We start from the raw sequence: 1,020,000 nt of genomic DNA on the forward strand, positions 1-1,020,000 counted from the left end.
AACTTTCAAATTTACTTCTGTTATCAAATTTTCTTTTTTTATCCTTTGTTGAAAAGCAGGAATGTAAGCTCATGAGTGTGCACATGACTGCAGCACTATACAGGGAGTGCAGAATTATTAGGCAAATGAGTATTTTGACCACATCATCCTCTTTATGCATGTTGTCTTACTCCAAGCTGTATAGGCTCGAAAGCCTACTACCAATTAAGCATATTAGGTGATGTGCATCTCTGTAATGAGAAGGGGTGTGGTCTAATGACATCAACACCCTATATCAGGTGTGCATAATTATTAGGCAACTTCCTTTCCTTTGGCAAAATGGGTCAAAAGAAGGACTTGACAGGCTCAGAAAAGTCAAAAATAGTGAGATATCTTGCAGAGGGATGCAGCACTTTTAAAATTGCAAAGCTTCTGAAGCGTGATAATCGAACAATCAAGCGTTTCATTCAAAATAGTCAACAGGGTCGCAAGAAGCGTGTGGAAAAACCAAGGCGCAAAATAACTAACCATGAACTGAGAAAAGTCAAGCGTGCAGCTGCCAAGATGCCACTTGCCACCAGTTTGGCCATATTTCAGAGCTGCAACATCACTGGAGTGCCCAAAAGGACAAGGTGTGCAATACTCAGAGACATGCCCAAGGTAAGAAAGGCTGAAAGACGACCACCACTGAACAAGACAGACAAGCTGAAACGTCAAGACTGGGCCAAGAAATATCTCAAGACTGATTTTTCTAAGGTTTTATGGACTGATGAAATGAGAGTGAGTCTTGATGGGCCAGATGGATGGGCCCGTGGCTGGATTGGTAAAGGGTAGAGAGCTCCAGTCCGACTCAGACGCCAGCAAGGTGGAGGTGGAGTACTGGTTTGGGCTGGTATCATCAAAGATGAGCTTGTGGGGCCTTTTCGGGTTGAGGATGGAGTCAAGCTCAACTCCCAGTCCTACTGCCAGTTTCTGGAAGACACCTTCTTCAAGCAGTGGTACAGGAAGAAGTCTGCATCCTTCAAGAAAAACATGATTTTCATGCAGGACAATGCTCCATCACACGCGTCCAAATACTCCACAGCGTGGCTGGCAAGAAAGGGTATAAAAGAAGAAAATCTAATGACATGGCCTCCTTGTTCACCTGATCTGAACCCCATTGAGAACCTGTGGTCCATCATCAAATGTGAGATTTACAAGGAGGGAAAACAGTACACCTCTCTGAACAGTGTCTGGGAGGATGTGGTTGCTGCTGCACGCAATGTTGATGGTGAACAGATCAAAACACTGACAGAATCCATGGATGGCAGGCTTTTGAGTGTCCTTGCAAAGAAAGGTGGCTATATTGGTCACTAATTTGTTTTTGTTTTGTTTTTGAATGTCAGAAATGTATATTTGTGAATGTTGAGATGTTATATTGGTTTCACTGGTAAAAATAAATAATTGAAATGGGTATATATTTGTTTTTTGTTAAGTTGCCTAATAATTATGCACAGTAATAGTCACCTGCACACACAGATATCCCCCTAAAATAGCTATAACTAAAAACAAACTAAAAACTACTTCCAAAACTATTCAGCTTTGATATTAATGAGTTTTTTGGGTTCATTGAGAACATGGTTGTTGTTCAATAATAAAATTAATCCTCAAAAATACAACTTGCCTAATAATTCTGCACTCCCTGTATGGCAGCAGTTTTGCAAAAAAATGTTATAAATTAGAAGGAGCACTAGATGGCAGCACTATTTCCTGTTATGTATTCCTTCAGGCATGTGCACGCTACCTATCTAGGTATCTCTTCAACAAAAAATTCCTACCCGGCAAACAAAAAGAAGCACCACATAGGGTAATAGTGACACAGCTAGCCAGTAATACAAAATTGTATTGAAGATACCCTTCAGGGTGGCTACTCACAAGCGTAGCAGCACAACCGGAGTGCCTGGCTGGGCAGTACGGGACCAACAGAGTCGCCCGTAAGACTCACACAGGATGACAGAGTTTCGTGCGTCAGGTAACGTAATGGGTCAAGCCAATCACAGAGACGACAACCCAAGGCAGCAGTGAGAGACGTCACAGTGGATGTGGAAGATCAAATAGGCAAATACCGATCGTCCAGTGAAATAGAAATGGAGATCCGAGCAAGTAGAGTAAAAAGTGTGTAAACTTTATTGTAAACAACACTAACACAGCAACGCGTTTCTCAGCAACACATATGCCATTTCATCAGGCTGTATGAGAATAAACAACTACTTGCTCAATAAATAAAATAATGCTGACTAATCCGAGGCCGATAACAGACCACACCTTACTACGTCAGGGTAATAAAATACACCTCTAAAAGGTAAAGACTGCAATAGTTGAAAGTGGTTCAGCAACGGCCCTAAGAGGGGAGCATTAAACACATAGATAAAACATTCTGTAAAAGCAAATAAAATAAACTCTAAAAATGCAAACACATATTACAAACATAATTAGTTCATGGTAGTGTAATGTTAATAAATCTGAAACATTCAATGTCATTCATTAAATAGACAAACGATCATAAAAGAGCATAAAGCACATGTAGTGTACAATTGACAATTACAAATTGGATGTACTAATAAAACCCTCCATGAGCTATAAACTAGTAATGTGCCTATCCTATAATAATAATATATAGGATATAAAGGGGTGAGAAAAGCCACCAGGTAACATACGGCGTGTTCTACCATGAAGGTAGACATGTTCAACTGTAACTTCCATAAATACTAAAATGGACAAACTTGATATACAATGAAATTGGGACAATATCTGATATAGCAGATAATATTAAGGGTAATAAGCAACCTAAATAATACAAATAAATATAAATATAAATCATCCCTATCCAGTAGATATATAAAAAATAACCCGTAATTGTACTAAAAAAGACCAATCTCTATAGGGTCACTGATAGCTAATAGACAACTCTTAACGGCAGTGGGATGAACCCAAAGCTCTAGGGGGTCGCTGATAAGCTAGTGAACAAATCCTAACAGCAATGGAAATCGCCCACAGCTTCAAGGGGTCGCTGAAGAGCTATTACACAACTCCCAACAGCTATGAGATGGGCCCACAACTAACCATTATTTGAATGGCTTAGAAGACGTCTGTGAATATCTCTGTAAGACAGATAGATATAAAAATATGTATATGTATCCCTGTAGACAGAACTCTCTATATTAAACAGCCCCATAGGCGCTATACTTATTGTCCGCTACTCGATACCCACTAGGGGTGCTGAGCTAGTGTGTAAATAGAACAACCCAATGCTGGAAAAGATGGCATTGCAGAAAAAACAGTATATAATCTACAATATTAACCACTAATAATAGAGGAGACTACTGCATTAAACAATAAGTGGCATAAGGATATAATATTATTAATATTGTTAACATCATGAGGATATTAGTTGCATAGCAATATTATCATATGGATATTAGTTAATGTGTATAATTGGTGACAACAGAAGTAATACTAATATTATAGATAATGTCATATGGACATTAATTGGTAGTATAGTTGATAGCAGTAGAGTCAGTGGGAGACCAACATCGATCCAAAGATGCCAATCACAGCCAATTAATGGGAAGCTGCCAGGTCGATATTAAGATTAAGACCGGCCGGATGCATACTCTTTAACACATGGATCCAGTAGGTCTCCCTCTGTCTCAACCTAAAAAAAGGATTATAAAGATGTGATTTTGGAATTAATTCTATAGGTGTAATGGAAAGACAGTTGGTGATAACATTGTGTTTGAGGTTACAGTGTCTGGGTACGCTGTGGTTTTTGATACTAAGTCTTCTACAAGTGCGACCAATGTATTGTACCCCACAAATACAGGATAGGAGGTACACAACATATTGAGAAGCACAAGATATATGACCTATAATGGAGTAATTGCAACCTGTGACATTGGACTTGAACGTTTTTTGATTATGTGTGATGTGATCACATAATTTACATCTCCTAGCACTGCATCTAAAACTACCAAAGGAAGTCAAAGAAGACTTGGGGCTAGCACTGGTCAGGTTCCTTTTGTTTCTAACAATCTTACTGGGGGCTAAGATGGTCTTGAGGTTAGGAGCTCTTTTGTAGACAATATTTGGTTTAGTACCTATTATATTACCCAAAATAGGGTCTTTAGTAAGAATACCCCAATGTTTTGTAATAATATTTTGTATTAATTGATGATTGCTATTATATTGGGTGATGAAAAGAGGGCATTTTTCTAGCTTGTCAGACTCAGTTTTTTCTTTTTTATTATTTTTATTTCTGGAATACAAAAAATAATTATTATCCCTATCGTCAGATTTCGCTCTTAAGTATCCATTGTCAATAATATGAAAGGGATATTTCTTTTCAACTAAAGGTTCCCTAAGGATCAGGCTTTGTGTTTTGTAATCTTCAAGTGTACTCAAGTTATAGCGTACATGCCTGAATTGACCATAGGGGACGTTTCGTTTCCAAGGAAGATGATGATTGCTGGTAAAATCAAGGTAACTATTACAATCTACATATCCTTATGCCACTTATTGTTTAATGCAGTAGTCTCCTCTATTATTAGTGGTTATTTTTCTCTTTTTGTAGATAATATACTGTTTTTTCTGCAATGCCATCTTTTTCAGCATTGGATTGTTCTATATACATACTAGCTGAGCACTCCTAGTGGGTATCGAGTAGCAGACAATAAGTATAGCGCCTATGGGGCTGTTTAATATAGAAAGTTCTGTTTACAGGGATACATATACATATTTTTATATCTATCTGTCTTACAGAGATATTCCCAGACGGCTTCTAGGCCATTCAAATAATGGTTAGTTGTGGGCCCATCTCATAGCTGTTGGGAGTTGTGTAATAGCTCTTCTGCGACCCCTTGAAGCTTTGGGCAATATCCATTGCTGTTAGGAGTTGTTCACTAGATTATCAGCGACCCCCTAGAGCTTTGGGTTCATCCCACTGCCGTTAAGAGTTGTCTATTAGCTATCAGTGACCCTATAGAGATCGGTCCGTATTAGTACAAGTAAGGGTTGTTTTTTATATATCTACTGGATAGGGATGATTTATATTTATATTTATTTGTATTATTTAGGTTGCTTATTACCCTTAATATTATCTGCTATATCAGATATTGTCCCAATTTCATTGTATATCAAGTTTGTCCAGTTTAGTATTTATGGAAGTTACAGTTGAACATGTCTACCTTCATGGTAGAACACGCCGTATGTTACCTGGTGGCTTTTCTCACCCCTTTATATCCTATATATTATTATTATAGGATAGGCACATTACTAGTTTATAGCTCATGGAGGGTTTTATTGGTACTTCTAATTTGTAATTGTCAATTGTACACTACATGTGCTTTATGCTCTTTTATGATCGTTTGTCTATTTAATGAATGACATTGAATGTTTCAGATTTATTAACATTACACCACCATGATCTAATTATGTTTGTAATATGTGTTTGCATTTTTAGAGTTTATTTTATTTGCTTTTACAGAATATTTTATCTATGTGTTTAATGCTCCCCTCTTAGGGCCGTTGCTGAACCACTTTCGACTATTGCAGTCTTTACCTTTTAGAGGTGTATTTTATTACCCTGACATAGTAAGGTGTGGTCTGTTATCGGCCTCGGGTTGGTCAGCATTATTTTATTTATTGAGCAAGTAGTTGTTTATTCTCATACAGCCTGATGAAATGGCATATGTGTTGCTGAGAAACGCGTTGCTGTGTTAGTGTTGTTTACAATAAAGTTTACACACTTTTCACTCTACTTGCTCGGATCTTCATTTCTATTTCACTGGACGATCAGTATTTGCCTATTTGATCTTCCACATCCACTGTGCCGTCTCTCACTGCTGCCTTGGGTTGTCGTCTCTGTGATTGGCTTCACCCGCTATGTTACCTGACGCACGAAACTCCGGCATCCTGTTTGAGTCTTATGGGTGACTCTGTTGGTCCCGTACTGCCCAGCTAGGCCCTTCCGGTTGTGCCGCTACGCTTGTAAGTAGCCACCCTGAAGGGTATCTTCAATGCACTTTTGTATTACTGGCTAGCTTTGTCACTATTACCCTATGTGGCACCTCTTTTTGTTCCCTGAATAGGAATTTTCTGATTACCACCTCCTCCGTCAAGAGTGCGGCTGCTTTCCTGGTTCCACATCTCATCCCACACCAGCACACCTCCTTAGGACTCTGGTGTCCTGTATATATCTCTTCAACAAAGAATATCATGAGAACAAATCAATTTGATAATAGAAGTAAATTGGAAACTTTTTTAAAATTGTATTCTCTATCTGAATAATTAAAGAAAAAATTTGGGTTCAATGTCCCTTTAAAATCTGAGAAAAAAACAGGTTTTCTTTGATTATAGCTTTATTGTATTTTTGTTATTGTTTTTTTTAGAGGGATCTCCAGTTTCTTGACACTCCAGTATCCCAGCAATGTTTTAACATGTCATTGCAGTGACTGAGGATCTTTGTTATTGCTTATTGTGCTTAGTGCTTGTTCTTTAGTTGTATTTCAGCACCTGGACCACATAGTGCCCTTTTAAATGAAGGGTTATGTCTGTTTAGTAAATACCTTCTTGATTTGCAGTTTTGGTTAAAAAGAAGGGTCTTAACTGTATTTCAGACAGAGGAAAACAGAGGGAGAAGCTGTTTCTTTTTTTACATAAAGGACCACTTGCCCCCTATTCTGCTCTACTTAGAGGGAAAGTAGACCCCTCATTTACAATATAAGAATAGGCTCTTTTCAATGAAGGGTCACAATCTCTTATAATTTGCAGGTGATCACCACAGCACTGGTAAATACCTTACTCACTTTGGAAAGAGGGGAAATCCCTATCTACTATAGATAGCATACACCATACACATATAAAACCCCTCATATGAAAGAGGCGATTCTCTTCTTTCAACTGACTATATATATATATATCTACAGTATATATATATATATATATATATATATATATATATATATATATTTATATATATATATCACACAGAACTGACTCTTCCAGTTTTGCTTTTAATCTTAGCTGAGAGCTTGTGAGTGAGTGCTGGACTTTTTCTGTGTGCTGTGTTGTCTGTTTTGTAATTTTCCCTATGGACCTGCACCTTGGCAGGCCCGGGGTTAACTGCCTGTGACTCTGGAAATAATGTAGCTTTAAGTGAGTGCGATAGCAACCAAAGCTGAGCCTGTTTAGGAGTCATGGGATGTGTACCCGGTCCGGTCTGAGAGTGCTGTCTACTTTTCCATGTTTTGCTTACACCTAGAGTGATTACATAAGTCCCTGAACCCTGACTTGTTCCCAGTTTGTTTGATTAAGAGCTTGCATTTGTGTGCGTGGCTGCATTTGTGTGGCTGTATTAGGGACCAAAGTTTTTGGAAGAGACCTTGTCGTGGTACCTGGGCTTGTCCCATTTGGCCAAATGCGGTAACTGACTCTTCCAGTTTTTGTCTTAATCATAACTGAGAGCTTGTGAGTGAGTGCTGGACTTTTTCTGTATGCTGTGTTGTCTGTTTTGTCATTTTCCCTATGGACCTGCACCTTGGCAGGCCCAGGGTTAACTGCCTGTTACCCTGGAAATAGTGTAGCTTTAAGTGAGTGCTATAGCAACTAAAGCTGAGCCTGTTTAGGAGTCATGGGATGTGTACCCTGTCCGGTCTGAGAGTGCTGTCCACTTTTCCTTGTTTTGCTTACGCCTTACATAAGTCTTTGGAAGAGACCATGACGTGGTACCTGGGCTTGTCCCATTTGGCCAAATGTGGTAACTGACTCTTCCAGCTTTGCTTTTAATCTTAGCTGAGAGCTTGTGAGTGAGTGCTGGAATTTTTCTGTGTGCTGTGTTGTCTGTTTTGAAATTTTCCCTATGGACCTGCACCTTGGCAGGCCCTGTGTTAACTGCCTGTGACTATGGAAATAATATAGCTTTAAGTCACTGCGATAGCAACCAAAGCTGAGCCTGTTTAGGAGTCATGTGATGTGTACCCGGTCCGGTCTGAGAGTGCTGTCCACTTTCCCTTGTTTTGCTATACATATATATATATATATATATATATATATATATATATATATATATATATATATATATATATATATATATATATATACAGTATATATACTCAACCAGACTTCAATAGTTATTTACTGCTTTTTATCTTGGTTACCATTTTAGACTTACCTGTCTTTTCTCCTTGCCTGTAGCTCACTACTCCCAGGCTCCCTCTTATGGCCAAACTGGAGAACATCATCAGAGAAAGACAGGTTGCAGTCCTAGAATGATGATGTCATCACTCCCTATTTAACTGCCTCAGTCCTGTTTGCCATTGCCATTGCGTTTTCTCTGATCTCTCTGTGAGTTTCTGTGTTCCTGACTCTGTGTATTACCTGGCTTGTTTGATGTCCCTTCTGGTTCCTGATTCCTGACTAGTTCCTGACTTCACTGATCATTGTGTTCCTGACCCCTGCTCATCTAACTAATGGTTTTGGTTCCTGACCCGGCTCGTCTGACTATCTGCTCTGGCTTTGACTCCTGGCTTGTCATTTGGCTTTTAGACTCGTTATAATTTTTTGTTACTTTTGAATAAAGGTGTGATTAATTTAGCATTTTATTTTTCTGTCTGGTTCCTGGTACCCTGAAAGAGTAGCAGAACCATGCTACTATGACCTCCCTTCCAGCTGCAGGCATCTTAGAATCAAGAAAGCAATCCCAATTCAAAGACCAGCGACATAAAAGGTGAATAGCTGGGATTAAAGGGGTTAAATATAGCCACTAAATTACAGACAATGCTGATTTCGGGAAAAAAAATGAAAACACTATCTCTTCTTATAATCGAGGTCATCTTACTTTCAAACTCCGAGAGTCGCGCAGAGGTCACATGAGCTGCACAGGGTAACAAGAGTTGCATGGGGGTCATGTGAGCGGGTTTCTTTCCGCCCATCAGAAAACCCTGACTGCTAATAAAATCATGTCATTGCTGCGATGTACGGTAATACTAATTATCATGATAACAGATATAACAAAATCATATGCATGATCCATGGTGGTTATCATCAATAAATATAAAATCCTCAGGGAAATGCTGGCCAGTGTTTCCAATGGGCTATGTGCATGTGTTTGTCCTCCTCCATAAGATGTGTATGTTTTAAGTTTATTTACTGTGAAGCTTACCTAGTTTAGCAAGTCTGTTGCTGCCACTCGTGCTTCTGCTCTTCCTGCTCCATGGTGGTTATCATCAGTCAATGACAAATCCTCAGGGAACTGCTGGTCACTGTGCCCAAGAGGCTCTATGCATGTGTTTCTCCTCCTCCTCCTCCTCCCTTAGAGGTGTATTTTTGAGGTGTGTGTACTTTAAGGCTTACCTAGTTCAATAAGGCTACTGGTGCCACCTCTCCTGCTCCTGCCCTTGTCTCAATTAAGTCTACAATGATAACTAACTACAAACTTGTTATGAAGCAGATATGTGAAAAAGTGATGAATCTGGGTACTTTAGTATTAAGGATTTGTCTGCTTCTGCTGTTTCTACTTCCCTTCCTGCTCTGTGGTGGCTAGTCATCATCCTTAGGGAACTGCTGGCTGCTGTGTCCTAGGGACTCTAGGCACCCATTTGTCCCTCCTCCTCCCTTGGAGGTGTATTTTAAAAGGTTTATGTATTGTTAAGCCTACCTAGTTCAGGAACTATGCCGCCTGATGCTGCCCTTCTTGCTCTGTGGTGGTCATCATCAGTTAAAGTAAAAAAATGTAGCAAACTGTTGGTCACTGTGCCCAAGGGTCTCTAAGCACGTATTTGTCCTCCTACCTTGGAGGTGTATTTTTGAGGTTTGTGTACCTACCTAGTTCAGCAACTCTGCTGCCTTTTCTGCTCCTTCCCTTCCTGCCTCTGGTGAGCATCATCAAAAATCCCAGCAAAATACATGTGTCCAAGGGTCTCCAATGTCATGCTTTTCCTTTTGGAGGTGTATTTTTGAGGTTTATGTACTGTGAGGCCTACCTAGTTCAGTAACTGTGATGCCTGCTGCTGCCTCTCCTGCTACTATCCTTCCTGCTCTGTGGTGTTCATCATCCCTTAAAGTAACAAAATTGTAGCAAACTGCTGGCTGTTGAGTCCAAGGGGGTGTAGGCATGTGTTTGTCCTCCTGCCTTGGAACTGCATTTTTGTTTTTTGTGTGCCAGAAGCCTAGCTAGTTCAGTAACTCTGCTGCCTGCTGGTGCCTCTCCTGCCCCTTCCTGCTCTGTGGTAGTGTAAGGGTTGTAGTAACAATCTGTCTGGAAAAGGACCCAGAGGTTGAGAAGTGGCTAAGTAACACTGTCCCAACACACTGGATAAAACCCAGGACGAGACTCAAATAAATGCAGCACAGAGTAAAGGATACAGTAGTACCTGACAAGAAACACACACAAAAAATTGGGCAAAAACCAGACGGGCACAAACAGGCACAGAATCACAATCCAAAAGAGTAGTAAAAAACAGTCCATGGGTCAGGGCAGGCCCCAAGCAATGTTAATCAAAGAGACAAGCAGAGGGTCAGCAATTATACAATAGGAAGAAGATAGCACAACCAGGAACACAAGGAATCTAATATATGGACAAGGGAATCTTCCAGGGCAAAATAACCCTACGAGTTTCATCAGAAATAGTGCGGTAGGCAATGATTAGCATTGTTGGGAATGTCCAAGGCATGTTAAGGCTGTATTGGTAGGGACGCGCTGTTAGAAATCTGATGTGCACTATGAAGTCACCATCAGTCAAAAATCACAGCAAACTAGTAGCTAAATTGTCCAAGGCTGTCTAAGCATGTATTTTTCTTCCTCCCTTGGAGGTGTATATTTTGAGTTTTGTGTACTGAAGGACTACCAAGTTCAGGAACTCTGCTGCCATTCCTGCTCTTGCCCTTCCTTCTCTTTGGCAGTCATTTACCATCAATGCAAATCCTTAGGAAAATGCTGATCTCTGTGTCCAAGGGACTTAAAGCTACTTTTTGTACTCCTACCTTGGAGGTGTATTTTTGAGGTTTATGTACTGTAATCAGAGGCCTACCTAGTTAAGAATCTTGGCTGTGTGCTGGTACCACCTCTCCTGCTCTTATCTGATTTAAGTATCTAATGATAACTAACTAACTATAAACTTGTTGTGGAGCAGATGTGTGAGAAAGTGATGCATGTGGGTACTTAAGCATGAAGGATTGGAAAAAGAATCAGAGAGTTGGGGAATAAAAGTAAGATTGTACGAAAAAGGTTGCCGTGATGAGATGTGAAAGTTTAGTAAGGGGGAGACAATAGGGTGGTGGGAAAAGGTAGTACTAGTGAATAATTGATATTACTGTAATTATCATATGATTTTCATTTCAATTTATTGTTTTAATTCTCTTTGTAAAAATTGTTCTAGTTCCTGTACCTTCTTGTGTCCTGGTTAGCAATGAATCTTTTAATTGTTGGCATTTCCTAGCAGTATCATTTTGGATTTTAGGTCCAGGAGATTTGAATATTTATCAAAAGTATTCTTTATTTTATTGAGGTGGTGCTGGATAAGGTTGGACACTGACAAAATATATCACCAAGATGACCCTCAACACATCCCATGAATGGCCATTTATTGACCTATGTCAGGATGGTATGATTGGATGAGTGCAATGTGGCTGGATGTCCATCCTAGGACATTTAAAGATTTATTTTTTTGCATAAGAAAGTTCTGGTATATGGTGAGTCCGGTGTGAATAGTGGTAGTTGTTGAGACTGACCTAGTAGGATGTACACTTTTTCTATTAAATATGTAGCATAATCAATTTAAGGGATGTGTGAATTAGGACATACTTGAAAATCAGAGAAATCAATGTATTTTTCTAGGTAAAACATTTTGGGCCAGATTATGAGAAGCTTGCTAACAGTTACGAGTGAGGGAAAAGATGTTTATTATGGGTGTTTGCGCGCATCCGGTTTATATTACAGGTTTAAAATAAACGCAAATTCATGAGCGCAATTACAATTTAAGCTAGAATAATTACCATGTCCTCAGAGCTCTGGTTAACTGTTTCTCAAAACAAAAAAGTGTCACAAAACAAATCAAAAATCCATTTCAAAGTTACAGTTACACGCATAATAACACCATCTAATAAATTATATTTTTAAAAATGCACAATAAAGTTATAAGGGTTTAAATATCTCAGGTGTTAAAAAAAAAGGCAGGCAAAGGGCTTTAACATAGGGATACATACAGTACATATATGTGTCTAAATATCTATATGTATGTTTATATACGTATGTGTACATATGTATTTATATGTGTATTTAAGTATTTACAGACATATAAACACATAAATACATATGTACATATATATATATATATATATATATATATATATTTAATCCAGTACTTTATAGATAAGAGAAAATGGTAGAGCTATATGAGATACCATTGCTAAAGTAGGGGATTTCAGCACTCAATTTTATAACCCATTTAATCCAATTTCTTAGATATGTAAGACTGCAGAACAGCATAAAATCCAAAAAATGAACTGCACATGCACAGACTTAAACACATGCAAACAGTTTATTGCAAAAAATTGCTACCACAAAATAAACAGCTAGAAATTACTTATTATCTCTAGAATACACCACTGCAGTGGATTGTAAATAAAGCATATCAAACATATTGATAAGTCATCACAGATGTATAAAAACATATGCAGCAAGCAAAGGTTGGAAACACACAATTTTTAAATTTCCAACTGACAATTGTACTTAAGTAAACATTCATAAAGATTCCTCTAAGATGAAGTGAAAATAAAGTCCTTTTTACAGACCATATAAGTCCTTGATAGAGGAAATCAGATGTTTCAATTAGTAGCAATATGTATCAACTTTGTAATCCAACTGAATGAACCATTTTGCGAACATATGTTCAGTGATTTATGTTAACCAAGGTAAAAGCGTCCTCTAATGTTAACTAAAACTGGAGACTTGTACAGCTTGATAGCAGATAAATCATATCTCTGTGGTGAAAAACAGAAATAATGAAACAGACCTGTGTGTGAACAGACCTTTCTAAAAAGCAGCTATCATTGCACCTGTGAAACAAGCAGTTGGCCTGAGCCTGCCCGGGAAATTCAAATCCTAACTGAAGAAGCAAGCCTGGATCTTGCGGTAATCAAGTGGTTCCTACAAACCGCCTGGATACGGTTTATGCACAGAGGCAAAGAATTCACCTGCAAGTTTGTGTCCACAGTGAGCAGGGAGACGCGGTTGTGAGAGGTGAGACAAGGATGTCGGAGGCTCATGTCCCGGTCCGGTTGCTATTAGCCCTGTGACTTTGTTTTCTCGGATGTTGCTGCGATATTCACACACAGGTCTGTTTCATTATTTCTGTTTTTCACCACTGAGATATGATTTATCTGCTATCAAGCTGTACAAGTCTCCAGTTTTAGTTAACATTAGAGGACGCTTTTACCTCGGTTAACATAAATCACTGAACATATGTTCGCAAAATGGTTCATTCAGTTGGATTACAAAGTTGATACATATTGCTACTAATTGAAACATCTGATTTCCTCTATCAAGGACTTATATGGTCTGTAAAAAGGACTTTATTTTCACTTCATCTTAGAGGAATCTTTATGAATGTTTACTTAAGTACAATTGTCAGTTGGAAATTTAAAAATTGTGTGTTTCCAACCTTTGCTTGCTGCATATGTTTTTATACATCTGTGATGACTTATCAATATGTTTGATATGCTTTATTTACAATCCACTGCAGTGGTGTATTCTAGAGATAATAAGTAATTTCTAGCTGTTTATTTTGTGGTAGCAATTTTTTGCAATAAACTGTTTGCATGTGTTTAAGTCTGTGCATGTGCAGTTCATTTTTTGGATTTTATGCTGTTCTGCAGTCTTACATATCTAAGAAATTGGATTAAATGGGTTATAAAATTGAGTGCTGAAATCCCCTACTTTAGCTATGGTATCTCATATAGCTCTACCATTTTCTCTTATCTATAAAGTACTGGATTAAATACATTTTTGAGGGGTCTGCACCACGTCTGATTTCAGCTGACCCTGAGTCATTCGGTGTACACATACATAATTTTATCAGAGTAAAAATTCCTGTGTCTTTGTATAAAGATAGGTTCTGTTTTTTTTGTTTTTCTTCCACAATTTTTGAATTGATATTTATATATATATATATATATATATATATATATATATATATATATATATATATAAGTGCATTGGAGATTTATGCTGTTAAGTAGATGAAAACATGTAAAAACATATTTATGCAATGTTTATTTTTAATAAAGAGTTATACTGTGTATTTAATGTAAATATTTTTCATTCCAATGCTCTGCACATAGCAGGATATGTTCTAAGTATGTTTAAATAGGAATTCCTATATATACAGTATCTGTATATATCTATACCTAAATATCATTTTATATATATATATATATATATATATATATATACATACTGTATATATAAAGTATATATATATATATATATATATATATATATATATATATATATATATATATATATATATACAGGGAGTGTAGAATTATTATGCAAATGAGTATTTTGACCACATCATCCTCTTTATGCATGTTGTCTTACTCCAAGCTGTATAGGCTCGAAAGCCTACTACCAATTAAGCATATTAGGTGATGTGCATCTCTGTAATGAGAAGGGGTGTGGTCTAATGACATCAACACCCTATATCAGGTGTGCATAATTATTAGGCAACTTCCTTTCCTTTGGCAAAATGGGTCAAAAGAAGGACTTGACAGGCTCAGAAAAGTCAAAAATAGTGAGATATCTTGCAGAAGGATGCAGCACTTTTAAAATTGCAAAGCTTCTGAAGCGTGATCATCGAACAATCAAGCGTTTCATTCAAAATAGTCAACAGGGTCGCAAGAAGCATGTGGAAAAACCAAGGCGCAAAATAACTGCCCATGAACTGAGAAAAGTCAAGCGTGCAGCTGCCAAGATGCCACTTGCCACCAGTTTGGCCATATTTTAGAGCTGCAACATCACTGGAGTGCCCAAAAGCACAAGGTGTGCAATACTCAGAGACATGGCCAAGGTAAGAAAGGCTGAAAGACGACCACCACTGAACAAGACACACAAGCTGAAACGTCAAGACTGGGCCAAGAAATATCTCAAGACTGATTTTTCTAAGGTTTTATGGACTGATGAAATGAGAGTGAGTCTTGATGGGCCAGATGGATGGGCCAGATGGATGGGCCCGTGGCTGGATTGGTAAAGGGCAGAGAGCTCCAGTCTGACTCAGACGCCAGCAAGGTGGAGGTGGAGTACTGGTTTGGGCTGGTATCATCAAAGATGAGCTTGTGGGGCCTTTTCGGGTTGAGGATGGAGTCAAGCTCAACTCCCAGTCCTACTGCCAGTTTCTGGAAGACACCTTCTTCAAGCAGTGGTACAGGAAGAAGTCTGCATCCTTCAAGAAAAACATGATTTTCATGCAGGACAATGCTCCATCACACGCGTCCAAGTACTCCACAGCGTGGCTGGCAAGAAAGGGTATAAAAGAAGAAAATCTAATGACATGGCCTCCTTGTTCACCTGATCTGAACCCCATTGAGAACCTGTGGTCCATCATCAAATGTGAGATTTACAAGGAGGGAAAACAGTACACCTCTCTGAACAGTGTCTGGGAGGCTGTGGTTGCTGCTGCACGCAATGTTGATGGTGAACAGATCAAAACACTGACAGAATCCATGGATGGCAGGCTTTTTAGTGTCCTTGCAAAGAAAGGTGGCTATATTGGTCACTGATTTGTTTTTGTTTTGTTTTTGAATGTCAGAAATGTATATTTGTGAATGTTGAGATGTTATATTGGTTTCACTGGTAAAAATAAATAATTGAAATGGGCATATATTTGTTTTTTCTTAAGTTGCCTAATAATTATGCACAGTAATAGTCACCTGCACACACAGATATCCCCCTAAAATAGCTATAACTAAAAACAAACTAAAAACTACTTCCAAAACTATTCAGCTTTGATATTAATTAGTTTTTTGGGTTCATTGAGAACATGGTTGTTGTTCAATAATAAAATTAATCCTCAAAAATACAACTTGCCTAATAATTCTGCACTCCCTGTATATATATATATACTGTATATATATTGTACTGAAATACCATCAGATATTTGTAGAAATATGTATTGATGAATAAATAGAACATATACTTCTATGTGAAGAACAATGGAATGTGAAATATTCATATTTTCATATTGGATTAACATACTTGAGAATATGCAATAGGGCTTGACTTCTTTGGGGGGATATTTTAATGTGCGCACAATATTTTAAATTCAGCTTGTTGCGCGCATCGGGTTAGCGCGTGAGAGAAAACATTTTACTTTCAACTTGTAATATGAGTACTACCCGACACATGCAAAAAGCTTACTTCTAGGGGAAGCGTTAAATACCGCTCCACTTGTAATCTGGCCCTTTATAAATAAATAAATGAATAAATAGGTAAAGTCCTGGATTTTATCTTTCTGTTTTGATAAAAGCGGACATTCTGTTTTAAAAATATGGGGGCCTATTTATTATGGTGCGAGCGGACATGATCCAATATAGCAGATCTTGTCCGCTGCACATCGATAAATGCAGACAGCATACGCTGTCGGCATTTATCATTGCACCAGCAGTTCTTGTGAACTGCTGGTGCAATGTCGCCCCTGCAGATGGCTGTTTATATAAATATAGTTATATAGGATATGAGATACTGTATGAGATACTGTAATAACCATTACTTTATTTTCACCATTACATTGTAGCGTTGATTGTGTTATAATAATAACTCTGTTGTGATACCATGTTGACAAGTTAAATGATTGGATACATTTAAAGGGATACTAAAGCCACATTTTTTATTTTATTATTCGCATAGAGCATGCAATTTTAAGCAACTTTATAATTTACTCTGATTATCAATATTTCTTCGTTCTCTTGGTATCTTTATTTGAAAAATCAGCAATTAAAGCTTTTTTTGTTCATCACCCTGGATAGCACTTGCTGATTGGTGGCTACATTTAGCCATCCAATCAGCAAGCACAGCCCAGGTGCTGAACCTAAAATGGGTTGGCTCCTAAGCTTTCATTCCTGCATTTTCAAATAAAGATACCAAGAGATTTAAGAAAAATTGATAATAGTAGTAAATAAGAAACTTGCTTAAAATTGCATGCTTTATCTGAATCATAAAAGAAAAAAATTGGGTTTAGTATGATTTCATATGGCACCAGAAATAAAGGTGCTCAGTGGGAGGATTGTGCATTGTTTTTAATAGAGAGATATTGGTTGTGGGTTATATTTTTATTCGTTGGTCTTGATAATGGTCCTAGAGAGGACTGAAACATCAGCCTTTTGTAATGTAAGCTAATACATTTTTTATATTTTTATAAAAGTCCTGTGACCCAGTCAGAGCCAAGACCTTAATCCCATAGAGATGCTATGGAATAACCTCAAGAGAGCTGGTCACACCAGGAATCCTAAGAATATGGCTGAGCTAAAGCAGTTCTGTAAGGAAGAGTGGTCCAAAATTCCTGTGCAGGTCTAACCCGCAGCAACTGGAAACGCTTTGTTGAGGTTATTGTTGCTAAACGAAGATCAACTAGCTATTGAATCCAAGTGCTCACTTACTTTTTCCACAGCACTGTGAATGTTAAATGGGATAAAGACTTGAACGATTATAATTGTTTGTGTGTTGTTAGCTTAAGCATATTGTGTTTGTCTATACTTATGACTTTGAGATGAAATTTTATGACCAATTCATGCAGAAAACCAACTAATTCCAGTTGCCACTGTTTATATATATATATATATATATATATATAAATATAACAGTGGAAACATACGGCTAGATTACGAGTTTTGTCGGTAATGGTGTGCGGTGCTAACGAGCATTTTATGCTCACCGCTCACCTACAGATAGCGCTGGTATTACGGGTTTTTACAAACCCGGCATTAGCCGTAGAAAAGTGAGCGGAGAGCAAAATTTAGCTCCACATCTCACCTCAATTCCAGCGCTGCTTATGGTAGCGGTGAGCTGGCTAAACGTGCTCGTTGACGATTTCCCCATAGGAAAAAAAAAACCCTAACATGAACCCCGAGTCTAAACACCCCTAATCTAACACTTATTAGCCCATAATCTGCCGCCCCCGACATCGCAGACACCAACATTATATTATTAACCCCTAATCTGCCACTCCAGACACAGCCACAAACCTACATTATACTTATTAACCCCTAATCTGCTGCCCCCAACATCGCCGACACCTACATTATATTTATTAACCCCTAATCTGCCACCCCAATGTCGCCGCCACCTACCTACACTTATTAACCCCTAATCTGCCGCCCCAAACGTCGCCGCCACTATATTAAAGTTATTAACCTCTAAACCTAAGTCTAACCCTAACACCCCCTAACTTAAATATAATTTAATTTAAATAAATCTAAAGAAAATTACTACAATTCACTAAATTATTCCTATTTAAAACTAAATACTTACCTGTAAAATAAACCCTAAGATAGCTACAATATAACTAGTAGTTACATTGTAGCTATTTTAGGATTTATTTTTATTTTACAGGCAACTTTGTATTTATTTTAACTAGGTAGAATAGTTACTAAATAGTTATTGACTATTTAATAGCTACCTAGTTAAAATAAAGTAAAATTTACCTGTAAAATAAAACCTAACCTATGTTACAATTACACCTAACACTACACTACAATTAAATTAATTCCCTAAATTAACTACAATTAAATAAAATTAAATACAATTATCTAAAGTACGGAAGAAAATAACACACTAAATTACAGAAATAATAAAATAATTACAAGTTTTTAAACTAATTACACCTAATCTAACCCCCCTAAAAAAATAAAAAAGCTCCCCAAAATAATAAAAAGCCCTACCCTATACTAAATTACAAATAGCCCTTAAAAGGGGCTTTTGCGGCCATTGCTCCAAAGTAATAAGCTCTTTTACCTGTAAAAAAAAAGTACAACTAACCTTAACACTAACCCCTTGAAGATCACCCTACCTTGAGAAGTCTTCACCCAACCGGGCTGAAGTCCTCAACGAAGCCGGGCAAAGTGGTCCTCCAGACGAGCAGAAGTCTTCATCCAAGCCAGGAAGAAGAGGTCCTCCGACGCGGAGCATCCTCTTCTTTCAACGTCTTCTTACTAAATGACGGTTCCTTTAAGTGATATCATCCAAGATGGCGTCCCTTCAATTCCGATTAGCTGATAGAATTCTATCAGCCAATCGGAATTAAGGTAGAAAAAATCCTATTGGCTGATGCAATCAGCCAATAGGATTGAGCTCGCATTCTATTGGCTGATTGGAATAATTTAGTTAATTGTAGTTATTTTATTTAGATTTATTTAAATTATATTTAAGTTAGGGGGTGTTAGGTTTAGGGTTAGACTTAGATTTAGGGGTTAATACATTTAATATAGTTGCGGTGACGTTGGGGGCGGCAGATTAGGGGTTAATAAATGTAGGTAGGTGTCGGCGATGTTAGGGACGCGGGGTTAATAAAATTTACTAGTGTTTGCGATGTAGGAGTGCGGCGGTTTAGAGGTTAATATATTTTTTATAGTGGTGGCGATGTCCGGTTCGGCAGATTAGGGGTTACAATTTTGAGTTGTATGCTACGTCGTTAGCCCATAAAACTCTTAACTACTGACTTTAAAATATGATACCAAGTTTGACAGGAGAGGGTCTACCGCTCCCTTTTTGGAAGACTCGTAAAACTGGCGTTAGGCAAATCCCATTGAAAAAATAGGATACGCAATTGACGTAAGTGGATTTGCTGTATTTTCGAGTCCTCTTCTTTCAACGTCTTCTTACTAAATGACGGTTCCTTTAAGTGAAGTCATCCAAGATGGCATCCCTTCAATTCCGATTGGCTGATAGAATTCTATCAGCCAATCGGAATTAAGGTAGACAAAATCCTATTGGCTGATGCAATAGAATGCCAGCTGAATCCTATTGGCTGATTGGATCAGCCAATAGGATTGAACTTCAATCCTATTGGCTGATTGCATCAGCCAATATTATTTTTTCTACCTTAATTCCGCTTTTTATTATTTTGTTTGTTTTTTTATTTTATTAGGGCGGTTAGATTAGGTGTAATTAGTTTAAAAAACTTGTAACTATTTTATTATTTTCTGTAATTTAGTGTTTTTTGTACTTTAGATAATTGTATTTAATTGTATTTAATTGTAGTTAATTTAGGGATTTAATTTAATTATAGTGTACTGTTAGGTGTAATTGTAACTTAGGTTGGGTTTTATTTTACAGGTAAATTTGTATTTATTTTAGCTAGGTAGTTATTAAATAGTTGATAACTATTTAATAACTGTTGTACATAGTTAAAATAAATACAAAGTTGCCTGTAAAATAAAAATAAATCCTTAGCTAGCTACAATGTAACTATTAGTTATATTGTAGCTATCTTAGGGTTTATTTTAAAGGTAAGTATTTAGTTTTAAATAGGAATAATTTAGTTAATTGTAGTTATTTTATTTACATTTATTTAAATTATATTTAAGTTAGGGGGTGTTAGGGTTAGGGTTAGGCTTAGATTTAGGGGTTAATACATTTAATATCGTTGTGGCAACATTGGGGGCGGCAGATTAGGGGTTAATAAATATAGGTACGTGTCAGGGATGTTAGGGATGGCAGATTAGGGTTAATAAAATTTAACTAGTGTTTGCGATGCAGGAGTACGGCAGTTTAGAGGTTAATATATTTTTTATAGTGGTGGCGATGTCCGGTTCGGCAGATTAGGGGTTAAAATTTTGAGTTGTATGCTACAGCGTTAGCCCATAAGACTCTTAACTACTGACTTTAAAATACGATACCAAGCTTGACAGGAGAGGGTCTACCGCTCACTTTTTGGAAGACTCGTAATACTGGCGTTAGGCAAATCCCATTGACAAAATAGGATACGCAATTGACGTAAGTGGATTTGCAGTATTTTCGAGTCTGGCCAAAAAAGTGAGCGGTGAGCCTGTCATTTCAAGACTCGTAATACCAGCGGGTGTTAAAAAGCAGTGTTAGGACCTCTCAACGCTGCTTTTTAACGCTAACGCAAGACTCGTAATCTAGGCGATAGTTTTTCTACAGAGAAATTGTTTGCTACTTATATTTTCAGTATAAGTGTGGATACAACAGGCACAAATTTAAAGGTAAATTCTTTTTAAAATTATGAATAATGCGTATTGTAGTAATTTTATTAAAGGGACAGTTTATCCTAAATTTTCCTCCACTTTAATATAGGGCCTTTTGCGGGGCATTGCTACAAAGTAATCAGCTCTTTTACCTGTAAAAAAAAGTACAATACCACCCCCCCAACATTAAAACCCACCACCCACATACCCAACCCTACTCTAAAACCCAGCCAATCCCCCCTTAACACTAACCCCTTGAAGATCACCCTACCTTGAAAAGTCTTCACCCAACCGGGCTGAAGTACTCAACAAAGCCGGGCAAAGTGGTCCTCCAGTCGGGCAGAAGTCTTCATCTAAGCCGGGAAGAAGAGGTCCTCCAGACGGGCAGAAGTCTTCATCCAGATGGCATCTTCTATCTTCATTCATCCGGCGCGGAGCGGGTCCATCTTCAAGACATCCAACACGGAGCATCCTCTTCTTTCAACGTATTCTTACTAAATGACGGTTCCTTTAAGTGAAGTCATCCAAGATGGCGTCCCTTCAATTATGATTGGCTGATAGAATTCTATCAGCCAATCGGAATTAAGGTAGAAAAAATCCTATTGGCTGATGCAATCAGCCAATAGGATTAAGCTTGCATTCTATTGGCTGATTGGAACAGCCAATAGAATGCCAGCTGAATCCTATTGGCTGATTGGATCAGCCAATAGGATTGAACTTCAATCCTATTGGCTGATTGCATCAGCCAATACAGTATTATTTTTTCTACCTTAATTCCGCTTTTTATTATTTTGGGGGGCTTTTTTATTTTATTAGGGGGGTTAGATTAGGTGTAATTAGTTTAAAAAACTTGTAACTATTTTATTATTTTCTGTAATTTAGTGGGGTTTTTTGTACTTTAGATAATTGTATTTAATTGTATTTAATTGTAGTTAAGTTAGGGATTTAATTTAATTATAGTGTAGTGTTAGGTGTAATTGTAACTTAGGTTAGGTTTTATTTTACAGGTAAATTTGTATTTATTTTAGCTAGGTAGTTATTAAATAGTTAATAACTATTTAATAACTATTTTACCTAGTTAAAATAAATACTAAGTTGCCTGTAAAATAAAAATAAATCCTAAGCCAGCTACAATAAAACTATTAGTTATATTGTAGCTATCTTAGGGTTTATTTTATAGGTAAGTATTTAGTTTTAAATAGGAATAATTTAGTTATTTGTAATTATTTTATTTACATTATATTTAAGTTAGGGGGTGTTAGGGTTAGGGTTAGACTTAGATTTAGGGGTTAATACATTTAATATAGTTGCAGCGACATTGGGGGCGGCAGATTAGGGGTTAATAAATGTAGGTACGTGTCGGGGATGTTAGGGACGACAGATTGAGGGTTAATAAAATTTAACTAGTGTTTGTGATGCAGAAGTGCGGCGGTTTAGAGGTTAATATATTTTTTATAGTGGTGGCAATGTCTGGTTTGGCAGATTAGGGGTTAAAATTTTGAGTTGTATGCTATGGCATTAGCCCATAAAACTCTTAACTACTGACTTTAAAATACGATACCAAGCTTGACAGGAGAGGGTCTACCGCTCACTTTTTGGAAGACTCGTAATACTGGCGTTAGGCAAATCCCATTGAAAAAATAGGATACGCAATTGACGTAAGTGGATTTGCAGTATTTTCGAGTCTGGCCAAAAAAGTGAGCGGTGAGACTGTCATTTCAAGACACGTAATACCAGCGGGTGTTAAAAAGCAGTGTTAGGACCTCTCAACGCTGCTTTTTAAGGCTAACGCAAGACTCGTAATCTAGGCGATAGTTTTTCTACAGAAAAAATTGATTGCTACTTATATTTTCAGTATAAGTGTGGATACAACAGGCACAAGTTTAAAGGTAAATTCTTTTTAAAATTATGAATAATGCGTATTGTAGTGATTTCTATTAAAGGGCAGTTTATCCTAAATTTTCCTCCACTTTAATATATTTCTAATGATCCCTTTTACATGCTGGATTTATTTTGGATGGTTGGTTTTTCCTGTGGGATCCCTACCTATTCTAAAAGTTTCTATACTTCAGTGTAGGTTAAATAAAACCTGTGTAAACATAGCTAGCAGAAGAAATTACAGGTAGGTAGAAGAGATAACCAATAAAATGTTAAAGGGACATTCAGCACTTCCCTTAACATTATTTGCGCTAGAAATATAAGAACCGAAGATCCGCCTGCAGTATATCCCTCCTGCCATGCCGCCTTGCTTCTGTAGTAATCACTTTCGGTAACTTGTGTAATACCGGGTAAATATGGCAGCCGGACTCCCCCCACTCTTACGTAGCTGCCTTCTTCTTCAAATCATCATCAAATCTGAATCCAGTCCTCGGACAGAAATTTCATGCGCATGCAATTTCTGTCCGAGGACTGGATTCTGATTTGATGATGATTTGAAGAATAAGGCAGCTACGTAACGGTGGGGGGAGTCCGGCTGCCATATTTACCTGGTATTACACAAGTTACCGAAAGTGATTACTACAGAAGCAAGGCGGCATGGCAGGAGGGATATACTGCAGGCGGATCTTCAGTTCTTATATTTCTAGCGCAAATAATGTTAAGGGAAGTGTTGAATGTCCCTTTAATTTCTAAGTGTTCTATTGGGCTTTGGTTTACAGAGATAATATAAAGAAGCATGTGTGTATATAAAGTGATAAAATACATATATCTGATTTACCTGCGAGCTCAACCCATTTTGATGAGTTGTGGTTTCAAAGAACAAACCAGTTGTTTCAAATAAAAACTAAAACTAAAGGAGCCATTCTACATGTATTTTATACTCTGCAGCTGGTATAACAAGTCATTAGAAACACATTAAGGTGAAAATAATTTTACAGTACACTGTCCCTTTAAGTATAACCCACTTCTTAGTCCTTTTTTATTACAAAAAATAAAAATAAAGCGCTTATGTTCCTAACTCATGCCCACTATCTTTAGTGAAGTTCTTGCTTTGTTTGGTGTAACAGTTTCAGTAAGTCAAATTACTGTAGACTCCCAGCTTGCACTTTCAGCACCTAGAAGTACTTTGTATCCTGTACATTTATTTTATCTCTGTTCTAAAAATGCTGAGTTGTGGAACTAGTGCTGCTGATTGGATCTGCTTCTGGTTCCGCTCAGGACCAGCAGTGCTCCATGGGTCCTGAGCGGCTCTTCTATTTTTGCGTGGTTTAAACGCACAGTACTGTAGTCTTAAAGGAGCATGCTCTAATGAATTACAGCATGTCAATGTTCTACTTTTATGTCCCTTTAATAAGCATTCCGTTATTCAGGTGATATCCTTTATGGAAACCATTCCTGCTAATAACCCTTCCCATTTTTAATTAGGTTGCCATCTTCATAGTCATAGGAAATTTACTGCAGAGTCAAAAGCTGTTGATTTGTAGGAAGTAGCAAGTAGTTACAGTTTATGAATTCAATTAAATCATATCAGTTGTTTCTCTGATTTTGTTTGTAAAGCATTAATGATTAGAGAGATTAATGATAGAAAATCTATTCAGTTTTTTAATATTATTCTAGTTATGTTATTTGGGTGACTTATGCAGAGTAAACATCTCTTTCTCAAGGATCAAGCAATTACATCAAATGTTTGCTGCAAATTTAATATATATGTATATATTTATATATATATATATATATATATATATATATATATATATATATATATATATATTAATATATATATACATACAGAATATATTTACTTGTGTTTGTGCGGATATATATGTGTGTATATATATCTATATATATATATATATATATATATATATATATATCTATATATATATATATATATATACAGAATATATTTACTTGTGTTTGTGTGGATATATATGTGTGTATACATATATATATATATATATATTCTTTAGTGATCTATTTCTGCATTAGAAGCATCCTTAAATTTAAAATGTATATCCCCCAACCATGTTGCTTTGTATTTAATTTGTACATCACAAGCAAAAACGCTATCAAATTTAACTGCTGAAAAATGATTGTGGATAGAGACAAAAGAAGGAGACAGAACAAAGGTTTTTTAAAGATTCTAAATCATACAGAAACATTTGTTCTGCTGCAGCTCTTTGTGAACTAATTGGCTCTCCTGGAGGGACAGGTAATTGTAGCTGCTTACATAAGCTGTCCTGACACTCCCTTGGAAAGTACCAGTAAGCTCCCAGTGTTAGCAGCCATCAAGGATTTCACAGGTCAGTCATTGGATCGATACAACTAAAAGCAGCAGGGACTGTAATGTCGACAGCAGGTATAAAAAAAAATGCTGCAAGTGCCAGTTTACTCTACTACATGTAGCCACTCAAGACAGCTTAATTAACCCTTGGAAAATACAATTTATCCAAACGTTCACTAGGTCTCCACTAGGCCTTATTGGTGAACTGATAGCAAAGATAGCTGGCAGTTCTGTATTCCCATTTCCCCATTAAAAGCTTTTTTCAGATAAGACGTAAAGAAAAGATAATTATAGGTGGATGTGTGTATCTTGTTTAGAAGTATAGAGTGCATGAGACAAGAGACACCTGAGGAGAGTATTAGAACTCTTGCGTGATTTATACAGTAAGTTAGCCCAGCAAGTGCACTGACACGGTGCTTGATACCTTCAACATGAAGTCACAAAGTTTTAGCCTAGATTTCTAAAGAATACGTCTTTTATTTTAGCAAAGCACAAATTCTAAAAGGAAAGTAGGGCCAAAATTAGAGATGAGAAATAGATTAAGTAAATCACAAAATATTATAAAAATTACTACATTTAACAGTTTGGTGTGAAAATTGTAAAAAGTTCTAAAATATTATTGAAATTTGATATCTTCAAGCCAAAACATTTTCTCCGTTAGCATCGGTTGTCAAAATGACCATATTTTAAAACATGTTTTAGAATGTCAGAGTTTTACTTTCCCAAACATGCAAAATAAAACTAATGAAAATTTCCAATACATTTCCAAATTGAATTATTCATACTGTTCTCAGTCTATTTCAAGAGGGAACAAAATTTGCATATTAGAGAACAAGAAATTTCCACAATTCTGGCATGCTTTGGATAAATCAGGATTCCTAATTCTTCAATTTCTTGTACCCTATATATTATATGTAATTCTGGTATTTTTAAGATTTTTAGAAATATTTAATATACTATATATATATATATATATATATATATATATATACACACAGAGAGAGAGAGAGAGAGAGACAAATACCACCTCCTCCTATAAATGGCGGCTGGGAAGAAATGTGGGAGAATGTCATATATCCATTCTCAAGTAATTGCAAATTGTAAATGTTATCAAAATGGTTATGTTTCTTGAAAGAACAGACTTTTTTGTCTCAGATAGCTGAGGATATTTGTCACTCATACCCCTTTCCTACTCTAAATGTGCTGTTTAGTGCATTAAATAATTATTTTTATATCTATAAAAGGTTATTTAAAGGGTCATACTATTCCCCATTCGACTGAAGATAAGCTTTGTGTGTTTTGGGTTATTGTATTGTTTTATTTATTATTATTTTTGGCAGAGATAGCCCACCAATCTACTATGCTCTAAATTTTGCACCTGGTGGGTTAAATATGTACACTTCTATATTGGCCTTGTGATAGATATGCCATGTGACCTTTCATTTAAAAGAATAGACCCTCTCCCTATCCATTGTATTTGCCTTGGTTATTGTATTCCAGCTATAACTGCTCGGATTCTGTATCCAGCTTTTTCTTATTGTAAGCTTGATACCTAGTAGTGTAAATAATTGTTCAAGAGAGTTTCTAAGTTATGTAATTCTTAAATGATTTACATACAAATGGAGTTAGACTCCATACATGTTTTCAGGCTGCAAAGCTAATTGCACTACCTTATCCCTGGCATTAAAAACTGGTACCTCGATGTTCTATCTCAATATTTAGGGGTTACACTGGTATTTATTTGACATAATTATTATTATTTTATTGTTTTTTTGTGGAGTGAAATTTCATTACAGTCATACTGTATAATGCACACTGCTTTCTCAAACCATGTGCCCCTCACACTCTGTGGTCGCACAATTCTCTGTAGACATTTGTCTGTCTGAGGTAAAAATGAGAGCACAAACTGAGACAAATGTTTCTTGCAAAGGCATCAGTTTTTGCTAAATTTTAGTCTAAAAAAAATATTTAAAACTCTTAAGATGTCTGAAACTTCAAAATTAACAAAAAATAGATATATTGGTACTATAATCATTTTATACAAAACATGGTGCAAAATATCAGTAGTTGCAGGGTAAGCCAGATGGCACTAAAATACAACATCTAACGATGTTAAAGGAGAAAACAAATCTTACAAAAAGATATATACGAAGATTGAAAAACAAAGCCACAAATGACCAGAGGGTCGTGACTCAATCATGTTGTTTAAACAAAATGCTCTCAGTGAGGAAAGGAACCAAAATGACTGCAGAGATCTGAATAATTTATCATTGAGGTTTACGTTGTTTTGAAAGATTCAATGTAGAATACGTTTGTGAACCTGTAATTCACTAAAGATGTGATAAAGGAGCATATAAAAATATGCATAACCATACATTTTTTTTAAAATAATGCTTAATTTAATAAAAGCAGGTAAAATGTCCTATATTCTTTATTCAAAACTGTGACAGACATTGACTTTAGGAGTAGAGCAGTTGCAGGCACATTATCTGATCTATGGAACAATATGAAAGATTCTGAAGTAATGCAAGTCTGAAGCTGTAGCAGACACAAGCTCAGGCACTAGTGTACAGTACCATAGACTCAAGAGTAATGCAAGTCTGATGCTGTAGCAGGCATTAGTTCAGGCACAATGGAACAGAACCATGGATTCAGGACTAGTGCAAGTCTTAAACTGTAGGAGTCACAAGCTCAGGCACTATGGCACAGTACCATGGACTTACAAGTAGAGCAAGTCTGAAGTTGTAGAAGACACTATGGCACAGTACCATAGACTCAGGAGTAGTACAAGTCTGAAGCTGTAGGAGACACGCATTCAGGCACTATGGCACAGTAGCATAGACTCAGGAGTAGTGCAAGTATGATGCTGTAGCAGGTGCAGGTGCAGGCACTATGGCACAGTACCATGGATTAAAGAGTAATGCAAGTCTGATGCTGTAGACGATACAAGCGCATGCTCTATGGCACAGAAGAATAGACTCAGGAGTCTGATGCTGTAGCAGGCACAGGCACTATGGCACAGTACCATAGACTCAGGAGTAGTACAAGTGTGATGCAATAGCAGACAAAGTCTCTGTGGAATAATAGGATTGATTCAGGAGTAGTGTAGGTCTGGTGCTGTAGCATGTGCAGGCACTATAGCAGTACAGGTTTGTTCCTGTGGCAGTAGCATAGACTCAGGAATAGTACAGGTCTGATGCTGTAGCAGATACAGGCACTGTAGAGCAGTAGCATAGACTCAGGAATAGTACAGGTCTGATGCTGTAGCAGATACAGGCACTGTAGAGCAGTAGCATAGACTCAGGAATAGTACAGGTCTGATGCTGTAGCAGATACAGACACTGTAGAGCAGTAACATAGATCAAAACAAGGTCATTAATCCAGCACACAGCGACCCTTGCCAGCCACTCCAGAGGCCCACTCAAGTCTCTGAGTCATCAAAAAATCTCCACAATGAGTAGCAGCAAAGAATAGTGTTTATTGTTTCAACACAACAATATCAGCAACGTTTCGGTATTAAGGTAGAAATACCGAAACGTTGCTGATATTGTTGTGTTGAAACAATGAGCAGTAACATAGACTCAGGAATAGTACAGGTCTGATGCTGCAGCAGGAACCAGTAGGTAGGGAAGACTCAGGAGATGTACAGTATAGCACTGTAGCATGTGCTGTTGTAGAGTGTGATGCAATAGCAGACAAAGGCTCTGTGGAATAATAGGATTGATTCAGGAGTAGCGTAGGTCTGGTGCTGTAGCATGTGCAGGCACTATAGCAGTACAGGCTTGTTCCTGTGGCAGTAGCATAGACTCAGGAATAGTACAGGTCTGATGCTGTAGCAGATACAGGCACTGTAGAGCAGTAGCATAGACTCAGGAATAGTACAGGTCTGATGCTGTAGCAGGTACAGGCACTGTTGAGCAGTAGCATAGACTCAGGAATAGTACAGGTCTGATGCTGTAGCAGGTACAGGCACTGTTGAGCAGTAGCATAGACTCAGGAATAGTACAGGTCTGATGCTGTAGCAGGTACAGGCACTGTTGAGCAGTAGCATAGACTCAGGAATAGTACAGGTCTGATGCTGTAGCAGATACAGGCACTGTAGAGCAGTAACATAGATCAAAACAAGGTCATTAATCCAGCATACAGCGACCCTTGCCAGCCACTCCAGAGGCCCACTCAAGTCTCTGAGTCATCAAAAAATCTCCACAATGAGTAGCAGCAAAGAATAGTGTTTATTGTTTCAACAAAACAATATCAGCAATGTTTCGGTATTAAGGTAGAAATACCGAAACATTGCTGATATTGTTGTGTTGAAACAATGAGCAGTAACATAGACTCAGGAATAGTACAGGTCTGATGCTGCAGCAGGAACCAGTAGGTAGGGAAGACTCAGGAGATGTACAGTATAGCACTGTAGCATTTGCTGTTGTAGAGTAGCAACAGACATAGGTACTGTGGCAAAGTACAAGGGACCTGTGAGTAGTACAGGTTAGATAATGTAAGACGCACAGCTGCTGTGGTAGAGTAGCAAAGATTGGGTAGAACTACAGGTCTGATGTTGTAGTAGGCCTGGCCCAGGAATAGTGCCTGCCTAATGCTAAAGCTGGCATAAATGCTGTTGGTGAATAACATAGACTCAAACATATCCCGTCTGATTCTATAGCAGACTTTTATATTATGACAGGGTAGTAGCTACTCAGATGTAACACAAAACCAGTGCTTGAGTATATGCAGGCCTACATAATTAGTAATAGCAGAAATACAACAGTCACAGATGACATGAATCAAACAAAACAATCCAAGGAAAAGTATTTTTAAGCAAGAAGTGTACAGTACATTTTATTATTTAGGTTTACCATACTCATACACTCATATAATAATGCATAAATAAAGGTACACAGCACATAATGCATGCAAAACACATTAAACCCATACTGGCCATTGCTACCATATATCCTCCCACATTCGCTCACTTAACTTTAACCAAATAAATATATAATGCATTTTCACTCACTCAACAACATTCAATACCTTATCCCCAACACCATGGTTGTCTGACTTTTGACAAAATGGGTTACATTGGACGTTGAGCCAGCAGTGGTAAAATATATTTGTAATTGATTGTATACTGACGTGTATGCAGCTAGACATTTTGCTTTGTTTGCAAATACCTAGCAATACACATGCTCACCACATTAACAGGCTCTTCCCCACTTATCTGTATATGTTCCTAACACACTTGAACATGCTTCTGTCCCATCTACACAAGCTCCTCCTTTAACTTGTACATGCTTCTGCAGAACTAGGAAATAAAGAGTTGTAGCAAGAAGAAGAGGAAAGGGTGAAGAATCTGGTTTATCCTTTACTAGCAAGTAAGATATAGGTTATTAGGGGTTACATAAGTGGCATTACAAGTCAGTCACATCACCATATCAATCCTCAAGCCATGGATCCGGTCACTTTAAGCACAATGGACGTTTCCAGGGAGTATCAATCAACCCAATCATATACGATCAGGTGAATTGCTGTCCGGCGCCTCAGATCAGGCGGACGAGTTAAGGAGCAGTGGTCATGATAAATCAGCCCGTTGTTAATCTTAATCAATGTACTGTCCCCTAATCAATAAATTATGCATTATTATTAAAGTTCAGGAAAATTAAAGGGACATGAAACCAAATTTTTTCTTCCTAAATTCATATAGAACATACCGTTTTAAACAACTATCCTATCACGCCACTGCTCACAATGGCTGTTGCCATAGACGCGGCGGTGGTGACTCGTTGCTATGGCCGTTGCCATAGATGCGACGGTGGTTCAGAGCGTGCAGCAATGACGTCATCGCCACATGCTGTCTCTCTCTCCTGGATGCCACTCCTGATTGCACGTGTGTATCCTCCTTGGCGCCAATCTGCGCCTATGTAAGTACTCTATTTACTTTACTACACTGCCCAAGTTCAGGTGTTACTGTGTGTACTCCTGGGTGCTGTATTACTTATATTGCTCAATTGCCATATCGTTACTGAACTCTGCGTGTCTGACCACTCTGCTTGCTTAACCCTTGTACTGCTGGATTGCCATATCGTTACTGAACTCTGCCGTCTGACCACTCTGCTTGTTTAACCCTTGTATTTCTGGATTGCTATATCATTACTGAACTCCGCCTGTCTGACCACTCTGCCTTTTTAACCCTTGTATTGCTGGATTGCCTTATCATTGTTGAACTCTGCCTGTTTGGGACCTCTGGCCGCACTTCTGCTGCAGAGTACTCTCTCTCTTAGATCTCGACCAGAGCAATAGAACTGTAGCACAATATGCCATCAAGTTTCACACCTTGGCACTTGAGACCAGTTGGGATGGCAGTGCTCTTAAGGCGGCCTTTAGGAGAGGCTTGCATGAGTGCATCAAGGACGAGCTTACTTATTGTGATGTTCCTTCTTCCCTGGATAAATTCATAACACTTTGTATCAGTCTGGATTCTCGCTTTCAGGAGAGACAAGCTAAGAAAGACAGAACTCGTAGAATTCCTCCCTCTCGTCCTCCTACCCGTCTGGTCTCTAGACTATCCTCTACCCCTTCAGCACCTACATTTACCTCTGTAGAGGAACCCATGGATCTCTCCTCCCTCAATCCCACAGAATCTGAAAGACAGAGAAGGAGATTGAGACTGTGTTTCTATTGTGGTTCTAATTCACACCAACTTAAGAATTGTGATATTCTGCCGGGAAAAGGCAATGCTTAGAGAATAAAACTGGGGTACCTCTAAGCATGGCCACTACTAAATCCCCCTCACTCTTCTCGAATCCTGGTACCTGTTACTCTTACCTTTCTTCAGAATTCTGTCCATGCTCAAGCCTTTATTGATTCAGGGACAGCAGGAAATTTTCTAGATCACCGTTTCATGATTCAGGCAGGGTTGCCTCTTCTGCAGAAAAAACAATGACTTAAAATAACTATTCTGGATGGCACTCCCCTTGGATCAGGTTTAATCCATTTCGAATCTGCACCCCTAACCATGACTGTGAAAGTCCTTCATACCGAACAGTTGCAGGTCGATATCATTCATTCCCCAGCACAACCAATTATCCTTGGTCTTCCTTGGCTTCGTATACACAATCCACAGCCATAGCCAGCCCACAGACCCCTTCAAGCCTTTTCTTAGTATATGAAGATTTTACAGATGTGTTTGAAAAGAAAGCAGCTGATGTGCTGCCACCCCACCATCCTTATGACTGCAAAATGTACCTCTTTCCTGGAGCCCAACTTCATAAACGGAGGACTTATCCACTCTCCAAAGCTGAAACCAAGGACATGGAGGAATATATCCAAGAGAACCTATCTAAAGGTTTTATTTGCCCTTCCTCTTCTCCTGCCGGGGCTGGCTTCTTTTTTGTCAGTAAAAAGGATGGTGGACTCAGACCCTGTTTTGACTTCAGAGCCCTAAACAACATCACTATCAAGAATCGCTATCCTATTCCTTTGATCACTGAACTATACGATTTGCTCCAAAATGCTTGCTACTTCACTAAGTTGGACCTACGTAAAGCGTACAATCTAATTCGTATCTTCCCAGGACATGAATGGAAGACTGTCTTTAACATGAGATCCGGGCATTACAAATACCTTGTAGTGCCTTTTGGGCTGTGTAAAGCCGCTGCTGTCTTCCAAGCATTTGTCAACAATGTCTTCCATGACCTCCTTAATCGCACTGTCATCGTCAATCTGGATGACATCCTTATATTGTCCTCCACAATTGAGGAGCATCATGAGCATGTACAACAGGTACTTCTTCGCCTCAGTAACAATTCTCTAGTAGCCAAACTGGAGAAATGTGAGTTTGATCAAGTCCAGATCCAGTTCCTTGGCTATGTCATCTTGAAGGAAGGTTTTGCCATGGATCCTGCTAAGCTAACCGCAGTTCTGGAATGGCCTCAACCCACCTCATTAAAGGAACTACAGAGAGTCTTGGGGTTCTCCAACTATTACCGCAAGTTTATAAAGAACTTCTCCCAGATAGTCGATCCACTTACTGAGCTGACTAAATGAAACTGAGACTGAAAGAATTGGCCTCCTTTAGCCGTGGAGGCTTTCTCTCATCTGAAAAAGGTATTTTGTTCTGCTCCTATGCTCCACCATCCTGATCCTGACCTGCAGTTCACTTTAGAGGTTGATGCCCCCGAGATAGGAGCTGGAGCAGTCTTAACCCAAAGGGATCCTTTGACCTCCTAGTTGCACCCTGTAGCCTTTTTTTCCAAACGCTTTACTCCTGCAGAGAGGAATTACAATGTGGGTAATCATGAACTCTTAGCCATTAAGATGGCCTTGATTGAATGGCATTATTGGCTAGAGGGTACCACCAATCTAACTGACCACAAGAATCTGACGTCATCGACTCAATCCTCGACAGGCCAGGTGGGCCTTATTATCTTCCCATTTTAACTTTGTAGTCTCTTATCTTCCTGGGACCAAAAAGAAAAAGGCTGACACACTTTCCCATTGGTTTCCTCTGTCTAGTAACTCTTCTGAAGTTCTTATCGAACACATCATACCCCCTTCCTGTGTGGTTGCTTAACTTAACACCTCTCTACTACAAATACTGCAAAGTGCCCAGTCTAGAAAGCCTCCTGAAGCCCCCGCGGCTCCTGATATCTTCTTTGTACCTCCGAACCATCGCAGGACATCCTGGTCTGACAAGAACCTTTAAGCTTCTTTTCCAACATGTATGGTGGCCTACCATGAAGTATGACTCAAATGACCTGTGCTGCCAATAAGTCTCCCCGATCCTTGCCTCATGGCTTACTCCAACCATTGTCCATTCCCAAAAAACCTTGGACACACATAACCATGGATTATGTTCTAGACCTCCCTCCTTCTGACCATCATACTGTTATCTTAGTTGTGGTGGATCGATTTTCCAAACTTATTTTATACCCTTAAACAAGCTACTGTCTGCCCAAGAATTATCAACTCTTTTTCTGTTACATGTGGTATGACTTCATGGCATTCCTGTGAACATTGTTTCTGACAGAGATCCTCAATTCATCTCTACCTTTTAAAAAAACTTTTTGCAAATTGATTGGAACCACTGTTTCCTTGTCTTCTGGCTACCATCCAAACTAATGGGCTAACAGAGAGAGCGAATTAAGATCTCGAAGCCTATCTCAGTTTATGTCAATTCTCTTCATACCAATTGGTCTGGATTGTTGCCCCTAGCTGAGCTGGCAAAGAATACTCACTGGCACTCTTCTCTACAATCTTCTCCATTTCAAGCTGCAGTAGACTATCAACCTTGTGTCTTTCCTCTTTCCACTCAGTCTACAGGGGTTCCTGCCACAAATCGACACTTTACTGACCTCACTACTCATTGGCAACGTATTCGCTGTCAGTTACGTTCAGCTGTCTCCAGATACAAGAGTTTTGCTGATCATCATCGAGCCACTGTACGTGCCTTTTTGATAGGTGAACGTGTCTGGGTCTCTACTCGACATGTTCATCTACGTTACTGAACTCTGCCTGTCTGACCACTCTGCCTGCTTAACCCTTGTATTGCTGGATTGCCTTATCATTGCTGAGCTCTGCCTGTCTGACCATTCTATTGGTTTTACCCCAAACTTTTATACTGTTGGTTTTCTTTTGTTGTTGAAACCTGCCTTTTTCTGACCATTCTATTGGTTTACCCCTGAACTGTTATACTGCCGGATTGCCTTCCTGTTGCCGGACTCTGCCTGTCTTGACCATTCTCTGCCTTCATCTTCTTGCCATGAATGACAACCCTGTCTACCGTGAGTACTGCTTACCTCAATTCATAAACTCTGTTCAGAGATATTCCCTATCCTTCCATTTGACGCAGGGATAAGAAGACTACTGGCCAAGTTTGGTCTGATAGAGAATATCCCACGTGCATTACATTTCAAATGTACTTCTAGAATCAAATTTGATTAATTCTCTTAGAGCAACAATGCACTACTGGAAGCTAGATGAATACATATAGTAAGCCAATGACAATAATAAGCATATATGTGCAGCCACCAATCAGCAACTTGCTCCCAGTAGTGAATCCCTGCTCCTGAACCTACCTAGGTATTCTTTTCAACAAAGGATTCCAAGAGAGCAAGGCACGTTAGATAGATGTAAAATGATTATAAAAAAAATTTAAGTCTATCATGGTTCAGTCGATCACAGCTGAATACTTCATGCCTAGGTCTTTTATGCTATGGGACTACAGATACTAATCAACGATTAATGAGAACTCACAGAATATTAAACGTCAGATGTGGTGTGAGATTAACATTAACACAATTACATTTTAAGTGCTTTTAAAGCAGAATAAGGAAGTATGTATACCAAAAGCAAAATGAAAGCAGTACTTCAAAAACTCAACATCATAAAGAGAAATTACCTACATTTTTGGGTCTCTTTTTTGAGCATTAAAGTGTAATGTAGGTGTCTCTCCTTTACTCCCAGAAGCCTGCATTTTGAGATAAACAGTGTGAGTCTGACCCTAACCCTAACACACCCTAACTTAAATATAATTAAAATAAATCTAAAGAAAACCTACTATTAATAACTAAATAATTCTGATTTAAAACTAAATACTTACCTGTAAAATAAACCCTAAGCTAGCTACAATATAACTAATAGTTACATTGTAGCTAGCTTAGGGTTTATTTTTATTTTACAGGTAAGTTTGTATTTATTTTAACTAGGTAGAATAGTTACTAAATAGTCATTAACTATTTAATAACTACCTAGCTAAAATAAATACAAATTTACCTGTAAAATAAAACCTAACCTGTCTTACACTAACAGCTAACACTACACTACAATTAAATAAATTCCCTAAATTAAATACAATTAACTACATTTAATACAATTACCTAAATTACAAAAAACAAACACTAAATTACAGAAAATAAAAAACAAATTACAAGATATTTAAACTAATTACACCTAATCTAATAGCCCTATCAAAATAAAAAAAAGCCCACCCAAAATAAAAAATCCTAGCCTAAACTAAATTACCAATATCCCTTAAAAGGGCCTTTTGCAGGGTATTGACCCAAAGAAATCAGCTCTTTTACCTGAAAAAAAAATTCAAACAACCCCCCCCCCAACAGTAAAACCCACTACCCACACAACCAACCCCACAAATAAAACCCTAATTAAAAAACCTAAGCTCCCCATTGCCCTGAAAAGGGCATTCGGATGGGCATTGCCCTTAAAAGGGCATTTAGCTCTATTGCGTCCCAAAGCCCTAGCCTAAAAATAAAACACACCCAATACACCCTTAAAAAATCCTAACACTAACCCCCGAAGATCCACTTACAGTTTTGAAGATCCGACATCCATCCTCAACAAAGCCGGGAGAAGTCCTCAATGAAGCCGGGAGAAGTCTTCATCCAAGCTGGGAGAAGTGGTCCTCCAGACGGCAGAAGTATTCATTCAGACGGCATCTTCTATCTTCATCCATCCAGGGTGGAGCGGCTCCATTTTCAAGGCATGTGGCGCGGAGCATCCTCTTCCAATGACGACTACCCGACGAATGAAGGTACCTTTAAGTGACGTCATCCAAGATGACGTCCCTTAGATTCCGATTGGCTGATAGAATTTTATCAGCCAATCGGAATTAAGGTTGAAAATATCCTATTGGCTGAAGCAATCAGCCAATAGGATTGAACCTTAGTCCTATTGGCTGATCCAATCAGCCAATAGGAATGAGCTTGCATTCTATTGACTGTTCCAATAGAATTCTATCAGCCAATCGGAATCTAAGGGACGTCATCTTGGATGACGTCACTTAAAGGTACCTTTATTCGTCGGGTAGTCGTCGTTGGAAGGGGATGCTCCGCGCCGGATGTCTTGAAGATGGAGTCGCTCCGCACCGGATGGATGAAGATAGAAGATGCCGTCTGGATGAAGACTTCTGCCCATCTTGAGGACCACTTCTCCCAGCTTGGATGAAGACTTCTCCCGGCTTCGTTGAGGACTTCTCCCGGCTTCGTTGAGGATGGATGTCGGATCTTCAAAACTGTAAGTGGATCTTCAGGGGTTAGTGTTAGGATTATTTAAGGGTGTATTGGGTGGGTTTTATTTTTAGGTTAGGGCTTTGGGCCGCAATAGAGCTAAATGCCCTTTTAAGGGCAATGCCCATCCAAATGCCCTTTTCATGGCAATGGGGAGCTTAGGTTTTTTTAGTTAGGGTTTTATTTGGAGGGTTGGTTGTGTGGGTGGTGGTTGTTTGTATTTTTTTTTCAGGTAAAAGAGCTGATTTCTTTGGGGCAATGCCCTGCAAAAGGCTCTTTTAAGGGCTATTGGTAGTTTAGTTTAGGCTAGGTTTTTTTTATTTTGGGTGGGCTTTTTTTATTTTGATAGGGCTATTAGATTAGGTGTAATTAGTTTAAATAACTTGTAATTTGTTTTTTATTTTCTGTAATTTAGTGTTTTGGTTTTTTTGTAATTTAGGTAATTGTATTAAATTTAGTTAATTGTATTTAATTTAGGTAATTTATTTAATTGTAGTGTAGTGTTAGGTGTTAGTGTAACTTAGGTTATGTTTTATTTTACAGGTAAATTTGTATTTATTTTAACTAGGTAGTTATTAAATAGTTAATAACTATTTAGTAACTATTCTACCTAGTTAAAATAAATACACACTTGCCTGTAAAATAAAAATAAAACCTAAGCTAGATACAATGTAATTATTAGTTATATTGTAGCTAGTTTAGGGTTTATTTTACAGGTAAGTATTTAGTTTTAAATAGGAATTATTTAGTTATTAATAGTAGGTTTTCTTAAAAATAATTTTACTATATTTAAGTTAGGGGGTGTTAGGGTTAGGGGTTAATAAATTTAGTATAGGGGCAGCAGATTAGGGGTTAAAAAATGTAGGTAGGTGGCGGCGGCGATGTTAGGGGTGGCAGATTAGGAGTTAATAATATTTAACTAGTGTTTGCGATGCTGGAGTGTGGCGGTTTATGGGTTAATATGTTTATTATAGTGGCGGCGACGTTGGGGGCGACAGATTAGGGGTTAATAACATTATGTAGGTGTTGGCAATGTTGTGGGCAGCAGATTTGGGGTTAATAAATATAATGTAGGTGTTGGCGATGTTGGGGGCAGCAGATTAGGGGTTCATAAGTATAATGTAGGTGTCGGCGATGTCCAGAGCGGCAGATTAGGGGTTAATAAGTATAATGTAGGTGTCGGCGATGTCGGAGGTGGCAGATTAGGGGTTAATAAGTGTAAGATTAGGGGTGTTTAGACTCAGGGTTCATGTTAGGGTGTTAGGTGTAAACATAAAATGTGTTTCCCTTTCGGAATCAATGGGGCTGCGTTACAGAGCTTTACGCTGCTTTATTGCAGGTGTTAGACTTTTTCTCAGCCAGCTCTCCCCATTGATGTCTATGGGGAATTCGTGCACGAGCATGTACAACCAGCTCACCGCTGACTTAAGCAGTGCTGGTATTGGAGTGCGGTATGGAGAACAATTTTGCTCTACGCTCACTTCTTGACTTTTAACGCCGGGTTTGTAAAAACCTGTAATACCAGCACTGTAGGTAAGTGAGCGGTGACAATAACGCGCAAATTAGTACCGCATAGCTTTTACCGCAAAACTCGTAATCCGGCCGTATTATTTTTATTTGGATTATTATTATTATTAACTACAACTATTATTATTATTATTATATTGGACTTTATATAGACACTTTAAGTTACTTATATTAATTAACAAAAAAAATAAAAGCAATCTTTTGTTTCACTAAAACTTTATTGCTCATATATGGAAGTATACAGCAACTTTATTTTTATTTTTGAAAATAAGAATTTTTGTAATTCAGCAACTTACTAAATTATGCACAGTTAAGAGGTTTCACTTTCCAGTTTTGCATATGGTTTCTTGCACATTATGGCTATGTTATGAATCCCAGTCAGCCTTGCATATAAACCTTAGAAATGAGAGTTTATTAGTATCTCAGTGGTTGTTTAAAATAACGACAAAACAGTTGCTCATTATTGCTCATTAGATTCATATTAGATTCATTTGCAATAGCAATATATCATTCATTCATTCTCAACTGCAAAATAACAGATATGATTTGACACCTGTGGTACTTCCACATTCATTAGATGCTAATAATACCAAAAGGATTTGAAACTCACACATGACGAACAAGGCAGTAAGAGGATTGTTTCCATTTTGCCTGTTTGTAGTAATTTTTCATTAGGACACAGTAAGAAACCCATTTTTGGCCCACACACCAAAAAAATAAATATATTTTAATCATCAAAGTAATTGTCATAACAATGACAGTTCTGTTCATAACACATCAGGGAAATTAACTTTGGATTTACATAGTCATGTTTATCTTAGGAAAGAACACATAAATATATTCAGCAGCAATAAAGTTTTTTGTTTGTTTTTTTTTTTGCCGTTATGGCTCAAGATAAAGCATATAGGCAACACATCAATCATCATCAACAGATGTTATTTTAAAAAGTAACTATTATATACTATGCTATAATACACTTTACAACAAAGGTAAAACTTAATAAAAATAAGAGACTACAAATTCAAATTTGATGACATTCTGAGGCAATTTAAAATATAATGTATCACTAAACTATCAAGTGTAAAATTATATTCTAATGCAAAAAATGACATGATCCAATTCATTATAAGGTAATTTGTGCATTACAGACCGTAGATAACAATGGCCTAGAAGTGAAGCGATATTGATAGAGCAGGGTGCGCTGTCCATATTGTGGCCCTTCACTAAGAATAGGAAACAATCCGATATTACAAGTGAATGGTGAAATAGATTTACCACAGAGTGTAAGAGAGGCCCTCATTTTTTTAGAGCACACATACTTTCATTGGATAGTGCTCTAGCATCACGCATATTACAAGTGGTGACCACTTAGAAATTTAGCACACCTGGAGACCTGAAGTAAAGAGTTAAGGGTAAAGTAAAAGTATACAAAACACATGTTTAATATGCTAAAATAAAGTATTTCACACATATTTTATATTAAAGGGACACTCAATCAAAATTAAACTTTCATTATTCAGATAGAGCATGCCATTTTAAACAACTTTCCAATTTACTTCCATTAAACTAAATGTGCACAGTCTTTTTCTATTTAAACTTTTTGAGTCACCAGCTCCTACTGAGCATGTGCAAGAATAAGTGTGTATGCATTCGTGAATGGCTGATGGCTGTCACATGGTATGTGTATGCATTTATGATTGGCTGATGGCTGTCACATGGTACAGGGGCAGTGGAAAAAGACATAACTTTTAAAATTGTCAGAAAAAAAATCTACTACTCATTTGAAGTTCAGACTAAGTGCTTTTGCACTGTCTTGTTATCTTGCATTTGCTGATTATGCAAATCTACTGTGTTGACTGGTCCTTTAAGTATAATTTACATGTTTTTTTGTATTACCAAAAGTGTGTTAGCATTAATATAAAGGAATATGGTGTATGACAAGGTGTCTTCATGCACATACAAACATAATATATATATACAGTATATATACACATACACATCTTTCTATCTATCTATCTATCTATCTATCTATCTATATATATATATTAAGAAAAGATCAATCAATAAAAGTAAAAAGGCGCTCAGCTATATAGACAGTCTTTTCTGTATGCAGTTGGTGAGAATATTTATCCCCTCAGGTGTATGGAGAGTAATTAACCAAGGTTCCCAGAGTTATGCTTAGTTTGTGTGTGTGGCCAGGCCCGGCGCTTGGCATAAGGCAGGTTAGGCAGCTGCCTTAGGGCGCTTCAGTAGAAGGGCGCAAAATTAGAGAAACACCATTGTGATTTATTTATTTTACATTTTGCTGTTACAAGCATTAACGCTCCAGTTCTTCAGCTCCAGCCAAGTTCCTAACCTAGAGTATGTAATTAGGAGTGATAGGTGCGCTACGAGTAGCTAAAGGCATATTTTAAGTGTATTGCAAAGAATTTTCTAACTTTGTGAAATTTATTTCTGTGTAGTACAATACGATGTGAGAATCTTAAAGGGTGGATTTGAAAAGTTTTTCACATATACCAAAAATTATATAGTGTCCGTTTCTGTATAAAAAATAATGTTATCTAACACTGTGGTAAAATGTAAAGAAAAAAAGAATATATAACCACTGTTGGTAAGAAAATATATTTATAAAATGATGAGATCCATATAATATATGTAACGGTTAAAATAAAAACATCAGATTAAAGGGACGTCTCCCCAATTTCAAAGAAAATCACATAAAATAATATTCAAAATATAAAAACATATATAGAGCCAATGATTGTGTTTGTGACACTCTAAATAGTATTTAAATAAGCTGCCCCATACATAAATTTATGCATGAGTGTCCGTTTCTTTGAATGTATAAGATAGTTCAATATGGTATCCGTATACACAGCTTATGTTAAAATTGACAATGGACAGTCCAAATAATTGTGAACGTATCAGCCGATGGTAGATAGAGAAAGTTATTTCTTAAATTAGTATTACCTCCGGGTAAGACAGGTTACCATACATATGCTTTCCAAATAGGATCGATTACCTGTTTTTCTTTAGACCCGTTCCTAACCTGTCACAGCACCAGGAACATGACCGGAGAGGAAGAGGGAGGAGCCAGCCAGCAGCAGTCATAGCTAGGAAGAGAGCGGGAAGACAGGCAGGAGTGCAATAGGCAGAGGCAGCTAATTTGAACACTTACACACAAGATCTAGGAACCAGGTAAGTTTGCCTCTGGTGTCGTGTGTATATGCAATGGCACAGGACAGGCAGTGACAAGGAAGTAGGACAGGATTGATTTAAAGTAGTAGTTAGTTAACTAAACTACCATGCTGCTGCTGCTGCTGCTGCGTTCAGAAACTACTGATATGTGCTCTATATACCGTGCATGCTCAATATATAAAGCATATCTGTGGTTAGGATTCACGAAGTTTCTGAATGGAGCATGGTGGTTTAGTTAGTAGGAGTTACATGTAGCTGCTTCTTCTTGTTATAGACTGGCTCGACTGCACACTGCTTGTTTCCCACTCCCCTGAGATGTAACAGTTGTGATCCGTGATGAAAGCTGCTGGGCATAGCAGATTACAGGATCGTTAGGGTGAACGGTCTATGTTTTTGTTTTGTGCCTGCCTGCAATAAATCAACTCCCTCTCCTACACTTTGCCCTCATGCAGCAGCACTTGGACAGTGTGTGATTTGGAAGGATAAGCTGACTGTGACAAACAGGAGCTGCAAGGTTAGAAGAGAGTCAGGAGGAATGTCTTGGTTATTTAACACTTTGTATGGCTGTGTGCAGGGCTTTATACATACTCAGTCTCTTCCAGCCTTACCTCTGCAATGTTATCTCTCTGCTCTGACTAACTAACCCCTCTCCACCTTTCCCCCTTCCTGATGATTAATGTGGCCACTGGCCAGTGTTCCTTGAGCTGTAAAGTGCAAGCCTGTCCCATTATATCTTTTAGCTTAAGAGGTCTGTTTTCTCATCTTTTTTTTTTTTATTTAAACTGGCAGATATCACTATGTTGAAGTTAACTTTATATTGTATTGAATTAAATGCTAGTATGTGTGTGTATATTATTATAGACATATAACTGGTTCCTAGATTTACTACATCACATGATATATACAGTACTGTGTATGTGTGTGTCTTCTTAAAATAAACTTTAAATAACAAAAAACAAAAAAATGTCAAGGATAAGAAGTAGTAGTAGAAGTTTGTAGTGGCTACCATTTATATATTTAATGGGTGGGACCATATGTTGCCTTAATGTAGTGATCTTTGGTAATGATCACTGTTTAAATGCTAAGAATAGCCTGTTACTTTACTTATACTGTACATGAAGAATCAGTGAATAAATTAATATATACATTGAAGGATTTGTGAGTGTGTCACGGACAAATCCTTTAATGTATAGGCGCTAGGCGCTGGCTGCTCTATACAGCTTATTTTCTTAAATTGGCCCGACTTTTCTTTATATAGATTGATTCTTGACAGGTTTTGATAGATCATATAATACATAATTTCTGAGTTTATTATGGTTTATCCCAGAGATTGCTGTCGACGTCAGTTTAGTTGCAGCTTAATGGAGCGCAAATAAAATGTACTTGGTATGGGGGTGGTCTGGAGGAGGGCAGGGATGTTGGTGGTATTGTCTGGGTTTTTTATGGTGTCGTGGGGGGGGCATCAAAATGCACCTTCGCCTGTGTAGATAAAAATCCTTGCACCGGCCCTGTGTGTGGCTTGTTCACATCACCACACACACAGGATACAAATTATTGCACTTACAGGATAGAAAGGACCTCCAGGTGCAATAAGAGCAGGCTGGGATTTTGCAGCCTCCCAGCTGACTGGACTCCACAGCAACCAGGGAAGGATGATCCAAAGATTTCCCAAAGTAGTGTGAAAATAGACACCACCACCACAGCAAGTGTATGCATAAAATCCAAAACTTTATTTTAAAAGTGACGCGTTCTCAGCCTCTTACAGGGCTGTTTCCTCAGGCTACTTCATGTCATTGAATGAGGGGAAAGTCCTCTCCGGTATTCTTGCTTCCCTGAGGTTTGCAAGCCTATTTGACACCATCAGATCTATCACCACGATGCCTAAAGCCTTGATTAAGGATATGGAGAGATACACTAATTTTGTGCCACACAAAGAGCACTCAAGTGTACAGGAGGGCCAGATCACGGCAGATATAGCGGACCCCAGCATTAACCTACCCGGTGCCATAGGAGGTCTACCTCAACTGCATTATAACCCAGCTCCAGAGGATGCAGCCAGCCCCTTGGAGCGGAAGGTCACACATTTGACTGCTCAGAGACAGACCTACATGGGAAACGGATGGTTGAGACCACAGTTTGAGATTTGGGGTCAAGAGGATCCTATACTACCGAAGCTTACCCATATTATTAGTGATCCTGCTTGGGAATCTCTGTCCTTTATGGGTTCTCCACGTGTTGAAGATGTGTCCTACTCCCTCAGGAACATATGGCTTGTTACACCGCAACACATCACAACAAGCGAAGTTGTGGAAATATGTACGGCAAGATATCTTTTTTCCCCTACTCTGTTTATAGCCCTCTGGGAATGGGTTAGCTTTGCTCATTGGACACTTATCAGGCTGTAACTGCATAAGCAGGAAACCTTGCTCTAATCCAAGACTCTCTCTTTACTAGCTTGCAAATGAAGACTATAAATTTTGATGAGCCCAGATTTACTGCAAGGTTTCAGATCAGATACTTAATTTAGGTAGATAACCTTATTATAGTACACTATCTCACTGAAGATGCTGGCTCATAATGCCACCTGCTATAAGTTAACAGTTCCCTATTTTGTATTGTAAATGTGCTGCATGAGAGTAGAATAAGTGTGTTACTGTTGAGTATGATATATTCCAGTCTCCATTCTCATGACCTAATGTAGGCTTCATTAAATATCTCTATTTAATACACTATGTAGAATAGGGGGGGCTCAGATTTAATATTTCTGAAAACACAGATTCCATATATGTCATTGTTTACTTGAAGGACTTTGTTTTATTAATATTTGCTAGAGTCTCATGCATCTTCTCATTTAACAGGTTGTATGTCAGGGTGCCAGGAATCAGACTGAGACGAGAAGAGAAAAAATAATCACACCTTTATTAATAGCAAAAAATAATAAAAGTCAGGAGCCAAAGCGAATAGTTAGACGAGCTGGAATCAGGAACAAGGAAAACAGCAGAGTCAGGAACAAGCCAGGGATCAGGAACCAGGAAGGACGTCAGGCAGCCAGGTAATACACAGGAACTCTCACAAACAGGTCTGAGACAATGCAAAGGCAAAGCATACTGAACAGAGGCCCTTTAAATAATAAGCGATGACATTACAATTCTGAGACTGCATCCTGTCTCACACGGATGATGCACACCAGTCTGGCCATAAAAGGAAGTGCAGGAAATGAGCAGCATCCCCCACAATGCACCATAGTCAGAGAGAGGTGAGTAAAATGGCTGCCAGCAGCACATGGCAAACAAAACAGGGAAAAAACCTTGGCATTGTACTACTTATATTGGATAGCTATTGTGGTGAAAAAAATTATATAGTTCTGTCTAGTGATCTTAATCCTGGCTTACTAATCATTGAGATAACAGGCAGACTTTCTGTGTACATCCACACTTAAGAATTAGGATATCTACCTGGTTATAGAGACATACTATAATCTCTCCATGCAACCCATAACTCCATAACAAACCGACTCTCCACAGTCCACATCTCCCCTTAAAGTTACCTTTATACTCACCAGTTTCTTGACTGCTACTTGTTTTGAGGAATAGCCTATGATTTTACAGTTATAGTCCCCTTACAATATACATATACATATTTTACATGTTTTTATACATATTCTAGCTTTTTATATATGCTAAATCTCCACAGAGTGTCCAAAAGTGGCCCTAGATTGTTAAATAGCCTCATGAAAGTGCCTTGTGTATATACTCATTAAGCCCAAGAGAGGCTTTAATTTTCTACATGAGGAGCCAACGCATAGAGATACTGGCTGCATCGATCATCTCATTAATATCAGTTACTAATTTTTTATTTACTTATGTGCTAAGGCCCAAGAATGGCAATCTTACTAATCTTCCTCTATATTTTTTCATTAGAGTGACCAGGTCCAAGAGTGACCATCTATGTCATAAGAGGAACATACGCTAGAGAAAATGAGGTTTCAGTTCTATAATATCGACCCTACTGTTGACTGATAGTTCATTTACTGTTACTTATTCGAAAATGACTGCTACATTTTGTTGGCAGAATATTATTCCCACATTTTTATTTATCTACAACTAGGAGACAGGTTTTAGCATTGGGTATTGTTACTGCTGTTAAGTTTTATTTACATCCAGATAACATGTGGATTAACATGTCACACATTCTCAACTGAAAATTTCGTTGGGCCCGTACCTGGGTGGCAGGGTTTAAATACTCAGGTTTGTAAAAGATTACTTTCGTATACTCTACTACTAATACAGCTAAAACCCAGATCTAAGCCCACAGGTATCACAGTATTTTATTGTTGCACAAGTATTCTTAGCTTATTTATTTGCTATGTGATTTCTCATATGTTCCTGCACCTGTCACCAACTGACCATTTATATACCAGGCAATAATTCAGATCATTACATATTGTTGTTATATATTTAATAGATGATGGTTCTTTATATCCTCTATAATCCTAGGTTTATATACGGTGAGTTTGCTAAATATATGTTAGCCCTCTGTTTTTACCTCTCATTTGTCTTATTATGAGACCAAGAGAGACCCTTTTGCTGATGAGCCGCATAATCATAATGCTGTTATATCATTAATTCCCCTGACACGTCCCCCCCCCCCCCTCCCAACTACATTATGGGGTCCAAGAGTGACCGTATATAGCATTTGGGCTCCTCCCCTAAATCATACAGATTTCATAGGTCCATGAGTGGCCTTCTGAAGTTTTGGAGGTGCATTCATTTCAGGGGGGGGGGGGGGATGAGGTTCCATTGCTAACAGTAACCTTATTGTACTGATCTTTTGTATTCACACAGTAGTGCATGTTATAACCCATTTAATTAATCCATGTATATAACAGCAAAAGAATTATTGATGCACCCACTGTAAATCCAATTGAACTTTTGCTTAACGTTGTACATTTGAATAACCTCAATAAAATAAATATATATTAAAAAAAAACTTATAAATGCCACAAAAACAACAAAAAGAGGAGCTCAGGTAAATAAATGGGTAAATTCTATTTATTAATAATTACATGGAAACAGCATAAAAAATGAAAACCTCTACATGCAGATAAATGGACTGGCAGACGTGTTTTGGCTCACACCTTCCTCCGTGACCTGAATTCATTAATACAAATTTCACATAAATACCCTCAGAAATGTCCTGATTGGTTCACAAATTACCTTGATTTCGGAGTGTCACCTCCCACTTAATTCATTCAAGTCTTATAAGCTGGTGCAGTGAAAATCCACAAAGAATGCTTACATTTGAAAGTTCAGCATGACAATATAAGACCAGCTAATTAACTGGAAAATGTATCAGAAATTGCTCTTAGAGCATATCAAAGTGTACTGCCTTTTCTTAACATAAACACACTAATCTGTCATATTATAGGCAAACAAATTAACATTTAAAACATAACTGTTCAGTAAAAACTTCCTAAAAAAAGGGATCCAATGATATTGTTAAAGTGTATATGTGGAGTATGACCTCAAGGGGGAAAAAAAACACTCCATACTAGATAAAAAATGTCCTTCAGCGCCATACATTTATAATATCTGCTTCTAAATTATAAATGTGTCACTAAAGTGCAACAATGACTGCGTGGAATAAAGCAGTGTTAAAGGGATAGTAAAGTCCAAATTGAACTTTCATGATTCAGATAGGGCCTGTCATTTTAAACAACTTTCTAATTTACTTTTAACTTCAAATTTGCTTTGTTCTCTTTGGCCTAGATTTAGAGTTTGGCGGTAGCCGTCAAAACCAGCGTTAGAGGCTCCTAACGCTGGTTTTAGGCTACCGCCGGTATTTGGAGTCAGTCAGGAAAGGGTCTAACGCTCACTTTGCAGCCGCGACTTTTCCATACCGCAGATCCCCTTACGTCAATTGCGTATCCTATCTTTTCAATGGGATCTTTCTAACTCCGATATTTAGAGTCGTGTCTGAAGTGAGCGTTAGAAATCTAACGACAAAACTCCAGCCGCAGAAAAACGTCAGTAGTTAAGAGCTTTCTGGGCTAACGCCGGTTTATAAAGCTCTTAACTACTGTGCTCTAAAGTACACTAACACCCATAAACTACCTATGTACCCCTAAACCGAGCCCCCCCCACATCGCCGCCACTCTATAAAAAATTTTTAACCCCTAATCTTCCGCTCCGTACCAGCTACGTTATCCCTATGTAGCCCTAATCTGCTGCCGCTAACACCGCCGACCCCTATATTATATTTATTAACCCCTAATCTGCCGCCCCCACTATCGCTGACCGCTGCATATTATTATTAACCCCTAATCTGCCGTCCGCACGCCGCCGCCAGCTACATTATAGCTATGTACCCCTAATCTGCTGCCCCTAACACCGCCGACCCCTATATTATATTTATTAACCCCTAATCTGCCCCCCACAACGTCGCCTCCACCTGCCTACACTTATTAACCCCTAATCTGCCGAGCGGACCGCACCGCTATTATAATAAAGTTATTAACCCCTAATCCTCCTCACTCCCGCCTCAATAACCCTATAATAAATAGTATTACCCCTAATCTGCCCTCCCTAACATCGCCAACACCTAACTTCAATTATTAATCCCTAATCTGCCGACCGAATCTCGCCGCTACTGTAATAAATGGATTAACCCCTAAAGCTAAGTCTAACCCTAACACTAACACCCCCTAAGTAAAATATAATTTTATTCTAACGAAATAAATTAACTCTTATTAAATAAATTATTCCTATTTAAATCTAAATACTTACCTGTAAAATAAACCCTAATATAGCTACAACATAAATTATAATTATATTATAGCTATTTTAGGATTTATATTTATTTTGCAGGTAACTTTGTATTTATTTTAACCAGGTACAATAGCTATTAAATAGTTAAGAACTATTTAATAGCTAAAATAGTTAAAATAATTACAAAATTACCTGTAAAATAAATACTAACCTAAGTTACAATAAAACCTAACACTACACTATCAATAAATTAATTAAATAAACTACCTACAAGTATCTACAATTAAACCTAACACTACACTAGCAATAAATAAATTAAATACAATTCCTACAAATAAATACAATTAAATAAACTAACTAAAGTACAAAAAATAAAAAAGAACTAAGTTACAAAAAATTGAGCTTGCATTCTATTGGCTGTTCCGATCAGCCAATAGAATGCGAGCTCAATCTGATTGGCTGATTGAATCAGCCAATCGGATTGAACTTGATTCTGATTGGCTGATTCCATCAGCCAATCAGAATTTTCCTACCTTTATTCCGATTGGCTGATAGAATCCTATCAGCCAATCGGAATTCGAGGGACGCCATCTTGGATGACGTCCCTTAAAGGAACCGTCATTCGTCGGGAAGTCGTCGAAGAAGAAGGATGGATCCGCAATGGAGGTCTTGAAGATCAGCCGGTCGTTATCGGATTGAAGAACATAGAAGATGCGGCTTGGATGAAGATGTTTTCCTGTCCGGATGTCCTCTTCTGCCCGCTTGGATCAAGACTTCAGCCGGAGGATGGACGTCACTCTTCAGCCCCCCGCTTGGGCTTGGATCAAGACATCGGAGGCTCTTCTGGATCGATCGGTGAACCTGGCATGGTGAAGACAAGGTGGGAAGATCTTCAGGGGCTTAGTGTTAGGTTTATTTAAGGGGGGTTTGGGTTAGATTAGGGGTATGTGGGTGGTGGGTTGTAATGTTGGGGGGGGGGGTATTGTATGTTTTTTTTTACAGGCAAAAGAGCTGAATTCTTTGGGGCATGCCCCGCAAAGGGCCCTGTTCAGGGCTGGTAAGGTAACAGAGCTTTGAACTTTTGTAATTTAGAATAGGGTAGGGCATTTTTTTATTTGGGGGGGCTTTGTTATTTTATTAGGGGGCTTAGAGTAGGTGTAATTAGTTTAAAATTGTTGTAATTTTTTTCTAATGTTTGTAAATATTTTTTTATTTTTTGTAACTTAGTTCTTTTTTTTTTTTTGTACTTTAGTTAGTTTATTTAATTGTATTTATTTGTAGGTAGTTTATTTAATTAATTTATTGATAGTGTAGTGTTAGGTTTAATTGTAACTTAGGTTAGGATTTATTTTACAGGTAATTTTGTAATTATTTTAACTATTTTAGCTATTAAATAGTTCTTAACTATTTAATAGCTATTGTACCTGGTTAAAATAAATACAAAGTTACCTGTAAAATAAATATAAATCCTAAAATAGCTATAATATAATTATAATTTATGTTGTAGCTATATTAGGGTTTATTTTACAGGTAAGTATTTAGATTTAAATAGGAATAATTTATTTAATAAGAGTTAATTTATTTAGTTAGAATAAAATTATATTTAAAGGGACAGTATACTGTAAAATAGTTTTTCCCTTAATGTGTTTACAATTGCTTTTTTTACCAACTGCAGAGTAAAAAATGTATGAAAATTAGCTTTTTAAGGCTTATTTGTGTTTGTAAATAATTTCAGTGAGAAACCGAAAGTTTGTGAAAAAATTTGTGAAAAAGTGAACGATTTTTTGTATTTGATCGCATTTGGCGGTGAAATTGTGGTATGAAATATACCAAAATTGGCCTAGATCAGTACTTTGGGATGTCTACTAAAAAAAAATATATACATGTCAAGGGATATTCAGGGATTCCTGAAAGATATTAGTGTTCTAATGTAACTAGCGCTAATTTTGGAAAAAAATGGTTTGGAAATAGCAAAGTGCTACTTGTATTTATGGCCCTATAACTTGCAAAAAAAGCAAAGAACATGTAAACATTGGGTATTTCTAAACTTTAGAAACTATTTAGCATGGGTGTTTTTTGGTGGTTTTAGATATGTAACAGATTTTGGGGGTCAAAGTTAGAAAAAGTGTGTTTTTTTCCATTTTTTTCCTCATATTTTATCATTTTTTTATAGTAAATTATAAGATATGATGAAAATAATGGTATCTTTAGAAAGTCCATTTAATGGCGAGAAAAACGGTATATAATATGTGTGGGTATAGTAAATGAGTAAGAAGAAAATTACAGCTAAACACAAACACCACAAAAATGTAAAAATAGCCTTGGTCCCAAACGGACAGAAAATGGAAAAGTGCTGTGGTCATTAAGGGGTTAAACAATAACACTTTGGTGTTTACTATCCCTTTAAGTATGAATTCTGCATTTCCACTTTTAAAAAGTATTGAAAAACCCACAATTTTCAGAATTAAATTACAGCAAGAGGGTAATGAAAGTATACTATTAAGGTGGGGTTTTTTTTTACGATACATCATTAACCATGTTATATGTTTAATGTCTCTTTAACCTCTGCAAAAGGAACAAACACATAGGTAACTGGCAGGATAGGAGAGGTCAGACAAACAGGTTGTACAAATATGCCAATCACTGGCTATTTTCTGCTTGAGAGCTACAAGGAACCCCTTAAAGGAACCGTCATTCGTCGGGAAGTCGTCGAAGAAGAAGGATGGATCCGCGATGGAGGTCTTGAAGATCAGCCGGTCGTTATCGGATTGAAGAACATAGAAGATGCGGCTTGGATGAAGATGTTTTCCTGTCCGGATGTCCTCTTCTGCCCGCTTGGATCAAGACTTCAGCCGGAGGATGGACGTCACTCTTCAGCCCCCCGCTTGGGCTTGGATCAAGACATCGGAGGCTCTTCTGGATCGATCGGTGAACCTGGCATGGTGAAGACAAGGTAGGAAGATCTTCAGGGGCTTAGTGTTAGGTTTATTTAAGGGGGGTTTGGGTTAGATTAGGGGTATGTGGGTGGTGGGTTGTAATGTTGGGGGGGGTATTGTATGGGTTTTTTTACAGGCAAAAGAGCTGAATTCTTTGGGGCATGCCCCGCAAAGGGCCCTGTTCAGGGCTGGTAAGGTAACAGAGCTTTGAACTTTTGTAATTTAGAATAGGGTAGGGCATTTTTTTATTTGGGGGGGGCTTTGTTATTTTATTAGGGGGCTTAGAGTAGGTGTAATTAGTTTAAAATTGTTGTAATTTTTTTCTAATGTTTGTAAATATTTTTTTATTTTTTGTAACTTAGTTCTTTTTTATTTTTTGTACTTTAGTTAGTTTATTTAATTGTATTTATTTGTAGGTAGTTTATTTAATTAATTTATTGATAGTGTAGTGTTAGGTTTAATTGTAACTTTATTTTACAGGTAATTTTGTAATTATTTTAACTATTTTAGCTATTAAATAGTTCTTAACTATTTAATAGCTATTGTACCTGGTTAAAATAAATACAAAGTTACCTGTAAAATAAATATAAATCCTAAAATAGCTATAATATAATTATAATTTATGTTGTAGCTATATTAGGGTTTATTTTACAGGTAAGTATTTAGATTTAAATAGGACTAATTTATTTAATAAGAGTTAATTTATTTAGTTAGAATAAAATTATATTTAAAGGGACAGTATACTGTAAAATAGTTTTTCCCTTAATGTGTTTACAATTGCTTTTTTTACCAACTGCAGAGTAAAAAATGTATGAAAATTAGCTTTTTAAGGCTTATTTGTGTTTATTAAAGCTCTGATTTTGTGTTTTGAAGCCACAACCTAATAAAATGGGTTGAGCTTGTAGATATAATCCGATCTCATTACTGTATCACATTGTGCAAATATACCTGCTTCTTTATCTTATATCTGTCCTTAAAACAATCACCAATACTTTGAGAGAACAATGGAAAATCAACATTGTATTACCTTATCTCTGCTATATCACACTGGGAGTGTAATTTCTTCTGCTGGCTGTGTTTACAAAGCTTATCTATAGCTGGTACGCGCGGCCACAAACTTTCAGAATAGGTGGGGATACCACATGCTAAATCAACAATTTCAAATGCCAATATAAGGGTAAAGGAGCTACTTGTAAACAATTTAATACACTCCAGCAAGTAAAGTGGATCATTGGGAACAAATTAAAGGGGAGAATTTTTTTGAGTAAACTGTCCCTTTAACTTAGGGGGGTGTTAGTGTTAGGGTTAGACTTAGCTTTAGGGGTTAATCCATTTATTACAGTAGCGGCGAGATTCGGTCAGCAGATTAGGGGTTAATAATTGAAGTTAGGTGTCGGCGATGTTAGGGAGGGCAGATTAGGGGTTAATACTATTTATTATAGGGTTATTGAGGTGGGAGTGAGGCGGATTAGGGGTTAATACATTTATTATAGTAGCGCTCAGGTCCGGTCGGTAGATTAGGGGTTAATAAGTGTAGTTAGGTGGAGGCGACGTTGGGGGCAGCATATTAGGGGTTAATAAATATAATATAGGGGTCGGCGATGTTAGGCCAGCAGATTAGGGGTACATAGGGATAATGTAGGTGGCGGGGGTGTACGGAGCGGCAGATTAGGGGTTAAAAATAATATGCAGGGGTCAGCGATAGCGGGGGCGGCAGAATAGGGGTTAATAAGTGTAAGGTTAGGGGTGTTTAGACTCGGGGTACATGTTAGAGTGTTAGGTGCAGACGTAGGAAGTGTTTCCCCATAGAAAACAATGGGGCTGCGTTAGGAGCTGAATGCAGCTTTTTTGCAGGTGTTAGGTTTTTTTTCAGCTCAAACAGCCCCATTGTTTTCTATGGGGGAATCGTGCACAAGCACGTTTTTGAAGCTGGCCGTGTCCGTAAGCACCGCTGGTATTGAGAGTTGAAGTTGCGTTAAATATGCTCTACGCTCCTTTTTTGGAGCCTAACGCAGCCATTCTGTGAACTCTCAATACCAGAGGTATTTAAAAGGTGCGGCCAGAAAAAAGCACGCGTAGCTAACGCACCCCTTTGGCCGCAAAACTCTAAATCTAGGCGTTTGTATTTTGTTTTCACAGCAAGAGGGCATTAGTTCATGTGTTTCATATAAATAACATTGTGCTCATGCAAGTGGAGTTAATTAAAGGGACACTCAGGTTATATTCAAATTTTATGATTCAGATACAGCATGTAATTTTAAACAACTTTCCAATTTACTTCCATTAAAAAAAATATGCACAGTCTTTTATATTTACAATTTTTGAGTCACCAGATCCTACTGAGCATGTGCAAGAATTCACAGAGTATACGTATATGCATTTGTGATTGGCTGATTGCTATCACATGGTACAAGGGGAGTGGAAATATACATAACTTTGAAATTTGTTATTAAAAAAATCTACTACTCATTTGAAGTTCAGACTAAGTGCTATTGCATTGTCTTGTTATCTTGCAATTGTTGATTATGCAAATCTAATGTGTTGACTGGTCCTTTAAGAGTCAGCGCTAATTGCCAGAAATGCAAGTCTATCAAAAAATCTGAGATAAGGAGGCAGTCTGCAGAAGCTTAGATACAAGGTAATTACAGAGGTAAAATGTATATTTATATAACAGTATTGGTTATGCAAAGCTGGGGAATGGTAAACAAAGTGATTATCTATCTTTTTTAACCCCTTAACGACTGAGGACGTGCAGGGTACGTCCTCAAAAAAAAGGCAGTTAATGCCTGAGAACGTACCCTGCATGTCCTCGGTGTGGAAAGCAGCTGGAAGGGATCCTGCTCGCTTCCAGCTGCTTTCCGGTTATTGCAGTGATGCCTCGATATGGAGGCATCCTGCAATAACCTTTTTAAGCCATCCGGTGCAGAGAGAGCCACTCTGTGGCCCTCTCTGCACTGGAGATCGGTGACTTACTGCGTTGGTGGGTGGGAGCCGGACCGGGAGGCGGGTGGCGGCCATCGATGGCCCTGGTGATGTGAAGGGGGGCGGGATCGTGGGCGGGGGTGGCTTGGGGCGGGCATGGGCGCGTGCGCGTGCACGGGAGGGTGGGGGCGGGCGAGTGCACGGGGAGGGAGCGGGTGGGAACCGCTACACTACAGAAAATGATGTAATAAAAAATGTTAAAAAAAATGTCTAAAATGTTAAAAAAAAAACGATCAGCAAGGTGGTGGGGGTTTGTCTGTGTGTGGGGGGGGAAGCTACACTACAGAAAAACAAACAAACAAAAAAAAGCACTTTTTATTGCAAACTGGGTACTGGAAGACAGCTGCCAGTACCCAAGATGGCCCCCAATAAGGCAGAGGGGAAGGTTAGAGAGCAGTTTTGGGGGGGATCAGGGAGGTTGGGGGCTAAGGGGGGATCCTACACAGTAGCATATGTAAATATGCTAAAAAAATATTTATTTTTTTTAAAACCCTTTTATTTTAGTAATGGCAGACTTTCTGCCAGTACTTAAGATGGCGGGGACAATTGTGGGGTGGGGGAGGGAAGTGAGCTGTTTGAGAGGGATCAGGGGGTGGGATGTGTCAGATGGGAGGCTGATCTCTACACTAAAACTAAAATTAACCCTGCAAGCTCCCTACAAACTCCCTAATTAACCCCTTCACTACTAGCCATAATACACGTGTGAGGCGCAGCAGGATTTAGCGGCCTTCTAATTACCAGAAAGCAACGCCAAAGTCATATATGTCTGCTATTTCTGAACAAAGGGGATCCCAGACAAGCATTTACAACCATTTGTGCCATAATTGCACAAGCTGTTTGTAAATGATTTCAGTGAGAAACCTAAAATTGTGAAAAATGTAACTTTTTTTTAATTTGATCGCATTTGGCGGTGAAATGGTGGCATGAAATATACCAAAATGGGCCTAGATCAATACTTGGGGTTGTCTACTACACTACACTAAAGCTAAAATTAACCCTACAAGCTCCCTAAAAGCTCCCTAATTAACCCCTTAACTGCTGGGCATAATACACTTGTGGTGCGCAGTGGCATTTAGCGGCCTTCTAATTACCAAAAAGCAACGCCAAAGCCATATATGTCTGCTATTTCTGAACAAAAGGGATCCCAGAGAAGAATTTACAACCATTTATGCCATAATTGCACAAGTTGTTTGTAAATAATTTCAGTGAGAAACCGAAAGTTTGTGAAAAAATTTGTGAAAAAGTGAACGATTTTTTGTATTTGATCGCATTTGGCGGTGAAATTGTGGTATGAAATATACCAAAATTGGCCTAGATCAGTACTTTGGGATGTCTACTAAAAAAAAAATATATACATGTCAAGGGATATTCAGGGATTCCTGAAAGATATTAGTGTTCTAATGTAACTAGCGCTAATTTTGGAAAAAAATGGTTTGGAAATAGCAAAGTGCTACTTGTATTTATGGCCCTATAACTTGCAAAAAAAGCAAAGAACATGTAAACATTGGGTATTTCTAAACTTTAGAAACTATTTAGCATGGGTGTTTTTTGGTGGTTTTAGATATGTAACAGATTTTGGGGGTCAAAGTTAGAAAAAGTGTGTTTTTTTCCATTTTTTTCCTCATATTTTATCATTTTTTTATAGTAAATTATAAGATATGATGAAAATAATGGTATCTTTAGAAAGTCCATTTAATGGCGAGAAAAACGGTATATAATATGTGTGGGTATAGTAAATGAGTAAGAAGAAAATTACAGCTAAACACAAACACCACAAAAATGTAAAAATAGCCTTGGTCCCAAACGGACAGAAAATGGAAAAGTGCTGTGGTCATTAAGGGGTTAAACAATAACACTTTGGTGTTTACTATCCCTTTAAGTATGAAGTCTGCATTTCCACTTTTAAAAAGTATTGAAAAACCCACAATTTTCAGAATTAAATTACAGCAAGAGGGTAATGAAAGTATACTATTAAGGTGGGGTTTTTTTTTACGATACATCATTAACCATGTTATATGTTTAATGTCTCTTTAACCTCTGCAAAAGGAATAAACACATAGGTAACTGGCAGGATAGGAGAGGTCAGACAAACAGGTTGTACAAATCTGCCAATCACTGGCTATTTTCTGCTTGAGAGCTACAAGGTTTGCAGCTTCAAAGAAGGATGATACCTTTAACAGAGGTTACCTACGTTTGTTAGAATGTAACAAATTAGAGCATGACATTTTTGCATCCGTATGTCATTTTAATAATATTAAGTGTTGCAGTTTTTTATATATACAAATATATATTTAGAAAGAGAGAGGGTTACCCACCCCCAAGCCTCATGATTTGGGGAAACCCACACTGTGAGGGGTGAAGGTATGAGAAGGTGCAATGTATATACTGTATTTGGTTGATGAGCAAATGTTAATGGTATCAGGAGGTGTAATATAAAGTGTCATTCTTTATACAGGATACACTGAATGTTAGGACAGTGGTGGGCTATACATAGGGAGTGGAAAAGGGGGTTTGGCTGAGCGGCTCCACACATTTTGCTAATGCTCTTTTGAATATATTGAAATATAATACTTTATTATTTTCTGCCAGCGATATAAATGTGTATTTTAAAAAAACGTTAATCATTTTAAATGCAAAAAAATTATATGGACTTTAGATTAAATAAATACATAGAGGCCCATTTATCAAGCTCCGAATGGAGCTTGAGGGCCCGTGTTTCTGGCGAGTCTTCTAAAGACCGCTGCTCCATAACCCTGTCCGCCTGCTCTGGTGATTTCCACAATTCAACTCGATCGATTCAATTCGTACTCGATTGGGTTGATTGACACCCCCTGCTGGCGGTCAATTGGCCACGAGTCTGCAGGGGGCGCGTTGCACCAACAGCTCACAAGAGCTACTGATGCATTGCTGAATACGGAGATCATATTGCTCTCCGCATTCAGCGATGTCTGTCGGACCTGATCCGCACTGTTGGATCAGGTCCGACAGACATTTGATAAATAGGCCTCTTTGTGTAAAAACAAACATATATTCTATGGATTTTTTAGAAATGTTTTATAGTATGTATAATTTGTTTTATTATTATTTATACTTTTTATTATTTTATGTTTAATATTTCAAGAATGTGCATTGAAGTTAGCATTTCTTAATGTGAATAGTTATATAGGTAAATGCATATAGATAAATAGATAGATAGATATATATATATATGTATTTACAAAAAAAAGTACATTGTTTTGTAAGTGAAGAACACCGAAATGTAATATATTAATAAATCCTAGGTGATTTTCTTCTGTACTCTCCATTGACTTCTATAGAGAGAAGTTAACATGGTCGCCATATTTGGTTAGCGGGCAAATCAATTCTGTCTAGCGAAGTTTAAGCTTGAGTGGGTGCGAATGTTTTACATTCCTATTCCTAAGGCTCAAAGAGAGATTATTGACTAGAGGTTACCAGGACAAATTACTGCAGAATACTAAGGATCTGGTAGATTAAATTCCTAGAGATGAACTACTAAAATATTAAAAGACAAAAATTAATAAGAAAAAGAAAACTACAAAGATTGACAAGAAAGACAACAAAATTATTTTAAGTACTAATTATTGCTTGGAATACAAAAGTGTTTGTAAAATCATTAAAGAAAGTCTACTTATTTTAACTACTGACCCAATCTTAGAGCAGGTTATGACTAAAGGTTTTCAGTTTGTGGCCAAAAAAGCCAAACCTGTAGGGAATCATGTTGCTCCATCTTTTCTAAATGCTAAGAAAAGTAGCACCTTTGTGACTTTGTGACAGAAGGGGATACTTTAATCTCAAGTGTTACTGGAATGGAGTATAACATATACCACACACTTAATTTAAGATCCACAAATGTAATCTACCTACTCACCTGTAGAGGGTGCCAAATATAGTATACTGGAAAAACGAGTAGGATGCTAAAAGATAGAGCTCTGGAACACATTAGAGATGAGAATCCTGATGTATATACACCAGTAGCCAAACACTTTAAAAATGAACACTTTGTAATGCATCATTAGTACAAATTCAAGATTTTGACCATGTCCCCTTTTCTAACAGAGGAGGAGATAGGGATTATCCTCTCAGTAATGCTAGAAATCCTTGGGGTATAAATATGGGTGTAAATTTATTCGTCTAACATTTTGTATACATGCACTAATAATTTTTGAAAAAAATAACCTAGGCCTAGATTTAGAGTTCGGCGGTAGCCGTCAAAACCAGCGTTAGAGGCTCCTAACGCTGGTTTTGGCCGCCCGCTGGTATTTGGAGTCAGTGATTAAAGGGTCTAACGCTCACTTTACAGCCGCGACTTTTCCATACCGCAGATCCCCCTACGCCATTTGCGTAGCCTATCTTTTCAATGGGATCTTTCTAACGCCGGTATTTAGAGTCGTTTCTGCAGTGAGCGTTAGAGCTCTAACGACAAGATTCCAGCCGCCTGAAAATAGCAGGAGTTAAGAGCTTTATGGCTAACGCCGGTTTATAAAGCTCTTAACTACTGTACCCTAAAGTACACTAACACCCATAAACTACCTATGTACCCCTAAACCGAGGTCCCCCCACATCGCCGCCACTCGATTAAAAATTTTAACCCCTAATCTGCCGACCGCCACCTACGTTATACTTATGTACCCCTAATCTGCTGCCCCTAACCCCGCCGACCCCTATATTACATTTATTAACCCCTAATCTGCCCCCCACAACATCGCCGCCAGCTACTTAAAATAATTAACCCCTAATCTTCCGACCGCAAAGCGCCGCCACCTACGTTATCCCTATGTACCCCTAATCTGCTGCCCCTAACACCGCCGACCCCTATATTATATTTATTAACCCCTAATCTGCCCCCCTCAACGTCGCCGACACCTACCTACACTTATTAACTCCTAATCTGCCGAGCGGACCTGAGCGCTACTATAATAAAGTTATTAGCCCCTAATCCGCCTCACTAACCCTATCATAAATAGTATTAACCCCTAATCTGCCCTCCCTAACATCGCCGACACCTAACTTCAATTATTAACCCCTAATCTTCCGATCGGAGATCACCGCTATTCTAATAAATGTATTAACCCCTAAAGCTAAGTCTAACCCTAACACTAACACCCCCCTAACTTAAATATAATTTACATCTAACGAAATAAATTAACTCATTAAATAAATTAATCCTATTTAAAGCTAAATACTTACCTGTAAAATAAACCCTAATATAGCTACAATATAAATTATAATTATATTATAGCTATTTTAGGATTAATATTTATTTTACAGGCAACTTGGTATTTATTTTAACTAGGTACAATAGCTATTAAATAGTTAAGAACTATTTAATAGTTACCTAGTTAAAATAATTACAAAATTACCTGTAAAATAAATCCTAACCTAAGATATAATTAAACCTAACACTACCCTATCAATAAAATAATTAAATAAACTACCTACAATTACCTACAATTAACCTAACACTACACTATCAATAAATTAAATAAACACAATTGCTACAAAGAAATACAATTAAATAAACTAGCTAAAGTACAAAAAATAAAAAAGAACTAAGTTACAGAAAATAAAAAAATATTTACAAACATAAGAAAAATATTACAACAATTTTAAACTAATTACACCTACTCTAAGCCCCCTAATAAAATAACAAAGACCCCCAAAATAAAAAATTCCCTACCCTATTCTAAATTAAAAAAGTTACAAGCTCTTTTACCTTACCAGCCCTGAACAGGGCCCTTTGCGGGGCATGCCCCAAGAAGTTCAGCTCTTTTGCCTGTAAAAAAAAACATACAATACCCCCCCCCCCAACATTACAACCCACCACCCACATACCCCTAATCTAACCCAAACCCCCCTTAAATAAACCTAACACTAATCCCCTGAAGATCTTCCTACCTTGTCTTCACCATCCAGGTATCACCGATCGGTCCTGGCTCCGATATCTTCATCCAACCCAAGCGAGGGCTAGACATCCACTGAAGAAGTCCAGAAGAGGGTCCAAAGTCTTCCTCCTATCCGGCAAGAAGAGGACATCCGGACCGGCAAACATCTTCTCCAAGCGGCATCTTCGATCTTCTTCCATCCCGAGCGAAGCGGCAGGATCCTGAAGACCCCCAGCGCGGAACATCCATCCGGACCGACGACTGAACGACGAATGACGGTTCCTTTAAATGACGTCATCCAAGATGGCGTCCCTCGAATTCCGATTGGCTGATAGGATTCTATCAGCCAATCGGAATTAAGGTATGAATTTTCTGATTGGCTGATGGAATCAGCCAATCAGAATCTAGTTCAATCCGATTGGCTGATCCAATCAGCCAATCAGATTGAGCTTGCATTCTATTGGCTGATCGGAACAGCCAATAGAATGCGAGCTCAATCTGATTGGCTGATTGGATCAGCCAATCGGATTGAACTAGATTCTGATTGGCTGATTCCATCAGCCAATCAGAAAATTCATACCTTAATTCCGATTGGCTGATAGAATCCTATCAGCCAATCGGAATTCGAGGGACGCCATCTTGGATGACGTCATTTAAAGGAACCGTCATTCGTCGTTCAGTCGTCGGTCCGGATGGATGTTCCGCGCTGGGGGTCTTCAGGATCCTGCCGCTTCGCTCCGGATGGAAGAAGATCGAAGATGCCGCTTGGAGAAGATGTTTGCCGGTCCGGATGTCCTCTTCTTGCCGGATAGGAGGAAGACTTTGGACCCTCTTCTGGACTTCTTCAGTGGATGTCTAGCCCCCGCTTGGGTTGGATGAAGATATCGGAGCCAGGACCGATCGGTGATACCTGGATGGTGAAGACAAGGTAGGAAGATCTTCAGGGGATTAGTGTTAGGTTTATTTAAGGGGGGTTTGGGTTAGATTAGGGGTATGTGGGTGGTGGGTTGTAATGTTGGGGGGGGGGTATTGTATGTTTTTTTTTACAGGCAAAAGAGCTGAACTTCTTGGGGCATGCCCCGCAAAGGGCCCTGTTCAGGGCTGGTAAGGTAAAAGAGCTTGTAACTTTTTTAATTTAGAATAGGGTAGGGAATTTTTTATTTTGGGGGTCTTTGTTATTTTATTAGGGGGCTTAGAGTAGGTGTAATTAGTTTAAAATTGTTGTAATATTTTTCTTATGTTTGTAAATATTTTTTTATTTTCTGTAACTTAGTTCTTTTTTATTTTTTGTACTTTAGCTAGTTTATTTAATTGTATTTATTTGTAGCAATTGTGTTTAATTAATTTATTGATAGTGTAGTGTTAGGTTAATTGTAGGTAATTGTAGGTAGTTTATTTAATTATTTTATTGATAGGGTAGTGTTAGGTTTAATTATATCTTAGGTTAGGATTTATTTTACAGGTAAATTTGTTATTATTTTAACTAGGTAACTATTAAATAGTTCTTAACTATTTAATAGCTATTGTACCTAGTTAAAATAAATACCAAGTTGCCTGTAAAATAAATATTAATCCTAAAATAGCTATAATATAATTATAATTTATATTGTAGCTATATTAGGGTTTATTTTACAGGTAAGTATTTAGCTTTAAATAGGATTAATTTATTTAATAAGAGTTAATTTATTTCGTTAGATGTAAATTATATTTAAGTTAGGGGGGTGTTAGTGTTAGGGTTAGACTTAGCTTTAGGGGTTAATACATTTATTAGAATAGCGGTGAGCTCCGATCGGAAGATTAGGGGTTAATAATTGAAGGTAGGTGTCGGCGATGTTAGGGAGGGCAGATTAGGGGTTAATACTATTTATGATAGGGTTAGTGAGGCGGATTAGGGGTTAATAACTTTATTATAGTAGCGCTCAGGTCCGCTCGGCAGATTAGGGGTTAATAAGTGTAGGTAGGTGTCGGCGACGTTGTGGGGGGCAGATTAGGGGTTAATAAATATAACATAGGGGTCGGCGATGTTAGGGCAGCAGATTAGGGGTACATAGGGATAACGTAGGTTGCGGCGGTTTACGGAGCGGCAGATTAGGGGTTAAAAGTGTAATGCAGGGGTCAGCGATAGCGGGGGCGGCAGATTAGGGGTTAATAAGTGTAAGGCTAGGGGTGTTTAGACTCGGGGTACATGTTAGAGTGTTAGGTGCAGACGTAGGAAGTGTTTCCCCATAGTAAACAATGGGGCTGCGTTAGGAGCTGAACGCTGCTTTTTTGCAGGTGTTAGGTTTTTTTTCAGCTCAAACAGCCCCATTGTTTCCTATGGGGGAATCGTGCACGAGCACGTTTTTGATGCCGGCCGCGTCCGTAAGCAACTCTGGTATCGAGAGTTGCATTTGCGGTAAAAATGCTCTACGCTCCTTTTTTAGAGCCTAACGCAGCATTTGTTTGAACTCTCGATACCAGAGTTAAATTTATGGTGCGGCCAGAAAAAAGCCCGCGGAGCGTTAACAGCCCTTTTACCGCCGAACTCCAAATCTAGGCCCTAAGAATGTTAAAACTTAACAAAAAATTGTTTAATATGTCTAATATATATCTATCTTGTACTTTGTATTTCCAGATAAATAGATATGGAGGAACATATAAGTAAATGTTGAGAATTATTAGGAATCATATTACCTATTATCTAGAATGGAAGGCATGTGTCTAATTTCATTTTAATTTTCTCTCATGTACAGAAATTGTTCTATGCTGCATTACGATCCATGCTTAAGTCAGTAAACAGTTCATTCTGATTGTTGTAATTAAGCATATGCCTTTAAATAGCAGGTGTCAGATTAGTTGTGTATGCAGTGATCAGGTGCGGTAGTCCCACATGAAACGCGTCTGATGTTGCTGCTCCTGTCTCCTTTATTTCTAATGACTATATGTCTGTTGCTCTATTGTTTTTAAGTGCACCTAATAAACACCTTCACTTTTGCTTTGAACTATCCTGGCTTTTGGTTTTGTGAGTTGGATTGACAGTGAGCCGGAATCTTTTTGTTATGGGTGTTATGTTTAGCTTATATGCTTATTTCTATTGCGCTTGTTTCCTGTTTGGCATTTCCTGTTCCTGTTGATCCTCTGCTAAGATCATGGCTTCTGTACACTAATGCTTGTACTGTCATTATTTACACCACATGAAACATGGTGTCAGAAGTATCTGAATATGCGCTGTTTCTACACATCTGATGCTAAGAACTTGCCAGTCTTGCAGTGAGAGACTTTAGAGCTGATTGTGCCTCCTGTTGCAATTGCAGTCCTGTCCTGAAAGTTGAGCAATTAAAGCAAGAAAACCAGCACCATGGCAGCTGCTAACAGCATTTCACTGCCTGAGGCAGTGAGGGTGAGTGGGGATTGCAGCAGTAACTGGGACAACTTCAGAGTTTAGTTTGAGGATAACTCCCTAGCCACAGGGTTAAATGAGAAGCCTGCAGCCACACTGAGGAGGGTGATGGGCAGTGAATGCCACCATATTTACAAGCATAATTTAAACCTCACAGAGGAGCAAAAGAGGGACACGAAAGACATCCTAGATGCATTTAGAACCTTTTTTCAGACCTTCTAAAAATGTCATATATGAAAGATATATATTTGGCAGCTGCAAGCAAGAAGAAGGTGAAGCAATAGACAACTTTGTCACACGGCTAAGAGAAAAAGCTGCAAGCTGTGAGTATGGCTCTCTGAGAGATGAACTTATTCGGGACAAAATAGTTCTAGGTATTAATAGTGAAAGTACATGCCGCCGCCTATTGAGGGAACATGATTTAAATTCAGAGTAGTGGAAACAGCACACCTGTATCTTCCTTCAGTGGGGCACAGAGCAACAGACTTGCCAAGTCTCACCAAAATCCATAAATTTCAAAAGAACTCCAGCCACCAACTTCTTTAAAAGACCTTTATTCTTTTATCTTGGGTCCCATTGATAATACAACGTTTCAAGCCTGCACTAGGCTCTTAGTCATGTACACTTTAGTGTAAAGAATAAAGGTCTTTTAAAGAAGTTAGTGGCTGGAGTTCTTTTGAAATTTATGGAACATGATTTAAACCTACAAGCAGCAATTGAGATATGTCACACTGCAGAACCTACTGACAAACATATGAGAGCTATGGAGCAGGATAAATAGACTGACAGTATCAATGCAGCCTCCAAGCAACAGCTAAGCTTGAAGTACCACCAGCACAAGTTTCAGCACAAAAATCACCTACGCAACTCACCTATGAGCAAGCCTGCATTCTGCAAGTACTGTGGCAGTGTGCATGTACGAGAGAAAGAACAGTGCCCTGCTTATGGAAAAATCTGTAGAGCATGTGGTAGACTAAATCATTTTGCTGGAGTATGTCTGTCAAGTAGAATGGAAGCAAGAAAGCTGCACACAATTGAGCAAACGTCAGATTCTGAGGATGCACATTTACATAGCACTGAGGTGGTTTACTCAAAAGAATGCATTGGTGCTGTAAAATCTAAGGGCCAAAAATGGTTTGTAAATCTCAGACTAAATAATATATGCCAACCCTGTCAGTTGGACTCAGGTGCAACGTGTGATGTCATGAGTTTAAAAGACAAGATGAAACTGGCACCTAGGGTACCTCTCCAGCCAAGTAGCACTAAATTGAAGTTATATTCAGGGGAACTAATGGATTCATTGGGACTTTTCCAAACAGAATGCAGCCTATGTGAACGTATTCACAAACTTGAATTTGAGATTGTTGAGGCTAATCAGAAACCGCTATTGTCTGGTTCAACATGTGAGCGCCTGGGTCTGATGCAGTTCACCATTCCTGCTGAGCTACAAAATATCGATAATCAGCCTCCAAAATCCTTGAATAGGCCACTGAAAAAAAAAAGCAAATCCTAAGTGTCTATAGTGATGTGTTTGATGGCCCAGTAGTATCTGTTCCAGGAGAGGTACATTTTGAACTTGATTCTTGCATTCCACCAGAACAATGTGCCCCACGCAATGTTCCAATAGCCATTAAGCCGCAGGTCAAAGCACAACTGGATAAGTATGAAGCTGAAGGACATCTTACTTCAGTATCAGAGCCTACGGATTGGATAAGCAACATGGTAGTTATTAGGAAGCCTGAGAAGATCAGAATTTGCATTGATCCCAAGTTTCTGAATATGGCTAATTAATGCCAACACTTGATGACGTTTTGCACAAACTACCCAAAGCACAGGTTTTTACGCTTGTTGATGCGAGAGATGCCTTTTTACAGTGCACTGGATGAAAAGAGTAGCTACATGACCACCTTCTGGACTCCTTGGGGCAGAAAGAGATGGCTGAAACTGCCATTTGGAGTCTCTGTAGCATCGGTGGTGTATCAGCGAAAGCAGCATGAACTATTATGTGGGCTCCACAGAATTGAGCCAATAGCCGATGACATTTTTATAGTTGGCTGTGGTAATACAGATGAAGAAGCTGAGCATGACTATGATGAGAATCTAACAGCGCTACTGGATCATTGCAGGCAGGTGATGCTGAGACTCAGCATAAAGAAATTGCAGTTCAAGGTGCAAGAAGTTTGTTTCCATGGACATATCCTGTCCTCATAAGGCTTAAAAGCTGACTCAGATAAGATTAGAGCCATTGTGGACATGCCACAGCCTGGTGACGCCAAAGCGGTACAGCGTTTTATTGGCTTTGTCACATACCTAGTGAAATACATGCCACACTTGTCTGAGGTGTGTCAGCCATTGAGAAGACTTCTGGACAAAGATGCCATTTGGAACTGGCTTCCCAAGCATGACCAGGCAGTGGAGGAGATAAAACGCTTGATCACCGCTGCCCCGGTCTTGAAACATTATGATGTCACAAAGCCTGTCACAATACAAAGTGACTCAAGCAAAAATGGCCTAGGATGTTGTCTATTGCAAGAAGGTCAGCCAGTTGCATATGCTTCCAGAGCTCTTTCGTCAGTCGAGCAGAATTATACTCAAATTGAAAAGGAATGTTTAAGCATTGTGTTTGCTTACCAGAGTTTTCATCATTATCTTTATGGCCGGGATACAATCAGAGCTGAAACTGATCACAAACCGCTAATAGCCATATTCAAAAAGCCCCTTTTATGTGCTCCCAAGCGTTTGCAGAGCATGATGCTTACATTGCAGCATTTCAACCTCAATGTTGTCTACAAGCCAGGATGTGAAATGTATATCAGTGATACCCTGAGCAGAGCTACAACTGATCATGTGGCACCCGGAGGTGAGCATAAGCATCATACAGTTTGTTTGCTGCAACAGGAACAAACTTTCTTTGCTGAAGTCAATCAAGCGGACTATCTAAATGTCACAGATCAGCAGCTACATCAGCTCATACAGCACACAGATAGAGATGCAACTTTACAAGCACTGAAGTCTATTGTTCTGAGTGGGTGGCCAGATGAAAAGGATGCAGCACCTGCAATTGTGAAGGAATATTGGTCCTTCAGAGATGAGATCAGCATACAAAATGGTATCTTATACAAAGGTCCAAGAGTCATAATACCAAAGTCACTTAGAGCAGAGATGTTATTACGCATACACTCAAGTCACATTGGGGGTGAGGCATGCTACAAACAAGCTTGTGATACTCTTTACTGGCCCAACATGCAAGGTGAAATCAAAGACTTTGTCAGCAATTGTCTCACTTGCAATGAATATGCACATTTGCAACAAAAAGAAACCATGATGTCACATGAGATACCTACACGTCCTTGGCAGATCGTCAGTATAGACTTATTCAACTATGCAGGAAAAGAATATCTGATATTAGTTGATCATTACTCAGACTTCTGGGAAATTGAACTTCTTCCTGGCTTATCCACTGAAACTACAGTTAAGAGGTGCAAGGCTCAGTTTGCATGTCATGGACAACCAGATAAAGTGATCTCTGATAATGGCCCTCAGTTCGCAAGCTTACAATTCAGGAAATTTGCCACTGAATGGGAGTTTGAGCATGTGACTTCTTCACCACGTCATCCACAGGCTAACGGCAAAGCTGAATCTGCTGTGAAGATTGTTAAAAATGTATGCAAGGGATGGTAAAGACCCGTGGAAAGCCATCTTACATTGGAGAAACATTCCGGCACAGAGACTGATGTCAAGGAGATTAAAGACCTCCTTACCAGTTGCCAACAAGCTACTTGAACCCTCTGTGATACATAGTATACCAGAAAAGTTACGACAAGAGGCAAGTTTTCAATGCACGATATGACAAATCTGCCAGAGATTTGCATGAATTGAATATTGGGGAACGAATCCGTATGAAACCCCTGCCTGGAGATCGAACAAGTCATTGGAGAATGGGTACCTGTCTCCAAAAAGTTTCACCATGCTCCTATTTTGTGGACATTGAAGGAACCCTCTATCGCCGCAATTGTGTGGATCTGCGAGTGGCTGAGCAGCCTGATTTTCAATATCCAGTTGACAGACCAGACTCATCTGATATTATAAGTGCACACTCACCCATTTGCAGTAAGGAATGTAGAGAGGTGATGCCACAGACTAATATTAATGACAGTTCTGAGCAAGCAAGTATACCTCATGGCAATCAAGCACAGAGCATGCCAGCAAGTATTGAGAAGAGCCCATTAACCTCAGAGAGGGCTAAGAAACTCTTTGTCCAAGGAGGGCCAGTCTTCACCCGTAGTGGCAGACATTCACAACCGCCCAAGAGACTTAACCTGTAGAATGTGTTATTACAAGGACTCATCCAAATTTCACAATGTTGATTTATTAAAACTAAAAGAGGGAGATGTTATGGTTGTTATGTTTAGCTTATATATGCAACTCTATGATTTATTTCTATTGCACTTGTTTCCTGTTTGGCATTTGCTGTTCCTGTTGATCCTCTGCTAAGATCATGGCTTCTGTACACTAATGCTTGTACTGTCATTAGTTACACCACAAGAAACCCTTTTCTGTTATTTATGTATATACACAGTATATATATATATATATATATATATATATATATATATATATATATATATAATTTTTATCAGCTAGTGTTTATATGCGTTTGACTGTAATTTTGAATGAATTTATGTTGTGTTTAGCGCAATTTCTATGAATGCTCTATCCTTTATGCAAGAGTTTCAGTTAACCTGATGAGTATAAAATGTGATTGCGCTCTCTCGCTATAGAATTTTCTTTCAACTTGTAATATGCGTGCTATTTCTGAAGCACACAAAAAAATATATATCTCTAGAGTGAATCTGGGAAATAATACATATCTATTAATAGTTAACTTACCACTTGTCATATAGCCCATTGTGTTTCTTGCATGAAATGCTGCTTACGTTTAGATTAATGCTATCAGAAAATTGATGTTTATTTTATTGTTCATTATTACCAGTTATCTTGGCTGAGTGCATTTATTCTTAAAAAAAGAACATCACTTATGAAAATTATTCTATTTTATTCTGTTATATTCGTCTTACATGCAATCCTTATACCACAAAACTAATGTCGTTGACTTGATCTCCATCTGCAGATTCATTTCCTTTAGCTTCTTTGTCACAAGGGTCAATCAGAAAGTATTGCACTATGAAATGTAGCTAACTCTATATTGTTCTTGTCCTATGTTGTTTTTTTACTCACAAATCAATAAAGTATATGGGGTCAGTCACAATCCTTTTAAAATATCCCCTCAAATGATCTATCTACAAAAGTCCCTATAGACGTTAATGGTGAATTTTCTAGAAAAATCATTAGATACATTTTTTCTAAATGATTTTGTTCAACCCCATTATTTTTAAGTATACGAAGCCCAGTTATGTGTGGCACTAAAGAAAGAGAGATTGGAGATGTATTCTGTTTGCAGTAGTTAAGCTTGACTCTCCCAACAACCAACATTCAGTTGTCTTCAAGGTTGCCTTGACATTTCCAAGTAATTGATTTGTTTTTACTGTCTTAATATATGTTTATCCATGTTTTAATGCAACTGTGCAGACAGCAGATACAATTTGAGGGTCTACAGATCATAATGAGAAGGAAGTCAGTACACAAAAACACTACTTTTGCTTTCTGAATTAAATAATCTGTTCACTGTAATTTTCACCATTCTTTATCTTTCTTTTAAAAAGTGTATTAGAATGATTACATAGGGGCATATGTATCAAGCTCAGAATGGAGCTTGATGCCCCGTGTTTCTGGCGAGCCTGCAGGCTCGCCAGAAACAGCAGTTATGAAGCAGCGGTCACAAAGACCACTGCTCCATAACCTGTCTGTCTGCTCTTAACAGGCGGACAGACATCGCTGGAAATCAACCCGATCGAGTACGATCAGGTTGATTGACACTCCCTGCTGACGGTCCATTGGCCACGAGTCAGCAGGGGGCGGCGTTGCACCAGCAGCTCTTGTGAGCTGCTGTTGCAATGCTGAATACGGTGAGCGTATTGCTCACCGTATTCAGGGAGGTTTGTCGGACCTGATCCACACTGTCGGATCAGGTCCGACAAACCTTCATAACTAGAGGCCATAATCTCCATAGAATATTTTCAATGAGCTGAATTCTAAGAAAAAACTGATTTATATTGTGTTTCAATATAATTTTGTGTTTCCTCATTAACAATTCATTTTGGTTTAAACTTAAAAGCTCAACATATAGGGCTCCCTTTATCATTGTGCAGACATACAATTTTCACAACTAGGGAACCTGTCCACTTGACTGCGCAAGAGCAGGAGCTGTCAATTATCTTTAAACCACCAACTCAGAGGTAGTGGAGGAGTTAAAAAACAGCGGTCATAACAAAGTTCCAAAGCTGCATCTGGAAGTTTATAAATAAAGCCTATTGACCTTTTTAAATAATCAGTTTTGTTACTCTTTACCTTATTTCTGCATTGACATATCATTCTTACTTGGAACATTAAATATTTTTTGTATGTAAATTTATAAAAAAAATGAATTCATACTGATTAAAAGTTCTCAGAGAGATGTATAGAATCTAATCAATCACCTTTCAATGCCTGTTGACACACAGCCTCCTCATTTTTTGTTAGTATGTTTATGAATATATATTTTACCTTGCCTAAAAACAATCTAATGGAGGACGTTAGCAATATACATCTTAAAATAAATTAATATTGAATATTAGAAGCATTAAAACAAACTTTATTTAAAAGAATTTTAACGTATAACACAGAACTCTAACAATGAAATAACATTTTTAGTTATAAAAGCCACATCATAAAAATAAATGTTGAAAAATTATCTTTTTTCTCTAGAACATTTTAAACAGTTTGTAAACATTTTGCATCTAAAATCTAAAAAAAATGTAACCTTTGTTTACATGCAGTATAACAAAATGTTTTTATTAGATAAGAAACAATGTCTGAGCGTTTTCGTCTGCTCTTTTGTTTTCCGTTGGGAAAAATGGACAGGAGGCCAGTATACTTCCTTGAACTAAAGTGAATCTGGGAAATAATACATATCTATTAATAGTGCATGGTCAGGACTGTCTCCTATTAGTATGCCATTAATGTAATGACCCTTGTACTACATTTAAAGATCATCAAGATCAATTTTTATTCTGAGGTCAGACATATTGATTGTTCAGTAAAATGAGTCACATTTAATACATCCCATCATGATAATTAGTTTTATAGTGAAATGCAGCACTAATATGTGAATAATGAACATTATTGCGGATGAGGTACATCAAATCAAAAGGGGATATGTTTACTAGATAAAAACAAGATATAGGTCTGTAGCTAAATATTGTTATGACTAAGGAGTAATGTGTGCTTCAAAAATGTAAGTAATAAAGACCAATTAATGTTTAGAGGATAGATAATTAACATCCACATATAGTTAGTTTCATTTTATACTATTGGAATTACTTTAAAAAGATTAATATCATTAATCTATAGGTTCACTCAAAGAATAGAATCGCAACCTCAATACTCATCAACTTATTATTTAGGACAATCCATTATTATTTTTAAGGTAAGGTATTAAACAGTTAAATAGTAGTACCTGCAATTTATTTGCATTACAGATATTTAGATGTGTCTGTATATGATATTGATAATAGAAAAATAAATATGTTGTACAATTCTTTCACAGCTTACCATTTTCAAAAAGTAACATTACATCAGCTTTCCTCCAGCCCTGGGGTACTATGCCTGAGTATAATGAGTCTTGAAAAATAAAGAGTAGGTGTTTAGCTATAATAGTGCTAATTTACCATAAAACTCTTGAGTATGTTCTCTGGACCTGGAGTTTTATTCACCTTAATATTATCCCGTTTTTCCTGATATCCTCTAGAGATAACAAAGTTAATGATACAGGCTTGTATGTTCTAGTTTGTTTCAAAGTATCTTCCATTAGTTCCTCTCTTGTGTATACTGAAGAAATGAACTGGTTTAGTACCTCACCCTTCTCACTGTCACTGTTAACCTTCACACATTTTAATGTACCTATATGTTCCTTCTTAGATTTTTTGCCATTTATTTACTTAAAAAACCTTTTAGTGTTTGACTTAGAATCCTTTGCAATTAATCTTTCATTTTAAATTCAGGCTAATTTGATTGATTTTTGGCAAGCTATGTTACATTTCTTATACATTTGGTATGTTAAGCTTGTAATATTTTCTTTGAATAATTTAAATGCCTTACATTTTTATTAATTTTCATTTATTTTAAATAAAATAGGTAACCCCTTCAGGAGAAAACCTTTTTGAATTAAAATCTAAAGCATTACAATTAGACACTAGGAGGCCTATTTATCAAGCCGTGAACCGCAAATACGCCGGAATTCTGCAGCGTAATTGTGGCGAGCTTGATTCGACCTATTTATCAAAGCCTACAGACCGGCAAAAGATGAAATTTGTGTCGTAACATACGATACGCCGGTCTCAATCCGACATTACAGATGTTCCTTATACAAATTCTGCACTATCTGACACCTTTTGCAAGTTAACAAATTTCTAACAGGTACACTCGCCACTATTCCAGCCCAGCGTACCTGGTTTTCAAACCACCACCCTGGACGCCGCGGATGCCATAGGAATCAATGGGAGTCTGAAAGCAGCAAAAGCTTATGTTCGATGCTGCCAGATATCCCATTGATTTCTATGGTAGAAAACAAATTACGTTTACACCTAGCACCCTAACATAAGCCCCGAGTCTAAACACCCCTAATCTGCCACCCCGAAATCGCCGCCACCTACATAAAGTTATTAACCCCTATCCCGCCGCTCCCCGACCCCGCCGCAACTGTAATAAAATTATTAACCCCTGGCCTCCCACATCACTACCATTAACTAAGGCCTAGATTTAGAGTTTGGCGGTAGCCGTGAAAACCAGCGTTAGAGGCTCCTAACGCTGGTTTTAGGCTACCACCGGTATTTGGAGTCAGTCAGGAAAGGGTCTAACGCTCACTTTCCAGCAGCGACTTTTCCATACCGCAGATCCCCTTACGTCAATTGCGTATCCTATCTTTTCAATGGGATCTTTCTAACTCCGGTATTTAGAGTCGTGTCTGAAGTGAGCGTTAGAAATCTAACGACAAAACTCCAGCCGCAGAAAAAAAGTCAGTAGTTAAGAGCTTTCTGGGCTAACGCCGGTTTATAAAGCTCTTAACTACTGTGCTCTAAAGTACACTAACACCCATAAACTACCTATGTACCCCTAAACCGAGGCCCCCCCACATCGCCGCCACTCGATTAATTTTTTTTAACCCCTAATATGCCGACCGCCACCTATGTTATACTTATGTATCCCTAATCTGCTGCCCCTAACACCGCCGACCCCTATATTATATTTATTAACCCCTAACCTGCCCCCCACAACGTCGCCTCCACCTGCCTACACTTATTAACCCCTAATCTGCCGAGCGGACCACACCGCTACTATAATAAAGTTATTAACCCCTAATCCGCCTCACTCCCGCCTCAATAACCCTATAATAAATAGTATTAACCCCTAATCTGTCCTCCCTAACATCGCCGACACCTAACTTCAATTATTAACCCCTAATCTGCCGACTGGAGCTCACCGCAATTCTAATAAATGTATTAACCCCTAAAGCTAAGTCTAACCCTAACACTCCCCTAAATTAAATATAATTTTAATCTAACGAAATTAATTAACTCTTCTTAAATAAATTATTCCTATTTAAAACTAAATACTTACCTGTAAAATAAATCCTAATATAGCTACAATATAAATTATATTTATATTGTAGCTATTTTAGGATTTATATTTATTTTACAGGTAACTTTGTATTTATTTTAACTAGGTACAATAGCTATTAAATAGTTAATAACTATTTAATAGCTAAAATAGTTAAAATAATTACAAATTTACCTGTAAAATAAATCCTAACCTAAGTTACAATTAAACCTAACACTACACTATCAATAAATTAATTAAATAAAATACCTATAATTATCTACAATTAAACCTAACACTACACTATCAATAAATAAATTAAATACAATTCCTACAAATAAATACAATGAAATAAACTAACTGAAGTACAAAAAATAAAAAAGAACTAAGTTACAAAAAATAAAAAAATATTTACAAACATTAGAAAAATATTACAACAATTTTAAACTAATTACACCTACTCTAAGCCCCCTAATAAAATAACAAAGACCACCAAAATAAAAAAATGCCCTACCCTATTCTAAATTACTAAAGTTCAAAGCTCTTTTACCTTACCAGCCCTGAACAGGGCCCTTTGCGGGCATGCCCCAAGAAGTTCAGCTCTTTTGCCTGTAAAAAAAAACATACAATACCCCCCCCCCAACATTACAACCCACCACCCACATACCCCTAATCTAACCCAAACCCCCCTTAAATAAACCTAACACTAAGCCCCTGAAGATCTTCCTACCTTGAGTCGTCTTCACCCACCCGAGCCAAATTCTTCATCCAAGCGGAGCAAGAAGAGGTCCTCCATCCGGTAGAAGTCTTCATCCAAGCGGGGCAAGAAGAGGTCCTCCATCCGGTAGAAGTCTTCATCCAAGCGGGGCAGAAGAGTTCTTCCATCCGATTGAAGACTTCATCTAAGCGGCATCCATCCGGAGCGGAGCGGCAGCATCCTGAAGACCTCCGACGCGGAACATCCATCCTGGCCGACGACTGAACGACGAATGACGGTTCCTTTAAATGACGTCATCCAAGATGGCGTCCCTCGAATTCCGATTGGCTGATAGGATTCTATCAGCCAATCGGAATTAAGGTAGGAATATTCTGATTGACTGATGGAATCAGCCAATCAGAATCAAGTTCAATCCGATTGGCTGATCCAATCAGCCAATCAGATTGAGCTTGCATTCTATTGGCTGTTCCGATCAGCCAATAGAATGCGAGCTCAATCTGATTGGCTGATCGGATCAGCCAATTGGATTGAACTTGATTCTGATTGGCTGACTCCATCAGCCAATCAGAATATTCCTACCTTAATTCCGATTGGCTGATAGAATCCTATCAGCCAATCGGAATTCGAGGGACGCAATCTTGGATGACGTCATTTAAAGGAACCGTCATTCGTCGTTCAGTCGTCGGCCAGGATGGATGTTCCGCATCGGAGGTCTTCAGGATGATGCCGCTCCGCTCCGGATGGATGCCGCTTGGATGAAGACTTCAATCGGATGGAAGACCTCTTCTGCCCCGCTTGGATGAAGACTTCTACCGGATGGACGACCTCTTCTTGCCCCGCTTGGTTGAAGACTTCTACCAGATGGAGGACCTCTTCTTGCTCCGCTTGGATGAAGAATTTGGCTCGGCTGGGTGAAGACGACTCAAGGTAGGAAGATCTTCAGGGGCTTAGTGTTAGGCTTATTTAAGGGGGGTTTGGGTTAGATTAGGGGTATGTGGGTGGTGGGTTGTAATGTTGGGGGGGGGGTATTGTATGTTTTTTTTTACAGGCAAAAGAGCTGAACTTCTTGGGGCATGCCCCGCAAAGGGCCCTGTTCAGGGCTGGTAAGGTAAAAGAGCTTTGAACTTTAGTAATTTAGAATAGGGTAGGGCATTTTTTTATTTTGGGGGTCTTTGTTATTTTATTAGGGGGCTTAGAATAGGTGTAATTAGTTTAAAATTGTTGTAATATTTTTCTAATGTTTGTAAATATTTTTTTATTTTTTGTAACTTAGTTCTTTTTTATTTTTCGTACTTTAGTTAGTTTATTTCATTGTATTTATTTGTAGGAATTGTATTTAATTTATTTATTGATAGTGTAGTGTTAGGTTTAATTGTAGATAATTATAGGTATTTTATTTAATTAATTTATTGATAGTGTAGTGTTAGGTTTAATTGTAACTTAGGTTAGGATTTATTTTACAGGTAAATTTGTAATTATTTTAACTATTTTAGCTATTAAATAGTTCTTAACTATTTAATAGCTATTGTACCTGGTTAAAATAAATACAAAGTTGCCTGTAAAATAAATATTAATCCTAAAATAGCTACAATATAATTATAATTTATATTGTAGCTATATTAGGGTTTATTTTACAGGTAAGTATTTAGCTTTAAATAGGAATAATTTATTTAATAAGAGTTAATTAATTTCATTAGATGTAAATTATATTTAACTTAGGGGGGTGTTAGTGTTAGGGTTAGACTTAGCTTTAGGGGTTAATACATTTATTAGAATAGCGGTGAGCTCTAGTTGGCAGATTAGGGGTTAATGTTTGAAGTTAGGTGTCGGCGATGTTAGGGAGGGCAGATTAGGGGTTAATACTATTTATTATAGGGTTAGTGAGGCGGATTAGGGGTTAATAACTTTATTATAATAGCGGTGCGGTCGGGTCGGGTCGGCAGATTAGGGGTTAATAAGTGTAGGCAGGTGGAGGCGACGTTGTGGGGGGCAGATTAGGGGTTAATAAATATAATATAGGGGTCGGCGGTGTTAGGGGCAGCAGATTAGGGGTACATAGGGATAATGTAAGTAGCGGTGGTTTACGGAGCGGCAGATTAGGGGTTAATAATAATATGCAGGGGTCAGCGATAGCGGGGGCGGCAGAATAGGGGTTAATAAGTGTAAGGTTAGGGGTGTTTAGTCTCGGGGTACATGTTAGAGTGTTAGGTGCAGACGTAGGAAGTGTTTCCCCATAGCAAACAATGGGGCTGCGTTAGGAGCTGAACGCGGCTTTTTTGCAGGTGTTAGGTTTTTTTTCAGCTCAAACTGCCCCATTGTTTCCTATGGGGGAATCGTGCACGAGCACGTTTTTGAAGCTGGCCGCTTCCGTAAGCAACTCTGGTATCGAGAGTTGCAGTGGCGTTAAATATGCTGTACGCTCCTTTTTTGGAGCCTAACGCAGCCATTCTGTGGACTCTCAATACCAGAGTTATTTAAAAGGTGCGGCCAGAAAAAATCTAGCCGTAAACCTATTAACCCCTAAACCTAACAACCCGCTAACTTTACATTAAAATTACCTCATCCCTATCTTATAATAAATTAAAACTTACCTTTAGAATAAAAATACATTATATTAAACTATTAATTAACCTACCCTAACTATTATACTACAATTACATTAAACTATATTAAGCTATTAATTAACCTACCCTATTATACTAAAATTACATTAAACTATATTAAACTATTAATTAACTTACCCTAACTATTATACTAAAATTACATTAAACTACCAATTAGATTAACTATATTACATATTTAAAAACCTAACCCTACTCAAATTAAAAATGACTAAATTACAAAAAAATAAACGCTAAGTTACAAAAATTAAAAAATACTAAGTGGCAAAAAAATAAAAAACACTAAGTTACAAAAAACAAACAAACCACAGTATAAAAAATAAAAAAGAATTACACCTAATCTAGTAGAATAAAAAGCAGAATACCAGCGAGATCAATGACTTTTAGTTACTGTAACAACAGTCCGCTGCTCATCACCCCGTACTTGGTGCGCAGATTTTTGCCTGCTTTTTTTATAAATATGGAGATCGTATTCAGGTCCACGGCCGCTATGTTAGGCGAGTGTATTGGTGCCGGCGAATGCAGCATAGTTGACGGCTTGATAAATAGGCCTCTAAGAGAAGTTAAACATAAAAGGTTAGCTAATTTAGCTGATAACTGTTTGAGAGAAAGGAGATTATTAAGAGGCAAGGATTTTGAAAGAGCACAAAGAGGTCAAAATCTCAAAAGCAAGTATATTTAGGAGTAGGGTCTCTTTAAGTCAAATTGCTTTCATAATTCTGCAAACCAGAGGGTGTTTATCTGCAGGGAGACCATTAATAAATTCCTGTCTAGCTAAAATAGCCGAATAATTTGATCTGTATGCAAGACCTGAATTGAAGAGGAAAGAAAGCTAATAATAAGTTACATTAGCTGAAACGGGATCCTTATTCCTCTCCAGGCACCAGCCAGACTATCAAGCCTATGTGGAAAGGTAACATTTATAGGTTCCGGGAGTCCATGAGTATCGCATGAGAATTTTAGCTCCTTCTGAAAGGCTATTGAGTGAGCAAGAAAAAAATTATCCAAACTATGAGACAAAGAGACACTAAACAAATTAGTTTATCAGGTAATTTTTCTGGGTGGATGAAAAGATGAGGGGAAAGAGAGAGATGAATAGGATTATTGACAAACAGTTCAAGAAGAGGGGTGATTATGAGAAGGGTCAAGATATCTCGATGTACGTAGAGATCAATAAGGTCCACAAAATTACAGAGAAAGAGGAAACTCATAAGCTCCTTGATAAGGCCAAAACTGAAGGAAAGCATAGATCAGTGCCGCTTCTGGACCCGGGCGCTATCTAAAATACGGAATGATCTGTTCAGTTTCCAGTAGCTGGAATCTCTGAGATAAAGGAACTTCCAATCTGCAGATTTGTTTGACTAGCTTGGAATGTACTCTGCCTTGACAGAAATATTTCTGATTAGACTAGGAGGCCTATTTATCAAGCCATCAACTGCAAATACGCTGGAATTCTGCAGCATAGTTGTGGGGAGCCTGATTTGACTTATTTATCAAAGCCTACAGAACGGCAAAAGTTGAAATTTGTGACGTAACATACGATCCGCTGGTCTCAATCCGACACAGATCGATGCTTACATCATTACAGATGTTCCGAATACAAATTCGGCACTATCTGACAACTTTTGCAAGTTATCAAATTTCTAACAGGTACTCTCACCACTATTCCGGCCCAGCGCACCTGGTTTTCATTCCGCCACCCTGGAGGCCGCGAATGCCATAGGAATCAATGGGAGTCTGAAAGCAGCTAAAGCTCATGTTCGATGCTGCCAGATATCCCATTGATTTCTATGGTAGAAAACAAATTACGTTTACACCTAACACAAGCCCCGAGTCTAAACACCCCTAATCTGCCACCCCTGACATCGCCGCCACATACATAATATTATTAGAAACCTAAATTAAAGAGAGAAATTGTAGAAATGTACATAAGTAACTACACACAAGACAGGGATTTCAGCACTTTGTTTTATTTATAAATGGTTCAAATAACCTAGCCAAAATGTAATATGTGGTATTTTGCACAGTGCAGTATTGTTCATGCATGTATACAACAGGTTGGAATTCCACTAAAAATATAGCTATGCAAAAGAACCTCAACAAATTAGTACACAGTAGCATTATGCCTTATAGTCTTGAACCACAAGGTTGTGATTGTGAGCAAATGTTCAAAGTGCTAAGTTTCCTTGAACAAACACCTCCACTAGAGGATGGCTATGCAAAGTTGCACAAATCGGCCATCATAGTGAGCCATGAGGATCTATGTTTGCAAAAAGCACCACCTCTAAAAAGTGTATGTGATTACAAGCAATTAATATTGCTACTAAGTCAGGTAAACAATTTGTATATGTATACGTAAGCACATAGATAAAACACTGCTCTATAAAGGTAATAGTGGACCAAGGGGTACTGAACCACACCTATTTCAGAGGACACCACTATATTGTGATAGTATCCGGTGCCATGAAATATAAATTGTTTGATAGGATCTATGTTCAGTTCCCCCAAAGCGGGTCTCAAAATTACCAACTGTACACAGTGTTGCAAACACAGATATAGAAAGTACAAACAGAGGTATCAGGTAACATGAGCAGGGTAAGCAGTTTTATATATAAGAGCTGTAGTAACGTCCTGCCATACAGGAATCTTGTCAGGTATAGTAAATAGTCCTGAACAAATCAAAAGAAAACATTCCAGCTCTTATGTCCTCCAGACATGTTATTACCATGCGTTATATACCATCCAAATATTCAGGATCATGGGCAAGGTAATTTTGCAGTGTGGTTAGTTTTCAAGAGGGGTAAAATCCATCCCACCATAAAGGCAACTCTCGACTCCAATAGAAACTTCCTCGTAGGCACAAGCAGCAATCAAGTATGGTATGGAAATACACTTTGCGCCAATTTGAAATCCTCCTTAATTATTGCAACACTGTTTCAAACTTGTTAGATCAAGGACAGAGCACCCCATATTCCGCTGCTCCCGGACTCGGATTAAGCTATTAACCCCCTAAACCTAACAACCCGCTAACTTTGCATTAAATATTAACTCCCTATCTTATAATTAATTTAAACTTACCTTTAGAATTAAAATAAACTATATTAAACTATTAATTAACCTACCCTAACTATTACCCTACAATTACATTAAACTAAAAATTTAATTAACTATATTATATATTTAAAAACATAACCCTACTCAAATTATTTAAATCTACAATAAAGAATTACTAAGTTACAAAAAAATAACAACTAAGTTACACAAAATAAAAAAAACAAAATTACACAAAATAAGAAACACTGTTACACAAAATATAAAATAAAATATCAAATATTTAAACTAATTACACCTAATCTAATAGCCCTATTAAAATAAAAAAGCCCCCCAAAATAAAAAAACCCTAGCCTACAATAAACTACCAATGGCCCTTAAAAGGGCCTTTTGCAGGGCATTGCCCCAAATAAATTAGCTCTTTTACCTGTAAAATAAAATAAAAACATCCCCCTCAACAATAAAACCCACCACCCACGCAACCAAACCCCTCAAATAAAAACCTATCTAAAAAACCTAAGCTCCCCATTGCCCTGAAAAGGGCATTTGTATGGGCATTGCCCTTAAAAGGACATTTAGCTCTTTTTCCGCCCAAAGTCCCTAACCTAAAATTAAAACCCACCCAATAAACCCTTAAAAATACCTAACACTAACCCCCGAAGATCCACTTACAGTTTTCGAAGACCCAACATCCATCCTCATCCAAGCAGCAGAAGTCCTCAGCGAAACCGGCAGAAGTCTTCATCCAACCGGGCAGAAGCCTTCATCCAGACGGCATCTTCTATCTTCATCTATCCGGCGTGGAGCGGCTCCATCTTCAAGACATCTGGCACGGAGCATCCTCTTCTTACGATCGCCGCTGAAGAATGAAGTTTCCTTTAAATGACGTCATCCAAAATGGCATCTCTTACATTCCGATTGGCTGATAGAATTCTATCAGCCAATAGGAATTAAGGTGGAAAAAATCCTATTGGCTGTTGCAATCAGCCAATAGGATTGAGCTTTAATCCTATTGGCTGATCCTAACACCCACCTAAGTTACCTCATAAAAAATTACCTTACCTGAAAAAAACCCAACAGTACCTTTAATTATAAAAATCTAAACTTACCTGAAAAAAAAACTAAGATTACCTGAAAAATATAATAACCTAACATTACAGAAAAAAGGGCATTGCCCTAAAGTGGTTTAGCTCTATTTCAATTTAAAAAAAACAAAAAAAAACAATCTACAAGTAACCCCACACACACACACACACACACACACACACAAAAAGGTTATCTAAATAAAAAATACTCTAAATATTGCCCTGAAAGGGGCATTCTGCTGGGCATTGGCCATAGAAGGGCATTTGCTCTTTTTTTGTCCAAAAAAACACCCAAACAAATGCGAACACTAAACCCCAAAGATGGTGGTCCCCAAAGTTGAATCCGGGTGGCAGCGCTTCATCTTCATCCCGGTGGTGCTCCATCTTCATCCCAGTGGTGCTCCATCGTCATCCCGGCAGCGCTCCATCTTTATACTGGTGGTGTTCCATCTCCATCCTGGCAGCCATCTTCTATCTTCATCCCGGCCAGGTCATCCATCTTCTTATCTTCTCAAATATGTCCACCCCTCTGGCCACTGAAACTGCTTACAAACGGCAATGTTGGCAATGTTTAGCTGATGTAGTGCCATTATATCCTAAGGGAGACACATTGCCACTCGCCGGCACTTTGCGGGTCCTCCCTTTTTTTTAGAAAATGCAGATGCCTTGAATATCGGGGGCACAGTGAGCTGGGTTAGTATATTTTTTTTAAAAAAACATCTTTTTATTTTACTAGAATTTTGAAAATAAGTGTGATCTGAGATTCCAAAGTTCAAAATGATCAGAGAAAGCAAACTCAGTTCCCTTTTTATGACAATTGTTTAAGTTAGAGAAATCTGAGACAGCAAACTTGTTTGCGCCCCACAGAATCAGAAAAATTCCTCCAGTAAGTTTAGACAGACAGAAGAATAAATTACTTACCAATTGAAGGCTAATAAATTTAGCTTGTATTGACATGAAAATTAAATTATGAACAGAGAAAAACAGCTATCCCATGTTACTGAAAATGTCTTACTTTTAAATGATGTATGTATAGAGAACTGAAACCTTAATAGGATGGTTTGTCAAAAAAAATAAAAAACAGTGGCTGCTGAGATATAAAGGTTTAAAGCCATTTATTTCAATATATTTCAAGCATTCTTATTAGAAGCAAATGGCAAATTAATGCAAGTTAACAAAGACAGAAGCATCATTTGGCAGTAGAGGAATGTGGAAATTGCAGTCCCAAATATTGGTCTTTATGATACTGTAGCCTAGAGGGTAAAGAGTAACTGAAGGTATATGTGTGTGTGTGGATAGATAGATAGATAGATAGATAGATAGATGATAGATAGATATAAAATGGGTCAGCTTGGAGACGGGATGAGACCAAGGCCCCTAGTTATCAAGCCGTCAACCTCAAATATGCTGGAATTCCGCAGCGTATTTGTGGCGAGGCTGATTCGCCTTAGTAATCAAGCCCTAGATACCGGCAAAAGTAGAATTTAGTGACGTAAGCTTCGATCCGCCGGACTCAGTCCGACACAGATCGATGCTTACGTCACTACAGATGTTCCACACACAAGTGCGGCACAATCTGACTACTTTTGCTAGTTATCAAAAAACTAGCAGGTACGCTCTGCACTTTTCCGGCCCAGCGTACCTGGTTTTAAAACCGCCACCCTGGAGGTGGCGGATCCCATAGGAATCAATGGGATTCTGAGCATAGCGAAAGTTCATGTTCGCTGCTGCCAGACATCCCATTGATTCCTATGGGAGATGTCTACACCTAACACCCTAACATGTACCCCGAGTCTAAACACCCCTAATCTGTCCCCCCCTACACCGCCGCAACTAAATAAAGTTATTACCCCCTAAACCGCCGCTCCCAGAGCCCACCGCCACTATAATAAATATGTTAACCCCTAAACTGCCGCTCCCGGAGCCCACCACCACTATAATAAATATGTTAACCCCTAAACCGCCGCTCCCGGACCCCGCCGCCACCTACATTATACCTATTAACCCCTATCCTGCCCCCCTATACCGTCGCCACCTATAATAAAGTTATTAACCCTTATCCTGCCCCCCCACACCGCCGCCACTGTAATAAAATTATTAACCCCTAAGCCTAAGTCTAACACTAACCCTAACACCCCCCTAACTTAAATATTAATTAAATAAATCTAAATAATATTTCTCTTATTAAATAAATTAATCCTATTTAAAACTAAATACTTACCTTTAAAATAAACCCTAATATAGCTACAATATAAATAATAATTATATTGTAGCTATTTTAGGATTTATTTTTATTTTACAGGCAACTTTCAATTTATTTTAACTAGGTACAATAGCTATTAAATAGTTATTAACTATTTAATAGCTACCTAGCTAAAATAAAGAGAAATTTACCTGTAAAATAAAAACTAACCTAAGTTACAATTACACCTAACACTACACTATACTTTAATAAATTATTCCTATTTAAAACTAAATACTTACCTATAAAATAAACCCTAAGATAGCTACAATATAAATAATAATTATATTGTAGCTATTTTAGGATTTATATTTATTTTACAGGTAACTTTGTATTTATTGTAGCTAGTTAGAATAGTTATTAAATAGTTATTAACTATTTAATAACTAACTAGCTAAAAGAAATACAAAATTACCTGTAAAATAAATCCTAACCTAAGTTACAATTAAACCTAACACTACACTATCATTAAATTAATTAAATAAATTACCTACAAATAACTACAATTAAATTAAATTAAATAAACTAAAGTACAAAAAATAAAAAAAGCTAAGTTACAAAAAATAAAAAAAGTAAGTTAAAAAATTTAAAAATATTACAACAATTTTAAGCTACTTACACCTAATCTAAGCCCCCTAATAAAATAACAAAGCCCCCCAAAATAAAAAAAATGCCCTACCCTATTCTAAATTAAAAAGTTACCAGCTCTTTTACCTTACCAGCCCTTAAAAGGGCCTTTTGCGGGGGAATGCCCCAAAGAATTCTGCTCTTTTGCCTGTAAAATAAAAATACAACCCCCCAACATTAAAACCCACCACCCACATACCCCTAATCTAACCCAAACCCCCCTTAAATAAACCTAACACTACCCCCCTGAAGATCATCCTACCTTGAGTCGTCTTCAGCCAGCCGACCACCGATGGAACCGAAGAGGAGATCCGGAGCAGCAGAATTCATCATCCAAGGGGCGCTGAAGAAGTCTTCCATCCGATGAAGTCCTCATCCAGGCGGCGCTGAAGAGGTCTTCCATCCGATAGAAGTCTTCATCCAGGCGGCGTCTTCAATCTTCATCCATCCGGAACGGAGCGGAGCCATCTTCAGACGAGCCGACGCGGAGCCATCCTCTTCTTCCCGACGACTAACGACGAATGGATATTCCTTTAAGGGACGTCATCTAAGATGGCGTCCCTTCAATTCCAATTGGCTGATAGGATTCTATCAGCCAATCGGAATTAAGGTAGGAAAAATCTGATTGGCTGATTGAATCAGCCAATCAGATTGAAGTTCAATCCGATTGGCTGATCCAATCAGCCAATCAGATTGAGCTCGCATTCTATTGGCTGATCGGAACATGTCATAATACAGCTTATACATGTAACCTAAAGTTAATTTTCTATCATTTTATTCCTTTTGTATGAAGATACAGCACTGCAATCAGAAAGGTAACAGTTGTTTTAAATAATAATTTAAATTTAGAATGAGCATTTGCATTTTAGAACACAAAAACAAACCAAAGATTCAGGCAGAGAAGTTTGTGATTTACATGTAGAAAAAATGGCAGTTTTTAATAAAAAAAAAATATTTAAAAAATATGAATAAAAAAGGTTTGGATTTTGGAATTCCCTATTTGGAGATTTTGTACCTGTTTGTGTGTGTGTGTGTGTGTGTATATATATATATATATATATATATATATATATATATACTGTATATACAGTATATATATATATATATATATATATATGTATATATATATATATATATATATATATATACACACACAGTATATATATATATTAGAGGTGAACGATTAACCGCATATGCAGTTTTAAATCGTGATTAACTGCCGTGATTTAAAAACCGAGTACACGATTTTTCGCCCCGCCCCCTGTAACATACAAATGCCACTAAAGTACCTCTGATCTCTGTGGTGATGCATTCAAAAATGTACGGGCATGAGGAAGAGGCTGTGAATCTGCGCTTGTGCTATGCTCCATATGTTCTTTCTTTATTGTAGGAGAGTGGGGGAGCCCCTTGTGTAAAGAAAAGAAAACTGGAGGAGGAGCAGTGACTGACCATGTGATTACTTCTGTATGGTCCCCGAGGGGCTTACTCATATCCCCTGTGCTGTATAGGTAGGCAGAGCAGAGAATGTGTGCTAGGCATGGCATGGTAAAGGAGTCTGTGTGCTTAACACAAAGCAACGTTCCCGTTGCTTGATGCAGCTGCTTCCACTCGAGCCTTCAAGCTTAAGACCGCTGCTTCTTAAATCGTCTGTCGCCTCTGAGGTGGAGGACAGCAATCCACCCGATCACATACAGTCGGGTTGATTGACACCCCCCTGCTAGCGGCCGATTGGCCGTGAATCTGCAGGGGGCGGCATTGCACAAGTAGTTCACCAGAACTGCGTGTGCAATGATAAATGCAGAAAGCGTATGCTGTTGGCATTTATCGATGTGCGGCGTAAATGATCACTACAGCAGATCATGTCCATCCGCACTTTCATAAATCGGCCCCAAAGTCTTAAATCTGGGTAAACCTAGGATTACCCAGGTAAACCTGACATTACCCAAGTGGCTGTGGGTAAAGCCAGATGTAATGTAATTCCCCCATCTACACTATTTTGTTCCCTCTCTGCACGGGGGGGTTCAAGGAAGGTACCCCGCCGATCCTCTGGCATCCACCCCAAATAAGGGTGAACTAAAAGAAGCGCTATAAGCAAAAACACATCAACCAGTAATGAGTATATAAGATATAGGATATTTTATTCATAAAATATATAATAGTAAATTTCAAATATAAACTTCACAATATAAACCACCGGTGGTAAATGTTAAAGATAGTCTATTGGTATTTTAACCTATATTTCTATAAAATATGCAGTACAATTCAAAGAAAAACATATGTTAAATGTAGGAATAAATTAATAAAAATGTGTAAAAAATATATAAAAAGTAATGCCAATCTCCTCAAAAAGTATTAATAAAACTCTGTTTTGGTAATATTCCAGATAATCCAAAAAGAATGATATATTGTTCCTTAAATTGTAACACTATGTGTCGGTAGTATCGCTTTCAGCGGGTAAAAAGTCACATATGTATCATATGTATCAGTTCATAGGGGTTGATAAAGCCACAGTGTGGTCTTAGATATTCGGCGGAGTTATCCTTAGTGCTAGTAGTGGCTATAGATCTTCCTTATCCCACAAAAATACTACTTTAACGGCTAGTTTTCACCTCCCTGTACCTTTCACAGACCGCTGTGGTGACGTGCGCCTCGTGTGAGTATCTCATTTACTTCCGGGTTTCTGGTCTCTGGTATCACCTGGGTAGGGATTAGCCAATCCTGGGTAGTTTTCTCGCTTTCAAGCTCTGTGCTGAAGACTGTGTGTGGTTTCAAAGTAAAATGTCCTCCCTTCTTCATAGAGCGATCTATATCAAGGGATTAATAAATGTGTAGAATTTCCAAGTCTCATGATGAAAAAAAAATTGTTTCATTTCGTTTTCAATTAGTTAAAAAATTATTTAGTTTTGGCAAACTAGTTTAGTTAAAGGGACACTGTACCCAATTTTTTTCTTTTGTAATTCAGAAAGAGCATGCAATTTTAAGCAACTTTCTAATTTACTCCTATTATCAATTTTTTTCGTTCCCTTGCTATCATTATTTGAAAAAGAAGGCATCTAAGCTTTTTTTTTGTTTGTTTCAGTACTCTGGACAGCACTTTTTTATTGGTGGATGGATTTATCCACCAATCAACAAGGACAACCCAGGTTGTTCACCAAAAATGGGCCGGCATCTAAACTTACATTCTTGCATTTCAAATAAAGATACCAAGAGAATGAAGAAAATTTGATAATAGGAGTAAATTAGAAAGTTACTTAAAATTTCATGCTCAATCTGAATCACAAAAGAAAATTTTTGGGTACAGTGTCCCTTTAAGTTTAAAAAAAAAATAGTTTCGGCAAATTAGTTACGTTAAATCGGTTTTGAATCTGTTCGTTTTTTTTGATCCATTCTTATTTCATATGCATTATTCTATTCTGAAGTTATAGAATAATGCATATGAATAAAGAATGGATCCGAAAAAATGAAAGGATCCGAAAAAATGGTTTAATTTTACATAACTAATGTGCCGGCAAATGCTGAAACAAAATTATGTAAAACCACCTCCGTCACCCACGCTGCCACTAAATAAGCTATTAACCACTAAACAACTGTCCCCCCACATCGCCAACACTACCTAAACCTATTAACCCCTAAACCGCCGCCCCCCACATCGCCGACACTAACTAAATCACTAAATAAAGTTATTAACCCCTAAACCGCTGTTCCCCGACATCAACACTAACTAAACCTATTAACCCCTAAACTGCACCCCTCCACACATCGCCAACACTACCTAAACCTATTAACCCCTAAACCGCCACCCCCCACATCGCCGACACTAACTAAATCACTAAATAAAGTTATTAACCCCTAAACCGCCATTCTCCGACATCGTCAACACTAACTAAACCTATTAACCTCTAAACTGCTCCCCTCCCCAGATCGCCAACACTACCTAAACCTATTAACTCCTAAACCGCCGTTCCCCGACATCGCCGACACTAACTAAACCTATTAACCCCTAAAATGCACCCCCCATCCCCAACAGTACCTAAACCTATTAACTTTAACATAATTAAAATAGACCTAAATTAAAGTTACAATTATTAACTAAATAATACCTATTTAAAACTAAATACAGACTTACCTATGAAATAAAAATAAAACCTAAGCTAGCTACTAATAGTTATATTGTATCTAGCTTAGGTTTTTATTTCACAGGAAAGTTTGTATTTATTTTAACTAGGTAGACTAGTTAGTAAATAGTTATTAACTATTTTTGCTAACCACCTAGTTAAAATAAATACAAACTTACCTGTGAAATAAAAGTAAAACCTAAACTGCCTTACACTAAAACCTAACATTACAAAAATAAAAAAAACTACCATTACAAAAAATAAAAAACACTACCATTACAAAAAATAACAAACGAAATTATCCAAAACAATAAAAATTATTCCTAATCTAATATCCCGTTAAAAAAAAATTCTTTAGGGCAATGCCATACAAAAGGCCCATGAAAAGGGCCTTTTGTATGGCATTGCCCTAAATAAATCAGTTCTTTTGCTACAAAATAAAAAAAAACATAATCCCTAACATTACAAACCCCAAACCCACAAAATAAAAATACAGTTAAACCTAATCGCTGGGATGAAGATCGTTCAAGTCGAACTTCAGCAACTGTGAGTACCTAAAGAGGGGTTAGTGTTAGGTTTTTGTAAGTTTTTTTGGGGGGTGTTTTTTTTTTTGGGCAATCTTAAAAGAGATAAATGCCCTTTTAAGGGCAGTAAAAGAGCTGAATGCCCTTTTAAGGGCAATGCCTATATAAATGCCCATTTCAGGGCAATGGGTAGATTAGGTTTTTTTAGTTAGGTTTTATTTATTTTGTGGGTTTGGGGGGTGGGGTTCTTTAGGGCAATGCCCTACAAAAGGCCCTTTAAAGGGCTATTGGTAGTTTATAATAGATTAGGTTTCCTTTATTTTGGGGTGGTTTATTTTTAAAACGGGGTATTAGAATAGGAATAATTATTATTTTGTATAATTCGATTTTGTGTAATGTTTTTTCTTTTTGGGGTGTTTTTTTTTTTTTTTTTTTTTTAGAATAACCATTTTTTTATTTTTAATGGGAAGCAAAAGAGCTGAATGCCCTTTTAAGGGCAATGCCCATACAAATGCCCTTTTCGGGGCAATGGGTAGATTAGGTTTAACTTTATTTTTATTTTGTGGATTTGGGGGGTGGGGGTTTGTATACTGTTAGGGGGTGTTTGTTTTTCTTTTTCAGCAAAATAGCTGATTTATTTAGGGCAATGCCCTACAAAAGGCCCTTTTAAGGGCCCTTGGTAGTTTATTATAGATCAGGGTTTTTTATTTTGGAGTGTTTGTTTTTTTGTTTGTTTTTTTTAAATGGGGTATTAGAATAGGAATAATTTTGATTTTTTTGGATAATTTTGTTTGTTATTTTTTGTAATGGAAGTTTTTTTTATTTTTGTAATGTTAGTTGTTTTTTTGTAATGTTAGGTTTTAGTGTAAGGCAGCTTAGGTTTTACTTTTATTTCACAGGTAAGTTTGTATTTTTTTTAAGTAGGTAGTTAGTAAAAAATAGGTAATAACTAACTATTTACTAACTAGTCTACCTAGTTAAAATAAATACAAACTTACCTGTGAAATAAAAACCTAAGCTAGCTACAATATAACTATTAGTTATATTATAGCTAGCTTAGGTTTAGGTTTTATTTTTATTTCACAGGTAAGTTTGTTTTTAGTTTTAAATAGGTATTATTTAGCTAATAATTGTAACTTTAATTTTGGTCTATTTTAATTATGTTAAAGTTAGGGGATGTTAGGGTTACGGTTAGGTTTAGGGGTTAATATAGTTTAATTTAGTTTGTTGGGATGTGGGGGCCAGCGGTTTAGGGGTTAATAGGTTTAGGTAGTGTTGGCAATGTGGGGGGGTTTGGTTTAGGGGTTAATAGATTTAGTTAGTGCTGGCGATGTTAGAGAATGGCGGTTTAGGTGTTAATACTTTATATAGTGATTTCGTTTGTGTTGGCAATGTTTGGGAACGGCAGTTTAGGGGTTAATAGGTTTAGTTTGTGTCTTAAATGTTTCAGAACGGCGGTTTTGGGGTTAATAGGTTTAGTTAGTGTCTGCGATGTTTCGGAACGAAGTTTTAGGGGGGTTAATAGGTTTAGTCAGTTTCTGCGATGTTGGGGAATGGCGGATTAGGGGTTAATAGCTTTATTTAGTGATTTCGTTAGTGTCGGCGATGTCGGGGGAACTGTGGTTTAGGGGTTAATAGGTTTAGTTAGTGTTGGCAATGTGGTGTGTGTGGTTTAGGGGTTAATAGGTTTAGGTAGTGTTGGCGATGTGGGGGGGGGTGCGGTTTAGGGGTTAATATGTTTAGTTTGTGTCTGCGATGTTTCGGAACGGTGGTTTAGGGGTTAATATGTTTAGTTCATGTCGGCTATGTTTTGGAACAGTGTTTTAAGGGTTAATATGTTTAGTTAATGTCAGCGATGTCTGGGAATGGTGGTTTAGGGGTTAATAGCTTTATTTAATTATTTAGACTTAGAGTTAGTGTCGGCGATGTGCGGTTTACATTAGGGACAATGAAAAATTCTGAATATGAATAATGGATCCGAAAATTCGGAAACTAACCGCTAGATTTAGAGTTCTGCGGCCAAAGGGGTGCGTTAGCTACGCATGCTTTTTTTCTCCCGCACATTTTAAATACCGGTGGTATTTAGAGTTCACAGAAGGGCTGCGTTAGGCTCCAAAAAGGGAGCGTATAGCATAATTTACCGCCACTGCAACTCTCAATACCAGCGGTGCTTACGGACGCGGCCAGCTTCAAAAACGTGCTCGTGCACGATTCCCCCATAGGAAACAATGGGGCCGTTTGAGCTTGAAAAAAACCTAACACCTGCAAAAAAGCAGCGTTCAGCTCCTAACGCAGCCCCATTGTTTCCTATGGGGAAACACTTCCTACATCTGCACCTAACACCCTAACATGTACCCCGAGTCTAAACAACCCTAACCTTACACTTATTAACCCCTAATCTGCCGCCCCCGCTATCGCTGACCCCTGCATATTTTTTTTAACCCCTAATCTGCTGACCGCACACCTCCGCAACCTACATTATCCCTATGAACCCCTAATCTGCTGCCCCTAACACCGCCGACCCCTATATTATATTTATTAACCCCTAATCTGCCGCCCCCTACCAACAGTTATTAACCCCTAATCTGCCGCCCCCTAACGTCGCCGCCACCTACCTACATTTATTAACCCCTAATCTGCCGACCCGACCTCACTGCTACTATAATAAAGTTATTAACCCCTAATCCGCCTCACTCCCACCTCAATAACCCTATAATAAATAGTATTAACCCCTAATCTGCCCTCCCTAACATCGCCGACAAGTAACTTCAAGTATTAACCCCTAATCTGCCGACCGGACCTCACCGCTACTCTATTAAATTTATTAACCCCTAAAGCTAAATCTAACCCTAACACTAACACCCCCCTAAGTTAAATATAATTTTTATCTAACGAAAAAAATAACTCTTATTAAATAAATTATTCCTATTTAAAACTAAATACTTACCTGTAAAATAAACCCTAATATAGCTACAATATAAATAATAATTATATTGCAGCTATTTTCGGATTAATATTTATTTTACAGGCAGCTTTGTATTTATTTTAACCAGGTACAATAGCTATTAAATAGTTAAGAACTATTTAATAGCTACCTAGTTAAAATAATTACAAAATTACCTGTAAAATAAATCCTAACCTAAGTTACAATTAAACCTAACACTACACTATTAATAAATTAATTAAATAAACTACCTACAATTACCTACAATTAAACCTAACACTACACTATCAATAAATTAATTAAATAAAATACCTAACACTACACTATCAATAAATTAATTAAATAAAATACCTACAAATAAATACAATTAAATAAACTAACTAAAGTACAGAAAATAAAAAAAGAACTAAGTTACAAAAAATAAAAAAATAATTTACAAACATTAGAAAAAGATTACAACAATTTTAAGCTAATTACACCTACTCTAAGCCCCCTAAGAAAATAACAAAGCCCCCCAAAATAAAAAATGCCCTACCCTATTCTAAAATACAAATAGAAAAGTTATTTTACCTTACCAGCCCTTAAAAGGGCCTTTTGCGGCGCATGCCCCAAAGAATTCAGCTCTTTTGCCTGTAAAAAACCCACCACCCACATACCCCTAATCTAACCCAAAACCCCCCTTAAATAAACCTAACACTAAGCCCCTGAAGATCTCCCTACCTTATCTTCACCACGCCGGGTATCACCGATCCGTCCAGAGGAGCCTCTGAAGTCTTCATCCAAGCCCAAGCAGGGGCTGAAGAATTCCATCATCGGGCTGAAGAGGTCCGTCATTGGGCTGAAGTCTTGATCCAAGCGGGCGCTGAAGAGGTCCATCATCGGGCTAAAGTCTTCTATCAAGCGGCATCTTCAATCTTCATCCATCCGGAGCGGAGCGGAGCCATCTTCTTCCAGCCGACGCGGATCCATCCTCTTCTACCGACGCCTACTCGCCGAATGACGGTTCCTTTAAATGACGTCATCCAAGATGGCGTCCCTCGAATTCCGATTGACTGATAGGATTCTATCAGCCAATCGGAATTAAGGTAGGAAAATTCCGATCCGATCAGCCAATAGAATGCGAGCTCAATCTGATTGGCCGATTGGATCAGCCAATCGGATTGAACTTGAATCTGATTGGCTGATTCCATCAGCCAATCAGAATTATCCTACCTTAATTCCGATTGGCTGATAGAATCCTATCAGCCAATCGGAATTCGAGGGACGCCATCTTGGATGACGTCATTTAAAGGAACCGTCATTCGGCGAGTAGGCGTCGGTAGAAGAGGATGGATCCACGTCGGCTGGAAGAAGATGGCTCCGCTCCGGATGGATGAAGATTGAAGATGCCGCTTGATAGAAGACTTCAGCCCGATGATGGACCTCTTCAGCCCGATGATGGACTTCTTCAGCCCCCGCTTGGGCTTGGATGAAGACTTCGGAGGCTCCTCTGGACGGATCGGTGATACCCGGCGTGGTGAAGATAAGGTAGGGAGATCTTCAGGGGCTTAGTGTTAGGTTGATTTAAGGGGGGTTTGGGTTAGATTAGGGGTATGTGGGTGGTGGGTTGTAATGTTGGGGGGGTATTGTATGGTTTTATTTACAGGCAAAAGAGCTGAATTCTTTGGGGCATGCCCTGCAAAAGACCTTTTTAAGGGCTGGTAAGATAAAATAACTTTTCTATTTGTATTTTAGAATAGGGTAGGGCATTTTTTTATATTTTGGGGCTTTGTTATTTTCTTAGGGGGCTTAGAGTAGGTGTAATTAGCTTAAAATTGTTGTAATCTTTTTCTAATGTTTGTAAATTATTTTTTTATTTTTTGTAACTTAGTTCCTTTTTTATTTTCTGTACTTTAGTTAGTTTATTTAATTGTATTTATTTGTAGGTATTTTATTTAATTAATTTATTGATAGTGTAGTGTTAGGTTTAATTGTAGATAATTGTAGGTATTTTATTTAATTAATTTATTGATAGTGTAGTGTTAAGTTTAATTGTAACTTAGGTTAGGATTTATTTTACAGGTAATTTTGTAATTATTTTAACTAGATAGCTATTAAATAGTTCTTAACTATTTAATAGCTATTGTACCTGGTTAAAATAAATACAAAGTTGCCTGTAAAATAAATATTAATCCTAAAATAGCTACAATATAATTATTATTTATATTGTAGCTATATTAGGGTTTATTTTACAGGTAAGTATTTAGCTTTAAATAGGAATAATTTATTTAATAAGAGTTAATTTTTTCCGTTAGATAAAAATTATATTTAACTTAGGGGGGTGTTAGTGTTAGGGTTAGACTTAGCTTTAGGGGTTAATAAATTTAATAGAGTAGCGGTGAGGTCCGGTCGGCAGATTAGGGGTTAATACTTGAAGTTAGGTGTCGGCGATGTTAGGGAGGGCAGATTAGGGGTTAATACTATTTATTATAGGGTTATTGAGGCGGGAGTGAGGCGGATTAGGGGTTAATAACTTTATTATAGTAGCGGTGAGGTCGGGTCGGCAGATTAGGGGTTAATAAGTGTAGGTAGGTGGCGGCGACGTTGGGGGCGGCAGATTAGGGGTTAATAAATATAATATAGGGGTTAGCGGTGTTAGGGGCAGCAGATTGGGGTACATAGGGATAACGTAGGTTGCGGCGGTGTGCGGTCGGCAGATTAGGGGTTAAAAAAATGTATTAGAGTGGCGGCGATGTGGGGGGGCCTCGGTTTAGGGGTACATAGGTAGTTTATGGGTGTTAGTGTACTTTAGAACACAGTAGTTAAGAGCTTTATGAACCGGCGTTAGCCCAGAAAGCTCATAACCCCTGGCTTTTTTCTGCAGCTGGAGTCTTGTCATTAGAATTCTAACGCTCACTTCAGCCAAGACTCTAAGTACCGGCATTAGAAAGATCCCATTGAAAAGATAGGATACGCAAATGGCGTAGTGGGATCTGTGGTATGGAAAAGTCGCGGCTGCAAAGTGAGCGTTAGACCCTTTCCTGACTGACTCTAAATACCAGCGGGTGGCCAAAACCAGCGTTAGGAGCCCCTAACGCTGGTTTTGACGGCTAACGCCAAACTCTAAATCTAGGCGTAATTTACTAATCTTTGGAATTTTTCGGGATGTGCCGAGCCAGAAATTCGGATGCATCGGAATCTCCGAATTTTCCAAAATTCGGCAGAAAAATTAATTCTGCTGAAACGAAACGCACATGTCTAATTATGGCCCACCTTTATTATTCTGCATGTGGACATGTTTTAAGTCTGCCACGGGACCACAGCTCCATAATGTGTGATTGCAGGCTCACTTAAAGGGACCCTAAACACTTTCTGTTTCCATGTATTTATGATTTATTTTTACAAACTGTTTATATATTTTAATGTTACTTGTTTTTTACTTTGTTATCTAAGCTCTGTGCAAATATTTTTCTTTTTCAATTTTACACCTAAACCACCGCCTACTGAATGTAGTGGTAGCCGCCATGTTGTAACGCACGTTGCATCCAACAGCCTATTCAGTGATGTGCACTCCCTTATTCACTACCGTGCATGCGCATACTAAGAGAAGTCTTTGCTGCATCTATGAAGCTCGTTCTTAGTAACCTCGTAAGCGAGCTTCATAGATTTAGTGGATTGCAGCTGTTTTCACTGAATGACAGCTGTGTGAGAGGACCGGCTTGTCAGTGCTCAGTGATCATAATGTTTAGATTTTGTAAGACAACCATTCATATGCTAATTATATTAGATACTTTTAAAAAATCCTCTCTCTTAAAATTATTTCTTTTAATTAAATCTCTTTCAGCGGGACCGTTTTTAGGGGTGGGGGAACCGGACAGCTGCACAGGGCGCCAGCCACGCATAATTCTCCAACTGCTCACAACATCTGTATCCTTCCTATGCTGGAACATATAGTTATCTATTGGTAACTACAGCTCCCATCATGCCGCAAAGCTCAAAATCAGTTGTCCGGTGCCTGCTCTAGGTGATATCATTGAGGTGCGTGTGCACTGTGGTGGGCCATTTGTTCCTGCAGTGCTTTATTGAGGGAAGGTGTGGGAGCTCAGCGTGGACACACACACACACACAGCCTTGGCAGCCAGTCACTAAGCCCTCTGTGCAAGGTAAATTTTGAAACCTACATTATCACACTTGTGATGATTCACAGACACCGCTAGTTTTTTAAACTTTACCATCAAGTACTGTCATATATAACACCTCTCTACATTGCTAACTGCATAGAACAGCCTATTGCCACTTCCTCCAGATGCCTTGGAACCACTCACCCCTTCCTTATCTCACATGTTCTGCTAACCATCCACTACTAGGTTGTATGGTAAGAAAACAAAACAAAACGAACCGACGGCATAAATCGGCCCGCGGGCCACATGTTGGACACTAAATATGGGAGAATAAAAAACTTCCCAATAAGCTTGTATAACCTGTAATTAAAAAAAAAAAATAGATCAGTACAATGAGGGAAATATCTGGTCACATCGGAAGATGGGTATGAGGGCAGTATAACAGCAAAGGATTATATTAACCCCTTCACTGACAAAGTGATAGATAAAATCGTTGTTACTCATTTTCTGTCCTCTTCACTGATATAAATATATATGTATTTATTTAATGTATTTTTACTGTACTGATATAAATAAATACATATATATATATATATATTTATATTTATCGTAATAAAGTATAGCAACAAACCATAGTGCATATGAAACCTATATTGGTATGTGACCTTTCTACCTCCTTTTATAAAGCAGATACCTTACACCATAGAGATGATTATAACCACCACAATATTGGTTACAGTTAATCATTTTTTTAGTTTTTATAATAATATAAATATTTTATTACAGATCTCTACAAGGCCTTAACATATGGATTCAGTAAGAAGCAAGAGGGTTGAACATTGATATTTTCTTTATACATACAATTAATACATGAGATATCAATTTGAGTACCAGGAATTCTTAATCATTTAAAAGTCTCTGTAACAGTATTATTAAATATCAGTATTAATATATAGAGATAACAGAGGAACTTTAAGTTGTATCTAACCTCTCTTTCAAATAACAGCACACATGACAATACAGTCATTTTTTTCTTTAAAATATATGCAATACTATTGCAGAGAAAATGGGGCCTATTTAACAAAGGTCTGTCTGACCTGATCCGACAGTGAGGATCAGGTCCGACAGACCTCGCTGAATACGGAGAGCAATATGCTCTCCGTATTCAGCATTGCACCAGCAGCTCTTGTGAGCTGCTGGTGCAACACCACCCCCTGCGAATTCGCAGCCAATTGGCCGCCAGCAGGCGGAGTCAATCAACCCGATCGTACTCGATCGGGGTTGAATTGCGGCGATGTATGTCCACCTGCTCTTTAGACCGCTGCTTCATAACTGGTGTCTGTCCGCCTGCTCTTTAGACTGCTGCTTCATAACTGGTGTTTCTGGCGAGCCTGCAGGGCCCTCAAGCTCCATCCGGAGCTTGATAAATGGGCCCCTTTGACTGCTATCTGTGTCCCATAGAAAGGTAGTTCCAGGACAGAGCACTTTCCACTTCAACACCCAAAACCTAAAGAGATGATTCCTAGTTCATTCTTTAAAATTTATTGTAAAGATATCTAAATATACTAACTTTACAAGTAACATCTTAAATGACAGACTCCTAGCTCTAAAGCTCTAAACTAACCCTGAGTCAAAATTCCCAAATAAATTCTACCAACATTATACCTTCATGTTACAAACTGCTATTTGTGACTGGCCCTTTAAATGGAAGGTTGCCCTGCTTCCCTGGATTTTGGAGAAGCCTATTTGCCAGCCTCCTTCCTCATGACTATGGCCCCTGGAAGATTGTGCCCCTGAGAGTATATTGACTTTTGTTGGGTGTGTGTGGCCCTTTGGGAAACGTCTGGGGACATATTGTGACTCTGGTGAACAATGCCCCCTTTAAGACTATGTCCCCAGACCTGTGAAATGACTTGTCCCTGGCTTTCTCCCACTTGGTTCAGTTTCATTGTGTGCCATTAAGAGTTAAATTTTGTTCAGCTTCAAGAAACCTATTCTAAATACAAGTCTGCTGGGATTAGCTCTAATTAGGTTTAGTGATCAACTTTCCCATTGTCTAATCAGACTTCTAGTAGTGATAAGGTGGACTACATTGTTTTATTGTGTGTAAAATGTTATCTGCTGAAGTAATGTTGTGGCCTGTCAAAGGGAGTGTCTCTCTATCTAATATCAAATGTGTGATGGGGGATTTTATGCCTCCCCCTGAGAGTGTCCTGTTTGCATGTAACCTGAATAAAAGCAGGCTGTGTGCTCCAGCACATGAGACCTATTTTTGACCCTCTAACTTGCAGCTTTGACTCATGTTTGTAGGGGACAGCTTATAATCACTACAGGGATTGCTATGCTCTTCATACTCCCTTAGCTACAGGGATTGCTACAGAAGGAAGAGGTTCACCTACTGGAGCCTGGTCATAGGTCCAGGGCGCAGAGCAGACGGCGAGATACCAGCCCAGCAGCGGTGGTTCATAGAGTCTGCATTACTTATGGTGGCTACGCAGCAGTTATAGTGTCCACGGTGCTGCTGCTCCTTTGGTGAGCGCTAGGAGCATCCTTTTCTACGGTCCAACTTCCAGCCAGCCTGGAGGCAACCGTAACATTTGGCGGCAGCGGTGGGATAGCGTCCTAGCGCAAGGAGCAGCACCACAACAGCACTGGTATCGTAGGAGAGTTATTGAGGGCAACGCTAGCCACTGCGCAGCGTCCCTACCTACAGCAGCATGGAGCTGACAAGACACTATTCAGAACCCTGTGAAGAGCACCTCAACCTGATCCGTCGCTATGAGGGCGCGGATTTCGTTCCAGAGGTAAAGAGGCGGCTAGTCCGATATGGTCCAGACCCTGCACAGGAGGTAGTCAGTCGCATCATCCGGGAATTGGATACGGAGAACAAAGCGGCACGAGCCTTTGAGCGCCAACTGTGGAGTTTGAGGGTCTGGACACCTGGTCTCCAGCGAGAAAGTGAGTCACAGGGAGCGGAGAGCAACGACCTCCCTTCCCAGCGGCAGCCAGAGTTACAGGGAGAGGAGAGCAGCGACCTCCCTCCCCAGCGGCAGTATACCGTGCAGAGGGAAGAGACAACCAGTCCCCTTCCCCAGCCAGAGATACCAGAGGCAGCAGGCCTCATAGACTGGTCCTGGGAGGACCCCCAGCAGGCAGGTGGAGATGGGACCGCAGTCTCTCTACCGGCCCTACAGGGATGCTGGGCAGGCGGCCCAGATCCCCAGTGACAGACCCAGCTACAGGGAGGGGAGAGCATCGACCTCCCTCCCCAGCCGGAGTGTGCCTTCCAGGGAGAGGAGACAGCCGGTGTCTCTCCCCAGCCGCAGCATGTTCCACAGGAAGCGGAGAGCATCGACCTCCCTTCCCAACGGCCACCGGAGTATCAGGAGGAGGAGGTAAGCCAATCTCCCCCTCCCCAGCTAACTCCTAACTTGGGCCCAGGGTTAACAGTGGAGATGTTAACCCCCACTGACCCCCACGTTCCCTTTGCCACCAGGCAGGACTATGCCCCAATTCCCCCAGCAGAAGAGCTGGCATCAGAACAGAGCGCTGCTGGCCTCTGCCCTACAGACCCCCTTGTTACAGGACTGGCCTGCAAACCCCTCACCCCAGCAGAAGCGCTGGCACCAGGGCAGAGTGCCGCTGGCCTCTGCCCCCCAAGAACCATCAGCTATTTGCACAGCTGCGCCAGGAAGGCAGAGGATGCTACACTTTCATCCTATAACCTGGAACCTACAGGCCAGTGCTACTTGTTGTGGGGGGGCTGCTTTGCTGCTAGTGTTTATTTGTGGGTGGGTTGCGAGACTAACTTAGGCACTGACCGACAGAAGGTCAGGTGCCTTGTTAGTCTCCCTCCAAAAGGGGAGATATGTTACAAACTGCTATTTGTGACTGGCCCTTTAAATGGAAGGTTGCCCTGCTTCCCTGGATTTTGGAGAAGCCTATTTGCCAGCCTCCTTCCTCATGACTATGGCCCCTGGAAGATTGTGCCCCTGAGAGTATATTGACTTTTGTTGGGTGTGTGTGGCCCTTTGGGAAACGTCTGGGGACATATTGTGACTCTGGTGAACAATGCCCCCTTTAAGACTATGTCCCCAGACCTGTGAAATGACTTGTCCCTGGCTTTCTCCCACTTGGTTCAGTTTCATTGTGTGCCATTAAGAGTTAAATTTTGTTCAGCTTCAAGAAACCTATTCTAAATACAAGTCTGCTGGGATTAGCTCTAATTAGGTTTAGTGATCAACTTTCCCATTGTCTAATCAGACTTCTAGTAGTGATAAGGTGGACTACATTGTTTTATTGTGTGTAAAATGTTATCTGCTGAAGTAATGTTGTGGCCTGTCAAAGGGAGTGTCTCTCTATCTAATATCAAATGTGTGATGGGGGATTTTATGCCTCCCCCTGAGAGTGTCCTGTTTGCATGTAACCTGAATAAAAGCAGGCTGTGTGCTCCAGCACATGAGACCTATTTTTGACCCTCTAACTTGCAGCTTTGACTCATGTTTGTAGGGGACAGCTTATAATCACTACAGGGATTGCTATGCTCTTCATACTCCCTTAGCTACAGGGATTGCTACAGAAGGAAGAGGTTCACCTACTGGAGCCTGGTCATAGGTCCAGGGCGCAGAGCAGACGGCGAGATACCAGCCCAGCAGCGGTGGTTCATAGAGTCTGCATTACTTATGGTGGCTACGCAGCAGTTATAGTGTCCACGGTGCTGCTGCTCCTTTGGTGAGCGCTAGGAGCATCCTTTTCTACGGTCCAACTTCCAGCCAGCCTGGAGGCAACCGTAACACTTCAATTCAAACAATGAACCACCTCTAATAGGAATAAAATACCTTCTGATATAAATCCCTCACCAAGACCTTCCTCAACCCAGAGAAGGTCTTCACCACTCAAAAGGTGAATATATGACACCAGTCTACAATGTAAAATTTGTAGTAATTGGATTTATGAGCATAGCACCTGAGGTGTGTTTGTTCCTTGCCGTAGCTGTACTATAGGGGATTGCAAAGAAAATTTTCTGTCAGCTTAGGTGATTTTCTACATTGCTATCTCTGTAATATATACATCACAGAAGATGTGTCTATTAAAGTAGTTCTCAGTATGAAATGATATAAAAAGTAAATATGTTGTTATGTCAGTCCGTATGAACCATCACAATAAATTGTGTATTTTTTACAAAATGTGGCTATATTTATAAATGTATGGTACATTATTGTTTGGCTTATATACAATAGAAGCATTCATTTTCAGTGCAACATAATTTGTAGGTGGTTTACAAAGTATCATTATTATTATCATTATTATTAATAATTAAAATAATAATAATAGCTTTCCAGTAATTATAGTGGTTAATTAATTGGCTGGTTTCATTATTTGTCTGATAGAATTTTTGAAATGTAATATTAATGTACAGGTTAAAACTACTACAATTCAAAGCATGATATCTCTTCTAGTGAATTGTTTGTTTTGCTGATTTTTATAAATAATTTCTTTTTCATTTTTGAAAAATAAAATAAAATACATAAGGCCAGATTACAAGTGGAGCGCTAATTAGCGCTCCTGCTGGAGCGTTAATTGTGCTAAAGTAAGCTTTGGGTTATACTCGTATTATAAGATTAAAGTAAACTTTTTTCTCTCGCGTGCTAACCGGACGCATGCAAAAAGGTGAATTTACAATATTGTGCAGGTGTATATGTTAAAAAAGGAACAAAAATAGTCACATGAAGATTTGGCCTATATAGGGTGCAATGATATATAAATGTTTAATAATGTGATCATTTTCAATTTGTTTATTAGGACTCTTTCTGTGAAGTTCTGTGAACCCTGTACATAAGCTGTGGAGGTAATTAAAAGAAAAAAAGTCTGCAAAAGTGTAATCTATGCACATGGGGTTTTATCCTATTGTAATACACAACGGGCTACATACAAATGGAGCATATGAGTAGTGTGATCGTATTATGAGTTAAAAGTAAAATGTTTTGGCTCTCGCGCTAACCAGACGAGTGCAAAAAGCCAAACTTATAATATTGCATGCACATTCATGTATTACCCCATGGAAGTCAATGGAGCTAAGAAAGTGGGGGGAAAACACCATACTCGCACACAAACCCAGTTGCATATTCTCATGTGTGCTAACCCAACATGAAAATATGAATATTTCACATTCCAATGTTCTTCTTAAATAAATATTTCTAAATATATCTGATGTTATTTTTTGTACAACATATATATATATATATATATATATAGATATATATATATATATATATATATATATATATATATATATATATATAGATATATATATATATACATATATATAGTAGTAAAGAATGGGGATACACTTGCCAGGATTTCCAAAGTTACCTTTAATGTAACGTTTTGGGGTATTACCCCCTTCGTCAGACAATACAAAATATTATTTTGTATTGTCTGGCAAAGGGGGTAACACCCCGAAACGTTACATTAAAGGTAACTTTGGAAATCCTGGTGAGTGCATCCCCATTCTTTCCTACTATCAATTGAAGCACCCTGGGTGGATGAAATGTTAACTGTGAGTGCTGGCCTGCCTGCTGTCTATATATATATATATATATATATATATATATATATATATAGTTAAAAACTTAAATATGAATATTGCATAAATATGTTTTATCTACTTAAGGGGCTTCAATGTACTTCTATATATGTCTATATATGTATACTTAAAGGGACACTCAAGTCAAAATTAAACTTCATGATTCAGATAGAGCATACAATTTTAAACAACTTTCCAATTTACTTACATTAACAAAATGTGCAGTCTTTTTATATTTACACTTTTTGAGTCACCAGTTCCTATTGAGCATGTGCAAGAATTCACAGTATATTTGTATATGCATTTGTGATTGGCTGATGGCTGTCACATGATACTATCTATCTACTACTCATTTGAAATTCAGACTAAGGGGCATATTTATCAAAGCGTCAACTGAAAATATGCTTATGCGCGTCGTATTTGTCCGCCGTAGTTATCGAAGCATCAAGATCATCAACTGTTGAAATTTGTAACGTAATATATGCTCTCGCAATCTCAATCTGATGCAGATCGATGCTTGCATCATTACAGATGTTTTGAATTCACATTCGACTTTATTTGACCCTTTTCCCAATTTATCAAACATTCAACAGGTACGCTTGCGTCTATTCTGACGCAGCGTACCTAGTTTTCAATCCGCCACCCTTGAGGCCACAGATGCCATAGAAATCAATGGGAGTCTGAAAACACAGAAAGCTTATGTTCAATGCTGCAAGAAAATTAAGTATATTACATAATAAAAGTAAATTAGAAACTTTTTTAAAATTGTATACCCTTTCTAAATCAAACAATATTATTGCTCCACATTTGGTACACTAGTAGATATAGGGATACAAATGAAAAATACATTACTACTTATGGATTATTTTACAACTTTGTCTCTCATTACAAAGCATGAGGACAATATTATTTCTCCAAATTTGCTGCAAAGTTTTGCCCCAAACTTGTTGCACTAATAGATATAGAGATACAAATTAAATAAATGCACAACATAATATAGCTAACTTCCTTTTTATTTTATTTTTTGGAAAAATCTATTTGCACCATGTCTAAGCCATGTAATACAAGTCCCACTTTCGACTTCGCCCCAAATTTGACGCAACACTTTTCGCACCAATTATGATGCAAACGCCTAAACAACCACACACTAGCGAATTTTTCAACCACTTTTGATTGGAATATGCATAATCACATGATTTATGACATCAGCCAATCTGATTCAAATATACATTTTGTACTATCACTAACGAATCAAATTGCTCAATACTTGTGTCATTGATCACTCATCAGAACTTATAAGTGCCATTTGTTACATTGTGTATTATACTTTGAAAGTATGTATATGGGAAATTAGTATTAAAGATAAACATTGATGCTGACATTAGGACACATAGTGTAATATTTTAGACAATGATTTTAAAATTAAATTTTTTATTCAATTTATTCTTAAACTGATAGCTCAAAGGGATAGCCCACCTAACATTAAACTGTCATGATTCAGATAAAGCAGAAATTAAAGTCACCTCTTTACTGTCATGCTATTTTCAGTGTATTTCTTCCTTCTCTTGAATTTCTTGTTCAGTAAGAAATGTCATCTTATACGCCAGCCCATTTTATAACATCTGTGTAGGGGTGGTTTTTAAAACTAGATTGCAATCATGAGGGGATACACAGGTACAGAGAGAAAACTGGCCCAGCTCTTAAAATATCCATTGATTGCAAATAAATACAAATGATACCCTGATTACATGTTATATTTGCAATTATTCCTGCTCAGAATAATAATATATTTACATATAGTGGTATAAATAAACACAGAGATATGAAAGACAACATTGTTTAGAACAAAAAAAGATATTTAGGGACATGTAAATATGTTTGCAAAAGATTTGTGACACAACACACATATATATATATATATATATATATATATATATATATATAAATAAATATATACAGTATATATATATATATATATATATATACACACATATATACAAGTATGTGCAACAATATATGTACAAATTCTAGCATTAATAATCATTTATAAAAAAAACATGAGATAAAAGCATATCATAAATTCTACAAATACTAATACACATTAATTCATGTGAAAGTATCATATAACAAATAAATATAAAAATAACGTTCTATGAGATATTATTTGTTGAGGTATAAATCTATCTATTTCTTGGACATTAACAGAAGAAAAATAAAAGATTAGCTTTAGAGAAATGTGCTTGTTCATGGACAGTAATGAAATGGTATAAATAAAGTTGGGAAAAACCCAAATAACCGCGACATTGATGACTGTTAGTTTACAACAGTCTGATGCTCATGGCACCGTACTTGACGCGTGTGTTTTTGATGTGTTTTTTATAAATAAGGGCGTATTGACGCTGGCGAATGCACTGAGATTGATGCTTTGATAAATATCCCACTAAGTGCTATTGCATTCTTCTTGATTATGCAAATCTACTGTATTGACTGGTCCTTTAAGTATCTATGTGTGTATATATGTCTGTAAATACATATATACACATATAAATACATATGTACACACACATATATATATATATACACACACACATACATTTACATCTTTAGACATATCTTTGTATGTATCTCTATTTTAAAGCCCTTTGCCTGCCTCTTTGTTTCTTACACATAAGACCTCATATCTTTGAGCCCTTTACTTTCAACCTGTAATACTAGCGATAAGCCAGACAAGCGCAAACAACCAAGATAAACTCCTTATTAGTCATGCGCAAACATTGGCGCTTCACTTGTAATATGGCCCATAATATTTAAGATATATGAGGTACTTTTCTTTAGCTACAGAAATGATTATAGGTCTGTTTGTGTTTATTTCCCCCACACAAACATTTTTAGTATTAAATTCATATTTATTGCTATTTTATATACCTATATATATATATATATATATATATATTTTTTAATATACCCATATAGAAAGCCCTGTTTGCCTGTTAAAAATATATATAATATGTATGAGTGAACTTAACAAGAGAGTGGGTAATTATGGTGAAACTAGGGGGGAAAAATCTCTGAGGGGCTAAATAGGATACTCCATTTTTGCTATGATAACCAAAGTAACAAGACTATGTTAGTTTTAACCCCTTAACGACAAAGGACGTGTGCTAGGCACATCCTACAAGAAACGATCGTTAACAACCAAGGACGTGCCTGGCATGTCCTCAGGGGTTGCAAACGCTGGAAGCGATCGTGATCGCATCCAGCTGCTTTCAGGGTATTGCAATGATGAGTCAATATTGAGGCATCCTGCAATACCCTTTTTTAAGCGACCAATGCAGAGAGAGCCACTCTGTGGCCCTCTCTGCATTGGCCAGTGATGGTGCCGATCATTGGTGACGTGGGAGGGATAGCAGGGAGGCGGGTTGGCGGCCCATCGCTGGTAGAGTTCCAACTTACTTCCTGTTAGCAGAGATGATGGGTCCGGGAGTGTGGGGGGGGGGCTGGAGTGGGTTTGGACTGCTACACTATGGCAATAAGTGTAATAGAGAGGCTAACAGAGGCAACTTTTCGAGTGTTGGGAAAGGATTCTGGGAGGGGGAGGGGGAAGGGGTAGGGTATTGATGGGGAGCAGCTACACTACAGAAAAATGGGGAGTTTATTTTTTTTATAAATTTTTTAGCAAACTGGGTACTGGCAGACAGCTGCCAGTACCCAAGATGGTGGCAAATAGATAGAGGGGGGAAGGGGGGAGGGTTAGAGAGCTGTTTGGGGGGATCAGGGAGGTTGAGGGCTATGGGGGAAGCCATCACTGCAGGATATATATAAAAAATGTAAAAAAAAAAATTATATATAAAAAAAAAAGACTTTTATTTTAGTACTGGCAGACTTTTTGCCAGTACTTAAGATGGCTGTGACAATTGTGAGGTGGGGGAGGGAAGAGAGCTGATTGAGAGGGGTCAGGGAGGGATCAGGGGGTGGGATGTGTCAGGTGGGTGGCTGATCTCTACACTAAAGCTAAAATTAACCCTATAAGCTACCTAATTAACCCCTTCACTGGTGGGTATAATACAAGTGTGGTTTGCAGCAGCATTTAGCAGCCTTCTAATTACCAAAAAGCAAAGCCAAAGCCATATATGTCTGCTATTTCTAAACAAAGGGGATCCCAGAGAAGCATTTACAACCATGTGTGCCATAATTGCACAAGCTGTTTTATCTGATCGCATTTGGTGGTGAAATGGTGGCAAGAAATATACCAAAATGGGCCTAGATCAATACTTTGGGTTGTCTACTAAAATATATATATATATACATGTGAAGGGCTATTCAAGGATTCCTGACAGAATTCAGTGTTACAATGTAACTATCGCTAATTTTGAAAAAAAAAATGGTTTGGAAATAGCAAAGCGCTGCTTGCAGTTATTGTCTATAAATTGCAAAAAAAAGCAAAGAACATGTAAACATTGGGTATTTCTAAGCTCAGGACAAAGTTTAGAAATTATTTAGCATGGGTGTTTTTTGGTGGTTTTAGATGTGTAACAGATTTTGGGGGTCAAAGTTAGAAAAAAAAGTATGTTTTTTTTTAAATTTGTTTCATCATATTTTCTAAACAAAAATTATAGTAAATTATAAGATATGATGAAAATAATGGTATCTTTAGAAAGTCGATTTAATGGTGCGAAAAACAGTATATAAAATGTGTGGATACAGTAAAAGAGTAAGAGGAAAATGACAGCTAAACACAAACACTGCAGAAATGTAAAAATAGCCCTGGTCCTTAACGGTAAGAAAAATTAAAAATGGTCTGGTCACTAAGGGGTTAAATAAATTATCAAATAAAATAATAATTAATTTAAAACATGGCTGTCCTCATTTTCATTTTGAGTGCACTTAGCCATTTACAAACAACATGCAATACATTCTAAACACATTAAGAAAATTATTTGGTATCACAAACCCAGGAAATTTCTTTACATTTTGTATAGCACCCATCACAGATATTTTTCAGTGAATTGACCTAACCAAACTCAATCTTGGGTGCCAGCACATCCCTGTAATATGTATGTGTGTGTATATACCTGTATATATATGTATTTGTGTGTTTATATGTGTGTTCATATGTATTTAAGTATTTATATATGTATATATGTATTTACAGACATGTATACACATATAAACACATAAATACATATGTATACATATATAGATATATATATATATATATAAGTGCATTGGAGCCCTTTGCAGTCAAGTAGCTGAAAACATGTAAAATCATATTGATGCACTATCCATATTTAACTATGTATTTATAAATAGTCATTCCTATATATATCTGTATATATCTATACCTATATATAATCATAGAGAGAGAGAGATGTTTATTTTTGTATTTGAAATAGCTGGTTTAGTTTAAAAAAAATCATCAGATGTGGTTATATAGGCCATGCCCATAACAATGGACTGATCTTGCAAATAAAGCAGATCTGCTAGTTATGACTGGCTGGATTAAATTAGCAAAACCATCTATTTCAATTACAAAATCTCTCCCTCCCTCGTACCCGCTAGAAGATTAATCGGTGATATCTACAGAGAAAACATTTGCCACTCATATTTGCAGTACAGGTAGAGATTCAACAGGAAAAAGTGGCTATTAAAAAAAAAATACAGGTAAAGGAGATGTTTGCAAACAATTAAATACATTCCAGCAGATAAAATGGAACATTGGGAACACATTAATGGGGAGAAAATTTTAGAGTACAATGCCCCTTTATTAAATGCCTGAATATATACTGTGTGTGTGTGTGTGTATATATATATATATATATATATATATATATATATACATACATTGTACAACTATTTTTATTTGTGAATTAGAAACCTCTTGAATTTGTGGTTTGTAATATGTATTGTTTCTTGTTATTTTTACATAATTAATTACAAAATAATATTCAACACAGTGCACTTTAAGAGGCAATTTTGCAATCCTTTGTTTTCCCAACCAGAGAAAAATAAACTGTCTTCTGTGACTTTCTTTAAATCTGGAGGCCAGTTATTACTTTGAACTCTTCAATTAGCAAAATGTTGAAAAAATATCCAAGTGGGAACCTTAATCAGTCAGGAAGTTGGCAAATTATACTTCATGTCATCCATATCAAGTATCCATTACTCCTGGACATAGCACATTAACTGACTCATTAGCTATTTCAAACCATATGGAGGTGGTTTGGGTAGGTCGCTTTAATAATATGCTGAGGTGATCTTCTTAATTATTGCAATTATGTGATTTCAATCATTGGTCCAGTCAAACTAAATAGTGTCATAGCCTTTAGAATGGTGTCACCTCACCGAGACAATGACAGAGCTGAGCACCATGAACTCTGTTTGTTGTGAATCCCACTGTAACCAAGTCATTATTTAAAAAGTTTTCTGAACTAACCATGCACATAGAAATGCATGCGCCGTATTGGTTGTTCACAGAAGCAAACAGATTTCTCAGTTTTAAACTTGACATCTTGCTGTTGATGTTGTTTATGCTGTGAAGGTATGTCAGCTGTGTAAATTTAGCAATGATATTTAAAGATACGTGCCAGACAGGAAAACATGTTAATAGGGGATGTGCTAAAATGTCAGTATAAAATACCATGAGGGTGTTACAATGATACACTGTTGGTAAGTGCAAGTTGCTCATATGCTGCAGAAAATGTAACATCCCTGTTGTGCGAAGCAGCCTAAGCTTATAAATAATCCTTTTAATTCTTTTGGATGATCAAGCTTCCGAAAACTGGAAGAATTTAAAGTTCTGAACTTTAAAAATGATTTTTTTTTCTCTGTATAAGGATTTCATAGAGATATTCAAATGGTTCCTGCAAGCAATATATGTAATGTTTTGTAAAGTGGATTCATTGTATTTGTAATCAATAAAGCTGGTTTGTGTGACAAACATAGAAGTTATTTGGTTATTATTGTTCTGATCTTACATCACAGAGCTTTAAAGAATCTTAATAACAGTAGATTATTGAGTAGTATATTTGAGTATATTCATTTATGCAACATAGAGAAATTTTTGAAAATTAAGCATTATATGAAGTATTTTTTTTAATATACAGTATATGCTGCTAGAATGATTTTTATGTTATCTTATCTGCAAATTAGTCTAAGGATTTGTTTTTGTAATATATATTGGGAATAGCCACCAATCAACAAGCGCTACCCAGGGTTCGGAACCAAAAATGGTCAGGCTCCTAAGCTTGCATTCCTGCTTTTCAAAAAAAAATCCCAGGAGAACAAAGAAAATTGATAATAGGAGTAAATTAGAAAGTTGGTTCAAATTGCATGTTCTATCCAAATCATTGAAGAAAAAAAAATAGGTTTCATATCCCTTTAATAAATACTTTAGTTACGGTGTACGCTTTGCTTTTTTTGTACACAACCTAAATTGGACTACAACTGACCAATTGCTTTAGCCTTGAACTTGGAATGCTTGCTCAAAGATAAACCGAGTTGTAGATATTATTGGTGGTCCTACTTGGAAGAACATCTTGAACTAATAATAATGAGCAATTCCAGGCTAGATGTATGTTTATTATGTTTGTTAACATTTACAGTTAAGAATACGGTTTTAAACATTTATTAAAAAGTAATTAATCATAGTGTGTTGTTTTTTTTTGGGTAGGTGTAAGGAAATGCTTCATACATTTTTAAGATAAGATTTTCATTCAGGATATAGTAAACTTTTGGATACACTCAATGTGAAAGGGTCATTATAGTGTTAAACTTATATGCTCTAGTTTGTTACAGCATGTCATTTTAACAATAATGATGCTGTAATGCTAGTGTGATGCAAGTAGTATTGCTAATTGGATCAGAAATAGTTTACACTCAGGGCTAGCGGTGAGGGGGTTAATAACATAACATTATAGCATTGCTAGTGTTAAAATTGCATGCTCTTATGGATTAGATCATGCAAGTTTAACACTATAATGGCCCCTTATGTAAATAAATAATAAATAATAATTATTGGTTGTTATCTCTCTCTTGCTAAACAGAAATATATTTTTTCTAGATAAAATAAAATTAACTAAAATATACATTTTCATAAGCATGCAGCTCAGTAAAATTAGTATAATTTGTCAAATATTTGTTATAAAGATGATATAATTTATGTTATATATATATATGTTATTGGATCACCCAATGGGTTCAGCTAGCAAGTTGTTTAAAATTGTATTCTCTATCTGAATAATGAAAGAAAAATTGTGTTTTTCATGTCCCTTTTAACCCCTTGTACCAATTGGACATAGGTACTACCTCACACAGTACTTTGCCCAGCATACTGTGTTGATGTGGTGACGTAGTACAACACTTTGCCTTATGCTACAATACCGGCTGTCAGCTTAGACAGCAGAGACTGCAGCTGGGGGAAGAAAGCATCTGCCTTCATATAGTAAGGGAGTGCTGATTATGTTCCCTTACTATATGAATCCAGATCGCTGATACAGACAGTAACACAGACAGTGTCACTGTATAAGGTTCAGTGGTGCCGAGTGAGGTTTGGAGGGAAGAAGGGAGGCAGGTGGTCGATCCACAATGGAAATATTTTTTTAAAGGGAAGAGGGAGGGATGCCTACACTAAGAAAAAGGGAAATTGGAGGGGCAGGGGGGCCCTACAAGTAATTTTTCTACTGGAAAAAAAACTTTAGTAAATAAAGAAATAAAATAAACACATTCCCTCACCCCAGATTGCACACTGGTATATTGCTAGCAACAAATTCAGAAGGGCAGTGGTGGGAGGGGGAAAGATAGCTATTTCGGATGGATCAGGAAGGTGGGAGTGTGAAAATAAAATAAATATTTGGAAAAAAACAACTAATGGCAGACTGGCTGCCATTACCTAAGATGGTGACCAGTGAGGGGGGGGGAGGGAAGAGAGCTGTTTGGGAGGATCAGGTAGGTGGTAGGGGTCAGGTGGGATGGTAATCACTGAACTAAAATACATTTTACCCTTAACAGCTGATTAACCCCTTCAATGAAGTAAATTTCAGAGGTGGGGTGCGCATCTGCAATTCACAGCCTTCTAATTACCAAATATCAATGGCAAAGTCATGCATATCTGCTATTTCTGAGCAAAGAGGATCCTAGAGAGACCTTTACAACCATGTTTCCTATGATTGCAGTAGTTATGTGTAAATACTTTTAGCTTGAAACTAAAATTTTGTTAAAAAGTTAACCATTTGTTTTATATAAAGGCATTTGGCAGTCTAATGGTGGCATGAAATATACCAAAATGGGCTTAGATCAATAGCTTGGGTTGCCTAGTTTAAAAATATGCATAGTTTTGGGGGTAGTTTTGATAATTTTGGCAGTAATGCTATACCAAATGAGAATTACCCCATTGCATCATTTTAGACATACATTTGTTATCAAAATTATTCAACCCCCATTGCAAATCAGGTTAATTGTCAAAACGTACAGACTTTCCACTGTTTACAATGAACAAATCAAACAAAAGCAATTTAAATAGCTTAACACAATGAATGCCTCAAGTGGCTTACCCAAATTCTATTGAATATGAAACTTTTAATGAATTCTGCAGTCTCAAAATGATTCATTTCCCTGATTAGAATCCCTCACAACAGCACAAATATGCAAAACAGGTGTTGTCTCAAGCACACCTGATGCAACTAATCAAGGGCTTCATTAGTTGCACTAGGTATTCTTGTGCTAGAACACATAAAATACCTGAACTGGCTAGGAGTTTGTTGAGTGTCACGTTTGACTACATGTTAGAAATATGGTTAAGTCAAAAGAATGGTTCAAAAGTTTAAGAGATAAGATCATCGCCCTTCACAAACAAAGGACAGGATACAAAAAGATAGTGAAGGCACTGAATGTTCCTAGAGACACCGTTGGAAGCATAGTTTGCAAGTTCAAAGTTAAAGGAACAGTGGTTACACTACCTGAATGGGGCAGAAAAAGGAAGCTATCAATGGCTGCAAACAGATTTCTGAGATGGCAGGTTGAGAAAAACCCTCGAGTGACAGCAAAAGACCTGCAACAAGACTTGAGTTTCAGTTTGCACAGTAAGGCATGTACTAAACGCAGAAGGTTTCTATTCCAGAACTCCAAGACGTACACACCTACTGACCCAAAAGCACAAGAAAAAATGTCTCCAATGTGCTCAAAATCATATAAATAAGCCACAGAAGTTTTGCGATTCTGTTCTGTGGCACGATGAAACAAAACTGGGACTTTTCGGCCCGATGGATCAGCGGTATGTCTGGAGGAAGAAGAATTAAGTATACGCTGAAAAGAACACTCTGCCTATGATTAAGCATGGTTGTGGCTTGGTGATGCTCTGTAGTTGCTTTGCTGAAGCTTGGGTGTCATTGGACCTTCCAACAGAACAATGATCCCAAGCATACCTCAAATTCCACCAAGGCTTGGTTGCAGAAGAAGTCCTGGAAGATTCTAGAGTGGCCATCACAGTCACCTGACAAACCCTATAGAAAATCTCTGGTGGGAGATTTGAAGAAGGCGTTTGCAGCATGCAAACCCTAGAATATTACTGAACTAGAGGCCATTTCTCATTGCTCCAGGCAGTGCATTGCCGCTTCTGAGCTTACCTAAGTATGCATTTCAATAAAAGATAACAAGAGAATTAAGCAAATCAGATAATAGAAGTAAAATAAATAGTTATTTATAATTGCATGCTCTATCTGAATCTTGAAAGCTTAATTTTGACTTTACTTATCTTTTAACGACAGACTGAAAATATAAAGAAAATATAAGGCAATTTATTTGTCTCTGTGTTTTTAATACAATCTAGTTTATACTGACACAAAACTAGGGTATATCTGAATTAAAATGTACATAAAATTATGTTTATTGTTGATACATAAATATGTGGTACAATGTGACATTTGAGTAATGCAATTACAATTTTACTTATATAGATAACATGCTAGATTTTTATTGTGATAAAGGTTTTTCTTTTTTAAAAGGTTTTCGATAAAAAAAAATGTCTTCTTACTTAGAGATAGAAAAATATCATGTAAACTGTTATGTCTACTGCAATAATGATAAATAGGTACATGGTTTTGGTATATTTTTATTAGAGTTTAAACTGTGTAAATACCCTTTGGATTTTATTTTGTTTTGGTATATTGCCTATTTTATGTGAAGCACAATTCTAGGCGTATTTCCAAGTCAAGGTCAGTAACAAGTATTGGTTTGAGCTGAAGCAGTTATTTAATGCTAGTACCATTTTAACATCTTTCTAGCATAACTGTAACCTGAATACAATGCATAAGCACTGATAAGAATAGAAGCACAATATTACTTTCCATATGTCAAACTGAACAGTTCTGCTTATTTAGCAAACAGTATTGCTCACAATTCTTTGGCAATAAAATACAACTCTTGATCATTATTCACATAGAATATACTGAATATGCTTTTTCTCTCTTCTTTGTGATCCTAACCAGCAAATTTAAATAAAAAAAGATAGTTCTTCTATTATTACTTTAAAATGTCCTAAATAGATGTTTTCCATTCTCATCATTAAATAATTTAGTTTTTATTGTGGCATCTGAAACATTATTTAAAAATTTGTATTCCTTTTTTTGGAGTGGAACTGGCTCTGTCAACCAACATAGCTGTGGAAGTTGATTTTTGAATATCAGCTACTCACTCACATGCATTTCAATTTAGTATTGAAGGCTTTAACATTAACTTTTTTCATGTATGTTTTTTTAACATTTTAATTATAACTCTTTCATTTCCATAATGGATTTGTTTTTAAGTTCAATGTTTCTTAAATTATAACTTTATGTAGTACTTAAAGAAAATATGTTAATGTATTCAGAATTTTTTTAGACTCAACCTCTGTGTTAATTTTTTTGCAAGCTTCAATAAAAACCTTGGAATTACATTTGGCTACATTACGAGTGGCGCACTAACTGTTGTGCACAAGCGAAAAGAGGATTTTCATGGGTGTAGCATGCATTTTAAAAGTTGAAAGTTAACACACTAACTTGAGCACAATTGAATTTAAAGTGATGGTGATAAACCGTAAGAAATCAAATGCCTTATTTTTAATCTTTGCCATTAAAAGGGTATATGTGTACATTTTATGTTTTTATTCCATCTGTGAAAGGGTTAAAGTAGTTCATATACGAATGCTTCTATTGCAATGTTATGCTTTCCCACTTGGATTAACTCTTTTCTTTATGACAATTCCAGTGAACATCCAATCAACATGTGTGTCAATTGACAATCTTGAAGTCCAGCCACTTTAAAGCCTATGTAGAGAGTGGATTTGACTGCTCTATACATCACAGCCCAGCCAAAAGAGGAAATTGAAGGGGGACAGGGGATCAGACAATACCAATTAGGATTATAAAACTTTTATTATAAAATAATAACATTGTCTAATAAAAATTATTTTAAAAAAATTGCATAAACAGTTTTAAGAGCTCAAAGATATGATGTCTCAGGTGTTAAAAGGCATGAAAAGGGCTTTACCATAGAGATACATACATATACATGTCTAAATATGTATGAGTGTGTGTATATATATAATATATATATATATATATATATATATATATATATATATATATATATATAAACAAAAAGGTATTGGCGCACATCCATTTTCAAAAGCACAGCATATTTTTTGAACTGCTGCAAAAAATTGCCTGCAAACAACATCAAGAGACAACTATTCTTTTTAAATAAAATTGGGATCTTAGTCACACTATATGGCCATATTTTGCTTAGCCAGTCACCACTTACAAGGTGCCCCAATATAAACTGGGAGATGGTCAGTCTCCCTGATTATGTTTAAATACAAATACAAATCAGGGAGACTGACCATCTCCCATTGGTTTAAGCACCCCACCAAAGCTCAGGTGTGCTCATGACAGTGTGATAGAGTTGTGAATATTAAGCCAGGGAGTCTCATTCTATTATGCAGCGTAAAAGCAGGAATGATTCAGCCCTCTGTGGCAAAAGGACTGTATTGTTAGGACAAGTCTATATTGGGGCACCTTGTAAGTGGTGACTGGCTAAGCAAAATATGGCCATATTGTGTGACTAAGATCCAAATTTTATTTAAAAAGAATAGTTGTGTCATGATCCGGTGTACATGCGCTCAGGACACAGACCCTCGGGGCAGTGGTAGGGATTTGAAGACACCGACCCCTGACCCGGGGAAGAGTATCCTGGACGTGGATAGATGATATTCTGTGATTCATAGTTGCTAGAAGTTATTGTAGAATAAATGGAGAGTGCAACATTTGTATACAATATATTCTGACTTCACTGTGACTTATAGTTAGTTAATAGAAGTAACTGCAGGATTCAATGAGAGAAAAAATATAGCAATGTGGAATGTTCAGGCTTCAGAGTAATCTAGTAAAAGATTGACACTTAGATGCAAACTAAGGTTTGTTGCAGGTTCACAGTACATAATATTATATAAAGCTGTATGTCAGCGTTTAAGCACAGCTGCACAGGTACTTAGACAAGCTGCAAGTTTAGGCATTAATTACTGTTTGTGCATTTAGATGCAAACTTGGTTTGTTGCAGGTTCACAGTATATAATATTATAAAGAGCTGTATGTCAGTAATTAGCAGAGCAGCACAGGTGAAAGTTAACTTTAAGGCATCAATTACTTTTTGAACATATATTGGAGAATCACATGAAAGCTTTTAATTGAACACATAGATGCAGAGTTCAGAATATGTTAACATATTTGCAGCAGGATATTTCAGCAATGACAACTTGTAGCAGAGAAATAGTTATAAAGTTCTGAGTAAGATGCTGTTGTAATTAGAGAGTGATGATAACCAAAAGTATGCTTGATTTATAATAAAGTTCTGAGTTTGTTAAGTAGCAGTGTCCAGGAAACAGAAAATGGAATTATTTGGATACTTGCGATTTGATGATTTTAGGCATTGGAATAGAAAATGTGGTAGGTTGAGATAGTTCGTAAATTCATACAGGAAAAAGTCACAGACCTCTGTTGTTCAGGATCACAACTTCAATGTTAATGCGAAGCACATTAGACCTGAGAAGGCTTAAAAAGAGGCTGAGGTAAACAGGTGCATGAATGATTAATCAGGCAGGCAAGCAAGCTGAATGTGAATACTGCCCAAATGCAGCAGTCAGAGAGCAGTCAGAGAAGGAAGTCTTAAAGGGATAGTGACATTAGGCTGAGATATGTTACAGATTGCCCTCCTTAAAGGCGACCTCCGGGCGCCCAATACAATCCAAAAGGAGAGAGAACAAAAATGATATGGAGTACTGGTAGTAGGTGTATGGAGGTAGTGAGTCCAATCAGAAATCAAGAAAGGAGGGTTGGAAATCTCTTGAAAAAGTTGAATGACGAGGTAAAGGCCATGTAATTCAGGTATCAAAAGATCTTGACAATGATGAGAGCAAAACTTGAAGTCAACTTTTTTGTAGTCATCGTGAGAATGCATGAACGTAACATACAATGAGCTTCCTACCACAGAATCATCCTGAGGGTAGATAGGCGGATGTTCTTCATGATAGATGACCATGTACATAGCCAATGAAAAGGCAGCCAGTCCTAGAGAAATGAATAGGCTTTCCTCAGCTTCAGAAATAGAGATGCAGCATTCTGGATTGATAACCAGATTAAGCACCTTTGGGTCAGAGATTTGAGTATCCTCAGAATTAACCTCTTGGCTGAGGATTAGATATACTCCAAAAGAAAAAGCTATAGCCACTTCTAACGCAATAGCAGGGCTTTCTTCAAAATAGGAGATAGGAGTATAGAGTGCAAGATTTGTCCAGTTCTTGCCATCTTCTAATTCAATATGAAATGTCTCCTTACTGGATTCAGAATCAAAAGTTTTCTTACTAAGAACAGGTATATGAATGTCCACACCAGGGCAAGGTTCAGGAATACCCACATCTGGGCAAGGTTCAGTCATATCCTCAGTAGGATCAGGTGAAGGAATGCCCATGCCAGGGCAAGGTTCAACTATAGAGAAAGAAAAAGAACCCACTTTAGAGCCAGGAACCATACTCTTTTCTGAGCAGAGGGCAAGGCTTTCTTCAGGGTTCATAAACGAAGAATTAACAAGGCCCACTTTAGAGCCAAGAACCATACTCGCTTCTGAGTAGAGGGCATGGCTATCTTCAGGATCAAGTATTATTACACCCATTTCTGGGTTAAACAAAGGAATACCCATACCAGGGTCAAAAACAGGAGAGTCCACCTTGATGTCAGGTTTAGTAGTATAATCATGGAAAACAGGAACAGGAATGGGCACAGGGGAATCTTCTTGAAGAACTTTTGTACAAGTTTCAGGTTCAAGAATGTCCACTTGCGAACTTGGTTCAAAGTTGTCCTCACAGGATTGAGTATCAGGAATTCCTGTACAGGAAACTGATGTAGTAGAAAATGTAGGTTGGTGCAAAGTATTTCCCAAGGGAAACAATTTCTTAGATGCAGTAACAGAAGAATTTTCAGAAGGTGAAGTGTACTGAAATATGCCACACTCAGGTAGATGCGGAGGAATTGTGACACAAGATTCTGACTGAGAAGTTATCTGGAGTTCAGCAGGCATGCTTATTTGAGTTTGAATATCAGAGCTAAATTCTCCAGGGATTATCTCTGGTAAATTGAAAGGTTGTATATCTGGAACAGAATTATCTTTTGCTTCTAGCACAGGGTTTACAGGTATTGAGGCAGCATGAGAGGAATGCAAGAAATCAATAGTTGGAAACAGTTTTTGTAGTTGTTGTAGAGTCTGAGAGGAGATACCATTAGATGCTTTAAGAACAGACTGATAGTGACTATAGACATCATCCAGCTTGGTGTTGACAGTGTTAGGAGGCAAGTGAGGGTCTGGTACAACAGAAACTAAAACAGGGGAATCAGGCTGAGTTTCCTCTTTGCACTTCTGATTTTCTGTGGGCAGAGGGATTTTCTTCTTCTTCTTCTTCTTGTTTTTCTTAGAGAGCTTAGATTTCTTCCCAGTATGAGGCTTCTTAGGTTGCTGCCATTGTGGCTTGTAGTTAGGTTGAGAACAGAAATCCTCTTCATCACTGGATGCATAATTCTGATGTGATAAATCAGCATAGTAGTTGAGGGGACCTTTTCTCCAAACAGCAGTCTGTAAACTAGATGTCTTTTCTTGCAGTTCTGAATCTGTCCAATCCAACGAATCCATGGTAATATCAGAAATAGGAAGATCAGTATTTCCATGAGAGGTTTCATGATGGGAGCTGTCTGTATCTTCCATATTGTAAATATAACAACCAAGGATGTCATTATAGCCAATAGGTTGAGGTTTTGTCTGAGTTTGTGGCGAATTAAAGTTGCGCTCATACCAGTCTAATGCCAGTTCAGCTGGATCTGTGAAGTCATCCTCCATGTTGACATATTCAGACTCAGAATCAGTATCACCAGGATAGGAATTACAAACAGGAGGAGTAGATGGTTTTCTGGAACAGTAGTCCTGTCTCTTTAAATCTTTAAAGGTCTGAATTTTTTCTGCTGAATCTATGAATGCATCCTCTTTAGTTACATAGTCAGACTCAGAATCAGTTTCACCAAAATGGAAATCACGAAATTGAGGAACAGATGACATTTTAGAAAAGTGGTTCTGTCTCTTTAAATCTTTAAAAATCTGAATTTTTTCTGCTGAAGCTATGGTTAAATCCTCTTCATTTTCATAGTCAGATTCAGGATCAGTTTCACCAAAATGGTAACCACGAACATGAGTAGAGGATTGTCTAGAATGGGAGTACTGTGTCTTTAAATTTTTTAAAGTTTGAAAATCTTCTGTTTTTCCTTTAGGGATTGCTTGGGTCTGAGTTATGTTGTAATTTTTTATTTTCCTTTGAGGGTCGGTGCATCCACTACCACTGCGGTTCCCGTTTTTAGGCATTAACATTCTGTCATGATCCGGTGTACATGCGCTCAGGACATAGACCCTCGGGGCAGTGGTAGGGATTTGAAGACACCGACCCCTGACCCGGGGAAGAGTATCCTGGACGTGGATAGATGATATTCTGTGATTCATAGTTGCTAGAAGTTATTGTAGAATAAATGGAGAGTGCAACATTTGTATACAATATATTCTGACTTCACTGTGACTTATAGTTAATAGAAGTAACTGCAGGATTCAATGAGAGAAAAAATATAGCAATGTGGAATGTTCAGGCTTCAGAGTAATCTAGTAAAAGATTGACACTTAGATGCAAACTAAGGTTTGTTGCAGGTTCACAGTACATAATATTATATAAAGCTGTATGTCAGAGTTTAAGCACAGCTGCACAGGTACTTAGACAAGCTGCAAGTTTAGGCATTAATTACTGTTTGTGCATTTAGATGCAAACTTGATTTGTTGCAGGTTCACAGTATATAATATTATAAAGAGCTGTATGTCAGTAATTAGCAGAGCAGCACAGGTGAAAGTTAACTTTAAGGCATCAATTACTGTTTGAACATATATTGGAGAATCACATGAAAGCTTTTAATTGAACACATAGATGCCTAGTTCAGAATATGTTAACATATTTGCAGCAGGATATTTCAGCAATGACAACTTGTAGCAGAGAAATAGTTATAAAGTTCTGAGTAAGATGCTGTTGTAATTAGAGAGTGATGATAACCAAAAGTATGCTTGATTTGTAATAAAGTTCTTAGTTTGTTAAGTAGCAGTGTCCAGGAAACAGAAAATGGAATTATTTGGATACTTGCGATTTGATGATTTTAGGCATTGGAATAGAATTCATACAGGAAACAGTCACAGACCTCTGTTGTTCAGGATCACAACTTCAATGTTAATGCGAAGCCAATTAGACCTGAGAAGGCTTAAAAAGAGGCTGAGGTAAACAGGTGCATGAATGATTAATCAGGCAGGCAAGCAAGCTGAATGTGAATACTGCCCAAATGCAGCAGTCAGAGAGCAGTCAGAGAAGGAAGTCTTAAAGGGATAGTGACATTAGGCTGAGATATGTTACAAGTTGTCTCTTGATGTTGTTTGCAGGCAATTTTTTGCAGCAGTTCAAAAAATATGCTTTTATGATGCCTCAACAAGTCTCAGCCTTAGAGAATACAATACCACTAAAATTAAATATATTTAATTATAATACCTGACTAACACTATCTATAACAAGATTTCTTGTATTGTTAGGTGAATTAGATTCCTAGACAATATAAGACCAGATTATGGGTAAGTATGTATATATAAAAAATTGGGCCTATAACCATCTAATACAAATCTTAATAAAGATCTTAAATGCAACTGTTTAAATATAATTATAGACTTTTTATACTTCCCCAAATGTTTGCTCCTCCAAGCCCTGGGTTATCAATAATCAAACTCTGTGTTTCCTTTGCATTCAATCCCAAAAATCTCTTAATCCACAAGAAAAATAGGCAAAAAGTTTCCAAGGATATCAAAAATATGAGATGGGTAACCAGAATTCCAAAGTTCTATTTCAGGGGAAAATTGGACAGCACTTTGCCCTCACTTTCATGCAATCCAGAGTTTTTTTTCTGTGAGTGCTCAGTGACCCAATTTATCCTGAAATACAACTCCGCCCCAATCACTAACAGCCATTCACAGATGTGTGAGGATCTGTAATACTTTGATTGGATGAATGCTAATTAGCCCCTTGGAATAATTCTCTCAATGCTAAGTATGGTGATGGTGAGTTGTGCTATAAAAGTGAACTAATTCTTACATTTATTCTGTTCAGCACTCATTCTTCATATATCATTTTTCATATATCATACATATATATATATACACAGTATGTCTACTTATACATAGCACATACTGTGTATATATATATATATATATATATATATATATATATATATATATACATACTTATATCCCTGTCTACTTACATGCATTCAAGTATATTTCATATAATATTTTTTTTATTTTTTTTGTTTAACTAAAATGTTACCAGTTTAAAATAAATCCTTATGACTTAGACACTTATTTATACATCAGGCATACACGTAAATAGGATTTTCTTATGTAGGCATCTCATATATAAGTGTATGTTACAAATGAGGTATAATGAATTATATAGTATTTTACAATAGTATCTCATTTGTATAGTTTAAACTGTCATGACTTTTCAATGCATGATGATACCTGGGAATATAATTTGGTCAGGTAATATATATATATATATATATATATATATATATATATATATATATATATATATATAGATATATAAAAGGACCAAAAGATGCACTCTCAGGACTTTTTCAAAAAAAAATTTAATGGAACGTTTTTGGGGTTCACAACCCCTTCATCAGCATACAACAAAGTCAAACTTCAACTCTTTTATAGTATACAAAAGCAATCAAATACACAAACCTAGTGCTCTCCAAAAAATGCGCCACTATTGTGAGTTTGGAACGCAGAATGCGTTCCACAGTAATAGCCGAAACCGGAAGTTCCAATACATCACTTCCGGTTTTCGGTAATAATGAGTAAATACAAAATGTCGATAAACAAACATAGTGACTTAGTGTGACATACTTCTAGTAAGATAACCTAATACAAATACGGCTAGATTTAGAGTTTTGTCGGTAACGACCCGCGTAGCTAACGCTGGCTTTTTTCTGGCCGCACCTTTAAAATAACTCTGGTATTGAGAGTCCACAGAATGGCTGCGTTAGGCTCCAAAAAGGGAGCGTAGAGCATATTTAACGCCACTGCAACTCTCGATACCAGAGTTGCTTACGGACGCGGCCAGCTTCAAAAACGTGCTCGTGCACGATTCCCCCATAGAAAACAATGGGGCTGTTTGAGCTGAAGAAAAACCTAACACCTGCAAAAAAGCCGCGTTCAGCTCCTAACGCAGCCCCATTGTTTGCTATGGGGAAACACTTCCTAAGTCTGCACCTAACACCCCTAACCTTACACTTATTAACCCTTATTCTGCCGCCCCCGCTATCGCTGACCCCTGCATATTATTATTAACCCCTAATCTGCCGCTCCGTAAACCGCCGCTACTTACATTATCCCTATGTACCCCTAATCTGCTGCCCCTAACACCGCCGACCCCTATATTATATTTATTAACCCCTAATCTGCTGCCCACAACGTCGCCTCCACCTGCCTACACTTATTAACCCTTAATCTGCCGACCGGACCGCACCGCTATCATAATAAAGTTATTAACCCCTAATCCGCCTCACTAACCCTATAATAAATAGTATTAACCCCTAATCTGCCCTCCCTAACATCGCCGACACCTAACTTCAAACATTAACCCCTAATCTGCCGACTGGAGCTCACCGCTATTCTAATAAATGTATTAACCCCTAAAGCTAAGTGTAACCCTAACACTAACACCCCCCTAACTTAAATATCATTTAAATCTAACGAAATAAATTAACTCTTATTAAATAAATTATTCCTATTTAAAGCTAAATACTTACCTGTAAAATAAATCCTAATATAGCTACAATATAAATTATAATTATATTATAGCTATTTTAAGATTAATATTTATTTTACAGGTAACTTTGCATTTATTTTAACCAGGTACAATAGCTATTAAATAGTTAAGAACTATTTAATAGCTACCTAGTTAAAATAATTACAAATTTACCTGTAAAATAAATCCTAACCTAAGTTACAATTAAACCTAGCACTACACTATCAATAAATAAATTAAATAAAATACCTACAATTACCTACAATTAAACCTAACACTACACTATCAATAAATGAATTAAAATTGTTATTTTATTAGGGGGCTTAGAGTAGGTGTAATTAGTTTAAAATTGTTGTAATATTTTTCTTATGTTTGTAAATATTTTTTTATTTTTTGTAACTTAGTTCTTTTTTATTTTTTGTACTTTTGTTAGTTTATTTCATTGTAGTTATTTGTAGGTATTGTATTTAATTCATTTATTGATAGTGTAGTGTTAGGTTTAATTGTAGGTAATTGTAGGTATTTTATTTAATTTATTTATTGATATTGTAGTGTTAGGTTTAATTGTAACTTAGGTTAGGATTTATTTTACAGGTAATTTTGTAATTATTTTAACTAGGTAGCTATTAAATAGTTCTTAACTATTTAATAGCTATTGCACCTGGTTAAAATAAATACAAAGTTACCTGTAAAATAAATATTAATCCTAAAATAGCTGTAATATAATTATAATTTATATTGTAGCTATATTAGGATTTATTTTCCAGGTAAGTATTTAGCTTTAAATAGGAATAATTTATTTAATAAGAGTTAATTTATTTTGTTAGATTTAAATGATATTTAAGTTAGGGGGGTGTTAGGGTTACACTTAGCTTTAGGGGTTAATACATTTATTAGAATAGCGGTGAGCTCCAGTCGGCAGATTAGGGGTTAATGTTTGAAGTTAGGTGTCGGCGATGTTAGGGAGGGCAGATTAGGGGTTAATACTATTTATTATAGGGTTAGTGAGGCGGATTAGGGGTTAATAACTTTATTATAGTAGCGGTGAGATCCGCTAAGGCAGATTAGGGGTTAATAAGTGTAGGCAGGTGGAGGCGATGTTGAGGGGGGCAGATTAGGGGTTAATAAATATAATATAGGGGTCGGCAGTGTTAGGGGCAGCAGATTAGGGGTACATAGCTATAATGTAGCTGGCGGCGGCGTGCGGACGGCAGTTTAGGGGTTAATAAGTGTAGGTAGCTGGCGGCGACGTTGTGGGGGGCAGATTAGGGGTTAATAAATATTATATACAGGGAGTGCAGAATTATTAGGCAAGTTGTATTTTTGAGGATTAATTTTATTATTGAACAACAACCATGTTCTCAATGAACCCAAAAAACTCATTAATATCAAAGCTGAATAGTTTTGGAAGTAGTTTTTAGTTTGTTTTTAGTTATAGCTATTTTAGGGGGATATCTGTTTGTGCAGGTGACTATTACTGTGCATAATTATTAGGCAACTTAACAAAAAACAAATATATTTCATTTCAATTATTTATTTTTACCAGTGAAACCAATATAACATCTCAACATTCACAAATATACATTTCTGACATTCAAAAACAAAACAAAAACAAATCAGTGACCAATATAGCCACCTTTCTTTGCAAGGACACTCAAAAGCCTGCCATCCATGGATTCTGTCAGTGTTTTGATCTGTTCACCATCAACATTGCGTGCAGCAGCAACCACAGCCTCCCAGACACTGTTCAGAGAGGTGTACTGTTTTCCTTCCTTGTAAATCTCACATTTGATGATGGACCACAGGTTCTCAATGGGGTTCAGATCAGGTGAACAAGGAGGCCATGTCATTAGATTTTCTTCTTTTTTTTTTTTTTAAATATTTATTTATATCCAACAAAGTGTACAATCAAATGAATTCAACCTCTTTGTGCCACGCAGGGCTGGGTAAGACATATTGTAAAACAAAACGGAACAGTTTAGAGCAACAGATTCACTTTCTCTTAGCAAATTAATGAACCCCTTATATGAAATATTTGTACACTTAGCTGGGATTTTTCTATTTTAAGTACACAGAGAAAACAATTAAACACTCAAATAAACAAGAACACACAAAAAGGAAATAGAGAGAGAAAAAAAAAAAAAAAAAAAAGGAAGACCAACAGCAAAAGACGGTAATACAATATCTACTCTCCGGTACATTAACGTATTTCGATCATAACAATCGTATAAACCGTCAGAGTTTTCTACTTATTACATTAATTTCTAGGCTATATGGGTATGCACCCTGATGTTGGGATTTTACATTTATTACAAACGAACACAAGTGATCACCTATCAGTTATAGAGGGAAAAAAGGAAGAAAGAAAGAAGAAAAAAAAAAAAAAAAGTCTTCTCCCAGTCCTCTGCCCCCTCTCCCCTTCTCATCTATGGAATCGATTGTCTCCAGAGTTCTGGGTAACTATCTGATAACATTAATTGTAAAAATTCTGCTGATTTACTAAAGTATCTTAATACTTGTAGCTGAACTTCCTTAGATTGACTTAAGATAACTTTATCCCATTTTACTAAAAACTTTTTAATCTTGTTTTCCTCGAATATTTGTGGGTCCTGCTGTTCTAGTAACATTTGATATTGGATATTACGGGTAACAGAGGCTATACTTGGAGCATTTCTATCCTTCCACCTTCTTAAGATCATCTGTCTTACTAATAATATTGTTGTGTTTATCAGAGATTTATTTTGAACCTGGTCCTGTATCAAGAAAAAAATATGTACCGGCTTAAGTGTTATTCTGACCGGTAGAAATCTGTTTAGCCAGAATTCTACCTGTTTCCATAGCTTAATGATTTTAGGACAGGCATAAAAGACATGGAAGAGATCAGCATAAGGGAATCTACATCTGAGACAGGCCGTGTTTCCTTTCCATTTAGCTAATCTACTGGGAGTAAGATATGCTCTGTTTAATAGCTTCAAATGCGATTCTCTTATTGCCATATTACTGGAAAATTTATTTACCCTATTAAAACTCCTTTGAAAGAATCCTCGGTCTATTTCAGGGAAATCTTGTTGCCACATACAAAAAAGACTATTTATTCTTGCCTCTGCATCCTTAGAGATAAGTAATTGATATATATATGAAATAGAGTGCTTCCCAATGGAGAATAAATTTATAACCGGCTCTAATGGGCCCAGTGGCCAGCCTTCCCCCTCCAGTGTCTCCAGACTATACAGGAAATGCCTGATTTGGAGATAGGCAAAAAATGATCTTCTATCTAAGCTGAACTCTTTCATTAGGGATTCAAAGGCTTTTACCTGGTTAGACAGTGGGTCTACCATCTGGCGTAGGAATATCAAATTATTTGCTGACCATTTCGCAAAGGCAGAGAAGGTACAGCCACTTTCAAAGTCAGGATTTCCTTTAATGGGTAGATATTTAGAGAGGGTGTGCCTAATCTTTAAATTTTTACAGATTTTATGCCAGGCTATAATTACATTATGTATTGTAAATTTTAAAGTGCACTTTCGCGCCTTTGAATGGTGTGAAAGATGTAATAATGCTTTGGGCATGTAGGGAGATGCAATATGCTCCTCAATCTCGAGACTGGTGACATAATTAGCGTTGGTTAGCCAGTCGAGAGCGATTCTAGCAAAACAGGCTAAATTATAGTTTACCAAATTTGGTAGGGCAAAACCGCCCATTTCTTTTGGATGCATTAATCTAGCTAATGCGATACGGGGTTTTTTGGAGGCCCAGAGAAAGCGGGAACACCCTACATTAAATTTTTTAATGTCGACCTTTCGTAAAAATACAGGGATGTTTTGAATGAAAAATAGAATTCTTGGGAGGGTTCGCATTTTAATTAGTGCAATCCTTGCCGAGAGTGACAGTGGTAATCTTTCCCACTTCTGCATCTCTGAGAGACATTTCCTCCATATAGGAGTAAAATTTAAATCGTACCATTTTTCTGGGTTTCTAGAGATATTAATTCCTAGATATTTAATAAAGTTGTCAGTTAATTTAAATGGGTTTTCCAAGAGGCTATTTTTTTTTTTAATTATCCAGAGGATTTCCGATTTAGATAAATTTACTCTATAGCCGGTGAAATCGCAAAATTCCGCCAATAGATCTACTATAATTGGGATGTTTTTCGGAGAATTCTTTATATAGAATAAGATATCATCCGCGTAGAGAGATAGAGTTACCTTTTGGTGTTTTAACTTGATACCTTCAAGTATTTCTCTGCTTTTTATAGCTAAAGGTTCTATTGCCAGATCGAACAGCAGGGGTGAGAGAGGACACCCCTGTCGTGTTCCTTTGCAGAGAGTTATTGGCGGAGAGAGAATATTATTTATACTCAGATATGAAATAGGATTTTGATATAATAGGGAGATATATGTAAGGAAGTGTCCTGAAAAACCAAAATTGTTTAGTGCCGTAAATAAGTGATCCCATAGGACAGAGTCAAAGGCCTTTTCGGCATCGACTGTCAGTAGAGCAAAATCGTGCTTCAGGTCTGACCCTGCCCTATGGGAGGCTCGTATATATATTCAATCAATAGCATCGCCTTTCTTATATTTTTCTGCGCTGTTCTGCCCGGTATAAAACCGGTTTGATCCGGGTGAACCACGTCTCCAATAACTTTTTTAAGGCGCGAAGCTAATATAGTTGCTAACATTTTATAATCGTTATTGAGGAGTGAAATGGGTCTAAATGCATCGAGTGAATTGGGGTCCTTATCCTTTTTTAGGATCAGTGTGATATTGGAAGCCGTAAAGTTTTGGAAGGGTTTGCAGTGTGACAAAAAATAGTTGTTAAATAACTTAGTCAGCGTAGGAGCAATCTCTTCCTTGAGTATTTTGTAGAATTCGATAGGCAATTGGTTCGGGCCTGGCGCCTTGCCTAAAGTTGAATCTTTAACAACTTTTATAATCTCCTCGACTGTAATCTCCTTATTTATTATATTTAGCTGAGCATCAGAGATTTTTGGGATCTTAATACTATTCCAAAACCTGTCTTTCGTTTCCTGATTGACTTCAGCAGGAGCATATAACTTCTGAAAAAATAAAAAGAATTGCCTGTTGATATCCTTTGGGGTATTACATTTTTGGCCTTCAGATACTATTGATCCTATGTAATTATTTTTCCTTTTGCTTTTCGAAATATTAACCAACATTTTTGCCATCCTTGAGGAGGCAGTACCAAACAGCGCTTTATTTTTGAGTTCAGCTTGTAACTGGTTTTGTGTCAAGAATATTTCCCTTTCTTTTTTAGCCCTCTGATAGATGTCCCAATTCTCTCTACTCGGATTATCAATATATCTAGTGAATTTATTCTTCAATGCATTAGTTAGTTGAAGTTCCCTTGCTTTTGTCTTTCTTTTCCTTTTGATCATGTAGGCCTTGATCTCCCCCCTAAGAAATGCCTTGGCGGCTTCCCAATATATTTCTATCTTGTGGAAATATTCCTTATTTAATGAAGCATAATCCCTCCATTTTTGAGTGAGCCAATTCCGAAAGTGGATATTGGCCTGGAGAAATGAGGGGAAAAAAAACTTGCCACACAAATTCTCTCTGTTATTCCCCAGCTGGACAGATATAGAGATAATAGCATGGTCCGATAGAACTATGTTCTTAATATCTGACTTAATTTCCAAGCGTAGAAGTCTTTCCGTTACCAGGAACATGTCTATTCTGGAAAATGTATGAAAGGTCTTTGACTCACACGTGAACATTTTCTCATCCGGGTGTTGTGTTCTCCAGATATCCCTTAGCCCGAGACCCTTCATAAAAGATTTCAGAATATTAGCCTCCTTTCTGGACCTATAAGAACCGCTTGCTCTTAATCTATCCAGCTGGGGAACACAGACGCTGTTAAAATCACCACCAATAATCAGTTGTGAATCTGCTGATTCGATTAGTTTTGTGTATAGCTCATCCCAAAAGTCTGGCCGACACTCATTTGGTGCATAGAGGTTGCATAGTGTATAGTGGCATTTGTTAATTTCTACTTCTAAGATAATATACCTGCCCTCTACATCGCTATACTGTGATATTAGCTGAAATTCTAAATCCTTATTAAAAATACAAGCTACTCCTCTCTTTTTTTTTACTGCTGAAGCCGCATACACTTCCCCAATCCATCCCATTCTTAGTTTCTCTATTTCCTTCAGACTCAGGTGTGTTTCCTGTAGGAAAGCAATATCAGGTTTATGACTCTTTAGATGGTGAATTATTTTTTTCCTTTTAATGGGGGAGGAAAACCCCCCCACATTCCATGACACTAACTTAAGTGAGTTTTTCATCTCTATTGCAGTACCTTTTTAGAACTACTAACAGCACCCAATAATGGCGAGTGACGACAAGGGGAGACCGAGAGGGGAGAGGGAGAGATGAGAAGAAGAAGAAGAGAAAAAAAAAAAAAAAGGAAGACAACAACAGAAAACAGACAAAGACGAAAGGAAACAAAATAAATAGGTGGTAGAGAACGACCCACCAGATAGCCATTTGCTTGGTCCAAAATCAAGATACAGCTTAATTCAGAATTTCTTATTTTTCTAAAAATTGCTTAACTTCCTCTACTGTATTTAGTATAACTGTATCAGTATCGAGAAAATTTTTGATTTTAGCTGGGTAAATCATTGTGGCTCTATATCCTGCATTAATTAGTTTTGTGCACCAAGGAGCCATCAATCTCCTCCTGTTAAAGGTTTCCACAGAAAAATCTTGGAATAGATAGATACGTTCTTTGTCTACCTCTATAACACCTTTTTTCCTGTAATAGGAGAGGAATCTCTGCTTGTCCTGAAAATTCAGAAGTTTCACTAAAACTGGTCTTTTAAATTTTGAGCCATTATCTTTCTTTGGCCCCAATCTGTGAGCCCTCTCCACAGCTATCTCTGTACCATTTAAGGGCATGTCTAACAGTTTTGGTAATGTAGAATTGATAAAGGTTATTAAGTCAGAGAATTCTGAAGTCTCCGGGAGACCCACTATTTTCATATTGTTTCTCCGCGACCTATCTTCTAGGTCGTCGATACGTGCTTGCAGAGTATCAATGGTCTTAGTATGTGTATTTAGACATGTCTGATGAGTGTGCTGGAGATCCTCAATATCAGAGATCCTATTCTCCATTTCTCCTAACCTGCTTGAGACCTGTTTAAGTTCGTTTGTCAGAGTCGCTAAATCTGTTTTAACTTCTTCAAAGTGTGGTAGAAATTGTTTTACCAAATTATTAGTATCTATCATAGTGTTAGAGCTCAGTATGGACTCTGTTGCCCCTATTTCTACATTGCCTATACTTGACCTGGGCTTTCTGTCTTTTATTTTTGGTGGCATTGTGTTTATCTCCGGTCTACTAATCCCTAAAAATTTGTCCATAAATCGAAATAGGTGGGGGGAAACAAAAGCTATACAGTCCGCGTGATTTTCTTCTTTTATACCCTTTCTTGCCAGCCACACTGTGGAGTACTTGGACGCGTGTGATGGAGCATTGTCCTGCATGAAAATCATGTTTCTCTTGTTAAGTGTATCCAGTCCACGGATCATCCATTACTTATGGGATATATTCTCCTTCCCAACAGGAAGTTGCAAGAGTCCACCCACAGCAAAGCTGCTATATAGCTCCTCCCCTAACTGCCATTACCAGTCATTCTCTTGCAAGTCTCAACATAGATAGGAGGTCGTGAGAGTCTGTGATTTTTTATACTTAGTTTATTTCTTCAATCAAAAGTTTGTTATTTTTAAATGGCACCGGAGTGTGCTGTTTATCTCAGGCAGTATTTGGAAGAAGAATCTGCCTGCGTTTTTTCTATGATCTTAGCAGACGTAACTAAGATCCAGTTGCTGTTCTCACACATTCTGAGGAGTAAGGTACTTCAGAGGGGGAATGGCGTGCAGGTTTTTCTGCAAATAAGGTATGTGCAGTAAAATATTTTTCTAAGGAATGGAATTGACTAAGAAAATTCTGCTGATACCGAAGTAATGTAAGTACAGCCTTTAAATGCAGTGAAAGCGACTGGTACCAGGCTGATTGATAGAGATATATGCTAAGGTATGTGCAGTAATATATTTTTCTAAGGAATGGAATTGACTAAGAAAATACTGCTGATACCGAAGTAATGTAAGTAAAGCCTTAAATGCAGTGATAGCGACTGGATCAGGCTTATTAATAGACATACATACTCTTATAAGAATGTGTTTTAAAACGTTTGCTGGCATGTTTAATCGTTTTTTAACATATGTTTGGTGATAAAACTTATTGGGGCCTAATTTTTCCACATGGCTGGCTTAAATTTTGCATAGAAACAGTTATAGGGAAGGTAATCCACAGCTCAGCTGTGGCAGTTTTGTTGTGTCTGTTTAAAAAAATGTCGTTTTTTTTTTTTTTTTTTTATCTGTTTTTTTGCATTAAGGGGTTAATCATCCATTTGCAAGTGGGTGCAATGCTCTGTTAACTTATTACATGTACTGTAAAAATTTTGTTTGATTTACTGCCTTTTTTCACTGTTTTTCAAATTTTGACAAAATTTGTTTCTCTTAAAGGCACAGTAACGTTTGTTATATTTGCTTGTTAACTTGATTTAAAGTGTTTTCCAAGCTTACTAGTCTCTTTATTAGTTCTAACATGTCTAACATAGAGGAGGCTCTGTGTTTATTATGTTTAAAGCCATGGTGGAACCCCATTTTAGAATGTGTACCAGATGTACTGATTTCATGTTAAACAATAAAGATCATTTTTTGTATTTAAAAACATTATCACCAGAGGATTCTGTCGAGGGGGAAGTTATGCCGACTAACTCTCCCCACGTGTCAGACCCTTTGACTCCCGCTTTAGGGACTCACGCTCAAATGGCGCCAAGTACATCAAGGGCACCCATAGCGTTTATTTTACCAGAGGATTCTGTCGAGGGGGAAGTTATGCCGACTAACTCTCCCCACGTGTCAGACCCTTTGACTCCCGCTCCAGGGACTCACGCTCAAAGGGCGCCAAGTATATCAATGGCGCCCATAGCGTTTATTTTACAAGACATGGCAAAGGTTGTGTATAATACACTGGCAGCAGTATTAGTCAGACTACCTGAAATTAAAGGAAAGCAAAACAGCTCTGGGGGTAGATACAGAGCATACAGACGCTTTAAGAACCATGTCTGATACTACCTCACAATATGCTTAGTCTGTGGGTGATATTTGTGACTCAGGGAAGATGATTTAACCTGATTCTGATATTTCTACATTTAAAATTTATGCTTGAGAACCTCCACTTGTTGCTCAGGGAGGCTTTAGCTGCTCTGAATGAATGTGTACAATCGCAGTGCCAGAGAAATTGTGTAGACTGGATAAATAATATGCAGTGCCGGTGTGTACTTATGTTTTTCCAATACCTAAAGAGGTTTACTAAAATTTTTCATAAGGAATGGGATAGACCAGGTGTGCCGTTCACTTCCCCTCCTATTTTTTAGAAGAATGTTTTCTAATAGTTGCCACCACACGGGACTTATGGCAGACAGTTCCTAAGGTGGAGAGAAGAGTTTCTACTCTAGCTAAGCGTACCACTACCTCTGGCGAGGACTGTTGTGCTTTTTTAGATCCAATGGATAAAAAATGTTTATTCAACAAGGTTTTATCCTGCAGCCCCTTGCACGCATTGCTCCTGTCACTGCTGCTGCGGCGTTCTGGTTTGAGTCTCTTGATGAGGCTTTACAGGCTCCATTGGATGAATATATTTGACAAGCTTAGAGCACTTAAGCTAGCCAATTCCTTTGTTTTCTGATGCCTTTGTTCCTTTGACTAGACTAACGGCTAAGAATTCTGTTTTTTACTATACTGGCGCGCAGAGTGCTATGGCTTATATCATGGTCAGCTGTCGTGACTTTAATAAATAAGCTACTTAACTTCCCTTCAAGGGGCAGACCCTATTCAGGCCTAGTTTGAAGGAGATTATTACTTATATCACTGGAGGAAAAGATCATGCCCTTCCTCAGGACAGGTCCAAATCAAGGGACAAAAAAGGCCTAATTTTCGTGCCTTTCGAAAATTCAAGGCAGGTGTGGCATCAACTTCCTCTAAGGCAAAATAAGAGGGAACGTTTGCTCAGTCCAAGGCGGTCTGGAGACAACCGGACCTGGAACAAAGATAAGCAGGTCAAGGAGCCTGCTGCTGCCTCTAAAACAGCATGAGGAACGGACCCCTATCTGGTAACGGATCCTATAGGGGGCAGACTTCATTCTTCGCCCAGGCGTGGGCAAGAGATGCCCAGGATCCCTGGGCATTGGAAATTATACCCCAGAGATATCTTCTGGATTTCAAAGCTTTCCCCACCAAAAAAGGGGAGTTTTTGCCTTTCACATTTATCTGCAAACCAGATAAAGAAAGAGACATTCTTGCATTGTGTACGTGACCCATTCAGTTCCAATAGAGGAACAGGGACACAGTTTTCCTCAAATCGGTTTGTGGTTCCAAAGGAAAGGAAACCTTCAGACCTATTTTGGATCTAAAAGATCTTAAACAAATTCTTTAGAATTCTATCATTTAAGATGGAAACTATTCGTACCATCTTAACTATGATCCAGGAGAGTCAATAGAGGACTACAATGGATTTGAAGGATGCTTATCCTCACATTACGATGCATAAAGATCACCATCGGTTTTTCAGGTTTGCCTTTCTAGACAGGCATTACCAGTTTGTAGCTCTTTCCTTTGGGTTAACTACAGCCCCTAGAATCTTTATGGAGGTTCTGGGGTCACTTTGGCGGTCCTTAGGCTGCGGGGCATAGAAGTGGCCCCTTATTTAGACGACATCCTGATACAGGCGTCAAACATCCAAGTTGCCAAGTCTCATACGGACGTAGTACTGGCATTTCTGAGATCGCATGGGTGGAAAGTGAATAAGGAAAGAGTTCTCTATCCCCAATATCAAGGGTTTCCCTCCTAGGGATTCTGATAGATTTTGTAGAAATTAAAATTTACCTGACGGAGTCCAGGTTGTCAAAGTTTCTAAATTTCTGCCGTGTTCTTCATTCCATCCGCGCCCTTTGGTGGCTCAGTACATGAATGTAATCGGCTTAATGGTAGCGGCAAGGGACATAGTACCGTTTGCACGCCTACATTTCAGACCACTGCAACTATGCATGCTCAGCCAGAGGAACGGGGATTACACAGATTTGTTCTCCTGTTAAATCCGGACCAAGAAACCAGAGATTCTCTTCTCTGGTGACTATCTCGGGTCCATCTGTCCAAGGGTATGACCTTCCGCAGGTCAGATGGGACAGTTGTTACAACAGATGCCAGCCTTTTAGGTTGGGATACAGTCTGGAACTCCCTGAAGGCTCAGGGATAGTGGACTCAGGAGGAGACCCTCCTTCTAATGAATATTCTGGAACTGGGAGCAATATTCCATGCTCTTCAGACTTGGCCTCAGTTAGCAACTCTGAGGTACATCATATTTCAGTCGGACAATATCACGACTGTGGCTTACATCAACCATCAAGGGGGAACAGAAGTTCCCTAGCAATGTTAGAAGTCTTAAAATAATTCACTGGACAGAGACTCACTCTTGTCTAAAAGCTATCCCTATCCCAGGTGTTGAGAACTGGGAGGCAGATTTTCTAAGTCGTCAGACTTTTCATCCGGGGGAGTGGGAATTCCCTCCGGAGGGGTTTGCACAAGATCAAGCAGGAGAGTGCTTTGGTGCTTTTGACAGCGCCTGCGTGGCCACGCAGGACCTGGTATGCAGATCTGGTGGACATGTCATCCTTTCCACCACGGTCTCTGCTTCTGAGACAGGACCCTCTACCTCAGGGTCTTTTCAACCATCTAAATATAACTAATCTGAGATGGACTGCCTGGAGACAGAACGCTTGATGTTATCAAAGCATGGCTTCTCCGAGTCAGTAATTGATACCTTAATACAGGCATAAAAGCCTGTCTCTAGGAAAATTTAACATAAGATATGGTGTAAATATCTTATTGTTATGAATCCAAGGGTTACTCATGGAGTAAAGTCTGGATTCCCAGGATATTATCTTTTCTCCAAGATGATTTTGAGAAAAGGGTTGTCAGCTAGTTCTTTAAAAGGACAGATTTCTACTCTGTCTATTCTTTTGCACAAGCGTCTGGCAGGTATTCTAGACGTTCAGGCATTTGGTCAGGCTTTGGTTAGAACCAAGCCTGTGGTTAAAAATGTTGCTCCGCCATGGAGCTTAAAGCTGGTTCTTAAGGTTCTTCAAGGAGTTCCATTTGAACCTTTTCATTCCATAGATATCAAACTTCTATCTTGGAAAGTTCCTTTTTGGTAGCTATTTCCTCGGCTCATAGAGTCTCCGAGTTATCTGCGTTGCAATGTGATTCTCCTTATCTGGTTCTCCGTACGGATAAGGTAGTCCTGTGTACCAACCTGGGTTTTTACCTAAGGTGGTATCTAACAAGAATATCACTCAAGAGATTGTTGTTCCATTCTTGTATCCTAATCCTTCTTCAAAGAAGGAACGTCTATTACACAATTTGGACGTGGTTCGTGTTTTAAAGTTTTACTTACAAGCTACTACAGATTTTCATCAAACATTCACCTTGTTTGTTGTCTATTCTGGACAGAGGAGAGGTCAAAGGACTTCAGCAACCTCTCTGTCTTTTTGGTTAAAAAGCATAATTCATTTAGCTTATGAGACTGCTGGACAGCAGCCTCCTGAAGGGATTACAGCTCATTCTACTAGAGCTGTGGTTTTCACTTGGGCCTTTTTTAAATGTGGCTTCTGTTGAACAGATTACAAGACGGAGTCTTGGTCTGCGTTTCATACTTTTTCAAATTTAACAAATTTGATACCTTGCTTCTTCGGAGGCTATTTTTGGGAGAAAGGGTTTTTTACAGGCAGTGGTAACTTCCGTTTAAGTACCTGCCTTGTCCCTCCCATCATCCGTGTACTTTAGCTTTGGTATTGGTATCCCATAAGTAATGGATGATCCGTGGACTGGATACACTTAACAAGAGAAAACATAATTTATGCTTACCTGATAAATTTATTTCTCTTGTAGTGTATCCAGTCCACGGCCCGCCCTGTCACTTTAAGGCAGGTAATTTTTCCATTAAACTACAGTCACCACTGCACCCTATGGTTTTCCTTTCTCTGCATGTTTTCGGTCGAATGACTGGTAATGGCAGTTAGGGGAGGAGCTATATAGCAGCTTTGCTGTGGGTGGACTCTTGCAACTTCCTGTTGGGAAGGAGAATATATCCCATAAGTAATGGATGATCCGTGGACTGGATACACTACAAGAGAAATAAATTTATCAGGTAAGCATAAATTATGTTTTTTCTTGAAGGATGCAGACTTCTTCCTGTACCATTGCTTGAAGAAGGTGTCTTCCAGAAACTGGCAGTAGGACTGGGAGTTGAGCTTGACTCCATCCTCAACCCGAAAAGGCCCCACAAGCTCATCTTTGATGATACCAGCCCAAACCAGTACTCCACCTCCACCTTGCTGGCGTCTGAGTCGGACTGGAGCTCTCTGCCCTTTACCAATCCAGCCACGGGCCCATCCATCTGGCCCATCAAGACTCACTCTCATTTCATCAGTCTATAAAACCTTAGAAAAATCAGTCTTGAGATATTTCTTGGCCCAGTCTTGACGTTTCAGCTTGTGTGTCTTGTTCAGTGGTGGTCGTCTTTCAACCTTTCTTACCTTGGCCATGTCTCTGAGTATTGCACACCTTGTGCTTTTGGGCACTCCAGTGATGTTGCAGCTCTGAAATATGGCCAAACTGGTGGCAAGTGGCATCTTGGCAGCTGCACGCTTGACTTTTCTCAGTTCATGGGCAGTTATTTTGCGCCTTGGTTTTTCCACACGCTTCTTGCGACCCTGTTGACTATTTTGAATGAAACGCTTGATTGTTCAATGATCACGCTTCAGAAGCTTTGCAATTTTAAGAGTGCTGCATCCCTCTGCAAGATATCTCACTATTTTTGACTTTTCTGAGCCTGTCAAGTCCTTCTTTTGACCCATTTTGCCAAAGGAAAGGAAGTTGCCTAATAATTATGCACACCTGATATAGGGTGTTGATGTCATTAGACCACACCCCTTCTCATTACAGAGATGCACATCACCTAATATGCTTAATTGGTAGTAGGCTTTCGAGCCTATACAGCTTGGAGTAAGACAACATGCATAAAGAGGATGATGTGGTCAAAATACTCATTTGCCTAATAATTCTGCACTCCCTGTAGGGGTCGGCGGTGTTAGGGGCAGCAGATTAGGGGTACATAGCTATAATGTAGCTGGCAGCGGCGTGCGGACGGCAGATTAGGGGTTAATAAATGTAGGTAGCTGGCGGCGACGTTGTGGGGGGCAGATTAGGGGTTAATAAATATAATATAGGGGTCAGCGGTGTTATGGGCAGCAGATTAGGGGTACATAGCTATAATGTAGCTGGTGGCGGCATGCGGACGGCAGATTAGGGGTTAATAAGTGTAGGTAGCTGGCGGCGACGTTGTGGGGGGCAGATTAGGGGTTAATAAATATAATATAGGGGTCGGCGGTGTTAGGGGCAGCAGATTAGGGGTACATAAGTATAACGTAGGTGGCGGTCGGCAGATTAGGGGTTAAAAAAATTTAATCGAGTGTCGGCGATGTGGGGGGACCTTGGTTTAGGGGTGAATAGGTAGTTTATGGGTGTTAGTGTACTTTAGGGCACAGTAGTTAAGAGCTTTATGAACCGGCATTAGCCCAGAAAGCTCTTAACTCCTGACTTTTTTCTGCGGCTGGAGTTTTGTCGTTAGATTTCTAACGCTCACTTCAGCCACGACTCTAAATACCGGAGTTAGAAAGATCCCATTGAAAAGATAGGATACACAATTGACGTAAGGGGATCTGCGGTATGGAAAAGTCGCGGCTGAAAAGTGAGCGTTAGACCCTTTTTTGACTGACTCCAAATACCGGCGGTAGCCTAAAACCAGCGTTAGGAGCCTCTAACGCTGGTTTTCACGGCTACCGCCAAACTCCAAATCTAGGCCATAGTGAATAAAGTGTAACAAATTAGTTTGTACTCAAGATCACCCTGTTTGTTTGTGATCGCAATCAACATGGTATGTGTATAATCTAATCGTCATGGTAACGGTTACCAGGGTAACAGAGATCAACTCTGAATTTCAATAGAATCAAGTGCTTGTGTCAATGTTTGAACGAAAAACACACAAATAAAATTAATAATAAAATTGAATTAAAATAAGTATAATAGTAAACATAATAACAATAGTTATAACTCATTATAACCATTTGTAAATCAACAGTTGGGCTCTATAATGGTGCTTAGAATGGCAACTTATTGCCCATCAAAAGGAAATGATGGATGCTGATTAGTGATGTCGCAAACCTAAAAATGTGGGTTCGCAAACTTCCATAGGGCGAACCGCCATAGACTTCAATAGGCAGGCGAATTTTAAAACCCACAGGGACTCTTTCTGGCCACTATAGTGATGGAAAAATTGTTTCTAACACCTGGACTGTGGCATGCCGGAGGGGGATCCATGGCAAAACTCCTATGGAAAATTACATAGTTGATGCAGAGTCTGGTTTTAATCCATAAAGGGCATAAATCACCTAACATTCCTAAATTGTTTGGAATAACGTGTTTTAAAACATCAGGTATGATGTTGTATCGATCAGGTAGTGTAAGGGTTATGCCCGCTTCACAGTGCGCAGTGTAGGTGATATACCTGCCCTGACCATGCTTTGTAGACCAGGTATCAGTGGTCAGATAAACCATTGCCCCAACACTGTGTGCCAGACATCCCATTATAGCAGACTTATATGGCTTTGGTGTTGCTTTTTGGTAATTAGAAGGCTGCTAAATGCCACTGAGCTCCACACGTGTTTTATGCCCAGCAGTGAAGGGGTTAATTAGGGAGCATGTAGGGAGCTTGTATAGTTAATTTTAGCTTAAGTGTAGTGTAGTAGACAACCCAAAATATTGATCTAGGCCCATTTTGGTATATTTCATGCCACCATTTCACCGCCAAATGCGATCAAATTTAAAAAAAACAGATTTTTTTGCAATTTTAGGTTTCTCACTGAAATTATTTACAAACAGCTTATGCAATTATGGCATAAATGGTTGTAAATGCTTCTCTGGGATCCCCTTTGTTCAAAAATAGCAGACATATGGCTTTGGCGTTGCTTTTTGGTAATTAGAAGGCTGCTAAATGCCACTGCGCACCACACGTGTTTTATGCCCAGAAGTGAAGGGGTTAATTAGGGAGCATGTAGGGAGCTTGTAGAGTTCATTTTAGCTTAAGTGTAGTGTAGTAGACAACCCAAAGTATTGATCTAGGCCAATTTTGGTATATTTCATGCCACCATTTCACCGCCAAATGCGATCAAATTTAAAACAAAATATTTTTTTTTGCAATTTTAGGTTTCTCACTGAAATTATTTACAAACAGCTTGTGCAATTATGGCACAAATGGTTGTAAATGCTTCTCTGGGATCCCCTTTTTTTCAGAAATAGCAGACATATATGACTTTGGCGTTGCTTTCTGGTAATTAGAAGGCCGCTAAATGCTGCTGTGCATCACACGTGTATTATGGCTAGCAGTAATTAGGTAGTTTGTAGTGTAGAGATCAGCCTCCCACCTGATACATCAGACCCCCTGATCTCTCCCAAACAGCTCCCTTCTCTCCCCCACCCCACAATTGTCCCCGCCATCTTAAGTACTGGGAGAAAGTCTGCCAGTACTAAAATAAAAGGTTTTTAAAAAAAAAAAAATTTTTTTTTAGCATATTTACATATGCTGTGGTGTAGCATCCCCCCTTAGCCCCCAACCTCCCTGATCCCCCCAAAACAGCTCTCTAACCCTCCCCATCTGCCTTATTGGCGGCCATCTTGGGTACTGGCAGCTGTCTGCTATTATTTCACAGTCAAAAAAGTGTTTTGGTTTTTTTTAAATGTACACTACTGTTACACCAGATATGAGTGGTGGCACTGGGCAAGTGGGCACAGTATACGCTGTGAGCCTGACACACACGCTGGCAGGCAGGCAACTGCAATTAGATTACACAAGAAAAAAAAAACAGACTGATGTTCTAGCCCTAAAAAGGGCTTTTTGGGGTGCTGTCCTTACAGCAGAGATCAGATGAGTGCTTCAGGACTGTAGTGGACACTGAATACACTAGCCTAGCTATCGATTTCCCTATTAAATCAGCAGCAGCTACACTGTCCCTCCTCTCACTAAGAATGCAGCTTCCAAATGAATCTAAAATGGATGCTGTCCAGGAGGTGGGAGGGTCTGGGAGGGAGGGTCTGCTGCTGATTGGCTGTAATGTGTCTTCTGACTGTGAGGTACAGGGTCAAAGTTTACTCAATGATGACGAATAGGGGGCGGATTGAACATCGCATATGTTCGCCCCCCGAGGCGAACCTGAACATGCTATTCGCTGGCGAACTATTCGCGACATCACTAATGCTGATATGAAAATGATTGTGGGTGGGATTTATATGTGAACCATGCCATAAACAGCATCAACTGATAGATATGTAAACAACCAGGTAATGTCATGTGTTGTGCCAATAGGCATGTACATAGGAGAAATAGACATGTGTATGGTCAAAAATTGGGTATATGTACATACATGGTATATAAATCCATGTAGTAAAAAACACGAAACCAGGTATTGTCATATTATGTGTACAACACAACAGGTGAAAATCCAGGTTGCCCCCTATTGGAAATGTATAGGCTTAAATGTAAACCATATACCAATTAAATATCAGATGCAATATAGACTGTCCAAAAAATAATAAGAATGCTCCAAGAAGATGTAATTGTAAATGTGATCATATATGTTGGAAAATTAAATTTATGTGCATTGAAAACTGAGTAATGGAACAAGAGAGGCCAGGGTTCCACTTAAGGAGATGGAAACAGATGTTGCCACTCCATAGTGCCGTTAGTGACATGCCCACCCCCCAAAATCAAGGGAGAGGTGAAGTATGAAACAAAGACGCAGCCACAATGCCCCCTTGCCATACCCCAAGTATGTGGCACCACTAGTTCCGATCACATGAGGCTCTTGAAGTCTGTCATGGTGTTCAGGCTGCCGGGTTGTATGGTGCCCAATCTGAACATCCATTGGGCCTCACACTTAAGGAGTTGCTTGTTCCAGTCACCTCTCTTATCCAAAGGGGGTATGTGATCAATTAAGATATAGTGAATAGAAGAAACTGAATGTCCCTTGTTGGCGCAATGTCGCGCCACTGGTTGCTCTGAATCGCCTTGTTTTAGTGCAGTCCTTATGGCATGCTGATGATTTGCCATGTACTCACGCAGTGAGCCAGATGTCTTGCCTATGTAGAAACATGAGCATGGACAGAATAATAGATACACTACGTGAGTAGTGGTACACATAATGGAGTGTTTGATAGAGAATGTCCGGTTTGTATGCGGATATTGGAATATTTTGGTGCCAACTAAGCCGTTGCACGTTGTACAGCCTAAGCAACGGTAAGACCCCTTGATGTTTCTTTTGACGCCAGATGTGTAGCATTGTTTGGGGTCCATTTTCATCAGAAGATCCTTGAGATTGGTGCCCCTCTTAAAGCCCACCATAGGTTGTAAATTGAGCATGAATGGTAATTTAGGGTCAGAGGACATAATGGGCCAGTGTTGGCGAAGAATTTGACCTGTGTTTTTGGTTGCTGGAGTGAAAGTGGTAGACATGATTAACTTGTCACTTGTGTCCCTCTTAGGTTTAGGTAGAATCAAGTGTGTTTGTGATAGTGTAGAGACGAATTCCATGATTTCTTGGATCACCGACATCTGGTAACCCCTATTGCAGAATCTCTCACCCACTCCTACCAATTGGGAGACCCCAGTTGTGGCGTCAGAATTATTGCGCATAGTTCTAATGATCTGTAATTTTAGTATGCCTTTCAATAGGGCTGGGGGATGGCAACTGTCTGCCCTCAATATGGAATTACGATCGGTAGGTTAGTGGTATAGTGTGGTGCCAAGATTCTCTGAATTCTTAAAGACTGTCAGATCAAGAAAATGAATGGACTGGTGATCAACTGTCATTTTAAACCTAACATTACTCACTGTGTTGTTGTACAAATCAAACCACTTGTAGAGTTCCTTCAGGCCCCCTCGTGACACCAAGAAAATGTCATCTATGTATCTGTAGTAGCAAATGATGGATGAATTAGGAATATTCCACAAGTGCATATTTTCAAACTGTGACATATAGATGTTGGCGTATGAGGGGGCCATGGAGGAACCCATGTCTGTGCCGGCTGTTTGTAAATAAAATTTACTTTCGAACCGAAAGTAGTTTTTAAATAAACAGTATTCAATGAGGGAAATCAAGTATTCCACTGGGGGACCTTCATACAGGGGATTACCTGTGAGGTGTTCTTGTACGGCTTTAAGGCCATCAAGATGGGGGATGATGGTATACAGACTGTTGACATCCAGACTGACGAGTAAATCATCGTACTGGATGTCAACAGTTGATTTTGCAAATGAAGTCATTAGTATCCATAAGGTATGAATGTATTTCCCTTACCACTGGTTGTAACAACACATCCACGAATTGTGCTATGGGCTGGGTTAGCGAATACCTTGCCGACACAATGGGGCAGCCTGGTGGATGGTCCAACGTCTTGTGGATGTTGGGGATTGAATACAGAATGGGTATCTTAGGGTATGTGGTTGTACAAAAATTCCGAATGTGTTCGTACAGGAAACCCTGTTCAAACCCCAAACTGATGAGACTGTCAAGTTGTAATTTGTATGGCCCAGTAGGGTCAGATGGTAACTGTGTATATGTAAGGGTATCAGCCAATTGTTCCAGGATGTCTGCTCTATAATCATTGTAATTTTAAAGGACAATGGCCCCGCCCTTGTCGGCGGGCCTAATGACAATAGAGGAGTCATCCTGGAGGGTTTTAATGGCTTTTTGTTCATCCCTAGAGAGATTGTGTTTCCACAAAGTGTCACTTCTAGCTGTATCCAAATCTTGTGTAACCAACCTTAAGAATGTTTTTGTACTGGGACTACTGTTGGTGGGTTCAAAAGAGCTTGACAGTTTACATTTGAGTTCAACCTGGGACTTCAATGATGTAGATACTTTATTCTGAAAAAATTCCCTAATCTTGAGTGATCTGTTCAATTTGTAAAGGTCCAATTTTAGATCAAATTCAGATACTGGGGTGCTAGGCACAAATGATAATCCCCTGTTAAGAACTTTACGTTCACTTTCAGTCAGAGTATGTGTGCTCAAATTGATAATTATGTCCTCTGTCGTGGTCGTCTGCGGGGTCTGTGTCTGATGCCCCGCCCGCCTAATATTGGGTCTGTAGTGCCGCCCCCTCCCCGAGAGCGTGTGGTGACCCCTAAAAAATGGCTAGGTTTTGAGTATGGTCTAGATTCATGAGAGGGGAATTGATCTTGGTGTCTATGTAAGCCAGGTGGGGTAAACAAGGTGTTGGAGGGGTTCCATTCAGTGTCTGATGAGACTGTCAAGTTGTAATTTGTATGGCCCAGTAGGGTCAGATGGTAACTGTGTATATGTAAGGGTATCAGCCAATTGTTCCAGGATGTCTGCTCTGTAATCATTGTAATTTAAAAGGACAATGGCCCCGCCCTTGTCGGCGGGCCTAATGACAATAGAGGAGTCATCCTGGAGGGTTTTAATGGCTTTTTGTTCATCCCTAGAGAGATTGTGTTTCCACAAAGTGTCAGTTCTAGCTGTATCAAAATCTTGTGTAACCAACCTTAAGAATGTTTTTGTTCAACCTGGGACTTCAATGATGTAGATACTTTATTCTGAAAAAACTCCCTAATCTTCAAATGTTCAATTTGTAAAGGTCCAATTTTAGATCAAATTCAGATACTGGGGTGCTAGGCACAAATGATAATCCCCTGTTAAGAACTCTACGTTCACTTTCAGTCAGAGTATGTGTGCTCAAATTGATAATTCTGTCCTCTGTCGTGGTCGTCTGGGGGGTCTGTGCTCTGAATCGTCTTGTTTTAGTGCAGTCCTTATGGCATGCCGATGATTTGACATGCGCTCATGCAGTGAGCCAGACGTCTTGCCTACGTAGAAACATGAGCATGGACAGAATAATAGATACACTACGTGAGTAGTGGTACACGTAATGGAGTGTTTGATAGAGAATGTCCGGTTTGTATGCGGATGATGGAATATTTTGGTGCCAACTAAGCCGTTGCACGTTGTACAGCCTAAACAACGGTAAGACCCCTTGATGTTTCATCACATACCCTAAGATACCCATTCTGTATTCAATCCCCAAGATCCACAAGATGTTGGACCATCCACCAGGCCGCTGTGTCGGCAAGGTATTTGCTAACCCAGCCCATAGCACAATTCGTGGATGTGTTGTTACAACCAGTGGTAAGGGAAATAAGTTCATACATTATGGATACTAATGACTTCATTCGCAAAATACGGACTGTTGACATCCAGCACGATGATTTACTTGTCAGTCTGGATGTCAAAAGTCTGTATACCATCATCCCCCATCTTGATGGCCTTAAAGGGACAGTCAAGTATAAATTAAACTTTCATTATTCAGATAGGACTTTTAATTTTAATTGACTTTCCAATTTACTTTTATCATCAAATTTGAGTTTTTTCTCTTGGTATTCTTAGTTTAAACTAAACATAGGTAGATTCATATGCTAATTTCTAAGCCTTTGAGGGCTGCCTCTTATCACATGCTTTTTAAATCTCTTTTCAACACAAAGAGACAGAAAGTACACGTGGGCTATATAGATAACACTGTGTTCAGACACAGAAAGTTATTTAAGATCTAGCACAATACAATGCTAACTGCAAGACAATAGATAATAAACAGTCACAGTCATGTGATCAGGGGGCTGGAAGAAGGTTCCTAGATACAAGGTAATCACAGAGGTAAAAAGTACATTAATATAACTGTGTTGGTTATGCAAAACTGGGGAATGAGTAATAAAAAGATTATCTATCTTTTTAAACAATAACAATTCTATGGTTGACTGTCCCTTTAAAGCAGTACAAGAACACCTCACAGGTAATCCCCTGTATGAAGGTCCCCCAGTGGAATACTTGATTTCCCTCATTGAATACTGTTTATTTAAAAACTACTTTTGGTTTGAAAGTAAATTTTATTTACAAACAGCCGGCACAGCCATGGGTTCCTCCATGGCCCCCTCGTACACCAACATCTATATGTCACAGTTTGAAAATATGCACTTGTGGAATATTCCTAATCCATCCATCATTTGCTACTACAGATACATAGATGACATTTTCTTGGTGTGGTGAGGGGGCCTGGAGGAACTCTACAAGTGGTTTGATTTGTACAACAACACAGTGAGTAATGTTAGGTTTAAACTGACAGTTGATCACCAGTCCATTCATTTTCTTGATCTGACAGTCTTTAAGAATTCAGACAATCTTGGCACCACACTATACCACAAACCTACCGATCGTAATTCCATATTGAGGGCAGACAGTTGCCATCCCCCAGCCCTATTGAAAGGCATAGTAAAATCACAGTTCATTAGAACTATGCACAATAATTCTGACGCCACAACTGGGGTCTCCCAATTGGTAGGAGTGGGTGAGAGATTCCGCAATAGGGGTTACAAGATGTCGGTGATCCAAGAAACCATGGAATCCATCTCTACACTAACACAAACAGACTTGATTCTACCTAAACCTAAGAGGGACACAAGTGACAAGTTAATCATGTCTACCACTTTCACTCCAGCAACCAAGAACACAGGTCAAATTCTTCACCAACACTGGCCCATTATGTCCTCAGACCCTAAATTACCATTCACATGCAATTTACAACCTATGGTGGGCTTTAAGAGGGGCACCAATCTCAAGGATCTTCTGATGAAAACAGACCCCAAACAATGCTACACATCTGGCGTCAAAAGAAACATCAAGGGGTCTTACCGTTGCTTAGGCTGTACAACGTGCAACGGCTTAGCTGGCACCAAAATATTCCAACATCCGCATACAAACCAGACATTCTCTATCAAACACTCCATTACGTGTACCGCTACTCACGTAGTGTATCTATTATTCTGTCCATGCTCATGTTTCTACATAGGCAAGACATCTGGCTCACTGCGTGAGTACATGGCAAATCATCAGCATGCCATAAGGACTGCAGTAAAACAAGGCAATTCAGAGCAACCAGTGGCGCGACATTGCGCCAACAAGGGACATTCAGTTTCTTCTATTCGCTATATCTTAATTGATCACATACCCCCCTTTGGATAGGGGAGGTGACCGGAACAAGCAACTCCTTAAGTGTGAGGCCCAATGGATGTTCAGATTGGGCACCATACAACCCGGCGGCCTGAACACCATGCCAGACTTCAAGAGCCTCCTGTGATCGGAACTAGTGGTGCCACATACTTGGGGTATTGCAAGGGGGCATTGTGGCTCCGTATTTGCTTCATACTTCACCTCTCCCTTGATTTTGGGGGGGGGGTGGGCATGTCACTAACGGCACTATGGAGTGGCAACATCTGTTTCCATCTCCTTAAGTGGAAGCCTGGCCTCTCTTGTTCCATTACTCAGTTTACATATATGATCACATTTACAATTACATCTTCTTGGAGCATTCTTATTATTTTTTGAACAGTCTATATTGCATATGATATTTAATTGGTATATGGTTTACATTTAAGCCTATACATTTCCAATAGGGGGCAACCTGGTTTTGCACCTGTTGTGTTGTACACATAATATGACAATACCCGGTTTCGTGTTTTTTACTACATGGGTTTATATACCATTTATGTACATATACCCAATTTTTGACCATACACATGTCTATTTCTCCTATGTACATGCCTATTGGCACAACACATCATAACCTGGTTGTTTACATATCTATCAGTTGATGCTGTTTATGGCATGGTTCACATATAAATCCCACCCACAGTCATTTTCATATCAGCATCCATCATTTCCTTTTGATGGGCAATAAGTTGCCATTCTAAGCACCATTATATAGCCCAACTGTTGATTGACAAATGGTTATAATGAGTTATAACTATTGTTATTATGTTTACTATTATACTTATTTTAATTCAAGTTAATCACTTGTGTGTTTTTCGTTCAAACATTGACACAAGCACTTGATTCTATTGAAATTCAGAGTTGATCTCTTTTACCCTGGTAACCGTTACCATGACGATTAGATTATACACATTACATGTTGATTGCGATCACAAACAAACAGGATGATCTTGAGTACAAACTAATTTGTTACACTTTATTCACTATTTGCATTAGGTTATCTTACTAGAAGGATGTCACACTAAGTCACTATGTTTGTTTATCGACATTTTGTATTTACTCATTATTACCGAAAAACTTTCGGTTTCGGCTTTAACTGTGGAACGCATTCTGCGTTCCAAACTCGCAATAGTGGTGCATTTTTTGGAGAGCACTAGGTTTGTGTAATTGATTGCTTTTGTACACTATAAAAGAGTTGAAGTTTGTTGTATGCTGATGAAGGGGTTGTGAACCCCAAAAACGTTCCATTAAATTTGTTTTTGAAAAAGTCCTGAGAGTGCATCCTTTGGTCCTATATGCACTTGTATCTTTGCACCTAGTCAGTTGTCGATTTGGTGGGCAGAACTGGAAGTTGTTTATATATACAGGGAGCGCAGAATTATTAGGCAAATGAGTATTTTGACCACATCATCCTCTTTATGCATGTTGTCTTACTCCAAGCTGTATAGGCTCGAAAGCCTACTACCAATTAAGCATATTAGGTGATGTGCATCTCTGTAATGAGAAGGGGTGTGGTCTAAAGACATCAACACCCTATATCAGGTGTGCATAATTATTAGGCAACTTCCTTTCCTTTGGCAAAATGGGTCAAAAGAAGGACTTGACAGGCTCAGAAAAGTCAAAAATAGTGAGATATCTTGCAGAGGGATGCAGCACTCTTAAAATTGCAAAGCTTCTGAAGCGTGATCATCGAACAATCAAGCGTTTCATTCAAAATAGTCAACAGGGTCGCAAGAAGCGTGTGGAAAAACCAAGGCGCAAAATAACTGCCCATGAACTGAGAAAAGTCAAGCGTGCAGCTGCCAAGATGCCACTTGCCACCAGTTTGGCCATATTTCAGAGCTGCAACATCACTGGAGTGCCCAAAAGCACAAGGTGTGCAATACTCAGAGACATGGCCAAGGTAAGAAAGGCTGAAAGACGACCACCACTGAACAAGACACACAAGCTGAAACGTCAAGACTGGGCCAAGAAATATCTCAAGACTGATTTTTCTAAGGTTTTATGGACTGATGAAATGAGAGTGAGTCTTGATGGGCCAGATGGATGGGCCCGTGGCTGGATTGGTAAAGGGCAGAGAGCTCCAGTCCGACTCAGACGCCAGCAAGGTGGAGGTGGAGTACTGGTTTGGGCTGGTATCATCAAAGATGAGCTTGTGGGGCCTTTTCGGGTTGAGGATGGAGTCAAGCTCAACTCCCAGTCCTACTGCCAGTTTCTGGAAGACACCTTCTTCAAGCAGTGGTACAGTAAGAAGTCTGCATCCTTCAAGAAAAACATGATTTTCATGCAGGACAATGCTCCATCACACGCGTCCAAATACTCCACAGCGTGGCTGGCAAGAAAGGGTATAAAAGAAGAAAATCTAATGACGTGGCCTCCTTGTTCACCTGATCTGAACCCCATTGAGAACCTGTGGTCCATCATCAAATGTGAGATTTACAAGGAGGGAAAACAGTACACCTCTCTGAGCAGTGTCTGGGAGGCTGTGGTTGCTGCTGCACGCAATGTTGATGGTGAACAGATCAAAACACTGACAGAATCCATGGATGGCAGGCTTTTGAGTGTCCTTGCAAAGAAAGGTGGCTATATTGGTCACTGATTTGTTTTTGTTTTGTTTTTGAATGTCAGAAATGTATATTTGTGAATGTTGAGATGTTATATTGGTTTCACTGGTAAAAATAAATAATTGAAATGGGTATATATTTGTTTTTTGTTAAGTTGCCTAATAATTATGCACAGTAATAGTCACCTGCACACACAGATATCCCCCTAAAATAGCTATAACTAAAAACAAACTAAAAACTACTTCCAAAACTATTCAGCTTTGATATTAATGAGTTTTTTGGGTTCATTGAGAACATGGTTGTTGTTCAATAATAAAATTAATCCTCAAAAATACAACTTGCCTAATAATTCTGCACTCCCTGTGTATATATATATATATATATATATATATAGGTTTAAGGATAAGGGTTATAAAGAAAGTCTATTGGCCTCTGTAAAAGAAAAGGTTACCAATATGGATAGAGCCACAATGCTAATGCCCAAGGTTAATAATCCAAATAGATGTACAAGTAACAATAAAACACCAGATAATAATATTAGGTTCATTACTACCTATAATCAGGGGAGCAAAGACATAGAACACATCCTTAACAAACATTGGGGAAGTTTAACTTCTGACCCTATACTGGGTTACACACTACCACATAAACCAACCATAACCTATAAGAAGAATCAGGATTTTAAAAATATTTTAGCACCTTCTAAATTTAAAATAACACATGGACCTACACATATAGAGAAAAAACATTGGCTGAGTAGAACAAATGGAACTTGGCCATGTGCTACAAAGAATTGTAATATGTGTAATAAGATAATTAGAGGTGATTCTTTTAATAAAATTACAAATTCAAAGACCTTTAAAGTCAAACATCAATTTTCATGTAAATCCACGTTTGTGGTATATCTATTAAAATGTAATTGTCAGTGTTATTATATAGGGCGTACCAAAAGACTTATTAGAAATAGGTTCAATGAACATTTTTATAATATAAAAAACAAAATGGAAAATCATAGTGTCCCTCTCCATTTTTTAAGTCATCATGGAGCAGATCCATTGGGATTAAAAATTATGGTACTAGATTGGATACTCCCTAATAGTTCTAAAAATAGACTTAGAAGTCTTAGGCAACGTGAAATGTTCTGGATTCACGAGCTCCAGACCCTAAGTACAATTAACGATAAAGGTCTGAACATAGACTTAGATCTGCAGGCATTTATGTGATAAAATTCTATTTTTTTATATTTTTTACAATATAGCTACAACAACAAGTAAATATCTTTTAACAAGCAATTTTTTAATAACTGTTTAAAATCAATAAATTTAATCAAAAGATTAGATTAATTTCCCAAAATTAACTATTTGAATCTTTTATGATATGTCCTTTTTATCTTTTTGTATGATATTGATATTTACATATATATATCCTTTTGTTTGAGTTGTTGATCTTTCATGCTCCATACCCATCTATTATAGTACTAATACCAATACTATTAGAATGAAGGTTTATAATATCGATATAAATAAAGCTTTGATTACATATACCCAAATATGAACAATAATATGTTTGGTAGGAATTGTCTTAGTAATTGTGGTGTTTTTGTCTTTGTGATGATATGTAACTGTATATAATCTGCTATTTACTATATTTTTTCCTTATACTTATAATAGCGACAATGAACTTTAACTATTGGCCCATATAGTATGGGAGTTGTCTGGACAATCAGCCATTCACAATGGATTATCAAAGGGAAGCGTCAGCCCAATGAGAAACTGAGAAGCTAAGGGCGCGCTTCTCTTGGGACTTTTAAATTACCAGCTATCGGAACAAACACATCCTCTTGAGAAATTCAGGTCGGTGCCTGACGAAACGCGTAGAGACTTGGACACTGTCACTCGTCACAGTCAGAAGATACCGGCTCGGTTGCAGCAAACTCCCCTGCATCTGTCGTGAGATCCTGAGACTTTCCGGAGAGTATAGGAAGGAAATCACAGATTGCTTAAATATCGGAGATACACGCTGACGCTGGCGAATCGGACTGTGGTGATATGATTGTGCCTTGTTTAAACTTTTTATCTTGTATGTGCATTCACAGCACTAGTTTTTATCTGTTTATTTTATTAAAACAATATTACCCTTAGAGTGGGTTGCGCTCTCTTTCTTTTCATATTTTTACATATATATATGTATAGAGTGTGATATATGCAGCCGTATATCACACCCTTAGGGGGCGCCTTCTAGTGACTAGAATACCAAAAAATACTATAATCATCAGTCAATGACAAAAGACATAAAACTAAAAAATATAAAAAATATAGAAAAAACAAACAAATATTAGTCCATATACCAATATAAAATATAAACAAAGAAAGTCCAGAAAAAGTGAGGCAGCTCTCTGTCAAAGGACGGTCATCCTGATATGTCGTAATCTGCAGAGAAAGAAGAACAGAGGCGCCACCATGGCCTAGTACCACCAAGAGAGGGTATAATCAAGTACAGATATATGAGTATACTCACAAACAGAAGGCACCCAATGGTGATAATAGAACAGACTGGAGCTTCACAGCGGTCCAGCTCACTGATATCCCCCAGCAGAGATCCAGTCAGTTGTCCTTAGGCGAGCCTATGGTTTGAGGCCTATATAAGCAAAGGAAGCATACAAACATAGCCCAGTAACGTTTGCACCTGTCAGATCCTTCCTTTTTTCTCTGCTCACTGCCCCTTTAATGAATGCACCTGCCTATTTAAGACACACCTTTGCCTCTCTTCTATGCTGGATTATCTGCAATTCTCAGTGAACTGTGTGTGAAACTGAGCCAATCCGGCTCCACCTAATTTTCCCAGCATCTCAGAGCGGCACTCTCGCTCTCGCTACTAACCGCAGCTTGTACTTTCAGCTTGTCTCAGACCAGTATCGGCTGCTACCCGCTGACGTCATCAGCTACCGCCTGGAGCCATTCTCACACAGCTCCACGCTGCAAGCCGCAAACCTCCGCGGTCTCTCATATAACTTTGCACACCTCTGTTTCCAGGACTGATTAACAGGTCGTATGTTTACCAATACTATTACTTGAAACCTTATATTTCATTCGCTTCAGTATCTACCTTGATCAATATCTCACTGAATATCTGGACAGTATTATTGCATGAACCTGAACTTTAATCCTGCCTAATTAGTTTACTGCAGACTACAGTGTTTGTAGGATAAAACTATCTAGCTGGCAAATATTAATACAGATAGGTTAACCTAGCAAAAGTCTTATTCTGTTAACCAACCTGTAACACTATACATATTTTTTGTCAATTTCTATAATAATTGCTATAAGAAATCCTGTATGTTTCACTTCCCATAGTGAACAAACAAACAAGAAATATAATTATAACAGTATAATCCAGCCTCTAAATACAGGTATAGCACTATGGATATGACAGAAATTGCAAACCAAATTGCCACTTTAACTCAACGTATGGATTCTGTAAATTTAACTCTCAGAGATGTGCAAACTGAAAATCAGGTGCTCAAAGATTGCCTTAGAGATATGTATACTACTAAAACTGCACATGCAGAAGCACATCCTGAACCACAGGTGTCTTTTCCTGACAAGTTTAGTGGTAATAGAGCAATGTTTAAGGAATTTAGAAATGCTTGTCTTTTGATGTTTGAACTAAAACCCAGAACTTATAGCACTGATAGAATTAAGGTGTTGACTACTATCTCTTATTTAAGGGGTGAACCCCGTGTCTGGGCGGATAGTTTGTTTGAAAATCAGAATCCCATTCTAAACTCTATACAGGATTTTCTAAAGGCTCTATCCTCACTATATGAAGATCCTTTTAAACAGGAATCTGCCGAATCCTCTCTCAGGGCCTTGAGACAGGGCAGACAACCTGTAGAAAATTATATATCACAATTTAAAATCTATGCAATTGAATCAAAGTGGAATGAACCCTCGCTTAGACATCAGTTCAGGATTGGGCTTTCAGAAGACATCAAAGATGAGCTCTCCCGTACTGGTGTACCAGAGCATTTGGAGGATCTCTTCACACATTGTACTACAATTGATAGGCGTATAAGGGAACGCAAACAAGAGAGGGCAAACACCCCAACCTCATACAAGAGACAGAATACTCCACCAGTACCCTCTAGGGAGAATGAGACTCCAATGGATATTGGATTTATCAGAGGTCCTTTATCACCTGAGGAGAAGGGCAGAAGACGCACTCATCGTCTGTGTATGTACTGCGCTGCCCCTGAGCATGACCTGACAGCATGTCCTCTCTTAAAAAAGACAAAAAACGGTAAGACTTCTTCAACATTTCTTAGCCTTTCAGTAAACAGACCAAAACAACCACATATTTCTATGTCTTTTACTTTACAGTGGGATCTACATTGCATAAAGATTGATGCGATTATTGATACAGGCGCTTCAGGAAATTACATTGATTGTGATTTTGTAAATAGAAATAAAATACCCTCACAAGCAAAAATGTCTCCTGTTTCTATAAATTTGGTTGATGGGTCTTCATTATCCTATGGTCCAGTAACTCTTGAAACCACTCCCTTACTTATGTGCACCTCCACAGGACATAGAGAATCTATCAGCTTTGACATTATACCTAGTCCTCTATATCCTGTTATATTAGGTCTTACTTGGTTACAACTCCATAAACCTATCTTTGACTGGCACAAATTGACTATAGACCTAACGTCTTCCTACTGCTCTCAAACTTGTTTCCCTCTCAATAATATTCTTCTCTCATCTACTTCTCAGTTGCCATCCGAATATACTGATTTCCAAGACGTATTTAACAAGACTGATGCACAGACACTTCCGCCACACAGGACCTACGACTGTCCTATAGACCTCTTACCTGGCTCCACAATACCAGTGGGTCACATATACCCCCTATCTAAACCCGAATTAGATCACCTAAAATTATATCTACAGGAAAATCTAGCAAAAGGGTTTATTAGACCTTCCACCTCACCTGCTGGCGCAGGTATATTTTTTGTTAAAAACAAAGATCAGTCGCTCAGACCAATTATTGACTACAGGGAGTTAAACAAACGTACCAAGAAAAATCGCTACCCATTACCCCTCATCCCTGAATTGATAGAAAGATTGCGCACTGCCAAAGTCTTCACAAAATTGGACCTCAGGGGTGCTTACAATCTTATAAGAATGAGAGCTGGAGATGAATGGTTAACAGCTTTCAGAACTCGTTATGGCTTGTATGAATATACCGTTATGCCTTTTGGGTTATGTAACGCTCCAGCTACATTCCAATGTTTCATAAATGACATTTTTAAAGACATCTTGGACACCTTTATAGTAGTTTATCTTGACGACATCTTGATCTATTCTGATACTATACAACAACATGTGACCCACGTGAGAACAGTGTTAGCAAGACTTCGTCAACATAAGTTATACGCTAAACTAGAAAAGTGTGAATTTCATTGCAGTCAAGTCACTTTCTTGGGTTACATTATATCGAACACTGGTATTAAAATGGATGACTCTAAAATCCATGCTATCACTCAGTGGCCTACCCCAAAAAATCGCAAACAAGTACAAAGATTCCTTGGTTTTGCGAATTTCTATCGAAAGTTTATTCGTAATTTCGCCCAGACTGCTAAACCACTTACTGATTTAACAAAACACACAAACACTTTTAACTGGACATCTGACTGTCAGAGAGTCTTCCAACAGTTGAAAACTGACTTCACCACGGCACCTATTCTTAAATTCCCAGACCCAGATTTACAATTTATTGTAGAGGTTGATGCGTCGGATTATGCTCTGGGGGCAGTGTTGTCACAGAAACAGTCTCTTACTGATGTGATGCATCCTGTCGCCTATCTTTCCAGGCTCATGCTACCAGCTGAACGAAATTACCCCATAGGGGAAAAGGAATTACTGGCCATCAAAACTGCATTTGAGCAATGGCGACATCTATTAGAGGGAGCTTTACACCCTATTATCGTTATTACAGATCACAAAAATTTACAATATTTACAACAAAGTAGGACTCTCTCCTCCAGACAACTCCGCTGGAATCTCTATTTCTCACGATTCAATTATCTCATCACCTACAGACCTGGTAGTCGAAACGGCAAAGCTGACGCCCTCTCCCGCAAAGACATTAGACCGCTCAATGTGGAAACCCCGTCTACAGTTATACCCTCATCAAACTTTTTAGGTCTACTCGTTCATAAAGATCCTCAGTTCCAGAAAGCTCAAAATCAGGATCCCACAAAACCAACTCATCTTCTGCAAAGAAATCCAGATGGTTTATATTACCATGGTAAACATCTATACATACCACCTCAGTATAGAATTTCTCTTTTACGAGCTCATCATGATTCCCCACTCACGGGACATTTAGGCATACAAAAAACTCTAGAGCTACTTAAGCGTAATTACTGGTGGCCAACTATGCTTTCCTCTGTAGAAGACTATATTTCAAATTGTGGTATTTGTGCCACGTGTAAACCATCACATCAATCTCCGATGGGACTTTTACAACCATATCCAGTTCCAGAAACCCCTTGGACTCATCTCGCAATGGATTTTATTGTCGATCTACCAAAATCTTTGTCCTACACCTCCATTTTTGTAGTAGTTGATCTACTAACAAAAATGGCGCATTTCATACCAGCTATAGGAGTACCCACTGCACAACAAACTTGCGACTTGTTTATCAGGAATGTTGTTAGATTACATGGGTTGCCTATGGTACTCCTTTCGGACAGAGGATCACAATTCACCTCTCGGTTTTGGAGACATTTATGTAATACTCTACAAGTAACTCAAAAGCTCACAACTTCTTATCATCCACAAACGAATGGACAGGCAGAGCGCACCAATCAGTGGTTGGAGCAATACCTCCGTTGCTTTTGCTCCAACCAACAGGATCAATGGGCTGACCATCTAGCTCTGGCAGAATTCGCCTACAACAACGCTAAGAATTCTTCAACTGGCTTTAGCCCTTTCTTTCTCAATCATGGACTCCATCCCAGAATCAGCTTCCTTCCTTATGCACCATCTCCCTGTCCTAAAGTCAACGACACTGTGAATGACATCTCCCAGACCTTGTCTGTTGCTCGAGACAACATAAAACATGCACAAGCATCCCATAAACGTTATTATGACTTGCGGCATAAGCCTCAACCTGTCTACCAGGTTGGACAACTAGTCTGGTTGTCAACAAAAAATTTGCGCTTACATACACCCTCCAAGAAAATGAGTAAGCTATTTATAGGTCCTTTTCCTATAATTGCCGTTAGGAATCCAGCTACTGTCACTCTACAACTGCCACACTCATATAAGTTGCACCCGACTTTCCATGTCTCCCTGGTTAAACCCTGTCTTTCCGACAGATTTACCGTGGATTCTGTTACACATGTTCTTTCCCAGGATTTGGAATATGAGATAGAAGCTATTCTTGACTCCAGGAGACGAAGGGGTGTTTTGGAATATCTAGTACGATGGAAAGGGTATGATCATTCTGAAGATTCATGGGAACCTGCTACTTCAGTCACGGCCCCCAGGTGTGTTTCACTTTTCCACCGTAGAAATCCGGATAGACCTTGTCCTTAGAACCCTCGCTGTGGGTGTTCTTGGGGGGGGGGATATGTCAGATCCTTCCTTTTTTCTCTGCTCACTGCCCCTTTAATGAATGCACCTGCCTATTTAAGACACACCTTTGCCTCTCTTCTATGCTGGATTATCTGCAATTCTCAGTGAACTGTGTGTGAAACTGAGCCAATCCGGCTCCACCTAATTTTCCCAGCATCTCAGAGCGGCACTCTCGCTCTCGCTACTAACCGCAGCTTGTACTTTCAGCTTGTCTCAGACCAGTATCGGCTGCTACCCGCTGACGTCATCAGCTACCGCCTGGAGCCATTCTCACACAGCTCCACGCTGCAAGCCGCAAACCTCCGCGGTCTCTCATATAACTTTGCACACCTCTGTTTCCAGGACTGATTAACAGGTCGTATGTTTACCAATACTATTACTTGAAACCTTATATTTCATTCGCTTCAGTATCTACCTTGATCAATATCTCACTGAATATCTGGACAGTATTATTGCATGAACCTGAACTTTAATCCTGCCTAATTAGTTTACTGCAGACTACAGTGTTTGTAGGATAAAACTATCTAGCTGGCAAATATTAATACAGATAGGTTAACCTAGCAAAAGTCTTATTCTGTTAACCAACCTGTAACACTATACATATTTTTTGTCAATTTCTATAATAATTGCTATAAGAAATCCTGTATGTTTCACTTCCCATAGTGAACAAACAAACAAGAAATATAATTATAACAGCACCAGAGCAATATCAAGCTAATACGATGCACTTACAAGATGGAATGCACCTCCAGGTGCAATACCAGCAATCTGGGACCTCACAGCACCCAGTGGACTGTTAACTCCAGAGCAGGAGCAATTGTACAAAAAACCCCAGCAGTGTATACTGATGGCATACAACACAAAAGCAAGTGTGTATAAAAAATACTTTATTTAAAATATGACGCGTTTCTCAGCCTCCTGTGGGCTGTTTCATCAGGCAATATAACACAATATTAAAAAACACTTATTTTAACCAGGTACAATAGCTATTAAATAGTTAATAACTATTTAATAGCTACCTAGTTAAAATAATTACAAAATTACCTATAAAATAAATCCTAACCGAAGTTACAATTAAACCTAACACTACACTATCAATAAATTAATGAAATAAAATACCTACAATTATCTACAATTAAACCTAACACTACACTATCAATAAATAAATTACATACAAATACCTACAAATAAATACAATTAAAGGACCAGTCAACACTGTAGATTTGCATAATCAACAAATGCAAGATAACAAGAAAATGCAATAGCACTTAGCCTGAACTTCAAATTAGTAGTAGATTTTTTTTCTGACAATTTTAACAGTTATGTCTTTTTCCACTCCCCCTGTACCATGTGACAGCCATCAGCCAATCACAAATGCATACACGTACCATGTGACAGCAATCAGCCATTCACAAATGCATACACACTTATTCTTGCACATGCTCAGTAGGAGCTAATGACTCAAAAAGTTTAAATATAAAAAGACTGTGCACATTTTGTTAATGGAAGTAAATTGGAAAGTTGTTAAAAATTGCATGCTCTATCTGAATAATGAAAGTTTAATTTTGATTGAGTGTCCCTTTAAATAAACTAACTAAAGTACAAAAAATAAAAAAAGTATATAAAAAATATTTTTTTTACAAACATTAGAAAAAGATTACAACAATTTTAAGCTAATTACACCTACTCTAAGCCCCCTAATAAAATAACAAAGCCCCCCAAAATAAATAAAAGCCCTACCCTATTCTAAAATAAAAATAGAAAAGCTCTTTTACCTTACCAGCCCTTAAAAGGGCCTTTTGCGGGGCATGCCCCAAAGAATTCTACTCTTTTGCCTGTAAAAAACCCCATACTATACCCCCCCAACATTACAACCCATCACCCACATACCCCTAATCTAACCCAAACCCCCCTTAAATAAACCTAACACTAAGCCCCTGAAGATCTCCCTACCTTGAGTCGTCTTCACCCAACTGGGCACCGATGGACCAAAAGAAGACATCCGGAGCGGCAGAAGTCTTCATCCTATCCGGGCAGAAGAGGACATCCGGACCGGTAGACATCTTCATCCAAGCGGCATCTTCTATCTTCATCCATCCGGAGCGGAGCCATCTTCTTCCATCCGACGCGGATCCATCCTCTTCTACCGACGCCTACTCGCCGAATGACGGTTCCTTTAAATGACTTCATCCAAGATGGCATCCCTCGAATTTCCGATTGGCTGATAGGATTCTATCAGCCAATCGGAATTAAGGTAGAAAAATTCTGATTGGCTGATGGAATCAGCCAATCAGATTGAGCTCGCATTCTATTGGCTGTTCCGATCAGCCAATAGAATGCGAGCTCAATCTGATTGGCTGATTGGATCAGCCAATCGGATTGAACTTGAATCTGATTGGCTGATTCCATCAGCCATTCAGAATTTTCCTACCTTAATTCCGATTGGCTGATAGAATCCTATCAGCCAAATGCAATTCGAGGGACGCAATCTTGGATGACGTCATTTAAAGGAACCGTCATTCGGCGAGTAGGCGTCGGTAGAAGAGGATGGATCCGCGTCGGCTGGAAGAAGATGGCTCCGCTCCGCTACGGATGGATGAAGATAGAAGATGCCGCTTGGATGAAGATGTCTACCGGTCTGGATGTCCTCTTCTGCCCAGATAGGATGAAGACTTCTTCCGCTCCGGATGTCCTCTTCTGCCCGGATAAGATGAAGACTTCTGCCGCTCCGGATGTCTTCTTTTGGTCCATCGGTGCCCGGTTGGGTGAAGACGACTCAAGGTAGGGAGATCTTCAGGGGCTTAGTTTTAGGTTTATTTAAGGGGGGTTTGGGTTAGAGTAAGGGTATGTGGGTGGTGGGTTGTAATGTTGGGGGGGTATTGTATGTTTTTTTACAGGCAAAAGAGCAGAATTCTTTGGGGCATGCCCCGCAAAAAGGCCCTTTTAAGGGCTGGTAAGGTAAAAGAGCTTTTCTATTTTTATTTTAGAATAGGGTAGGGCATTTTTTTATTTTGGGGGGATTTGTTATTTTATTAGGGGGCTTAGAGTAGGTGTAATTAGCTTAACATTGTTGTAATATTTTTCTAATGTTTGTAAATTATTTTTTTATTTTTTGTAACTTAGTTCTTTTTTATTTTTTGTACTTTAGTTAGTTTATTTAATTGTATTTATTTGTAGGTATTTGTATGTAATTAATTTATTGATAGTGTAGTGTTAGGTTTAATTGTAGATAATTGTAGGTAGTTTATTAAATTTATTTATTGATAGTGTAGTGTTAGGTTTAATTGTAACTTAGGTTAGGATTTATTTTACCAGTAATTTTGTAATTATTTTAACTAGGTAGCTATTATATAGTTATTAACTATTTAATAACTATTGTACATAGTTAAAATAAATACAAAGTTGCCTGTAAAATAAATCTAAATCCTAAAATAGCTACAATGTAATTATTATTTATATTGCAGCTATATTAGGGTTTATTTTACAGGTAAGTATTTAGCTTTAAATAGGAATAATTTATTTAATAAGAAATAATTAATTTTGTTAGATAAAAATTATATTTAACTTAGGGGGGTGTTAGGGTTAGATTTAGCTTTAGGGGTTAATAAATTTATTAGAGTATCGGCAAGGTCCGGTCGGCAAATTAGGGGTTAATACTTGAAGTTAGGTGTCGGTGATGTTAGGGAGGGCAGATTAGGGGTTAATACTATTTATTATAGGGTTAGTGAGGCGGATTAGGGGTTAATACATTTATTATAGTAGCGGTGAGGTGCGGTCGGCAGATTAGGGGTTAATTATTGTAGGTAGCTGGCGGCGACGTTGTGGGGGGCAGATTAGGGGTTAATAAATATAATATAGGGGTCGGCGGTGTTAGGGGCAGCAGATTAGGGGTACATAACTATAATGTATGTTGCGGCGGTGTACGGAGCGGCAGATTAGGGGTTAAAAAAATATGCAGGGGTCAGCGATAGCGGGGGCAGCAGATTAGGGGTTAATAAATATAATATAGGGGTCGGCGGTGTTAGGGGCAGCAGATTAGGGGTACATAGGTATAATGTAGGTGTACGGAGCGGCAGATTAGGGGTTAATAAGTGTAAGGTTAGGGGTGTTTAGACTCGGGGTACATGTTAGGGTGTTAGGTGCAGACTTAGGAAGTGTTTCCCCATAGGAAACAATGGGGCTGCGTTAGGAGCTGAACGCTGCTTTTTTGCAGGTGTTAGGTTTTTTTCAGCTCAAACGGCCCCATTGTTTCCTATGGGTGAATCGTGCACGAGCACGTTTTTGAAGCTGGCCGCGTCCGTAAGCACCGCTGGTATTGAGAGTTGCAGTGGCGGTAAATTATGCTCTACGCTCCCTTTTTGGAGCCTAACGCAGCCCTTCTGTGAACTCTAAATACCAGCGTTGTTTAAAAGGTGCGGGGGGAAAAAAGCACGCGTAGCTAACACACCCCTTTGGCCGTAGAACTCTAAATCTAGCGGATAGTCTGTTTAGGTGAAAATCTAAAAGATATAAATAATTATCTAAATTAATAAATATATAAGATAAGTTTATATAACGTGTGGTATAGTTATGTGTAACCATCAAATGATGTCATATTGTGCGATGATGGAAAACAAACACACACACACATATATATATATATATATATATATATATATATATATATACACAAACATACACATACAAGAGACATGCATATATATATATATACATATATATATATATATACACACACACATATATGTGTGTGAATATTAGTGAATAGATTAATTGTCACAAGGAATTCAGGGCAGACTGATGCAATATCAATCAGATCTTACCATATAGATGCTCAATAACCTGGATAAATGGTCAGAAAGCTGCCATATCCAGATTGTCATTGAGCCCATAAGGCTGAAGTGTTTTCAATTTCTTGATCCAATATGACTCTCTTTTCCTGAGAGTCATAAATGCATTACTGAAGGATCTAGATATCACTTCTATGGGTGTTATTTTCATTGGATTTTTCTGTTTCTTGTGATAAATCAAATAATGTCTAGAGACACTGTGAGATTTAGAATTATTTTTAATATTGTATGAATGTTCACCCCATCTTTTTTTAATCTTCCGACAGGTGCGGCTTATATATTGCACACCAAACCAAAAACGAGCAAATAAGAGCAATCCAAGGAGTGTATAAAATGTAGCATTTATTGAAGGTATTGCTTAAAATAAGGTCAAGTAGTAAATGAGAAGCATGAGCACCTCGGGGCTGGCAGGCTTACGCGTTTCGGCATTACACCGTAATCATAGCATAGTTTGCCAGTCCCAGGTGCAGAGTATATACACGGTTCAAATCAATATAATTGTTTAAAAAGTAAAAGGTAGGAACACGCCCACAAAGGTGACTCTTTCATGCCTGAGACAATATACAAGGTAGGTAATAGAGTAAACAATCACAATGTATTACACCATGAATAAAATACTTAACAACAAAGATATAAATCTATGATTCAATAAGTGCGAGAAAAGGGAAATTATAACAATGGCTTAACACTTGAGAATACTCAGTTTAATTCTATAAATACATAAAACATAATATGGATTAAGGTATACATAATATAACCGAATATAACCCAATAAGCAAAAGGGGAATACTGGCAGCATGTGAACACCTAATGTTAATTATAGATATCAATTTTATTTAATAAATTAATAAAATTAATCATGTATAGGTGCACAACATTTATAAGCCCATATGTATATATACATATACACACGCAGATCAGCTGTAAAGATGGGGTGAAACAAAAGTGTATACACCACCAAATGAAAGAATATATATATATCAAGCTCCACCCGCAACATGTATATATGTACATACAGAAGAAATTGGCCAGCTATTTATCCCATATTCCACCTAGATAGTAATAAAGGGATACTATGTTCCCGATACAACTTTAACAATTGGTTAATATGTCCATATATGTGTAAACATATGTAAATAAGTGGATGTCTCACACCCCTATAAGAGGAATATATAATGATGGATTTGATACCAAATCATTTTGGCCAGGAGACAAATTGGAGATATACTACTTAAGAGCATAAGTAAAATAATATAATAGTATAATATTACTGCTAAGGTTCTATTAGTTAATATAGACCAAAACAATACTGGGCAAAATGAAGAAGAGAAAGGAGGGCGAGAGTAGACAGATGCTGCAGACCCAATCAGTCAGTAGACCAGGGTACTCATTCCTAGTAGTTGATAAGATCAAATTCAGAATTTAGACCCTGGGGTACCCTGGTCTCCAGCTTAAAGATCCACAGCACTTTTTCGCAGCATGACTTCCCTATCGCCCCCTCTTTTGGGCCTTGGAATCATATCAATTGGTTGCCATGAGAAACAAGATAAATTTTGTTTATTAACCTTGGCAAAATGATTCACTATTGGTGTGGTAGCCTTGCCCACACAAATTGTAGAAAAATGTTCCCTCACCCTAGACCTAATGTCTCTAGTGGTGAGTCCAACATACTGTTTCCCACATCGTGTGCATGTGATACAATATATCACATATACCGACGTGCAATTTAAACAGAAATTAACCTCATAGGTTTTTCCTGTTACGGTTGATCCAAAATGATCAGATATAGTCAGGTACTCACAAGCCCCACATCTAGAGCTGCCACACCTATAGGATCCCTTACTTGTTAACCACGTACTGCCCTGGGTTAGTAGTTTTTTCAAAACTGTAGGAGACAGTATATTACCCAGGGTACGGTTCCTCCGGTATGAACACCTGAGGCCTTCCTGTACACATTTCATGAGTCTATCATCCGCAATTAGCATATTAAAATGGTGTTTGACAATTTTATACACATCTTCAAATTGGGTACTGTAGTCAGTAACAAATGTTGCTCCTACATTAGCTGTTGTCTTTTTAGATTTCTCTTTCAGAAGTTCTTCTCTATTTAGCCTTGTAACCTTACCATATGCTCTCTTTATAATTTTACGGTGGTAACCTCTTTGAGTCAAACGTCTGCTGACATCCTCCATTTGTACTTTACATTCAGTTTCATCTGAGCAATTCCTTTTAACCCTAATGTACTGTCCTTTCGCAATAGCGTATGGTACATGTTTTGGGTGGCAGCTCGAGGCATGTAATAAGGAATTGCCTGAAATTGGCTTTCTGTAAAGACATGTGGTAACTTCTCCTTCTCTCGTGCCAGTTAATGATACACCAAGAAAATTGATCTTATTCACATGGGTTTCAAAGGTAAAACGAATACACACATCATTGTCATTAATGTGTTGCACGAACAACCTCAAATCAATCTCACTTCCCTCCCAGACCAGGATCAAATCGTCAATAAAATGATGATAGAATGATATATTGCTCCTGTAGATGTTCTTATCTCCAAAGATGTGGGACAGCTCCCATCAACCCATGAAAAGGGGGGCAAACTTTGCCCCCATCGCTGTCCCACATCTCTGGAGATAAAACACATTCTCAAATTCAAAGAAATTATGTGTCAAAGGGAACTTTAACACACGTAGAATATAACTCTGAAATTCAACAGAAAATTCAGACCATTCCTCAAGAAAAAAAGCAACGGCTTCCATCCCTTTCTCATGAAGGATGGAGGAGTACAGAGCAGTAACATCTATAGTGGCCCATCTATGAATCTCCTCGTTCCATAGTAGATCTTTTGTTAGATTCATTAGATGCTTGGTATCCCTGAGGTAGCTGGGTAGTGCCTCTACAAACGGATGAAGTAGCATATCAACACATTGGGACAAGTGTTCAAACAAAGATCCAATGCCACTAACAATGGGGCGGCCTTTGACATTATTCAACGATTTATGCACCTTCGGGAGATGGTGGAAAACAGGCGTCACTGGATGTTCCACATAAATATACGTTGCAGTGTCCTGATCATAAAACCCATTTTCAACACCATCATCCAGAAGGTGCCACAATTCTCTATGAAAACGACAAGTAGGATTAGTGGATAGTAATACTATATAGGATACTTATAGGATACTATAAGAGTTACTATCTTCTAGCTGACGAAGTGCTTCATTTATATATTCAATCCTGTCCAGGACCACTATAGAGCCCCCTTTATCCGCATTGCGTATGACAATGTCTGGATTACTGGCTAGTTGTTTAAGAGCCTCTTGTTCACTTTTTTTAAGATTATTGGGGGACTTATTAGTGGAATCTGCTAATGACTTACGGTCTCTCTCCACTCTTTCATAGAATGTATCCACAATATTACCCCTACTGTGTATGGGATAAAATTTGGATGGAGGCTTGATACCTTTTACACATTTTATTTGGGTATCCAAGTTAGGCCCTTCACAGTCTTACATATTGCACCCCACATTTACAGTTTAAAAGGTAAATGACAAAAGATGTTTCACATGTCATAAAACCTTTAATGTTAAAAATTTCTCCCGTAGTGGATGATGTAAAAGTGGAGGCCCTATGGGATATAAAGCAACACATCCCACATCTTTTCCTGCAGCACTTGGATATTTTATTTCTAGGGTTACTATTGCCCCTAAGATTAATTGATAAAGTGTTGCTATGGAAATATTTATCCCTAACGATCTTGCTAGGGGCTAAGGCAGTTTTTAAAGTGGGTGCTCTTCTATATACCACTTTGGGTTTATTGCCTATTATTTTCTTGAGAGTGGGGTCATTAGTTAAAATAGGCTAATGTTTGATGAGGATCTTGTTAATAGCATGATGGTTAGAATTGTATCTTGTGATAAATAGTGGAGGATTCAGTTCTTTAAATGTTTCTTGATTTCTATGTTTCTTGTTAAAATAACTAGACCTATCTTCATTTCTGACTCTACTTATTTCATGATTAATTAGATCTTGTGGGTAGCCTTTTTCTAAAAATCTATACCCAATCACTTGAGCTTGAATGTCAAAATCCTCTATTCTGGAACAATTCCTCCTAATTCTCCTGAGTTATTCATAGGGGACATTCATCTTCCAACACTTGTAATGATGATTAGTCTCGAAGTGGAGAAAACTATTACAGTCGACACTTAAAAAAAAGGTTTGGAAGAGACTTTACCATCAGTAGTCCTCCCTAAGATAATATCAAGGGATTCAATTTAATCACGTTTGATGTTATGGGTGAAGGAAATTCCAAAAGTATTATTATTCAAATGACCAATAAAGCTGTGAATATTATCTTCAGTCCCTTTAAAGATGAAAAGAAGATCATCTATGTAACGGCCATAGAACACCAGGTTCGCTGCATACTGAGAATCATAGATATATGTTTGTTCAAAACTTCCCGTGAACAAATTAGCGAAACTCGGAGCGAACCTGGTGCCCATGGCCGTTCCCTTGATCTGGAGGTAGTATCTGCTTTGGTAAAGAAAATAATTGTGCTTTAAAATAAAGCTTATCAATTGAATAATAAAATCCACTTGTTTATGTGGCATATACATGTCTTGTTACAAATAAGACTGTACTGCTCTTATTCATATTTCATGTTGTATGTTGGAATAAAGTGCCCCAACATTGCAGGTAAACCACCAACAGTGCTCATCTAGAGTGCAGTCTTTTAATTTTAGTATTAAATCAGTGGAATCTCTTATAAATGATGGAAGAGAGATCACAGATTTTTGCAAAAAATGGTCAATATAAGCCTGTAAGGCTCCCTATCCCTGCAATAATGGGTCTACCTTGGGGTTTCTGGGGGTCCTTATGGACTTTTGGTAAATGATAATAGAAAGCGGTACAAGGATATTTGGGGAGACAATAGTCCCTTTCATGTTTGTTCAAAATACCCATGTCCATACTTTCCTGTAAAACATTCTGTAACTGATTATGAAACCTAGAAGTGGGATCTCAACACTCAATATTATGAAGTCTCAAGACTTCATAATATTCTGTATCATTCAAAATTCGGTTGGCTTCTAAAATATAGTCTTGCATGTTTTGCAAGACTATCCCCCCACCCTTGTCTGCCTGTCTAATGACCAGGTCAGATCTATTAATAAGGATAGCTAGAGCTTTCCGTTCATTGGAGTTTAGATTATTTTTGTACCTCAATTTTTTCTGTTTCTTAGCTAGTTTTTCTATATCCTCAGGGACAAGGTTAGCATAAATATCAATATGATTCCCAGTGCTCTTAGGAGGAACAAAAGTAGATTTGGGTCTGAGATTGGTATGAATATATTCATCATAGAGATCTTCCATGAGCGTACCGGGTTCATAAGTAATACAACCCTCGCTCAAATGGGCATCCATCAAATCAGTAGTAATGGGTCTCATATTCTCATTTTTGAGACGTTTATCGGCAAAATATTTCTGTAAAGAGAGTTTCCTAACATAGCTGTTGACATCAACAAAAATCTCATAAACATTAAAATGATTGGAAGGACTAAACGACAAACCTCTGTCACAGGGGCCCATTTATCAAAGGGCTTGCGGACCTGATCCGACACTGCGGATCAGGTCCGCAAGACCTCGCTAAATGCGGAGAGCAATACGCTCTCCACATTTAACATTGCACCAGCAGCTCACAAGAGCTGCTGGTGCAACGCCGCCCCCTGCTGACTCGCGGCCAATCGGCCGCCAGCAGGGAGCTGTCAATCAACCCGATCGTATTCGATCGGGTTGATTTCCGGCGGTTCCTGTCCGCCTGCTCAGAGCAGGCGGACAGGGTTATGAAGCAGCGGTCTTTAGACCGCTGCTTCATAACTTGTGTTTCTGGCGAGTCTGAAGACTCGCCAGAAACACGGCCCTTCAAGCTCCATACGGAGCTTGATAAATGGGCCTGTAAGACTCTAATCTCATCATCAGAAAGTGTATGTGATGAGAGATTGAAAATACCTTTCTTGAGCCTCTCTAGTTTTTCCTTTTTGCGGGTGACGGATTTACCTCTGGCTCCTCGTTTCCGAAAGGTCTTTTTTGTCTTTGGGAGAGGGGAGGTCCCATGGGTCCTTGCCAGACTGGAGGATCCTGATGGGAATGGCTCACCACTAAAAAAGGCGCTTGTGGAGTATTACTGTTAGTATCATAATTGTTCTCATTATCAATATTGTGTAATATTTGATATCTATTGGGATGTAAAAAGTGATGTTGTGTTCTTTGATCAGTATCTTGTAGCCCCATAGTATTATTTTGTTGTCTTCTATCACTATACTGAGTGGGTGATGGAGTATTGTAAGCCCCATTGGGGTATTTACCAGAGTGCGTATAATACTTGTTAATATGATCCCTATTCCTATAGTGGGACTGATATGATGTATATTCCCTATTTCTATAATTGGAGTGATGTGTGATTGAATTAGTGGAGTGATATGTCTTGTTGGAAGGTGTATATATTTGGTTAGTATGATTCCAGGAATTGTTTCTATTGTCTGATAATGGCCGGCCCCCACTATTCTGTTGATGTGGTAAGGGGGCAGAGCGACTCCGCTCTCCTATTGTTTGCCAGCCCCCATTATGGCTCAGTCTGTTGTTACTCATATTATTAGATGAGGAATTGGGCCTAGATGTTCTATTTATACGATTATAGGTATAAACCTGACCTTTGGAGTAGTCCTCATTATCTCTCTCCATTTTCTTGTTTTTGTTTGTGATAATTTGTTGTTGATATTCATCAGCTTTATCATACGTATTTTTCCTCAGATTCTCAAATTGGGGGGATGATTTATGTACATCTATATGCTTTTGTAATTTATCAATTTCAAGCCCTACTTCATCTACTAATACTTGTCTATGTTTGATTAAAATATCCATAAGGGTCATAGAGCAGGTATTCAAAGCATTCTCCCAGTCTTTAAAGGGACAGTACACTGTAAAATTGTTTTTCAATAAATGAATTTTAAATGACTTGTTATACCAACTGCAGAGTATAAAATATTTGAGAAATTGCATTTTCCGGTTTATTTGTGTATCTGAAGTAGCTGGTTTTGTGCTTTGAAACCACAGCCTATTACAATGGGTTGAGCTTCAGGTATTATCAGATCTCATTATGTTATCACTTTTATGTACACAGATTTGCTTCCTTATCTTATATTAGTCTGGAACACCAAAGCTCAATACATAGAGAGAACAATGGAAATTATAATTTTATTACTTAACTATCATGCCCCCCACTGAGGGTGTAATCTCTTCTGCTGGCTGTGTTTACTTAGGCTTGTCAATAGCGTATACCCCAGTATCAAAACTTTCAGTATAGGTTGGGAAACCACAAGCTAAATCAGCTATTTCAAATGATGAAATATGAGTAAAGGAGCTACTTGCAACCAATTTAATACACTCTAGCAGGTAAAAAGGATCATTGGGAATAATTTAAAGGGGAGAAAGTTTTTGGGTGAACTGTACTTCTTCATTATTTTTGAAGGAGCAAATTTTAAACAGCCTAAGTCCCCTAGGAATTTGATTTTTATTTTTGTATTTTTCAAAGTGTCCAAATCCCACCAATGTCTGTGTTCAGTCTTCAGTAAGGACTCAAGCATGTTAAAAGAAGACTGCAGAGACAGAGGTGGGTTGGATATACCAGAACCAGATTGTTCTGTATTCACCCTCCTATTTGCACGTTCTGATGAGGATAACATAATAAAGCAGTATAGTGAGGATTAAGGCAGATCAGAAAAAATGAGGCCTCCACCCAGTTAGCAAAATAGTAATACAGATAACACTTACTATATACAAATAATAGTCCAGAATGCAGCTACCCCTAGTGGCGACCTATATAGAGTATACACTGCTGGGGTTTTTTGTACAATTTTTGGGGCTGCTGCAGTCCTGCTCTGGAGTTAACAGTCTACTGGGTGGCTGTGAGGTCCCAGATTGCTGGTATTGCACCTGGAGGTGCATTCCATCTTGTAAGTGCATCTTATTAGCTTGATATTGCTCTGGTGCAAACGTTACTGGGCTATGTTTTTATTAGTCCTTTGCTTATATAGGCCTCAAACCATAGGCTCGCCTAAGGACAACTGACTGGATCTCTGCTGGGAGATATCAGTGAGCTGGACCGCTGTGAAGCTCCAGTCTGTTCCATTAGCACCACTAGGTGCGCTCTGTTTGTGAGTATACTCATATATCTGTACTTGATTATACCCTCGCTTGGTAGTACTAGGCCATGGTGGCGCCTCTGTTCTTCTTTCTCTAAATATATATATTTATATACAATATATAAATGTACCAGTCACACACACATATATATATATATATATATATATATATATATATTTATACAGTATATATATAATTAATTCCATATTTAATTTATCTACACATATAGTTATTTTAAAACATATGATTCTTATACACACATAATGCAATATTGGTCATATACACTGGTTATCAGTTAATTATTTTTACAGCATTGGGATACAATTTTTTTTTTCTACAATTTTTTTTTTATACAATTCAGACTTTTAATTTCTTACATTTCAAAATTGTATTTCCTCCCTTAAAACAGACATTTGTCAGGCATCTCATTAACATGTGAATGAGGGCCCATTTGTTTTTAAGTTTATCCACCAGAGCTCCTAGACAATGGGACTCCACCTTTTGAGTTGGAACAACAGTTCTCTCTGTTCTGTTGACAAAGCCCCCAGGTGATTTCCTGTTAAGAGGTAGATCCTGGACACATGCTTTTGTTATCTTATGAGTCATGGACAAATGTTTAATTTCCATTAAATTGTGTCTATAAGATAAGGTCTTAACAACAATTGGTGTAGTTTGATTGAATTTTAGAGACTGGGTGTCGCAGAAGTTTTAACAATGGGGGCTGAGGAGGAAGTTTTTTTTAAAACTGGTTTAACTCATTGAATAGACTTTTATAGCATATTTTGCAATTTTAAAACTATGGTGTTTCTGTTATCAGGAATGTAATATTTTTCCCTGTGCCTATAATGATAAGAAATTCAATATTTTTCCTGGTGCCCATGCCTCAACATATCCCCTTTCCAATTTCTCTATTGGATGCATATGGAGGGATTGGCTTGAATCCTTTGATAGTTTGTGCAGGAAAAATATAGTTGTTGTTGCAACGGATGATCTTAGGTTCTTGGTTTTAGTTCCTTGAAAGCAAACATGCAGGCTTGGTATACTCGTCCTTTGGTATCTTCAGTCAGCAATCCCTCTCCATTTCCTGGCTGCCCTGCAGCATCGGGGAGAGGAATCTCTGGCTGAGAATACTAGACAGGTTTGGAAATTTCTTTTTTTTTTAAATGTCTGTTTATTTTTTTTTTAAGAGAATATGGAACAGAGTCATCCACATAATAATTTCAAACATGATATACATTTAAAAAAATAAGGAAATCCATAGAGTCTAGACATTTTCTTGAAACAATATATACAGAATCATCTACATTGAAATATCCTACCCAATGCATATTTCATCGAAGAATTGTCACAAAATATACACAATGAAAACTCCATATCCTACATTGCTTATCCTACTAAAAAAAAAAAAAATTATTTACTGGAGACTATATTCCGGCAAAGTTTAATTCCTAACTCCTGGTCATGAACTCAGACCATCCATCCCAGGAGGGAAGGGAGAGAGAGCGGGAGAGAGAACAAAAAAAAAAAAAAACCCAGAAATTAAATTCTTCTACCTACTGTTCCCCTCCCCCTTCTCTCTAACTTTCAGTTTTTATCTGGAACTCGCCCAGTTCAAAGGGAGAGCCCCCGATACTATCATATTCAAAAAGGGTAGAGTATCTTGGAATGGGGCTATAATCTGCTGTTGTAATGGTAGCGGTAACCTGCATATGTATTTTTTCCATTTCTTAAAGAATAATCCTATCTGTTTATCAGTCCTGTTTGCTCTAAGATAATCTGCGATCTCATGTGATTCTGAAATTCTTTTAAAGAAGGGGAATTTTTCTGTTTCCAACCTTTACATATTAGATTCCTAGCTAGCAAAATCGTTAAGTTAATAAACTGTCTATCACTCGGAGTCTGAGCAGGGTGTAAAAAAAAATATGTGTAGCATTTCATTCAATCTTAGTCGACACATTCTGTCCAATGCTGTATTTTCCTCCAATATTGTACAATTTCGGAAAATTCCAAAAACAATGTATCAAATTAGGGTTTGGATTATGGCATTTTGGACATATACTCTGTTGTGTAGACCACCTAGCAATTATGGCTGGGGTTAAATAAAAATTGTTTATGAGCTTATATTGTGTCTCCCGTAAATTAACTCTGTCTGATGCTTCCATAGTCCTTACAAGACTATCTGATATATCTTTATTTTGTATGTCCGGAAAATATAATGTATATTTCCTTTTAATCTGATTTAAATGCTCAGCTCCCTCGTATTTCATGATATATCGATACCAGATTGTTATGGATCTAATTCCGGCTTTGGGTTTGGAAATTTCATAGTGGAGCCAGCAGCAAGATGATGGATCACGTGTGATCAACTTGTTATCGGATCCGGATAGAGCAGCAATTTCAAAAACTCTTGTGTTGAGTCTTTATCTCAACATATCATATCAGGTATAGGCCAAATAACTGCCTGTCAAGCCAAGGATTTCAGTTCACCTCCATTGCGCATTTGGTGCAGGAAGTGTAATCCTATAATAACCCCCTTTGCGTTGGTAAATTTGTATGCAATTCCAAGGCACTCCTTTAATCATGGTGTCTTTTGGAAACATGTTGACTTTCTCTTGGGGTTTATCAGAATGCCTTAAAACATTGTGGCATTGGTGAGTCTTCAGTCCTGTGGACCCTTTAGGGGTGGTATCCCCTTCCTTTTGGGGTTTGGTCACTGGCAGGACCTCTGCTGTCATCTCGTGGGATCCTGTCGTCATCTCATGGGTTCCTGCTGTCATCTGATGGGTTCCTGCTGTCATCTCATGGGATTCTGCTGTCATCTGGTGGGGTCCTGCTGTCATCTGGCTGTCTTCCTGTAGACCTCTGGATTGAAGTGTAGTCCTCTTCTGTGCTCACAAGGTAGTTGTTCAATCTGGGCTCACAACCTATGTTCCTCATCTGATGGCATCATTCTCATCATCAACAGGTCTGGATCGGATCGTGTTTTTACTAGGAAGAGATAACTGACTAGTATCTGGAATTCACCCTTCAAACATATCATCAAGTATTTACATTCTTGACCCACTGAGCTACTTTATTTCTATCTGATCTTCTACCCTTCACTACTGTGGTATAGGTATATCATTTAATCCCACTTCTATGATTTGTAATTGGGACCTAGGATGGCACGCTCGCAACTGATTAATGTGGACCCACTTATCCATAAAACTATCATTTTTGGGGATACTTATTTTATAGGCCACTGGAGATATTTTGTCTGTAATGACAAAAGGACCCTTCCATGATGGAAGAAATGTATTAACCTGATCTCTTCCAAAGTTATAAAGATAAACTTTATCATTTACTTCATATTCCCCACGATATCTAGCTTTTAAAGTTTTCTTTTCATTTTGGCATTTTTTATAATAATATTTCATTATATTAATTTAAAGCAGAAATATTTTTATTAGCTTCTAGAATCTCTACCTTTCCGTTAATAAAGGCTTCTTCAAATTCTCGCAATGAATAATTTTCACCCCTTAGCTGTCCTAATTGTCTGTCTTGTCCTACCATTTGGCTAGACATCTCACAGCTCAAATACATTAGGATCGGCCAAGTTTTAAAAAATGATTTTGTCACGTTCTCTTAATTCCGTGCATTTATTAAGCTTCAGTAAAACTTGGTATAATTCACCATCTTCAACCCACATATCTTTAACTAAACCTTTGGATTTAGCTTTAAATCCCTGAATATATGTGTGTACATCATCCCCAATATCAAGCCTGTCCATGAGGTGGCTCATGGCTTCGAATTTAAGTGTTCCTGCCTGAACCATTTAATGAACAGAGGATCTTGGGGAGGGCACATTTTCATCATATACAGAAGCGCTAGCATTGCTTTTTGTTGAGTACATAGCTATTTTCGTATGGTATCTTTTTGTTGAGGACATAGCTATTTTTGTATGGTATTTAATAAGATAAAAATACTTGTTTAATCACTGTTTGCACAGTATAATTTTGTAATTAAAATACAAATTTACTACGCAAAATAATATCGCTGTGAAAAGTATCACTGATCATCAGCCATGCCTCCAAGGTGTTGTATATATTAATTATGACTAGTTCGGCAGTAACCTCCAACGTGTTATATATATATATATATATATATATATATATGTTACTAAATAATTTACTATTGTCTCATCGGTAATCTCCCATATATTATGTCTTTTTAAACACAGCGAATTATGTTTGTGGAGTAAAGAGGATTCAGTTTGGAAAAATATATACAGATTTATTAAACATTAAACAAGCTAACAAGCGATATACAACTTAATTATACACAAAACAAAATCTCTGACATGAGATGAAATAAAATCTACTATTTTGCTTAGTTTTGATACTATGGGTACAAATCTAACAGTGAAGTCTATAACAAAATAAAATAAATCAGCATGAACCAACTATGCAATATGTATTACTAACAAAGATTATTTAATACAATCTTAGCCAAATATTACCATTAAGATTATATCTGGATACTTAGCAATTTATAGCCATTAATCAGATTTAAAGGTATGGCTATAGCCAGTAAGTGATTTAAAAAGAATAAAACTTTTATGATGCCTCAACATCAAGTCTCAGCCTTAGAGAATACAATACCACTAAAATTAAATATATTTAATTATAATACCCGGAGATTTCCTTACAATATGCTGAATTAACTAACACTATCCATAACAAGATTTCTTGTATTGTTAGATGAATTAGATTCCTAGACAATATAAGACCAGATTATGGGGTAAGTATGTATATATAAAAAATTGGGCCTATAACCATCTAATACAAATCTTAATAAAGATCTTAAATGCAACTTTTCATACTTCCCCAAATGTTTGCTCCTCCAAGCCCTGGGTTATCAATAATCAAACTCTTTGTTTCCTCTGCATTCGGTCCCCAAAACCTCTTAATCCACAAGTAAAATAGGCAAAAAGTTTCCAAGGATATCAAAAATATGAGATGGGTAACCAGGATTCCAAAGTTCTATTTCAGGGGAAAATTGGACAGCACTTTGCCCTCACTTTAATGCAACCCAGAGTTTTTTTCTGTGAGTGCTCAGTGACCCAATTTATCCTGAACTTCAACTCCTCCCCAAACTCTAACAGCCATTCACAGATGTGTGAGGATCTGTAATACTTTGATTGGCTGAATGCTAATTAGCCCCTGGGAATAATTATCTCAATGCTAAGTATAACTGGCTATACTTTCACTAATTCACCACAAGATGGCGATAGTGAGTTGTGCTATAAAAGTGAACTAATTCTTACATTTATTCTGTTCAGCACTCATTCTTCATATATCATTTTTCATATATCATACACACACACATATATATATATATATATATATATATATATATATATATATACAGTATATATATGTCTACTTATACATAACACACACATATATATATATATATATATACATATATATATATATATATATATATACATACATACATACATACATGCATATGTATACATACATATGTATACTTATATCCCTGTCTATTTACATGCATGCAAGTATATTTCATTTAATATATATATATATTTTTTTTGTTTAACTAAAATGTTACCAGTTTAAAATAAATCCTTATGACTTAGACATCAGGCATACACGTAAATATGATTTTCTTATGTGGGCATCTCATATATAAGTGTATGTTACAGATGAGGTATAATGAATTATATAGTATTTTACAATAGTCTCTCATTGGTATAGTTTAAACTGTCATGACTTTTCAATGCATGATGATACCTGGGAATATAATTTGGTCAGGTAACCAGTATATATATATATATATATATATATATATATATATATATTTATATACAATATATAAATGTACCAGTCACACACAACTATATATATATATATATATATATATATATATATATATATATATATATATATATATATATATACAGTATATATATATATATATATACAGTATATATATATATACAGTATATATATATATATACACATATATATATATATATATATATATATATACTCCTCCAAACAAATGCACTCACAGGACTTTTTAGAAGTGAACAAACCTTGTTTCTATTGGAACGTTTTCGGGGAGAGGTTCCCCTTCATCAGCATAAAATAAATGACAAACATACACACCTAATATACACATATGTGATTAATCAAATTGTGAATACCTGTGTACACTCAGTGAAAGCACCAATCTGCCGTGTTGGAACGCACGCCATTCTATAGTACTTATTAACCCCTAATCTGCCACCCCCAATGTCGCCACCACCTACATAAATTTATTAACCCCTAATCTGCCGCCCCCAATGTCGCCGCCACCCACCTACACTTATTAACCCCTAATCTGACGCCCCCATTGTCGCCGCCACCTACCTACACTTATTAACCCCTAATCTGCCACCCCCAACGTCGCCGTCACCACTATACTAAAGTTGTTAACCCCTAAACCTCTGGCCTCCCACATCACTAACACTAAATAAATATATTAACCCCTAAACCTAAGTCTAACCCTAACACCCCTAACTTTAATATAATTAAAATAAATCTAAATAAAAATTACTATTATTACCTAAATAATTCCTATTTAAGACTAAATACTTACCTGTAAAATAAACCCTAAGCTAGCTACAATATAACTAATAGTTACATTGTAGCTATCTTAGGTTTTATTTTTATTTTACAGGTAAGTTTGTATTTATTTTAACTAGGTAGAATAGTTAGTAAATAGTTATTAAAGGGACACTGAACCCATATTTTTTCTTTTGTGATTCAGATAGAGCATGCAATTTTAAGCAACTTTCTATTTTACTCCTATTATCAATTTGTCTTCGTTCTCTTGCTATCTTTATTTGAAAAAGAAGGCATCTAAGCTTTTTTTTAAGTTCAGAACTCTGGACAGCGCTTTTTTATTGGTGGATGAATTTATCCACCATTCAGCAAGGACAACCCAGGTTGTTAACCAAAATTGGGCCGGCATCTAAACTTACATTCTTGCATTTCAAATAAAGATACCAAGAGAATGAAGAAAATGTGATAATAGGAGTAGAATAGAAAGATGCTTAAAATGTAATGCTCTATCTGAACCACAAAAGAAAACATTTGGGTTCAGTGTCCCTTTAACTATTTACTAGCTACCTAGTTAAAATAAATACAAAGTTACCTGTAAAATAAAACCTAACCTGTCTTACACTAAAACCTAACATTACATGAAAATTATATAAATTAAATTACAAAAATACATTTATCTAAATTACAAAAAATAATAAACACTAAATTACACAAAATAAAAAAGAAATGAACAAATATGTAAACTAATTACACCTAATATAATAGCCCTATCAAAATAAAAAAGCCCCCCCCCCCCAAAATAAAAAAAACCCTAGCCTACACTAAACTGCCAATGGCCCTTAAAAGGGCCTTTTGCTGGGCATTGCCCCAAAGAAATCAGCTCTTTTACCTGTAAAAAAAAAATACAAACAACCCCCAACAGTAAAAACCACCACCCACACAACCAACCCCCCCCCAAATAAAAACCTACCTAAAAAACCTAAGCTCCCCATTGCCCTGAAAAGGGCATTTGGATGGGCATTGCCCTTAAAAGGGCAATTAGCTCTTTTACGGTGCCCAAAGTCCCTAATCTAAAAATAAAAACCCACCCAATAAACCCTTAAAAAACCTAACACTAACCCCGAAGATCCACTTACAGTTTTTGAAGACCGGACATCCATCCTCATCCAGCCGGAAGAAGTCTTCATCCAAGCGGCAAGAAGTCGTCCTCAAGGCAGGCAGAAGTATTCAAGCAGACGGCATCTTATATCTTCATCCTTCCGACGCGGAGCGGCTCCATCTTCAAGACATCCGGCGCAGAGCATCCTCTTCTTTCGATGGCTATCAAAGAATGAAGTTACCTTTAAATGACGTCATCCAAGATGGCGTCCCTTGAATTCCGTTTGGAATTAAAGGGTAAAAAATCTTATTGGCTGATGCAATCAGCCAATAATATTGAGCTTGCATTCTATTGGCTGATTGGAACAGCCAATAGAATGCAAGCTCAATCCTATTGGATTTAAAAAACTTTCTAATTGACTTTTATCATCAAATGTTGTTCTTTTAATATTCTTAGTTGAAGGCTAATACAATGTAGACTCATATGGTAATTTCTAAGTCCTTGAAGGCCGCCTCTAATTTTAATGTATTTGACAGTTTTTCACAGCTAGAGGGCATTAGTTCATGTGTTTCATATAGATAACACTGTGCTCACGCAAGTTATTTAAGAGTCAGCACTAAATTGCCTGTAATGCAAGCCAGTCAAAAGATCTGAGATAAGGAGGCAGTCAGCAGAAGCTTAGATACAAGGTAATTACAGAGGTAAAAAGTTTATCAATATAAAGAACAGTGTTGGTTATGCAAACCTGTGGAATGGCAAATAAAGGGATTATCTATCTTTTTAAACAATAACATTTTTGGTGTTTACTATCCCTTTAATTGTGACTAGACTGTCCCTTTAAGATGAGACCTCTGCGACTAGGGTTGCCACCTCGGCCATGTTTTCCTGGACACTTATGAGTTACACATGCTGCAGGGTGTGCAGGGAGGAACATGAATAATGCTGTCCAGGATCACTATTTTTTTTGCTGTCCAGCAGCACAATGCATGTTTCCCTCTGAACACCCTGCAGCATGTGTAACTCATAAGTGTCCAGGAAAACATGGCCGAGGTGGCAACCCTATCTGCGACCCCTCTGATCTGTGAGTGTGCACTGTGACAGGGTGTTAGAATACCGGAAAATGCAAGATGGTGGTGACCAGTGTGAGACAAGGTACTAGCGACATACTTGCAACATTATCTGATTGGTTCTGCTTCCTGTACATTACGGAAACACGGACCAATCAAATAATGCAACAAAGGCATAGGGCAGATACGCTCGGGCGCCGCAACCGCCTCTGGGAACCTAACCATGGTTCCCATCCCCCCACGACGTGCTTTTGCAGGTTTCCAGATAGAATGCGGGTAAAAGCACGTAGTGGGGGGATGGTTAGGTTCCCAGAGGCGGTTGCGGCGTTTTAGGCTCTGATTAAAACAGGAACGTATCTGCCCTCTGCCATTTTTGCATTATCTGATTGGTCCGTGTGTCCGTGATGGACAGGAAACACAGCCAATCAGATAATGTTGCAAGTGTGTGGGGAGACAGGGCTTCACTGCAACCCTAGCTTCACCATCTGACAATTTTAAGGGGTTACAGTAAGACAACTTTTGAAAAAAGCAGTCAGTAACCATTATTTTTTTATATTTGTTCTCAGTTATTTACTGTCCCTTTAAAAGGGAAAATTATATTCTATTGTACAGTCAAAATTATTGTATGAATTTCATTTAAATTTGCATATTTTGATGATCTTGACAGACTCAGGTGAAAGTGAAAAACTCATTTAACTTTGCAGTATTAATGAAACACATCTAAAATCCAGCTTGTAACACGGACCTCTGAATACAGTTAAAATCAATTCACCCTGTTTTAAATAAATAATGATAACAAATTAACAAACCATAACAATTCTGCCCATGGCAATTACACAAGTTGCAATATTTATTATTAAAACCAGTCATACAGCAGCCTACAATGTCAGAATTAGAATTATGGTTTAATAACAAAGCATATGATAAACTGCTTTAAAAATAAATTAAATTCGGAATCTCAAATATTAATTTTAGGAAACTGTCAAACACCAACAAGAAGAGCATAAAGGAATGCGATACTTTACATTATTTCACTTTACTGTAATTTTATAGACGCTCCCTTTACGTGTTGCAGGAGAAACAGAGTTTATTGTTGCTCCCTACAAGGAACAAGCAGTCACATGACCAACTGTTGCAGCTTCATTTCTCTTATGATTTCTTTTTGTAGCGTTGAACTTTAGTTACTAACACATTTTTAAAATTGCACTGTAGAAAACGAGGGAAAGCATTTGCCTTCAACTTTACAAAGAAATACTAAATAAACTATTGATTAAAGCAACGTTCTGGATAGAAGAAATAGTTTTTGTTGAGCAAAGTGAAGTAAATAAGGTAAGAGCTGCAGTGTTTATATAGTTAGGTTCCAGCAGTAACCGATGCAGATCACTTTATTGCAATTCATGTGCTCTGTACAAAGAGCAAATGTGAGAGCTGTGGCTGACAGAAGATTAGAAGGTTAATTAGTGATGTGGCATCTGTCTTGCATTCTTCTACTACTTGTGTATACTTTGGAAAGTTTCGTTTTTTTTAGTAGACTGAAGTGTTCGTGAAATGTATCAATTCCACTTCCTTTTGTAATTGTGCAAGCGCGTCCAAGATAACCTGTGATTAAGGGGGCATATCTTAATACTTTTGGTGATTTGTTATTATTGTCTGGCTAAGTATTCATTTTTTTAAATAAGGAATATATATATATATATATATATATATATATATATATATATATATATATATATATATATATATCTCCTTTATTTTATTATAAATTGTATGTATTGTTTAATGGGATTTTTTTACTATTTGGTTTAGTCTAGGTTGTGTTATATTATTGTTTGTATTAATAGTATTTAAGAGCCATTATAGTGAAAAAAATAAGCAAAACCATCAAAGGGATTAAACACACAGGTAAAATACTTCCTAGGTGCTGCAGAGATCTGCTGGTCCTGAGTGGGACTGTGATCTTCCAATAAACAGTGCTAGTTGCTCAGCTGGGGTGGTGTGACCAGTCCTGCTGATTCGGTCTGCATAAGTTTCCATTCTGGACCAGCAGTTCTCTGCAGCTCCTGAGTAGTGCTTTACCCAGGTGTTTAACCCATGTGCAGGGTTTAAATACATAGATTTGCAGGGTTGTTTGTGATAGAATTACATGCTCTAACCAATGAGAGCATGTCATTTTTTCATTAAAAGAGCCATATAGTGAAAACATGATAACCAGCCCTTGGAATTACAAAAACAAAAATTGTGGCCTTTCAAAAGAAAAGTTTACCACCTCTTTTAAAGCATAATCATAGTTTTGACGATGCAGACTTTAATATTAATGAAGGCTAACTAATCTAGCATTCAGTCTGGCCCCCAGCTCTTGCAGATTTCTCTAAGTAAGCATCAGGTGCTATTATAGTAAGGCTGCAACACCTAAGCTGTTATCCTCAGTTCCAGTGCAATCACAGCTGCCCCTTGCTATGGAGGAGAAATAGATGGTGCATTTGTCAACGCTATCTCTCCCTTGTGGTATTGAACACCTGGGTGCATCTTCTTAATGATAACATCTTAGGTGATATAGCCATTGGTCAACTCTATTTTAAAAAAAAATATGTCAGAACTTGGGCCCATCCAGAGGAGGAAACACACCACAATATAATGCTTAGTAAGATAATCTGACAATTTCATGATGGCTTGTTTTTGAGAATCGGGCCCAGAGTCAGCAGTGACTTGTATGACAAGTCACTGATGCAATACACACCAGCTCGCTAAGCAGGCATAGTGTTAAACCCTGATTCTCTAGTCGCATATAGCATATGTGTGTATGCCGCAGAAACAGTAATAACTTTTACTAGAGACATTGTTTCTTGTGGAAGAATATTGCAAAATACCATTTGATCCCTTTAAAGGGACAGTCTAGGCCAAAATAAACTTTCATGATTCAGATAGAGCATGTAATTTAAAAAAAATTCAAATTTTACTTTTATCACCAATTTTGCTTTGTTCTCTTGGTATTCTTAGTTGAAAGCTTAACCTAGGAGGTTCATATGCTAATTTCTTAGACCTTGAAGCCCACCTCTTTCAGATTGCATTTTAACAGTTTTTCACCACTAGAGGGTGTTAGTTCACATATTTCATATAGCTAACACTGTGCTCGTGCACGTGAAGTTATCTGGGAGCAGGCACTGATTGGCTAGACTGCAAGTCTGTCAAAAGAACTGAAAAAAAGGGGCAGTTTGCAGAGGCTTAGATACAAGATAATCACAGAGGTTAAAAGTATATTATTATGACTGTTGGTTATGCAAAACTGGGAAATGGGTAATAAAGGGATTATCTATATTTTAAAACAATAAAAATTCTGGTGTAGACTGTCCCTTTAATGTATTCTTAAAGGGACAGTACAATCAATGTAAAACTTTAACGACTCAGACAGCACATACAATTTTAAACAACTTTCTAATTTACTTTTATTATCTAAACAGGGGTCAACAAATGTGTTTAAAATTTAGGAGCCAGACAGTGGTATTTGTATATTGAAATATGGAGAATAACCCAAAAGTTAGGAGCCAGGGGTAAAATTCTAGGAGCCAGTGGCTACCTTGGTTTGTCGAGCCCTGATCTAATACTGTATGCTTTTCTTTAGTATCCTTTGTTGAAAAGCATATCTAGGTAGACTCAGAAGTATGTTGCTATTGAGAAGTATGAGTGTTCTTAACCTGCAGCTGTGGGCTCCGTGGTGCATCATTCTGTGTTTAGTTGGTAATTGTTGTCTAATTTGTTAGAGCAAGTTAGAGATGTGCATTCATTTTTGGATGGATCCAAATGAATGCACCATCAAAATTTGTCAGTATTTATTAGTTTCCTTTAAATTACTTTTATGTTTAAATAATTTTTATTATTTTTGTTTGAAAAGTGTTTTTATTGAGGCAATAAAATACATCAAAGTACAGACATAGTAGGTAGGGCAATATCTCAAACAAAATTACATAACATCAGATCCATCATTCAAACATAAATACAGTAGACAATAGTAGGAGCACGGTATTGACCCTAATGAAGCCCCATTTTATAACTTAATAGTAGGACAAACATGTGTCATCAAAGTAAAATAGATCCACTTATGGGACCTGGAAATTAGTACTTGTCTGAAGACAAAACTCACAGGGATAAAGATTCTCAATATTTAAACACTCTGGCGACTTCAATATATTAGAGATCCACTCATGGGATCTGGTGGCAAGGGTCAGTCTGAAGACATCTATAGAAATTCAAAGAGTCCTCATCATATGTTAGCTTGTTATTGTATATAGATTATAGGCAAACTTTGAGTGAAGTAAATAATCATACAAATAAAGCACAAAACAACACTATCAAAATTACTCTACTAAATGATATCAGTGATGTACCAGAACTGATCACAGTTGCCACTATAAGGATAGATTGACATTCATACTGAACATTAATAGGAACTTGAACATTAATGAAACTATAGTTCCAAAACTCTTTGATTAACCAAAATACAATAAACAAGGAGAATTTCCTATATTGGGGCCCGAAGAGCCTTTTCACATGTATGTAGGGGAAAACATAGGTTTAGGACTTCGGACTGGGTAGAGACTGCTCAACTCTACCAAAAGAGAGTGCGGAGGAGAAGGTATTCGTCCCTACCGCACAAGAATGGTGGGGGGCGGGAAATAGACCAGCAATAAGTTACTCTAACTTTGCTGGATAGGATACTCAACAGTTATAAAAGTACTATTATTGTAGATAGGGTTGTAGAGAGGTTTCAGGTACAGCCAACAAAACAGTTACTCACATTTTTACATTACGTTAAATCAATAGCTGCTCCTAAAGAGCATAGACAGGAAGTAACCTCTTGAGAGCCATAAGATTCAGAACTCAGTGTATAATGCCACTTAAAGAGATCTACATACATATACACATACACACAGTTTTCTTGAGGAGCACATGAATAGTGTAACTAAATAGGTGTTTATCTCTTCGCATATTAGGAGGAGCTAGTATGATTCTATATACCTGGTCTCCCAATTATAGTCTCATACAGCATTTCTAAAGCAGGCAGGCACTCACATTTTTACATTACATTAGATAAATAGCTGCTCCTAAAGAGCACAAACAGGGAGTAACCTCTTAAGAGCCACAAGATTCAGAACCCAGTGTATAATGACATTTGAGAAAATCTACATACATATACATATACACTCAGTTTTCTGGAAGAACACATGAATAGTAAGAATAAAAATATTTTCAGTACAGAATTAGCAATGAACTAGTTTAAGCACATATTATACATACACATGTCCAATTTTTTCAAGCCTTCATAAAGTATCATCTGACACATTGTGGGTAGTGATACTAGCGTACTGACAAGCAGATGTATGCAAGATATGCTGGCTGCAACAAGACGTTACAGCTCTAAACCTAAGGAGACACTGGTAATTCTACAAGTGTAGGAGACATAACAGTTGTATATTTAGAGCCAAAGTTAGCCGAATAATCAGAGAGGATAGAGATTCTCACATCTCCATCTGACTGACAAGTATGCATAATGCTGGGGCCACAAGACAGAATGGTCACAAGGTTGATTCCATAAGTTCAGACCTAACGGTCGTCATGTAAGAGAACAAATCTCGAGCAAAGGGACCCTGCTGAACATGGTGGTAGCTGCGCAAATGACAGCCACAGTAGAAACGCTCAGCCCACACCGGTCTTTACACAGAGCTGGCTCACCGAGGCGTCAGGTAGATCCAGAGGCTTCCAGCATGACATGACCATCAAGTGTAGCCCCAGACAGCTAGTCACGCCAGAGGTAAGTTGTCTTCCATGTGCACCCATCTGAAGTGTAGTGGCACAGTAGCAGAGGTTCCCATAGTCCCCCCAGGGTATCTGGACCCAGATGTCTGACCTGCACCGGGTCGCCGGTAATCCACAAGACTCCAATTCTGTAGTGCGCGGCAAGTTAGCCGGGGGTTGAACGATATCCTCCTGAGAGTCACTGCGCCGCGCACTCAAAGCTGCATGGAGTGCCACCTCCGAAACTTCAGTAATAACTGCTGCGTGGGTGTCCGCCATGATAGATAGGAGGCGGTCAAATCTTCGGCACATCTCGCGATCAAAGTCCTCAAACCAATCTTGCAGGGACGTAAACAGCCCCTCCATGGTCCCGGAGGCTCCACACTCCATCAGGTGCCACTCCGGAAGGTCAGCTTAGGCCTTCTTACTTTCGTCTTGCCGCTAAAGACGCGGTATACGTTTCTCCCAGGGAGGACCCGAGCTAGGCCAGGCCCCAATTTTTATTATTTTTGAAATCATGAAACAGTAAAAACAGTAACAATAATAGCCTTCCCTCCTCTCATCTCTGTAATAAGTTATTCTGGAGAACAGGTTTGTATTAATGTCCAACAGTGGGCCTTGTGGTCCCGGAAATAGGGTTCAAGTTCCATTATATTTTTGAATATAGATGTTCCAATATTCGATATCACATCTGTTGGCATTATAACTGAGTCCATCAGACTCCAGAATCCGAAGATATTAGTTCTCTCCTTATTATCCTCTGTTGAGTGTTAATCTCAGTACTGGGGTGTCCTCTAAATGGTTATTCTAACTTTATTCAGTTGAACAACTCCTATTCAATAATGAATACTTAAAGGGACACTGAACCCAAATTTTTTCTTTTGCAATTCAGAAAGAGCATGCAATTTTAAGCAACTTTCTAATTTACTCCTATTTTCAATTTTTCTTCGTTCTCTTGCTATCATTATTTGAAAAAGAAGGCATCTAAGCTTTTTTTTTTGGTTTTAGTACTCTGGACAGCACTTTTTTATTGGTGGATGAATTTATCCACCAATCAGCAAGGACAACCCAGGTTGTTCACAAAAAATGGGCCGGCATCTAAACTTACGATCTTGCATTTCAAATAAAGATACCAAGAGAATGAAGAACATTTGATAATAGGAGTAAATTAGAAAGTTGTTTAAAATTTCATGCTCAATCTGAATCACGAAAGAAACATTTTGGTTACAGTGTCCCTTTAACCATCTCCGGGGTCAGAGATTACAATAACATGAGGAGGAAAGGGTAAATAAACCAGAATAGAATGTAACAACAAAAAGAGAAGGAAGGTTAAAAATAGAAGAAGAGGGGGGACGGGAATAAATAATAACTGAGTCGATAAATAATCTATATTAAGGGGGGATATGGGGGAAGTGACGACCCCTTTTGTTTTAAATCATCAGGGCATCAGTAAATTATAACATTGTGTTATTTGTCAACCAGATCCAGACCTCTCAGCCATTTCTATGAATATAAGACCTATTTACTTATCCAGTAATACCACACCTTTTGAACTACTTCTTTGTTATCCAATATTCCTGAAGCTAATTCATACATGGTATATGTGTGTTGAATTTTGTTGAGTATCTCTGCCCATGTGGGGGCACCAGTTTTCCAATATCTGGCTATGTGCACGTCCTTGTGACCGTGCACAAAATTCTAATAAATATATTAATAAATTTATTATACATGCTGAAGTGTTCGTGTTAGAGGGCCTGTTGAATCGTGAGAACGATTGTTTCATCTAGAATCTGGCTAAGAAAGGCAGACAATTGTCTCCATATCCTACAATCCCACCACATATGCCTATATGTCCCTATTTCTCCGCAGCTTCTATAGCACAATCTACTTCCTTGTGGGTGTGTATGTGCTGTTGTCGTGGGTGTTAGATACCATCTATAAATTGTCTTAGTGATATTTTCTTTCAGTTGTTCTTTACTTTTTAACCTGCTGCCTGGAACTCAACATTATTTTGCTATTCATGTACAGTGCTTTTTACAGCACTTCCAGCATTATATTCCTCTCTCCCAGAGCGCCTTTTCTACACTTTGTACTTTGTTCTGTTTTCTGGTATGTGTGGCTGTCACGCAAGAAAAGGCTGCCTACCTGATTGGATAGCTGAACACAGGGGTGTGTCCCCCGCCCACTCTCCATAGTGCCGGGCTCCGTTCACTTCACCGCACAGCGAGAGGAGCGCAGTTTACACAGTGAAATACTCGTGTTTGGAGTTTACTTAAATATATGTAATTCTTTTTCCCACGCTAACATTTATAGAAGTTTTAGTGGTATTCTGAGAAGCTTGTATGGCCACATACAGGATTGAAATGGAGTGTTTAATGCGTTCTTCTGACTTACAGAAAATTTCTAGTGTTGCGGGAGATTCTCCTCGGGATTTTTACAGATAAGCCTGGATTGCAGAATTTACCTGTAGGTACAGGTACCAGTGTAGTCTCAATGGATCTAATTTTGTCTGCAATTGGTTAAAGGATAGTGGTGCTCCCCCTCCTATAAAATCCGCTACTCTGTACAAGCCCTTGTTCTCCCATTTCCTAAGCTGGGACCATAGGTCGCTAGATAATATGTAACGAACTGGGATATATAAGGAATGCCGTGGCATGAGATTATATTTAGTTTGTGCCATCTTCAAGCTCATTATAGTGAAATCTGTAGTATTAAGTCTGGATATCCCCTTACTAGCTCGTATCTTCCCCGGATCCCAAATGATTGTATCTGTCTCGTCCCATCCACCCAGTCTCGCTTCAAGGGAAGACCAAACAACATCCTTGGGTCTCTTCAAGAGCAAGGTGTCCTGAGCTAGTCTGGATGCGTTCTAGTAATCCAATAAATTTGGAGCCCCAATCCCCCTAGTGTTTTGTGTCTATTTGTTATCGCCTTTGCTATTCTGGTCGTTTTACTACCCCTTATGAATGTTTGTATGTCTTTCTGTAATACGTCTACATCCGCCCTATTTATTTTAATAGGTAGAGTTCTGAATAAGTATAGAATTCTGGGTAGGGCACTCATTTTTACCACCGCCACTCTTCCTAACCAGGAGAAGTTAAAACTCTTCCACTTCAATAAGTCTTTCTTTATTTGTTTAAACATTGGGATGTAATTAACCTTATATAATTGTTTTACGTCAATCGGAAGATAGAATCCCAAATATTTTAGGGTGTGTTTCAGCCATTTAAAATTAAAATGTGTTTCTAAACATGTCTGAGTCTGCCGGGGCATTGCAATGGGTAGTGCTTCGCATTTTTTGGAATTTATTTTAAACCCCGAGACAGCTGAAAATATCTCTAATGTATGATAAAGAATAGGTAATAATGATACCAGTGGATTAGTCAAAGTCAGTAAGATATCATCAGCGAAGAGCGCTAACTTATATTCCGCTGCATCTATCTTGACCCCTGTTATATCTACATTTGAGCGAATTTTGGTAGCAAGTGGTTCTATGCAAAGAGCAATGGTGACAGAGGGCACCTCTGTCTAGTACCATTGCGGATTGGGAAGGATTTAGATTTATAACCTGCTGATGATACTTGTGCTCCCGGGACAGAATAAATAGTTTTTAGTGCTTTTATAAATGACCCCTCGAACCCCCATCTTATGCAATGTTAAGAACATGTATTCCCAATCGATGCTATCAAATGCCTTCTCTGCATCCAAAGAAAGGAGCAGAGAAAAGTCGTTTGTGTCTCACCCAGAGTCTGGATTAAATTGGTGATACGTCTGATATTTTCTGGTGCCTCCCTACCCTTGATAAAGCCCACCTGATCTGGATGAACCAGATGGGGAACAATGTGTTTGAGTCGATTCGATATTATTTTGGTAAAAATTTTGAGATCTTGGGGATTACTACTATTTTAGCGGTCAGCATTTCTGGCGGAATATCTCCTCCTTCCATAATATAATTACAGAACTTGGCTTTAAATTACTTTTAAAGGGTTAATACTTACTCATGCTGAAGAGCACGCTAACCCAATCCTCTTCTTGCCAGATCCCTGACCACGGCGCAATTACAGGAGACTTAGCGCACTCGGCACCAAAGACCTGCACTAACTTTAATGCAAGTCCTAGGAGCTGAATGGCTAAGCTTTCTGTTAGCGCGGCGAGGGCTCTGGCAAGAAGAGGATTGGGTTAGTGTGCTCTACAGCGCACGTTAGTGTAAGTATTGTAGCTATAGGTGATCTTTTCACTTGTAGCTCTGAAACATTTACATTCGTTTTAATGAAAAATAATGTAAATGTTTAATAAAAATCCAATTAGTGCAGCTAATGAATTTTCAGGGAAATAAATTTCCTCAAATATTCGTAATGAAAATTTCATCCAAATTTTTTTTTTTATTGGCTGAAAATCCCTAGAGTAAGTAATATTTGCAATATTGGCTCACAGAGGTTAAACGCTTAGGTAACCCTTGCAACTACCACACACAAAATAACTGGCAATTTATAGGGCTACGCGACTACCACTTCTGATAGGCTGAACGTCTATGTCCTTTTCAGGAGCATGCACCTTGTGCTTTAGAATGTCCCTTTAATTGTTTACTTTCCCTTTACATATGACTTCATCTCCCTTAATGTGTCGGATTTTACTAAGTTCTTTCTTCTCCATTCTACATAAAGAAGAAATGGTTGGTCTTTTCAGCCAATGAGGATTAGTACAAAACTAATACTGCAGCATTAAAGGGACAGTCTACACCAGAATTTTTATTGTTTAAAAAGATAGATAATCCCTATGATACATTCCCCAGTTTTGCATAACCAATACAGTTATATTAATATATGTTTTACCTCTGTGATTATCTTGTCTCTAAGCCTCTGTAGATTGCCCCCTTATCTCAGTGCTTTTGACAGATATGCAGTTTAGCCTATCAGTGCAGACTCCTAAATAACTCCACGGAGTGAGCACAATGTTATCTAATATGACACACATGGACTAATACTGTCTAGCTGTGAAAAACTTTCAAAATGCTCTGAGCTAAGAGGCGGTTTTCAACGGTTTAGAAATCAGTTTGAGTCTACCTAGGTTTACCTTTTCAAAAATACCACCAAGGAAACAAAGCAAATGTAATGATAAAAGTCAATTGGAAAGTTGTTTAAAATTACATGCCCTATATGAACCATGAAAGTTTAATTTTGACTAGACTGTCCCTTTAATTTCTATTTAAATTTAAACAGCTTTTGCTTAGCAGTTGTTTTTTTTTGGTCACATATCTTTAGCAGCAATGTATGTAGCAATGAATCCACACACAGCAGCACTTTGAAATAAAATAGACCTTTATTTACAGCAGGATCACATAGGTAAGCAAGGTTTCAGGCTTCATGCCCTTAATCATGCATGCAAGTTCTGTTGCAACAGATCCCCAAGAGTCATGGGAAATATTCCTCATTGTTATGGGGGTGCTGAAAGCAGTGGCAGAACCATGCCGCAATCAACTTCAAACGGTGGATTTATTCAAAATTTGCAAAAACTTTATTCCAATGCTAGGCTTGCACTTCAACAAAGTATACCAAGTTAATAACACAAATTTGATAATTGAAGCGAACTGGAAATTTGTTTAATTACTGCATACATGAAAGTTTGTTTGATGTTACTGTCTCTTTAAGTAAAGAATGAAAGAAATGTTAATGTTAGCGATGGTTAACAGATATGCATTTACGTTTATTTTTAAAATGTTTCTCTTTTCATAGCTTTAAGAATGCCCTTGATAAAAAGCAAACTACCTGTTCCTTTTCCAGAGGGAGAGATTCTCACAGATACAAGTCGAAAAAGGTGGAAATTGGGTAAAATGATTGGACAAGGAGGATTTGGACGAATATACTTAGGTAACTACTTATCTAGCAAGACAACCTTTTATTATATTGTTGTGTTCTTATAAAACATAGCCAACTGCTTTCAAGATACCCTAGACCAGTGCTTCTTAAACTGGGGGTCGCGGGTCCCCACAAGATTTATTAATACTGTGTGTGTGTGTGTGTGTTTATGAGCGAGTATGAGTGTTTGTGTATGCGTGAGTAACTGTTACATATTTTACTGAATGTGAGGTAAGCACATGGCTAATTGTGTACCTCTTCAAATATGTGGTGTTGCTCATTGCTGTGCACACTAGAGAAGCCTACAAGGAAGGTACATGAATTCAGACAAAGCCCGTTAGTGATTTACGATGGCTACTAAAGTTGATATTAAAGGGATATTCCGGTCAAAATTTAAATGCACATAGATGAATTACACCTTTGAATAGAAACATATTCGCAATATACATTTATTAGCAAAAATGCATCTAGTAAAAGTTAACAATGTTGATATTATTCTCTGCGCGTGCATGTGTACAATTACTAGATATTCTCAGTGCACCACCATTTTAAATACTGCAGCTGCTCAGAGTGCCAATGGGGCTTGTATCATGTTGGCAATTAGCAAATTGAGTCGTTACCATATGGTACGAACACCTTAGGATCTCTGAGCAAGTGATGTTTTTAAAATGCTGGTGCATGATGCATACACTTTTGAAACAGCTCAGCTATAGCTTTTATTAGAAACATTTTTGCTACTTATTATTATTATCGGTTATTTGTAGAGCGCCAACAGATTCCGCAGCGCTATAAACAAAGGGGGAGTACAACAAAACAATTATAGGGTAGAGGGCCCTGCCAAGAGTTGCACTGTTGTAGTCAGCTCTTAAGAAGGTGATCTACAAACAGCTGGACTTTTAGGCTTACATGCTAAGAGGGTTCAGGGGATTGCATTGGAGGAGAGGAACTGGTATTAGGAAAGGTTAGCGTAGGTTGTATGCGTCCCTGAACAGTAGAGTCTTTAAGGAGCACTTGAAGCTTTTAAAACTAGAAGAGAGTCTTGTGGAGCGAGGCAGAGAGTTCCACAAGATGGGAGCCAGTCTGGAGAAGTCCTGTAAACGGGAGTGTGATGAGGTGACAAGAGAGGAGGAGAGTAGGAGGTCATGGGCAGAGCGAAGGGGACGGGAGGGAGAGTATCTGGAGACAAGGTCTGAGATGTAGGGGGGAGCAGTGCAGTTGAGGGCTTTGTATGTAAGAGTGAGAGTTTTGTGTTTGATCCTAGAGGCAAGAGGAAGCCAGTGAAGGGAATGGCAGAGAGGCGCAGCAGATGAAGAGCGACGTGTAAGGAAGATGAGTCTGGCAGAGGCATTCATTATGGATTGTAAAGGAGCTAGGCGGCAGGTGGGGAGACCAGAGAGGACAGAGTTGCAGTAATCAAGGCGGGAAAGAATGAGAGAGTGGATTAAAATCTTAGTTGTGTCTTGTGTAAGGAAGTGTCTAATTTTAGAGATGTTTTTAAGGTGGAAGCGGCAGGCTGTAGCCAAGGACTGAATGTGAGGAGTGAAGGAAAGATCTGAGTCAAATGTGACCCCGAGACATCGGGCATGCGGGGTAGGTTGAATGATGGAGTTGTCGACAGTTATAGAGATATTGGGGGTGGAGATTTTGGAAGAAGGGGGGAAAATGAGGAGTTCAGTTTTGGAGAGATTTAGCTTGAGGTAGTGAGAGGACATCCAGGAAGAGATGTGAGAAAGACAGTTAGTGATACGGGTTTGCAAGGAAGGAGATAGTTCTGGTGCAGAGAAGTAGATTTGGGTGTCATCGGCATACAAATGATATTGGAAACCGTGGGACTTAATAAGGGAACCTAGTGATGACGTATAGATTGAGAAGAGAAGGGGGCCGAGGACAGAGCCTTGCGGTACTCCGACAGAAAGTGATGACGGGGCAGAGGAGGCCCCAGAGAAGGCTACACTGAAGGTACGGTTTGACAGGTAGGAGGAGAGCCACGAAAGGGCTGTGTCACAGATACCGAAGGATTGGAGGGTTTGGAGCAAAAGAGGGTGGTCGACAGTGTCAAAGGCTGCGGACAGATCAAGGAGGATAAGCAGAGAGAAGTGGCCTTTTGATTTAGCTGTAAGTAGGTCATTGGTGACTTTAACAATAGCTGTCTCTGTGGAGTGATAGGGACGAAATCCAGATTGCAGCGGGTCAAGAAGGGAGATTAACGTAAGGAAATGGGATAGGCGTGCATATACTAGTTTTTCGAGAAGCTTTGAAGCAAGAGGGAGGAGGGAAATTGGGCGGTAGTTGGATGGGGAGGTAGGATCAAGGGAAGGTTTTTTGAGGATAGGTGTGACCAGTGCATGTTTCATTGATGAGGGAAATGTACCAGTGCTGAGGGAGAGGTTGAAAATGTGTGTTAGTATAGGGGTAAGGGTAGCAGAGAGAGAGGGGAGCAGCTGTGAGGGGATAGGGTCAAGGGGACAGGTAGTGAGGTGAGAGCGCAGTATAAGTGCTGAAACTTCGTCCTCAGTAACAGAGGAGAATGAACTAAGTTTCAGGTTATGAGGGTTGTGGTTGAGTGAGAGTATTTGAGGGGGGGAGAGAATGGAATTGTGTTGAGAGCTGATTTCATGTCTGATGCTACTACACATATATTACAAAAATGCTTCAATTCAAAACTGAAATGCATCCTCGTGGATTACATTTTTGACTGGAATGTCCCTTTAATTATTTTTGCTACTAATCCCCTCACTTGTGTAGTATATATATTATAGATGTAAAAAAAAAAAGGGTTTGTTTTGGGCTATATTATAATAATGGTGGCTGCAGAAAATGTTTCAATTGAAAAAAGGTTCCCAGGTGAAGCTCTGCCCTAGACACAAGTTTCTCAACTCCAGTCCTCAGGATCTACTAATAGGCTATACAGGGAGTGCAGAATTATTAGGCAAGTTGTATTTTTGAGGATTAATTTTATTATTGAACAACAACCATGTTCTCAATGAACCCAAAAAACTCATTAATATCAAAGCTGAATATTTTTGGAAGTAGTTTTTAGTTTGTTTTTAGTTTTAGCTATTTTAGGGGTATATCTGTTTGTGCAGGTGACTATTACTGTGCATAATTATTAGGCAACTTAACAAAAAACAAATATATACCCATTTCAATTATTTATTTTTACCAGTGAAACCAATATAACATCTCAACATTCACAAATATACATTTCTGACATTCAAAAACAAAACAAAAACAAATCAGTGACCAATATAGCCACCTTTCTTTGCAAGGACACTCAAAAGCCTGCCATCCATGGATTCTGTTAGTGTTTTGATCTGTTCACCATCAACATTGCGTGCTCCTTGTAAATCTCACATTTGATGATGGACCACAGGTTCTCAATGGGGTTCAGATCAGGTGAACAAGGAGGCCATATCATTAGATTTTCTTCTTTTATACCCTTTCTTGCCAGCCACGCTGTGGAGTACTTGGACGCGTGTGATGGAGCATTGTCCTGCATGAAAATCATGTTTTTCTTGAAGGATGCAGACTTCTTCCTGTACCACTGCTTGAAGAAGGTGTCTTCCAGAAACTGGCAGTAGGACTGGGAGTTGAGCTTGACTCCATCCTCAACCCGAAAAGGCCCCACAAGCTCATCTTTGATGATACCAGCCCAAACCAGTACTCCACCTCCACCTTGCTGGCGTCTGAGTCGGACTGGAGCTCTCTGCCCTTTACCAATCCAGCCACGGGCCCATCCATCTGGCCCATCAAGACTCACTCTCATTTCATCAGTCCATAAAACCTTAGAAAAATCAGTCTTGAGATATTTCTTGGCCCAGTCTTGACGTTTCAGCTTGTGTGTCTTGTTCAGTGGTGGTCGTCTTTCAGCCTTTCTTACCTTGGCCATGTCTCTGAGTATTGCACATCTTGTGCTTTTGGGCACTCCAGTGATGTTGCAGCTTTGAAATATGGCCAAACTGGTGGCATCTTGGCAGCTGCACGCTTGACTTTTCTCAGTTCATGGGCAGTTATTTTGCGCCTTGGTTTTTCCACACGCTTCTTGCGACCCTGTTGACTATTTTGAATGAAACGCTTGATTGTTCGATGATCACGCTTCAGAAGCTTTGCAATTTTAAGAGTGCTGCATCCCCCTGCAAGATATCTCACTATTTTTAACTTTTCTGAGCCTGTCGAGTCCTTCTTTTGACCCATTTTGCCAAAGGAAAGGAAGTTGCCTAATAATTATGCACACCTGATATAGGGTGTTGATGTCATTAGACCACACCCCTTCTCATTACAGAGATGCACATCACCTAATATGCTTAATTGGTAGTAGGCTTTCGAGCCTATACAGCTTGGAGTAAGACAACATGCATAAAGAGGATGATGTGGTCAAAATACTCATTTGCCTAATGATTCTGCACTCCCTGTACATTTAAGTTTTCCATGAATGAGAAAAGGTTAGATCGCCACAAATAGTGAGCATCTGAGTGTGTTGTACGCCAGACATTCTTCATAATCCGGCCTGTTAGTGACTCCGGTGTTAAATGACATTAAATTTAAAATGTAATTCTCCATACTTTTTACAGTATGCATAATTAAAAAGCTTTCTAGTATATTTATTTATTTTGCCTGCTTTTCCTGTAATTTAACACTGAAAAAAAGCATTTGGTAGGCCCTCCAGCCCAACTCAGCCCGCTTATGTGGTCCGTAGGACCATACTTGGACCACAAATAGGCCCGGGCATTTTAAGGCCGAGTAGCCCACTCCCTCTCAAATTTTGTAAAGTAACCATACACCAAATATGAGAAGTGTAATGAACTAATTAAAGGGACAGAAAACCCCCAACATTTTCTTTCATAATTTGGAAAGAACATACAATTTTAAACAACTTTTTTAATTTTACTTCAGTTATCAATTTTACTTTGTTATTTTGTTAGACTTTGCTAAAGGAACAGCATTGCACTACTGGCAGCTAGCTGAACACATCTAGTTATCCAATCACAAGAGACAAATGTGTTCTGGCACCAATCCGCAGCTATCTCCCTCTAGTGTAGGATATGTGCGTATTCTTTTTCAACAAATGATACAAAGAGAACAAAGCACCTTTGCAAATAGAAGCTAATTTAAAAGTGCCTTAAAATGACATACTGCCCCTGAATCATGCAAGTTTACTTTTGACTTTCCTATTCCTTTAACTTGCAAATTAGATTGATGGGGAAGAGATAAACGGTAGGAAATGCAGACTGTGGTTACTCAGCTAAACAAATTACAACAAATTGTAAAAATAGTCATAAAAATCAAACAAACCAAAATAAAGCTATAGTAACTGCTGTGTAAAATGGTGGCAAATCATGTGCACTCAGCCATCATAGGTGGAGAGGCTGTTGGAGTCTAGGGTAGGGAATCTGAGCCACTCGGGCTACCGGAGCTGCTAAGGTAGTGCTCCCTGTCAGATATATTTTATAATATATATAATACAGGAACACACACATTACCTCAGATGCGAGGTGACACTAAGTAAGTTTACTAGCTATATAAAGCTTGCAACAGTAAATTTATGCAGATTACATACTAATATATATGGTTTAAAGCAATGGGATAGTGCTATGCCAGGGGTCTGCCCATAGCTGGGATGGTGATATGCCAGAGGTCTGCCCATAGCTGGGATGGTGATATGCCAGGGGTCTGCCCATATCTGGGATGGTGATATGCCAGGGGTTTTCCCATAGCTGGGATGGTGATATGCCAGGGGTCTGCCCATAGCTGGAATGGTGATATGCCAGGGGTCTGCCCATAGCTGGGATGGTGATATGCCAGGGGTCTGCCCATAGCTGGGATGGTGATATGCCAGGGGTCTGCCCATAGCTGGGATGGTGATATGCCAGGGGTCTGCCCATAGCTGGGATGGTGATATGCCAGGGGTCTGCCCATAGCTGGGATGGTGATATGCCAGGGGTCTGCCCATAGCTGGGATGGTGATATGCCAGGGGTCTGCCCATAGCTGGGATGGTGATATGCCAGGGGTCTGCCCATAGCTGGGATGGTGATATGCCAGGGGTCTGCCCATAGCTGGGATGGTGATATGCCAGGGGTCTGCCCATAGCTGGGATGGTGATATGCCAGGGGTCTGCCCATAGCTGGGATGGTGATATGCTAGGGGTCTGCCCATAGCTGGGATGGTGATATGCCAGGGGTCTGCCCATAGCTGGGATGGTGATATGCCAGGGATCTGCCCGTAGTTGGGATGGTGATATGCCAGGGGACTGTTTAGAGCTTGAATAGTGCTATGCAAGGGTTCTGTTTAGAGCTGGGATAGTGCTATTTCAGGGGCTGCTTCAGAAGAGGCCCAAGTACGAGTGCCACATCTCTAGAGCCAAGCTTACATAATCCCTACCTCTGAGAGACAGCTATGCTCCCGACTGGCAGGGAGGCCTTTCTAGGGCTAAACTTTCCTTGGTTTCCTCTTTACTGTGATACTACCTCTGTAGTAAGGGAAAGCACAGAAGACATGCCCACGAAAAACAGACTGCCATATCCTGGGAGAGTGCAGCCTGACCGCACATCTACCACCAGAGCATAGGCCTCCCATTACAATGACCCTATACTCCTATTCATAGCGCCCTTTAGCTGGGTAACTAACTAGCCCGCTGCATGCTTTTACCATGGCAACACAAGTGAGGACTAGTGCGCATGTTACCATGGGAACTGCTAACCACTTCCTGACACCAATGATTTTGTTCTTTCTGGGGGTATTTGTCCCCCGGTTCCTACTTCCAATGGTGGGCAGTGCTAAATGCCCAGTTCTCAATATGGGCCTAAGTGCAAGGGGGCCCACAAAGCTTGGGCCGCTGCCTGCTCACCTTGACCAAAGGGTGGGTCTATAGGTTATCATGGGACGCAATTACTAGAGGGTACTTCTGTGGGTTTTATTAAATGGCAAGAAACTTTTCTCAAATGCAAAAAAGTGGTAAATTCCTGGTTTATGATGAGTCAATTCAAATGACATAGTTTGTTGATTTTATACTTTTTGATTAGCAAAAAACACCATATCCTTTTAGAACAGGACTGAGAATTTTTGTCACATTATAATACAAAAACTCACTTGTGGAACAAGTTTTAAGTTTTACTTGCATGTTATGTCTCTTGTACTAATGGACCTAAGTTTAAATTCAAATGAAGGCTCTATAGTAATCAATATTTTCTATCCTAAATTTGAAGTAATTCTGTAGTTTTAGAGATATTTGAAAGTAACCATGGTTTTTCATATTATACCTTCATCAATTAGATGGAGCATGTAACGTGATACCATTTTCTACTTCTGCTATCTAATTTGCTTAGTTTTCTTGGTATCCTTTTGTTGGAAAGCATACCTAAGTATGCTCAGGATCAACAATGCACTGCTGAGAGCTAGCTGCTAATTGGTGGCTGCAGATATATGCCTCTTTTCATTGGCTCACTTGATCAATACAGCTAGCTCTCAGTAGTGCATTCCTGCTCATTCAAAAAAGGATACCAAGAGAACTAATCAAATTTGATAATATAAGTAAATTGGAAAGTTGTTTTAAAAATGTATAATCTATTTATATGGTGAAATAAAAATGTTGTGTTTCATGTCCTTTTAAATCAAGCTTTAAGGAGGTAATTATGTATCATGACATATAGAAAAAAGGAAATCCAGCGATGTAACACAAAGGATATATAACTCTAGTTTCAGTGTGATCGTCTCAAGTCCATTTGAAACAAAAATAAAATCTTTATTCTACATAATTACTAAACAGTAAACATACTTTATTATTATTATTATTATTATTATTATTATCATTTATAGCTCAAAATATTTACAGGATTGGAGGTTTAAAGGGACACTGAACCCAATTTTTTTCTTTCTTGATTCAGATAGAGCATGCAATTTTAACCAACTTTCTAATTTACTCCTATTATCACATTTTTATCATTCTCTTGGTATCTTTATTTGAAAAGCAAGAATGTAAGTTTAGATGCCGGCCCATTTTTGGTGAACAACCTGGGTTGTTCTTGCTGATTGCTGGATGAATTCACCCACCAATAAACAAGTGCTGTCCAGGTCTGAACCAAAAAAAAATAGCTTAGTTGCCTTCTTTTTAAAATAAAGATAGCAAGAGAACGAGGAAAAATTGATAATAAGAGTAAATTAGAAAGTTGCTTAAAATGGTGTGCTCTATCTGAATCACAAAATATTTTTTTTTGGGTTCAGTGTCCCTTTAACCCCTTAATGACAACTGACGTACCAGGTACGTCCTGCAAAAACTAGCAGTTAGTGACAATGGACGTACCTGGTACGTCAGTTGTTTAAGAGAGTGCTGGAAGCGATCGCAATCGCTTCCAGCAGCTCTCGGGGTATTGCAGTGATGCCTCTGTGGCTCTGTGGCCCTCTCTGCACCGGTAAAAATGGTGCTGTGTTCCGGGGGGAGTGTAGCAAGGAGGCGGCAGCATGCAGGCGCACGCGTGCACGTGGGGGCACGCGCGCATATTAGCCACTGACACCAATGGAAAAAAATAAAAAGTTCTAAATTTTTTTCTAAAAACATTAAAAAAAAAAAAAAAATATATATATAAGGATCTGGGGGGGGGGTTGGGGGTATTGAGGGGGGGGCTGCTACACTACAGAAAAGTTTATAAATACTCGTTTTTGGGGGCAAATTGGGTATTGGCAGACAGCTGCCAGTACCCAAGATGGCGGCAATTAAGTAGCAGGGAGGGTTATAGAGCTGTTTGGTGGGGGATCAGGGAGGTTGGGGGCTAAGGCAGGGCTCCATTACAGCTGAATACATTTTTAAAAAAAATAAAATAAAAAAAACTCCTTTTATTTAGTACTGGCAGACTTTCTGCCAGTACTTAAGATGGCGGGGACAATTGTGGGGTGGGGGGGGGAAGAGAGCTGTTTGGGAGGGATCAGGGGATCTGATGTGTAAGGTGGGAGGCTGATCTCTACACTAAAGCTAAAATTAACCCTGCCAGCGCCCTACAAGCTACCTAATTAACTCCTTCACTGCTGGGCATAATTCACGTGTTGTGCGCAGCAGCATTTAGCGGCCTTCTAATTAACAAAAAGCAACGCCTAAGCCATATATGTCTGCTATTTCTGAACAAAGGGGATCCCTGAGAAGCTTTTACAACCATTTGTGCCATAATTGCACAAACTGTTTGTAAATAATTTCAGTGAGAAACCTAAAATTGTGAAAAATTTAAAGGTTTTTTTTATTTGCTCGCATTTGGCGGTGAAATGGTGGCATGAAATATACTAAAATTGGCCTAGATCAATACTTGGAGTTGTCTACTACACTAAGCTAAAGCTAAAATTAACCCTACAAGCTCCCTACATGCTCCCTAATTAACCCCTTCACTGCTGGGCATAAAACACGTGTGGTGCGCAGCGGCATTTAGCGGCCTTCTAATTACCAAAAAGCAACCCCAAAGCCATATAAGTCTGCTATTTCTGAACAAAGGCGATCCCAGAGAAGCATTTACAACCATTTGTGCCATAATTTCAGTGGGAAACCTAAAGTTTATGACAAAATGTGTGAAAAAGTGAACATTTTTTTTAATTTGATCGCATTTGCCGGTGAAACGGTGGCATGAAATATACCAAAATGGGCCTAGATCAATACTTTGGGATGTCTTCTAAAAAAAATATATATACATGTCAAGGGATATTCAGGTATTCCTGACAGATATCAGGGTTCCAATGTAACTAGCGCTAATTTTGAAAAAAAAGTGGTTTAGAAATAGCAAAGTGCTACTTGTATTTATGGCCCTATAACTTACAAAAAAAGCAAAGATCATGTAAACATTGGGTATTTCTAAACTCAGGACAAAATTTAGAAACTATTTAGCATGGGTGTTTTTTAGTGGTTGTAGATGTGTAACAGATTTTGGGGGTCAAAGTTAGAAAAAGTGTGTTTTTTCCATTTTTTCCTCATATTTTATAAAAAATTTTATAGTAAATTATAAGATATAATGAAAATAATGGTATATTTAGAAAGTCCATTTAATGGCGAGAAAAACGGTATATAATATGTGTGGGTACAGTAAATGAGTAAGAGGAAAATTACAGCTGAACACAAACACCACAGAAATGTAAAAATAGCCATTGTCATTAAGGGTAAGAAAATTGAAAAATGTTCCGGTCATTAAGGGGTTAATAGAGACATTTTTCCTTTTAATTTTTCTTATATATGATAAACTTTAAAAATATGAATTTTACTGGCAAAAAATAAATCCAGCTTCTCATTCCTGTTTGAATTGGGTGGGGCTATGTACTAATGATGCTAAATATTAACCCTTATCTTCTTTTCTTTTTTTCCTTTTGTAGCCTCTCCCCATTGTGATGTACCTGTAGATGTTGATAATGCAGCACATGTCATTAAAGTGGTAATGTTGATATTTCACTCTCATATGTAACTACTTAGCTTTGAATTGCTACATCACTAGACAAAATTGCATTTTTTAATCCAGGTTTATTACAAAACAATCTAATATCAAATAATACATACAGCTACAATAAAAGTCATCGGCAAACACATATCCATGTTTTACCGAACCACAGAAATGAACATGTCTCTTTTTCTTATACAGAAATAAACACCTAATAAGTGTTAGATATCAAAAAGCCTCATTAAATACACTTTACATGCATTTATGAAAGAAAATGGAGGTTCACCCATCTATTGTCTGAGTTGGGTCATTCTCTTAAAGGGACAGTATACACCAATTTTCATATAACTGCATGTAATAGTCACTTCTATAAAGAAGAATATGTACAGCTACTGCTCTAAAAATCCAATATAAAACCTTTTAAAAACTTACTTAGAAGCTCACAGTTTAGCTCTGTTGATAAGGTTAGGCTGGGACACCCACTTAAAGGGGGTGAGTAAAAAAAGAGAGTAGACACTCCCCCCTTCCATGCATATGAAAAGACGGATTACATCGACAGGAGCCAGCAGGTGTCTGTAAACGCGTGTATGCATCTGACACTGTGGGGCTTGGTTAGGAGTCTGAAAATCAGCGCAATGTTCTTAAAAAAAAATAATAAGCAAAACTATACATTTTTTATAAAAACACTACCAGATAAGCTATATAAATGGATCATCTACAAAACATTTATGCAAGGAAAAATCTATTGTAAAATGTCCCTTCAAAGGTGTCAATAGATATGTATTCCAAGTAGTCATCATTTTGGATATATACCACTATTTTATTGTTCTTTAAAGGGACATGACAGTCAAAGTTTTATGATTCAGATAGAGTATGTCATTTTAAGACACTTTTTAAATTCACTTCTATTATCAAATTTGCTTTGTTCTGTTTTCATAATTTATTGAAAGGCATATGTGCACATCCCCAGCAGCTGCAAAGCACTACTGCAAGCTAGCTGGTTATTGGTGGCTATGCTCATATGCTTCTTCTCATTGGTTCACCAGATGTGGTCAGCTAGCGCCCAGTGGTGAATTTTTTAAAGCTTACGAGCCGGCCCATTTTAGGTTCAGCACCCTCGATAGCGCTTGCTTATTGGTGACTACATTTAGCCAACCAATAAGCAAGCATACCCAGATTCTGAACCAAAAATGGGCCGGCTCCTAAGCTTTACCTTCCTGCTTTTAAAATAAAGATAGCAAGAGAACGAAGAAAAATTGATAATAGGAGTAAATTATAAAGTTGCTCTGAATCATTAAAGGGCCAGTAAATACAGTATATTTGCATAAACAACACATGCATAATAAAAAGACAATGCTATAGCACTTAGTCTGAACTTCAAATGAGTAGTAGATTCTGTTCTGACAAATCTTAAAGTTATGTCTATTTCCAATACCCCTGTAGCTCTGGAGCTTGCCCGTGTCTTACCCGTGTTATACATTGTTGCAAACTGTGCTGCAATAGAGTACTAAAGACACATGCACACTTCTGAACTCTTATGTGCCTACCTAGGTTTACTTTTCAATAAAGGATAGCAACAGACCAAAGCTATTTTGACAATAGAAGTGAACTGGAGAGTTGTTTACAATTGCATGCTTTTTCTGAATTATGAAAGTGTTATTTTGACTGTAATGTCATTTTAAAAACAGAAACACTAATTTTAAAAAATATGTGATAATTTGAAATGGCTGCATTTTAGAAGCAACAAAGAAAAAAATACTTTCTTTAATTAAGTACAGATTTTTTAACTAAATATATTTTAATTGGTTCCATTTCTCATTTAATTTTTGGTATACAGCATACTAAAAAATGTAAAGAGATTTATGACCCATGTTTTATAAATATAAAATTGCACATTTTTATATACATAGAAACATAGAAACATAGAATTTGACGGTAGATAAGAACCAAAAAGGCCCATCAAGTCTACCCATATTACATGTTACTTTTTCCTTAGGATAGCCTTATGCATGTCCCAGGCATTTTTAAATTCCTTTACAGTCTTTGTGTTTACCACCTCAAATGGAAGTTTATTCCATGAATCCACCACCCTTTTTGTAAAAAAATGCTTCCTCAAATTTCTCCTGAATTTACTACCCTCTAACTTTAGATTGTGACCCCTTGTTTTGGCATTTATTTTTTTGTGAAAAATGCTTTCAGCTTCTATTTTATTAAGTCCCTTCATATATTTGAAGGTTTCTATCATGTCACCTCTTTCCCTTCTATCCTCTAAACTATACATATTTAGATCATAGAGTCTTTCTTTGTATGTTTTATATTTTAGACCATGTACCATTTTAGTAGCCCTCCTTTGGACAGCTTCTAGTTTATTTATATCTGTCTGAAGATATGGTCTCCAGAACTGTACGCAGTATTCCATACTTGGTCTAACTAATGATCTGTAAAGTGGCATAAGAACCTTGCTATTTCTGCTACTAAAACCTCTTCCAATGCAACCAAGCATTCGACTGGCCTTGCTGGCTGCACTGAGGCATTGTGTACCAAATTTTAAATCATCTGAAATAATAATTCCCAAATCCCTTTCTTCTTTAATTACAGTCAGTAATGTACCATTGAGACTATAATTGGCCTTTGGGTTTTTGGATCCTGTATGCATAATTTTGCTCTTGGTAATATTAAATTACAGATCCTATTTATTTGACCAGTCCTCTAGTTTATTGATATCACAGTTCATTTGATCAACTCCTCCTGGAACATCTACCCTGTTACAAATTTTTGTATCATCAGCAAACAAGCAAACCTTCCCCTTAAGCCCACTTCCAATATCACTTATGAACATGTTAAACAAAACAGGCCCAAGAACTGACCCTTGGGGAACACCACTAGTAACTGATGCCTCATTTGAATGTACTCCATTAATTGAAACCCTCTGTCGTCTATCTTTAAGCCAGCATTCTACCCACTTAACAATCTTAGCATCTATTCCAAGGCAATACATTTTGTGAATAAGTTTGTTGTGTGGGACGGTGTCAAATGCTTTGCTAAAGTCTAGATATGCAACATCTACGGCTCCTCCCTGGTCTATTATTTTAGTTACATGGTCAAAGAAATCAATTAGATTAGTCAGGCATGATCTTCCAGCAGTGAAACCATGCTGTCCTTTGTCTTCTAAGTTGTTTGTCTAAATGAAAGATACAAGTCTTTCCTTTAAAAGAGTTTCCATTCATTTCCCTGCAATTGAGGTCAAACTGACTGGCCTATAGTTAGCAGAATCTTCCCTACTACCCTTTTTATGAAGAGGGACTACATTGGAAATTTTCCAGTCTTTTGGAACAACTCCTGTTAGAAGTGACTGATTAAATAAATCAGCTAATGGAGTAGCTATTACGGATCGAAGTTCTTTTAGAACTCTTGGATGAATATTATCTGGACCCACAGCCTTATTAACTTTTATTTTTGATAAAGCCCTTGAAACCTCTTCCTCTGTAAAAAGAAAAGTACTACTCACATTATTATTTACAGTAACATCCCTTAATAGAATCTCGCTATCTTTACCATCTGTTGTAAAGACTGAACAAAAGAAATCATTTAAACAGTTTGCTATTTGTTTATCTTCTTCCAATACTCTATCCTCATTCTTGAGTCTAACTATCCCTCTGTTAGTTTTTCTCTTTTCACTGATATATCTAAAGAAGGTTTTGTCACCGTTTTTTACAGATTGTGCTATTTTCTCTTCTGCATCAGCTTTAACCTTTCTGATTAACTGCTTTGTCATCTTTTGATGGGTTCTCCATTTTTCTTTATCCTCTTCTGAGCCAGTGAGTTTGAATTTTTTATAGACTGTCTTTTTTTGTCTTAACTGCATGAGCTACTTCTCTTGAAAACCATATTGGTTTTCTTTTTCTTTTACTTTTACAAACAAGCCTAATACAGTGTTTAGTTGCATCTAGAATAGCATTTTTAAAATATCCCCACTGTTCTTGTACTCCTGTAATCTGTGCCATCCCTTTTAGGGATTCATCTAGGTATCTGCCCATGTAAGAAAAATCAGTTGATCTAAAGTCTAAGGCCTAGATTTAGAGTTCGGCGGTAAAAGGGCTGTTAACGCTCCGCGGGCTTTTTTCTGGCCGCACCATAAATTTAACTCTGGTATCGAGAGTTAAAACAAATGCTGCGTTAGGCTCCAAAAAAGGAGCGTAGGGCATTTTTACCGCAAATGCAACTCTCGATACCAGAGTTGCTTACGGACGCGGCCGGCATCAAAAACGTGCTCGTGCACGATTCCCCCATAGGAAACAATGGGACTGTTTGAGCTGAAAAAAAACCTAACACCTGCAAAAAAGCAGCGTTCAGCTCCTAACGCAGCCCCATTGTTTCCTATGGGGAAACACTTCCTACGTCTGCACCTAACACTCTAACATGTACCCCGAGTCTAAGCACCCCTAACCTTACACTTATTAACCCCTAATCTGCCACTCCCGCTATCGCTGACCCCTGCATATTATTATTAACCCCTAATCTTCCGCTCCGTAAACCGCCGCAACCTACATTATCCCTATGTACCCCTAATCTGCTGCCCTAACATCGCCGACCCCTATGTTATATTTATTAACCCCTAATCTGCCCCCCACAACGTCGCCGACACCTACCTACACTTATTAACCCCTAATCTGCCGAGCGGACCTGAGCGCTACTATAATAAAGTTATTAACCCCGAATCCGCCTCACTAACCCTATCATAAATAGTATTAACCCCTAATCTGCCCTCCCTAACATCGCCGACACCTACCTTCAATTATTAACCCCTAATCTGACGACCGGAGCTCACCGCTATTCTAATAAATGTATTAACCCCTAAAGCTAAGTCTAACCCTAACACTAACACCCCCCTAACTTAAATATAATTTTAATCTAACGAAATAAATTAACTCTTATTAAATAAATTAATCCTATTTAAAGCTAAATACTTACCTGTAAAATAAACCCTAATATAGCTACAATATAAATTATAATTATATTATAGCTATTTTAGGATTAATATTTATTTTACAGGCAACTTGGTATTTATTTTAACTAGGTACAATAGCTATTAAATAGTTAAGAACTATTTAATAGTTACCTAGTTAAAATAATAACAAATTTACCTGTAAAATAAATCCTAACCTAAGATATAATTAAACCTAACACTACCCTATCAATAAAATAATTAAATAAACTACCTACAATTACCTACAATTAACCTAACACTACACTATCAATAAATTAAATAAACACAATTGCTACAAATAAATACAATTAAATAAACTAGCTAAAGTACAAAAAATAAAAAAGAACTAAGTTACAGAAAATAATAAAATATTTACAAACATAAGAATAATATTACAACAATTTTAAACTAATTACACCTACTCTAAGCCCCCTAATAAAATAACAAAGCCCCCCAAAATAATAAATTCCCTACCCTATTCTAAATTAAAAAAGTTACAAGCTCTTTTACCTTACCAGCCCTGAACAGGGCCCTTTGCGGGGCATGCCCCAAGAAGTTCAGCTCTTTTGCCTGTAAAAAAAAACATACAATACCCCCCCCCCAACATTACAACCCACCACCCACATACCCCTAATCTAACCCAAACCCCCCTTAAATAAACCTAACACTAATCCCCTGAAGATCTTCCTACCTTGTCTTCACCATCCAGGTATCACCGATCCGTCCTGGCTCCAAGATCTTCATCCAACCCAAGCGGGGGTTGGCGATCCATAATCCGGTGCTGAAGAGGTCCAGAAGAGGCTCCAAAGTCTTCATCCTATCCGGCAAGAAGAGGACATCCGGACCGGCAACCATCTTGATCCAAGCGGCATCTTCTATCTTCATCCGATGACGACCGGCTCCATCCTGAAGACCTCCACCGCGGACCCATCTTCTTCCGGCGACGTCCAACTGCAGAATGACGGTTCCTTTAAGGGACGTCATCCAAGATGGCGTCCCTCGAATTCCGATTGGCTGATAGGATTCTATCAGCCAATCGGAATTAAGGTAGGAATATTCTGATTGGCTGATGGAATCAGCCAATCAGAATCAGTTCAATCCGATTGGCTGATCCAATCAGCCAATCAGATTGAGCTCGCATTCTATTGGCTGATCGGAACAGCCAATAGAATGCGAGCTCAATCTGATTGGCTGATTGGATCAGCCAATCGGATTGAACTTGATTCTGATTGGCTGATTCCATCAGCCAATCAGAATATTCCTACCTTAATTCCGATTGGCTGATAGAATCCTATCAGCCAATCGGAATTCGAGGGACGCCATCTTGGATGACGTCCCTTAAAGGAACCGTCATTCTGCAGTTGGACGTCGCCGGAAGAAGATGGGTCCGCGGTGGAGGTCTTCAGGATGGAGCCGGTCGTCATCGGATGAAGATAGAAGATGCCGCTTGGATCAAGATGGTTGCCGGTCCGGATGTCCTCTTCTTGCCGGATAGGATGAAGACTTTGGAGCCTCTTCTGGACCTCTTCAGCACCGGATTATGGATCGCCAACCCCCGCTTGGGTTGGATGAAGATCTTGGAGCCAGGACGGATCGGTGATACCTGGATGGTGAAGACAAGGTAGGAAGATCTTCAGGGGATTAGTGTTAGGTTTATTTAAGGGGGGTTTGGGTTAGATTAGGGGTATGTGGGTGGTGGGTTGTAATGTTGGGGGGGGGGTATTGTATGTTTTTTTTTACAGGCAAAAGAGCTGAACTTCTTGGGGCATGCCCCGCAAAGGGCCCTGTTCAGGGCTGGTAAGGTAAAAGAGCTTGTAACTTTTTTAATTTAGAATAGGGTAGTGAATTTATTATTTTGGGGGGCTTTGTTATTTTATTAGGGGGCTTAGAGTAGGTGTAATTAGTTTAAAATTGTTGTAATATTATTCTTATGTTTGTAAATATTTTATTATTTTCTGTAACTTAGTTCTTTTTTATTTTTTGTACTTTAGCTAGTTTATTTAATTGTATTTATTTGTAGCAATTGTGTTTATTTAATTTATTGATAGTGTAGTGTTAGGTTAATTGTAGGTAATTGTAGGTAGTTTATTTAATTATTTTATTGATAGGGTAGTGTTAGGTTTAATTATATCTTAGGTTAGGATTTATTTTACAGGTAAATTTGTTATTATTTTAACTAGGTAACTATTAAATAGTTCTTAACTATTTAATAGCTATTGTACCTAGTTAAAATAAATACCAAGTTGCCTGTAAAATAAATATTAATCCTAAAATAGCTATAATATAATTATAATTTATATTGTAGCTATATTAGGGTTTATTTTACAGGTAAGTATTTAGCTTTAAATAGGATTAATTTATTTAATAAGAGTTAATTTATTTCGTTAGATTAAAATTATATTTAAGTTAGGGGGGTGTTAGTGTTAGGGTTAGACTTAGCTTTAGGGGTTAATACATTTATTAGAATAGCGGTGAGCTCCGGTCGTCAGATTAGGGGTTAATAATTGAAGGTAGGTGTCGGCGATGTTAGGGAGGGCAGATTAGGGGTTAATACTATTTATGATAGGGTTAGTGAGGCGGATTCGGGGTTAATAACTTTATTATAGTAGCGCTCAGGTCCGCTCGGCAGATTAGGGGTTAATAAGTGTAGGTAGGTGTCGGCGACGTTGAGGGGGGCAGATTAGGGGTTAATAAATATAATATAGGGGTCGGCGGTGTTAGGGGCAGCAGATTAGGGGTACATAGGGATAACGTAGGTGGCGGCGCTTTGCGGTCGGAAGATTAGGGGTTAATTATTGTAAGTAGCTGGCGGCGATGTTGTGGGGGGCAGATTAGGGGTTAATAAATGTAATATAGGGGTCGGCGGGGTTAGGGGCAGCAGATTAGGGGTACATAAGTATAACGTAGGTGGCGGTCGGAAGATTAGGGGTTAAAATGTTTAATCGAGTGGCGGCGATGTGGGGGGAGCTCGGTTTAGGGGTACATAGGTAGTTTATGGGTGTTAGTGTACTTTAGGGTACAGTAGTTAAGAGCTTTATAAACCGGCGTTAGCCAGAAAGCTCTTAACTCCTGCTTTTTTCAGGCGGCTGGAATCTTGTCGTTAGAGCTCTAACGCTCACTGCAGAAACGACTCTAAATACCAGCGTTAGAAAGATCCCATTGAAAAGATAGGCTACGCAAATGGCGTAGGGGGATCTGCGGTATGGAAAAGTCGCGGCTGAAAAGTGAGCGTTAGACCCTTTAATCACTGACTCCAAATACCAGCGGGCGGCCAAAACCAGCGTTAGGAGCCTCTAACGCTGGTTTTGACGGCTACCGCCGAACTCTAAATCTAGGCCTAAGACTTTTGTTTTACTATGGTTGCTACTATGGTTGTTACTATGGTATACAAATAAATTTAGTTTTGTATACAGTATGTTTAAGCACCCTTTATAGAACATTATAACAGATACATAAGTGTGCCCTTTTAAATGTAGTATTTATAAACCACAAGTGTTGTTATTATTTTAGGAGTACCATCAAAATGGACCTTTGTTTTGTGAACTGAAATTTTATCAAAGAGCTGCAAAACCAGAGAATAGTAAGTACATTTCTCTATTCTGAAATTATTATAATGTCCTATTATACACTATTTATGTTGTAGTGTGTCTTTTATGTATGGTACAATTACTTATACAGGCTGTTCACAGACCCTGAGGAGCCAGTTCTCTAAAGAAGGGGTCAATAACCTTGGGCCCCCGATGTTTTGGAACTACATTTCCTATGATACTCAGACAGCCTAAAGATTGTCTCGGCATCATGGGAAATGTAGTTCCAAAACATCTAGGGGCCAAGGTTGCTAATCCCTGCTCTCTGGTCTGGTGAGATTATCTAAGAAGGCTCGTCCTGTACTGCAGTGTCCCTCAAACAATTTTAGGATGGCAAATTTTATCTTGAGAACTGTTTCTATTGCTGTAGGGGCTCTGGATGTGAATAATAAACAGCTACATTAAAATATAATATCTAAAAAAGAATGGGGGGAAAATAAAGATTTTTGTGTGATTTCCCCCCCCCCCCCCCCCAAGTTGGTGAGTTTTTGATTCTTGGGCCCAAAGTATAAGCTTCTCTTGTGTTTTTGTACTTCCAGGTATTAAACCCCTTAACGACCACAATGTTTCCTTGTATGTCGCTGGTTGTTAAAGGTTTGTCAGCTCATAATAGCGCAGATCTCGCCCACCAGCAGCAAGACCACTTGCACTGTTATGCCCTCCATCCTGAAATCAGGGCACATAGAAAGACCAGTGATGTACAGGGTATGCCGATGGTCGTTAAAGGGTTAATGCTCACTGTAAGCTTAATGTGTATTAAAGGGACAGTAAACTTTCATGATTTAGATAGGACATGTAATTTTAAACAACTTTGCAATTTACTTTTTTCATCAAATTTGCTTTGTTCTCTTGGTATTCTTTGTTGAAAGCTAAACCTAGGTAGGCTCATATGCTAATTTCTAAGCCTTTGATGGCCACCTCTTATCTCAGCGCATTTTGACAGTTTTTCACAGCTAGAAGGCGTTAGTTCCTGTGTGTCATATAGATAACATTGTGCTCACTCCCGTGGAGTTATTTATGATTCAGCACTGATTGCCAAAATGCAAGTCTGTCAAAAGAACTGAGAAAAGGGGGCAATCTACAAAGGCTTAGATATAAGGTAATCACATAGGTAGAAAGTGTATTAATATAACAGTGTTGTTTATGGGTAATACAAATTGTAATTTTGTTAGAAAACTTTGGATTGATTTGTAGTCTCCTGACACACCCCTTAAAAAGCCTCTTGAATATTGTTTATTTTGTTTCTTTTGCTCTAACCAATCAGCAACAGATATGAATAACCAATAACTATGCAGTGTGTAGGTGTGTTGGGGTTCTGCCTTCCATGGAATGCACTTCAGCCTCTGAAGATAGAGGGAACATTGCACTTTTCAGTTAAAATACATGAAAACTAGGCAAAATAATTTGTTTTTTTAAATTTACCATAATTAATTTTTTTATGCTGAATACAATTTGGAGTTTTGTGTCCCTTTTTAAAGGGATACATTTACAGTATTTTAAAGTTGCCAGTGTATTCCTAATTAATGTAATAACTAAACTGCTACATTTATTTTACAAAAAATATGAGTTTATGCAGATTGCCTGAGCAGCCGCTCCAGAGTAGACATCCAATCACAAGATCCAGTGTTTACTAGGAGAGCTGCTGAACAATACAGTACAGCAAAGCATAGGTGATGAAGTTCACGTAAACAGTGAATCAAAACAACATCTCAGATTAACTGTTTACTCCTACGTAATTGGGACTCCCTTTGGTCTGTACTGCGCATGCCATAATGCTTACGGGAACACATGCTGGAAGAAAACCGTGAGTTGTGTGGCAACCGTTTTGATTGGGTGCCAGTGTTTAACGTAAGGATAGGAAGAAAAGACTCACACTGGGGGGGATTGGCTGGCAGCGCAACAATAGTAGGTTAAAAAAAGTCAAGTATAACACACACAAAATAAAATTAAAAAAAATATCATCTATACAGTTATGGCCAAAAATATTGGCACCACTGTATTTCTCCCAGAGAATTGTTGCAGTTACAGATGTTTAGTTATTCGTATGTTTATCTCTTTTGTATTGGTATGACACAAAAAAGTGGAAAAAAAAAGCTAAATCGGACACATTCCACGCAAAACTCCAAAAATGGACTGGACAAAATTATTGGCACCCTCAATTTAATATTTGGTAGCACTCTCTGGAATTTTGGACCATTCTTCTTTCGCCAACTTCTCCAGGTCTCTCAGATTGGAAGGGTTCCTTTTCCCAACTGCTGTTTTGAGATCTCTCCACAGGTGCTCTATAGTATTGAAAAAATGTGACCGAAGCCACTAGAGGGCGCTAATGCAACCAATATGGTATAACAAGAGGTGATGCCCTCCCTTCATACGTGATACACTAACAATATTAGTGACCAAGTGTAATACTATAACTAATAGGTCTATTCCATAGGAGTATTCCTTGCTGACTCCTAATATGTATATGGTTACAAAAGCTGCACCTCTTAAAAACTGAACTTGGAGAGATATAGGAAAATACATGTGAAAAACACACAAGAGGGCGCTAATAACTACTAATGAGTAAAAATTATATTATGCCCTTAAGATAGATATAAAATATATACTATATATGAAATGGGAATAGAGCGTGGACTCTCACCATAAATTGGATATAGCGAATGGTAATAAGTCCAATATATGTGCACAGTGATCAGTACATCAAAATGTCCATAGAATGTTGGCAAACAGATCCCTGCCGATAGTATGAAACTCTCCTCTCTCAGGTGCCTTATTCTCTCCTTTGATAACTGAAGACGGATCTATGGAAGTGAGGGACAAACAAAGGCGACCAATGTGTGTATCCAAAGTGATGGTATCCCACCCTGCACATGTATTCTATACCCAGGGTACTCACACTTTTGCTGAGCACACCAATGTGCTGGTAGGCGCGGACTGGCTATCTGAGCAAACCAGCTTGCTCTCTCCGGTACACTCTCTCATGATGGTAACAGTCAGACTCCTGGCCGCTTGCCTTCTCTGACAATGTTACTCTCCACCGCCAACAGGAACCCACAGATATCCCCAAGGATTGGTAATGAGAATATACTTGTAATGGAATCACATATGATGATATAAAATAGACTTTTTAATCATTGTTAAAAACAACAATACAGATTCCACAAGTAAAAACAAGATATGTACTCTTTGCTACGCGTTTCTCGGCTACAACTTGGCCGTTTCTTCAGGCATAATTGTACAAACATTTGAATCGGCTATATATTGCAGCTCATTACCAATCTCAGAATACCCCCCTCCCCCCTTTTTCAGCCAATGGGCGTGTTGCCTGCAGCCTCTAGCTGTTAGTAAACCCGCAGCTGATACTAAATAACCCAGTCTAAACCAACCCATTCACTAAAATCAAATATATATATGTTAATACAAAGTTGCCAATATTGTCATATACTTAAAGCTATTGGAAATACATTCATTTAAGCGAAGTTTTACTTACATATACACTATATTGCAACATTTAGTCTATCAAATGTATATAACTATTTCTCAAATAACATCAGAGCTTTTTTATTCAACGCTATACAATTTACCTCCAATGTGTCCCAATAGGGATTGAGACAGCCTCCAATTTTTTAGTTGAATAAAACTTCATTATGCTGGCGATTTTAAAGGCATAAATACTGATTTAAGTTGTAATACAATCTATACTAATTTATAATATACTGGAGGTTCTCACAATCTATAACTTTCTCATATTGTTTATTAGGGGAACCTAATGCTCTTCCATAATATATATTGAATGATGTTGGATTATATCCTCTTGCGATTAATCTCTAACTAAAAGTGGCCTCTTTTTCTCATTAAAGGGGTATGCCCTATATGCGATTAATCTCTAACTAAAAGTGGCCTCTTTATTTCATTAAAGGGGTATGCCCTATATGGGATTATATTAAAATAAGAATATATATAAAATATGTGGAAGTTGTATCATGACCTAAAATGAGCCACCAAATAAAACTGCAGTAATCTATTTATAGACCTAACTGTATTGCGCTCGCCAATTAAAGGGATATAACGCTACAATTTCCAGAAGTATTCAATGTCCTAAAAAGTATATCTAAGGTTAAAACTTAACATAGACTTATACTGCATTCCTATATAGTCTATGTTAAGTTTTAACCTTAGATATACTTTTTAGGACAACTGAATATATAACAACATATATCCCTTACAGGGTAATGGATGAATTTAAAAGGATTCTAACTAGATAAGGAGTCAAAATTCGTATATTGAATACTTCTGGAAATTGTAGCGTTATATCCCTTTAATTGGCGAGCGCAATAAAGTAAGGTCTATAAATAGATTATTGCAGTTTTATTTGGTGGCTCATTTTAGGTCATGATAGAACTTCCACATATTTTATATATATTCTTATTTTAATATAATCCCATATAGGGCATACCCCTTTAATGAGATAAAGAGGCCACTTTTAGTTAGGTTATATCCTCTTGCGATTAATCTCTAACATCATTCAATATATATTATGGAAGAGCATTAGGTTCCCCTAATAAACAATATGAGAAAGTTATAGATTGTGAGAACCTCCAGTATATTATAAATTAGTATAGATTGTATTACAACTTAAATAAGTATTTATGCCTTTAAATCACCAGCGTAATGAAGTTTTATTCACCTCAAAAATTGGAGGCTGTCTCAATCCCTATTGGGACACATTGGAGGTAAATTGTATAGCGTTGAATAAAAAAGCTCTGATGTTATTTGAGAAATAGTTATATACATTTGATAGACTAAATGTTGCAATATAGTGTATATGTAAGTAAAACTTAGCTTAAATGTATGTATTTCCAATAGCTTTAAGTAGATGACATTATTGGCAACTTTGTATTAACATATATATATTTGATTTTAGTGAATGGGTTGGTTTAGACTGGGTTATTTAGTATCAGCTGTGGGCTTACTAACAGCTAGAGGCTGCAGGCAACACGCCCATTGGCTGAAAAAGGGGGGGAGGGGGGTATTCTGAGATTGGTAATTAGCAAAGAGTACATATCTTGTTTTTACTTGTGAAATCTGTATTGTTGTTTTTAACAATGATTAAAAAGTCTATTTTATATCATCGTATGTGATTCCATTACAGGTATATTCTCATTACCAATCCTTGGGGATATCTGTGGGTTCCTGTTGGCGGTGGAGAGTAACATTGTCAGAGAAGGTAAGCGGCCAGGAGTCTGACTGTTACCATCGTGAGAGAGTGTACCGGAGAGAGCAAGCTGGTTTGCTCAGATAGCCAGTCCGCGCCTACCAGCACATTGGTGTGCTCAGCAAAAGTGTGAGTACCCTGGGTATAGAATACGTGTGCAGGGTGGTGGGATACCATCACTTTAGATACACACTTTGGTCGCCTTTGTTTGTCCCTCACTTCCATAGATCCGTCTTCAGTTATCAAAGGAGAGGAGAGTTCCATACTATCGGCAGGGATCTGTTTGCCAACATTCTATGGACATTTTGATGTACTGATCACTGTGCACATATATTGGACTTATTACCATTCGCTATATCCACTTTATGGTGAGAGTCCACGCTCTATTCCCATTTTGTATATAGTATATATTTTATATCTATCTTAAGGGCATAATATAATTTTTACTCATTAGTAGTTATTAGCGCCCTCTTGTTGCTCTATAGTATTGAGATCTAGACTCATTGCTGGCCCCGTCAGTACTCTCCAGCGCTTTGTCTTAAACCATTTCTGGGTGCTTTCTGACGTGTGCTTTGGGTCATTGTCCTCCTGTAAGACCCATGACCTCTGGCGGAAGCCCACATTTCTGACACTGGGCCTTACATTGCACCACATAATTCTTTGGTAGTCTTCAGATTTCATAATGCCATGCACACAGTTAAAGGGCCACTGTAAGTAAATATTTTCTATGCCTGTTACTAACTAACTACCCCAAATACGCTTTTTATCAATAGCATTTCATTAACATATCTCTACCGTATATCAGAAATCTTGCCTGCAAATTTAATTGTTTTCCAAACCCACTCCGTGGGTATCCTTTGCTCTGTACCAATCCGTTTACAATACCTAGGTTTCAAAATGGCGCTTTAAACACAAAGTTATTAGTTTAAGTATTTTGAACACGCAGTGCTGAAAATAGTGGGCAGGATAACGTGACATCATCGGCGAATAAAAGATATGACTTTTAGAATGTTATGGAACTTCGTTTTGGAGAAAATATAGGTCAGTAGGTTTTAATTAATGTTTATTAACTTTAATATGTTAGTTGTTTAGCTTAAAAATTATAACAGAAAGTAATCCTTTAAGACATCCAGTGTCTGAATCAGCAAAGCAACCTCAAAATATCAGTGAACCTCCACCAAATTTCTTTAAAAGCCTCATTTCTTTTTCTGAAAACAGTAGACTGATGGGCTTTACCAAAAAGCTATACTTTTGTTTTGTCTGTCCACAACACATTCTCCCAAAAGGATTTTGACTTCCTCAGGTAAGTTTTGGCAAACTTTAATCTGGCGTTTTTATGTTTCTGTGTCAACGGTGGGGTCCTTCTGGGTTTCCTACCATAGCGTCTTTTTTTTCATTCAGATGGCGACGTATAGTGTGAGCTGACACATTTGTACCCTGTGCCTGAAGGTCAGCTTGAATTTTGGCTGGAAGTTGATTTAGGTTCTTTATCCACCATTTGAACAATCCTTTATTGCAATCTTTGATCCAGGGAGATTAGCTTCAGTGCCATGGACTGTAAACTTCTTGACAATGTTGCACACCGTAGACACAGGAATATTAAGATCTCTGGAGATGGACTTGTAACCTTGAGATTATCCATGCTTTTCCACAATTTTTTTTTGCAAATCCTCAGAACATTTTTTGCTGCTCTTTCTCTTCTCCATGCTCAGTGTGGCACACAGAGACGCACAAAAGAAAGGTTGAGTAAAATTTTCACCATTTTACCTGGTTGCCAGTGTGATTTCTATATTGTCAACACCTATTAATTGATACAGGTGAATTTAATTACAAATTACAGGAGCATCACAAACTTATTTCTTACAATTTTGAGAAGGTTTTCCAGTATTTTTTCCAGTATATTTTTGGAGTTTTGCCTGGAATGTGTCAGATTTGGCTTTTTTTCTTCTTCTTTTTTTTGTGTCATACCAATACAAACAAGAGAAATAAACATGAGAATGCCTAAACATTTGTAATTGCAACAATTTTCTGGGTGAAGTGTTGCATTATCTGACCGAAATGCAGGGGTGTCAATATTTTTGGCCATGACTGTGTGTATATGTATGTAAATATATAAATATGTAAGTGACATAATTTGTTCTAGCCTAGAATACAGAGCAAACAAGCACACTTTACCAACATTTTAATTTGACTGACAGAACTATTCAAAAGCAATGCCCTTTCAGTATTGGGATTTTTTATTGTATTGCCTTACTTTGTGATGTGCTTGTATTACATAAAAGGGCACAGAGTTATTTTAATATTATATCTTCATTTTTCAGTACACAGTTGGAAGATCAGACGTAATCTCGATTACTTGGGAATTCCCACATACTGGGGATCAGGTGATTATGAGTTCAAATCCTTGAGGTAAAAATTATTCATATTAATTGAAAGTTGATTAGAAGTCTAAATCTGGCTAGTGCGGTTAAACTTTTCCAAACAGCTTTTTGTCATTTGCAGAAACTTCATAACATGTCTGTTGAAAAGGGAAGTTACCCTAAAACCTCTTTTTATGATAACAAATATTTCTAAGTAAGACATATATTTGTTTTTGGAACATGTTTTTTAAAGGACAGTCTACTGCAGATATGTTATTATTTAAAAAGATAGATAATTGCCTGTATTACCCATTCCCCAGTTTTGCATAATCAAAATGGTTATATTACAATACTTTTTTTTAAATTCTTTGATTACCTTGTATCTAAGCCTTTGCAGACTGTCTCATTATCACATTTCTTTTGACTTTGACAGACAGTCATTTTAGCAAATCAGTGCTTACTCATAAATAACGCTATGGGAGCGAGCACATTATTTTCCAGTAGACTCTCCCTTTAAATGTGAAAATGTATATATTTTTTTAATATGGGCATATGAGGGTGTTTAGCCAAAGCTATTGATGAAACTACTTGAAAGGATATATAATGCTTCAAATGGATAAAACTATGATGTGGCTTGAGCAGTAAAACAAAATTGAATTGAAATCTGGAATTCCTAAATCTAGAAAAAAATACTAAACTTTCTCATTAAAGGGACATTAAACACAAATTATAAGATGCATTACAATTTACCTTCATATTTGAGAAGAATTTTGCAATGACAACTGGAACTTCATTTTGACAAATGAGTATATTTTTTTGTTTTTGTTTTTCACTGATTTCCCTATCCCCCAGAACATTAGAACCCTTGCTAACCAATCACACTATAGTATTAAAGGACCATAAAATATTACCTAAAACGAGTCTCAAGAAATCATTAAACATAATCAGTACATATTCCACCTTCAAAAATGCTTAGCATTTAGAAAAATCTGTTTTGTAAACGTTGGATTTTAATAGTTTTTATTTATTGCAATATCCGCCTCAACTACAGTCCTCCGTGAAAATCACTTCCCCACATTAACTTTTCCTCCAATTGAAACGATGAAATTATAATCTATTATAAATATTATAATTATGTATGTGCGCTCCATTAAGCATGCACAATTGTAATAAACCATCCGAGTATGTTCAGTTCATTCTTCCTTACATAAAGTAAAGAAGACTGAGAGGTGTAATAAATGCTTTTGCTGTTGGTCCCTTTACATGCTGATTGCATGTGTCACTCCACAGTTCATCTCTTACTAGCACTCATTATTCCTCGCATTTTCGCAGATCACACAGTGTGGATAACATACCTAATAAAATAAGTTTTATCTGTGTTACCTAAAGCTAGATGGCCAATGTTACAATAGGTCATAAACTTTCCACAAGTAATACAGTACAGCAATGTACCCCTAGCTCTCACCCTGGCGATGTACGAGCCTGCCCCGTACCACATAGTGCTCATGCCGGGTACACAGAGTTCTCATGTACCCTCCAAACACGCTCATGTAAAATAGTTTGTAATGCCCAGCAGTAAGGTGCTTCTGCAGTACCGTCTGTAATGCTCGGGGGATATCTCTCTATCAGACCAAACTTGGCCAGTAGACTTCTTATCCTGCGTCAAGTGGAATTATAGGAAATATCCCACAGCAGAGTAAGTTAGTGAAATGAGGTAGGCAGTACTCACAGTAGACAGGGTAGTCCTTCAGGGCAATAAGAAGAAGACAGAGAATGGTCAAGACAGGCTGAGTCCGGCAGCAGGAAGACAATCCAGCAGTTAAGCAGTTCAGGGGTGAACCAATAGGAAGAGCAGGAACAGGCAGGTATCAGTATCAAAGGAAATCCAGCAGAGTAACAGTTCAGGGGTAAACCAATAGAATGGTCAGACAGGCAGAGTTTGTCAACAAAGTGGCAATCCAGTAGTTCAGTGGTTAAGCAAGCAGAGTGGTCAGACAGGCAGAGTTCAATATCAGTATGGCAATCCAGCAGTTCAGGCGTTAAGCAAGCAGAGTGGTCAGACAGGCAGAGTTCAGTAACAGTATAACAAGCCAGCAATTCAGTCATTCATTAACACAGTACCCAAGAGCACAAGTAGCAACACCTATACTTGGGCATAGGTGAAAGGAACTGAGGCACTTACAGTACATAGGAAGACTTTGCGCCACAGGAGGAATCCGGACCAGCATCAGAGAGAGCGTGCGGTGATGATGTCACCGCTAGTGCCAGAAGCTACCGCTGCGTCCATGGCAACGGCCTGTACCGCGGTAGGAAGGAGCGGTGTGACAGCGTCACCCTCAAAAGCAACACACCCTAAACAACTTTTTATTTAAATTAGTTTATTTGTGCACTCTCAGCTATTTTTACTACAATAAATACTCCCTGAAAGCATGACTTCCTTAGCCGTTTGTGTTGCCGTGGTTGAACGATCACATACAGTTACATGGCTGTCTTCACTATATGTGTAGATCACAATCACAGATGTAAGGGGACAAATACAATTATTGGTTTTTTGAAAATAAGGATTTTAATTAAATACAATTTTAATACATATTAGTGGCTAACTGCTCATTATTACAGGGGATAACAAAATCATGTATAATAATGCAGCTACAAAGAATACATGCTGCCTACTTCCCACGCTGCAATCACACTGGTAAGCAGAGAGCTCAGGGTGGATACTTCTGCTCTGAGCCGGTGATATAGGAAAAATACGTCACCGGCATCAAAGTGCGCTCTCCCGCACATAGAACCTAGGTTATCCTCTGTGATAGGGCTAATATGAGTTTCACAGAGGGTTTGTCTATAAATAAAATGTAAATTACCAATATCATTTAAACAGTACTTAAAAGTTTAAAATTGCAATAGCATTAATTTAAGTACTTAATTAAACATATTTAATGCTTGAATACATTTTTTGGGTTTAAAGGGACACTGAAACCAAATTTTTTCTTTTGTGATTCAGATAGAGCATGACATTTCTAATTTACTCCTATTATAAAATTTTCTTCATTCTCTTTTTGTATCATTATTTAAAATGCAAGAATGTAAGTTTAGATGCCGGACCATTTTTAGTGAACAACCTGGGTTGTTGCTGATTGGTGGATAAATTAATCCATCAATAAAAAAGTGCTGTCCAGAGGTCTGAAGAAAAAAAAAGAAGCTTAGATGCATTCTTTTTCAAATAAAGATAGCAAGAGAACCAAGAAGAATTGATAATAGGAGTAAATTAGAAAGTTGCTTAAAATTGCATGCTCTATCTGAATCACGAAGAAAAAATGTGGGTTCAGTGTCCCTTTAATGTTCCTTTAACTCTGTTTGCATGTGTACAGTTAATGAAAAAGACTGGGGTAGAATGCCCTATTCTCTTTCTTTAAAGGGATATGAAATCCATTTTTTTCTTTTATGTTTCAGATAGAGCATGTGATTTTAAATAACTTTCTTATTTACTTCTATTATCAAATGTTTTTGTACTCTTGGTATCTTTGGATGAAAAGCAGGGGCATATGCCTAGAAGCCGGCCCAGTTTTTCATGAATGTTATACATTTGCAAGAGCACTAGATGGCAGCATTATTTCCTGCCATGTAGTGCATATGCTCTGTAAGGGGGCGTGAACCAGTATTCAAACACCATGCCTGCTCAGAGAGAATGGTGGTGTGTATAGCATCTGTGAAATTTGTGTCATACAAGCGACTGCTGACTCTGAGCAGGCATGTTTCTAGGCAAAAATACTTCTATTTCAAACTGAAACGCATTCACGCACACTTTTCTATCCTTTTATAAGGAACCGTAAATCAAAATGTGTTGGCGCTTTATAAGTAACCAAAAAAATTCTAATAATAATTAGACTTGGTTTTTGCTGTAGAATACCTTGATTTAACTGTAAAAGTGTTGTTTGCTTTACACTTTCTAGAGAGGATGGTGCTCAGATTTCTACTTAAAGGGATATAAAACCCAACATTTTTCATTCATGATTCAGATAGAGCAGGACATTTTAAGCAACTTTCTAGTTTACCCCTTTAACAATTTTTCTCCGTTCTCTTGGTCAGCTTTGTTGAATGAGCAGCAATGCACTTCTGGTTGCTGACTGAACACATGCGTGAGCCAATGACAATCAGTATATATATGCATCCACCAATCATCAACTAGAACCTAGGTTCTTTGCTGCTCCTGATCTTTTATAGATAAACCTTTCAGCAAAGGATAACGAGAGAAAAAAGCAAATTAAATAATAGAAGTAAATTGAAAAGTTGTTTAAAATTGTATTCTGTATCAGAATCATGAAAGAAAAATTTTTCATGTCCTTTTAAGTATGCAGAGATTGCTTGTCCTAGATAAGTGTTTCTCAACTGCAGTCTTCAAGTACCCCTAACAGGCCAGGATTTCCTTATATCTGAACTATAGAACAGGTGAAATAATCAGCTGATCAGTAACCATGGTTACTAACCTGTTTTCACTCAGCTGGTTATGTCACTTGGGCTCTAGTTTAGATATTATGAAAATCTGGCCTGTTCGGGGTACTTGAGGACTGAAGTTGAGAATTACTGCTCTAGATTCATATAATACACATGTAGAGCAGTGCACAAATTCATTAAAGTAAATGTAAAGTTTAATGAATAAGTGTCTGGTGTCATGAGATGCAGGACACAGCATAGAAGGTACAACGCTATTTTATTGCAAAGCATAGAAGTATACAGCTTGTACAACTCATCTCACTTGGTAACTGCGACATAGACAATAACGGCCCTAAACCACGCCCCCACCCGGTGACATCACGTCCCACTCATCACACCTGGTTTTTAAAAATACTATTAAAAACAGGGGCACTTTTATTCATTAAACTTCACATTGAAGCATTTTTAAAAAATACTTATGTTTTTCTTTAGGGAAACCAGACCGCGATCCTCCGCCCGCTTCTCATGCTGTACTTAGCGTATTGATGATGAAACCGGCTTCCTCCAATTGTTGCATGGCCTCACGAGGAACGATTGGAGGAAGCCGGTTTTGTCATTGCGATGCTAAGTACAGCAGGAGCTGCGGGTGGAGGATCGTCGGTCTGGTTTTCAGAAAGAAAAAGTTAGGCATTTTAAAAAAATAAAAAAAACTCTTTAATGGAATCATGGAATAAAAAAAATGGGTTTCATATCCATAATTACTGGAGAATTGAATTTTGAATGTTATATTCCTTTGGTTTAAGCCTCTCTGTAGTTTAAATAGATTTACCTTTAGGGGCCTTTATACGTTTTATAAAGGATGACTTGTTTTAAAAGTCGGAACTCAAAATCTAACAGCCGCCTACATAGTGAAATAAAATTATATTGAGTTTGGAATCTATGCTGACCACCTTAAAGAACCAGTAAATACAGTAAATTTGCATAATCAACAAATGCACAATAAAAAGACAATGCAATAGCACTTAGTCTGAACTTCAATTGACTTTAGATGTTCAGTTATGTCTATTTCCACTACTTCTATATCATATAACAGCCATCAGCTAATCACAAAAGCATATACATTACATATATTTTGTGAATCCTTGGACATGCTCAATAGGAGTTGGTGACTCAAAAAGTGTAAATATAAAAAGACTGTGCACATTTTGTTATTGGAAATAAATTGGGAAGTTGTTTCATGACTCAGATAGAGCATGCCATTTTATAGTTTAATTTTGACTTGAGTTTCCCTTTTAACTCAAGACTAGGATGACTAAAAATGAAATGTTTTGTCAATTTCGTATTAAAAATGACACAGAATTGATATTGGCTTGTTTTCTTTTTTCTGATGAGCATATTCAAGTTATATGACAATACTGCTACTTTGAAGTTTATTTCTTTTTGTATCTACTTTTCAGATTTTCATCAAATATAACTCACTCATGAGATCTATTGCCTTCCAAATAGCATTAGAATATGTACAGTGGTTTTTGCTGTAGCTTTGTCTAAAAGTCTTTGTATGGTTACATTAAACGTCACTTCTTCATATCTGAATAACTAAAAAGATACCAATTCAATTAACTTCAACTATGCATTTTTTACAATAAACCAGATTAATGTATAAAATCTCATCGAAATGCGTCTCATACATATATTTTTTAAGTTTAAAGGATAGAATATCATAATTGAAATGTGCATTGAAATTTTGAAGTAGAAGGATTTTTGCTATTTAATTCCATTAGCTTGTCATTTTTTTTTTTCCGTTGGCATACACACACATTCTGTGAGAGTCTGTGCACAAGTATTCGAACACTACACCTTTTCCAGTGGTGGCTTGTATTATACAAGGGAAATCTTCATAGGTACAGTACAAATACCACCATCTCTATTAAAACTATAGCTGCACTCTCAGATCTGTTTAATACAGCTTTGCATTCAAATAGAATAATGTTGTTCAAAGGGAAGTGAACATTTTATTTGGTCTCTGTCTCCAACATTCACTCACATATATTCATGCAATTTGTATTGTATTAACAGTTACAGGTTTATGGTAATGGACCGATTGGGTGCGGATCTACAAAAAATATTAAATGATTGCAAGGGGAAATTACATGGAACAACCGTTATGCAATTGGGTATTCAATTGGTAAGTAAATTAAGAGTTGGAAGTGCGAAGTGTTTGGTTAACACAGTATAAAAGTGTAACATTTTTAAGTGTAAATTCATTTATTAACTTTTCTCAAAAGTCCTTTGTTCTTTCATGTCAAGATGTTGAAGGCACTGCAACACCAGGCATTTTCCACTGCCAGTGATAAATTGCTTGCATCCTGTTGTTGTATAATTCACCTATATGTTCACAAGACCTATGGCTACTACGTAGTACCTCTTCCCTGGAAAACCCACATGCACTCCCTCTCCGTATGAGTCCTAAGAAGCCCTCAAACTATGCTCTGTCTGCAGATTACCAGGCCTCAAAGAACACAATTAAGAAACTGCAAACTACTATTTCACTTCTCAAAAACTGTTAACCAACACAATGCCCAGTTACAGGGAGAACTCTGGGTCTCCCAGAGCAAATCCTCAAAACAAAAAACTAAATGATAAATCTGTTAACTGTCAATTCTAACGTACTTTAACTACATGTTTATCACTACAATGGCCCTTAAATGTGCTGTGAAATACTTGCCACACACTGTATTCGGAAAAGTACATAAACATATTTATGTTGTTCTCTTGTTAATTACAAATCCAAGAGAAAAAACTGAGAAAAGAAAAGGAGGATTGGGCACACTACCTTCTAATTATAGTAAAAGTCCTACTTTACTAAGGTACTAGTTAAAATAATACCGGTTACATATACATTGTCTCCAGATACAGCTAAGGCCAAAAACTACGGTTGAGACCTTAAAGATAGGACAGGATTTACACACTAAATTGCTTGGTCTATCACAGAAACATAGCCCCCAAGTATTAGCGGCCAATATGCTGGAACTTCAGCATCGGTTAGGTGTGTGTGTTTGAGAGAGGCCACAACTAAACACACACAAAAGCATTTCATCCTGTAAATGGGTGTTTATCAATGCATACAGTATAAACAATGATACCTGAATGACTAGTGATCGCACCGGTATTTAAACCTTATTCTATTGAGCTCTATCCCCCAAGCTGACTTCACAAGTGGGATCACTTCACGCTCTGTGGACGCTCATTAGGCAGTGATAATCCACGGCAACCACCACTTACCAATCAGCTGATAGGGGGTGTGTATTAAAGGGACATGAAACCCAAAATGTTTCTTTCATGATTCAGATAGAGAATAACATTTTAAACAACTTTCTAATTTACTTCTATTATCTAATTTGTTTCATACTCTTGGTATTATTTGCTGAAGTAACAGCAATGCACTACTGGTTTCTAACTGAAGACATGGGTGAGCCAATGACAATCGGTATATATATTCAGTCACCAATCAGCAGTTAGAACCTAGGTTCTTCACTGCTCCTGAGCTTGCCTAGAAAAACATTTCAACAATGGAGATCAAGAGAAGGAAGCAAATTAAATAATCGAGGTAAATTGGAAAGTTATTTAAAATTGTATTCTCTATATGAATCATGAAAGAATTTTTTGGGGTTTTATGTACCTTTAACATCATCACGTCAACTCGGTTGGTAAACAACGCTGCATGCTATTCATGGTCAAGTAATAATAATACCACGTGACTCCATAAGATCAAAAATATTTGTGTTTCACATTGTATACCTTAAAGGGTTACTAAATCCAAAATGTTTCCTTAATGATTCAGATAGAGCATGCAATTTTAAACAACTTTCTGATTTACTCCTTTTTATAAATTTTTCTTCGTTCCTCTTTATTTAAAAGCAGGAATGTAAAGCTTAGGAGCCGGCCCATTTTTTGTTCAGAACCTGGGTTACGCTTGCTTATTGGTTGGCTTAATGTTATTACCAATAAGCAAGCGCTATCCAGGGTGCTGAACCTAAAATGGGCGGGCTCCTGAGGTTTACATTATTGCTTTGTAAAAATAGATAGCAAGAGAACGAAGAAAAATTGAAAATAGGCGTAAATTAGAAAGTTGCTTAAAGATGCATGCGATATCGGAATCGTATATAGTATAGAAAGTTGCTTAAAATTGCATGCTATGTCTGAATCATGAAAGAAAAAAAATGTGGATTTAGTATCCCTTTAAGTATTTAACCCCTTAATGACCTACACTGTACACCGTACGTCCTCAAAAAAAAGATAGTTAATGACTGAGGACGTACGGCATACGTCGTCAGTCTTGGAAAGCGTTGGAAGCGATCCTTAACGCTTCCAGACGCTTTCCGGATATTGCAGTGATGCCTCGATATCGAGGCATCCTGCAATAACCCTTCTTACCCCTCTGGTGCAGAGAGAGCCACTCTGTGGCCCTCTCTGCACCGGACATCGATGGCCGCAATCGTTGGTGGTTGGAAGGCGGGTGGGCGGCCATCGATGGATGCTTGTCGGTAGAGGTGGGCGGGGTAGCCGGGGATGGGCACGTGCACAGGGAGGGAGTGGGTGGGAACCATTACACTATGGAACAATTTTGTAAATTAAGTGTGAGAGAGGGGAAAATAAATTAATAAATTTGCATACTGTATGTAAATATGCTTAAAAAAAGATACCTTTTATTTTAGTACTGGCAGACTTTCTGCCAGTACTTAAGATGGCGGGGACAATTGTGGAGTGGGGGAGGGAAGAGAGCTGTTTGGGAGGGATCAGGGGATCTGATGTGTAAGGTGGGAGGCTGATCTCTACACTAAAGCTAAAATTAACCCTACAAGCTCCCTAATTAACCCCTTCACTGCTGGGCATAATACAATGCCAAAGCCATATATGTCTGCTATTTCTGAACAAAGGGGATCCCAGAGAAGCATTTACAAGCATTTGTGCCATAATTGCACAAGCTGTTTGTAAATATTTTCAGTGAGAAACCTAAAATTGTGAAAAATGTAAAGTTTTTTTTTTTTTTATTTGTTCGCATTTGGCGGCATTAAATATACCAAAATGGGTCTAGATCAATACTTGGGGTTGTCTACTACACAACACTAAAGCTAAAATTAACCCTAAAAGCTCCCTACATGCTGCCTAATTAACCCCTTCACTGCTGGACATAATACACGTGTGGTGCGCAGTGGCATTTAGCACCCTTCTAATTACCAAAAAGCAACTCCAAAGCCATATATGTCTGCTATTTCTGAACAAAGGGGATCCCAGAGAAGCATTTACAACCATTTATGCCATAATTGCACAAGTTGTAAAAGTGAACGATTTTTTTTATTTGATCGCATTTGGCGGTGAAATGGTGGCATGAAATATACCAAAATGGGCCTAGATCAATACTTTGGGATGCCTTCTAAAAAAATATATATATATATATATATACATGTGAAGGGATATTCAGGGATTCCTGACAGAGATCAGTATTCCAATGTAACTAGCGCTCATTTTGAAAAAAGTGGTTTGGAAATAGCAAAGTGCTACTTGTATTTATTGCCCTATAACTTGCAAAAAAAGCAAATAACATGTTAACATTGGGTATTTCTAAACTCAGGACAACATTTAGAAACTATTTAGCATGATTGTTTTTTGATGGTTGTAGATGTGTAATAGTTTTTGGGGTTCAAAGTTAGAAAAATTTTGTTTTTTTTCCATTTTCCCCCTCATATTTTATAAAAAAAATTATAGTAAATTATAAGATGATGAAAATATTGGTATCTTTAGAAAGTCCATTTAATGGCTAGAAAAACTGTATATAATATGTACGGGTACAGTAAATAAGTAAGAGGAAAATTACAGCTAAATACAAACACTGCAGAAATGTAAAAATAGCCCTGTTCCCAAACGGACAGAAAATGGAAAAGTGCTGTGGTCATTAAGGGGTTAAATACATAGTAAAGTGAATATATCAAAATATCACTAAAAATAACAAAGAAATATAAAGTGAATTACTGACTGTGAATAAAAATAATTTAATATATACGTAATATTGTCCCTTTAAATAAAGGATATCAGTCCCAATAGGCATCCAGCACTGTGTTTTAATGTCTCTGAAAGAAATTGCATATAGTGTTCCAACAATTTAAAAAAAAAATTAAAAATTCCAAATGAGACAGTCCACTCACATTAATAAATGCCTTTCATATGATTATCTGCTCATACGCTGCCACTCCCAAACACAGACGACATGTTGTTTGCAATAATAATATCTTCTTAAAGTAGAACTTTTACTATAATTAGAAGGTAGTGCGCCCAATCCTTCTTTTCTTCTCTGTTTTTTCTTTTAGATTTGTAATTTACTTGAGAAAGAAGGCAGCATCGAATTGGGAATATATTTTTTGTTTTTCCCAGTCTGCTTTTCTAAATTAACCCAGACAGTGCCAGTAATAATTTGTTCTTCTACTGTTAATCCAAGTCTCTCTATTTAATATTTCTGAATTTATTTATTAAACTGATCTTAAAGGGATATTAACATATTTTCATTATTTATTTTGTTCATGTTTTCTGTCATTTAAAGGGACAGTATACACCAATTTTCATATAACTGCATGTAATAGACACTACTATAAAGAATAATATGCACCAATACTGATATAAAAATCCAGTATAAAACCGTTTAAAAACTTACTTAGAAGCTCCCAGTTTAGCTCTGTTTAAAAGGTTACTGGAACACTCACTACAAGTGGGAAATAGCAGACACTACTCCCTCCCCCTTCCTTTGCATATGAAAAGACCCTTTACACAAACATGAGCAAGCTGGAGTATGTAAGCGTTGGTATTCTGCTAAAACTTTGGGGCTTGGTTAGGAGTGTGAAAATCAGAACAATGCTATTTAGAAATAAGCAAAACTATCCATTTTTAAAAACAAACAAACTGTATGGGCTTTATAAATGGATTATCTACAAAACATTTATGCAAATAAAAATCTAGTGTATTATGTCCCTTTAACTCTGAGTCTCTATAAAGTAATGGGTGCTGCCATATTGGATTTAAAGGACCAGTCAACACAGTAGATTCGCATAATCAACAAATGCACAATAACAAGGCAATACAATAGCATTTACTCTGAATTTCAAATAAGTAGTAGATTTTTTTTTTATAACACATTTCAAAGTTATGTATATTTCCTCTCCCCCTGTACCATGTGATAGCAATCAGCCAGTCACAAATGCATATACGTATAGTCAGTGAATTCTTGCACATGCTCAGTAGGAGCTGGTGACTAAAAAAGTGTAAATATAAAAGAGTGTGCACATTTTTTTTAATGGAAGTAAATTGGAAAGTTGTTTAAAATGACATGCTGTATCTGAATCATGAAAATTTAATTTGACCTGAGTGTCCCTTTAAGTTGTCCTTTATCTGTTTCCCATGTTAAAGGGAAAGATATAAAACAGACAATAAAACAGACTGTCCAAACAAGGCTCTGTGTGCGGAACATTGGATAGTCTAAAATTCCACACAGCTTTTTTTGCACAAACAGAGATAAATAGAAAACTAGTTTAAATATGTCAGCGCCCATTACTTTATTGAAACTAAAGTCCTTTTATAGAAACTTCACTTATTTTTTCAATATTTAAACAACTAATATAATTGTAAAAATATTTTTTTTAATACATCATTATGCCTAGCATTTACTATTTAACATCCCTTTAAAGGGACACTAAAGTCAAAATTAAAATTTCATGATTCAGAATATGAGAAGAGAAGAAACAATGGCACTACTCAAATTAGTAATACTTATTGAAAGTTCCCCTAATAGATTATCACAATGATGAGTATATTTAATATTAGTATACTCCAGTGTACAATTTTTAATCAGACAGGGGTTGGTGCTTGTACCTACTAACAAACTTGGCAAGAAATCAGTAGAGAACTGACAAGGGGTACAAATATAGCACTCTTAGAACGTTTCAATATACCATGATAAAGAATGGTGTGTTAAAAAATAACTTTTATTAGATCAAATTAAAAACCGGGGATTAACATACAATTTAAAATCAAAATTTGGGTCCACTACCAAAAGCCAGACACTATAGCTGCTAGCTTATAGAGACTAACACCCTAGTTAGGGTACTAAGAAGTCTCAAAATACAAATTGATAATGACACTATTCTTTTTGAAAGTAGCTCATGTAGTGTTGATAATGGCACTTCCTTTAGGTCTCTGGGTCAGAGATATATGTACCCCAAGGCAGAACATGCAGTGATCTGAAATGTCATCGCAGAAAATGCAGCATGTCTGCAGAAAGAACACGACACATGCAGGAACTATTATGTGCTTTAACTTTGCAGCACTGCTCCACATTAGGCTGTTCTTTTCAAACAGCTGTGCTCTGGCTGCGCTGTGTAAGTTTTCCTTAACACAGTGTATTCAGAGCAAAGTGCTGTTTGAAGAACAGTCAAATAATGCAGTAGTGCTGCAAAGCAGCATTGCATTGATTGTTAATTGGCTCTCAGGGATTATTGTCAAACTCGTCCCCCTAGCTTTTCCCAGTCTGCAAAGCAGTTTTTTTCTGAATGTAAGACGTTCGTATGAGCAATGCACCTTTTTTAATACTGCACTTCTATGTTAGACAAAGAGAAAAGGAAACAAATTTATTTAACAGACATTTTACAATTTCTTTTTTTGTCTGCAGCTAATTTGCAATGCAATTTTTAAAGTCTAAAACTTTACAAATGGCTTTATTTTCCAGTTAATCAACACATTGTTATTGTACTGGTGCTTTAGTGTAACTGCCTAATTTAAAATTTAATTTTATTTAAAAATGACCTGCAGAAACATTTTCACTAAAAAAATCTGATCGCAGAAAGTGAAAGAAAGTTCTGCCTATGGGTATATGTAGGATTATATGGGTATTGGGTATACAGTGTGTCACTGGCTATTGGTTATATTTAGTTAGGATATAATAGGATCATAGATAGAATGTGTCTTAAGATCAAATATACGTGGCTCTAAGAGTTTATTAATTCTCCTCTGTGGTTAGGTTAACTTATTTACAAAACTCTAGCCTAGTAATCTCAATGTAGACAGGCTATGAGTTATGCTTATAACATTCTTTAGAGTATATTGGGTAACCGTCAACCTGGTAGAAAATGAAGAATAAATTCCTCTATTATATCTTTTAGATTGTAATTTTAATATTATTGAAAAGAACCCATAGCTATGTGCCTATGATAACAAATATGAGAAGCCTGATAAGCTCCTCTTTTTTACCTATTAATACCTTAATTAATAATTCCCCTGGGGTGCTAGGTAGTACTACTACGGGGAGTCAGTTAGTCCTAAGTTTGGGACTTTGGATACTGCTGGTGATACCACTAATGGTTATTTAGGTTGGGATAGGCATAACCTTTATGCTAATATGCTTGAATAAATATCATTAATTGAAATCAACAGTGAGGTAGAGCCTAACCCGATATTGCTTTAAGGTATCACTGACAAATATCACTTCAGAGGATATAGATTAGGATAAGCATAAGCCTAATACCTGTCTTACCCTTTAAAGTACCACTTGTCTGATTTAACAGAATCGGCGTTGATTAAGAACTATATATATATATTGCCTTGTAAATATCCCAAATGGATGTCGGGATAAGGTTAGAATTGAACAATAACCGTTTGTTACCATTGGTGCAGCTAATAAATAACCGTATATTACCACTTATGCCACTAACCAATATCACTATGGTGAGCCAGACCTTAATACCCAAATTACCTTCTAAATACCGTTAGTTTGTATTTCTGATAAGGCCTAACCTTGGTGCCTGTGTTACTATTTTAAGTTGTTAACAAGTATAGTAGTCCAGCTGACTAAACTGGATCGGCGTTAGCTGAAAGCCGCAAACGCGGCAAATATTTTTAAACAAAATAGCGTTTTATCATTTTAAATTAAGGTAGTGGATCAACAAATTATTTTAAAAACAACAGAACAGGGAAGAACGGGGGGACGCCACTGACGCTTTTCGCCGTGGTGGCTGTATCAAAGGGCAGTCTCACTCTGTCTTCGTGAGCTTTAAATACCCTTCAATGTTAGCGGATTGGCTGCTGATGGAGGCCTTGGTTGTATCAACCGTTTTTATTGGTGGAGACAGTAGGTGTGTGAGGATGATGCATTCTAATTGGTCCATTCCCGTAGTCACTTGTTTGTATTAATCTTGTGAATAAGATTAACTGCTTATAATTTACGTTACTTATTAGTTGGGTGAATTGCTCTATTCAGCCTTCCATATGGTAATATTTAATATGTCGTCCTTTTATTGTGTATTTTACATTAGACATTTCTATCGTTATCCTTGAATTCCGATTGGTTGAGACACCTATCAGTCTTTCCTTTCCTCAGGTTCTCATTGGATGTTATTGGTGTCAGTCAGGCTTGCACATTAACAGGTCTAATCCTCTTTGTAAATCGTGAGGATATGTGTGAAATTCATTTGTCTGTTAGATTATTCGTCATCATGGCTTATTTGTTATTGGTTACCGAAACTGTCAGTTATGGTGGTTAAGTTTTGAGGAAGGGGAGTGAATAGTGATTTGTCAAAAATAATAACTGTCAATCTTCCACGTATGTCAGACTTCCCAGATACATGCCATTTTCACTGTTTTCCTCCCATATCTGGTTCTCGATATTCTACCATTGAATTTTTTAACCTGTCCATAACTATAACATATAAGACCCACTGTATATTTGCATCTTATTAGCCATGAATGATGAATAACCTTGCTTTTTTAAAACATCTTATTGATCCTATTCTAATCATAATGTGAGTTTGTTTAAATGTGACACATCTGACTGTGTTAAGTTCTTCATTTCCTTGGTTAGTAAAACATTATTATCATGTTCCTAATTACTGCCATAAAGTTGGTGATCTTTTGAGAATGCAAAATAATTAATAAAAATAATAATAATAAAAGATAAAATATAAAAATATAAAAAATAATAATAATTAAAAAATAAAAAACTTTCTATTCATGTCCACATGTCTTGTTTGTATTGTTTTGAATGATTTATATGAAAGTGTGATATGTAAAAGAATTGTGAATGTGAGATGATGCTAAAAGGTGCTATATTATGAGTGATAAAATAGGTGAAATTGGAATAATTCAAATTAACAATAAAGGTGATAAAAATTGTGCAGTCCCTAAGAGTATGGTATTAGTGAATGATATCGTTGTATAAACTCGATAATGGTCCCTAAGAGGGATAATATTTAAAAAGTATTATGTGCTTAAGTGTGATAGTGGTTTGAGAGAATTGTGATGGAGGAATAAAAAAATATTGATAATAAATATAATAGTGCTAAGGTGATACAAATTTACTTTGTTAGAATAATGTATCGACGTGATATATATATATTTTGTAGGTGAGTGCATATCATTTCATAAAATGTATAGTAATATTTACATATGGGGTCATAAACACTTTCTGTAATAATTATAATTTGCATTCTGGAATAAAAAACATTTAGATCTATTGGTTGTGATATGATTCGATGTATAGTAGTGTAATTTAATCCAATGGAATGTTAACTAAAGGTAGCATTTTATAGTTTGCATATCTTCTATGTATGTCACTTATTTGGGCAAAAATACATAATAATTATTGTTCTCATTGAGACCATATGGATTAACGGAATTGAGCAAATAGATCCATTTACATTCTGCCTGTAGTAATGCATCTTCTAAGTCTCCACCTCTGATGCCTAGTGATATTTTTTCTAGGCCAAAGAAAGATAGAAAATCAGTATTCGAATCATGTTTGTGTAAAAAATGTTTTGCTATCTGTGTATTCTTTTTACCTTTTTTCAGGTCTGATTCAGCGTTTCTTATGTTACACATATGTTCGCCCACCCTCTTTTTGAGCAGGCGTGAGGTCATTCCTACATAATTTAGCTTACAGCTACACTGTAATACATATATCACGCTTGCAGTAGAGCATGTGATATGTTGTTTGATGTAGTGTGTTTTGACAAATCTGTCTTGGATTTGTTTGATTTGGAAAGTATTTGGACAGTATGTGCAATTTCGGCATGGGTAATTGCCAGGGTAGGTAACTTTAGCCTTCTTTCTTACAAAATGGCTTTGGACAAGTCTATCCTTTAAGTTTCTAGACCTACGGTAACAGATGGATATTCTATCTCCAAGACTTTCATTCAAATCTGGATCATTTTGGAGAATATGCCAGGATTTTTGTATGATATGTGTTACATCCTTGATTTGTGAGTTAAAGGTAGTTATTAACCTTGTCTTGTTATCCATCTTCCTAGGTTTAGGAAATAAGAGCTCTTGTCTGGGAGTGTGTAGAGCTCTATATTTAGCTTTTTTTAGGCTTCTGTTGCTATAACCTCTTGCTTTCAATCTGTTTTCCAATTCTTTTGCTCTAATTTTAAATACTGAATCTGAGGAACAGTTTCTACGTATTCTCAGGAATTCACCTATTGGTAGGGATCTGAGAGTACTTTTGGTGTGAGCACTGCTATGATGTAAAATAGAATTTGTGGCGGTTTGTTTGCGGAAGAGATCAGTTGTTAGATTGCCATTTTCATCTTTGGTTATTTTCAAATCCAGAAAATTTACCTCCAATTGACTGCATTCATATGTTAATTTAACATTGATGTTATTACAATTAAGTATGTTCAGGAACTCATCCAGGTCTTGTTTGGACCCCTCCCAGATGAAGAGGATGTCATCAATATAACGGATCCAAAGTGGTATTTGTTCCATATAGATAGCATTGGCGTCTGAGAAAACTGACTCCTTCTCCCACCATCCTAAAAATAAATTAGCATATGTGGGTGCACATGCTGTGCCCATGGCAGTTCCACGTGTTTGTAAGTAATATCGATCATTAAATACAAAAAAGTTGTGATTTAATATGAATTTGACTAATTCGAGGATGAAGAGATTATGTTCATGAGACTCAGAAGAGTCTAGATCAAGAAAATATTTTACTGCTTCTATGCCCAAATTATGCTCGATGCTCGTATATAGAGACTCAACATCTGCTGTAATTAGCCATGTTTCTCTGGCTACTTGAATCCCTTCTAGTCGCTGGAGTACCTCTGTTGTGTCCCTGACATATGAGGGTAATTCTTCTACGAAGCATCTCAATCTTTTGTCAACGTATACACTGGCTTTTTCAGTTAAACATCCATTACCTGACACGATTGGCCGGCCAGGTGGATTTATTATGTTTTTGTGTATTTTGGGAATTAAATATAATGTTGAAATTCTTGGATTCTTGACTTGTAGAAATTTGAATTCTTTATTATTTATAGTGTGATTGTCCTTAGCTATTTCAATCATAGTATCATACTGTCTTTTGAATGTTGCTGATGGGTTGAATATTAATTTCTTATAACAGTTAACATCATTGAGTTGTTTATTTGCCTCACATAGATATTGTTCAACTGGCCAGATAACAATGTTTCCACCTTTGTCAGATCCTTTAATCAAAACATCATCCCATCCTTCAATTTCTCTAAGTGCCTTATATTCTTGTGCTGAGATATTCGCGCCTATATTTCTCCAACATAGGTGTGTCCGGTCCACGGCATCATCCTTACTTGTGGGATATTCTCCTCCCCAACAGGAAATGGCAAAGAGCCCAGCAAAGCTGGTCACATGATCCCTCCTAGGCTCCGCCTTCCCCAGTCATTCTCTTTGCCGTTGTACAGGCAACATCTCCACGGAGATGGCTTAGAGTTTTTTGGTGTTTAACTGTAGTTTTTATTATTCAATCAAGAGTTTGTTATTTTAAAATAGTGCTGGTATGTACTATTTACTCTGAAACAGAAAAGAGATGAAGATTTCTGTTTGTAAGAGGAAAATGATTTTAGCAACCGTTACTAAAATCGATGGCTGTTTCCACACAGGACTGTTGAGAGGAATTAACTTCAGTTGGGGGAAACAGTGAGCAGACTTTTGCTGCTTGAGGTATGACACATTTCTAACAAGACGATGTAATGCTGGAAGCTGTCATTTTCCCTATGGGATCCGGTAAGCCATTTTTATTACATAAGAAAAAAAGGGCTTCACAAGGGCTTTTAAGACTGTAGACATTTTCTGGGCTAAAACGATTGATATATAAGCATATTTTAATACTTCATAGCTTTGAGGAATTATTTTATTCTTGGGAATTAGCTAAAATAACCGGCAGGCACTGTATTGGACACCTTATTTTCTAGGGGCTTTCCCTAATCATAGGCAGAGCCTCATTTTCGCGCCTCTATTGCGCACTTGTTTTTGGGAAGCATGACATGCAGATGCATGTGTGAGGAGCTCTGATACATAGAAAAGACTTTCTGAAGGCGTCATTTGGTATCGTATTCCCCTTTGGGCTTGGTTGGGTCTCAGCAAAGCAGATACCAGGGACTGTAAAGGGGTTAAATATAAAAACGGCTCCGGTTCCGTTATTTTAAGAGTTAAAGCTTTCAAATTTGGTGTGCAATACTTTTAAGGCTTTAAGACACTGTGGTGAAATTTTGGTGAATTTTGAACAATTCCTTCATACTTTTTCACATTTGCAGTAATAAAGTGTGTTCAGTTTAAAATTTAAAGTGACAGTAACGGTTTTATTTTAAAACGTTTTTTGTTCTTTGTTATCAAGTTTATGCCTGTTTAACATGTCTGAACTACCAGATAGACTGTGTTCTGTATGTGGGGAAGCCAAGGTTCCTTTTCATTTAAATAGATGTGATTTATGTGACACAAAATTTAGAGAAAATGATGCCCAAGATGATTCCTCAAGTGAGGGGAGTAAGCATGGTACTGCATCATCCCCTCCTTCGTCTACACCAGTCTTGCCCACACAGGAGGCCCCTAGTACATCTAGTGCGCCAATACTCCTTACTATGCAACAATTAACGGCTGTAATGGATAATTCTATCAAAAACATTTTAGCCAAAATGCCCACTTATCAGCGAAAGCGCGACTGCTCTGTTTTAGAAAATACTGAAGAGCATGAGGACGCTGATGATATTGGTTCTGAAGTGCCCCTACACCAGTCTGAGGGGGCCAGGGAGGTTTTGTCTGAGGGAGAAATTTCAGATTCAGGGAAAATTTCTCAACAAGCTGAACCTGATGTAATTACATTCAAATTTAAATTGGAACATCTCCGCGCCCTGCTTAAGGAGGTGTTATCTACTCTGGATGATTGTGAGAATTTGGTCATTCCAGAGAAATTATGTAAAATGGACAAGTTCCTAGAGGTCCCGGGGCCCCCCGAAGCTTTTCCTATACCCAAGCGGGTGGCGGACATTGTAAACAAAGAATGGGAAAGGCCCGGCATACCTTTCGTCCCTCCCCCTATATTTAAGAAATTGTTTCCTATGGTCGACCCCAGAAAGGACTTATGGCAGACAGTCCCCAAGGTCGAGGGGGCGGTTTCTACTCTAAACAAACGCACCACTATACCCATAGAAGATAGTTGTGCTTTCAAAGATCCTATGGATAAAAAATTAGAGGGTTTGCTTAAAAAGATGTTTGTTCAGCAAGGTTACCTTCTACAACCAATTTCATGCATTGTTCCTGTCACTACAGCAGCGTGTTTCTGGTTCGATGAACTAGAAAAGGCGCTCAATAAAGATTCTTCTTATGAGGAGATTTTGGACAGAATTCATGCTCTCAAATTGGCTAACTCTTTCACCCTAGACGCCACTTTGCAATTGGCTAGATTAGCGGCGAAAAATTCTGGGTTTGCTATTGTGGCGCGCAGAGCGCTTTGGCTAAAATCTTGGTCAGCGGATGCGTCTTCCAAGAACAAATTGCTTAACATTCCTTTCAAGGGGAAAACGCTGTTTGGCCCTGACTTGAAAGAGATTATTTCTGATATCACTGGGGGTAAGGGCCACGCCCTTCCTCAGGATAGGTCTTTCAAGGCCAAAAATAAACCTAATTTTCATCCCTTTCGCAGAAACGGACCAGCCCCAAGTGCTACGTCCTCTAAGCAAGAGGGTAATACTTCTCAAGCCAAGCCAGCCTGGAGGCCAATGCAAGGCTGGAACAAAGGTAAGCAGGCCAAGAAACCTGCCACTGCTACCAAGACAGCATGAGATGTTGGCCCCCGATCCGGGACCGGATCTGGTGGGGGGCAGACTCTCTCTCTTCGCTCAGGCTTGGGCAAGAGATGTTCTGGATCCTTGGGCGCTAGAAATAGTCTCCCAAGGTTATCTTCTGGAATTCAAGGGGCTTCCCCCAAGGGGGAGGTTCCACAGGTCTCAATTGTCTTCAGACCACATAAAAAAAACAGGCATTCTTACATTGTGTAGAAAACCTGTTAAAAATGGGAGTGATTCATCCTGTTCCATTAGGAGAACAAGGGATGGAGTTCTACTCCAATCTGTTTGTAGTTCCCAAAAAAGAGGGAACATTCAGACCAATCTTAGATCTCAAGATCCTAAACAAGTTTCTCAAGGTTCCATCGTTCAAAATGGAAACCATTCGAACAATTCTTCCTTCCATCCAGGAAGGTCAATTCATGACCACGGTGGATTTAAAGGATGCGTATCTACATATTCCTATCCACAAGGAACATCATCGGTTCCTAAGGTTCGCATTTCTGGACAAGCATTACCAGTTTGTGGCACTTCCGTTCGGATTAGCCACTGCTCCAAGAATTTTCACAAAGGTACTAGGGTCCCTTCTAGCGGTGCTAAGACCAAGGGGCATTGCAGTAGTACCTTACTTGGACGACATTCTGATTCAAGCGTCGTCCCTTCCACAAGCAAAGGCTCACACGGACATTGTCCTGGCCTTTCTCAGATCTCACGGGTGGAAAGTGAACGTAGAAAAAAGTTCTCTATCTCCGTCAACAAGGGTTCCCTTCTTGGGAACAATAATAGACTCCTTAGAAATGAGGATTTTTCTGACAGAGGCCAGAAAATCAAAACTTCTAAACTCTTGTCTAATACTTCATTCTGTTCCTCTTCCTTCCATAGCGCAGTGCATGGAAGTAATAGGTTTGATGGTAGCGGCAATGGACATAGTTCCTTTTGCGCGAATTCATCTAAGACCATTACAACTGTGCATGCTCAGTCAGTGGAATGGGGATTATACAGACTTGTCTCCGACGATACAAGTAGATCAGAGGACCAGAGATTCACTCCGTTGGTGGCTGTCCCTGGACAACCTGTCACAGGGGATGAGCTTCCGCAGACCAGAGTGGGTCATTGTCATGACCGACGCCAGTCTGGTGGGCTGGGGCGCGGTCTGGGGACCCCTGAAAGCTCAGGGTCTTTGGTCTCGGGAAGAATCTCTTCTCCCGATAAATATTCTGGAACTTAGAGCGATATTCAATGCTCTCAAGGCTTGGCCTCAACTAGCAAAGGCCAAATTCATACGGTTTCAATCAGACAACATGACGACTGTTGCGTACATCAACCATCAGGGGGGAACAAGGAGTTCCCTGGCGATGGAAGAAGTGACCAAAATCATTCAATGGGCGGAGACTCACTCCTGCCACTTGTCTGCAATCCACATCCCAGGAGTGGAAAATTGGGAAGCGGATTTTCTGAGTCGTCAGACATTTCATCCGGGGGAGTGGGAACTCCATCCGGAAATCTTTGCCCAAATCACTCAGTTGTGGGGCATTCCAGACATGGATCTGATGGCCTCTCGTCAGAACTTCAAGGTTCCTTGCTACGGGTCCAGATCCAGGGATCCCAAGGTGACTCTAGTAGATACACTAGTAGCACCTTGGACCTTCAAACTAGCTTATGTATTCCCGCCGTTTCCTCTCATCCCCAGGCTGGTAGCCAGGATCAATCAGGAGAGGGCATCGGTGATCTTGATAGCTCCTGCGTGGCCACGCAGGACTTGGTATGCAGACCTGGTGAATATGTCATCGGCTCCACCATGGAAGCTACCTTTGAGACGGGACCTTCTTGTTCAAGGTCCGTTCGAACATCCGAATCTGGTCTCACTCCAACTGACTGCTTGGAGATTGAACGCTTGATCTTATCAAAGTGAGGGTTCTCAGATTCTGTCATTGATACTCTTGTTCAGGCCAGAAAGCCTGTGACTAGAAAAATCTACCACAAAATATGGAAAAAATATATCTGTTGGTGTGAATCTAAAGGATTCCCTTGGGACAAGATAAAAATTCCTAAGATTCTATCCTTTCTTCAAGAAGGTTTGGAGAAAGGATTATCTGCAAGTTCTTTGAAGGGACAGATTTCTGCCTTGTCTGTGTTACTTCACAAAAAGCTGGCAGCTGTGCCAGATGTTCAAGCCTTTGTTCAGGCTCTGGTTAGAATCAAGCCTGTTTACAAACCTTTGACTCCTCCTTGGAGTCTCAATTTAGTTCTTTCAGTTCTTCAGGGGGTTCCGTTTGAACCCTTACATTCCGTTGATATTAAGTTATTATCTTGGAAAGTTGTTTCTAACAAAAACATTAACCAGGAGATTGTCGTGCCTTCTTTGTGTCCGAATCCAGTTTCAAAGAAGGAACGTTTGTTGCACAATTTGGACGTAGTTCGTGCTCTAAAATTCTATTTAGATGCTACAAAGGATTTTAGACAAACATCTTCCTTGTTTGTTGTTTATTCTGGTAAAAGGAGAGGTCAAAAAGCAACTTCTACCTCTCTCTCTTTTTGGCTTAAAAGCATCATCAGATTGGCTTACGAGACTGCCGGACGGCAGCCTCCTGAAAGAATCACAGCTCATTCCACTAGGGCTGTGGCTTCCACATGGGCCTTCAAGAACGAGGCTTCTGTGGATCAGATATGTAAGGCAGCGACTTGGTCTTCACTGCACACTTTTACTAAATTTTACAAATTTGATACTTTTGCTTCTTCTGAGGCTATTTTTGGGAGAAAGGTTTTGCAAGCCGTGGTGCCTTCCATCTAGGTGACCTGATTTGCTCCCTCCCTTCATCCGTGTCCTAAAGCTTTGGTATTGGTTCCCACAAGTAAGGATGACGCCGTGGACCGGACACACCTATGTTGGAGAAAACAGAATTTATGTTTACCTGATAAATTACTTTCTCCAACGGTGTGTCCGGTCCACGGCCCGCCCTGGTTTTTTAATCAGGTCTGATAATTTATTTTCTTTAACTACAGTCACCACGGTATCATATGATTTCTCCTATGCAAATATTCCTCCTTTACGTCGGTCGAATGACTGGGGAAGGCGGAGCCTAGGAGGGATCATGTGACCAGCTTTGCTGGGCTCTTTGCCATTTCCTGTTGGGGAGGAGAATATCCCACAAGTAAGGATGACGCCGTGGACCGGACACACCGTTGGAGAAAGTAATTTATCAGGTAAACATAAATTCTGTTTTTTAACAGTGAGTGAGTTGATCTCATTACACACTATTTGGTTAAAGGTTTGTATATTATGGAATTGAGAAATATTTGGTATGTATTGAGATTTATTTTTAATTAGATCACGCCATTTTTTATTAGTTTCCAGGTCATCACTTTCTTTTAAAAGGTCTTCTAAGTCTTGTAAACTTTGTAATTCTTCTCTGGACCATTCTGTGTTGTCAGGATTGTTTTTCATGCTATGAATCTTTTTAAGCATCAATTTTCTGACAAATAAATGGATGTCTTTTGTTAATACAAATTTGTCAAGTTTGTTATTGGGACAGAACGATAATCCCTTAACTAACACAGATAAGTGATGTTCAGATAGAATATGGTCAGAGAGATTAATTATATTTAATTGTTCAGTCTGATATGGGGGAATGGGCTCACTGTTCTTTTCCTCTGTTTGGCACCCCTGGTCTCTCTTCTGTTGTGTTCTTGGGTTTTCCGTTTTGCCCTTGTTTTTGCCTCTCCCTCTCCTGGTGTGTCTGTTTCTGATCCTGAACTGTGACCTAAAAAACTAGAATGAGTACGTGGTGGAATATTTGTACTTGGGGTTGGGGCTGTATTATTGATGTTATCTGAGTTTGTTACATCAGATTCCTCTCCATCCGTATCAGATATATCAGTTTGTATAATGTTACTGGATGTTTTGTTATTCTTGAAAAAACCTTTTTGCCTCCATCTGTATACTTTTTGATTTGCATAATCAGTTTTATCTCTGTATAGTTTTTGACCTTTAGTTTTAGTTATCTCTTCCTCCAATTTGTCAAGTTCTTTTTGATATTGTTGGTATAATTTCTGGAAATCTTCCAGATGTTCGAATTCTGTTAATTTAGATTTATACTCATCAATCTCTGTTTGGAATCTTGTTACCTCAGATTTATCATGTTTAACTAGGATGGACATCCGTTTTTGTGAGCACTCTGTCAGTGCTTCTTCCCATTCAGTAGTTAAATTTTTATCTTTGAATTGGAAAGCAGGAAATAATTGTACACGTAGTCCACGTGGAATCAAATTATTGGCAATATAGCGTTCAAAAAAATGATGATTCCACCATACTTTCGATTGTTTATATAGTGATTTATGTAATTCTCTTAATATACTGTTCATATCTGGTGTATCATTACACATTCCTGTTGGTGTGTTGAATACTGCATTTAGATCTTTCATTCTCATTTGCTGGCTTGCAGCCAAATCCTGATCTAATGTAGTCATAATGAATATTAATTATTGCTTTCTTTGAAAAATCAGAGAAAGAAGAGTGTGCTCTATTGAAGAAATCTAGTGTAAACTAGATATTGGGTAACTATGAGAAGAGAAGAAACAATGGCACTACTCAAATTAGTAATACTTATTGAAAGTTCCCCTAATAGATTATCACAATGATGAGTATATTTAATATTAGTATACTCCAGTGTACAATTTTTAATCAGACAGGGGTTGGTGCTTGTACCTACTAACAAACTTGGCAAGAAATCAGTAGAGAACTGACAAGGGGTACAAATATAGCACTCTTAGAACGTTTCAATATACCATGATAAAGAATGGTGTGTTAAAAAATAACTTTTATTAGATCAAATTAAAACCCGGGGATTAACATACAATTTAAAATCAAAATTTGGGTCCACTACCAAAAGCCAGACACTATAGCTGCTAGCTTATAGAGACTAACACCCTAGTTAGGGTACTAAGAAGTCTCAAAATACAAATTGATAATGACACTATTCTTTTTGAAAGTAGCTCATGTAGTGTTGATAATGGCACTTCCTTTAGGTCTCTGGGTCAGAGATATATGTAGGATTATATGGGTATTGGGTATACAGTGTGTCACTGGCTATTGGTTATATTTAGTTAGGATATAATAGGATCATAGATAGAATGTGTCTTAAGATCAAATATACGTGGCTCTAAGAGTTTATTAATTCTCCTCTGTGGTTAGGTTAACTTATTTACAAAACTCTAGCCTAGTAATCTCAATGTAGACAGGCTATGAGTTATGCTTATTACATTCTTTAGAGTATATTGGGTAACCGTCAACCTGGTAGAAAATGAAGAATAAATTCCTCTATTATATCTTTTAGATTGTAATTTTAATATTATTGAAAAGAACCCATAGCTATGTGCCTATGATAACAAATATGAGAAGCCTGATAAGCTCCTCTTTTTTACCTATTTATACCTTAATTAATAATTCCCCTGGGGTGCTAGGTAGTACTACTACGGGGAGTCAGTTAGTCCTAAGTTTGGGACTTTGGATACTGCTGGTGATACCACTAATGGTTATTTAGGTTGGGATAGGCATAACCTTTATGCTAATATGCTTGAATAAATATCATTAATTGAAATCAACAGTGAGGTAGAGCCTAACCTGATATTGCCTTAAGGTATCACTGACAAATATCACTTCAGAGGATATAGATTAGGATAAGCATAAGCCTAATACCTGTCTTACCCTTTAAAGTACCGCTTGTCTGATTTAACAGAATCGGCGTTGATTAAGAACTATATATATATATATATATATTGCCTTGAATTGAACAATAACCGTTTGTTACCATTGGTGCAGCTAATAAATAACCGTATATTACCACTTATGCCACTAACCAATATCACTATGGTGAGCCAGACCTTAATACCCAAATTACCTTCTAAATACCGTTAGTTTGTATTTCTGATAAGGCCTAACCTTGGTGCCTGTGTTACTATTTTAAGTTGTTAACAAGTATAGTAGTCCAGCTGACTAAACTGGATCGGCGTTAGCTGAAAGCCGCAAAGCGGCAAATATTTTTAAACAAAATAGCGTTTTATCATTTTAAATTAAGGTAGTGGATCAACAAATTATTTTAAAAACAACAGAACAGGGAAGTCCAGTTTAGTCAGCTGGACTACTATACTTGTTAACAACTTAAAATAGTAACACAGGCACCAAGGTTAGGCCTTATCAGAAATACAAACTAACGGTATTTAGAAGGTAATTTGGGTATTAAGGTCTGGCTCACCATAGTGATATTGGTTAGTGGCATAAGTGGTAATATACGGTTATTTATTAGCTGCACCAATGGTAACAAACGGTTATTGTTCAATTCTAACCTTATCCCGACATCCATTTGGGATATTTACAAGGCAATATATATATATAGTTCTTAATCAACGCCGATTCTGTTAAATCAGACAAGTGGTACTTTAAAGGGTAAGACAGGTATTAGGCTTATGCTTATCCTAATCTATATCCTCTGAAGTGATATTTGTCAGTGATACCTTAAAGCAATATCGGGTTAGGCTCTACCTCACTGTTGATTTCAATTAATGATATTTATTCAAGCATATTAGCATAAAGGTTATGCCTATCCCAACCTAAATAACCATTAGTGGTATCACCAGCAGTATCCAAAGTCCCAAACTTAGGACTAACTGACTCCCCGTAGTAGTACTACCTAGCACCCCAGGGGAATTATTAATTAAGATATTAATAGGTAAAAAAGAGGAGCTTATCAGGCTTCTCATATTTGTTATCATAGGCACATAGCTATGGGTTCTTTTCAATAATTTTAAAATTACAATCTAAAAGATATAATTGAGGAATTTATTCTTCATTTTCTACCAGGTTGACGGTTACCCAATATACTCTAAAGAATGTTATAAGCATAACTCATAGCCTGTCTACATTGAGATTACTAGGCTAGAGTTTTGTAAATAAGTTAACCTAACCACAGAGGAGAATTAATAAACTCTTAGAGCCACGTATATTTGATCTTAAGACACATTCTATCTATGATCCTATTATATCCTAACTAAATATAACCAATAGCCAGTGACACACTGTATACCCAATACCCATATAATCCTACATATATCTCTGACCCAGAGACCTAAAGGAAGTGCCATTATCAACACTACATGAGCTACTTTAAAAAAGAATAGTGTCATTATCAATTTGTATTTTGAGACTTCTTAGTACCCTAACTAGGGTGTTAGTCTCTATAAGCTAGCAGCTATAGTGTCTGGCTTTTGGTAGTGGACCCAAATTTTGATTTTAAATTGTATGTTAATCCCCGGTTTTTAATTTGATCTAATAAAAGTTATTTTTTAACACACCATTCTTTATCATGGTATATTGAAACGTTCTAAGAGTGCTATATTTGTACCCCTTGTCAGTTCTCTACTGATTTCTTGCCATGATTCAGAATATGCAATTTAAAAAAAAAAATAAACAAATTTATGTACTTCCTTTATCAAACTGTGCACAAACTTTTTATATGCACATTTTCTGTGGCACCAGCTCCTACTGACCATATGCAAGAGTTTATAGTGTATACATATATAAGCCTTTGATTCGCTGATAGCTGTCACATGATACAGAGGACAGGAAAATGGAAGTCATCATTTTATAGAAAAAAAAAATCTACAGCTCATTGGAAATAGTGTTTTTGTATTATACATTTATTAATTAAGCAATTCTACTATATTTAATGGTTTAATGAAGAATGCAAATTCAAAGAGATAGATGAGATGTATTGTGAATGAGTTAATTTTGTCCTCCCTTCAAAATTTAAAGGGAACACATACTCAAAATGTTCTGTTTTCCATATTAGATAGCAGCATTTAAACATGTTAACTTAATTGCCTAAAAATATGAAGTAAAAGTGGTTTAAATTTACCATTTATCAGTGCACTTCTTACTAATGATTACTGGCTTGTAGGTACTTCCTACTAATGCAACCAGTGAGTATTATCAGGAAGTGCATTTCAGCCAATCACAGTTATTAGGAAATACACCATTGGAGTGACACACACACACACACACACACATATATATATATATATATATATATATATATATATATATATATATATATCCTGTGGATGATAGCATATTTGGAATATGGTGTCTCTTTAATACATCTTGTTGTGAACATGAAACTTAAAATTTAAGATAAACTCAATTATTTAATTTCTTATTTACCCTGCTTATATGTTAAAAAAAAATATAAGATTTTTTTTTGCGTTCACAGTTGTCATTTGGTTTATGTTTCAGATGGATGCATTGGAGTTTATACATGAAAATGAATATGTACATGGTGATATCAAAGCAGCAAATGTTCTTTTTGACTGTGCTAACCCAAATAAGGTAATTTAATACATTTTGTTTCAAATGGAAGTACAAACAATGTGACCAAAAAATGATTTGGAAAATTAGTATAAAATTTGTTTGTTTACAGATAATTCTGAGACTACTTTCCTATTTTCTTATTTGCCAAGAAATATTTGGTTGCTCAGCCCATCTTTTCTCATGTATGAAATGCCCATTTCTCCAACATAGGTGTGTCCGGTCCACGGCGTCATCCTTACTTGTGGGATATTCTCTTCCCCAACAGGAAATGGCAAAGAGCCCAGCAAAGCTGGTCACATGATCCCTCCTAGGCTCCGCCTACCCCAGTCATTCTCTTTGCCGTTGTACAGGCAACATCTCCACGGAGATGGCTTAGAGTTTTTTTAGTGTTTAACCAGTTTCAAAGAAGGAACGTTTGTTGCACAACTTGGATGTAGTTCGTGCTCTCAAATTTTACTTAGCAGCTACTAAGGATTTCAGACAAACTTTGTCTTTGTTGTTTATTCTGGTAAACGGAGAGGTCAAAAAGCAACTTCTACCTCTCTCTCCTTCTGGATTAAAAGCATTATCCGATTGGCTTATGAGACTGCCGGACGGCAGCCTCCTGAAAGAATCACAGCTCACTCCACTAGGGCTGTGGCTTCCACATGGGCCTTCAAGAACGAGGCTTCTGTTGATCAGATATGTAAGGCAGCGACTTGGTCTTCACTGCACACTTTTTCTAAATTTTACAAATTTGATACTTTTGCTTCTTCTGAGGCTATTTTTGGGAGAAAGGTTTTGCAAGCCGTGGTGCCTTCCATTTAGGTGACCTGATTTGCTCCCTCCCTTCATCCGTGTCCTAAAGCTTTGGTATTGGTTCCCACAAGTAAGGATGACGCCGTGGACCGGACACACCTATGTTGGAGAAAACAGAATTTATGTTTACCTGATAAATTACTTTCTCCAACGGTGTGTCCGGTCCACGGCCCGCCCTGGTTTTTTTAATCAGGTCTGATAATTTATTTTCTTTAACTACAGTCACCACGGTAACATATGGTTTCTCCTATGCAAATATTCCTCCTTAACGTCGGTCGAATGACTGGGGTAGGCGGAGCCTAGGAGGGATCATGTGACCAGCTTTGCTGGGCTCTTTGCCATTTCCTGTTGGGGAAGAGAATATCCCACAAGTAAGGATGACGCCGTGGACCGGACACACCGTTGGAGAAAGTAATTTATCAGGTAAACATAAATTCTGTTTTTAATGACATATTAATAAACACATACAAATTCAAGGAAATGCTAAATGCTTATATGGACACTAAGCACTTTGAGATTGTTAAATAATGTATATGTAGTGAAACAACATTGCATTATTTGTTAAATATTTATGTTGTCCCCTTTTCCATGAAACCCCAGACATTTCTTTCATAATTCACACTGAATGTAAAATAAATAAAGAAAAGTTACATTTCTTTCTATTGGCAGTGAGACTCAACAAAATCCATTTTTTATAACCTATAAGAAATGCTTCACCTTGCCACTAGGAGGAGGCAAAGACACTCCAAACAAAGCATTTAATATCTCCCCCGCTTCCCGTACCCTCCCAGCAGTTATTTGCCTCATTTCATGGAGGTAAGTAGTAAGAGATGCTCTGCTGAAAAATATGATTTTATTTTTCTAAATGGATTGTTTCCTGCAAGAGAGGGCAAGGGAGCTGTTTTAAGCCATGTAATCCTCTTTGTAGAGTTTTGGTGTATGTTAGCTATTGGATGTTGCAGGGATGTTCCCATGCCTCCTTCCAGTGCAACTGAGCTATTCTCCCTTTCTAGACAAACAGTGTCAGTTGCACTAATTTCCCTTTATGTTTCAGGACCCAGTCTGGATGGAGAGAACTCTACTATCAGCAGGGTAAGCTCTGGTCACCCTTCCTTCCCCTCTGACTTGTTGTCTCAGTGTCGGGGACAGTAAACATTTATGCAACTGTAAGTGTGATCAAGCTTTCACATCATGGAAGGAGGTACTTATATTTATTCAGATCTTGGATATATGAGGGACAGTGACTCTTAATTTATACATATGATTACTAGGAGACCTTTGGTAGAGGTCGTCACCAACATGGTATATACAGTGTATGGATCACTTAAGAAGCGGCACCAGGTCGTCTGTCTGGACTTGCCATTCGGACCTGGTGCATGCTGCTAGCTGTTGACCATACCCCGGTGTGGTTAATTTCAGCTAGCGGAAGTGTAGTGCTCTCTTAAGAAGGGCATATGTGTTATACAGGTGGGTCAATTCAAATGATCCCTTTTGAATTGACCCTCCTGTATAACACATATGCAGGCATCCCAAACTGCAAAAACTAATTTCAGGGAGATAGCTTCACCGGCTACTCCACGCGCCCTCTCCCCCACCAACTGCTTGAGAGGGGTTTTAAATCTATTATTTATTGAGCTCCCTGCCGATTCTGCAGGGTATAGAATTAGTCTTCTGCTTTAGTTATCAGTAATAATCTATTAACCATTAGTTTTCTTATATAATGAGATCCTGATTGTTGTCTGTATTTATAGCATTATAATAGTCTCTACACAAACACTGTTCTCTACAAAATCTGACAAGAAAGTTTGAGTGTTTTATGGCAGAAAAAGTTAACTGTTCTTTGAGTTTAGGAAAATAAGGGGTTAAATGCAGATCTCTGAATGTGTGAAAAGGTTTAACGACTTGGTATCAAAGGATGGGTTCAATGGCTCTGTGTAATGCACATCTGATATGAAGTGGTTAGCAACTAGACTCAGTATCACACAGACCCTATTACCTTCACATTATCACCTCCTCGCCCTCTCAGCCTCCCTCCCTCACATACAAACCCATGTTCACCCTCTCATGCCTTTTTCTGCCCCTCCCTACTAATCATACAACCCCAATCCTGCTTCACGCAGAAACCATCCTCACCCCCACACACACATATCAGTAATCACACAATAGGCAACTCACAAGTCACATATTATATATATATATATATATATATATATATATAGCTGATAACTTACAGCAAAGATCGCAGATTTGTTACCTCGGTTACTCAACTAAAGTATAGCTGATGTCATGTGACTTTACCGGGCATATCAGGATGGAATCTAATGAGAGCAGATAGTTTTCATCCAGCATAAAGAAGCTGCGATTTCTTTCATGTAATTAGCAAGAGTCCATGAGCTAGTGACGTATGGGATATACATTCCTACCAGGAGGGGCAAAGTTTCCCAAACCTCAAAATGCCTATAAATACACCCCTCACCACACCCACAAATCAGTTTTACAAACTTTGCCTCCCGTGGAGGTGGTGAAGTAAGTTTGTGCTAGATTCTACGTTGATATGCGCTTCGCAGCAGGCTGGAGCCCGGTTTTCCTCTCAGTGTGCAGTGAATGTCAGAGGGATGTGAAGAGAGTATTGCCTATTTGAATTCAATGGTCCCTTCTATGGGATCTATTTCATAGGTTCTCTGTTATCGGTCGTAGAGATTCATCTCTTACCTCCCTTTTCAGATCGACGATATACTCTTATATACCATTACCTCTACTGATTCTCGTTTCAGTACTGGTTTGGCTTTCTACTACATGTAGATGAGTGTCCTGGGGTAAGTAAGCCTTATTTTTTGTGACACTCTAAGCTATTCTTGGGCACTTTTATATAAAGTTCTAAATATATGTGTTTAAACATTTATTTGCCTTGATTCAGGATGATCAATATTCCTTATTTCAGACAGTCAGTTTCATTATTTGGGATAATGCATATGAATTAAAACATTTTTTTCTTACCTTAAAAATTGACTTTTTTCCCTGTGGGCTGTTAGGCTCGCAGGGGCTGAAAATGCTTCATTTTATTGCGTCATTCTTGGCGCAGACTTTTTTGGCGCAAAAAATTTCTTTGTCATTTCCGGCGTCATACTTGTCGCCGGAAGTTGTTCGTGTTTACGTCATTTTTTGACGTTTTGCGCCAAAAATGTCGGCGTCACCGGATGTGGCGTCATTTTTGGCGCCAAAAGCATTGGGCGCCAATAATGTGGGCGGCTTTTTTGGCGCTAAAAAATTTGGGCATCATTATTGTCTCCACCTTTTTTCTCACATTATTTAAGTCTCATTTTTCATTTGCTTCTGGTTGCTAGAAGCTTGTTCATTGGCATTTTTTCCCATTCCTGAAACTGCCTTTTAAGGAATTTGATAGATTTTGCTTTATATGTTGTTTTTTCTCTTACATATTGCAAGATGTCTCAGATTGACCCTGGATCAGAAGCTACTTCTGGAAAAACGCTGCCTGATGCTGGTTCCACCAAAGTTAAGTGTATCTGCTGTAAACTTGTGGTAACTGTCCCTCCGGCTGTAGTTTGTGATGAATGTCATGATAAACTTGCTAATGCAGATAGTATTTCCATTAGTAATATACCATTACCTGTTGCTGTTCCATCAACATCTAATACTCAGGATGTTCCTGTTAATATAATAGATTTTGTTTCTAAATCTATTAGGAAGGCTATGTCTGTTATTCCTCCTTCCAGTAAACGGAAAAGGTCTTTTAAAACTTCACATTTTTCAGATGAATTTTTAAATGAACATCATCATTCTGATTTGTCTGTTTCTGATGATGATTTTTCTGGTTCAGAGGATTCTGTCTCAGATATTGACACTGATAAATCTTCATATTTATTTAAAATGGAATTTATTCGTTCTTTTCTTAATCGCATTAGAGATGGAGGAATCTAGTCCTCTTGTTACTCAATCTACTAAGCGTTTAAATTCGGTTTTTAAACCTCCTACAGTTATTCCGGAAGTTTTTCCTGTCCCTGATGCTATTTCTGAAGTAATTTCTAGGGAATGGAATAATCTGGGTAATTCATTTACTCCTTCTAAGAGATTTAAGAAATTGTATCCTGTGCCATCTGACAGATTAGAGTTTTGGGACAAAATCCCTAAAGTTGATGGGGCTATCTCTACTCTCGCTAAACGTACTACTATTCCTACGGCAGATAGTACTTCTTTTAAGGATCCTTTAGATAGGAAAATTGATTCCTTTCTAAGGAAAGCTTATTTATGTTCAGGTAATCTTCTTAGGCCTGCTATTTCTTTGGCTGATGTTGCGGCAGCTTCCACTTTTTGGTTGGAGGCTTTGGCACAACAAGTGTCAGATCATAATACTCATAGCATTGTTAAACTTCTTCAACATGCTAATAACTTTATTTGTGATACCATCTTTGATATCATTAGAGTTGATGTCAGGTATATGTCTTTAGCTTTTTAGCTAGAAGAGCTTTATGGCTTAAAACTTGGAATGCAGATATGTCTTCTAAGTCAACTTTGCTTTCCCTTTCTTTTCAAGGTAATAAATTGTTTGGTTCCCAGTTGGATTATATTATTTCAACTGTTACTGGGGGGAAAGGAACTTTTTTACCTCAGGATAAAAAGTCTAAAGGTAAATATAGGGCTGCTAATCGTTTTCGTTCCTTTCGTCAGAATAAGGAACAGAAGCCTGATCCTTCCCCTAAAGGAACAGTTTCTGTTTGGAAACCATCTCCAGTCTGGAATAAATCCAAGCCTTTTAGAAAGCAAAAGCCAGCTCCCAAGTCCACATGAAGGTGCGGCCCTCATTCCAGCACAGCTGGTAGGGGGCAGATTACGATTTTTCAAAGAAATTTGGATCAATTCGATTCACAGTCTTTGGATTCAGAACATTGTTTCACAAGGGTACAGAATAGGTTTCAAAGTAAGGCCTCCTGCAAGAAGATTTTTTCTTTCTCGCATTCCAATAAACCCAGTGAAGGCTCAAGCATTTCTGAAATGTGTTTCAGATCTAGAGTTGGCTGGAGTAATTGTGCCAGTTCCAGTTCTGGAGCAGGGTCTGGGGTTTTACTCCAATCTATTCATTGTACCAAAGAAGGAGAATTCCTTCAGACCAGTTCTGGATTTAAAAATATTGAATCGTTATGTAAGGATACCAACATTCAAAATGGTAACTATAAGGACTATTCTGCCTTTTGTTCAGCAAGGGCATTATATGTCCACAATAGATTTACAGGATGCATATCTGCATATTCCGATTCATCCAGATCACAATCAGTTTCTGAGATTCTCTTTTCTAGACAAGCATTACCAGTTTGTGGCTCTGCCGTTCGGCCTAGCAACAGCTCCAAGGATTTTTTCAAAGGTTCTCGGTGCCCTGCTATCTGTAATCAGAGAACAGGGTATTGTGGTATTTCCTTATTTGGACGATATCTTGGTACTTGCTCAGTCTTCACATTTAGCAGAATTTCATACGAATCGACTTGTGTCATTTCTTCAAGAACATGGTTGGAGCATCAATTTACCAAAGAGTTCATTGATTCCTCAGACAAGGGTAACCTTTTTAGGTTTCCAAATAGATTCAGTGTCCATGACTTTGTTTCTGACGGACAAGAGACATCTGAAATCATTCCCTTCGGTAGCCTTATTCATGGAAATTCTAGGTCTTATGACTGCTGCATCGGACGCGATCCCCTTTGCTCGTTTTCACATGCAACCTCTTCAGCTTTGTATGCTGAACCAGTGGTGCAGGGATTATACAAAGATATCACAGTTAATATCTTTAAATCCGATTGTACGACACTCTCTGACGTGGTGGACAGATCACCATCGTTTAGTTCAAGGGGCTTCTTTCTCCAACATAGGTGTGTCCGGTCCACGGCGTCATCCTTACTTGTGGGATATTCTCCTCCCCAACAGGAAATGGCAAAGAGCCCAGCAAAGCTGGTCACATGATCCCTCCTAGGCTCCGCCTACCCCAGTCATTCTCTTTGCCGTTGTACAGGCAACATCTCCACGGAGATGGCTTAGAGTTTTTTAGTGTTTAACTGTAGTTTTTCATTATTCAATCAAGAGTTTGTTATTTTCAAATAGTGCTGGTACGTACTATTTACTCAGAAACAGAAAAGAGATGAAGAATTCTGTTTGTATGAGGAAAATGATTTTAGCAACCGTAACTAAAATCCATGGCTGTTCCACACAGGACTGTTGAGAGCATTAACTTCAGTTGGGGGAACAGTTTGCAGTCCTTTGCTGCTTGAGGTATGACACATTCTAACAAGACGATGTAATGCTGGAAGCTGTCATTTTCCCTATGGGATCCGGTAAGCCATGTTTATTACGATTGTAAATAAGGGCTTCACAAGGGCTTATTTAGACTGTAGACATTTTTTGGGCTAAATCGATTGATATTAACACTTATTTAGCCTTGAGGAATCATTTATTCTGGGTATTTTGATATAATTATATCGGCAGGCACTGTTTTAGACACCTTATTCTTTAGGGGCTTTCCCAAAGCATAGGCAGAGTCTCATTTTCGCGCCGGTGTTGCGCACTTGTTTTTGAGAGGCATGGCATGCAGTCGCATGTGAGAGGAGCTCTGATACTGATAAAAGACTTCTGAAGGCATCATTTGGTATCGTATTCCCCTTGGGTTTGGTTGGGTCTCAGCAAAGCAGATACCAGGGACTGTAAAGGGGTTAAAGCTTAAAACGGCTCCGGTTCCGTTATTTTAAGGGTTAAAGCTTCCAAAATTGGTGTGCAATATTTTCAAGGCTTTAAGACACTGTGGTGAAAGTTTGGTGAATTTTGAACAATTCCTTCATGTTTTTTCGCAATTGCAGTAATAAAGTGTGTTCAGTTTAAAATTTAAAGTGACAGTAACGGTTTTATTTCAAAACGTTTTTTGTACTTTCTTATCAAGTTTATGCCTGTTTAACATGTCTGAACTACCAGATAGACTGTGTTCTGAATGTGGGGAAGCCAGAATTCCTATTCATTTAAATAAATGTGATTTATGTGATAATGACAATGATGCCCAAGATGATTCCTCAAGTGAGGGGAGTAAGCATGGTACTGCATCATTCCCTCCTTCGTCTACACGAGTCTTGCCCACTCAGGAGGCCCCTAGTACATCTAGCGCGCCAATACTCCTTACTATGCAACAATTAACGGCTGTAATGGATAATTCTGTCAAAAACATTTTAGCCAAAATGAACCCTTGTCAGCGTAAGCGTGGATGCTCTGTTTTAGTTACTGAAGAGCATGACGACGCTGATATTAATATCTCTGAAGGGCCCCTAACCCAATCTGAGGGAACCAGGGAGGTTTTGTCTGAGGGAGAAATTACTGATTTAGGTAACATTTCTCAGCAGGCTGAATCTGATGTGATTACTTTTAAATTTAAATTGGAACATCTCCGCATTTTGCTTAAGGAGGTATTATCCACTCTGGATGATTGTGAAAATTTGGTCATCCCAGAGAAACTATGTAAAATGGACAAGTTCCTAGAGGTGCCGGGGCTCCCAGAAGCTTTTCCTATACCCAAGCGGGTGGCGGACATTGTTAATAAAGAATGGGAAAGGCCCGGTATTCCTTTCGTCCCTCCCCCCATATTTAAAAAATTGTTTCCTATGGTCGACCCCAGAAAGGACTTATGGCAGTCAGTCCCCAAGGTCGAGGGAGCGGTTTCTACTTTAAACAAACGCACCACTATTCCCATAGAGGATAGTTGTGCTTTCAAAGATCCTATGGATAAAAAATTAGAAGGTTTGCTTAAAAAGATGTTTGTTCAGCAGGGTTACCTTCTACAACCCATTTCATGCATTGTCCCTGTCACTACAGCCGCATATTTCTGGTTTGATGAACTGATTAAGGTGCTCGATAGTGACTCTCCTCCTTATGAGGAGATTATGGACAGAGTCAATGCTCTCAAATTGGCTAATTCTTTCACTCTAGACGCCTCTTTGCAATTGGCTAAGTTAGCGGCTAAGAATTCTGGGTTTGCTATTGTGGCGCGCAGAGCGCTTTGGTTGAAATCTTGGTCGGCTGATGCGTCTTCCAAGAACAAGCTACTAAACATTCCTTTCAAGGGGAAAACGCTGTTTGGTCCTGACTTGAAAGAGATTATCTCTGATATCACTGGGGGTAAGGGCCATGCCCTTCCTCAGGATCGGCCTTTCAAGGCAAAAAATAGACCTAATTTTCGTCCCTTTCGTAAAAACGGACCAGCCCAAGGTGCTACGTCCTCTAAGCAAGAGGGTAATACTTCTCAGGCCAAGCCAGCTTGGAGACCAATGCAAGGCTGGAACAAGGGAAAGCAGGCAAAGAAACCTGCCACTGCTACCAAGACAGCATGAAATATCGGCCCCCGATCCGGGACCGGATCTGGTGGGGGGCAGACTCTCTCTCTTCGCTCAGGCTTGGGCAAGAGATGTTCTGGATCCTTGGGCGCTAGAAATAGTCTCCCAGGGTTATCTTCTGGAATTCAAGGGACTTCCCCCAAGGGGAAGGTTCCACAGGTCTCAGTTGTCTTCAGACCACATAAAAAGACAGGCGTTCTTACATTGTGTAGAAGACCTGTTAAAAATGGGAGTGATTCATCCTGTTCCATTGAGAGAACAAGGGATGGGGTTCTACTCCAATCTGTTCATAGTTCCCAAAAAAGAGGGAACGTTCAGACCAATCCTAGATCTCAAGATCTTAAACAAATTTCTCAAGGTCCCATCTTTCAAGATGGAAACCATTCGAACTATCCTTCCTTCCATCCAGGAAGGTCAATTCATGACCACGGTGGATTTAAAGGATGCGTATCTACATATTCCTATCCACAAGGAACATCATCGGTTCCTAAGGTTTGCATTCCTGGACAAACATTACCAGTTCGTGGCGCTTCCTTTCGGATTAGCCACTGCTCCAAGGATTTTCACAAAGGTACTAGGGTCCCTTCTAGCTGTGCTAAGACCAAGGGGCATTGCAGTTGTACCTTACCTGGACGACATTCTGATTCAAGCGTCGTCCCTCCCTCGAGCAAAGGCTCACACGGACATCGTCCTGGCCTTTCTCAGATCGCACGGCTGGAAAGTGAACGTGGAAAAGAGTTCTCTATCCCCGTCAACAAGGGTTCCCTTCTTGGGAACAATTATAGACTCCTCAGAAATGAGGATTTTTCTAACAGAGGCCAGAAAGACAAAGCTTCTGGACTCTTGTCGAATACTTCATTCCGTTCCTCTTCCTTCCGTAGCTCAGTGCATGGAAGTGATCGGGTTGATGGTAGCGACAATGGACATAGTTCCTTTTGCGCGCATTCATCTAAGACCATTACAACTGTGCATGCTCAGTCAGTGGAATGGGGACTATACAGACTTGTCTCCAAAGATACAAGTAAATCAGGGGACCAGAGACTCACTCCGTTGGTGGCTGTCCCTGGACAACCTGTCACGAGGGATGACATTCCACAGACCAGAGTGGGTCATTGTCACGACCGACGCCAGTCTGATGGGCTGGGGCGCGGTCTGGGGATCCCTGAAAGCTCAGGGTCTTTGGTCTCGGGAAGAATCTCTTCTACCGATAAATATTCTGGAACTGAGAGCGATATTCAAGGCTCTCAAGGCTTGGCCTCAGCTAGCGGGGACCAAGTTCATACGGTTTCAATCAGACAACATGACGACTGTTGCGTACATCAACCATCAGGGGGGAACAAGGAGTTCCCTAGCGATGGAAGAAGTGACCAAGATTATTCTATGGGCGGAGTCTCACTCCTGCCACCTGTCTGCTATCCACATCCCGGGAGTGGAAAATTGGGAAGCGGATTTTCTGAGTCGTCAGACATTGCATCCGGGGGAGTGGGAACTCCATCCGGAAATCTTTGCCCAAGTCACTCAACTTTGGGGCATTCCAGACATGGATCTGATGGCCTCTCGTCAGAACTTCAAAGTTCCTTGCTACGGGTCCAGATCCAGGGATCCCAAGGCGGCTCTAGTGGATGCACTAGTAGCACCTTGGACCTTCAAACTAGCTTATGTGTTCCCGCCGTTTCCTCTCATCCCCAGGCTGGTAGCCAGGATCAATCAGGAGAGGGCGTCGGTGATCTTGATAGCTCCTGCGTGGCCACGCAGGACTTGGTATGCAGATCTGGTGAATATGTCATCGGCTCCACCTTGGAAGCTACCTTTGAGACGAGACCTTCTTGTTCAGGGTCCGTTCGAACATCCGAATCTGGTTTCACTCCAGCTGACTGCTTGGAGATTGAACGCTTGATTTTATCGAAGCGAGGTTTCTCAGATTCTGTTATCGATACTCTTGTTCAGGCCAGAAAGCCTGTAACTAGAAAGATTTACCACAAAATTTGGAAAAAATATATCTGTTGGTGTGAATCTAAAGGATTCCCTTGGGACAAGGTTAAGATTCCTAGGATTCTATCCTTCCTTCAAGAAGGATTGGAAAAAGGATTATCGGCAAGTTCCCTGAAGGGACAGATTTCTGCCTTGTCGGTGTTACTTCACAAAAAACTGGCAGCTGTGCCAGATGTTCAAGCCTTTGTTCAGGCTCTGGTTAGAATCAAGCCTGTTTACAAACCTTTGACTCCTCCTTGGAGTCTCAATCTAGTTCTTTCAGTTCTTCAGGGGGTTCCGTTTGAACCCTTACATTCCGTTGATATTAAGTTATTATCTTGGAAAGTTTTGTTTTTAGTTGCAATTTCTTCTGCTAGAAGAGTTTCAGAATTATCTGCTCTGCAGTGTTCTCCTCCTTATCTGGTGTTCCATGCAGATAAGGTGGTTTTACGTACTAAACCTGGTTTTCTTCCAAAAGTTGTTTCTAACAAAAACATTAACCAGGAGATTATCGTACCTTCTCTGTGTCCGAAACCAGTTTCAAAGAAGGAACGCTTGTTGCACAATTTGGATGTTGTTCGCGCTCTAAAATTCTATTTAGATGCTACAAAGGATTTTAGACAAACATCTTCCCTGTTTGTTGTTTATTCAGGTAAAAGGAGAGGTCAAAAAGCAACTTCTACCTCTCTCTCCTTTTGGATTAAAAGCATCATCAGATTGACTTACGAGACTGCCGGACGGCAGCCTCCCGAAAGAATCACGGCTCATTCCACTAGGGCTGTGGCTTCCACATGGGCCTTCAAGAACGAGGCTTCTGTTGATCAGATATGTAGGGCAGCGACTTGGTCTTCACTGCACACTTTTACCAAATTTTACAAGTTTGATACTTTTGCTTCTTCTGAGGCTATTTTTGGGAGAAAGGTTTTGCAAGCCGTGGTGCCTTCCATTTAGGTGACCTGATTTGCTCCCTCCCTTCATCCGTGTCCTAAAGCTTTGGTATTGGTTCCCACAAGTAAGGATGACGCCGTGGACCGGACACACCTATGTTGGAGAAAACAGAATTTATGTTTACCTGATAAATTTCTTTCTCCAACGGTGTGTCCGGTCCACGGCCCGCCCTGGTTTTTTAATCAGGTCTGATAATTTATTTTCTTTAACTACAGTCACCACGGTACCATATGGTTTCTCCTATGCTATTATTCCTCCTTAACGTCGGTCGAATGACTGGGGTAGGCGGAGCCTAGGAGGGATCATGTGACCAGCTTTGCTGGGCTCTTTGCCATTTCCTGTTGGGGAGGAGAATATCCCACAAGTAAGGATGACGCCGTGGACCGGACACACCGTTGGAGAAAGAAATTTATCAGGTAAACATAAATTCTGTTTTTGTTCTCCCAACCTGGACTGTGATCTCAACAGATGCGAGTCTGACAGGTTGGGGAGCTGTATGGGGGTCTCTGACAGGGCAGGGGGTTTTGGAATCTCAGGAGGCGAGATTACCCATCAACATTTTGGAACTCCGTGCGATTTTCAGAGCTCTTCAGTCATGGCCTCTTCTGAAGAGAGAATCGTTCATTTGTTTTCAGACGGACAATGCCACGACCGTGGCATATGTCAATCATCAAGGGGGGACTCACAGTCCTCTGGCTATGAAAGAAGTATCTCGGATACTTGCTTGGGCGGAATCCAGCTCCTGTCTAATTTCTGCGGTTCACATCCCAGGTGTAGACAATTGGGAAGCGGATTATCTCAGTCGCCAGACGTTACATCCGGGCGAATGGTCTCTTCACCCAGAGGTGTTTCTTCAGATCTGGGGTCTTCCAGAAATAGATCTGATGGCCTCTCATCTAAACAAGAAACTTCCCAGGTATCTGTCCAGATCCAGGGATCCTCAGGCGGAGGCAGTGGATGCATTGTCACTTCCTTGGAAGTATCATCCTGCCTATATCTTTCCGCCTCTGGTTCTTCTTCCAAGAGTGATCTCCAAGATTCTAAAAGAGCGTTCGTTTGTTCTGCTGGTGGCTCCAGCATGGCCTCACAGGTTTTGGTATGCGGATCTTGTTCGGATGGCTACTTGCCAACCTTGGACTCTTCCGTTAAGACCAGACCTTCTATCTCAAGGTCCTTTTTTCCATCAGGATCTCAAATCATTAAATTTGAAGGTATGGAGATTGAACGCTTGATTCTCAGTCATAGAGGTTTCTCTGAATCCGTAATTAATACTATGTTACAGGCTCGTAAATCTGTGTCTAGGAAGATATATTATCGAGTCTGGAAGACTTACATTTCTTGGTGCTCTTCTCATCAATTTTCCTGGCATTCTTTTAGAATTCCTAGAATTTTACAATTTCTTCAGGATGGTCTGGATAAGGGTTTGTCTGCAAGTTCTTTGAAAGGACAAAGTTCTGCTCTTTCTGTGTTGTTTCACAGAAAGATTGCTAATCTTCCTGATATTCATTGTTTTGTACAGGCTTTGGTTCGTATAAAACCTGTCATTAAGTCAATCTCCCCTCCTTGGAGTTTGAATTTGGTTTTGGGGGCTTTACAAGCTCCTCCGTTTGAACCTATGCATTCTCTGGACATTAAATTACTTTCTTGGAAAGTTCTGTTCCTTTTGGCCATCTCTTCTGCTAGAAGAGTTTCAGAGTTATCTGCTCTTTCTTGTGAATCTCCTTTTCTGATTTTTCATCAGGATAAGGCGGTGTTGTGGACTTCATTTAAATTTTTACCTAAAGTTGTGAACTCTAACAACATTAGTAGAGAAATTGTGGTTCCTTCATTGTGTCCTAATCCTAAGAATTCTAAGGAAAGATCGTTGCATTCTTTGGATGTAGTTGGAGCTTTGAAATATTATGTTGAAGCTACTAAAGGTTTCCGAAAGACTTCTAGTCTATTTGTTATCTTTTCCGGTTCCAGGAAAGGTCAGAAGGCCTCTGCCATTTCTTTGGCGTCTTGGTTAAAGTCTTTGATTCATCTTGCTTATGTCGAGTCGGGTAAAACTCCGCCTCAAAGGATTACAGCTCATTCTACTAGGTCAGTTTCTACTTCCTGGGCGTTTAGGAATGAAGCTTCGGTTGATCAGATTTGCAAAGCAGCCACTTGGTCTTCTTTGCATACTTTTACTAAATTCTACCATTTTGATGTGTTTTCTTCTTCTGAAGCAGTTTTTGGTAGAAAAGTACTTCAGGCAGCTGTTTCAGTTTGATTCTTCTGCTTATAATTTCATTTTTTTTTTTTTTTTTTTTCATTATAAGATTAAAACTTTATTTTGGGGTGTGGATTATTTTTTCAGCGGAATTGGCTGTCTTTATTTTATCCCTCCCTCTCTAGTGACTCTTGCGTGGAAGTTCCACATCTTGGGTATTTATTATCCCATACGTCACTAGCTCATGGACTCTTGCTAATTACATGAAAGAAAACATAATTTATGTAAGAACTTACCTGATAAATTCATTTCTTTCATATTAGCAAGAGTCCATGAGGCCCACCCTTTTTTGTGGTGGTTATGATTTTTTTGTATAAAGCACAATTATTCCAATTGCTTATTTTTTATTCTTTCACACTTTTTTTCTTATCACCCCACTTCTTGGCTATTCGTTAAACTGATTTGTGGGTGTGGTGAGGGGTGTATTTATAGGCATTTTGAGGTTTGGGAAACTTTGCCCCTCCTGGTAGGAATGTATATCCCATACGTCACTAGCTCATGGACTCTTGCTAATATGAAAGAAATGAATTTATCAGGTAAGTTCTTACATAAATTATGTTTTTGCTGTAGCTGTATGAACTGCAGCCATCATATAGCAGATAGAGCATAAAGCAACTGATCAGCAGAGTACAGTTTTGCTTCCTACAATCTGTATAATTTGACTGCAGTAGTTACGCATCTACTGCAACATTACTAGTTCTTTAGCTGGATGGGAGCCAGCTGTTACCCACTCAGTTCCGAATGTAGCAGATTCAGGAAAGTAACTATAAGCATGTTTTGTAGTTTATATGTTTATATAGCACGAGGTGGGGGTTGTGTGTGAGAGGCATCATAGCAGCTGTTTATAGGTGACTGAGAAGGAGCTATGTTGGTACATGGCAGTCGCAGATAGACATACAATAATGTTATATATCTGTATGTATCTTAGAAAGAGAAACCAAGTGAACTGAGTTTCCGGGATAGTGTATGTAATTTGCTGGCGTCAGGGAGCCGCTAGTGCAATGTGGGATACTCCCGGACCTTCTGGGAGACATGGGATGTCTGCATATGTAAGGCGCAAGCTGAGCTTAGGCGCCATATCTACTATGTTCTCTAGCAGTGGGCGTGCTGAATATCAGAGGGAGGACACACTGACGTCATGGGTTCTATTCAAATCTATTTATAGTCTTAATAAATAAAAAAAAAAGAGGGAAACTTTCGTCCCATTTTAGACCTGAAGTGCCTCAACAAATTCTTAAGGGTAACGTCCTTCAAAATTGAGACCATCAGGTCCATTCTTCCTTTGTTCAGGAGGGTCAGTTCTGAAGAATGTGTACATTCATATCCCCATTCACCGACATAATTTCCAGTACCTTTTGTTTTGCTTTCCTGGACAAACATTACCAGTTCATAGCGCTTGTATTTGGTTTAGCTACGACTCTGAGGATCTTTACAAAAGTCCTAGGGGCCCTCCTTGAGGTAGTCGGACTGCAAGGGATTGCTGTGACACCGTACTTGAACGACATCTTGGTTCAGGTGCCATCTTTACATTTAGCATACTCACACAGAGAAGTTTCTTTGGTATCTTCGGACGCATGGCTGGAAATTAAATCTGGAAAAGAGCTCTCTCATACCCAACACAAGAGTGAACTTCCTAGGGATAATCATAGATTTGGTCAGCATGCGTATTTATCTCACAGATCAATGCAGGGAGAAGCTTCAGGCTGCCTGCAGTCTACTTTAATCCACTCCTCGACCTTCGGTGGCTCAATGCATGGAGATGGTAGGTCTTATGCTGGCGGTGTCAGATGCTATTCCTTTTGCTCGCTTTTACAGTTATGTATGCTCAATCAATGGAAAAAGAATCACTTAGACCTGTTTAGAAAATATCTCTGGATCCAGTGAGTAGAGAGTCTCTTTCATAGTGGCTATCTTAGGAACCCGTTGTCTAGGACATGGGCTTCCTATGCCCATCCTGGGAGATTTTAACAACAGATGCAGGCTGGGGTGCTGTGTGGGGTTCTCTGAGAACCTCAGGGTACCTGTTGCCCAGAGGAAGCGATCCTTCTAATCAACATTTTGGAACTGAGGGCTATCTTCAACCCTCTTCAGTCATGGCCCCAGTTGCGTTCCATCCGTTTTATTCAATTTCAATCGGACAACCTCACTAGGGTGGCTTATGTCAATCATCAGTGTGGAATTGCAGTTCTCTGGTGATGCAAGGGGCAGAGACATATCGATGCCGAATATCCGCTATCTCTCTACTTTTCCTTATCCTCGGCTTGAACTACTGAGAGGGTAGGAGAAGTGGGAGGGATATTTAATGCTTTTTTTGGGGTGTCTTTGCTTCCTCCGGGTGACAAGGTGAAGTATTTCCCATAGGTTATGAATGGATTTTGTGGACTCTCACTGCCAAGAAAGAAAAGGAATGATTAGGTAAGCGTAAATTATGTTTTTTCTCTATTACTAAATTTACTTTGTATTCTTAGTATTCTTTGTGGAAAAGCAGGTAGGTATGCTCATGAGCATGCATGGGACTGGAACATTAGATGGCAGAAGTGTTTGCTGTTGTGTTGTGCTTCAGACACGTGTAGGCTACCTAACTAGGTATGCTCTTCAACAAAGGATACCAAGAGAATGAAGCACATTTTGATAAGGGTTTATTGGAAAAAATGTTTTACATTTTATGGTGTATCTGAATCATGAAAGAAACTGTGTTTCATGTCCTCTGCAATACTTAATACAGTCATTGTGACCCATTTATATCTGTCATATACACACAAAACCCTGACCTGTGCACCAAAATAAAAAAAAAAGCTGGATCTTTTCTGCCCCTAATTTGAAAAGAATCAAAGTCGGAAACATAGGTTACAGCATGGTAGTGTCAATCACCTTATACACACTTAGTTTTTTCAACATTTAAAGAGACATAATACTCGAATGCTAAATCACTTGAAAGTGATGCAGCATAACTGTAAAAAGCTGAGAAGAAAATGTTCTGTGTTCTCTTGGGATCCTTTTGTTGAGGAGTAAACCTAGGTACGCTGATAGAAGCGTAGAAGTGTGTACGTTTTTTTAGCAGTCTATGGCAGCAGTGTTTGCAGCTATGTATAACATTGCTAGATGGCTAAAGATACATGCACTCTCCTAAGCTAGAGCACAGGTGAAATCATTTTCATTGTTAATTGATGTACATTTTGTGAACTTTTTTTTGCTTTTAAACATTGTGTTTAATAAAAATTCAGATTTACCTTTTCCTGCTTGGATTTGTTCCTATATGCATTCTAATTTACAGGAGTCATCGGGCAGCTCCCGTTCAGCTGAAGTATGTTTACCTCAGACTTCAATAATAAATTGGTTCACTAGTTTTTAAATTATTATTAAGAAATTACATATTTCCCATATTGCAATTTGAAGATTCTTAGAGGTTGTTGGTGGTTAGGATTCGTAGAGGATGGTGGTGAGATCCAAAATGTCGTCTGCAGAAAAAACGCCCACATTCTCCACTAGCCTAGCATTTTACATATACTTTATACCAAAGAAAATGAAAGTCTACACATTAACCATTATGTAGTTCAGATCCATGACAGTTTTGGTTGACATTTAAACCTTGCCAAGAGCTATCGAGCAATTTCAATAGAGTTGCGTTTGCAGGAGTCATTTTAAACACAGGTTTGTCATGAGTATTTATTTCTCACACAAGGATTTTTAAAATATGCTTACAATATGGAATCTTAAATTGTAACCGTTGGTTTGTTGATATCAGCCCTGAAGATAGTCCATGATTGTGTGCTAGGATTACTTGTAATAAATACAGCAGTTCATACAGAATTAAAATTGAGGTGCCACAATGTTTTGTATAAACTACAAGTTCTTGTCATGAGTTTAGAAAGTCTTGAAGGATGTGCTTTTAACCTACATACATTGAGAAGGGACTAAAAATGGACTTGAAACTCAAACATTTTCTTTCCTGATTTATATAGAGCATGCAATTTTACTTACAACTTTGCAATTTACTTCTGTTATCAATTTTGCATCATTTTCTTGGTATCCTTTAATGAAGGTGGAGGAATGCGCTACTTGGAGCTACCTGTAAACCAATGACAAGATATATATATGTGTAGCCACCAATCGGCAGCTAACTCCCATCTCCTGAGCCTACCTAGGTATCCTTTTCAACAAAGGATACCAAGAGAACAAAGAAATTTAGATAATAGAAGTGAATTGGAAAGTTGTTTAAAATTGAATGTTGTATCTAAATAATGAAATACATGTTTTGGGTTTCATGTCCCTTTAATATGTGAGATGACTACCAGCCACTGTAACCTCTCCACTCACACCAGTTCCTGTGCTAGTCCCAGAAGCCCATTAACTAAGGAATGAAGCAGTGTGTGAGCCTTCCTGATTGAGCTTCCTAGATGAATGACAAGAGACAAGATGTTAACGTTACTTTTCTGAGGGGATAACCACTCAGTCTTACTATTATACTAAAATGTTGTTTCATTTCTTATTTTCAGTCAATTATAAAAAAAAGATATTAACATATTTTACAAACCAAAATGTTCTGCTTTGTGTATGTATGTTGCTATAGAGATTTGTATTAAAATGTAAACTTAATATTTATATTACTTTCTCCTTTCATTCCAAATATAGCCCTTTTTTTTGCATATATTTCTATTGTAAAACTAGAAGTGCACTCAATTGAAAAGGTTTTGTTAAAATAGGAATGCTTTTTCTAGAATAATTTAATGGTACACTGAACCCAATTTTTTTCTTTTGTGATTCAAATAAAGCAGCAGTTTTAAGCAACTTTCTAATTACTCCTATTAACATTTTTTTTCATTCTCTTGGTATCTTTATTTGAAAAGCGAGAATGTAAGTTTAGAAGCCGGCCCATTTTTGGTGAACACCAATAACCCACCAATAAACCAGTGCTGTCCAGCGTCTGAACCAAACATCGGCTGTCTACTTAGCTTAGATGCCATCTTTTTGCAAATAAAGATAGCAAGAATACGAAGAAAAATTGATAATAGGAGTAAATTAGAAAGTTGCTTAAAATTGCAGGCTCTATCTGAATCATGAAAGAAACAATTTGGGTTCAGTGTCCCTTTAAGTACTTTCACAATTGCAGAGACTAGTAACATTTTCTTAACCACTTGGCTTTCACATAATGTAATGAACATATTGCACTGAGGTTAACTAGTGACTATAAAAATATTTTGTCTGAATATTTTTACGGTAATTATAATACACAATCCTCATTGTTTGAACCGTTTAGTAATCAGTTGCATATTTTATGTTGGAGACATAATAAAGCAAAAAGGACGTTCTAATTTGTTGGTGTGTAATTGTTGCATTACTGATACTTGCTAGAGGTTAAACAAATAGTTAAAGGGATATGAAACCTAAATATTTTCTTTTATGATTCAGACAGAGCATACCATTTTTTTATGTTTTCATTTAACTTATGTTAATTCTTCTTCTTTGTTCCCATGGCATTTTTTGTTGAAGAGATACCTAGGTAGGTGTCTGGAGCATGGCAGGAAATGGTGCTGCCATCTAGTGCTCTTGCAAATGGATACCATTTTTACAAAACTACTGCCATATGGTGCTCTAGGCACGTGCACATTGCTGAGCTAATGTCTCTTTACAAAAAAAGATACGAAGAGAATGAAGAACATTTGCTAATAGAAGTAAATTAGAAAGTTTAAGATTGCATGCTCTGTTTCAATTATGAAAGAAAAATGTTGGCTTTCATGTCCCTTTAAGATTCCACCAGGGAAATGCAAGTATTGAGCAGAACATGGGTGATGAGCTGATCAGCAGCGGCAGTATCCCATAGCTGCCAATCCCCTTTCAGTTATTTGCCTGGGAGGTACAGTATCTGTGTGTTAGGGTTAAATTGCTGCTTCCTAACCTCACTGCTGCTATTCCAAGCAAGGAATATTTTTTTTTTTTCTGCCAATTTCAAACGTTCCTTCCATTTCCCTGTCTCCTGTATCAAGTGACAGCCATCAGTGTTAAAGCACTAATCCTCCTAACCGATACTGCTTCACATAGCGTCACAAATTATTCATATTTACCTCTTAAGGACAATAATGAACTGTGACTATGTTGTTTCATTAATGGTCTTTGCAGTTAGTCACATTATCGTAATCACTGCTAGGTGTAAAGTGTACTGATTTTGAGCATGAAGAGTTAAAATGGGGAGGATCCTTACCTTAAGAATATTTGAATGTTGAGTTTAAATCTTCTATACTCCTTGTTTACATTTGTTTTTTTCTTTTGAACTTATTTAGTTTATGGTTATGCTAATATACGGTTTATGGCAAGAGTGCTGTGTTATACTCCTCTAACAATGTTATATAATTTTGTATTCTGGGGCGCTCTAGATGTATACCTGGGGTTTTCTGCCTAAACCTCATTCAAGCATGCAGAAATGAAGGACTCTATTGTCCTATAAAGTATCTTGCCTTGTAGTCCACTATTTCAAAGCTCTCGCTCTCTCGCTCTCTTGCTCTCTCTCGCTCTCTTGCTCTCTCTCGCTCTCTTGCTCTCTCTCGCTCTCTCTCTCGCTCTCTCTCTCGCTCTCTCTCTCGCTCTCTCTCTCGCTCTCTCGCTCTCTCTCTTGCTCTCTCGCTCTATTTCTCTTTCTCTCTCTCTCTTTTTTTGTTTATTTTAGAGCGGACTGTTTTTTAGAGTGTATTTTATTTTCGTTTGTTTTGTAAGCTTTTTGAAGACACTTTTTTGGGATGCCTGCATGCTCCTTAATAGAACTTGTCCAATGAGGAGTAAAGTTAATAATTGCGAGATTCATGCAAATCCATAGATTATAATTTAATTTATCTCAGAAAATGAGGCAAGGCTAGCAGAGATTACAAATCTGTCTAAATTCCACAATTTTTATGTTGTGGTTTTGAGGCAATTTTTTTTCAGTGAGATTATAGTTTTACGTATACATTTTAACAAATCTAGGCTAATATCTTCATTTTTTGTTTAAATGATTGTTTGTTTTTACTATAAATTATCCCCTTTGGTCTGATTTGTTAATGCATTGCTGGAATAACCTTATTATTTTAGAATGCAGAAGATCTATCCGCTTCATTAGCAAAAACCCTTCACAAAGTTAGATAATTTTCCTTTGATTACTATAACTAAAAATGTTAAATGTCCTCTGTAACCAGATATTGCTTAACTGTATCAGTAATCTATGACTTCTTTACTTTCAGCGTATTAAAATAGATAGTGCATGAACAATTTATTATTCTATAAAATAAGGTTTGCTTTCTATAAATATTTTCCTGTGTACATCAAAACTTTGTTGTTGGATATCAACCCTGCTGCAGATATTAACTGCATTTTTTTTTATGCCCTAGAAACTCTAAAACGAGCTCATTCTTTGTAAAGTTTAAAACAAATGATTTGATGTGATCAGGCATTTTAGTGAAATGAAAGATCTTCTAAGATATAAACTGAGAGGACACATAAAAGACACATTGCAGTTTATGATGTGTAGATACCCACCTGGAGAGATGAAAGCTAGAAAGCTGAAGAAAAAAAGAAGTCTTGAATCCAGCTAAATTCAGACACCAGATATGATTATGATGGGAAGGATTTAAAGTGGAAGGGTAGCTGTTATAGCCCCAAGTTGAACATATTTCATCTTAAGGCACCATTTGGTTTAATAAAATGTAGATCAAAGCTTGTCCTTAACCTATAAGTTTCTTAAGGCATAATTATAAAGGTTATACAATGAAAGGACAAAAGCATTATTCATTTATCTCTTCCTTTCTTCCAGGTTTATCTTGCAGATTATGGACTTTCTTACAGATACTGCCCCAATGGGAACCACAAACTGTACGAAGAAAAACCAAGAAAAGGCCCCAATGGGACAATAGAATTTACCAGCATAGATGCACACAAGGGAGTCGGTACATTATTATTTTTTATTATTATTATAGCGTCAGTAGTTTAATTAAAGAATTTGTAATTTAAGCAACGTTTACTATAGCCTGCAAATATAGGAGCAGATTAATGTACACAGAGTTGCATGTTTTTTTTTTTTAATTTAGTTTTTTTTATAAATATGACATGGTAGATGTGTGTATTTGTGTGTGTGTGTGTGTGTGTGTATATATATATATATATATATATATATATATATATATATATATATATAAAAGTACAAGTGTGTGTGTGTGTGTGTATATATATATATATATATATATATATGTATATATATATATACACATATTGATATGTGTTTGTGTATATATATATATATATATATATATATGTATGTGTTTGTGTGTGTGTGTATATATATATATATATATATATATATATATTATATATAAAAAGCTGATTTTGCTATTTCAGTGAAGTATTTCTGACATTAAAAATGTTCATTAACAGTTGATTGATTACATAATTTTTACTATAGTACCAGGTGGTTTAATTAGTTTTTCAACTGGCCATTAGTAACATTCGGCTAGATTGCGAGTTGTGCGTTAGGCTTAAAAAGCAGCGTTGGCCGGTTCTAACGCTGCTTTTTAGCGCCCGCTGGTATTAAGAGTCTTGCAGGTACAGGTGTACCGCTCACTTTTTTGGCCAGACTTGGAAATACTGCAAATCCACTTACGTAAATTGTGTATCCTCTTCTTTCAATGGGACTTGCATAGCGCCGGTATTACGAGTCTGCCAAAAAGTGAGCGTTAGACCCTCTCCTGTCAAGACTGGTACTGCATTTTAAAGTCAGTAGTTAAGAGTTTTACACTACAACGCTGTAGCATAAAACTCTTAACTAAAGTGCTAAAAAGTACACTAACACCCATAAACTACCTATTAACCCCTAAACCGAGGCCCTCCCGCATCGCAAACACTAAAATACATTTTTTAACCCTTAATCTGCCGAACCGGACATCGCCGCCACTATAATAAATATATTAACCCCTAAACCACCGCACTCCCGCCTCGCAAACATTAGTTAAATATTAACCCCTAATCTGCCGTCCCTAACATTGCCAACACCTACCTACATTTATTAACCCCTAATTCGCCGCCACTATACTAAAGTTATTAACCCCTAAATCTAAGTCTAACCCTAACCCCCCTAACTTAAATATAATTAAAAGAAATCTAAATAAAAATTACTATCATTAACTAAATTATTCCTATTTAAAACTAAATACTTACCTGTAAAATAAACCCTAAGCTAGCTACAATATAACTAATAGTTGCATTGTATCTAGTTTAGGGTTTATTTTTATTTTACAGGCAAGTTTGTATTTATTTTAACTAGGTAGAATAGTTACTAAATAGTTATTAACTATTTAATAAATACCTAGCTAAAATAAATACAAATTTACCTGTAAAATAAAACCTAACCTAAGTTATACTAACACCTAACACTACACTATAATTAAATTATTTCCCTAAATGAAATACAATTAAATACAATTAAATAAAATTAGCTAAAGTACAAAAAAATAAACACTAAATTACAGAAAATAGTAAACAAATTACAAGATTTTTAAACTAATTACACCTAATCTAATCCCCCTAACAATATACCCCCCCCCCCCAAATTAAAAAAAGCCCTACCCTACACTAAATTACAAATAGCCCTTAAAAGGGCCTTTTGTGGGGCATTGCCCCAAAGTAATCAGCTCTTTTACCTGTAAAAAAAAATTACAAATCCCCCCCCAACATTAAAACCCACCACCCACACAACCAACCCTACTCTAAAACCCACCCAATACCCCCTTAAAAAAACCTAACACTAACCCCTTGAAGATTACCTTACCCGGAGAAGTCTTCATCCAACTGGGCCGAAGTCCTCAACGAAGCCGGGAGAAGTCTTCATCCAAGCCGGGCGAAGTGGTCCTCCAGACGGGCAGAAGTCTTCATCCAGACGGCATCTTCTAACTTCATCCATCTGGTGCGGAGCCCGTCCATCTTCAAGACATCCGACGCGGAGCATCCTCTTTATCCGACGGCTAACACTGAATGAATGTTCCTTTAAATGACGTCATCCAAGATGGCATCCCTTCAATTCTGATTGGCTTATAGAATTCTATCAACCAATCGGAATTAAGGTAGAAAAAATCCTATTGGCTGATACAATCAGCCAATAGGATTGAGCTTGCATTCTATTGGCTGTTAGTTTAAAAATCTTCTAATTTGTTTATTATTTTCTGTAATTTAGTGTTTTTTGTTTTTTTTTGTAATCTAGCTAATTTTATTTAATTGTATTTAATTGTATTTAATTTAGGGAAATAATTTAATTATAGTGTAGTGTAAGGTGTTAGTGTAACTTAGGTTAGGTTTTATTTTACAGGTAAATTTGAATTTATTTTAGCTAGGTATTTATTAAATAGTTAATAACTATTTAGTAACTATTCTACCTAGTTAAAATAAATACAAACTCACCTGTGAAATAAAAATAAAACTTAAGCTAGATACAATGTAACTATTAGTTATATTGTAGCTAGCTTAGGGGTTATTTTACAGGTAAGTATTTAGTTTTAAATAGGAATAATTTAGTTAATGATAGTAATTTTATTTATATTTATTTAAATTATATTTAAGTTAGGGGGGGTTAGGTTTAGGGTTATACTTAGGTTTAGGGGTTAATAAATTTAGAATAGTGGCGGCAACATTGGGGGCAGCAGATTAGGGGTTCATAACTATAATGTAGGTGGCGGCGGCGGCGATGTCCAGAGCGGCAGATTAGGGGTTAAAAGTATAATGCAGGTGTCGACGATGTCGGAGGCGGCAGATTAGGGGTTAATAAGTGTAAGATTAGGGTTGTTTAGACTTGGGGTTCTTGTTAGGGTGTTAGGTGTAAACATAAATTTTATTTCCCCATAGGAATCAATGGGGCTGCGTTAGGAGCTAAACGCTGCTTTTTTTGCAGGTTTTAGACTTTTTTCAGATGGCTCTCCCCGTTGATTCCTATGGGGAAATCGTGGATGAGCACGTTACACCAGCTCACCGCTAACGTAAGCAGCGCTGGTATTGGAGTGAGATGTGGGGCAAAATGTTGCTCTACCCTCACTTTTTGTCTGTTAACGCCGGGTTTGTAAAAACCTGTAATACCAGCGCTGTCTGTAAGTGAGCGGTGAGCATAAACTGCTCGTTAGCGCCGCATAGCCTCTAACGCAAAACTCGTAATCTAGGTGAATATTAATTATATACTGGCATTGCTGAGTGCCTTATTACAAATAACACTCAAATATGTTAAAGCAGATCTTACCAATTAATGAATTAGAGCACATACAATCTTAGTTAGCACAGGTGTGGATTAACTATTTAGACATAATATACACTTATTTCTAAGCAAATATCAACGAATAGCTTATCTTAAAATAGTAAATAAATCATACTGTCTTTAAATAGAAAGTTTTACTTTAGCCTATTTGCTGTACCACATTTCTGCACAGCCAGGGATTATAAAATGATGTAACTTGCTTCTTTGTACATTTTTTGATGATATTTCTGTATATAACAATTGAAAGGTTGATTTTCTGTTGCTAATAGTTACTAATACAATTTCTTAATTGTCTTCCAAAATTAGTGGATTCCTTTTGACTGCATAATGTAATTCTACATTTTTTGATGTTCGAAGAGCATATATTTGTATTAAACAGCACAATAAAGATTACTACATGCCCTAGTTTTACAATTAGTAGTCTTATGAGCTCCATGCACTAAAAGGCGGAGAAGACAAGCTACTCAACTTGAGTAGTTGTCCGCTCGCCTTCGTTACATACAGGCAACGGACGAACAGGATCTGCTGCCCGTAGGTATCATTACATGATTAAGTGAGCTTGTAAAGCCCGCCCCTTCTCTTGTGCGACCAATTGTGTGAGAGAAGGGACTGTCAATCACCCGGAGTGAGCAAACTCTTTGTGATTTCTCTTTGCCACCTTGACCGCTGCTTCTTACATTGTGAGAAGCAGGCTCACAAATGCGAACCTGCCCTGCAAGGGCTCCGTAGCAGCTTACGCTGCTTAGTACGTGGAGCCTGTCTGAGTAGTATTTTAATCTTATAAATTCTTACATTTAATATTTCTGCAGTATAGTGAAACACACATGCACACTTTATATAAGTGTGTGTGTGTGTATATGTGTGTATATATGTGTATATGTGTATATATATATATGTGTATATGTGTATATATATATGTATATGTGTGTATATATATATATATATATATATATATATGTATGTATATATATATATATATATATATATATATATATATACATACAATACCAAATAAAAAAGTAAGGATTGAACATTAATATTAGTCAATCAAAGAGGGACACAGGCTGCACATAGTTAATCAGAGGTTTTATTACTATGTAACTCCAAACAACCAAATCAGAACGTCTACCCTCCACCCTATTCCTTAAATGCAATTATAAGCCCAGTGAAAAACACAGATATTCGAACAGGCTGGCCAGCTCACTAAATCATAATCATTCCTGTATCATTCTCACGTTCAACATATACAGTGTATCAACTGTTGTATTTGCAAATCACATGAAACTGAGGGACAAAAATTTATATATATATATATATATATGTCTCTCAGTCCGTAAGTCTATCACGGGGCCTCAACGTTGCAGCTGTTTCAAACATTGAATAGATATCAAATTTCCAGGCTCTTAAGTGTGTAAACACGCTCTGGTTCTGAACTTAGTTTTCCCTGTATTAATGCGATGTTACAGCGTGGTTACAAAGTTCATACTTGTTACTCCATACAGTTATTTAAACTCGTGAGTGATTCAGATTCGGTATCTTGAGAGAAAACGCACAATGTACCCTGGCAGGACAGACCAGGCTGTCAACCGCAAGACTTCAAAGCCTGAACAAAAGACAATATCATCGGTACCTGTTTCACAATTGAATCAATGTGAGAGTCCTTTTTGCTGAAACTGGCTTCTTCACTTGCTTACCGCCATGTACGCTTCAGCGTTTCTCAATGAATCCGAATGCCCCTGGATCTGTTCTCAGCTGTTCACCTTCCGTGCATGCTCAATCATGACGCGTTTCTCCCCTCCCACATAGGGCTAAGTGTCGGGGCCTGGTCTGTCCTGCCAGGGTACATTGTGCGTTTTCTCTCAAGAGACCGAATCTGAATCACTCACGAGTTTAAATAACTGTATGGAGTAACAAGTATGAACTTTGTAACCAAGCTGTAACATCGCATTAATACAGGGAAAACTAAGTTCAGAACCAGAGCGTGTTTACACACTTAAGAGCCTGGAAATTGGATATCTATTCAATGTTCGAAACAGCTGCAACTTTGGGGCCCCGTGATAGACTTACGGACTGAGAGACATATATATATATATATATATAACTTTCTTTCATGTAATTAGCAAGAGTCCATGAGCTAGTGACGTATGGGATATACATTCCTACCAGGAGGGGCAAAGTTTCCCAAACCTCAAAATGCCTATAAATACACCCCTCACAACACCCACAAATCAGTTTTACAAACTTTGCCTCCTATGGAGGTGGTGAAGTAAGTTTGTGCTAGATTCTACGTTGATATGCGCTCCGCAACAGGTTGGAGCCCGGTTTTCCTCTCAGCGTGCAGTGAATGTCAGAGGGATGTGAGGAGAGTATTGCCTATTTGAATGCAATGATCTCCTTCTACGGGGTCTATTTCATAGGTTCTCTGTTATCGGTCGTAGAGATTCATCTCTTACCTCCCTTTTCAGATCGACGATATACTCTTATATATATATATACCATTACCTCTGCTGATTTTCGTTTCAGTACTGGTTTGGCTTTCTACAACATGTAGACGAGTGTCCTGGGGTAAGTAAGTCTTATTTTCTGTGACACTCTAAGCTATGGTTGGGCGCTTTTTTTTATAAAGTTCTAAATATATGTATTCAAACATTGATTTGCCTTGACTCAGGATGTTCAACATTCCTTATTTTCAGACAGTCAGTTTCATATTTGGGATAATGCATTTGAATCAATCATTTTTTCTTACCTTAAAAAATTTGACTTTTTCCCTGTGGGCTGTTAGGCTCGCGGGGGCTGAAAATGCTTCATTTTATTGCGTCATTCTTGGCGCAGACTTTTTTGGCGCAAAAAATCTTTTCTGTTTCCGGCGTCATACGTGTCGCCGGAAGTTGCGTCATTTTTTGACGTTCTTTTGTGCCAAAAATGTCGGCGTTCCGGATGTGGCGTCATTTTCTGCAGTAAACTTTTGGTAGCTGTTCCTCCAGCTGTTGTTTGTATTAAATGTCATGACAAACTTGTTAATGCAGAAAATATTTCCTTTAGTAAAATACCATTACCTGTTGCAGTTCCATCAACATCTAATGTTCAGAGTGTTCCTGATAACATAAGAGATTTTGTTTCTGAATCTATTAAGAAGGCTATGTCTGTTATTCCTCCTTCTTGTAAACATAAAAAGTCTTTTAAAACTTCTCTTTATCCAGATGAATTTTTAAATGAACATCATCATTCTGATTCTAATGATTCTTCTGGTTCAGAGGATTCTGTTTCAGAGGTTGATGCTGATAAATCTTCATATTTATTTAAAATGGAATTTATTCGTTCTTTACTTAAAGAAGTCCTAATTGCATTAGACATTGAGGATTCTGGTCCTCTTGATACTAAATCTAAACGTTTAGACAAGGTCTTTAAATCTCCTGTAGTTATTCCAGAAGTTTTTCCTGTTCCTGGTGCTATTTCAGAAGTAATTTCCAGGGAATGGAATAATTTGGGTAATTCATTTACTCCTTCTAAATGTTTTAAGCAATTATATCCTGTGCCGTCTGACAGATTAGAGTTTTGGGACAAAATCCCTAAAGTTGATGGGGCTATCTCTACCCTTGCTAAACGTACTACTATTCCTACGGCAGATGGTACTTCCTTTAAGGATCCTTTAGATAGGAAAATTGAATCCTTTCTAAGGAAAGCTTATTTGTGTTCAGGTAATCTTCTTAGACCTGCTATATCTTTGGCGGATGTTGCTGCAGCTTCAACTTTTTGGTTGGAAACTTTAGCGCAACAAGTAACAGATCATGATTCTCATAACATTATTATTCTTCTTCAACATGCTAATAATTTTATCTGTGATGCCATTTTTTATATTATCAGAGTTGATGTCAGGTTTATGTCTCTAGCTATTCTAGCTAGAAGAGCTTTATGGCTTAAAACTTGGAATGCTGATATGTCTTCTAAATCGACTCTACTTTCCATTTCTTTCCAGGGTAATAAATTATTTGGTTCTCAGTTGGATTCTATTATCTCAACTGTTACTGGTGGGAAAGGAACTTTTTTACCACAGGATAAAAAATCTAAGGGTAAAAACAGGGCTAATAATCGTTTTCGTTCCTTTCGTTTCAACAAAGAACAAAAGCCTGATCCTTCATCCTCAGGAGCAGTTTCAGTTTGGAAACCATCTCCAGTCTGGAATAAATCCAAGCCTTCTAGAAAAGCAAAGCCAGCTTCTAAGTCCACATGAAGGTACGGCCCTCATTCCAGCCCAGCTGGTAGGGGGCAGATTACGTTTTTTCAAAGAAATTTGGATCAATTCTGTTCACAATCTTTGGATTCAGAACATTATTTCAGAAGGGTACAGAATTGGTTTCAAGATAAGACCTCCTGCAAAGAGATTTTTTCTTTCCCGTGTCCCAGTAAACCCAGCAAAAGCTCAAGCATTTCTGAAATGTGTTTCAGATCTAGAGTTGGCTGGAGTAATTATGCCAGTTCCAGTTCTGGAACAGGGGCTGGGGTTTTATTCGAATCTCTTCATTGTACCAAAGAAGGAGAATTCCTTCAGACCAGTTCTGGATCTAAAAATATTGAATCGTTATGTAAGGATACCAACATTCAAAATGGTAACTGTAAGGACTATCCTGCCTTTTGTTCAGCAAGGGCATTATATGTCTACAATAGATTTACAGGATGCATATCTGCATATTCCGATTCATCCAGCTCACTATCAGTTTCTGAGATTCTCTTTCCTAGACAAGCATTACCAGTTTGTGGCTCTGCCGTTTGGCCTAGCAACAGCTCCAAGAATTTTTACAAAGGTTCTCGGTGCCCTTCTATCTGTAATCAGAGAACAGGGTATTGTGGTATTTCCTTATTTGGACGATATCTTGGTACTTGCTCAGTCTTCACATTTAGCAGAATTTCATACGAATCGACTTTTGTTGTTTCTTCAAAATCATGGTTGGAGGATCAATTCACTAAAAAGTTCATTGATTCCTCAGACAAGGGTAACCTTTTTGGGTTTCCAGATAGATTCAGTGTCCATGACTCTGTCTTTGACAGACAAGAGACGTCTAAAATTGATTTCAGCTTGTCGAAACCTTCAGTCACAATCATTCCCTTCGGTAGCCTTATGCATGGAAATTCTAGGTCTTATGACTGCTGCATCGGACGCGATCCCCTTTGCTCGTTTTCACATGCGACCTCTTCAGCTCTGTATGCTGAACCAATGGTGCAGGGATTACACAAAGATATCTCAATTAATATCTTTAAAACCGATTTACGACACTCTCTGACGTGGTGGACAGATCACCATCGTTTAGTTCAGGGGGCTTCTTTTGTTCTTCCGACCTGGACTGTAATTTCAACAGATGCAAGTCTTACAGGTTGGGGAGCTGTGTGGGGGTCTCTGACAGCACAAGGGGTTTGGGAATCTCAGGAGGTGAGATTACCGATCAATATTTTGGAACTCCGTGCAATTTTCAGAGCTCTTCAGTCTTGGCCTCTTCTGAAGAGAGAATCGTTCATTTGTTTTCAGACAGACAATGTCACAACTGTGGCATACATCAATCATCAAGGAGGGACTCACAGTCCTCTGGCTATGAAAGAAGTATCTCGAATTCTGGTTTGGGCGGAATCCAGCTCCTGTCTAATCTCTGCGGTTCATATTCCAGGAATAGACAATTGGGAAGCGGATTATCTCAGTCGCCAAACGTTGCATCCGGGCGAATGGTCTCTTCACCCAGAGGTATTTCTTCAGATTGTTCAAATGTGGGAACTTCCAGAAATAGATCTGATGGCTTTCTCATAATTTTTCCTGGCATTCTTTTAGAATTCCGAGAATTTTACAGTTTCTTCTGGATGGTTTAGATAAAGGTTTGTCCGCAAGTTCCTTGAAAGGTCAAATCTCTGCTCTTTCTGTTCTTTTTCACAGAAAGATTGCTAATCTTCCTGATATTCATTGTTTTGTACAAGCCTTGGTTCGTATAAAACCTGTCATTAAGTCAATTTCTCCTCCTTGGAGTTTGAATTTGGTTCTGGGGGCTCTTCAAGCTCCTCCGTTTGAACCTATGCATTCATTGGACTTAAATTACTTTCTTGGAAAGTTTTGTTCCTTTTGGCCATCTCTTCTGCCAGAAGAGTCTCTGAATTGTCTGCTCTTTCTTGTGAGTCTCCTTTTCTGATTTTTCATCAGGATAAGGCGGTGTTGCGAACTTCTTTTGAATTTTTACCTAAGGTTGTGAATTCCAACAACATTAGTAGAGAAATTGTGGTTCCTTCGTTATGCCCTAATCCTAAGAATTCTAAGGAGAAATCATTGCATTCTTTGGATGTTGTTAGAGCTTTGAAATATTATGTTGAAGCTACTAAGACTTTCCGAAAGACTTCTAGTCTATTTGTCATCTTTTCCGGTTCTAGAAAAGGCCAGAAAGCTTCTGCCATTTCTTTGGCATCTTGGTTGAAATCTTTAATTCATCATGCCTATGTTGAGTCGGGTAAAACTCCGCCTCAGAGGATTACAGCTCATTCTACTAGGTCAGTTTCTACTTCCTGGGCGTTTAGGAATGAAGCTTCGGTTGATCAGATTTGCAAAGCAGCAACTTGGTCTTCTTTGCATACTTTTACTAAATTCTACCATTTTGATGTGTTTTCTTCTTTTTAAGCAGTTTTTGGTAGAAAAGTACTTCAGGCAGCTGTTTCAGTTTGAATCTTCTGCTTATGTTTTCATTTAAACTTTATTTTGGGTGTGGATTATTTTCAGCAGGAATTGGCTGTCTTTATTTTATCCCTCCCTCTCTAGTGACTCTTGCGTGGAAAGATCCACATCTTGGGTAGTCATTATCCCATACGTCACTAGCTCATGGACTCTTGCTAATTACATGAAAGAAAACATAATTTATGTAAGAACTTACCTGATAAATTCATTTATTTCATATTAGCAAGAGTCCATGAGGCCCACCCTTTTTTGTGGTGGTTATGATTTTTTTTGTATAAAGCACAATTATTCCAATTCCTTATTTTTTATGCTTTCGCACTTTTTTCTTATCACCCCACTTCTTGGCTATTCGTTAAACTGATTTGTGGGTGTGGTGAGGGGTGTATTTATAGGCATTTTGAGGTTTGGGAAACTTTGCCCCTCCTGGTAGGAATGTATATCCCATACGTCACTAGCTCATGGACTCTTGCTAATATGAAAGAAATGAATTTATCAGGTAAGTTCTTACATAAATTATGTTTTTTGTCCCTCAGTTTCATGTGATTTGCAAATACAACAGTTGATACACTGTATATGTTGAACGTGAGAATGATACAGGAATGATTATGATTTAGTGAGCTGGCCAGCCTGTTAGAATATCTGTGTTTTTCACTGGGCTTATAATTGCATTTAAGGAATAGGGTGGAGGGTAGACGTTCTGATTTGGTTGTTTGGAATTACATAGTAATAAAACCTCCTGATTAACTATGTGCAGCCTGTGTCCCTCTTTGATTGACTAATATTAATGTTCAATCCTTACTTTTTTTATTTGGTATTGTAAATTATTTGGGACAGCGAGCACAGTTTAGAGTGTGTTGGAATTTGAGAAATATTTTGTGCACCATCACATACTTTTATTAATTACTGTGTGTGTATGTGTGTATATATATATATATATATATATATATATATGTGTATATATATATATATATGTATATATAAATGTATGTGTATACTGTATATATACTATCAAACATATTTACCAAATTGAAAATATTTACCTATATGTGTATTTGTGTGTGTATTGTGTAGTAGTAATGGTAATATTTAAAGGGACAGTCTACTTGAATGTTTTTTATTGTTTGAAATATAGATAATTTTTTTTTTACAACCCATTCCATATCTTTGCATAACCACCATTGTTATATTAATATACTTTATAACCTCTAAGATTGTCTGTTTCTAAGCCCCTACAGGCCTCCCCTTATCTCTGTGCTTCTTTTTAGTTTTTACAATCTTGCACTACAGCCATACAGTGCTAGTTCATGTGCGCCATATAGATGATAACATTGTGCTCACTACCGTGGAGAATAATAATGGATTCACAAAAAACAGCACTAATTGGCTAAAAAGCAAGATTGTAACAAGCTAGAAAAAAGCACTGAGATAAGGGGCAGTCTACAGGGTCTTAGATACAGGTAATCATAGAGGCAAAAAAGTATATTAATATAACAGTGTTGGTTATGCAAACTGGGGAATGGGTAATAAAGGGATTATCTATCTTTTTAAACAATAACAATTTTCAAGTAGTCTATCCCTTTAATAAATATGAGTGACGGGCTAAGTTTACTGTAAAGTTTCTGGAAAGAAAAAATGCTCTATAAATCAATGCTAACTCTCTGTTAAGTGCTGCATTTTTAAGAACCTGTCCTTGATGCCTTTCATATATTCTACTTACTTAAACTCACTTTGATGGTATTGGAAACACATTTCCAGCTAAATTACATACATAGTCCTTTTATTGGATATTGATTGCACTGCCTTGCCTTCCCCGGCAGACTTAATTCAACAATTCCCTAATTAGTTAAAGTCATAACCTATGTCTTGTATTCATTTACCATTAATTAAACCTTGGTTGTTTATTACACTGCAGTTTCAATCCAACAGAAAGGGAAAAAGTAAAAGAAAAACCTGAGGAAGAAGTTTGTATAGAAGGTCTATTTTGAAAATATATTGTATATAAAGTTTTACTGTTGACCGAACGGCTCAGAATCAATGTGGTCAATGCTGCGCAACTTTCTTAGTTGCTCTGTCAGCAAGACAAAAAGTCAATTGAAATATTATACTGGAGGGAAAATAAGTTTTTTTTGTTTTTTTTTAGACTTGGCTTTGAAAAATTCATTTTTGCTAACATTACAAAAATACTATGTAATTCAAAACGTATACTCCTATCTTAGCAATGCAAGGAATATGACAGTTTTTAACACTTTAAACAGCCATGTTTAATCCCCTTATTAATATCATCAAATTTATGTTTGTTATAAATATATATGCAGCTTTTTTGACATTTCTACAGTAAACTGTAGTGACGGACATTGCTAACAAGTTGTCTTCCCATGTGCGTGAATGAGTTAATAGCGGTAATAGAAAGATGTGGCTGAATTCTCACACCAGGCTATCAGTGTAAACATTTTTCCATAATATATTTACCCCAGTACTGAGTTTTAACGAATTCCCCACTGCATAATGTGTGTGTTTAATGTTTAATAAAAAATAATAATTTATAAACCAAATTAGAACTCCAAACATACTGCAAGACTGCCCAACCAGTGCAGCTATTTTTTCTTTGCTAGACTGATAGGATAATATGGCCAGTGTGCTGCTTGCATTATTTATGGGCTAATCAAGCACGCTCACACAAGGAGCTCAATACCAGAGGTGTTTGGATGTCATGCTGGAGGTTTGGAGTGCTACTTTCAATTAAAAAAAATATGTATTATTAAAGGGATATGAAACCCATTTTTCCCCCTGATTCAGATAGAGCATACAATTTTAAGCAACTTTTGAATTTACTCCTAGGGCTCCATGTACTAAAGCGTCAGTTTTCTCGCCGACAACGTGTCTGGTCGACTCGCAGCTAGCGAGATGCTGCCTGCCATATGTACTCAAAAACAGCATAAAAAATCTTGCGTCTAATCCGCATCGAGCACAGGCGAATGATTCATACATATGACGCCTCGCTAGTTGCGAATGTACTATTATTTTCTTACAACTTGTTAGTCATGTTTGTCCCACGTGACTGGAGGTGTCAGAAACGTCACATTTGTCACGGGAACTTATTGCAGCACTATATAAAGTCCAATTTATCTATTTTTTCAGACTTGATAATTCCCAAACCTGAAGCTTTTCAAGCATATATTATTTTTATTTATAAATTAAGTATGGCAACTTCTGGATTGAATTCACAGACAAACAACTTTTGAGACAGTCCAGTCTGCCTAAGGATATAAGCATCATGACAGGAGCCAGGGTAATTGGATCTTACGCTTATAATCCTCATTTTCGGGTCACACACCATCTGTACATTCAGAGAATGGCAAGACTTTCGGTTCCGATAAATCTCCTCCCGTAAACGGGGCGGTCTAACTGCAATATGGGTACAGTCTATTGCCCCAAGGACAATTGGCATTCCGGCCACACTATAGAATTGAGACTTTATCAATTGCCACTCTTCTGTGGTAGATGGTAGACAAACATATTCTGGGAATATATGCATGAGTGCATCGATAACTTTGGATAGATGACGCGAAAAGGCAGACTGACTGAAACCAATGATGACACTGGACACTGTCTGAAATGATCCGGTGGCAAAAAAGTGCAAGGCAGTAAGAAACTTGAAGAGTCCGGGAATGGCCATTGAAGGAGCCGTCACTGGCTCTAGAAAATGTGCGATTTGAGCATATAAAGTCAATATTGAATGTCGATCCAGACGGAACCTTTGAATAACCTCTCTATCGGAAAGGACATCTAAAGGAACCCGAGGAAGGAATAAGCGCTGGACCCGCAATCTCCTTCTTCTAACCACATTTTCTATGGCATTAGGTTCACGAATTTGCCTTCTACCCCTGATTTGCATCAGACGAAGAATATACAGTTGAAGAAGTGTTTCCATGGCTAGCAGGATCAACAATGAATAAAGATTCAAGTGTATTGTCCCTCTTTTATATCACTTGTAGGCATATATCTTATAGACCCTATTGTTTATTATGGTGCTCGCCACCTATAAGCTGGCGAGGGATTTTTCACGAGGTAGGTGCGGACAAAGTTACGAGCGTATAAATAGATAGTTTAGTAATTACTGTTTTGTGCAAGATTTATGTCGAGCGAGTATTTTCTAGCTACAAAAAAGACTAGAATATAAGAGTTGCGGACAAGTTCGCTCGACGCTTGTAAATTTAATTTTTTCAATGAATTCGGGGCATAGTACATACGGTTATTGATCTGCACACAGAAATTTAGACAGAAATAGTCACGAAGACCTCGCAGACAGCTTAGTACATGGAGCCCCTATTCTCAATTTTTCTTTGTTCTTTTGGTATCTTTATTTGAAAACCAGCAATGTAAGCTTAGGAGCCAGCCCATTTTTGGTTCAGCACCTAGATAGTGCTTGCTGATTGGTGGCTAAATGTAACCACTAATCAGCAAGCGCTACCCAAAATGCTGAACCAAAAATGGGCAGGATCTTAAGCTTACATCCCTGCTTTTCAAATAAAGATACAGAGAAAAAAAATTGATAATAGGAGTAAATTAGAAAGTTGCTTAAAATTCCATGCTCTATCAGAATCATGAAAGAAAAAAATATGGGTTTCATATTCCCCTTTGAGTGCTAAGCTGAATTTAATATTTTTCTGTTTTTTACTATTTACTATTTTTTTTTTAACTTTTCCCCCCAGATCCCCAAGACTTATACCATTGGTATATACCAAAGGTTAGGCGATTACCTTTCCAATGGTGGGTCTTGGGGGTCTGTAGCTGCTTAGACCCCTGAGATACAGGTTTCTAAGCAGCATGCCCCCTTTCCCTATACTTTGTATTGACAATTTTAAATAAAGTTGCGCGGTAACGTCATCACGTCATTGCGCGTGATGTCACCGCATGTAACGGGAAGCCCCGGTGATGCCTGTCACTATGCAGGCCCGATCGCCGGGGTAGGAGCAGATGTGGGCTCCCAGATTGCAAAAAAAGGTAGTTGAGTGCTAATGACGGCTCTGAACCGTCATTAGCACTCAAGGGGTTAAGGAAACTAATTCTGCAGTGGGATATTGGTCAAAACTCAGTACTGGGTAAGTATATATTATGGCACATTCTTTATACTAAGGTTTACTGCCCCTTTTACATTAAACATGTTTGTTATTTAATCTTAAAGGTGCAACCATAATTTTGAAATGCATGCTCGAAGTTCCTTTATTTTACAGATACAAGCTGCTTAAAAAACACTCTTTCAGTACCTTCATTCATACCTGGTTTGTCTAGAAAAGACTTCTTGCATAATAATATATACATCAGTGTTTAGTATGAGTGCAGGTGCAAGGCACTTTAGTTTGAATACCACTAAATATTATGCAAATTTGCAAATCTCAGCTTATTATGAGCAGACTAATGAGGAGTAAACTGCAGTTGCGAAGCTACTTATGTTATTCGTACATCACCTAACATTGTACAATTGTATATTTGGATAACGACTGAATAACTATGCTGTGTGTACTTTGAATAGCAAAACGGGGATGTTGACTGCAAAGTGCTAATTTTAGCATAAGTTGTACACAGAGTTAGCTGCATCAAATAGGTCAGGTTGCTCAGTAACAAATGGCTACTGAAATGTGATAATCATATGTTCAATGTGTGTCCTAAGCTCTAGTCAATGGCTTTTTAAACTAATAATTTCTACCGGCTTAGGGCTAAATGCAATTGATATTTAGGGGTTTCATCTGGTATCTTTAAGAGGGAAAAAAATAATAATAAAAATATATATATATATATATATATATATATATATATATATATATATACATACACACATTAAAATGAGATGTTAACAATAACATCTAAATATCGTATATCACTAACATTTTAAATATGTTAATTTGAAAAATCACTGTCTGTACACGAAGAGACATGCCAACATGGTAATGTATTCTGCAACATCTTTTTGGTTTTGTTTTCACGCCATCTCCTGTTTTTAGAACTTGATGCTTCAGATTTATTTTTTAAATTCTTTTTTTTTTTATAGCAAAATCTGGTGCACACACAGATAAAACATTCATAGAAAAAAAATCCACTTAATTTTTTTGAAAAATAAAAATACCATATACTATAAAACATTAGTGTATTTGCATTTTGTGCTCACCCTTGGTACACAGAAACCTGCTGCTAACTCATTCCACCCCTGCCAAAGGTATATCGTATTAAAGGGACAGTAAAGGCCTTTTAATTACAATGCATTTCTGTTGTGCTACTAAAGAATAACATATTGGTCAAGTCTTAAAGGGACAGTAAAGTCAAAATTAAACCTTTATAATTCAGAGCATGCAATTAAAAAAAAAAAACTTTCCATTGTACTTTTGTTATCAAATTTGCTTTGTTGTCTTGGTATCTTTTATTGAAGAGTAAAACTAGGTAGGCTCATAAGGGCTCAGGAGTGTGCACGTGTCCTTAGTACTCTATGGCACCAGTGTTTTGCAACATTGTATAACAAAGCAACAAATAATGTTGCAACACACTGCTGCCATAGAGTACTATGCTGTTGTTACTTGAAGAGGCAGTTTGGAACCCTGTAGTGAGTGATAACACAATATGATAATATAATCACAATAGGTGATTTTTACACTCTACGCACTTCCTCAATCGGCAGCACCACTCTGTGAATTTGCGTGTTCCTTGTACATACATCCACTTCACAATCATAGCACTTATAGTTGACCGGGGCAGTTCTAGTAGGGTAGAAATTTTACAAAGTGACTTGTGGCATCCTTTGACAGTGCCACGTTTTAACGTCACACCTGAAATCATTAATTAGTAGAGGTGTCCACATACTTTTGGTCATTTTACATTTTGCCAAGAACATTTTATTAAAGGGGCAGTCTAGTCCAAAACAAACTTTCATTATTCGGATAGGGCATATAATTGTAAACAATTTTAAAATTTACTTCTATCACCAATTTTGCTTTGTTCTCTTGGTATTCTTAGTTGAAAGCTAAACCTAGGAGGTTCCTATGCTAATTTCTAAGCCCTTGAGGGCCGCCTCTCATCTCAGGGCATTTTATTCCAAGTTGTTTTTATTGGTATAGTTTCAAAAATACAAAATCCGGTCAGTAATACAAAACACAATTAACATTGACAAAATAAACCAATCAAACTGTCTAGCTAAAGTAACAGTCTCTTAAAGCATGTTGATAAGAAGTTGGAAGTACCAAAACATAGACAAGAAACAATGGCCTACCATGCCATATTAAGGCTTCAATCCAATGTTACATAAGAATGTCTGAAAAATTGTACCATCAAATAATGAAAACTCTCTATCTGTGCGGATAAGTATGGGAGGATAAAGGGAGTCGCATTATTGTATGGGTGGCTGAAGAGCATTTTCTGAATCCATATATTGTGTCCACATATTTTGTGCATTAATATAAAGGTCCCTAGAGTCTAATCTAAAAGCTTTATATTCCTCTAGTTCTATAAGGTCGCTAACTTTGTTTCTCCACATTGTGATATTGGGGGGGTCTTGGGATTTCCAGTTCTTTGCAATAAGTGCTTTAGCACCATTTGTGAATATGCGAAGCAAAATGACATGGGTCTTAAAGGGAGTTTAATGTGTTTGTTAAGAAGAAATATTAGGGGGTCGAAAGGTAGTATGAACTGGAAAATCTTCTCAATCTCACCGAGAAGGGTTCTCCAAAACCAGGTGATGCTATTGCACCACCACCACATGTGGCCCATACCACTCCCCGCGTGTCCACAGCGCCAGCATCTATTCCCGGTTGTAGGATATAATTTGTATAATCGTCTAGGTGTAAAATACCAGTTATGAAGGATTTTATAGTTCATCTCTAGTAGGGCTGCCGATGAAGAGGATGACATAGTGTTTATAAATATAGATGATGCTACTTGGGGAAGAATAATAACTCCTAACTCCCTTTCCCATGATTCAATAGCACCAGGTAGGTACCCCGGAGGAGGTTGAGTTAAAATAGAATACATTTTAGATAAGGTGTGCCGTAAAGGGGTAGGGGATGCTATCAACGTCTCTAGTTTAGTCATGGGTCTAAGCATGTTATTTCTGGATTTATGAGTTGTAATATAATTGTGAAGTCTTCTATAGTTAAACCAGTTGCGGGCCCAAGTGAAGTTCCGCTCCTGAAGTGTAATATGTGGAAGTATGTGTTCATTCTCTGAGAGGTGGTGTATCGCAATGTCGGAGTGTAGGTTAGGGTCGGAGGGATAAGTCCCCAGGTCAGCCAAAGAAAAGTCAGAATTATATATCAGGGAAGTGAGTGGGGAGGGGTTGGATGAAAGGTATGGGTTAGTTTTATTCGCTTTTCCCCACTGCAATAGGGTCTCTTTAGTTATCGGATTGTCTATGTTGTGGATTATGCTTTCAAAACGGGGGGACCAGCAAACGGAGCGGAGATTCAGGTCTTTATATGGATATTCCTCCAGGTGAACCCACCGTTTCTGAGATCCATGTATCCTCCAGTCGAGGATCCTTTGGATATAAATGGCAGACCTGTATAATGCTAAATTGGGGACCCCTAGGTCACCATGTATTCGGGGGGATATCATTATCTTATTATTAATTCTGGAGTGTCTGCCTCCCCAAATGAAGGAGTTGAATAGCCTTTGAATATTCGTGAGGTATCTGGGTGGGAGGGGGATCGGAAGAGCTTGCAGTACATACAAAAGTCTGGGGAAAGCCGTCATTTTTATCGAATTAATTCTGCCCATCCAAGACAGATGTCTAGAGTGCCATGAGGAAAGTTCACGTTCTAAGGATACCCTAAGGGGGATATAGTTATAGTGATATGTTGAATCTAGGTCTTCAGTGAGATTAATACCTAAATATCTCAGTGAAGTTTTGCACCGACGGAAGGGACAGGTGAGTTCAATTTGTTGGGCAAGAGTGTCTGGCATCGAAATCCCTAGATACTCAGACTTAGACTGGTTAATGGTAAAGTTGGTTAATTTGTTAAAAAGCAACAATTCATCCAAGAGTATGGGTATTGACTTATCCGGGGATGTGAGGGAAAACAGCACGTCGTCCGCGAAGAGGGATAATTTATAAGTCTCTCCCCCAACTGATATACCCTTAATGCCTGGGTTTTGTCTGATTCTGGCGGTAAAAGTCTCCAAAAGACATATAAATAGTAAAGGAGACAGAGGGCACCCCTGTCTGGTGCCGTTTGTTATTGGGAAGGGGCGGGACAGGATGCCATTCAGGGTGATTCGGGCACTAGGGTTATTATATAGAGCAAAAATTCTGTGGAGCATAAGCTCGCCTAGGCCCATGGTTTTCAGTGTAGCCCTAAGGAAGGACCATCTAACTTGATCAAAGGCCTTCTCCGCATCGGTTGACAACCAGACTGCGGGAAGGCCCTGTTTTTTGGAGTGAATAAGTAGATGGAGATTTCGGACCGTGTTGTCCTTAGCTTCCCTGAGTGGAACAAAACCAACTTGGTCTTGATGAATGAGCTGTGGGAGATATTGGTTTAGTCTAATAGCTAACAGTTTAGCGAATATTTTTATATCTGCGTTTAGCAAAGAGATTGGCCTATAGTTAGGGATTCATCTCAGGGCATTTTAACAGTTTTTCACCACTAGAGGGTGTTAGTTCATGTGTTTCATATAGATAACACTGTGCTCACGCACGTGGAGTTCCTAGGAGCCACCACTGATTGGCTAAAATGCAAGTATGCCAAAAAAAAACTGAAATAAGGGGCAGTTTGCAGAGGCTTAGATACAAGATAATCACAGGGGTAAAAAGTGTATTACTATAACTGTGTTGGTTATTCAAAACTAGGGAATAGGTAATAAAGGGATTATCTATCTTTTAAAACAATAAATATTCTGGTGTAGACTGTCCCTTTTAAGTTAAATTTTCATGTTAGTCACCATCACAAATATTAAAAAATATACAGTATATATCTGGGTACTGATATTCCACTACAAAAATAGTTCTCATAAACAACATATAATTCTGCAATACAGAATTAAATCCCAGTCATAGAATTAATAGTGGTACAGAGTAACAGATAAAAATATATGTCATAGTTTCTCAGTGGAAAAAAAAGTTTTTGAAATCCCACCCTTTATATTATTACTCGTTGACTCCATAGCTTGGGTATTAGTTCCCAGGAGTAATAGATCATAGACTCTCACCACATCTATGACAAATACATAATTTATACTTACCTGATAAATTTATATTTTTTATGATGGTGAGAGTCCACTATACCCACCCTGTATTTTTCTGGGTTGTTTTTTACTTTCTTTCTTTTTTGCGCACATCTTTTTTCCCTGCTACTATTTCATTTGCTCTTATAACTTTTCCTTCCTCTTTTTGTACTTTGCTATATGTTAGACTGAGGTACTGTTTAGGTGGGTGTTTTTTATTTTTTTATTTTTTTTGGAGTTTGGGAATCTTTGCCTCCTCTTAGTGGTAGGAGTAATGGATCATGGACTCTCACCACCATTCGACTATGAAGATAGAAATGTTATGAGCATCCACATTGGGAAAACATAAAGTGGAGTGTTTTCAAGAAGCAGTTGACTAGAGCATGTATAGTCATCCATTCTGTTAAAAAAAAAAAAAAATAACATGACAGATAACGAACCTACACATTAGGTGTGCCCAAAAGATAGATTTTGAACTTCCAGTAGATAGATCACTTGACTTTTGTGTGTTTTCCTATTTCCTTCCCACCCATTAATGGGCTATATCACAAATGGCACTCTAACTTTAACGCTTGCGATATTGAAATATTGCACCCGTGTTACCTTGCATATTTTAAGTTGAAAGTAAACGGGACTGCACAAGCGCAAACTAAATTTGCAATCCTCGGGTAAGTGCGACTGAAGTCCTCGCAAAAAGGGTTAGAGCTAAATAAAAAGTTACACCAAACACAACATAAATACATAAAAAAAATACAATCATTTATAAACTTCATAATTAAAATTCTACATATAAATATCAATAAAAAAGTTATAAGGGTTGAAAAGTAAATGGTATATGACAAGGTGTTTGACTGAAAAGGGCAATAATATATAATGTGTGTGTTTATATATATATATATATATATATATATATATATATATGTGTGTATATATATATATACATACATGTGTGTGTGTGTGTGTATATATATATATATATATATATATATATATATATATTAAACTGTATATGTGTGTGTGTATATATAAGGTAAGTACGAAGTGCAGGTGAGAAAACTGTCGAGCATAATACAGGAGTGTTAGAGGGTGAGGCGTGGTGTGTGTATGGAGCTTAGCGTATCCTTGAAGAGGTACACAGTGTGGAAACAGAAGAGTGCAATACAGAAGATACTGCGGTTGGAACAACCACCTTACACTGAGAGGAACCATACTGAAAGAGGCCGAGGGAAATTAGTGTGCTGACACCCTGAAGTTTCACCTACACCCAGTAAGCAGAGGGAAACCAGTGAGCTGATCAATTGAAGTTTCACCATCATCCAAGGAAATCGTTGGAAATCCATGAGAGGAATTTACTGATGGGCTCATTACTTACCTCATACGATTGAGGTTCTATCTTGTAAGTTTGCATTGCATATAAACCCAAAGCACACTTGGGGAACTTTCAAGCTGCCTTGTTCACTATACAAGTGTTTAGCATTAATGTTTGATATCTGCCTATATAGATAATCTCAGGGCAATATTTTAAATCGCATATTATTTTTTCCTTGTATTACACTGTTGTTTATTATATCTTTACACAACCAGCGCTACCAAATCCCTTTTTATGTCCTCTTGTCTATCTATATATATATATATATATATATGTGTGTGTGTATATAGCTCTTTCCAGTCAAATACCTGAAAACAATAAAAATAATTTGTAATCAATATTAATATTTAATAATGTGTTTTATTGTGTATGTACTGTAAATATTTTACATTCCAATGTTCTTCACTCTATATTTTTAAATAGACATTCATATATAAATATATATATATATTTTTATATATATATATATATATATATGTGTGTGTGTTAGTTTTTTCCAGTTTGCGCGCTTCTTTGAAGTCTATGGGGAGAAGTAGTTAACATGGTTGCGATATCCGAAGTCCTGAAGTTAGCACGGGTCGGCTTTCGCTCGTGCACAAACATTTTACTTTAAAATTTTCATATGTGTGTATGTTAAATGTTTACTTCTAGCGGTGTTTGCTCCCCACTTGTAATCTGGCCCAATGAGAGGCAGTGCCTGTTCCACAGTATGGATCCTGAAGGTAAGAACGTTTATTTACACTTTTGCTATACAGGGTCAAAATCTGTCTCCTTTATGCCTCGATAGGATCAAGGGTTAATATCTCCTTCAGGGAGATTATTTGAACAGATAGGGGTTATTTATAACTGCTTTAATGTGAGAGTTTTTGGGCTCATAGACTGTGTGCTTTTGGCTTGGAACAAACAGGTTTCAACTTTGTTTTTGAGTGTTACACAGCTCATAATAGCTTAACGCCTTTTTCATAGCAGGGGACGTCCTGTCCTACAATCCACGTGACCAGGTGCAGGCTTTTTATTTCCTTCAATCCTGCTGTGGACATCACTCCTAAGGAGAGCGTTTGAACTGTTAGCTGTCTGGGTCTAGGAGGTGGTGAGTGCCCCAGCCATTGGGAATATAAAGGTGCCGTTTTTTGAATAAAGGCATTTAATTTTTGTCTGTCCTTCTGTGAATATATCTTAGCTATGGATGACTCTGATACTACATTAGAAGGTTCCGCTCCTTCTGTACTGATTAATAATACCTGTTTATATTGTGAGGAGGCCGTGGTTTGTCCATCTGCTCAATTTTGTTCCATTTGCCTAAGCACTGTTCGAAAGTCTAAGAAGGGAGGCAAGCCTGCTAATACTCATAGCGCTATTAGCCCCTCTGAGCCGTCTATTTCTCAGGAATCTGGGTCCCGAGAGATTACTACCCTTTTTTCGTTACCCGCTCCACATGCAGTTCCCTGCTGCTCAACTAATTTTCCATCTGGAGGGGGCTTTTTTCTGGCAGACTTTACCGCACATTTACAATCAGCGGTGTCTGCGGCCCTGAGTGCCTTACCTCGCTCAAACAAACACAAGAGAAAGGTTAAACATAGTTCTCCTGACCTAGAGTCATCTAAATTTTTGTTGGATTTAGCTACTATGTCAAGCTATCCAAGGATGAGTTAACCTCTGTAGCTTCAGATGGTGAACTTTCTGAGACTTCAGTTTCTAAAACTTCTTCAGTGGCGGAACCCTCCTTTAGATTTTAAAATTGAGCATTTGTGTTTTTTATTAAAGGAGGTTCTGTCTACGCTAGAGGTTCCAGAGGCTACACTCCCTGAGGAACCTAAGATCCCTAAATTACACAGGGTTTATGAAGACAGGAAGGTCCCTCTGACATTTCCTGTACCAGTTTAGATGGCGAACATTATTAGTAACAAATGGGAAAAAATAGGAACTTCTTTTTCCCCCTCGTCTACTCTTAAAAAATTATTCCCGGTCCCTGACTCTCAATTAGATTTGTGGGGCTCCAACCCTAATATGGATGGAGCTATTTCTACGCTGGCTAAGCGTACTACTATCCCTCTGGAGGATAGTTCTTCTTTTAGAGAGCCTGTGGATAAGAAAATGGAAACCTTTCTGAGGAAGATGTTTCAACATACAAAGGTTTTATTTCAACCGGCGGCAACTGTAGCTGCAGTTGCAGGAGCAGCTACCTACTGGTATGACTCTCTGTCAGAGCTCATTGAGGTAGAGACTCCCCTCGAAGATATTCAGGAGAGAATTAAGGCACTGAGAATTGCTAACTCCTTCATCTGTGACTCAAATTTGCAGATTATTTGCATAAATGCAAAGGCTTCTGGCTTTGTGGGTCTAGCCTGCCGGGCTCTCTGGTTAAAGTCTTGGTCTGCGGATATGACTTCTAACTCCAGACTCCTTTCTCTTCCTTTCAAGGGGAAGATTTTTTTCGGTACAGGGCTAGACTCCATTATTTCTAAGGTTACCGGAGGGAAAGGTGCCTTCCTACCGCAGGATAAGAAAAATAGGCCTAAAGGACGGCAATTGTTTAATTTTCGTTCCTTTCGTGCTGACAACAAATCACAATGACAGCAATCCTCATCCAAGTCCGAGCAGCCCAAGAGTACTTGGAAGCCGGCTCAGTCCTGGAATAAATCCAAACAGACTAAGGAGCCTGCCGAGAATAAATCCGCATAAAGGGGTGACCCTCGATCCGGGATCGGATCGAGTAGGGGGCAGATTGTCTCTTTTTTTCAGACGCTTGGTTCCAGGATGTACAGGTTCCTTGGGTCCTGGAGGTTGTATCTCAAGGATGCAGGATAGGATTCAAGTCTCATTCCTACTCTCCAGTCTGTCTACAAGACCAGAAAATAGGGCTGTCTTCTTAGGTTGCATACGGGATATCTCCTATCTAGGAGTAATTGTCTTGGTACCTACAGCAGAAAGAGGTTTGGGGTTTTATTCAAACCTTTTGGTAGTTCCAAAGAAGGAGGGAACTTTTCGTCCAATTCTCGACCTAAAGTGCCTAAACAAGTTTCTGAGTGTTCCCTCTTTCAATACGGTCAATCCTTCCTCTGGTTCAGGAAGGACAGTTTATGACCACAATAGACCTGAAGGATGCATACCTTCATGTCCCGATTAACAGTGAATATTTTCAGTTTCTGAGGTTTGCCTTTCTGGACCAGCACTTCCAGTTCATAGCTCTTCCGTTTGGCCTAACTACTGCTCCAAGGATATTTTCAAAGGTTCTGGGGGCTCTTCTAGCCGTTGCCTGAACACAAGGTATTGCAGTAGCGCCCTACCGGGGTGATATCTTGGTACAGGCACCATCTTTTAGTCTAGGGGAAGAACATTCGGAGTCCCTTTTTAATCTTCTTCGATCACATGGATGGAAAATAAACTTTGAAAAGAGTTCTCTTACTCCAAGTGCAAGGGTGAATTTCCTGGGGACAATAATAGACTCCATATCCATGAGGATATTCCTAACAGATCAGAGACATTGCAAGTGAACTTCTGCATGCCTTGCCCTCCTGGCCTTCGTGAGACCTTTAGTGGCTCAGTGTATGGAGGTGATCGGACTCATAGTGTCTTGTATGGACATCATTCCTTTTGCCAGATTCCATCTCAGACCCTTACAACTATGCATGCTGAGACAATGGAACAGCGACCATTCAGATCTGTCTCAACAGATCATGCTGGACAACCTGTTGAGAGACTCGCTCTCTTAGTGACTCTGTCTATATCATCTTACAACTATGCATGCTGAGACAATGGAACGGCGACCATTCAGATCTGTCTCAACAGATCGTGCTGGACAACCTGTTGAGAGACTCGCTCTCTTAGTGACTCTGTCTATATCATCTTTCCCAAGGCACGTGCTGCTTAAGACTGTCCTGGGAGATTGTGACTACGGACGCAAGCCTTTCCAGCTGGGGAGCCATTTGGGGTGCCAAGAAGGCACCAGGTCTGTGGACTCAGGAGCAGTCCTCCCTTCCGATCAATATTTTGGAACTCCAGGCAATCTTCATTGCCTTGAAGGCTTGGCCCCTTCTGGGTTCATCCCAGTTTATCAGATTCCAATCAGACAATATAACCTTGGTTGCCTACATCAATCATCGGGGGGAACAAGAAGTTCCTTGGCGATGAGAGAAGTATCTCAGATACTAGAATGGGCGGAGACTCACAGATGTACGCTGTCAGCGATCCACATTCCGGATGTGGACAACTGGGAAGCGGACTTCCTCAGCAGGCAATCCTTTCACCCAGGGGAATGGTCTATCCACCTGAGGTGTTTGCAGAGATATGCAGCAAGTGGGGACGCCGGAGATAGATCTCATGGCAACCCACCTCAATACAAAGTCACCCAGGTTATGGGTCAAGATCGAGGAATCCTCAGGCGTAATTGATAGATGCCCTATCTGTACCATGGAGGTTTAGACTCATTACCGCTTCTCCCTTGTGTGGTGGCTCGCATCAAGCAGGAGCAAGCATCAGTGATTCTGATTGCTCCATCATGGCCGCAAAGGACATGGATTTTGATCTGGTGGGGATGTCCTCATCTCCTCAGTGGAGGTTACCTTATCGCAGAGATCTGCTAATACCGGGTCCCTTCGTTCATCAAAATCTAGATTCTCTGCGGCTGACTGCATGGAGATTGAACGCTTAGTCTTAGCCAATAGAGGGTTCTCAGAGTGTTATCTACACTCTGGTCCAGGCTCGTAAGCCACTTACTAGTCGTATTTACCATAAAGTGTGGAGGACATACTTGTACTGGTGTGAAGAGCGTGGCTTTTCCTGGCATAAGGTTAAGGTTGCCAGAATGGTATCTTTTATCCAGAGTCTATCTGCTAGTTCCCTGAAGGGACAGATATCTACACAAGAGATTGGCTGAGCTTCCGGATGTGCCTTCCTTTGTTAAGTCTCTGAATAGGATCAGACCTGTGTTTAGATCTGGGGCTTTGCCTTGGAGCCTAAATCTTGTTCTTAGTGTTTTGTAGCAGGCTCCGTTTGAGCCTATGCATACTGTTGACATAAAATTGTTATCTTAGAAAGTTCTTTTTTGCTGACTATTGCATTCTGCACGCAGAGTTTCTGAGATTTCTGCTTTACGATGTGAATCCCCTTATCTTATTTTCCATACTGATAAGGCGGTTTTACGTACTAAATTAGGGTTCCTCCCTAAGGTTTTGTTGGACTGTAACATTAATCAAGAAATTGTTGTTCCTTCCTTGTGTCCTAATCCTTCTTCAGCGAAGGAATGCTTGTTTCACAATCTGGATGTGGTTCATGCCTTGAAGTTATATCTTCAGGCTACTAAGGAATTCAGACAATCTTCCTCTTTGTTTGTCATCTATACGGGGAAGCTTAAGGGGTAGAAGGCTACTACGACTTCCCTATCTTTCTGGTTGAGGAGTGTCATCTGCTTAGCTTAAGAGACAGCGGGGCGACAGCTTCCTGAGAGGATAACGGCTCATTCCACTAGAGCAGTGGCTTCCTCCTGGGCTTTTAAGAACGAAGCCTCTATGGATCAGCTTTGAAAGGCGGTTACCTGGTCCTCCTTACACACTTTTTCTAAATTTTACAAGTTCAATGTGTTTGCTTCGGCTGGAGCAGCTTTCGGCAGGCTGTGGTGCCCTCAAAATAGGGTTTGCCTCTTCTTTTTTTTTTTTTTGTTCCCTCCCGTTATTCATTCAGTGTCCTCTGGAGCTTGGGTATAGTTTTCCCAACAGTAAGGAATAACGTTGTGGACTCTCCCTGCCTTATGGAAGGAAAACATAATCTATGCTTACCAAAAATATTCCTTTCCTTCCTGGCAGGGAGAGTCCATGACCCGCCTGTAATTTATTTTTTGATGTGCGGCTCCCTTTTTATATTTTTCTCTGGCACCTTTATACCCTGATGTTTCTTCTACTTTTCCTTGTTCCCTTGGCAGAATGACTGGGGGATAGGGGAAGTGGCAGGGATATTTAAGCCTTTGGCTGGGGTGTCTTTGCTTCCTCCTGGTGGCCAGGTTTTGTATTTCCCAACCGTAAGGAATGAAGTTGTGGAGTCTCCCTGCCAGGGAAGAAAATAATTTATCAGGTAAGCATAAATTATGTTTTTCTTGCCTGGCAACATGCTCAAACTAATAAGACATATGATTCATCACTTTCCTGGGTATTTTTGTTTAAATTGCATTGAATCTGAAATGTTTCATTTTTTATTGTCTTGTAAAACATTTATTAACACCCTGTTAGTGCTTTGTTTTTTATGACACTTTGCATTTGTAAGCAACTCTCAGATGCATCACTCCACTGGCAGTTTGACACCTGTAAAACAATGCCAAATTTGCTAATTTGATGGTTCTTTTGACGTCACAGAACTTGTATAAAAATGAGAATAGAAATTGATAAACAGCATTAATGTATTAAATTTGAATTTCAGCTAACAGCTTCAATAAAGATCTAAATCAATATGCTAATAAAGGTTGCGTTATACCTGTGTTTTTGTTTCAGTTCAATTTTTTTGTAATGACACACATTTTGGTCAGTAGAGAACTGTAGCTTTGTTATAGCACGGTAGAGCTACACAGTGATTCATGTTCAAGTCTCAAATACTCCGGCTCTCACACAAACAGAGACATATTACCAACATCTTTTTTTCCTCTAAAATGTCACTTAGCTTTTTTTTTGTGATAAGATTCTTTTCTTTTTTTTGTCTTAATTGTCACATGGTGTCCAGTGTGTTATAGTGATTATATTTTGTTAGCTATTGTGTAAATATTTAATTGCATAACTATGATTAATCTTAACTTTTTTTTAAACTTGGTGCAAATACATAGAAAAAAATGGAAATTATTTACATTTTTATTCTTATGTATACTGTGGTCTTATTAACGACTAAAAAAGTTTAAGGTAATATTTATTTCTGAATAATATGCATAGAAAAAAAAGGATCACAACAGAATTGTTGGACTACAATGCATTTTATAAATCTAGTAACCTAATTCCCTAACTGCATATTTACATGGGATTTGGTAATCTGGGATCTCCAACTACCAGTGCCTACCACAGGCATTTTATCAGAATATAAAAAAAATAAATACTTTAAATCAAATTAATTTCTCAATGTATTTTTAAGAAACTTTGGAAACATTCTTAAAATAAGTTTTATTAAAGAATTTATTTATGCTCTTGTTTTTCACAGTCTGCATTGAGGTGCATAATATCAGCTCACAACAAATATTAAGTGGTGCTTAGGTGACAGTAATTTTAAGTGATATCTCCACATAAAAAAAAAAGTGTTGTCTTTTCATTTAGTTATCGGATATTGAAGATATTGAATTGTAAGTTCTTGATATCATGCAATTAAACACACTTATGCACACAATAAGTAAATACCAGTTGTGTACCTACGTAAGCCTTTTTTTTGTCAGATGTTGAAACCATTCTCACACTTTAGATTAACTCCTTTTATATCGAAGCACCTAAAGCAAATTTTGTATTTTTTTTTAAAATAAATTTGTTTTGCAATCATTTAGATTAAGTATGCTATTTCTTAATGCAGGTTATATATCACACCCTGTTAAATTAAAGTATATTTCAATGTCTAGAGATTTTAAAATACTTACATTGAGCACCATATAAGAGAAATATTTTACTGTACCTGTTTTAAGAAAATGAATGTGGTTTTGAAATAGAAATAAAATTCTAGCTTGTAATAGAAGAGGACTTTTAAGTATAAGGTTTGTCACATTTAATTTCAAAAGCACGTGCGGGGTTATTATATTTGACGTGTTGTCTAATAATTAAAGAGAATTATTCCTGCGTCTAAAATACTTTTTTAATTTGCTACACTGTTAGAGGTGCTAAAGTAATATTTGAATCAATGCATACTATGGATTTTTGTAGATTTTTCCACTTGCAAGGCATGCAGTCAATACCTAATTTCTTTTTAGATATACCACACTTAATATATTGATTTTTTTTTTTAAATACTTCAGATCTGTAACTTGAGTGAATAAAATCTCCTTTAATTTGATATTGTGAGCTGTGTTTTAGTGCAAGGAAGCCAGTGTGTAAATACACAACCCCTTTCTCTTGCTATATTACACAGCCTTTATTTTTATATTTATAGTGATGTGTAAAGGTTAACACTTTACAGTGCTTTTAGTTTCACTGTCAGGACAATAAGGTCTACACTGCATTATAAAAAAAGACAGAAAAATGTCTTAAATTGCCTTCACCGTTGCATTTAGCTGCACTTTGTTCCTTTTGCAATGCACTGCACAAATACTGTTGCTAGCATCTCATCTCCCTGATCTAAATTAATGCAGTAGCATATCTCTCCCTTCGGTACTGTTTAAAATGTTAATTTAGTTTGCTAGGCACAAGAAATTTGTAGAAGATCTTGATAAGGGTTTCTTGGTAGTATTACACTTCTATCATTTTCTTGTGGTTTGGCGGGTAGATGAGAATGGATATGCTGCTTAAACACAGTCAAAAATGATTTTTTTTTTTTCATGCCCCAAATGATTTTGATGAATTACTAAGATTACTGAATACATACAATAGAAGAAATCCTAGAGAATTCTAAAGCAACTGAAAATAACCACAGTTTATTATTTAAGTCATATTTAGTTAGTGTATATATATATATATATATATATATATATATATATATATATATATATATATATACACACACACACACATAAACGTGTCTGTATCTATAACACTTTTTTAAAGCCTATATTGCTTTTTAATATACCTATTTGATTGAATACAGCTTAGGTGTAGAAAACAATTTTAGAACCGTGTTGCATGTTGTTTTTCTAGTTATATAGTGTTTTGATTGTGATAAATATGTACTTGTCCCTAATATAAACAGGATATCAAACAGAATTATTATTCATTAAACAGATATCCTTCCATTATCTCTGATGCATATTGCCAATAGTTTTCAGCTATATTTGCACAAAAAAACACTTATGATATGTTGCTCACTGTCATGTTTGCTTATCTAACAGATTAGTAAAGACCCAATATGTATAAATAACTTCCATTTATCTTTTCTTCTATCAGTATAATGATAGCTATCAATCCAACACAATGAAGTAGTAAAAAAATTACATCTTTAGACTTTAAAGGTGACCTTTAGAAGTTTTTGGAATTTAGCAAAATTAAGGAATAATTGTATAACAGGTGTATTCATATATAATTTAAATGTATTTTATAGTATTTTGTTTTTTTTTTTAAATTATTTTTTTATATAGAGTCAAGTTAAAAGTCAGCTATACATTTGTACAATGAGATAATCAGAGATTGGAGCTATACTGCATTACATAAAACTTTTCAGTAAACACAAATGTATTTTATAGTAATTTTTTTATTACTTTTTATATAGAGTCAAGTAAAAGTCAGCTATACATTTGTACAATTAGATAATCAGAGATTGGAGCTATACTGCATTACATAAAACTTTTCAGTAAACACAAATGTATTTTATAGTAATTTTTTTATTACTTTTTATATAGAGTCAAGTAAAAGTCAGCTATACATTTGTACAATTAGATAATCAGAGATTGGAGCTATACTGCATTACATAAAACTTTTCAGTAAACACAAATGTATTTTCAAATCTCTGTTTTAATGTTAATTTTGTACTATCCTTTAGCAATAAAAATGTCTACAAAGATTTATGATTCTTAAATTTTGAACAGGTTGATGTTACTTAAAGCTTCATACCAGATTAAACATATTAGAAAACTAGCCATTTCCTAATATCGTTTTCCCAAAGGAATAGTTGCATGTACTTGCTGGTAGCTGTGTTATATCAATAGTTGCCAGAGTAGAGTCTGAAAAATGGTTTTATAAGGTTGTAATCTGGTATAGCTATAATGGAAAAAGAACTTGTGAACACGTATATAAATGGAATCATTCCACGGTTAATGGGAGATTTATGACTGATGAAATCGGTACAGAACAGCAAGTGGCGGAGATTGTGTTTTTATTTTAATACAAGAGCCAAGTCTTGCATTAGGACATTGCTGAAGCTAGTGCAGGAAATAAACGACACCCAGGGGATGGAGTAGCATTCTCTTAGATTGAAGGGCCTTTAATAATCACATATCTTAATAGCAGTTTAGCTGGAGAGGGTGTATATGTAAAAGCTAATCTTGGCTTTATGCATAGTAACACAAAACAGTTATCATGTGCTGGCGCTGTAGCTTTTAATAGTTGACTTTTAAAATTAAAATATAAGTTTGCTGAGTGAATTTCTTGTATTCGCTTAACGAAGGATCATAAAACATCTTGCAGGTTTAACAACCTTATGCAGCAGTAGATGTGATTATATCTTTCCAGTTGCTCTAACATATAAAATATATGTCTCCATTCGTGCTTACTTTTTGAAACCGTTTTATGAATAATGCTACCAAATTTATAATGTACACAAAAATCCTAAAATACTAGCTAAATATTTATTAGGGTTTTTTTTATGTGTCAGAATGTTTTATCCCTGAACTAAAAATCCAATATTAACGTTAGTCCAATATTTTAAATTTAAATGTTTCATTTTTTTTCCTGTGGGAAATTGGTAAATGATGAATACAGATTAAATCCACAGTTTATAATAATAATAATTGAGATTGTTGACAAGTTTAATATATTTAAAAATACCTTTTGAGATATTTTAACATTTTTTTCTTTTCTATTAATAGCTGTATATTTCAGTGGTAAAAATTGTGGAATCCTGTGAACAATGTATTAATGTGATTATTATTTGTTGTGGCTTAGTATAAAATGATAAACTGTTAAATGATTATCTGCTGTATTCTGACTTTATTATTTCTACACTAGATGGCAGTTTTGCCTTAGCTTTCAATTTCACAATTTAAATGTAACAGAACAGGAAAGGCCATCAATGTTTAGTCTGCACTCTGAGGGTCTCTGCATGACCATTGTAGACCCTATGGACTTCCTGGAACATGTGTTAGCAATTTAGCCGCAGACATTTATTTCTTTGTTTTATTGCCTGGCTCTTTGAGAAAGTGTTGGTGCTGGGTTATGGGCTGTCTGGATCATGTCAGAGGCCATAGGGATCAAGTTCATGTGACAGGCTAGACTGAGGAAGGATGAAGTTGGAGGAGGTAAGAAAACTGACCCTCCCTTACTGCAGCAACAAGTCACTGGCTGTCTGTGGTGCAAAGCCAAAATGACTGGGCGTTCTTAGTTTTAATACAGCTGAAAAAACAAAACACTTTGCACATTTTACTTTTTCATATTTCAGCAGTAATAGTTCAAGCATTCCTAAAAATTGTATTCTGTTACTTAATCATTTTTTTTTCTTTTTTGTATTTTTTTAGCCCCTTCCAGGCGAGGGGACCTAGAAATCCTTGCTTACTGCATGCTGAACTGGTTATGTGGGAAGCTGCCCTGGGATCACAATCTAAAGGACCCCTCTGCTGTCCAAGCCTCAAAGACAAAGTATGAATGTTTTTTATTAGTGTTCCAAGTTTAACATTACTTTCCTTTAATCATCCTACTAAATAGAAATTACAGAGTTTACACACTTATAAAGCATCATTTTACTGGAAACAACAATATTATTTGTTTTTTTTTATATATATATTTTACAAAAGTCAAGCAAATATTTTAAGCTGGGCCCTATAATGCAATTGCTAACAATAAAAACTGCTGGTAAATAAATAATAATAAATTATATTTAATTAATACTTATTCAGTTAAGCATATCCAGAGAGTCTCATCGATAAAATTCAATTAAAGACGGCATCTGCAAGTGTTTTTAGGATTCCTTTATTCTCTATTTTGCAATATTTTTTTATATTGTGCTTTGAAATGACTTTATATTAACAATGCTACATTATCAGAGATTTGGTAGTACAATTCATAGCAGTGACAGGCTGCTTTGTCTTTGTATTTATACTTTTGTAAATGTATTTTTCATGCAGGCAGAATGATAACGCGTTCACACTGATTCTAAAATATATTTATAATTTTCTATATATTTTTCTACTGTAATCTATAGATTGCAGGCTGTATTACCCTTTATTGGAACCTGTTATGTATTGTGGTGCTTTATCAATTAGTATTTCATTTTAAATAATTCAATGTTTAGTTATTTAGGCAGTACCATTTGGAAATGACCGAATGCCTAGGATAGGTATAGTAAATGTATTTGTGCCAGAAATGTCTGCTCCGTTCATGTTATAGGGGCCTTCAATACCTTTAATTGTAGTTTTTAGATTGCGGTTGTTAGATACAATATTTGTGCATAAAGTTTATAGGAAATAGAAAGGGTTACTGTAGCTGCTCAAAATCAACCTCTATGCAATAAGGTCAGACAGGACACAGTTGGATTCCTGAATATGGAATGTATCCTGTTGGTTTAAGTAAAGTTTTTAATTTTATAAGAATTTCACCCTTAAAAGGTGTAAAAATCATAGATGGAATGAATCGTGATAGATTAACCTTTTTCATTGTTGTTTATAATGCTTTAAAAATGGTAATCTCAACATTAAATGCATTGAGTTAGAAGAATTCGAATTACTCCTTCGGCTTTGTTCTTATTATGTATGAATTTAAGCTTCTTACCATGAATAATACATATATGAATTTAAAAGTGAATATCATTGAAATGGTATAAAATATAAGAAAAACTAAGCACTCTGGAAAAAAAATGTCTTTAAAGAGCAGAAGTCTATTCTTCTCTGCAATGTCCGTCTGCCCTTATGTATATATGGAGCATTGATGAAAATATCCTTAAAGATGATAGTTCTATATACTCTTCCTGCTAGGTAAATATGACACCTTAATCCTTACATACATTTTTTGCTAGGAGCTGGCATATATTAAAAAATGCATTTCTACCCTACAAGGATGGTTGCAGATCTCTCTTTTTTTTTTTTTTTAGAGAGAGATAATCCCATGAATTTTGAACATAAATATGGCCAACAAATAGTTGACATGACAGAAAAGTATTGCAGACTTTAAAATGTCCATTGTTCATCACAGTATAACCAAACTGACAGCAGTGTAATATACAAACACAACAAAAGGATACATGCGCAAATTGATTCACAATGTGCATATTTATTACAAAAGCGTATACCATAAAATACAGTTTTTATTCATATGTTTAACTCTCTTTGGAGCTGAGACAGTTAATTTAAAGTGGCAAACAAAATATACTGTAAATACTTTAAAGGACCAGTCAACACAGTAGATTTGCAAAATCAACAAATGCAAGATAACAAGACAATGCAATAGCACTTAGTCTGAACTTTACATGAGTAGTAGATTTTTTTTCCTGACAATTTTAAAAATTATGTTTTTTTCCACTCCCCCTGTACCATGTGACAGCCATCAGCCAATCACAAATGCATACACGTACCATGTGACAGCCATCAGCCATTCACAAATGCATACACACTTATTTTTGCACATGCTCAGTAGGAGCTGGTGACTCAAAAAGTTTAAATATAAAAAGACTGTACACATTTAGTTAATGGAAGTAAATTGGAAAGTTGTTTAAAATGGCATGTTCTATCTGAATCATGACAGTTTAATTTTGATTGAGTGTCCCTTTAAGTGTTGATCAGCCTCAAGAATCAAAGCAAACTACTGAAAGTGTCTTAAATTTATTTCATAACTACAGAAACATATTTTTCTTTGTTCTTTTTTATTTATAACGATATTGATGAAGCACATTTTGACACACCTGTGATTATAAGTATATAAAAACAATTCTAGGATATGATCTAACAGTTAAATAAGCAATTTACTCAAGCATATCCACATATTTTGTATTGAAAAACCAAGACTGAAAACAGATTGAAAACTTATGAAGTAACAGATTGTTGCGAAAAATATTTTAGAAAATATAAATAAAAAAATGGACAGTGAAGCCTGAAATGTAAAATCTGACACTATTATAGATTAAAACAAACAAAAAATATATACACATTTTGTTATGTTAATCTCCAATTAATATATTATCTTGATTCTATCTAGTAGCACTCACCAATAAAGGTTGGCTAATTTTATAAAGAACCAAACAAAAATGAAGCTTTAAACCAAACGTTCACATATTGGCAGGAGTTTTTTTCTTTTGGAGTTCATTATTAGAAACAGGGATTCAAGGTGATAATGACTTTCCTTTTAGTAGTGTTCTCAGTCTCGCTCCTGAGAAACAAAGTTCACTTCCAGCATTAAGAGTTCTCAAATTCAACACAAGCCTTTTCAAGAGGTAAATAAATCTGCATCCTTCTCTCAAGCACAGTTATCATAAGATTACACCTGCCCAAAACTATTCCTTAGGAGAACATCTATTCCAAGAAGTCTGGACAATCTTGATTTCAGATGTTTGGGGTTTGGATGTGATCAGGCAAGGCTGCATTATAACATAATATATAATAATACACTATATAATTTGAAAAAGCAATTGAAAAACCAATTTATTTTTCGCAAATCTCAAATACCAGTTGTTTTAGTGCAGTGGCTTGTATGACATAAATTATGTCTTTTAAAAGCAATGCACACCACAGTCAGCTTTCTGAGCAGGAATGGTGTTTAAATACCGGTGCATAGATCCTCACAGGATATGTGCATATGCTGCAGAAAACCAGTAATAGCTTTTACTAGAAGCATTTTTATCTTATGGTTTCAAGTCTTTATTGCCTACAAGGGATATTAAACCATTATGGCATCTCCTTGAAAATCATTACAGGAAGCATCCTTTTGGAATCTTTTTTTTTTTGTTTGGTTATTATATTAGCCAGATGAGTAGGTTGCAAGTACTATTCTACTGTTTTCTTTAGTTAATTTTCCATTGAGATAAAGTGGTCCTTCAAAAAAATTACTGAATTCCTGCCTAGGTGGTTGCCAAGTTTCATGTCTTTTAAGTCATATATCTTCACTCAATTTGTCTTCCTATAAAGCTTTTTGAATAGAAAGTGGCCTTTGTGATTCTTGGTCTTCACGTATATATTTTAATTTCCAATAGATTGTTCACTGCATTATTATAGCTTATCCAGTAACAAAGTCACATTTTCCTCTGGGGCTAAAATGGCGCCTTAAACAGAAATCTCTTCTGAAGACCTGAACAAGGTAGAAGTTTGGAGTTCTCACACTTTTCTGAAGTACAATAAATGTAACATTCATCCCATTGCCGAGGTCAACTTTGGAAATGGAAAAAAAAACCCATTATCCTTCCTTCTAAATAAAGCATATTTTTCCAATATGATTAACTATGACATAGTAACATAGTAATATAGCAGATAAGGTTGAAAAAAAGACAGAAATCCATTGAGTTCAACCTATACAAATCTTAATATACTTACAAAAAGCTCCAGTTGAGTTTAAATTAATTCCATTAAAAAGGTGACACAAGCAATCATATATCCCTGTATTCTGTTTCTTGCCAGAAATGTTTCTAAACCATTTTTAAATGCATCTAAGTTATTGGCATTACCTCCTTAGGTAATGAGATCCACAATTTCATTGCTCTTACAGTGAAAAAATGTTCATGCTGCAGGAGATTAAATCTGCCCCCCTCCAGCCTTTAATTTTGACCTCTTGTCACAAACAATTTTCTTGGAATAAACAGAGCTTCTGCCATCTCTGTATATGGCCTTGGATATATTTATATAAAGCAGTCATGTCACCTTTCAAAGTGACTTTTTTCTAAAGAAAACAGACACAGTTTTCTCCTCATAGCCTAAATTCTCCATTCCACTTATTAGCTTTGTGGCCCTTCTCTGAACTTTTTCTAAATCTGCAATGTCTTTTGAGATTGGTTCCCAGAACTGAACTCTTTACTCAAGGTGAGGTCTTACTAGGGATTTGTATAGTGACAGAATTATGTTTTTCTCCCTGGCATCAGTGGCTATTTTAGTACATGCTAGTATTTCATTAACCTTAGAATTCACTGCCCTGCTTTGTGCACCCATCTCTGTATATGGCCTTGGATATATTTATATAAAGCAGTCATGTCACCTTTCAAAGTGACTTTTTTCTAAAGAAAACAGACAGTTTTCTCCTCATAGCCTAAATTCTCCATTCCACTTATTAGCTTTGTGGCCCTTCTCTGAACTTTTTCTAAATCTGCAATGTCTTTTGAGATTGGTTCCCAGAACTGAACTCTTTACTCAAGGTGAGGTCTTACTAGGGATTTGTATAGTGACAGAATTATGTTTTTCTCCCTGGCATCAGTGGCTATTTTAGTACATGCTAGTATTTCATTAACCTTAGAATTCACTGCCCTGCTTTGTGCACCCATATTTAGCTTGTTATCTATTACTACTGCCAAATCCCTTTCCTCCTCTGTTTTGCTAAGTCTAGTTCCATTTGAAAAAAAGGTTATACTTCATGAATGAAAGTCCCCTTTATTTGTTTCAATAGCCAATCCTAGCATTTCAGAAACGCTAGGATTGACTTTCACTTTAATTTTGTACATTAATCTCTCATGTGGCACTGTATCAAACACCTTTGCAAAATCCAAGTATATCACAACTGATTCCCCTTTACCTATATTTGTACTTCCTTCCTTGTAGAATCTAATTAGATTAGTTTGACATGATCTATTTCTTATATAACTATGCTGGTTTAAACTCATAATCTTTTTTACACTAATATACTAATCAGTATAATCCCTTATAATCCCTTCAAGTATCTTCCCCACTATTGATGTCAGACTAACTGGTCTATAGCTTCCTGGATCAGCCTTGCTTCTCTTTTTAAAAAGTGTCACCACATCAGCTTTACTCCAGTCCTGGAATACTATGCCTGAGGATAATGAGTCTAGAAAAATGTAAGAGTAGAGCTTTGGCTATAGCAGTGCTAAATTCCCATAAAACCATTGGGTGTATTTAATCTGGGTCTAGAGTTTTATTTACCTTAACCCTTTGAGTGCTAATGACAGCTCTGAGCCGTTGCAGAGTTTCCCATTCTGGTACAAACGACGGCTCAGAGCCATCGCTAGCACTCTCCCACCTTAAGGGAGATCTGGGGGCTCCTACCCGCTCCTACCCCGGCGATCGTGCCTGTATAGTGACAGGCATCACCGGGGCTTCCCATTTTGCCTGGTGACATCACGTGCAATGATGTGATGACGTCACTGCGCAACTTTATTTACAAAATGACTTAAGTATAGGAAAAGGGGGCATGCTGCTTAGAAGCCTGTATCTCAGGCATCTAAGCATCTACAGACCCCCAAGATCCACCGTTGGAAAGGGTAAACCAAAAAGTAAAAAAAAAAAAAAGTAAAAAAGCTTAGCACCCAGGTGGGAAAGTGCTTAGCATTTCAAAGGTTAATATTATCCAGTTTTTTCCTGATATCCTCTAGTGATAACCCAGCTAATGGTATGAACTTGTATGTTCTAGTTTGTTTCAAAGTATCTCTCATTGGTTCCTCTCTTGTGTATACTGAAGAAAATGCAGTATATCATCCTTCTCCCTGTCACTATTAATCATGCTACCCTTCATGCATTTTAATGTACTTATATTGTCCTTCTTAGATGTTTTTCCACCATTTATGTACTTAAAAAAGCCTTTAGAATCCTTTGCAGTTAATCTTTCATTTTAAATTTTGGCTAATTTTATTGCTTTTTTGCATGCTTTGTTACATTCCTTGTATATCTGGAATGTTGAGTTAACACTTTTATTTTGCCACATAAGGTCATCATGTGGTATGTGTTGATGTGTATGTTTTATCCATGTATCCTCTCTATTTTCATAAGGTAATACTTTGTTTCAATTTGCTATTTAACAATTCCTTTATATTATTGAATTTTAGTTGAACCCATATAACTACTTATGCAAAGTGATTTCAAATGTGACCATGTTATGATCACTGTTACCCCAATGTTTTTTGAGTTTTATGTTTGATATTACATCTGTATTGTTTGATAGCACTAAATCCAATATAGCTTTTATTCCTAGTTGGCTTCTCTATTAATTGTGACATGAAGTTATCTCTGAAAACATTTCAAAATCTATCTCCCTTAACTATATTACTAGTTTCATTGGCCCAGTTTATGCCAGGGTATGTAAAAGCTCACATAATTACAGCACTGCTATTATTAACAGCCTTTCCTATATGCATTAGTAGTTGAGATTCCTCAATGTCACTAATGTTGGATGGCTTGTAGCATGTTCCTGTTAAAAAAAAAAAAATAGGATTCCCTCCACTCTTTATTTCAACCCACAGGGTCTCTACATTATCACCTGTATTATTATACATATCTTCCTTTATTGTAGGTTTAAGGTGAGGTTTATTATACATGTAAATTCCTCCACCTCTTTTTTTTTTTTTTATTTACTCCTGTCCCTCCTAAATAAAGTATAAATCCTCTAAATTAATTACCCAGTCATGTGAATCATCCCACAAGTTTCAGTTATACTGATAATATCAAAGTCCTCTTCTGCAATTAGGGGCTCCAGCTCCCTCATTTTACCCATCATGCTTCTTGCATTTGCTGTAATTCATTTAATTTTGATGTGCTTTCTGCTGCAACTTGGTGCGCTTTCCTCCAAACTTTGTAATGTGTCATTTCTGAAGTCCCTTCCCTATGCTTGCTTGTTGTTTCTTATTCTGGCTGCTGCTGTAAAATACTGAATAGTACATTTTCATTGGTGAATGATGCTAGGGTGAGCTAAAATAAACACAAATTAAATCATACTATATATTAATGTTTTATTTGTTAAAACACATAGTTACAGTTATGCTGCACATAATTGTCAGTTTAAAATCAAGAAAAAAAATAAACAGCAAAATGGAATACAGATTATGACCTGATAACCCTAAATATTTTGTGTACACACCCCTTCATCAGGTGTAATTGACATGTATCAGGAAGGGTAGGAGTCTTCGATTCACCTGAAAAAGTGCAGTTTCATCTTTCTTACAAAAATGGTTTGTCTTCTTTGGGGAGTACAATGAAGGGAACTGAATAAAGATATGGAAATGTTGGTGTAATAATTTCAAATGTTGTTTCCAATTACATGAATGTAGCACAAAATTAAAAAAAAATATTTAAAGGGATACTAAACCCAAAAATTTTCTTTCATGATTCATATAGAGCATGCCATTTTAAGCAACTTTCTCATTTACTCCTATTAGCAATTTTTCTTCGTTCTCTTGCTATCTTTATTTGAAAAAAATGCATCTAAGCTAAAGAGCCAGCCAATTTTTGGTTCAGTACCATAGACATCACTTGTTAATGGTGGCTGACATTTAGCAACCAATCGGCAAGAACAACCCAGGTTGTGAACCAAAAATGGGCTGGCATCTAAACTTACATTCTTGCTTTTAAAATAAAGATAGCAAAAGAATGAAGAAAAATGATAATAGGAGTAAATGAGAAAGTTGCTTAAAATTACATGCACTATCTGAATCATGAAAGAAAAAAATTGGGTTCAGTGTCCCTTTAAATATTAGTGCTTTTACAGAAGAAAGTAGGAGGTTGGATAGTGGAGCAACAAAACCATATAGCAAATTAATTTACAGCATTGATTAGAAAACCATATTTATTGATTACTTAACATGAAAGGTGTCCAGGTTAGAATTGTATATTGTTTTGCTAAATATACTAGTGTGTACATTTTTTCTCTTGATGTATCGAGTCCACGGATTCATCCATACTTGTGGGATATTCTCCTTCCTAGCAGGAAGTGGCAAAGAGAGCACCCACAGCAGAGCTGTCTATATAGCTCCTCTCCTAGCTCCAAAAAACTAACAGTGGGGTGACAAAAATGTTAGTTTTTATTTTCTCAAGCAAAAGTTTGTTATTTTAAATGGTACCGGTGTGTACTATTCACTATCTGGCAGAAAAGGGATGAAGATTTCTGCAAGGAGGATGATGATCTTAGCACTTTGTAACTAAGATCCACTGCTGTTCTCACAAGGGCTGAAGAGTACAGGAAAACTTCAGTTGGGGGAACGGTTTGCATGCTAAGCTGCATTGAGGTATGTTCAGTCTATTTTTTTCTAGAAAGACTGTGATAATTCTAGAAAAGGCTGGCAATATCTCCATGAGGGAATGGTAAGCTGTTTTCAGATACTTAGTTGGAATCCCAGCTTGCAAAAAGGGCTCATTGGTTACTGGTGACACTGTTAGGAAAAACATTTTTTTTATTAGCAAACATAACGTTTTTTGAGGGACTTTAAGGGGTCATTGTGGCTTATTTAAGGGTTATAAACCCACATGGATAATTTAGAAACACTCTGGTGTGTTTCTTTCAGGCCCCATAACATCGAGTGAGGTGGGAGGGGCCTATTTTCGCTCCTCAGTTGTGCAGTTTCTTTTCCTCAGAGACATCCAGCTGCTTCTCCAGAGGGTCCTGCTGTGTTTGAGGGCTTAAAAGAAGTTTTTTCCCCCACAAATCTTTCCTAAAGGGCAGGTAGGCGCCACAGCAGAGCTGTGGCAAGGTGCTGAATGTTTTTTACCGGTTTTTGACATTTTGTCAATCTGTTTTTTACATTAAGGGGTTAATCATTTATTTGTCTAGCTGTGCAATCTTACTAAGGCTTTATGATGCTACTCTAAACAATTTGTAAAGTTTACTGCTTTTTTTACACTGTTTTGCAGAGTTTGTGCATCTTTTTTTCTCTTAAAGGCACAGTACCGTTTTTTCTAAGTATTATTTGCTTTGATTAAAGTGTTTTCCAAGCTTGCTTGTTTCATTACTAGCCTGTTTAACATGTCTGACATCAAGGAAAATCCTTGTTCAATGTGTTTAGAAGCCATTGTGGAACCCCCTCTTAGAATGTGTCCCACTTGCACTGATATGTCTATAAATTATAAAGAGCATATTTTAGCACTTAAAAATATAGCAATAGATGATTCTCAGACAGAAGGAAATGAGTGTTTGACATCTAGCTCTCCCCAAGTGTCACAACCAGTAACACCCGCACAAGTGACGCCAAGTACCTCTAGTGTGTCGAATTCATTTACTTTACAAGACATGGCCACAGTTATGAATAAAACCCTCACAGAGGTTTTCTCTAAACTGCCTGGTTTACAAGGAAAGCGTGACAGCTCTGGGTTAAGAACAAATACTGAGCCGTCTGACGCTTTAGTAGCCATATCCGATATACCCTCACAATGTTCTGAAGTAGGGGTAAGGGATTTGTTATCTGAGGGAGAAATTTCTGATTCAGGAAAGACGCTCCCTCAGACAGATTCTGATATGTCTGCTTTTAAATTTAAGCTTGAACACCTCCGCTTATTGCTCAGGGAGGTATTAGCGACTCTAGATGATTGTGATCCTATAGTGGTTCCAGAGAAATTGTGTAAAATGGACAAATACTTGGAGGTTCCTGTTTACACTGATGTTTTTCCAGTCCCTAAGAGGATTGTGAATATTGTTACTAAGGAGTGGGATAAACCAGGTATTCCGTTCTCTCCCCCTCCTGTTTTTAAGAAAATGTTTCCCATATCTGACACCATGCGGGACTCGTGGCAGACGGTTCCTAAGGTGGAGGGAGCTATTTCTACTCTTGCTAAGCATACAACTATACCTATCGAAGATCCTATGGATAAAAAAATTAGAGGATCTCCTGAAGAAAATTTTTGTTCATCAAGGTTTTCTTCTCCAACCTATTGCGTGCATTGTTCCTGTAACTACTGCAGCTGCTTTCTGGTTCGAGGCTCTAGAAGAGGCTCTTCAGATGGAGACTCCATTAGAGGATATTATGGATAGAATTAAGGCCCTTAAGTTGGCTAATTCTTTCATTACAGATGCCGCTTTCCAACTGGCTAAATTAGCGGTAAAGAATTCAGGTTTTGCCATTTTAAAACACAGGGCGTTATGGCTTACGTCCTGGTCTGCTGATGTATCATCAAAATCTAAACTTTTGAACATCCCTTTCAAAGGAAAGACCCTATTCGGGCCTGAACTGAAAGAGATTATTTCAGACATCACTGGAGGGAAAGGCCATGCCCTCCCTCAGGATAAAACAAATAAAATGAGGACCAAACAAAATAATTTTCGTTCCTTTCAGAACTTCAAGGGTGGTCCTGTTTCAGCTTCCCCTGCTGCAAAGCAAGAGGAGAATTTTGCCCAATCCAAGTCAGTCTGGAGACCTAACCAGGCTTGGAACAAGGGTAAACAGGCCAAGAAGCCTGCAGCTGCCTCTAAGACAGCATGAAGGGGTAGCCCCCGATCCGGGACCGGATCTAGTAGGGGGCAGACTCTCTCTCTTCGCTCAGGCTTGGGCAAGAGATGTCCACGATTCATGGGCTTTAGAAATTGGGTCCCAGGGATATCTTCTGGACTTCAAAGACTCCCCCCCAAGGGGGAGATTTCACATTTCTCAATTGTCTGCAAACCAGACAAAGAGAGAGGCGTTCTTATGCTGTATAGAAGACCTACATACCATGGGAGTGATCCGCCCAGTTCCAAAAGCGGAACAAGGGCTAGGGTTTTACTCAAACCTGTTTGTGGTTCCCAAAAAAGAGACAACTTTCAGACCAAATCTTGGATCTCAAAATTCTAAACAAATTCCTCAGAGCACCATCATTCAAGATGGAGACTATTCGGACTATTCTACCGTTGATCCAGGAGGGTCAATATATGACTACCGTGGACTTAAGGGATGCGTATCTACACATCCCTATTCACAGAGATCATCATCAATTCCTCAGATTTGCCTTTCTGGACAGGCATTACCAGTTCGTGGCCCTTCCCTTCGGGTTGGCCACAGCTCCCAGAATCTTCACAAAGGTGCTAGGGTCCCTTTTGGCGGTTCTAAGACAGCGGGGCATAGCATTGGCGCCTTATCTAGACGATATCTTAATTCAGGCATCGACTTTCCAGCTAGCCAAGTCTCACACGGACATCGTGTTGGCTTTTCTGAGATCTCACGGGTGGAAGGTGAACATAAAAAAGAGTTCTCTCTTCCCTCTCACAAGAGTTTCCTTCCTAGTTGCACAGCTCCCGGAGTTCTCTGCCGAAGTCTGTCCCGGGTATATGACGTCACCCGCTGTAGCGGAAGCAAATGTCTCCGTGGTAAGTGGTAAGTCTTCGATTCAGGGAAAGGTGCAAAGCTCAGAGGTGCGGGAACCAACCGCACATACTAGTACAAGAAAAACGGAGGAGCTGCACAAAAGTTCAAATATCATGAAGCAAATTTATTGCATACAGAAGAACGATACAAACATAGCGAAAGGTGTCTGACGCGTTTCCCGCCCTCTAGTCTCTGATGAAGCGCCACTAGAGGGCGGGAAACGCGTCAGACACCTTTTGCTATGTTTGTATCGTTCTTCTGTATGCAATAAATTTGCTTCATGATATTTGAACTTTTGTGCAGCTCCTCCGTTTTTCTTTCCTTCCTAGGGACTCTGATAGACTCGGTAGAAATGAAAATATTTCTGACGGAAGTCAGAAAATCAAAACTCTTAAGCACTTGCCGAGCTCTTCATTCCATTCCTCGGCCATCAGTGGCTCAGTGTATGGAGGTAATCGGACTCATGGTAGCGGCAATGGACATAGTTCCTTTTGCCCGCCTACACCTCAGACCACTGCAACAATGCATGCTCAAACAGTGGAATGGGGATTATGCAGATTTATTTCCTCAACTCCATCTGGACCAGGAGACCAGAGATTCTCTTCTCTGGTGGTTCTTTCAGGACCACCTGTCTCAGGGAATGTGTTTCCGCAGGCCAGAGTGGCTCATAGTAATGACAGATGCCAGCCTGCTAGGCTGGGGTGCAGTCTGGAACTCCCTGAAAGCACAGGGCTTATGGTCTCGGGAGGAAACTCTCCTCCCGATAAACATTCTAGAACTGAGAGCGATATTCAATGCGCTTCAGGCGTGGCCTCATCACGACTGTAGCTTATATCATTTATCAAAGAGGAACACGGAGTTCTCTAGCGATGATGGAGGTAACCAAAATAATCCGATGGGCGGACGATCACTCTTGCCATCTCTCAGCAATCCATATCCCAGGGGTAGAGAACTGGGAGGCGGATTTCCTAAGTCGTCAGACTTTTCATCCGGGGAGTGGGAGCTCCTTCTGGAGGTATTTGCCCAGCTGACTCAGCTATGGGGCACACCAGAATTGGATCTGATGGCATCCCGGCAGAACGCCAAACTTCCTTGTTACGGGTCCAGGTCCCGGGATCCCCAGGCGGTACTGATAGATGCTCTAGCAGTGCCCTGGTCCTTCAATCTGGCCTATGTATTTCCACCGTTTTCTCTCCTCCCACGTCTGGTTGCCAGAATCAAGCAGGAGAGAGCTTCAGTGATTCTGATAGCACCTGCGTGGCCACGCAGGACTTGGTATGCAGACCTAGTGGACATGTCATCGGTTCCACCGTGGACTCTGCCAATGAGGAAGGACCTTCTAATCCAAGGTCCTTTCAAGCATCCAAATCTAATTTCTCTGCGTCTGACTGATTGGAGATTGAACGCCTGATTTTATCAAAGCGTGGTTTCTCTGAGTCGGTCATTGATACCCTGATTCAAGCTAGAAAGCCTGTCACCAGGAATATCTATCATAAGATTTGGCGCAAATATTTTTATTGGTGTGAATCCAAGGGTTACTCATGGAGTAAGATAAGGATTCCTAGAATATTGTCTTTTCTCCAAGAAGGATTAGAGAAGGGATTATCAGCTAGCTCCTTAAAAGGACAGATTTCTGCATTGTCTATTCTTTTACACAAGCGTCTGGCAGATGTCCCAGACGTTCAAGCGTTTAGTCAGGCTTTAGTCAGAATCAAGCCTGTATTCAAACCTGTTGCTCCGCCATGGAGCCTAAACTTAGTTCTTAAAAGTTCTTCAAGGGGTTCCGTTTGAACCTATGCATTCCATAGATATTAAGCTTCTATCTTGGAAAGTTCTGTTTTTAGTAGCTATCTCTTCGGCTCGAAGAGTTTCTGAGTTATCTGCTTTACAGTGTGACTCACCTTATCTTGTTTTCCATGCAGATAAGGTGGTTTTAGGTACCAAACCTGGATTCCTTCCTAAGGTTGTTTCTAATAGGAATATCAATCAGGAAATTGTTGTTCCTTCGCTGTGTCCTAATCCTTCTTCAAAGAAGGAACGTCTGTTGCACAATCTTGATGTGGTTCGTGCTTTAAAGTTCTACTTACAAGCAACCAAATATTTCCGTCAAACAGCTTCATTGTTTGTTGTCTATTCTGGTAAGCGGAGAGGTCAAAAGGCTATGGCTACCTCTCTTTCTTTTTGGCTGAAAAGCATCATCCGTTTGGCTTATGAGACTGCTGGCCAGCAGCCTCCTGAAATAATTACTGCTCATTCTACTAGAGCAGTGGCTTCCACATGGGCTTTTAAAAATGAGGCTTCTGTTGAACAGATTTGTAAGGCGGCGACTTGGTTTTCGCTTCATACTTTTTTTTTCAAATTTTACAAATTCGATACTTTTGCTTCTTCGGAGGCTATTTTTGGGAGAAAGGTTCTACAAGCAGTGGTGCCTTCCGTTTAAGGTACCTGTCTTGTCCCTCCCTTCATCTGTGTCCTAAAGCTTTTGGTATTGGTATCCCACAAGTATGGATGAATCCGTGGACTTGATACATCTTACAAGAGAAAACAGAATTTATGCTTACCTGATAAATTTCTTTTTCTTGTGATGTATCGAGTCCACGGCCCGCCCTGTCTGTTTAAGACAGGTAGTATATTTTTATTTGAAAAACTTCAGTCACCTCTGCACCCTATAGTTTCTCCTTTTTCTTCCTAGCCTTCGGTCGAATGACTGGGGGGGGGGTGGGTGGAGCTAAGGGAGGAGCTATATAGACAGCTCTGCTGTGGGTGCTCTCTTTGCCACTTCCTGTTAGAATATCCCACAAGTATGGATGAATCCGTGGACTCGATACATCACAAGAGAAAGAAATTTATCAGGTAAGCATAAATTCTGTTTTTTTTTTTATATAATAAAGTATATCAGTAGCAATATAGGACACAAAATAGCTGTTATGGGCTAGATTACAAGTTGAGTGCTCTTTTTATTGCTTGCGCATTAACTCTGCTAGAAGTAAGCTTTTTGCTAGCGTTAGGTAGTGTGCTTATTACAAGTTGACAGTAAAAAGTTTTTGCATGAGCGCTAACCAGCTGCACGCAAAAGTAAAACTAAGAATATCGCAACCTCATTTATTCCCCCATAGACTTCAATGGAGCGCGTAAAGTGGGGGAAAAAACTATATATTTATATAAGGGCTCCTATGTACTTATGTAATGTTAAATCTGTTTGCATGCCTCTTATCTTTGAGCCATTATAACTTCTTTATGCAATATTTCTTTTACTAATTTTTACCACATAGTATTATTATTAGTGTAACTGTACTTTTTAAAGGTATTTTTGATGTGTTTTGTGCAACTTTTTGTCTTGCGTAACAGTTGACCAGAGCTCTGAAGTCACGTTATTCTAACGCGCAGTAAATTCAGTTGCCCTCAAGCGAACACGTTTACTTTCAACCTGAAATGCGCTCACTGCTTCCAATACGGGCAAAGAGCAAAAGTTTGTGCGCCACTTCTAATTTAGCCCTACATTAGATACAGCATTGCATTTGCAAACTATAGAGACATTAAACACAAGATACATTTTATAAGCCTTGTATTGATAGTCATGGGTGCTGCCATGTTGAAATCTAGCTTTCACTGCATTCCAGTGCTAACCTTTTTGCACATGTGCAGCAAGTCTCCTTCAGATACCTGAAGTAAAACCTAGGTTTCAAAATGGTGGCGCCCATAATTAAAGGGATGTGCATGACATGTATTTAGTAATTAATGTCCCTTTAATACAGTGATGTTTCCTTCATTTAAAACGTTGATTTGTCTTAAAGGGACAGTAAACACCTTGTATTTACAAGACACTTCTGTTTTTTTGCTATTCAATGACATAGTAGCCTAGTGTAAAAATTATTAAAACAAAATAAAATCCTGTTTGCTGAATTTGTTTTTGAATAGCCAAACTCCACCTCCACTTGCCTTATTTCGAGTAGTCAATCTGGATTTTTATATTAATATCTGTTTACTGTCCCTTTAAAATAAATAATTGTAGTATCTATTGCCATCACAACACACTTTAACCCTTTACTGGATTGTCAAATAAAATAAGTACCGTCATCTAGTAAGAGAGATTTATTTTATTTATTTTAGGTTATTGCAAGATCTTCCTAAATCAGTCACTGAATGGGCAGCTGAAGCACATGGATGCTGTAAGTCAAACTGTATTTTATAGTAATATGTACAGTGTTCCCCACAGAATTTTTTGCCAGGTGGGTGACATTATAAAGTAGCAAGGCTAATGTTTTCTAATTTGATATCATTTTCAGCTATCTAAAGCACACAGTAATTGTATAATTTAACATAAATGTATTGAATTATAATTTGTGCAATAAAAATATAATTTTTTTAATGCTGGCTAATTTAAGCTTAATATTGGCTAAAATACCTGAGCGGGAAGCGGCACTCACTGGTCTTTTACAATGCAATACATTATGGGGGGCCCTTCTTCAAACATTTTTGAAGAAGGGGCTCATCACCCTAAACACATTAAAATATTGCATTGTAATAGACCAGTGAGTGCCAGTTCCTTCTCAGGTACTGTGGTTAGTGGAGTCTGGAGGATTATTGGAGTTTTCAGGCTGGACACCCTAGCAAGATGTATCCTCCTTTACTGTGAGTGCTGTGCTTATCCTACTGTGATTCATATTTTTTATTTGTATGTGTGTGTGTGTGTATGTATGTGTGTATGTGTGTATATATATATATATATATATATATATATATAATTTATGTAAGAACTTACCTGATAAATTCATTTCTTTCATATTAGCAAGAGTCCATGAGCTAGTGACGTATATACATTCCTACCAGGAGGGGCAAAGTTTCCCAAACCTCAAAATGCCTATAAATACACCCCTCACCACACCCACAAATCAGTTTAACGCATAGCCAAGAAGTGGGGTGATAAGACAAAAGTGTGAAAGCATAAAAAATAAGGAATTGGAATAATTGTGCTTTATACAAAAAAATCATAACCACCACAAAAAAGGGTGGGCCTCATGGACTCTTGCTAATATGAAAGAAATGAATTTATCAGGTAAGTTCTTACATAAATTATGTTTTCTTTCATGTAATTAGCAAGAGTCCATGAGCTAGTGACGTATGGGATAATGACTACCCAAGATGTAGATCTTCCATGCAAGAGTCACTAGAGAGGGAGGGATAAAATAAAGACAGCCAATTCCGCTGAAAATAATCCACACCCAAAATAAAGTTTAAATCTTATAATGAAAAAAACTGAAATTATAAGCAGAAGAACCAAACTGAAACAGCTGCCTGAAGTACTTTTCTACCAAAAACTGCTTCAGAAGAAGAAAACACATGAAAATGGTAGAATTTAGTAAAAGTATGCAAAGAAGACCAAGTTGCTGCTTTGCAAATCTGATCAACCGAAGCTTCATTCCTAAACGCCCAGGAAGTAGAAACTGACCTAGTAGAATGAGCTGTAATCCTTTGAGGCGGAGTCTTACCCGACTCGACATAAGCATGATGAATTAAAGATTTTAACCAAGATGCCAAAGAAATGGCAGAGGCCTTCTGACCTTTCCTAGAACCGGAAAAAATAACGAATAGACTAGAAGTCTTTTGGAAATTCTTAGTAGCTTCAACATAATATTTCAAAGCTCTAACTACATCCAAAGAATGCAATGATCTCTCCTTAGAATTCTTAGGATTAGGACATAATGAAGGACCACAATTTCTCTACTAATGTTGTTAGAATTCACAACCTTAGGTAAAAATTTAAAAGAAGTTCGCAACACCGCCTTATCCTGATGAAAAAACAGAAAAGGAGACTCACAAGAAAGAGCAGATAATTCAGAAACTCTTCTAGCAGAAGAGATGGCCAAAAGAAACAAAACTTTCCAAGAAAGTAATTTAATGTCCAATGAATGCATAGGTTCAAACGGAGGAGCTTGAAGAGCCCCCAGAACCAAATTCAAACTCCAAGGAGGAGAAATTGACTTAATGACAGATTTGATACGAACCAAAGCTTGTACAAAACAATGAATATCAGGAAGATTAGCAATCTTTCTGTGAAAAAGAACAGAAAGAGCGGAGATTTGTCCTTTCAAGGAACTTGCAGATAAACCTTTATCCAAACCATCCTGAAGAAACTGTAAAATTCTCGGAATTCTAAAAGAATGCCAGGAAAAATGATGAGAAAGACACCAAGAAATGTAAGTCTTCCAGACTCGATAATATATCTTCCTAGATACAGATTTACGAGCCTGTAACATAGTATTAATCACAGAGTCAGAGAAACCTCTTTGACTAAGAATCAAGCGTTCAATCTCCATACCTTTAAATTTAAGGATTTGAGATCCTGATGGAAAAAAGGACCTTGCGATAGAAGGTCTGGTCTTAACGGAAGAGTCCACGGTTGGCAAGAGGCCATCCGGACAAGATCCGCATACCAAAACCTGTGAGGCCATGCTGGAGCCACCAGTAGAACAAACGAGCATTCCTTCAGAATCTTGGAGATTACTCTTGGAAGAAGAACTAGAGGCGGAAAGATATAGGCAGGATGATACTTCCAAAGAAGTGACAATGCATCCACTGCTTCCGCCTGAGGATCCCTGGATCTGGACAGATACCTGGGAAGTTTCTTGTTTAGATGAGAAGCCATCAGATCTATTTCTGGAAGTCCCCACATTTGAGCAATCTGAAGAAATACCTCTGGGTGAAGAGACCATTCGCCCGGATGTAACGTTTGGCGACTGAGATAATCCGCTTCCCAATTGTCTATACCTGGGATATGAACCGCAGAAACTAGACAGGAGCTGGATTCCGCCCATACCAGTATTCGAGATACTTCTTTCATAGCCAGAGGACTGTGAGTCCCTCCTTGATGATTGATGTATGCCACAGTTGTGACATTGTCTGAAAACAAATGAACGATTCTCTCTTTAGAAGAGGCCATGACTGAAGAGCTCTGAAAATTGCACAGAGTTCCAAAATATTGATTGGTAATCTCACCACCTGAGATTCCCAAACCCCTTGTGCTGTCAGAGACCCCCAAACAGCTCCCCAACCTGTCAGACTTGCATCTGTTGAAATTACAGTCCAGGTTGGAAGAACAAAAGGACCCCCCTGAACTAAACGATGGTGATCTGTCCACCACGTCAGAGAGTGTCGTACAATCGGTTTTAAAGATATTAATTGAGATATCTTTGTGTAATCCCTGCACCACTGGTTCAGCATACAGAGCTGAAGAGGTCACATGTGAAAACGAGCAAAGGGGATCGCGTCCGATGCAGCAGTCATAAGACCTAGAATTTCCATGCATAAGGCTACCGAAGGGAATGATTGTGATTGAAGATTTCGACAAGCTGAGATCAATTTTAGACGTCTCTTGTCTGTCAGAGACAGAGTCATGGACACTGAATCTATCTGAAAACCTAAAAAGGTTACCCTTGTCTGAGGAATCAATGAACTTTTCGGTAAATTGATCCTCCAACCATGATCTTGAAGAAACAACACGAGTCGATTCATATGAGATTCTGCTAAATGTGAAGACTGAGCAAGTACCAAGATATCGTCCAAATAAGGAAATACCACAATACCCCGTTCTCTGATTACAGACAGAAGGGCACCTAGAACCTTTGTAAAAATTCTTGGAGCTGTTGCTAGGCCAAACGGCAGAGCCACAAACTGGTAATGCTTGTCTAGGAAAGAGAATCTCAGAAACTGATAGTGATCTGGATGAATCGGAATATGCAGATATGCATCCTGTAAATCTATTGTGGACATATAATGCCCTTGCTGAACAAAAGGCAGGATAGTCCTTATAGTTACCATTTTGAATGTTGGTATCCTTACATAACGATTCAATATTTTTAGATCCAGAACTGGTCTGAAGGAATTCTCCTTCTTTGGTACAATGAAGAGATTTGAATAAAACCCCAGCCCCTGTTCCAGAACTGGAACTGGCATAATTACTCCAGCCAAATCTAGATCTGAAACACATTTCAGAAATGCTAGAGCCTTCGCTGGATTTACTGGGACACGGGAAAGAAAAAATCTCTTTGCAGGAGGCCTTATCTTGAAGCCAATTCTGTACCCTTCTGAAACAATGTTCTGAATCCAAAGATTGTGAATTGAATTGATCCAAATTTCTTTGAAAAATCATAATCTGCCCCCTACCAGCTGAGCTGGAATGAGGGCCGCACCTTCATGTGGACTTGGGAGCTGGCTTTGGTTTTCTAAAAGGCTTGGATTTATTCCAAACTGGAGATGGTTTCCAAACTGATACCGCTCCTGTGGGTGAAGGATCAGGCTTTTGTTCCTTATTGTGACGAAAGGAACGAAAACGATTATTAGACCTAAATTTACCTTTAGATTTTTTATCCTGTGGTAAAAAAGTTCCTTTCCCTCCAGTAACAGTTGAGATAATAGAATCCAACTGAGAACCAAATAATGTATTACCCTGGAAAGAAAGGGAAAGCAAAGTTGACTTAGAAGACATATCAGCATTCCAAGTTTTAAGCCATAAAGCTCTTCTAGCTAAAATAGCTAGAGACATATACCTGACATCAACTCTAATGATATCAAAGATGGCATCACAAATAAAGTTATTAGCATTTTGAAGAAGATTAACAATGCTATGAGAATTTAGAAACAAAATCTCTTATGTTAACAGGAACACTCTGAGTATTAGATGTTGACGGAACAGCAACAGGTAATGTAACATTACTAAAGGAAATATTATCTGCATTAACAAGTTTGTCATGACATTCATTACAAACAACAGCTGGAGGAACAGATACCACAAGTTTACAGCAGATACACTTAACTTTGGTAGATCCAGCACCAGGCAGCGTTTTTCCAGAAGTATCTTCTGACTCAGTGTCAATCTGGGACATCTTGCAATATGTAATAGAAAAAACAACATATAAAGCAAAATTGATCAAATTCCTTAAATGACAGTTTCAGGAATGGGAAAAAATGCCAGTGAACAAGCTTCTAGCAACCAGAAGCAATAAATAATGAGACTTAAATAATGTGGAGACAATAGTGACGCCCATATTTTTTAGCGCCAAAAAAGACGCCCACATTATTTGGCGCCTAAATGCTTTTGGCGCCAAAAATAACGCCACATCTGGAACGCCGACACTTTTGGCGCAAAAAAACGTCAAAAATGACGCAACTTCCGGTGACACATATGACGCCGGAAACAGAAAAAAAAAAAATTTCGCCAAAAAAGTCAGCGCCAAGAATGACGCAATAAAATGAAGCATTTTTAGCCCCCGCGAGCCTAACAGCCCACAGGAAAAAAAGTCAAATTTTAAGGTAAGAAAAAAATTGATTTATTCATATGCATTATCCCAAATATGAAACTGACTGTCTGAAATAAGGAACGTTGAACATCCTGAGTCAAGGCAAATAAATGTTTGAATACATATATTTAGAACTTTATATAAAAAGTGCCCAACCATAGCTTAGAGTGTCACAGAAAATAAGACTTACTTACCCCAGGACACTCCTCTACATGTAGTAGAAAGCAAAACCAGTACTGAAACGAGAATCAGTAGAGGTAATGGTATATATAAGAGTATATCGTCGATCTGAAAAGGGGAGGTAAGAGATGAATCTCTACGACCGATAACAGAGAACCTATGAAATAGACCCCGTAGAAGGAGATCATTGAATTCAAATAGGCAATACTCTCCTCACATCCCTCTGACATTCACTGCACGCTGAGAGGAAAACCGGGCTCCAACCTGCTGCGGAGCGCATATCAATGTAGAATCTAGCACAAACTTACTTCACCACCTCCATAGGAGGCAAAGTTTGTAAAACTGATTTGTGGGTGTGGTGAGGGGTGTATTTATAGGCATTTTGAGGTTTGGGAAACTTTGCCCCTCCTGGTAGGAATGTATATCACATACGTCACTAGCTCATGGACTCTTGCTAATTACATGAAAGAAATATAAATAATCAATTTACAGAGAGATCAGCACTCACCAGCATCATCAGCCACTCTGTGCATGGCCTTGGCCAATCCAAACAGAAGAATAGTTGAGGAATAAGATCCAGTGTAAATCCCATTGTATCCACAACAGTGTAAGCCAGCACAAGAGGTTAAAAAAACTCAAGCTTGTCGTGTGGTTTCTGGCTGATGTTTTGGTCACTTTTGAATGCTGGCGGTGCTTTCACACAAGTGGCTCAGGTAGTGCAGCTCATCCAGGATGGCACATCAATGTGAGCTGTGGCAAGAAGGATTGCTGTGTCTCTCAGCAAAATGTCCAGAGCATGGAGGCGCTACCAGGAGACAGGCCAGTACATCAGGAGACGTGGAGGAGGCTGTAGGAGGGCAACAACACAGCAGCAGGACCGCTACCTCCGCCTTTGTACAAGGAGGAACAGGAGGAGCACTGCCAGAGCCCTGCAAAATGACATCCAGCAGGCCACAAATGTGCATGTGTCGGCTCAAACGGTCAGAAACAGACTCCATGAGGGTGGTATGAGGGCCCGATGTCCACAGGTGGGGGTTGTGCTTACAACCCAACACCGTGCAGGACGTTTGGCATTTGCCAGAGAACACTAAGATTGGCAAATTCACCACTGGCGCCCTGTGCTCTTCACAGATGAAAGCAGATTCACACTGAGCACATGTGACAGACGTGACAGATTCTGGAGACGCCGTGGAGAACGTTCTGCTGCCTGCAACATCCTCCAGCATGACCGATTTGGCAGTGGCTCAGTAATGGTGTGGGGTGGCATTTCTTTGGGGGGCCGCACAGCTCTCCATGTGCTCGCCAGAGGTAGCCTGACTGCCATTAGGTACCAAGATGAGATCCTCAGACCCCTTGTGAGATCATATGCTGGTGTGGTTGGCCCTGGGTTCCTCCTAATGCAAGACAATGCTAGACCTCACGTGGCTGGAGTGTGTCAACAGTTCCTGCAAGACGAAGGCATTGATGCTATGGACTGGTGGCCCGCCCGTTCCCCAGACCTGAATCCAATTGAGCACATCTGGGACATCATGTCTCGCTCCATCCACCAACATCACGTTGCAACACAGACTGTCCAGGAGTTGGCAGATGCTTTAGTCCAGGTCTTGGAGGAGATCCCTCAGGAGACCATCTGCCACCTAATCAGGAGTATGCACAGGCGTTGTAGGGAGGTCATACAGACACGTGGAGGCCACACACACTACTAAGCCTCATTTTGACTTGTTTTAAGGACATTACATCAACGTTGGATCAGCCTGTAGTGTGTTTTTCCACTTTTAATTTTGAGTGTGACTCCAAATCCAGAACTCCATGGGTTGAAACATTTGATTTCCATTTTTTAATTTTTGTTTGATTTTGTTGTCAGCACATTCAACTATGTAAAGAACAAAGTATTTCATTAGAATATTTAATTCATTCAGATCTAGGATGTGTTATTTTAGTGTTCCCTTTATTTCTCCAACATAGGTGTGTCCGGTCCACGGCGTCATCCTTACTTGTGGGATATTCTCTTCCCCAACAGGAAATGGCAAAGAGCCCAGCAAAGCTGGTCACATGATCCCTCCTAGGCTCCGCCTACCCCAGTCATTCTCTTTGCCGTTGTACAGGCAACATCTCCACGGAGATGGCTTAGAGTTTTTTAGTGTTTAACTGTAGTTTTTATTATTCAATCAAGAGTTTGTTATTTTGAAATAGTGCTGGTATGTACTATTTACTCAGAAACAGAAAAGAGATGAAGAATTCTGTTTGTATGAGGAAAATGATTTTAGCAACCGTCACTAAAATCCATGGCTGTTCCACACAGGACTGTTGAGAGCAATTAACTTCAGTTGGGGGAACAGTGTGCAGTCTCTTGCTGCTTGAGGTATGACACATTCTAACAAGACGATGTAATGCTGGAAGCTGTCATTTTCCCTATGGGATCCGGTAAGCCATGTTTATTACGATTGTAAATAAGGGCTTCACAAGGGCTTATTAAGACTGTAGACTTTTTCTGGGCTAAATCGATTCATTATTAACACATATTTAGCCTTGAGGAATCATTTTATCTGGGTATTTTGATATAATAATATCGGCAGGCACTGTATTAGACACCTTATTCTGTAGGGGCTTTCCCAAAGCATAAGCAGAGCCTCATTTTCGCGCCGGTGTTGCGCACTTGTTTTTGAGAGGCATGGCATGCAGTCGCATGTGAGAGGAGCTCTGATACTTAGAAAAGACTTTCTGAAGGCGTCATTTGGTATCGTATTCCCCTTTGGGCTTGGTTGGGTCTCAGCAAAGCAGATACCAGGGACTGTAAAGGGGTTAAAGTTCAAAACGGCTCCGGTTCCGTTATTTTAAGGGTTAAAGCTTCCAAATTTGGTGTGCAATATTTTTAAGGCTTTAAGACACTGTGGTGAAAATTTGGTGAATTTTGAACAATTCCTTCATGTTTTTTCGCAATTGCAGTAATAAAGTGTGTTCAGTTTAAAATTTAAAGTGACAGTAACGGTTTTATTTTAAAACGTTTTTTGTACTTTGTTATCAAGTTTATGCCTGTTTAACATGTCTGAACTACCAGATAGACTGTGTTCTGAATGTGGGGAAGCCAGAATTCCTATTCATTTAAATAAATGTGATTTATGTGATAATGACAATGATGCCCAAGATGATTCCTCAAGTGAGGGGAGTAAGCATGGTACTGCATCATTCCCTCCTTCGTCTACACGAGTCTTGCCCACTCAGGAGGCCCCTAGTACATCTAGCGCGCCAATACTCCTTACTATGCAACAATTAACGGCCGTAATGGATAATTCTGTCAAAAACATTTTAGCCAAAATGAACACTTATCAGCGTAAGCGCGGCTGCTCTGTTTTAAATACTGAAGAGCATGACGACGCTGATAATAATATTTCCGAAGGGCCCCTAACCCAGTCTGATGGGGCCAGGGAGGTTTTGTCTGAGGGAGAAATTACTGATTCAGGGAACATTTCTCAACAGGCTGAACCTGATGTGATTGCATTTAAATTTAAGTTGGAACATCTCCGCATTTTGCTTAAGGAGGTATTATCCACTTTGGATGATTGTGACAAGTTGGTCATCCCAGAGAAACTATGTAAAATGGACAAGTTCCTAGAGGTGCCGGGGCTCCCAGAGGCTTTTCCTATACCCAAGCGGGTGGCGGACATTGTTAATAAGGAATGGGAAAGGCCCGGTATTCCTTTCGTCCCTCCCCCCATATTTAAAAAATTGTTTCCTATGGTCGACCCCAGAAAGGACTTATGGCAGACAGTCCCCAAGGTCGAGGGAGCGGTTTCCACTTTAAACAAACGCACCACTATACCCATAGAGGATAGTTGTGCTTTCAAAGATCCTATGGATAAAAAATTAGAAGGTTTGCTTAAAAAGATGTTTGTTCAGCAAGGTTACCTTCTACAACCAATTTAATGCATTGTCCCTGTCGCTACAGCCGCATGTTTCTGGTTCGATGATCTGATAAAGGCGGTCGATAGTGATTCTCCTCCCTTTGAGGAGATTATGGACAGAATCAATGCTCTCAAATTGGCTAATTCTTTCACCCTAGACGCCACTTTGCAATTGGCTAGGTTAGCGGCTAAGAATTCTGGGTTTGCTATTGTGGCGCGCAGAGCGCTTTGGTTGAAATCTTGGTCGGCTGATGCGTCTTCCAAGAACAAGCTACTTAACATTCCTTTCAAGGGGAAAACGCTGTTTGGCCCTGACTTGAAAGAGATTATCTCTGATATCACTGGGGGTAAGGGCCACGCCCTTCCTCAGGATCGGCCTTTCAAGGCAAAAAATAAACCTAATTTTCGTCCCTTTCGTAGAAACGGACCAGCCCAAGGTGCTACGTCCTCTAAGCAAGAGGGTAATACTTCTCAAGCCAAGCCAGCTTGGAGACCAATGCAAGGCTGGAACAAGGGAAAGCAGGCCAAGAAACCTGCCACTGCTACCAAGACGGCATGAAATGTTGGCCCCCGATCCGGGACCGGATCTGGTGGGGGGCAGACTCTCTCTCTTCGCTCAGGCTTGGGCAAGAGATGTTCTGGATCCTTGGGCGCTAGAAATAGTCTCCCAAGGTTACCTTCTGGAATTCAAGGGACTTCCCCCAAGGGGGAGGTTCCACAGGTCTCAGTTGTCTTCAGACCACATAAAAAGACAGGCATTCTTACATTGTGTAGAAGACCTGTTAAAAATGGGAGTGATTCATCCTGTTCCATTAAGAGAACAAGGGATGGGGTTCTACTCCAATCTGTTCATAGTTCCCAAAAAAGAGGGAACGTTCAGACCAATCTTAGATCTCAAGATCTTAAACAAGTTTCTCAAGGTTCCATCGTTCAAGATGGAAACCATTCGAACTATTCTTCCTTCCATCCAGGAAGGTCAATTCTTGACCACGGTGGATTTAAAGGATGCGTATCTACATATTCCTATCCACAAGGAACATCATCGGTTCCTAAGGTTCGCATTCCTGGACAAACATTACCAGTTCGTGGCGCTTCCTTTCGGATTAGCCACTGCTCCAAGGATTTTCACAAAGGTACTAGGGTCCCTTCTAGCTGTGCTAAGACCAAGGGGCATTGCTGTAGTACCTTACTTGGACGACATTCTGATTCAAGCGTCGTCCCTTCCTCAAGCAAAGGCTCACACGGACATTGTCCTGGCCTTTCTCAGATCTCACGGATGGAAAGTGAACGTGGAAAAGAGTTCTCTATCCCCGTCAACAAGGGTTCCCTTCTTGGGAACAATAATAGACTCCTTAGAAATGAGGATTTTTCTGACAGAGGCCAGAAAAACAAAACTTCTAGACTCTTGTCGGATACTTCATTCCGTTCCTCTTCCTTCCATAGCTCAGTGCATGGAAGTGATCGGGTTGATGGTAGCGGCAATGGACATAGTTCCTTTTGCGCGCATTCATCTAAGACCATTACAACTGTGCATGCTCAGTCAGTGGAATGGGGACTATACAGACTTGTCTCCGAAGATACAAGTAAATCAGAGGACCAGAGACTCACTCCGTTGGTGGCTGTCCCTGGACAACCTGTCACAAGGGATGACATTCCGCAGACCAGAGTGGGTCATTGTCACGACCGACGCCAGTCTGATGGGCTGGGGCGCGGTCTGGGGATCCCTGAAAGCTCAGGGTCTTTGGTCTCGGGAAGAATCTCTTCTACCGATAAATATTCTGGAACTGAGAGCGATATTCAATGCTCTCAAGGCTTGGCCTCAGCTAGCGAGGGCCAAGTTCATACGGTTTCAATCAGACAACATGACAACTGTTGCGTACGTCAACCATCAGGGGGGAACAAGGAGTTCCCTAGCGATGGAAGAAGTGACCAAAATCATTCTATGGGCGGAGTCTCACTCCTGCCACCTGTCTGCTATCCACATCCCAGGAGTGGAAAATTGGGAAGCGGATTTTCTGAGTCGTCAGACATTGCATCCGGGGGAGTGGGAACTCCATCCGGAAATCTTTGCCCAAGTCACTCAGCTGTGGGGCATTCCAGACATGGATCTGATGGCCTCTCGTCAGAACTTCAAAGTTCCTTGCTACGGGTCCAGATCCAGGGATCCCAAGGCGGCTCTAGTGGATGCACTAGTGGCACCTTGGACCTTCAAACTAGCTTATGTGTTCCCGCCGTTTCCTCTCATCCCCAGGCTGGTAGCCAGGATCAATCAGGAGAGGGCGTCGGTGATCTTGATAGCTCCTGCGTGGCCACGCAGGACTTGGTATGCAGATCTGGTGAATATGTCATCGGCTCCACCTTGGAAGCTACCTTTGAGACGAGACCTTCTTGTTCAGGGTCCGTTCGAACATCCGAATCTGGTTTCACTCCAGCTGACTGCTTGGAGATTGAACGCTTGATTTTATCGAAGCGTGGGTTCTCAGATTCTGTTATCGATACTCTTGTTCAGGCCAGAAAGCCTGTAACTAGAAAGATTTACCACAAAATTTGGAAAAAATATATCTGTTGGTGTGAATCTAAAGGATTCCCTTGGGACAAGGTTAAGATTCCTAGGATTCTATCCTTCCTTCAAGAAGGATTGGAAAAAGGATTATCTGCTAGTTCCCTGAAGGGACAGATTTCTGCCTTGTCGGTGTTACTTCACAAAAAACTGGCTGCTGTGCCAGATGTTCAAGCCTTTGTTCAGGCTCTGGTTAGAATTAAGCCTGTTTACAAAACTTTGACTCCTCCTTGGAGTCTCAATTTAGTTCTTTCAGTTCTTCAGGGGGTTCCGTTTGAACCCTTGCATTCCGTTGATATTAAGTTATTATCTTGGAAAGTTTTGTTTTTAGTTGCAATTTCTTCTGCCAGAAGAGTTTCAGAATTATCTGCTCTGCAGTGTTCTCCTCCTTATCTGGTGTTCCATGCAGATAAGGTGGTTTTACGTACTAAACCTGGTTTTCTTCCAAAAGTTGTTTCTAACAAAGACATTAACCAGGAGATTATCGTACCTTCTCTGTGTCCGAAACCAGTTTCAAAGAAGGAACGTTTGTTGCACAATTTGGATGTTGTTCGCGCTCTAAAATTCTATTTAGATGCTACAAAGGATTTTAGACAAACATCTTCCTTGTTTGTTGTTTATTCCGGTAAAAGGAGAGGTCAAAAAGCAACTTCTACCTCTCTCTCTTTTTGGATTAAAAGCATCATCAGATTGGCTTACGAGACTGCCGGACGGCAGCCTCCCGAAAGAATCACAGCTCATTCCACTAGGGCTGTGGCTTCCACATGGGCCTTCAAGAACGAGGCTTCTGTTGATCAGATATGTAGGGCAGCGACTTGGTCTTCACTGCACACTTTTACCAAATTTTACAAGTTTGATACTTTTGCTTCTTCTGAGGCTATTTTTGGGAGAAAGGTTTTGCAAGCCGTGGTGCCTTCCATTTAGGTGACCTGATTTGCTCCCTCCCTTCATCCGTGTCCTAAAGCTTTGGTATTGGTTCCCACAAGTAAGGATGACGCAGTGGACCGGACACACCTATGTTGGAGAAAACAGAATTTATGTTTACCTGATAAATTACTTTCTCCAACGGTGTGTCCGGTCCACGGCCCGCCCTGGTTTTTTTAATCAGGTCTGATAATTTATTTTCTTTAACTACAGTCACCACGGTACCATATGGTTTCTCCTATGCAAATATTCCTCCTTAACGTCGGTCGAATGACTGGGGTAGGCGGAGCCTAGGAGGGATCATGTGACCAGCTTTGCTGGGCTCTTTGCCATTTCCTGTTGGGGAAGAGAATATCCCACAAGTAAGGATGACGCCGTGGACCGGACACACCGTTGGAGAAAGTAATTTATCAGGTAAACATAAATTCTGTTTTTTTGGAGCAGTGTGTATATATATATATATATATATATATATATATATATATATATATATATATATATATGTATATGTATATGTATATATATATATATATATATATATATATATAAATATAATATTTTACCAAAAAGACATTATGTATGTATGTATGTGTATATATATATATACAGGGAGTGCAGAATTATTAGGCAAGTTGTATTTTTGAGGATTAATTTTATTATTGAACAACAACCATGTTCTCAATGAACTCAAAGCTGAATAGTTTTGGAAGTAGTTTTTAGTTTGTTTTTAGTTATAGCTATTTTAGGGGGATATCTGTGTGTGCAGGTGACTATTACTGTGCATAATTATTAGGCAACTTAACAAAAAACAAATATATACCCATTTCAATTATTTATTTTTACCAGTGAAACCAATATAACATCTCAACATTCACAAATATACATTTCTGACATCCAAAAACAAAACAAAAACAAATCAGTGACCAATATAGCCACCTTTCTTTGCAAGGACACCCAAAAGCCTGCCATCCAAGGATTCTGTCAGTGTTTTGATCTGTTCACCATCAACATTGCGTGCAGCAGCAACCACAGCCTCCCAGACACTGTTCAGAGAGGTGTACTGTTTTCCCTCCTTGTAAATCTCACATTTGATGATGGACCACAGGTTCTCAATGGGGTTCAGATCAGGTGAACAAGGAGGCCATGTCATTAGATTTTCTTCTTTTATACCCTTTCTTGCCAGCCACGCTGTGGAGTACTTGGACGCGTGTGATGGAGCATTGTCCTGCATGAAAATCATGTTTTTCTTGAAGGATGCAGACTTCTTCCTGTACCACTGCTTGAAGAAGGTGTCTTCCAGAAACTGGCAGTAGGACTGGGAGTTGAGCTTGACTCCATCCTCAACCCGAAAAGACCCCACAAGCTCATCTTTGATGATACCAGCCCAAACCAGTACTCCACCTCCACCTTGCTGGCGTCTGAGTCGGACTGGAGCTCTCTGCCCTTTACCAATCCAGCCACGGGCCCATCCATCTGGCCCATCAAGACTCACTCTCATTTCATCAGTCCATAAAACCTTAGAAAAATCAGTCTTGAGATATTTCTTGGCCCAGTCTTGACATTTCAGCTTGTGTTTCTTGTTCAGTGGTGGTCGTCTTTCATCCTTTCTTACCTTGGCCAGGTCTCTGAGTATTGCACACCTTGTGCTTTTGGGCACTCCAGTGATGTTGCAGCTCTGAAATATGGCCAAACTGGTGGCAAGTGGCATCTTGGCAGCTGCACGCTTGACTTTTCTCAGTTCATGGGCAGTTATTTTGCGCCTTGGTTTTTCCACACGCTTCTTGCGACCCTGTTGACTATTTTGAATGAAACGCTTGATTGTTCGATGATCACGCTTCAGAAGCTTTGCAATTTTAAGAGTGCTGCATCCCTCTGCAAGATATCTCACTATTTTTGACTTTTCTGAGCCTGTCAAGTCCTTCTTTTGACCCATTTTGCCAAAGGAAAGGAAGTTGCCTAATAATTATGCACACCTGATATAGGGTGTTGATGTCATTAGATTACACCCCTTCTCATTACAGAGATGCACATCACCTAATATGCTTAATTGGTAGTAGGCTTTCGAGCCTATACAGCTTGGAGTAAGACAACATGCATAAAGAGGATGACGTGGTCAAAATACTCATTTGCCTAATAATTCTGCACTCCCTGTATATATATATATATATATATATATATATATATATATATATATATATATATATATATATATATATATACGAATAATAGAACATATTCTGCATTGTGAAGAACTTTGGAATGTGAAATATTCATATTTCATGTCAGGTTAGTGCACTTGAGATATATGAATATAAGGTTTACATGCAAATAAGAGTGTTAGTTTTTTGTTTTCCACTTTTCACGCTCCATTGGAGTCTATGGGGGAATATATTAACCCAGTTGCATAATCTAACTTTGGCTTCTGGTGCTCATCGGGTTTGTATATGAGAGAAAACTTTTTACTTTCAACTTGCAATACACGCAGTACCCGACATGCGCTAAAGCTTACTAATAGTGAAATTAGAGTGGGAGCTATACATAGCACTCCACTCGTAATCTAGCCCTATATAGGTGAATAAGTAGAGATTTGATGTTTTAAATATTTTTCAAATTTAAACAAAATATACACTTAAAAATATGTGCAAAAAATACAATATAACAAATTTCTAATTGCTATAATTGCAAGCTGATTATTTTTTGGTACCTCCACAAGAAATTATAACAAGCTTAACAAGAGTTAATTATAAAATAGGGTATGCGAAAAGTAGAATAAATGTATTTCATTTCTCTTACATTGGTGTGTCCGGTCCACGGCTTCATCCTTATTCTCAATCCCTACAGGAAGTGGCAAAGAGAGCACACAGCAGAGCTGTCCATATAGCTCCCCTCAGGCTCCGCCCCCCCCAGTCATTCTCTTTGCCGCTCTAAACAAGTAGCATCTCCACGGGGGTGGTAAAGAGTTTGTGGTGTTAGTTTGTAGTTTTTTTTTCTTCTATCAAAAGTTTGTTATTTTAAAATAGTGCCGGCTTGTAGTATTGACTCTGAAGCAGAAAGTCATGAAGATTTCTGCTGAGAGGACTATGATTTTGGCATCAGTAACTAAAATCCATTGCTGTTCCCACGCAGGACTGTTGAATACAGGAGAACTTCAGTTGGGGGGAACAGTTTGCAGGCTTAACTGCTTCAGGTATGATCAGTCATTTTTCTAACAAAACCCAGTAATGCTAGAAGACTGTCGGTAATCCCCATAGGGGAAGGTAAGCCATGTTTCTTAGACTATGTATAAAATAATGGCTTAAATAAAGGGCTTAGTTGCTGGTTGACACTATTTTGGGCTTAATCGATTGCTTCTTAGCATAATTATTTATATAGGTGTTTTTGTGACTTATAAAAACGCTTATGGGGTTTTTTATTCGCCTGGCATTTGATTAGACTCCTAATCTCCTCAGAAAGGCCCCAGCACTTTGTAATGCAGAGGGAGGAGGCCTCATTTTGGCGCCTCAGTTGCGCAGTTGTTTTTGACAAGACAGTTCATGCAGCCTCACGTGTGGTGTCCAGAGACTTCAGAGGGACTTCAGACAGGCTTATTTCTATCCCAAATAATCCCTAAGGACGGTAAAAGCCTCAGCAGAAGCTGTGGCATAATACTGTAGTGTGTTTAACCGGTCAAATTCATGTTTTAGCTCCGGTTTGGGCATTAAGGGGTTAATTGAGCTGAAAATTTCGTTAAAATCGGATGTTTCCTTGATGGTTATTTGATGTTTTGGTAATAAAGTGTGCACTTTTATTATTTAAAGACACAGTAACGTTTTTGTCAAAAGTATTTTTTATTGCATTTTAGTGCTGTCTAAGTCTGTCAAACATGTCTGAGCCTTCAGATAGCGCTTGTTCTATATGTTTAAAAGCCATGGCGGTACCCCCATTGAATTTATGTTTGAAGTGTGCTATAGCGTCCAAGCAGTTTAAGGACCATACAATGACACTTAAAAATGTAGCCCAAGATGTATCTTTAGCTGAAGGTAATGAGGAGAGTATTTTATCTTCCCCTTCTGTGTCAACACCAGTTATGCCCGCGTAGGCGATGCCCAGCACATCTAGCGCATCGATCCCTGTTACTTTGCAGCATTTAGCAGCAGTCATGGATAATTCTCTCGCAGCTTTTTTATCCAAACTGCCAGCATTTCCAAGAAAGCGCGATAGCTCAGTTTTAAATGCAGAAAATGAGCAATCAGACGCAGCGGATAATTTATCTGTAGTGCCCTCACATCAATCTGACTTGGCGGTGAGGGAGGGCCTGTCTGACGGAGAAATTTCTGACTCAGGAAAAGTTGCTCAGCAGGCAGAGCCAGATACTATAGCATTTAAATTTAAGCTAGAGCACCTCCGCGCCCTGCTTAAGGAGGTTTTAGCTACGCTAGATGATTGTGACCCCTTGGTGGTCCCAGAAAAATTGTGTAAAATGGACAAATTGTTAGAGGTCCCGGTACACATTGATGCATTTCCGATACCTAAGAGGGTGGCGGATATTGTGACCAGGGAGTGGGAGAGACCAGGTGTATCTTTTGTCCCCCCCCCCCTATATTTAAGAAAATGTTCCCCATTGTTGACCCCAGTAGGGACGCGTGGCAGACGGTCCCTAAGGTGGAGGGGGCAGTTTCAACACTAGCTAAGCGCACCACTATACCAATAGAAGACAGTTGCGCTTTCAAAGATCCTATGGATAAAAAATTGGAAGGTTTGCTTAAGAAAATATTTGTTCAACCAGGTTTTCTTCTTCAACCAATTTCTTGCATTATTCCTGTAACCACTGCAGCGGCTTTTTGGTTTGAGGAACTAGAGAACTCCCTACAGAGGGAGACCCCTTATGATGAGGTTATGGATAGAATTCACGCCCTGAAGTTGGCTAATTCTTTCATTACAGATGCCGCTCTTCAGTTAGCTAAATTAGCGGCGAAAAAATCTGGTTTTGCAATCGTGGCGCGCAGGGCGCTTTGGCTAAAATCTTGGTCGGCGGATGTGTCGTCCAAATCAAAATTGTTTAATATTCCTTTCAAGGGTAAGACCCTTTTCGGGCCAGAGTTGAAAGAGATTATTTCTGATATTACTAGAGGAAAGGGCCATGCCCTTCCACAAGATAGACCTTTCAAGGCTAAAAATAAGTCTAATTTTCGTTCCTTTCGCAATTTCAGGAACGGACCCGCTTCTACTTCTACAGCCACTAAGGAAGAGGTTAACGCTTCCCAGTCCAAACCTGCATGGAAACCCATGCAAGGCTGGAACAAGGGTAAACAGGCCAAGAAGCCTGCTGCTGCTACCAAGACAGCATGAAAGGGTAGCCCCCGATCCGGGACCGGATCTAGTAGGGGTCAGACTTTCTCTCTTTGCTCAGGCCTGGGCAAGAGATGTTCTGGATCCCTGGGCATTAGAAATTGTCTCTCAGGGGTACCTTCTGGAATTCAAGGACTTTCCTCCAAGGGGAAGGTTCTACATGTCTCGCTTGTCTTTAGACCAGACAAAGAGACAGGCATTCTTACTTTGCATAGAAGATCTTTTAAAGATGGGAGTAATACACCCAGTCCCAACTGCAGTATGAGGACGGGGTTTTTACTCAAACCTGTTTGTAGTTCCCAAAAAGGAAGGAACTTTCAGGCCAATTCTGGACTTAAAAATCCTAAACAAATTTCTCAGAGTTCCATCATTCAAGATGGAAACTATCCGGACAATCTTACCGATGATCCAGGAGGGTCAATATATGACTACCGTGGATTTAAAGGATGCATACCTGCATATTCCTATTCACAAGGATCACCATCAGTTCCTAAGGTTCGCCTTCATGGACAAGCATTATCAGTTTGTGGCTCTTCCCTTCGGGTTGGTCACCGCTCCAAGAATTTTCACGAAGGTGCTAGGGTCCCTTCTAGAGGTTCTAAGACCGCGGGGCATTGCAGTAGCACCTTACCTAGACGATATCTTAATACAAGCGTCATCTTTTCACAGAGCAAAGGCGCATACAGGCATTGTGTTGACCTTTCTAAGATCTCACGGGTGGAAGGTGAACGTAGAAAAAAGTTCTCTGTCCCCGGTCACAAGGGTTCCCTTCCTGGGAACAATAATAGACTCGATAGAAATGAAAATCTTTCTGACGGAGGTCAGGAAGTTAAAAATTTTGAATTCCTGTCGAGTTCTTCATGCCAAGCCTTCTGTGGCTCGGTTCATGGAGGTAATCGGTCTAATGGTTGCGGCAATGGACACAGTCCCCTTTGCCAGAATTCATTTGAGACCACTGCAACTGAGCATGCTCAAACAGTGGAATGGGGATTATGCAGATTTGTCTCCCCAGATACAAATGGACCAGATAACCAGAGAATCGCTCCTCTGGTGGTTGTCTCAGGATCACCTGTCTCAGGGAATGAGTTTCCGCAGACCGGAGTGGATCATTGTCACGACCGACGCCAGTCTCTTAGGCTGGGGTGCGGTCTGGAACTCCCTGAAAGCTCAGGGTCTATGGTCTCGGGAGGAATCTCTTCTCCCGATAAACATTTTAGTATTGAGAGCGATATTCAATGCGCTCCAGGCCTGGCCTCAGCTGGCGGAGGCCAAATTCATCAGATTTCAGTCGGACAACATAGAACTGGACCTGATGGCCTCCCGCCAGAACTCAAAAGTTCCCCTTTACGGGTCCAGGTCCAGGGATCCCAAGGCGACATTGATAGATGCTCTAGTAACGCCTTGGTCATTCAATCTGGCCTATGTCTTTCCACTGTTTCCTCTTCTCCCTCGGCTAGTAGCCATAATCAAACAGGAGAAGGCTTCGGTAATTCTGATAGCTGCTGCATGGCCTCGCAGGACTTGGTATGCAGACTTGGTGGATATGTCATCGGCTCCACCATGGAAGCTACCTTTGAGGCAGGACCTTCTAATCCAAGGTCCATTCAAACATCCAAACCTAGCTTCTCTGCAACTGACTGCTTGGAGATTGAACGCTTAATTCTAGCTAAGCGTGGGTTCTCTGAATCAGTTATAGATACTCTGACCCAGGCTAGAAAGCCTGTTACTAGGAAAATTTATCATAAGATATGGCAAAAATATCTTTGTTGGTGCGAATCCAAGGGTTACTTGTGGAGTAAGATTAGGATTCCAAGGTTGTTATCTTTCCTCCAAGAAGGATTGGAGAAAGGATTGTCAGCTAGTTCGTTGAAAGGACAGATATCTGCTCTGTCTATTCTGTTACATAAGCGTCTGGCAGCTGTGCCAGATGTGCAGGCGTTTGTTCAGGCCTTAGTTAGGATCAAACCTGTTTACAGACCTGTGGCTCCTCCATGGAGTCTAAATTTAGTTCTTTCAGTTCTTCAAGGGGTTCCGTTTGAACCTCTACATTCCGTAGATATTAAGTTACTATCTTGGAAAGTTTTGTTTTTGGTTGCTATTTCTTCTGCTCGAAGAGTTTCTGAATTGTCTGCTTTGCAGTGTACCTCACCCTATCTGGTGTTCCATACAGATAAGGTTGTTTTGCGTACCAAGCCTGGTTTTCTTCCAAAGGTAGTTTCCAATAAGAATATTAACCAGGAAATAGTTGTTCCTTCTCTGTGTCCTAATCCAGTTTCTAAAAAGGAACGTCAGTTACACAATCTAGATAAATTTTACAAATTCGATACTTTTGCTTCTTCGGAGGCTATTTTTGGGAGAGGGGTTTTGCGGGCGGTGGTGCCTTCCGTTTAGGTTGCCTGACTGTTTCTCTCCCTTCATCCGTGTCCTAAAGCTTTGGTATTGGTTCCCACAAGTAAGGATGAAGCCGTGGACCGGACACACCCATGTAAGGGAAAACAGAATTTATGCTTACCTGATAAATTTCTTTCTCTTACGGTGTGTCCGGTCCACGGCCCACCCTGGCGATTGAGTCAGGTCTAAAATTATTTTTGTAAACTACAGTCACCACTGCACCCTATGGTTCTCCTTTTTCTCCTAACCGTCGGTCGAATGACTGGGGGGGCGGAGCCTGAGGGGAGCTATATAGACAGCTCTGCTGTGTGCTCTCTTTGCCACTTCCTGTAGGGATTGAGAATATCCCACAAGTAAGGATGAAGCCGTGGACCGGACACAGCGTAAGAGAAAGAAATTTATCAGGTAAGCATAAATTCTGTTTTTCATTGTTGAGCTAGCTCCTAGTAGTGTATTCCTTCAATAAAGGATACCAAGAGAATGAAGCAAAGTTGTTTTAAATTGTATTCTCTATCTAAATCATGAAAGAAAAAAAATTGGATTTCATGCCCCTTTAAGTCCTGCTTGAAGGAGGTGCTATTGCTTTTGAATGATCTTCTGGTTTCTGGAGTTTTGCTCCTTTCTAACGTCTCTTCTGTGTTCCTAAACACCAGTTTTTTCCCAGCTTGTGCTCAAACACTAGCTTATCTGAATTTTCTCCAGGACTCAGGCTTCTGGTTCTTCCAGCTGTTACTTGATTTAGCTGACTTTTCTTCTGGATCATCTTTTAAATTGTTCTTATTCTATTAGCCCCACCACACTAAAGTTCCTAATCACATTTACACCTAATGAAGTTATCAAGACCCACCTGTAACTAGTATTCACTCTCTTTCAGAAAACACAATTGGGATGAAATTATGTAACCTATTTTGCACTATTTTCTATGTGATGTTTTCTTGGGAGTGAGAGCCTGTTATTTGAAACTTGTAATGCATGTTTTAGTATCTTTAAGACATTTTTTAGGTTTCATATCTCTTTAATGAAACACATTTGTTGAGAATCTGGTAATATGTTGCTTTAGGGAATATTTATATTAATACCTTGTCCTTTTTTGTTTTTTGTTGTTGTTGAAGGATGGTACATTTGGGCTTAGTTCCTGATTCATGTTATCCTGCAGTCTGCTCATATTGGACATATTTTGGTTATACTGAATCTAATTCAATTAGGTATTTTTAAGGAAACATTACATTTGGCTGCTTAATCTTCAGATCAGGTGCAAAGAGCTTCTTATTTATCACTTGTTTTTATGGATTTAATGATACCCTCTTCATAGTGCCTACGAAAGACTTTATACTGTTCTTAATTTGCACCAAGTCAGCATGTTTCAAAATATACTTCATGTCAAGATAGAATCACTTCCTGACCAATTCTGGACCTGAAAAACATTGTAGTATATGTCTACTATAATTCTAAAGGATGCATATGTTCAGTATTTCACAGATTTGTTTGTAAAAAAAAAATAAAATAAAAATAAATTTTGAGGTTCAGCACAGCTTTGTTTTTCTTCAAGCTGCTTGCTTTTCCTGTTGCAGAAATCATATCACAGGGGAGCACAATGACCTCTTATCTAGATGATATCCTGATAAGGCATCTAGGTAATTCAGGTGCTACAATACCTTGGTTGGTAGGTAAATCCAATAAAAGGATAAAGGTCTCATCAGGAGTTCCCTCTGCCAATAATACCAGACAAAATGGGGCCCATTTATCAAAGGGCTTGCGGACCTGATCCGACACTGCGGATCAGGTCCGCAAGACCTCGCTAAATGCGGAGAGCAATACGCTCTCCACATTTAACATTGCACCAGCAGCTCACAAGCGCTGCTGGTGCAACGCCGCCCCCTGCTGACTCGCGGCCAATCGGCCGCCAGCAGGGAGCTGTCAATCAACCCGATCGTATTCGATCGGGTTGATTTCCGGCGGTTCCTGTCCGCCTGCTCAGAGCAGGCGGACAGGGTTATGAAGCAGCGGTCTTTAGACCGCTGCTTCATAACTTGTGTTTCTGGCGAGTCTGAAGACTCGCCAGAAACACGGCCCTTCAAGTTCCATACGGAGCTTGATAAATGGGCCTGTATGACTCAAGAGTGAGCATGTAGTGAGTTACAATGAAGATCTCACTTCATCAGTTCTGCAGCTTTACCTTACCACATTGTCAGCCACTTTTTGAGTTATCAGGTAATTTATCCAGAATAGTTTCTTCATATGTGTGTTTTTTTTTTCTGGAAATCTCCTTTTAGGTAAAAAAAACTTAAATTATGCTTACCTGATAATTTTCTTTTCTTCTGACGGGGAGAGTCCACAATTGCATTCATTACTTTTGGGAATTCAGAACCTGGCCACCAGGAGGAGGCAAAGACACCCCGCCAAAAGCTTAAATAGCACCCCCACTTCCCTCATCCCCCAGTCATTCTGCCAAGGAAACAAGGAACAGTAGAAGAAATATCAGGTGAAAAAAAGGTGCTAGAAGAATAAACAAAAAACATTGCTGCCCCCCATAAAAGAGCGTGGGAGGGGAGCTGTGGACTCTCCCCGTCAGAAGAAAAGAAAATGATCAGGTAAGCATAATTTAAGTTTTTCTTCTTAAACGGAGAGAGTCCACAGCTGCATTCATTACTTTTGGGAAAACAATACCCAAGCTATAGAGGACACTGAATGCAAAAAAGGGGGGTAGATAAGGCGGCCCTTTCCAAGGGAACTACAGCCTGAAATTACTCAAACCAATCAACAACTGCTGTACCGAGCAGAGCAAAAAGGTCTGAAAGGACTAAGTAACTGCCCAACAGTTAAATCCAGCAAAGCCCAGATAGAGACCGCTCAAAGATACTAGATTCCAGCGAGCACAAAGCCCCGAAGAGCCAAGTCCTGCCGGCTCCAAGGCTGTACCAATTCCACATATTTCCAGAAGGGAAAAGGAAACAGAAATATTCAATAAGAGATCTAAAATCTCAGCAACTAAGGTAAAAAAAGGAACCCCAGCAAATTTAAGCACAACCGCAGGTTGCAGCAAGACAAAGAAAAATGAATACAGATAAACTTCAACAACCTACCAGAATTAAGATAGGGGGAAAAAAAAACTACCCCATTCTGGAGAAAGTCCAAAGGGCCAAGATTCAAACCAAAGACAACACTGAAGACGGAGCAGAACCCATAGCTCACACAGAGTGCAATCTGCACTCATGAAAGAGCTATTGCGGAATAAGCAGATATTCTCCAGAACTGCCAACAATTAGCAGCATAAGCACTTATCGTGCTCCAAATGGAGCTCCCGGCTCCCACTCTGCCACACAAGACTAGTAGACATCAGTCATGAACACTATCAAGTTAGAAACTGCACCAGGAGACTCCCAAAGAGGGAATCCTCCGGAAGTGCAGGAACAAAATAAGGGAAGCAGAAAAAACATGCTGAGTAAGAACTCCTCTAATCTCCACCTCTAGAAATCCATAGGCCTCAGGCCGAAAAATGTAAAGCCAGCCCACAGCTGGATTTGAACCAACAACTCAAGTTGCAAAGCCACAAAATCGCTATTATCGAATTCCAGAGAAGAAATGTATCCCAACAGTGAAAAGTATAACAAACATGAGCTTCCAAAAAACCCTCCCAAATAAATCCTAACCAGATCAAAGGAAAAGAGGGCAGCAGTCACAAGTGAACAAAAGATACCCCAAAGAAAAAGATAAATCGGAGACAACAAGGAGATTAACTTCATCCCCCCACGTCTAACCCAACTTGCCGTCTGGAGCGGAAGACCAAGGACCCCTCGATCCCTCCGGGCTGGGATCCTCCAGCACTGCCAAAACATGCTGCAGCAGGGCACGAAGGCACGCCAGTCTATAACGAAAAGCAAGACTTACCGCGGCCGGGGGAACTGATGACCCCGACCCAAGGATTGGTCCCCTGAAGTCTCAGAGGCAACCGCTTCCCCAGAGGGCTGATCTGACCCAGGCGATCCCTCGCCTGACGAGCCCTGGTTCACCGAGCACGGAAAGAATCTCACTAACGTCTCCCTCCCTGGAAGATGTAAATGCGCCAGTGCCAAAGAAATGGCCATGCGGAACCGTGCCGTAACCTCTGATGGAAACAAGCCACCTTCCGGAGAAGGGGTAACGGCATTAGGGACACCTGCTTGCATAGCCAAAGAAGGTTCTAGGGTACTCGCCAAACGGGATATGGGGCCCCCAGGGGCAGATAGCTTGGCGAACTCTAAGTTCCATGGATCAGGAGAAAAGAGCACTCTAAAGCGGCATGCAGAACATAACTGATGGGCATGGATTACCCGGGCCATTTCATACTCTTCGCAAGAAGTAGAATCTGAATCAGAGACATCCGTCTCCAAAAAATGTGAGTTCTCCATAACTAGTATAGGAAGAAAAAATAAAACGGCACCTTACACCTCCAATGGCTGGGGAATTCTCACCACCTCCTATGACCCAGACAACTAGTGAAACAGACTCTCTCCTTCACCATGCAGTCAGGAATACAGAAATGGTGACTAGAAACGTGACCACGCCCGGTCACAAGGTACACCGTGCAGGCCAAATAAAACATGCCAAAGCCACAAGGGTTGCGCAGCCTGACAAAAAAGGCCCTTATGTTCCGATTATAGCCACAAGCCCAAAAATCACTACACATTAGCAGACAGAATCACATAACAAACATGATTAAAGTCCCCCCTGTTCAATAGCCCCCCTCAGGAGATATTAACCCTCGATTCCATAAGATAAAGGAGTCTCACTGAGACCATGACTTCTTTGTTTACTTTACACTTCACACATCTTAAGTAAAATGAAACAATCTTACTGGAATCTATGCCGTGGTTAAGGAACATGGCCGCTCAAGTGTGACAGATAGTAGCCTCGCTTTTGACATGAACTTGAGCGATAAAAGCAGGCAGCAAAACTCGTCAACGCTGATTGCTAAGGAGCTGTTAATATGAGTCGGGATGGTTTCGCAGAAAGACTCTCCCTGCATCTCCGGACTCTAACTTTCATCCAAGCTCTCACTGAGAGACTGACAGGACTACTTAAAACTCCAGTCCCATTCCAAGGAGCACTACCCTCCATAAGAGACTATCTTTAATCTTCTGACACTTCTTGCTTTTCCAAAATTTGAGGGACAATACTCTTCAGACCGACAGCTAAGAAGCTGCCAATAAAAAACACACCTCTGCAACAGAGGCTGCAAAAATCAGAAATAATTCATCTGGGTCCCCAACACCAAAAACATCTGGCATGTCCGAAGATAAGGAAATAAATCTTAACATACAACTTCCGCAGAAGTGTCCCCCCTCCTGTGACGAAATGCAAAGAATGACTGGGGGATGAGGGAAGTGGGGGAGGTATTTAAGCCTTTGGCTGGGGTGTCTTTGCCTTTTCTTGGTGGCCAGGTTCTGAATTCCCAAAAGTAATGAATGCAGCTGTGGACTCTCCCCGTTTAAGAAGACAAAATAAATCAGAAATATTTTGCATGACATAAAATAAAAACGGTCAAGAATTGTTGTAGAAACACAAACTGTTAAGCATTTACTTTAGATTCAATGGTGCTTTGTTGGAGGTTTAGACTATCATACATCTTTGTTCTAACAGTTCTTCCTCTTCTGGTGATTCAAGTAAGATAGGTAGAACATTGTCCTTTAGGCTCTGGCCTTGCCAGACGTACCTGTTTTTCTGTTTTTTGGCAGAGAAGAATTGCTGATTGCATCTCCAGCAGCCCAGTCATTTGTTTTGGGATTTATTTCATTAGCAGTTTGTCTTTGAAGTTTCATAGTGCAAACGTACTGCTTTTTCTATAGCTACAGTCAAAGCATGGGTCTTCTAATGATAGCTGATTCAAAGAACTTCCGATGTGATTTTATTTTATTATGCTGTCCAAATCCCATTGATGGTAAAGGAGCTTTCTCTTACACAGGCTAGCCTGTTTAATGTGTTTGATTTTTTACAAGCATTGTTTGTTAGGACAATGGCATGATATTGTCTCACTTTAGCTTTAAAATATTGTAGCAACTGCATTTATTTATGACAGCATGTTTCTATAGTTAAGTAGTTCGACTTCTTCAGCATTTTGGGCTCATTCTTGGGAGCTACATATGTCAGACAAGAATTAATTTGCTTGCTATTAAAAGGAGAGAAATAATGTGACTGTGCCTACATGTCAGATTCACGTTCTCTTGCAAGCCCCAGGATAAGCATCCTGATTGGATGCTTAATGTGTCTTTACAATGGGTTATGACTACGGAGAAAATTTTTAGGTAAATTATCTTCAGTTTTTACATTGAGATGTTCATGTAATATTTTCTTGTCAACTTTTTACAGATATGATGCATTACTTTTAAGTGCTTCAACATTTGGGTATTATATTCCTTTAAAAGCTTGCATGGGGGAGATTCTTCAGTATATATTATGTATAAGTTATGTATGTATGGAATGATGTGATCTGGATGTGGGAAGTAAACCAGAGAGGTCTTGATATATTTCTGTAATATATTAGAACTCCATTGAAAGATCTTTCAAGACTCAAGGTTTACATATGTGCATTATAACCACATACATCACAAAGCTAATATATATCTTCTCTTGAGAGTTTTTAAAACCTGCAGCGCTCTGCTACACCTTTAAATCTATATTTTTTTGTTTGAGCTAGACACTCATATTCAAATCCCTTATTAGAGAGATAGTTGACTTATTTATTTTAGATTTTTGTAGGATCTCTGAGTCACATTACAGGTCATGTGTTTGCTGAGAAAAGGGTTGTTGCATGTTGTCATAAAAAAATAAAAAGGCATGAAATATATTTTATCAATAGAGCTCCCATTTATAGCGAAATGAACATGCACTGAGGAAAGAAAAGAAATTAGAAATAGGTATCCTGTGTCATATCTAGGCATGGTACCCACAGTACGTTTACTCATTGAGTGGATCAGTAGCATCTAAAGTGGTCTGTGAGAGATTACAGGAGTGTGATATATTCGTAATTTGTAGAAGTGAAGTTCATTAAAGGGGCACTATACAAAAATGTCATTTGTTATCCATGTAAAAGAACAGTTGACACAAATACCACAGTATTTGTTGGTTACTTCCACTAATATTTTTTGGCTATAATGTACATCTTAATATTGTTGATAGGTACAGTGAGTATTAGTACCTATCAGCCAATAAGCATTAGTATGATATACCTATCAGCCAGCAAGTATTAGTAGAAATTACACAACTGATACTGTATTGGTTTAAATTTAAACAGCTTTTAAGTGATTGTTAATCCTAGCATTTGTGAAATACTAGGATTTACCTTTGGAACAAATAAAGGGGACTTTTAGTCATGAAGTACTTCATGCTGAAAATTCCTCTATTTGTTTGGTGCTGGCAGGCCCGTACGGCTATTTGCAAAGAGGTGGAAACTCGCAGCAAAATAGCGTTCTGCCGTGGGCTGCCTGATGAGCTCAGTGCGGCAAACACATCAAACAGATAAAGGAACTTTCAGAATTAAGTATTTTATACTTCATGAATTCCAGCGCTATGGAATTTGGCGGCGCTATACAAATAAATGATAATAATAATGACTGAAAGTCCCATTTATTTGTTCCAATGGTAAATCCTAGTGTTTCACAAATGATAGGATTTACCATCACTTTGACTTCACTTTTTTTTCAGGCAAAATATTATTGAACATTATTGAGTTCAATGTTATTTTAATAAAATCTTATTATAAACAAAAAGTCACAATAAGTTAATTAAAATATATCATTTCTAACCTAGAACTATTATATATTTAGACACTATAAAACACGGTATTCTCTTTTTATTTTTCTTGAATTATGTCCTCTGTTTTCAAAGAATTGAGAGGCAATGAACCAATTTATAATTTAAAACAGTTATTTTCAAGTCTTGCATTTCTCTGCACCTATTACATCTCAAATCTGTTTTTTTCAATTTCAGGTGAAATAGCCAAGTTCATGGGGATCATTTCCCGTTTGAACTATGCTGAAAGACCAAATTATGAAGCACTAAAGGAAATCTTGCTGAGGGGTTTGCAATCTTCTGGAACTAGCCTCAATTCACGAATGAAATTTTCCGCTGCAGAAGATGCATCAAAAAGGCCAACAGTAATGAAAGCCAGGGTATGTTTTTAAATGCTTTTGTAAACATTAACATTTTACATTTATATTTGTTAGTAGGTGGGGAGGGTCATCTAAAAAATATTCTCATTCAATATTAAAGTTTAGGTGTTTACAAATAAAACACAAAATTTAAAAAAAATTATGTATTCCCAGTTAAATGTTTTTTAACATAAAATTATTGTAATTTTTAAAAACTTAGGGCTAGATAAGTTTGCGAACCGTATTGGGTTTTTGCACGAAAGTTAAAGACTGCTCATTTTGTAAGTTGAGATCGCGAGAGTGCAATCACATTTTACGTTAGTTGAGTTAGAGCAACTGAAAAGCTCACATAAAAAAATAAATAAATATGTGTGTGTGTATGTGTGTGTATGTATATATATATATATATATATATATATATACAGTATCTCACAAAAATGAGTACACTCCTCACATTTTTGTAAATATTTTATTATATCTTTTTATGTGACAACACTGAAGAAATGACACTTTGCTACAATGTAAAGTAGTGAGTGTACAGCCTGTATAACAATGTAAATGTTCTGTCCCCTCAAAATAACTCAACACACAGCCATTAATGTCTAAACCGTTGGCAGCAACAGTGAGTACACCCTTAAGTGGAAATGTCCAATATGGGCCCAAAGTGTCAATATTTTGTGTGGCCACCATTATTTTTCAGCACTGCCTTAACCCAGAATGAAACCTGTGATTAAACCAATTTCTCTTCCTTGGAATCTAAATTTGGTTTTGAAGATTTTACAGGCTTTTCCATTTGTGCCTATGCATAAAGTGGATATTAATCTTCTTTCTTGATAGGTTTTGTTTCTTTTGGCTATTTCTTCTTCTAAAGAATTTCAGAATGATTTGCATTTTCATGTGATCCTCCTTATATCATTTTTCATCAGGATAAGGCAGTTTTGCAGACCAAATTTGACTTTTTACTTAAGGTTGTGTCTTCTGACAATATAAGTCGGAAAATTGTTGTCCCTTCTTTGTGTCCCAATCCCAGGAATTCTTCAGGGAGATTTCTTCATAATTTGAATGTTGTTAGGGCATTGAAGTATTATGTTAATGCTGTCAAGAGTTTAAAAAAAAAAATTCTGGTTCCAGGAAACAGATGACCATACGGCTTACTTGAGGCAGGTCAGCCTCCACCTAAACAGATTACTGTTCATTTTACCAATTATTTTATCAGTTGCCAATTCTTGAGTTTTCAAGAATGAGGCTTCAGTTGACCAAATGTGCATGACAGCTACTTGTGTGTGGTGTGTTTGTTAGTGGCGCCCAAGGCTGACTGTAATAATTATACTAATATTTGCTAAGTGTTAATAACTATTCAATGACTATATTAATATTCAGTGGTCGACTTATGCTATTGTCTGGCTATTAAAAAATATATATTTGTGATGTGAGGTAGCAAATGGTTCCAATGAGACTAAGCGTTAAATATAACAAAACAAATTTAATTAAAACTGGACACTTTCAATGATTCAGCGAATAAAAGATTGGAGGTGATAAAAATATCAATATCAACTAGTAAAAATACAAATAAAATAAAATAGGACACCAGTGTCTATATAATCTATTATACACTCATAAAAATATGTAACAGCATGTGAAATAAAGTTAAAGGCTATATATACTTTCTATCAATTTCATATAGTGGTTGTTGGTGGAAAGATACAAACAAATAATGTAACGATTCTTAGGTCATGGGTTTAGACAATGTCTCAAATGACTTTAAATCAGTGCCGTGCTGTATAGGCACAGATTTACTGGATTGTCCTGTTGAAATTTAAATGTATGGACTGTTCTTAAATAATATTCTTATGGATATTGTGAGTGCATATACGTTATTATAACTTTAAAGTTCGTTGGTTGTGCTCACTTCTATACGGCTTAGCAACTCAAATTCAAATTGTTTACCGTTCTTAGATGTTGAATTTCTTGAGATTTATTGTATGCACATAAAAGTTATTGTAATTTTCCAGCTTGCTGTTTGTACTCACTTGTTTTCTTCGGCTTCACAGCCTGTTGTTTGTACTCGCTGATTATTTTCGGCTTCCTTGCCCGACTTGTGTGCTTGTTCCGTTAAAGCTGTCACTGACTCTGGTCCAATCAGTGTCGGAATGTTGAGAGTGCGCGCACTTATTCAAATTTGAAGACTGTTAGTATCTTCTGCCATATACTCCTACCGCTTCAATTTGTGCCAATAGTAGCACCTTCAAAGAATAGGTTATGGGAGTAAATATTATAGTTGTTATTCTTTGAAGGTGCTACTATTGGCACAAATTGAAGCGGTAGGAGTATATGGCAGAAGATACTAACAGTCTTCAAATTTGAATAAGTGCGCGCACTCTCAACATTCCGACACTGATTGGACCAGAGTCAGTGACAGCTTTAACGGAACAAGCACACAAGTCGGGCAAGGACGCCGAAAATAATCAGTGAGTACAAACAGGCTGTAAAGCCGAAGAAAACAAGTAAGTACAAACAGCAAGCTGGAAAATTACAATAACTTTTATGTGCATACAATAAATCTCAAGAAATTTAACATCTAAGAACGGTAAACAATTTGAATTTGAGTTGCTAAGCTGTATAGAAGTGAGCACAACCAACAAACTTTAAAGTTATAATAACGTATATGCACTCACAATATCCATAAGAATATTATTTAAGAACAGTCCATACATTTGAATTTCAACAGGACAATCCAGTAAATCTGTGCCTATACAGCACGGCACTGATTTAAAGACATTTGAGACATTGTCTAAACCCACGACCTAAGAATCGTTCCATTATATGTTTGTATCTTTCCACCAACAACCACTATATGAAATTGATAGATAGTATATATAGCCTTTAACTATATTTCACATGCTGTTAAATATTTTTATGAGTGTATTATAGATTATATAGACACCGGTGTCCTATTTTATTTGTATTTTTACTAGTTGATATTGATATTTTTATCACCTCCAATCTTTTATTCGCTGAATCATTGAAAGTGTCCAGTTTTAATTAAATTCGTTTTGTTATATTTAACGCTTAGTCTCATTGGAACCATTTGTTACCTCGCATCACAAATATATATTTTTTAATAGCCAGACAATAGCATAAGTCGACCACTGAATATTAATATAGTCATTGAATAGTTATTAACACTTAGCAAATATTAGTATAATTATTACAGTCAGCCTTGGGCGCCACTAACAAACACACCACACACATTTCACCCCAGGTTCGCACTTGTGAGTAGTATGAACAGTTAGTAGGCCAGAACTGTCACATCTAAGTTTAGTGTACACTCACCTTGTCACATGACAGCTACTTGGTCTTCTTCGCATACTTAAACGAAATTCTACCATTTTTATGTTTTTGCTTCTTTTGAGGCAGCCTTTGGTTGGAAAGTCCTTCAGGTAATTGTCTCAGGTTAATTTTTTTTTGATTGTTGGTTGATTTTAAGTGCATTGGGAAAACAAAAATAGTGTGTGTTTTGCCCTTTGGGTTCTTTTGTGGTTGTGGATTTGTTTTTTCTGTGAAAAAGATGTTCTTTATATCCCTCCCTTTATGTCTCATTAATTGTGTCTCCACAGCTTGGGTATTAGTTCCCAGGAGTAATGGATCATGGACTCTCACCACCCGTATGAAAGAAAATATAAATTATTTCATGTAATTGGCAAGAGTCCATGGTGACATATGGGATATACCATCCTATCAGGAGGGGCAAAGTTTCCCAAACCTCAAAATGCCTATAAATACACCCCTCACTACACCCACAATTCAGTTTTTACAAACTTTGCCTCCTATGGAGGTGGTGAAGTAAGTTTGTGCTAAGATTTCTACGTTGATATGCGCTTCTCAGCATTGTTGAAGCCCGATTCCTCTCAGAGTACAGCGAATGTCAGAGGGACGTGAAGGGAGTATCACTTATTGAATACGATGATTTCCCTAACGGGGGTCTATTTCATGGGTTCTCTGTTATCGGTCTTAGAGATTCATCTCCTACCTCCCTTTTCAGATCGATGATATACTCTCAATTCACCATTACCTCTACTGATAACTGTTTCTGTACTGGTTTGGCTATCTGCTATATGTGGATGGGTGTCTTTTGGTAAGTATGTTTTTTATTACTTAAGACACCTCAGCTATGGTTTGGCACTTTATGCATTTATATAAAGTTCTAAATATATGTATTGTATTCCTGAAACTGTCATATAAGGAAATAGATAATTTTGCTTTTTATGTTTTTTCTCTTACATTTTGCAAGATGTCTTTATCTGATCCTGCCTCAGAAGTTTCTGTTGGAACATTGCTGCCTGAATCAGTCCTACCAAAGCTAAGTGCATTTGTTGTAAAATTGTTGAAATTATTTCGCCGAATGTCATTTGTAATAGTTGTCATGATAAACTTTTACATGCAGTTAATCCATCAGTAATAGCACATTGCCAGTTGTAGTTCCTTCAACTTCAAATGTGCATGATATACCTGTAAATTTTAAAGAATTTGTTTCTGATTCTATTTTGAAGGCTTTGACTGCATTTACACCTTCTAATAAACGTAAAGGTCTTTTAAAACTTCTCATTTAGTTGATGAAATTTCAAATGACCAACAACATAATTTATCCTCTTCTGATGAGGATCTATCTGATACAGAAGATCCTTCCTCAGACATTGACACTGACAAATCAACTTATTTATTTAAAATAGAGTATATGGGTTCTTTATTAAAAGAAGTGTTAATTATTTTGGATATTGAGGTAACCAGTCCTATTGACGTTCAGTCTAATAAACGTTTAAATGCTGTTTTTAAACCTCCTGTGATTTCTCCAGGGGGTTTTCATATTACTGATGCTATTTCTGATATGATTTCTAGGGAATGGAATAAGCCAGGTACTTCTTTTTTTCCTTCTTCAAGGTTTAAAAAATTGTATCTTTTACCAGCAAAATCTATAGAGTTTTGGGAAAAAAATCCCCAAAGTTGATGGGGCTATTTCTACTCTTGCTAAACTTACCACTATTCCTATTGAAGATAGTACTTCTTTTAAGGATCCTTTAGATTGAATCTTATCTAAGGAAGGCCTATTTATATTCAGGTCATCTTCTCAGACCTGCAATTTCTTTGGCTGATGTTGCAGCTGCATCAACCTTCTGGTTGGAGAATTTAGCGCAACAGGAATTGGATTCTGACTTATCTAGCATTATTCGCCTATTACAATATGCTAATCTTTTTATTGTGATGCAATTTTTGATATCAAAATTAATGTTAGATCCATGTCTTTAGCTTTTTTAGCTAGAAGAGCTTTGTGGATTAAATCTTGGAATGCTGATATGTCATCTAAATCTAGATTACTATCTTTTTCTTTCCAAGGTAATAATTTATTTGGTTCTCAGTTGGATTCTATTATTTCAACTGTCACTGGGGGAAGGGAGTTTTTCTGCCTCAGGATTAAAAACCTAAGGGTAAATCTAAGGCTTCTAACCATTTTCGTTCCGTTCATCAGAAAAAGGAACAAAAACTCAATCTTCCCCCCAAGGAGTCTGCTTCCAATTGGAAGCCTTCCTCAAATTGGAATAAATCCAAGCCATTTAGGAAACCAAAGGTCAGCCCCTAAGTCTGCATGAAGGTGCGGCCCTCATTCCAGCTCAGCTGGTAGGGGGCAGATTAAGGTTTTTCAAAGATATTTGGATAAAATCTGTCCAAAATCAATGGATTCAGAGCATTGTCTCTCAAGGGTATCGAATAGGATTCAGAGTAAGACCTCCTGTGAGAAGATTTTTTTCTCTCACGTATCCCAGTTAATCCAGTAAAAGCTCAGGCTTTCCTGAAGTGTGTTTCAGACCTGGAGTCTTCAGGGGTTTTATTCAAATCTATTCATTGTACCAAAGAAGGAAAATTTATTCAGACCAGTTCTGGATCTGAAAAATTTTGAATCGTAAGAGTACCAACTTTCAAGATGGTGACTATAAGGACTATTCTGCCTTTTGTTCAGCAAGGACATTATATGTCCACTATAGACTTGCAGGATGCATACCTTCATATTCCGATTCATCCAGAACATTATCAGTTTCTGAGATTCTCTTTTCTAAACAAGCATTACCAATTTGTTGCTCTTTCATTTGGCCTAGCAACAGCTCCAAGAATCTTTTCAAAGGTTCTGGGTGCCCTACTCTCTGTAATCAGAGAACAGGGTATTGCGGTGTTTCCTTATTTGGACGTTATCTTGGTACTAGCTCAGTCTTTGCGTACTGCAGAATCTCACACGAATCAACTAGTGTTGTTTCTTTGGAAACATGGTTGGAGGATCAATTTACCAAAAGTTTCTTGATTCCTCAGACAAGGGTCACCTTTTTAGGCTTCCAGATAGATTCAGTGTCCATGACTCTGTCTCTAACAGACAAGAGACATTTTAAATTGGTTGCAGCATGCTGGCACCTTCAGTCTCAGTCATTCCCTTCAGTGGCTATGTGCATGGAAGTTTTAGGTCTCATGACTGCAGCATCGGGCGCAATCCCCTTTGCTCGTTTTCACATGAGACCTCTACAGCTTTGTATGCTGAATCAATGTACGACACTCTCTGACATGGTGGATAGATCACCATCGTTTAGTTCAAGGGGCTTCTTTTGTCTGGCCAACCTGGACTGTGATCAACAGATGCAAGTCTTTCAGGTTGGGGAGCTGTTTGGGGATCTCTAACAGCACAAGGGGTTTGGAAATCTCAAGAGGCGAGATTACCAATAAATATTTTAGAACTCCTTGCAATTCTCAGAGCTCTTCAGTTTTGGCCTCTGCTAAAGAGAGAACTGTTCATTTGTTTTCAGACAGACAATATCACAACAGTGGCATATGTCAATCATCAGGGTGGGACTCACAGTCCCCAAGCTATGAAAAATGTATCTCGGATACTTGTTTGGGCGGAACACAGCTCTTGTCTAATCTCTGCGGTGCTTATCCCAGGTGTAGACAATTGGGAGACGGATTATCTCAGCCGCCAGACTTTACATCCAGAGGAGTGGTCTCTCCATCCAGATGTGTTTTCTTAGATTGTTCAGTTGTGGGGTCTTCCAGAGATAGATCTCATGGCCTCTCATCTAAACAAGAAACTTCCCAGATACCTGTCCAGGTCCAGGGATGTTTAGGCGGAAGCAGGGGATGCGCTGACACTTCCTTGATGTTATCATCCTGCTTACATTTTCCCGCCTCTAGTTCTCCTTCCAAGAGTGATCTCCAAAATCATCATGGAACAATCATTTGTGTTGCTGGTGGCTCCAGCATGGCCACACAGGTTTTGGTATGCGGATCTGGTTTGGATGTCCAGTTGCCCGCTTTGGCCACTTCTGTTCGGCCAGACCTACTATCTCAAGGTCCGTTTTTCCATCAGGATCTCAAATCATTAAATTTGAAGGTATGGAAATTGAACGCTTAGTACTAAGTCATAGAGGTTTCTCTGACTCTGTGATTAATACTATGTTACAAGCTTGTAAATCTGTTTCTAGAAAGATTTATTATAGAGTTTGGAAGACTTACATTTCATGGTGCTCTTCTCATAAATTCTCCTGTCATTCTTTTAGAATTCCTAGAATTTTACAGTTTCTTCAGGACGGTTTGGATAAGGGTTTGTCTGCAAGTTCCTTGAAAGGACAAATCTCCACTTTTTCTGTTTTATTTCACAGAAAGATTGCTATACTTCCTGATATACACTGTTTTGTACAGGCTTTAGTTCTTATTAAGCCTGTTATTTAATCAATTTCTCCTCCTTGGAGTCTTAATTTGGTTTTGAAGGTTTTACAGGCTCCTCCATTTAAGCCTATGCATTCTTTGGACATTCAACTACTTTCTTGGAAAGTGTTGTTCCTTTTGGCTATCTCTTCTGCTAGAAGAGTTTCTGAGCTATCTGCTCTTTCTTGTGAGTCTCCGTTTCTGATCTTTCATCAGGATAAGGCAGTTTTGCGGACTTCTTTTCAATTATTACCTAAGGTTGTGAATTCTAATATCATTAGTAGAGAGATTGTTGTCCCTTCCTTGTGTCCTAATCCTAAGAATTCTTTGGAAAGATCCTTACATTCTTTGGATGTGGTAAGAGCTTTAAAATATTATGTGGAAGCTACTAAAGATTTCAGGAAGACTTCCAGTCTATTTGCTTTATTTTCTGGTCTTAGGAAAGGTCAGAGGGCTTCTGCTATTTCCTTGGCTTCTTGGTTGAAACTTTTGATTCATCAAGCTTATTTGGAGTCGGGTCAGGCCCCGCCTCAGAGAATTACAGCTCATTCTACTAAATCAGTCTCCACTTCGTGGGCTTTTAAGAGTGAAGCTTCAGTTGATCAGATTTGCACAGCGGCAACTTGGTCCTCTTTGCATTCATTTACTAAATTCTACCGTTTTGATGTATTTGCTTCTTCGGAAACAGTTTTTGGTAGAAAAGTTCTTCAGGCAGCTGTTTCAGTTTGATTCTTCTGCTTTTTATTTAAGTTTTTTTCTTTCAAGTGAAATAAACTTATATTTTTGGGTTGTGGATTAATTTTATTCAGCAGATTATGGCTGTTTCTATTTTATTCCCTCCCTCTCTAGTGACTCTTGAGTGGAGATCCACATCTTGGGTATTGATATCCCATATGTCACTAGCTGATGGACTCTTGCCAATTACATGAAAGAAAACATAATTTATGTAAGAACTTACCTGATAAATTAATTTCTTTCATATTGGCAAGAGTCCATGAGGCCCACCCTTTTTATGGTGGTTATGATTTTTTGTATACAACACAATTATTTCCAAATTTCCTTTGTTGATGCTTTCTACTCCTTTCTTTATCACCCCAATGCTTGGCTATTCGTTAAACTGAATTGTGGGTGTAGTGAGGGGTGTATTTATAAGCATTATGAGGTTTGGGAAACTTTGCCCCTCCTGGTAGGATTGTATATCCCATATGTCACTAGCTCATGGACTCTTGCCAATATGAAAGAAATGAATTTATCAGGTAAGTTCTTACATAAATTATGTTTTATCCTTACCTGATAAATTAATTTCTTTCACGTGGTGAGAGTCCATGAGATCCCACCCTGTGATTTTTGGTGTTGGTTTAATTTTTTGAGCACATATATTTCTTTTCCCTGCTTCTATTTTTAGCTCTTGTTTATTTTTCTACTTCTTTTGCTTGGCTATATGTTAGACCAAGTTGCTAGTGAGGTGGGAGGGTTTTCTTTAGAGCTCTTGGGGTTTGGGCATCTTTGCCTCCTCTTATTGTCAGGGAAGAGTAAATTAATTTATCAAGTATACATAAACTATGTTTTCTCCAAATTATTCTTCCTGATTAGATTATTGTGATATCACAATGTGCTTTAACTTGTAAATTACTTTTAGTATTTAATATTGCCTGAGATAGAGTATTTCGTTTTTCCAACTAATAGTTTGGCACCTCTTATATTTATATGCAAAAATATGGTATAATGTTTACATTTACCTGACTTTTTTGGGGATGCACGATTCATTTAGATATGCTCACATGTTTATATGAGTGGTAATTATCTACCCTATAAAAGGTGCATGATATTTTAAATGTGGCCTATATGGCTATCATCTAACAAAACATTTACCTGCAGCTTTGGGCTGATTCTGCAATGCGTTAACTAAGATTTGAATCTTAGTTAGTAGTACATTTGAAATAATCTGGTACAGGATTAATAGATAAATATATATTTCCCAACAATTATGATAGTGTAGCTATTCAGTAGTAACAACCCAATATTCTTGAATGAGTTGTAATAAATCTACTATGTAGCGGTTTATGTTTTTGTATATAGTGGCTATTTAAAGAATATCACTTCATGAATATATACAGAAAACGGGGAATAGGAAATAATAATTTTAGAGATATATCTTGGATTTAAATATATTAAACAACTAGCCAGCATACAAGCAAATCATTGAAGGTAATCCTGCTTAAGAATCAAACAAATAAGCAAACAATGAGGCAAAGGTAGATTGTAAGCAACAATAGAGTTTTTAGTGTAGAGATAAGGCAAAACTACAGAGTGCTTCCGTTATTTGTAAGGAGTTTGTCAGCTGTATTAAACAACATAGGGTAACATGAATAGACAGCATGCAATCGTTTGTTACAAATTAAAATCAGGTAACAGGTTAGACGGATAATATTTGACTGAGTTAGATGCAGAGGTCGTCAGCGGTAAAACATAGAGTGTATTTGTTAAATCATCCGGCTTTGATACCGGTGAAACCCCACAGAGAGGAACTACTTGCGGATATGCAGAGTTCATGGAGGTATTGTTGTAAACGGGAGAGTATATTCTGATGAGAAAATCAGAGTTTAATGATGCAGGAAAGGATCTTGGAGAATCCTCAGGTTAAACACATCTTACTGCTTGCATTAATCAAGCGAGGAGACAGTGATCAGGATGGCTTGAATAGGGAATGTTGAGGATGGGCTATTTTACTCAAATGTATTGCAGTGCAGAAAAGTTGATTGAGCTGTACGAAAACATTCACATTGTATATGGATCAATCAGCCTCTTGCATTACTTGAGGGCAAGCAAACGCCATTTGTTTGTGAGATATAAAAGGATACAATTAGTAGTTCTAACTTGAGATGATTTTATAGAGAAGACCTGATACTAATGTGTGGAAAGCCGCTCTTAAGATACTACACCACACATACCCCACATTTTAGGATTACAAAATAAGTACTAATTTGAATGGATTCTATTTCTTTTTTTTACTAATAAATTGTGTTTTTAAAAATGTTGGGAGCTTTTTTTGTGTTAGAAACACTATATAGCCAAAGCATCTGAACACCTAACCATCACACCTATATGAGCTTGTTGGACATCCAATTCCAAAACCATGGACATTAATATAGAGTCGTAATACCGGCCAACCAATATTCTGGGAAGGGTTTCTACAAGATTTTGAAGTTTGTCTGTGGGGATTTGTGCCCATTTAGCCGAAATAAATTTTGTGAGATGAGGCACTGTTGTTGGACAAGAAGGTCTGGCTCCCAATCAGCATTTCAATTCATCCCAATGGTCTTAAATGGGGTTGAAGTCAAGGCTATGTGCAAACTACTCAATTTCCTCCACTCCAAACCATGTGTTTATGGCCCCCACATTGTGCACAATGGAACAGTCATGTTTGAACAGTAAATGGCCTTCCACATATTTTTGCCACAATGTTGGTAGCCCCTAATTATCTAAATTGTATTTGTATCCTGTAGTTTTAAGATGACCCTTCGTTGGAACTAAGGGGGCTAGCCCAAACCCTTAAACACTGCATTCCATTATGTTGTGCTTTTCTGGCATCTGCCACACCCAGAGTCTTCTAATAGACTGCCAGATAGCGAAGAATAATTAATCAATTTAGAGAACACATGTTCACTGATCCAGAATCCAATGGTAACGTGCTTTACATCACTCATGCTGATATGAGGCTTGTGTACGGCTGATTGGCTATGGAAACCCATTTCATGAAACTCCAGACGCACAGTTCTTGTGTGGATGTTGCTTCGAGAGTCAGTGTAAGAACTCTATAGTGAGTGACACAACAGGTGATATGAGATTTTTACAGGCATTATGCCTCAGCACTCTACAGCCTTTCTCTGTAAATGTTCGTAGTCCACAACTTTATGGTTGAGCTGTTGTTGCTCCTAGGCACTTTCACTTCTCAATAATAGTTGACTGGGGCAGATTTAGAAGGGCAGATATTTCACAAACTGATTTGTGGCAATGGTGTCATCCTATGACAGTGACACGTTTAAAGCTTCTGAGCTCTTCAGTATGGTCCAATATACTGCATAGTTTATTAAATGTTCAACACACCCCAAGGACAGGGTGAAAAAAAGGATGCCTCTAAGCACAAAACAGAAATATAAAATGAGAATAGAATCTTACCAAATATGTATATACAATGTAACTTTTATTATTGCTACTAAAAAGACAGTTTTAAAAGGATACACTGTTAGCTGCCCAGCAAGGTTAAAACACTACAGTACTAGTTGTATTGACATAGTGTTGACAGTAAAGTGCTTTAGAAGTCCACACTGATGGACAGCGATATTGTGAAACAGATACTGTGTCACTATAGATATACAGATACCCTAGATGATGGCTAAATTGTGACGCTGATATAATTCAAAATGGTCAATATATTGTGTCCTAATTGACAATTGGCACAACAAATAGAAAAGAGAAAACAAACAATAAATAACTTTATGCCTTCAGAAATATGATTTTTGAGGTGTACAATTATTGAATCATAGTTATTCAACCTGCCACTCAGACACAGCATGTAAATGCGTGTATGATATAGCAGGGATCTATCGTAGATAATATAACACCTAAAGTTAAGATGCACCAACAAGTAGATGTTGTCTAATTTGTTACGGTGCCCCGACTAATAATGAATCAGCTAGTTTGTATTACTCTTTAAGGGATTATCTGAATAAGGTACTATAGTATTAATATCATCTAGCTTTGCACCAGGAATGTGGTGGTGACACTACTGTTCTAATGAAAATTATTAAGGCTGCAATTCAACAACTAGTAAAGAGCAAGTTAAAAACACAAATAGCCCCTGATGCAGTTGCGTTACTCTTGCGCTTCCTGCGCAGGACTGCATATAGTTTGTATTTATTACAATTATAATCCCTCCCCTTTAGTTGGATTGGTTATTTACAAGCGGTAAAACACACGAGCATTGGTTGTGCTGATGTGTCAATACGATTCATGTATAGTCACATGATAGCCAATTAGCCTATCCAAGTTTATTTACATTTCGCCATAGCAACCTAATGTCTTATTTGCATGTTGTCATAGCGACCTGATGTCTTATTAGCACTTTCAGCCTTTTGCCCTGCTTTGAATGCGTTATCATGCTTTTTTTTTTTTTTAATATTGTTTTTTTATTGAACAATTTTCATTTTTACAACAACAGGTATGAATAAGAGAAAAATAAATAATTGAATATAATGATAATGGGTTAAAAAAAGTAGAAAAAAAAAATAAATGAATAAAAAGGGATATCCCGTTATCATGCTTTTTATATTGAAAAATTGTTTAATATACATGTTAGTCTGTCACATTAATGGTTATCGATTTGGCCATAGTAATTTAGTCGTCGATCTGCATTTATGTGGATGCAAAACATTACATTGCGGGTATGGTAGTACATGACATAACATCTATGCCCACTTGTCAATGGCTGCATAACATGTGAACCATCTTTATGCTGGTGTAAGTTTATTGCAGTCAAATGATAACTTGAATTTAGCATATCTATGATGACTCAAAATACAAGCATACGCGCTTGTGGCATACTGCTTTAACTGTGTATACTTTAAATTTACGTGATATTATGATCTGTACATTATAGAATTGTCATATTAATAGCATGATTGCCTTTATTCACAGGTGGATACATATTGGTCAAATAACTATCAGTTGGACAATCTATATTTTTTTGATTAGTACCTCTGTGTGATTGTGTGTACGAGTATAAGCGTAGTTTACGTGGCTGAAGAAGCAAGTGATTGCTTACAGTTCTATATAAGTACAGGTATACCTCACTTTACAGCGCTTCACTTTACAGCGCTTCGCTAATACAGCGCTTTGTGGAGCTGAAGTTCAACCTCCAAGGATTTTGAAACTGTGCTGTAATCTTTGTGAGATTGCGAGAAAAGTGACTGGCACCATTACAGTCCAAACTGTGTCTCAGTATTATAGTCTGGTAAATTGTACTACAGTAATTGTCCCTATTTTACAGCTACAGTATTTATTGAATTCTAATTGAATACTGTGTTTAGTGTTAAACTAAACCTAGCACTATTGCACCCCTAATATATGTTAGTTCAAACATGTTTTCAAGTTTTTAAATACACAGGCAAGTGAAAAGAAAGTTAAAACTGCCTTGTTTCACTTTAAGGCGGTTTTCACTTTACAGCGAGGCTCCGGTCCCTAACCCGCTGTATGAGCAGGGTATACCTGTACTGCGTAGAATATGGATTTTTGAAATGTATAGAAACGTACTGTTTAGGATTAAAAGCTCCATTTACAAAAAGGAAGATTGCTGCAAATAAAATGCAGAAAGTATCCAAAAGGGAGTTTTTGATACACTGCAGTTGTGAATATGTTTTTTAATACTAAATATTAACTGGTTGTTAAAAGTGACAATTGTTGCTACTTACATGTTAAAAATATAGGATAAGTGCTTTGAAGATTATAGTGAACAAAAAAACACATAATGGAGTTAACTTTGACAAATAGTCTATGTAGAATATATCTACTCTCTTATTGTAAGAAAATAAACAATACGAAGGGAAGAAAGTGTTGTTCAAACTATTACATAATACTAATCAAGTGTAATAAATTATAAATCATAAATAATTATAGAGTGAAAAAATAAAAAATTATAATACTGATATGTGACAAGTGAAATACTGTGAGTCTTAAGAAAGTGATGTGTTTGTAAAAGATAATTAACCCTTTAAGGACACAGCTCTCAGTTTCCTCAATTGTTTTATGACGAAAAAATTCCGTCATATGTCCTTAAGAGATTAATGTACTCTAGGTAATGGGGGTGATATTACACATAAACTGTAAAAATTGTTATCGTTCATTCCATAAGGCTTAATACAATTGAGTAAATTAATCCATCTACATTCCATTCATAAAAAAGTTTTCTCTATGTCACCGCCTCTTACTCCTAGGCTGGCTTGTTGGACTACCACTAATTGTAGACCAGTATCACTGCCATCATGCCTATGTAAAAAATGACTAGCTACACTGGCAATTGTTTTTCACTTTTCTGATTCTTTTTTTGCATTACGGATATTTCTGCAATGTTCAAGTATACGTGTTCTGACCTGCCTGGTCTTCATGCCGACATAGAATAAATTACATGGGCATTTTAAAGCATATATTACACCTGTGGTTGCGCAAGAAAACTAAGTGTGTATATTGTGGATCTGGCCGTACTTATCTCTGATTGATTGCAATCTCCAGACTTTAGTACATGCATACTGCATAGTTTGTCTATGGAGATTTGATGGCTATGTACTGGATTTTGTGAACCCGTTATCAATAAGTGTAGCTGAAATACCTGTGCTCAATAATTAATAGGGATGTACACATATTTTTGGCCCTAACGTGTATATTGTGGTAGGTCTTTTGGAGGCTGTAATATTAGCAGCCAGCAGTTCATTTTCTATTGGACGCATCAAAGAATACTTTAGATATGTTCTCTCGTATAATCTTCATGACATACATTTTTTTTCTGTGGGTTCTTCAGTTTTACAATTTTTAATTTAGTTAATTTACTTGGGTGATCAAAAAGAGCTGCATCTATATTCTTTAATATTTATTGGTAAAATGTGTCAGTGCTGCACATTTTAATTTTATAGTTTTTCTATTATTACAGGATAAGTGATTACAGTAGATATATACTTTTATATATATCTATATTATATATAGTATTTGTTTATAAATATTTTACATTGTTTTATAACTGCAGAGAAATGCAACCTATTTGTAAATTTACTCACTCTTTCTTTTTAAGATACTCTAAATTTGAATTTTCTAAGAAAAATTTGGAATTATGAGACATGACACACAAAACTGTGATTAGTGGTTGCTCTCAAGTGATCCTTAGTACCAGAATGTTTACAAAATAAAAACAATATTGTGAGGATGCTTTCATTACTATGGCAATCATTTAATAAAGTATTCTTATGTCTATGAAGATCAAAAGAGGGACTTATATCCCAAACCCAGGATTATGTCTCATATTCTTATATCAGACAGTGTCCACTGCCTATCTCTTTATAGTCCACTAGGTGTTTGACCTTAAACTTTAAGAAGATATGCAAAGTATGTTAGGTAGATTATTTTTTTTATATTGATCATCTACCAATGAGCGGGATCTCATGTAATCCTATATGGTTTATGGGGCATATAGGGGCCATTACTATGGTTCATATGCAGCAGTTAATGGTCATGTGAGTTCTCATTAAAAATAAGGAAATCTGCAGTATTTAGTGAGGTATTACACCCCTTGTTTAAAAAGGGCAGATTGGAGAGAGGAGATCCACAATATGCCTTCTTCACTTATAAACCAGTCTGTAATGTCTAGTGTTGCAGGCAGTCACTGTTTTCCTTGATTCTAAGACATATCACTCCTCAGGCGATGTGGTGTCAAAAGGGGTGTTTCATAATCTGTGACTTGTGAGTAGAGCAATAAGGAGTTTTTTAAAACTTATTGTGTGTGAAGTCATGCTTTTTGGAGTTACATCGTAAGAGTTTACAACCAGCTTAATGTGTATTCATCTATACATAAACTTTAATGAGTAAAGTCAACAGAGGAGTCAAGGCACACTAATAAAGTGTACTATAGAACGTACACTATACATAATAACACTCTTTTACAATGTCTAGGGGTAAAAGTTGATATGGCAACATACTGTAAATGTTATCCTTAAAGTGAATGTCAAGTTTGATGAATCAATGTCCGGTTTTTAAAAACCCTATTAAAAACAGGGGCACTGTCATTCATCAAACTTTACATTTCACTCGTTTTGTTAAAATACTTACTTTTTAATCTTGAAAGCCGCTCCAGCGCTTCCCCACCCGTCGCAAGCCTCTTCATATATCAAAAATGACAAATCCGGCTTCCTCCAATTACGGCGTTGATTCGAGGATGCCGTATTCGTCATAGCTGACGTTTGAAGTGATGAGTCACAGGAGGGGGAATCACTGGAGCGGCTTTCAAGATTAAAAGGTAAGTATTTTAACAAAACGAGTGAAATGTTTTTACTGATGCAAGCCTGTATGGACGTCACGCATAATGATCCTGACATGGTGATTATTATGCTTGCACATAGCGCACTATCCCTTCCTCTCTACCAACAGCAAATAAATTAAACTGACAACAGTTGTTAATATATTCCTAAACATCATAAATGTAATAGATTATGTCTCATATAATCAGTTTAAATCTAAACTATGTTATAAAGAATATTTTTGGTATGATTTGGCAGCCCTTGGTATAAATAGTGGAAATATGATTAATTATGTGTTCTTCTAACTGATATTTAATTTAAACAAAAAAGTAGCAACATTTTTAATGGTCTTTAGAAAAACACAATTTAGCACATTTCATATTCGAGTTAAACGTGTTATCACATAATTAAATTAAAGGGACAGTAAAGTCAAGATTAAACTTTCATGATTTTTACTCTTTAATAAAAGATACTAAGAGAACAAAGCAAATTTGATAACAGAAGTAAACTAAGTTGTTAAAAATTGCATGTTGTATCCGAATCATGAAAGTTTAATTTTGACTTTACTGTTTCTTTAAAAAGAAAATCCAATACCATCTATATTGGGTTTATGGTATATTTGCATTAATAGAGCAACAAGATTTCATCATTTTTTACATTTTGTGTTTTATACCAGCAGATTAAAACTTCCTCCTACATAATTAAAAAAATAAATAAATGAAATTATCTAAAGGCAAAAGAATACATTTTCATTTGAGATAATTAATTGAAAAAAAAAATATTTCTATAAATTTTATGAAGCAATATATATTAATTTTGTCCGATTCACTTGAAATGCTAAATGTGAAGCTTCACATTTTTTTATTGGTCATATGTACATAGCATAATTAAAAGAATCAGACATGACCTTTCATGAACCGATCTCTTGCAAAAGAAGTAGTATTCATCTATTGCTTTTGCAAAAAAAGGGAAAGGTCAAAATGCCTTCAATATTTTAATATTTCGTGTGATTTTTGGACTATCAAAACTCTTCAGCAGCCAAGACTAACAAGAGTGATGGGCTGAAAGATGATCAGTGTTACAGGCATCAGTACACAGATGGTTCTGATTTGCTATGTTTTGTTGCTGCTGCAACTGAAGACATAAAAATCTTTCTAGTCATAAATTAGCTCTTTGGAAGCAAAACCTTGGCACTGGAGCTTTACAACCTTCAATTAGTAGGGGGAAAAGTATTTGAATGACTGTAGTATTGACATCTGTAGGCTTGCATAGTAATCATTCCTAATAGAAATGAATATCTGTTTGAGGAGGTTTTGTATGGCTAATTAACTACCATTGAGAATATGTAATTTTTGCATGATCTCCTATTGTCACCTTTCTCTTATGATACAATTACTTTTTTATTGTACCAAAAGGCACACAATCCAGTAGTCAGTTCTATAAAATATGCAGTGCAACAAAGAATCTGCTGCTTAATTTCAGTGTTGAGAATTTGTTTGGGGAGTTTTTGTTTTTAAATTACTTTGTAGATTCTAAGTGTATTTATTCTATTCATCTATCCTCACCTTGTTTATTTTTTTTTTTACCCAGGATTTGCAAACTAAGTTTAGAATAAATATATTGTACAGTATATTTCTTTGTTGAATGAATTTAAAACCAGGGCCTTTATTTCATTAGAATTTGCCATGCTAGAACATCATGTTCAAATTGTGTGTTTTAGCTAAATTCATTCATAAAGGTGGTGAGAGTCCACAAGTCATTACTCCTGAAAAATACCTCTCTTGACCACTAGGAGGAGGCAAACATTCCCAAAACTCCAAGAGCCCTTAAAACCCCTCCCACCTTACTGGAAACTAGTTTTATTTTTGCCTCCGCAAGAGGAAGGTGAAGAATGAAGGTGTTCCAGATGTTATTCAAAGAGAGGGGTCCTCAGACCAATTTGAGGCCTAGTTTCCCCTCAGAGACCTACTGTTTACCAGAGGGAAGCTTTTGAAGTATGGGGTAGTGGCACAATTACACCCAATGAGAGTTCTCACAGGACTGCACAGGTTTTGTGGGAACCAGTCTCTAGCCTCCTCCTGTACTCCATGTACATATATCCTCTGTTCTTGCGCATACAGCACTGGATTGGCTGTCTACTGGAAGCAGCTCCAGTTCCAAATGCTATCTCAGAATTAATATCTAAAGAGTGGTCTAATCCAGGCATCCCATTTAATCCTGCTTTAAAATTTTAAGAAGATGTTTCCTATGCCTTCTAATATAGAGCTTTTGTAAACTAGCAATAAAGTGTAAGGGACTATTTCTCCTCTGGTTAGACTGACTACTATTCCTCTCGAGGATAGTACTTCTTTTAAAGACCCTATGGATACAAAGTTCGTATTTTTCCATAGAGAGGCTTTTTAACAAGCAGGGTTTCTTGTTAGACCAACAATTAGTATTGCTTTTGTTGCCACAGCCTCTACTCTTTGGTGTAAAGTTTTCTTTGAGCAGTTTTCAGAAGAGTCTGCGGGTGAAGAGTTTTTCAATCAATTAAAACTCCTTAAGACAGCTAATGCTTTGATTTTTGATGCTGTTGTTGACATTATTAAAATCAATGCTAAGAATATGGTATTAGCCGTTCTGACCAGGAGAGCCTTATGGTTGAAATCATGGTCAGCTGATATGGTCTCTGAGTCTAGGCCTTTGTCCCCTCTTTTTCAGGGAAATGTTTTTGTTTGGGTCTGGTTTAGATGCTTTTTTTTCTACTGTGACTGGACGTAAAGGAGCTGTTTTTCCTCAGGATAAAAGTTCTAAGGGTAAAGCCAGGGCTTCTAATAATTTCTTGTCTTTCATCAATCTTGGACCCAAAAGTCATCCTAATTCTCTAAAAAAAATAATAAAAGGTTCTTCCAGATTTTGTTGGAAACCAAATCCTAATTGGAACAAGTCTAAGCAGTCCAAGGAACCTGTCAGCATAAAGGTGTGGCCCCCGATTCAGATTGTCTAATAGGGGGCAGATCATGCATTTCTCAGGGGGCTTAGTTTCAGCCTGTTCAGAATCCTTGGGTCCCAGGGATACAGAATTAAAGGCAAGAGCCTTCTTTCAATCAGTCATTGATCTGGAGTCTATAGGAGTAATAGTTCAAGTTCTGAGGTCAGAACAAGGTCAGGGGTTTTATTCTAACTGCTTTATTGTTTCTAAAAAGGAGGGAACATACAGTCCTATTCTGCATTTAAAGTCTTTAAACAAGTTTCTCAGGGTTCCTTCATTCAAGATGGAAACTATTCAGAGTATTCTTCCTCTTATTCAGCAAGGGCAGATTATGTCCACAAAAGATTTTAAGGATGCTTAACTTCCTATCCCTATTCACAGAGATCTTTATTGTTTTCTAAGATTTGCATTCCTGGACAAGCACTAAGTTTGTTGCTCTTCTGTTTGGTATAGCTACCGTTCCCTTCATTTTTACAAAAGTCCTGAAGATTCTCTTATCGGTTATTAGAGCTCAGGGTGTTTCAGTGGTTTCTTAACTGGACAATATCTTGGTACAGGTTCTATCTTTTAGCTGTATCTCATACCAACCAACTCTTGTTGTTTCTTTATAAGCTTGTTTTTGCAAAATCAATTTTCCAAAGAATTCTCTTACTCCTTAGTCCAGGGTTATGTTCCTAAGTGTTATAATAGATTGTCTTTATGATACTTTCCTTGACATATCAGAGAAGGCTGAAACTTCTCACATCTTGTCTAAATCTTCAGTCAGTTCCTTTTCCTTCTGTAGCTGTTTGCGTGGAAGTATTAAGTCTAATTATAGCAGCTATTCCATTTGCTCTGTTTCACATTGGACTTGTTCAGCTTTGTATCCTTCATCACTGGTGCAGGGATAACTATCAGTTGTCTCAGAAGATTCTTCTGGATTTCAGAACAAGGAAGTCCCTGTCTTGGTGGATAAATCATCAGTCCATTATTCAAGGGGCATCTTTTGTCTGTCTAAATTGGACTGTGTTCATGACAGATGCAAGTCTTTTGGGTTGGGAGGCAGTCTGGGGGTTCCAAAAGGCAGAGGGAGTTTGGTCTCCTTGGTAGGTGAGGTTACCAATAAATGTTCTAGAACTCCATGCAATTTTCAGGGCTCTTCAGAACTGGCCTCTTCTGAAAAGAGAGAGTTATCTGTGTTTCCAGTCAGACAAGGTCAAAGCAGTGGCTTAGATCAGTCATCGGGGGGAACTTACATTTCCCTGGTGATGATGGAAGTGTCTTTACTTCTGACTTGGGTAGAGATCGATTTTTTTGTTCAATCCCTGTAAATCATACTCTAGGGGTGAACATATAGGAAGCAAATGTTATCAGCCGCCGATCCCTTCATTCAAGGGAATGGTCTCTTCATCTGGAAGTTTTCTGTCAGATTGTTGATCTGTGGTGACTTCCAGAAATAGATCTGATGGCTTCTCGATTAAACAACAATCTTCCCAGATACTTTGCGAGGTTCAGGGATTCTCAGGCCGAGTGTGGATGCTCTAGTAGCTCCTTGGCAGTCTCACCTGGCTTACATTTTTTCTTCTCTTGTTCTGTTACAGAGAGTGATTGCGAAAGATCACAGAATTTGACAGATATTAAATAAAATTTTGCATCAGCAAGGCCACTCTCAGAGGGAAATCAGCAAACAAACTGGATACTCAAGATGTGGTATTCAAGCTGTTATAAATAAATTTGAATAATCAGGAGAGGTCAAGGACAAAAAAAGGACTGGAAGGCCAAGAAAACTTTCAAAATCTGATACAAAGTTTCTCAGTCTTTCTTCTTTGAGAGACTGTAAGAAGTCCAGCAAGGATCTAGCTCAGCATCTGGCAGCTTCTTCGGGATGTCAAGTTGACTCTTCTACATTCAGAAGACACTTGATAGCAGAGCTAGCAGAGATTCCAGTAACCCCCCGGGTATGGCAGTATGAATAAGATTGCCTTCTTTAATTCCGCAGCTTCTCACATGAATTCCACTCCTGAGCTTATCAGGGACTGCAGTGCTCAGAGACCCCCGGCACCTACTGTTCCCCTGGGGTTAACTCAGACGGATAACCCATACAACTGTTAAACCCGTCATAGAGGACAGTTGCTGGTCTACAATATTTGTAAGACAAGTGTTAAAACGTATACCCCTGCTACCTTAGACAAAAAAAGCCTTGCTACTGAGCCGACACGGTATACTAACAATGCTCAATCTCACTTCAGTGCAGTTCAGATAAGTAAGAACCTTGGCTCCCCAGACCGGAAACCCACTTGCTCTAGCCAAAATGTCTCTGATGAAGCAATCACTTTCAGGGAGGTTTCCTGAATTTATAGATTGTGACAGTGGGTTCACAGAACTGCCATACTACTGTGATAGCATAATCTTTAATTTAAATACTGTGGATGACATTTGTTAAACCTTTACAAGATAGAGAACTGCCTACATGTTTTAGACTATAGTCTTTATACTTGTTGACGTTCTCTACTGACTCTTAAAGTTTATTACAATTAGTAGCACATACTGTGGACTAATGATGATTACACTGCTTGATTTATAATACTGGCTCTTCTTTAGACAATGAAATATCTATAGTAAAACAGACGATCATCTAGGTTTAAAACATTATATACAAGCCAAACTAATAATGTTAGATAGAAAACAATTGTACCCTTTAGAAAATCTGTATACAGTATTTCATTTATTGTCAGTTTCACGTGTCAATGTTTGGCTGCTCTACAAATACCTTAATACAAGATCACCACTTAAAGAAAATTTAGTATATACTCATCAATTCTTCTCTTATAAGCAAAGTTATAATATGTCTAACCAAAATGACTAGTTGTGGAGTTCTAATCATATATCTTGCCATAGTGCAGATCACACTTTTATTGATTGCTATCTATCCATATGTTAATTGGGGTCCAAAAGTGTCCCCTAGATATGCCCTTACTCCCCTATACCTCTGGTTTCAACCCTCTTTCATTGGTCCAAGAGTGACCCTCACAACCATGGGAAGACAATTCTTGTTCTGAGTTTCTTGTTTCCAGTTTTTATAGTTGGTTTCTGAGCAATTTGTGAGGTAGGAGCATTTCTCTAAAGTCTTACTGTTTTTTAACTTCCATGAAACCTCCATCTAATATTAATAACTGTAACATTTAGGGATATTGCCATTTTAATTTTAGCTATTGACACCTATCAAATATGTTGTTTACAAATGTACTTTACTTGTATACCTTGAAGAACTTTGCTTTTGTTATACATGCATGTTATTTTCCTACAAAAATTACAATGTTTCAAAGTTCTTAACAAAAAACAAAATAACCTAAACTCATATATTAACCTCTTATTTTACATTTTTTATAAAACTATCTTATCTCACACGTTAATTTCCAAAATTATAGCAGCTCAAGTGAACCATTTAACAAGATCAAATAAGTTATCAGATTTTAAAAGGCGCCCTCAAACATTTCTTTTACTTCCAAGGTTTCTCAAGATCTTATAAAAGGAAAGGCTACAGTGGCTGTACGTCATAATTTTAGAGCATTAAGAATAGTGGTTCCTTGTTCTTTAGGGACAGAATCCCTATTTATCTACTACCCCACCAAAGAACCAATGGTTACCTCTCCCAAGTTCACACCATTACAGTCCCCCAGGAACAACAAAGCTGCAATCAAAAATGTGTCAGTGGAAAACTAAGTTGGGTCTAAAAAAATGTAAAGGGACGTGAAAATCAAAATGAAACTTTCCTGGTTCAGATAGAGAATATACTTTTAAGAGATTTTTTAGTTTAATTCTTTAAAATGTATTTTGTTCTATTGCTATCTTTTGTTGAAAATCATACCAAGGTAGGCGTAGGAGCCCTACTTAGAGCTAGCCTGTGATTAGAGGCTACACATGCATGTCTCATAATTGGCAGATGTGTTCAGCAAGGTCACAGCATTGCATTGCTGCTCTGGAGATGACTATACAGTGCACTAACACATAAGACATACGTTTATTTCTTTCATGTAATTAGCAAGAGTCCATGAGCTAGTGACGTATGGGATATACATTCCTGCCAGGAGGGGCAAAGTTTCCCAAACCTCAAAATGCCTATAAATACACCCCTCACCACACCCACATATCAGTTTTTACAAACTTTGCCTCCTATGGAGGTGGTGAAGTAAGTTTGTGCTAGATTCTAATTTGATATGCGCTCCGCAGCAGGTTGGAGCCCGGTTTTCCTCTCAGCGTGCAGTGAATGTCAGAGGGATGTGAGGAGAGTATTGCCTGTTTGAATTCAATGATCTCCTTCTACGGGGTCTATTTCATAGGTTCTCTGTTATCGGTCGTAGAGATTCATCTCTTACCTCCCTTTTCAGATCGACGATATACTCTTATATATATACCATTACCTCTGCTGATTTTCGTTTCAGTACTGGTTTGGCTTTCTACATACATGTAGATGAGAGTCCTGGGGTAAGTAAGTCTTATTTCTTCTGTTAAGTGTGATCAGTCCACGGGTCATCATTACTTCTGGGATATTACTCCTCCCCAACAGGAAGTGCAAGAGGATTCACCCAGCAGAGTTGCATATAGCCCCTCCCCTCTACGTCACCCCCAGTCATTCTCTTGCACCCAACGACTAGATAGGATGTGTGAGAGGACTATGGTGATTTTATTTAGTTTATTTCTTCAATCAAAAGTTTGTTATTTTTTAATAGCACCGGAGTGTGTTATTCCTTCTCTGGTAGAGTTTGAAGAAGAATCTACCAGAGTTTTTACTATGATTTTAGCCGGAGTTGTTAAGATCATATTGCTGTTTCTCGGCCATCTGAGGAGAGGTAAACTTCAGATCAGGGGACAGCGGGCAGTTTATTCTGCAAAGAGGTATGTAGCAGTTTTTATTTTCTGACAATGGAATTGATGAGAAATTCCTGCCATACCGACATAATATCATGTATGTATATTTTACATTTGAGTATTCTGGGGAATGGTACTTCACTGGAATTACACTATGTATATAAGACTTTAGCCTAATTGCAAAGCAAAAGGCTTTTTAATAACTCTTATTTTATGTTAAACGTTTTTGCTGGAATGTAAAATCGTTTTCATTTTCTGAGGTACTGGGTGAATAAAATGTTTGGGCACTATTTTTCCACTTGGCAGTTGCTGGATCTAATTATGACAATTTACTGATCTCTCTCACTGTTGTGTGTGAGGGGGTGGGACCTTTTTTTTTGGCGCTTTTGCTACGCATCAAAAATTTCAGTCAGAAGCTCATTGTTTTTTCCTGCATGTTCCGGTTTATCTCTACAGAACTCAGGGATCTTCAAAGCTTGTTTGAGGGAAGTAATCTAACAGAGGTGTGAGATTGTAGTTGACTGTGATAAAAAACGTTTATTCTTTAACTTTTTTATGCCTCAGGGTTAGTTATTCTTTGCTAATGGGAACAAGCCTTTGCTAAATTGCGTTTTGTTTTACAAAGTTTATTGATTTCAACTGTTATATATCTTCAGTGCTTCTTAAGCACAGTTCGTTTTTTTCATTGTATTTTACTTGAATAATATTTCCAAGTTGCAAGTTTATTTGCTAGTTTGTTAAACATGTCTGATTCAGAGGATGAGACCTGTACTATTTGTACTAACTGACGTTTTTCCTATACCTAAGAGACTAACTGAAATTATTACTAAGGAGTGGGATAGACCCGGTGTGCCGTTCTCACCCCCTCCGATATTTAGAAAGATGTTTCCAATAGACACCACCACACGGGACTTATGGCAAACGGTCCCTAAGGTGGAGGGAGCAGTTTCTACTTTAGCTAAGCGTACCACTATCCCGGTAGAGGATAGCTGTGCATTTTCAGATCCAATCGATAAAAAGTTAGAGGGTTACCTTAAGAAAATGTTTGTTCAACAAGGTTTTATATTGCAACCCCTTGCATGCATTGCGCCGATCACGGCTGCAGCGGCATTCTGGATTGAGTCTCTAGAAGAGAACCTTAGTTCAGTTACGCTGGACGACATTTCAGACAGGCTTAGAATACTTAAGCTATCTAATTCATTCATTTCGAAAGCCGTAGTACATTTAACTAAACTTACGGCTAAGAATTCCGGATTCGCCATTCAGGCGCGCAGAGCACTGTGGCTAAAATCCTGGTCAGCTGATGTAACTTCTAAGTCCAAATTACTTAATATACCTTTCAAGGGACAGACCTTATTTGGGCCCGGTTTGAAAGAAATTATCGCTGACATTACAGGAGGTAAGGGCCACGCCCTGCCTCAAGACAAAGCCAAACCTAAGGCTAGACAGTCTAATTTTCGTTCCTTTCGGAATTTCAAAGCAGGAGCAGCATCAACTTCCACTACTCCAAAACAAGAAGGATCTGGTGCTCGCTACAGACAAGGCTGGAGACCTAACCAGTCCTGGAACAGGGGCAAGCAGGCCAGGAAACCTGCTGCTGCCACTAAAACAGCATGAATTGAGGGCCCCCGATCCGGGATCGGATCTAGTGGGGGGCAGACTTTCTCTCTTCGCCCAGGCTTGGGCAAGAGATGTCCAGGATCCCTGGGCGCTAGAGATAATATCTCAGGGATACCTTCTGGACTTCAAACACTCTCCTCCAAGAGAGAGATTTCATCTGTCAAGATTGTCAACAAACCAAACAAAGAAAGAAGCGTTTCTACGCTGCATACAAGAACTATTGTTAATGGGAGTAATCCATCCAGTTCCACGGTCGGAACAGGGACAAGGGTTTTACTCAAATCTGTTTGTGGTTCCCAAAAAAGAGGGAACTTTCAGACCAATCCTGGATTTAAAGATCCTAAACAAATTCCTAAGAGTTCCATCATTCAAAATGGAGACTATTCGGACAATTTTACCCATGATCCAAGAAGGTCAGTACATGACCACAGTGGACTTAAAGGACGCTTACCTTCACATACCGATTCACAAAGATCATTACCGGTATCTAAGGTTTGCCTTTCTAGACAGGCATTACCAGTTTGTAGCTCTTCCATTCGGATTGGCTACAGCTCCAAGAATCTTCACAAAGGTTCTAGGTGCTCTTCTGGCGGTACTAAGACCGCGGGGAATTTCGGTAGCTCCGTACCTAGACGACATTCTGATACAAGCTTCAAGCTTTCAAACTGCCAAGTCTCATACAGAGTTAGTACTGGCTTTTCTAAGGTCACATGGATGGAAGGTGAATGAAAAGAAAAGTTCACTCGTTCCACTCACAAGAGTTCCCTTCCTGGGGACTCTTATAGATTCTGTAGAAATGAAGATTTACCTGACAGAGGACAGGTTAACAAGACTTCAAAGTGCTTGCCGCACCCTTCATTCCATTCAACACCCGTCGGTGGCTCAATGCATGGAGGTAATCGGCTTAATGGTAGCGGCAATGGACATAGTGCCATTTGCTCGCTTACACCTCAGACCACTGCAATTATGCATGCTAAGTCAGTGGAATGGGGATTACTCAGACTTGTCCCCTTCTCTGAATCTGGATCAAGAGACCAGAAATTCTCTTCTATGGTGGCTTTCTCGGCCACATCTGTCCAGGGGGATGCCATTCAGCAGACCAGACTGGACAATTGTAACAACAGACGCCAGCCTTCTAGGTTGGGGTGCCGTCTGGAATTCTCTGAAGGCTCAGTGACAATGGAGTCAGGAGGAGAGTCTCCTGCCAATAAACATTCTGGAATTGAGAGCAGTTCTCAATGCCCTCCTGGCTTGGTCCCAGTTGACAACTCGGGGGTTCATCAGGTTTCAGTCGGACAACATCACGACTGTAGCTTACATCAACCATCAGGGAGGGACAATAAGCTCCCTAGCAATGATGGAAGTATCAAAGATAATTCGCTGGGCAGAGTCTCACTCTTGCCACCTGTCAGCAATCCACATCCCGGGAGTGGAGAACTGGGAGGCGTTGGGGCAAACCAGAGATAGATCTCATGGCGTCTCGACAGAACGCCAAGCCTCCTCGTTACGGGTCCAGATCCAGGGATCCAGGAGCAGTCCTAATAGATGCCCTGACAGCACCTTGGGACTTCAGGATGGCTTATGTGTTTCCACCCTTCCAGGAGAGAGCATCAGTGATTCTGATAGCACCTGCATGGCCACGCAGGACTTGGTATGCAGACCTGGTGGACATGTCATCCTGTCCACCTTGGTCTCTACCTCTGAAACAGGACCTCCTGATACAGGGTCCTTTCAAACATCAAAATCTAACTTCTCTGAAGCTGACTGCTTGGAAATTGAACGTTTGATTTTATCAAGACGTGGGTTTTCTGAGTCAGTTATTGACACCTTAATACAGGCTAGGAAGCCTGTTACCAGAAAGATTTACCATAAGATATGGCGTAAATACCTATATTGGTGTGAATCCAAAGGTTACTCTTGGAGTAAGGTTAGGATTCCTAGGATATTGTCTTTTCTACAAGAAGGTTTAGAAAAGGGTTTATCTGCTAGTTCATTAAAGGGACAGATCTCAGCTCTGTCTATTCTGTTACACAAACGTCTGTCAGAAGTGCCAGACGTTCAGGCTTTTTGTCAGGCTTTAGCGAGGATTAAGCCTGTGTTTAAGACTGTTGCTCCGCCATGGAGTTTAAACCTTGTTCTTAACATTTTACAGGGCGTTCCGTTTGAACCCCTCCATTCCATTGATATAAAGTTGTTATCTTGGAAAGTTCTATTTTTAATGGCTATTTCCTCGGCTCGAAGAGTCTCTGAGTTATCAGCCTTACATTGTGATTCTCCTTATTTGATTTTTCATTCGGATAAGGTAGTTCTGCGTACTAAACATGGGTTCTTACCTAAGGTAGTCACTAACAGGAATATTAATCAAGAGATTGTTGTTCCTTCTTTGTGTCCAAATCCTTCTTCGAAGAAGGAACGTTTACTACACAATCTGGACGTAGTTCGTGCCCTAAAATTTTACCTACAGGCAACTAAGGAATTTCGACAAATGTCTTCTCTGTTTGTCGTGTACTCTGGTCAGAGGAGAGGTCAAAAGGCTTCGGCAACCTCTCTTTCCTTTTGGCTTCGTAGTATAATACGTTTAGCTTATGAGACTGCTGGACAGCAGCCTCCTGAAGGAATTACAGCTCATTCTACTAGAGCTGTGGCTTCCACTTGGGCCTTCAAGAATGAGGCCTCTGTTGAACAGATTTGCAAGGCTGCAACTTGGTCTTCGCTTCATACTTTTTCCAAATTTTACAAATTTGACACATTTGCTTCCTCGGAGGCTATTTTTGGGAGAAAGGTTCTTCAGGCAGTGGTTCCTTCTGTATAAAAGAGCCTGCCTATCCCTCCCGTCATCCGTGTACTTTTGCTTTGGTATTGGTATCCCAGAAGTAATGATGACCCGTGGACTGATCACACTTAACAGAAGAAAACATAATTTATGCTTACCTGATAAATTCCTTTCTTCTGTAGTGTGATCAGTCCACGGCCCGCCCTGTTTTTGAGGCAGGTAATTATTTTTTAAATTATACTCCAGTCACCACTTCACCCTTGGTTTCTCCTTTCTCGTTGGTCCTTGGTCGAATGACTGGGGGTGACGTAGAGGGGAGGGGCTATATGCAACTCTGCTGGGTGAATCCTCTTGCACTTCCTGTTGGGGAGGAGTAATATCCCAGAAGTAATGATGACCCGTGGACTGATCACACTACAGAAGAAAGGAATTTATCAGGTAAGCATAAATTATGTTTTTCTGTGACACTCTAAGCTATGGTTGGGCACTTTTTTAATAAAGTTCTAAATATATGTATTCAAACATTTATTTGCCTTGACTCAGGATGTTCAACATTCCTTATTTTCAGACAGTCAGTTTCATATTTGGGATAATGCATTTAAATCAATCATTTTTCTTACCTTAAATTTGACTTTTTCCCTGTGGGCTGTTAGGCTCGCGGGGGCTGAAAATGCTTCATTTTATTGCGTCATTCTTGGCGCAGACATTTTTGGCGCAAAAAATCTTTTCTGTTTCCGGCGTCATACGTGTCGCCGGAAGTTGCGTCATTTTTTGACGTTCTTTTGCGCCAAAGATGTCGGCGTTCCGGATGTGGCGTCATTTTTGGCGCCAAATAATGTGGGCGTCTTATTTGGCGCTAAAAAAATATGGGCGTCGCTTTTGTCTCCACATTATTTAAGTCTCATTTTTTTATTGCTTCTGGTTGCTAGAAGCTTGTTCTTTGGCATTTTTTCCCATTCCTGAAACTGTCATTTAAGGAATTTGATCAATTTTGCTTTATATGTTGTTTTTTCTCTTACATATTGCAAGATGTCTCACGTTGCATCTGAGTCAGAAGATACTTCAGGAAAATCGCTGTCTGGTGCTGGAACTACCAAAGCTAAGTGTATCTGCTGTAAACTTTTGGTAGCTGTTCCTCCAGCTGTTGTTTGTATTAATTGTCATGACAAACTTGTTAATGCAGATAATATTTCCTTTAGTAAAGTACCATTACCTTTTGCAGTTCCATCAACATCTAATGTTCAGAGTGTTCCTGATAACATAAGAGATTTTGTTTCTGAATCCATCAAGAAGGCTATGTCTGTTATTCCTCCTTCTAGTAAACATAAAAAATCTTTTAAAACTTCTCTTTATACAGATGAATTTTTAAATGAACATCATCATTCTGATTCTAATGACTCTTCTGGTTCAGAGGATTCTGTCTCAGAGGTTGATGCTGATAAATCTTCATATTTATTTAAAATGGAATTTATTCGTTCTTTACTTAAAGAAGTACTAATTGCTTTAGAAATTGAGGATTCTGGTCCTCTTGATACTAAATCTAAACGTTTAGATAAGGTCTTTAAATCTCCTGTGGTTATTCCAGAAGTTTTTCCTGTTCCTGGTGCTATTTCTGAAGTAATTTCCAGAGAATGGAATAATTTGGGTAATTCATTTACTCCTTCTAAACGTTTTAAGCAATTATATCCTGTGCCGTCCGACAGATTAGAATTTTGGGACAAAATCCCTAAAGTTGATGGGGCTATTTCTACCCTTTCTAAACGTACTACTATTCCTACGGCAGATGGTACTTCGTTTAAGGATCCTTTAGATAGGAAAATTGAATCCTTTCTAAGAAAAGCTTATCTGTGTTCAGGTAATCTTCTTAGACCTGCTATATCATTGGCTGATGTTGCTGCAGCTTCAACTTTTTGGTTGGAAACTTTAGCGCAACAAGTAACAGATCATGATTCTCATAATATTATTATTCTTCTTCAACATGCTAATAATTTTATCTGTGATGCCATTTTTGATATTATCAGAGTTGATGTCAGGTTTATGTCTCTAGCTATTTTAGCTAGAAGAGCTTTATGGCTTAAAACTTGGAATGCTGATATGTCTTCTAAATCGACTCTACTTTCCCTTTCTTTCCAGGGTAATAAATTATTTGGTTCTCAGTTGGATTCTATTATCTCAACTGTTACTGGTGGGAAAGGAACTTTTTTACCACAGGATAAAAAATCTAAGGGTAAAAACAGGGCTAATAATCGTTTTCGTTCCTTTCGTTTCAACAAAGAACAAAAGCCTGATCCTTCATCCTCAGGAGCAGTTTCAGTTTGGAAACCATCTCCAGTCTGGAATAAATCCAAGCCTTCTAGAAAAGCAAAGCCAGCTTCTAAGTCCACATGAAGGTGCGGCCCTCATTCCAGCTCAGCTGGTAGGGGGCAGGTTACGTTTTTTTCAAAGAAATTTGGATCAATTCTGTTCACAATCTTTGGATTCAGATCATTGTTTCAGAAGGGTACAGAATTGGTTTCAAGATAAGACCTCCTGCAAAGAGATTTTTTCTTTCCCGTGTCCCAGTAAATCCAGTGAAAGCTCAAGCATTTCTGAAATGTGTTTCAGATCTAGAGTTGGCTGGAGTAATTATGCCAGTTCCAGTTCTGGAACAGGGACTGGGGTTTTATTCGAATCTCTTCATTGTACCAATGAAGGAGAATTCCTTCAGACCAGTTCTGGATCTAAAAATATTGAATCGTTATGTAAGGATACCAACATTCAAAATGGTAACTTGTAAGGACTATCATCCAGATCTCAGTTCCTGAGATTCTCTTTCCTGGACAAGCATTACCAGTTTGTGGCTCTGCCGTTTGCCCTAGCTACAGCTCCAAGAATTTTTACAAAGGTTCTCGGTGCCCTTCTGTCTGTAATCAGAGAACAGGGTATTGTGGTATTTCCTTATTTGGACGATATCTTGGTACTTGCTTTACATTTAGCAGAATCTCATACGAATCGACTTGTGTTGTTTCTTCAAGATCATGGTTGGAGGATCAATTCACTAAAAAGTTCATTGATTCCTCAGACAAGGGTAACCTTTTTGGGTTTCCAGATAGATTCAGTGTCCATGACTCTGTCTTTGACAGACAAGAGACGTCTAAAATTGATTTCAGCTTGTCGAAACCTTCATTCACAATCATTCCCTTCGGTAGCCTTATGCATGGAAATTCTAGGTCTTATGACTGCTGCATCGGACGCGATCCCCTTTGCTCGTTTTCACATGCGACCTCTTCAGCTCTGTATGCTGAATCAATGGTGCAGGGATTACACAAAGATATCTCAATTAATATCTTTAAAACCGATTGTACGACATTCTCTGACGTGGTGGACAGATCACCATCGTTTAATTCAGGGGGCTTCTTTTGTTCTTCCGACCTGGACTGTAATTTCAACAGATGCAAGTCTTACAGGTTGGGGAGCTGTGTGGGGATCTCTGACGGCACAAGGGGTTTGGGAATCTCAGGAGGTGAGATTACCGATCAATATTTTGGAACTCCGTGCAGTTTTCAGAGCTCTTCAGTCTTGGCCTCTTCTGAAGAGAGAATCGTTCATTTGTTTTCAGACAGACAATGTCACAACTGTGGCATACATCAATCATCAAGGAGGGACTCACAGTCCTCTGGCTATGAAAGAAGTATCTTGAATTCTGGTTTGGGCGGAATCCAGCTCCTGTCTAATCTCTGCGGTTCATATCCCAGGTATAGACAATTGGGAAGCGGATTATCTCAGTCGCCAAACATTGCATCCGGGCGAATGGTCTCTTCACCCAGAGGTATTTCTTCAGATTGTTCAAATGTGGGAACTTCCAGAAATAGATCTGATGGCTTCTCATCTAAACAAGAAACTTCCCAGGTATCTGTCCAGATCCCGGGATCCTCAGGCGGAGGCAGTGGATGCATTATCACTTCCTTGGAAGTATCATCCTGCCTATATCTTTCCGCCTCTAGTTCTTCTTCCAAGAGTAATCTCCAAGATTCTGAAGGAATGCTCGTTTGTTCTGCTGGTAGCTCCGGCATGGCCTCACAGGTTTTGGTATGCGGATCTTGTCCGGATGGCCTCTTGCCAACCGTGGACTCTTCCGTTAAGACCAGACCTTCTGTCGCAAGGTCCTTTTTTCCATCAGGATCTCAAATCCTTAAATTTAAAGGTATGGAGATTGAACGCTTGATTCTTGGTCAAAGAGGTTTCTCTGACTCTGTGATTAATACTATGTTACAGGCTCGTAAATCTGTATCTAGAGAGATATATTATAGAGTCTGGAAGACTTATATTTCTTGGTGTCTTTCTCATCATTTTTCTTGGCATTCTTTTAGAATTCCGAGAATTTTACAGTTTCTTCAGGATGGTTTAGATAAAGGTTTGTCCGCAAGTTCCTTGAAAGGACAAATCTCTGCTCTTTCTGTTCTTTTTCACAGAAAGATTGCTAATCTTCCTGATATTCATTGTTTTGTACAAGCTTTGGTTCGTATAAAACCTGTCATTAAGTCAATTTCTCCTCCTTGGAGTTTGAATTTGGTTCTGGGGGCTCTTCAAGCTCCTCCTTTTGAACCTATGCATTCATTGGACATTAAATTACTTTCTTGGAAAGTTTTGTTCCTTTTGGCCATCTCTTCTGCCAGAAGAGTCTCGGACTTATCTGCTCTTTCTTGTGAGTCTCCTTTTCTGATTTTTCATCAGGATAAGGCGGTGTTGCGAACTTCTTTTGAATTTTTACCTAAGGTTGTGAATTCCAACAACATTAGTAGAGAAATTGTGGTTCCTTCATTATGTCCTAATCCTAAGAATTCTAAGGAGAGATCGTTGCATTCTTTGGATGTTGTTAGAGCTTTGAAATATTATGTTGAAGCTACTAAGTCTTTCCGAAAGACTTCTAGTCTATTTGTCATCTTTTCCGGTTCTAGAAAAGGCCAGAAAGCTTCTGCCATTTATTTGGCATCTTGGTTGAAATCTTTAATTCATCATGCCTATGTTGAGTCGGGTAAAACTCCGCCTCAAAGGATTACAGCTCATTCTACTAGGTCAGTTTCTACTTCCTGGGCGTTTAGGAATGAAGCTTCAGTTGATCAGATTTGCAAAGCAGCAACTTGGTCCTCTTTGCATACTTTTACTAAATTCTACCATTTTGATGTGTTTTCTTCTTCTGAAGCAGTTTTTGGTAGAAAAGTACTTCAGGCAGCGGTTTCAGTTTGAATATTCTGCTTATGTTTTCATTAAACTTTATTTTGGGTGTGGATTATTTTCAGCAGGAATTGGCTGTCTTTATTTTATCCCTCCCTCTCTAGTGACTCTTGCGTGGAAAGATCCACATCTTGGGTAGTCATTAACCCATACGTCACTAGCTCATGGACTCTTGCTAATTACATGAAAGAAAACATAATTTATGTAAGAACTTACCTGATAAATTCATTTCTTTCATATTAGCAAGAGTCCATGAGGCCCGCCCTTTTTTTGTGGTGGTATGATTTTGTATAAAGCACAATTATTCCAATTCCTTATTTTTTATGCTTTCGCACTTTTTCTTATCACCCCACTTCTTGGCTATTCGTTAAACTGATTTGTGGGTGTGGTGAGGGGTGTATTTATAGGCATTTTGAGGTTTGGGAAACTTTGCCCCTCCTGGCAGGAATGTATATCCCATACGTCACTAGCTCATGGACTCTTGCTAATATGAAAGAAATGAATTTATCAGGTAAGTTCTTACATAAATTATGTTTTTTGTACTTCCATGTCCTCAAAAAAAAAAAAAAATAATAATAAAGAAATAATATATATATATACTCTTAGCATTTGTATTATTTTCTTACGCCTAGAATTAGAGTTCTGCGGCCAAAGGGGTGCGTTAGCTACGCATGCTTTTTTTCCCACGCACCTTTTAAATACTGCTGGTATTTAGAGTTCACAGAATGGCTGGGTTTTCAGTGCGTTAGGCTCCAAAAAGGGAGCGTAGAGCATAATTTAACGCCACTGCAACTCTAGATACCAGCGTTGCTTACGGACGCGGCCAGCTTCAAAAACGTGCTCATGCACGATTCCCCTATAGAAAACAATGGGGCCATTTGAGCTGAAAAAAAACCTAACACCTGCAAAAAAGCCGCGTTCAGCTCCTAACGCAGCCCCATTGTTTTCTATGGGGAAACACTTCCTACGTCTGCACCTAACACTCTAACATGTACCCCGAGTCTAAACACCCCTAACCTTACACTTATTAACCCCTATTCTGCCGCCCCCGCTATCGCTGACCCCTGCATATTATTAACCCCTAATCTGCCGCTCCGTACACCACCACCTACATTATAGCTATGTACCCCTAATCTGCTGCCCCTAACACCGCCGACCCCTATATTATATTTATTAACCCCTAATATGCCCCCCTCAACGTCGCCTCCACCTGCCTACACTTATTAACCCCTAATCTGCCGACCGAAATCTCGCCGCTACTGTAATAAATGGATTAACCCCTAAAGCTAAGTCTAACCCTAACACTAACACCCCCCTAAGTTAAATATAATTTAAATCTAACGAAATAAATTAACTCTTATTAAATAAATTATTCCTATTTAAAGCTAAATACTTACCTGTAAAATAAACCCTAATATAGCTACAATATAAATTATAATTATATTATAGCTATTTTAGGATTTATATTTATTTTACAGGTAACTTTGTATTTATTTTAACCAGGTACAATAGCTATTAAATAGTTAAGAACTATTTAATAGCTAAAATAGTTAAAATAATTACAAAATTACCTGTAAAATAAATCCTAACCTAAGTTACAATTAAACCTAACACTACACTATCAATAAATTAATTAAATAAAATACCTACAAATAAATACAATTAAATAAACTAACTAAAGTACAAAAAATAAAAAAGAACTAAGTTACAAAAAATTAAAAAATATTTACAAACATCAGAAAAATATTACAACAATTTTAAACTAATTACACCTACTCTAAGCTCCCTAATAAAATAACAAAGCCCCCCAAAATAAAAAATGCCCTACCCTATTCTAAATTAAAAAAGTTCAAAGCTCTTTTACCTTACCAGCCCTTAAAAGGACCTTTTGTGGGGCATGCCCCAAAGAATTCAGCTCTTTTGCCTGTAAAAAAAACTCATACAATACCCCCCCCAACATTACAACCCACCACCCACATACCCCTAATCTAACCCAACCCCCCCTTAAATAAACCTAACACTAAGCCCCTGAAGATCTTCCTACCTTATCTTCACCTCGCCGGGTATCACCGATCGGTCCTGGCTCCGAAATCTTCATCCAACCCAAGCGGGGGCTGGCGATCCATAATCCTGCGGCTGAAGAGGTCCAGAAGAGGCTCCAAAGTCTTCATCCTATCCGGGAAGAAGAGGCGATCCAGACCGGCAACCATCTTGATCCAAGCGGCATCTTCTATCTTCATCCGATGAGGAACGGCTCCATTGTGAAGACCTCCAGCGCGGATCAATCTTCTTCCTCCGACGTCCAACTGAAGAATGACGGTTCCTTTAAGGGACGTCATCCAAGATGGCGTCCCTCGAATTCCGATTGGCTGATAGGATTCTATCAGCCAATCGGAATTAAGGTAGGAAAATTCTGATTGGCTGATGGAATCAGCCAATCAGAATCAAGTTCAATCCGATTGGCTGATCCGATCAGCCAATCAGATTGAGCTCACATTCTATTGGCTGTTCCGATCAGCCAATAGAATGCAAGCTCAATCTGATTGGCTGATCGGATCAGCCAATCGGATTGAACTTGATTCTGATTGGCTGATTCCATCAGCCAATCAGAATATTCCTACCTTAATTCCGATTGGCTGATAGAATCCTATCAGCCAATCGGAATTCGAGGGACGCCATCTTGGATGACGTCAATTAAAGGAACCGTCATTCTTCAGTTGGACGTCGGAGGAAGAAGATTGATCCGCGCTGGAGGTCTTCACGATGGAGCCGTTCCTCATCGGATGAAGATAGAAGATGCCACTTGGATCAAGATGGTTGCCGGTCTGGATCGCCTCTTCTTCCCGGATAGAATGAAGACTTTGGAGCCTCTTCTGGACCTCTTCAGCCGCAGGATTATGGATCGCCAGCCCCCGCTTGGGTTGGATGAAGATTTCGGAGCCAGGACTGATCGGTGATACCCGGCGAGGTGAAGATAAGGTAGGAAGATCTTCAGGGGCTTAGTGTTAGGTTTATTTAAGGGGGGTTTGGGTTAGATTAGGGGTATGTGGGTGGTGGGTTGTAATGTTGGGGGGGGGTATTGTATGTTTTTTTTTTTACAGGCAAAAGAGCTGAATTCTTTGGGGCATGCCCCACAAAAGGTCCTTTTAAGGGCTGGTAAGGTAAAAGAGCTTTGAACTTTTTTAATTTAGAATAGGATAGGGCATTTTTTTATTTTGGGGGTCTTTGTTATTTTATTAGGGGGCTTAGAGTAGGTGTAATTAGTTTAAAATTGTTGTAATATTTTTCTAATGTTTGTAAATATTTTTTTATTTTTTGTAACTTAGTTCTTTTTTATTTTTTGTACTTTAGTTAGTTTATTTAATTGTAGTTATTTGTAGGTATTGTATTTAATTAATGTATTGATAGTGTAGTGTTAGGTTTAATTGTAGGTAATTGTAGGTATTTTATTTAATTAATTTATTGATAGTGTAGTGTTAGGTTTAATTGTAACTTAGGTTAGGATTTATTTTACAGGTAATTTTGTAATTATTTTAACTATTTTAGCTATTAAATAATTCTTAACTATTTAATAGCTATTGTACCTGGTTAAAATAAATACAAAGTTACCTGTAAAATAAATATAAATCCTAAAATAGCTATAATATAATTATAATTTATATTGTAGCTATATTAGGGTTTATTTTACAGGTAGGTATTTAGCTTTAAATAGGAATAATTTATTTAATAAGAGTTAATTTATTTCGTTAGATCTAAATTATATTTAATTTAGGGGGGTGTTAGTGTTAGGGTTAGACTTAGCTTTAGGGGTTAATCCATTTATTACAGTAGCGGCGAGATTCGGTCGGCAGATTAGGGGTTAATAATTGAAGTTAGGTGTCGGCAATGTTAGGGAGGGCAGATTAGGGGTTAATACTATTTATTATAGGGTTATTGAGGCGGGAGTGAGGCGGATTAGGGGTTAATAACTTTATTATAGTAGCGGTGCGGTCCGCTCGGCAGATTAGGGGTTAATAAGTGTAGGCAGGTGGAGGCGACGTTGAGGGGGGCAGATTAGGGGTTAATAAATATAATATAGGGGTCGGCGGTGTTAGGGGCAGCAGATTAGGTGTACATAGGGATAACGTAGTTGGCGGAAGATTAGGGGTTAAAAAATTTAAATATAGTGGCGGCGATGTGGGGGGACCTCGGTTTAGGGGTACATAGGTAGTTTATGGGTGTTAGTGTACTTTAGAGCACAGTAGTTAAGAGCTTTATAAACCGGCGTTAGCCCAGAAAGCTCTTAACTACTGACTTTTTTCTGCGGCTGGAGTTTTGTCGTTAGATTTCTAACGCTCACTTCAGCCACGACTCTAAATACCGGCGTTAGAAAGATCCCATTGAAAAGATAGGATACGCAATTGACGTAAGGGGATCTGCGGTATGGAAAAGTCGCGGCTGGAAAGTGAGCATTAGACCCTTTCCTGACTGACTCTAAATACCGGCGGTAGCCCAAAACCAGCGTTAGGAGCCTCTAACGCTGGTTTTCACGGCTACCGCCCAACTCTAAATCTAGGCCATAGGTTTTAAATTGCTGACAAACAGTCTCAACAAGACGTTCAAGTTTTCAGTCTCCTCTCCTAATGATTTTGCATTTTAACATATTTCTTTAATGAAATAGTGCAGGCTGTACAATATTATTCTAATTATTAAAAAAATTAGTTTTAAAGAGGTACTTAGTTGAGAGAAAACTGTCCCCTAAAAACCTATAATACATATACAATTTTCAGTGAATGGATATGCTGACATTTGGTGTGTTATTTTTCCCCCCCCATCAAAATAATTATATCCACCAGACATGCTCTCACATAGCCCCAGAACAGGATATGGTCAGTGAGTTAGGCATATATATGTGCGCTACGTTCACTGGCTTTATTCTTATCTGGAACTGTATGGGTTTATTGGAACAGTATCCCTTTAACTATATGCTTAACCCTTTGGAGGAATTTAACAAATAGTAAAGGATAGTAAAAAAATATGAAATAAAATGCTTTAGATAGAACATTTTCGGCTAGATTAAGAGTTTTGTGGTATTAGTGAAAAAGCAGCGTTAAGGCTCTTTTTCACTACCACTGGTATTCTGAGTCTTGCAGGTTTAGGGGCACCGCACACTTTTTTGGCCGTAACGCAACATAACTACCGCAGCTTTCAAAAAGTCCTTTTTCAATGGGACTTCCTTTGTGCCGGTATTACGAGTCTGCCTGGGAGGCCAAAAAGTGAGCGGTATTATTATTTTTTATTATCAGGTATTTGTAGAGCGCCAACAGATTCCGCAGCGCTGTACAGCCTAAAACTACAAGATCCATACCGTAAACTGTAAGTCAGTAGTTATGAGTTTTACGCTACAAAGCTGTAACACAAAACTAATAACTAAAGTGCTAAAAAGTACATTAACACCCATAAACTACCTATTAACCCCTAAACAGAGGCCCTCCCGCATCGCAAACACTAAAATAAAATTATTAACCCCTTATCTGCTGCTAATAGTTACATTGTAGCTAGCTTAGGTTTTATTTTTATTTCACAGGCAAGTTTGTATTTATTTTAACTAGGTAGAATAGTTACTAAATAGTTATTAACTATTTACTAACTACCTAGCTAAAATAAATACAAATGTACCTGTAAAATAAAAACTAACCTGAGTTACACTAACACCTAACCTTACACTACAGTTAAATCAATTACATAAATGAAACACAATTAACTAAATTACAAAAACAAACACTAAATTACACAAAATAAAAAAAGAAATTATCAGATATTTAAACTAATTACACCTAATCTTATAGCCCTATCAAAATAAAAAAGCCCCCCAAAAATAAAAAACCCCTAGCCTAAACTACCAATAGCCCTTAAAAGGGCCTTTTGCGGGGCATTGCCCCAAAGAAATCGGCTCTTTTACCTGTAAAAAAAAAATACAAACAACCCCCCAAATAAAATACTATCTAAAAAACCTAAGCTCCCCATTGCCCTGAAAAGGGCATTTGGATGGGCATTGCCCTTAAAAGGGCATTTAGCTCTTTTTCCGCCCAAACCCTAATCTAAAAATAAAACCCACCCAATAAACCCTTAAAAAAGCCTAACACTAACCCATGAAGATCCACTTACAGTTTCTGAAGACCCGACATCCATCCTCAACGAAGCAGCAGAAGTCTTCATCCAGATGGCATCTTCTATCTTTATCCATCCGGCACGGAGCATGTCCATCTTCAAGACATCCGTTGCGCAGCATCCTCTTCAATCGACGTCTTCTTAAACAATGAATTCTCCTTTAAATTACGTCATCCAAGATGGCGTCCCTTGAATTCCGATTGGAATAAAGGTGAAAAAATCCTCAGCCAATAGGATTGAGCTTCAATCCTATTGGCTGATCCAATCAGCCAATAGAATTGAGCTTGCATTCTATTGGCTGATTGGATCAGCCAATAGGATTGAAGCTCAATTCTATTGGCTGATTGGATCAGACAATACAATTTTTTCACCTTTAATTCCGATTGGCTGATAGAATTCTATCAGCCAATCGGAATTCAAGGGACTCCATCTTGGATGACGTCATTTAAAGAATTCATTGTTAAAGAAGACGTTGATTGAAGAGGATGCTCCGCTCCGTGCCGGATGGATGAAGATAGAAGATGCCGTCTGGATGAAGACTTCTGCCCGGTTGGATGAAGACTTCTGCCGGCTTCGTTGAGGATGAATGTCGGGTCTTCAAAAACTTTAAAGTGGATCTTCGGGGGTTAGTGCTAAGAGCTAAATGCCCTTATAAGGCAATGTCCATCCAAATGCCCGTTTCAGGGCAATGGGGAGCTTAGGTTTTTTAGTTAGCATTTTATTTGGGGGGTTGGTTGTGTGGGTGGTGGGTTTTACTGTTGGGGGGTTGTTTGTATTTTTTTTTACAGGTAAAAGAGCTGATTTCTTTGTGGCAATGCCCCGCAAAAGGCCCTTTTAAGGGCTATTGGTAGTTTAGTTTAGGCTAGGGTTTTTCTATTTTGGTGGGCTTTTTTTTATTTTGAAAGGGCTATTAGATTAGGTGTAATTAGTTTAAATATCTGATCATTTCTTTTTTTTCTTTTGTGTAATTTAGTGTTTGTTTTTGTAATTTAGTTAATTGTATTTAATTAATGTAATTGATTTAATTGTAGTGTAAGGTTAGGTGTTAGTGTAAGACAGGTTAGGTTTTATTTTACAGGTAAATTTGTATTTATTTTAGCTAGGTAGCTAGTAAATAGTTAATAACTATTTACTAACTATTTTACCTAGTTAAAATAAATACAAACTTGCCTGTGAAATAAAAATAAAACCTAAGCTAGATACAATGTAACTATTAGTTATATTGTGGCTAGCTTAGGGTTTATTTTACAGGTAAGTATTTAGTTTTTAATAGTAGGTTTTATTTAGAATTATTTTAATTACATTAAAGTTAGTGGGTGTTAGGGTTAGACTTAGGGTTAGGGGTTAATAAATTTAGTATAGTGGCGGCGACATTGGGGGTGGCAGAGTAGGGGTTAATAAGTGTAGGTAGGTTGCGGCGACATTGGGGGCGGGAGATTAGGGGTTAATAACATTATGTAGGTGTCTGCGATGTTGGGGGCAGCAGATTAGGGGTTAATAAGTATAATGTAGATGTCGGGGGCGGCAGATTAGGGGTCAGTAAGTATAATATAGGTGTCGGCGATGTTGGGGGTGGCAGATTAGGGGTTAATAAGTATAATTTAGGTGTCGGGTGGCAGATTAGGGGTTAATAAGTATAATGTAAGTGTCGGCGGCGGCAGATTAGGGGTTAATAAGTGTAAGATTAGGGGTGTTTAGACTCGGGGTTCATGTTAGGGAGTTAGTTGTAAGCAAAAAATTGTTTTCCCATAGAAATCAATGGGGCTGCGTTACGGAGCTTTACGCTCCTTTATTGCAGGTGTTAGGCTTTTTTTCAGCCGGCTCTCCCCATTGATCTCTATGGGGAAATCGTGCATGAGCACGTAAAACCAGCTCACCGCAGCGCTCGTATTGGAGTGCGGTATGGAGCTCAATTTTGCTCTACGCTCACTTCTTGCCTGCTAACGCCGGGTTTTTGTAAACCTGTAATACCAGCGCTGTAGGGAGGTGAGCGGTGCAAATAACTTGCAAGTTAGTACCGCACCGCTCATAACGCAAAACTCGTAATCTAGCCGTTTATTTCTTATAATAGAAAGTACAATTAATGTATCCATATATTGTAAAGATAAAACTGGGATTTTTTTAGCTTCATGCCAGAGTTTAATATCTATAATCAGTCACAAGTAGTGTTACTTCCATTTTTCCCAGGAAAGGTCAGATAACCTGCATCACAATGTAAATGTAGAGATTACAATTTCATTAAATAATTAACTTTTTCACATTAATTAGGATTCCTGATATGGCATCAAACTTACTATGAATGAGGTGTAGTTTATTATTATAAAATTAAACTTATGAAGACTCCTGGATTCATTCCCAACAAAGGTTAATAATTTCATAGACCATATTACAATTATGCTGAGCTTATATTAAAAAAAATGTAGATAAATGTTTAACATAATCAATATTATATCTTATTGAGACCAAAATCTTCATTTACAGTATATTATATATATTTAACATTCAATCCTAAACAATAAATATTCTTCCTAAGTTATACAATTTAAAACTATTGTGTTCCTTTTTAAAGGGGCATTGTACAGTATCCCCCCCCCCTAATTATCTGGTTCACAATCAAAACCAGCATTAAGGCCCTGCGGGTATATACTATCTATCTAAGGGCCTTAATGCTGATTTTTAAGTTTTTCATCTTTTTAACTAAAAATCAGCAATAAAATATGACACCTCCTCCACCGTTTAGTTCGCATTTTATCCAAATGTATTTTATTAAAAACATTTTATTAAATATATTTTATGAAAATGTTTTTAAAGTTGTGTTGTTTTTATAATGATATCTATTTTTATAAATTATGTTTGTTTTTTATAACTGTATCAGTTTTTATAATTGTATTATGTCTTATTGTTCCTATTTTGCAATACATTGCCATATATTACTGTATTTCGGTATAATACATTATCTATATAATTTATTGTTAATTGTATTAGTGGTATATATAGATTAATTCTTCCCACCGATATGGAGAATCCTTAATATTAGAGTGAACATAACTATCTGTATTCTAGACTCGAGCATACTGACAATGAATATTAGCCTTCAATATATATACATACGTATATTGACAATTATTCAATATTCTAATAACACCCCTAATAAAAAATCATTTATGAAAACTAAATTTCCCAGAATTCCAACACACCACCGGCTATGATGAGATAGCTGGAACCCGAAATGACGCACAATCCGGCAAACCGGAAGTGACGCGTCACCCGGTAGTAACGTAATGTCTCTTATAGAATCTAATATCCGAATATGGATGATCTAGACCCTTGTGTTATATTTAGTGACAATGAACAGTATGAGCAATATACATCATGAAGATTTGTAGCTTTGGTTTTAAAAATGTTAAAATGTAATCACGAAGAGGAATCGGTTTGTAACAATATGTCCAATACCGGAAGTAACCCAGATATAAGCATGAACAGTCTCCATTTTGTCTAAGGGCATTATAGGGTTTTCATGACACATGTAATGGCAATCTGATACAGGAAACTGCCTCAATTCTGATTGGTCATTATAGACTATTTAAGCCACGCTATTACTAGCAGTTGACATCTTGAGAAAGGCCCGGTTTGGGTCCGAAACGCGTCAATATGTACGTTTTGAAGTAGTCACTGCTCGAGTCTAAATATAGGGTAAGCCTATTTCCAATTAAGTTTACATTTGAATTAGCGTTATTGCACTATGTGATTTTTGTTGTTACAGGTATCACATCTATTGGATTTCATTGGATTTTTTACAAACCATTTTGGATCTTTTTTCCTATTTTTTTCTACGATTTTTCACATATATTCACTTTATTTTTATATATTTTTTTTATTTTCATTTTTTTTTTTACTATCTGGAACTTTGGACACATTTTTTGGTTATTCTTACCAGGATCTCACTTGGACACAGGACATTTTATAGGACACTTGATAAGGATATTATAATTCTTTACCACTTGGGACTTTTTAAATCACTACAATTTACACTTATATATTTTTATGTTATATTGGTTGTGTCCCCTTACATCTGAGGGCTAACTTACTCTATTGTTTTTATTGGTTTTAATGTGTATAGAGTACCCTATTATATGTGAATGTTATAATAAATGTATTTTTAATTACACTTTAAAAAAAATAAAAAATATTTAGATACTTTAGCCTATGTTTGGCAGTCTGTTAGTTTTAGCAGACTAAAGCAATTTATATATAGGGGATATCATCATCATATCTGATTCAATTTGAACCCATTGGATATTGTATGTTTGATTGTGCCAAAAAAAAGAGGATTGCGATATTCTGGCAGCATAATAATAGGCAACTAAATCTAGGAGAACCATACCGCCCCCTTTCCTATGGCAAATGAGTGTTTGTTTATTGACTCTAGCTCTCTTTCGCTTCCAGATAAACAAAACCATGTCGTTTTGGATTTTTTGTAAGATTGTATTTGGGACATTTATAGGAATTGACCTAAACAAGTAAAGGATCTTAGGTAATATTGCCATCTTTACTGCAATCAATCTACCACACAAAAGAAATGTTGAACTTACTCCATCTGGACAGCAAATGTTTTATTTGTGAGAATAGGGGGGACAGAATTAAGTTTATGTAGTAGGTCTAAATTATTAGGGATTAAGATGCCCAAGTATTTCATGCCCTTATCTGACCATTTGAAATCGAAGTTAAGTTCAAGAAAATGTTTAGTATGTTGTGGGAGATTTATACTGATGGCTTCACATTTATCATTATTTATTTTGTATCCTCAAATGTTGGCAAATTTGTTAATAGTGGAATATATTAAAGGAAGGGAGATCATAGGTTTAGTAACTGAAAGAATGACATCATCAGTGAAAAGGCTTATTTTATGCTCATGAGTGTTTATTTTGATTCCTGAGATAACTACATTATGTCGAATATGGGCTGCCAAAGGTTCAATACACAGAGCAAAGAGGAGTGGCGATAGTGGGCATCCCTATCTGGTTCCATTAAGGATACATATGGATTTAGACTTGTAACCTGCTATTTTAACAAATGCTGATGGGTGGCAGTAAACTGAAGATATTGCAGAGCAAAAATTTCCTGAATTTACTATTATTTCTAATACTGAACTTAAGTAACCCCAACTCATTCGATCGAATGCCTTCTCAACATCCAATAAAAAGGAACAGTGAAGGCACTTCCCGGCTTGACAAATAATCTATGAAATCAATAATTTTCCTTATATTATCGGGGGGCCTCCCTTTTCCGAATAAAGCACACCTGATCCAGATGGATAAGTTTAGGTAGCAAGTCACTTAGCCTGATGCCAAAATCTTTGTGAATAATTTGATATCAAGATTTATTAATGAAATAGGCCTATACTTTTTGCAATGTTGTTTGCTTTTGCCTGGCTTCGGCAGTACTGAGATTCTGGCTTCTAACAGTTCTGATGGAATGTTTCCCCTTTCCAAAATATGGTTAAAAATTGTGGTTTTATTTCATTTACAAAGGTTTTATAAAAAAGGCTTGAATATCCATCCGAGCCAGGTGCCTTGTTAACTTTTAGGTTTCGGATTGACTGTTTTACTTCTTGTGTTATAGGGGAATTTAATTTATTCAAATCTTCAGTATCAAGTTTAGGCAGGCTACAATTCTGCAATAATTCAGTTGTTTCTATCTCTGTTTGGGATTTATTGCTATTAGTGGGAAGAGCATACATAGATTGTTTGGTAATATTGAGCAAAAGTATCTGCAATTATTTGAGGGTGATTAAGAGATTTGCCCATCTGGTTTTTGAATTTGTGGTACTGATGTTACTCAAGTTATTTCTTTCAATTTATTAGCTAACATTCTATCCGGTTTGTTGGCTTGTATAAAGTATTGTATGTCGATAAACCATAATAATCTGGTAGCTTCTAATGTTAATAGGTTATCAAGGGAAGATTTTTTTGGGGAGTTTAACAGGTTGAGAGTTTTGTTATCATGGTTCAGTTTATGAAGAGATTGAATTGAAGTTAGAGGATCTCTTGTTTAAGTTGTTGGATGAGTTGCTGTGATTTTTTGTTTTGCTTACTGGATTCTTTTATCAGAATTCCTCTTATAAATGCTTTTAACGCTCCCCATATATGAATAAGAATAGATACCGAATTATGGTTTGTTGCCAAGAATTGGTTTGTTTCTGTTTGTAATGTATGTGTAAATAATTTATCCCTGAACAGTGTTGGATTTAATGTCCAGCTTCTATTTCTAGAGGGGTCAATCAAACCTGATAATTTTGTAAGCATTATATTATGATCTGACCAGGTTGCTGGTATAATATCGGAAGCAATTATTAGTGGGGATAGAATGTGGTTTATTAGAATATAATACATTATGTACCATTGAATAAAATGTGTGATCCTTAACTTCTGGATTATAAATCCTCCAACTATCGACAACATTGTGATCTATTAAAAAGTTGTATAAGATTTTTTTTAGAAGTTAATGACATCGAGGACTGAGGGACTAATGATTGATCTATCTCACGATTCACCACCAGATTAAAGTCCCCTCCTATAATAAAGCAGGATTTTTTTTCAGTTGGTTAGTAGCTTGCCTATCTTGGTCAAAAAGGGGGCCTGGGAATCATTAGGTGCATAGATATTCCCTATTATCACATGCATGTCATGAATTCTACCCTTATCTATAATGTAACGTCCTGCTTTATCTGTAATTATCTCATCCTCTTTAAAATTGAGGTTAGAATGTATCAGGATTGACACCCCACATTTCTTCGTTTGGCATGTAGTGTGGTATTGTGAAGGATATGTTTTATCCCAGTATTTAGGAGTTCTGTTTTTAGTGAAGTGGGTTTCCTGAATAAGGACAATGTGGGCATTTAAAGATTTATAAGTGGAGATTGTCTCACGTCTTTTAAGTATCAAAACAGCACCTCAAAAAAGTTGGTTTAAAAAATGTTCAGAAAAGTTAGAAAGTCCCGATTTCGTGATTTTTTTTCTGTATAGTATTCATATCTATTGTCACCCAATTGTCCCTGATCGGTATCAAGTTGGGCTCTCTGATCCTTGGCTGTGTCTTTGTGTTTTTCCGTTCTTGTTAACAGGTGTCCATGTACGTGCTATTGCTTTGCGTTGAGGTTTAGGAGGGTGGTGCTTTCTCAAGCTGTAGCTTATCCAAAATAGATTGCCCTTCTGCCCCTGAAGAACAAGAAAGAGGTCTTGTCCACTGTAATGGATAGCCAGAATGGGAAACCCCATCTGTATTTTATCTGGGCTTTGGTCAACGCTGATACAATTGGTTTGAACTCCCTTATCTTTTTAAAGGGACACTGAACCCAAATTTTCTTGATTCAGATAGAGCATGCAATTTTAAGCAACTTTCTAATTTACTCCTATTATGAATTTTTCTTCATTCTCTTGCTATCTTTATTTTAAAAGCAAGAATGTAAGTTTAGAAGCCGGCCCATTTTTGGTTCACAACCTGGGTGGTCTCTGCTGATTAATGGATAAATGCTATCCAGGGTTCTGAACCAAACATTGGCTGGCTCCTTAGCTTAGATACTTTCTTTTTCAAATAAAGATAGCAAGAGAACTAAGAAAAATTGATAATAGGAATAAATTAGAAAGTTGCTTAAAATTGCATGCTCTATCTGAATCACGAAAGAAAAAAATTGGGTTTAGTATCCCTTTAAGGGTTATAGGGGAGAGGTCTGCAAATAGCTGTATTTTGTGGTCCTCAAATGTTATTTCTGGAACTTTCCGAAAAGCTTGCATAATCTGACCTTTAATATGATAGTAACTTTGTTATTACATCTCTGGAAGCCGCTGGGTTTGGTGGTTTGGCCAGAGCTCTATGAACTCTATCCATTAAAAAAAGTGATGTATCCTCTTCTGAAAGTAGATGTCGGAAAATTTGTGATATGACTTCTGTCAAATTGTTGTATTTTTCGGGTAAATCACGTATATTGGATCTTCTACATCTATTCTCTAGATCTTCTAGATGATCTTCCAGTCTCTGGATTTGGTCTTGTTGTGATTTCACAATAGATTGAATTTCTGGGATCTCATCAGATATGTCATCAACTCTTTCCTGAAGTGATGCTTTTCTCTCTCTAATATCTGTAATATCTTGTTTTAGTTCTGAGAGCGCGGCTCTCATTTATTCATGAAACATCGGTTTTATTTGCTTTATTAGTTCATCGTTAGAGGATGTCATAGATGAAGATGGGGGGTGGGGTGAGATAGTACCTCTTCCTCTTGTTCTGCATCTTGCGAAGACTCCAGAAGTGCTTGTTTCTTCTTCTGTTGTGATTTAGAGAGACACTCCTTAACTGATTGAGTATGGCTCTTCATGTTGAAATTGCTGATAAGCACTCTTATTGTAAATCTTTTTCTGAAGGGAATACAAAGATAGATGTGTGGCTCTAATAGTTGTAGGCACGCCCCTGGATCTGGACTTCCACCTGTTCAATTGATATATTCTATCCAACTGCAGTATCCACCTCTGCTGTAAGTGTTATTCAGTCATGTCCAAATTGTTAGTGATAAGGTCATTTAAATGTGTAGAACATCCTCTGGTTTTGGTAAATGAAAAGGTAATGTTAAATAAGACCTGCTAAATGGTCTTCTTATGTAGTCCCTTTCTTCCGGTAATTCCAAGGATTCAGGATGAGAGAAAAGAAAGTGTTGAAAGGCCTTTGTGTGGAGTACACCCCCTATTCAAAAGGATTGTTGCTTTCAAAGTCACATTTGCTAAATACTCAATGTGTTGCTCAAACGTAGGCCACTCAAGTTAGCCCATACATTTATGTAATAAACTGCTAGTGTTTTGAAGGAACACCCAGAGCTGTTATTTCTAGTAGGTATTGGCCCACACTAGAGGGTAACTGTCCTCTAAACTCTTCCTTTTTCTCTGAATGGATCCAAATGTCCCAGTAATATGCTACTCCCCGGGGAGGTTGTCTTCACAGGACCATCACGGGAAAGGTAACTTGGGGTATGACCTACCAACACAGAGGTTAGCAGGAAAAGGGGAGGGAGAGCGTATTGTTTATTGCCAGAATATCTAGGATAGCAGTTTTATGTGCATGGATGTGAACTTAATCTCTTTGTTTGTGAAACTTGCCAATTAGTCTCTCAAGCTGAATTTATTGAGGCTTACGATCTGCAGAAGGCAGTGGAACCTCACGTACGCAAGGCCCTTCTTGGGAGGTCAAAGTCAATTAACCAATACTGGTTTAAATGTGTCTAGGGACTCTCGCTCAAAAGAGCTCCAACTGCAGAGAGTTGTGATTATAATGTTATGCAGTTTAATTGTTGAAGTAAGATGTCTGCAGGCTTTTGCACATGAATACCCAGGATAAGCACAGAACATAGCTGGGACTTCTATTCATGAAGTGTAAGTATGGGGTGCTTCTAAAGACTACCTTGCTGTCCGTTAAGCTTTCAAACAAGGTTCTTTGATTGTGGGAGGCTAATGTTTGCTACTGCTAAGATAAGCAAGCTTTCTTGTGAGTAAAGTCTTATGGCCTCCTTGGTAAGTGTGTTATGTTACTTTTTTTGTTCTTTTTTTCCTCTTCTTGGTGGTGGAGGGAGTAAAACCAGCACTTCGTATTAATAAAAAGGGCCATCAGACGAGGCTTGCAAATTGGGGCTGTTATCTGTTCCTGCCCCTGTGAGTAAGCTAACCAGTATTCAAGATCTTCCAGATCACTGGTGCAACAAATTATAAAGTGAAGAATCTGCTAGTGGCAGTGGAACCAAAAATGGCGACTCGCGCCAAAAAAGGTTTTCCCCTCTGTGTGCTGTGGTTTTCTAGTGCTGGTAAATCTCTAACTTCTGCTTGAAACAGAGTCAGCAGGTTGTGTATTTGTTGTGAGGGTCTATACGAGTCTACTCACTCTTACTGTCCGGGGGTTCTAGCGATCAACCGTCTCTCGTTTGCTACTAAGATGAGCCTTTGCTCGAAGTCTTTCGGTCCTTGCTCCGTTGATGTGTTGCAACTTGAGCTCCAAAGCGGATCCCTGACCCTCCGGAGTGCTGCGATGCAGTGATAATTTCTGCGCAGTCGAGTGCCAACATCATAATCTATGGGCTGTTCAGCTAGGCCTCACCTGGTTTTACCCTCCTCCGGGTCTATCCTGTTGAGTGAGAGCGTTGTTTGCTCCGATTTTTGTTGAGGCACTGTTCAGTATGTTGTATTAAGTAGTTTGGTGCTTTTTAGCACAAATTAAGGCAGAATAAACTCTCCAGAACTGCACTTAATACTCAAGATGAGGCATCACTAGTGATGTGAAAAGTAGCATAAGAACCTTACTATTTCCGCAGCAAATACTTCTACCAATACAACCAAGCATTCTGCTGGCCTTACTCACTGCAATACTACATTATTTACTAAAAATCAGAAATAATAATATCCAAGTCCCGCTCCTCATTGGTAACAGTCCGTAAAGTGTCATTGAGTCTGTAATTAACAAATGGATTTTTCTCCAACATAGGTGTGTCCGGTCCACGGCGTCATCCTTACTTGTGGGATATTCTCTTCCCCAACAGGAAATGGCAAAGAGCCCAGCAAAGCTGGTCACATGATCCCTCCTAGGCTCCGCCTACCCCAGTCATTCTCTTTGCCGTTGTACAGGCAACATCTCCACGGAGATGGCTTAGAGTTTTTTAGTGTTTAACTGTAGTTTTTATTATTCAATCAAGAGTTTGTTATTTTAAAATAGTGCTGGTATGTACTATTTACTCAGAAACAGAAAAGAGATGAAGATTTCTGTTTGTATGAGGAAAATGATTTTAGCAACCGTTACTAAAATCCATGGCTGTTCCACACAGGACTGTTGAGAGGAATTAACTTCAGTTGGGGGAACAGTGAGCAGTCTCTTGCTGCTTGAGGTATGACACATTCTAACAAGACGATGTAATGCTGGAAGCTGTCATTTTCCCTATGGGATCCGGTAAGCCATGTTTATTAAGATAGTAAATAAGGGCTTCACAAGGGCTTATTAAGACTGTAGACTTTTTCTGGGCTAAATCGATTCATTATTAACACATATTTAGCCTTGAGGAATCGTTTAATCTGGGTATTTTGATAAGATTATATCGGCAGGCACTGTTTTAGACACCTTATTCTTAGGGGCTTTCCCAAATCATAGGCAGAGCCTCATTTTCGCGCCGGTGTTGCGCACTTGTTTTTGAGAGGCATGACATGCAGTCGCATGTGTGAGGAGCTCTGATACATAGAAAAGACTTTCTGAAGGCGTCATTTGGTATCGTATTCCCCTTTGGGCTTGGTTGGGTCTCAGCAAAGCAGATACCAGGGACTGTAAAGGGGTTAAAGTTAAAAACGGCTCTGGTTCCGTTATTTTAAGGGTTAAAGCTTCCAAATTTGGTGTGCAATACTTTTAAGGCTTTAAGACACTGTGGTGAAATTTTGGTGAATTTTGAACAATTCCTTCATATTTTTTCGCAATTGCAGTAATAAAGTGTGTTCAGTTTAAAATTTAAAGTGACAGTAACGGTTTTATTTTAAAACGTTTTTTGTACTTTGTTATCAAGTTTATGCCTGTTTAACATGTCTGAACTACCAGATAGACTGTGTTCTGAATGTGGGGAAGCCAGAGTTCCTTCTCATTTAAATAAATGTGATTTATGTGACAATGACAATGATGCCCAAGATGATTCCTCAAGGGGAGTAAGCATGGTACTGCATCATTCCCTCCTTCGTCTACACGAGTCTTGCCCACTCAGGAGGCCCCTAGTACATCTAGCGCGCCAATACTCCTTACTATGCAACAATTAACGGCTGTAATGGATAATTCTGTCAAAAACATTTTAGCCAAAATGCACACTTATCAGCGTAAGCGCGACTGCTCTGTTTTAGATACTGAAGAGCATGACGACGCTGATAATAATGGTTCTGAAGGGCCCCTAAACCAGTCTGATGGGGCCAGGGAGGTTTTGTCTGAGGGAGAAATTACTGATTCAGGGAACATTTCTCAACAAGCTGAACCTGATGTGATTACGTTTAAATTTAAGTTGGAACATCTCCGCATTCTGCTTAAGGAGGTATTATCCACTCTGGATGATTGTGACAAGTTGGTCATCCCAGAGAAACTATGTAAAATGGACAAGTTCCTAGAGGTCCCGGGGCTCCCAGAAGCTTTTCCTATACCCAAGCGGGTGGCGGACATTGTAAATAAAGAATGGGAAAGGCCCGGTATTCCTTTCGTCCCTCCCCCCATATTTAAAAAATTGTTTCCTATGGTCGACCCCAGAAAGGACTTATGGCAGACAGTCCCCAAGGTCGAGGGAGCGGTTTCCACTTTAAACAAACGCACCACTATACCCATAGAAGATAGTTGTGCTTTCAAAGATCCTATGGATAAAAAATTAGAAGGTTTACTTAAAAAGATGTTTGTTCAGCAGGGTTACCTTCTACAACCAATTTCATGCATTGTCCCTGTCGCTACAGCCGCGTGTTTCTGGTTCGATGAGCTGGTAAAGGCGGTCGATAGTGATTCTCCTCCTTATGAGGAGATTATGGACAGAATCAATGCTCTCAAATTGGCTAATTCTTTCACCCTAGACGCCACTTTGCAATTGGCTAGGTTAGCGGCTAAGAATTCTGGGTTTGCTATTGTGGCGCGCAGAGCGCTTTGGTTGAAATCTTGGTCAGCTGATGCGTCTTCCAAGAACAAGCTACTTAACATTCCTTTCAAGGGGAAAACGCTGTTTGGCCCTGACTTGAAAGAGATTATCTCTGATATCACTGGGGGTAAGGGCCACGCCCTTCCTCAGGATCGGCCTTTCAAGGCCAAAAATAAACCTAATTTTCGTCCCTTTCGTAGAAACGGACCAGCCCAAAGTGCTACGTCCTCTAAGCAAGAGGGTAATACTTCTCAAGCCAAGCCAGCTTGGAGACCAATGCAAGGCTGGAACAAGGGAAAGCAGGCCAAGAAACCTGCCACTGCTACCAAGACAGCATGAAATGTTGGCCCCCGATCCGGGACCGGATCTGGTGGGGGGCAGACTCTCTCTCTTCGCTCAGGCTTGGGCAAGAGATGTTCTGGATCCTTGGGCGCTAGAAATAGTCTCCCAAGGTTATCTTCTGGAATTCAAGGGGCTTCCCCCAAGGGGGAGGTTCCACAGGTCTCAGTTGTCTTCAGACCACATAAAAAGACAGGCATTCTTACGTTGTGTAGAAGACCTGTTAAAAATGGGAGTGATTCATCCTGTTCCATTAGGAGAACAAGGGATGGGGTTCTACTCCAATCTGTTCATAGTTCCCAAAAAAGAGGGAACGTTCAGACCAATCTTAGATCTCAAGATCTTAAACAAGTTTCTCAAGGTTCCATCGTTCAAAATGGAAACCATTCGAACAATTCTTCCTTCCATCCAGGAAGGTCAATTCATGACCACGGTGGATTTAAAGGATGCGTATCTACATATTCCTATCCACAAGGAACATCATCGGTTCCTAAGGTTCGCATTCCTGGACAAGCATTACCAGTTCGTGGCGCTTCCTTTCGGATTAGCCACTGCTCCAAGGATTTTCACAAAGGTACTAGGGTCCCTTCTAGCTGTGCTAAGACCAAGGGGCATTGCTGTAGTACCTTACTTGGACGACATTCTGATTCAAGCGTCGTCCCTTCCTCAAGCAAAGGCTCACACGGACATCGTCCTGGCCTTTCTCAGATCTCACGGATGGAAAGTGAACGTGGAAAAGAGTTCTCTATCTCCGTCAACAAGGGTTCCCTTCTTGGGAACAATAATAGACTCCTTAGAAATGAGGATTTTTCTGACAGAGGCCAGAAAAACAAAACTTCTAGACTCTTGTCGGATACTTCATTCCGTTCCTCTTCCTTCCATAGCGCAGTGCATGGAAGTGATAGGTTTGATGGTAGCGGCAATGGACATAGTTCCTTTTGCGCGCATTCATCTAAGACCATTACAACTGTGCATGCTCAGTCAGTGGAATGGGGACTATACAAACTTGTCTCCGAGGATACAAGTAAATCAAAGGACCAGAGACTCACTCCGTTGGTGGCTGTCCCTGGACAACCTGTCACAAGGGATGACCTTCCGCAGACCAGAGTGGGTCATTGTCACGACCGACGCCAGTCTGATGGGCTGGGGCGCGGTCTGGGGATCCCTGAAAGCTCAGGGTCTTTGGTCTCGGGAAGAATCTCTTCTACCGATAAATATTCTGGAACTGAGAGCGATATTCAATGCTCTCAAGGCTTGGCCTCAGCTAGCGAGGGCCAAGTTCATACGGTTTCAATCAGACAACATGACAACTGTTGCGTACATCAACCATCAGGGGGGAACAAGGAGTTCCCTGGCGATGGAAGAAGTGACCAAAATCATTCCATGGGCGGAGTCTCACTCCTGCCACCTGTCTGCTATCCACATCCCAGGAGTGGAAAATTGGGAAGTCGTCAGACATTGCATCCGGGGGAGTGGGAACTCCATCCGGAAATCTTTGCCCAAGTCACTCAACTGTGGGGCATTCCAGACATGGATCTGATGGCCTCTCGTCAGAACTTCAAAGTTCCTTGCTACGGGTCCAGATCCAGGGATCCCAAGGCGGCTCTAGTGGATGCACTAGTAGCACCTTGGACCTTCAAACTAGCTTATGTATTCCCGCCGTTTCCTCTCATCCCCAGGCTGGTAGCCAGGATCAATCAGGAAAGGGCGTCGGTGATCTTGATAGCTCCTGCGTGGCCACGCAGGACTTGGTATGCAGATCTGGTGAATATGTCATCGGCTCCACCATGGAAGCTACCTTTGAGACGAGACCTTCTTGTTCAAGGTCCGTTCGAACATCCGAATCTGGTCTCACTCCAGCTGACTGCTTGGAGATTGAACGCTTGATCTTATCGAAGCGAGGGTTCTCAGATTCTGTTATCGATACTCTTGTTCAGGCCAGAAAGCCTGTAACTAGAAAGATTTACCACAAAATTTGGAAAAAATATATCTGTTGGTGTGAATCTAAAGGATTCCCTTGGGACAAGGTTAAGATTCCTAAGATTCTATCCTTCCTTCAAGAAGGATTGGAAAAAGGATTATCTGCTAGTTCCCTGAAGGGACAGATTTCTGCCTTGTCTGTGTTACTTCACAAAAAGCTGGCAGCTGTGCCAGATGTTCAAGCCTTTGTTCAGGCTCTGGTTAGAATCAAGCCTGTTTACAAACCTTTGACTCCTCCTTGGAGTCTCAACTTAGTTCTTTCAGTTCTTCAGGGGGTTCCGTTTGAACCCTTACATTCCGTTGATATTAAGTTATTATCTTGGAAAGTTTTGTTTTTGGTTGCAATTTCTTCTGCTAGAAGAGTTTCAGAGTTATCTGCTCTGCAGTGTTCTCCTCCTTATCTGGTGTTCCATGCAGATAAGGTGGTTTTACGTACTAAACCTGGTTTTCTTCCAAAAGTTGTTTCTAACAAAAACATTAACCAGGAGATTATCGTACCTTCTCTGTGTCCGAAACCAGTTTCGAAGAAGGAACGTTTGTTGCACAATTTGGATGTTGTTCGCGCTCTAAAATTCTATTTAGATGCTACAAAGGATTTTAGACAAACATCTTCCTTGTTTGTTGTTTATTCCGGTAAAAGGAGAGGTCAAAAAGCAACTTCTACCTCTCTCTCTTTTTGGATTAAAAGCATCATCAGATTGGCTTACGAGACTGCCGGACGGCAGCCTCCCGAAAGAATCACAGCTCATTCCACTAGGGCTGTGGCTTCCACATGGGCCTTCAAGAACGAGGCTTCTGTTGATCAGATATGTAGGGCAGCGACTTGGTCTTCACTGCACACTTTTACCAAATTTTACAAGTTTGATACTTTTGCTTCTTCTGAGGCTATTTTTGGGAGAAAGGTTTTGCAAGCCGTGGTGCCTTCCATCTAGGTGACCTGATTTGCTCCCTCCCATCATCCGTGTCCTAAAGCTTTGGTATTGGTTCCCACAAGTAAGGATGACGCCGTGGACCGGACACACCTATGTTGGAGAAAACAGAATTTATGTTTACCTGATAAATTACTTTCTCCAACGGTGTGTCCGGTCCACGGCCCGCCCTGGTTTTTTAATCAGGTCTGATAATTTATTTTCTTTAACTACAGTCACCACGGTATCATATGGTTTCTCCTATGCAAATATTCCTCCTTAACGTCGGTCGAATGACTGGGGTAGGCGGAGCCTAGGAGGGATCATGTGACCAGCTTTGCTGGGCTCTTTGCCATTTCCTGTTGGGGAAGAGAATATCCCACAAGTAAGGATGACGCCGTGGACCGGACACACCGTTGGAGAAAGTAATTTATCAGGTAAACATAAATTCTGTTTTCTTTCCTAAATGCATAAATTAGATCCCAGTCTTTTACCGCATACTTTTTTTTTTTGTTTTATCGTGTTTAATTTGATCCCCCGAGAGAAGTTAAATGTGTTGTTATATGCAAGCAATAGTGTTAAATTAACATTTGTTTTCAAATGAAACCATTTTCTTTTTGTACTTTTAATAGTAAATCCATTTCTAGACACTTTAAGTAGAATCAGATAAAATCCCTAAGTTATACTCTTATTCTCTGTGAAATAAATCACAAAAACAAAGGCGCCTTCTAGTGTGATATAGTAAGAGCAAACAAATAATGCAATAGTTGAAATGGTACTCACAAATAGAAGGTACTGGGAAGGTACTATTGATATTTGGGGTTTTAGTGCAGATATGCATTTATCAATACATACATACATGGTAATGATATGACATTGATCATAAGATACAGTATGGTAAAGGTACATGTTTATTGTTATTATATGCATTATAAGGAAGTGTTATATATCAAATATATGTATACAGGGAGTGCAGAATTATTAGGCAAATGAGTATTTTGACCACATCATCCTCTTTATGCATGTTGTCTTACTCCAAGCTGTATAGGCTCGAAAGCCTACTACCAATTAAGCATATTAGGTGATGTGCATCTCTGTAATGAGAAGGGGTGTGGTCTAATGACATCAACACCGTATATCAGGTGTGCATAATTATTAGGCAACTTCCTTTCCTTTGGCAAAATGGGTCAAAAGAAGGACTTGACAGGCTCAGAAAAGTCAAAAATAGTGAGATATCTTGCAGAGGGATGCAGCACTCTTAAAATTGCAAAGCTTCTGAAGCATGATCATCGAACAATCAAGCGTTTCATTCAAAATAGTCAACAGGGTCGCAAGAAGCGTGTGGAAAAACCAAGGCGCAAAATAACTGCCCATGAACTGAGAAAAGTCAAGCGTGCAGCTGCCAAGATGCCACTTGCCACCAGTTTGGCCATATTTCAGAGCTGCAACATCACTGGAGTGCCCAAAAGCACAAGGTGTGCAATACTCAGAGACATGGCCAAGGTAAGAAAGGCTGAAAGACGACCACCACTGAACAAGACACACAAGCTGAAACGTCAAGACTGGGCCAAGAAATATCTCAAGACTGATTTTTCTAAGGTTTTATGGACTGATGAAATGAGAGTGAGTCTTGATGGGCCAGATGGATGGGCCCGTGGCTGGATTGGTAAAGGGCAGAGAGCTCCAGTTCGACTCAGACGCCAGCAAGGTGGAGGTGGAGTACTGGTTTGGGCTGGTATCATCAAAGATGAGCTTGTGGGGCCTTTTCGGGTTGAGGATGGAGTCAAGCTCAACTCCCAGTCCTACTGCCAGTTTCTGGAAGACACCTTCTTCAAGCAGTGGTACAGGAAGAAGTCTGCATCCTTCAAGAAAAACATGATTTTCATGCAGGACAATGCTCCATCACATGCGTCCAAGTACTCCACAGCGTGGCTGGCAAGAAAGGGTATAAAAGAAGAAAATCTAATGACATGGCCTCCTTGTTCACCTGATCTGAACCCCATTGAGAATCTGTGGTCCATCATCAAATGTGAGATTTACAAGGAGGGAAAACAGTACACCTCTCTGAACAGTGTCTGGGAGGCTGTGGTTGCTGCTGCACGCAATGTTGATGGTGAACAGATCAAAACACTGACAGAATCCATGGATGGCAGGCTTTTGAGTGTCCTTGCAAAGAAAGGTGGCTATATTGGTCACTGATTTGTTTTTGTTTTGTTTTTGAATGTCAGAAATGTATATTTGTGAATGTTGAGATGTTATATTGGTTTCACTGGTAAAAATAAATAATTGAAATGGGTATATATTTGTTTTTTGTTAAGTTGCCTAATAATTATGCACAGTAGTAGTCACCTGCACACACAGATATCCCCCTAAAATAACTATAACTAAAAACAAACTAAAAACTACTTCCAAAACTATTCAGCTTTGATATTAATGAGTTTTTTGGGTTCATTGAGAACATGGTTGTTCAATAATAAAATTAATCCTCAAAAATACAACTTGCCTAATAATTCTGCACTCCCTGTATATATATGAGCTGTCTAATATATTTTTTAACCTTTGCTTTATTGTTATGTTTTTTAAATGTAATAAATTATTTACATACACACCTGAATAGGTGGGACTGGGAAATTAATTTGTTTGAACAGAAGCCTGATGAAACAGACAGCAGTCTGAGAAACGCTTTGCTTATTTGTTTTAAATATCTAGTGTCATATTGTAGACACTCTGATTTTTATATTTGCCATTAAATTGTGCTTTTATTACTTCATCCTGAGAGTCTGAGCTTATTTCGGTCCTGTTGGACAAAGGAGCTACCAGAAATCTGGCAGTAACAGTGAGCTGGGACACTTTGAGACCCCAGTCTGCTTGATTTAGCACAACTGAGTGTTGCTCTATTTGTGAGTGCCATTTCATCTATTGCATTATTTGTTTGCTCTTACTCACACTAGGAGGCGCCTTTGTATTTGTGATTTATTTCACAGAGAATATTTGTATCCAGATCCTGTAAACTTGGCAAAGCAGCAGACTCCAACATACGGGTGTGATCTCCAGATTATCTACTATCCTTTGGGACAACCATCATATAGAGATTGACTCTTATTATCATTGAGGAAAAGGTCTTGATACAGATAAGGACTATTAAAGGGACACTGTACCCAAAAATTTTCTTTTGTGATTCAGATTAAGAATGAAATTTTAAGCAACTTTCTAATTTACTCCTATTATCAAATTTTCTTCATTCTCTTGGTATCTTTATTTGAAATGCAAGAATGTAAGTTTAGATGCCGGCCCATTTTTGGTGAACAACCTAGGTTGTCCTCGCTGATTGGTGGATAAATTCATCCACCAATAAAAAGTGCTGTCCAGAGTACTGAAACAAAAAAAGCTTAAATGCCTTCTTTTTTCAAATAATGATAGCAAGAGAACGAAGAAAAATTGATAATAGGAGTAAACTAGAAAGTTGCTTAAAATGGCATGCTCTTTCTGAATTACAAAAGAAAAAAATTGGGTTCAGTGTCCCTTTAAGATCTCTTTGTCTTGATCACCATACCTTTTGTTTTTTAATATTTTTAACCTTGTCACTATTTATTTTATTTTTTTGCAGATATTACTTTGCAGATATTTATTTGATTTTTTGCAATATTCTATTTTATCAATTTTTTTATTTTTTATATATTTATTTATCACTTTAGGGCATTTGTTGGTTATATATATATAATATAAATCTTGGGATCAAGTGATTCCCCTCACTTTCCATTTATTTTGATTTTTTTGCGCCCCCTAGAGCTAACACAGTGGTAGTGTGTTGGAGATTGTTATCAGCTTTCCAAGTTATACTCTGTCTATTATTTCTCTGTGTACAACATTTCTCAGTCACAATCATATTATAACTTTTTTTTTTTTTACCTTTTTCTCACCATATAACTTCTTAGCTATATGTGTCAATTTGCCCTGACTGGAGGGGGATGGGTATTTATAGGATGGGGCATCACAGTTCACCCCTAACGATTATTGAAAAGGATTATTTCTTCTCCAAGAAGCCATTAGTCTATTGGGTAGATTTATCAACACACTTATGGTTTTAATGGTGAAAGCTCTGAATCTCTGCATAGAGTAATTTGTACCAGAAAATGATCAGTGTTTAACCTTGCAATAAATAGGTCATCTTATGAGAATAATATAGTTTGCATGTTATATTTATTTTATTTACATTATGTCACTTTCACAGAAACAACCTCTAGAAAAGAACAATGTTGAAAAATGCATTATGAAGAATCATGATCATGGAAAGTCTAATGGATTAGAGAAACAGATTAATGTCTTAGACATTAGAAAACCAAAGGTAAGCTTTAGTTTAGTTTTTATCACTAGAATACAAATATAAATATGTTACCCAACCTACCCTGAACCTTCAATATCTTTATACTCTATCAAACGTACAGGAACGTGAACACTACTGCTGTATTTGTGGGTTAAATGGATATGATACTCAAATATTGAACCACTTGAAAATGATGAAGCATATGTTAAAAGATGGCTAGAAAATATCACATACACAGGAGATAGGTTACCTAAAAAAATCCTCAGTAGCCATATCCCATGGTAAAGGAACTTTTAGTAGCCAATCAGGATGCTAGTACCTGGAATTGCAAGAGAGGGTGCATCTGGCATGTGCAGGTACAGTCATGTTACTTCCCTCCTCAGTACTAGGAAGTTTACTATGAACTTGCATGAGATTTCGGTGAAATATCATAAGACCAAAGTAAAGTGTGATATCAGCACTGATGAAGCTGATTGGCTGTTGTTTTTCAATATGCAGCTGACACTGTTCACAGAGAACTTACTCTTGTAAGCTGAAGACATTTTGAAGTATAATATCTTCCTTTTTACATATAGATGTCCATGTGATATTTTCTGGTTAGCTTTTTACAGTTTTGCTGCATCACTTTCAAGTATTTTAGGGTATGGCTATAATGTCCCTTTAACAGGATTTTAAACCCAACATGATTCAGATAGAGCCAACAATTTAAAAGCAATTCCTCTAATTCACTTCTGTTATTAAATTTGCTTTGTTGAATAGGTTACCTAGGTAAGTAGCATGCACATGTTTGGAGAAACATTGCTGCCATTTAGTGGTCTTGCATACGTATAACATTGTTAAAAGCATTCTTGCAAAACTGCTGCAATATAGTGCTCCAGACCTTCAAACGCTTCTAAACCTACCTGCCTTCTTTCCAACAGAGTAAAGTAAATTTGGTAATATAAATTATATATATATATATATATATATATATATATATATATATATATACATACATACAAAACACGGAAGGTGACTGCACTCTCATACCGGACCGGGTACACATCCCATGAAAAGAATTGTTGCCCTGTAACATGCTCAGCCCTGGGTGCTCACTGGCACTCACAGGAAGCTGTGCTGTCCCCAGAGTCATAGATAGATGAAGGTCTGGGTGCAAGAACCATAGGGAAAATTACAAAACAAATTAATACAACACACAGAGAAAGTCCAGCACTCACAAGCTCTCAGCTAAGATTTAAAAGCAAAAATGGAAAGGTTAGTTACCACATTTGGCCAAATGGGACAAGCCCAGGTACCACATCAAGGTCCTTTCCAATACCTGGGATCCTAAAACAGCCGCACAATGCGGTAACAGAGTTTTCCATTTTTGCTTTTAAATCTTAGCTGAGAGCTTGTAAGTGAGTGCTGGACTTTCTCTGTGTGTTTTATTAATTTGTTTTGTAATTTTCCCTATGGTTCTTGCACCCAGACCTCTCCGGGGTTAACTGCCTGTGACTCTGGGGACAGCACAGCTTCCTGTGAGTGCCCATGAGCACCCAGGGCTGAGCATGTTACAGGGTCATGGGATGTGTACCCGGTCCGGTATGAGAGTGCAGTCCCCTTCCGTGTTTTGTATATGTCCAGGGTGATTACATAAGCCTGTGCACCCTTCCCTAGTTCCCAGTTTGTTTGGATTTGAGATCTTGCATTGTGTGGCTGTTTTAGGGTCCCAGGTATTGGAAAGGACCTTGATGTGGCAGCTGGGCTTGTCCCATTTGGCTAAATGTGATAACTAACCTTTCCATTTTTGCTTTTAAATCTTAGCTGAGAGCTTGTGAGTGCTGGACTTTCTCTGTGTGATATATATATATATATATATATATATATATACACACACATACATACAGTATCCCACAAAAGTGAGTACACCCCTCACATTTTTGTAATTTTTTTTATTATATCTTTTCATATGACAACACCGAAGAAATGACACTTTGCTACAATGTAAAGTAGTGAGTGTACAGCCTGTATAATAGTGTAAATTTGGTGTCCCCTCAAAATAACTCAACACACAGCCATTAAAGTCTAAACCGTTGGCAACAAAAGTGAGTACATCCCTAAGTGGAAATGTCCAAATTGGGCCCAATAAGCCATTTCCCCTCCCCAGTGTCATGTGACTTGTTAGTGTTACAAGGTCTCAGGTTTGAATGGGGAGCAGGTGTGTTAAATTTGGTATTATCGCTCTCACACTCTCTCATACTGGTCACTGGAAGTTCAACATGGCACCTCATGGCAAAGAACTGAGGATCTGAAAAAAAGAATTGTTGCTCTACATAAAGATGGCCTAGGCTATAAGAAGATTGCCAAGACCCTGAAACTGAGCTGCAGAACGGTGGGCAAGACCATACAGCGGTTTCACAAGACAGGTTCCACTCAGAACAGGCCTCTCCATGGTCAACCAAAGAAGTTGAGTGCACATGCTCAGCGTCATATCTAGAGGGTGTCTTTGGGAAATAGACATACAAGTGCTGCCAGCATTGCTGCAAAGGTTGAAGGGGTGGGGGGGGTCAGCCTGTCAGTTCTCAGACCATACGCCGCACACTGCATCAAATTGGTCTGCATGGCTGTCGTCCCAGTAGGAAGCCTTTTCTAAAGATGATGCAACACAAGCAGACTAAGGACATGGATTACTGGAACCATGTCCTGTGGTCTGATGAGACCAAGATAAACTTATTTGGTTCAGATAGTGTCAAGCGTGTGTGGCGGCAACCAGGTGAGAAGTACAAAGACAAGTGTGTCTTGCCTGCAGTCAAGCATTGTGGTGGGAGTGTCATGGTCTGGGCCTGCATGAGTGCTGCCGGCACTGGGGAGCTACAGTTCATTGAGGGAACCATGAATGCCAACATGTACTGTGACATACTGAAGCAGACCATTATCCTCTCCATTCGGAGACTGGACCGCAGGGCAGTATTCCAACATAACGACCCCAAACACACCTCCAAGACAACTATTGCCTTGCTAAAGAAGCTGAGGGTAAAGGTGATGGACTGGCCAAGCATGTCTCCAGACCTAAACCCTCAAACGGAAGGTGGGGGAGCGCAAGGTCTCTAACATCCACCAGCTCCTAAATGTCGTCATGGAGGAGTGGAAGAGGACTCCAGTGGCAACCTGTGAAGCTCTAGTGAACTCCATGCCCAAGAGGGTTAAGGCAGTGCTGGAAAATAAGGGTGGCCACACAAAATATTGACACTTTGGGCCCAATTTGGACATTTCCACTTAGGGGTGTACTCACTTTTGTTGCCAACGGTTTAGACATTAATGGCTGTGTGTTGTTATTTTGAGGGGACAGCAAATTTACACTGTTATACAGGCTGTACACTCACTACTTTACATTGTAGCAAAGTGCCATTTCTTCAGTTTTGTCACATATAAAGATATAATAAAAAATTTACAAAAATGTGAGGTGTGTACTCACTTTTGTGGGATACTGTATATATAATTTTACACTGTATCTGAATCATAAATGGAAAAACAAGTAAAAGTCCCTCCTAAGGATTAGGGATAAAGTTACTTGTGAAACAGGTTATCTGTTAGTTGTCAGAGACTCAGTTTATTTTTCTTCGGTCACCACAGCCATTGTGAAGCCACGTGCTGTACGCCCAATTTACTACAGTAAAGGCACGCACCCATCAGCATTTCCAGTTGCAGTGATCTCTAATCTTACATGCTAGCAGCAGTCCGCTAATATAGAAATAGCGTACACTCTTGATTATTGATCAAGCAAATACACGAATCTTGCATTTGTTTTCAGCAAATAACTATTTCTGTATGTTGGTTGGTAATTTTAATGTGTTTTTCTTGTGATCACAACAACAAAATACTTTAGATAATACCCCTCAAAACACAAAGGGCTAGATGGCAAGGAAAGCGCTGTTTTAACTCCCTAAAGGCGCACGTTAAAAAAACAGCAATTACAAATGGCTGATTAATGCTCCCATGAGCTTGTGGTTTCACTTTGCGCCAAGAGATCAGACCTCTGGTTAAATTTAAAAAGTTGCCCCAATTTCCCCCAAAATAAAGAGGACAGTTATTTAAAAAAAAATATATAAGCCTCTTAATTTTTTTTATTTTTAAAAACATCACAAAGCAGTTATAAGGGGTTAAATCGAGGGGATGTGGGCTGTTAGAAAAAAATACGGCACTAAAGTTCCTTTATATAGAGGTGAGTGGGGACTGTGTTTTTACTCTAAATATATATCTATACACTTATATACATATTTATGTGTTAATATGTATATACACACATAAATATATATATATTGCAATAGTGCGCTCCATTCGTAATCTTGCCCAAAGTCGTTACCTCCCAAAAACAACACAAAAACATAATTTATGCTTACCTGATAAATGTATTTCTCTTGTAGTGTATCCAGTCCACGGATCATCCATTACTTGTGGGATATATTCCCTTCCCAACAGGAAGTTGCAAGAGGATCACCCAAGCAGAGCTGCTATATAGCTCCTCCCCTCACATGTCATATCCAGTCATTCGACCGAAACAAGACAAGAAAGGAGAAACCATAGGGTGCAGTGGTGACTGGAGTTTTAATTAAAATTTAAATCTGCCTTAAAAGACAGGGCGGGCCGTGGACTGAATACACTACAAGAGAAATAAATTTATCAGGTAAGCATAAATTATGTTTTCTCTTGTTAAGTGTATTCAGTCCACGGGTCATCCATTACTTATGGGATACCAATACCAAAGCTAAAGTACACGGATGATGGGAGGGACAAGGCAGGAACTTTAAACGGAAGGAACCACTGCCCGTAGAACCTTTCTCCCAAAAACAGCCTCCGAAGAAGCAAAAGTGTCAAATTTGTAAAATTTTGAAAAAGTGTGAAGTGAAGACCAAGTTGCAGCCTTGCAAATCTGTTCAACAGAGGCCTCATTCTTAAAGGCCCAGGTGGAAGCCACAGCTCTAGTGGAATGAGCTGTAATTCTTTCAGGAGGCTGCTGTCCAGCAGTCTCATAGGCTAAACGTATTATGCTACGAAGCCAAAAGGAGAGAGAGGTTGCCGAAGCTTTTTGACCTCTCCTCTGACCAGAGTACACAACAAACAGGGAAGAAGTTTGACGAAAATCTTTAGTTGCCTGTAAATAGAACTTCAGGGCACGGACTACGTCCAGATTATGCAAAAGTCGTTCCTTCTTTGAAGAAGGATTAGGACATAATGATGGAACAACAATCTCCTGATTGATATTCCTGTTAGAAACTACCTTAGGTAAAAACCCAGGTTTAGAACGCAGAACTACCTTGTCTGAATGGAAAATCAGATAAGGAGAATCACAATGTAAGGCCGATAACTCAGAGACTCTTCGAGCCGAGGAAATAGCCATCAAAAACAGAACTTTCCAAGATAAAAGCTTAATATCAATGGAATGAAGGGGTTCAAACGGGACCCCTTGAAGAACTTTAAGAACCAAGTTTAAGCTCCACGGAGGAGCAACAGTCAAACACCGGCTTAATCCTAGCCAAAGCCTGACAAAAAACCTGGACGTCTGGAACTTCTGCCAGACGTTTGTGTAAGAGAATAGACAGAGCAGAAATCTGTCCCTTTAACGAACTAGCAGATAAACCCTTTTCTAAACCTTCTTGTAGAAAGGACAATATCCTAGGAATCCTAACCTTACTCCATGAGTAACCCTTGGATTCGCACCAATATAAATATTTACACCATATCTTATGGTAAATTTTCCTGGTAACAGGCTTCCGTGCCTGTATTAAGGTATCAATAACTGACTCCGAGAAGCCACGCTTTGATAGAATCAAGCGTTCAATCTCCATGCAGTCAGCCTCAGAGAAATTAGATTTGGATGTTTGAAAGGACCTTGTATTAGAAGGTCCTGCCTCAGAGGTAGAAACCACGGTGGACAGGACGACATGTCCACTAGGTCTGCATACCAGGTCCTGCGTGGCCACGCAGGCGCTATCAGAATCACCGATGCTCTCTCCTGTTTGATCTTGGCAATCAGTCGAGGAAGCATCGGAAATGGTGGAAACACATAAGCCATGTTGAAGACCCAAGGGGCTGTCAGAGCATCTATCAGCGCCGCTCCCGGGTCCCTGGACCTGGATCCGTAACAAGGAAGCTTGGCGTTCTGGCGAGACGCCATGAGATCCAGATCTGGTTTGCCCCAACGATGAATCAGTTGAGCGAAGACCTCCGGATGAAGTTCCCACTCCCCCGGATGAAAAGTCTGGCGACTTAGAAAATCCGCCTCCCAGTTCTCCACGCCTGGGATGTAGATCGCTGACAGGTGGCAAGAGTGAGACTCTGCCCAGCGAATTATGTTTGAGACTTCCAACATCGCTAGGGAACTCCTGGTTCCCCCTTGATGGTTGATGTAAGCCACAGTCGTGATGTTGTCCGACGGAAATCTGATGAACCTCAGTGTTGCTAACTGAGGCCAAGCTAGAAGAGCATTGAGTATTGCTCTCAACTCCAGAATATTTATTGGGAGGAGTTTCTCCTCCTGAGTCCATAATCCCTGAGCCTTCAGGGAGTTCCAGACTGCGCCCCAACCTAGAAGGCTGGCATCTGTTGTTACAATCGTCCAATCTGGCCTGCAAAAGGTCATACCCTTGGACAGATGGACCCGAGAAAGCCACCAGAGAAGAGAATCTCTGGTCTCTTGGTCCAGATTTAGCAGAGGGGACAAATCTGAGTAATCCCCATTCCACTGACTTAGCATGCATAATTGCAGCGGTCTGAGATGCAGGCGCGCAAATGGCACTATGTCCATTGGCGCTACCATTAAGCCGATTACTTCCATGCACTGAGCCACTGACGGGCGTGGAATGGAATGAAGGACACGGCAAGCATTTAGAAGCTTTGATAACCTGGACTCCGTCAGGTAAATTTTCATCTCTACAGAATCTATAAGAGTCCCTAGAAAGGAGACTCTTGTGAGTGGTGATAGAGAACTCTTTTCCACGTTCACTTTCCACCCATGCGACCTCAGAAATGCCAGAACTATCTCTGTATGAGACTTGGCCATTTGAAAGCTTGACGCCTGTATCAGGATGTCGTCTAGATACGGAGCCACCGCTATGCCTCGCGGTCTTAGAACCGCCAGAAGTGAGCCCAGAACCTTTGTAAAGATTCTCGGGGCCGTAGCCAACCCGAAGGGAAGAGCTACAAACTGGTAATGCCTGTCTAGAAAGGCAAATCTTAGGTACCGATAATGATCTTTGTGAATCGGTATATGAAGGTAGGCATCCTTTAAGTCTACCGTGGTCATGTATTGACCCTCTTGGATCATGGGTAGGATGGTTCGAATAGTTTCCATTTTGAATGATGGAACTCTTAGGAATTTGTTTAAGATTTTTAGGTCCAAGATTGGCCTGAAGGTTCCCTCTTTCTTGGGAACCACAAACAGATTTGAGTAAAACCCTTGCCCTTGTTCCGTCCGCGGAACTGGGTGGATCACCCCCATTACTAAGAGGTCTTGCACACAGCGTAGAAATGCCTCTTTTTTTATTTGGTTTGCTGATAACCTTGAAAGATGAAATCTCCCTTGTGGAGGAGATGCTTTGAAGTCCAGAAGATATCCCTGAGATATGATCTCCAACGCCCAGGGATCCTGGACATCTCTTGCCCAAGCCTGGGCGAAGAGAGATAGTCTGCCCCCCACTAGATCCGTTTCCGGATAGGGGGCCCTCTCTTCATGCTGTCTTAGGGGCAGAAGTAGGCTTTCTGGCCTGCTTGCCCTTGTTCCAGGGCTGGCTAGCTTTCCAGCCCTGTCTGTAACGAGCAACAGGTCCTTCCTGTTTTGGAGCGGAGGAAGTTGATGCTGCTCCTGCCTTGAAGTTACGAAAGGCACGAAAATTAGACTGTTTGGCCTTTGATTTGGCCCTGTCCTGAGGAAGAGTATGACCCTTACCTCCAGTAATGTCAGTAATAATTTCTTTCAAGCCGGGCCCGAATAAGGTCTGCCCTTTGAAAGGAATATTAAGCAATTTAGATTTAGAAGTCACGTCAGCTGACCAGGATTTAAGCCATAGCGCTCTGCGCGCCTGGATGGCGAATCCAGAGTTCTTAGCCGTTAGTTTGGTTAAATGTACAACGGCATCAGAAACAAATGCATTAGCTAGCTTAAGTGCTTTAAGCTTGGCCATAATCTCATCCAATGGAGCTGTGCGAATGGCCTCTTCCAGAGACTCAAACCAGAATGCCGCAGCAGCAGTGACAGGCGCAATGCATGCAAGGGGCTGTAAGATAAAACCTTGTTGAACAAACATTTTCTTAAGGTAACCTTCTAATTTTTTATCCATTGGATCCGAAAAAGCACAACTATCCTCCACCGGGATAGTGGTACGTTTAGCTAAAGTAGAAACTGCTCCCTCCACCTTAGGGACCATCTGCCATAAGTCTCGTGTGGTGGCGTTTATTGGGAACATTTTTCTAAATATCAGAGGTGGGGAAAAAGGCACACCGGGTCTATCCCACTCCTTGCTAATAATTTCTGTAAGCCTTTTAGGTATAGGAAAAACGTCAGTACACACCAGTACCGCAAAGTATCTAACCTACATACTTTCTCTGGAATTGCAACCGTGTTACAATCATTCAGAGCCGCTAATACCTCCCCTAGCAATACGCGGAGGTTCTCAAGCTTAAATTTAAAATTAGAAATCTCTGAATCCGGTCTCCCTGGATCAGATCCGTCACCCACAGAATGAAGCTCTCCGTCCTCATGTTCTGCAAATTGTGACGCAGTATCAGACATGGCTCTCACATCATCAGCGCGCTCTGTCCTTAACCCAGAGCTATCGCGCTTGCCTCTTAATTCAGGCAATTTAGATAATACCTCTGTCATAACAGCAGCCATGTCTTGCAAAGTGATTTGTATGGGCCTCTCTGATGTACTTGGCGCCACAATATCACGCGCCTCCTGAGCGGGAGGCGAACGTACTGACACGTGAGGAGAGTTAGTCGGCATAACTTCCCCCTCGTTGTCTGGTGATAATTTCTTTACAGATATAGATTGACTTTTATTCAGAGTGACATCAATACATTTAGTACACATATTTCTGTGGGGCTCCACATTGGCCTTCAAACATAGTGAACAAACATTCATCTGTGTCAGACATGTTTAAACAGACTCGCAATGAGACTAGCAAGCTTGGAAAATCCTTTCAAATAAATTTACAAGCAATATAAAAAACGCTACTGCGCCTTTAAGAAGCACAAAAAAATTGTCACAGTTGAAATAACAATGAACCAAATCAGTTATAGCAACCAAATTTTCACAGTAAATGTATTAAGTTAGCAAAGTATTGCACCCACTAGCAAATGGATGATTAACCCTTAATACCCAAAAACGGATAATCAATTTAACAATTAACGTTTTTATCACAGTCAAACACACTGTCACAGGTCTGCTGTGACTGATTACCTCCCTCAAAATGACTTTTGAAGACCCCTGAGCTCTCTAGAGACGTCCTGGATCAAGGAGGAAGAAGCAGGAAGACTGAAACAGAATTTTTACTGCGCAAAAAAGCGCTAAAATAGGCTCCTCCCACTCCTATTACAACAGTGGGAAACCTCAGTTAACCGTTTCTATGTAGAAATAAACAACAGCCATGTGGAAAATCATGCCCCAAAAGATTTATCACCAAAGTACCTCACAAAAAACGAATAACATGCCAGTAAACGTTTTAAACATACACTTTAAAAGTTAGGTAGTGTTATTAATAAGCCTGCTACCAGTCGCTTCTACTGCAGTTAAGGCTTATACAATACTTCAGTATTAACAGTATTTTCTTAGGCAAATTCCATTCCTTAGAAAATTACTTATTGTACATACATTCATCAGCCTGATACCAGTCGCTGCTGCATTCAAGGCTGTACTTACACTACATCGGTATCAGCAGTATTTTCTTAGTCAATTCCATTCCTTAGAAAAATAATTTACTGCACATACCTTGTTTGCAGGATTCCCCACACGCTATTCCCTTTCTGAAAGTTACCCCACTCCTCAGAATGTGCGAAAACAGCCAGTGGATCTTAGTTACTTCTGCTAAGATCATAGAAAACGCAGGCAGATTCTTCTTCCAAATACTGCCTGAGAACAAACAGCACACTCCGGTGCCATTTAAAATAACAAACTTTTGATAAAAAATAAAAATAAATAAATAGAAATAAACTAAGTATAAAAACACCACAGACCTCTCACAACGTCCTATCTAGTTGAGTTGCAAGAGAATGACTGGATATGACATGTGAGGGGAGGAGCTATATAGCAGCTCTGCTTGGGTGATCCTCTTGCAACTTCCTGTTGGGAAGGAGATATAATCTCATAAGTAATGGATGACCCGTGGACTGAATACACTTAACAAGAGAAAAGGGCACACCGGGTCTATCCCACTCCTTGCTAATAATTTCTGTAAGCCTTTTAGGTATAGTAAAAACGTCAGTACACACCGGTACCGCATAGTATCTATCCAGCCTACACAATTTCTCTGGAATTGCAACTGTGTTACAGTCATTCAGAGCAGCTAAAACCTCCCCACGCAATACACGGAGGTTCTCAAGCTTAAATTTAAAATTAGAGATCTCTGAATCAGGTTTCCCCGGATCAGATCCGTCACCCACAGAATGATGCTCTCCGTCCTCATGTTCTGCAAACTGTGACGCAGTATCAGACATGGCTCTTACAGCACCAGCGCGCTCTGCATCTCTCCTAATCCCAGAGCTATCGCGCTTGCCTCTCAATTCTGGCAATCTAGATAATACTTCTGACAGGGTATTATTCATGATTGTAGCCATGTCCTGTAAGGTAATTGCTATGGGCGCCTCTGATGTACTTGGCGCCATATTAGCACGCGCCCCCTGAGCGGGAGGTGAAGGTACTGACACGTGAGGAGAGTTAGTCGGCATAACTTCCCCCTCGTCGTCTGGTGATAATTCTTTTATAGATAAAGACTGACCTTTATTATTTAAAGTGAAATCAATACATTTAGTGCACATATTTCTATGGGGCTCCACACTGGCCTTCAAACATAATGAACAAACAGATTCATCTGTGTCAGACATGTTTAAACAGACTAGCAATGAGACTAGCAAGCTTGGAAAACACTTTAAAATCAGTTTACAAGCAAAATAAAAAACGCTACTGCGCCTTTAAGAAGCACAAAACCTGTCTCAAGTTGAAATAACAATGAACCAAATCAGTTATACCAACCAAAATTTCACAGTAAATGTATTAAACTAGCAGAGCATTGCACCCACTTGCAAATGGATGATTAACCCCTTAATACCCCAACTGGATAATCAATAGAGAAAAAAACGTTTTTAACACAGTCAAACACACTGTCACAGGTCTGCTGTGACTGATTACCTCCCTCAAAATGACTTTTGAAGTCCCTTGAGCTCTCTAGAGACGTCCTGGATCATGCAAGAAGAAGCAGGAAGACTGAGTCTGAATTTTTACTGCGCAAAAAAGCGCTAAAATAGGCCCCTCCCACTTATTATTACAACAGTGGGAAGCCTCAGTTAACTGTTTCTATGCAGAAATTAAGTTAGCCATGTGCCCCAATAAGTTTTATCACCAATGTACCTCAAAAAAAAAACGATTAAACATGCCAGCAAACGTTTTAAAAACATCTTTTTTAAAGAGTATGTATCTCTAATGATAAGCCTGATACCAGTCGCTTCTACTGCATTTAAGGCTTTACTACAATACTTCAGTATTAGCAGCATTTTCTTAGTCAAATTCCATTACTTAGAAAATTATTTTACTGCACATACATTAATAAGCCTGATACCAGTCGCTTTCGCTGCATTTAAGGCTTTACTTACATTACTTCGGTATCAGCAGCATTTTCTTAGTCAATTCCATTCCTTAGAAAAATATTTTACTGCACATATCTTAGTTGCAGGAGACCCCGCACGCCATTCCCTTTCTGAAGTTACCCCACTCCTCAGAATGTGTGAGAACAGCCAGTGGATCTTAGTTACTTCTGCTAAGATCATAGAAAACGCAGGCAGATTCTTCTTCCAAATACTGCCTGAGAAAAAAACAGCACACTCCGGTGCCATTTAAAAATAACAAACTTTTGATTGAAGAAATAATTAAGTATAAAACACCACAGTCCTCTCACGACCTCCATCTATGTTGAGGGTTGCAAGAGAATGACTGGATATGACATGTGAGGGGAGGAGCTATATAGCAGCTCTGCTGTGGGTGATCCTCTTGCAACTTCCTGTTGGGAAGGGAATATATCCCACAAATAATGGATGATCCGTGGACTGGATACACTTAACAAGAGAAATCTTTATTTTTCTTGTTAAAGGGACAGTAAATTTAAAATGAAACTTTCATGATTTAGACAGAGCATGCAATTTCAAACAACTTTCCAGGTTACTTATATTAACTAATTTGCTTAGTTATCTTGTTATCCTTTGTTTAAAAGCATATCTAGGTAGGCCCAGGAGCAGCAATTTACTACTGATAGCTAGCTGCTGATTAGTGGCTGCATTTATATGCCTCTTGTCATTGTTTAGCTAGCTCCTAGTAGTGCATTACTGCTTCTTCAACAAATAATACAAAGAGAATTAAGTAAATTTGATAATATAAGTAAAATGGAAGATTTAAAATTATATGTTCTATCTGAATCATAAAAGAAAAAAAATGTGTTTCATGTCCTTTTTAATCTGGTAATATCTTAAATTAAATAATAAAATGGGCATGTTTACAGACAAACAAAATTGCCGATATTAGGGTGTTATTGATTACATCACAGGTTAAAGGGACATGAGACCCAACATTTTTCTTTCATGATTCCAATGTACTTATATTATCTAATTTGCTTTGTTATTTTTTAATCCTTTGTTGAAGAAGCAGCAATGATCCAATAACATGAGGCATATATGTGCAGCCACCAATCAGCAGCTCCTGATCCTACTTAGGTATCCTTTTCAACAAAGGATGTAAAAAGAACAAAAAAACAAGAGAATAGAAGTAAATTGGAAAGTTGTCTAAAATAACACCCTATCTGAATCGTGAAAGGAAACATTTGGGTTTCATGTCCCTTTAAAGTGCCTGCATGTTGACTGATCCTTTTAATAGTGTGTAGTGATGATAATAGGTGACTGCTGCTCCACAACCATACATATATTATGTATGTCCCTCTAAGGGATTTAAACAGGGGCATTACCAGTACAGGCAGTCCCTGGGTTACAGACTTAAGTACAACTCGTACTTACAAACTGAGAAAATAGAGCTTTATCGCCAATCCTTCTTTCCAGGATAACCCAAAATACTCAAAATCCAATTGTCACAAGGACAGAAAGAGATTTGAAACAAACTTTTCCCTATGCTATCCAAAACTAAAAAAACATAAATTATGTTTACCTGATAATTTCATTTCCATCTGTGGGAGGAGAGTCCACGGCTTCATTCATTACTTGTGGGAATTAAGAACCTGGCTCACAGGAGGAGGGAAAGACACCCCAGCCAAAGGCTTAAATACCTCCCCCACTCCCTTCATCCCCCAGTCATTCTGCCAAAGGAAACAAGGAACAGTAGGATAAATATCAGGGTATAAATGGTACCAGAAGAACAAAAATAAATGTAGGTCCGCCTACCGGGGAAACGGGTGGGAGCCGTGCACTCTTCTCCCACAGATGGAAATTAAATTATCAGGTAAGCATAATTTATGTTTTCCATCTTAATGGGAAAAGAGTCCACGGCTTCATTCATTACTTGTGGGAAACAAATACCCAAGCTCTAGAGGACACTGAATGAAAAAAACGGGAGGGCAAAAGGAGGCGGACCCTAAGCTGAGGGCACCACAGCCTGCAAAACCTTTCTCCCAAAAGCTGCTTCTGCCGAAGCAAAGACTTAAAATTTAGCAAAAGTATGTGAAGAGGACCAAGTAACCACCTTACAAATCTGCTCCAGAGGCATCATTCATTTCATGAAGAGGCCACAGCCCTAGTTGAGTGAGCTGTAATCCTCTGAGGAGACTTATGTCCCGCTGTCTCATAGGCCAAGCGGATAATGCTCCTCAATAAAAAAAGATAGGGAAGTGGAAGAGGCCTTCTGCTCCTTGCGCTTCCCCGAATACACAACAAAGACAAAGTCTGTCTGAATTATTTTGTGGCTTGAAGATAGAACTTCAAAGCTCGAACCACATCTAAATTATGAAGCAACCTTTCCTTTGAAGAAGAAGGGTTAGGACACAAGGAAGGAATTACTATTTCTTAATTTGTTACGATTCGACACAACCTTAGGAAGAAATCCCAACCCAGTGTGAAGAACAGCCTTATCAGCATGAAAAAACAGGTAAGGAGGCTCACATTGCAAGGCTGCCAACTCAGAGACTCTGTGTGCCAATGCAATAGCCAGTAGGAATAGAACCTTCCAGGAAAGAATTTTAATGTCAAGCGAATGCATAGACTCAAACGGAGCCCTCTGCAAAATCTTAAGAACCATGTTTAAGCTCCAAGGGGGAGCGGAATTTCTAAAGACAGGCCTGATCCTAGACAGAGCCTGAACAAAGGACTGAATTTCAGGAAGCTCCGCAAGCTTCTTGTGTAACAGTACAGATAAAGCCGAAATCTGTCCTTTTTAAGGCGGCAAGTCCCTACTCCAAACCATCCTGGAGGAAGGACTGGATCTTGGATACCCTAACCTTATGCCGGGGATATCCACATTCCTCACACCAGAACAAGTAGGTCCTCCACACCTTATGATAAATACGAAGAGTGACCGGTTTCCTGGCTTGAATGAGAGTATCAATCACTCTATCAGAAAATCCTCTCTTGGCTAGGATTAAGCTTTCAATCTGCAGGCAGTCAGCCTCAGAGAATCGAGATTTTGATGTAGAAAGGGACCCTGAACCAGCAGATCTCTGCGACAAGGTAACCTCCATGGAGGAGACAATGACACCCCCACCAGATCCGCAAACCACGTCCTCCGCGGCAACAACGGAGCAATCAGAATAGCCAAAGCTTGCTCCTGCTTGATGCGGGCCACTACTTGAGGTAGAAGTGGCAACGGTGGAAATATGTAGACTAGATTGAGCTCCCAAGGCACCTATCAGCTCTGTCTGGGGATCCCTGGACCGCGACCCGTATCTGGGTAGCTTGAAGTTGAGTCTGGACACTATGAGATCTATGGATGAAACTATTGTCTGCTGAGAAAATCCGCTTCCCAGTTGTCCACACCCGGAATGTGGATCACTGATAGCAAACAGTTGTGGGTCTCCGCCCATTTCAGAATCTGAGATACTTCCCTCATGGCTAGGGAGCTTCTTGTTCCCCCCTGATGGTTGATGTTAGCCACCGAGGTAATGTTGTCCGACTGGAATCTGATGAATCGGGACGACCCCAGGAGGGGCCAAGCCCTCAGAACGTTGCAGATCGCTCGAAGTTCCAGAATATTGATCGGGAGAAGCGACTCCTCTCGAGTCCACCTGCCCTGTGCCTTCCTGGCACCCCAAACAGCTCCCCATCCTGACAGACTTGCGTCTGTGGTCACAATCTCCCAGGATGGTCTCAAGAAGGATGTCCCCTGGGACAGTTGTCCTGGACAGATCTACCAAGAGAGGGATTCCCTCGTTTGGTTGTCCAGAGAGATCTGTTGGGATAGATCTGAGTGATCGCTGTTCCATTGGCTCAACATGCCCATGAGATCGAATGAGAAGAAGAAGAGCCCTCGAATGGTCCTCTACGAGCCTGGACCAGGATGTCTTCCAGATAAGGTGCCACTGCAATATCTCTGGCTCTCGCCACCACAAGCAGCGATCCCAGAACCTTCGTAAAGACTCTTTGTGCAGTCGCCAGGCCGAACGGTAGGGCCACAAACTAGAAGTGTTGGTCCAGAAATGCAAATCTTAGGAACCTGAAGTTATTCTTGTGGATTGGCACGTGAAGGTAAGCATCCTTCAAATCTATTGTAGCCATGAACTGTCCCTCTTGAACTAGGGGCAGAATAGACCTGATCGTCTTCATCTTGAATGATGGGACCGAAAGAAACTTGTTTAGGCACTTTAGGTCTAGAATTGTGCAAAACGTGCCGTCCTTCTTTGGGACCAAGAAAAGGTTTGAATAATACTCCAGACCTCTTTCTGCTAGAGGGACTGGAACGATTAGGAGAGATCCATTATGCACTCTAGAAAGGCATCTCTCTTCTCTGGTCTTGATGATAGGCTTGACAGGAGGAATCTGCCCCTGGGTGGATGAGTCTTGAACCCTATCCTGTAACCCTGGGCGATGACCTCCAGAACCCAAGGGTCCTGAACGTCTCATCCAAGCCTCTGCAAAAAGAGTCTGCCCCCTACGCGATCCAAAAACAGATCGGGGGCCTCCTCTTCATGCCAATTTTGTCTCGGCGGTCTTCTTGCTCTGCTTGGCTTTCTTCCAAGATTGAGCTGGCTTCCAAGATCCCTTGGACTGCTCGGTTTTCACAGCAGGCTGCTAGCGTTGGAACTTGTCCGAATGAAAGGGATGAAAAGTAGACCCCTTAGGCTTATTCTTCTTATCCTGCGGTAGGAAAGCACCCTTGCCTCCCATGACTGTGGATATAATAGAGTCTAGGCATGGACCAAAAAATGGGAGGGATAGTAATCTAGACTTGGAAGTCAGGTCAGCAGACCATAACTTTAACCACAGAGCCCTACAGGCTAGAACAGAAAAACCTGATGTCTTGGCATTCAGGCGAATAATCCGTATATTTGCATCACAGATGAATGAATTAGCTACCCTTAAGGCCTTAATTCATTCCTGTATCTTCTCGAGGGGAGTCTCCACCTCGACCATAGCTGACAGAGCATCACACCAGTAGGTAGCAGCTCCAGCCACCGCAGTGACCGCTGTAGCTGGTTGAAAAACGAACCCTGTGAGCTGAAACATCTTTCTCAACATGGATTCCAATTTTTTTATCCATGGGCTCCTTGAACGAAGAGCTATCTTCGAGCGGGATAGTTGTGTGCTTAGCGAGCGTGGAGATAGCACCATCCACCTTAGGGATAGCCCCCCCACAGCTTAAGCTGCGAGTCCGAAATGGGGAACAGTTTTTTATAAGAAGTAGAGGGGGTAAAGGACGAGCCAAGTTTCTCCCATTTGTTTTCAATAATATTAGCCATCTTAAAGGGGATCAGGAAGGTCTGAGGCACCACCCTGTCCTCGTAAACCCTATCTAGCTTAGGGATCGAAGGTTCCTTCGGCAGTTTCTGTTCCGGAACCTCTAATGCAGCAAGCACACTTTCAGCAGAAAGCGCAAATGCTCCATCTTAAACTTAAACTCTGGCTCCTCCCCAGCCGGAGGTCTAGATGTCGCCGATTCCGACCCAGAGAGACTGTCCTCCGAAGACTCGGAGTTGTCTTCATCAGTGGATAATCTGTCAGAGACATCCAACAAAGTAGATGACCCCTGGGACAGATAGCTATGTTTCACCTTGCGCTTAGCAGGGCATGGCAAGGCAAGGCATTGAAGGCCGCCGAAACCGCCATTTGTAACTGATCAGCGAAATCTGGCGGCCAAAGGTCCCCTCCCGCGGGAGGATTAGTAGTGCCCTGGGGAGCTGCATATGTAATCGGAGATGAATGTAGGGAACGCCCCTCGCGAGACAGAGAACCCTCAGAGGTGGACGGCTCAGTTTTTTAGATATTGCAATTTTATCAAAGCATATGGCACATAGTTGAGCAGGCAGATAAACCGGAACCTCCTCACAATAAACACAGTTATTAGATTTGGTTGAAGAAGGAGTACCCTCTAACATATCAGAGTCCTCCATAGCTTGCGACTTTATTAAGGAATAGATAGAAATTAAATGGCACCTTTATACCCCAATGGCCGGGGCACTCACCACCTCCTATGACCCGGACCACAGAGAAACCGCTTTGTCTCCTGCATCCGCCAGTCAAGAAAGAGGAATTTAAAAAGAGGCCACACCCGGTCACATGGAGTGCCATGCAGGACCGCTCCTGCACTAAAGAGAAAAACGCGCCAAAAAAGGCTGCGTTTATAGCTCTCTAAAGAAAACTGACAGTTTACACATTGACAGAGCCTCACCTCACACATGTCGCAGCATTAAACACGATAAAGAATATTATGCATAAATCCCCCCCTGTTCAATAACCTCCTTTCTGAGGATATTAACCCTTGATTCTATACAGATAAAAGGAGACACACTGTGACCCTGTCTTCTTGCGTTATCATATGTGTATAAATGAAACAATCTTACCAGAATCTATGCCGTGGAACAGGAACACAGCCTTTCAAGTGTGACAGGGTAGTAGCATCGCTCCTGACATGGACTTGAGAGCAGAAAGCAGGCAGTGAAACTTGTCAACGCTAATTGCTTATGGAGCTGTTAATCTGAGTCGGGATGGTTTTGCAGAAAGACTCTCCCTGCATCTCCGGACTCTAACTTTCATCTATGCTCTCACTGAGAGGCCGACAGGACTACGTAAAACTCCAGTCCCATTTCGAAGAGTACTACCCTCCATAAAAGACTACTCCAAATCGTCCGACACTTCTCTGCCAACCTCCTGTGACGAAAGGCAAAGAATGACTGGGGGATGGGGGAGGAATTTAGCTGGGGTGTCTTAATTCCAGGTTCTTAAAGTGTAAGTAAAGTTGAACTGACAGTTCACTACCAATGCAAAGAACATCAAAAATAAAGTATAGTTTCATTCATCGATTTTTTTTTTTAAATACCGTTTTCACTGTAGTAATTTAGTTATTTATTGTCCCGTCTAATAACCTCGTCTCTCCACCCGCATAAAAAAAAATTTCGGTTAGTAGTGACGTTATCATCCGTATCTAACGGATTGGGTCCCCCACTGGCGTCTACATAGGAATTGTAGACTCCCACTTCCTGTATTGCGCATGCGTTAGAGATTAATCTCTACTACTCTGGTTATGCGCGTTCACAACTCCAGCATGCGCACTTTGCATACACGATTCACAACTACAGAGTGATGAAAGAATGAACTGACTCATTGATATAATGTATCGGGGAGAGATGGTACAATTGCGCATGCGCATAGTCTTTACAGATCGAGAACACGCACGCTTACTTACGCGAACGGAGGTTGGGAGTGCATCAATCTTTTTCACAGACAAAGCCGGAAGAAAGCGGCGAAAAAACGGTGAACATAAAAATAAGATTTATTTGAAAGCTATTTTATTTTTCAAAAAACAAAGTTAGCGACTATAATGTTGGTCAAATTATATGATAAGAAATGGTTTCCAATAACAAAAACTTTACTTTCACTTTAATTCCCACAAGTAATGAATGAAGCCGTGGACTCTCCTCCCATTAAGATGGAAATGTTTGGCTAGAGTTTCACCTAAAAAACCCAGAATTTATGCTTACCTGATAAATTTCTTTCTCTTGTGATGTATCGAGTCCACAGATTCATCCATACTTATGGGATATTCTCCTTCCTAACAGGAAGTGGCAGAGAGAGCACCCACAGCAGAGCTGTCCATATAGCTCCTCCCTTAGCTCCACCCCCCAGTCATTCGACCGAAGGCTAGGAAGAAAAAGGAGAAACTATAGGGTGCAGTGGTGACTGAAGTTTTTAAAATAAAAATATACTACCTGTCTTAAATAGACAGGGCGGACCGTGGACTTGATACATCACAAGAAAAAGAAATGTATCAGGTAAGCAAAAATTCTGTTTTCTCTTGTAAGATGTATCGAGTCCACGGATTCATCCATACTTATGGGATACCAATACCAAAGCTTTAGGACACGGATGAAGGGAGGGACAAGACAGGTACCTTAAACGGAAGGCACCACTGCTTGTAGAACCTTTCTCCCAAAAATAGCCTCAGAAGAAGCAAAAGTATCAAATTTGGAAAAAGTATGAAGCGAAGACCAAGTCGCCGCCTTACAAATCTGTTCAACAGAAGCCTCATTGTACTCTTCAGCCCTTGTGAGAACAGCAGTGGATCTTAGTTACAAAAATGCTAAGATCATCATCCTCCTTGCAGAAATCTTAATCCCTTTTCTGCCAGAGAGTAAATAGTACACACCGGTACCATTTAAAATAACAAACTTTTGCTTGAGAAAATAAAAACGAATATTTTTGTCACCACACTCCCTTTGCCCTTCCTAGCAGTTAAGCAGGCAGAGAGAATGACTGGGGCGTGGAGCTAAGGGAGGAGCTATATGGACAGCTCTGCTGTGGGTGCTCTCTCTGCCACTTCCTGTTAGGAAGGAGAATATCCCATAAGTATTGAGAAAAGAGAAAGAGAAAAGTGCCTGTTCCAACTTACATACAAATTCAACTTAAGAACAAACCTACAGAACCTATCTTGTTTGTAACCTGGGGACTGCCTGCATAGTGGCCATGTGTGTTTGTTGAGTTATATTTTTTTTAAATGTAATTGATTGAGTAGGCAACATTTATATCTGTTTGGTGACATTGTTTTGTAACCTCAATATGGCAGGAGTCTGTTTTGTGTAAAACCGATGTTACCCACAAATAGGCCGAAAAGTGTTGCCTGGGGATTTATCAAGTTCTTTTAGTTGTGGGATTGAATAAGGGAAAAATTACTCTGAAAATGTGTTGATAATTGTTGAAAACGATCAGACATGTCAAGAATAGGACACATTTTTCACAAAACGGATAATGAAAAAAGTGTTTCTGATAAGCATTGATAATGTTTGATTGTTATCCACCCCTATATAGGAAGGTTGTGTAAAATACTGTTCAGTGTAAAGTTTTCTAGGAAAACAGTTAATAAAAAAAAAATTTGGGGGGGAAATCCTAAAAGTCAGCAGTGTAAAATGTTTGTAAATGTAAAAACTGTATTTTTTACTTTTATTTTCATTATATCATTTCTGGTGACCTATTTCACAGAAACAACATCTAGAAAAGAACTATGTTGGTGCCAAATCTAACCTGATGAAGGATCATGACCTTGGAAAGTCTAGCAAATTACACAAACAGACGGATGACTTAGACATTACAAGGACAAAGGTAAGTTTCAGTTTGGTCCAGAGGATCTGTTGTTTAATTACAAATATATTTTAAAACAAATTTTCCAGATTACTTCCATTACCAAATGTGCTTCATACTCTTGGTATCCTTTGTTGACGGAGCAGCAGTGCACTACTATGTGCAGCCACCAATCAGCAGCTAACTCTAAGTAGTCCATTACTGCTCCTGAGCCTACCTAAGTATGCTTTTCAACAAAGGATATCAAGAAATCAAAGCTAATTTGATAATAGAGGTAAACTGGTAAGTTGTTTAAACTGCCTGCTCTATCTGAATCATTAAAGTTGAATTTGGACTTTACTGTCTCTAAAAAGATGCATGCAGGCATTTAAATGATTTTAAAACTTTACAGCAAAGTACAAATTAAACTTAAATGGATTGGATTGAGCATTTATACAACTTTCCAATGTTGCTTTGTTCTCTTGTGGGCTAATTTATGAAGCTGCATTCACAGCTTTTGAGGCTATACGGAGCGGGCCTGCAGCCACATATTTAAGAAGCAGAAACTGCTTATTTTGCCTCTCTGCCACCTCAGATTTGGTGAGAGCAATCACCCCTACAGTAGCTCGTTCAGGGTTATTGACATGCCCTGGTCTTGCGCTATTGGCTGTACAAGAGCAGGGGGCGGCATTGCACAAGAAATCTCTTGTGCATTGTTACATTTCTTTATGCGATGCATATACTTGCAAACCTGTCCACCTGCAATGATGATACATTTTGCCTTTGGCATCCTTTGTCATAAAAAATCTATTATGTGAGGGATTTAGCGCACCCACATTATCCGACAATGTAATGTTAGCACACCCTAGACTATCGCTCAAGAGATAAAAATAAAATTGGGCTTGTAATATGTGCGCAAAAATGAAAGCGCTAATATTTTTACACTCCACTTATTACCTAGGTCTATAGATTCCATTTATCATGTGCTGGGCGGACAAGGCTCGCTATTATAAACCTTGTCCTTGCAACAAGTGGCCCCATCTACTGCCCGCATTTAACATTGCACAAACTGCTTGTGCAATGCTGCGCATGAGCAGGGGATGTCAATCATCTCGATTGGAACGAATCAGGATGATTGACATCTGCCACGCTTTAGGTGACGAAGAGGCTAAGTAGCAGCAGTCTTAAACACAAGGCTGAAATGCTGGGGCTCTGCTCTAAAGCTGTATTTGCAGCTTAAAGGGACACTAAACCCAATTTTTTTCTTTCATGATTCAGTTAGAGCAGCAATTTTAAGCAACTTTCTAATTTACTCCTATTATCAATTTTTCTTCCTTCTCTTGCTATCTTTATTTAAAAAGCAGGAATGTAAAGCTTAGGAGCCAGCCCATTATAGGTTCAGCACCCTGGATAGCGCTTACTTATTTGTGGTTAGATTTAGCCACCAATAAGCAAGCATAACCCATGCTACTACTTTTTAGTTGCATGATGCTTAAAGAATATTATCTTTGACCAGTTTTATACTATTCCTAAAACATTATGTCAGATTCTACTGAAAGGATGGGAAAACTGCATTTCCAGTGAGTTTTACAAGAGCAAATTTGGAAGGAGAAGATCCAGTTTTAGCATGTCTGCATGTGCACGAGCACTTTATCAGACAAGACATCTGTGACCCTACTCTGGTCACGGTTTTCTTTGGGAGGAAAGTGTGTTTACTGCTATGTGTATAGGTTTATTTACCCACCTGTGTTTGTGTATCAGGGAGAAGAGTATTCACTGCTCTCTCTGTATGTCAAAGAAAAAAGTGAATCAGTGTTGAGTATAGGTCATAGTTGTGTGGCAGGGAGGGTTTAATTATTGGTACTGTATGTGTGCAGGTATTCAGCAATAAGGGATACTCTTTATCATTGTTCCTGTAACAATGTCATAATCCATTTTCACATGCATAATATAAAAAGGAAGCGGGACAGGAAGAATAATTCCTAATGCCTTGGATGGCACAGAACCTAACTATGCAATTGCCCTCAGTCAACTCCTACATTGTTAGTTTAAGATCTGTATAAAATGATGAATAAATATGCATACATCTGGATAGTATTGTGTCTTTATAAATTAATAACAATGGTTGAGATTAAAACTAAATCCAAATGACATTACAATACATTTTTAATGAACACAGTATTCTCTGATGGTTGGTAATGTAATATTAAACTAGAGAAACACATCTACAAATGCATACATACAACCCACTTGATGAACCATCTTATATACTGAAGATATAAAATACCCTCCTATACTGAAGCAATGAATTCAAGGGCTACCAGGTGATGAGCAGCCTTTTTAAATAATGTACAATATGGTTTTCAAATGGCTACATTGGTTGACCAAAACTCACACCGTTCATATTGTATTATTTTAGGAATGGACACAAAGTAAATTTGTAATATAAACTTGATGATGTATTTGGTTATATTGGTACCTTGTATGCTTTTCATAGTAGCCACATGCACATTTTTGAAAGTAGAAGATAAAGTTGCGACAGTACTGTTTACAAATACATCATTTAGTGTTTCAAGCTGAAATTTACGTTTGTGCTTTAATAGTGCTTTGTGTTTCATGGATTCAAACACTGCTTGGAACATACCTTAGAGAATGCATTATATAACATTATTTCTTTACAGAAAACATTAAATGGAGGTCTTCATCAGAGACTAACATTATCCTCAGCTACAGAAAATGGAAACAATATACAAAATCTACCAGTTATGCAAGAATATTCAATTTCATATGAAGATGAAAAACATCACCAAGACAGAGAAAGTGTATATCAATATGTTTTTGTAATTTCTATTCTTTTGTTAATGATATGTCTTACATTATATTATTTTTAATAATGACTCTGTTCCATTGCTTGAAATGGTGGTTGTCTATTAAACAGCTGTTTTATTATTTCTTGGTTGACATCTTCAGTGTAATAGGCTGGAAAAGAAAACAATGAACTTTTTTTTATTAAATTCATACGAAACCATGTCACATTTTCAAAGTTTATGCTCTTTGTCATCATTCATTATACGCCAGAACCAACGGTTAGTATATACTGTTGGTATATACCAGGGGTCGCCAACCTTTCGGACCTCAGGGACCACTAAACTCACAATTTTGAATCCTGTGGACCACTAACATGAATTTTTTTTAAAAAGGTACAAACCTCTAATGTGTGTGTATATATATATATATATATATATATATATATATATATATATATATATATATATATATATACACATACATACTGTACATAATTAGTATAACCATAGCTAAGTTTACACATATTTAACAATATTTTTTTTGGAATTAACTAACTGAATGACAGAACTGAGAGAATACTTCCAAATGACAGGTGAGCTAACCATGACTGATGTTACTGGCAATTACTATAATACTGGTGAGATATGGCTGATCTGCTGGATGGCAATTACTGGAATTCTGGTGGAATGGCTTTGTGCGCAGGAAAAATATTAGAATGTAAAATAATTAATATTTAAGTTTAAAAAAAGAAGATAGAGGGGAGTAAGACAAACAGTGATGCAAGTCCATCTGAAGGAATTAGGAAAACTACTACAAAGAGACAGGTAAAGGGAAGAAAATAAATTAAATATAAGATAGAATTTTTGATTTAAGACTTTCATTTTTTATATACTTTAATTTCAAGCCAAGACTATACCAACCTCAGCTGGCTATAGAATGGAAGCATCTTACTCTGAGCAGTGCGCCAGGCAGGAGGAATTAAAAATACAATCTAGCTACGCAAGTTGAGCAGTACTATGCAACATCCATGGACCACTGGTTGGCGACCGCTAGTATATACTATACCATTGCAAGTCCTTTATGCAGTGGATTAGCAAATACAGTATTGACATGTATCAGGGAATAATGATAGATTGAATAGATCTGAAATAGAAAATGAATTTTACCTTGTTGCAGTAAGGGCATTCACCGTATATAATGTTGAAGCTTTGTCTACTGGAAGGCAGACCTCTCAACCACTATGAAGAGAAAATTATTTAGGTATAAGCAGCATAATAGAACTCTTGCAATATATACGGAAAAAAACCAAACATGTAGATCTGTTAAATGCAAGACTTTTGTAGCTATGATGTGAATTTTGATGGTACTTATGTATATTTCTAGGTAAATATTATCTTGAATTCTGTTTAAAAACACATGTATTAAACTTTCATTTAGATAGGGCATGTCATTTTAAACAACTTTCTAATTTACTTTTATCATTAAATTTTCTTTGTTCTTTTGGTATTCTTAGTTGAAAGCTAAACCTAGGTAGGCTCATATGCCTTTTTCCAAGCCCTTTAAAGGGACATTCAAAGTGGTTTCAAAGCACACCAGCTACTTCATATACACAAAAAAAACTGAAAATGCAATTTCTCACACATTCTATGCTCTACAGCTGGTATGACAAATACATTAAAGAAAAAAACTATTTTACAGTATACTGTCCCTTTAAGCAATTAGGGCGGGGACAGACAAATAATAAATGTGTGTGTAAATAGGTTAATGGTGAGCTAACCAGAAGAACCTTAAGTGGGGGGGGGGGGTATCACAATGTATAGACCACTGGGAACCAGCTGATTTATTTAGGTGTGGCTCAAACTGGACACAAGAAGTCTTGACGAACTCACATTGTGGGAAAACTTTATGGCAGTTAAAAGTAATTGAGATCACAAGGTTCTTCAGTATCTGTACAAAAAATTAAAATAATAAAAAAAAATCTGGTTTGAGCAGAGTCACAGTCAATGCTACCATAGTTCAGATGTGTAGACACACCAGAATAAAGCTGTCAGATAAAAAGTAATCCAACATACAGTGCCCTTACTTTCTGGAATCCATTAGAGACACAAATGACCACTCTCTTACATGGTAACATATGTTAAGCCAAAACAGGATTATAACATTTTAAAAGTTATAACAAATTAATTGTAAACCCCTCCCCCAAAAAATATAAACGCTTTAGGACAGTGAAAGCTTTTATTTTCCACAAATCCCTTAAAAACTCTTGACAATTCGATACAGCCGAGGTAATTTACAATCCAAGTCAACAGATGTATAAATTCACAGCCTCGCTTTTAGCAGAGTAACCTGATGAGAACAGATCACTAACATTCCAGAAGACAATAACAAAAGGTTTCTAGGACAGTGATTTATAATAAATATCAATCAAAGAGCAAAATATCAAGTTCCCGGGTTCTCTGCAAAGCAGCACTATATTTTGAGCCATTATACTGGACTTGAGAGTAAAAATGTTAAAATGAACTAAGTGCAAGTTGTTTAAAAGTGCATGTGCTATCTAAATCATGAAAGTTTAATTCTGACTTTGCTATCCCTTTAATGCACAAACTTTTATCTTTACATATGCTTCCGAAATAAAAAAAGTATGGCATTATATTGGTACCAGAAAAAGACAGGGAAAGGTACCAAAGAAGTACATTTCTAAACATGTTTACGAGTTCCATGCTTCAATATGACTTTCTAAAACTGTACTTGTAAAAATGGTTAGTCCATCACCACAGTAGATCTCAGCTCATGTAAAAGGGCATTTTAGTGACTATATATATATTAGGCATTTGCTTCGGCACATAAATGTGTCCAAGAAAATCAATCCTGGTTAACAAATGTTGCCATCTATTGGTTTTCTTAATTAAATTTTTTTGTTTTGTTTTTAAATCCGATATTGCAAATATTACATTTATTTAGTTGGATAATCATTTATAGTTTTTCCCCAAGACACACACTATTTACTACATTACACAAGTGCAGAGTAAAATGATGTAAGCAGGATCTTAAAGGGACCTGAAACCCCAAAATTTTCTTTCATGATTCAGATAGAGATTACAATTTTAAACAACTTTCTAATTTACTTCTTATCTAATTTGTTCCATTCTCTTGGTATAATTTATTTAAGGAGCAGCAATGCACTAATGGTTTCTAACTGACCACATTGGACAATCACAATCAATATAAATATATGCAGCAACCAATCAGAAGCTAGAACCTAGGTTCTCTGCTGCTCCTGAGCTTGCCTAGATAAACCTTTCAGCAAAGGATAACAAGAGAAGGAAGCAAATTAAATAATAGAAGTAAATTAGAAAGTTGTTTAAAATTGTATGTTCTATCTAAATTATGAACAAACAAATTTGGGTTTCATGTCCCTTCAACACACAAAAAGTATGAAAGATTTCAATGATCGTTTGACAGGGACATAAAAAATAAATCCAAGTTGATTTTGTTCTCTTGGTACCCTTTTTGTTGGAGAGCATATGTAGGTGTTCTCAGGAGCAAGCATGTGTCTTGAGCACTATCTGGCCAGCAGTGTTTATAACAATTTATAACACAGTGGCCATAAAGCACTCAAGAATGCTCTATCCATGATGTCCCTTTTATACGATCTTCTACTTATATGAACAATGAATATAGAAAAAAAGTAAATTTATGCTTACCTGATAAATTGATTTCTTCTATGCTACGACAAGTCCACGGATTCATCCATTACTTGTGGGATATTATCCTTCCCAACAGGAAGTGGCAAAGAGCACCACAGCAGAGCTTTCTATATAGCTCCTCCCTTAGCTCCACCCCCCAGTCATTCGACCGAAGGTACAGGAAGAAAAAGGAGAAACTAAAAGGTGCAGAGGTGACAAGTTTAAAATCAAAAAAATATAATCTGTCTTAAAATGACAGGGCGGGCCGTGGACTCGTCGTACCATAGAAGAAATCAATTTATCAGGTAAGCATAAATTTACTTTTCTTCTATAATGGTACGACAAGTCCACGGATTCATCCATTACTTGTGGGATACAATACCAAAGCTACAGGACACGGATGAACGGGAGGGACAAGACAGATGGCTAAACAGAAGGCACCACTGCTTGAACTTTTCTCCCAAAAATAGCCTCCGAAGCAGCAAAAGTATCAAATTTGTAAAATTTGGAAAAGGTATGAAGCGAAGACCAAGTCACAGCCTTACAAATCTGTTCAACAGAAGCATCATTTTTAAAAGCCCATGTGGAAGCCACCGCTCTAGTAGAGTGAGCTGTAATTCGTTCAGGAGGCTGCTGTCCAGCAGTCTCGTATGCCAAACGGATGATGCTTTTCAGGCAAAAAGAAAGAGAGGTAGCCGTAGCTTTTTGACCTCTACGTTTTCCCGAATAGACATCAAACAAAGAAGATGTTTGACGAAAATCTTTGGTCGCTTGCAAGTAAAACTTCAAAGCACGAACCACGTCCAAGTTGTGCAACAGACGCTCCTTCTTAGAGGAAGGATTAGGACACAGAGAAGGAACAATAATCTCCTGATTAATATTCTTATTAGTAACAACTTTAGGAAGGAATCCAGGTTTGCTACGCAAAACCACCTTATCAGCATGGAAAACTAGATAAGGCGAGTCGCATTGCAATGCAGATAGTACAGAAATTCTTCGAGCCGAAGAGATAGCAACTAAAAACAGAACTTTCCAAGAAAGAAGCTTAATATCTATGAAATGCATAGGTTCAAACGGAACCCCTTGAAGAACTTTAAGAACTAAATTCAAACTCCATGGCGGAGCAATAGGTTTAAACACAGGCTTGATTCTAACTAAAGCCTGACAGAACAACTGAACGTCTAGAACATCTGCCAGACGCTTGTGCAGTAAAATTGATAAAGCCGATATCTGTCCCTTTAGGGAACTAGCTGATAGCCCCTTCTCCAATCCTTCTTGGAGAAAGGACAAAATCCTAGGAATCCTGATCTTACTCCATGAGTAGCCTTTGGATTTGCACCAATAAAGATATTTACGCCATATCTTATGATAAATTTTCCTAGTGACAGGCTTCCGAGCCTGAATCACGGTATCTATGACCGACTCAGAGAATCCCCGCTTGGATAAAATCAAGCGTTCAATCTCCAGGCAGTCAGCCGCAGAGAAACTAGATTTGGATGCTGGAAGGGACCTTGAATCAGAAGGTCCTGTCTCAGTGGCAGAGTCCATGGTGGAAGAGATGACATCTCCACCAGGTCTGCATACCAAGTCCTGCGTGGCCATGCAGGTGCTATCAAAATCACAGAAGCTCTCTCCTGTTTGATTCTGGCAATTAAACGAGGAAGGAGAGGAAATGGTGGAAACACATAAGCCAGGTTGAACGACCAGGGTACTGCTAGAGCATCTATCAGTACTGCTTGAGGATCCCTTGATCTGGACCCGTAACAAGGAAGTTTGGCATTCTGACGAGACGCCATCAGATCCAATTCCGGTGTGCCCCATTGATGAATCAATTGTGCAAACACCTCCGGATGGAGTTCCCACTCCCCCGGATGAAAAGTCTGACGACTTAGAAAATCCACTTCCCAGTTCTCCACTTCTGGGATATAGATTGCTGACAGATGGCAAGAGTGAGTCTCTGCCCATCGAATTATTTTGGTAACCTCTATCATCGCTAAAGAACTCTTTGTTCTCCCCTGATGATTGATATATGCTACAGTCGTGATATTTTCCGACTGGAATCTTATGAATCTGGCCGAAGCCAGCTGAGGCCACGCCTGAAGTGCGTTGAATATCGCTCTCAGTTCTAGAATATTGATCGGGAGGAGAGCCTCCTCCTGAGTCCACACACCCTGTGCTTTCAGGGAGTTCCAGACTGCACCCCAGCCCAATAGGCTGGCGTCCGTCGTCAATATGACCCATGCTGGCCTGCGGAAACACATTCCCTGGGACAGATGATCCTGTGACAACCACCAAAGAAGAGAGTCTCTGGTCTCTTGATCCAGATTTATCTGAGGAGATAAATCCGCATAATCCCCATTCCACTGTTTGAGCATGCATAGTTGCAGTGGCCTGAGATGCAAGCGAGCAAACGGAACTATGTCCATTGCCGCTACCATGAGTCTGATTACCTCCATACACTGAGCCACTGACGGCCGGGGAATGGAATGAAGAGCTCGGCAGGTGGTTAAAATCTTTGATTTCCTGACCTCCGTCTGATAGATTCGGTGGACATGAAAAATTTTCTAAGTTCCCAGGAATGGAACTCTTGTGAGAGGGATAAGTGAACTCTTTTTTACGTTCACCTTCCACCCGTGAGATCTTAGAAAAGCCAACACGATGTCCGTGCGAGATTTGGCTAGGTGGTAAGTTGACGCCTGAATTAAGATATCGTCCAGATAAGGCGCCACTGCTATGCCCCGCGGTCTGAGAACCGCAAAAAGGGACCCTAGCACTTTTGTGAAAATTCTGGGAGCTGTGGCCAACCCGAAGGGAAGAGCCACAAACTGGTAATGCTTGTCCAGGAAGGCGAACCTGAGGAACTGGTGATGATCTTTGTGGATAGGGATGTGTCAATTTATGACCACCACAGTGGTCATAAATTGACACTCCTGTATCATTGGTAAAATAGTCTGAATGGTCTCCATTTTGAAGGATGGGACTCTGAGGAATTTGTTTAGAATCTTGAGATCTAAAATTGGTCTGAAGGTTCCCTCTTTCTTGGGAACCACAAACAGATTGGAGTAAAACCCCTGCCCCTGTTCTGTTTTCGGAACTGGGCAGATCACTCCCATGGTATATAGGTCTTCTACACAGCGTAAGAACGCCTCTCTCTTTGTCTGGTTTACAGACAATTGAGAAAGATGGAATCTCCCTCTTGGCGGAGAATCCTTGAAATCTAGAAGATACCCCTGGGTTACGATTTCTAATGCCCAGGAGTCCTGAACGTCTCTTGCCCATGCCTGAGCAAAGAGAGAAAGTCTGCCCCCTACTAGATCCGGTCCCGGATCGGGGGCTACCCCTTCATGCTGTCTTGATGGCAGCAGCAGGTTTCTTGGCCTGTTTACCTTTGTTCCAAGTCTGGTTAGGTTTCCATACCGACTTGGATTGAGCAAAATTCCCCTCTGGTTTTGCAGCAGGGGAAGAGGTAGCGGGACCACCTTTGAAGTTCCGAAAGGAACGAAAATTATTTTGTTTGTTTTATCCTGAGGGAGGGCATGGCCTTTTCCTCCAGTGATGTCTGAAATTATCTCTTTCAGTTCAGGCCCTAATAGGGTCTTACCTTTGAAAGGAATGGCTAAAAGCTTAGATTTTGATGACATCAGCAGACCAGGACTTAAGCCATAACGCTCTACGCGCTAAAATGGCGAAACCTGAATTCTTTGCCGCTAATTTAGCCAGTTGAAAAGCGGCATCTGTAATGAAAGAATTAGCCAGCTTGAGAGCCCTAATTCTACCCAGAATATCATCCAATGGGGTCTCAACCTGAAGAGCCTCCTCCAGAGCCTCGAACCAAAAGGCAGCTGCAGTAGTTACAGGAACAATGCACGCTATAGGTTGTTGAAGAAAACCCTGATGAATAAATATTTTCTTTAAGAGACCCTCTAATTTTTTATCCATAGGATCTTTGAAAGCACAACTGTCCTCAATAGGTATAGTTGTACGCTTAGCCAGGGTAGAAATAGCTCCCTCCACCTTAGGGACCGTCTGCCACGAGTGGGAGAAAACGGAATACCTGGTCTATCCCACTCCTTAGTAACAATGTCCGAAATCCTCTTAGGGACCGGAAAAACATCAGTGTAGACAGGAACCTCTAGATATCTGTCCATTTTACACAATTTCTCTGGAACTAAAATAGGGTCACAATCATCCAGAGTCGCTAAAACCTCCCTGAGCAATAAGCGGAGGTGTTCTAGTTTAAATTTAAAAGCCGTCATATCTGAATCTGTCTAAGGGAACATCTTTCCTGAATCAGAAATCTCTCCCTCAGACAGCAAATCCCTCACCCCCAACTCAGAACATTGTGAGGGTACATCGGATATGGCTAATAAAGCGTCAGAGGGCTCAGCATTTACTCTCACACCAGACCTACTGTGCTTCCCCTGCAACCCAGGCAGCTTAGATAAAACCTCTATGAGGGTAGTATTCATGACTGCGGCCATATCTTGCAGGGTGAAAGAATTAGACGCACTAGAAGTACTTGGCGTCGCTTGTGCGGGCGTTAATGGTTGTGACACTTGGGGAGAATTAGATGGCACAACCTGATTCTCTTCTGACTGAGAATCATCCTGCGACATACTTTTAGTTGCTAAAATATGTACTTTGCAATTTATTGCCCTTTCAGTGCATGAGGGCCACATTTTAAGTGGGGGTTCCACAATGGCTTCTAAACACATTGAACATTGGCTTTCCTCAATGTCAGACATGTTGAACAGGCTAGTAATGACCACAAACAAGCTTGAAAACACTTTATTTAGTGAAAAAATAACAATCTTAAAAAACGGTACTGCGCCTTTAAGATAAAAAAAGCATACACGTTCTGCAAAACTGCCTTAAAATACACCAATCCTTTCAATTTTTTTATATGATATACAAATAATGCAGCTGAGATTGCCCCACAAAGAAAAGAACAGTTAACCCTTTACTGTGCAAAACCGGATCGTTAATAGGCCTAAATCCGGACAAAAACACCCCCTGCACCAAACTAGCCATGTGGGTTCTAAAACACAAACCAGAAGCCCAGTGTACCCTCAATAAAGTCCCAAGAAAAAATGTTATTGAAATATACTCTTTCAGTTCCCAAAAACGTTAACAGCACTCCCAGGTCACAAAAACGTTTGCCCACAAACATACTCAGTGTCAACCATCTTTTATTAGCCCCTTATGCAAGCTTAATAATACCCTTTATATCTACTAGGATTACTGCTTACCCTCTCCCTCATAGGGATCTGTCAGCCAAATCTGAAATACCACAGTCTCTCCAGAAAAAAATGACTGAACATACCTCACTGCTTATAGCATGAAAGGGTTCCTCACACTGAAGTTTCTTGTACTCCTCAGCCATTCTGTGGTAACTGCTCTGGATCTTAGTGACAAATGCTAAGATCATCAGCCTCCAGGCAGAAGTCTTCATCCATCTGCTGCCTGAGAGTAAATAGTACACACCGGTACCATTTAAAATAAAAAACTCTTGCTTGAAGAAATAAAAAAACTAATATTTTATCACCTCTTTCACTTTACCCTTCCTAGTACTTAGAGTAGGCAAAGAGAATGACTGGGGGGTGGAGCTAAGGGAGGAGCTATATAGACAGCTCTGCTGTGGTGCTCTTTGCCACTTCCTGTTAGGAAAGATAATATCCCACAAGTAATGGATGAATCCGTGGACTCGTCGTACCATTATAGAAGAAATATACATTAAATAATAAAAATACTATAATTATTCAGGATTGCCGCTTTAAAGGAGGACACATGAAAAATACTTAAGTCAGGGGCTGTTTTAACAAATGCTTTAAAATAATGTTCTGTTGCTAGGACCCTGACATATGTGTTTTTCACAAGTCTTCCCCTTTAAAGTGGCAATATGGCAACCCTATATATAAGGCTTGAAGTCATTTTAGATCTGCTGAGAGCCTCTTTTCTTGTTTATACCAAACTAATTATTTTTAGTAAAAAGTAAATATTGGGGAAAAAACATTAAAACAATGAATGGCAATAAAAGAATAACATATATGTGGACGTTTACCTCATATAAACATGCTTGGTGGAACGGCTGACCACATCTTGGATCATCACACACCTGATCTGGAATGGCAGAATCCAGTCGATATGCATAGCATATGCCACATTCCATACTGAAATCCTTTAAACATATTATAGTATTATTGATCACAGATGAAAAAGATGAATAGTTATACAAAATATGGGCCCCATGTACGAAACAGCATTAACTGCTCCGGAGCCCTTGCGGGACAGGTTCGCACATGTGAGCCTGCTTCTCGTAAATGTAAGAAGCAGTGGTCATTAGACCACTGCTTCTTACACTCTGTGGCGTAGATAAATCATTGACAGCTCCCTCACTCTCTGTGATTGACAGTCATGCAAGTGAAGGGGTGGGCATTACACACTCATCGGAGTGTGTAATTATGCATTACATCATCAGACCAGGCAACCTTCTTTCATTGCTTCATGATGATGCATACGGCCAGCAGACGAACAGATCTGCTGCTCATATGCAGTGAAGGTGTGCGGACAGCTTCTCAAGTTAAGAAGCTGTCCGCACACCATTTAATACATGGACCCATGGGTTAAAAGCATTTAAAATAGTTTGCATCACTTAGCAGACCAGAGACATACCCCTTAAAAAGATTCTTAAGCACGTTTAGCTTATCTCCATTGTTGTAGCAAAGTGTGTGTGTGTGTGGGCGGGGGGGTCTCCCCAACTATAACATAGTTCTGAATCTTGCAGAATGCAAACCAGTCTCCTTGTAAGTTAGTAGAAACCCCAATTCCATAATGTTATGAGATAATATACAGGCAGAGTTGGCCAAATAAATAACTGAAGTAGTTAATATGCATAACTATGAAGACATAAAAATTCATGCCCTTCTAAGTGATTTAAAATGTCACAATTCAGCACCACAGTCATGCATTGAATAAAATTTGACTGTTTTGAGAAGGATATATTACGGATCTGATAACTGGCAAGTCCTGGAGTAATATTAAATACATAAATAATATCTGGACAATTATTTAAAAAAAATGTTTTTGAATACATTAAAGTGATTGTAAAGCTTAAGAAATTAGAACCCTGTAACTAAAAATAATCTTAAAAACTTTAAAAATATGTATCCCTTGATTTTAAGATTATTTTTAGATAACGGGCACCAATTCCTTAAACTTTACAATCACTTTAATATTGAATATCAAACAACATGACTTACAGTCTTTTCTAAGTTAGAGCGAGATGGGAATTCAATTTCCAATACATCTTTCAAATTTTGCAGTATGCTGTTTTCTGGATCCCTAGGGATAAAAAAAAAATAATAAAAATAAAAAAAGCATATGCAATCAAGTGATTATATTTCCAACCATTCTACCAGTCATATAAAAAGAATAAAAAGAAAGAGTATTAAAGGGACAGTCTAGTCCAAAATAAACTTTCATGATTCAGATAGAGAATGTCATTTTAAACAATTTTTCAATTTACTTTTATCACCAATTTTGCTTTGTTCTCTTGGTATTCTTAGCTGAAAGCTAAACCTAGGAGGTTCATATGCTAATTTCTAAGCCCTTGAAGGCCGCTTCTTCTCTCAGGGCATTTTGACAGTTTTTCACCACTAGAGGGTGTTAGTTCATGTGTGTCATATAGATAACACCGTGCTCACGCACGTGGAGTTCAGGTGAGCCAGCTCTGATTGGCTAAAATGCAAGTCTGTCAAAAGAACTGAAATAAGGGGGCAGTTTGCAGAGGCTTAGATACAAGGTAATCACAGAGGTAAAAAAGTGCATTTATATAACTGTGTTGGTTGTGCTAAACTAGGGAATGGGTAATAAAGGGATTATCTATCTTTTTAAACAATAAAAATTCTGGTGTAGACTGTCCCTTTAAGGCTGAACATGTTTAAGTTCCAGCACTTATATTACAACATGGCTGCTATATGAAAGACCAAAATAGTTTGTATTTTTGTCTTCAAATTCAAACTTGCTATGTCAGTGTTTACATAAAAGTTTTTGCAATGAAAATCTGTAACAGTGACAGTTATGAAAAACTTGTTCTGATGAATGACAGTTGAGAGCCTTCTGTAGTAGGGAAGTGTACAGATAAAGTTATTCTAAAAAACAGAATTTATGCTTACCTGATAAATTTCTTTCTCTTGTGATGTATCGAGTCCACGGATTCATCCATACTTGTGGGATATTCTCCTTCCCTACAGGAAGTGGCAAAGAGAGCACCCACAGCAGAGCTGTCTATACAGCTCCTCCCTTAGCTCCGCCCCCCCAGTCATTCGACCGAAGGCTAGGAAGAAAAAGGAGAAACTATAGGGTGCAGTGGTGACTGAAGTTTTTTAATTAAAAATATACTACCTGTCTTAAACAGACAGGGCGGGCCGTGGACTCGATACATCACAAGAGAAAGAAATTTATCAGGTAAGCATAAATTCTGTTTTCTCTTGTAAGATGTATCGAGTCCATGGATTCATCCATACTTGTGGGATACCAATACCAAAGCTTTAGGACACGGATGAAGGGAGGGACAAGACAGGTACCTTAAACGGAAGGCACCACTGCTTGTAAAACCTTTCTCCCAAAAATAGCCTCCGAAGAAGCAAAATTATCGAATTTGTAAAATTTGGAAAAAGTATGAAGCGAAGACCAAGTCGCCGCCTTACAAATCTGTTCAACAGAAGCCTCATTTTTAAAAGGCCATGTGGAAGCCTCTGCTCTAGTAGAATGAGCAGTAATTTTTTAAGGAGGCTGCTGGCCAGCAGTCTCATAAGCCAAACGGATGATGCTTTTCAGCCAAAAGGAAAGAGAGGTAGCCGTAGCCTTTTGACCTCTCAGTTTACCAGAATAAACAACAAACAATGAAGATGTTTGACGGAAATCTTTAGTTGCTTGTAAGTAGAACTTTAAAGCACGAACCACATCAAGATTGTGCAACAGACGTTCCTTCTTTGATGAAGGATTAGGACACAGGGAAGGAACAACAATCTCCTGATTGATATTCCTATTAGAAACAACCTTAGGAAGAAACCCAGGTTTGGTACGCAAAACCACCTTATCTGTATGGAAAACAAGGTAAGGTGAATCACACTGTAAAGCAGATAACTCAGAAACTCTTCAAGCCGAAGAGATAGCTACTAAAAACAAAACTTTCCAAGATAGAAGCTTAATATCTATGGAATGCATAGGTTCAAACGGAACCCCTTGAAGAACATTAAGAACCAAGTTTAGGCTCTATGGTGGAGCAACAGGTTTAAATACAGGCTTGATCCTGACCATGGCCTGACTAAACGCTTGAATGTCTGGAACATCTGCCAGACGTTTGTGTAAAAGAATAGACAAAGCAGATATTTGTCCTTTTAAGGAACTAGCTGATAATCCCTTCTCCAATCCTTCTTGGAGAAAGGACAGAATTCTAGGAATCCTAATCTTACTCCATGAGTAACCCTTGGATTCACACCAACAAAGATATTTGCGCCAAATCTTATGATAGATTTTCCTGGTGACAGGCTTTCTAACCTGAATCAGGGTATCAATGACCGACTCAGAGAAACCATGCTTTGATAGAATCAGACGTTCAATCTCCAAGCAGTCAGACGCAGAGAAATTAGATTTGGATGCTTGAATTGACCTTGGATTAGAAGGTCCTGCCTCATTGGCAGAGTCCACGGTGGAACAGATGACATGTCCACCAGGTCTGCATACCAAGTCCTGCGTGGCCACGCAGGCGCTATCAGAATCACCAAAGCTCTCTCCTGCTTGATTCTGGCAACCAGACGTGGGAGGAGAGGAAACGGTGGAAATACATAAGCCAGATTGAAGGACCAGGGTACTGCTAGAGCATCTATCAGTACCGCCTGGGGATCCCGGGACCTGGACGCGTAACAAGGAAGTTTGGCGTTCTGTCGGGACGCCATCAGATCCAATTCTGGTGTGCCCCATAGCTGAGTCAGCTGGGCAAATACCTCCGGATGGATCTCCCACTCCCCTGGATGAAAAGTCTGACGACTTAGGAAATCCGCCTCCCAGTTCTCTACCCCTGGGATATGGATTGCTGAGAGATGGCAAGAGTGATCCTCCGCCCATCGGATTATTTTGGTTACCTCCATCATCGCTAAAGAACTCAGTGTTCCTCCTTGATGATTGATATAGGCTACAGTCGTGATGTTGTCCGACTGAAATCTGATGAATTTGGCCGCAGCTAGCTGAGGCCACGCCTGAAGCGCATTGAATATCGCTCTCAGTTCTAGAATGTTTATCGGAAGGAGAGTTTCCTCCCGAGACCATAAGCCCTGTGCTTTCAGGGATTTCCAGACTGCACCCCAGCCTAGCAGGCTGGCATCTGTCGTTACTATGAGCCACTCTGGCCTGCGGAAACACATTCCCTAAGACAGGTGGTCCTGAGACAACCACCAGAGAAGAGAATCTCTGGTCTCTTGGTCCAGATGCAGTTGAGGAGATAAATCTGCATAATCCCCATTCCACTGTTTGAGCATGCATAGTTGCAGTGGTCTGAGGTGTAGGCGGGCATAAGGAACTATGTCCATTGCCGCTACCATGAGTCCGATTGCCTCCATACACTGAGCCACTGATGGCCGAGGAATGGAATGAAGAGCTTGGCAAGCGATTAAAAGTTTTGATTTTCTGACCTCCGTCAGAAATATTTTCATTTCTACCAAGTCTATCAGAGTTCCTAGGAAGGAAACTCTTGTGAGAGGGACGAGAGAACTCTTTTTTATGTTCACCTTCTACCCGTGAGATCTCAGAAAAGCCAACACGATGTCCGCGTGAGACTTGGCTAGCTGGAAAGTCGATGCCTTAATTAAGATGTTGTCTAGATAATGCACGACTGCTATACCCCGCGGTCTTAGAACCGCCAAAAGGGACCCTAGCACCTTTGTGAAAATTCTGGGAGCCGTGGCCAACCCGAAGGGAAGGGCCACAAACTGGTAATGCCTGTCCAGAAAGGCGAATCTGAGGAATTGATGATGATCTCTGTGAATAGGGATGTGTAGATACGCATCCTTTAAGTCCACGGTAGTCATATATTGACCCTCCTGGATCAGAGGAAGAATAGTCCGAATAGTCTCCATCTTGAAAGATGGTACTCTGAGGAATTTGTTTAGAATTTTGAGATCCAAGATTGGTCTGAAAGTTCCCTCTTTTTTGGGAACCACAAACAGGTTGGAGTAAAAACCTAGCCCTTGTTCCGCTCTTGGAACTGGGCGGATCACTCCCATGGTATGTAGGTCTTCTACACAGCGTAAGAACGTCTCTCTCTTTGGCTGGTTTGCAGACAATTGAGAAATGTGAAATCTCCCCCTTGGGGGGGGGGAGTCTTTGAAGTCCAGAAGATATCCCTGGGACACAATTTCTAAAGCCCAGGAATCGTGAACATCTCTTGCCCAAGCCTGAGCGAAGAGAGAGAGTCTGCCCCCTACTAGATCCGGTCCCGGATCGGGGGCTACCCCTTCATGCTGTCTTAAGAGGCAGCAGCAGGCTTCTTGGCCTGTTTACCTTTGTTCCAAGCCTGGTTAGGTCTCCAGACTGACTTGGATTGGACAGAATTCCTCTCTTGCTTTGCTGCAGGGGAAGCTGAAGCGGGACCACCCTTGAAGTTCCGAAAGGAACGAAAATTATTTTGTTTGGTCCTCATCTTATTTGTTTTATCCTGAGGGAGGGAATGGCTTTTCCCTCCAGTGATATCTGAAATAATCTCTTTCAGTGCAGAACTGAATAGGGTCTTTCCTTTGAAAGGGATGTTCAACAATTTAGATTTTGATGACACATCAGAAGACCAGGACTTAAGCCATAATGCCCTGCATGCTAAAATGGCAAAACCTGAATTCTTTGCCGCTAATTTAGCCATTTGGAAATCGGCATCTGTAATGAAAGAATTAGCCAACTTAAGGGCCTTAATTCTATCCATAATATCCTCTAATGGAGTCTCTACCTGGAGAGCCTCTTCTAGAGCCTCAAACCAGAAAGCAGCTGCAGTAGTTACAGGAACAATGCATGCAATAGGTTGGAGAAGAAAACCTTGATGAACAAAAATTTTCTTTAGGAGACCCTCTAATTTTTTATCCATAGGATCTTTGAAAGCACAACTGTCTTCGATAGGTATAGTTGTACGGTTAACAAGAGTAGAAATAGCTCCCTCCACCTTAGGAACAGTCTGCCACGAGTCCTGTATGGTGTCAGATATGGGAAACATTTTCTTAAAAACAGGAGGGGGAGCAAACGTAATACCTGGTCTATCCCACTCCTTAGTAACAATAGTCACAATCCTCTTAGGGACTGGAAAAACATCCGTGTAAACAGGAACCTCTAAGTATCTGTCCATTTTACACAATTTCTCTGGGACCACTATAGGGTCACAATCGTCTAGAGTAGCTAATACCTCCTTGAGCAATAAGCGGAGGTGTTCAAGCTTAAATTTAAAGGCATTCATATCAGAATCTGTCTGAGGGAGCGTCTTCCCTGAATCAGAAATCTCTCCCTCAGATAACAAATCCCTTACCCCTACTTCAGAACATTGTGAGGGTATATCGGATACGGCTACCAAAGCGTCAGACGGCTCAGCATTTGTTCTTAACCCAGAGCTGTCACGCTTTCCTTGTAAACCAGGCAGTTTAGAGAAAACCTCTGTGAGGGTTTTATTCATAACTGTGGCCATGTCTTGTAAAGTAAATGAATTTGACGCATTAGAGGTACTTGGCGTCACTTGTGCGGGCGTTACTGGTTGTGACACTTGGGGAGAGCTAGATGCTAAAACCTCATTTCCTTCTAACTGACAATCGTCTATTGCAATATTTTAAAGTGCTAAAATATGCTCTTTATAATTTATAGACATATCAGTGCAAGTGGGACACATTCTAAGAGGGGGTTCCACAATGGCTTCTAAACACATTGAACAAGGATTTTCCTTGGTGTCACCAACATGTTAAACAGGCTAGTAATGTAACAAGCAAGCTTGGAAAACACTTTAATCAAAGTAAATAACACTTTAAACAAAAACGGTACTGTGCCTTTAAGAGAAAAAAAGGTGCACAAACTCTGCAAAACAGTGTAAAAAAGCAGTAAACAAAACAAAATTTTTACAGTAGCATCATAAAGCCTTAGTAACTTTGCACCACTATGCAAATAAACAATTAACCCTTTAATGTAAAAACCGGATTGAAAAAACTTCAAAACCGGTAAAATAACGTTCAGCACCTTGCCACAGCTCTGCTGTGGCGCCTACCTGCCCTTTAGGAACGATTTGTGGGGAAAAAAAACCTCTTTACAGCACTCAAATACAGTAGGAGCCTCTGGAGAAGTAGCTGGATGCTTCTGAGGTAAAGAAACTGCGCAACTGAGGCGCCAAAATAGGCCCCTCCCACCTCACTCGATGTTATGGGGCCTAAAAGAAACACAACAGAGTGTTTCTTAAACTAGCCATGTGGATTAATAACCCTTAAATAAGCCACAAAGACCCCTTAAAGTCCCTCAAAAAACGTTATATTTTGCAATTAAACCAAAACGTTTTTTTCCTATCAGTGTCACCAGTAACTATGAGCCCTTTATGCAAGCTTGGATTCCTTTTCACTGAATACAGCTTACCCTTCTCTCATGGGGATATTGCCAGCCTTTTCTAGAAATAACACAGTCTGTCTAGAAAAAAATAGACTGAACATACCTTAATGCAGTTTAGCTTGCAAACTGTTCCCCCAACTGAAGTTTTCCTGTACTCTTCAGCCCTTGTGAGAACAGCAGTGGATCTTAGTTACAAAATGCTAAGATCATCATCCTCCTTGCAGAAATCTTCATCCCTTTTCTGCCAGAGAGTAAATAGTACACACCGGTACCATTTAAAATAACCAACTTTTGCTTGAGAAAATAAAAACTAACATTTTTGTCACCACACTCACTTTACCCTTCCTAGCAGTTAAGCAGGCAAAGAGAATGACTGGGGGGGCGGAGCTAAGGGAGGAGCTATATAGACAGCTCTGCTGTGGGTGCTCTCTTTGCCACTTCCTGTAGGGAAGGAGAATATCCCACAAGTATGGATGAATCCGTGGACTCGATACATCTTACAAGAGAAATAGGAGATATAGCAATAAAAAGAGTGTGAACCAACTCATTAACTGATGCATGTTCCAGTCTGAGATGAGTGATTGATTAGGCATTTGAATGAGTAATTATTACTTCTGCTGACGTCCATTTCTAATAAGAGAGCTATAATTTGATTAGTGACAGCTCATTTACTGTCAATATTAACTAATATACAATGAACATCTAGGTGGCTGCCAGGGTTACTAAAAACAGCTATTAAAGAGACTTTAAACATTTTGAGATGGTAATATATAATTATATATTGCAGAGGTTTTTTTTATATATACGATTTACTTTCATTAATTATTTTGTCCCCTTTTCCTGTAATTCCATTGTGAGGATTTCAGTTCCTGTTGGAAAAGAAAGTGCAGAACACTGTTATATTCCACACAGTCATTGGCTGCACTCTAGTGACCTATTTAAAACTGTCCCTAATTGGCCACAGCAGAGAAAGTAATCTAAATTACAACATGGCAGCTCCCATTGTTTTATAGACACTAAAACTTTACACTTATTTTGTCACTATTTAAACAACTAATGAAACTTAAAAAATACATCTACATGTTATTCTCAGACTAATATTTTCTTTGTGTGCAGCATTCTATCTGGCATTTATTTAGTGCTTACTGTCCCTTTAATTTCAATAAGACTCACTGAAAGCATTATCTAAGGTTATCAAACCAGCTGCTGTTACTATCCTTTTATTAAAGGGACCAGTCAAATAAAATTATTGTTTATAGTATCCTTTGCCTGCTGAGTATCCTGTGTCAGCTTTCCTCCAACCAGCTGTACCCTCTCTACCTACCAGGTATCTTGCAACAGTCTCACCCTCTACTGCACAATTCAAGCAATTCAAGCATCTGTGTCCACTGGACTTTGTTACAGCAACCTACTTAAGTATTCTGAACTTTGTATTGGACTTTAATGTTCCGCTTTGGGTCCATGTTTAAACTTGCTATTTCTGTGATCTTCAATGTTAACTACTAATTGTTCTTTTTCTTATCATTCAGTAAAGCTTTTAAAAGACTTTTCTTGTTCAGTGTATCTGTTCTTGCATTCTGCATTTCACACACCCTAACCCCCTCATAGCTAACCACATAATCTTCTTGTAATTAGCTCACAGATACATTCAGTTAGGATCATTGCTGCTATGGAGTGGACCAATGTTGAAATTTTGTTTTTGTGCTTTTATGCACCTTTAACTTTCTTAGGAGGGTATGTGGAAGTATTTAACTTGCAGAATAGAGGTTATGGATTAAACAATCCTTACAATTACTACCTCTGCTCCCCATATCCCTCAGTAACCTTGGATACATTAGACATGGTTAAAGTCAAAAGTGCAATTAGTATCACGTTATGTTGTAGGAGTATACAATAAGTTTCAGTTGTAGAACTATGATGGATCCCAGAAGCCAAAGAAGAAACTAGAACAAGTGAGCTATGCTTGAGAATCTTCCAAGTAAAAGTTTTACCTACTGTATATTTAAACGGCCCTCAATATCCAAGTAGAAAACAAAGGTTCTGAAGCATGAATTTAAGGATGAGACAATATAAAATGTTGAGGTTTATCAGCACTTTAGCTGGTAAGTATTGACAGAAGGGAACTAATTAGAACTCAAAACTTAGAGCAGTAGCTGCCAACTTTTTTATTGGGATTTTTTTTTATTTTTTATATACAAGTAATCTGCAAAAACATGACCATTATATCTGTCCATAAGGAGCATTCATGATTATGACTATCATAAATATCAATTATACTTAAAATAATTGTTAATGGTACTCACCATAAATGAATATTGGAATTCAATTTATCTCGTAAAGGATTTACCACTATAACAAAACAAAAACAAGCTAATTCAGTAGGCAAATGTAGCTATTAATAACCATTAATTAATTGAAAATTGGTTATATGTGGGCAACATAACTGCACTTAAAAAAATGATCTAGCTTAAGGACTGCTGCTTTAATAGTAAAGATAATAGTGTTTAAAAATGGTAACTTACCATGATCAGCACCAAGGAAATAGCATTCCGGAAGCATAGTTGGATGTCTAGGATCTACGTCAATTGTGATTGACACATTATTACCTACAAAGATGCAAGTGTTATTAAAGCAAGTTCACAAGTACGTCTGTCCTGACGACCACCTTCATCTCATGTAAAAGTGGTTTACAGCTCACTGTACCATTTACGATTTATGTCAATGTATTTGGATTATTGTACTCTGCAAATGGATACCTAATGTAATACCACTGTGTAATATGTTAGAACTTTATAAATAAAGAATACTAATAATCATAATAAAATAAAAAAGATTAAAAAAAGACAGTCAATGTAACTGCAGAAAATACACATTTGGAATAAACATTTGAAATTCTGGTTTAGTTGTGCAATACTTTAATGAGTCAGTTGCTTTGTATGCTTGACCCTGATAACTTAAGTTAACACGCCATCTTAACCCCTTAATGACCGAGGACGTGCAGGGTACGTCCTCAAAAAAAAGGCAGTTAACGCCTGAGAACGTACCCTGCACGTCCTCAGTGTGGAAAGCAGCTGGAAGCGATCCTGCTCGCTTCCAGCTGCTTTCCGGTTATTGCAGTGATGCCTCGATATGGAGGCATCCTGCAATAACCTCACATGGCCATCCGATGCAGAGAGAGCCACTCTGTGGCCCTCTCTGCACCGGACATCGATGGCCGGTATCGTTGGTGGGTGGGAGCCGAATTGGGAGGCGGGTGGGCGGCCATCGGTGTGCCGCGTGATGTCACGGGGGGCGGGATCGGGGGCGTGACCGCCAGGGGCGCGCACGGGCGCGCGCGCGTGCACGGAGGGTGGCGGGCGGGCGCGTGCACGGGGCGGGAGCGGGTGGGAACCGCTACACTACGGAAAAGTATTTAATAAAACCTGGCTAATCATGTTTGTGCAAAAGCACAAAAAACGATCGTGGAGGGGTGGGGGGGTTGGTTTGTGTGTGGGGAAGCTACACTACAGAAAATTTCAAAAAATTAAAAAAACAAACCATTTTTTTTCTTCTAAACTGGGTACTGGCAGACAGCTGCCAGTACCCAAGATGGCGCCCATTAAGTTAGAGTGGGAGGGGATAGAGCTGTTTGGGGGGGGATCAGTGAGGTTGGGGGCTAAGGGGGGATAGTACACAGCAGCATATGTAAATATGCTTAAAAAAATCATTAAAAAAAAATATATATAGCTTTTATTTTAGTACTGGCAGACTTTCTGCCAGTACTTAAGATGGCGGGGACAATTGTGGGGTGGGGGAGGGAAGAGAGCTGTTTGGGAGGGATCAGGGGGTCTGATGTTTTAGGTGGGAGGCTGAGCTCTACACTAAATCTAATATTAACCCTGCAAGCTCCCTACAAGCTACCTAATTAACCCCTTCACTGCTAGCCATAATACACGTGTGATGCGCAGCGGCATTTAGCGGCCTTCTAAATACCAAAAAGCAACGCCAAAGCCATATATGTCTGCTATTTCTGAACAAAGGGGATCCCAGAGAAGCATTTACAACCATTTGTGCCATAACTGCACAAGCTGTTTGTAAATGATTTCAGTGAGAAACCTAAAATTGTGAAATATTTTACGTTTTTTTTAATTTGATCGCATTTGGCGGTGAAATGGTGGCATGAAATATACCAAAATGGGCCTAGATCAATACTTGGGGTTGTCTACTACACTACACTAAAGCTAAAATTAACCCTACAAGCTCCCTACATGCTCCCTAATTAACCCCTTCACTGCTGGGCATAATACACGTGTGGTGCGCAGTGGCATTTAGTGGCATTCTAATTACCAAAAAGCAACACCAAAGCCATATAAGTCTGCTATTTCTGAACAAAGGGGATCACAGAGAAGAATTTACAACCATTTGTGCCATAATTGCACAAACTATTTGTAAATAATTTCAGTGAGAAACCTAAAGTTTGTGAAAAAAATTGTGAAAAAGTGAACGATTTTTTTTATTTGATCGCATTTGGCGGTGAAATGGTGGCATGAAATATACCAAAATTGGCCTAGATCAATACTTTGGGTTGTCTACTAAAAAAAAAATATATACATGTCAATGGATATTCAGGGATTCCTGAAAGATATCAGTGTTCCAATGTAACTAGTTTTTTGAAAAAAAAGTGGTTTGCAAATAGCAAAGTGCTACTTGTATTTATGGCCCTATAACTTACAAAAAAAGCAAAGAAGATGTAAACATTGGGTATTTCTAAACTCAGGACAAAATTTAGAAACTATTTAGCATAGGTGTTTTTTGGTGGTTGTAGATATGTAACAGATTTTGGGGGTCAAAGTTAAAAAAAACAGAATTTATGTTTACCTGATAAATTACTTTCTCCAACGGTGTGTCCGGTCCACGGCGTCATCCTTACTTGTGGGATATTCTCTTCCCCAACAGGAAATGGCAAAGAGCCCAGCAAAGCTGGTCACATGATCCCTCCTAGGCTCCGCCTACCCCAGTCATTCGACCGACCTTAAGGAGGAATATTTGCATAGGAGAAACCATATGGTACCGTGGTGACTGTAGTTAAAGAAAATAAATTATCAGACCTGATTAAAAAAACCAGGGCGGGCCGTGGACCGGACACACCGTTGGAGAAAGTAATTTATCAGGTAAACATAAATTCTGTTTTCTCCAACATAGGTGTGTCCGGTCCACGGCGTCATCCTTACTTGTGGGAACCAATACCAAAGCTTTAGGACACGGATGAAGGGAGGGAGCAAATCAGGTCACCTAAATGGAAGGCACCACGGCTTGCAAAACCTTTCTCCCAAAAATAGCCTCAGAAGAAGCAAAAGTATCAAACTTGTAAAATTTGGTAAAAGTGTGCAGTGAAGACCAAGTCGCTGCCCTACATATCTGATCAACAGAAGCCTCGTTCTTGAAGGCCCATGTGGAAGCCACAGCCCTAGTGGAATGAGCCGTGATTCTTTCGGGAGGCTGCCGTCCGGCAGTCTCGTAAGCCAATCTGATGATGCTTTTAATCCAAAAAGAGAGAGAGGTAGAAGTTGCTTTTTGACCTCTCCTTTTACCGGAATAAACAACAAACAAGGAAGATGTTTGTCTAAAATCCTTTGTAGCATCTAAATAGAATTTTAGAGCGCGAACAACATCCAGATTGTGCAACAAACGTTCCTTCTTTGACACTGGTTTCGGACACAGAGAAGGTACGATAATCTCCTGGTTAATGTTTTTGTTAGAAACAACTTTTGGAAGAAAACCAGGTTTAGTACGTAAAACCACCTTATCTGCATGGAACACCAGATAAGGAGGAGAACACTGCAGAGCAGATAATTCTGAAACTCTTCTAGCAGAAGAAATCGCAACTAAAAACAAAACTTTCCAAGATAATAACTTAATATCAACGGAATGTAGGGGTTCAAACGGAACCCCCTGAAGAACTGAAAGAACTAAGTTGAGACTCCAAGGAGGAGTCAAAGGTTTGTAAACAGGCTTAATTCTAACCAGAGCCTGAACAAAGGCTTGAACATCTGGCACAGCTGCCAGCTTTTTGTGAAGTAACACAGACAAGGCAGAAATCTGTCCCTTCAGGGAACTAGCAGATAATCCTTTTTCCAATCCTTCTTGAAGGAAGGATAGAATCTTAGGAATCTTAACCTTGTCCCAAGGGAATCCTTTAGATTCACACCAACAGATATATTTTTTTCCAAATTTTGTGGTAAATCTTTCTAGTTACAGGCTTTCTGGCCTGAACAAGAGTATCGATAACAGAATCTGAGAACCCTCGCTTCGATAAGATCAAGCGTTCAATCTCCAAGCAGTCAGCTGGAGTGAAACCAGATTCGGATGTTCGAACAGACCCTGAACAAGAAGGTCTCGTCTCAAAGGTAGCTTCCAAGGTGGAGCCGATGACATATTCACCAGATCTGCATACCAAGTCCTGCGTGGCCACGCAGGAGCTATCAAGATCACCGACGCCCTCTCCTGATTGATCCTGGCTACCAGCCTGGGGATGAGAGGAAACGGCGGGAGCACATAAGCTAGTTTGAAGGTCCAAGGTGCTACTAGTGCATCCACTAGAGCCGCCTTGGGATCCCTGGATCTGGACCCGTAGCAAGGAACTTTGAAGTTCTGACGAGAGGCCATCAGATCCATGTCTGGAATGCCCCACAGCTGAGTGACTTGGGCAAAGATTTCCGGATGGAGTTCCCACTCCCCCGGATGCAATGTCTGACGACTCAGAAAATCCGCTTCCCAATTTTCCACTCCTGGGATGTGGATAGCAGACAGGTGGCAGGAGTGAGACTCCGCCCATAGAATGATTTTGGTCACTTCTTCCATCGCTAGGGAACTCCTTGTTCCCCCCTGATGGTTGCAACAGTTGTCATGTTGTCTGATTGAAACCGTATGAACTTGGCCCTCGCTAGCTGAGGCCAAGCCTTGAGAGCATTGAATATCGCTCTCAGTTCCAGAATATTTATCGGTAGAAGAGATTCTTCCCGAGACCAAAGACCCTGAGCTTTCAGGGATCCCCAGACCGCGCCCCAGCCCATCAGACTGGCGTCGGTCGTGACGATGACCCACTCCGGTCTGCGGAATGTCATCCCTTGTGACAGGTTGTCCAGGGACAGCCACCAACGGAGTGAGTCTCTGGTCCTCTGATTTACTTGTATCTTCGGAGACAAGTCTGTATAGTTCCCATTCCACTGACTGAGCATGCACAGTTGTAATGGTCTTAGATGAATGCGCGCAAAAGGAACTATGTCCATTGCCGCTACCATCAAACCGATCACTTCCATGCACTGCGCTATGGAAGGAAGAGGAACGGAATGAAGTATCCGACAAGAGTCTAGAAGTTTTGTTTTTCTGGCCTCTGTCAGAAAAATCCTCATTTCTAAGGAGTCTATTATTGTTCCCAAGAAGGGAACCCTTGTTGACGGAGATAGAGAACTCTTTTCCACGTTCACTTTCCATCCGTGAGATCTGAGAAAGGCCAGGACAATGTCCGTGTGAGCCTTTGCTTGAGGAAGGGACGACGCTTGAATCAGAATGTCGTCCAAGTAAGGTACTACAGCAATGCCCCTTGGTCTTAGCACAGCTAGAAGGGACCCTAGTACCTTTGTGAAAATCCTTGGAGCAGTGGCTAATCCGAAAGGAAGCGCCACGAACTGGTAATGCTTGTCCAGGAATGCGAATCTTAGGAACCGATGATGTTCCTTGTGGATAGGAATATGTAGATACGCATCCTTTAAATCCACCGTGGTCATGAATTGACCTTCCTGGATGGAAGGAAGAATAGTTCGAATGGTTTCCATCTTGAACGATGGAACCTTGAGAAACTTGTTTAAGATCTTGAGATCTAAGATTGGTCTGAACGTTCCCTCTTTTTTGGGAACTATGAACAGATTGGAGTAGAACCCCATCCCTTGTTCTCTTAATGGAACAGGATGAATCACTCCCATTTTTAACAGGTCTTCTACACAATGTAAGAATGCCTGTCTTTTTATGTGGTCTGAAGACAACTGAGACCTGTGGAACCTCCCCCTTGGGGGAAGCCCCTTGAATTCCAGAAGATAACCTTGGGAGACTATTTCTAGCGCCCAAGGATCCAGAACATCTCTTGCCCAAGCCTGAGCGAAGAGAGAGAGTCTGCCCCCCACCAGATCCGGTCCCGGATCGGGGGCCAACATTTCATGCTGTCTTGGTAGCAGTGGCAGGTTTCTTGGCCTGCTTTCCCTTGTTCCAGCCTTGCATTGGTCTCCAAGCTGGCTTGGCTTGAGAAGTATTACCCTCTTGCTTAGAGGACGTAGCACTTTGGGCTGGTCCGTTTCTACGAAAGGGACGAAAATTAGGTTTATTTTTTGCCTTGAAAGGCCGATCCTGAGGAAGGGCGTGGCCCTTAACCCCAGTGATATCAGAGATAATCTCTTTCAAGTCAGGGCCAAACAGCGTTTTCCCCTTGAAAGGAATGTTAAGTAGCTTGTTCTTGGAAGACGCATCAGCTGACCAAGATTTCAACCAAAGCGCTCTGCGCGCCACAATAGCAAACCCTGAATTCTTAGCCGCTAACCTAGCCAATTGCAAAGTGGCGTCTAGGGTGAAAGAATTAGCCAATTTGAGAGCATTGATTCTGTCCATAATCTCCTCATAAGGGGGAGAATCACTATCGACCGCCTTTATCAGCTCATCGAACCAGAAACATGCGGCTGTAGCTACAGGGACAATGCATGAAATAGGTTGTAGAAGGTAACCCTGCTGAACAAACATCTTTTTAAGTAAACCTTCTAATTTTTTATCCATAGGATCTTTAGAAGCACAACTATCCTCTATGGGTATAGTGGTGCGTTTGTTTAAAGTGGAAACCGCTCCCTCGACCTTGGGGACTGTCTGCCATAAGTCCTTTCTGGGGTCGACCATAGGAAACAATTTTTTAAATATGGGGGGAGGGACGAAAGGAATACCGGGCCTTTCCCATTCTTTATTAACAATGTCCGCCACCCGCTTGGGTATAGGAAAAGCTTCTGGGAGTCCCGGGACCTCTAGGAACTTGTCCATTTTACATAGTTTCTCTGGGATGACCAACTTGTCACAATCATCCAGAGTGGATAATACCTCCTTGAGCAGAATGCGGAGATGTTCCAACTTAAATTTAAACGTAATCACATCAGGTTCAGCTTGTTGAGAAATGTTCCCTGAATCAGTAATTTCTCCCTCAGACAAAACCTCCCTGGCCCCATCAGACTGGGTTAGGGGCCCTTCAGAACCATTATTATCAGCGTCGTCATGCTCTTCAGTATCTAAAACAGAGCAGTCACGCTTACGCTGGTAAGTGTTCATTTTGGCTAAAATGTTTTTGACAGAATTATCCATTACAGCCGTTAATTGTTGCATAGTAAGGAGTATTGGCGCGCTAGATGTACTAGGGGCCTCCTGAGTGGGCAAGACTCGTGTAGACGAAGGAGGGAATGATGCAGTACCATGCTTACTCCCCTCACTTGAGGAATCATCTTGGGCATCATTGTCATTGTCACATAAATCACATTTATTTAAATGAATAGGAATTCTGGCTTCCCCACATTCAGAACACAGTCTATCTGGTAGTTCAGACATGTTAAACAGGCATAAACTTGATAACAAAGTACAAAAAACGTTTTAAAATAAAACCGTTACTGTCACTTTAAATTTTAAACTGAACACACTTTATTACTGCAATTGCGAAAAAAACATGAAGGAATTGTTCAAAATTCACCAAATTTTCACCACAGTGTCTTAAAGCCTTAAAAGTATTGCACACCAAATTTGGAAGCTTTAACCCTTAAAATAACGGAACCGGAGCCGTTTTTAACTTTAACCCCTTTACAGTCCCTGGTATCTGCTTTGCTGAGACCCAACCAAGCCCAAAGGGGAATACGATACCAAATGACGCCTTCAGAAAGTCTTTTCTAAGTATCAGAGCTCCTCTCACATGCGACTGCATGTCATGCCTCTCAAAAACAAGTGCGCAACACCGGCGCGAAAATGAGGCTCTGCCTATGATTTGGGAAAGCCCCTAAATAATAAGGAGTCTAAAACAGTGCCTGCCGATATTATTATATCAAAATACCCAGATAAAATGATTCCTCAAGGCTAAATATGTGTTAATAATGAATCGATTTAGCCCAGAAAAAGTCTACAGTCTTAATAAGCCCTTGTGAAGCCCTTATTTACGATCTTTATAAACATGGCTTACCGGATCCCATAGGGAAAATGACAGCTTCCAGCATTACATCGTCTTGTTAGAATGTGTCATACCTCAAGCAGCAAGAGACTGCTCACTGTTCCCCCAACTGAAGTTAATTGCTCTCAACAGTCCTGTGTGGAACAGCCATGGATTTTAGTGACGGTTGCTAAAATCATTTTCCTCATACAAACAGAAATCTTCATCTCTTTTCTGTTTCTGAGTAAATAGTACATACCAGCACTATTTTAAAATAACAAACTCTTGATTGAATAATAAAAACTACAGTTAAACACTAAAAAACTCTAAGCCATCTCCGTGGAGATGTTGCCTGTACAACGGCAAAGAGAATGACTGGGGTAGGCGGAGCCTAGGAGGGATCATGTGACCAGCTTTGCTGGGCTCTTTGCCATTTCCTGTTGGGGAAGAGAATATCCCACAAGTAAGGATGACGCCGTGGACCGGACACACCTATGTTGGAGAAAAGTGGGGGTTTTTTCAATTTTTCCTCATATTTTATAATTTTTTTATAGTAAATTATAAGATATGATGAAAATAATGGTATCTTTTGAAAGTCCATTTAATGGCGAGAAAAACGGTATATAATATGTGTGGGTACAGTAAATGAGTAAGAGGAAAATTACAGCTAAACACAAACACCGCAAAAATGTAAAAATAGCCTTGGTCCCAAACGGACAGAAAATGGAAAAGTGCTGCGGTCATTAAGGGGTTAATGGCATTATATAGACTTTTAAAAATTAGCATAAGTTTAATTCATGAAATTGTTTAATTTGATTTATTTTCTTAAATTTTTATCTTTCAACTGCACCGCCAATAAGCACAGCTCTTCCGCCCGCCATACTGTCTAATTGATTGACAGATGACGATTCTTCAAACAACTAATTATGGTTTCGCCCACGGGGCGTTCAGCCTCTTTGCATAAACGTCACAGCTGGGGGAAACCATGATTAGTTGTTTGAAGAATCGTCATCTATCAATCAATTAGACAGTATGGCGGATGGGAGAGCTGAGCTTATCGGTGGTGCAGTTAAAAGATAAAAAAATTAAGAAAATAAATCAATTTAAACAATTTCATGAATTAAACTTATGCTAATTTGTAAAAGTCTATAGAAAGCCGTTAAGATGGCGTGTTAACGATTACAATTTATTATAGTAAAATGTAGAACATTTAAGCTGCTCTGATTGGTGTAAAGTACAGTATCATTAACATAGCCAGAATTGTACTACCTATTGCAATCCGCCTGATTGTGGCACTGCGTGTTGGTTTTTCTGGTTCCAATACCCACGTCTTGTTATCTATTTCATCCAATGCATCCCAAAAACCTTTCAGTGATTCCAATGTCCCTAAAATTTGGTTATAAATGTTTTGCAAGGAATTCTGTAAAAGACACAAGATGAGAACGGTGGGTATTTTTCATAATAAACAAGGCTCTGTGCACATTTGCAATTCATATTTCTAAGGAATATATCATGTACATTTATATGCGTCATCAGTTCTGTAAAATATGAATAAGTATAATATACACAGACAAATGTTACTACTTGTTTTTTATTTATTTGTTTTGTACATAGATAATACATATACACAATTTAAGAATTAAATAAAACATTTATAGGAAGTAATAAAAAAAAGTGTCAAAATAATCACAATTGTTTTTTTACTTTGCCTTTTTATTTCTTACAATCGAATGTATTATAAACTATGATTTTATAAAACAAAACTATAGGCAAATTAACCTAAACAGATTTTTATATCATATTTTGAAAGAGATCAAATATATCTACATCCTTAGTTGCAGTTGTAATCTAGGCATATGTTAAGCTATAATAAAAGTCAAAATAATAGCCATCATATTTTAAACAATTTGTAATAATTCAATAGTTGTAACCAAAACAAATGCTGTAACATTTAAAATATATACACAGAATTTGTCCTCTCAAATTTTACATTGTTCTTTACATTTAGCTTAGGAGAGGAACAGGAACTATCACACAGATGGATTCTAAATCCAGGAATGACTGAAGAAAAGCCTAAGCTTTTACAGGATTCTTCGAAACAAAAGAAACCTTCCTCTGGGAAGTCTTACCCTGAAACCTATCCGATAACTTTTGGAAATTATATTCAGAGCCCAAGAATCTGAAACATTCCAAAACCATGCCTCCTGAAAGAGGTTTAATCTACCCCCTACCAGAGAATCTGGATTAGAGATCACACTTTTATGCAGACTGGTATCTAGCAAATATACGAGAGGCGCCGCATGTGTGTATCAGCCACCAAATAGACAAATCAGATAGAAAATGTCAAACACAGGGTACTCACATTTCCATAGAGCAGCGGTCTCCAACTAGTGGTCCGTGGACCACTGGTGGTCCACGAGAAGATGTTGGTGGTCCTTGACACCATCAAGCAGGAATTACTCTCCTCTGATGGTGTCACCCAGTCACGTCGCAACTCCCTACAGTACCTGGCTGGTCATCAGTGAAAACAGAAGAGTTAAAAATTACAATCTCCCTACGCACGTTGCGTAGTACTGCGCAACTTGCGTAGCTAGATTGTATTTTTAACTCCTCCCGCCCGACACGTTGCTCAGAGAAAGATGCTTACATTCTAAAGCCAGCAGAGGTTGATATAGTCTTGGCTTGAAATAGTGGAATTAAAGTATATGAAAAAAAGAAAATCTTATATTTCATTTATTTTCTTCCCTTTGTCTGTCTCTTTGTAGTAGTTTTCCTAATTCCTTCAGATGGACTTACATCACTGTTTGTCTTCCTCCCCATCATCTTTTTTTTATTAAATATTAATTATTTTTCATTCTAATAAATTTATTCCACCTGAATTCCAGTAATTGCTATCCAGCAGATCAGCCATATCCCACCAGTATTATAGTAATTGCCAGTAACATCAGTCGTGGTTAGCGCACATCCATATTGAGAGTTTTCTGATATAAACTTATTTTATGACTCCAATGTCTGTCCATGATCATAAGTAGTTTTGAATATTTCCTTACTGGGGAGGTAACTTGAAAGTCTGGTGGTCCTTTTAAACATAATTGTTTTTTCCCCACTTTCTGCCCCTCTGTTTCCCGCTCAAAAGCTGGCACTCACCCTTCATCTGTCATTTGGAAGTATTCTCTCAGTTCTGTCATTCAATTAGTTATTTCCAAAAAATAATTCTTAAAAATGCGTAAATATATACATAATGTAAACTTAGCTATGGTTTTACTAGTTATGTACAGTATGTGTGTGTGTGTATATATATATATATATATATATATATATATATATATATCTATATATATATATATATATATATATATATATATATATATAAATAAATATATACACACACATTATAGAGGTTTGTACCTTTCTATAAAAAAAAATCCTGTTAGTGGTCCACGGGATTCAAAATTGTGAGTTTAGTGGTCCCTGAGGTCGGAAAGGTTGGCGACCCCTGCCATAGAGCACCCTTATGTGCTAGTAGCTCACCTCCTCCCGACAGCTGCACGTAGTCCAGGGACAGCTCAAACACATTCACAGTGATGAACCAAACAGTAGGCCCAAACACATATGTGCACCTGGCAATTAGGGCTTGTAAACACTGTTGTAGTTTAAAAACTGATTTATTAAAACCATATAAAATTCAAATAATACAGTGTTAAAAACTGGTGGGTATACACAGTCTGTACCCCCAGCAGTTACACTGTTTCCTCAGGCAAAACAAACAATAGTAGTCATTTTTTAGAGGAGCGACAATTGGCCTCCTTGTGGAGAAAAAATACACCAAAACAATCACAAAAAAAGGGTATATCCAAGCGAGGAAGAAGAGGCAGAGGGCAGACCTCAAAAAAGGAGAAACTTCAAAAATGAAAAGAGGGTATCTTTAACTTATCAGACCATGCCCTCAATGATGATGAAATCAGAATATTGGGTCATGGTTTATCATATTGCCCCCTAATGCTCCCAATATGTTTGATTTGTTCGTAGATCTTAACAAATTTACGAGAAAATTGTCGCTTCAACGCTATTTTGTGGCCAAAAAACTGAAACAAAGGAAAATTATGGGAACACATATTCTCATAGATGAAATGCCCGCTGACCAATCTTTACAAGTTATACATAGCGACATTTCATCATTAACTGACCATCTATTTGAAGATTTCAAACCAGTGTTAATTTTGACGGCAAATTTCAATTTAGTCTTAGTTTTAGTCTTTTGACTAAAATGCCATTTTAGTTTTAGTCGTATTTTAGTCATCTGAATTGTTTTAGTTTTAGTCTAGTTTTAGTCGACTGAATCTCCAGTAGATTTTAGTCGACTAAAATCTAAGGGGTTTAGTTAAAGTGTAATGCATTATTTAAGCATTTCTGTATCATTTGCAAACTGATTATATACTTCAGGAGTAAACATAACACTTGTTAATATTTATGGTAATAAGGTTTAAACATGCAATACAGACACAGATTTAGCCGTTGTGATATGTAACATCTTTATTAAACTTAAAATTAAATAAAACCAAGTTTCATAAACAAACAGAAGTGCAACTGTAAAATATAAAAAAACAAAACTGTAAACTGTATTGGCTGTATTGCACATATTACCCAATATAAAAACTTTAACAGTTCTCTGTTAATAATTAAAACAAGTATCAAGTAACTCAACACAACAAAAAGTTTCTGCGGATAGCACAGGCACAGCATAACAAACCCATACTCGTGGGTTATACTTATTTCTATAGAAAGAATCAATTGATTGTTCACAGATTCGTAAAATTTTCGGCAAAGATATTAGCACTGCTCTAGAACTTCCAAACTCATTATATACTCCTGGAGTAAAGGTTTATTAACCTGTTTTTATTTATGGTATTAAGGTTTGAACATGCAATACAGATTTAACAGATTTAACTGTTGTGGTATATAACATGTCTTTATTTATCTTAAAATTTAATAAAATTAAGTTTCGTAAATTTTACAAAAGAGAATTAATCAGATATGGATTGATTATAACACCTTGCATAAAATGTTTTTGTCAGCAAATTTTGATTTAGTTTTAGTCATAGTCTTTTGACTAAAATGTCATTTTGATTTAGTTTTAGTCATAGTCTTTTGACTAAAATGTCATTTTAGTTTTAGTCGTATTTTAGTCATCAGAATTTCTTTAGTTTTATAGTCATTTTAGTCTAGTTTTAGTCGACAAAATTAACACTGTTTCAAACATACTCCATTTGCCTCCCCCTTCTTTGTTTAACCCTCCCAAGGAAGAAGCATCTTGTATTGAACTGTTTCAACAGTTTGTATTAGAGGATTTAGAAAAAATCACTAGTAAACACTGTCCCAAATCAAATAAAGCTAAGATCTGGCCACAGGAACTTAGAGCAATTAGAAGTCTGTCGGGGGACCATAATCTAGTTATCTGCCAAGCAGATAAGGGCGGGGGCAAAGTATTGCAGAACTATGATGACTACATAAAAGAAGCCATTACTATAGTGGGAGATGAAGAATATTACAAACAATAAAAAAAAAGTTTCCCATGGAAGCCTTTTGTAAACTATTTAAAAATCTATTGGAACAGGGTCTATCTGGAGGAATTTTAAATAAAAAAGAAAGAAACTAACTCACTCCTGGCCACCCCAACACGCCTTACTATTACCACCTGCCCAAGATCCACAAAAATCCCCCTGGCAGGCCCATAATTGCGGGCATTAATAGCCTCACTGATAAACTATCAGAGTACATAGATTTCTTCTTACAGGGTTATGTCAAGACCTTGCCATCATATTTAAAAGATACTACAGACCTCCTTAATAAATTATCAGAGGTTAAGAGAATGGATTTCTACTACTGGTTATCCTTTGATGTAGGAGCACTCTACTAAAATAGATCATGAACTAGGTCTACAAGCCATTGGGAGATTTTTGGAAGAAGATTTATATTTACCTACAACACAACAGAAGTTCATTTTAGCATCCATATCTTTTATATTGTCTCATAACTATTTCCAATTTTTGGACAAATTTTATTTACAGGTTAAAGGGAAGGCCATGGGTACCAGGTTTGCCCCCAGTTTTGCAAATCTCTTTATGTTTTTTTTTGAAGAGACTAATATTTACAACTCTAACTGGAGGGGCAACCTGGTATTCTATGGCCGTTAAATGGATGACCTTATTTTTATATGACAGGGTTCAATTGAAGAAGCCAGTAATTTTATGGAAAGTTTGAATACTAACTCCATGGGACTTTCCTTTACTTATAACCTACAACCTAATAAGATTGAATTTCTAGATGTACTTCTCGAATGGGATGAGAGTGGGAATGTTGCGTGTAGACCGTAACAATTGTTTACATTTTTTAAGCAATCATCTAAAGGGGTGGAAAACCAACATTCCCTATAGTCAGTGTAGGCGAATACGCCGCAATTGTAGTACCCTTGATAAATATAGTGAACAATCTAATATTTTAATAGATCATTTCAAGGACAAGGGATACCCCACAAGTTTGATTATGGACGGCTATGAGAGAGCCCCAGAGGCAGAACTTTTTTTTCACTTTCTGCGATGAGATTTTTTTAATGAATATTTTTCTGCAGGTCAGTTTGAAATGAAATTCAATTTTAAATTAGGAAGTTACACTAAAGCACTTAACTAAATTGCAATGTATTGCTTAACTGGAGAGTAAATCAGTTTTTTTTTTTTTTTTTTTTTTTTTTTTAAATTTGTATTTGAGGTTTAACATAAGGTATACATGGAATATGCAATACAATGACACGATAAACAAATTGGAATGAATACATCATAAGATACAATATTGTGATTGGTTATATGCATTCCATAGAAAGGTACAAAGGAACAGGGTACAATTTGTAAGTAGCATACCAAATCTTTTATATACCTCCAAAATGATATATAAGGCCACTTTTGGACCTCCACTCTAGGTAATGTAGTTATTGGAGGTAAAGACCAACTAAGGAGACCACTTTTGGATCTCAACTGGATAACCTCGTTTTCAATTTTTATTTTAGTATAAATATTTTGATAACCACATCAAAAATGCTAACGGTCTGTATCAACTATGAATATACATACGCATCTACACAGTGGAAATAAAATGAACATATCTCATTATCAACTTTTAAGATATAGTGTAAGGAGATCTTGCTTAAATGATAGATCAATGTTTCTCTGCATATATTATATCTGACTAGATAATCCTGTTAAATAAAGAGGAGAGACACTAAGTTTGGTAGGAATCTCCCTATTTAAAATAAATCTTAGTAGTAGTTTAGTAATAAATCCTTTGTAGTCTTAGCATATCTTAATTAATAGCAAGAGAGGGTATGAACTACAGTAAGTATGTGGGAGCATAGATTTGACTTTGGAAACTTTTGTATTGGATATATAAATAGACATTCCTGCTACTGAAGTGTTTAAACATGGCACTATTAAGTAAAAAGCTAAATTTATACAACCCTCTGCACATTGTTATTCTTAAGTTTCGAGGTGATAATTATCAACTGGAACAAGCTGTGGGTAAAGTGCATATTACACTTAGACTACATGTATAAGATATAAGTAAATCAGTTTTTTAAAGTTTTATAATATACTGCATTGCAACTTAGCTGCAGAAAAAAATAAAATTGTGTTATGTTTTTAAAATGTCTCAAATATTTTTTTCCTTTTGATCTAACATTTACATAAATAGAAGGTTAAATTTAATAAAAAGGTGCATTGCTCACATTAACTTCTTAAATTCAGGAGTAAGAGCTTTGCAAACCATAAAAGGCTAGGAGGCGAGGTTAAATAAATAAATATATAAAAATTATATATATACACACACACACACTATATATATATTTGGTGACTGATACACACATGAGGCGCCTCTCTTATATTTGCTAGATGCTGTTTTTTTATTCCACTACATTAGTGTGAAGAGGAGTGCAGCCACTGTGATCCTGAAATTGCTACAGGAAATTTAACCCCTGATGAACTGACAATATATGGGAGTCCAGGAGTTTTAACCCCTGATGAACTGACAATATATGGGAGTTCAGTATATCCTGTGACTAGGGTTATTGATGTGTATTATTATCTGTATATACTTTGTTTCACCTTGTATGTTTTATGTATTATATCGTTAAGCGTCCCCTATAGAGACATTATTATAGTTCTTGTTGAATTATTTATGCAGACTTAGGAGCAGGTGTAGCCTGTTCCAATTAGAGCTTGTTTTCCAACCTTAGGAACCTTGCTTAGCTGTGGAGAAAACATACATTATGCTTACCTGATAATTTAATTTCCATCTGTGGGAGGAGAGTCCACTGCTTCATTCATTACTTGTAGGAATTAAGAACCTGGCCACCAGAAGGAGGCAAAGATACCCCAGCCAAAAGCCCAAATACCTCCCTCACTCCCCTCATCCCCCAGTCATTCTGCCAAGGGAACAAGGAACAGTAGGAGAAATATCAGGGGACTTGCAGAAAGCCCTACTCCAGTTCATCCTGGAGAATAGCATAAGTAGGTCCTCCACACCTTATGATAGATGCGACGAGCAACCAGCTACGAGCTTGAATGACAGTAAAAATAACACTCTCAGAAACCCTCTCTTGGGTAGGACTAAGCGTTCAATTGCCACGCAGTCAGCCTCAGAGATCTAGACATAGATAAGCAAAGAGACCTTGGTCAACAGATCCCTGCGTAAATAAAGTCAAGCGCTAAAAGCACGGGTTAAATGTCTATACAAAAAGACTCATAGACTAATATGTATTAGTGAGTGTAAATAAAGTGAAATTAAAAATAATTGTAAATATCAAAGTAATAACTTAGTGTATTTATTGTGTATTATTATCCTCCTAAATATCGCAATTAACACCAATAAGGGTTAAATTAGGTAAATGGCTTAAGAGACTATGTCCTGTGTGATGAGGATAGTAAGTGTATTATTATACTCCTAAATACAGCAATGGGCACCATTAAGGGTTAATTATATAGATGGCTAAAGGACTATGTCCTGAGTAATGTGGTATGTTTAATATAAAACGATCCCGCTATAAACATATATTGATGGCTTAAGAAGATGATTAAATCTCATGTATATACATATAATCCAAAAGACACTTAGGCCTAGATTTGGAGTTCGGCGGTAGCCGTCAAAACCAGCGTTAGAGGCTCCTAACGCTGGTTTTGGCCGCCCGCTGGTATTTGGAGTCAGTGATTAAAGGGTCTAACGCTCACTTTTCAGCCGCGACTTTTCCATACCGCAGATCCCCCTACGCCATTTGCGTATCCTATCTTTTCAATGGGATCTTTCTAACGCTGGTATTTAGAGTCGTTTCTGAAGTGAGCGTTAGAGCTCTAACGACAAGATTCCAGCCGCCTGAAAATAGCAGGAGTTAAGAGCTTTCTGGCTAACGCCGGTTCATAAAGCTCTTAACTACTGTACCCTAAAGTACACTAACACCCATAAACTACCTATGTACCCCTAAACCGAGCTCCCCCCACATCGCCGCCACTCGATTAAAATTTTTAACCCCTAATCTGCCGACCGCCACCTACGTTATACTTATGTACTCCTAATCTGCTGCCCCTAACCCCGCCGACCCCTGTATTACATTTATTAACCCCTAACCTGCCCCCCACAACGTCGCCGCCAGCTACTTAAAATAATTAACCCCTAATCTTCCGACCGCAAAGCGCCGCCACCTACGTTATCCCTATGTACCCCTAATCTGCTACCCCTAACACCGCCGACCCCTATATTATATTTATTAACCCCTAATCTGCCCCCCTCAACGTCGCCGACACCTGCCTACACTTATTAACCCCTAATCTGCCCTCCCTAACATCGCCGACAGCTACCTTCAATTATTAACCCCTAATCTGCCGAGCGGACCTCACCGCTATTCTAATAAATGTATTAACCCCTAAAGCTAAGTCTAACCCTAACACTAACACCCCCCTAAGTTAAATATAATTTACATCTAACGAAATAAATTAACTCTTATTAAATAAATTATTCCTATTTAAAGCTAAATACTTACCTGTAAAATAAATCCTAATATAGCTACAATATAAATTATAATTATATTATAGCTATTTTAGGATTAATATTTATTTTACAGGCAACTTTGTAATTATTTTAACCAGGTACAATAACTATTAAATAGTTAAGAACTATTTAATAGTTACCTAGTTAAAATAATAACAAATTTACCTGTAAAATAAATCCTAACCTAAGATATAATTAAACCTAACACTACCCTATCAATAAAATAATTAAATAAACTACCTACAATTACCTACAATTAACCTAACACTACACTATCAATAAATAAATTAAACACAATTGCTACAAATAAATACAATTAAATAAACTATCTAAAGTACAAAAAATAAAAAAGAACTAAGTTACAAAAAATAAAAAAATATTTACAAACATAAGAAAGATATTACAACAATTTTAAACTAATTACACCTACTCTAAGCCCCCTAATAAAATAACAAAGCCCCCCAAAATAAAAAATTCCCTACCCTATTCTAAATTAAAAAAGTTACAAGCTCTTTTACCTTACCAGCCCTGAACAGGGCCCTTTGCGGGGCATGCCCCAAGAATTTCAGCTCTTTTGCCTGTAAAAAAAAACATACAATACCCCCCCCCCCAACATTACAACCCACCACCCACATACCCCTAATCTAACCCAAACCCCCCTTAAATAAACCTAAAACTAAGCCCCTGAAGATCTTCCTACCTTGTCTTCACCATCCAGGTATCACCGATCCGTCCTGGCTCCAAGATCTTCATCCAACCCAAGCGGGGGTTGGCGATCCATAATCCGGTCCAGAAGAGGCTCCAAAGTCTTCCTCCTATCCGGCAAGAAGAGGACATCCGGACCGGCAAACATCTTCTCCAAGCGGCATCTTCGATCTTCTTCCATCCGGAGCGAAGCGGCAGGATCCTGAAGACATCCAGCGTGGAACATCCATCCGGACCGACGACTGAACGACGAATGACTGTTCCTTTAAGGGACGTCATCCAAGATGGCGTCCCTCGAATTCCGATTGGCTGATAGGATTCTATCAGCCAATCGGAATTAAGGTAGGAATTTTCTGATTGGCTGATGGAATCAGCCAATCAGAATCTAGTTCAATCCGATTGGCCGATCCAATCAGCCAATCAGATTGAGCTCGCATTCTATTGGCTGATCGGAACAGCCAATAGAATGCGAGCTCAATCTGATTGGCTGATTGGATCAGCCAATCGGATTGAACTTGATTCTGATTGGCTGATTCCATCAGCCAATCAGAAAATTCCTACCTTAATTCCGATTGGCTGATAGAATCCTATCAGCCAATCGGAATTCGAGGGACGCCATCTTGGATGACGTCCCTTAAAGGAACAGTCATTCGTCGTTCAGTCGTCGGTCCGGATGGATGTTCCGCGCTGGATGTCTTCAGGATCCTGCCGCTTCGCTCCGGATGGAAGAAGATCGAAGATGCTGCTTGGAGAAGATGTTTGCCGGTCCGGATGTCCTCTTCTTGCCGGATAGGAGGAAGACTTTGGAGCCTCTTCTGGACCGGATTATGGATCGCCAACCCCCGCTTGGGTTGGATGAAGATCTTGGAGCCAGGACGGATCGGTGATACCTGGATGGTGAAGACAAGGTAGGAAGATCTTCAGGGGCTTAGTGTTAGGTTTATTTAAGGGGGGTTTGGGTTAGATTAGGGGTATGTGGGTGGTGGGTTGTAATGTTGGGGGGGGGGTATTGTATGTTTTTTTTTACAGGCAAAAGAGCTGAAATTCTTGGGGCATGCCCCGCAAAGGGCCCTGTTCAGGGCTGGTAAGGTAAAAGAGCTTGTAACTTTTTTAATTTAGAATAGGGTAGGGATTTTTTTATTTTGGGGGGCTTTGTTATTTTATTAGGGGGCTTAGAGTAGGTGTAATTAGTTTAAAATTGTTGTAAGATTTTTCTTATGTTTGTAAATATTTTATTATTTTTTGTAACTTAGTTCTTTTTTATTTTTTGTACTTTAGCTAGGTTATTTAATTGTATTTATTTGTAGGAATTGTGTTTAATTAATTTATTGATAGTGTAGTGTTAGGTTAATTGTAGGTAATTGTAGGTAGTTTATTTAATTATTTTATTGATAGGGTAGTGTTAGGTTTAATTATAACTTAGGTTAGGATTTATTTTACAGGTAAATTTGTTATTATTTTAACTAGGTAACTATTAAATAGTTCTTAACTATTTAATAGCTATTGTACCTGGTTAAAATAATTACAAAGTTGCCTGTAAAATAAATATTAATCCTAAAATAGCTATAATATAATTATAATTTATATTGTAGCTATATTAGGATTTATTTTACAGGTAAGTATTTAGCTTTAAATAGGAATAAGTTATTTAATAAGAGTTAATTTATTTCGTTAGATAAATATTATATTTAACTTAGGGGGGTGTTAGTGTTAGGGTTAGGCTTAGCTTTAGGGGTTAATCCATTTATTAGAATAGCGGTGAGCTCCGATCGGAAGATTAGGGGTTAATAATTGAAGTTAGGTGTCGGCGATGTTAGGGAGGGCAGATTAGGGGTTAATACTATTTATGATAGGGTTAGTGATGCGGATTAGGGGTTAATAACTTTATTATAGTAGCGCTCAGGTCCGCTCGGCAGATTAGGGGTTAATAAGTGTAGGCAGGTGTCGGCGACGTTGTGGGGGGCAGGTTAGGGGTTAATAAATATAATATAGGGGTCGGCGGTGTTAGGGGTAGCAGATTAGGGGTACATAGGGAGAACGTAGGTTGCGGCGGTTTACGGAGCGGCAGATTAGGGGTTAAAAAAAATATGCAGGGGTCAGCGATAGCGGGGGCGGCAGATTAGGGGTTAATAAGTGTAAGGGTAAGGGTGTTTAGACTCGGGGTACATGTTAGGGTGTTAGGTGCAGACGTAGGAAGTGTTTCCCCATAGGAAACAATGGGGCTGCGTTAGGAGCTGAACGCTGCTTTTTTGCAGGTGTTAGGTTTTTTTCCAGCTCAAACAGCACCATTGTTTCCTATGGGAGAATCGTGCACGAGCACGTTTTTGAGGCCGGCCGCGTCCGTAAGCAACTCTGGTATCGAGAGTTGCATTTGCGGTAAAAATTCTCTACGCTCCTTTTTTGGAGCCTAACGCAGCATTTGTTTGAACTCTCGATACCAGAGTTAATTTTATGGTGCGGCCAGAAAAAAGCCCGCGGAGCGTTAACAGCCCATTTACCGCCGAACTCCAAATCTAGGCCTTAGTAATTATAACAAAATTTTATATAAAACATAAAATACATAAAAAAAAGGGACGTCTCCCTTGTAGCAAGAGTAAAACACTAGCGCTTATTATTGTCGTGTGAACTACGCTAAAAGAGTAACCAATATAGCCAAACCTTTGGTCTTTACAATAGAACAATATTACCTTAACAGTATTAGTAGGTATGTCCGATAAGGTCCTAGCAATTTTTGCGGAGCAGAGGGCCAAAAGTAGTTTGCTCTTGATGACCGACCAAACCGCTCGTGTAGCGGTTTGGCGTTACCGGTCCATTGGTGGGAGGCGGCTTTTTACTTGAGTCACACGTGACCCCTCTTACGTCACGGATGCGGTCCTGGCAATTGGAGCTATGCTTGGTAATGGCAAATGATCCTGGATGTTGCTATGTGATCCTGATATGTTACAATGGGGATCTGATGCTGTGTTTTTACCTATATCAGTTATATACCTGAGTCGCTACTAGCGACCGCCAAGTTGATCATATAACACTGTTTACCATCAAGTATACGAAGATCCTCAGTCACTATCAGTGACTGCAAAGACCACATCTCTAAACTTCCCCCAGGATTTCTCGTTTTGTTACGGAATAGGGGATTAAGAAATCAAAGACACACTCTCTACTAATTTGCAACATTGTAACATATCAGGATCACATAGCAACTTCCACGATCATTTGCCATTACCAAGCATAGCTCCGGTTGCCAGGGCCACATCCGTGACGTAAGAGGGGTCATGTGTGACTCTTGTAAAAAGCCGCCTCTTACCAACGGACCGGTAACGCCAAACTGCTACACGAGCGGTGTGGTCGGTCCTTCAAGAGCAAACTACTTTTGGCCCTCTGCTCCGCAAAAATTGCTAGGACCTTATCGGACATACCTACTAATACTGTTAAGGTACTATTGTTCTATTGTAAAGACCAAAGGTTTGGCTATATTGGTTACTCTTTTAGCGTAGTTCACACGACAATAATAAGCGCTAGTGTTTCAATCTTACTACAAGGGAGACGTCCCTTTTTTATGTATTTTATATTTTATATTAAATTTTGTTATAATTACTAACGCCTAGATTTAGAGTTGGGCGGTAGCCGTCAAAACCAGCGTTAGAGGCTCCTAACGCTGGTTTTTACCGCCCGCTGGTATTTGGAGTCAGTCATTAAAGGGTCTAACGCTCACTTTCCAGCCGCGACTTTTCCATACCGCAGATCCCCTTACGTCAATTGCGTATCCTATCTTTTCAATGGGATCTTTCTAACGCTGGTATTTAGAGTCGTGGCTGAAGTGAGCGTTAGAAATCTAACGACCAAACTCCAGCCGCAGAAAAAAGTCAGTAGTTAAGAGCTTTCTGGGCTAACGCCGGTCTATAAAGCTCTTAACTACTGTGCTCTAAAGTACACTAACACCCATAAACTACCTATGTACCCCTAAACCGAGGTCCCCCCACATCGCCGCCACTCTATTAAATATTTTTAACCCCTAATCTGCCGACCGCACGCCGCTGCCACCTACGTTATCCCTATGAACCCCTAATCTGCTGCCCCTAACACCGCCGACCCCTATATTATATTTATTAACCCCTAATCTGCCGCCCCCAACGTCGCCTCCACCTACCTACACTTATTAACCCCTAATCTGCCGACCGGACCGCGTCGCTATTATAATAAAGTTATTAACCCCTAATCCCCCTCACTCCCGCCTCAATAACCCTATAATAAATAGTATTAACCCCTAATCTGCCCTCCCTAACATCGCCGACACCTAACTTCAAGTATTAACCCCTAATCTGCCGATCGGAGCTCACCGCTACTCTAATAAATTTTTTAACCCCTAAAGCTAAGTCTAACCCTAACCCTAACACCCCCCTAAGTTAAATATAATTTTATTCTAACGAAATAAATTAACTCTTATTAAATAACTTATTCCTATTTAAAGCTAAATATTTACCTGTAAAATAAACCCTAATATAGCTACAATATAAATTATAATTATATTGTAGCTATTTTAGGATTAATATTTATTTTACAGGCAACTTTGTAATTATTTTAACCAGGTACAATAGCTATTAAATAGTTAATAACTATTTAATAGTTACCTAGTTAAAATAATTACAAAATTACCTGTAAAATAAATCCTAACCTAAGTTACAATTAAACCTAACACTACACTAGCAATAAATTAATTAAATAAAATACCTACAATTATCTACAATTAAACCTAACACTATACTATCAATAAATACATTAAATACAATTCCTACAAATAAATACAATTAAATAAATTAACTAAAGTACAAAAAATAAAAAAGAACTAAGTTACAAAAAATAAAAAAATATTTACAAACATTAGAAAAAAATTACAATTGTAAACTAATTACACCTACTCTAAGCCCCCTAATAAAATAACAAAGACCCCCAAAATAAAAAAATGCCCTACCCTATTCTAAATTACAAAAGTTCAAAGCTCTTTTACCTTACCAGCCCTTAAAAGGGCCCTTTGCGGGGCATGCCCCAAAGAATTCAGCTCTTTTGCCTGTAAAAAAAAAACATACAATACCCCCCCCAACATTACAACCCACCACCCACATACCCCTAATCTAACCCAAACCCCCCCTTAAATAAACCTAACACTAAGCCCCTGAAGATCTTCCTACCTTGTCTTCACCTCGCCGGGTTCACCGATCGGTCCAGAGGAGGGTCCGAAGTCTTGATCCAAGCCTAAGCGGGGGGCTGAAGAGTGACGTCCATCCTCGGGCTGAAGTCTGGATCCAAGCGGCGGCTGAAGAAATCCATCATGGGGATGAAGTCGGAAGTCCATCATCGGGATGAAGTCTTCTATCAAGCCGCATCTTCAATCTTCTTTCTTCCGGAGCGGAGCGGAGCCATCTTCTTCCCAGCCGATGCGGATCCAACCTCTTCAAGCGACGCCTACTAGCCGAATGACGGTTCCTTTAAATGACGTCATCCAAGATGGCGTCCCTCGAATTCCGATTGGCTGATAGGATTCTATCAGCCAATCGGAATTAAGGTAGGAAAATTCTGATTGGCTGATGGAATCAGCCAATCAGAATCAAGTTCAATCCGATTGGCTGATCCAATCAGCTAATCAGATTGAGCTCGCATTCTATTGGCTGATCGGAACAGCCAATAGAATGCGAGCTCAATCTGATTGGCTGATTGGATCAGCCAATCGGATTGAACTTGATTCTGATTGGCTGATTCCATCAGCCAATCAGAATTTTCCTACCTTAATTCCGATTGGCTGATAGAATCCTATCAGCCAATCGGAATTCGAGGGACGCCATCTTGGATGACGTCATTTAAAGGAACCGTCATTCGGCTAGTAGGCGTCGCTTGAAGAGGTTGGATCCGCGTCGGCTGGGAAGAAGATGGCTCCGCTCCGCTCCGGAAGAAAGAAGATTGAAGATGCGGCTTGATAGAAGACTTCATCCCGATGATGGACTTCCGACTTCATCCCGATGATGGATTTCTTCAGCCGCCGCTTGGATCCAGACTTCAGCCCGAGGATGGACGTCACTCTTCAGCCCCCTGCTTGGGCTTGGATCAAGACTTCGGACCCTCTTCTGGACCGATCGGTGAACCCGGCGAGGTGAAGACAAGGTAGGAAGATCTTCAGGGGCTTAGTGTTAGGTTTATTTAAGGGGGGTTTGGGTTAGATTAGGGGTATGTGGGTGGTGGGTTGTAATGTTGGGGGGGGTATTGTATGTTTTTTTTTACAGGCAAAAGAGCTGAATTCTTTGGGGCATGCCCCGCAAAGGGCCCTTTTAAGGGCTGGTAAGGATAAAAGAGCTTTGAACTTTTGTAATTTAGAATAGGGTAGGGCATTTTTTTATTTTGGGGGTCTTTGTTATTTTATTAGGGGGCTTAGAGTAGGTGTAATTAGTTTAAAATTGTTGTAATTTTTTTCTAATGTTTGTAAATATTTTTTTATTTTTTGTACTTTAGTTAGTTTATTTAATTGTATTTATTTGTAGGAATTGTATTTAATTAATTTATTGATAGTGTAGTGTTAGGTTTAATTGTAGGTAATTTATTTAATTAATTTATTGATAGTGTAGTGTTAGGTTTAATTGTAACTTAGGTTAGGATTTATTTTACAGGTAATTTTGTAATTATTTTAACTAGGTAACTATTAAATAGTTATTAACTATTTAATAGCTATTGTACCTGGTTAATATAATTACAAAGTTGCCTGTAAAATAAATATTAATCCTAAAATAGCTACAATGTAATTATTCGTTATACTGAAGCTATATTAGGGTTTATTTTACAGGTAAGTATTTAGCTTTAAATAGGAATAATTTATTTAATAAGAGTTAATTTATTTCGTTAGAATAAAATTATATTTAACTTAGGGGGGTGTTAGGGTTAGGGTTAGAATTAGCTTTAGGGGTTAAAAAATGTATTAGAGTAGCGGTGAGCTCCGATCGGCAGATTAGGGGTTAATACTTGAAGTTAGGTGTCGGTAATGTTAGGGAGGGCAGATTAGGGGTTAATACTATTTATTATAGGGTTATTGAGGCGGGAGTGAGGCGGATTAGGGGTTAATACATTTATTATAGTAGCGCTCAGGTCCGGTCGGCAGATTAGGGGTTAATAAGTGTAGTTAGGTGGAGGCGACGTTGGGGGCGGCAGATTAGGGGTTAATAAATATAATATAGGGGTCGGCGATGTTAGGGCAGCAGATTAGGGGTACATAGGGATAACGTAGGTGGCAGGGGTGTACGGAGCGGCAGATTAGGGGTTAAAAATAATATGCAGGAGTCAGCGATAGCGGGGGCGGCAGATTAGGGGTTAATAAGTGTAAGGTTAGGGGTGTTTAGATTCAGGGTACATGTTAGGGTGTTAGGTGCAGACATAGGAAGTGTTTCCCCATAGGAAACAATGGGGCTGCGTTAGGAGCTGAACGCGGCTTTTTTGCAGGTGTTAGGTTTTTTTTCAGCTCAAACAGCCCCATTGTTTTCTATGGGGGAATCGTGCACGAGTGCGTTTTTGAAGCTGGCCGCAACCGTAAGCACCGCTGGTATCGAGAGTTGCAGTGGCGTTAAATTATGCTCTACGCTCCCTTTTTGGAGCCTAACGCACTGAAAACCCAGCCATTCTGTAAACTCTAAATACCAGCGGTAGAGGAAAAAAAGCACGCGTAGCTAACGCACACCTTTGGCCGCAAAACTCTAAATCTAGGCGTAAGTGTCTTTTGGATTATATGTATATACATGAGATTTAATCATCTTCTTAAGACATCAATATATGTTTATAGCAGGATCGTTTTATATTAAACATACCACATTACTCAGGACATAGTCCTTGAGCCATCTATACAATTAACCCTTAATGGTGCACATTGCGGTATTTAGGAGTATAATAATACACTTACTATCCTCATCACACAGGGCATAGTCTCTTAAGCCATTTACCTAATTTAACCCTTATTGGTGTTAATTGCGATATTTAGGAGGATAATAATACACAATAAATATACTAAGTTATTACTTTGATATTTGCAATTATTTTTAATTTCACTTTATTTACACTCACTAATACATATTAGTCTATGAGTCTTTATGTATAGACATTTAACCCGTGCTTTTAGCGCTTGACTTTATTTACACAATTGATACATATTGTTTTTTTTGAGGGGAACATACAAGTCTAGCAGGGTCTTTTTTCCCTTAGCACTTCTACTTTTCTTCTATTGCAACAGATCCCTGCGACAAGGTAACGTCCACTGAGGAGATAGCGACATCCTCACTAGTTTGCGAAACATATCCTTCGCGACCAAGACGGAGCAATCAGTATCACTGACGCGTGCTTGATTTGAGCCATTACACTAGGAAGTAATGGTAACGGCCGTAGAAGATAAATTAGATTAAACCTCCAAGGCCTCGCTAATGCATCTGTTAGCTCCGCCTGAGGATCCCTGTACTTCGACCCATATCTGGGTAACTTGGTAATGAGAGGTCATAAAATCTTCCTCTTGCAAATTTCCGCAAACACTCGGGATAGAGAGACCTATCCCCCCGATTAAAGTATTGTCTGTTGAGGAAATCCGCTTCCCAGTTGTCCACACCCGGAATGTGGATCACTGACAGTGAACAAATGTGGGACTCCGCCCACTCCAGAATCCGAGATACTTCCCTCATTGCTAGGGAGATTCTCGTCCCCCCCTGATGGTTGATGTAAGCCACCAAGAATATATTGTCTGATTGGAATTTGATAAACTGGGACGAACCCAGCAGAGGCCAAGCCTTCAGAGCATTGTTTATTGCCCGAAGATCCAAATGCGATCGGGAAGGAGCTTTTCCTCTTGAGTCCATAGGCCCTGTGCCTTCCTGGCACCCCAAACAGCTCCCCCTCCTAACAGACTTGCAACTGTAGTCATAATCACCCAGGATGGTCTTGAGACGGACATCCCTTGGGACAAGTGATCCGGACAAAAACACCAGAGAGCGAGTCTCTTGATTTGTTGTCCAGAGAATCTGTTGAAACAGATCCGAATGATTGCCGTTCCACTGCTTCAGCATGCGCAGCTGCAACAGTCTGAGGTGAAACCCGGCAAAGGAAATGATGTCCATTCTGGACATCATGAGACCAATCACCTCCATACACCGAGCCACAGATGGCCTTAAAGAGGTCTGGAGGGCAAGACATGTTGAAGCTAGCCTGCAACGTCTCTGGTCTGTTCGAAAAATTCTCATGTCTATAGAGACTACTATAGTACCTGGGAATTCCGCCCTGGTACTCGATACAAGAAAACTCTCTCTGGATGTATCTTCCATCCATGGGATTGAAGAAGACAGAGGAGAAATTCCGAATGGTCCACTCTCTGAAAAACTTCTTGAAAAATGCAGCGTTGGCCGAGATCAAACTACTTGGAAGGCAGTTATGCTCACCACTATATCAGCTAGACCAAACAGAAGATCAATAAACTGGAAGTGCTGGTCCAGGAATGCAAACCCTAGGAACTGGAAGTGGTCCTTGAGGATTGGTACGTGACGGGAGCATCCTTTAGATCTATCGTGGTCATGGACTGCCCTTCTTGAATGAGGGGAAGAATGAACCTATTGTCTCCCTTTTGAACAAGGGGACATTTAAAAATTTGTTTAAGCACTTCAGGTCTAAATCGGATGGAAAGTTCCCTTTTTCTTTGGAACCACGAAAAGGTTTGAATAGTATCCGAAACCTCCCACTGCGATAGGCGCCGGGACAATAACTCCTTAGAGAATAGATCCCATATGCACCCCAAAAAGGCTTCCCTCTTTTCTGTTCAGGAAGACAGGAGAGAGGAGGAACTGCCCTTGGGTGGCTGAGACTTGAAACCTATCTTGTGACCCTGAGCTATGACCTCCAGGACCCATGGATCCTGCACGTCCCTGAACCAAGCGACTGAAAAGAGCGACAGATTGCCCCCTACACAATCCAGAAGAGGACCGGGGACCGCCTGTCCATGCTTACTTGGACTCTGCAGGCTTCTTGCTCTGGTTGGATTTATTCCCGGACTAAACCAGCTTCCAAGAGCTCTTGGTTTGCTCAGGCTCAGCGGAGGACTGCTGACATTAGCTTTATCAAAATTAAAAGAGCAAAAATTGTCCCTAAACTCGTTCAGATTCTCTTGCGGTAGAAGGGCACCCTTGCCCCCTGTGACTGTGGAGATAATTGAATCCAGGCCTGGACCAAACAAATCATTCCCTTAAAGGGGAGGGAAAGAAGTCTAGACTTAGAAGTCATATGCGCAGACCATGAATTCAGCCAGAGCCCAACAGGGCTGAACAGAAAAGGCTGAAGTCTTAGATTTAGGCGAATAATCTGCTTAATAGCATCACAGATAAAAGAATTAGCAACCCTCAAGGCCTTAAATATTTCCTGAGTAACGTCGAAGGGGACCTCTCCACCCCGATCAATCCTATCAAGAGTCACACCAGAAGGTAGCTGTAAGGATATTTTATGGAAACCCTAATATATATATATATATATATATATATATATATATATATATATAAGTTTACCACACAGTCTCACACCACACTGTGGGTATTGTCTTGTATGACAAACCCTGGTTTACTCATAGAACTGAGGGTGACCTTAGATAGGTCATTTAAGTAAACAAACACTCTGTAAGAAACTATACAGAGTTTTAGATGGAATTAGCCTGTATAGGTTAGTAATGGATCTAGGAAAGTCAGTTCAGTATTAGTAGTAGAACCTTATTAAATATAGCTTAGTTTTCAGTCTGCAGATTACTGTAATTCGTAAGATGAGGAAATATACTTGATAGAGTCTCATCCGGTAGCTGGGAACAAGGACTGGTATGTTCACAAAAGGAAACTCATAGTGGTGTATGCTTCCGGAGGATTTAGCAGATCAAGCTGAAGTAACTGCACTGTGAGCAATACATATCAGTGCGTGACACATAGGCAGCTCAAGCAAAAATTAGAAAAGCACAGCATATATTCATTGGCATGCATAAGTAAGCAAAGTCATTACAGGATGAGGTATGAATGAGGTTAGACAGTACCATACTTTAGACTGACCCCAGCGTCTGGAATCCTAGAGGATCTGTGGGCTGCAGATTGTTACACACGCTGTAGTGTCTCTGTGTGTGGATTGCAGCCGTCACTCTGCAGAGTGACGTCACACGCTCCAGCGTGTACTTGGTAGTTTAAGAGCACAGTTGTACAAAGGCAGCTGTTTGTAGAAACAAAGACCTGTAGAAAAACAAACAGGTAGGAATTACAATATAAGGTACACAGGTATCAAGTTCCAAATGAATCTCCTGAATAACTTCTGTAATACTGGCTAAGAGAGCATTGACAAGCTCAGTGAATATCACAAAGGATCAAATTACCTAGCAAAGGTAGGAGGGAGAGGGATGCTTAAATAGCTTGTTGCGGTCACATGTGATGATATTTAAAGGGGAAGCATATTTACATATGTGATAAAAAACAGGTTCCTGACAGTAGTTTCTCCAGCAACCACGTCAATGGCTGCCTCCGGTTGAAACAAATATCCCGTATTTTGAAAACAACTGTCTAAACTGAGTTTCCATCCTTTATCCATGGGCTCTTAAAATGAAGAGCTATCCTCAAACGGGATAGCAAGATGTTTAGCAAGGGTGAAGATAGCGGCATCCCTTTTAGGGACGGAGCCTCACTACTCCATTGTTAAAGGTAGAAGAGAGGAACAATCCAGTCCCATTCATTCTTAATATGTACGCCATCTAACAGGAGTAAGGAAGGATAAGGTACCACCCTATCCTCAAACTCTATCCAATTTAGGAATTAAAAGTTCCTCAGGCAATTTGGCCTCTGGAACCACTGAATTCGCCAAAAAACTTCTTTTAGAAGAAAGCGCAAATTCCTAAAACTAAAGTCTGGTTCCTCTGCAGCCGGAGGTTTAGAGGCAGCAGACTCCGACCCAGAATGTTCCTACTCTGAAGTCTCAGAAAGAACTTCATCTTCTGATAACCCTATCAGTTAAATCCAATAAATTATCTGATGTACTCTGGGAAGGAATACAATATGTAACTTTTCGCTTGCACTTAGCAGGGCGAGGTAAAGCATTAAAGGCCGCAGACACCGCCGTCTGAGCTGTGCAGTAACATCTGGTGAAAAAATGGCCGCGCTTCAGATGAAGGATCAGCAAAGCTACGGGAAACTGCATGTGTAGAGAGATAAACATGTAGAGTACGCACCTCACTGGACGACAACTCCTCAGAGGTGGATGGCTCATTGGTAGCAAACATGTTTGATATTATCACATTGTGAAGGCATATGGAACATAATTGAGGGGGCAGTAAGGACTCCTCACATTATAAAACAGAATTTATGTTTACCTGATAAATTACTTTCTCCAACGGTGTGTCCGGTCCACGGCGTCATCCTTACTTGTGGGATATTCTCTTCCCCAACAGGAAATGGCAAAGAGCCCAGCAAAGCTGGTCACATGATTCCTCCTAGGCTCCGCCTACCCCAGTCATTCGACCGACGTTAAGGAGGAATATTAGCATAGGAGAAACCATATGGTACCGTGGTGACTGTAGTTAAAGAAAATAAATTATCAGACCTGATTAAAAAAACCAGGGCGGGCCGTGGACCGGACACACCGTTGGAGAAAGTAATTTATCAGGTAAACATAAATTCTGTTTTCTCCAACATAGGTGTGTCCGGTCCACGGCGTCATCCTTACTTGTGGGAACCAATACCAAAGCTTTAGGACACGGATGAAGGGAGGGAGCAAATCAGGTCACCTAAATGGAAGGCACCACGGCTTGCAAAACCTTTCTCCCAAAAATAGCCTCAGAAGAAGCAAAAGTATCAAACTTGTAAAATTTGGTAAAAGTGTGCAGTGAAGACCAAGTCGCTGCCCTACATATCTGATCAACAGAAGCCTCGTTCTTGAAGGCCCATGTGGAAGCCACAGCCCTAGTGGAATGAGCCGTGATTCTTTCGGGAGGCTACCGTCCGGCAGTCTCGTAAGCCAATCTGATGATGCTTTTAATCCAAAAAGAGAGAGAGGTAGAAGTTGCTTTTTGACCTCTCCTTTTACCGGAATAAACAACAAACAAGGAAGATGTTTGTCTAAAATCCTTTGTAGCATCTAAATAGAATTTTAGAGCGCGAACAACATCCAAATTGTGCAACAAACGTTCCTTCTTTGAAACTGGTTTCGGACACAGAGAAGGTACGATAATCTCCTGGTTAATGTTTTTGTTAGAAACAACTTTTGGAAGAAAACCAGGTTTAGTACGTAAAACCACCTTATCTGCATGGAACACCAGATAAGGAGGAGAACACTGCAGAGCAGACAATTCTGAAACTCTTCTAGCAGAAGAAATTGCAACTAAAAACAAAACTTTCCAAGATAATTACTTAATATCAACGGAATGTAAGGGTTCAAACGGAACCCCCTGAAGAACTGAAAGAACTAAGTTGAGACTCCAAGGAGGAGTCAAAGGTTTGTAAACAGGCTTAATTCTAACCAGAGCCTGAACAAAGGCTTGAACATCTGGCACAGCTGCCAGCTTTTTGTGAAGTAACACAGACAAGGCAGAAATCTGTCCCTTCAGGGAACTAGCAGATAATCCTTTTTCCAATCCTTCTTGAAGGAAGGATAGAATCTTAGGAATCTTAACCTTGTCCCAAGGGAATCCTTTAGATTCACACCAACAGATATATTTTTTCCAAATTTTGTGGTAAATCTTTCTAGTTACAGGCTTTCTGGCCTGAACAAGAGTATCGATAACAGAATCTGAGAACCCTCGCTTCGATAAGATCAAGCGTTCAATCTCCAAGCAGTCAGCTGGAGTGAAACCAGATTCGGATGTTCGAACGGACCCTGAACAAGAAGGTCTCGTCTCAAAGGTAGCTTCCAAGGTGGAGCCGATGACATATTCACCAGATCTGCATACCAAGTCCTGCGTGGCCACGCAGGAGCTATCAAGATCACCGACGCCCTCTCCTGATTGATCCTGGCTACCAGCCTGGGGATGAGAGGAAACGGCGGGAACACATAAGCTAGTTTGAAGGTCCAAGGTGCTACTAGTGCATCCACTAGAGCCGCCTTGGGATCCCTGGATCTGGACCCGTAGCAAGGAACTTTGAAGTTCTGACGAGAGGCCATCAGATCCATGTCTGGAATGCCCCACAGCTGAGTGACTTGGGCAAAGATTTCCGGATGGAGTTCCCACTCCCCCGGATGCAATGTCTGACGACTCAGAAAATCCGCTTCCCAATTTTCCACTCCTGGGATGTGGATAGCAGACAGGTGGCAGGAGTGAGACTCCGCCCATAGAATGATTTTGGTCACTTCTTCCATCGCTAGGGAACTCCTTGTTCCCCCCTGATGGTTGATGTACGCAACAGTTGTCATGTTGTCTGATTGAAACCGTATGAACTTGGCCCTCGCTAGCTGAGGCCAAGCCTTGAGAGCATTGAATATCGCTCTCAGTTCCAGAATATTTATCGGTAGAAGAGATTCTTCCCGAGACCAAAGACCCTGAGCTTTCAGGGATCCCCAGACCGCGCCCCAGCCCATCAGACTGGCGTCGGTCGTGACGATGACCCACTCCGGTCTGCGGAATGTCATCCCTTGTGACAGGTTGTCCAGGGACAGCCACCAACGGAGTGAGTCTCTGGTCCTCTGATTTACTTGTATCTTCGGAGACAAGTCTGTATAGTCCCCATTCCACTGAATGAGCATGCACAGTTGTAATGGTCTTAGATGAATGCGCGCAAAAGGAACTATGTCCATTGCCGCTACCATCAAACCGATCACTTCCATGCACTGCGCTATGGAAGGAAGAGGAACGGAATGAAGTATCCGACAAGAGTCTAGAAGTTTTGTTTTTCTGGCCTCTGTCAGAAAAATCCTCATTTCTAAGGAGTCTATTATTGTTCCCAAGAAGGGAACCCTTGTTGACGGAGATAGAGAACTCTTTTCCACGTTCACTTTCCATCCGTGAGATCTGAGAAAGGCCAGGACAATGTCCGTGTGAGCCTTTGCTTGAGGAAGGGACGACGCTTGAATCAGAATGTCGTCCAAGTAAGGTACTACAGCAATGCCCCTTGGTCTTAGCACAGCTAGAAGGGACCCTAGTACCTTTGTGAAAATCCTTGGAGCAGTGGCTAATCCGAAAGGAAGCGCCACGAACTGGTAATGCTTGTCCAGGAATGCGAACCTTAGGAACCGATGATGTTCCTTGTGGATAGGAATATGTAGATACGCATCCTTTAAATCCACTGTGGTCATGAATTGACCTTCCTGGATGGAAGGAAGAATAGTTCGAATGGTTTCCATCTTGAACGATGGAACCTTGAGAAACTTGTTTAAGATCTTGAGATCTAAGATTGGTCTGAACGTTCCCTCTTTTTTGGGAACTATGAACAGATTGGAGTAGAACCCCATCCCTTGTTCTCTTAATGGAACAGGATGAATCACTCCCATTTTTAACAGGTCTTCTACACAATGTAAGAATGCCTGTCTTTTTATGTGGTCTGAAGACAACTGAGACCTGTGGAACCTCCCCCTTGGGGGAAGCCCCTTGAATTCCAGAAGATAACCTTGGGAGACTATTTCTAGCGCCCAAGGATCCAGAACATCTCTTGCCCAAGCCTGAGCGAAGAGAGAGAGTCTGCCCCCCACCAGATCCGGTCCCGGATCGGGGGCCAACATTTCATGCTGTCTTGGTAGCAGTGGCAGGTTTCTTGGCCTGCTTTCCCTTGTTCCAGCCTTGCATTGGTCTCCAAGCTGGCTTGAGAAGTATTACCCTCTTGCTTAGAGGACGTAGCACTTTGGGCTGGTCCATTTCTACGAAAGGGACGAAAATTAGGTTTATTTTTTGCCTTGAAAAGCCGATCCTGAGGAAGGGCGTGGCCCTTACCCCCAGTGATATCAGAGATAATCTCTTTCAAGTCAGGGCCAAACAGCGTTTTCCCCTTGAAAGGAATGTTAAGTAGCTTGTTCTTGGAAGACGCATCAGCTGACCAAGATTTCAACCAAAGCGCTCTGCGCGCCACAATAGCAAACCCAGAATTCTTAGCCGCTAACCTAGCCAATTGCAAAGTGGCGTCTAGGGTGAAAGAATTAGCCAATTTGAGAGCATTGATTCTGTCCATAATCTCCTCATAAGGAGGAGAATCACTATCGACCGCCTTTATCAGCTCATCGAACCAGAAACATGCGGCTGTAGCTACAGGGACAATGCATGAAATTGGTTGTAGAAGGTAACCCTGCTGAACAAACATCTTTTTAAGTAAACCTTCTAATTTTTTATCCATAGGATCTTTGAAAGCACAACTATCCTCTATGGGTATAGTGGTGCGTTTGTTTAAAGTGGAAACCGCTCCCTCGACCTTGGGGACTGTCTGCCATAAGTCCTTTCTGGGGTCGACCATAGGAAACAATTTTTTAAATATGGGGGGAGGGACGAAAGGAATACCGGGCCTTTCCCATTCTTTATTAACAATGTCCGCCACCCGCTTGGGTATAGGAAAAGCTTCTGGGAGCCCCGGGACCTCTAGGAACTTGTCCATTTTACATAGTTTCTCTGGGATGACCAACTTGTCACAATCATCCAGAGTGGATAATACCTCCTTAAGCAGAATGCGGAGATGTTCCAACTTAAATTTAAACGTAATCACATCAGGTTCAGCTTGTTGAGAAATGTTCCCAGAATCAGTAATTTCTCCCTCAGACAAAACCTCCCTGGCCCCATCAGACTGGGTTAGGGGCCCTTCAGAACCATTATTATCAGCGTCGTCATGCTCTTCAGTATCTAAAACAGAGCAGTCGCGCTTACGCTGATAAGTGTTCATTTTGGCTAAAATGTTTTTGACAGAATTATCCATTACAGCCGTTAATTGTTGCATAGTAAGGAGTATTGGCGCGCTAGATGTACTAGGGGCCTCCTGAGTGGGCAAGACTCGTGTAGACGAAGGAGGGAATGATGCAGTACCATGCTTACTCCCCTCACTTGAGGAATCATCTTGGGCATCATTGTCATTGTCACATAAATCACATTTATTTAAATGAATGGGAATTCTGGCTTCCCCACATTCAGAACACAGTCTATCTGGTAGTTCAGACATGTTAAACAGGCATAAACTTGATAACAAAGTACAAAAAACGTTTTAAAATAAAACCGTTACTGTCACTTTAAATTTTAAACTGAACACACTTTATTACTGCAATTGCGAAAAAACATGAAGGAATTGTTCAAAATTCACCAAATTTTCACCACAGTGTCTTAAAGCCTTCAAAGTATTGCACACCAAATTTGGAAGCTTTAACCCTTAAAATAACGGAACCGGAGCCGTTTTTAACTTTAACCCCTTTACAGTCCCTGGTATCTGCTTTGCTGAGACCCAACCAAGCCCAAAGGGGAATACGATACCAAATGACGCCTTCAGAAAGTCTTTTCTAAGTATCAGAGCTCCTCTCACATGCGACTGCATGTCATGCCTCTCAAAAACAAGTGCGCAACACCGGCGCGAAAATGAGGCTCTGCCTATGATTTGGGAAAGCCCCTAAAGAATAAGGTGTCTAAAACAGTGCCTGCCGATATTATTATATCAAAATACCCAGAATAAATGATTCCTCAAGGCTAAATATGTGTTAATAATGAATCGATTTAGCCCAGAAAAAGTCTACAGTCTTAATAAGCCCTTGTAAAGCCCTTATTTACGATCTTAATAAACATGGCTTACCGGATCCCATAGGGAAAATGACAGCTTCCAGCATTACATCGTCTTGTTAGAATGTGTCATACCTCAAGCAGCAAGAGACTGCTCACTGTTCCCCCAACTGAAGTTAATTGCTCTCAACAGTCCTGTGTGGAACAGCCATGGATTTTAGTGACGGTTGCTAAAATCATTTTCCTCATACAAACAGAAATCTTCATCTCTTTTCTGTTTCTGAGTAAATAGTACATACCAGCACTATTTCAAAATAACAAACTCTTGATTGAATAATAAAAACTACAGTTAAACACTAAAAAACTCTAAGCCATCTCCGTGGAGATGTTGCCTGTACAACGGCAAAGAGAATGACTGGGGTAGGCGGAGCCTAGGAGGGATCATGTGACCAGCTTTGCTGGGCTCTTTGCCATTTCCTGTTGGGGAAGAGAATATCCCACAAGTAAGGATGACGCCGTGGACCGGACACACCTATGTTGGAGAAACAGTAATTACTCTTTAGGAATAGAGGGCGCGCCCTCTAAGTAACAGAATCCTCCAGCGTTAGTGCAATAACCGGAGAACTATAGACATAAAACATTATTTTATTAAAAAAGCTGCACCTTTATATCCCAATGGCTGTGGCACTCAAAACCTCCCATGACCCAGACAGTACAAAAAAGTTAGGACTCCTCTCTGATAGACACCCGGTCAGGAAAGAGGGAAGAATCATATGGTGCACAATGCAGGACTGTCCCTGCTATGAGAAAAAGCGTGCCAAGCTTGTAAGCTGCATGGCTCTCAAAGTGAAAGTGAAACCTATATGTTCCATAACAGCCTATGAGCCCATAAAATCTCTCACATAAAAGCAGCATAAAATCAAAGAAACATATAAGATTATTCCCCCCTGTTCAATAATAACCCTCAGGAGATATTAACCCTTGATTCTATACAGATAAAAGGAGTCACACTGTGACCCTGTCTTCTAGCGTTATCATACATGTATAAAAAAAATGAAACGATCTTACCAGAATCTATGCCGTGGACCAGGAACACGGCCATTGAAGTGTGACAGGTTAGTAGCATCGCTCCTGACATGTACTTGAGAGCAGAAAGCAGGCAGCGAAACTCGTCAACGCTGATTGCTTATGAAGCTGTTAATCTGAGTCGGGATGGTTTTGCAGAGACGACACTCCCTGAATCTCCGGACTCTAACTTTCACCCATGCTCTCACCGAGAGGCTGACAGGACTACTTAAAACTCAAGTCCCATTGCGAAGAGTACTACCCTCAATAAGAGACTACTCCAAATCTTCTGACACTTCTCTGCCAACCTCCTGTGACGAAAGGCAAAGAATGACTGGGGGATGAGGGGAGTGGGGGAGGTATTTGGGCCTTTGGCTGGGGTGTCTTTGCCTCCTCCTGGTGGCCAGGTTCTTAATTCCCACAAGTAATGAATGAAGTAGTGGACTCTCCTCCCTTTAAGATGGAAATCAGATTTTTACTTTAACGAAAGGAACAGAAACAATTAGAAGCCTTAAATTTACCCCTAGATTTCTAACCTTAGGGAAGAAAAGCTCCCTTACCAACAATAATGGTGGAAATAAGGGAATCTAGATCCTCTCTAAACAATTACATTCCTTTAAAAGAAATATTCAAAAGTCTGGACTTAGAAACTGCATCAGCGGACCATGATTTAAAATGAAATGGATGTTTAGAAAGGACAGACAAGGACATGTTCTTAGCATTATTCCTAATGATATCCAAAATAGCATCTCCAATAAAGGAATAAGCACATTTAAGCAAACCTAAAAGGTTAAGAAAATCTTCACTATCAGAACCCTCAGAAATCTGATCAGAAAGACTATCACACCAAATGGAAGCAGCAGCAAAAACATCAGCGATAGCTGGTCTGAAAAGATAACCTGCCTTCAAATAGGCCCTTCTATGAAAGAATTCAAGTTTCCTATCCAAAAGGTCTTTAAAATAAGTGCTATCCTCCAGAGAGATTGTAGTAAGCTTAGTCAAAGTAGAAATGGCACCATACACATAGGGACAGCTTGTCAAATCTCAGTATTAGAAGCTGGAAGAGGATACGTATTTTTAAACCTTGAAGGATTAAATGAACTACCAGGTCTTGACCACTCTTTAGAAATAATCCCAGACACAGCATCAGCCACTGAAAAAACCTCAGAAGAATCCTTAGTAGGTTTATAATAACAATCTAAACAACTGCTAGGCCCCTCTCCAAAAACAGAAACATCCTTAAGGGGACAGACTACACCAACATTTATATAGTTTAAAAAGATAGATAACGCCTTTACTACCCATTCCCCAGCTTTGCACAAGCAACATTGTTATATTAATATACTCTATAACATTTCAATTTCTAAATGTCTGCCTGTTTCTAAGCCACTACAGACAGCCTTTTATCACATGCTTTTTTATTAGCTTTTAACAACAAGAGACTGCTAATTCATGTCTGCCATAGAGATAACATTGTGCTCACTCCCGTGAAGTTGTGCATAACACTGCACTATTTGGCTAAAATGCAAGTCAATAGATAATAAATAAATAGCCATGTGATAAGGGGGCTGTCAGAAGAGGCTTAGATACAAGGTAATCACGGAGGTAAAAAGTATATTAATATAACCACGTTGGCTGTACAAAACTGGGGAATAGGTAATAAAGGGATTATCTATGTTTTTAAACAATACAGATTTTAGAGTAGACTGTCCCTTTAATTTCTAACGTAATCAAAACCTTCTTTAACAAAGGGACAGTCTACATCAGAATATTTATTGTTTTAAAAGATAGATAATCTCTTTATAACCATTCCCTAGTTTTGCATAACCAACACAGTTATATTAATAAACTTTTTCCTCTGTGATTATCTTGTATCTAAGCCTATGCAGACTGCCCCCTTATTTCAGTTCTTTTGACTGACTTGCATTTTAGCCAGTCAGTGCTGGCTCCTAGGAACTTCATGTGCATAAGCACAGTGTTATCTATAGGAAACACATGAACTAACACCCTCTAGTGGTGAAAAACTGTCAAAATGCCCTGAGATAAGAGGCGGTCTTCAAGGGCTTAGAAATTAGCATATGAACCTCCTAGGTTTAGCTTTCAACTAAGAATACAAAAAGAACAAAGCAAAATTGGTGATAGAAGTTCATTGGAAAATTGTTTAAAATTACATGCCCTATCTGAATCATGAAGGTTTGTTTTGGACTAGACTGTCCCTTTAAATAAAGAAGAAGGCTCAGGATCAGAGACAGGTCGCTGATAATAAAATAAAAAAAAACTCACCCTCAGAAGCTTCAATAACCTCATAAAACACAGGAATATTGCTACTAGTAGAAGGCATATCTTGTACTGACCTTTTATGCTTACTTAAAATTACAACATTTCAGACACTATAGCCTTAATAAACTCTTTCAAGCCAGGAGCGATATGAGATGGACCTTCCTGTAATGAACAAACAGAAGTAGCAATAATACCTTTTGAAAGCAGCTACAGCATTAGATTGGATGCTCTGTATGCATTAAAACAGGTATCACATAAATGTATTAAAACATTAGGACAGGTATCACATAAATAAAAAGGTGTTCACAAACATTAGCTTTCAAAGGAGGATTAGGGACAGATTCAGAAGATTCCATAATGAACCCCCCCCCCCAAAAAAAAAATAACAAAAATAATAATAACCCTAATAAACAAATTAGCTCTTATGTAATGAGTATACAACACCCCCTTCCTGGATTCACAGCTATGGCTGCAGAAACCCAAAAAAATGGCAATTTAAAAGTAACAGAAATGCAGCAAAACCCATTGTGCACACTCGCCTGGACACATACTGCCAGGAAAAAACAAAACAAAGGTACTTTTAAACATCAGATGTTTTAAAAACAGAATTTATGTTTACCTGATAAATTTCTTTCTCCAACGGTGTGTCCGGTCCACGGCGTCATCCTTACTTGTGGGGATATTCTCTTCCCCAACAGGAAATGGCAAAGAGCCCAGCAAAGCTGGTCACATGATCCCTCCTAGGCTCCGCCTACCCCAGTCATTCGACCGACGTTAAGGAGGAATATTTGCATAGGAGAAACCATATGGTACCGTGGTGACTGTAGTTAAAGAAAATAAATTATCAGACCTGATTAAAAAACCAGGGCGGGCCGTGGACCGGACACACCGTTGGAGAAAGAAATTTATCAGGTAAACATAAATTCTGTTTTCTCCAACATAGGTGTGTCCGGTCCACGGCGTCATCCTTACTTGTGGGAACCAATACCAAAGCTTTAGGACACGGATGAAGGGAGGGAGCAAATCAGGTCACCTAAATGGAAGGCACCACGGCTTGCAAAACCTTTCTCCCAAAAATAGCCTCAGAAGAAGCAAAAGTATCAAACTTGTAAAATTTGGTAAAAGTGTGCAGTGAAGACCAAGTCGCTGCCCTACATATCTGATCAACAGAAGCCTCGTTCTTGAAGGCCCATGTGGAAGCCACAGCCCTAGTGGAATGAGCTGTGATTCTTTCGGGAGGCTGCCGTCCGGCAGTCTCGTAAGCCAATCTGATGATGCTTTTAATCCAAAAAGAGAGAGAGGTAGAAGTTGCTTTTTGACCTCTCCTTTTACCTGAATAAACAACAAACAAGGAAGATGTTTGTCTAAAATCCTTTGTAGCATCTAAATAGAATTTTAGAGCGCGAACAACATCCAAATTGTGCAACAAACGTTCCTTCTTTGAAACTGGTTTCGGACACAGAGAAGGTACGATAATCTCCTGGTTAATGTTTTTGTTAGAAACAACTTTTGGAAGAAAACCAGGTTTAGTACGTAAAACCACCTTATCTGCATGGAACACCAGATAAGGAGGAGAACACTGCAGAGCAGATAATTCTGAGACTCTTCTAGCAGAAGAAATCGCAACTAAAAACAAAACTTTCCAAGATAATAACTTAATATCAACGGAATGTAAGGGTTCAAACGGAACCCCCTGAAGAACTGAAAGAACTAAATTGAGACTCCAAGGAGGAGTCAAAGGTTTGTAAACAGGCTTGATTCTAACCAGAGCCTGAACAAAGGCTTGAACATCTGGCACAGCTGCCAGCTTTTTGTGAAGTAATACCGACAAGGCAGAAATCTGTCCCTTCAGGGAACTTGCAGATAATCCTTTTTCCAATCCTTCTTGAAGGAAGGATAGAATCCTAGGAATCTTAACCTTGTCCCAAGGGAATCCTTTAGATTCACACCAACAGATATATTTTTTCCAAATTTTGTGGTAAATCTTTCTAGTTACAGGCTTTCTGGCCTGAACAAGAGTATCGATAACAGAATCTGAGAATCCTCGCTTCGATAAAATCAAGCGTTCAATCTCCAAGCAGTCAGCTGGAGTGAAACCAGATTCGGATGTTCGAACGGACCCTGAACAAGAAGGTCTCGTCTCAAAGGTAGCTTCCAAGGTGGAGCCGATGACATATTCACCAGATCTGCATACCAAGTCCTGCGTGGCCACGCAGGAGCTATCAAGATCACCGACGCCCTCTCCTGATTGATCCTGGCTACCAGCCTGGGGATGAGAGGAAATGGCGGGAACACATAAGCTAGTTTGAAGGTCCAAGGTGCTACTAGTGCATCCACTAGAGCCGCCTTGGGATCCCTGGATCTGGCCCCGTAGCAAGGAACTTTGAAGTTCTGACGAGAGGCCATCAGATCCATGTCTGGAATGCCCCACAGGTGAGTGACTTGGGCAAAGATTTCCGGATGGAGTTCCCACTCCCCCGGATGCAATGTCTGACGACTCAGAAAATCCGCTTCCCAATTTTCCACTCCTGGGATGTGGATAGCAGACAGGTGGCAGGAGTGAGACTCCGCCCATAGAATGATTTTGGTCACTTCTTCCATCGCTAGGGAACTCCTTGTTCCCCCCTGATGGTTGATGTACGCAACAGTTGTCATGTTGTCTGATTGAAACCGTATGAACTTGGTCCTCGCTAGCCGAGGCCAGGCCTTGAGAGCATTGAATATCGCTCTCAGTTCCAGAATATTTATCGGTAGAAGAGATTCTTCCCGAGACCAAAGACCCTGAGCTTTCAGGGATCCCCAGACCGCGCCCCAGCCCATCAGACTGGCGTCGGTCGTGACAATGACCCACTCTGGTCTGCGGAACGTCATCCCTTGAGACAGATTGTCCAGGGACAGCCACCAACGGAGTGAGTCTCTGGTCCTCTGATTTACTTGTATCTTCGGAGACAAGTCTGTATAGTCCCCATTCCACTGACTGAGCATGCACAGTTGTAATGGTCTTAGATGAATGCGCGCAAAAGGAACTATGTCCATTGCCGCTACCATCAACCCGATCACTTCCATGCACTGAGCTATGGAAGGAAGAGGAACGGAATGAAGTATCCGACAAGAGTCTAGAAGTTTTGTTTTTCTGGCCTCTGTTAGAAAGATCCTCATTTCTAAGGAGTCTATAATCGTTCCCAAGAAGGGAACCCTTGTTGACGGGGATAGAGAACTCTTTTCCACGTTCACTTTCCAGCCGTGAGATCTGAGAAAGGCCAGGACAATGTCCGTGTGAGCCTTTGCTTGAGGAAGGGACGACGCTTGAATCAGAATGTCGTCCAGGTAAGGTACTACTGCAATGCCCCTTGGTCTTAGCACCGCTAGAAGGGACCCTAGTACCTTTGTGAAAATCCTTGGAGCAGTGGCTAATCCGAAAGGAAGCGCCACGAACTGGTAATGTTTGTCCAGGAATGCAAACCTTAGGAACCGATGATGTTCCTTGTGGATAGGAATATGTAGATACGCATCCTTTAAATCCACCGTGGTCATGAATTGACCCTCCTGGATGGAAGGAAGAATAGTTCGAATGGTTTCCATCTTGAAAGATGGAACCTTGAGAAACTTGTTTAAGATCTTGAGATCTAAGATTGGTCTGAACGTTCCCTCTTTTTTGGGAACTATGAACAGATTGGAGTAGAACCCCATCCCTTGTTCTCTTATTGGAACAGGATGAATCACTCCCATTTTTAACAGGTCTTCTACACAATGTAAGAACGCCTGTCTTTTTATGTGGTCTGAAGACAACTGAGACCTGTGGAACCTCCCCCTTGGGGGAAGTCCCTTGAATTCCAGGAGATAACCCTGGGAGACTATTTCTAGCGCCCAAGGATCCAGAACATCTCTTGCCCAAGCCTGAGCGAAGAGAGAGAGTCTGCCCCCCACCAGATCCGGTCCCGGATCGGGGGCCAATATTTCATGCTGTCTTGGTAGCAGTGGCAGGCTTCTTGGCCTGCTTTCCCTTGTTCCAGCCTTGCATTGGTCTCCAAGCTGGCTTGGCTTGAGAAGTATTACCCTCTTGCTTAGAGGACGTAGCACTTTGGGCTGGTCCGTTTTTACGAAAGGGACGAAAATTAGGTCTATTTTTCGCCTTGAAAGGCCGATCCTGAGGAAGGGCGTGGCCCTTACCCCCAGTGATATCCGAGATAATCTCTTTCAAGTCAGGGCCAAACAGCGTTTTCCCCTTGAAAGGAATGTTTAGTAGCTTGTTCTTGGAAGACGCATCAGCCGACCAAGATTTCAACCAAAGCGCTCTGCGCGCCACAATAGCAAACCCAGAATTCTTAGCCGCTAACCTAGCCAATTGCAAAGTGGCGTCTAGGGTGAAAGAATTAGCCAATTTGAGAGCATTGATTCTGTCCATAATCTCCTCATAAGGAGGAGAATCACTATCGAGCGCCTTTATCAGCTCATCAAACCAGAAACATGCGGCTGTAGTGACAGGGACAATGCATGAGATTGGTTGTAGAAGGTAACCCTGCTGAACAAACATCTTTTTAAGCAAACCTTCTAATTTTTTATCCATAGGATCTTTGAAAGCACAACTATCCTCTATGGGTATAGTGGTGCGTTTGTTTAAAGTAGAAACCGCTCCCTCGACCTTGGGGACTGTCTGCCATAAGTCCTTTCTGGGGTCGACCATAGGAAACAATTTTTTAAATATGGGGGGAGGGACGAAAGGAATACCGGGCCTTTCCCATTCTTTATTAACAATGTCCGCCACCCGCTTGGGTATAGGAAAAGCTTCTGGGAGCTCCGGCACCTCTAGGAACTTGTCCATTTTACATAGTTTCTCTGGGATGACCAACTTTTCACAATCATCCAGAGTGGATAATACCTCCTTAAGCAGAATGCGGAGATGTTCCAACTTAAATTTAAATGCAATTACATCAGGTTCAGCCTGTTGAGAAATGTTCCCTGAATCAGTAATTTCTCCCTCAGACAAAACCTCCCTGGCCCCCTCAGATTGGGTTAGGGGCCCTTCAGAGATATTAATATCAGCGTCGTCATGCTCTTCAGTAACTAAAACAGAGCAGCCACGCTTACGCTGACAAGGGTTCATTTTGGCTAAAATGTTTTTGACAGAATTATCCATTACAGCCGTTAATTGTTGCATAGTAAGGAGTATTGGCGCGCTAGATGTACTAGGGGCCTCCTGAGTGGGCAAGACTCGTGTAGACGAAGGAGGGAATGATGCAATACCATGCTTACTCCCCTCACTTGAGGAATCATCTTGGGCATCATTGTCATTATCACATAAATCACATTTATTTAAATGAACAGGAATTCTGGCTTCCCCACATTCAGAACACAGTCTATCTGGTAGTTCAGACATGTTAAACAGGCATAAACTTGATAATAAAGTACAAAAAACGTTTTAAAATAAAACCGTTACTGTCACTTTAAATTTTAAACTGAACACACTTTATTACTGCAATTGCGAAAAAACATGAAGGAATTGTACAAAATTCACCAAATTTTCACCACAGTGTCTTAAAGCCTTAAAAGTATTGCACACCAAATTTGGAAGCTTTAACCCTTAAAATAACGGAACCGGAGCCGTTTTAACACTTTAACCCCTTTACAGTCCCTGGTATCTGCTTTGCTGAGACCCAACCAAACCCAAAGGGGAATACGATACCAAATGACGCCTTCAGAAAGCCTTTTCTAAGTATCAGAGCTCCTCTCACATGCGACTGCATGCCATGCCTCTCAAAAACAAGTGCGCCACACCGGCGCGAAAATGAGGCTCTGCTTATGCTTTGGGAAAGCCCCAGAGAAATAAGGTGTCTAATACAGTGCCTGCCGATATTATAATATCAATATACCCAGATAAAATGATTCCTCAAGGCTAAATATGTTTTAAAAATGAATCGATTTAGCCCAGAAAAGTCTACAATCTTAATAAGCCCTTATGAAGCCCTTATTTACCATCGTAATAAACATGGCTTACCGGATCCCATAGGGAAAAATGACAGCTTCCAGCATTACATCGTCTTGTTAGAATGTGTCATACCTCAAGCAGCAAGAGACTGCACACTGTTCCCCCAACTGAAGTTAATTGCTCTCAACAGTCCTGTGTGGAACAGCCATGGATTTTAGTTACGGTGCTAAAATCATTTTCCTCATACAAACAGAAATCTTCATCTCTTTTCTGTTTCTGAGTAAATAGTACATACCAGCACTATTTTAAAATAACAAACTCTTGATTGAATAATAAAAACTACAGTTAAACACTAAAAAACTCTAAGCCATCTCCGTGGAGATGTTGCCTGTACAACGGCAAAGAGAATGACTGGGGTAGGCGGAGCCTAGGAGGGATCATGTGACCAGCTTTGCTGGGCTCTTTGCCATTTCCTGTTGGGGAAGAGAATATCCCCACAAGTAAGGATGACGCCGTGGACCGGACACACCTATGTTGGAGAAATTCTAAATAATAGCACAAGAGAGCCCTTTATATATGGGGTATAAAGTATCTGATCCCATGCTATACAAATGTTATACATAACACAATAATAGTCACTTACCTAAAACACTCTCCTACTATGCTTAATAGCAGGAAAAACAGTCCTGTACAGAAGACATATCAGCAGAGGACACACTAAGGAGTTAACTGTAGACCCAATAGGAGGAGGCAAAAGACAAGTCCCTGCGACATCCATAGGAGGTTATTAAATACATTTTCACAGGAAAGCAAAAATAATGCACACCCTAAACTGCTTGAACTTCCCTCTTGACAAACACTGCCCCAACTCAGTCTGAGAACCCCTCTCAATGAAGAAATCATCTGCACATTACCATTCTTCACCTTCCTCCAGCGGAGGCAAAGATAAGACTAACTACCATAGAGGTGGGAGGGGTTATATAGACCTCTTGGGGTTTGGAAATCTTTGCCTCTTCCTAGCGGAAGGGAAGGTAATTCCCAGGAGTAATGGACGCTTTACCACCTTTTTCAAAAGAAATATTGCTAAAGTGTTTCAAAAGTGTTCTTCTGTATTTATGACAAAACGTTTGAGTTTAAAGGGACAGTCTACACCAGAATTTTTATTGTTTTAAAAGATAGATAATCCATTTATTACCCATTCCCCAGTTTTGCATAACCAACACAGTTATAATAATATACTTTTAACCTCTGTGATTATCTTGTATCTAAGCCTCTGCAAACTGCCCCTTTATTTCAGTTCTTTTGACAGACTTGCAGTTTAGCCAATCAGTGCCTGCTCCCAGATAACTTCACGTGCACAGTGTTATCTATATGAAATACGTGAACTAACACCCTCTAGTGGTGAAAAACTGTTAAAATGCATTCTGAAAAGAGGTGTCCTTCAAGGTCTAAGAAATTAGCATATGAACCTCCTAGGTTAAGCTTTCAACTAAGAATACCAAGAGAACAAAGCAAAATTGGTGATAAAAGTAAATTGGAAAATTGTTTAAAATTACATGCCCTATCTGAATCATGAAAGTTTACTTTGGCCTATACTGTCCCTTTAATGTTCCTGAAAAAGACAAAATTAAAGTAGCATGGTTACTACTCACAGCGCTATTGTTTTCCTCCAGTGCCAACATCTCTTTTTAAAGCTGTTCTCTTGTTTTAACTATTTACTGGTGCCTGTTAGTCAAGCAACACAACTTCAAATTGGGAACTGCCATTATGAAGCTTACATATTCTTGTACTCTGTGACAGAAGCAGTGCAAATTCAGAGGTCAATTAAACTGCCAGCTTTTGTTGGTTAGTGTTCATAATACTGAGCAAGAGTTGTAAATGTTTGCAGTGGCTACATTACTCTATATTATTAATGATGTGGACTTCTTTATATACATTATGTAACCTTCTAAACTGTGTATAAATACTGCAAAAAATGTAAACCTCCACCACAGTATGTATGTTAAGCCAAAGTACATGATATATCTGTTAAAAAGCTGGCACCATTACTGCTCTTTACATGCTCACTTGTGTTTAATGTCCCTTTAAACTAAAATCATTTCAAGAATAAAAAACATAAATTATGCTTACCAGATCATTTCCTTTCCATCTGTATGAGGAGAATCCACGGCTTCATTCCTTACTTGTGGGAATACAGAACCTGGCCACCAAGAGAAGGCAAAGACACCACAGTCAAAGGCTTTAATACCTCCCCCACTACCATCATCTCCCAGTCATTCTGCCGAGGGAACAAGGAACAGTAGGAGAAATATCAGGGTATAAAAGGTGCCAGAATAATAACAAAAATTTAGGTCCGCCCAACGGAGAAAAAAGGGCAGGGGTCGTGGACTCTCCTCATACAGATGGAAAGGAGGAGGCTTATGTCCCGCAGTCTCATGCTAAGCGGATGATGCTCCTTAACCAAAAAGATAGGGAAGTGCAAGAAGCCTTGTGCTTTCTGCGCTTCCCAGAATAGACAAACAATGCCGAAGTGTTTCTAAAATCTTTCAGAGCCTGAAGATAGAATTTCAAAGCCCGAACCACATCCAAATTATGAAGTAATTGCTCCTTTGAATAAGAAGGAGTAGGACACAAAGAAGGAACAACAATCTCCTGATTGATGTTGCGATCAGACACAACCTTAGGGAGAAAACCCAACCCAGTGCGAAGAACAGCCTTATCAGCATGAAAAACTAGGTAAGGAAGCTCACATTTATTTTTTATTTAGTATTGTATGAACATACCGATATTTATGTTGCTCCACTCACCCGCTCATTTCCGGATTTTCAGTTTTCAATAGTAAGAGTGGTCCCACCTGCAATGAGCATGCGTGTCTCATGAATGCGCTTGTTTGTTGTCATTCAATGAGACACGCATGCGTACTTTAATTTAGGGGCGTAACGTTAGAATTCAGACGACACTGGGGGACCTATCAGAATGTAGAAGATGATCTTCGTCATGTAAAAATATTTTTTTTTTTAGAGCCAGGCGGAGTGACGGCGGTTAAGATTAGCGGATTTAAAGGTAAAATTATAGTTTTATTATAACAAAAGAAAGAAATTCATGAATTAAACTCCACCTTAATTGATTTGTACTTTCAGTTGCGACGTACAGTATAGTTTACTTTCACTTTAAGAACCAAATTTAAACTCCAAGGAGGAGCGGAATGTCTAAATATAGGCCTGATTCTAGACAGGGCCTGCACAAAAGACTGAATATCAGGAAGCTCAGCTGGCCTCTTGTGTAATAACACTGATAGAGCTGAAATTTGTCCCTTTAAGGAACTAGCACCAAGTCCCTTCTCCAACCCATCTTAAAGAAAGGACAGAATCCTGAATACCCTGACCTTATGCCAGGGGAATCCACGCTCTTCACACCAAAATACGTAGGTCCTCCACACCTTATGAAATATGTGACGGGTGTCCGGCTTTATGGCCTGAATAAGAGTATCAATCACTTTTTCAAAAAAGTCTCTCTTGGCTAGGACTAAGCGTTCAGTCTCCACGCAGTCAGCCTCAGAGAATCTAGATTTTGGTGAACAAAAGGACCCTGCTCCAGCAGATCCCTGCGACAGGGTAACCTCCATGGAGGAGATGATGACATCCCCACCAGGTCCTCAACCACATCCTGCGCGGCCACGACAGAGCAATTAGAATAGTCGAGGCTTCCTCCTGCTTGATGCGGGCCACTACCCGAGGTAGAAGTGGCAACTGTGGAAAAATGTAAACTAGGTTGAACCCCCAAGGAACTGCTAAGGCATCTATCAGCTCTGTCTGAGGATCCCTGGACTGGGACCCGTATCTGGATAGCTTGGTATTGAGTCTGGACGCCATGAGATCTATCTCTGGCGTCCCCCATTTGTTGCAAATCTCCGCAAACACCTCGGGATGGACAGACCATTCCCCCGGATGAAACTATTGTCTGCTGAGAAAGTCCGCTTCCGAGTTGTCCACACCCGGGATGTGGATCGCTGACAGCGAGGAGTTGTGGGCCTCCGCCCAATCCAGAATCCGAGACACTTCCCTCATGGCTAGGGAGCTTTTCTCCCCCCCCTGATGGTTGATGTAAGCCACCGAGGTAATGTTGTCCAGTTGGAATCTGGTAAACTGGGACAAACCCAGAAGAGGCCAAGCTCATAGAGCGTTGTTGAAGATCACTCGAAGTTCCAGAATGTTGATCGGGAGAAGGGATTCCTCCCGAGTCCATCCACCCTGTCCCTTCCTGGCACCCCAAACGGCTCCCCCATCCTGATAGACTTGCATCCGTAGTCACAATTCCCCAGGATGGTCTCAAGAAGGATGTCCCCTGGCACAGGGAAACTGGACAGAGCCACCAAGAGAGTGATTCCCTCGATCGGCTGTATAGAGAAATCTGTTGGGATAGATCTGAGTGATCGCCGTTCCATTGCCTCAGCATGCAAAGCTATAGAGGTCTGAGATGGAATCTGGCAAATGGGATGATATGACCTTTTGAAAAAGCCGAGACCTAATCGGCGAAACATGTCAAGGGAGGGTATTCTTTAAATACCCAACTAGCGTTTTTTAACAAGCAAATAGACTCGTAATGCCTAAAAAACTTTTGTAATCTAGTGACTCTGGTAAACAATATTGCTTAGAAACCGTAGATAATGTGGTAACTACAAATCAAGTTAGATTGTATAGCATAATGGCTGCAGCAGCTGAGCTCCCTGTGTATATATATATACAAATTCATTGGCTAAAAGTATAACCTAAACAAATATATAATTAAGCACCTGTTAGCTTAAAGTATTATCTAAAAAAACACAAAATAAGTGGCAATTTCTAAACAAACAAGCTATTCCATCATAAAGGTTATTGCAATGCCTAGCAAAACACAGCTAGACATCTAAACTCTATCACGGAACGAATGTAAAGATTTGTAAATTACTAACATTGAAAGCCTAGTCTTGTCTAAATGCTGCTATAGTCTAAATCACAGTAATACGAATCTACCTAAGTACAACATAACACTATATTAGAAGACCTTTTATAACCCCCGGTTTTGAAGTATTCGATACACCAATTGATACATTGTAATCTCAATATTTAAAAACGCAACAAGTGTAACGGCTATCACTAGTAATGTGCTAATCTGAATATAGGCTACTTACTACAGTAAATATCAGTATCACTACTATATTTATTACTCAATCTAATGAGTGCTAATAAAACGGATTCAGCAGTGTTAAAACCACAACACATAAAATGAAACACATATTTATGCACTAAGTACCCAAACTACATATTATGATAATCAGCAGACGTGAGGGAAGAATATTTATTCTGGGTCTGTAAAATTATAACAAAGAAAAGGTACAGTGCTAAATCTAAAAACTATTCTAACTCAACAATTGGTTAATCTAATAATATCTATAACCATACCTGGGTGCAATATAACAAAGATTTGGCCAACCTACAGAATATTATGTAATAAACTGCCTATAAATCCAAGATTCAGGTAATATAATAGAAGAGCCCTTATAAAATTACGAAAACCCTTATAATTTATTAGTATCATAGAAGTTGTATCGCAACAATCATAAATTACCTTAACTTACTTTAAATTCCGAACAACACTCCTGAAAATAGCCAATGTACTTACAAATGAAAATTGGATAATCACGCATGTAAATAAAGTACATAATTGTAAGACTAACCCTGAATTCAGAAGTACTCAATCTCCAGAAAATCTTAAAAGTACAAAATAAGATAACGCCTAATAATTTGGGCACACCAACTTACCAAGTACAATATACTGGTGATAAATCGGTGCACACACATCAACACTGTATCAAGACATAGAAACTTTGGGGAATAAACAAAATGTATAAGATCTACAGATACTAGATCCAGTTCCTGACCCCCGTAATTTACATTAATCCAGAAAGATAATTCATACTGTATATGTCAACTATATACAGATACTGATCAATTTATGTCAGTAACTCCTATGAGGGAAAAGGAATATTATATTAACAACCTCTAACTAAGTAAATCGTTATCACTTGTGTGCTTAAGTCTGAAGTGCACTTCAGATATTAGAACAACGGTCTATAATTTTTCTGTGATTACCAGTATTCAACTTTATTAAATTACACGCAATCTCGAGTCTCTTTGTATTTTTAAATCACTTTACACACACACACACACCTATATTTATTTTAAAAATAAGAATATATAATAAAAGTTATGTTTTAATTAACTAAACCCGAACTCTTTCCAAGAAGATGTTTATTTACTAAGGGGTAGTTTGAAGTGCTATTTAAGTACATTCTTTTGAGTCTAAACCCCTCTTGGGATTCTTTTGACTTCATTTTGGGATGATATCTATGCTGGACACCATGAGCCCAATCACTTCCATACACTGGGCCACAGATGGCCTTGAGGAGGTCTGGAGGAGATGACAACTGAAAGTAATTTTGCAACGTCTCTGGTCTGTAAGAAATATCTTCATGGATATGGAATCTATTATCGTGCCCAAGAACTCCACTCAGGTACTGGGAACCAGATAACTCTTTCCTAAGTTTATCTTCCATCCATGAGATTGAAGAAGAAGAAGAGCTCTTGAATGGTCTTCTGCCAGCCGGCGGGATGGAGCTTGGACCAGAATGTCATCCAAATACGGCGCTACTGCAATGCCTCTGGATCTAGCCACCGCGAGCAGAGCCCCCAGAACCTTTGTAAAGACTCTTGGAGCAGTAGCCAGACCAAAGGGAAGAGCTACAAACTGGAAGTGCTAATCCAGAAACGCAAATCTTAAGAACTTGAAGTGATCCTTGTGTATTGGAACATGAAGGTAATCATCCTTCAAGTCTATCGTGGTCATGAACTGTCCTTCTTGAACTAAGGGCAGAAACTTGTTTAAACACATTAGGTCGCAAATCGGGCAAAACGTACCCTCCTTCTTTGGGACCACCAAAAGGTTTGAGTAGTATCCCAGACCTATTTCTGCTAGAGGTACTGGCACAATGACTCCTAGGGAGGAAAGATCCCTCACGCACCCTAGAAAGGCGTCTCGTTTTTCTGGTCTTGAAGACAGGTTTGATAAGAGGAATCTGCCCCAGGGTGGATTAGATTTGAAACCTATCCTGTAACTCTGGGCAACGACCTCCAGAACCCAATGGTCTTGCACGTCTCCCAGCCAAGCCTCCACAAAGAGACATATAGTCTGCCCCCCACACGATCCAGTGACGGATCGGGGGCCGCCCCTTAAAGCCGATTTTGTCTCTGCGGGGTTTCTTGTTCTGCTTGTATTTGTTCCAAGATTAAGCTGGTTTCCAAGTTCACTTGGACTGATCAGGCTTTGCGGAGGGCTGCTGACGTTGGGACTTATCCGAACGAAAGGGACGAAAATTAGGACCTTGTCCTTTATCTTTATTTTTCTTATCCTGCGGTAAAAAGGCACCCTTGCCCCCAGTGACCGTGGATATAATAGAGTACAGTCCTGGACCCAAAAGAACCTTCCCCTTAAATGGGAGGGAAAGTAATTTAGATTTGGAAGTCATGTCAGCCGACCAAGACTTCAACCATAGAGCCCTACGGGCTAGAACAGAAAAGCCTGATGTCTTAGCATTCAAGCGGTTAATTTGCATATTTGCATCACAAATAAAGTAATTAGCAAGCCTCAAGGCCTTAATATTTTCCTGGATATCATCGAGGGGAGTTTCCACCTTGATCAACTCCGACAGGGAATCACACCAATAGGTAGCGGGTCCAGCCACCGCAGCAACTGCCGCTGCTGGTTGAAATAAAAATCCTGTGTGCTGAAACAGTCTTCTTAACAGAGTTTCCAGCATCTTATCCATGGGCTCCTTAAACAACAAACTATCCTCGAGCGGGATAGTGGTGCGCTTCATCCACTTAGCTCCATCCACTTTAGGGACAGACCCCCACAACTCTAATTGGGAGTCAGGAACCGGGAACAATTTGCCATCTTTATGGGAACCCAGAAAGTTTGTGGCACCACCCTGTCCTCATAAACCTTATCAAGCTTAGGAATAGAAGGTTCTTCGGGTAACTTGGGTTCTGGAACCTCTAACGTAGTCAACACTTCCTTCAATAGAAAGGTAAGTGCTCTATCCTAAATCTAAAGTCTGGTTCCTCTGCAGCTAGAGGTCTAGAGGCAGCCGATCCCGACCCAGAAAGAGCCTCCTCTGATGTATCAGAGGCGTCTTCATCAGCGGATAATCTAGTATCAGATAAATCCAAAAAGTTGGTAGATGACCCCTGGGAAGGATAGCACTATTTAACCTTTCGCTTGCGCTTAGCAGGGCGAGGTAAAGCACTAGAGGCCGCAGACACTGCCGTTTGCAACTGTTCAGAAAAGTCTGGTGGTAAGAGGGCCCCACCTGAAGGAGAATTAGTAGTGCAATGGGGAGCTGCATGCGTAATAGGAGATGATTGCAGAGAAGGCACCTCGTGGGATGGAGACCCCTCAGAGGTGGACGGCTCAGTAATACTAAACATCTTGTTCTTTTTATATATCACTACTCTATCAAGGCATGTGGAAAATAATTGAGCAGGCTGGTATACCGTAACCTCCTCACAATAAAACAGGTATTAGATTTAGTTAAAGAGGGAGTACCCTCGAAAACGCTTCGTCTCCTGTAAACCACACGGTCAGGAAAAAGGAAGTCAATGAGGCCACACCTGGTCACATGGAGTGCCATGCATGACGGACGGGCTGCGCAGTTATCCAAAACGAAAGTAAAACTTGAATGTTCACACATCTGCCAGAGCCTCATCTCACACATGTCGCAGCATAAAACATAATAAAGCAAATCATGTATAAATCCCCCCTGTTCAATAATCCCCTTCCGGAGATATTAACCCTTGATTGCATACAGATAAAGGAATCACACTGTGACCCTGTCTTCTTACGCTATCATATGAGATAAAATGAAACTATCTTACCGGAATCATCGTCGTGGAACAGGCACACAGCCTCTCAAGTTTGACAGTCTTGTAGCATCGCACCTGACATGGACTTAAAGGGATATGAAACCCACATTTTTGTCTTTCATGATTCAGATAGAGAATACAATTTTAAACAACATTCCAATTTACTTCTATGATTTCATTTGTTTCATTCAGATATCCTTTGTTAAAGAAATCGCAATGCATATGGGTGAGCCAATAGCACGAGGCATCTATGTTCAGCCACCAATTAGCAGCTACTGAGTCTATCTAGATATGCTTTTCAACCAAGAGAATGAAGCAAATTAGATCATATAATGCAATTCGATAGTTGCTTAAAATTGCATGCTCTTTCTAAATCATGAAAGACAAAAATTGGGTTTAATGTCCCTTTAAGTTATAGAAGTAGGCAGTGAAACTTGTCAACACTGATTGCTTAGGAGTTGTTAATATGAGTCTGGATGGTTTCTCAGAAAGACTCTCCCTGCATCTCTAGACCCTAACATTCGTCAATGCTCTCACTGAGAGGCTGACAAGACTACTTAAAACTCCAGTCCCATGCCGAAGGGTACTACCCTCCATAAGAGACTACTAAGAATCTTCCGACACGTCTCTGCCATCCTCCTTTGACGAAAGGCAAAGAATGACTGGGAGATGAGGGAAGTGGGGGAGGTATTTAAGCCTTTGGCTGGGATGTCTTTGCCTCCTCCTGGTGGCCAGGTTCTGTATTCCCACAAGTAAGGAATGAAGCCGTGGACTCTCCTCATATTAAGATGGAAATAAAATATAATTTGCACACTATGGGCTCCATGTACTAAAGAGCATAGGCTGCATTGGAGCCAATGCAGAAGCTGCTTGTTAACATGTCCGTCCGACACATCACCTCTAGCTCGTTTGTTCGGGGTGATTGACAGTTTGCAAAAGCAGGGGGTGGTTCTGCACACAAAAAAATATGATAATTGTCTGCCCGCTAAAAGATTTTTTGATAGTGTACTACATGCTTGTGCTTTACATATTTAATTTGTTGTATTATTATATCATACTTTTATAAAATAGTTTCATTGCCATTAAGAAAAAATGATTGTTGTGTCTATGGAAAATAAGAGCAGCTAATCTAATGTACTACAAAATATAAGAGTATGAATCTGTCTAACAAACAGCGTAACAAATACCATAGGGAAATGTCTGCATGGTACTCACCAGGTCATCATTTTATATTCATATCATGAGCACTAAGTGTATGGTATAACAGAGTACAAATATTAAAATATATGCATATAGCAATATTAGATTTTTTTTTAGGTGTTACAAAATACAAGAAGCTCTTCAGCACAACAGTATGAGTAAGTGGTAATATGAAAAACGCAAGTTATTACTTGGAAGATTTTTTTTTTCTTTTAATTTTTTTACAGGATACCTGAAATGAATGATAATGACAGTCACTTAACCATAATAAAGCCTTCATTCAAAGTACTATTATTTCCATTTTTTAATAATTTTCACATATCTCGAAGATGTGATAGTGGCTGCTTGAGGACACTTAAATTAATAGTGCAATTTTCATGTCCTGCATTTAATTTAACTATTTTATAACTTAAAATATTTTCTTTCCTGTCATTTCTATTTCAGGTATTTAATACATTAAATAACAAAAGATTGTGGAGGTAATTAATTACAGATGTGTTACTTATAAATGTATTGGTGGCTGATTTAAAGAAACACAAGCAGATGGCAGAAAGTAATAATGCAGTGAAATAGTTAAACGGACATAACAGTCAACAATATACTGGATCGGTACAGTCCCCAGCATACTATTGTGCTACAAACTCATTTACCCAGTCATTAAAAAAAAAAAAAAAAAGCTGTGCCTGTCTATCAATCAAGTGGATATGACCTTACTCCCCAATCAGTTCTCAGAACAGTGCTGGGCATTCTAGAGTTGCTAAAGAAGTGTTAAAAATGCTACACCATCTACAACATCCTTTTTAACAGTTCCTCGTAATAGTATTGATTTTCCTAAACATGGCTACGGTTTTTGTTATTTTTATGATGATGCAATAGAGTAACTAGCCGTTATCATATATTTAGGGCCAGATTAGTAGTGGAGCACTAAATGTCGCTTTCATGAAACAGATATTTGTGCTCCACTATGTATACATTAGGGTGCGCTGGTATTACAAGTTAACATCAACGGGAGTTCTCTTCCATAGGCTCCAATGGGAGCCTTGTTTTGATGCCGGCAGAGACGGCACAGAACCGAAGCACAGCGAAGGGGTAAGTAGCGCAGCGATGGCAGCATATTTTTTAAATATATATACAGTATATATAACTATATACATATATATTTATGTGTTAATATGTGTTTATGCACATATCAACACATCAATACATATGTATATAGTCATATGCATATATATTTACTGAGAACACACAGTTCCCATAGACTGCAATGTAAACTTTTTTAATAAAAAAACTATAGTGCCCTCTATTTTGAGGGCATTTGGGGCACTTTTAGAAAATTAACCAGAGATCTGATCTCTGGTTAATTTTCCGAGCGCTAATTGCTACTGTGAGCTCGCAGTAGCATTAACCATACACTTGTAATGGCTAGTTAATAATTGTGCGCCCGCAAATGGGCAAATTTGCCCTTTTGCGGGCACGCAATAATTTAGTGCTTCACTTGTAATCTGGTCCTTACTGTCTTGTTCAAAATCTCATATTTCATTTGGGTATGATCTACTAGTTCTGAAACAATAATGGGCAGCAACTTTTTTGAAATCAGTGGGAACCATAGGCAGGAGATAGAAGGTGTGCCACAAACAGGTATTAATGTCAGACAGATTGATAATATAATAATATCAATCAGACGTCATACAAGATTTTAGCTGTCGTAATTGAAAAGAAAAAAAAAAAAGACAGTGACACCATTGCAATAGCTTGCATATTATAGCAAGCATAGGATAGTGGTGCTATTAATGTAGTACAGTGGTTCTCATATAAATATATAATCGTTCCTGTTAAGCTATTGGCTATCTGCATACAGCAATATAAGCAGACACTAGTAATGGTGACCCTGTAAGTCAGTGCTTGATAAATATGTTAAAAATTAGGAGCCAGTAAGAATATTTAGGAGCCAGGCATATTTTTTAGGAGCAAGAAAGTTGGATTTGCATATAGATATATGGAGAATAACCCAAAAAGTTAGGAGCCAGGGGTAAAATTCTAGGAGCGAGTGGCTCAAAGGCTCTTGGGTTTGTCAAGCCCTGCTGTATGTACTTATCAATTTATCAGTCCGGAAAACTATTGGATTTAGCCCAATGACTCTTGTAGTTTAGAAAGCAGTAACTGATCATGTAAAGATTTTTAGTTTGAATGATTTACCACAAATATTTGAATATTTATTTAATCATTGGGGAATATGTATTCTGTACTTGAGAAATCCATTGTCTATAAACATGTGACTAAAATAGGAAAGGGCAACTTGCCAAAGGCACAGAGTGGTGCCAAAACACATTGATGCTATTTGCACAGAGGCACGGTTTGGGGAGACACATATCAAAAAAGAAATGAAAGTCCGGAGCACAAGGTCAGTAAAATAAAACTTGACTTTTAATAGATGTCTATGGCAAATTAAAAAAGTGAGTACAAAACACTGTGTATATGGCTGGGAAGAGGTAGTCTATAAATGCTGACATATTTCGGCACCTGGCCGTAATCTTAGCTTATCACCATGTCAGAGATACACAGAAACTTAGCAATTAAAAGTTTCTGAAATGTTGGGCGCCTGAATCTGAATACCCTTAGCATGCATTATATTTAAATCCATTGTCAACAGTCCATATTTTAATCCATAAGGCTCTGTTAATTGCTATATAAAAACATAAATTATGCTTACCAGATAATTTCCTTTCCTTCTGTACAGGGAGAGTCCACATCTGCATTCCTTACTTGTGGGAAATACTGAACCTGGCCACCAAGAGGAGGCAAAGACACCCCAGCCAAAGGCTTAAATACCTCCCCCACTTCTCTCATCCCCCAGTCGTTCTGCAGAGGGAACAAGGAACAGTAGGAGAAATATCAGGGCGAAAAAGGTGCCAGAAGAACAAGATAAAATTTAGGGCCGCCCGCCGGAGAACACGGGCGGGAACTGTGGACTCTCCCTGTATAAAAGGAAAGGAAATTAAAAGCATAATTTATGTTTTCCTTCTTTATACAGGGAGTCCACATTTGCATTCCTTACTTGTGGAAAATTATACCCAAGCTCCAGAGGACACTGAATGCTAACGGGAAGGGGAAAAAGGAGAGGCAGCCCCCACCTGAGGGCACCACAGCCTGCAAAACTCTTTCTCCCAAAGGCTGCTTCAACAGAAGCAAAAACACGTTAAAATTTTAGGAAAAAGAATGTAAGGAGGACCAGGTACCCGCCCTAAAAATCTGATCCATAGAGGCCTCATTTTAGAAGACCCAAGAGGACGTCACTGCTTTCGTAGAATGAGCTGTAATCCTCTGAGGAGGCTTTTGTCCCGTTGTCTCATATGCCAAGCGGATGATACTCCTCAACTAAAGGATACGGAAGTTAAAGATGCCTTCTGATCCTTACGCTTCCCAGATAGAGAACAAACAGAGAAAAAAAATCTGTCTATTCCTATGTAGCCTGAAGATAAAATTTCAAGGCAGGAATCCATATTATGTAGTAAACTTTCCTTCGAGAAGAAGGAATAGGACATAAGAAAGGAACCACAATTTCTTGACTGAAGTTGCGATTTGACACAACCTGAAGCAATATTTAGACAGAAATGAATCTTCCCTCTTCCAAGATAACAACTTAATGTCAACCTCATGCATAGGTTCAAAAGTATCCCCATGCAAAACCTTAAGAACAAGATCTAAGCTCCAAGGAGGAGCATCAAATCGACACACGGCCTGATCGTAGTCAGAGACCTAACAAAAAAACTGTGTGCCCAGAAACTCAATGACCCTCTTGTGCAGTAAAACTGACTGGGCCCAACAAGGAACTAGCTAAGAGACCCTTCTCCAGACCGTCCTAGAGGAAGGAAAGAATCCTAGCAGACTTAAATAGTGTGCCAGGACGAACCACGCCCTTACAGAAGAAGGAGGTCCTCCACAACCTATGATAGATGACGAGGAACCAGCTTACGCGCTTGAAGGAGAGGACCATAACCTCTCAGAAAACCCACTCTTGTTTTAGACTAAGCGTCAATCTCGCAGTCCGCCTCAGAGAATTAAGATTTGATGAAGAAAAGGGGCCTTGTTCCAGCAGATCCCTGCGACAAGGTAACCTTCATGGAAGGAAAGACGACAACCCCACTAAACCACAAATCATGAACTTTTCGGCCGCGACGGAGCAATCAGTATCATTGACGCCTGCTCCTGCTAGGTTCGAGTTACTGCTTGAGAAAGGAGTGATATGGCAGAAAAGGAAAAATTGTATTGAACCTCCAAGGCACCGCTAATGCATCCCTTAGCTCCGTCTGAGGATCCCTGAACCACAACCCATCTGTGGGTAACTGGGTATTGAGACGGGATGTCCTGATACTTTTATCCGGTGTCCCCTTCCAGTTCCATATCCGAAAACCCCTCGGATGGAGACCTTATCCACAGATAAAGAGAATGTTTGTAGAGAACATCCGTCCCAGATTACCACACCCTGACACAGAGCAGTAGTGGGCCTCCGCCCACTACCAAACCCGAGATACTACCCTCATCGCTAGGGAGTCTCTCGTTCCCCACAGATGGAGATCTAAGCCACTGAGAGTAAGACTGACTAAAATCTATTAACTGGGACTAACCCAGTAGTCTAAACCCTCAGAGCAAAAAGATTGCCTGAAGATCCATAAAGTTAATCGGGAGGGAAACCTCCTGAGTCCACGGGCCCCATGCCCTCTTGGCACGCCCTCACCATCCTGACGGACTTGCGACCGAAGTCTAAACCGCCCGGATGATTTAAGAAAGATGTTCCTCAGGACAAGGAGATCTGGACAAAGACACTAGAGAGTGATTCTCTCAACCAGTAGTCCAGGTAAATCTGTTAAGACAGATTTGAAACAGCGCCGCTCCACTGCCTCAGCATACACCGAGCCTCGGCTGAGATGAGACCTGGCAAACGGAATGAAGTCCAAGATGGACCCCATGACAAATCATTACCACCCAACACAGAGCCAGCGTTGGCCTGAAGGAGGTCTGGAGGCCACAACCTTATGAAGCTAACTCATAACTTCACTAGTCCAATAGAAATGTCTTCATGTCTATGAAGACTAAAATAGCATCCAGGAATCCACCCTGGTGCCTACACCAGAGAACTCTGGTCTAGATATTCTTCCATCCCTGAGGATTGAGTAAGACAAATGAAATCCCTAAAGGTCTTCTATCAGACGAGATGAAGGCGATTAAACCAGAATCATCTAGACAAGGGAAGCTACCGCTAGATCTGGATTCTGGCAACTGCCAAAAGAAACCCTAGATTCCTAAAAGGCTCTAGAAGCAGTAGCGAGACCAAACCGGAAGGAGCAATGTACTGGAAGTGCTGGTCCAGAAACGTCAACCTTAGGAACCGGAAATGTTCCCTGAGGAGGAATGTTATCCTTCCTCAATAGTGGTCCTGCACTGCTCTTCCCGTACCAAGGGTAGAGTGGATCTTATAATCTCCCCCTGGAACGAAGAGACATGATAAGCTTGCTTAAGAACTTTAGGACCTAAATAGGACGTGAGTTCCCTCCCTCTATGGGACCACGAAAAAACGGTTTGAATAATATATCAAACCTCACTCTGCGATAGGCACTGGGACAATGACTCCAAAGGAGAACAAAAACTGCACCCATCTGAAATGGCTACCCTCTCTCTGTCTGGAAGACAGGATCAAGAGAAGGAAAACTGCCCTGGGAGGCTGAGATTTGAAGCCTAGCTATGAACTCTAGGACCCATGGATCCTGTATGTCCCTGAATCAAGCGTCAGAAAAGAATGATAGTCAGTCCCCAGCGCGATCCAAGATAGGACTTGGAACTGGCCCCTCCTGCCAACTTAGGTTAGGCGGGCCTCTGCTCTGCTTGGACTTATTCCAGGACTGAGTCGGCTTCCAAAAACACTTGGATTGCTCAGGCTTAGCGGAGGTCTCTGATGTTTGTCTTTAACAGCACTAAAAGAATAAGAGAAAGAAATTTGTCTCTCAGATTCGCTCTCTCATCAAACAGTAAAACCGCAGAATAGCAGAACCAAATTAAGTATTTCTCTCAAGCAGAAGGATAGAGTAGATTCAGAAGTCATATCTGTCAGAGCGATTCAAGGCCTGAACAGAAAAAAAACTGAAGCCCTAGCTTTGGGGCAAGTAATCTGCGAAAGTCCCAGATAAAAGAATTATAAGCTTTAATTCTTTCTTGAAAATATCAAGGGAACCATCACCTCGAAACGAGACAGAGATGCTTCAATAGGAAGTCTCCAGAAACTGCGACAACCTAAGTCGTCAGTACATAAATATCCCTTGTGATGAAACATCTTTATAAAAAGAGTTTCCTCTTATAACCAAGAGCTCTAAGAATAAACTATCCTTAAACAGAATAGTAAAACAATAGGCAAGCGCACAAAAAGTAGGGATGGGCATCGCACAACCCCCCTATAGAGCCCGGAACTGGGAATCTTAAAAAGGAAATAGACGAAAGGGAAGAGGATCCCCATCCTTCCCCACCCGCCTTAATCAAATTCACCATCTGATTTAGTGCTCTGAGATTCAACTGGCAGATCAGTACTAGGAATCTCTAATATCGCCAAAACTTCTCTTAGAAGCGAGCGCAGGCGTGCTACTCTAATGCCGGAGGAATAGAAGCAGCAGGCTCCGACCCAGAAGGTCCGTACTCTGAAGCCTCAGAGAGAACCACATCCTCAGATGACTGATCGGATACAACCATCAATTTACATGATGCTCCCTGGGCAGGAATGCATGGATTAACCCTTCATTTGCGAGTAGCAGTACGAGGCAAATCGGCTAAGGTCGCAGACATCGCCATATGGAACTGTGCAGTAACGTCTAGTGGAAAAAGGCCCCCTCCAGGTGGAGGATTAGTGGTGCAAGGGGAAGCTGCATGTGTAGGATCAGAAGAATGTAGGGGACACACCTCACAGGACAAAGAGTCCTCAGAGGAGGAAGGCTCAGTGGCATCTAACATCTCAACATTAGTTGATGAAAATACCCTGTTGTGGCATATGGAACATAATTGAGAGGGCTGGACCACCCGGGCCTCCACACAATATACACAGGTATCAAATTCTGTCGTAGAGGGATCACCCTCTAAAAAAAATCAGAATCCTCCATAACTAGGTAACCTTATTTAAATCAAAGAAACAACCGGCACCTATACCCCCAATGGCTGGGGCACTCACCACCTCCTATGACCAAGGTAGTATAGAGAAAACTCGCTCCTCTCCGTAGTCAATCGGTGAGGAATAGGAAATGGAAACCGTGACCACTCCCGGTCACACGGTGTGCAATGCAGGACCGCCCCTGCTAAAGGAAAAGCATGCCAAGCTTAATAAAACTGCACAGCTCTCAAAGTAAAAGAGCAACCTGTACGTTCCATATCAACCTTTGAGCCCAAAACATCTCACACATATAAAGCAGCATAAATCACATAAAAAAATATGATTAACACCCCACTGTTCAACAATCCCCCTCAGGAGATATTAACCCTTGATTCCATAAAGATAAAGGAGTCCCACCGTGACCCCGTCCTAGCGTTAACATATGTGTAAAAAATGAAACGATCTTACCGGAATCTATGCCGTGGAACAGAAACACGGTCCTTCAAGTGTGACAGATTGTAGCATCACTTCTGACATGGACTTGAGTGATAAAAAGCAGGCAGTGAAACTCGTCACAGCCGATTGCTTAGGAGATGTTAATATTAGTCTGGATGGTTTTGCGGAAAGACTCTCTCTGCATCTCCAGACCACTCTGCTGCCTCATCCTTAAACCTGATTAAAGGGACATTGACCATTGCTTTGCCTGACCACTCTGCTGCCTCATCCTTAAACCTGATTAAAGGGACATTGACCACTGCTTTGCCTGACCACTCTGCTGCCTCATCCTTAAACCTGATTAAAGGTACATTAACCATTGCTTTGCCTGACCACTCTAACGGATCATCCTCTGCCTGCTTTAAAGTGATATTGACCTCTGCTTTGCCTGACCACTCTAACGGATCATCCTCTGCCTGCTTTAAAGTGATATTGACCTCTGCTTTGCCTGACCACTCTAACGGATCATCCTCTGCCTGCTTTAAGTTTCTGTACCTTGTACTCCCTCATCTCAACAAGAGTCTGTTCCGTGTCCCTGCATCATCTGTGAGTACACAGTTTTCTTTTCCTGCACATTAATCTGTTCTATTTTCTTTCCTGAGTGGGTCACGTCCTGGTTTCCACTCAGTGTGCTAGCATGTGTTTATATTATCACGCTAGCAGTTGGGTCTAATCCTGGACTGATTCTATACGGCTGACAGTAGGAACTGATGCTTGGGTAAAATAAAACGGCAAAAACAGAATTTATGTTTACCTGATAAATTACTTTCTCCAACGGTGTGTCCGGTCCACGGCGTCATCCTTACTTGTGGGATATTCTCTTCCCCAACAGGAAATGGCAAAGAGCCCAGCAAAGCTGGTCACATGATCCCTCCTAGGCTCCGCCTACCCCAGTCATTCGACCGACGTTAAGGAGGAATATTTGCATAGGAGAAACCATATGGTACCGTGGTGACTGTAGTTAAAGAAAATAAATTATCAGACCTGATTAAAAAAACCAGGGCGGGCCGTGGACCGGACACACCGTTGGAGAAAGTAATTTATCAGGTAAACATAAATTCTGTTTTCTCCAACATAGGTGTGTCCGGTCCACGGCGTCATCCTTACTTGTGGGAACCAATACCAAAGCTTTAGGACACGGATGAAGGGAGGGAGCAAATCAGGTCACCTAAATGGAAGGCACCACGGCTTGCAAAACCTTTCTCCCAAAAATAGCCTCAGAAGAAGCAAAAGTATCAAACTTGTAAAATTTGGTAAAAGTGTGCAGTGAAGACCAAGTCGCTGCCCTACATATCTGATCAACAGAAGCCTCGTTCTTGAAGGCCCATGTGGAAGCCACAGCCCTAGTGGAATGAGCCGTGATTCTTTCGGGAGGCTGCCGTCCGGCAGTCTCGTAAGCCAATCTGATGATGCTTTTAATCCAAAAAGAGAGAGAGGTAGAAGTTGCTTTTTGACCTCTCCTTTTACCGGAATAAACAACAAACAAGGAAGATGTTTGTCTAAAATCCTTTGTAGCATCTAAATAGAATTTTAGAGCGCGAACAACATCCAGATTGTGCAACAAACGTTCCTTCTTTGACACTGGTTTCGGACACAGAGAAGGTACGATAATCTCCTGGTTAATGTTTTTGTTAGAAACAACTTTTGGAAGAAAACCAGGTTTAGTACGTAAAACCACCTTATCTGCATGGAACACCAGATAAGGAGGAGAACACTGCAGAACAGATAATTCTGAAACTCTTCTAGCAGAAGAAATCGCAACTAAAAACAAAACTTTCCAAGATAATAACTTAATATCAACGGAATGTAGGGGTTCAAACGGAACCCCCTGAAGAACTGAAAGAACTAAGTTGAGACTCCAAGGAGGAGTCAAAGGTTTGTAAACAGGCTTAATTCTAACCAGAGCCTGAACAAAGGCTTGAACATCTGGCACAGCTGCCAGCTTTTTGTGAAGTAACACAGACAAGGCAGAAATCTGTCCCTTCAGGGAACTAGCAGATAAACCTTTTTCCAATCCTTCTTGAAGGAAGGATAGAATCTTAGGAATCTTAACCTTGTCCCAAGGGAATCCTTTAGATTCACACCAACAGATATATTTTTTCCAAATTTTGTGGTAAATCTTTCTAGTTACAGGCTTTCTGGCCTGAACAAGAGTATCGATAACAGAATCTGAGAACCCTCGCTTCGATAAGATCAAGCGTTCAATCTCCAAGCAGTCAGCTGGAGTGAAACCAGATTCGGATGTTCGAACGGACCCTGAACAAGAAGGTCTCGTCTCAAAGGTAGCTTCCAAGGTGGAGCCGATGACATATTCACCAGATCTGCATACCAAGTCCTGCGTGGCCACGCAGGAGCTATCAAGATCACCGACGCCCTCTCCTGATTGATCCTGGCTACCAGCCTGGGGATGAGAGGAAATGGCGGGAACACATAAGCTAGTTTGAAGGTCCAAGGTGCCACTAGTGCATCCACTAGAGCCGCCTTGGGATCCCTGGATCTGGACCCGTAGCAAGGAACTTTGAAGTTCTGACGAGAGGCCATCAGATCCATGTCTGGAATGCCCCACAGCTGAGTGACTTGGGCAAAGATTTCCGGATGGAGTTCCCACTCCCCCGGATGCAATGTCTGACGACTCAGAAAATCCGCTTCCCAATTTTCCACTCCTGGGATGTGGATAGCAGACAGGTGGCAGGAGTGAGACTCCGCCCATAGAATGATTTTGGTCACTTCTTCCATCGCTAGGGAACTCCTTGTTCCCCCCTGATGGTTGATGTACGCAACAGTTGTCATGTTGTCTGATTGAAACCGTATGAACTTGGCCCTCGCTAGCTGAGGCCAAGCCTTGAGAGCATTGAATATCGCTCTCAGTTCCAGAATATTTATCGGTAGAAGAGATTCTTCCCGAGACCAAAGACCCTGAGCTTTCAGGGATCCCCAGACCGCGCCCCAGCCCATCAGACTGGCGTCGGTCGTGACGATGACCCACTCCGGTCTGCGGAATGTCATCCCTTGTGACAGGTTGTCCAGGGACAGCCACCAACGGAGTGAGTCTCTGGTCCTCTGATTTACTTGTATCTTCGGAGACAAGTCTGTATAGTCCCCATTCCACTGACTGAGCATGCACAGTTGTAATGGTCTTAGATGAATGCGCGCAAAAGGAACTATGTCCATTGCCGCTACCATCAAACCGATCACTTCCATGCACTGCGCTATGGAAGGAAGAGGAACGGAATGAAGTATCCGACAAGAGTCTAGAAGTTTTGTTTTTCTGGCCTCTGTCAGAAAAATCCTCATTTCTAAGGAGTCTATTATTGTTCCCAAGAAGGGAACCCTTGTTGACGGAGATAGAGAACTCTTTTCCACGTTCACTTTCCATCCGTGAGATCTGAGAAAGGCCAGGACAATGTCCGTGTGAGCCTTTGCTTGAGGAAGGGACGACGCTTGAATCAGAATGTCGTCCAAGTAAGGTACTACAGCAATGCCCCTTGGTCTTAGCACAGCTAGAAGGGACCCTAGTACCTTTGTGAAAATCCTTGGAGCAGTGGCTAATCCGAAAGGAAGCGCCACGAACTGGTAATGCTTGTCCAGGAATGCGAACCTTAGGAACCGATGATGTTCCTTGTGGATAGGAATATGTAGATACGCATCCTTTAAATCCACCGTGGTCATGAATTGACCTTCCTGGATGGAAGGAAGAATAGTTCGAATGGTTTCCATCTTGAACGATGGAACCTTGAGAAACTTGTTTAAGATCTTGAGATCTAAGATTGGTCTGAACGTTCCCTCTTTTTTGGGAACTATGAACAGATTGGAGTAGAACCCCATCCCTTGTTCTCTTAATGGAACAGGATGAATCACTCCCATTTTTAACAGGTCTTCTACACAATGTAAGAATGCCTGTCTTTTTATGTGGTCTGAAGACAACTGAGACCTGTGGAACCTCCCCCTTGGGGGAAGCCCCTTGAATTCCAGAAGATAACCTTGGGAGACTATTTCTAGCGCCCAAGGATCCAGAACATCTCTTGCCCAAGCCTGAGCGAAGAGAGAGAGTCTGCCCCCCACCAGATCCGGTTCCGGATCGGGGGCCAACATTTCATGCTGTCTTGGTAGCAGTGGCAGGTTTCTTGGCCTGCTTTCCCTTGTTCCAGCCTTGCATTGGTCTCCAAGCTGGCTTGGCTTGAGAAGTATTACCCTCTTGCTTAGAGGACGTAGCACTTTGGGCTGGTCCGTTTCTCCGAAAGGGACGAAAATTAGGTTTATTTTTTGCCTTGAAAGGCCGATCCTGAGGAAGGGCGTGGCCCTTACCCCCAGTGATATCAGAGATAATCTCTTTCAAGTCAGGGCCAAACAGCGTTTTCCCCTTGAAAGGAATGTTAAGTAGCTTGTTCTTGGAAGACGCATCAGCTGACCAAGATTTCAACCAAAGCGCTCTGCGCGCCACAATAGCAAACCCTGAATTCTTAGCCGCTAACCTAGCCAATTGCAAAGTGGCGTCTAGGGTGAAAGAATTAGCCAATTTGAGAGCATTGATTCTGTCCATAATCTCCTCATAAGGGGGAGAATCACTATCGACCGCCTTTATCAGCTCATCGAACCAGAAACATGCGGCTGTAGCTACAGGGACAATGCATGAAATAGGTTGTAGAAGGTAACCCTGCTGAACAAACATCTTTTTAAGTAAACCTTCTAATTTCTTATCCATAGGATCTTTAAAAGCACAACTATCCTCTATGGGTATAGTGGTGCGTTTGTTTAAAGTGGAAACCGCTCCCTCGACCTTGGGGACTGTCTGCCATAAGTCCTTTCTGGGGTCGACCATAGGAAACAATTTTTTAAATATGGGGGGAGGGACGAAAGGAATACCGGGCCTTTCCCATTCTTTATTAACAATGTCCGCCACCCGCTTGGGTATAGGAAAAGCTTCTGGGAGTCCCGGGACCTCTAGGAACTTGTCCATTTTACATAGTTTCTCTGGGATGACCAACTTGTCACAATCATCCAGAGTGGATAATACCTCCTTGAGCAGAATGCGGAGATGTTCCAATTTAAATTTAAACGTAATCACATCAGGTTCAGCTTGTTGAGAAATGTTCCCTGAATCAGTAATTTCTCCCTCAGACAAAACCTCCCTGGCCCCATCAGACTGGGTTAGGGGCCCTTCAGAACCATTATTATCAGCGTCGTCATGCTCTTCAGTATCTAAAACAGAGCAGTCACGCTTACGCTGGTAAGTGTTCATTTTGGCTAAAATGTTTTTGACAGAATTATCCATTACAGCCGTTAATTGTTGCATAGTAAGGAGTATTGGCGCGCTAGATGTACTAGGGGCCTCCTGAGTGGGCAAGACTCGTGTAGACGAAGGAGGGAATGATGCAGTACCATGCTTACTCCCCTCACTTGAGGAATCATCTTGGGCATCATTGTCATTGTCACATAAATCACATTTATTTAAATGAATAGGAATCCTGGCTTCCCCACATTCAGAACACAGTCTATCTGGTAGTTCAGACATGTTAAACAGGCATAAACTTGATAACAAAGTACAAAAAACGTTTTAAAATAAAACCGTTACTGTCACTTTAAATTTTAAACTGAACACACTTTATTACTGCAATTGCGAAAAAACATGAAGGAATTGTTCAAAATTCACCAAATTTTCACCACAGTGTCTTAAAGCCTTAAAAGTATTGCACACCAAATTTGGAAGCTTTAACCCTTAAAATAACGGAACCGGAGCCGTTTTTAACTTTAACCCCTTTACAGTCCCTGGTATCTGCTTTGCTGAGACCCAACCAAGCCCAAAGGGGAATACGATACCAAATGACGCCTTCAGAAAGTCTTTTCTAAGTATCAGAGCTCCTCTCACATGCGACTGCATGTCATGCCTCTCAAAAACAAGTGCGCAACACCGGCGCGAAAATGAGGCTCTGCCTATGATTTGGGAAAGCCCCTAAATAATAAGGAGTCTAAAACAGTGCCTGCCGATATTATTATATCAAAATACCCAGATAAAATGATTCCTCAAGGCTAAATATGTGTTAATAATGAATCGATTTAGCCCAGAAAAAGTCTACAGTCTTAATAAGCCCTTGTGAAGCCCTTATTTACGATCTTTATAAACATGGCTTACCGGATCCCATAGGGAAAATGACAGCTTCCAGCATTACATCGTCTTGTTAGAATGTGTCATACCTCAAGCAGCAAGAGACTGCTCACTGTTCCCCCAACTGAAGTTAATTGCTCTCAACAGTCCTGTGTGGAACAGCCATGGATTTTAGTGACGGTTGCTAAAATCATTTTCCTCATACAAACAGAAATCTTCATCTCTTTTCTGTTTCTGAGTAAATAGTACGTACCAGCACTATTTTAAAATAACAAACTCTTGATTGAATAATAAAAACTACAGTTAAACACTAAAAAACTCTAAGCCATCTCCGTGGAGATGTTGCCTGTACAACGGCAAAGAGAATGACTGGGGTAGGCGGAGCCTAGGAGGGATCATGTGACCAGCTTTGCTGGGCTCTTTGCCATTTCCTGTTGGGGAAGAGAATATCCCACAAGTAAGGATGACGCCGTGGACCGGACACACCTATGTTGGAGAAAGACATCCTAAAAACATTTGAATGAGTTTTAGTAACTTGTAAAATAACTAATTTTATGTTTCAAGTGCAAACCACTTATTACATATACCAAGCATACATACTTTCTCATTGAGGTAATATTGATTAATGTAGGAGGGCCATGATTACTCCCCAAAACAAATGTAACCTTTTTAATTGCATTAAGAAAATAGGAACTGTCCAACCATAACTGCCAAGGAAAACAGGCAAGCATTTGTGAGAAAAAAAGATAAAGTAAAAAAAAGTAAAGAAATGAAATCATGCAGGGATTATAAACCCATGGAGAGACTTACCCAGTACATAGCTATGCTATGACAGATATTCATATACTATTACCTTTAGGTGAATCAACCTAACCAATTACAATGGATATCTCTAACTGAAAGCAAATATACACAAATATAGTCACACAGAGTGAGTTCAACTTGATTAATTATTTGATATCTCAGAATAGCCAATTATGACTGGTAGAAACTTACCTTAGGTTGAATTCAGACCATAGAATAAAAAAGTTCAATTTAAGTTGTCTCATATGAAACCAGTCAAATGGAAGACAATAATTAATCTATCTTTTGCCATAGAATACATAAGTGTGGAAAGAAAAAGAAAAGAAAGAAGGGGACAAAACAAAACAACAACAGTATACTTCTGTAAACTGTTTTTAATACTCTAGTATGTATGTACATAATTTAAAGGGACATAATACTCATATGCTAAATCACTAGAAAGTGATGCAGCCGAACTGTAAAATGCTGACATGAAAGTGTCACCTGTGCATCTCAATGTAAAAAGGGCAGTTATTTTTCTTCAGATCACCAGTGAAAGTGCTTTGTGAACAGTTATAATTCAGCTGCTGTCCAGCTGCAAGTTGAAAAAACAAAACAAACAAAAAAAACGAATAAGCCAATCAGCATCAGCAGTGCTGAGATCATGCATTGCTTTGCTGTCTCGTGAGATTTCATAGCAAACTTCCTTAAACTGAGTAGGAAAATAACATGACTGTGCCTGCATATGCTAGATGCACACTCCCTTGCAAGTCCTGGGACTAGTATCCCGATTGGCTGCTTAAAGTCTCTATACAGAGGTGTGTGAATAATAAGGAAATTGTGAGGTAAAAACATAAATTATGCTTACCTGATAATTTCATTTCCTTCTGTATGAGGAGAGTCCATGGCATCATTCCTTACTGTTGGGAAATACTGAACCTGGCCACCAGGAGGAGGCAAAGACACCCCAGCCAAAGGCTTAAATACTCCTCCTACTTCCCTAATATCTCAGTCATTCTGCCAAGGGAACAAGGAACAGTAGGAGAAATAACATCATTTATGCTTACCTGATAAATTTATTTCTCTTGTGGTGTATCCAGTCCACGGATCATCCATTACTTGTTGGATATTCTCATTCCCAACAGGAAGTTGCAAGAGGACACCCACAGCAGAGCTGTCTATATAGCTCCTCCCCTAACTGCCATATCCAGTCATTCGACCGAAAACAAACAGAGAAAGGAGAAACCATAGGGTGCAGTGGTGACTGTAGTTTAAAATTAAAAAATACCTGCCTTAAAATGAGAGGGCGGGCCGTGGACTGGATACACCACAAGAGAAATAAATTTATCAGGTAAGCATAAATTATGTTTTCTCTTGTAAGGTGTATCCAGTCCACGGATCATCCATTTTACTTGTGGGATACCAATACCAAAGCTAAAGTACTCGGATGAAGGGAGGGACAAGGCAGGTACTTAAACGGAAGGTACCACTGCCTGTAAAACCTTTCTCCCAAAAATAGCCTCCGAAGAAGGAAAAGTATCAAATTTGTAGAATTTTGAAAAAGTATGAAGCGAAGACAAAGTCGCCGCCTTGCAAATCTGTTCAACAGAAGCCTCATTTTTAAAGGCCCATGTGGAAGCCACAGCTCTAGTAGAATGAGCTGTAATCCTTTCTGAAGGCTGCTGGCCAGCAGTCTCGTAGGCTAAGCAGATTATGCTTCTTAGCCAAAAAGAAAGAGAGGTTGCCGAAGCCTTTTGACCTCTCCTCTGTCCAGAGTAGACAACAAACAAAGCAGATGTTTGACGAAAATCTTTAGTAGCTTGTAAGTAAAACTTTAAAGTACGAACCACGTCCAGATTGTGTAATAGACGTTCCTTCTTTGAAGTAGGATTAGGACACAATGATGGAACAACAATCTCCTGATTGATATTCTTATTAGATATCACCTTAGGTAAAAACCCAGGTTTGGTACGCAGAACTACCTTATCTGCAAGGAAGATCAGATAAGGAGAATCACATTGTAAGGCAGATAACTCGGAAACTCTACGAGCCGAGGAAACAGCTACCAAAAAAAGAACTTTCCAAGATAAAAGTTTGATATCTATGGAATGAAGAGGTTCAAACGGAACCCCCTGAAGAACTTTAAGAACCAAATGTAAACTCCATAGTGGAGCAACAGGTTTAAACACAGGCTTGATTCTAACTGACAAAATGCCTGAACGTCTGGGACATCCGCCAGACGCTTGTGCAAAAGAATAGATAGCGCAGAAATCTGTCCCTTTAAGGAACTAGCTGACAATCCTTTCTCCAATCCTTCTTGGAAAAAAGATAATATCCTGGGAATCCTGACCTTACTCCATGAGTAGCCCCTGGATTCACACCAATAAAGATATTTATGCCATATCTTATGATAGATTTTCCTGGTTACAGGCTTTCGTGCCTGAATTAAGGTATCAATGACTGACTCGGAGAAACCACGCTTTGATAAAATCAAGCGTTCAATCTCCAGGCAATCAGCCTCAGAGAAATTAGATTTGGATGGTTGAAAGGACCTTGAAGTAGAAGGTCCTGTCTCAGCGGCAGAGTCCATGGTGGAAAGGATGACATGTCCACCAGATCTGCATACCAAGTCCTGCTTGGCCACGCAGGCGCTATCAAGATCACCGATGCTCTCTCCTGCTTGATTTTGGCAATCAGAAGAGGGAGCAGAGGAAACGGTGGAAACACATAAGCCAGGTTGAAGGACCAAGGCGCTGCTAGAGCATCTATCAGCGTTGCCTTGGGGTCCCTGGACCTGGATCCGTAACAAGGAAGCTTGGCGTTCTGGCGAGACGCCATGAGATCCAGTTCTGGTTTGCCCCAACGATGAACCAATTGTGCAAACACCTCCGGATGGAGTTCCCACTCCCCCGGATGAAAAGTCTGTCGACTTAGAAAATCCGCTTCCCAGTTCTCTACACCTGGGATATGGAAAGCTGATAGGTGGCAAGAGTGAATCTCTGCCCAGTGAATTATCTTTGAGACTTCTAACATCGCTAGGGAACTCCTTGTTCCCCCTTGATGGTTGATGTAAGCCACAGTCGTGATGTTGTCCGACTGAAATCTGATGAACCTCATTGTCGCTAGATGAGGCCAAGCCTGAAGAGCATTGAATATCGCTCTTAGTTCCAGAATGTTTATTGGAAGGAGTGACTCCCCCTGAGTCCACGATCCCTGAGCCTTCAGGGAGTTCCAGACTGCACTCCAACCTAGAAGGCTGGCATCTGTCGTTACAATTGTCCAATCTGGCCTGCGAAAGGTCATACCTTTGGACAGATGGACCCGAGATAGCCACCAGAGAAGAGAATCCCTGGTCTCTTGATCCAGATTTAGTAGAGGGGACAAATCTGTGTAATCCCCATTCCACTGACTGAGCATGCAGAGTTGCAGCGGTCTGAGATGTAGGCGTGCAAACGGCACTATGTCCTTTGCCGCTACCATTAAGCCGATTACTTCCATGCACTGAGCCACCGAAGGGCAAGGAATGGAATAAAGAACACGGCAGGAATTTAGAAGTTTTGATAACCTGGACTCCGTCAGGTAAATTTTCATTTCTACAGAATCTATGTCCCTAGGAAGGAAACTCTTGTGAGGGGGGATAGAGAACTCTTTTCCTTGTTCACCTTCCACCAATGCGACCTCAGAAATGCCAACACTATGTCCGTATGAGACTTGGCAATTTGGAAGTTTGATGCCTGAATCAGGATGTCATCTAAATAAGGGGCCACTGCTATGCCCCGTGGCCTTTGGACCGCCAGAAGCGACCCCAGAACCTTCGTAAAAATTCTTGGGGCTGTAGCTAATCCAAAGGGAAGAGCTACAAACTGGTAATGCCTGTCTAGGAAGACAAACCTGAGAAACCGATGATGATCTTTGTGTATCGGAATATGAAGATAAGCATCCTTTAAATACACTGTAGTCATGTATAGACGCTCCTGGATCATAGGTAGGATGGTACGAATAGTCTCCATCTTGAATGATGGAACTCTGAGGAATTTGTTTAAGATCTTTAGATCCAAAATTGGTCTGAAGGTTCCCTCTTTTTTGGGAACTACAAACAGATTTGAGTAAAATCCCTGTCCCTGTTCCTCCTTTGGAACTGGATGGATCACTCCCATAACTAGGAGGTCTTGTACACAGAGTAAGAATGCCTCTCTCTTTATCTGGTTTGCAGATAATTGTGAAAGGTGAAATCTCCCTTTTGGGGGGGAAGCCTTGAAGTCCAGAAGATATCCCTGGGATATAATTTCCAACGCCCAGGGATCCTGGAATCTCTTGCCCAAGCCTGGGCGAAGAACGAAAGTCTGCCCCCTACTAGATCCGTTACCGGATAGGGGGCCGTTCCTTCATGCTGTCTTAGAGGCAGCAGCAGGCTTTTTCCAGGTCTGGTTAGGTCTCCAGACCGTCTTGGACTGATCAAAAATTCCCTCTTGTTTTGCATTAGAGGAAGTTGATGCTGCACTTGCCTTGAAGTTTCGAAAGGCACGAAAATTAGACTGTTTGGCCCTTGATTTCGACCTATCCCGAGGAAGGGCATGACCTTTTCCTCCGGTGATATCAGCAATAATCTCCTTCAAACCAGGCCCGAATAGGGTCTGCCCCTTGAAGGGAATGTTAAGCAGCTTAGACTTTGAAGTAACGTCAGCTGACCATGATTTAAGCCATAGCGCTCTGCGCGCCTGGATAGCAAAACCAGAATTCTTAGCCGTTAGTTTAGTCAAATGAACAATGGCATCAGAAACAAAAGAATTGGCTAGCTTAAGTGCTCTAAGCTTGTCAAGTATGTCATCCAATGGAGTCGCTACCTGTAAAGCCTCTTCCAGAGACTCAAACCAGAACGCCGCAGCAGCAGTGACAGGAGCAATGCATGCAAGGGGCTGTAGGATAAAACCTTGTTGAATAAACATTTTCTTAAGGTAACCCTCTAACTTTTTATCCATTGGATCTAAGAAAGCACAACTGTCCCCGACAGGGATAGTAGTACGCTTTGCTAGAGTAGAAACTGCTCCCTCCACCTTAGGAACTGTCTGCCATAAGTCCCGTGTGGTGGCGTCTATTGGAAACATTTTTCTAAAAATAGGAGGGGGAGAGAACGGCACACCTGGTCTATCCCATTCTTTAGTAATAATTTCTGTAAACCTTTTAGGTATTGGAAAAACATCAGTGCACACCGGCACTGCATAGTATTTATCCAGTCTACACAATTTCTCTGGCACTGCAATTGTATCACAGTCATTCAGAGCAGCTAAAACCTCCCTGAGTAACACGCGGAGGTGTTCAAGCTTAAATTTAAATGTAGAAATATCAGAATCAGGTTGCATCATCTTCCCTGAGTCAGAAACATCACCCACAGAAAGAAGCTCTCCTTCTTCAGCTTCTGCATATTGTGAGGCAGCATCAGACATAGCTCTTAAAGCGTCAGTATGCTCTGTATTTCGTCTAACTCCAGAGCTATCTTGCTTTCCTCTAAATTCAGGTAGTCTGGATAATACCGCTGACAGTGTATTATCCATGACTGCCGCCATGTCTTGTAAAGTAAACGCTATGGGCGCCCTAGATGTACTTGGCGCCATTTGAGCGCGAGTCCCTTGAGCGGGAGTCAAAGGATCTGACACGTGGGGAGAGTTAGTCGGCATAACTTCCCCCTCGTCAGATTCCTCTGGTGATAAATTTTTTAAAGACATAATATGATCTTTATTGCTTAAAGTGAAATCAGTACATTTGGTACACATTCTAAGAGGGGGCTCCACAATGGCTTTTAAACATAATGAACAAGGAGTTTCCTCTATGTCAGACATGTTTATACAGACTAGCAATGAGACTAGCAAGCTTGGAAAACACTTTAAATCAAGTTAACAAGCAAATATAATAAACGGTACTGTGCCTTTAAGAGAAACAAATTTTGTCAGAATTTGAAAAACAGTGAAAAAAGGCAGTAAATCAAACAAAATTTTTACAGTGTGTATAATAAGCTAACAGAGCATTGCACCCACTTGCAAATGGATGATTAACCTCTTAGTTAAAAAAACGGATCAAAAAAACGATATACAGTAGACATTTTTTAACAGTCACACCAAACTGCCACAGCCTTGCTGTGGGCCTACCTTCCCCAAAAAACGATTTTGGAAAGCCTAAGAGCCCTCTAGAGATGTCCTATAGCATTCAGGGGACTCCTGGAGGAAGCTGGATGTCTCAGTCTGTAAAAGCTACTGCGCAAAAAAGCGCTAAATTAGGCCCCTCCCACTCATAGTAACACAGTGGAAAGCCTCAGGAAACTGTTTCTAGGCAAATTTAAGCCAGCCATGTGGAAAAAACTAGGCCCCAATAAAGTTTTATCACCAAAGTATATATAAAAACGTTTAAACATGCCAGCAAACGCTTTATATTGTAAATATAAAAGAGTATTACCTCAGAAAGTAAGCATGATACCAGTCGCTATTAAATCACTGTATTCAGGCTTACCTTACATAAATTTGGCATCAGCAGCATTTTCTAGCATTCACATCTTCTAGAAAAATCTTAACTGCACATACCTCATAGCAGGATAACCTGCACGCCATTCCCCCGCTGAAGTTATCTCTCTCTTCAGTCATGTGTGAGAACAGCAATGGATCTTAGTTACAACCTGCTAAGATCATAGAAATCACAGGCGGATTCTTCTATTTTTCTGCCTGGAACAAAATAGTACAACTCCGGTACCATTTAAAAATAATAAACTTTTAATTGAAGCAAAATAACAGCTACATTTCACCACTTCTCTCTTACTACCTCCATGTTTGTTGAGAGTTGCAAGAGAATGACTGGATATGGCAGTTAGGGGAGGAGCTATATAGACAGCTCTGCTGTGGGTGTCCTCTTGCAACTTCCTGTTGGGAATGAGAATATCCCACAAGTAATGGATGATCCGTGGACTGGATACACCTTACAAGAGAAATCAGGGTATAAATGGTGCCGGAAGAGAAAAACTAATTTTGGTCCGACCATCTGAGTATACGGGCGGGAGCCGTGGACTCTTCTCATACAGAAGGAAATAAAATGATCAGGTAAGCATAATTTATGTTTTCCTTCTTAATATGAGGAGAGTCCACGGCATCATTCCTTACTGTTGGGTAAACTATACCCAAGCTCTAGAGGACACTGAATAACGGGAGGGGTAAAAGAGAGGCGGACCCTAATCTGAGGGCTCCACAGCCTGTAAAACCATTCTCCGAAGCAAAAACGTCAAACTTGTAGAATTTTGAAAAAGTATGTAAGGAAGACCAGAAGCCTTCAGACCCTTATGCTTCCCAGGGTAAATAACAAACAAGGAAGAAGTTTGCCTAAAATCCTTAGTAGCTTGAAGATAAAACTTCAAAGCTCGAACCACATAAAGATTATGAAGAAAACTTTCCTTCGAAGAAGGAGGATTAGTTCATAAGGAAGGAACCTCAATCTTCTGATTGATGTTACTATCAGACACCACCTTAGAAAGAAAACCCAAGCGGGTATGTAAAACAGCCTTATCAGTGTGCAACAGCACACTGATAAGGAGGCTCACATTGCAAGGCAGCCATTTCAGAAACTCTGTGTGCTGACGCAATAGCCAATAGAAAAAGAAACTTCCAGGACAATAACTTAATGTCAACCGAATGCATAGGCTCACACGGAGCCTGTTGCAACAATTTTAGACCAAGATTAAAACTCCAGGGTGGAGCGTTAGATCTAAACACAGGTCTGATCCTGATCAAAGCCTTAATGAAGGATTGCACGTCAGTGATCACCGCGATCCTCTTATGCAGCAAAACAGAAAGGGCCGAAATCTGTCCCCTCAGGGAACTGGCAGAAAGGCCCTTCTCCAGACCCTCCTGGAGAAAGGAAAGAATCCTGGCAGCCTTGACCTTATGCCACGCGAAACCACGCTCTTCACACCAGAATAAGTAAGCTCTCCACACCTTATGATAGATGCGACGAGTAACAGGCTTACAAGCCTGAATGAGAGTGTCAATAACCCTCTCAGAAAAATCTCTTTTGGCTAAGACTCAATTTCCACACAGTCAGCTTCAGAGAATCTAGATTTTGATGAACAGGTGATCTGGACAGAGCCACCAGGAGAGCGATTCTCTCGACCGGTTGTCTAGAGAAAACTGTTGAGACAGATCCGAATGATCACCATTCCACTGTTTCAGCATGCACAGCTGAAGTGGTCTGAGATGGAATCTGGCAAAAGGAATGATGTCCATGCTGGACACTATGAGACCAATCACCTCCATACACCGAGCCACAGAGGGCCTTAAGGAGGTCTGGAGGGCAAGACAAGCGGAAGTTATCTTGCAATGTCTCTGGTCTGTAAGAAATATTGTCATGGATATGGAGTCTATTACAGTACCCAGGAACTCTTTTCTAAGTTTATCTTCCATCTATGAGATCGAAGAAGAGATAGAAGGGCTTTCGAATGGTCCTCTGCCAGACGACAGGAAGGTACTTGAACCAGAATATCGTCCAAGTATGGCGCTACTGCTATACCTCTGGTTCTGGCCACTGCAAGCAGAGACCCTAGAACCTTCGTAAAAACTCTTGGAGCAGTAGCTAGACCAAACAGAAGTGCAATAAACAAAGTGCTGGTCCAGGAACGCACATCTTAGGAACTTAAATAAGCACTTTAGGTCCAAAATCGTACGGAAAGTTCCCTCCTTCTTTGGGACCACAAAAAGGTTTGAATAGTATTCCAGACCTCTTTCTGTAAGAGGTATTGGGACAATGACTCCCAGGGAGGAGAGATCCCTCACGCACCCCAGAAAGGCTTCTCTCTTTTCTGGCCTTGAAGACAGGTTTGATAATAGGAATCCACCCCTGGGTGGATGAGACTTGAAACTTATCCTGTATCCCTGAGTGATGACCTCCAGGACCCACGGGTCTTGTACGTCCCCAAACCAAGTGTCCGAAAAGAGCAACAGTCTGCTTGGATTCATTCCAGGTCTGAGCCAGCTTCCAAGTCCCCTTTGATTGCTCGGGCTTTAAAGAAAGGGTTGCTGACGTTGGGATTTATCCAAACGAAATCAATGAAAATTAGGACCATGTCCTTTAGGTTTGTTCTTCTTATCCTGCGGTAAAAAGGCACCTTTGCCTCCAGTAACCATGGAGATAATTGAGTCCAGGCCTGGACTAAATAGAATCTTTCCCTTAAATGGGAGCGAAAGAAGTCTTGACTTCGAAGTCACGTCCGCAAACCAGGACTTCAGCCAGAGTGCCCTACAGGCTTGAACAAAAAAACCTGAAGCCTTGGCATTCAGGCGAATAATTTGCATATTTGCATCACAAATAAAATAATTAGCCACCCTTAAGGCCTTAATTATTTCATGGATCACGTCGAGGGGACCCTCCACCTTGATCAACTCAGATAAGGAGTCAAACCAGTAGGTAGCTGCTCCAGCAACCGCAGCAACAGCCTCTGCCGGTTGAAACAAATATTCCATATGATGAAACATCTTTTTTAACAGAGTTTCTATTTTCTTATCCATGGGCTCTTTAAAAGACGAACTATCCTCAAGCAGGATAGTAGTGCGTTTAGCAAGCGTGGAGAAAGCGCTATCCAACTTAGGGATGGAGCCCCACAATTCCAATTGAGAGTCCAGGAACATTTTTTTAAAGGAAGAAGGGGAAAATGAAGAACTAATTCTTTCCCATTCATTCTTAATAATGTTCGCCATCTTTACGGGAACCGGGAAAGTTTGTCGTACAACCCTGTCCTCTTAGACCTTATCTAGTTTAGGAATCAAAGGTTCCTCAGGCAATTTGGGCTCTGGAACCTCTAACGTAGCCAAAACTTCCTTCAACAGAAAGCGTAAAATGTTCAATCCTAAATCTAAAGTCTGGTTCCTCCGCAGCTGGAGGCCTAGAGGCCGCAGATTCCGACCCAGAAAGAGCACCCTCTGAAGTATCAGAGGCGCCTTCATCATCGGATAATCTTGTATCAGATAAATCCAATAAGCTACTAGATGACCCCTGGGAAGGATAGCAATATTTAACCTTTTGCTTGCGCTTAGCAGGGCGAGGTAAAGCACTAAAAGCCACAGACACTGCCGTTTGTAATTGCTCAGTAAAGTCTGGCGGTAAAAGGGCCCCTCCAGATGGAGGATTAGGAGTTCTACGGGAAGCTGCATGTGTAATAGGAGATGACTGTAGGGTGCGCACCTCATGGGACAGAGACTCCTCAGAGGTGGATGGCTCAGTAGTATCAAATGCATTAGAATCCTCCATAGCTTGCGCTTATAAAGCAGACTATAGATAGTAAGATAAAACAGCACCTTTATACCCCCAATCGCTGGGGCACTCATCACCTCCTATGACCCAGGCCAAACAGTGAAACTGTTTCTTCTCCGGTAAACTGCACGGTCAGGAAAGAGGAAATAAGTGTAACCGCACCCGGTCACATTGTGCACAATGCAAGAACGCCCCTGCTATAGGAAAAAAGTGCGCCAAGTCTTTCAGGCTGCGCAGCTTCCAAAAAACTAAAGTAAAACCTGTACGTTCCAACATCTGCCTGAGCCACATCTCACACATGTCGCAGCATAATCATAATAAAATAAAATTATGTGATTAATCCCCCCTGTTCAACAATTCCCCTCCGGAGATATTAACCCTTGATTCCATACAGATAAAAGGAGCCACACTGTGACCCTGTCTTCTTGCGTTATCATATGTGTATAAAAATTTAAACGATCTTACCGGAATCCATGCTGTGGAACAGAAACACAGCCTCTCAAGTTTGACAGTCTTGTAGCATCGCTCCTGACATGGACTTAAGTGATGGAAGGAGGCAGTGAAACTTGTCAACACTGATTGCTTAGGAGCAGTTAATACGAGTCTGAATGGGTTCACAGAAAGACTCTCCCTGCATCTACAGACTAACATTCGTCAATGCTCTCACTGAGAGGCTGACAAGACAACTTAAAACTCCAGTCCCATTTCGAAGGGTAGATACCCTTGATAAGGAACTACTCCGAATCTTCTGACACTTCTCTGCCAACCTCCTGTGATAAAAGGCAAAGAATGACTGGGATGTGAGGGAAGTAAGGGGAGTATGTTAGCCTTTGGCTGGGGTGTCTTTGCCTCGTCCTGGTGGCCAGGTTCAGTATTTCCCAACAGTAAGGAATGATGCCATGGACTCTGCTCATATTAAGAAGGAAATATCTTCTTTTTGTTACATAGAGATGTTAAGGTGATATTTTCAGCTTTTCAAAGCGATGCTGCTTCACTTTTAAGTGCTTTAACATTTGGGTAGTATGTCTCTTTAAGTACTGATACATTTTCTTTGCTCTGATATTTGTTAATAATTGGGAGCTGTAGCTATCCCATATAAAAACACATTTTCTTTAAGCAAACTAGGATTTTAAATTGATTTGGGTAAATAGGAATGTGTGAATACGTCTCATATGTTTTGATAGTGGTCATATACTGTCTAAGGGACATGATAATGCTATTAATGAACTTCCACAAGTTAAATTCGTTCAGATTCAGAAGTGAACTAAACTGCCAACTGTTCTGATTCTCTTTTGAGACTGTCCTATTTGGGTTCAAGTTTTGAAGCTCCGCAATTACTGGAAGAAAAGTTAGGTGTAAGCGTACTTTAGAGACTTGAAATAATCAAATACTTTCTTTGCTATAGATATAGATATCCAAGAAAGAGATAAAGATAATATAATAGCCTTTGAAAATAATCCAACCTGTTATTCTAATGAAGTCCTACTACCTGGGTTGCTTTAAATTTTGTCATCTTAAATTTTCCTGGAGTACTTGGACTAATTTTGGGATAAAACCTTTCGCTTAGAGCTTTTCTTAGAGTGATACAATTCTAAAAACTGTTATGTTGAAAAGAAAGGAGTGAATGCATTTTAACGTTTTTCTTTTTATCTGAACACTAAACATCTTAAAGGGCAACTAAACCCAAAATATTTCTTTCATGATTCAGATAGAACATACAAATTTAAACAACATAACAATTTACTTCTATTATTTATTTTGCTTCATTTTTTAGATATCCTTATATGAAGAAAAATCAATGTACATGAGTGAGCCAATCACATGAGGCTTCTATGTGCAGCAACCAATCAGCAGCTCCTGAGCATATCTAGATATGCTTTTCATCAATGAATATCAAGAGAATAAAACAAATTAGATAATAGAAGTAAATTAGAAAGATGTTTAAAAATGCATTCTCTTTCTAAATCATGAAAGAAAAAATGTGGTTATCATGGCCCTTTAAGTGATTTTATCATTTTAGATTCTAGATCAAAATTTCAGACAAATTCATGAGTTTATGTTAAGGTCATCACAAGACCCTCTGTGCTTAAATAAAAAGAGCTTATAGGGCCGAATGATCAAGCTCCGAATGGCTCGTCGGAAACAGCAGTTATGAAGCAGAGGTCTTAAGACAGCTGCTCCTTAACTTGTCCGCCTGCTCTGAGGCTGCGGACATCAATCCGCCCGATCGTATACGATCGGGCTGATTGACACTCCCTGCTAGCGGCTGATTGGCAGCTATTCTGCAGTGGGCGGCATTGCACAAGCAGTTCATGTCGGACAGACCGATGATACATCGGCCCCAAGGTGTCAACTGGAAAGCCCAGGTTAAACCATGAAGGTCAAGTATGAATAAATTCTGGTTGGTTTAAACCAGTTTTAAACAATTTGCTTTAGAACATTGTTAAATCAAAACTAAAGCTAAAAAATCCATAAAGCTAAAACATCCATAGGGCTTATTCTCTAAAACTGAACATTTCGATTAATATATATTAATTAGTCAGCATTTTGACAGACAATTATTTGTCAAGCCTAGCAATTTCATAAACTCATATATTACAATAATATCATCTATTTACAATATTTGCCCCAACCTCTATAGATATTAAAATGGTGCAAAAATAACATCATACGAAACACGAATACTACCATTATACATTTACAACCTGTAATTCTACATTCTACACCAGTATTTTAAAGAGATAGTCTAGTCAAAATTAAACTTTCATGATTCAGATAGAGAATGCAATTTTAAGCAACTTTCTAATTTAATCTTTTTATCAATTTGTATTTATTCTCTTTATTTGAAAAAGCAATAATGTACGCTTAGGAGCTGGCCCAATTTTGGTTCAGCACCTGGATAGCACTTGCTGATTGGTGGCTTCATTTAGACGTTATGTGAAAACTCGCGTCAGGGGATCCGCAGGAGAGCCAAGTCTCTCTTTAATTTATAATTATATTCTTTTTTGTGCCTTGATATTTTGGTGATACTATATTGGGAAGAGGCGATTAGGCTGTTAAGCGTTATTTACTGAGCTAATTCTAACTATCATTTGAGCTCCCGAATTGAAGGAGCCTATATTATTTTGAATTTAGCAAAATGCTTTGATAGTTATATACTCCTTACCTCCCAAGTGAATTAATATCGGCACATATTACTGCCCAGTTTTGGTTGTGTTTTTTTTAACTTTACCTCGTGTGTGTGTTTGCATGACTGATAAACTCATTAAAATTGATATTTATGTGGATTTGAAAGTTTGCCATTACTTTATAAGGTGCTGACACTTTAATTATAAATACAGTGTTCAGCACACTTTTTCCTTTGTATGTCTATGTACAATTAAATTGTAATTTGGAGTTATTTATAAGTCTGCACTGATTGACTAAAGTGCAAGTCTGTCAAAAGAACTGAAGTAAGGGGCTTAGATAAAAGGTAAAGAGTATATTAATATAACCGTGTTGTTTATGCAAAACTGGGGAATGGGTAATAAAGGGATTATCTTTTTTTTTTTTAAACAATAACAATTCTGGAGACAGTCCCTTTTATTTGTGGTAAAACAAGGAAGTGCATTAGTGTCTAGATGTTGCTGCACAATGTAAAGAGAACTGCCTGTAATATAGCAATCATGTGGTATCCAAGTATGCAATTGAAAGGTGAATGACTAATAGGCTTGAAACGTAGAAGTAATAAGGTTGTGAAACGTATAAATACCTTGTGTTGTTTTTTTCTCAAGTAATAATTTATACATACAATTTAGTTTAAAACATATGAAGGTATTGGTACCTGTTGTGGTTATGGAAATGCATAGAGCAATTTATGTACATTTAATGTAAAATACTAGTGTGGAAAGTAGAATTAGAGATCCCATGGGGCCAATTTATCAATGTCTGTTCCACATGTTATGCTGTAGCGTATCATGTCCGACAGACATCGCTGAATTGCACACCAATGACGCCCCCTCTAGATTCACGGCCAATCGGCCGCTAGCAGGGGTTGTCAATCAGCTCGATCGTATAGGATCTGCAGAGTGCAGTCTTAGAGGCGGCGGACCCGTTATGGAGCAGGGGTCTTCATAATTGCTGTTTCCGGCGAGTCTGAAGCCTTGTGCGGAAACAGGGGCATCAAGCTCCATTCGGAGCTTGATAATTCTGTCCCCAAATGTGTAACAGTACTATTGATGGTATTGCAAAACATAAATAAAATATAATTTTATTGGCATTTAATAACATTTATGAGGTTGTTGCCAACAGTTTAAGTGCAGGGTATTTTTGTAAAGGCTTTTGTATTAATAATAAGAAAGTGCATTTTTATTAGTCTTGACAAAGGTTTGTATATGAAGCCAAAATGTAGTCACTGACTTCATAAAATAGGTACAATTTTGTAGAACAAATCCTTTATCCAAACTGCTTGGGACTGGAAAAGGTTTGGATTTAAGAATCATTTGGATTTTGGAATATTTGTAAATTTGCATTTGTAAATGGGACCGTTTGGAGATGGGATGGAACCAAGTGTAAACAACAATATCTTATGTTATTTAGGCAATATTTACATGACATAATACAGCTTATACTTGCAAACTAAATGTAGTTTTAAATCATTTTTAATACTTTTTTTATACATAGTAGCATCAGAAAAATAGTACAGGTGGCCCTCGTTTTACAACGGTTCAATTTACACCGTTTCAGAATAACAACCTTTTTTTCCAGTCATGTGACTGCTATTGAAAAGTATTGAGAAGCAGTGCATTTATTAAAATAGCCAGTAGATGGAGCTGTCCGCTTGTGTTGCAGCAAAGCCAAGCAAGCTACAATTAATCAGCTTAACCAGACCTGAGCTACCGAGCAGATTTCAAAGGAACAATATCTTCCTGTCTATAAATCAGTCCAGATTGGAATGCATAGAAAAAACTGTTTCCAGAAAAATGCAAGTGAAGTCTGTGTTGTGTGATTATTTTATTAGGTTTATAATGCTGTTTAGCAAATGTTTTTGTTCATTTAACTTAGTTTAATTATATATTCTGTGTTGTGTGATTATTTTATTAGGTTTATAATGCTGTTTAGCATTTAAAGTCTTCATTTCAAAGCTTTAAAAATAATGTATTAGGTGTTACTTATGGCAATTTTGATAGGGACCTGGAACCTAACTCCCTCACTTCCCATTGACTTACATTATAAACTGGGTTTCAATTTACAACGGTTTCGATTTACAACCATTCCTTCTGGAACCTAACCCCGGCGTAAACTGAGGGCTACCTGTACTGTAATCAGAAACGGCATAGTTGTTTTAAAATTAATATAGACTAGCATGGGATTTTAGAACACACAAAAAAAACAAGATGCTTGCGACTTACCGGTGAGGAAAATGGTAATTTTGAATAATTTAATAAAAAAATATTAATGAAAAAGTCTGCATTTATGAATAATTCTGGATTTTGGAATTCCAGGTTTGGGGAGTTTTTTTAGCTGTATAACTGCTAGAATGTAAAGACATTGATGTTTAAAAGCAATAAGTGCAAAATCTAGAAACAGCATCTTCACATGGATTTGAAATGGTTAGACAGTGATAGAGTTAAAATATTTTGACTTTTTTTTAATGTATACAACAGCTGGAAACCCCACCACTGCAATCGATAAATACATGCAAAAATATGTTCAGTATGAAAAGTGTTAAAATAGAAACTGAAGTGTAACACAAGTCACAAACACGCTGAATACGGAAATGCACAAAGCGCAGTCTGCTTTCTTTGTGATTAACAAAATGCAAGCTTGAATAACACTCCTTTAAAGAAAGCCATCCTCTGACTGTCTGACATATTAATTTCAATGAATAATCATAGCTTGTACAATGTCGTGTTAATGATTGCAGGAGGATAGTGTCATTTACAACAATTCTCTTTTCAGGCCTTCATACTTTAGGGCATCTTGGGTTACACGGTCCCATTTGTCATTTTCACTGCACATATGCATCACAGTGATACATGGTCACAATACGCAGGTAATTATTCTTGTGGGGTACCAATGTTCTATGTTCTTTTTGTGATTAAGCTGCATTCCATGCTAAACATTTAATGAATAACAAATTATGTTGTTAATTAAAATAAAATCTATAACTCAAATAAATGAATGCTTTAAAACTTGTCATTGAAAAGCACTTTCCATTTATTTAAGCGGCGCAGGAAGAAAAGCAGCAGCATTGCCCTTGGTGCTGATTTCTTACCACTCTAAATGTCTCCTCTGAGCCAGAATACACTGGCTGTTTCTGCTCATGCTGTGAGACACCTGCACTGGCTACTAGACTTGTCATGACGCACAAAACCCTAGCATCTTCAGCTTGACATTGTGCAAGTTATAATTATTCATCCAAATGAATATGTCAGAGCAGCAGCGGCAGACCTCTCATCAGAGCAAAAGAAAAATACATCAAAACATTATCAGCCCAGCAGGAAGACAGGGACCATAAGGAAAATTACCCATTTTTAATATGGATGCCACAAAGCGGCATCTATTATTTTTCACAAAAAAAAAAAAAAAAAAGATATTCCAAGTTTTGAAGTCCAGCAGTACTAACAAAATCATGAAAGAGACAAAGAGCAGGAAAAAAAAATAGAAATCAATCACGCCACCTCTTTTTTCAATGTGCATTTTGTATAATTTTCCAACTGCTAATGACTGTGGGATATTTATCCTGAAGCAAACAAATGTTGAGTATATCTTATTAGTATGGGAATTAGATGCCCTATTTAATGGAAATAGTGAACAATTCATTAACAATGGATCTTTTTTTTTATTTTAAATCTTTCAAACTAATTTTATAGGGCAACTCAATCTGTCTGATGAACAGAAGAATACTGTATCACTCACACTCCCTTGTTGTGAGCCTAAATAAATGCTAGGCAGAATTATGTATACAAATCAAAGAATAGCCTGAGAAAATATGTGGAAGTATTTTTTTTGTTTTATTTATTTTTAAAATAAAAATAAGTGTAAAGTTCTAATGTCTATAAAGAATTGGGCACTGCCATTTTGTAATCTAGGTTTCCTTCATTGCTGAGGCCAATTAGGGCCAGTTAAATAGGTCACTAGAGTGTGCAGCCAGTAGATGTGTGCATTTGTGCACTTCAGATGCTAGAGAATGAGGAAGAAGTTGGCTGCAAGTCGCATTCAGCTCTTTTCGGAGCCGGATTTAATCTTGTGATAGTGAAACACACTGAGATCTGTATTTGGACGGATATCAGTGTGCTGCATTTTTTCCAAGAATAAATCCGGCTCTGAAAAAAAAACTGAACTGAGAGTTCCTTCCTGATATTTGACATAATCCATTGTTGTAACACTGTCTGATTGGAACCAAACGAAAGGCTCCTACCTGAGACTGGGCCAACACTGGACAGCCTTGAAGATCAATTGGAGGGTTCCAGAATGTTTATTGGTAACCTTGCCTTCTAAGGAGACTAAACTCTTCCGCCCTAATAGACACCCCCACCAACCTATAAGTCTGATTTTTGTAGAGATCAGTGTCCAGTTTGGCCATTTAATCGACCCCTGATCAAAAAATGGTGAGTCTGTGTTCTGTCCAGTGACTTTCTCATCACCTGACCAAGAGTGATAACCTTCCATTGACACAGAAGAGTTGCAGAGGCATCAAATGTAATCTAGGAAAAGGAATCATGTCCAAGGAGGCAAGTATTAATGCCACTACCTCCATATATTGGGCCACAGTTGGAAAGTAAGTGTGCTTCAACCTAAAGAAAACATAAATTATGCTTACCTGATAATTTCCTCTTCTTCTGATGGAAAGAGTCCACAGCTGCATTCATTACTTTTGGAAAATAAGAACCTGCCCACCAGGAGGAGGCAAAGACACCCCAGCCAAAGGCTTAAATACTCCTCCCACTCCCCTCATTCCTCAGTCATTCTGCCGAGGAACAAGGAACTTTAGAAGAAATATCAGGGTGAAAAGGTGCCAGAAGAATATAAGGACGCCCCACATAAAATTACGGGTGGGGAGCTGTGGACTCTTTCCATCAGAAGAAAAGGAAATTATCAGGTAAGAATAATTTATGTTTTTCTTCTTAAATGGAAAGAGTCCACAGCTGCATTCATTACTTTTGGGAAAACAATACCCAAGCTATAGAGGACACTGAATGCCAAGGAAAAGCCCCAAGGACACTGATTTACAGCTAGTCCAGAGCCAAACGGACTCGACTGAGCCAACAGTCCATCAAGAGACACCGTCGCCCAACAGACGGTCCCCCATCTCTCACCCCTCACAAATGAAGGGGATACCAGCCGAAACCCACAAGGGGACGAGGCAAAGGAGAACCGAGGAACTGAAAGGTCCCTTAATACAAAAAAACAACAACTCCAAGAGTGGGCCCAGCTCACAGAGACCCAAATGGACCCAAACAGGGAAAGGAGGCCACACCTATACAAGCGAAACCCGGGATAAGACCAGGCACAGAGACAGAACAGACGTCTTGCCAACATCCTGCAAGCATGGAATGCAACTGAAGAGGCAAAGTCCTCCCAGCGTCTAAACATAGAATACCAAAGTATTCAACCATGAAAAGTGTGCAATAGACCCAGGCGAAAAAACCCCAAGTATAAAAACACAGAGTCCATAACAGGACGACACAGAGGGTGCTTGCGAGGAAGAAGAGGCAGTCAAGCAAGAAACAGACAGCAAAAGCAACCCCCAGACAGAGGGCACGCTCTAGGCAACCTAAGCCGCCGGACCTACCCACAGGTCCCTAAAAAGGGGAACACAAATCCTCCATCGAGGTCCCCCAAGAAGAATATATCCTCAGAACCCGAAAAAAGAGTAAACCCAATTCTGAAATCAATGGAGCAAGGTGAACTGAAATATATACATATATATATATATATATATATATATATATATATATATATCCAGCGTCTTAGACCAACCCAGCCTCAGGGATCCAAGACAGGGGAACAAACGAATCCCGAAACTGGTACAGGAACAAGCGTAAATAAAGCACAGCCATCCCCACAGAGTACAAGTACAACCCGACTCTGAAAACAGACAAGGCAATAGACCTAATGATCTATCAAAACAAAGGCCCAGCAAGTCTGACTTGGAGCCAGCAAGACCCCAGGGGGAACCAATCCCACCTTTCTACCTCCCGACCAGGAGAAGTCCCAAGAAAGGACTCTATCTCCATAGGGAATATCCCTGAAAGAAAGGGGATGATGCCGAAAGGGCAACAACTGTCCTCAAGGCCCGAAACCACTGGCTAATGGGAAGATAAATCCCCAACACAAAAGTCCTAGAAAAGGACCCCCCTACAAGTAGCCTGCCAAGCAGAGGCACAGCCAACCTATTCGCCTGCAAAGCAGGGAATCCACGGGTACACTGGCAAGCTGACCAGGGGAATGCAACCCTAAGGCACACCAGAAATTGGACATCCAGCGCCAGCAGCTGGGTATGAACCAATAACCCTTCAGGCACAAGCCACACAGCTAACCACCAAATGATGGTGGCAAGGAGTAAAAAAAATACTCCGAAAATCTGGCCAATCATGACCAGGTTAGGTAGATGGACCAAGGACATAGACCAAGTTCCCACTACCATGGAACGTCCCGACCCGCCCTGAGATCCAAGATTACAAAACTACCCAAGACTGGGTCAGGAAAAAAGCCAAGTGAAGCTGCAGCAACCTGAAGTCTCAGGGAGAAAAACAGGTCCGGGCTTAATAGTTCAGGCAACCTTACCCTAGAACTAAACACCCCAACTGGCCAAAAAGCCAGACACAAGGGATATAGATGCATATCCAGAGAAGCCGGATAGCGAGAATAACTCTAAAGCCCCGACCAACGATAGGAACCACCCCTAGCTAAAGTCCAACGCTCCAAAGAGCAAGGTTAGAAGTCATATGACGATACTTCTCAAAGCCTCAGGACAACCAAGGGATACTTCAAGTTAAAAAAAAATCCTACTAGCAGGACTAGTCTCCCTATCACCTCCACACAAGCAGAGGACACAAAGAAGAGAAATGAAAGGCACTAAGCCCACCCAGCTCCGGAAACCCCGAGCTAAACAAAGTCCCCACAGGGAACCACCATCACCCGGAAACACGGATCCCTAGAAGGAGATCCAACTCACCCGGAGACAATGGAAGAAGACCCAAAGGTCTCTTATAACTCAGACAGACAGTACGCGTCAAAAAGTAAGAGCTGCATCTAAATACACTATAAACAGCTTATACAGACACCTGCAAGGTGCCAAAAGCTGCAACTGGTTTCAAACTGCAAACCTTCCGTATGCTAGACAGCTATCCTGTACAAACCCAAAAGGACAAATCCAGAGGCCTAAAAATGAAGGCCAAACCGCTCAACTGCGGTAAGGGGCGTTAAGCCCTCCAACTCTCCACCACATGGGGGAGGAAAACTCTAGGGTCTGATGAAATCAGATGTCAGATAGAGTGACTCAGCGGAAAAACTCCCTTGCCTGGCCATGAATGACTGAAGGTTATAAGGACTGAAACAATCCTTCCCGCCTCATGGACCCACAGGTCCTCTCAAATGCTTAGTTGAACATGAAAAACAATGATAACCTGAGCACTCTGCGCTTCTACCGAACCAGCCGAGCAGAACAGCGCCACGTGTCTGAACATACGCAAGACCGAACGAACCCGCAGGACCAGCCTGCACCAAGGGTGCTAACCGGCAAGCTGCATAAATTCTCCCTCATAGGGGAAAAAACAGAAACATACATTTCTATCATAGAACTAACATGCCCAAAACAACTTCCGAAGAAGTAAAAAAAACAGAATTTATGTTTACCTGATAAATTACTTTCTCCAACGGTGTGTCCGGTCCACGGCGTCATCCTTACTTGTGGGATATTCTCTTCCCCAACAGGAAATGGCAAAGAGCCCAGCAAAGCTGGTCACATGATCCCTCCTAGGCTCCGCCTACCCCAGTCATTCGACCGACGTTAAGGAGGAATATTTGCATAGGAGAAACCATATGTTACCGTGGTGACTGTAGTTAAAGAAAATAAATTATCAGACCTGATTAAAAAAACCAGGGCGGGCCGTGGACCGGACACACCGTTGGAGAAAGTAATTTATCAGGTAAACATAAATTCTGTTTTCTCCAACATAGGTGTGTCCGGTCCACGGCGTCATCCTTACTTGTGGGAACCAATACCAAAGCTTTAGGACACGGATGAAGGGAGGGAACAAATCAGGTCACCTAAATGGAAGGCACCACGGCTTGCAAAACCTTTCTCCCAAAAATAGCCTCAGAAGAAGCAAAAGTATCAAATTTGTAAAATTTAGAAAAAGTGTGCAGTGAAGACCAAGTCGCTGCCTTACATATCTGATCAACAGAAGCCTCGTTCTTGAAGGCCCATGTGGAAGCCACAGCCCTAGTGGAGTGAGCTGTGATTCTTTCAGGAGGCTGCCGTCCGGCAGTCTCATAAGCCAATCGGATAATGCTTTTAATCCAGAAGGAGAGAGAGGTAGAAGTTGCTTTTTGACCTCTCCGTTTACCAGAATAAACAACAAACAAAGACAAAGTTTGTCTGAAATCCTTAGTAGCTGCTAAGTAAAATTTGAGAGCACGAACTACATCCAAGTTGTGCAACAAACGTTCCTTCTTTGAGACTGGATTAGGACACAAAGAAGGCACAACTATCTCCTGGTTAATGTTTTTGTTAGAAACAACTTTTGGAAGAAAACCAGGTTTAGTACGCAAAACCACCTTATCTGCATGGAACACCAGATAAGGAGAAGAACACTGCAGAGCAGATAATTCTGAAACTCTTCTAGCAGAAGAAATTGCAACCAAAAACAAAACTTTCCAAGATAATAACTTAATATCAACGGAATGTAAGGGTTCAAACGGAACCCCCTGAAGAACTGAAAGAACTAGGTTGAGACTCCAAGGAGGAGTCAAAATTTTGTAAACAGGCTTGATTCTAACCAGAGCCTGAACAAAGGCTAGAACATCTGGCACAGCTGCCAGCTTTTTGTGAAGTAACACAGACAAGGCAGAAATCTGTCCCATCAAGGAACTTGCAGATAATCCTTTTTCCAATCCTTCTCGAAGGAAGGATAGACTCTTAGGAATCTTAACCTTGTCCCAAGGGAATCCTGCAGATTCACACCAACAGATATACCAAATTATGTGGTAATTTTTCTGGTTACAGGCTTTCAGGCCTGAACAAGAGTATTAATAACAGAATCTGAGAACCCTCGCTTTGATAAGATCAAGCGTTCAATCTCCAAGCAGTCAGCTGGAGTGGGTCGAACGGACCTAGAACAAGAAGGTCTCGTCTCAAAGGTAGCTTCCATGGTGGAGCCGATGACATATTCACCAGATCTGCATACCAAGTCCTGCGTGGCCACGCAGGAGCTATCAAAATCACCGACGCCCTCTCCTGATTGATCCTGGCTACCAGCCTGGGGATGAGAGGAAACGGCGGGAACACATAAGCTAGTTTGAAGGTCCAAGGTGCTACTAGTGCATCCACTAGAGCCGCCTTGGGATCCCTGGATCTGTACCCGTAGTAAGGAACTCTGAAGTTCTGATGAGAGGCCATCAGATCCATGTCTGGAATGCCCCACGGTTGAGTGACTTGGGCAAAGATTTCCGGATGGAGTTCCCACTCCCCCGGATGCAATGTCTGACGACTCAGAAAATCCGCTTCCCAATTTTCCACTCCTGGGATGTGGATAGCAGACAGGTGGCAGGAGTGAGACTCCGCCCATAGAATGATTTTGGTCACTTCTTCCATCGCTAGGGAACTCCTTGTTCCCCCCTGATGGTTGATGTATGAACTTGGCCCTCGCTAGCTGAGGCCAAGCTTTGAGAGCATTGAATATCGCTCTCAGTTCCAGAATATTTATCGGTAGAAGAGATTCTACCCGAGACCAAAGACCCTGAGCTTTCAGGGATCCCCAGACCGCGCCCCAGCCCATCAGACTGGCGTCGGTCGTGACAATGACCCACTCTGGTCTGCGGAAGGTCATCCCTTGTGACAGGTTGTCCAGGGACAGCCACCAACGGAATGAGTCTCTGGTCCTCTGATTTACTTGTATCTTCGGAGACAAGTCTGAATAGTCCCCATTCCACTGACTGAGCATGAACAGTTGTAATGGTCTTAGATGAATGCGCACAAAAGGAACTATGTCCATTGCCGCTACCATCAAACCTATCACTTCCATGCACTGCGCTATGGAAGGAAGAGGAACGGAATGAAGTATCCGACAAGAGTCTAGAAGTTTTGTTTTTCTGGCTTCTGTCAGAAAAATCCTCATTTCTAAGGAGTCTATTATAGTTCCCAAGAAGGGAACCCTCGTTGACGGAGATAGAGAACTCTTTTCCACGTTCACTTTCCATCCGTGAGATCTGAGAAAGGCCAGGACAATGTCCGTGTGAGCCTTTACTTGAGGAAGGGACGACGCTCGAATCAGAATGTCGTCCAAGTAAGGTACTACAGCAATGCCCCTTGGTCTTAGCACCGCCAGAAGGGACCCTAGTACCTATGAGAAAATCCTAGGAGCAGTGGCTAATCCGAAAGAAAACGCCACGAACTGGAAATGCTTGTCCAGGAATGCAAACCTTAGGAACCGATGATGTTCCTTGTGGATAGGAATATGTAGATACGCATCCTTGAAATCCACCTTGGTCATGAATTGACCTTCCTGGATGGAAGGAAGAAGTGTTCGAATGGTTTCCATCTTGAACGATGGAACCTTGAGAAACTTGTTCAAGATCTTGAGATCTAAGATTGGTCTGAACGTTCCCTCTTTTTTGGGAACTATGAACAGATTGGAGTAGAACCCCATCCCTTGTTCTCCTAATGGAACAGGATGAATCACTCCCATTTTTAGCAGGTCTTCTACCCAATGTAAGAATGCCTGTCTTCTTATGTGGTCTGAAGACAACTGAGACCTGTGGAACCTCCCCCTTGGAGGAAGCCCCTTGAACTCCAGAGAATAACCTTGGGAGACTATTTCTAGCGCCCAAGGATCCAGAACATCTCCTGCCCCAGCCTGAGCGAAGAGAGAGAGTCTGCCCCCCACCAGATCCGGTCCCGGATCGGGGGCCCGCATTTCATGCTGTCTTGGTAGCAGTGGCAGGTTTCCTGGCCTGCTTTCCTTTGTTCCAGCCTTGCATAGGTCTCCAGGCTGGATTGGCTTGAGAAGTATTACCTTCCTGCTTAGAGGACGTAGCCCTTGGGGCTGATCCGTTTCTGCGAAAGGGACGAAACTTAGGTTTATTTTTGGTCTTGAAAAGACCTATCCTGAGGAAGGGCGTGGCCCTTGCCCCCAGTGATATCAGAGATAATCTCTTTCAAGTCAGGGCCAAAGAGTGTTTTCCCCTTGAAAGGAATGTCAAGCAATTTGTTCTTGGAAGACGCATCCGCTGCCCAAGATTTTAACCAAAGCGCTCTGCGCCACAATAGCAAACCCAGAATTTTTTCGCCGCTAACCTAGCCAATTGCAAGGTGGCGTCTAGGGTGAAAGAATTAGCCAATTTAAGAGCACGAATTCTGTCCATAATCTCCTCATAAGAAGAAGAATTACTAATAATCGCCTTTCCTAGCTCATCAAACTAGAAACACGCGGCTGCAGTGACAGGGACAATGCATGCAATTGGTTGTAGAAGGGAACCTTGCTGAACAAACATCTTTAGCAGACCTTCTAATTTTTTATCCATAGGATCTTGGAAAGCACAACTATCTTCTATGGGTATAGTGGCGCGCTTGTGTAGAGTAGAAACCGCCCCCTCGACCTTGGGGACTGTCTGCCATCAGTCCTTTCTGGGTCGACTATAGGAAAACAATTTTATAAATATGGGGGGAGGTACTAAAGGTATACCGGGCCTGTCCCATTCTTTACTAACAATGTACGCCACCCGCTTGGATATAGGAAAAGCTTCGGGGGGCCCCGGGGCCTCTAAGAACTTTTCCATTTTACATAGTGGTTCTGGAATGACCAGATAATCACAATCATCCAAATTGGATAACACCTCCTTAAGCAGAGCGCGGAGATGTTCCAACTTAAATTTAAAATTAATCACATCAGGTTCAGCTTGTTGAGAAATGTTTCCTGAATCTGAAATTTCTCCCTCAGACAAAACCTCCCTGGCCCCCTCAGACTGGTGTAGGGGCCCTTCAGAAACCATATCATCAGCGTTCTCATGCTCTACAGAATTTTCTAAAACAGAGCAGTCGCGCTTTCGCTGATAAGTGGGCATATTGGCTAAAATGTTTTTGATAGAATTATCCATTACAGCCGTTAAATGTTGCATAGTAAGGAGTATTGGCGCACTAGATGTACTAGGGGCCTCCTGTATGGGCAAGACTGGTGTAGACGAAGTAGGGGATGATGCAGTACCATGCTTACTCCCCTCACTTGAGGAATCATCTTGGGCATCATTTTTACTAAATTTTTTTATGACATAAAATACATATAGTTAAATGAGAAGGAACCTTGGTTTCCCCACAGTCAGAACACAATCTATCTGGTAGTTCAGACATGTTAAACAGGCATAAACTTGATAACAAAGCACAAAAAACGTTTTAAAATAAAACCGTTACTGTCACTTTAAATTTTAAACTAAACACACTTTATTACTGCAATTGCGAAAAAGTATGAAGGAATTGTTCAAAATTCACCAAAATTTCACCACAGTGTCTTAAAGCCTTAAAAGTATTGCACACCAAATTTGGAAGCTTTAACCCTTAAAATAACGGAACCGGAGCCGTTTTTATATTTAACCCCTTTACAGTCCCTGGAATCTGCTTTGCTGAGACCCAACCAAGCCCAAAGGGGAATACGATACCAAATGATGCCTTCAGAAAGACTTTTCTATGTATCAGAGCTCCACACACATGCAGCTGCATGCCATGCTGTCCTCAAAAACAAGTGCGCCATACCGGCGCGAAAATGAGGCTCTGACTATGATTAGGGAAAGCCCCTAAAGAATAAGGTGTCAAAAACAGTGCCTGCCGATATAATCATATCAAAATACCCAGAATAAATGATTCCTCAAGGCTAAATATGTGTTAATAATGAATCGATTTAGCCCAGAAAAAGTCTACAGTCTTAATAAGCCCTTGTGAAGCCCTTATTTACTATCTTAATAAACATGGCTTACCGGATCCCATAGGGAAAATGACAGCTTCCAGCATTACATCGTCTTGTTAGAATGTGTCATACCTCAAGCAGTAAGAGACTGCACACTGTTCCCCCAACTGAAGTTAATTGCTCTCAACAGTCCTGTGTGGAACAGCCATGGATTTTAGTTACGGTGCTAAAATCATTTTCCTCATACAAACAGAAATCTTCATCTCTTTTCTGTTTCTGAGTAAATAGTACATACCAGCACTATTTTAAAATAACAAACTCTTGATTGAATAATAAAAACTACAGTTAAACACTAAAAAACTCTAAGCCATCTCCGTGGAGATGTTGCCTGTACAACGGCAAAGAGAATGACTGGGGTAGGCGGAGCCTAGGAGGGATCATGTGACCAGCTTTGCTGGGCTCTTTGCCATTTCCTGTTGGGGAAGAGAATATCCCACAAGTAAGGATGACGCCGTGGACCGGACACACCTATGTTGGAGAAAAAAAAGAGTATCAATCCCAGAAGTTTCCCAAAGGAAACAAAAACAAATAAGAGATCCCATAGGATATAAATAAAAGGCAACTCGGAGGTTAACGCCCAAAAGACACAGGCCTACCCGCAGGCCAAATGGACCCCTATCTTTCAAAACTGGGAAAGATCTCAAACAAATGACAATCAGGAGATTACCTCATCCCCACATGTGTAATGAGGTGCACCATTCGAATTAGCAGACTGAAAATCCCTGTATCTGGTAACGATAGGGTCATTCAATAACTGAAAAACATGTTTGAGCAATACGCAAAGGCGCGCAATCCTGTAACGAAAGGCACAAAACTCAACAAAATACGAACAATAGCCAACATTATCGGGAAGCGAAAACGTGCTGCAACCTCCGGGGGGAACATGGAGGAATCATAAACTGGGTTACCCGCATGTGAAGAAGTATAAATTGGTAGGAAACTCGCCTCTCGGAGGACGGGACCCCCAGAGGCGGATGGCTCAGCAGACCCTTGATTCCCCGAGCCCGAGGAACTAGGCGCTCTCATATGGCATATGGAACAAAACTGGTTGACACGTGTCAACGAGGCCAATCTGGATTCGTCACCGGACACAGAATCTGAAATCAAAATAGTCTTAGTATCAGAATCCTCCTTAACTGAATCTGAAATTAGCACAGTCTCAGCATCAGAATCCTCCATAACTGGATAAAGGATATATAAGTATGGACTAAAGTAGTAAAAAAAAAATGGCACCTGACAACCCCAATGGCTGGGGCACTCACCACCTATGATCAGACCCCTGCGGACTAGAAAATTTCCTTCGTCACACGGTCGGGAATGCGGAAATGGAAAATGGAACGTAACCACACCCGAACACAAGGTGAACCGTACAGTCCAAAAAGCACGCCCAACCAAAAGGCTGCATCACTTCCAAAGGCCTCAAAGTTCCAAACCACGAGCCCATAAACATCACACATAAGCAGGTTGAATCAATAACAAACATGATTAGAAACCCCCCCTGTTCAATAACCCCCCTCAGGAGATATTAACCCTTGATTCCAAGATACTAACAGAGACTCACTGAGACCCTTATGTCATGTAGTTAGACCCGCAAGGTGTTGAAGCCTCTTGGGAAAACATTCACATTAGAGTACATTGAGGATAAAGTAAAATTAAAAGATCTTACCGGAATCTACGCCGTTGAACAGGAACACAGCCTTTCAAGTGTGACGAATAGTGGCATCGCCTTCGCCATGGACTTGAGAGAAGAAAGCAGGCAGCGGAGCGAAGTTCGACAACGCCTGATTGCTTGAGGAGCTGTTAATATGAGTCGGGATGGTTTTGCAGAAAGACTCTTCCTGCATCTCCGGACTCTAACTTTAATCCAAGCCCTCACTGAGAGACTGACAGGACTACTTAAAACTACCCTCCAAAAACCAAAATTAAAAATGCTGACACTTCTCTGCCAACTTCTTGGGACGAAAGGCAAAAAATGACTGGGGGATCAGGGGAGTGGGAGTATTTAAGCCTTTGGCTGGGGTGTCTTTGCCTCCTCCTTGTGGGCAGGTTCTTATTTCCCAAAAGTAATGAATGCAGCTGTGGACTCTTTCCATTTAAGAAGAAAAGCCGACTGAAGATTTAGTTTGTGATCTGACATTAGAGGTAGCGCGATGGACGCTGAGTCTATTATAGATCCAAGGAAGCAGACTCGAGTGGCTAGAACCAGAGCTCTTTGGCATATTTATGCACCAGCCATGTCTGCAAAGCAGAGACAGTAAAAGCTCTGTGTGTTCAAACACCTTCTGAAAGGAAGAAGCCTGAACTAGAATGTTAGCCAGATAAGGGAGCCACCAGAAAACATACATTTTTATGCTTACCTGATAATTTCATTTTCTGCCATTGGAAAGAGTCCACAGCCGCATTAATTACTTTTGGGAAATTAGAACCTGGCCACCAGAAGGAGGCAAAGACACCCAAGCCAAAGGCTTAAATACTCCTCCCAGTTCCCTCATCCCCCACTCATTCTGCCGAGGAACAAAGAACAGTAGAAGAAATATCAGGGTGAAAAGTTGCCAAAAGAATACAACTAAGACGCCCCACATAAAAAAAAAAAACATGTGGGGGGCTGTGGACTCTTTCCCACGGAAGAAAATGAAATTATCAGGTAAGCATAATTTATGTTTTTCTTCCTAATGGGAAAGAGTCCACAGTCGCATTCATTACTTTTGGGAAAACCATACCCAAGCTAAAGAGGACACTGAATGCCAAAACGGGAGGGTACAATAGGCGGCCCATTCTGAGAGCACCAAGCCTGAAACCACTACCCAACAAAAACCCTGATTCGTCCGAAGCAGAGAAAACTTTAAAAAGGAAAGGCCCCAAGGACACTGACCAGCAGATAGTCCAGAAGCCTAGCTAGAGACGGCAAAATCAGACTCAACTGAGCCAACAGTCCTCCAGGAGAAACAGTCATCCAACAGTCTGTCCCTCACTAAAGAGGGGAACACCAACCTAAACTCCCCAAAAGATAGGGCAAGGAAGAACAGAAGGGAAACCGAAAGCTCACCCCAAAATCCACAAAAGGAAAACCCCCAATAGCGAGCCCAGCTCACAAAGATCCAAATGGACCCTGACAGACAAGGGGAGGCTACGCCCAGACCAAGCAGAAACCAGAGGTTTAGGACTGGGCATCTAAACAGAGAAACCCTTCTCTCAACATCGTGCAAAGCACCGAAAGACAACTGAAGACAGAGTCCTCACATCATCAGAACTAAGAATACTATAAAGTATTCAGACAAAAAAGAATGTGTAACAGACCCGGACAAAAAACCCTGAGTCAAAAACATGCAACCATCATCAGGATGGCACAGAAGAATACTTGCGGAGAAGTAAAAAGCGGCCAGCAAGAAAACAGATTGCAAAAGAAAACTCCCAGACAGAGGGCACACTCTAGGCAATCGAAGCCGCCAGACCTACACCCAGGGCTCCAAAAGGGGAAGTACATAACCTCAACGAGGCCCACTGCACCCCCAAGAGAGAGAGGTTACATCCAGAACATGAAGGTGTATGGTAACCCTGGACCTTCTGCTTGCAAGTCCAGGGAGATATCTACTATGCCAACCTAGATCCTGAAGAAGACAACACATCTCAGAACCCACTCCCAGCCGAGCCAGCCCAAGCATCGGCAGGTCTGAAACAGGGGAACAGAAGGACCCCAACACCAGCTCAAAAACAAGTGGAAGAATGGCCACATACATCCCAACAGAGCACAGATGCCAACCCGACTCCTTAGAAACAGACGACAAGCCCGTAGACCCAAAGGAATCTAACAAAAAGGCCCACCATAGTCTTGACACGGAGCCAGCAAGACTCCAGATGGAACGTAACAACCCAGAGAAAAACACACCTCTCTGAAAGGTTAACTCTCAGTTCCAACCTCCAGAATCCAAGAGAATTCCTGGAAAAAGGACCACACCTCCATAAAGAGTATAAGCCCCCCACCCTAATAAAATGGATGGGGCCAAAAAGGCAGAGCACCTGCCCACAAGACACAAAGCCACAGGCTAAAAAGAGAGATCAATCTCCAAAACAGATAAATCCCCCTAAGGAATTAGCTTGCTAACACACATACAATGTGCAATAGCTGCACCAGAGACACTGCAAACCCATTCGCCTGCAGAGCAGTGAATCCATAAGGTTACCACAGAAAGCTGACCAAGGGAAGCCCAATGAGCATCAGCACTCAGACAACCTGGCCAATCGTGACCAGGTCAATTAGTCCAAGTAAAAGGACATAGCCCAAGTTCCTAGTAACTGGGGAACCCCAAACCAGCCCTAGAAAAAAATTGGGTTGTGTCCCTTTAAGACTGCTGCTCCTTAACTCGCCCGCCGCCTCTGAGGCTGCAGACATCAATCAGCCGATCACATATGCTAGTGGCCGATTAGCCGCGAACCTGCAGGGGGCGGCATTGCACAAGTAGTTCATTGCTTGTGCAATGTTACATACCGACCGCATATGCTGTCGGCATTCAGCGATGTCTGGCGGACATGATACGCTGTCCGCCAGACATGATAAATCGACCCCTAAGTGCCTTTTTGTAATAATGTCTATGAGGTCTCGAATTTTTGCAGGTGTTATAGCTGCCCATTTGTCTTGGTAAAATACCTCCTGGTCATGCAAAGTCTTTGGTAGTCTTGCATAAACCGCATGTTTGAGATTTCCCTAGAGTGGCTTGACGATATTAAGGTCAGGAGACTGTGATGGCCACTCCAGAACCTTTACATTTTTCTGCTGTAACCACTGGAGGGTCAACTTGGCCTTGTGCTTAGGGTCATTGTTGGAAAGTCCAAGAGCGTCCCATGAGCAGTTTACGTGCAGAAGAATGCACATTGTTTGCCAGTATTATCTGATAACATGCTGTATTCATCTTAACATCAATTTTCACAAGGTTCTCTGTGCCTTAGAGCTCACCCCCCAAAAAAACATCAGTGAGCCACCACCATACTTCACAGTGGGGATGGTATTCTTTTCACTATAGGCCTTGTTGACCCCTCTCCAAACATAGCGCTTATGGTTGTGACCATAAAGCTCAATTTTGGTCTCGTCACTCCAAATTACAGTGTGCCAGAATCTGTGAGGCATGTCAAAGTGTTGTCGGCATATTTTAACTGCGCTTTTTTGTGGCATTGGTGCAGTAAAGGCTTCTTTCTGGCAATTCGACCATTCAGCTAATTTTAAAGTATCACTGTATTGTGCTCCTTGACACAACCACACCGTCTTTTTCCAGAGAAGCCTGTATTTCTCCTGAGGTGACATGTTGGTTTTTCTTTGTATCCTGAGCAATTCTTCTGGCAGTTGTGTCTGAAATCTTTCTTGCTCTACCTGACCTTGGCTTGGTATTAAGAGATCCCGGATTTTCCACTTCTTAATAAGTGACTGAACAGTACTGACTGGCATTTTCAAGGCTTTGGATATCTTTTTATATCATTTTCCATCTCTATAAAGTTCCATTACTTTTCTGCTCCCCATGGCTCAGTATCTAGCTTGATCAGTGCATTTACGTGAGAGCTAACATACTCATACACAGACATTAATTGCAATTTAAAAAGCCACAGATGTGGGAAATTAACCTTTCCTTCTTAATATGAGAAGAGTCCACGGACTCATTCCTTACTTGCGGAAAATACAGAACCTGGCCACCAGGAGGAGGCAAAGACACACCAGCCAAAGGCTTAAATACCTCCCCCACTTCCCTCATCCCCCAGTCATTCTTTGCCTTTCGTCACAGGAGATTGGCAGAGAAGTGTCAGAAGATACAGAGTAGTTCCTTATGAAGGGTATCTACCCTTCGGAATGGGACTGGAGTTTTAAGTAGTCTTGTCAGCCTCTCAGTGAGAGCATTGATGAAAGTTAGGTTCTGGAGATGCAGGGAGAGTCTTTCTGCCAACCCATCCAGACCCGTATAAACAGCTCCTAAGCAATCAGTGTTGACGAGTTTCACTGCCTGCTTTTCTCACTCAAGTCCATGTCAGGAGTGATGCTACAAGACTGTCAAACTTGAGAGGCTGTGTTTCTGTTCCCTGGCATAGATACCGGTAAGATTGTTTAATTTTTATACACTCATGATAACGCAAGAAGACAGGATCACAGTGTGGCTCCTTTTATCTGCATGGAATAAAGGGTTAATACCCTCAGAAGGGGGTTATTGAACATAGGGGATTAATCACATAATTGTTTCTATTTTATTATGTCTGCTGCTGTGTATGTGTGAGATGAGGCTCAGGTAGGGGTTGGAACATAATTTAGCTGCGTAGGGGCAGTCCTGCATGGCTCACCACATGCCCGGGCGTGGTCACACTGATTTCCTCTTCTTCCTGACCGTGCGGTTTACCGGAGACAAATCAGTTTCTCTGTTGGGCCTGGGTCATAGGAGGTGGTGAGTGCCCCAGCCATTGGGGGTATAAAGGTGCCTGTTATCCTTTTTTCATTAGTCCGATTGTAAGCGCAAGCTATGGAGGACTCTGACATGTTAGAGGGTACTCCCTCTTTACCTAAGTTTAATACCTGTTTATATTGTGAGCTCTGATGAACTGCCCGTGAGGCAGGAAATGCGTCAGCTGTGTTGTCTGTCTGTATGCTGTACCGGTATTGCTTTTAATGCAAGTATCAAATAAAATGTATTTTTAAACTAAAGGAATCTTTCCCTGCCTTTCCTTCACTAGGACCGTGAAATTGTTTCTGCATGTTTCATTTTGGATAAGAGGGGTTTGGAGAGCCCTAGCTGTCTCAGTGTTAAAGAAGCCCTCACCGGTGAGATCTACCTGGTGTGTAAGTGAGGCTGGGCGCAGCAAGTGGAATAGGTGATACACGCCATTGCACGGAGGTGAGCGTTTACTGTGGGGATACAGAGGATTCTGTTTGGAGGTAGACTTCCACTACTTTTGATCACCACCGATGCGGTAAGCCTCTTAAGCATATGTTTTCTTGGAAATAATTGTTGAAATTACACATGCAGCTTCCCGTAGCACTCCTAATCCTCCATCGGGAGGGGCCCTTTTACCACCAGATTTTGCTGATCAATAATAAATGGCAGTGTCTGCGGCCTTTGGTGATTTACCTCGCCCTGCTAAGCGCAAGGTTAAATGTTGCTATCCTTCCCAGGGGTCATCTACTAGTTTGTTGGATTTATCTGTGCCAGATTATCCGCTGACGAGGACACCTCTGATACTTCAGAGGACGCTCTTTCTGGGTCGGAATCTACTGCCTCTAAACCTCCAGCTGCGGAGGAACCAGACTTCAGATTTAGGATTGAACATTTATGCTTTCTGCTAAAGGAAGTTTTTGCTACTTTAGAGGTTCCTGAGCCTAAGCTGCCCGAGGAACCCTGCATTCCTAAATTAGATAAGGTTTACGAGGATAGGGTTGTTCCACAGACTTTCCCGGTTCCTGTTAAGATGGCGAACATTATTAACAATTAATGGGAGAGACTCCGTTCTTCTTTAAAGAAATTATTCCCGGTTCCGGGCTCTCAATTGGAGTTCTGGGGTTCCATCCCTAAGGTGGATGGCGCTATCTCCACACTTGCTAAGCACTCTACTATCCCTCTTGAGGATAGTTCATTGTTTAACCCCTTAATGACCACAGCACTTTTCCATTTTCTGTCCATTTGGGACCAAGGCTATTTTTACATTTTTGCAGTGTTTGTGTTTAGCTGTAATTTTCCTCTTACTCTTTTAATGTACCCACACATATTATATACCGTTTTTCTCGCCATTAAATGGACTTTCTAAAGATACCATTATTTTCATCATATCTTATCATTTACTATAAAAAAAAATATAAAATATGAGGAATATATGGAAAAAAACACACTTTTTCTAACTTTGTCCCCCAAAATCTGTTACACATCTACAACCACCAAAAAACACCCATGCTAAATAATTTCTAAATTTTGTCCAGAGTTTAGAAATACCCAATGTTTACACGTTCTTTGCTTTTTTTTCCAAGTTATACGGCAATAAATATAAGTAGCACTTTGCTATTTCCAAACCACTTTTTTTCAAAATGAGCGCTAGTTACATTGGAACCCTGATATCTGTCAGGAATACCTGAATATCCCTTGACATGTATATATTTTTTTTTAGAAGACATCCCAAAGTATTGATCTAGGCCCATTTTGGTATATTTCATGCCACCATTTCACCACCAAATGCGATCAAATAAAAAAAATTGTTCACTTTTTCACAAATTTTTTCACAAACTTTAGGATTCTCACTGAAATTATTTACAAACAGCTTGTGCAATTATGGCATAAATGGTTGTAAATTTTTCTCTGGAATCCCCTTTGTTCAGAAATAGCAGACATATATGGCTTTGACGTTGCTTTTTGGTAATTAGAAGGCAGCTAAATGCCACTGCGCACCATGCGTGTATTATGCACAGCAGGGAAGGGGTTAATAAGGGAGCATGTAGGGAGCTTTTTGGGGTAATTTTAGCTTTAGTGTAGTGTAGTAGACAACCCAAAGTATTGATCTACGCCCATTTTGGTATATTTCATGCCACCATTTCACCGCCAAATGCGATCAAATAAAGAAAAACGTTAAATTTTTCAAAATTTTAGATTTCTCACTGAAATCATTTACAAACATTTTGTGCAATTATGGCACAAATGGTTGTAAATGCTTCTCTGGGGTCTCCTTTGTTCAAAAATAGCAGACATATATGGATTTGGTGTTGCTTTTTGGTAATTAGAAGGCCGCTAAATGCCACTGCGCACAACACGTGAATTATGCCCAGCAATGAAGGGGTTAATTAGGTAGCTTGTATGGAGTTTGCAGGGTTAATTTTAGCTTTAGTGTAGAGATCAGCTTCCCACCTGACACATCAGACCCCCTGATCCCTCCCAAAGAGCTCTCTTTCCTCCCCCACCCCAAAAATTGTCCCCGCCATCTTAAGTACTGGCAGAAAGTCTGCCAGTACTAAAATAAAAGGTATCCTTTTTTTATATATAGCATATTTACATATGCTGCTGTGTAAGATTCCCCCCCTTAGCCCCCAACCTCCCTGATCCCCCCCAAAAACAGCTCTCTAACCCTCCCCCTCTGCCTTATTGGGGGCCATCTTGGGTACTGGCAGCTGTCTGCCAGTACCCAGTTTGCATGTAAAAATGTCTTTATTTTTTTTTATTTTTGGTTTTTCTGCAGTGTAGCTTCCCCCCCCCCAAGACTAATCCCCCACCCCCTCCCAGATCCCTTAGATGACTTTAATCAGGGATTTTATCCCTCCTTTCTCCCCATAATAAAAAAAAAATGTTTCTGTAGTGTAAGTGGTTCCCACCCGCTCCCTCCCCGTGCACGCGCCCGCCCACCATCCCCCGTGCATGCGCGCGCGCCCGTGCGCGCCCCCGGCCATACCGCCCCCGATCCCGCCCCCCTCTCTGACCAAGAAGCCATCGATGGCCGCCCACCCACCTCCCACTTCAGCTCCCACCCACCAACGAATGCGGCCATCGATGTCCGGTGCAGAGAGGGCCACAGAGTGGCTCTCTCTGCACCGGAGGGGTAAAAAATGTTATTGCAGGATGCCTCAATATCGAGGCATCCTGCAATAACCGGAAAACAGCTGGAAGTGATCAGGATCGCTTCCAGCTGCTTTCCACACTGAGGACGTGCAGGGTACGTTCTCAGGCGTTAATTGCCTTTTTTCTGAGGACGTACCCTGCACGTCCTCAGTCGTTAAGGGGTTAAAGAGCCCATGGATAAGAAGTTAGAAACTCTGTTAAGAAAGATGTTTCAACATACAGGATATTTGTTTCAACTGGCAGTGGATGTTGCAGCAGTTGCCTTTTGGTGCCAATCCTTATCTGAGTTGATTGAGGTGGAGGGTCCCCTCGAAGTGATCCAGGAAAGAATTAAGGCCTTGAGAGTGGCTAATTGTTTTATTTGTGATGCAAATATGCAGATTATTTGCCTGAATGCCAAGGCTTCAGGTTTTTCTGTTCTAGCCTGTAGGGCACTCTGGCTGAAGTCTTGGTCGGCTGACATGACTTTGGAATCTATACTTCTTTCCCTCCCATTTAAGGGAAAAATTATTTTTTTGGGTCGAGGCCTGAACTCAATCATATCCACGGTTACTGGAGGCAAGGGTGCCTTTTTACCGCAGGATAAGAAGAACAAACCTAAAGGACAAGGTCCTAATTTTCGTTCCTTTTCGTTAGGATAAATCCCAACATCAGCAACCGGCCGCAAAGCCTGAACAATCTAAGGGATCTTGGAAACCAGCTCAGTCCTGGAATAAATTCAAGCACCCACCGAGACAAAGTCGGCATGAAGGGGCGGCCCCTAATCCGGCTCTGGTAGGGTACAGACTGTCTCTATTTTCGGAAGCTTGGTTTGGGGAAAAGCAAGACCAGTGCGTTCTGGAGGTCATCGTTCAGGGATACAGGATAGGTTTTAAAGTCTCATTCACCCAAGGGCAGATTCCTCTTGTCAAACCTGTCTTCAAGGCCAGAAAAGAGAGAGGCCTTTTTAGGGTGCGTGGGGGATCTCTCCTCCCTGGGAGTTATTGTCCCGGTAGCTCTGGCAGAAAGAGATCTGGGATACTACTCAAATCTTTTTGTGGTCCCAGAGAAGGAGGGAACTTTTCGCCTGATTCTGGACCTAAAGTGCTTAAACAAATTCCTATCTTTCCCCTCGTTCAAGATGGAGACAATAAGTGCTGCAGAATCTGTTGGCGCTCTACAAATAACCAATAATAATAATAATAATAATAATAATAATAATAATAATAATAAGGTCCATTCTTCCCTTAGTACAAGAAGGACAGTTCATGACCACAATAGATCTGAAGGATGCTTACCTTCACATCCCCATACACAAGGAACACTTCCAGTTCCTATGGTTTCCGTTCCTGGATCAGCACTTCCAGTTTATTGCACTTCTGTTTGGTCTAGCTACTGCTTCAAGAGTTTTTACGAAGGTTCTGGGGGCTCTGCTTGCAGTGGCCAGAACCAGAGGTAGAGCAGTAGCGCCATACTTGGACGATAATCTGGTTCAAGCACCATCCTGTCGTCTGGCAACAGACCATTCGAAAGCACTTATTTTTCTTCTTCAATCTCATGGATGGAAGATAAACTTAGGAAAGAGTTCTCTTATTCCCAATACCAGGGAGAAATTCCTGGGTACTATAATAGACTCCATATCCATGAGGATATTTCTTACAGACCAGAGACGTTGCAAACTAACTCGCGCTTGTCTTGCCCTCCAGACCTCCTTGAGGCCCTCTGTGGCTCGGTGTATGGAGGTAGTTGGTCTTATGATGACCTGCATGGACATCATTCCTTTTGCCAGATTCCACCTCAGACCACTTCAGCTGTGCATGCTGAGTCAGTGGAACGGCGATCATTTGGATATGTCTCAACAGATTTCTCTGGACAACCGGTCGAGAGAATCGCTCTCTTGGTGGCTCTGTCCAGATCACCTGTCCCAGGGACATCCTTCTTGAGCACATCCTGGGAGATTGTGACTACAGACACAGGTCTCACAGGATGGGGAGCTGTTTGGGGTGCTAGGAAGGCACAGGGCCTGCGGACTTGAGAGGAAACCCTCCTCCCGATCAACATTTTGGAACTTCGAGCAATCTTCAATGCTCTGAAGGCTTGGCCTCTTCTGGCCGCCGTTACCATTTCTAACTCGTGTAATGGCCCGAATCAAGCAGGAGAAAGTATCAGTGATTCTAATTGCTCCATCTTGGCCACAAAGGATGCGGTTTGCGGATCTGGTGGGGATGTCCTCATCTCCTCCATGGAGGTTACCTTGTCGCAGGGATCTTCTGGAGCAAGGTCCTTTTGTTCATCAAAATCTAGATTCTCTGAGGCTGACTGCGTGGAGATTGAATGCTTAGTCCTTGCCAAGAGAGGTTTTTCTGAGAGGGTTATTGATACTCTCATTCAAGCGCGTAAGCCGATTACGCGTCACATCTATCATAAGGTGTGGAGGACCTACTCTGGTGTGAGGAACGTGGATTTCCCTGGCATAAGGACAGGGTCTCCAGGATTCTTTCTTTTCTCCAGGATGGTCTGGAGAAGGGCATCTCTGCTATTTCCCTAAAGGAACAGATCTCGGCCCAATATGTTTTACTTCACAAGAGGCTCGCTGAGCTGCCAGATGTTCGGTCTTTCATTCAGGCTCTGACTAAAATCAGGCCTGTGTTTGGATCTAGCGCACCTCCTTGGAGTTTAAATCTTGTTCTTAAGGTTCTGCAAAAGACTCCATTTAAGCCTATGCATGCAGTTGTCATCAAGTTACTGTCTTGGAAGGTTCTTTTTCTACTGGCTACTGCCTCGGCGCGCAGAGTATCTAAGTTAGTGGCCTTGCAATGTGAGCCTCCTTACCTAGTATTTCATTCTGATAAGGCTGTTCTTCGTACTGGGTTAGGGTTTCTTCCTAAGCTAGTTTCAGATTGCAAAATCAATCTGGCGATTGTGGTTCCTTCTATGTGCCCTAATCCTTCTTCTGCGAAGGAACGGTTACTTCATAATTTGGATGTGGTTCGGGCCCTGAAGTTCTATCTTCGGGCTACAAAGGAGTTTAGACAGACTTCTTCTTTGTTTGTTGTCTATTCTGGGAGGCGTAGGGGGCACAAGGCCTCGTCTACTTCCTTATCCTTTTGGTTGAGGAGCATCATTCGCTAAGCTTATGAGACAGCGGGACATAAGCCTCCTCAGAGGATCAAGGCTCATTCTACTAGAGCAGCGGCTTCCTCTTGGGCCTTTAAGAATAAGGCTTCTATGGAGCAGATTTCTAGGGCGGCTACCTGGTCCTCCTTACATATCTATTCAAAATTTTACAAGATTGATGTTTTTACTTCCGCTGAAGCAGCTTTTGGGAGAAAGGTTTTGCAGGCTGTGTTGCCCTCAGAATAGGGTCCGCCTCTCTTTTACCCTCCCGTCTCATTCAGTGTCCTCTAAAGCTTGGGTATATGTTTACCACAAGTAAGGAATGAGGCTGTGGACTCTCCTCATATTAAGAAGGAAAACATAAATTATGCTTACCAGATAATTTCCTTTCCTTCTCTATGAGGAGATTCCACGGCGCCAGCACGTATTCTCCGATGTACGGACCGAAATGTTTGTTTTGTTTTTCTGGCACCATTTATACCCTGATATTTCTCCTACTGTTCCTTGTTCCCTCGGCAGAATGACTGGGGGATGAGGGAAGTGGGGGAGGTATTTAAGCCTTTGGCTGAGGTGTATTTCCCACAAGTAAGGAATAAGGCCGTGGACTCTCCTCATACATAAGGAAAGGAAATTATCTGGTAAGCATAATTTATGTTTTAATTGCCATTTTAACCTGTGTGTGTCACCTTGTGTGTCTGTAACACGGCCAAACATTCAAGGGTATGTAAACTTTTGATCAGGGCCATTTGGGTGAATTCTGTTATTATGATTTAAAAAGCAGCCAACCAACTAAGTGATAATAAATGGCTTCATATGATCACTATCTTTAAAGGGACACTGAAGATAATTTTTTTCTTTTGTGATTCAGATAGAGCATGCAACTTTCTAATTTACTCTAATTTTTAGTTTAGTACACTGGACAACACTTGTTTATTAGTGGGTAAATTTATCCACCAATCAGCAAGAACAACCCAGGTTGTTCACCAAAAATGGGCCGGCATCTAAACTTACATTCTTGCTTTTCAAATAAAGATACTAACAGAATGAAGAAAATGTGATAATAGGAGTAAATTAGAAAGTTGCTTAAAAATTCATGCTCTATCTGAATCACGAAATTACATAAATTATGCTTACCTGATCATTTCCTTTTCTTCTGATGTAAAGAGTCCACAGCTGCATTCATTACTTTTGGGAAATAAGAACCTGGCCACCAGGAGGAGGCAAAGACAACCCAGCCAAAGGCTTAAATACTCCTCCCACTCCCCTCATCCCCCAGTCATTCTGCTGAGGAACAAGGAACAGTAAAAGAAATATCAGGGTGAAAGGTGCCAGAAGAATATAAATACGCCCCACATAAAATTACGTGTGGAGAGCTGTGGAGGATACTGAATGCCAAGACGGGAGGGTACAATAGGTGGCCCATACTGAGGGCACCAAGCCTGAACATCTACCCGATAAAAAACCCTGCTTTGTCCGAAGCCGAGAAAACCTTAAGAGGAAAAGCCCCAATAACACTGACTCGCAGTTAGTCCAGAAGCCAAACCAGAGACTGCAAAGGACTCAACTGAGCCAACAGTCCTCCAAAAGACACCGTCGCCCAACAAACAGTCCTCCACCGCTCATCTCTACAAATGAAGGAGACACCAGCTGAAACCCCCAAGGGAACAAGGTAAAGGAGAACCAAGGAAACCGAAAGGTCCCCTAATACAAAAAAGAACACCTCCACGAGTGAGCCCAGCTCACAGAGACCCAAAGGAGCCCAAACAGGGAAAGGAGGCCACGCCTATACCAAGCGAAACCCGGGTACAGAGACAGAACAGACGTCTCTCCAACATCCTGCAAGCACGGATTGCAACTGAAGAGGCAAAGTTCTCCCAGTATCAGGAATACCAAGGCATTCGACCATGAACAAGTGTGTAATACACCCAGGTGAGAAACCCCAAGTTTGAGAACACAGAGTCCATAACAGGACGAGACAGAGGATACTTGCGAGGAAGAAGAAGCAGTCAATCAACAAACAGACTGCAAAAACAACCCCCGGACAGAAGGCACGCTCCAGGCAACCTAAGTCGCAGGACCTACACACAGGTCCCTAAAAAGAGGAACACAAAACCTCAATCGAGGCCCCCCGAGAAGGATAGTATACCCTCAGAACCCGAAGGAAGAGTAAACTCTCTTCTGAAATTAATGGAGCTAGTTGAAAGGAAAATTTATATCCTAGCAGGCTAAGCTAACAGGATACTCAACAAAGCTCACACATCCAGAGGAGACTGTGACCGAACAAAGCTCCCTTGACCGCTTGGCCATCCTGACCTGCAGACCCACAGCCAGCTGGACCAACCCAGCCTCAGGGATCCAAAACAGGGGAACAAAAGAATCCCGAAACAGGTACAGGAATGAGCGTAAGGATAGCACAGCCATCCCCACAGAGTACAAGTACAACATGACTCGGAAAACAGACAACAAGGCTATAGACCTAATGAACTATCAAAATAAAGGCCCAACAAGTCTGCTTGGAGTCAGCAAGACCTCCGGGGGAAACAATCTCACCTTTCTGCCTCCCATTCAGGAGAAGCCCCAAGCAAGGACTTTATCTCCATAAGGAGGAGAATATCCCCCAAAGAAAAGGGATGATGCCGGAAGGGCAACAACTGTCCTCAAGGCCCGAAGTCACCGGCTAATGGGAAGAGAAAATCCCTACACAGATGTCCTAGAAAAGGACCACCCTACAAGTAGCTTGCCAAGCAGAGGCACAGCCAACCCCTTCGCCTGCAGAGCAGGGAATCCACGGGAATACTGGCAAGCTGACCAGGGGAATGCAGCCTTAAGGCGCACCAGAAATTGGGACATCCAACGCCAGCAGCTGGGTATGAACCACCCACCCTTGAGGCTCAAGCCACACGGTTAATCACCAGATGACATGGGTCACTTTGTGGCAAAAGAGTAAAAAATACTTCCGAAATCCTGGCCAACCATGACCAGGTTAGGTAGATGGAGCAAGGACATAGCCCCAGTTCCCACTACCGTGGAACACCCCGACCAGCCCTAAGATCCAAGTTTCCAAAACCACCCAAGACTGGGTCAGGAAAAAGGCCAAGCGAAGCTTCAGCAACCGGAAGTCTCGTGGAGAAAAACAGGTCAGGGCACCTAATAGTTCAGGCAAACCTTACCTTAGAACTTACATCCCAACTGGGCAAAAAGCCAGACACAAGGGTATGGATGCATATCCAGAGAAACCGGATAGCGTGAATAACTCGAAAGCCCCGACCAAAGGAAGGAACCACCACTAGCTAAGTTAAACGCTCCAAGGAACAAGGCTAGAAGTCGTATGAAGATACTTCTCAGAGCCTCAGGACAATTAAAGGGAAATCTCAAGGTCAAAAAAATCCTACTAGCAGGACTAGTCTCCCTATCACCTCCGCACAAGCAGAAGACACAAGGTAGAGAAAGGCACTAAGCCTACCCAGCTCCGGAAAACCCCAAGCTAAAATAAGTTCCCGCAGGGAACAACCATTACTCGGAAAACAGATCCCTAAAAGGAGATCCAACTTACCCGGAGACAATGGAAGAAGACCCAAGGGTCTCTTATAACTCAGACAGACAGCACACGTCAAAGAGCAAGAGCTGCATCTTGATACACTACAAACATCTTACGCATACACATGCAAGGTGTCAAAAGCTGCAACTGGTTTCACACTGCAAACCTTCCGCATGCTAGACAGCTATCCTGTACAAGCTGTTGGATCAAGCCCAAAAGGACAAATCCAGACGCCTAAAAATGAAGGCCAAACCGCTCAACTGCACCCAACCAATAGGCCACGTCACTTCCAAAGGACTAAAAGAGACTCACTGAGACCCTTATGTATAAGTTAGACCCACAAGGTGGTAGCCTCTAGGGAAACATTCATATTACTGTACATTGACAAATAAAGTAAAATGAAACTATCTTACTGGAATCGACGCCGTGGAACAGGAACATGGCCCAGTGTGACGGAAAGTAGCATCGCCTCCGCCATGGAATTGAGAGAAGAAAGCAAGCAGCGAAGTTTGACAATGCTGATTGCTTGAGGAGCTGTTAATATGAGTCGGGATGGTTTCACAGAAAAAAACTCCCTGCATCTCCGGACTCTAACTTTCATCCAAGCCCTCACTGAAAGACTGACAGGACTACTTAAAACTCCCTGTCCCTGCCGAAGAGTACTACCCTCCATAAGAGACAAAAACAAAAATGTAAAATTCTGACACTTCTCTGCCATCCTCCTGGGACGAAAGGCAAAGAATGATTGGGGGATGAGGGGAGTGGGAGGAGTATTTAAGCCTTTGGCTGGGTTGTTTTTGCCCCCTCCTGGTGGTCAGGTTCTTATTTCCGAAAAGTAATGAATGCAACTGTGGAATCTTTCCATTTAAGAAGAAAAAATATAGCACAGGGTGAGTTGAATTTTCAAATTACTTTTTTTTTTTTTTCCATACTGTCCCAACTATTTCGGAATTGGGGTTGTATATACATGTATTTATGTGTATATATGTCTTTAAATATATATACACACATATATCAACAAACACACACACATATACACACATAAATATATATATACAGAAAAGTGTATGTATGTATCTCTATGTTAAAGCAAATAGCAATAGCAAAACTGCATCCCCATTTGTCATATTAAGAGGAGCCTATATGGGCGCTAAGAATCCTCAAATTTTCATAGCTAAATTACATGAAAACAATAACAAAAAAGCAATTCTTGCAGGAGCAGGTCCACAGCCCACACTACCGAACAAAGCTCCAAATTAACCAGCAATTTACAAGATCCTCTCAATTTACAAGCTATTTCCTGCTCTCTCTCGTTTCCACATTAGTCCTAGTTTCACTCATTTAAAGCTGAGAACCCATATGCCCTCTCTGAAATACCCAACTGTGCCCTGATCAATAATCCCTGGCTCTCAGCCCTGACTTCTCCCCAATCCTCCACGGTTCTGTTTTAAAATCTTTAAATGTTGAGAAATACAAAATAGGACAGATAAATACAAGAAAGATGGCACACTTACAGTAGAAGAGGAAGAACCAGACATTTAGGAAGTTCCAACCAACTAGTAGTGAATGAAGTAAAATACCAAAGGATCAATATAAAGTCATAAGAATTTGAAACACAAAAAATAAAGAAAAAAAAATACTATTTTAATTTGACAAAATAACAATTGTATCAAGACATATACTAGAATAACCAGAGAACCATTTCAAAGTGTTTACCTGTGGTGTCCAGGATACTGAAAAGGGAATTGGGAAATCTACACAGCAATCTGGACCTTCAGTCGGATACTAGGGGGTAAAAAAAAAAAAAAAAAGATTATTTTTAAGTGTAAAACACCTATACTTAAAAATATCTAAATCTGCCTGTGTAGATTTAAAGAAAAATAAATATTTTTCTGTGTGCAGTCTACAAGAACTGAAGATCAACATTAATGGGTTAGATCAAATTCTCTTAATTTGCAAACTATGAATGAAAACATAAGCATCTTTTTCACATACACAATAATAATATTATTATCTATTTAGACAAAAATACTAGTCCTATCAAACTAAAGGAGAGAACAGGCAGTATGGCAAGTATGGTCACACAAAGATATATATATATATATATATACTGTGTATATCCTTTCTTTCATGTTGTGAGAGTCCACTTGCCACCATATGTGGGATTAAACTCCAGTCCAAAGAAATATACTCAACGTATCAAAAGCTTTTACATCCCTCCCACTTCCCTGTTTACCTCAGTTTACCCTATAGCCATGAAAAGGAGGATAACAGAAAATCAGGATAAATAAAGGGCAAACCAGAAATGCCGCCAAATAAATAGTAAAAAAAGGCAGGTCTTGTGGACTCTCACCCCCATAATAAAATAATTTTATCAGGTGAGCACAAATTTTGTTTTCTTTAATAAAGTGGTGATAGTCAACGAGCAATATGTGGGATCTAAAATACTTAAGCTGCAAAGTTCACGAATCACCATAAAAAACAAAATTTATTTTACCTGATAAATTTCTTTCTTTTGCGATGTACCGAGTCCACGGTTTCATCCTTACTTGTGGCAAAGAGAGCACCCACAGCAGAGCTGTCTATATAGCTCCCCCCTTAACTCCACCCCCCAGTCATTCGACCGAAGGCCAAGGAAGAAAAAGGAGAAACTATAAGGTGCAGAGGTGACTGAAGTTTTCAATAAAAAATACTATCTGTCTTGAATAGACAGGGCGGGCCGTGGACTCGGTACATCGCAAAAGAAAGAAATTTATCAGGTAAGCATAAATTTTGTTTTCTTTTGCAAGATGTACCGAGTCCACGGTTTCATCCTTACTTGTGGGATACCAATACCAAAGCTTTAGGACACGGATGAACGGAGGGACAAGACAGGAACCTAAACAGAAGGCACCACTGCTTGCAAAACCTTTTACCAAAAATAGCCTCCGAAGTAGCAAAAGTATCAAATTTGGAAAATTTGGAAAAGGTATGAAGTGAAGACCAAGTTGCAGCCTTAAAAATTTGTTCAACAGAAGCATCATTTTTAAAAGCCCATGTGGAAGCCACCGCTCTAGTAGAGTGAGCTGTAATTCTTTCAGGAGGCTGCTGTCCAGCAGTCTCATAAGCCAAACGGATGATGCTTTTCAGCCAAAAGGAAAGAGAGGTAGCCGTAGCCTTTTGACCTCTACGCTTTCCAGAATAGACAACAAACAAAGAAGATGTTTGACGAAAATCTTTGGTTCCCTGCAAATAAAAGTTCAAAGCACGAACCACGTCCAAGTTGTGCAACAGACGTTCCTTCTTAGAAGAAGGATTAGGACACAGAGAAGGAACAATAATTTCCTGATTGATATTCCTGTTAGTAACAACCTTAGGGAGGAACCCAGGTTTGGTACGCAAAACCACCTTATCAACATGGAAAACAAGATAAGGCAAGTCACATTGTAATGCAGATAGTTCAGAAACTCTTCGAGCTGAAGAGATAGCAACTAGAAACAGAACTTTCCAAGATAGAAGCTTAATATCTATGGAATGCATGGGTTCAAACGGAACCCCCTGAAGAACTTTAAGAACTAAATTTAGACTCCATGGTGGAGCAACAGGTTTAAACACAGGCTTGATTCTAACTAAAGCCTGACAGAAAGCCTGAACATCTGTCAGACGCTTGTGCAATAGTATAGACAAAGCAGATATCTGTCCTTTTAAGGAACTAGCTAACAATCCTTTCTCCAATCCCTCTTGGAGAAAGGACAAAATCCTAGGAATCCTGATGTTACTCCATGAGTAACCTTTGGATTCGCACCAAAAAAGATATTTACGCCATATCTTATGATAGATTTTCCTGGTGACAGGCTTTCGAGCCTGAATCAGGGTATCTATGACCGACTCAGAGAAACCCCGCTTTGATAAAATAAAGCGTTCAATCTCCAAGCAGTCAGTTGCAGAGAAATTAGATTTGGATGCTTGAACGGACCTTGAATCAAAAAGTCCTGTCTCAGTGGCAGAGTTCATGGTGGCAGAGATGACCTGTCCACCAGGTCTGCATACCAAGTCCTGCGTGGCTACGCAGGTGCTATCAAAATCACCGAAGCTCTCTCCTGTTTGATTCTGGCAATCAGACGCGGAAGGAGAGGGAATGGTGGAAACACATAAGCCAGGTTGAACGACCAGGGTACTGCTAGAGCATCTATCAGTACTGCCTGAGGATCCCTTGACCTGGATCCGTAACATGGAAGTTTGGCATTCTGACGAGACGCCATCAGATACAATTCTGGTGTGCCCCATAGCTGAACCAGTTGAGCAAACACCTCCGGATGGAGTTCCCACTCCCCCGGATGAAAAGTCTGACGACTTAGAAAATCTGCCTCCCAGTTCTCTACCCCTGGGATATAGATTGCTGATAGATGGCAAGAGTGAGTCTCTGCCCATCGGATTATTCTGGAAACTTCTATCATCGCTAAGGAACTCCTTGTTCCCCCTGATGATTGATATAAGCCACAGTAGTGATGTTGTCCGACTGAAATCTGATGAATCTGGCCGAAGCCAGCTGAGGCCACGCCTGAAGAGCATTGAATATCGCTCTTAATTCCAGAATATTTATCGGTAGGAGGGCCCCCTCCTGAATCCACAAACCCTGTGCTTTCAGGGAATTCCAGAATGCACCCCAGCCCAGTAGGCTGGCGTCCGTCGTCACTATAACCCACGCTGGCCTGCGGAAACACATTCCCTGGGACAGGTGATTCTGTGACAACCACCAAAGAAGAGAATATCTGCTCTCCTGATCCAGATTTATCTGAGGAGATAAATCTGCATAATCCCCATTCCACTGTTTGAGCATGCATAGTTGCAGTGGTCTGAGATGTAAGCGAGCAAACGGAACTATGTCCATTGCCGCTACCATTAGTCCGATTACCTCCATACACTGAGCCACTGATGGCCGAGGAATGGAATGAAGAGCTCGGCAGGTGGCTAAAATCTTTGATTTCCTGACCTCCGTCAGAAATATTTTCATGTCCACCAAGTCTATCAGAGTCCCTAGGAATGAAACTCTTGTGAGAGGGGAAAGAGAACTCTTTTTTACGTTCACCTTCCACCCATGAGATCTTAGAAAGGCCAACACGAAGTCTGTGTGAGACTTGGCTAGTTGGAAAGTCGACGCTTGAATTAGGATGTTGTCTAGATAAGGCACCACTGCTATGCCCCGCGGCCTTAGGACCGCCAGAAGGGACCCTAGCCCCTTTGTGAAAATTCTTGGAGCCGTGGCCAACCCGAAGGGAAAAGCCACAAACTGATAATGCTTGTCCAGAAAGGCAAACCTGAGGAATTGGTGATGATATTTGTGGATAGGAATGTGTAGATACGCATCCTTTAAGTCCACGGTGGTCATATATTGACCCTCCTGGATCATTGGTAAAATAGTCAGAATGGTCTCCATCTTGAAGGATGGGACTCTGAGGAATTGGTTTAGGATCTTGAGATCTAGGATTGGTTTGAAGGTTCCCTCTTTTTTGGGAACCATAAACAGATTGGAGTAGAACCCCTGCCCCTGTTCTGTTTTCGGAACTGGGCAGATCACTCCCATGGTAAATAGATCTTCTACACAGCGTAAGAACGCCTCTCTTTTTGTCTGGTTTACAGACAATTGAGAAAGATGGAATCTCCCCCTTGGAGGAGAATCTTTGAAATCTAGAAGATACCCCTGGGTTACGATTTCTACAGCCCAGGAGTCCTGAACGTCTCTTGCCCAAGCCTGAGCAAAGAGAGAAAGTCTGCCCCATACTAGATCCGCTCCCGGATTGGGGGCTACCCCTTCATGCTGTCTTGGTGGCAGCAGCAGGCTTCTTGGCCTATTTACCTTTGTTCCAAGCCTGGTTAGGTCTCCAGACTGGCTTGGATTGAGCAAAGTTCCCATCTTGCCTTGCAGCAGGGGAAGAGGAAGCGGGACCACCCTTGAAGTTTCGAAAGGAACGAAAATTATTTTGACTTATCCTGAGGGAGGGCATGACCCTTCCCTCCAGTGATATCTGAAATGATCTCTTTTAGTTCAGGCCCGAAGAGGGTCTTACCCTTGAAAGGGATGGTCAAAAGCTTAGATTTTGATGACACATCAGCCAACCAGGACTTAAGCCATAACGCTCTAAAATGACAAAACCTGAATTCTTTGCCGCTAATTTAGCCAGATGAAAAGCTGCGTCTGTAATGAAAGAATTAGCTAGCTTAAGAGCCCTAATTATATCCAGAATATAATCTAATGGGGTTTCCACCTGAAGAGCCTCTTACAGAGCCTCGAACCAAAAGGCAGCTGCAGTGGTTACAGGAACAATGCACGCTATAGGCTGGAGAAGAAAACCCTGATGAACAAAAAATTTCTTTAGGAGACCCTCTAATTTTTTATCCATAGGATCTTTGAAAGCACAACTGTCCTCAATAGGTATAGTTGTACACTTAGCTAGATTAGAAATAGCTCCCTCCACCTTAGGGACCGTCTGCCACGAGTCGCGCATGGTGTCGGATATGGGAAACATCTTCTTAAAAATAGGAGGGGGAGCGAACGGAATACCTGGTCTATCCCACTCCTTAGTAACAATGTCCGAAATCCTCTTAGGGACCGGAAAAACATCAGTGTAGACAGGAACCTCTAAATATTTGTCCATTTTACACAATTTCTCTGGAACTACAATAGGGTCACAATCATCCAGAGTCGTTAAAACCTCCCTGAGCAATAAGCGGAGGTGTTCTAGCTTAAATTCAAATGCCGTCATATCTGAATCTGTCTGAGGGAACATATTTCCTGAATCAGAGATCTCTCCCTCAGACAGCAAATCCCTCATCCCTACCTCTGAACATTTTGAGGGTACATTGGATACGGCTACTAAAGCGTCAGAAGGCTCAGTATTTGTTCTTAACCCAGAGCTACTGCGCTTCCCTTGCAACCCAGGCAGTTTAGATAAAACCTCTGTGAGGGTAGAATTCATAACTGTGGCCATATCTTGCAAGGTGAAAGAATTAGACGCACTAGAGGTACTTGGCGTCACTTGTACGGGCGTTACTGGTTGTGACACTTGGGGAGAACTAGATGGCATAACCTGATTTCCTTCTGTCTGAGAATCATCCAGTGCCGAACTCTTTTAAGTCAAAATATGATGTTTGCAATTTATAGACATATCAGTACATGTGGGACACATTCTAAGAGGGGGTTCCACAATGGCTTCTAAACATATTGAGCAAGGAGTTTCCTCAATGTCAGACATGTTGAACAGGCTAGTAATGAGACAAGCAAGCTTGGAAAACACTTTATTCAGTGAAAAAACAACAATTATAAAAAACGGTACTGTGCCTTTAAGAGAAAAAAAGGCATACACAATCTGCAAAACTGCTTAAAAATACCTCAAATTTTTCGAAATTTCAATAAGCTTTAGTAAGATTGCACCACAAGCAAAGTAAACAATTAACCTCCAAATATGGAAACCAGATTGACAAAGTGCCAAAAACCGGCAAAAACCCTGTCAGCACCTTGCCACAGCTCTGCTGTGGTGCCTACCTGTCCTTAGGGATTGGTAATGTGGGGATAAAGCTTTGATTTGGCCCAAGAAGATCACCAGGACCCTTCGGTGTTGTAGCTTGCTGCTTGTCAAGAGAAAATAACTGCGCAACTGATGTGCGAAATATGGCCCCGCCCATCTCACTCGATGTTACTAAGGCCTCCAAAAAAACACGTCAAGCGTTTTTACCAGCCATGTGGGTTCTAAAAAAACCAAAAAGCCAAGTGTACCCTCAATACAGTTGTCCCTTAAAGGATTATTAACAGCACTCCCAGAACACACAACCGTTTGTTAATAGCATTCAAACTGAGTGTCAACCACAAATTTAGCCCTTTATGCAAGCTTAATAATGCCACTATAAGTCTAGGATTACTGCTTACCCTTACCCTCATGGGGATACTGTCAGCCTTTCTAAAATATCACAGTCTCTCTAGAAAAAAATGACTGAACATACCTCATTGCTGTATAGCAAGAAACCGTTCCTCACACTGACGTTTTCCTGTACTCCTCAGCCTCTGTGGGAACAGCAGTGGACCTTAGTTACAAATGCTAAGATCATCATCCTCTAGGCAGAAATCTTCATCCATCTCCTGCCTGAGAGTAAATAGTACACACCGGTACCATTTAAAAATAACAAACTCTTGCTTGAAGAAAAATAAAAACTAACAGTCTATCACCTCTTTCACTTTACCCTTCCTGCTTAGAGCCGGCAAAGCGAATGACTGGAGGGTGGAGTTAAGGGGGGAGCTATATAGACAGCTCTGCTGTGGGTGCTCTCTTTGCCACTTCCTGTTAGGAAGGATAATATCCCACAAGTAAGGATGAAACCATGGACTCGGTACTTCTTGCAAAAGAAAAAAGAAGGTTAGGATATGAAGTTAAGGCAGTAACACTAAGTACACTGCTGCCTGGAGTACTTTCCTGCCAAAAGCAGCCTCAGAAAAGGCAGAACATAAAAAACAAAATTTATGCTTACCAGATAAATTCCTTTCCTTCCTGGCAGAGAGAGTCCACAAAATACAACACCTGGCCACCAGGAGGAGGCAAAGACACCCCAGCCAAAGGATTAAATATCATATCATATCAATAGTCATTCTGCCGAGGGAACAAGGAAAAGTAGGAGAAACATCAGGGTATAAAGGTGCCAGAAGAAATAATATAAAAAGGGAGCTGACCAACAAAAAAAAAAAAATTAATTATGGGCGGGGTCGTGCACTCTCCCTGCCAGGAAGGAATGGAATTTATCTGGTAATCATAAATTATGTTTTCCTTCCATGAGGCAGGGATAGTCCACGATTTCATTGCTTACTGTTGGGAAAACTATACCCAAGCTCCAGAGCACACTGAATGAATAATGGGAGGGAACAAAAAAAAAAGAGGCGGACCCTATTCTGAGGGCACCACAGCCTGCAAAATGTTTCTCCCGAAAGCTGCTTCAGCTGAAGCAAACACATAAAACTTGTAAAATTTAGAAAAAGTGTGTAAGGAGGACAAGGTAGCCACCTTACAAATCTGATCCATAGAGGCTTTGTTCTTAAAAGCCCAGGAGGAAGCAACTGCTCTAGTGGAATGAGCTATTATCCTCTCAGGAGGCTGTAGCCCTGCTGTCTTTAATAAGCTAAGCAGATGACACTCCTCAACCAGAAAGATAGGGAAGTCTTAGTAGCCTTCTGGCCCTTACGCTTCCCCATATAGATAACAAACAAAGAGGAAGATTGTCTGAATTCCTTAGTAGCCTGAAGATAGAACTTCAAGGCACGAACCACATCTAGATTGTGAAGCAAGCTTTCCTTCGCTGAAGAAGGATTAGGACACAAGTAAGGAACAACAATTTCTTGATTAATGTTACGATACGACACCACCTTAGGGAGGAACCCTAATTTAGTGCGTAAAACTGCCTTATCAGCATGGAAAACAAGATATGGGGGGGCACATTGCAAAGCAGAGATCTCAGAAACTGTGCGCAGAGGCAATAGCCAGCAAAAAAAAGAGCCTTCCAAGATAACAATTTAATGTCAACAGTATGCATAGGCTCAAGCGGAGCCTGCTGAAAAAAACTCAGAACAAGATTTAAGCTCCAAGGCGGAGCCTTAACAAAGGACTGCACATCCGGAAGCACAGCCAATCTCTTGTGCAGTAACACCAACAATGTTGATATTTGTCCCTTCAGGGAACTAGCAGATAGACCCTTCTCCAGTCCATCCTGGAGAAAAGATAACATCCTGGCAACCTTAACCATATGCCAGGAAAAGCAACGCTCTTCACACCAGTACAAATAAGTCCTCCACACTTTATGGTAGATACGACGAGTAACTGGCTTACAAGCTTGAACTAGAGTGCCGATAACCCTCTCTTGGCTAAGACTAAGCGTTCAATCTCCAAGCAGTCAGCCTCAGATAATCTAGATTTTGATAAACAAAGGGACCCTGTATCAGCAGATCTCTGCGACAAAGTAACCTCCACTGAGATGAGGACATCCCCACCAGATCCGCAAACCACGTCCTTCGCGGCCACGATGGAGCAATCAGAATCACTGATGCTCGCTCCTGCTTGATGCGAGCCACCACATGAGAGAGAAGGGGTAATGGAGGAAAAAGATATATGAGTCTGAAACTCCATGGTACTGATAGGGCATCTATCAATTCCGCCTAAGGATCCCTCTACCTCAACCCGTACCTGGGTAGCTTGGTATTGAGGCGGGATGCCATGAGATCTATTTCCAGCATCCCCCACTAGCTGCATATCTCTGGAAAATATTCCCCTGGGTGAAAGGATTGCCTGCTGAGGAAGTCCGCTTCCCACTTGTCCACACCTGGAATGTAGATTGCTGACAGCGTACATCTGTGAGTCTCCGCCCACTCTAGAATCTAAGATACTTCTCTCAACACCAAGGAACTTCTTGTTCCCCCTTGATGGTTGATGTAGGCAACCAAGGTTATATTGTGATTGGAATCTGATAAAATGGGACGAACCCAGAGGGGGCCAAGTTTGCCCAGAGTTTCAAAATATTGATCGTAAAGGGAGTCCACAGTCCTTGTGCCATCTTGGCACCCTAAATGGCTCCCCAGCTGGAAAGGCTTGCGTCCATAGTCACAATCTCCCAGGACGGTCTCAGAGCCACCAAGAGAGTGAGTCCCTCGACAGGTTGTCCAGCACAATTTGTTAAGACAGATCTGAATGGTCACTGTTCCATTGTCTCAGCATGCATATTTGTAAGGGTCTGAGATGAATCTGGCTAATGGAATGATGTCCATACAGGACACCATGAGTCAGACCACCTGCATACACTGAGCCACTGAGGGTCTCAAGGAGGCCTGGAGGGCAAGACATGCAGTAGTTAGCTTGCAACCTCTCTGATCTGTGAGGAATATTCTCCAGGATATGGAGGCTATTATTGTCCCCAGAAAATTCACCCTTGTACTTGGAGTAAGAGAACTATTTTCCAAGTTTATCTTCCATCCATGTGTTTAAAGAAGACTGAGAAGGGACTCTGAATGTTCTTCCGCTAGAAAAAAAGATGGTGCCTGTACCAAGATATCGTCCAGGTCAGGCGCTACTGCAATACCTTGTGTTCTGGCAACGGCTAGAAAAGCCCCCAGAACCTTCGAAAAAATACTTGGAGCAGTAGCTAGGCCAAACGGAAGAGCTATGAACTGGAAGTGCTGGTCCAGAAAGGCAAACCTCAGGAACTGAAAATGATCCCTGTGTATAGGAAAGTGAAGGTATGCATCCTTCAGGTCTATGGTGGTCATAAACTGTCCTTCCTGAACCAGAGGAATGATTGACCGGATTGTCTCTATCTTGAAAGAGGGAACATTTAGAACCTTGTTTAGGCACTTTAGGTCCAGAATTGGACGAAAAGTTCCCTCCTTCTTTGGAACCATGAAAAGGTTTGAATAAAACCCCAAACCTCTTTCTGCTGTAGGTACCGGGACAATTACTCCTAGAGAGGAGAGATCCCATACGCAACCTAAGAAGGCAGCCCTCTTTTCTGGTCTTGTAGACAGACTGGAGAATAGGAATCTCCCCCTGGGTGGACGAGACTTGAATCCTATCCTGTATCCTTGAGATACAACCTCCAGGACCCAAGGATCCTGTACATCCTGGAACCAAACGTCTGAAAAAAGAGACAGTTTGAACCTACTCGATCTGATCCCGGATCAGGGGCTGCCCCTTCATGCCGATTTGTTCTCTGCGGGCTTCTTAGTCTGTTTGGACATATTCCAGGACTGAGCCGGCTTCCAAGTACTCTTAGGCTGCTCGGACTTGGATGAGGATTGAGGTTGTTGTGATTTGTCAGAACGAAAGGAATGAAAATTAGACAATTGCCGTCCCTTTGGCCTCTTTCTTTCATGTAATTGGCAAGAGTCCATGAGCTAGTGACGTATGGGATATACAATCCTACCAGGAGGGGCAAAGTTTCCCAAACCTCAAAATGCCTATAAATACACCTCTCACCACACCCACAATTCAGTTTTACAAACTTTGCCTCCTATGGAGGTGGTGAAGTAAGTTTGTGCTAGGATTTCTACGTTGATATGCGCTTCTCAGGATTGTTGAAGCCTGTTTCCTCTCAGAGTAGAGCGAATGTCAGAGGGACGTGAAGGGAGTATCACTTATTGAATACGATGATTTCCCTAACGGGGGTCTTTTTCATAGGTTCTCTGTTATCGGTCGTAGAGATTCATCTCCTACCTCCCTTTTCAGATCGACGATATACTCTCAATTTACCATTAGCTCTACTGATAACTGTTTCAGTACTGGTTTGGCTATCTGCTATATGTGGATGGGTGTCTTTTGGTAAGTATGTTTTTTATTACTTAAGGCACCCAAGCTATGGTTTGGCACTTTATGCATTTATATAAAGTTCTAAATATATGTATTGTACTTATATTTGCCATGAGTCAGGTTCATGTATTTCCTTCTGCAGACTGTCAGTTTCATATTTGGGGAAAATAAAATTTTAAGAATTTTTTTTTTTTCTTACCTGGGGTTTAGTCTCTTTTTCTAATTGACTACTTTTTTTCTTGCAAATTGCGGGCGGTATTAGGCCCGCGGGTGCGCCAAATGCTAGACTTTATTGTGTCATTTTTGGCGCAAAAAATACGTCCGTGACGAAACTTCGTCATTTCCGGCGTCATAGTTGACGCCGAAGCCTTACACACGGTTGCGTCATTGGTGAAGCGAGTGTGTCATTTCCGGTTATTGTTGGCGCCAAAAAAATTTCAGTTACGTTGTGCGTTTTTTTCTGTCAGAGGGCTATGCTATTTGCATTTTTTCCCATTCCTGAAACTGTCATATAAGGAAATTGATAATTTTGCTTTATATGTTGTTTTTTCTTTTACATTTTGCAAGATGTCTCAATCTGATCCTGCCTCAGAAGTATCTGCTGAAACTTTGCTGCCTGACATCGGTTCTACCAAAGCTAAGTGCATTTGTTGTGAGATTGTGGAAATTATTTCTCTGAATGTCATTTGTAATAGTTGTCATGATAAACGTTTACATGCAGATAGTGTGTCCATCAGAAATAGTACATTGCCAGTTGCAGTTCCTTCAACTTCTAATGTACATGATATACCTATGAATTTTAAATAATTTGTTACTGATTCTATTCAGAAGGATTTGGCCTCTAGTTATCAAGCCGTCAACCTCAAATACGCTGGAATTCCGCAGCGTATTTGTGGCGAGGCTGATTCGCCTAAGTTATCAAGCCCTACACACCGGCAAAAGTAGAATTTAGTGATGTAAGCTTCGATCCGCCGGACCCAGTCCGACACAGATCGATTCTTACGTCACTCCAGATATTCCGAACACAAGTTCGGCACAATCTGACTACTTTTGCTAGTTATCAAAAAACTAGCAGGTACGCTCGGCACTTTTCCGGCCCAGCGTACCTGGTTTTCAATACGCCGCCCTGGAGGTGGCGGATCCCATAGGAATCAATGGGAGTCTGACCATAGCGAAAGTTCATGTTCGCTGCTGCCCGACATCCCATTGATTCCTATGGGAAGTGTGTACACCTAACACCCTAACATGTACCCCAAGTCTAAACACCCTAATCTGCCCCCCTACACCGCCGCCACCTACATTAAACATGCTAACCCCTAAAACGCCGCTCCCGGACCCCGCCGCAACTATAATAAATATATTAACCCCTAAACCGCTGCTCCCGGACCCCGCCGCCACCTACATAATACCTATTAACCCCTATCCTGCCCCCCCTATACCGCTGCCACCTATATTAAATTTATTAACCCCTATCCTGCGGATCCCGGACCCCGCCGCAACTAAATAAATTGTTTAGCCCCTAAACCACCGCTCCCGGACCCCGCCGCCACCTATATTAAACTTATTAACCCCTAATCTGCCCCCCCCTACACCGCCGCAAACTATAATAAATTTATCAACCCCTATCCTGCCCCCCCACACCGCCGCAAACCTATAATAAAATTATTAACCCCTAAACCTAAGTCTAACACTAACCCTAACACCCCCCTATCTTAAATATTAATTAAATAAATCTAAATAAATATAACTCTTATTAAATTAATTATTCCTATTTAAAACTAAATACTTACCTTAAAAATAAACCCTAATATAGCTACAATATTACTAATAATTATATTGCAGCTATTTTAGGATTTATTTTTATTTTACAGGCAAATTTAAATTTATTTTCACTAGGTACAATAGCTATTAAATAGTTATTAACTAATAGCTACCTAGATAAAATAAAGAAAAATTTACCTGTAAAATAAAAACTAACCTAAGTTTCAATTACACCTAACACTACACTATCAATAAATACATTATTCCTATTTAAAACTAAATACTTACCTGTAAAATAAACCTTAAGATAGCTACAATGTAATTAATAATTACATTGTAGCTATCTTAGGATTTATATTTATTTTACAGACAACTTTGTATTTATTTTAACTAGGTAGAATAGTTATTAAATAGTTATTAACTATTTAATAACTACCTAGCTAAAAGAAATACAAAATGACCTGTAAAATAAATCCTAACCTACGTTACAATTAAACCTAACACTACACTATCATTAAATAAATTAAATTAATTAACTACAAGTAGCTACAATTAAATAAACTAACTAAAGTACAAAAAATAAAAAAAACTAAGTTACAAAAAATATTACAAGATTTTTAAGCTAATTACACCTAATCTAAACCCCCTAATAAAATAACAAAGCCCCCCACCTGTTCCGATCAGCCAATAGAATGCAAGCTCAATCTGATTGGCTGATTGGATCAGCCAATCCGATTGAACTTGAATCTGATTGGCTGATTCAATCATCCAATCAGATTTTCCTACCTTAATTCCGATCAGCCAATCGGAATTCGAGGGACGCCATCTTGGATGACGTGACTTAAAGGAACCTTCATTTGTCGTCTAGTCGTCGGTCAAGAAGGATGTTCCGCGCCGGAGGTCTTGAAGATGGATGAAGATAGAAGATGCCGCTTGGATGAAGATGTCTGCCGGTCCGGATGTCCTCTTCTGCCCGGATAGGATGAAGACTTCTGCCGCTCCAGATGCCCTCTTTTGGTCCATCGGTGCCCGGTTGGGTGAAGACGACTCAAGGTAGGGAGATCTTCAGGGGGGTAGTGTTAGGTTTATTTAAGGGGGGTTTGGGTTAGAGTAGGGGTATGTGGGTGGTGGGTTGTAATGTTGGGGGGTGGTATTGGTTTTTTTTTAACATGCAAAAGAGCTGATTTCTTTGCGGCATGCCCCGCAAAAGGCCCTTTTAAGGGCTGGTAAAGTAATAGAGCTGTTAACTTTTGTAATTTAGAATAGGATAGGGCATTTTTTTTATTTTGGGGGGCTTTGTTATTTTATTAGGGGGCTTAGATTAGGTGTAATTAGATTAAAAATCTTGTAATATTTTTTTATTTTTTGTAACTTAGTTTATTTTATTGTATTTAATTGTAGGTATTTGTAGTTAATTTAATTTATTTATTGATAGTGTAGTGTTAGGTTTAATTTTAACTTAGGTTAGGATTTATTTTACAGGTAATTTTGTATTTCTTTTAGCTAGGTAGTTATTAAATAGTTAATAACTATTTAATAACTATTCTACCTAGTTAAAATAAATACAAAGTTACCTGTAAAATAGAAATAAATCCTAAAATAGCTACAATATAAATATTAGTAATATTGTAGCTTACTTAGGGTTTATTTTATAGGTATTTAGTTTTAAATAGGATTAATTTAGTTAATAAGAGTAATTTTTATTTAGATTTATTAAAATAATATTTAAGTTAGGGGGGTGTTAGGGTTAGTGTTAGACTTATGTTTAGGGGTTAATTAGTTTAATATAGATGGCGGCGGTATAGAGGGGGCAGGATAGGGGTTTATAAATTTATAATAGGTGGCGACGGTGTAGGGGGGCAGATTAGGGGTTAATAAGTTTAATATAGGTGGCGGCGGGGTCCGGGAGCGGCGGTTTAGGGGTTAAACAATTTATTTAGTTGCGGCGGGGTACAGGATCGGCAGGATAGGGGTTAATACATTTATTATAGGTGGCGGCGGTATAGGGAGGGCAGGATAGGGGTTACTAGGTATTATGTAGGTGGCGGAGGGGTCCGTGAGCGGCGGTTTAGGGGTTAATCAGTTTATTAGAGTGGCGGTGAGCTCCGGGAGCGGCAGATTAGGGGTTAATACATTTATTGTAGTTGCGGCGGGGTCTAGGAGCTGCGGTTTAGGGGTTAAGAATTTTATTTAGTTGCGGGGAGCTCTGGGGGCGCCGGTATAGGGGGTAGAACAGTGTAGTTTAGTGTGGGTGCTTAGTGACAGCTTATCAATAAAGCTGGGAAAAAGCCAAAGAGCAGCGAGATCGGATGAGTGATAACTATCACAGTCCGTTGCTCATCTTTCTGACAGCTTTTTTGATAACTTTGGCGAGCGTATTCAGGTCTGCGGCGGCGATGTGAGGCGAGCTTAGGCGGGCATATTGGGGCCGGGCGAAGGCAGGTAAGTAGACACGTTGATAACTAGAGGCCTTTGTCTGCATTTCCACCTTCTAATAAACGTAAAAGGTCTTTTAAAACTTCTCATTCAGTTGATGAAATTTCAAATGACCAACAACATAATTAATTTATCCTCCTCTGATGAGGATCTATCTGATACAGAAGATCGTTCCTCAGACATTGACACTGACAAATCTACTTATTTATTTAAAATAGAGTACATGCGTTCTTTATTAAAAGAAGTGTTAATTACTTTGGATATTGAGGTAACCAGTCCTCTTGACTAATAAACGTTTAAATGCTGTTTTTAAACCTCCTGTGGTTTCTCCAGGGGTTTTTCCTATTCCTGAGGCTATTTCTGATATGATTTCTAAGGAATGGAATAAGCCAGGTATTTCTTTTATTCCTTCTTCAAGGTTTAACAAATTGTATCCTTTACCAGCAAAGTTGATGGGGTTATTTCTACTCTTGCTAAACCTACCACTATTCCTATGGAAGATTGTACTTCCTTTAAGGATCCTTTAGATAGGAAGCTTGAATCTTATCTAAGGAAAGCCTATTTATATTCAGGTCATCTTCTCAGACCTGCAATTTCTTTGGCTGATGTTGCGGCTGTATCAACTTTCTAGTTGGAGAATTTAGCGCAACAAGAATTGGATTCTGATGTATCTAGCATTATTCGCTTACTGCAATATGCTAATCATTTTATTTGTGATGCCATTTTTGATATTTGGGCGGAATCCAGCTCCTTTCTAATCTCTGCGGTGCATATCCCAAGTGTAGACAATTGGGAAGCGGATTATCTCAGTCGTCAGACTTTACATCCAGGAGATTGGTTTCTCCATTCAGATGTGTTTTCTCAGATTGTTCAGATGTGGGGTCTTCCAGAGATAGATCTGATGGCCTCTCACTTAAATAAGAAACTTCCCAGATACCTGTCCAGGTCCAAGGATGTTCAGGCGGAAGCAGTGGATGCGCTAACCATTCCATGGAATTATCATCCTGCTTACATCTTCCCGCCTCTAGTTCTTCTTTCAAGAGTGATTTTCAAAAGCATGCAGGAACAATCGTTTGTGTTGCTGGTAGCTCCAGCATGGCCTCTCAGGTTTTGGTATGCGGATCTTGTTCGGATGTCCAGTTGCCAGCCTTGGCCACTTCTGTTAAGGCCAGACCTACTGTCTCAAGGTCCATTTTTCTATCAGGATCTCAAATCATTAAATTTGAAGGTCTGGAAATCGAACACTTAGTACTAAGTCATAGAGGTTTCTCTGACTCAGTGATTAATACTATATTACAAGCTCGTAAATCTGTTTCCAGGAAGATTTACTATCGAGTTTGGAAGACTTACAATTCATGGTGTTCTTCCCATAAATTTTCTTGGCATTCTTTTAGAATTCCTAGAATTTTACAGTTTCTTCAGGATGGTTTGGATAAAGGTTTGTCTGCAAGTTCCTTGAAGGGACAAATCTCTGCTCTTTCAGTTTTATTTCACAGAAAGATTGCTAAACTTCCTGATATTCACTGTTTTGTACAGGCTTTAGTTCGACTTAAGCCTGTCATTAAATCAATTTCTCCTCCTTGGAGTCACAATTTGGTTTTGAAGGCGTTACAGGCTCCTCCATTTGAGCCTATGCATTCTTTGGACATTAAACTACTTTCTTGGAAAGTGTTGTTCCTTTTTGCTATCTCTTCTGCTAGAAGAGTTTCTGAGCTATTTTCTATTTTTAGTGAATCTCCTTTTCTGATTTTTCATCAGGATAAGGCGGTTTTGCCGACTTCTTTTCAATTTTTATCTAAGGTTGTTAATTCTAACAACGTTAGTAGAGAAATTGTTGTCCCTTCCTTGTGTCCTAATCCAAAGAATTCTTTGGAAAGATCTTTACATTCTTTGGATGTGGTAAGAGCTTTGAAATATTATGTTGAAGCTACTAAAGATTTCAGAAATACTTCTAGTCTATTCATTTTATTATCTGGTCCTAGGAAAGGTCAGAAAGCTTCTGCTATTTCCTTGGCTTCTTGGCTTTTGATTTGTCAAGCTTATTTGGAGTCGGGTAAGATCCCGCCTCAGAGAATTACAGCTCATTCTACTAGGTCAGTCTCCACTTTGTGGGCTTTTAAGAATGAAGCTTCTGTTGATCAGATTTGCAAAGCAGCAACTTGGTCTTTTTTGCATACATTTACTAAATTCTACTATTTTGATGTATTTGCTTCTTCAGAAGCAGTTTTTGGTAGAAAAGTTCTTCAGGCAGCTGTTTCAGTTTGATTCTTCTGATTATGTTTTAAGTTTTTCTTATCATTAAAGAATAAATTTATAATTTGGGTTGTGGATTATTTTTTCCAGCGGAAAAAGGCTGTATTTTATTTTTTATCCCTCCCTCCCTGGTGACTCTTGCGTGGAGTTCCACATCTTGGGTATTTGATATCCCATACGTCACTAGCTCATGGACTCTTGCCAATTACATGAAAGAAAACATAATTTATGTAAGAACTTACCTAATAAATTAATTTCTTTCATATTGGCAAGAGTCCATGAGGCCCACCCTTTTTTTGGTGTTTATGATTTTTTTTGTATAAAGCACAATTATTTCCAAATACCTTTGTTGATGCTTTTTACTCCTTTCTTTATCACCCCACTACTTGGCTATTCGTTAAACTGAATTGTGGGTGTGGTGAGGGGTGTATTTATAGGCATTCTGAGGTTTGGGAAACTTTGCCCCTCCTGGTAGGATTGTATATCCCATACGTCACTAGCTCATGGACTCTTACCTGATAAATTCATTTCTTTCATATTGGCAAGTTCTTACATAAATTATGTTTTTTCTTATCCTGCGGTAGGAAGGCACCTTTCCTTCCGGTAACCGTAGACATAATGGAGTCCAGCCCTGGACCAAATAAAATCTTCCCCTTGAAAGGAAGAGAAAGGAATCTGGATTTAGAAGTCATATCCGCAGACCAAAACTTCAAATAGAGAGCCCAGCGGGCTAGGACCGCAAAGCCAGAAGCCTTTGCATTTAGGCCAATAATCAGCATATTTGTGTCACAGATGAAGGAGTTAGCAATTCTCAGAACCTTAATTCTCTCCTGAATATCCTTGAGGGGAGTCTTCACCTCAATGAGCTCCGAGTGTCGCACCAGTAGGTAGCTGGTCCAGCAACCGCGGCTACAGCTGCCGCCAGTTGAAATAAAAACCCCATATGTTGAAACATCTTCCTCAGAAAGGTTTCCATTTTCTTATCCATAAGCTCTCTAAAAGAAGGATAGTAGTATGCTTAGCCAGCGTAGAAATAGCGCCTTCCACCTTAGGGATCGAGCCCCAAAAATCTAATTGAGAGTCAGGGACCAGGAATACATTTTTTTAAAGTAGATGAGGGGGAAAAAGAAGTTCCTATTCTTTCCCATTCATTACTAATAATGTTCGCTATCTTAACTGGCACAGGAAAAGTCAGAGGGACCTTCCTGTCTTCATAAAGCCTGTCTAATTTAGGGATCTTAGGTTCCTCAGGGAGTTTAGCCTCTGGAACCTCTAGCGTAGACAGAAACTCCTTTAATAAAAAATGCAGATGCTTAATTTTAAATCTAAAGGAGGGTTCCTCTGCAGAAAGATCACCCTCTGAAGCTACAGAGGTTAACTCATCCTCGGATAACTGGGACATAGTAGCTAAATCCCACAAATATTTAGATGACTCTAGGTCAGGAGAACTATGTTTAACCTTTCTCTTACATTTGCTAGAGCGAGGTAAGGCACTGCCGATTGTAACTGCACGGTAAAGTGTGCCGGAAAAAAAGCCCCCTCCAGGTGGAGGATTAGTTAAGTCGTGGGGAACTGCATGTGGAGCGGGTAGTGTAGAAAGGGTAGTAATCTCTTGGGACACAGATTCCTGAGAGGTAGACGGCTCAGAGGGGCAAATAGTGCTATGACTATTAGCAGGCTTGTCTCCCTTCATAGACTTTAAAACAGTGCTTAGGCAAATGGAACAAAATTGAGCAGGTGGGGAAACCACGGACTCCTCACAATATAAACAGGAATTATTAATCAGTACAGAAGGAGCGGAACCTTCTAATGTATTATCAGAGTCCTCCATAGCTAAGATATATTCACAGAAGGACAAAAAGTAAACACTTTTATTTAAAAAATGGCACCTTTATAATCCCAATGGCTGGGGCACTCACCACCTCCTAGACTCAGACAGCTAACAGTAAAAAACGCTCTCCTTAGGAGTGATGTCCGCACCAGGATAGTAGGAAATGAAAAGACTGCACCCGGTCACGTGGTGCGTAGGACAGGACTTCCCCTGCTATGAAAAAGGTGCGAAGCTATTATGAGCTGCGCAACACTCAAAAATGATGGTGAAACCTGTTTGTTCCAAGCCAAAAGCACACAGTCTATGAGCCCAAAAACTCTCACATTAAATCAGTTATAAATAACCCCTAGCTGTTCAAATAATTTCCCTGAAGGAGATATTAACCCTTGATCCCATTGAGGCATAAAGGAGCCACACTGTGACCCTGTATAGAAAAAGTGTATATATAAAATCGCCTTACCTTCCAGGATCCATGCTGTGGAACAGGCACAGCCTCTCAAGTGTGACAGTCTTGCAGAAACGCTTCTAACATGGACTTGAGTGTGTAACAGCAAGCAGTAAAACTCGTTAATACTGATTGCTCAGGAGCTGTTAGGTGACAGTCTGGATAGGTTCTGCATCTCCAGACTCTAACGTTCATCAATACTCTCACTGAGAGGTTGACATGTTTACTTAAAACACCAGTCCTTTCTTGAAGATAACATAACATTTACAGGGCTATCCAAATCTTCTGACACATCTCTGCCACCTCCTATAGTGATAAAAGGCAAAGAATGACTGGGGCATAGGGGAAGTGGGAGGAATATTTAAGCCTTTGGCTGGGGTGACTTTGCCTCCTCCTGGTGGCCAGGTGCATCCATAGTAATGCATTGGTTACTGTTTATTTTTGCTTCTCCTGTGCTATACGTTGTTCCCCGTACTAACTTGTGTAAATAGTGTGCCCTGTTATTATTCTCTTACCCGTGTATTCATTCTTTATGTTCCTGGTTGCACAACTATTACTTTCTAGATTCTTGTTACCAGCTCAGCTTGGTTTTGGATATCCCCTTTTTCTGCTGTCTGTTACTTTGAATTACTGTGCTTTGACCTTTGCACTAACTTGACTACTCCTCTGCCTGAAGATTTAGTACTATCGCTGCTCGTCTTGAATGTTACCTCTACCTGTTCCCTGACTACTCTATGCCTTGTGATTTGTGATTTTAGTTTGCCTGTGATGTTGTGACCTGGCCTGCCTGGCTACTCTTCTTTAGTATCCTTTTTGTACTAGCTCAACATCCTTACAAGTTACCTTATCACTGCCAGTCAAGCTCCCAAGTTTTACTTTGCATGTTGGGACATCGTTAATATTTGCCACTTCTCAGCCTCTAGGTCCTTTCCTGGATAGACATTTACTACAGGTCTGACACACAGATAATTAAGAAACCCTTCTTGAAGAAAAAATAGTAAGGAGGAACAAACCCTTTCCGGAATATCCAGACCATACATAGGATCAAAGCATGTAAAACTAGGAGGAAACAGGACAAATCCTAACTAAAACTTGAACAAATCATTGAACATCAAGCAAATGAACTATCTTCTTATAATAGAGAACAGAAAGAGATTTAATTTGACCATTCTATGAACTTGCAGATAAACCTTATCTAAACCATCCTGAAGACACTGAAGAACTCAAGGATTTCAAAAAGAATTCAAGCGAAATGCCTGATGACCAACCAAGATAAAAAAAAAAATCCACACCCTGTGATAAATCCTTCCAGTCACCGGCTTTCTGGCTTGAATGAGTTTCAATGCCCAGACAAACCTCTGACTCAAGATCAATCATTCCATCAACAAGCCATTAAATTCAGAGCCTTTAGATCCTGATGAAGAAATGGACCTAGAGACAAGAGATCTGTCTGTAGGGGAAGAGTTCAAGGAGGACAACTGGACATTTGGATCAGATCTGCAAACTAAGTTCTGTGAGGCCATGCTGCGACAATCCGAATAACTAATACCTGTTCCAGCTTGATTTGAGCAATCACTCTCAAAAACAACACAAAAGGCGGAAATAAGTAAATCAGAGAATTGTCCAAAAGACTACTACAGCATCTATGAGTTCCGCCTGGGGATCCTGAGATCTGGCAGAATACCTAGAAAGATTGTGATTTAAATGAGAAGTCATCACATCTATCTACAGAAGATCCCACCAAATATTTATTTGGTCAAACACCTTCTGGTGCAAAGAGCACCAGAAGTGCCATCTATATTATCCTGAAGATTATTTCAAAGATGTATAGCAAGGGGTTCAATAGCGAGATCAAAGATAAGAGGAGAAAGAGAACAACCCTGTCTGGTCCCTCTACTCAGTTGACAAGACTCAAAGATTTCTCTGTTGATTATAAGTGTCGCCTTGGGGGAAATATAAAGTCTCAATTAGGTGGAGAATATGCCATTTAAAGCCAAATTTGAGTAATGTAGTGATGATATGATCCAAGGAAACATAGTCAAAAGCGTTTTCAGCATCTAAAGAGAGAATAGCATTATCAGTTTTGTGCAAAGAGGATTCGTCATTTTCTTTTAGATTTGCTATGAGGTGCAGCCCTTAATAAAGCCTGTTTGGTCTTGATGTATTAACTTATGAATCTTTTTTTAAACCTATTTGCTAGGATAGAAATTAAAAGGTTATAATTGGTGTATAGGAGGGCAATTGGATGGTAAGAGTCCATTTTGTCAGCCCGTTTATTAGGTTTTAATATTAATGCGATATAAGATTCTGAGAAAGATTTTGAATTTTTTTTTGCATTAAATAAATATTCATTATAAAGCGTTGTTAAAGTAGGTGTAAGAAATTCTAAAAAAAAATTGTAATATTTGTTGGGTAGTTGATCAGGGCCCGCTGATTTATTTAAATGAATAGTATAGTCAACATTAAACTTTCATGATTCAGATAGAGCAAGAAATTTTAAGCAACTTTCTAATTTACTCCTATTATCAATTTCCCCTTTGTTCTCTTGCTATCTTTATTTGAATGTAAGCTTAGGAGCCGGGCCATTTTTGGTTCAGCCCCTGGGTAGCACTTGCTGATTGGTGGCTACATTTAGACACCAAAACAAAAGCGCTACCTAGGTGCTGAACCAAAAATGGGATGGCTCCTATGCTTACATTCCTGCTTTTTCAAATAAAGATACCAAGAGAATGAAGAAAAATGATAATAGGAGTAAATCAGAAAGTTGCTTAAAATTGTCTGCTCTTCCTGAATCATGAAAGTTTAATTTTGACTAGACTATTCCTTTAAGTATAGGTTTACTTATGACCTCACATACTTCTTCTTGAGAGATTTCATTATTCAAGATTTCTAATTGTTCCAAATTAAGTTGTGGGAGAGAGACATCTTTCCAGAATGTCTCTTAAGGAGGATGTGTATAAATTTGCTGAAAGTAATTATAAAACACTTGACGTATCAGATTGAATAACTTTAATATTCTGATGACTAAAATAGTTTTTATTTAAGTTAGCTAGGAATTTGCTGTTTTTGTTTCCAAATTGTGAAAGAGTGACAGAATAAATTAACTGAAGCTTGATGATCTAAAGCTCTCTTTACTCTGCCGAGATTACCTAAGAAATCTTGTTAATATTGCAAAGACCTTCAAAGAATTTGATAATGGCAAATCTTAGCTTGAGAGCGGTTTATCTGGATATGCCGGGTTATGGATGTGAATTAGAGACACCTACACTACAATAAAATGGTAAAACAAAAACTCCAAATATATTGCTTGGTTTCTCACCCTGCCAGCAAGTTTTTGATCATTGGGCCCTAAAACAAACTTTGCATGGAAGCAATTAATACAGCAGGATGTTAAACTGTAAGTAAAAACACTAAGGCAAGAAAGAAAGCTGGGCATAAGAGGAAAAATATAGTTATAAATGTCTGGGACATTATGCTCTTCTTACTATAGTTGGGAAGAAATACAAAACACTTAAATTAGAATTTAACATTGCCTTTAGATTCTATAGCAGGGGGAAGTAAGTCACTACAAGTATAAACTTAGGTTATTAGAAGGTGGATACCAAAGAACCTTCTGTTAAGTATTGAGGGTAAAAGGTACCAGCATCACAGACAGAAGAATTAATCTATATTTTAGTAACAAGTCAAACACATTTTATGTCAGAAAAAATATAACTGGTAATAGCTCCAAAGCAAAAAACAAAAAAGCCTTTAATTCATAAGTATAATATTGGACAGATCACACTGCACTAAAAGGGAAATTAAACTCAGCTGAATTTTTCATTAAATGTTAATTTTTCATAGTGAAAAAAAAATTGCAATACATTTTCATTCATTTTATTTTCTCTGTTTTTCCTGTAATTTAAGTCTGAAAACTGTGTTTTTTTTCTACTCCCCCAGAGAATGCAGAACAATGACCCCAGAGAATGACCTACATAAAGCATAGTGTTTGGGTAATATGTGCATGAGGTCATTTATACCAGAACTTAATTGGCCACAGAAAAAGAGATAAGACTATCCAAGAGTCTTTTCAAGTGGGCGTGGCTTATTTGCTGAGTAATGGACATGTTGGTTAAAATAAAAAATTACAATGGTAAATGTTTTTAAAACATTTGTTTTGCATGCTGACCTTTTGCAATATAAATATTTATTTATAATGCATATATAAAGAAATATTTAAATTTTGCTTTAAAAGCATTGTAATATGCAAGCAGTATATATATGTAGGAGGAAATTAAATAAGCAACAAGCAGACTGCCATATTTAAATATGTAGATGACCTTTGTAATACGTCTGGAAGGCAAGATGGAGAGCACCCATTTTTTTCCGATGACTGTCCTGTTGAAGGAAGAGTAAATATCTGTAGTAGACAGACACTAATACTGGTTTCAGGTAAATTGATTGACCACTTTCAGAAAAGGAAAACTAAAGACCATGGATGTGTTGCTATGATAAGGGTCTCTGTATTGGGTAAAGTAGTTCAAATTTCAGAAGCTTTCCTGGACTTCACACCCAAATTATATCCCAGTTATCTCTGATAAGTAAAACCTAATATCCCCCCCCCCCCCCCCATTTATTGTTCATGGTTTGTATTAAAAAGGGACATGAAAGCCCAAATTAATTTTTCATGGTTTAGGTAAACCATGTTATTTTAAGAGACATTCCAATCACTTCAAATGTACTTTATACTTAAGTTCAGGAAAAGCAAAGCACTACTGAGAGCTCACTGATTGGTGGCTACACACCTCTGTCTATTATCATTGGCTCACCAGATGTTTTCAGCTAGCTCCTAGTTGTGCACTGATGCTCTTAAGTTGACTTTTCAACAAAGATTACAAAAACAAAGCAAATTTGAGGATAGAAGTAAATTGGAAAGTCTTAAATTAAAAGCTTTAATTCTGACTTTCATATGTCTGAACAAAGGCTAAACACAGCTAACCACAATAAAAATGATTTAAAGCCTTAAATGGACATTAAACAATAAATTCTAGATTGTTTCCTATGTTTAAAACAAATATTAGTCATGAAATAATACTCAGATGTATTTTTTAAACTTATAATTGCACCACCATAGTGCAAACTAGGTTTGCGTCTCTGCTGAAGCCATTTAGAACAGCTATAAAGAAGGCTGTGCGAAATATAGCAGTGTTAGGTCTGGAGTCTGCACTTCCACATATAACGTGAATTTGAAAGCTCACAATTACAGGAAAAATAGGACAAAATAAACAATGAAGGTATATTGTAAAGTGTATTACATAAACATTTTATAGTGTAATCTTAAAAGGACATTAAACCGAAATTTTTTCTTTAAGAAATCAGATAGAGAATACAATTTTAAACAACTTTCTAATTTTCTTCTATTATCTAATTTGCTTTATTCTCTTGATATTCTTTCCTGAAAAGCATATCTAGATAGGCTCAGTAGCTGCTGATTGGTGGCTGCACATAGATGCCTCATGTGATTGGCTGACCCATGTGCATTGCTATTTCTTCAACAAAGGATATCTAAAGAAAGAAGCAAATTAGATAATAGAGGTAAATTGGAATGTTGTTTACAAGTGTATTCTCTGTCTGAATCATGAAAGAAATTTTTTGGGTTTAATGTCCCTTTAAGGTGTTTAATATACCATTAACTAGAATTTTCTGGGATCAGTAGAGAAAATACTGCTGTAAAGGCATGGTCACCTTCTGTACAGAATAAGAGTAAGAGGTATCTTGTGAACAAATGGGAATGACACAATAACACTCAGCTAGATTACAAGTTGTGCGTTATGACTCAAATATCATCGTTATGGGCCATAACGCTTCATTTTCCCTAACGCTGCTATTACAAGTTTCCGTAGTGCCACAAATATCCACATCTACGCTAATGTTATCTATATGACACACATGAACTAATGCCCTCTAGTGGTGAAAAACTGTCAAAATGCATTTACATAAGAGGCGGCCTTCAAGGTCTAAGAAATTAGCATATGAGCCTACCTAGGTTTAGCTTTCAACTAAGAATACCAAGAGAACAAAGCAAAATGGGTGATAAAAGTAAAATGGAAATGTATGTATTACCTGTCATTGTATTCCCTTTACTGATTGTATTATTGTATTTTGGAAAATTCAATAACATACTAATAAATAAAAAAAGTAAAATGGAAAGCTATTTAAAATGACATACCCTATCTGAATCATGAAAGTTTATTTTGGACTAGACTGTCCTTTTAAATAAAACCTGCAATAGAAAGGTAAGATCAGAACAAGGGCAGGAGGTTAAAAATCTGATGGTTCCTTCCTGTCACACTAGAAAGGTGCTATTATCTATCCATTTACTTGAGATTAAAACTCAGGGATAGGTATACACAAAGTATTGTGCTTCCTGCCCAGAGTGGAAATTGTCATAACTAAAATCCAAATACAGTGCCTCATTCATACCACTCCCAGTTATTGATTTGCCCCTTTAAAGGAATTACTATGAATATAGTGGGTTCATCAAATAAATCTGCTTATGATAACTAATACATTTCGATCATACGTCATTGTTACGTGATATCTCCTTCACAAGTACAGTACTAACAAAAAACATAAATTATGCTTAGCTGATAATTTTCTTTTCTTCAGATGGAAAGAGTCCACAGCTCAGCTGCATTCATTACTTTTGTAAAGAGTTTACTTGTCTTTCCAAGGCACACAAATCCCTATCCCAAATTGACATATTTTTAATCAGTAAAAATTTATTTTCTCTTGTTCAAAAAACAGAAATTCATCCAATCACCATCTCCGACCACGCCCCAATTTCACTCTCCCTAGCAACTAAGCTAGGCAAATCATTAAACAATAGATTGTTTTTTCCTAGTTACTTATATAATAATTTAAAGTTTAGGGAATTTTTAGTTAATCAATGGACTGATTATTACACGAGGAATAATGAATCAGTTCAGAATGTAGAAAGTATCTGGCAAGCATTCAAGGCAGTTATACGGGGGGAAATTCTAGCCTTCATAGTCAGAATGAAGAGGAGAAATAATAAATACTGGTTCCAACTCACTAATCAAATAGTAAATAAATATCAAAATTATTTAAGGAATAATAGTAAAAAAAATTGGGAAGAATATTTAGAAGCAAAAAGGCAAAGAGATAACTGGTGTATCTTGAAAGAATCCCAGAGTGAGCTTAGGAGCAATAGCCAATTTATGTCCTACGGTAATAAAAACATAATTTATGCTTACCTGATAAATTTATTTCTCTTGTAGTGTATCCAGTCCACGGATCATCCATTACTTGTGGGATATTCTCCTTCCCAACAGGAAGTTGCAAGAGGATCACCCACAGCAGAGCTGCTATATAGCTCCTCCCCTAACAGCCATATCCAGTCATTCCACCGAAACAAGCCGAGAAAGGAGAAACCATAGGGTGCAGTGGTGACTGAAGTTTAATTAAAATTTAGACCTGCCTTAAAAGGACAGGGCGGGCCGTGGACTGGATACACTACAAGAGAAATAAATTTATCAGGTAAGCATAAATTATGTTTTCTCTTGTTAAGTGTATCCAGTCCACGGATCATCCATTACTTGTGGGATACCAATACCAAAGCTTAAGTACACTGATGATGAGAGGGACAAGGCAGGAACTTAAACGGAAGGAACCACTGCCTGTAGAACCTTTCTCCCAAAAACAGCCTCCGAAGAAGCAAAAGTATCAAATTTGTAAAATTTTGAAAAGGTATGAAGCGAAGACCAAGTCGCAGCCTTGCAAATCTGTTCAACAGAGGCCTCATTTTTAAAGGCCCAGGTGGAAGCCACAGCTCTAGTAGAATGAGCTGTAATTCTTTCAGGGGGCTGCTGTCCAACAGTCTCATATGCTAAACGGATTATACTCCGAAGCCAAAAAGAAAGAGAGGTTGCCGAGGCCTTTTGACCTCTCCTCTGTCCAGAGTAAATAACAAACAGGTGAGATGTTTGGCGAAAATCTTTAGTAGCCTGCAAGTAAAACTTCAATGCACGGACTACGTCTAGATTATTCAAAAGACGTTCCTTCTTTGAAGAAGGATTAGGGCATAATGATGGAACAACAATCTCTTGATTGAAACCACCTTAGGTAAAAACCCAGGTTTTGTACGCAGAACTACTTTATCTGAATGAAAGATCAGATAAGGAGAATCACAATGTAAGGCAGATAACTCCGAGACTCTTCGAGCCGAGGAAATAGCGATCAGAAAAAGAACTTTCCATGATAGAAGTTTGATATCAATAGAATGAAGGGGTTCAAACGGAACCCCTTGAAGAACTTTAACAACCAAGTTTAAGCTCCATGGGGGAGCAACAGGTTTAAACACAGGCTTAATTCTAACTAAAGCCTGACAAAATGCCTGAACGTCTGGAACTTCTGCCAGACGCTTGTGTAAAAGAATAGACAGAGCAGAGATCTGTCCCTTTAAAGAACTAGCTGATAGTCCTTTGTCCAAACCCTCTTGGAGGAAGGACAATATCCTAGGAATCCTAACCCTACTCCATGAGTAATTCTTGGATTCACACCAATGAAGATATTTACGCCAAATCTTGTGGTAAATTTTGCTGGTGACAGGCTTTCGTGCCTGTATTAAGGTATCAATTACTGACTCGGAGAAGCCACGCTTTGATAGGATCAAGCGTTCAATCTCCATGCAGTCAGTCTCAGAGAAAGTAGATTCGGATGATTGAAAGGACCTTGTATTAGAAGGTCTTGTCTCAGAGGCAGAGTCCATGGTGGAAAGGATGACATGTCCACTAGGTCTGCATACCAGGTCCTGCGTGGCCACGCAGGCGCTATCAATATCACCGATGCTCTCTCCTGTTTGATTTTGGCAATCAGACGAGGGATCAGAGGAAATGGTGGAAACACATAGGCCAGGTTGAAGAACCAAGGCGCTGCTAGAGCATCTATCAGTGCCGCTTCTGGGTCCCTGGACCTGGATCCGTAACAAGGAAGCTTGGCGTTCTGGCGAGACGCCATGAGATCCAGTTCTGGTTTGCCCCAACAAAGAACCAATTGAGCAAACACCTCCGGATGGAGTTCCCACTCCCCCGGATGAAAAGTCTGACGACTTAGAAAATCCGCCTCCCAGTTCTATACCCCTGGGATATGGATCGCTGATAGGTGGCAAGAGTGAGTCTCTGCCCAGCGAATTATCTTGGAGACTTCTGACATCGCTAGGGAACTCCTGGTCCCCCCTTGATGGATGATGTAAGCCACAGTCGTGATGTTGTCCGACTGAAATCTGATGAACCTCAGTGTTGCTAACTGAGGCCAAGCTAGAAGAGCATTGAATATTGCTCTTAACTCCAGAATATTTATTGGGAGGAGTTTCTCCTCCTGAGTCCATGAACCCTGAGCCTTCAGGGAGTTTCAGACTGCACCCCAACCAAGAAGGCTGGCATCTGTTGTTACAATGGTCCAATCTGGCCTGTGAAAGGTCATACTTTTGCACAGATGGACCCGAGATAACCACCAGAGAAGAGAATATCTGGTTTCCTGATCCAGATTTAGTAGAGGGGACAAATCTGTGTATTCCCAATTCCACTGACTGAGCATGCATAATTGCAGCGGTCTGAGATGCAGGCGTGCAAATGGCACTATGTCCATCGCCGCTACCATTAAGCCGATTACTTCCATGCACTGAGCCACCGTGGGGCGCGGAATGGAGTGAAGAACACGGCAAGCATTTAGAAGTTTTGATAACCTGGACTCCGTCAGGTAAATTTTCATTTCTATAGAATCTATCAGAGTCCCTAGGAAGGAAACCCTTGTGAGAGGAGATAGAGAACTCTTTTCTTCGTTCACTTTCCACCCATGCGACCTCAGAAATGCCAGAACTATCTCTGTATGAGACTTGGCAATTTGAAAGCATGACGCCTGTATCAGGATGTCGTCTAGGTAAGGAGCCACTGCTATGCCTCGCGGTCTTAGAACTGCCAGAAGTGAGCCCAGAACCTTTGTAAAAATTCTTGGGGCTGTAGCCAACCCGAATGGAAGAGCTACAAACTGGTAATGCCTGTCTAGAAAGGCAAACCTCAGGAACCGATGATGATTCTTGTGGATCGGAATGTGAAGGTAGGCATCCTTTAAGTCCACTGTGGTCATGTACTGCCCCTCTTGGATCATGGGTAAAATGGTTCGAATAGTTTCCATCTTGAATAATGGAACTCTGAGGAATTTGTTTAGGATCTTTAGATCCAAAATTGGTCTGAAGGTTCCCTCTTTTTTGGGAACCACAAACAGATTTGAATAAAACCCCTGTCCTTGTTCCGTCCGCAGAACTGAATGGATCACTCCCATTACAAGGAGGTCTTGCACGCAGCTTAGGAATGCCTCTTTCTTTATCTGGTTTGCAGATAATCTTGAAAGGTGAAATCTCCCTTGTGGGGGAGAAGCTTTGAAGTCCAGAAGATATCCCTGAGATATGATCTCCAAGGCCCAGGGATCCTGAACATCTCTTGCCCACGCCTGGGCGAAGAGAGAGAGTCTGCCCCCTACTAGATCCGTTGTCGGATAGGGGGCCGCTCCTTCATGCTGTCTTGGAGGCAGCAGCAGGCTTTCGGCCTGCTTGCCCTTGTTCCAGGACTGGGTAGGTTTCCAGGCCTGCTTAGATTGAGGAAAATTTCCCTCTTGTTTTGAAGTAGAGGGAGCTGATCCTGCACCTGCCTTGAAATTTCGAAAGGCACGGAAATTAGACTGTTTGGCCCTTGATTTGGCCCTGTCCTGAGGAAGGGTATGACCCTTACCTCCAGTAATGTCAGCAATAATTTCTTTCAAACCAGGCCCGAATAAGGTCTGCCCCTTGAAAGGAATGTTAAGTAATTTAGACTTTGAAGTCACATCAGCTGACCAGGATTTAAGCCATAGCGCCCAACGCGCCTGGATGGTGAATCCGGAATTCTTAGCCGTTAGTTTAGTCAAATGAACAATGGCATCAGAAACAAATGAGTTAGCTAGCTTAAGTGTTCTAAGCTTGTCAATAATTTCAGTCAATGGAGCTGTATGGATGGCCTCTTCCAGGGCCTCAAACCAGAACACCGCCGCAGCAGTGACAGGCGCAATGCATGCAAGGGGCTGTAAAATAAAAACCTTGTTGAATAAACATTTTCTTAAGGTAACCCTCTAATTTTTTATCCATTGGATCTGAAAAAGCACAACTGTCCTCAACCGGGATAGTGGTACGCTTTGCTAAAGTAGAAACTGCTCCCTCCACCTTAGGGACTGTCTGCCATAAGTCCCGTGTAGTGGCATCTATTGGAAACATTTTTCTAAATATAGGAGGTGGGGAAAAGGGCACACCGGGTCTATCCCACTCCTTACTAATAATTTCTGTAAGCCTTTTAGGTATTGGAAAAACATCAGTACTCACCGGCACTGCATAGTATTTATCCAGCCTACACAATTTCTCTGGCACTGCAATTGTGTCACAGTCATTCAGAGCAGCTAATACCTCCCCAAGTAACACACAGAGGTTCTCAAGCTTAAATTTAAAATTAGAAATCTCTGAATCAGGTCTCCCCGATTCAGAGACGTCACCCACAGACTGAAGCTCTCCGTCCTCAGGTTCTGCATATTGTGACGCAGTATCAGACATGGCTCTTACAGCATCTACGCGCTCTGTATCTCGTCTAACCCCAGAGCTATCGCGCTTGCCTCTCAATTCAGGCAATCTGGCTAATACCTGCGACAGGGTATTATTCATGATTGCAGCCATGTCCTGCAAAGTAATCGCTATGGGCATCCCTGATGTACTTGGCGCCATATTAGCGTGCGTCCCTCGAGCGGGAGGCGAAGGGTCCGACACGTGGGGAGAGTTAGTCGGCATAACATCCCCCTCGACAGACCCTTCTGGTGACAATTCTTTTATAGATAAAGACTGATCTTTACTGTTTAAGGTGAAATCAATAGATTTAGTACACATTCTCCTATGGGGCTCCACCATGGCTTTTAAACATAATGAAAAAGTAGTTTCCTCTGTGTCACACATGTTTGTACAGACTAGCAATGAGACTAGCAAGCTTGGAAAACACTTTAAACAAAGTTAACAAGCAATATAAAAAACGTTACTGTGCCTTTAAGAGAAACAAATATTGGCAAAATTTGAAATAACAGTGAAAAAAGGCAGTTACACTAACGAAGTTTTTACAGTGTATGTAACAAGTTAGCAGAGCATTGCACCCACTTGCAAATGGATGATTAACCCCTTAATACAAAAAAACAGATTAACAAAACGAAAAATAAGTTTTTTAAACAGTCATAACAACTGCCACAGCTCCTACTTTTGAAGCCTTTTGAGCCCATCAGAGATGTCCTATAGCATGCAGGGGACTGCTGAGGGAAGCTGAATGTCACAGTTTGTAATTTTAACTGCACCAACTGTAACTTTTATACTATAACAGTGGAAAGCCTCTGTTTCTAGGCAAAAATAAAGCCAGCCATGTGGAAAAAAACTAGGCCCCAATAAGTTTTATCACCAAAGCATATATAAAAACGATTAAACATGCCAGCAAACGTTTTATATTACACTTTTATAAGAGTATGTATCTCTGTTAATAAGCCTGATACCAGTCGCTATTAAATCACTGCATTTAGGCTTAACTTACATTAATCCGGTATCAGCAGCATTTTTCTAGCAAGTTCCATCCCTAGAAATATGTTTACTGCACATACCTTATTGCAGGAAAACCTGCACGCCATTCCCTCTCTGAAGTTACCTCACTCCTCAGAATATGTGAGAACGGCAATGGATCTTAGTTACTTCTGCTAAGATCATAGAAATCACAGGCAGATTCTTCTTCTAATTCTGCCTTTGATAAAACAGTACACTCCGGTACCATTTCAAAATAACAAAACTTTTGATTGAAGTTAAGAAACTAACTATAATACACCACTCTCCTCTTACTACGTCCATCTTTGTTGAGAGTTGCAAGAGAATGACTGGATATGGCAGTTAGGGGAGGAGCTATATAGCAGCTCTGCTGTGGGTGATCCTCTTGCAACTTCCTGTTGGGAAGGAGAATATCCCACAAGTAATGGATGATCCGTGGACTGGATACACTTAACAAGAGAAATAGGAAAATTCTTAGCAAGAATAGTGAATCGCCAAAAGTCAAATAAAGTAATAACATCTATTAGAGTTAGGGACAAAATACTCAATCGATATCAAGACATTAATGGTGAATTTTATCAATACTTTAAAAACTTATATGGGGCGAAAGTAGTAGACCAACAAAGGAAAGAGGCGTTCTGGGCTAATATTAAACTCCCCCAAATATCTAAGGAGGACTTAGAAATGTTGAACTCTCCGATTCTGGATGAGGAGATTAAAAAAAAGATATAAAGAAACTGAAGCTTAATAAGGCCCCAGGTCCAGATGATTTACCAGGAGAACTATACAAAATCATTGATGACCAAATTATTCCCGTCTTAAACAAGGTATATAACTCCTTCTTTTTAGAAGGTAAACCCCCATCTAAATACTTCACTGAATCTAGAATCATTTTGATTCCCAAACAGGGGAAAGATTTGAAACTAATGGACTCTTATAGGCCCATTTCTCTACTTAAAGTGGATTATACAATTTTAACACATATCTTGGGTAGTAGACTCCAATTAATTATTGGTTCACTTGTCCACCCAGACCAAACTGGGTTTATTAAAGGAAGGACATAAGTGAATAATATTAGGAAATTGGAAGTAGCAATAAGTTATTGTGAAGTAATGGGGAAGGCAGGAACTTTTTTAGGAGAGGATGCAGAAGTTATTTCTTTAGATACACAAAAAGCCTTCGACTCCTTACTCTGGGATGATATGTTTTTCACCCTCTGGAATTTTGGAATTAAAGATAACTTTCTTAATATTATATCATTATTATATTATTCTCCCTTAGCAGCTTTAGTTATCAATTCTACCATAACAGATACATTTATTCTACAGCGAGGGACTAGACAAGGTTGTCCTATCTCTCCGCTTCTCTTTGACTTATCTTTAGAACCACTGGCCATATACTTTAGGAACCATCTTGAGGGAATCAATATTGGGCAGCATAAAATTCAACAGGCAATATATGCAGACAACCTCCTTATCTTTACCTAAAACTTACGAATTAACCTCCCTCTAATTACGAATGTACTAGATACATTTCAAGCTTTTACAGGATTAGTAGTAAATAAAGATAAGTCTGAAATACTGTGGTTAATTAAGCATAGGAACTCGCCCCCAATACCGTTTAAGGAGGCCAAAGATTATATTACATACCTTGGGGTGAAGTTCGCACGGGAAACAAGCCAGTGGTATATGTTAAATTTCTTACCAATGATTCAGTTTCTTAAGGAAGATACAGAAAAGTGGATGAACCTACCCTTATCACTTTCAGGTATAATACACTTAGTTAAAATGGTCTCGCTGCCCAGATTTATTTATATATTTCAGGCCCTACCACTTTTATTATTTAAAAAAGACATACTTGTAATTAACAAATACATAACACAGTTTATTTGGGAAAAAAAAGCCAAGAATAGTCTGTTTGCAGGGAAAAAGGGCGTAGGACTGGCCATACCAGACTTTGAATCTTATAATATTGCAGTAAATATGAAATATGTCTTGGATTGGTTCCTTGAGAAAGGACACTTCTCAATCTATGACTTAGAAGAGGCCTTGGTTGCTCCCCTCTCATTAAAAGCTCTGTTACATATGCCCCTGAAATCAATCCCAAAGGATATTAAATTATTAACAGTTATAGAACAACCCATTCAGGCTTGGCGTAAGTTCTGTATTAAACTAGGTAACTACAGGGTCTCCCCTTTTTAACTATCAAAGGGACTCCTGAATTTGTGGAAGGATATGAGTCTGCTAGGTTCGGTACATGGTCTAGCTTGGGGGTTAGATATATAGCTCAACTAATTAATATGGAAGATAATAGAACTAAAACTTTTGACGAATGCAAGTCAGAATTTGGGATAACAAATCGCCTTTTTTTTCATATCTACAACTTCGGCATTACACCGAGCAATATCTTAGACTAAATGATTTAGATTGGAATAATGAATCTCTGAAGCAGGTAATAATATTATTTCGATTAAGGAAATTCTCTATCTCTCCTATTTATAAGTTCTTATTAACTGCACAAGAACAAAGTAATATCAGATATCTTAAGTTAAAATGGAGCGAGTTCTGTGTAAATCAAAGTGAGCTGGAATCTATGACGAGTTCTGTGACGAGAACTGCTCAAGCTATGCTGGGGCAATATTTTAAGGAAGCAACAAGTTAAGATGCTTTATCAAGTCTTTATTACCCCTAAAATTATCTCATATTGGATTAAAGAAGGGGCTAAACCATCATGTATTAAGTGTAAACTTAGTTAGGCAGAGATGATTCACCTCTATTGGTCCTGCTTAATAATACAAAGATTCTGGGGTAAAACTTAATTTTGGGTTTCATTTGTATATCTGAGTTCCCAGAATGTGTTCTTTTTAACAACTAAGGAGGAAGCTGGTGGAAACATTCTATTATTAAACACAGTTATTCTATTGGGTAGGAAAATAATATTGAATAACTGGCAGTCTTCTAAAGAGACTAAACTTACAGAACTCAAAAGTAACATATCACATCAAATGTTCTAAGAACAAGTTAAAGTACAGATGGGAATGGAAACTAATATTAATTCTTTTTTCACAAAATGGAGAAAATATATTAAATCATTAGACATTAACACCCAAAAATTAGTAATTTCTCACTTTAAAAACTCAACTTTTATATTAGAAGCTAATTTTTCTGTTGGAATATATATAAATAAATAATGGAAGAAATAAAAAAAAAAATCCAAATAGAGCGCCTCATTCATACCACTCCCAGTTATTGATTTGTCCCTTGTAAAGTGTATTACATAAACATTTTATAGTGTAATCTTAAGGTGTTTAATATCCCATTAACTAGAATTTTCTGGAATCAGTAGAGAAAATACTGCTGTAAAGGCATGGTCACCTACTGTACAGAATAAGAGTAAGAGGTATCTTGTGAACAAATTGGAATGACAACAATAACACCCAGCTAGATTATGAGTTGTGCGTTATGACTCAAATAGCATTGTTATGGGCCATAACGCTTCATTTTCCCTAACGCTGCTATTACAAGTTTCCGTAGCGCCACAAATATCCACATCTACGCTAATGTTATCTATGACACACGTGAACTAACGCCCTCTAGTGGTGAAAAACTGTCAAAATGCATTTACATAAGAGGCGGCCTTCAAGGTCTAAGAAATTAGCATATGAGCCTACCTAGGTTTAGCTTTCAACTAAGAATACCAAGAGAACAAAGCAAAATGGGTGATAAAAGTAAAATGGAAAGCTATTTAAAATGACATACCCTATCTGAATCATGAAAGTTTATTTTGGACTAGACTGTTCTTTTAAATAAAACCTGAAAACTAGAATGGTGCTATTATCTATCCATTTACTTGAGATTAATTCTCAGGGATAGGTATTGAAATAGATTATTTTGGCAATGTATACACAAAGTATTGTGCTTCCTGCCCAGAGTGGAAATTGTCATAACTAAAATCCAAATACAGTGCCTCATTCATACCACTCCCAGTTATTGATTTGCCCCTTTAAAGGAATTACTATGAAAATAGTGGGTTCATCAAATAAATCTGCTTAAGATAACTAATACATCTTGATCATACGTCATTGTTATGTGATATCTCCTTCACAAGTACAGTAATAACAAAAACATAAATTATGCTTACCTGATATTTTTCTTTTCTTCAGATGGAAAGAGTCCACAGCTCAACTGCATTCATTATTTTTGGGAATTCAGAACCTGGCCACCAGGAGGAGGCAAAGACACCCCAGCCAAAGGCTTAAATACTCCTCCCACTCCCCTCATCCCCCAGTCATTCTGCCGAGGAACAAGGAACAGTAGAAGAAACATCAGGGTGAAAAGGTGCCAGAAGAACAAAAATTACGGCCGCCCCGAATAAAAACACGGACGGGGGTCTCTTTCCATCTGAAGAAAAGAAAATGATCAGGTAAGCATAATTTATGTTTTTCTTCATAAATGGAAAGAGTCCACAGCTGCATACATTACTTTTGAAAAAAAAAAAATACCCAAGCTATAGAGGACACTGAATGCAAAAACAGGAGGGTACAAGAGGTGGCCCATTCTCAGGGCACCAGGCCTGAAAACCCCTACCCAACAAAATCCTGCTTCGTCCGAAGCCGAGAACAACTTTGAAAAAGAGGAAAAGACCCAAGGACACTGACCCGCAGATAGTCCACAAACCTTGCTAGAGACCGCAGAAACTAGACTCGACTGAGTCAACAGCTTCCAAGAGACACCATCGCCCAGCAGTCGGTCTTCAAACAACACACCCCTTACTAACGAAAGGGAACAAGCTACCGTAATCTTCCACAGAGAAGGAAAGACACTGAGAAAACATGAATGTACTTGTAAAGCGCGGCTAATCCCCCTTAAGAGACTCAAGGCACTGCTCATCAGATCACCCTCGAAAGGAGGAAGGCTGAGTAGACCTTGCCGGGGATCGACTTGCGACCCTCGGTTTGCTACAGTGCAGAGTAGCCACAGTGCATTAGTATGCTGATTGGATCATGTCAGACAGAGGGTTGATAAGTCGGCCCCTTATTCTTAATTTGTGATGTTGGCAAAAATCATCTAGATATTTCCTGCCTGAGCTTATATATGTCAAGCACATCCAATATGCCCTGAAGAGGTTAAAAGAATTTTGAGAACAGGAAGCCTCAGGAACTAATGTTATGCAATAGTATGACGCAGGAGTTTGACGTTTCCCTTGCCCACCACCGCAAGAACATGGAAAAGCTTAATTCAACTATGGATTTTACAGTTAGGCAATTCCAACAATGGACAGAATGTTGGTTTTAGTTCCAATGACAGAGAGAAAACTACTGGCACATTAGCAGAACCCCTACAAAGTCCTAGAAACATTGAACTGTGTTAACTGCAAGGTTAGCCACATTGATCAAGTTTCCCTTATAAGCCTGTGTGGTGTGGTGGGTAATACTAGGGGTGGTTCCCTGATTTCAAAGCAGAGGAAGCTTAAGATATTGTGGGAATTAATAAATAAGTCAGGTAGAACTCATTAAATTAATCATGACATTGTTACAGATTCAGTGCCAATAGTTCATTCAAAACCATATGGATTTCATGAAGAAAAAAAGTAAATTTATGCTTACCTGATAAATTTATTTCTTCAAGATGTGCTGAGTCCACGGGTTCATCTTAATTACTGTTGGGAATACCACTCCTCACCAGCAGGAGGAGACAAAGAGCACCACAGTAAAAACTGTTAAGTATCACTTCCCTACCCATAAACCCCAATAATTCGACCAAGAGTAAATGGAGAAAGGAAAGTAACACAAGGTGCGGAGGTGACTGAGGTTTAGTCAAAAACCTATAACAATTACCCAAAAACCAAATGGTGGGTCCGTGGACTCACCACATCTTGAAGAAATAAATTTATCAGGTAAGCATCTAAAGATGTGGTGAGTCCACAGGTTCATCTAAATTACTGTTGGGAACCAATAACCAAGCTAGAGGACACAGATGAATAGGGAGGGATAAAAAAACAGCATGCCTAAACAGAAGGCACCACTTCTTGAAGGACCTTTCTCCCAATAGCTGCCTCAGCCGAGGCAAAAGTATCAAATCTGTAAATATTAGAAAAGGTATGTAAAGATGACCAAGTTGCAGCATTGCAAATCTGCTCCATAGAAGCTTCATTCTTGAAAGCCCAAGAAGAGGCTATGGCTCTGGTGGAATGAGCCTTAATTCTCTCTGGAGGTTGCTTCCCAGAGACCTCATATGCCATGCGAATCACCCTCCTCAACCAAAGAGCCAGAGTAGAGTCAGACGCCTTCTGACCTCTATACTTTCCAGAAAAACAAACAAAAAGAGCAGAAGACTTCCGAAAGTCTTTAGTCGCCTCCAAGTAAAACTTAAAAGCATGAACCACGTCCAAATTATGCAGCAAACGTTCCTTATCCGATGAAGACTTCGGACAAAGGTAAGGAACAACAATTTCCTGATTAATATTCTTAGTAGACACAACCTTGGGAAGGAATCCCAACTTAGTTGCGAAGAACAGCCTTATCAGCATGAAAAATGAGATAAGGAGAATCAAACTGTAAAGCGGAGAGTTCAGATACCCTTCGAGCAGAAGAAATGGCTAACAAAAACAAAACCTTCCAAGACAAAAGCTTAATATCAAGATAATGCATTGGCTCAAACGGACGCCGCTGTAAAACCTTAAGAACAAGGTTAAGGCTCCAAGGAGGAGCAATCACCTTAAACACCAGCCTAATTCTGATCAAAGCCTGACAGAAGGACTGAACGTCCAGCACATCCACCAGACGCTTGTGCAAAAGGACCGATAAGGCTGAAATTTGACCCTTCAGGGTATTAACAGACAAACCTTTTTCCAGACCCTCCTGGAGAAAGGATAACATTCTTGGAATGCTAACCTTACTCCAAGAATATAGCTTAGCTTCACACCAAAAATTATATTTCCTCCATATATTATGGCAAATCTTCCTAGTAACCGGCTTACGAGCCTGGATCAGTGTCTCAATCACTGACTCCGAAAACACCCGCTTGGATAGAATCAAGCGTTCAATCTACAGGCAGTCAGTTTTAGAGAAACAAGATTTGGATGAAGAAACGGTCCCTGAAGAAGAAGGTCCTTCCTCAGGGGAAGCCTCCACAGAGGTAGAGATGACATCTCCACTAGATCTGCATACCAGATTCTTTGAGGCCAAGCTGGAGCGATTAGAATCACTGATACCCGTTCCTGTCTTATGCGAGCAATCAGGCAAGAGAGCAAACGGAGGAAACAAATAGGCCATCTGGAAGTCCCGCGGAACTGCCAAGGCGTCTTTAAGGAAGGCCTGAGGATCCCTCGACCTGGAACCGTACTTTGGAAGCTTTGCATTTTGACGGGACGCCATGAGATCCAACTCCGGCATCCCCCATCTGGATACCAGCTTGGAGAACACTTTCGGATGGAGTTCCCATTCTCCTGGATGGGAAGTCTGCCTGCTTAGAAAATCTGCTTCCCAGTTGTCTACTCCTGGGATGTGGATGGCTGACAGACAACAACAGTGGTCCTCCGCCCACTGAATGATCCGAGACACCTCCCTCATAGCTAGGGAACTTTGCATCTTCCCCTGGTGGTTGATGTATGCTACTGACGTTATGTTGTCTGATTGGAATCAGATGAACTGGTTCGAGGCCAACTGAGGCCAGGCATTGTAAATTGCTCTCAACTCTAGGATGTTGATTAGCAATTTGGACTCCTCCCGAGTCCAAAGATCCAGAGCTATGAGGGACTTCCAGACTGCACCCCCAGCCCACTAGGCTGGCGTCTCTAGTCACTATCACACAAGACGGTCTTCGAAAGCAAGTGCCCTGGGACAGGTGATCCCGAGATAGCCACCAACGATAAGAATCCTTTGTCTTCTGATCCAAAACTAGCTTTGGAGAGAGATCTAGATAATCTCTGTTCCACTAGTTGAGCATGCACAACTGCAAGGCTCTCAGATCAAAATGAGCAAATGGCATGATGTACATGGCTGCTACCATTAGTCCAACTACCTCCATACATTGAGCAACTGAGGGACGGGGAGTCTCCTGAAGGACTCAACAAGATGACAGAAGCTTGACTGTTCTGGTCTCTGTCAGGAAAATCCTCACCAGGACAGAGTCTATGATAGTCCGTAAGAACACTACTCTTGTCGCTGGAACCAGAGAACTCTTTTCCCACATTCACCTTCCATTAGTGAGACTGGAGGAAGGACAGTAACATCTCCTTGTGAGATGCTGCCTTTGAAAAGGAAGGAGCCTGAATTAGAATATCGTCCAGTAAGGGGGGCCACTGCCATACCCCTGGACCGGACTACCGCTAGAAGGCCCCTAGGACCTTCGAGAATATTCTGGGAGCTGTGGGCAGGCCGAATGGCAAGGCCACACACTGAAAGTGATGATCCAGGAATGCAAACCTCAGAAACTTGTAATGATCCCTGTGGATGGGAACATGCAAGTAAGTGTCCTTTAGGTCTATGGTTGTCATATACTGACCCTCTTGGATCAAATGAAGAATTGTCCAAATGGTCTCCGTCTTGAATGACGGAACTTTGAGGAATTTGTTGAGACATTTTAAGTCTAGAATCGAGCGGAAGGTTCCCCCTTTTTTGGGGACCACGAACAGATTTGAGTAAAATCCCAGACCCTGTTCCAACTTTGGAACAGGAACAATCACCACCAGAGTCGAGAGGTCTTCTACACACTTCAAGAACACCTCTCTCTTTATTTGGTCTGCAGATAATCTGGAAAGATGAAACCTGCCCCTGGGGGGACAACCCTTGAATTCTAACCTGTAGCCCTGAGAAACCTTTTTTCACCACCCATGCGTCTGGCACGTTTCTTAAAGGGAAACTGAACCCAATTATTTTCTTTCATGATTCATATAGAGCATGACATTTTAAGAAACTTTCTAATTTACTCCTATTATCAAATTTTCTTTATTCTTTTGGTATCTTTATTTGAAATACAAGAATGTAAGTTTAGATGCCTTCCCATTTTTGGTGAACAACCTGGGTTGTCCTTGCTGATTGGTGGATAAATTCATCCACCAAAAATGCTGTCCCGAGTTCTGAACCAAGAAAAAAGCTTAGATGCCATCTTTTTAAAATAAAGATAGCAAGAGAATGAAGAAAATTTGATAATAGGAGTAAATTAGAAAGTTGCTTAAAATTGCATGCTCTATCTGAATCACGAAAGAATTGGTTCAGTGCCCCTTTAACCAGACCTGAGCGAACTGAGAAATCTGCCCCCAACTAGATCCAGGCCTGGATCAGAGGCAACCCCTTCATGCAGACTTGGAGTCGGTCATGGGCTTCTTGGCCTGCTTAACCTTACCCCAGGATTGGTTCGGTTTCCAGGCGGGCTTGTTATTATCATGTTTAGACGAGGATGAGGAAGACTTTCCTTTAAAGTTGCAAAAAAAACAAAAATTACTCTGACGTCCCTTCGTTTTGCTCCTATTATCCTGGGGCAGAAAAGACCCTTTTCCACCTGTAACATCAGAAATGATTTCTGCCAAATTCTAGTCCAAATAAGGTCTTCCCCTTGTAAGGAAGAGCTATCAGCTTAGCCTTAGATGAAATGTCTGCTGACCAAGACTTCAACCATAAATCCCGTCTAGCCAAAACAGCAAAACCAGAAGCCTTGGCTTCCAATCTAAGGACCTGAAGGACCACATCAGCAATATAGTTATTGGCAGACCTGAATCTCGTCTAGAGGTGTTTCCTCTTGCAGAGAATCCGCTAATGCCTCAAACCAGTATGAGGCAGCTCTAGTCACCGTGGCAATACATACCACAGGTTTCCATTGGAGACCAAGTTGAACATAGATTTTCTTAAGATAAGCCTCCATCTTTTTATCCATCAGATCCCTGAAGGAACAGCTGTCCTCAATAGGGATAGTAGTCCTCTTAGCCAGAGTGGAAATGGCACCCTCTACCTTGGGCACCGAAGACCACGACTCCGTAATAGATGAGTCTACTGGAAACATTTTCTTAAAAACCGGGGACAATGTAAAAACCACTCCTGGTTTCTCCCACTCTAGGGCTATGATTTCCTTAGCCCTATCTGGGACCGGGAAAATCTCAGAAGAGGAAGGAACATCAAAGAAACTATTTAGTTTACTGGACTTCTTAGGTGTTACTACTGCCCGAGTCTCAGAATCGTCCAAAGTAGCTAAAACCTCCTTTAGTAGCACATGGAAGTGTTCCACTTAAACCTGAAGGAAGATCCTTCACTATCAGAGAAAGGCATTACACTGTCTGAATCTGAAATCTCACCCTCTGAGTGAGAATTCTCTTCATCCTCTGATCTCATCTGCGCTTCCCTGGAAATCTGGGAAACTCAGCCAAGGCTGCAGATATCGCTGAGGATACCTGTGCAGCAATCTCTGCCTTTAAAAACGCTCCACTTAGAGCTAAAGAGGAACCGCAGGACACAGTGTTAGCTGCATAGAGGCTTGGGACGAAATAGGGTAAGGCCCTGGCATTACCTGGACAACATCCTCCTGAGAGACATAAGGCTCAACATTAAAAAAATGTATCTTTACCTTGCAACGTCTGTTTAACACAGGCAGAACAGAACTGCATGGGTGCTGTAATTTGTGCGTCTTAACACAATAAACAGGGATTGAATTGAGTGGACACCATATCAGACATAACTTATTAATATCCTCTATTCAAATCCTCTAGCGTTAATGCTCAAAGGGAATTAACAAGAAATAAAAGAACTAAGTCTCAAAAGTACTATTATCTTTAATAAACTCACCAGATATTACTTCCCTCCGCACCTCAGTATACCGAGGTGCCCTTACCACCACGTGAAGCGGATCAACCCTGCAAAGTTTTCCTCGCGCTCCTCTAAGCGCTCCTCCCCACGCAGCAAAGAAAATTAAACAGAGCAGGGACGCACAGACTCGATGACGTCACGAACGCCAGAAGGCGTGAAAACACTCCAGTGGTACCATAAAGGAGGAGGGCGTGGTTAAAAAGACGCCCGTAATCTGAAAGAAAACCGTCTAAAACTAACAAACCGTGCAGCACCCAAAACACACAAAAATGAGCCATGAGACCTCCGAACCTGTGTCTGCGAGCATGTCATAGCAACAACACCCATCCTATGAGTGAGCTATCCGTCCCTTGCATTATTTCAAGCAGGAACTCCTAAGTGCCCCTCTCCCACAAGGAAGACCCGCACTTACCTGCTTTGCTGTCTGACATGACGACAGCTCCTAATATGAGAGGACACATTCTCCTCACAGCGACTAAGATAACATAGATAGCCAAGTAACCAACTTAGATATCGGAGTCCAGGGCAGCATAGGTAGAGAAACGGAGCAAGTACCACTTTGCAAGTTCTCCACCGCTTTAAAACCACCACAGCTCGACCGCAAAGACTAACGTGGGCTAGGTTATACCCTGCAGCTTGATTGAAGTCTCAATCTTCTTAGAAAATATAATTTAATTACACACTAAAACATCACCTCCTCCATGCATATAAAAGCAAAGAGAATGACTGGCGTTTATGGGTAGGGAAGTGATACTTAACAGTTTTTACTGTGGTGCTCTTTGCCTCCACCTGCTGGCGAGGAGTGGCATTCCCAACAGTAATTAAGATGAACCCGTGGACTCACCACATCTTTAGAAGAAAGAGAAGCTGTCAAAAAATGTAAAAAAAAAATTGGGGGAAATGGTAGAAATATGTGTTATTAAAGAACTTTACAGTAACTGAAACAGGCTATATTATAATTTACAAAAGGTCACTTGCAGATACATAACAAAGCATGCCAAAGAGAAAATAGAATTAAACACTAGGTGGTCTTTTTTAATATAAGGTGATGTTTATGGATGCCAAAAAATTATGAACAAACTCTTCAGACCTCATGCGTAGTGAGCCTCTGCATAATTGGATAATTCATAACCAGGGTAGGGACTTCCATATTCCACAAATGTGGACAGTACTAGACACATTTAGAAAAACTACAAACCCCATTAAAGTGATTGAAAGGTCCAAATTAACATGTGCATGGGCGTATTTAAATTTTAAATAGAAGCATTTTCTAATATTAGCCTAATTCTGAATATCTTCCTCCCTATTTATCTGCAGTTTCCAAGCATTCCCAAGGTCTATCATACACTCAAAGGGATAGAAAGGTCAAAATTGAAGAGTGCAATGGTGCAAAAATGCTTTTATTTAAAACTGAAATGCAAATTTCAGTTTTCACCTTTCATTTCTTTTAAGTGTATGATCAAGGGGTTAAATACAATACTTTGAGGATGCTTGTGAAACCACAGACAAATAGGGTGGAAGATATTCAGAATTAGGCTAAATCACTTAAAAATGTAGCTTAGGGATGCAAATTGTTATTTATTACTGGCTCCTAATTCCTCACTTTGCATTTAGCAATCCCATTACTGACCTCCTTTAAACTTGGAGTACAGATACAGTAAAGTGGACCAGTGAAGCACATTCATGATATACTCATATATACAGTCCATACAATGGTAAAATAAAAAAAAAAATATATATATATATATACATACATACATACATATACATACACACATATATAAACAAATTATATTTTAAATAATAGTTTAAAAATAAAATTATATCTGTAATAAAATAATCCTAAATGATATGTTTTTACATTATGTTGTCCTCTTACTGTTATTCCAGTAAAAAAACATAACTTTGAAACCTGCAGCAGAACAAAAATAAGTTGTTTGATGTTGATATGCAAGGCAAGTACACATCCAGGTGTTTTTACATTTGATTCAGTCACATTTGTGTTTAATGTGTTCTAATAAAAGGTATTGTTCATGTAAATTAAATAATACCGAGCTTCTATTCTTTCACTGTAATATAACAAACCACCAAAAAAAGCATCCTTGGCTCATTCCATTTATCTTCTCCAGGGCAAAGATAAAAGCTGAAAAATTGAACTACTTAGCTTTGTGAGCTTATGGAAGTCTTAATAGCTAGAGGCAAAAGGGATATTATTAAAAAGTCACAAACAGTTCTGAAAACCTTGGTTTAAGTAATGAGATATACCACATTAATGGTGGCAAGTTAGCATTTTCATTTAATGTACCAGATGCTTCTTTAAACGTTACTTAGAAATACAGAATATAAACAACAACAAAAAAAATACTGCTTTTCTTTATTCATGGAACTCTGCTGATGGAAATGTTGAATTTTCTAGTAAAAACAAACAATATTAGATTAGTTAAAGGATAATAAAGATCAGTACATAGTCTATTTAAGGAAGGCAAAGCTCTATTTCCCCAACTTAATGATGTAGGGCAAAATTAAAAAGATACCTTCCGAGGAAGAAAGCACAGAGTAATCACCTTTATAGCATTGCTTAACAGACTAGTAAGTGAAACAGTAATTTCCCCAACTGTGAAATGGCTTTAAAAGAAAACAATTCTTCAGACAATTTACTAAATAACGTCAGCTAAAAGAAACTACAGTAGACCTTAGCAATGACGTACTCTCTTAAAATAAAGGTTACATATGAGAAAATCAGCTTCTCTATATGTTCAAAAATGATTAAATACATGCACAAGGTGAAAACTAATACTGATCGTAAATGTGTGTGTGTATATATATATATATATATATATATATATATATACACTGTATACACACAGTTGTGCTCATAAGTTTACATACCCTTGCAGAATTTATGATTTCTTGGCCATTTTTCAGAGAATATGAATGATAACACAAAAATTTTTCTTTCACTCATGGTTAGTGTTTGGCTGAAGCCATTTATTATCAACCAACTGTGTTTACTCCTTTTAAATCATAATGACAACATAAACTACCCAAATGACCCTGATCAAAAGTTTACATACCCTGGTGATTTTGGCCTGATAACATGCACACAAGTTGACACAAAGGGGTTTGAATGGCTATTAAAGGTAGCCATCCTCACCTGTGATCTGTTTTCTTGTAATTAGTGTGGGTGTGTATAAAAGGTCAATGAGTTTCTGGACTCCTGACAGACCCTTGCATCTTTTATAAAGTTAAAAGTGAAAAACAGGGCGCCACATAGCGTGATACTGTTGATACAAGATCAAAAGGGAGAATATTCAAAAAGGCTTACCGAAAAGCTATGCACCGTACTGTGACCGGTGCTATCAGGCAGACTAACACTCTCAGTGGTTAGCACACTGGGTGGCCTCAGATGTACTGCAGGCAGGTGAATCTCTGCGTGGCTTGATTGGAGTAACCGAACGTCTGTGCAGAATGTATGTTACAGACTGCGGTAGGTTTTAAGATAAAACACCTTTCCAGGTTGGATCAATGAAAGTATAAGACAACTTCCGTAAGATAAAATTAAAATCTTTAATCCATATAAGAATTGCCACGCGTTTCTAGACCAATGTCTGGTCTTTTCCTCAGGCATTGTTTTTATGCCTGAGGAAAAGACCAGACATTGGTCTAGAAACGCGTAGCAATTCTTATATGGATTAAAGATTTTAATTTTATTTTACGGAAGTTGTCTTATACTTTCATTGATCCAACCTGGAAAGGTGTTTTATCTTAAAACCTACCGCAGTCTGTAACATACATTCTGCACAGACGTTCGGTTACTCCAATCAAGCCACGCAGAGATTCACCTGCCTGCAGTACATCTGAGGCCACCCAGTGTGCTAACCACTGAGATTGTTAGTCTGCCTGATAGCACCGGTCACAGTACGGTGCATAGCTTTTCGGTAAGCCTTTTTGAATATTCTCCCTTTTGATCTTGTATCAACAGTATCACGCTATGTGGCGCCCTCTTTTTCACTTTTAATTTCCAGAAATCTTCACTCCGAGGACCAGAGGAGCTTTGCCGTTTGCACCTTTTACTTCACATTGCCTTTGTATCACCGCCCGATTCCACGAGGGTCATATGGTTTGTGCACAGACTTGATTGTTTTTTTTACATTTAGCGCACCCCGCTCTCGGTTCCCCTCGGGGTTCCTTGCCTATCTTTTATAAAGTGCTGCACTGACATTTCTGGATTCTGAGTCATGGGGAAAGAAAAATAATTTTAAAAGGATCTGTGGGAAAAAGGTAGTTGAACTGTATAAAACAGGAAATGGATATAAAAAGATATCCAAAGAATTGAGAATGCAAATCAGCAGTGTTAAAACTCTAATCAAGAAGTGGAAAATGAGGCGATCTGCTTGATAAAATACTGCATTCATCTTGCCATCAATTCTGACCAAATTCCCTGTGCCTTAGTAGTTCACGTATCCCCAAAACATCAGCGATCCACCTCCGTGTTTCACAGTAGGAATGGTGTACCCTTCATCATAGGCCTTGTTAACTCCTCTCGAAATGTAGCGTTTATGGTTGTGGCCAAAAAGCTCAATTTTGGTCTCATCACTCCAAATGACTGTGCCAGATGGTTCGAGGCTTGCTAAACTCACCCTTTCTGTCCCGCGGTAGCACGCTAAAGTCAAAGCCTCTGGACGCCCACAGCACAGTGCTCTTCTTCAATGAGATGACGGTTCCACCTCTAAACCAATAACCGTGTGTGTCATATGAAAGTGTTGTGTATGCTAGCACGGGTACTGGTTTAGAGGTGGAAATGTCACCTCATTGGTAGAAGAGCACTGTGCTGTGGGCAGCTGGTGGCTCTGACTTTAGCACAGGCAGGGTGAGTTTAGCACCTTTTTTTAATAAATGATCACTTTAACAAACGCTATTTACCATCACTAAAAATAATGTTGAGCTTAATGCTTTGGATGTAACATTCTTTTAACTAATCAACTCTAGGTATTGGGTAAGTGTCAAATTTAGAAATACAATTCAACTTGCAATAGTTATTTCAAAACCTCACTGAATCATTAGGTTTTTGAACAAGCACATTTGGACTGTTCCACTCACTGTGACTCTTTAATTACCCCAAGTTTTAACATTTTTTTTTTTCTACTTCCAGTTTAAAGGGACAGTATACACGCATTTTTATTTAACTGCATGCAATACACTACTATAAAGAATAATATGCACAGATACTGATCTAAAAATCCAGTATAAAACTCTTTAAAAACTTACTTAGAAGCTCTCAGTTTTGTACTGTTAAAAAGATTAGCTAGAACACCCACTGCAAGTGCTTCAATAGCAAAAAAGCATACACTCCCCCCTTCCACTTCCTCTGCATATGGAAAGACTCTTTACATAAACAGGAGCAATTTGGAGTAGGTATAAGTCGGTATTTTCCTAAAACTTTGGGGCTTGGTTAGGAGTCTGAAAATCAGCACAATGTTATTTACAAATAAGCAAAACTATACATTTAAAAAAAAAAAAAAAAAAGCTGTATAGGCTATATAAATGGATCATCCACACATTTATGCAAAGAAAAATCTAGTGTATAATGTCCCTTTAATAGCCTTCCTACAGGCCTCAGGGAGTCTATAGGGCTTAAAGTAAAGGTCAATTTTGATGAATTAGTGCCCGGTTTTTAATAGTCCTATTAAAAACAAGGGCACTTTAACTCATCAAAATTGACATATTAAGCGTTCTATTCAAAAACTTACCTTTTAATCCTGAGAGCCGCTGCAGCGCTTCCTCTGCCCGTCGCAAGCCCTCTTCGCGGGTCCAAAATGACGAATCCGGATTCCTCCAATCACAGCGTTCCCTCAGACCATGATCCCCCCGGGGCAACGCCGTGATTGGAGGAAGCCAGATTCGTCATTTCTGACTGTCCAAATGCATTCAGATAAGAGGCGGCCTCAAGATCTAAGAAATTAGCATATGAGCTTACATAGGTTTAGCTTTTCAAATAGTACCACCAAGAGAACAAAGCAAAATTGGTGCTAAAAGTAAATTGGAAAGTTGTTTAAAATTACATGCCCTATCTAAATCATGAAAGTTTATTTTGGACTAGACTGTCCCTTTAAAGTGGAGGTCAATTTTGAGGAATTAGTGCCTGGTTTTTAAAAATCCTATTAAAAACAAGGGCACTTTAATTCATCAAAATTGACATTTCAAGCATTTTCTTCAAAAACTTACATTTTAATCCTGAAAGCTGCTCCATTGATTCCCCCGGCCGTCAGAAGCCTCTGCTTACGTCAGAAATGACGAATCCGGATTCTTACAATCACAGTGTTTCCCCCCGGGGGATCATGGCATGAGGGAACGCTGTGATTAGATGAAGCCAGATTCGTCATTTTGGACCTGCGAAAAGGGCTTGTGATGGGCGGAGGAAGCGCTGCAGCGGCTCTCAGGATTAAAAGGTACGTTTTTTAAGAAAACATCTGAAATGTCAATTTTGATGAATTAGAGTGCCCTTGTTTTTAATAGGATTATTAAAAAACAGGCACTAATTCTTCAAAAATGACCTTCACTTTAAAGGGACAGTCAAGTCCAAAATAAACTTTCATGATTCAGATAGGGCATGTAATTTTAAAAAAACTTTCCAATTTACTTTTATCCCCAATTTTGCTTTGTTCTCTTGGTATTCTTAGTTGAAAGCTAAACCTACAGTAGGTAAACTCATATGCTAATTTCTTAGACCTTGAAGGCTGCCTCTTATCTGAATGCATTTGGACAGTTGTTCACCACTAGAGGGCATTAGTTCATGTGTGTCATTTAGATAACATTGTGCTCATGCACGTGGAGTTACCTAGGAGCCAGCACTAATTGGCTAAAATGGAAGTCTGTCAAAAGAACTGAAATATGGGGGGGCAGTTTGCAGAGGCTTAGATACAAGGTTATCACAGAGGTAACAAGTATATTAATATAACCGTGTTGGTTATGCAAAACTGGGGAATAGGTAATAAAGGGATTATCTATCTTTTTAAACAAAAACAATTCTGGTGTAGACTGTCCCTTTAAGACAAACTTTCTTCCATAGTTCTGTTATTATTATCATGCTTAATGACATGAGTTTTCCCTAGTACCAGTGAAAATACATCTGTTTCACCTGATAAAATAGTTGAACTTTTGCTTTTGATGCACAGAAAGGGTTTCAGATCTATTTACCTCTGCCTTGGTGAATAGCAGTTTTGTATGTTTCAAAGCAACTAAGACTTATTTATCCTTCCAAGGTTTTAACAGATTAACATGATATATTTGCTCAGGTTTCCTCTTTCCTGGCTGGCTTACTTTATAATTAACATTACCCACTTTCTTATTTATCTCATATGGGCCCTGCTAAGAATTTTTTTTTCCACTGTGGGGACCAGAACTAACACCCTGTCCCCCAGATTGAAACACTCTGACCCATGCAATACAGTATATATAACTGTATTTTTGCGCTTCTTGAGCATTTCCCATATGTTCTCTGAAAATGGGCATGGCAGCTTCCATACGGTCCTGCATTTGGGATATATGTTCAATAACACTTCCATTGGTGGTTGTCTCCTGCTCCCATGTCTCTAACTATATCCAGTAACCCCCTGGGATTTCGTCCATATAATAATTCAAAGGAGGCGAACCTGTAGAAGCTTGGGGAACCTCTCGAATAGAGAACAGTAAGGACCAGATAATAATGTAATGTTCACACTCAAATGTTAACTGTGCTAGAAGTAAGCTTTTTGCTTGATTCAGGGTTTTATTTTTTATTTTTTTAAAGAGTTTGACATTTTCAAACATCCATATTTTTGTCACACAATATTTCAGTCAGTTTTCTTTGAATTGATAAATCAGTCGTACCTAGCTGCAATTTAAGATCTCAATGGCATATTTTTTGGTATTTTTGTTTTTAGTAATGTGAGAAAAAATAGAAATTAGTTTATTGCTGGATACTTTCTTAATATTGTCATACATTAATTTTATTAACTGTCTGATCATATAGCTTGGAGAAACCATTTAAAAGGGTCATGTAATCCACGAGGTAATGTTGTCTGATTGGAATCTGATAAACTGGGACAAAACCAGAAGAGGCCAAGCCTTCAGAGCGTTGACGATCGCTCGAAGTTCCAAAATGTTGATCGGGAGGAGAAGTCCACGAGCCCTGTGCCTTACGGCACCCCAAACAGCTCCCCATCCTAAAAGACTTGCGTCCGTAGTCACAATCTCCAAGTATGGTCTCAAGGACGTACCTTATGACAGGTGATCTGGACAAAGCCAGCAAGAGAGTGATTCTCTCGACCGGTTGTCAAGAGAAATCTGTTGAGACAGATCCGAATGATTGCCATTCCACTGTCACAGCATGCACAGCTGAGGTGGTCTGAGATAGAATCTGGCAAAAGGAATGATGTCCATACAAGACACCATGAGACCAATCATCTCCATACACCGAGCCCCAGAGGACCTTAAGGAGGTCTGGAGGGCAAGACAATTGGAAGTTAGCTTGTAATGTCTCTGGTCTATAAGGAATATCCTCATGGATATGGAGTCTATTATAGTACCCAGGAACTCCACCCTGGTACTGGGAGTAAGAGAACTCTTCTCTAAGTTTATCTTCTATCCATGAGATCGAAGAAGAAAAAGAAGATCTTTTGAATGGTCTTCTGCCAGATGACAGGATGGTGCATGAACCAGAATATCGTCCAAGTATGGCGCTACTGCTATAAATCTGGTTCTGGCCCCTGCAAGCAGAGCCCCTAGAACCTTTATAAACACTCTTGAAGCAGTAGCTAGACGAATCGGAAGAGCAATAAACTGGAAGTGCTGGTCTCGCCTTAGGAACTTGAAGTGTTCCATGTGTATTGGAACGTAAAGGTATGCATCCTTCAGATTTGTTTAAGCACTTTAGGTCCAGAATTTGGAGAAAAGTTCCCTCCTTCTTCGGGACCACAAAAAGGTTTGAGTAGTACCCCAGAACTCTTTCTGCCAGAGGAACCGGTACAATGACTCCCAGGGAGGAAAGATCCCTCACGCACCCTAGAAAGGCCTCTCTCTTTTCTGGCCTTCAAGACAGGTTTGACAAGAGGAATCTGCCCCTGGGTGGATGAGACTTGACACCTATCCTGTATCCCTGAGCGATGACCTCCAGGACCCACGGGTCTTGCACATCCCCAAATCAAGCTTCCGAAAAGAGTGACAGTCTGTCCCCTACAAGATCCAGAGCCGGATCGGGGGCTGTCCCACCATGCCGATATATATAAATAACGAAAGGAACGAAACTTATGACTTTGTCCCTTAGGTTTGTTCTTCTTATCCTGCGGTAAAAACATAATTTATGCTTACCTGATAAATTTATTTCTCTTGTAGTGTATCCAGTCCACGGATCATCCATTACTTGTGGGATATTCTCCTTCCCAACAGGAAGTTGCAAGAGGATCACCCACAGCAGAGCTGCTATATAGCTCCTCCCCTCACTGCCATATCCAGTCATTCGACCGAAACAAGCCGAGAAAGGAGAAACCTCAGGGTGCAGTGGTGACTGTAGTTTAATTAAAATTTAGACCTGCCTGAAAAGGACAGGGCGGGCCGTGGACTGGATACACTACAAGAGAAATAAATTTATCAGGTAAGCATAAATTATGTTTTCTCTTGTTAAGTGTATCCAGTCCACGGATCATTCATTACTTGTGGGATACCAATACCAAAGCTAAAGTACACGGATGATGGGAGGGACAAGGCAGGAACTTAAAACGGAAGGAACCACTGCCTGTAGAACCTTTCTCCCAAAAACAGCCTCCGAAGAAGCAAAAGTATCAAATTTGGAAAATTTGGAAAAAGTATGAAGCGAAGACCAAGTTGCAGCCTTGCAAATCTGTTCAACAGAGGCCTCATTTTTAAAGGCCCAGGTGGAAGCCACAGCTCTAGTAGAATGAACTGTAATCCTTTCAGGAGGCTGCTGTCCAGCAGTCTCATAGGCTAAACGGATTATACTCCGAAGCCAAAAAGAAAGAGAGGTTGCCGAGGCCTTCTGACCTCTCCTCTGTCCAGAGTAAACAACAAACAGGTTAGATGTTTGGCGAAAATCTTTAGTAGCCTGTAAGTAAAACTTCAAGGCACGGACTACGTCTAGATTATGCAAAAGACGTTCCTTCTTTGAAGAAGGATTAGGACATAATGATGGAACAACAATCTCTTTATTGATATTCTTGTTAGAAACCACCTTAGGTAAAAACCCAGGTTTTGTACGCAGAACAACTTTATCTGAATGAAAGATCAGATAAGGAGAATCACAATGTAAGGCAGATAACTCCGAGACTCTTCGAGCCGAGGAAATAGCCATCAGAAAAAGAACTTTCCATGAAAGAAGTTTGATATCAATAGAATGAAGGGGTTCAAACGGAACCACTTGAAGAACTTTAAGAACCAAGTTTAAGCTCCATGGAGGAGCAACAGGTTTAAACACAGACTTAATTCTAACTAAAGCCTGACAAAATGCCTGAACGTCTGGAACTTCTGCCAGACGCTTGTGTAAAAGAATAGACAGAGCAGTAAATCTGTCCCTTTAAAGAACTAGCTGATAATCCTTTGTCCAAACCCTCTTGGAGGAAGGACAATATGTATTAAGGTATCAATTACTGACTCGGAGAAGCCACGCTTTGATAGGATCAAGCGTTCAACCTCCATGCAGTCAGTCTCAGAGAAAGTAGATTCGGATGATTGAAAGGACCTTGTATTAGAAGGTCTTGTCTCAGAGGCAGAGTCCATGGTGGAAAGGATGACATGCCCACTAGGTCTGCATACCAGGTCCTGCGTGGCCACGCAGGCGCTATCAATATCACCGATGCTCTTTCCTGTTTGATTTTGGCAATCAGACGAGGGAGCAGAGGAAACGGTGAAAACACATAAGCCAGGTTGAAGAACCAAGGCGCTGCTAGAGCATCTATCAGTGCCACTTCTGGGTCCCTGGACCTGGATCCGTAACAAGGAAGCTTGGCGTTCTGGCGAGATGCCATGAGATCCAATTCTGGTTTGCCCCAACGGAAAACCAATTGAGCAAACACCTCCGGATGGAGTTCCCATTCCCCCGGATGAAAAGTCTGACGACTTAGAAAAGCCGCCTCCCAGTTCTCTACACCTGGGATATGGATCGCTGACAGGTGGCAGGAGTGAGTCTCTGCCCAGCGAATTATCTTGGAGACTTCTGACATCGCTAGGGAACTCCTGGTTCCCCCTTGATGGTTGATGTAAGCCACAGTCGTGATGTTGTCTGACTGAAATCTGATGAACCTCAGTGTTGCTAGCTGAGGCCAAGCCAGAAGAGCATTGAATATTGTTCTTAACTCCAGAATATTTATTGGGAGGAGTTTCTCCTCCTGAGTCCATGAACCCTGAGCCTTCAGGGAGTTCCAGACTGCACCCCAACCTAGAAGGCTGGCATCTGTTGTTACAATTGTCCAATCTGGTCTGCGAAAGGTCATACCCTTGGACAGATGGGCCCGAGATAACCACCAGAGAAGAGAATCTCTGGTTTCCTGATCCAGATTTAGTAGAGGGGACAAATCTGTGTAATCCCCATTCCACTGACTGAGCATGCATAATTGCAGAGGTCTGAGATGCAGGCTCGCGAATGGCACTATGTCCATCGCCGCTACCATTAAGCCGATTACTTCCATGCACTGAGCCACCGAGGGGCGCGGAATGGAGTGAAGAACATGGCAAGCATTTAGAAGTTTTGATAACCTGGACTCCGTCAGGTAACTTTTCATTTCTACAGAATCTATTAGAGTCCCTAGGAAGGAAACCCTTGTGAGAGGAGATAGAGAACTCTTTTCTTTGTTCACTTTCCACCCATGCGACCTCAGGAATGCCAGAACTATCTCTGTATGAGATTTGGCAATTTGAAAGCTTGACGCCTGTATCAGGATGTCGTCCAGGTAAGGAGCCACCGCTATGCCTCGCGGTCATAGGACCGCCAGAAGTGAGCCCAGAACCTTTGTAAAAATTCTTGGGGCTGTAGCCAACCCGAATGGAAGAGCTACAAACTGGTAATGCCTGTCTAGAAAGGCAAACCTCAGGAACTGATGATGATTCTTGTGAATCGGAATGTGAAGGTAGGCATCATTTATGTCCACTGTGGTCATGTACTGACCCTCTTGGATCATGGGTAAAATGGTTCGAATAGTTTCCATCTTGAATGACGGAACTCTGAGGAATTTGTTTAGGATCTTTCAATCCAAAATTGGTCTGAAGGTTCCCTCTTTTTTGGGAACCACAAACAGATTTGAATAAAACCCCTGTCCTTGTTCCATCCACGGAACTGGATGGATCACTCCCATTACAAGGAGATCTTGTACGCAGCTTAGGAATGCCTCTTTCTTTATCTGGTTTTCAGATAATCTTGAAAGGTGAAATCTCCCTTGTGGAGGAGAAGCTTTGAAGTCCAGAAGATATCCCTGAGATATGATCTCCAACGCCCAGGGATCCTGAACATCTCTTGCCCACGCCTGGATTGAGCAAAAGTTCCCTCTTGTTTTGAAGCTGAGGAAGTTGATGCTGCACCTGCCTTGAAATTTCGAAAGGCACGAAAATTAGACTGTTTGGCCTTTGATTTGGCCCTGTCCTGAGGAAGGGTATGACCCTTACCTCCAGTAATGTCAGCAATAATTTATTTCAAACCAGGCCCGAATAAGGTCTGCCCCTTGAAAGGAATGTTGAGTAATTTAGACTTTGAAGTCACATCAGCTGACCAGGATTTGAGCCATAGCGCCCTACTCACCTGGATGGCGAATCCGGAATTCTTAGCCGTTAGTTTAGTCAAATGAACAATGGCATCAGAAACAAATGAGTTAGCTAGCTTAAGAGTTCTAAGCTTGTCAACAATTTCAGTCAATGGAGCTGTATGGATGGCCTCTTCCAGGGCCTCAAACCAGAATGCCGCCGCAGCAGTGACAGGCGCAATGCATGCAAGGGGCTGTAAAATAAAAAACCTTGTTGAATAAACATTTTCTTAAGGTAACCCTCTAATTTTTTATCCATTGGATCTGAAAAAGCACAACTGTCCTCAACCGGGATAGTGGTACGCTTTGCTAAAGTAGAAACTGCTCCCTCCACCTTAGGGACTGTCTGCCATAAGTCCCGTGTAGTGGCATCTATTGGAAACATTTTTCTAAATATAGGAGGTGGGGAAAAGGGCACACCGGGCCTATCCCACTCCTTACTAATAATTTCTGTAAGCCTTTTAGGTATTGGAAAAACATCAGTACTCACCGGCACTGCATAGTATTTATCCAGCCTACACAATTTCTCTGGCACTGCAATTGTGTCACAGTCATTCAGAGCAGCTAATACCTCCCCAAGCAATACACGGAGGTTCTCAAGCTTAAATTTAAAATGAGAAATCTTTGAATCAGGTCTCCCCGATTCAGAGACGTCACCCACAGACTGAAGCTCTCCGTCCTCAGGTTCTGCATATTGTGACACAGTATCAGACATGGCTCTTACAGCATCTACGCGCTCTGTATCTCGTCTAACCCCAGAGCTATCGTGCTTGCCTCTCAATTCAGGCAATCTGGATAATACCTCTGACAGGGTATTATTCATGATTGCAGCCATGTCCTGCAAAGTAATCGCTATGGGCGTCCCTGATGTACTTGGCGCCATATTAGCGTGCGTCCCTTGAGCGGGAGGCGAAGGGTCCGACACGTGGGGAGAGTTAGTCGGCATAACTTCCCCCTCGACAGACCCCTCTGGTGACAATTCTTTTATAGATAAAGACTGATCTTTACTGTTTAAGGTGAAATCAATACATTTAGTACACATTCTCCTATGGGGCTCCACCATGGCTTTTAAACATAATGAACAGACATGTTTGTACAGACTAGCAATGAGACTAGCAAGCTTGGAAAACACTTTAAAGCAAGTTAACAAGCAATATAAAAAACGTTACTGTGCCTTTAAGAGAAACAAATTTTGACAAAATTTGAAATAACAGTGAAAAAAAGCAGTTACACTAACAAAATTTTTACAGTGTATGTAACAAGTCAGCAGAGCATTGCACCCACTTGCAAATGGATGATTAACCCCTTAATACCAAAAACGGAATAATACATGACAAAAACGTTTGCTTTTTTTTGTTTTGTTTTGTTTTTTTGTTTTTTAAACACAGTCACAATAACTGCCACAGTCTACTGTGGTTGTTACCCTCCTCAAACACGACTTTGAAGCCTTTTGAGCCCTTCAGAGATGTCCTGTATCATGCAGAAGGAAGCTGAGTGTCTCAGTCTGTAATTCTAATAGGCCCCTCCCACTCATATTACAACAGTGGAAAGCCTCAGGAAACTGTTTCTAGGCAAAAATCAAGCCAGCCATGTGGAAAAAAACTAGGCCCCAATAAGATTTGTCACCAAATATATATAAAAATGATTAACATGCCAGCAAATGTTTTATATTACACTTTTATAAGAGTATGTATCTCTGTTAATAAGCCTGATACCAGTCGCTATCACTGCATTTAAGGCTTAACTTACATTAATCCGGTATCAGCAGCATTTTTCTAGCAAATTCCATCCCTAGAAATATGTTAACTGCACATACCTTATTGCAGGAAAACCTGCACGCCATTCCCCCTCTGAAGTTACCTCTCTCCTCAGAATATGTGAGAACGGCAGTGGATCTTAGTTACTTCTGCTAAGATCATAGAAATCACAGGCAGATTATTCTTCTAATGCTGCCTGAGATGAAACAGTACACTCCGGTACCATTTAAAAATAACAAACTTTTGATTGAAGTTAAAAAACTAACTATAATACACCACTCTCCTCTTACTACGTCCATCTTTGTTGAGAGTTGCAAGAGAATGACTGGATATGGCAGTGAGAATATCCCACAAGTAATGGATGATCCGTGGACTGGATACACTTAACAAGAGAAAAGGCACCTTTGCCTCCAGTAACCGTGGAGATAACAGAGTCTAGGCCTGGACCAAAAAGAATCTTTCCCTTAAATAAAAAGTCTTGACTTCGAAGTCATGTCCGCAGACCAAGACTTCAGCCAGAGTGCCCTACGGGCTTGAACAGAAAAACCTGAAGCCTTGGCGTTCAGGCGAATAATCTGCATATTTGCTTCACAAATAAAAAAAATAGCCACCCTTAAGGCCTTAATTCTTTCTTGGATCAAGTCGAGGGGACCCTCCACCTCGATCAACACTGCATGTGTAATAGGGGATGACTGTAGGGTGCGCACCTCACAGGATGGAGACTCCTCAGAGGTGGACGACTCAGTGGTACTAAACATATTGACTTTCCTTGACATGATTACCTTATCAAGGCATGTGGAACATAATTAAGCAGGCGGGTATACCGTGGCCTCACAATATAGACAGGTTTTAGACTTGGGTAAATAGGGCGTACCCTCTAACATATCAGAGTCCTCCATAGCTTGCGCTTATAAAACGGACTATAGAAAATATAAAATGGCACCTTTATACCCCCAATGGCTGGGGCACTCACCATCTCCTATGAACCAGGCCAAATAGAGAAACCGCTTTGTCTCCTTAAACTGCACGGTCAGGAACAAGGAAATCAGTGTGACCACACCCGGTCATGTGGTGTGCCATGCAGGACCGCCCCTGCTACAGGAAAAAGTACGCCAAGCCTAACAGGCTGCGCAGCTTATCCAAAAAACGAAAGTCAAACCTGTACGTTCCACATCTGCCTGAGCCTCATCTTACACATAATAAAACAATTTATGTGATTAATCCCCCCTGTTCAATAATCCCTTTCCGGAGATATTAACCCTTGATTCCATACAGATTAAAGGAGCCACACTGTGACCCTGTATTCTTGCGGAATCATATGTGTATAAAAAAATGAAACGATCTTACAGGAATCTATGCCGTGGAACAGAAAACACAGCCTCTCAAGTTTGACAGTCTTGTAGCATCGCTCATGACATAGACTTGAGTGATGGAAGCAGGCAGTGAAACTCGTCAACACTGATTGCTTAGGAGCTGTTAATGCGAGTCTGGATGGGTTCGCAGAAAGACTCTCCCTGCATCTCCAGACCCTAACTTTCGTCAATGCTCTCACTGAGAGGCTGAAAAAACTACTTAAAACTCCAGTCCAATTCAGAGGGGTAGATACCCTCCATAAGGAACTACTCTGTATCTTCCGACACTTCTCTGCCAACCTCCTGTGACGAAAAGCAAAGAATGACTGGGATATGAGGGAAGTGGGGGAGGTATTTAAGCCTTTGGCTGGGGTGTCTTTGCCTCCTCCTGGTGGCCAGGTTCTGAATTCCCACAAGTAAGGAATGAAGCCATGGACTCTCCTCATATTAAGAAGGAAATTAATTTTATAATTTTTACATTTGAGAGAATAGAATGCTCTCACTAGCAATCTATAGCCTATAACTTCCACCAAAATTTAGTAGTCATGATAGATCAGTAACATGCTTGTATGTAAACATTACTTTTTTCAAGAACATTATGGCTACTAACATAGCACTCAAGTAGTCAAATCACTGAACAAAATGCTCTCACTTTCTTTAGACAGTATGTTACTGAATGTTTCATCTTTATTACTGAACATAACTAAAAAGTGGACAAATTAAATTAAGGTGTACAAAATACATTTCCTAGTTATAAATCAAGCACTATCACGGTTTGATTTTTTTTTCTTTTTTAAAGAAAAAAGAAAATCGGTTTTATTTTCCTCCTGTTGCTGAAACTGTAGATGCTGCCAAGATAGCAGATGTCATAAAAGTTTTGCCGTCAACCTTGTGTAAATATTTTCTCAATATGGAATACAATATACAGATCTCATTTAACAATTTATTATAACTAGCTAAGCAAAATTATACTTTCAAATGACAAAAGGCAAACAAAAGTACTCACCTTTGAGTTTAATTTTAATGTGATTAAGTGCTCACGTCCAGATGAATCTTCAATTTTTAACTTGATGGTACTGAAGTCGGTATCTACAAATGATAATCTATTTGAGAGAATAAAAATAATGATGTTACAAATACCTTTTTTTTTATTCCCCTATTAATCTGTTACAAATATTAATTGCAGTAGTCCCATATGCCAGCCTTTACAGCTACTGCAGATTTACTGCTGCTAAAACACCAGTCTAAAGCTTAATGCAGTCATATATCTAGGGTTTATTTACAACATGTGTCAACGCTCATCCTGTGGTCAGTAAGCACTGCTTCAGTTTTCCAGTGCTGAAACCTTTGGCACATGCAGCAGGTTTCTGTCAGCCTTTACTTATGTGTGCATTAAACTTCCTGTCAGTTTTCCATCCACTTCTGCAGTCTCACGGTATGAGAATTATATGCTCTATATTTATTTTTCCCCATACAGCAAGCATTTTTTTGTGATTGCTAAGACTATTGCTGAAGAAACATTATGCTACTATTGCCTTACTGCAGATGATACAATATCAGAACTTATAAGCTATACTCTATTTAACATACTGTAACACACGCACACACAAAATATAATATAGTAGTATAGTACAGTAGAGCCAGGAGCGGCGTTCTGTAAAATGTAATGTTCGTAGTACAATATCTCTGTAATCCATTGCTTTAGAAAACTGGTGCTAAGCTAATGTTATATAATTCTGCACTATTTGCAGAATTATATAACATTATTTGCTAGGTTTTACGGTTCCTTTAAAGAGAAAATTAAGTCAAAATAAACATTTATGATTCCGACAGAGCATGCAGTTTTAAGACAATTTCCAATTTGCTTCCATTATCAAATATTGCACTGTCTTTTTATATTCACATTTTCTTGGGAATAAGATCCTATGTGCACAAGCTCACAGGGTATACGTTTACTAGTCTGTGATTGGCTGATGTCTGTCACATGATAAGAGGCCAGAAATGAACTGTTAATTGTATTAAATCAGGGCTCCACAAACCCAGTAGCCAGGGAGCCACTGGCTACTAGAATTTTACCCCTGGCTCCTAACCTTTTGGGTTATTCTCCATATATCTATATAGAAATACTATATATAGATATATAAGAATATAAATATTCTTACTGGCTCCTAAATTTTAAACAGCTTTGTAAACCCCTGGATTAAATAGTGACGTTGTTACAACTCCAGGTGAGTGCTTCTTGTTCTCATTCTCTAACCACCAGCACCAGCTTTCTCAGTCACTCACCACCAGCTCTGCGCTTGAAAACAAGTGCAAAAGCCCTCACAGCATATGTGCATATGCAGCTTAAAAAGTATAATAACTTTTACTAGAAGCATTTTTGCTAATGAAAGTATGTTGCGAAAATGACTATTTAAAAATGTTAATACACTTTTCAATTTTGAACAATTTAAAATATTACTTAGATATCCTTTAATCATAATAATGGATTAAAAAAAATGTTTTTGCTCGCGCACTAACGACACACACACACACCACTCAACTTTTTATTGAATTTTTTTTTTTTTTTATAATTTTTATTAGTGTTATTATCAGTGTAACTACTGTGAAATGTATTTTTGTTGTTTTTTGAACAACTTTTTAGGCGCGCATAACAGTTAACCAGAGCCCTGAGGTTGCGATAACCTGAAGAGTGTTAAACTCCATTACTCTCTAGCAAACAAATTTACTTTCAACTTGTAATACAGTACGTGCGTAATTTCCGACGTACGCAAACAGCCGTGATAAACTCCCTATTGCTTGCACGTAACAGTTATTTTTTTTTCCCTCAAAGTAGTAGTATTTCTACTAACATATTTACTAACAAATAGCAAATATATCCCACATCTCTGCATAAAGTGGTACACAGAAAATGAAAACATAAATTATGCTTACCTGATAATTTTATTTCCATCGTGGGGAGAAGAGTCCACGGCTTCATTCATTACTTTTTGGAAATATAGAACCTGGCCACCAAGAGGCGGCAAAGACACCCCAGCCAAAGGCTTAAAAACCTCCCTCACTCCCCAGTCATTCTGCAGAGGGAACAAGGAACAGTAGGAGAAATATCAGGGTATAAATGGTGCCAGAAGATAAATTAAATTTAGGTCCGCCCACCGGATTTACGGGGGCGGGAGCCGTGGACTCTCCTCCCCACGATGGAAATAAAATTATCAGGTAAGCATAATTTATGTTTTCTATCTAAAGGGGAGGAGAGTCCACGGCTTCATTCATTACTTTTGGAAAACATATACCCAAGCTTTAGAGGACACTGAATGAAACCGGAATGGTAGAAAGGCGGACCCTAATCTGAGGGCACATAAGCCTGTAAAACCTTTCTCCCAAAAGCAGCTTCCGCAGAAGCAAAAACGTAAAATTTGTAAAAAAATTTAAAAGTGTGTGAGGAGGACCAGGTAGCCGCCTTACAAATCTGCTCGATAGAGGCCTCATTCTTGAAGGCCCAAGACGAAGCCACAGCTCTAGTTGAATGAGCAGTGATCCTCTGAGAAAGCTTATGTCCCGCTGTCTCATAGGCCAAACGAATCAAGCTCCTCAACCAAAACGACAAAGAAGTAGAAGAGGCCCCTTGCCTCTTGTGCTTCACGGAACATACCACAAAAAGAGATGTAGACTATCTAATATTCTTTGTAGCCTGAAGATAGAACTTTAAGGCATGAACCACATCCAGATTATGAAGAACCTCTCCTTAGAAGAAGAAGGGTTAGGACACAAAGAAAGAACAATTATTTCCTGATTGATGTTACGTTAGACACCACCTTGCGAAGAAACCCCAAACCGGTGCGAATAACAGCCTTATCCCTGGGCCTTGTCCGCATGAAAGGGATGAAAAGTAGATCCTTTAGGCTTAGCCTTCTTATCCTGCGGTAGGAAAGCTCCCTTGCCTCCCGTAACCATGGATATGATAAAATCCAATCCTGGACCGAACAGAATCTTTCCTTGAAAAGGTAGAGACAATAGCCTCGGCTTAGAGGTCATGTCCGCAGACCAAGACTTTAGCCACAGAGCCCTGCGAGCTAAACCGGAGAACCCTGAAACTTTGCGTTCAGGTGAATAATTTGCATATTGGCGTCACAAATGAAATTGGCGACCTTCAACGCCTTAATCTTATCCTGTATCTCGTTGATGGAAGTCTCCCTCTCGACCATATCACACAGGGATTCACACCAATATGTTACAGCTCCGGCAACCGCGGCTACAGCAAGTAAACCCTGTGTGCTGAAACATTTTCCTTAACATGTTTTCCAGCTTTTTATCCATGGGCTCTTTAAACGACGAACTATCCTCGAGAGGAATAGTTGTCCACTTTGCGAGCGTGGAAATAGCACCATCCACCTTAGGGACAGTCCACAGCTCGAGCTGAGAGACTGGAACGTGGAACAGTTTCTTAAAGGAAGAAGGGGAAAAGGAAGAACCTAACCGCCCCCATTCATTCTTAATAATATTAGCCATCTTGAAAGGAACCGGGAAGGTCTGAGGCACCACCCTGTCCTCTTATACCTTGTCAAGCTTAGGAATCGAAGGTCCCTCCGGAAGCTTTGGTTCCGGAACCTCCAGAGTAGCAAGCACTTGCTTCAGCAAAATGCGCAAATTCTCTATCCTAAACCTAAAGTCAGACTCCTCCGCAGCCGGAGGAAGAGATGACAAGGACTCCGACCCAAAAGGAGCCTCCTCCGAAGAGTCGGAGTGGGCCTCGTCATCGTATAATGCCTCTGAAATTTCCATAGGCGTAGACAACCCCTGGGCTGGGCCACCATGATACGCCCTACGCTTGCGCTTAGCAGAATGTGGTAAGGCATGGATCCCTTTCGATACCACCGTTTGCAGTTGATCCGCAAAATCCGATGGCCAACTAATCTCTCCCGTAGGAGTAATGGTTGGACCCTGGGGCGCTGCATGTGCACTTGGAGATGAAAGCAGGGAACCCTCAGAGGTGGACGGCTCAGTAGTACTAGACATCCCTTTATTCTTTGATGTCGCAACTTTATCCAGGCATGTGGAACATAGTTGAGCAGGCTGATCTACAAGAACCTCCTCCCCTTAAAGAGGGAGTACCCGCTAACGCGTCGGAGTCCTCCATAGCTTGCACTTTTATTATGGACTAGATTAACTTAATAAACAGGCACCTTTATACTTCCAATGGCCGGGGCACTCACCACCTCCTATGACCCAAACTACAGAAACCGCTTCATCTCCTGTGCTGCTGATCAACAGAGGAAGTGGAGACCACCACACCCGGTCACATGCGATGCCTCGCAGGACCACCCCTGCACTAAGGAGAAAACGTGCCAAAACTGGCCGCACAAATACTCCCTGAAGTCAACCTGAAAGTTCCACACATTGCCAGAGCCTCATCTTGCACATAACGCAGCAATAACACAATAAACAATATCATGTACAACCCCCCCCCCCCGTTCAATAATCCCCTTACCAGGAATATTAACCCTTGAATCCATAAGATAAAAAGGTGCCACACTGTGACCCTTTCTTCTGTGTTATCATTATGTATAAAAAATGAAACAATCTTACCAGAATCCATGCCGTGGAACAGGAACACAGCCTTTCAAGTGTGACAGGTAGAAGCATCGCTCCTGACATGGACTTGAGTGCAGAAAGCAGGCAGCGAAACTCGTCAATGCTGATTGCTTGTGGAGCTGTTAATTTGAGTCAGGATGGTTTCAAAGAAAGACTCTCCCTGCATCTCCGGACTCTAACTTTCACCCAGGCTCTCACTGAGAGGGTGACAGGACTACTTAAAACTCCAGTCCCATTCCGAAAAGTAATACCCTCCATAAGAGACTACTCCGAATCTTCAGCACTTCTCTGCCATCGCCCTGTGACGAAAAGCAAAGAATGACTGGGGGATGAGTTGAGTGGGGGAGGTATTTAAGCCTTTGGCTGGGGTGTCTTTGCCTCCTCCTGGTGGCAAGGTTCTATAATACCAAAAGTAATGAATTAAGGCGTAGACACTCCTCCCCTTTAGATGGAAAAATGTATTTAAGCAGCCAAATCAATTTTTCAATAAATGAAAATAACCCTTTCATAAATTTAGAACAGAATAAAAATAGCATTAGTTATAATACAAGTATCTGAAAACAAAAATATAGTAAATTAATTTCAAAACAAACAATAAAAATGTTTTGTTCTATACAGAATGATTCAGCGTTCTTCCCAGTTAACATATTTCATGCACTTCCCCCTAATCATGGGTACTGCCATTTTGAAGGTATCTGAAAGAGAGTTGCAGCACATGAGCAAACAAATCAGTATTGGAGTTTAGCGAAAGCTGGATTTTAACATGGCGGTATCCTTGACTAGAGGGAGGTGGAGGGAAAAAAAACTATGCTTATAAAATGAGTTTAGTGTTAAATGTCCATTTCATTATTGCTTTAAACTACAAACTTTATTGATCATGTTTTTACACCATACTACGTACTGTAAATAAAACTATTAGGAACAGTTACAGTAGCTAAATAAAAGGGTGGATAACCAAATAAAAGGCCTGTATATTGACGGCATCGAACATCTGAAAATGAAGTTTATAGTGTAGCCTATTTTCCTTTCTTTATTTCTATTAAATATCAACAGCTTTTAAGTTCCTGCAGCTGTTGAAAATGCCCAGCACCAAGAGATTTCTTTATTGTTTGCCAATGTCTGAACAATGTAATTAAGTTTCCGGTGAGGTAATTTAAATGGGATTAAACTTTGACAGTTATATTTGCATAATAAAGGTACAGCCCTACTTGCAAGTCCCAAGAAACAACGAGAAAAAAACAAATCTAGAAATGGCATATTTTCCCTATTTCACATGATATAGTATGCTGTAATACAGTCCCATTGGTTTCATATTATGAAAAATTAGATCGGCATGTGTTATCATTACAATTACTGAATATAATTTTATCCATAGCTTAACCTCTTAAGGCCCGGGAATTTCAAAGAAAAACTTGCCCAAAAGACCGGAGAATTCTTAGCATTTTTGCTATCACTCCATTTAAACAGAAATAGAGCCTTGTTTTTTTCTTTACTTATCAAAACTATATATATTTTTTTACTAGACAACCCAAAGTATTGATCTAGGTCGATTTTGGTATATTTCATGCCACCGTATCGACGCCAAAAGAAATTATGTTAAAAAAAAATTTTTCACAAACTTTGAGGTTCTTAAGATGATTTACATACCCTGTATCAAGTATTTTTGTTTTCCAGCAGGACAATGCTGGATGCCACACAGCCAGGTCAATCAAGGGGTTGGATGGAGAACCACCTGATCAAGACCCTATCATGACCAGACCAATCTCCAGACCTGAGCCCCATTGAAAACCTCTGGAATGTGATCAAGAGGAAGATGGATGGTCACAAGCCATTAAGCAAAGCCGAGCTGCTTGAATTTTTGCACCAGGAGTGGCATAAATTCACCTGACAGCAATGTAAAAGACTGGTGGAGAGCCTGCCAAGACTTATGAAAGCTTTGATTTATAATCAGGGTAACTCCTCCAAATATTGATATATGAATTCTTGTTAAAAAAAATTGTATTGTGTTGTTTAAAATGAACATGAACTTGTTGTCTTTGTGACATTCAAGGTCTGAAAATGCTGCATCTTTTTTGTCATTTTGACCAGTTGTGGCAATATTTTTATTTGGAAGAAATGGTGTCAGTAGTTTATAGAATGAAACAAAAATGTTAATTTTATTTAAACATACCTATAAATAGTAAATCCAGAGAAACTGATCATTTTGCAGTGGTCTCTTAATTTTCTCCAGAGCTGTATATATTCATTCCACTGAGGTTTTATGGGTGTTCCATTAGAATAACCAGTATTTTAATGGGGAAACATTCCTGGGAGTTTTTAATGTTGTAAAGAATACCCGTCAGCTTAGGTGAGACGTTTCACACATACCTGTATTTTAATCTAATGCACATACAATAAAACTTAGCTTAAATATCTGTTATTTGAACTTTTACAAAATAGGAACTATTTTAATATTTAGTTTTTATATTTAGTATGTTGTTAAAACATGCCCCCTCCACACTGCAAAGATCCCCATTCACTGGCAATGTGGGTGGATTGTAGAACAGGCAGCAATCCCTATCGATTCCAATAGAAGACATATTGCCACTTGTATGGATAGCGAAGGTCAGCCCACTTTTTTTTATAACATTTCGCCCTACGGGTGCTTGAAATAATCATTTCTCGCGTATCTGACGATCCTTTTAACACTGACCCCTTACATCTGTCTCTCAATGGCCATGACAAAAGGAATAAGAAAAACATACTCAAGAGGCTTTTTTATTTGTTCTACCTCTGGAGTGTTTAGATTTAAAAAAAAGCCTGCAGATGTTGCTAGCAAAATAGCCCCTTTAATGCTTACATTTCTCTCACAGAAGTGCTTAACTGCTGAAACATACTATGCAGACTTGTTTAAAATAACTTGAACCCCTTTGTTACCGAGAATTTCAGAGAAAAACTTGCCCAAAGTGCCATTTTTGCCATCACTCTGTTTACACAGAAATAGAGCTTTTGATTTACCTATGAAAACTATATATTTATATATTTTGGAATATTTGATGCCACTATTTTTCCACCAGATACGACTGTAATGCAATATGCTATGGTCTAATTCATTGAGCATGTCATTTTTAACACAAACAACTGTACATATCTAGAGCCATGCAAAAATGCTGATCTTATGCAGATACGGCTGGTAGTCATACAACCTGGCTGCTGACTGGCTCACCATCCATGTCTGCTTAGGACCAGCAATCCTCAGCAGTTCCAGAGTGGTACCTGAAAGGGACATGAAACTCACATTTTTCTTTCATCATATAGATGAAGAATACAATTTTAAACAACTTTCCAATTTATTTTTTATTTTGTTTGCTGAAGAAGCAGCGATTCACTACTAGGAGCTAGCTGAATACATTAGTGGCTGCACATATGACTCATGTTATTGGCTTATCTAATCAACAGCTCCTGAATCTACCTAGGTATTATTTTCAACAATGGATACCAAGACCAGAAAGCAAATTAGATAATAGAAGTACATTGGAAAGTTGTTTAAAATCGCAGGCTCTATGCTGGTTCATGAAAGGAAAGAAAAAAATGTGGTTTGTGTCCCTTAAACTATGGGGGGTAGTTATCAACGTGTCTAATTTACCTTCCTTCGCCGGCCCAATATGCCCGCCTAAGCTCGCCTCACATCGCCGCCGTGGACCTGCAAAACTTCGCCTAAGTTATCAAAAAAGCTGTCAAAAAGCCACGCACCAAGTACGGGGCGATGAGCAGCGGACTGTGATAGTTATCACTCATCCGATCTCGCTGCTCTTCGGCTTTTTTACAGCTTTCTTGCTAGCCTGTCACTAAGCACCCACACTAAACATCACTGTTCTACCCCCTATATCGGCGCCCCCGGAGCCCCCCGCAACTAAATAAAGTTAGTAACCCCTAAACCGCGCTCCTAGACCCCGCCACAACTCTAATAAATGTATTAACCCCTAAACCGCCGCTCCCGGACACCGCCGCAACCTACATTATACCTAGTAACCCCTATCCTGCCCCTATACCGTCGCCCTCTATAATAGTTATTAACCCCTATCCTGCTGATCCCGCACCTCGCCGCAACTAAATAAATAGTTTAACCCCTAAACCGCCGCTCCCTGCCCCCGCCGCAACTATAATATATGTATTAACCCCTAAACCGCCGCTCCCGGACCCTGCCGCAACCTATATTAAATTTATTAACCCCTATCCTGCCCCCCCTACACCGTCGCCACCTATAATACATTTATTAACCCCTATCCTGCCCCCCACTACACCGCCGCCACTGTAATAAAATTATTAACCCCTAAACCTAAGTCTAACACTAACCCTAACACCCCCTAACTTAAATATTAATTAAATAAATCTAAATAATATTTCTATCATGAACTAAATTAATCCTATTTAAAACTAAATACTTAACTTTAAAATAAACCCTAATATAGCTACAATATAAATAATAATTATATTGTAGCTATGTTAGGATTTATTTTTATTTTACAGGTAACTTTCAATTTATTTTAACTAGGTACAATAGCTATTAAATAGTTATTAACTATTTAATAGCTTACCTAGCTAAAATAAAGAGAAATTAAACTGTAAAATAAAAACTAACCTAAGTTACAATTACACCTAACACTACACTATACTTAAATAAATTATTCCTATTTAAAACTAAATACTTACCTGTAAAATAAACCCTAAGATAGCTACAATGTAATTAATAATTACAGTGTAGCTATTTTAGGAATTATATTTATTTTACAGGTAACTTTGTATTTATTTTAGCTAGTTAGAATAGTTATTAAATAGTTATTAACTATTTAATAACTACCTAGCTAAAATAAATACAAAATTACCTGTAAAATAAATCCTAACCTAAGTTACAATTAAACCTAACACGACACTATCATTAAATTAATTAAATTAACTACAAATAACTACAATTAAATACAATTACATAAACTAACTAAAGTACAAAAAATAAAAAAGCTAAGTTACAAAAAACAAAAACAAAAACTTTTATAAATATTACAACAATTTTAAGCTACTTACACCTAATCTAAGCCCCCTAATAAAATAACAACGCCCCCCAAAATAAAAAAATGCCCTACCCTATTCTAAATTAAAAAAGTTCAAAGCTCTTTTACCTTACCAGCCCTTAAAAGGGCCTTTCGTGGGGCATGCCTCAAAAAATTCAGCTCTTTTGCCTGTGAAAGAAAAATACAATCCCCCCAACATTAAAACCCACCACCCACATACCCCTAATCTAACCCAAACCCCCCTTAAAATAACCTAACACTAATCCCCTGAAGATCATCCTACCTTGAGTCGTCTTCACTCAGCCGAGCAGCGATGGAACCGGAGAGGAGATCCGGAGCGGCAGAAGTTATCCTCCAAGGGGCGCTGAAGAAATCTTCCATCCGATGAAGTGATCCTCCAGTCGGCGCTGAAGAAGTCTTCCATCCGGGCGATGTCATCTTCCAAGCGGCGCTGAAGAAGTCTTCTATCCGGGCGATGTCATCTTCCAAGCAGGGTCTTCAATCTTCATCCCGCTGATCGAATCAGCCAATCAGATTGAGCTCGCATTCTATTGGCTGATCGCATTCTATTGGCGCCCCTTGGAGGATAACTTCTGCCGCTCCGGATCTCCTCTTCAGTTCCATCGCTGCTCGGCTGAGTGAAGACGACTCAAGGTAGGATGATCTTCAGGGGATTAGTGTTAGGTTATTTTAATGGGAGTTTGGGTTAGATTAGGGGTATGTAGGTGGTGGGTTTTAATGTTGGGGGGGGGGTTATTTTTCTTTTACAGGCAAAAGAGCAGTTTTCTTTGGGGCATGCCCCACAAAAGGCCCTTTTAAGGTAAAAGAGCTTTGAACTTTTTTAATGTAGAATAGGTTAGGGAATTTTTTTATTTTGGGGGGCTTTGTTATTTTATTAGGGGGCTTAGATTAGGTGTAATTAGCTTAAAATTGTTGTAATATTTTTTAAATGTTTGTAACCTATTTTTTTTTTTTTTGTAACTTAGCTTTTTTTTATTTTTTGTACTTTAGTTAGTTTATGTAATTGTATTTAATTGTAGTTATTTGTAGTTAATTTATTTAATTTATTTAATGATAGTGTAGTGTTAGGTTTAATTGTAACTTGGGTTAGGATTTATTTTACAGGTAATTTTGTATTTATTTTAGCTAGGTAGTTATTAAATAGTTAATAACTATTTAATAACTATTCTAACTAGCTAAAATAAATACAAAGTTACCTGTAAAATAAATATTCCTAAAATAGCTACAATGTAATTATTAATTACATTGTAGCTATCTTAGGGTTTATTTTACAGGTAAGTATTTAGTTTTAAATAGGAATAATTTATTTAAGTATAGTGTAGTGTTAGGTGTAATTGTAACTTAGGTTAGTTTTTATTTTACAGGTAAATGTATCTTTATTGTAGCTAGGTAGCTATTAAATAGTTAATAACTATTTAATAGCTATTGTACCTAGTTAAAATAAATTGAAAGTTACCTGTAAAATAAAAATAAATCCTAAGATAGCTACAATATAATTATTATTTATATTGTAGCTATATTAGGGTTTATTTTAAAGGTAAGTATTTAGTTTTAAATAGGATTAATTTAGTTCATAATAGAAATATTATTTAGATTTATTTAATTAATATTTAAGTTAGGGGGGTGTTAGGGTTAGTGTTAGACTTAGGTTTAGGGGTTAATAAATTTATTACAGTGGCGGCGGTGTAGTGGGGGGCAGGATAGGGGTTAATAAATGTATTATAGGTGGCGACGGTGTAGGGGGGGCAGATTAGGGGTTAATAAATTTAATATAGGTTGCGGCAGGGTCCGGGAGTGGCGGTTTAGGGGTTAAACTATTTATTTAGTTGCGGCGAGGTGCGGGATCGGCAGTATAGGGGTTAATAACTTTATAATAGAGGGCGGCGGTATGGGGGGGCAGGATAGGGGTTACTAGGTATAATGTAGGTTGCGGCGGTGTCCGGGAGCGGCGGTTTAGGGGTTAATACATTTATTATAGTTGTGGCGGGGTCAGGGAGCAGCAGTTTAGGGGGTAATACATTTATTTAGTTGCGGCGGTGTAGTGGGGGACAGCTTAGGGGTGTTTAGACTCGGGGTACATGTTAGGGTGTTAGGTGTAGACAGCTCCCATAGAAATCAATGGGATGTCTGGCAGCAGCGAACTTGTACTTTCGCTACGGTGAGACTCCCATTGATTCCTATGGGATCCGCCGCCTCCATAGCGGCGGATTGAAAACCAGGTACGCTGGGCCGGAAAAGTGCCGAGCGTACCTGCTAGTTTTTTAATAACTAGCAAAAGTAGTCAGATTGTGCCGCACTTGTGTGCGGAACATCTGGAGTGACGTAAGAATCGATCTGTGTCGGACTGAGTCTGGCGGATTGAAGCTTACGTCACAAAATTCTACTTTTGCCGGTCTCTAGCCTTTGATAACTAAGGCGAATCAGCCTCGACACAAATACGCTGCGGAATTCCAGCGTATTTGAGGTTGACGGCTTGATAACTAGGCCCCTATGTGTTTAGCCCCTTTGTGAAGGTTAAACACATAGAGCATGTAATCTTAACACTAACGACTAGGGCTGCACAATTAATCGTGGATGCGGTTTTAAACCGCGATTAATCGCCACGGTTTTAAAACCGTGAGAGTACGGGATTTTAAAAACAAAATCTTGAGATGTTGCTATACTGCATTGATTTGTATGTGATTTCTTGCAAACCAGCTCCATCTAGTGGTTGCTTTTAGCACACATTTGTAAAATGGCTGTTTTACTTTCACTTTCTGTTTGTGATCTCAGTAGCAGCCGAACTACAGATGTCTAAAAGCAGAGTCCACGCAGGAGACTGAAGAGGAGGGAGAGCCACTTACTTATATTTCCCCCTAGGGACATCTGCAGTCTGAAACTTAGGGTATGTAATCATTATGGAACCTCCCACAAAATCTCCTGCTCTCTAAAAAACGGCTCAAATACATAGCAGATGCAGTTAACCCCACGGCTGCAAAAAAGGCTTAAACTGCAGCCCCCTTTGCTAGCTAGCTGCTGGGTTAACTGCATCTACAATGTATTTGATATCAGCAAGGCACAACATTTCTGAAAGGAGCAGCCCCCCACCCCTACTGCTATATGCCTGTATTAGATTCCTGGACAGGAGCAGGGCTCATTTTCAGTCAAGATAAAATGTTTAAAAAAAAAGAAGAAAAAAAAAATAAAAATATGTATATATATATATATATATTCACACATATATGTGTGTGTAACCATGTATGTGTTTGTATTTATATATATATATATATATATATATATATATATATATATATATATATATATACACACACACACACACACCAATTAAAATTATGGGGAGGCGAAATCTAACCCAAACCCCCCTTAAATAAACCTAACACTAAGCCCCTGAAGATCTTCCTATCTTGTCTTCACCCTACCAGCTTCACCGATCCGTCCTGAAGAGCTCCTCCGATGTCCTGATCCAAGCCCAAGCGGGGGGCTGGAGAGGTCCATGATCCGGCTGAAGTCTTCATCCAAGCGGGAGCTGAAGAGGTCCATGATCCGGCTGAAGTCTTCATCCAAGCGAGAGCTGAAGAGGTCCATGATCCGGATGAAGTCTTCTATCAACGGCATCTTCAATCTTCTTTCTTCCGGATCCATCTTGCAGACCTCCGACGCGGAACATCCTCTTCTCCCGACGCCTACTAGCCGAATGACTGTTCCTTTAAGGGACGTCATCCAAGATGGCGTCCCTCGAATTCCGATTGGCTGATAGGATTCTATCAGCCAATCGGAATTAAGGTAGGAATATTCTGATTCAGCCAATCAGAATCAAGTTCAATCCGATTGGCTGATTCGATCAGCCAATCAGATTGAGCTTGCACACCTCTGAGTATTGCACACCTTGTGCTTTTGGGCACTCCAGTGATGTTGCAGCTCTGAAATATGGCCAAACTGGTGGCAAGTGGCATCTTGGCAGCTGCACGCTTGACTTTTCTCAGTTCATGGGCAGTTATTTTGCGCCTTGGTTTTTCCACACGCTTCTTGCGACCCTGTTGACTATTTTGAATGAAACGCTTGATTGTTCGATGATCACGCTTCAGAAGCTTTGCAATTTAAGAGTGCTGCATCCCTCTGCAATATATCTCACTATTTTTGACTTTTCTGAGCCTGTCAAGTCCTTCTTTTGACCCATTTTGCCAAAGGAAAGGAAGTTGCCTAATAATTATGCACACCTGATATAGGGTGTTGATGTCATTAGACCACACCCCTTCTCATTACAGAGATGCACATCACCTAATATGCTTAATTGGTAGTAGGCTTTCGAGCCTATACAGCTTGGAGTAAGACAACATGCATAAAGAGGATGATGTGGTCAAAATACTCATTTGCCTAATAATTCTGCACTCCCTGTATGTGTGTGTGTGTGTGTGTGTGACGTGCAGTCACTAAAGGCAGGTGAGGCAGGGCTTCACCTCTCATATGGGCAAAAATATATATATTTTTTTATTGGCTTTAAAAAAAAAAAAAAAAAATGCCCAGCATTTTTTTTTCCGTAGCTACATGTTGTGCAATGGAGAGGCACAAGCTGCTTTGCTGGCTGCTGCCCTTCATTACACAACATGCTGAACTGGCAAAGAGAGCACACAGCAGAGCTGTCCATATAGCTCCCCCTCTAGCTCCACCCCCCAGTCATTCGACCGAAAGATAGGAAGAAAAAGGAGAAACCATAGGGTGCAGTGGTGACTGTAGATTAAACAAAAACACTACCTGACTTAATAGCCAGGGCGGGCAGTGGACTCGATACATCACAAGAGAAAGTAATTTATAAGGTAAGCATAAATTCTGTTTTCTCTTGTAAGATGTATCGAGTCCACGGATTCATCCTTTACTTGTGGGATACCAATACCAAAGCTTTAGGACACGGATGAAGGGAGGGAACAAGACAGGTACCTTAAACGGAAGGCACCACTGCTTGTAAAACCTTTCTCCCAAAAATAGCCTCCGAAGAAGCAAAAGTATCGAATTTGTAAAATTTGGAAAAAGTATGCAGCGAAGACCAAGTCGCTGCCTTACAAATCTGTTCAACAGAAGCCTCATTTTCAAAAGCCCATGTGGAAGCCACTGCTCTGGTAGAATGAGCAGTAATTGTTTCGGGAGGCTGCTGGCCAGCAGTCTCATAGGCCAAACGGATGATGCTTTTCAGCCAAAAGGAAAGAGAGGTAGCAGTCGCCTTCTGACCTCTCCTCTTACCAGAATAGATCACAAACAATGAAGGTGTTTGTCTGAAATCCTTAGTTGCTTGTAAATAAAACTTTAAAGCACAAACCACATCAAGATTGTGTAACAGACGTTCCTTCTTCGAAGACGGATTAGGACACAGAGAAGGAACAACAATTTCCTGGTTAATATTCTTATTAGACACAACCTTAGGAAGAAAACCGGGTTTGGTACGCAAAACTACCTTATCTGCATGGAAAACCAGGTAAGGTGAATCACACTGTAAAGTAGATAACTCTGATACTCTTTGAGCAGAAGAGATAGCTACCAAAAACAAAACTTTCCAAGATAAAAGCTTAATATCTATGGAATGTAAAGGTTCAAACGGAACCCCTTGCAGAACTGAAAAAACTAAATTCAGACTCCATGGCGGAGCCACAGGTCTATAAACAGGCTTGACTAAAGCCTGACTAAATGTTTGAACGTCTGGTACCTCTGCCAGACGTTTGTTTAAAAGAATAGACAAAGCAGATATCTGTCCTTTTAAGGAACTAGCTGATAATCCTTTCTCCAATACTTCTTGGAGAAACGACAATATCCTGGGAATCCTAATCTTACTCCATGAGTAACCTTTGGATTCACACCAAAAAAGATATTTTCGCCAAATCTTATGGTAGATTTTCCTGGTGACAGGCTTTCTAGCCTGAATCAGGGTATCAATAACCGACTCAGAGAGACCACGCTCTCTAGAATTAGGCATCAATCTCCAAGCAGTCAGACGCAGAGAAATTAGATTTGGATGCTTGAAAGGACCTTGAATTAGAAGGTCCTTCCTCACTGGTAGTGTCCATGGTGGGATAGATGACATGTCCACTAGGTCTGCATACCAGGTCCTGCGTGGCCACGCAGGCGCTATCAGAACCACTGAATCCCTCTCCTGCTTGATTCTGGCAACCAGACGAGGGAGGAGAGGAAACGGTGGAAAAACATAGGCCAGATTGAAGGACCAAGGTGCTACTAGAGCATCTATCAGTACCGCCTGGGGATCCCGGAACCTGGACCCATAAAGAGGAAGTTTGGTGTTCTGACGGGACGCCATCAGATCCAATTCTGGAGTGCCCCATAGCTGAGTCAGCTGGGCAAATACCTCCGGGTGGAGTTCCCACTCCCCCGGGTGAAAAGTCTGAAGACTTAGAAAATCCGCCTCCCAGTTGTCTACTCCTGGGATGTGAATTGCTGAGAGATGGCAGGAGTGATCCTCCGCCCACCTGATTATTTTGGTTAACTCCGTCATTGCTAGGGAACTCCTTGTTCCCCCTTGATGATTGACGTAAGCTACAGTCGTGATGTTGTCCGACTGAAATCTGATGAATTTGGCCGCAGCTAGTTGAGGCCATGCCTGAAGCGTGTTGAATATTGCCCTCAGTTCCAGAATGTTTATCGGGAGAAGAGCCTCTTCCCGAGACCATAAGCCCTGAGGTTTCAGTGAGTTCCAGACTGCACCCCAGCCTAACAGACTGGCGTCGGTCGTTACGATGATCCACTCTGGTCTGCGGAAACATTCCCTGAGACAGGTGATCCTGAGACAACCACCAGAGAAGAGAATCTCTGGTCCCCTGGTCCAGCTGTATTTGAGGAGACAAATCTGCATAATCCCCATTCCACTGTTTGAGCATGCATAGTTGCAGTGGTCTGAGGTGTATCCGTGCAAAAGGGACTATGTCCATTGCCGCTACCATTAGTCCGATTGTCTCCATGCACTGAGCTACAGATGGCCGAGGAATGGCATGAAGGACTCGGCAAGTGGTTAAGAGCTTTAACTTTCTGACCTCCGTCAGAAATATTTTCATATCTACCGAGTCTATCAGAGTTCCTAGGAAGGAAACTCTTGTGAGGGGGGAGAGAGAACTCTTTTTGATGTTCACCTTCCACCCGTGAGACCTCAGAAAGGCCAATACAATTTCCGTGTGAGACTTGGCTCTTTGGAAAGTCGACGCCTGAATTAAGATGTCATCTAGATAAGGCGCCACTGCTATGCCCCACGGTCTTAGAACCGCCAGGAGGGACCCTAGCACCTTTGTGAAAATTCTGGGAGCAGTGGCCAACCCAAAAGGAAGAGCCACAAACTGGTAATGCCTGTCGAGAAAGGCGAACCTGAGAAACTGGTGATGATCTTTGTGGATAGGAATGTGTACATACGCATCCTTTAAATCCACGGTGGTCATATATTGAACCTCCTGGATCATTGGTAAGATTGTCCGAATGGTCTCCATCTTGAATGATGAGACTCTGAGGAATTTGTTTAGAATTTTGAGATCCAGGATTGGTCTGAAAGTTCCTTCTTTCTTTGGAACCACAAACAGGTTTGAGTAAAAGCCCAGCCCTTGTTCCGCAATTGGAACTGGGTGGATCACTCCCATTGTATGTAGGTCTTCTACACAGTGTAAGAACGCCTCTTTCTTTGTCTGGTCTGAAGACAGACGAGAAATGTGGAACCTTCCCCTTGGAGGGGAGTCCTTGAATTCTAGTAGATATCCCTGGGATACAATCTCTAAGGCCCAGGGATCATGTACATCTCTTGCCCAGGCTTGAGCGAAGAGAGAGAGTCTGCCCCCTACTAGATCCGGTCCCGGATCTGGGGCTACCCCATCATGCTGTCTTGGAGGCAGCTGCAGGCTTCTTGGCCTGTTTACCCTTGTTCCAGCCCTGGTAAGGTTTCCAGGCTGCCCTGGGTTGTGAAGTGTTACCCTCTTGCTTTGCAGCAGGGGAGGATGAAGCGAGACCGCTCCTGAAATTCTGAAGGAACGAAAATTATTTTGTTTGTTCTTTGTCTTGAAGGACTTGTCCTGGGGGAGAGCATGGCCTTTTCCCCCAGTGATTTCTGAAATAATCTCTTTCAATTCAGGCCCAAAGAGGGTCTTTCCTTTGAAAGGGATGTTCAATAGTTTGGATTTTGACGACACATCGGCCGACCAGGACTTTAGCCATAGCGCCCAGCGCGCCAAAATGGCGAAACCTGAATTCTTTGCCGCTAACTTAGCTAGTTGGAAAGCGGCATCTGTGATAAAAGAATTAGCAAGCTTAAGAGCCTTAATCCAGTCCATAATGTCCTCATATGAGGTCTCCGTCTGGAGCGCATCTTCCAGCGCCTCGAACCAGAAAGCAGCTGCAGTGGTTACAGGAACAATGCACGCAATAGGTTGGAGAAGAAAACCTTGTTGAACAAAAATTTTCTTAAGTAAACCCTCTAATTTTTTATCCATAGGGTCTTTAAAAGCACAACTGTCTTCAATTGGTATAGTTGTGCGTTTAGCAAGTGAAGAAACAGCCCCCTCCACCTTAGGGACTGACTGCCACGAGTCCCGCATGGGGTTAGATATGGTCTTCTTAAAAACAGGAGGGCGAACGAAGGGAATACCTGGTCTATCCCACTCCCTAGTAACAATATCCGCAATCCTCTTAGGGACCGGGAACACATCAGTGTAAACAGGAACTTCTAGGTACTTGTCCATTTTACACAATTTCTCTGGAACCACCATAGGGTCGCAGTCATCCAGAGTAACTAATACCTCCCTGAGCAATAAGCGGAGGTGTTCTAATTTAAATTTAAAAGCCAACGTATCTGAATCTGTCTGAGGAGAAACCTTTCCTGAATCGGAAATTTCTCCCTCAGACAGCATATCCCTCGCCCCCACTTCAGAGTGCTGTGAGGGTATATCGGATACGGCTACTAAAGCGGCAGAATGCTCATTATCTGTTCTTAAAACAGAGCTATCACGCTTTGCAGGTAACACGGGCAGTTTAGATAAAAACACTGAGAGGGTATTATTCATAACTGCCGCCAAGTCTTGCAAGGTAAAAGAGTTAGACGCACTAGCGGTGCTAGGCGTCGCTTGAGCGGGCGTAACTGGTTGTGACACTTGGGGAGAGGTTGACGGGCTAACCTTGTTACCTTCTGTCTGAGAATCATCTTGGGCCACATTTTTAAGTGCAACAATATGTTCTTTAAAGTGTATAGACATATCAGTACAAGTGGGACACATTCTGAGAGGGGGTTCCACCATGGCTTCTAAACACATTGAACAAGGATTTTCCTTGGTGTCAGACATGTTTAACAGACTAGTAGTAATACAAACAGGCTTGGAAATCACTTTAATCAACCATGAAGTAGTGTCAACCAGCATAAACTAGCCCTGTTATGTAAGCTTGAAATTCCATACTTAGGCTTACCCTTCCCTCATGGGGATATTAACAGTCTTTACTAGAATTATCACAGTCTTGTCTAGAAATAAATGACTGAACATACTTTATTGCAGCCTAATCTGCAAACCGTTCCCCCCAACTGAAGTTCTCTTGTACTCCTCAGTCCTGTGTGGGAACAGCAGTGGATTTTAGTTACAACCTGCTAAAATCATCTTCCTCCCTGCAGAAATCTTCATGCACTTTCTGCTAGAGAGTAAATAATACACACCGGTACCATTTAAAATAACAAACTCTTGCTTGTAGAAAATAAAAACTACAATTCTAACACCACATTCACTTTACCCATCCGATTGCTTAGAGCCGGCAAAGAGAATGACTGGGGGGTGGAGCTAGAGGGGGAGCTATATGGACAGCTCTGCTGTGTGCTCTCTTTGCCACTTCCTGTTGGGAAGGAGAATATCCCACAAGTAAAGGATGAATCCGTGGACTCGATACATCTTACAAGAGAAATTATAATTTAATGAATGTGGTTTAGTGTTTTTTTTTTTTTTTTTTTTGCTCTTTTACAGCAGTTTAAGGATCGTTTTTGGATTTAGTTTACTCAAACTTTACACCCACTACCTAAGCAGCTTGCCTCTGTACTGCACACTAGTTTATAGTCTCATCACTCTCTTTCTGAACTTATGAACTCTCTGTAGCTCTGCAACAGTGTTTTCTCACAACATTATCTTACTATTATGCTGTTTGTATGGATGAGTTGTTATTTGACCAGAGTAAGCTAGACCAACAGCATGGTAATGTAAAATGAAACCAAGCAGTTTAGAATGAGTTATAGCAAATATTCTCCATGGCTCCTGTAGCTATAGTATTTCATTTATACCAGTGATTCCTTAGGTGTATGTTGGACAACAAACAATAATTTATTATTGCTCCCAATCATATGTGCTGTTCTGTTTCAGATATTTAAAATAGATTGTATACTATTATTATTTGATAGTCACTTAAAATATTACTTAAAAATTCAGTGGTGTCTCCCCCCCTTTCAGTGGTCCCCCCCCCCTTGTGTGTCTCCCTCTCTCTCTATCCATCTCTCTTTCTCTATCCGTCTGTCTCTCTCTATCCATCTCTCTCCCACTTCCTCTGTCTCTCTGCTTATGTGTCGTTCTCCCCCATGGTCTCTTTCTCTCTCTGTCTCTCTTCCTTCCCCTCTGACTCTATCATCCCTTATATTTCTCTCTAACCCTCTGTGTGTGATTGTGTCTCTCTCTCTTTCTCTCTTTCTAACCCTCTGTGTCTCTCTGTCTCCCCGTCTCTCTCTCCCTCTCCCCCTGTCTCTCTCTCCTTCTCCCCCCGAGTGCTTTTCTGTGTTTCTGTCTACCTTTTATTTATTTAATTAATTGGTGGTGCCATCTAAGGATGTGGCTTTATTTAAAGGGGTGGGGGTCAAGCGCCCCACCATCTTTAAATTTCACCAGCCGCCACTGGATCAAGACATTTTTATATTTACTGAATATTGAAGGAATTTATAAGCATAATTTGCAGCATTAAAGTAAAAAGTATGTTTTAAACATAACTTAATGGGCCTGGATTTCTAGATCTCATAATCAGAGCAAGCATTTTGTTATCTGGCAAGGGTTTCCGTTACAATCCTTTAGACTAAAATCAGATGTTTACTAAGTTGACCAGTTTTCCAAGACACCATTTAAAGGGACATCAAACCCATATGTTTTCTTTCATGATTTAGAAAGAGCATGCAATTTTAAATAACTTTCCAATTTACATCTAATATATAATTTTCTTCATTCTTTTGATATCCTTTGTTGAAAATCATATCTAAATATGCTCAGTAGCTGCTGATTGGTGGCTGCACATAGATACCTCATGTGAATGGCTCACCCATGTGCATTGCTATTTCTTCAACAAAGGATATCTAAAGAATAAAGGCATATCCTAGCCACTGCCTCACCAGCCTCTGACGTCACCGCACGTCACTGATATATATTTATATATATATATAGCACACAGAGAAAGTCCAGCACTCAAATGCTCTCAGCTAAGATTAAAAGCAAAAATGGAAGAGTTAGTTATCGCATCTGGCCAAATGGGATAAGTCCAGGTACCACGTCAAGGTCTCTTCCAAAAACTGAGTCCCTAAACAGCCACATAATGCAAGCTCTCAACCCAACAAACTGGGAACATATACACACATATGTAGTTTGTATTTTTATGCTCTCAGAGTGTATTAGACATTAAGAAACATGTACATTAAGATTCTGTGGTGTTAAAAAAACTTTTTATTGAAAAATTAAGGTGTAATAGTAATTTGTAAGAAAATAGCGATTAAATCACAATTTTTTTTCTTCCCCATATCGCCCAGCCCTACTAGCGACCCTGTAAGTCTAACACATTGAACTATGTAATTTTTGTACTATAATGGCCTTTTAATGTCCCATTAAGAACTAGATTAGAAGTGGAGCTCAATCGATTGCACCCGAGCAATAAGGGGTATATCGTGAGGGTTTGCGCTCCTTGAGCTTATCACTCGTATTACAAGTTGAACGTAAACTTGATCGCATGAGCGCAATCGCGATTTACTCTAGAATCATTACCGTGATTAAAGGGACACTGAACCCAAATTTTTTCTTTTGTGATTCAGATAGAGCATTAAATTTTAAGCAATTTTCTAATTCACTCCTATTATCAAATTTACTTCATTCTCTTGGTATCTATATTTGAAATGCAAGAATGTAAGTTTAGATGCCGGACCATTTTTGGTGAACAACCTGGGTTGTCCTTGCTGATTGGTGGATAAATTCATCATCCACCAATAAAAAACTGCTGTCCAGAGTACTGAACCAAAAAAAAAAAAAAACCTTAGATGCCTTCTTTTTCAAATAAAAATAGCAAGAGAATGAAGAAAGATTGATAATAGGAGTAAATTAGAAAGTTGCTTAAAATTGCATGCTCTATCTGAATCACAAAATACATTTTTTGGTTCAGTGTCCCTTTAACTGTTTTGCAAAAATAACAAGTTGCACAAAACACATCAAAAATACATTACAAAGTACAGTTAGACACATAACACTGTCTAAAAAAATGATCTAAAATATTGCACAAAAAAAGATATAAGGGCTCAAAGATATGAGATCTCAGGTGTTAAAAGAAGAAAAAGGTAGAAAAATTGCTTTAACATTGAGATACATGCATATACATGTCTAAAGATATGTATATGTGTATACATATGTATTTATGTGTATTTATGTATTCATAGACATATATACACATACAAATGCATATATATGTGTGTATATATATATATATATATATATATATATATATATATATATATATAAGTGCATTAGAGCCCTTTGCCGTTAAAAACGTAAAAGCATAGTTATGCAATATTCATTTTTAATAAAGGTTTTAACTATGTATATACTGTAAATATTTCACATAGCAAAATGTGTTCTATGTATTTCTAATTAGATATTCCTATATATTTATATATATATATATATATATATATATATATATATATATATATATATATATATATATATATATATACACACATGTTTATGAATGTACTAAAAACAGAATTTATGTTTACCTGATAAATTACTTTCTCCAACGGTGTGTCCGGTCCACGGCGTCATCCTTACTTGTGGGATATTCTCTTCCCCAACAGGAAATGGCAAAGAGCCCAGCAAAGCTGGTCACATGATCCCTCCTAGGCTCCGCCTACCCCAGTCATTCGACCGACGTTAAGGAGGAATATTTGCATAGGAGAAACCATATGGTACCGTGGTGACTGTAGTTAAAGAAAATAAATTATCAGACCTGATTAAAAAAAAACCAGGGCGGGCCGTGGACCGGACACACCGTTGGAGAAAGTAATTTATCAGGTAAACATAAATTCTGTTTTCTCCAACATAGGTGTGTCCGGTCCACGGCGTCATCCTTACTTGTGGGAACCAATACCAAAGCTTTAGGACACGGATGAAGGGAGGGAGCAAATCAGGTCACCTAAATGGAAGGCACCACGGCTTGCAAAACCTTTCTCCCAAAAATAGCCTCAGAAGAAGCAAAAGTATCAAACTTGTAAAATTTGGTAAAAGTGTGCAGTGAAGACCAAGTCGCTGCCCTACATATCTGATCAACAGAAGCCTCGTTCTTGAAGGCCCATGTGGAAGCCACAGCCCTAGTGGAATGAGCTGTGATTCTTTCGGGAGGCTGCCGTCCGGCAGTCTCGTAAGCCAATCTGATGATGCTTTTAATCCAAAAAGAGAGAGAGGTAGAAGTTGCTTTTTGACCTCTCCTTTTACCGGAATAAACGACAAACAAGGAAGATGTTTGTCTAAAATCCTTTGTAGCATCTAAATAGAATTTTAGAGCGCGAACAACATCCAAATTGTGCAACAAACGTTCCTTCTTTGAAACTGGTTTCGGACACAGAGAAGGTACGATAATCTCCTGGTTAATGTTTTTGTTAGAAACAACTTTTGGAAGAAAACCAGGTTTAGTACGTAAAACCACCTTATCTGCATGGAACACCAGATAAGGAGGAGAACACTGCAGAGCAGATAATTCTGAAACTCTTCTAGCAGAAGAAATTGCAACTAAAAACAAAACTTTCCAAGATAATAACTTAATATCAACGGAATGCAAGGGTTCAAACGGAACCCCCTGAAGAACTGAAAGAACTAAATTGAGACTCCAAGGAGGAGTCAAAGGTTTGTAAACAGGCTTAATTCTAACCAGAGCCTGAACAAAGGCTTGAACATCTGGCACAGCGGCCAGCTTTTTGTGAAGTAACACAGACAAGGCAGAAATCAGTCCCTTCAGGGAACTTGCAGATAATCCTTTTTCCAATCCTTCTTGAAGGAAGGATAGAATCCTAGGAATCTTAACCTTGTCCCAAGGGAATCCTTTAGATTCACACCAACAGATATATTTTTTCCAAATTTTGTGGTAAATCTTTCTAGTCACAGGCTTTCTGGCCTGAACAAGAGTATCGATAACAGAATCTGAGAATCCTCGCTTCGATAAGATCAAGCGTTCAATCTCCAAGCAGTCAGCTGGAGTGAAACCAGATTCGGATGTTCGAACGGACCCTGAACAAGAAGGTCTCGTCTCAAAGGTAGCTTCCAAGGAGGAGCCGATGACATATTCACCAGATCTGCGTACCAAGTCCTGCGTGGCCACGCAGGAGCTATCAAGATCACCGACGCCCTCTCCTGATTGATCCTGGCTACCAGCCTGGGGATGAGAGGAAACGGCGGGAACACATAAGCTAGTTTGAAGGTCCAAGGTGCTACTAGTGCATCCACTAGAGCCGCCTTGGGATCCCTGGATCTGGACCCGTAGCAAGGAACTTTGAAGTTCTGACGAGAGGCCATCAGATCCATGTCTGGAATGCCCCACAGCTGAGTGACTTGGGCAAAGATTTCCGGATGGAGTTCCCACTCCCCCGGATGCAATGTCTGACGACTCAGAAAATCCGCTTCCCAATTCTCCACTCCTGGGATGTGGATAGCAGACAGGTGGCAGGAGTGAGACTCCGCCCATAGAATGATTTTGGTCACTTCTTCCATCGCCAGGGAACTCCTTGTTCCCCCCTGATGGTTGATGTACGCAACAGTTGTCATGTTGTCTGATTGAAACCGTATGAACTTGGCCCTCGCTAGCTGAGGCCAAGCCTTGAGAGCATTGAATATCGCTCTCAGTTCCAGAATATTTATCGGTAGAAGAGATTCTTCCCGAGACCAAAGACCCTGAGCTTTCAGGGATCCCCAGACCGCGCCCCAGCCCATCAGACTGGCGTCGGTCGTGACAATGACCCACTCTGGTCTGCGGAATGTCATCCCTCGTGACAGGTTGTCCAGGGACAGCCACCAACGGAGTGAGTCTCTGGTCCTCTGATTTACTTGTATCTTCGGAGACAAGTCTGTATAGTCCCCATTCCACTGACTGAGCATGCACAGTTGTAATGGTCTTAGATGAATGCGTGCAAAAGGAACTATGTCCATTGCCGCTACCATCAACCCGATCACTTCCATGCACTGAGCTATGGAAGGAAGAGGAACGGAATGAAGTATCCGACAAGAGTCTAGAAGTTTTGTTTTTCTGGCCTCTGTCAGAAAAATCCTCATTTCTAAGGAGTCTATTATTGTTCCCAAGAAGGGAACCCTTGTTGACGGAGATAGAGAACTCTTTTCCACGTTCACTTTCCATCCGTGAGATCTGAGAAAGGCCAGGACAATGTCCGTGTGAGCCTTTGCTTGAGGAAGGGACGACGCTTGAATCAGAATGTCGTCCAAGTAAGGTACTACAGCAATGCCCCTTGGTCTTAGCACAGCTAGAAGGGACCCTAGTACCTTTGTGAAAATCCTTGGAGCAGTGGCTAATCCGAAAGGAAGCGCCACGAACTGGTAATGTTTGTCCAGGAATGCGAACCTCAGGAACCGATGATGTTCCTTGTGGATAGGAATATGTAGATACGCATCCTTTAAATCCACCGTGGTCATGAATTGACCTTCCTGGATGGAAGGAAGAATAGTTTGAATGGTTTCCATCTTGAACGATGGAACCTTGAGAAACTTGTTTAAGATCTTGAGATCTAAGATTGGTCTGAACGTTCCCTCTTTTTTGGGAACTATAAACAGATTGGAGTAGAACCCCATCCCTTGTTCTCTTAATGGAACGGGATGAATCACTCCCATTTTTAACAGGTCTTCTACACAATGTAAGAATGCCTGTCTTTTTATGTGGTCTGAAGACAACTGAGACCTGTGGAACCTCCCCCTTGGGGGAAGTCCCTTGAATTCCAGAAGATAACCTTGGGAGACTATTTCTAGCGCCCAAGGATCCAGAACATCTCTTGCCCAAGCCTGAGCGAAGAGAGAGAGTCTGCCCCCCACCCGATCCGGTCCCGGATCGGGGGCCAACATTTCATGCTGTCTTGGTAGCAGTGGCAGGTTTCTTGGCCTGCTTTCCCTTGTTCCAGCCTTGCATTGGTCTCCAAGCTGGCTTGGCTTGAGAAGTATTACCCTCTTGCTTAGAGGACGTAGCACTTTGGGCTGGTCCGTTTCTACGAAAGGGACGAAAATTAGGTTTATTTTTTGCCTTGAAAGGCCGATCCTGAGGAAGGGCGTGGCCCTTACCCCCAGTGATATCCGAGATAATCTCTTTCAAGTCAGGGCCAAACAGCGTTTTCCCCTTGAAAGGAATGTTAAGTAGCTTGTTCTTGGAAGACGCATCAGCCGACCAAGATTTCAACCAAAGCGCTCTGCGCGCCACAATAGCAAACCCAGAATTCTTAGCCGCTAACCTAGCCAATTGCAAAGTGGCGTCTAGGGTGAAAGAATTAGCCAATTTGAGAGCATTGATTCTGTCCATAATCTCCTCATAAGGAGGAGAATCACTGTCGACCGCCTTAATCAGCTCATCGAACCAGAAACATGCGGCTGTAGCGACAGGGACAATGCATGAAATTGGTTGTAGAAGGTAACCCTGCTGAACAAACATCTTTTTAAGCAAACCTTCTAATTTTTTATCCATAGGATCTTTGAAAGCACAACTATCCTCTATGGGTATAGTGGTGCGTTTGTTTAAAGTGGAAACCGCTCCCTCGACCTTGGGGACTGTCTGCCATAAGTCCTTTCTGGGGTCGACCATAGGAAACAATTTTTTAAATATGGGGGGAGGGACGAAAGGAATACCGGGCCTTTCCCATTCTTTATTAACAATGTCCGCCACCCGCTTGGGTATAGGAAAAGCTTCTGGGAGCCCCTGCACCTCTAGGAACTTGTCCATTTTACATAGTTTCTCTGGGATGACCAACTTGTCACAATCATCCAGAGTGGATAATACCTCCTTAAGCAGAATGCGGAGATGTTCCAACTTAAATTTAAATGCAATCACATCAGGTTCAGCTTGTTGAGAAATGTTCCCTGAATCAGTAATTTCTCCCTCAGACAAAACCTCCCTGGCCCCACCAGACTGAGTTAGGGGCCCTTCAGAAATATTAATATCAGCGTCGTCATGCTCTTCAGTATCTAAAACAGAGCAGTCGCGCTTACGCTGATAAGTGTTCATTTTGGCTAAAATGTTTTTGACAGAATTATCCATTACAGCCGTTAATTGTTGCATAGTAAGGAGTATTGGCGCGCTAGATGTACTAGGGGCCTCCTGAGTGGGCAAGACTCGTGTAGACGAAGGAGGGAATGATGCAGTACCATGCTTACTCCCCTCACTTGAGGAATCATCTTGGGCATCATTGTCATTGTCACATAAATCACATTTATTTAAATGAATAGGAATTCTGGCTTCCCCACATTCAGAACACAGTCTATCTGGTAGTTCAGACATGTTAAACAGGCATAAACTTGATAACAAGTACAAAAAACGTTTTAAAATAAAACCGTTACTGTCACTTTAAATTTTAAACTGAACACACTTTATTACTGCAAATGCGAAAAAACATGAAGGAATTGTTCAAAATTCACCAAATTTTCACCACAGTGTCTTAAAGCCTTAAAAGTATTGCACACCAAATTTGGAAGCTTTAACCCTTAAAATAACGGAACCGGAGCCGTTTTGAACTTTAACCCCTTTACAGTCCCTGGTATCTGCTTTGCTGAGACCCAACCAAGCCCCAAGGGGAATACGATACCAAATGACGCCTTCAGAAAGTCTTTTCTAAGTATCAGAGCTCCTCTCACATGCGACTGCATGCCATGCCTCTCAAAAACAAGTGCGCAACACCGGCGCGAAAATGAGACTCTGCCTATGCTTTGGGAAAGCCCCTAAAGAATAAGGTGTCTAAAACAGTGCCTGCCGATATTATTATATCAAAATACCCAGATAAAATGATTCCTCAAGGCTAAATATGTGTTAATAATCAATCGATTTAGCCCAAAAAAAGTCTACAGTCTTAATAAGCCCTTTTTGAAGCCCTTATTTACAATCGTAATAAACATGGCTTACCGGATCCCAGAGGGAAAATGACAGCTTCCAGCATTACATCGTCTTGTTAGAATGTGTCATACCTCAAGCAGCAAGAGACTGCTCACTGTTCCCCCAACTGAAGTTAATTGCTCTCAACAGTCCTGTGTGGAACAGCCATGGATTTTAGTGACGGTTGCTAAAATCATTTTCCTCATACAAACAGAAATCTTCATCTCTTTTCTGTTTCTGAGTAAATAGTACATACCAGCACTATTTCAAAATAACAAACTCTTGATTGAATAATAAAAACTACAGTTAAACACTAAAAAACTCTAAGCCATCTCCGTGGAGATGTTGCCTGTACAACGGCAAAGAGAATGACTGGGGTAGGCGGAGCCTAGGAGGGATCATGTGACCAGCTTTGCTGGGCTCTTTGCCATTTCCTGTTGGGGAAGAGAATATCCCACAAGTAAGGATGACGCCGTGGACCGGACACACCTATGTTGGAGAAACAAACAATAAAGTGACCAGCGCCAAAAAGTTTATAATACTACACACTCCAACTAGAATATAGGATTCTCTCAATAGGCCTATAAAAAATTCTAAGCAAAAAAGAGGGCACTAGGGAGCGCTCAAAAAAGAGCTAAAGAGTATCAAATAACAGATAACAATATATACAGACCAATGTAAAATGTAGTTATATAGGATACAATACTTGTAACTTACAGGAGCAGAAAAACATAATTTATGCTTACCTGATAAATTTATTTCTCTTGTAGTGTATCCAGTCCACGGATCATCCATTACTTATGGGATATTCTCCTTCCCAACAGGAAGTTGCAAGAGGATCACCCAGAGCAGAGCTGCTATATAGCTCCTCCCCTAACTGTCATATCCAGTCATTCGACCGAAAACAAACAGAGAAAGGAGAAACCATAGGGTGCAGTGGTGACTGTAGTTTAATTAAAATTTAGACCTGCCTTAAAAGGACAGGGCGGGCCGTGGACTGGATACACTACAAGAGAAATAAATTTATCAGGTAAGCATAAATTATGTTTTCTCTTGTTAAGTGTATCCAGTCCACGGATCATCCATTACTTATGGGATACCAATACCAAAGCTAAAGTACACGGATGATGGGAGGGACAAGGCGGGATTAAGCGGAAGGAACCACTGCCTGTAGAACCTTTCTCCCAAAAACAGCCTCCAAAGAAGCAAAAGTGTCAAATTTGTAAAATTTGGAAAAAGTGTGAAGCGAAGACCAAGTCGCGGCCTTGCAAATCTGTTCAACAGAGGCCTCATTTTTAAAGGCCCAGGTGGAAGCCACTGCTCTAGTAGAATGAGCTGTAATCCTTTCAGGGGGCTGCTGTCCAGCAGTCTCATAGGCTAGGCGTATTATGCTCCGAAGCCAAAAGGAAAGAGAGGTTGCCAAAGCTTTTTGACCTCTCCTCTGTCCAGAGTAAACGACAAACAGGGTAGATGTTTGACGAAAATCTTTAGTAGCTTGTAAGTAAAACTTCAAGGCACGGACTACGTCCAGATTATGTAAGAGACTTTCCTTATTTGAAGAAGGATTTGGACACAATGATGGAACAACAATCTCTTGATTGATATTCTTGTTAGAAACCACCTTAGGTAAAAACCCAGGTTTGGTACGCAGGACTACCTTATCTGCATGAAAAATCAGATAAGGAGAATCACATTGTAAGGCAGATAGCTTAGAGACTCTCCGAGCCGAGGAAATAGCCATCAAAAACAGAACTTTCCAAGATAAAAGTTTAATATCAATGGAATGAAGGGGTTCCAACGGAACTCCTTGAAGAACTTTAAGAACCAAGTTTAAGCTCCACGGGGGAGCAACAGGTTTAAACACAGGCTTAATTCTAACCAAAGCCTGGCAAAATGCCTGGACGTCTGGAACCTCTGACAGACGCTTGAGCAAAAGAATAGACAGAGCAAAAATCTGTCCCTTTAAGGAACTAGCTGATAATCCTTTGTCCAAGCCCTCTTGGAGAAAAGACAATATTCTAGGAATCCTAACCTTACTCCATGAGTAATTCTTGGATTCACACCAATAAAGATATTTACTCCATATCTTGTGGTAGATTTTCCTGGTAACAGGCTTTCGTGCCTGTATTAAAGTATCAATGACTGACTCGGAGAAGCCACGCTTTGATAGAATCAAGCGTTCAATCTCCATGCAGTCAGTCTCAGAGAAATTAGATTTGGATGATTGAAAGGACCTTGTATCAGAAGGTCCTGTCTTAGAGGCAGAGCCCATGGTGGAAAGGATGACATGTCCACTAGGTCTGCATACCAAGTCCTGCGTGGCCACGCAGGTGCTATCAGAATCACCGATGCTCTCTCCTGTTTGATTTTGGCAATCAGTCGAGGGAGCAGAGGAAACGGTTGAAACACATAAGCCAGGTTGAAGAACCAAGGCGCTGCTAGAGCATCTATCAGCGTCGCTTCTGGGTCCCTGGACCTGGATACGTAACAAGGAAGCTTGGCGTTCTGGCGAGACGTCATGAGATCCAACTCTGGTTTGCCCAAACGATGAATCAACTGAGCAAACACCTCCGGATGGAGTTCCCACTCCCCCGGATGGAAAGTCTGACGACTTAGAAAATCCGCCTCCCAGTTCTCCATGCCTGGGATATGGATTGCTGACAGGTGGCAAGAGTGGTACTCTGCCCAGCGAATTATTTTTGAGACTTCTAACATCGCTAGGGAACTCCTGGTTCCCCCTTGATGGTTGATGTAAGCCACAGTCGTGATGTTGTCCGACTGAAATCTGATGAACCTCAGTGTTGCTAACTGAGGCCAAGCCAGAAGAGCATTGAATATCGCTCTTAACTCCAGAATATTTATTGGAAGGAGTTTCTCCTCCTGAGTCCATGATCCCTGTGCCTTCAGGGAATTCCAGACTGCACCCCAACCTAGAAGGCTGGCATCTGTTGTTACAATTGTCCAATCTGGCCTGCGAAAGGTCATACCCTTGGACAGGTGTACCTGAGACAACCACCAGAGAAGAGAATCTCTGGTCTCTTGATCCAGATTTAGCAGAGGGGACAAATCTGTGTAATCCCCATTCCACTGACTCAGCATGCATAATTGCAGCGGTCTGAGATGAAGGCGCGCAAATGGCACTATGTCTATTGCCGCTACCATTAAGCCGATTACCTCCATACACTGAGCTACCGAAGGACGCGTAATGGAGTGAAGAACACGGCAAGCATTTGGAAGTTTTGATAACCTGGACTCCGTCAGGTAAATTTTCATTTCTACAGAATCTATAAGAGTCCCTAAGAAGGAGACTCTTGTGAGTGGGGATAGAGAACTCTTTTCCTCGCTCACTTTCCACCCGTGCGACCTCAGAAATGCCAGAACTATCTCTGTATGAGACTTGGCAACTTGAAAGCTTGACGCCTGTATCAGGATGTCGTCTAGACACGGAGCCACCGCTATGCCTCGCGGTCTTAGAACCGCCAGAAGTGAGCCCAGAACCTTTGTAAAGATTCTCGGGGCTGTAGCCAACCCGAAGGGAAGAGCTACAAATTGGTAATGCCTGTCTAGAAAGGCAAACCTTAGAAACCGATGATGATCTTTGTGAATCGGTATGTGAAGGTAGGCATCCTTTAAGTCCACTGTGGTCATGTACTGACCTTCTTGGATTATGGGTAGGATGGTCCGAATAGTTTCCATTTTGAAAGATGGAACTCTGAGGAATTTGTTTAAGATCTTTAGATCCAAAATTGGTCTGAAGGTTCCCTCTTTTTTGAATAAAACCCTGTCCTTGTTCCGTCCACGGAACTGGATGGATCACTCCCATAACTAGGAGGTCTTGCACACAGCGTAGGAATGCCTCTTTCTTTATCTGATTTGCAAATAGCCTTGAAAGATGAAATCTCCCTTGTGGAGGGGAAGCTTTGAAGTCCAGAAGATATCCCTGAGATATGATCTCCAACGCCCAGGGATCCTGAACATCTCTTGCCCACGCCTGGGCGAAGAGAGAAAGTCTGCCCCCTACTAGATCCGTCGCCGGATAGGGGGCCGTTCCTTCATGCTGTCTTAGAGGCAGCAGCAGGCTTTCTGGCCTGCTTGCCTTTGTTCCAGGACTGGTTAGGTTTCCAGGCCTGCTTAGATTGAGAGAGAGAGTTATTAAAGCGCCAAAAGGACAAAGGCCGGGTCTAAGTTTAAGAGTAATATATCATTTATTCAACACATTAAAAATATAAAAATACAAAAATATACCTAGAACACATTAAAATATAATCGAGGATCCAAGATTTTACAATAAGTTAAAACCAAAATATAAAAATAGATATACAATACTTGACTTGAACAGTCTTGTGGACTGTCTAGCAGTGTGATAAGTTGTATTCCAATAGAAGAATAATTTGGTACAAACAATGTGTCTGCTGAGGGGTATTAAAGTTGATTTTGGCTAGGGTGGCTGTCTAAAATTGAAATATAAGTGACAGTGCCAAGAAAAGAATGGAATAATGTCGTATTGATTGTGTCTGTAAACTGAGTATCCAAATCAAGTGTGGAAAAATGATGGTGAAAGAACAGTGGAAACAAACGTTAACAGAAGAACAGTGTAAAACTCACAATTTTACAAAAAAATAGAATAATTAAAAAATGAAAAACAAAATTTATGCTTACCTGATAAATTCCTTTCTCCTGTAGTGTGGTCAGTCCACGGGTCATCATTACTTCTGGGATATTAACTCCTCCCCAACAGGAAGTGCAAGAGGATTCCCCCAGCAGAGCTGCTATATAGCTCCTCCCCTCTACGTCACCTCCAGTCATTCGACCAAGGACCAACGAGAAAGGAGAAGCCAAAGGGTGTAGTGGTGACTGGAGTATAATTCAAATTTTTTTTACCTGCCATAAAAAACAGGGCGGGCCGTGGACTGACCACACTACAGGAGAAAGGAATTTATCAGGTAAGCATAAATTTTGTTTTCTCCTGTTAAGTGTGGTCAGTCCACGGGTCATCATTACTTCTGGGATACCAATACCAAAGCTAAAGTACACGGATGACGGGAGGGACAGGCAGGCTCTTTATACGGAAGGAACCACTGCCTGAAGAACCTTTCTCCCAAAAACAGCCTCCGAAGAAGCAAAAGTGTCAAATTTGTAAAATTTGGAAAAAGTATGAAGAGAAGACCAAGTTGCAGCCTTGCAAATCTGTTCAACAGAAGCCTCATTCTTAAAGGCCCAAGTGGAAGCCACAGCTCTAGTAGAATGTGCTGTAATTCTTTCAGGAGGCTGCTGTCCAGCAGTCTCATAGGCTAACCGTATTATGCTACGAAGCCAAAAAGAGAGAGAGGTAGCCGAAGCTTTTTGACCTCTCCTCTGACCAGAATAAACGACAAACAGGGAAGACGTTTGTCGAAAATCCTTAGTTGCCTGTAGATAAAATTTCAGGGCACGGACTACATCTAGATTGTGTAGCAGACGTTCCTTCTTCGAAGAAGGATTAGGACACAAAGATGGAACCACAATCTCTTGATTGATATTCCTGTTAGTGACCACCTTAGGTAGGAACCCAGGTTTAGTACGCAGAACTACCTTGTCTGAATGAAAAATCAGATAAGGAGAATCACAATGTAAGGCAGATAACTCAGAGACTCTTCGAGCCGAGGAAATCGCCATTAAAAACAGAACTTTCCAAGATAACAGCTTGATATCAATGGAATGAAGGCGTTCAAACGGAACACCCTGTAAAACATTAAGAACTAAGTTCAAACTCCATGGTGGAGCAACAGTTTTAAACACAGGCTTGATCCTAGCTAAAGCCTGACAAAAAGCTTGAACGTCCGGAACTTCTGACAGACGTTTGTGTAAAAGAATGGACAGAGCTGAAATCTGTCCCTTTAAGGAACTAGCAGATAAACCCTTTTCTAAACCCTCTTGTAGAAAAGACAATATCCTAGGAATCCTAACCTTACTCCATGAGTAACTCTTGGATTCGCACCAATATAAGTATTTGCGCCATATCTTGTGGTAAATCTTTCTGGTAACAGGCTTCCTAGCCTGTATTAAGGTATCAATAACTGACTCAGAAAAACCACGTTTTGATAAAATCAAGCGTTCAATTTCCAAGCAGTCAGCTTCAGAGAAATTAGATTTTGATGTTTGAAGGGACCCTGGATCAGAAGGTCCTGTTTCAGAGGTAGAGACCAAGGTGGACAGGATGACATGTCCACTAGATCTGCATACCAAGTCCTGCGTGGCCATGCAGGCGCTATTAGAATCACTGATGCTCTCTCCTGTTTGATTCTGGCAATCAATCGAGGAAGCATCGGGAAGGGTGGAAACACATAAGCCATCCCGAAGGTCCAAGGTGCTGTCAAAGCATCTATCAGAATCGCTCCCGGATCCCTGGATCTGGACCCGTAACGAGGAAGCTTGGCGTTCTGTCGAGACGCCATGAGATCTATCTCTGGTTTGCCCCAACGTCGAAGTATTTGGGCAAAGACCTCCGGATGAAGTTCCCACTCCCCCGGATGAAAAGTCTGACGACTTAAGAAATCCGCCTCCCAGTTCTCCACTCCCGGGATGTGGATTGCTGACAGGTGGCAAGAGTGAGACTCTGCCCAGCGAATTATCTTTGATACTTCCATCATTGCTAGGGAGCTTCTTGTCCCTCCCTGATGGTTGATGTAAGCTACAGTCGTGATGTTGTCCGACTGAAACCTGATGAACCCCCGAGTTGTTAACTGGGGCCAAGCCAGAAGGGCATTGAGAACTGCTCTCAATTCCAGAATGTTTATTGGTAGGAGACTCTCCTCCTGATTCCATTGTCCCTGAGCCTTCAGAGAATTCCAGACAGCGCCCCTACCTAGTAGGCTGGCGTCTGTTGTTACAATTGTCCAGTCCGGCCTGCTGAATGGCATCCCCCTGGACAGATGTGGCCGAGAAAGCCACCATAGAAGAGAATTTCTGGTCTCTTGATCCAGATTCAGAGTAGGGGACAAGTCTGAGTAATCCCCATTCCACTGACTTAGCATGCACAATTGCAGCGGTCTGAGATGTAGGCGTGCAAAGGGTACTATGTCCATTGCCGCTACCATTAAGCCGATCACCTCCATGCATTGAGCTACTGACGGGTGTTGAATGGAATGAAGGACACGGCATGCATTTTGAAGCTTTGTTAACCTGCCTTCTGTCAGGTAAATCTTCATTTCTACAGAATCTATAAGAGTCCCCAAGAAGGGAACTCTTGTGAGTGGAAAGAGAGAACTTTTCTTTTCGTTCACCTTCCATCCATGCGACCTTAGAAATGCCAGTACTAACTCTGTATGAGACTTGGCAGTTTGAAAGCTTGAAGCTTGTATCAGAATGTCGTCTAGGTACGGAGCTACCGAAATTCCTCACGGTCTTAGTACCGCCAGAAGAGCACCCAGAACCTTTGTGAAGATTCTTGGAGCCGTAGCCAATCCGAATGGAAGAGCTACAAACTGGTAATGCCTGTCTAGAAAGGCAAACCTTAGATACCGGTAATGATCTTTGTGAATCGGTATGTGAAGGTAAGCATCCTTTAAATCCACTGTGGTCATGTACTGACCCTTTTGGATCATGGGTAAAATTGTCCGAATAGTTTCCATTTTGAACGATGGAACTCTTAGGAATTTGTTTAGGATCTTTAAATCCAAGATTGGCCTTAAAGTTCCCTCTTTTTTGGGAACCACAAACAGATTTGAGTAAAACCCTTGTCCTTGTTCCGACCGCGGAACCGGATGGATCACTCCCATTAATAAAAGATCTTGAACGCAGCGTAGAAACGCCTCTTTCTTTATTTGGTTTGTTGACAACCTTGACAGATGAAATCTCCCTCTTGGGGGAGAGGATTTGAAGTCCAGAAGGTATCCCTGAGATATGATCTCTAACGCCCAGGGATCCTGGACATCTCTTGCCCAAGCCTGGGCGAAGAGAGAAAGTCTGCCCCCCACTAAATCCGTTCCCGGATCGGGGGCCCTCAATTCATGCTGTCTTAGGGGCAGCAGCAGGTTTCCTGGCCTGCTTGCCCTTGTTCCAGGACTGGTTAGGTCTCTAGCCTTGTCTGTAGCGAGCAACAGCTCCTTCCTGTTTTGGTGCAGAGGAAGTTGATGCTGCTCCTGCTTTGAAATTACGAAAGGAACGAAAATTAGACTGTCTAGCCTTAGGTTTGGCTCTGTCTTGAGGCAGGGCATGGCCTTTACCTCCTGTAATGTCAGCGATAATTTCTTCCAACCCGGGCCCGAATAAGGTCTGCCCTTTGAAAGGTATATTAAGCAATTTAGATTTAGAAGTAACGTCAGCTGACCAGGATTTTAGCCACAGTGCTCTGCGCGCCTGAATGGCGAATCCGGAATTCTTAGCCGTAAGTTTAGTTAAATGTACTACGGCATCCGAAATAAATGAGTTAGCTAACTTAAGGGCTTTAAGCTTGTGTGTAATCTCATCTAATGGAGCTGATTCAAGTGTCTCTTCCAGAGACTCAAACCAAAATGCTGCTGCAGCCGTGACAGGCGCAATGCATGCAAGAGGTTGCAATATAAAACCTTGTTGAACAAACATTTTCTTAAGGTAACCCTCTAACTTTTTATCCATTGGATCTGAAAAGGCACAGCTATCCTCCACCGGGATAGTGGTACGCTTAGCTAAAGTAGAAACTGCTCCCTCCACCTTAGGGACCGTTTGCCATAAGTCCCGTGTGGTGGCGTCTATTGGAAACATCTTTCTAAATATCGGAGGGGGTGAGAACGGCACACCGGGTCTATCCCACTCCTTAGTAACAGGTATAGGAAAAACGTCAGTACTCGACGGTACCGCAAAATATTTATCCAACCTACACATTTTCTCTGGTCATGCATTGACCTTTATCAAGACTTGATAAAGACAGTCTTGATAAAGGTCAATGCATGACCGAAACGCGTCGACTGGTAAGTGATACTCTGATAGGGATCTATTGTGAAAAACGTCTGCACTATTATTGTTCTTGTTTTTTGACAGAAAGGATCAATATTGCAGAAAACTGAACTGACCGATTGGGTCATCACTTAAGAGTCCTATTGCACCTCACATTTGGGAGAAATAACACTGGGAGAAAAACCACTGCATCTCATTTGGGACATACAAGTACATTTTTTCAATTCTGACATTTTCCATGGCTGTATGACTGTTCACATTTTTCAGGATACTTTTTTCATTTTTTAATTATTCTATTTTTTGTTGTTTTTCTTGGAGTTTGCCATCATGTTATAACACCTGATTTCACCTTTTATGTTTAATTAACACCACACAACTTTTTAAGATTGCTAATTGTGTAAAAAATTGTGAGTTTTACACTGTTCTTCTGTTAACGTTTGTTTCCACTGTTCTTTCACCATCATTTTTCCACACTTGATTTGGATACTCAGTTTACAGACACAATCAATATGACATTATTCCATTCTTTTCTTGGCACTGTCACTTATATTTCAATTTTAGACAGCCACCCTAGCCAAAATCAACTTTAATACCCCTCAGCAGACACATTGTTTGTACCAAATTATTCTTCTATTGGAATACAACTTATCACACTGCTAGACAGTCCACAAGACTGTTCAAGTCAAGTATTGTATATCTATTTTTATATTTTGGTTTTAACTTATTGTAAAATCTTGGATCCTCGATTATATTTTAATGTGTTCTAGGTATATTTTTGTATTTTTATATTTTTAATGTGTTGAATAAATGATATATTACTCTTAAACTTAGACCCGGCCTTTGTCCTTTTGGCGCTTTAATAACTCTCTCTCTGATTATCCACTTAAAGCTAAGGGTCCCTCTAGCATTAGGCGCTTAGTGTCAACCCTATTAACTGCTTAGATTGAGCAAAAGTTCCCTCTTGTTTTGAAGCGGAGGAAGTTGATGCTGCACCTGCCTTGAAATTTCGAAAGGCACGAAAATTAGACTGTTTGGCCTTTGCTTTAGCCCTGTCCTGAGGAAGGGTGTGACCCTTACCTCCAGTAATGTCAGCAATAATTTCCTTCAAACCAGGCCCGAATAAGGTCTGCCTCTTGAAAGGAATGTTGAGTAATTTAGACTTCAAAGTCACGTCAGCCATAGCGCCCTACGCGCTTGGATGGCGAATCCGGAATTCTTAGCCGTTAGTTTAGTCAAATGAACAATGGCATCAGAAACAAATGAGTTAGCTAGCTTAAGTGTTCTAAGCTTGTCAATAATTTCAGTCAAAGGAGCTGTATGGATGGCCTCTTCCAGGGCCTCAAACCAAAATGCCGCCGCGGCCGTGACAGGCACAATGCATGCAAGGGGCTGTAAAATAAAACCTTGTTGAATAAACATTTTCTTAAGGTAACCCTCCAATTTTTTATCCATTGGATCTGAAAAAGCACAACTGTCCTCAACCGGGATAGTTGCTAAAGTAGAAACTGCTTCCACCATAGGGACCGTCTGCCATAAGTCCCGTGTAGTGGCGTCTATTGGAAACATTTTTCTAAATATAGGAGGTGGGGAAAAAGGCACACACGGTCTATCCCACTCCTTGCTAATAATTTCTGTAAGCCTTTTAGGTATAGGAAAAACATCAGTACACGCCGGTACTGCATAGTATTTATCCAGCCTACACAATTTCTCTGGTACTGCAACTGTGTTACAGTCATTCAGAGCAGCTAATACCTCCCCAAGCAACACACAGAGGTTCTCAAGCTTAAATTTAAAATTAGAAATCTCTGAATCAGGATTCCCCGAATCAGAGATGTCACCACAGACTGAAGCTCTCCGTCCTCATGATCTGCATATTGTGACGCAGTATCAGACATGGCCCTTACAGCATCTGCGCGCTCTGTATTTCTCCTAACCCCAGAGCAATCTCGCTTGCCTCTTAATTCAGGCAACCTGGATAATACCTCTGACAGGGTATTATTCATGATTGCAGCCATGTCCTGCAAGGTAATCGCTATGGGCGTCCCTGATGTAATTGGCGCCATATTAGCGTGCATCCCCTGAGCGGGAGGCGAAGGGTCTGACACGTGGGGAGAGTTAGTCGGCATAACATCCCCCTCGTCAGAATCTTCTGGTGATATTTCTTTTATAGTTAAAGACTGATCTTTACTGTTTAAGGTGAAATCAATACATTTAGTACACATTCTCCTATGGGGCTTCACCATGGCTTTCAAACATAATGAACAAGTAGTTTCCTCTGTGTCAGACATGTTTAAACAGACTAGCAATGAGACTAGCAAGCTTGGAAAACACTTTAAACAAGTTTACAAGCAATATAAAGAACGTTACTGCACCTTTAAGAAACACAAATGTTGTCAAAATTTGAAATAACAGTGAAAAAAGGCAGTTACACTAACAAAATTTTTACAGTGTATGTAACAAGTTAGCAGAGCATTGCACCCACTTGCAAATGGATGATTAACCCCTTAATACCCAAAAAATAATAAAAGACAAAAACGTTTTTTTTTTTGTTTGTTTGTTTTTTTCAAACAGTCACAACAACTGCCACAGCTCTACTGTGGCTTTTTACCTCCCTCAAAAACGACTTTGAAGCCTTTTGAGCCCTCCAGAGATGTCCTGGATCATGCAGGAAGAAGCTGGATGTCTGTGTCTGTAATTTTTGCTGTGCAAAAAACCGGCAAAATAGGCCCCTCCCACTCATTACAACAGTGGAAAGCCTAAGGAAACTGTTTCTAGGCCAAATTCAAGCCAGCCATGTGGAAAAAAAACTAGGCCCCAATAAGTTTTATCACCAAATACATATAAAAACGATTAAACATGCCAGCAAACGTTTTATATTACATTTTTATAAGAGTATTTATCTCTATTAATAAGCCTGATACCAGTCGCTATCACTGCATTTAAGGCTTTACTTACATTAGTTCGGTATCAGCAGCATTTTCTAGCAAATTCCATCCCTAGAAAAATATTAACTGCACATACCTTATTGCAGGAAAACCTGCACGCCATTCCCTCTCTGAAGTTACCTCACTCCTCAGAATATGTGAGAACAGCCATGGATCTTAGTTACTTCTGCTAAGATCATAGAAAACGCAGGGAGATTCTTCTTCTAAATACTGCCTGAGATAAACAGTACACTCCAGCACCATTTAAAAATAACAAACTTTTGATTGAAGAATAAACTAAGTATAAAACACCACACTCCTCTTACGACCTCCATCTTGGTTGAGGCTTGCAAGAGAATGACTGGGTATGACAGTTAGGGGAGGAGCTATATAGCAGCTCTGCTGTGGGTGATCCTCTTGCAACTTCCTGTTGGGAAGGAGAATATCCCATAAGTAATGGATGATCCGTGGACTGGATACACTTAACAAGAGAAATTAACCACAAACGTAAGAACAAATACAGTGGGGCAAAAAAGTATTTAGTCAGCCACCAATTGTGCAAGTTCTCCTACTTAAGAAGATGAGAGAGGCCTGTAATTTTCATCATAGGTATACCTCAACTATGAGAGACAAAATGTGGAAACAAATCCAGACAATCACATTGTCTGATTTGGAAAGAATTTATTTGCATATTATGGTGGAAAATAAGTATTTGGTCACTTACAAACAAGCAAGATTTCTGTCTCTCACAGACCTGTATCTTCTTCTTTAAGAGGCTCCTCTGTCCTCCACTCATTACCTGTATTAATGGCACCTGTTTGAACTTGTTATCAGTATAAAAGACACCTGTCCACAACCTCAAACAGTCACACTCCAAACTCCACTATGGTGAAGACCAAAGAGCTGTCGAAGGACACCAGAAACTAAATTGTAGACCTGCACCAGGCTGGGAAGACTGAATCTGCAATAGGCAAGCAGCTTGGTGTGAAGAAATCAACTGTGGGAGCAATAATTAGAAAATGGAAGACATACAAGACCACTGATAATCTCCCTCGATCTGGGGCTCCATGCAAGATCTCACCCCGTGGGGTCAAAATGATCACAAGAATGGTGAGCAAACATCCCAGAACCACACGGGGGGACCTAGTGAATGACCTGCAGAGAGCTGGAACCAACGTAACAAACGCTACCATCTGTAACACACTATGCCGCCAGGGACTCAGATCCTGCAGTGCCAGACGTGTCCCCCTGCTTAAGCCAGTACATGTCCGGGCCCGTCTGAAGTATGCTAGAGAGCATTTAGATGATCCAGAAGCGGATTGGGAGAATGTCATATGGTCAGATGAAACCAAAGTATAACTGTTTGGTAGAAACACAACTCGTAGTGTTTGGAGGAGAGAGAATGATGAGTTGCAACCAAAGAACACCATACCTACTGTGAAGCATGGGGGTGGCAACATCATGCTTTGGGGCTGTTTCTCTGCAAAGGGAACAGGACGACTGATCCGTGTACATGAAAGAATGAATGGGGCCATGTATCGTGAGATTTTGAGTGCAAACCTCCTTCCATCAGCAAGGGCATTGAAGATAAAACGTGGCTAGGTCTTTCAGCATGACAATGATCTCAAACACACTGCCGTGACAACGAAGGAGTGGCTTCGTAAGAAGCATTTCAAGATCCTGGAGTGGCCTAGCCAGTCTCCAGATCTCAACCCCATAGAAAACTCCCACAGGATGACCCTCTCAGGAAACAAGCGGAAGTACTCACAGATATTTTAAACTCACAGTTATTTTAAACTAAGATTCGGCTGGAAACCCAGTGAACACCAGTAGTTTATCTTACGGGTTAGATTGTCAATACAAATCTAAACACCCAAGGATCCATCTGAATGGTTACACTACTGTATCACTGCAATGGGCTATTTCGCCAGAATCAGTTACTATGATATAAGTGCTCCTAAGACAGGAGCGGCAAGCAAGAGCAATGCGTTTCAAAACCTTGGTTTCTTTTTCAAGCTCATTGTATGTCGGTGCATCAGTGCATTGTATGTCTGACGCCGACATTCACAAACTAAGATGTGAGTACGGATATACTTTTTAATACGAAGTTTGGTATTACACTAAAAGAACTCTCCGTTCATAGGAGTTCTTGGTCATCTGTCAAAAGACTCCTGACGCCAGTATCAGAGTTACTGTGCATCTGTATAAAGACTTGTGGGGTAATATTGGTTACACGCTGACGCTATTATAAGACTGTTTGTTTTAAATCCACGGCATCTGAGACGAACAGCCAGTGTTCACACTGTCCACTTTGGCGTTTATTTAGAAACTTCTTTGGACGGTTATAGATTTCTATAGGCAATACTATTTATTATTTAGGTTTAGCATAGCAGGTATTGTTATATAATTACCGTGTTTTGAAACTGTTTTTTGTTTTTTATTTTGATCAACTTTGTAATTTCATTTATTGTACTAGGTCGACCTAGATAAAATATATTATGATTTCTTGATGGTATTAAAATTGCTTATTAATTTTGGTACATTGCAAATGATTTTTTTTTAAAAATGAAATGTTTTTAATACAATTGACTATTGATTAAATCTGTTCTAATTGTAAACTGGCACCTTTATTGGTCTTATTTTGTTGTCTGGTTATAGAAGATATTAGAGTATATTTGTTCTTACGTTTGTGGTTAATTTTCTGCGCCAGTAAGTTACAAGTCTTGTATCCTATATAACTACATTTTACATTGATCTGTATATATTGTTATCTGTTATTTGATACTTTTTAGCTCTTTTTTGAGCGCTCCCTAGTACCCTCTTTCCTGTTTCTGAATGTCCAATACACTCTGGGAGCATAAAAATACAAACCACATATGTGTGTGTGTATATATATATATATATAATTTTATATATATATTTATACACATACACACAGATTGTGTGTATATATATATATATATATATATATATATATATATATATACACACACACACAATCACATACACAGTTACACACACATATAAAGTATATTTATTTTTTCTTCTTTTTTTAAACATTTTATCTTGACTGAAAATGAGCCCTGCTCCTGTTGAGGAATCCAATACAGGCATATAGCAGTAGGGGTGGGGGGCTGCTCCTTTCAGAAATGCTGTGCCTTGCTGATATCAAATACATTGTAGATGCAGTTAACCCAGCAGCTAGCTAGCAGAGGGGACTGCAGCTTTAGCCTTTGTGGCAGCCGTGGGGTTAACTGCATCTGCTATGTATTTGAGCCGTTTCTCAGACAGTAGGAGATTGTGTGGGAGGTTCCATAATGATTAGATACCCTAAGTTTCAAACTGTACACGTCCCTAGAGGGAAATATAAGTAAGTGGCTTTCCCTCCTATTTAGTCTCCTGCATGGGCTCTGCTTTTAGACGTCTATAGATTGATCGGCTGTTCCTGATATCACAAACAGAAAGTCAAAGTAAAACAGCCATTTTACAAATGAGTGCTAAAAGCAACCACTAGATGGAGCTGGCTTGCAAGAAATCACATATAAATCAATGAAGAACAGCAACATCTAAGGATTTTTTTTTAGAAAAAAAATTGCGTACTCTCGCGGTTTTTAAATTGCGGCAATTAATTGTGGTTTTAAATCGCATATGCAATTAATCGTGCAGCCCTAATGTGTACCTGCACTCACAGTTCCAGTATGTCTTCAACCAGGGTGCAGAGTCAAGATATCAGAAGAATTTTCAAACAGGGACTGCACTCGCTGGATTTAGATAAATAAATTAATATTTATTAAGTGGTAACGTCTGGTCTGAGGAAGGGGTCTGCGTACCCCGAAACTTTACCACTTAATAAATATTAATTTATTTATCTAAATCCAGCAAGTGCAGTCCTTGTTAGAAAAAAAATATTATATATATATATATATATATATATATATATATATATATATATATATATATACACACAACTATATATATATATATATGTATAGTTTAAATGAAGAAAGTACCGGCACCCTCCAAAACGTTAAAAGTAAATCTTCTTTATTGAGGACATTAAAATAACAAAGGTACAGCGGTCAGAACACGCCTGACATGTTTCGGCTTAGTAGCCTTAATCATAGACGTGCCTGAACAGGTGAGGATATGTCTTTTAAAATCAAAGCTGTAACTCTATTGGTTAGTGTCACAATACATGTGATCTACTCAAATTAATTGCAGGTAAAAGAAAGAATCACTTAACCCTGTAGATGCCAAATATTTGCACAATGAAACAATATGGAAACAATATAAACAAATAGTATTTAAACACAAACATTCATCTATTCTAAACATCGCTGGTAAGAATAATTTGGGCACCAAATATATCATATAGACCATAAAATGATATTAATAGGTTAGTAGAACAGCAATAAAAGAGGAATAGAAAACAAGTTAACACATCTATAATATAACAAAGCAAATAATTTGATATAATATATATAATTATATATATATATATATATATATATATATATATATATATATATATATATAATTATATATATATATATATATATATATATATATATGTTTAAATGATTTTTATTGACAAAAGGTACACTGAAATATAAACAATAAAGGTACATTTCTTACATCAACAATAAAGTGACAATTCGCTAGAGCAGCAACTTTCAGTAATCAGTGACCAAGTTTTTTAAGAAAAAGTTTTGAGGGTTAGCTAAGAGAAGCGGTGAATCACACCAGGGTAGACCTGGGTGAAGGTATTCAAGAAGAGGTATAGGAGGAGGCATGGGCAGGTGAGTGGGGTAGGGCTTAGGTAAAGAGGTTTAAAAGGAAAGGGTATAGGGTTTTATCCCATCTGGTTTAATGTAAGCTTTGAGTTGGAGGAATATAATTATGTCATGAAGGTTTCAAGTACGGGGAGATATAAGATTGTTACCGTTGGGGAAAAGTTGTGGAACAAGCCTAATAAGTACGTTCTAGAGAACCCTGCTCCCATATAAACTGAATGTTAGTAATCGTATCCTGTTTACCTAGATAGCAATAATGCATCTTTTCTAGTGTAAGAATATGGCTTACTTCATATTGCAATTGGGCGACCGTGGGTATCTCTTGTGTTTTCCACAATCGGGGAATTAACCTCTTAGCACACGATAGCATTAATAAAAGTAGTTTTTTGCGATAGACACAAGTGAGCTTAGGGATGTGGCTGAGGAGAATGATTTGTGGAGATAGCGTAATGTTAGTGCCCAGGATATTAGATATGCGTCTCTCTATTTGGTTCCAAAAGTTATTTAGGAGGGGGCAAGACCACCAAATATGGATGATGGTACCCTCTTCTCCGCATCTCCTCCAGCAACTGGAGAAGGCGGTAGGGTATATAACTTTCAAGCGTTGTGGGGTTAAATACCACCGAGCTAGTATTTTGTAATTTAGTTCGGAAATGGTCAAGGAAATGGAAGAGGAATGTGTGTGGCGGAAGCATCGTCTCCAAGTCTCAACGTCTAGGTCAGTGAGGAGCTCGTCTGTCCATCTCTTTAAGTATGTTGGTTTTTTCTCAGGGAATGAGCCTCTGAGGATTTTGTATATCAAGGATAGATGCGCCTTACCAATTTTTGGGTTAATGCACAACTGTTCGAAAGCAGTTAAGGGTCTCAGAATCGTATCTTTATGAGGACTATGTGTAACGGCGTGTCTAATCTGTAGGTAAGAGAACCAACAATGAAAGGGTGATCCTAGCTCTTCATTAAGCGTGATTCTGTCTTTCACACCTGAGGGGGTGGTTATTAAGTAGATTGGTAAGGCCGTAAGGATTTTGTTGGCAGGGGTATGCGTAAAGCGGCTATGTTTGAGAAATAGGTGGTAATGAAGTAAAGGGGTTAAGGGAGATATAATTGTGGAGACTCCTTTTGTATGTGTTAGTATATCGTCCCATATAGCCAAGGTGGTTTTAGTGTAATCATTGAGTTGTATGATATGTGGTCTAGAGTCTTTGGGTATCCAAGGCAAGTCTCTCATGTGGTTAACTCGTGATAGATAGCTTTCTATTTGTATCCAGATCTTTGAGGGGTTGGCATGATTCCATGCCACAACTCTGGCCAGATGTGCAGCTTTGTAGTAGTTAAGTAAATTGGGTACACCCAACCCCCCATCTTCCTTGCTCAAGTACATAGTGTGTTGGGCTATTCTGGGTCGTTTGTATGACCAAATAAAGGAATTAATCAATTTTTGCTGTTTACGGAGAAAAGGTTTCGGTATGGCCATGGGTAGGGTTTGAAAAAGATATAGATACTTAGGTAGTATCATCATTTTTACTGTGCTTATCCGCCCAAGCCAAGATAGATGTCCTTGCCTATGCCAATTTTCTAATAAGGTGTTAATGTTATTTTGAAGGTTAATGAAATTATCGGGGAATAGTTTATGTATATCTTTGGGGATCGTTAAGCCTAGGTATTTGAGTTTGTCGACTAGTAGAAATTTTGTGTGTTGTGTTATACTGAGGATTTCTTGAGGAGTCAAGTTAATCAGCATTATTCCCGACTTCTCCATATTAATGGCGAAGTTGGAAATTCGTTTGTAGTTGTCTAGTATTTGTATGAGGGCCGGTAGGGAAGTAGTCGGGGACCTCAATGTAAAGATCACATCATCCGCAAACAAGAGGCATTTTTGGGTTATATCTCCAAATTTGAGGCCTTGGATTTGATGGCAATTTCTGATTTGTAATGCTAATACTTCGACTGTGAGGGCAAATAATAGGGGTGAGAGTGGGCAGCCCTGACGGGTTCCGTTGGAAATGGGAAAAGATTGAGAAATAGTGTTATTTACTTTAACTTTTGCACTCGGACTGTGATAGAGTGCCTGTATTCTATTGATGAACAACTCGGAGAAGCCGAATTTTGACAGTGTGGACCACATAAATTGCCAGTCCACCCTGTCAAATGCTTTCTCAGCATCTGTAGATAGTAGGGTAAGTGGTGAACGGTCGTTATGTGCGCATTGCAGTGAGTGGAGCAGTCTGGTTGTATTGTCTTTGGCTTCCCTTCCTTTAATGAAGCCCACCTGGTCAGGGTGGATAATATCAGGTAATATCAAATTCAAGCGATTGGCTAAAATTTTAGCGTAGATTTTCATGTCTATATTTATAAGTGAGATAGGTCTATAATTGCTAACCGAATCTGTTGATTTGCCTGGCTTAGGAATAACTGTGATCACTGCTTCTAGAAGGGAGCCAGAGAGAATGACACCATGATCGATATCAGTATAGAGCGATAAGAGATGAGGGTTAAGCTGTTGTTGTAAAAGTTGGTAAAATTTCGTCGTGAAGCCGTCAGGGCCTGGGGCTTTTCCGTTTGGTAATGATTTTATGACCGAGCTAATGTCTTGAAGGGTGATGGGGGAATCTAAAAATTGTCTGTTTTCCTCCGTAATAGTAGGTATATCAATAGTAGCTAAGTACGAATTTAAAAGTTCCTTCTTATTTTGGGATGGGATATCTGCTATATTGTACAGCTTCTTATAGTAAGAAACAAATGAGTTAACAATGCCTTCATTAGTGTGAATGGCTTCACCGGTGGGTCGTCGGATTGTTCTAATGAAATTGGAGAGTCTCTGTTTTTTAAGGGATCTAGCAAGAAGACGCCCAGTCTTGTTGCTTTCTACAAAAAATTTGGATTTTGTGGTCAGTGCTCTCATGTGGGCTTTTTGTATTAGAAATCTATTAAGGGCCTCTCTTGCTGCAGTCATATTAGCGAGTTTAGAAGAAGAAGATGGGTCTAATTTAAGTGCGGTTTCACAGGTCGTCAGATCGTTAGTTAAGGAGGTGAATTGGGCGGTATGTAGTTTGCGCTGTGTTGCGTTATGTTTTATTATGACCCCCCTTATGTAACATTTATAGGCCTCCCAATTGTTTGCGGATGACGTGTCTTCTGGTCTATTTAGGGCAAAGAATTCATCTGAGAATTTTTTAAGGTCGTCAACTATAGCTTGGTCAGTTAGTAGGTGGTCATTGAGTTTCCAGTTGTATGTAGTGTTGGGTTTACTAGCCCACTTGAAGTTAGTAGAAACCATACTGTGGTCGGACCAAGAAGTATGAGTTATTTTTGAGTTAACTAGGCCTGAGAGGAGTGTTTGATCACATAAAATGTAATCAAGTCTAGAATATGTGTGCTGTGGATGTGAGAAGAAAGTGTAGTCCTTCATATCAGTGTGTACTATCCTCCAAGTATCAAACAGATTAATAGCTCGTAAGGCCATATAGTTGGATTTAAGGGTATTATTGCGCAGATATGATTTCCCACTCGATGTGTCTAGAACTGGATTCATAGGGAAATTGAAATCTCCACCAACGATAATCGGACCTTTGGCTGTATCTAGTATTATGTTGGTTAGATGTTTAAAGAAATGGGGGGTGGGTCTATTCGGGGCATAGATGTTTACCAGGGTAATAGGAGCGCCGTAGCACAATCCAGCCAAAATTAAGATTCTACCCTCACTATCTGAATATTTTTGTATTAACTCGAAGGGGAAGTTGCGTCTAAATGAAATACTGACTCCATTTTTTCTATGTGTACCTGAGCTACAGAAGTGTTGATCGAAATATCTCCTAGATAGAACTGGCTCGTGATTTTTCTTAAAATGTGTTTCTTGGGTCATTATGATGTCGATTTTACGTTTATGGAAATCGTGAAACGCAATAGAGCGTTTTTCTGCTGAGAGGAAACCTTTAACATTTTGTGTGGCTATGTGTAGAGACTCTACTCTATGGTGTGGGGGAAGAGTTGCCATAGTATCAAGTGTATGTGATTTTGGAACAGACCTAAATAGAGAAACCAGATGGGATTTTGGGGGAAGGGTTTATTTAAGGGGACCTGCTGAGGTGGGAAGAGAGAGCTGGTATTGGTGGTGTGAGTGACCAGGGGGGAACAGATAAAGCGGGAAGGGATAGAAAGGGGGTAATATTAATAAAAAACAATATTAAAGCAGATAACAGTGATTAAAACAACATTAATTCTGTTAGCAGTAAAATAGAATATAATTTCTGAAAAAACGTAGATATGAATGTATAGTGGAGTTGTGATTTAAAATTTCGTTTTGGGAGCTATTGTTACAGGCCGGGTGTTAGTGCAATCAAAGGTGACATATTCATTATGTAATGAGATGTAGTACTTGTTCGGCAGTGAGGAATATATGAGTTGTGGAAGTTGTCTGATTCGGGACCTGTTACTAGTTTTTAGGGTGTCATACATAGTGATGGTAAGATGGCACTAAGAGTGTCATATGATAGTGACTAAGTGGCTGTTCAATGTGTTATTATGTCTCTTTATATAGGTCGGAAGATTCGGGCCCTTTTGGATAACCATTGAAAGTCATAGCTTCAAAGTAGATAGTGTGATAAAGACCTTGACTACATCAGGTTATACCGCCACCTTTGCTTATAGGCCTGTATTTATAGCTATAGAAGATTTGTGTATGGAATGTTTAATCTGTACTCTGTGTAATAGTATCAAAACAAAATCAACTTTGAGCAACGGCAATGAGTTAAACTCAATATAAAACCTAACAAAACATTAAATAAAAGGAATACAATGTCCTCAAAACATGTCTGAGATATAGGCTCCACCAGGTATAGCTCAGTGCCTTTCTCTTTCCCCCTTGAGCATGTATAAGGGTAGATAAATGTTCTGGGTTCAGGCACAGATAGTTCTTGTACAATTGGAAGAATGTGGGGAGCAATTCAACAGTAAGAAAATAACATATACATAAAACCTGTGGAAAGAATATATGGTTATCTATAGATCTATAACTGAAGATCATTACAAAAAGGATATTGAGAGGTTCATCTTCAAAGCTCAGGATCGGCTATAAAGGACAAGCAAGGTAAATAAACAAGTAGTATTAGAATAACATGATAAGGTTACTCATCTGGCAGAGTCCGTGTCCATGGTATCAGTAATGTCCATGCTAGTGGAGGAGATTTGTCTTCTTTTATTCTGACTGGGGATAGAATCTGGGCCCGGTCTTCTTTGAGGCAAAGGGTTGGGAAATCCGTTTTGTAGCTTGTGAGGTGAGTGAGGAATGTTCTCATCCGGTGTGGAGATATTTAGGATGTTGCAAAATCTACCAATGTCCGAAGATGAAGAGCACTCTGTTTTTTTCCCATTTTTCATGACGATAACAGATGTAGGAAAGCCCCACCTATAAGGGATGTGAAGTGTACGAAGGTGGGATGTTAAGGGTTGGAAGTCTCGCCTCTTTTCGGAGATTCCCTCTTCTGGTACGATTTTCTAAATCGTCAATTTTGTCTTCTAATTCTGAAATGTGTTGAATTTGCTGTACCTGGTTAGATGAGAGATTTGCCAATTTCTGTGCTACAACATACTCATGTTCTTCTAGGGTGTCCACCCTGTGACCAAGAACGTTGATTTCTTTTTTCAAGTCAGCACATTCGTTTTTGATACATGTTTTGACCTGTTCGATTAGGGCTGCTATGGCTTTGTAGGTTATTGGTGTATCTTCTTCTTGGGTCAGATTTGTGGCTGCAGTGTCATTAGTTATAGATGAGCTATTATCTTGATCTTCTTCGATGGGAGCCATCTGGGGTTCCAATGATTTGGCTGTGGGTACTTGGTCTGTTTGTTTAAAAAAAGCGTGTACTGCGCCTTGATTAGTTTGTGATGATTTTTGTGGTTTATCTTGGCGGGTGTTCTTTCTTTGTGACATGTTATTGGAGGTTGGTGGTAGGCTTTTACAATCTTCCTCACAGATCTCAATTCACAGTATCCCCTAGGGAATATGCCCACACAGGGTGATAGCGGTAAAAAGGGAGCTGGTTATGACCCGTCACAGTTTCGCGTGGTGGGAAACGGAGCAGGGGTATGTGCTGCGACTTGCTGTGGGAAATGTAATAATCCTGGGATTTGGTGACAGCAGTGATCTGTATTGTAGCCCCTGTGAGAGGATGTGTATACTCAGCTTTTAAAGCGTTTTGTGTATTCCTTTTTATTTTCTATGATCTGGGTAGAGAGTCAGTGTAGGACAAGTTAAGGTAGCTAGTAAATTGCAAAATCAGGCAAGCAGTTACACAAATAAAGATTCTTTTGCTTGGATGTACCAGTTTTAAGGGTAGTAGTAGTGTAGATTAAGTTGAGCTGATGACCGGACAAGCTTTAGCAGTGGGTCTGCACTTCAACAGTTGGTACAATATTGCTCCCTGTAACTTGAGCAAGCAGGAAATTTTTTTTTGCATATACATTAAAAGTGCGTCATTGACTTTGTCTTGCAATCCAGATACAGTTCTAACTCCTTTTAGTCCCATACACAAATAGAGAGGTTATTAATAAAGGGTGACCTCAGCTTTCAAGTGTCCCTTCAACTTAGTAAAGTTAGTAATATCTCGAGGCACAGAAGTGATGAGTGCTTAATACAAAAGTGCGTTGTATGAGCGGATCCCAGTTTAACTGCGGTGGCATGTGAGCATATGGATTAGGCCTTATTCAGCAGTGGTGAGGGTCTGGTGGTGGGATAAACCGCTGAGTCGCTTGTACATGCATTTGTAAAATGAGTGCCTGCATGGAGTAATAATAGGCCCAGGTCAGTGTGTATAGCGATAACGTCTTACCGGCTATTTATTAAGCTGGGCCCGGTCTTGACAGATTGCGTAGTCAGAGGTGTTGTTACAGCCGGTGTCTCTAGGCGTCTTGGTCTTAAGCGCCTTCTTTTTCAGCTGCGTGGAAGGCTCCGGCATTTGCTGTGTTCAGCATTGAAAGCCCCATGAGTGGTAGTGCCGCGGTGTTTGCTGCAGTGAGAGCCGTAGGCCAGTCAGGATTCTCCGGTCTCGTGCTAGATTAAGAGCTGATTTTTCCAGGATGCCTGCTTGGTTACTTATTACATCTGTAAATCATTAAAAGTTCACCATAAGTGCGGATATGATCGCTTTTTTTAGTGAATACACCCAGCCCGTGCACAGAGCTTCACTGAAGTGCGGCCATTATGGTCGGCTGCTCGCTCCGCCCCCCATATATATATATATATATATATATATATATATATATATATATATATATATATATGTCAAGATAGGCTCAATTATATCATATAAGAGCAAATTTCATGACACAATACTTGATATTAAAGAATACGGACTGGAATTCCTATGAGCTATACTACTATATTAAGAGTGCAATATTGTACCCTAAAGAAATACATTTCTAGATAATATTTAATTGATTTAAAATATGCCAACTGCAAAGAATCAGTTTGTGTGTATCTACCGATTTAAAATAATTAATTGATTGATCCATATTTGCTTTAGATATATTATATATGGTGTGCTTTAGATATACTGTATTTGGTAAACTAGATAAATTGGCGGAGTGTGTGCAGATGCAAGAATAAAGAAACCTTATTAGGATGCGGAGGAGGGGGGGAGGAGAGGGGTGCTCACATAACTAATGTATGTATGCCACAGAAGTGGGAACAATTTTAAAGAAAACTTGCAGATGTAAGTACCAATTAGGTACCCCCAAACTACTCCATAACTAATATATAGAAAGTTGTAATAACACAGTCTCAATAACCACAAAATTGTTATACCCTGTTTATATCTGTATTAACCCTTTATATTCAATTGTGTATCTCTATGTCAAAAAGTGTAGTGGTAGTACAAGACATAACCAGTATCTAGAGAAATGCAATTAAATTCGACCAAATATAATAAAAAATAAAATAAAAGAAGAGATGTTTAACCGCATACTGCAGTATACTACCTTTTAATATGTGATTAAACTGTCACTTGAGTATATATAGCATGAAAATTTTTTGTTACTCAGTAGTTACTCCCAATAGTTAATGATATATACACTACTGAACCCCAAAGGGATTCTAGTGCCTAGGGTAAAGATCCAAAAATCTGTAGTGGGAAAAAGGAAGGCGCCAATAGGGTAATAACGCTAATACCCAGATGAAATGTAGAGAGGGTGGGGATCAATACTCACAAACAAAGCGGCACTGTGGCGTGCCTGAAAAGGCAGACCGGGACCTCAGCGTCGCCCGGAAGACAGACAAAGGCAGCAGCTAATCCTCGAGCCGGACCGTGTTCCGTATGGCCAATCTCAGAGTAGTGACACACCTTCCTCTTTATGTGCCGGGAATCTGTACACTTGCGGAGGAAAAGTCAGGTAGCGGTAGACAGTGTTTAAAGCTCCGGTTTGCCAACACTTGCACAGTCCACAAATGGAAAGAGGGGAGAACAAACTCCAGCAGGGTAAAGATAAAACAATTTTATTAAAATGTTTAAAAAAAAGCAACGCGTTTCTCGGCTACACAGAACCGTTTCATCAGGCTGTAATACATGTTCTAAAAAGCCTGCTGCTTAAAAACCTCCTCTAACCAATCATATCGCTTCAAAATTTACACACCCCTAACGAGGCAGCTTGCGTCTCAATTCACAGCTGACTAACAAACACAGTGCAAGTTTGCGTTCCACTTCAAATACACAGTGACATAGTGAAAGCATTAACACTTAGATCTAACAGAAGGCAGCCTACCAAGAATATTTTGGTGCCTTATTAAATTAACGTTTCCATTTTCATGTATAATATTTTATAATACATTTTATATTTCATTAGGAGATTAATGCAATCACTCTAAATATTCAGATAACACCATCAAATCCATAGACTACTGGGTAATCATGTATATATACATTCACTTAATGGATCTTATATTCACATTTCTTCCTAATAATATTACAATTCATACGGCCAATGATAATCAAATGGTGGAATCTATTCAAATATGCACAACCATAATCTACAAAATACAGACTGAATATTGGTTAATAATACTATTTCATAAACAAACTGAAATACTTGATTTAGCAAAATGGCTCATGCAGTCCTAAAAAACAGAATTTATGCTTACCTGATAAATGTCTTTCTCCAACGGTGTGTCCGGTCCACGGCGTCATCCTTACTTGTAGGAATATTCTCTTCCCCAACAGGAAATGGCAAAGAGCACAGCAAAAGCTGCCCATATAGCCCCTCCTCAGGCTCCGCCCCCCAGTCATTCGACCGACGGTTAGGAGAAAAAAAGGAGAAACTATAAGGTGCCGTGGTGACTGTAGTGTATAGAGAAAGAAATTTTTCAAACCTGATTAAAAAACCAGGGTGGGCCGTGGACCGGACACACCGTTGGAGAAAGAAATTTATCAGGTAAGCATAAATTCTGTTTTCTCCAACATTGGTGTGTCCGGTCCACGGCGTCATCCTTACTTGTGGGAACCAATACCAAAGCTTTAGGACACGGATGAAGGGAGGGAGCAAATCAGGTTACCTAAACAGAAGGCACCACGGCTTGCAAAACCTTTCTCCTAAAAATAGCCTCCGAAGAAGCATAAGTATAAAATTTGTAGAATTTGGCAAAAGTGTGCAGAGAAGACCAAGTCGCTGCCTTACATATCTGGTCAACAGAAGCCTCGTTCTTGAAGGCCCATGTGGAAGCCACAGCCCTAGTGGAGTGAGCTGTGATTCGTTCAGGAGGCTGCCGTCCGGCAGTCTCATAAGCCAATCGGATAATGCTTTTCAGCCAGAAAGAAAGAGAGGTAGCAGTAGCTTTTTGTCCTCTCCTCTTACCAGAGTAAACGACAAACAAAGATGAGGTTTGTCTAAAATCCTTTGTTGCTTCTAAATAGAACTTTAAGGCACGGACTACATCTAAATTGTGTAACAAACGTTCCTTCTTTGAAACTGGATTCGGACACAGAGAAGGAACAACTATTTCCTGGTTAATATTCTTGTTGGAAACAACTTTTGGAAGAAAACCAGGCTTGGTACGCAAAACGACCTTATCTGAATGGAACACCAGATAGGGTGGATCACACTGCAAAGCAGATAATTCAGAAACTCTTCTAGCAGAAGAAATAGCAACCAAAAACAGAACTTTCCAAGATAGTAACTTGATATCTATGGAATGTAAAGGTTCAAACGGAACCCCTTGAAGAACTGAAAGAACTAAATTTAGACTCCAAGGAGGAGTCATGGGTCTGTAAACAGGCTTGATTCTGACCAAAGCCTCTACAAAAGCTTGTACATCTGGCACAGCTGCCAGGCGTTTGTGTAACAAAACAGATAAAGCAGAAATCTGTCCTTTTAGAGAACTCGCTGACAACCCTTTATCCAAACCCTCTTGGAGAAAGGAAAGAATCTTAGGAATTTTAATTTTACTCCAGGAGAATCCCTTGGATTCACACCAACAGATATATCTTTTCCATATTTTATGGTAAATCTTTCTAGTCACAGGTTTTCTGGCTTGGACCAGAGTATCTATCACTGAATTTTAAAATCCATCCTTGGATAAAATCAAGCGTTCAATTTCCAAGCACTCAGCTGCAGAGAAACTAGATTTGGATGTTCGAATGGACCTTGTACTAGAAGATCCTGTCTCAAAGGTAGCTTCCATGGTGGAGCCGATGACATATTCACCAGGTCTGCATACCAAGTCCTGCGTGGCCACGCAGGAGCTATCAGAATCACTGAGGCCTTCTCCTGTTTGATTCTGGCTACAAGCCTGGGAAGGAGAGGAAACGGTGGAAACACATAAGCTAGGTTGAAAGTCCAAGGCGCCACTAATGCATCCACTAGAGTCGCCTTGGGATCCCTGGATCTGGACCCATAGCAAGGAACCTTGAAGTTCTGACGAGACGCCATCAGATCCATGTCTGGAATGCCCCATAATTGAGTTAACTGGGCAAAGACCTCCGGGTGGAGTTCCCACTCCCCCGGATGGAAAGTCTGACGACTCAAATAATCCACCTCCCAGTTGTCTACTCCTGGGATGTGAATTGCAGATAGGTGGAAGGAGTGATCCTCCGCCCATTTGATGATCTTGGATACCTCTCTCATCGCCAAGGAACTCTCTGTTCCTCCCTGATGGTTGATGTAAGCTACAGTCGTCATGTTGTCCGACTGGAATCTTATGAATCCGGCCTTCGCTAGTTAAGGCCAAGCCCGGAGCGCATTGAATATCGCTCTCAGTTCCAGGATGTTTATCGGGAGAAGGGACTCTTCCCGAGACCATAGACCCTGAGCTTTCAGGGAGTCCCAGACCGCACCCCAGCCTAATAGACTGGCGTCTGGTCTGCGGAAACTCATTCCCTGAGACAGTTGATCCTGAGTCAACCACCAACGGAGTGAGTCTCTGGTTACCTGGTCTACTTGAATCTGGGGAGACAAGTCTGCATAGTCCCCATTCCACTGATTGAGCATGCACAGTTGTAATGGTCTTAGATGAATTCGAGCAAAAGGAACTATGTCCATTGCTGCAACCATCAATCCTACTACTTCCATGCACTGAGCTATGGAAGGCTGCAGAATAGAGTGAAGAACTTGACAAACGTTTAGAAGCCTTGACTTTCTGACCTCTGTCAGGAAGATCTTCATTTCTAAAGAATCTATAATTGTTCCCAAAAAGGGAACTCTTGTTGACGGAGACAGGGAACTCTTTTCTACGTTCACCTTCCACCCGTGAGATCTGAGAAAGGCTAGAACAATGTCTGTATGAGCCTTTGCCTTGGAAAGAGACGACGCTTGAATTAGAATGTCGTCTAGATAAGGTGCCACTGCAATGCCCCTCGGTCTTAGAACCGCTAGAAGGGACCCTAGCACCTTTGTGAAAATTCTGTGAAAATTCTGGGAGCAGTGGCTAAACCGAACGGAAGAGCCACGAACTGGTAATGTTTGTCCAGAAAGGCGAACCTTAGGAACTGATGATGATCTTTGTGGATAGGAATATGTAGGTACGCATCCTTTAAATCCACGGTAGTCATATATTGACCCTCCTGGATTGTAGGTAAAATTGTTCGAATGGTTTCCATTTTGAACGATGGAACTCTGAGGAATTTGTTTAGAATTTTTAAATCCAGAATTGGTCTGAAAGTTCCCTCTTTTTTGGGAACTACAAACAGGTTTGAGTAAAACCCCTGACCTTGTTCCGCTGCTGGAACTGGGTGTATCACTCCCATCTTTAACAGGTCTCCTACGCAATGTAAGAATGCCTGTCTCTTTATCTGGTCTGAAGATAAGCGAGACATGTGGAACCTTCCCCTTGGAGGAAGTTCCTTGAATTCTAGAAGATAACCCTGAGAGACTATTTCTAGTGCCCAGGGATCCGGAACATCTCTTGCCCAAGCCTGAGCAAAGAGAGAGAGTCTGCCCCCTACTAGATCCGGTCCCAGATTGGGGGCTACCCCTTCATGCTGTCTTGTAGCAGCAGCAGGCTTCTTGGCCTGTTTACCCTTGTTCCAGCCTTGCATTGGTTTCCAAGCTGGCTTAGCCTGGGAAGCGTTACCCTCTTGTCTAGAGGCTGCAGAGTTAGGAGACGGTCCGTTCCTGAAGTTACGAAAGGAACGAAAATTGGAATTATTCTTAGCCTTAAAAGGCCTATCCTGTGGGAGGGCATGGCCCTTTCCCCCAGTGATGTCTGAAATAATTTCCTTCAATTCTGGCCCAAAAAGGGTCTTACCTTTGAAAGGAATATTAAGCAATTTTGTCTTGGAAGATACATCCGCCGACCAAGACTTTAGCCAGAGCGCTCTGCGCGCCACAATTGCAAACCCTGAATTTTTCGCCGCTAACCTCGCCAATTGCAAAGCGGCATCTAAAATAAAGGAATTAGCTAACTTAAGTGCGTGAATTCTGTCCATGACTTCCTCATATGGAGTCTCCTTATTGAGCGACTTTTCTAGTTCATCGAACCAAAAACACGCCGCCGTAGTGACAGGAATAATGCACGAAATTGGTTGGAGGAGGAAACCTTGCTGAACAAAAATCTTTTAAGTAAACCCTCCAATTTTTTATCCATAGGATCTTTGAAAGCACAATTGTCCTCAATGGGAATAGTCGTGCGTTTGGCTAGCGTAGAAACTGCCCCCTCAACCTTAGGGACTGTTTGCCATGCGTCCTTCCTTGGGTCGACCATGGGGAACATTTTCTTAAATATAGGAGGTGGGACAAAAGGTATGCCTGGTTTCTCCCACTCCTTAGTCACTATGTCCGCCACCCTTTTAGGTATCGGAAAGGCATCAGGGTGCACAGGGACCTCTAGGAATTTGTCCATTTTGCACAATTTTTCTGGAATGACCAAAGAGTCACAATCATCCAGCGTAGCTAGTACCTCCTTAAGTAAGGCGCGGAGATGCTCTAACTTAAATTTAAACGTCACAACATCAGGTTCTGCCTGTTGAGAAATTCTTCCTGAATCAGAAATTTCTCCCTCCGACAAACCCTCCCTCACTGCCAATTCTGACTGGTGTGAGGGTATGACAGATAAATTATCGTCAGCGCACTCTTGCTCTACTGTATTTAAAACTGAGCAATCACGCTTTCTTTGAAATGCTGGCATTTTGGATAAAATATTAGCTATAGAATTATCCATTACTGCCGTTAATTGTTGCATAGTAACAAGCATTGGCGCGCTAGATGTACTAGGAATCGCCTGCGCGGGCATAACTGGTATTGACACAGAAGGAGAGGATGATGAACTATCCCCACTACCTTCATTTGAGGAATCATCTTGGGCAACCTTATTAAATGTGACAGTACTGTCCTTACTTTGTCTGGACGCCATGGCACAATTATCACATACATTTGAAGGGGGGGCCACCTTGGCCTCCATACATACAGAACATGATCTATCTGAAGGTACAGACATGTTAGACAGGCTTATACAGGCTATTAATGCAATAAAACCGTTTTTAAACAAAACCGTTACTGTCTCTTTAAATGTTAAACAGAGCACACTTTATTTCTGGATATGTGAAAAACTATGAAGGAAATATCCGATCATTACCAAATTTGCACCCTAGTGTCTTAATGCCTTAAAAGTATTGCACCCCAATTTTCAAGTTTGTAACCCCTTAAATGAGGAAACCGGAGCTGTTTTATCAATTAGCAATTTTAAACCCACTACAGTCCCAGCCACAGCGTTTGCTGCGGCTTCACCTGTCCTTGGGGGTTATTTGTCACCAAAATAAGCCTTCCAGGAACGTTTTTAATGGCCACCAGACCCTCTCACATGAAGCTGCATGCACTGCATCCAAAAGAAACTGTGCAATTATGGCGCGAAAATGAGGCTCTGCCTACTAGAGTGAAAGGCCCTTCCTGACTGGAAAGGTGTCTAAACGACTGCCTGGCGCCTAAAAACGTTACCCCATTATTCTCAGGTTTTAAAAACACTTCAAACCACATATAAATATCGAATAAAGCAATCGATTTAGCCCACAAAAGTGTCAACCAGTATATAGACCATTAATAAGCCTCCATTCTGTTATGAGTCTAAGAAAATGGCTTACCGATCCCAAAGAGGGAAAATGACAGCCTTCTAGCATTACTCAGTCTTGTTAGAAAATGGACTAGTCATACCTTGAGCAGAAAAGTCTGCAAACTGTTCCCCCCAACTGAAGTTCTCTGGGCTCAACAGTCCTGCGTGGGAACAGCAATTGATTTTAGTTACTGCTTCTAAAATCATACTCCTCTTTTAAACAGAACTCTTCATCCTTTTCTGTTTTAGAGTAAATAGTACAAACCGGCACTATTTTAAAATAACAAACTCTTGATAGAAGAATAAAAAACTACAACTAACACCACATACTCTTCACCATCTCCGTGGAGATGCTACTTGTTAAGAGCGGCAAAGAGAATGACTGGGGGGCGGAGCCTGAGGAGGGGCTATATGGGCAGCTTTTGCTGTGCTCTTTGCCATTTCCTGTTGGGGAAGAGAATATTCCCACAAGTAAGGATGACGCCGTGGACCGGACACACCAATGTTGGAGAAATATATATCTTTTATACAAACGTGTAGACATTAATATGACTTTCAACCAATACAAAATAGCAATGGAATAATAAAATACAAATCGAGCTCCTTTAAAAATAAACCCAAAATCCATAGGTAATAAATCCCAACTGATAATAAAAACAATAGATTGTATATGGAATGAATAGAGAATCAACATATAAAATTTGATTACAACTCTGTATGATAAATGATACAACAAGATCATTCATAATATACATTGATAAAAAATATATATCTAAATAAAAAATAGTAATAAGATATAATAAAATGTTAGATAACAAATTACCAATCAAAAATACACAGTCAGGTATTGGAACTAAAATTAATTAATTTTGAAAAGCTGCAAGATCAATATTCATGTTGAGACCTGATGGATGTAAAGTCTGGAGTCTATAGATCCAGAAGGTCTCTCTCTGTCTGAGCCTAAAAAATCGATTATATAAATCAGATCTCGGGATGTGCTCAATTGGAGTTATTTGTAAACAATGTCAATTACCACTATGTTTAATATTACAGTGTCTGGGTACACTATGTGATTTGAAATTGGTTTTAATATTTCTAAAATGTACTGACCATCTCACACTCAATCGTCTGCAGGTGCGCCCTACGTATTGGTACCAACAAACGCAAGAAAGCAAATAAATCACATAATTAGACGCACAAGTCATCCGACTACTCATTTTATAAATTTTGGAAGTCGAGTTAGATTGAAAGGTGTCTACATTATGTGTTCTGTAGTCACACATTTTACATTTTTTATGGTTGCATTTAAAACTGCCTTTTCTTTGTGTTTTGCAAATGGTTTTGTTGACCATATTATTACTTAGATTAGTTAAGTTATTCCTATTTTTAACTATTTTGCTGGATGCCAAAATCCTTTTTAAATTGGGTGCTCTTCTATAGACAATGGTAGGTTTCGAATCTAACAATGGGCCCAATATAGGGTCCTTTAATAACATTTTCCAATGTTTCCTGATACTCTTTTTAATCGTATTATGAATACAATTATATTCGGTAATAAACATGGTCTGATTACTAAGGCTGTCCTGAGGTTGTGTATTTGCTATCTTTTTCTCAAAATATTGATTTCTATCATCTTTTTTTGCTCTTTCATATGCACTATTAATGATATATTCTGGATATTTTTTCTCTTTAAATCTGTCTTTAAGGATCTTACTCTGTGTCTCATAATCTGTTAAGCTACTACAGTTTCTGCGAACTCGCTTGAACTGCCCATATGGTACATTTCTTTTCCATGGGAGATGGTGATTACTTCTAAAATCAAGGTAACTGTTACAATCTACTTGCTTGAAATGGGTACTGGTAGGTATCCTGCCATCGGCAAAACTTAACTCTAAGTCCAGAAACACAACAGTATCTGAATCTATTGTACTTGTGAACTTAAAAGCCTTTATTATTGCTGTTAAGATGTCTCACAAATTCCTCAGCTAGTGGCCTATCACCCCTCCAAACGACAACCAGATTGTCTATATAGCGGCCATAGTATACCAGGTTCGCCCCAAAAACAGAGTCCTAAATATATTGTTGTTCAAAGGACCCCATAAAAAAGATTTGCATAACTTGGGGCGAACCTGGTACCCATGGCCGTCCCCTTCACCTGGAGGTAGTACTCATCCTGATAGACAAAATAGTTGTGATGTAGAATAAATTATATTAATGACAAAATAAATTGTTTCTGAGTATCTGGTAGATAAATATCTGTTTCCAGAAACCCAGAGACCGCCTGTAGTCCAAGATTATGTGAGATGTTGGAATATAAAGCTTGGACATCACACGTGATCCAAATCAGATCCTGTGTGATATTAATCTGTTCAAGTTTATTAATTAGGTCTGAAGAATCTCGTATATAGGACTCTAAACCAACTACATATTTTTGTAAAAAGAAATCGACGTAAGACGAAGCATTATCTGTTAAGCTGCATATTCCCGATATTATCGGGCAGCCAGGCGGACATCTAGAATCTTTGTGCAATTTCGGCAGGTGGTAATAGAATGCACGGTTTGGTTCAATGGGGATAAGATAATCTTTTTCTTTTTTAGTAACAATTCCTTCTTTAAAAGCACATTCCACCAAATCTCTCAGGGTCGCCAGATATTTGGTGGTGGGATCAAAGGTAATTTTAGTATAATAATTTTTGTCGTTCAGGATCCTATCTGCCTCTAAGAGATAGTCAGTGAGATCCTGAATGACGATCCCTCCGCCTTTGTCGGCTTGTCTGATCACGATAGATTTATCATTTCTTAAAGTTTCTAAAGCACATTTCTCGTTCCGAAAGAGGTTACCTTTTCTGTTGATGCCTTTGGGTATCTGATTGAATTCATCACTGACTAATTACCTGAAAATCTCTATATGAGCATTGTTTGTTAGTTTAGGGACAAAATTGGATTTATTCCTGAAACCTGTATGAACAAAACCTTCACATAACTGATCAAGTAGGGATTCGGGTTCATAAACTGGAATTATTTGATTACCAAGCCTAGGGTCCATAGTCTCTGTCAGAATTGGCATACTACAGTCATCTTTTATTTTATTTTCTGCAAAATATTTCTGCATAGAAAGTTTTTGAGTGAATCTGTTAAAGTCCACAAAAAGTGAAAACATATTATGCGAGTTTGAAGGGCTAAAGGATAGCCCCTTCCATAAGACCCTGATTTCATCGTTGGTCAGAACATGGGAAGACAAATTAAAGATCCCGCTACTCAGGGCCTGTAGTCGTGCCTTTTTGAGGGCTGTGTTTCTTCCTCTACATCCTCGTTTATGTGAGGCCTTTTTCCTTTGTATGAAGGAGTAAGGCTGACCACCGGCTCCAAATAGCTTGCAATCTTTTTTTGTTTCATATAGGTTGTCTGGGGCGTTGATCTAAAAAATGTTGCTGTGAAGTTGTGGATTGTGGTATATTACAAGCTTCACTGCTTTCAGAATGTCTGGTGTCATATTCTTGGGGTTCCGAATTGTTTAGAACATGAAACCTGTTAGAGGTGCTCGCCTCGATATAGCTATAATCTCTTCTATCTCGAGGGGAGTCAAGATTAGCATCCCCTAATAATGGTCTTATATAGGGTTGCTGATCCTTAGGAGTTGATTTAGCACTATACCATTGATCATTATCGTGAGATTTATAACGATTAAATTGCTCAGAGGAGTTGCTTTCTCTATTATAATGATGGTAATGTCTTGCATCCCTACTCTGCCCATAGTTGGCAGAAGAAGGTCCATTATAAGACCAACTCCGGCGTTGTCCCTGATGATAGTAATCAGGAAGTCTTTGTTGATTATGTTGGCTTTGTCTGAAGTCCCTATCCTGGTGGGTCGTTACTTGTCTATTATTATTTCCATACCAATTATTGGATCTGTTTTTGTTGTTATTTTTATTCTTGTTCTTATTTTTATGGTGATCAACTACTGTCCATCTATCTTCATGATGAATGTTAGGTATAAGTGTAAGTGTACCAGGTGTCATCCTCTGTCCTTCATCAATGTGGTTAGTCATATTAGGGATTTCTATCTGTACTTTCTTTTTATTATATGTGTAAACTTCCCCTTTCAAATAATCCTCATTATCCCTGGCTAATTTACGATTTTTAATCTCCATCAGTTCTTTTTGATAATTATCAGTTTTTTGCAAAACTATGCCATTAAGTTCTTCATATTGTTTTGTATTTTTGAATTTATCCAAACTTTGTTGGACAATTTGTGTACCAATTTGGGGATGTTTCCACCCCTTTTGGGTACTCTCACTTGTTCAATGACCATCCAATTAAATGTTGTGTTGTCATTGTTGTGATCTAGAATAAAGTGTCTAGATCTCTTGATATCTGAGAGATGTTGGCGGATTCTCTCTCTCACCTCTTGTGTAGTGCAACCAACATATTGCTTATTATTGCAACTACACCATAAAAAATATACCACATTTTTACTGCGACAGTTAACACAAGAACTCAGTTGATATTCTCTTCCCGTGGCAAGACTGGTAAAACTGTATTTTTTTTTTTATGAAACTACATGGGATACATGGTCCATAGCCACATTTGTACATCCCTGTTATCAAGCTACGCGCTACCACTTTTCTTGGTACGCAATTCACTTGGAGATAGTATATTTCCTAGAGTAACTCCTCTCCGATAGGAAAAATGACAGCCACGTTTGACCACATCAATTAGCTAATAATTGGCTGTGAGCATAGGTAGATGCTTTCTAATGATCGTACATATTTGCTCAAAATCTGTGGAGTACTGTGTAACAAATGAGATTGGTTGCTTGCCTTTGGTATCTTTATTTTGTTTATCTTTTTCTTTATCTTTAAACGGTAATTCCCTATCCATACCATCCACTTCGCTTTTGGCTTTATGAATAACCTTTCTTTTATAACCTCTTTGTTGAAGTCTTGATACCAGATCATGACTCTGTAACTCACAGTCTGTAGCATTAGAACAGTTTCTCTTTGTTCGCATGAACTGTCCCTTTGGAGTGGCAACTTTTTCCAAGTAATAGGGTATTGCCTGATATAGGCTTCCTATAGATGGTTGACGAAACCAATTAATTAGTAGTGTCTGCTTTCAAAGTGACATCTAGAAAATTGATATTATTTTCATTAAATTAGTGTGTGAATTTTAAACCCCAAGGGTTTTCATTCAGATGTTCAGCAAAGGACTTAGCTCTCTCCCTGCCTCCTGTCCACACAAAAATAAGATTGTCTATGAAACGATGGTAAATCTTAATATTCTTGAAAAAAGGATTATCATCACCATAAATGTAGGTGGCTTCCCACCATCCCATCACCAAATTTGGCAACAAGGGAATGCCTGGCTGACAATTGACGTGGCATCTCTTTATTCGTCAATCCCACACAATATGGGATTGGAAGCGATTAAATACTCCCTAACCACCCAAACCAACTATTCGGCTGAATTTGTGAACTATTTACTTCTTGTTACACGTTTTTTATTAACCCAATTACTTTTGTTTTGATGGTAATTGTTATCTATAGTCCCGTGGTACAGCCATGGGTGCAAAATTTGCACCTTCTTATGCAAATTTGGTGATGGGATGGTGGGAAGCCACCTACATTTATGGTGATGATAATCATTTTTTCAAGAATATTAAGATTTACCATCGTTTCATAGACAATCTTATTTTTGTGTGGACAGGAGGCAGCGAGAGAGCTAAGTCCTTTGCTGAACATCTGAATGAAAACCCTTGGGGTTTAAAATTCACACACAAATTTAATGAAAATAATATAAATTTTCTAGATGTCACTTTGAAAGCAGACACTACTAATGAATTGGTTTGTCAACCATCTATAGGAAGCCTATATCAGGCAATACCCTATTACATGGAAAAAGTTGCCACCCCTAGGAGGGTACCTATTGCCATAGCAAAGGGACAGTTCATACGAACGAAGAGAAACTGTTCTTATGCTACAGACTGTGAGTTACAGAGCCATGATCTGGTATCAAGACTTCAAAAAAAGAGGTTATAAAAGAGAGGTTATTCATAAAGCCAAAAGCAAAGTGGATGGTATGAACTGGGAATTACTGTTAAAAGATAAAGAAAAAGATAAACAAAATAAAGATACCAAAGGCAAGCAACCTATTTCATTTGTTACACAGTACTCCACAGATATTTAGAAAATATGGAAGATTATTAGAAAGCATCTACCTATGCTCACAGCCGATGATCAGCTAATCGATGTGGTAAAACGTGGCTGTCGTTTTTCCTATCGGAGAGGAGTTATTCTAGGAAATATCCTATCTCCAAGTGAATTGCATACCAAGAAAAGTGGTAGCGCGTGGCTTGAGAACAGAGGGATGTACAAATGTGGCTATGGACCATGTATCCCATGTAGTTTCATAGAAAAAAAGATAACATTTTACCAGTCTTGCCACGGTAAGATAATATCGACTGAGTTGTTGTTGTAACTGTCGCAGTAAAAATGTGGTATATTTGTTATGGTGTAGTTGCAATAATAAGCAATATGTTGGTTGCACTACACGAGAGGTGAGAGAATCCGCCAACATCTCTCAAATATCAAGAGATCCAAACACAGTTCTGATTTTGCTAGACACAATTCTAGATCACAACAATGACAACACAACATTTAATTGGATGGTCATTGAACAAGTGAGAGTACCCAAAAGAGGTGGAAACCTCACCAAATTGGTGCACAAATGTGAGGCTTTTTGGATCTTTACCCTGGGCACTAGGATCCCTTTGGGGTTCAGTAGTGTATATATCATTAACTATTGGGAGAAACTACTGAGTAACAACATTTTTTCATGCTATATATACTCAAGTGACAGTTTAATCACATACTAAAATACTGCAGTATGCGGTTAAACAACATATCTTCTTTTATTTTATTTTTTATTATTTTTGTTCGAATTTAATTGCATTTCTCTAGATACTGGTTATGTCTTGTACTACTACTACACTTTTTGACATAGAGATACACAATTGAATATAAAGGGTTAATACGGATATAAACAGAATATAACAAGTTTGTGGTTATTGATTACAACTTTCTATATATTAGTTATGGAGTAGTTTGGGGGTACCTAATTGGTACTTACATCTGCAAGTTTTCTTTAAAATTGTTTCCACTTTTGTGGCATACATACATTAGTTATGTGAGCCCCCCTCTCCCTCTCCTTCCCCCTCCCCCTCATAAGGTTTCTTTAATCTTTTATCTTATATCTGCACACACTCCTCCAATTTATCTAGTTTACCAAATACAGTATATCTAAAGCACACCATATATAATATATCTAAAGCAAATATGGATCAATCAATTAATTATTTTAAGTCAGTAGATACACACAAACTGATTCTTTGCAGTTGGCATATTTTAAATCAATTAAATATTATTATCTTGAAATGTATTTCTTTAGCTGAATATTTGGGGTACAATATTGCACTCTTAATATAGTAGTATAGCTCATAGGAATTCCAGTCCGTATTCTTTAATATCAAGTATTTTGTCATGAAATTTGCTCTTATATGATATAATTGAGCCTATCTTGACATATATATATTATATCAAATTATTTACTTTGTTATATTATAGATTTGTTAACTTGTTTTCTATTCCTCTTGTATTGCTGTTCTACTAACCTATTATTATTTTATGGTCTATATGATATATTTGGTGCCCAAATTCTAGCCTATAGGTTTATTTCTTACCAGCGATGTTAGAATAGATGAATGTTGGTGTTTAAATACTGTTTATTTATATTGTTTCCATGTTGTGTCATTGTGCAAATATTTAGCATCTACAGGGTTAAGTGATTCTTTTACCTGCAACTAATTTGAGTAGATCACATGTATTGTGACACTAACCAATAGAGTTACAGCTTTTATTTTAAAAGACATATGCTCACCTGTTCAGGCACGTCTATGGTTAAGGCTACTAAGCCGAAACATGTCAGGTGTGTTCTGACAGTTGTACCTTTGTTATTTTAATGTGATCATAATGCCACATCTTGGGATTAGTCCCTTATTAGACTTATCTCTCGGTAAGGTTTCATATTAGATGACCGAGTGCTCACATGAAGTTTCTTTCTATGTATTACAAAACTTGAAATATAATGTGGAACACCTTCTCGCTAACGTAATTTTTATGCACTAGTGGCTTCTGTATGTATTAGTATAAAGATTTTACTAGTTTATTATGCTGTATATATAGGGGTGTATAACTAGGTACTTGTATCCAATCAGGTAACAGATAGTTGAATTTTCTTATTGGAACAGCCTTAAAAGGTGACTGAGCTGATTCTCAGGTAAGCAGTGAACAAGTGCGCATAAGCACGAAACGCGTCTGCGCGAGGATCAGTTCAGCTACCTGATTGCAACAATCACTGCTGGCTTTTAACATTGGATGTTTTCTACGTCTTTTTAACGCTTGGAATAAAGTTTGGATTTTATGTTTTACAAGTCCTTGCCTTTGGATTTTCTACTTCACATACGCTTTGGATCTTTTGTGCCTTTTACTGAGCGCTACATATCTCTGGATGTTTGTATACACTTGGTGTTGTTTGGGGCGTGTTCGGCAGTTCCGCCTATTGTAGCAGCCAGATCATTGACCGAAGTAAGGGTGTGTGTCCCCGCCCACTCTCCATAGTGCCGGTTTCTTGTCTGTGCACCGGACTTCTCAGGTGAGCGCTATCTACAGTGTTTTTGTGATTCTATGATTAAGGCTACTAAGCCAAAACATGTCAGGCGTGTTCTGACCGCTGTACCTTTGTTATTTTAATGTGATCAATAAAGAACATTTACTTTTAACGTTTTGGAGTGTGCCAGTACTTTCTTCATTTGAACTGTGTTACCTTTTCTCCTTGAATTACCTGGCATCTCCATTTGAGTACTTTATACAGATCCCTACAGTCCTTGTATGGTTGATAGAGGTCATGTGTTGAACATAGCCTATTACACCCCTTCAGAAGCAGTTGAAAGAAGGTTCTAACAGGGAACAGAGGTTATTGTCTGCAGTGAACGATCGGTGTAAGCTGAACACTTACAGTGCAAGCATACAGATAATTGTAAGATTCCTTCGGACCCCTGAGGCATGTGGATGCAAGAACTGAGCTGCCTGTAACTTACTCAGATGATCGGTGACGAACGGGTCATCTGGTGGGCAAACTGTGCAGTGATTTCTTGTCACTCTGTAAGTGCCGTATACTGGGGAGTCCGCCTTAACACAGCTGTGTGGTTTGCCATTTATTACTGGTTTCTTGCTTTGGCTGAATCAATACCCCCATTGTTCCTGATTTTATCAACTGACTTTCATTTGGAAGGTGTTTGGCATATGTGACCCTCAGAATTGTTATGAAGTGGCTAGAGCTGTAACCACCTGTGTTTGACTTTTTACAATATATATATATATATATATATATATATATATATATATATATATATATATATATATATATGTGCAAAAAAAACAGATATATGAAGAAATATGTATTTATGAATAAATAGAACAAATTCAGCTATGTTAAAGAACATTGGAATATGAAATATTCATATTTTCATGTCGCGTTAGTGCAAATGAGAATATGCTATTCAAGAATCTATAGAAAACAAAGCGCAACCAGACTCAAGTGCAGATATAAAAGAATAAGACACACCACATTGCTGAATTCCACTTACAAGATTAACAATTTTATTGCGCACTGCAACATATCCCAGTACAGGAAATAAAAGTGTGGAAAACACAGTCCATATAACCAAAGTGTCTCTCTTTCTTTTTCATCCAAGTCAGTTTCTACATGTAACGTTATGCCTCTAAATAAGGTAAGTAAATAAGTGAGAAAAATGTGGATCTCAACTGGTTAATAAAGCCTCAAATAGTTTATATGTTACACAACTCTGGAATCAATTACTATTGGTAAGTAATGATGATAAGAGGTTGTGTGGATTTATTTGAATTGGATTATCAATTCTCCAAATTATAAAGGAGAGAGTTCAGAGTCTCTTATTTGCAAAGAGAGATGAATTTGAGATAACAGGCAGACTGGTATGAAACGAGTAAATTGTAACTTTCATTAATTAGGTGATCCAAGTTTTACTGGTGTACTGTTATTAACACACTTTACTTCCTTCCGATATTTAAGTTCAGTCACAGGTACTAATAAACTTTGTTAGACTTTAGCTTTTCCAAGTACAGCAAACGAAAAGGTAACTAAAGAAATACCTGTAATAATCCTGTGTACTCGGAGTGTAACAGAGAGCTTGACGGTCTTAGTCGGGCTGCACAACTGTGAAGCGTGAGTCACAGCGGGAGGTGTTCCACTTAGGAGGAAGATGATTGGCAAGGAGAGGTGAGTGACGTGACGTCACGACTCGCTGTACTCTTCGGAAAGAACGTTGAGAGAAAAATAAGTTTATTTCCAAGTCCCATAAGAGAAACAGTGTTTCAAGAGTACCTTCTGATTGTGGCCACAATAGCAAGTCCTTATGTGGAGGTAGGTGAGTGGCCGTAGACGCTGACTTGTGGTCCTCTCCTGTACAACAGAGTCTGTGTAGGAACCTTGTCTGTAAATAAAGCTGAGAACAGAGTTAGTTATAAAGCGATCCAATCTTTAGTAAAAGATCCGTTTTCCAGTTGCCATAAGTTCAAACAAAACAACAGTCTTTGTGATTAACGCTATTAGCTTAGAGAGGTAGTTGCTGCAAGGTTGCAGGTAACAAAATACTAAGCACTGAGCTTAGCAGGCGGAAAGTATTTAAAGGGGAAGAGGATAAATGGAAGTGAAGCCACTTAAAGCTACAGTCCAAAGTAAATTAACCTGACATGACCCCCTCCTCAGCTTGAGGACGAGGACGATCCGGGTTCTGACAGTGGAATCTAGCAACAAGTCTAGGAGCGTTGAGATTCGAGGAAGGTTCCCAACTATCCTCCTCAAGAGAGAAGTTCTTCCAGCGAACTAAGTATTGAAGCTCACGTTTGTAATAACGTGAATCCAATATGGACTGTACTTCATAGACCCCTGGATCCAAGTTGGTTTCCACAGGTGGTAGGACCGAAATCCCCGATCTGGTAGGAATGTATGGTTTGATGAGCGAAACGTGAAAGGTAGGGTGGATCTTCATGGTGGACGGTAAAGTAAGTGACACTGCGTTGGCATTGATCACCTTTGAAACAGGGAATGGTCCAATGAAGCGATGAGAAAGCTTTTTACTGGGAACGTGTAATTTGAGGTTTTTGGTGGATAACCATACTAGGTCACCGACTACGTAGTTAGGTGGTTTCCTTCTCCGTAGATCAAAGTAACGTTTTTGCGTGGCTTGGGCTTTAGTGGCGTTTTCTTTTAAGAATTTAAATGTTTCCAGTAATGAGTTATTGAATTCGTCTACTAAGGGTGAGTTAGATGCGGTTGAAGGGTGAGAATCAAAGCTGGGATGGAACCCATAATTAGCATAGAAGGGTGATACTTTTGTGCTTGAACTAGTTAAGTTGTTGTAAGCATATTCAGCTAATGAGAGGTATTTAAGCCAGTTTTCTTGTTGGAATGCACAGAAACATCTTAAATACTCATCTAACCACTGGTTAAGTCTCTCTGTTTGTCCGTTGGTCTGCGGATGGAATGCGGTACTGTACCGGTGCTTAAACTTTAAGGATTTACTCAGGTTTTTCCAGAAATGAGAGGTGAACTGTGATCCACGGTCGGATATGACCACTGAATGTACTCCATGGAGTTTGATCACATTATCTATGAATAAAGTAGCAGTTTCACTCGAGGTTGGCACCTTGTGGTAAGGTATAAAATGAGCCATTTTGGTCAACGAGTCTATAACCACGAGTATGGTGGTCTGGTTTTTTGATAGAGGTAGATCAACTATAAAGTCCATTCCAACTTGTTGCCATGGCCTGTCTGGAATAGGTAATGATATCAGTAGACCGTAGGGTGACTTTTTCTCGTTCTTTGAGGTCTGACAAACTAGGTTGTGGCATACTCTTTTATAGTTGCTCTCATATTAGGCCAATAGTATCTTCGTTTTATAAGGTCCTCAGTTCGTTTGATTCCAGGATGTCCGGCTAGAGGTGAATCATGATGTAGTTCCAGTATCTTGGCCCTTTGGTTCTCAGGAAGGAAAACCCTGTTGGAGGTTGGTCCAGAAGATGTCTGGATTGAAAGAAGATTGATGTTCATGGGGCTGTTATCATGGTTGTGGATGAATCTGTCAGCTGGAATGATGGAAGATGGAGGTGGTATCCCTGAGGGGATATCGGCGTATCTTGATAAGGCATCCGCCTTTCCATTCTTTGAAGCAGGCCTGTAAATGATATGGAAATCAAACCTTGAAAAGTAGAGAGACCAACGAACCTGTCGTGCAGACAAAGTTTTGTTATTCTGGAGGTACTGGAGGTTCTTATGATCAGTGTAAATGGTGATAGGATATTTAGCACCTTCTAACAAGTGTCTCCAGAACTCAAGTGCTCTACGTATAGCAAGTAATTCTTTGTCACCGATAGTGTAGTTTAATTCAGCAGATGACATAGCCTTGGAATAGTAGGATATAGGATGTAAGGGTTCCGTTAGTGTTTTTTGTTGTGAAAGGACAGCACCTATAGCGTAATCCGAAGAATCGACTTTGAGAATGTAATGTTGGTCGACATCGGGATAGTGTAATACGGGGGCTGTAGTAAAACTTTCCTTAAGTGTTTTAAAAGCTTTATTAGCTTCAGAATTCCATGTAAAATTTTTGGAATTACCAGTGAGCTGTGTAAGTGGTTTTACAATGGTTGAAAAATTTCTAATAAACTTACGGTAGTAGTTTGAGAACCCGAGAAATCTTTGCACTTCCTTTTTGTTTTTTGGGGTAGGCCAATTCATTACAGCATCAACCTTTTCAGCTTGCATTTGTATCCCTTCTGGTGTTATAGTATACCCCAAAAAGGATATAGTTGTTTTATGAAACGCACACTTCTCTGGCTTTGCATACAACTTGTGAACCCTTAAGCGGGACAGAACCCACCTCACATGTTTGATGTGCTCTTCTTTTGTTACAGAGTATACGAGTATATCATCGAGATAAATGACCACGCACACATCCAGCAAATCTCTGAAAATATCATTAATAAAATGCTGGGATGTGGCGGGTGCATTTGTCAATCCGAAGGGCATTACCAGATACTCAAATAAGCCGTATCTCGTCCTGAAAGCTGTGAGCCATTCATGTCCTTCTTTGATGCGGATGAGGTTATAAGCCCCTCTCAAGTCCAATTTAGTGAAAATTGTAGCAGAGGATAACCTTTCGATCATCTCCGGAATCAATGGGAGGGGGTACCTATTTTTTACAGTTTGTTTGTTTAGTTCTCTGTAGTCTATAATAGGACGAAGCGTGGAGTCCTTGTTAGTGACGAAAAACATACCTGCCCCTGCAGGGGAGGTTGACGGTCTGATAAACCCTTTTTGGAGGTTTTCTTGTAAGTACGTTTTTAAATGATTAAATTCAGGCTGACTCATTGGATATAGATGCCCAACAGGAATGGATGCCCCTGGTACCAGCTGGATTGGACAATCGTATATCCTATGTGGTGGTAAATTCTCTGCCTCTGCTTTACTGAATACATCCCCAAAGTCCTTATACTGAAAAGGGATAGATTAATTCTGTAGAGAAGAGTGGAGAATAAGTTGGTTATGGAAACAAGTAGTGGTACAATAACTTGAATTGAACTGAATTTGTAGAGTCTTCCAATTTATGGTGGGATTATGTAACTGTAACCAGTTTACCCCTAGGATGATAGGGAAATGAGGAGAGGGTATTACATCGAAGGATATATGTTCCGTATGCCCATTGTTTGCTATTACTAAAAGGGGAATTGTGTGGTGTGTAATGGGACCAAATTTTATAGTGGACCCATCAATAACTTGAACTGAGACAGGATTTGATTTTGCAATAGTGGGTATTTTATTAGACTGAACAATAGTAATATCCATGAAATTCCCCACGGCTCCTGAATCCAAGATAGCTCGGGTCTCCAACCTCCTATGGTCCCACTGTAATATAAGAGATAATTTGCAATAAGGAAGAGTGTCATTTAGGTAACTTGATGTATTAATATAAACAGACTTACTCTTTTTGTTTCTTTGTAGAGTAGGGCATTCCTGAACACTGTGTTTGGAACTGGCACAGTACATGCAGAGATGGTTATTTCTTCGTCGAGTTCTTTCTTCTGGTGACAATGGACCACGTAAGATACCTATCTCCATAGGTGTTGAGGATGTGTTGGATGTAGATACTTGAGGGTTGTAAACCTCCGCCTTAATTTGTGGTTGTACCTCTGGATTGAGACGTTCAGCTTTCCTTTCACGGAGACGTCTATCTATCCGCATGGATAGTTTCATCAGTGCGTCTAGGGTGTCTGGTAGTTCCACTCTTGATAATTAGTCTTTGATACTTTCAGCTAAACCAAGGCGGAATTGATTTCTCAAAGATATTGCGCTCCATGATGAATCTGAGGAATACAACTTAAACTCCGTTATATATTCTTCTACAAGTTTTTTCCCCTGTTTCAGGTTCCTCATCTTATATTCGGATGTAAGCTGTATGTCTGAATCCTGGTATAATTCATCCATAGCCTTAAAGAAGTTAGTTAGGGAACCTAGGAGAGGATCATCTGTCTCACACAGATGATCTGCCCAGATTCTGGGTTCTGACCTCAAAAAGGATATTGTAGTCAGAACTTTAACTCTTTCTGTTGGATAAGTTAGGGGTTTCAATGAATACAGTAAAAGACAAGCGTTCTTAAAATGTCTGTATGTCTTTCTGTCACCAAGAAATGGCTCAGGTAAGGATACCTGAGGTTCAGGAGTTGAATCCGTTTTAGACTTGATGGAATCTTTTATAATATCTTTTAAGGCTCTGTTTTCAATTTGTAGGTCTCTTATAGCTTGTCCCATTAAATCAACTTTTTGGGACAGGTTATAAACTATTTGTGGCAAATCACCTGGCTCCATTATAGAGGGCTTAGTATTATGTAACGTTATGCCTCTAAATAAGGTAAGTAAATAAGTGAGAAAAATTTGGATCTCAACTGGTTAATAAAGCCTCAAATAGTTTATATGTTACACAACTCTGGAATCAATTACTATTGGTAAGTAATGATGATAAGAGGTTGTGTGGATTTATTTGAATTGGATTATCAATTCTCCAAATTATAAAGGAGAGAGTTCAGAGTCTCTTATTTGCAAAGAGAGATGAATTTGAGATAACAGGCAGACTGGTATGTAACGAGTAAATTGTAACTTTCATTAATTAGGTGATCCAAGTTTTACTGGTGTACTGTTATTAACACACTTTACTTCCTTCCGATATTTAAGTTCAGTCACAGGTACTAATAAACTTTGTTAGACTTTAGCTTTTCCAAGTACAGCAAACGAAAAGGTAACTAAAGAAATACCTGTAATAATCCTGTGTACTCGGAGTGTAACAGAGAGCTTGGCGGTCTTAGTCGGGCTGCACAACTGTGAAGCGTGAGTCACAGCGGGAGGTGTTCCACTTAGGAGGAAGATGATTGGCAAGGAGAGGTGAGTGACGTGACGTCACGACTCGCTGTACTCTTCGGAAAGAACGTTGAGAGAAAAATAAGTTTATTTCCAAGTCCCATAAGAGAAACAGTGTTTCAAGAGTACCTTCTGATTGTGGCCACAATAGCAAGTCCTTATGTGGAGGTAGGTGAGCGGCCGTAGACGCTGACTTGTGGTCCTCTCCTGTACAACAGAGTCTGTGTAGGAACCTTGTCTGTAAATAAAGCTGAGAACAGAGTTAGTTATAAAGCAATCCAATCTTTAGTAAAAGATCCGTTTTCCAGTTGCCATAAGTTCAAACAAAACAACAGTCTTTGTGATTAACGCTATTAGCTTAGAGAGGTAGTTGCTGCAAGGTTGCAGGTAACAAAATACTAAGCACTGAGCTTAGCAGGCGGGAAGTATTTAAAGGGGAAGAGGATAAATGGAAGTGAAGCCACTTAAAGCTACAGTGCAAAGTAAATTAACCTGACACTACATACGGCACTCACTGCATGTGTATTCACATCCCTTGGAGACTTCCATACTTGCGGCCTAAATCGCGATAGCCCTGCTGGAAAGGGATATACCGTGAATTTGCTGTAAGATCCTACGGGTCCTCCGGTCGCTCAAAATTAGCCTCAACGCGTTTCAACCGCCAGCGTGCGGCCTTTTCCAAGAGGTGGTATGTCCATAGTCGGAATAATGATCCTTATATAGTGACCAGTCTTTTCTTACAGGTCAACGATCCTTGTTTTCCACACTTTTATTTCCTGTACTGGGATATGTTGCAGTGCGTACTAAAATCGTTAATCTTGTAAGTGCAATTTCAGTTGTGTGGTGTGTCTTATTCTTTTATATCTGCACTTGAGTCTGGTTGCGCTTTGTTTTCTACAGATTCTTGGATTCTACCATATTACAGGCGGCACGCAGAATACCACCGGTAAACAGCTGCACCAGGCTCTGTGACCATCTATATTTACCCGAGTATACCCAGACTTTTGTGGTTTGAGGTGAGAATCGGTTTTTATCTATTGTATGTATTTTATAGTCTTTTAATTCTACTAATTTTGCATATATCGAATGTTATTTATTTTTATAGACAGGATGTGTATCAAGTTTTAGGAACTTATATTTTAAAGTTTAAATTCCATTTCATGTACGATAAATATATAACCAACTTGAGCAGTTTTTCATATAGCCAATAGTAATATTGAAAACAAATCAGGAATAGTGATATAGAATTCAACTTTCCTGTTTGGAAGTAAGTGCTGTTTAATTAGTGTTTTGTTTACTTGTACGAGAATATGCTATTGTTTTTGCGCGAGAATGGGGTGTTCGTTTTTTTTCCATTGACTTCTATGGGGGAATACCTCAACGCTCACGCAATATTCTAACTTAGGCGTTTTGCGCTCGTTGGGTTACCACTAGAGCGAAAAACAGTTTACCTTCAACTTGTAATACGAGCGCAACCAGATTAGCGCAAAAAACTTAATTCTAGTGGAGTTAGCGCTCCACTTGTAATCTAGTCCTAAATGGGAAGTTAATAACACACAGTACAGGAAGCCAGCGTTTTACGCCAGTTTAATTTGCCCCATATCCCAATAGCGCCTGTTCCTAGTGACCACGTGACCACTATTGAGGAAGTTATTCCACAGGCTCCTTAGTTGAAAACAAAAGATTTGAAGAGTTTTTGCCACCTGCATTTACAGTACAGCACTGTAAATACTGTGTGCATCACATGAAAGTGGTTTGTTATTTGTCTGCTTTCTTAAAGGGCCAGTACAGTGAACTGTAAAAAAAATTGCTATCATGCATATAAAAAAGCAGTAACGTATTAAAAATATTTTTTATTGCTGGCCTTTTTGATATTGAAGCTAACAAGAAGTATATGTCTGTGTGCATGATAAAGGGATATTTCAGGCAAAATTGGAAATCACATGGGTGCATTTCAGTATTGAACAGAAGCAATTTTGTAATATACATGCATTAGCAAAAATGCTTCTAATAAAAGCTATAGCTGTTTCAAAAGTGTATTTAAGTATGCACCGTGCACCAGCAATTTAAACACAGCACTTGCTTGGAGAGCCTAAGGTGCTTGTACCATCTGCTAATGACTCAATTTGTTAATTGCTGACATGATACAAGCCCTACTGGTGCTCTGAGCAGCTGCAGTATTTAAAATGTGGGTGCAGTGACAATATCTAGTTATGCTTCACATGCACGTGCAGAGAAAAATGTTTACACTAAAACAGTGATAACTTTTACTAGAAGCAATTTTCCAAATACATTTATATTGCCAATATGTTTCTACTCAAATATGTAATTAATCTATGTGCATTTAAATTTTGACTGGAATGTTCCTTTAAATTTGTTTCCTTTTTATATGCAGCAAAGAAAAGAAAATCATTGCCCACTGGCTGACAAAAACAGAACTCCCTGTTGTCTTATTGATAAATAGTGCCTCACAAGCATAAAAACATTTTTTTCTACAGCATTCATGTCAGCGCTATAAATATATTATATAACAACACATATAATATATATTAAAGTGACATTAAACCAATTTTTTTTCTTTCCTGATTCAGATAAAGAATACCATTTTAAACAACTTTCTAATTTACTTCTATTATCTAATTTGCTTCATTCTCTTGATATTCTTTCCTGAAAAGCATATCTAGATAGGCTCAGTAGCTTCAGGATTGGTGGCTGCACATAGATGCTTCATGTGATTGGCTCACCCATGTGCATTGCTATTTATTTAACAGAGGATATCTAAAGAATTGATCAAAATTAGATAATAGAAGTAAATTGGAAAGTTGTTTAAAATTGTATTCTCTGTCTAAATCATTAAAGGAAATTTCTGGGTTTAATGTCCCTTTACATCACTAATGTCAATTTTGAGAGGGGCCTGGCACTAAACTCATTTACTTCCCATTGACTTACATTATATAACTGGGTTAATTTTAAACTGATTTTTTTACAACTGATCCTTCAGGAACAAACCCCACCATAAACTGAGGGCTACATGTACAGGACACGTATGCAAGTAAAACAAGAAATAAATATTAATATCGCACAGTTCTATTATTTCACAACAACATTAGACAAAATATAAACTTACTTATCCCATCCCAAAATCTCAAAGTCTTTTACAAGGCAGGAATAATATTGGGGAGCAGGTGGAGCTTGCAGTTCTCCTGTGTTCTTCAAGGCAACTTCCTGAAATATTAAAGTGAATACATTTAGAAAGTTGGATAAAAACATAATACTCTGCCTTTTTACCTAGACATTCTTTTAACAAATTACATTCTTTAAAAGGACCAAATACAGATGAAATAAAATGCTCTGATTTGTTAGAGAATGTCATTTTATCACTGCTGCAAAATGGTCTACCCACATAGATAAAGTACCTACCAGGACCCGCAGGGCACTGTTTAGGCCGAGTGGAAACTGTGACTGTTCCAATTTTAGGGGAGTTAAACATATAGCTTTTCAGCATCTCTAGTGATAAAATAACATGAATTAAATGAAGAATTAAATAAAGAATTAGGGCATGTCATTTTATCACTATAATGGCCGTTAAAGTACAGTGGCTTATATTTTAAGGAGATCACTTCTCACAAATCACAATTTGCCATTGTGAAAAAAAACTTAGTCACATAAAGGGGCATGAAACCCAATTTTTTTTTCTTTCATGCTTTAGAAAGAGCATGCAATTTTAAACAACTTTCTAATTTACTTCTATTATCTAATGTGCTTAATTCTCTTGATATTCTTTGCTGAAAAGCATATCTAGAAAGGCTCAGTAGCTGCTGATTGGTGGCTGCACATAGATGTCTTGTCTGGTTCACCCATGTGCATTGCTTTTAATTTAACAAAGGATATCTAAAGAATTAAGCAAATTAGATAGTCGAAGTAAATTGGAATCCTTTTTAAAATTGTATTCTCTATCTGAATCAGGAAAGAAAATTGGGTTTAATGTCCCTTTAACAGTAAAAACTACTTTTAACACATTTTTAATAAAGTCATAAGATTTAGTATTATTTTTAACCTGAAATGTATTTTAAAATAAGATGATTCCAACATTAAAATGATGGTAAATTTTACTATTTCAGACCATCTATTCTTGTTAAACAATAGATGATTGTAATTGTTGCTAACTTTTTTTTTCCAATTTATAAACTCTTTGTAGATTAAATTATAAATGTACTGATCAGTTTGTTCCATCTGAAGCTCCGCCCCCTTCTACTTCATTGTATTACCTCCGTTATTTAGATAGCGTTCCAACCCCCTCTCTAATTATGCATGACGGCGATCATGATACTTTTATAAATTCATTGCGCATGCTCTTTGCAACCCATCTGGCTGTTATATGCGAGTCATGAAAGCAGACCAAAAGCATGACGTCGCTAACACATGCGTAAAATAACTTCTTTTTTTTGTATTGAAACATGCCAAAACGCCATGGATTTGATTGGACTATGACAAAACGTCACTGAACAGAAAAAAAGGTCTTTGTGTCGGGGCTGACAGCGGATACCATAGGAAAGTAGCGGTTTCATATAAGTTACTAAAGAAAGTTGAAAAATTTTGTGTTTTGATGAATTAAACTCATATTATTTTGTATTTCTACATCAAATGGCAATTAGTCTATTGTTTGAATTTACCATCACTTTAATGAGCTTAGAGTTTTATTAAATGTTCTGGCTAAAATGTTTCTTACCATTTCAAATTTACACACAGGCAGTTCTCAAATACCAATCAAATTGCTATGCTAATTAAGTATAAACATCTCTGCTATTATTTATTTAAAAACAAAAAGACATGACTTTTCATGTAAAATTGCAGAGGAAAATCTACAGAGCCCTATGAATTAGCAGATAAAAGAAATGCATAGCCTTCTAATTAAAGAAACAGTAAACTCTACATAGAACTGTCATGCATGCGAAACAGCAAAAAGAGCACATTGTTTGTGTACAACTTAAGTCATAAGGGAATAATAAACACTACCGTAATTTTATAAGCAGAGTACGGAGGTTATTCCCCCCTCCCTCTAGTCAAGGAGGCCGCCATGTTGAATTCTAGCTTTCACTACATTTTCTTTTGTTTGCACATGTGCAACAACTCTCCTTCAAATACCTGCAGTGTAACTTAGGCTCTAAAATGGCAACACTTATGATAAGAGGGAGGCGTATGAAATGTATGTAGTGTTTAATATTCTTTCAAAAAGGACAGTAAATGTTAGGGCAAACTGTTACAAATTGAAATCAGTAGTTGCAATAATGTGTAATAGCTATCAACGCAATCCTGAAATGTAATGATTTAGAATAAAAATGTAACCTTAAAGTGAAAGTTAATTCTAGCGTTTGTGAAACGCTAGGATTGACCATTGGAACAAATAAAGGGGACTTTCAGTCATGAAGTATAAAATACTTCATGCTGAAAGCTCCTTTATTTGTTTCAAGCGTTCACCATTCTGAGCTGCTCAGGCAGCCCACGGCAGAACACTGTTTTGCTAAGAAGTGACGTTTACACCTTTTAACAAATAGTGTGCAGGAAATCCGGCTCCACAGGGCGCCAAGCACAGCGCACGACTATTGGCTAAGAGGTGAAAATGTCACTTCTTAAGCAAAACAGCGTTCTGCTGTGGGCTGCCTGAACAGTCAGTGTGGGGAACGCTTGAAAAAAATAAAGGAGCTTTCAGCATGAAGTATTTTACACTTCATGAATGAAAGTCCCTTTATTTGTTCCAATGGTCAATCCTAGCGTTTTACAAAGTACTAGTATCGACTTTCACTTTAAAAGCACCCTGCTGCTTCTGGCCACCCCTTGGAACACTGCTATTTTTTTTAAATTTTTTTTCTATTTTTTTAAATTATTTATTTAAATCATCAGCAAGTGGCTCTGCCTATCAGAAAGCACCTGTTTGCCCCCAGATTTTCTCAGCAGCACTCACAGAGACGGAGCTGCCAGGAGTGAACAGCCGGACAGCACTAAGGCAGGAAATGCTGTGATCTGAGATGTCCTTGCAGAAAATGCAGAACATCTGCAGAAAGATTGGGACACATTCAGAAATAGTTAGCACTTTCGCTTTGCATCACCCGTTAGACTGTTCTTTTCAAACAGCGCAGTGCTCTGGCTGAATTGTGTAAATTTTTCTTAATACAAATTGCTTTATTCTCCAGTTAATCAACACATTGCAATTGAGCTGGTGGTTTAGTACAACTGCATAATTTAATAGAATTTAATTTCAAAATTTTAATTAAAAAAAAAAATCTCATTGCAGAAAGTGAAAAATATTTCTGCCTGTGGGCCTGACAGTTTGAGTGTATGAGTGAATATAGTTAAAATAAAACCTTTGTAGTATGCTTTCATTATGTATTTTGTTCCCCTTTGTTGTAATTTAACTCCTTTCCAAATTGTGTTGGAAGTACAGACTCCAAATTTATACATTACTATATTCCATGCCGTCATTGGCTGCAAAGTCAAGTGACCCATTTATAACTGTCCCTGATTACCCGCAGCAGGGGAAGAAAAACAAAATCTAGGTTAAAACATTGTGGCTTCCATTGCTTAATTAGCACTAAAATGTAACACTTATTTTTTCAATATATTTTTTTTTTTTAAATAGTTTTTTTATTGAGGTTTGATATACAATAAAATATAAACAAAACATCAACCACAGCAATGATACAGAAATAAAAAATCACATCAGATGTCTTGAGAGAAGTATTATACAATCATACTGATTACATCACAGGATAGTTGAGAGTGTGTATAGAGTGAACCTCATATTTTCAAATCTTTTTCTTTGTTTTGCAACAATTAGAAATAAAGCTCATATAATACATATATATTCTATAACATATGAAGATATAGTAAATGAGCAATAAGCTCTAAGGTAGAGCAACCATAAAGAAGTAAAAAAAAAAAAAAAATATTACATTGTTAACACCAACTAGTATCTCTTATATGAAAATGCAGACTTTTTACAATATTAGTTCTAGATAATACAATTATTGGAATAGCTGAAATTTTGTGAACACAATATTGCTTATATATAATACATAGAGATATAAATATTAAAACCATAGGTTAATTGCGGTTTTGTTACGAGAGAAACCGCTTTAAAGACTCAGGATGAATCCAGCCTATCCTGAGTACTATAATATGGGGGGGTACGGAGGTCATTATGTATATTTAACCGGAGCTCCTCTTTTCATAGGTACGTAACGTTAATCGTGTCTTACCCAGTAATTGTGGAATGTGGGGTATACCCTGTAATTGCAAGCAACTCAAAATACTGAACAATGTTTAAAATAAAGCCATAAAAGCACTAGTGTCGTGAAGACTAAACTTCACAAGCTGGGACATGGAAATCTATATAATCACTATAATAGCCCAACTGCTACCAGGTCAAGATATGGAAGTAGAGCAGTCGTACAGCATTTATAGATTTAATTAATACGTGCACCTCATGAGGCTTTTACAAAACAATAAGATTAAGCAAGGGGTAAGAACCATCTAATCAGTCATTTCTAAGCCAAGCACATAGCTTTATGGGAAGCGACTGGTTGTTAGGTGGCAATCTCCGCCTATTCACAACATAGTGACATAAAAATTGAGTCTGCCACAGGACACGGGCCCTATGCCCTGCAGCAGTAGATATAAGGGTCTAATAGGCAGTTAAGTACATTACATATCTTCCATGATAATACCTCTAGTGTTTAGCAAATACGTAAGCATCCCCTGTATAGGTTAGTGAGACAAAAGCTAGGACAGTAGAAAAATCCCTTAACCATGCACCAAGTGGCATAATAAAATTGGCCTTTAAGATAAGAAACATAAAAGAACTGTAACTGTAAACATGCAGATAATGAAGTTAAAAACAGGCTAGTGGGAGATTAGAGCAAAGGGCAGAATATAACTGGTATGTGGGTCGCTATTGAGCTTCTATATAAGTGTTAATAGGAGGTGACAAGAGACATATGAACATAACACATAGCTCAGAGAAATGAAAAAATGCATAGGATACCCTAGAATAGCAGTGTGTGGATTTGCAGTAACCTAAATGTAGTAAGTCACCCAGTCCACTTAGGTTAGAGATTAATGCAGATCACATACATCTAATGCAAATGGCAAATTAGTGTGGCAACCAAATAAACACTTCCAACCTGATTGTATGCATATTTTATGCTAAACTGAGGAGATTACCATTAGAGTAAGCACTTGTAATCATTATTTATCAAGATAAATTTATATAAAGGTAAACAGAATTTGTGGGCTGACGTCATTCACTTAAAAATGCTTATAAACTCAACAGCCTATAACAAGGGATAGGAAATGCACAGCATTACATATTAGCCTATACCAACATCTAGGCAACTCAATGAAAGAAGGGTGGGAACTGTGGCAAACAGGCATACAATGGGGAGCATGAGCATAGTTCCATGGTGCGTCAGGCTCGATAGCATCCCATATCTTGGTTAAATTTGCAAAAAAGTGTGCTAATCAGCCTGTGCATGGAAAATAAGACAACTCATTAAACAATTGTAATTATAACCTCATGGACTGGTTAAATATGGTAATCTTCACTTTGTGCTGTTAACATTTTGGAGGTAATTTTTAAGGAAACAAAAAGAAACCCCATTGAGAGATTAAACAAATGCACAGTGGGGTGTCAAGAGACTCGGTCTATAATTCTATAGGGAGATTAGACAGTATAAAACATTGCGGGCTAAACCGCTCCTAAGTGCGGTGTTACTATGAGGTTTCCAATGTGCAGCAGTGTAAGCATTATTTAGAATTAGATTAATTCACAGAGTAATGAGCAAACAGATAAACCACATAAGAAACAGTGATCATATAAGTCAACTAATCACAGGCATATTAAACAATGTTAACACTAGAAGACCACAATGCAATAGGGGTATAGGTAGGCATCAATAGGGAAAAAGTTTGCTGGAGGGAAGTCTCATTCCTGGTTAGCCTCAGATGTATAATAATTCCAACGTTAAATACATAGAGCAATCGATGCTTATTTTAGGTCTATTTGGTGCTAAGGTTAACAAGTGTTTGTGGAGCCGATTATCCCCATGTGTAGTAAAGCATTTAGTCAGCAAGGGATTCAGACAGAGTAAGTTAGGAAAGCAACGCCGTGGGCAAATTAAATTTAACCTGAACCAGGGCCCGTCTCCCAGTGAAGCCACTGCTGCAATAGTCCATTCCAACTCCTCCTGGGTCCCACTGGTAGCTGGGTTGCTGGGCGGGCGGCAGTGGCAAGTGCGCTTCCCATGAAGCAGTCACAATAGATAAATTCTGGAGGACTCCCCTCGGCTGCGGTACACAAGCCGAGAGATCCGTCAGCTTAAATTCTGTTTTGTGGGATATACCGAGTACCTCATAGGGGCTCCGGTAGGTTATCCAGCCAACAAAAGTCCCCCACAGATATCGTGGCTCAATCCGCCCTGAAGTGCTCTGGGATACATCTGGTAGTGATGTTTCTCTTGATTCTCTGTAGGGTGCTTGCAGTAGCTCATCATCAGTGACCGGCTTATCACCAGCACACTGCCTTTCTGTTTCCACCATGTCATGCAGTAGTGAGAGATGCTCCGATGTTGTTATCCAAGATGGCGGCTTCCGCGGGGTAATTGCTCTTTCTGGGCATTTCTCCTCATAGTTAGCCAAAACGCCCAGGGTAACAGTATGAGTGGTGAGGGGCTTAAAAGCCTCAGCCATTGTATTCAAAAGGGCTTCGTTGTGGCGATCTAAAAGCTCCCCCATCTGAATAAGTAGAAGTGCAGCCATGATTTCACACAAGCAGCGTGCCAGCAAAAGTTATAAAAACAGGACCCGCATAAAGATGTTTAGCACTGCTAGGCTATCTCTAAGGCAGCAAAAAGATAGCTCTCTTCAGGAATCTCCGAAGTGAGGTGAAAATGTGCAAAATATATAATAAAACCTTTAAAATTGTAGGATGCTTTAGGAGCTCTAAAAATGTGCGTCTTATCTCGGTGGTAGCTGGCTCCTCCCATTTTTTCAATATTTAAAACAACTAATTTAAAATATGCATCTGCAAATTATTCTCAGGTTAATTTTTGCTTTAAATAATAATTCTAATCTAGCATTTATTTTATGTTTAATGTACATGTAAATACTTACCAATACTGCCTTTAATTCCATCATAAAGCTTACTAGATTAGGACTCTGTTGCAATCTCTGCAGAGAAAAAAAAAAGTCATATTAATTCTTTAGTTTTCAGTCCTTCATCCAATTATAATCTATTTAGTTCACACTGAAACATTTAATATATACAATATATAGAGTAATACATATACAAAAATATATGCGATATGGGTCAAACTACTTGAAAATCAAATCCAGATTATACCAAAATTAAATTCACGTGAGATTTTAGATTTTAAAAAGAAAATTTATGCTTACCTGATAAATGTATTTATTTTTTTACATGATGAGTCCACGGATCATCTTAATTACTAATGGGATATTCACCTCCTGGTCAGCAGGAGTTGGCAAAGAGCACCACAGCAAAGCTGTTAAATAGCTCCTCCATTCCCTGCCACTCCAGTCATTCGATCGAACTTAGGGAAAGAAAGGAAAAACCAAGGTGCAGAGGTGTCTGACGTTTATAATAACCAACAACCTGTCTTACAAGAAAAGGGCAGGCCGTGGACTCAACGTGTCAAAAAAGAAATTTATCATTTATCAGGTAAGCATAAATTTTCTTTTTTATGACACGATGAGTCCACGGATCATCTTAATTACTAATGGGATTCAATACCCAAGCTAGAGTACACAGATGATACGGGAGGGACAAGACAGGGAACCTAAACGGAAGGCACCACTGCTTGAAGAACCTTTCTCCCAAAAGCGGCCTCAGCCGAAGCAAAAGAGACAAATTTGTAGAATTTTGAAAAAATGTGAAGAGAGGACAGAGTTGCAGCCTTGCAAATCTGTTCCACAGAAACCTCATTCTTGAAAACCCATGATTAAGCAACAGCCCTCATGGAAAGAGTCGCCACTCTCAATGGAGGTTGCTGTCCAGCAGTCTCATATGCAAAAACCTAAAAAACTCTTCAGCCAAAAAGAAAGAGAAGTCGCCATAGCTTTCTGACCCTTACGTTTTTCCTGAGAAAACCCACAAACAAAGCGGAAGACTGACAAAAAAACCTTAGTCGCCTGCAGGTAAAACCCTAAGGCACGAACCATGTCCAAATTGTGCCAAAGCCATACCCTCTGAGAGTCCAAATTGTGCCAAAGCCATACCCTCTGAGAGATAGTATTAGGACACAAGGAATGAACAACAATCTACTGATTAATGTTCCGATCAGAAACCACTCTAGGAGGAAATCCTAAATTAGTATGTAAAAATTACCTTATCTAAATGAAGAACAAGGTAAGGGGACTCATACTGCAATGCCGCGAAATTTGACACTCTGCGAGCAGAAGAAAAAGCAACAAGAAATAAAACTTTCCAAGATAACAACTTAATATCTAAGGAATGCATAGGCTCAAACGAAGCCCCTTGAAGAACTTTAAAAAAACAAATTAAAACTCCATGGGGGAGTAACTGGCTTGAACACAGGTCTGATCCTGACCAAGGCCTGACAAAAAGAATGCACATCTGGAACATCTGTCAGACATAACTTGACAATAATCCTTTCTCCAAACTCTTGGAGAAAAGACACAATTCTAGGAATCCTAACTCTACTTCAGGAGTAATCCATGGATTCACACCAATAAAGACATATTTTATGGGATCTTATTCGTAACTGGTTTATTAGTAACAGGTTTACGAACCTGACTCATGGTCTCTATGACCGATTCTGAAAAGCCCTGCTTGGATAATCCTTTAAACAAGCATTCAAACTCCAAGCAGTCAGCTTCAGAGAAACTAGGCTTGGTGAAGGAAGGGCCCATGATTAGAAGATCCTTCCTCCCAGAAATTAGATGTCCACCAGGTCTGCCTACTAATCCTGCGAGGCCAAGCCGGTGCAATGAGTTTCACCGAGACCCTCTCCTGCTCGATTCAAGCAATCCCCCGAGGAAGAAGAGCAAACGGAGGAAATAGGTATGTTAAACTGAAAGTCCAAGATACCGCCAGGGCGACTATCAGAACCGCCTGAGAGTCCCTGGATCGCGATCCGTACATCGGAAGCTTGGCATTGTGCCGAGATGCCATGATATCCAATTCCTTTGAGAATCAGTCTGGAAAACACTTCCGGATGGGGTCCCCACCCCCCCAGATGAAGGTCTGCCTGTTCAGGAAGTCCACCTCCCAGTTGTCCCCCCTGGGATGCGGATTGCAGACAGACAGCAAGAGTGGGTTACCACCCACTGGAATACATTGGATACCTTGACCATCGTTAAGGAACTTCTCATTCCACCCTGATGATAGATGTAATTCCCTGAAGTTATGTTGTCCGACTGGAACTTGATAAACTGGACCTAGTCCAACTGAGCCAGGCCAGAAGAGCACTGAAGATCGCCCTTAATTCCAGAATAGAAATAGGAAGAGTAGACTCTGACTAAGTCCAAACTCCCTGAGCCTTTAGGGAGCCCCAGACCGCTCTCCATCCTAGAATGCTGACGTCTATTGTCACAATCTCCCAAGATGTTCTGCGAAAGCTGGTTACCTGGTAAAGATGATCCCGAAACAACCACCATTGAAGGGAAACCCTAGTCTCCTGCTCCAAAAGTATTCAAGGAGACAAGTCCGCATAACCTCCGTTCCATTGCCTGAGCATACTTAACTGCAGAGGTCTGAGATAGAACTTAGGGGACAGGATGATGTCCATTGCCGCTACCATCAGCCCGGCTACCTCCATGCACTGAGCCACTGATGGCCGAGGAGTGGACTGAAGAGCTAGACAAGTATTGAAAATCTTTGATTTCCTGAGTACTCAGAAAAATCTACATTGATAGGGAATCTACTATTGTTCCCAAGAAATAAACCCTTGTACTTGGGACTAAGGAACTCTTTCCCCAATCTACCTTCCGACCGTGAGATCTCAGGAAGGATAACAACATTTCCATGTAGGAACTTGCTTGTTGTTAAATGGGAACATGCAATATGCGTCCTTAAATCCACAGTTGTCATAGATTGATCTTCCTGGATCCAGGGAGAATGGAACAAATAGCTTCCATCTGAAGGACGGTACTCTGAGGAATTTTTTTTTCTGGAATAAAATCCCAGACCCCGTTCCTGAATCCGAACAGGAACAAATACTCCAATGACAGAGAGGACTCTTATGCAGAGTAAGAACGCCTCACGTCTTTTGCAGATAATCTTGAAAGCAAAGACCTGCCCCTGGGAGAAAAAGTCCTAATCTCCATATTGTATCCCTGGGATACAAAGTCCTCCCAGATTGAGGGCAGGCCTATCCTGCTGTCCTTGATTCACAGCAGGATTCTTGTATTGCTTTCCTATTCCAAGATTGACTGGGTCACCAGGAAAATTTAGACTGCTCCTGCTTGGAAGGAGTTGAACGATTTCCTTTGGAAATACAAAAGGAACTAAAATACACTGACGACTGTTTTCTTATCCTGAGGGAAGGAATGTCCCTTACCTCTCGAAATATCAAAGAGAATTTCTGTTAAAAAAGGTCCAAACAAGGTTTTCCCCTTTTCCCCAAATTTACACATTAATTGAATAATTTAACATGCATTGATTTAATTATAATTTGCGGAACAGACCTGGGGAGGGGGTAACTACCTATTTTAGCTTAATATTGGCATACATTTTAGCAAGGTATTGTGCTCATCAAATAGGTACTGGGGAGATCACTGCTAGCTATATATATATATATATATATATATATATATATATATATATATATATATATATATATATATATATATATATATATATTCCAGAAAGGACAGCACAATCTTACCCCATTAATTTAGAGCTGCCAAGGTGCTCTGCAGTGAAGTATATAGAATGTCCCAAGAAGAAGCAGGCACTCACTGGACTTTATACAATTTCCTTTATTCCAGTATATGAACAAACATAACATTTCGGCACATCACATGTGCCTTTGTCAGATGTCACCACCCAAAAAGTAACCTAGCACCTAAACCACCTAATACAAGTTAAAACTGTCATTCCTTAAATAAAGTAGCTAACTAGCAAAATTACAAACAAAATTACCGCCAAACCTCCAAGAGCGCGTTCTGGGTGGTCTGTGACGTCAGAGCGTGGAGACGTATCACACGTCACGGCGCAATTGCCGCCGTTTCTATGGTAACTGGCTGACACAGAACAAAGTCCAAATATGTGTTTAGACCTTTAGGTGCCAACGTATCCAGACGATAGAGCCACCTGTCTCACGTTGCAGGAGTCTTTTGGCACGGTTTCCTCCCCTTGATGGAAGGGGTTCCTGATCAATCAGCATACTGCGTATACTTGAAACAGAGTGCTTATACTCAATACAGTGTCGAGCAACCGGCTGATCTGATTCACCCTGTTTCAGGGCCTCCCATATGGCACACTGATGGTTAGCCATACGTTCACGAAAGGTGGTAACCGTCTTGCCCACGTAAACCTTGGAACATGGACAAATCAAAATATATATGATATAGGTGCTAGTACATGTCAGACGTTGGTGGATTTTGAATCTTTGGTTATTGTGTGGATGCTGGAAGGTGTCTCCCTTTAGCATACCATTGCAGGTAACACAGCTTGCACATGGGCAACCTCCATTACTTTCCAATCTGGCCATCTACGTCGACTCACATCTACAATATGTTGTTAAAAACACAAAATCCTATCTTAGGGATTCACAGAGCCTACTTAAAATCCTGAAAGATTTTCCTGATTTAGAAAAGAGTGACATTTTGGTTACCATGGACGTTGACAGCCTCTACACCGTCATACCCCATTTGGACGGTGTGGAGACTGTCAGGACCATGGTGACTGATAATATACATTACTGTGAACCATCAATAGAATTTCTTTGTGAAGTACTTTCTCTCTGTTTAGAGAAGAATTACTTCAAATTTGAGAGCAATTTTTATTTGCAGACAGCAGGGACAGCCATGGGTTCGAACGTGGCACCCACTTACGCAAATATTTACATGACCTGGTACGAACAAGAAATTATGAAACCCTTTGATCATCCATATGTGAGGTACTATACCCGCTATATCGATGACGTGTTTCTGATATGGCGTGGCGATGAGGCTATGTTGCGTGAGTGGGTGTCCGCTCTGAATTCCATGGCTAACCCTATCAGATTCAAATTAGAATTTGATCTTATGAGTGTACACTTTTTTTAGATTTGAATATCTTTAAGGTTGATACAGGTGACAAATTGCGTTTTGGTACATCATTGTACACGAAACCTACTGATCGCAATTCACTTCTTGAGGCAAGAAGTTTTCACCCTAGACACCAAAAAAAAGAGTGTCCTCACCTCGCAACTCACTCGCGTAGTCAGAAACAACAGCGAGATGCCCACAATGATAACACAGATGGAAGAAATGGGGAAGAAATTACAGGATAGGGGCTATGCCATCAATGAAATACAAGAGGTCCAGGTGAGACTGCTACACACAGAAACAATCAGTGATACTAATACTTCGACCAAACAGCCTAATGAACAACTGAACATGATTACAACATATGTCCCTATGTGTGATAAATTCACTGGAGCAGTAAGAAGACACTGGCCCGTGGTGGAAAGTGATTCTACTTTGCCATTCCGGAAGATGGCGGCACCCAGGATGGCCTATCGCAGAGCGAGGAATCTGAGAGACATTCTTGTTAAGGCCGATCCAATCACACACTACAGTAAGGACACTTGGTTGAAATCAACAAAGAAGGGATGTTGCCCGTGTGCAAGCTGTGTTACCTGCAATGGTATGCTAAAGGGAGACACCTTCCAGCATCCACACAATAACCAAAGATTCAAAATCCACCAACGTCTGATATGTACCAGCACCTATATCATATATATTTTAATTTGTCCATGTTCCAAGGTTTACGTGGGCAAGACGGTTATCACCTTTCGTGAACATATGGCTAACCATTGGTGTGCCATACGGGAGGCCCTGAAACAGGGTGAATCAGATCAGCCGATTGCTCGACACTGTATTGAGTATAAGCACTCTGTTTCAAGTATACGCAGTATGCTGATTGATCAGGAACCCCTTCCATCAAGGGGAGGAAACCGTGCCAAAAGACTCCTGCAACGTGAGAGCAGGTGGATCTATCGTCTGGATACGTTGGCACCTAAAGGTCTAAACACATATTTGGACTTTAGCCCCTTCTATTGATCTGACACTATCTTTTTATATATAGTGAACTCTCCACACTAATCCACACATTGTGGTCGAAGATGTGGGATCTCGCTGTTGGTTTAGGTTTCTAACATACTCCTTGTAGGCTCGTTTGGCCTTAATGTACATTCAATAAGTTTGAATGATATTCTAGCCTTAACAAAATAATAATAACAATTATTGTCTTTGCTAATCTATGGTTAATTTGTCTATGAAGCCAGTGTTCCTACTCTTTGGTGTTATGCAAATGTATAAAATTCAATATATGTGCATATTTTATATGCAGTTCTTATGGTATTTCTACACTGTTTTGTGGCTATTGGGATTCTAAGATATTACTGTTGCCGTATAAAATCTTCACTAAATGTGTTTGTCTTTCCTATATGGATAATATGTTTAACTATATATACTCAATTGCCACAATTATTTATTTATTTTTTAATTTGTCTTGACATGCCAGTCCGCTCACACTGTGCACTGTTTTGTTGATAGCGGTAGCTATGACAACCAGTTTTGTTCCTCTGTGAATTGTGTTTGGTTGCGCATGCGCAACAGTGATAGCGAGCATGACATGTATCAGATTACCGCATCCCTCCGTGTTCTGTGTCGGCCGGTTACCATAGAAACGGCAGCGATTGCGCAGTGACGTGTGATAAGTCTCCACGCTCTGACGTCACAGACCACCCAGAACGCGCTCTTGCAGGTTTGGCGGTAATTTTGTTTGCAATTTTGCTAGTTAGCTACTGTATTTAAGGAATGCCAGTTTTAACTTGTATTAGGTGGTTTAGGTGCTAGGTTACTTTTTGGGTGGTGACATTTGACAAAGGCACATGTGATGTGCTGAAACGTTATGTTTGTTCATATACTGGAATAAAGGAAATTGTATAAAGTCCAGTGAGTGCCTGCTTCTTCTTGGGACATTATATATATATATATATATATATATATATATATATATATACACACACATATATAAAAATCATATATAAACAACCATGAATTCATGCTATTCATACATCAATTAATCTAATAAATAATCAAAGGAAAAGTTAATATTTCTTACTCTTACCTGCTTTATAATATGGTGATATCCATGTAGCGCTTTCTTCAACTGCCAACTGCACTCTACCCTAAAACACAATTATCAATTTTATCAGGAAAACAGAATTTATGTTTACCTGATAAATTACTTTCTCCAACGGTGTGTCCGGTCCACGGCGTCATCCTTACTTGTGGGATATTCTCTTCCCCAACAGGAAATGGCAAAGAGCCCAGCAAAGCTGGTCACATGATCCCTCCTAGGCTCCGCCTACCCCAGTCATTCGACCGACGTTAAGGAGGAATATTTGCATAGGAGAAACCATATGATACCGTGGTGACTGTAGTTAAAGAAAATAAATTATCAGACCTGATTAAAAAACCAGGGCGGGGGGGGCGGAGCCAACCACCATCTTGGCCGGTCGCATCTAGTTAGAGCTCTGAGTTTCAGTTAGCTAGAAAACGTAATTTTTTTAGCAAATTCCCTTAAAATCAAGCTACTTTCCCCAACTTGTGTTCCCATAACCACTGCTGGATCATAGAAATACCGTTTGAAGAACCTTGCTTGTTGCCGGTGGGAGACACAGAGTTACCAGCACCGCTTCTGCGGTCGGATGATTCACCTTACCCTTGGTCACTTATCCTAAACCCCGTGCCTGTATCTCCAACGGCACAACATCTAAAAACTCACTGGGTAGCACAACCGCGATTGCAGGGGCTTCAGGCCCAGCGGCACCGGAGGCTTGAAGGACCCTCCACATCTGACAAAGGAGGAGCTGTGTCGCAGTGAGACCCCCGCACCACTATATACCCCACGGCAGCTGAACCGGACTAGTGCGATAAATACGGGGAGCCTAATACCTGCTCCGGAGCCTGCTTTCCCTCACCATTTCAGGTAGCCGCCTGTGACACGGCACAACTACGGCTCCACATCCGAGCAGCTCCCACGTGGAATCCTGCTGAGCGTCTCCCCGTAAGTACTTGCAGCCTGGTCTGCAGGAGATAATATTGCCTACCCAAAATTAACTTTACCCACAAACACCCTAGCTTAGGGGTATTCTGAGACAGATTGGGGTTTACTTAACCGGCACCAACTCACTGGCCGGGTGCCAGCTAATAACGCTATTCTCTCCCCACATAGTGGCGCGAAAACGCCATCTTCAACGGCCTCCCTCAAAGCACTGCATAGTGTGCCTGCAGAAACCTCAGCACAGGCACCATAAAGGGCTATACCTAAGTGGGGGCTATTACCTACTAAGACAGGCATAACTGTAATTAGCTTGCCTGTCGCATACTCACTTGTTGCTTGCCACGTGGAACTTCTCTACACAGGGGCCTGTATACTTACTGTGCAGCAGTTATTCTCTGCTTCTTCATTATCAATACCTACCTTGAAGAAGACAGTGACTTTATTGGACAATAAGTTGTTTACCCCCAGCAATGTGTGGGCCCCTAGATCTGCACTGTAACTGCTCCCTCAAGCCCTAGGTGGAATCACTCTGCATACCCAATAAACATAACAAGGTTCTCTCACAAAGTAGGACTGTGCTGCACCATCCACAGCAGTTTAAAAGCTGCAATACATCTCGCCCTTGTGTCATAGTTGGAGTGCACTCTCCTGTCCCCTTTCCTGCTGCATTCTGTTGCAGTAGGTCATACCCCTCACCCCTTTTCCGGCCTGGCCCAGAGGTGGCAATTTCCCTAAGGAGAGTGCCCTAAATCTACCTCACACACAACCAGGCTATCCCACGCCAGTGACATTCTCATTTTCCCTTGAACTTACACTCGCTTAACATGGCATAAGCACTTCTAGGCCACTTAAGCCTGTCTACCACATAGTGACCTTTCCTTATCACTGAGTAGGTCCGCCTTACCATACCTGACCTCTAGCCTCTCAAAGACCCCTCCAGTTACGGATCCAGCCTATTTTCCTCCCAACATGTCACAATCAGCCAGGGGGAAAAAAAACAAACAACCTTTCTTACCCAAAAAAACTGTGATGGACCACTTTGGGCCACCGGGAGGGCTAGCACAGAGTGATATAGAACCACCAGACTCTCCTGGGTCTGACACCTCGGATCTCGCATTGGCGGCCTTTCAGAACATTCAACAAGCCTCATCCGAGGCTGTCACTCCCTCATTCATTATGGATTCCCTCAAATCCCTCCTGGACAAGCATCATGCTTCATTCACTACCCAATTGGCGGCCTCTACCGCTGAGCTTAAAAAAGAGATCTCTTCAACAAATGAAAGAATGGACACTTTGGAAAGAAAGCAGGAGGATGCCGCTGTGGAGCATTCTAACCTACAATCTTACACACAACGACTCGCAGACTACCTAGATGTTGTCGACGATAAGATAGCGGACCTGGAGGATAGATCTCGGAGGAACAACCTCAGGATCCGAGGTATCCCCGAGTCTGTCTCTGCTGGAGAACTGCAATCATATCTAAAGGAACTATTTCTTGCACTAGCGCCTCCCGCCACGGAGGCTGAGGCCCTGATGGATCGTGCACACCGTTCTCTTAAGCCCAAAGGTCTCTCAGATGACCTACCTAGAGACACAATAGTCCGGCTGCACTACTTCACTTATAAAGAGAGAATCCAAAGGGCTCACTTCCAGAAACCTTCCCTCCCAGATAAATTTAAAAAGCTACAAATTTTTCCAGACCTTTCTGCAAGGACATTACAAAAGAGAAAAACCTTCACAGAAGTTACATCCATTTTAAGGAAAAATGAGGTCAGGTACAGGTGGGGCTACCCCATAAAGCTACTCATCTTCCGGAACAACCAGATGTTTACCATACAGACCCCTAGCAGAGGGTACGAACTACTCAAGCTGTGGAATCTATACCCTTCTCAAAAGGAAAAACCACAAACCAGCCAAACCCAACTGAGAGTCACAGCAGCAGAATGGGCGGGTCCCCCCGCCCCTGAGGATCAACGGAGCAAATCAGATGTCTCCAGTGCTGGAGACTGGACTACCCCTTCAACAAGAAGGTTTGGCCCTCAAAAACACCGTGAAGGTCAGGAGTGGCCGATCCTCACACAGAGACACAGATCTGGATCGCCAGCTCCTTAGGGAATGCGTCTCAGACCCTAAGCTGTAGTTTGTTCTTTCTGAACACTGGTTCTGTGAAGTTACTTTCTTTTTTTTCTCCTCTTTTAATATAAGTTGAATACAGGTGATCTTGCACTACTTGGACTCTTGCTTCTGGCTTGCAGATCTCGAGGAACTATGGACGATAAGTATTTTTTCTTTTATTATGTTCATCTGCAATATACAGTACCCATATCATTGTGACCATTGTTTGCATATCTGTACAGAGACCTTATTGTTTGTTAAATAGTCATCATTGCTATGTTTCTGAGATATTCAGGTTTCATCTCTACCACAATTTACAGTTAAGCACCCACAAACCTATTTCTCAACACTTACTGCCCCCACCCAGGATCACACTAATTTATAGGTATCATGTGCTCAGCGAGGGCCCGGCTGTAGCACACTCCCTGTACACATTAGCACCGAGGTTTAGGCAGACACATTAGAAAAATACCCCCTGCGCATACAACACCTGAATAACCCATATAGCACACCTGTTCACATAGAGTCCTGAACATTTAGTTGTCAACAGAACACTTCACCTCATTCATCAGAGCACTCTACCGTGGTTCTAAATTTCTGTTGCCCACTACAAACTCGCAGTAGCAAGACTGGTAGGCCACGCACCTGGAATTGAACATCAGCTGAGTCCACTGCCCACATCAGGACACCACAGTCTTGACTCCTTAATTTATCCTATGTGGTCTACACCAAGATGCATACCTGATTGATTGTTATAATACTGTAGTTACGAGTTGTTTGTTGTTCTGGTTGCTGTTTTATGTATTGAATCACTGTTTACTTGTAAGCACATTGAAAGTTTTCTATTGTCACTGTCTCATTACTCTACTTGTCATACCACCTCTTCATTTGACAGGCTATAAGGCCGTTATTTTATTTTATCTTTCGCCTACTCATCACTCCCTAGCAAGCTACTGATAAACTCTAGAGCGGCAGTCACCCCCCGATTACGTGACCCGCTGTTAACAGTATTCCATTTAAAAGCTCTTAACAACCTCCCCCCCCCACAAATCCAAGCCCCCTTAATCCCCCCATTTAAATGTGCTTCCCCTATTAGGGAAGACGATTAACGCGGTTTCTCTTGACTATACCGCAATACCTATTCTCCAATTTACCTGTACAACCATAAATCTGACTGAATGCTACATCTTTTTGTACTCTTTTAGAAGTCTAGGAACAACCAACCTTCTTTGTCTTCTCGCTCTTGCACTTCTCTTTCATTCTTTCCCTTCTTAGTGCTACCTTTATTTTCCCCTGCTCTTCTCCTTTTCCTTTTTTCTTTTTTTTTTTTTTTTTTTTTTCCCCTCTGATTTTCCGCTCCCCACCTCTCCTCAGCATCACCTTAACATGTCCCTTGTTTGTACCTCACTTAACACTAGAGGGCTAAATACCCCTAGCAAGAGAAGTAGATTAATTAGTTATTTAACTCGCACCAAAACTAAAATAGCCTTTCTCCAGGAGACCCATTGGGCAGATGGAACCCCTACACCCTTTAAATGTAAACAATATCCGGTAGTGGAGACAGCCTCATACCCGGGGAAATCGAGAGGTGTAGCTATTCTAATACATAAATCCGTTCTCTTCGAGAAAGTTGAATCCTTCAGAGACCCAAAGGGTAGATTCCTGATACTGACTTGCAGGTTAGACGACACTCCATACACTCTTGCCAATTACTATGGTCCAAACTCCGGTCAAATAAGGGCCTTTAGGAAGTTTTTAAGATTGCTGGCCTCTCATAAAACCCAAAATCTACTACTGGCAGGGGATTTCAATATGCTTCTAGATACAACACTAGATAGGCGCTCTCCTAAACTTAAACCCTGCGACAAACAAGCCATTAGGACAGCAAAACATTTCAATAACCTCTTGGCCCAAAATAATTTGTTCGACATCTGGCGCTCCCACCATCCTTCCTCAAGGGACTACTCCTATTACTCCAAAGTACACAATACCTACACCAGGATCGATTACTTTTTCTGTGAACCAAGACTTTTGGACTCGGTTCAATCGGTGCTTATGCCTGAGTGTACATGGTCTGACCACTCCTCAGTTCAGCTCATTTTAAATAACCCAAATAATACTCCCTTTAGATCTTCCTGGACGCTTCCGGAACACCTCCTTTCTAGTCCAGACCAGGTTGCATTGATCCAGAAAGAGATTTCTGAGTTTCTAAACATAAACGATAATGGTGCAGTTAACGACTTCTGTTTGTGGAGCACCCTCAAGGCCTTTCTTAGAGGAGTATTCATTAAACTGAATTCGGAGTATAAGAAACGACTGGGTAGCTCGCTCGCCCAACTCCAGGTCTCTCTGAGGTACCTAAACACCTTACATGTAGCATCATTGGACCCGCAAATTCTCACCCAAATTGAAACAACTAAGACAAAAATCGCAGCCCTAGAATTAAAAAGGCAACAGTCTCAGGTTCAGAAATTCAAGCAAACATTTTATGCCAAGGGAAACAAAGCAGATAGGCTACTGGCCAATAAACTCAAACAAAAGACGGCAGAAGCCCGCATCCCTTATATCAAAACACCTCAGGGAAATGTCCGGCTTCCGGCAGACATAGGGAAAGCTTTTGCCTCTTATTACTCTACATTATATAACCTGGCGAGTTCCCCCACCCAATGTGTCCCGACTACACAGTCTATTCAGGACTTTCTAGACACCATATCTTTGCCGACCTTGACAGCAGATCAGAGAGATCTGCTTGATGCTCCATTTAGCATTAAAGAAGTCTTGCATGCCATTAAAACTCTAAAATCCCACAAAGCTCCGGGTCCTGACGGTTTTGGAGTTCTGTTCTATAAAATATTTAGACTCCAGCTATCGCCACTTCTTAATAGAGTCTGCTCCTTGGCCAGACATTCCGGCTCCCTACCATCTGAGCTTTTAGAGGCGACCATAGTGACCATCCCGAAACCGGGTAAAGCCCCTAACGTATGCGAACACTTCCGCCCCATTTCGCTGATCAATGTTGACGTGAAGCTCATGGCGAAACTTCTGTCCTTTAGATTAAATAAAGTTCTCTCGTCATTGCTGGACGGCGACCAAGTAGGCTTCACCCCAGGCCGGGAAGGGCCAGATAATACCCGCCGGATCCTCAATATATACTTCGAAGCCAAGCAGCGTAATCTCTCCTGTACGACCTTAGCCTTAGATGCCGAAAAGGCTTTTGATAGGGTTAACTGGACATACCTATTTGAGGTCCTTAATAAGTTTGGCTTCCCTCAGGGATTTAGCTCTTGTGTTAGAGCTCTTTACTCGGCCCCATCGGCCTCGGTTAGAGGTCTGGGATTCCGTTCCCCGACCTTTCCGATCACCAATGGGACGCGCCAAGGCTGTCCCCTCTCCCCACTGCTCTTCGCCATAGTTATGGAACCGCTGGCTGAGGCGATCAGAAGTAGTCCTGACGTCCGGGGAGTAGAACTAGAGGGCACCTTGCAAAAAACCGCCTTATTCGCGGATGACCTAACCATATTCCTAAGCGATCCTCTCCACTCCCTCCCCGCCCTTTTTAAGTTGCTGGATAAGTTTGGACAGATTAGTTACTACAAGCTCAACTTCAACAAGACGGAGGCATATTCCATTAACGTGTCAAGCACTGATCTTACAAAACTTCAGCAACGGTATCCATTCAATTGGTCCCAGCAGAGGATCAAACATCTCGGAGTTTACCTCTCTTGGAACATCCCCACCATAATAGAGTCTAATTTTTATCCTCTCCTCCAGCGGTTTCAATCCTGCACTGATAGGTGGAGTGTTCCGTGTATTTCCTGGTTGGGACGTATTGCTGCATTCAAGATGCTCCTGCTTCCCAAGCTCACATACCTGTTCCGGTCACTCCCTATCCCTGTTCCTAAATTTTTGATTGGCAAATTTCAGCAAATTTGCAATAAGTATATATGGATAAATAAGTGCCCTAGGGTTGCTACTAGAATACTCCAGCAACCACTCTTGTGTGGGGGCGCGGGCGCCCCTAACATATCATATTACCATGAAGCTTCAAGGCTCTCTCAAGTCCTAGCATGGAAGATCACTGACGGCAAAAACAAATGGCAAATGCTAGAGCAAGCAATGCTCCCTAGTCCTCTTACCCTAAATGACCTGATTTGGTTGCCCAAGCATGTCAGGTCGCGTTACAAAATCCAGAACACAATAATCTCTCATGCCCTCCGGTTATGGGATAGATTACGCTCACTCCCTCAGATAGCCCCACATCCTTCTCCCGTTCACTCTTTAACGGGCCTGCTAGCGGCCCTCAGAGACTCCCACCCCCATCTGTGGCAGGAGCACGGAATCCACTGTATGGCAGACCTGTTTCCCAACGGCCAATTTATCACGACCACACAATTTACCAATAACTATAACCCGCCCCAACTTCTCCTATTTGAGTTCTGGAGGCTTAGAAGTCTATTAAAGTCCTGGGGATTTCTAAACCAAACTCCCAGAGCACCCACTATGTGGGAAAAAAGATGGAGTAGCAACGTGAGGATACCTAGGTCGCTATCAATCTCCTACAAAGACTTGATGAATTCCCCCCTTTTCTACAGGTCAGCTTACACATTGGCCTGGGAAAAGGCCTTTCATTTTCGAACGGAACAAGACAAATGGGTCCAAGCGGTGGCCCTAACCAAACAGGCACTTCACTGCGTAACTCTACTAGAGTTATATCTTAAAATCTGTACACAGTGGCATCTCACCCCACTGAGATTATACAAAATTTCTCAGACCAACTCTCCATTGTGCTGGAGGCAGTGTGGGATGGTGGGTTCGCCGGCCCATATTTGGTGGGAATGTCCGCAATTGGCCTCCTTTTGGCAAGTTGTCTCACACAAATGTAGAAACCTAATTCCCTGCTTACACAACTCCCCGCAAACAGCCCTATTGCACTTAAACTTAGACACAGCCTCACTCCCAAAGGCCTTACTCTCAGTCTATATACTTATCTCAGCCAAGCTAGCTATAGCAAGACTTTGGAGACAGCAAACACCACCTACATGGGGAGAAGTAGTCAAAACCATGTCCTATTTGGAAATCATGGAGAGTCCGATCTTTACCCAACGCAACAAAGTCCTTTTACATTCGGAAATCTGGGATATATGGAAGCACTTATACTGACCCTGTTCCAGGGCAGTCACAGGGAGCAGTTGCTGTAGGCCCCATGCTCCAACTAATTCCTCTCCCTCCCCTCCTCCCCTGCCCACCCATATCCCCACCACCCTTTTCGCCCCCCCTTTTTTTTTTTTTTTTTTTTTTTTTCTCTTCCTTTTCTAGCTACTCTGTGGTTGGTCTTTCTGGATGCATTTAACTATAAAGGTATATTTTCCAAATGCTTTTGGCTCAGTGGGTCTATAGGTGACTAACTGGCCATCCAATGTGAGTATTGTTCAAATAAGGTAAAGAAATAAAAGTATAGATTACTTAGTTTTATGACGAACATTAATATTCGCATTATTCTCAACAATTCAGACTATTCATATGACCATTCTCATATAAAAAATGAGGTTTTTCAATGAGGGTCCATGAGTGGCCCGCTCCAATTTATGTCCACCTACTCTATGTTCTATTTATGTCTACTGTTTATTATGAGAAAGTAATTGTCATTTAATCATTTGGTTTACCTGTCTGTCATATGTTTGCAGCTTACTATGTAATACTCTAATGTTTTTCTTTTATTGTATATTGGCAATTACCAAATGTTTGTTTTGGCAAAAAAAAACCTCAATAAAAAATAATATAAAAAAAAAAAAAAAAAAACCAGGGCGGGCCGTGGACCGGACACACCGTTGGAGAAAGTAATTTATCAGGTAAACATAAATTCTGTTTTCTCCAACATAGGTGTGTCCGGTCCACGGCGTCATCCTTACTTGTGGGAACCAATACCAAAGCTTTAGGACACGGATGATGGGAGGGAGCAAATCAGGTCACCTAGATGGAAGGCACCACGGCTTGCAAAACCTTTCTCCCAAAAATAGCCTCAGAAGAAGCAAAAGTATCAAACTTGTAAAATTTGGTAAAAGTGTGCAGTGAAGACCAAGTCGCTGCCCTACATATCTGATCAACAGAAGCCTCGTTCTTGAAGGCCCATGTGGAAGCCACAGCCCTAGTGGAATGAGCTGTGATTCTTTCGGGAGGCTGCCGTCCGGCAGTCTCGTAAGCCAATCTGATGATGCTTTTAATCCAAAAAGAGAGAGAGGTAGAAGTTGCTTTTTGACCTCTCCTTTTACCGGAATAAACAACAAACAAGGAAGATGTTTGTCTAAAATCCTTTGTAGCATCTAAATAGAATTTTAGAGCGCGAACAACATCCAAATTGTGCAACAAACGTTCCTTCTTCGAAACTGGTTTCGGACACAGAGAAGGTACGATAATCTCCTGGTTAATGTTTTTGTTAGAAACAACTTTTGGAAGAAAACCAGGTTTAGTACGTAAAACCACCTTATCTGCATGGAACACCAGATAAGGAGGAGAACACTGCAGAGCAGATAATTCTGAAACTCTTCTAGCAGAAGAAATTGCAACCAAAAACAAAACTTTCCAAGATAATAACTTAATATCAACGGAATGTAAGGGTTCAAACGGAACCCCCTGAAGAACTGAAAGAACTAAGTTGAGACTCCAAGGAGGAGTCAAAGGTTTGTAAACAGGCTTGATTCTAACCAGAGCCTGAACAAAGGCTTGAACATCTGGCACAGCTGCCAGCTTTTTGTGAAGTAACACAGACAAGGCAGAAATCTGTCCCTTCAGGGAACTTGCAGATAATCCTTTTTCCAATCCTTCTTGAAGGAAGGATAGAATCTTAGGAATCTTAACCTTGTCCCAAGGGAATCCTTTAGATTCACACCAACAGATATATTTTTTCCAAATTTTGTGGTAAATCTTTCTAGTTACAGGCTTTCTGGCCTGAACAAGAGTATCGATAACAGAATCTGAGAACCCTCGCTTCGATAAGATCAAGCGTTCAATCTCCAAGCAGTCAGCTGGAGTGAGACCAGATTCGGATGTTCGAACGGACCTTGAACAAGAAGGTCTCGTCTCAAAGGTAGCTTCCATGGTGGAGCCGATGACATATTCACCAGATCTGCATACCAAGTCCTGCGTGGCCACGCAGGAGCTATCAAGATCACCGACGCCCTTTCCTGATTGATCCTGGCTACCAGCCTGGGGATGAGAGGAAACGGCGGGAATACATAAGCTAGTTTGAAGGTCCAAGGTGCTACTAGTGCATCCACTAGAGCCGCCTTGGGATCCCTGGATCTGGACCCGTAGCAAGGAACTTTGAAGTTCTGACGAGAGGCCATCAGATCCATGTCTGGAATGCCCCACAGTTGAGTGACTTGGGCAAAGATTTCCGGATGGAGTTCCCACTCCCCCGGATGCAATGTCTGACGACTCAGAAAATCCGCTTCCCAATTTTCCACTCCTGGGATGTGGATAGCAGACAGGTGGCAGGAGTGAGACTCCGCCCATAGAATGAGTTTGGTCACTTCTTCCATCGCCAGGGAACTCCTTGTTCCCCCCTGATGGTTGATGTACGCAACAGTTGTCATGTTGTCTGATTGAAACCGTATGAACTTGGCCCTCGCTAGCTGAGGCCAAGCCTTGAGAGCATTGAATATCGCTCTCAGTTCCAGAATATTTATCGGTAGAAGAGATTCTTCCCGAGACCAAAGACCCTGAGCTTTCAGGGATCCCCAGACCGCGCCCCAGCCCATCAGACTGGCGTCGGTCGTGACAATGACCCACTCTGGTCTGCGGAAGGTCATCCCTTGTGACAGGTTGTCCAGGGACAGCCACCAACGGAGTGAGTCTCTGGTCCTCTGATTTACTTGTATCCTCGGAGACAAGTTTGTATAGTCCCCATTCCACTGACTGAGCATGCACAGTTGTAATGGTCTTAGATGAATGTGCGCAAAAGGAACTATGTCCATCGCCGCTACCATCAAACCTATCACTTCCATGCACTGCGCTATGGAAGGAAGAGGAACGGAATGAAGTATCCGACAAGAGTCTAGAAGTTTTGTTTTTCTGGCCTCTGTCAGAAAAATCCTCATTTCTAAGGAGTCTATTATTGTTCCCAAGAAGGGAACCCTTGTTGACGGAGATAGAGAACTCTTTTCCACGTTCACTTTCCATCCATGAGATCTGAGAAAGGCCAGGACGATGTCCGTGTGAGCCTTTGCTTGAGGAAGGGACGACGCTTGAATCAGAATGTCGTCCAAGTAAGGTACTACAGCAATGCCCCTTGGTCTTAGCACAGCTAGAAGGGACCCTAGTACCTTTGTGAAAATCCTTGGAGCAGTGGCTAATCCGAAAGGAAGCGCCACGAACTGGTAATGCTTGTCCAGGAATGCGAACCTTAGGAACCGATGATGTTCCTTGTGGATAGGAATATGTAGATACGCATCCTTTAAATCCACCGTGGTCATGAATTGACCTTCCTGGATGGAAGGAAGAATTGTTCGAATGGTTTCCATTTTGAACGATGGAACCTTGAGAAACTTGTTTAAGATCTTGAGATCTAAGATTGGTCTGAACGTTCCCTCTTTTTTGGGAACTATGAACAGATTGGAGTAGAACCCCATCCCTTGTTCTCCTAATGGAACAGGATGAATCACTCCCATTTTTAACAGGTCTTCTACACAATGTAAGAATGCCTGTCTCTTTATATGGTCTGAAGACAATTGAGACCTGTGGAACCTCCCCCTTGGGGGAAGCCCCTTGAATTCCAGAAGATAACCTTGGGAGACTATTTCTAGCGCCCAAGGATCCAGAACATCTCTTGCCCAAGCCTGAGCGAAGAGAGAGAGTCTGCCCCCCACCAGATCCGGTCCCGGATCGGGGGCCAACATTTCATGCTGTCTTGGTAGCAGTGGCAGGTTTCTTGGCCTGCTTTCCCTTGTGCCAGCCTTGCATTGGTCTCCAAGCTGGCTTGGCTTGAGAAGTATTACCCTCTTGCTTAGAGGACGTAGCACTTTGGGCTGGTCCGTTTCTACGAAAGGGACGAAAATTAGGTTTATTTTTGGCCTTGAAAGGCCGATCCTGAGGAAGGGCGTGGCCCTTACCCCCAGTGATATCAGAGATAATCTCTTTCAAGTCAGGGCCAAACAGCGTTTTCCCCTTGAAAGGAATGTTAAGTAGCTTGTTCTTGGAAGACGCATCAGCTGACCAAGATTTCAACCAAAGCGCTCTGCGCGCCACAATAGCAAACCCAGAATTCTTAGCCGCTAACCTAGCCAATTGCAAGGTGGCGTCTAGGGTGAAAGAATTAGCCAATTTGAGAGCATTGATTCTGTCCATAATCTCCTCATAAGGAGGAGAATCACTATCGACCGCCTTTACCAGCTCATCGAACCAGAAACACGCGGCTGTAGCGACAGGGACAATGCATGAAATTGGTTGTAGAAGGTAACCCTGCTGAACAAACATCTTTTTAAGTAAACCTTCTAATTTTTTATCCATAGGATCTTTGAAAGCACAACTATCTTCTATGAGTATAGTGGTGCGTTTGTTTAAAGTGGAAACCGCTCCCTCGACCTTGGGGACTGTCTGCCATAAGTCCTTTCTGGGGTCGACCATAGGAAACAATTTTTTAAATATGGGGGGAGGGACGAAAGGAATACCGGGCCTTTCCCATTCTTTATTTAAAAAATTGTTTCCTATGGTCGACCCCAGAAAGGACTTATGGCAGACAGTCCCCAAGGTCGAGGGAGCGGTTTCCACTTTAAACAAACGCACCACTATACCCATAGAAGATAGTTGTGCTTTCAAAGATCCTATGGATAAAAAATTAGAAGGTTTACTTAAAAAGATGTTTGTTCAGCAGGGTTACCTTCTACAACCAATTTCATGCATTGTCCCTGTCGCTACAGCCGCGTGTTTCTGGTTCGATGAGCTGGTAAAGGCGGTCGATAGTGATTCTCCTCCTTATGAGGAGATTATGGACAGAAACACGCGGCTGTAGCGACAGGGACAATGCATGAAATTGGTTGTAGAAGGTAACCCTGCTGAACAAACATCTTTTTAAGTAAACCTTCTAATTTTTTATCCATAGGATCTTTGAAAGCACAACTATCTTCTATGGGTATAGTGGTGCGTTTGTTTAAAGTGGAAACCGCTCCCTCGACCTTGGGGACTGTCTGCCATAAGTCCTTTCTGGGGTCGACCATAGGAAACAATTTTTTAAATATGGGGGGAGGGACGAAAGGAATACCGGGCCTTTCCCATTCTTTATTTACAATGTCCGCCACCCGCTTGGGTATAGGAAAAGCTTCTGGGAGCCCCGGGACCTCTAGGAACTTGTCCATTTTACATAGTTTCTCTGGGATGACCAACTTGTCACAATCATCCAGAGTGGATAATACCTCCTTAAGCAGAATGCGGAGATGTTCCAACTTAAATTTAAACGTAATCACATCAGGTTCAGCTTGTTGAGAAATGTTCCCTGAATCAGTAATTTCTCCCTCAGACAAACCCTCCCTGGCCCCATCAGACTGGTTTAGGGGCCCTTCAGAACCATTATTATCAGCGTCGTCATGCTCTTCAGTATCTAAAACAGAGCAGTCGCGCTTACGCTGATAAGTGTGCATTTTGGCTAAAATGTTTTTGACAGAATTATCCATTACAGCCGTTAATTGTTGCATAGTAAGGAGTATTGGCGCGCTAGATGTACTAGGGGCCTCCTGAGTGGGCAAGACTCGTGTAGACGAAGGAGGGAATGATGCAGTACCATGCTTACTCCCCTCACTTGAGGAATCATCTTGGGCATCATTGTCATTGTCACATAAATCACATTTATTTAAATGAGAAGGAACTCTGGCTTCCCCACATTCAGAACACAGTCTATCTGGTAGTTCAGACATGTTAAACAGGCATAAACTTGATAACAAAGTACAAAAAACGTTTTAAAATAAAACCGTTACTGTCACTTTAAATTTTAAACTGAACACACTTTATTACTGCAATTGCGAAAAAATATGAAGGAATTGTTCAAAATTCACCAAAATTTCACCACAGTGTCTTAAAGCCTTAAAAGTATTGCACACCAAATTTGGAAGCTTTAACCCTTAAAATAACGGAACCGGAGCCGTTTTTAACTTTAACCCCTTTACAGTCCCTGGTATCTGCTTTGCTGAGACCCAACCAAGCCCAAAGGGGAATACGATACCAAATGACGCCTTCAGAAAGTCTTTTCTATGTATCAGAGCTCCCCACACATGCGACTGCATGTCATGCCTCTCAAAAACAAGTGCGCAACACCGGCGCGAAAATGAGGCTCTGCCTATGATTTGGGAAAGCCCCTAAGAATAAGGTGTCTAAAACAGTGCCTGCCGATATAATCTTATCAAAATACCCAGATTAAATGATTCCTCAAGGCTAAATATGTGTTAATAATGAATCGATTTAGCCCAGAAAAAGTCTACAGTCTTAATAAGCCCTTGTGAAGCCCTTATTTACTATCTTAATAAACATGGCTTACCGGATCCCATAGGGAAAATGACAGCTTCCAGCATTACATCGTCTTGTTAGAATGTGTCATACCTCAAGCAGCAAGAGACTGCTCACTGTTCCCCCAACTGAAGTTAATTCCTCTCAACAGTCCTGTGTGGAACAGCCATGGATTTTAGTAACGGTTGCTAAAATCATTTTCCTCATACAAACAGAAATCTTCATCTCTTTTCTGTTTCTGAGTAAATAGTACATACCAGCACTATTTTAAAATAACAAACTCTTGATTGAATAATAAAAACTACAGTTAAACACTAAAAAACTCTAAGCCATCTCCGTGGAGATGTTGCCTGTACAACGGCAAAGAGAATGACTGGGGTAGGCGGAGCCTAGGAGGGATCATGTGACCAGCTTTGCTGGGCTCTTTGCCATTTCCTGTTGGGGAAGAGAATATCCCACAAGTAAGGATGACGCCGTGGACCGGACACACCTATGTTGGAGAAAACATGTCCAAACAAGGTTTTCCCCTTGTATGGAATCACCAAAAGTGTATACTCAGATGAGACATCCGCAGACCAATATCTTTCCTCTAACGCTCTGCGGCCATGTGGCAAAGCCTGAAATCTTAGCTCCCAGCTTAAAAATTTGAAGTGGAGCAACTGAAAAAAAGGAGTTAGCTAAATGAATTGCCTTAATCCTATACTGGATTTATTCGAGAGGAGTATCTGTCCGAATAGAATCAGACAACGCATCAAAAGGAACGCCACTGTACTGGTGACAAAGCAATACAAACCACAGGTAGTTGTAAACTGATGTACACACCTTCCCTGGGTACCATTGACAAGACTCCTTGATAGAGTCTGCTATATCTGGAGAAAAAGGGGGACCCATATTCTCCCTATCCTTCCAATCATCCTTGTACAGTATACTGGACTTATTAGGATTGACTATGCCGGTAATGTCGGCTGCGTCTAGGGCAAGAAAAAACCTCCCAAAGTAACACACGGAGGTGTTCAAGCTTAAACTGAAAGAAAACACTTCAGTATCAAACAAAGGAATTACACAGACAGGGTCTGAAATTTTCCCCTTATATACTACCGAAGTATTCTCCTCTTCAAACTTCAGGGAAGAAAATTCGGAATAGCTACTTAAATACAAGGCAGTTTCCAGGCTTGAGAGGTCCTCTCCCTCACATAGACCTGCAATTAAAGGAAATTCCTGAGTAAATATCCCTCAGGTTTTCAGTGTAAGGGCAGCATCAGAATATGGGAGGCGCAGTGAGAATTATTTCTCACAAGTTCCCATTGCTCTAAAGCCACCAATGCTCTACTGAAGAGACTGATATGGACTACAGCTACACCCTAGAACAAAGCAGCACAATCTTGCACTACTTTAAAAAATAAACTCTTGATTGAAGAATCTATTCTAACACCTCACTTTACCACTTCCTATCACTAACGTAGGCAAAGAGAATGACTGGGGTGGCAGGGAAGGGAGGAGCTATTTAACAGCTTTGCTGTGGTGCTCTTTGCCGCCTCCTGCTGACCAGGAGGTGAATATCCCATTAGTAATTAAGATGATCCGTGGACTCATCGTGTCATAAAAAAGAAATACTTAAATAAAAACACCAAACCAGTGGCATGTTCACCTAACTATTGATTCATGGAAAGGAGGTACACAGAGAGGTCAGACATGATGCAGGTGTAGCCCAGGTCATCCTGCAGTACCATCACTACTGATTGCAGGGCCAGATAAGCCCCCTAGGGTGCAGGCCCTGTGGTGCCATAACTGTTCAAAACACCAGGCCTATTTCATGTAGGAAATACCCCCCCCCCCCCCTGATACACCTTTGTTTTCTAGACAAGGCTTTTTTAAATTGTATATGATAGGGCACACGCTAGTGAATTGGGCTTACAACTGGAAAACCAGTAACTAGTTATCTCTTCTCCTCCTGCTGAAGATGGCTGAAAAAGAGACAAAGCTAAGTATTCTACCTTCTTTTCTTGGGATAAATTATCTTTGCTTTTATATTTAGTTAGTAGTGTTGCACAAATTGGGGTTATGATAGAGTTACCGTGTAGAAATTGGACGGATTTGTTATAAATATATGTGTATGTGTATAATATATATATTATTTTGGTTCCTAATAAACTCTTTGAAAAATGATGGGTGAACCTTTCAGTGTTTATTTTACCTAGTTGTAATCAATTATTTGGGATGGTTGTATGGTTTAACCATAAATTATATAACATTATATTTAATTAGATTAAATTAAATACAAAGTTATAGTTAAACTACCGGCCTGGTCTCAATAGAGACTCCAAGATCCCTGTAGAAATGTCGGGTGGCGTTATGAAGAAGCTGGGTGGGAACAGTGTAATACTTTGTAATATTATAACATTTTATGCTATTTATAAAAGTTACTTAGGCCATCCAAATTTACACATTAATTGAATAATTTAACATACATTGATTTAATTATAATTTGCGGAACAGACCTGGGGAGGGGGGGGGGGGTAACTACCTATTTTAGCTTAATATTGGCATACATTTTAGCCAGGTATTGTGCTCATCAAAAAGGTACTGGGGAGATCACTGCCCTGTGTATATATACACACATATATAAAAATCATATATAAACAACCATGAATTCATGCAATTCATACATCAATTAATCTAATAAATAATCAAAGGAAAAGTTAATATTTCTTACTCTTACCTGCTTTATTATATGGTGATATCCATGTAGCGCTTTCTTCAACTGCCAACTGCACTGTACCCTAAAACACAATTATCAATTTTATCAGGAAAAAATGGTTCCAATGCGAACTAAAACAGAAATACACAGCAAACTAAATGTTTATTTAAATTATGACCAAAAGTCATTTAGAAGCCACAGTCCCTAAAAGTCCCCCAAAGTAAAAAACCCCAGACGAATCTTAAAAAAAAAGAAAAGAATATTGCAGTAAAATAAAACATGCATTAAAAGATGTGCAGTTTTAAACCTATAAATAAGAATGTTCTCTACATCTCCTAAAAAAAAAAAAGTGAAAATGGGGATTTGCAGTAGAATTGCATAATAAAAAGACAGACAATAATTTAACATCTACTTATGTTCAAATCAGCCAATAGAATTTAAGTAGCTCTCATCATATTGGCTGATTTGACATTTTTAGCCAATAGGAATGCAAGGTTTCCCAATATAAAAGGGGTAACCTTGCATTCAACCTTCAGTGTGCAGAGGACGATCGCATGAAGAGGAGTCTCCATGTTGGATGTCCAAGGCCGCCGATCTTGCTCCGCGCCACCGGGATGACAAAGAAGATGACAAAGAAGACCTTCATCACCGGACTTCAGGAATGGAGAGTACCTATGTTAGGTTTAGTGTTAGGTTTTTTTGGGTGTTTTATTTTTTTAGAATAGGCAGTAAAGAGCCGATTGGCTTTTTAAGGTCAATGCCCATACAAATGCCCCTTTAGGGGCAATGGGTAGAATAGATTTTTTTAGAGTAAGGTCTTTTTTTATTTTGGGGGGTTTTACTGTTAATTTGTATTTTTTAAATGTAAAAGAGCTGTTAAACTTAGGGCAATGCCCTATAAAAGTCCCTTTTAAGGGCTATTGGTAGTTTAGTGTTAGATTAAGGGGTGTTTTTATTTTGGGGTGGGTTTTTTTATAGGGGTATTAGATTAGGTTTATTTTTTTTTATTTTGGATTACTTCGTTTATTTTTTTCTGTAAACTTAGATTTTTTTATTTCTATGTGAGCTTAGTTTTTTTTTACTGCAATTTTTAATTCATTTTTTAGGAGGATAGTCTTTAAGGATTTTTTTTATTTTTAATAAAAATTTTAGGGAGAGTCTTTTTTATTTTATGTAATTGGGGTTAATTTAGGGGTGTTAGGTTAGGGGGTTTAGTGATTAGATTAATACTTTGCATTGTGGGGGCAATTTAGGGGTTAATAGGTTTATTAGGTAGATTGCGTTGTGGGGGTTGGCGGATTAGGAGTTAATAGTTTTAATAGGTAGTTTGCAATGTGGGGTGTTGGTGCATTAGGAGTTAATGGGTTAATTAGGTAGATTGTGTTGTGGGGGTTTGCAGATTAGGGGTTAATAGTGTAATTAGTAATATTGCGTTGTGGGGGATGGCAGTTTAGGGGTAAATATGTTTATTAGTTTTTTTGCAATGAGAGAGGATGGCGGATTAGGGGCTAATAAATGTATTAGCTAGTTTGTGATGTGGGGCTTGGCGAATTGGGGGTTAATAGTTTAAATAAGTCAATTGTGTTATGGGGGGATGGCAGTTTAGAAGTTAATACATTTTATTATTAGTTGCAAAGTGAGGGGATGGTGGATATAGGAGTTTTGACGGGTCGGGTACATTTTTTGGAGGCGGGTTAGACTTTTATGGGTGATTAAACTTTTTTTTTTTTTTCCTTTCTTAGGCGCCGGCAGTTCATAAACTGCCGTAAGTCACTGGCGACACCAAAAATGTCTAAATGTTCAAAATACTTACCTTTTTCTTCTTCAAAGTCCGACCAGCGACCCCCCCCCCCCCCGCGCGCCCGCAGCTCCTCTGTACGTACGTCAGAAATGACGAATACGACTTCCTCCAATCATGGCTTCCATCCCAGAGCAAACATTTGCTGAGGCCACGCTGTGATTGGAGGTAGCCGGTTTCGCCATTGCTGTGCTAAGTACAGCATGAGAAGCGGACAGGGGATCGCTTGTCTGGCTTGGAGGAAGAAAAGGTAAATATTTTAACAAAACCACTGCAATGTAAACTTTCATGAATAAAAGTGCCCCTGTTTTTAATAGTAATTTTAAAAACCGGGCACTCATTCATGAAAATTTACACTCACTTTAAGCATCATAACTGGGAGCAAAGTGCTGATGGCTGGTGTGAGCATCCAACTTGCTAACTCTCTAACACCTGCCTTAGTCTACTCTCCAGCCTACTTGTCTTTACCATATCCGCTGTGTGTAATTGACCTATTGAACAGAAGACATATAAACCAGCAATATTTAAATTAAATTAAAACCCAACATGATTCGGATAGAGCTTAGAATTTTAAACTCCATTCCTATTTACTTATATTATCAAATGTGCTTCATTCTCTCACTTCAGGGAGCTAGCTGAACACATCGGGTGACCCAATAAAGAGACATGTATGTGCAGCCACCAATACGCAGCTAGCTCCAAGCTCCTGAGCCTATCTAGGTATGCTTTTAAACAAAGGATACCAAGGGGTCGATCCGATAAAAATCGTCGCCCGCAAAAGCTGGCAACGCCAATATTTGCGCGGGTTTGGTATCCTATATACGGCGTAAACTAGAAGTTACGCGCGTATATTTCTGCCGTCGCCCGTAGTTTTTTGGGCCATAGGCAGGTATACCAAACCCGCGCAGTTTGGTATCCAATATACAGCGTAAGGACTTACGTGGCGAAAATGGAGAAATCTTACTCCATTTTCACCTCGCCACAAAAAGCAGCCGTAAGAAGCCTTACGCCGACTATTGGAGCCCCGTAACTCCCTAAACTGGCTGCTAAAATAAATCTAACACCTAACGCATGCGCAATGTCTATCTCCCTGTCAACCGCGATCTGCTAAAATAAACCTAACACCTAACGCATGCGCAATGTCTATCTCCCTGTCAACCGCGATCCCCCGCCGCAATCCCTAATAAAGTATTTAACCCCTAAACTGTCGCAATCTACATAAACTAAACCCCTACTGTGAGCCCCTAAAACCGCCACCATCTAACTGATCTATCCCCTAATGTGAACCCCTTACACAGCCGCCATCTATATTAAAATTATTAACCCCTAATTTAATCTACCTACCCCGCCGCCAGCTATATTATCTATATTAACCCTAAGTATATTATAGTTAATATAGTTATTACATTATATATATTAACTATATTAACCCTAATTATATTAGGGTTAATATAGTTAATATAGTTACTATAGTATTTATATAAACTATATTAACTCTATCTAACCCTAACACCCCTAACTAAATTCTTATTAAATAAATCTAATTCATATTATAAACTAAAATATTCCTATTTAAATCTAAATACTTACCTATAAAATAAACCCTAAGATAGCTACAATGTATTTAATAATTACATTATAGCTATGTTAGGGTTTATATTTATTTTACAGGTAAATTGTTAATTATTTTAACTAGGTATAATAGCTATTAAATAGTTATTACCTATTTAATAGCTACCTAGTTAAAATAATTACCCAATTACCTGTAAAATAAATCCTAACTTAAGTTACAAATACACCTACACTATCAATAAATAAAATAAACTACAAATATCTATCTAAAAATACAATTAAATAAACTAAACTAAATTAAAAAAAAAAAACACTAAATTACAAAAAATAAAAAAAGATTACAAGATTTTTAAGCTAATTACACCTATTCTAAGCCCCCTAATAAAATAAACCCCCAAAATAAAAAAAAATTCCCTACCCTATTCTAAATTAAAAATAGTTCAAAGCTCTTTTACCTTACCAGCCCTTAAAAGGGCCTTTTGTGGGGGCATGCCCCAAAGAAAACTGCTCTTTTGCCTGAAAAAAAAAAACACAATACCACCCTCCAACATTACAACCCACCACCCACATACCCCTAATCTAACCCAAACTCCCCTTAAATAAACCTAACACTACCCCCCCTGAAGATCTCCCTACCTTGTATTCACCCCGCCGGGCAGAACTCCTCATCCGATCCGGGCGATGTCTTCCAGCAAGCGGCAGTGAAGTCTTCTTCCATCCGGGCGATGTCTTGAAGCAAGCGGCAGAGAGTCTTCTTCCATCGGCGATGTCTTCAAGCAAATCGGCATCTTCAATCTTCTTTCTTCGCTCCTCCGCTGCGGAGCATCCATCCGGCACGACGACTTCCCGACGAATAAGGTTCCTTTAAATGACGTCATCCAAGATGGCGTCCGTCGAATTCCGATTGGCTGATAGGATTCTATCAGCCAATCGGAATTAAGGTAGAAAAATCTGATTGGCTGATTGAATCAGCCAATCAGATTCAAGTTCAATCTGATTGGCTGATTGGTTCAGCCAATCGGATTGAACTTGAATCTGATTGGCTGATTCAATCAGCCAATCAGATTTTTCTACCTTAATTCCGATTGGCTGATAGAATCCTATCAGCCAATCGGAATTCGACGGACGCCATCTTGGATGACGTCATTTAAAGGAACCTCATTCGTCGGGAAGTCGTCGTGCCGGATGGATGCTCCGCGGCGGAGGAGCGAAGAAAGAAGATTGAAGATGCCGATTTGCTTGAAGACATCGCCGATGGAAGAAGACTCTCTGCCGCTTGCTTCAAGACATCGCCCGGATGGAAGAAGACTTCACTGCCGCTTGCTGGAAGACATCGCCCTGATCGGATGAGGAGTTCTGCCCGGCGGGGTGAATACAAGGTAGGGAGATCTTCATGGGGGGTAGTGTTAGGTTTATTTAAGGGGGGTTTGGGTTAGATTAGGGGTATGTGGGTGGTGGGTTGTAATGTTGGGGGGTGGTATTGTGTTTTTTTTTTCAGGCAAAAGAGCAGTTTTCTTTGGGGCATGCCCCCACAAAAGGCCCTTTTAAGGGCTGGTAAGGTAAAAGAGCTTTGAACTATTTTTAATTTAGAATAGGGTAGGGAATTTTTTTTATTTTGGGGGTTTATTATTTTATTAGGGGGCTTAGAATAGGTGTAATTAGCTTAAAAATCTTGTAATCTTTTTTTTATTTTTTGTAATTTAGTGTTTGTTTTTTTTGTAATTTAGTTTAGTTTATTTAATTGTATTTTTAGATAGATATTTGTAGTTTATTTAATTTATTGATAGTGTAGGTGTATTTGTAACTTAGGTTAGGATTTATTTTACAGGTAATTGGGTAATTATTTTAACTAGGTAGCTATTAAATAGGTAATAACTATTTAACCCTTTAAGGACACAGCTTTCATTTTGCTCAATTGTTTTATGACGGAAAAATTCCGTCATATGTCCTTAAGAGGTTAATAGCTATTATACCTAGTTAAAATAATTAACAATTTACCTGTAAAATAAATATAAACCCTAACATAGCTACAATGTAATTATTAATTATATTGTAGCTATCTTAGGGTTTATTTTATAGGTAAGTATTTAGATTTAAATAGGAATATTTTAATTAATAATATTAATATTAGATTTATTTTAATAAGAGTTTAGTTAGGGATGTTAGAGTTAGATAGGGTTATTATACTTTATATATATATAATATAATAACGATATTAACTATATTAACCTTAATATAATTAGGGTTAATATAGTTAATATAGCTGGCGGCGGTGTAGGGGGATTAGATTAGGGGTTAATACATTTATTATAGGTGGCCGCAGTGTAGGGGGATGTAGATTGTAGACAAAAGAGCAGTTTACTTTGTGACAAAGCCCCGCCAAAAGCCATTTTAAGGGCTGGCAAAAGAGCTGAATTCTTTGGGGCATGCCCCGCAAAAAGCCCTGTTAAGGGCTGGCAAAAGAGCTGTTACTTTGGGGCAATGCCACGCAAAAAGCCCTTTTCAGGGCTATTTGTAGGGTTAGACTTAGGTTTAGTGGTAGGGATAGTTTAGTATTTTAGGGGTTAAATAATTTAATATAGATGGCGGCGGGGTAGGGGGATTAGATTAGGGGTTAATAATTTTAAAATAGATAGCGGCGGGGTAGGGGCTCACTTTAGGGGGTAGGTAAGGTAGATGGCGGCAGTGTTAGGGGCTCACTTTAGGGGGTTATAGATTTAATATAGCTGGTGGCGGTTTAGGGGTTAATAACTTTATTAGGTAGCGGCGGTTTAGGGGTTAATACATATTTTATGGTTAGGCTAGTGAGGGGGGATAGCGGATAGAGGGTTAGACGTGTCGGGCTATGTTAGGGAGGCGTGTTAGACAGTGCGGGTGATTTAGACTTTAGTCAGGTTTTGTAGGCGCCGGCAGTTTCTAACGTGCCGCAAGTCACTGGCGACGCCAGAAATTTGTACTTGCGCAGATTTCTGGACATCGCTGGTTTATCTGACTTACGGCACGTTAGCATCTGACGGCGCAGTATATGGGATAGCTCAAATTGCGAGCTGAAACTGCGGGCGACGTGGGTTCCCTCGCTTGCGCCGCAAACTACAATCTATATCGGATAGCGCCCCAAAAGAGCAAGGCACATTAGATACTAGAAGTAAACTGGAAAGTTGTTAAAAAATGGCATGCTCTATCTGAAATGTGTCAAGATGTACAGTAGACTGGGCTAACAGGGTTTTTCTTTGTACAAGTTTTTTTTCTCTTAAAGAGACAGTCTAGTCAAAATTAATCATTCATGCAATTTTAAACAACTTTTCAATTTACTTTTATCATCAAATTTGCTTTGTTCTCTTGGTTTTCTTTGTTGAAAGCTTTCACAGCTGGACAACCTTAGTTCATGTGTGCCATATCGATAACATTGTGCTCACTCCCGTGGAGTTATATATGTGTCAGCACTGATTGGCTAAAATGCAAGTGTGTCAAAATGAGATAAGGGGGCAGTCTGCAGAGGCTTAGCTACAAGTTAATCACAGAGGTAAAAAGTGTATTAATATAACAGTAACTGGGGAATGGGTAATAAAGGGATTATCTATCTTTTTAAACAATAAAACATTTTCAAGTAGGCTGTCCCTTTAAGTTCCACATCCCTGCCTGTATTCAGCTTATAGAGAACACAGTTCTTGGTGACCTTTCCACAAAAACAAAAGTAATGTAATAAGAAGCAAAGGCATTTAATGATAATGTTACATACCTTGCATTTTGCAGATGCAAATCTGTTGGCAAAATAATTCTAATGCGAAAATCATTATCCTAAAATAAAACAAAAAGCAATATTAAAAAGAAAACAATTACAAGTTATATATTTACAGATCACTTGTCATCATCAACTACCCATACTAGTGTAGAATGAAAGAAGTACTCGCAGTCAAACTGATTATATTTATTAATTAACTTTTTCAAACAATTTGTCAAACTGATTTAAAGATCTTGTGTAAAAGCAGTCCACTTACAGACTTAGAAACATATGGGTTTTATTTAAGATGTTTGGTACAACAAAGTTTGTTTTAGGTAAGGAGATGTTAAAACAGAAGAATGTTAAACATGAAGGATGCAAGCAATATTACTGAAAGGTCCATGCTTGACTTGTAATTCAGAAAACTTCAAAGGTAGGAGACAGAACCCACAGACAAGCTGGCTGGGAATTTAAAAATTGTCAATTCTAAAGAAGCCAAAAAAAAAATATTCTAGCCTCTCATTCATTTAAAAAAACTTTATTTCATGGATACATCAAGGTCCAAGCAAAAAGGACAATGTTTCAGACTCGATATTGGGGTATATTTATCAAAGTGTCAACTCGAAATACGCTTGAACCCCGCATCGTATTTTTCGTGAGATTAATCCGCTGTAGTTATCAAAGCGTCAAGATCGGCAAATGTTGAAATTTGTGACGTAATATACCACCCCGCCAACTCAATAGAACTCAATAGAAGTCTGAAAACACAGAAAGCTTATGTTCGATGCTGCAAGAGAATGAAGTAAATTACATAATAAAAGTAAATTAGAAACTTTATTAAAATTGTATACCCTTTCTAAATCAAACAATATTATTGCTCCACATTTGGTGCACTAGTAGATATAGGGAGAAAAATGAAAAATACATTACTACTTATGGATTATGCTACAAATTTGTCTCTCATTACAAAGCAAGGGGACAATATTATTTCTACAAATTTGTTGAAAAGTTTTGCCCCAAACTTGTTGCACTAATAGATATAGAGATAAAAATGAAATAAATACACAACATAATATAGCTAACTTCCTTTTTATTGTTTGTGAAAAATCTATGTGCACCATGTTTAAGCCATGTAATACAAGTCACACTCTCCACTTCGCACCAATTTTGACTCCCCACTTTTCGCACCAATTATGACGCAAACTCCAAAACAACCCACACACTAGTGAATTTTTCAATCACTTTTGATTGGAATATGCATAATCATATGATTTATAACATCAGCCAATCTGATTCAAAAATACATTTTAAACTATCACTAACGAATCAAATTGCTCGATACTTGTGTCATTGATCACTCATCAGAACTTGTAAAGTATGTATATGTGAAATTAGAATTAAAGATAAACATTGATGCTGACATTAGGACACACAGTGTAATATTTTAGACAATGATTTTAAAATTCGAACTGATGTTTGATTCAATATAATCTTAAGCTGATAGCTCAAAGGGATAGCCCACATAACATTAAACTGTCATGATTCAGATACAGCAGAAATTAAAATCACCTATTTACTGTCATGCTATTTTCAGTGTATTTCTTCCTTCTTTTTAATTTATTTTTCAGTAAGAAATGTAATTTTATATGCCAGCCCATTTTATAACACCTGTGAAGGGGTGGTTTTTAAAACTAGATTACAATCAGGAGGGGTTACATAGGCACAGAGAAAACTGGGCCAGCTAATAAAATATCCATTGATTGCAAATAAATACATATGATACCCTGATTACATGTTATATTCACAATTATTCCTGCTTAGAATAATAATACATTTACACTATATACTGTACATATAGTGGTATAAATAAGCACAGAGATATGAAAGACAACATTGTTTATGTAAAAATTCTAGCATTAATAATAGTTTATAAAAAATAAAAAAAACATGAGATAAACGCATATAATGACTTCTAGAAATACAAATACACATTATTTATGTGAAAGTATCATATAACAGATTTTTTGGTATAACAAATAAATATAAAAATAACTTTCTATGAGATATTGTTTGTTGAGGTATAAATGTAGCTATTTCTTGGACATTAACAGAGGAAAAATAAAAGATTAGAGAAATGTGCTTATTTATGGACAGTAATGAAGTGGTATAAATAATGTTGGGAAAAACCTGAATAACCGCGACATTGATGACTGTTGGTTAACAACAGTCCAATGCTCATCGCACTGTACTTGACGCACATGTTTTTGAAGGTTTTTTTTTAATAAATAAGGGCATCATATGCAGATCCGCGGCAGCGATGTCTGGCAAGCGTATTGACGCCGGTGAATGCACCGAGATTGACGTTTTGATAAATATACCCCATTGGTTCTTAGTTATGTGTCTGACCTTATCAGATGTATACATCATTTTTCCACTATGATCTATCTCCTAGATTTGATGGCTGAGTAACCTATTTAAGATTGTTAGCATAATAAAATATACATAAACGTATAAAGAAAGAAATTTTAAGCTTTGTGTTACATTATATATTCTCAAAAGATCCCTTTTGCATTAAACATTCATGATTTAGACAGCATGCACTTTTAAAAGAGATGTTCAGTTTATTTCTATTATCAAAATTTGCTTTGTACTCTGGTATCCTTTGTTAAAGTGTAAACACCTGCCCACCTGCTCCACCCCCCCCGTCTGTCTTTAGTGCTCAAGACTTGGCAGACTTATTTTCAAACAAGACACGTACTAACCGAAGCAACATCCCAACACCAACCTGCAATATTCCATCAACAGGCCCAGTTACTCCATCTGCCACCCTCTGTATCTTCCATCCAGCCACTGAGAATTACGTTTCCTCCTTACGATCTTCCTCACGCCTCACTACCTGCCTGCTCAACCCTATTCCTTTCCATCTAATACCCTCCCTATCTTCCACCCTCACTCCTGCTCTTACCCACATTTTCAACCTCTCTCTCTCTACCGGCTCATTCCCATCTTCTTTCAAACACGCAAAAGTCACTCCCATACTCAAAAAACCCTCCCTCGACCCTAATTCTCCTGAAAGCTACCGCCTTTTCTAGCTAGGTCCTTTTCTATATCATTTGCAGGCGACTCCTCCTCTCTAATGCCTCTGTCTGTTAGAGTACCTCAATGATCTGTTCTGGGTCCTCTACTCTTCTCCATTAGACTTCTTCACTGGGTAAACTTATCAACAGTTTTGGCTTCAAATATCACCTCTATGCTGATGACACCCAGATCTACTTCTCCACCTCTGCTCTCTCTCCCTCTGTCTCATGACAGTGACTGCTTATCTGATATTTCTTTCTGGATGGCCTCTCACCACCTAAAGATTAACATGTCCAAGACTGAGCTCCTTCTTATCCCCCCCTCAAGCTCTATGTTGACTTGTGACTTCTCTATCCCTGTTGACGGCATCACCATTTCCCCATCGCCCCAAGTTTGCTGCCTAGGAGTTACTCTTGATTCAAATCTATCCTTCCTCCCCCATATCAAATCACTTTCTACATCCTGCCGCAACCATCTACACAATATTTCTAAGATTCAACCTTTTCTGAGCGCTAACTCAACAAAGCAACTAATCCACTCCCTTGTTATTTCCCGAATTGACTACTGCAATAACCTACTTACTGGCCTTCATCTTTTCCGCCTCTCCCCCCTTCAATCCATCCTAAATGCCTCTGCCAGGCTGATCCACCTTTCCTGTCGCTCTGTATCTGCTGCGCCTCTCTGCAAATCCCTTCATTGGCTCCCCATTCACAGCAGCATTAAATTAATTCTCACCCTTACATACAAAGCTCTCTCCAACACCGCTCCTCTCTACCTATCCTCTCTAATACACAAGTATATTCCAGCCCGCCCACTAAGATACAACAATGACCTGCTCCTTGAATCTGCGACTATCACCTCTTCTCATGCTAGACTGCAGGACTTCTGTCGTGCAGCACCTACCCTCTGGAACACTCTCCCTCGTGCTGCCAGGCTTTGCCTTAATCTTTCTTTTTTAAATGCTCTCTGAAGACTTTTCGGTTCAGAGAAGCCTACCACCCAACTCAATAATATTTCTCTTACCTAACAACATTTCCCTCATTCAATCTTGCAGTCCTCACCTCCTGTTTCTCAACCTCCTACCCTTCTAGATTATAAGTTCCCACAGGAATAGGGCCCTCAATTCTTTCTGTATGTGTCTGTAAATTTTGTCCTGTCTCTTACAAGTTTTATACTAGTTTTTTTTTTTTTATTAATTGAATCCATGGACAGTGCTACGGAATATGTTGGCGCTTCATAAATAAAGTATAATAACAATAATAATAAACATAGGGGAGCTAATAGAAGCTTAGGAATATGCATGTATTTAAAAGGGATACTAAACACAAATTTTCTCTTTCATGATTCAGATAGAGCTGCAATTTTAAGCAACTCTCTAATTATTACATTTTTATTTGTTCTCTTGCTATCTTTATTTAAAAAGCAGGAATGTTGATCTTAGTAGCCAGCCCATTTTAGGTTCAGCACCATGGATAGTGCTTGCTTATTGGTGACTACATTTAGCAAACTAATAAGCAAGCATAACCCAGGTTCTAAACCAAAAATAGGCCGGCTATAAAGCTTTACATTCCTGCTTTTTAAATATAGATAGCAAGAGAACGAAGAAAAATTCATAATAGAATTAAACTAGAAAGTTGCTTAAAATTGTATGCTCTATCTGATTCATTAAAGAAAAACATTGGGTCTAGTGCCCCTTTAATACTCCATGGCAGCAGAGTTTGCAACAAAGTTTGTAGCACTTTTATACAATGTTGTAAACACTGCTACCATATCAGTTTAAAAAAATGTTTATATGCTACTAAGCTCCTAAGAGGTTACTAGACTTACTCTTAAAGTGATGGTAAATAATCAGGTTGTAGAATGTATCCGTTTAAATTACATAATATGCAGATGTAATCCGCTCAATTACCATTATTTTTTAATTGTTTTAGTTTTGATTCTTACAGGTTAGCAGTGTATCCTCTGCACCTTCCAGTTCCTATTCTTTAGTGCAGTGACATAGAGAGCAGTCCCACCCACTCTCTATATAGACAGAAATGCTTGCTTCCGAGGTTGCACGTTAAAAGCATGTGCAGAGTTTAATATTATATAATACTGCTTTTTAATAAAAGGTGACAATGGGCCATGAATTTTTAACATAACAGTTGTCAACAATAACACTAACAATACTTTTTGCTGCGCTGCAGATGCCTTCTATTTTCACATATAAACAGTTATTCCGAAAGATAATTCTGAATCACTGTTTACATGTGTGTGTCTCTGGGAATCGCCTTTGCTGGCACTGAGCATTCGTGATTTAACACATGCACGTGCATACTACCCAGCGACAGTGTGAAAATATTTGGGCATCAGGGTGCATGTGTAGCTATGCCACCTCACGTAGCCCTTACAAATATAGGAGCCGTGTGGCTAACTTGATGATTGGATGAGGGAGGAAAAATTCACTGTTTTAAAAAAACAGAGCGTTGAGAGGGGCTGGTATGGTGAGTAAATAGAGACTGAATATAGGATTGATTTAAAGTCTTCAGCACTATATGTATAAACACATTTATAAGCATGCAGATTTTAAATATAACATGCAGTTCCATGAACTTTACTTTAAACAAAGGATATCAAGAGAAAGAAGCTAATTTGATAATATAAGCAAATTGCAAAACTTTCTTTAAAGGAATATGAAACTCCAATTCTATTTTATTTTTATGATTTAGGCAGAGCACACATTTTTAAGTTTCCAATTTACTTCTATTATAAAAGTTGCTCCGTCCCCATGGTATTCTGTTAAGAGATACCTAGGTAGATATCAGGAGCACTACATGGCAGGAAATAGTGCTGCCATCTAGTGCTCTTACAAATGAATAACATTCTTGCAAAACTGCTGCCTTATAGTGCCACAGACATGGGCCGGCTCCTAAGCATACGCCCCTGCTTTTAAACAAAAGATACCAAGAGAACACAGAAAAATTGGTAATAAAAGTAAAATTACAAAGTTGATTAAAATTGCATGCTCTATCTAAATCACAAAATAATTTTTTGGGGGGTTTCATATCTCTTTAAACATACTCAGCCTGTATAGATTATGGGCCCCATTTATCAATGTAAGGATGGACAAGGTTCGGAGAAGGAATGCATCCAGGGGTATAGGCTTGCCCGCATTTAACATTGCACAAGCAGCTGCTTAATCTAGGCCAATGGTGGGCGAGCAGGGGTAGTGTTTTCAAGCCGCCAGCTAAGAACTGGTACACAGGTTAGGAAGCAGCATTAGAAACGGCTTCTTAAAGGGACATTAAGCCAAAAACATTTCTTTTATTATTCAGATAAATAATACAATTTAAGTTTCCAATTTACTTCTATTATCATATTTGCTTTGTTCTCATTTTATTCTTTGTTGAAGAGATACCTAGGTGGGTAGCGTGCACGTGCCTGAAGCAATACATGACAGGAAATAGTGCTGCCATCTAGTGCTCCTGTTAATGTACAACATTGTTGCAAAACTGCCGCCATATAGGAAGCACATTTGAAAGTTGTTTAGAATTGTATGTTCTATCTGAATCATGAAAGAAAAAATGTGGGTTTTATGTCCCTTTAACTATTGGCTGAAGGCTCGCTCACGCAAACCTGCACGAAAGGAACTCCAAAGTTTTATACACAGCTTGATAAATGGAGCCCGATGTAGTTTATGACTAAAAGCTATATTTTCTTTGGAGTATTTGTTGAATATTGTTCTCCTGGGAGGAGCCATTCATAAGCTTCAGAGTCTTGGCTGGGATAAGAGTGAGTCTTCACAAAAATATATATAAAACTAGATATTGACACATTACAATTTTTTTCACCAGGTTTCATCTCTCTTAACCCCTTAAGGACAAGGCCATTTTTCAATTTCTTTCCCTTAAGGACCAGGGCTATTTTTACATTTCTGCGGTGTTTTATTATTATTATCAGGTATTTGTAGAGCGCCAACAGATTCCGCAGCGCTGTAAACATAGTCGATGTACAGGATAGCTTTTGTAGGGGTCAAGTGGGTAGAGGGCCCTGCCGAGAGTTTCACTGTTGTAGTCGGCTCTTATGAAGCGATCTGTAAACAGCTGGGCCCATAGGCTTACACTCTAAGGGGTTCAAGGGGAAAGCAGTGGCGTTGGGAAAGGTTAGTGTTGGTTGTAAGCATCCCTGAATAGAAGAGTTTTTAGGGATTGCTTGAAGCTGTTAAAACTAGGGGAGAGTCTTATGGAGCGAGGCAGGGAATTCCACAAGATGTGGGCCAGTCTGGAGAAGTCCTGTAAACGGGAATGTGAGGAAGTAACAAGAGAGGAGATCGAAGGGGACGGGAGGTAGAGTATCTAGAGACAAGTTCTGAGATGTAGGGGGAGCAGTGCAGTTGAGAGCTTTATATGTCAGGGTGAGGATTTTATGTTTAATCCTAGAGGCAAGAGGAAGCCAGTGAAGGGATTGGCAGAGAGGTGCAGCAGATGAAGAGCGACGAGTAAGGAAGATGAGCCTGGCAGAGGCATTCATAATGGATTGTAAAGGAGCTATGCAGCAGCTAGGTTGACTAGAGAGGACGGAGTTGCAGTAGTCGAGGTGGGAGAGGATGAGAGAGTGGATTAAAATCTTGGTTGTATCTTGTGTAAGGAAATGTCTAATTTTAGCGATGTTTTTAAGGTGGAAGCGGCAGGCTTTAGCCAAGGACTGAATGTGAGGAGTGAAGGAAAGATCTGAGTCAAGTGTGACCCCAAGACATGCGGTGATGATGGAATTATCAACATTTATAGAAATTTTGGGGGTGGAGACATTGGAAGAAGGGGGAAAAATAAGGAGTTCAGTTTTGGAGAGATTTAGCTTAAGGTAGAGAGGACATCCAAGATGAGATGTGAGAAAGACAGTTAGTGACACAGGTTAGTAAGGAAGGAGGTAGGTCTGGTGCACAGAGGTAGATTTGGATGTCATCGGCATACAAATGGTATTGAAACCCATGGGACTTTATTAAGGAACCTAGTGACGACGTGTAGATTGAAAAGAGAAGTGGACCAAGGACAGAGCCTTGAGGTACCCCAACAGAAAGCGGTAACGGGGCAGAGGATGCTCCGGAGAAGGCTACACTAAATGTACGGTTAGTCAGATAGGAAGAGAACCACGAGAGAGATGTTTCACAGATGCCGAAGGATTGGAGGGTTTGGAGCAGAAGAGGGTGGTCAACCGTGTCAAAGGCTGCAGACAGGTCAAGGAGGATAAGCAGAGAGAAGTGGCTTTTGGATTTTGCTGTAAGTAGGTCATTGGTAACCTTGACAATTGCTGTCTCTGTTGAGTGATGGGAACGAAATCCAGATTGCAGTGGGTCAAGAAGAGAGTTTAGTGTAAGGAAATGGGATAGACGTGCGTAAACTAGCTTTTCGAGGAGCTTTAAGGCAAGAGGGAGTAGGGAAATTGGAAGGGGAGGTTGGATCGAGGGAAGGTTTTTTGAGGATAGGTGTGACCAGTGCATGTTTTAGAGATGAGGGAAATATGCCAGTGCTGAGGGAGAGGTTGAAAATGTGTGTGAGTATGGGAATGAGGGTAGAAGAGACAGAGGGGAGTAGCTGTGAGGGGATGGGGTCGAGGGGACAGGTAGTGAGGTGGGGAGGACAGTATAAGGGAAGAAACTTCATCCTCATTGACAGGGGCAAAAGAGCTGCATTTTTGGATATTTGGGTTTTGGGTGATCGTGAGCTTTTGAGGGGGTGGGAGATTGGAAATATGTTGAGAGCTGATTTCACTTCTGATGTAGTCAATTTTGTTGTTGAAGTGGCTTGCAAAATCTTGAGCTGAGAGAGAAGTTGTGTTAGGAGGTGGGGGTGGGCGGAGAAGAGAGTGTTGAACGTGGAGACGTTTAGGGTTAGAGGAAAGAGTAGAGATGAGATTAGAAAAATATTGTTACTTATAAAGTTTAAGGGCAGAATAGTAGGAGTTCAGGATGAACTTGTAGTGAAGAAAGTCAGCTGAACTCCGAGATTTCCTCCAATGTCGCTCAGCAGTACGGGAGCATCTGCGTAGGTATTGTGTCAGAGGGGTATGCCAGGGCTGAGGATGAGAGTGTGGTTTCTGAGCTTAGGTTGGAGGGGCCAGAGTGTCAATGACCGATGTAAGGGTGGAATTATACTGGCAGATAGATTGGTCAGGGCAGGAAAAGGAGGTGATGGATGAGAGGAGAGGTTTGAGAGAGCTAGCGAGCCGATGCAGATCTAGTGACTTAGTGTGAAGTTTGGTGTGAGGTGTAGAGGGAGGGGGAGTTGTAAGTAGGGAAGTGATGTTGCAAGTTAAGAGATGATGGTCAGAGAGAGGAAAAGGGGAGTTTGTTAAATTTGAAAGAGTGCATTGATAGGTGAAAATCAGATCAAGGGAATGACCATCTTTGTGAGTGGGAGAGTCAGTCCATTGTGACAGGCCGAAAGAGGAAGTCAGTTGAAGAAGTAGTTTTGCAGAGGAGGCAGTGGGATTGTCAAGAGGGATGTTAAAGTCGCCAAGAATGAGGAAAGGAAATAAGGAAGCCAGGCAGCAAAGTGATCTAAAAATTTAGTTGGGGAGCCAGGGGGGCGGTATATGACTGCAACACGTATAGAGAGGGGAGAGAATAACCAAATCATGTGTGCTTCAAATGAAGAAAATGTGAGTGAAGAGAAGGGCTGTATTTGTTGGAAGGTGCAACGAGAGGAAAGTAAAATACCGACACCACCTCCTTGTCTATTGCCAGACCTAGGAGTGTGGCTGAAATGGAGACCCCCATGTGACAGTGCAGCAGTGGATGCTGTGTCTGAAGCAGAGAGCCAGGTTTCTGTAAGAGCCAGAAGGTTAAGAGAGTGTGAGTTTGTGTTTAGCTGTAATTTTCCTCTTACTCATTTACTGTACCCACACATATTATATACTGTTTTTCTCGCCATTAAACAGACTTTCTAAATATAACATTATTTTCATCATATCTTATAATTTACTAAAAATTTTTTATAAAATATGAGGAAAAAAAAAACACACTTTTTCTAACTTTGACCCCCAAAATCTGTTACACATCTACAACCACCAAAAAACACCCATGCTAAATAGTTTCTAAATTTTGTCCTGAGTTTAGAAATACCCAATGTTTACATGTTCTTTGCTTTTTTTGTAAGTTATAGGGCAATAAATACAAGTAGCACTTTGCTATTTCCAAACCACTTTTTTTTCAAAATTAGCGCTAGTTACATTGGGACACTGATATCTTTCAGGAATCCCTAAATATCCCCTGACATGTATATATTTTTTTTTTAGAAGACATCCCAAAATATTGATCAAGGCCCATTTTGGTATATTTCATGCCACCATTTCACCGCCAAATGCGATCAAATAAAAAACATTGTTCACTTTTTCACAAATGTTTTCACAAACTTTAGGTTTCTCACTGAAATTATTTACAAACAACTTCTGCAATTATGGCATAAATGGTTGTATATGCTTCTCTGGGATCCTCTTTGTTCAGAAATAGCAGACATATATGGCTTTGGTGTTGCTTTTTGGCAATTAGAAGGCCGCTAAATGCCACTGAGCATCACACGTGTATTATGCCCAGCAGTGAAGGGGTTAATTAGGGAGAATGTAGGGAGCTTCTAGGGTTAATTTTAGCTTTAGTGTAGTGTAGTAGACAACCCTAAGTATTGATCTAGGCCCATCTTGGTATATTTCATGCCACCATTTCACCGCCAAATGCGATCAAATAAAAAAAAATGTTACATTTTTCACAATTTTAGGTTTCTCACCAAAATTATTTACAAACAACTTGTGCAATTATGGCATAAATGGTTGTAAATGCTTCTCTGGGATCCCCTTTGTTCAGAAATAGCAGACATATATGGCTTTGACGTTGCTTTTTGGTAATTAGAAGGCCGCTAAATGCTGCTGCACATCACAAGTGTATTATGCCCAGCAGTTCAGGGGTTAATTAGATAACTTGTAGGGAGCTTGCAGGGTTAATTTTAGCTTTAGTGTAGAGATCAGCCCCCCACCTGACACATCCCACCCCCTGATCCCTCCCAAACATCTCTCTTCCCTCCCCCACCCCACAATTGTCCCCGCCATCTTAAGTACTGACAGAAAGTCTGCCAGTACTAAAATAAAAGGCTTTTTTTTAAAAATATCTGTCTAGCTGTGATGGACCCCCCCTTAGCCCCCAACCTCTCTGATCCCCCCCAAACAGATCTATAACCCTTGCCCACTACCTATTTGCTGCCATCTTGGGTACTGGCACCTGTCTGCCAGTACCCAATTTGCCTCCCAAAAATGTATTTTTTTTTTAAAAATTATGTAATTAATTTTTTTCTGTAGTGTAGCTGCCCCCCCCTCAATCCCCTCCTCCCTCTCCCCCTCCCAGATCCTTTTGAGTGTTATTTCCCCCCCTCCCTCACATTGGTGGCAGTGGTTGTTGCGCAATCGCACCCGGCGTGCACATTCCACATTCAGGAACCGGATGCCGGTTAGCAATGTGCTGCCCACCCGCCTCCCTGCAGCTGTTCCCACCCACCAACGATCGGGCCCATCGCTACCGGTACGAGTGGCTCTCTCTGCATCGGTTTTGGAAAAAAGGTATTGCAGTGATGCCTCAATATCGAGGCATCACAGCAATACCTTGAAAGCGGCTGGAAGCGATCAGGATCGCTTCCAGCTGCTTTAAACCCTTATGTCGTAGAGGGTACGTTGCTGGTCTTTAAAGACCAGGTTATGTGCGACGTACCCTGTACGACATGCGTCGTTAAAGGGTTAATAAAGTGAAGAAACAATGTTCTTTCTCTAAATGTTTGGATAATGATGTGGTGAGGACCCACATTTTTTCAAATTATGATTCAGACAGAGCATACATTTTTGAACAACTTTCCAATTTACTTCTATGATCAATTTTGCTACATTCTCGTGTTATCCTTTATTGAAGGAGCAGCAATACACTACTGTGAGCCAGGTGAACATATTGGTAAGCCAATCACAAGAGGTATATATGTGCAGCCCCCAATCAGCAGCTAGCTCCCAGCTTCTGAGCCTACCTAGGTATGATTTTCAACAAAGGACATCAAGAGATTGAGGCAAATCAGGTAAAAGAAGAAAATTGGAAAGTTGTTCAAAATTGTATGCTTATCTGAATCATGAAAGACAATTTTTAGGTGTCCTGTCCCTCTAAATTAACATTTTTATTTTATTAAGTGCTGTGGACTTTCTCATAAATTAGAGCCATTAATATCCATTTATTAAAATAAGCTCAAAACAAAGTGTCAATTTTTAATGATCAAGTGTTTTCTCATTGCCTGATTAGAACTCCCTTTGGTATAGATTTAAAAGATAACTAAATAAAAATAAAAAAATTATGAAGAACACCTTCAATACACACAAATTTGTACATGTTTCTAATCATAAGCAAAATAAAATAAAAATGTTGATGACCCAGAGATAATGTACTTGGACAAGTTTACAAATTCATTTAGTGGCTGTTCAAACTTACTAGAATGGCTTAGAAAATACTGTATATTTAAAAAAAAAAAAAAACAGGCAGTTTACAATGCAGAGGCATTAATCAATAAAAAAAAGAATATGTTCATTGTGTCAACAGCAGAGTTCAAGACAAATAATAGCCTTTTTAAAGTGTTTTATATTTCATAGTCCATTAAAAAAGTATGAGGCCCAACATATTAGATTTTTTTTTTTTTGTTGTTCAACAATGTTAAAAAACAAAAAAACAAAACAAACACACATAAACACTACTGTTTTTCCTAAGCAATTCACATTGTAGTAATGTGGCTCCAAAGAAGAAATTCTGCATACATAAATATAGTAAGCTTGTTTGTATGCACCATCAGCATAAGTTTATTTCAGCTAGGGTAATGTGACTCTCAGAGAAAAGAAACTTACCGTATCCTGAGTTCAGAAAGGCACAAAGCCAGCTGTTGGTAGATTTATTTTTTTAATACTGATCCTGACAGGTAAAAGATGTACATACAAACATAATCTGCCTACAGAGAGCAGTGCCGCTCATTAATCCATTATTAAGTGATTGCACTTTTTAAAACATATACTAGCTTTTTTATAAGAAGCAAAACTGCCCAAGCCTATTGACAGTCAGCTGACTTATCAGACAGAGGACAGGGGGTATAATATCCATGTCAATCATATTGATTTGTTGTTTTTAAAGCAAAGACAAATCTGATACAATCTTTTGAAATCAACTGATTTTGGCCCTGTGTTTAAAGTGGCTCTGTGTTACAAGTGGCAGAGTTACTCACTGCAGTCCCACTAACAGGTAAAACTTACTAACTATACACCTGCACAATGATCTCCATGTATTTTCTGCTCTGTCTACCCTTCTCCCAAAACTTACTGCATGTCCTTATAACAACACCATCCACACTATCCATATCTTGCCCTCCCTTCTCAAATCCCCTATGGTGTCCTCTCATGAACTACTCTGTCTCCTTAGAAATACTTCCCCATCTAACTCTCCTATCTCTAATCATACCCACTCCTACAAGTCTCACTCTCACCTCCTGTCACTCACACTCCTACTACTGCTGGTGACGTCTCTCCTAACCCTGGCCCTGCAGCAATCACCAAACTTCCACATTCTCGCTCAGTCTCCCACTGAAAAAACTTTAGGTCACGCAATACTAACAATCACATCTCCATTACCAACAGCGTTTATCCCCTCTCTTTTCTTGTGCTCTCTGGAATGCACGCTCTATCTGTAACAAACTTACAACTGTTCACGACCTGTTTGTTTCCAACGCGTTCAACCTTTTAGCAATTACTGAAACCTGGCTGTCTTCCTCTGACACTGCTTTCATTGCTGCTCTCACACACGGTGGTCTCCACTTTAGCCACACACCTAGGCTAGGTGAGAGACAGGGTGGCGGTGTTGGGATCTTACCTTCCCCCTCCTGCTCCTATCAGTACCTATCTCCATTTCCATCTCTCTCCTTTTCTTCCTTTGAAGTCCACTGCATTCACCTGTTCTCCTCCCTCTCTCTCAGAGTGGCAGTTATCTATCGCCCTCCTGGACCCACCTCCAAATTCCTTGACAACTTTGCTGCCTGGCTTCCTCACTTTCTCTCTACAAATACACCTACTCTAATTCTGGGGGACTTCAACATCCCCATTGATAAACTATCTGCCCCTTCTACTTCTAAACTTCTCTCTCACTAACCCCTTCGGCCTCTCACAATCCAACCTATTCCCTACTCACCACGATGGACATTCTATTGATCTTGTATTCTCCTATATCTGCTCTATCGCTGATTTCACCTGTTGACCATTTCCCATCTCAGACCACAATCTGCTCACCTTTAATCTTAATATACAGGCTAAACCTACTTCTCCCCCTCTCCCCCGCACCTGTAGAAATCTGCACACTGTGGATCCTCTCCAACTTTCCAACCTTATTCAAAAACACCTCCCCCACACTTCCAGGATATCCTGCCCCGACCTTGTTACAATCCACTATAACAATTCTCTCTCCTCTGCACTTGACACTCTTGCTCCTCCCCAAATAGCCCCATGTCGTCAGCATTCTCAGCAAACATGTCACCTACAAAAATGCTCCCGCGCTGCTGAACGTGCCTGGATGAAATCCCGCTCTGAACCTGATTTCATCCACTATAAGTTAATTCTTTAGTCTTACACCTCTGCCCTTCACTTAGCTAAGCAAACCTACTATCTACTTGCTCGCCAAACCCTAAACGACTCTTCTCCATTTTCAACTCTCTCCTCTACCCACCTGCACCACCCCCTTCATCTGCATTTAGTACTCAAGACCTAGCTGACTACTTTTTCAATAAAACACTCACCTTCCGACGCAACATCCCAACACAAGCCTGAAATCCCCCAACTTCGCTCCCAGTCACCCCCTCTCAAATTTTCTGATTTCTCCCCCCAACCACTGAGAGTGAACTGGGTTCCTTACTGTCTTCCTCACACCTCACTACCTGCCCAGTTGACCCTATTCCTTCACATCTAATACCTTCTCTGTCTTCCACCCTCACTCCATCTCTGACTCACATATTCAACCTATCCCATTCTACCGGTTCATTCCCATCTTTCTTCAAACATGCAAAGGTCACTAACCCACTTCCTGTCCTCCAACTCATTGCTTGACCCCCTGCAATCTGGTTTCCATGCCCAACACTCAACTGAGACTGCCCTCACCAAGGTTACTTACAATCTCCTTTCTGCTAAAAACAATGGCCACTACTCTATACTCATCTTACTTGACCTCTCTACTGCCTTTGACACTGTTCACCATCCCCTCCTCCTACAGACTCTCTGCTCTCTTGGGCTCTGTGACACTGCCCTCTCCTGGATTCATTCTTATCTATCTGACAGATCCTTCTATCTCTTTTGCTGGCGACGACTCCTCTTCATTGCCTTTGTCTATTGGAGTACCTCAAGGCTCTGTTCTGGGTCCTCTACTTTTCTCTATTTACACTTCTTCACTGGGTAAACTTAGCAACAGCTATGGCTTTAACTATCACCTCTATGCTGATGATACCCAGATCTACCTATCCATCCCTGCACTCTCTCCTTCTGTCAATTCTCACATCAGCGACTACTTATCTGACATTTCCTCCTGGATGGCCTCTCACCACCTAAAAATAAACATGTCCAAGACTGAACTACTTCCAATCCCCGAAAATTCTCACCCTGATCTACAAAGCCCTCACCATGCTTCCCCACCCTACCTGTCCTCCCTTATCAACAAATATACTCCAGCCCGCCCCCTAAGGTCCAACAATGACCTGCTCCTTGCCTCCTCTACCATCACCTCCTCCCATGCTAGACTACAGGACTTCTCTCGTGCGTCACCAACCCTCTGGAACACACTTCCTCGAGCTGTCAGACTTTCCTCTTACCTGTACTCCTTTAAACGCTCCCTAAAGACCATTTTGTTCAGGGAAGCTTATCACCCGAATCATTAACAAAGGAATTTCACTTAACCAACAGTTGTCCTCATCTAACTCCTCACTAACATCATTCTCATCTTTGCAGTCCCCACCTCCTGTTTCCCATCCTCCTACCCATCTAGATTGTAAGTTCACACGGGAGTAGGGTCCTCATTTCCCCCTGTATTTGTCTGAAATTTTTTTTCTTATATTGTACTTATATCTTTGTACCCATGGACAGCGCTGCGGAATCTGTTGGCGCTTCATAAATACAGAATAATAATAATAATGATGTAGAGATAATAGTAGTCATTATAACAAATACTATTGTACAAAAAGTTGTTGTTTTAAAAAAAAAATAGCAAAAAGGAGCACAGGTACATATCGATCTATACTGTACCAGATATACAGCTAAAAATAATAATGAAGAATTAAAATGTACACTTTTTTTAGTTCAATGTAATTAATTTTAGTATATATAGTAACATATATAAGAATCAGAAAACTGAAGACGTGAAAATTAGTCACTTGCACAGCTTTAAAGGGACAGTAAAGTCAAATTTAAACTTTCATGATTCAGAGAACACAATTTTAAACAACTTTCCATTTCACTTCTGTTGTCTTATTTGCTTTATTCTCTTGGTATCTTTTTCTGAAAGTCCTACCTACGTAGGCTCAGAAGCAGCAATTAACTAGGGCCGTAACAACTAATCAATAACATTGGTCAAAAAAATAGTTGTCAAAGAATCTCATTATTAATTAGGTGGTCTGCGTTGATTCACTCAGATGTACTCCTGCACGTGGTATTGTGCAACAAATGGGATTTATTTATTTTTCTATCCCATTATTTGGCTTATAATCAGCCAATTAATAAATTATAATTGTTTTTATTTTTTTAAAAAACAATTTTTTGCACAATACTATATGCAGGAGTTCATCGGAGTGAAGAAGCTGGTGCCGTGCAATTGACCAACTAATCGCAGACCACCTAATCAATAATGAGATTTGTTGACAACTATTTTTATGTTCAATCTTACAGATTAGTTGTTGCAGCCCTAAAATTAACTACTGAGAGCTAGCTAGAAAGTGATTGGTGGTTACACTATATGTCTCTTGCAATTGGCTCATCAGATATGCTCAGCTAGCTCTCAATAGTGCATTACTGCTGTTTCAACAAAGGATAGCAAGAGAATTAAGCAAATTTGATAATAGAATCAAGCTGGAAAGTTGTTTCAAAATGTATGTTCTAGAATTTTGAGCTTTATGTCCCATTAAAGGGACACTGAACCCAAATTTTTTCTTTCGTGATTCAGATAGAGCATGCAATTTTAAGCAACTTTCTAATTTACTCCTATTATCAATTTTTCTTCGTTTTCTTGCTATCTTTATTTGAAAAAGAAGGCATCTAAGCTTTTTTTGGGGTTCAGAACTCTGGACAGCACTTTTTATTGGTGGATGAATTTATCCACCAATCAGAAAGGACAACCCAGGTTGTTCACCAAAAATGGGCCGGCATCTAAACTTACATTCTTGCATTTAAAATAAAGATACCAAGAGAATGAAGAAAATTTGATAAAAGGAGTAAATTAGAAAGTTGCTTAAAATGTCATGCTCTATCTGAATCATGAAAGAAAACATTTGGGTACAGTGTCCCTTTAATAAATATCTGGTTTATTAAACATACTAAAAGTGTCTTAACTTATTTAGAATATGCAACTACTCTCTCATCAAAAACAGAGTATGCTTGTTGCCACAACCAATATGAGCAGTAGTTGTTGCTCTACCTGGATACTGAGGAATCCATCATACACTCTGCCATGCAGGTCTTGAGGCAGCAGCAGTGGGCACTGTTGTAACATGGCTCCTGGTGATGTACTCATCACACACACTGTTCCTTATTAACTGTATGTTTATGGTACTGAAAATGGAAAAAATTCAATTTGTAATGCTCTCAAAAACATTATAAAGAAAAAAAAAGGATAAAAATGTACCCAATTTTGAATACAGTAATAAAAATATTATATTATTATGAAATATTTTTTTTTTTACTTTTATTCATATGATGCATTAAAGTGATGGTAAACTTCCCCCTTTGTATAAACAGATTAAACCGATCCGGAATGTTAACAGTATTTTAGATGGAGCTTAATTGATAAGTTGTAAAGAAGATACGATTTAACTTACTTTTTAATGTAGCGCTAAAATTCAAATACCAAGCTCTCCGGCCGGCGGCCACCCACTTTAAAAGTCATATTTTTAGTGAGATAGCGGTTTGAATTGTCCTCCAATCAGTGCTCTAGATAAAAAACAAAAAAAATAACATGTGAGTGCCGTACGGCTGGAGCGTTGATTGGAGAACAGTTCACACCGTTAGCTCACAAACAAAAAAAAATATTTTTAAAGTGGGCGGTGAGTGCAGGGAATATTTATTTCAGTGTTGCATTAACCCCTTAACGACCAAGGACGTACGCCACACGTCCTCAAAAAAAATGCAGTTAATGACCGAGGACGTGTGGCGTACGTCCTTGGTCTGGAAAGCAGCTGGAAGCGATCCTGCTCGCTTCCAGCTGCTTTCCGGTTATTGCAGTGATGCCTCGATATGGAGGCATCCTGCAATAACCCCCCTTGGCCATCCGATGCAGAGAGAGCCACTCTGTGGCCCTCTCTGCACCGGACATCGATGGCCGGTATCGTTGGTGGGTGGGAGCCGACTTGGGAGGCGGGTGGGCAGCCATCGGTGAGATCTGGAAGGTGGAGGGGGCGGGATCGGGGGCGGAGCCTTCGGGGATTTGGAAGGGGTGGGGGGTTGGTATTGGGGGGGGGAAGCTACACTACAGAAAAGGGACATTTTTTAATTAAAAAAAAGCATATTATTCACTAAAATGGGTACTGGCAGACAGCTGCCAGTACCCAAGATGGCGCACATTAAGTCAGAGGGGGAGGGTTAGAGAGCTGTTTGGTGGGGGATCAGTGAGGTTGGGGGCTAAGGGGGATCCTACACAGAAGCATATGTAAATATGCAAAAAAAAATGCACAAAAAAAGCCCAAATTTTCCTTTTATTTTAGTACTGGCAGAGTTTCTGCCAGTACTTAAGATGGCGGGGACATTTGTGGGGTAGGGGAGGGAAGAGAGATGTTTGGGAGGGATCAGGGGGTCTGATGTTTCAGGTGGGAGGCTGATCTTTACACTAAAGCTAAAATTAACCCTGCAAGCTCCCTACAAGCTACCTAATTAACCCCTTCACTGCTAGCCATAATACACGCCATTTAGCAGCATTCTAATTACCAAAAAGCAACGCCAAAGTCATATATGTCTGCTATTTCTGAACAAAGGGGATCCCAGAGAAGCATTTACAACCATTTGTGCCATAATTGCACAAGCTGTTTGTAAATGATTTCAGTGAGAAACCTAAAATTGTGAAAAATTTAACGTTTTTTTTAATTTGATCGCATTTGGCGGTGAAATGGTGGCATGAAATATACCAAAATGGGCCTAGATCAATACTTGGGGTTGTCTACTACACTACACTAAAGCTAAAATTAACCCTAGAAGCTCCCTACATGCTCCCTAATTAACCCCTTCACTGCTGGGCATAATACACGTGTGGTACGCAGTGGCATTTAGCGGCCTTCTAATTACCAAAAAGCAATGCCAAAGCCATATATGTCTAATATTTCTGAACAAAGGGGATCCCAGAGAAGAATTTACAACCATTTATGCCATAATTGCACAAGCAGTTTGTAAATAATTTCAGTGAGAAACTGAAAGTTTGTGAAAAAAATTGTGAAAAAGTGAACGATTTTTTGTATTTGATCGCATTTGGCGGTGAAATGGTGGCATGAAATATACCAAAATGGGCCTAGATCAATACTTTGGGATGTCTTCTAAAAAAAAATATATACATGTCAAGGGATATTCAGCGATTCCTGAAAGATATTAGTGTTCTAATGTAACTAGCGCTAATTTTGAAAAAAAATGGTTTGAAAATAGCAAAGTGCTACTTGTATTTATGGCCCTATAAGTTACAAAAAAAGCAAAGAACATGTTAACATTGGGTATTTCTAAACTCAGGAAAAAATTTAGAAACTATTTAGCATGGGTGTTTTTTGGTGGTTGTAGATGTGTAACAGATTTTGGGGTTCAAAGTTAGAAAAAGTGTGTTTTTTTCAATTTTTCCTCATATTTTATAATTTTTTTTATAGTAAATGATAAGATATGATGAAAATAATGGTATTTTTAGAAAGTCCATTTAATGGCGAGAAAAACGGTATATAATATGTGTGGGTACAGTAAATGAGCAAGAGGAAAATTTCAGCTAAACACAAACACCGCAGAAATGTAAAAATAGCCTTGGTCCCAAACGGACAGAAAATGGAAAAGTGCTCTGGTCACTAAGGGGTTAAAAACTAAGTTATAGTGTTTTACAATTTATGAATGGACCCATCTAAATATTGCTAACATTGCAGATCTGTTTGCACTACGCTGAAAGTTCCCCATCACTTAAATTTGAATTTACATAGTTGCAAATTATTTTATCATTACCTTGTATGTGCTATAATTTCGTTAGATTATGCAACACTGTGTTTACACCCCCCCCCAGATTAAACACAAAGTTAGTGTCCCACAGCAGCAGATCATGCATAGCACTGTTGCTGGTGTTAAAATTACATTCTCTAACAAATTAACGTATGTAATTTTTCCACTAAAATGGCACAAAAAAAAACTGATAAAAATACGCATTTTATTTTGCATCATCCACATAGATGTCTGTTTCATCAGGCTAATATATTTATCACGATAAACTTAGATGTAAATTAAATACCTGTCTGATATATAACTACTACCTTTATACACTCTCTTATTGGATGAGAGTATACTAGCTACAATAAAATAAGCAACTGACCGCAATATATATTATAGAGTATATAATCGTAAATAAATAGAAACCTTCCACTTGCATTCTCATACAGAAAGGTAACATACTAATCTTTCTCCAGGTTCATGGAGAAACAGACCACTTATAATAACGTGACAATAGAAGAAAAAACGGACTAATTGTAATTTAAGCGACTAAACTGGGAATCCTTGTTTACCTGTTAATATTTCTAAAGAATCCACATGCTACGCTCTAAATAGGAGATTAAACAGAACCTTCAACCAGGAAAAGAAAAAAGTTTAAAATCATAACATATTGCATCACGTGGCGAGAGCTAACCTATCAGGAAAGAGGGAAAATGGCACCTCTGATCTGTAGGAACCAGCTGCTTCCACCATGCGAATCACATGACAGATGCTAACCTATCTAGAAATAGAATAAAAGAGGACCTTGGAGGATATGTAGGGACTGAGTCGTTGGACTAGTTGCTTTGCTTACTTACTTACTTACTTACTTACTTACTTACTTACTTACTTACTTGCTTTGCTTCCCCTAATATGGTTATGGTATCGCGTCACTCAGTTGCAAGCTCTTTTTCTAGCTCTATTTTAAATTATGTTCATGGTTGAAGCGACGTTGTGTAATTGGGGTTTATTAGCTATCAAATATTTTGAAATAGATATTTACATGCTCCCAAAACAGCAATTTTTTTTATTTCGAATTTATTTAAATGTTAAAACGTTACTATTTCATGTCCCTAAATAAATACTACGTTTTAAAGGGACATTAAACACTAAATACATGCAAGATAGAATGATGCATTCAAAGAAAAGATTAGTCTATGACTAACATGTAGATGTATTTTTTAAAGTTGCATTAGTTGTTTAAAAAGTAACAAAATAAGTGTAAAGTTTTAATGTCTATAAAACACTGGGAGCTGCCATGTTGTAACTTGTGTTACCTTCTCTGCTGTGGCCAATTAGGGACCGTTATAAATAGGTCACTAGAGTGTGCAGCCAATGGTTGTGCTGGATTTAACAGTGTTCCGCACTTCCATTTCTAACAGGAACTGAAAAGCTCACAATTTCAGAATGGAATTACAGGCAAAGAGGACAAAATAAATAATGAAAGTATATTGCAGAGTTGTTTTATATATACAATTTATCATTTTATATTACTGTCTCAAAGTATTTAATGTCCCTTTAAGGGTAGGGTCATGGGGGACCAGATTTGTCCCTAGTTGCACTAATTTATATACAGGTAGCCCTCAGTTTACGCAGGGGTTAGGTTCCAGAAGAAATGGTTGTAAATCGAAACTGTTGTAAATTGAAACCCAGTTTATAATGTAAGTCAATGGGATGTGAGGGAGTTAGGTTCCAGGCCCCTCTCAAAATTGTCATAAGTAACACCTAATACATTATTTTTAAAGCTTTGAAATGAAGACTTTAAGTGCTAAACAGCATTATAAACCTAATAAAATAATCACACAACACAGAATATATAATTAACCTAAGTTAAATGAACAAAAACATTTGCTAAGCAGCATTATAAACCTAATAAAATAATCACACAACACAGACTTCACTCGCATTTTTCTGCAAACAGTTCCTTCTATACATTCCAATCTGGACTGATTTATAGACAGGAAGATCTTGTTCCTTTGAAATCTGCTCGATAGCTCAGGTCTGGTTAAACGGATTAATTTCAGCTTGCTTGGCTTTGCTGCAACACAAGCGGACAGCTCCACCTACTGGCTGTTTTAATCAATGCACTGCTTCTCAATGCTTTTCAATAGCAGTCACATGACTGGAAAAAAGGTTGTTATTCTGAAACGGTGCAAATTGAACCGTTGTAAACCGAGGGCCACCTGTATATATATATATATATATATATATATATATATATATATATATATCTTTGAGTGATTTATTTGTGTCACTGAACAAAAAGCAAATCTTAACCTCTATGGCTGCTTAATTTGTGACTTTATTGGACCATATATCTCTAATGACATAGTTTCCAACAGCCCTGCCCACTCCAATTAACTCCAAAACATAATACTGTACTGCAGTAGTATAATTTAGCCATAATGATTGCTTAAAGGAATAGGGGGGGAAATTATACTTTCATGATTCATAGCATGTCATTTTAAAATAAACTTTTATTATCAAATTGACTTTGTTCTCTTGGGTACCTTTGTTGAAAAGAATATGTACATATTCTCAGTAGCAACAATGACTACTGAGAGCTAGCTGTTGATTGGTGGTTTCACACGTGTCTTTTGTCATTGGCTTACCAGATGTGTTCAGGTAGCTCATAGATAAATGAGTTACAAAGTCTGTAACAAAAAATAGTGCTTTACCCCTGCAATTATTTAGGAAAAATTCTCTCTGAATAATACAGGAATGATTTTTAACCATTCATACTTTATCTTTATTGGTTTAACTATTCAATCATACACGTTTAAAAACAGAATGGCAGAATAGCCAGAATGGCAGCTTTAAAACAAGATAGAAACAACTTATTAAAACCTAAAGCCAAAAAATCAAGAAGAAATATGTCCAAGATTAATTACCACATACAATCCCCAAATGCAACAGGTAATTGGGATTATGAATACAAATTGGCACATACAACAAAATGATACCACACTTGCACCTATGATAGGGCATAAAATAACCACAGGGTACAAAAGACCCAGAAATCTAAAAGATCAGTTGGTTCAAAGCCACTACATTCATATCCCAAAGAAAACACCAAAAGACCCAGGAATCTATCCATGTGGTTCATGTTTAGCATGTACATATGTAACTAAAATCAAACAAATCACTGACAAAACAGGCAAAATTCATAAATTAGAACAACACTATACATGTTGGTCAACAGGAGTGATCTATGTTCTTTTTAGTTCATGCAAGAACGTTTACGTAGGAATGACAACCCGTGAAGCCAAGGTAAGAATTTTGGAGCATGCCAACAATATAAAAAAATTTTTTAGTAGAAAGGACCAATGGCACTACTAAGTTAAACGTTCCCATATGAGTGATTATCAAAAAATTGACATAACCTGGGGAGGTGCTTGTACTAAGTATATGCTAGAGACTATTCAGTAAAGAACTGAAAAAAAGAGTACAAATATAGCACTTATAATGTTGTCATATTGCGTTAGAATAAATACGGTGGCATAAAGCAGGAAGGAATAAATAAAACTTAACGTTTATTAAATTAGCTAAAAGGAGGAAAAAATTACACACTTTTTAAAAATATGCATATGCCTGTATTGGAGATTAATTAGGACAGAGTATAGAATCCATCGCTTAAATATTCACTGTGAATAATTATGTTATTTATTTAATACTTTACTATGCAAGTATGCACACTTAGTAAGCAATAATACACAATATTTAATAAGGCAACTTATTTGTGACACTCCATCACTAACGGCTAGATTACGAGTTTTGCGTTATGGGTGAAAAAGCAGCGTTATGGCTCTTTTTCACTACCGCTGGTATTACGAGTCTTGCAGGTATATCTGTACCGCACACTTTTTTGGCCGCAACGTAACTACCGCAGCTTCTAAAAAGTCCTTTTTTCAATGGGACTTCCATAGCGCCGGTATTACAAGTTTGCCTGTCTAGCTAAAAAGTGAGCGGTACAGCCTATACCGTCAAGATCCATACCGTAAACTGAAAGTCAGTAGTTATGGCTTTTATGTTACAAAGCCTTAACATAAAACTCATAACTAAAGTGCTAAAAAGTACACTAACACCAATAAACTACCTATTAACCTCTAAACCGAGGCCCTCCCGCATCGCAAACACAAAATTATTAACCCCTAATCTGCAGCTCCGGACATCGCCGCCACTATAATAAACATATTAACCCCTAAACCGCCGTACTCCCGCATCGCAAAGACTAGTTAAATATTATTAACCCCTAATCTGCTGCCCCCAAAATCGCCACCACTATACTAAAGTTATAAACCCCTAAACCTAACCCTAAGTGTAACCCTAACACCCACTAACTTGAACATAATTAAAATAAATCTAAATAAAAATTACTATAATTAACTAAATTATTCCTACTTAAAGCTAAATACTTACCTATAAAATAAACCCTAAGCTAGCTACAATATAACTAATAGTTACATTGTATCTATTTTAGGATTTATTTTAATTTCACAGGTAAGTTTGTATTTATTTTAACTAGGTAGACTAGTTAGTAAATAGTTATTGACTATTTACTAACTCAAAAGAAAAAAAGAGAATGCCGCTTAAGGTAAAACTCGGTACTTTATTGGTCAATATAAAAACTTGATGCCAGCGTGCAGTAACAAGTATTTTCAAACAGCTGCTTAGTCACAAACAGGCCAGGCTGACGCGTTTCGGCTGATATGCCTTATTCATAGACTTAATTTTGTTAATTCACCTGTGGCACTTTAAATGCCCCCTCACAATCTGATTGGTAGCCTGTGAAATGTGTCCGTATTAACTCCACCCTTATGCGTAATTGACATTGATTGACATCTGCCTTTGCACACAACATACTTCTCATTATTAGAGCCTGTCACAGTTGCCTATTACATTCACAGACATATCACGTTTGCCTCAGTGATTTCTGGACCTATTGTCAAAACCCTATTAGGATAAGAATAAGGGAAAATATATGTTGGTTTATAATGTTGTATGTCCACAGAAAAGAAATTAGCCAGCCCTCATGTAACTTAACACTAATATTCCTAGCTTATTATATGTATGGAGCAGCAATTATCATGAATTTGAACACAAATTGTTCAATCTTTATATCACATTAATGAACACCAACATATTGTGTTAATTTTACAAGGGAGATCAGTACACCTACTCCTTGTCCTTTCTACTACTCCCAAAAATTGATGATGTCATTTGTTATATTCATGCCCACTGGTCTCCGTGTATTTAAGGTGAAGATCCAGTATGCCTCTCTACGTAATAGCTCCTGCATCCTACTTCCCCCTCTGGGTTTTTTGTCTATCACCTCTATGATCATCCATCTGAAGCTACTTGCATCACCATGATGATCATACAGAAAATGTTTCGCTACTCCTGTAGATGTTTTTTCTTTGTCAATATCATTGAGATGCTCTCTTATCCTTGCTCTAGCCTCTCTTGAGGTGCACCCCACGTATTGCAAATTGCAAACGTTACATGTCACCAGGTACACAACAAATTCTGACCTGCAATTAGTGCATCTCTGACATTCAAAAACCCTCTTTGTATGTGCGGATTGAAACACCTTGCTTATTAAAGCATAGCTGCAAGCTGTGCAACTTCTGGCACCACATTTGTAGTGCCCTTTGCTGCTCAACCAGCTGCTCTCTTTTTTCGGTGGCTTGAGCATACTTGGGGAGATCATATTCCCTATGGTGATATTCCTCCTAGGAACAAATCTACAACCCTTATCTATCACATTTTTTAAGATGTCATCACCTCTTAGAATCTGAAGATTCTTTTTGATGATGTTACAAATCTTATGAAACTGACTGGTATATGCTGTAACAAATGTAATCTCACTACGGGTTTCCTGTTTTGGTTGTTTTGGTAATAACAATGTTTCTCTGGGCATATTCCTGACTTCTCTCTGAGCTCTTTTTATAGGGCCCTCTGGGTACCCCCTTTCTCTTAGTTTTGTCATGAGAGCCTCACTTTCTGTTGCAAAGTCCAACTCGTCAGAGCAATTACGTTTAGCCCTGATTAGCTGGCCCTTCGCCACACCATAATGCATATGGCATGGGTGACTACTTCTCGCATGAATCAATGAGTTGGCTGAAATCGGCTTAGTGAACAGTTTCGTCCTAACCCCACCAGCAACGCTGTCACCTATTAGCGTGATGTCAAGGTAATCTACCTTTATCTTGTCAAAACAGTGAGTAAATGACAAGCCCACATCGTTGCTGTTGAGGTATGACACAAACTGCTCACTTTGTTCCCTGCTGCTTGACCAAACAAACAGCAGGTCGTCTATGTAGCGCTTGTAGCCAACTATCTGTTCACTAAAGGGATTTGTATCTGCAAAGACGTGGGACAGCTCCCACCAGCCCATGAACAAATTGGCATAGGCTGGGGCAAATTTGGCTCCCATCGCTGTCCCACGCCTTTGCAGATAAAAACATCCATTAAAATTAAAAAAATTGTGATCAAGCAAAAATTCAATGACTCGTACAATGTAATCCCTTAGTTCAGGCGAATAGTCACTCAGAAAGTCTAGCATATACTTGATGGCCTGTAGGCCCTTATCGTGTGGTATGGCGGAATATAATCCCACCACATCCACCGTGAGCCAGCAATATTCTGAACACCACATGATCTCCTCCACACAATTCAACAGATGCTTAGTGTCTCGAAGGAAGGTTAGTAACTTCCACACTAGGGGTTGTAAAAGGGACTCAACCCAATTTGACAAATTTTCAAATAATGAGCCGATCCCTGATACAATAGGTCTGCCCTTCACATTCTTGATGGACTTGTGCACCTTCGGTAAATGATGGAAAATCGGTGTCACCGGTTCCTTCACATTAAGATATTCAAAGGTGCACAAGTCCATCAGACCGTCCTCCAGACCATCATCAAGCAGATCTCTCAGCTCTGCCTGAAACCTGACTGTGGGATCATAGGACAGTCTTTGATATATCTCCCCATCACTGAGCTGTCTATTAGCCTCCTTGATATAGTCAGATTCGGCCATGACAACTATTGTGCCACCTTTATCGGCATTCTTAATCACTATACCTTGTCTCTCTTTCAGCTTCCTCAGACCCACCTTTTCAATGTGAGTGAGATTATGTGTGTGATTGCTGTTTTCAATTTTGAGCTTAACCAAATCCTCCTCAACTCTCTTATGAAAACTCTCCAGCACTTCCCCCCTGTAGTGAGTTGGATAGAATGTTGATTTATTTTTGTACCCTGTATGGCTATCCTTTAGTGTTGATTCTCCCATACTCTCTTTTTCTAACTGACTTAAGGTTAAAAGATCAATGGTGTCTCTGAAGAGAAAACAATCATTCACCACCTGTCCAGTTTCTGGCTTCAAGCTCCCGACACCCCCTGGAGGTTGTTCTGAAGTTTGTTCAGCATAATAAAACTTCTTTAAGGTTAAACTACGAACAAACCTATTGACATACATTAGTGTGTCGAATACCTTGAAGTCAACTGCTGGAACAAAATTAAGACCTAGTTCTAAAACCTTTATTTCTTCAGTACTTAATTCAATACTCGTGAGGTTAATAACTCTCATATTCTGTATTTGTTCTGTTTCCCTCTTCTCAATGTGTATTGTTCTCATCTGGCTAGTGGTTCTTTTCCTTTTCCTCTTCCCCCTGTTGCTCCTGTCCCTCCCCCCTGCCCTTTGTCCTCTTCCTCCCGAAAAACCTGAAAATCTACGGGTGATGGATTGGGCTTGGGCTGAGTGTCTAATGTGGCAGAATATTTATTCATTCTATTGCCACCTCTACCTTTGTTTCTCAATATACCTACAACCCCTGTAGGGGCGGTAACTGATGACTGGGGAATACTAACATTCTCTGCTGACAGAATAGATGCTGGACTCTCACTAAATTTGCTATTAGGGGGTTCTTCTTCCTCAGATGAGCCCCCACTTGTAGTATAATCTACAAAATCTTGCATGTCCGCCTCTTCACTTGAATCAGTGTCCACAAAAGTCACTTGTTTCCTTCCTTGTTCTATTGGCTGTCCCTTAGTTCCTGATGTATTTCCTTTCTTGTTGTTAAACCTCCTTGATTGCCTCAATCTTCTTGGATTCTGTGTATTCCACTGATAAACCTTGTTGTTAGTATAGTCCTCAGCATCCCTGACATATTTGCGGTATTTCAGTCTGTCCACATCTCTTTTGAGATTATCTATCGTTTCCCTTAATATTATGTCCAGTTGTTCATATTTGTCATGATCGACAAAATTGTTTAGGTCTTTCTGTATGTCCTTAATGTGTCTCCTAGTTTCTTCAAGTTTAAGATCTTTATACTTGATAATAATGTTCATTAACCTGATGGAGCAATCTGTTAATGTATCGTTCCATTCAGTAATGAACCACTCCTCTGTGACTTGAAAGGAAGGATATTTCCTAATCCTGAGACCCCTTGGGATCATTCTCATGTCTATGTATTTTTCTAATGATTTCTTATCCCACCATATTTTATACTCTTTGGTGAGTGTTTTCTCCATTGATAAAAAAACATCTGATATTTCCCTTATTTGTGTATCTGGATTGAAAATATCTTTGAGTGCGGGTCTGTGTCTTTCTATGTCTTCAAAACTTGTGAGTGAGTAGTAGTTACTGCACGTAGCTGGTCTATTATCCATGTTTAGACTGCCTGTATGTACTTCTAGATATATCCGTAATATCTGTCAACAGTCAACAGTCCATATGCCTTATTTAAGTACTGGTATGAACATTCAATATTGTATCAAAGAATGTAATGTTGTGTCCACACTTGGTATATATGAGCTCATTCATGTAATTCAATTCGATCATAAATGACAATAACGATAATAGCAAGAAAAAAGTAAACTCCCAATTGGGTTTACCTGTCTGAAGTCCCGGATGCCCTGTCTCGGAGTTTGGAAGGAAATTGGTTCAAATATGTAAAGAAAGGTACTCCTCTGACACACGGGGATCCGTCCTGCTAGCGGTGGCTGTGAAAGGAATGACCTCACCTTCAAAACACCTCTGTCCCGATGGCTGCCGTCTCCACTATACCCATCCTCGGTTCTCGACCGTGCTCGGGGAATTTTTTCGGACGGCGTCTGACGTCACTCTCTCGTGATCGTACCTGGCCAATCACGGGGCAGACTGGGTGTGCGGTGTCTCGCTATTCTCCAGCTCCTACCGGTCACAGCAGTGGTATGAATTACACCTACCCGGAGCTCTCACGGGTAATTTCGGGCAAACAGCCCTATTGCAGCAAGCAATGGCCCCTTCCCTAGGCCAGACGATATCCAAAGAAAAAAAGAGAATGCCGCTTAAGGTAAAACTCGGTACTTTATTGGTCATTATAAAAACTTGATGCCAGCGTGCAGTAACAAGTATTTTCAAACAGCTGCTTAGTCACAAACAGGCCAGGCTGACGCGTTTCGGCTGATATGCCTTATTCATAGACTTAATTTTGTTAATTCACCTGTGGGACTTTAAATGCCCCCTCACAATCTGATTGGTAGCCTGTGAAATGTGTCCGTATTAACTCCACCCTTATGCGTAATTGACATTGATTGACATCTGCCTTTGCACACAACATACTTCTCATTATTAAAGCCTGTCACAGTTGCCTATTACATTCACAGACATATCACGTTTGCCTCAGTGATTTCTGGACCTATTGTCAAAACCCTATTAGGATAAGAATAAGGGAAAATATATGTTGGTTTATAATGTTGTATGTCTACAGAAAAGAAATTAGCCAGCCCTCATGTAACTTAACACTAATATTCCTAGCTTATTATATGTATGGAGCAGCAATTATCATTATCTGTATTCGCTTTTTGCATTTAAATATGACATAAATAAACATCATGAATTTGAACACAAATTGTTCAATCTTTATATCACATTAATGAACACTAACATATTGTGTTAATTTTACAAGGGAGATCAGTACACCTACTCCTTGTCCTTTCTACTACTCCCAAAAATTGATGATGTCATTTGTTATATTCATGCCCACTGGTCTCCGTGTATTTAAGGTGAAGATCCAGTATGCCTCTCTACGTAATAGCTCCTGCATCCTACTTCCCCCTCTGGGTTTTTTGTCTATCACCTCTATGATCATCCATCTGAAGCTACTTGCATCACCATGATGATCATACAGAAAATGTTTCGCTACTCCTGTAGATGTTTTTTCTTTGTCGATATCATTGAGATGCTCTCTTATCCATGCTCTAGCCTCTCTAGCAAATTGCAAACGTTGCATGTCACCAGGTACACAACAAATTCTGACCTGCAATTAGTGCATCTCTGACATTCAAAAACCCTCTTTGTATGTGCGGATTGAAACACCTTGCTTATTAAAGCATAGCTGCAAGCTGTGCAACTTCTGGCACCACATTTGTAGTGCCCTTTGCTGCTCAACCAGCTGCTCTCTTTTTTCGGTGGCTTGAGCATACTTGGGGAGATCATATTCCCTATGGTGATATTCCTCCTAGGAACAAATCTACAACCCTTATCTATCACATTTTTTTAAATGTCATCACCTCTTAGAATCTGAAGATTCTTTTTGATGATGTTACAAATCTTATGAAACTGACTGACTATTTACTAACTACCTAGTTAAAATAAAATAAATACAAAGTTACCTGTAAAATTAAACCTAACCTGTCTTACACTAACACCTAACCTTACACTACAATTAAATAAATTACATTAATTAAATGCAATTAACTAAATTACAAAAACAAACAAACACTAAATTACACAAAATAAAAAGAAATGATCAAATATTTAAACTAATTACACCTAATCTAATAGCCCTATCAAAATAAAAAAGCCCCCCAAAATAAAAAAAAACTAAACTAAACTGCCAATGGCCCTTAAAAGGGCCTTTTGCGGGGCATTGCCCCAAAGAAATCAGCTCTTTTACCTTTAAAAAAAATACAAACAACCCCCCAACAGTAAAACCCACCACCCACACAGCCAAACCCCCCAAATAAAATCCTATCTAAAAAAAACTAAGCTCCCCATTGCCCCATAAAGGGCATTTAGCTCTTTTTCAGCCCAAACCCTAAGCTAAAAATAAAGCCCACCCAATAAACCCTTAAAACAACCTAACACTAACCCCTGAAGATCCACTTACAGTTTTTGAAGACCGGACATCCATCCTCAACGAAGCGGCAGAAGTCCTCAGCGAAGCCGGCAGGTCTTCATCCAAGCAGGCCAAAGTCTTCATCCAAGCCGGCAGAAGTCTTCATTCAGACGGCATCTTCTATCTTCATCCATCCGGCTCCATCTTCAAGACATCCGGCGCGGAGCATCCTCTTCTGATGACAGCTAACGAAGAATGAAGGTTCCTTTAAGGGACGTAATTATTTTTATGTGATCTACCTCTTCAACTTTATGTGTACACAGCCACTCATATAACACACTTTTAAGTAACAAATTCATAGAAACTGACTTTCACATATTTGGAAATCTTTATTTCTGCACCCTTAAAATCTACACATACTAATGTGAACTAAATAAAACTGCTTTCCTCTTCAAAACAGCACTGGTATCTATTGTCCTAGAAATTTAACCCTAGAGAAATATTAACTTTATTAGACACCATACCCCTATGATCCTCTATCAAAATATGTCAGAAATGGTATACACAGTGTTCTGCGTAATCTTGCTTCTGTCTTTAAAACATCTGTCATTATTGTCATGCTACTGTCATTGTTTTCCCTGACACAAATATCACAGTCAAGGAATACACAGGTTCTTTGTTGAGATTTTGTTTATTGATCACATACCAAGTTGAACAACATGGGAGAATTATGCAGAGAGCAAATTCTGAAGCTGAGCAGTCCAGCATTCCGTTTTAACAGAGTACAATAGATTATGTAATCAACATGTATCCACCATTAATATTCTACTTATTGATCCCTTCATCTGGTTGCTGGGCAAAATACCTATTCTAATATATCTGTTTTCCTATACTTGTTACAGTTTACAAGAATGAGGAACAATTCAATGGGTTAGTTTCCATTTGAACCACCTGTCAGCAAAATAGCAGACACTCTGCTTGACCTAGCCTAGTCTCATGTGCACTGGCCTAGTGCACAGGAAACCATTCATGTGACTTTTCTAATTTTGGACAGGGAGAGAAATACAACAATTAACTGTTTGTTATCCTACAGATAGTTACCTGGCCCAATGTTACATGCAAATAGGTAACATACTCACATGACAGGAGTTTTTAAACAAGATAGAAGACAAGATAATTAGACACAAATAAAACATAAGCAAAAATATCCACTGTGGCCTATCTGACTGAAAAAGCTCCCTTAAAAATAACCAGCTACCTCCATTATTTTACAGTCCCTCCTCTGATACTTATGTGAGCTCACCCATAAGTATCACAAATCAGTAACTTGTATGGCATTTAAGCGACTGAATTCCAACAGTTCCACCATTTCTTTCTCTGTACCTCCACAGCTTATATCCTCATAGCTGGTAGACTGGGCGCCAGGGGCAACATACAGGGTGGCATAGGTGGTATCTGGAGGGCCTGTGTCTTCTCCGAGGATCCTGGCTGGGGTTAGTCAAGGCACACAGCTTCTGCAGCAACAACTTGAAACACAACACTACAAGAAAAAGAAACACAATAAGTATGACACACAATATTAGGCCATGCAAGATCTTGGTAGCAAGTTCACCCAACCATTTTCCCAACCCAAAAGACCAGTCAAACCCTTGAGGTACTTTTCTTATGTTGTCTATATGTTCAGCTATGAGTGCAGAATTATTAGCAATAAAAACACAATAGCAGATGCAGAAGTGATAATTATGGAGGACCCTGAACAGTCAGAATATCCAACATGTATTCCCTCAGTGTGGTTAGGGTTACTCCGTACACACACCAGTCCTTGGTTAGGGGCATTAACTATGTGTAACTCTTAACAGTCTGGTTATATAGTAGTCTGTCAGTCATTTTGTGCATGTCTATCTTACGCAGGTCAGTGTGATTAAACATGTCTATCTGAAACGGGACACCTATGTATGGGCTACCATGGTCTGCCAACCTAGGCACAAAACCACAAATCCAGCAAGAATCAGTTAGATTTAAGGTATTGTACATAGTACAGGTGGCAAGGATGTAGGAGTTGACTTTAGCCCATGGGGTGCTATTCACCTGTACATTAAGAAATAAGAGTTATAACAGATAACATTATAGCAATTGAGTGATCACTCTAACAATACAAATGCTTAATTAAATTTGCAGTGTAATAGCAATTCGGCTGCGACAATGCTCTGCACAATTACACAAAAGATAAGAGTAGCAAATATCATCAAATGTATGACTACTGCATACCGAGGATGATCAGTCCACCAGTTACTCATTACTCAGATAGCAAGGAATAAAGAATGATACTCCCCTACACACTTAGTCTTTGTTCTTTGGCCTTTCAACAAAAGGGTCAGTCTCAGGTGGTGCAAGCTTGCAATGGGAGATGTGGATCCCGGACTTGATTTTAGCAATCTTTATAGTGGTGTTAGTGGTGAGCAGTACTTAGAAGGGCCCTTTCCATCTTGGCTCTAGAGCAGTTTTCCTTGAGAAACTCTTGACCATAACCAGGTCACCAGGAGCGATGGCATGCACTGGCACGTTGTGACTCTGGGGCTGCGCAGCCTTTACCTGCAGGTGGAGAGACTTAAGTATTGATGTTAGTTGCATGCAATAATTCTTTTTGACGTAATCACAAATTCCATGGTCCCTGCAGCCTATCTGTTTCTGAGCTATTGTATGACCAGTATTCATTGGCCTACCCATAAGGATTTCATTTGAGGACAATCTGTGTTTGCGACTTGAGGTAGCTCGCATAGACTTTAAAGCCAGAGGCAAAGCATCTGGCCACTTGAGATTTATTTCCCCACCGATTTTTGCCAATTTATTTTTCAACACACCATTAGCCCTTTCTACAGCTCCTGCGCTTTGAGGATGATGGGAGCCATGCAAATTATATGGTATGTGCAGTTCCTTTGCTACTTCCTGCACCACCTGCCCTGTGAAGTGAGTACCCTGATCTGAATATATGTGCTGTGGTAACCCATACATAGGAATGAACTCCTGCAGCAGCCTTTTTGTGACTGTTTTAGCATCTGCAGATGCACAAGGAAAGGCTTCCACCCACCCTGTGAATGTGTCTAGTATGACTAGGATGTATTTGTATTGTGTGACCCTTGGCAATTCCACAAAATCCATTTGCAGATTCACAAAAGGTCCCCACGGACATGGTGGGTGATTCTTAGTTACAGGCTTAATGGGTTTCCCTACTTTGTGCTGGAGACAGATCACACAAGAGGAGCACAAGGCCTCAATTGCATGTCTGACTCCAGGGGCCCACCATTGTGATGTGATTATCTCATGCATGCTGTACCTGTTCACATGTGAGATTCTGTGAGTGAGCCTCACAATGTATGGCATTAAAGATGCTTTGAGAGCAGGCAAATTGTTCGGGCCATACCACCTACCCTCCTCTTGTGTAGCATACCCTCATAGAAAGTCTCCAAACATATTAGTGGACTTTCCTAGGGGTCTGCATCAGGTAGGGCCACATATGCAGCTAAGTCTGCTTGTGCATTTCCTTTTGTAATATCATCTGTTCCCTTTTTGTGTGCAACTACCTTTATGACAGCTAAAGAGGATGGAAACAAGAAGGCATGTAATAGTTCTTTGACATAAATGGCATTTTTGATGGGAGTCCCTGCTGCAGTAATAAACCCTCTTAGTTTCCACAATGCTCCAAAGTCATGCACTACTCCAAAATCATAGTGTGAGTCTGTGTAGATGTTCGAAGATTTACCTGTTGCTATCTTGCATGCACAGGTGAGGGCAATTAAATCAGTCATTTAGGCTGATGCAACCTATAAGGAGTCAGAGAATACTACATAGCCTGCTACCTTTTTCCCTTCCTCTGTGTAATAGCAAGAACCATATACATACAGTGACAGCTCTGGGTTTGTCAGGGGGGTTTCCTGTAGGTCAGGTCACACAGTCTCTATGACTTCTGTCACTTCTATACAGTCATTATACTCACCCTTCTCTTTGCAAGATTGGCAACAAGGAAGCAGGGTTAGGCACCACTAGGAGTGAAGCTTTTACAGCTGCATTCAGGGCTCTTAAATCTTGCACAAACCTGTATAAAGGGGGTTTACTGTTTGGTTTGCTAACTGGGAGATTGGAGTATTGCAGGGACTAAAGGTCTCTACTAAGACACCCTGCTTCAAAAGCTGTTGTATTACAGGCTTAATGCATCCCAATGCTTCCTTGCTTAGGGGATACTGTGGGATTTTAGGCAAGTAAGCATTTTCCTTTAATTCTATAACAATTTCCCCTGCAGATTTTATTAGACCAATGTCATCGGCCTCTTTTGGCCCATAGCGATTCAGGTAACTGTTAAAATTCAATTGGCAGAAGGGATTCAGTGTTTCCCTCCATCTGTTTCTCTAAAATGGCATACACTTTGTTCTGTATCTTATCAGGCACATCTAGAAGGACTAGTTCCACAATTATACAGAGCTCTGTTAGCTATAATGAATTTTACTTTTTCTTATGGAGTAAATACAGATTCAAATAGCGACATATCTCTGTTTCATCACTTACACCAGTGAGAGCCTTTGTGAATGTTTTCACAAGGGCTGTGTGTGCGACAAACCCAGCTAACCCACTAGGGATTTGCCTATTCTTGTTAGATCTGCACAGCGCAGGAGTTGCTAGGGGGCTGTGGGCACTACTGCTTGCACTTGATCTATGGGAGCTTGTGGGGGCAATGTGGGGTACAGGGCACACAATTGCACTATTTCTTGATCCAGCACTAGATCTGGCTCACTATAGGGTGGTGGACTATGTGTGTTTTTCCCTTTCTTTTTCCCCTTACTCAGCAATGGGAGTTTATAAGTGGGTTCCTGTATCTTTGCTTTTTCAGCTTCTGCGTGCAATTTCAGATAAACATTCCATTCAGGGAGCTTGGGGTTATTCTTTTTCTGTGTGTTAAATAACCTGTCCTGCAATGTGTGCAAATAATCTAAATTTCATTTACCCTCAGGTGGCCAATGGTGTGTCTTTGGCTCTGTTAGTCTTAACCACTTATCATGTAGGAATTAGTGAATGGCCATAATGTCGCTCCATATAGGCTGCAGGGGACCCTGAGGGCCACTTGGGTCCCTCCTCTGTTTCAGGACCACCCTTAACGGATTTTTTTTTAACCATCTTAATTTCTACTATAGTTTTATGCACCAGAAGACCCAGTCTTCAGCTAGCACCTATTTTACGTATATGGTTTGTTTGCCACTTAAATTTTACGCACCAGAAGACCCTGTCTTCAGCTAGCATTTATTACACTTAAATTTCTCAATTGCCACATAAGTTTTATGCTCCAGAAGACCCAGTCTCCTTCAGGTAGCACCTATTTTACTGGTAATTTCGTATACATATGCAGTAAATTTTGCCTTTGTGTTTCCCTTAGATTTGAGCAAAAGGCATCGCCTCAGTCTCTCTTCTAACTCTCTCCCAAGCCCCCCGAGGACTTATTGAGACTGAGGACTCCTGGTCACACAAATTCATCACAACCAAATTATTTCAATAATTTAAGTTACAACTAAACTATTAAATCAGTGATATCACAGTTAAATCAATAAAGTCAATAAACAAAATCTCTAGGAATCGCGTCGCCCAGAATATTCAAGCATATTCCCCCTTACCTAGAGACACTAAACCAATTAAGCTAAAGCCATTTAAAGGTGGCTTACATGTTTTGACTGGTCTTTGTTGAGTGTCTCCAGGGTCCAGTGGTGTCTGCCTGAAAAGGATTCTGAGATATTGCGATTCCCGGCCAACGCACCAAAACTGTCGTTTTCCCTGACACAAATATCCACAGTCAAGGAATACACAGGTTCTTTGTTTAGATTTTGTTTATTGATCACGTACCAAGTTGATCAACATGGGATAATTATGCAGACAGCAAATTCTGAAGCTGGGCAGTCCAGCATTCAGTTTTAACAGAGTACAACAGGTTACGTAATCAACATGTATCCACCAGTAATATTCTACCTAAAGATCCCTTTATCTGGTTGCTGGGCAAAATACCTATTCTAATACATCTGTTTTCCTATACTTGTTACAGTTTACAAGAATGAGGAACAATTCAATGAGTTAGTTTCCATTTGAACCACCTGTCAGCAAAACAGCAGACACTCTGCTTGACCTAGCCTAGTCTCCTGTGCACAAGAAACCATTCATGTGACTTTTCTAATTTTGGACAGGGAGAGAAATACAGCAATTAACTGTTTGTTATCCTACAGGTAGTTACCTGGCCCAATGTTACATGCAGAGAGGTAACATACTCACATGACAGGAGTTTTCAAACAAGATAGAAGACAAGATAATTAGACACAAATAAAACATAAGCAAAAATATCCATTGTGGCCTATCCGACTGAAAAAGCCCTCTTAAAAATAACCAGCTACCACCATTATTTTACACTACTGATGTATTCAATACCTTTATTACAAGTACCAACCTGTAATAAACAGATTAAAAACCCTGCATATGGTCTTATTACCAAACAATATCTCTTTGGTGTAATACAAAATACACACAACAAGTGAAAGTATGTACAATAAGAAAATGTAGAACTTATTCTTCAGCAGTAACATAAAGAACTTCCTGATAAAGTAACATATATCATCGTAACCCACATGCATAATTTCTCAAAGTAACATATATTATAGCAACCAACATGCATAAGTTTGCAACATGTAACAGAGTATAGCATAAGGCTTCAAATGAAAAATGTATCCCCATTGGATGCCTAAACATGATTGACATGCAATCTTACCAATCAGAATCAAGATAATTCCTCATGATCATCCAATCCCACTTATGAACCAGTAAATAGATTTACCAAACAGCCGGCGTGTAACCCCTCTGAGGAAGCGTGAGCGAAAAACATGTCAGGGGTCTGGCTTCAAAGACTCTCATTTTTTAACCGCTTACTCTCTATGATAACTGTTGATTGCCAATAGCTTGTAAATGTGTGTTATATTCTGAGATCAGACATTGTGCTATGTTAGTGAAACAAGTCAGTTAAACGTTAATCTAGCCCCCACTATAGAAGGGGCTTAAGCAGACAGAATCTATTACACTGAATAGCTGTGGGTAGTAGAAAAGTACAAATTAGGAGCACCAGTTTGTCCGATAAAATAAAACTTAACATTTATTGGTAGCAAATAACAGCTGGATAAAAAGTTACAAACAAAGCCACAAACTGTCAGTAAGTGGCATATGCAGTGTCCATAATGCTAACATGTTTCGGCATTAGCCGTAATCATAGCATAATGGGAACACAGTAAACACAATCTTTAAAAGACTTTCTTTGCATTGATAGGTTGATTAAAACATCGAACCCTGGGGGGGCGGAGCCAGCAGCCTAGAGGAATGGTTGCAAGCTTTTAGAGCTCTGTCTCTACTTGCTATAAAATCGCATTAGGTATGTAATTAAATACCTATTTCATCTCTAAAAACTATGGTCTAATTGCCTGACTACAGACTGGATGGAGAGCCGATTTTTCCTGCTAATTTCTATCATTTAAAAGAGGGGCCGGTGGTCTGAATACAGCCTGCGCAGACAGCAACCATACTTGTAGCCACGTGAGCTAGCGATATAGCTATCATGGAGAGCGCTCACTGGATCTTGTTTGAACTTAGTAAACTCCTGGAAACGTATCGACTTATGCCTGAAGCCTCTTTTAATTCATTGCCTGCTTCTGTGGCTAATGCTGAGACCTCACCGGAGGGATGTTCACATACAGGGGCCGAAGTTGAAGTTGGTGGAGCTGCACCTGAGCCCCGGCACGTGCTGTGCACTTCTGATTCTACCGAGAGAGTGCTTAGCAGTCCCACAGGTCAGAGATCTGAACGACGACTAGCAACCTACACAGTAGTTCAAATTAATGCAGGCTCACTGGAGTGTGACGGGAGAACGAAACCCATGGCTGCGGATACAATGGCGATGCTGGGACCTGGGAGCTTGAATCCGGTTCTCAGGTCTTTTATGGACACAATACAAGTAATGACTCTGCGGAATATGAACATCACTGTTGGTTCACTGCCTGCTGAACCGTGTGGGGAATTACCACCAGGAGATCTAATTTCTCAGAGGTCACGCTTGTTGGAAGCTTGCTGTGGAGGTTGGACGTTTCAGTTTGGTGAGGATAGGGGAGACTCTCCTTATCAATCTAAATCTGGAGTAGGATAGACATAGCTGAATCCTGTACGGACAGTCTGCTCACAATTACTGGAACTGAGTTATTGATAAAATCCTAACATTGCTATCCTCATTGTTTTCCCCTCTACTCTGCCTGCTGGACTTTGTACACGCTACTTTATAATATTCTCTATGCTTTCAACAATAACTCCTGAATATGTAGCATCATCTGCTTATAAATGTACTGCTCCACAATGTCTGTTTAAAGTTAGCATTGTCTGTATGTTATGCCACATATGAGTTTTTACTATAGTTATACTTTTAAGGGTTGTCTTACAAGTGTTGGTGTACCTTCCTACTTCCTGTTTCAAATGTTATGTGAAGATTATAGAGTTAGACATAATAGAGGAACCTGACACTGTGGATGGAAACTATTCCCATAACCCACTGAATAGATTTGTTCTTCTCTAATAATAATCCATGGTCAAGGGAAATTTGTAACTCTTTTGGCGTCAATCTTTTAGATTGGACCTCCTTTTAGCTTAAATCTTTTGGCTCAGAACATCTCCCTAACTTAACTGGCATTAATAGTATTATTCAAGTAGCTCAGGGAGGCTAAGTGGAATTACACACCCACACATGAGGGTTTTGTCTGCGGTTTAGATATAGGGCCCGTATCTGGATGGCAGAGCTTAAAATTATGAACTTGTGGAACAGCCATGCCCCCTATTTTCACTTTTCATTCTCACTATAATGCCTGATTAATAGCTATATTTTATATTCTAAAATGTGTTTGTTATGAGCTTAAAGGTGGTGTATCTACATCAGTAGGCCTGGTAGTCTATATACTTTAGTATTCTTCAGCGCACTACGTATGCCTGACACCTTATACTATAATTTTAAGCAAAGCCATCTCACTATTAACATTAATAGCGTATCATATTTCTTTATATTTTATTTACATAGCTTATTATTACATGTTTAAATCCTTCATGTAAATGTTTTGTGTGACAGTGGCAACTTTAAGTGCATTCTATTATGTTTTATTGCTCCTAAATTGTAAGACAACTTAGAAAATATGTGGTTTATCTCTAATGTATTATACATACCTGGGGCATAACAAGTATGTCCTGAGTGGCATAGAAAAAGTTGTTCAACAATAGCTAAATTGTAGGGCTCAATAACTTAGTTACTTATAATAAGCAGTGAAGGTTCAGATACTGCTTTATAGAACCTACTTGATTTATTAATTTGCTCGCCTTTCTCATGTTAATACCCTACTCCCTCTTTAATGGTCCTCACAGTGTTATTAGTGCAGGCTGGACCTGCACTGCTACCAGTGGTTACAATCTCCTTTACCGCACTATGCGTCAAGGTTATTAGCTTCCTAGACTCTATCATATCAGATAATGTTAACCCAACAAGACTTAGTCCCTTTTTTGTGTACCCACTAGCATCCAATGCGCCCACAAAATTTTCCATATAGCTATGTTGTCTGGTCTCCTTGTAACCTGTTTGTCTTGAGTTAAGTATTCATGGCTCAATTAACCATTCCCCCCCCCCATACCTTAATGTACCTCCTAGGTGTATGATGCAAGTTATGCTAGATACGTGGATACAGATCTCGATTATTTTATATCAGATATACTATTAGCTCACTATATGGCTGGTTCACTTTTGGTTTCCCCTGGTTAGCTAATATGTTCATGTGACTGTATATATGATTATATAGCCCGGTGATACTAGAGCCTTTCTACATAGTATTTGCTGCCTACTACAGTACTTTAGTCATTTTCTCTCCAACTCACAGCGAGCCTTCCAGCCCCTAGGCTACATACTCTTTCTATAACAATTAAACTTATCACCTCCCCCCCCCTCCTTCTATAATAAACCTCCGATTCTAGGTGGGTTAAATGCGTGGCTTATCTCTCCTATGCCGCACCCTAAATCCTGTGTACCTATACTTACAACAACCCCTATCCCTACAATGTTTTGCCAGACCCGAGAGGGTCTTCCTATGTTTTATTTGGGGTTGAACACTTTAGTCTACTAAATAATAGTTTCATTAAATATCTTGTTATCTATAGTTCTAAACAGGAAAAAAAAAAAAAAAAAAAAAAGAGGTTCTTCATTTAAGGCCCATGTCTGGCCCTGTCAATCCAGTATTTACCTGCCTTGTCTTATGACAATAGCATCTTTGTGGTCCAAGAGTGGCCGCATAAATCTTATGACAGGTGTAACGCTTGAACAATGTTTAATGTCTACATTTAATGTGTGATTTACCATTTAACTGTATTGTATACTTGGGCGATGTCTTTTGGTAACCCGCATTGTAACAATCTATTTTCCTTTACAATATGTATTGACAATTATCAACTGTTTGTTTGAAAAAGAACCTTAATAAAAAAAAAAAAAAAAAAAAAAAAAAAAAAACATCGAACCCTGCTTACTGATTGGTTAGTTTATCAGCTACCTTTTTATCCAGCTGTTATTTACTACCAATAAATGTTAAGTTTTATTTAATCGGACAAACTGGTGCTCCTAATTTGTACTTTTCTACTACCTTCTGGATTTGGGGCGAAGTGAGCACGTTTTTTCAATTGTCCGATACAGGCTAAAAAGGCCACAGAGGGATTTGCTACACACAGACAACGTGGTGAGGGAGATGCTCAATGTGCCAGATGACATCATCAGAGGTTGCCACAGGTTGAAAGAGGGAGACGAGCAGTGGTGCATACTGAGAAAAGGTCCCTGACACAGAGGTGCAGGAGAGTCACCGGATAACAGAAGCGGACACGCCAAAAAGATCTCCTTATGACCAACCGGAGCAACCTAGACGTATAAGGACTCTGTCATATCACAGTAATTCTAAATCTCTATACTTCATGTTTTCCACGTTTCACTGTCCCTTTAAACATAATATCACATGACCGTTATGCCTTTATAAGCCCTCCTCTCTAATTCATCGATGCTTGGTAATTTGATTCACATGAGGAGTGATCACAACTTTCAAGAAGCTCTCTCCATTTTCGTCAAGTTGTTTTCTAACTTTATATCTGCAAAGTTCTCTTCAATCACAGGACAGCATACTTCATTCGGAAACGCTAACTGACATACAGCGTGTCTGCAGTAGTTCGGCGTCTGACGTCATCAGCACTCCGGGAGTCAGTGTCGCAGCTCCTCTCTGTTGCCGGATTCTACACTGCTTCTCAGGACAACTGAATTGCTAGCAAGCAAAGTCTTCACAAGTACACGCTGGTCATGAAGTGTTGGGTATCGTACTAAACATAAAGTTATTGCTGAAGTTACGCTAATTTCATATGTTCCTAAGACTGTATATACTAACAAATCAAGCTTATACATATACGTTACTAATGGAAAGTGTGCATGTTTAACATCTTCTGCATATATCCTGGTTATTTCTGCATACAATACACTGCCATAACAATTCTGCTGCATTCATAAATAAGGTTGCATATGAACTTTACTAACCTGAACATTTAAGCATCGTACCTGAGTGATAAGCTACAATCTATTTAAAGAGAGACTAACAGAGCTTCAATTACATAAAGTTATAATTTATTCTATATCCAAAGAGATTATCTATTGTTTAGCAAATGCTATTATATTACTTAGGAGAGTATTAGCACATTCACATTGTTATGCATATCTCCAGCAACTAAAGATAGTTGTTATTTACTTTTGACCTAAACAGGTCACCCTCAGTCAATGAGCAGAATAAGGTTCCTAGTTTATCAAGGTACCTAGGTTTGGTGTGAGACTGAGTGGAGTAGATACAACTGGGTTCATATTAATTATATAATAAATCCTCACATATTACCAAGCCACCCTTAACCCACTTGTATCTATAATGGATGTTACTGAATTGTCCAACCGTGTTGGAACCCTTTCTCAAAATATGGATATAATGATCCAGGGTCTTAGGGACCTCCAAGTTGAAAATCAGGAATTACGAAAATATATTAGGGATCATGTACCTGCTCAAACTTTACCATCACCACTTGTTTCTCCTGAGCCACAAATATGTCCACCTGAGAGATTTTCTGGAGACAGAACTCAATTTAGAGACTTTAAAAATTCATGTACTTTATTATTTTCATTGAAACCAAGAACCTATCCTACCGAAAGGGTTAAAGTTCTAACGGTAATTTCTTATCTCACTGGTGAAGCCAAGGCATGGGCTAATGCATACTATGAGAAAGAAGATCCTATCTTAAACTCATTAGAATCATTTTTTAATGCCATGTCCTTACTATATGAAGATCACGACAAACAAGCTTCAGCAGAAAATTCTATCAGACATCTGCAACAAGGTAGACGCCCTGTAGAAGAATATATAACTGATTTCAAAAGATGGGCACCTGACACACAGTGGAATAACCCAGCTTTGACAAATCAATTCCGTATTGGATTAGCGGATGCTCTAAAAGATGAATTGGCACGTGTGGTTATTCCTAAGGACTTAGAAAATCTTATGACCTTGTCTACATCTATTGATCGTCGTTTGAGGGAAAGGAAGATTGAAAGAGGGTCATCAGAATTATCCACCAAGAAAGCCTATAGCTCTCATTCAGTTTCCACTGTCCGTTCAACAGATGAGCCTATGGAGATAGGTTTTGTCAAAGGTCCTCTTAAACCTGAAGAAAAGGCTAGACGAAGACAACTTAATCTTTGTTTATATTGTGCTGCTAAGGACCACGGAGTAAAGGAGTGTCCAATTCTGTTAAAATCAAAAAAGGGTAAGCAAGAGATAGCTCATTTAAATGAGACTGTTATAAAAAACTCATCTCACTTTACTCTTTCTGTTTGTCTACAGTGGGATCAACATCAACTTAAAGCCCAGGTGGTAATCGATTCAGGAGCAACTAATAATTTCATTCATTCATCCTTTGTTGAAAATCACAAGATTCCTATAATTAAAAAATTAATTGCATTACCTATTCGAGTTGTTGATGGTTCTTCTATCAATTCAGGTCCTGTTACCCATCATACAGATCCATTATCATTAACATTTTCATCAGGTCACTCTGAATTGTGTACCTTTGAGGTTATTCATTCTCCTTTGTACCCCATAATTCTAGGACTTTCATGGCTAAAGAAACATCAACCAAACATCTCATGGAATAGTGGTACTATTTCCTTCGACTCACCATATTGTAAAAAACACTGTACACAATCACAAACTATATTACAGGTTGATATCACAAATATACCAACAGAGTACTCAGATTTTTATGATGTTTTTGATAAGGTTGAGGCTCAATCTCTACCTCCCCACAGACCCTACGACTGTCCTATCGATTTAAAACCAAACAGTAAAATCCCTTATGGTCGTATATATCCACTCTCTGAACCAGAACTGCTTCATCTCAAAGGATATCTTGAGGAAAATCTAAAGAAAGGTTTTATTCGGCCTTCTACATCTTCAGCTGGTGCCAGGATCTTTTTCGTGAAGAATAAAGATGACAGTCTCAGGCCTATAATTGACTATAGACAACTGAACAACTGTACAATAAAAAATAGATATCCTTTACCTCTTATTCCAGAACTCATAGAGAGGTTACAGGGTGCTACCATTTTCACCAAACTGGATTTAAGAGGTGCATATAATTTAATTAGAATTCGCAAAGGTGATGAATGGTTAACTGCCTTTCGCACTAGGTATGGTCTCTATGAGTATTGTGTCATGCCTTTTGGTTTGTGCAATGCACCTGCAACTTTTCAGTTTTTCATTAATGATGTTTTCAAAGATTTACTTGACACATACATTGTCATTTATTTGGACGATATTCTCATTTATTCAAATTCCAAAGAGGATCACATACAACATGTCAGAACAGTTCTTTCAAGATTAAGACAGAACAACTTATATGTTAAGGCAGAAAAATGTATATTCAATTCTGATACTATTTCTTTCCTGGGGTATCATATTTCACCAAAAGGAATATCCATGGAGGACAACAAAGTACAAGCTATCACTAACTGGCCTATTCCAAAAAATAAGAAAGAGCTCCAGAGATTCCTAGGATTCTCAAATTTTTATAGAAAATTTATTAAAGGTTTCTCTACTATCGCAAAACCTCTCATACTACTCACCCGAAAGAATAACAAATACCACTGGAACCAACAGGCAGATGATTCTTTTAACGCTCTCAAACATAGTTTCATTACCGCTCCAATTCTACAATTCCCAGATCCATCGAAACAATATACATTAGAAGTAGATGCATCCGAATTTGCAATAGGAGCCATTCTGTCTCAAAGAGATTCTTCTACCAACATGCTTCATCCTGTTGCATATTATTCTCGGGTTATGAATTCGGCCGAAATTAATTACCCAATTGGGGAAAAAGAACTTCTAGCCATCAAGGCTGCATTAGAATTTTGGAGACATCTATTAGAAGGCGCAAGATTTCCAATCATCATATTTACAGATCATCGTAATCTACAATATCTAAAAACTAACAAAAGTCTTTCTTCCAGACAAGTCAGATGGAGTTTATTCTTTACTAGATTTGATTTTATAATCACTTATCGTCCAGGAGTAAGAAATACAAAGGCAGATGCTCTATCCAGATATTCAACTCCATTAACTGAGAGTTCTGAACTAAACTCAATAATACCACCAGAAAAATTCATTGGCCTCTTAGTGGGAAAAACATCTATTCTCAAAGAACAACAACAGAATGATCCATTGATTAATGATTCTAGGATTCATAAAGGTAATGATGGATTTTTTTACCATGGTCATGCACTGTATGTTCCAGAATCTCTTAGGAATGACATTTTAGCTATGGCACATGATATTCCACTTTCAGGACATCCTGGTTTCAAGAAAACTCTTCATTTAATTCAAAGGGATTTCTGGTGGCCGCATATGATTCAGTCTGTAAAACAGTACATACGAGGGTGTGCCGTATGTACCAAATGTAAATCTCAAAGAATTCACCCTTATGGTTTACTTCTATCTCTTCCAATCGCTGACAGACCTTGGCAAGATATTGCCCTAGACTTCATTGTCGATCTACCTCCCTCTTCTAACAACACAGTCATCCTGGTTGTTGTGGATCTCTTTTCAAAAATGGCACATTTTATACCTATTCACACTTTGCCAACAGCTTCAGAAACAGCAGATTTGTTCATCAAACATATTGTCAGATTGCATGGGTTACCTAAGTCTATTACGACTGACAGGGGTACACAATTTACCTCTCGATTTTTGACACAACTCTGTTCTAGTTTGCATATTGATCGCCGTTTGAGTTCAGCTTACCATCCTCAAACAAACGGTCAGACCGAAAGGACTAATCAGAGTTTAGAACAATATCTAAGATGCTACTGTACATTTCAGCAAGACAACTGGTCTTCTCTTCTACCTACTGCTGAATTCTCATATAATAACACCATTAATTCATCTACCAATACAACTCCATTTTTCATTAACTATGGGTTTCATCCCTCTTATCATCTTCTTCAAAGATCAGAAAGTTCTTGTCCCTTGGTAAATGACACTGTGAATACAATTGCTGAAGGATTCATTCAACTAAAACAGATTTTACTACAATCTCAAGAAAGGCAAAAACGTTATTATGACTTAAGGAGAACGAAACCTCCTGAGTATAAGGTGGGAGATCTAGTTTGGTTGTCTTCTAAACACTTGAAGCTTCACATTCCCAGTAAAAAGCTTGGTTCTCTGTTTATTGGTCCTTACAAAATTATTAGGATTGTTAATGCTAATGCTGTCACTTTACAACTACCAAGTTCTTTTAAGATACATCCAACATTTCATGTATCCCTTTTGAAACCTTATGTTCCAGTCAGAGATCAAGTCTTGACAACTCAAGTTCCGACACTCATTGAGGATGAAGTATCATATGAAGTTGATTCCATTTTGGATTCTAGATTCTATAAGAATTCTCTACAGTATTTAGTTCGGTGGAAAAATTATTCATCAGAAGAGGATTCTTGGGAACCATCCACTAACTTATCAGCCCCTAGATTGGTATCTCTGTTTCATCGCAGACATCCAGACCGTCCCAAACCCTGATCTGCGGAGCAGATCGTTAAGGGGGGTGTCCTGTCATATCACAGTAATTCTAAATCTCTATACTTCATGTTTTCCACGTTTCACTGTCCCTTTAAACATAATATCACATGACCGTTATGCCTTTATAAGCCCTCCTCTCTAATTCATCGATGCTTGGTAATTTGATTCACATGAGGAGTGATCACAACTTTCAAGAAGCTCTCTCCATTTTCGTCAAGTTGTTTTCTAACTTTATATCTGCAAAGTTCTCTTCAATCACAGGACAGCATACTTCATTCGGAAACGCTAACTGACATACAGCGTGTCTGCAGTAGTTCGGCGTCTGACGTCATCAGCACTCCGGGAGTCAGTGTCGCAGCTCCTCTCTGTTGCCGGATTCTACACTGCTTCTCAGGACAACTGAATTGCTAGCAAGCAAAGTCTTCACAAGTACACGCTGGTCATGAAGTGTTGGGTATCGTACTAAACATAAAGTTATTGCTGAAGTTACGCTAATTTCATATGTTCCTAAGACTGTATATACTAACAAATCAAGCTTATACATATACGTTACTAATGGAAAGTGTGCATGTTTAACATCTTCTGCATATATCCTGGTTATTTCTGCATACAATACACTGCCATAACAATTCTGCTGCATTCATAAATAAGGTTGCATATGAACTTTACTAACCTGAACATTTAAGCATCGTACCTGAGTGATAAGCTACAATCTATTTAAAGAGAGACTAACAGAGCTTCAATTACATAAAGTTATAATTTATTCTATATCCAAAGAGATTATCTATTGTTTAGCAAATGCTATTATATTACTTAGGAGAGTATTAGCACATTCACATTGTTGTGCATATCTCCAGCAACTAAAGATAGTTGTTATTTACTTTTGACCTAAACAGGTCACCCTCAGTCAATGAGCAGAATAAGGTTCCTAGTTTATCAAGGTACCTAGGTTTGGTGTGAGACTGAGTGGAGTAGATACAACTGGGTTCATATTAATTATATAATAAATCCTCACAGACTCTGGTAAGAGCCCAGTGTTATTTACACATATTTCATTTCTCCAGACCAGAACTTTTTTACATTCATTACCTATATTGACAGTGCTAGGACAATTCCCTTTTGCTGTGCTAAGGTTAACTGTGTTAACTTAAGGTTAACTGTGCAAGCAAGGACTTTATAATTACAGATAGAGTATTAGCGTATTAGCTTTAATCTCGCAATCTGACATCCAACATATTATCAGGTCCTCTTGTTACAGCATTATTTCTGAATTTATTAATAGCCGGCTGCAAAAAATATTGTTTGTGTCTAACTGCTTGATATACAAACCAAGTACAATGTTTCATATTTAGATACATGACTCTCAGAGGTATTATTCACATACCTATGCTATATATTGATATTGAGAGAGTTCAAGCAGACAGAATCTATTACATTGAGCAGCTGTGCTAAAGTTGACTATGCAAGCAAGGACGTTATAATTACAGATAGAGTATTAGCTAGATAGCTTTAATCTCATAATCTGACATCCCACATATTAACTGGTCCTCTTGTTACAGCATTATTTCTGAATTTATTAATAGCCGGCTACAAAAGATAATGTTTGTATCTGACTGCTTGATATTATACAAACCAAGTATATTGTTTCACATATAGATACATGATTCTCAGAGGTATTATTCACACATCTATGCTATACAGGGAGTGCAGAATTATTAGGCAAGTTGTATTTTTGAGGATTAATTTTATTATTGAACAACAACCATGTTCTCAATGAACCCAAAAAACTCATTAATATCAAAGCTGAATAGTTTTGGAAGTAGTTTTTAGTTTGTTTTTAGTTATAGCTATTTTAGGGGGATATCTGTGTGTGCAGGTGACTATTACTGTGCATAATTATTAGGCAACTTAACAAAAAACAAATATATACCCATTTCAATTATTTATTTTTACCAGTGAAACCAATATAACATCTCAACATTCACAAATATACATTTCTGACATTCAAAAACAAAACAAAAACAAATCAGTGACCAATATAGCCACCTTTCTTTGCAAGGACACTCAAAAGCCTGCCATCCATGGATTCTGTCAGTGTTTTGATCTGTTCACCATCAACATTGCGTGCAGCAGCAACCACAGCCTCCCAGACACTGTTCAGAGAGGTGTACTGTTTTCCCTCCTTGTAAATCTCACATTTGATGATGGACCACAGGTTCTCAATGGGGTTCAGATCAGGTGAACAAGGAGGCCATGTCATTGGATTTTCTTCTTTTATACCCTTTCTTGCCAGCCATGCTGTGGAGTACTTGGACGCGTGTGATGGAGCATTGTCCTGCATGAAAATCATGTTTTTCTTGAAGGATGCAGACTTCTTCCTGTACCACTGCTTGAAGAAGGTGTCTTCCAGAAACTGGCAGTAGGACTGGGAGTTGAGCTTGACTCCATCCTCAACCCGAAAAGGCCCCACAAGCTCATCTTTGATGATACCAGCCCAAACCAGTACTCCACCTCCACCTTGCTGGCGTCTGAGTCGGACTGGAGCTCTCTGCCCTTTACCAATCCAGCCACGGGCCCATCCATCTGGCCCATCAAGACTCACTCTCATTTCATCAGTCCATAAAACCTTAGAAAAATCAGTCTTGAGATATTTCTTGGCCCAGTCTTGACATTTCAGCTTGTGTGTCTTGTTCAGTGGTGGTCGTCTTTCAGCCTTTCTTTCCTTGGCCATGTCTCCGAGTATTGCACACCTTGTGCTTTTGGGCACTCCAGTGATGTTGCAGCTCTGAAATATGGCCAAACTGGTGGCAAGTGGCATCTTGGCAGCTGCAAGCTTGACTTTTCTCAGTTCATGGGCAGTTATTTTGCGCCTTGGTTTTTCCACACGCTTCTTGCGACCCTGTTGACTATTTTGAATGAAACGCTTGATTGTTCGATGATCATGCTTCAGAAGTTTTGCAATTTTAAGAGTGCTGCATCCCTCTGCAAGATATCTCACTATCTTTGACTTTTCTGAGCCTGTCAAGTCCTTCTTTTGACCCATTTTGCCAAAGGAAAGGAAGTTGCCTAATAATTATGCACACCTGATATAGGGTGTTGATGTCATTAGACCACACCCCTTCTCATTACAGAGATGCACATCACCTAATATGCTTAATTGGTAGTAGGCTTTCGAGCCTATACAGCTTGGAGTAAGACAACATGCATAAAGAGGATGATGTGGTCAAAATACTCATTTGCCTAATAATTCTGCACTCCCTGTATATTGATATCTAGAGAGTTTAAGTGTTTTTAAACATGTATGATTGAATAGTTAAACCAATAAAGATAAAGTATGAATGGTTAAAAATCGTTCCTGTGTTATTCAGTGAGAATTTTTCCTAAGTAATTGCAGGGGTAAAGCACTTTTTTTTGTTACAGACTTTCAGCTAGATTACTAGTCGTGCGTTATGAGTGAAAAAACAGCGTTATGGCCCTTTTTCACTACCGCTGGTACTACAAGTGTTGTAGGTATAGCTGTACCGCACACCTTTTTGGCCGTAACACAATGTAACTACCGCACCTTTCAAAAAGTCCTTTTCCAAAGGGACTTCCATAGCGCCGGTATTACAAGTTTGCCTGTCCGGCCAAAAAGTGAGCGGTACAGCCTATAACTACAAGATCCGTACCGCCACCTGAAAGTCAGTAGTTATGAGTTTTACGCTACAAAGCTATAGCATAAAACTCATAACTAAAGTGTTACAAAGTACACTAACTACCCTAAACCGAGACCCTCCCGCATCGCAAACACTAAAATAAAAATATAAATCCCTAATCTGCCGCTCCGGACATCGCCGGCACTATAATAAACATATTAACCTCTAAACCGCCGTACTCCCACATCGCAAACACTAGTTAAATATTATTAACCCCTAATCTGCTGTCCCTAACATTGTCGCAACCTACATTACTGTTATTAACCCCTAATCTGCTGCCCCAAAATCGCCGCCATCTAACTACACTTATTAACTCCTAATCTGCTGCCCCTAATGTCGCTGCCACTATACTAAAGTTATTAACCCCTAAACCTAACCTTAAGAGGCTCATTTGTCAAGCTCTGTATGGAGTTTGTTGGCCCATGTTTCTGGCGAGTCTTCAGACCGCTGCTCCATAACCCTGTCTGCCTGCTCTGAGCAGGCGGACAAAGACTGCAACAATTCAACCCGATCGAGTACGATCAGGTTGCTTGACACCTCCCTGCTAGTGGCCGATTGACCGCGAGTCTGCAGGGGGCGGCATTGCACCAGCAGCTCTTGTGAGCTGCTGGTGCAATGCTGAATACAGAGAGCGTATTGCTCTCCGCATTCAGCGAGGTCTTGCGGACCTGATCCGCACTGTCGGATCAGGTTCGCAAAAGACCTTTAATAATTCGTCCTCTTAGTCTAACCCTAACGTAACCCTAACACCCACTAACTTTAACATAATTAAAATAATTCCAAATAAAAATTACAATTAATACCTAAATTATTCCTATTTAAAACTAAATACTTACCTGTAAAATAAAACCTAAGATAGCTACAATATAACTAATAGTTATATTGTATCTAGCTTATGTTTTATTTTTATTTCACAGGTAAGTTTCTATTTATTTTAACTAGGTTGATTAATTAGTAAATAGTTATTAACTATTTACTAACTACCTAGTAAAAATAAATACAAATATACCTGTGAAATAAAACCTAACCTGATTTACAGTTAAACCTAACATTACACTAAAATTAAATAAATTACATTAATGAAAAACAATTAACTAAATTACAAAATAAGAAAGAAATTATAAAATATTTAAACTAATTACACCTAATCTAATAGCCCTATCAAAATAAAAAAGCACCCCCAAAATAATTAAACCCCTAGCCTAAACTGCCAATAGCCCTTAAAAGGGCCTTTTGCAGGGCATTGCCACAAAGAAAACAGCTCTTTTACCTGTAAAAAAAAATACAAACAACCCCCCAACAGTAAAACCCACCAGCCACACAACCACCACCCCCCCCAAATAAAAACCTACCTACAAAACCTAAGCTCCCCATTGCCCTGAAAAGGGCATTTGGATTGGCATCACCCTTAAAATGGCATTTAGCTCTTTTACATTGCCCAAACCCTAAGCTAAAAATAAAATACACCCAATAAACCCTTAAAAAAACCTAATACTAACCACGAAGATCCACTTACAGTTTTTGAAGACCGGACATCCATCCTCATCCAGCCAGGAGAAGTCTTCATCCAAGCGTCAAGAAGTCCTCAACGAAGCAGGGAGAAGTCTTCATCCAAGCGGCAAGAAGTCTTCCTCCAGGCGGGCAGAAGTCTTATTCCAGATGGCATCTTCTATCTTCATCCTTCCGACGCGGAGCGGCTCTATCTTCAAGACATCCGGCTCGGAGCATTCTCTTCATATGGTCCCAGCCGTACACTGAAGGTTCCCTTTAAGGGACGTCATCCAAGATGGCGTCCCTTGAATTCCGATTGGCTGATAGAATTCTATCAGCCAATCGTAATCAAAGGGTAAACAATCCTATTGGCTGATGCAATCAGCCACTAGGATTGAGCTTCAATCCTATTGGCTGATCCAATCAGCCAATAGGATTGAGCTCGCATTCTATTGGCTTATTGGAACAGCCAATAGAATGCAAGCTCAATCCCATTGGCTGATTGGATCAGCCAATAGGATTTTTTCTACCTTAATTCCGATTGGCTGATAGAATTCTATCAGCCAATTGTAATCAAAGGGTAAACAATCCTATTGGCTGATGCAATCAGCCACTAGGATTGAGCTTCAATCCTATTGGCTGATCCAATCATCCAGTAGGATTGAGCTCGCATTCTTTTGGCTTATTGGAACAGCCAATAGAATGCAAGCTCAATCCCATTGGCTGATTGGGTCAACCAATAGGATTAAAGCTCAATCCTATTGGCTGATTGCATCAGCCAATACGATTTTTTACCCTTTAATTACGATTGGCTGATAGAATTCTATCAGCCAATCGGAATTCAAGAGACACCATCTTGGATGACGTCCCTTAAAGGGAACCTTCAGTGTACGGCTGGGACCGTTTGAAGAGGATGCTCTGCGCCGGAAGTCTTGAAGATGGAGCCGCTCCGCGTCAGAAGGATAAAGATAGAAGATGCCGTCTGGATGAAGACTTCTGCCCGTCTGGAGGACGACTTCTTGCCGCTTGAATGAAGACTTCTCCCGGCTGGATAAGGATGGATGTCGGGTGTGGCGACATTGGGGGCAGGAGATTAGGGGTCAATACATTTATGTAGGTGGCGGCGACATCGGGGGCAGCAGATTAGGGGTTAATACATTTATGTAGGTGACGGCAACATTGGGGGCGGCAGATTAGGGGTTTATACATTTATGTAGGTGGCGGCGACATTGGGGACGGCAGATTAGGGGTTAATAAGTGTAATGTAGGTGTCGGCGATGTCGGGCGCTGCAGATTAGGGGTGTTTAGACTCAGGGTTTATGTTAGGGTTTTATGTGTAAACATACATTTTCTTTCCCCATAGACATCAATGGGGCTGCGTTACGGAGCTTTACGCTCCGTCATTGCAGTCTATGGGGAAATCGTGCATGAGCACGTCAAAGCAGCGCTGGTATTTGTGTGCGGTATGGAGCTCAACGCAGCCATATCGCCCGCAAACGCCGGGTTTTTGCAAACCTGTAATAGCAGCGCTATTAAAGTGAGCGGTGGAAATAACTTGCAAGTTAGTAGCGAGCCAGCCATAACGCAAAACTCGTAATCTGGCTGTTTGTAACTCATTTATCTATGAGTCTCCTTAGTGCTATATTGCCCCCCTATAGGTACTTACCATTAGTACTACTTTACCTACTATCTTGTTACTATAGTGTTCAGGTAGCTCCCAGTAGGTCATTGCTGCTCTGGAGATGACTTTCACTGTGTTTTTAATCCCATTTAATTTTTTAAATACAGCTATTTGCAATAAGTGCAATAAGGAATGGGCAAACATATTAGAGCATTTTAATTTTACACTGTTACAGCCCTTTTAATACAGGTAAATCACCAAGATCCTCATCCCCTCCCTGTCTGAAGCACATAACTGGCATAGGAAGAAAAACTTTACAGCAAGTACCAAGCAAGCAAGGGTTAAATTAATACTGTATAGCAGGGTACCACAAAGCACACTAGTTTGTATAGATGTTTTACAGCCTGAAATTAAACAGTATGTTACCCCAATACACACCCCCCTTACATGACTACACATTGCACCCCAGTGTAACAGATGGTCACAGATAAAGACTACAGGGAAAAAAAGTACAAGGCCACAGCGCCCTTTGAGTATTGCAGTGCATACAATATTATTAATCTAAATACAGACTTAATAGAACAAGGGACACACTTAAAGTGATAGTAAAATATAAATCCATTCGATGTAAAATTTAATAATATTAGTTTAATTGATGAAAAAACACAAATTTCAAACTTACTTTAGTAATTTAAATATAACTGCTACTTTGCTACTGCACGCTCCAGCAGCCCAGACACTAAGACCTTTTTTCCTGACGTCTTCGCCATTGTCCAATCAAAATTGTGGCATTTAGGCATGTTTCAATATAAAAAAAAAAAAATGGATCTTTCGCGCATGCATTACTATATTGTTTTTAAATTTTACATTGAGTGTCAAAAAATAAAGGTTTTTAATTTACCATCACTTTAAAGGGACATTAGACACTTTGAGATGGTAATATTAAATGATAAACTGTATTTATAAAGCAAAACACTGCAATATACTTTAATTATTTATTTTGTCCCCTCTTACTGTATTCCACTCTGAAATTGTGATCTGTCCATTTCCTGTTAGAAATTGTAGTGCAGACCACAGTTATATTCCACACAGCCATTGGCTGCAAACTCTAGTTATTTATAACTGTCCCTAATTGGCCACAGCAGAGAACGAAACCTAAGTTACAACATGTCAGTGCTCATTACTTTAAAGACATGTCGGACCAAGTGCTATGGTTTGTACGTGAGCCATATCGGGTTTTCACGTGTGTGTGTTAGCGAAATTGTAATGTGTCCCTTTATCTGGCCCTAAAAGTCTTCACTTATTTTGTCAATGTTTAAACAACTAAGGAAACTCTAAAAAATACATCTACGTGTTATTCTCAGATAAATCTTTTCTTTGAATGCATCATTCTATCTAGCATTTATTTAGGCCTAGATTTGGAGTTTGGCGTTAGCCGTGAAAACCAGCGTTAGAGGCTCCTAACGCTGGTTTTAGGCTAACTCTGGTATTTGGAGTCACTCAAAAAAGGGTCTAACGCTCACTTTTCAGCCGCGACTTTTCCATACCGCAGATCCCCTTACGTAAATTGCGTATCCTATCTTTTCAATGGGATTTTTCTAACTCCGGTATTTAGAGTCGTGTCTGAAGTGAGCGTTAGAAATCTAACGACAAAACTCCAGCCGCAGGAAAAAAGTCAGTAGTTAAGAGCTTTCTGGGCTAACGCCGGTTTATAAAGCTCTTAACTACTGTGCTCTAAAGTACACTAACACCCATAAACTACCTATGTACCCCTAAACCGAGGTCCCCCCACATCGCCGCCACTCGATTAAATTTTTTAACCCCTAATCTGCTGATCGCCAACTACGTTATACTTATGTACCCCTAATCTGCTGCCCCTAACACCGCCGACCCCTATATTATATTTATTAACCCCTAACCTGCCCCCCACAACGTCGCCGCCAGCTACCTACACTTATTAACCCCTAATCTGCTGACCGCAAAGCGCCGCCACCTACGTTATCCTTATGTACCCCTAATCTGCTGCCCCTAACACCGCCGACCCCTATATTATATTTATTAACCCCTAATCTGCCCCCCTCAACGTCGCCTCCACCTGCCTACACTTATTAACCCCTAATCTGCTGAGCGGACCGCACCGCTACTATAATAAAGTTATTAACCCCTAATCCGCCTCACTAACCCTATAATAAATAGTATTAACCCCTAATCTGCCCTCCCTAACATTGCCAACACCTAACTTCAATTATTAACCCCTAATCTGCCGACTGGAGCTCACCGCTATTTTAATAAATGTATTAACCCCTAAAGCTAAGTCTTTCTTATGTTTGTAGATATTTTTTTATTTTTTGTAACTTAGTTAGTTTATTTCATTGTAGTTATTTGTAGATATTGTATTTAATTAATGTATTGATAGTGTAGTGTTAGGTTTAATTGTAGGTAATTGTAGGTATTTTATTTAATTAATTTAATGATAGTATAGTGTTAGGTTTAATTGTAACTTAGGTTAGGATTTATTTTACAGGTAATTTTGTAATTATTTTAACTAGGTAACTATTAAATAGTTCTTAACTATTTAATAGCTATTGTACCTGGTTAAAATAATTACAAAGTTGCCTGTAAAATAAATATTAATCCTAAAATAGCTACAATATAATTATAATTTATATTGTAGCTATATTAGGGTTTATTTTACAGGTAAGTATTTAGCTTTAAATAGGAATAATTTATTTAATAAGAGTTAATGAATTTCATTAGATTAAAATTATATTTAACTTAGGGGGGTGTTAGTGTTAGGGTTAGACTTAGCTTTAGGGGTTAATACATTTATTAGAATAGCGGTGAAGTTAGGTGTCGGCGATGTTAGGGAGGGCAGATTAGGGGTTAATACTATTTATTATAGGGTTAGTGAGGCGGATTAGGGGTTAATAACTTTATTATAGTAGCGCTCAGGTCCGCTCGGCAGATTAGGGGTTAATAAGCGTAGGCAGGTGGAGGCGACGTTGTGGGGGGCAGATTAGGGGTTAATAAATATAATATAGGGGTCGGCGGTGTTAGGGCAGCAGATTAGGGGTACATAAGGATAATGTAAGTAGCGGCGGTTTACGGAGCGGCAGATTAGGGGTTAATAAGAATATGCAGGGGTCAGCGATAGCAGGGCGGCAGATTAGGGGTTAATAAGTGTAAGGTTAGGGGTGTTTAGACTCGGGGTACATGTTAGAGTGTTAGGTGCAGACGTAGGAAGTGTTTCCGCATAGCAAACAATGGGGCTGCGTTAGGAGCTGAACGCGGCTTTTTTGCAGGTGTTAGGTTTTTTTTCAGCTCAAACAGCCCCATTTTTTCCTATGGGGGAATCGTGCACGAGCACGTTTTTGAGGCTGGCCGCTTGCGTAAGCAACTCTGGTATCGAGAGTTGAAGCTGTGTTAAAAATGCTTTACGCTCCTTTTTTGGAGCCTAACGCAGCCTTTATGTGGACTCTCAATACCAGAGTTATTTTTATGGTGCGGCCAGAAAAAAGCCGGCGTTAGCTACGCGGGTCCTTACCGACAAAACTCTAAATCTAGGCCTTAGTGTTTAATGTCTCTTTAAAAGGCAAGGACAGAAAGCCAAAAGACAGTACGGTCCCAGAAAAATTGGGACAGTTGTCAACTATGTAATAAATTTGTGTGATTCACACACATTGTATCAATGCACTTAGAATAGTATATTTAGGTCCTGAGTTGAATAAAGTAGAACAAACAATGAGTTAACACCTGTTGCAAGGGGTAACTGCAGGACATGCATATGCCATTTATATTTAATTCATAATATGACTGTATGTATCCGTAAATAGGGTTTAGCTCATACCAAAAAAATAGTCATTCATATAGGGCATCAAAGCAGCGGAACAACAGCAAAACACAACTTACCTGATCATCAGGGTGCCGGGATTTCATGCATGACAGCTACATATTGCAAGAGCAAGACAAACAATTTCAGCAGCACCGGCAAGTTAAATTAATTTATTGAGCCAAATAAAACATACAAGGTTTTGTACCTCAGTCCTTAGTCATGTATAAGGATACAACAGTACAAATTCACATTATATACCTATAAACCACACACCCCTAGTCACATCAGGTGAACACACACCTGTGCACAGCTCCCCCTAGTGCTAAAAACTCACTATTTTTTCTTTCCAATTTGGACACTATTCCCTCAATATATACACATCTCTCCTATATATACCTGTTTTTACAGTATATTTTCATGTTATTCAATTCACATATATATTAGAAAAAGGGACAGCAAATTCACATGATCAGACCAATACTATCTATTTTTCCATTTAATTAAAGACAGTCCAGTCCATCTCCCTATTCATACCACCCGGCAACATAGTTCTTAATTCATAGATCCAGTAAAGTTCTCTCCGTTTTAAGAGTTTTTCCCTATCCCACCTCTCCTGTGTTTTTGTACCTTTTCTATTATTTGGAACCTTATTTGACTAAGGCTATGGCCTGCTGTTATAAAGTTGTGAGCCACCGGTGCATCCAACTGTTCAGTTCTAATACTGCTCTTATGCTGGTTCATCCTTTCACGCACCTTACGGGTGGTCTCACCTACATAACCCCACCCACAAGGGCATTTAATCAGGTGCACAGCATACTCTATGTTACAGGTAAAATACCCCCTGATATATTTTATGCCAGTACATGGATGGGTAAATGTAGAACCACATATTATATTATTGCAGTTGGTACAATTTAAACATGGAAAGTACCCATTGCTTTTCTTACTGATATACCCCTGAACCATTCTCTTTTTCAAGCCCACATCAGCCCTAACCAAAGTATCCTTTAGATTTTTACACCTTTTATAGGCGGGCATTGGGTATTCCTGAAATTCCCTCACTTCTGGGTTACATGCATTCAAAACTTTCCAATGTTTAAGGGATACATCAGTATCTGTATTTTGCTGCCGTACTCTCTGCATAAAGTTCCTATTGACACAGTCCTGTAAAAAAAAGCTTCCTTTTACGTGATTGGCTTAAAACATTGTGACATCACCAACGTTCTATTGATTCAATATTTAAGGTGGACTTACTTCCTTAAAAAGGCCAACAAATAGATACATCACTATTTACAAAATTCTAATTAAAGTATTTAGGTTTACAAAATATCTTATTATGAAAACTTTTTGTTTGTTCATGAATTGGGGGGGGTAATCATTTCATATATAGTCTAGAGCAGGGATCAGCAACCTAGGGGCCCCAGATGTTTTGGAACTACAATTCCCATTATACTCAGACAGCCTAAACAATGTCTCAGCATCATGGGAAATGTAGTTCCAAAACATCTTGGGGCCAAAGGTTGCTGACCCCTGGTCTAGAGCACTGGTTTTCATACCTGTCCTCAGGCCTCCCTAAAAGGCCAGATTTTAAGAATTACCTTGGATGAGAGCAGGTAAAATAACCATCTTTACTAATCAGCTAATTATTTCACCTGTGCTCGAGTTCAGATATTCTCAAAATCTGGCCTGTTAGGGAGGCCTGGGGACATTTTTGAAAGCAGTGGTCTAGCGATAACCTTTGCATAAATACCTTCAAAATCGCATATGCAATTTGAGGATACGCTTATCATAGGTATATATACTGATCCCTTATATTTAAGGTGGCAGATCTAACTGAATGAATGAATAAATTAATAAGACAAGCCTTAGCTTTTTGATAAACTTGAATGACTCAATACCAGAAATTTATTAGATCATATTCTAAGTTTAGTCCTGTTGGGATTCTTGTTTTTAGTTTGAAAATCCAAAAAACTATTTTTTCTAAATTCAAGTCACTGTCAACAACACGATCCCCCTTTGATATTTGTTCTATGATCGGCCATTTTAGGTTATATGCCATTTTTTGAATTTGAATGTTGTTGGGTATGTGCGAGTCCGAAGTCGTTCAACCATAGACTCAGCCAGTTTGCTATAAGTTCCCAGCTCGGAACAGTTTCTTTGAAGGCGAACAAATTATTGCTTGGCTATTGCTCTGAATACCCATTTGGGATGGTTACTCTTGGCATGTAAGAGTTATCTGATTAAAAGTGATTCTTCACACACCATACTTGCGTGAGCTGGTGAGACTTTAAATCTGCTTAGAGGCATCGTAAGTGGGGCTCGGTTTGCCTCTCTCAGAACATTATATACAGGTACCGTAAAGTGTTACCCAATGTTATACTGGTCATTACACACAAACTTATGCTTTTCATTTCTATTGAGATAGTAATTTAATATTACACAATTATCCTCCAAAGTGGGAGTTAAGGGAGAGAAGGTTTCAGGCCTAGAAGTACCTTTTGATATGTAAGCACATTCCTTAATAATTACCCTTCACTCTCATTCCACTGTTGCTGCACATAGTGCACATAAAGGACACTGTATACATTACAGGTAGCCCTCAGTTTACGCCGGGGTTAGGTTCCAGAAATGAAGACTTTAAATGCCAAACATCATTATAAACCTAATAAATTAATCACACAACACAGAATATATAATTAAACTAAGTTAAATGAACAAAAACATTTGCTAAACAACATTATAAACCTAATAAAATAATCACACAACACAGACTTCACTTGCATTTTTCTGCAAACAGTTCTTTCTATGCATTCCAATCTGGACTGATTTATAGACAGGAAGATCTTGTTCCTTTGAAATCTGCTCGATAGCTCAGGTCTGGTTAAACTGATTAATTTCAGCTTGCTTGGCTTTGCTGCAACACAAGCGGACAGCTCCACCTACTGGCTATTTTAATAAATGCATTGTTTCTCAATGCCTTTCAATAGCAGTCACATGACTGGAAAAAAAGGTTGTTATTCTGAAACGGTGTAAATTGAACCGTTGTAAAACGAGGGCCACCTGTATATACATTGCAACTAAGGAAACATTTGCTGAAAACAGGACTTTGAGAGAGCGGATCAGGCTCCATATACAGGATATAAAACAAATCATATCAAACAAACTTCCTGTCTACAATAAGCCTAGAACATACACTAATCTGCAAACGGTTGCCCCCTTTTATACACCTCACTTTATGAATAACCTAGCTGAGAGAAAGGAGTATTTTACATAAGGTGTATTCACAGTTAGACCTGTTTTTGAAAGAGGAATTTAACCCATTCATTGCATCTCATCCTAATTGTATAAATATTTTTCTTAAAAAAAAAATTCCAGCTATTTTTTATCATGATGGCAGCTAGAAGACAAACAAAATCTGAGAAAACTTCAAAACAAACTGTAACTAAATCTCATACCATGCCGTCATTTTTTGCTACGGAGCACTCAACACCTCCTATGAGCTCCCATAATAAACATACTCCCCCAGCGAGCCCAGAGGGCCATGTAGCTGATCCTTTACCATCACCCAGCATCCCTGACAACATTCCTGCCTTTCTATTGTCTCATTTTGCAACGAAACAAGAGATATCTGATATATTTAGAACCTGTCTACGTGAGGAATTAACGGAATTGAAACAAGATCTCTACAACTTGGGTTCTAGAGTAGACATGCTAGTGGCAGAGACTGACGAGGTGAGGGAAGACATCCAAAGAATAGAAGACAAGACTTCAACACATCAGGAAATGATAACAGCACTGATGGACAAGATCGACGACTTAGTAAACAGGAGCAGACGGAAAAATCTAAGGCTTCGGGGAATTCCTGAATCCATCCTGCCGAAGGACTTTCATGAATATTTACAATCTCTATTCACCTCCATAAAAGAACCCCCCTACCCAAACAACATACAATGGGTAAGAGCCCACCGAGCTCTCAGGCCTAGACCCCCTGATAATACCCCTCCCCGAGATGTTATAATTCATTTAAGAACTTTCTTGAAAAAGAGATGTTGCTTAATCAATCACGAAAACACCAACCCATTAAATTTAGGGGCAATGTGGTACAATTTTACCAGGATCTCTCCACACGGACCTTGCAGATTAGAAAAGAATTCCTCCCACTTACATCTTTACTCAGAAACAATAAGATCCCTTACAGGTGGGGCTTCCCTGTTCATTTAATGGTGATAAAAGATGATCGGCGTTACACCTGCCACACGCCAGAAGATATTTCAACCTTTTGCAAGGATCTAGGTATAGATCAACCTTTGACGGAACCTCCTATTCCTTCTTCTTCTCAAGTACTGCCTAAAAGAATGAAGACAAACTTAACGAAATGGCAAACCAAAATGCCACGTAAGACCCCTGACCACAGACACAACAGAGAAAATAGAGACATTGTTTTGCAGAAATCTCCCTATCAGCCCTGCCCCGAGGAGGGCTGATTCCAATGTTCTTTAGATACGACATAAGGTCAGGTAACACTGCTTAATATTACAATGACATTGATGCGATCCCTGTTTCCCCTTCATGGCCATATTCAACCCCTCAACACTCCAGGTCACCTACCTATATTTATCTTGATGCCCAGGATTTAATAGATGATTCTCCCCCCAAAACCTACTGAGGTAGAGGGTGTGGCGATGTCACACTATACAATTGAGAGATCCGTTCTTTTTCTCTCACCCCCTTAAGAACTTTTACTCTAATTTATGTCTATTATTAGACTTAGAGACATGTTCATTTTTTTTTATGTTGTTGATTTCAAAATATGTTTACAACGTTTACTGGTTTTTTTGTGTACAATATACATGCTGTGAAAAACTGTTTATTTTAGGTGCAAAAGAGGTCTTTTCCTATACCTGCTGTATTACCAAAATAATGTGTACTTTATTTATTTTAACCTATACACACATACATTTAAACTATGGCTTCCCATTATTTTAAAGAACCCCGCCCTCTGATTATTCTATCACAAAACGCAAAAGGTTTAAATTCCCCCTGCAAACGCTCTAAGGCGTTCTCTGACCTAGCAAAAAGAGTAGCAGATATTATTTATCTACAGGAAACTCATTTAAAAAAAATTGTGAGCCAAAATATTTTGGTCGCACGTATACCCAACACTTCCACAATTCAGACCCATCTAAAAGATGTGGAGTTAGTATCCTACTCAAGAAAACACTACCTCTTAGGCTTGGTAGGCCTCCTTTATGGTCACCCCATCACCCTTGTTACCATATATGCACCTAACACTACCCCAAAGCCATTTTTTGTCAAAATGTTCAATACATTGTTAGATGATTCCAAAGGTCCGGTTTATCTAGGAGGTGATTTTAATTTCCCACTCCAGCCACAATTAGACAGCACTAATCCCCTCACAAAACCAAATACTAAATTCCTTACATACTTCTGGAAACACCTTAAACTATACAACCTATATGACACCTGGCGCTTCCTGCACCCTGACACAAGGGACTACACATTTTACTCTTACCCAAATCAGTCTTATAGTCGTATCGACTATATCTTCACTAACCAACTGGGCTTATCTCAAATTACCAAATGCACTATCACACCTACTTCATGGTCTGATCTCTCTGCGGTCCAATTACATACTTCTGGAAACGCCTTAAACTATACAACCTATATTACACCTGGCGCTTCCTGCACCCTGACACAAGGGACTACACGTTTTACTCTTACCCAAATCAGTCTTATAGTCGTATCGACTATATCTTCACTAACCAACTGGCCTTATCTCAAATTACCAAATGCACTATCACACCTACTTCATGGTCTGATCACTCTGCGGTCCAATTACATGTTAATTGGCCGGAACGTGGGAGGCACACAAATGCTTTCTTGGGGGTGAATTTATTAAATTAAAATCCCAGGCTAACAAGCTACAGCAACAAAAATATCACAATCTCACCTCCAAGCTTTTATCCTTACACGTCCAACATAAATTATCTCCAAAAAACTCTTCTATCCTCTCCAAAATAGCAGTCATACGGAAGGCACTGGATGACTTCCTCCAGATAGAATACCATACGTTAAAAAGGAAAACAAGCAGCTTGTTTCATTTTGAGGGAAACAGAGTGGGTAAATATCTGGCCAGGACACTTAGGAAAAGAAAACTTAAATCGCACATATATGAAATAAAAACCCCGGGGGGACCACTTCAGAAAACCACTCCAGATATTCTTCAGACATTTCACTCTTATTACTCAAATCTATATTATATACACTCTGAGATCCCCTTAGCCCAACTTTCGCAAGATACCTCACAATTCCTTCAGGATTGTCAACTTCCATCTATTACTAACACACAATTGAAAGATCTCAATTCACAAATTACCCCACAAGAGATTATATTTGCAATAAAAGAGTTAAAACCAGGGAAAAGCCCAGGCCCCAATGGATTTTCCGCGAGATACTACCAGACATTTCAGGACACCCTAGTGCCTCATTTAATGAGAGTATTTAACTCAGTAGCGGACGGCTCCCAGTTCCCTCCTTCTATGTTGGAGGCGCATGTAGTAGTGATACCAAGACCTGGCAAACCAGCTACAACACCCTCAAATTTCCACCCAATTTCATTGTTAAATTTAGATATTAAATTGTATGCTAAAATCCTAGCTATTCGATTGAATAGGATCATCCCAGACATTATATATACCAATCAAGTAGGTTTCACTCCCCGCAGAGAGGCCTGGGATAATAACATTAAAATATTGAATATTATAGAATACGCTACAACTAACCATATCCCTTCTATAATTCTGTCATTAGATGCGAAAAGACATTCGATCGCCTTAGTTGGCCTTTTCTGACTCAGACGTTGAGGAAGTTTGGGTTCGATGATCACTTTATCCATAAGATTTTTGCACTGTATAACACTCCAACGAATAAAATAAAATTAAATGACTCCTAGTCACCATCCAACACTATTCATATTGGCAATGGAAGTCCTGGCAACTTACATTAGAAGCACACCCTCGATAACTGGTATCACTATAGGACAACAGGAGTATAAGGTCTCCTTATATGCGAATGATGTTATACTTACACTTACGAATCTCCCTACCTCCATCCCCTCTTTATTACATATTTTACAAAATTATGGGACGTTATCTAACTTCCGTATTAATAATACAAAATCGGAGTTTATTAATTTGGAGACACCTTCTGAAGACCTATGTATACTGCACTTACATAAATTTAAGCACCAACCGATAGCTCTCAAATACCTAGGGATTATGATCTCACCACACCTACAAGAGTTAGTCCCCTTAAATTTCGACCCTTTGAAGAAACATATTACTGCTATCTTACACTCATGGTCCAATAAGCCAATCTCTTGGCTGAGCAGAGTGAATGCCATTAAAATGGTTATACTTCCTAAAATCCTTTACGTCCTTCAAGCATTACCCATACCCATCCCTGAGCCTACCATTTATTCTTTACAGAAGCTCATTAATTCATATATTTGGAATCATAAACGCCCTCGGATTGCTACACAAACCTTATATCGCACTAAACTAGAGGGAGGACTTGGAGTCCCGAATATATTGTTGTACCGATATGCAACCTTCATGACCAGAATAGTAGATTGGTGTAGACACGCCCATCATAAGGAATGGATAGGTTTAGAACATGAACTCGCACAGAGAGGCCAGTTGGGGGGTAGATGCTGGCTTATAACAAAAAGCGAACAGCATTGCCCTGAACTCCCCTTTTTGTACGGGAAACATTTATAGTATGGAAGAAAATCTTAAGAGGACACAAAACAATCTCTACTCCTTACTCTCCTTTAACACCTTTTTTAGATAATGCTACAACTCCATTTTTGCTTACAACCCATAACACTGATAATCTCAATCTTACTCAGACGATACCTCATCACTTACTTTTACAAAACAGCAAATTGAAACCTAGAGAGGAGATAATTGAGATAATAGGACCTACCCTACGTAACTGGCTTGAATATCATCAACTTGCACACTATTTCTCAACACATGCAGAAAAACATAATCTGACCCGACCCTTGACTCCATTTGAATTCCCGATAACGGGTATCCTTTCCATATCCTATAAACTATTATTGACACATCGCTCACTTCATCTTCCATCATATACCACTAGTTGGGAGAAGGAACTCAATGACCAACAACCACTTAAAACATGGAAAATAATATACAAACAAATGAGCTGCTCTGCCTCCTCTGTGAACATTGCGGAAATGAACATGAAACCCCTTAGTAGATGGCACTATACTCCAGACAGATTAAGGAGGCTATTTCCAAACTCTAACACTGAATGCTGGAGAGGATGCATACAATGAGGCACCTTTACCCACCTATGGTGGTCATGCCCTGTTGTACACACATATTGGTCAAATATTAGAGAAGAAATACAATTAGTGATAGGAACCTCTCTCCCACACACCCCTTGGATCTTTCTCTTTAACTTTATCCCTCAGATAACCTGTTCACTAAGACTCAAACTCCTCACTATAATGATCAGCACAGCCAAAAGGTATATCCCATATTGTGGGAAACAATCAACCCTACCAACTTTACAATTTTGGCGTGACAGAGTGTCCACTGCCATAGATTTGGAACAATATCATTATGCAAAACTACATAAAATAGAGGATTTCTTATCTATCCGTCTACTATGGGAAGAATATCTACACTCCTCACAGCCCATTGCTGTTCCAATTACTCATCACTAAGTCCCACTGCCTCCCTCTTTTCCCCTCCCCTTTTATAATAATTACTCGGTGATATACATAATATCCCAGACCTCTTCATGAAATCTTCCATAACCTGCACATGGATTTACAGTTTAGTTAATACAAAATATATTTTTTTTATTCACAGCTGCACAGATGTTTTTGGACTTGTTATTTGTTTTGATTGTTTGAAAATTATGCTAAGATATGTTGAGTTGTCTATATACTATAGAGTGATTTACTAGACTAAAGCCTCAAGTAATGTTTGATGACGAGTGGCTCTTTCATCTTTGAACTACGAGCAGTAATTTGATCTTCTTATGCACTCTGTTCTATGATCAGGCTAATGTATAATTTTATGTACATGATCATTATTGCTCCGATACTGTGTAATGTATCCTTCAACTTGATATAATAAAGTTTTTTGAAAAAAAGAAAAAAAAAAAAATGTGATTCTTCACATAAAAAATATTTGCTCAGTTGTGCATGAGTGGCTCAATACTTGTGCCATGTGTCATAAAGTATCTAGAGTGTAAACATTTTAGAACAAATTAAAAAGGGGTTTGCATTACATAATGTTTCACTGCTGTAAATATAGAAATAATAGTAAAGTAAACATGTTTCCATGCCTAAAATAAAACAGGTATCTAGAACAAATATATATAATTGTTTTATCATATTAAAACAACACAAGGCCTTTTGAATTATTAATGTAATTTTCCCCTGAATGACTTAAAGGGCCACTGTAAGTAAATATTTTCTATGCCTGTTACTAACTACCCCAAATACGCTTTTTATCAATAGCATTTCATTAACATATCTCTACCGTATATCAGAAATCTTGTCTGCAAATTTAATTGTTTTCCAAACCCACTCCGCGGGTATCCTTTGCTCTGTACCAATCCGTTTACAATACCTAGGTTTCAAAATGGCGCTTTAAACACAATTTCATTGGTTTAAGTATTTTGAACACGCAGTGCTGAAAATAGTGGGCAGGATAACGTGACATCATCGGCAAATAAAAGTTATAACTTTTAGAACGTTATGAAACTTTGTTTTGGAGAAAATATAGGTCAGAAGGTTTTAATTAATGTTTATTAACTTTAATATGTTAGTAGTTTGGCTTAAAAATTATAACGGAAAGTAATCCTTTAAAAGTCAAAATTAAAGTTTTAAGATTCAGATACAGAGTTTAATTTGACTTCAATAAGCAAATGTACTCTTATCCTTTGTTTAAAAGCATATGTGCATATATTCAGCAGCAGCAACACACTACTGGGAGCTAGCTGGGCATTGGTGGCTAAAAACATTTGTCTTTTGTCATTGACTCATCAGATGTTTTCAGCTAGGTACTAGTAGTGCATTGGTGCTCTGTTGACTTTATGTTTCATCTCTTTGCAGGGGTTAAATGCGTTATATGCAAGCAATGTTGTAATAATGAAATAATCTAACATATTTTTGCTCTTTTATGTTGGTTAATCTTGCTAAATGTTGCTTTATCGTGTAACTAAAGATGAGTTTGTTAGAATGCGTTATGTTTGTAATATATGTGTTATGCATATAAAAGAACATCAAATCAAATCTTTATATTGTTACATGTATAATATTTAAATAACATAATCACTGTAGTAATAGTAGTAAATGTTAATTAGTTATTGTACAAACATTACAAGGAGTAATTATTTTCAACCATTTAATTTATTAAATAGTGATCTGGCAAATTATGAGTTTATTGATCAACAGACCTCAAGCCACAGGTAACCATACCTTTTAGAAATGATAAAATAAGATTTTTCTTCACAATTTCAGCAATCAGTTTATAAACTGTCACTTCAGTAGTTAACCACTTCCACCATTTGAACGTAGGTACTATGTCACACAGTACTTTGCACAGAATACTGTGTTGACATAGTACCGGTGCCTGTTGCCGTCCCCTTTGACAGCTTGGACAGCGGAAGCCACAACCTGGGTGCAAAAGGCATCTACCTTCATATGTTAAATGAGCATAGATCGCTGATCGTTACAGAGAGTAACACACTCCCACTCTTTACCACTCTCTGTAACAATCATTGTTGATGCTGACTCGGAGTGGTGAGCGGGAATAAGAGAGGCTGGTGGATCGGCCCAGTGGCAGAGGTGGGGGGGAGAGGCAGGGTTCTCTACACCACTGTTTCTCAACTGCAGTCCTCAAGTAACCCCAACAGGCCAGGTTTTTATTATAGCTGAACCAGTGCACAGGTGAAATAATCAGCTTATGGGTGAGAGCAGGTTAGTAACCATGGTGTTACTGATCAGATGATTAGTTCACCTGTGCACTGATTCAGCTATAATGAAAACCTGGCCTGTTGGGGGTATTTGAGGACCACAGTTGAGAAACACTGCCCTACACTACACAAAATGTTTATGAAGGGAGAGGGAAGGATGGGGCCCTACACTATGGAATGGTAACGGCTGGAGGTGCAGAGGGAGGAACCTACGTTACGTAAAACTTTGATCTTTGAAGCGAAGGGGAGCCACTACGCTACAGAAAAATATAAAATTATAAATAATAATATAAAATTAAATTTAAAAAATGACAAAGTCCTGCATGTCTGCTATTTCTGAGCAAAGGGGATCCCAGAGAATTTTTTACAACCATTTGTCTTATGACTGTGACTGTGTATAGTATAATAGAAAGAGAAACAGCACAGCAGTGGAGGAGTGCACGTAGGATCTGATGACACTGCCAGGTCCCCAAGCAATATGTAAATACAGATAAAAAAATCCTCAGCACTCCAAATTTCTTTTATGGCAATTTATTGTTACCAAGTAGCGACGTTTTGGGGTCACAGCCCCTTATTCATGCTTGAATAAGGGGCTGTGACCTCGAAACGTCGCTACTTGGTAACAATAAATTGCCATAAAAGAAATTTGGATTGCTGAGGATTTCTTTATCTGTATTTGTCTTATGACTGTCATAGTTGTGTGTAAAGAATATAAGTGAGAAACCCAAAGTTTAAAAGATAACATTTTTATTTTTTATATGATCGTATTTGGCTGCCATATAGTGGTATGAAATACACCAAAATGGGCCTAGATCAATACCTTGGGTTGCCTACTTTAAAAATATATGTAATTTGCATAGATAAATAAAAAAAACAAAGGCTCTATTTCTGTTTAAACAAAGTGATAGCCAAAATGCTAAAAAGTCTCCGTTACTTTGTTCAAGTTTTTTTCTCTGAGATTCCTGGTAGCAAAGGGTTTAATTCATCACTATATTGGGGATGGAAAGAAATCGTTCACAATCTTTGGGATTTTTTTTTTTTTTAGGCATTGTATAATGTAAGAGTCTTTATTCACATCCAGAGCCCTGCACAGTAAGATAAATAGCTTTCAATCTAAAATCTGTATTTCTAAAATCTTTAACAGGATCGCCCTTTACTAATAAGACTTCTTAGATCATCTCACATGAGCAAAACGCTTTTGATCATACCTTTAATATTGGTAGTTACCATTTTGAAATCAGTGTTCACATTTAATAGGCATTCCAAATATTGCAAAATAACTTTATAATTATTTTAATTACACATGCCCCTATAGTTAAACATAGAAATATATATAGAAATACACACAGATCTTCTGGGTGAGTAATAACACATAATGGAAGCAGCTTGTTCCAACAGATCTGAAGTAACATATTTCCTTTTTGTATAGTTTGATTTAGACATGTGCAAACATAACATTTTGTGTTCTTCCGAAATTTTTGGTTCAGGATTTTCGGCTGATTCGGGTCGTCTGAATTTCATTTGTCGGTGCATTCAGGTCAACCGAATATTCAGGTAAGAATTTTGTTCCACATGAAATTTGTTACCTTGCATTAAAGTCTATGGGAAGTCTAGAAAACATTCCTTTTATCAACATAATTACACTGCTAGGAAATGCTAACTGGGACACAAAAACATACAGGAACTAGAATAAGTTTTACAAAGAAAATGCAAACAATACATTTAAATTAAAAGCACCACTACAACAACCTTCCGTACAATTATTTTTTAAATTCTACTCTTTGTAGTTACCCTAGTAAGCTTATAGATTCAATTCAAAGAGGAGCAGGAGAGGTGGCACCAGCAGGAAGCAGAGGTACTGAACTAGGTAGGTCTGACAGTACATATACCTCACTCAAAAATACATCTCCAAGGAAGGAGAAGGGCAAGCACGTGCCTAAAGACTTTCAGACACAGTGGCAAGCATTTCCCTGAGGATTTGGCATTGACAAATGGCAACCACCACAGAGCACTAAGGACAGAAGCAGGAGTGGCCGAAGGCAGAAGAGTTACTGGACTAGGTACATAGGCCTGACAGTACATAAGTCTAAAAAATACGACTCCAAGGGAGGAGGACAAGGATGTTCTTAAAGACCCTTGGACACAGCAGATAACAGTTTAGTAAGATTGTTTTACTTTAATTGATGATGACCACCACAGAGCAGGAAGGGCAGGGGCTGGAGTGCAGCAGAGTTACTGGACTAGGTAGGCCTGACAGTACAAAATCTCAAAAATATACCTCCAAGGGAGGAGGACATCCATATAAACCTTTGAACACAGTGGGTAACAGTTTACCATGATTTTGGACTTAGATGATGACCACCACAGAGCAGGAAGGGCAGCAGCAGGCAGCAGAGTTACTGGACTAGATAGGCCTGAAAGTACATAAACCATATGTACAGTATTGGGAACACTGCTACAAGGCTATCTTACCAAAGGAAGTAATTTATTGCTGTATTGCCCTGATTTTATGGCCCCTAGTTATCAAGCCATCAACCTCAAATACGCTGGAATTCCGCAGCGTATTTGTGGCAAGGCTGATTCGCCTTAGTTATCAAGCCCTAGACACCGGCAAAAGTAGAATATAGTGACGTAAGCTTCGATCCGCCGGACTCAGTCCGACACAGATCGATTCTTACGTCACTCCAGATGTTCCACACACAAGTTCGGCACAATCTGACTACTTTTGCTAGTTATCAAAAAACTAGCAGGTACGCTCGGCACTTTTCCGGCCCAGCGTACCTGGTTTTCAAACCGCCGCCCTGGAGGAGGCGGATCCCATAGGAATCAATGGGAGTCTGACCATAGCGAAAGTTCATGTTCGCTGCTGCCAGACATCCCATTGATTCCTATGGGAGCTGTCTACACCTAACACCCTAACATGTACCCCGAGTCTAAACACCCCTAATCTGTCCCCCCTACACCGCCGCAACTAAATAAATGTATTACCCCCTAAACCGCCGCTCCCAGACCCCGCCACAACTATAATAAAGTTATTAACCCCTAAACCGCCGCTCCCGGTCCCCGCCGCAACTATAATATATGTATTAACCCCTAAACCGCCGCTGCTGGACCCCGCCGCCACCTACATTATACCTATTAACCCCTATCCTGCCCCCCCTACACCGCCGCCACTATAATAAATTTATTAACCCCTATCCTGCCCCCCCTACACCGTCGCCACCTATAATAAAGTTATTAACCCCTATCCTGCCGATCCCGGACCCCGCCGCAACTAAATAAATTGTTTAACCCCTAAACCGCCGCTCCCGGACCCCGCCGCCACCTATATTAAACTTATTAACCCCTAATCTGCCCCCCCCTACACCGTCGCCACCTATAATAAATTTATTAACCCCTATCCTGCTCCCCCCTACACCGCCGCCACTGTAGTAAAATTATTAACCCCTAAACCTAAGTCTAACACTAACCCTAACACCCCCCTAACTTAAATATTAATTAAATAAATCTAAATAATATTTCTCTTATTAACTAAGGCCTAGATTTAGAGTTTGGCGGTAGCCGTGAAAACCAGCGTTAGAGGCTCCTAACGCTGGTTTTAGGCAACCACCGGTATTTGGAGTCAGTCAAAAAAGGGTCTAATGCTCACTTTTCAGCCGCGACTTTTCCATACCGCAGATCCCCTTACGTAAATTGCGTATCCTATCTTTTCAATGGGATCTTTCTAACTCCAGTATTTAGAGTCGTGTCTGAAGTGAGCATTAGAATTCTAACGACAAAACTCCAGCCGCAGAAAAAAGTCAGTAGTTAAGAGCTTTCTGGGCTAACGCCGGTTTATAAAGCTCTTAACTACTGTGCTCTAAAGTACACTAACACCCATAAACTACCTATGTACCCCTAAACCGAGGCCCCCCCACATCGCCGACACTCGATTAAATTTTTTAAACCCCTAATCTGCCGACCGCCACCTACGTTATACTTATGTACCCCTAACACCGCCAACCCCTATATTATATTTATTAACCCCTAACCTGCCCCCCACAGCATCGCAGCCAGCTACCTACACTTATTAACCCCTAATCTGCCGTCCGCACGCCACCGCCAGCTACATTATAGCTATGTACCCCTAATCTGCTGCCCCTAACACCGCCGACCCTATATTATATTTATTAACCCCTAACCTTCCCCCCACAACGTCGCCGCCAGCTACCTACAATAATTAACCCCTAATCTGCCGACCGCAAAGAGCCGCCACCTACATTATAGCTATGTACCCCTAATCTGCTGCCCCTAACACCGCCGACCCCTATATTATATTTATTTACCCCTAATCTGCCCTCCCTAACATCGCCGACAACTAACTTCAATTATTAACCCCTAATCTGCCGACCGAATCTCGCCGCTATTCTAATAAATGTATTAACCCCTAAAGCTAAGTCTAACCCTAACACTAACACCCCCCTAACTTAAATATAATTTTAATCTAACGAAATTAATTAACTCTTATTAAATAAATTATTCCTATTTAAAGCTAAATACTTACCTGTAAAATAAATCCTAATATAGCTACAATATAAATTATAATTATATTATAGCTATTTTAGGATTAATATTTATTTTACAGGTAACTTTGTATTTATTTTAACCAGGTACAATAGCTATTAAATAGTTAAGAACTATTTAATAGCTAAAATAGTTAAAATAATTACAAAATTACCTGTAAAATGAATCCTAACCTAAGTTACAATTAAACCTAACACTACACTATCAATAAATTAATTAAATAAAATACCTACAATTATCTACAATTAAACCTAACACTACACTATCAATAAATGAATTAAATACAATACCTACAAATAACTACAATGAAATAAACTAACTAAAGTACAAAAAATAAAAAAGAACTAAGTTACAAAAAATAAAAAAATATTTACAAACATAAGAAAAATATTACAACAATTTTAAACTAATTACACCTACTCTAAGCCCCCTAATAAAATAACAAAGCCCCCCAAAATAAAAAAATGCCCTACCCTATTCTAAATTACTAAAGTTCAAAGCTCTTTTACCTTACCAGCCCTGAACAGGGCCCTTTGCGGGGCATGCCCCAAGAAATTCAGCTCTTTTTCCTGTAAAAAAAAAACATACAATACCCCCCCCAACATTACAACCCACCACCCACATACCCCTAATCTAACCCAAACCCCCCTTAAATAAACCTAACACTAAGCCCCTGAAGATCTTCCTACCTTATCTTCACCATACCAGGTATCACCGATCCGTCCTGGCTCCGATATCTTCATCTAAGCCCAAGCGGGGGCTAGACATCCATCATCCGACGGCTGAAGAAGTCCAGAAGAGGCTCCAAAGTCTTCATCCTATCCGGGAAGAAGAGTAGATTTGGACCAGCAACCATCTTCTTCCAAGCGGCATCTTCTATCTTCATCCGATGAGGACCGGCTACATCATGAAGACCTCCACCGCGGACCCATCTTCTTCCGACGATGACTTCCCGACGAATGACGGTTCCTTTAAGGGACGTCATGCAAGACTGCGTCCCTCGAATTCCGATTGGCTGATAGTATTCTATCAGCCAATCGGAATTAAGGTAGGAAAATTCTGATTGGCTGATGGAATCAGCCAATCAGAATCAAGTTCAATCCGATTGGCTGATTCAATCAGCCAATCAGATTGAGCTCGCATTCTATTGGCTGTTCCGATCAGCCAATAGAATGCGAGCTCAATCTGATTGGCTGATCGGATCAGCCAATCGGATTGAACTTGATTCTGATTGGCTGATTCCATCAGCTAATCAGAATTTTCCTACCTTAATTCCGATTGGCTGATAGAATCCTATCAGCCAATAGGAATTCGAGGGACGCCATCTTGGATGACGTCCCTTAAAGGAACCGTCATTCGTCGGGAAGTCATCGTTGGAAGAAGATGGGTCCACGGTGGAGGTCTTCAAGATGGAGCCGGTCCTCATCGGATGAAGATAGAAGATGCCGCTTGGAAGAAGATGGTTGCTGGTCCGGATCTACTCTTCTTCCCAGATAGGATGAAGACTTTGGAGCCTCTTCTGGACTTCTTCAGCCGTCGGATGATGGATGTCTAGTCCCCGCTTGGGCTTAGATGAAGATATCGGAGCCAGGACGGATTGGTGATACCTGGTATGGTGAAGATAAGGTAGGAAGATCTTCAGGGGCTTAGTGTTAGGTTTATTTAAGGGGGGTTTGGGTTAGATTAGGGGTATGTGGGTGGTGGGTTGTAATGTTGGGGGAGGGGGTATTGTATGTTTTTTTTTACAGGAAAAAGAGCTGAATTTCGTGGGGCATGCCTCGCAAAGGGCCCTGTTCAGGGCAGGTAAGGTAAAAGAGCTTTGAACTTTGTAATTTAAAATAGGGTAGGGCATTTTTTTATTTTGGGGGGCTTTGTTATTTTATTAGGGGGCTTAGAGTAGGTGTAATTAGTTTAAAATTGTTGTAATATTTTTCTTATGTTTGTAAATATTTTTTTATTTTTTGTAACTTAGTTCTTTTTTATTTTTTGTACTTTAGTTAGTTTATTTCATTGTAGTTATTTGTAGGTATTGTATTTAATTCATTTATTGATAGTGTAGTGTTAGGTTTAATTGTAGATAATTGTAGGTATTTTATTTAATTAATTTATTGATAGTGTAGTGTTAGGTTTAATTGTAACTTAGGTTAGGATTTATTTTACAGGTAATTTTGTAATTATTTTAACTATTTTAGCTATTAAATAGTTCTTAACTATTTAATAGCTATTGTACCTGGTTAAAATAAATACAAAGTTACCTGTAAAATAAATATTAATCCTAAAATAGCTATAATATAATTATAATTTATATTGTAGCTATATTAGGATTTATTTTACAGGTAAGTATTTAGCTTTAAATAGGAATAATTTATTTAATAAGAGTTAATTAATTTCGTTAGATTAAAATTATATTTAAGTTAGGGGGGTGTTAGTGTTAGGGTTAGACTTAGCCTTAGGGGTTAATACATTTATTAGAATAGCGGTGAGCTCCAGTCGGCAGATTAGGGGTTAATGTTTTAAGTTAGGTGTCTGCGATGTTAGGGAGGGCAGATTAGGGGTTAATACTATTTATTATAGGGTTAGTGAGGCGGATTAGGAGTTAATAACTTTATTATAATAGCGGTGCGGTCCGGTCGGCAGATTAGGGGTTAATAAGTGTAGGCAGGTGGAGGCGACGTTGTGGGGGGCAGATTAGGGGTTAATAAATATAATATAGGGGTCGGCGGTGTTAGGGGCAGCAGATTAGGGGTACATAGGGATAATGTAAGTAGCGGCGGTTTACGGAGCGGCAGATTAGGGGTTAAAAATAATATGCAGGGGTCAGCGATAGCGGGGGCGGCAGAATAGGGGTTAATAAGTGTAAGGTTAGGGGTGTTTAGACTCGGGGTACATGTTAGGGTGTTAGGTGCAGACGTAGGAAGTGTTTCCCCATAGACAACAATGGGGCTGCGTTAGGAGCTGAACGCGGCTTTTTTGCAGGTGTTTTTTTTCAGCTCAAACAGCCCCATTGTTTCCTATGGGGGAATCATGCACAAGCACGTTTTTGAGGCTGGCCGCGTCCGTAAGCAACTCTGGTATCGAGAGTTGAAGTTGCGTTAAATATGCTCTACGCTCCTTTTTTGGAGCCTAACGCAGCCATTCGGTGGACTCTCAATACCAGAGTTATTTTAAAGGTGCGGCCAGAAAAAAGCCAGCGTTAGCTACGCGGGTCGATACCGACAAAACTCTAAATCTAGCCGTAAATTATTCCTATTTAAAACTAAATACTTACCTGTAAAATAAACCCTAAGATAGCTACAATGTAATTAATAATTACATTGTAGCTATTTTAGGATTTATATTTATTTTATAGGTAACTTTGTATTTATTTTAGCTAGTTAGAATAGTTATTAAATAGTTATTAACTATTTAATAACTACCTAGCTAAAATAAATACAAAATTACCTGTAAAATAAGTCCTAACCTAAGTTACAATTAAACCTAACACTACACTATCATTAAATTAATTAATTAAATTAGCTACAAATAACTACAATTAAATTCAATTAAATAAACTAACTAAAGTACAAAAAATAAAAAAAGCTAAGTTACAAAAAATAAAAAAAATAAGTTACAAACATTTAAAAAATATTACAATTTTAAGCTACTTACACCTAATCTAAGACCCCTAATAAAATAACATCAATCAGATTGAGCTTGCATTCTATTGGCTGATCGGAACAGACAATAACATGGATCAGCCAATCGGATTTAATTGAATTTAATTGTAGTTATTTTTAACTAATTTATGTAATTAATTTAATGATAGTGTAGGGTTTAATTGAAACTTAGGTTAGGATTTATTTTACAGGTAATTTTGTATTTCTTTTAGCTAGGTAGTTATTAAATAGTTAATAACTATTTAATAACCATTCTAACTAGCTAAAATAAATACAAAGTTACCTGTAAAATAAATATAAATCCTAAAATAGCTACAATGTAATTATTAATTACATTGTAGCTATCTTAGGGTTTATATTAAAGGTAAGTATTTAGTTTTAAATAGGATTAATTTAGTTAATAAGAGAAATATTATTTAGATTTATTTAATTAATATTTAAGTTAGGGGGGTGTTAGGGTTAGTGTTAGACTTAGGTTTAGGGGTTAATAATTTTATTATAGTGGTGGTGGTGTAGGGGGGGCAGGATAGGGGTTAATAAATTTATTATAGGTGGCGACGGTGTAGGGGGGGCAGATTAGGCGTTAATAAGTTTAATATAGGTTGCGGCGGGGTCCGGGAGCAGCGGTTTAGGGGTTAAACAATTTATTTAGTTGCGGCGGGGTCCGGGATCGGCAGGGTAGGGGTTAATAACTTTATTATAGATGGTGTCGGTATAGGGGGGGCAGGATAGGGGTTACTAGGTATAATGTAGGTGGCGGCGGTGTCCGGGAGCGGCGGTTTAGGGGTTAATACATTTATAAGAGTTGAGACAGGGTCTAGGAGCGGCGGTTTAGGGGTTAATAACTTTATTTAGTTGCGGGGGGCTCCGGGGGTGCCGGTATAGGGGATAGAACAGTGTAGTTAGTGTGGGTGCTTAGTGACAGCTTGTCAATAATGCTGTCAAAAAGCCAAAGAGCAGCGAGATCGGATGAGTGATAACTATCACAGTCCGCTGCTCATCGCCCATTACTTGGTGCGCAGCTTTTTGACAGCTTTATTGATAACTTTGGCAAGATTTTTCAGGTCCGCGGCGGCGATGGTAGGCGAGCTTAGGCGGGCGTATTGGGCCGGCGAAGGCAGGTAAAGTAGACGTGTTGATAACTAGAGGCCTATGTCTTTGTAGTTTTGTAATGTTATGTCTTTGTAGTTAGGCGAAGCCAGATAAAAAAATGTAATAGTAAATAAAGAAAGAATTGGGGCTCCCCTCTGCCTTCCACAAGGATATTAGTCAAACCTGAGTGACTCCACCGCTCTCAATCTCAGCCACTGCATGTCTCCAGCTTGTTCACCGGCCGTAGCTGATGATGTCACAACCCGGGCAAATAAGCAAGTTCTCCCTACTGGATATTTGTGAGTCTTATGAATTTGTATTTATTTTAATCATGTCTAATAAAACATTGAAGTTTTAATAAAATCCGGCTTGAAGATTTATCCTGATGGTACATAAACCTTTAAAAATACACCTCCTAGAGCCCCTTGGCCATAGTGGCCAGAAGTTCCCTGAGGAATTGTCATTGATGGAGGATAACCATCACAGAGCAAGGAGGGCAGGAATTGGCAGCAGCCAGCAAACCTATCCAGAGTTACTAAACTAGATAGGTAGGTCTGACAGTACATAAACCTCAAAAATACACCTTCAGGGGAGTAAGAGGGCAATACATGAGGATTTGGCATTGACGTATGAGGACCACCATAGAGCAGGGAGGACAGGAGCAAGAGTGGCAGCAGGCACCAGACTTACTGAATTAGGTAGGCCTTATAGTACATAATCCTCAAAAGTAAAACAGGGAAAGAGGAGGGCAAACACACGCTTAGAGCCGCCTGGAAACAGTGGCCAGCAGTTCCCTGAGGATGTGGCTTTGACAGATGATGACCACTACAGATCACCCATACTACAAGTTGAAAGTAAAAGGGTGCGCTTGAGAGCAAACAAAATTTGCGTTCATCAGGCTTGCGTGAGTGAAAACCGAGCGTAATATGTAAGGTTTTAAAAAATATGCACTCATATATACAAGTTCTGATACAAACTATTCATCTAAATATTAATAAAAACATTTTATAGGGTTAAAACATATATGGTATATGACAAGTTGTTTGGCTGTAAAGGGCTATAGTGTATTTACATATATGTCTAAATATGTGTATAGGTGTATATATATATATATGTGCATATATGCATACACATGTGTATCGATGTGTTTATATAAGTATATACATACATATATACACATTTAAACACATATTTGTACACTTTGGAGCCCTTCCCAGTTAAATACCTTAAAACTTGAAAAATAATGTTTAATCAATTTTTATATTTTATGTTTTACTATATATTTAATATAAATATTTTACATGCCAATGTTATTTACTTAGAAAACAAATCTCTTAGTCTTTTTAAATATATATATAGGTATATAAGACAGAAAACTATTGGGTATACACCCTATAGCTAACCCTTTAGCGCTACAGAGGAAAAATGCAAGTTACTAAAAATGTTTAGCACCTGTATACATAAATTTGCTCTCTTAATCTTACAGACTTCCAATCTCATATGGTAGGAGGAGTCCCAAATCACCTCCAAAGTAAAATACGAACACAAGAAAATAGAGATGGCGCTATGTAAGACAGAGAACTAATAATAGCTAATTAAGCTAATACCCATATATATAGGTAGTAACAAGGTCTGAATACTATGGAAACTATTTCTTGATTACCACAGTAATATAATCACTAACAGAAACATACAAGTAATTCAAAAAATAGTACAGTTAGTCCCCAATGTGGTAGACAAGGCTGAGGAAGTATAATATACAGTTCTTTCTTTCTTTCTTGTCTTGATATATGTCCCCTTTTGGGTTTGCACTTACATTAAGTTCCCCCAATCATATGAGGTAAGGATGATTATGTAACGCTGGAAAAGATGTCGCCCTCTAGGAGGTGTGACCACCGACAAATAGAACTTTCTGTGCTGTGAGTATAGGTTGCCTCTCTTGGTATTCTGGTAGATGGAAACTTTCTATCTCAATCACCATGCCATAGAAGAAAGCCAGAGAGAAATATATAGTGTAATACCGTTTAATAATACCACATCACAGATACAGGCAGACAAATACAAACTCAACAAATGAGGTATGGAAATAGGCACATATCAAATATCCAGTAATTTCAGGCAATGCTGTCTAGCAGTGTCTACAGGAAAATCTTATTGGTCCCAGCAACAGTTCATATAATAAATTCTGGTGTGCACAGAGGGTAGTCCTCCCCTTACACGATACCTTACGCGTTTCAAAGGGCTTTATTTATCTAGTTCCCTTCTTCATCAGAGGTTAACATATAGTGCCCCGTGTAGCGTTACAAATCATCCCTTTGCGATATTCCCCTTCCTGTTATGTGGAACGCATGTCCCATATCCGGAATAGTGACACGCATAACGTCACTTCCGGTTTCTAGATTAATGTATTGAGCTCATTATAGAGCTTCCTTCTACCATGATCGGGCCTTGATGGAACGCATATGTCCCTTCCGGAGTAGTGACACGCATGACGTCACATCCGGATTTCACTTAGTTTAACGGCCGCAGTCAAGTACATAAAATTGTCTTCTCAAAGGGTCAATAACCATTCAACACCCAAGCTAAGAGGTTGCTTTGTATGACCACAGTATTACCTGATATGCACCGGTTCCATGTTAGACAAAAGGAATTTCGGGTTACCATGGAAACCATAGTGTACACTCTTACAACACACCATATATGGTATGCATAATAAAAACTAACAAATTTCATACATAATTCTAAATTAATAAAATTCATATATAATAGATATTTCCACTCAAACACTAAATCATGATAAAAAAGTTACATATAGAAACTTATATATATAAAACATATATATATATATATATATATATATATATATATATAAAAGCGCATTAATAAGTGCATAGATAATCCTACCCTACCACGAGAATATTGCTTTAAAAAGTGTCTAATATACCCTATAAAAACTGCATAAGATTAAAAATATTTACATTTTCAAATCATAGATAAGATACATAAGATATATATATATATATATATATATATATATATAAAACAATTTTTAGTAAAAATGATAAAATATTAAATTATTAAGATCAACCCTTTCACAAATGGCATCTAGGATGTGCATTATCCTTTAGCCATAAGATGTACTAAAGAACAATTTTAGCTGTAAAGACTCCAAACATTTCTATTTAATACATGTATACACAAACTAGGGCACACAGTATTGTCATTAATCACATTAGTTACAGGAAAGTGGCTATATCTATATCCACATTCAGACCTGCTGGGGTTCTGGTTCCAAATGCATGGATCCAGAAAGTTTCTCTTTGTCTAAGCAAAATTTCTCTGTCCCCGCCCCTCCTTCCCAATTGTACATGTTTTAGGATTGTGCCCCTCAAACACTCCGGGTTCTGATCATGAACCCGTCTGTAATGATCTGATAAACTGTGTGGTTATGTGTTCATATACCCTTTTCTTGTAGGGCCTAGTGGTCCTCCCTATATATTGGAGATTGCATCCACATTGTATCAAATAGACAACAAATGTAGTTTTACAATTTGTAAGATGGCTAATTTTACATTCTTTATCATTAGTTGTGGAATTCACCACTTTAGTAGGTCTGCTGCCATGATAAATGTGTTCTCATGACACACAATTACGCCTATTGCATTTGTAAAAAACCCCAGTACCTTTATTCAACCATGTACTCTTAGTTTTCAAATCTTTTAATTGGCTGGGGGCCATTATAGTTTTTAGGTTTCTATTTCTCCTAAAAATACAATTGGGTTTTTCTCCTATTTTGTTCCGAAGCAAATGATCCTTTTTTAGGATGTGCCAATGTTTGTTTAATATGTGTTTGATACCCATAGATCCCTCATTATAAGTTGATATGAAGCTAGTACACTGATTTTTAGACTTATTCTCCATTTTTAATACGCTTAAACTATTATCCTCTCTACTTGAATATTTGTTTTCCACTTTATTCAATGCTGTATCAACCCACTTTTTCTTATAACCTTTCTCTAGGAACTTGTTTGTTAATTTAGTAGACTCTTTTTCAAAGTCACTAGGATTAGTGCAGTTTCTTCTTAACCTTCCAAACTGTCCTACTGGAATATTTCTTATCCAAGAGGGATGGTGACTGCTAGAGGCGTGTATATACCCATTACTATCAGTATCTTTAGTATAGAGTTTAGTCTTTATAACCCCTTCCTCATGGAACAGGGCCAAGTCTAGAAATTCTATTTCAGTTTTGCTATGTTTCTCTGTAAATTTTAGATTCAAGTCATTGTTATTTAAATACCGAAAAAAATCCTCTAATCTCTTCTCATTTCCATTCCAGATTAGGACTATGTCGTCTATGAACCTGTGCCAGGTTACTATATTTTCAAGATATGGGTTATTTAGCCAAATATACTCATCCTTCCAGAAACCCATGTACAGGTTGGCGTAACTAGGGGCAAATTTTGTGCCCATAGCTGTTCCGCCAACCTGCACATAGAACTCTCCTTCAAACAAAAAGAAATTCTTTTCTAAGATAAAACCAATTGCTTCCAGAAGAAACAGTTGTTTTTTAGGTCCTCTTGTAGGAGCAAAGGAGAGTCCCTTTCTGAACAGATTCATAGCATTCTCTGGAAAAGTCTTATCTGTTAAATTAAAAATTGTCACACTATTTAATATTGACAGTCTGTGTTTGTTCTGTTCTTTTTTGTGTTTCTTATTTCGTACCAATTTTCTTGCTCTGCAACCCTTGGGTCTCTTTCTAGTCCCCTTTTTAAGCTGTTTCTCCTCCATTGTGGGGTTGTGTGTGCATATTGGTACTGGTGTTGTGCTTGTCTTTGCGGTGGTGGAAAGTTGTTTCTGCTGTGTGACTCCAAAAAAGTCTGTTTATTCTGGTCACTGTTTCTATTTTTCTCAAAAATTTGCTGTCTTTTTTGTTTCTGGGCATTTACATGTCCCTGTATCTTCAAACCATTACCCACATGTTTAAAATGATTCATCTGTTTGTTAGGGATTCTATTAGACATATTCCTTATCTTATAGGTATTGCTATTTTTCCTAGTATAATAAGCACCCCCTATTTTTTCAGACTTATTTTTATTTTTTTCAAAAGTAGGCTGTACTCTCCTTAAATTGTTCCCCTATTCAGTCCCATCTCCTCTATAATCAGGAGAATATATGTCGGTCCAGTCCTGATTAGAACCTCCCTCTCTAGGGTTATACGCTTCTTCACTGCTATCTTCCTGAAACACCTGATCTTCTAGGTTATTTGTACCTCCATTAGCACCATCATTATTTTCCTCATTTTCATTATCAATTCCTGGCATAGGTTTTTTATTTTCCACATTACTCTGTATTTTTAGGTTATAATCCCTTAAAAACTTAGTCTTTTTCTTATTTTCTACTTTGAATTCAAACACTTCTATTTTCTTTTTATTAGCTGTATCCAATTCTATTTTCTTTTTATTAGCTGTATCCAATTCTCTGTAATATACATCACCACAACAGGAAGTAAGGGGAATATAGCAAAGGGATGATTTGTAACGCTACACGGGGCATCATGTATATAAGGTATGATCTCTAACTATATGTTAACCTCTGATGAAGAAGGGAACTAGATAAATAAAGCCCTTTGAAACGTGTAAGGTATTGTGTAAGGGGAGGACTACCCTCTGTGCACACCAGAATTTATTATATGAACTGTTGCTGGGACCAATAAGATTTTCCTGTAGACACTGCTAGACATTGCCTGAAATTACTGGATATTTGATATGTGCCTATTTCCATACCTCATTTGTTGAGGTTTTTTAATGTGAGTTTGTATTTGTCTGCCTGTATCTGTGATGTGGTATTATTAAACGGTATTACACTATATATTTCTCTCTGGCTTTCTTCTATGGCATGGTGATTGAGATTGAAAGTTTCCATCTACCAGAATACCAAGAGAAGGAACCTATACTCACAGCACAGAAAGTTCTATTTGTCGGTGGTCACACCTCCTAGAGGGCTACATCTTCTCCAGCGTTACCGAATCATCCTTACCTCATATGATTGGGGAAAAGGGGACAAATATCAAGACAAGAAAGAAAGAACTGTATATTAAACTTCCTCAGCCTTGTCTACCACATTGGGGACTAACTGTACTATTTTTTGAATTACTTGTATGTTTCTGTTAGTGATTATATTACTGTGGTAATCAAGAAATAGTTTCCATAGTATTCAGACCATGTTACTACCTATATATATGGGTATTAGCTTAATTAGCTATTATTAGTTCTCTGTCTTACATAGCGCCATCTCTATTTTCTTGTGTTCTTATATCTATCTATATATATATATATATATATATATATATAAAGAGAAAGGATATATCTGGGTAGTGCAGCGCAGCAAAATACAAAGTAAATAACACAATGATATGTGATCAGATAAACACAATGATATGTGACTAAGTAAACCTTCGGAATAGAAAAAAGTTCTAGTGTCTTAGTTGTTGTCCTTTTTCACAAATGAAGTAGTCTTATTAAAATTCTACAGCATGTCTATTCGTATATATAGATAGGTGAAAGGATGTCTCCTTACCAGATGTTACCCCAATCGTATGAGGTAAGGTTTGTTCATATAGGAAGTATCGTTGTCTTGTCTTTAGTGACCACTGGTCCAGGTGTCACAGGTGTGTAGGTCCAAACAGGAGGATCAGTATACAAAGGGAGCTTTGTTCGTGTAATGTTGATCTCTGAGACGAGAGCAGCTAGCATTCTATTGGCTGATCGGAACATCCAATAGAATGCGAGCTCAATCTGATTGGCTGATTGGATCAGCCAATCGGATTGAACTTGATTCTGATTGGCTGATTCCATCAGCCAATCAGAATATTCCTACCTTAATTCCGATTGGCTGATAGAATCCTATCAGCCAATCGGAATTCTAGGGACGCCATCTTGGATGACGTCTCTTAAAGGAACCGTCATTCTTCAGTTGGACGTCGCCGGATGAAGATGGGTCCGCGGTGGAGGTCTTCAGGATGGAGCCGGTCCTCATCGGATGAAGATAGAAGATGCCGCTTGGAAGAAGATGGTTGTCGGTCTGGATCTACTCTTCTTCCCGGATAGGATGAAGACTTTGGACCCTCTTCTGGACTTCTTCAGTGGATGTCTAGCCCCCACTTGGGTTGGATGAAGATATCGGAGCCAGGACGGATCGGTGTGATACCCGGTGAGGTGAAGACAAGGTAGAATGATCTTCAGGGGCTTAGTGTTAGGTTTATTTAAGGGGGGTTTGGGTTAGATTAGGGGTATGTGGGTGGTGGGTTGTAATGTTGGGGGGGGGTATTGTATGTTTTTTTTTACAGGCAAAAGAGCTGAACTTCTTGGGGCATGCCCCGCAAAGGGCCCTGTTCAGGGCTGGTAAAGTAAAAGAGCTTTGAACTTTAGTAATTTAGAATAGGGTAGGGCATTTTTTATTTTGGGGGGCTTTGTTATTTTATTAGGGGGCTTAGAGTAGGTGTAATTAGTTTAAAATTGTTGTAAGATTTTCCTTATGTTTGTAAATAATTTTTTATTTTTTGTAACTTAGTTCTTTTTTATTTTTTGTACTTTAGTTAGTTTATTTCATTGTAGTTATTTGTAGATATTGTATTTAATTAATGTATTGATAGTGTAGTGTTAGGTTTAATTGTAGGTAATTGTAGATATTTTATTTAATTAATTTAATTATAGTGTAGTGTTAGGTTTAATTGTAACTTAGGTTAGGATTTATTTTACAGGTAATTTTGTTATTATTTTAACTAGGTAACTATTAAATAGTTCTTAACTATTTAATAGCTATTGTACCTGGTTAAAATAATTACAAAGTTACCTGTAAAATAAATATTAATCCTAAAATAGCTATAATATAATTATAATTTATAGTGTAGCTATATTAGGATTTATTTTACAGGTAAGTATTTAGCTTTAAATAGGAATAATTTATTTAATAAGAGATAATTAATTTTGTTAGTGTTAGGGTTAGACTTAGCTTTAGGGGTTAATACATTTATTAGAATAGCGGTGAGCTCCAGTCGGCAGATTAGGGGTTAATAATTGAAGTTAGGTGTCGGCGATGTTAGGGAGGGCAGATTAGGGGTTAATACTATTTATTATAGGGTTAGTGAGGCGGATTAGGGGTTAATAACTTTATTATAGTAGCGCTCAGGTCCGCTCGGCAGATTAGGGGTTAATAAGTGTAGGCAGGTGGAGGCGACGTTGTGGGGGGCAGATTAGGGGTTAATAAATATAATATAGGGGTCGGCGATGTTAGGGCAGCAGATTAGGGGTACATAGGAATAATGTAAGTAGCGGCGGTTTATGGAGCGGCAGATTAGGGGTTAATAATAATATGCAGGGGTCAGCGATAGCGGGGGCGGCAGATTAGGGGTTAATAAGTGTAAGGTTAGGGGTGTTTAGACTCGGGGTACATGTTAGAGTGTTAGGTGCAGACGTAGGAAGTGTTTCCGCATAGCAAACAATGGGGCTGCGTTAGGAGCTGAACGCGGCTTTTTTGCAGGTGTTAGGTTTTTTTTCAGCTCAAACAGCCCCATTGTTTCCTATGGGGGAATCGTGCACGAGCACGTTTTTTAGGCTGGCCACGTCCGTAAGCAACTCTGGTATCGAGAGTTGAAGCTGCGTTAAATATGCTCTACGCTCCTTTTTTGGAGCCTAACGCAGCCTTTATGTGGACTCTCAATACTAGAGTTATTTTTATGGTGCGGCCAGAAAAAAGCCGGCGTTAGCTACGCGGGTCCTTACCGACAAAACTCTAAATCTAGCCGTTAGGGTTTATTTTACAGGTAAGTATTTAGTTTTAAATAGGAATAATTTATTTAAGTGTAGTGTAGTGTTAGGTGTAATTGTAACTTAGGTTAGTTTTTATTTTACAGGTAAATTTCTCTTTATTTTAGCTAGGTAAGCTATTAAATAGTTAATAACTATTTAATAGCTATTGTACCTAGTTAAAATAAATTGAAAGGTGCCTGTAAAATAAAAATAAATCCTAATATAGCTACAATATAATTATTATTTATATTGTAGCTATATTAGGGTTTATTTTATAGGTAAGTATTTAGTTTTAAATAGGATTAATTTAGTTCATAATAGAAATATTATTTAGATTTATTTAATTAATATTTAAGTTAGGGGGGTGTTAGGGTTAGTGTTAGACTTAGGTTTAGGGGTTAATAATTTTATTACAGTGGCGGCGGTGTAGTGGGGGGCAGGATAGGGGTTAATAAATTTATTATAGGTGGCGACGGTGTAGGGGGGGCAGGATAGGGGTTAATAAATTTAATATAGGTTGCGGCGGGTTCAGGGAGCGGCGGTTTAGGGGTTAAACTATTTATTTATTTGCGGCGAGGTGCGGGATCAGCAGGATAGGGGTTAATAACTTTATTATAGAGGGCGACGGTATAGGGGGGGCAGGATAGGGGTTACTAGGTATAATGTAGGTGGCAGCGGTGTCCGGGAGCGGCGGTTTAGGGGTTAATACATTTATAAGACTTGCGGCGGGGTCTAGGAGCGGCGGTTTAGGGGTTAATACATTTATAAGACTTGCGGCAGGGTCTAGGAGCGGCGGTTTAGGGGTTAGTAACTTTATTTAGTTGCGGGGGGCTCCGGGGGCGCCGGTATAGGGGGTAGAACAGTGTAGTTTAGTGTGAGTGCTTAGTGACAGGCTATCAAGAAAGCTGGGAAAAAGCCAAAGAGCAGCGAGATCGGATGAGTGATAACTCTTACAGTCCGCTGTTCATCGCCCCACGGCTTTTTGACAGCTTTATTTGATAACTTACGCGTATTTTTTTCAGGTCCGCGGCGGCGAAGGTAGGCGAGCTTAGGCGGGCGTATTGGGCCGGCGAAGGCAGGAAAGTTGACACGTTGATAACTACCCCCCTATATCCGAAGTCCTGAAACCCGATGTGCGCTAACTTTTTAATTTCAACTTGTAATACGCACGCAAACCCGCCCTGGTTAAAATTTAACTTTTAGTGGTTTAAGGTGCTAACGTGCAAGCCAAGAATATATTTAGCGCACCACTAGTAATCTGGCCCATAGTATTGTATTATTAATTTCCATAGGAATAGGCATTCAATGGAACAGGGAAGGGCCATTCTACTTAGAAATTTATCTTGCAGTTAAAATATATAGATAGCAGCTTTTAAAAAAAATATTAGCAAACTATTAGTCAAGCTTTGTGTGTCTTTTGTACAATCAGCCTTAATACCATGATTTGAGCTACAGTGTTACTATAGGAAGACTTCCTTATGAGTTGCAAATTGTAGGATTTATTTTCTATTTAGTGTCCACCACATACATTTCATGGAACAACTTCTTATTTCTTCTCACCAGACAGCAGAGCACTTTGAAATAATTAAATTTTCTACTGGCAGCCTAACACTATTATTTTAACAATAAAATAAATATTCAGAAATGTATCAACCCAAGGGAAGGTGATTATAAACACAGTTAAAAATTTAGAGGATGTATATGTATTGTAAATAATACAATAAAAACAACAAACCACATGTATATAGATATACAGTGAATGTTATATAGATGTGCTCTAAAATGTTATATACTGTACTGCATGAGTTGAGTGAGAATAATTTATTTGATGTGGAAAAAAGTTAAACATTGTGATAATAATAAAAATAATAATAATAGATTGCTGTTAATTTTTTATTGTGTCTATTCATGTAAGTGATTTAAGTTATTCTAATACTGGATATTAATCTTAGAATCTATTTTGATGTTTTATTCTCCTTTTTAATTGGCTGGTTTACTTGACATCAGTTGTATTTTAAGAATTCCTGTTGCTTAATTTAAAAAAAAACCCATCAAATTGCAAATAATGCGCCATTTTCTAATCAAATATTGACCTTGAATTCCAGCTTCTTTTAGCTTCATGATCGTGTCAAGATACCCATTAGTTGACTTAAAAAAATATGCAAATATATATATTTTTCAGTTGTAATAGTAGTAGTAATGAGTAGTTCAAGGAAACAATTAGTATTTTTTAAGTAACTTAGAAGCTATTTTATTATTATTTTCTTTGTAGAAAGGCTCTTTATAATAATGTAGATATTTTATAATTTGAGGAGCTTTTTCAGTTATTTTTTTTAATATTGATTTATGACCTGCGCATTGTTAGAATATTATTCAGAATGTAAGGATAAATGCTTTAGAAGACAATTTATTGTGGGCTAGATTACAAATGGAGTGCCTTGCACAAAGAATACCACACTAATCTAATATTACATGTTGCTGCTAAAAAAGGTTTTCCAAAGAAAATTAACACGACGGTCATTTATTTAGCTCACACTATGGGGTTGATTTATTAACAGTCGGACAGACATGTCCTCCCGACATCGTTGAATGCCGACAGCATACGCTCTCGACATTTATCATTGCACAAGCAGTTCTGGTGAACTGCTTGTGCAATGCCGCCCCCTACAGATTTGCGGCCAATCGACCGCTAGCAGGGGGTGTCAAGAGGCGTACGAGTTAAAGAGCAGTGGTCTTAAGACCACTGTTTCTTAACTCCTGTTTCTGGCGAGCCTGAAGGCTCACGCAGAAAACTGGGGCATTCAGGGCCATTCGGCCCTTAATAAAATGGCCCCTATATTTTGAATGGATAGCTCAGGGTGCACTATTATCACTTATAATACAAGTGTTGCGTTCGAGTACAACACAAAATAGCAATGGAAAACTTAGTAATTTTTGTAGACCTGTAAGTAAAGTCTTAAAGCTTGAATATATAAAAATGCACAAAATATATTCAAATAAAGTATTTCACTCATATTTATACATATTAAAATGCTATATAAAATGTATAAATATATATACCGTATCTCACAAAAGTGAGTACACCCCTCACATTTTTGTAAATATTGTATTATATCTTTTCATGTGACAAAACTGAAGAAATGTCACTTTGCTACAATGTAGAGTAGTGAGTGTACAGCCTGTATAACAGTGTAAATTTGCTGTCCCCTCAAAATAACTCAACACACAGCGATTAATGTCTAAACTGTTGGCAACAAAAGTGAGTACACCCTTAAGTGGAAATGTCCAAATTGGGCCCAAAGTGTCAATATTTTGTGTGGCCACCATTATTTTCCAGCACTGCCTTAACCCTCTTGGGCATGGAGTTCACCAGAGCTTCACACGTTGCCAATGGAATCCTCTTCCACTTATCCATGATGACATCACGGAGCTGGTGGATGTTAGAAACCTTGCACTCCCCCACCTTCCATTTAAGGATGCCCCTCAGATGCTCAAAAGGGTTAAGGTCTGGAGACATGCTTGGCCAGTCCATCACCTTTACCCTCAGCTTCTTTAGCAAGGCAGTGATCGTGTTGGAGGTGTGTTTAGGGTCGTTATTATGTTGGAATACTTCCCTGCGGCCCAGTCTCCGAAGGGAGGGGATCATGCTCTGCTTCAGTATGTCACAGTACATGTTGGCATTCATGGTTCCCTCAAACTGTAGCTCCCCAGTGCCAACAGAACTCATGCAGGTCCAGACAATGACACTCCCACCACAATGCTTGACTGTAAGCAAGACACACTTGTCTTTGTACTCCTCACATTGTTGCTGCCACAGATGCTTGACACAATCTCAACCAGATAAGTTTATCTTGGTCTCATCGTACCACAGGACATTCCTGTAATCCATGTCTTTAGTCTGATTGTCTTCAGCAAACTGTTTGCGGGCTTTCTTGTGCATTATCTTTAGAAAAGGCTTCCTTCTGGGATGACTGCCAAGCAGACCAATTTGATGCAGTGTACGGCGTATGGTCTGAGCACTGACATGCTGACCCCCCACCCCTTCAACCTCTGCAGCAATGCTGGCAGCACTCATACGTATATTTTGCAAAGATAACCTCTGGATATGATAGCACGTGCACTCAACTTCTTTGGTCGACCATGGCGAGGCCTGTTCTGAGTAGAACCTGTCCTGTGAAACCGCTGTATGTTCTTGCCCACCATGCTGCAGCTCAGTTTCAGGGTCTTGGCAATCTTCTTATAGCCTAGGCCATCTTTATGTAGAGCAACAATTATTTTTTTCAGATCCTCAGAGAGTTCTTTGCCATGAGGTGCCATGTTGAACTTCCAGTGACCAGTATGAGAGAGTGTGAGAGCGATAACACCAAATTTAACACACCTGCTCCCCATTCACACCTGAGACCTTGTAACACTAAAGAGCCACATGACCCCGGGGAGGGAAAATGGCTAATTGGGCCCAATTTAGACATTTCCACTTAGGGGTGTACTCACTTTTGTTGCCAACGGTTTAGACATTAATGGCTGTGGGGCCTATTTACAAAGGTCTGTCGGACCTGATCCGACAGACCTTGATGAATGCGGAGAGCAATATGCTCTCCATATTCAGCATTGCACCAGCAGCTCTTGTGAGCTGCTGGTGCAACGCCACCCCCTGCAGATTTGCGGCCAATCAGCCGCCAGCAGGGGGGTGTCAATCGATTGGGTTGAATTGCGGAAATGTCTGTCTGCCTGCTCAGAGCAGGCGGACAGGTTATGGAGCAGCGTTCTTTAGATTGATAAATGGGCCCCTGTGTGTTGAGTTATTTTGAGGGGACAGCAAATTTACACTGTTATGCAGGCTATACACTCACTACTTTACATTTTTGCAAAGTATTGTCACATGAAAAGATATAATAAAATATTTAAAAAATGTTAGGGGTGTATTCACTTTGTGAGATACTGTATATATATATATATATATATATATATATATATATTAGACATGTGCGATTCGGTTCGGTTCGATTCGGAAATTTGGAAAATTCAGCAAATGGCCATCCGAATCTACCGAATAAATCCGAATAAATCCGAAGTTATTCGGATTTATTCGGTAGATTCAGCACTATTTTAATTCGGAGATTCGGTTCGATCCGAATCTCCGAATTAAAATAGTGCTGAATCTACCGAATAAATCCGAATAACTTCGGATTTATTCGGATTTATTCGGTAGATTCGGATGGCCATGGATTACACTAGTATTGTACAGTATATTAGGTTATATCACTCTGCTATGGGTTACACCTAATGTACAGTACATAATACTAGTCTAATCCCACCTAACACTTACCAAAATTCCGAATTTCCGAACCGAATCGAACCGAATCCAGCCAAATTTATTTGAATTCGAATGAATCCGAAACAAATCCGAACCGAATTTATTTGAATCCGAATGAATCCGAAACAAATCCGAACCGAATCGATTCAAATTTTTCCGAATTCGAATCGCTCCGAACCGAAATTCGAAAAAATCCGAATCGATCCGAACCGAACCGAATTTTTTCGCCATGCACATGTCTAATATATATATATACACAGTATATATCTCAATACAAAACTATCATTTAAAAGTAAATGAAGAACTTCATTGTTTGACCTTTGACTGTGCACCCTAGCAAACTTTCTGCTTAGAGCATCTTCAGCTTACCTCTTGTCAGGGTACAAGGAATCAGACATAGACGAGAAATGCTAAATTAGTCACACCTTTATTAAAAAATAAAAAAATAATAACAAGACCAGAAGCCAAAAGATAAGCCAGGAGTCAAAGCCAGAGCAGGTAGTCAGACGAGCCGGGTCAGAAGCCATATTGGGTAGTCAGATGAGCCAGGGTTAAGGAACACAGAGATCAGTGATATCAGGAACAAACAAGAGATCAGGAACCAGATGGGACATACATCGAGACAGGTCATAAACTGAGTCAGGAACACAGGAACTCACAGTGAAGTCTGAGACAAAGGCAGACTGGACTGAAGCAGCTTGGACTCTCTGATGATGTTCTCCAGTTTGGCCATAAGAGGGAGCCTGGGTATAGTGAGTAGCATTACACACTCTGCTTCAGGCAAAGAGAAAACACAGGTCTGAAATGGCAGTCGACAAAAAACTGCAAACAACTAAAGAAGTCAGGGGGAAACCCTGACGTCTCTTGAGTGATAGCCAGCATGAGTTTTTATAGCTTATCCCCATTGAAGTCTTTTATAACAAGAATTTAGTGACTGTAGATATTAGTGCACCCCAGGCTTTTGGTTTTGCATTAATATATTACTGTCAACCTGTAATATGAGTGCAAAATTCAAAGTGCTACTGATTGCGCCCAAGTGTTGTTAGCACAAAATATTGTATAAATATGTGTGGAAAATTTCTCCTTCAGGTGGATTTTTTTGTTCAAAATAGCTATTTCTGCTAGTTGAATCACAACCTATCCAAATGGGCTGAGCTTACAGGGAGAAAAGACATCCTTATCTTGTTTTCCTGTTTATACACAATAGCCTCCTTATCTTATCTCTGATTACACAAAATAGGTGTAGTATTTAATAGCAAAGTTAATAGTGCATGTGCTATTATATTTTCAAAATTAAAACAATTCAGAGCATTGAATGTTTAAAAACAATTTCCCAGGGTCGTATTACAGTCTTTGTTCTAGATGAGTATTGGTTGTTTCGTGCTTTGGGTGCCACATTGCCCAGCTGTGGGATTGTCTATGAAAATAAAACTGTCTGGTACACAGCAACTGATTATAGATGCCCATGAGGGATAAAACACCTTAACACGTTTTGTTCGCCTTGCCGGGTAGGCTTCTTCAGAAAGAGCTCCTGAAGAAGTCTGGCTGGCGAATGAAATGCGTTAACGTGTTTTATCCCTCATAGGCATTAGACATGTGCAGCATCGAAAAATTGGGTTCGGACCGATTCGAATTTCGGTTCGGATCAATTTGGAAGAAATCGAATGAATTTGTTTCGGATTCATTCGGATTCGTAAAAAATTTGGTTTGATTCGGTTCGAATCGATTCAGAATTTCGGGATTTCGGTAAGTGTTAAGGGGATATGCTGTGTATTACACTAGTATATTGTACAATACTAGTGTAATACACAGCCATCCGAATCTACCGAATACATTCAAATCGATTCAGATTTATTCAGTAGATTCGGCACTACCGCAATTCGGAAATTCGAATGCATCCGAATCTCCGAATTCGACAAATTCGTCCGAATTTTGATTCGGACCGAATCGAATCGCACATGTCTAATAGGCATCAGTAATCAGTAGATGTGTACCAGACAGTTTCATTTTCATAGACAATCCCACAGACAAGCACAAAACAACCGATACTCATGTAGGACACAGACTGGAATACGACTCTGGGAAATTGTTTATAATTTGGTTGCACTTTTTTTTGCTCTTCTACTTCCCAGGAAGTCTTTACTTCATGAACAAGCAGCACAGTATTAATTTCTGTTGATGTACTTTCTATGGTGAAACAGTGGAGATAAGACTACCATACTCCAATTGGATTACACCCTATAGGGATCATTTTCCCTGATATCTACCTATATACCCAGGAATACCATACTCCAGCAGGATAACAACTGAAAGGTGTCATCTCCATTTTGGACTGGAATCGTTTTATGGTGACTGGATTAGTTTTATTATTTTTATGAATATATATATATATACACATATTAAATGTTTATTATTTTCTATCACTAAGTAAGTTTTTTTAAAATTAATAGACTAATTTGATTTGGAGTGCAACCGATAGAGCAGGGTGTGATATCCTTAGAAATAGCACGTCTAATATTACATGTGGTTGGTAAATAAAGTTGATCAGAGAATCTTAACCTCTTAAGGACATATGACGGAATTTTTCCGTCATAAAACAATTGAGCAAACTGAAAGCTGTGTCCTTAAAGGGTTAATGCAACTGTTGTTTTTTTAGCTCACATTTCTTTGAAAATGAAAATATTTGTAGAAATATCTCACATCCCCACTGTAAACTTTTCCTTAGCTTAATGAAAAAGCTATTTCGAATGATAAAATAAAGGTGAAATAACTAAACAATTTAGTACACTCCAACAGGTAAAATGGATTATAGGGATCACATTAAAAGGGGGATTACAGTACACTGTCCCTTTAACAATGGCTTTTTAAATTAAAAAGCTGTAATTGATTGTAGCATGTACAGCCAAATAACTCCATCCCATAGTGTCACCAGTAGGGTGGACCCATTTAGGTAGTAGATAATAAACAGCTGTGTAAGGAGGGTCTTGCAGTAGCCACATCCATCTGTTGTAATTTCTAATTACTGATGATCTCTGATACATTATAGATCGCATTCTTTGATTAATGCAGTTGTTGTCATGTATATGTATACTGTATGGTACAGTTTGGTTGCTCACTTTTGGAAGAAGGGAGCTCTTCCTTACAGTCAACAACTCTTGATTATGTGATTTATTATTCCTTGTGGATTGTTAAACTCAATTAAAGGGATATGAAACCCAAACAAAATTTTAATGAAGTTTCCAATTTACTTCTATTATTGAATGTGCTTTGTCCCCATGATATTCTGCATTAAAGAGATACTCAGGTAGGCATCTGGAGCACTACATGCCAGGAAATAGTGCTGCCATCTAGTGCTCTTGCAAATGGATAACATTCCTGCAAAACTGCTGCCATATAGTGCTCCAGAAATGGACCGGGTCCTAAGCATACGCCCCTGCTTTTCAACAAAAGATACCAATAGAATGAAGAGAATTTGATAATAGAAGTAAATAAGATAGTTGTTTAGAATTGCATGCTCTATCTGAATCGTGAAAGAAAAATGTGGGTTTCCTATCCCTTTAAGCTATTCTGTACTATCTGTTATCTTTCTTTTTTAATTTAAATTTCTATATTATCCCTACGTTGTGGTTTTATCTGAGTTGAAGATTTCTATCAGTATATCCTTTCTTGGATTTCTATGATATAGTTATTGATTTATTTGCATAGACACACAGGCCTAAGTTAAAATGTTAGTGCTATAGTGTGTTAACATCATTTGCTGAACGCATACAGTTTCCATTTTTGGCTCTCATATTGCAAGTCCAAAGTTAAAGGGACATTATACACTAGATTTTTCTTTGCATACATGTTTTGTAGATGATCCATTTATATAGCCCATCTGGGTGTGTTTTTGTAAAAAATGTATAGTTTTGCTTATTTTTAAATAACATTGTGCTGACTTTAAGACTCCTAAGACCCAAAGTTTTAGATGTATACTGACTTCAGACTGCTTCTGTTTGTATAATGGGTCTTTTCATATGCAGGGGAGGTTCTGCTATCAGCCCCTTTCAGTGGGTGTCCCAGGCTTATCTCATTAAAGGGATAGTCTACAATATAATTGTTATTGTTTTCAAAGATACATAATCCCTTTATTATCCATTCCCCAGTTTTGCATAACCAACACAGTTATATTAGTACACTTTTTACCTCTGTGATTACCTTGTATCTATGCATCTTCTGACAGCCCCCTGATCACATGACTTTGTATTTAGTATCTACTGACTTGCATATAGTACTGTGTTGTTCTTAATCTTAAATAACTCCCTGTGCCTGAACACGGTGTTATCTATATGGCCCACTAACAGTCTCTTGTTGAGAAAAGCAATTAAAAAGTGAAAAGCAATTAAAAAAGCATGTGATAAGAGGCAGCCTTCAAGGGCTTATAAATTAGCATATGAGCCTACCTTGGTTTAGTTTTAAGTGACAATACACACCGTTCCGGTGTCGAGGTCTTATATAGGAACATACTTACCCCTGCAGCCCAAACTTAGGACGTCTCTGTTCAGTATTGCCGTTGGTCTTCCAAATCTCCTATGGATAGTCCGAGTCAGCCGTCAGAGGTACTAAAGACATCCGGGGGAACCGTAATCCATACAGGCTGAGAAATTGCTCAGCAAGCATTCACTGTTGCCCACGGGTACGAGCCTCTATCCGATTTCTGGCCTGCGGTGCTAGGCTATCAGGAGATGACGTCTACCATGACGTAGGGGAAGATGGGAGGGGTGAGGGTTTTCTTCACCCGGTGCTTGATAATCACTTGAAGGAAAGCGGAACCAGTAGCTGGTAAAGCCAATATGGAATAAATGAAGGAATGGCCCCGCTGAATATAAAAGTTCAAATTTATTGTGAATCAAAAAATGTTAAAGACATCTGAAAGGATGGTACCAGATGCAAAGGACATCAGAGGGCGTAGCACCAAGCGGCTGACATGTTTCGGCTCTAAACCGTAATCATAGTCTAAGGTGCTACATCTAACACATATAAAAAAGGTCAAAACTGTAATTTGATTGGATAAAACCCTTAATAGAAAATATGCCCTCATTTGCTAAGTCACACATTAACCCTTAACAGCTAGCGCATGCAAATGTGTCAGTATAGTTACAAGTAAGAAACCAATATTAAATACATTAAAATTATAAATATACACTCTAAATACAATATGTGACACTGTGCAGTAGAAACATGATCATACGGTCACTAGCACATTATGGTCAAGCATCACCATATGGATAAGTAAAAAAATTCAGTACAACAAAAAATTGATACATAAAATGTAAGTAACATACTGTATAGTGACTGAATATACCATATAGTAACGAATAAGGTAATAGTAGGCATCTATAATTTACACAAATAGAGAATACGTCAAACATTAAACATTTTATATTGTATTATATATTATATAGAGACATAATAAAGTAATCATAGAAAGGTGGCAGTAACTGATAGAACCCAAATACCTATTGTGATGAGATGTGACACTAGATGCAATATAGAACACTATATAATAGCTAAGAACAAATATATAGATGTCTGAATATTCTATTCTAGTTCTATAAAAAAATCAGAACAAAACTAGCTATATAATTACAGAGGATATGTACATATGGTAAATGGATACAATGAAAAAATACAAGCATGGAAAATTGGTTAATTCCAAAGATGAGGGAGTTTTACAGAATAATAGATCACTCCCAGAAATTGATGAGGTCATATTTGGAATTTAACCATTGAGGTACTCTGGTTCTCAGCTTAGTGGTTGTCGGAAGACCCTTTGTTGATTGCTGCTCTAATAGCCAATCTATTATTGGCCATTCTAGTTCTCAAATCATCTACTGTCTTTCCGACGTAAAACAAGCCACACACACAGTGAAGCAAGTAGACCACAAACCAGTGGCCAGACATTTTGCTTTTGCCAAAAATAGTGTCTCGGACCTAAAGTATATAATAATTGATCACATCCCACCCTTACCAAGAGGGGATGATAGAGCTAAAATGCTATTCCAGCAGGAATCAAGATGAATTTATACTTTGGGAACTATGACTCCTCAAGGACTGAATCTCCATATGGACTGGCATTGCTTTCTCTAGTCCTGTGACTGTATATATTTCCAGCAGCTTCCTATACTTATTTAAAATACTATGAATTATATTGTGTAGCTATTAGAATGGCCACTGTTAAATCTCCTTATTTAATTTAAATTTGATTTGATCTAATTTGAGTTATCATCTTCAGGGAGATAGATTTACGATCAGTACAATCAGTGGTATTTGTATATTTAGTTTTATAGATTATTGATGTTCATAGAGTAGGTGAGGTTTGTATAACTTTATGTAAGTTTGATATAGACAACTCTTAATGTGACTTTTTTTGCCCATTATCTTCATTTAAATATTCCTCTAGAGAGTGACAGAAGTATATAAATAGCCTTGAATTATCAGTTAGCAATATGGGAACCAAGTACTCCTTATAGGATCGTTTGTTCTATGATTGTTGTGTATTCTATGCTGTGATTAAGCTGCATTATTCTCCTGACATGTTGCCACTTCTGTTTTTATTTTCACGCATAGGCGCTTCTAGTGTGGCGTCCGCTTGTCATGGATACGGAGATCGTGACACGCTGGTCACGTGACAGTGGCAAATTCCAGGATGCTGCCAGGAATGCCGTGATGGTGAAGGGCTCACATAGATAAGAAGAGTGAGTGTTTTACACTGTTTTGTAACTTGTTTTGAAAACGGTGGTGACCCTAAAACGTCAACAATAAAGGATGTATTGTGTAATAAGACCCAGTGAGTGCCTTCCATATCTTGGAGTTTTATATTTAAGTTTTGAAGTGCACCCTGGGCACTACAGACTTGATTGCCTCATCATTGAAATACCAGGAATGCTTCTACCACATTGAATTAATATATATATATATATATATATATATTTATTTTTTACTTTCAGCTTGCAATACGAGCTCAACCTGACGCACACAAAAAGATTACTTCTAATGATGTTAACACGGGAGCGATAAATATCGCTCCACTCAAAATCTAGCCCCTAATATGGAGAACATAACTAATGTGTGGGGGACAATACACTGCACCCATATTGCTCTGCAGCCACTGTGGAACCAGCAAGTGGCATATCACATCCGCCAACACTTTCATTCTATATATATTTTACCAATAACAAAAAGAAACGAAAAAGTCAACCATATCCCTCATTAAACTATCAGGCAACCCATCATCTATTTGTTACATAAAACCAGTTCAACTGTGCAAAATACCAGCATAAAAATACTTTTAAAATTGTAAAAACATATAAAGCAATTCACTTTAATATGTGCCAAAAAAAGAAAACTTGAATTTTTTTTGAGAAAAACAAAAACAGCCTTTCCAGCTGTAATGTAGCTAGAATAGATACTTGTGAAATGCAGTGGAGTTTTTGTAAATTTAAGTAAACTATATGGACCACCCCTCTAGAATATCTTTGGACAGACCCTCATTTACATCTGAGATTGCATAGACAAAACATTCTATTCAGTGAGACTACCAAAAAAAACCCAGATATGCTTTAAATCAAGGGGACATGAAACCTAAAATATTTCTTTCATGATTCAGATAAAGCATTCATTTTTAATCCCTTGACCAAATGTGACATATATATACATAATGTGGTACAAAGCTCATCGTACCACATAATGTATATATAAATCAGAGCTGCAGGAAGCTTCAGCTGAGAGCTGGAGTTCCTAGGCTCCAGGCATCTGTCTGCACATGGAACCGGAGCACAATCGGTGCTCCAGTGGCATATGTAGGCAGATACAAAATTGTCACAGATGGTGACACTGTGTGTGTCACCATCTGTAATGATCATCTGCAGGTTCTGGCGAGAGGTATGGGAGAGAAACTGGGAGGCGGGTGGACAGCCCAGCGGTGGAGGGGGAGGAAGTCAGATGGGCCTTACACTGCAGGAAGGAGGGAGAGATGGGGAGCTACACTACAGAAAAAAATGTGGAACAGAGGGGCCCTAAATATCAATCGCCAGAGGGTGGAGGTGTGGGAACCACTTTACTGAAAAATAAAAATAAAATAAATAATAAAAAATATATATGTATTAGGTACTGGCATTCAGCTGCCTTTACTAAAGATAGCCACCATTATTGGGAGGGGAAGGGTTAGAGAGCTATTTTGGTAGAACATGGAGTGGGAGGGTTGAGGAGGATCACTGCACTGCAGAAAAAAAGATATATAAAACAATAATCATTAAACAAAACCTAAGCTTCATATTTAAGACTTCCTGCCAGTACCTAAGATGGTGGTGACCAGTGGGGTGAGGATGGGAAGAGAGCTGTTTGGGAGGGATCAGGGGGTGGGAGGTGTCAGGTGGGAGGGTAATCTCTTCACTACAGATAAAATTAACCTCACAAGCTACCTGTTTAACCCCATTCACTGCCAGGAATAATAGAAGTGAGGTGCACAGCTGTAATTAGCTGCATTCTAATTATCAAAAACCTATGACAAATCCATGTATGTCTGCTATTTCTAAACAAAGGGGATTTCAGGGAAGCTTTTACAATCATTTGTGTCATGATTGCACAAGCGGTATGTAAATAATGTCAGTGAGAAACCCAAAGTTTGTGAAAAAGTTAAAGATTTTTTTATATGATCGCATTTAGCGGTGTAATATGACATGAAATATACCAAAATGGGCCTAGATCTATACCTTGGGTTGTCTACTTAAAAAATACATAGTTTTTATATCTAAATTTAAAAAATGGTCTATTTCTGTTTACATGGAGTGATAGCAAAATTGCTAAAAACTATTTTGGGCAAGTTCCTCTCTGAAATTCCCAGTAGTGAAGGGGTTAAACAAGTTTTCAATTTACTTCTATTATCAAATCAGTTTATATTGCTCTAGTCACGTGCACACTCCTACACCTTCCTACATAACAAAGAATAATGGATTTAAAATTTAATATAGAAGTGAATTGGAAAGCTTATAATTTTTTTAATTTTACACTATCTGAATCATGAAAGTTTTTTGGGGTGTTTTATGTCCCATGTAAACAAGTTTTTTTTTTTTTTTTTAGGAAATGTATTAGTTGTGTCTTTTGTATTAAGATGTACTCTGCCTTTTAGAAGGTTTTAGAGATCTGCTTGATTAAGTTGTGTTGTACCCTTAGTGACGCCTAGGAGTTCTATTAAGCCTTAATTGTAGTAGTCTTCAAGGGGTCAATTTATCAAGCTCTGTATGGACCGTTGCTGCATAGCTTGTCCGTCTGCTCTGAGGCGGCGGACAGAAATCAGCCCGTCTGCATTTATCGATGTGCGGCGGACATGACACTCTACATCGTATCATGTCCGCTCGTACATTAATACATTTACCCCCAAATGTGTTCTGTATGCAGTATGTGGTTGCTTGTGTATTGACTTTAGGTTTTGTGAGTCAGTTGCTTTGATAGTTGGTATTTGGCTCTTGACTTTTGACTTTTCACAGTTTTAAATTTTTAACTCATGATTCAGATAGAGAATGCAATTTTAAGCAACTTTCTAATTTACTTCTATTATCAATTTCTTCTTCTTCCTTCTTTTGCTATCTTTTTTTGACAAAGCAGGAATGTTGGGTTAGGAGCTGGCCCATTTTTGGTTCAGCACTTGGGTATCTGTGATTGGTTTATAAATATTGTATTCTCTATTTGATTCATGAAAAATAAATAGTGTTTCATGTCACTTTAAGTTAAAATTTAAATGCAATAAGATTGCATTTTCCATCTAAGCATTAAAAACAACCTTGATTAAATATTGTGCAATAAGACTATTATATTGTAAACAAAATAACTAATGTACATTACCCTATATTTAACAAATCAGGCATGTTTTATGATTAGTATTACATTCAATATTATTGAATCTAGTCTAATATATGTTTGAAATATTTTATGATAGATATTTAAAAAAATATTTATATTACAAATAGAAATTTAAAAAATATTTGATGAAACTTCATGATTCAAATGTGTAAATCTGTAATGAAAAACAAAATGAAAATTATCCAATTAGATCAAGTATGTACTGCAACACTACACGGATCCCCCAATGTCCAGTCATTTTTTTTTTACTCATATGTACATGCAAGTCCCTTGGTTTTTTATTACAATAATTACAGAAAAATAATCAATAATTTAAATGTTTTCAAAAAGTAAACTTACCAGTTTGTATTTAGCAAAGTAGTTGTAATGCAAACTATCTCTTCATCTGCAAGAGCCATCACATTCTGTTATTTCCTCTCTTGCAGACTGTAGGGGAATATCCCTTCACTAAAGAAAACACAATAGAAAGGAAGAGGGAACCCCCCCCCCCCACACACACACACAGCAAGTCTTGGGCTTAAAAGAGTGAGCTCAATTCCTCTGTCTAAATATGTGTCCTTCATTCTGTCATGTTGCTAAGCAAGTTGCATGCAGCTTCAACCAGTGGCGTAGCGTGGGGGGGGGCCACAGGGGCGGTTGCCCCGGGCGCAAAATTCTGGGGGGCGCAAAATGCTTGGCTCCCAGCCTCCCCAGTCCCCACCATCTCAAGACAGTAGACAGTCACAGTCCCACTCCAAGCGGCGCTACAGGGAGGCTAAAAAATCTGACAGGCGCCTGCGCCCAGCCATTCTGTCTCTCAAGTGAACTGTCTACTACTCTGAAGTCAAGACGTGCTGTGTAATGATTTAATTATCATAATTTTATGAGTGTAATCCTATCCGACCGTTACCTGCTGCTAGACTAGTGTTTATGACACTAGTTAGCACGGTCCACTCCCACTCCCAGCGCACATGTCAGGAGGGAGGAAGAAGTCAGAGCAGCAGAGCCAGAGTGGAGTCAGACTAGTACGCCGCGTCCGCAATGATAAGGTAAGTAGTGTCAACAGAAATTACCAAACTCATCACCGGGTCCGTATCAGAACCAGACCACCAGTGCCACTGCCAGCCAGAATTATAATTAAATTATTATAGCCCCTGTTTTTGCCTGGGCCCTGGGGAATAGGGATTGGAAATGGCAACGCACGCAAAATGCAGCTTAACCTCTACCGTTACCCAGGTGACGTCGCAGGGCCAGCCAGCCAAGTTCCAAAGGACCCAGAGTCACTCTGAGCCAGCCAGCCAAATTCCAACTTCCAAAGGACCCAGAGTCTGAGCTGGTTATTTTATTTCAAATTCATTTTTAACCTGGGTAAAATAAAACATACAAGATAAATGATCTACATCTTGTATGTTTTACCCAGGTTAAAAATGAATTAAAAAAAAATAACTGGCTTTCACTTTAAAGCAGCATAGATCACTCTCACACTCTGGCATGCTGGCTCAGATGTATTTAAAAATTAAATCCCATGTTTAAATATTAAACCATAAAAAATGTAATTGTTAAGTTATATAATCTACTTACTTAATGTATATAATAAAGTAATGGCTGCCTGCCTGCAACCATATTGAATCCTAATTTTTAAGGATGAATGTAGAGTTTAGAATTTTATATATATATATATATATATATATATATATATATATATATATATAGTATATATTTTTGTTGTTAAAATAAAACTTTGTTTGTTTTAAAACAAAAACCTGTCTCCTAAGTTGTTGAGCTGTCTCCTATATTCAAAGCAAATTTGCCAATCGCTACTGTACTGGTGGAAGAGACTCAGTCAGTGCTAATGGATTAGGGGGGCACAATTCTTGCCTTGCCCTGGGCGCTGAGAAGCCACGCTACGCCACTGGCTTCAACACCTGCATTGTGTAGACTTACCATCTGATGGAGGACTTGGCAGAGTAATTGTAATGCAAAGTATCCCTTCATTTGCAGGAGCTGTCACATTATGTTCTTTCCTCCCTTGCAGACTCTAGGGGAATATCGCTTCACTAAAGGAAACACGATAGAAAGGAAGAGGGAAACTTGTAGGTGTGTGAGCCACATTATTCTGGATACCCCCCCCCCCCATAACAAGACTTGGGCGTAAAAGAGTGAGCTCAATTCCTCTGTCCAAATGTGTGTCCTTCTTTCTGTCATGTCACTAAGCAATTTGCATGCAGCTTTACACATACATTGTGTAGTCTTACACTCTGAAGGTGTCGTGCTAGTTTAGGGGTGAAGTCATTACTGTTGTTTGTAGCCAATGCCAGAGATGTAGGATGTAGAAATTACCTGTGAATGAATAAAGGATGGTATTTGTTTAATTTTTTTCCGTAGTATCCAACACCTAACATGTTCAGCCTCACAAAATTGCCTTTTCACTGACACAACAAGTACATTATAGCAGTGGTCACAAAATTAAAAAATTGTTATAAATGATGTTGTCTCTGACATTGGCCCCTTCATCCTGGTCGTGCCCCTCATATGGTTCTTCATCGTCCTCCTCTCTTTGGAGGATTTGGGGCACTTGGATGCCTGCAGCAATCCTCCCTGTTGTGCAATGTTGTGGAGGCTGTATTGTAGGGCTCTTCCAGACTGATCAAGACAATGGAACCTCATCTTGAGGAGCCCAAACAGCTCCTGAATAAAATTTGACAATAGAAGTAAATTAGAAAGTCACTTAAAATTGCATGCTCTATCTGAATCAAGAAAAAAAAAATTTGGGTTCAGTGTCCCTTTAAATCAAAAACTAAAATATATATACTTTCTCAGAATTATAAAAATGATGTCAAGTTAAACAAATTTCTCTAATTATCTTTACTGTGCAACTATAATGATTTAATTATTTATAAAAATGCACTGAAATACAATTTGAATTTAGAGACATTTTTATCAATTTAAAGAAAACAAAACTTATGAAAAAACATAGAATGCGCTTTGCGACAACCTATATAGACCTTCTAAGACGCAAAAATCTCATGAGCACTGAGAATGGCTTAAAAAATAGTCGACAATACTAAAAATGTTAAGATATTGATGTTAAGAGTCTGACCATTATTTTTACAACCAAAACACAAATTGAAGTTCAGACATTTTTTTACGATTTAAAAACATCAAATCTTATTTAAAAAAATCATAGAATGTGCTTTGCGATACGCAATTTGCCCACAAAAGTGAAAACTCTATATAGACCTTCTAAGATACAAAACATCTCCTGAGCACTGAAAAAAATAATAATAATAAAAAAAAAAATAGTAGGCAATACGAAAAAATGCTTGTTTTTTAAACTTTGAAACAGTCTGTCCAAATGCAAATACATTGTTTACTTAAATTCCCATTTAAACAGCTACGCTGTCCCTTTAAATGTAGCGTGCGCTGTTGTAAAGGCTAGCACATGCAATATTGATGCATATAGCTAAATTTGTCTAGACCCAGGGGCCGAAAGAGAGACAGTAAGATTGTTATAGAATGCATTATAGAGCTTGACATTTATAAATGTATCATATGTTTGTAAGCAAATAACAAAACACATATGTATGAGAGCATTAAAAAGAGACTTGCAAATCATTGTAAATATATGTAAGTGTGCTGTGCACGAGTTCTCACCAACTAGACATCCGTGTGTCTTCACTCAAACAGTCACCAGATGGACGACTGCCTAAGGATATGGGAGTCATGACTCAACCTAGGAAACGCTGCTAACACATTCATAATGTGCATGCGTGCATCGCACACAAACTGCACATTTAAAGAATTAAAGTGTTTGCGGTTACGGTATACCATTTCCTGGGCCCTTAGAGTATGCAGAGCAATATGGGTGCAGTCTATTGCCCCTTACACATTAGGTATGCCACCCATATTATAGTCCCTCTTGAGGTCTCTCCAATCATCCTTATTTAGAGGGAATCCTATATAAAGGTAGCATTTGTTGTTGATGGCTTTCAGAAACTTTGCATATACCACAGAGAAAGTGTTTTAAGATAACTCACTCAAATACCCCTCTGTGGAGTAAAAGTTTCCAGATGCTAATCCTTGTATGCAGTAGAGCATGTTGGACATCCTAGGAATAGCAGTGCAAATACACTTGTGTGGCTCCATGTCGTCCTTTATGACATTGTATAGGTTAACAAGCTGCTGCTTACTGAGCCTATACGTCATAAATCTGGGCATCACTCATAGCGTCCAAGATGAGCCTCACCCTGTTCACCGGAGGTGGCTGCACCCAAGGGAAAGGCCGCTTTACCTTCACACATTCCCTGCGCCTCTGTCCGAGATGCTGGGTATGCCTGAGTCTGTTGAACAAAAGTTGTCCAACAGCACCAACCAACAAACTAACTAAGGATCCATATTTGCAAAGCCACACAGTGATAACCAAATAGTAAAGCAAACGAGCACTGATAAGCAATGGATCTGATACACACTGTCAGTCATCAGGGACCTATTGGCAATGATGTTTGTTTGATTAATAGTGCAATTGTCCAATGGGAGGCTGTTAGTAATGAGTGCTGAACACAGTAATGAGTGCAGCTGAAATGCATTGAACAGATAAAAGAGCGATTTGCTTACCAGAGCTTTGGTCTCTGGTAAATGAGTCGTGCGATAATCGAGCTTGCGCTTGCAAGCAATGGTTTACCACAAACTTATAATACAAAGGTAATTTAATGCTAGACAGTGCCTATAGACAATATGGTAAGCACAGATGAAGTAGAAGTATCTTAAGCTTCACTCGTAATACGGATTTGAGTGCAAAATATTTTACGACTTTGCGATCGAGTTTGCACAGCTTGCGCAAACGATAGATCCCCGCTTATAATCTGTCCCTTAGTGTTTAACACAAAATACCAAGAAAACAAAGTAATTGATAATAAAATTCACTTAAAAGGGCTCTTAAAATTGCTCTGTATTAGACTTTTACACCCTTTTTAAGATTCTGTTGTATTCTAGTGCCATTTTCAGTAAAAGAAAAAGAAAAAAAGTTAAATTGCATTTTTCTTAATTGTCCACACTTCAATTGTTCTTAATTGCCTGTAATTTTCGTTTGTTATCTTGCTCAGATAAGTGATTTTTCTCTAGCCTGTGCTTAACATTCGGCATTTGATTCTGTAAATCAAAAGTTCACATCACTGTTTCATTTTTTTTTTATTCTTTCAATTGCTCAGTCTCTCCAGGAAACTTTTTCAGCTCTATATTTTTACTGCAGGATGCTTTATAGTATGTATGCGACAGTTATGCAACTAATAACAGAATCTTCTATTCTGTAAGTAATTAGACTTCATTTACACAGTTTTCTTCAGTAAGCACTCACAAATTACAGGATGCTCTACGAAGATTAAATGCTACAGTTTTCCTGTTCATTAAATCCCTTATCCTTAAACAAAAGAGAAAGAAAACATTGGTCAGTTTATTGTTGTTACTGGCATTACTTTTTTAAGGCGCTTGCAAGAATGGACTCTTACTCTTCTTTAAATGGTTTCCGCTCTTGCTGCTTTACATTCATACCTTTATTGAAAGGGGCTGTACAAATTTATATTTAACTAAGGCAAATTTATATCAAAATAGGGCATAATTCTGATATTTTACATTGCTCTTATTGCGCTCACTTTTACTATCAGACCTTTTTTTTTTTTTGCCTTTTTAAACTTATTTTTATCTTGTTTACTTCTTCCATATCCAATCTCTCTCTGTTTAAACAGACATTTAAAGTAAAAATTAAACTTTCTCGATTCAGATACAACATGCAATTTTAAACAACTTTTCAATTTGCTTCTGTTATCTCATTTGCTTCATTCTTTTGGTATCCTTGGTTGAAAAGCATACCTGGGTAAACTCTGGAACAGCAATTCACTACTGTGAGCTAGCTGCTGATTGATGCCTGCATATATATGGCTTTTGTCATTAGCTTACTCAATGGGGCATATTTATCAAGCTCTGTATGGTACTTGAGTCCCCTTGTTTGGCTCGCCAGAGACAGAATTTATGAAGCAGTGGTCTAAAGTCTAAAGACCACTGCTCCATAATTTGTCCACCTGCTCTGAGGCGGCGGACAGAAATCAACCCAATCGAATATGATCGGGTCGATTGACACCCCCTGCTAGCAGCCAATCAAATCTGCAGGGGACAGCATTGCACCAGCAGTTCACAAGAACTGCTAGTGCAATGAGATAAATGCCGACTGCATAAGCGGTCGGCTTTTATCGATGTGCAGCAGATATGATACGCTACTTCATATCATGTCCGCTCGCACATTGATAAATATACACAAATGTGTTGAGCTAGTTCCCAGTAGTACATTTCTGCTCCTTCAACAAAGGTTACCTCCTAGAAAATAAATCAAATTTGATAATAGAAGGCAGCAGTGCATGGTGAGTTCATTAAACACAAATCAAACAATAGCCAAACTTACAGTGGTCTTCAGAAGCTCAGATAGGCTGAAATGACCACAAAAAGAACCCTTCTGATGGCAGAAGCTAGATCCCGGCTAAATGCTCAATACTTACTGGAAACAAAATAGAGAGCATTATATCTGAAGAAGCATTTTATTAATAGGGGCAATAGGGCAGAACTCCTCCTTGCTGCACAGCTTAAACAGTGGTCTATGCAGACACAAAAAGTACACATCCTCAGGATCTTTAGTGCAAGACACCCCCTTATAACCTCACACCAAGTGCATCACTAATAGAGAACAGGATATTTATACATATTTAGATAGCATGTAACTCCCCAAACTCATTAAATCACAAAGAGATTCTCTGGCAGCTACTATAACTTTATAGGAAGTGAAGGATGCCATTAAATCTTTACCTACAAAACTTTACTGATGCCTTTATATGAAGCACAATTAAAGGAACATAATACTTGAAAGTGATTCAGTAAAATTGTAAAAAGCTGACAAGAAAATATCACCTGAACATCTCTGCAGTGGCATCACTAGGGGGGTGCGGGGGGTGCGGTGTGACACCCTCCAAGGGGTGGCACCACCAGGCAGGAGCTTACTCTACTCAAGTAATCCTCCTGCAATGGTGTCACCTCACCTGCGGACTCTCTTGATGACGTGCGGGCACTGCATCCAGATAATATGTGCATGATGCAGCCGGGCTGATTCTGCCCCATTACGCAGTACCTGCTGTGTGATCAGGTCCCGCCCCCTCCCACTAGTGCGGGCTTCTCTGCAGATAGGAGGAAAAACTGCACATGTGACGTGAGGAGCTCTGGTAGGCACTAGGCAGGACTGGTTTTAGGCTGGGCTTGCACTTCTGATCAGCTCAGGTCAGGGCAGAAAATAGGTAGCCAAATACAGGGAGGCAAAAACAAACCTAATCATAGGATGCTGTGGGAGCTCACAGGTAAGTTAGCACAACTATTATCTGAACTGCCCTCTTTTTTCGTTTCACAGCAATGCTTTAATTGTGTGATCATACCTTTTAAAAGGAAGGTATTTTCCAACTTGCCATAATTAACCCACTTTTCAGGCAATCGATTAAACCTGTGAATGGATGTCTGCTTGATTTTTTTACTGTTGAACTTGAAGATAGGAAAGACAATGTAATGTACAGCTTACACACTGTAGTATAATGTAGAATGCTAGTTCCCTAAAATATAAATTTCCATTAGCTAGGGAGTCACATTGCAGAATGGGGATGTGTAAGAAGTACAGATTATCTATCCATCTATCTAGAGTACCCCATTTTGCTAATGGAATCAGCATGTCACTTACAGAGTCAGTGTTATTAACCTATTTGCAGATGTGAAAACAAATTGTAAGTATGATTGATATTATCTGTCCTTGCAAGTTATAGCAGTTGACAAATGTCTAATTTAGAAAAACGCCAAAATGTTAACCCACCCACACATTTTGAGCCAGGGAAATATTTTTTATTTTACATCATCAGTAACAGTCTAAGAACTGTTGGCTTTATCAAGCTGTTTAATGTCATCACAAGTATTTATTTATTTATTTATTTATTTATTTATCTGTTCTAAATTGTGAACCCACTGGCTTTTACATATGAGAATATAGGGGGGGAACAATATTGCTGGTTCTCTCCTCTGCTACCATCCAGACGTTCATCACTCATGTGCTGCTGCTTTATCTGAAAAAAGTTGTACAATGTATTTGCTTTTTCAGATCTGGCAGTTGTTTAGGCTTTCAATGGCACCACTGCATATTTAAATTCCCCAGCCAGACTTCTGTAGCTTTGGCAGCCAATCCCCAGAGTTTTTGCAACCTCCCTCCTCTACCATCTCCCCACTTGCAGTTCTGGTAGGTAGCTGAGGTTGTGTTTGTCATTGTGTCTCTGTATCTGTATGTATATATATATATATATATATATATATATATATATATATATATATATATATATATATATATTTGTCTCACTGCATCTTTGTGTGTGTGTGTGTGTTATTGTCTCTGTGTGTGTAAGTCTGTGTGTATGTGTTTCTGTGGGACTTTTTGTGTATGTAGTATGTGCCTGTGTGTGTCTTTGTCAGTGTGTCTGTTTCTCTGTATGTGTGTGTCTTTGTCTATGCGTGTCTGTGTGTGTGTATATATAGATATATATGTGTGTGTGTATATATATGTATGTATATATGTATGTATATATGTGTGTCTGTGTCTTTTCATTCAAATTTAGAAAATAGGTCCACCAAAATCAGCTCCACTAAAGTGCATTGTGGTAGTCAAAATCTAGATAGGAGAAACCCAGTGGAGGAGGAAAAAACATAAACAGTCTACGCATGTGACGTTGCATAGTATACACAACGGGGATAGCCAGATTCAGTTTTCTTTTTCCTCACAGCGCTGATCTGTATCCTGCCATTTACTCTGTCCAGCTGGGGGGTGACACCATGAGTTACCACACTGGGTGACACCAACCCTATGGTCACTGAGGTGTTAACAGATACTAAGGAGTCAGTTGATGAATTGTGCAAACAGCTGGAGCAATGTAAGCGTAGCAAATTCCTTAGAGATACGGAAGACTACCAGACTGGTCACGTGTATCTTTAGACACGTGACCCAACAGCAAGAGACCGGAAGGAAGAGGCTCCTGGTGTCGGCAGACTCGCAGGGGTAAGACCAAAAAAAGTGGATCCTCTTCATCCGGATCATCAGACGTACCGACGGGGGACTCAGACAATGATGTCGACATGGCCGCATCAGGCACAACCGGAGAAGAAAAAGGGAAAACGGTGGTACGCCCCACACGACAAACCATGTCGAAGGTAAAGGGCTATCATCATTAATTGTTAATGCCTCGCCTGTGTTGCTTGATCAGGATGAACTGTTGATGCTAGAAAAAGAACTTTCTTTTGTCCCTGATAAGGACTGTGATTATTTTGTGTTATACCAAGATCTTTATCGTTTATTCCATACAGTGAAATTAAAAGTGTTTTGAGTACTCAGAGTGATACATCAGATGTGTTAAATATTAAAACACTGGGACTTAAAAATAAGAGCACTTATAGCCCAGGGAATCAGAATCATAGTATTGAGACTTTTTCTAAACTTGTTCTTTATGATATTGAAGCATTACGAGATTCTAACAGGCACCATAATAAGAGGCATAATAATAATAATCTCTCTAAATCAGCTATTGAATCATTGAGAAATAGGAAAGACATTATTTTGAGGCAAGCTGATAAAGGAGGAGCCACTGTTATACTTGATAGACAGTATTATATTAAGGAGATTCTTGTACAGCTAGCTGATGAGGAGGTATACGGTAGGTTAGACAGAGACCCTGTATTTCAAATTAGAAAGGAAATATCATATGTTGTTAAAAAGGCTGAGAGGAATGGTCTTATTGATATGAAAACCTTGGAGTACCTTTGTGTCGATAATTATATTACATTTATTTTTTATACATTGCCAAAGGTACACAAGAATGAAAGAAGCCCCCTGGGAGACCAATTGTGGCTAGTACTAACTCAATCTTCTCTAATATTGTGATATTTCTTGATAAGATTTTAAGACCTTTTGTCATTGCCTCCCAATCCTATATCAGGGATACTGATGATTTTCTGATTAAATTGGAAAATATGCAATTGAAGGATGATAAATATATTCTTTATTCCCTGGATGTCGTTAGTTTGTATACCTCCATAACTCATACTAGCGGTATGGGGGCGGTAGCTAATGTCTTGAAGTTAAGTGGTAAATATTCTGAACCACAATGTGATTTCCTTATGGAATTATTGGTAATTGTTTTGAGATGTAATTATTTTCTATTCCAAGATCAGTTTTTTGTCCAGAAACAGGGCACTGCGATGGGTTCCAATGTTGCCCCCAATTATGCCAACATATACATGAATATGTATGAAGAACGTTTTGTTTTTGAGAATATTTTGTTTCAACAATATGGTGCCACCTGGTGGCGGTATATTGATGATATTTTTGGCGTGTGGTTGGGCGACATTGGAACCCTACACAGTTTTGTTAATGATCTTAATAGCTGTTCTAGATATATTCAATTTACATTAACTTGGAGTGAGGAACGTATTGAATTTCTTGACACCTCTATCTATAGGGAACAGAATTCTTTGAGAGCGGATATTTATAGAAAACCAATTGATCGTAATAATCTTTTGCGCTATGAGAGTGCTCATCCGTCTGCACTTTTGAATTCTCTCCCCTATAGTCAGTTTCTGAGGGTCAAGAAAATTGTATCTGATCTGGCTTTATCAAATCAGAGACTCAGTGAGATGGGCAATTTGTTTAGTGAATGGGGTTATCCTGATGAGGTGATTAAATTAAATTTGGCTAAATTTGAAGGGAGATCCAGACAGGATCTAATCCATAATAAAAAGGTTAAGAAAGATGAGGGGCCTGGTGAGAGAACTTTCTTTTGTCCCTGATAAGGACTGTGATTATTTTGTGTTATACCAAGATCTTTATCGTTTATTCCATACAGTGAAATTAAAAGTGTTTTGAGTACTCAGAGTGATACATCAGATGTGTTAAATATTAAAACACTGGGACTTAAAAATAAGAGCACTTATAGCCCAGGGAATCAGAATCATAGTATTGAGACTTTTTCTAAACTTGTTCTTTATGATATTGAAGCATTACGAGATTCTAACAGGCACCATAATAAGAGGCATAATAATAATAATCTCTCTAAATCAGCTATTGAATCATTGAGAAATAGGAAAGACATTATTTTGAGGCAAGCTGATAAAGGAGGAGCCACTGTTATACTTGATAGACAGTATTATATTAAGGAGATTCTTGTACAGCTAGCTGATGAGGAGGTATACGGTAGGTTAGACAGAGACCCTGTATTTCAAATTAGAAAGGAAATATCATATGTTGTTAAAAAGGCTGAGAGGAATGGTCTTATTGATATGAAAACCTTGGAGTACCTTTGTGTCGATAATTATATTACATTTATTTTTTATACATTGCCAAAGGTACACAAGAATGAAAGAAGCCCCCTGGGAGACCAATTGTGGCTAGTACTAACTCAATCTTCTCTAATATTGTGATATTTCTTGATAAGATTTTAAGACCTTTTGTCATTGCCTCCCAATCCTATATCAGGGATACTGATGATTTTCTGATTAAATTGGAAAATATGCAATTGAAGGATGATAAATATATTCTTTATTCCCTGGATGTCGTTAGTTTGTATACCTCCATAACTCATACTAGCGGTATGGGGGCGGTAGCTAATGTCTTGAAGTTAAGTGGTAAATATTCTGAACCACAATGTGATTTCCTTATGGAATTATTGGTAATTGTTTTGAGATGTAATTATTTTCTATTCCAAGATCAGTTTTTTGTCCAGAAACAGGGCACTGCGATGGGTTCCAATGTTGCCCCCAATTATGCCAACATATACATGAATATGTATGAAGAACGTTTTGTTTTTGAGAATATTTTGTTTCAACAATATGGTGCCACCTGGTGGCGGTATATTGATGATATTTTTGGCGTGTGGTTGGGCGACATTGGAACCCTACACAGTTTTGTTAATGATCTTAATAGCTGTTCTAGATATATTCAATTTACATTAACTTGGAGTGAGGAACGTATTGAATTTCTTGACACCTCTATCTATAGGGAACAGAATTCTTTGAGAGCGGATATTTATAGAAAACCAATTGATCGTAATAATCTTTTGCGCTATGAGAGTGCTCATCCGTCTGCACTTTTGAATTCTCTCCCATATAGTCAGTTTCTGAGGGTCAAGAAAATTGTATCTGATCTGGCTTTATCAAATCAGAGACTCAGTGAGATGGGCAATTTGTTTAGTGAATGGGGTTATCCTGATGAGGTGATTAAATTAAATTTGGCTAAATTTGAAGGGAGATCCAGACAGGATCTAATCCATAATAAAAAGGTTAAGAAAGATGAGGGGCCTGGTGAGAGAATAACTTTTACCACAGAATTCAACAGACAGAGTAAGAAAGTGTTGAATATTTTGAGGAAACATTGGCACATTTTGCATGAATGTAATCCTGACATTAAGGCCTTTAAGGATATTTTTATGCCTGCATTTAAACGTGCTCCCTCTCTTAGGGATGACTTGATGAGAAATTATATTGGGACAGCTAAAGCTGGTGGCACTAGATATATTACTGGTTCAAATAATGGTTGTTACCCGTGTTTGGGGTGCTCTAGCTGTAGTAACATGATTAAGGGTGCTGTGTTTTTTCACCATAAGGAAGAAAGTTTGACATTAATGGCTATTGCAATTGTAATAGTGAATATGTTATCTATATTATTAAATGCCCATGTGGGCTCCTCTATGTGGGTGAGACGACACGTAAGGCACGTGAAAGAATGAATGAACACAAATCTAGTATCAGGAGGGGGAACTTAGATGCCCCAGTTGCATATCATTTTATTAAAGCTAAACATCATATTTCGCAACTTAGGTTTCAAATCATTGAGCAGGTATACACACCCAGGAGGGGTGGTAATAGGGAGATTTTGTTGAAAAGGAGAGAGGCCTTTTGGATCTTTATGTTAGGAACTTTACAACCCAAGGGCATTAATAGAGACCTGGATTGGTCTATTTGTCTTTGAGATTATTTAATGATGATGACTATTTTTTATGATAGACTGCTTTCTGTATTTTAAATTTGTAATTTTCAGAGTTAATATGCACTTTGTTCTTTTTGTATCGATTGTTAAAGAATTTAGAAATAAAGCTGTAATTTTAAGGATTGACCACTAGATAGTGATATAAATGTGAATAGGTTAAAATAACAGCTGACTGCTAATTGTTTCCTAATTACACCTGTGTATATAAGGATGAAATTCAGTGTTACTCTGTATCCACATGATTAAGGGGTAAAACCCCAAAACGTTGTGGACTTTTGTGTAGCCAAATAAACTTGGTGACTATTTATGCTGCTGCCTTCTCTGGTTTTGACCAACCCTAGTGATGCCACTGCTTCTCTGTGTAAAAAATGAATATTTTCTCCCTACAGATTCCAAATAGGCATAGATACAAACAACACATATAAAACAACAGCCTAAAAAAAATTACACGCATACTTTCTTTGCAGAAAAAAAAACATTTGTTGGGACATGAGTGAGAGGAGAGTGAAGTGGCAGAATCTGTTTATGAAGTAAAAACACTTCTTCGGAGACAATAGGTTAGTCCCTCACTATTGACATTAAGAGCCAGATACATAGGATAAGCATGAGGGTAATCACATCATCTCCAAATCTAAGATTTGACAAGCAAGGGGGCCTGGACTTAATATGAATAAGCATATTGCCCATTGTTAGGAAGTTTTGGCTAGTTTATGAGGGTAGCCCTATTTGTTCCTCACGCTCACGCGCTAACTGCACTCGACTTCTGCTTTTTGCACGCTTCGGATACAACGCGTATCACAAGTTGAAAGTTAAATGTTTTTGCTTGCGCGCTAATCCAAATCATTCAAAAAGCAAAAGCTACAATATAGACTTCAATGAAGCGCAAAGGTGGAAAAAAATAACATCCTACTCGTGCGCAAACCCGATCTAACTTTCTCAAGTGATCTAACCCAACATGAAATATTAATATTTCACATTCCAATGATCTTTGCATAGAAGAATATGTTCTTTTTATTCATAAATACATATTTCTATATATATATGATATTTTGCGGGATATATATATATATATATATATTTATATATATATATATATATATATCCAAGCAGTTTTCCAGGTCAACCCACCAAGAGGCAACAGCCTGGGTGCAAATATAAATAGCATATAAGGACAAAAGTAGATGCACTCTCAGGTCTTCCACAATTTACTTTATTGTAACGTTTTCGGGGTTCACAGCACTATAAATTGTTTGAGTTTGGCTTGTTGTTTTATGCTGATGAAGGGGTTGTGAACCCCGAAAACGTTACAATAAAGTAAATTGTGGAAGACCTGAGAGTGCATCTACTTTTGTCCTTATATATATATATATATATATATATATAAATATATATATATATATATATAAACACACAGAAAAAGTCCAGCACTCACTCACAAGCTCTCAACAAAGATAAAAAGCAGCAATGGAAGAATTAGTTACCGCATCTGGCCAAATGGGAAAAGCCCAGGTACCTCGTCAAGGTTTCTTCCAAATAAACCTGGGTCCCTAAACAGCCACACAATGCAGGCTCACAATCAACCAACTGTGAAAAAATGGAGGGTGCACAGGCTTATGTAATTTCCCAAACATATACAAAACATGGGTGGTGTCAGCACTCTCAGGCTGGACCGGGTACACATCCTATGACCCTGCAACATGCACAGCCCTGGGTGCAAACCAGCACTCTCAGGAAGCTGCACTGTTACCAGAGCCACAGGCAGTTAACCCCAGTCAGGCCTGGGTGCAAGGCCCAAACAAGGAAAATTACAAAAAATAATATTTTTTAATATAAACACACTGCTTTTTATCTTAGTTGAGAGCTTGTGAGTGAGTGCTGGACTTTTTCTGTGTGTTTATATTAAAAAATATTATTTTTTGTAATTTTCCTTGTTTGGGCCTTGCACCCAGGCCTGACTGGGGTTAACTGCCTGTGGCTCTGGTAACAGTACAGCTTCCTGAGAGTGCTGGTTTGCACCCAGGGCTGTGCATGTTGCAGGGTCATTGGATGTGTACCCGGTCCAGCCTGAGAGTGCTGACCCCACCCATGTTTTATATATATATATATATATATATATATGGGAAGTAGAATACAACTACAACTCGTGTAGCTGTAAGCTTTCTGGTATAGGGTGCGCAAAAACTAAGCTCAATCTGTATTGAAATGTATTGTGCACAATATGTTTGAAAATGTGAGTAAATGTGAATAAAACGTATCACAAATGCAAATTAGGAGTACACGTATAAATAAATGTATATGCGTGTATCTTTAAAAAGGTAATACCAACTAATATAAGAACATGAATAAATGAATATTTTTACATATGCCTACACATAGGCGCATATATATATATAGGGGGACAAAACAATGGCTACTATGAATTGATCATCCAGTGTGCGGGAGAACCCTTTACTGGTAATCCCTGAAATAAAATATTAGAATGAAGGGTGCTGGAAGGAATTCTGCCCTATTGATGTGCTCCCCAAAAATATTTATATATCTTTAAAATGAATCTATATCCATTTACACTGATTATGATAATTTAAAATTCATAAAAAATAATGATAAATAAAAGCATAAAAGTATAAAAGATGCACACATATAGTCCCAAATGACAAAAGGAATAGAAGATTCCTGAAAGAGATACTTTGTAGTCACTGAAAGGTTAATATCCAAGAAAGGCTTCTATGTTGTACTTACTAGACACTACCCCAATCATATGAGGTAAGTGTGAAGCATGGTCAAAAGCCGATTATCTGCGAGTGATGTGATGATTGCGATATCAGATGATATGTGAGACTTCACCTTCACTGTCCTTGAAGATCTATCCACCAGATTCGGGTATGTAACTTTACACCGGTATGTGGATTTTGTATGTACACAAGTGATCCCCTTCGTACTGTCTTTTGGTGGCTTCTACTGCGGCCGCCGTGAGTTAACGTCTGAGGTGAACGGTTATTTATTTTTATTTTATATTACACGGTTAGTTTTCTTTTCTTCATGGTGGTTTATGATCTGTAGCTTTCAGAGGAAGGGCCCGAGTCCCAAGAACAGTACGAAGGGGATCACTTGTGTACATACACAATCCACATACCGGTGTAAAGTTACATACCAGAATCTGGTGGATAGATCTTCAAGGACAGTGAAGGTGAAGTCTCACATATCATCTGATATCGCAATCATCACATCACTCTGATATAATCGGCTTTTGACCATGCTTCACACTTACCTCATATGACTGGGGTAGTGTCTAGTAAGTACAACATAGAAGCCTTTCTTGGATATTAACCTTTCAGTGACTACAAAGTATCTCTTTCAGGAATCTTCTATTCCTTTTGCCATTTGACACTATATTTGTACATATTTTATACTTCTGTGCTTTTATTTATCATTATTGTTTATGAATTTTAAATTATCATAATCAGTGTATATGGATATAGATTCATTTTAAAGCTATATAAATATTTTTGGGGGGCACATCAATAGCGCAGAATTCCTTCCAGCACCCTTCATTCTAATATATATATATATATATATATATATATATATATATATATATATATATATATATATATATATATATATATATGTATAGATATATACATATATATCTATTTAAAAATACTTAGAACATATTGCCCTATGTGAAGAACATTGGAATATGAAAAATTAACAGTAAATACGTAAACACTTTATTAAATATGAATATTGCATATTGCATGTTTTCAGGTACTTATCTTCAAAGGCCTCCTATGCATGTGTATATACTGTATATATGTTAATAGAGGTAATGTGTGAAAAGTTAAATTACCAATATGTATCCCCAAAATAGAGAATTGAGGAGGGTGCTCAGTGTAAAAGTAGAAGGTAATAATGTTATGTACAGAAGGATACACCATAAAGAGCACTCGCTTAAATACTAATGTAGTGTGAAGGAATCAACGACACAAAACAAGATGGAAAGGAAATTAAAATATAACTTTTATTAATAAAGAAATAAAATAGGGCATTACCCCTCAACCATGAGATACAATTTTAATGTTAAAAATAAGTGTATAACGTAATCGGCAGTAAATACTAATATGAGTGGGGAAAAACCCAATGTTTATATACACCTAGATTACGAGTTTTGCGTTAACAGGGGTTCGCTGCTAACAAGCAGTTTATGCTCACTGCTCACTTGCAGACAGCGCTGGTATTACAGGTTTTTAGAAACCCGGCGTTAACCGCAAAAAAGTGAACGAAGAGCAAAATTTAGCTCCACATCTCACCTCAATACCAACTCTGCTTACGTTAGCGGTGAGCTGGTAAAACTAACTAACGCAGCCCCATTGATTCCTATGGGGAAATACTTTTTATGTCTACACCTAACACCCTAACATGAACCCCGAGTCTAAACACCCCTAATCTTACACTTATTAACTCTTAATCTGCCACCCCCGACATCGCCGACACTTGCTTATATTATTAACCCCTAATCTGCCGCTCCGTACACCGCTGCCACCTACATTATACTTATGAACCCCTAATCTGCCACCCCCAACATCGCCGAACCCTACATTATATTTATTAACCCCTAATCTGCCACCCCCAATGTTGCCGCAACCTAACTACATTTATTAACCCTTAATCTGCCGCCCACAATGTGGCCACCACTATAATAACGTTATTAACCCCTAAACCTTAGTCTAACCCTAACCCTAACACCCACTAACTTAGATATAATTAAAATAAATCTAAATAAAATTAATACAATTCACTAAATTATTCCTATTTAAAGGGACAGTAAACCTCAAAAATAATGTTATATAATTCTGCACATAGAGCACAATTATATAACATTATATTAGCGCAAACTTTATAAAACATAATATTCCCTTTTAATTTTTTAAAACAACGGCTGTTTTTCAGATCCGCTCTCTGTGCTCTTCTGAGCGGGTCTGTTTTTTTCACACAGCACATCGGGCCAGCTGTATAGTCACAGCCCGGCCCGACCGCGCCATTATACACAGTGCAGCTCGCTCCTGCTGTCAGACAGAGCAGGAGCGAGCTGCACTTAGTGCTATGGCGCAGTCAGGCCGGGCTGTGACTGTCATGTACTATCGCCCTGCACTGTGCCTTTAATGGTTAATCATTCCAAACTTCTCTTGCTCGCTATTTAAGCACCTCCTTCCTCCCTAACGTTGCTAGGTTATTTTGTAGTAAGCGTGTTAATAGCACCTCTTCTGAAGCGTCTAGCCTGTCAGCTTCTCAATCCCTGCACCTTACCACGGAGGATTTCTACAGACACAGATTCAATCTCTGGCTGATATCTCTCTCTTCCAAGCAGGCTTTCAAGTCACCATCCGTGCAGTCTTACAGCTCTCAAGCCTTACCGGGCGGTGTATCCACAGCTGCAGCACACAGCCTCCCTAACATCAGCTGCAGTGCTGAAGTGACGTCATCATCTGTGGCCTGCTTGCTTCTCTGCTCCGCTCTGTGCGATCGCTCGGACCCGCTCTGTCTGATCATCTCCGGTCAGGTTGTATGAAAGACTGTTGCATCAATAGTTGTATTTGCTCCTATGAATTTACCCACAACTGCACTTAATCTGTGAGTCCTGTGAACCAATTATTGCTAGGTAAATGTTACATGTGTATGGCTGTTCCGCAGAACTGTATGACATATATCTTGTCTGACTCAACACAAGCAGCATAAGGTTTTGCCCGGCTTTATCATCTCCACACATACCTCCATATGTGTCGCTAAAACAAGTGGGCTATATTAAGTCACAGAGTTAATTTACTACAGCAGCTTCCAGTAGTTAACACTGTGACACATTCACCATTTATCTGAGCTGTTCCAACTTTGCTACTACATTGACAGAGGCACACAAAAGTAGTCATTACATAATAACCTAGCCAAAAAATAAAAATGACCTCTGAGGAAGTGGCAGAACAGTTCTCTAACATGTCCCACCGGCTAGACAGTCTTACCCAAACTGTTAGAGACTTGCAGAGTGACAATGAGACTGTTAAGACATGCCTCAGGGAATTATATGCAGCTAAAGTTAATCCTGCTGATCAGCAATCTGAACCTCAGGTTAGCTTGCCTGATAATTTTACAGGTAACAGGACCCATTTTAGTGAGTTTAAGAACTCCTGTCTTCTACTATTTGAATTAAAGCCTAGGACCTATACTACCGACAGGCTTAAGGTCTTAACTATTATCTCATATCTCAGATCTGAGCCGCGTGCCTGGGCTGACACATACTATGACACTTAAGACCCCATCTTAAATTCACTAGATGATTTTTTAAAGGAAATGTCATCACTCTATGATGATCCCTTTAAACAAAGTTCAGCTGAGGCCTCAATTAGAGCCCTCAAACAGAACCGGCAACCAGTTGAGGACTATAGTGCACAATTTAAAATTCATGCATGGGATTCCCAATGGAATGAACCTTCGCTAAAGAATCATTTCCGTTTAGGCTTGACGGATGAAATTAATGATGAACTCTCTAGAATTGGCATTCCCGCAAGCCTAGAAGATTTATACACACTGTCTATTACCATAGATAGAAGGATTAGAGGGCGTCGTCAAGAAAAATTGGGTTTTCAAACACACCAAGGAAATCTCTCCCTCCAGTTGTTCCTAGGGAGCAGGAAGTGGCAACTCCTATGGAGATTGGGTTTATTAAGGGCCCACTTACCCAGCATGAAAAAAAACAGAAGACATCTTCTTAGCTTATGCATGTATTGTGCATCAAAAGAACATGATGTTAAGAATTGTCCTCTTCTTATAAAACAAAAATCCGGTATGTTCAGTACCCATAACAACAGCCGATCCCCTAAAGATCGTAACACCTCTTATTTCTTCCTCTCTCTCTCTCTACAGTGGCACCAGCGCAGAGTCAGAACTGAAGCATTGATTGATACTGGGGCATGTGGTAATTTCGTTGACCTTGAGTATGTAAGGGTTAATAAAATACCTGTTGTTGCAAAAACTGTCCCTGTTTCATTTAATGTTGTTGACGGTTCACCTCTCTCCTCAGGTCCAGTTCTTCATCAGACCATACCTTTAGTCATGAGTACTAATGCGGGGCATACTGAAACTTTGTGTTTTGATGTAATTCCTCCCCAATATTTCCAATAATCTTAGGCATCACTTGGTTGAAATCACACCAACCTACACTTAATTGGTCTGATTTGTCTATATCTCTCACATCAGATTATTGTTCAACCAAATGTTACACACAGAACACTATTTCATTGTTGACTGACCCAAAACTGCCTACCTGTTATAACGACTTCTCAGACGTATTCAGTAAAAAAGATGCACAAATCCTTCCCCCACATAGGACTTATGATTGTCCGATAGATCTTTTACCTGGGTCTACCATACCCTTCGGACATATTTACCCACTCTCTAGGCCAGAGTTGGATCATCTTAAAAGTTACTTACAGGAAAATTTAGACAAAGGTTTCATTAGACCCTCTACATCACCAGCAGGGGCTGGAATCTTCTTTGTAAGAAATAAAGATGATTCACTCAGGCCTCTAATTGACTACAGGGAACTCAACAAAAGAACCATAAAAAATAGATATCCGTTGCCCTTAATTCCAGAATTGATAGAGAGGTTACGTGGTGCGAAGGTCTACACAAAATTAGACCTCAGAGGCGCCTACAACCTCATCAGAATTTGTGCCGGTGACGAGTGGCTGACAGCATTCAGAACTCGTTATGGGTTATTTGAGTATACTGTTATGCCATTCGGGTTATGCAACGCACCGGCTACATTTCAAAATTTCATAAATGACATTTTTTCGAGACATAATGGACGTATACATAGTAGTCTACTTAGATGACATTCTCATCTTTTCACAAAATCTCAAGGAACACGTGCTCCATGTTAGATCAGTACTTACACGTTTACGCACTCACTTGCTCTACGCCAAATTAGAGAAATGCCTATTTAATGTTACAGAGGTTTCATTCTTGGGTTACTACATTACTCCCACAGGTATTGAAATGGAGGATACTAAGGTTAACGCTATTAAACAATGGCCAACTCCAAAAACCAAAAAGGACGTACAGAGGTTTCTGGGGTTCGCCAATTTTTATCGCTCATTCATCTACAAATTCTCTTCTTTGACCAAACCCTTATCAGATTTAACCAAATTGCACAAAAAATTTAATTGGTCGCAACATACTCAACAGGTGTTTGATACTTTAAAGACCCGTTTTACCACTGCTCCTATACGCCAGTTCCCAGACACCAGCCAACAATTCATTTTGGAGGTTGATGCTTCTGATTTTGCGTTGGGAGCTATACTGTCACAGAGGAAGACCTACAAAGAGCCAATACATCCAGTGGCTTATTTTTCCAGACTCATGTCACCAGCCGAACTCAATTACCCAGTAGGGGAAAAAGAGTTATTGGCAATAAAAAGTTCCTTCGGTCATTGGCGACATCTCCTGGAGGGTTCTGTTCACCCTATCGTTATCTTGACTGATCATAAAAATTTGCAGTATCTTCAGATCAACAGGACCTTGTCAGCTAGACAATTGAGATGGAGTCTCTACTTCTCACGTTTCCAATATGTCATTACCTACCGACCTGGCTCAAAGAATACTAAAGCAGATGCCCTATCTAGAATGTATGAGAAACCAAACACCGTAAATCTCCCATCTACAGTTATACCTAAGGGAAAAATCATAGCCTCCCTTGTCATACAACCCCAAGATATTGGATCTTCATAGGAACAAGATACATCGAAACCTACCAACCTCTTAAAAAAGGCATCTGATGGTTTATATTACCACAACCAACAGCTCTACATACCACCTGAGTTAAGAACCACCGTTCTACGCTCAGTTCAGACTCTCCACTGACTGTACACCTAGGTTTTCACAAAACCATTACCTTGTTGAAATGTTCTTTCTGGTGGCCTTCTTTAGTCCCCTACGTGAAACGTTATATTTCAGAATGTGTCATCTGTTCCTGCTCTAAACCTTCTCATATGAAACCAGTGGGATTGCTTCAACCCTATCCTGTTCCAAGTAAACCATGGACCGATGTCTCCCTGGACTTCATTGTCGATCTTCCTAACTCTTCTTCTCATACCTGCATAATGGTTGTAGTAGATATGTTCTCAAAATGGCTCACTTCATCCCAGTTACTTCCATACCCACAGCTCTCCAAACTTCCCAGTTGTTTATCAGGGAGATCATTCGCCTCCATGGAATCCCGACTAGCATTCTCACTGACAGAGGTCCCCAGTTCACCTCTAGATTCTGGAAACAGTTATGTAAGGCACTTCGGATCACCCAGAAGCTTACCACATCATATCATCCACAGTGTAACGGCCAAACGGAAAGGACCAACCAGTGGTTGGAACAGTATCTCCAATGCTTCTGCTCACAGGAACAGGAGAGCTGGTATTCATACCTCCCGTTAGCTGAATTCGCTTACAACAACACTGTCAACTCCTCTACCAAATACAGTCCGTTTTTTTATATATAATGGAAAACATCCCAGGTGCCATATGTTTCCTAGGAACGAGTCTTCCTGTCTCCAAGTTAATGATACTGTTAACCAGATATCACAAGCATTCACAGTGATAGAACATAACATCAAACAAGCTCAGGCTGCTTACAAAAGGCAATATGATCTTCGCCATAGAAGTCACCCTGTATATCAAGTAGGCCAGAAAGTCTGGTTATCCACAAAAAACCTTAAGTTACATGTACCCTCCAAAAAACTTGCTAAACTCTTCATCGGACCTTTTCCCATTGTGGCCTTGCCTAATCCTGTTACTGTCACCTTAAAGCTTCCAGACTCTCACAGGATCCATCCCACCTTCCACATTTCCTTGGTCAAACCATGTATCGCTACTGCTTCCCCGTCTGGATTCGTTGCTGATGTCCCGGACCTGTTAGAGGAGGTCGACTATGAGATCCATAGTATTTTGGATTCCAGGGTTCGAAATGGTCAACTGGAATACCTCATTCATTGGTTGGGTTATGACACAGCAGATGATTCCTGGGAGCCTGCCACCAACATTTCGGCTCCGAAGCTTGTTTCTACCTTCCATAGGCGCAACCCTGACCGGCCTTCTCCTTGAAACCTCGCTGTGGTTTCCTTTGAGGGGGGACTGTGTCATGTACTATCGCCCTGCACTGTGCCTTTAAGGGTTAATCATTCCAAACTTCTCTTGCTCGCTATTTAACCCCTTAAGGACCAGCGACGTACCCTGTATGTCGCTGGCCTTTTTTTGGGACTTGATTGTTTTATAGCGCGGTCTTGCCACCAGTGTTGAGACTGCTCTATTCCACAAAGCCTGCTGGAGGGAGTGCATTAATAGCGTGTTCTTGCTAGACTTGTGCTATTATGTCCTGAAAAAACCCTTAACAACCAGTGACATACAGGGTACATCGTGGTCATTAAGGGGTTAAGCACCTCCTTCCTCCCTAACGTTGCTAGGTTATTTTGTAGTAAGCGTGTTAATAGCACCTCTTCTGAAGCGTCTAGCCTGTCAGCTTCTCAATCCCTGCACCTTACCGTCGAGGATTTCTACAGACACAGATTCAATCTCTGGCTGATATCTCTCTCTTCCAAGCAGGCTTTCAAGTCACCATCCGTGCAGTCTTACAGCTCTCAAGCCTTACCGGGCGGTGTATCCACAGCCGCAGCGCACAGCCTCCCTAACATAAGCTGCAGTGCTGAAGTGACGTCATCATCTGTGGCCTGCTTGCTTCTCCGCTCTGTACGATCACTCGGACCCGCTCTGTCTGATCATCTCCGGTCAGGTTGTATGAAAGACTGTTGCATCAATAGTTGTATTTGCTCCTATGAACTTACCCACAACTGCACTTAATCTGTGAGTCCTGTGAATCAGTTGTTGCTAGGTAAATGTTACATGTGTATGGCTGTTCCGCAGAACTGTATGACATATATCTTGTCTGACCCAACACAAGCAGCATAAGGTTTTGCCCGGCTTTATCATCTCCACACATACCTCCATATGTGTCGCTAAAACAAGTGGGCTATATTAAGTCACAGAGTTAACTTACTACAGCAGCTTCCAGTAGTTAACACTGTGACACATTCACCATTTATCTGAGCTGTTCCAACTTTGCTACTACATTGACAGAGGCACAAAAAAGTAGTCATTACAATAACTATACAGCTGGCCCGATGCGCTGTGTGAAAAAACCAGACCTGCTCAGAAGAGCACAGAGAGTGGAATTATATAACATTATTTTTGAGGTTTACTGACACTTTAAAACTAAATACTTACCTATAAAATAAACCATAAGCTAGCTACAATATAACTAATAGTTACATTGTAGCTATCTTAGGGGTTATTTTTATTTTACAGGCAACTTTGTATTTATTTTAACTAGGTACAATAGTTATTAAATAGTTATTAATTATTTAATAACTTCCTAGTTAAAATAAAGACACATTTACCTGTAAAATAAAACCTAAACTAAGTTACAATTACACCTAACACTACACTATAATTAAATAAATTACCTAAACTAAATACAATTAATTACAATCTAAAAATCTAAAGTACGAAAAAATACAAACACTAAATTACAGAAAATAATAAAATAATTAAAAGATTCTTAAACTAATTACACCTACTAATCCCCCTAACAAAATAAAAAAGCCCCCCCAAAATAAAAAAGCCCTAACTTACACTAAATTACAAATAGCCCTTAAAAGGGCCTTTTGCGGGGCATTGCCCCAAAGTAATCAGCTCTTTTACCTGTAAAAAAAACATTACAAATACCCCCAACATTAAAACCCACCACCCACACAACCAACTCTACTCTAAAACCCACCCAATCCCCCCTTAAAAGAACCTAACACTAACTCCTTGAAGATCACCCTACCGTGAGACGTCTTAACCCAACCGGGCAGAAGTGGTCCTCCAGATGGGCAGAAGTCTTCATCCAAGCCAGGCAGAAGAGGTTCTCCAGACGGGCAGAAGTCTTCATCTAGACGGCATCTTCTATCTTCATCCACGTGGCGCGGAGCGGTCCATCTTCAAGACATCCAACGAGGAGCATCCTTCTCGCCCAACGACTAGCCGACGAATGAAGGATGCTCCTCGTCGGATGTCTTGAAGATGGACCCGCTCCTTGCCGGATGGATGAAGATAGAAGATGCCGTCTGGATGAAGACTTCTGCCCGTCTGGAGGACCTCTTCCGCCCGGCTTGGATGAAGACTTCTGCCCATCTGGAGGACCACTTCTGCCCGGTTGGGTGAAGACGTCTCACGGTAGGGTGATCTTTAAGGTGTTAGTGTTAGGTTTTTTTAAGGGGGGATTGGGTGGGTTTTAGAGTAGAGTTGGTTGTGTGGGTGGTGGGTTTTAATGTTGGGGGGTATTTGTAATGATTTTTTTACAGGTAAAAGAGCTGATTACTTTGGGGCAATGCCCCGCAAAAGGCCCTTTTAAGGGCTATTTGTAATTTAGTGTAGGTTAGGGCTTTTTCACATCTTCACCGGAACAAGATACATCGAAACCTACCAACCTCTTAAAAAAGGCATCTGATGGTTTATATTACCACAACCAACAGCTCTACATACCACCTGAGTTAAGAACCGCCGTTCTACACTCTGTTCACGACTCTCCACTGACTGGACACCTAGGTTTTCACAAAACCATTACCTTGTTGAAATGTTCTTTCTGGTGGCCTTCTTTAGTGAAACGTTATATTTCAGAATGTGTCATCTGTTCCTGCTCTAAACTTTCTCATATGAAACCAGTGGGATTGCTTCAACCCTATCCTGTTCCAAGTAAACCATGGATCGATGTCTCCCTGGACTTCATTGTCGATCTTCCTAACTCTTCTTCTCATACCTGCATAATGGTTGTAGTAGATATGTTCTCAAAAATGGCTCACTTCATCCCAGTTACTTCCATACCCACAGCTCTCCAAACTTCCCAGTTGTTTATCAGGGAGATCATTCGCCTCCATGGAATCCCGACTAGCATTCTCACTGACAGAGGTCTCCAATTCACCTCTAGATTCTGGAAACAGTTATGTAAGGCACTTCGGATCACCCAGAAGCTTACCACATCATATCATCCACAGTGTAATGGCCAAACGGAAAGGACCAACCAGTGGTTGTAACAGTATCTCTGATGCTTCTGCTCACAGGAACAGGAGAGCTGGTATTCATACCTCCCGTTAGCTGAATTCGCTTACAACAACACTGTCAACTCCTCTACCAAATACAGTCCGTTTTTTATCAATAACGGAATACATCCCAGGTGCCATATGTTTCCTAGGAACGAGTCTTCCTGTCTCCAAGTTAATGATACTGTTAACCAGATATCACAAGCATTCACAGTGATAGAACATAACATCAAACAAGCTCAGGCTGCTTACAAAAGGCAATATGATCTTCGCCATAGAAGTCACCCTGTATATCAAGTAGGCCAGAAAGTCTGGTTATCCACAAAAAACCTTAAGTTACATGTACCCTCCAAAAAACTTGCTAAACTCTTCATTGGACCTTTTCCCATTGTGGCCTTGCCTAATCCTGTTACTCTCACCTTAAGCTTCCAGACTCTTTCAGGATCCATCCCACCTTCCACATTTCCTTGGTCAAACCATGTATCGCTACTGCTTCCCCGCCTGGATTCGTTGCTGATGTCCCGGACCTGTTAGAGGAGGTCAACTATGAGATCCATAGTATTTTGGATTCCAGGGTTCGAAATGGTCAACTGGAATACCTCATTCATTGATTGGGTTATGACACAGCAGATGATTCCTGGGAGCCTGCCACCAACATTTCGGCTCCGAAGCTTGTTTCTACCTTCCATAGGCTCAACCCTGACCGGCCTTCTCCTTGAAACCTCGCTGTGGTTTCCTTTGAGGGGGGACTGTGTCATGTACTATCGCCCTGCACTGTGCCTTTAAGGGTTAATAATTCCAAACTTCTCTTGCTCGCTATTTAAGCACCTCCTTCCTCCCTAACGTTGCTAGGTTATTTTGTAGTAAGCGTGTTAATAGCACCTCTTCTGAAGCGTCTAGCCTGTCAGCTTCTCAATCCCTGCACCTTACCGCGGAGGATTTCTACTGACACAGATTCAATCTCTGGCTGATATCTCTCTCTTCCAAGCAGGCTTTCAAGTCACCATCCGTGCAGTCTTACAGCTCTCAAGCCTTACCGGGCGGTGTATCCACAGCCGCAGTACACAGCCTCCCTAACATAAGCTGCAGTGCTGAAGTGACGTCATCATCTGTGGCCTGCTTGCTTCTCCGCTCCGCTCTGTGCGATCGCTCGGACCCGCTCTGTCTGATCATCTCCGGTCAGGTTGTATGAAAGACTGTTGCATCAATAGTTGTATTTGCTCCTATGAACTTACCCACAACTGCACTTAATCTGTGAGTCCTGTGAACCAGTTGTTGCTAGGTAAATGTTACATGTGTATGGCTGTTCCGCAAAACTGTATGACATATATCTTGTCTGACTCAACACAAGCAGCATAAGGTTAGGCCCGGCTTTATCATCTCCACACATACCTCCATATGTGTCGCTAAAACAAGTGGGCTATATTAAGTCACAGAGTTAACTTACTACAGCAGCTTCCAGTAGTTAACACTGTGACACATTCACCATTTATCTGAGCTGTTCCAACTTTGCTACTAGATTGACAGAGGCACAAAAAAGTAGTCATTACAGTGACTATACAGCTGGCCCGATGCGCTGTGTGAAAAAAACAGACCTGCTCAGAAGAGCACAGAGAGTGGAATTATATAACATTATTTTTGAGGTTTACTGACACTTTAAAACTAAATAATTACCTATAAAATAAACCATAAGCTAGCTACAATATAACTAATAGTTACATTGTAGCTATCTTAGGGGTTATTTTTATTTTACAGGCAACTTTGTATTTATTTTAACTAGGTACAATAGTTATTAAATAGTTTTTTTTTTTTTTTTTTTTTTTTAAATAATTTTTATTGAGGTGTATTTAAAGGCATACATTGATCATAAAGATAGGTTCTTGCATTGCATTTCACATACAGTAAGGTTTCAGTGTTACAAGAATGATAAGATAAACATAAAGGAAACGTAAAGATAACAATTTACATATCATGCAAACATGGGATACATAGGATGCCAAACAATTATAAGCCTTCTAAATAATATCATAGGCCACTCTTGGACCATCACAAACATTAAGAGGAAAGAAGGCATATGCAAACAAAGGAGACCACTTATGGATCACATTAGTAAACCTCGATTTTGTATTATTTTATCACGTGTTTATATGAAAAGTGTGTATGTTAAGGTAAATGCTATAGTGATACTCAAATTTTTTGGATTATTTGAGTTCTAGCCTCTCAGTTACTAGAGTAAAAAGTAGAAATATGCATATGAGGGTTAGAGGCTCTTCTTATTTATTTTTTTTAGCAATCTTTCAAACGATAAAGTTGCGGGGTGAAATATCAAGGTATATTGCTATATATATTGGAAAGTATACTTAAGATGCGGTATTGGCGAGAGAAACCGCTTAGTTAACCCTCCTGTTGCAGGAGGTATATTATGAAGGGGGGGGGGGAGGTGGTGAGTGAGTAAATTAGGAACCAACCATATAAACTGAAGGGTACACATATAACAAGAGAAAGTAAGCTAGGTATATTCTGAACTAATTTAGAATCTTAAATGCAAAGGTGCCCAAACAGGAGTCCTCTAAATTGCTCTATTGCGAAGGTTTTAATCCTTATATAGCGCATACTATGGCCTTGCTATTCATGATGAACGCAGGACCAGCCTGCCTGAAATATATATATTAACCTGGAATCATGGTAGGATGACTATAGACTACTGAGTAGGTAGCGCAGCAGAGATGGGGATGAACCCTCAAAAGGAGCTGTGAGTCTGAGGTGGCTAAAATAGCACCTACTATAGAAGATATATATTCATATATAACTAGAGTACAGTGAGACCTGAACTATGATGGAAGGAAGATAGTTTTTCACACTCCCATGTAACCTATTCCTGCCGCCTGGGCACGGGCCCTATGTCCAGGCGACGGGAAGAGCAATTAATTTAGTCTAGTGGGAGATTATGACTTTTTCCAAGAAGCTACCCACTCTCATCAAGGTAGGTATAGTCTTAAATGTTTGGTGAAACATTACGAACATTAAAAAGGAGAAAACAGTTATATCTAGACCATAAGGGCTAAACAGAGTTACAGTCACTAGTACTATTATAGGGTTGCTTGTAAGATAGCAAATCTCTACTCCCTTCAAGTGAGAGAAAATGGTAACTGCATCAGCCATCCAGAAAATATAAATGTAAATTTCAAAGTGTGGTGTAGGATAAGAAAAGCGGTTTAAATAAATTCAGGACTATGAAGCTAGGCCAATTGACTAAAAGCAACTTCCATATGAATGCACCAAGTGGGGTGAGAAATATAGACAGAGAAATATGGCGGCACATTATAAACCACATTATCACCTTCGTACAACAGGACAACAAAATTGAAAAACAACTATGCTCAATAGGGAACAGAACATGTATAAATGTATATAAATGGGAGTACATATCAAGAACATCAGAGCAATTGCATGTGTCTCTATTAAACTAGGGGGTACAAAATAAATGTGTAGCCTGCAGTCAGCCTGATTCAGTGTTAATTCAGAGAGCAACAATTGTGGATGTAAGAACATGATGGTCTGTCCACCAACTCCATGTTGGCTATTAGTAAGCTGGTAATAACACAAATATGGAGGAGTGAAATCGCTGAGTAGAAGAAATGCCTATGCATTAAACCTCTAAAATGTTGATATATAAAGAACAATGAGCATTATATGTTGAATAGTGCGATCATGACATTTTAGTAAATAAAATAATGCAAACAGTTGTACATATATACATGTGTCCATTACTTAGAACAATATCAAACATTTAATTTGAGAAAAGGAATCCCAGTGAAGGCAGAAAAATCTCAGAAAGTAAACACATAGTTGCAACATGGTAAACTGTAGAGACCCTAATTATTAAATAACCAAGGAAACACTAGGCACTTTATGAAGTAAAACTCAGGTAGACATGCAGAATGTAATATAAGATAGCATATACAGAGCCTTGCAGGCAGGGTAGGGGGAGAACAGTAAGCATCCCCTGTAAATGTTAGTGAGACACACAGTTAAATATACTGCAAGGAAGCTAGTGCAATAGGAAAGTCACTTAACCATATATAAAATTACACAATAAACTAAGCCTGTAAAACAAGAGACATGGAAGAGCTATATCATTAAACATGCAGTTAATGATGTCGACAATAGACTTTTATAAAATTAGAGCAAAGGGAATGGAGCAGTGCTTGCTTAATCCATCAAATACAGAAACACAATGTTAGGTTTAAATATAACAAAATAACAGTAAACCAACTTGCATGTATGAAAAATGGAGATGAGACAACTGTCCAAATCTGGTGCACCGTCCATTATCTTATGAAGCAAACTCTGCTGTTAGTGGAGCCAGCCCGCTTCATGATAAGCCAGTCTCAGTATAAACATCATGTCTTCTCGGCTCCAGAGACACTGTCTCAGAAAATACAAAAGCCTGTGTAGTCCAGATTCTTGTAGGGCTATCAACCTCTCAGGCTAAATATGAAAATGTGCCTCCAGGGTCCCACTGCATATCCAAGGACTGGACATAGTGGTGGTGGCTGCAGGGTTGCTGAGCAATAAGCGGTGGCAATTGCGCTCCTTCATCAACGTGAGCGAAGCTTCCATTCACCGGATCAGGAGGACCCGGCATCTGAGCACCGCTAGGGCCTCTGAAGGAACACAGCAGGAGAGGAGCTGCAAATAGTTCCGCTGAGGCTCCACAAACAAGGACTCGATCAGCAGACATCCCAAGCCCCGCGGCTGCAGGTAAATTTAGGAGCGAGGGGTGAATATTTCTAGAGACTCGCGTCCCGTCGGGCAGCCCAGGGTCAAAGTGGTTAGCCAAATAATCACCTTCTGTCGCCTCTGGTAAGAGGTGTGGCTCTCTAGCAGCTTGATCCCCGGAATGGTGGCTGAGCGGCTCGCCATGCTGGAGTGAGTCGGGGAGGCGACACAAGGACCTATGAGCTAGTGTGCCATCGGCAATACTCTGGTCTAAAGCTGTATTAGCACAGGTCCGGCTGAGGGCAGCATGTTCAGGAATGAAAGTTGTAGTGCAATACTCAAGAAGTGTTGCTTCCATTCTGGCGAAATGTTCATATAGGAGCTGCGCCACATCCTCTGCCCAGTAGGTCAAGGCCTCCATCTTTGCTATATTAATGTAAAGCTGCTGAAAGCTAGAAATAGCCTCCTGGACACTTGCAGGTTCTTGTGGGACTATTAGAGCTCAAGAGATTCCCTTTTGGTGCAAAAAATTTTTAATCCCAAGGGTAAATAAATAAGATTACAGTCATATTAAAGCCAGGAGCTCCATGCACACACGTCTGGCTCTCTTGGTAGTTGGCTCCGCCCCCCTTAAATAGTTATTAATTATTTAAAAGCCTTTTGCGGGGCATTGCCCCAAAGTAATCAGCTCTTTTACCTGTAAAAAAAAATTACAAATACCCCCAACATTAAAACCCACCACCCACACAACCAACTCTACTCTAAAACCCACCCAATCCCCCCTTAAAAGAACCTAACACTAACTCCTTGAAGATCACCCTACCGTGAGACGTCTTCACCCAACCGGGCAGAAGTGGTCCTCCAGATGGGCAGAAGTCTTCATCCAAGCCAGGCAGAAGAGGTTCTCCAGACGGGCAGAAGTCTTCATCTAGACGGCATCTTCTATCTTCATCCATGTGGCGCGGAGCGGTCCATCTTCAAGACATCCAACGAGGAGAATCCTTCTCGCCCGACGACTACCCGACGAATGAAGGATGCTCCTCGTCGGATGTCTTGGAGATGGACACGCTCCGTGCCGGATGGATGAAGATAGAAGATGCCGTCTGGATGAACACTTCTGCCCGTCTGGAGGACCTCTTCCGCCTGGCTTGGATGAAGACTTCTGCCCATCTGGAGGACCACTTCTGCCCGGTTGGGTGAAGACGTCTCACGGTAGGGTGATCTTTAAGGTGTTAGTGTTAGGTTTTTTTAAGGGGGTATTGGGTCAGTTTTAGAGTAGGGTTGGTTTTGTGGGTTGTGGGTTTTAATATTGGGGTGGTATTTGTACTTTCTTTTTACAGATAAAAGAGCTGATTGCTTTGGGGCAATGCCAGGCAAAAGGCCCTTTTAAGGGCTATTTGTAATTTAGTGTAGGGTAGGGCTTTTTTTATTTTGGGGGGCTTTTTTATTTTGTTAGGGGGCTTAGAGTAGGTGTAATTAGTTTAAAAATCTTGTAATTATTTTATTATTTTCTGTAATTTAGTGTTTGTTTTTTTTATACTTTAGATAATTTTTTAAAATTGTAATTAATTTTATTTAGTTTAGGTAATTAATTTAATTATAGTGTAGTGTTAGGTGTAATTGTAACTTAGGTTAGGTTTTATTTTTGTGTTTATTTTGTATTTATTTGAACTAGGAAGTTATTAATAGTTAATAACTATTTAATAACTATTGTACCTAGTTAAAATAAATACAAAGTTGCCTATAAAATTAAAATAAACCCTAAGATAGCTACAATGTAACTATTAGTTATATTGTAGCTAGCTTAGGGTTTATTTTATAGGTATTTAGTTTTAAATAGGAATAATTTAGTGAATTATAGTAATTTTATTTAGATTTATTGTAATTATATTTAAATTAGGGGGGTTAGGGTTAGGGTTAGACATAGGTTTAGGGGTTAACACATTTAATATATTGGCAGCGATGTTGGGGGCGGCAGATTAGGGGTCAATAAATGTAGGTAGGTGTCGGCGATGTTAGGGCCAGCAGATTAGGGGTTAATAATATTTAAATAGTGTTTGTGATGCGGGAGTGCAGCGTTTTAGGGGTTAATATGTTTATTATAGTGGCGGCGATGTCCGGTTCAGCAGATTAGGGTTTAAAAAAATTATTTTAGTGTTTGCGATGTGGGAGGACCTCGGTTTAGGGGTTAATAGGTAGTTTATAGGTGTTATTATACTTTTTAGCACTTTAGTTAAGAGTTTTATGCTACGGTGTTGTAGTGTAAAACTCTTAACTACTGACTTTTAAATGAGGTACCAGACTTGACAGGAGAGGGTCTACCACTCAGTTTTGGTCGACTCATAATACCGGCGCTATGCAAGTCCCATTGAAAAAATAGGATTTCCGAGTCTGGCCAAAAAAGTGAGCGGTACACCTGTAACTTCAAGACTCGTAATACCAGTGGGCGTTAAAAAGCAGTGTTGGGACCGGCCAACGCTGCTTTTTTACCGTATTGCACAACTCGTAATCTAGCCGATAGTTAGGAGACTGGGCCAAAAAATATATATACATGCATTACACGCTACCTCTTTTGATGTTTATGACTATCCAATTACTTTATGGAGGTGTGTAAGGATTAAGCCAATTGTGTCTAAGATGATGACATATTAACATCACATGTCCTGTCTCGTCCATTAACTGCTTGCTACTTTCTGATAGGATTAACAGAAAAGGTGCAATATGCATCAAAATGAAATCAGACAGGTACATAAATTTGGGCACCCTTGTCATTTTGTTGATTTGAATACCTGTTACTACCTAGAACTGATTAATTGGAACACACAATTGGTTTGGTGAGTCCATTAAGCCTTGAACTTCATAGACAGGTGCATCCAATCATGAGAAAAAAATATTTAAGGTGGCCAATTGCAAGTTGCTGTTCTCTTTGACTCTCCTCTGAAGAGTGGCAACATAGGGGCCTCAAAACAACTCTCAAATGACCTAAAATCAAAGATTGTTCAACAATATGGTTTAGGGGAAGGCTACAAAAAGCTATCGCAGAGATTTACTGCCGATTAGGTTATACACTTATTTTTAACTTTAAAATTGTATCTCATGGTTGAGGGGTAATCCCCTATTTTATTTCTTTATTAAAAAAAGTTATATTTTAATTTCCTTTTCATCATGTTTTGTGTCGTTGATTCCTTCACATTACATTAGTATTTAAGTGAGTGCTCTTTATGGTGTATCCCTGGTAGGACCTCACCTTGAGTATGAAGTACATTTATGGAGGCAGATTATAAAGAAATATATTGTAGAATTGGAAACAGATCAGATAAAGGCTAAACAATTAGCAGACTATATTGTCTATGCTATGGGAATAGGTGCTTATAAGGTTATATGATTATTATATATATATATTCATGATCCTTATAGAGAGTTGGAAGGAACACTGTTTATTTCAAGAAAATAGTCTAAGAAAAGAGGTTACACTTTAGTACTAGAGGAAAGGTGATATAATCTTCAACAAAGAAAAACAATTTTCACTATAAGAGCAATCAGACTGGAAAACTAATTGCCCAAGGAGGTATTGGTGGACCATACAGTTGATGACTACAAAAATATATTTTTGGCTAAAAACAATCAAGGGTTATGATTGTTATCTGTTTAAAAGGGTGGCGATTTTTCATGCATTACTGACAGTTTACTTTTTGTTAATTTATTTATTATAACATAGGGATCAATGTGGATATTCGTTGAACTAGATTTTTTTTATTGTCTTCTTTCAACCACAACTAATATGCTACAATATTATTATGTTAGTGTGGTTATAAAAAGGAGACCTGTGCTACATGAAATATCATTACCAGTACCAACTCCTAGCACTGAACATTGGAGCTAAATGTATATATTATGCATATTTTTATTATATTGCACTTATACCAGAGGTATTTAACAGACCTTTTACAAATTGTAGTTAAACAGTCTCAACCAATTTTGGTCTCTGGCATTTCCTGGTTATCATAAGGTTTTAAGTAACATTTATGGAACATCTTGGCTGTCAGTAGAGATGGCATATTACTAATTGTTCTTGCCTCCCTCCCTGATTATCCTTATCTCTTTAGCTGGTCATAGCAGAAGTAGTTGTAATGCAAAGACATCTACCTCAGTAAACCTGCCTACTAATTAATCCAAATACATAAGATATCAATAAATACAATTTGATAAGCAATGATTTGTTGAACAGGCTGTGATGTCTGGGGAACAAGGGTTCACTCTCTCTCAGTATAATAATAGCAGGTTTTTTTGTGCACGTATTGCAATCATATTAAGCAATAATTAGCTTATCATCAAGACAGTTATTAAACTATAATTCGGTACTTAGCTTCAGAACATTGCAAATGTGGCAGGTATATTCTCTCTCCGATGTCGTCTCTCCCTTCAACCACTTCTTGATCACACCATTCATCACTCCATCATCACTCCAATCTAGTCCAAACTTTAATCCAGTCCCCCCCTTATCAAGTCCTACTAATTAAACAGTTAGTACCAGGCGTGTCTACGTGTTATGTCAATCATATGTCTTAGCAATGTTTTAGGTGGCTTTCAGTTTTTCCCAAAACAAAAAGTATAATATCCTCACAACAAGGAGTCTCACAGACAGTATTTCTTTCTCACAGCAGCAGCCCACAAAGGCATCTAGCCCCCTGCTTCTTTGAGATAAGCAGTGTCTGAGAAACAGACAACAGAGCAAACAACAGAAAAGAATGAATTACAAGTGTAACTCGACTTTTTAAAGGCATATATGTGCTAAATATGTATATGAATATATGTAATAAGAAACAAAGAGGATATCGCTGTCAAAGTGAATAAAACATTCTTTATTTTACAAAAAGTTTAAAATCGTGGAAAGCATCCAAACACTGTCTGTGGGAGCGTAGTACCAGTGGCTAACGTGTTTCTGCTGTTACGCCGTAATCAAAGCCTGGGGTGCGTTACACAATACAGCTGTTAAAAAGTGTAACATATAACCTGATTGGTTGAATTATGAATATATATGTATGCATACTGAAAACTGTATATCAATACTGTGATATAAAATGTTAGTACATTGACTATTGATTAATTCTTTGCGTATGGAATCATGAACAGTTTCCATTCAATACACAGGCTAATTCTAAGCTTTCCATTAGTCATTTAGAACAAGGTTCTTCAAACCACCGGTCGGGACCCATTACTGGGTTGCAACACTATGTTTACTGGGTCACAACTTGTGTGTGTTTTGAAGGAGAATGTGTGTGTGTTGTATGTGTAATATGAGAGCATCTCTATGTGTTGTATGAGAGTATATGTGTTGTATGAGAGGGTGTGGTATGGGAATTGTATGAGAGTCTGTGTGTATTACTTTTTACAACACTTTCAAGTTTGACTACAATCAGGAATAAAGGGCTAGATTAAATATGCGGCGCAGGCTTCAGCATAACTGCTGAAATCCGCCTGCCCATAATTTCACCTCGCACATCGGGGAATCACATAAACCACGCCGGCAGTTCATAAAGTGCCGTTAAGTCGGATAAACTAGCGATGTCCAGAAATGTGTGTAAATACAAATTTCTGGAGTCGCCAGTGACTTACGGCACTTTAGAAACTGCCTGCGCCTAAGAAAATAAAAATAAATATCAAATCTCCCGTAAAAGTCTAACCCGCCTCCCAAAAATAAAGCTGACATGTCAAAACACCTCTATCCGCCATCACCCCTATATGGAACTAATAATAAATGTATTAACCCCTAAACCAACAACCCCCACAACACAATACCCCTAATCCACCATTTACCCACTTTGCAATCTACCTAATAAAAGTATTAACCCCTAAATGGCCGAACACCCACATCGCAATAAACTTAATTAACCTAATTAATCTATTAGCCAATAGGCTTTCAGTAGCTCTCATCCTACTGGCTGATTTGAATTTAAAGAATCAAGAGTCGCCTGTCTTCTGTTCCGCCTTCATCTCCGCTCCAGGTCGGCTTGGTCCTGGATGAATATAGAAGACGTCGCCGCAATGGAAGAAGATATCGCCGCTTGGAAGAAGACTTTCTCAGCCAGACTTCAGGAATGGTGAGTACTTATTTGTGGGTTAGGGTTAGGATTTTATTTTTAGAATAGGGATTTTGGGCATTGAAAAAGAGCTGAATGTCCTTTTAAGGGCAGTAAAATAGCTGAATGCCCTTTTAAGGGCAATGCCCATGCAAATGCCCCTTATGGGGCAATGGGTATCTTAGGTTTTTTAGTGTTAGTTTTTTTTATTTTGGGGGGTTTGGCGGGTGGGGGGCTTTACTGTTAGGGGGAACTTGAATTTTTTTATGCAAAAGAGCTGTTTAACTTTGGGCAATGCCCAACAAAAAGCCCTTTTAAGGGATATTGATAGTTTAGTATTAGATTAGGGGGTGTTTTTATTTTGGGGGGGCTTTTTTATTTTCATAGGGATCAGGTTTAATTTTTTTAATTTTTGATCATTTGGTTTATTATTCTGTATTGTTAGACTTTTTTATTTTTTGTAATTTTAGATTAATTTAAAGTTATTTTTTTATTTTTAAAGTAATGTTAGGTTTTTTATTGTAACATACGCCTAGATTTAGAGTTCTGCGTTAGCCGTCAAAACCAGCGTTAAGGGGTCCTAACGCTGGTTTTTACCGCCCACTGGTATTTAGAGTCAGTCAGGAAAGGGTCTAACGCTCACTTTCCAGCCGTGACTTTTCCATACCGCAGATCCCCTTACGCCAATTGCGTATCCTATCTTTTCAATGGGATCTTCCTAACGCCGGTATTTAGAGTTTTGGCTGAAGTGAGCGTTAGAACTCTAACGACAAGACTGCAGCCGCAGAAAAAAGTCAGGAGTTAAGAGCTTTATGGGCTAACGCCGGTTTATAAAGCTCTTAACTACTGTGCTCTAAAGTACACTAACACCCATAAACTACCTATGTACCTCTAAACCGAAGCCCCCCCACATCGCCGCCACTATAATAAATTTTTTTAACCCCTAATCTGCCGACCGCACACCGCCGCCACCTACATTATGCATAAGTACCCCTAATCTGCTGCCCCTAACATCGCCGACACCTACATAATATTTATTAACCCCTAATCCACCCCCCCAACATTGCCGCTACCTTACCTACACTTATTAACCCCTAATCTGCCGACCGGACCTCGCCACCACTATAATAAATGTATTAACCCCTAAACCGCCGCACTCCCGTCTCACAAACCCTATAATAAATTTTATTAACCCCTAATCTGCCCTCCCTAACATCGCCGCCACCTAACTTCAAGTATTAACCCCTAATCTGCCAACCGGACCTCACAGCTACTCTAATAAATGTATTAACCCCTAAAGCTGAGTCTTACCCTAACCCTAACACCCCCCCTAAGTTAAATATAATTTAAATCAAACAAAATAAATTATTTATTATTAAATAAATGAATCCTATTTAAAGCTAAATACTTACCTGTAAAATAAACCCTAATATAGCTACAATATAACTAATAATTACATTGTAGCTATTTTAGGATTTATATTTATTTTACAGGCAAATTTGTTTTTATTTTAACTAGGTACAATAGCTATTAAATAGTTATTAACTATTTAATAGCTACCTAGTTAAAATAATTACAAAATTACCTGTAAAATAAATCCTAACCTAAGTTACAATTAAACCTAACACTACACTAGCAATAAATTAATTAACTAAACTACCTACAATTACCTACAATAAAATCAACTAAACTAAATTACAAAAACCCCCCACTAAATTACAAAAAATAAAAAAAGATTACAAGAATTTTAAACTAATTACACCTACTCTAAGCCCCCTAAAGAAATAACAAAGCCCCCCAAAATAAAAAAATGTCCTACCCTATTCTAAAATAAAAAGTTAACAGCTCTATTACCTTACCAGCCCTTTAAAGGGCCTTTTGCGGGGCATGCCCCAAAGAAATCAGCTCTTTTGCCTGAAAAAAAAATACAATACCCCCCCCCAACATTACAACCTACCACCCACATACCCCTAATCTAACCCACCCAAACCCCCATTAAAAAAACCTAACACTAAGCCCCTGAAGATCTCCCTACCTTGTATTCACCCAGCCGGGTATCACCGATCCGTCCAGAAGAGGGTCCGATGTCTTCATCCTATCCGGCCAGAAGAGGTCCAGAAGAGGGTCCGAAGTCTTCATCCTATCGGGCAAGAAGAGGTCCTCCAGAGGGTCCAAAGTCTTGATCCAGGCGGCATCTTCTATGTTCTTCCATCCGGAGCAGAGCGGGTCCATCTTGAAGCAGCCGACGCGGAGCCATCCTTCCTCACCAACGTCCTAAGTCTGAATGAAGGTTCCTTTAAATGACGTCATCCAAGATGGCGTCCCTCGAATTCCAATTGGCTGATAGGATTCTATCAGCCAATCGGAATTAAGGTAGGAAAAATCTGATTGGCTGATTGAATCAGCCAATCAGATTCAAGTTCAATCCGATTGGCTGATCCAATCAGCCAATCAGATTGAGCTCGCATTCTATTGGCTGATCAGAACTCCGCTCCGGATGGAAGAAGATAGAAGATGCCGTCTGGATGAAGACTTTGGACCTTCTGGAGGACCTCTTCTTGCCGGATAGGATGAAGACTTCGGACCCTCTTCTGGACCTCTTCTTGCTGGATAGGATGAAGACTTCGGACCCTCTTCTGGACGGATCGGTGATACCCGGCTGGGTGAATACAAGGTAGGGAGATCTTCAGGGGCCTAGTGTTAGGTTTTTTAAGGGGTGTTTGGTTGGGTTAGATTAGGGGTATGTTGGTGGTGGGTTGTAATGTTGGGGGGGTGTTGTATGTTTTTTTCAGGCAAAAGAGCTGATTTATTTGGGGCATGCCCCGCAAAAGGTCCTTTTAAGGGCTGGTAAGGTAATAGAGCTGTTAACTTTTTATTTTAGAATAGGGTAGGGCATTTTTTTATTTTGGGGGGCTTTGTTATTTTTTTAGGGGGCTTAGAGTAGGTGTAATTAGTTTAAAATTCTTGTAATCTTTTTTTATTTTTTGTAATTTAGTGGGGTTTTTTTTTGTAATTTAGTTTAGTTGATTTAATTGTAGGTAATTGTAGGTAGTTTAGTTAATTAATTTATTGATAGTGTAGTGTTAGGTTTAATTGTAACTTAGGTTAGGATTTATTTTACAGGTAATTTTGTAATTATTTTAACTAGGTAGCTATTAAATAGTTAATAACTATTTAATAGCTATTGTACCTTGTTAAAATAAATAAAAAGTTGCCTGTAAAATAAATATAAATCCTAAAATAGCTACAATAGAATTATTCGTTATATTGTAGCTATATTAGGGTTTATTTTACAGGTAAGTATTTAGCTTTAAATAGGATTAATTTATTTAATAAGAATTAATTTATTTTGTTAGATTAAAATTATATTTAATTTAGGGGGGTGTTAGGGTTAGATTTAGCTTTGGGGTTAATACATTTATTATAGTAGTGGTGAGGTCCGGTCGGCAGATTAGGGGTTAATACTTGAAGTTAGGTGTCGCAGATGTTAGGGAGGGCAGATTAGGGGTTAATAAAATTTATTAGAGGGTTTTTGCGAGGCGGGAGTGAGGCGGTTTAGGGGTTAATACATTTATTATAGTGGATGCGAGGTCCGGTCGGAAGATTAGGGGTTAATAAGTGTAGGTAAGGTAGCAGCGATGTTGGGGGGGGGCAGATTAGGGGTTAATAAATATTATGTAGGTGTTGGCGACGTTGGGGGCAGCAGTTTAGGGGTTCATAGGTATAATGTAGGTTGCGGCGGTGTCCGGAGCGGCAGATTAGGGGTTAATAATAATATGCAGGGGTCAGTCAGCGATAGCGGGGGTGGCAGATTAGAGGTTAATAAGTGTAAGGTTAGGGGTGTTTAGACTCGGGGTACATGTTAGGGTGTTAGGTGCAGGCTTAGAAAGTGTTTCCCCATAGGAAACAATGGGGCTGCGTTAGGAGCTGAACGCTGCTTTTTTGCAGGTGTTAGGTTTTTTTCAGCTCAAACTGCCCCATTGTTTCTTATGGGGAAATCGTGCACGAGCACGTTTTTCAAGCTGGCCGCTACCGTAAGCAATGCTGGTATTGAGATTTGAAGTGGCGGTAAATTATGCTCTACGCTCCCTTTTTGGAGCCTAACGCAGCCCTTCAAAGAACTCTAAATACCAGCCTTATTTAAAAGGTGCGGGGGGAAAAAAACACGCGTAGCTAACGCACCCCTTTGGCCGCAAAACTCTAAATCTAGCTGATAGTATTTTTTAATTTAGGTAATTGGGGTTAATTTAGGGGGTGTTAGGTTAGGTGGCATAGTAATTTAATTAGTTATTTGCATTGTGGGGGATTCCCTGTTTAGAAGTTAATAGCTTAATTAGGTTAATTGCGTTGTGGGGTTTGACGGTTTAGGGGTTAATAGATTTATTAGGTTTATTGCAATGTGGTTGAATGGCGGATTAGGGGTTAATACATTTATTAGGTTTATTGCAATGTGGATGAATGGCGGATTAGGGGTTAATAGTTTTATTGGGGGTTGGTGGTTGACAGGTAGATAGATATTGCGCATGCATTAGGTGTTAGTTAATATTTTCAGGGAGTTAGAGTGCTTACATTTTCAGCGCAAGGCTTGCTGCACCTGCCTATGTGTGGCGAGGTGAAAATGGAGTAAAATCTCTCCATTCTCGCCGCGTAAGTCCTTGCGCTGAATAAGTGATACCAATTTGCAACGCAGTTCTATGCTAGCTTATGGGAGTAAAAATTTTGCAGGCGACGGGTGAAATATATGAGCCACATTTATATGCAGCACCTTATATGTGATAGCAAAACCGGCTATTGCGGGCTACGCCGCATATGTAATCTTGCCCCAAGTTTGCACACATTTTACTAGCTTTACCAAAAATTACAGCTATCTTGTTGTGTATTACATTTACAGCAGAAATTTTTAGACCAAGCATAAAAATAGGGCTGAGATGTTACGTGGTATCATTGCACTGGGTCTTGGGAAAAAGATTTAGTAGGATGAAATAGCTGATCATCTAATGTATTTATCAATCTATCAAAGAAAGCATGGTAAGGGTTACACCCCTTAGCTGTTAAACAAACAAAGAAAAAAGTTTCCAGTCAAAACATTTCAGATGCTTAAGCGGATTATTGAAAACTCGTAGCCTGTGGTTATGTGTTGCAGTAAAGTTCACAAGGGATAGGCAAGAACAGGCCACAACAGACAATCACCTAAAACACATAGCCCCCAGTCCTGTACATAAAAGCGGCATCCACAATTGCGAAGTAGGGATCAAACCACTCACCCTTCTGCCGTAGTTCAGCTTCACACATCCAGTTCCCGAGTGCTAGAACACCTCAGAGGTGTACTCGTGTAGCGTAGGGAAGACTTATGGCTGAAGTACCATCTCCCTTGAACCGCTACCTCCTCTCCGTTCCAGCTTACTTCTTACTTTCGGGTGTAGTGGATGCAGCATGTGATGTCATCGGGGGGGGGGGGGGGAAACAGGAAGGTGTGTTGCAGTTGGCCAATCAGCTTCCATGTGCAAACGAAGCTTAATCTTGGGTAACCCGGAGCAGTAACCGCCATGGCTATTGAGAATGAGGACCTAAAAAGGAAATTCTGCCCGACAGAGGGACTCCTTGTAGTCCCAATAGAATATATAAGCAAAGGAGGAGGCATACGTCCTAGGATGTTTAAAATTCCATTTTCTTTATTCAGTAAAGTAAAACATCAAAACACAAGGATAAAAAATGCAGGCTGGTCTGACTAGTTTCAGCGTTGTGTGGTTAATAGTTTTATTGGGGGTTGGTGGTTGACAGGTAGATAGATATTGCGCGGTTCTATGTTAGCTTATGGGAGTATAAATTTTGCAGGCGACGGGTGAAATCTATGAGCCACATTTATATGCGGCGCCTTATATTTGATAGCAAAACCGGCTTTTGCTGGTGAAGCCGCATATGTAATCTTTCCCCAAGTATGCACACATTTTACTAGCTTTACCAAAAATTACAGTTTTCTTGTTGTGTATTACATTTACAGCAGAAATTTTTAGACCAAGCATAAAAATAGGGCTGGGATGTTATGTGGTATCATTGCACTGGGTCTTGGGAAAAAGATTTAGTAGGATGAAATAGCTGATCATCTAATGTATTTATCAATCTATCAAAGAAAGCATGGTAAGGGTTACAGCCCTTAGCTGTTGTCTGTTTTACAAGTTTTCTTACTCATCTTATCCCATACTGTTTATTGATTAAAGACATGTATTTGTGTTTTCATTGATTTAAATTGCTACTGTATGTCAAGTATGTGAAAATCTCTAAGTGATTGTCATTGTTGTAAAATTGTTTCAATTATAGCATGTTTTTCTGTACATTGCAGAGTTCACTTATCTCTGCTAGCACTTATATTTCAGAGATGAACAAAAGAACACAGAAACCTTTAATCCATGTATTGCATTGCTTGGGATATAAAACTCAGAGCTACATGTTAATAGATCAATATGAACAAATATTAGTTTTTGCTTAGTACTTTTTAGCCATTTAGAGATGTTGGTAGTGGTCTGGTACTTAAAACCAGGTTTCTAAGAGGGTCCAAAATGATTATTTACTTTGCACAGTTAAAGATATGTTGATTACTACACCTCATCATTAATGAGAATTCCTTCAACAAAGGAAATTATTTCAACTAGGCTTTGAGAGGGGCTTCAGTAAATATCTCACTTGATTTAGTGTTTTTTTTTCAGTAAATTCAGTAAACCTTGATTTTTTTTAGTCCACCATTAGGGCTAGATTACAAGTGATGCACTATCTACTACACAAGGTCGCAAATGTGGTTTTAGCACCCACCCATATAATGGTTTCAGCGTTGCTTATATTATTGCAATCTAAGCTTTGCAAGCTTTAAAAAAACGATGCCTCCTATCTTTTCAATGGGCCACGAAAACCGTTATTCTGCGCTCGTATTACAAATAGCAGGGTAATATGCATGCATGCACTAACAAGAACATTTCAATAAATAATTAAATCATGGTTTATAATAATGCAGCTTTTGTAGTCAACTCTGGAATAGATAAACAGACAGAGTCGCCTCTTAATGCAATATCATCAGCATCAAAGCCCCACGGTCCGTCGGAATATAAAAAAGGGGTGTGTCTGAGTGATGTTGCTCCCATAAAAGTCAATGGGAGCATGACATTGCCGTCATCGCCGACATCGCTGCTCATTGGCATTTTACTATGGAGAGGGGGTGGGGCTTTTCAAAGTGGACCTACACGGCGCAAACAGTGCGCTCACTGAAAATAAAATTAGTTTCTGTGTAGGCACACTTCAAATATTCAGTTGGTCTAATTAAGTATAAAACTGTCTTAGTACACTTCCCTTATAAGTGGTTGCTGCCTGCCCCGGTCCGAGTCCTTAGCCCTATAGTCGAATAGTGGTTATAAGGTTTGCTGCGCTGTATACACTTCCTGCTCTTCTAGTCACTATCAATTGTTCCAACCTCCAAAAGATAATGATTCAAAATAGTGCAGTAACATCAAACACTGGAAGGCAGAAATGGAAAATACTCACAGGGTTCAAAGCGAGAATTTGATTTTATTCCCGAATCACCAGCAGGACATCTGTATAATACAGCTTAAAAAGGTTTATTAAGAACAAAGTTAAAAGCTCTACGTAATTCAGCAATTATATTTCCTTTTTCAAGAGCAAAGAAAAAAAAACATTCCAAACAAGGTATTACACAGATGTCTTACTGGTGATTCAGGAATAAAACCGAATTCTCGCTTTGAACCCTGTATTTTCCATTAGTGCCTTCCAGTGTTTGATGTTACTCCACTGTTTTGGGTCATTTTCTTTTGGAGGTTGGAATGACTGAATGTGACCAGAAGAGCAGGAAGTGTATACAGCTCGATTCCCAGAGTGATACAGTGCCGCCAATCTTGTAACCACACTTCAAACATTGCCTGCGTGACCTAAAAAAGCAAGACCTTTTTAAATGTATTATTATTATCAGCTATTTGTAGAGCGCCAACAGATTCCACAGTGCTATAAACATAGGCATGGTTTACATGTAACATTTATAGGGATCAAATGGGTAGAGGGCCCTGCCAAGAGTTGCACTGTTGTAGTCAGCTCTTATGAAGGTGATCTGCAAACAGCTGGGCTCATAGGCTTATATGCTAAGGGGATAGCAAAGGAGGAGAGGAGCTGGGGTTAGGAAAGGTTAGTGTAGGTATTATGCATCCCTGAACAGTAGAGTCTTTAGGGAGCATTTGAAGCTTTTAAAAATAGGGAAGAATCTTGTAGAGCGAGGCAGAGAGTTCCACAAGATGGGAGCCAGTCTGGAAAAGTCCTGTAGATGGGAATGTGAGGAGGTAACAAGAGAGGAGTAGGTCGTGAGCAGAGATAAGGGGATGGGAGGGAGAGTATCTGGAGACAAGGTCTGCGATATAGGGGGAGCAGTTCAGTTGAGGGCCTGGTATGTCAGAGTGATAATTTTGTGTTTAATCCTGAAGACAAGAGGAAGCCAGTGAAGGGATTGGCAGAGAGGTGCAGCAGATGAAGAGCGATGTGTAAGGAAGATGAGCCTGGCAGAGGCATTCATTATGGATTGTAAAGGAGCTAGGTGGCAGCTAGGGAGGCCAGAGAGGAGGGAATTGCAGTAGTCAAGCGGGAAATGGTGAAAGAGTGGATTAAAATCTTAGTTTTGTCTTGCTTAAGGAAATTACTAAATTTTAGAGATGTTTTTAAGATGGAAGCAGCAGGATTTGGCCAATGACTGAATAAGAGCAGTGATAGAAATATTTGAGTTTAGGGTGACCCCAAGACATCAGGCATGCGGGGTAAAGGTAATGATGGAGTTATCAACAGTTATAGAAAAATGGGGAGTGGAGACTTTGGAAGAAGGGGGGGGGGGGGAAATAAGCAGCTCAGTTTTGGAGAGATTTAGCTTAAGGTAGTGAAAGGTAGTGAAAGGAAATCCAGGATGAGCTATGAGAAAGACAGTTAGTGACACGGGTTAGCAAAGAAAGAGATAGGTTTGATGCAGAGAAGTAGATTTGGGTGTTATCGGCATATAGATGATATTGAAACCTGTGGGACTTTATTAAAGGGACATTATACACTCATTTTTTCTTTGCATAAATGTTTTGTAGATGGTCTATTTATATAGCCCATAAAGTTTTTGTTTTTTTTATGTATAGTTTTGCTTATTTTTAAATAACATTGCTCTGATTTTCAGACTCCTAAACAAGCCCCAAAGTTTTAGGAGAATACCGACAGATATTCGAACAGTGGAGAACAGGCATTTTGGGTTTGAAAAAAGAGTAGAGATGAGTAGAGAAGTAATGTTGCTTATAAAGGTTAAGGGCAGAATACTAGTAGTTCAAGATGAACTTGTAGTGAAAAAATCAGCTGAATTCCAAGATTTTCTCCACTGTCGCTCTGCAGTATGGGAACATCTGCATAGGTACCGTGTCAGAGGTATATGCCAGGGCTGAGGATGAGTGCATGATTTCCAAGCTATGGTAGGAAGGGTCAAATTGTCATGGACCGATGTAAGGGTGGAATTATAGTGGCAGATAGATTGGTCAGGGCAGAAACAGGAGGAGATGGAAGAGAGGAGAGGTTCGATAGAGCTAGTGAGCTGTTGCTTATCTAATGACTTAATGCTTCTATGAAGTTTGGTTTGAGGGGAAGAGTTATAGGGAGGGATGTGATGTTGCAAGTGAGGAGATGATGGTCAGAAAGAGGAAAACAGGAGTTTGAGATAGTGCATCTATAGCTAGAAATCAGGTCAATAGCGTGACCATCTTTGTGAGTGGGAGAGTCAGTCCACCGTGACAGACTGAAAGAGGAAGTGAGTTGCATAATTTTTTTGCAGAGGAGGCAGTGGTCTTGTCAACAGGGAGGTTGAAGTCACCAATAATAAGGGAATGGGTGTCTGAGTAGAGGAAATAAGGTAGACAGGCAGCAAGTGATTTAGAAAATGAGTTGAGGAGCCAGAGGGGCGGTATATGACTGCAGCATTTATAGAGGGGAGAGAATAAGTGAATCATGTGGGTTTCGAGGAAAATGTGAGGAAAGAGATGGGTTGTATTTGTTGAAAGGTGCAACGAGAGGAAATTAAAATACCTAATTTTAATTCCACCAACAGGGATCAACAGATTTGAAATTAGCCAATAGGAATTAAGTGGTACTCCTATATATTGGGGTTCTGCGCTTCCGGGATTTCGATCGCATGAAGAGGAGGGCTCCCTGAAGAGCGCCGAAGAAAAGAACATGCAGAGGCGGCTGGAGAGGTCGCAGGAGTCCACTTCCACCGCTGTGAAGATGTGCCCCTGGGGCCTTGACCTTGGATAAAGTTGGGCTTGATGTCAGATCAAGAGCCGGAGTCCCCATGTTATGTAACACTTTTGCGGTTAGATAGGGTTTTTTTGGTGGGGGTTTTTATTGGTGGGGGTTTTTATTTTTTATTTTATTTCTTAGGCTAGGCTTTTATAGTTAGACTTTTTATTTTGGGGGCTTACTTTAATGTAGAGAAAGGAAAACAATATACAGAGGTGCAAGATGGAAAAAAACACACAATATTCTGTACAAATGAACTAAGAACTGATACTCTCCTTTAGGTCAGACCGCAGCCTTCTTGCAGTCTCTCCCTTGTGACTGTGTATAGATAGATAGTAGTAGTAGATGGCGCTGGTCTATTGAGTGATTTTCTCTAGTAAGTGAAGAGAAAAAAGGCTTGATGCATATATTGAAGCCAATTAATATGGGTGCAGTATACTCACTCCATAAGATGAATCTTTGCAGCTGAAAGGGAACGTAGCGTCAGATGGCAAGAGTCCACAGGTTCCTGGAGTCAAATACTGAATTTTCAGGTTCATCCAAAAGTGGACTATAAATGAATAGAGACCCAAATGACAAAAGTATCCAGTGTATAATTGAAAAAATGTAGTAACTTACTCCATAAATAAGGAGATTCCAGCTCAGCACAGCAAAACAAGATCTTGACAATCTTTCAACAAAGGATAAAAGGTTTTATTTTCTCAACGCGTTTCAACGTATTACACGTCTTTATCAAGAGCATACATTAAAACAAGTAAAACAGGTAAGTAAAACCAAGTATTGAGTGTCAATGTTAATGTAGGTGGGTTTTTTTGTAACTTTATTATTTTTTATGCAAAAGAGTTGAGGGCAATGCCCCCCAAAAGGCCCTTTTAAGGACTATTTATAATTTATTTTAGAGTTAGTTTTTTTTTAATTTTTTTATGGAGCATGTAGTTTATGTTAGTGTTAGGTTTAATTTTTTTATTTTAGATAATGTAGTTTATTTTTTTTGTAACTTAAATTGTTTAAAAAAACATTTGGCTAGATTACGAGTTGTGCGTAGGGTAAAAAAGCAGCGTTAAGAGGTCCTAACGCTGCTTTTTTTACGCCCACCGCACACTTCTTTGGCCTTACCGCAAAACGACTTACATAAACTTTATAAAGTCTTTTCTATGGGACTTCCATGATAGCGCCGGTATTACGAGTCTGTCCTGGGAGGCCAAAAAGTGAGTGGTACACCCTCTACCTCCAAGATCCCTAATGCATTTTAAAGTCAGTAGTTAAGAGTTTTATGGTACAACACCGTAACATAAAACTCATAACTAAAGTGCTAAAAAGTACACTAACACCCATAAACTACCTATTAACCCCTAAACCGAGGCCCTCCCGCATCACAAACACTATAATAACATTTTTAACCCCTAATCTGCTGCTCCGGACACCGCCACCACCTACATTATATTTATGAACCCCTAATCTGCTGCCCCCAACATCGCCGACACCTACATTATATTTATTAACCCCTAATCTGCCGCCCCAATGTCGCCACAACCTACCTACATTTATTAACCCCTAATCTGCCGCCCCCAACGTCGCCGCCACTATATTAAAGTTATTAACCCCTAAATCTAAGTCTAACCCTAACCCTAAAACCCCCTAACTTAAATATAATTTACATAAATCTAAATAAAATTACTATCCTTAACTACATTATTCCTATTTAAAACTAAATCCTTACCTATAAAATAAACCCTAAGCTAGCTACAATATAACTAATAGTTACATTGTAGCTATCTTAGGGTTTATTTTTATTTTACAGGCAAGTTTGTATTTATTTTAACTAGGTAGAATAGTTACTAAATAGTTATTAACTATTTAATAACTACCTAGCTAAAATAAATTCAAACTTACCTGTAAAATAAATCCTAACCTAAGTTATAATAACACCTAACACTACACTATAATTAAATAAATTAACTAAATTAACAACAATTAAATCAATTAAATTAAATTAGCTAAAGTACAAAAAAACAAACGCTAAATTACAGAAAATAATAAACAAATTACAAAATATTTAAACTAATTACACCTAATCTAATAGCCCTATCAAAATAAAAAAAGTCCCCCCAAAATAAAAAAAAACCCTAGCCTTAACTAAACTATCAATAGCCCTTTAAAGGGCCTTTTGCGGGGGAATTGCCCCAAAGTAATCAGCTCTTTTACCTGTAAAAAAAAATACAAACAACCCCCCCAACAGTAAAACCCACCACCCACACAACCAACCCCCCAAATAAAATACTATGTAAAAAAACCTAAGCTCCCCATTGCCCTGAAAAAGGCATTTGGATGGGCAGTGCCCTTTGCAATCCCAAACCCTAACCTAAAAATAAAACCCAGCCAATACACCCTTAAAAAAACCTAACACTAACCCCCTGAAGATTGACTTACCGGGAGAAGTCTTCATCCAAGCCAGGCGAAGTGGTCCTCCAGACGGGCAGAAGTCTTCAGATGGCATCTTCTATCTTCATCCATCCGGCGCGGAGCAGGTCCATCTTCAAGACATCCAACGCGGAGCATCCTCTTCATCCGACGACTAAAGATGAATGAAGGTACCCTTAAGTGACATCATCCAAGATGGCGTCCTTTAGATTCCGATTGGTTGATAGAATTTTATCAGCTAATCGGAATTAAGGTAGAAAAAATCCTATTGGCTGTTTGGTGTTTATGGCTGCATATGGGGTAATAGATAGTAGCGGTGGGTATGTGGCAGCATAGGCTTATAAGATAGGACTTGTGGTGGGTATGTGGTGGCATAGGAGGCTGATAGTTAGTACTCACTGTGGGTATGTGGAGGCATAGGGGGTTAATTGATAGGACTTGCGATGGGTATGTGGCGGCATAGGGACGTAATAGTTAGGACTTGTTGTGGGTATGTGACAGCATAGGGTTAATAGTTAGGACTTAAGGTGGGTATGTGGCGGTTTAGAGATTAATAGTTAGCAACTTGCGGTGGGTATGTGGCAGTTTTTATTTTTATTAGTGTAGTGATAATTTGCAATCATTGGGTACTTTGGTTTAGGGGTATTAGGATTATCAGTTAAACAGACGGCAGTTATTGAAGGGAATAGTTTACTATACATTGCCATTATGATGCTTGTTTCCATTGAGCCATAATTAGGTTTGCGTGCACTCGCAAACCGTTAAATAAGCTATCAGAAGCAATATCATTCACCAACTGCTTCCAACGGCCTGTTATAACTCAATTTCGGCAACCGGACTCCGGCTGCCGAAAACATTTTCGTGTCCCATACAAAGTATCAGATGCCCCTAATATTTAAATAATACCAGGTTTCCAATGCCCATGCAAACCGTTAATACACTGTTGGAGGCTGCAGATACATTAATAAAAATTACACCTAGCTCAACTACTGTAGGTGTAAAACAGGAAAAAGGTGCTTTTTGAGACCTTTTTCACATTGAAATCTAACACGACATGTCCAAACCCCTCTATCCGCCATCTCCCCACATCGCAACTTATAAAAATCTATTAACCCCTAATCCGCCATGTCCCTACAACACAATCTAGCTATTTAACCCCAAAACCGCCATGCCCCCATATCGCAGAGTATCTATTTAAACTATTAAACCCTATTCTGCCAACCTCCATATCTCAAAGTATCGATTTAAACTATTAACCCCTAATCCGCCATGCCCCCATATTGCAAAGTATCTATTTAAACTATTAACCCCTAATCCGCCATGCCCCCACAACGCAATCTAGTTATTTAAACTATTAACCCCTAATCTGCCATGCCCCCACAATGCAAATAAATAATCACTAAGCCCCCTAACCTAACACCCCCTAAATGAACCCCATTACATAATTTAAAATAATCCTAAATTACAATTAAAATAATAAATCCTAAATTACAATTAAAATAATAAATCCTAAATTATAATAAGAAAAAAAAAACTAAGTTTAAATTAATCTAAAATTACAAAAAATAAAAAAGTCTAACATTACATAAAATAATAAACCAAATTATAAAAAAAAAAAAAAAATTAAACCTAATCCTTATGAGGCATTGCCCTACGTTAAACAGCTATTTTACCTTTAAAAAATCCAAATTCTGCCTAACAGTAAATCCCCACGCCCACTAAACCCCCCAAAATAAAAAAAACTAACACTAAAAAATCCTAAACTACCCATTGCCCCTAAATGGGCATTTTTATTGGCATTACCCTTAAAAGAGCATTCAGCTCTTGTACTGCCCTTAAAAGGTCATTCAGCTCTTTTATCGCCCATTAAATCCCTAATCTAAAAAGTTAAAAATGAAAAAAAAAGCATAAGTCTAACCCCCAGATAGGTACTCAAGGTTTTGAAGTCCGGCAGTGAAGTCTCCTTCCAAGTGGCGACCTCTTCTATCTTCATCCAGGACTGTGGAACTGAAGACCGGCAACCGTGGAACTGAAGACCTGCGACTGCGGAACTGAAGACCAGTGACCGAGGAACTGAAGACTTGTGACCGCAGAGCCAAGGAGCGTGGAGGATCCTCTTTATGCGATCACCGCCGTACACTGAATATTGTATTGTTTTTTATTTAATTGTAATTTAGGATTTATTATTTTAATTGTAATTTAGGAATATTTTAATTTATGTAATGGGGTTAATTTAGGGGGTGTTAGGTTAGGGGGGCTTAGTGATTAGTTATTTGCATTGTGGGGGCATGGTGGATTAGGGGTTAATAGTTTAAATAGATACTTTGCGATATGGGGGTTGGTGGATTAGGGGTTAATAGTTTAAATAGATACTTTGCAATATGAGGGGTTGGCGGATTAGGGTTTAATAGTTTAAATATATACTTTGTGATATGGGGGTTGGCGGATTAGGGGTTAATACATTAGTTATTGCGGTGGGGGGGTTGCGATTGAGAGGTAGATATTGTGCATGCGTAAGGTGTTTGATTTTATTTTAACAGCGAGGGATGAGTACAATAATACGTGCCGCACTTGTATGTGGCGCCGTATATGCAATGGAGTGTAGTGTAAGGTCAGGTTACCATAGTAACGTACTAATATTTTAGAAATCTCGCATCGTGTGGAAGCATTAAAACAGTGCTAACTTCCACCGCAGTGCTAACTTGCGACCGCACGCAAAGCGGAAACTTTTTCAATAGAAACCTGGTACTAAAATGGAGATGTAATTTACTTTTAGCTCTCGGCCGCTTTGATAGCTTACTGCTCCATTTTTAATAGCTCAATGGAAACTAGCCCATGGTCAGCAATGCTGGGTGTTGTCTAAGCCAGTATCGCCGATTTATGGCGCTATAGTAAATTGCTCTCTGCAATGCAATATGTCGGGAGCTTGGAATATTCCAACAAGCTCGTCGACATAGCGGTGGATCCTCTAAGTGAGATTTTACATTGACTCCTGCATAAGGGGTGAAAAGTTTTAAATTTATATTTAACTGTTTTTATTTCAGCTTCCTTGTTAACTGATATTTTCTCTCCTATCTTCTTGTGTGTTTGATTAATTAGGGGAGGCATTAAGTTTCACCTGTGTGGGGCTATAAACACTATAAATGTCTCTCATTAACTATGTGACCCTTGCTCTGAGACACTTGAAAGGGAAATGGATATGACTGAGCAGGTTGTTCATGGTTCTAGCAGTATGAATGGAGAGAATTCAGATGGGGAGACTCTTTGAAGTAGCTGGATAGAAGGGGAAGTAAAGGTCAGTGGAAGAGGCAGGCCAGTTCTGAGCTGGTATACCCCAACCAATTTGCCAGATTGAGTGAACATGTTGGGGATATCAGTTCAGCAGTGGCAATCTCAGAGATGGCTGTTCTGCCTAATATAGTGAAAAGTCCTTCAGTCATGGAAGAGGGGCATTCAAGTCTGGGCCTGAGACAGATGTTTTTTGTAGGAGACTCTATTTTTATGGAGGTTGATAGGGTAATTTGTCATCTAGATCCATTAAATAGAACAGTTTGCTTTCTTTCAGGGGCTTGTGTTGGGCATATTGTGGAGCGTATTGATACATTATTAGTGGTATCTTGTTCTGATCCTGCAGTCATAGTGCATATTGGCACTAATGACAGAATTAGCAGGTGATCTGACTTCAAGGACCTCCAAAGTAATATTTTCAGAGATATTACCAGTGCCATGTGCTAACCCAGTAAGGCAGAAAAAGCTAGGGGCAGTTAATTCCTGGTTAAAAACATGGTGTAAAAATGAGGGTTTTACTTTTTAGAGCACTGTGATGAATTTTCACTTGGGTACAATTTGTACAGTGAGGATGCATTGCACCTGAATTACATATGGGGGGGGGGTCAATCCAAGCATAATAGAATAGACAGATCAGTCTGTGAATATGACAAACCTAGAATATCTCAAGGAATGGATGACAGAATGGTACACAAACATTTAGGAGGAAAGCGCACCAAGTAGCAGCAGAAAGCACAGGAAAATTAAATGTATGACAGCAAATGCAAGAATCATGATGGGTAAAATAAGGGAGCTGGAATTCTTTCTTGCAGAAGAGGATTATGATATTATCATAATAACTGAAACCTGGTGGGATGATTCACATAAATGGGCAGTACATTTACAGGGTTACAACATTAATGACATGGAAAAAACTCAACTACTAATGCAAATAGTGAAGGCAGCTAATAATATCAGTGCTGTAATTATGGGAGATTTTATCTAGGCCGACATAAACTGGGCCAATGAAACTACTGCTAATTTCAAACATAGAAGTCAAAGAACATTTGGGTAACAGTCAGCATAACATGGTCACATTTTAATTCACTTTCCATAAGCAGTGTTATATAGTTTCAACTAAGGCTTTTAATTTTAAGAAAGCAAAATTCAATGATTTCACGAAATGTTAAATAACAAAATGGGACAATGTATTCTCTAATAAAAATACAGAGGAGAAATGGATAACATTTAAAACATTGTAAAATAAATATAGACATCATCCCATACCACATGGTTATAAAAGTAAAATAAATAAATCCAAGCTAATGTGGCTAAATAAAAATGTGTTAAATTAGGAAAGACTGTAGGGCATTTAAATTATTCAAAGAAAATAGTACAGACTCAACATTCCAAATATATAAGGAATGTAACAAAGCATGCCAAAAAGCAATCAAATCAGCCAAAATTGAAAATTAAAGATTACTTGCAAAGGAAGTCAACCCTAAAAGGTTTTATAAGTACATAAATGTAAAAAAAATCTAAGAAGGCAAAAATAAGTAAATTAAAATGTGCAAAGGGTAGCATGATTAACAGTGACAGGGAGAAGACTGAGGTACTAAACCAGTTATTTTCTTATACTGTCAGGGTACCAGGAACCAGACAGAGACGTGAAATGCTAAATTAATCACACCCTTTTTTTTAAAAAAAATAACAAAAAATTATAATGAGCACAAAAGCCAAATAACAAGCTAGGAGTCAAAGCCAGAGCGGGTACACAAAGATCAGCATAGTCAGGAACAAGTCAGGGATCAGGAACCAGAATGGTCGTCAAACAAGCCAGGTTATACCTGGAGTCAGGAACACAGGAACTCACAGAGAAGTCAGAGACAATGCAAGGGCAAAGGCAGACTGAACTGAGGCACTTAAATAGTAAGTGATAACATCATCATTATTTGACTGCAACCTGTCTCTCACTGATGATGTTCTCCAGTTTGGTCATAAGAGGGAGCCTGGGTGTAGTGAGCAGTGTTACACACTCTGCTTGAGGCAAGAAGAAAACAGAAGTGAGAGAAATTGCAGCCATAACAAAAAGCTGCAAACAAGTGAAGTCAGGTGAAACCCTGACAGTGCCCTCCCCTCAATGATCCCTTCCCAACGGGAGGACAACATTTTTATCCAGGTAACAAGCATGGAAGGCACGGGGGAGGGCAGAACGTGAACGTCAGAAAAGGGAACCCAAGAACACTCCTCCAGACGAATCTCCCATTCCACCACATCCCAAAGTGCTCTATTGGATTGAGATCTGGTGACTGTGGAGGCCATTGGAGTACAGTGAACTCATTGTCATGTACAAGAAACCAGTTTGAGATGATTTGAGCTTTGTGACATGGTGCATTATCCTGCTGGAAGTAGCCATCAGAAGATGGGTACATTGTAGTCATAAAGGGATGGACATGGTCAGCAATAATACTCAGGTAGGCCATGGCATTTAAACGATGCTCAATTAATACTAAGGGGTCCAAAGTGTGCCAAGAAAATATCCCCTCCACCATTACACCACCACAACCAGCCTGAACCGTTGATACAAGGCAGGATGGATCTATGTTTTCATGTTGTTTATGCCAAATTATGACCCTACCATCTGAATGTCACAGATGAAATTGAGACTCATCAGACCAGGCAACGTTTTTCCAATCTTCTATTGTCCAATTTTGGTGAGCCTGACATGGCAAGCAAGGTTTGTTTTTTAATCACTGACAGCACAGAAGGGCGGTTACGGGGTCAACAGCAACAGTATCATATTTGTTGCCACTTTTTATGGGCATGGTTATAGTTATCTTTTGTAATTAGTCTCTTATTTACATTTACCAAATATTGTATAATACACAAATAAGGTAGATGTTTTATAATGACTCACAAGTATTTTTTTATGTGTTGAATATAGTAAATATACAATATACTACACTTTTTCGAAATACACACACTATATATAGGTAGCTTTGATTTAAATATATCTGGCTACAGAATACTAATGTGTTTAGTTTAATGGCTTATAGAAAACTTATTCTTGATATTGGACCGTTACATTACTGTGGTCAGTGTCATTAGTAAGTGGACATTGCATATAGAGATAAAGATTTTACCATTAGAGTTACGATTGTCAGTTATTCTAATATTGTTGTGTACTTTGTGATCAGTTCTGGTTTGATTAATCTAAGGTAGTAAGTTAATGATTGGTTGCCTATCTGTCACATGACACAAGCACTTCCAGGAAGCGTCAGCTCTGTTTAGACGCTGTGTTGTGACACACGGCGGCTAAAGGTAAAGATTATTTTATCAGTTGCTATATCTTTATCAATTGCTAATAGATTTTCCCTTGGAACTATTAGTCCCTCATTATTTCCTTTTTCTATAATTTCTTATTGATATCCTTTTTGTTTAAATTTTTTCAGATATGCTATCTGCCTCCTTTTTATAATCCTCTATTTTGGTGCAGTTTCTATGAATACGTCTGAATTGTCCTCCTGGGATATTATTTTTCCATGCGGGCAGATGTCCACTGTCCGCATGTAAATACCCATTCCTATCAGAGGGCTTTCTATAATTCCTTGTTGCAACTTTACCCCCATCATCTATAAAAAGAGATCTAAAAATTCTATTTCATATTCTGAAATTTTACTGCTTAAACTTAGATTATATTGGTTAATATTTAAAAATTCTAAAAATAGTTCTGCTTCAGTTTTTGGGCCCCTCAAAATCATGATAACATCATCAATGTACCTATAATATCTGTGTATGTTCTTTTTAAATTTATGTTCCCCCCATACTTTCTCTTTATCGAACATCCCCATATATACATTAGCATATGAAGGGGCCATGTTGGTACCTTGAATTTGGTTGTAGTATTTGCCCTCAAAAGTAAAAAAAATATGTGTAAGGATATATCTGATACAATTTGCTAAAAATTCTATGTGTAGATAAGAGTTTGAACCCTCCACTCTTCCTTTGCCCTCTGCCCTCTACCTGCCTCCCCCTGCTCCCGCGTACCCACCCCCTCCCCCCCTCTTTTTTTTTTTTTTTTTTTTTGACTTTTCTTGTACACTGCATACCACACATTTGCACATATGCCACTTAGAATAGTAACATGGAACGTGGGAGGCCTCAACACACCAATTAAACGCAAGGCAGTCCTTAACCACCTCAGGAAAATAGGCACCGACGTCGCAATGCTTCAAGAGACACATTTACTAGATATAGAGCACCAAAAATGACAAAGGGAATGGATAGGACATGTGGTCTTTCTATCGCACACCAGGGCCAGTAGGGGATTGGCCATAGCATTCGGGAAAAGAGTGAAGGTCAATATAAAACATACCTATTTAGATTCAAGCGACAGATACATGATAGTGGAGGCGACTGTGGACTCTATAGATTATGTATACTGTAACTTATATGCACCCAACCACAGAGATTTAGGATTCTGGAAAGAACTAATAAAAAATCTAGCACCGCATCTAGGGTCCAAGCTGATAGTGGGGGGGGGGATTTTAATATCTCCCCTACATACACTCTAGACAGACAATGGTTGGAGCCACTAAGAGTTTAGAGATCCCCAAAAAAACTATAAAGCAAAATATGAATCGAAAATATTTAAAATGTTTGAATCAGATATCAATACCTGTGATGTTTGGAGATTATACAACCCAGAAGGTAAGGAATATACCTGTCTCTCGAAAGCCAAACATACCCTATCTCGGATAGATATACTTTTAATTGACAACAAGTTAATTGAACAGGTGCAAGACTGCAAAATACATGAGATATTAATTTCAGACCATGCGCCAGTAGAACTGACATTGGGATCCACAGAGCACTACACGAACAGAAATACACTCCGGTTTCCCACATACCTAACAAAATCTGAAACTTTCATTAAGTTCCTACAACATTCATGGACAGACTATGTGACAGATAACGCTACTCACATAGATAATATAAAGCTATTCTGGGAGGCAGCCAAGACAGTATTGGCAGGGAATATCATCTCATATGCTGCAAAAGTAAAATATAAAACCCAACACAGACACAGAACATTACAAAAGCAGCTAGGACAGACTTATCACTCATACCTCCAGTCTAACTCGAAAACACAGTACGATAAATACATAGCTGCAAAAGCTGAGTTAGAATCATTCATAAAACAACAAGCCGCATCAGGATTATTGAAAACCGCAGGTAAATTCTACAGGTTTGGGGGAAGGGCGGGCAAATTGTTGGCTACGCTGACTAAGGTACAGACGGCGAAAGTTAAAATTGCGGCTCTGCGCTGGAAAGATAGACCTTACACTAAGTCTGAAGACATAGTGCGATGCTTTGAACAATACTACTCACAGCTATATACTAAACAATCCCCGACATCGGGCGACAAATTGGCTCAGTTTTGGGCCTCGATAAGACTTCCACAGATTACCTCAGACCAACTAGATAAAATGAATGCCCCGATTACGCAGGACGAATTGTCTAGCACCCTAAAGGACCTACCTGTGGGCAAAGCACCAGGCCCGGATGGGCTGCCCCCCGAGTTTTACAAAGTTTTACAACCGCAGGTGAACACTACACTTACTAAGTTATTTAACTCGTTCCTTCTAACAGACGCGCACCCCTCTAGGGAATTCACGGCGGCCCACATCACGCTCATACCTAAACCCGGCAAAGATCATTCATTGCCAGAATCTTATAGGCCCATCTCGCTCTTGAATGTGGACTATAAACTGTTCACGAAAATCATGGCAAACAGGCTTAAGACCATATTGCCAGATCTGGTCCACCCGGACCAGACGAGCTTCATATTTAAATGCACATCGGTGGTGAATCTCCGCAGAGTGCTGCAGGTTATAGACCATTACTGGACATCGGGGAGATGCGATACTGAGAGGGCTTGCCCGGAGGCCTTCCTGCTGTCCTTGGACGCAGAGAAGGCCTTCGACAGAGTGGAGTGGCCCCATCTGATGGACACACTACACAGATTTGGGTTTGAAGGCCCTTTTTTAAATGCGCTTGGTAAAATATATGACTCGCCGGTAGCTAGGATCCTTGCTAATGGTCTCTTCTCCGGCGACTTCCAATTACAGCGGGGCACCAGACAAGGGTGTCCCCTGTCCCCACTGTTATTTAATTTGGCGTTGGAACCGCTAGCCATAAGGCTCAGACAGGTTTTCCCAGGTATCGTAATTAAAGACATCCCTCTTCATTTAGCATTATACGCGGATGACATGTTGTTGTTCGTGGAATCCCCCCAAACCTACGTTCCCACCATACTCCAAATGATAAAGGAATTTGGAGGCTTCTCCGGGTATAAGATAAATACCTCGAAATCTTAGATATTGTGGCTTTGTAGACACCCACTCTCACAGCATAGCTTCCCGTTTGTGGAGGCGACGGAAGGCCTAACATATTTAGGCATACACCTACATAGAGACCCCTCGAAAATATACAGATTGAATATCACTGATAAATGCATTCAATTATCCTCCCAGCTGTCAAACTGGCTCAACCTCCCATTGGGACTGTCGGGCCGAGTCAATTTAGTCAAAATGACAATATTGCCTAAAATACTTTACCCAATGCTTATGTTGCCATTCCTATTGACTCAAACGGATTTACGCGTACTTACCAGGGCAATATCTCAATTTATATGGAAAAAGGGCAAACCGAGAATAGCGTTGGAAAAACTCCAGCTCCCATACTCGGCAGGGGGGCTGGGTCTCCCGAACCTAAAACTATATAACTGGGCAGCCCTGGCTAGATTAGTAATGGACTGACAGTTGGGCACAGGCCATTTCGGAGACGACAAGTTTGAGGAGGCAGTAGTTGCCCCAACTTCGTTGGCGTACCTTCCATATGGAAGTGGACAGACACTTCCAGATGAAATTCTTGCTAACATAACATACAAAGACCCATTAAGGGCCTGGCACAAGATACATAAATATTTGAAGATTGACTCCCCCCCCCCCCCCCAAATTCATCCCCATAGTGGGAAACCCAGACTTTCCGGCTGGATTGGATCAGGAACCCTTCCGAGACTGGAAAAAGGCCGGTCTAAAGGTAATTGGAGATGTATTGGACCCACTACAACATACAGTGCGATCATTTCAGGAACTAAAAACCAAGTTTCAACTCTCGAATAGGCACTTCTACGCCTATTTGCAGCTTCGGCACTATGTGGGCTCATTGCAAACCTCCAATACTGAGTTCTGGGGAGCATCGCCTTTTGCGATTACACAGACACTATTCCGAGTGGGATCATTTTGCTCTTTCATATATATACACGCCTCTTACAGCAGAAAGAATCCCTGATCTTGGCAGATATTATGTCAAAGCAAAGAGATAACTGCTTACTGGACTTGAAATACAAGACATGAAAGAAAGCTTAGAACACACCAGGCAGGCCACACTAGCGATATCACAAAGGGAAATGCAGATTAGAATCCTACACATGGACTATATCACACCACACAGACTCTCAAAGTGGGATCGGCGTATCCCTAACCGATGCATTAAGTGCGGAATAGCAGCGCCATCATTTCACCACTATTTTTATGCCTGCCCAAAGATTAAGAGATTCTGGAGCCAGTGCCAATATTGGCTAAAGAGTTCATATCAGATAGAGATAACACTTGCTGAGGCGGAAATATTTCTGTTAAGATGGGATGATACCCATAAAAAGTTAAACAGGTTCCTTTCACTATGCATACTACTGGCCAGACAATGTATCCTCAAAAGATGTATCAACAGACAAGCACCGACAATAGCACAACTAAAACACTTACTACTCAAACAACTTTTCGTGGAGCAGTGTGACGTTAGACTGGACACAACACGTAGACTGCGCCCCTTTCTCCAGAAATGAAAAATACACATAGACACATTAGACCCATCCATACAGAATCAGGTTTTGAAACCCTTTGCTCATTTGGAGGCAATGTTACAAATAAATCTAAGAGAGGGGAGGCAAAACACGGTGGGCGAAGATTCTCTAGAGGTAATGCTGTTTTGAATCGGAAAGATTTTTTTTTTTCTCTCTCTCTCCCTCACTCTCTCCCTCCCCCGCTCCAGGTTCCTGGCCCTCCCCTGCCCTCCCTTGCCCGCATCAGGCTTGTGGTCAGCTATCAATGTTAATGGTTAATTGTTAAAGTGTTAGTGTGTTAAATGTGAATAGTTATTAAAGGCTAGGAGCAATTGGAAAAGGTACTATGAGGAATGAAACACATATCCTACTATGGACACTGGAGATAAGGAAATTAGCCTTTTCCATAAGCTATGTTAGATTATAGGTTAGATTAAGTTAAAATAAAAGAAAAATCCCAACAATGTGGTACTAGAGGGTACCGAAGCTAGAGCATTCTATAATTCACTGGAGACGGGTGCAGACCTTACTATATTGTATGCATTGTATACTGCTGTATTTGTATATCTGTATAGACATATATTACCGTACTATGCAACTGTATCAGCTTTATATTACTTTATGGCACCCTGCGTGGTGTATTTTTTATTTCTTCTCACTGTACCACTTGTTGACTAAAAATAAAATATAAAAAAAAAAAAAAAAAAATCAGATATATCTAGAAATATTTAATTATGAATAAATAGAACATTTATGTTAAGAGAATTGGAATATGAAATATTCATATTTTCATGTCAGGTTAGCTCAATTGCGAAAATGCTATAGTGTTTGCGGGAGAGAGCGGGTGTTATGTTTTTTTTCCCACTTTTTTTTCTCCATTGACTTCTATGGGGGAATGTGAAAATGCAATAGCGATTTTCGACTTTTAGTGCGATTTGGGTTACCGCTATCGTAAAATAAGTTTTTTAACTTGTAATTTGAATGCAACCCGACTAGTGCAAAAATGTTTACTCAAGTGAAAAAAATATACAGCACCACTTGTTATCTAGCCCAATGTCAGTAAAATCTAAAAACAGTTACATATAACTGCCCTAGACATTTACTTGATCATAGTGCTTAACATTTTTTCATGAAAAAAAAAATGTTGTTAAGAATCCTCAAATATACAATTCCTGGTTTCAAATAGATTGCATAATGACTGCTCCTTTATAACTGTTCTTATGATTCTGCTGATGATGCACATGGTAGAAACAAAGACATTTCTAATTAAATCATGAATGATCTGAAATAAATTGGAATATATATTTTTGATTACCTTGAGGTAATTACAATTCCTGCAGGACTGTGTTGCATTCAGTTTAAGAGTATACAGTATTCATGTGTCTAAATTTTAATCTAAACCTTAATCCTTGTTTGAACTTTATAAGGCATATCCAATGGTTTACCTTGTTTTTAATTTTAGCTTAAAAAAATCTCTTATAAAAGTTTTGTTAAAAAAAATTAACAAAGCTATGTTTTTTTTCTTTAAAACCAAATACTTTAATGTTCTCAATAAAAATACATTTACAGAATGAGTAAACTATTTCTACCAAGTGTGTTTAAAGCAGACTGTTCTAGTATAAAAAAGTCAATAGTGACCCTTTGTGCATCCTAACAAAAAATGAAAAGGCGCCTCCTTGTGCAAATCAGTAAAATAGAAATGGCCACCAGCTATGTGCAGATTTTAAAACATACTGTAAAACCGCTTTGCACATAGTGTGGTTTCACAGTATGTTTTAAAAAGTTATTAAGTAATTTTCCCATCACCCTATGGGGGATATCTATCAAGTTGTCAACTATGCTGCAATCACCAGCACCAATACACTCGCCTAACATCGCGGCCGCGTATCTCAAAACGCTCTCCTAATTTATGAAAAAAGCCAGCAAAAAGACGTGCACCAAGTACGGGGCGATGAGCATCGGACTGTTGTTAACTAGCAGTCATCGATCTCATGTCTATTCGCCTTTTTCTAAACTTTATTTATACCCTCTCACTAAAAGCCGCCACTATACTAAAATGTTTAACCCCTATCCCGCCGCTCCCCGTTCCCGCCGCAACCTAAATAAATGTATTAACCCCTATTCTGCCAGTCCCCGACCCTGCCGCAACCTAAATAAAAGTAATAAACCCTAAACCTCTGGCCGCCCACATCACTACCACTAACTAAACCTATTAACCCCTAAACCGTCAGCCCCCCACATCTCTATAAACTATAATAAGCTATTAACCCCTAAACCTAACAACCTGCTAACTTTAAATTAAAATTACAACATCCCTATCTTAATATAAATTAAAACTTACCTGTAGATTTAAATTAAACTAATTTTAAACTATTAATTAACCTGCAAAAAAAAAGGAGTATCCTGTGCACGCCCAAAGCAAGAGACAATGGCCTCTAGTTATCAAGCCGTCAACCGCAAATACGCTGGAATTCCGCAGCGTATTTGTGGCGAGGCTGATTCGCCTTAGTTATCAAAGGCTAGAGACCGGCAAAAGTAGAATATAGTGATGTAAGCTACGATCCGCCGGTCTCAGTCCGACACAGATCGATTCTTACGTCACTACAGATGTGCAGAATGCAAGTTCGGCACAATCTGACTACTTTTGGTAGTTATCAAAAAACAACCAGGTACGCTCGCCACTATTCCAGCCCAGCGTACCTGGTTTTCAATCTGCCGCCCTGGAGGCGGCGGATCCCATAGGAATCAATGGGAGTCTGACAGCAGCGAGAGCTCATGTTCGCTGCTGCCCGATATCCCATTGATTCCTATGGAAAGTGTCTGCACCTAACACCCTAACATGTACCCCGAGTCTAAACACCGCTAATCTGTCCCCCCTACACCGCCGCCGCCTACACTATACTTATTAACCTCTAAACCGCCGCTCCCGGACCCCGCCGCAACTAAATACACTTACTAACCCCTAAACTGCCGCTCCCAGACCCTGCCGCAACTATAATAAATATATTAACCCCTAAACCGCTGCTTCCGGACCCCGCCGCCACCTACTTTATACCTATTAACCCCTAATCTACCGCCCCCTATACCGCGGCCACCTATCTTTAAGTTATTAACCCCTATCCTGCCCCCCCTATACCGCCGCCACCTATATTAAACTTATTAACCCCTATCCTGCCCCCCCTATACCGCCGCCACCTATATTAAACTTATTAACCCCTATCCTGCCCCCCCTATACCGCCGCCACCTATATTAAACTTATTAACCCCTATCCTGCCCCCCCTACACTGCCGCCACTATATTAAACTTATTAACCCCTAAACCTAAGTCTAACCCTGACCCTAATAACTATTTAATAACTATTGTACCTAGTTAAAATAAATACAAAGTTGCCTGTAAAATAAAATTAAATCCTAAAATAGCTACAATGTTACTATTAGTTATATTGTAGCTATATTAGGGTTTATTTTATAGGTAAGTATTTATTTTTAAATAGGAATAATTTAGTTAATAATATAAATTTTTATTTAGATTTATTTAAATACAATTTAAGTTAGGGGTGTTAGGGTTAGGGTTAAACTTAGGTTTAGGGGTTAATAAGTTTAATATAGTGGCGACGGTGTAGGGGGGGCAGGATAGGGGTTAATAAGTTTAATATAGGTGGCGGCGGTATAGGGGGGCAGGATAGGGTTAATAACTTTAAGATAGGTGGCGGTCCGGGAGCGGTGGTTTAGGGGTTAAACAATTTATTTAGTTGCGGCGGGGTCCGGGATCCGCAGGATAGGGGTTAATAACTTGAATATAGGTGGTGGCGTTATAGGGGCGGCAGATTAGGGGTTAATAGGTATAATATAGGTGGCGGCGGGGTCCGGGAGCGGCGGTTTAGTGGTTAATATATTTATTATAGTTGCGGCGGGGTCCAGGAGCGGCGGTTTAGGGGGTAATAACTTTATTTAGGTGCGGGGGGCTCCGGGAGTGGCGGTTTAGGGGGTAAAACAGTATAGTTTAGTGTGGGTGCTTAGTGACAGGCTAGCAAGAAAGCTGCAAAGAAGCCGATGAGCAGCGAGATTGATGACTGTCAGTTAACACAGTCCGCTGCTCATCGCTCCGTACTTGGTGCGCGGCTTCTTGTCAGCTTTCTTGATAACTTTGGCGAACGTATTCCTAACTTAGGTTAGGATTTATTTTACAGGTAACTTTGTAAGTATTTTAGCTAGGTAGTTATTAAATAGTTAATAACTATTTAATAACTATTGTACCTAGTTAAAATAAATACAAAGTTGCCTGTAAAATAAAATTAAATCCTAAAATAGCTACAATGTTACTATTAGTTATATTGTAGCTATATTAGGGTTTATTTTATAGGTAAGTATTTAGTTTTAAATAGGAATAATTTAGTTAATAATATAAATTTTTATTTAGATTTATTTAAATACAATTTAAGTTAGGGGTGTTAGGGTTAGGGTTAAACTTAGGTTTAGGGGTTAATAAGTTTAATATAGTGGCGACGGTGTAGGGGGGGCAGGATAGGGGTTAATAAGTTTAATATAGGTGGCGGCGGTATAGGGGGGCAGGATAGGGTTAATAACTTTAAGATAGGTGGCGGTCCGGGAGCGGTGGTTTAGGGGTTAAACAATTTATTTAGTTGCGGCGGGGTCCGGGATCCGCAGGATAGGGGTTAATAACTTGAATATAGGTGGTGGCGTTATAGGGGCGGCAGATTAGGGGTTAATAGGTATAATATAGGTGGCGGCGGGGTCCGGGAGCGGCGGTTTAGTGGTTAATATATTTATTATAGTTGCGGCGGGGTCCAGGAGCGGCGGTTTAGGGGGTAATAACTTTATTTAGGTGCGGGGGGCTCCGGGAGTGGCGGTTTAGGGGGTAAAACAGTATAGTTTAGTGTGGGTGCTTAGTGACAGGCTAGCAAGAAAGCTGCAAAGAAGCCGATGAGCAGCGAGATTGATGACTGTCAGTTAACACAGTCCGCTGCTCATCGCTCCGTACTTGGTGCGCGGCTTCTTGTCAGCTTTCTTGATAACTTTGGCGAACGTATTCAGGTCCGCGGCAGCGATGGTAGGCGAGCTTAGGCGAGCGTATTGGGCCGGCGAATGCAGGAAAGTAGACGGCTTCATACATAGAGGCCAATTTCACTTCGGATCCAGATAAAAAGTATAAAAGTATCTTTATCATATTACTCCATAGGATAAAAATGAACAAAAAAGTCTCAGCAAAGAGAACATGAGGGATAGTCTGACTGGTTTCGGCACAGCATGGTCGTAGTCATAGACACATTACAGGTGTTCAAATGAGCACCTTTTATACCTGTTAACCACTCCCCCAGTGGGGGTGGTGTAAAGAAAACACAGTTAAAATCAAACTTGTTACTCTAAGCTAGAAAAAAGGGATAATCAGGTTAATTAAACTCTATAAGTATATCATATAAATATAGAGAATGAAAAATAACAAATACCATTACATTAATGAAGTAGCTGAGGGATGTTTGATAGTTAGGTCAGCTTTAGTAATAAACCATCACAGCCGGACTAATTGAGGTTGATGTACCTTAATGACAATTCATAAGTATATCCTGAAAGAACACATAAGAATAAAACTTACAAAATGAATCAAGAATAGAATGTATATAATAAAACTAAACCATATATACCAGCTATATCCATAAATGATGACTAATAGTTCTAGGTAGTGATGTCGCGAATATTTTGCCGGCGAATAGTTCGCGGCGAACATAGCATGTTCGCGTTCGCTGCGAAGGACGAACATATGCGATGTTCGGTCCGCCCCCTATTCCTCATCATTGAGTAAACTTTGACCCTGTACCTCACAGTCAGAAGACACATTACAGCCAATCAGCAGCAGACCCTCCCTCCCAGACCCTCCCACCTCCTGGACAGCATCCATTTTAGATTCATTTGGAAACTGCATTCTTAGTGAGAGGAGGGACAGTGTAGCTGCTGCTGATTTAATAGGGAAATCGATAGCTAGTCTAGTGTATTCAGTGTCCACTACAGTCCTGAAGGACTCTTCTGATCTCTGCTGTAAGGACAGCACCCCAAAAAGCCCTTTTTAGGGCTAGAACATCAGTCTGCTTTGTTTTTTTTTTCCCTGTGTAATCTAATTGCAGTTGCCTGCCTGCCAGTATGTGTGTCAGGCTCACAGCGTATACTGTGCCCACTTGCCCAGTGCCACCACTCATATCTGGTGTAATAGTAGTGTACATTTAAAAAAAACAACACTTTTTTGACTGTGAAATAATAGCAGACAGCTGCCAGTACCCAAGATGGCCGCCAATAAGGCAGATGGGGAGGGTTAGAGAGCTGTTTTGGGGGGGATCAGGGAGGTTGGGGGCTAAGGGGGATACTACACCACAGCATATGTAAATATGCTAAAAAAAATTAAATTTTTTTAAAAACCTTTTATTTTAGTACTGGCAGACTTTCTGCCAGTACTTAAGATGGCGGGGACAATTGTGGGGTGGGGGAGGGAAGGGAGCTGTTTGGGAGGGATCAGGGGGTCTGATGTGTCAGGTTGGAGGCTGATCTCTACACTAAAGCTAAAATTAACCCTGCAAGCTCCCTACAAACTACCTAATTAACCCCTTCACTGCTAGCCATAATACACGTGTGATGCGCAGCAGCATTTAGAGGCCTTCTAATTACCAGAAAGCAACGCCAAAGTCATATATGTCTGCTATTTCTGAACAAAGGGGATCCCAGAGAAGCATTTACAACCATTTGTGCCATAATTGCACAAGCTGTTTGTAAATAATTTCAGTGAGAAACCTAAAATTGCGAAAAAATTTAATTTTTTTTTAAATTTGATCGCATTTGGCGGTGAAATGGTGGCATGAAATATACCAAAATGGGCCTAGATTAATACTTTGGGTTGTCTACTACACTACACTTAAGCTAAAATTAACTCTACAAGCTCCCTATATGCTCCCTAATTAACCCCTTCACTGCTGGGCATAGAACACTTGTGGTGCGCAGTGGCATTTAGCAGCCTTCTAATTACCAAAAAGCAACGCCAAAGCCATATAAGTCTGCTATTTCTGAACAAAGGGGATCCCAGAGAAGCATTTGCAACCATTTATGCCATAATTGCATAAGTTGTTTGTAAATAATTTCTGTGAGAAACCTAAAGTTTGTGAAAAAGTGAACAATTTTTTTTTATTTGATCGCATTTGGCGGTGAAATGGTGGCATTAAATATACCAAAATGGGCCAAGATCAATACTTTGGGTTGTCTACTACACTACACTTAAGCTAAAATTAACTCTACAAGCTGCCTACATGCTCCCTAATTAACCCCTTCACTGCTGGGCATAAAACACGTGTGGTGCGCAGTGGCATTTAGCAGCCTTCTAATTACCAAAAAGCAACGCCAAAGCCATATAAGTCTGCTATAATGGCATGTCTGGCACACAGTGTTGGGGCAAGGGTCCATCTGACCACTGATACCTGGTCTGCAAAGCATGGTCAGGGCAGGTATATCACCTACACTGCGCACTGTGAAGCGGGCGTAACCCTTACTGATCGATACATCATACCTGATGTTTTAAAGCACGTTATTCCAAACTATTTAGGAATGTTAGGTGATTTATGCCCTTTATGGATTAAAACCAGACTCTGCATCAACTATGTAATTTTCCATGGGAGTTTTGCCATGGATCCCCCTCCGGCATGCCACAGTCCAGGTGTTAGTCCCCTTGAAACAACTTTTCCATCACTATTGTGGCCAGAAAGAGTCCCTGTGGGTTTTAAAATTCACCTGCCTATTGAAGTCTATGGCGGTTCGCCCAGTTCGCAAACATTTGCGGACGTTTGCGTTTGCCGTTCGCGAACCCAAAATTTTAGGTTCAAGACATCACTAGTTCTAGAATATCAAAAATATACATCAAAAGATATTTTTTCCCACAGTTTCATTTAGATACCATAATAACAGTATAAGACTGTTATGTTAGATAGAGAAGTCAAGCAAACTGATATTAAACCTAACAGTCTAAAAATAGTACATACTAATAACCATGCTGCTATAATTCACCACAGGAGGGCATATATATGCCAATTCTATGGATCACCCGCCCAGTTTAAATACGTCTGTAATCAACTCCCACCAAATAGGTTTTGTTGTAAAAAGACCCAAAATTCTTATTCTCCTCAAAAGGTAATTAACATACCTACTTAATAGGTTACACAATCTATCTAGGAACCTCCACAAGGTCAACTATTATGGAAAAATCCCCGATATACCGGAGAATACCAATTCAGTTAAAACTAAGCAGGCTCTAAAATTATGACACGGAAGTGGCAAAAGTTATATGATATAGACCTGACTGTAATGAACTCTATCTATGCCAATAGTTTATGATGTCAAATTTGGAGTTGAAACCCCCAGGTAACAGGCTACCGAGCCTATGTATCCAGTAAATCGCCTGTCTGGAGAGGATATGTAATTTATCACCCCCCCCCCCAAGTGGTCTGGAAATAAGCTCAATAGCCTGCCACCTGAGGGTTCCAACATCTCCTGAATGAATTTCTAGAAAATGTTTGGACAAGGCTGAAACTGCCCTTTCCTAAGTTACATAAGAAAGGTGTTCCCTAATCCGTTTGCCTACAGGCCTGGTAGTTCTACCCACATACTGTTTGTTGAATGATGAAAATGATGAGCCAACCATCAAATAAAATTAAGCCTACTTTGGTAACGGCTTTTTTAATCAGTATGACCAAGTTTGTCAGGTGATAGAAAAGAATTTGCCTATCCTTCGTGGAGATAGTTTTACACGAACTTATAGGTGATGGTTGTAATAAACTAAATTTGACTTTGGGGAACATACTTTCTCCTAGTATGTTGCCGAAAGAGGAGAGTGGTAGTTCATGGCTACAAGTCAAGGGAACTTACAAGTGTGGTAAAAAGACATGCAAGTCGTGTGACCACATGCATGTTTCCAAGACTTTCACCTCAGCACAAACATCAGAAATTTTTGATACAAAGGGTTGCATTAAATGTGGCAGTAAATATGTCATATATTTGATCTAATGCACACAGTGCAACAAACAGTATGTGGGTAGAACTACCAGGCCTGTGGGCAAACGGATTAGGGAACACTTTTCTTATGTAACTCAGGAAAGGGCAGTTTCAGCCTTGTCCAAACGTTTTCTAGAAATTCATTCAGGAGATGTTGGAACCCTCAGGTAGCAGGCTATTGAGCTTATTTCCAGACTACTTAGGGGGGTGATAAATTACATATCCTCTCCAGACAGGAGATTTACTGGATACATAGGCTCGGTAGCCTGTTACCTGGGGATTTCAACATCATAAACTATTGGCATAGATAGAGTTCATTACAGTTAGGTCTATATCATATAACTTTTGCCACTTCCGTGTAATAATTTTAGAGCCTGCTTAGTTTTAACTGAATTGGTATTCTCCGGTATATCGGGGATTTCTCCATAATAGTTGACCTTGTGGGGGTTCCTAGATAGATTGTGTAACCTATTAAGTAGGTATGTTAATTACCTTTTGAGGAGAATAAGAATTTTGGGTCTTTTTTACAACAAAACCTATTTGGTGGGAGTTGATTGCAGACGTATTTATACTGGACGGGTGATCCATAGAATTGGCATATATATGCCCTCCTGTGGTGAATTATAACAGCATGGTTATTAGTATGTTCTATTTTCAATCCTATTGGCTGATCCAATCAGCCAATAGGATTGAGCTTGCATTCTATTGTATGAAGATAGAAGATGCCGTCTGGATGAAGACTTCTACCCATCTGGAGGACCACTTCTGCCGGCTTGGATGAAGACTTCTCCCGGCTTCGTTGAGGACTTCTTGCCGCTTCGTTGAGGATGGATGTCCGGTCTTCAAAACTGTAAGTGGATCTTCGGGGGTTAGTGTTAGGCTTTTTTAAGGGTTTATTGGGTGGGTTTTATTTTTAGATTAGGGGTTTGGGCAGTTGAAAAAGAGCTAAATGCCCTTTTAAGGGCAATGCCCATCCAAATGCCCTTTTCAGGGCAATGGGGAGCTTAGGTTTTTTTAGTTAGGTTTTTATTTGGGGGCTTGGTTGTGTGGGTGGTGGGTTTTACTGTTGGGGGGTTGTTTGTATTTTTTTTTACAGGTAAAAGAGCTGATTTCTTTGGGGGAATGCCCCGCAAAAGGCCCTTTTAAGGGCTATTGGTAGTTTAGTTTAGGCTAGGTTTTTTTTATTTTTTTTTTGGGGGGGGGCTTTTTTATTTTTATAGGGCTATTAGATTAGGTGTAATTAGTTTAAATATCTGATCATTTCTTTTTTTATTTTGTGTAATTAAGTGTTTTTTTTTTTGTAATTTAGGTAATTGTATTTAATTTAGGTAATTTATTTAATTCTAGTGTAAGGTTAGATGTTAGTGTAACTCAGGTTAGGTTTTATTTTACAGGTAAATTTGTATTTATTTTAGCTAGGTTGTTAGTAATATTGCAGCTAGCTTAGGGTTTATTTTATAGGTAAGTATTAAATTTTAAATAGGAATTATTTAGTTAATGATAGGAATTTTTATTTAGATTTATTTTAATTATATTACGTTAGGGTGTGTTAGGGTTAGGGTTAGACTTAGGTTTAGGGGTTAATAAATTTAGTATAGTGGCCGCGACGGGGGCGACAGATTAGGGGTTAATAAATGTAGGTAGGTGGCGGCAATGTTAGGGGCGGCAGATTAGGGGTTAATAATATTTAACTAGTGTTTGCGATGCGGGAGTGCGGCGGTTTAGGGGTTAATATGTTTAATATAGTGGCAGCGATGTCCGGAGCGGCAGATTAGGGGTTAATATTTTTATTTTAGTATTTGCGTAAATTAATTTGCGGTACGGCCAAAAAAGTGTGCGATACAGCTTTTCTGACAAGACTCGTAATAGCAGCGGTAGTGAAAAAGCAGAGTTACAACCCATAACGCTGCTTTTTCACTCATACCGCAAAACTCATAATCTAGCCGTAAGTTACAAAAAAAACGAAACACTAAATTACGAAAAATAAAAAAACACATTATCAAAAATAAAATGAATTACACCTTATCTAATAGCCCTATTAAAATAAAAAGCCCCCCCAAAATAAAAATAACCCTAGCCTACATTAAACTACCAATGGCCCTTAAAAAAAATACAAACACCCCCAACAGTAAAACCCACCACCCAATTAACCAACCCCCAAAATAAACAACTAAAATAACCTAAGCTCCCCATTGCCCTGAAAAGGGCATTTATATGGGCATTGCCCTTAAAAGGGCATTTAGCTCTTTTACATGCCCAGACCCTAATCTAAAAATAAAACCCACCCAAAAAACCTTTAAATAAACCTAACACTAACCCCCGACGATCCACTTACAGTTATTGAAGTCCTGCTTGAAAGATCCATCCTGCCGGCAAGAAGTCTTCATCCAGTCGGCCTCTTCAATCTTCATTCAGCCGGCGAAGTCCTCATACAGGCAGCAAGAAGTCTTCATCCAGACGGTATCTTCTATCTTCATCCATCCGGCGTGGAGCGGGTCCATCCTGAAGACATCCGGCATGGAGCATCGTGTTCATACGGTCGCCAATGTAAACTGGAACTTCAATGCAAGTGACGTCATCCAAGATGGCGTCCCTTGCATTCTAATTGGCTGAAAGATTTCAATCACCCAATAGGATTAGAGCTGCTAAAATCCTATTGGCTGTTCCAATTAGCCAATAGGATTTGAGCAGCTCTCATTCTATTGGCTGTTCCAATCAGCCAATAGGATGAGAGCTCCTATGGCATCTGTGGCCTCCAGGGTGGTGGATTGAAAACCAGGTACACTGGGCCGGAATAGCTGCAAGCGTACATGTTAGAAATTTGATAACTGGGAAAAGGTGTCAAATAGAGCCGAATGTGTATTCGGAACATCTGTAATGTCATAAGCATCGATCTGCATTGGATTGAGACTGGCGGATGTTACGTCACAAATTTCAACATTTGCCGGTCTGTAGGCTTTGATAACTAGGTCGGATCAAGCTCGCAACAATTACTCTGCAGAATTCCGTAGTATTTGCGGTTGACGGCTTGATAGATATCCCCCTATGAGTTTGAGTTCATTCTTTGGGACTCGAGTAGGACTTCAGCACAGCTACCAGTTTGAGTTCCAACTGAGGAGGATCATATAGTATGCCGTAGCCTGTGGTCAGTGAGTTAAAGGAACAGTCTACACTAACATTTTATTTTTTAAAAAGATAGATAATCCCTTTATTACCCATTCCCCACAACCAACACTGTTATATTAATACACTTTTTACCTCTGTAATTACCTTGTATCCAAGCCTTGGCAGACTGCCCTTTATCTCAGTTATTTTGACAGACATGCAATTTAGCCAATCAATGCGAACCTAGCGCAGCGAAGGAGGTAAGTCGTGCAGCGATGACAACAAATATAAATGTATATGAACATATTCATATATATTTATGTGTTAAAATGTACATATACATATATTAACACTATCTATATAAGCATATACATACAGTCATGGCCAAAAATATTGGCACCCCTGCATTTCTGTCAGATAATGCACTACTTTTCCCCAAAAATTGTTACAATTACAAATGTTTAGGCTTTCTCATGTTTATTTATTTTGTTTGTATTGGTATGACACAACAAATTGGAGAAAAAAAGCCAAATCTGACACATTCCACGCAAAACTCCAAAAATGGACTAGACAAAATTATTGTCACCTTCTCAAAATTTTAGGAAATAATTGCATTCCAAGTTTGTGATGCTCCTGCAATTTGTAATTAAACTCACCTGTATCAATAAACAGGTGCTGACAATATAGAAATCACACCGGCAACCAGTTAAAAAGGTGAAAAATGTATTCAACCTTTCTGTTGTGTGTCTCTGTGTGTCACAATGAGCATGGAGAAAAGAAAGAGCAGCAAAGAATTGTCTGAGGATTTGAGAACAAAAATTGTAGAAAAGCATGAACAATTTTAAGGTTACAAGTCCATCTCCAGAGATCTTAATGTTCCCACCGTTTCGCCAACAAATGTGATAATTTAAAAAAAATAGTTAACGTTTAATACAACCTTTGGGTTTCGTACTGAAATTATTTACCACTATTATTACAGTCATAAGACAAATGGTTGTAAAAGCTTCTCTGGGGTCCCCTTTGTTCAGAAACAGCAGACATGCATGGTTTACCATTGTTTTTGGCAGCTATGCACCACACTTCTGAAATTTCTGGTAGTGAAGGGGTTAATCAGGTAGCTTGTAAGGTTAATTTTAGCTTTAGTGTAGAGATTGCCCTCCCATCTGACTCCTCCCACCTCCTGATTCTTCCCAAACAGCTCTCTTCCCTCTCTCACACCCCATTGGTCACCACCATCTTAGATACTGGCAGACAGTCTGCCAGTATGCAGTTTAGGGAGAATATTTTTTTTAACACATTTTTTTAAAAATTTCTGTAATTTAGGGAACCCTCCCCACCCAACCACCCACCTCCCTGATTCCTCCCCAAACATCTCTCTATCCCTTCGCTCTCTCAATAGGGCCCCGATATTCAAAACATCGACAGACTGTCGAGAAACTGCCTCACTGGCCTCATCAGCCTTGCAGTCTTTCAAAATATTTAAAGAATAGGGGCCGGTCCGAGCAATGCCAGTGATATCTCCCCCATAAAAGTCAATGGGAGCGTGACAACACCACCCACATCGCCACTCGACAGTATTTTACTGCGGCTGGGGGGCCCTATTTGAAGTGGGCCTACATGGCTCAGACAGTTGGCTCACTAAAACTAAAATTAGTTTCCCTGTAGGCATTCTTCAAATATTGCCATGCAGACCTAAGTTTTATTCCACCTACTATAACTATCTCAGGCGATGTAGTCTCGACAGCTTATAGCTGACGAGACAAGCATGGCTTCTACCCTCCTCGCAACCTGCATTTTGCTGATTCGAACATATCGATCTTGTGTCGATGTGTCCAAATCAAAGTGCAGGCTACTTCCATTAGCACGTCCCCTAATTCCCCCTTAAAGCCTATATCTATGTCAGACCTAACCTACACTCCCCCTGCTCTGCCTCGCTACCTCCAGCCGACCGCCTACACATACTACACAGCTAACCTACACTCAACCCTATACCGCCCAGTTTACTCAATCTGACTGCCATCACCTACATCACGCCTAACATACACACCTCCAGAATGCCCAGCTAAGTCCCTAATACTGCTTGCACTTATGTCATGTCTAACCTAAGCTCCCCTGGAATGTCCCAGCTAACGCACAGATACTGCTTGTCAAAAAATTTGACACATACTGAGTGTCAAAAAATAACTCACTATAATAAACTATACTAAATAATAAACCTCCCCATTATAACTATAGGGGCTATGTTGCTAAAATTATAATCAATGTTTAAATAATGTGTCACAGAGATGCACTAAAATGCTGGTGGTTGACCACTGGAGGGCCAGCAAAACCTTGCTGGAACTCAGCGCCAGACCAGATTAGAGCCCCTGTTCGCCGCTTCTTTGAAGGGGTGCTGATCGAGCTGGGTGTAGGGGATCAAGTCGCCATATTAGTATGTTGTCTGCAATTTAATGAGGCACCTAGGGATACCATTTGTTAAGTATAGTAGATATCTTAAAAAGTATTTAATGGTTGCTTGCTATTATTTTAAACATAAAAACAGTATATATTCGAAAATATTTGTATATGTTTAAAATAATAGAAAGCATTATTAAATAAATTTTAGTGTATAAATATATACAATGCTTTAAACAATATGAATTGTATATGACTATGCATATAATTTAAACATTGACCCCTAAACTTTCATAACCTAAAACTAACTGTAGAAGCTAAGGTCCTACACAAAAATAGTTAATATTTAAAATGATACATTGTTATTTAGAATTCATATTGTTTAAATATGTGCATATAAATTAAAATGTAATAAATGTTGCTTGTGGTATTTATTATTTGTTATTAAAGACAGTATAATTTACATTATTGTTCTACATAACTGCATGCCTGTTATGTAAAAATATAATTTCATGCTACTGACTACTATAACAGAAATATATATTAACATATGGAATTCTTAAAGCTAACAGATTAAATATTGAATATAAATGCAATGCCTGAGTACATTATGTCTACAATTTTTAAAATAAAATGCATGGTCATGTATAATGCACATTAGTTTAAGTATTGGATATATTAATTAAACTGTAGATATTCCTGCTTGATGCATTTATTATTTTAAATATAAATATATATTTATATATTTATGTTATAAAACAGGGTTCTTTTTTCTCATCCCAATGATACCCCCTCCTTGTTCAATAGATTTGCTTTTTGTTATGGAGTTTCCAATTGAATGAGTTTTAGAGACACACTTGAGGACATTCGGACCTCTGTGGTCCCTGTGTTATAATGGACACTAGAAGTTACAAAGCGATATAGAGTCTAATTCAGACAACAAAGTCCTGATGGCATAATTGGACAATAAGTATTGCTCTATGTACAAGATTGAGATGTTTGTTGACATATATGTATTGTTCACTGTTAATCCTTTTTTTCTGATTAATAAAAATCAATATGATTAAAAAAAAAACCAGGGTTCTTCAAACTTTTTTTCCAAGACCCAGTGCAATAATAATCACATACCTTCGCAACCCTATTTTTATACTTGGTCTGAAAATTTCTGAAGTAATATACAACAAGATTGCCACAACTTTTGGAAAAGTGACTAAAATGTGTGCATACTTTATTCCTGATTGCAGTCAAATTTGAAAGTGTTGTAAAAGGTAATACACACAGACATTCTCATACAACATACGTGCACACACTCTCTCATACAATACACACCACACACACATTCAAACATCACACATATTCTCACATAATACGCACACAAACTCTCATATAGCAAACACAAACACTCATATAATACACACACAAACTCGTATAGCAAACACACACACTCTCATACAAGTACACCGGCTCTCCACTTCCGGTTTCACCGGGTTCATAATTATAACTACAAAACATACATAACCAGATACAGATCCCCACACACCTTATTGAACAAAAGATCTATGTGTAGGCAAGTTCATACTAGAAAAACATTGATGTGAAAAAGTGGCAAACTTGAAGTTGCCATAGTATCACTTCCGGTTTCGCAGAGAGTGTAAATTCTGTGTGAGTAGATTCATAAGTGTACAATAGCTGGGTGTTTAAGTGATAACTTAAAAGTGCAGGTCTAAAAAAACGTACTAATAAAATATACCTCAATTAGGTCTTTCTTAGTGTTTCAGGCTTAGGAAAATTAAATACTAGACCAATCTTGTGTATTTTTTAAGCCTGTCTGATTACACTACAGACAGATTATACAGCAATTAGGACTAAAACATTTTAGTACTACCATATTAGATATTTAACATTTTTTACATAGGTTGTATCCCCAGGTTTGTATCAGATCAAATTAACTCCTTGAAGTTTGGTACAGAGTTCAGTCCTCCTGGGGAGATAGTCCCCAACCTGTATATCCACTGGGCTTTTAGGAGTTTAACCCAGTCTCCACCCCGATCAGGTTTCGGCACATGGTTTATCAGAGTATATCTGATTGATGCAACTGAGTGTCTCTGCTCTGCTTAGTGCCGTGCCACTGGTTGATCCGACAAGCCCTTTACTAATGCCTGGTGTATAGCCAGCCTGTGATTGGCCATGCACTCTCTCAAGGTACCCTTCATTTTGTCCACATAAAACTTGGAGCATGGACACACAAGTAAGTAAACCACATGAGTGGTGGTACAGGTGATCGAATGTCTGATAGTATACATTGTGCTGGTGTGGGGATGATGGAATTTATTTGCTGAAATGAGACCGTTGCACGTCATGCAGCCCACACATATGTAGCTTCCCTTGATGTTTATCTACTGTTTCTTCTGATAGCACTGTTTAGGGTCCATACGTACCAACAGGTCATGAAGATTAGTGCTTCTTTTAAACCCAACCATTGGGGTTAGCTCTTTGCTAAATCAAAGCTTGGGATCTGATGAAAGGATCGGCCAGTGTCTTCTCAGAATTCTGTCTGTATTAATGGTACCAGGGGTGAACGTGGTCACCATGATCATCCTATTGTGCTCTTGGTTCTCTTTGCTTCTGTTATTCAGCTCATCTTGAGTATGTTGCTGTACCATCTCAAGAATTGGTCCCACCATTCTCGGTTTATATCCTCTCTGGAGAAACTTACTCCTAGTTTCCTCCAACTGGGAGACTCCCCGAGTGTAACAAAAAATATGCAAGAAGAGGAGCTCTAAAAAAGCTAGAATAGCTAAGAAAGCTGAAGATAGGAGATATACGGGTTAAAAAAGTTTAATTATAGTATCATTAACAGTTAAAAAAGATTAACAATGTATATTCGACACAAAATGATTAACAATGATTAGCAATGTGTATTCGACACAAAATAGCATACTGTATGTGTATAGTATCCTTCCAAAGAGATGTACAAAATAATTCTTAAAATTACTAAACTAATAAAGTGCGGTATCGGATTAAAATACAACAGTGTCTAACAGATAATCTGTGTGTTGTACAAGTGTGTATAAAATAATCATGTACTACCCAATACAAAAATTGCGTTAAAAATAAATATATGACTAGAATAGCAACATAAGTGTCCACATAGTGCAAATTAATCCAAGAAAATACGAACAAAGTTCCTTTAGTGTGCCAGTAGAATAAATGTCCCAAAGATAAATGATCCAAAAAATAGTGTTTTAAAAGTATATCCAAATATATCCAAAAAGTGTAATGTAATCTATACCCAACAGTGTATCCAACAAAAGTTAAAAAATAAAAAAAATTCAAAAAATTAAAATAGGTGTACACCAAAAAGTAATAAAAAAAGATATACGTGGAAAATGATGCGTGCAAATATATATATATATGCGTGAAAAAAATTGAAAAAAAGTGTGAAAAAAGTATGGAAAAAAGTATATTTATATCCAAAAGTCCATTTTACAAAAGATGTCAATCTCTATGGAGTTATTCTTCTAGAGGAGTCGATATAGTGTGTAATTGTAGACGATCTTCTATAAAAGATAAATAACTTAGGGCAATAATGCTAATAATATTCGTAAGGATAAGTATTATGCTTACCGAGATAAGAACCTGAGCCGTTAAACCAGATATATCTACACGTTTCGGTCTTAAACAAGATCTTTTTCAAGACTGGTAACGGCTAAGCCAGAAGGGCTTCCTTAAAAAGAGGGGTTGAACCAATAGTTGAGCTGAAATTGGGCACCAAGACCTTACTCGCGAAACCGGAAGTGACCATACATCTTGTCATATCAGGTTTCGTTACAAAACTCTAAACCGGAAGTTGTCTTAAGGTGACATCATATCCGGTTCCGGTATGTCTGATGTTTAAGAAAAACAAGTTTACTTTTGTTTCAATTGCAAAGCCATATTGGTCAAAGAATGCACATAGTGTGTAATATATATGCTAAGGGGTAGCCTTAAGTAATGGAATGCTAGATATATGCTACAGAATGTCAATGTGACAATGTATTAAAGAGTAAGAGTTTGGCGATAGAATTACAAAATATACATAGGAAAAAATATACATAAGTTTAATATATATAGCGTTAAGGGTATGTAAAAAAAGTGTACATATATAACTATCAATACAAATATAACTTCACTGGCTCAGGTTCATACTCTAAAAAAGGTTAGTCTTGCTGACATATATATGGGCAAAATGGACATGATTGAACAAAGTAAGCATACAGGTATAAAATGCTGGTTTATATTATATGACATAAACCAGTCCCTAAAGGAACATATACCAGTGGTAAAATCCTAAATAATCTAAACAATATATGAGAATATACCTTTAAAGTATATAAAAATCTCTCTATATATATGAGATACATACATAAGGGAAAGAACAAAAAATAAGAAATAAATTAAAATACACCATCCCCAAAGTGCATAAAAGTCTGCATAAGCCGCTGGGACGTCCCATTGTCTCGGCGGTTCAATCTTTAACACAACCGGTGGCACAATATATTGATTTTTTTACTCCAGCCAATTGTTAAACAGGTCCGTTCATTTCTTTTGGATAGCAATCAGCTCATTAGACTTTTGAAGAATGTCCAGATTGAAGGGGGAGATTTGTTGGTGACCTTGGACGTCAACAGTCTCTACACCATCATTCTGCATGATGTGGGACTGTTGGTGGTTAAGAAACATTTACTCCAGGGCACTCAGTTCAGTGGTCCACCTGATGAATTTGTGTTGACTTTGATAGACTTTTGTCTGAAACAAAAAAAATTCGATTTGAGGAGGATTTTTTTATGGCAATGGGGTCAAATATGGCCCCAGCATATGTCAGATTTTGAAAATAGTTTTGTGTGGTCCGGGGAGGTGTTGTCTATTGTCTTTTATAGAAGATACATAGACAACATCTTCCAGATCTGGCGGGGTGATCTTGACTCTCTACAAGCATGGTTTAGTACCCTCAACAACACTGACACGATGGTATAATTTAAAATGACATCGGACAGCAAGAGTGTTAGTTTTCTTGATCTACAAATATTTAAAGATGGCCCTAAATTAGGGACTAGCCTTTACAAGAAACCTACGGATCGCAATTCGATTCTTAGAGTGGACAGCTGCCATCCACCCACATTATTTCAGGGCATAGTCAAGTCACAGATGGTGAGAACCATCCGTAACAACACACAACACACTCGGGGAGTCTCCCAGTTGGAGGAAACTAGGAGTAAGTTTCTCCAGAGAGGATATAAACCGAGAACGGTGGGACCACTTCTTGAGATGGTACAGCTACATACTCAAGATGACCTGATTAATAGAAGCAAAGAGAACCAAGAGTGCAATAGGATGATCATGGTGACCACGTTCACCCTTGGTACCATTAATACAGGCAGAATTCTGAGAAGACACTGGACGATCCTTTCATCAGATCACAATCTTCAATTTAGCAAAGAGCTAACCCCAAAGGTGGGGTTTAACAGAAGCACTAATCTTCGTGACCTGTTGGTACGTACGGACCCTAAACAGTGCTATCCGAAGAAACAGTAGATAAACATCAAGGGAAGTTACAGATGGGTGGGCTGCACTACGTGCAACGGTCTCATTTCAGCAAATAAATTCCATCATCCCCACACCAACACAATGTATACTATCAGACCTTTGATCACCTGTACCACCACTCATGTGGTTTACTTACTAGTGTGTCCATGCTCCAAGTTTTATGTGGGCAAAATGAAGGGTACCTTGAGAGAGCGCATGGCCAATCACAGGCTGACTATACGCCAGGCGTTAGTAAAGGGCTTGTCAGATCAACCAGTGGCACGGCACTGTGCAGAGCAGAGACACTCAGTTGCATCAGTCAGATATACTTTGATAGACCATGTGCCGGAACCTGATCGGGGTGGAGACCGGGATAAGCTCTTACTCTCTAGAGAAGCCCAGTGGATATACAGGTTGGGGAATATCTCCCCAGGAGGACTGAACTCTGTACCAGACTTAAAGGGGTTAATTTGATCTGATACAAACCTGGGGTGCGGATATGTAGCGTGGTACAATATGATGGTAGTGTGCAGGCATCACCTTGGGATGCTGCCTGTACAATAGAGTTGTCATATGGGGACCCTGATCCAGTGGAATGAATCCGCTGGTGGGAGACTCAGGAGTGACCACAATGTTTACTATATAAGGTCACTCACAGCACAGATAATACCAACATTGCCTGAAGTCTGGGAGGTATAGGTTGATGTAAGAGGTAGTATGTACCCTTTTAGGGGTGTGACCGGAGGAACATGGTGCCATTTTGGATGGAACTTATAATATATGCACTTTATGTGCCTTTTAGCATAACTATCTATGTCTACATGAGGAGATACAGTGCTGTCTGCAATTCTTGATTTTTTATTTCCTTGTGTATCTGTCTATGGACACTGTTTTATTGCGCTATTGTAACTGTAATAGATGCCATGTGGAACCCATTGTGAGGTTCCCAGATATATGTAAAAAAATTTAAATATCTAATATGGTAGTACTAAGATGTTTTAGTTCTAATTGCTGTATAATCTGTCTGTAGTGTAAACAGACAGGCTTACAAAATAGACAAGATTGGTCTTGTATTCAATTTTTGTAAGCCTGATACACTAAGAAAGACATAATTGAGGTATATTTTATTTGTACATTTTTTAGACCTGCACTGTTAAGTTATTACTTAAACACCCAGCAGGGGGTGCTATCACTGGCCTAGATTTAGAGTTCGGCGGTAGCCGTCAAAACCAGCGTTAGAGGCTCCTAACGCTGGTTTTGGGCGCCCGCTGGTATTTGGAGTCAGTGATTAAAGGGTCTAACGCTCACTTTACAGCCGCGACTTTTCCATACCGCAGATCCCCCTACGCCATTTGCGTAGCCTATCTTTTCAATGGGATCTTCCTAACGCCGGTATTTAGAGTCGTTTCTGCAGTGAGCGTTAGAGCTCTAACGACAAGATTCCAGCCGCCTGAAAATAGCAGGAGTTAAGAGCTTTCTGGCTAACGCCGGTTTATAAAGCTCTTAACTACTGTACCCTAAAGTACACTAACACCCATAAACTACCTATGTACCCCTAAACCGAGCTCCCCCCACATCGCCGCCACTCGATTAAAATTTTTAACCCCTAATCTGCCGACCGCCACCTACGTTATACTTATGTACCCCTAATCTGCTGCCCCTAACACCGCCGACCCCTGTATTATATCTATTAACCCCTAACTTGCCCCCCACAACGTCGCCGCAAGCTACTTAAAATAATTAACCCCTAATCTTCCGACCGCAAATCGCCGCCACCTACGTTATCCCTATGTACCCCTAATCTGCTACCCCTAACATCGCCGACCCCTATGTTATATTTATTAACCCCTAATCTGCCCCCCACAACGTCGCCGACACCTACCTACACTTATTAACCCCTAATCTGCCGACCGGAGCTCACCGCTATTCTAATAAATGTATTAACCCCTAAAGCTAAGTCTAACCCTAACACTAACACCCCCCTAAGTTAAATATAATTTTTATCTAACGAAATAAATTAACTCTTATTAAATAAATGATTCCTATTTAAAGCTAAATACTTACCTGTAAAATAAATCCTAATATAGCTACAATATAAATTATAATTATATTATAGCTATTTTAGGATTAATATTTATTTTACAGGCAACTTTGTAATTATTTTAACCAGGTACAATAGCTATTAAATAGTTAAGAACTATTTAATAGTTACCTAGTTAAAATAATAACAAATTTACCTGTAAAATAAATCATAACCTAAGATATAATTAAACCTAACACTACCCTATCAATAAAATAATTAAATAAACTACCTACAATTACCTACAATTAACCTAACACTACACTATCAATAAATTAATTAAACACAATTGCTACAAATAAATAAAATTAAATAAACTATCTAAAGTACAAAAAATAAAAAAGAACTAAGTTACAGAAAATAATAAAATATTTACAAACATAATAAAAATATTACAACAATTTTAAACTAATTACACCTACTCTAAGCCCCCTAATAAAATAACAAAGCCCCCCAAAATAAAAAATTCCCTACCCTATTCTAAAATACAAATATTACAAGCTCTTTTACCTTACCAGCCCTGAACAGGGCCCTTTGCGGGGCATGCCCCAAGAATTTCAGCTCTTTTGCCTGTAAAAAAAAACATACAATACCCCCCCCAACATTACAACCCACCACCCACATACCCCTAATCTAACCCAAACCCCCCTTAAATAAACCTAACACTACCCCCCTGATGATCTTCCTACCTTGTCTTCACCATGCCAGGTTCACCGATCCGTCCTGGCTCCAAGATCTTCATCCAACCCAAGCGTGGGCTAGACATCCACTGAAGAAGTCCAGAAGAGGGTCCAAAGTCTTCCTCCTATCCGGCAAGAAGAGGACATCCGGACCGGCAAACATCTTCTCCAAGCGGCATCTTCTATCTTCTTCCATCCGATGACGACCGGCTCCATCTTGAAGACCTCCAGCGCGGATCCATCCTCTTCTTCCGACGACTAGACGACGAATGACGGTTCCTTTAAGGGACGTCATCCAAGATGGCGTCCCTCGAATTCCGATTGGCTGATAGGATTCTATCAGCCAATCGGAATTAAGGTAGGAATTTTCTGATTGGCTGATGGAATCAGCCAATCAGAATATAGTTCAATCCGATTGGCTGATCCAATCAGCCAATCAGATTGAGCTCGCATTCTATTGGCTGTTCCGATCAGCCAATAGAATGCGAGCTCAATCTGATTGGCTGATTGGATCAGCCAATCGGATTGAACTATATTCTGATTGGCTGATTCCATCAGCCAATCAGAAAATTCCTACCTTAATTCCGATTGGCTGATAGAATCCTATCAGCCAATCGGAATTCGAGGGACGCCATCTTGGATGACGTCCCTTAAAGGAACCGTCATTCGTCGTCTAGTCGTCGGAAGAAGAGGATGGATCCGCGTTGGAGGTCTTCAAGATGGAGCCGGTCGTCATCGGATGGAAGAAGATAGAAGATGCCGCTTGGAGAAGATGTTTGCCGGTCCGGATGTCCTCTTCTTGCCGGATAGGAGGAAGACTTTGGACCCTCTTCTGGACTTCTTCAGTGGATGTCTAGCCCACGCTTGGGTTGGATGAAGATCTTGGAGCCAGGACGGATCGGTGAACCTGGCATGGTGAAGACAAGGTAGGAAGATCATCAGGGGGGTAGTGTTAGGTTTATTTAAGGGGGGTTTGGGTTAGATTAGGGGTATGTGGGTGGTGGGTTGTAATGTTGGGGGGGGGTATTGTATGTTTTTTTTTACAGGCAAAAGAGCTGAAATTCTTGGGGCATGCCCCGCAAAGGGCCCTGTTCAGGGCTGGTAAGGTAAAAGAGCTTGTAATATTTGTATTTTAGAATAGGGTAGGGAATTTTTTATTTTGGGGGGCTTTGTTATTTTATTAGGGGGCTTAGAGTAGGTGTAATTAGTTTAAAATTGTTGTAATATTTTTATTATGTTTGTAAATATTTTATTATTTTCTGTAACTTAGTTCTTTTTTATTTTTTGTACTTTAGATAGTTTATTTAATTTTATTTATTTGTAGCAATTGTGTTTAATTAATTTATTGATAGTGTAGTGTTAGGTTAATTGTAGGTAATTGTAGGTAGTTTATTTAATTATTTTATTGATAGGGTAGTGTTAGGTTTAATTATATCTTAGGTTATGATTTATTTTACAGGTAAATTTGTTATTATTTTAACTAGGTAACTATTAAATAGTTCTTAACTATTTAATAGCTATTGTACCTGGTTAAAATAATTACAAAGTTGCCTGTAAAATAAATATTAATCCTAAAATAGCTATAATATAATTATAATTTATATTGTAGCTATATTAGGATTTATTTTACAGGTAAGTATTTAGCTTTAAATAGGAATCATTTATTTAATAAGAGTTAATTTATTTTGTTAGATAAAAATTATATTTAACTTAGGGGGGTGTTAGTGTTAGGGTTAGACTTAGCTTTAGGGGTTAATCCATTTATTAGAATAGCGGTGAGCTCCGGTCGGCAGATTAGGGGTTAATAAGTGTAGGCAGGTGTCGGCGACGATGTGGGGGGCAGATTAGGGGTTAATAAATATAACATAGGGGTCGGCGATGTTAGGGCAGCAGATTAGGGGTACATAGGGATAACGTAGGTGGCGGCGGTTTACGGAGCGGCAGATTAGGGGTTAAAAGTGTAATGCAGGGGTCAGCGATAGCGGGGGCGGCAGATTAGGAGTTAATAAGTGTAAGGTTAGGGGTGTTTAGACTCGGGGTACATGTTAGGGTGTTAGGTGCAGACTTAGGAGGTGTTTCCCCATAGGAAACAATGGGGCTGCGTTAGGAGCTGAACGCTGCTTTTTTGCAGGTGTTAGGTTTTTTTTCAGCTCAAACAGCCCCATTGTTTCCTATGGGAGAATCGTGCACGAGCACGTTTTTGATGCCGGCCGCGTCCGTAAGCAACTCTGGTATCGAGAGTTGCATTTGCGGTATAAATGCTCTACGCTCCTTTTTTGGAGCCTAACGCAGCATTTGTTTGAACTCTCGATACCAGAGTTAAATTTATGGTGCGGCCAGAAAAAAACCCGCGGAGCGTTAACAGCCCTTTTACCGCCGAACTCTAAATCTAGGCCACTGTGACTTAGTGCCTCACTTTAAGGCTTAACACCTATTGTACACTTATGAATCTACTCACACAGAATTTACACTCTCAGTGAAACTGGAAGTGTTACTATGACAACTTCCGGTTTGCCGCTTTTTTTACATCAATGTTTTTCTAGTATGAATTTGCCTACACATATATCTTTTGTTCAATAAGGTGTGTGGGGATCTGCACCCTAAATATGTATGGTTTTGTATGTTTTGTAGTAATAATTATGAGCCCGGTGAAACCGGAAGTGGAGAGCAGGTGCCCTTCCGGTTGGGGCTGGATGCAACACAGGGATGCGTTCCAATCACTGTTTGGCGCAATTTTGATAGATGTGGGAGGTATGTGCTTGTTAAGTTGTCACTATATAATGTGTAAGTGTTTATCACATTTGTTCACCTTTTTTTTGATCTGATGAAAGGGACTTGAGTTCCATGAAACGTCATCTAATAAATTTGACCTTGCACTGGAGAAAATCCTGAGAGTGCATTATTATTGGAAGAGTACTATTTGTTTTATTTGCACCCAGGTGGCTGGAGTTGGTGGGAGGATTCATTTTCCTGTATATATATATATACTGTATATATATATATATATTTACACACAGTATATACATGCAGTATATATATATATATATATTGTATATATATATATATATATATATATATATATATATATGTATATAGGTAGTGGAGAAAAGGATGCACTTGCCAGGATTTTAATTTAATAAGGTTATTTTTGTTGGTGTCTGACGAAGGGGAAATAAAGGTAACAATTTGAGAATCCTGGCAAGTGCATCCTTTTCTCCACTACCTATACTTTGATCTTGGAAGCACCCTGGGTGGATATTTGGTAACCATGAGTGCTGGCCATTTGCATAATTTATATATATATATATATATATATATATATATATATATATATATATATCAAACGGTGTGTATGCACTCCCACTGTCCATCACCAAGCGCCAGGGTGCTCTTGAAAAATGATAGAAAGAGTAAGAATAAGCACTGACTGATCTTCAGATAACAGTGTCAACCAAAATCTTTATTGCGTGCTGTAACGTTTCGGGACCAAACACTGTCCCTTCTTCTGACAAACAAAAAGGCAGCTTTTGTTCCTGTAATTTTAATCTCTCCAGCACGTCTTTCATCTGCCCATAACACCGGAGGAGGAGCTATTCCTTGCTGGTACTAAAGTGCGGACTGTTAGCGGTTAAGCTTCTGCTTTCTATCCGTATCCATCCAGTATTTGGGTTTGCTCTTTTGAGTGATAACTATTGTATTGTCACTCACTAATCCTTTATACATGGTGCTAGTTGTGCATTTGTGACGTTTTTATACTTTTAATAAATATATATGTTTTAAAGATTTACATGGGAGATACTGTTTACCTACCAGTATAAAGTAGGTGTGCACATTACCCTGAGCTTGGATTGGCTCCACCAAATGTGAGTAATCACTTGTTAAGAATTGTATCAACTGGCCCGAGTTGGCTACAGAATTACGCTATGTTGTGTCTTTTGTTTCCTTTCTTCTGAGAACGTATTAAAGATGACTGCAGCATATGCTATAAGGAGTGAATATATCCTCCAAAATCAATTAATGAACTTTTAGTTTGTTTATGGTTTTCACATTTATTTCATTCATTTTTATTTTTTGTGATTCGTTGGTATATTTATTATAATATTTATACAATTAGCATATATAAGATGTCGTATAGCATCTCCTCAAGTGGTTTGATAAAACTTGTATGCAAAGAGATATATATATCTTGCAGTATGTTATCCTTTTTATGAGAATATAAATGTGATGATTCTAAAAAGAACCCAAAACAAAAGTTCATATAAGGATATGTTATCCTTTTTAACAAAATATCTCTTAGTATCCAATGTCCCAAAAATTATGTTCTAAGAAGACAAAGTTTCGGTTTATCGTACAATGTTTCTTATTGATGATAAATTGCAATAAAATACGGCCAAACATTAATACCAGCTAACAACTGCTTAGTGTTTATTTACATACGGTTTTCTCTTTTTCTCTTCCTTGTCCTTCTTAAAACAGTGCACTGTTCCAATTAGTTTTCTCTCAGTAAGTGGTTCCTGGTGGAGCCCTATGTTATTACGTCTCCTTTCACCAAACAATGGAATTATAGGTGAGTATCTTCTGTAGAGAGAGTTGATACACTTCTGTCTCATCGCCTTTTAGGAAAAGGGTACTCACAGACTTCTTGTCAACAGCCGTTTGGAAATGCGTATGTGCATCTATTTGATTAGTGGCTGGCATTTCCATAGTCAATATTTGCTACAAAGAAAAAACAGTTGCAATGACAATGTATGTACTTCATTTTACACAATAATTACTTCAAATTTGATGGTAAATATTATCTTCAAAAGAGGGGAACAGCAATGGGCACGAGATTCGCACCCAGTTATGCAAATTTGTTTGTGGGTGACTTTGAGGATAATTTTTTGTCAACCACACCGTGGGGTGCGAATCTCGTGCTCTACAAACGCTTCATAGATGATGTGTTCATCATATGGAGAGGGGACCAGGAATTGTTTGACCAATTCATAGAAGACCTAAATAAAAATGATATAGGGTTATGTTTCACTCATGAGTCAAGCAAACAAAACATCAGCTTTCTAGATGTGGATATAAAAATATTGGATAACAAAATTACAACCACCACTTACTTTAAAAAGGTAGCTCATTAGCATCCAATGGAAATGAAAAAATATAATTTTACGTACAAAAATAATGCTTCAGGGGAGCGTGTCCATGGCACGACTGAGATCGGTTGCATGTTCAGTAGCTCCAGTGGAAAAACAATAATTCGCTTGTTATTGCTACCATTTTACAGCATCCATCAAATATAAGAATTCCCTCAACCACACTGCACGTAGCAGTATCGAGAAATAGCTTTTTTTTTTGTTCTACTTATGATACCGGAGACGTGACTCAGACTTTCAAGGCCTATATATCGGCGGCTAGCAAATAGGCAGTGAACCCCCCCATCCCTGGAAGCCCGGGGTATTAACCCACCTCTAATCTACAGTACACTGCAGCCTTACTTAATCACTGCTGGTCTATTGTTTTATATTTGCATCTGTCAGGGTGCCAGGAATCAGACTGAGACAAGAAGTGCAAAAATATGCACACCTTTATTATTAACAAAAAATAATAAAAAGTCCATAAGTCAAATAAAAAGCCAGGAGTCAAAACCAGAGCTGGTAGTCAAACGAGCCGAGTCAGGAGCCAAAACGAATAGTCAGACAAGTTGACTCAGGAGCCAAAGCGAGTAGTCAGACGAGCCGGAATCAGGAACAAGGAGAACAGCAGAGTCAGGAACAAGCCAGGGATCAGGAACTAGGAGGGACGTCAGACAGCCAGGTAATATACTGGAACTCACAAACAGGTCTGAGACAATGCAAGGGCAAAGCATACTGAACAGAGGCCCTTTAAATAATAAGTGATGACATCACAATTCAGAGACTGCAACCTGTCTCACACAGATGATGTACACCAGTCTGGCCATAAAAGGGCGAGCAGGAAATGAGCAGCATCACACACTATGCACCAGAGTCAGCAAGAGAGGTGAGTAAAATGGCTGCCAGCAGCACATGGCAAACAAAGCAGGGAAAAAACCCTGACAGCATCGGCACAAGTGGACAATGGACAAATCAACACAACCCACAAACATAGAGAGACAGGATACTTTGACTCATCTGGATAATCTATATCTGCAGTTCGAGATCCGGATACAGTCTATTATCAGTAGAAACCCTTTTGACCATCTTACACACCTCTTAAAACGAGAATCGAATAAACTCTGGAGCAATACAACTTTAGGTCAGTTGTGCACTGAGGCCTCATCTGACCCTATAGCTAACAGAGAAACATCCGTTTTGGCGACAGAAACCATCACTTACAAGTGGATCTACTGGTGTGGCCTTACTGCAGGCTCACCTAATATACCAACTAACAAAGTAATTGTAATAGATTATACAATTAAGTACAAGAAGCTTTAGTCAATGTTAGACCATAGTGGTTCTGCTTGTAATAAGTTTTACATAAATTACATAAGTAATGTTTCAATTCTCATTCAAACTAAATAACTTTATTCAGAAAATCTTAAAAAATAAGAGAAAATCACACACACACACACACAAATAGCTTGAGCTCAAATTGTTAAAAACACTTAAACCAGCAAAGACTTTGAAGCTCCCATCATATTAATATAGTTGGAGATAATATTAGCCAGCTGTGACTATATCAGACTATAAAAGCCCTTTCAATCCGAGGGCTGAAGTTAAATTATTTTAGTCATTATGATTTTAAGCTAACAGCTAAGCTTCAATAATATTTATATACCAGGGAGACCGGTCTTGAAGCATGGTAAGCAAAAAATAAAACAACGAAGAGACAGAGCTACTCCAAAGGACCCCTGACGCGCGTTTCACAGTCATTTTGTCAATTTGTTGTCCGAGTGACAGAATATCTCCTGACACAATTTTTTTTCATTTGAAGGAGATTTCTACCTCCAGAGATTTGGGACTTCTATGGGGGCAAAATTTCCCCCCTCCTACGCCAACCTATTTATGGTGTGGGGGGAGCTGTCCCACATCTATGGACGTTCAAACCCTCTCAAAGATCGCATCATCTATTATCGGTGATATATAGATGATCTCCTTTGTATTTGGCAAGGGGATGAAACTAGTACAGGACAATTTGTATCCATATTAAACGATAATGAAATTGGAATTAAATTCACTTCAGAATTTAATCAAAAAGAGAAACACTATCTAGATGTGAACCTGATAGGAACTACTAGTGGAACAGTACAAGCAGAGGTTTTCTATAAACCTATTTCAGGAAACGCATTATTCCATGCCCATAGTAACCATGCCAAAAGGGTATTTAACTCAGTGGCAAAAGGACAGTTCATGAGGTTGAGACGAAATTGTACCACAACTGAGTCTTATACAAAGCATGCAGACACACTGACTGACAAACTGAAGGATAGGGGCTATGCCAAAGAATTGATCACTACAACTAGAAATGTAGTAAGAGAGATGAAAAGAGAAGAACTTCTCAAGGGAAAGGTACATAAAAAAAAAGATAAGAGAGTCACTTTTGTGACACAATATAGCAATCAATGCCACCAAATTTGTGCTATCATATGGAAACACATTGTTGCATGCAGATGATAAGTTGGTAGACATAGTCAGACAGGACTGTAGATTCTCATTTAAAAAAGGTAGGTCGCTAGGGAAACAGGTAGCTCCCACAAATCTGAAAAAAAGCAGAGACAACATCCAGCTCATGGTTAAGGTTCATATCATGCAAAGCATGTGCATTTCTTACAGAGGGTAATGCCTTCGTTAGTTCAAGCATAGGAGAAAGATTTGAACATGATAGCTGTTTCAATTGTAGAGAAACCTATGCAATCTATTAACATGCACACACTGTGAACTCCAATACATAGGCCTCATGACCAGAGAGGTACAGGAGCGTATCAGGGAACACATCACTAATATCAAGCATGGGTCACTATCAACACCCTTGCTACAGCATTTCAAACATATACACTCAAAAAGTCCAGATACTATCAAATGGACGATTATAGAGACAATCCATAACAAACCAAGATGCAAAAATAGGGAGTCCAGGTTAGAATTACGAGAAGTTGTTGGATTCACAAACTTAGAACAAGAATACCCCAGGGGCTAAACTGTGAGTTTGATGTTATCAATCATTGGCAACATTAAACTATTCATTTATAATCCATCGAATCCACACTTAAAATAATATAATATAATTTTTCCTCATGACAAGCATAAGTGCACATATATGTTTAATTTAACAATGTACCAACTAGGGTTAAAGATTTAATCAAAAATTCAACCTAATTTAATCTAAAGAAGTTGCAGTTGTTTATTTCAAAACTACATTGAACATAGTCATAGTTGTGTCACTCAAGTGAAACCAAATGGTTTAACACTTACAGTATCAACGAAATTAGAGAACAAAATATGACCACAGATAAACTAGAAAGGATATCATGTTTTAGCATAACAATTAAATTGTGGGTTTTAATGATGTATCAAAATGTTACCATAGATGTACTAGCAAGGATGTAATGTTTGGCATAATGACTAAAATTTGTTTTCCTATAGCATATTCCACAGAATTAAGAGATCACTAGTAAGTAGCAAGTAGTTCCTTCTTATACAGAAGTCCAAGGTTGTGCATAAAGAATAAAGAAAAGAAATGCATAAATTCTTGAAGTAAATAGAATAATACATTTTTCACACCCCACAAAAGATCCTAAGGATAGTGATCCCAAAGGGGTTTATTGATATTGTTACAGCTTCTGTGGAATATACATGATACAATCCTTTCTGTCATTGTTCAATATCTGTGTAAAATATCTGTTTAACATAGTACCCTCTGTACACATTGGTTTGATCAATTTAACACATATTTGTTACAAATTGGTAGTGGGTAATTGAACAATCCTTGGAGATGCAACAGCCAATCACAATGGGAGTGAGACAAATCATTTTAACCAATTAGAACTCATTAGGCCTTTTAAAAAAGGTGGGCTATGGCAGGTACCCTAAGCTATGATTACGGCCAATGCCGAAACGTGTTAGCTGGGTCTGCCATATACCCTTCCATTTGGCATTTTTACAGATGAATTTTGTTCATGGAAGCGTTTACATGTTGTGAATTTTTCTAAATGAAAGCTAAGTTTTATACCATGGATCTGCCTGGTGTTTTGCCGTTTCACACTTTAATTTTTTGTATAACAGATGGAGGTAATTTTACTGTATCCATGAATTGGTAAATTAGAAATTAACTTTAATTACATTTATATTCTGAGTATCAACACGGCCATTTGTGCCCATGAATACATACATGCTCTTGCTATGCTCTGTGGCCAGCGGCTGAGGCCGTGGAGCATGGTTGAGTGAACTAATATTATCCCTGTTGGCCTATATTAATATATCTTATCATAAAAATTCATATTCCCATTTTATATAACTTTGGTATTATTTTTAGATCCATATATCATATTGTTTGAATACTTTTATTTATGGAGCACTTTGTTGTTTTTCTTTTTATCACTCCTTGCTTCAGTATTAGCATGCTGTTACCACTTTTGAATACCACGTTAATAGGATTTCTAACATTTTTTTAATGTATATAGCACATATGAGGCTATGGGCATTTAATTAATCACACCCAAAGCCCTAATGTACAATTTTTCTATTTGACTGCAAACCACTTTTTCTAATTTTTATTTCTTATTATTTTGTAGGCAGTTTAAATAAGGTTGGTTACATTCTCTTCTGAGTGACATTTAGATTAGAAATGTCCAAAACAGCAGCACTCCAAAGTATCAAAAAGACTTTATTTCAACAGAGCAACAGACAAAAAAATCCACATCCAGTTTAGCCTAGAGGTGGCCTTTCCCTTTAATTGTTTTCTTTAATTTATTTTTTACCCTCTGTATTATTTTCCTATAAATTACAGTTCCCGGTTTAGAGGAGACCCCGAGTGCACCTGCATCATTAGCACTTCATACCGTACTTCGTACATAATTCCCAAAATTAAAGCGCTCAAAAGTCCTCTTGGACAGTACTAGTCCGTGCTAGTATGTGAAACGGTAAACAGCCACTTACCCCTGCTTCACGGATCCCGCTTGTGTGGTTATATAGTGCAGCCCTTGGGATATCTCTTAGGCTCTGTTGTCGTCAAGGTGCTCTTTTGCTGTTGTGTGCTTGGAGCCGCTTCGCTCGACAAGCTGTTTCTCACACACAGTTCTATTGCGGCTCGACGCCGCCGTACCTCCACAAGCCTCCATCTTTATTGCGGACCCTATTAAAATGTTGAACTAGGGGGGGTAGTCAGGGTACCCACCTTGATGTTTGAGAGGTGTTCCCTAATATGTGAGCGCACTTCCCTAGTCGGCATACCCACGTATTGCAAGTAACAGCTGGTGCAACTGGCTAGATACACTGTATAAACAGTTCTACAATTCATGCACCTATTATGATTGTACGATTTGTGAATTCACTCTTAAAGCCTTCCCATACTGTTAAATGTTCACACGTCTTGCAGGTAAAATTGCTGCATTTATACACACCCTTAAATCTCAACCATGAGCTTGTATCTTCCCTCTGTGTGGATTTTAATTGTGTGGGTGCTAAAATGTTGCCCAACGAAAGTCCGAAAGGTACATTTACAGCCTTTGTGTATAGTGTCTGCCAAGGCATCATCTGCTGCCAGTAGTCTATAATGTTTCTGTACAATACTACAAATCTTATGGTACTGTTCACTGTAGTCTATGATGAAAAATGTACCTTTGCTTTCATCTTTATTTTGTTTATGTCTATTTTCAATTGATTTAATCAGTAAGTCTTGTCTCCTGGTTTTAGCTACCTCCTTTCTTATCTCTTGAATCACATGTGGTCTATTGCCCCTTTCTTTTAAAAGTTCTGTTAATTGGTTAGCATCTGTCTCATATTGTTGCTGCGTGCTACAATTTCTCCTCAGCCTCACAAACTGTCCTTTTGCGACAGATCTAAAATCCTGCTTGGTATGAATGCTCCTGGCATGTAGAAGTGTGTTGCCGGTAATGGGTTTTCTGTAAACCTCAGTTTCAACACCAGCTCCTGGTATACCCTTTAAGGTTAAATCCAGGAAAATAATTTCCTGATGATTAAGCTCAAAAGTGAACTCCAATCCTATGTCGTTTATATTTATCCAATTTACAAATTTAATGGCTCTCTCTTTCATTCCTCTCCACACCAGGAGCAGATCGTCAATGTAACATTTGTACATCCGTATATTTTGCCTGAAAGGGTTCCCATCCCCATAGATGTGGGACAGCTCCCACCACCCCTCCAGGGATTTATGTACCTTCGGTAAATTATTGAAAATGGGTACTACCGGATTATCCACCGAGAGGAAGTCACAGGTAGGTCCATCAATGAAACCCAAATATTTTCCGTCATCCAATATTTGTGTAAGCTCACGCTTAAATTTCAAAGTGGGATCTCTACATAATCTTAAATAATGTGTTTCACTGTGTAGTTGCCTTTTAGCTTCCAAAATAAACTAGGATCTAGGCATGCTCACTCTCTTGTCTGCACTCCTTATCACTAACTCCACATTGTCCTGGAGTTTCTTGAGAACTGATCTCTCCTCTTTGCTCAAATTGTGCAGACCATCGGGGGTGGTCTGGTGCAGCAAGGTCAGATCCTTTTCAATCCGTTCCTGAAATGTTTCAAGTGTATTTCCCCTACATTGTATCGGATAGAATTTAGACCTCTTTTTAAATTTTGGAAAATTTGCTGCCTGTTGACTGTCTGAGGTGGAACCTTCCTGAAAGAGCTGTTCCAACAATGCCAAATCGCACAATTCACTAAAAGTTAGTGCGTCATTAGATCTATTGCTAGATGTTGTTGTATTTCCAATGTAGTTACCCTGTGTATTATATCTATTGTGAAAATATGTTCTTAGTGTTAATTCTCTGATCAATTAACTCAAATTCACCAATGTGTTGAATAAGTTAAATTTATGAGAGGGTACAAAGCCCAAACCTAAATTCAATACTTTAAGCTCAATATCTGATAGTCTATAATCTGACAAATTGATGACATTATTCTTCACTGGTACTTGCTTCTGTGTCTTCCTCGCCTGGTTGGGTACCTGTTTTGTCCCTGATAATTGGCTTGACAACCTCTTCCTCTTTCCCCCCTGGTATGGTTTTGAGTGTGTGGGATGGAAAAAAACCTGCTCTAGGCTATGTCTATTTTCTATATTAAGGGAAGTGGCAGTACCACCAGTAATTGGTTCGTCAGTCTGCAATATATCAGGAGTATATTTTGACCCTCCTGGTGTTGTTTCTTAAGAATAGGCGGACCTCCTTTAATGGTCATTACTTTTGGTCTTACAACTAGGGGAGCTTCAGGGATATCTACTGGAATAGAGTCTGTATTCCTTACATTTTCCTCTCCACCAGATGCAGAGCTTTCATCATAAGATTCTTCTTCGCTTTCTGAAAATGTTACCTTCTTATTATTAGAGTTATTTGCCCTATGATCAATCTCAACATTACTCTTATTGTTTCTATTCCATCTACCCTGTGTGGCAGTTATAAACAAAGGCCTAGATTTGGAGTTCGGCGGTAGCCGTCAAAACCAGCTTTAGAGGCTCCTAACGCTGGTTTTAGGCTACAGCCGGTATTTGGAGTCAGTGATTAAAGGGTCTAACGCTCACTTTTCAGCCGTGACTTTTCCATACCGCAGATCCCCCTACGCCATTTGCGTAGCCTATCTTTTCAATGGGATCTTTCTAACGCTGGTATTTAGAGTCGTTTCTGAAGTGAGCGTTAGAGCTCTAACGACAAGATTCCAGCCGCCAGAAAATAGCAGGAGTTAAGAGCTTTCTGGCTAATGCCGGTTTATAAAGCTCTTAACTACTGTACCCTAAAGTACATTAACACCCATAAACTACCTATGTACCCCTAAACCGAGGTCCCCCCACATCGCCGCCACTCGATTTAAATTTTTAACCCCTAATCTCCCGACCGCCACCTACGTTATACTTATGTACCCCTAATCTGCTGCCCCTAACCCCGCCGACCCCTATATTATATTTCTTAACCCCTAACTTGCCCCCCACAACGTCGCCGCCAGCTACTTAAAATAATTAACCCCTAATCTTCCGACCGCAAATCGCCGCCACCTACGTTATCCCTATGTACCCCTAATCTGCTGCCCCTAACATCGCCGACCCCTATATTATATTTATTAACCCCTAATCTGCCCCCCTCAACGTTGCCGACACCTGCCTACACTTATTAACCCCTAATCTGCCGAGCGGACCTGAGCGCTACTATAATAAAGTTATGAACCCCTAACCCGCCTCACTAACCCTATCATAAATAGTATTAACCCCTAATCTGCCCTCCCTAACATCGCCGACACCTAACTTCAATTATTAACCCCTAATCTGACGACCGGAGCTCACCGCTATTCTAATAAATGTATTAACCCCTAAAGCTAAGTCTAACCCTAACACTAACACCCCCCTAAGTTAAATATAATTCTTATCTAACGAAATAAATTAACTCTTATTAAATAAATGATTCCTATTTAAAGCTAAATACTTACCTGTAAAATACATCCTAATATAGCTACAATATAAATTATAATTATATTATAGCTATTTTAGGATTAATATTTATTTTACAGGCAACTTTGTAATTATTTTAACCAGGTGCAATAGCTATTAAATAGTTAAGAACTATTTAATAGTTACCTAGTTAAAATAATAACAAATTTACCTGTAAAATAAATCCTAACCTAAGATATAATTAAACCTAACACTACCCTATCAATAAAATAATTAAATAAACTACCTACAATTACCTACAATTAACCTAACACTACACTATCAATAAATTAATTAAACACAATTCCTACAAATAAATACAATTAAATAAACTAGCTAAAGTACAAAAAATAAAAAAGAACTAAGTTACAGAAAATAAAAAAATATTTACAAACATAATAAAAATATTACAACAATTTTAAACTAATTACACCTACTCTAAGCCCCCTAATAAAATAACAAAGCCCCCCAAAATAAAAAATTCCCTACCCTATTCTAAATTAAAAAAGTTACAAGCTCTTTTACCTTACCAGCCCTGAACAGGGCCCTTTGCGGGGCATGCCCCAAGAATTTCAGCTCTTTTGCCTGTAAAAGAATAAATACAATACCCCCCCCCCCCAACATTACAACCCACCACCCACATACCCCTAATCTAACCCAAACCCCCCTTAAATAAACCTAACACTAAGCCCCTGAAGATCTTCCTACCTTGTCTTCACCATACCAGGTTCACCGATCCGTCCTGAAGAGCTCCTCCGATGTCCTGATCCAAGCCCAAGTGGGGGCTGAAGAGGTCCATGATCCGGTCAAAGTCTTCATCCAAGCGGGGCAGAAGAGGATCTTCCATCCGATTGAAGTCATCATCCAGGCGGCATCTTCTATGGTCTTCCATCCGGAGCGAAGCGGCAGGATCCTGAAGACCTCCAGCGCGGAACATCCATCCGGACCGACGACTGAACGACGAATGACTGTTCCTTTAAGGGACGTCATCCAAGATGGCGTCCCTCGAATTCCGATTGGCTGATAGGATTCTATCAGCCAATCGGAATTAAGGTAGGAATTTTCTGATTGGCTGATGGAATCAGCCAATCAGAATCAAGTTCAATCCGATTGGCTGATCCAATCAGCCAATCAGATTGAGCTCGCATTCTATTGGCTGTTCCGATCAGGATCCTGCCGCTTCGCTCCGGATGGAAGAAGATCGAAGATGCCGCTTGGAGAAGATGTTTGCCGGTCCGGATGTCCTCTTCTTGCCGGATAGGAGGAAGACTTTGGAGCACCGGATTATGGATCGCCAACCCCCGCTTGGGTTGGATGAAGATGTTGGAGCCAGGACGGATCGGTGATACCTGGATGGTGAAGACAAGGTAGGAAGATCTTCAGGGGCTTAGTGTTAGGTTTATTTAAGGGGGGTTTGGGTTAGATTAGGGGTATGTGGGTGGTGGGTTGTAATGTTGGGGGGGGGGTATTGTATTTATTCTTTTACAGGCAAAAGAGCTGAAATTCTTGGGGCATGCCCCGCAAAGGGCCCTGTTCAGGGCTGGTAAGGTAAAAGAGCTTGTAACTTTTTTAATTTAGAATAGGGTAGGGAATTTTTTATTTTGGGGGGCTTTGTTATTTTATTAGGGGGCTTAGAGTAGGTGTAATTAGTTTAAAATTGTTGTAATATTTTTATTATGTTTGTAAATATTTTTTTATTTTTTGTAACTTAGTTCTTTTTTATTTTTTGTACTTTAGATAGTTTATTTAATTGTATTTATTTGTAGCAATTGTGTTTAATTTATTTATTGATAGTGTAGTGTTAGGTTAATTGTAGGTAATTGTAGGTAGTTTATTTAATTATTTTATTGATAGGGTAGTGTTAAGTTTAATTATATCTTAGGTTAGGATTTATTTTACAGGTAAATTTGTTATTATTTTAACTAGGTAACTATTAAATAGTTCTTAACTATTTAATATTTATTGTACCTGGTTAAAATAATTACAAAGTTGCCTGTAAAATAAATATTAATCCTAAAATAGCTATAATATAATTATAATTTATATTGTAGCTATATTAGGATTTATTTTACAGGTAAGTATTTAGCTTTAAATAGGAATAATTTATTTAATAAGAGTTAATTTATTTCGTTAGATGTAAATTATATTTAAGTTAGGGGGGTGTTAGTGTTAGGGTTAGACTTAGCTTTAGGGGTTAATCAATTTATTAGAATAGCGGTGATCTCCGCTCGGAAGATTAGGGGTTAATAATTGAAGGTAGGTGTCGGCGATGTTAGGGAGGGCAGATTAGGGGTTAATACTATTTATGATAGGGTTAGTGAGGCGGATTAGGGGTTAATAACTTTATTATAGTAGCGCTCAGGTCCGCTCGGCAGATTAGGGGTTAATAAGTGTAGGCAGGTGTCGACGACGTTGAGGGGAGCAGATTAGGGGTTAATAAATATAATATAGGGGTCGGCGATGTTAGGGCAGCAGATTAGGGGTACATAGGGAGAACGTAGGTTGCGGCGGTTTACGGAGCGGCAGATTAGGGGTTAAAAAAAATATGCAGGGGTTAGCGATAGCGGGGGCGGCAGATTAGGGGTTAATAAGTGTAAGGTTAGGGGTGTTTAGACTCGGGGTACATGTTAGAGTGTTAGGTGCAGACGTAGGAAGTGTTTCCCCATAGGAAACAATGGGGCTGCGTTAGGAGCTGAACGCTGCTTTTTTTCAGGTGTTAGGTTTTTTTTCAGCTCAAACAGCCCCATTGTTTCCTATGGGAGAATCGTGCACGAGCACGTTTTTGAGGCCGGCCGCGTCCGTAAGCAACTCTGGTATCGAGAGTTGCATTTGCGGTAAAAATGCTCTACGCTCCTTTTTTGGAGCCTAACGCAGCATTTGTTTGAACTCTCGATACCAGAGTTAATTTTATGGTGCGGCCAGAAAAAAGCCCGCGGAGCGTTAACAGCCCTTTTACCGCCGAACTCCAAATCTAGGCCATAGTATGCAATACATGAACAGCGTTATTTTTTCATTTTATTTTTTTTAATTTATTTTTTTATTGAGAATCTTGATACATAAACAGCATTAAAGGGACACTGAACCCAAATTTTTTCTTTCGTGATTTAGATAGAGCACAACATTTTTTTTTTTTTTTAAATATTTATTTAAATCCAGCAGAGTGTACAGTCAAAATAAATTCAACCTCTTTGTGCCACGCAGGGCCAGGTAAACCACATTTCGGAGAACCTCAAAAAACTATTTAAAACAATAACTTCATTTTATCTTAATAAGTTGGTCCCCACAGCGTAAAGTTTGTACACTAAACTGGAGTCTTTTCTATTTTATTTATACTAGTTAAAGAAACGAAAAAGAGAACAAATTAGAAAAAAACAGAACAAAACAAAACAAGCAGACAACCAAACAGACAAAAAAAAAAAAAAAAGAAAGAAAAAAAAAAAAAAAAAAGGGGGGGGGAAGGAAAGAAGGGGGAGGGAGGAGGGGGAGGAGGAAAGGGAAGTGGAGGAGGGAAGGGGGAAAAAAAGGAAGAGGAATATAGGGATGTGAGAGAAACCCCCCCCCGCGTCAGAGCACCTTCAGATCTCTACCAAGCACCCAGAAGGACCAGCTCTGAGTTCCTAAAGGGGAATATAAGGTCATGCATTTCTGTGTCTTGTAGTGACTTGATGAAGGCAGACCATTTACTAAAGAATCGTCTAATGTCTAAGTCATTATCTAGGTTAGTATCCCTTTGTTCTAAAATGCATTGTTTTTTTCAGACAATTCTTTATCTCTGAGATAGATGGTATTGCCCTCGTCTTCCATTTTTTGAAGATAAGATATCTAGTTGCTAAAATAGATAAAAATATCAATTTATTCTCTGGATTGTGTTCCCCATGACCAAAAACAATCAGTAACTGTGTAAGACCCGGATGGGAGATCCTAAGGGTTTTGTTAATCCAGAACTCTAATTTATACCAGAGGTATCTTATTCTGGGGCAACTCCAAATCATGTGTATTATGTCCGCTGCGGGGAGTGAACACTTTGGACATTTGTTAAAGCTGGCATAGTGAATTTTGTCGCCTTTTTTGGGGGTGAAGTATGCATTGTGAAGAAGTTTAATGTGCATCTCACGCCATGTAGCTGAGAGAGAGACCTGAGCCACTTTGCAAATTGAGCTTTGAATAGTTTTTGTATCAATGGTTGATTGTGGTAATAGCCTATTCCATAAAGCAGTAATTTTCTCTAACTCTACAACGCCTTTGCCTGATTTAAGTAGCTGATAGCATGGGGAGATGGACCTAATGCCGTTTTTGAACAGAGTGATCCAGCCTTCCAGTTTTCCCATACTCCAGCTCCATCCTACCTCGTTCACTAGTTCGAGTAGAAAGTGTCTAACTTGTAGGAATGCAAAAAATTCCTTATTGTTGATGTGAAACTCTCCTTTTAGCTCGTCAAAGGATTTGACAATGTTCCTTTCTGGGTCCCAAAGTTGTATCACCCTACTCAAACCTAGGTCTTGCCACTTCCTAAAGGTTCCTGAACTGACTCCTGCGGGGAATTTCGGATTTCCCTGTATTGGGAGATAGTGAGAAATTTTCCCATTTAGGGATAATAGATTACTTATTCTCCACCAGGCCCTTAGTGGATTAGAAACAGATTTAAATCTTTTGATTCTGCCTGGTAGATCTTTTGGTGGGCAGTGAACCAGCGCTATCAGCTGATACGGGCTACACATATTCTCTTCCAGGGGCTGATTCGTAACATAGTTACTCTGGGATATCCAGTCGGCCACCACGCGGGCTAAAAAGGCATGGTTATAGGATCGAATATCTGGCAATGCAAGACCAGCACTCTCTTTTGATAAAAAAAGTTTTTTCCTGCCAAAGGAATTTGCTAAGTGAGCCATTTAGGCAGCGAATGTCTTTCTCCAAGAGAATTAATGGGACGTTCTGGAGAACATAGAGGAGTTTTGGGAGCAAGATCATTTTAAACAAAGCAATCCGTCCGGATAAAGATAGCGGAAGAGATTGCCAATTTTTAAGTTTTTCCCTGATCATTTCAAAAATCGGAGAGAAATTAAGATTGTACAGGTCCCCCTGGGATGAAGGGATTAAGATTCCAAGATATTTAAGAGATATTTTAGAGACGGTAAAGGGAATATCATAAAGAGAGTCTTTGTTTTGTCTCAGCCATAGCAGTTCCGATTTTACTTCGTTAATCCTATAGCCCGAAAAGGACCCAAATTGAGTAGTGATGTTTAACAATTTGGGGATGCTGGATTTAGTATCTGAAAGGTATAACAGAAGATCATCCGCGTATAAGGCAATTTTTATAACTTGCTTCCCCACCTTGATGCCTGGAAGTTGTTGCCTAACCATAATTGCTAGTGGTTCGATTGAAATGTCGAAAAGAAGGGGAGAGAGGGGGCACCCCTGGCGCGTTCCCCTTCCGAGAGTTATCTGTGAAGAGGCTATAGAATTGACAATCAGGGTAGTGTGTGGTTCTTTATAGAGATTGATAATAAATTCGAGAAATTTACCTTTGAAGCCAAAATTTGTCAGAGCTGAAAAAAGATGGTCAAAATGTATCGAATCGAATGCTTTCTCTGCATCGATCGAAAGAATAGCCAGGTCGGGTGCCACCCCCTCCCCCCCTCCCTCCAGTACCTCCAGTTTCCTAAAATACTCTGTAACAAGTATGGCCTCTCTGATTTTAGCTGAAGAGTTTCGGCCCCTAAGAAACCCCGCCTGGTCAGGGTGTATTACCGTGGCAAGTGGTGCTTGGAGGCGTTCAGCAAGAATAGAGCAAAATATCTTATAATCTCCGTTCAGGAGAGCTATGGGCCTATATGATTCTTTAAGGGAGGGATCTTTCCCTCCCTTCAAAATTAAGACAGTATTAGATGAAGAGAAAGAGGCGGCCACCTGATTGCCTTTGATGTACATACTGTTATATAAATTGTTGAGATAGGGAGTAATCTCAGAATTCAGAATTTTGTAGAACTCATTTGGGAGACCGTCTGGTCCGGGTGATTTATTATTGGCAAGATCTACAATTGTTTTATTTATCTCTAATTCAGTGATTGGTGTGTTTAGGGAATTAATCAATTCCGTTGATATTTTTGGGCAAGATATTCGACTCCAGAATTGGGATGCCTGTGAGATATCTGAGCCTCTGCTTAGATAAAGATTCTGATAGTAGCTGGTGAAAGCTTTCGCTATTGCTTCTGGTTTATCAAGAAGAATACCATCCTCTTGAATATTTTCAATGAGAGATGTTTTCCTTTCCCTTTTTACCAGATTTGCCAGTAGTTTGCCAGATTTATTACCGAATCTATAGATTCTGGCTTGGATCCCTCTGCGTTTCCTGGAAGATTGTAAATGTGTCTCTTGTGTTTTTGGCCCGAATATATTTTGCCCAGTGTCTAGGTGATTTTTCAAGTAAATAAGAGTTATATGAATTAATCACTGAGCTAGTAATTTCTTTCTCCCTTTGTCGTATTTTCCTAAATCTTTCCGCGCTATAGGCTATGATTTCGCCCCGGAGGACTGCCTTAGCAGCCTCCCAGAAAACCAGGGGCGAACTTATATAGTCTTGATTATGATCCAGATAATCCGCAAATTTGAGTTTAAGCCAATTCTTAAACTTCAGATCATTCGCGAGAAAGGAGGGAAATAAAAAGCGTGTTGGTCTCTTATTGTAGCAGCTAGTCTGCACCTCGAGCGAGATGGGGCCGTGATCTGATAAAAAGATAGGAGACAAGCCTGCTTTTGCTTCTGTCAGTCTTATTCTGTCGCTGATGAGAAAAAGATCGATTCTGGACATTGTTTTGTGCGCTTTGGACAGGCAGGTGAAATCTCTGACATCGGGGTTTTGAAGCCTCCAGATATCTCTTATTGCTAGGTTGTGCATAATTGATTTTATTAATTTAGCTTCTAAATTATCCCGTTTTTGTTTAGGCGACTTACCAGAGATTCTAAGTCTGTCTAATGGGCACTGTGGAGACATATTGAAGTCACCTCCTAGTATTAGGTGTCCCTCCTGAACAGAGAGAATTTTGGCCTGGATCTTGTGCCAAAAGCTGGGGTCTAATTTGTTAGGGGCATAAACATTGCATAGTGTGTAGATTGTTTTGTGGACTTTAGCTTTAATTATTACAAATCTCCCATCAGGGTCTATGTCACTGTGAATAACCGCTTGGCCAATTTTCTTCCCAATCAGGATCGCCACCCCTCTTCTCCTTCGCTCTCCCGGGGAGAAGAAAATTTCTTTCACCCATGTGGATTTGAGTTTCTGAGATTCTTCTGTTGTTAAATGTGTTTCCTGCAAGAATGCTATATCGGCCCCTGATTTCCTCAGATGCGTTAGAATGGCCTTTCTTTTAATTGGAGTGGAGATCCCACCCACATTCCATGAAACTAATTTAAAGTTTGCCATAGGTTTTTAACTGGGTAGTGTGATCGAGTCCAAGTGTGACTGGCGCGGGTGGGAGGGGAAGGAAAGGGAAGGAAGGAAAAAAAAAGAGAGGAGAGGGAAAAAAAAAAAAAAAACAAAACCCCAGAATTTTAAACAAAAAAAAGGAAAGAAAACCAGGAGGGCTTAAGGCCCCATCTATCATTACTTTCCTAAGACAAGGAATCCTGCTCATGATAAAGAAAAAAAAAAAGAAAAAAAGATGAAGGGAAGAAAGGAAAAAGAAAAAGAAAAGTAGGAAAAACAGTGGGAGATAAATCCCTTTTCCCTTTTTCTCTTTCTCTTCCCTTTTCAGCCTGGTGGATATGTGCCTGAAATGTTGGAGTCTTTCAAATGTTGTTCTACTTCTTGAAGAGTATTGAAAATAAATGTGTTCTCAGCTTCTTTGATTTTAAGTTTTGCAGGATAGATTATGGTGGCTTGGTAGCCCTGTTGGATCAATTTTGTGCACATGGGGGCTAACACCCTCCTTTTGGATGATGTTTCAGCTGAGAAGTCTTGAAAAAGGAGAATTTTCGATTCTCCAATAGTAATAGGCTGATTCTTACGATAGAATTGCATCAAAGTAACCTTATCTTGAAAATTCAAGAGTTTTGCGATTACTGGTCTAGGTCTATGATTTCCTTTATTATCCACCCAGGGTCTACCAAGCCTATGTACCCTCTCTACTACTATCGGGGGATAGTTAGGTGGGAGTTTGAGAAGCTGAGGTAAATGCTCAGAAATGAAGGAGTTTAGGTCCTCATATCTTTTATCCTCGGGTATCCCTATCAGGCGTATATTATTTCTGCGGGCGCGGTGCTCAATATCTTCGAGTTTAGCCTGAATTACATTTAGAGAGTGTTTAGTTGAATCTAACTTGGTGTTATGTGTTATGGTAAGATCTTCAAGATCTGACACTCTCTGCTCAATTTCATTGATTCTGCCTGCAAACTGTCTGATTTCCTGAGATAGGAGAGTGATATCTTGTCTGATCTCTGACTTTAGTGCATCAAAATTAGGGGCTAATGCTTCCGTTATTCTGGTGACTAAATTTTGCATATCCGATACATCAGTTAGGGAGGATGTGGTAAGACGTGATTCTTGAGGTTCAACTGAGGTTGCTATGGTGTTCTTTGCTCTCCTGTCTTTGTGTTTTGCAGCCATGACTGGCGAGGGAGTCTTAGCATGTGAGTGAAAAAATTTATCCATGTGACGCTTCAGTGAATAAAAAAGAAAAAATTGTGTCTAAAGAAAATTGTCGAGGTGTTAGAATATGGAGAGAAAAGTGGGGGAAGGGAGTGGGGGAAACTGTGAGGAAATGTGAGGGGAGTGCGTGCTCTACTTTAAGCCTGATTTCAGTTAGTGAGAGAAAAAAAAAAAAAAAAGGGGGTGCAGATGCAGGCCGCCGGAAAAAAAATTATTCAGGGGCCAGGGGGTGATTGGAGACACGCTCGCCAGGACTTATAGATGTGATTTAGAAATATTAAAGGGAGAGCCACTAATTCTAGGCAAGATTACTCCTTTTAAGTGTTAGCTGTTATTTTTGTTTTATTGACTGTGCCCGTGACCCTGTATCTTAGGGAACCTTACTAAGGAGTATCGAACTCTATGTGTTATCTAGTTTTGTCTAAAGTGAGCGAATTGTTATTAGATAGAGATTGTTTTTGGATCAGTTGAAGAATTTGCCAGGCATGACCAAGTGGTCCTAATAGGTGGCACCAGAAGCTTGAAACCTGGGCAGCTCTTATGTAGCAAGAGCTGCAGTAAGGACCATTTCAAGAAAAAAAAAAAAAAAGGGAAAGAAAACCCAGTAGATGCTTAGCTTATAACATTAAACATTGAATCTGCATTCTTATATTTCAGAGCAGGGATAACAGGGGGAGAGGAAACTCAAAAGTAGGTGCAGCCAATAGACTGCTCAAAATTTATTTTTATGTATATAACCACAGCTCCTAGGGAGTTTAGACTATAGTGTAGAGAAGTAGAATAAACGAATCGTTTTAAGTCATGTGTTTTTAGGTTACCTGTGGCTATTTAGCCTGCGGTATAGTAATCCTAAATACTAATAATTGCAGCTATGTTCTGAGATACAACATTCAGTATATATATTCTGTCACTGTCCCCCTTTTCCTAGAGGGGTGACTTCAGTAAACCTGGAAATTTATATGAATTTAACATATTTGTAACTTTTGCCTGTTTAAAGCCTTGATCTATTCCACCTGTCTATATAACATCAACTCTTATAGTGCAATAGGACTTAACTCTTTACAATTATTTAAACAGTTATACAGATATGTGAGATTTCAAAGTAGTATAAGTCCTATTTAAATCCCCGGGTACTTTTTAAGAGCTTCTTGCTCCTTTATCAGTTCCAGGGCCAGACCCTGTCAGTCCTTATGTATATGTTTCCTCCAGGTGTCACTGACAGCCTTAAACAAAAGGGAAGGAGGAAAACACAGGGTGTATCAGCTCTAAGGTGCCTGTTTAGAGACTTACCCCCCCCTTCGCGCGTTATCCAGCCACCCCAGAAGTCCGTCGTCAACTCAAATATTCCGGCAGGCAACCCGGTTCCAGAGCAGGGACTGCTATGCCTCCTCCTTTGCTCCGGCTGGTCCAGTGAGCAGTGTCAGTGCCCCTCGCAGATCGTTGGGACCGGGGGAGGCAGCAACACCAGCCTGTGCAGCAGGGCAGTCTGTAGGGGATGCCCCCGTGCCGAGGTCCTGCTCCGTGCTTGAGCCCCGTTCCCTCCCACGCAGCACCGGTGGGGGAGGGAGGAGCAGGGAGGAGCCGATCTACGGGTCGTCGGAGGGGTCACAGAGGTGCAGGATGCAGCAGCGGGACGCCAGCGGGGCCGCAACAAAGCGGCAGGCGGATCCGTGGATCAGCAGGACAACGGCGTAGCCACAGCGGTGGGTCAGATTGATAGGTGAGGTGTTAGCAGAGCCGCATCAATGCGGCAAACACACATTTACAGTGGTAGAAGAAAAACCGCCAACCGAGTCACCGCAATGCGGCGTGTTTGGAAGGAAAGCTGTCCAGCAATTTAAAGTTAGTTGTCGTGGGGCGGCTGGCGCACAGGGGGAGTTTGTCCTGTAGTGACAATGAAGGTACTCTTTAGCAAGCAGACAGGGTCCCAGAAACTTGGGTGAGTTTAAATGTATCGGCAAAGTTCAGGCCCAACAAAAGAGCAGATATGATGAATGTTTGTGTTTTGTAAAAAAAAAGTCCAGATAGATGGAGGTAACAAAGGCCAGTGGGATGATAGGCCACTGGCATGGGTTCCGGAACAGATTTTGCTTGACTGTCCACGCAAATGTATCAGCCCACAGTCAAAGGGCGCATAGAGATTTACCGCCAGCAGGTATGGGACTGGAGCTGTTGCTTGGGCTACACCTGTGCAGCACACCTGTGTAGCTCCTCCTCCACCGGAAAACCCAGAGCACAACATTTTAAGCAACTTTCTAATTTACTCCTATTATAAAATTTTCTTCATTCTCTTGGTATCTTTATTTGAAATGCAAGAATGTAAGTTTAGATGCCGGGCCATTTTTGGTGAACAACCTGGGTTGTCCTTGGTGACTGGTGGATAAATTAATCTACCAATAAAAAGTGCTGTCCATAGTTCTGAATCCAAAAAAAGCTTAGATGCCTTCTTTTTCAAATAAAGATAGCAAGAGAATGAAGAAAAATTGATAATAGGAGTAAATTAGAAAGTTGCTTAAAATTGCATGCTCTATCTGAATCCCAAAAGAAAAAAATTTGGTTCAGTTAAGGAAAACAAATAATATACAGTACAAGAACAATAAAGGTTGTCTCCTTACTGTAATAACAGAAGTGACAATAAATTCCATACATCGACAGAAGATAGTTGTACACTACATTGTTATCAGCAATTTGAGAGTCTCATTTATAATATATAGCGTTTGGTAATGGTTAATTCGATAGCTACTTATGAGCTAATTGATATAGGAAACGTTAATACACTAAAAATGATAACCACAGAAATTATACACCCATAATGAGATAGAAAGAATTTAGTATGACCCACAGATGGGCATATGAAATGCCTTTAATACGGATGTAATGAGAAGGGAGATTCAGTGGATAAACACCGTGACAAATATGTAAAGGGGAAAAAGGGGGGGGGGGGTGTCATCAACCATAACCTTAGCATTGTCGAAAGCAATGCCGAGGGTGTTCTAGGATTACATGAAATGTATATCCGGGCAGGTTGTAATTTGCATATTGCAGGTTTGATAAAGAGTGGCTTGGATGTGTAATAGACTGAGCCAAATACTAATAGATAATAACGTAATATCCCCTGGCTATATATGAAAATTTAGGAAATACCATATCAAAAGGTGAAAGGGTTAAAGATAGTGGCCACAGAGATGTTGTGCATAATAAGATAAAATAGAGCTCAGTCTTAACTCAAACATAACACACCAACATTATTTCTGGCATTAATAATGCTAAAGATGAGGGATATTAATTAAACTGTGATACATCTATGTATATAGCAGTAAACAAAATGTAGTAGTAATAACAACCTGGAAAAATGTAGATTAGTATATGGGGTGTAGGCCACCTAAGTTAAATATAAAGTAGCAGCAGTAACTATACAAAAATTATGTGGTTATAACAATGGAACATTTTAACATAAGATATAGATGCATATATTATGAACTTATCTCCAGGCTACTTAACCTAGCTTAATTCTATACCATTGAAGCTCAAACTCCAAGTTTAAGCATCATGCATAAAAATAATGTCATCATGTGCAAATCTGAAAGTCACTAATAGTAGTATGAGCATTAGTAAACTAAATCCTGCTAACTCAATTGTAATAGGGGCACAATCCTATATTGTGACTTAAATATTTTTCCTACCAGTCATAACAATATTCCAAGAGTCCATTTCTAGCGAGATAATAATATCCCGTCCAGTAGAACCTAGTAGTAGGTCATATGGGGGGGGGGGTGAATATACACTGAGATCCCGGCCGTAGACCCAGTAATACCACACTATAAATGTTAAGTAATATAAATGCTCCTAAACTTAGACCTATAGCAAAAATGAGACTCAAGGTATAGAATGGTAAGCAATATTGAGTCGTATATTTGGGTACATAAATATTCTAGGTATGGCTTGTAAAGATCAGGCCTTACGAGCCCGGCATTAGGAATGATATAGACTAATAGTGACCCCTAGAAGTATATATATATATCTTACAGACAGAGATGGCTAAAAGTTATAAATATCCATAACAGCAGGGTAAAGGGAACCTGTGTATAGTAGCTATAGGGGATGTCCTAGCATACAGATAGCAACTTAACTTATATAGCAATATACCTTGGCGTAAAAATATAAACAGGACAAGAGGATAACATTAAAGAATCTAGTTGCCTTTAAGTAAGTAATAGGCTATGCCTTATAGACCTCAGTAAAATGGCACTATATATATTTAAAGATTAGGCAGAGTTATAACCATAATATATTTAACAATGTAGGAAGGCTTATAGCCTGTTTACTGCTAGACAATGTCCCACATTATGTTGACATAGTTACTGTAAGCCATCCCAGAGTTGACACGCAGAGCTGTTGATATTTTGTATTGTCAGCATCCTTAGATGAGTAGACATGCTGCAACTGAAGATTAGGGGCACTTTATTAGTGGACTTGGGGTCAGCGGGGCATATAGGCAGGTGCTACAGCTGAGGGTAGTGGGTCATAACATCCCCTTGATCACACTGGGGGGTGGGCAAAACAGGGATGGTGAGAAGCAAAAAGTGATGCGATTTAAGCAAGTGTGAGGCATCTATGCTCTTGTGTGAAGTTTGTCCAAGGGTCCAACAACATTGAAGGCTGTTTGCAATATTGAATGATGTTTTCAAGAGTGTGTACCAGAGTCTCAAAAAAAGCTGGCCAGGATATGTACAAAAATTAACCAATGCCTGTCCGCAGTTGGAATAGCATGGGAACATATGTAGGAGGCCACATACAAGTAAGATTACCGCTACTGATGTGTGACCTGCAAAAGTATATGTCCTGTCCGGTCGCCATCTGCGTTCCAACATCTACTAAGCAAGCCATACGCTCTCCCCCGCAGCTCCACACCACCCTCTCTATGCGTAGCATGTATCTGAAGGGCCTGTGATGGTAAACAGAAAGAACCTTAGCACAAAAGTCGTGAGAGCACATAAGGCACCACTTATATCTTGCAGCCGTTAGGATAGCTGAGAATTAACTGCTATTCTTCTCCTTAGAACTGACGCCTTTGTCTGTTATGTGACCATCTCCTCCATCCTCCCACTGGTTGCCGGCCGCATCTCCTGCGGCGGGGATGAGGGAAGAAGGCTAGGACTTGTTTTTGTACTCCTCGGCGTGTAAGTAGATTAATCTCCTCTCATGAGTGGGCTCACTTGGGTGTTCTCCTTCAGGCTATTACCGTTAGCGGGTGCCTCCGGTGTTAAGATGGCCGACTCCACGTGTACATCTCTTACTATAGATATTAGGCTTTCAAAGTTCCTTGCCAATTTCTGCTCCAGTTCTTGTAGCATCCTACATATGATAGTGCTAGCTTGCTCCATGATCACCATTTGTATGTATCTAGATTATCAACCGTGAACTGGATGTTAGTATAGACTGGGGGGATCAGTGTATATAGGTTGTTAGGCCGTGTCTGAAAATTTACAACTGGACCGGGTCTCTCAGGTCATTCACGCGGCATACTCGAACTTGATGCAGATACTGACTTCATATTAAGTGTTGCTCAGGTTCCATGCTGTGGATGGTGAACAGCGTTATTTTTAAGCCATCAAATTATAATGGTGCTTAACTGAGGCACTGTACCTTCAAAGGTGAGCCTCTAACGAGGAGCTATTAACTTACTGCCCATTAGCGAATGAGATGGTTTTACCCCCCTTTTTAAACTTGTATGCAGAAGGTGAATCTAGAGAGCTATGAGTACGGCGCTATTGCCCAAACGCGTAAGATTTACAATATGCTAAAGAGCATTGTTTGCATGTTGTTCATGTTTTAAGAAGCTTAAAAATACAAGTTTTTAAACAAAATGCATTTTCCTATACTCCAGTTTATTCGTATTGAAATATCCCTGTGATAAATATACTATCTATAAGTATGAGGTCCAAGAGTAACCTAATTGAATCGGTAGGGGGAAAATGAGGACTGACATATTGTATATTTAACTCTGTAACACAGATTTGACATGAATATCTGTAATGTATATTGCAATTGTTTATTTGTTCATTTACATTTGTGTTCTCAATAAAAATAAAATAATGGTTCTGGCGATGTTGACGTTCATGCTATATATTTACACATATATACACAGGGGTAAAGCCTGAACTTCTTCCTTTTGCTCTGTTTTCCACCCTTGGCTGCCAGAGAATATGAATGAAAAAAAAAATAATTAAAAAATATATATATACACATATATATATATATATATATATATATATATATATATATATATATATATATATATATATATATATATATATATATATATAAAGCTGTGTTGTACATGTTAGATTTTTTTAGTTATCCTAGCTTGGTTGTCACTTCAATCTTCTGAGGTAGCCAAGGGGTTAAATGAAGACAGAGTAGAAGGATGAATATAAGGCTTGACCTTTGCATCTCAAAGAAGATAAATGCCCTATCCCCAGTTGTAGCAACAGGAGGAGAGAAAGAGACATTAGCCAGGCTCTGCACAGACAGCAACATGAGTTGTAACAGTAATGGAATGGCAGGATCCCCCCTCCCCTTCTGAGATACCAGATAGCCTGCAGGACAAGAGGGCACACAAAATAAGAAGCTGTAGGTTTTTCACTTCCTCTGCCTTGCGATCCATAGGAGTGGGATCCACAGAGTTCCATCAGCCCCAGTAACCATTAATAGGCTGTGGAGGGGTCGAGTCCCTCGGCTGTCATCGCACGACAGTGTTATGCAGAGAGCGCAGAGGCTGTACAGGGAAACAATTCAGTGTGATGCTTCCTGCAGTTTTGGCTGCCCTGCTCTCTCTGCCTGTCAGATTACAAGGATTCTGAGCCTGTTGCCACCTCAAAGTTAGTGCTGTGAGCGCTAAACAGTATCTTACTTTGCAGCTGAGCTGCTGTCTTGTGTCTCTTATGTGGCAGCAATTTTTTTTTTATGCAGTGCTGCTTGGAGAAAGATATGCACGCTGGTGACCCAGTAAACACGGTGTTGCGACCCAGTATTGGGTCGCGACCCGTGATTAGAAGAACCCAGTTATAAAAGATAGTTGCATTATAATTATACTATTACATAACTGCATGCCTGTTATGTAATAATACTATTATAATACTAATGCCTTTTGTAACTTAAATATACATTTTAAAATATATATTTACAATAAAAAAACACAAGAAAAAATTAATACATATTAATTTATATACAATAGTTAAAAGAATATGCATCATACATAAGATTGTATAATATTTTAAAAATTGTAGATAAATGCACTATTAATACCTAAGCTGCCGTTACCTAATCACCTAATCAACCCCCATACAGGTATGAGAGGTGGTTAGGAGATAAGGCCTATTAAATGGTAACCATCAATAATCACCTAATCAACCCCCATGCAGGTATGAGGGGTGGTTAGGAGATTAAGGCCTAATAAATACTAACGATAATCATCTAATCAACCCTCATACAGGTATGGGTGAGTTTGGAGATTAAGGCCTAATAAATACTAACAATAATTACCTAATCAAACCCCATACAGATATGGGTGGGGGTTAGGAAACTAGGGCCTAATAAATGGTAACCATCAATAATCACCTAATCAACCCCCATACAAGTATGAGGGGTAGTTAGGAGATTAAGGTCTAATAAATGGTAACCATCAATAATCACCTAATCAACCCCCATACAGGTAACAGTTTGGTTAGGAGATTAAGGCCTAATAAATACTAACTAACAATAATCACCTAATCAATTCCCATACAGGAGTTAGCAGATTAAGGCCTAAACGGCCTCCTCCCAACACAAACTAGAACCACACTAACACCTAACCCCCCCTCTAAACTAAACCCCCCTCTAAATCTCGTAAGTTACAATAAAATAAAAAATCAAAGTTACAAAAAATAATAAACAAAAGTATCCAAAAAAATACCACTATACCTAACACTAAACTACATGCCCCATAAAATAAAAAAACACCCCCCCGGAAAAAACTAGCACTAAAATAAATTACTATAGTCCTTAAAAGGACATTTTGTGGGATATTGCACTAAAGTGATCAGCTCTTTTACATTTAAAAATCAATTAAAAAGAACCCAAAATAACAAAATCTAACTAAAGAAACCTTTGCTAGAAAAGTTAAAATAAAAAAAACATATTCTTCAAAATAAAAAAACCCACCTAAAAAAAGCCCTAACTAACCCCAAATATTGTACTCACTTTTGGAAAATCTGGCTCCTCTAGATCCAACATTGGGCCCTCTTCATCCCTGTTCCTGGTGCTGGGGCCATCTTCACCGCGGCAAAGGCGGACTTCGACGGCCTTTTCCAACGCCTCTGCTTCTTCTTTTCTTCGGCTCTCTTCTACGAGCCCTCCTCTTCATTCGGTCGCCACCACTCACTGAAATTCCGGAAGTGCGGAACCCTTAATATTAAGGGGTACCACTTAATTCTGATTAGCTGATTTTAAATTAGTCAATTCCTATAGGCTGATTTAAATCAGCCAATAGCAAGAACATTTTTAAATTTAAATTCTACAAATCCAATAGAAAAGAAGAAAATAAACAATTCATAGATTGTTGGCACTTCTCCAACGTGAGACATACTGAATACATCAACTGAACTCCCTTCAAACTCGGGGTTAAATATTGACCTTGATATACAGGCTAATATTAGTAATGATGAGGAGATTGCTGTATATATCACTTTAAAGTATGAAGTGTGCAAAAGTGGTCTAAATATAAATTAATGAAGGTTTGATAACATCAGGTTATTTATATGCATTTATCATTATGACTAAGGATTTTAAGCCTGGCAAAGGTTACTTTATTATATGCTGTATGTAGAAAGAGTAATGAAATCTCAGTAACAACCTGTTCCTCTAGCAAATGATACACTAAAGAGAGTTTTTTATTATAGAAATAATGAGAGCATTCATATTACTTGTTGTATTTATTTATTATAATAGTAATAGTGATAATAGTTTGGATCCCATGTTAGGTATTCATATTATTTGTATTTAACTATAGCATATTTTGTTTTCTATGTTTTGCATATGTGAGTGTAAGCAAGTGTCGATCTTGCTCAATATTATTGTTAATTTTCTTTGGAGTTAAACCTTGTTGTCATGACGAATATAAGGTGGTACTTTACCATCCCAAGAAGCTATTCTATCATGAGTTTCATCATAATACGGGTCACTTGTCTAATAAGGTGCCTAATAAGAAAATTTGTTAAAGAGTATATCCATACCAGATACAAGTTTTGTCACAATGTATAATATACTTACAATGATATTTAAAAAAAAAAAAAAAAAAAAAAAGCATATGTATGTAAAACAGTTAAGATGTGCTATTTGAATGACGAGATGTAGCGATGTGAAGTAGGTTTAGATTAAACCTTTTTTAAGGAGAGAGAGTCAGGAGTCCCGGTGTCTTGTTAAATCAAATCCAAAGTCTACGGCGAGGAGAGCCGAAACGCGTCAGCAGTAGTGACCACTACCCTGTGCTGCAGCTTTGAGAACTTTAACCCAAGTGCTGTTGCCATTTGTTTTAACAAATAAAGCTTTGGATTTGATTTAACAAGACACCGGGACTCCTGACTCGTTCTCCTTAAAACTGTCCTAAACCAGCAAGGAGTCTCCGGTGTGCACTCTCAACCTGTACCCCTTGGGCCACCACAGAAGGATCACGGAGCGGTGACAGGAAAGTGATGTCACACGCTCTACACAGGCACACACTCACGGACGCCACAGGCAGCGAGTGACTTGACGAGGGGAGCGAGCGGCATAGCCGGATCCCTGCAGAAAGCTGATTGGAATTGTCTCCCCCAGGACCGAGCACCGGACGAATGTGGCAAGTGAGTTAGACAAGTTGCTTATGTGCCTAATAATATTACTGTGAACTGTGAGAATAATTTACATATCTGTGGTGGTTTACAAGTGAGTTGTACTTTGCGGCCAGCATATGGAAAGGAGTAAACAAACTCTGTACATTAGATTAAACCTTGTTACAATCCCAGTCTTCATAAATGTTACTTGCGGGTATAAATAGAGGCCACGTAAGAAGCTATAGATACACGTCCACTATTTTCCCTTCTGATGAAGTCTGCCCGTAGGCAGAGGAGACACGTTGAAGGGACAATCAACACTAAAATTGTTATTGTTTAAAAAGATAGATAATGCCTTTACTACCCATTCCCCAGCTTTGCACAACCAACACGGTTATCTTAATATACTTTATAACATTTAAACCTCCAAATTTCTGCTTGTTTCTAAGCCACTACAGACAACCTCTTATCACATGTTAGTTCATGTGGGCCATATAGATAACATTGTGTTTATGCCCGTGTAGTTATTTAAGAGTTAACACAACACAGCACTAAGTGGCTAAAAAAGTCAATAGATAATAAATAGTCACAGTCATGTGATCAGTGGGCTGTCAGAAGATGCTTAGACAAAAGGTAATCACAGAGGTAAAAAGTATATTAATATAACAGTGTTGGTTATGCAAAACTGGGGAATGGGTAATAAAGGGATTATTTATCTTTTAAAACAATAACAATTCTGGTGTAAACTGTCCCTTTAAGGGTAGAGGTGGAGTGTCCCACAAGAGGATCCCTACATGGAGTACTTTCACGGATGATTGGAGGGCCCCTACAAAAATCTGGGATATTTTGAAAGTTATCATACAGGACCTCTCATTTCAAGGACGCTTCCGTGATTTATTATGGTTTTAACTCAAGACTTTCTAGAAAGTCTATTTTTTACATGAGCTTTTTAACCTGTTAATTAAATTTCACTTGGTTCTTGGTGTGCTGTTGGTTTTTATTGTTTTATAGATTAACTCTGCTGTAAGGATCCACCCCTTTCTCTTGCAATGTCGCAACATTGTGGTACAAGTATAGAAGACTGGGACATTGTTGCATATATTTGAACTGACATTCATTTCTATCCTTTGTTACTTCTTAAACCCTTTCATGATTACTTACATATACATATATGGTGATATCAGCGGTCTAAGGCACACATGGTAAAAGTTTAGTACCTATATGTGGATTTACCTTTCTAACCCTTACCTGCACTTTTACCTGAAGACTGACCTGCTGGCTAAAGAGTTTTGGAGCTGTACCCTGGTTTATCAGTTTGGTATCTCCCTATCTTGTGATGCACAGCTACTGATGGATTAACTGGTGCTGACCACAGATTTTCATTATCGAATAGGCTTGTGCATTCAGATCCTTCCTTAGATAGGTAAGCACTATTCAGACTGATTCTGGTGAAAGGTCACCACGTTAAGATCTGTTTATATCCAGATCTTATTGTGGTGATCTTGCACCAGAATCAATCCGGCTCCGAAAAGAGCCAAAAAGTGCATTCTTCCGTATTTGGATCCTAACAAAGGATTTGAATGCAAAACTACCCTTCCCATATGCCTGAGTGTACTTATTTACTCTACACCCTGCTCAGATTAATCTCCATCTTAATCTATGTACTCTACACCCTGCTCAGATTAATCTCCTTCAAACAGTGTAAGCCAGAACAAGAGCCAAGGGTAATTGAGTAAGAGGTCAACAGGATACAAAGCAGAGGAGTGACTATCATGGCAGCACGTAATATAATATTCAGAAAGTGGAAGGCTGCAGAAGTCCCCAGTCTAAATGAATTGGTAAATACCATGAAAAAACAGATGTCCATTGAGATACTTGATGTCAAACCTTGTACAGAGAAATGATTAAAAATCTTCTTCTCCAAATGGATAAATATAATGAAAGAATGGCCCCTTACAGCGCAGATTCAATTTATTTATCCTCTGCGGAATACCCCTGAATTTATACTTCTAATATTAAAAAATGTCTCCCACAACAGTGGGGATCTAGGGACCTCTATTAAATAAAATAAGGTATTTTCTGTGGGGTGAGAGAGGTAGGGGGTCCTGGTTTTTTTTTTTAGTTTTAAGGTAAAAGAAAAAAAAAGACATTTTCCATAGAGGTATATAGCTAAAGGTATAAATGGAATTTTTTGTAAAAACAAATCCGATGATTGTATGTTAGAGGTGTTCAAATATTATGGTATTAATGTCAAAGGTGATGTTTTTGTTGTGTTATATGGTATATGTTTTTTTGTTGCTTGTTTGTTAGGAAATGGTATCCATGCAGGGTTATAGAAGATATTATGGTAATCAGTAAAATAAAATAGCATATGTAATACTGGTCTTTTGCTGGTGGAAACTGCATGGAATTTATCTGACGTATGTTGATTTATAATGGGGAAAATAGACTATGGCTGATTTTAAGTCATGCAATATATGCTCAAAATTTTGAGCTACATTTTTATTTTGTTTCTTTTTTACCTTATAAAATTTGATGTGTAAATTATCCCCAAATATGTAAATATTGTGATAATAACATACCCTTTTCTTTTGTACTCTGATTTGGATTATCAATAAAATAAATATATAAAAAAAAAGATATTTGGAGCTGTACCCTGGTTTATCAGTTTGGTATCTCCCTATCTTGTGATGCACAGCTACTGATGGATTACCTGGTGCTGACCACTGATTTTCATTATCGAATAGGCTTGTGCATTCGGATCCTTCGTTAGGTAGGTAAGCACTATTCAGCTCTTTTCGGAGCAAGACTGATTCTGGTGAAAGGTCACCACGTTAAGATCTGTTTAGATCCAGATCTTATTGTGGTGATCTTGCACCAGAATCAAACTGGCTCCGAAAAGAGCCAAAAAGTGCATTCTTCCATATTTGGATCCTAACGAAGGATCCAAATGCAAAACTACCGTTCCAATCTGCCTGAGTGTACTTATGTACTCTACACCCTGCTCAGATTAATCTCAATCTTAATCTATGTACTCTACACCCTGCTCAGATTAATCTCCTTCAAACAGTGTAAGTCAGAACAAGAGCCAAGGGTAATTGAGTAAGAGGTCAACAGGATACAAAGCAGAGTAGTGCAGCAGATAACAGGAAATAACCAGGAAGACCACAGAGGGCTTTTGGAGTCTGACATCTAAGTTTTCAGAACTACCATCACTGGAAAGTTTTAGTTGTAAGAATTGATATGCTTAGTCAGGATGTCAACATGGTACAAATTATTCAGTTTGAACCTACATATCGAATATGGTGTGATTGTTGTTAATTCAATATTGATAGCGGCTACCAGATATTTTTTAGCCCCTTAATGACCATGTATGTCGCCGGTTGTTAAGGGTTTTCTTGTTTCTAATAGCTCGATTTATACCCTCCCTCCTCCCTTCTGGTCACTGGAAATAGCGTGGTACTAGGTACATTGCGGGTCTATAAGGGGTTAATACAGGTTTTTAATTTAATAATAAATGTAAATTCATGATGTGTGCAATTAATATTTTCACAGCATCTTGAGTGATTTAAATATATTTTTAAAAGTTGAAACACGTAATTGCAGTCATGGTCATAAGCAATGATTTGTATTCTCATATTTAATTTGAGTGTGTTTTGTAGTCTGATTTGAGAAATATTAAACCAAAGAACAATTATGGGCTAGATTACAAGTAGCAACCTGAATTTAGTGTGCATGAGATATAGAAATATTGTGGCTGCACTAACTTGTGCACGTATTACAAGTTAAAAGTAAACACTACCGCAAAACAGTTAGCACAATGGAAGTCCTTGCACGCTCCATTGAAGTCTATGGGGAGACTTTAAGGTGGTCGCAATATGCAAAGTCCTGAAGTTAGCTGAAGAGTTGGCTTTCTCTCACAAGCAAACATTTTACTTTTAACTTTAAAACGATTGCAGGTTTAGGGGCTGATTTATTAAGCTCCGTATGAGCCTTCAGGCTCGCCGGAAACAGAAGTTATGAAGCAGCGGTCTAAAGACCTCTGCTCCATAACTTGTCCGCCTGCTCTGAGGCCGCGGGCATAAATCAACCTGATTGAATACGATTGGGTTGATTGAAACTCCCTTCTAGCGGACGATTGGCCATGAATCTGCAGTGGGCGGCATTGCACCAGCAATTTACAAGAACTGCTGGTGCAATGATAAATGCCAACAGCGTATGCTGTCGGCATTTATCGATATAATAAAGAAACAGATTAACGCTTATAGTGTGGTGTATAAGGAGCCGTGAGCTTTCAAAGTAGTGGGAAACAAAAAATCAGTTCGAAAATAGCTTCACCTGCTACACAGCAAAACAAACAAAACCCCTTGTATTCGTACCTCAATTCGGTGGGCAAACAAAGCTACTTCTTCCAGGGATGATCAACCAGGATTCTGAAAGGAAGGGGACCACGCTGATAACGCGATCTTCCACCTCTCTCTTCTCCAGTATTACCGTTTGCATGTGCAGGGCTTTTTCCGGAAATGACGTATATCAAAGCAGTCTTCATTTCCACACTTCGCTTATGCTCCACTTCCAAAACAGGCTCAAATTTTGTATATCTATGGGTTACTCATGCCGTGACATGCTTACCAGGGACAGAAAGGTGTAGGGGCTCCTCACAGCCCCGGGTAATGAGCAAAAATATAAATGAAGTATTGTCCCAAGGATATTTAGCTCTAAAAAATATAATACTTTATTGTATTCATTAAAACAGCATACAAAATAGAAAAAGAGTGAAAAGACTGGTCTAACGCGTTTCAGCTAGCAAGTTGCGTATTCATAGACCCTATCTAGTAACAGTTTACCACACTTAATATAGGTCTCTAATTACAAGTTAATTGATTGCATCTGTTTCATTTTTCTTTTAACCCATTAATTTATGTAAATGAAGATTTCTTATTTGACAAGCTATTTCAAATTTTCCCTGACCTTTTTACTGAATGATGTGTGATGATTAAACAAAAGGCTTAATGATATACATATGTTTTGAGAGTTTTATCAATACTATGTAGACATTTTAGCAAACATGTATCCATTATAAATGGAGACTATATTATGTAGTCGTTAAACTTAAATGTTGCTTATCTGAGAGCATATCTAGAAACTATGTCTAGTCAAAGGCATGACATGTATTTATTTATTTCATACTTAGATTAAACAGTGTATAGTAAACCCTAACCAAAAGCTGGGCTACCCTTATTTCAACCATATGTATATATGTAAATATAACACATACATCTTTTCTAGAAGTTAATAATACTTTATACATGTCTTAGAAAAAATTAGATAAAATATATACTCGTTCCATGTTCTACATAATATATTTATAATAATTTCTAGTCATAGATTGATATTATTCTCTCACTATACAACTATTTAGATGGTGTGTATTACATACAACCATCTAAATATTAATTTGATGTATATCTGTTATTATGTTATTTATAAATTTGCTTATTCCTAGAAATTTACTATATCAAATTCAGAATTGTACCCAAAAGGGACTTGAGTTTTAAGCCTAAATATCTAATAGACTTCTTGTCTGCCTAGGATTTGGGATTTATCTCCTCCCCTGATGGGGGTCTTAGTCACTTCTATTATGTTACACCTAAAGGAGTCAACTACTTGGTTATGTTTATAAATAAAGTGTCTACTAAGAGCTGAACATGGGACATTATTTTTTAATATCTCCTAAATGTTCTCTTATACGTATTCTAGCCTCACGAGTAGTGAGGCCCACGTATTGACCTTTACACAGATTACATTCAACCAGATATATGACAGAACATGAACTACAGTTCCTGCATCCCTGTACATTCAATATTTCCCCTGTTGTATGTGATCTAAAAGTATTGGTTACATTATGGTGCTCACATGCTTTGCGGCAATTGCTTCCACATCTATAGCTACCATTATGTTTTAACCATGAACTGCCAGAGTTATTTTGTCTTTTACTTGAGAATAATGAGAATATCGTTATTAAGAGAGCGGTCAAGGGCAGCAGTATTGTTGTTTGTGACAAAACATGGTATATAGCTGAGGCTAAAAGACAGCTGGAAGACACTAGTGTATATATGAAAGTTTCTTATAACCCACGTATAGATTTTCAAAAACAATTGTTTAAATTACTGAATGAAGGTAAAAGATGTGGCTTTATTGATTTACATACATTTGAGTACTTATATGTGGAGCACCCCAGAACTGTTGTATTCTATCATCTACCCAAAACACACAAAGGTCTAACAGATGGTTCTCTACTTGAGCATCTGTCTGAATGGGTGGACGATATTCTACAGCCATATGTATATGCCCTTAATAGTTATGTAAGAGATACCACACATATACTTAATATATTTAAAGAACAGGAATGGAATGAAAACTTTAGCTGTTTAACTATAGATGCTATATCCCTGTATTCATCTATACCCCATACTATTGGCTTACGAGCAGTGGAACATTATCTTAATAGTGATATCAGACTGAATACTGACTTTAAATGTTATATCCTTAAATTTATTAAGTTTCTTCTTGAACACAACAGCTTTAGTTTTGAAAATGATCACTATATACAAAAACAAGGGACAGCCATGGGGGCATGTTTTGCGCCCTCATACGCTAATCTAGTTATGGGTTGGCTTGAGGAAAATTATATTTATAATGATGACAATCCATTTCAGAAATGTATAATTCAATATAAAAGATTCATTGATGACCTTATAATGATCTGGGATGCAAGTAAAATTGAAGCAAATACATTTGTAGAATTCCTGAATACCAACATTATGGGTCTTAAATTTACTAAAGAATGGCAAAAGGATAAATTTAATTTCCTAGATATCACATTGATTGGGGAGACTGCAGACAAATGTGTCAACTCTAATTTGTATCAAAAACCGATTGCTGGACTTCAGGTGGAACATAATAGAAGCGACTAAGACCCCCATCAGGGGAGGAGATAAATCCCAAATCCTAGGCAGACAAGAAGTCTATTTGATATTTAGGCTTAAAACTCAAGTCCCTTTTGGATACAATTCTTAATTTGATATAGTAAATTTCTGGGAATAAGCAAATTTATAAAATAACATAATAACAGATATACATCAAATTAATATTTAGATGGTTGTATGTAATACACACCATCTAAATAGTTGTATGGTGAGAGAATAATATCAATCTATGGTTAGAAAATATTATAAATATATTATGTAGAACATGGAATGAGTATATATTTTATCTAATTTTTTCTAAGACATGTATAAAGTATTATTAACTTCTAGAAAAGATGTATGTGTTATATTTAAATATATGCATATGGTTGAAATAAGGGTATCCCAGCTTTTGGTTAGGGTTTACTATACACTGTTTAATCTAAGTATGAAATAAATAAATACATGTCATGCCTTTGACTAGACATAGTTTCTAGATATGCTCTCAGATAAGCAACATTTAAAGGGACACTAAACCCAAATTTGTTCATTTGTAATTCAGAAAGAGCATGCAATTTGAAGCAGCTTTCTAATTTACTCCTATTATCAATTTTTCTTCGTTCTCTTGCTATCATTTTTCGAAAAAAAAGGCATCTAAGCTTTTTTTTGGTTTTAGTACTCTGGACAGCACTTTTTTATTGGTGGATGAATTTATCCACCAATCAGCAAGGACAACCCAGGTTGTTCACCAAAAATGAGCCAGCATCTAAACTTACATTCTTGCATTTCAAATAAAGATACCAAGAGAATGAAGAAAATTTGATAATAGGAGTAAATTCGAAATTTGCATAAAATTTCATGCTCAATCTGAATCACAAAATTACATTTTTGGGTACAGTGTCCCTTTAAGTTTAACGACTACATAATATAGTCTCCATTTATAATGGATACATGTTTGCTAAAATGTCTACCTAGTATTGCTAAAACTCTCAAAACATATGTATATCATTAAGCCTTTTGTTTAATCATCACACATCATTCAGTAAAAAGGTCAGATAAAATGCGAAATAGTCAGCTTGTCAAATAAGAAATCTTCATTTCCATAAATTAATGGGTTAAAAGAAAAATGAAACAGATGCAATCAATTAACTGGTAATTAGAGACCTATATTAAGTGTGGTAAACTGGTACTAGATAGGGTCTATGAATATGGCAACATGCTAGCCGAAACGCGTTAGGACAGTCTTTTCACTCTTTTTATATTTTATATGCTGTTTTAATGAATACAATAAAGTGTTATATTTTTTAGAGCTACATATCCTTGGGGCATTTATCGATGTACAGCGGACATGATACGCTACCTCATATCATGTCCGCTTGCACTATGATAAATCTACCCCTTAAAGTTTACTTCTGGCGGTGTGAGCAAAAGCGCTAAATAGCGTTCCACTTGTATTCTGGCCCAATGTTTGCTAACATACAACTGCCATTGAAACAGTTCCTTTTAAGGATTCAAGGCCATAGAACTTAAAAATTAATTTTCTTGCAGAATGGAATATTATTGTGAAATTGTCATCATGCAACGCATAGGTTAATGTTAACGCCTTATATTAAGTGTGTTATTGTTCGTTTTTTAAATGGTTTGGAAAGGCTTAGAATTTAGAAACCTTGCAAAAATGACACACTGTCATTTGTATATGCATTCTTGTTTAGGGGAATTAACACTGCAATATTTAGTATAATAATTAGTATAATGAGATGGCTGACAACAGTATGTTTATAATAAGTTATGACTCTATTAGTAGAGTTAAAAAGTCTCTAAAATATTTTTATAATGTTATCTAGTTACAGAAACTGCTACAACAATGGGAAAAATCAGAGTTTAATTAAACTAGAATGATAAGGGTTAACAATGTACTATCCAGCTATATTACCAATCAAAACCAACATACTACCTTTAAATATCCTCATATAAAACCTATTTTATGAAAACTGTACCAATTGTTATTATTTGGATTACTGTCTTACACCATAAGCCTCACAACCGAATGAAGTAAGGACCACCAACAGTGGAAGATATTACGTTTCTCCTACAAACTATATCCAATTTTGTATCTGATAGCATAGGGCAAGATGCTGCTGGTTGTTTTATTTTCAGTTTCTAAAAGCACTATGCAATGTGAATTAATAATGAACAAAACATTCTGAATAAAGGTATTTTATGGCTATTTTTCCAATAATTTTCTTTCAAATAAAATGGACTATATGTCTTCAGACTGTGTAAAATACTAATAAATGTAACTATGTGTTACAGAGAAGAATACTTATCTAATATTATTAATAAGAAGGGCCTTTCAGTTACATGATAATCATCAATATTAAAACAGTAATAAAGGTAATAAACAAATACACATTTTTTATAGTTTTAAATAGATACAAAGTAATAACAAACAACATGAATAAAATGCCTAAAATAATCAATTTTCAGCTGAGATTAATTATAACAATCAAAAACATTACATATTACAAAATCATTTAGCGGAAGAGTTTTGTTTTTTTTCTTGGGTTTTCAAAGAGGCTTTCACAGAACTATACACAGCCAATGTGCAATAAGAACCTAGTGACTGATTCCATATAGATAACAACTGCCTCTTGTTTCTTATTGTATTTTTTTTTTGCTTCAATTACATACTAGTCAAAATTAAATGGTTTATGGTTTAGACAAAGACGCGTATCTGTTTACTCTTGTTATAAAAACTACTTCCTTTTCTTTGTAGGCTCAGGAGCAACTGGTCATTGGTATCTACGGAAATATGTCTTTGAATCAATAAAAGTGTTCAGCTAGGCCCAGTAGTGCATTGCAGAAGTTAAACATATTGGACTAGATTACAAGGACGCAATAAGCAATATTGCTACTAAACTAACTATCACGCATATTACAAGTTTAAAGTCTAACTGGCACGCATAATCCAAGTCGGCTGTACATCCATGATGCAAATCTACCGTTCCACCACATCCCAAAGGTGCTCTATTGGATTGAGTTCTGGTGACAGTGGAGGACATTGGAGTACAGTGAACTCATTGGCCTCTAGTTATGAAGCCGTCTACTTTCCTGCATTCGCCGGCCCAATACGCTCGCCTACCATCGCCGCCGCGGACCTGAATACGTTCGCCAAAGTTATCAAGAAAGCTGTCAAGAAGCCGTGCACAAAGTATGGAGCGATGAGCAGTGGACTGTTGTTAACTGACAGTCATCGATCTCGCTGCTCATCGGCTTCTTTGTAGCTTTCTTGCTAGCCTGTCACTAAGCACCCACACTATACTATACTGTTTTACCCCCTAAACCGCCGCTCCCGGAGCCCCCTGCAACTGAATAAAGTTATTAACCCCTAAACCGCCGCTCCCGGAGCCCGCCGCAACTCTAAAAATATATATTAACCCCTAAACCACCGCTCCCGGACCCCGCCGCAACTATAATAAATATATGAACCCCTAAACCGCTGCTCCTGGACCCCCCCGCCACCTACATTATACTTATTAACCCCTAATCTGCTGCCCCCTATACCGCCACCACCTACATAAAGTTATTAACCCCTATCCTGTGGATCCAGTACCCCGCCGCAACTAAATTAAATGTTTAACCCCTAAACCGCCGCTCCCGGACCCCGCCGCCACCTATATTAAACTTATTAACTCCTAAACCTAAGTCTAACACTAACACCCTCCTAACTTAAATATTATTTTAATAAACCTAAATACAAAATACTATTATTAACTAAATTATTCCTATTTAAAACTAAATACTTACCTGTAAAATAAACCCTAAGATAGCTACAATATAATTAATAATTATATTGTAGCTATTTTAGGATTTATTTTTATTTTACAGGCAACGTTGTATTTATTTTAACTAGGTAGAATAGTTATTAAATAGTTAATAACTATTTAATAGCTACCTAGCTAAAATAAATACAAAATTACCTGTAAAATAAATCCTAACCTAAGTTACAATTACACCTAACACTACACTATCATTAAATTAATTAAATTAATTAACTAAAATTACCTAAAATTAAATACAATTAAATAAACTAAACCATAGTACAAAAAAACCAAACACTAAATTACAGAAAATAAAAAAAATTACAAGAAGTTTAAACTAATTACACCTAATCTAAGCCCCCTAATAAAATAAAAAAGCCCCCCCAAAAAATAAAATGCCCTACCCTATACTAAATTACAAAGTAATCAGCTCTTTTACCAGCCCTTAAAAGGGCTTTTTGCTGGGCATTGCCCCAAAGTAATCAGCTCTTTTACCTGTAAAAAAAAAATACAACCCCCCCAACATTAAAACCCACCACCCACATACCCCTACTCTAACCCACCCAAACCCCTCTTAAATAAACCTAACACTAACCCCCTGAAGATCACCCTACATTTAGCCCTCTTCACCCAGCCGGGCCGAACTCTTCATCCAAGCGGGACAGAAGAGGTCCTCCATCCGGTAGAAGTCTTCATCCAAGCGGCGTCTTCTATCTTCAATCATCCGGAGCGGAGCCATCTTCCATCCAGCCGACGCGGAGCCATCTTCTTCCAACGACGTCCTAACACCGAATGAAGGTACCTTTAAGGGAAGTCATCCAAGATGGCGTCCCTCGAATTCCGATTGCCTGATAGGATTCTATCAGCCAATCGGAATTAAGGCCGGGTTGTATTTTTTTTACAGGTAAAAGAGCTGATTACTTTGGGGCAATGCCCCGCAAAAAGCCCTTTTAAGGGCTGGTAAAAGAGCTGATTACTTTGTATTTTAGTATAGGGTAGGGCATTTTATTTTTTGGGGGGGCTTTTTTATTTTATTAGGGGGCTTAGATTAGGTGTAATTAGTTTAAACTTCTTGTATTTTTTTTTTATTTTCTGTAATTTAGTATTTGGGTTTTTTTGTACTATAGTTTAGTTTATTTAATTTTATTTAATTTTAGGTAATTTTAGTTAATTAATTTAATTAATTTAATGATAGTGTAGTGTTAGGTGTAATTGTAACTTAGGTTAGGATTTATTTTACAGGTAATTTTGTATTTATTTTAGCTAGGTAGCTATTAAATAGTTATTAACTATTTAATAACTATTCTACCTAGTTAAAATAAATACAAAGTTGCCTGTAAAATAAAAATAAATCCTAAAATAGCTACTTTGGGCTCCATGTACTAAGAGGCGGGCGGACAGCTTCTTAACTCGCGAAGCTGTCCGCCCGCCTCCGCTACACACGGGCAGCGGATCTATTGATCCGCTTGCCCGTATGTACCATTACACACTCAGCGGAGTGTGTAATGCCCGCCCCTTCAGTCGCGCGACCAATCACGCGACTGAAGGGGCTGTCAATCACCGAGAGCGAGCGAGCTCTCGGTGATTTTGCTTCGCCACCTAAGAGGTGGCGTAGGGTGTAGGAAGCAGCGGTCTAATGACCGCTGCTTCTTACATTGCGGGAAGCAGGCTCGCATATGCGAACCTGCCCCGCAAAGGCTCCGGAGCAGCTTTCGCTGCTTCGTACATGGAGCCCAATGTAATTATTAATTATATTGTAGCTATGTTAGGGTTTATTTTACAGGTAAGTATTTAGTTTTAAATAGGAATAATTTAGTTAATAATAGTAATATGTATTTAGATTTATTAAAATAATATTTAAGTTAGGGGGGTGTTAGTGTTAGACTTAGGTTTAGGGGTTAATAAGTTTAATATAGGTGGCGGCGGGGTCCGGGAGCAGCGGTTTAGGGGTTAAACATTTAATTTAGTTGCGGCGGGGTACGGGATCCACAGGATAGGGGTTAATAACTTTATGTAGGTGGCGGTGGTATAGGGGGCGGCAGATTAGGGGTTAATAGGTATAATGTAGGTGGCGGGGTCCGGTAGCGGCGGTTTAGGGGTTAATATATTTATTATAGTTGCAGCTGTGTCCAGGAGCGGCGGTTTAGGGGGTAATAAATTTATTTATGTGGCGGCGGTGTAGGTGTTTAGACTCGTGCATGAGTAAGAGTGGCAACACTCGAAACGTTGCTATTTTATGTCTGTAATTTACAGAGAATAAAGAAATTTGAGTAATATAGTGCTGTGGACAAGCTTGTATTTACTATTGGAATTGGGGGAGCCAGGTAGAACCCCTGTCTTCACGTGCACTCCACTCCGGTTTGCTGCTGTACTAACAAGCTGCTGCAGTGTTTAGACTCAGGGTACATCTTAGGGTGTTAGGTGCAGACACTTCCCATAGAGATCAATGGGATATGAGCTTTCGCTGCTGTCAGACTCCCATGGATTCCTATGGGAGGCGGCGGATTGAAAACCAGGTACACTGGGCTGGAATAGTGCCGAGCGTACTTGTGTTCGGCACATCTGTAGTGACGTAAGAATCGATCTGTGTCGGACTGAGACCGGCAGATCGTAGCTTACGTCTACTTTTGCCGGTCTCTAGCCTTTGATAACTAAGGCGAATCAGCCTCGCACACAAATACGCTGCGGAATTCCTGTGTATTTGCGGTTGACGGCTTGATAACTAGAGGCCATTGTCCTGTTCAAGAAACCAGTTTGAGATGATTTGAGCTTTGTGACATGGTGCATTATCCAGAAGATGGGTACACTGTAGTCATAAAGGAATGGACATGGTCAGCAACAATACTCAGGTAGGCCGTGTCATTAAACAATGCTCAATTGATACTAAGGGGCCCAAAGTGTGGCAAGAAAATATATATCTTCATCCAGGCCGTGGAGGCGACGAAGTCTTCAGCGACATCAGTCCTACACGGAGGTCCTCGGTCTCCAGCCGCACCCTGAAGATTAAATGCAAAGGAACCCCTTTTATATGGGAGTACCCTTGCATTCCTATTGGCTGACATTCAAATCAGCCAATAGGATGAAAGCTGCTTAAATCCTATTAGCTGATTTGACTTTCAAAAATCAAAGTCAAATCAGTCAATAGGATGTAAGCAGCTTTCATGCTATTGGCTGATTTGAATAAGTCAGCCAATAGGAATGCAAGGGTACCCCCATATGAAAGGGGTACCTTGCATTCAATTTTCAGTGTGCGGGTGGAGACCGCATGAAAAAGACCTCCATGTTGGATGGATGAAGATTAGGCTGATGTTGCTGAAAACCTCGCCGCCTCCGCCTCTGCGGCTTCGGTGAAGATAGAAGATGGTCCCGTGATGGATGAAGATGTTTGGCCCGCTGGGATAAAGATGGATCGCCGGACTTCATCAATGGTGACTACTAATTTTGGGTTAGTGTTAGTTTTTTTTTTATTTGTGGTGGGTTTTTTTTTTTTTAGAGTAGGGCTTTCTTTATTATTAATCGGCAGAAAAATAGCTGAATGCCATTTTAAGGCAATGCCCATCCACATGCCCTTTTCAGGACAATGGGTAGATTAGGATTTTTAAGTTATGTTTCTTTATTTCGGGGGGAGGGGGGTTGTATTGTTAGGGAGTAATTTTTTGAATTTTTAAGGCAAAAGAGCTGTTAACTTTGGGGCAATGCCCTGCAAAAGGTGCTTTTAAGTGCTATTGTTTGCTGTTGTTTTTTTTGGGGGTGTTTTTTATTTTTGAGTGGTTATTAGAATAGGAATAATTTTTATTATTTTGGATAATTTTGTTTGTTATTCTTTGTAACAGTATTTTTTTTTTTTATAATTTATTTATATAATTGTAATTTTAGATTTATTTTTTTGTAATTTTATTTTTTTTATTTTTAGTAATGTTAGTTTATTTTTTTTGGTAATGTAGGTTTTTTATTTTTGGTATTTTTTTATTTTTTAAACAAATAAAGGCGGTTTGGGGGTTATTATGTTTATTTAGTAGTTGCGATGTGGGGGGGCAGTGGTTTAGGAGTTAATAGGTTTAATTAGTAGTTGCGATGTAGGGGGACGGTGGTTTAGGAGTCAATAGGTTTTTTTAGCTGTTGGAGAAGCGGAGGGCGGCGGTTTAGGGGTTATTAGACTAGGGGCTTATGTTAGGGTGTTAGTTTTTTGATAACTTTCTTTTCTACATAGACTTTAATGGGGAATGCGTAAATCTGATGGGGATTTCACAATCACAGTTTTTCCCCCAACATTTTTTCTTTATTAATCTCTATGGGGGAATACGTGCACAAGCCTGCCAAGTCAAAACTTGGTTTGTGTGCGCTATGTGGGTTACCGCACCATAACACATGTGAAAAGAAAGTTTTATTGTAACTTGTAATGGTGGCACAATGTAAATTGCGGTACAGCCACATTGCGCGCGGTGTGTAGGCAACGGATTTAACGCACAACTTGTAATCCGGCACTATGTGACTTTACAGTTCAGTGGTAACTATAGCAATCGGTAAAGCTACACAGCTAAAAACTCTGCTCAAGTTGTTTGCATTTTATTCTAAAGGGTATATATACGGAGCTTGATACCCAGTGTTTCTGGCGAACCGCTGTTTTATAACCTGTCCGCCTGCTCTGAGGCGGTGGATAGACATCTCCCGAAATCAACCCGATCCAATACGATCGGGTTGATTGACACACCTTGCTAGCAGCAGGTGCAATGATTAATGCCAAGAGTGTATGCTGTCTGCATTTATCGATGTGCAGCGGACATGATCTGCAATATCGCATTATGTGCGCTCACACCTTCTTAAATAGGCCCCACAGCATCAACAAAAATTTTACTTAATTGGTCATGCTTTGGTTTCTGGATATTTACATCATTTCATTGATCAAGCACTGTGAGATTTAAATGTTTATACACCTTTTTTGTCTGTATGTACACATATATGTATGTGGTGTAAATATAATTGCAATAAAAAGTTATAAGGGCTCCAAGGTGCCCAAGGTGCTCCAAGCTGCAAAGTGCTTTAACATAGAGATACATACTTTGCTATGTGAAGAACATAAGAAAACAGTAAGGGGGATATTTATCAAAGCCTCAGCCACAAATACGCCGGAATTCCGCAGCGTAATTGTTGCGAGATTGATTCAACTTAATTATCAAAGCCTACAGACCGTCAAATGTTGAAATTTGTGACGTAACATATGATCCGCTGGTCTCAATCCAACGCAGATCGATGCTTACGTCATTACAGATGTTCTGAATACACATTCAGCTCTATCTGATGGCGTCCCTTGCATTCCTATTTGCTGAAAGATTTAAATCAGCCAATAGGATTAGAGCTGTTAAAATCCTATTGGCTGTTCTAATCAGCCAATAGGATTTGAACAGCTCTCATTCTATTGGCTGTTCCAATCAGCCAATAGGATGAGAGCTCAATCCTATTGGCTGATTGGAACAGCCAATAGAATTTTAACAGCTCTAATCCTATTGGCTGATTGAAATCTTTCAGCAAATAGGACTGCAAGGGACGCCATCTTGGATGACGTCACTTGCATTGAAGTTCCAGTTTACGGCGGGGACCGTATGAAGTGGATGCTCCGTGCCGGATGTCTTCAGGATGGACCCGCTCCGCGCCGGATGGATGAAGATCGAAGAGACTGCCTGGATAAAGACTTCTTGCCGGCTAGATGGATCCATCAAGCGGGACTTCAATAACTGTAAGTGGATCGTCGGGGGTTAGTGTTAGGTTTATTTATGGTTTTTTGGGTGGGTTTTATTTTTAGATAAGAGCCTGGGCATGTAAAAGAGCTAAATGCCCTTACAAATGCCCTTTTCAGGGCAATGGGGAGCTTAGGTTATTTAAGATTATTTTTTTGGGGGCGGGTTTGGTTGTTTGGTTGGGTGGTGGGTTTTACTGTTGGGGGGTGTTTGTATTTTTTTTACAGGTAAAAGAGCTGATTTCTTTGGGGCAATGCCCCACAAAAGGCCCTTTTAAGGGCCATTGGTAGTTTATTGTAGGCTAGGCTTTTTTTATTTAGGGGGCTTTTTTATTTTGATAGGGCTGTTAGATTAGGTGTAATTCTTTTTTATTTTTGATAATGTGTATTTGTATTTTTTCGTAATTTAGTGGGTTTTTTTTGTAACTAAGGCCTAGATTTGGAGCTTGGCGGTAGCCGTGAAAACCAGCGTTAGAGGCTCCTAACGCTGGTTTTAGGCTATCGTCGGTATTTGGAGTCAGTCAAAAAAGGGTCTAACGCTCACTTTTCAGCCGCGACTTTTCCATACCGCAGATCCCCTTACGTCAATTGCGTATCCTATCTTTTCAATGGGATCTTTCTAACTCCGGTATTTAGAGTCGTGGCTGAAGTGAGCGTTAGAATTCTAACGACAAAACTCCAGCCGCAGAAAAAAGTCAGTAGTTAAGAGCTTTCTGGGCTAATGCCGGTTCATAAAGCTCTTAACTACTGTGCTCTAAAGTACACTAACACCCATAAACTACCTATGTACCCCTAAACCGAGGTCCCCCCACATCGCTGCCACGCGATTACATTTTTTTAACCCTTAATCTGCCGACCGCCACCTACGTTATCCTTATGTACCCCTAATCTGCTGCCCCTAACACCGCCGACCCCTATATTATATTTATTAACCCCTAATCTGCCCCCCTCAACGTCGCCTCCACCTGCCTACACTTATTAACCCCTAATCTACCGCTACTATAATAAAGTTATTAACCCCTAATCCGCCTCACTAACCCTATAATAAATAGTATTAACCCCTAATCTGCCCTCCCTAACATCGCCGACACCTAACTTCAATTATTAACCCCTGATTCCATCAGCCAATCAGAATTTTCCTACCTTAATTCCGATTGGCTGATAGAATCCTATCAGCCAATTGGAATTCGAGGGATGCCATCTTGGATAACGTCCCTTAAAGGAACCGTCATTCGTCGGGAAGTCATCGTCGGAAGAAGATGGGTCCGCGGTGGATGTCTTCAAGATGGAGCTGGTCCTCATCGGATGAAGATAGAAGATGCCGCTTGGAAGAAGATGGTTGCCGGTCCGGATCTACTCTTCTTCCCGGATAGGATGAAGACTTTGGAGCCTCTTCTGGACTTCTTCAGCCGTCGGATGATGGATGTCTAGCCCCCGCTTGGGCTTAGATGAAGATATCGGAGCCTGGAACGGACGGTCATACCTGGCATGGTGAAGACAAGGTAGGAAGATCTTCAGGGGCTTAGTGTTAGGTTTATTTAAGGGGGGTTTGGATTAGATTAGGGGTATGTGGGTGGTGGGTTGTAATGTTGGGGGGGGGTATTGTATGTTTTTTTTTACAGGCAAAAGAGCTGAATTCTTTGGGGCATGCCCCGCAAAGGGCCCTGTTCAGGGCTGGTAAGGTAAAAGAGCTTTGAACTTTAGTAATTTAGAATAGGGTAGGGCATTTTTTATTTTGGGGGTCTTTGTTATTTTATTAGGGGGCTTAGAGTAGGTGTAATTAGTTTAAAATTGTTGTAATATTTTTCTTATGTTTGTAAATATTTTTTTATTTTTTTGTAACTTAGTTCTTTTTTATTTTTTGTACTTTAGTTAGTTTATTTAATTGTATTTATTTGTAGATATTGTATTTAATTAATGCATTGATAGTGTAGTGTTAGGTTTAATTGTAGGTAATTGTAGGTATTTTATTTAATTAATTTATTGTTAGTGTAGTGTTAGGTTTAATTGTAACTTAGGTTAGGATATATTTTACAGGTAATTTTGTAATTATTTTAACTATTTTAGCTATTAAATAGTTCTTAACTATTTAATAGCTATTGTACCTGGTTAAAATAAATACAAAGTTACCTGTAAAATAAATATTAATCCTAAAATAGCTATAATATAATTATAATTTATATTGTAGCTATATTAGGATTTATTTTACAGGTAAGTATTTAGCTTTAAATAGGAATAATTTATTTAATAAGAGTTAATTAATTTCGTTAGATTTAAATTATATTTAAGTTTGGGGGGTGTTAGTGTTAGGGTTAGACTTAGCTTTAGGGGTTAATACATTTATTAGAATAGCGGTGAGCTCCAGTCGGCAGATTAGGGGTTAATGTTTGAAGTTAGGTGTCGGCGATGTTAGGGAGGGCAGATTAGGGGTTAATACTATTTATTATAGGGTTAGTGAGGTGGATTAGGGGTTAATAACTTTATTATAATAGCGGTGCGGTCCGGTCGGAAGATTAGGGGTTAATAAGTGTACAGAATGAGGAAAAAGGAGGCTGAGTCCTGTAGTCAATAGTAAGAGTTTATTTTGGAGCAGGCTTCAACATGTCAGGTGAGCTCCTATCTTACGCGTTTCATGCATGGGCACATGCGCTTCATCAGAGATGTCAGTCTCTGCCGGCCAGGGTCCTTATAAAGGTGTAAAAGACCAATCAGGATAGATGAAATCATTGGCTGTTGGGATGTGAACAAATCACTAACAAAGGTAATAAAGAAATCACCCGTAGGATAGTCACATAGATCCTGGTCGGCATGAGACTGACAGAACAGATTATTCATAAACAATTGTCTATATGTATGATACTTGCTTATACATTATATTTCAGACATATACATGTATACATATAAATCAAAATAATATTGACAGGGGTCACAATAGACGAAAACATATTGAGTTTGCTAGCTAAATGTTAAACATCAGTTATAATTTCACTGTCAGTATATCAACTGACAACTTTGTGCTATAGTAATACTGCAGAGTTAATTTTTTGCAAACATCAATTTGAATAAGGCCCCTTAATCTGAGATAGTGCTATAACTATACTATACTAAACAAAACAATGTGTGGGCCTCAATAGGTCAACATAGTGTGTATAAAATATCAATTAGTTAAAAGTATTAATAACATTCTATAACCCCTATATGCACAAATATATATAGATGTATATATATATGGGAATACCACATTTTGGATCTACAAGGGAGGGGTATATGTGCCTCTCTATTTTGGTGTGGCCCCTAAGGAGCATGTAGCTGTTGAATGGATTTCACTCTATTTAGTGAGTGGATGAATGAGCCACAATATACTGGTCCTCTCTAAAATAATTGTATATACAATATAGAGGGAGAGTGTCTCCCAATGATTCTTACTCTAAGGGGGAGAGGAGTGTGTTGCCTAGCTAACCAATTATAAGATGGCTACACTAGAGAGAGGGGAAAATAACTAATGGATCAGCATAGTAAAATCATAAGTATATAAAACTTGAGACAAACCTAGCTTTTCTTTTATTTAAAGAGGAGGGACTAGTCTGACTTGGTTTGAATTACGTTCAAGTAGTTGTATTCCTTGGTGGATGTGTTATTAATCTTTGTTTATCTCTTGGACCTTCTATGTCTTTTTTATCTTTTATGTGGAGATTTTTAAGCTAGAAAGTAACTGAATAGGAATCCTGTTTATTCTATATATAAATTCACATCATATCTTTTGTTCATGCCCTGGGGTACCCTGGTTTGTAACAGAAAGATCCAATATACTTCTCTTTTAGAGAGTATTTTGTTTCTGTCACCCCCTAGCGGATTACTGATTATGTGTTCTATTGCTTTAAATGTAAAATGGGTCAGGTTTTGTGGATGTGTGTGAAAATGTTTTGCCACAGGTGTTCTAGGGAATTCTTCTTCTATTGACAAGAGATGTTCTCTTATACGGTCTTTTAGAGGGCGTGTCGTGATTCCTACATATTGTTGTTGACAGAGTGAGCATGTGATTAAATAAATGATGTATGTTGATGTACAATCCATTCTGGTAGTTATCGGGTATGATTTGTGTGTCTGTGAAGAAGTGAAGGTGAAGCTTTTATCAGTATATTTACAACTTTTGCAAGGCACATGGCCACATCTGTAGTTACCTTTGGTTGGAGTCAACCAATTGGTAGTTGGTGGAGTTTTGTGATGGAACTTTTGTGTGACCTTGTCTCGTATTGTTGGTGCTCTTTTGGCTACAAATCTAATGTGTCTCTGTAGTTTATCTCTCAAGATGATGTCACCATTGAGTACAGGTAGATATTTTTTAATAATTCTAGTGATAGTGTAAAATTGGTTGCTATAGCTGGTGACAAAGCATATATCTTCTTTAGGTGTGGATCTGGTAATGTCCTTATTGTGACTGTTGGGTGTGCTATTGGCTACTTTACTGTTTAGTAGTAGTGACCTATCCATTCTCATTACTTGGGATTTCACTTTGAGAAGAAGACTTCTTTTGTAACCTCTAGCTACTAATCGGTTAGTAAGTTCCTCTGCTTGTTTGATATATAGCTTGAGGGAACTGCAGTTTCTCCGCAGCCTGAGATATTGGCCCTTAGGGATACCTCTTTGTGTGTGGGGGGCATGGCAGGAGTCTGCTCTTAGTATCGTGTTTCTCGATAGTGGTTTCCTAAAGGTGCTAGTTGTTATTTCTCCTTCAACATTATGTTCTAGTGCAAGGTCTAAAAAGTTAATGATATGATCATTGTTTTGATGCGTGAAAGTTAAGTTCAGTGTATTATTGTTGAAATGATCAACTATCTCCTGAATAGTAAGTTCTGTTTTTTTTCTATAGATCATGATCAGGTCATCTATAAATCTACCGTATACAACTACTTTGTCCTCAAGGGCCAGCCCACCCCCAAAGAGATGGAGGTGTTCAAAATACCCCATATACAAGTTAGCATATGAGGGGGCAAACTTGGCCCCCATGGCGGTGCCACATCTCTGGAGGTAGTAGTGGCCCTCGAAGACAAAGTAGTTGTGTGTAAGGAGGAATCTGGTGAGTTCCTTAATAAAAATAATGAATTCTTCTGGGTAACTTGTGTGCCTTCTTAACATGAATGTTAGAGCTTTGAGGCCTTCCTCGTGGGGGATGCTGGAATAGAGGGCTGAGACATCTATAGATAGCCAGGTATAGCTGTCTTGCCAGGTAATGGTTTGGATTTGTTGTATCAGATGTGTACTATCACGTATATACCCAGGTAAAGACTTGACTATGGGTTGTAAGACACTGTCTAGCCAATTCCCCACTCTTTCGCACAGTGAACCTCTACTGGCTACTATTGGTCTGCCAGGTGTATCAATGAGAGTTTTATGTATTTTTGGTACTGTGCAAAAGGTGGGGATGGTAGGGTGTTCTACTAGACAAAAAGTGGCTGTTTCTTGAGTTAAGAATCCATCTTCCACTGCTGTGTCTAACAGTGTGTGAAGTTCTTGTTTGAATTTATGTGTTGGATTGTAAGTCAATTTTAGGTATGTCTCACTGTCATTGAGTTGTCTATATACTTCTCTTTTGTAGTCTTCAGTGTTGAGGATTACTACTGCCCCCCCTTGTCAGCCGGGGTAATCACTATGTCCTTGTTGGTACTGCTGATTGCTCAGTGATAGATAGATTTTGGTTTCTTGTGTGGTCAGTGGTAGTACTAATTGTGTTCTCTAAGGAGATATGTAAACTGGTAAGTTCAGATTCTACAAGATTTTGAAACATTTCTATCGCTTCACTTCTGCTGTGAACTGGGTAAAAATAAGATTTGATGTGTAGTGAAGTTTTGAGTATGGGGACAGTGTTATGGATGCTGGCCTCTCTGAGTGTGGTGGCTTGAAGTGAGGTGAGTGTGTGCAGGTCACATAGGTCTCTGAATAGTAACCCTATGGATTCTGCATTTTTGTGTGCTGTATCTGCTAAAGGTGAGTTGTGCTCTGATTCCTGATCTGTATATGTGATTTGTGAAAAATGTTTATATAATGTGATTTTTCTCACCAGGGCATTTACATCCAAAATGGTAGAGAACAAATCAAAGTGGGTGGAGGGTGCAAAAGATAAACCTTTATTTAATAGACTAATTTGTGAGCTAGTGAGGGTGATGTTTGATAAATTTATTATGGATCCTACTTCTTCTGTGTGGTCTTTTTTATTCTGCTTGGGTAACGTAGTGGTAGGTCCTTTTTTGGTGTACTACTAGTGATGGGTGTTTGAACTAGGGTTGATAGTTTTATCCTGCCATCAGAGGTGCTGTGACTAGTTGTTTCGTCAACGGAAGTGTGTGCTTGTGTGTCTTCTGCACTCTGTGAGCCCTCCGTGTTGTCTGTATCAATGCTTGAAAATGTGACTCGTTTGGCATTAGGTGTGTGTTGAAAAGTGCCTTTTCTTTTGTTTTTGTTCTTGTTTTTGTTACCATGTTGGGAGTGATTTCTTTGTCTATTGGGTTTGTCTTGTTGCCAGGAATATACTATATCTAGTTCGTAATCCTTTACATCTCTTTGGTATTTGCTAAGGCAGGTGGAGGTGACGTTGTGGGGGGCAGATTAGGGGTTAATAAATATAATATAGGGGTTGGCGGTGTTAGGGGCAGCATATTAGGGGTACATAGGGATAATGTAAGTAGCGGCGGTTTACGGAGCGGCAGATTAGGGGTTAAAAATAATATGCAGGGGTCAGCGATAGCGGGGGCGGCAGAATAGGGGTTAATAAGTGTAAGGTTAGGGGTGTTTAGACTCGGGGTACATGTTAGGGTGTTAGGTGCAGACGTAGGAAGTGTTTCCCCATAGCAAACAATGGGGCTGCGTTAGGAGCTGAACGCTGCTTTTTTGCAGGTGTTAGGTTTTTTTTCAGCTCAAACAGCCCCATTGTTTTCTATGGGGGAATCGTGCACAAGCACGTTTTTGAGGCTGGCCGCGTCCGTAAGCAACTCTGGTATCGAGAGTTGAAGTTGCGTTAAATATGCTCTACGCTCCTTTTTTGGAGCCTAACGCAGCCATTCTGTGGACTCTCAATACCAGAGTTATTTTAAAGGTGCGGCCAGAAAAAAGCCTGCGTTGGCTACGCGGGTCGTTACCGACAAAACTCTAAATCTAGCCGAAAGATAGTAATTTTCCATGCGGCAAATGTAATATCTGCAAGAATATTCACAAGGGGATAAAATCGTTCACAACAAGGGCATTACCCATAGAACATATTAGATGTAGAAGTAAGGGAGTGGTGTACGCCATTTGGTATACATGTCCAAATTTTTTTTATTAAAGTTATTTTAAAGGTGCGGCCAGAAAAAAGCCAGCGTTAGCTACGCGGGTCTTTACCGACAAAACTCTTAATCTAGCCGTTAGTGTTTGCTTGGTTTCTGTAATTAAGTCATTTGTAATAAGGTTTAATAGTATATTTAAATAATTTGAGTTAGGGTTTTTTAATATGTAATTTAGTTAATTTAATTGGTAGTTTAATTTATTTGTAGTATAATAGTTAGGGTAGGTTAATTAATAGTTTAATATAATTTTAATTCTACAGGTAAGTTTAAATGTATTTGAAGATAGGGATGTTGTAATTTTAATTTAAAGTTAGTGGGTTGTTAGGTTTAGGGGTTAATAGCTTAATTTATTTTTTGGTGATGTGGGGGGCTGACGGTTTAGGGGTTAATAGGTTTAGTTAGTGGTAGTGATGTGGGAGGCCAGAGGTTTAAGGGTTAATACATTTATTTAGGTTGCGGTGGGGTCAGGGAGTGGCAGGATAGGGGTTAATACACTTATTTAGGTTGCGGCGGGGTCGGGGAGCGGTGGGATAGGGGTTAATAACTTTATTTATGTTGCGGCAGTGTTAGGGTGCGGCAGGATAGGGGTTAATAACTTTATTTAGGTTGCGGCGGGGTCAGGGAGCGGCAGGATAGGGGTTAAACATTTTAGTATAGTGTCAGCATTTATAGTGACAGGGTATAAATAAAGTTTGGAAAAAGCCGAATAGACACAAGATCGATGACTGCTAGTTAAAAACAGTCTGATGCTCATCACCCCGTACTTTCTGCGCATGTTTTTGCCGCCTTTTTTCATAACAACTTTCCAATTTTACCAACTCTTAGGATTTAAAAAAAAAACCCTAGGGGAGCTAATACCTATACACAGTATAAATTATGTTGACATAGAGCGATATTTATCAATGGTATGTCGGACCCGATCCCATAGTGCGGATCAGGTCCGACATACCTCACTGAATGCAGAGAGCAATACACTCTCTGTATTCAGCATTGCACCATCAGCTTTTGTGCCCCTGCAGACTCGCGGCCAATCGGCCGCCAGCAGGGAGATGTCATTCAACCCGATCGTACTCGATCAGGCTGAATTCCGGTGATGTGTATCTGCCTGCTCAGAGCAGGTGGACAGGGTTATGGAGCTTGATAAATGGGCCTCTAAGTATGAATCATAAATGAAAACTTATCTCTCATGTATAAAGAGTTCAGTGATGTCCATAACCTATAATGTAATGTAGATGGATCCAATTCCAAGTGAAAGACAATTGTAGATATCACAAACAGCTGCTCCTCTTGACAACTCCCAATTGGGTCTCTAAATGAACTATGTGTGTCCAAAACAAAATCAATGTAATATAGAGATGTGCTGATGGAGGCGGTCTGGAGTCTGGTACTCTTGCAGCAAGGTATGGTAGCAATATAAAATCCATGGCAGCGTGAATAAAGTACTTGTGATAGGTTTTATAGTAAGACAATTTTAATAAAACCATAAAAAGTGAGCAAATATTAGGGATACAATTGGTGCAAAAATGCCCCCAATTGTACCCCTAATATTTGTGCACTTTTTATGCTTTTATTAAAATTGTTTTACTATAAAACCTATCACAAGTACTTTTTAAATGCTCACTTTCTGAGGCTTCAGCTCCTAATGAGCATGTGTAAGAATTCACTTTATACACCTATCTGCATTTTGTGACTGACACATGGCTGTCACATGATTCAAGAGAGGGAACATTGGATTCACTTTGAAATTTGCCAGAGTTCGACTGCTCATTTCAAATTCAAAGTAAGTCCTCTTGCCTTGTCTTTTCTATTGTGCATTTGCCAGTTATTCAATTCTACTTAATTTAGTGTTCCTTTAAGGATTATATGCAGCTGCCCATTGATTGTGTGACTAGATTAATGTAGGGTTAGCAATTGTAGGTGAATAGAATGTGTTTAGCCCCTTTGTTACTCCAAAAATATATCTGCATACCGATTAGCAATGTTTTACCCCTCTTCGGCATCCAATGAGTTAAAGTTTTGACAATGTACTCCGATTGATATATTGCAGTAATCAAGTGTGATAAACTAATTTCTTTTTATTGTAAATCATTTTAGAAATGCATAAACATTTTTTTCACATTTGTGTCTATGAAATGTGTTCAGTATATGGTTAAGCAAGAAAAAAGTGTATTCAACCCCTCCTGTGTTAATATTAGTTTGCTGGCAAATAGTGATCTATTGTTTTACAGTCTATGATGCTTATAAAAGAACATAGCTTAAATGTATTGCTTTTCTACTGACCTCATCGTCTTTCTTAAGAATTCATGAGTGAATTCGTCCATGACCTATTGCTAATTAATATTGATTTTGCCAAGGTGTTTCTTTTGCCTTTTATCACTGATTTTAATCTTGTTAAGACGTTATTTATAACATTATTTGTTTTTTATTTTAAGATTAGCTGTACTTAATCTAAAGCTTTATTTACTTCAAAGTTCAAGCTCACAATAAAAAGGAAATTGATCATACATGTTCACAGCTGCAAATATATATATTTAAATGACCACTCAATTCAGAAGAATTGCATAATTAACAGATGCATAATAAAAATACAATGATTTAACAGCTACTCTAAATTTCAAATAAGCAGCAGATTTTTTTCTAACAATTTTTTATCCCCTATTTTCCGGCCTCCTGTATCATGTGACAGACTTCAGCCAATCACAGACTAGTATACGAATTCCCTGTGAGCTTGTGCACATGCTCAGTAGGATCTTGTTCCCCAGATAGTGATATATAAAAAGACTGAAAAATTTGATCATGGAAGAAAATTGGGAAGTGTCTTAAATCTGCATGCTGTATCTGAATCATAAAAGTTTATTTCACTTGAGTGTCCCTTTAAAGTTTTTGTCAACAGATTTTTTTTTAAAAAGAAAATTAATCTTAAAAGACAAAGATATATTATAAGCATGACTATGGCTAGCATTGTCATTTTAACATTATATGTTACTTATTTAATCTCTTTAATGTGAATAATGTGCCATGTCTGGTGCCACTTCTCTTTATATTTATTCTGTTTCCGTATGACTACATACACTGCTGGGAAATTATTATACATTCTCTAAAAAGCATATATATTCACAGGCAATGGGCTCCATGTAATAAGCAGCGAAAGCTTCTGCAAAGTCTTTGCAGGGCCATATGCGAGCCTGCTTCCCGCAATGTAAGAAGCAGCAGTCATTAGACTGCTGCTTCTTATGCCCTACGCCACCTTTGAGGTGGCAAGGGAAAATCACTGTCTCAGTGATTGACAATCCCTTCTCTCACTCAATTGGTCATGGGAGAGAAGGGGCGGGCATTACATGCTCCCTTGAGCGTGTAATGTTACATACGGACAGGGGATCCTGTTCGTCCACTGCCCGTATGTAGCGAAGGCTAGCAGACAACTTCTCGATACCTACATTGCTCTCCATACTATGAAGATGAGTAAAGGAGACCAATTTATTAAAGGTCTTGCGGACCTGATCCGCAAGACCTCGCTGAATGCGGAGAGCAATACGCTCTCTGTATTCAGCATTGCACCAGCAGCTCACAAGAGCTGCTGGTGCAATGCTGCCCCCTGCAGACTCGCGACCAATGGGTCACCAGCAGGGAGGTGTCAATCAACCCGATCGTACTCGATCGGGTTGAATTCCGGCGATTCCTGTCTGCCTCATCAGAGCAGGTCTAAGGACCGCTGCTTCATAACCGGTGTTTCTGGCGAGTCTGAAGACTCGCCAGAAACATGGCCCTTCAAGCTCCATTCGGAGCTTGATAGATAGGCCTCAAGAACTGTTCTTCTAAAATATAGAAGAAGAAAAAAACAAGTATGAAACATGAAGAGTTAAAATACAGAAGATCTTAAAAATAACCAATAAATGGACATAACTATAAGTTTAAAGGGTCATGAAACAAGTTGGGATAGAGACAAAATATAATAATATGTACTTTAATTACTTTACCTGCAAATTTATACTGCAGTGCCTCATCATTAACCCTTTCTTTTTAGTTTCTGAATTGTAATGCTCTAACTCCCCCGACACATTTCCTTCTATGGCTGTATCTATATCTATAGTTCTTTTGGTAGAATGTAAAAGTGCAGAGGGATTTGTCTGCTGGAGCATGCCTAAAAACTGTGAACTCAGTTGAAATACAATGCCTGTGTCTAAACACTGATAAGAGGGGTGGAATTGGCTAGTCCAGGCAGCTAAGCTATGTACAGGTAGTCCCCAGGTTACGAACAAGATAGGTTCTGTAGGCTTGTTCTTAAGTTGAATTTGTATGTAAGTTGGAACCGGCACTTTATTTAGGTGAAACTCTAGCCAAACATTTTTTTAGTTTTGGAAAGCATAGGGAAAAGTTTGTTTTGCTATCTGTGCCACTGTCCTTGTGACAATTGGATTTTGAGTATTTTGGTTTATCCTGTAAAGAAGGATTGGCAATAAAGCTCTATTTTATCTGTTTGTAAGTATGAGTTGTACTTAAGTCGGATGTCTGTAACCCGGGGACTGCCTGTAATTCATTTTGCTTATTTTTGAAAATTATTTTGAAATCCTTACCAGCAATGTTTAAACAATTTTTTTATGCAAACTATTTTTAATTAATTAGCCCTTTTAGGATATGCACAGATCTCAACCTGTTTTATGTCCCTTTAAGCATTGTATTATTGTGCTGTTGTTGTTTTCATATATGTATGTGTTTAACAACCCCTACATAGGGGTTAAATATATACTTAATTTTAGTTCCAGAATAGCAATTGACTATTGCAAGTTAGCTGAAGACATCTGGTGAACCAATGACAATAGGAATATATTTGAAGCCACAAATCACAAACTACCTCCCAGCAGTGAATTGTTGCTCTTATAACTATCTAGGTATGCATTTTACCAAAGACTACACAGAGAACAATATAAATTGCATTTTCTATTTGAAAGTTTGTTTTTTTTTTTTGTTTTTTTTTTTAATTATATTTTTATTGAGGTTGTGCGAGGTAATACAGCTTATATGAAAAAAAAACATAGCATAAGACAAGCTAAAAATATTTCACATTATAAATGATACAATATGGTAGACTGGAACCTCTTTTTCTTGTTAACATGGTCTAAACAAAATGTGTTACCTCACTTGACATTGAAGACAACTCTTGTGCCTCTAAAAACATGCAACAAACACTGAAAGAGGAAATTGAGTGATTTGAACGGTTACCTATTTGAAAGTTTTGACTTTCATGCTTTAGTTTTCAGCAAAATACTTCTATGGGATAGTAATATCCTGGGCAGGAAATCTTGTTCCTAAAAAGAAAAAAGAAAAGTATATGCCAAAAGATAAAAACATTCAAATACTTTAAAAGTAAAGTGCTACCCAGGTGCTGAAACTAAAATGGGCTGACTCATAAGCTTTCAGTCCTGCTTTTCAAATAAAGATACCAAGAGAATGAAGAATCATTGATAATGTGAGTAAATTAGAAAGTTGCTTAAAATTGCATGCTCTATCAGAACCATGACATTAAAAAATTGGGTTTAGTATCCATTTAATCACAAAAGGAAGCAAATACTTTAATAATAATAAATTCTTTTAATCTTTCTTCCATGATTGCAGGCCTCAAATCAGTGTGTACAGGTATATGTTGTCTCATGGTAGCTTTGAAAATCAAAATATTTAAAGTGCTCAATTTTGGTCTAGAGTTTGAGCTAGGCTTTTGGGCATTCTTTTTTAATGTTTTAAGATTGGAGGGTCCACATTTGGAGCATAATATTCATAAATATCTTGATTCAGAATGAAGTAGACATGTGCGTTTCGATTCGTTCCGAATCGAAATTCGGACGAATTTGTTAAATTCGGAGATTCGGATCGATTCGAATTTCCGAATTACGGTAGTACGAATCTACTGAATAAATCCAAATTAGTTCGGATTTATTCATTACATTCGGATGGCCATGGATTACACTAGTATTGTACAGTATATTAGGTTATATCACTCTGCTATGGGTTACACCTAATATACAGTACATAATACTAGTCTAACACAAAGCACATCCCACCTAACACATACCGAAATTCAGAAATTCTGAATCAAACTGAACCGAATCCAGCTGAATTTATTTGAATCCGAATTAATCCGAAACGAATCCAAAACAAATTCATTCAAATTTTTCTGAATTCGAATCGATCCGAAACCAAAATTCGAAAACATCCGAATCGATCCGATCGATCATGCAGAAGTCTAGAATGAAGAAGATTGATGTTTCTGTAATTGTAATATGATTACATTTGATTAAAGGTTTGAAATCTGGATCCTGGAAATAGTTCATCCTTATATGAAGTTCTGCTAGGGAGAGTCTGAACTGAGAAATGTCCTAATGGATGCTGATTCAACTTAGAAGTAACAAAGGAGAATGAAGATTATCCTAACATAGTGATGGAATAATCTAGATTTTATTTAAGAGCCAGAGACAAATATTTTGGAATAACTTTTCCTTTACTGAACAGACAGCACTTGAAAGCACTGAAAACAACTGAATAAAAGTACATGGAACATTTAAACCAATGAGTTTACAGGTTGTGTAAGTCCTAAACAGCCAATCAGGTAGCATTCAAGGATATAAGTGGTCCCAAACATGATAACTAGTCCCTTTTGAACTTTGCTGCCAGGAAAAAATAAGGAACAAAAATAAAACAATATTCTAAAAAATATGCGAAAAACTATGAAAAACATAGAAAACTTGACAAGAAAAAGCTGCTCCCACAGGTGAGTTGAAAAATCTTGAAGAACTCTGGAATTCAGATGACTAAGAGAGGATGGCCTCCTGGACACATAGGATACCAAGACTTGAGAATTACTGGAAAGCAGAGTTGGAAGGGTCTGGAGCTGAAAAATATATGTTGTTAAATAGAATCATATATAATTACCCTATAACCAACTGGGAGTGAATAATATGCTGTATGTACTAATTTAATTAAATATGGATGGAAAAATATTCGTCTCTTTCTCTTTAATAAAAGCTAGATTATTCCGTCACTGTGTTAGGATAATTGTAATTTTATTACAAGGACAGAGACTCTTATTTTGCAAGTTTAAAGCAAAATTGATTATGTAAGAAGATTAAAGGACCAATCTGCTGCATTAAGAATTTCTTGTAACAAAGCAGATTTAGAAAATGCTTTAGAAGCTGAAGCCCCTCTAATTAAATGAGCTATAAACTTGTCCTCCACACTAGCCAAAGACATAATCCATCTAACCCATCTACTTATAGTGGTAGTAGTGACAGGTAAATGAGGAGAAACAAATGAAATAAGAAGTTGAGAAAAAGAACAGGAAGATCTAAACGAAAGAGTTCTGGTCTCATACATGAAACTGCACAGTTTAGGACACTCAAAAAACTACGGATCGAAAATAGAAGATGAAAGAGATTTAGTTCCTCTAGATAAAGATATATCTATAACATTGTGAAGAGAAAACATTTTAGAGTTATAATCTATGGCTCTCACACTTGGAACTATTTTGCAACATAGTAAACATAATAAAGTAGCTAGTTTACAAGTTAACTGTTTAAGAGAAAGTTCATGAGTTTATTAAAAGACAAAATTTGACCAATAGGACTATTAGATAAAGGAGACTGACTTACTGAAATTGCTGATCGAGCTACATTAATAGACCTGTAATTGTCAAATAATTAATCACTTCATTCAGATGAGTTGAAAAGGGATTCTGGTCCCTGCAACTGCACCAATTTAACCATCTGACCCAAGCATATTTGTATGTCTTCCTGGTGTCCAGGAGTCTCGGGGGAGTGATTTAGCTTCCTCGGAAGACCAAGATCCCCTGAAATCATCCAAACAATCAAGTGTAAGGACCCTTGAAGAACAAGGTCGTGATAGTCTCCTGTTTGATTTGAGAGAAGGTCTTGTTGAAGGGTAAGAAGAAGAGGAGGAAGGTAAGACATCTCTAGAAGAGCTGAGAACCAAGACTGGGCTGGCCACCAAGGAGTTATCAATAAAATTGAAAGAAGATTCCTCCTGACAATGAAAACCGTCTGAGGAATCATAGAAAATGGTAGGAAAACATAAGCTCCTTGAATGAGCCATTTCTGAAGGAATACACCCGTGGGTAAAGCTTGAGGGATTGGTCTCCAGCTGAAAAAGGGAACAATTTGATGATTTAGATGGGAGGCAAAGAGGTCTGTTAAAAAGGCACCTCTACAATGTAGGAGAAGTTGAAAAATCTTGGGATTTATTTTCCAGTTGCTGGAATCCACAAGATAACGAGATTCCCAATCCACCATGGTATTTTTCAAACCTGGAATATATTCTGCTTGGATTTGAATATTGAGATCCAAACAAGAATGGATAAATTACGACATTAAATCTGACAATATTTTTGATGTAGTACCTCCTAAATGGTTGAGGTACCTGACAGCAGTAATATTGTCCATCTTGAGTAATACAGAAATAGGACAATCAGAACAAACACAACTCTTGAAAGCGAAGGGGCCTGCCATCAGTTCAAGATAATTGATATGTAAATTCTTCTCTTCCGTTGACCATTTGCCCACTGTTATAAGAGGATCAAATATGGCTCCCCAGCCGGATCTGCTGGCATTAGCTTATATAATTATTTCTGGAGAACACCCAAATATAGCTCTACCATCCCAAGCCTCCATATTGACTATCCAGCTTAACAGATCGGATATTGCTTCTTTTGATATTGCAATCCTGTGAAAATAAATAACTTGTTGAAGCTAATAAATCTTCAATCTTTGTAAAGCCCGGTAGTGAAGGGGGAGCTGGGAAAATGGCTTGGATGGAAGATGAGAGAAGACCAATTATATATGCTAAAGTGCAAATAGGAAAAAGAGGTTTGTTGAGCACGTAAGAAATCTCTTTATCTTCTTGATCTTGTCTAAAGGAAAAACTCAATGTGGCAGGTTGAGTATCTATTAAAACCCCCAGGTAAACTAGATATTGGGAAGGATTGATTTCTGATTTGTTGAAGTTGATGAAAAAACCCAATTTCTTAAAAAGATCTATCTCAAGGTTGATATGAAAGAGCAGAGAAAGATGATTTTGGTGCATGATGAGGATATTGTCCAAATAAATTATAAGACAAATACCCCTCATTCAAAGCCATGCAACAACAGGGTGAAGAATTTTGGTAAATGCCCATTGGGCAAAAAAAGTCCAAAAGGAACGCAATCTAATTGCCAAAGGTTGTCTTTCCAAAGAAATCTAAAAAAATGTCTGAAAGAATGATGAATTGGGATAGACAGATAAGTATCCTTTAAATCTAGTCAAACCAGCCAATCTTTTTGTAGTAAACAATCTCTGAGGAGGTGCATTCCCTCCATCTTGAAATTATTGTATTCCAAGTGAAGATTGAGGCACCTTAAATTGATAACAAGACAAAATGAACCATATTTTGTCTTTACCAGAAACATGTTGCTAATGTTAAAATTGGTGTTTGATGGAATAATCTCTGTGGTCTGTTTTCTGTCAAATTCCATCATTTCTAAATTGAATTGATGGTAATCTGAAAGAGAAAAGATTGTCGGAGGGGGAATAGATGCCTGATAAGGAATGATATGAAATTTAGATGAAGACCTGAAACAGCTTGAAGTACCCAAGGTTCTTGAGTTATTTTTTACCAATTGTAAGAAAAATAAAGCAATCCTGCCACCTATTTTATGTGGGAAGGAAAGAATGGAGGGAAAATGGTCAAATATACCTGAGAGTGGTCTTCTTGAAGATTTTCCTCTAAAAGAACTGGAAGATCAATTTCTGCCTCTGGTTGGGAAAGAATTGGCATGTAAAAATCCTCGAGCGGGGCTGTTCTAATATTGAAACCTTAAAAAGTAGGAAGAGCAGTTGAGGAAGTGGCCTCTTCCTTTCCTGTCAAAAACAGGATTAAATATCCTTTTGGTTTGGGATTTTTTTTTTTTTTTTTTTAATTAAGGGATGCCACATAATTAGAGAGCTCTTTAAGCCCAGAATCTCCAAACAAAAATCCTGTCAGTTTTGGGTCCAATTTTCTGAGGAGGATGTGCTTACTTTGACATGACAAGGCAGTATTGGAATCACCTAGCAAAGAAACCAAAGAAACCAAATGTTGAACCCATTGTTTCATAATAATAGGGTCAACTTGGGACTCATTGTTAATGGCCTCTTTGAAAATTTCCAACAATTTAGTTATAGGGCCACGTGTATCTAATAACTTGTATTGGCAGGCCTATTAGAACCAGGACTTTTACGAATGTTAAAAAATGTTGTCCCAATGAATTTAAGCAAATTAAGGTCAATTTCTAGGGTGGCTTGAGAGGAGCTAGGTAATTCAGGCCTAGGACAAATTTCCCTACTCTTTTAGAAGGCCTCCAATTGGAGGATATGGGATGTTCAATATCCTCTGGGTTTAAAAAAGGTTCCCCCATCCCTGGCATTATCAATTAATTTTTTGGCCATATGGGCATTTTTGGACCTCTTACACCTAGGAGAATCCTCATTGGAAGAAGACGAGTCTAAGGAAATATCTTTCTTAAAAGAATCCTCATCTTCGTCAGATTGAAATTCATCAGAGAAATATGAGTCGTCTGACTCAGTTGTTGAAACCTGGTCCACATTGTCACAATGCTCCTCACGCTGCTCCACTGTGCTGCTCTGTTGCACCACTCCGCTGCTATGGCTGTTGCCAGGGACACGGTGGTTGCTGTTGGCATGAGTCCTCCTTGGTGTGAATCTGCGCCTATGTAAGTATCTGCATTGCTTGCCTACACTGCCCAAGTATAGGACTTACTTTGTGTCCTCCTGAGTGCTTATTTACTGCTGATACTTTAAGTGCCTTTATTGTTGCTGAACCCTGCTTGTCTCTGACTACTCTCTTGCTTACCCCTTAAATTGCTGATACCTTGAATTGCCTAATTGTTGCTCAACTCTGCTTGCCTCTGACTAACCTCTTGTTTAACCCCTGAACTGCTGATATCCAGTCATCTAAGTTGTGGTAGATCGGTTCTCCAAACTTGTTCATTTTGTACTCTTACCTAAGCTACCTACAGCCCAAGAATTGTCAACTCTTTTTCTGTTACACGTGGTACGACTCTATGGTATACCCATAAATATTGTCTCTGACAGAGGACCTCAATTTGTTTTTAATTTTTGGAGAAGCCTTTGCAAATTGCTTGAAACCACTGTTTCTTTGTCCTCTGGTTATCAACCCCAGACTAACGGGCAGATGGAGAAAACAAATCAGGATCTTGAAGCCTATTTCAGAGCATATGTCAATGCACAGCATACTAATTGGTCTGGGTTGTATCCCCTAGCTGAACTGGCAAAGAACACTCATTGGCATTCTTCTCTACGATGCTCTCCTTTCCAGGCCATAGCTCTTTATCAACCTCATGTTTTTCCTCTTTCTGCTCATTCTACAGGAGTCCCTAGTGCAGAACATCGCTTCCCTGACCTCAATACTCATTGGCAACAAATATGCTCTCAGTTACACTCAACCGTCTCCAGATAAAAGAGGTTTGCCGACCATCATCAAGCTAATATTCGTACCTTTTCTGCAGGTGATCGTCTCTGGGTCTCTACCCGACATATTCGCTTATGTCAACCTTGTCACAAATTAGAGCCTCTGTATATTGGTCCTTATAAAGTCCTCAAAAGACTTTCTTCTGTTGCTTACAGAGTGGCCTTGCCTAAGGCCTTGCACATTCACCGGCCTTTCACATCTCCCTGCTCAAACCCTACATCCTGAATAGATATAATTGACTCAGACGTCCTCCTCCTCCACTCCTAATTCATGGTGAACCAGAGTATGAGGTTGCAAAGATCCTGGACTCCAGAATCAGACGCAGGCAACTCCAATACCTTGTGCACTGGAAGGGTTACTCTCTGGCGGAGCGTTACTGGGTCCCTGCTATGATGTGCATGCTCCAGGTTGGTCTCCAGGTTCCATGCTGCTCACCCTTTGAAGTCAACTCTGGTTCTTTGAGGGAACCCTTGAGTGGGGGGCTATGTCACTCTGCTCCTCATACTGCTCAGTTGTGCTGCTCCGTAGCTATGGCTGATGCCAGGTTGCCGCACGCCAATTTCCCTCTCATGCCGGTCGGATCCTCTGAGTACTCCTTGGCGCAAATCTGCGCCTATGTAAGAATCTGCATTACTTACCTACACTGCCCAAGTATAGGACTTTGTGTGCTCCTGGGTGCTTATTTACTGCTGATACTTTGATTGCCTATATTGTTGCTGAACCCTGCTTGCCTCTGACTACTCTCTTGCTTAACCCTTGAATTACTGATACATTGGATTGCCTAATTGTTGCTGAACTCTGCTTGCCTCTGACTAACCTCTTGTTTAAACCCTGAACTGCTGATACCCAGTCATCTGAGTTGTGGTGGATCGGTTCTCCAAACTTGTTCATTTTGTACCCTTACCTAAGCTACCTACAGCCCAAGAATTGTTGACACTTTTTCTGTTACACGTGATACGACTCTATGGTATACCTGTAAATATTTTCTCTGACAGAGGACCTAAATTTGTTTTTACTTTTGGGAGAAGCCTTTGCAAATTGCTTGAAACCACTGTTTCTTTGTCCTCTGGTTATCAACCCCAGACTAACGGGCAGACGGAGAGAACAAATCAGGATGTTGAAGCCTATCTCAGAGCATATGTCAATCCACAGCATACTAATTCTTCTGGGTTGTATCCCCTAGCTGAACTGGCAAAGAACACTCATTGGTATTCTTCTCTACATTGCCTATATTGTTGCTGAACCCTGCTTTCCTCTGACTACTCTCTTGCTTAATCCTTGAATTACTGATACATTGGATTACCTAATTGTTGCTGAACTCTAGTTGCCTCTGACTATACTTTTGCTTAACCCATGAACTATTGATGCCTGAATTGCCTAATTGTTGCCGAACTCTGCTTGCCTCTGACTACCCTCTTGTTTAATCCCTGAACTGCTGATAACTTGGATTGCCAAATTGTTGCTGAACTCTGCTTGCCTCTGACCACTCTCCTATTTAACCCCTGAACTGCTGATACCTGGATAGCATACTTGTTGCTCGACTGCTTGTCTCTGACCATTCTCCGCTTTACCCTTTTTGCCGTGAAGGACTGCCCTGTCTACCGTGAGTACTGCTTACCTCATTTCTTACCACTCATTTTGTTCTGGGATACTTCCTTATCCTTCCACTTGAAGCTGGGATAAGAAGACTACTAGCCACGTTTGGTCTGATAGGGAAATATCCCACGAGCATTGCAAACATGTTTTATTTTTATTAGGTACAGGTTCTGAATCCTCAGAGGAAATATCTTTAATTTAGGCATCACAGAATCATTGTCTGAACTGAGCAGACATCTATCTGCTTTTCCAGCGGAAAATTTAGGTGATACACTGACATTGTCTTCCAAATGTTTTCTTTTAAAAGCAGCTTTTCTGTGAATATGACCAGAGCCATTAACTGCAGCCATTACAGACAGTATCTGGAGCCATGGAGGACATAATATCTTGCATGGATTTGCCTGAAATGTCAGTTATATTTTCTTGAGACATAATAAATTAAGTATATATATATATATATATATATATATATATATATATATATATATATATATATATTTATATTTATTATATTTATATATATATATATATATATATATATTTATATATATATATATATATATATATATACACAGATAAGGACAAACAATATTGGGCAAAAAATAAAATTAATTGTAAATAATGTAACTAGATATTCTTTAAAATAGAACCCAAAAAAATAAGCATTAAATTCTGACTGAAAACTGACAGATTTAAAAAAAAAAATAGTTTCAAATAGTCAAACAAAATAGACAACGGAACAGAGACTGTGGGGGATATCTATCAAGCCGTCAACTTTGTTGCATTCGACGGCACCAATACGCTCTCCTAACATCGCCTAACATCGCAGCTGTGGACCTGAATACGCTCTCCATATTTATAAAAACATTCGGCAAAAAGCCACACACCAAGTACGGGGCAATGAGCATTGGACTGTTGTTAACTAACAGTCATCGATCTCGCTGCTATTCGGCTTTTTACCAACTTTATTTATACCCTGTCACTAAACGCCACCACTATACTAGAAGGTTTAACCCCTATCCCGCCACTCCCGGACCCCACCGCAACTAAATAAAAGTATTAACCCCTATTCCGCCACTCCCGAACCCCGCCGCAACTAAATAAATGTATTAACTCCTATTCCGCTGCTCCCGGACCCTGCCGCAACTAAATAAATGTGTTAACCCCTATTCCGCTGCTCCCGGACCCCGCCGCAACTAAATAAAAGTATTAACCCGTATTCCACCGCTCCCAGACCCCACCACAACGAAATAAACATATTAACCCCTAATCCCCTGGCCTCCCACATCACTACCACTAACTAAACCTATTGATCCCTAAACCCCTGGCCTCCCACATCACTACCACTAACTAAACCTATAAACCCCTAAACCGCCAGCCCCCCACATCGCCATAAACTAAATTAAGCTATTAACCCCTGAACCTAACAACCCGCTAACTTTAAATTAAAATTACAACATCCCTATCTTATAATAAATTAAAACTTAGCTGTAGAATTAAATTAAACTATATTAAACTATTTAATTAACCTACCCTAACTATTATACTAAAATTACATTAAACTACCAATAAAATTTACTATATTACATATTAAAAAAAAACCTTACCCTACTCAAATTATTTAAATCTACTATTAAAAATGACAAAATTACAAAAAAAAACAAGCACTATTACAAAAACAAACAAACCACAGTATCAAAAATAAAATGACTTACACCTAATCTAATAGCTCTATCAAAATAAAAAAGCCCCCCCAAAATAAAAAAAAACCCTAGCCTACAATAAACTACCAATGGCCCTTAAAAGGACCTTTTGCGGGGCATTGCCCCAAAGAAATCAGCTCTTTTACCTGAAAAAAAAAATACAAACACCCACCAACAGTAAAACCCTTTCTAAAAATCCTAAGCTCCCCATTGCCCTGAAAAGGGCATTTGTATGGGCATTGCCCTTAAAAGGGCATTTAGCTCTTTTACATGCCCAGACCCTACTCTAAAAATAAAACCCACCAAAAAAACTCTTAAATAAACCTAACACTAACCCCCGACGATTCACTTACAGTTTTTGAAGTTCCGCTTGAAGGATACATCCAGCCGGCAAGAAGTCTTCATCCGGGCGGACTCTTCATCCATCCGCCGAAGTCTTCATCCATGTGGCCTCTTCTATCTTCATCCATCCAGTGCAGAGCGGGTCCATCCTGAAGACATCCGGCACGGAGCGGGTCCATCCTGAAGACATCCGGCGGGGAGCTCCTCTTCAATATGGTCTCCGCCCGTAAACTGGATCTTGAATGCAAGTGACATCATCCAAGATGGCGTCCCTTGCATTCCTATTGGCTGAAAGGTTCCAATCAGCCAATAGGATTAGAACTGCTAAAATCCTATTGGCTGTTCCAATCAGCCAATCAGATTATAGCAGCTCTCATCCTATTGGCTGTTCCAATCAGCCAATAGGATGAGAGCTCAATCCTATTGGCTGATTGGAACAGCCAATAGGATGAGAGCTTTATTTAGTGGAAAAACTGAGAGAAAGGCATTCACTTTATTCCTTAATTCTGACGAGGAGCTAAGTGCGGGAAAATGAGGGAAAATTAGTCCAAATGCGTCATAAGGGAGAGGGAGGGGCCTAACAGTAAGATGGAGCGGTTCTGAGCAGTTCTGAACAGAGTGACACTGCAGAAATAAAACCAGAGGAAACAAAGGGTAAGGAACCTCTAAATTCAAAAGCCGTGATAACGTTAGAGGTGTGTAGTCGAGATAAACATATTCACATTTCTATTGGCTGAAAATTTAAAATCAGTCAATAGGATGAGAGCTACTTAAATCTTATTGGCTGTTCAAAAAAACCAATAGGATTTAAGCAGATCTCATCCTATTGGCTGATTTGACAATATAGAAGGGGTACCTTGCATTTAAGCTTCAGGGTGCGGCGGACGATCGCATAAAGAGGAGCCTCCACGTTGGATGTCCGTGCCATCACTGATCCTGCTCTGTACCGCCTCAGCTCCGCGAACCCTGGATGAAGATTGAAGATGGCTCCACGACACTGGGATTGATGGAGCCGTCTGGAAGAAGACCTTTACCGCTGGACTTTTAGGGTTAGTGTCTTTTATTGAGAATCATAAGATAGATACAATCAAACATAGTAACAATGAAAAGACCCACACAAGACAGATGCAACCGTCATTATGGCTCAAGTGACAAAGTTAAATAATCAGTTAGACATGAAATGCGCAATAAGAGCATAAAATATAAGGTCATATACATTTAGGAACTCAGATTTTAGTAAAGTAATCAATAAGAGTTTATCAACCAATGACTAGTAAACCAGTCCTCTAAGGACCAACTGATACAGGCACAATTAGTCCCATAACTATGATAGTCATAAAAAAGATAACAATATCAAATATAACATAATAATTTATTCTGGTATTGCCTAGTGTGGACAAGCCATGACTATATGACATATTGCCTGCTCCAATATCAGACACCACCTCCTTACAATTGACAACAACTTTCTAGAAAGGAGCACACGCAAAAAAAAAATTAGGGGAAAGGGGGGGGGGATAAAATTGAAACAGCAAGGGAGGGGAGGGAAGTCTAGCACTTCAAGTGCCCTCTAGCACTTTGAGTGCCCTAATTGGCTGATACTCCCTATACAGTAATGAGAGTTAAACACTACTATATCTGTGTGGGGGGTTTCCTGTAAAGATCCCACGCCCGCCAGATGTTTTGATACAGCTCTAAATTCCCAGTGTGTTTAAACGTGTATAATTCCATGTCTCTAATAAATTCTACTATATCTAAAATTTTAGAGAAGGAAGGAGCGGACTTCTGTTTCCAATCTCGTGCTATTGCCAACTTTGTGGCTGTTAATATGTAGGTCAAAAGGGACCTATCAGTAACTGGAAGTCCGGAAGCTCCATGATGAAAAAGTCCAAGGGAAGGACTCATAGGCAAGCTGATATTTAGTTGATGTAGTAGGTTGAAGACCAATCTCCAAAGGTTTTTAATCTTGGGGCATTCCCACCAAATATGTATGTGAGAGCCTAACCTCCTACACTCTCTCCAACACATAGGTGAGGACTTATAGTACCGATATAAAACAGCAGGGACAAGATGCCATCGGACCGTTATTTTATTAGTGTTATTTTTTAATTTTTTTGGGGGTGGGTTCTTTTTTTAGATTATGGCTTTTTATTTTATTTTTAATGGGCAGTAAAAGAGCTGATTGCCCTTTTAAGGGCAATGCCCATACAAATGCCCCTTTAGGGGCAATGGGTATCTTAGTTTTTTTATAGTTAGGTCTTTTTTATTTTGGGAGGTTGGGTGGTTGATTGGTTGTACTATTAGGGGGTAATTTGTATTATTTTTAAAGTAAAAGAGCTGTTAAACTTAGGGCAATGCCCTATAAAAGGCCTTTAGGGTTATTAGTAGTTTAGTGTTAGATTAGGGGGCGTTTTTATTTTGGGGTGTCTTTTTTGTTTTTCTAGGGTTATTAGATTAGGTTTATTATTTTCTGTAATCTTAGATTTTGTTATTTTTCGTAATTTTAGAGTTTGTTATTTTGTGTAATGTTAGGTTTTGTTATTTTGTTTAATTTAAGATTTAGTTTTTTTTTGTAATGTTAGGTTGTTTTTTCTTTGTAGTGTTGGTATTTTTTATTTTGTAATTTAGATTTTTTAGTTTTGGTAACTTTTTTTTTTTAAAAATAATGATGTTAGGTTTATTTATAGTTTAAGTTTAGTTTTCTTTTATTTCACAGGTAAGTTTTTATTTATTTTAAGGTAGTTATATTGTAACGTAAATTTAAAGTTAGCCAGTGTTAGGTTTAGGGGTAAATAGTTTAATTTAGTTTGACGCAATGTGGGTGTTTGGCGGTATGCGGTTAATAGGTTTATTTAGGGAGTCGTGATGTGGGGGGTTGGCGGTTTAGGGGTTAAAAGGTTTATTTTGTGTTGCCAAGGTAGGGGGTTGGCAGTTTAGGGGTTAATATGTTTATTTAGTGTTGGCGATGTGGCTTGGTGGCAGATTAGGGGTTAATGGGTTTATTTTAGTTTTTGTGATGTTGGGGGATGGCAGTTTGGGAGTTAATAGGTAGTTTATGGGTGTTAGGGTAGTTTTGTAACATGTTTTTTGAGTTTTGGGAAACATTTTTGTTTTGCAAAATCCTTAACTACTGATCTTTGATTGCAGAACGCGCAACTTGTAATACCAATGAGTTGACCATTCTGCACTCAAAGGCCATTTTTTAGAGGTAAAGCCGTACATCACAACTTGCAATCTCCCTCATTGTGAGCTTAGGGCATTATAACACTATTAAAGCTAAAGATTACGCTACAGAAATTATGAATTGCATAAATCAAAAGATGTCCTAAAATGAATAAGAAAACATACATAGTAGGATAATGTTCTTAAAGTAGCATTCAGGCAAAATGAATCTGTTCCCAGCCATGTCCCACAATCTCAATCACTGATAGCAAGACACAGGAGGAGTTAGGAATAAGCAGCTATGCCACTAAATGATGGCAATATGGATCATTAAAAAAAACAAAAAAAACAAAATAGACCTTTCCAGGATAAAAGCTACCTAGGTTATTCTAGGAGCTCAGATGGCTAACTTCAAAGCTTATAAATACCCATTCCCAGCTACTACTTTTGGAAACTAACAAAGTAAACAGAAAATAATAATAACATACATATAACATTAATAAGGATCTACTACTTCAAGACATTCCAGAAAAAAGATTAGCCTGTAAGGAAATATAGTTGGATTAAGTGTAACTAGGAAGAAAAAACAAAAAACAAAGCCCATAACAGCATGGCAGATGTATAAATTGAACTGCTGCAAGTGTATTATTGACTAGAAGCAGGAACTGGCAGACTTTCTAGCATTAACGCACAAAATATCTGTCTTCTCAGACCTAGGGCGAGATTACATATGCGGCATAAATTTCAGCGCAACTGCTGAAACCCACGCCGGCTGTAAATTCACCTCGCACATCGGGTGAATCACATAAAAAGGCGCCTGCAGATCATATATTGCCGTAAGTCGGATAAACTGACGAGGTACAGAAATGTGCGGAAATACACATTTCTGGTTCGCCAGTGACTTACTGCAGTTTATGACCTGCAGGCGCCTCAGTAAAAATAAAAAAAAGTGTTTAATCGCACTTAAAAATCTAACACGCCTCCCAAAAATTAACCCGACACGTCAAAATCCCTATATCTGCCATCCCCCCACATCGCAACTACTAATAAAATGTATAAACCTCTAAACCGCCATGCCCCCACAACACAATCTACCTATTTAAACTATTAAACCCAAACTCCCACATTGCAAACTAGCTAATAAATGTATTAACCCCTAACCCGCCATCCCTCCATAATGCAACATACCTAATAAACATATTAACCCCTAAACCACTATCCCCCCACTATTCAAAGTACCTAATTAAGCTATTAACCCCTAAACCGCCACCCCCCACATCTCAAACTACCTATTAATACTATTAACCACTATTCCGCCAACCCACCACAATGCAAAGTATTAATCTAATACCAAAGCCCCCTAACCTAACACCCCCTTAGTTAACCACAATTAAAATATAATTACATAAAATTAAAAAGACTATTTACCTTAAAATTTTATTAAAAATTACCAAATAAAAAAATCCTAACTTCACATTAAAATAAAAAATCCTAACATTACAGTAAAATAAAAAAAACTAACATTACAATAAAAAAAACCTAAGATTACATGAAAATAAAAAATATTACAAAAAATAAAAAAGCTAAGATTACAGAAAAAAATGTAACCTAATCTAATACACTTATTAAAACAAAAAAGCTACTATAAGTTTAACAGCTCTTTTACTTAAAAAAAAAAAAAAAAATACTAAGTCCCGCCTAACAGTACAACCCCACCCACCCAACCCCCAAAGTAAAAAAACCTAACTATTAAAAAAAAAAATGGAAAGAAGGAGCAGGCACTGCTAGGGGTACGTTGCAAACATAAAATCCTCAAGTTTATTGTAAAAATATTAAAAACGATGCACAGACAGGTGGAATGACATACAGGGCATATTGTGTAAAGCGTTTCACGCCACCTAATGGCACTTACTCATAGACTTCACCTATGCTTAGATGGTGTCTTATTTATACACATGCTCAGGATTAATTAACCCATTCACACCTTTTAAAAAAACAGAGTTAAAAACAAATAATAATATTATTCCAATAAGTTTATTTTTTAAATTAACTTGAGGATTTTATGTTTGCAATATACCACTAGCAGTGCCTGCTCCCTCTTTCCATTTGTGTTACTCGCAGATTTATGTCCCCCGCTTCTACTGCTCTCTAAGCTCAGTGGTATCTAGTGGGTGACCTTTGAGGCGGGTTCACTTACGCAACTTCCAGCTCTATGGATCGAGAGACGCTGGCTCTCGTGGACAGTGTGCAGCTATAAAAAAACCTAATCTACCCATTGCCCCATAAGGGAAATTTGTATTAATTACCTAACACTAACCCCGAAATAGGTACTCACCATTCCTGAAGTCCGGTGGTGAAGGTCTTCTTCCAGACGGCTCCATCTTCAATCTTCATCCCGTTGTCGCGGAGCGGAGGCGACGCCATCTTCAATCTTCATCCAGGGGTTGCGAAGCTGAGGAGGCGTGGAGCGGAGATGCTAATTGCCCTCTTAATAGGATTTATGCAGCTCTCATCCTATTGGCTGATTTGAAATTTTCAGCCAGTAGGAATGCAAGGTACTCCAATATAAAATGGGCACCCGTTCCGCACCGCTGCCTCTCCGCAAACCCTGGATGAAGATTGAAGATTGAGGTGACTCCACTCCGCGAGACCGGAAAGAGAATTGAAGATGGAGCCACCTGGAAGAAGACCTTCACCGCCGGAATTCAGGAATGGTGAGTACCTATTTCGGGGATAGTGTTAGGTTTTTTTTTTTGGGGTTATTTTTTTAGATTAGGGCTTTTCATTTATTTTAATGAGCACTAAAAGAGCTGATTGCCCTTTTAAGGGCAATGCCCGTACAAAGGCCCCTTATGGGGCAATGGGTAGATAATAATTTTTTTATAGTTAGGTCTTTTTGTTTTGCGCGATTGGGTGGGTGGGGTTTTGTACTGTTAGGGGGGACTTAGTATTTTTTTTTAAGTAAAAGAGCTGTTAAACTTAGAGCAATGCCCTGCAAAAGGTCTTTTTTAAGGGCTAGTGGTACTTTAGTGTTAGATTACGGGGTGTTTTTATTTTGGGTTGGCTTTTTTGTATTTATAGGGTTATTAGATTAGGTTTATTTTTATTTTTTTGGATAATGGTATTTATTATTTTCTGTAATCTTATTATTTTTATTTTTATTTAATCTTAGGTTTTTTATTTTGAGTAAGCGTATTTTTTTATTTTCAGTAATTATAGGGTAATTTAGTTTTTTATTTTTGGTTAATGTTTATTATTTTAAAATGTAGTTAGTCTTTTTTTATTTTATGTAATGGTAGTTTAATTGGGGTTAATGTAGGGGTGTTAGATTAAGGGGCTTAGTTATTAGATTGATACTTTGCATTGTGGAGGTTGGGGGTTAAAAGTGTAATTCTGTATTTTGCATTGTGGGGGTTAGCGGTTTATGGGTTAATAGTGTTAATAAGTAGTTTTTGATGTGAGGGGGTTGGTGCATTAGAGGTTAATAGTGTTGATAGGTAGTTTGCGATGTGAGGGTTGGTGGATTAGGGGTTAATAACGTTATTAGGTACTTTGTGATGTGGGGGGTTGGTGGTTTTGGGGTTAATAGTGTTAATAGGTAGTTTTCGATGTGGGTGGTTGGCAGATTAGGGGTTAATAGTGTTTATTAGGTAGTTAGCGATAAGGGGGTTTGGAGATTAGGCGTTAATAACTTTATTAGGTACTTTGCGATGTGGCAGTTGGCAGATTAGGGGTTGATACATTTTATCAGTTATTATGGTGGGAGGATGACAGTTGAGTGATACATATTGCGCATGCGTTAGGTGTTTGTTAAGGCTTCTAGGGAGTTACGGTACTTATATATTCAGCGCAAGGCTTGCTGTGCCTGCCTATGTGTGGCGAGGTGAAAATTAAGTCAAATTTCTACATTCTCACCGCATAAGTCCTTGCGCTGAATATATGATACCGACTTGCGACACTGGTTCTATGTTAGTTTATGGGACTAAAAAAAGCGGGCGACAGGTAAAATATACACTTCCAGCATACAGATATTTTCCAGCCACCAATTTCTTAAAACTACCTTTATTTCTTTTAGCAGGGTCCCAGGATACAAACAGCGTACAAACAACGTTTTAAGCCTGCAATATGCTCTTAGTTTCTGAGACTTGACTGGTCTCTTTACATGGTATGGAAAAAGCAAAATGAATTGCGCTAAAAATTCTGACTCTAAATCCGCATATAATAATTATTATCTACATATATTATGTTGTTATTTTTTTTAATTTTTTTTAATTTTTGGAACCACACACAGAAAGTATAAATGACAACAGTATTAAAATTCTAAATTTAAATATAAAAATTATTACATTTAAACAACACTGTGCTTCCTCGAGGTAGTTAAACTTTGTAATATGTGATAGACTATATAAAATATAGTTCTTCTTAGTACCTTTATATGGTTACTCGTGTCTGTAAACGTTGTCCACTCTAAAGTATCCAATAAATGTCCAGCAATATAGTGAATGAATATATATTGAACAGTCTTTTAGTGAAGATATGTTTGTGTAGATTCCTTGAATAACAAATGTATCTGAGTTGCCGTGTCTGAGCTGCCTTTGACCAGCCAGGTATTCCAAGACCTCAGCTCGGATGCAGTAACATGTAAAGAAAAAAGAATAAAAAGGCGCACAAGGCCAAACTCAAGTGAAGGATTTTTATTTCCAGTTAATACACGCATAAAATCAATGCACTTACAAGATTCGCAAGTGATATAAGCATTCAAGTTGAGCACTGTGTTCTTACAGCTGCTATGTCTCCCACACCAGGCTTGATGGAACAGCCTTCACAACTACAGATAGCGTCAGGCACAGTGTCCGGATCCCCTGCACAAACTCTGTGTAGTTGGTGGAATGGAAAACAGCTGATAAGACACTGGCTCCTCCAGATGATCTATAGAGCCTAACGCGTTTCCCCCGATCTGCGGCCGGGCTTCTTCAAGAGGCGAATTTAAAAGAATGAATGTCCCCAACATTGCGCCTTTTAAATTCAAAGGGGAAATGTCCAATCATAGTCTAGGGGTGTGTTTGGTAACCAATCATAGTGGTAGGTGTGTCTCTTGTTACATCGTCAACAGTGTATCTAAAAACTACCAATTCCTATACTATACAGTTCAGAAACTATGCTAAAACATTTCATATTCAGAACAAATTTAAAAAGTTAACTGTTAAACGATTACTGTTAAAAGATTTAACATATAAATAAAATACAAAAATCCTAATACACTAAATGCATTCTGTATATTTATACCGTATTGAACCCTAGTATATAACCTTCAGAAGGTAAAAACAATTGGATCGATACAAGGGATATTTGAAACATTTTATGTGAACAAATTTCATTGTGAAAATTCTTTGTAAAGAGAGGGAAGACTCAACTCTAAAATATAATTCCTCTTAAAAAATTAAGATAATTAAATGCAAACCTCTGTGTTTATAAAAGATGTTCTAAAAGCTAATATTGGTATAACTAGTGTGGGTTCTACCTAGGACCAATATAGTTTTAAAGCAAAGAAGCTCATTCTCTGGCGGCTAATAAGCTACAATGAATACATATGAACTACTATCATAGGATTACATATATCTACACCACATATTAGTAACTAATATTGTTACATCTGATTTAGCAATCATAAGGGTGTATAAGCTAATCAAAAAGGTACATATATATAACCCAGAACTAGAGATGCTTGGCTACATAGGCTGATATACCCTGATTTTTATGGTAAACTTTGTTACCAGCATAAAACAATTGCCTAAAAGTGTATTTAAAAAGCAGACTACATAAAAACTGCTACATCTAAGAGAAATGTCTAATCATAGTCAAAGGGTGTGTTTGGTAACCAATCGAAATGGTGGGTGTGTCTGTTGTTTCGTCATCATCAGTATATCTAAAGACTACCAATTCCTATACTATACAATTCAGAAACTATGCTAAAACATTTCATATTCAGTACAAATTTAAAAAGTTAACTGTTAAACAATTACTGTTAAAAGATTTAACATATAAATGAAATAAAAAGATCATAGTACACTAAATGCATTCTATATATTCACACCATATTGAAACCAAGTATATAACGTTCGGGAGATAAAAACAATTGGATCGATGCAAGGGATATTCAATACATTTTATGTGAACGAATTTCATTGTAAAAATTTCATAGTAAAAAGAGGGAAGACTCAACTCTGAAATATAATCCTACTTAAAAAATTAAAATAATTAAATACAAACCTCAGTGTTTATAAACAGTATTCTAAAAACTAATATTGGTATCACTAATGTGGGCAAGCTTATTCTCTGGCAGATCCACTGTCTACTAAGCTAAAATAGATACATATGAACTACTATCCTAGGGTTACATATATCTATACCGCATATGAGCGACTAATATTGTTACATCTGGTTTAGAAATCATTATGATGTATAGGCTAATCTAAAAGGTAAATTTATAACCCGGAACTAAAGATGCTTGGCTGCATAGGCTGATATACCCTGATTTTTATGGAAAACTTTGTTACCAGCATAAAACAATTACCTTAAGGAGTATTTAAAAAGCACACTACATAAAAGCTGCTACGTCTATATCTATATTGAGACCTGAGGGTTGTAATGTTTTTAACCTATAAATCTATTTGGTCTCTGAGTGCCAGTAGCCTATTGGGTTTTGATTTTGGGACCCAATCTATAATCTGTATTTTCAGGGAACTGGGGTTGTTACCATGGCAGTCTAGGAAATGTTTAGGGACACTATGTTTGACTAATTTTTCTTTAATGCTGTAAACGTGTTTGTTCAATCTGCGTCTGGCTTTCTTTTCGTGCGGCCAACATATAGGAGGCCACATCCACATTCTAATAAATAAACTATATATGTGGAATTGCAGTTGCTTCTAAATGTAATATTATGTGTCTCTGTTGATTCACTATTATGAAAGGTTGGAGCTTTGTTAATATGTTTGCACATATTACACCTAGATTTACCACATTTCATTGTACCTTTCCATTCTTTGAGCCAGTTACTGCCCTCTTTAACCTTATTCTCCTCCATCTGTGGTTTAATTTTACTGGGAGCAAGCAGATTTCTAAGGCTTTTTCCTTTTTTATAGGTGATAGTAGGTTTGGAATCAAGGTGTGGCCCTAATAAAGGGTCAGATCTTAATAGTGGCCAATGTTTTTTAAGAATACTTTCTAACTTCTTTGAACCCTCATTAAAAGTAGTAATGGATCTTATGGGGTTTCTTTTAGTGGATTTTGATATTATCAATTCCTCATGTATGTTATAACGTCCCTAAAGCTTTTTGGTGTTTATTTTCTTTACTCAGAGTATGGTTCCTATCTCTTGATGCTGCTTTAGATCTGGCTAGTTATATAATCTCTTGACTATATCCCTTGTCTATAAATTTTCTTTCCAAAATATTTGCTTCTAACTCATAATCTGCTTTATGGGTGCAATTTCTCTTTATTCGTAAAAATTGACTATATGGAACATTATTTAGCCAACTTATTTTATGTGCACTACTGGCTTGTATAAAGCTGTTCCTATCCGTGTTTTTTCTAAATATTTTAACCGCTACTTTGCCTTGATTGTCTGTGAAGAGAATTAAGTCTACAAATTTGATCTGTTCTTTAGAACATGATTTAGTGAACAAAAAAATAAAATTATTATTATTAATATAATCCATAAAACCATTTATTTTTTTCTAGATCTCCCTTCCACAAGATGATGATATCATCGATATATCTAGCATACACTAAGATATTGCTCATAAAAGGATTGTTATTCCAGATATATTCGTTCTCGATTGCATTAACGTAGATATTTGCATACGATGGGGCGAAAGTGGTCCCCATCGCTGTCCCTCTTGTTTGCACATAAAATTTATTTTGAAACAAAAAGTAGTTATGATATAAAATAACCCTATACTATCAATTAAACATTGTATGTGATTTTCAGGAATAGACCAATTGGATAGTTCTGCTTTTGTTTTTTGCATACCGTTATCATGGGGGATACAGGTATAAAGTGCTGCGACGTCACATGTGAGCCATAGCATATCTTCCTCCCAGGTAATTCCTTCAAACTTGACTATCACTTCAGTTGTATCTTTAAGGTAAGCTTTTGTAAATTTGACTATAGGTTGGAGATAGAAATCTACATATTTCGATAAATTATCTGTGATAGACCCAATCCCTGATATTATTGGTCTACCTGGAGGGTTTAGGGGGTCCTATGTACCTTAGGTAGATGATATATATATATGGGATATTTGGACTGCCATGGTAACAACCCCAGTTCCCTGAAAATACAAATTATAGATTGGGTCCCAAAATCAAAACCCAATAGGCTACTGGCACTCAGAAAATTAGAGACCAAATGGATTTATAGGTTAAAAACATTACAACACTCAGGTCTCAATATATATATAGACGTAGCAGCTTTTATGTAGTGTGCTTTTTAAATACACCTTAAGGTAATTGTTTTATGCTGGTAACAAAGTTTTCCATAAAAATCAGGGTATATCAGCCTATGCAGCCAAGCATCTTTAGTTCCGGGTTATATATTTACCTTTTAGATTAGCCTATACATCATAATGATTTCTAAACCAGATGTAACAATATTAGTCACTCATATGCGGTATAGAAATATGTAACCCTAGGATAGTAGTTCATATGTATCTATTTTAGCTTAGTAGACAGTGGAGCTGCCAGAGAATAAGCTTACCCACATTAGTGATACCAATATTAGTTTTTAGAATATTGTTTATAAACACTGAGGTTTGTATTTAATTATTTTAATTTTTTAAGTAGGATTATATTTCAGAGTTGAGTCTTCCCTCTTTTTACTAAGAAATTTTTACAATGAAATTCGTTCACATAAAATGTATTGTATATCCGTTGTATCGATCCAATTGTTTTTATCTCCCGAATGTTATATACTTGGTTTCAATATGGTGTGAATATATAGAATGCATTTAGTGTACTATGATCTTTTTATTTCATTTATATGTTAAATCTTTTAACAGTAATTGTTTAACAGTTAACTTTTTAAATTTGTACTGAATATGAAATGTTTTAGCATAGTTTCTGAATTGTATAGTATAGGACACACCCACCATTTCGATTGGTTACCAAACACACCCCTTGACTATGATTAGATATTTCTCTTAGACGTAGCAGCTTTTATGTAGTCTGCTTTTTAAATACACTTTTAGGCAATTGTTTTATGCTGGTAACAAAGTTTACCATAAAAATCAGGGTATATCAGCCTATGTAGCCAAGCATCTCTAGTTCTGGGTTATATATGTACCTTTTAAATTAGCTTATACACCCTTATGATTGCTAAATCAGATGTAACAATATTAGTTACTAATATGTGGTGTAGATATATGTAATCCTAGGATAGTAGTTCATATGTATTCATTGTAGCTTATTAGCTTCCAGAGAATGAGCTTATTTGCTTTAAAACTATATTTGACTTTATTTTATCTAGGTAGCTATTAAATAGTTAATAACTATTTAATAGCTATTGTACCTAGTTAAAATAAATTTAAATTTGCCTGTAAAATAAAAATAAATCCTAAAATAGCTACAATATAATTATTAGTAATATTGTAGCTATATTAGGGTTTATTTTATAGGTAAGTATTTAGTTTTAAATAGGATTATTAATTTAATAAGAGTTATATTTATTTAGATTTATTTAATTAATATTTAAGATAGGGGGATGTTAGGGTTAGTGTTAGACTTAGGTTTAGGGGTTAATAATTTTATTATAGGTTCGGGTGGTGTAGGGGGGGCAGGATAGGGGTTGATACATTTATTATAGGTGGCGACGGTGTAGGGGGGGCAGATTAGGGGTTAATAAGTTTAATATAGGTGGCGGCGGGGTCCGGGAGTGGCAGTTTAGGGGTTAAACAATTTATTTAGTTGCGGCGTCCGGGATCCTGCTAGGGGTTAATAAATTAATTATAAGTGGCGTCGGTATAGGGGGGGCAGGATAGGGGTTAATAGGTATTATGTAGGTGGCGGCGGCAGCCGGGAGCGGCGGTTTAGGGGTTAATACATTTATTATAGTTGCGGCGGGGTCTAGGAGCGGCGGTTTAGGGGTTAATAACTTTATTTAGTTGCGGGGGGCTCCGGGGGCGCTGGTATAGGGGGTAGAACAGTGTAGTTTAGTGTGGGTGCTTAGTAACAGCTTATCAATAAAGCTGGGAAAAAGCCGAAGGGCAGCGAGATCGGATGAGTGATAACTATTACAGTCCGCTGCTCATCGCCCCGTACTTGGTGCGTGGCTTTTTGACAGCTTTTTTGATAACTTTGGCGAGCATATTCAGGTCCGCGGTGGCGATGTGAGGCGAGCTTAGGCAGGCGTATTGGGGCCGGTGAAGGCAGGTAAGTAGACGGCTTGATAACTAGAGGCCTAAGTGTCCCACATAATTCTAGCCATGTATTGTCCCTCATAAAATAAGAAGGAAGAAATTCAGTGAACATACTGATCAGACTCACACTGCACAATTTTAAGACTCAATGGAAGGGAGTACAGTCATTTCTATATTTACCCTACTCTACTACAACTTTAACTGATTGTTCCATTGAGTGGGTACACATGGGTCGCAGTCACCCTACACCTTTATTCCAGTGTCCCCTTGTAGAAACAAGAGAACAGTGCTGTCCAAGCTGAGAGGCCCAGGCTGCTAGGATCCATGCGGGCAAACATTGCATAGAGGATTGAAACTTTCAAGAGCCTTAAAGTGCTATTCGATCATCAGCACCTTTTCTGATGCTATGGTTGCAGATTTCCCATTCACTTCCAGCTCCCCTGCTCCTTGCTGCTCTCTATGTGCTGTAGATGAAGGACTTTGAACAGGAGGATTGGAAAAGAACTGAGAATGTGGAATCAATTCCTCCAAATAGAGGCAGCTCCTCATGAGCATCAGAAATGGATGTGGGGAAAACATCAGCAGCAGTCAGGTGCATATTGGAGCAATGGGACTGTAGCTCCTGAACTAAGTCTTGATTGTGAGTATCTAGAAGTTTACAGATGTCAACCAGCAGTATCTCCACAGAACTCAGCATGTTACATATTAATTAAAGAGCCTCAATGCTTTAAAGATCTTAAAATATGTATGGGGTAGGGAATAATGCAGTGACAAATAAGATAGCACTGCTACTCTCGGCGGATGCAGGAGCCTAGGGGTGTAAAATCAAGGCCATCATCACCATCCACTCAGACCTTATTAGTACTGGAACACTTGAGCTAGGCCAAGAAAAAGGGCTATTCAAACTCTGCAATACTTAAGAAAACAATATCCACAACTATATTTGATGGATAACTCAGAAATCCAGAGATATTTAATAGCTAAGGCTCAACTCATGCACCAGCTCACAGTGTTGCAACCTGTCATGGCCGTCACCTGGAAGTTCTCCCCTTTTTTTTTTTTTTTTTTGTTTGTTCAGTTATTTATTTTTGCAATTATGTCCCTTTAAATATGTGAAACTACAAATGTACATCTAACATTAGAAATGTGCTATGTAATGATTTGCAGGTTTTGCCACATTACAAGTAAATCACACTACAAGAAGAAAATGTTTTGTTTTGTTTACATATTGTAATTCTTTAAATGGTTGGTTTTGGACTTTTTTTTTTTTCCAAAGAGCTTTATTAAACATTTAATCAGAGTTACAAACTTGGCTCTGGTTACATTGTGAGCCGATACAACAAACAGCATAGGCATTTAACAGCACCTTTCATGGCTTACAAAATGACAATATATCAAGTTTGTGAGTTCTAAGAGCTCTGAGTTGTTTTCGTTGAGTGGCCCTTACCAACTCTAGGAGTAGATTAAACAGTCTCTTTTGGGCTAGATTCAAAATATCATAAAATTGTGTTTAGTCGGTTATAACATTCAAAAAATCACTTATATCATCATCAACGTTAGAAGTACATGAAATTTAATGGTCTTGGGAGAGGAAAGGGAGAAAAAGGGGGAAGGGACGGCTGGGTCAACTCCACAGTGAAAGTATTTATGCAGTATACCTAATGTGTCATTCATACAGTCAATTTTACAATGGTTCACCCTTTACCCGGGCGTTAACGTATAACACCCATCTAGTCATGTTGTGTTTCTAAAATAGTCAGTCATCTTTGTGTGCGTTCCAACGCATAAGCATATATTCGTGCTGGTCCAGTTTGCCTGTGCTCAAGTAGTGATACCTCTCCAAAAGGAGTAAATTATCAACTTGTTGCTTCCATGTCGTTAGGTTTGGGGCGTCCGCGGTCTTCCACCTTTGCGGTACCAGTGATTTGGCGCTATTAAGCATGATGTATAGGAGGTTTTGTTTTATATCATCTTTAAGGTTCGGTAAGCCATGAAACAGCAATATTCCTGGGTCTCTATTTATGTGTGAGTTCAGTGTTTTGTTTATGTGACCTATAACTTCACTCCAGAATGTTTCTAGTTTCTCACATCCCTACCACACATGGAGCATATCTGCGGGCTCTCCACATCCTCTCCAACATCTACCGTTAGTCTGTTTGTAAATTTTTTGTAGTCTTACCGGAGTGAAGTACCACCGAGACATAAATTTAAGGTTAGTTTCCTGTATTTTGTCCGAGACTGAGGCTTTTTTGTGATTGCGCAATATCCGCAACCACTCCTCAGTTGATATATCTACATTTACTTCTCTGACCCACTTGTGACAGTATGAAGGTAGTTGCCCTCCCACGGGATTTAGGAACATCTTATATAGTGAAGATATGAGATGGCGAGGGGGAAGTGCAGATGTACATATGGTTTCAAAGTGTGTGAGCTGTCGTCTCAGGTGTGATTGTATTTTATGAGAATTTACATAGTGGGATAATTGAGCATGAGTGTACCAGGAGAGTGGGTGTTCCCCCATTATCTTTACAAAGTCTGTCAGTGTCAACATCCTACCCTCATTCACTACTGTATTAAGAATATAGTCTCTCAGATGTGTTGGGCTACTCGGGGCTGGCTTAGTTTTAATTGTGAAATTGAGTTCGGGGTTCCCCAACAGTGGGGTCAATGGCCCCGGTCTTTTTGATATGTGAGTACTGGTGTTTATCAATGCATCCCAATTCTGGAACACTTCGTCCATCAATGGATATCTACTTATTGTCAAGGATCTCTGATTAGTGTGTAACCAAGCCTGTCCTCCCACATTCTCAACCTGCAAAATGTTTCTGTCCAATTCAATCCATTGTTTAGAAACTGCATTATGGCTCCATTCCACCACCCTCTGTAATAACACTGCCATCCTATAGGAGCTCATATTTGGCAGACCCAGTCCTCCCCTCTCTCTCGGAAGGTATAACGTTTTCCTAGGTACTCTAGGTTTAATACCTCCCCATATGAATTTTTCAATGTTGCCCTGTAATTGGTTTAAATAATCTTTTGGCAAGGGGATAGGGAGGGCCTGTAGAACGTATAGAATACAGGGAAGCACATTCATTTTTATTGTGTGAATCCTGCCCAGCCAAGACAATGGTTTACTTTTCCATCTAGAAAGATCATTCGTGATTTCCTTAAGTAGAGTAATATAGTTTTTAGAGTACAGATCTCCAAACTGCTGTGTGATGTGTATACCCAGGTATTTAATTTGAGTGTGCTGTACTTTAATGGGGCATTGGGACTTGATATTCTCTATAACTATTTTAGAGGCGTTTATGTTGATCAACTCTGATTTAGATAAATTTAAATGGAAGTTTGATACCTTTCCATACTCCTTGAAGGTATCAAGAAGCGGGGGCAGGGAGTTATCTATTTTAGTTAATGTCAATAGAATATCGTCGGCATACATTGCCAATTTTTATTCTCTGTTTTTTGTTTGTATGCCGCTTATTTCTTTTTGTGACCTAATCTTGCATGCCAGAACCTCAATGGACACTGCGAACAGTAGTGGCGACAGAGGGCATCCCTGTCTGGTTCCGTTTTTGATGTTAAAGGGTTCAGAGAGGACCGAATTGGTCCTAACTCTCACTATTGGATTAGCATAGAGGGAAAATATGCAATCCACAAAGTCTTTGCCTACATTCATACCTCGCAGGGTGGCCTCAAGGAAATCCCAGTCCACCCTGTCGAAGGCTTTTTCGGCATCCGTAGATATCAGAACCAGGTCTTGCCCAGTGTTGCGAGCCAAATCCATCAACTGTAACACCTTGATGGTGTTATCTCTCGCTTCCCTTTCCGGTATAAACCCCACTTGGTTGTTTGAAATCAGGTGTACAAATAAGGGACTCAGCCTGTTTGCCAGAACTTTGGCATAGATCTTTATATCTGAGTTCAAAAGGGAGATTGGCCGAAAATTTTCTGGGGTATCAGGAGATTTGCCCGGTTTCGGTATCATAATGATGTGGGCCTCTAACATAGATGCCGGGAAACCATCCGAGTGCCTAATAGAGTTAAAAAGTTTTAGTAGATTAGGAGCAATTATGTGGATACATTTTTTGTAGTATTTTACACCGAATCCATCTGGGCCTGGGCTTTTCCCACTTGGAAGGGATCTAATTGCGTCTTGTATTTCTTTAATGTTAAACGGGAGGTCTAGTTTTTCTGCTTGGTTTATGTCTAATTTGGGTAAATTAATTCCCTTGAGATATTCGTCTATAGTTGATTTTTTGTTGGCCGTGGGGCCCGCTGTCTCAGTTGTTGTGTTTAAGTTGTAGAGTGTTGCGAAGTAGGAACGGAATGCTTCAGCAATCGATGCGCTGTCATGTTTTGTCTGATTGGCCTTATTTTTCATATGGTGTATATGTGTTTTTAATTGTCTACGTTTTAGGGTCCTAGCCAGTAGTTTCCCTGCTTTGTCGCCTTGGTCGTAGTATTTTTGACGCATTCTAAGTGCCCTTTTTTGTTGCTCTTGCTGTAAATATATATTAAATTCCGCTCTAGTCTGTCCTAATCGGTCTTTGAGTTCTACATTTTTGGGGTCTTTTTTATGCTCTTGTTCTAATTGTTTGAGGCTCTGTAGTATTGTATCATGTTTGTTTCTGTGTTGTTTAATTAGGTTTGCCTTAAATTTCAGAAATACCCCCCTGAGAACACACTTGTGAGCCTCCCATATTGTGGACCATGTCATGTCAGGTGTGTCGTTGTATTGGAAATATTCCAGGAGGGATCTTTCTACTTCTGGGTATACTAGGGGATGATCTAACAGGCTATCGTCTAACCTCCATATATAAGGTGTGACCGGCGACTCCGGCCATTCTATCTGACATCTAACTGGTGCATGATCTGACCAGGTGATGGGGTGAATAGAGGAATGCCTAACTAGAGTGAGACCTATGGTGTCAGTAAGGATATAATCAAGTCTCGAATAGCTCTTGTGCGGGCTGGAAAAGAATGTGTAGTCTCTGACCGATGGGTGAAACGTGCGCCACACGTCGTGAAGAGCCAGTGTACCTATTTGGTTGTTTATGTGTTTAATATCTTTTTTCGGAATGCAAGTCTTGCCCCCTGATGTGTCCATCTCTGGGTTAAGTGGTATGTTGAAATCTCCGCCCACAAATGTAACTCCCTTCGAGTAATCTAGTATTTTCCCAGAAAGTGTGCGCATGAATGCTGCTTGTGCTCTATTTGGGAAATATACATTAATGATTGTGATCGGGCGCCCATGTAGTAGGCCATTCAGAATGAGTACTCTACCCTCTGTGTCTTTTTCAATGTTAAGGACTTTTAGTGGAATGTTTTGTCTGACTAATATACCCACACCATTTTTCTTCACCGGGCCAGAGGAGAAGTATGCAGTGGGGAATGTGTGATTGTGCCATTTCGGTTCTGCTCCTTTCTTAAAGTGTGTCTCCTGTATTAGAACAATGTCCCCTTTTAGTCTGTTTAAATCGTGAGTTATTATGGATCTTTTCTGAGGAATGTTAAATCCCTTTACGTTAACCGAGATGATATTTATATCATGTTTTTTTGGAGATATAGTCATCGTTAGAGTGTGCGTAGCGACTTTTGTGTTTCAATGCCACTGGGTTCAGTGGTATCAACAGCCCCTTTGACCTCTGTGGTTGTGGTACAGTCGCTGTGACTATTCTAGTGTTTCTGTGGAGTTGATCAGCAGGATGGGGGAGAGGTTGGAGGGGAGGGGTATTCACGTACGTCTGTTATAGAAATAAATGTAAACTCAACAACACTAGAACAACCGCTGCGTTCCTATCTGTGCAACGTATCAGATCTCAAATAACCTGGTACTGTCAGTGAGGGTGGGGGCCCTCTTCCCCTAAGCATCTGTCCTGAATTATCCTTTCTTTAGCTACCTCTGAGTTGACATCTGTTCTAGTCATGTGCGGGGTGCTATACACGTGTCAGATTCTTAGTGTTAAAGGAGTCTAAGCTGTATGTTTAAGCTGGGGTGTTAGGTGCTCAGATTTCAGCTCGCGCTATTGTGTATATACATGCTAAAAAAGATGTATCTTTACCTTTTATATATATAAGGGGCTCTTGTCTATACTGGGAGTTATCCTGTGCTTTAGTATGTGTACTCGCTAAGTGTTTGTAATCTGTCCCTATAATTAGTATTTAGAAGCATCCACCCTACTCAGTGCTCAACATAACCATTTGAAAAATAAACTCTTAAAGAACTTTATCAGAGATAAACAGTAATAACATGAATTCAAACACAATTATGGACTATATACTCATCTGTCCTGAAGTTGCAGTGGCATAAACAGTCCCTTTCAGAGTTAATATCAGTAATGGCCTCTCTGCAGGGTGGAATAATGAAAATGGCCGAGAGTACAATAATGACAAAAAGATAACATCTATAGTTCTGCGGTTTGAATTTCCATAGAAACGGGGATAGTTGATTTCAAAACATCTCTGGAGTTCTGCATATCTGGCCTTCTGCTCCTTTGTAGTCTCGGGGGCTCTGTAGGTGTAGGGATCTTTATCTGTAGATCTTCACAAAAAGATGGGACGTCCTCCATTGTTCGGAGAGTAACTGTTCTATCTCCCTTTGTAGCTGTGATACTCACTGGGAAACCCCATCTGTAAGGGATCTTCTGTGCTCTCAGCACCGCAGTCACATGTTGCAGGTCCCTGCGCTTCTGTAGTGTGACCGGGCTTAAGTCTGTGAAAATTTGTATACTAATTCCTGCGTGCATAATTTGGTTCTTCTGTCGTGAGTGTCTGAGTATCTCCTCTTTTTCTGCGTAGTTTAGGAATTTTACAATTATATCCCTTGGTGGGGCTTTAGCTGGGGGTTTGGCTCTCGAAGCTCTGTGGGCTCGTTCTAGAGTAACATCTGGTGCTGTGTTTGTGCCTTTCACTGTCCTGAAGAGATCCTGCAGGTAGCCTGGTGTAGCAGGGGGATGAATACTTTCCGGAACTCCTCTTATCCTTAGATTATTGCGGCGTCCCCTGTTATCCAGGTCCTCCACTTTCTCCATGAGGTTGTGTATAGTTTCGCTTTGATCATATGAGAGCTGGGACAGGTGTTGAATGTCCTGAGTTGCTACATTGTGCCCTTCTTCTAGTGTCGATAATTTTCTCTCCACTTTTTTAATATCTTTTTTCATTTCCTGAAACATTTCCCTCATGTCTGACATGGCAGATTTGATATCATCCTTTGTTGCCAAATGTTGTAGATCAGCTTTAGTAATTTCACATGAGGTGCTTTCTGATGGTGTATCCATGTCTTGTGCCCCCCCATGTGCCATCTCTGCAATGTCTGGTATATGGCCTGGTATGTTTTCTAGGGGTTTTAGATATTGACTTATCTTTTTAGCTTTTGCAGGGGTATCCAACTTAGGGTGTTTTTTTGCTGGCATAACCAGTAATTTAATGCCAGAAGCAATGTATAAAGCTTGTGTCCGTTCTTTGTGTCCCCTAAGACAGCAGAGTATTACAATTAAAATGTTGTCTATGCTACACCCAATGTGATGGGTTTCTCTAAATCTGTTTTGAGTGGGTTGTTCACCCTCTTGTGAGAGTTGGTGGCTTCTTATTGTCAGGGGTACAACAGCTCAGGCCCATCCGTGTGCAAAGATATAATAGTGACGCTTAGATGGAGAGCGTTTGCTTTAATTTACACTTCCCCACGTGGCTTATATGCTAAAAGTTGCCCCTATAAACCTTGTGTGTGTTATCTCACTCGACAGATTCTCCAACACTCTTTTTTGTCTAGTGCTCGTTTTCCCACTGGCCTTTATCTATAATTATATTCTGGCAAGCTCCCCTCTTATATTTTGATTCCTGTCTCCTCTTTCTGCTGGTTTGTCGTGGGCCCTGTCTGTGTATCTCAAATCCTCCGTAGGATTACGTTACCAGCGTGATATCGCGGTTATAGCCCTCTATGATACCTGCTTCCCTGTGGTGCTGTTTCCACAATGGATCGTGAGCGGATCCCGCCGCCTCTGTCAGCCGACATGCACCACTTTACACTATCACCCACGGGTCGGTCTAACAGGTATTCTGTTTGTGTTGCTTCTTGCCGGAGGTCCGCCGCCTCCCCGCCTTATCAGGCCGCAGTGTTCCCCTGCGCTTTAATTATAATCTCTGCAGCTGTCTTCGCCAGTTGTTCCCTGCTGATTACCTGTGGGATATCTACTTGCAGCTAATCTCCTTTTCTCAGCTTAAGACCACCACTATTTTGTAAATTATATCATTACTAGGGAAAGAGGGCCCAGGAGCTTATCTATCTTGCGGCCATTACCCTATGCGGCCAAGGTCCGCCCCCCAGTTCTCCCCTTTTTTACTACTTTTATTTACACAACCACTCAATTGGCTAACTGGATGTGTCTGACCAATCTGATTGGTTGTCCTAGAGTAGTGTGGCTGTCATTGAACAATTGCCATCACTATAGTTAGCAATACCACTACAGGTCTTTGTTATTGTGTCTCTGCCAACTTGGCAATCTCTGTATGTGTGCTGAAAGGTACTGCTAGTGCTAGTATAATAGAGAGAGGGCAGTGTGTGGTGGTAGCCATACTAGTAATCTTTTAGCTGCAATTGGGAAGGAGTAAGCATGTCAATTTCCTTTGAAAGTTAATAGGGGAGACACCCATGCTTGTTATGGAATCTCTTTTTAAGTTTTGTGATACTTCAGTGGTGTTTTTAGAATCCATCCAGGCAATGCAGTATCAGAATTGTTCCATAGCTAAAGAATTTAAAATGTACTCATTATCCAATTACAGGGCCTTGAAACAATGCTTGCTTGCCCTTTTGTACTGCTGAATCTGCTGCAACCACTTGTGGAGATTTTAGACAGTACTCCGACTCTGTATTCACTGTGTGAGGCTCACTTTTTGCTAT

The 1,020,000-nt window shown here is 39.3% G+C and overlaps 2 protein-coding genes across 3 annotated transcripts; one reads left to right on the forward strand and one right to left on the reverse strand.

The window, feature by feature from the left end:
• The first annotated feature begins 179,436 nt into the window (after positions 1-179,436).
• VRK2 (VRK serine/threonine kinase 2) lies at positions 179,437-429,575 on the forward strand. Its single transcript, XM_053712032.1, has 14 exons — positions 179,437-179,635; positions 189,829-189,963; positions 200,288-200,346; positions 208,847-208,916; positions 216,460-216,547; positions 223,009-223,117; positions 245,350-245,442; positions 267,545-267,677; positions 300,623-300,743; positions 316,396-316,454; positions 344,832-345,013; positions 405,494-405,607; positions 426,452-426,571; positions 429,211-429,575. The coding sequence occupies exons 2-14, from the start codon at positions 189,837-189,839 to the stop codon at positions 429,418-429,420; spliced, it is 1,485 nt and encodes a 494-aa protein (XP_053568007.1). The 5' UTR covers positions 179,437-179,635; positions 189,829-189,836; the 3' UTR covers positions 429,421-429,575.
• FANCL (FA complementation group L) lies at positions 428,618-760,911 on the reverse strand. Of its 2 annotated transcripts, XM_053712034.1 has the most exons (16): positions 760,790-760,910; positions 757,880-757,991; positions 757,480-757,613; positions 739,725-739,783; positions 732,637-732,697; positions 708,164-708,220; positions 701,124-701,221; positions 623,261-623,357; positions 563,599-563,667; positions 458,105-458,255; positions 449,163-449,246; positions 448,944-448,989; positions 440,283-440,364; positions 439,085-439,201; positions 430,504-430,575; positions 428,618-429,508 (listed from the first exon to the last, which is right to left on the reverse strand). In XM_053712034.1, exons 3-16 carry the CDS (start codon positions 757,573-757,575, stop codon positions 429,476-429,478), a joined length of 1,122 nt encoding a protein of 373 aa, XP_053568009.1. In that variant the 5' UTR covers positions 757,576-757,613; positions 757,880-757,991; positions 760,790-760,910; the 3' UTR covers positions 428,618-429,475. The 2 variants fall into 2 exon arrangements, with proteins under 2 accessions (XP_053568009.1, XP_053568010.1); XM_053712035.1 differs by lacking the exon at positions 757,880-757,991 and having other exon boundaries at positions 760,790-760,911.
• Between the last annotated feature and the right edge of the window lie 259,089 nt (positions 760,912-1,020,000).

This window comes from Bombina bombina, chromosome 4 (genome assembly GCF_027579735.1).
Source record: "Bombina bombina isolate aBomBom1 chromosome 4, aBomBom1.pri, whole genome shotgun sequence".
NCBI classification, from domain to species: Eukaryota; Metazoa; Chordata; class Amphibia; order Anura; family Bombinatoridae; genus Bombina; species Bombina bombina.

What these genes read in the sequence shown, in the direction of transcription:
- VRK2 (XM_053712032.1), top strand. Translation starts at nt 189,837, where the DNA reads ATGCCCTTGATAAAAAGCAAACTACCTGTTCCTTTTCCAGAGGGAGAG. An exon ending in ATTTGGACGAATATACTTAG is followed by an intron (nt 189,964 to 200,287) that starts GTAACTACTTAT and finishes TTCCTTTTGTAG; the next exon opens with CCTCTCCCCATTGTGATGTA. An exon ending in CAACAGTAATGAAAGCCAGG is followed by an intron (nt 345,014 to 405,493) that starts GTATGTTTTTAA and finishes TCACTTTCACAG; the next exon opens with AAACAACCTCTAGAAAAGAA.
- FANCL (XM_053712035.1), bottom strand. Translation starts at nt 757,575, where the DNA reads ATGAGTACATCACCAGGAGCCATGTTACAACAGTGCCCACTGCTGCTG. An exon ending in ATCACCATATAATAAAGCAG is followed by an intron (nt 708,221 to 732,636) that starts GTAAGAGTAAGA and finishes TTTTCTCTGCAG; the next exon opens with AGATTGCAACAGAGTCCTAA. An exon ending in AATTCCAATATTCATTTATG is followed by an intron (nt 440,365 to 448,943) that starts GTGAGTACCATT and finishes TTTTATCCCTAG; the next exon opens with GGATCCAGAAAACAGCATAC.